We start from the raw sequence: 1,120,000 nt of genomic DNA on the forward strand, positions 1-1,120,000 counted from the left end.
GTGTTGATGTCATTGTCATAGGAATGAATTGTATGGAGAGTGTGAATAAGTGTTGGGTCATTAGATTAGATTTGGAGATAATGAATGCCTTGAGGATATGAATATTAGAATGCAGTTTGTGTACCTTGTAGAAATTAAGTGGGGGAGGAGTGATTCCATTATTTAGGAGTATTTTATTCCATTTAGAAAAACAGTAAATATGAACTAAGGTGAAGCTGAAGTATTGCATCAGATCCTGGGAACATAAAATAAATACAAGACATCAACAAGAGAAGGAAAACATGGAAGAGGGGAACAAGAGAGAGGACAAGGAGGAGGGGGGGGGAACATCACTTAGTAAAGAATGTAGAAATAAAAGAAAATAAGATCTCTTCTTCATTACATAGTTCCTGATTTTTAATGGGAATCTACTGGTCCCTGACTAGCTAGAATCTTGAAATGTAAATTAAAGGTGGAAGGATGGAAAAGAAGGAGTAGAGTAACAAAAATGAGATAAAGAAGAAAAAAAGAAAGTTAAGGGTAGAAGAGAAGCTATATCTTCAGGCAATAAGTGGTGAAATTCTCCAGAGAAAAGAAGTAACTTCTGTCACAGGATGGACAACTGGATTTTGCTAAAGAATCGAGTCAGGGAAGAAAAATGCTGGGGCAATCCCAAGACAGGAGTGAACATTGAGAATATTAAAGATGTTACACAGATAACCCTAATAGGAATATATACTAAAGGTTAATGATCTGAAGGAACATATATTTCTTAGAAGATGAAAATGATTAGAAATACTCACTGAAATAGAATAGCAATGTTTCTTCCTAACAGTTTTATCTTTTTGTAAGCTAGTACACTATAATTAATAGGTGTATTACATTACATAGAATTAAATATGGGTGATTGACAATAGCTACACTTCAGCTCACTACTATATGATGTTCTTTGCTTTTCTATTTTCCATTCTCATGTTTCTGCTGAGACTATAGTCATCCAAACAATTCCAAAGAGGCTTATTTATATTTATCTTGAATTTTACCCAAGAAAAAGCTCCTTTTTAAAGCAAAATTGAAAACCATTTGTAAAATTCTGAGTGAATCAATGTACACATAGAAATAGATATAGCCCAGTGTCCTGGTTTTGGAGTTAAGACCTGAATTTGAAATCTGCCATAGCCATGTAAAAACTGTAGGAATCCAAACAAATCATGAGCTCTCTGAATCAGTTTCTTCATTTACTAAAAGAGGGGGGAGGGGTACAAGTATATTCTCTACATCAGGTGTCATGATGAGAATCAAATGAATTACTATAAAATACTTGGCATATCTTAACAGTCTACATAAATATCATAGGCTGCTATTTAAAGTCAGTCCAGAGATAAGACACTAATCCTGATATCCTTTTTCCTCTAAGAATATTTCATGAGTGGTTGTAATTTTTTTATTTGAATAAAAGAATTGACTTGTGAGTTCAGTTTTTGCAGGTTCATTGAAATCATCATCATCATCATCAATATGGATTGAACCTATGATTTCATTAATATAGAGAACTTCCAGGGGAAAATTCCCTCTACCAACATAGAGATGCACTTTTTCTTCAAAGTTATTTTCTGAAGGAGTTTCCTAGAGCAATGTGAGGTTAAAAGAAACTTCATAGAGTCACATAGCTAGCATATGTCAGAAGTGAAATTTGAACTCAGTTCTTCCTGATTCTGAGACTAGGTATTATGGCATTCTGCTTCTGGACTGTTGTTGCTATTATTATCTTTTCATCTTTATGTTCAATGGAATTCAAAGATGGTACCAGCACAAATTACTGTTTTGCTATTATTCCTTTGTGCACTTTCAGCAGACTCCTATGCAGGAAATTAAAATGACTGATTTTTTTATAATTGAATAGAAGTATCGTGATGTTGGCTTATTTTGAAACCATCAGAAACAGAACTCCCACAGTAAACAGGATAACAGGGCCGATATGTGCTTCTTACTTTTACCATATAGTTTGGAATTTTTTTGAATTCTTAGGGATGTTTTGACATATATTTACAGTACAGTGACTTTCTATGTGTTAGTTTATGAAAAATAGCAATCCTCTGTGGTATATTTGTTGCCACATTACAGAATCATCGCAATTGAGAATTGGAAGGGACCTCAAGGCCTACTTAATATAACCAACTCAACTAGAAAATCAATCAATCAGCAATATACCAGAAACTGTACTAGAAGCTAGAAATATAAATACAACAAATGAAATAATCCTTATTTTCAGGGAATCTGCATTCATATAAGGAGAAAATAATGTTTCAATAACAAGTGAATAAATGCAAAGCTAATAAATTATTTAAATGCAAGGAAAGAGAGTTTCATATCAGAGTTGTCTAACCTGTGGTTGAAGATGATCTCAAAGGAGGAAAGCCTGCTTCCTTTAGCTCTCAACACACAGATGTTAAGGGGCTTAAACAACTTATGAGAAGGAGATTAAAGAGGCTCCTTTGCTGATATTGATGGCAAAATTCTGTTATATTGCCCATACTAAAATTTGGGATGCCATCTGGGTGGCAGTCCTAGGGTGAGGAATATGAGCTTGTGGCAACAGGGGAATAGGAAACTTGATCACAGTACCACGGCTTTAAAAAAACAGAGCACAGGCTAGGAAAGTAGTTAACACGATTCTTCTTAGCTGATATCACCTTTGGAAGAACTGAAATCTTAAAGGTTCCATAAATGCTCTAAAAACATCTATACAAAAACCCTGAAGCTTGGAAAGTGTGCCCACTAACCCAGAAGCAGGTTCCACTACATAGTTAAAAGTGAAGAGTAGGCAATAAAAATGAGTAAATAAGAAATTTCTGACTATACAATTACTACAGTGACAAGGAAGATTAAAAGATAGTCAGAAGATGACAATAACTCAAAAATGGTGCATCTAAAAGCTTAAAGAAATATGAATTGTTCTCATGGTTTGAAAGAGTGTGAAAAAAGAATTTTTAAAATTAAGTAAGAGAGGTAGAGAAGTAAAGACTGACAGATTGCTTTCCATGGAGGACGGTGTGGCACGAGGGAAGAAAGATTGGGGGGAAATATTGTAAAACTCAAATATAATCTTTAATAAAAAAAAGAGAGGTAAAGGAAAAATTGGAAGAGAAGTGTGATACAAGAAAATCTTGATAAAAGGTCAAGTACTTGGTCAATGAGGCATAAAAATATGAAAGAAAATGACACTTTAAGAACAGAATAGTCTGAGTAGTAAAAGAGGTACAAAAATAATCTAATGAGAAGAGTGCCTTGAAAAATTGAAATTGGACAAATGATAAAAAATGATATACAGAAATTTATTGAAGATGAATACTTCTTAAAATGAAGAATTGACCAAATTGAAAAAGAGGTACAAAAATTCACTGAAGAAAAGTACTCCTTTAAAATATAATTGGTCAAATAGCATGAACTGACCTAAAGCTCACTGAAGACAAATTTTCTTTAAATTTAGAAGTGGGTAAGTGAAAACTAATAATGTCATGAGACATCAAAAAAAAACAATAAAACAAATTCAACAGAATGAAAAATCGAAGAAAATGTGAAATCTGGACTCATTAGAAAAGCAAGTGAACTGAAAAAATAGATCTAGGAGAGATAATTAAAAAATTATTGAACTGAGTCCAATAATATCAAAAAACCTAGTTACAATATTTCCTAAAATTTTTGAAGAAAATTGCCCTGATATTCTAGAGTCAGAGGGTAAAATGGAATTTGAAAGACCTCATCACCAGAGAGTTCCTGAAAGAGAAAGCCAAATGAAAATTCCCAAGAATATTATAGTCAAACTCCAAAGCTTGTAGGCCAAGGGAAAATACTGCAAACAGCCAGGAAGAAACAACTCAAATATCATGGCATCAGTCTCAGACTAATAGGAAATTTAGCAGTTTCTATATTAAAGTATCAGAGGGCTTGGAATATGATATTCTGGAAGGCAAAAGAGTTAGAATTACAACCATGAACCACCAGAAAAAATGGGTATGGTTCCTCAGGGAAAATGGATATTCAATGAAATAGAAGATTTGCAAGCTTTCCTGATGAAAATATCAGAACTCAGAAATCAGACTTTCAGAAATTTTGACTTTTAAATTCTAAATTCAAACAAAACATAAAAAGCTAAATAGAAAAGGGAAATTATATGGGTTTAAATAAGATTAAATTATTTATATTCCCATATGGGAAAATGATTACTTGTAACTCCTAAAAATATTCTCATTGTTAGAACAGTTTAGAAATAGTCTCTCAAAGAATAGGAAAAATTAGTTCATATAAAAGAAGTGGTAAAGGTTTTTACAGTGGAAAGGAAGATAAGGGAAGGGGGAGCATGTGAAACTTACCCTCATCAAAATTTACTCAAACAGAGAATCATGTACACATTCATTTGATATAGAAATTTATTTTAACATCCAGGAAAGTTGGAAGAAAAGGAAAGGAAAGAAGAAAAGCAAAGTGAATAAGAAAAGGAGGAAGTTGCAGAAAGGAGGATGAATTGAGGGAGGGAAAAAGAAGTCAAAATCTTTGTGGATATACAATGTGAAAGGAGAGAGATGGGAGGATAAATGGGGAAGTATGATAGAAAAAAATACACAGTCAATACAACTGAAAAAACTAAGTTTCTCTAATAAAGCTCTCATTCCTCAAATATAGAGAACTTAGTAAAATTTATAAAAATAAGAATATTACTCAATTGAACAATGATCAAAGACTATGAATGACAGTTTTGATGCAAAGCAATAAAGGCTTTCCTCAAGATCATTACTGATTAAAGACATATAAATTACATCTGGGCTACCATCCCATACACATCAAATCAGCTAGTATGACAGAAAAGGAAAATGGAGTGAATTTGGGAAAATTGAGACAATGATGCAATATTGGTGAAGTTGTATAATGATTCAACCATTTTGTAGAATAATTAGAAACTATGCTTAAAGGGTTATAAAGTCATATAACAATACTATTACTAGGTCTATATCCCAAAGTAATTAAAAAAGGAAAAGGATCTATGCATACAAACATTTCATAGCAGCTCTTTTAATGGTGGCAAAGAATTGGAATTGAAAGGATGCACATCATCTTGGAAATAACTAGATAAGTCTATTGCATATGATTATGATGAAATATTATTGTCTTATAAGAAATGATGCTCTCAGAAAAAACCGGGAAAGATTTACAACTGATGCAAAGTGAAATGAGTAGAACAAGTAAAATATTGTACATAATAATAGCAATATTTTTGAAGATCAACTATGAAAGACAACTATTCTTAACAACGAAAAATTTCATCCATCTCCAAAGAAAGAATTGATAGAGTTTGAATGCAGATTGAAGCTCACTTTTTTCTCTACTTTTTCCCCCTTGATTCTTTTTTGGTCATGTTTTGCAATGTGAATTACAAGGAACTATTTTTGCAAAACTGTATATGCATAACTTATTTCCAATTGTTTGTCAACTCAATGAGGGGGAAATGGTAGGGACAAAGAGAATTTAGAATTCAATTTTTAAAAAAATGTTAAAAATTATTTTATGTGTATTTAGGGGAAATAAAATATAAAATAATTAAAGATAAAATACTATAAAAAGAATAGTATGAGACACTTCATGAAAATTTAGGTAAACTCTAAGCTAAACATATTTTCCAACATTCCTTTCATTTCTTACTTAATTATCTTGTCAGAGAGGAATGAGGTTAGTTTGGTATAATCTTTTCTTGACAAAATACATGTTATCTTTGCAAATCCTCCTCCCCATCTCACTAGCTTATCACCAACAGTCTCTTTAATGATCAATATTGATTCTGTCTTTCTGAGTATTTTGTGGGTGTTAAATCTTGGCAAATTCTAAAGATACATTGCATAATTTTTAAAGCTTCCTTACAAAATCTATACCTATCAGTAAGTTAGAAATGGATTTTCTGTAGTTTCTATGAATTTTAATCAGAAAACAATAGGGAACAACTTTAATTTTGGAGCAAAGGAATAACATGACTTGACCAGATATGAATAAGAAGATTGTTCTGTTACCATTGTGAAGGATGGATTGCAAAGAGATATATTGTAAGGAGCCTATTGAAATAATCTAAATTACTAGTAATGAAGAAATTTTCTGCAAGAGAAGCAGTGGAGAAAAGGGGACAGATTGAGATAAACTGTTTGGATAGAATTAATAAAATTGTGGTGACCAAATGAATATGTAAATTATGGAGAGGGAAGAGTCAAAGGTAACTACAAGATTTCCCATCTGTGAAATTAAATGAATGAAGTTGTCACTAATTGAGATAAAGAAAACAATGTCAGCCCAAGGTTAGGGAAAAAGAAAGATAAACCAATTGGGTGAATATTAACTGGGAAAAACAAGGACCAGACTGGCCTGAACAGGTCCTGGGCAATCAGTCAGACATTAAACAGGGGATTCTATCAAATTATATTTGTGATTTCATTATATATATTTTGAATGCTAAAGAAAATCAACTTCATTCTAAAAAATGTTCTGCCAGAAATAAATTATAGGAGGCCAACACCAAGATGATGGCACAAAAGCTAGGAAACCGCCAGAGCTTTTTCTGAAACAACTTTGAATGTATCTTCTAAACAGATCCTAAAGCAAAAAAAAACCTACAAAAAATAGTGAAATAACTTTTCAGAGTCATATCTTCAAGGAACTACAGGGAAAAGGTCTGTCTCACATGGGTAAAGGGGTAATTTAGTCCAGTGTGGGTTAAAAATCTGGAAAAATCAGTGAGAGCTTTTAACAAGAGTGCAGCTCATGTTCAAGTGTAGCTCAGGTACTAACTCACCAGGCCAAGAGTGAGGGTCCCAAAAATCACTTGCAGGGCAAGGATCAAGCCCTGGAATGTGGCATGGTGTTGGAGTATCCAAGTGCAGGAGTAAACTGCAAACACCAATTTATTTCAACTTATTTCAATTGGGTTTAGAGCAAGTTTTCATAGTTCTTGCTAAGGAATATAATAAAATGGATTTTAAAATATTTTCATATATGTTTAAACTCCCCCTCTCCCAAACACACACACACACACACACACACACACACACACAAAATTCAGTTGTATATAGAACCATTTCTCTTTATAACTCTAGACATTACTACAGAGTTTCACATATATTAGATGCTTAATAAATCTTTGTTGAATAGACTCATCAGTATCACTGGTCTCTACAGAACCAGAATTAGGTCAAATTATGTTTGACAGAAACTCAGTTGTGGTTGGAGGGAGCACAGAGGTATTAAGGAGAGACTAAGGGAAGGGAACAAACAGCACAATGATTCTAAGACGATAGGGTTAAGAATAATAGTATAAAGCAAGTTTTGAACTCAAGTCTTCCTGACTCTAAGTCCACTAAACTGCAGTGCACAAGACAACCTGAAGGCAGGTGCTGGGGTATAATAACTCCTTTGCCATGATGAGAGAAATTCTATTCCCTAGAAGCCCCATGGGTCATTTGAACTGTGCATTGTGGGACAGCATCAATTCAAAACTTACTGCCACTTGTTGCCTCGGGGAGGAATTATAGGAGACTTTCTTGAGATTAAGAATTCCTATCCATGATGGTGCCAAGGGAAGAGCCCTACTCAATTCATACTAGTCCCAGCAACACTGTGTGTTGAATCAGCCATATTCTAAGGAAATGAGTCCTTGCTGGTTTTGTGTGTGTTTGTGTGTTTGTATGTGTGTGTGTGTGTGTGCATTTTCCTTAATGTTTAAAAAACTATTCAGTTAACAAAATTCCATTTTCAAATGAAGTTCACAAAGAAGCAAAACAACTTCCTGTACCTTTATTCTCTGTACTGCCTATTAAGAAACCCAAAAGAAATAGTTTCCAATCCACCACTTTCCAAGATTCAAAAAGGGTTTTCAGAATTCTGTCCCCACCGTCATCCCTAGCAAAGTCATCCTGGTTGGTGGTTTCTCAAGATTTCACTTACAGGGAACCCCCAAGCGGAGTCTGAATAAACACTCAAACCCACACCAACCCTCTTATTACTCATTGTGTGAGACAAGTGCAACCTTTGTTCATTGACAAAGGTTTGAGAGGGGAAAGTTGGGGAGGGGAGAGGACTGACCATGAAGGAAAAGGGACTTGTTTCAAATAAATCTTTGTATATAAAGCTAAATCACTGACATTTAGAGGGAAGGAGGTTGTACAAGGAAATGGGGAAAGTCCTCTCCCTATCCCACCCCCTCAGTAGAGGAACAGAAAAATGCCTTCTTTTCTTTGACATCATATATTTTTGTCACTACCCCAAAAATGAGTCTTATTCTCAACTCCAATAGCTTGATTTGTCTATGGAGGGCAAGGATGTATGTGTGTTTCTTTGTGTGTGTGTGTGTGTGTGTGCACTTACTGTTATTTCTGAAAGAATAGGATATTGGTAATGTGCTACTTCCTTGACTTCCATAGACTTCTGAGCATCAGAAACATGTCTGAATGACATTTGGTAAGTTCTCCCATTCCCAAATAAGCATAAAGCATGCTTTCAAAATAATTGCTTATTCCTAGCACTGAATTTATCAGGATTAAGTTTGAAAGCATCAAAGCACTAGGTTGTGATGAAGGATACAAGCAATGATGGGCTCTAATCCTCAAGGAAATCGAGATAATCAATAAAAGTTCTCTGGAGTCAGGGAATGGAGGGTATATTTTTACTAGCAAAAAGGGAGTTAGTATATAGAAGATAGTCTAATTCTCTGTTCTTTCTATATATACTCATTCATCTATGGAGCCAACCATAAAAAAATAATTGGCAATATAAACCATCTCTATGGAGATGGAACCTGAATCTTTCTAATTGCTCCTAGTCTAGCCAAGCATAAGCTGCCTGTTGCACATTATATATTATATACACAAATGCCTTATTTCCCCTTGTACAAGATACACCCTTTTTCAAAAAATTTGAGGTTTAAAAACTGAGAGCATCTTATGCAATTGATTTTTTACTTGCATTCCCCATTTTTTCGTTCGTGTTGTCTTTGAGTTCATTGTTTCTCATTTGTTACCTGCATATTAAGTTACATTTTGCCACATTATGCCCAGAAATGGCTCAGAAAAGATTTTCTTCCAGTGCTGAATTCAAGCTCAAAGTGATTCAGTTTTCCAAAGTGAATGGCAATTGTGCTGCTGAATGTCAGTTTGGTCCACCACCACCTGAGAAAACAATCTGAGATGGGCTACAGGAAGAAGGATCCCAACTGAAAAGGCCCTGGCAGAAGAAGGCCATGAGAGGCAAGGTAGCCAAATGACCTGAGTTTGAGAGGAAATGGAAGAGATGAATTGAAGCGCAAAGCACCATTGGGATTCCTGTGTCCACTAAGATAGTTCAGCAGGAGGTCAGAAGAATGGATGATGAAAAAGTAATGACTGATTTCCAAGGAGGACACAATGGGTACTTCAGGTTCATGAAATGGAATGGACCAAACATGTATCCATGTACCAGATGTGGTCATAAGATGCGTGAAAGCTAGGAGCAGAAGGTCCTTGAATTGCATAATGAATCAAACAAGTTCAACAAATTTATGTAATGCATTTTTTCAAGTTTTGGACCCTCAAATAAAAGTGCATCATATATATATGGGGAAACATAGTATATATTTGCATATACATATCTATGTATACACATAGATATTTATATATATATATATATATATATATATATATATATATCTATGAGACAGAGAGACACAGAAAGACATGAAGAGACAGAGTTAGAGACAGAGAGGCATCTCCAAGGCAATATGTTCAAAATGTAATTCATTTCCTTCCTCTCTCCTATTGCCAACTTCCCAATTTCCATTAATGGCACTACCATCCACTTAATTACCAGACGAGTAATTTATAACTTCAGAATCATACTGTTTCTTTTTCTTCAACTCAACAGGGACATATAAAGTACGGACCAAGTGACATCAGCATTCCTACTGATGCTTTCCCTTCCCACGAGGGCAAGAATTCCAGAATATTTTCCCCAGGCTATGCCTAAACACACAAATACAGGTTCTACATGCTCATGGTCAATCTTACCATCCAATCATTTGGCAAATCCACAAAAATCTCCTCTTTCATTCCTCTTCTCTCCACCACTCTAAGAGCCTCCTCATCACTCTTCTTGCTTATAGTTCCTGTCTGTATCTATTATCTAATCCAATCTGTCTTCCAAAATAAGATTTTAAAACCAAGGGTACAATCATATCACTCCATACTAATTAAAAAACACAAACAAAAAATAAACAAAAAATCAACTCTACAACATTTCTTTTTGTTTGGTTTGGTTTTTGCAAAGTAATGGGGTTAAGTGACTTGACCAAGGTCATACAGCTAGGTAATCATTAAAGGTCTGAGACCAAATTTGAACTCAGGTACTCCTGACTCCATGGCTTGTACTCTATCCACTGTGCCACCTAGCTGCACCCAAAATTTTTCTTATTATATTTTGGGTAAAATAAAAAATCCTTAGTTTGGCATGTGAGGGCCCACCTTCTTATTCTTAAATTCCTTTCCAACTTAATTTCCAACTATTCCCTTTCATGAACTGTAGGCAAAGTGACTGACTGCTCACTGACACTTTCTTCCATCTAAATGCCCTCACATAATCCCTTTCCTAGACTGGAATGAATTTCCTCCTAGTTTCTACCTTTAAGACTTTAGCTAAGATGCATTTTCTCTACTCTGGAAAGATTTCCCCATTGTTTCCATATGTAACTATTCTTCTCAGTCACGTGCTGTTTTTCATATAGCCATTTCAACTGAAAAATGTTTGGTCATATCTGATTTTTCATTTCCACTTTAAAGGCTTTTTGTGGCAGAGATATGGCAGAGGTTTGCCATTTCCTTCTTTAGTTAATTTTACAGATGAGAAAACTGAGGCAAATGGGATGAAGTAACTAGCCCAAGATCACACAATTAGTAAGTATTGGTGGCCGATTTGAACAGAGAAAGAAGTCTCCCTGACTCTAAGCCTAGCATTCTATCTATTGTACCACCTTGCTGCCACTATTTTCATCTTCTGTACTAATTTAAATATACTTATCACAACCTTATAGTAGAATGCTAACTCCTTGAAGGATAGGACCATTTTCCCTTCTCTTTTTAACCTCAATAGCTGACACATGGCTTTTTATAACTGTGCATTGCTTAATGGTTATTAGAGGTCATTAAATTGCCCTACCCTAGAGATGGAAGAAATCTGTTTTAATGGAAATCAAATTTATATCAACCCATAGTGGACAATGTTCTTCATATGTGAACAATAACCTGCAGCTATTACTTAAATAATATTGATCTGTCAAATAATCAGTTATTAACATGTTATCTCTCCCATTAGCTGCCATCTCCTATATGATACAAACTAGTTTTCAACTCCAGTCCTTAGTACAGTAGTTAGCATATCATGAAAATCCTTAATGAATGTTTGTTGATTCACTAAATGATTGGTCATCTCCTTATCATGACAGAAATATATAATTGTAATAGTTAACAAGCATTTATTATATTCCTACCGTGTCCTAGAGCCTATCCTTAGCTCTAGGAATATAAAGAAAATCAAATTAGTTTTTGTTCTCAAAGAACTCCCAGTCTAATGGAAATATATATACATAATTATGTACAAAGTAAATACAGTATCAATTGAAAAAATTAACAGGAAGAAGACACTATTAGTATTAAGGGAGATTGGGAAAGGCTTCTTTTAGAAGACGAGATTTTGAAGAAATCAGGAAATAGAGATGCAAAGGGTAAAAAAGTCAAGATAGCAGAGCAAGGCAGGAATTTCCTGAATGACCCCAAATTCATCTCCACTATAAAATAAAATAAATTCCAGAGTTGCAGAAAACAATAGAGGCAAAAAAAAAAAAAAATTCCAGCCCAAGACATATTACAAAGTCAACAAGAAAGGACTGTCTCGTTCTGGCAAAGAAGACTATAGTCTAGTTCAAGAGGTATATGGACAAGTCAAAAACAGGCTTTACCCAAGCACAAGCAAAGGTCAGCTTTGTGGCCATAGAAAATAGCAGGACAATCAAGTATCCCTGCATCCATCTGCAGGTCTCCACAGCGCAGTAGGCTGGTTACCTAAGAAACCCTGCACTCCCAGCAGAGTAGACAATTGGTGAGGTTCTGCTCACCCAGTGTGAGAAAATTTGGACAGCTCCCCTTCATCTTAAGAGTGGAGTTCTACTTTAAAAGTCATGAAATAGGCTGGGGGAAAATGAGCAGAAAAGAAAAAAAAAATGACACTAGATAGTTACTATGGTGACAGGGAAGATTAAAACAAACAATAAAGGACAACAAAATCAAAATGCCTACATGAAAAGCCTCAAAGAAAAAAATGGATTTTAAAAATCAAAAAATAAAAGTAGAAGAAAAGTTGGTGAAAGAAATGAGAGTGATGCAAGATAATCAAGAAAAAAATCGACAACTTGGCAAAGAAAGCACAAAAATTGAAATAGATATACAATAATTCACTAAAGAAAGTAACTCCTTAAAAAGTAGAATTAGTCAAATGGAAAAAAGGCACAAATGCTTATGGAGTAAAATCATTTGTTAAAAATTAGAATTGGGAAAGGAGAAGCTAATGAATTTATGAGATATCAAGAAATGAAAAATGAAATTCAAAATAAAAAAATAGAAGTAAAAGGAAAATATTTCTTTGGAAAAAAACTAACCTGGAAATTATAGTTGGGAATCAACCAGCCAAGACAAACCCAGGCAGGATCTATATAAACACAATTACCAAGCAGTCTTCATACAAATAAAATTAGATCTAAACAATTCCAAAAATATCAATCCCTAATGGGTAATTGTGAGTCAACATACAAAAATGGCAATTCTACCTAAATTAGTTTACTTAGTGCCATACCAAGCAAAGTAACATAAAATTATTTTATGGATTTAGAAAAATGATAACAAAATTCATCTGAAACAGCAAAAATTCAAGAATATAATGAATATCATTTTTTTTTAGGTTTTTGCAAGCCAAATGGGGTTAAATGACTTGCCCAAGGCTATGCAGCTAGGTCATTATTAAATGTCTGAGACTGGATTCGAACCCAGGTACTCCTGACTCCAGGGCCAGTGCTTTATCCACTGTGCCACCTAGCCACCCCAATGAATATCAATTTTAAAAAATGTGAAATATACTACTCTAGACATACCAGAGCTCATATTACATTATGAAATAGTAATCATCAAAGTACTATGGTACTTGCTTAAAAATAGTCGTGGATCAGTTTTGGATATGATACACAATACTCAGTAGGAAATTATCATGATCAAAGCAATTTAATTTTTTAATAAATCCAAATAAATCCAAAGCCCCAAGCTTTGAACTCACCATTTTACAAAAACTCTGAAAAAACTGGAAAAGAGTATGGCAGAAAGTAAGTATAGACTAACATTTTATATTGCATACCAAGTTAAGATCAATCTACATAAATGACCTAAATATGAGTGAGTAGTTTATCTGATCCATAAATCTGAAGGGAAGAATGTATGACCAAACAAGAGAAAAAGAACATTATGAGATATAAAATACTTAGTTTTGATTATGTTTATTAAAAAAGATTTTGCAAAAAAAAAAATCAATGTAACCAAGATTAGAAGAAAAAAGAGAAAGGGGGGGGGGGGGTTTACAGCAAATCTCTCCAATAAAAACCCTATTTTCAAATATGCTCAACACTGAGTCAAATTTATAAGATTACTAGTTATTCTTCAGTTGATATATGATCAAAAGATATGAACAGGTAGCTTTCATACCCCAAAAATGTTATTCATAGTTATATGACAACATTCTCTAAATCATCATTAGAGAAATGCAAATCAAAACAACTCGATACCTATCAGGTTGGTTAATATAAAAAAAAGGAAAACAATAAATATTGGAGAAGTTTTAGGAAAATTGGGACACTAATGCACTATTGGTAGAATTTGGGAAGTGATCTAAGCACTCTGGAGAACAATTTGAAAGTAAGTCCAAAGGGTTCTAAAACTACGCATACTCACTGATACAACAACACTGTATCCAAAAGATGCTTATTCCATAAGCATTTGTACCTTTTTCCATTTGACTAATTCTACTTTCTAAGGAGTTACTTTATTTAGTGAATTATTGTATATCTGTTTCTGTTTGTGTGCTTTCTTTACCAAGTTGTTGATTTTTTTCTTGATTATCTTGCATCACTCTCATTTCTTTCTTTCTTTCTTTCTTTCTTTCTTTCTTTCTTTCTTTCTTTCTTTCTTTCTTTCTTTCTTTCTTTCTTTCTTTCTTTTTTTAGGTTTTTGCAAGGAAAATGGGGTTAAGTAGCTTGCCCAAGGCCACAAAGCTAGGTAATTATTAAGTGTCTGAGACCAGATTTGAACCCAGGTACTCCTGACTCCAAGGCCGTTGCTTTATCCACTACACCACCTAACTCCGCAACTCTCATTTCTTTCACCAATTTTTCTTCTACTTTTATTTTCTCATTTTTAAAACACATTTTGAGCTCCTTTCCATAGTCTTTTGGGGATTGGGAGGGTACAGTGAGCAAAAAGTGAAAAAAGATCTATTTGTAACTAAAATATTTATAACAACCCTTTGTATGGTAATTATACAATTGTATGAAATAATATTGTATTATAAAAATGAATAGGATGATTTCATAAAATCTTGGAATTTTATGAACTGATGCAAAGTGAAGTGAGCAGAACCTGAACAACTTTATGCACAGTAACAACAATATTTTACAATAATTAGCTGTGAATGACTAAGCTATTTTCAATAGCAATACAAATGCAAAGGAGTGAGGATGAAAAAAGCTGTTCACATTTATCAAGAAAACTGATGGAATGTGAATGTAGGTTGAAGGATACTATTTTTACTTTTGTCTTTTTTATAATTTTTATTTTTTCTTTATGTCTATGACTAATATGGAGATTTTTTGCATTATTGCACATGCACATGTATTACCTACTACAAACTACTTAGTGTCTCAGAGATGGGAGAGAAAGAATTTGGAATTCAGTTTAAAAAAATGAGTGTTAAAATTGATTCTACATTTAATTGAGAAATATAAAATATTATTAGAGCAAAAAAGAAAAAAGCATGGCATCTAGAAATATATTATTTTGTAGAAGGAATAGTAAGGAAACCAATGTCCCTGGATTACAAATAAGTAGTGGTAAAGTAAGAATAGAAAGGCAGAAGGGAGCCAGATTTTGAAGGACTTTAAATGCCAAGCCAAACAGAGGATCTGACATGACCTAAGATTGAAACTTGGGGAAAATCACTTTGACAGATAAGTGGAAGGTAGATCAGAGTAGGGAGATCCTTGTGGCAGGGAAATGAACCAATAGACTATTGGTACAAGGTGACGGGGTCCTACACCAGAGAGAAGAGGGTTTGCATGAGAGATATGATTATATAAGGGGTTGAGACAATCAGAAAGAGCAAAGAGTCAAGCATGGCACTCATGTTAAGATACCTAGGAGGATTGTGGTAACTTCAGTAGTAATAAGAAAGTTCATATAAGAGGGTGATATGTGTGGGTGTGGGTGAGAAATAAGGAATCCAATTTTTGATATGTTGAGTTTAAAATATCTACTGATTCAAGATAACTTGGTAGATAAAGCACTGGGAGTGGTGTCAGAAAGACTAGCATTCAAATCCGGACTCAGATGCTCACACAACTAGTCATCTAACATCTGTCTGCCTCAGTTTTCTTTAATTGTGAAATGGGGATAGCAGCACCTACCTCAGTAGACTGTAATGAGAATAACATAAGATATTATTTTAAAGTGTTCAAAACAAAAATAGAAAACACAGTAAATACTATATGAATGCTAACTACTTTCTCTTCCCTGCCCCCCCCTTTTAGGGCATACAGTTGGAAAAATCGGGAAATACACTGTCTTGTAGGAGATAAAGCAAGGATAGGAGTGTGCCTGGACTGTTAGTAAGTACAGGTAAATTGTAAATAAAAAAAGGGGACCAATGGAAAGTTGGAAGTCAAAGGAGTAGTGAGAGTTTGATGAATAGATATGAAATTTGCATAAATCATGGAATCCATGGAAGATGGGAAGTTCAAGTGAAATCATATAGAGGGAGAAGTGAAAAGTATTAGATTGTAAGTTCCCTGAGGGCAGATTCTGCCTGTCTATAGAATCTAGAATAGTATGTGAAATAGGAAATCTATGATAAGTTCTAGTTTATTGATTTTTCTTCAATTTCCAAATAAAATGAAAATGATAATAGCATTATGCAGTTATTCAAGAATAGGGATAACAATAATGAAAATAATATACTTTATTGTGAGGATCAAATGTTTTAAAAACCTTCTGCAAAGCTTAAAAAGTTTTGTTAGCTTTCACTAGTATAAGAGGGGTTAGATAAAGATCCAGTCTCAGAGCCTGGAAGACCTGGATTCAAGTTTAATCTTGGATATCTATGGGACAAAGGGCATATCACTTAAGTTTTCATTGTTCTAGTCACATAAGACTGAAATTTTTATCTGCAAAGGTAAAAGGTTTTTCTTACCAGAGAATACCTCAGATCAATGAAATCCCAGGTCCAGTCAAATGATTTGAGAGGTAGAAGTAACCTTGGTGACCATCTAGTCCTTCCCTAAAGTTTAAAATACCTTCTATAACAAACATACCTCCCAAGTCCCTACTCTGACCCCTATTATCTTTAATGCTGATACTATATTGTCTTTCACTTCTGTACAGCATGTATCCCTTTATCAGGAAGTCAACAATGGATGAAGCACTAGCCCTATCATCAGGAGAACCTGAGTTCAAATCCTATCCCAGACACTTACTAAGTACCTAGTTGTATGACCTTGGGAAACTCCATTGCTTTGCAAAATAAAGTCAGCAAATACTTGCAAATACCATGTGAAGGCTATTGTGCTAAAGCAATATATTCATTTAAGGAAAAAATAAGTAAAAGATAAGAGGCCAAAGAACTTCTCTGGTTGGTAGATGAAGCACAAACTAATTATCATTAAGTTTGTCTATGAATAAATGACTCAGATGGAATTCTCAGAGTCAGTACAAGTCGGGCTAGTTACCTAGAAATCAGTATTCCCAGGCTGTTGCTGTGCCCAGACCCAGACTGCACCTCTCCCATCCCCTGTGGACTATCAGACCCCTCTAACTACTTTGAATTACAAGCTATAATTCTGGTAATATAAAAAATTAGTACCATAGGACTGTATATGAGGGAGTCATCATAGCTATAAGATTGGGAGAAAGGCAAGATAATGATCTTGCCAAGAAGGATGGAAAAGGCAATGAAATGAAAAATGAAATTTTCCAAATAAATATATTTGGAAAAATTCACATAAAAACAGTAGAGTATTTATAGTCATGATGCTGGATGATCATTCTAAGTAATATCATAAAAAGAAAGAATAAAAAAACTAAGACTAGAACCTGGAGGAAAACCACAGTGAGAAGGAAGCATTATCCCTATGGGGAAGTTAACAAAGAAATGGCAGCTCTCTTTAATTGGGAACTTACCAACTAAGTGTTCATAATTGAATGTTGGTAATTAAATGACTTTATAATTGTTCTCTAGTCATTTTACATGTGTTTCAGCATTTATTAAGTGTCAACTGTGTACAGAGACCTAAAGTTTAGATAAATTTGAGAATGGGGGCAAGTGAAATCAGAATAGAGAAAATAAATATGAGCCAAAACAATCACTCAATCATCAAATCTTTATTAAGTTCCTATATGACAGGCACTGTAATAGACACTAGTGAACCAGATACAAAAAAATGAAATCAAGGTCAAAATAGTGACCAATGAGTCAAGGCATTACAAATCATGATAAGAGAAAAGGGTAGACTTTGGGTGAAGGAGACAGCAGGAAAGACACAATGCTTAGAAACTAGTTAGATATAGTTTCTATTCTGAGAAATGGTGAATTCTAAGATGTAAATACATCTGTGCATGTCTTAAATGAAGTATTGGTTATTGTAATGGAGAAAGCTGACATATTTGTGCTCAGGTTGTTAGAAGTCTCATTAACATAAATATTGAATGCCCCAAGGATGATAGAAGGTGATGGAGTAGAGAGAAAGATTGTCAGGTTCTGAAGTCACTGAGACAATTCAGAGAATAACCAGGGGCTTAATGTATAATACTAACAAGGAGAAAGGGTAGGAGCAGTTAGGTGGCGCAGTAGATACAGCACCAGCCCTGGAGCCAGGAGGACCTGAGTTCAAATTCAGCCTCAGACACTTAATAATTGCCTAGCTGTATGATCTTGGGCAAATCATTTAACCCACTGCCTTAAATATAAAAATTGTTTTAAAAGGAGAAAGGGTAGCATAATCTAAAAAGATAAAGGTCATTGAAGAATCATGGTTGAGGAATTTTCTAAAAATGGAAGTGAAGGACAAGAATTATGTCCAGATTTCTTTCTGGCCATGTGAACCGAGTAAAGTTAAAGAAGAAAAGATTTGAAATACATCTACTGTCCTTGGGAAAACTTCCCCCCCTTAACTGATATATTCCCTTGCAAGATCCCTGCTCAGATTGTATCTAATCAAGAAAACTTTCTCCTATATTCTTTCTTTTCTCGCCTCCTACTTTTTAGATAGTTCTTGTTAGCAAAATCAGCTGATGTCTTTCATATAAAAAGGCTTCATAAATAGGATCATAGATTGGTGAAAAGGATCTAAATGATCATGAACAGATCATGTAACTGAGGCCAGGGAATTCAAGGTAAGAAGCCTCAGAAATGGAATTCAAAATCATGTGTTTTGCACCACTCTGACAGTTCACCAGAATTGAACAATTTAAAATTTGATCTCCATAACAATCAATCAGCAAGGCCACTTTAAACCCATGGTAATGCATCAATCCTTCCCATTGTATCCTCAGCACATAGTGCAGTTCCTAGGACATAGTGGATTCTTAAAATCTGTTTACTGATTGACTGATTGCCAAACTCTGTATTAGGCACTGGGACGCAAGTGAAGACAATCAGAAAGGTTGGAACAAAGCACATGGCCTTATTTAGACATCTAAATGTTTCATACTTTCATCTTGCCCTCCTAACAAGAGCATAAAATCCTTGGGGACAGATTAAAATAAATAGCCCCTTTTACCTCTCTGTCTTCTGAGGTTCTGAGCAGAATGCTGCATAATTTTGTTTTTGCTCAATTGTTTCAGTTATGTCTCACTCTTCAGGACACCATTTGCAGTTTTCTTGGCAAAGACACTGGAGTGGCTGGTTTGCCATTTCCTTCTCCAGATCATTTTACCAAAGAGGAACTGAAGCCAACAGAGTTTAGTGACTTGCTCAGGGCCACACAACTAGGAAGTCTCTGAGGCTGGATCTGAACTCAGAAAGATGAATTTTCCTGATTCCAGGTCACATACACTATCCACTCTGTCACCCAGCTGCCCGTTGCCGAATAAATCGTTGCTTATTAATTGCTTGAAGCTTTCTACAAAGAAGCTCTACCAAAAACAATATGGAGACTTAGAAAGGGAGTTCAAATTCCATTGAAGTATTCACAATGCATCAAATAAGATAATAGCATTTCGGGTTATTTCTTACTTAAATGAATGTAATTTCATTAATGTAGGAATTCACTCCCATGACACAGTTACAACTCATCCATGTCAGTCCATCCTGGGGGATTTTTGCTCATGATCTTTCAACACCACCCTGGATCCACATTTCCTGTTCCTAGCATTTGTTATGTCTTTGACCTTGGACAATAATAGCCAGTATTTATATAGCATGTAAAGGTTAACAAAGAGTTTTGCAAATGATATCTTGTTTCATTCCCAGAATAATCCTGGGAAGTAGATTCTATTATTATTTCTATTATTACCAAGTGAGGAAACAGAGTCATATGGAAGTTAAACCATATGGAAGTTAAATAAATTTTACAGTAATTTAGTTAATGTAATGAGAACAGAGTTGAACTCATGTCTTCCTGATTCCATTTCAATCACTCCGTTCATTATGCACCCTATTGACTCAAGTCATTAATCTTTCTAAGCTTTAGGTCCCCAACTCTATAAAATGGGAACATTGGGCCCGATGGCCTTTAAGGCCTCTTCTGGCTTTAAGACTGGGAACCCTTCGTTACTTTCTTTCCATATTAAAAAATACCAATGGACGGAACTATCTATCAAAGATTCCCTGATCTCGTCCCGTGCCAAGTCCCTCTTCTCATTTCACTTATAGGACAACTTAATCTTTTTCAATATGAGGCAAGTTGTGGATCAAAGATTTAGTCATCTAATTATTCCCTACAATATTTTCCTGTTATACAAATAAGAGACTAGGTTAAAAATATCCCATTCAAAACTTTTGGAGGTATAGGGAAAACAGATGCCTCCCCACACACAAGACCATATTCTCCTGCAGATGCTATCATAGACAGTCTACTTCTGGTTCATTGTGGAGAGTGCAACTTGTGAAGGAAAAGCACAACAACAATGTTAATTAGATTAAACTTTTATACAAATTGCTATCCATGACATTTTTCAGAATTGGCCAGCTCAAGATAACAGATGGTGATGGTATAAATTAGATAAAATTGTTAAGAGGGTCATGATGAATACATTAGAACATTTATTCACAAGATTAATGACAGAGGGAGAGAAAAATTAAGAGGCACTGATAAGAAGAAAAAAATATACTTCAAAAGAATATTCAAATAAGATTTGTTGTTGTTTAGTCATGCCCAACTCTTTGTGACCACACTTGGGGTTATCTTTGCAAAGAAAATAGAGTGGATTACCATTTCCTCCTCTAACTTATTTTAAGAGGTCACATAATTAATAAGTTTCTAAAGTAAGATTTGAACTCGGGAACTCCTGACTTCAGGTCCAACGTTCTAACCACTGTGCGACCCAGCTGCCCTCAAGTAAGACAGAAAGTTACTGTCTAAAGAAAACAGTTATGATAACTGAATAATATCTTTGAGGTAGTAGATGAAAATGGGAATGATTTGAAATGATGTGGATAACCAAATGGAAGGCGGTAGCGCTTCTTCGTAAGATCCATTTAAAACTCCTTCAGTCACGGAAAACAGTAACAAAAACTATCTGGCATCAAGGAAGAAAGACTCTAAGGGAAAATTTCAGGAGAATTTTTTTTAAAAACTTCCAATAGTGAAGGATCCCTTTCTCAAGGCAGCTCGGGTATTTGTTTGCTTGTTTGTTTTTTCCCCCACTCACATCTTAGCAAACCTTCTGCAAGTTCTCCCTCCCTCCTCCATGTCTTTCATCTTGTCAAACTGTTCTCTACTCTTCATTCCCACAGAAAGTCTAATACCATTGAGACAGGTCCCGTCTCGCTCTTCCACTGTCTTCCTGGAACTTAGAAGATGGCTATTCTTCTCTGGTTCCCCAGACTGTTTAAAGTCTAATCCCCCTATTCAAATATGAATATTTGTTCTCTTTTACTTTATCCATTTTCTCTCTACAGATGAATCTTCCCCCCTTAAAAAAATGATCATAAGTTTCTAGAGGGCAAACAAATCGAGCTCTATGTATTCCCAAGAGTGCTGAGCATTCAGCTTCATAAATCATAATTTTCGAACTGAAAAGGAGCTTAGAGATCAGTTTATTCAACTTTCTCATTTTTTAATGGAGAAAACCATGACCTGGAAAGTTACAATTACTTTCTCAAGATTACACAGCTAGCTAGTGGCAGATCTAGGACTAAACTCCTAATCTCTTATTTTGCTTCCATCAGAACTTGGGGCTCTCACATACTAAACAAACATCCAGATAAAATCAGTGAGCATTTTATCGTGTTGCTGACATCGGTAGATCTAAGAAGAAAATTCTATAGCGCTTAAAGGTCAATGAAACACTTGACCTATAATATTACTTTTGAATATCACAATAACCCTGGCAGTTATTATTATTCTAATTTTTCAACTGAGGAAATGGCAGCTTTGGTTAAGTGACTTTCTCAAACTCACATTGTCAATAAACATGAATTTAATAAATACCCACTGTGCCAGGACAGCACTGGTGAATTAAAAAAAAGACTAAATGACTCGGGCTGACAAATGATGAGCACAGTATTTTAGGAAAAAACATGAGAAGACATGCCCCAAAAAGAGCAAAATGAGTAGAAGCAAGAGAATATTGTGTACAGTAATAGCAATATCGTTTTAAGAAGGACTTTGAGAAAACAAGTTATTTTGTCCATTATAAACACCCAAGTCAACCATAAGGGAAATGTGAAGAGAAATGCTATCTGCCTCCAGATAAATAAATGTATAGAATAATCTTATTTAATATATATTTTAATTTATATTTTATATAATTTAATCTATATTATATATAAAATATGCATATAAGCTATATAATTTAGTTTTATATTATAGCATTATAGCCTATAAATTAGAATATAATATATTATCAATTATAATACAATATATTTTTATATATTGTAAATAATAAATCATTTTATAATTATCATGTAATGTATGTAATGTATTATAATAATACAATTATATAATATAATCATATTAAAATATCTATAATATAATCATTATAATACATAAATTATGACATAACCTATCTATATTCTATATTTGGGTATCTATAGGCACAGAGAAGAAAAAAGAAATGCACATGATAATGCTGTTAAATGTTTGAAAGGAATAAAATGTATGTAGTAGCTTTGCAATTTAATGTATAATCATCTTTTTATTATAGTTATGTTATAGAAATGCTTATTTTATTTCACAAATTAAAAATAAAATGATTTCTGTTATTAAATATATATATTCTATTGGAGATGCTATTTCTCAACTTTGTACATACAAGAGAGATAATGTAAATGGAAGGCAATTAGCAGAGAAGGCCCTAGGGAGAGGGCAGGGGACAGGAACGAGCAGTAAAATATTGGAGAAGGCAGGATTTGAGCAGAGAAGTCAAGGAAGCCAGAGTTCTGGAGGGAGAACATGTCAAGAATAGAGCCAGTCAGTGAAAAGACAGAGAATCATGAAATGAGATTGTCCTCTGTGATCAACAGCAAGGAAACTAAAGTTACTGGAGCAGAGAATAAGTGGGTGAAGGCAAAGTGTAAGAAGCCTGCAAAAGTAAGGAGACAGCTTGTGAGGCACTTTAACAACCAAAGAGATGGTTTTAGATTTGTTCATAGAAGAAAAAAAAAAAGGAGCACCTGGCATTGACTGGGGGCAGGGTGACAAGGTCAGATAAAGAAGATGACTGCTTCAAAGTGAATGTCATAGGATGTAAAGCTGGAAGGTAGGGGGTGGGGAAGGTAGGGGGTGGGGAGGGGAAGTCTCCTGCCTCAGAAACCAGGGCTCTCTTCCCTCTAATAATCTGTCTTTTTAATACAATATCAAGGTACATAAATGAAGGAAAGTTTTGCTTAGTATACCTTTTCTATTACTTTTCATTTCCTTCATTCAATTTCCTTTTTTTTTTGCTCTATTTCTGGGAGTTGTTATTTCCACCTTTTCTTAGCAGTGTATTTTTTCCCTTTCTCCATTCTTTTCATCTTTCACAAATATGCTTCAGTTTCCCCTCTCTCACCTAGATCTACACATATTCAGGAGCACAAACACACACCAATAGACACACACACACACACACACACACACACACACACACCTCACTTCTCATTCCTGTTAATTGCCTACATCTTCTCCATCCTTTTCTGCTCTTTGACAATCTGATTCTTCTCCTTTCCTTTTTTTTCCTATCCCACCATTCTCTCTTCACTGTTCTCTGAGTCCCTGAAATCCATTTTGTCTTTTAGCTACACCTGAATCCATTAATCCCCAAGGAAGATGGACAGCTAAGGTGAAGAGAAGGTAGGAAGGTTAGACCATGGTGCCCTTGAGGCTTTTTTTCTTTGTTTTGGAATGAACATAGGAGAAATGGGGTGTGTGGGAGGAAGAAAAGACCATCTACTACTCACCTAAGACTCAGAGAGCTAAAAAAAATCAAATGCCATATAATGAACCCTGAGCTTCTGAGAAATGGCAACAGGCCAACTGCTCTGTCTGGCAGGTAGAAGAAAGTGAGAGGTAGATTTAAAGAAAATAAGTCCAAAGGACTGTGAACTGACAGAGAAATATTGTAAATGGAGATCAAGGCAAATGAGATGGGTCCCAGTAGAACTACTGGTCGAGAAAAAGCCTATCTTTTTGATCAAATGCAGAGACAGCAGTTCAAGAACCATCAGCAGTGTGGAAATAGAAATTTAGAGTTAACAATATTAAATATTGCCCTGCATATTCTGAAATCTGTATTATCTGTTCAGATATTATAGTAACATATTAAGGTAAACAGGGGTAGCATGGCATAGTAAAGACAGTGTTGGATATGGAGTCGGGAAGATACAGGTTCAAGTCCATCTTTGACACTTAGGAGCCAGCTAACCATGGAGAAATACAACAACTGATCAACCAATAAGCATACATTAAAGCAGGACCTATGATGCACAGACACTATGACAGGTAAGGCTCCAAAGACACAAAAGGCATAGCCCCTACCCTCAAGGACCTTCCATTCTATTAGCTGAGAACCTAAGATATTCACTTCACTGATTCTCAGGCCAATCCCTAAGGTTGTAAATCATAGAGTAATTTCAGATCAAATGGTTGGGAAGGAATTTACACTTTAACAAAATCAAAGATTCCTAGATTCACAGGATCATTGATCTCAATGGGAATTCAGAGGTCATTTTGTCCTATACCTTCATTTTACAGATGAGAAAACTGAGGCCCAGGGAAATAAGTCATTTATCTAAGATTCCAAAGAAGGACCAGCAAGATTTGAACTGGTCTCTGATTCCAGAGTTAAGGGATGAACCATTACATCACACTATTTTCTATGATAGATTTCTTTATGTGTGATATACAAACTAAAATGTTCACCCATATGGGACAGATTCTTGAATTTTAAACATAGAAAGTATCTGAGACATTTTCTAGCTCAATAATTTTAGAGAATGAGCCCCCCAAAGGTCAAATCTCTTTCTCAAAGTCATATAACAAATGACTGCCAGAGGTAAGACCAAAGCCTAGATCTCTGGATGCTCAGCAATCACCAACTCTCTTATCTGTTTTCAACTCATAGAAATTTCAATTGGGGAATTACAATTTTCTCTGGTCAAAATAGTAATAATAAATACATAAGATCATAACCCAACCTGATTCACACTGCAGGGCTCAGAGACTGGCAGACAAATTCTGCAGCACAGATTGCTAGCTTGCTAGACCGGTCCTAATGTCCTGTACCTACTGTCAGGATCCGCAGGGGAGACCGATGCGGGTGGCAGATGGCTGCAAACACAGGAGCTTTTGGCCTTTTGTGGCCAAGAGACAAGACACGAGTGAGATACAGCAAAAATGGAGAATGGAGACAGGGGAGCTATGGGACAAAGCCAATGCAGAGTTCAGATGCTAGGAAAAGCATTTTAGCTCCCATGTGGACCTGGGATGTTTAGGCAAAGCTCACTTCTGTGTCTACTTCTATCTGTCTGTCTTTCACATTCAAAGTCTGTGTACCTCTGTCCATCTCCATCTCCCTATTCTCTGTCTCTCTGTTTATGTCTAAGGTCTGTTTCTGTCTCTTATCTCTCTGTCTGTCTCTCTGTCTCTGTTTCTGTGTGTGTGTGTGTGTGTGTGTGTGTGTGTGTGTGTGTGTGTCTGTCTCTCTGTGACTTGTATCTCTGTCTCTGTCTCTCTGCCTCTGTTTCTCTGTTTCTATCTCTGCTTATCTGTATCTCTCTCTCTCTCTCTCTCTCTCTCTCTCTCTCTCTCTCTCTCTCTCTCTCTCTCTCTCTCCCTCTCTCTCTCTCTCTCTCCCCTAGCCCCTCCTGAAAGCAACAGTTAAACTAATTGCAGAGAACTTCAGGTCTTACACTCAAATTAAATATTCATAGAACTCCATTGATGTTCCACATTTAGAAGTTAAGAGACTCTCAAAGCCCTTCTGCTTTCCCAGGAGTCAGCTAATCCATTAGAAATGTGATATCCACTCTACCCCACAGTAACAAAGTGCCAGTCGAGACAACCAACTGAACTTGGGAGTGGATTCAAGAGCTTCCGTCAGGGTCTGGTGGATGCTAAGTCATTCTGGCAGCAGATCTTGTGCCCTTCTTAGCAGTTAGGTCTATCACAAAGGAGTGGAGAAGAGAGGAGAAGCTAAGTGGCAAAAAATGAGAAAAAAAGACAATGATTCACACTTATAAATGTAGCCTTTTCTCGTCTGCTGATAGTGGCTGCTTCACAGGCAACATCGTTCTTCCTAGCCCGGGAAAAAAGAATAAACCTAGAACCTAAGCAATCCAAATATATCTGAGATTTGAATCCTCTTTGTATGTGTTTATACAAAGGATGGATCTGAGTGTTTGAATAAAGACAAAGTGATAATAGCAATTTCATTTTTTTCAAAGGAGACTAAATAGTTTCCAGACTTTTAGTAGCTCATCCATGTTTTATGCAAAGTTCCAATACAAATATTAATTACCCACCTTCTATATACAAGAAATTGTGTCCGACATCTAAAAATCAAACAAGCAAACTGGTTGCCGCCTCCAGGAGTTTACAGTCTATTTGGCCTAATGCAAGATATCCAAAAGCCAAATTTCAGAGGCAGAACATTTTGCACAGGACTTTCCAAATTAGGAGAATGAATGAAGATGCCGCAATCTATATGACTATATGAGGAGTTGAACTGATAGGAGTAATATCAGTAATTCTTAATTCCTTCTCATGGTTCCAGAGACAGCTAGAATAAATATGTGTTTGGGGTATGAAAGTGAGTCTTGTTTTAGATTTGTTATTCTTGAAATATATGTAAGACATCCAATGCAATGGATCCTAGTGGGAGTTGGTGATGTGTAACTCAAATTTCAGGAGAGACTAGGGCAGGAGATTTGGAGAATCATCAACCTACAATAATGTGTGTGCCCCATGAAACCTGATTAGATCAATAATAAAGATAGGAATAGGGAAAAGTGAAGGCCATTCAGGATAGAGCCTCGAGGGAATAAGCTGAAGAAAAAGAAAAAAGAGACTAAGGAGAGGGTGAAAGGAAGAGAAATTGGATAGAACAAACAGCATCACAAAAGTCTAGAGAGGACACAGGATCCAGGACAAGGGGGTAATCAACAATATAAAGGCTGTGCCAAGTCTCCATGTTTTCCAATCTGTCTTCTTGCATTTTTTTGCCATTTGTTGTTCTCCTGGGTTTTTTTTTTACCATGTTTTCTCCAGAATACAAATTTAGTATTTAATTTCTTATAGTACATGTCACCCAAAGAGAAAAACAAAAACACCACAATATCCACATGGTTCTATACCAGATGAGCCAAAGAGGATGACAGAAAAAAAAAAACGCTTCCTGATCTTTAACCATTCTCTGAATGCAATATTGTTTATTAAGCCTAAGTCCATGCCAGCACACAGGAAATACATATGTTGGCTCATTTATTATGTAGAAGAAATGTTGTCCCCGGTTAGAGCTGGAAGCCAGGACCGGAGTATTGCCTACTAAGGAGAAAGGTCACAGAACCAGGGGAGGGACAGCAGGATTTTCTGGCCTCAGCTCTGACACAGGCCATGGAATGCTTTCTGGAGATGTTTCTAAAATCAATACCATAACAGCCAGCTACCACTGACTGCCTAGCAGAGTGGGGCTGAGAATGAAAGCAGAAAGAGAGTGGCTAGACTTGGCCTACTGGTTATCTCAAAAAGAAAGGCAAAAAAAAAAAAAGAAAGAAAACAAACTCAGGCTTTCAACTGCCACCTCCATGGAAACAATTTAATGGATAAGTTGAGATAGCCATCTCAGGCCTCTGCATAGTGTCAATATTATTTTTGAATAGCCTCCTAATTGATTTCCCTTCCTCCAGTCTCTCCCTTCTCTGACCCATCCTTCACTCAGCTGCCAACATAATCTTCCTGAGACACTGGTCTGTGTCACTAGCAGTCTTTAAAACCTTTCAATAGCTTGTGATTACCTCTAGGAAAAAATATGATTTGCCAAGCCTGGCATTTTGGGTATTCCTCAGTTTGGTTTTGACCTGCCTTTCCAGATTAATTTGGCTTCACTTCTCCATATTGCCAGCAAACTGCACTCCTATCATTTCTCTGGTCTCATATTGCCTTCCTCTGCCCCTATGCAATCACCCAGATCATGGTCTAAGCCAAGAATGAACCATCCAGCACGCATTTATTAACCACCCATGGGCAAAGACTAAAAGTAATGTTACTGTCCTAGGTGCTGAATACAATATCTGAAAATAGAACTCCCTGGTCTCAAAAAGATTGCATTCTATTGAGAGATAAATAGGATTATTCTTGTAGAGAACTATAAAATAAATGGAAAACAATTTGGGGAAATATGCAGAACTAGTTGGGGTGGGGACAATGGGAATCAAGAAAGGCTTCATGAAGGGATTGAAATTTCAAGTGAACTTTGAAAGAAACAAAGAAGTCTTACGGGCAGAGGTGAAGAATGAGGGCATTCCAAGCATAGACGGTAGCCTGTACAGGACACAAGCTGGGAAATGATGGAATGCCAAGTCTGAGGAATATCAAGAAGGTCAGTTTTACTTAACCAGAGATTATATGAGGAGTTTGTGACATCCAATAAGTCAAGGAAGCCTAAGGGGTGGGGAGGGTGCCTCATAGGTTTTAAAGTTGGGAAGTTTGTAGAAGATAATTGAACCATAAACTCCTCTTTTATAAATGAAGATAACGTAGACACAAAGAGGTGAATAATTCTCATGAAGTTCAAGTGGCAGAGCCAGGATGGAAATCTGATCCTGTAACAAAAGTCTTCTGGCTGCACTCTTCTTTAGACTGAAGTCATTATGTCCATTTAAAGCATCTGTATTATATATTAACACCAATAAGGGGGTTTCCCTGAAGCTTCAGGGGTCAGGGATCGTCATGGCCAGACTTCTCTTTAGGGAGAGGACTTGGAAAGGGGAGAGCCTTAAGACAGGGAGATTAATTAAGAAGCAATCCCATTAGGCCCTGCTGGTATGGACTGCTGACTCTGAGAAGCCTTCTCCAACCTTTCCAGGTGACTTGTCCTCCTCATGTTTTCATAGCTTCCATCATTGGGACCACCCCTGATGCTCTTAGTACTTTACCTTGTATTTTCTTTTTTTTTTACTTTTTTTATTTACTGCAATGGGGTTAAGTGACTTGGCCAAGGTCACCAGCTAGGTAATTATTAAGTATCTGAGGTCAGATTTGAACTCATGTCCTCCTGACTTCAGGGCCGGTGCTCTATCCACTGCACCATCTAACCGCCCCACCTTGTATTTTCATTTACTTTAAATGAAGTACATATAGCCTCCCATTAGATTATAAGCAGATTGAGGTGAGGGAATAGGACATTTTTTTTCATTTTTTTGTATTCTCAACATGATATAGTAATATAATAAATAAAACATAATAAATACAACTGACCCCAACTCTAAAACACAAATATATTTGTCCAAACAGTTAGACATAGTACCATATATGCATTAAATAAATTCTACAGGAGTCAGGGATATACACACACACACACACACACACACACACACACACACACACACACAAACAGAGGAGGGAGAAAGTGAGAGATGAACTGACAGAATGACAGTCAGATGGACAGAGATAGAGACCAGACAAAGGCAGAGGAAGACAGGGAGAGACAGACAGAAAGACAGACTGATTGAAAGTATTAATGGAGGCCTCATGAGTGTCAGAGACCATAAAAAAGAAGCTTAAAGTGCCAAATAAATATTTTGCTTCATTTTTTTTCTCTAACTGGGACAATTAGGTGGCACAAGTAAATGAAGCACCATGTCTGGAGTCAATAAGTCCTGAGTTCAAATTTGACCTCAGACACTTACTAGTTGTATGATCCTGGGCAAATTACTTAGCTCTTTTTGCCTCAGATCCTTACCTGTAAAATGAACTGGAGAAAGAAATGACAAAGCATTCCAGTATCTTTACACTAGAAAACTCCAAATCAGGTCGTGAAAAGTCAAACTTGATTGAAACAACTGAACAGCACCAATACAATTTCTGTTGCATTTGTTCAACTTTATTACATGTGTGATGGTTCTCTTGGAGGCACTAGGCTTCTTCAGTTCCTGGGTAAGTGATGGCCCAGGTTCTCCTTGCACGTACTTACTAGACTTCCACACTGTTAGATTAGTTTATCACAGTTACTTCTCACTAGGTTTGTAGCAGCTCTGGGGTTAATTCTATTATGCAGTCAACATCAAATGTTTATTAAACACCTACCAGGTACTCTGCCATGCATAACTGAGCACACCATGGGTGAGTTTTCCATGACCCTTTTCCCTCATCAAGGATCTTTGTTGATTGATTCTATTCAATTTCACAAACATTTATTAACTCCTGACTATACTATAGACTAGGCTAATCCCCAAAGACTTGACTAAAACAAGAAGACTACATTTATATTGTAGACTGAATTTCAAGACTGAAATTTGAATAGTAGCATCAAAGTAAAATATATGATATAAGATATCGCATAATATGACTTGACATACGATATGATACATAGGATAGGATATATGTCTAATAAATGAATACAAGACATAGGTAAAATAATTTCAGGATGATAGAAAATAAAAGAATGTTTGTAAGACTATTATTTATTGAGAGAAAGATGATAGATAATGAGTTCTTTCAATTTGTTGAGTTTGTGATATCCAACTGAAAATAGACACAGAGGAGTTGGTGGTATAGGTCTGAAACCCAGGAGATCCTCAAATTATTTTTCTAGATTTGGGACTCATAGGTATGGCTTTAATAAGTCCTTGCAGCCTAGGTATCGAGAGAGGAGAGAAGGAGAATGGGATTTCAGAAAGAAGTTTGGAGTATACCAACACTTAGCGGGTGAGAACTGTATACTAAATTAGCAAAAATGGTTGAGAACAGCAGAGCCAAGATGGCAAAATAAAGGGAAAGATTTGCCCAAGTTCTTCCCCAAACCTCTCCAAATCCCTTTTAATAAGGACTCTAACAAATTCTAGAGTGGAAGAATCCACAACATGTCTGAGTGCAACAATTTTCCAGCCCAAGGCAACTTGGAAGATGGGATGGGGAAGGATTTGCTGCCCTGGGTTTAACGAGGATCAACAGTGCAGCCTGGGACAGAACCAAACCAGCAAACCTGGAACAAAAAGTTATAGACTGAGGAAATGAGCAAACAACAGAAGAAAAAAATGATTATAGACAGTTACACACTCAGAAGAAGATATCAGAGTCACAGCTTCTACATCCAAAGCCTGAAAGAAAAATATGAATTGGTTGCAGGCCATAAAAGAGTTCAAAAAGAATTTTGAAAATCTATCAAGGAAGGTAGAGGAAAAATTGAGAAGAGAAATGAGAGTGATGCAGGAAAACCATAAAAACTGAATCAGCAACTTAGTGAGAAAGAAAGTCTGAGTAACAGGCAGATAGGTAGGAAGACCAGGAGAAAGGGCTATCACAAGAACTCAGGAAAAAAGACACTTTCCTAAATGTTTTATCCCAGTCATTTTAAAAAATGCAGTGGTCTTAGAGATAGTGGTTTTATAGAAAATTAATATTAAAATTACAGTCTGTGAAAACCTCAGAGGTCATTGAGGAGTGAAGTGTCTCACCAAAAGATCACACAGTGCTAAAACATTGCCTCCAGACTCTTGATTTGGTTTCAATGCCTCTCATTCTCAGCATCAGAGTCCAGAAAGTCTGAATAATAGTAACATTTCTCACGCATCCCACCCACCCCCCAAAGAAGAGACAGAATCAAAGTTAGGGATTAAATTCACTCTTTATTTTACAGCAAAGCTAATAATGCCAATGATGGTTGAACTTTAATCAATGGAACAGAGATACCAACAGTGTCAGCAGCCCCTACATAAATGGCTATACGCAGAAGTATTTCTCCAAGGAGCAGCTAGGTGATACAGTGGATAGGTGGATAGAACACTGGCCCTGGAGTCAGGAGGATCTGAGTGTAAATCAGAATTCAGACACTTAATAATCACCTAGCTGTGGGACCTTGGGCAAGTCACTTAACCCCATTGCCTGGTAACGATCAAAACAAAATAAACAAACAAACAGAAATATTTCCCCAGACAAAGATGCCTGGAACAGGCAGGATGACAGTGATGAGCCATAATGAATAGAAGAATAGACAAAAAATTAAAATGCTCTCAGATTCTCTGATTCATTCTCATTCTCTCTCTCTCTCTCTCTCTCTCTCTCTCTCTCTCTCTCTCTCTCTCTCTCTCTCTCTTATTTTTGTTTAACGGCATAAAAGCACCAGTGTCACATAGTTATTCTTTGAAAATCAAGTAAAGTTAATTTGAGTTGACATTTTCCAGGGTTACAGAACTAGATTGTATGTTGTTTCACACTCAGAGCTGGTCTAGTTCAAATGGACCTTCCCAAATAATCTTTGCTGATATTTTAGTTCTCATTTCATTGTTATTTTCTGAACTGAAACTGTTTAAGCTTAAAATTTGAGAAATTCTAATCACTTCATATCAGAAAAGTTTGATTTTCAGTTTTTATACCAAAGAAAGAGTTTTATGAGAAATTCCTTGGAAAAGAAAATTATTTAGTAAATTCTGCCTATAGTTACCCAAGTAATTTTTAAAAGGGATAAGACAAAAAGATAAAGACAAATAAAGAAAAAAAGATTAAATCAGTGGACACTTTAATAGTTTCATGGGAGCATGTAGACAAACCCCTTTATTTTCTTCTTCCTCCTCCTCCTCCTCCTTCTTCTACTTTTTAGGTTTTTGCAAGGCAATGGGGTTAAGTGGCTTGCCAAAGGCCACACAACTAGGTAATCATTAAGTGTCTGAGACCACATTTGAACTCAGGTCCTCCTGACTCCAGGGTCAGTGCTCTATCCACTGTGCCACTTAGCTACCCCTAAGCCCCCTTATTTTCTAATTGAGCAAACTGAGATCTAGAGAGATAAAATAATTTGTTCAAAGTCATTCAGGTAATAAAAAAAACTAGACAAATCCTGGTTCTTTAACTCTGAAGTCAACACTTTTGATATATGCCTGTTCTGACTACCGTATCTCATTCAATTCCTGTAACAACCCTGTTAAAGAAGTGTTACAAGTATGATTATCTCTATTTCAGAGTGAGGACAACAAAGCTGAAAGATCAAAATATCTATAATGGTTACAAAGCTTAAAATAAAGGTTATGAGCTGAGATTTGAACCAAGTTCCAAGAGCAATGCTCTCCTTCATTATGCTACAGACTTCAGATCACTACCCAATTTTGCCTTAATAATACATAGAGAAAACTCAGGGCACAATCTCTGATTCCATCTGTTTGGATTGCACTTCAAACTACTGCCTGACTTTCATAGAATCTTAGATTTATAGGTGTGTGGGACCTCAAAGGTCATCTCATCAAACTGCCTCCTATTAGAGATGAGGAAATTGATACCTAGAGATGTTGTGTCTTCCTCAAGGTCACATAGTTTGGGAGTCAATATTTGAAGCCAGATCCTTTGATACCAAATTCAGTGTTCTTTCCACTTCGCTGCAGATCCACACTATTAAGAGACAAAAGTCTAAAAATGTAAGTATCAATGGTCTTCTGGTTATGTCTCTTATACAGAAAGTAAAGTTCTTAATTCTCTCAATCTCTAAGGTGCCACTGAGTACTTCAGTTTGCAGAACAATTTGGTCTATGGATTATGGCAAAATATTCATCATGATGCCATTGCCCACCTGAACTGCCCCTGCACAACAGGAGGCACACAGCCCATTCCCTAAACTTTATTGGGATGCTTTGCAGTACATGGAAAACCTGGGGAGAGAGCAGTTTGGATAAAAATATAGGGGATGCAAGGAGGTTAAAAACAGAAACAAAGATCCCCTAAATACTAAAATAATCATGGCAGCATTTTGTTTGTTCAAGCAATGAACTGAAAATATTTTCCCATCATTTTCAGAATAACTAAGCACCTATTGTTACCTTAATGTCACAAAAGAGTATTGAGGCATAAAAAATCATATATATATATATATATATACATAATATAACATATAATATACATGTTATATATATACAAAATAACATGTACAAATAATATGTACATAATATAATGTGTATATATTACATATGCATAATATAACATGTATTTATTTATATAATTAAAATATATAAAATTATATATAATGTATATATAATACATAAAATTATATGTAATTTAACGTGTATACATATTATATATATATATGTGTATATATATATATATAAATGTGCAAAATTCAGGAAGAAAGAAGAAAATGTTTGAACAGATACAGATAGAAAAAAAAACAGGATACACAATGGCTATAATATAAATGAGTTAATAAAAAGAAAAATCCTATTGAACGTTTTTTTTTAGGTTTTTGCTAGGCAATGGGCTTTGCCCAAGGCCACAACAGCTAGGTAATTATTAAGTGTCTGAGTCGGATTTGAACTCAGGTCCTCCTGACTCCACTGCGCCACCTAGCCGCCCCACCTTTTGAACATTTTTAAATGTTCTATTACAAGAAGAAGATTTGCTGTCATCCAAATGATGGGTGACTCCTAGGGGACAATATTGTATTCCTAATTAGATGTAGGAAGGGATTTTTATTTATCTGCTCTCCTTTGTTATGGAAGAGCATTTACTTTAGTATTTGGGGTCAGAGAATGTAAAACCAAATGACTTCAGCAAAACTTTTTTTAAAAAAATAAAGTAGATATGATCTTTTTTTGGGGAAAAAGAATAACAAATTCTAAGAAAAAGAATTTATAGTTGATTTTCAATAACTGAGAATTTTGAAAAGTAACTCAGTCTCTTTGTGGCTCAGTTTAGGGATTGATCACAGTACCTGTCCTTTCTCTGGCAGAGGCAGATATTTATGAAAAAAACTAAGAAATGTGTACGGGCTTTGTAAGGTTTGGGGTTTGTTATATACTTCTGTGTTTTACTTCCTTTATTTTTCTTGAGGGGCTTATTTTTTCTACTTTTTTCTTATATAACATGACTATTATGGAAATGCTTTCCATGATTACCCATATAAAGCCTTCATCAAATCATCTTCTCAGTGGGGGGTGGGATGGGAAGGGAGGAAGGGAGAGAATCCAGAGTGCAACATAAATGTTAAAATTGCTGCCACATACCTGAGAAAAAAATAAAATATTAAATAAACTCAAAATACCAAAAACTAAATATGTCATTTAATACATAACTAAATGTCAATATGTAATTAAATATGTCGAAAATAAATTATGTCATTGAGACTTTTATTGAAATAACTGGAGATATTCAGTGATAATGATATTAAGAAGACTAGCCAATTTCCAGTTTAAGGTTCTTTACATAGATTATCTAATCTGATACATACCATAATGCTGTGATATAAATGAATCATAGTAGATATGTGACTAGGAGTTTGTGAACTTAAAGGATGCTTTCCAAAAATAGAATATTAATGAAAACCTGCCTCACTGATATTCACTCCAGGAAACTGAGACTATATCTTATGGGGATCAGTTGAAGCAAATGGTGATATTTGTGCTAGAAAAGAAGAGATTTAGGGGCCTCATGATGGCCATCTTCATGAAACTGAATGTCTGTCATGTGAAAAATGTTCTTGATTTCTCCTTGACCCCAGATGGAAAAGCTAGAATCCATGGGTAAAAGTTGGAAAGAGAAACATTTCAGGCTGATGTTGGAGGAAAAAGAAAAACGAAAACTTTCCTAAGCACCAAGATAAGCTCTCCTTCAGAGGAATAGGTAGCAATGGATTGCCTTTAATTGGAGGAATAAATGCTTGTTGGATCAATGAGTGACTGAATTGAATGGATAGGTGAATGAATGAATGAATGAACAAATGAATGAAAAATGGAGCTTTTTTTTTCAGAGGGTAGTAGATACCCTTTCACTGGAGGACTTTAGGCATAGCACAGATGACTTCTTCTCCATTGTGTTTTAGAAGAGATTCTTTCCAAAGTAGCAAACTGACCTATATGCTCTCTGAGGTACCTCCCAACTCTGTGATTCTGGGAATCTCTGGCCATTGCCCTATTGCCAGATAAATCTGGGAGCAGGCCCACCAACTCTCACTGGACTAAGTGAAACTCATGTTAGTGTAGTTAATTAAATACAGGCTAATGGTGATAAATGACTCTTTCCTTCTTAAAGATCCTTGATTCTCCCAAAGCCAGTACTAACAGAGCCCCTGACTCACTAAGAAGCAGAAGTTTCCTTTCTGACCATGGCCTATTTTTCTATTTCATTTTATAATGAAAGAAAACTCTTCTGTCTGTGACCTAGTATTTAGCTAAAACTGTGAAGTTGCAGAAGCAAAACGTCCCACTAATGTAGCATTTGAAGGTCACCTGGTTTTTCTAACATCATTTCAAACCCTGAAAGGGCACGGTTACTGCCCATGGGTGCGTGAAAGGCAGAATAAATACCGAGCAGACAAGAGACATTGTTAGACCAAGTTCATGAAAATCTATAACACGGAGGAAAAGGGGAAAAAAACAGAGGAAAAAATTATTTTTCAGTTTTTAAGGAAATGTTATAGTTTTTATTTGGCTTATTCATGGGAGGTGTTGTAGAATGAATAACAGAAATTCTATGACATTTACTACAAACATGGTAGGCTGAAATAGTCCTAATAGGCAATCATAAGTCAGTTGTTTAAAGCGTGTTCTTTTCATAAAACATTACCAGATAGTGAAAATCAAAATTGATCCTTGTGACATCATTTTATATTTATAGCAACCCTGTAAGGTCATAGTGAGACAGCTAGGAAGTTCAAAGGATAGACTGCTGGGTTTGAAGTCAGGAAGACCTGAATTCAAATCTGATCTCAGACCCTTATTAGTTGTGTGACTCTGGACAAGTCATTTAACCCTATTTTCTTCAGTTCCATGATCATGAGGTCTTGAAGAATTGGACATGACTAACCAACAAGATAGAGAGTTCAAATGATATTTTGATATTCTTTTTTTTTTGCAAGGCAAATGTGGTTAAGTGGCTTACCCAGGGCCACACAGCCAGGTAATTGTTAAGTGTCTGAGACCAGATTTGAACCCAGGTACTCCTGACTCCAGGGCCAGTGCTTTATCCACTACACCACCTAGCCGCCCCATTTTGATATTCTTGATGAGGAAGCTGAGGTCTAAGTGCATTGTCCAAGGCAATCGAGCTTTCTAGTGAGACAGAAGCTGAGACAGAAGCCTTCTAACACTACACTCATGTATCCTTATGCATTAAAAAATGAAAGATATTTTATTGGTGATTTTTATATGACTCAACTTCCAGTAACAACTCTTACCCTTGAGCCATCCCTCACAAAAAGAGTTGTAACTAGTCAAAACAAAGCAACATATTGGCTTGGTTTGAAAATATGCACATGATTCCTTTCCTTTAGTTCACCACCTGTCCTCAGAGAAGAAAAGACATATTCTTTGTCAATAGTTCTCAGAAATCACATCGAGCTGAGCTCAGAGGCCCACCAATATTGCTTTCTTTCACATTGTTTTCCTTATACATTGCTCTCCACTTTGTTCCACATTATGTCATATAAGATCTCTACCATACCCCATGGTTCAAAGGCTTAGTATTTTTGGTCATTTTGCCAGAGGTAGGAATGCACTGATATAGAGAACAGGACATTCATTCAGATGAGCAATAGAATAAAATAATAGAATATTAAATAAAGTAATAGAATAAAATATAATATTAAATAAAATAATAGAAAAAATATAACAACCCTAAGCTTGTTGCTCATTTCTAAAGCAATGGAATTCTACTGAGAAAAAGAAATCTCAGAGAAAAAGTAAGGAAAAAGAAATTTCATAAGGAAAAAGAGATGGGGTAATTTCTCAGTGTTCTTAAAGTATGAAATGTATGACCTATTGTTTTTTATCCCCTTCCAGGCAGGGACAATGGCTTTGAACGATACTAGATAAGATTTAGAATAGACTTCAGAGAGTATTTTCTAACAAGAAGAATGATCAGTCAAGGGGATGGGCAGTTACCAAGGTAATAGGTTGAGTCTCCTCTTTATGGCTATAAAAATAAAATGAATACTCACTGATCTGTTTCTGTTTAGCTATAAGTCCTACTAGAAAGAAGTTATATTAAATAACTTCAGAATTTTATTTTCATCTATATTAATACAAGAATATATGAATGGGAGAAGAAACTGAGATTGCTGTCATAGTGTAAAAATTCCCAGCATGGGAGCTCCCTTCCCTCAGAAATCTGATTTTGACTTTGAATTAAATAGTAATCAATTTCTTGAAGTTTGTCACTAACTCGTGGTCATAGAGCTAATAAGGAGAGTTTTAAAGAGTTTATTCATAAGGTTTATAATATGTTATTCACTGGTTGTATCATTTGATCCTCATAACAACCCTAGGAGATAAGGGGGTATTATTATCCCCATTTCCTAGAGGAGAAAACTGAGGCTGAGAGAAATGAAGTCATTTGCCCAGAGTTTCATGGCTACAATGTATTAAAAGTAGGCTTGAACCCAGGTTTTCCGGGTACTAAGATCAGGACTTAATCCTGATTATACTGACACTAGATTTTGCCATTACACACTTCATCACATATTCTAAAAAAGTATATTTAAAAACAAGCAAAGCAGCAATCTGCATAAATAATTAAAACGAGGACAAGGTAGAAGATCTGAGCCTATCTTAAGATATCCCTTCATCAGAAAAATTCCTAAAGTCTGAACCACAGGAAACCTTTCTTTGATGAATCTCCACTATATAATATTTCAACAACTCCTATCAAAATAACTCTTGCCAAAGCTCCTTTTCCAAAAAAAGTACTGATATTCTTGGCCTGGCTTACACCAATGCATAGGTATTTGTCTGTGGGGATTAAATTAATTAGAAGAGATTTGCTGGACATTTTTCAACATAATTCTTCACATTTCTGACGGCCGTGCAAGTTAGAGCAAAAATGGTTTACCTCGTGGGAGGATTAACAGAACCTAACTCCAAATGTATCTCAAGCAAAATAGTAGATTTTCTGCCTTCTTGACCAATGGAGATTTTACTTTGACATATTTTTTCTAACTACAGAAGTGGATTAATCTATGGATTCCTGTAAGTAAAACCTATGGAGAGATATGACAAAATGGATTATTTAGCTGGAAAAAGAGGGTGAAGGAGAAATTTAAATGAGTTTCATTGTAAGCAGTTAGAAGAAAAAGACCAGTTATTTTCCATCTCCAGTGAAAGGGCAAAAGTAAAAATACACTGAATTTGCAGTCAGAGAACTTGGTTCCAATCCTAACTATAACTGTGTCACTTGACTTCCTTGGACCTGAATCTATTCATCTATAAAATAAGAGGGGTTGGACTAGATAATCTTTGAGGTCCCTTCCATTTCTAATGTTTTGATCCTATGAGAAAGAGCAAAAGAAAATGTTTCTGAATTGAGCCACAAATGATTTGAGCTATTAACACATTTTTAAGGCAGGACTGCTAAACAGCAGTGTGAGATACAAATAGATGTTAGGGAATCCATATAAACACAGAGTCTTAGGTTAGATAGTTGTGTTTGGTCTAATTGATAGTCAAGAGAGAAATCTGACAATGAACTAAAGTTCATCACCATGGGATAAGGTTGAGTAGTCACTTATTCTTTTTAATTTGAGGGCTACCAAAGGAATCGATTTACCTAAAATATCCCCTCAATGGTCTGTAAAGACAGATAAAATTGTGAGAATTCATTCATTCATTCTATAATGATATTTGTGCTTTTTCTTGAAGAAATACATGACATCAAGAGTGTGATGCCATGGCAAGTAAGTCAATTGGATTTGAGTGAGGGGGTGCTGTGCTAAGTTATCAGCAGCCTCACTTTCTCCTCTGGAACCACCTAGGTCCAGTGGCCAGATATGAACCAGGATGACTGGAGATGGCCTTGAATATGAGGCAGTGTTAAATAAATTGCCCAGGGTCACACAGCTAGTTTAGTGTCAAGTGTCTGAGGCTGGATTTGATCTCCCATCCTCGTGACTCCAAGGCTGGTAATCTATCTACTGTGCCACCTAGCTGCACATAGACTAAAATTGGAATAATTCAGACAGGATTAGCATAGCCCCTACAGAAGGATGACATGCAAATTTGGGAGGCACTCCATCCATTCAATAAACATTTATAAAGAGCCTGCAATGTGCCAGTGCTCTTCTAAGAAGTGAGGATATAAACAGAGGCAAAAGGCATTCCCATGTATCCAATGCCATCAGAATATACAGGGCTTTATCTCAAAGAACCTTGTGAAATAGTTTACAAAAGATTTATTCTCCCATTTTGCAGATAAGAAAATTGATGTTCATAAGGAAAGTGACTTTTATGACCCCACACCAACCCCAACTTGAAAATATTAAAAATTAGGGTTCAACTCATTCTTGATTCCAGGGATTTGTATGTTTTTAATATCTATATTATGGAGGAATGGATTTTATTTATTTATTATTATCCATTCCCATGGTTTCATCATTTAGTAGATTGAATCTAGTCCAAAATAAAGAATCACATAAAATATATATTTTCTAGGTTGGAAAGAAGAGTGGGAATGGGAATGTTGAGAAGTCAATGCTAATAATGGTATTAAGTAAATCAAAGGGAAGGGATAGTAAATAATCCAATTCATCATTTTACACTTTAGTAAACTGAGGCAACTGGAATGAAGTTACTTGCCCAAGGTCACAAAGCTCATAATAACAATTACAATCACAGCTACAACAACAACGACAATAATAATAATAGACAGTATAAATTGCGACCAGCTGGGTATTATAGGGATACGGCACCTGAAGTCAGAAATGACTGAGTTCAAATTTGACATCTTACTAGCTGTATGACTGGGTAAGTCACTAGCCCCTGTTGCCTCAGTTTTCTCATATGTAAATGAGTTGGAGAAGAAAATGGCAAACTACTTCAGTAATTCTGCCAAGAAAACCCCAAAATGGGTCCCAGAGAATGAGACAGGACTGAAATGATGAACAACAAATTAATATGACTTTAAGGTTTTCAAAGCACTTTACTTATTGTTTCAATTGATCCTAATAACAGCCATGTGGGTGTTGATATTTGTCCTTTTTTTCTTTTTTTTTTAGTTTTTTTTGCAAGGCAAATGAGGTTAAGTGGCTTGCCCAAGGCCACACAGCTAGGTCATTATTAGGTAATTGAACCCAGGTAGTCCTGACTCCAGGGCCAGTGCTTTATCCACTATGCCACCTAGCCACCCCGATATTTGTCCTTTTTACTTGAAGACCTTGATATCAGGGAAGTGATGTCTTGACAGACAAGTTAGCTGAATTTGTGTGAGAGGACTGTGCTGTCGCCAGCCTCACTTTTCCTCCCAGAGCGATGCAGTGATCAGATATGAATCAGGATGATTGTAGATGGCCCTGAATACAGGGTAAGCAGGGTTATGTGACTTTCACAAGGCCACACAGCTAATTAAGTGTTAAGTATCTGAGCACAGATTTGAACTCAGGTACTCCTGACTCCAGGGTTGATGATCTATCCACTGCACCACCTAGTGTTATCCCTATTCTATAAGAGAAGAAACTTAATCTGAGGGAAGTTAAATCACTTGACAAAAAGTATCTGAGACATGAATTCATGATTTCAAATCCAGTTTTCGATGCATGGTATCCTAGAAATACCAACTAGCTCTTCATAAATAGTAAAACTGGAAACCAATCCTCAAACTCCAGAGCAAGAGATACTGCCAGCAAAGGAAAACTGGGGACTATGCAAAAGGGGAGCTCAACACTTGGACCCAGGAATGTAGAAGCTGCAATAGACAATCTTTGCCTACTTCGTAATGGTGCTTAGAACTCAATCCATTTCTAGTATGATTAGAAAATCAGTTGAAGGCTGAGCCTATCTGTGCAGCCATCCAAATTATTCCTTTAAGAGAAGAAAATTGCATAATTCAGACAAAATACAGAAACCAAATGAAACCAGGCAGAGGAAATTAGCATCTAGTTCAGTTGATCTTCAGTTTGTACCACAAATAATGACTGTCCTCCTTCTTCCAAGGACACTGAGGTAAAGCACCCAAGATTCCTGTTTCTCCAAGCCCCAAGCATGAAATATCCTATTCTGGGTATAATAGGTACCAACTTCAGGACATATATCTTATTAGTCACTCACTAAAAAGTCAGATTTAGTCATGGTCCTACTATTCAAAATGCCATCAAAAGGTCAAATTGCCCCAGTCCTGCGAAACAACATTTCATAAGGAATAATATCCATTTGGCGGAGGCCTGAAAGCTATGTAGGCTCCACCAAGGAGGACTTACTTAAGGTTGATTTTTTTTTTTAGCCATGGGAACACTTGGTGATGGGTGGAGGGATAGGAAAAAAAGATGTTTCAGATGGCAACTGATCTTTCTGAACCCTCTGCAGGTGAAGTGGATGAAAGACAGGGCAATACTCCCAGAAATTAAATCATGGAAACTTATTGGACCACTTGATATACTCAAGCATGAGTGTTGGCCACCACATTAATCTACGTGCCATTTCCATTCAGGACTTTTCCATAACTAGCTTTATGTCAACCCTACCCTTGCCTACAGTTTGTATTAAGGATTATCTGGTGAAAACCCAATGCCTTTATCCTGGAGACTATGAAAAGAAGCTAAGCCCAGGTAGAGTTTGATTTAGACGATGGATGTGCTATTTAAAAGGTGCCTAAATTTAATTTTTGCAAATAGAATCATAATTCAAATGAACTATAGGAATTTTCTGTTTTAAGGGAATCAGAAAGAGGTTGTATTTTGCTGTTATTGTTTCATTTTAAAACATTTAGATGTTTTCTTGTGAGCTAAAAAAAATCTGTCCTCTGATTCATTTGACTTTTATTGGTTTGGGGTTTTTTATATCAGGTTTTCTTAAATGGAGATACAGCTGCATTTGGAGACTATCTTTGATCTACTTGTTAGCCAAAACATCTGATGTTTTTGTGCCCTTCAAATTTTGATTCTAAGAAAGCAAAATTAGGTAGCAATTATTTAAGGGGAAAAAAAACAAAAGCAAGGAAAGAAGGACTTAGACTGTAGGTATCTTCCAACTCCATTGTTTGGCTAGGTTTAAAACATGATCACATCACTCTCCTGGGCTGTTTTCCTCCATCACCAACTATTTCTCCTCTTCCTCCCTCATCTTTTTCTTTCTTTTCCTCTTCCTCCTCCTTTTCTTCCTCCTTTTCTCCTCATTTTCCTTCTTCTTCTTTTCCCTCTTCTTCTCTTCCTCTTGTTTCTTCTCTTTCTCCTGCTCTTTCTCCTCTTCTACAGTCTATAATGCTAAGCATCAATGATCTGACTTTTCTTGACCATAAATAAATGGCAACCACAATATTTTCCAAATGCAAAATCTACAGTTCGTGACAATTTCATCATGTTTATTTACACAATTCCATGTGAGACCACACACATTTTACATACATATAAAAATATTCCCAGATAGCTGAATTAAATTAGAATGATTAATGAAAGGACTAAACTGGATCTTACTTGGACTAATATACCCTTTGAAATTCTCATGCAAAGTTGATAACATCATAAGGTCACAGAACTGGAGAGCTGAAAGAGACCTCTAAGGTCCAAATATCTCATTTTATAAAAGAAGAAAATGGGGCTAAGGGAAGTTCAATGACTTGTTCAAGTTGACAGGTAGTCAGTAACAGAATCAGGATTTGAACCTACACTGAACCTGAATCTAGATCTAAGTATTCTTTCTACCCTCCTACTTTCTATATGGACAAATAATCCATGGAGATTTAAAATCAGATTCATACAGACACACACAAACACACACACACACACACAAACACGTCCATATATAGTTCTGGCTATAATGCTACAAACCAAATATTGGAAAATTTATTAAAACTATTGAGCTTCCCAAAGGTCTCTTTAATTATAGAAAACTGCTAAGAGTTATGGCTGGCCCCCATTTCCTTCAACTCTAACTGTACAGCAAGCACACTTCAAAAGCTTTGTATACATACAGAAATTTAATAACTCTGCCGACTAGAACATCTCACATAAAGCGAAAACAGACTGGCAGATAGTAACACATGTCCCTGTTGTGAAATGGAGTTGAGTTCAGTGCTCCATCTGTTCCCCGACTTGAGAAGGCTGGGGTTTTCTCAAAATTACCAGAGAAAACTTGTGTGTTGTACCAACAGAATGCAGAAATTGGATAAGGGCTGGGCCAAGTAAGCATTGAAAGGGAGCTCCCTCCCTGGGAGAAAAATTTTTAAAAAGATGCCAAATATGCTAGAATTATGGGATCCTGAATTAATCAAGGGGACCTCAGAAGGGTTCTGAGTCAAGATTTTGGCCAAAAAAAAAACCAATAAGAAGCTCAAAGAGGATGGGGTTTGAACATCTGTTCTTTAATTATGGATCACATGCTCTTTCCACTGTCCATTTCTTTAATAAAGTATTAGAGCACTGGATTTGGAGTCCAAAGACTTGGGTTCAAATCCCTAATCATTCAAAAGCACTTAGTCACCATTTTCAAATCTATTAAATGGAAGGTGTGGAGTAGATGAACTTTATGTTTCTATCCAGATAAAACTTTATGATCCTATAGCCTCTCTGTCCCTCGGTTTCTTTATTTGTAAAAAAAAGGAACATGAGCTGGATGAACTCTGTAGTTCTTTACTTCTATGTATCAATTAACCAATGGGGTGGCAATAACACCATTTTCCAATTGTGTAATCATCTTATTTTGAATACATCAGGGAATTAATAGTGTCCAGTCCCAAGATTGATTTTCTCAAGAATTTTTCAGACTTTGATTACTAGGCATATAAAGGAGCAGGTCTCTCCCTCTTTCTGCTCATCACTATCTTGGACATGGCAGAAAAATATCAGAATTCCAACATCAGGCAAATTTTCTTGTTGGACATGAAAGATATAAGCTGGGAGCAAATATGCAGAAGAAATCCAGAGAGCTGCAATCTGGCCCTGTGCCAGGACCAATGTGTCCTGTTGTCTCATGAAAGGCATCAGCAGTCTTTCAGATATGTTCTTATATCTACCCCTACTGACTGATGCTTGAAACTGAAGTGGCAGTCATTCCAGATGTGTTCATCTTTGGAGCATTGGTGGAAAACATCTGGGGAACTTTGATTTCCAGTTGACTGGTACCATCCTATATTAGCTGATGGATTCAATCTTGCAAAAGAGAGAATGAGGTCAGGCTAGCTAGGCTGGAAGAATTAGACTAAGGAAGTCTCATTGCTATTTGGATTTATCTCAGGCTCCAGGCAATAGCATATTTTAATTAATTAATCCATGAGCACTTATTAAAGACCTAGTATAAAAAAGGGTTACTGACCAATTGGCTGACTGTCTATGAGACAGCCTAGTTTAGTCTGGCTGGGCTAAGCCCTGGGCATGCCAAAACCAAAGCAAAACATTTTCTGCACTCAAATTTTACAAGAATAAATGGGCATGAGATGGATATAACTAGTCTTAGGTCATGCTTTTCTTCTGAGGAGTTGAAGATGTTAGAAAAATGGGAACTTTGAAGTTGGAATGTTTAGAATTATACCGTGAGGTGGGTAGATAGAAGGAAGCCAAAGGGAAGGAGGTAACAAAACCATTTGCTTCTTTCTGTCTGGGATTCCATTGTACTGAATTCCTAATCCCTTTTTATCTTTTCTTTTCTGTGGTTCTTTATTTTCCACCTGGTTCCAGGTTTTTATCCTTGCCTACTGTAGCCATGTATTTGTGCATGTGTATATGTAAGCGATCAAGAGCCCTTTGGTCAGAATGGTGACGCCTATAGAACCCTTCTCTGAAGAGTGATGTTAAATACATACAGTAAAGAGTACAAAAGGAAAATCATTCTCTTGGAGCATAGTTTTAAGATATATGTTTTTAAAAGTTTCCAAAAACCCAAATTCAGAACCCACATGAGAAAACACACCGTTTGGGTCCCTCACAGTTTATCAATTGTTCAGTCTCTCAGTGGGCAGTATTCTCTTTCTCATTGCTTTTGTTGAGATTTATTCTCTGTTTTCTGCCTCTTTCCTACTCCTCTGAAGTTTTTTCCTTGATGTAAAATTGACCCTGAGTCAATGAAGATTATACTAAAAGGGAACAACATTCCCAGATTCCATTGAATGCAGAAAATCTTTAAAAAGGATGAAAACATGCTTGTCACCTTGGCTCCCAACTACAGGTAGGGGCCAATGACCATATCAGGAATGAGGCTGACGGTGAGCTACCAATGACTGTGGCTTCAGCAACTCTTGAAGACTCCCCATCTATTTAATTCAAGAGTATTTGCTTATGATTCCTTCAGAGAAGGAAGCATTCACATGAAGAGAATGGCAGAAGTTTGAAATATTGAAGGATTATTCTTTGTCTAAATATATAACAGACAACTGAGTATCAGAAGCAAATATGAAGAAGTAAGTACATAGCTTCATCCAAGGAATTATTCAGCTATACTAGACTTTTCTTGGTTCCTCCAGTGGTTAAAACTTCCCTCAATTTATTTTTTTTTTGTATTTGCTTTTTATATATTGTGTTTTGACTTATCCATGCATGGATTGTTGTTCTAGCAGGAAGTATGTGAAGAGACTTGAGTAAAGGGACTGTTTTAATTGGTCTTTGATTTCTAATACCTAGCAACCATACATCACAAAGGAAACAATAGATCGATCAGCAATCAGTTAAAAAATATTTGCTCTGTGCCAGACATAGTACTAACCTGGTGATAACAAGACAGAAATGAAAGCATTTCCTTTCTCAAGGAAGTTCCCTTGGGTGATGAGAGGGTGGGAAAATGGAAATGAGATTATCAATACATATGTGGATAGGAGGAAAAAATGAAAACCATGCAAAATAAATCAAATACTAATTTTTTGGGGGGGCAGGAGATAGATCACAAGCAGCTGGAGAAGAAGGAGAATCAGGAAAAGACTCTTGGAGGAGGGAGCACTGGAGCTGAATTTGGAGGGAGCTGAGATTCCAAGAGGCAAGGGTGAAGAGACAGAGCCTTCCAGGGATGGCAGGCAGCCTGGGCCTATGGCAAGGAGGCAGCAGATGGAAAGGCATGTACCAAAAACAAAGCATGGGCCAGATTGTTTGGAACATAGCAGCAGTGAAGGAAAGGAATGGGGAACAGCCTGGAATTTCCTGAGTATGGGGCAAAGAACATAGAGCTACTTACAGCTCTTAGCTGGTGAGCATGTGCACAGAGAGATAGAGATCAATGTATTCAAGTAGGTGCAAATCTTCTTGGAGCTATATAAACATATGTATATTTTATATGTTTGTATATAAAATGCTTATGTATGCAATATAGATGTGAATATATTTATGCAAATTCATATTTGCCTGTACATATAAGCATACATCTATGTTAGCTTCATAGAAAGCTAACACAATACACATTCACCTGTATATTTACATTTTCTCATACATGTTCATATGTGTCTTGTAAATTATTGTACATATTTGTGTAGACATAGATATATGAAATTAAAAATTGATTTTCCATAGCTGAGAAGCAGCCAGGTTTCATGGGAAAGGCAATGGATCTGAAGTCAGAGGACCCAGGGTTAACTCTTAGTTCTGCCTGTGTAATGTTGGACAGCTCACTTTCCTCTCTGAATCTCAATTTCTACATCTTTCAAATGAGGAATTGGATTAGAATACCCACTAGGTCCCACTTAGTTCTGGATCTATGCCTCTAGGGTCTTCCCTGTGATGGAGTCCCACCATGCTGGCTCATCCTTATAAAACCCCTGCTTTTGCCTTCCCTGGGCCCAGCCTAGTGCTTTACATTTATAGGAATTAAATTTATAGGATTAACTGCTTTTAGCATGAGTTCAGAGATTGCCTCATAAGCAGGCAAATACACTGGAAGATTCTTTTGCAGTAATGGAGAGGCCCAGCAAACAGTATCCTAAGCCCTTGCCATAACCAAGCCCCATTCTATAGAGCCAGTGCTATGGTTATTCCAAACATTCTCTCTCCAGACCTTAACCCTTCCATTTTGACTTCAGGCTAGAGCAAACAGTGAGCAAGTGTGCGAGGATTGGAGGAAAAGAGGGCCCTGGAGGGAGAAAAATTGCCTCCAATGTAACATTACTCAAGTGTCTCATGAGCCAAAGGTTCAGGTTTGCAGTTCTAGCAAACTATGTCTGCCCACAGTCCTAATGACACATCTGGAAACCCCTGCTGCTGGCATGAAAGAATTATGGATGGGGCCTCTGGAAAAATCTCATGCCAGAGAGGACTGCGGATTCTCAGCCATTCATGCTGAGCTTGGAATGTAACTATGGAGCAAAAGTTTCCAAGGCCTTTCCCCTGAGAAACTGCATATACTCTCAAGGAAGTTCCAATCCAGGGTGTGAGTAAGAGTGTCAGAAGAAGTAAAGAAAGGGCAGTGGGGAAGGAAAGAGAAGGGGAAGAAAGGAGGAAAGGGAAGGGGAAGAAGGGGTGGGGAAGGGAAGGGAAAGGAAGGGAAGAAGAGGAAGGGGAGGGAGGGGAAAGAAGGGAAGAGAAGGTTCAAGTTTTCTCCTACCGTGCCAACTGTAACCCACACAGAAACCTAGATTTTTCAGACTTGGAAGGGATGAAAAAAAATCACAGATCTAGGGCTGATAAGACTCCCCAAAGGTCATTTAACCCAGCCATTTTATTTTTGAAATTGAGAAAATGGAGGCTGAGTGAGGTGAGGTGACTTGCCCATACTTCCTCATTTTGCAAAATGGTCATATAAGAAATGGAGACCACTTCCAATTTTCTTTCTGTTATAACATATAGATAGGGGGAGTGGGGGAGTGGGGGAGAGGGGAGGGCATGGAAAGAGTACTGAGCTTAAATTTAAAGACCCCAAGGTTCCATCTTATTTACTCAAAACATCCCATCTCCCATCTCTGAGACTGCACAGCTACCTTCATGTCTGGGGTGCCCTTCCTGCAGACCTTCCTCTACGGTTCTTTGAAGCCCAAGTCAAATGGTCACTGAAGAAGACAACTTCCCCATCTCTGTAAAACTTGTATATTATGCCACATTATGAACATCCACATCCTCCTGTGAGATCACAACAGCCTTGGTTCTCCTAACTCATCTGCACCCTCAGCCCCTGGAACCTCTCTCACTGAAGAAAGGAAAAGAGATCTCCTCCCAAAACTTCCATTTAAGGAAGGTGCTTTCTTCATTTCCTCATTTCACTCCTAGCTGCATCCCTTTGACTTTCTCCATTATTTTCCCCTAAGGCAGGTTCCTCTCCCACTCCTTTTCTGGGTTGTCATCCTCAATTAGTTTTTTTTTTTTAGATTTTTTTTTTTTTTTTTTGCGAGGCAAATGGAGTTAAGTGGCTTGCCTAAGGCCACACAGCTAGGTAATTATTAGGTAATTGAACCCAGGTACTCCTGACTCCAGGGCTGGTGCTTTATCCACTGCTTAGCCACCCCTGTCATCCTCAATTAGACTGTAAGAACAATGAAGGCAGGGGATGTCTATAATTTTTATATTTGTATTTCCAGTGTTTGCATACTGACTGACATATAGCAGCCTGTTACTAAATATTTATTTACAAATAAATATTTATTGATAGATTTATTGACTGAGTTTCAAAATAAGGCCTTTTCCATATCCCTTGAGCTAATGTTCCTCCCCCAAATTACCTTGTATCGATTTTATACAGCATTATTTGTATGTAAATTTTCTCCTCTTGGAGACTATCAACTCCTTGATGGTAGGGATCAGTTCATTTGTATTCTGGCATCTCCAGCAAGTAGCATAATGTTTGGCACATAAGTGGTACATAATTGGTATCCATGCTTGCTGAGTGAGGTGATAGTTCAGCTCTGCTACCTACTACCTCTGAGATCTGGGCCAAGTCACTTAACTTCTCTGTTCCTACAACTCTGCATCATATGTTTCATGGTACCTTCCCACCTATAATTGCATCACAAGTCTTAAAGGAAATCAGTGGCTCAAGGGTTCCTGATCAGCTACCCATTTTCCCCATTCTATCTCTCTAATAAATAAAAAATAAGACCTCTAAGATACTTTTTAGCTAGGGATCCTTAAGCTCTCAGAATGACTCTAAAGAGTTCATTTGAAACACTTTGAAAACCTGAAAATATCATATAAATATGCCAATATTGCTATACTTTGATTATTACATTAGTAGTAATATTATTGTAGTAATAGAAGTAGTAATTAGTAGTAGTAATATTATTTTATCACCACATTCTGAATATTATAACCAATATACAAAATTCAAATTCTCTCTGCTCCATTTTTAGGCATTCTGTCCATCATGGGCTTTGATCAGGTTTCTTTCTCTACTTGGGCCAGACTTTATGAATTGGGGAAGACATCTTAGCTTTCTCCTCCAAGAGGGAAGGAGAAAAGGGCTTTAATGGTAGCCTGGTTTCATAAAAACGTCATCCTACCTTCATGGGAAAGATCCAGGTTACCATACTTTAGAGGTAAAAAATTGGGTGGCTCTTGCCCTCCTACAGACTTCAGTATCTGGATGTGAAAATCTGAGCCAAGGAGATGAAAATGATTGGCCATTCTAAGTATTGAATGGCCTGGAGCTGTCACTTCTTTGTGTTGGTTCTATCCAGAATATGAAAACTTTGGAGAAACATTCCAGTGATGAATTGTTCACAAGGGTTATACAATCTTTACTTTAAAAACAAGTATACAAACACAATAAATGCTCTTCTACTTACAGAATATTCTATTGCAGAAATGGGGCAAGTCCCCAGGCTTCCACGTCCCAGGCTTCTCTGAAATAAATGCACAGTAATTTAATTACTAAGAGACCCTCCAGAAGACTATTGTTACACAGTAAAAACAACAGTGCTCTCAATTTCTATCAAGTCCCTCTCTCCTTATGCCACCACCCCTATCCCACCTAGGCTAGCCAGGGCTCTAGGGAATGGTTATGACTAAGACTTGCCTTTCTAGTCTCATTTCACAAGGCAAACCCACTATGCCAGCCAGCCTGGGTGAGATCAAACTTGGCTCTGACACTTAGTACCTGTGGGACCTTAGACATATTTTCCACATTATATGGGTCTCAGTTTCCTCAAATGAAAAATGAGAGGTGTGTGCAAAATGTATTCTAAGGTTCTTTGTAGCTTTCAATCAATAGTCCGATCTGGGCCTCAAGTTTCTTTCTCTGCAAAATTAGTGGAATTCAATTTTTTTAATCTTAGGCTCATAGGTTTTATATTTAACTGACCTTTCTTCCTTTACTACTGATATTACCCTTGATTTGTTATATTTATCAATAGGGATATATTCCTAAAATACCCATCATTCAAAGATCAGTTCAAATATCACCATCTCCAGAAAGTCTGACCTGATTTCTCTGTCATAACCCCCAAACACATAAAGTTCTTATGGTCAATGCCACTATTTATTTGCAGATTACTCAGGCTTGTTATCTTATCTTGGTGGGGAAACTGTCACTGATGATGAGCTAAATGAATGAATGAACAAATGAGTGCAATCTCCAGATGACCTGAAAATCCCCCTGGTGGCCTTCCAAAGTTTCCCCAAAGTAGCACAAATGACTAGTCTTGGCCTGATGAAAGGGCTAACAAGGAATGAAAAAGCTAAGAGGCAGTCAGCCAGCATAAGAGAGAAGCAGAGAGTCCAGCCAATGAGCTAAAGACCTAGTTCAGCCTATTGATGATCCCAAGTTGCCTATATTTTAAGACCAAAATTCTTCCCTAATGACAGCTCTGGAAAGAAATTTCAGATTCATTCTTGTGGAAATGACCATGAGAAGAAGATAAACTGAATAACCATAGGCAGATTAATTGGGGCAAAAACCTTGTAATGTGCTTATAAAATTATACAAAGATGAAAGAGAAGAGGATAGAATCATATAAGGGTTCCATAGAACATCATTTTATGTCCCAATCCCTGAAGCACTAAGCTTCAATTACCATGAATATTTTATCCTACCCATCAACAAATATTAGTGGGAATAAAATTATCAGGCCATTTTAAATGGTCCAATCCCTTTAGATCTCCCACTATAGTAACTGTCTGATTAATCTGTAGCAGGCGGGCCTGGCCCCAAGCCAAGCTGTGAAGCAGATTCCTGTCTTCTACACATTTTCCTACTGTACCCTCCATTTCTATCATTTCATTATTAAAAGGAGACATTTTGAGAAAATAGGGGGAAATTTATTGGATTTAGAATGAGAGGGGCTAGATTCAAATCCCAGTGCTGCCACTCACTGAAAACTGATGGGATTGGACTAGATGTCCTCTATCATTCTTCTTAGCTCTACAGCTGTGATCTAAACCTATGCTCTAAGTCTCATTTTCCTGATCTGTGGAATAATATTGATAAGTTTCAAGTTCCCTTCTGGTCTGCCCAATGTCTCTAGCTCAATGCATGTCTAGCCCACTCTTCCTTATTCCCCAATCAAGTGATCTGCTGATATTTCTATCCCGTTCGCCATCAAAGCTCTCATTAGAAAAGTATAGGATAAAGTTATTCATTTTGAAATTTTAAATATTTCATTGGATCTATGATCTTTCAAATGTGGGCACCCACATCCAGGTGAACATATCATAACTCATCCATACCTTCTGATCATTTGTGACTTTTCTCCAAGCCCTCTCACAAAGCTTCCCTAGGGGTCTACTCAGAGTGCAAGGACCTAGAGCTCTCCCACTCCAGGAATTCTTCACACTAAAACATTAGTGAATGGATAAAACGATATTGCTTTCATTTTAACTTGGAAAAAAAACTTTAATGTAAAGATGAAATTAGTCATGTCTAAATATTAGGAACAAATGATAAGAGAACAGAACATCTTAATACTTTTTAAAGCAGCTAACTTCTTCGATGATGGGGTAAGTCTGGCCCCTTCTAAAAGAGCTTCAACAAAAATGTTCCCTTAGACAAAGCATCTTGTGTTCACATCAAGTTTCACTTAGATGTATTTCTCTTCTCCCCCCGCCCAAATTCTAAATTTAATTGCACTCTGGCTTTGGATATTTCAATCAAGATGCCTTTAAATCATTTCCCCATGACTGCCTCTCTACTTCCATGATTATAACCACCTCTACTGGACTGCTTCACTGTGCTACGATAATATAATAAATCACCAAGTCAAGGTCTTTTGAGAAAGTAGAGGATTTTACAGTCTTGTCATACTGGCTCCTAGTCTTTCCCTAATTTAGTCATGGATTTAGTTAGAAAGGACCTGAGAGATCAACTTTACAAACATTGGAGCACTAGGAAAAATGGGTTCTTTATTTTATTTTCACTTTTCTCATTTTTTATACAATGCAGTTCATATAGAAATGGAATTGACACAGATTACTATCCTGATATTATTTCTTTGATTTTTTTCTCTTCTATGGACCATTATAAAAGTCAGTTGTTAGCATGAGCTAGCCCAACTTCCTCATTTCAAAAGTAAAGCAAAAAAAAAAAAAAAAATCTGAGTTTTAGAGAAGTTAAGAAGTTATGACCTGTTTGAGGTCATAACAAGTGTTAAGATCCAAACCTTGGTTTTCTGACACAAATCCCAGAATTTCTTTACAATGCCATGTTAATTGATGACTAAATTATAGGGGTTAAAGCAGGGAGTACCCCCAAAGTAGAAGGCCTCAAGTACAATGGATCGCTCTTTTGAGATCAATCTATAAAAAAATATCACACTGAAGATCACATAGGATGAAAAGGTTCAGTTGCCATTGTACCAACAAATGGAACACTGGGGTCAGTGGGATCCCAAACCCCACTGAAATATGCTGATATATCCCAGAGAAGGGAGGCATACTAAGACCAAATGGTATAACTGACTTTGGCCTGAATAATATACATAAATGTTCCAATCTGGAATGGTACTACAAATCAAGGAATATAAATGAATGAATAAATGAATACATGCATATATATGCATATATAAACATACACACACGCACATATATATATATATATATATATATATATATATACAAATATAACAAAATAATCAGGCCAATTTATGTCCAATTGAGCCTCATGATGGTCAGATTTATAAAAATGTATTTATTAGTAGATCACTTGAGAACTTTATCTTCATTATGGGAATGACTTCATTGTAGGACTTATGATTTCATTAGTAAAGAGATTTCCTAGCAATTGAAACTCCTTCTACCAAAGAGAAAATGGGTTACTAAGCTCCTTGAGTCCCATTTAATTACAAGTATCTTCCCAAGGAGTAGGATATACTTTGGGTACATACCACCAAGATATCTACATTTCAAGGGAGGGAAGAAAAGCATGACAATAAGTCAGAAGCTGAATAAGAGGTAACTAAGTATGGGTGGACAAACACCTGATAATAGACTTTGTTTGTTTATTTAATTCTGTCTCCTTTCTGCTGTGGTAAGTAGACTAGTTCTACTAATGACAGTTTAAAAAGCAGAAATTGTTTGGAGGAGGAGGGATGGTTATAATTTCTTGTCTAATTTGCAGTACTGTTCTTAAGGTCCAGTGCAAGATAAGAATATGTAAAGTAATTTACAAAATTTAAATCTAATAATGCTAGTTCCTAAGAATGCCATAGTTTGCCTATTACTCACCTTCTTAGCTCAGATGTTTGTCTCATAATTAAACAAATAAAAATTAAAGACATTAATTAAGAAATGCTTCATTTCTCATCCTCTTCATCTCACAACTCATTGGCATCACTCCTGACTATTTCCTCCTTTACTGGAATCACTGATAAAGAGATAGTGCTTCTCCTCAACAAGGTCAGCTACATCCCAGTGATCTGTTCTTACTTTTATTTTCTCTAAGAGATTAATCTATTTTAAATACTCTGCCTTTCTCTAATCTTCAGGCTTTTTTCCTATTTACTGGTTCCTTCCCTGCTGCCTAGAAATGTATTCAAGGCTCTTAAAAAAGAGGGAATCAAAGGAAGAGAGGGGGAAAAAGAGAAATGGAACAATAAGAGAGAAAGAAAAATGAAAGATAGAGGAAGGGAGGGAGAAAGAAAAAACAAAAGGAAGAAGAAAAGAAGGAAGGAAGGAAGGGGGAGGGAGGGAGGAAGAAAGGGAGGAAAAAAGAAGAAATGATGAAATTCTTTCTTCACAATCTGTCCTCTACCTGCCTTTCTTTTCTTCTTTACCAACTGAACCACTCCCGATATACCACAACACAGTTTGGCTTACTGACCAGTGAGTCTAGATACTTCATTATTCTTCTGTGAGTCTTTGCATTGGCATTTTCCATTTTCTAAAATTCACTTCCTTTTTACTCCCAACTCTCAGAACTGCTTATTTTCTTTTAAAAAGACTCAAATCACCTTCTCCATAATATCTCCCAAAGCTAAATTATATATATATATATATATATATATATATATATATATATATATATATGTATATATGTATGTGTGTGTGTGTATGTGTGTGTATGTGTGTGTGTGTGAAATTAAAGTTGAATGTGTATATCTCCATATGTCAATGTAGGTGTTTCGTTGCCCATTCAAATGGAAGTTTGAGACCACCAGAACTATTTCATTTTTGTCATTGTGTTCCCAAATCTTAGTAGAACACTAGGCATGGAAAAAGTAATTAATAAATGTATGATGTTAACAGATTCAGAGAAAACTAAATGCAGATGTGTTTAGGTGTAGAATTACTTGACTAAATATACCATGAATTAAGGAGATTTTTATTAGAATGTATTTATGATTCCACTGGTATAGGAAGGCCTTAGGAAAGGAATACCTTAGAATTACCTGGGGGAATTGAGAGTTTTTAAGGGTCTGCTCAGATTCATATAACCAGGATGTGTCCAAAGTGAATCTGAATTCAAGGCTTCCTAAGAAGGAGTCCAGAATTCTTTTCATTAAACCATGCTGCTTTTTCTCTTATTATTAATCTCAAATTTATTTTATTAAAAAACTAAATTAAAATTTTGATTTTGATGATCAAAAGACACTTATTTCTGTGAAAAACATTCTCAGGCCCCATTTCCTTAGTCTTGACTAAATTTGGGAACCTCATTAGCCTTCACAAAGGGTGTAGTTGAGGACAATGGAGAAATCCACAATCTCATTTTCACTTTGCCTTGAGAATAGAAAGGATAGGCACCTTTGAAGTATTGCTGTTTGAAATATTTTAGTGAATTCATTATAAAGTAATCGCTTGATTATATAAAACCCCAAATTTTTAATTTGGTTCATTATTTGTAACCATCTTTTTTTCTCTCTTGGAAGGAAAGAGAACAACCAGATTGTTAGGATGAATTTGGAGAAGGAAGTGAAATTCTCTCCATCATTCAGGTGTCTAAAAGTCCCTGAATTTCTTTGAGCCTCAGTTTACTCATCTGTAATTGGTTTTCATTGCCTCTAAGGTCTCTTAAAGTTCTCAATGTTTGATCCTGTAATCTCTATTGGTCATTTGCAACTGGTCTTATGAATAGGCCTGATCTTTGTAAATCTGTTGAATATTCTCTTCCACTTACTTACTAGTTATAATTTAATTTTTCTCAGGGTCTCATCAGGGTGATAAAATGTGCCTTCAATTTATTGTACTTGGATTGCACCAGTCCTTCAGTCATTCCAGTCTTAGGGTGCTCATTCTTTGTGGATCTTTGTGAAAAGTATCCTTGGAAACGGTGCAGGTTCCTATTTTAAGGTATACCTTAGCTGTAGTAACTCAAAATCACAGACTCTCCAAGTATGCAGGGAACTTCAGGAATCAGCTGATATGAAACAGAGCATAACAGGAATCATTTCTTTAAAATACTCACATTTTCATTGTGTAGCTAGAGAGTAATATTTAGTCATATGATGAGTGGAAGGACCAGGTTGATGAATAAAGAAAAGAAGAAAAGATTTATGAGAATCACTTGAAGATACTTTAAGTAAGTTGAAAGCTATTGTGTAAAACAGAATTTAGATGTACAATTTGGCCCCAAGGATAGTAATATGAATAGAGAATTAGGTCTGGATTCAGGAAGACCTAAGTTCAAATCCACCCTAAGACACTTATTAGCTTAATAACCACAGGCAAGTCATTTAACCCATTTGCCAGAATTCAGAGAAGAAATGACAAAACCAACCAGTACCTTTCCAAGAAAACCCTATGGACACTATGGTATCTAGGATCAAAAAGAGCAGGATATGACTAAATGACTACACAGTGATGTTAACGTAATAGATTAAATTTGTGAAAAGAAAACTTTAGGCAGTATACAAATTAAATAAAACTGTCCAATAATTTAATCTATGCAAAAGTGAAATAGATTATTTTGAAGGGCAGTGAGTCCTTCTCACCAAAGATCTTGAAAGAATGGAAGTCTACATCAAGGCAACTTCTTAGAAGGCATTCCTGTTCAGATATTTATGGGCCTAGCTGGCTCTGGGAGTCCTTTCCATCTCTGACATTCTGGGAAATGTCTATTAAGTACTGAATGTGACAAAGAGCTTGAAAGAATAGAGAGTATATATGTCCTCTTTATCTTAAAAGATCATCTTCTTCAAAAAACAAGGCTGGAGGTGGGATGGCCAGCATGACTCACCAGTGTCCAAAGTAAACCTTGCTATGCTCTGGCTTCTTCCCCATGATCAAGTCAGGTCATCTAAATCCTAGGGATGATTGCCAGGGATGGAGTCTTCATTGATGCAGCCTGGACTTCATCAAGTCTTTCAGGTCCTTGGCTTTCCTTGATTTAACCTTGATCATAAATTAGTACTTGCTCCTTACTTCTTCCTAGATTTTTTTTTTCTCCCACAAATGGCCTTTGGTCTTTTATTCCTAGATATGAGAGGCTGTTGTTCTTACTGTTGTTGCTGTTAATTATCATTAGTATCCAAAATAAGCTTCTCTTCTACTGAATGTTCTATTTGAATTGTCTTGAGAATCACAAACCGTTGCTTTTAATTTTATGTTGGGTGTTTAGCAGACTGTCCTACAAGTAGATATAAGGTAATTTCATTTTATACTTGAATAAAAATAATGGGGAATTAGATTCTCTTCCATAACACTAGTGAAAGTATTTTTGGGACAATTCCAGATGCAGTCCAAAAGAATGGAATATGTGTGTGTGTGTGTGTGTGTGTGTGTGTGTGTGTGTGTGTATACATATATATGTGTAATATATATATATATATATATATATATATATACAAACACACATTCCATTCTGTTTCCATATAATGCTGACTTCTGTTAGTTCTACATTGTAGCAAAATTTTAATTTTCATTGTTTTTGTTTATCCATGTGGTTTGAAGATGAGAATTATGAATGGTGATATCTATTAAACACATTAGTCTTATTTTAAGGGATCAGTGCTACATATGGGTAATAATGGGCAACAGCTATGCTTGTGATAAAGCTCTAGTTCCAAGATAGTTTATTTATTGAACACTCAAGGGTTTGTATTTGTAGAAGAATGGTTTGTCATCCCAGCTTCCAAAGGACAGGTAAAAGAGTCAGGGGATATCATAGGAAGAGCAAGAATTCTGGAGTTAGACAGTAGAGGTCAAATCTTGCCTCAAACAATTACTTGGTAGGTAACACTAGAAAAATCACTTAAATTTCTTCACTGTAAAATGAAGGTCTGGACTAAATGTTCTTTTGAGATTCCTTTCAGCTCTACAGTTGGTTCTGATTTTGGTGTGTAATGTTGGACAGGTTTATGTTTCTTTCTGGATATTAAGAAAATGCTAAACTATTGAAACCTGCAGTAAAATGTTACACATTTATTTTTATAATTATCTTGTTCTCCTTCAATGTCTATGTATTATTGTTATCTCATTCTCCTTTTGTTTGATGAAATTGTGATAGAATTATTCCTGGGACAAGGCACTATTTGACTTTATTTTTTAAATGTCCTATAGATCATAGTACTTATGGGGAAAAATGCATTTTCAGATTGAATGAGTATTAGAAATTAAGATCATTTTCTTTATATCATTTTGTATATTATTTATAAGATCACTTTGTATATTATTTTTGGAAGAATGCCATAATAAAATAACAAGAATGATAGCATCCACATATTGTTCACACATGAGTTTCATTTCTTCTGCTAGAACTCTATATTTTGAAAGTTTTTCATTCCATGGAGTTTAGAGATTATGAGTATTAGAAATAATTACAACTATTAAAATGCTATTCTTAATTTGGCACCACATTTTTTCTATGAAAAAATTCCAGTTCAAGAAGTTATTGAATTTTCAAGGATATGTTAAGGTGGGGATGTAAGTATTTGAACTTGTTACCCGCTAGTTTGTGATAATAACTTTGTTGTGTAATTCTGTCCACCAGGTCATTCTATCCCACATATTTCATTGCTGTTATGTTTTAGAAACCTTGGATATTTTGTTGCAAATTTTCTATTAATTCCATTTATAATCTACATCGATCAGTAAGACTGTTCTCCTTCTACAACCCTATCATTAAGGAGAACCCTTTGTTATTGCTGGTGGCAATGACTGGACCTGAAATTATCATTATAAATTTCTTGATTTATGAAAGTAGATGATACAAAACTCAGTCATTTGTCTGATACTTCTTGGATCAAATGAGATGATACCTATAGATTGCTTAACATTGTAAAAGGTACAAAGCAGACATTTAATGAATGTTCATTTCTTTCTTCATTCTCCTGGGGCTGGTAAAGTTCATGGTGATGTTGTCTATGAATATTGTGGGTCTTTGCTTTCACTCTTGATATAAGTTATCTTTAATAGACCACATCTAAAAGTAAGGAACTATCTACCTTTATTATTGTTCAAAAATGAAGTGATAACTCCTTGCTCCAGAATTATTTCTGTAATTTTTTAAAGCTATTGAAATTTGCTTCAAAAATGTCTAACAACCTTCTTCTTTTACAATGATATTATGTTTTGTACAGATACTTAACTATGATAAGTTTTCTATATCATTAATTACTGTTTACATTTGTTAAACTATTTTACAAATTATCATTATTCATTTTTCTTCCAAGAGAATTAGATTGAAATAGTCATAGGAAGATTTGCTATCTTTTATTCTTTTATGTTTAATTTTCTATGGACAAAGGTACATCAAATGAATCATTTTTGCAATTGAATACAGTATTGACATGTAAGCCTGTTTTATATAGGCTCATTGAAAACACCTTCAGGAAAATATTGTCAAAATGTTATTATAAATGCTTGATTATTTATTCCTAAGTATTAATAATAATTTACCGTGATAATATTATATATATATATATATATATATATATATATATATATGTATATAGTGCAGCCATTAGACAGAATGACTACTACCAAAAGATATGTTCTTGGCATCAAGAAAGGTGCTAAACACCAGAAAAATAAGACTGAAACTATAAAGCACTATCTCTAAAGGATATCCATTGAGGAGATCCATTGGGAAGGATGCATTCAGTCATCTTTCTAATTCAAAAACAAATGTTGAATTTTAGATGTCATTTTGTATACATGAAGTCCTACTCTAATGCCTTATTATGCCATAGATATGAAATTAGATTTCTAAAAGCTAGCATAGTGGACCCCTAGGTCTGGCATGTTGAACCGTGCTGGAAGTATTGTCTTCAAGTATGTTCTTGGTGATGAATAGCAGCTGGATTAGACCAGTCAAGCATAGCAGAGAGGGGATCGTCACCTCTACAATTACCATTTGGTGATGGATCCGTTGGCAGCAACAAATCCATGAAACAAAGGAAAACACACAATGACCCTTAGACTGTATGGTTCTCTTCCATTTCAGTAGTGATATTGGCAGAGTGGTAGAAGATAGATGACAAGAGTAAGACTCACACAGTGAAGACCATCCACACATATTGACTTAGCAGTTGTTTTCATGCTTATTGTGATGATCCTTGTCTAATGACAAAGTAATGGTTTTTCTACTAAAGATATTGAATTATATAAATTTTGATGTTCTTTCTATAAATTAAATCAGACAACAAAATAAATTTACAACTGAATGAAAGGATGGCTCACAGGTTCTTCTGGGAGAAGAAAATAAGGGGAAAGGTAGAATTAGACTTATCAAGTATCAAAAAGCAAGCAAAACTGCTGCTTAATGGGATAGCTAAATATTTCATATTCAAGTGATAAGTATTTGTAAAAATATCAAGGAAGATAATTGTAGTTTCTGCACTAACATCTATTGAAAAGTATTGGAATGTAGATAAATTTTAATAGGAAACTGATAAAGATCTCTCAAATTAAATCAATATACATTTTAATACTGAATGACTTCAATTTGAAAAGGTAATAGAAGGTAATGGAAAAAATGCAATGGAAAATAAGGTCTAGGAACAAGAGATTTGGAGAGGCCAAAGACTATGTACTATAAAGAAGCTTCACATTGATATATCATAAATAATTTCTGAACAGAATAGGAAGACATTGAAAAAGAGAGCACAAGGAATAACCACGATGAAAGAGATTACATCTTGGCAGGAACCAAAAACTCATTGATGTAGAAACCATTCTCAAATTATCTGTGTCTGTACAATTAGACCACTGTCTTGTTAGAGAAAATATAAAAAAAATACCAAATCAGAATAAAAATGAGAAGATATGGTACACAATTGAGGAACCTCCAATCTGATCTATTTAAACAAACTGTTGACAACAAAACCTTAAAATGGATAAAAAAAACATATAAAGGTACAGATCATTACAGTCTCCCAAGGAACTTTAAGCAATACAAAACAGTCACCACAATAATGGGATCAAAAAAGACAGAAACTTCCTCAACCAACAAACATTTGATATTCATATCATGGCACACTAAAGCAGTACCAGTTTAGAACATAAACCCAATTGCAAAATCTTTCTTAGGAGATCTCTAGAAGACTACAATCATTATTAATTCTTAAAATAATGAAAACTGGTGGAGAAAAAAAGAATTCTTTTATAGTCAACTGGGTGGAAATTTAACTAAACCAGATCATCCAAAGGGTGGATAAGGATGAAACTGGCAAGAAGTATTGAACAGATAAAAATGTAAAAGACCTGTTATTTTAAAAATGAACATAATTGCTGTGGATCCACCACATGTGATATAGGAAGACATATTGTTCTAAAGATGAAAACGGGAGTTGAACAAGTATATCCACAGAAGCTCTGTACTACAGGCAATACAATTTTTAACATCATTGAGGAAGTGATTCTGATGTTATCTGGATGCGGGGAGAATACCAAACACTTGCAAAAAAAACAACTAAGAAAATATTAGAATTTACTATTATACCCACTTTCCCACTAAAGCAAAAGCTTTGTAAGTATAATCTACATAAACATCAAGGGTATCCTTGATGAAGGTATGAAAAAAGAATAAGTAAGGTTTTATAAATGCTTTTTTCTAATGGATTACATCATTATACTCACACAACTGACCATACATTGTAGAGAATGAGACCCCACTATAACTACCAGTTGACTATTTTAATCTGATTTAATAGGACAAATTACTACTTTAAAGGTTTTCCTTCAGGTATGTATTTCCCATGCATGTCAAAATCATGTTTCCTTGAATGATATAATAACAGAGATAACTTTGTTTGACAACTCTCTATTAATATCAAGCGAAGCATAAAATAGGGAGTGTATGGTCACCAAAGGTGTTTACCATTGTCATGGAGGATGTCCAGCGCAGAGTCCAAATCAAAGAGGGATTCCCTATAGATGGTGATGTCCTCCAGATGCTGTTGTTTGCAGATGGCATTGTGCTGATTGCATCAAGCCCGGAACATTGCAGAGCCTCCTAAATGAGATCCATAATCACTCAAAAGAGTTTGGCCTAATTTTCCACATAGGAAATACCAAGTGGATGAAGAATCCCTATAGTCCAGATTAGAAATTGCTACTGAATGGACAAGTCAAAGAGCTGGTCCATCAGTGCATATTTTCTTGGCCAGACCCTGCAAATTGACATTGTGCTGGGTCCAGAACTAAATGAGAGGAGAAGGGCAAACTGGATTGCCTTTGGGAATTTTATTAGCTCCTTTAATGACCCCAAGCTTCTCCATGAAATATAACCCAACGTTTTATTCATCTATAGACATTATATGGCAATAAGTCATATAATAATACCATCTCCAAAGACTTCAGGTTTTGGGTCCCCCAAAGGGCAATGGTAAGGCATAAAGTGGGAGTGGGAGGCTACAACCCATTATTCATGAGAAGTGGCATAAAGGACATCATTCAGAGAGATGTAGGAATGGAAAAGGACGTGAATTGGTGATGGAATGACAATGAGAAATAACTTGCATGCTCCACTGGCACCCACATAATGTAAAGATACTTAGACAAAAATTTTCAGAACATTCAATGAACCCCAATGGATAGGATACGGGCATAGGATATGGAATGACATGGACAAGAGTGGTACAAGATGAGAAATGAATGGATGGATGGGTTGAGATCTACACCCTTGAAGGGAGTACCCACTTTAGAGATATCACAAGCTATTGAAGTTTCAAAGCAAGTATACCTGTGACCTCCTTGAAGCCCCACAACAACCCTGTGAGGTAGGCACTAAAGGTGTTACGATTCTGATTTTACAGCTGATGACTCTTAAGTTTTAGATTTACACCTAAGCTTTCTTTCATTTCTAAGTCCAATAGGAAATACCATGCTTCTTCTCAATGGGGAGGTTCTATCTTTCCATCTGCTTAGTATATATATCATAGCACTTAGAAAAACTACTGTTTAGGATTATTCCATGTTTTTCATTCATTCATCATTCCTTCATTCATTCGCTAACTACCTATCCTCATTCTGGAAGATATAAAATACATAGATACACACAATGTGGTCACTCAAAAAAATCTTTCTAGAATTAAATGGAATGTGATATGGCCCCTAGGTTCAAAGACCTTACCTCCTTTCTTGTCAGTTAGAGCTAACTTTAAATGAATTTTCTATACTTACAAAGTTTATTTAGGTTTTAAATTCATAATAAGTTAATAAATATTTATATAATATTTATTTTTTTTAAAAAGAAAAGATAGCTTATTAAAATGAAGCATCAATATAATACAACTTTCTAGAATTTAAATATACTTTGTATAATGTCTGTGCAGTACACTTTTTAATTTAAATGCTTAGAACTGTGCTGACTTTGGGGACACTGCATTTGACTATTTCCAGTTGGCAGAAATAATTCACTTTCATACACCACTTTCTTGTTAAACTCCAAGCCTTCTACCTATCAGGGTAGGAAATAAACCCTAGTTTTCCTATATTCTAAATAACAATGAATTTGAAGACTATCTACACATAATTACTTTCAGAATTTTAACCTGAGGCACATGAGACTTGTCTGAGAGTTCAGGCATGGGAAAAGGTGGAGTTAATCCTAAAGACTCTCGGGTAGGAACAGAATGTTTGATAAGAATGTCAAAATGGTACAACCTCCCCTATCTTCTAATAATATTTCTATGATGGAAAAAATGTGTAATGGTTTAGCATTTCTCTCCAGGGCCCACCTCTATCGCCAGCTCCTGTAGCCAAGAATGCTAGACTTCCCAGTATTCTACAACTTCTCTGCCCCTCTCTACCAAATGATATACAACCAGTAGAAAAATTTTAAAAAATCTAGTTATAGTTCTTATAACTGAGAGAGAAAAATGAAAGGAGAAAAATGAGTGAATATGCCTAGAATACTTTTATGCATATCTAAAATATGTTCTTTTTGGCTAGTCTACAGAAAAATGCACAATATTCAGATTCACAGTTCTTGAAGCTAAGGACTAAGTAGTAACCATTATTTTTGAAACTGATACCCTCATCTACTTACACATAAGGTTTCTTACACAGGTTTGTCTGTATGATAATTCCCCATGAACTGCTATATCCTGCATGATCCCAAAAGATAGATTTGCTCCTTATAATCAGGTATGCCATGAACACAAATCTTCTACCTTTAAGACTATTAGATACCTGGAGAAAGATCCAGCAAGAAAAGACAACTAAATTCCTAGCAATTACAAAATGTCCTGGTTACAGTAAAGAAAGACAAAGTCAAATCCCAAGGCAAAAACAGACTTAGTCAATTAGTACGGGGGTCTTTCAGCTTTGGGTAATATTTCTTTGAATGCTGGGTGATTCATTTTCAGTGGATGACAGACTAAGCTTAGAAAGTAAGTACAGAGGAAAAAAAGAACCAACTATTTCACAAATAAATGTATTTCACTTTTACCTTCTTACAAACATTATTAATAGATATGGGAAGCTGTATCATTCTGACTTTCTTATCAAGCATCCTGTTCCTACATAGAAATTTTATCACAACATCAAAATGTATCTTCCTTTGCCTCCTCAGCACATCTTTTAGTACCTAACACATGGAAAGCACATAAGAAACAATTTCTGACTAAATATGGTTTGCTGAGTCTCTTAGCTTGCTTCACCTCTTCCTCTTAAATTTGATTGCTAAAAAACCTTTGTGAAGAATGTAAAAAGTCACTTTTCTCTCCTAATCTTCAGTTTTCTATGTTATAAAATGAGACCAGTAAAGATGTTCTGTTATTCCTTCTAGCATGAAATTCAAATCATCAAGAATTTAAGCCATTGCTATGAATAAAGGTTTACTGTACCAGTACATATGCAATGAAATTAGACCTGCCCTGAAGGAGCTTACATTCTAATAGGGGAGTAGAAAATCTACACCAAGAGTTAAATATAAAATTATACCCAAAGTAATATCAGGAATAAAGAAAACACTGGGGCACAAATTGGGGAAGCTTCGATTAGGAGCTGGACTCCTTGAAAGGAATCATGGATTTCAAAGAAAAATATTTCTGCCTGTTAAATCAACAAGAGTAAAAAAAAAAGTCAAAATTTTACTTTAAGATCATCTATTCCAACTTTTTCTTGTTACAAAATCATAAAATGAACAAACATTTATTAAGCATGTAATACTTGCCAAAAACTATACCCGACCCTGGGCATCTAAGGCAGAATTGAAACAGTCCCTGCTGTCCAGAAGCTTATAGGAAAAAAAAAAAAAAAAACTAAAGCTCAGAGAGTATATTAGAATCATAAATTTAGGACTAATTTAGAAGTTTTGTAGACCATCCTACATATGTTTCAGGTGAATAAACTAAGGCCCAGAGAAGTTAACTGTCTTAAACATAATTTTGAAGTTAAATGATAAAAAAAATTCTTTAAAATTAAAATATTTGGTTTATTTAAGGTTTCCATAAAAATTTTTAAAATGGTAAAAATCCATTTAAAAATAATTTCATGGAAGATTGAGAATAAAAATCATATTCATAGGTAGTTGGGTGACACAGTGGTTAGAGCACTGCCCTGGAGTCAGTAGGACCTGAGTTCAAATACATCCTCAGACACTTAATAATTACTTAACTGTGGGACCTTGGGCAAGTCACTTAACCCCATTACCTTGAAAAGATAAAAAAACATCAAAACTCTTCCACGGGCAGGCAATAGGATCCATAACATATTTGGAAATAATAAAAAAAAAAGACAAACTGGTGGCTGGAAAAAGTGCTTGAGACAAGATACAGAGACCAGAGTTTACAAAACAGCTCAATGTAAAGAAGAATTATGACAATGAAGAATTCAAAGAAACATGAGAAGATGTTTATGTTGATCAGGAGGGAAGTAAGGAGAGGCAGAAACATTGAATCATAGAGATGCTATACTGAAAATGGCAACAATAATGTCAATTAAAAATGGGAACAAAGATGCATTCAGATTAACTGTAATAAACCATTTTAGCTATGAAGATGAGACGAGGAAATAAAAATTTGTTATGCTAAGAAACCATACGAACCAGTTATTGCACATACTATCAGGTACTGTTTACTATTTTGATGTATTTTGCTTAAATGACATTTTTTCTTACAAAACGGTCATATGTAGGTGATATATCTAGAAATGAATGAGATATAAAGAAAAGTAACAAATCTATCATAATAAAAACAAGTTAATGGCTTTGTAAAGTAATAGGATAAATGTGGAGAAAAGTTTAAACCAGGTCTTACTAGCTATATGGCCCTGGCTAAGTCACTGTCTTAACTTAATCTCATAGCGCTCTCATCAGTAAAATGGAGATAATAGTAACACCCAACTCACAGGGTTATTGCAATCAAATAAGGGGACTCTTTGATGTAGTTAATAGAGCACCCAGTCAAAATAAGAAAGATTTTAGTTTAATTCTGAGATCAAATAACTATCAGCTGTGTGACCGTGGGCAAGTCAATTAACTGTTTCCTTTGCTTTCCTCATGTGTAAAATGAGCTGGAGAAGGAAGTGGTAAATTCTTCCAATATTTTTGGCAAGAAAAGTCTAAATGACAATGTAATGAGTCAGACGTGACTGAAATGACTGAAGAACAACAAAAATGTGCACATACATATATAGATAGATAAACATATATCCATATATAGATAGCAGAAAAAGAGAAAGAAAAGGAGGGAGAGGGAGAGGGGTGGGGGGAGGGAGGGAGGGAGAGAGAGAGAGAGAGAGCGCACGCATAATGGTTATCAGTTTTATTATCTTTTTTTTTTCTGCAAGGCGATGGGATTAAGTGACTTGCCCAAAATCACACAGTTATGTGCTTATTAAGTGTCTGAGGCTGGATTTGAACTCAGGTCCTCCTGACTCCAGGGTGGTGCTTTATCCACTGCACCACCTAACTGTCCCCTGGTTATCCATTTTCTTAAACTATTATACCTGTGTACAATAGAGGGTTGAGATCCTTAAGAATTGCACCACGTTTTCAGACAACCTGGCAGCAATGAAAAATTGTTTTAGGACCTTGGACAGAGCATATTTTAGTATGGAAAAAAGATTGTGCAAAATGTTGTGTCACTTATTAGCTGGAGAATCTTAATAAATTTATTTAATGTCTCTGGGCTTCTATTTCTTTATTTGCATAATAAGAAAATTGAGCTAGCCAATTTCTAAAGACCTATCAAACATATAAATTTATGATCTGATGACCAACCTTTTCTCTTATTGCTATGACCCTTGAGCATTAGAAGAAACCAGAGAAAACAATCATATTGTCAAGAATGTGAGTGTGGGGGCAGTCAAGGGAATGCAATGAATAGAGCACTGGCCCTGGAGTCAGGAGGACCCAAGTTCAAATCCAGACTCAGACACTTAGTAATTACCTAGCTTTGTGAACCTTGGGCAAGTCACTTAACCCCATTGCTTTACAAAAACCTAAAAAAAAAAAAAGAATGTGAGTGTGTAGGTTATGAATTTCGTTGAACATGTGACATCAAGTCAGTAGTATAACATATTGCAGAAGACTAGGAAATTCTGTCAGTGTGGCTATAATAATAGATTGTTAAAGATGTTGAAAGGACTTTCAGAATCATAGAATCATACATTAGAACTGGGGATGAACTTTAGGGATATTCTTATTCAACCCAATGATTTTATACTTAGGAAGGCCTAGATAGTTTAGGTGCCTTATTGAAGGTCTATAATAAAAGAATAATAAAGTCATATTCTCTCTCTCTCTCTCTCTCTCTCTCTCTCTCTGTCTGTCTGTCTCTGTCTGTCTGTCTGTCTGTCTGTCTCTCTCTCTCTCTCTCTCTCTCTCTCTCTCTCTTTCTCACACACACACACACACACACACACACACACACACACACAATTTACTTCTCAATAAATGCTTTGCATGCCATGAAGAAAGGAAGGAAAGTATGATATTATGAAGCACTTCCCTTGTGCCAAGACTGTACTAGTGATATAAATATGAAAAATGAAGACAGTATCTGCCTTCAATGAACTTACCCTTTAATAGGAAGAAGACCCACACATAGGGATGCATATTTTGCATATGGAAAGTAGCAGTGATTTTAAGTGAAATCCTAGAGGAAGGGCGGCTAGGTGGCACAGTGGATAAAGCACCGGCCCTGGAGTCAGGAGTACCTGGGTTCAAATCCGGTCTCAAACATTTAATAATTACCTAGCTGTGTGGCCTTGGGCAAGCCACTTAACCCCATTTGCCTTGCAAAAACCTAAAAAAAAGAAAAAAAAAGAAATCCTAGAGGAATAGATTGATGCACTCTTTCCAAGAGCAATGACAGAGCTGATTTGGTGACAGTTAAATATTTGTAAATGTGGCTGGGAGGGAAAGGTTAGACAAGAAACAAAATTATGGTGACTGGTGAGTTAGTCAGAAAATGAAGTAAAATGTGGTTGAAGCTGGTCCTAAATGTAGTGAGTGACTGAGGCAATTAGTCACCAAAGGAAAACAGGAAAACAAACTATCAAGAGTGACTATGTCTGACAATGCGTAGCATTCTATTTCCTCAGTCTCTCAATGTTAAGTATGTTTCATGACCAGTCCAAGATTTGTTGTTGCATTTAATCTGAATTCAGATGTCTTTTAGTGTTGTTTACATTGTTTATTGTAATCACTATGAACACTGTTCTCTTGATTCTTCCTTTCTTAAATTTTCAGCAATTCATAGAAAAGTCTAGTCAGATTTCCCTGATTATCTCAAATTGCACTGTTTTCATGAGCTTCCTCATATCCCCTAGCTTTAAACTCATTCTTTCTGACTTTGGCTTATTTCTTTTCTTGTTACCGTCCCTTTGAGGATTAAGAAAATAATACAGGATAGAAACCAATTTTGTTAATTGTGGGGCAGAGAGATTGTAAAGGCCATAAGTAAACAGGACAAGAGGAAAAATTTAAATGCACTGAAATCCTTTCCATGGTCTAGTAACGAACCAAATTCAGTAGGAATATATTATGTGACTTTTACCTATAATTATGCTCCTTTTAATGATGTCTAATGACAGGGAAATGTTGAAGCTACACTTTAACTGAGGCAAAGCTGAATAATATAATTCCTGATAATCTATCAGGATATATACATATATATATATATATATGTACATATATATATATATATATATATATATATAAAGTAGGCAATATCGTATGAAGAAAAGTGACTGATCTTGAATCAGACCTTTAATCTTCTTTTTCTTTTTCTTCTGAGTTTTAATCTTGCTTTTCTCCCATTGTGACCATAGTCAAATCACTAAGCTATTCTGAAACTCATTTTCCTTGTCTGTCAATGAAGGACCATCAATACCTCCTCTATCTCACAGAATTTTTAAAAGGATCAAATAAGATTATATATGGACATGTTCAGCAAACCTTAAATGACAGAATAAAAATCAAGTTATTTATACAATTAATTGGATATCGCGATTTTGTCCTCTCTGAATCTATCTGGTACTTCTAAGTGGATGCTTAGTGCACTGTCTACCACATAACAGATATCTAAAGAAAGGCATAGATCAATCTTTGTCGAAGAGAAAGAAAATGAATACATTGTCTAACTTGGCAGTTCCTAACTTTTGTACATGTCAAGGATCCCCTTGGGCAATCCAATAAAGTCAGTCTCAGAATTTTGTTTTTTATAAAGATTACAAAGGAAAATAATTATATTGAAGAATTATGGAATTTTTCCTATTCAAATTCAGGGATCTCCTTAAATCTATCTGTGAATGACTTGGGAGTTCATGGATCCCTAGTATTATTGTTGGATGCAAAAGGGACTTAGAGAGATGTGTTTCCAGTATGTTTCCATTACTGATTCTTGCAAATTCCTGATTTTCCATTTACATGGATATGGTAGAGGGTTCCCAGGTTCCCTTATCCTTGGGTTCCATTCTTCTACTATCTAGTTATTTCAACTATTTTAACTGTTGAACAGAAGCATGCTCCATTCACCAGGAATGGTTAGTTTGTAACTTAGAGGATTCAGAGATGCGTTCATGTGTAGGGTGAGACCAGAATGAGCCTTGATTCCAGAAGACCTAGAGTTACTGCCATGATCCTAGTAAAGACATTTAACTCTTTTTCCTGCAGTTTCTTTATCTGGAAAATGGGAGTATTACCTGCATGACCTGCCTTTTAGAGTCTTGGTAAAGTTAGTTTTCTGAAAAGTGTAAGGCACTATGCAATTATGAATTTTTTACTACTTAACGTCTTCTGTACTACAGAAGTGACATCTACTGCTCTTTGCTAGTAAACAAAAATAGTGAGGGTTAACAGATTGAATACTGAAAGTTATCTCAGAAACCATGTGGTCCAACTCTTATAGATAAGGAAATTGAGGCCCCAGCAGATTAAGGAACTTGTCCAGAGTCACATAGGAAATAAGCAACAGAAGTAGGAATTGAACCCTGATCATTTGACTCCAGATTAAGTTGTCTTTTCACTTTACCCAGTCATCCTCAAGTATTTGGATCTTTAGTTTACATGTGGGGAGGGGATAAACTATTTTGAGTTATTAAATGTCCTGGTGAATTGATGCTAGGACCACTTAGCATAGCATAACCACTATTCTAATACATGTTCAAGAGTCATTTTCTCTAGATTCTAAGAGGACTCATATGGTTGTCCATACTTCTAACTCCTTCCCTCACCATTCACACACAAAACTATGGTTGTTGGAGTTTTTAAGTTGGTTTTTAGCAATGTAGTAGCAGATTCCTGAAAAGCAAGTAATTCTATGTTCTCATTAAATGAAATGTATAACACTCATGGTCATAAAACTGATTGCAAATGCAAATTATTTGAGGGTAGGGAGTGATTCCCACTCCCACCCCAGTTCATCTCTTATAACCTGGAGTCTCCCAAGAAGTCTCAAACATCCCAAGTGCTTAATATATGTTTATTGAGTTAGTCTGATTCAATTAAATTGCAATGAACTAACCATCAATTTCTCAATCACTCAGAAATGTAAATAAAATGAGAACCTTTTCTTGTGCTCCACATTCCCAAATAATGAATAATTACCTACAATCACATGCCAAATTTCAAGCTACTCTGTCTCCTTAAAAATCTCAGTTACAAAATTCCTGACATAGTTTTCCCTTAAAAATAAATACAAGCCACCACCAAAAAGGTATTTGTGAAATGGCCGCCCACTAGCATGCCTGTGAATAAGGACCCACCCAACTTGATTATTAACAAAACGGTTCGAAGGAAGTAGGAGGGTGAATTTTATTCCAACTTCTTAGTATTACCCTTGCCAAGGCATAACTTCTAATCAACACATGCCATGGATTGACTATACTGGGTGCAGAGCCAGAAGGAAAAATGCAAAAAAATAAAACAAACATCTCCAGATATTTTCCAATGGTTATCTGTTGAACATCATCAAACTTGCTTTTCCCAAGAATTTCTCTATTACTTGAATGAAAATTAAATCTTTTTTATTCTTTTATATGTTATTTGTCAAAGGACTAGTTCATCGAAGAACTCTTTAAATCTCTCAATTTCTCAAGTACAGCTTGATTAGATTATAAACTTCTGGAGGGCAAAGATGGTATTTTTTTATTCTGTTTCTACTATGCCTAGCAAAAGCACTGCTTCGAGCTAGCATCCAATAACTAGTGAATAAAGGAAAGAAGGAAGGAAGGAGGGAGGGAGGGAGGGAGGAAGGAAGGAAGGAAGGAAGGGAGGGAGGAAGGAAGGAAGGAAGGAAGGAAGGAAGGGAGGGAGGGAGGGAGGCAGGGAGGCAGGGAGGGAGGCAGGGAGGGAGGCAGGCAGCAATGATAACCAAATGATAAATGGATTGAGAATGAATGGTAGGACAAAGAAAATTGACATATGAAGAATTAAGAAAGAAAATGTGGTACTTTCTCTAAAGTAAATGATTATTCATAGACAAAACTTGTTCACTTCTATTATAATGTTAAGAATATGTTCACCCATAACTTCTGGCTAAAATAGATTATGAAATTCATACCTGAGAATTCTAAAATCCAAATGAGAACATGTAAAGTACTTTGGAAACTTAGATTTCCATATAAATTATTAAAATTATCATCATCATCATTTTAAAAGCAAATTCTATATATTTCCTGGCCATTGTACACAAGGCTTACCATGTATGGGATCAAAGGATTATAGGGACCTCAGAGATAACCTATTTTCAATGCTCTCCTTTACAAATGAGCAATTTGAGAAACCAATAGATTAAATATGTTCCCAAAGATAGTTAATAAAAGTCCACACAGTCTTCTCCCATTCAAGTATACTTTAAAACATTATATTCTTACACACTATAAATATTATAAGCCAATGAAGCATTCCAGATATTCCTGTTTGCAAATAGCATCATACTGATTTCCTCAAATCATGGAACATTCCAGAGTTTCCTAAATGAGATTCATTTTCATTCATGATATTTTAGTTTAATAATTCTTACAGAAAAAATAAATTGATAAAGACTATCTATTGTTTAGATCTGATAGTCTTTGAAAACTCACAGGGTTAGACAATTGATTTCTTGACACTAGATAGATACTGCAAATGGAAATAGTGGGCCTAAAAATATAATTGAAGGAAGTGGGCTAGCTAGATTATATTTGAGAACCCCAAGCCTAATTCTGAAATATAAATGCATCTTTTTAACATCAGACGTCTTTCTGGTAATGGCTTCTTCTTTAAAAAATTATGAATAATGAATATGAATAATGAAGCAAAAAAATCTCCTAGAGATTAACATGACATAAGAGATGGCTCTCTGAGAGATGAAGAGATAAAAGTCAGATAAAGCTCAGTAGCAGCATATGGCTCACCTCAACTTGTATACAAGAAGGGGTATAAAAGGTATCAAATAGTTATGACTGGGTTTATAGGGACAGGCTAAAAGATGTAAACTGGAAGGATCTTTGAAATTCTCTAATTCTATCCATTCATTTTCAGATAAGAAAACTAAGACTCAATGTGAATAATCACAAAAATAATTTAAATAAAGTCCTTTTATATAAGATAGTTTGGGAGGATGACACCAGCAGTTGAGGGGTGTTTAGGAATGTCTTCATGTAGAAGATGTATCTGGGGAAAAAAAAAAAGATAGATATTCTGTAAAGTGGAAACAAGGAGGGAGTATGTTCCAGACTTTAAGAAAATCAAATGCCAAGCCACCAAAAGGTAAAATGGTTAGTGTGTGAGGAAGAGAAAGAAGATGAGTGGAGAAAGGGAGTGAAGTATAAAGATTCTGGAAAGACAAGGTGGGGTCAGATTTAAAAACAAATGAGAAATTTTGGTGGATTCCATAGGTTGGAGTTCAATTACATTGAAGGCTAAAATGGTCAGAAGTGATGAGAGTTAGGATTAAATTATAAACAGAGAGAAGGGGTCAGATGCAAAGGAAGTTAGAGAAGTAGAAACGACAAGATTTAGCAAATTTATGCTTACATAAGAGTGAAGAGATAAGTATGATTCTGGGGTTAGGAACGTGAGAGTTTTGAAGAATAATAGCCCCTTTGATAAAAATAGGAAAAATTGGGAGGGGGATGACATTTCAGGGTGGGGGAGCCGTGTTGAATATTTTGAGTTTGAGATGCCTATGAGACATCAGGTTGGAAATGTTCAATAGGCATCCAGGGCTGGAGCTAAGGGAAGAGAAAGTGTCTCATTATATAGATCTGTAATAATCTATATATCAATGATAATTAAGCTAACCTTGATAATGCACTGAGAGAGACTAGAGAATAAAAAGAGAAACTATGATATTGTCTTTAGAGAGAGTAGAGAATAAGAAGAGAGACTATGACATTTTCTTTAGAGAGACAGAGTTTAGAATAAGAGAGACTATGATATTGGGGAGGGAGGGAGGGAGGGAGGGAGAGAGAGAGAGAGAGAGAGAGAGAGAGAGAGAGAGAGAGAGAGAGAGAGAGAGAGAGAGAGAGAGAGAATAGAGAATAAGAAGAGAGAATGTGATATTGTCTTTAGAAGTACCCACTAACTGAAGACATGGAATGCATGAGCTAGAAAAGGAGTACTGGAAGGGGTAGTAGAACAAAAGAGATTACTGTCATGAAAATAAAGAGAAGAGAGAATATTAGAGGAGAGGATGATCAATAGTATCAAATGAAAAAGATATCTGAGAAATTTGAGGAACAGAGAAACAACTATTAATTTGCTAAATGAGAAATTGTTAGTAACTTTGAAGAGAAAAATTTCAGTTTTCAGATGATGTCCAAAGTCATAGTGTGACTAGTTGAGAGATAGACTAAATAGAGAAAAAAAAATGAGTTTTTCAAGGTAAGAAATGGAAGAGCTATAGGATAAATTTGAGAGAATGGATATTTTGGGGGGAGGGGTATTTTATTTGAGATTTTTTTGAATGTAGGAGACCAGGCACAATTTAAGGCAGTAGTGAATAAGTGGGAAAAGGCAGAATATTCCCCATAGAAAGCAAAATGTTACATATGGAAGAGAGAAGGGGATGACTAAAGTTATTATCCACTTGGAGAAATTAATAGGTTATAGTATCAAGGGCACATTGAAAGGGTTTGGTCTTAGCAAAAGAAAACATTCACATCATTTTCAGAAACTGGGATAAAGGAAGGGAATGGGAAATAAGTCAAAGGCTTTTGAGAACCAAAAAAAAAAGAGGAAAAGGAAATTTAAATTGAATTTTTTTGAGACATTGGGGTTAAGTAACTTGCCCAGGGTCATATAGCTAGAAGGTGTTAGAGATTGAATTTGAAAACTCAGGTCCTCCTGACCCCAGTCCTGGTGCTTTATCTATTGTGCCATCTAGCTATACCCATATTTTCTTAATAAATAATTGATGCAATTCTCATTTGAGAAAGATAAGGTAGTACAGAGAGAAAGGATGGTGAATAATATATAATAAAAGAGAAATGTTTAAATAAATTATTTTAAACTAATGTTATATAATTCAGATGTTATTTAAATCTATTAATAAGCATCTATTAAATGCATTTTCTATTCTAACCACTGTACACTAAGCACTAAGGATACAAAGGAAGGAAATAACAGTTCCTAAACTCAATGAGCTTGCATTCTAATGGAGGAGATGATATATATATACACATATATATATTAATATATAGAATTATATATTATATATAATAACCAAAAATACCTTACCCAAAAAATCTGAGTATAATTTTATAGGGGGAAATGCATTTTTATTGGAAAAGAAGACATTCCTGCACTTCTGATGGAAAGACGAGAGCTACAGAGGAACTTCGAAATATAAACAGAGTCAAGAAAACCTAAGAATGGCAAATTCATTTTACCAATAAGAATGAGCTGTGTGCTAACTCTCTATTAGGGTAGAAGAAATGTTTCCCTTCAGAACCTTAATGTCTTCAATGGGTATTGAGGGAGTTAAATAAGCAAAACAGAGTACCTGAAAAGTGGATTTCTTTTCTGTCAGCAAGGAAAACAAAGGGAGGATAAATATGTACATGTGTATTTGGTGTTTGTCATTCATTTTGAAGACCAATGATAATATAGGATGGTCTTGACTTGCATGCAGAATGAATTTAAATGAGGTATATAGTTGCAGTGTGTATGTGTGTGTATGCCTGTGTAAATACATGCATACATATATATGAATATATATGAATTGACATATAACTTGTTATTTATCATAATCTGAGTATGTGATGTGATGAGAATACATAAACATTGTGAAAAGACAGGGTTCATCATATAAACACCACTCATATCTTGACAAAGGAAGGTTGTACACAAACAGTTTAGTGTTGACATACATCAAACTCAGTTGCAAAACAAATAGGCGTAGGGAGCTGGGCAGATTAAGAAGAATATTTATATCAGGGGAAAATAGTCACAAGCAAAACCAACTGCCTTTTGCTCAAGGGACAATCAAAAAGAAAAGCAAAAAATAGCTTGAATGACACTCTGAAGAAGCCTGTTTCTCGACAACCCCACCAGCATTAAGTTTCCTTACCTTTAGTTATATCAGTCAATATGAATAATACACAGTAATAACCGCAAATTCCCTTATAATGCAAATCTTTTGGTGACTATCGAAGTAAAGCATATTTTCAAGTGATTTTTTTTTTGCTTTCCTTTTATTTTTATTTTTTGAAAAAATTTGTTCCTATTCCTTGACAATATAAGTTTTTTGTGCCAGGCAATTTCGTTGCCAAAGGATCTCTTGGTGATGTCCTTCCTGTCCAGTGGCAGATGGACCCTTACTTATTTAGTTTTATAGTGTCTCCTGGGCCACTGAAATGAAGTGATTTACCAATGTTCCCCGGCATGAGGGGTAAAAAATGGACATGAAACAAAGTTATTCCTACTATCTGAACAGTTTCATATATGTTTCAAATGTCAAGCTTTCATCTGACATATTTGACATAAATGTTTTCCCTATTTTGATGATTATGAATAAGGAAGGAAATGGCTTTATTTTGGAAGAAAAAGGAGGATGGAAACTGCCAAGCCCACCCAGCCCTAAATGAACCTCTGAGATGAACTGAATTGACTACACGTGGCAGGGAGATGGAAGGTGGTGTACAGTCCCAAATGGGAAGTCAAAAAGAGTGATACACTAGGACTAAGCCTAACAGAGTCAGTGATGGCTTTGTGATTTCAGTGAAACAGGTCAGCAAGACTATTTTCTCTCTGTCTGATCTGTCTGTCTCTGTCTCTCTGTCTCTCTTGCTCAGCAGCTAGGTGGCATAGTGGGAATCAGGAGGACAGGAGTTCAAAATCAGTCTCAGAAACTAGCTGTATGACCTTGGGCAAGTCACTTAGCTTGATTGCCTCACATCCAGAGGCAGTTCCAATTTCCCTACTTCATAGCTGGTCACTGGACCCAAATGGTTCTGGAGGAAAAAAGTGAGGTTGGTGATTTAGCACAGATCCCCCTTACTTAAATCCAATTCCTTTGCTTGTCGTGGCATCACCTTCCTGAACTTGTGGTCTTCTTCAAGAACCAAGAACAAACATCAATACTGTATGTGTTTGTGTGTGTGTGTGTGTGTGTGTGTGTGTGTGTGTGTGTGTTTCTCAGTCTGTCTCTTCTCCTTCTCTCCCAGCAGTGTGCTCCTCTTGCCTACAGCTGTTCTGCCATCTTAGAGGAACAATTCTGAACCAAGGTCTTCTGACTACTTCTACTGTTCCTTCCCTTACATGGCAGATATCCTGAAAGCAGAGTGAATGCATGCAAGAGTAGCTTGTAAACCCATTAGGCAAAAGCCAGTTCTTTTTATGTGTATTAAGCTCTGTATGTATTCATGACATTGCAAACTGAATGTGGTCAACACTAAAGGCTTCAAAGTCAGGGCTAGGCAACTAATCCTATCTTTGCATTCTGCAGATAAAAAAGACACACAAAAAACCTTGTTTTGATAGAGAGCTAATTAAGCTTCCATAAATTAGGCAATTTGCCCTTAATCATAATAACTGACATTTATATATTGCTTTAAAGTTTGCAAAGCAATTTCCATATATAAAGGGGCATTTCCTGCTCACAAGAGCCTATCTCCTTAGAGTTCTATATCTGGCTAAGCCAGCAACTCAATAATTACTGAGGCAGAAGCGGGACCTATCCACTTTACATCCTAAGTCCCTTTGGGTATGTGCAGCTGTGATTTGCCCCAGTCCCACAGCTCCTAGCCTTTTATTTTTGTGACTAAGCCTGGGTTCTCCCTGGGGATATGAATAATTGTAATAACTCATAAATTTGTCATGGCTCTGCACCCATTCCACTGAGATTCTAATCTTTCCCAATTTCAGGGGATGCCATGGAATTACTAGTTCACATGTGAATTAAATGGACTCTTTTCTTAAGGGAAAAGAGAAAGATACCTATCATATTATTGTTCATTGCTATAGGAAACTCTTTGTACCCATGTAGATCACTAACCATTATATAATTTGGAGTCTTAGAAAGGGGTCTGAAGCATAGAGAAATTAAGGAAGTTACCCAAGGTTATCCAAGCATACCCAAGCCTCAAGCATAGCAAAGGATAAAGAGGTCATACCTTCAAATTGTAAGGGGCAAGCAAACGATAAGTATCCATGATCTCATTTACTTCTCATAAACATCCAATGAAGTACATACCACTGGCATGACTATCTCCAAATTATTGTCTCCAAAAGAGGAAACTGAGACTGGAAGAGGCCACAAGGTGACAGTCAATGACAATAAGATTCAGTGGTAGAATTCAAACCTAGAACTATTCTGACTCTAAGGGAAATATTATTTCCATTTCCTTAGGTTATATCCTTCTTGGAGGATGCAGACTTGAGGAGATCAGTAATAAAAATACAATTAAGATTTTGAAGACTGAGTTAAGAGTCCAAGATGAATGATGGAAGCTTTAACCCAACCCAACCGTCACTCCCTAGAAACTGTGGCAACATTTTGATTTTTACTGCTATGTTTTCAACCTTTAGAAATTGCAGTTTTGATCTGGGAGGGAAAGAAAAATTCAGCTTCTGGGCTTTTCAAGCTAAATAAGTGACCCTGAGGCAATTTCAGTTTGATATTACTATTTCTATGCCTGATTACTTTAACCTGTGCTTTCCAGTTTCCCCATTGTTTTCCAAAACTCCTCCTAGATTCTTTCATTTTAATCACTTCTTTTATTCCTATGGCTATCATTTTTCATGCTTTACAAGATTGTTTGTTTGTTTGTTTTTGGTTTTTTTGCTTTCTGGGGTCATACAGATTAGAGATGATCTGATTTTTCTTTGAAGTTTACCCATAGACACCTTGCCTTCACAGTTTTAGTAGGCTACTCTCAAAAAACATTAACTGTCTATTGGTCACTAGATTGAAGTTTCCTCATCTTTAAAACAAGAGTATCATTAGTATCACTATTGTCAAGAAACATTTCATTAAGCACCAACTATGTACCAGTTACAGTATCCAGTACTGAGAATACAAAGGAAAGGAAAAGACAGACCTTGCCCTCAAGCTATGTACAAAGGAGTCACAGTCAAGAGAAATTGGGGGTGATCTCAGATAAGGCACCTGGGGAAAGGAGGATGGACTAAAATAAAATAATCCTGTTGTTAAAAGTGAAATTTGGAGCAGCTAGGTAATGCAGTTGATAGAGCACCACCCCTGGAGTCAGGAGTACCTGAGTTCAAATCAGACCTCAGACACTTAATAATTGCCTAGCTGTGTGGCCTTGGGCAAGCCACTTAACCCCATTGCCTAGCAAAAACTTAAAAAAAAAGTGAGATCTGAATTGACTCTTGAAAGAAGACAATGATGCTGATGGTGCTTGACCTTCATTCTCAAAGAAGACCAGGACATTAAGGAGGTGATCCCAGGACAAGCACATGAATTGGATTTGAGTGAGGGGAAGGGTGCTATTCTAAATGACCAACCTAGAACCAGATATGAATCAGGACAATTGGATATCACCTTGGATGTGAGGCAATCAGGGTTGTGACTTGCCAAAGGTGGCACAGCTAATGAATATCAAGTTGCTTGAGGTTGGATTCCAAGAAAGCTAAGGGGTAGAAGTGAGAAATGAGAACTGGTCCAGACTAGGATGACAGTCAATGGAAATTTATAGTCTAATGATGGATTATTTGTATAGGAGGAGCAGCAAAGGGACTAGTATCCCTAGACTGTGGAATGTGTGAGCCGAATAAAGTGTAAGGAGACTGGAAAGATAAGAAGGAGTAAGATTATGAAAGACTTTAAAAGACAGAGGGTTTTATTTTTGAATAATAGTGAGCCACTGGATCTTATTGCACAAAAGGTGTTGAAGAGATGGACATGATCAGACTCACACTTTGAAAAAATAACTTTGTCAACTGAGATGAGAATGTATTAGAATGAGCACAGCCAAGTGGTTATACAGCAGGTAGAGTGTTGAACCTTAGAGTCAGGGAGAATCGAGTTCAAATCTAATCTCAGATACTTCTCAGCTTTTTAACCCTGGGAAAGTCAGTTAACCTCCATTGTCCTTAACTATAAAAAATGATTATAGTCCTTACTTTGCAGAGTTGTTGTGAGATATTTGTTGAGCCCCTTCCTCTATAAACTGATCTGAAATCTCATCATCTTGCTAATTGACTTAAGTTTTGATTCTCAGTCCTTTTTCAACTCACCCTTAGTTGCCTCTTTCCTCTGATGGGAAGGTTAGAATGCCAAGCATTAAATTCCTCCCAAAGCCTTCCTTTATAGAAGGCTCACAACCATCCCAGTAGTCCACTTTCCAACAGCAACCATTCTTTCCCCTCCCTCCACCCCTTGGTTTTTTTTCAGCTTCTTTTGTGAATTTTATTTTTGCAAGCTCCTTGGGGGTAATAACTGTCCCTTTTTCTTATTTGTATCTCAGTGTTTCCACTGTGCCTGAGACATAATAAGTGCTTGATAAATATTTATTGAATTGAATTGAGCAGAGACTTGAGATCAAGAGATGAGCCATAAACTATTAAGTAGATCAAGTATGAGGTGATGAATATCTTTAGCATGGTGGTGGTTATTTGAGTGCAGAGAAGAAAACATATAGGAGAGATGTTGGGAAAGTAAACATAGTTACACTTGACTTCAGATTGGGTAAATGAGATGAGGGTGAATAAGGGTGGGAATCTGGCTAACTGAAGATTCTTTTTTACAGACATAAAAAAGGTTATGGGTATATAATATTGCAAACTGAGTTTTGTCAGTTTTAACAAGTTCTTCCCTTCTCCCTTTCAATCTTAATCCTTCTTACAATGAGGAGGGAAAGGAAGGTGCTAAAAAAAAGAAAAACTTTCAATAAAAATTATGAATTTCTAAAAATAGAAACAAAATAAAGTCAAGGTCCCGGCTAGTATGAACTGTAAGATACCCCACAGATTGACTAAAGGGAATACAATTCAAACACTCTTTCCCCCTATTCCTACTGACTCTACCTACACTTCCTATGACTAAAAAGTTTGATTCAGCAATGAGTTATTTTTTTAAAATACCTACTATATCCAAGTCCCTATAGCTAGATTTGAGAGCTATACAGAAAAGTAATGTAATTCCTGTCATCAAGGTGATTACAATTTGCAATAACTATAAGTAAGGTAGCTTTTAAGTTAAAAAAAAAGTTCTAAGATCAATCAACAAACATTTATTAGCAATTTACTATATGCTTGGTACTGGTAATATAAATACAATGAATGAGAAAGCCCCTGTCCTCAAGAAGCTTGCAATCTATACAGGCAACATTTTTGCCCATTAAACAGTTCAAATTGTATAAACTTCATTTTACATCTATGAAAGATGCTTGTCAGAGAGGTCAAGTGACTTGCCAACGGTCACATTCTAATAAATGTTGGTGGTAGGATTTGAATACAGGTCTTCTAAACTCCAAGCCCAGTATTTAATTCATTGCACTATATTGTCTCTCTTACAGGACATATGGCACATGCACAAATAAGTAATTCACTTAGAATGTGCTGAATGAAAAGATCTAAACAAAGTATTCTAGGAATACTTGAGGTGACAGAAGTTATTTTTAATTTAGGTGGGTGGGAGACCAACAGGGAAAGCTTCAAGAAGTTTAAAAAATCTTTCCTTCAATAATGTGAAAACTAAATAAGCCAAGATTTTTTTATATTTTTCCCATTCTTTTCAAAAAAATACATTACATATTTTTCTTTTCAAATCTTCCCTCAAACTTTCAAGTCTCTATATTAGAGTAACTCTAATGAATGCCTTTTTCCACTATTGATTTAGATGTATTTTCAAGTAGGTAGAGAGAGAAAAAGAACAATAGACAGACAGAGAGAGACAGACAGACAGACAGAGACAGAGACAAACATTAGAGAAACAGAAACAGAGAGAAAGAGAAATACAAAAACAGAGAGAGAGAGAGAAACAAAGACACAAAAAGACAGAATGATGGAGAGATAGAGACATACAGAGAAACAGAGAAACACAGACATAAATGAACACACATGCACAGAGACAGAGAGACAGAGAGAGTGTTAAACTATCAAGAGAGAATCTGAGCTTCTGAGCAGGGTTTCTGGGTAGTCAATAAGTATAATTTGAAATCTGACACATGATTTCCTTTAAAATAGTGGACATGCAATCAACAAAGAACTAAGGTTGACTCTTCAGTGGGACATGTTAGCTATGTAACTGCAGACATAATCACTTCACTTTGCTTCAAAGTCTAGTTTATCATCTGTAAAGAATGTTATTCGGAATACTTATGCTATCTGCCATTTGTTGTGATAAAGAGCTTTGCAAATGTTAAGAAACAGCCTGTGTCTATAAATGCATACCTCCCCCAGGCAATATAAGCTCCTTGAAGTCAGGACCTGATTCACTCTTGTAGTGGTTAGGTATCCCTAGTGCCTATCTGCCTATCCTGTTCTTTGCAGGAAGCAAGTCTATAATACTTAATAATTCATTAGTCTTTCCTCTCTTTAATTACTGGGGCAATAAAATAGCACTTGCTTTTCTGCTTTTCTTGTTACCTTTTATGGAATATCAAGGATGTATGAATCTAAGGAATTATTTAGCAAAATGAATGAGATAATTTGCCAAAGCAATTTGATTGCTTTAATCTACAAACCAAAGAATCCATATGAACGGATATATGAAAAGACCAGTTGCAATGTGTCCAAGAAGATACATTTCAAATTAGAACAAGTGACTCACCTCTGCTAAATCTTATGTAGATTCATAATCTAGACAGAACATAAAGATTTAGACTGCCAACATAATCTCTGACTAGGGAAAGAAATGTTATATGGGAATTACAATCAAGGGAAACCTCTCCAAACATTTGTTATACTACAAGATAGGAAGTCCCTACTATGGACCAGGGATTTTACTAAACTTATAGAGAAATAAGGTATCTACCACCTGTAGGAATTCAATTCAAATTAAATGAACCCCCAAAAAACCCATTAAGTGACTAAAATAGGCTAATCACTGGCTTAGGGGCTGAATGAGTAAGTCAGATCACCTACCTCATCACAAAGGAACTTCTGACATTAGTGTCACCCTTTTCTATAAAAATTCAAACCACGTTGTCTTCACCCATGATAATAATTCTGATTCAATAACTCTGATTCAAAAGAGTAAAGTAAACGAAAACATTCAATGATGCAAACATGAATTCATTCAACCACTGACTCATTAATTCACTTTGCCCTCTGTGGATAGATAGGAATGGCTAAATTCAGTGTTAATTGATTTTTCTCAAGCTGTTACCAGCAATAAATGAGCAAACTGGACTGGAAGCATGTCATTGAGGTGGACAATCTACAGCTTCCCTTCAGGAAAATTAATGGGTTATCTATGCAAGAGTGGAAGTAAGGAAGATAGCAATTCCCATTCCCAAAGCAAATTGTGAAGGATGGTTTACCTTCTTAGTTAATGCTTCTTCCCTTGCCTTCTATTAGAGAGTACAGATCACCAGGTGTTGCTTGTACAGTGTATAATAAGCACATGGGCAATCCCAACTAGAACAGAATGCTATTTGGGAATCTGATGTTTTCAGTATATCGTAAACGAACAAAGAAAAGTAGCAGGGAGATGATATCCAACAAAACAAGGAAAAAGAGAAAGAATACTTAGTCATGTTTGATGAGTTCAAGTCTAAAAGAAATGAATCTTTACGTTTTGAAGTCTGAAAGTATTGACATCTGTGGTTATTGAGTCATCATCCATGGTTCTTGAAAAGTCATGGAGAAACAACATAGGATTGCAAAGGGAGAAACATCTTCCTGATAGAAAAAAGGAGAAGAGAGTGTAGGAGGTGAAGGAAAAGAAAGAAAGGAAGCAAGAGGTGAGGGATCAAGAGGAAGAAAGGAAGGGAGGAAGGAAGGGAGGGAGGGAGAGAGAGGGGAGGGGGAGAGGAGAAAGAGGGGAGGAAGAGAGGGAGAGGGAGGAAAATCAAATTTGTTATTTGTAGGTCAGTGATCCTAACTCAGATCCGGATCATCTCTATTGTGAAAAGGGTGATCAATGAACATTTAGAAAGAAAAACAACGGTCTCCAAGAGCTGGTTTGGCTTCATAAAAAATGCAGTCAGAATTAAATTTAGAGCTGAAACAAAATGGAGGTGCCCTGAAATGAAACTCCCTCACTTTATGAATATGAATTCCCGAGAGAGGTTGGTTAACTTGCATAGGATCACTCATCTAGTAAGTGTCTGAGACAAAGTTTAACTCCAGATTTTTCTGATCCTAAGTGCATAATCTGATCCTGTATTATTTGTTGCTGCTTTTTTGATCAAATTGAATTGATAACTTAGCTCATAAAACATCAACACCTCAAAAGCAAATGCTACCTTAAGCTACCTTGAGAGAGGTGTATTTGTCCATGGAGAGAGACACAATATTCTCAGCAGATCAGACCACATTTGATTTGCTTTTCATTCTGGATATCACATTTTGAGCAGGGTTTTGATGATCTGGAGAATGCCTAGAATGGGGAAATCAGAAAGGTTCTTCTAGGCTTTTCATTTAAGAATAGGTTGAAGGAACAGAGGATGTTTTCCATAGAAACTGGTGGCCTTCAAATTATTGAAAGGGCTCCTGGATAGAAGAGGGGTTATACTTATTCTGTTTAGTCTCCAAGGGAAGAACTAGGAACAATGGCTAAAAAACTATAAGGTTATCTATGAGGGAAATGATCTGTCATGAGGTAGAGCTTTTCCCTACTAGAGGATGATCACATGGAGAGGAATCTATTTCAAGTATAGATTGGACAGATCAACTCTGGCTTTTTCCAATCTAAAATCTAGGATTCAAGAATTTTGTAGTTAATACCATTTTGTCACCAACTCATTTCTCTGTTGCTTTTGAGCATTGTTCTTTTGGACGTAAGGATTACAATCTTTTTAGTCTATTCCCAGATTATTTTTTTGTCAGTGAAGAGATATTCAGTAATTAAAAGTAACTATTAGCCTGTGCAGTGGGCTTTATATGAAAAAATTTTTTTCCAAGACAGCCTGGCAGCCTTAACTCAATTGCTTCTGGGGAAACTCTTCTAGAATGTAGTATCTAAGGCCCTTTTACCCATTATAGTCCCTCCCCCAATTCTAAGTGCTAACTGGATCCTCAGACCCATAGTTTATGAGCCTTCATCAAAATGTTCATTTTTACTTCTCAAAAAATGGTTATATTTGAGGCAAAGGCATTGAATGAAAGAGCATAGTAATAAACATAATTAAAAGGTCCCCCTTAACTTTCATGATAAACCTAACATCACTCATAAGGAACATGTGTGGAAAAATATGTACAGTCTGGTCACTTCTGGGGGAGAATAAATGTGTAGGAAATGTATTTGGTTTCTCTATATTGATAAAGACCCAAATGATGCTTTGTAAGATTTACTGCATTTCACTAAAACATTGTGATTTAGAGTAAGGAAAAATTTTTTTAACCTAGAGCCACTTGTATAGAGAATATAGATGTTATTGAAATAACATACCGATACACCAGTTTATACTTTTTTCTTCTTCTTAGAAGCTTAAAGTTCTAATGTCCTAACAGTATTGCCCTTCCAAGGATAACTCGAGTAAATTTCGTCCTGTAGTTTGCATATATAAATGTCAACTCAAACATGCATTTTATCAGAGTGATCTTTTTATGGATAATAGATAAAATTGGGGAAGAAATTATCTTTTTTTTGAATCTACATTAATTCATGTAGCTTCACTAATAGGCTTTCTGATACATTTAAAAATTAAAATGCTTTCTATTGAAAATTCTCAAACCATGCCCTCCTCTATTTGGCTTTTACCTCAACTATCTTCTCCACTTAGGAGAAATTTAAAAGGAGTCTGATCAGTGGTCTTTGCTTGCTGCATTCTCTCGGTTGAATTTGCTGCTAATGTGAGAAATCTTTTAAAGCCTTTTATATTGGGAGATCTCCAGTAATGCTCATTTTAGAGAAAAGGATGCCATTTAATGTCTTAAAAATTTAGAAGTGGGAAGGACCTCACATGCTTACATATAGAAAACTAAGTTTTAGAAAACTGAACTGATTTGACTAAGGTCACATGAATAGGAAATGTCAGAGGCAGGATCTGAACTTAGATCATCATGACTCCGATTTCAATTCTTGACTATCCCTAGGTCTTACTATTCTGTTATTCCAATGGATCTGTGGTTTCATCAATGTGACTATTCTTACCAAAAATGCAGATCAGGCCCATCCATGGCTGCTTGTCTATCAAAGATTTATTTCACAGAGAAGAATCACGTCATTAAAAGAATCATAGAATTTATCAAAGTTAATCCAAGTCATTTGCCTCTTCACGGTTAATTCTAAGCCCAGCCAAATATTCATCTGCAAAGTCTATTCAAAAATATGTAGTATGCCTATGAGTTTGCTATCTAATTACAATCTGAGCAATAAGCATTATTCAAAAGCTTACTTTTTCCTTTGGACATAAGCCAAATTCTGTTGAGTGATCATGGATTTCATTTAAGAGGCTGTTCAAGGACTTGATGTGGCAAGTAAAATACCATCTTTAAACAGAAGAATTTGAAGGAATCTTACTAATGATGGGAAATTCCTATTTACTTTTATATAGGAATCCTCCAAGGCAGTCAAACTAATCTTGGTGACCACATTTCCCTGTTTTACTCTTAATAATAGTAATTATTGTCCAACAGAGTTCTCTGACATATCTTTCAGTGACTCTTGTATAATTTTGATATAAGCATATATTTGAAAAAATTCTAACTTTTCCTTTTGTGTTATATATGATAAAATCCCAAAGTACCATAGAGGTCACTTTGCTTGTAGTTGCCAGGGGAAAGAAGTATTTTTAGTTGTCTGGCTGGTATATGTTCAAGTTTATATCTTTCATATATCACATTTCTTATGTGGGTCCCTCTAAGACCAATAAAGAGTAAAATTAAAGAGTAAAAAAGAGTAAAAAATTCAAGTTTCAGTGACTTTATCTAAATGGCACAGGGAAGAAAATTTCAACTGGTTTTAATTCTTGTCTGGTTCACCATTGGCCTCTTGGGGACATTTGTAGGGCATAATCAGAGGGAAACAGGAAATAAGGAATACTTTCCATATGTCATTAACAAAAAAATTCTCAATTTGAGTAATGTGGAAATTGGGGTCAGAGATAAGACCTAGATTATAGTATTTCCCTTAAAAATAAAGATAACCAAGAACTAGACATCTATAAGTTTAAAAGCTATCAAAAATCACAAAACAAAAATTAGGTTACAATGAAGAAAATTACTTTTTTCTTAGGATCTAATAATTGAACATCTTGGGAGTCTTAATCACATATAACATTATAAGAAGAGAATTATACTGACCTATTCCACAGTTGATAATATATTGAGACAATTTGGCCAAGGCACAGGACAGCTAGCTGGTACAGTGGATAGAGCATCAAGAAGACAGACTCAAATTCAGGATCAGAAACTTACAAGCTGCACGACCTTGGGCAAGTCTTTTAACCCCTGTTTGCCTCAGTTTTCTAATCTATAAAATAATCTAGATAATGAAGTGTCCAACCACTCCAATGGATAACATTGATTGGGTTGTGCACAGGGTCACAAAGAGTCAGATGTTACTGAACAACAACAGCCAAGTCATCCTGACAGAGGAATCAGTTTTAAAATTAAAATGAATAGAAAACTGAATAAAATTGAAATTGACCTTAGAGAAGATCTAATCCAACTACTTCAAATAAATGATGGAAATTAAACTCAGAAAGATTAAGTGACTTGTGTAAGGCCTTATGGGACATAAATAGGAATACATTGTAGTATAAGGGAAAGAATATGGGATCTGATGTTAATCAGGCATTACTGATATTTGTTACCTTTGTGATATTGAGCAACTTAATTTCCCAGGGTCTCAGTTTTTTTTTTATCTGCAAAATGAAGGGTTTAGATTAGAAGGTCTGGTAGGTCAAATTTCTCTCTAGATATAGGAATCTTGGAATAAAATGTCTAAAGTAGAGTTTGAAGCCAAATGTTCAGTCTCTAAGGTCCAGTGTTCTGTCCACTGTTCATTTTGATGCTCGCACTGAATTTTTGGTAATTTTTAAATGGGGACAATCCTGCCATATGATTCACTATAGATGCTGTAAGAATGAATAACGGTTGAGTGGGGCTGCAGAAGAGCCTTATAGGAAACTATAGAAATACAAGCAATTTTTTACATTTGAAGCAAAACCAAACCAAACTCTAATCAGCTACTAGGAACAACTAGTATAGCAAAAGCCAGCCAAACAAATCTCTTCTGTGGCCCAGAGAGAAAAGGGGAAGTGCTCTCAAGGTTAGCAGGTTGGGGTTGTGACATAAGAGGAAAAAGGATGGATGAAAATAAGCTTCCTTCTTGAATGCTATTTGGTCTCCATTTCTTGGCAGTCAAAAGTTGGGATTCATTTCTGTAGGAAATGAGATTAGAACCTTGTCTACTGACCTCCATTGTGCAGAGGGCACTGAAAAGAAAAACAAATCCTTTCAGGTAAACTCCAATGCAATCACTACCATTTGCCCTAGCCTCAAAAAGTACTCAATAAACCCCTAATTTTGCAAAGAGAATTACCCAGAATTGACCTCTCCACCCTTTAGAGTTTAGACATCTCTAGCCAGGCTTGTGTCTGACAGCTAGAGCATTTATGAATTATCATCTAAGTGGTTACAATGCCCCTCCTACTATTTGGAGTTTGCATAGCCATTTGGAAGGAAGACTACATTTTCAATTCCAGAAACACTGTCCATTTCACTTCCTCAAAACCAGTGTCTTTTTCTCTCCCTGGATTCAACCCATGACCACCTAGAAAAAAGGTAAGGACCTTGAATCAAGAAATAATAATAATCCATATTTCTATAGTGGTAAATGTTGCAAAGTACCCCAGTGGATGAGGCAGTTTTTAAGGATTTCTTGTGGTCACAAAATGGAATAGAATATGGTATAGTGGAGCTGTCCTAGGAGTCATAAAGTTGTATATTTGAGTCCTGATGATGAAATAGTACCTTTATAATGTCAGGTGCCATTAAGACTTTAAGTATTTGATTAGTATAAATAGAGAGCATTCCCACAAAGTAAGTCCCCCACAAGGATTAAATTCCAGATTGGAACATAAAAAAGATAGAAATTATTCACATGGATTCAAATTTTGACATTTTCCTAGAAGGATAATGCATTTCATCCCTTCATTCCATTCATTTCCTCTTGAAAGTGGGTAGAAACTAGCCATTTAGTTATATCAAAAATAGAATTAGAAAAACTGAGAATTTATAGGATAAATTTCCGATCTCCAAAAGTTTAGTTTACTCCAAAAAGTACATGTGCAATTAAAAAGATCTGAGAGACAAAAAAAAATTGTTTTTAGACATTTTGTGTTTACAATACCTCAGTTGTGAGAGGAGGGGGGAACTTTGTGTCTCTACAAATTACACAAAACTGGATTTCTCAAATGAAGGAAATTGAAGGAACAAAAAAAAATCTGTGACACTTTTGCTCCAACAAAAATGTTCAAGAAATAGAATGAATCAAATTATCTTTACAACAGAGACTAGGATCAACTGTTGAATTCTTGTCAACAAATCATAGCTTTTTAAACCTTGGCTCAATACATTTATAGTGTTTTAGGAAGGAAGGCTTCATGCCCTAAACAGAACGGTTATTTTAAAGGCCTTAAGATTTTTGAGTTCACATGGTGAATATTTGCTTTTGGTATGTCCAAGTTGAAAGGAGTCTTTTCTTTAAAAAGATTATTCTCATGAAATATACATGAATCAATACTCTCTGGGGGAGGGGGAAAGGACTCATTTTTATTTATTTTGAATTTAATTTTTACTTAACTTAAAAATTAAATATCTTCTATTAAATTGTATATTTTTTTTAGAAAAATAAGTTTTGCCAAACACATTTATTATTATGTGAGTAGTTAGTACAAGCAGGACATTATCCTATGCACTAAGGGGAGGGGTATAGAGAGATACAAGACATAGCTTTGCCCATCTGAAGCTTTCTACCTGAGAAATGGAGCAGATATAAATATTATTATAAAATATATACTTAATTTCAAATAGATGAAGTTGAGAATAAATGTCACAGGAGGTCATTCATTTGACATTTTTGTAAATCTATTATGTGTAACACACTCTACTAGGTGTTGGGATAGTAGAGAACACCAGTTAAATAAAAGGGATACCCTGTATCCTCCTATGTGACAGTTTCAGAGACATGTAGGGGAGAAATGGAAGCACAGGAGAAATAGAAGTTTATTTGGGAGCAGCATGAGGCAGGGAAAGGACTACAGGATGTGGCATCAGAAATTCTGGGTGAGGATCTCATTTCTAATAGCTACTAGCTATGGAACTTTCACAATTTCCTAAACTGTCACTGGGATTTTACTTCCACATCTGTGAAAAGAAGGGATTAGTCAAGAACATCTCCAAGGTTCATTCTACCTCTAAATCTGTAATACTACGAGCTGAGACATTTTTTAACCCAGAAAGGCAGGGAAGAAATAAATACATGTGAAGGATCTACTATATTGCTGGCACTATATTAAACATTTTACAAATATGATCTCATTTGATCCTCAGAGCAATTCAGGGAAGTATTTCTAATTGTTATCCACATATTATAGTTGAAGAAATTGAGGCTGACAGAGGATAAGTCAAGAATTTCAGGATCTGTACAAAAGTTTGATATTTTTTTTAATTTGACAAATGCAAACACACACATACACACACACTCACACACATACACACACATACACACACTCACACTCACACACACAGACACACACACACACACACACACACACACACACACTCAAACACTCATATACACACACACCTTTTAACCTACCCCCACTCAATCACTCCAACTTTCTCAGAACTCCACAATCTTAAAGGTATTATGCTTTTTTGGAAACAGCCCATTGTTTGAAGGGTGATCTAAAATATTAACATATCTTCTTTTTTATCTTCCATCTGGCCCTCTTTCTCTTAACCATGTGCTTGGAATGGACAACAAAGAAGAAATAAATTTAAAAATAGCATAGCCTTGTATCACTAAGCATAAAATCAACAAACCCTTCTTGATAGTACACATGATTTATTGAGGGATGTAGGACGTGAAATTCCTTCTAGTAGATCCTGATGCTCATAATATCCTATGCTTTTATCTCACCACATCAACTTGGCTGTGACACTATGACTTTGATCATTATGTCACTGAAACACAAACAACAGCAGTTATAAGTTTAGTTGGAGAGCCTTGGAGTATGGCACCAGTCACATTTATCACAATCAGACAAACATAACTAAGAAGAAACTCATAATGAGACAATCAACTGACACAAAAAGATTGACCAACTCACGAAATAATCTCCAAAGATATGGAAGGCTACCCACACAATTAACATCATGAAAACTGTATAATGCTTAAACACGGCCTATCATGTAAGCAGCATGGCACTAGACAAAACACTCGAAGGATGTGAAGTCAGAGGAAATAGATTTAAATTTTAGTTCTACCATTTACGAACTAGATGACTTATTTTACTCCACTGAACCTCTATTTATTCACATGAAAAATGAAAGGTTTGTTCCAGACACCTATAAAGGTCCCTTTCCTGCTCTAAATCCAGAAGTTATAATAATAGGTTTACAAAAATCAAGATGCCAAAACAAAAAGGATCTTAAATTACTTTGCCAAGACCAAACATATGTAAAGGAAAGACCTGTGAAATCAGCTAACCAAATATGATCTCACTAGACATAAAATATGAGAACAATTTTAAGTGAATGATGGTATTGGCACTAAGGATAACCAGAGAAATCTCCTAGTTCAAGAATTTCAAAAGAAAGACTAAAGGATCATAGCTTCAGTTGCCTAAGTTTCCTGCTGTGACCTTCAGCAAAGAGTGGTGCTATCTATTATGTTCTTGATTCCTTTGGGATTTCCCAACAAACATCTTTAAATCCTTTTTCTGGTTTGCAATAAAGAGATATGGAGGAATCCAGGAAGCAGAGCATTGAGGGACATGCCTGAATAAGCTAGAGATTGAGTTAAGGTCATTATAACCATGTGGTTTTCTATTGATGAGACCAGTTTAGTTCACTAGGGCCTGCTGATTCCTGTGAAGAGTCAGTGATGTATTCTAGAACCCATTCCATTTTGATGAAGTACCTGCAGGAGTCAGACACTCAGGGGGAGGCAGTAAATTCAAGAAAGACAAGGAAGCTAGCTACCTGGAGTGCACCATTTATACTACTTACTTTCTATCTTTTGAGAAATACACACCAGTGCCAATGATAACTCTAAACTTAAAAAAAGGAAAAACAAGACCTGGAAATCCATTTGACAAAATATAATGGCCACATGTATGTGCATATAGCCCTGATCACAAGGAATTTCCAACTAGAAGGGTACATGCTCTTTTGTCTGTGGCTTTGTATCACTAGTGACTACACAAGGTTAGGCTCAATAAATATCTATTGATTTAAACTCCATAGTTGACCCAAAAGGAGTCACAAAGCAGTAAAATGCACAGACTGAGGCTTCAGTATCACAGAAATATGTAGAAATTATTTCCTCTGATTATACAAGGAGAAAATGATAAAAAAAATATTATCCCATTGATGCTATGTGAAAATCAGATTAGAATGTATATAAAAATGCTTTTGTGAATTTTGATTGTTATATAAATGCTAAAAAGTATATATAATAGCTATTATAGGTAAAATAAACATGCAAATTTATATTCTTTATTCATATGCTTAGATTATAGGTAGGTAGGAGAGAGAGAGAGAGAGAGAGAGAGAGAGAGAGAGAGAGAGACAGAGAGACTTTGTTTATATAGGGTATTGCAAAAGTCCCAAAATCTTTAATAGCTGAAAAATAGCCTAAGGTTTTGGGGATACCTCTTGTTCAAATATAACATTAGAGTCAGGATTCAAAAGGACCTTTTCCGGTTAAATCTAATGAGGTGAAATTCAACAAGGTTAAATGCAGGAGGGTGCTGACACATATTAAACTGCATCTTGAGAAATAAACTATTCAAGACACACTTTTTAAGTTTAATCTATCCTATGAATACTTTTCTAATTATTTTCTTAAGTCAGGGACAATTAATAAAATGTTAAATCAAGTCCTATCTGTAATAGTAAAATTTGCTGATTTCCATAGTATAAATGGTCTCACTGAAAATTGAACAATTGGCTTTCATGAGCCAGTATGAGCTGACTTCAGCACAGCTTGGGATATTTATTATTGGATAAATGTAAAGTCTAGTATATGGATATAAAAAAAAATCAACCCTACAATATACAGTGGAAACCTCATTGTGATCCAGTAGTATTCTATATCTGTCAGAATAGCTAATGCAATCTTTAACCCATCAAGAAGGGTTAAACTTCTATGTATAGATTCATTCTATTCTATTGTTATCAGCTATCAACAGGAGGGTTGGATTCTGTTCTGGGCACCATAATCTAAAAAGGATATAGATAAGACATAGTGTCCAAAGGAGGGTAAGAACCTTGAAGCCATGATATTTGGGGATCATTTGAAAGAACTGGAAATATTTGGCCTGGAGAAAGAAGACACAAGAGAGACATGTTAGTTCTGTAAGTATCTGAAGGGCTCTGGAGGAGGGGCCTGGTTGGTCCTATAAGTTAGAACAAGGAACAGTCAGTGAAAGTTTCAAAGAAGCCAATTTAGACTTGAGGTAAGGGGAAAAAAATGAGAGCTGGCTCAGAAAAGTATGTACTGCCTCAAGAGGTGGGGTGTTCTCCCTCTTTAGAGGATTTCAAATAGAAGTCGGATAACCACTTGTCATAAATGCTATAATGAGGATTTTTTTTTTTATGTTTGGGTTAAACCAGAAGTCAACTCTCAAATTCCATGGTACTATAAAATATAAGACATATGGTCATTTTATGGTAAAAATGCTAAGACCAAAAACTTTGGGATCATGTGTGCACCGGTTTAATGGTTTTCTATTTGATAACCCCATTAAACACTTTAAGAAGATCATTTTCTTTTTTTTAAATATTATGTAAAGTTCATCAATACTGGTTCTAGAAAACAAATATTGGGAAAGTAGGAGGAACCTTTTAGGTGACAAATGACATATACCCTGTCAGATACGTCAGTTATTATTGCTTAGTTATTCTTTGTGATGGGGATGGGCAGAAATAGAGGGAAATATCCATACTTTTTTAAAAGGGAGAAATGTTTACTGTTTTTTAATTTTTCTAAAATAGTGTGAGAAGTATAAGTTTCTATTAACCCCCCTCTTCCATCTTGACCAAATTTATTCTCCTGCTTAACATTTCCTTTCACTGAAAGATTCTTGAATTTAAAAAAAAAATTACTTCAAAAAGAGGGCTAGAAATGGTTTAAATGTAGTTGAGTTAAATCTCTTCATTCCTCTCCCCCACCCCATCTCCTGCTTTTGAGAGTCAGGCTGCCGTTAAAAAAAAATGATCCTGAAAGAAACAAAACCAAACAAAACCCACGCACATTTCTCTCATAATGTAAAAAGAAACATCCCACATTTGTCTGACACAAATGCTAATTTTCAGTCCCAGTAGTGTTGTGGCCGGGCCTGTGATTGGCCCCATATGTTTCCACAATCAGAGACATATTAAAATTCTTACAGTTTCTTTTATTTTTTCCAGTTTTTCTCCTTTTGCCATCCCTGGTTTTGCATTTTTCTAAATTCATAGGCCTATCAGAGGTGTAAAAATAAATGGCTCAATGGATTTTCCAAGGGTAGCCTTTTCTTCTTCCTCCCCTAAATTAATATAGCAATAGAGAACTTTCCAGACAGTCCAATGATGTGTATGTGTGTGGGGGAGAACCCAGATTTGTTTATGAGAGTATGTAAATTGGCCAGGGAGACATGTTTTAATGTGTAGTAACTTGCAGGCGGATTTTCAAAAGAACTCCCTTTCTATCCGTGACAAGGGAATATTAACGGCTGCTTCTCGCTCTTAAACAACCCAGTGGATACTTTTGACGTTCAAGAATCCAAATGGAATCACAATCAACTCAAAGGAAAATATCTCTGAAGCCAACCGACATGAATGTCTTACTAAATGGCTGCAATTTTCATCAATAAGAGACGACAACTGGTCAGATGGAAAATTGCTTGCCGATACTGAACACACTGGCAAATGTGATTTTTTTTCAAGACAACCTGTTTTTCCAATAGAGTTCACCACAAAGTCTTCAAACTCAAGTAAGCTGACTGACTAAAAGGAAAAACAAGGAACAGAATGTAGACCCAAAATTCAAGAAAGTTCCACACAGATCTGAACCAGGAAAGAGAAATCAGTGTCAGGAGTATGATCACTTGAATGGTACTTAAGGAAGCCTATTAGTTTTGAGTAAATTTTAAGTAACAGAAAATCGTGATCACAAAGTAAGAAAAGTATTCTTTGTTGTGAAGAGGGAGGAAAATAGAGGGAAAAAATTCCCATTTAAGAATTATAAAATCCCTTCCCCAGAGCTGGAGGAGACCTCAGAGGTCAATCCAATCATTTCCCTCATTTTTAATCTGAAACTCTGGGAGATTCTTTTCAACAACTTGTCCATGGTCACCTGGCAGAAAGACTCTTATGTACTGAATTTTTCACAAAGGCTTTCTTGATCTATTCCCATCTTTAAACCTCCATAGTACTTTATATCTCACTGATGATACTCAACACAATTTTCCTTTTTACTCCGGTTACTTATGTTATACTGGAATGTAGGGACCTTCAAAGACTGAATTTTACTTTTAATTCCCATGCTCATAGTACAGTAGCTTAAACACAGTTGATGCTTTGAAAATATTTTTAATCAGAATAGTTCAGAATGTAGATTGCCAGATATACTACTTTTGGCAGACACATGCAGACATTAGCAAGTAACTATGAACATAAAACATTTACTAATTCACCACAGGGCCATGCCTTGATTCATAAATAGAAAATGTTCACTGATTATAACAATGACTCAGGGCATATGAGAAATGGTATTTAAGGCACTGAGAACTTTTAGACAAGAGAAGAAAAGATTTGGACAAGACTGGCGTGATCACTGTCTTCAAGTGCTGAAGGGCCTTCCATGTGGAAGAGATTAAACTCATTCTGTTTGACCTCAAAGAATAAAGCTAGAATACATGGTTCCAGGTTGCAATGAGTTTGATGTTGACTGTCCTTGATGTGGTTCCTTTCCCTTGACTAGAGACCTTTAAACAAAGGTTGGATAACCCACGAAAACTAAGTGAACTCTGAGATCTCTTCCAATAAGGGGATTCTATGATTATTTCTGAAATCATTATTACTTTCCAGCAGAAAATCTTTTTAAAAATACAAAAATGGAGGATGGTCTTCTATTTAATCAATGAACCTTAATTATCTAATGCATATAGGACTCTGTACCATGTGCTTGATATACAAAGGCACAAGAAAAAAAACAGTCCCTGTGCTTAAAGAGATTACATTTTATTTTTTTTAAAACCCCCAAATAGCACAGAATTTCTATTACAGAATTTTGAGATGTAAATGAGCTTCCTGGACTCAATTTATGTAATCTATAAGAAATCCCTCTGACAAGATAACCCATTAGTGCATTATCTAACCTCAGCTGGAAGACCTCAAATGATGATTACTCACAGGGTTTGGAGGCAGCCCAGTCATCCCATCTTTGGCCAACTATTTTCATTTTGAGTCTTTATCAGTTTTCATGGTTGATACATGAACCTATGTAGAATTGGAGTTAATACTCAAGTCTTGATATATTCCTCATGGTAAAGATGCAAGGGTCAATCGGCACTTTCTGTTCTTGGCCAAACTTCTTTGTAAGGATAAAAGCGGCTTTTCTATCTTCACAAAAACCCAATTTCCAAAAGCCTTATTTAGGTACTAATGAACTAGCCCAAGGTGAAGAATGGAAATCATTATTACAAAGTAAAACTCATTAATTTTTAGAATTTCACTAATTGAGTTTATCACTACAGGTTTAGTAAGAGTTCTCTAGCTTCCTTTCCCACCTCCCCAAACATAGACACATATCAGACCAAACAAGTAAGTTAGTTTTGTTTTCCCATATATAAATTCCAAAAGATACAAATGCTACAAGCTACCAAGGTTGCATTTATGTCCAGTCTACCGTGTCTTGTCATTTCAAAGCAGTTTCCTGCTTTTTAAACAGCCTATTAAGATTTTAAGACTAGGCTAAGAAAACAATTAATCTAGAGCTGGGAGGAACATTAGAGGTCAACTAATCCAAGCTCCTCATTTTGCAAATGAAGAAACTGAGACCCAGGAAAGTAAAGCGCCATTAAAGTTTCTGCTTATACATTTTACTATACCGGTTCTTTCTGTTTCTTTGTTAATAGTCCGGGGAAAATATGATAAATAGCAAGATGATAACTAAAATTTCTACAGCACTGTAAAATTGACAAATTTCTATGCATATATTATCTTATTTTTATCCCCACAACTTTGGGAGGCAAGTGCTATGATTATCTTCATTTCACAGATGAGAAATCTGAGGTAGCAACAGTTAAGTGATTTGTCTAGGGTCACAACTAGCACAAATCTGAGGTAGGATGCTAACTCAAGTCTTCAAAATCTGGTATTCTATTCATTCCGCCTCTTAGTTGCTTTAAAGTGCAGAAATATTTGGTGCACAATCTCCTATATTTTTATCTGTTACTCAAATTTACCCAACTTTCCCATGAGAGTAACTAGATGTGTGATAGAGTAACAGGCCTGAAGTCAAGTTCAAATCCTAAATTCAAATCCAACCCCAGACACTTATTAGCTCTGTAACCTAGGCAAGTTGCTTAATCTTATTTGCCTCAGTTTACTCTCTTTTCTTTTTGTTTTTGCATGGCAGTGGGGTTAAGTGACTTGCCCAAGGTCACACAACTAGGTAATTATTAAGTGTCTGAGGCTGGATTTGAACTTGGGTCCTCCTGACTCCAAGGTCGGTGCTCCATATACTGCGCCACCTAGCCACCCCAGCTTCCTTATCTATAAAAAGAGCTGGAGAAGGAAAAAAGAAACCACTCCAATGTCCTAACCAAAAAAAAAAAAAAAAAGAGTCAGACATGTCTAAAATGATGGAACAACAACCTTTCCCATACAGGCATTAGCTGCTCATTGTAAACTTGACCATACCATCCTACCTACATATATATATGTATATATATATATATATATATATACATATATATATATGTATATATATATATATATATATATACATATATATATATGTATATATATATATAATATATATATACACATACATAGATATATGACTTTTCTCTACTGTCCTTTTAAAGCACTGTGCTTAATTTTGGATTCCATAACAATATTGACTTAGACCTCAAAACAGTGATTTCCAGAAATTCACACCTATTGTGAAGGAGAGATTTTTTTTTTTTAATTCAAGATTGTAGGTGGGCAAAAGAAGGCAGAAGAGCCATCCTTGACTTGTGTGGCTGGCGAGAGCTGTCTTTCCTGCAGCCATGCAGGGGACCATGACTCAGCTAAATATTTTATTAGTCCAATTCATCACAATTATGCCCTTTAAACAAAGCCCATCCCCTCAGTCCTGGCAAACATTTTGTGATCATTTGCTGCAACAATACATTAGAGGGTCAATATTCACAAAGCTGTTAAATTTATATGCCCTCTTCTCTAGCTAATGAATCAAGGAGCCATTTCCAGGACTGACAAGGGTTTTAGCATTCCCTCCTCTTCCGCAGAAGTGACTCTAGCAAAGGGTCGGGTCTTGTCAGGAGGGTTCCATCAATTTTTTCGCCAGCCCAGCCTCTCTCATTAAAGAGGGTGACTTCAAGGGTGCTGCCTCCTGCACATTAAGAAGAAATCCATTTCCATAAAAGGATAACATGAACCACTTGGCCTCCTCTGCTCATCCCGCTAATGGTACTATGGACCACCAGGAAAGGGTGGGTAGCGAGCTTGTGGAGTACCCCCTGGAGGTCATAGCCCCAGTGTACCTCAGCAACACCAGGCACCAGGATGTGCAGTATTACCCATGGAAGGGAATCCGGGAAGGGGACTAGTGGCATTCTTTCATTCACTCCAATTTAATAATCCAGGATTCAAAAAGATCTGTAGAGGACTAAGTTTTAGCTTTTTTCAGGGGGATGTTAGGGGAATGTTAATGACTGAACACCCTTCCTCTGCATTTTGAATCATTATTAAAATTAGGTGAAATTTGACATTTATAGAAAAAAACTAAAGGTTTTGCAATGGCGTGGAGTTAATTATTTAGAAATGCAGCTATAGTTGGAATAATAAGCCTGGGCCTGACAAGCAATCAAGCTTTTAAGCTGCCTTTAACATTTAGTTATATTTTCTAAATCTTTCCAATAATATGAATAAATTAGCAGGAAAAAAGTTAGAGCAGGGATGTAAAAATAATAATAATAATTAATAATAATAATAATAAAAGGCAGCCCTGCTTTAAGAAAAACCCTATGTGAAATCCACATCTTATAAAAGTGTTATGTAGTGTTTCTTATAATAAAGTGAAAAGAACACTAGATTTATAGTTAGGAAATGTAGGTTCAAATCCCAACATTGCCCCTGATTATCTCCCTGACCTTGGGCAAGTCACTTAACCTCTATGGATCTGTTTCATCAACTGTAAAATGAAGAGGTTAACCTTGAAGATGTCATCTATCTTAAAAATGTATGATCTTCTCTCAGAGGCAAATCTGACAAGATGATATGCAAAGAATCCTGGATAATTTCTTTTTTTATATATAAAATTATCCATGGTGCATAAAGGAAATAAAAAATATGACTTGGACCACACAAACCCAAGTCTTTGAAGAAATGTTACAGTGGAGAAACACAAACAGATGAGTGAGCTTGTCTCCGACCCTGAGGTGGCAGAAATTCCCATTCCCTTGGGAATCGTGGGTGCCAGCTCATTAGCCATTGTCACCCTACATTAGGCAGGATACCTGCCTTGGCAGCACGCCATCTATCACAGCTACTAGAGCTAGGGTTAAGGTATGCATCGCATGAGAGCCATAGTATGAATGCTATGACCTAATCAAGCAGTTGTTTGCTTGCTGACTCACATTTTGGATACTTAGTATAGGTCTACCAATAATCCAGTTCAGTAACCAAATATGATTCCTTTTCGGTTAAAATAACACTTTAAAAACATTGTTTCATTAACATGTATGGTTTTTTTTTCTTTCCATCTCAATCCCTCTTCTTTCACTAGGGAAAGAAAAAGAAAAAACAAAACCTGTGCATTAACTCTGCCAAGTCAATAATAAAAAAAAATCCATTTAAAACTGGACTCATTCTAAAGAAAGTCACTATTGAGTTTATATATCTTCTACCCCTAAGAGATCAATGCAAGAAGAAAAGATCCTATACAGTGTACTCCAAAAGTCTTAGCACAGTTTTAATCTGTTAAAGCCTAAATATAAAAGGCAGGTTTTTTTCATGGTATCAAAGAGCCAAACTCTAATACAGTGCTCATTTCTGATGAAAAACTGACACAGGAACATAAAGGCATGATATTGTGCCATATAGTCATTTTTTTATCCTAGCAAGAATTGGAAACAAAGTCCATTAATAGAGAAATGGAAAAGAAATTGTGCTGTTTGGCTGAAATGGAATATTCCTAGGTTGGTAAAAACTATGACATGATGACTATGGAAATACAGAAAACTACCGGGAGACTTATATGAACTGATATAAAGTAAAGCAGAACCAAGACAAAAATATATACAAAATGACCAAAAAGATGTTACTAAAGGGAAATTAAAATAGCAATAATAAAATCAAGATTGAGTTCTGTATAATTTTAATGACCAGACGACCCCAGTTAATAAACATGAGAATTTACTTTTCTGTCTTCTTTATAGAGTTTTATATATATGTATATCTATATATATAAAATATATATGTAAATATGTAAGTGTTCATTTACTGAACTGCATTTTCTCCCTGCCTTCAATTTTTTAAGTGATTCTCTAGGTAAGCAGGATAAAAAAGAGTGATATATTGCCATACCATAGATTTTTCTCTAATCCACATTTTTTAAAAGGTATAAATTAAAACTCTTTTAAAAACAGAGTTATGTTCATATCCCTATTCCATTCAATTGGAATTATTTGCATAATGTTTATTGAAAGAATTATTAGCAAGGAAATATAACCATAGTTCTAAAGTCAAGTCCTGTTGTAACTTAATAGCATCATGCATTAAAGTAGTTGATAAGCAATAGAACAGAGTTTCTACTGAAAGGAGTAAATTATGGATATATTTCATCAAGATGGGTAAGAAAACACTGACTAGAATCCTAAGAGCTTCATTCAAATTATTTCTATGGCCTTTGATAAATATGACTTATGTATCACGGAGTCATTGGCTTTCGGTTGCTCAATTCTGTTTTAAGTAATCATTTTCTTCAGTGAGCTTTTCCATCTCCTTTTCTACTGAAACTATTCTGATTTTTAAGGAATTCTTTTCTTCAGATAATTTTGAGCCTCTTTTCTACAGACAAGTCCATAAATATTTTGTTTGTTTGTTTTATGGACCTTTCTGACAGTGTGGTTAAACTTCACATAAGAATGTCTTTAGGGGCAGCTAGGTGGTGCAGGGGATAGAGCTCCAGTCCTAGAGTGAGGAGGACCTGAGTTCAAATTTGTCCTCAGACACTTAATAATTAGTGGTGTGACCTGGGCAAATCACATCACTCCATTGCTTTGCAAAAAAAAAATTAAAAAAAGACAGAAATTATCAAAGAAACCAATTACATTGAAATAGTTATCAAAATAAGAAAAAAATGGTTAGGACCCTACATTGAGAAGCCCTATCCTAGACTAAAGGGATAAGTAATTTCTTTGTCTGGGGCTACAACCTTCCAATAAAGTTGGCATTAGGATAAGAAGTCCAGGGGATAATATGTGCTGTAATAATAATTAATAACAGCAATAATAACTTTTATTTGTATGATGTTTATTTATTGCTGTTTTGATGTGGAATCTACCTGTCACTTATGCAAATTGTTTATAACTTAGTAGCTAAGACTTAGAGTTAAAGAATCCTCTAATGTTCAAAGGTTAAAAAGACTTGATTAGGGGCAGCTAGGTGGCACAGTGGATAGAGCACCAGCCCTGGAGTCAGGAGGACCTAAGTTCAAATCCAGTCTCACACACTTAATAAATACCTAGTTGTGTGACATTGGGCAAATCACTTAACCTCGTTGCCTTGCAAAAAAAATAAAGAGTTAAAAATTAATTTAAAAAAAAAAAAAAAAGATTTACGGGCGGCTAGGTGGCACAGTGGATAAAACACCGGCCCTGGAGTCAGGAGTACCTGGGTTCACATCCAGTCTCAGACACTTAATAATTACCTAGCTGTGTGGCCTTGGGCAAGCCACTTAACCCCACTTGCCTTACAAAAAAATAAAAAGTCAAAATAAAAAATAAAAAAAAGATTTCATTAGAGTCACACCTAAATGATAAAGGTGGGTCTTCATGATTCCATGTTCAGTTGTGTTCCTACCATGAATGTTAAAATGTCCCTTCATAGGAAAAGAAAAATCATAGAGGAAAGCCTATATGGGAATAAGAACCTCCTCTACCTATGTGAACTCCATTCAGAATGAGTTGCCGACGTCCCAGAGTCATTGGATAATAGACACTAGACTTGAACACTTGTGTTAAGGTCATTTATTTAGGGTTGGAAGAGAACATAGAATTTCTTAATTTGGCAGATAAGAAACTGAGAACCAGGCAGGCAGGCCTTTTGACTTATCCAGGGTCAAACTATCATAATGTATCAGCAGTGGGATTCAAACCCTGGTCTAACTCCTTCCTAGACCAGCATTCTATCTTACTAGGCAAAGCTATTTCTCAAATATTTTTCTGAACTGGAAGTAGGATAAGAGATGTCCAATGGAGGCCAAGTCATCTGGATTTGAGGAATGTGGAGGACACAACTCCTCCAAGTGTTTCTATATAACAGGAGGCTCGACAAATAAAACTACAAGAACTAGCCGAAGGAATTGATGTGGCATTTTCTTATGTAACACCTGAGGTGGTCCATCCTCTCTCAATCTACAGAATCAGCTCATGGATATATTTCTCTGCCTAAGGACCAGAACACCCCACTGGAAGAGGGTAAATACCAGCGCACAATCCGTTTTCACTTGTAACATGTATCTGTCAACAGCTGGCTCTAAGCTGACAAAATGTTATGTGAGGAAAATAGTTCCGAGTTATACTGGAGTTCCTTTAATGAGGTCTCCTCACTGTGAAAAAGCAATTTTTAAAAAGCAAACAGGATGCTTGGGTGAATTTAAAAACGGAGAGAATCTAACACCAGACTGAAGAATTGCATTTAATTTCATTCCCCTTGCCTAAAGAAATATGAAACTGGAATTGAAAAGTCCAGAGAAGGAGAAAAAGATTTTTCACGTAAAGGACATGTTTTAGATCAGATTCTAAAAGTTAGACACATGCATGTGTGCACACATAGACATATACATTTATACATGGAAATATAAATATACATTGATATGGCCACAGGCAGAGGTAGATTGGCATTGTAGCAGATGGAAGGCTAGGGTTGGAGTCAGAGAAAAATCTGGGTTCAAATTCTCAATTTGGCACTTGCCACCTGTTTGACTATGAGTGAATTATTTTTATTCTCTTTGTCTTGGGAAAAATCCTTAGGAATCATGTACTAAGTCATAAATGAGTGACTGACTACCTCAACACAGGGAATTCCCAATCCTGTACCACACACATCAATATCATGGGATCACAAAACATAAAACTTTCTTCAACTTAGCAAACCAAAGACATATATAGAGGACTTAATTTAATAATATTCTGGCTATAGTAAAATAGACATGAATCCTGTGGTTATACAAGCTTATAGGAGTCCCTGTAAGCTAATGGCAAGTAAACACAGTAAATATATTTTTTAAATCCTTCCTGCACACAGTTTGTAATCAGTTTGTGACAGTCGCAGCCACTGAAGGTCACTATGTCAAACTCCAGAGCCAGATTTAAGGGAGGGTTGGATAATTTTATGATCAACAGTAACATTTATATTGAGACAGCTGAGAGTGGTAATCAAAGCATGCTTCAAGGTATGAACTAATCACCTCGAGAATGAGGAAAGAATTACCTTCCCTTCCTTCACTGGCCCCCGAAGTGGACAGAAGTATTATATTCCAAACCTCTGGCACCCAGAGACATCCATCAGTAGCAACTGTCTGGGAGCACACTGCTTAACCTTGTGAATCAATGACTGGAAAAAGCCTAGGCAGTCCTTAGTTCTCCCACTAATCCATAGTTGTTATTTGGTTAGCTCTGACAAACTGCAGTGAAGAATGGGTTTATTAGTAGCAAATTAATGCAGAATAGAATGATTTAAAGAATGCATTTGACATGGATGATTACAGCAGAAAGGGGTTTGTTCAAAAAAGAATGGGAAGAAGAGATAGCAGGGCTCTCAATTTCCAGCTTCATGGGTCCAGGCACCTAAAAAGGTCCCAGTAGCTCCAATCCTTACTAATAGTAATGTTTACTATCAACTGACATTTATGTAGCATTTGAAAGTTTTCAAATACTTGATATACACATACATGTTTTATTCCATAGTAAGCCTTTCAGATAGGGAAGATTGGTATCATCATCTCCTCTTATTAATAAAGAAACATTGAAGTGAATCATTGAAGTGAAAACACTTTGGGTCATTGGATCACTGACTAATAACTGGAAACAGAGGCCATCCATCTATCTTAACTCTTTTTATTTTACAGATAAAGAAACTAAGGCCCAGTGAGTCTAATTTCCATATATATGATCACAGAGGTAGGATTCAATCAACTTTCAATTCAACTTTAAGTATCAGAAGTAGGATTCAAACTCAAGATTTCTGGGTTCAAATATTTCTTGCATGACCTTGAAAAATTCACTCAACATCCCTAGATCTCAGTTTTTTCAACTATAAAATAAAAGCAACAGTTTACCTAGAAACTTGTGTTCTTCTAACTCTAACAGCCCTTTCTCCACACTGTCTTTATAACATAAAAACATGAGAATTTTTTCATTGCTGACTCGTGCTCAAAAAAAGGTAGAAAAAATCTAGAAAAATTGATATCAGTGAAAATTGGAAATGTCATTCAATATCAATTTATTCAAACCTTAATTAGTCTCTTATTATGTGTCAACTGTGGAGAACACAAAAGAAAGAATCTTTGCCCTTGATGAATTTACTTTCTACTAGGGCAAGTAAACATGAAATATTTACAAAGTAAGCATAGAAATCTGAAACTAGGACTCTTCCTTATTCTGCTACAGCATCCCTGGGTAAAACCTTAAAAACATCCCTATTCTAAGTCTTGCTTTCTGCACACATAGTATTCATATGCAGAGATGTTTTGGGGAATTTTTGTTATGGGCACAAATGCACTTTTAATTTTGGGGGATTTGGGGAAGAACAGAAAACTCCCCTTATGGAAGTGAAATGGATAGATAGATACATAGACACATAGCTACATAAATGGATGAATAGATGGATAAATGGATATAGAAAAAGACAGGCTTCTCTGAGATAGCACATCACATTTTTCAGACTGGCCAATATGACCAGAAAGGACAATGGTCAGTGTTGGAAGAGATGTGAGAAATCTGGGACATTAATACATTGTTGGTGGAGCTGTGAACCCAACCAAACTTTCTGGAGAGCAATTTGGAATTATGCCCAAAGGGCAACAAAAATGTGCATACCCTTCGACCCAGCAATATCACTACTGGATCTATACCTTAAAGAGATGATAAAAACAGTAAAAACATCGCTTGTACAAAAATATTCATAGCAGTCCTGTTTGTGGTGGCAAAAAAATGGAAATTAAGTGAATGTCCTTCAAGCAGGGAATGGCTTAACAAACTGTGGTAAATGTATGCCATGGAACACTATTGTTCTATTAGAAGCCAGGAGGGATGGGGATTCAGGGAAGCCTGGAGGGATTTGCATGAACTGATGCTGAGTGAGATGAGCAGAACCAGAAAAACACTGTACACCCTAACAGCAACATGGGGGTGATGATCAAACTTGATGGACTTGCTCATTCCATCACTGCAACAATTAGGGACAATTTGGGGCTGTCTGTAATGGAAAATACCATCTGTATCCAGAGAAAAATTGTGGAGTTTGAACAAAGACCAAGGACTATTCCCTTTAATTTAGGGGAAAAAACTGCTATCTTATTGTCTGATCTTGCTATCTCTTATACTTTATGTTTCTTCCTTAAGGATATGATTTCTCTCTCATCACATTCAACTTAGATCAATATATACCATAGAAACAATGTAAAGACTAAGAGACTACATTCTCTGGGGGATAGGGGGAGGGAAGCAAGATTAGGGGAAAAGTTGTAAAACTCAAAATAAATAAAATCTTACTAAAAAAAAGAAATATGCATGCTTTGTGCACACATACACTAATATACATACTTGTATACATATATAAAAATAAATATATTATGCATATGCATCATACATATATAATAAACATACATACATATATGTATATGTCTATGTGTGTATATACTGACCAATCAGTGACTGAAATAGTTTAGGGATCTCCCAGGTGAGAAAATTCTCTCTAAGAGTACATACCAGTACCTTCTGCCACTCACATAAAGGGCATCGAGATGGAATTTTATCACAATGAGCTTTTTTTTAGATTACACATGATTTATTATTAGATTTTATCATTTATATAGGAAATTCCTTTGACCAAGGCAGATGTTCTCCTGCTAAATTTCTGGGGGTTACCTGATGCCCTAAAAGATCAAATAACTTGCCCAGGGTCGCTTGAAGAACAGCTTCCTATCTACTACCACTGTTGCTAGAAGTGTCCACTTTTTATTTTTGTTAGACTACTTAAGAACCAACATGATTTCGAAGGTATGAACAGAAATCAAAGAACGGGTGGGGGCTATTAACTAATGACAGAGTTGGGAAACACACTGTAAAGTATGAATTCAGACTCCAATGACTCTACTGTTACTCAATCCATTAATGCTCTACCATTGGTTAAATTGTTTGTTTTTGCTTTTACTTTTTGCCTTTATGCATGTAAAGGCAAAAGCATTTTTGAAATGCTGAAATGCTGAAAAGCATTATTATAAATCACTGCATTTATTTTGAACACATTCTACAAATTCATATATATATATATATATATATATATAGTCTCCCCTAAAAAAAATGTAAGCTCCTTGAGGATAAGTGTTATTTGTTTCATTTTTATCTCAGTATCCCCAGAGCCTAGCAGTGTTTCTGGGATGGAGCCAGCACATAATAAATGGTTGTCAACTGATTATCTGGCATTGCTAGGAGACAATGAGAGCAAAGCAATTTTTAAAAATGAGCTTGTTAAAGAGTTTGTCTCTCTTTTTTAAAGAATCAAACAAGATAAATCATTTCTTATGCAGAAAAAATGTATAAATCAGCTGAAAGTCAAATGTAATTGAACCTACAATATCAAATTTTATAACTGCTTCATAACAAGATTACACAGTCATTTGGAATAACTGAGATCTGGGTGGCACTGTAAGAAAGGCTTACCCAAACCAGTAACATATGGATAAATGTGAAACATTTTTATCATAATGAAAAAATAATTAATCTCATATTGCCAAAAAGGGCTCCATGAAGAACAATTAGCAAGATTCAGAGGAGCAGTGACCTGGAGCTGTTTATTTTTCTTTTGGTGTAAACATTGAAATGCTTAAGTATAATTTGCTTTAAGTCTCCCAGATCTTACAGTTTGCCTGGATATAGAATAGGAAAAATGTATCAAATTAATGCATAAGCAATGGATTCCCTGAAGTGACTAAAAACTGTTTTTTCTCCCCATCTTGTGATAATAAGTACTAATAACACGTCACCACCACAGAACCCAACAAAGTATGAAGAAAATTGCTGGAACCAACCTTTTCAGAGAAATGATTGATCTCAAATTCACTTCTAAACATTTTCTTCAAGACTTTCCAAGTTGTGGCAGAAGGATATTCGTCTATCTGGAGACAAAGAAGACCCCTAACAAATAAATACTAGACATAAGCTGTTTAAATTATGCCAAGGGGCTGGCAAGGGAAAGCAATATTGTGTCATAAGAGTTATGGGACTACATTCTGAAATGTGGTTGAACGGGTTGGAAGACATTCTCTGACTTGCCTCAGTGAGAAAGAACAGTACCTTTAAATGGAATCTGCTATTGGTAGGGTGCTGAGTGTCCTGGGATCCTGTCTGGTCAGACCTCTGACAACAGGGGGCTGAAGCACACTCGATGTGCCTGGATTTTTTTTTGGGGGGAGGGGCTGAGAGCAGGCAGCTTCCTCATATTTCTCTTACTTTATCTGTAAATAAGTTGCCATGGAGACTGGCATGGAAATGGCACCAAGCCCAGATGGACAGGGAGCCTCAAAGGAGGAAGGAAATAGTTCAATGTGGGAATATACATGGACACACAGAATTACATATTCAACTTTTCTCAAATATACTTGGTGCATTGGTTCTTTTGAATGAATTTTTAAGATGCTATTTCCTCCTCACCTTAAAATCCCCAGATCAGAGAAAGAACATTTCATGGTGTTGGAAAACCCCATCGATTAACAGTAACCTATAAAAACAGCTCATGAACACTAAGATCACTCATTCATACCACAATCTTTGTATTTTTTTGTAAAATAAAACAAAAGGTTGTTATATAGAGAAGAAGAAAGAAAAAAAGGAAGAGAGACAGAGATAGAGAAAAACAGAGATGAGATGGAGACAGTTCATCTCCTTTGAGGAATATAAATCATGCAGTGTCTGAAGTAGATGTATGGAAGCAAATATATTTGACAGACTATTGAAATGACATTTTCATATGGTTGAATTATTGGGTAAAATAGAGGGAAGAGAGGAAGCTTCTAAATGTCTTTAGAGCAGCCATTAAAATAACCAGTTACAGTGAGCAGGTATCATGTTTTTCTTAGGAAAAGAACTGGTTTTATTTCTTTTTGGTTTTGTTTTTGGAAAGATCACTAGATTTGGCACAAAGATATCAAGACTCAGCCACAGATTACTTGTTTACTGAACAATCCAATGCCTATGTGAAATAATCACTACCTTCAAAGATCTTATCTTCTATCTTCTCGGTTAAAGTTGTTGATGGTAAATGAGCTTCACAATTAAATATAATACAACAAAGATTAAGAAGAGAGCCAGAATGAAGTGTTTAGAATGAAAATCAGAGGGGTAAGAAGAAATTATTGATAGGACTAGCCCTTACAGGAGGGTAGGAATGAGATCAAATACATAGGTTGGCCTTGCAAGAAGGGTCATCTAGTCTTCAGATACAAGAATAAAAGCAGGAATGGATAGTTGAAGATAGAGAAAAAATTATCTGTGTAGAAATGAAAAGATGAGGAAACTGAAGTCAAAGGGCTTCAATTAAAAAAAAAAACTAAAAATCAAGGATGTTTTTCCATAGTAAAAGGAGGTTCTGAGTAGAACTGGGAACTTGGAAGCAGATGGGAAAATTTGGAAATGGTTTTGAGGGAAGTGAAATCAAATATCCATTCAGGAAAAATAAAAATATTATGTGGTAATGAAGGACCAGTTGATATTTAATAAGGTGAATTTTGAGTTTTATGACGTCCTCCATGGCATTAAACAGCCTAGGAATAGAGGTAGATAAAGTACAGAGTGAGCTAGTCTGAAAGGACAAAAAATTAGGGTAAAAAAGATAAGGCCTAATGGAATTAGATAAACACAGGATCCAGGCTCTAAAGAAAGGAGCAATGGATCTGTAGAACAGAGAAGAATGGAAAGGTTGCTGAGTGTGGGAAGAATAAGGAACTGCTGTAGGAAAAGCGATGCAGAGGGAGCAATGGGAGATAAGCCAAATGAATTTCAAAGTCCAAAGCCATCATTATAGAATAATGACAGTAAGATATGAACCATATCATAGACAGAGTTGCAGAACAGAGGCAGAGCAAAAAGCTGTCTTAGAGACTTTGACCTAGATGCAGAACACCTTGAGGAAGATGAGACAGTGATGTGGGAGTCCAGTATCTCAAATGAAGGGAGATTGTTCATTGAAAAGCAGCTTAGTGAGGATCTTTAAGGATAAAAATAACTTTTGTTTACATACATTGCAAACCCATTTAAGGTTTGCAAAGCATCTTATGTAGGCTTTGAACTCAAGTCTTCTTTGTCCCATCTAGCATTCTTACCTACTTGGGCCACCTAGTTATCTGTGATCTTGAAAAGTAAGGGGGCATGAGAAGGAATAATCAACCTTGAATGTACTTGATAGCCAGGGGTACATAGCATCCTCTTGAGAAATTCTCTCCTGCAGAGGATGGGGGACCACTCAGTTTTCTTATTTGCAAAATGAGAAGGTGAAAGTAAATGACCTTTGTGATCCCTTCTAATTAATATTCTGTGATTCTGGTAAATTAATGACATTTGGTTTTATTTTGGTTTTTTTTGAAAATCAGTGGGGCATGTATGTGTTTGTTTGTTTTGCAATCCAATTATTCTCAGTATTTATTATTTCCACAAAAACTAGATAGTTCAACAGATAGAGGGTAACAACCTCAACAGGAACCTAGGAATGACCTAAATTTTATAATGAATAGAGGAATGAACTTGGATTCAGGAAGACTTGAGATCACATCTTGTCTTAGATACTTCCTAGCTATATCACTTTGGGAAAGTTGGAGTTAAGTTGGAGAAGCTTTTCTAACTTCATCTCTAAAAGGTGCTAATAAAACTACCTATCTCCTAGGATTGTTGGGAGGATGAAATTAGATAACTTACATAAAGCATTTTGCAAACCTCAAATATTATTCTAACCTTGAAATGGAGATAAACATATGAAAGACTTTAAAACCCTTTCACCAGAAATAGCATAAGACTCTACTGTATTGGTTAGCCAGTATTTACCCAAATCTTTACATATCATATTCCACCAAAATTTCATCATCGTCAGCTATCCCCTCAACATTTATTTTATATATACAAATATCTGTATATTTATGAATTTATCTTGTCCCAAACACTTGTAAAGATAGTTTTCAACATTCAGTTTTTTGAAAGATTTTGAGTTCCACATTTTTCTCTCTTCCTCCCTTCCCTTCCCCTTCCCCTTGAAAGTGAGTAATCTGAAATGGTTAGACATGTATAAATAGGTTTAATATATTTCTCAATCAGTATGTGGTGAAAGAAAAATCAGAACGAAGTGGGAAAACCATGAAATGGAAAAATAAAGCATAAAACAAAATTTTAAAATGGAAAAGAGTATGCTTTGGTCTACATTCATACACCATAGTTTGTTCTCGGAATGTGGACGGTATTTTCTACCCCAAGTCCTTTAGAACTATCTTTGATCATTGGACTGATGAGGAGAGTGATGTCTGTCATAGCTGATCATCACACAATGTTCCTGTTAATGTGTCCAAAGTTCTTCAAGTTCTGCTCGCTTCACTCAGTTCATGTAACTCTTTCCCACCTTTTCTGAAATCCACCTGTTCATGATTTCTAACAAAACAGTAGTACTGCACATTTATACACCACAATTTGTTCAGTAATTCACCAAATGATGGGCATCCCCCAATTTCCAATTCTTTGCCATTACCAAAAGAGCCGCTCTACATATGTTTGCAACATGAGGATTTTCCCCCTTTTTTATGATTTCTTTGGAATACAGATCTAGTAGTGGTATTGTTGATGTTTGCCCTCCATTCTTGAAGAAGACCATCACATCAGGGAGGTGATGCCATGACAAGCATGTGAATTGGATTTAAGTGAGGGGCTGCTATGCTAAGCCACCAACCTCACTTTCTTCTCCAGAGCCATCTGAATTCAGTGCCCAGTTATGAATCAGGATGACTGAAGATGACTCTGGATGCAAGGCAATCAGGATTAAGTGACTTGTCCAAGTTCACACTGCTAGTGAGTATCAAGTGCCTGAGACTGGATTCGAACTTCCATCCTCCTGACTCCAAGGTCAGTGATCTATCCAGTGCTCCAGCTACCCTATAGACTGAAGGGTATGCACAGTTTTATTGCCCTTTGATCATAGCTCCAAATTGCCCTCCAGAATGGTAGGATCAGTTCACAATTTCGCCAACAAAGCATTAGTGTCCCAGGTTTCCCATATCCCTTCCAACATTGATCATTGTCCTTTTTGATCATATTGACCAAACTGAAAGGTAGGAGATGGTACTTCAGGGTTGTTTAGATTACCATTTCTCTAATTAATAATGATTTAGAGTATCTTTTCTTATGGCTCTAGATAGCTTTAATTTTTTCATCTGAAGGCTGCCTTGTTCATATGCCTTGAATGCTTATCAACTGAGGAATGGCTTGTATTCATATAAATTTGACTCAGTTCTCTCTATAACATAGAAATGAATCCTTTTTCAGACATGCTAGCTTTAAAAAACATTTTCCAACTTTCTGCATTCCTTTTTATCTTAATTATTTTGGTTTTATTTGTGGAAAACCATTTTTTAAATTTAATGTAATCTAAAAGTACTCATCTTGCATTTTTATAATGTTTTCCATCTCTTGCTTAGCCATAAACTCCTTCCCTCTCCTTAGATCTGATAAATAAATTATTCCTTATTCTCCAAATTGGTATTACCCTTTAAGTCTAAACCCTGTACCCATTTTGACCTTATCTTAGTATAAGGAGTGAAATATTGGTCTATGCCTAGTTTCTGCCATACCATTTTCTAGATTTATCAGCAAATTTTGTAAAGTAGTTAGTTCTTAGGCCTGAAGCTAAGTGTTTATTAAATGCAAGATTACTATGTCATTTACTACTACTTCTTTTATACCTAATTTGTTCAACTGATCCACCACTATATTTCTTAGCCAGTATCAATCAGGTTTGATGACTAGTGCTTTATAATATAATTTTATGTCCAGTATGGCTAAGCCATTTTTTCTTTGCATTTTGTCATTAATTCTCTTCATATTCTTGATCTTTTGATCTGATCCTCCAGATGACTTTTATTAATATTTTTCTAGCTCTATGAAATAATTGTTGGGAGTTTGATTGGTATGGCACAGAATAGGTAATTTAATTTAGTTAGAATTGTCATTTTTCTTAAATTGGCTTGGCCTACGCATAAATAATTGATATTTTTCATTTATTTAGATCTCATTTTGTGTAAAATATTTTCTAATGCAGATAGTCCCTGGATTTGTCTTAGCAAGTAGACTCCCAAGTATTTTATGTTTTCTACAATTATTTTAAATGGAACTTCTATTTCTGGATGTTGGACTGTGTTAGTTATAGAAATGTTGATAATTTATGGGATTTTTTATTTATTTTATATCCTGAAACTTTGATAAAGTTGTTGTTTCAAGTAGTTTTTAGTTGATTTTCTAATATTCTCTAAGTATATCATCATATCATCTCCAAAGAGTGAGAATTTTATTTCCTCTTCATCTATTCTAATACTTCAATTTATTTTTCTTCTTTTATTATAAAGCTAACATTTCTAATACAATATTGGAGAATAGAAGGGATAATGGGCATCTTTGTTTCATCCTTGATCTTACTGGGAATATTTCTAGCTTATTCCCATTACACATAATGCTTGCTGATGGTTTTTAGTAAGGAAAACTCCATTTATTCCTATGCTCTCTAGTGTCTTTAATAGGGTGTTTTATTTAGTCAAAAGCTTTTAAAGTATTTATTGAGATAATCATATGATTTCTGTTATGATTATTATTGATGTGATGAATTATGTTGATAGTTTTCTCATATTGAACTCTATGTTTCTGCTATAAATCCTACACAATCATAATGTATTATATTATTGACAACTTGCTGTAGTTCATTGTTAATATTTTATTTAAAATTGTTGTATCAATATTCATTAGGGAATATTAGGTCTATAATTTTCTATCTCTGTTTTGACTCCTCCTGGTTTAGATATTAGTACCACATTGGTGTCATAAAAAGGACTTGGCAGAACTCCTTTTTTCTATCTTTTTCAAATACTTTATGTAGAATTTGAAATAATTGTTTTTTGTTTGGTAGAATTAACTTGTAAATTTTTCTGGTCCTGGAGATTTTTTTCTTAGGGAATGCATTTATGAATTGTTCAACCAACCATTTCACTGAGATTGGCAGATTTATTGGAACAGAGTTGGCCAAAATAGTTCTGACTTACTACTCTAATTTCCTCCTCATTGACGGTAAATTCACTTATTTCATTTTTGATATGGGTAATTTGGCTTTCTTTCTTCTCTTTTTCCTCACATTAACCAAAGGTTTAATTTTTATTTTTCATAAAACCAACTCTTATTTTTATTTATTGGCTTAATAATTTTCTAACTTTCAATTTTGTTAATCTCTCCTTGAATTTGGTATTTAATTGGGAATTTTTCATTTCTTCTTTTTCTAGCTTTTTTTTAGTTCATGCCCAATTCATTACTCTTCTCACTTTTTTATTTATATAAACATTTAGAGATATAAAATTTCCCCTAATAACTGCTTTGTCTGCACCCCATAAGTTGTCTCATTTCTGTCATTGTCTTTTGTTGTTTGGTTCACTCATTTTTTAAAATTAGGTTATTTAATTTCCAATTAATTTTAGTCCATCTTTCCATGGTCCTTTATTGCAAATGATTTTTATTATGCCATGATCTTTTCTACATTTGATTATGAGGTTTTCATATCCAATACATGGTCAATTTTTGTGTAGTCATGTACCACAGAAAAAGATATATTCCTGTCTATCCCTGTTCAGTTTTTCTCCAGAGGTCTTTCATATTGAACTTTATTAAAATTCTGTTTATCTCTTTAACTTCCTACTTGTTTACTTTGTGATTATATTAATCTAATTCTGAGAGAGGGACATTGAGGCCCCCACTCATATAGTTTGATGGTCTATGTCTTCCAGTAACTCAGTTAGCTTCTCTAAGAATCTAGATGTTATACCACTTGTTGCATATGTTTAATATTGATATTACTCTCCTGTCTCTGCTACCATTTAGTAAAATGCAGTTTATTTTTTCCTTCTCCCTTTTAATTAGAACTATTTTTTGCATTTCCTTTGTCTGAGATAAGTATGTTACCCCTGATTTGTTCACTTCAGCTGAAGCATAATATATTTTGCTCTAGCGTTTTACCTTTACTCTGTGTTAATCTCTCTGCTCCAAATGTGTTTCTTGTAAACAATTTCTGATTTTTAATCCACTCTGCTGTCTGTTTCTGTCTTTTTGGAAGAGTTCATCCCATTCACATTCACAGTTATAATTACTAATTCTGTTTTACCCTTCATCCTATCTTCCCTTCATTTGTCCTTTTCTATCTCCTTTCAAGCTATGTGTCCTCATTGGTGTTTTGTTTCTAACTGCTGACTCCCTCAATCTGCTCTCCTTTTTATAAGCTCCTTTCCCTTTTCTTTCCTCTTTCCCCTTATGCTTTTACCCTAACTTTTGCCCTTCCTTCTATCAGTCTCTCCTTCCATTCTGTTTTTCCCTCCTAATTCCTTGTGGTTAAGGCAATTTTCTCAAACTCAAATGTCTTAATTTTTTATGTCATCACATCAAAATCAAATGACTAGAACTTCTAAGTATACTCCCATTAATAAAGAGTAATTATTAAGGGTGTAAAAATTGTTTCCCAGGTTTCTGTTTTCCTTTTAATCTTGGTTGCATTGATTAATATAAAAACTTTTCGATTTAATATATTCAAAATCATGCATTTTTCAATTTATAAAAAAATCTCTATTTCTTGTTTGGTCATAAATTTCTCCCCTTTCTATAGATTCAATAGATGAAGTTTCTCTAGAACTGTTAATTGGTCTATGGTATCACCCTTTATATCTAAATCCTGTAAGAATTTTGACCTATGCCTAGTTTTTAGCCATACTATTTTCCAGTTTTCCTAGAAGTTTTTATGAAATAGTGAGTTCTTATCCCAGAAGTTAATGCCTTTAGGTTTGTCAAAAAAAGATTGCTGTAGTCCTTTACTACTGTTTCTTTTGTACCTATTTGAAACTCTGTTTTTAAGTACTAGGCCACTTTCTTGTATAGTTTTAGATTTGGTACAATAGGCCACCTTCCTTTGCATTTTTTTGATCAGTTTACCTTGATATTCTTGACATTTTGTTTCTCCAGATGAATTTATTACCTTTTTTTCCAGTACAGTAAAATAGTTATTTTGTAGTTTAATTGGTTTGACATTGAATTAGTAATTTAATTTGGGGAGAATTGTCATTTTATTATATTAATTCAGTCCAACTATGAGCAATTTTAAGTTTTTTCCAATTGTTTAGATCTGACATAATTTGTGTGAAAAATATTTTGTAATTGTGTTCATACAGTTTCTGAGTTTGTCTTAGGCTGTAGATTTCCAAGTATTTTAGGTTGTCCACAGCTATTTTATTTTATTTTTGTTTTAGGTTTTTGTAAGGCAAATGGGGTTAAGTGGCTTGCCCAAGGCCACACAGCTAGGTAATTATTAAGTGTCTGAGACCAGATTTGAACCCAGGTACTCCTGATTCCAGGGCCAGTGCTTTATACACTGTGCCACCTAGCCGCCCCTTCCCACAGCTACTTTAAATGGAAATTATGTCTCTTGCCCTTGGACTTTGTTGTTTATGGATAGAAATGCGGGTGATTTAGATGGATTTATTCTATGTCCTGCTCCTTTGTTGAAGTTATTGCTTCAAGTAGATTTTTAATTAATTTTATAAGGTTCTTTAAGTATGCCATTATATCATCTGCAGAGTGAAAGTTTTGCTTCATTATTGCCAATTCTAATTCCTTGTATTTCTTTTTCTTCTCTAATATCTAAAGCTAATACATACATATATATATATATATATATATATATATATATATATATATATATGACTAAAATGAATAGAAATAGTGATAGTGGTCATCCTTATTTCACCCCAATCTTATTAGAAATGCTCCCAGTTTAGCCCCATTCCTTATAATATTTGTTGATGGTTTTAGCTAAATACTGCTTATAATTTTAAGGAAATATCCATTTGTTCCCATTCTCTCTCTAGTGTTTTTAATAGGAAAAGATATTTCATTTTATAAAGGTTTTTTTAGGATCTATTGAGCATCTATTTGTTTGGTTTCATTATTGATATGCTCACTTATGTTGAATGTTTTCATAATATTATCACTGCCTCCCTGATATAAATCCTATCTGATCATGGTGTATTATCTGGGTAATAACTTCTTGTAATCTCTCTGCTAAATTTTTTTGGGGGATTTTTGCATCAATATTCATTTTTTTGTCTGTTTTTGACTCTTCCTAGTTTAGTTATCAGTACCATATTGGTGTCATAATAGGAATTTGGCAGAACTCCTATTTTATTTTGCAAGGCGATGGGTTTAAGTGATTTGCCTAAGATCACATAACTAGGTAATTATTAACTGCCTGGGGTTGGGTGACTCCAGGACTGGTGTTCAATCCACTGGGCCACTTAGCTATCCCGACCCTATTTTTAAAAAAATTATCTAAATAGAAATGGAATTAATTGTTCCTTAAATGTTTGGTAGAATTTACTTGTAGATTGACCTGGACCTGGAGACTTTTTTTCAGGAGCTTATTGATGGTTTCCTCAATTTCTTTTTCTGAAATGGTGATTTTTAAGTATTTTATTTCCTCTCCTGTTAATCTGGGTATTATGAATTTTTATAAATATTCATCTATTCAACTAAGATTATAAAATTTATTGGCATGTAGTTGGGCAATTATTGCTTCAATTTCCTCATGTTAATTATTTTAAGTTAGATTAATCAAAGGTTTATCTATTTTATTGCTTTTTTATAATACTAATTCTTAGTTTTATTTACTAGATAATGATTTTCTTACCTTCATTTTTATTAATCTCTCCTTTGATTTTCAAAATTTCTAATTTGATATTTAAATGGGAATCTTTAATTTGTTCTTTTTCTAACTTTTTTAGTTGTATATCCAATTCATTGATCTATTCATTCTATATTTTATTCATTTTATTTTATTTTATTTTATTTTGGTATTGTATTTTGGTATGTTGTCTCATTGTCATTTTCTTCATGAAATAGTTGATTATTTCTTTAATTTGTTGTTTGATCTACTCTCTCCTTAAAATTGGTTTATTTAATTTCCAATTAATTTTTATTCATTTTCCCATAGCCATTTATTACATATAATTTTTATTGCATCATGATTTGAAAAGCATGAATTTATTATTTCTGCCTTTCTGCCTCTAATTTTAAGTCTTTTTTTTTTGCCCTAGTTCATAGTCAATTTTGGTGTAGGTATCCATACTGCAGAGAAAATGTATATTCTTTTCTATCCCCATTCAATTTTTTCCAGAGGTCTATCATATGTAGGGTTTCTGAGATTTTATGCACCTTCCTAACTTTCTTCTTGTTTATTGTGTGGTTAGATTTGAGATCCTGCACTATTATATTTTGCTGTCTATGTCTCCTTGTAATTAGTTTAGCTTCTCCTCCAAGAATGTGGGTGCTATACTACTTAATGCAAATTCTTGGCTGTAATCCAAAATCCTTTACCTCTGAAATATCATATTCCAGACCCTCCAGTTCCTTAATGTTGAGACTGATAAGTCCTGTGTAATTCAGATTGTACTGCCTTTGTATTTAAATAACTTCTTTTTTTGGCTTCTTGCAGTATTTTCTCCTTAAGTTGACAATTCTGGAATTTGGCTATGATATTCCTTGGCGTTTTTATTGTGTCTCTTTCTTTGTGTGTTTTGTGTATTCTTTCAAGGAACATTTTGTCTTCTTTATCTAGTATATTAGGCCAGTTTTCTATGATAATATCCTAAAAAAATATTTTCCAGGTTTTTTTTAAATCTTGTTTTTTTTTTAAATCTAGGCTTTCAGATAGTCCAAAAATTCATAAATCATCTCTTCTGGATTTATTTTAAAAGTTGTTCATTTCTCCTAAAAGAAATTTTCTTCAACTTTTTCAGCCTATTGAATTTAGTTGATGGAATCTTGCTATCTTATAGAGTCAATAGTTTCTATTTGTCCAATTCTAATTTTTAGGGTTTTATTTTCCTTAGTCAGCTTTTGTGTTTCCTTTTCTATTTGGATAATTTTACTTTTGATATATATATTCTTTATCTAGTTGATCATTTTTACTTTTTTATTAAAGATATTATTTGAGTTTTACAATTTTTTCCCCAATCTTACTTCCCTACCCCCACCCCCTCACAGAAAGCAATCTATCTTTACTTTGTTTCCATGTTGTACATTGATCCAAATTGAGTGTGATGAGAGAGAAATCATATCCTTAAGGAAGAGACAAAATGTCTAAGAGATAACAAGATCAGACAATAAGATATCTGTTTTTTCCTAAATTAAAGGGAATAATCCTTGAACTTTGTTCAAACTCCATGGCTCTTTACTGGATATAGATGGTATTCTCCATTGCAGACAGCCCAAAATTGTCCCCGATTGTTGCACTGATAGAATGAGTGAGTCCTTTAAGGTTGGATCATTTTTCCTTTTAAAGGAGTTGATTTCTTCAGTCAATTTTTCGTAACTTCTGCATTACTCTCATTTCTTTTTTCCTCACTTTTCACCTTCCTCTCTTCTTTTTAAAATTTATTTTTTTTAACTCTTCCATGAGGTTCTGGTTTTGAATCCAATTCATAAACTCCTTTGGGACTTCCCATATAGATAATATGTCACTGCCTTATTTTTCTGAGGTGACATTTTTATCAACTTTATCTGAATAGTAGCTTTCTATGGTAAGTGTTCTTCTGGAGTTTTTTTTTTTTATTATTTTAATAGTTGAACTCTACTTTTGAAGTATAGGGAGTATAATCCTCAGTTTTTGAACTGGAGCTAGTGTCTGTTTCCTGGCTTATCACTTGCCACGGTGTTGCCTATGCAGAGGTATATTTCCTCCTTTTTTCTCAGACTTTGCCTTTGCAATGATTTGTTCTCAACTGAGTCCTGTCTGTTGCCTCAGTAGTCTCTGGGTTCAGATTTTGTCTGAGGTTGGGACCCTCACTGGTGGCTTGCTATCAAGTTGCCAGAACTATCTTGCTATCTAGCTGTCTAGCTGTTTTCCCATTTTCCCCACCTAGCTGGGATCTATTTTCCCTTTCCCTCCCCCTACCCCATAGAAGCAGACCTTCACTGAATAGGCTCCACAATATTTAGAGTTTAGATCTTGTGGACTTGTTTTGTTCTTTTGGGGGCATGGTATCTGTAGCTTTAATGTTTGTACAGAGGTGTCATTTAACCTTGTTTAGGGAAAAGCACTGGGAGCATGTGAGTTTCACATGGCCATCTCGCCTGCACCCCGCAGTCCAGTTAATTGTTTTTAAGAGTGTTGTTTTCCATTTGTCCAGTTGTATTTTTTAAAGAATTTGCTAAATCCATTTTTAAAAAGTTGTTTTCTTTGTACATTTGCCAAATTATATTTTTAAAGAAATTGTTTCCTTCGATTAAATTTCTCTTGCATATCTTTACCCACTATTTCTACTTGATTTTTTCAATCCTTTTTGAGACTTTTGGGCTAGAGACCAATTCATATTCCCCTCTGGTGTTTTTATGTGAAGCATTTTTTCTACCATTGTCTTCTGAGATGTTATAATCGTCCTTTTGTCCACAATAACATTCTATCCTCACAGCTTTTCTCTAACTTTTCTTACTCATTTTGACCTCTGCTCCTGGGTCACAGGGATGCTGTCCCAAAGATCTTCTCTTCAGGGAGGGGCCCACTCAAAGACCTTCAAATTGGGAACACTAGCAGCTTGCTCACTGGACTAGAGCAATCTATCCCAGTTGCACTATCTACTGACCTGCTGAATCAGGATCCAGAGTCCTCAGCAGCAGATCTCTGCTTTGGTTGAGAGCTTGCATGTCCCCCATACTGTTCTTGGCCCTCTGCACTGGGCTCCATTCACTGTACTGGGCTATGCTCCCACTCTACCCTAAGAAGACAGACCTTTTCTGAAGTTCTTCCCAGATAGATTAAGCTGGAAAATGCTTCAATTGGTTCTTCCATTGGTTTTGTTGCTCCAGAATCCATTTAGAAGTTCTATTAATGTTGTTTATGAGGGAAGCCAAGGAGAGCTTAGGGAAGTTTCTGCCTTCTCTCCATCATTTTGACTGTACCCTCTCCCCATCAACATTTAAATCAGTAATCTGCCCCAAGTGCTTTCATTTTCCAGGACCACACCCATCATCATTGCCATTATCAATGAAGAAAATAAATGAAAGGAAATGATTCCAGGACAGATCCTTTTATTCTAACTTGTATGAAAGCCTAGTTGATTATCTCCAGGCTCCCTGTGGCAGCTATTGCCTTAGGCTGTCCTGAAATTTATGATCCATTTTTTTCCATCTGCCCCAAATTGAAATGCCAAAGGAAATACTCTCAGAATTTGCCAATGTATATTCCAATTGAGAAGTCCAAAGAAGTTCCCTTGAGAATTGGGTTAAAAGGTCTTTGTCCTGGTCCTTTATAAAGGTTGGCTTATTTTCGTGAGTAGGCTGAATGTCTTTTGAGACTTATTATTTTACCTTACTTTTAATTCTTAATTGGATACTTACTGCAGTGTACATTTATAATTTAATCTCTCTCTCTCTCTCTCTCTCTCTCTCTCTCTCTCTCTCTCTCACACACACACACACACACACACACACACACACAATCCAACACAGAAGCTGCAAGAATGGATATGGAGGATATTAGTGTTGGCCAGTCCAGTGTTAAAGCTATTGAAATCAGACACAGACAGTATGCTAGTTACATCAGAATGGCAGATCTCTAATTCATTTCCCATTCCCCTTGCACCATGCATGACACAACAGGACTGAGTCTGTCTAGACAGAATTAATTAATCCAAACACCCATCTTTATACAACCTACAGAAATAAATAACATGTATTTTTCCAGCATACTTGTCCATGGAAAAAACAAGGGGATCTTTACATTTCTGAAAAAACAGTAAAGCTGTTGTATCAAAGACAAGCAAATATACAAAAGAATTTTAACACCAAGGCAATGTATTTAAAGGATTTTAATCAGTGACATTGGCATTTCAAATTTTATTCAGTCTTCCTTTAATTAAATATGTGCCAAGGCTTAACCTAATTTTTGCCAAACTAGGCTTGGTAACATTCTTTGATGATCTGCTTAAATCAACTATTATTTTTAAATAAGTCTAACCTTACTACATAAATTATAAGCTTGGTTGAAAGGAAGGAAAAATTTTCACCTGGATACTGACTTTTAACTTCTCTCAAATCAAAGCAGTTCTAGGTCTCTGACCTCTGCTGGCCCATTTAAAACCTGGACTTCATTAAAACTGCTGTTGAATTAAAGGATTTGTAAATCCAATCTTAGGAATTTGGGGAATTTAAAAATAAAAAAAATGTTCTGAGAAAATACAAACATCAGCTGAACTAGAAACTATTATCCTATAATACATAGAATGTAAACTCCTTGAAGGGTCCATTTTTTTGTAGGTTTTTTTTATTTATTCCCAGTTCCATAGAATATCATTTACAAATGTCTTTTGATTGAGAGATTGATAGCAACTTTCAGAATATTGCTTGAGATCTGTACCATAATAAAGGAGATGTACCTGCACTGATGAAATCCCTTATCCAGCTAAACATTTAAGGAAAGCATAAGAAATGGAAGGACACCAGATATAACCCTCTTTCTCAGAGTAGACATAAAAAGGAAATGGGCTTTCATCTACCCAATGATCCTACCTGAATCTCTCTTGATACAATGGAGATAACTTCAGACAATAAAAGTAATTAAACTTAACAACAGTATCTTAAGATCACAGACTTAGAGCTGGAAAGAACATCAGAGGCCATCTAATCCAAACCACTCCTTTTAAATCTAAGGAAACTCAGGGCCATATGAGTTAAGAGATTTGTCTAATATCTGTGACAGTCAGTCAAGAAACAAGGTCATCTGACTTCAAACCCATTATATCATTCAAGTGGCAGAATTCATTATTTTGAAATCTCCAAAATCAGAATGTTGCCTTTTTTTCCCCCAATTTGTGTCCCCATCCCAGGCATTTCATAACCCCCCCATCCTCAGGGAAAACCAAGTAGGGTTTGTTTTCTCTCAGGAACATCTTGTATTCTAGGGCTGTCCATCCCCTCTTTTCCCCAATCAAGATGTATCTATTCTAGAAGGTGAATAATTAGAATCATAGAAGTATAGAGTTCCAAAAGACATCGGTTATCACCTGGTCAACTTTTTCGAGACCTCACTTTTACCATCTATAAAATAAGGGAATTCACTATGTTAAGGCGCTTCATACACTAAACTTATGATGGCCATTTTCTAAATAAGAAAAATGAAGCTAATTGGGTTTAATTAATATTCCACAAAACAAATACTTGATAGCAAAATAGCAGTTATACACATCTCTGGTTTCCTAGTGTACTAGAGTAAGTTGGCTCTTCAACAATCTATTAATTTAGACCTAGACTGGAATGGGTGGCAATGCCTTAAAATGTGGCTTAATCCTTTGTGAAATATGCATTTCATAACAGAGCAGAACAGGAACTATAATGCCTGTCCTAGAAAAGCTAAAGGTTACTAGTTTGAATGACAAATAAAGTGGTCAGGTGGGAAAAATAATGGACAACTTCCTTATGTAATAGTAAGAAAATTTTATTGCAAGACCTGGGTTCAAATTTTTCCTCTCCATTTCTTTGCCAATTTATAGAATTGCCTATAGATTACCCCTTCTATAATCTTTTTTTTATATGTGGGGGGAGGGGTTGCTGTAATTACAAGAATATTTCTATAGATATGCATGATGAGGGAGACAATTTAATGGAAATAAACACTAGATTTGGAGTGTGAGTACTTGGGTTCTTTAAAAAGCTGAGTTTCCTGCTAGTTGTCAGCCCTTTTCCTGTCTTTCAATTTACATTCTATAGCTGGCTGTCTACTCTGCCAATGAATAATGTTTATCCTGCTAGGCACAAAGTCGTACCTTTTCAAATTATAGTTAAAGAAATCTCAGATTACAAAGATCCCTACATGTAGAACAGTGAGTAAATTCAACTGGAAAGATGGCAGCTGTGTGCCAAGGTAGAGGGGTTTGTAGCTGCCTATAGAATGATTGGATACTACTTCCCCTCTCCCCAAGACAAAATTAGTTCTATTAGTTTTGATGTTGGTAATCTGAGAATGTTTGATGAGGTGTGAGATTAGAAAGGAAGCTTACAATGACATTTTGGGAGGAGGGGAGATTGAGTAATGAGGCTTAAGAGACTCTGAGAAAGCTAGAGGAGTAGAATATGATACATATCAGTGAGGGGGAAGACTACTGAGGAAAGGACAAGGTACACTTGGGGCCTTCTGGCACATATTCTTAAGGTTCTATTTGTCCATTTAGTCAAAACAGAGTTTTGGGGAAGTAATTGAGAAGAAAATCAACTCAAGGATACAGGTGTCCTTGAATGGATATAGCCAGAAGAATAATTACATGCTGCTAGAGTCCAGATGCTGTCCTACAGTGGATGACTATGAAACCCAGCATATAAAGAAGCTTACACACCCTCAGACATTTCCACATTTCAAAATGAGTGCTAGGAGCAGAAATGGACTCAGAGTCATACGATGAGAGTATTGAAATTGGGGAGGGGAGGAAGTTATAATTGGGGGCTCAAAATTTTTGAACATTCTCAGCAAAACACAAATAAATGAGAAGACTTAGAAAAATGAGCTACCTGAATGTTAATTTCCATAGATATTAAAAAATAACCATTTTATATAGTATACAGTTTTCTTTAATTAAAAATACGCATATGTATAGAAATATTCTTGTAGCACCATGGCCCAAAAGCAACACCCCCCCTACACACACACATATATACAATATGTTCAGGTTTAGGTATGTGCTACTTCGCTTAACATTATTCTCATCCCTAGCAAGATGCTTCTCAAATAGTTCCTGGAATCAATCTATTATCCTCTATGTGTAGAATCAAAGGCTAAAATATATTCTCCATATTACTTCAAAGAAGATATGACTATCAAATTTTGCCAAAGGAACAAAAGCATGCTATACAGTTTATGCTGTGAAATGATGAAAAATTTGGCATTTCTCAGCAATTACACCTGGTTTGTTATAATAACAGCTGATGACAACAAAATTATGGGCATAGGCCTTAGTCTTCTCCATGTTGGACAAGCTATTTGGATGTTTGTGTTTTTAAATTTTAGAGATTCTTTGAAGATTCTAGCCATTAATATTGGTTCCTCACATTCCCCATAGTATGTATACCCAGTGTTATATTTGACAGTAGAAAAGTCAGTCTTCAGAAATGGTGCCCACACCACTAGAACATTCATATCCAGTAACCTACTCATTGCATTATTTGACCTGTTCCTCAAGAAAGATACTCTTTATACCAAAATAGTCCCAAGTATACCTTTTGCAATGTTCTTAAATTAGAAACAAAGTAGGTATCTATTGATCATGGAAATGTATAAAATATGTAATATAGAAATGTTACAGAATAATATTACATTAGAAGAAATAATAAATTTAAGGAACTCAGAGAAACATGGAATGAATCGCGTAACCTAATGCTTATGAAAGAATAGCAATATGTGCAATGACAATAATATTATCATTAAAAACATTAAAATGACTCAAACTTTGATTATGCACTATGACCAACTGTGGCTCAAGAACAAAGATGGCAGAACATAATTCTCTATTTTTGGTAAAGTGATGGAAGTCAAGGATGATAGAAAATTTCCGGCATTCTCAGACTTTTTTTTTTGTTACTACTTTCCTTTATTATAAGTATAGGTTGTATTTGGGAGTGTTCAAAAAAAAGCATCAACAAATCATTTAAAAAATGAGATAGTAAAAGAAATTAGTCATTTGCCTCTCTATAATGTGCCACACAAAAGGTAGAGACAACCTGAAGAAGTACCCTAAGAAAAGCAAGAAAAGAATGAGGACAATAGCAGCAAGGTAGATAAAAGGGAGGAGAGAGGACATTAGAGGTTTATATCTACAATTTCATCCTAACCAGACAAATGCTACATATAAACAAGTATGTATGGTTTGAAATCCAGAATGTAGATAAATTATTACTATCCTCATTTTATACATCAATAAACTGAGGCACAGAGGGGTTAAGTGACAAGCAGCTGGTAATCAGAAAGAGTAAAGACTTCAATTCCAGTGTCCTGATTCCAAGACCAGTGATAGTCATCTGTCTCAAGGCCAAAGTTCATTTTAATACATCATGTTGCCCTTGAGTTCTCAGCTTTATTTAGAGTAGATAGGAAACTCTGGGCAAGGAAATCCATGGATCAGTGCCCAAACAATCAACATCTTGTTTAAAAATAGCACAACCCACTTCCTTTTCCAGTTTCCACCATTTGCTAACATTCAGGTTATATGTACTCACAAACAGGTTTCACTTTTTGCATGATGTTTCAAAAGAGATTTCAATTAAATACCTTGCCTTCCCTTGACTGTTTACAAAATTACCTATTTAAAAAAAGAATGTATGCAAATATAACCTATATTTACACTGTAGCATATAGTGAAAGTTCAGTCATTGGAAGACTATCTCCAGTTAGTTTCCAAGTCTTTCCATTTCTATCCCTACCACATCTCTCACATCTGACCCTTCTCTGAAATTATGCTACTATCATCTTAGTTCAAATCTTTATCATTTCTTATTTAAACTTTTAAAATAGCCTCCTAATTGAGCTCCCTGTCTGAAATCTCCCCTCAGCTCCAATCCCTCCTACACATTGTTGTCAAAATGATTACCCTTAAATGCAAATCTGAACATGCCTCTCTCCTACTCAATAAACTCCATTTCTCTTTGGTTTCTCCAACCAAATACAGACTACTTTGATTTTTAAGGCTCTTGGCAATCTGATCCCAATCTGTCTTTCTTGAATCCTCATACTTTATTATTATTTCCAGTCTCCAGTCTAGCCGAAGTGGACTGCTCTCCATTTCTCATCTGAAACACCTCATCTCTTCTGTCTGTACCGTCATACATCCACCCTCATGCTTTAAATGCATTGCTTCCTCATCTGACTCAGATTTTGTCGCTTCTTTTAATATATAGTTCAGGCAACACCTAATTCATAAAGTCTTTCCTGATATTCCAAGGAGCTGGTGTTTCTCTCTCTCTCTCTCTCTCTCTCTCTCTCTCTCTCTCTCTCTCTCTCTTTCTCTGTCTCTCTCTCTCTGTCTCTCTGTCTCTCTCTCTCTCCCCTTGTTTTTTAACAACATTGTATTTATTTAACCATTATTTATTCTGTATGTACTTAAATACATGTTTTCCATGTTAAGATGTAAGTTCCTGGGAACAGAGGAATAGAGATTGTTTCATGATTTCTATGCAAATTACTCAGTATATAGAGAAGGTGCTTAATAAATAGCTGTTGATTGATATTATATCGAAGTTCAAGAGCATCAATAAGCTGTTGCAACATGTGGCACCTGTTTATTTCCCACTAAAAATATTCCACATAGCTATACATTGCTGAAAGTGTTCGATGGAATGTTTCACTGACACAAGTGGCCTTGTAAAAATCCAAAACTTATAAGTCATTGAACATATTAAAAAAGATAAGTTATGCCCTAGATGGATTTTCTAGATAGAAAGGGATTCCTCTCAACCATTGCTATTGTTGGTGCAAAAATAATATGAAATTGTTTTTTTCCAGTCATACTACAGACTTCTTTTTGGACCAGGCTGGAGGACTTCAGAGATTATTGATTGCATTGGGTAGTAATCTTTCTTCACAAACTTCCAATGCTGAAGAAGAGGAAAGCAGGGTGATGTCATGGAAGGTCTACTTGTCTTAAATGTTACAAAGATCTGATTGATGTATTAAATTGTGAACTATGGAACTTGGAACCGTATTCATTAAACCAAGCGATTTCCAATACCTAAGAAAGCATCTGTTTTCATTTTGTCTTTGGGAAGACTTATTTTCCTTTAAGGCTCAGTCAAGGTTCTTAATTTCAGTCTGTGAACTTTAAAAATATATACATAGATACCTGTATTTCAGCACAATTCCTTACCTTCTATTCTGACCAATTTTATTTTATACATTTAAAAATATTCTGAGAAGTCCATAAATTTCACCAGATTACTAAAGAGAGAGATGAGAGAGAGAGAGAGAGAGAGAGAGAGTTTACTATTTTTCTATGAGAGTTATTTTTAGCACAGATACAGGAATATAAGGAATATTTCAAAACTTTTTATCTCCCCTTCCAGGCTTTCAAATTAAAGTTACAGGGTGATCTATATAATTCTCTACTAATGGCATGAGACATGATGAAAGATAAGAGAAATTAGCTCATCATAACCTAAACAGGCTTGAGGGAGCTAAAGGAGTTCATTAGGACATATTTAATCTGAGGGATTCCTGCTTTAATGACTAGTCTGGCTGTCAGCTTGACACACAGAGGAGCTGAAATAGGTCTGCAGCTGAGGTTGAGCTCTCCAATGTTATATCATCACTCCGTTTAAGAGAAACTATCTAGCAATTCATGTGACAACCAGCAGATGGCAGTAGGAATGCAGCAGAAACCACTAGCTCATAGCTCAATGGAGAACGCAGCCCAAGCAGAAGACATCAGCAGTTCTCCATAAAGTCATATTCTGTACATTAGGAGTTAGAGAAGTGTCCTAAAATAGATGCAGAACTCTTAATTATTATATCACAGACTCCTTTGGCAGGCTGGGGATACCTACAGACCTTTCTCAGGATGTTTGTAAATGCATCAAATAAAACATCTAGAATTACACAGGAAACCAATTAAACTGAAATAAAGATGGTTTTCCCCTTGCAAGTTCATTCATTCAGGCCCTTTGAAATCTATCTACAAATTCCTTGATGCAGTTCTGTGGTCTTCAGGTTGAGAAGTTTTGCCCCAGGAAATCGCTCCATGCTATCCATGGGATAGCATGACCTTTGTGTATTATTTTCAGGGTTAGATTTTCTTTTTTTTTCCTATGTCTTATTATTGTATTAAATTAAATTAAATATTATATTAAATTAAATGCTTCTTGATTTAATATGACTTCTGGTTTGATCTAGTAAAAAGAAATATTGAATAATTCCTTATGAGCTACTCTGTTTCAGAATAGCTGTTGACATCAATTCAGTTTAAACCTGATTTTATGATATGCATATATATATATGTATATATATATATATATATATATATATATATATATATATACATATATATATATATATACATATATATATCCCTTGCCCTCAAGGAGATACATTCTATATGGAACATTTTTGGGACCTCCCTGTGACTTTCAGGGTCACAGAATATATTAACTTTCTTATTTAATCTCAATTCAGCAACTATCAAAATCAAAGGCACTCTCTAAAATGTTATCAAAAGTCTATCTTAGAACTCAATCTGACCACACATGAGGCAATACTGAAAGCTAATCCAGGTTAACTAGCTTTCTTCTTTTACTGGGTTGTTTTCTACAGCCAATCCTTAATGGCAGACTAGAAATGCTCTCTTCCAAATTCATTTCCCATGTTAGTGAGCCTATGATTGTGATTATACAAATTATGGTTTTGTTTGATGGAAAATTACCCAGCATACACAATGAATTTTTTTTTCAGAAGACTATTCCACTTGTCTTTTCATTTAGTCACACTGGGAGGAGTTAAAAGCAGGAAGCTGAAAAGGAATGGACATTTTAGCCTTCTTTGAACTACAGGGGAATTGCTCGGAAATCTTCCCTGGCTGGTTCTCAAATCGTATTTCCAATGGGAGTAGACACTGCATGCTATGCCTGCCCTTGCTGACCTGGACTGGCTGTTCCCCCTGAGATTGCTCCAACATGGATCCTGCCTTCAGCATCAGCCTTAGACAGGAAACACCTGGATAAGCCCTACCCTGGCAGAAAGTAGGGAACTTAAGCCAGTTGAGTAGATGTTCAAGCTCTTGCCAAATGAGAGTGGGGGACAGCAAGCTCCATATTGCGCAGTAGAACCCAGGGCAGAGCAGTGAAGACTCAGTTCACTGGTTGCATCACAAATAATCCAGGCATCTGAAACTTTTATTTACCAGAGGCAAAATAAATAAATCTCAAATGTAGAACATATTATGATAATGATAACTAAGGAGCTTCCTGAACAAATTCATCTATTATGGAGTGAGATACACTTCTGTGATGGGAAAGCAGTAAATAAAACCTGCCTCTTAAAAGCATTTAATAATAATAGCTAATATTTATATAGAACTTTAAGTCTTAAAAATTCTTTGCATATTATCTTATTTATGTATTCTCTCAATATGTAAATTAGCCAACAAATATTTATTAAGCCCTCATTAGGGGGCATACCCTGTTAAATCATGAGGATACTAAGACAGGCCCAAAAAATCTCAAACTAGCTCATATTTTGACCCAAAGGATTGAATACTAGACTTGGAGTCAGGAATGAATGAATAAAAATAAATGTAAAAAATATGCTAAATGCATAGGAATAAGAGAAAAGAAAGACCATACTGGTCTCACATCTAATAGCAGGAGATAACATGTAGAAAATATCAGCTGTGGGGTGGCTAGGTGGCGTAGTGGACAAAGCACCGGCCTTGGAGTCAGGAGTACCTGGGTTCAAATCCGGTCTCAGACACTTAATAATTCCCTAGCCGTGTGGCGTTGGGCAAGCCACTTAACCCCATTTGCCTTGCAAAAACCTAAAAAAAAAAAGAAGAAAATATCAGCTGTAACTAACTTGGAAAGACCCCATGATCTTGAGGGTATAGCCACAAAGCATATGAGCATATATGTTCTCATTTATGATAAAAAAAAATAATATCTGAGGGGCAGCGAGGTGGCAAAGTAGATAGAGCACCAGTCCTGAAGTAAGGAGGACCTGAGTTCAAATTCAGATTCAGACACTTAAAAATTACCTAGCTGTGTGACCTTGGGCAAGTCACTTAACCCCATTAGCCTGCAAAAAAACAAAGATTAAAAAAAATAGTCCCTAACCTCAAGTAGCTGACAATGTACAAGGTTAACCCATTAAGCATTTTTTGGTTATCTTGGGTAATGGCTTGAGGAAAGGGGCCAGAAGATGACTGCTGGTGTGAGTGGTCTTAGGCTGTCTGCACCAGAGACTGGATAGAGCACTGGCCTTGGACTCAGGAAGATGGGAGTTTGAAACTGGCCTCAGACAAATGACACTAGCTATGTGAGACCTTGGGTAAATTATTTAACCCTGATTTCATCTCCTCCAGGGCACTAATTCATAGCTGGCCATTCGAACAGATGGCTCTGGAGGATAAAGTCAGGTTGATCACTTAGCACAGCCCCCCCCCCACTGAAATTCAATTCATGTGCTTGTCATGGCATCTCCTCCCTGATGTCATGGCCTTCTTCCAGACCAAAGGACAAACATCATCATCATCATCATCATCATCATCACCATCATCATCATCATCAGAACCTAAGGTTGAAGTAAAGCCAGTTGCTTGCCAACCTGGCTACTTTCCCTAGGCATTTGCTATGAAGGTGGTCATTTGAAGGGTTGATTAAGGAACCCTAGTTCCTTAAATATTGCTCCCTTGGATGGGGACTTCAGAGGTAAGCTAGAAACAGAAGAAGGTGGGGAAGGAAGTAACATGACTATTACCAGAATTCAGAGGCTTATTTTCTCATTAATGACAGTTGATCAGGTTGGTTTTGTTTGAGTCAAGGTTGCAGACCCATTCTCTCTAAGTTGTTTCCTTCAATGATGGTTCTAGGCTGGAACAAGAGTTAGTAGTTTGGGGGGTTTTTTGTTTGTTTGGTTTTTGGTGGGGCGGATCTTTAGAGCTCTTGAAGTCAAGATCCTGAATTGACTCAACTGGAGTCCCTCTGAGTCTCAGGGTCCTTATTTGTGAAATGATGGAGTTAGACTCAATCGCTTCTAATATCCCTTCTGGCTCTAAATCTATGATTCTCACAACTACCTTGTAAGATAGATTTATTGGTATCTCTATTTTACAGAAGAGGAACATAAGGCCCAGAGATGTTAAGTCATTTACTCAGGGTAAGTGTATGAGGGGGTCGAAATCCAGGTCTTACTGACATTAAGTTGATTGTAGGATCATAGATTTAGAGCTGGATAGGACCTTAAAAGGCTATGAAACCCAACTCCCTCATTTTACATTTGAAGAAACTGAGGCTCAGAGAAATCTGGAGTTTATTCACTTATGCAATCATCAAATTCCTGAGGATGGAATTGAAACCCAGTTCTTCCTGACACCAAGTCTCCCAACTCTTGGGTCCAGATTTAGCCAACCTGCTGCCTTTGTCTTACTCTCCTAGGGAAAGATCACAGTTTTCTAAGACAAATAAAGACTTAATAACTCCAAGACTTTCAGAGACTTACTCAGATAAGATCACCCAGCAAACAAAGTCAGATCTCGGATCCAGATCTGTCTTAACCATACAGTGTTCAAAACTGTACTTTTTCCCAACTCAAAAGTTCACAACTCCTATTATTCATTCCACCAAGGTCAACCTCTGGCATACCTCAAACTCTCTGACCATCTCCAAACTAATCCCTAGGAATATATTAAAACATTGACAGCTCTGCTCACCTAGTCAAGGGAATACATTCATTAAAACAAGGAAAAACAGCAACAACAGCCATAAACAAAACTTGCGGGTCACTCAGAAGGTAGACTTCTCAAAGGATCCTCCTCACTTTCCTATTTAAGTTTTAAGTACCCCTCAGGCCAGGATCATGGGAAGACAGAATCACATATCTAAAACTAAAAGGGCCCCCAGAGGACATCTGCCCCAACCTTCTCATTTTAAGATTGTGCAACAGAATTCCATAGAGGTTAATTGATTCACAAAGGGTCATCCAAAATGTAAGTAACAGGGACAGGATTGAAACCTATCTCTTTTAACTTCAGAATCATTCCACTATAATAGGCTCCCTCTGCACCTCATATTTTTAATAATATCATGGAAGTTTACACCCTATAATGAGAGAAAAGAAGCAGCAGAGACTGATGGGTAGGAACTGGCTTTTCCTATTGGTTTCAAATACTGCCTTGAAAGCATGTTGACTCTGTTCTTCTGGACTTGTGCCCTTTCCAGTGCCCTAGGTGACTCTCAAGATTACAAACTGTAGAACAGGGATTGACTGGCAGGGATTGGTAAAGTGCATTTTCCTCTCCCAAAGCAATCACAGGTCTAGTACAAACAATGGCAAAAGTTCCCACAAATAGCAATTGAATTATCTATCTTCAGCATTTTCACTGAATTAATCTGTGACATAACTGAATTATAAGATAATAAAAGACCATTCCAGAAGCACAAGGATGGTTGGGTGTATAAGCTAAAACCTAGGAATATATTAAAATCTTTTCACAAAAATATCGATTTCCTTTCTGTTATGTAATTTTTGGGTTACATTTCATTTAAGCATCTAAATAGATTAATGGAATGGGTTAAGTAGGGTGAAATAATTAAATTAATATGTTTACATGATATCTTTAATGGGCAAATGTGAGAAGAAGAAATCACATTTGGAGATATAAGAAACTACCATCAATCTAGAATAACACAAATTCATACATAGGCACACATGTGCCCCACATGCTAATACACACTCGAGGGCGATTGGAGGACAAAGTAACAGTAGTATTTAGATAGATAGATAGATAGATAGATAGATAGATAGATAGATAGATAGATAGATATTTTATTTTTCAAAGGGATCTTATTATTTCAGTCATGTCTGACTTTTTGTGACCTCATTCAGGGTTTTCCTCATAAGAATACTGGAGTGGTTAACCATTCCTTCTCTAGCTCATTTTATAGCTGAGGAAATTACAGCAAAAAGCATTAAGTGACTTGTTCATGAAGACAAAGTTAGTGTCTGTGTTTTGGAGTTGAACTCAGGACTTCCTGAGTCTAGGCCATGTTCTCTATCTATTGAGCCACCTAGCTGCCTCAGTTTTAAGTGTTAAAAAGCAATTTTATAAATATTATCTTAATTAATCCACCCCAATAACCTTGAGAGATAGGTAATATTTTCATCCCATCTTTATAGTTGAGGAAACCAAGAGAGACAGAGGTAAAGAGATTTGTTCAGGGTCACAATCAATATTTGTTGATGAATTTGAACTTGGATCTTTCTGACTATAGTTTCAGCACCCACTGAGGCATGTGACTGTTTATGCAATCATATGGATACCTTCTTTGAAAATGATAATATAGTACTCAGATGGCATTTTCATTAATAAATTTTTTTCATGCACTTGGCAGATTCCTCCTTTGGGGGAATTTGATAATCCCATCAATACTGTCTTTCAGAGGAAATTACTTGGATTAATATTGGAAGGAATATAGGGGTCATCTAGTTTGACCCCTAATTTTACAGATAAGGGATCAATTTCAGTGGGATTTTTTTTTTAATTTTAAACCATCCATATGTTAGATTAACTTCTATTATTGACAAGGGTAAAGATGAAGATTTACTTGGAGACAAGAAGACCTGAGTTCAAATTCTAGCACAGACACTTCTTTTCTATATGACCGTGAACAGATCTCCAAACCTCTCTTGGATTCATCATTTGTAATTGTAATGAAAGTAGCAAATTATATAATACTTTCTGTCTATTATTTCATTTTATTCTCATTACAATCTTGCAAGTTAGGGGCTAAGACTTATCATACCCATTTTATAGATGAGCTAAGATCTCTTAGATAAGACATTTAATATGATATTAAATTCCATTATAATTTAAGATATTACATTAAGATATTTGACGAGGGTCTTTGCTCATGTCTTAGATAGGATATTTAATATGATGTTAAATTTCATTATAATGTAATATAAGATACTATATTAAGATATTTGCCGGGCAGCTAGGCGGTGTAGTGGATAAAGCACCAGCCCTGGAGTCAGGAGTACCTGGGTTCAAATCTGGTCTCAGACACTTAATAATGACCTAGCTGTGTGGTCTTGGGCAAGCCACTTAACCCCTTTTGCCTTACAAAAACCTAAAAAAAAAGATATTTGCCCAGGATCACTAAGCTAGAAAATATATGAGGTAGGATTTGAACTTAGAACTAACTTCCTGCTTTCAAGTGCAGGATAATCCCTGTAGTTCTTTTCTTACAGAGTTATCTTGTGATTTGCCTAGGAGGAGAAAGGTAGAGTTTTCAATAAACTTTGAAGTAATATATAAAAATGATTCATTGATAATACCATTAGAAATGTATCTTCAGGGATGTTAATAACTTGTGATTACCCAGATAAGCCTTCTTTTCAAATTTCCTGATGGAGTATTTAGTTTGTAATCACAGAATTTGAATGCTGGAAGGCATTTCAGTAGCCTTTTACTACAATTCATGGGAAAGGATTCCCTTCCACAGCCTACCAGACAAGGGTTTATCAAATATCTTCTCAAAGAGCTTCACCTCTTAAGGAAGTCCATTTCTCACAAGGACATCTACCCTTGGTGGGAAGAGTTTCCAGACAGCATATCCAAATTTCAATTTTCTTCCATTTAGACCTGGATCTGTCCTCAAGAGGAGGCAGAGTTAGAAAGGGAATCTCTGCTCCACCTACATGCCTTTAAATAATCACAAAAACTTTGTGATTCTTTTCTTCTCCAGTCTAAGCAGACACAGTTCCTTTAACTGATCTACATCATGGACTCAATGCACTTTGCCAACCTGATTGCCTTGTTCTTTTGAATGCTATCCATCTTAGTTATGTGCTTCTGAAACCAGGGATTGAACAGAAAACTCCAGAAAGTACAAACAACATTTTAAATGTCAAAACCCAATGAAAATGATAGCTATTATTAGCATCTCTTTGTAATTTAGCTTCAAGGGTTATCATACTTTTTGGATTATAGGGAACTAAATTATAATCATCTCCAGTCCATAACAAAAGTCCCTAATCCAAAGAGTTTTTGATCTTGTCATTTCATTCCTTATAATTGCTCAAGTTACCTAGTAGGAAAATGGCACATAGCTTTACTGAATTTTAGCCCCTCAGCTCTCATCTTGCCTGGGTTTTAAACACAGTTATGTCTCTGTCATATTGACGGGGCCTTCAGGCCGTTGCATTCTTTGGTCTTGCTCCCCTTCATTCACTTGCTGGGTAATGCAATTGGAAGAGTGTGACCAAGTCTGTGTGGCACAATTTTCTCCTTCTGTGCCCAGGCTGTTTATTGCTAATAGCTCTGTTATCCTCTGGGCGGTTTCAGATTTATTTTTTGACTATTCATCTCATTACTTTAATAGAATGTGAAACTAGACTTACTAGGTGGCAATTGCTAGGGTCACAGGTTGGGGGGGGGAAATAATGGATTTTTTCCCTCTCTCCCTTCTTCCTTTCCTTCCTTCCCTCCCTTCCTTCTGCTATTCCTTCCTTTCTTCCTTCTTTCCTTCCTTCCTTTCTTCTTTCCTTCTTTCTTTCCTTCCTTCTTTTGTACCTTCCTTTTTCTTCTTTCTTTGCCCCCCCCCTTATTTATCAAGAGGCTAACAGAATTTTTTCTGAATATTTTCAGGATAGACTTTAATTCAGCAATCAAATGATAAAAATAAAATCAACAAATGTGTAATCATAAAAATTCAGCTACTGGAATAAGTATGTGCCATTAGCCATTATTCAACTTCCTTATAAACTGTTTTGGAATTACATACATTTTAAGAAATTATTTGGCTCAAGCTGGCACCCTGACTTGGAAGGTACCACACTACAAAAAGATTCTAGACACCAAAAGGGAGGGGGAAATGGTACCTGGCAGTGCTTTACCCATTCTTTTGCTCCAATCCAAATGACACAATGAAAGGTATATGTATACCTTATTATGTTCAGGGTATAGTCCCAGACCCTGGGGATATAAAACTAGAATCACTATTGACCTCAAGGAGTTTGCATTCTACAGGTGGGGTACATATAAATATGAATCAGGTTGACTGGAGATGGCCCAGGATGGGAGGCAGTCAGGGTTAAGTGACTTGCCCAAGGTCACAGCTAGTAAGTATCGTATCTGAGCCCAGATTTGAACTCAGCTCCTCCTGATTCTAGGGCTGCTACTCTATCCACTTACCTAGCTGACCTCTCTTCATATCGAGAGCCATTTCCAATCATCCTGAACCATATATGGCCACTTGACCCAGATGGCACCAAAGGAGAAAGTGAGATTCATATCTGGTCACTGGACTCCTCTCTGGAGGAGAAAGTGAGATTGGTGACTTAGCACAACCCCTCGAACTCAAATCTAATTCATGTGCATTCATGGCATCACCTCCCTGATGTCATGGTCTTCTTTGAGCAAGAAGAACAAATAAAAACAGCAATATATAAATAGTTGTCAATATTTCATAATGTAGGTTAAAAGTTGGAAAAGATCTCAAAAAGCCATTTAATCCAACCCTCATGTTTAAATAAATGAGGAAATGAAGGCTACAATAATTCACATCTTGTCCAAGATCACTCAAAAAGCATCAGAAGAAGTATTTGATCCCAGATTTTCACAGGGTCATGATGTTTGTCTTCTTCCCAAGATAATCAGAAGAGGAAAAAAAGACTCCAATTAGGGGGAATTGGAAAAGGTGTCAGGTAGGAGGTAGCCACCAGGATGAGTCTTGACAAAAAATGTTTAAGATACGTTCTCCAACATTTATTGGGTTTTTGATATTTAAAGAGCATTGGGCTGAGCCCTAGATGTATAAAAATGTACAAGAAAGAATTGCTACCCTGAAGATTTTTCTCTCTGATTGAAAAAAGGACAGAGACATTAGAATATAAGGATCACTTCAGGATAGTATTGCTAGAGGCCAAAGAAATGATCCTCACAGTGTGACTTATAAGATACAAAGCAATATCACTATCCTCTAGGATACATGGGAAAGGCATTAAGGAGAAAGTAGCCTTCAGTATCAGACCTTAAAGAAATGGTATGACGTATTGAGTAGACCTAAGAGAGTATATTCAAGAAGCACAAAGAGAAAGAACAAAATGATCCCATTAATCTCATAAATGACTATGACACTCCATTACTCAAAAACCATCAGGGCTACCTCTTTTAGGATAATATATAAATTTTGTAGCCCATTCCCTGAACTCATTAACAACTAATAGTTTCAGTCTGATTCATACAGGAAACATTTCTTGAACCACAATCTCACTCCCATGGTCAGTCAGTCAATAAATATTTGCTATACTAAACACTGGGTATTCAAATATGAAAAAAGATCTTCCCTGCCTCCAACAAGCTTACAATCTAATGGTAGAAGAAAACATACAAAAAGCTAAAAAAATGAGAGAAAGTAGCAAACTAGAGGGTATAGTGGGGAAGTCTGAGGAATCCCAAGGTTGCACAGCTAGATGAGAATATCTGAGGATGTCTACATCCTTAAATGGAGGTTTGGAGTTCATGGCTCCATCCTCCAAACAGAGGGACAAATGAGATAGACTACCAAGGCTAATCTTGAAGGATAGTGACACTTCCTCAGTGATATGCTTCCTGGGGAATGCTAGCATAGTCATGTGAGAAATGAAAAGTTGTTTGAACTGAGCACCCTCCTTAAATGGAGGCCTGGGAGCATGTGGTTTCAAGGACGTTTCCCCAAACACCTTGTATTGATTGGCCTTATATTTATTTGGTATATAGTCATTTATCATTGTACTTCTCTCCTCCAATAGAATGTAAACTCTTTGAGAGTAGAAATTGCTTTTTTCTGTCTTTACCTCTAAGATTTAGTGCCTAGCAGATACTTACTAAATCTTTATCCATTGAAAATTTCACATAACTTTCCAGTCATTCTACATCCAACTAAACTAGACAACTAAATATAAAATTCGTTGACCGAAATGTTCTCTCCTGTCTCTGTGTAGTTGTATAAGTTGTTCCCAAGATTGAACATATTCCCTCCTCAACTATTACATAAAAACTCAGCTCATGTGCTAATTTTCTCCAAGAAAACTTTCCTGATTCTTCCTTCCTCTCAACCCAAATTCCAGTTTTTAATGGATACTACCTTTGGTTTAGACATATCTGTACAAATCATATTCCTTCTAGTAAAATGCAAGTCTGTTGAGAACAGGAATAGTTTATTTTTATCTTTGTATTCCCAGTTCTTAGCTCTGCTTTTTGCATTAATAAATGTTTGTTGATTGAAATGCACACAGTAGAAATGTCCATAGTATGCTTAGAAGAAATGAACGGCTCATGTGAGCTGCAGTGGGGATATTTATATAGAAACAAATTATATAAGGACATTGAGATCAGATCATGAATGCCCTTGGACATCATTGTTGACAATGAGGATCCAGTGCAAGTTTTTGAGAAGAGGAGATGGCTATTAGAATGTGTGAAGCAATCAATCATCTGAGAGTATGGAATGGATTGGTTGGGAGGAAGGACAAAAGGAGACCAGTTGGAAATGCTAATTTACATCAATATGACATAGCCATTCCAAGGTGTAAGTCTTTCCAAAAATCTAACTGACCAATTAGTATATGAAAAACACTTTGAATCTACTAACTCTGTAGACTTTGAATTCCATTACAGAAAGTTTCCTGATATCAAGTCACAGAGAACAAGCTCAGACTTCCAATGGATGAGTTACACAAAATAAACTAATTTCTCCATAACTCATTCATACAAGAGCAGGATAAAACCTAATATAGGAGCTTAGGAAAGATTTCTTTTCTTCCATCCCACAATCCCTAAAGAGGCTAAAGTGAACAGAATGCTCCAGGATTGAAAGCCACATCTTTCATTTCCCTATATTTGTTAAGCAAAATCCATATAAAAAGAAAGGTCCATAGCAGCTAAGTACATTTTCAAGACTGGTTTCAAATTAATAATCAAGATAGCTCCCTTCATTGGAGCCAGTTTAGTCTAGACTTATGTCTAGCACTTCCATTTTATTTATCTCTGCTCTGGGCTTGATGCATCTGTATTCACTTTGGTACTGACTTCCTTTTTTCCCCTTTTAATAAACATCAGAAGGTCTGCTTAGGAACTAAATAATCCCTAAGACACTAACAGAATCACTATAGAAACATAGTTCTTAATTTGAATTATATAGTGAAAGTCACTTAGAATATTTATGAATGATTAAAAAATAGATATTTCACTTTCTCTTTTTCCCTGATCAATAAGAAATGAATCCATTTATTTGGGATGGATCCATCCCATTTGGGAGACAGGGCCAGATGAGCATTAGGAGGCAATGATTCTATCCTCAAAATTCCTAATCAGTGTTCCTTGAACCTCTGCTTAACACCTATTCAGTTTAGGGTCATGGCATAAAAGGATCATAAATTTACAGTTGGGAGGGATCTTGAAATGCTTTGAGTGTAACCCCATGAATGAGGAAACTTAGACTTAGAGAGATGACAGCCTACTGGAAAAAAAAATACTGAGTAGACACTGCCTCCAAAAGCCCAGAATTTTATTGTTTCATTTTTAAATTAGGGTGGGTTTCCTGGTTGCTAACATATATTTTAATTTTTAGTTCCAAAATCTCCTTCTCTCTAGCCTCCCCTTCTTAATTAGAAGGCAAGCAATGTGATAGCCATGTTAAATGAGAAGGCATGCAAAATACTTCCATGTTAACAAAAAAGGAAGAAAAGTAAGGAAGGCAAAATAAATGTGTTTCAATCTGTCCTAAGTTCATTAGTTCTCTCTCTGGAGGCGGAAAATGCTTTTTTTTTTATCATGCATACTTTGGACTTACTATCATTTTATTGTTTTTGATAGCCATTGATACTAAGAACTTTGTTATTATGTGGACAGAATTATGAAAAGAGAATCAGAGAACCTGGATTTCATCCTGGCCCTGAAATGTAATACTTATGTGACCTTAGGAAAGTTTTCTCTGTGCCTCAGTTTTCATATCTATATGTTAAAGAACTTTGATTGGCTCATCATAAATTCCTTTCTAGCTCCTTTCTATGGTTTAATAGCATCCCCTTCATATTTGGATGTTCAAGGAAATTTGGGGATGGGAATCAAGTTTCCTTTCAGTTAATTTAATAAATGATCAGTCCTTCTGTTATTGTCCCATTGGAAGATAATAATACTTTGACCAAGGGTAGCATCTTGAGTCTCCCACCTACTACCATGAAATAACTCCACATGCCTTTCCATAAAGTGTGAGGTTGAGTTCCTGGACTATAAAATGGGGGAAAAAAGGCAGGGAGCCAGACAGACTGACTACACATCACCCCACACTCAACCATGTGGATTTATTCCACTTGGGCTTGGAACATTTGGTGCTGATGAGGTGATCTTCAGAACTAATGTCTTCGGAAGCAAAAGAATATTTTAGGATATTTTAGTTTTACTACCTGCCAAGATTTCGGTTTTCTATATTTTCCTTTATGGATCTTGGAGCCCAATGGAAACACAAATGTTAATAACAGTGTGTGAGGATGCTAGGAATCAATTTGATGGCCCTTTCTGACAGGAGTATAAGACTGCAATAAAGAAAAAAAGTCTTGTAATTGGTTAGCGCTTCTACAATTCTTGATATTATTTGGCATTTATTCATTTATGTACATGCTGCTTTGAAGATGGAAGATATTAGCTATATGAGGGAAGATTTTATTTCATGCATATACACATATGTGTATGGCATCCATGTTTACTTGTGAGTTCACACCTATGTATATATGGGTTAATATGTGGGTTTAGATATAGAGGTATGTATATGCTCATATGTGTATGGACACATGTGTGCATTTGGTCCTTGATGCAGGATCTGATACAGACCAGATCTAAAAATCTAGCTTTAAAATGAGTCAAGGATAACTCTTGAATGATTGAGGATACAAATTGGTGGCAGAGTAGCCAAAGGAAACTAGAAAGTCACATTCTGGTTCAAGAAAAGATTCTTAAAGCAGAATCTCTATGGTCTCCAACTCCAACAATATCCTGGTACAGTAGTGCCAAACTCAAGTGAAAATGGGACTAGTAATGCACATAGATAGATAGATAGATAGATAGATAGATAGATAGATAGATAGATCCTTGCTAGCCCTATGTTGAAGGGATTGGACTAAGTGATTTTTATAGTTTCTTGAATCTATGATCCTTCTCATCTAGATGGCCCATTAAATATGGTTGATATTTAGATTCTTACATCAAATATCTCACTTGAGTCTAAAAAAATTATTAGAGAAGGATATTTCTATCCTCATTTTGCAAGTGAGCCAGATAAGGTCCTAAGAAGTCAAATCACCTGACTTGGGTCATGTTTAGAGTAAGAGTCAAAGGCAGAAGAAAAGGAAACTCTGGCATGGGATACATAGCCTGCTCAAGAACAGAGACTCCATTGTTGATGGTGAGATGTTATCTTACAGAGTTCATTAACTGACAGATCCTAAATGGAGTGATAGGAGGTACTTTCAAGACTCAGAGTTCAAACCCTCATTTTATAGATGAGCAAACCATACCAATGGACATTAAATAACCTGCCCAAATGACACAGTTATTAAGAATTACAGGTAAGATTTGAACCCAAGTCACCTGAGTCCAGATTTAGTATTCTTTCCACTATATAATGCTGCTTTCCTATCAACTATTTAAAATCATGTGAGCAGTAGGTGGGTTCCTATGGGTAGGAACCTTTTCCTGTTTATCTTTGTATATGATATTGCCTGACACAAAGGAGGGGCTTACAAAGGTTGGTTAGATTGGATTGGAATGAAATAGATTGCCCTGAATCTATGAATCAGTGGAGTGAAAGCATCAAAAATCTTACTGAAAGATGTTTCATGATGTATTTGAGTCTTGCTCTCACATTTCTACCTGTAAATATCAATTGTTTCTTCTTTGGTCAGAAACCCCTCCCAGACTGATTTGATTTGCCATTTGTTGCTTCATTTCTTACCTAGTCTCAATCTCTGAATAGGTATTAACTCAATCAAACTGAAATCTGAGAAAAACTTTAGCTTAAAAAGACCAAGGTCTCCTACTGAATCAGAGGATTCTGATGACAGGAGATCCGTCATCCTGATCTATAGCTTACCACTGGATCCAAATGCTCCTGAAAAGAGAACCGACCCTCTCTCATTTATATCCAATTCATTTGCATGCAATGGCAGCACTTTGCTAATGTCATGGTTCTGGTCGAGAATGAAGCACAAACAACAGCCGCCATCTTTGATATCATGCCTGCCTCTCCTGTATCCAGTAGAAGTAGGTATAAAGCTGCTAAGCCAATGAGGAGTGTTTGTTTAGTTGAAAAGTAAACAAAATTATGAGAGTAAATATTCTTTGCTTTCCTGTCCCTGAATCAGACCAGTGATAAGGTGGGGAAAGGAGAGCCATTCTCAAGATCAGTGATTTTAAAAGACTTAATTTAATATGATTGAATCAGTGTTGTGTAAATACTTATATTGATAGAGGAGAAGAAAAGAACATATTTGAACACATTTGCCTTAATACCCCTTGCTTCCAAGGAACTCAGCCAGATGTTTCCTAAGACTGTTTAGGGTCACACAATCAGAACTGGAAAATCACTGGTTTAGACAATGTCATAAACTATTAGAAGTGGAATGGTTTTCAGTAGCTATGCTGTTCAAACCCTTATTTTGCCAAATGAGGAAACTGAGGCACTCTATTCATTATGCTGTACTTCCTCTCAAAAGCAGGGCTATAATTGTTGCATTTTGGCTCTACTGAAATTAGACCTACACATGACGGTCCAACTGACATCTCTAAGTCATATGTCCAAGTACATATCCTCAGTTATTTCTGCTTAGCCTTCATGTATGAATTCCCCTGTTAGAGGTCAAATTCTTTGAGGGCAATTATATCTTGCTTGTTTGTATTTGCCTCACCAGAACTTGGCACAATGTCTGATCATTATGAAGCACTTAGAGAATCCTCTCTCTCATTATTCTATATTATAGCACTATGCATTATTTTAACATTGTATATCATATAGACATTAAAATAAAATACAAATAAAATAAACAACATGCTATTTCATATTATGCACTATTATCCTGTATAACACTAGTGTTACTATATTGTCATATTATATGCTAATATTTTTATAATACTAAATGTCATTTTATATTACCATATGTGACATGGTTATATATCAATATAATGCATATATTATTGCTACATATGACATATTATAATTTATTGCTTATTATAATATATTTTATAATTATATATTACATTTTATAATTACATATGAGAGCAAGAGAAAGGGGGAGGCATACAGGGAAGCAAGTTATAGGGGAGAGGTAGGTAGGTGGCAGGAGTAGACTCTCCTAAATTTAGAATCCAGACTAAATATCCACAATGTTCGTAGCACATTTTTCAAGGCTTTCTAATTATCAAAGGCATTCCTAACTACCATTTTTGCTTATTTTTCCCCACGTTCTCAGATAACATCATAGCCTAGCCAATAAAATCAATGAGCATAGAGGACAATTTCTCATGAGGAACAAATTCGCCAGTTTTTGTTATTTATTCAGTTAAAAACAACCTTTCACAACTGAACAGTCTTTGGAGTATTAATTTGCTGAGTGAGGAATTATTTCTTTTTTACACAGTGCAAAAAACAATGTTGAATAAACAGATTTTTAGAAGATAAAAACAGCCACTGCCCCCCCAAGACAATAATTGAATTTAACCCAATGAGAAACATGACTTGAAGTTTCCTGACATCTCTGTTTGTGTTTTTAAAGCAATCCTTACTGCTTCATTGTCCTAGTTCTGTTCTTCCCCTTCCCCTTTGTCTATGAGGTAGGAAGGAAGGAAGGAAGGAGGAAGGAAGTTAGCTTTTTATGTAATATCAACTGGATACCAGATCCTGGCTAAGCTTTCTCCAAATATTAGCTCAGATAGACAAATAGATAGAAAAACAGATAGATAACCAAGAGAAAGAAAGAAAAAGAAAGATCATTATTTAGTGCCTACAGTTAATGAAACTAAGAAGATCAATAATTCCTGCCTTCAAAGAGCTTATATTCTAGGAAGAATACTTCTTTTAAACAGATTATTACAAGAAAGACTAAGAAAGGAGAACAGTAACAATTGGGGAGAGAGGGCAAAAAGGGAAGGGAAGATTGATAAGGCAGCATCTGAGATGAGACTAAAAGGAAAGCAAAATTTCTGAGAAGCAGAGATGAGGTAGGAATGACTACTAAATATGACAATGACTTCTGTGAACATCTGCAAGTGAGAGATTGAACAACCAGTTCAAAGAATTATTTAGGATGTCCAGTTGAGTGCCTAGAAAAGAATTATATGATGTAAGAGTGGAAAGGTAGATGAGCATACAACCCTTCCTGATTTCCTGGTTTTTAAAAAAAATTCAATGCAAATGAATAATTGAACAAAAGCTTCTCTTCTTCTCCTACAGTCCAGCTCAGATGCCACATCTGCCTTGACTCACTACCTTAATCTTCTGTCTGATGATATTGTTTGTCCTTCATTCCCGAAAAAGATCATGACATCAGGAAAGCAATGCCATGTCAAGCTCATGAACTGGATTTGGGTGAGGCTGGCTGTGCTAAGTCACCAGCCTCACTTTCTCCTCCAGAGTCATCTGGGTCCAATGGCCAGATATGAATCAGAAGGACTGAAGATGGCCCTGGAAGTGAGGCAATCAGGGTTAAGTGACTTGCCCAAGGTCACTTAGAGAGTAAGTTTCTGAGGCTGGATTTGAATTCAGGTCCTCTTGACTTCAGGGCTAACCCACTATTCATTGCACCATCTAGCTTGCATAATCACTTCCTCCCAAAAACCACCTTGCATTTTCTGGGTAGTATATTCTGCTAATATAGTGGATACTCCCTGGGGAGCAGTGAGTGAGATTCCACTGGGATTGACACTTTTATTTTTCTTATTTAGTACTTGATGCAGTATCTAAGAAATAAGTAATTTGTGATTGTTATTGCTATTAATTCCTAACTGAACTCTCTTTCTAAACCAGTTTCTTTACTCTTGATGAAACATTTTTAATAGTAGAGATCCCTATCCTAGCCTTTCCAAAAACAAGTTAATTATGCCTTCCTCCTTGTTACTCTCAAAGAAACTGATTTCCTTGAACAGATACCACACTGACTTCCTGCCTTTTCACTGTTCAGAGACCTTGAAGATGGATTCCTTTTCAGCTCTCAATATAGGATTTTGTGAATTCACCAGCTTACCTTCCTTGTATGGATATGAATGTTCTAGAACCCCTTCTTTGACGGAACAATCCACTAGGTCATTGAGTATAATGAAAAAATAATACATTCCACAATAGAATTGGAATTAGAATTCCATTTTTAAAGGGAACTTCCAGGGCAAGGAATTCTTTAATGTAGACTGGAACATCCGTCACTTAGGGTCTTAGAAACTGCCTAAGACACCAAGAATTGGAATCATTGGTAAAGATTTACACAAGAAGTTTGTGTAAAACCTAAAAATCTAATTCTTCCTTCCTCCAAGGCGCTTTGTTAAATACTCTGTTGATATGTGGCACCTCTAACATACTAGATACTGTGGTAGTGTTAGAAAATACAAAATGAGGCAAAAGATAGTCCTTGCTCTCAATTTAATGTTGCTTGTCATACTATGGCCAAAGGGTCTAAAATGTTGCCCTTGATTTTCTTTTCTCCAGAGGAAATCATTCAGTGCTAGGAACATATGCTGGATTTTCTTGTTAGATCTACAAAATTCTATGGATTTCAATTCAACAAACTTCTTTAAGGATCTTAAATGTTCATATCAACATAATAGAAACTGGGAGATAGAGATAAAATGATAATCGTTTTTTTATCAGTGATCTTACACTAATCTGGATGAAGGAAAATATGAGAGGTACATAAAAATATATAATTCTGGATAGAGTGTGAAATAGCTAGGTACTTAAAGATAACAATTGCATAGCTTTATGGTTTTCAAAGAAGTTAGGAATATTACTTCATTTGATTCTCACAATAACCTTTCAAGGTAGGTAATGTTATTGTTCCTATTTTTTAATCAACTAAACTGATTCAGGCAGAAGTTGAAAAAAAACCAGTCTTGATGTTTTATCCTTTATTCTCAAGGAAGTCCATGACATCAGGGAGTGATACCAGGAAAGGCATGTTAACTGGAATGGAGTGAGGTGTTGCCATCCTAAATCACCAACCTCACATATTCCTCCAGAGACATCTGGAATCAGGATGACTGGAGATGACTCTGGATAAGGCTAAGTGACTTGCCCAGGGTCACACAGGTAAATTAGCATCAAGCAACTGAGGCTGGATTCAAACTCCTGTCCTCCTGACTCCAAGGCAAATGCTCTATCCACTGTACCACACACAGTCAGTAAAGGTCTGAAGCTGGAATCAGTTCTGTCCAACTCCAGGTCACAAGTTCTAAATAACACTGCATCTAGGTAACTTAAAAAAGTAAATTAATGTTGGTCTTAATTTCCCCACTAAGGCACTTATAAATTTGTTTTCTTTCTTCTTTCTTTTTCTTTTTCTTTCTTTCTTTCTTTCTTTCTTTCTTTCTTTCTTTCTTTCTTTGTTCCTTTGTTTCTTTTTCTTTCTTTATCTTCCTTTTCTCTCTTCTTCTTCCCTCTCTCCCTCCTTTCCTTCCTTCCTTCATTCATTCGTTCCTTCATTCTGAACTGGAAGGAATTTTAGAGATCATTTAGTACAAAGGCACTGATTTTCTCAGGGTCAAAAAAGTCACCTGTCCCGAGCTGTGTAACATACTTAGAATCCCTAGATCCTTATAGTTAGTGAAATTCTTAGATACTAATCAAGAAAACATTTGTATTTTAAGTACTTACTATATGGCAAACACTTTATTAACTTCTTATAATATCAAAAACTGGAGGAAGAGAAGAAAATGGACTTTAAACATATGAAGCAAAGTAAAAGAGACTGGAAAAGAAAAAAGAATGAAACAAATTTTAATGTTAAATCAATAATACACAAAACTGCATGTTTTTTAAATTCAAATAAATGATTTGAATTCTCCTCTGTGACTTAGAATTTTATCGAGTTACTTGGGAAACTGCTGAAAAGTCACCTGCCTTGGTTCATGGAAATAGTCTGTGCCAAAGTGTTCTTGAATAACAACCTTCAACATTATTTCTTTTTCTTTTTTTTAATTTAAGACAATGGGGTAAACTGACTTGCCCAAGGTCAAACAGCAAGGCAATTATTAAGTGTCTGAGACCAGATTTGAACTCAGGTACTCCTGACTCCAGGGTAAGTGCTGTACCCACTGAGCCAACTAGCTGCCCCTCAACATCAGTTCAATATTGGTATACTGTCAGCGCAAAAATTAGTATTAATTAGCTTTGCTTAAATAGCTTTCTGAAAAAAGATACCTCTACTATGTGTAAAACTTAACTGTCCCCTCACCTTAGTTTACTCAACAGTAAAATGGGAAAAACAGTACCTATTCTGCAGGGTTATTGAGAGGATCAAATGAGAGCATATTTAGGAAACCCTTTTGCAAGAGCTTAAGCTCTATGTAATTTCAAAACATATAGAAGCATAATTGGAGAATTAAATCCCCTTTATGCTTATGATCCTCTAACCATCTATATTCATGACAAGTCCTAGAAAACTACTTTTCATGGTTATGTATCCTCTTAACTTGAATTGCTATCTTCAGTTAAACATGATTAAAAATCTCTACTGCAGCTTCCATATTAATAGAGTCCAATTCTGTCTTTATGTCTATGGTGATATCCATTAGATTTCTCTTGCTTCTTCTTCCAGGTAATGCTGAAAATAGGTATCCCATTCATCATTGATTTGCATATCTTAGGCAGGGGCTACAGACAGAAAGTGAAGTAAGCCTAAAGTTAAATAAAAGGAGGAGAGAAAGGGGGATCTATCTTAGAAAAAGCATGGTGTTTTTACTAATTCCCAATTCCTTTGTTCATTGAAATCTCATTACTCAAACACCAATATTCTCCTAGTAATGCTAGTTCGCTTTAAATTATGGAATACTATAGTTCCAGTAGAATCAAGATGATCAGTAATCAAAGAATAAAGAAACTAAGCATAGCAGGAAAAAAAGAGGCTAGGACAGTCTGTGAACATTCAGAAACAGAGCAACAATAAAACATAAAAAATACATAGAAGAAATGGAAAAGGGTCCGGAAGGAGATAAAAACATGGAAAGAAATAGTGTTCCTAACACAGACATGCCTAGTGTCAAAATCGATATTTTTTTGCTATTCTTTGTAAATTAGAATGTTCATTATCTGTTAATGAATCTTAAATTCATAACAAGGAAGAATGACTAAGAGGGAGTATAAAAGACATCCTCAAGGACTTTAATATGGAAAAGGAGATGTGCCAATTATACTGAGTATCAGAGAGAGAAAATGGATGGCCTAGTTGGCTCAGTGCTGGGTGCCCCCAAGATACCAGGAGAATTTCTAAAGCACTGGGAAATTTGTAGAAAGGCATGTATGAGAACTGCAGGAGAGGACAAGGCATAGAGGGATCAGCATCTGGGGAGGCAGTACCCACACCAAGAAAATTAAGTTTACATCAAAGTATCTTAGTCTTCTGCCACTGGCTTTATAATAGGATACAACTGGAGAAGAGGTCAACTGACTTATTTAAGGCAGCTGTCTGCTGGAGGACTTAAATTAATTTTGGCTGTTTTCTTCACACATTTTATCTTTTAAAATGAGGAGAGGCAGCAGTAGCAGAAGAAAGCAAAAGAAAGGAAGAAGAAAGAAAAAGAAAGGAAGAGGAAGAAGAGGAGGAGGAAGAGAAGGAGGAGGAGGAAGAAGGGAGAGCAAGAGGAAGAGAAAGAAGAGGAAGAGGAAGAGAAAGAAGAGGGAAAAGAAGAGGAAGAAGATAAAAAGAAACCAGCAAAGACTTCTCTGAATTCAGATGAATTTAAATGATTAATGTAAATTTCATCAGAAAAAAAAAGTGAAGAAAAAACCAAGATACTCTTTCATTTATTCATTCCACAAAATAGCAGATATGAAGGGTGTACAAATAGAAGGTCAATTTTTTCAAAGTTTACAAAGTATTAGTTTTTTCCACATCCTCTCTCAGTTTTAAGCCTCTTCTCTCCAGGTATTCCAAAGCAGAATTTGGATTGAAGTTCATTAGCAAAGGCAAGATTAGAGGAACTGAAGGACACTCTGAACAAGGCTCTTTCTCAAGCCCGGTTGTATTCTTCCTTTGCTGCCAAACTTTGACAATGTTTTTCAAGCTAAATTTCCTGGCAACATTAAACAGTTGCCAGATCAAAGGCAAACACAGACACCGCAGGGTTAAATATGCTAATTAATTATGCCTCTCATTAATTCCATAACTAAACTCTCTTACAAACATCAAATAGATTCATTTGAAAATTGTGCCTTGGCATATAACAAACCAAATTTTTAAAAACAGACACATACATATTGTGAGACTTTTAATGGGGCCAATAAATCTACTCAAAACTATAAAAAAGTAATTAGGAACAAAGAAAAGACCTGCCTCGATGTCTCCTTTTTTTCTTAATATGATGCTAACAGGATTATCCAGGCATAACTAATTGCTATTTCCGATGACCTATGGTCAGCATGTGATTTCTGTATTACAAATGACCTGACATTTAATTAGTTTATGTAATTAAATTATGTAAATACTTTACATGGTCTTCTGAATGATTGAAACTTTTGTTGCACCTCGAATTTTTTCTCACTGTTGTAGTTAATTAAATCTACCCACACATGAGGGAATGGGCACACATAAAAGATCTTTCAAATTAAAAGAAAAAAAACAATAAGTGATGCAGCTGTTTAAATTAAAATGAAAAGCTATATTGCTGGGAACATCTTAGGAGGGGCAGAGTGGGATGGCAGAGGACTTTAATCATTTCAACTTCAAGGAGTGAGTAACAGTGATTCCAGTTCTGGAAAAATCAGATTTTTCCATTCTGGGTTCCATCCCTGATGTGCGATCCTAGAATCATTTGCCTCTGATGTTTAGTGCCTGACCATGTGTATTGTGGTATTATGTGTCTGTCTGTATTTATGTGTGTGTCTGTGTGTGTGTGTGTGTGTCTGTATGTGTTTCCTTAAGTGGAATGCTTCTTGTTTCCTCTAGGATGTCTGAGTTTTGTTCTCTAGTCTATGACTCCAAGGACATCTACAGATTGTTCCCTGTTCAACAGCCTTCTAAAAGATGGTAGAGTCTCACAAGATTCTTCAGAAATTTATGGAGGGCACGGATCTGCTCCCTCTGTGCAGAATGAGAAGACACCAAGGAGAGCAAGGCCACTTCTCCATTTTTTACAGCCAAACTCAATGAAATACGGAATAGAGGTCTAAGGGTCTCACGGAAACATGAAGTCACAAAGAATGGCTTTGCTTTTTGAGATGCTCTAAGCAAATTGCAGACACCTAATCTCATCTGTCTGCACTATAGACCTATTATGCACAGAGGTTGGGAGCTCCATCCAATTGTTAATTATCTATAGGATGGGAGGCAAGGATAGTATTGAAATCCATATATAATCCCCAGAACTCATTTACCCAATACATTTCACTGCCTCCCTAATGTTAACACTTTTTTCAAAGCTGCTTGCAAGCAAGTAATAGAGTTGGTTTAATCAATGGAGGTGGGGAGAGAAAAGCATTGGAATCTGTTCAAATAGTTTTTTTAAAGCAAGATTAGCTGGATACTTCACTATATTCAAATTAAATGAATAAGGTATTTGGAAAATTATCACTTAGTGGAGTAAATTTACCATTTCACCCACTAAAGGGATTTTTCATTATAGACAAAACCTTTCATTTCCATGAATCATATATTTATTTTATAAATATATTTGTATGCATTTTGTTTATTATTTATTTTTATTATTTTAATTTATTTTTCAAATAATAAATTAAAATAATATGTTATTTACTATTATGTAAATACATTTGTATGTATTATTATATATTACAAATATTTTATTATAATTCAATATAATTGATTTAGTTAACTGTGGACATTAATTTAATTAGCTCTTAGACTATGTTCTCTTAAGAAGGTACTATTTAGTTTTTTCTCTGTGTATCTTATCATTTAATAATAAATATGACTAACATTCACATAGCAAATTAATGTTTACAAAGGACTTTTTATGTTATTTTACCTAAACCTCATAACAATTCTATGATTTATTATTATGCATATTTTACAGAGGGCAAAGCTGAGGTTATATGATTTTCTAAGTGACTGAGACTGAATTTGACCTCAGGTGTTTTAGACTCCAAGTCCAACGTTCTCTTCACTATACCATCTAGCACTGAGTTTTGAACAGAGGAGTCACTTAATATGTGTTTATGGATTGTTTTTCCTACCCACTACAAGCAATAAGCACAGTTTAGATTAAAATGGAAAGACATATTGCTGCAAATATTTGAGAGACAAGAGTGGGATGACAGAGAACTAGAATCATCTCAGCTTCAAGGACCAAGTAATAGCTCTACTTGATAGGGTAATACTCATTTTCCACTCTCAGTCTCATGCTTGGTGCATCATTCTAACAATAGCTAGTGAGCCATGAAATAGCCTAGACACAGGAGGAACATCCTAGGGAAAGGCATCTTTGGGGCAGTGAAATGTGCAAAGATCTGTAATGAAAAGACCAGAGTTCAATTCCAGCTTCTGAAATGTACTATCTATGTGACCTTGAACAATCCCTTCCTTTCTCTTCATTTTAACATTTCCCTAAAAATGACGTTATTAGGACAGGCAATTTCTCAAATCCCTTTCAGCTCTAAGTTGAGCAGAGTTTTAAGGAAAGTAAGGATTTTATAGAGTAAGTATGCTCTAAATAGCTAGGTGGTAGAGTAGATAGAATGGGCTTATACTTAGGAAAACTCAACATGATGCATTCAAAGCTGACCTCAGAAAATAACTGTGTGACCCTGGACAAGTCATTTCACTCTGTGAGCCTCAGTTTCCTCATCTGCAAAATTAGTTGGAGAAGGAAATGGCAAACCCCTGCAGTATCTTTGTCCAGAAAACCTCAAATGGAGTCAGGAAGAGTCAGATACACCTGGACAATAAAAAGAATATATCTGAAGCAAAAGAAGATATGGGCAGAATTTGGTAATAAAGAAAGCCTTTACAAAGGAACAGAGATGGAAGATAGATTTTAGTGTTTTAGGCATTTAAAAAAGCTTGACAATTGTTCTAAGATAATCCTCTCTAATCTCCTTTTCTTGTTCAAATCAATTTCCACAGCATAAACCATTTATATTATATTTTCAAGAAAGTGCTGGACCCATTGTTTCTTCACCTTTGCTTCTTGGAATTCCCAGCTTTCTTCACAGATCAGTTCAAGGATCACATTCTCCATGAGACATTTCCTGGTCTTCCAACTGTGAATGTATACCCCAATCCATACCTCTAAATTGTCTGGCATTTCCCTTTTATATATTTTGAATATATTTACAAGTCTGTCATTCAATAGAATCCCTTTCTTGAAGGGAGGAACTGTTCCATATTTATCATCAGTGCCAAGCATGTTCTTAATAAACACTCATTAATTAATCAATATGCTCATTGATGTACTCTAGAACCAGAGCTTTTAATTTTTACATAAATATTTATGCAACAAAATGATTGATTGCTTTTGGAATCCTATGTATTTTATTCTATATATTAAAATTAAAATTAAATTAAAAAATTTTAAACTTTAAAACATTACTCTGAGAAGTATATAGGCTTCCCAGATTGTCGACAGGATCCATACCACAAAATGGGATTAAGAATGCCTGCTCTACAGCCCTGTTTGTGGTGGCAAAGAATTGGAAATTAAGTGAATGTCCTTTAATTGGGGAATGGCTTAGCAAACAGTGGTATGTGTATGTGATGGAACAATATTGTTCTATTAGAAACCAGGAGGGATGGGAATTCAGGGAAGCCTGGAAGGATTTGCATGAACTGATGCTGAGCAAGATGAGCAGAACCAGAAGATCACTGTACACCCCTACCAGCAACATGTAGGTGATGATCAATCTTAATGGACTTGCTCATTCCATCAGTGTAACAGTCAGGCACAGTTTTGGAGTATCTGTGATGGAGAATACCATCTGTGTCCAGGGAAAGAGTTGTGGAGTGTGAACAAAGACCAAATACTATTACCTTTAATTTTGAAAAAGAAATTATCTTATTATTTAATTCTGCTATCTCTTATACTTTATTTTTCTGCCTTAAGGATATGATTTCTCTCTCATCACATTCAACTTCGATCAATATATACCATGGAAACAATGTAAAAACTAACAGACTGCCTTCTGTGGAAGGGAAGCAAGATCAGAGGGGAAAATTGTAAAATTCAAAATAAATAAAATCTTTCTTTTATAAAAAAAATAATGCTGATTAACAGAGGCAAAAAAAGAATGCCTGTTCTAGGAAGATTTCAGAAAAACCTGGAAAAAACTTACACAAACTGATGCAGAGTAAAGTGAGCAGAACCAGAATATTGTACACAGTAACAAGAAGATAGTAGCATGATCCACTATGATAGACTTAGCTCTTCTCAACAATACAGTGATCAAATACACAAAGGTTTGTGGTAGAAAATGTCATTCATATCAAAAGAATGCAGATAAAACATACTATTTTATTTTTCTGGTTTTATTTTTTATTGTTTTTTGTTTTTTCTTTCTCATGGATTGTTTTCCTTCTGTTTCTCCTTTCACAACTTGACTAATGTGGAAATATGTTTAAGAGGATTGTACATGTCTTTTTATAATCTTTACCAGATTACTTGCTGTTATGGGGGAGGTAGGAGGAAAGGGCAGAAGAGAGAAAAATTCAGAATGAAAATTTTACAAAAATGAATGCTGAAAACTACTTTTTACATTTAATTGGAAAAAATACTATTAATATAAAAATGAATTCCTGAGTTTGTCCATTCAGGTATTTACTATAGACAAATCTTTCTTGGGCAGCTAGGTGGCTCAGTGAATAGAGCACTAACCCTGTGTCAGGAAGACCTGAGTTCAAATTTGACCTCAGACATTGACACTTGCTAGTTTTGTGACCCTAGACAAGTCACTTAACTGATTGCCTCACAATCAGGGACATCTCCAGTTGTCCTGATTCATAGTTGGCCACTGGACCCAAATGGCTCTGGAGGAAAAAGTGAGGTTAGTGACTTAGCATAACCCCCTTCACTCAAATTCACTTCATACATGTCAAGGCATAACCTCCCTGATGTCATAGTCTTCTTTGAAGAATGAAGGACAAACAACATCGACAATAAATTATCTTTCTCTGTTTAATTTCTCTTGTGTAGAAAGTCAATCCAAAGTCTCCAGAATGATTAGGGATTTCATTCAGGAGACTTCAAATTATTGAGGGGAATTCATGAGATCAGTCCAATGCTAACTCTAGATAGAAGAATTAACAGAGAAGCAATGTGATTGGAACCACAAGTTTGACACTAAGAAGATTTGAATTTTGCCACTAACAAACTCTGTGTGGTTGGCCAGGTCACTTCACCTTTCTCAGCCTTGGTTTCTCATCTGTAAAATGGATACTAACCCCTACAGTACCAATCTCAGAGGGTTGTTGTAAAGAAGACACTTTCTCAACCTGTTAAACATGTGACCATGGTACAACTCTTTTAAACTACCTGTGTCTGTTTCCTAATCTGTAAAATGAAGCTAATAATACCAATATTACTTAGCTCACAGGAATGCTGTGAGAACCAGATAAAGTATACTCTATAAAGCATTCTCCAAATTTTAAAGAGTCAACAGTGACTATGACTATTACAAATTGGAAATTTTTTACCACCATTGTCTCAGCTTTCTTCTAGCCCTTTATTTGTAGTGCACACAAAGTAGGAGAAATTAAGCAGATGGATTTGGGGCTGAGATAAAATATGCTGCTAAAAGAGTAAACCCCTCCTCTGGGTCCAGGAGCAAAACAAGTGAGGGAAGTAAAAAGTCCGAGCTCTATGTCAAGGGAAAACCACAAAAACGGCAACAAAAGATACAGGTGAAGAGTGGAAGGGAAGAGACATGCACCTCCCAGTTAAAGATTTTCAAATGAAAACTGTCAACTAGCCTTGGAATTGAAAACAGTGAGCTGCTCCAAGAGCCAGAAACCACCTTCACTGGAATGTTGTTCTTTATTGCATAGAGGAAAAGGTTGGATGACTTCAAACTCTGGAAAATGATCCAGAGGGGTAATGTGATCTGGGGGAATATGCAGAGTCTACTGAGTGACTGAAAGGCAAGAACTGCTCTTAAGATGTGCTTAAATTGGAAGTCTATTCGATTTGGTCTCCCCTTTGATCCACTATAGCTCGATAGAGGGATCCTAATAACAGCCAATTTCTATAGAGGCTGCAATTTTGAGGCATCTATGTTTTGCCTTGTTTGCTGTTTTTTCCCCTTGTGAGCCAGCTGGAGAATCAGACTTTGTGGGTTATTATGCTTCTGAGATTAAAGAGTTCACCGGGGAATGAAAAGAACACATTTTTGGACCCATATTTGAGTATGTCATTTTTATGCCTTTACTCCCCCCACACATACCGATTCACAACTCCAATATTTATGCAATCACTTGGATGTGAATTGGATAAGCAAAATGCTTTCTGTTTTTGAAAGGCAGTATGGTAAAACAGTTGGAGTTCTGGCCTTGGAGTCAGGTGAGGCTTGCCTTGAACAGTATATTGGCTGGTGGAAAGATCAGAACTCTACTCATTTATCCTGGCTAAGTTTCAGTTTTCTCATCAGAGGAAACTGAAATATTGAAGAGGAAACCTGGAAACAAGAAAACTTGGAGTTATCTGGTTAAGAGAGCTCAGAAGGTTGTTTGGAGGATCAATTGAGATAATGCTAATTTTTGTATTCATATTTCAATAAGCATTTTAATTATCTTAATATTCCTTTGAAAGAAAAGTCACTTTGTCATAGAGCTAATGGCAAATACAATGAATCAATCACAGATGTTAAATAACCATCCATGATGTCAAAAATGCCATGCTGGGTGCTAGAGATAGAAATATAAAAGCAAAATTGTCCTAAGCCTCGAGGAGTGTATATAATACATTGAAGGAAATAAGAAGTATCCAGATGAGTTAATATAAAATATGTTCAAAGTAATTGGAGAGGGACACTAGCAATGGTGGCATGAATGAACAGGAAAGGCCTTCTGGAGGTGCCCCTTGAGCTGATCTTTGAAAATCTTAGGCATTTTAAGAGGAGGAGTATACAGCCTGGGCAAAACAAAGAGGTAGGAGATTCAGAAAACATCTGAAAAAGAGAAAGTAGATGAATTTAGGGCTGGAATATAGTGTGTGAAAGAGAGTAATGTGAAAGGAACCTGGGGGCTAAGTTTAAAGAGCTATAGAAATGGGAGCCCTTTGGATTTGCTTCTATTCCAAAATCTAGTCAGCGAGTCTAGGATCTAGGTTCATATTACAGGAGTTGATCTATTTGTAGTTAGAAAAATCTATTAAGCAGATTGGAATTTCCTAAATAAAATTTGTCTCATTTTTTTAAAATGAAAATACAACTAATTAAAATTTCATTTTGTAAATTAACTACATTAACAGAAGCTCAAGAACCATCAAATAAATAAGTCAGAGTTTAACTTGCTGAAATTTTTTGTTTTATAACTAATTTAGCTTTTGGTTCTTCATTAACCTGAGAACCATTATTTAAAATTAAGATAAATGTAGTCCAAGAAGGACTTAGGTATCAATAAAAAGTTGACTGGTGGGAAATGAAGTGGTGGGAAAGAAAATTCAAAGGGCTAAAAAGATTGAGAAAATTCACATTAGGTATGTCTCACCTCCCACTTTTCCTACTGGTTACCTTTTCTGAATGAAAGGAAAGATGCACATTCTCATTTTGGGCTCCTGTTTAACAACATAAAATGTATGATTGAGTATTTTACTGAAGGAGAGAAGAAATGGAATCATGTTAACTGGTAGTGGACAGTGCTGTCTTATGATAAGGGATGTCATTGAAATCTAAATTTTGATAAGAATTAGACCAAATAAGAAAAATGTGATTATATTTTATAATATGAAGGAATAGTAGTTTTATAATATAAGGGCAGTATAATGGAAAAACTCTGTCACAAAGACTGGGTTCGAATTCCAACTTTGCCACGTATTATCTTAAGAAAATTTTTATGCCTTTTTGGACCACTTTAGGGTTTTTTTTCCCTCTGAAAAATAATAATTGAACTAGAAGATCCTTCCAACTCTAATCTCTAATCTTACAAACCCTGAAAAGGAACTTACCCTTCAAACAAACATTCAACATTCTTATATGGAAGGAAGGGTTCTACCTTAGAAGAAATCCTCCAAAATGGGGGAATTTATTATTATAAATGCTTTAGGGTACACAATAAACATTAAGTTCATTAAACCACAATATATATCAGAAATCTAAAAAAAACCTCAAGCTATCCACAAAATTTATAACCACTGGTCTTATACAGATGCCAGAATTGAGGTGGGTGGGGAAGTAGTTAAGTGTTTGGAGCTCTAGTCTGAGAGAAGACATAATACTCCAAATCCTGACTACATCTTTCATTAGCTCATTATTATCATTCCAAACATTTCTTGAACCTCCATAGGTGCTGTCTTGCATACAGAATGGATAGGAAACCTATCTTCTGTCCTCATAGCATTTAAAATAAAATGACAAGGAGCGGCTAGGTGGCACACTGGTCCTGGAGTCAGGAGTACCTGAGTTCAAATCCGACTTCAGACGCTTAATAATTACCTAGCAGTGTGACCTTAGGCAAGCCACTTCACCCAATTTGCCTTGCAAAAACCTAAAAAAATTTTAAAAATTTTAAAAATAAAACGAGGAAATAAAAGATAAAGATGAAAACAATGTAAAGTCCAAAGCATCAAATGAGGGAGGAGCAGAGTGGATTGGTTGGAAACATTGCAACTATAGGTTTTCCAATGATGACCATTTTTAAAAATTAATTTATTTGCTTTTAAATTCCTCCCCCCCAGGCTAAATGCAAAAGAAAGTTTCAATATTTATTTCCAAAACCTGGAGTTCCAAATTCCCTCCCTTCCTCCCACCCTATTCCCCTTATTGAGAAAGTAAGTTACCTGGTGGAAGTTAAAAATGTGTAGCCATGAAAAACATTACTGCAGTGGTCATAAATAATCACACACCCCCACATTTCACAAAAAAAGAGAATCTTAAGGAAAGTAAAAGTGAAAGAAAAAATGCTTCAGTTTGTATACAGAGATCATCAGTTCTGTATTTGTTGGGATGGATAGCATTCTTTATTATAAGTCCATCAAAGAAACTGCTTCAAATTTTTCTTTTTTTAATTGATATTTTATTTTTCCAAATACATGTTATGAAAGTTTTTTCAATATTCATCCATGTGCAAACATATATTTTGAAGTTACAAAATTTCCTTCCACCCTTCCTTCCCACCCACCCCCTCCCCTCAGCAGCAGTCAGGTCGACATTGTACATCATATTTTGATAAACACGTGTACAGATTAGTCATTTTTGGTATAAGGAATTAGGCTTAAGGAAAAGAGATACATGAGAGATAATTTTTATAAAGTGTTCATCAGATTCGGAAGGGGATTCTTGTTTGTTTTTCTTCCTCTGGATGGGGATATCATTATCCACAGCAGGTCTAATACAGTTGTCCTAGCTCTCTGAACTCCTGAGAGGAGCTGCTTCCATCAAGGTTGATCATCTCACAGTGTGATTGTTAATGTGTTACAATGATCTCTTGGTTCTGCTACCTCAACTCAGCATCAGATCCTGTTACTCATTCCATGTTTCTCTAGATTTCACATTTATGACTGATTATAGAACAATAATATTTCATAGTATTCATATACCATAACTTGTTGAGTCTTTCCCCAATTGATGTGGGACTTTTCCAGTTTAATGATTTCTTCTGGATATAGGCCTATAATTAGAACAGTTTTATTGCTCTTTGAGCATAGTTCCATATTGCTCTCCAGAAAGGTTGGATTTATTCACAACTCCACCTGCAATGCATCAATGTCCCAATCTTCCCTCAACCTCTCCAACACTGATAATTTCCCCTTTTTCTCATTTTAGCCAATCTCATAGGTGTGAGATAATAACTCATAGTTGTTTTAATTTGCATTTCTCTAATTAATAATGATTTTGAGCATTTTTTCATATGATTATATAAGCTTTAATTTCTTCATTGGAAAGTATCTATTCATGTTCTTTGACCATTTATTAATTGGGGAATGACTTGTAGCCTTTTAAATTTAATGCAATTCTCTATATATTTTAGAAATGAATTTATCAGAACTCCTAGTTGTGAAGATTGTTTCCCAGCTTTCTGCTTTCCTTCCAATTTTGGCAGCATTGATTTTAGAGCTGCAAAAACTTTTTAACTTTAATATAGTCAAAATTTTGCAATATATAATTTATGCTATTTCTTGTTTGATCGTAACTTTGTCCCCCTTTCCATAGATCTGATAGATGGAGTATTTCTTGGTCTATTGATTTATGTATGATATTTCCCTTTATGTCTAAATCCTGTACCCATTTTGATTTTGTTTTGGTATAGGGTGAAAGATGTGGGTCTATGCCTAGTTTCTGCCATACTATTTTCCAGTTTTCCCAACAATTTTTGTAAAATAGTGAGTTCTTATCCAGAAGTTGATGTCTTTGAATTTGTCAAACAGATGATTGCTGTAGTCATTTACTGCAGTTTCTTTTGAACCATCCTAACCTACTAATCCATTACTCTATTTATTAACCAGTACCAGGCAGTTATGATGACTGCCACTTTACACTATACTTTTAGATCTAGATGAGCTAGGTTTCCTTCCTATACATTTTTTTTTCATCAGTCCCTTGCTATTCTTGACATTTTGTTCCAGATGAATTTTGTTTCTATATGTTCTGGCTCAGTAAAATAGTTTTTAGTAGTTTGATTGGTATGACATTGGATAAGTAATTTAATTTGGGTAGAATTGTCATTTTTATCATATTAGCTCGACCAAATCATGAGCAATTGATGGTTTTCCAATTATTTAGATCTGACTTTATTTTAGTGAGAAGAGCTTTATAAATGTGTTCATACAGTTTCTGGGCTTGTTGTCTTGGGAGGTAGATTCCCCAGTACTTAATGCTATCAATAGTTACTTTAAATGGAATTTCTCTTTCTATCTCTTGCTCTTGGGTTTTGCTGTTCATATATAGAAATGATGATGATTTATGGGGATTTATTTTGTATCCTGTTACTTTGCTGAATTTGTTAATTGTTTCAGGGAGTTTGTTAGATCTTATTCTTGGGCTCACTAAATATACCATCATATCATCTGCAAAGAATGAAAGCTTTGCTTCTTCATTGCCAATTCTGATTCCTTCAATTTCTTTTTTCTTCTCTTATTGCTACAGCTAGCATTTCTAATACTATATTGAATAGTAATGCTGATAATGGGCATCCTTGTTTCACCCTTGATTTCATTGGAAATGCTCTGACTTTATTCCTATTACATATAATTTTTGTTGATGGTTTCAGATAGATACTATTTATTATTTTAAGGAAAACTCCATTTATTCATAAATTTTCTAGTGTTTTTAATAGGTATGCATGTTGTATTTTATCAAAAGGTTTTTCAGCATCTTTTAAGATAACCATATGATTTCTGTTGGTTTTAATATTGATACATTCCATAATGTTGGATGCTTTTCTAATATCAACCCATCCCTGCCTATTTGATATAAATGCTAACTGATCATGGAGTATAGTAATAACATGATGTAATCTCATTGCTAAAATAAAATTTTTGCATCAATATTCATTAGGGAGACTGGCCTATAGTGTGTCTATTTTGTTTGTTCCTGGTTCAGGTATCAGCATCACGTTGTTATAAAAGGAATCTGGCAGAACCCCTTCTTCTCCTATTTTTAAAAATAATTTATGTTGAATAGGAATTAATTGTTCCTTAAACGTTTGGTAGAATTCACTTGTAAATCCTTCTGGACCTGGAGATTTTTTTCATAGGGTGTTTATTGATGGTTTCTCCAATTTATTTTTCTGAAATGTTGCTTTTAAGTATTTTATTTCCTCTTTTGTTGATCTGGGCACTTTGTATTTTTGTAAATATTCATCCATCTCATTCAGGTTATACAATTCACTGGCATACACTTTGCCAAAGAAGCTCCAAAGTATCCTTTTAATCTCCTCCTTACATTTATTTTTTCATATTAATTATTTGGTTATCTTCTTTCTTCTTTTAAAATCAGATTTAGCAAAGATTTGTCTATTTTTTACTTCTTTTTCAAAATACCAACCCTTAGTTTTATTTATGAGATGAATGGTTTTCTTGATTTCAATTTTGTTAATCTCTCACTTGATTTTCAGAATTTTGAATTTAATTGGGGATCTTTAATTTGTTTTTTTTAACTTTTTCAATTGCATAGACAATTCATTGATCATCTCTTTCTCTATTTTATTTATGTAGGCATTTAAAGATAGTAAGTTTCCTCTTCAAAATTTCTTTGGCTACATCCCATAAATTTTGGTATGATGTCTCATTACTATCATTTTCTTGGATATAATTACTGATTATTTCTGTTATATCCTGTATGAGCCACCTATTATTTAAGATTAAGTTATTTAGTTTCCAACTAGTTTTTTGTTTAGCTTTCCATGACCTTTTATTACATGTAATTTTTATTGCATCATGGTCTGAGAAGTGTGTATTTATTATTTCTACCTTTCTGTATTTGATTAGAATGTTTTTGTGCCATGGTACATGGTCAATTTTGGTTATAGGAGCCATATAATGCCAAGAAAAACGTATATTCTTTTCTCTCCCCATTAAATTTTCTGTAGAGTTCTATCATATTTAAATTTTCTGAGATTTCATTCATTTTCTTAACTTCCTTCTTGCTTATTTTGTAATTAGCTTTATCTACTTCTGAGAGAGGTAGATTGAGGTCCCTCATTATTAAAGTTTTACTCTAGGAATTTGGATGCTATACCACTAGGTGCATAGATGTTTAGTAATTATATAGCTTCGTTACCAAATGTGCCTTTTAAGATGATGTAGTTTCCTTCCTTATTCCTTTTAATGAGATTGATTTCTTTGTTTTAGTTGATCTGAGATCAGGATCGCTACTCCTAGTTTTTATTTTTTTAATTTCAGCTAAGGCATAATATAATTTCCTTCATTCTTTTACCTTTACCCTTTGTGAATCTCTCTACTTCAAATGCAAGTTATCACTATCATCTTCCCATGTAGGAATACAAGCAGTTCAACATCATTAAGTGCCTCATGATTTACCCTTCCTGTCCAAGGCCAAACTCAGGTCATTTCATCAGGAAAGTTTCGAAGTCCCCTATTTAATTGAATGTTCATCTTTCCTCTGAAAGTGTAGGCTCAGTTTTACTGGGTAGTTGATTCTTGATTGTAATCCAACCTTTTTGGCTTCATGTATATGATATTCCAAATCCTATGAACCCTTAACAGAGACCATGCTAAATCTTGTGTCATCCTAAGTCTGGTTCCATGATATTTGAATTGTTTCTTTCAGGTTGTTTGAAATATTTTCTCCCTGACTTGGGAGTTCTGAGATTTGACTATAATATTCCTAGCAAATTTCGTTTTGGGATCTTTCTCAGGAGGTGATTGGTGGATACTTTCAATTTCTATTTTACATTCTGCTTCTAGGATATCAGGGCAGTCTTCCTGGAGAATTTCTTGAAAAATGAAGTCTAGGGTCTTTTTTTTTAATTATGGCTTTCAGTTAAACCAATAATTTTTAAGTTGTCTTTCCAGGATCTATTTTCCAGGTTGGTTGTTTTTCCAATGAGATATTTTACATTGTCTTCTAGCTTTTCATTATTTTGGTTTTCTTTTATTGGGTCTTTGCCTTCAGCTTCCCTTAGCTCCATTTTACATTTGAAGAAATTATTTTCCATTTGGTCAATTCTGCTCATTGAGCCATTCTTCTCAGCACTGGCCTTCTGGACTGCTTTTTCCATTTGAACCAAACTAGTTTCTGAGATGTTATTTTCTTCAGTATTTTTTGTATTTCCACTAATCTCCTGACTTAGTATTCATTGTTTTCTTGTATCACTTTCATTTCTCTTCCCCATTCTTTCTCTATCTCCCTCACTTGATCTTCAAAATCTTTTTTGAGCTTTTCCTTAACCTGAGACCAATTCATATTTTTCCTTGGAGGTTTTGTATGTGATCGCTTTGATTTTGTTATCTTCTGAGTGTGTATTTTGATCCTCCATTGGACCAAAGTAATTTTCCATGTCAAATTTATCTTCTTCAGTTACTTGATTATTTCCCCATCTCTTTGTTAAGGTGGGGTTCTGCTTTGGATGATACACTGTATTCATATATATGCAAAGCCACAAAGTCTTGCCTCAGGGATAGCAAAGAGAGCTCTGCAGTCTCCCCCAAACCCTATGCTACGAATGGGCTGAGCACTCTGGAAAACAGTTGCTGGGTGGACCCCTGCTTAGTGGATCTCAGGCCTGTTCCTGGTCCCCTGGGGCTGGGTCCGTATTGAGGCCTGTGCTGGTCTGGACTCTGCTCTCACTCTGATGAGGCATAGTTTTCCTGCTGACCTTCCAAGTTATCCTTGGCAAACCCTAGGCTGAGAGGTCTGGAAACTGCCCCTGCTGTCAGAGACCCAAGCACCCTGTTCTCTGCTCCTAGATGGAACAGAGAAGGTTCTGGAAGGTTCAGAGCTACACTGTAGGCCCTTTCTAACAGACCCTTCCTGTGGATCTTCCAAGTTGTCTTAGGCTGTTTCACTCAGTCTTTCTGTGGGTTCTGCCACTCTAAAATTTGGTTGGAGTCATTATTTTGAGAAATTTGGAGTAAGGGAAGAATCCTTGCCTTTACTCTGCCTTCTTGACAAATTTATATTCAACATGCCTAAACATCTATGAGACTCCTTACCCATGAGCAATATAGGGCTGCTAGGAAAATAGATGACATGGGTCTGATCTTAAGGATTTTCTAGTCATCAAGATTAACCTGGTATCTATGAATTGTAAAAAATAATTTGCACATACACACACACACATAGATATGGATATAGATATAGATATAGATATAGATATAGATATAGATATAGATATAGATATAGATACAGATATATACCATACCATAGCAGTATAAAATAGCAGTATAAAAAGCTTGAAGGATAGGTCAGTGCCATCTTCACTCCAGGAACAGATTCCAACTTTAAAATAAAGTTAAAACTCAAAAAGAGTTTAAAAAATTAGCAAATAACAAAAAATGATGTGACTAAACAAATTTACTATGATTACAAGGAATATCAAGGTACAAACTCAGAAAAATAAAAAAAAAGAGAATGATGTCAAAATGGCGACAAGCAAAGTCTCAAATGAAAATGAAAAATGGACACAATCCAACAAGAATTCCTAGAAGAACTCAAATTTTTTTTGAAATCAAAGTGGTAATAGAAAAATTGAGGAAAAATGAGTAGTATATGACAATTATGAAAGAGATTCAACTGCTTGGTAGAAAAGGTACAAAAATACTGAAGAAAATAATTCCATATAAAACTAGAAAAGATGATAATTGTGATGCCTAAGCACATTACCATTATTAAAAAGTTAAAAGAAATATGTCTATGAACTTTATCATTATTAGATCAGTTAGAAGGACTATACATAGATAGAAGGCATGATTATAAGTTGACCATGATAGGATTTCAAAGTGATACACTGCAAGGGGCAGGGCAGTAGGGAGATGGGAAAGGAAGAATGAGGAAAATTATCTCAAATAAGAGATGATGTGATGGTATATGTAAAGAATTCTAAAGAATCAACTAAAGAACTAGTTGTAACAATTAAATTCAGTGAAGTTACAAGATATAAAATAAACTCACATAAATCATCGACATTTCTAAATATTACCAACATAATCTAACAGGAACAGATAAGAGGAGAAATTCCATTTAAAATAACTGTAGGCAATAGAAAATAATTAAGAGTTTGCAGGCAAAGACAAACTCAGAAACTATATGAACATAATTTTAGAACACTTTTCACAAAAATGAAGTCAGATCTAAACAACTAGAAAAATATTCATTGATTATGAGTAGGCCCTTTACATAATGGGATCAGAAAGACCTGAGTTCAAAATTTTTCCTTACATACTTAGCTGTATGATTCTGGGCCAATAACTTAACCTTATTTGCTCATTCTATAAATTTAGCTGGAGAAGTAAATGGCAAACCACTCCAGGATCTTTGCCAAGAAAACTCCGAATGGTATTACAGAGAGTCAATCACAATGGAACAACAACAAAAGAAAGGTCAAGCCAAGGTAATAAAAATGAGAGTTTTACCTAAACTAAATTAATTATTCAATGTCATATCAATCAAACTACCAAAAGTTATTTTATAAAGGTATTCATCTGGAAGTACAAAAGGATAAAAATATCACAAAAATCAATGAAAAATTAATGTGAAGGAAGATTCCCTAGAAGTATCAGATCTCAAAATGAATTAAAAAGTGGTAATCTTCAAAATAATTATGTACTGGTTAAGTAATAGAATGATGGATCAGTGGAATAGATTAGGTACACAGTACAAAATAGTAATACAATGTTTTATAAATCAAAAGGTCTGTTTTTAGGATAAGAGCTCACTATTTGATAAAAATTGTTGAGAAAACTGTAAAACAGTTTGACAGAATGTAGAGATAGAAAAATATGTTGCTCAAACCATATGCCAAGATTAGATCAATATGAATCCTTGGTTTAGACTTAAATGGTGATATAATATGCAAACCAGGGAAACATGGAACAAAATACCTCAGATATAAGGATAAAGGAAGAATTTATGACCAAACAAGATACAGAGAGAATAACAAAATGTAAAATGGATAATATTTTTACATAAATTAAAATATTTTGCACAAACAAAATTAATGCAGACAAAAGTTAGAAGAAAATCAGGAAACAGAATTTTGAGTAAGTTTCTGTGATAAAGATCTAATTTCTCAAATATATAAAGAATTGAGTTAAATATATAAGAATAAATTCATTCCTAGAAATATAAATAATCAAAGCATTTATAGAGGTATATTTCATGTGAAGAAATCAAGGCTAATGATAATCACATAAAATGTTCTAAGTAACTATTGACTAGAGAAATGCAAATTAAAATAACTCTGAGGTATCAGCTCATACCTCTCAGATTTTCTGATATTATTAAAAAGGAGAATTACACATGTTAAAGAACATATGAAGAAATAAGATATTATTGTCTTCTTAATGGAGTTGCAAACAGATCCAACCATTCTAGGAAACCATCTAAAAACTATGCTCAAAGGGCTTTCAAACTGTGCACACTCTTTGATCCAACAATTCTGCTACTAAGTCTGTATACCAAAGAGATGAACGAAAAAAAAGAAAAAGGACCTATAGGTACAACATATTTGTAGCAGTTCTTTTTGTTGTGGCAAAATTGGAAATTGAGGGAATAAGCATTAATTGTAGCATGGCTAAACAAATTGTGATATATGATCATGATGGAATATTATTGTGCTGGAAGAATTGATAAGCAAGATAGTTTCAAGAAAAAAAGCTTGAGAAGACTTATAGGAATTATTACAAAAAAGATTTTCTCATCCAGGAGAGCAAAGTACACAGAAAGAGCATTATTGTACAATGATCAACTCTAAATAACTTAGTTATTCTCAGCAATACAATAATCCAAGACAATTCCAAAGTAGTGTTGATGAGGAAATGCTGCCCATCTCCAAAGAAAGGAGTCTGAATGAAGATCGACACAAATTTTTCTTTATTTTATTTTTCTTTGAGAATTTTTTAAATTCTATGCCATTTTTCTTTCTTTTTTTTCTTTCTTTTTTTTGCAAGGCAATGGGGTTAAGTAGCTTGCCCATGGCCATACAGCGAGGTAATCATTAAGTGTCTGTGGCCGTATTTGAACTCAGGTATTCCTGACTCCAGGGACACTGCTCTATCCACTGCGCCACCTAATTGTCCCCTATGCTATTTTTTTGCAACAAGATTAATGCGTTTTCCATGACTTCATATGTATAATCTATATCAAATCACCTGCTTTCTCAAGGATGGGAGATGGGAGGAAGACAGTAAGAAAATTTGGAACTCAAAATTTTAAAAAATGTTAAAATTTTATATGTAATTGAGAAAAATAAAACAAGAGGAAAAATGCATTTTCCTTCCTTCTAAGATGACCTTCACTTTTGATGAATATATTTTATTTTTATAGATTTGTTTGTATCCTGTCTCCCCCCTTAGTAGGATTTTATTCTTTGGTTTGGTTTTATTTAGCTTGGATACATCGCTCCTTCTTTTGTTTGTTCAGAATTTATCATAGTTCCTGGTTTTTAGTAAACAATTTATAAATACTAGCGAATTTGATCTGAGTTGATACTCATTTTGTACAATATGGAGAATAGTCCTATGAATAAATGAATAATAAAAATGGTGTAAACTGTATTAGAGAAGTATTTTGTATTCTTGATAATTTGGATTCAACCCTGCTTCAGTATTTATTAGCTCTATAATCTGTAATTTATAAAGGACAAATCACTTTATCTATCTGGGACTCAGTTTCTTTGAAAATGAAATGAGGGAGTTGGGCTCATTGTGCACTAGTATGTTTTTCAGCTCTAAATATAATGATTGATGCATTTCTTAAATATACAGAAAGAGATGGAAATCATATCATTCACTGTCTTCTCTCCTCAAATAGACTTCAAGCACAATTATAATTTCAGAAATGTGTGTATATATATAATATATATATAATATGCTTCATACACACATATATGTGTGTGATACAAAATACAATATAAACCATACTTAGAATATTTACATATATAATGTGTTTTAGAACACTAAAGCTCTAAATAAATTCTTATGATGATGATGATGTTAACAAACATTGAATAGCATTCTACTTTTTTAGATTCAGAATATTTAATTTTCTCATTTGACCACTGTATGTAAAAAAAGACTAATTAGACAACTATATGATATAAGTGATGAGTGCAGTCTCTTTCAATTCTTAATATATAATATGGTACATAATATTATTTAATATGATATTTCTCTGAACATCATCATGTGCTTTCTCATGTGCTTCTTGTAGGATGTCACATCATCTCATTCCATTAGGTATTATGAGAACAATGGCTGAATGTAAAAGAAACCATAATAATTAGTTCATCACTTTGAATATTCAACAGATATTATCACATGGTAAAGCACCAGGAAGGTATTTTTTCCTATTCAGAATTCATAGGGTTATTAATAAATGCTGTATAGCTAACTGAATCATTTTAATAAACAGAATAGGTTTTTAAGAAAGTAGAAATGTTTTGTTCACAGATCTAAAATTGAATCTTGTTTACCCATGTGGAACACTGATTGTTGGACTTGAGCCTAAGAACAGATATGATGTAAGTGTGGAGCAAGGAGTCAGATTCAAAAATGATTCAGTAGAACTAGGTTCTGGAGTATTTGAGGTTTGAGGGAGACAAGAGTACAGGGAGTTGTGGGCTATGGGTCCAGAAGGGTGAGAAGTCCAGGTCAGAACCTTGGAGAGCTCTGAGGGAGTAGAGTCCCATAAAGCTGCTGGGGTGCCCTTTAAGCCCTGGTTTAAGTGACACTGAAGGCTTTTATGCTACTTGAAATGCTGGGCCTAACCACTTCTTACTCTAAATCTTGACACTGTCAAGATTTAAAGGTCAACCACCTTGGCATTTCCAAAGGCTATGGGAGGCCTGGGGCTATAGAGTTTCATCGGCTGGCTTGTTAATTCAGTAAATATAGACCGAGTGCCTCTGTGAGTTATAGTTTGCTATGTATTATTTGAAGAATTTTAAAAGTGCAGTCTACGATCCCTTGGTCTCACAGAATTTATCATTCTGTTGGAGAAATGAGATGCAAAATGCCTTTAAGACAGGAGTTTAAAAACAAACCAAAAAAACACAAGAGATGATTTTTTAAAAAAGTAATATATGCTAGGGTGTCACATTGTGTCCCACGTGTTGCCTAGAGGGAAAAGCTATGAAGAGAACTAATACTTGGAGTAGGATTAAAGAAAGAGTAGAGAGCTTGAGCCGTTGCTGATGGATAAGCAACCTTGGCCAGAGAAACAAGTCACCAGGACTGAGAATTGGGGGCAGTTGAGCTGTAGTCTCTGGCTGCTTCTTCCATGAACTTTTGGTTTTAAGCAGTTTTTGCTACCTTTCTGAGTCTATTTCTTCATCAATACAATGGTGGGTTAAGTGGGGCAAGTCTAGGGTCCATTATACATAAACAGGTAGAATTAAGATCAGCAAGAGAGGAAGGGGGAAGAGTAATGTGCTGGGTGGAATGAGGGAAGTATGGAAGCTGAAATGGCCATCAGCATGAAATGTTCATGTAATAGCAAAGACATTAGTTGGGTTGACATAAAAAGTTGATAAAGGGTGATGAGTGGGAGTGAAAGACAGACTGAGTCAGATCATACTGATTCCCAAAGATTGGGCTAAGAAGTTTGGAGATCCTTTCGAGATCACTGAAAAGGGAACAAAATGTCGAAAATTGGAGTTTCGGAACAAACAATGAATGTGATACCTGATGATGGAAGGTATGCATGGTATTGGATAGAAAAGCAATCTGAGCTTGGAAAGATTCGTTATTAGATAGACAACAGTGTCATAGATTATTTTGATCCCTCCTAAATTTTTTTTCCTAAAAACTATTTGCCAAATTATGAATGGGTTTTAATTTACAAATTAAGTGGTGGGGTACATTCTTACAGATCATGGACACATGAAGTAAGTAGAAGGTAGACATATATTCCATTTGTGTCATAAGACGTGGTTTTACTCTGAGAGAAATATATTGGATAGATACTAGTTTCTCTTTGGTTTTAAATCCCATAACTACAGCCTGGAAAGTAGTTATTTTTGAATCTATTTAATAGTCAAATGAAGGACAGTTGTGTGATGCAGTCTGGTCACTGAGCTTAGAGTCAGGAAAAATAAATTTAATTCTTATCTCAGATACTTACAAGTTGTAAAAACCTTGGACCAAGTCACTTAGTCTCTCTTGGCCTCAGTTTCCTCATCCACAAAGTAGGGAAAATAATGGCACCAACTTCACATGTTTTGTAGGGCTCAAAGGAGATATCATGTAGTTTGTAGATATCAAAAAGCTATTTAAATGCTAATATTATTATTATCATTGTCATTATTATTATTGTGATCATGGTGATTATTGACAAATTCAATGGGAAATGAGAATTTAGAGTTGAAAGGAGTCTTAGCGCTCATCTGGTCCAATCCTTTAATTCTGAAGATGAGGAAAGTGAAACCATGACCTGCCTAAGGGCACACAAGTAGTAAATATAGGAAGTGATACTTGAATCCAAGACCACTAGTTTCATGGTTACTGCTTTGTCCTATGCTACAAGGAACATAGAGAAGAAAGCCTGAGCATTGTATTAAGATTACTGAATAAGATCATCATCAGTCAAGCAGCCACTAATATTTCTTGAATGGACCCTGTATAGAAGGATGGAATGTTGAACAGTGAGCATGCTGGGTCTGCAAACTTCATTCTAATTCCACCTCCAACCATTACTTGCTATGTGATCTCATATGTCAAATCACATCTCTGAGTCTCAATATCGTCAACTCTAAAATGAACCTATAGACCAGGTGCAAACAAGATGTTGGGAGGACAAAATGAGTGAACATTTGTAAACTCATTAGCACAGTGCCTAGCACACTGTAGAAACTTCAATATGTATTTCATTCTTTCTTTCAGATCCTGTCATATGGAATTTGTTTGAGGGGCAGGGGAGTTTTGCTAGGAGAAGGAAGATATCTCGGGGATGTTGAGGGAAAAGGAGACATAAAAAAGGAAAGTCACCAATAATTTGAAGCACAATTGTTTAGAAATGGGATTCAACATGTTCTGCTTTGTTTCAGAAGACAGCACTAAGAGGAATAAGTCATGGACAGGATGATTTGGGTTTGATTTCAGGAAAATCTCCACTCAATTAGAGCTACAAAAATGGCACAGGGAACCTTAAGAGGTTAGTTTGTTCCCTTTAGGAGAGGTCTTTTTCAGCAAAACAAGCTGACTATATGGGTACACTGTAGAGTGGGGTCTTTTTCATGTCCAGATTAGCTTAAATAGGCTCTAAGTCTTCTTTAACTCTGAGACTGTGCAGCACTAAACTTAAAATGTTACAAAAATGGAAGTTATTTTTACTATGCAGAAACCTGCAACAGGGATATGAAAGAATTAGCAGAGAAAGATCCTATAATGTAGGACCTAAAAATTTAGGAATAATTTATGGAATACCTCTGACATAATAAAGCAGAAATTATGATGACCAATCCTAGAACACAAAATGAAATGTGAAAAGGTGCCACTCCGTCACACCCCACCACCATCACTTCTTTGTAGAGGAGATAAGTAGAAGAGAGGAATGCTATATATACCTACAGAATTTCATGATATATATGTGGGTTTTTTTCTGACCTTCTTTCTTCTCTTTTTATTTTTTTATTAAAAAGTATAGTTATCTTGGAACAGGAAAGGGAGATATATAAATGTAAGTGATATTGAAAACAGCTATAAATATAAAACATGAGTATGTTTAAAGCATTGTTGCAGCGGCCTCCATGCTCTATAGTACTAAAGGATTGGCAGTGCCACTCCATAGTATCACCATAATTGAACAGCCTTGTAAATATACCCAGCCTCCTGCCACTGGCAGGAATCCAAGGGAGCCATTCCAGATGCATGAAATTTGCACCTGCTCCTATAGTTAATGTACATGCAGAGTAAAATTAATCTTCAGGGCTACATATTCATGTGCCTTATACTTTCTGGGGACATCATGGAGAACATAAGGCTCAAAAAAAATAAATGCATGCCCAGGCTTTGGCCTGCCTAGCTTAGAGAGGATGTACATCTGGAAGCAGACGCTCTGCAAGCCACTTGTCCTACTTCTAACTGATGGCATTGTGCAATGTAGCTCAGATTTTAACCTATCAAAATAAGGGGGGTGGCATGAAGTGAGGGGAAATAAGCAATATATTGACACATTTTCCTGAAAAAAAAAGAGAGATTCTGCTGCAGAAACAAAGAAGTTATGAATGGGGGAGGAATGCCTCATTTACCTTATTAACTTCTGAATCTTCCCATGAGTCTTTTGTTTTTATCATACATTCTTGCTGATAGCTTAGAAGTCCATTTCCCTTTCTTATGCAGTAATCATTTTGGTTATTGTCTTTGCCCTAATTTTCCAAAACAGAAAAGCTGTCCTATTAAATATGTTCTATTTTCTTGGTGTATTTTTCTTAACTTAGGCTGTGCCTGACAGCCCCCAAATGATTTGAAATAGAAGAAATATGGGGATTTCATGCTTGTGAGGTTGTCCCTAGGCCATTCAATTTAAGCCTGGATTGAAATTCCCCCACATCAACTTTCGTTTTTTTTTTTACTCAAAAAGATAAGAAACAAGATTAAACCCAAGCATTTTTAAGGACATTTAAACTCATTGTTTGATTAGATTGGATAGACCCTCATTTCCTTTGACCTGGGATTCCAGGTCTTATTAGCATAATACTGAAGGTGATTGATAAATGTGAGAGAGTAAATGTAAAGACAATTGTGTACTATTAATTACAGGATGAATTAATGTCTTGCATGCAAAGAAGGAACTGCCCCTTGAGGTTTGGAGAGTTTGGGCTCCATGTGGTAGAGAAAAGATCTAGGTGATGAAATCTTTTGAACAACAAACTTATTTAAATACAGAATTTGAAGTGATATCTGCCTTGGAAAATATTGAATCTGTTTTCAGAAAATAGATGAGCTCTAAAGGCTTCAAGCACAGCTCACTTCTCTAAACACAGCCAAGTGCTCTTCAGATATCTGTGACCAGATCAACAAAGTACCGTTACTATGCTTCATTTTCCATCTTGAAACACTCTGAACATTCTTTATGGACTCTCTACCTTCCTAATTCCCATATTCCTCATGCAGTATATTCCACGACTTCTTAAATTGTCACACCTCCAGGATGTAGAAATTTCTTTAGCCATTAATAGATTAATTCAACAGTCATCTCAATGAATACAGAATTTATCAAATGATTAATATATATGAGGAAGTGGGCATGGCTCTCTATGGAGGCTATTAAGATGAAAAACATCAAATTATTTTCAGTCACTATCCTTCAAGAAGCTTACAATCTAGTAGGGAAGACTGATTCCTATTTTAAGACCTCATTTGTAACCACAAAAGTAAATGTTAGTGGGGGGGGTAGGAACTGTCCAGAGCTGAAACTCAATAAGAAAAATCAAGATGCTAGAACTCAAAAAATATATTGGAAGAATCACCTTGTGGGAAAGGAAAATTATGAAGTTACTCTCTCATGTGAGTCACTTTGAACTCATATGGTTGCTTGTCTGTTTGTTTGATCTATTGCTTTACATTACTATGTGTCCATGTACAGTTTAAATTCACATTTCACAGAGCTATCCTGTACTATAGATCTTGATGATGCCATTTGTCATAGTTCCTTCTGCTTACTACTATGTGATAACTGAATTTAATTCTTTAAAGACTTGCTCCTGGTTGTGGCTATTTACTATTATAATGATGATGCAAAGCCAACTTAGTAAAATACTGCTCTACCTAGGGTTTCTTGGCAACAGTACCCTTTCCCCTCCCTAAACATAAGGTGGTATTTGGAAAAGAAGTATTGAAAAGAAAACACACACACACAAATAAGTATTATACAAGGAAGCATGTGATAATTTGTCTGAGAGAGGAAGAGAGAACAAAAGGACTTTAGGAAGTTAGAGAAGGGAGGAACATCTTTTAAGAGGTGATAAGTAATTTAAAATTTAGAATTTTAATTTAGAAATTTATAGAAATGTAGGAAATTACATGGGAATTCTAAGCATAAGGACTATAGTAAGAAGTGTTATAACTGTGGAAAATTGAAAATATTTGGGCAACTGCTTAAGTAACCAATTTGTAGTCTGATATATACATAATTATTCATATTCCTATATGCTAGAACCTCATTAGGAACATTTTGTATTAGATCACAAGAATCTTATCTCTATATTGCTAATCAAGAAATGGGTTGGGGCAACTAGATGGCACAGTGGATAGAGCACCAGTCAGGAGTACCTGAGTTCAAATCCAGCCTCAAACACTTAATAATTACCCAGCTGTGTGGCTTTGGGCAAGTCACTTAACCCCATTGCCTTGCAAAAAAAAAACTTAAAAAAAGAAAGAAATGGGTTTCTGGGGTATTAAACAACATATTTATGGAAACATAACTTATAAATTTATCTGGAGGCATTCATTCCCAAACCTACTGCCATTATGTCCAGTTCCCCTCCCCTGTTGCGTGTATCCTAAGCACATCTAGGTATTTATGGGACAAGAGGATCCAGAAATGTCAGATCATAAACAATTTGTTAGAATAAAGAATATACTGTTTTCCATCATCAATGGGAAAATATGAAATACTTTTGATCAGGCAACACAATGATTAACTAATGTTCTAGAGAATTTAACAGTCAGGATACTCCCTACTTTCTGACAGAGAGGTGACAAATTTGAGATAAAAACATAAAATATGCATTTTAGGACATGACTAGTGTGGTAATTTGTTCTGTTTGCCTAATCAATTTTTTCAAGTAAGTAGAAAAAGAAAATAAATACTTGTCCATTGAATTTCTATTTCAAAAATATTTTTGATGAGACAAGTGATTAATCCAAACTCATAGTTGATGGAGATTATTCTAGTGAGAGTATATAGGAGGTACCAGAGTTAGGGAAGAGAGAGAGAATAGAAATCCAGACCATTTAGGAGGATGTTACAGGTTTTTGTGTAAGAGATAAAGACCTAGACAGCAGTAGTGGAGAGATATATGTATAGGAGACAATATAAAAGAAAAATAGACAAAAGTTTAAAGGTGATTGACTATGTGGGATACAGTTAAGAGAGAGGAGTCAAAGTTTTCCCTAGAGTGCCAGTTCTGAAAGAAGAGTAATGATTTCAACCTATACAATAGAGATAGGAAGAAGAGCTAGCAGGCCAGGAATGTTAAGAAAATGATGAGGCAGAAGTAGGGAAGATAGCTTTCTTAAAATCTTTGAAGGGTTGGTGTAAAAAAAGAACTATTTTTTTTTCCTACTTGGTCCCAAAGGACAGAATTACCAGTATTTTGTGGAAGGGGAAAAGAGGACAATTCAGGTTCAGTTTCAAAAAAAAAAGAAAAAAACTTCCTATGAATTAGATTATCTTATGGATAGAAAATATTATAAATGCTTTTAGATGTATTTACTGTATTTGCTGGTTTTTGTTATTTGATTTTTCTTCATTACAGTATTCATTGTAAGAGAAGTTACTGAACAACAGAGAATTATTAGTGACTGGGGTATAATTTTTTAAATGAAGCTATCAAATCCAGTCCAACAAGCATTCATTAATTTATTTATCAACTACAAGGAACCATTGTAGACACTAGGCATACAAAAAAAATGGGATGTAAGGTAGGATATTACTGAGACTTGAATAAACAGAATCCTTGAGATTATAATAGATCAAGGGGAGAGGAATATATTCCATGGATGGAGGATAAGCCTGTGCAAAGGCAAGAGGGATAAGATGCAATTCTGCATAGATAAACTCAAGGAAACCAACTTGGCTGAAATATATTATATGAAAAAAATAATGTGAATTAAGTCTGGTAGGCTGTAGCCATAGTTCCATTTAAATTAGAATGTGACATGTTTGTATTTTTTATAGACATAATAGGGAACCACTGGAGTGGTTGAGGTATGACAAGGTCAAAATTGAGCATTAGGAAGAGAATTTTGGCATCTGCATGTAAGACAGATTGGAAGAAAGAGGAAAATAATCCAAGTAAGGCAAGAAATGGTAAGAACCTGAACTATGGAGGTAATTTTCTGGGAAGAAAGAAGTGGATGAATGTAAGACATTGCATGCAGGAAGAATCATCATGCTTCAGGATCAGATTGTATGTGAGAATAAAATATGGGGTAGAGTCAATGATTATTGCATTCATACTAGCCCAAAGTGCAACGGGATGCCTAAAGAGACAGCAAATTCTTTCACCTGAAGTCTATAACCAAAAGCTGGGTGAATATTTATCAGGTATGCAGCTATGTGCTACAGTGGATAGGGCACTGGCCTTGGAATTGGGAGGTCAAGGAGATCAAATCCTCAGATACTTGACACTTACTAGCTGTGTGACCTTGGACAAGTCACTTAATTTTCCTCAAATCCAGGGCCATCTTCAGTGGTCCTGCTTTGTATCTGGCCACTGGACTCAGATGTTTCTTGAGAAGAAAGTGAGGTTGGTGACTTAGCACAGCCCCCCTCACTCAAATCCAATTCATGTGCTTGTCATGGCATCACCTCCCTAATGTCATGGTCTTCTTCAAGAAAGAAGGACAAGCATCACATCATGCTATTGAAGCAATTATTGTTCAGATAATTCTTGAAGCAGGTGGTCTGTGAAGCGCATTACAACTTATATTCAAGGATTCTATTCTTCAGGGAGAGAGAGAGAGAGAGAGAGAGAGAGAGAGAGAAGACAGACAGACACCCAGGAACTTGTATCCAGTGGGTAAGAGGAAGGAGAGTCAGTGAAGGTAACAGCTATCTGAGAGGTAGGAGAAAGAGTATAGCAAAGAGTCATAGAAAATAAGATAATAGAAAATACCTAGAAGGAAGTGGTTATCCATAGTTAAAATTGCTATTTTGAGGTTCAAGAGGATGGGAGGAGAGAAACCCTTGAGGTTGAAAGTTGGGTTCACATACTGGGAGAGAAGAGTTCTAGTAAAGTGACATGGCCCAAACCACATGGATCAAAAAGAAAGTTATTATTGAAGAAATGAAAGCAGATGGCTTAGAAACATGCTTTCCCAAATGTTGTCAATGAAATAAGGTAATGTGAGTATCATTTTATGGAACAATGATCAATTGATGGAACTCCAGTTGAATCTATTTATTTATTTCTTCTCAATTTGACTTTTTTATTTTATTTAGAGATCTTTTTCTGGAGATGTGGGAATGAGTGGAAGACACTTTAAAAAAATCTATGACATTTGAAAGGTGAAGTTGGAGGGAACACAACTCTGAAAATGCTCAAAATCCATCAATAAACTAGCACTTATTAAGGCCTTACTATGTTCTAGTCATTGCTCAAATTATCAGTGCAAGATGGCCCACTGAGAAATGATCCAGAAAAACTGGATACAAGAAGAACTGACAGCCAGTACACAATTTGAGCAGTTTTGGAAAAAATACTATTAAAATATATTATTCTTTATTTTATTTGCCAGTTCTATGGCTAGAGGAGGAATTTATGACCAAACAGAGATAGAGAATATTATAAAATGCAAAATGTATAATTTGATTACAGTACTATAAAACAATTTTGCACAAGTAAAACAAAATGAAACTAAGATTAGAAGGAATCTGAGAAACAATTTTTACAGGTAGTGTTTCAAATAAAGATCAGTTTCTAAAATATACAGAAAATTCAGTCAAATTTGTAAAAGTAAAAGTCATTGCCCAATTAAAAAATTGTCAAAGGATATTAACAGAGAGTTTTAAGATAAAGAAATTAAAGCTGTAATTAGAAAAAAATAAAATAACATTAAAAATTTTAGAATTATATTATTCTTTCTAGGGAATTCATATTGATCAGTTCATTAGAACCTCATTCCATTTCCATTTCTCATTCCAACCCAAGGCAGATTGAGAAGTACCTGGGCAAAATACCGGAAAGCAGAGACATAAACATATAGTTCGCAAGCCACAGATACCTCACAAAATTCCCAAGTGGGGTCAAACCAGATAAAAAATTAATTGAGAAATACTGAACAACACAAAAATATAATAGAACATAGATGATGTTTAATATGTGTCTTCAGGGATCCTTATATTCATTTTAGTAGCTCCTGTTGCTATTTAAGTTTAATACCACTGGAGTAAATCACACCCAGGGTAAGCCATGGGAAACTAAGGGCACCTTCAGATGAGTATATGGTGTGTGAGTTAAGGGAGAGGGAGCTTCTCTCTCAGCCTGTTACCTGGTTGTTCCATTTTAAAATAAACTATCCTTGGTGAGGAGGTGCTAAGCTCTTATTTTTCTCTGCTACCAAAGGAATGTAAAAGATCTTAACACCTTCTAATTTTGACAACCTTCACCTATCCCCACTCCCAAAGGCTGACTGGCCATTTCTTGTTATATCTCTGATCCCAGATGTCATTCAAACAGCAATCCTTACTTCCCCAAGCAATCTCATTGGAGTGTTTTTCATTTCAACTCCTCTGAGTTTATTACTAGAACTATCACAACGGTTTGCTTTCACAAGGCTTTATCTGGCATGGATCTTGGGAGGAAAGACCAGTGAGCACATCTTTATATAATTATGTGGTAAGCAAACATCTTACAAAACCATTTATTGGCCATAAAATTTTTAAATAACACTAAACTTGACTTCAATATATCTAACTATATGTTCTTCCATTTGATAAACACACACACACACACACACACAGACACAAAATTCAACTTATAGTAAAATTCTTTAAACTATGACTGTAGATAAAGCATGATCTATCATTCGAACAAAACCCCTTGAAGAAAATTTTAATGTTAGATCCAGAGCCCATCCTGGATCCTAGGAAACAAAACCATATTGTCCTAGAACCAAAAACTTCTCACAGAAATAGGCTTCCCTTTTGACATCTTTGTCAGAGATGGAGATATCATTGCATGAGACTATTAAAGTTCAGTGGGCTAGCAATAGTTAAAAGAGAACTAAACTGGGGGTCTGACAATCTAGGTTTTAAATTTCTATTTTATTTCTTCTTTCTAAGGTGACAATCATAGCATCTCTACTCCCTAAGTTTCATTCTGCACAACTATGAAAGAAGAGATCTTAGAGGTTACCTGGTCCAACTCATTTATTTTAGGGTTTGGGAAACTGAGTTCCAGAAATGTGAGAGAACTGCCCAAGATAAGGGACTGACTACAAATCCACTGTTTTTCTGTTTTTCCTATGGTACCTTCTTCTTCTTCTAACTTTTATATAACCATGTACCTATTCTAATCTTGGGTTAAATAGAAGAGATTCAATTTTGGCATCTAGCTTGTGTGAGTGTGTGTGTGTGTGTGTGTGTGTGTGTGTGTGTGTGTGTGTATGTGTGCGCCTATAGCTTTTCATCACTTTCCAATTGTCAATAATGTGTCCTCATTTTCTTTTTCTTGAGAGCACTCATATATCCACTTCAGATATACAATTAATTTTATCTCCTTTGAGCTTATTAATGTACCTACTTTCTCCCTAGGTCCTCCTTCCTGCCACTCAGAGTATGAGTTTTTGCTTTCATTAAAAGAAAGTTATCTGCTTTGTTTCAACTGCCTTCAAGTAACCTTACACTTGGGTTGACAAAATTGACCTAGATCTGTTATACTCAGATTTTTTTTTCTGTTCAGTATAATTATAATCAATTCCATCAGTGTCCTGGAAGAATTGGGAAAACTTCCATACCTTTTACTTCTTATTCACTCTTAGCCCTATTGGTTCTTCATACTGGCTTTGATTTTAACTTGTCAGTAGTTCTAGAGGGGGGGGAAAGTTTGTTTTAGCATGCACTCAATCATCTCAACAATTCTGGGAAGTAGGTATTATTATCCTCAAGAAGAAACTGACTTGGGGGCAGCTAGATGGTGCAGTGGATAGAGCACCAGCCTGGAGTCAAGGGGACCTGAGGTCAAATCTGGCCTCAGATACTTAACAATTGCCTAGCTGTTTGACCTTGAGCAAATCACTTAACTCCATTGCCTTAAATAAACAAAGTTTTTTAAAAGATTGTATAAAAAAAAGAAAAGCTGACTGAGATCAATGTTAAATGACTTGCAAAAGGTCACCCATCTAGTAAGTGAGGAGGGCAGTATTTGAACTTAATTTTTCCTGACTCCAGTCTTCTATCCACCATTCTATCTTAAGTCTTTAGCTCCATCTATGTTATACTAATACTTATATCAAGGCCAATATGAAAAGTATTTAATTTTACATAATGCAAATGAAGCACATTTTGCTGATTTGACTGAATTCACTTTAAAAACTACCCCAATTTGTCCTCATTGGTCAATGAAGGTAGACAGAATTATGGAAATTTGATTGCAGGCCTCTCAAAATAATAGGCATTAGCACCACTGCCATGTTTATAATGATAATTAGCATTATGTTGATAGGTATTAACAATTATTATGATGATTACTATTGACAACTACCAAATTTATTTTCCATTCTCTACTTAAAATATCATTTGGCCTTCCCTTTACAATATGAAAATAATTCAATTAAAACATTGAATAATTGTTGAAGAAAAATGTTTAATGTTATTAAACTATTTTCTAAAAATGCAAAATTTGGCTTTTTAAAAAATATATAGTATAAAATTGAATATACAAATATCCTGATCAAATTAAGAGAAGATATGTGAGATTACAATTGTGAAAATCATCCCCATATATTAGCATGGGATAATAGAAGAAAATACATGAATCTTTCAAGTAAAATTAATCCCATCACCTTGGGGGGGGAACAGAGGGGGTTTTTATTGACTTAAATATTATCCAACAGCAAAAATATAACATGTATGAGGATCTCTATTCAAAATATACAACTTTCAGGGTGCTAATCAAAATCATGATTCAAAAGAAATGGCTAAAATCTAAAATCTTATGAGTTCTACCTTACTCCAGGGGTCACTAGTTAGTTTCTAAAAGAGCATTTTTAATTTCTTTCTGTTTGATAGAAATCTATCATGCTAAAATCTGGGAAAACAAAGAAAGGTGAAAATGTGATTCAGATGTGCTCACAATTTAATGGAAGGATACAACACTAATCTATAATACCACTCTATCTATGTTTTGGACCCTTCTCAGATAAGAAATGAACTAGAGGGGTGGTTAGGTGGCGCAGTGGATAAAGCATCAGCCCTGGAGTCAGGAATACCTGGGTTCAAATCTGGTCTCAGATACTTAATAATTACCTAGCTGTGTGGCCTTGAGCAAGCCACTTAACCCCATTTGCCTTGCAAAAAAAACCTAAAAAAAAAAAAAAGAAATGAACTTGAGAATGCTAGATAGGTACATTTCTTTCCTCTTCCATTAAGTAATTCTCTAACTTAGTTCTGGACCCATTGAAGTCTCCAGGATTGGGTTAACAAAGTATAAACACTTTTTTGTATTTGTGTATATAGGAAGGGAAGGTTAATAGGAATGGGGGCTGTATATGAGAACAGAATATTGTATAAGAAGTCAGGTGGTATCCTAATATTGATTAGTTTTGCTTAAATGTTTTTCATTGAGAGAAAATGATTGAATTCTAAAAGACAAAGTACATCAAGGAGAAGCAGTAGATAGATTGCTACACCATGACACAACAATCTGTGGCTTGGCACAGTGCATCTGACAGCCAGTAGCTAAGAGATCATGGAATGTTCACTTAAACTTTGTGAATCAGAACTTCTTCTGTGGCTAAATGGGGTCAACAGTAAATGGAATATCTACCTCCTAAGAATATAGGGAGGACAAAAGGAGATAATATGAATAAAGTCCTTTGCAATAAACAGATAAATAAATAAATACATTAGTTAATTAAAATAATTCACTAAATGTCAGCTTCTGCTACTGCAGATGGAAAGTGGTGGTAGCTGTGATTTGTGATTTTGACTGTGATGATTGTTGATGAATTGAAGTCATATTTTTGTGTTGTTATTGTGTGTTGAGGGGAGAGGTGTCTGACACATTAGATAGTGACCCATTCTCAAAAGCCAGAAGACCTGAATTCAATGCTATCGCTGGTACACACTGGCTGTTTGATACTGAGTAGCTCATTGGTCAGACCCTGAGCAAGCCTTCAAGGCTTAGTCAACTCTCTGCAACTATAAATTAATGGGAGTGATGAACTTAGTGATAGAGAAAGCTTCATTCTGCCATTGAAATCATAGGTTTAATGCTTATTCCTATTACTATAAATATTTTTTAAAAAAAATAAAAGTAAGAATGGATGGAACTGACACAAGACTCAGAATGATCTTAATTACTGTTTGCAAAATAATTCCTCATCACAATGATTGCCAAACAAGATATATCTCTATAGAAGGATACAATATCACCCAGACAATGCTTAGTCCCATCAGAATTTCTCCTATACTGATTCAAGCCTTGTGGACTCAGGATCTCAATCTTGTCCCTGGAGCAGGACTAGCAAAGGACTGAGACACAATAAGGAGAAGCAAAACCCCTGAACTTATCTCTCTACTAACAACTATGAATTATTCATATGGCACAAGTCTGATAAAATGGAATAGTCTCTTTAGCAAGTTCCTTTTTCCTAGAGGAGGAAAGCTAAGATCACAATCCTGGTGACTTCTATGGGTTTATAGCTAAAGTAGAGAAACACTGAATTGAAGTGGGAAGAAATGTAAGCCTCCCCAAAGTTTATTTCTTGTCTGAAAAGGGTCCAAAGCAAAGGGTGATGCTCAGAATATAAGTGTTGTATCCCCCATTAAAATGTGAACTCCAGGGGCAGCTAGGTGGCGCAATGGATAAAGCACCAGCCCTGGAGTCAGGAGGTTCAGATCTGGTCTCAGACACTTAATAATTACCTAGCTGTGTGGCCTTGGGAAAGCCACTTAACCCCATTTGCCTTGCAAAAAAACTAAAAAAAAATGTGAGCTCCTTCTGAATCATATTTCTGCTTTACTTCATATCTCCAAATTTTAGTATATCTACTAAATGGAAAGAAATTTAAAATGCTCATTTAGAAACTAATGGGTGAGGATATAATATAGTCCCCTGGAGTGAGTTTGGACTCATAAGAAAAGATCAAGCACACTGACAATTTAAGAATGTGGCAAATAATTTCTGCATTATCTACATTTTCTGTGGAGTAAAAAGAAATAAAAAGGAATAGCTATCCTATACTCATTATATATTGTTACCTTGAGTTCTTGCCCAGAAGCTGGGTACCTTTCTTGTGCAATTGTGGAGATCTAGACAGGATAACGTTATAGTTCAGTCATTTCCTGGAGCCACAGAGGAAACCCTGGCCAAAAGCAAAAATGATCTGAAAAGATCAAAGTGGAGAAAAATGCTACCTTCAAGTATCAACCTTGCCCATGTTACCCCAGTTCCAGATTACACAGTTGCTTTACAAGGATACAAGTCAATGAGTCCTAAATCAGAATAAGTTCACAATACTTGAACCTTAAATCACAGTATGACAACTTTGGAAAATATCAGAAAATTGGGAAGTAGCTTGAAACAATGTATAAGTGACTATTTGAAATGTAAGGAGAACCAATTGGGGAAAAGCTGACCATATTATATACCATGAATATAAAAGAATATCACTGTACTGTAAGAAAAGATGAATATACTCAAAGAAATATATGAAAACCTATGAAATAGTGAAAAGTAAACAAACAACGATACAAACGATGTACACATGATTATAGCAATAGAAAGAGCAATAATCACAATAACAAAATTAGTCAAAGATTGGGTAATTAAAATGTCCAAATTTTGCCAAATGAAGAAATAAGAAAATGCACATTCTTCTTTACTTTGTAGAGACAGAGGACTAGGAGTGTGAACATTTACATAAAATGTCAGACAGCTGATATTTTTGTTGGTTTTTAATTTTTTCTTCACTTCCATTTTCCTCCCTTACTTTCTCCTCTCTTCTTTTCTTCACTCCCACATTCTCTTTTTATCTCCCTACTCTCTCACCTGTTCCTCTTTCTTCTTTCTTCTTCTCCTTTCTCCTAGGCCTCCTTTCTTCTCCTCCTCCTCCTCTCTTTCCATTTCCTCCCTCCCTCTTTTCTTCTTTTTACAAGGAAATGGGAAAGGGACTGTATAAAGGAAGAGGAAAAAATATATTTGAAATGAAGCTGACTTAAAAGCAAAAAAGGAATAAAAAAAGACAAAATAAGGTAAAAAGGAAGACAGCTCTGATTCATTGTGAAACTATTAAAAGGCAATCCAAAATATCTCCAGTCCCTCATTTTTTAGGTCCTCTGTTAATTTACAAATGAATTGAATACTTTTTTCCTCCCACTCTTTGTCAATGGTCCCTTTTTGCTAGTGTTTGACATTATTTAGTGTTCATATGGGACTTCCAGTTTTCCATTTTCCCCTGGTGTAGAGATAGCAAAAGGACATCGATTCTTCAAAAAAAAAATCAACAAAACCAAGAGAAAAACAAAAAGGCAACTTCCCCAAGGCAGAGAAAATACAACAGAGTTTCAGTAATAGCTTAGAGATCATAGATATAGCCACAGGCAGTCTAAAGGTGCCATTGGTCAGCTACTCATCGGGGTTTCAGGAAAAAAGGATGAATCTAAGAAGAGAAAGTAATTTTCTTGTTGCTAAGGAAAATGCCCAAAGATACAGTTGACTTTCCTTGACTTTTGGCTCAAAGGCAAAATGAATTATTTAAATGTAAGCAAGAAAAAAAATGCCCCTTTATGGGCAACCTATAGTTGCTTCTAGACAATTGATTTTCATTGACCCACTGAAGAGTTCACTTGCAGATCCTGATCATTAAAAAAAAAAGAAGACTGGGATTACTCAAACCTGGCCTTAGATAGTTATTAGCTATGTGACCTTGGGCAAGTAACTTAACCCAATTTGCCTCACTTCCTTGAAATATAAAAATTATCTGGAGAAAGAAATGACAAACCATTTGCCATCTTTGGCATCTTTGCCAAGAAAACCCCAAATGAGAGCAAAAAGAGTCTTATACAACCAAAGGTCTGGACAACAGCATCAACAATATTACTCAAGTTTCATTATGAGGCAATGATTTGCTATTAATAATACTGAATAAACTTAATTGAGTCACTGTGGCTAATTTCTTTGTGATTTTGGATAAATGAAGATCTGTCTACTCAATACATGAAGTCAAAAAAAAAAAAAGAAAACATGAGCAACCATTACTGTGTATGCCATTCTCTGTTTGGAGAACAGTAAGTGTAGGGATCAAAGAGTCTTGACTCTGCCAATAATTATCTATGTAACTTTGGGGCAATTACTCTCTGGGATTTGAGGTGATTAGACTTAAGGACCTCCAAAGAATGTTCATGTCTGAATGAATACATGTATAATCCTAGTCCAAATACTGATAAATAGGGAAATGGGTTACTCAGGAAGGGCTTGCCCAGCCCTTTCAGGGCTACTCATCTGCCTTTAGTGCACACCTTTACCCATTTGTCACCTGTGGATCCAAGGAACCATATTAAGCTCAATAGTATCATCCTGCCCTTCTATCTCAGCAGATAGGCTAAGTCGGGTTTATGGTAACTGTGGATCTCAAACCTATCAGTGAGTGTGTGTGTGGCGGGGGAGAGGTATCTGTGCCAAATATGAGTATACTTTCCCAGAAGAATGAATGAATGAGAATAATTTGTTCCATTAACTAGGAAGACTAGCGATGCAGATACTTTGGAGTGCTTGGAGCTTGGTTAGACATAGAAGATGCTGATCATCAGTGCAGTGAGGATAAAGCAAAGGAGGCAGAGCTAAGCCTCCCCTCTAATTGTGTGCTCGGCTTTGAAATCAGAGAGGAGGCACATCTCTGTCTCCTCTACCTCCTGTCACCACATTTTCCTGTCTGAAATAGAAAGTGAGACTGATGACTGTGCAACTCTGCCTCACTTAAATCTAATCCATACTTGAGTCAAGACAACACCCCCATGATGTCAATGATCTCCTTTAAAACAAAGGACAAATTACAGCTGGTGAATCAATCAATTAATCAACACATTTATTAAGCACCTTGCTGTACAAGAAGGCAGAAATATAAATACTGGGTGGGGGGAGTCCTACTCTGCCTGGGCTTTCTATTGAGAAAGACAACAAATGCATATGTAAGTATATGCAAGGATTCATACAAAGGACAGAGCATGAAAGAATGGAAGGAAAGAAGGAAGGAAGGAAGGAAGGAAGGAAGGAAGGAAGGAAGGAAGGAAGGAAGGAAGGAAGGAAGAAAAGAAACAGGGAAGGGGAGATGGAGGGGACAGGGAAGGGAGGGGGAGGGGAAGTGGGGAAGGGGGGAAAAAGAAAAAAGATAGCATATTTCAGTATTTTTTCAGACAATTTCAGTTCTTAGGAGGCAGATCCCATTTTTTCATTATGAATAGTTAGAGATTATCTTGATTTGTTATATTACTGAGAATATCTAAGTCATTCACAATTCTTCATCAAATAATATTGCTGTTACTATGTATACTATTCTTATAATGTTCAGTTCACTTCACATCAATTCATATAAATTTTCAAATGTTCTCTGTTTCTTATAGCACAAGAATGTTCCATTACAATCATATGCTGCAATTGGTCCATCTATTCCACAATTAATTAGCATCCCTTCAATTGAAAATTCTAAATCACTACAAAAAGAAATTCTTTAAATATGTTTGTACTAGTAAACTCTTTTCCCTTCTTATCTCTTGGGATATAGATGTAGCCGTGGTATTGTTGGATCAAAGAGTAAGCACAGTTTTATAGCTCTTTGGGCATAAGGACTGCAGGATATTTAAGAGAAAGCAATAGTTCAATAAGGAAGGAAAGAGAGAATGGAACCAGGTTTTCATGGTTCTTAGAAGCTGAAAAGAAAAGTTTAACCACAGGAAGCCTATAGAATTTAATGAGAAAAGGACTCACATCATCAGACCTTCACTTAAGGAAAATAATGTTTCAGCAGTGGGAAGGATGGGCCAGAGTAGCAAGAAACTTGAAACAAGGAGCCCAATTGGGTAGCCACTGAAAAATCAGCAAGAAGATATAAAGGCTTTCACTAGTATGAGAAATGAATAAGTAGAAAGAAAGGTATGAGAGAGATATTGGGAAGGTAGAAACCATATAGTTTACAGTTCACCATGATTCATTATAAAAGTCTAACCCCATGGGTTCCATTCTCATTTCTGAATTTTCAGCAACCACGAAACAACAAAACACCTTCAGTTTCCACAGCAACCTAATAGAACTCAAAATAAAGAATCACAGTGGCATTATGTGGACTTCAGGAATGCAACTATTCAACCAAAAACATATCATTGAACAAATAAATCCTTTCTAGGCCCTCTATGAGATTTAGTTGTATTTTCTGTTACTGTTTTTTTTGGGGGGGGTATTTGGTTTGGTTTTATAGTCCAATATAAATCAATTTGAATAAGTTCAAGAAACAAAAAAGAATATTGATTCTGGAACCAGAGGACCTGAATTCAAATACTGTCTGTGGCGACCATTACCTGTGAGACCTTTGGCAAGTTACCTAACTTCCCTGGGCTTCAGTTTGAACTCTAGAATGAGGCCGCTGGACTACATTAACTCTAAAATTCCTTCCATGCTATGATCCAAGTCAGCACACAAATTCAAAAATGGAATGCATACAGCAGAAGAAGCATGACTAGATCATGATTCATTGACCATGCTTCAGGGTTCCAAACCTCTTATCCCTTGAAAAGGACCAGGAAATCCAAGGAGAAGTTTTCATGAAGTCACTAAGTGAGGGTAGTCCTCCTAAAGCAAAGTGTCCACCCCACACTTTCCTAGATTTATATCATAAATATTGATGATATTATTTCTGTAATCCAAAGCATATTCCCTCTTCTGAATAACTTGCTTTCTTTTTCAAAAGGTTAAAAAAGATCATCATCTTAATACAGCCTCCAGGTGTACTTTCAGTCAAAAAGGAATTCTGATTGTTACAACTGCTGTCATTTTTGCACTGGGCATTGTGTTAATGGAAACACACCTAACATTTACCAGTCAATATTCTCCAGATCACATTGCTAGAGGCAATGAGGAAAGCTCAGCTTTTGAAATCTTTGTCAATAAGATGGAGTCAATAGGATTTTTTTTTCCCTTTAACAATGTAGATATATGCCTGAGGATTCAAAAGGCTTTCTAACTACTAGGGTAAAAAGAGAAAATGACAGTGAAATCATTCATGAGCAAATAAATGCTTTCTGGAAGATAGCAGCATTTTTAGTAATAGCAAAGAAACAAAATACAAGGATCTTTCTAACTATAGGGAAATTGTGCATACATTTTCTTATGGGAATATATTGAAATATCTCCAGTTTTGATGTCTGTCTTTGTGACTTATCCCTTGTGTGAGCTTGCTCATTTTACCATTTCTTCAGATCTAAGTTTCTTGATTTGTAAAATGAGCAGATTCAACTAGATAATTTCTAAGGTCCTTTCTGTCCTAAAATGTATAATCCTATTATCCATGATTGTATAATTATTATACCACAAAATATATTTGTATATGTCTATGTCGCTCTCTATTTGTTTGTGTGTGTATATTTATAAATACGAAGATTTAGGAAAAATTTGTAAAGACTTGTGTGAACCCATGGTTCTGCAAAGTAAGCAGAGAGAAGGAAAGTAACAATTTCATGATGTGGTAAAAAATATATAAAAGAAAATCAAATTTAAAACCTAGAAACTCTGATGTATATAGCAAACAATCATTACATCAGATTAACAACTGTGAGGCATATTTTTCCCTTAGCGATGGTCCACTACAGGTATATAAAAACTAATGTCTTGACAGGTGTGGCCAGTGGGTTATTTTCATTGTACTCAACCATAAGGTACTACTATGTACCATTGTAAGGAAATAGCAAATCACTCCAGTATTTTATCCAAAAAAAATATTACAAATGGGGTCACAGAGTTGAAACCCAAGTGAAAAGCCTGAACAATGGACAAATGTACCAAGTACCATGCTACATTAGATTCTGGAATAATGACAAAAAATTGATAATCATGGTGATCAAAAAGCTTTTCTTCAACTTCTTTGAGGGTGGATATGTATTGGAGAGGGCAAAAAGGAAAGAAATTGTGAAATGACATTTTTTTTTTAGAATTGCTTCAAACCATTTCCCCCAAAAAGATGCTGAGAATAAAATATGGGCCATAATTCATTTATTCAACTTCTCTTCTTTAATTTGAGGAGGAGTGTATGAAGGAAAGAACAACAGACTAGCCTAGTCACAAAATCCTATATTTAAATCCTGTCTCTGATATCAACTAACCTGTTGGCCTTGGGCAAGTTGCTTACCCTCTCTGAGCCTGTTTTTTTTTTAATCTTTAAATAAGTGCACAGGACTACAAGTTTTCTAAGTTACTTTTCACCCTAGCAATTGATGATGTTTTTCAGGGAAGAGAATCTCAATCATTTCTCCAGAGTCCAATGTCACCAGGAAACCTGCAATGTAGTCACCTGCTCCCAAGCCCTCCTCTCCCTACAGAATGAACTTCAGAAAGGTTAGCGATTGCCACAGTTTGCTAATTGCTACCCAAGAGTTAGCACATTAATGCCACTTGGGTGCCAAGAAGAGTTACAATGAAGTTAAATGAGTAAGGCATGCAGAGTGCCTTTCATTGTTCAGGATTATGGATCGTCAGTGGGTTGGATAATTGGGCTTTCTAGTGTTTCCACTTCATTTGGTTTGTTACAGTATTGCATAGACTCAGTAACATCTGCAACAAGCACCGCTACATAGATGTTAAAATCTGTCATGAAGAAAGAATACTGCGATTCTAACTCCGGGGCATTGTGGACCTTATTAGGAACTCGGTTTCTTAAGGTGTTATTTTTTTTCCACTTACTCTGATCTTGTATGACGGATATGGGTGGATTGACATGAGGACCAGTCTTTGAAGCATGCACAGATACTCCCTTACTGGTTTCAATCTTTCAATTATACAATAGAATATATACTCTGTGTACAGCTAAACCAACCATGTGGAAATGTGGGGGATGTGGTTTATGGCCATGAGTGGCTCATGGATTGATAATGTATAATAATAAAAAGTCTTCAAATTGGCTGAAAAGCTGATGACCCAAAAGGTAATGAAAGCAAAACAGACTATGCATACTAAAAATTAATTCTTGTCAGCTTCAAATGAAAAGATACATTTATTCTGAAATTGTAGATATATGGGACAGTTGTTCAAATTCCCTTTGTCTATATGGTATCTCTAATTTTATAGTATTTAATTTTTACCAATTACATGTCAAAAAAATTTTAGCATTCATTTTTACAAGATTTTGAGTTCCATTTTTTTCTCCTGCACTTCCTCCTTTCCTAACATGGAAGGCAAATTGATATAGATAATATATGTCCTATTGTGTGAGACATATTTCCATATTAGACAAAACTATGAAAAAAGAAACATCAAAAAGTAAAATACCAAGAAAAAAGAGTAAAGTGAAAAAATACGCTTCTATCTGCATTCAAAGTTCATTAGTTTTTTAGTTTTCTGTGTGAGTTGGTTTGTTCTTGCCCTTCATTATCTAATAAGATCAAAACAACATCAATATTAGAGATGAGTTACAGTGTATCAGGCTATGGCTGATAGTCCATGCAAACACCTGGGTTGTTTAATCTTACTTATACTTGTTTTAGAACATTGTGTTATTGAAAAAAGCTGAGTCGTTTATGGTTGGTCAACATAATATTGTTGATACTGTGTATCATGTTTTCTTGGTTTTGCTCATTTCATTTTGCATCAGTTCATATATGTCTTCCCAAGTTTTTCTGAAATTGGCCAGGTCATCATGGTTTACTGCACAATGGGATTACATTCATATACTATAGCTTGTTCAGCCATTCCCCATCCGCTTGTTTAAGCCCTCAGTTTCTAATATTTTGCTACCATGAAAAGGACTGCTATAAATATATTTGCTCATGTCTGTCACTTGTTCTTTTTTTATGATTTCTTTAGCATGCAGACCTAGTAGTTTTAGTGCTAGATCAAAGGGTATGAAAAGTTTGGTCGCCTTTTGGGCAGAGTTTCTAAATGTTCTCTAGAATGCATGGGTCAGTTCACAACTCTACCAACAGTGCATTAGTGTCCCAATTTTCCCACATCCTCTCCAACATTTATCATTTTTCTTTTTTGCCATATTAATCAATCTAATAGATATAAGGGGGTATTAAGTTTTAATTTGCATTTCTCTAATCAGTAGTGATTTAGAAACCATCAGCAAGCATTATAAGCAACAGGGGATAGGCTAGAGGCATTCCCAATAAGATCAGGGGTGAAACAAGGCTGTCCACTATCACCACTATTATTCAATATCCTATTAGAAATGTTAGCTTCAGGGGCGGCTAGGTGGCGCAGTGGATAAAGCACTGGCCTTGGAGTCAGGAGTACCTGGGTTCAAATCTGGTCTCAGACATTTAATAATTGCCTAGCTGTGTGGCCTTGGGCAAGCCACTTAACCCCATTTGCCTTGCAAAAAAAAAACCCAAAAAAGAAATGTTAGCTTCAGCAATAAGAGAAGAAAAAGAAATTGAATGAATTGGAATAGGGAAGGAAGAGACAAAACTCCCACTCTTTGCAGATGACATGATGGTCTAGCTAGAGAATCCCAAAAACTCATCTAAAAAACTACTAGAAATAATTAGCAACTTTAGCAAGGTTGCAGGATATAAAATAATCTCATAAATCAACATTCTATATATGACAAGCAAGATGCTGTAGAAAGAGCTAGAAAGAAAAATTCCATTCAAAGTAACTTCAGACAATATAAAATACCTGGGATTCTACCTGTCAAGGCAGACTCAGAAACATTTTGAAAACAATTACAAAACATTTCTTATACAATTAAAATCAGATTTAAATAACTGGCAAATATCAACTGTTCTTGGATAAGCCAAGCAAATAGAATAAAAATGACAATTCTACCAAAATTAAACTACTTGTTTAGTGTCCTACAATCAAAATTCCAAAAAATTACTTTAATGAATTAGAATAAATTGTAAGTAAATTCATATGGAGAAATGAAAAGTTGTGAATCTCCAGGGATTTAATGAAAAAAAGTGCAACAGAAGATGCCTTAGTCCCAACAGATCTAAAATTATATTATAAAGCATCAGTCATGAAAACTGTGTGGCACTGACTAAGTTAGTATGGCAGAAACTTGGATTAAACCAACACCTCACACCCTGTACCAAGATAAGATCAAAATGGATACAGGATCTAGACATAAAAAAGCAATATTATAAGCAAGCTAGGAGATCAAGTAATGGTTTACCTGTCAGACCTATGGAAAGGGAAGCAGTTTATGACCAAGGAAAGGAGATGGAGAACACCATTAAAAATAAACTAGGTAATTTTGATTACATTAAATTGAAAAACTTTTGCACAGACAAAACCACTATAACCAAGATCAAAAGAAATGTAGTCAATTGGGAAATAATTTTTACAACTAGTATTTCCGACAAAGGACTCATTTCTAAAATATACAGAGAACTAAGTCAAATTAAAAAAAAAGACAAGCCATTCCCCAATTGACAAATGGTCAAAGGATATGTAAAGGCAATTTACAGATGAGGAAATCAAAATGATCTATGGTCATATGAAAAATTGCTCTAAATCATTAATTATTAGAGAAATGCAAGTTAAAACATCTCTGAGGTACCACCTCACACCTCTCAGATTGGCCAATATGACAAGAAAGGACAATGGTCAACTTTGGAAGGGATGTAGAAAATCTGGGACACTAATTCATTGTTGGTGGAGCTGTGAACTCATCCAACCTTTTTTGGAGAGCAATTTGGAATTATGCCCAAAAGGCAACAAAAATGTCCATATCCTTTGATCCAGCAATACCACTACTAGGGCTATACCCTGTAGAGATTATGAAAAGGGCTAAAAATATCACCTGTTGAGAGATGATGTTAAGAGATGTTGAGAGAGATGAGCAGAATCAGTAGAACATTGTACACCCTAACACAACATGGGAGTGTTGATAAATATTAATGGACTTGCTCATACTAACAGGGCAACAATCAAGCACAATTTGGGGGTATCTGTGATGGAGAATGCGATATGTATCCTGAGTAAGAATTGTGGAATTTGAACAAAGACCAAAGACTATTACCTTTATTTTTTTAAGTTATTTTATTATGTAATTCTGCTATATTTCATACTTTATGTTTCTTCTTTAAGGATATGATTTCTCTCTCATCACATTCAACTTAGAACAACGCATACTATGGGAATGATGTAAAGACTAACAAACTGCCTTCTGTGGGGGTGGGAGAGGGAAGCAAGATGGGGGGAAAATTGTAAACTTCAAAATAAATAAAATCTTTTTAAAAAAATAGTGATTTAGAGCACTTCTTTAAATGCCTAAAGATAGCTTTGATTTCTTCATCTGAAAACTATCTTTTCATAATCTTTGACTATTTATCAATTGGAGAATGGCTTGTATTCTTAAAAATTTAACTCAGTTCTCTATGTTTTTTTTTAGAAGTAAGGCCTTTATCAAAGACACTTACTGTAAAGATTGACATCTTTCTTTTTCCTTCTCATTTTGGTTGCATTGGTTTTCTTTGTAAAAACAAAGCTCTTCTTTTTTCAGCATCATCAAAATTGTCCATTCTACATTTCATAATGCTCTATATCTCTTATTTGGCCATGCATGTTTCTCTCTCTCTCATAGTTTTAATGGGTAGACTATTTCTTTGCCACACTTTATGCCTAAATCACATTCCCAGTTTGATCTTGTCTTGGAATGTGGTATGAGATGTTGGACTGTACCATGTTAATGCTTCCTAGCAGTCCTTATCAAGTGAACTCTCATTTCAAAAAGCTTTGGGTTTATCAAACCCTAAGCTACTATGGTCATTTACTACTGTGTCTTGTTTTGCTATTTCTTAGTCAGTTACAGACACTTTTGATGATTACTGCTTTATAAGGTAGTTTGAGATCTGGCGTTGGATTGTGTATTTTTTTCATTAATTGCTTTGATATATTTGTCCTTTTCTGTTCTTCTAGATGATCATAGTAACCTAGTGCTTGATGAACCCCAAAACATGCATCAGTTTGCATTTAGGAAATATCAGTTCTTTTTTTGGATGCAGATAGTATGCTTCATAGTAGTTCTTTGGGATTGTCTTGAGTCATTGCATTGCTGAGAATAGCAAAGTCATTCACAGTTTGTCATCAACCAACAATGCTATTACTGTATACAATATCCTCCTGCTTCTGTTCACTGCGCATTGAATCAATTCATGTCTTTCCAAGTTTATCTGAAATCATCCTTCTTGTCATTTCTTATAGCATAATAATATTCTATTAAAATCATATACCAAAGCTTGTTTAGCCATTCCACAGTTGAAGGGTGCTCCTTTGCTCTATTCCTTGGGTGCCACAATAAGAGCTAGTATCAATGTTTTTTCTATAAATCAGTCCTTTTCCTCTTATTATTTTTCTCCAGGATGGTAGGATCAATCACATCTTCACCAACACTGAATTAGTGTATCAGTTATCCTACATTCCCTCTAGCATGGAACAGTTTCCTTAAATATTAGCCACCTTGATATATATGTGTGTGTATATATATATACATATATATATATACATATATATATATATATATATATATGTATATATATATATATGATGGTACCTCAGAGTTGATTTATATTTCTCTGACCAATAGTGATTTAGTCCATTTTTCATAAAAATACAGATAGCTTTCAATTCTTTATCTGAAAAGTGCCTGTTTATAACTTTTGAACATTTATCAGTTAGGGAACAACTTGTATTTTTATTAATTTGACTCAGTTCCCTAATATATCTGAGAAATTAAGTCTTTATCAGAGATACTTGCTGCAAAAAAAATTTCTCCAGTTTTCTGCTTTCTTTATAATTTTGTTTTTTTCCAAATGATGATTGTTTGTTCCAAAAGCTTGAATCTTTGTATTTAGCATAAAATCGATTACTGCAGTATTTTACTATTATTTAATTTGAACCTAAGCTATTTAACTGATTCAACATTCAATTTCTTAGCCAGACCAGAGTGTTTTGATAATTACTGCTTTACAATATAGTTTAAGATCTGGGACAACTACAACACTACCTTCTTTTGCATTTCTAAAAATTGATTCTTTTGATATCCTGAAGCTTTTGTTTTTCCAAATGAATTTTGTTATTTCTCTAACTCTATAAAAAATTTGGAAATTTGATTGAAATGGGATTGAATAAATTGTTTAATTTAGGTAGAATTGCAATATTTGTTATATTAACTAAGACTACTCATAAGCAATAATATCTTTTCAACTGTTTAGATCTGATTTTGTGTAAAAAGTGTTTTATAGTTGTGTCCATATAGTTCCTGAATTTATTTTTGCAGATATAATCGCAAGTATTTTATATTGTCTGCAGTTGTTTTAAATGAAATTTCTATGTGTCTTTTGCTGATGAAATGGCTGATAATATACAGAAATGCTGGTGATTTATGTTGGTTTATTTTATATCCTAAAACTTTGCAAAAGTTGTTAATAATTTCAAGTAGTTTTTAAAGATGATTCTTTGTGATTTTCTAATAATATCATTTGCAAAAACTAATGCTTTTGGTTTCCTCCTTGCCTATTCTAACTTCTGTAATTTCTTTTCTTTTCTCATTTCTGTAGCTATAATATTTCTTGTACAATATTAAAAAATTACAATGATAATGAACATCCTTGCTTTGCCCTTGACTTATGGCCCAGGCTTCTAACTTATCCCCATAACAAATAATGCTTGCTAGTGGTTTTAGATACATATTACTTATAGTTTTTAAAGTAAGCTCCATTATTTTCAGTGTTCTCAGATGTTTTACAGGAATAGGTCCTGTATTTTGCCAAAGACTTTTTCTTCTTCTTTTGAGATAATCATATGATTTCTATTGGTTTTCTTATTGATATGACCAATTAAAATGAGAGTCTTCCTAATACTGAACCAAACCTATTATAAATCCAATTTGGTCATAGTGTGATCCTTGTGATATATTACTATAATTTCTTTGCTCTATTTTACTTTGCTCTATATTCATTAGGGAAATAGAACTTTCTCTTTTTTTGGCCCTTCCTGGTTTGTATATCAGCATCATATTTGTCTCATAAAAGGAATTTGATAAGATTTGGTTTTGCCAATTTTTAAAAAATAGCTTCCATAGTATTGTATAGTATTGTTCTTTATGTTTGATAGAATTTGTTTGTGAATTCATCTGGTCCTGGGGAATTTTTCCTTAGGAATTTCATTGATGGTTTGTTCATTACTTCCTCTAAGACTGGGTTATTTAAGTATTTTATTTCTTCTTTTGATGATTTTGGTAATTTATGTTTTCTGTAGATAGTCATAAATTTCATTTAGATTATGAAATTTACTGGCAGATAATTGGGCAAAATAGCTTCAAATAATTATTTTAATTTCTTCTTCTTTGGAGATAAGTTCACACCTTTCATTTTTGAGCTAACAATTTGATTTTCCTTTACCTTTTTTTAATCAAATTAACCAAACTGATTTTGTTATTCTGTTTCTTAAAACCAGCTTCTAGTTTTATCACTTTAATGTGTTTTCTTATTTTTCACTTTTCTTTATCTCTCCTTTTCTTTTCAGAATTTTCAATTCGGTGTTTAATTGGTATTTTTAATTTGTTTTCTAGATTTTGTTACATCATAAAAATTTTTTTGTTGATTTTTTTCTCTATTTTTCTCTGTTTTCTCTATTTTATTGATTTAAGTATTTCTAGAATTTGTTCTTTGATGAACTTGGTATTTTTTTTGGATTAAATTATTTAATTTCAAATTAATTTTTAATCTGTATTTCTTAAATGTAATTTTATTGCATTATTATTTAAAAAGAATGAATTGCTATTTTTGCTTTACTGCATTTAGTTGTGAGGTTTTTATGTCTTAATACATGGTCACTTTTGTGTAGCTAGCATGTATTGTGAATAAAAAAAGAGTTACATTCTTGTCAATTTCCATTCAATTTTCTCCAGAGATTTATCATATCTACCTATTCCAGAATTTTATTCACCTCTTTAACTTTTCTTTTGTTTATTTGTAATATTTATCTAATTCTGAGAGGTAAGAGTTGAGGTCTCCCACTTCTATAGTTTTATTATCTATTCCTTCCTGTAACTCATTCAACATCTCCTTCAAATATTTAATTTGATGCATATATACATCATATATATATATATACATATATAAATTCGGTGCATATATGTTTAGCATTAATATGACTCCATTTTGTCAGCATGATATAATGTATCTCTTTATCTCTTTTAATTTGATCTAATTTTGCTTTTTTTCTCTGAGATCATGAGTGCTACTCTTGATTTCTTTGTTTCAGCTGAAGTATAATTTATTCTTCTCCAGTCCATTGCCTTTATCCTGTGTATATCTCTCTGTTTGAAGTGTTTTTCTTGTAAATACCATATTGTAGAATTCTGGATTTTAATCCATTCTGCTATCTGCTTTCATTTTGGGTGAGGAAGTTCATCCCATTCACATTCATAGTCATGAAAACCGTTTAATTTCTTCCATGCTTCTTTATTTTGCTTGTTCATCTCCCTCTCTTTAACTCCCTTCTCTCTCTCTCTAACACCCTACCCTTTCCTTCCTCACAAGTGTTTTATTTCTGATTACAGGATTTCCCATTTACCTTTCCTCTTATTGGCCCCTTCTTCCTCATATTATTCCCATCTCTTTTTACATTTTATAGGATAAAATAAATTTCTGTATGTCAAGTCTGTATGTTATTCCCTCTTTGAACCAATTTTTAGTGAGAAAAAACTTGTGAGCCCCTCCCCACATCCCATATCCCCTCCATTTTAATAGTTCTTTCATGCTTTTTTAATGTGGTATAATTTATCCAATTCAATCCCTCCCCTCCCCCATCAATCTTATTCCAGTGCAGTTTTCTTTCTCATTCCTTTCTTTTATTCTTTGGGGTATGATCCCATCAAAAATCACCTTATATCCCTATCCTCTAGCTACACATATACTCCTTCTATTTGCTCTTTAGTAATAAAGTTGTTGAATTACAAATTTTTCTTACATTTAGAAATATAAAGTTAACTCTTAATGAATTTCTAATATTTTCTCATTTCTTTTCTACTTTTTATGTTTCTCTTTACTATATTTGGAGGTCAAATATTTCATTCAGCTCTGATTTTTTTTAATTAGAAATGTTTGATATCTTTACATGAAATTGCAAAAATAATGCTAAAATAAAAAGGAACTGCTTATTTTTTTATTCCATTAAATATCCATTTTCCCTGAAATATTATATTCCATTTGTTCTGGATAGGTGATTCTTGGTTGAAATAATAACTCCTTTACCTTTCAGTTTATCATATTCCAAGCCCTCTGTTTTTTTAATGTAGAAGCTGCCAAATCCTATGTAATCCTGACATTAGCTCCATGATATTGGAAATGTTTCTTTGTGGATGTTTGCAATACTTTCTCCTTGATTTTTTTAGCTCTAGAATTTGGCTATGATGTACATGGGAGTCTTCATTTTGAGATCTCTTTCAGGCAATACTATTGGTAGATTTTTTTCAATTTCTATTTTTCCCTCTGGTCCTACAATATCAGGGCAGTTTTCTTTGATAATCTCTTGAAAGATGTTGTCCAGCATTTTTTGTGATCATGACTTTCAGGTAGCCTAATAAATCTCTCCTGGATCTATTTTCCTGGTCAGTTGTTTTCCAGTGAGAAATTTCATAGCTTCTATTTTTTTTTTACTTGTTTGATTTTGTTTTATCATAACTTCTCTTATAGAGTCATTATTTTCCAATCGTTTGATTCTAATTTTTAAGAAATTATTTTCTTTGGTGAGCTTTTGTATTTACTTTACCATTTAGTCAATTCTATTTTTTAGGGAGTTATTTTCCCTGGTAAATTATAGAATACTTTTACCCAGAATATTGACTCCTTCTTCATGATGCTTTTGTAATGCCCTTTGTTTCTTTTCTGAATAGTGTTTCTACTTCTCTAATTTGCCTTTTAAAAATTCTTTTAAAGCCCTTCTACAGTTTCTTTTTGTGCCTGAGACCAAATTACATTTTTTTCTTTCAGGCTTCACATGTAATCATTTTTTTGCCTTCTTTTTGTCCTCTATTGTCCTCTTCTAAGTTTATACATTGATCCTCCCTATCACATAGTAAAATTCTATGTGCAAGCTTTGTTTTTCTCTCATCTTTTCTGCCTTTTCTGTGACTTGGTATTTTTATATGAGAGTTGGACTCTGGCACTGCACTGTCCAGAGCTTTTTGTGCTAGGGCTCTGGATCTTTCTACTGGCTTTTACTGTTCTTCAGGGTTCAGCTGCTTGCTTTGTCTAAAGTGTAGGCTTCCCTTCTGAGGTGGGAGCTCCATGTTGGCCTCCCCTGGGTGCAGGGTTTAGCTGCTGACCTGTTCTGGTGGTGGGGCCTTGCCTCTGTGTTGTTATGGTAACAGTTTTTCTGGTAGCTGGCCCTGGAGAAGGGATCTTGTTGCCCGTCTGCCAGTCCTGCTGCTAGGTTGCTTTGGAAACAGGACCTTTCTGCCAGCAGCCTCTGGAGGAGTAATAATCCCTTTGTACTTTGCACAGTGCTTTGCACAGTGCCTGGCACATCATAGGCTACTAATAAATGTTTATTGACTGACTGTCTAGAGTACTAAGTTGAATCTAATAAGATGGAATTCATTAGGGAAAAATGCAAAGTTTTACCCTGGGCTTAGACATGCTATTTCACAAGGAATAGAATGAGAAAGGAAAGGTTTAAAAGCAATTTGTCAAAGATATGGAGGTTTTAGTGGACTATAAGTTCAATATGAATCACCAGCCTCATGTGGCAATCAAAAACAAAAGCTAATAGTATCAAAAGCTGCATTAAGCAGAGTTAGTTTCCAGGAATAAGGATCCATCAGTCTCTCTCTAGTCTGCTCTAGTAAGAACATATATTGAGTATGGTGTTCAATTCTAGGAACCATAGTTTTAAAAGTACATTAATAAATGTTAGAGAATGCAGAAAACAACAAAGGTGGAAACAGGTCTTAAATCCATGTCATACAAGGATTGATAGAAGAAATTGAGGATGTTTGTCCTGGAGATGGGATGCCTTAGATTTCCATGAAATGAAAATCTGTGATTCCATTATGTTCATTCTTTAGGAAAAACATTAATAAGTTAAAGAATTCTAGAGAAGGGCAAAAGTTTTTTGACATAAAGACATATGAGAACGCTTTGAAGAAGCAAAGAATTTTGGTCTGAAAGTGAGATAATCAAGAGAAATATGATAGCTGTCTTCAGATATATGAAGAGTTCACACACAGAAGAAGATTAAACTTGTTTTGTTTGGTCCACAAGAAGCTAACTGAAAGCAGTGGATGGTTTAATGTAAGGAAGAGAAAAACAATGTTCTAACCATTTTGAACTATCCAAAAGTGGAATAGCTAGCCTTGAGAAGTCACCCATCAGTCAAGGTTTTCAAGCAATGACTATATGGTCATTTGTATGTGAACTCATATAGATTTGGGGGGGGGGCAGGATATATGTTGGACCAGATGACCTATGATTCCTCTTTTAACTCTGAGATCATATACTGAATTGTAGATATCATTCAGATTAGCAGAGATTTTTTAAAAATGAAGTCCATTCATTAGCCTTACAGGGCAAAATTTCAAATGGAAATCAGGTATTGCCAGCTATGAGACATATTTCAGGATGATATAATATTATAGTATAAGAAAATAAATTTGTAGGATTCTAGATATTATTAATTTATATTGATATCTAGCTTCAAAAAGCCATTCATCTATTTGAATTTGTGCCTATCTATATATATACTATCTATCTATCATCTATCTACCTAATATGTATGTATATATATATATATATGCTTAGAAAAATATGAATAAACTTGTACAAAATAATGAAGAATAACATGAGCACAACCAAGAGAATGTTTTCTAAAGCTATAGCAAAGAACAAATTTGAGTTGAAAGGGATATGGGAAATCTGGGACACCAATACTTTGTTGGTGAAGCTGTGAACTCATTCAATCTTTCTAGAGAGAAATTTGGAATTACGCCCAAAGGGCAATAAAAATGTGCATCCCCTTTGATCCAGCAGTACCACTCCTGGGTCTATACCCTGAAGAGATCATGAAAAAGGGTAAAAACATCCCTTCTACAAAAATATTCATAGCAGCCCTGTTTGTGGTGGCAAAGAAATGGAAATTAAGTGAATGTCCTTCAATCAGGGAATGACTTAACAACCTATGGAATATACATGTCATGGAAAATTATTGTGCTATTAGAAACCAGGAGGGATGGTAATGCACAGAAGCCTGGAAGGATTTGCATGAATTGATGCTGAGCAAGATGAGCAGAACCAGAAGAACACTGTACACCCGGACAGCAACATGGGGTTGATGGATTTGCTCCATTGTTGCTCAGTGCAACAATCAGGAACAATTTTGGGGTATCTGTGATGGAGAATACCATCTGTATCCAGAGAAAAAATTGTGGAGTTTGAACAAAGACTAAGGACTATTACCTTTAATTAAAAAAAAACACTATCTTATTATGTAATTTTGCAATCTCTTATGTTTTATTTTTTTCCATAAGGATATGATTTCTCTCTCAACACATTCAACTTACATCAATGTATAGCATGGGAACAATGTACAGACTAACAGACTGCCTTTTGTGGGGGGTGGGGGAAGGGGAGCAAGATTAGAGGGAAAACTGTAAAATTCAAAAATAAATAAAATAATAATAAAAAGAACAACATTGGGTGACATTTTTACTATTATAAATACCCAAATTAACCACAAAAAGCATTTGAAGGAAGATGCTATCGGCATCCAGAGAAAGAACTGCTAAATAGAAGCATGTATAGAATGCCTGTCTTATGGGAGTCATTTCCAGGGTTGAGGGAAGGAAAAAAGAAAGTCATTTAAAAACCTTATAAATTTAAAAGGAATAGCAAGTTGTAGATAACAGATTTTTAGTTTGATGTGTAATCATCTTTTTTTTTTACTATTCTGCTATGTTCTAGAAAAACTCATTTCATTCCTTAGATTTGGAAATAAAAAATTAAAACTTAGAAAAAAAGAAATATGTGGATGGATTTCATTTAAGTAAAGGCTGTATGTTAAGGAATGGTGCTCTAGAGAGGTTTTATCTCCCCAAAAGAGAGGTAATTTCATAAACAGAGGCAGGAAACTAATAAAATGTGATGTTCATAAATATATTAAAATTGAATTATTTAATAAGGGTTTAATTCCCTTCATTTATGCCAGTGGTAGCCTGCACATATATAATCTCCTCTATTCCTCACATTATAAATCTCTCAGTTTTAGATCAGCTAAAATTTCTAGCACACATTTTTAAAAATAGAATGGGAAAAAAATTAAAAAATACATCAGCATAGTTAGGAAAGCATTTGCAATAGTTATAGCAACATTCTAGAAAACAAAGCACATAAAAAAGTTCCTCAACTTTTTCAACCCAAAAACCCCACTGCTGATCAAAAACCTTAAAGAGGAAAAAAAGACCAAAGTAAGGGTTCCAAAACACAATCTGCAAAGAGATTCGTTTCTTTTCAATGTAGCAAAAAATAAATGAAAAAGAAAGTGAGCTCAACAATTATGGAATGACCAAATAGTGATTTATGAATGCAATAAAATATTATTGTGTCAAAATGGAAATTATGGTGGAAACTTGTATGAAAGAGAACAAAATAATAAAGTAATCAACCAGGAAAAGTAAATCTACAATGATAATTATTTGCTATGTTACCTGGAGAAAGTCATGTAACCTTTGTAAGCTTCAGTTTCCCCACCTATGAAATGAGAGTAATATCAACTTCCTCCTAGGATTGTTACTAAGATAAAATAAGATGTTAGTGAAGTGTTTTGTAAACCACAAAGCAAAGGATGACCTAAGAGTCTTAATGTAGTTTTCTATTATTAAAAACTTAAAAGGACACTAAGACTATCACTACTTAAACTACTACTACTAATATTACTACTGCAAATGAATTATAATATGTTCTAATATAAATGCTGTGTTCATAGGGTCCATCTTTGGCCATGGTGAAGAAATGTAGATATGAACATCCCTCTTTTTGCTACAGTGATAGTGAACAATGGGTACAGCAGGCCGAATACACTGTTGGATGAGGTCCATGTGTTATCTGGTCTTCCTTAACTGTTTTGGCTTGTTACAAGAAAAAGCTTACAAGGAAAAAGGGAAAGAGAACAAAATAAGTGCAAAGGGAAACTATGAGAAGAGCTGTGGTCTCAATTAAAGTTCTGTAAGTAACCTTAGTTGATGGCCAAACTGCTCTCTGGGCTTCATTTTCCTCAACTATTAAATGCAATGTGATATCCAATGCCCCCCTATTAGAATGCCAATGAGAAATTCACAATTCAAGAAAGAACGGAGAAACCACTAATCAAAGCTATCATTTCCTAGTCAAGCACCATAATTCCAGTGCCGGAATCTCCCAAGAGAGAGGAAAGGAACAATTAGAGAAGCCCTGTCTTCACTAACATAAACACATCTGTGGGCTACCAAATATTTGAAATACTGATAGATTTAGAGGTATGGAAACGAGTATGCTACCCTCTCTTAGCCTGCCCTATTTCTGTACAGCCATACATTTTCTCACTTGAATAGATCCCTATTGCCAACTAAGGCTTCAGGGAGGGAGCTGATTTTTTGCTCCAACTCATAGTTTTCTTCAGCCCCTGTAGTGATCCTTTCACATTGAAAGCAAGTTAACTGTTGCCGTTTTCTTTATAAACCCTGAAAAATATACCACTTGACACAACACAGTGGAAAGTTGACTGCAGGTTAAATATGATGCTGGGCTAAAGTAATGAAACTGAAAGAGTCCAGCACAACAGAAATCAGGGCTTTGCCGGCGAACAAATGAAGGCCAGGTCTCACAGGTAAATGATAGTTTGTACAAAATATGTTTTTAATAAAAATTCTTCCTTCAACTTTTCCCCCTAGTTGAAAAAAAAAGAAAATTGAGTAAATGTTACAAGTCAGAATATATTCTTTCTCATATATTCTGGTATTTATTTTTGTTTCCATTCTCTTCCCTTATGGTTCATTTTTCTGCCCTTTTTTGCTTTATTTTCTTCTTTACTGAAGATAAAGGCAGAGGGCAGGAAAGCTAGAAGAAAATGGATAAAAAAGAGCAGGACGGGAGGATGATAATTAATAATAGAAAGGAGGCAAAGTTTTCTCTCCCCAAAGGAGCCAAGAACTGATCCCAAAGATCAGTAAGGAGTTAGTCTAACTTACGTGACTGTATCATCTTCCCTTGCACTTATTCAGAAGGTAACAAAGAATGGAAGACCTCAATGGCTGCAAATGGATACATACGATACTTTGCAGAAAGAAGAAAATGGATTTTCAAAACCCGAATCTGAACTTGACTAGGACACATGTAAAATACCTGAATGCCTTCTTAATGGTCACTAAGATGGAGAAGTGGTGCCAACCTTGGGAGAGCAGAGTTTCTTAGTAGAAAGGAAAGGGCAAAGGTTTGAATTCAATCAACGTGGATTTGGACCTTTCCTCTGCCTTTTTAAACAACTCATTTTGATACAGTCTAAACAGTTATGTCAAAGAATACATTCAGTAATTAAGTTCAATAATTAAGTAAATCTTGGTCCTAAGGGGCTGAAATTCTTCCTTTATAACCTTAGAAAATTATTTCTGCCTCTGGTGGCTCCAGTTTCTTCACTTGTCAAGTGAAGGTGGTGTTCGAGATGATTTCGTGAGTTACCTTCCCATTCAAAATCCAATGACTCTTAGGTCAGGCCAATATTATCTTGTTTCTTTTTCTGACAAGGTTACAAGACTGAAAGATCAGGAGAGTGTCATAAATGCAATATATATGGATTTCAAGTTATGAAAACAGCATATATTTCTTCATGTGCTTGAAAAACTGTCACATAAGAAAATATTTACTTTGCCTCAATTATTCCCCAAAGGTTGACATGAGAGGACTAGGTGGATGTAGTCATGGGGCAGATTAGCCTTGACAGAACCTAAAGTTGCCTCATAATCAGAATTATACAAAAGTAGAATATGTGACAACTAAGTAAGGTTTTCAAAACTCGAGAGGATACCCTTTACTAATATTGCAATGCACCAATACATAATGCATGCCCATACATACATGTGCATCTATGTATATGCTATATGAGCAAATAAACATCTACATACATATTCATACATCCTATATCTTTAATCTCTTCTCTTCTTCCCTAATGGATCATGAAAGCCTTCTTTAATCCAGGATGGATTTCATCAGTTCTTTTCATGTGTCCTCCTCCCCAGGCTGGCTAATACCAGCCTCCTCATTCAGTCTTGGGAGATGCTACCCATGTCTTGGCTTAGCTCTATCCTTTATACTCAGTGACAGGTATTGAGCCCCATGTCAACTCTAGAGATTTGGGGCCTGGAAGGCTAGTTCTTGCCCAGTAACAAAAGTAACTGTAGATGATCTCTTGGAGGATCAGTTTTCTTCCATGGCCCTCCATCTGCTCGTTCTCCTTATGGGCACATATGTAAGTGCACATCTACATGGAATTCATGACTATTGGTCCTCCTCTGCAAGCACAGATGATGTCCAATGTGTGGAAGCCATCTTTCCTTCCTGCCAGAAGGTGCCTATGCCAGTTAAGGTGAACATGTCCTGGGATTGATCGCATAAGCCATACTTGGAAGTCTATAGGATTTTCTTACATCTGTGTCAATGCATAAAAAGAAATGGAAGAAAGAACACAGGATCTGGGTTTCGAGGCTCTCCATTGGAATCCTATGTCTATCACTACCTATGGGTTAATGACTTCAGTTCTCTGGGACTCAGTTTGCTCATCTGTAAAATTAGGGAATTAGTCAAGTGGAACTCTGAGTCTTTTTCAACTTGAGATCTGAAATCCCTTGGTCTCCAGAGAGTTTAATTTCCTACAATGCTTTACAGTTCTAAATTCATAATCTTGATTCTTATAAGTCAGAAATCTTGTCTTCTGGACAAGATGTAGATGGATCGGTGATGGAGATCATTGTACTCATTTACATTCATTTGGTTTTAGATACCTAATTTTTGGAGCATCTTCCAATCTTCTGTATTTTTTAGGAAGGAAAAACACTTCATTCAATGATATCTATCTCAAATCCAAATCACATTACTGACCACCAAACTTGCTTCCCAACCTTTTGTGCCCATTTCCCTAATGATGGCCCACTTTGAAAGCTATCTTAGTTTCTGAAAGGACTTGTCTGTCCTCCCTTCAAAGCTCTGAGCATTCTAGAATCAGGTCCCACTAGGTGGGAGGGACTAGCAAGTCCCCCCCACACACACAAATAGGAAGCTCAACTGAAGGAAAGGGATCTCAACCATAAGACCATGATGACAAAAAAGTGATAGGAGAAAGGAAAAATGGTAGCAATGGAGACAATGGAAAAACAAGAGAGAACACAGTATCCAGTATCCATGCCTAAAATGTTCTCCCTATCCTCATTTCCAAATGTTCCAATCCTCAGCATCCACCAAAGCTCAATTTAGGCACCATCTTCTACCTTTCTCAACCCCCTTAGAAGTTATTGTTCTCTCCAGGTTCCCAGTATTTAAATTGTGTATATTTAACATTTAACTTATGTTAAACATTATGTTATGTTATATTATTTAATTTATGTTAAACATTTAACTTAAAATATATAATATTTCTGCCCAATAGAATGTAAGCTCCTTGAGGGAAGGAATTTTTTCTTTTTTTAAAGTCTTTTTAACTCTAGTCCTGCACATCCTTAATAAATGCTTATTAACACCATTCTGAACCCTTGCACATTTTATCTGTGGTCCATTAAGATAAAGTAATAATTCTAGATTATGCATCTTCATCATTTAATTTTTCATCTTTCTAACCAATATCTTTCCCCCATTTCTCTCCTTCATTTGGCTAGTTAGGAATCTGTGCATATAAATCTATATTTATATAGCTATTATATAATTGCTTATTATCTACATTTTCCTCTTTCTCTTTTTTCTTTCTTTTCTGTCTTACGTTTTTCTCCTACCTATCTTCTTCCTTCCTTTCTTCCCCCTTTCTCTTTTCTCTTTTCACCCTGCCCCTCTCTCCCCTTATTCTACTCCATCTCTATCTCCATCTCCATCTCCATCTCCATCTCCATCTCCATCTCCATCTCCCTTTTCCTTTCCTCTCTCTCTCTCTCTCTCTCTCTCTCTCTCTCTCTCTCTGTTTTTGCAAGGCAGTGGGATTATGTAACTTCCCCAAAGTCACACAGTTAGGTAATTATTGTGTCTGAGGCTGGATTTGAACTCAGGTCCTCCTAACTCAAGGACCAGTGCTCTATCTACTGCATCACCTGTCTACCCCAATACCCTTTACTATTAAAAAAGAGGCATTAATATTTGCATTGCCTCTGAGGTCCATGGCATTTTTCATCTGACTAGTAATTAAACTTTCCATATGTGCTCACCCAATGGATGGTAGAAATTATACTATTTTTTTCTCTCTGTATCCTTGGTGCTCAGCACATTGCTTTATACCAAAATAAATATTCAATAAATATTGCATTCATTCATTTCTATTCAAATCCAAATTTCCTATTCGCATCTTCAGGAATGAGTTGTTTCCTTCACCAAAATAACCTCTGAGCTAAAATGTACCCACTACACCAAAATTACCCTTTCTTACATTCTCTGGATACTTTTGAACTCTCTACCTACTTGGAGACTTCTGAGGTTTAAATCATGGTTAGGAAATGCTAGCTTTGATTAGTGATATTTATCTTTACCTCTTTAATTGTAGATTTTTACTAAATGGAGGCTGAATTATCTTTCGATATGAACTTTGTAGTGGGGTTTCCTACCTCATTCCCTAAGGATGATTGTCAAATTCTGACTTAAACCTTTCAGTAATATTCCAGGAATTAATTGAGCCCTAGATACTTCTATGTATGTATTTTCCTAGAAAGTCTATTCATTATGTCATCCAGTTTCCCTAGCTTAGGATCACAGTGTCACATATTTAGAACTGGAAAAGATCTAACGCATCATCTATTTCACTCATCTCATTTTACAGATGTGGAAACTGAGGCCCAGAATAGTTCCAATGACCTACCCAAGATCACACAGCTAGTGAGTAGTTAAGCCAAATGAATGAATCTAGTTTCATAGGCTCCAAATTCAGCAGTTTTTCCACTGCACTATAGAGGAGTATCAGCTAAGAACTAACAGTTGTGTACAATTTTTACTAGACTATTTGTAGCTCAGGAAAGAGAGGTGGGCAGGGAGGGTGGTAGAAAAGTGTGTATCTTTATAAATAGGCAATCAGATGAATGCTGAAAAACTTTCATAACAAGTAACTGGAAAAATAAAATAAATATCAATCATTAAATAAAGACTAAAAGTTGAATTTATACAATCCAAATTGACTGGTTGCCTCCTAAAATGACCTGGATCTCCTGTATCACCTTATGATCTGTTTTTCCTTAATTAGTCCCAGGGTATAATTTGGTTTGAAAGACTGAAGTATGTAAACAATGATTGATTCCTGTCCAAGTTTAATGCATGTAAAAATTCAACCTTTTAGAATCTGAATCAATCCAGAAATTGACTGATGGACTTCTAACACTGATAAGGTCATAGAGTCAACATGAGTTGGTCTCTATGGCACCCACTGGATCAAGAGTTTAGCTATGTTTTTCATGTGGAGAATCTTGGATCTAAGACTTTGATTACAGAAGTATTGGGAGAAGGGATTGAAATAATTTCAAATAAAGAGGCTTCTTGTATTATTATGAAATAAATGAAATACACACGCACATGCACACACATATTCTTTAGGCCACCTAGGTTCTCAGCTTTAGAAACACAATAAACACACTTCATTTTTCTTCTCATCCCCATGTCAAGACAGTTGCCAAGTCCCACCATTCCATATCCTTCTCATCTGTTCCTCATATAATCTCTATCCTTATCCATAGCCTCATTACCTCTCACCTGGACTTCCACAAGTATCTCCCTTACATATCCCTGACTCATCTCTTCCCTCTGCAGTGGACTAATTCATGTTCCTAAAGAGTATATCTATCTGTCACTCCCTTTCTCAAGAAACTTCAGGGGCTCAATGTTGCCCCGGGATAAACTATGAATGCCTTTTTGTCATTTAAACCCTTTTACAATCTGCTCCAGAATAACTTTCTTCTTTTTTTTTTATTATGTGTCATGGAATTTATTTTATTTTGTTAATTAACAAGTATTCATTTGCTTTCCCTTTCATCCTAACTCTTCCCAATTTGCAATAAAAGAAAAACACAACCCTTGTAAAAAGTACAGCTAGCCAAGCAAAACAAATTCCCACATTGTTCATGTCTACAAATGTATGTCTCATTCTGCATCTGGAATCTATCACCTTTCAAGATGCAGCCTGGCATCCTTTCCAAGATTATTCTTTATCACCCCCCACCTTAATCCTCTTAATATTCAACTAAACTAATAAGGTCTTACAGTGGAAAGAGTTGGTTGCATGGAGTCAGAAAGACCTGAGTTCAAATGTGGTTTTCAATACTATTTTTGTTAACCTGGACAAGTCATTTAATCTTGCTAGCCTTGGATTCCTCATTCTTAAAATAAGAGGACCAGACTCAGGCATCTAAGAGATTTTTCCAGCTCTAAATCCCATCATCTTAAACTATTTGCTTTTTCTATCAATACTCCCTCTTCTATACTTTGACTTTACATGAACTATTTCCTGTAGTCAAGAACACATTCCCCTTTCTCTTTGGCCTTTTATACTCTATAGCTTCTTTTATGGATATGCTCAAATATCACCTCCTACATGAATCTGGGGGGAGATGGGGATAGCAGTTGGTGATGTAAGACCATGATATCAGAGTATGATGCAAACCACTCAGTAGCATAGCCCAGAAAACTCTAAAAGTAGTCACAAAGAGTTAGATGTCCCCCAAATGACTGAACAATAAAGCAATTTATGGGGGTGGCTAGGTGGCACAGTGGATAAAGCATCAGCCCTGGAGTCAGGAGTACCTGGGTTCAAATCCAACCTCAGACACTTAATAATTACCTGGCTGTGTGGCCTTGAGCAAGCCACTTAACACCATTTTCCTTGCAAAAAAAAACAAAAAACTTAAAACAAAACAAAAAATAAAGCAATTTATGATCTTAGCAGGATCTCCCAAACAGTGTACATCATAGAGAAGTTTTGAATCCAGATCTTCCTGGCTACAAGGACAACATGTTATCTACTTTGCTGTACCCTTAATATTCTACTGATGTTTGTCCTTCATTCTCAAAGAAGACCACGACATCAGGGAGGTGGTGCCATGACAAGCACATGAATTGGATTTGAGTGAGGGGGAGAGGGGGCTGTTAGAAGCCATCAGCCTCATTTTCTCCTCCAGAGTCATCTGGGTCCAGTGGATATATTTTGCATTTATTTGAATAGCTATTGCTCCCAATACCCAGAATATGAACTCTGTGAAGGCTGTTGAGTCAGTAAGAGGCATTTTCCAAGATTTACTAAGTTCAGAGTACTGAAAATACAAATAAAAATATGTAACAAGAATGACAATCTCTGGCCTCAAGGAGCTTACTTTCTAAAGAGGGGAAGCAAGTGCAAGGTAGCTGAATAGGTAGGCAGGAGAGAGAGAAAATCTTTGAGGGGATATAGTGGAGAAATTCAGAGTGTGATGAGTGGGATCTGGGAGGAAAGTAAAGGAGTGAATGTGACTAGTGTGAACATTTCTTCAAAATGGGGATTTTGAAGAAATTCATCCATCAGAGAAGAGGGCCAGAGCAGAAGGATGGACGGTCAACTTTTCAATTTAAATTTGTATTCCCACCAGAATGAATAGATTCCTCCCTATCTCTATCCTCAGACATTGAAAGTTTATGTGATAGTCAAAAAATAAATACATAGGATTACAGGTCACTTTGTTTAATTATTTCATTTGTCATTGGGGGAGGGGGAATAATTGATTTTACTAAAGCTGTTTTTCACATTTCCTTAGCATCCTTTTCAAAGTCAATGCCAACTTTTGTTTTTATTTTAAAGTAGAATGGTTGCCTATTTCACTCATGACCTATCTGCTGATTTTCATTCAACCTCAACCACCACTTGACAAACAACCAGAAGTGCAAGTACTGAAGGGTATGAGGAGAGGGAAGGTCGAGAGCATGCCTATTAATACTGGAGCATTTTAGACAGAACTGCAGTGCATACTGGACGCCAGTGCCCTCAAGCCTCAACATGATTCAATTAGGCTGTTATCTCCTGCCCACAGCCACAAAAACAGTGCATGAGGATAGAAAGAATGCACAGTTGTCTCATACACTGAAACCCATGTGGATTTCTTACTTCTTTGCCATAATCTAACATTAAAAAATTCTTGAATAACTATTTATAACTTCCAATGCTCTGGAGCATAGCTGTCATCCATGGAATGTCCAAGGATCAATAGGAACTTTTGTCCAATGGCCTTAAAATACCCACATGTGATATTATCCACAAGGCCGCCTGACAAGAGAATTCTTGGGTATATCAAAGATCACTCCATCAGCGGCAATGTTCAGATTCTAATTGTTTAGAGTTCCCATTAACCCTAGTGCTTACATTATCTTAACTGCCCTTGTTCATGTGGTTTGAGACTTTTACCTTTGGAGGTCAAAAGCAAAGTTGTCCTAATGAATTATCATGAGAGATTGACTTAACATATCACCCAGTGCAACAAAAAGAGAAGGTAAATAGGGGATTGTTTAATGGTAATCCCAAAGCATTCAACCATATTCTAAAGGAAGTTGCAATAACTTTGCTATGTTATTAACACTAGGATGGCAGCATAGGATAGTGGAGAGAGTCAGAGACACATAGAGACATAGAGAGATTGAGAGAGACAGAGTCACAGTGACAGTCACAGAGATAGAGATAGAGAGAGACAGAGAGAGATTGACTCAGAACAGACAATGACAGGAACACATGCAAAGAAAGAGTGACACATAAACAAAGACAGAGAGAGTTGACTTTGAATTCAAGAAAAGTTTTTTGTTTATTTGTTTTTAGTTTTTTTGCAAGGCAATGGGGTTAAGTGACTTGCCCAAGGCCACACAGCTAGGTAATTATTGTGTCTGAGGCCTGATTTGAACTCAGGTACTCCTGATTCCAGGGCCAGTGCTGTATCCATTGCACCACCTAGCCACCTCCAAGAAATGGTTTTAAGTTCAGTCTCAACATTCTAGCTCTGTAAATCTTTGTCAAGTAATTTAACCTTGAATAGAACCTAAACATTTCTTAATGACTAACTGTTGCCCATGAGTTGAATTGACATTTCGAGAGGGAGGTGCTATACTGGATCTGGAACTTCCTACCCCAGTTAAAAAAAATTTTAACTGAAAACTCAAACAATACAGACATTTGCATAGTTTGTCTAGGAGTTGTTGTCATTTGCTATTTGTTTATGATATAAATCATGAGTCAATCTCCACAATCTTGATTTTTCATAAGCCTTCCTGAATAGATAACTATTCATGTGAATGTGTCATTATAAGCTAACTATGGATTACCTTATCCCATTACCTTAAATTTATTTAGATGGAGAATGGGAAAATATACCCTTTCCGAATCAGGTTCCATATCCAAAAATGGAACAACAAAACAGTTCATATGACTGGACTGAAGAGAAAGTTTTCTACTGTTAACAGAATTAGACCTTCTCTAGTTCATAATGGATCTGTCCCCTAAGGAGGGATAGCCCTCACACAGACCATCAAGTCTGAAATTGTACCTAAAATCCTGATTTAATAGTTGTAATTTCAACTGTCATGACAAATTTAGCAACAGATTTTAGATAACACAACAAATGTTAAATGTCTCATTGATTTATGATTTTAGTCACTGAAATATTTCGTATTTTCTTCTTTTTGTTTTTCATTCTTTTAACTTTGTTTTATGGATTTTTTATGATTTCATGTAATCATTAGCTTTCACCTACCCAGTTTCAATTTTTAAGGAATTATTTTCCTCACTGAGCTTTTCTACCTCTTTTTTTCATTTGGCCAATTCTGTTTGAAGAGATTTGCGGGGAATATATTTGTGCCTCTTCTACAAAACAAAGTAAAGCAAAGGCCAATATGGTAAATCCTGCCATCTTGAACCAGTTGTAAAACAGGTCAAATGTTTGAATCAGAACCAATTTTATGATGACTTCTACTATTATATCAATTGAAAGTCTTTATCTAATTGACAAGAGCTGGATGTTTCAAACTAATACCATCCTTGTTGCTCCACAAGTTTTTTATTCAGAGAAATAAAAAGAATGCTGAAGAGGCTTTGAGAGATTTTTGCCTTTTTATTCTATATTGTTGTAGCAGGAGGTTGCAGGGTCAAGTCCTCATATATATCTATCTGCATAGCCTGTTTACTTTTCAGTTCCCCAAGTTCCTTGTCCATTTCTCCCTTTGTCTATTTGCTGTCTGACTGCTTGCTGCATTCCACTCAACTCTGTTATCCACTCCACAAGCTAGTTGTTTGAAAACAAGCAAGCCACTGTCTATTATCTGCATGGTCTGCCCCCTAGCCTGGACAGTTTATGGGTGCATAAAACAAAATTGGCATCATCAAGTTTAATCAAGTTATATAACAGTAGATGCTTCCAGACCAATAAGGACTGAATATCTGGCCTTGGTCATTTAGCTATATACTAGGGTGGATCACTGTGATTAAAGGAAATTCACATTCCAACCCAGTCCAAATGTTTTTCCTTAAGCTGTTCATTGTCTTTATAAAATTTTCTTCCTTTGTTCATTTTTACCTAATTTTTCCTCCACCATTCTTATTTGATTTTGTAAATAATTTTTTTTAACTCTGCTAGGAATTCCTCTTACTCTTTTGTTCAACTCACACTTTTCTTTAAGGGTTTGCTTATAGATGTTTGAACTTCATTGTCTTCTTGAGTTTGTGTTTTGCTCTCCTCCTTCTATAAAGTAGTAGCTTTTTATGGTCATATTCTTTTGACATTTTTGAGTTTTCCAACTTTCCAGCTCTATTCCTGGAATGGAGTGGGGGGTGAGGTCAGTTTCAAGTAGACTTTTTTGTACTACTATTTTCAGTTAGTTCTGGGTGCTTCAAAATTTTTAGTGCTTCAAGGTGGTGTGATCTGGAAGAGGTTAAGTCACTGCTTTGTACTCTAGCCCTTAACCAGGAAGGGCCCATGACCCCTTGAGATTGCAGTCAGTACTCCTCAGGATCCCTCCTTTCTTGGAACTGAAAGTCATACTTCCCTTGAGGTCTTACACTCCCTCAACTTAAAATGAACCTTTCTGCCCTTGAACTATGACCCAAAAGTAGAAAGACCAGAAATTATCTGGTCCTGCACACAGTGATAGGACAGGGGTCCCTTGTAATCTTTTTTTTTAACCGGTTGCCAAATCTCTTTACCATCTCAGGCTTGAGATCCACCCCGCCAAGCTGCTGGTGTTTCAAACACTATCATATAATATCATTACTGGTGTTTCACCCATTTGGGCTCTGGGTCATCCTCTATCCTGTGTCTCCTAAGTTGTATTATGTTGGAAGAATGTCTCACTTTGACTTTGTATTGACTGCCACTCCAGAATTCCAGTTGAAGGATTATTTAAAAGTCATTTGGAGGGAAATGATGTGAAAGCTCACTTAAGTGCTTCTCCATTCCACCACCTTGAGTCTTCCCCCACAAGTCTGAGCCACAGAATTTCTGTTTTCCTTTTGAGTTCCTTTCTCTTTTGGAAACCACAAAAGGATGACCCTTCATACAGAAGGGGGAAGGGAAGAGCTGAAAGCATCTGTTTTTTTTTCTTTTCTTCTCTGTGCCTTTTTCTTTCCCTCCTTTTCATTTGCTCTCTCTCTCTTTATGTGTGTCTGTCTCTCTTTCTCTCTGCTCCTCATTGTGTTTCTGTCTCTCTCAGAAGATGGCTACTGTGTTTATGGCAGGGATTAATTTAAAATCTAATTCCAACCTTTTTGTTTGCATGTGTGTATTTAATATTATCATTAAAATATTTGATTCTAATTATGTCATTTTGATAAACTTACATGTTTGTAATAGGCTAGAAATGTCCCCCAAAGTCTATGTGATCATACAATCATTAAATACAACTCTCCTTTTTCATGGCATCCTCTCTGGTTATTCAACCAAGAACAGCATCCTATTGGTTATCTGTGTTAAAAGATCCTGAGACTTGCTGTCTGGGAAGGAAAATCACTTATGCATTGAAGATCCTTTCCTATGTGCTGCTGCTAGTGGAGCAATTATGGAACTGCTGGCTCCTAGTCCTGGAGTACGAGGAACATAATAATATCAATCAGCTGTGGCCAACCTAGAGTCATATATTTACATCCTGGTAGGGGTCTGACTCACTGTTCCCTTTTATTGAATTGAATAAGCCAAATGTTGTGAGGATAAGATAGAAGAGATCTTTGTTCCAATGGAGACTCAGACTGTCACCCCAGTCAGGGAAGGAGAACCTAGCCCTTGTTAAAAATAACTCTATAGGCTGGATAGATGGATGAACAAAGCATTTATTAAACACTTCTAAGATATGGGGAGTAAATCAGAAGCAGAGACCATCCTAATAAGAAAGAAGGCTATACCTATAAGGAGGTATATCCTAATGAAAGAGGAGGCTATACCCAAAAGGAGGTAGTCTGGTTTGGAGAATTATAGTGGTTGGAGCTATAAGGGAATATACTTACCCACCACCCCACTCCCACTCCCAAAGCCTCTTCCATTTTGTTGCAATTGTCATTGTTAGGAACCCTTCCCTTATATTGAACCAAATTCTACCTCTGCAATTCTATCCATTGTTCCTAACTTTTTCCTCTTAGGACCAAGAAAAATAATTCTTATCTCTATTTCACATGTCAACCCTTTCAATACAAAAAAACAAAGCAGCTATCTGTTCTCCCTATACCTTCTGTTTTCTAGACTGAACAGATGTAGATAAGTTAAATAATACTCATAAGACATGATCTTAAATATTTCATCATCCTACTGCCTCCTGATAATCTTGATTTTCTAGCGGCAGTATGGTGTATGGAGTGTAAGACTGCAATCAGAAAGATGTAGTTTCAAATCCTGCCTCAGACACTTAGAAACTATGTCATTCTACACAAATCACTGAATATCTCTAACCTTCAGTTTCCTCATCTGTAAAAGTAAGAAGTTAGATATAAAAGATCCTGTCCAGCTCAGAACACTTGGAAATAATGATTCCATGATCTCCAAGGGCATAAATATCCTTTCTAAAATATGGTGCCCACAATTGAATGGAATACTCCAGATGGAGGCAGGTGAAAAGCCTTGTGATAGATTTGGCAAATACAATCATTACCCAGGAATAGGGTGTACTTTGGGAGGTGATCCATCAAAACCAGAAAAACCTAATAGGGTAGATACTGGGTCATATGCAGAATGCTGACATCTAAGGTGTTTAATCTCAGCAAACCATTTGCCAGAATTGAAATTAAGTCCCTGGCCATTATGAGATCAGAAGATGAAATGCAGGAAAGGATCACCTTTTCTCTAGACTAACTTGACTCCCCAAAGCAGACCCCCCCAATCCCACTCCTTACACCTTGCTGAAATTCATCTTTCTCTGATTTGTGTTGGATCGCCTGAGGCATCAAGGTCAAGGTCCACCATATTTTCTCATGACTCAACTGTGCTCATCATGCCATGGAATCACACATCTTCCCCTAAATTTCTTCCTATGAAAAGTATTAACTCTCCTGCATAATATCTGACATTTTATATTAAAGATCAAAGGATCAGAATGCTAGAGCCAGATAGCATCTCAGAGGTGGTCAAGTTTAGTTCTCTCATTATACAGAGTGAACTGAGTTCATAAACTTTCAGAGCTGTTTTTATAGTTACTTCATTTGATTCTCCCAATACCCTTGAGAGCTAAATACCACAGGCACCCCATTTTGTAGATAAGAAAGTTGAGGCTCAGATAAAGCAAAGTAATTTGTTCGTGGTCCTTCTTCAGCCAGCAAATGATTTAAACTGAGGTCTCTCTGACATGTTTCTTTTTTGACAATGTGTCATTATTAAATTGCTTGACCTTCCAAAAGCTCTGATAGGAGGAGATCAGTGGTCCAAAGCTGACATGGCTATTCTGGTATTCCAGAACAGATTGTCCTCTGTGTCACATCTGTACCAATACCAAGGTCTTTGATGTAAAAAGAAAAATGCATCAATATAAAATTCAATTTTTAAAATGGTAAGATAAAACTTAGGAGAGATGTGGTTTGAATTCTACCTTAATGATTTAGAACTCTGCTGCTCCTTTCAGGCCATGGGATCACCCATCTGACTGATTTCCAGCCAAGGAATTTCCTTCCTAAATTCCTCATCTGTAAAATGGGGGTAATGATACAGGTATAACCTCACTGACAAAGTGGCTGTCACACTCACAGGAGATTATGCAAGGCATATTCTTTGCCATATGAATGCCAACTATTATTATTCCCTGAACACAGTTTTTTAAAATACTAGTTCAGAATGTGAGCTGTCAGTTGCCTTGTCTTTCCAGTGTCTCTCCCTTCCTCTCACATGCTTTTCCTTTTCTTTCTTTTCTGTAATTCTCCAACCCATCCTGTTTTGTCTTCTAGTAGTCATTGAAATGTTTCTAAAGCTCTTGGCAAGGAAGATGAGCCAGGGACCATGTTTTATTCATCGTCCTATCTCCCTCCAGTGCTTCACATAATTTATTACACATGGTATACACTTAATAAATGTTTGTTGCATGAATACCTACTCAACAAAAGGCTCAGGATCCTTAGGCACTTTCGATATATAACTGGAACTCAAGTCCTACCTCCCAATGCCAATGCCCTCAAGCAGCAGAGCTTGAGAAAGGAAGACTGGTCCCAATCCCCCATTTCATCCCTTTAATTTTAGGAAAATAAGCAATTGTCAATGGAATGGGGAGCTGTATAGACACAGGGCACAAGAAAGCAATGCCCCCCCTCAGCATTAAAGCAGAAATAGCTACTCGAGCTCAAAAGGATGAATACAGGAAGAGATGGGGAAAGAGGTTGTTGCAGGCAGAGTTTTGCCTGGTACCGAACAAGCAATAGACAGAATCCAGGGCATAATTCACTATGAGAAAATGAAGAACATTAGGCAAGCTACAGAAGACAAAGATGGAGTGGCAAATACCAAAGGGCACTAAAGGAGCCCTTCCCCTCATGATCCCTGCCCTTTGTATGCAGTTTGTTCAAATGAAAATACATAATAAGGCAGAGGTTTTCAGAGCAAAGTTCTATTATCTTCATGAAGACACTTGTTGAGCATGTTTTCTGTATGGAGTAACTGTGACCAGGACTGTGCTGCTCATGTTTCCCAGGCTTTTATATTTACTGCTAGAACCTTACTGCTGTATTTCTGCAATACCTAGAATTTAATTTCCAGAACTTATTAGACCAGATGGTGCTCTTTAAAATATGGAAACTTTATACTCAATAAATGGGCATTTTAGATCAATAGAATGATTGGATAATGGTTGTTCAGAAACCAGAAATCTGGTTCTGTTGGACTTTTAAAATCTTTCAGAGGACAAAGGAGCATTTACCCTGGTGCTGACAGACTCACCAACTCAACAAAACAAGGTTTATCATCATGTGCCATGTGTTAGGCATTGGGAGAGGTACTAAGGATCTGTTGCTGTTCATTTGGTTTCAGTCATGTTGGCAGAGATACTGAAGTGCTTTGCCATTTCCTTCTCCAACTCATTTTACAGATGAAGAAACTGAGGCCAAGAAGGTTAAATGACTTTGTCCAAGATTACACGACTAGTAAATGTCTCAGAATTGAACTCAGATCTTTCTAATGCTAAGCCTAGCGCATTATGCCACACAGCTGCCCTATATAAATATATGCAAAATAAATAAAAAGCAACATTATGGAGGCAAAATTAACTTGGAGTGGGGCACATGCAGAAAAGCTTTGCAAAGAAGGAACAGTTTGAATGATAAGGACAATAAAATTGATACATTGGGAAGTTCCACCACCCATAACAGCTTTGGTCTACTGTTGACACTTGATAATTGTTTATTGATTAAATGGCTGATTTTGTAAGGTAATATCTTAGATGTCCAGAGTTAACAGAGGCTTACACATGGACAAAAAAATGTAAAATCTTTATAATTACAAAGAAAATTAAAACATAATTTGGTGAAAAAATAACTTGGGAGGGAATTTTAAGCTCAGTGAGGTAAAGAAAACCAAGGAATTGACTAGGATGGTGAATTAAGTCTAATTAAGTAGAATATCCAGGAAAAAATTTGGCAACTGTAGTCTACCCTGGTCAGCCAATATATGTAGTATCAGATATCATTGTAGGAGGTGCCACATTTGGGGAAGAATAGAGAGAATTGACAATGAGGTGCTGAAGTCACATAGACTCAAATTTGAGTCCAGTCTCAGACATTAGCTAGCTGTGTAACCCTAGGCAAATCATTTAAATTCTCTCAGGTTCTGTTTCTACATCTGTAAAATGGGCATAAAAAGGGTAATTATATTATAGGATTGTTGTCATGGTCAAATGAAGTAATATAATGAAAGTACCAACTTTAGCTCTCAGTACCTTACTTAATAAAAGACAGCCATATAGAGAAAAAAAAAGTTTGGGAAGTAGTCAGTGTAGACTAGTTCCTTTTGAGCCTCTCAACAATCTCAAGTATTAGGTTCTTTAGGCACTATTATCCCTGTTTCCCAGATTATGAAGCTAAGGATGTTAAGTAATATAAGCACATAAAATTATCATGAAAGCCGACTGAGTACAGGATCCTGTCTTACAAAACACTTGGGTTCTAAAAATGTTCTTAGAAGTTGGTCTTTTGGCTATTTGTACACATTTTCCCAAGGAAATATGCCTTTAAATGGTGCTGAGGTCCCCAGATTAGTCCCCCAAAAGTCTAATTAACCATTAATGCTGTGGAAATACATTCACAATAAAAGAAACGCAGAAAACAATACTGTTGTAACACTGATAATTAAACAAACAAAAAAACACAAGAGAATTAAATAAGAAAGTGCTTTATTTCTCTCAGATGCTGGGGTTTGAGTAAAAGGAAGCTTAATTAGATGAAGCTGAATTGGAGGAGGGAGGAGAAAAGCTTTTTAAAAAATTCTGAAGACTTTCAAAGCCCTTTCTGGGCCCTTTCCAAGGCTTCAGAAGTTGAATGCATGGGCCCTTTATTTCTTTCTAATTTCATTTCAAAAGCCAACACTTCTTTTCTCCTTGGTTTAAGTTATCCTTTTGCTTACTATTCATGACTAAGGTTGTAAGGAGGCTGAAACACAGAAAAGAAAAGGAAAAAGCAAAGAGGACAGAGAAATCAAGACAAAGATTTTTCCTGAAATAACTTGGAAATATTTGAAATAAGGAAGAGAAAGATAATATACTCATATGCACAAGGGAGAAATTAATGAAAGAGAAAAATGAATTGCAAGTAGTTAAAAAAAGTTTCCAAGTGAAAGTACATCATCTCAGAGTACACAAACTCACTAAGGATAAAGAAAAGACATTGAAGAAAAGAGATGTTTGATCACATGGTTCCCTGGGGAAGTTAAAGTTATCATCTCTAGTCCAAGCCATTTGTGATCCATTTTGAATGATGAAGATTTATGGGAGGCATAGCTAGGTGGCACAATGGATAGAGCACCGGCCCTGGAGTCAGGAGGACCTGAGTTGAAATCTGACCTCAGACACTTAATAATTACTTAGCCGTGTGGCCTTGGGCAAGCAACTTAACCCCATTGCCTTGAAAAATCTAAAAGAAAAAAAAGGTTTATGGGGAGAAGTTAAGGTAGCATGAAACTAGATAGTTAAGATAGGTTGGTGTTACCGAAGTCATGTGCCAAAAATTGGTAGAATGCCTCTGATTACAGATTTGGTCATTCAAGGGTTCATTAGTTTAAGCACTAGTGATTGTAGTTGAGAATTGATCCCCTCACATTTAGATTTAGATTTTAGCCTCTCACATTAAACCTATGCCTGTTAAATCCTCGAATTTATTGTTACCTTCCCATATATGCATGCTAGTCACTCAGATTTTAAATCCTGATTTAAGAAATGTTTATCTTGATATCAAGGATTAAAAATGACAAGTTTTGTCATTCCCTGTGTTAACTGTATCTTGCTCTTTTCAACTTTGGTTGGCACTTCAAGTTGAGCAAGGGAAACATCACAGAAAAATGACTTAAATGCTAACTTTCAGTTTAGATGAAAGAAGTGTCAAATGGAGTAAAAATGACTATTGGGAGAAAGGGAGATCACATCATCTCCCCAACACCTGACACTCTAAAGCAACCAAAGAGATTTCCAAACTCCATTTCCAGTTCTCTTTATTTACCAGTCCTTTTGTCTGAACTAAAGATTTGATAAAAATGAACAGAAAATAAATAAACGTTTCTGAATTCTTTGCTGTTTTGAATTGAATTGGAAGTCTTACCCTGTAAGTTTTTTCCTAGCTTAATAAAGGATAATTAAAAAGCTCAGTTTACCAGGTAATATTAGTTGAAGGAGTGAATGTTCTAGATAACTGGATTATCTGACTATCAGATTAAGTAGGAAGAACAAAGAACTCCAGGTCTGATTGACCTAGATCCAAGTCTTGACTCTATAATGGCCTAGCCCTGTGACCATGGGCAAATCCCTGGTCCTTGCTGGTCCTTAGTTTTCCCATCTATCTGTAAAATGAAACGGGGAAAGGTTGAGCTCTTTGAATCATAATTATATGAAAACTCTTTATTCACCTTTGTCCTGGAAAGAAGCTCCAAAATCATTTCATTCAAAGCACCCAATTTTACAGATGAGGAATCTAAGTCCCCAAAAGACATGCCACAGTCATGCCCCAGCAACTGTTAGAGGCCAAATTTGAGCCTTTGTCCTTTGTCTTCCAATCAAATCCTCCAGTACAAGGCCTGTTTTTAGAAATCATCCTGATATGTTTCGGACTATTTTATTTTTATGCCTTAATAAAAAGAATATGCTTAAGCTAACTGAATCCTTTTCTGAAGACTGACTTTTGTAGTATTTGGGGGATTGCAAAATCACGTGACCTTTTACTGCTTCTACCCAGTCTGCAAAGTAATTTAGGTATACTTTGACTTGAGCCTTACAACAACCCTATGGGGCAGATGCTTTAAACATCATGAACTACATTTTATAGATGAAGAAATGACAGAGTACTTAAGAATCTGAACAGAGCTCTTCCTCACTCTGCATCCAATATACCAACCAATAATCCCATTATTCCAAGTTGCCTCTTCTATCCAGGGTGAGAGAACTAAATGTAGACTGACATTTTGATAGGTTCAAAAATATTTGGGGGAGGAAGAAAAAAGTGGCAGGATTAACCAAATCCATGATATTGACTTGTTTATTTTTATTGATCTCTTTCACCTAAAGATTGAGTCTTACAAAAAAAAAAAACCTCAGGTTAACAAAGTTCTGTCTAATTAAAGTTTTACTGTACAAAATAAGAGACAAATGGTCATTAGATAAGTAGCCCAGATCTTAAAGGAAATTAGGATCACTTAGGTTTCAATTTGTTAAAGCAACTAGGTTCTATATATTAATGTAATGTATTGAATAAGTTAATTAAATGGGATGGATTTAGTTGGTACTAAGAGGCAGCTAATTCCCCTCAAATGATCTAGACTCATAGATGACTTCTGAGATATTGCTAGCTTGCTTTTCTACTAGGTACTGGCAGTCTAAGAATAGTTTTAACAAGAGAGAAATGTTGACTTGGTCTATGAATGGCCAGGCAGGGGCAGAGACAAGATAGCATTGTGAAGCTAACATGCTCCCTGAGCTTTTCCCTAACAAAGAGAAATGAAGCCTATGCACTGACATTCAAGCTTCAGATCCCACCAAGAAAAAGAGAGGATTCAAAGAAGTTTTCAATAGCAGATATCATGGAGGATCTTCAGTGAAGATCTGTCTCTTGGGGGGAAAAGGGAAGTAAAGGCCAGGAGGCCAGAGAGTGGGAAAGCCAGTGGGAGGTTTTTAGGCACAATGCAGTCCAGGCCTTGACAGCTTAATAACAGCAGAGGTCCCAACAGCTAGATAGCCAGCCAGCAGGGAGGGTCCCAAAGTCAAACAAAATCTGAACCCTGGGAACACCAGGGCAAAAGACAGGACTGGGTTGGAATCAAACTACTGCTGAGTTAAAACCTGGACATAAAGGAGGAAACAAACCTCTGCAAAGGCAAGGCCTGGACTGCATAGGCAACATCTTGGCCAATTTCAAGCCAGGGATTAGATCCCAGTCCCAGCATAAAAAACTAGGAACTATACTCCCTATACCCCAGGAGCAGAGTTAAAACAGCAAAGCTGAATTTTAAAAAAGCTGAAAGAGCACTTACTATGGAAAACTGCTTTACAGATGAAAATGATAACAAAACCATGTCAGAAGAAATCAGTGAAAAATCACTCACAAGAGAAGTCTCAAAACAATCTATGAATCGGAATCAAATCCAAAAGCTCATCAGAGCCCTTAAAAAAGAATGTAAAAAGCAAAAAAGAGAGGAAGAAGAAAAATGGAAAAAAGAAATGAGAGTCATGCAGGAAAATTATTAAAAATTGACCAGAGAATTCAACACCTTTAAAAGGAAACCCAAAAAGTAATTGGAGAAAATAAAAATTATAATGGACAAATAGAAACTAATGGATCTATGAGACTACAAGATTCCATCAAACAAAATAAAATGGCTGAAAAAATTGAAGAAAAAATAAAGTATCTTTTAGGAAAAACAAACTACCTGGAAAATAGATCCTGGAGAGAGAATCTACAAATCATCAGACTACTAGAAAGCCTAGATTAAAAAAAAAAAGAACCTAGAAAGCATCATGCAGGAAATTATTAGGGAAAACTGTCCAAATCTACTAGAACAAAAAAGACAATATAATCATTGAAAGAATACACAGAATCCCTCCAGAAAAAAGATTCCATGATAAAAATTCCAAGGGCTGTTATAGCCAAATTCCAGAAATTTCAAATAAAGGAGAGAATATAGCAAGCAGCAAAAAGAAAACTATTTAAATTCAAAGGAAATACAATCAGACTCGCGCAGGATCTATTAGTCTCAATACCAAAGGACCAGAAGATCTAGAATAGCACATATTGGAGGGCAAAGGACCTGGGATTAGAACCCAGAATATACTACCTTATAAAACTCTGTCAGGGGAAACTACTGTGAGGGGAAAAGGTAGATATTCAATGAAATAGAGGACTTCCAGAATTTCCTGACCGAAAGACCAGAACTGAATAGAGACTTCAATCATCAAGTACACAACTCCAGTTTCATGAAAAGAAAAAATGAAAAGGGGAAGGAAAAAACAAAACAAAACCAGTGTTGATCAAGACCAACAATTGTATACAACCACCAAAAGGAAGATATAACACTTTTGATTCTTAAAAACTTTACTTCTCTCCAGAGGATTGTGTGTCCTTGGAGGGGACTTGAAAAGGGAATATGTTTAAAAAGTGATTAGAATTATAACTTGATGCAACGTGAGACTATGCAGCTTTTCGAATAATTAATCTCTGATGATACTTTGATAACAATTTGAACTTATCAAGCAATCAAACAACTGATGATACCTGATTAATACAGAGGCAACAAAAATTTATAGTTTTATAAGGAAAGAAGGGAGACTGTGAACACTGAGTAAATTCTATTCAATAGATTTGGTCCAGAAAGGGAATAAGATACATTCTCACTTGGGTTTAAAAATCTATTCTAATCTACAGGGAAGAAGGGGACAAGGAAAGGGAAAGGGAAAGGAATATGGGACTGATAAAAGGGAAGGCAAAGGTATAAGTGAAAATAAACTGAAAGTTAAATTTTAAAAGAGAAGTTGAAGGGAAAAGAGAGTAAAATTTTAGTGAGGTGGAATAAGAGGAAAGGAAAGAGAAAAATATAAATGGAGAAAGATATCATGGAGGGAAATAAAGAATTAGTAATCTTAACTGTAAATGGGATGAACTATCCCATAAAACAGAAGTGGATAGCAGAATGGATTAAAAACCAAAATCCTACAATATGTTGTACAAGAAATACAGTTGAAGCAAAGAGATAAATATAATGTAAAGGTAAAAGGATAGAGCAAAATATATTATGCCTCAGCTGAAATAAAATAAACCAGGAGTAGTGGCCTGTTCTCAGATAAGGTAAAACCAACAATTGATTTCATTAAAAGGGATAAGGAAGGAAACTACATCATCTTAAAAGGCACTATTGGTAATGAAGTTATACCATTAATAAATATCTATGCACCTAGTGATATAGCATCCTAATTCCTAGAGAAAAACTGAGTGAATTACAAGGAGACATAGACAGCAAAACTTTAAGAATAGGGGATCTCAACCTCCCTCTCTCAGAACTAGATAAATCTCACCACAAAATAAATAAGAAGGAAGTTAAGAAGGTGAATGAAACCTTAGAAAATTTAGATATGATAGACTTCGGGAGAAAATGGGGATAGAAAAGAATATACCTTTTTCTCAGCAGTACATAGCACCTATACCAAAACTGACCATGTACTAGGGCATAAAAAACTTATAATCAAATGCAGAAAGGCAGAAATAATAAATACACACATCTCAGACCATGATGCAATAAAAATTACATGTAATAAAAGGTCATGGAAAGATAAACCAAAAACTAATTAGAAACTAAATAGCTTCATCTTAAATAATAGGATTAATAATTATATCCAAGAAACTGATACTAATGAGACATCATACCAAAATTTATGGGGTGCAGCCAAGGCAGTTTTGAGGGGAAACTTTTTACCTCTAAATGTCTCTATAAATAAAGTAAAGAAGAGATCAGTGAATTGGGTATTCAACTAAAAAATCTAGAAAAAGAACAAATTAAAGATCCTCAATTAATTATCAAATTAGAAATTCTGAAAATCAAGGGAAAGAATAATAAAATTGAAATCAAGAAACATTGATCTCATAAATAAAACTAAGAGTTGGTTGATTGAAAAAGCCAATAAAAACAGGCATGGTTAAAATGGTCAATCTGATTAAAAAAGAAAGAAGATAACCAAATTATCAGTATCAAAAATAGGATGAGGAGGAAATTAAAGAGTTAATTTGGAACTAATTTGCAGAACTATATACCAATAAATTGGATAAATTTGAGTGAAATAGATGAATATTTACAAAAAAATACAAACTGCCAAGATTAACAGGAGAGGAAATAAAATATTTAAATTTTATTTAATTAAAATACATTCAAATACTTTTTAGAAACCTCATTTCAGTAAAAGAAATCAAAGAAACCATCAATAAATTCCATAAGAAAAAGTCTCCAGGTCCAGATGGATTTACAAGTGAATTCTACCAAACCTTTAAAGAACAACTAATTCCTATTCCACATAAAGTATTTAAAAAATAGGAGAAGAAAGGGTCCTACCAAATTCCTTTTATAACCTGAACCAGGAAGAATCAAAATAGACAGAAAATTATAGACCAGTCTCCTCCCTAATGAATATTGATGCAAAATTCTTAAATAAAATTTTAGTAAAGTGACTACAGCAAGTTATTACTAGAATAATACACCATGATCCAGTAGGATTTATATCACATAGGCAGGGATGGTTCAATATTAGAAAAACACTCAACATAATTGAACATATCTGTAGCAAAACCAAAAGAAATCATGTGATTCTCTCAATAGAAACTGAAAAAGCCTTTGATAAAATGCAACATCCATTCCTATTAAAAACTACAAGAAAGCTTGGGAATAAATGGAGTTTTCCTTAAAATAATAAATAATATCTATCTAAACACATCAATAAATATTATATATATATGGGGAATAAATTTGGAGCATTTCCAGTAAAATCAGGCATGAAACAAGCATGTCCATTATCACCATTACTACTCAATACAGTATTAGAAATGCTAACTTTAGCAATAAGAAAGTAGCAAGAATTTAGCAAAAATAAATTGAAGGAATCAGAATTGGCAATGAGGAAGAAAAGCTTCCTCTTTGCAGATGGTATGATTGTATACTTAGAGAATCCAAGTAAAACATCTAAAAACCTCCTTGAAACAAATTAATAAATTTAGCAAAGTTGCAGGATATAAAATAAACACACATAAACTATCAGTATTTTTATATATGAACAATAAAGCCCAAGGGCAAGAGATAGAAAGAGAAATTCCATTTAAAGTAGCTATAGATAACAATAAGGACTTGGGAATCTACCTCCCAAGACAAACCTAGAAACTGTAGGAACACATTTACAAAGCACTTGTCACCTAAATAAAGTCAGATCTAAATAATTGGAAAAATGTTAAATGCTCATGATTAGGTCAGGCTTATATAATAAAAATGACAATTCTACCCAAATTAAATGACTTATTCGGTGTCATACCAATCAAACTAACAAATAACTATTTTACTGAGCTAGAAAAATAGTAACAAAACTCATCTGGAGTAACAAAAGGTCAAGAATGGCAAAGGAAAGTAGCAAGGAAAAAATGTAAAGGAAGGTGTCCTAGCTCTATCAGATCTAAAACCATACGAAAAGCAGCAGTCAACAAAACTGCCTGGTACTGTTAAGAAATAGAGTAATGAATCAGTGGATTAGGATAGGTTCAAAAGAAACAGCAGAACATGCCTATAGTGACCTACTGTTTAAAAAAGCCAACAGCTTCTGGGATAAGAAATCACTCTTTGACAAAAATTGTTGGGAAAACTAGAAAATAGTTTGGCAAAAACTAGGCATAGACCTACATCTCATACCCTATACCAAAATAATGGGTATGGTATTTAGACAAAAAGAGCAACATCATAGATGAATTAGTAGACCAAGAATTTATCTATCAGATCTATGGAAAGGGGACATATTTATGAACAAACAAGAAATAGAGTTAATTATAAATGACAAAATGAATGATTTTGATTCTATTAAATTAAAAAGATTTTATACTAATAAAATCAATGCTGCCAAAATTAGAAGGAAAGTAGAAAGCTGGGAAACAATCTTCACAACTGGGAGTTCTGATAAAGTTCTCATTTCTAAAATAACTAGAGAATTGCATCGAATTTTGTATGGCTACAAGTTATTCTTCAATAGATAAATTATCAAAAGATATGAATAGATAGTTTTCAAATTAAAGCTCATTAAATGATATAAAAATGTTCCAAATCATTATTGATTAGAGAAATGCAAATTAAAAATGAGGTATCACCTCACACCAATCTGACTGGCTAAGATGAGAACAGAGGAAAATGATCAATGTTAGAGAGGTTGAGGAAGCTTGGGACACTGATGCATTGCTGGTGGAGTTGTGAATGGATCCAACCATTCTGGAGAGCAATATGGAACTATGCCCAAAGCACCAAAAAATGTTCATTACCTTTGACCCAGCAATTCCAATTCTAAGTCTATATCCAGAAGAAATCATAAAAAAGGGAAAAGACCCACATGATCCAAAATATTCATAGCAGCTCTTTTTGTAGTGGCAAAGAATTAGAAATTGAGATGTCCATCATTTGGGGAAAAGCTAAACAAGATGTGCACGAATACTATGAAATATTATTATTCTATAAGAAACCATAAATGATCAAACTCTAAAGAAGCATGGAAGGAGTTACAGGATCTGATGCTGAGTGAAGGGAGAAGAACCAAGAGAACGATGTACACATTAACAACAACACTGTAAGATGAACAAACTTGATGGAAGCAGTTGCTCTCAGCACTTGAGAGCTAGGAAAACCATATAAGACTAGCTATGGACAATGCTATGCCCATCCAGAGGGGATAAAACAAAACAAATAAACAGACAAAAATACTTCAGAATCTGATAAACGTTTTCTAAAAATTATCTCTTATATGTCTCTTTCCTTTAATCTTAAGGGAGGGGGTTGGGAAGGGAGGGTGGAAAGAAACTTTGTAACTTAAAAAATATACATACATACATATATATGTATATATACATATATATGTATGTAAAGGGATGAATGTTGAAAAAACTTTCATAACATGTATTTGGAAAAATAAAATATCAATTAAAAATGAATGGCCAGATATTTCTATAAGAAGCCACCTCTTCAACCTCTTTTAGACCCAATAGTAAGTATGGTGTTCCCATTAGATAACTCATAGTAGCTAATCACATTCTATTTCACTATCATCCCCAAAGTATAGCTAAGGTGCCACATCCTCCACAAGACTTTGCAGATTCCTTCGCGTGCTTCAACAGTTGTTTGCTCTTTAACTTTCTGGAAATTACTTTGTTCTAATTTGTGCAAACTAGGACAGAGAAGGAAGAACGGTCAGATAACAATAACAATAATAGCAACTAACATAATGTCTCAGAGTCCCCAGGCAATTATATAAGACTATATAAAATATAAGTTACAGGACTATGATTCACCTACATGGGTAAGGTTTTTCACTGAAAGACTTTGGTATGTACGACATGACATAGACATCATGACTGAGCAAATCCTTTTACATCTCATCTGTAAACTGTGGATAATAACTGCACCACTTTACAAGATGGCACTGAATTCAAAATAAAATAATGTTTATAAATTGCTTTATGAAATCAAAGTTTTATGTCAGTCCAATCAATTCCTATGAAGTTGTATTGATCTCTGGATGACATATTAGTATATATTAGTATCAGAGAATGTAAGACCCTGAGGGTAGGAACTAAGTTATTTTATTTTTCATCTTCCTAACTTCTGTAACCAGGTACAATTACTTCCACATAATAGCCATTTAGTAATTTTTTGTTGAAATCAATTAATTCAGAAGGTGAAAGCTGTGGGGATGAAGGAGGATTCAGACCATGGATGCTGCTGCTATGAAAGGTTGCTCTAACAGAATGACCAACTTGGAAGTGTCTGGAATCAGAGAGATGAAAAAATCCTTAAAAAGCATTAGTAGTACAATCTCCAATGACTTGAAACATCCCCTGTCAGCCCCTGGCAACAGACTAAGGAGATGTGTTATAGAACAGTCAGCTGGAAAGGGCATCTGACTGTGAGTCCTCAGAACATGAACATTATTATTTCATCACAGTGGAAGATGTTGGCATTGACAGTGACAATACAGATCACGTTCATTTGGGTTGGTTTCCATGACATTCTCTACTATCTGTTAACAGCCTCCTGCTATTCCATGGCAAAGATGCATAGTCTCAAGAATACAGAGACATGCTGCCTAACTGTCTTTTTCTTACCCATATTATGGGAAATAAATGCAAAAGGCTGCTTTTTTAAAAGGTCAAAGTTTAAATGAGCATATTTTTGGAGAAGACATTTGAATTCAATCGAATAAGGAGCTTCTAAGGAGGAAGTAACTTCTACCAATGCACATTGGGAACTTACTTGCAATTTTTAATCTTGGTCACTAAGTATGTCTCAAAGGTAACATTTGAACCCAGGTCTTCCTGACTCATCTCCTTATATACTAGACCATATTTTATTGTCAGTCTTATTAGGAAATAATTTGAAGAGCTGTCAGTGGGTCCAGAGAGTGGGGTGACAGAGGAAGGGGGAGGAATCTTACTTGGTAGATGACTAGGCTGTTTTGGATTTTTGGAATAAAACAGTTGGGAGTGTGAATGAGGGAAGACAGATGGAAAGACAAATAGACATTATTGATTGGGAGGTCTGTGAAATTGGAGAAGCTCATTGAATTACAGCATTTTAGAATATTAAGAGTCACAGTCCATAAGCACGCTCTTTTCCAGGTTCCATGCACGTATCAGGGAGAAGGATCACCCACTTCTATTTAGTAATCTGATCCTGAGTGAGGTTTTTCCAAATTAGGAATTAGTTTTGTGGTTAGTGAATAGGACTAGCAAATGTCAATGAGATCAATTGCAGAGGTACTAGGTGTAGGGTCTGGTTGACCAAAGAGGAGACAATGAGGAAAAATAGAAGTTGGAGATGCAAAGAGGCTAATTTAGTTAGCTCATCAGGTAAAAAACCAGAGGTCTTCAAATGAAGAATCCCTTGTGCGACTGTTTCACTTATATCCAATTCACGTGAGGTCAAGACATCACCTCTTTGTCAACGAGTGAAACAGACTCATCATCAGCACGTACCTGCCTGAAAAGGACTTTCCCAAGGGAAGTGAACTTATCCACAGTATTCAAAATTTCTCCATTTGTCATGTCTGATGATTTCACATATGAATGGTTTAGAGAGAAGGGGTATTAGACTGACCAATAAAATAAGTCTCCAGAGCCCTTTTGCTGACTTCATTGTTTTAGACCAATGGGACCTAGAGTCTACCTACGCCATGCCAGGAAACTGATTCACTCCCATTTAAATTATCTTTGGAAGATTCTGAAGATTAGCGGGCAGGAGGAAACCCCAGACACTGAGGTCCTTTCTCAAGCTAAACTTCCAAGCATATAAACATTACTACAGAGAGCTAAACATTACTACAGAGAGCACAACTCTGATGGGCTGGTTGCATTGTTCAAAAGTCAAATGTATGCTTGCAAATACACTATTTTAGAGAGAAATCACACAGGGCAAAGGCTCACAGGGAGGTCAGAAAAAGTGATTCATGATACTCTGAAGGTCTCTCATAAGAATTTTGGAACTGATTGTGTAACATGGGAGACACTGGCACAGGACCACCCTGTTTGACATACCCTCATCAGAGAAGCAAAACAAAATGGAAGCAAATTAAAGGAAGTTTAAGTTTAGAGTACCCATTCCAAGACTGTTCCCAATCTGTGGAATAACATTCTGTGGTTATATTGGTCTGATTAGCCACAGTCAGACACACTGTGACTTATTTCTAACATAGTGATGTCATTTGGGTCTTCTTTGATAACACACATGAACCAACCAACCAACCATACAGCAGGTGAGCAAAAAAAAAAGAAAAAGAATGATTACATATGCATTCTAAATCTCTGCATCTTTGGGGAGGCTAGGTGGTGCAGGAGTCAGGAGGACCTGAGTTCAAATCCAGTTTCAGACATGTAATAATTACCTAGCTGTGTGATCTTGGGCAAGTCACTTAACCCCATTGCCTTGCCAAAAAAAAAATATACACACACACAGACACACACACACACACACACACACACACACACACACATATACATATATATATATATATATATATATATATATATATCTGCATCTTCAAGGCTGGAGGAGTTTCTAATTGTGAAAGTCAGAAACCTAGCTGTGGGTGTGGCTGAGCCAATGGTATGGGATCCAGTATTCTTCCTATCAGGGAAAGGATTTGATGAGGAAGCCTAATGGATCCTTCTCCCACCAACCCCATGCTATGAGTTCTTTGGGAAAGTCACATGAAGGACATAGAACTGAAAAAAGGAATTCCCTGTAAAAGAGTAAGATGGTCACCAGTGGAATAAAGGCTGTCTTACACAAGAAACATTCAATCACAAATAAATAAATGAATATACATACATATATATATACATACATACATATATATACATATACTGTGTTCATTTTTATATATACATGTATGTATGTATCCATGTATGTATTGTCCATATATGGGACAACTGGATGACTCAGTGGATAGAGTGCTGGGCCTAAATTTCAAGTTCAAAGTTATATCCATGTCTCAGCTACTTACTGGCTGGGTGACATTGGGAAAGTTATTTCACTTCTATTTGCTTTCAGCTATTGGAGAAGGCAAAGGCAAAGTACTCCATGTACCATACTGTCAGAAATGACTAAATGAGTGATAGCATTTAGGGAGGAGAGAGAGAGACAGAGAGAGAGAGAGAGAGAGAGAGAGAGAGAGAGAGAGAGAGAGAGAGAGAGAGAGAGAGAGAAGGAAGGAAAGAAGAGAGGGAGGGAGGAAGGAAGGAAAGAAAATGTACATATTTGATTATGGAGTTGAGAAAATGCAAAAGCCAAAAGAAAAGCTTCAAAGCCAAAATGGATTTATTTATCACACCATCAATGTTATTCTCCTTTAAAAAAATTCCTCATTTCCTGTAGTTTTCATACGGAAGCTGCTACACATTAAAAAAAAATGTCAAGGGATTTATTTGGTCACAGACTCCAAGAGAGTGGAGACCTCTTAGACCAAAGACAATAAGAGATGCCATTTAAGGGTTTTCAAATAGATTCTGTCATGGCTTTCCTTTTACTCTGTAGTATTCTTTGGGCACAGACACCTTCAGGAGATCAATCATTTCATCATTCTATTTAAAAAAAAAAAGCCCAGAGCCAGCCACATAGACTTTTCAGATCTCTCATTCATTCTCTTTTACACAAGCTTCTTTTTTATCCCTTCTTTTTTTTTACTTTGAAAATCAACCCTTTCCAGCCAAAATCATAACTGAGCCACATGACCGAGCTTCAGGCCTTATTATCATCAAAACCTCTTTCTGAACACCTATTGTGTGTCTAGCACTGTCCTAGGTCTTCTGATTGTTCAGCACCCCCAGCAACTCAAGCAGACATCTCCTTAACAATTCATTCACTCTGCTAGGGAGTCCAGAGACTAGCTGCTCCCATCAAAGTCCAGAGGTGAAGTTAATTAAGAGTTCCTAGGCTGTACTGTGTTACATCCCTTTCTCTGTGTCTCTCCAAAAGACTCAGTCTCTGGGTCCCTTATTTCCTCTGGCATTCCTCCCTCTCATTTTCCATGTTTCTCTTTGTCCGTTTCTATGTCTTGGTTTCTGCCTATCTGTGACTCAGATCCTCAGATATCAGTATATTTTACCAATGGGATGTTCTGCCTTCCTCTTCAGTGAAATTCTAGCTACATGACACAGTGGATAGAGCACTTGTCTTGCAGTCAGGAGCACAGGAGTTCGAATCCAGCCTCAAGACACTCAATACAAACCAGCTGGGTGACCTTGGGCAAGTCACTTAACCCGAATTATCTCACATCCAGGGTCATCTCCAGAAGTCCTGATTTATACGTGGTCAGTAGACCTAAATGCTTCTGGAGGAGAAAGTGACGTTAGTGACTTAGCACAGCCCCCTCTCACTCAAAACAATTCACATACTATACATGGCATCACCTCCATGATGTCATGGTCTTCCTCAAGAATGGAGGACAAATGTCATCAACTCCTAGATTGACCATATAAAGTTTGTTTCTTTTTGTGGATTTGGATTGTCAATTGAGTCTGGTAGCTAGGAGAGTAATTAATGGTCAAATGCCCCCAATCTTACAGATGAAGAAAGAGAAGTCCAGGGTTGATTAAAGACACAGAGATAGGAATCAGTAGAGTCAGAATGCCAGTCTTGTTCTCTGACTCCAAATTCTTTCCTCTATCTCCTATAATCTAGGCTGGGACCTCATATTTCCATCAATGGTTTTCTGTGGGTATTCATTGAGAAAAGTAGCCACAGAGTCATACAGAAGAAAAAGTACTGGATTTGAAGTCAGTCTTGAAGTTCAAATCTTCCACTGAATACTTCTGTGCATTTGATCAATTCAATCTATGACTCAACATTCCTATTTGTAACATGAAAGTGTTGGATAGGTTGACCTCTAGATTCATTTTTAATTTATGCCTTCAAACCAATGACTCCAAGTATCAGAATCTCAGACTTGAAAAGGGCCTCAGGATCCTCCAGATTCACTGTGTTAATGAGCTTTGAAGTCAAAACTGTGAGTTCCAGTTCTGGCTCTACTGCTTTTAACTACTCATGTGTTTTTGGGAGTCACTTCACCACCATGAGTTCTTTCATCATCTCTACAATAAAATGGCTGGATCAGATAAGAGATTCTTCATTTTGTGTGTTTGTCACAGTCTTCTATAACCTGGGGAAGCATATGGAATACCAGATATTATTGCCTACTTTGCTAAATGATGGAAATGCTCGATTTTATTTAAGAGAATGACATAACCCATGTGTAAGACAACACACACCTCAAAAATACTTTTCCCCTCCTTTGCCTCATTATCCAAGAAGCACTCCCACAATTGCGATATTTTTGTGTTCTTGAGTTTGGCTATTTGGAACCTGGAATTTTATTTCATAACAAAGAGAGACAGAGACAGCAGAAAAGCCACAGAGAGGTAAAGATCCCTGAATTTTGAGGTAGAAGACCCAAATTCAAGACCCAGTTCTGTCACTTATTACCCTTGTGAGCTGCATGACCCTCAGGAAATATGCTTAGTTTTCCTGAATCTCCATGTCTTCAGTTATAAAGAAGAGCAGATGGATCAAATGCTTCTATGTTCTCATCACTTAATCTTCTATCTTAGAGTCAAAACGTTCTATAAACGGCCCAGATTTGGCGAAATTCTTTGACCAGGTGCATTTCAATTACATCAGACAGAGAGTCAGAAGAAAAAAATCAAGATATATTTATGTGGGGCTTTAGGGTCATCTCATTCATACTGGTGCTAATTAATTGGAACAAGGGAGGGGGAAAAATCTCTTTCCTGACATTTAAAGAAGTATTATTCATATCTGTGAAAACTTTTAATACAAAATTTACCCTCATAGCATGGCAATAATTTCTTATACATGTTTTGACCTGGAACTCATAATATTTTGACATAAATTCTATTGTTTTTCCTAATGAAACCAAAAATCACAATGGATGTTGTTGAACAACCAACTGATTTTCCAAGTCTAGTCTTGTTTATAGCCTCTAGGTTTTCAAGGGGGTTAGTGTCAGATGAGTTTTCATGTTAGTTGAACATGTTTATCTCTAAATTTGGGGTACATTTCTTAATCTTTCATGATGTATTAAGGCACAAGATTCCAATACTGCATTCCATCCCCAACTGGGAATTCCTATAATATGAGAATATTTTTGATTGTTCAGATATCCTCATATTTCTCAAAGGTTATTAATCCCTCATTAGGATCAGGTTTCATAAAAGCAGAAAGCTCCAAAACATTATTTTGGAACAAATCTATTATATCCTCATTAAAGTGCTGAATTTTCCTTCTAATGACAATGATTTTGTTATATCATTGAATGAAAAAGTTTATTTCATCATCACTTAAGATGTTTAGCTCTTCAGTACTATAGTTTTATACTGTCTTGTTCATGATAAGTGATTCTTTTTTCCCTTTAAATCAATGATAAACAAGGTTTTTATTTTTTAAACTTGCCTTCTCATTGATCATTAAGAATCCTGTGGATGACTGTAGAAAAATCACTCACTTCTTGAGATCCTAGCTTGTTTCCTTAGTAGAATTTGATCATTTTTGCAGCAATAGCTTGCCATTTGAGGTCTTGTATTTTTATTTGGGGATAGTTTGTTTGTTCTTTTTTTATTTTTTCAATTATGGCAATGGGGTTAAGTGACTTGCCCAAGGTCACACAGCTAGGCAATTATTAAGTGTCTGAGGTCATATTTGAACTCAGGTCCTCCTGACTCCAGGGCCAGTGTTCTATCCACTGTGCCACTTAGCTGCCCCTTTCCTTTGTTCTTTGATGCAGCTGGTTATGGTAATTGTGGACATTAAATACTTGAATTCTCCATTTCAGAGATCATAATAATATCCCTACCAATCATTAAAAGTACCAAGAGCTTTACATACACCTACACCCACACACACACACACACACACACACACACACACACACACAAATTAAAAAATTCCAGAGAATTTTAAGTTATACCAAAAGAACAATGAAGTATATGAAACTTACAAATTCCAAGATTTAATGACATATAACTAATAGTGGATAAATCAACTCAATTTGATTTCATTTGGTGAAAGAAAGGTATTTCAATGGGAATACAAATATACATGCATGACCTTTACTTTAACAAAATGAAAGCTCTGTCTGTCTTAGTTCCTTCAAGTGTGAATTGGGGATAAAAATAGGTTGCTGTGAGGATAAAATTAAATATGTGTAAAGCATTTAGCACAAGCTGTGACACATAATAAGCACTTAATAAATGTTTATTTACTCCCTTAAGAATAGGGAGCTTCCTCACTTCTGGAAGCCAAGATGGTGAAGGAAGCAATAAATCATCATCATCACTCTCCCTTATTCACTTCCAAATGATCATAAAACAGTGCCCCAGAACAAATCCTGTATCATCAAAACAAGCAAAATGATAGAGTAAAACAATATTTAAGCCCAAGAAACTTAGAACATCAGCAGGAAAGGTAGTCTGATAGCTGGTAAAAGAAGAGCCCAGTCTCAGACAGGAGGCATCACAAACTAGTGGCAGATACTGAACCCCACTGTGATGGAGCAACAAAATGCCAATACCAGAACCCTCCATTTGCCTCGGTCTGGTCAAGGGATTGGGTAGACCTCAGCTCTGAGAACAGTCGAGTGCTGGGCAACCTTCTCATATCAGATTTCCACATACTTCAGCAAAGCCCCAGGCAAACTGGAGCCACCAACCCTACTGATGCCCAATATACATCAGATACCTGCCAATATTGGCCAGCCTAAGTGCTTCAGCATAGCCCCAGGCAAACAGGTAGTCTTCAGGGATCAGACCTCCAGTGTCTCCAGAGAAAACACAGAAACACCATGCCAGCCTCATCATATGCCAGATACCAGTACTAACACCCTGACTAAGCACCAGGCATGTTGCTAGACCCCAGTGTAATCCAGCAATACAAGACACCCATTCCACTCCAACCCCACAGAGCAGCATCTGACAAGAGGCTTCCCCATGAACCCCAAGGCAACATCAGTATGCACCAGGAAAATAACCAGGGCCTTTATACCCTATTACAAGAAACCTGCATCAGTGTCCCTTCCAAACTGGGAGCAGAGTTCACATTTAAAAGAAAGAAAAAAGGCCAAAAAAGATGAGCAATAAACAAAAAAAAAATCTGATCATAGAAAATTATTATGATGACAGGGAAGATCAAGACCCAAACTCAGAAGAGGACAATGTCAAACTATCTACTGGAAAAACCCCAAACAAAAATGGAAGGTAGTCTTAAACCCCAAAAGAATTCATAGAATTCAAAACAGAGCTCAAAAATCATACAAGAGGGGTAAAAGAAAAATTGGGGAAAGAAATGAGAGTGATGAAAAATGAGTCAACAGTAAACATAAAAAGAAAACAACTGCTTACAAAATAAAATTGGTCATATGGAAAAGAGATACAAGCATCCACTGAAGGAAAAAACTTAAAATATCAAATTGGTCACATAGAAAGGCAAGAATAAAAGGTAACTGAGGACAGCAATTCCTTAAAACTTAAAATTGGGCAAGTGTAAACTAATGACTCCATGAGGTATCAAGAATCAATCAAATTCAAATGAATGAAGAAAGAAGAAAAAAAAATACCTCACTGGAAAAAACTACAAACCTGAAAAATAGATCCAGGAGGACAATGTTGAACTACCTGAAAGTCATAAGCAAAAGGAGGACCTGGACAACATCTTACAAAAAATTATAAAGGATGACATGGGGGGAGGCAAGGTGGCAGAATGAGGGCAGGATTTCCCAGAATTTCTCTTCTAAAACATTCCAAAAATTTTTAAATTATGACTCAACTAAATTTTACAGAGACAAAACCCACAGAATGACCCCTAGATAAACAGATAAAGAAATAGAGTACCTAAATAATCCCATCTTAGAAAAAGAAATAGAATAAAACATTTAATGAATACCTAAGAAAAATTACCCAGGATCAGATCAATTTACAAGTGAATTTTATCAAACATTTAAAGAACAATTGCAGTCAATATTATATAAACTATTTGGAAAACAGTGAAGAAAGAGTCCTACCAAACTCATTTTACGATACAAATATGGTACCAATAGCTAAATCTGGAAGAGCTAAAACAGAGAAAGAAAATATATATAAATTTTCCTAATGAATATCAATGTAAAAATTTTGAACAAAATCATGGAAATCATAATAATATATTTCAAGGATTATACACTATTATTGGGCAGAATTTATACCAGGAATGTAAGGTTGGTGCAATATTAAGAAAACTATTAATATAATTGGTTATATCAATAACAAAACCAATAAAAATGATATAATTATCTCAATAGATGCTGAAAAAAGTTTTTGACAAAATGCAGTTTCCATTCTTACTAAAAACCAAAGAGAGAATAGGAATTAAAGGGGGTTATTCCTGAAATAATAAGTATCTATCTAAAAACATCTAGAGGGCAGCTAGGTGGTACAGTGGATAGAGCACTGGTCCTGTAGTTAGGAGGACCTGAGTTCAAAATCGACATCAGACACACACTCAATACTTATTTAACAGTTTGATCTGGGACAAGTCACTTAACTCCATTGCCTTACAAAAATAAAAAATAAAATAAAATACAAACACCAGCAAGCATTACCTGTCGTACGAATTAAGTAGAAACCTTCCCAGTAAGACCAGGGATGAAGCAAGCATGTCCATTATCACTACTATTATACAATATAGAACTAGAAATATGAGCTATATCATTATGAGAAGAAGAAAGCAAAGGAATTAGAACATGCAATTAAGAAACAAAACTAATTCTCTTTGCAAATGATACGATGGTATACTTATAGAATCAACTAAATATTACTTGAAACAATCAAAAAAACTTTAGTAAAGTTTTGGGATATAAAATAAACCTACATAAATCATCAGCATTTATTTATATGAACAAGATAAGCTACTGCAAGGGACAGGAAGAGAAATTTCATTTAAAATAGCTATAAACAATATAAAATATTTGAGAATCTACCTGCTAAAACAAACTAGTAACTATTTGAACACAATTTCAAAACACTTTTCACACAAATAAAGTCACAAATGGAAAAATATCAATTACTCCTAAGTAGCCTGAACCAATATCATAAAAGTGGCAATTCTGTCTAAGTTCCAATAACAAACCACTCAAACTACCATAAATTATTTTATAGAATGAGATAAATAACAATAAAATCCATCTGGAGGATTAAAGGTCAAGAATACCAAGGGAATTAGTGAAAAAAATATTCAAAGTGGCCAAACAATGCCAGATCTCAAACGATAACATAAAGCAGTAATCATGAAAACTATCTGGTACTGCCTAAGGAATGAAGCGGTGGGGGCCGCGAGGTGGTGCCGTGGATAGAACACTGGTCCTGGAGTCAGGACAACCTAAGTTCAAATCCATCCTCAGACACTTAATAATTATCTAGCTGTGTGGCCTTGGGCAAGCCACTTGATCTCACTGCCTTGCAAAAACCTAAAAAAAACTGCTTGAAAAACTGGAAAACAATAGGGTATAAACAAGGTATCAACCAACCTCTCATATCGTATACAAAAATAAGGTCAAATTGGACATTATTTAGACATAAAAGGTGACACCATAAACAAATTTTAAAAAAGCAAAGATTAGTCTGCCTGTCAGATCTATGGGAAGTGAAGAATTGATAACTGAATAAAAGATAGAAACCATTACAAAATGTAATTTTTGATTATGATTAAATAAAAAAAAAACTTTTATACAAAGAAAAGCAGTGCAACCAAAGTTACAAGGAAAGCAGAAAGATGGGAAACTATCTTAACAGTAAGAGTCTCTGATAAGGCCTTCATTTTTAAAATAAGTAGAGAACTGAGTTAAATTTGTAGGAATACAAACCTTTTTCCAATTGATAAGTGACCAAAGGTTATGAACAGGCAGTTTTCAAATCAAAACTATCTTTAGGCATTTGAATAAGTGTTCTAAATCACTACTGATTAGAGAAATGCAAATTAAAACAACTCTGAGATATCAGCTTATACCTATTGGATTGATTCATATGACAAAAAAGAAAAAATGATAAATATTGGAGAGGATGTGGGAAAACTGGGTTACTCATGCGTTCCTGGTAGAGTTGTGAACAGATCCAAGTATGCTAGGGAGTAATTTGGAACTGTGCTCAAAGGGCAACCAGATTGTTCAAACCCTCTGACTTGGCACTAAAACTATTAAATCTGCATCCTAACAAGAAGATCAAAAAAAGGACAAGTGACCTACACGTGCAAAAATATTTACAGCAGCCCTTTGCATGGTAGCAAAATATTGGAAATTGAGGGTTAGCCCAATCAGATGAAGAATGGCTGAACAAGTTATGTTATGGGAATGTAATGGAATTCTATTGTGCAATAAGAAATGATCAACTGGCAGATTTCAGAAAAACCAGAAAAAAACATATACACACTGATGCAAAATGAAATGTGTATATCCAGGAAAACATTACACTATGTATCAATAATATTATGAATGCCAACTATGAATAACTCAATTCATTTCAACATAATGTTCCAACACAAGTACAAAGGACTCAAAGGAAAATGCTATACACAACAGATAAAGAACTGATGGGTTCTGAATGCAGATAAATAAAAATATACTTTTCTCACACAATTGTTTTTGTGTTTTTATCCTTTTGAACTATTTTTTCTCTCACAACTGTGACTAATATAACAGTATATTTTACATTTTAGCACATTATGACTTATGTTAAATTGCCTACCTTTTCAAGGAAGATCAGAGGTGAGGGAGGGAGGGAGAGAGAAAAACTTGGAACTCAGGATCTTATAAAAATGAATGCTAAAATTTTGTTAGTAATTGGGGGAAAATAATTTCCAAATTACTTTAGGAACTGATCTTTTCACTTATATTTGTATTCCTGGATCAAGTAGGTATGTGATGAAAGCATCAAAGAATAAAATAAAGCATCATAAAATAATTAATGCAAATAATTGACCCTAAATTATAAACTATTGCTGAAAATGGTCAAATTCATCCAAGAATACAAACAAAGATACAAAGATCTCAAGAAGAGTCAAGACTGATTTTAGTGACCCATAAGATTTTTGGAGTTGGAGGAATAATGAAGAGATATCTAGTTCATTGACTTGCTCCAGGGACTGGGACAGTATGTAGTGGAGGCATGCTTTTTATTTTTATTCTTTAGGTTTTTGAAAGGCAATGGGGTTAAGTGACTTGCCCAAGGCCACACAGCTAGGTAATTATTAAGTGTCTGAGACCAGATTTGAACTCAGGTACTCCTGACTCCAGGGCCAGTGCTCTATCCACTGCACCACCTAGCTGTCCCCCCCGCATGCTTTTTTAAAACCAATTCTACAGATAAGAAAATAAACACAGAATTAAATGACTTGTCCAAAGTCATATAGCTAATCTGTCTCCACACTCAAATCCATGCTACCAGCACTAATGTCCAGATTTCACAGATACCCAGCTTTAAGTGTTCAGACATAATCTCTCAGCAAATCTCTATACATTTCAAACATAAGGTTAGTCTTGGTAAAAATGAAGATGCATTTGGGGAGGGATCTGGCAAGTCTATTCTTAAGTATAATCAATTGAATCTGTATTATTGGCAGGTAGTGCTATATAGAAGAAATTGGGATGCCAAGTTTTAATTATTTAAAACATGGTTGAAGCCCTTGTGACACTGTCAAGATTAAATAAGTTGCTGTGGTTACTGTTGAATAATCTTTTTCTTTTTTAATAAAAAAATACTGCATATGGAAATTCCTATAGACTTGTAAGAAATAGTGAAAATTCTGACCTATCTTCTGTTCTCCATTAAGACAATTACTTCTCTCCCATTCTCCTTCTGTTTATGTACACTCACAATCTTCTCTTCCCTCTCTATTTTGTAGTTTAAACTCTGCTTTTCCCCTCATAGTCCCCTATGCAAAAGGCAATATATACCCAGGAAGCACATGAAAGAAGACTCTTGAGACCCTTTTGAAATAAATTCAATATCCATTTCTGTTAGAGGAAAATTGCAATAAATTACCAGGTATCCTATTTTGGACTCCCCCATCAGTCATCAGCCGCTTACAGAGCTGTACCTTTATTCTCCAGGCAGGTTCTCCTGTAGTCAGGAATACCTATAAATGTCCAGTGAGGACCTGGTCCTTACCTGCTTGTCCAATGACAGTGAAATGATCTCTCAATCAATTGCTGAGCATATCATTTCACCAAGAAAGTGAACACAAAGAAGCTGGGGCTCCCATCAGTCCCTCTGGGGTAGCTCTGCTGAGCCAGCCAAGGTCTGTCTCTCACTGGGAAGCAACCACAAAAAAGGGCAAGGAGCATGGCTGAGCTCTGCAACAACCCTTAATTAAAAATGACTTAAGAGTAATAAAAAACCACTGGCTCCACTATCATTTTAATTTCAGCTTAATCGGGAAGGAAACACCCTGCAAACATTAAGGACTTTAAATTTGCTTCCATTCTGTCATCTCCTCCAAGATCACCAGATTGGTGCCAGATCTAGCCAATCTGCATATTGGGGTTAAGGTCAGACCACAGCATCGGTTAGAAATTTGCTAGGGGTAGGAACCCCTAAGAGTGGCAAAGTGGATAGAACACTAGCCCTGGAATCAGGAGTATCTGAATTCAAATATGTTTTCAAACATTCACTAGTTATGTGACCTTGGGCAAGTCACTTAGTTCCCAATGCCACAAAAAGAAAAAAAGAAATTTCTTGTTGGCTTTAAGGTGGAGGGTAATTATTGATCATAGGTGAACTTTCAAACTAAAAGTGAGAAGTTCTTAAGTAACATGAAGTTCAATAGTTTCCAACCTAACAGGGAGTCCCAGAGCTTTAAAAATATCTTCATAATTGAATTTAAATAAGTTTTCTTTGGTATCTTACATATTTCATTCTATGAATTTGAAATCATTATTCTAAGAAGGGGACTATCAGGTCATTAAATGTATTGAAGGGGTCAGTGATCCAAAAAAAGGTTTGAAAATTCCTGTTTTGCCCATAACATTCATTTTATAAACAGGGAAATCAAGGCCCAAAGAGGATGAATTACTTGATATATCTATATGGATACAGTAGATAGAAAGCAACAGAGTTCACCTCCTCTTATTTTGACTCCAAATGTACCACTTTTGCAATCCAATTAGAATATAACTTCCTCACTTTTGTCTCTATTCTGCCAGATCTTCTGTACAGTGCCTATTCTTTTATAAATTACTACTGATTGACTGATCAATCTTATCCATTAACCATACTGTCCCTCCAGCTATCACAGTGGATAGAGCTCTGGACATAGAATCAAGCAGGCTTGAGTTCAAATCCAGCCTCAGACACTTCTAGGTTATGTGACTCTGGCCTGTCTCTTGACCTATGTTTGTCTCTGTTTTCCCACCTATTAAATGGCAATAATCATAATACCTACCTCCCAAGGTTGTTGTGAGGATCAGATGAGATAATAATTAAAAGTATTTAGTACAGAGCCCAGCCATATAGTAAGCATTATATAAATGTAAGCAATGAGGATGAGGATGAGGATGAGGATGATGAGGATGAGGATGATGACGATAATAGAAAGAATGCAAACATGAGTACCCTAAATATCCTGGAATTACTGTCATTTGTCCAACCAATATGGAAGTTATTCAAGGGATGGTCCTTGGCTATCTTCTACTCCTGCTTCAGGCCACTCATCTTACGAATGAATTGATAAACAAGAAGTTTGTACACTTCTAGGGATCTGTCAAAGTACACACATACATCTCTACAAAGCTTCTTCTTAAATTGGAAAAGAGACTCAGGCTGCCCCTGCTGTGCTTACTGAAATTCTTGGTGCAGGAATATTCAGATTCTAGAGTAAAAATGTTGCTCTCCAACACTTGGGAGAAATATGGAGATCAGCTACTCAATCATTTTAATTAGGCAATAGTTACAAACCCAGGATCATACTATAATAGAAGGAAGACTCCTTAGAGATCCAAACTAGTTCCTTATTTTTATAGTTGAAGCCACTGAGACAAGCCCAAACAAGTGAAGGAAATCGATTCATACTGTTCCTGGGTGACAAAAAATAGCATGTGCCAACCTTCGAGAGGAATGGAAATCTAACCAACCTGATCTAGAATAGAACTACCATGAAGCCAGACCCAAACTTTCATCTTCATCAGTTAGTATAAACACTACATAGCCCAAACTCAACATGTGTTTGTTGGATTTCATTTATTTAATTATATTTCAGCTAGTTTCAGCACTTTGTGAGAGTTACTATATTGAAAAAAATGTAATGAGGGAGATCAAAAGTCTCTGGAGCTGCCTGGCTGGAAAGGTGGTGAATAATGCTATAATTAAGCATTGAAATGGCTAATTAAAAATTTCTAGACTCAACAGAAAATATCCTTACCTGAGGGATATGTATCTATGTGCATATTTAAGCATACCTGTGCATGTGGGCATGATTTATATGAAATGCATTTTATATTACATATGTATAAACATACACACACATATAAATACATTTATACAAACACATATATGCATGTGAATTACAATTATCCCTTCCAAATCCCAGAGGTTAGAGGCATGATGTTTTCTTGACCCAACAAATGTGTGTGAAATTTTTTGACTTATCCCTCAGCACCAGAGAAGAAGACTGAATTATTATGGCATTAAAAGATAAAATATGTTAATATGATATAATACTGTACATAAATTCTCTACTCTATGTATATAATATAGCATATAATATATAAACATACAATGCTATTCATACACGAATGCATTTTGTAGTTTCTAAACTTTTTCTGTGTTCTTTGCTAGCTGTCATACGTCATCTACAGCTTTCGCAAATCTCCCAAAAATTCCATATACATTTTCATTTCAAACCAGAAAATATGAAAACCATGAAGGGGTGAGTTGCAATATGGAAGGGAAAGATATATATATATATATATATACATATATATAATTCTATATATGTTTGTCTTATATTTCTTTGACTGCAAATATTTCTTTCCCCAACCTGACAGTACTGCAAAATACCCCCCTTTTCTCCGAGAAGAGAAGAGAAGAGAAGAGAAGAGAAGAGAAGAGAAGAGAAGAGAAGAGAAGAGAAGAGAAGAGAAGAGAAGAGCACTGTGCTAAGTTATGGGGATGCAAATCAAGTCAAAAAAATGGTCCCTGGTCTCAAGGAGTTCCTGGCATGTACAAAAAGACAGACAGATAGACAGACAGATAAAGATATAGATAGATAGATAGATGATATATTATGGTGATAATCTCAGGGAGAAGATACTCTTAGCACTAAGAACAACTGGATTTTTATGTAGAAGGTAAGTCTTTAGCTAAAGGGAGGAAGGAAATCCAGGAGCTGGAGATAAGGAGGTAGAGAGTTTTAGGTATCATAGAAAGCCAATAGAAATTTTCACAATGGAAAGAGAGGATGTTGTGTGTAAGAAACAGCAAGATCAGTCACAGATTTCAGAAGAATGTGAAAGGGTAGAAGGGATAAGAAGACTCTCAAGGTAACAAGGGACCTGGTTATGAAGATCTATAAGTGACAGTGGATTTTATATTTGATATTGAATGTCATATGAAATCCCTAGAGTTTATTGAATGGGAGGCATAATATAGGCAGACTTGTGTTTTAAAAAGATCAATTTGGCAGCTGAGTGAAAGATGGATTACAGTAGAAAAAAATGATGCAGGGAGACCAAGCTGCAGAGTACATTGCAAAAACCTAGGTAATATAGACCTATACTAGGGTGGTAGCAATGTCAGAGGAGAGAAGGGAGCATATTCAAAGGATGTACTGAAAAAACAACATAATTTGGTAGCAGATTGGATATAAGCATGAGAAAAAATGAGTTGAGGATAATACCTTAGTTGAGAATCTAGGTGATCAGTAAAGAAATTCATTAATAAGATGTAAGGTAAGCTATTTTCTCTGACTCCCCTTATACTTCTTTTGAATGAGAATTAGGAGTCAGAGGTACTTTTTTTTATAAGAGAAGGTTGAAGAAATAGGTTTCTAGAGTCATATTTTAAAGCTATGAAGTAGACCAACAAGGAAGTTCAGAGATGGAAAACTGAAAAAAGGAATGAATTCCATGTGCTGGGATTTCAGTAGGATTGTAGAATGAAAAGTTGGGAGAGTCATATCAAGATGAAAAAGGAGTTTTAAATAAGAATCAATAACCATTGAAATCTTCATGAGCTACCCATTGGTTTGACAGTCAGAGAATCAGAAGGGGGCATTCCTATAGAAGAACCTCTTTATAACTCCACTGAAGCTCTCAACAGGAGTGTGAATGACCCTTGCAAGGAAGACCACAGACTATAGATTACTGTGATTTAATATGGAGCCCTATGAATCCATTTGTTTCTTTAAGCTTTAAATAAATCCTTTACTGTTTTGAGCTTTGTGAACCTGTGTGCTTGTAAGAGGAGATAGTGGAGGAAGCTAGGTGGTGCAGTGGATAAAGCACTGGCCCTGGAGACTGGAGGACCTGAGTTCAAAGTCCAGCCCCATACAATAATTGCCTAGCTAAGTGACCTTGGGCAAGTTATTTAACCATACTGCCTTGCAAAAATGAAAAAAAAGAGGAGATGGTAATAGTAACTCTATTATAGGTAGGGGAGAGGAGGGGAGGGGAATATCAAATATTGAAGTTTACAGAATTTTGCAGAGCACATGGGTTGCAGAAGCAGGACAGAGAAGTGAGTAGTCCTGCAATATATAGCCAGGCCCTTCATGACCTGAGGGAGTCCTTAAGAAAAAAAGGATAGACATACTGACAGAGACAGAGACACACAGAGAGAAAGACAAAGAAAGAAGAGATGTAAAGACAGTAGCTACCTTTGCAATCAGGAATACTTGGATTGATTTCAAACCTAAGTCATTGTGTGACCCTAAGAAGCATCTGAACCTCTTAGGGTTCCCATCATCCCTTCTAAGACTACGAGTCACATAGCATGGGCAGTTTCCTCCATGGGAGTTGCCTATCAATGAAATCAAAATATGCATACCTGAATGCAAACACGTAGCATATATCTGCATATAGGCTACATGAGAATATGTTTACACAGATATGTAACATCTAAGCATAAACATTTATAAATATTTCTAAAAATATTTGTGTGTTGGCGATACATGTTTAAACATTTTCTGTTGAACTGAGCTAAGCACAAGGCTGAAATTGTTGAAAGGTCTTGGTATACTTTACTGATAACTAAATTACAGAGCTCCACTTGTAATAAATCCAAACCTAAATGTTAGATGATGTACCTGTAGGTTAAATGAGAAGCCCATTTAGAATTGCAGGTTGCAAGTCAGTGATAAAGCTTGTTTTTCTGTAGAATTGACTTATGTACTCTAGAAGCATAGAAATCAAAGCTGTGTAATAAACAAAAGGGGAATGAATCACTGTTTGGAAAAGTCATCATATTAGCATCCAAAGTCTGGTTTTAGTTCACAGTAATGTACAAAACAAGCCTTTCTCTTTCCATGGTAGCAAGACTAGAAGATTCATGTTGTCTGGGTTCAAAGTCAAGATGGCTCTGTTCAAGTTCCAGTCGACCTTGGGTCTGATGCTAGCTCTCAGAACCTCAGCATCCTCACCATAAAATGAGAATCATGATCCTTGCACCACTATCCCTGGAGTGGCATACATTATAGGCTCTCCATGATCATTAAAATGCTATGTTGGTATAAGGAAAATCATATTACCACACTTTCCTTTCCACTCACCATATTTAGCACCCGATACACATCTCAAGCCATATTTTTATATGTTTAGAGACTTAGATGGTTCTGTGATCTCACCAATGTGGGTGATGATAAAATGGCAGTGCCTTTTCACCACTATGCCAATACTATACCATGGTCTCCTATAAATGTTCTACAGGGGACCCATGATGAAGAATTTCCTGCAGCTCAGAGATTTCAAACATGAGACCCAGAGGCTACATATGGTTCACACCATTCCCAACTGCAGCCTGAACAGATTAAAATGTAATTACATATAGCTGGGTTTTTCCCCTTTCTATTTGAATTCAATCTCTAGACACTTTATGGAGATCAGAAGAATACAGAGCCATCCATTAGTTAATCTTTATTTTGTTTCTATGACCTTTAACTGTCCCACTTTCTCTTCTAGACATTTACTTGTTTGAGAGCCTCTTTGATGGTGCTTCTCCTACATAATACTTTGTAGACAATATATTATAACTCATTCATGCCCACTGTGAATAGTGTCACTTTCTTTGGATGATTCTCACCTTTAAATACTTTGGACATTGAGGTAACACATTACAGTTACTTGTGGTGTGAATGCATATCTCATTCAGAGGATAAATAGCTTGCGATGACCTAAAACCACGTCCACCTAGCAGGGGTTTGGCTCTGCCCCCTTGGAAGGCAAACTGGGGAAGTAGTATGTAACATGAAGACTCCACTGACTGCCAACACTCCCTAGTTGGGTGACTTTGAAAAAGACATACTCTGGGTTTCATCTTCTTTGTCTTTAAAATCAAGAGTTTGGACTTGTCAACCTCTAAGACCTCTCCCAGAGCCATCTTTCCATAATGGACATGTATTTCACAGTTGTAGGACTTTACAGTGTTCAAAGCTCTCTCAGACATAGAGTTATCCCAGAGTCCTGTAAGGCAAGCAGGAAGGACATTTTTATTCCTATTTTAAGATGACAAAACTAAGAATCCAAGAATTAATGTCCTTATTTATAGGCATTAAATACTTTTGAATTCCGTATTATTAACAATGAGAGAAAAATCTCTATATTCATAAAGGACTTTTCACCTAGGTCACAGTATTATAGTCATCTGGCCAACCCTTTCATTTTACTAGTGAGGAAGCTGAGCCCAGAGAGGGCAAGTGACTTGAACCAGATCACAAAGTCACAGGCATTACAAGTAGAATTTGACCTAACTTTTAGACCTTCTGAGTCAGCATGCCTTATTTTTTGCAGTGCCTCCTTGAAGCTACTTACTAACAGTCAACATCCATAAAGCAAAAGGGAGGCATTTTGCCAGGAGGTAGAGATACAAAGACAAAAATGAAATTGCTCCTATCCAAAAGAAGCTAATGATGTTAAGGAAGCATTTAAGCACCTGCTGTATACTAAATAATATGAATTTAAATAGAACCATAAAATCAACCCTCTTGCTATCCAGAAGCTACATTCTATTGGGTATAAATAATATAGTTAGGAACTAAAAGAACCAAGACTCAGACATCTCTGTCTGACATTTGAAACTGCCAAACCTGTGGTGCCATCTTATCTTTCCAAACATTTCACATGTTAAACATGCACACACACACATACATACACTCCTTATCATCTAGTCCAATTGACCAATTTGACTTTATTACACATAGCATTCAATCTCACAACTCTGTGTCTCTGCATCAGTGGTCTCCCAAGTCCAGAACATTCTCCCTCCTCACTTCTGCCCTGCCCCTTCATTCCTTCCAGACTTAGTTCAGACCCCACCTTGCACAGGAGACCTAATCATTCCCTTCTATGGCTATCTTCCATCTCCTGGGATATGTAGTCTACATATGTAGATATAGATTTATGTGCACATATCCACATGTGTATGTAGATCCATGCATATATGTTTATATGTATGTTTAGGTCTCCTCTGTTAGAACTTAAGTTCCTTGAGGGTAAATTCTCTGAGATTTAGGAAGTAGCTAGGTAGTAAAGTTAAAAGGCAGACCTGAGCTCCGCTTGGGACATTTATCAGCTGTGTGACCCTGGGAAAGTCACTTCACTGATTGCCTCAGTTTCCTAATCTATAAAATGAGGATAATGATAGCGCCTTCCCTCCTAGCCTTGTGGTAAGGATTAAATGGGATAACAATTATATAGCACATTAGCTGGTGCACAGTAAGCACTGGATAAAATGTTTGAATTATTAATTCATTTTTTAATTTCCAGATGTCCTCAGGACAGTGACCAGTTCAGTATAGCTACTTTAAAAGAACTTAATGAGTGAGGGACTGCTATTTTTCTCCCTATCTCACCATTGTGTCTCTGAGGTGATGTGTGTGTGTGTGTGTGTATGTGTGTGTGTGTGTGTGTCCACCTAGTAAGATTTTTTTTACCTGTATTCACTCCCAGCTTTCAGTGGTATACGCCATCCTCCTTTGCCCACTGATATCTCTGGCGCTCCTCACAGTAAACGGGAAAGCTTTCAGATGATAACTATGTTTGTATATAGCCAAGTTGAACAGGAATTTGGGCATCTTTTGTGGGTGGTCCTAGTTTTGTGCTAAATTTACTGCTGGTCAGTAAAAAACGCCTCGCTTACCACAACCTACAGCCACAATCCTTATTTGTGTGGCCTTACTCAAAAAAACAGAAGAAATGTTTTAATGGAGTGGGAAGGAGGGAACATTAGCTATAAATGACATAGCTAATTTTTTTGGCATTTCTATAGGGAAGGGTAATCCTAGGACATATGGAACCTATAAGATTTCTAAGAATGTGGGTCAGCCATCATGATTTATGGGTGTGGTTGTCAAGTGGCTATTCTTTTTTCTTCCAGTGATACCAATTAAGAAATAAAGAGAAATAAAGGGAAATTCTGAAAAGTTGTAACAGATGATGGAGGAGAGGAACGTAGGAAAGGAAGATGGCTCCATGTGTTGATCTCAAGTCAGGTCTATAGGGCAAATCATACATAAAACAGAAAAAAGGCTTTTGGTTCAATTCTCCTGAGGTTTGACATCCAATTCAGCAACCATTTATCAAATTCCTCTTCTGTATGTATATAGATAGATAGATAGATAGATAGATAGATAGATAGATAGATATCTCCTCCTTGAATTCTTGATCTATAACTAGACATTATCTGGTCTGATTCATTCACCATGTAGATAAGGAAACCAAAGTCTAGGGTGGTCATTTTGGGAGTCAGTGTCAGATTTAGGATTTGAATACAGCTCATCTGATTACAGATTTTGTACTCTCTTCACTCTTACATTCTGCCCCAACATCATGGAGAGGGAAGCCTCAGGTACAAAAACAAAATAAAAAGCTCACATTCTAAAGGAAAAGTAACCCATTGTGCACCAACGACATGATTGCTACCAATGTTTCTGTGTCTAAGCCAAGGTTTCAACTGGTAAAATGAACTGGAATTCAATATATGTGTTTGTGTGCACATGTTTATTTAAAAAACGTATTGGACTAATGCTAAATTCCTGTTGGATAGCTGCTCAGGATGTGTTAGGTTCCTGCTGGCTAGCCTATCCTTACCCAGGTGAACATTGAAGGGGCAGGAGATAAGGATGGAAAGGATGACAGGTTCTCCAAGATCTCCTGGCTCTCCAAGATCTCGCTTTATTAAACCAAATACAAGTGCTTCAATATCCTCCCCAGTCCCTGGTCCAATCCCACTCCCAAGGCATTCTAAAATCAACCAGTAAATAATGCTCTGGTGTTAGAGGACACCAGGTGATGAAGCTTTACAGGACTCCCACAAACAACAGTCTCTTACAGACTGAAAATCAAGATCCAATTTTAATCCTGTTTCTGCTAATAGATAGTGATATGGCCTAGAACAAGCCATGGGTCTATGCGCCTCAGAATCCCATCTGACTGATGAAGGTATTAGGTAAAGTGACTTCCAAGGTTCTTTATCTACTCTCAGTTTCTAGGATCCATACTTCTCTCACTTGACTATTAATGTCAGTGCTATCCTTCAATACAGATCTTCTTTGCATATAGATGTTGTAGGTTGCCTCCTCAATAGACTGAGGTCCTTGAGCTCAAGGATTTGTTTTTGATTCTTTTTATATCCCCAGTACCTAACACAATACCTGTACAGAGGAAGGACTTAATATATGTTTACTGATAACAATCATATATAAATTTAAGATAATATTAAAATGGTTCTCACACATTAGCTGGGCAAGAAACTAATCTTTGTTAATCCTACAGACAATCTTCCTTAACTAATTATAAAATGGGGATAATAACACCCACCTTGAGTTGTTGTAAGATGGATATGTGTAATTATATATTATATTAAAATTATCTATTAGCACATATAATTATCAAATTAGACAATATAGAGAGTATATATATATATATCATGTTCTGTATATGTGCTTAGTACAGTAATCCAGCACTTCAAACAGTCTTTGTTTACTTCCTTTCTTCTTTCCAATGATCCTATGATTCTTTAAAGCTCTAAATTTGCAATCCCATTTTTAGTCAGATGAAAAGGAGACTAGAAAAGAGGGAATAACTGTCTTCAAATATAGAATGGATTCTTGTGAGAAAATACAATGAGACTTGATCTGCCTGGCCTCAGAAGACAGACTGAAAAACAAAGGAAGGATGTTCCTTTCATTTAGGTTCCACATAAGGAAAACTTCCAAATAATTGCAGCTCTTTCAGAGTTGAATGGGCTGCCTTGGGGAGACAGATTGGGAGTCATTCAAACAAAGACCAGATGCAGGTTTGTTGAGAATGTTCCTAGAGAATCTAAAGTAGGTAGTGGTTGAACCAGTGCCTAGGAGAGTATGTGGCACATACGAGATAATATTTGATTGACTTAGTGACCAGACTAAATGATCTCTTTGTACTTTTTAATCTATGAATTTGGAATTCTGTATTATCAAAGAAAGCTTTCTGGAAGCTCTCTTGGGGAGTGTGCTTCAGTCCAGGTGGAATAACTCAGACCCCTCCCCAATCCCCTTCATTGCCTAGATAATTGGGTTCATCTGCCCCTAACAATCCCACCCTCTGAATAATCCCTAGCTTCCCCATTTCATTTTATGCTCTGCAGATGCACTTCTACTTATAAAATAAATCACAGTTAAAATACAGCAGAATATTTGCCTCCACCCAATTGTCTGAAATAAATTCCATGTAACGAGGCTATAATTCTCTACAATTTATTTGCACACATATCAGTTGAACTTCTTTTTTGCTTGTGGCTGCACTCAGGTGTGCTTTTCTCCCTTCATTTCTATTGCTTTTTCCCTTAATAAATCATAAAGCTAACACTTTTGCAGGTTTTCTTAAATGCTAGTGGGTTTAGATTCATATTTACAGACATGAAAGCATTTTTATTTATGAAGTCAAAGGAGATGAAGGAGAGGAAAAAGCTAGGTAAATAAATTGCTGCAAACACTGCCTTCATTCTGTTGTCATGATTAAGATACAACAGGTTTTTGTAATAAAACACAAGAGGAAGGTATGCTAACAAACCAGAGAGCATCAAAGCAGCTTTGGATAAACCAAGTTTACCAGCAATGGTTGATTCTGATTCCACTTTTATGGAATACAGTCTACCTTCTCCCTGCAGAGTTACTCCCCCAGATAACACTTCAATTTGTGAGCCAACTGCATAGAAAGTGGCTCATTTCTAGTCTCAGTATACTAAGAATAACCCTAAGGGGTTGAGTTTCTAATACTGTCAACAACAAGCCCCCAACAGTGTGCTTTCCATTAACAACAGGCCTCTAGACTTCAATTAACTTTTAGAAAAGGATATTTATTAAAATAGCAGAATAGAAAGAAAGTGGCACAAAACACTCTCCTCTAACCCTGGCACATTTCTGTCTTCTTTGGTGGGCTCACATTGGGACAATGGGCTCAAATTTCCATAAGAAGGTTGAGAGACACATGTGCAGAGAACACATGCCAGCCAAGAGGAAACTCACAACTCTTCATTATTGGAAGCCTTTGCTAAGCCCATATTGTTCTTCCTTGCACCAAGTGTCTTGCACTTTGAAGGTGCTTCTTCCTTTGGAGGATTGCCTGATTCTCTATGTCTGCTCTTGTCTGTTCGTCCTAAATGTGTTCCTTTCTTTTCCCTGATGGCTGATGCATTTTGTTCTACTAGCCATTTCTCTCCATTTACTTGGATGTTGGGAGGGAGTGATAAGGAGAAAGAAAAAAATAGAAAACTAACTCTCCCACAACCACATCACCATTTTAAATTCTCTCTGTGTTTCTCTGTCTCTGTGTTTCTCTGTTTGTCTGTCTGTCTCTGTCTCTCTGTCTCTCTCTCTCTCTCTCTCACACACACACACACACACACACACACACACACACACACTCAATATTCTTTCAGAAACCCCTTATCTCTGGACTAGTCCACAGTTTAACTGATTAAATTCCAATTGTCTTTTTTTTCTTTCTTTTCTTTTTTTTAAGGTTTTTGCAAGGCAATAGGGTTAAATGAATTGCCCAAGGCCACACAGCTAAGTAATTATTAAGTGTCTGAGGCCACATTTGAACTCAGGTCCTCCTGACTCGAGGGCCAGTGCTCTATCCACTGTACCACCTAGCCGCCCCTTGTCTTTTTTTTTTAAGTGAGACGACTCTCTCAGTCAATCCCATATTCTTCCCTGTATGGCGTTAATCTGTTTTTCATCCAAATGAACAAAGTTCTTTAGTTCTTTCAAATCAATTAAGAAATTTATTACACATTGAAATGAGGTTAAAGAAAATTCCTTAATACCTACTTTCAAATTGAAACTATTAGTATCTGGAGTGAGTGGCCAGAAAGCAGCCAACATGAGTCAGAGTGCAGATGAACCAATGTCCCTGGCGGGCCTCCATTAATGAGATCATACTCTCAAGCAGCAAAGAAAAAGTTATTTCCTAAAGATGATGAAACAAAAAAACAAACAAACAAACAGAAAAACAGGGAACATTCATTCTACTCACCCATGGGTGTAAAGCTAGGAGAAAGACATAGCGGGTCTTTAATTGCTCTGTTAAGTAGCGCCCAAGGAAGCAGATTATGGAGTATTTTGAACTGGAGATTGTCAACCAAGAATATAAAATTGCCACTCTACACCACTTAGCTGCCCCTAAACTTTAGAGTTAATCATTATAAATTGTTGTCTAAGTGGAAGCTTCCTCCTGCCCTTTTATTTGCACCTATATAATCCTTGTCTATGTCTTCTGAGAGAAGGAAGTAGATAGAAAATAGGGTGAAGAATTCAGAAAACCAAGTTTCAAATCTTGTTTCTGACACTTAAGAGTGTATTGTCCTGGTACGAGTCCTGTACGAGACTGTATGGGTCATAGATATACTAAAGTTAAAAGGGACCACCTTGTGGAACCCCCTTCATTTTACAGATGAGGAAAACGAGGCTCAGAAATCATTATGATGTCAAATGTCACATGGGTAATGAAAAAGGCAGAATTTGAACCCACCTCCTCTGATCTTAAATCTGGTACTTTTGTTCAAAATAAAATACTGCCTTTCTGATCCTCAATTTTCTCATCTAAAGATGAGAATAGTAATAATAGCACCTATCAAACAAGGAAACTATGAGGATCAAATGAGATAATGTAGGTAAAACACTATAAAAACCTTATATTTCTATAAAATATTATTATCATTATTAGTTATTCATAGAGATCCCCCCCATACACATACACACAACACCACAGAAGTAGCATTAGATCAGAAGACTAAATTTGGAAAAGATTCCATCTATTCATCCCAAGCTTGCTAGTTTTAAGGATGAAGAAATCAAGCCCCAGAGATTTATTCTTGCACAAGTAATAAATAACAAAGACTGGATTTGAACTCGGGTCCTATATTGGACTATGGCACTTGGGATATCTATCTGATCTCTCCTTTTTTCATTGTATGATGAATCCATCTCTTTTCTTCATCTTGAATTTGGTCATGACTGGTACCATTTATGTCCCTTCTTTTTTATTTTTTTCTTCTGGTATAAAAGACCAGGATATGATGAGAAGTATCACATCAAGTAAAGGGCCAGTGAAGTCTTTTATATCTACGATTCCGAAGCTGTTATTCTTAGAGGGCCCCTAGGGTATGGATAATCCAGAAGAGGGGATGACCCAAGTGCCATTCTTCTTGAATTTTGGAATTCATTGCCTCTTATTCACCAGCCCTGGGCAGACATTTTGCTCTCCCAGTCAATCATCCTTTTCAAATACATTTTACTTAAGTAGACACTAAAAATACTTGGTTTTTCCCTGAAGGCAGGAGAGCTGGGTAGCCAAGGGGAAACTAATTCAAGGATTTCAATATTTGCCAGGATAAACCATAAGGTAAATAATCCACCAATGCATAATCTAGAGTTTCCGATATATGCAAAACATTTCATTAACTTCAGGCCTTGGAATTCAAAGCTAAATTGGATTGTTAAGTAAAGCCCATTAATTACAATTTCAAGCACTAGTTAGGGTGCTTTCTTTAACTTAAATAGAAACTAATAGGGCTCAGGAATCATTTTTCTAATTCAATCCCAGGTTATCCAATCAATGATTTCCATGCCTGAAACCCCATTGGAGGTGTGGAATGTATTGGGATGAGCCTGGGAGGGAATCCTAGTTCTCTCACTTCCTAGCCATGTTACTTTGGGCTAGTCTTGGCCCTCTGAGCCTCTGTTTCCTCATCAATAAATTAAGAGTAATAAATGGAAAATTTTAAGGAACAATAGATACATGGGCAGTGCCTAGGCAATAAATGAATTAGCATGACCCTCCATGAACAGGAACCATGTAGAGCATCTCAAAGAACTGGGAAAAAAATTAAAGAAGCAGAAAAATTTTCTTTAAAATTCCATTTTACATTTCACATCTCACTAGGTTCTGATCTTCCTTCTTGGAAGTTCTCCCCGCCCCCAATCCTGCTAATAGCAAGCAGACAGAGAGAGAGAAACAGTCTAGGGATGCCAAATAACAGATTTCAAACACTGAGAAATAAGCCGCCCACCATGCAAGATAGCCGCCTACTGGGCATAATAGTTATTTTTGAGAGTTGAGAAAATTTCATGCCGTGAATACATGTAGATAAATCACTCTGGATTCACCTGTATAGCTATTCTTTACAAAACAGAGCCTACAGAGGGGGTCCCCAGCCCAAGTGCTTCTTGCAAGTCACAAAACTCTGCTGGAGATTAGATATTCCCAGGGGCAGGCCTCTCTTACTATTTAAGATTCCCTTCTTCTAGAAAAGGAAACAATCAACTTGTTCCACTCTGATGGTTACTATCCAACTGTGTAGGATCTTATTGCCATCTCGAAGTTTTGGATCATCCATAGGAAAATTATATTCTCAAGATGACTACCTGAAGAACAAGCTGTGTTCAGTCAGCCCACGTACTGGTCATTGTTCAACTTTTTGTGACATTTGGGGTTTCCTTGGAATAATTTACAAATTCCTTCTCATCTCACTTTATAAATGAAAAAAAAATTGAGACAACCAAAGTTAAGAGACTTGTCCAAGGTCACACAGGAAGTGTCAAATTTGAAGTCAGGAAGATGAGTCTTCCTGACTCTAAGCCTAGTACTCCATCCACTAAGCCACTGGATGTTACTGGATGCTACTGGAAAGTCTTCCTAATCTCATTCTCTCACTCCTTGAATTATCTTTCATTTTTAATCTGTGTTAAATGTTATAATGTCCTATAGAACATAGGCTCCTTGGTGGCAAGGACTGCCTTTGTACCTATCCTGGGGAGAGTTGGCTTGAATTAATAGATAGCAAGACAACCTTAGAATCAGTCTGATCTCAAATCTGATCTGTCTTGGATTGGGCCAATGACAATGCTCTAAGAGAGCATTATAGAAAAGTGACTGATCCACATTGATGGAGTTATAATGCTGGAAACCTCACCACATGGATAACATCAAATGACTAAGCACCCCCCCAAAAAATTCTCCAATCTCTTGGGCATGGTAGATAATAAATGCTTATTTAATGAAAGATTGGAAACTTTGTAGAAATATGTAAAATCACGTTCTTTGTAATTTAAGAAATTTCAACAGGTATCTTTTTACTATTTAATGTGTGCTAGATTCTAAGAATGTAATAAATTAAAATCACCAAGAGAACACCTTATAGAATCTTATATTCTGTCAGGGAAGGGGAATCACAGAATTTTCGAGGCAAATGGGATCTTCTCTGGCTATGTGATTGTGGGAAAGTCCATTAATCCACCTCTGTTTCAGTTTCCTTATCTATACATTAGGATAATAATAGCACCCTATGAGGTTGTTATGAAAACCCAAAGGTGTAGGGAAAGGAACAGATTTATTATGTCAATTATAATCCAGACATCAGAGACAGAGAGAGAGAGAGAGAGAGAGAGAGAGAGAGAGCGAGAGAGAGAGACCTATCTAACCTTTCTTAATAATAATAATAATAATAATAATAATAATAATAATAATAATAATATCTTTTTCATGAACACCCTGAAGGCCTAAAGGCACCATCAAACAGAACAGCCAAGGATACTGCAAAATTTACAGATGGTATTTAAAACTATTTTGGATGAAAAAGGCTGTACATGCAAAGCCCCCCACAGGGGGATGCTGCCTAAGAGGACAGCAGCTCAAGATTCTAAGAGAACAAACTCTGGCCTTCCCACTTTTCTCCACTTCAATTAAGCCTGCTCTGAAGGAAGCCGCATTCCAAGGATTTGATGCTAGCTACTCAATTTTTACAGACCGACATTAAGAAAGCATGAAGATACCCCCAAATCATTCATAACTTCCAGTTTCAGTTGACCACCTCTGGCAGTAAGAACACCCACCTGGCATTAAGATGATCCCTGTGAAGGAAAAGATGCTCTTGGCTCTTTCCTAAGGAAAATTAGGGGTTTTAATGTGTCTTACTGTTCTTTGCCAAGGAGACCATCCCTTTAAAAAGTATTTGAGAGAGAGGGAGAGGGACAGAGAGAGACAGACAGAGAGAGAGAGAGAGAGAGAGAGAGAGAGAGAGAGAGAGACAGATAGAGACAGTAGCAGACAGAGACAGTGGAGAGGGAGAGAGAGAGAGAGAGAGAGAGAGAGAGAGAGAGAGAGAGAGAGAGAGAGAGAGAATACAACCTTGAACAGTATGAGATTTTTGCTCACTTCTTCCTTTCTTCCTCTTCCTGCCCTCTTAAACTTCAGCTGCCTGGCTCACTTTCTGCTACATTCAAGGGCTGGGACTCCAGGGGCCTGTTTTCGCTGACCACAGCTGTTCACGGAAAAAAGAAAAAGGCCAGCAGATTGCTGCCAGGGACTGAATGTGACCTGCTAAATCTGCCACACAAAGAAAATGATGACCCCTGTGAAGGAAAAGATGCTCTTGGCTCTTTCCTAAGGAAAACTAGGGACTTTTTATTGTGCTTTATTGTTCCTTGCCAAGGAGACCAGGTAAAGATGCCTAATGGACCTCAGGACTTCATTCAAATATTGGAGGCACAGTCAGGAGAAGAATCCATTGGAATATTGGATATAAACAAAATAGCTAAATTATAACATGTTTCCACTTTGCATTCATGTAACAATGCATATAGTCTCATGAGAGGCAGTGTGGCTAGTAGATACAGAAATGATCTCAGCATTGGATAGACTTGGGTTCATGTCCATCTCTTGCCATCCAATGACTATAACATTCTGAGTAGGTAATAGTGACTGCAAGCTTCCAAGTAGGAACCATTTTAATTATCTGCTGTAGCTTCTTCATCTTTAGAAGGTGAGAAATGCCAACAAAAAATTGCCTTAATGCTCATTATGAACCTAGCATTAAGCTAGACTCTGGGCATATAAATATTAAAGCTGGAAGAGTCTAACCTTCAAACAGTTTATATTCTCAGAGGTGGGAGGAAGTTCAGAGGCTATCTTGTATATTCTGAAGATGACAAAGCATCCTATCTACTCAATCCCTCAAAGCAGGGAAGCCTTTCCTTACACAAGTGAAATCAAAATTTGATCCCAACATAAACAAAAAATGTCCAGCTTTCTTGAACAGTTGCCTGTTCAAAATTAATTCTACTATTTGCTGCATGGGATGTCTTTATTCATTTACGGAAAGGATTGGGAGGCATCTGAAAGATAATAGATATCCCATGGATTGAGAGTTAGAAGGGAACCTGGAGACCACGGAATCTGATTCTCTTCATTTTACAGATGAGGAAATCATGGTGCAGAAAAGGTAACTATTTGTCCAAAGTTACACAGGTATAACATGTGGGAGAGCCAGAATTAGAATCCAGGATATCTGACACTAAAGTCAGTGCTCATAGATTATAGATTTGAGGCTGGAAATCATCTAGTCTTACCCCCTTATTCATAGATGGGTAAACTGAAGCCCAGAGAGGGAAAGTCCAAAATCACTCAGGTAGCCAAATCATAAAATGGGGATCACAAAGCTGGGTCCTCTGACTTAAGAGTTCAATGCTCTTCCCATTAGGTAACACTGCCTCTCTGAGGCATCCCTTAAAGCTAGAATGCCCTTTTACCTGAGTTCCTTGTCATCTCAAAAGTCAGATCATGATTATTCTGCCCAATCTGACTGGGCTGCTTTTGAAGCCCAGAATAAACAGAGCACAATGACTAATCCTAAAGAAACCTGAATATGTAGATAAACCAGAATCCATCTCCAAAGGGAGTTTCCATGTGTATTGTTGATGCCTTACATTTAGTGTATATGCAAACAAATGTCTACGTGTGTATGTGTGTGTGTGTGTGTGTGTGTTGTGCTGTTCTTTCACTTTTTCTACTGGCTATTATAGAAAGTGAACTAGGTCCTCAATTACTAGGAAAGAAATATAGGCCACCACTTGAAATTCTAGTTAAGAATGGCCTAAAGGATATATAATTAAGATAAGACTTGTGGACCTTTCTGCTGAAATTTGGGGAATGTGCCTCCCATGCTATAAATTTCACTTTACAAAGACCAGTATTTATTGGAAACTCAGGTAGAGTCATGAAGACCATCCTGAAATCCCCAAACAAACATTCTACATCTCTAATAAAACACCCTCCTCTAGCTGACATTTTCTTTAGTTTCTATTTTGTAAAACTGCATTTGGGAGATCAGATGCCGGTATTTTAGAAGATATTACCAAATTAAAACCCAGGCATGTTGCCGTTTTCTGGAAACCAAAGCTGATCCTCATCAAATTATGTTAATTTACTGTACAATGTTTAATTAAATCTTACCCCAGGCAATCTACTTCCAGGGCTTATTTTTACTGCTTAGAACTTTCAAAAAAAGAAAATGCCTTTCAATTCAATTTATTAATAAAAAAAAAACACAGAAACCCAGTTCACTGAAGCTCATTATTAACAATATTTTCTTTTATATCCAGGGCTTCTTCCTTCCTCAATGGATGCTCTTTTCCTCCCTTCCTGTCGAAAAGAAAATAGCATTTAAATATTTTTTTTCTGTGGTTCAGAATAGAAGATAGTAAATTTCCTTCTAAAACTGTAACTCTTAAGCTGAGCAATGTTCCAGGTTAACTGTGTTCAGTTAAAGACAAATGTTTAGTTGGCTGAGGATGTGGATGATTCTATTGGATGCCCAAAGGGTCAGCCATGGAAGGGGCTAACATTAAACACAGGGATGTCAGCCTCTTCTTCCATTAGATGATATTCATGGGAAGGAAGCAATTGATATTCAAGGGCTACAGTCAAGGTGGACTTGTCCATACCCTTCTTCTGAATCTAACCATACAGAACCCAGACTTGATCAGCTGTCAGCTGACAGTTGCTGTATTGCTTTTTTCCTTAGCATTTCCTGGTAGGCAATATCCCTGTACCCTTCTCATCAGTGCACCACAGCTAAGCTTCTACAGTTCAGCCATCATTCAAAAATCTTCACACACATGAAACCTGAGATATCTTTCTGCAAAAACTCATGATGAGATTTTTTTCTTATCAAAATGTTGATTGTTCAGTAGTTTTCAGTTGTGTCACACAGCTAGTATCTAAGGTCATATTTGAACTCATGCCTTCCTGACTTCAGGAGTTATCTAGCTGCCCAAAATACATCAAAAAAATTTTTTTAACTTTGGATCCTAATATTTATTCAACAGAGTAAGGATAGATGAGATAAGTTTTTTTTGTGTCTAGCAATGCAAATCAGCATGTACCCTGCATCATATAATCTTGGAGAATTGCCTAAACTGTGTTCTATTAACCTGTTTTTGAAAATATTTTCATAGCTGGATTTCAAAATAATTGATTTTTATGATATATATATATATATATTATTTTACACATTTAAAATATAATTCTGAGGAGTGTCCATAGCCTTCCCCTAGAATGCTAGAGATCATAACCCTTGACCTAGAAAACTAATTGACTTACCCAGAATCACAGAGCCCTTGATTTGTTCCAGAGGAAAATCCAGGGCTTTAAACTGCTAAAACATAGTCTATCATGATGAGTGTGTAAAGAAAGCCCATTAACTACATGATTTTACCCACCCAAGGGATTACCACTCATGATAAGCATTTCTTAAATCATTTGAAGAAGATATGATAACCCCAGGCTTCCTTGCTCCAAAGCCATGAATGTCTTCCCTATGCAATATTTCCCATTCTGTAATACTTCAAGGTATTATGATTTCATCAACATAAATACCCTTTCCACAAGTGTTAATCAGAAATTCTCCATGTCATAATGGATAATTTCCAATAGAAGATCATTAGGGACATAAAAGTGGCCCCATAGTGTAAAGAGTGATGGGCCTGGAGTCAGAAAGATGAGTCTTTCTTGAGTTCAGATCTGACCCTTGACACTTGTTGGGTGATACTGAACAAATCACTTAACTCTGCCTCAGTTTCCTCATCTGAAAAATCAACTGGAGAAAGCAAACCACCCTACTATCTTTGCCAAGAGAACCCCAAATGGGATCACAAAGAATTGGACACAACTGATAAAAAAGACCGTTGTCACTGACAAAGAATTCATTCATCTCTGACAGCCCTTATAACAAATATATTAGAACCTTTAGGCTATAATTCAGATAAAAACACTACTAAAATAAGTAGAGGGCTTCATCTGGATCCCTCTCAAAGTCTTGGAAGAACCTCACAGGGCTTCGAATTCTCTGACACAAATTTCCTAATAACTGATCAACAGTAATTAAGTATCTACTGTATGCTAATCTTTGGAGATATAAGGACAAAAATGCTACAGCCCCTTCCCTTAAGGAATTTACCTTTTGTCAAATGTCTAATAAGATAGTTTGAACTCTCAATGTATCTACTGGCTGCTTAATAGGAAAATGACTGCCATTTTGTATGTTGTGAGGTTCAACATAAAGTTCAAGTCTCACCTGAGTCTTAAAGAGCTCACAGTCTATATAACCACTAGATTTATGGGGCATCTCTAACAACAAATTGTATTTTAACAATATTCTTCTCTTTCACTTCTAATGCTCTCCAGTTACCAGAGGGAAATGGGAAAAAGAAGGAAAAAAATAAATGGCTTGTTTCTATTTTTTCTTAATATACTCAGCATAAACCACCAAGCAATTCACACATCAGAAATGGAATCATTATAAAATCACAAAGGAAAATATTCTATACATTTCCGTCAACAAGAGAAAATGGCTATTTCCCTCAGTCTAGGGAGGGGGGCGGAATCTCTCATCTGGACTATGTAATAATTTCCTAAATGATCTAGTTTCCAGTCCCTTGCCTTTTGAATCTGTCACACATCTACCAAAAAATTGTACAAAGTGGGACCGCATCACTCCCCAGTTCCACAGCACTCTTTGACTCCTACTTTTTCTATGGTGAAATACAAATACATCAGCCTGATAGTTCAGGCTCCCTGCAATCTGACTCCAATCTACCATTGCCCCTCATCTATTCTGTGCTAGACTAGACTAGATTGGACTAGAAATGAATATTCCATCTCCTGCCATAAATGTTCCCAATCCCTCTTGAATGCTTCCCTACTTATTTGTGTCTTGTAAAAACTTGAATTTCCTCCTAGGATGAATTCAGATATCACTTCCTCCATGCTCTCTCCTTCTAAAATCTCCTTGTCTTCATTTTCTTTAGTCATCCTGTATCCTCCCTTCCCGCTTCCAGCACAATAAAAAGTTCTTTAGGGTAGCAAAATTATTCCATTCCCAGTATTATATATGGTGTCATATACACACATACATTAAGCATCAATACAAACAATAAATAAAATACATATATCTATGATACATGCATATTTTAATATATACTCTGAAATAAATCTTTCTGGGTGAATGCACATATGTGCATATAAATGTATGGGCATAGTTATAGATAGGTGTTTGTGGGGGTAAAACATATATGTACATATATATATCTGCATACACACCTCCATGTACATATGAGAAAGTCAGTACATAGGAAACTGAAGATGTTCAAAAACTAAAATTCTATAGACACTGAAGAAAATTTTTATGAAGAGGAAAAATTGAATTTGTCTGAAAAGACTGATGTGGAACCAAAGGTAAATCATTCGACTGGATAGAGTTTTAAAAGGAAAAATATAGGGGAAGGAAGCAAGTTTATGTAATAGAATATGAGAGTAAGAAGGTGCTATGGTCCTGTAAAAATAGTGTAATATAACATTTTGTATATAATTCAAAACTGTTTTCTGAGGATAATACACCATGATCAGATAGGATTTATACCAGGGAGGCAGGGATGTTTCGATATTAGAAAAACACTCAACATAGTGGAACACTATCAATAGCAAAACCACCATAAATCATATCATTATCTCAATAGATGCTGAAAAAGCCTTTGATAAAATGCAACATTCATTGCTTTTAAAAACACTAGAAAGTTTAGTAATAAATGGAATTTTCCTGAAAATAATAAATAGTATTATCTAAAACATCAACAAATATTATATGTAATGGGAATATATTTGGGAATATTTCCAATAAAATCAGGGATGAAACAAAGATGCCCATTATCACTATTACTATTCAATATAGTATTAGAAATGTTAGCTTCAGCAATAAGAGAAGAAAAAGAAATTGAAAGAATCAGAATTGGCAATGAGGAAAAAAATTTCACTCTTTGCAGCTGATATGATTGAATACTTAGAGAATCCAAGAAAATCATCTAAAAGACTCCTTGAAACAATTAACAAATTCAGCAAAGTCATAGGATATAAAATAAACCCATACAAATCAGCAGCATTTCTTTCAACAAAGCCCAAGAGCCAGAGAGAGAAATTCCATTTAAAGTAATTTTAGACAACATTTAACACTTAGGAAAGCTACCTCCCAAGATAACCCAGAAAATGTACAAACACAATTATGAAGCATTTCTCATCCAAATAAAGTCAGATCTAAATAATTGGGAAAAAGTCAATTGCTCATGGTTAGGTCGAACTGATACAATAAAAAGACAATTCTACCCAAATTAAATTACTTATTCAGTGCCATGCCAAATTAAATTACCAAATAACTACTTTACCAAGGTAGAAAAAATAGCAACAGAATTCATCTGGAGCATCAAAAGGTCAATAATAGCAAAGGAATTGATGAAAAAAATGTAAAGGAAGGTGGCCTAGCTCTCCCAGATCTAAAACTGGACTATAAAGTGGTACTCATCAAAACTGCCCAGTACTGGTTACGAAAGAGAGTGCTGGATCAGTGGATTAGGAGAGGTCCAAAAGAAATCACAGGAAATGACTCCAGCAAGCTACTGTTTGACCAACCCAAAGACATCAACTTCTAGGATAAGAACTCACTATTTGACAAAAATTGTTGGGAAAACTAGAATAGTCTGGCAAAAAACTAGGCATAGACCCATATCCCATACCCTATACCAAAATAAGGTCAAGGTGGGTACAGGATTTAGACAATAATAAAAGGTGACATCATAGGTAAATTAATAGACCAAGAAATTATCTATCTAATTTATGGAAGGGGACAAATTTATGACCAAATAAGAAATAGAGTACAGTATAAAATGCAAAATTAATGATTTTGATTATATTAAATTAAAAGGGTTTACACTAATAAAATCAATGCTGCCAAAATTAAATGAAAGCAGAAAGCTAGGAAACAATCTTCCCAATTAGGAGTTCTGATAAAGGTCTCATTTCTAAAATAAAGAGAGAATTGCATCAAATTTATAAGGTTACAAGTCATTCCCCAATTGATAAATGGCCAAAGGATATGAAAAGACAGTTTGCAAATGAAGAAATTAAAACTATATATATAATTATATGAAAAAATGCTACAAATCATTGATTAGAGAAGTGAAAATTAAAACAAATATAGGTATCACCTTATACTTATCAGACTGGCTAAGAAGAGAAAAAGGGAAAATTATCAATGTTGGAGAGGTTGTGGGAGGATTGGAATATTGATGTATTGCTGGTGGAGTTGTGAACAGATCCAACCATTCAGGAGAGCAATATAGAGCTATGCCCAAAGAGTAAAAAAACTGTTCACTCCCTTTGATAAAACAATAACAATTCTAGGGCTATACCTAGAAAAAAATATAAAAAATAAGAAAAGTCCGACATGGTCCTAAATATTCATAGTAGCTCTTTTTGTAGTGGCAGTGAATTGGAAATTGAGGGGGAAGCCCATCCATTGCGGAATGGCTAAACAAGTTATGGTACATGAATACTATTGAATAATATTGTTCTTTAAGAAACCATAAATGGTCAGACTCTAGAGAAGCATGGAAGGTTAACAGGATCTGATGCTGAGTGAAGGGAGCAGAACCAAGAGAACAATGTACCCATTAACAACATTATGAGATAGTCCCCCTTGATGGAAGCAGCTGCTCTCAGCAGTTCACAGAGCTAGGACAACTGTATTAGACAGGGACAATGGACAATGGACAGCTATGGACAATGCTATCCCCATCCAGAGGAAGTAAAACAAAATAAAATAAAACAAAACACAGAAGCATTTCAGAATCTGATGAAGACTTTATAAAAATTATTTCTTTGCTTTAATCCTAATTCCTCAAACTGAAAATGATTAAACTATAATATATTTATCAAAAATATGTATGTATAATGTTAACTTGACCGTTTGCCACTGAGGGGAGGGGGATGGGAAAGGACAATGGAAGGAAATTTTGTTACTTAAAAATATACATTTGCATATGGATGAATGTTGAAAAATTTTCATAACATGTATTTGAAAAAATAAAATAATTACAAAAAATGAAAAAACCTGCTTTTTGAATAAGTGCACCCATTCATAGGTCTACCAAGCAAAAACCATTGCATGCTCTTTGACCCAGTTCTACCACTACTAGGACTATACCCCCAAAAAAAAGATCAAAGAAAGAGTTTATGTACAAAAATATTTATAGCAACTTTTTTGGGGGTAGCAAGAATGCCTTCAAATTAAAGGGATCTCCAACAGTGGATGAATAGCCAAATAAATTAAGACATATGAATATAATGCAGTACTATTATTCTATAAAAAAAACTGAGAGAATAGACAATGCCTAAAAGGCATGGAAAGCTTTCTATGAACTGAAGCAGAGGGAAGTTAGCTGAACAAGGATAACTATTTATATAATGAGAGTAACACTATATTTAAAAAGCCATAAGAGTTATAATCTATTCAATGCCAATTCATGATTCTAGAGGACTAAGGATAAAGCATACTGTCCTTTACAGAAAGGAGATGACTTTAGGGGATGGAATGAAACATGGACTTTTGTTGTTACTAGGAATTTTTTTATTTGATTATGCATATTTGTTATAAGACATTTGATTTTGCTTCTCTTTTTGTTCCACTGGAGTATAAGATTGGAAGACAGAATTTATTAATATTAAGTTTTTAAAGTAGAGAGCTGGTGGGGGGGAGAAGGGAATGACATAGATGTAAAACATCACCTGCACTTTCAGATGTGGTCACTTAATTAATTTTCTCTATTTCATTTTATTCAATGAAACCTTTCACAAAGTGGTAATGATTTGTAAATATTTGTAATATAAAAACAAAACATATCCATGAAATTGAAAATATATAAAACTTTTAAAAGAGCTCATTGCTGTTTGATCATACCAGTTGTGTCTGACTTTTTGTGGTTCTTTTTTGGGATTTCTTAGCAAAATACTAGAATGGTTTGCTATTTCCTTCAGCTCATTTTACAGGCGAGGAAACTGAGGTAATGAGGATTTAGTGACTTGTCCAAGGTTATATAGGTAGAAAATATCTAAGGCTAGATCTGAACTCCACTGTGATATTTAACTAGTTTAATTTGTGTGAGGAATGCAAAAGCTCAGAATGAACCAAGGTTGGTGAGGAAAACAAAGAACAATAAAAAAAACATGTCATTATTATTGGTTGTTTTCTTTTTTGGCTATATCCAAAGGAAAAGCAGGAAGAGAGAAGTATTAGAACCCTTGCATCAGATAAAAGAGACAATGATAACCAAAAAGAGGAAGAGAGGACAAAGCTGCTCAATTTTGTTCTGTTTCTACAGAGAAAGAGAATGACCTTTACACTGAAAAAGAGAATAAAAATGACTAAAAAAGAATTGACACCCAAGATAAGCAAAGAGAGTAAGAGTCTCTAGCTGCCCTGAATGGATTTTAAGTCACATGACCCAGATGACCTACATCTTTTGGTGCTAAAAGAACTGACAGATTTGATTCTTGGCCAAAGTCAATGATCACTGAAATATTATGGCAAAAATGAGATGTATCATAAGATTGGAGAGGAGAAAATGCTGTTCTTGGTTTTCAAAAGAAGAAAGAAGAGTCTTCAGACTAAAGACTAGAGTGATTGATTTCATTTTCTGCAAAAAATCTGGAATCAATAAAGAAAATGGCAAAAATATAATAAGAAATGTGTTAGTGTTTGTAATGGGCTTATTTTTCAAGAATGGATCATGCCAAATTAGCTTTGGATCATGCTTGCCACAGAGTAGATAGATAAGGAATGCTAATGACTTATTGAAGAGAATATTATGGACAGAGTTTATTTACATGTCAGTAAAGGGTATTTTTTTTTTTTAGTATTTCATTCTATTCATAAAGAGAAGATGGCAATGTGAATTGGTTAATGAAATAATAAGATGGATTGAAAACTACTTGAATGGCTAGATTCAAAGATCTGGGAAATAAGTAAAGCAGTGGATAGAGCTCCAGACCTGAAATCAGAAAAGCTCATCTTTCTGAGTTCAAAATTGGCCTAAGATATTAGTTCTACAACTCTTGGTAAGTCACTTAACCGTGTTGCCTCAGTTTCCTTATCTATAAAATGAGTTTGAGAAGGAGATGTCAAATAATCCAATCTGTGCCAAGAAAACCCCAAATGGAGTCACAAAGAGTTGAGATCTGCAGTAATCTAAGATTCCGTGCAACCCTATATTGTTTAATAACTTATCAATGATTGGAATAAGATCATAATTCATATGCTTATCACATTTGACACAAATCACAGATGACACAAAACTGGGAAAGAAGGTTTACATGGTGATTGACAGAATCAGGATCCATTGGGATAAATATAACATTATGAAAGTGAATAGGGATAAATGTAAGATCTTACATTTGACTATAAAAATCAACTTCAAATGGGAAAAAATGAGGAAGGCATGGGAGAAAGCACTTGTTCTGAAAATCAGTCTGGGAGGTTTGGTGAATGGCAAGTTCAGTGAGTCAGTGGACACCATAAAGTCAATACAATCTTGGGCTATATCAATTAAGAGTGGCATAGATTGTAGGAATAGAGAAGTGATAGTCCCATTGTAATCTGCCCACCTCAGAACTCATTTGGAGAATTTCTTCAGTTCTAGGTATTATGGTTTAACTTTTTCTGTTACATGTTACAATAGAGGGAAAATACATTTCTTCGGCAAATTTTATTTGCTATTTAATTGTTTTAGGTTCAATTATAGGGTAATTAGGAAGAAACTAACATAAACTGCAACTATAATTGATTCCTTGTGAAATTCATACTTTGTCCAAATTTGGCAAAAAAAAATGTCAACAATTGCATGAAAGAAAAATTTTTTTGACACTTAAAGAGTGAAAGAAGATTTAAATAAGTCAATCAATCACCAGCATTCCTTAGCTATCTACTCTGTGGCAAGCATCATGAAGCATGATACAAAGAACTGGAGAGTATTCACAAGGAGAGTAAACAGGGTGATGAAAGGTCTTCAGTCTAAGTCAGAAGAACTGTAGTGAAGCATCTGAGCATATTTGTCCTGGAGAAGGAAGGAAGGAAGAAAGAAAGAAAGAAAGAAAGAAAGAAAGAAAGAAAGAAAGGAAGGAAGGAAGGAAGGAAGGAAGGAAGGAAGGAAGGAAGGAAGGAAGGAAGGAAGAGAAAAGAAGGAAGGAAGGAAGGAAGAGAGAGAGAGAGATACATGAATGGTTTCTTCAAATATTGGAAGATTTCTTCCATCAGATTTCAGAGTTCAATACCAGAAATGGGTTGAAGCTACAAGGCAAATTTAAGCTCAACATCAGGAAGAACTCATTAATCCATTCCAAGAATGTAATATGTTTCAAGAGGTGGTGGGTTCCACCTTCCTGGAGATCCAAGTAGAAATTGGAGGACCACTCACCGAAGAGCAATTGCTGTAATGTAGGGATTTCCCAGCTTCTGTCTGTATTTATGATTAGGTATTCAGATATGTCCATGTGTGTATAATCTGCATATATGCTTAGGTATGTGATACACACAATTATTATTCTGTAAGAACATGTCAGCTAATGTCAGTTTTTTTAGTTTCCTTATGAATCTCTTTTTGTCTAGCTCAATCCTGTCTCATCAATGTGAATGATTTTGGGTGGAAGATAAATCCCAGAGGTTAGAGGCTGATATTCACAGTCAGAACTAAACCTCACTTGTCAGAAGTGACTCATCTGCTCCATTTGAGGAGAGATTAAGAGGCTAGAAATTTCTGTGTCTCAACTTCTTTAGGGGTTTATCTGGGAAAGCTTGAGTGGGAAGATGAAGTTGAAAAATCCATTTTTGTGAATGGCGTAGGCAGAATGAAGAAGATCAAGATGACTATGATGAGACAGATAAACCTCTAGCACACTACAAGCAACATAACCGTGAGGCCTGCCCAACCATCTCCCAAAGCCAAAGCTTCGAAAGATCTCCTAAGTAAGAAGAAATGCACTTCCAGGCAAAAAAAGGAAAAGTCCAATTCAAGTCAATCCCAGCATTCATTAAGCAACTACAAAGTGCTAGTCTTCTCCCAAGGGCAAGGAATTCGAAGGGAGAAAGAAAAAAAATTCCTCTTATACATAACAGGTAAAAGGAGAAAGAGTCAGTTTTATCTGTTCTCAATCTGTCTAATTTCATTTATGTACCCTTTCCTAGAAGTGGCTTCTCACATCAATCCCATAGTTAATATTGTTGGTATAATGAATGGTGAGAGCAATTCTCACTATACAGGGGAATGAAAAGGGTTCAAATCTGTAACCCGCATTTTCTCTCTGTTTGTCTTTTGGGCTCTGTCTGCTCTCTGTTTCTCCATCTCTATCTCTTCCTCTATCATTGTCTTTTTATCTCTCTCTCTCTCTCCCCCAATCTATTTAGCATTTGGTCATACCACACATTATACAAACTCATACTGTCTAGTATTACTCTGTTTTATAGGTTGCTGATCTCCATCATCTCCACCATATCCACCCCCAAATTTAATCTTAAATTCCTTGGAGGAATCAGATTTTTTGGTATTCTTTCAGCAGGAAATCCTAACCAACTTTTTTATTTTAATAAATTAAACATTTAGGGGAAGGTAGGTGGCCCAATGGATAGAACACCAGTCCTAAAGTCAGAAGGACCTGAGTTCAATGACCTCAGAAACTTGATAATTACCTAGTTGTGTGACCTTGGGCAAATCACTTAATCCATTGCCTTGCAAAAACAAAATAAAAGCAAAACAAAAAATAAACATTTTCTGCATCCTCAAATGATCATAATTTTAATTTTATTGATTAATTTTTTTAATTTTACATTGATTAAAATAATTAATGACACAAATTTATTAGAAAGTCAATCAATCAATAAACATTTATTAGCTGCCAGACACTGTCCACATAATACCAGGGATACAAAGAGTCAAATATAGTCTGTGCCTTCTATGAGCAAATGGAGTTAGTAACACCTTTAAATATTTTGCATTTTATTAATCATAAGAACACCAACACACATTTGAAAAATAGAAATGGTAAAGAGAGAGATTTTTGTTTAAATATTTATATCCCATCCTTACTCTGCCAGGATTTTTGTCATCCTTGCCCCCATTTTAACAGGGAGTAGTAAAATTAATGAGTACATACATGGACTTCCAGGAGTTATAGATCCTGAAAGTAAATATGGAAAACACCCCCTGGACCTCCTTCCTTATAATTATACTGAGTCAGAATCTATATTGTTTTGGAGCTAAATAAAGATTAAAATACTGAGTGTGCATTTGAATTAGAGAATCCCTTGCAATGAAACTTTAGAAATCCCCAAGGGGTCTTTGAGCTGCCCCTTGGGAAGCACTGTCCTAAAATGCCTGGTGTACAACTAGTTACATAATGAAAACTTAATAAAAATGAACTGAATTGAATTCATCCCAAATTTTCCTTCCCACAGAGAGGGCAACAGTGTGGTTAATGCAAACTTTGGAAGAAATGTACTCTGAAGATTTACATTAGGGGGATGAAGAAATCTTTCTTTCTGAACTTAGATCTAAGCATATCTGCCTCTTAGATAGAATAGGCCAGGAAAGAGCATTCTCAAATTCCTCAAAAGGTGGAAGGCAGGAGGAGGTGGTGGCTAAGAGAGAACCACAATCATCATCCTGACTTGTTTCTGGGTGAATGTACCCAATATCATTTTATTTTTTATCAATTTTAACCCCAATTATTTGCAAAGCTAAGTTGGGACTCAACTTAACACTCAGCATAGCCTTGCACAGAGTTAGCAAAGACTCACAGAATCTGAGAGCTAGAAAAGACCTCAGTAGTCATCGGCAGCCATGAAACATTTCTCATTATACCACATTCACCAAGATGGGAGGGAATGTCTACACTGTCACCAGCAATTGGGACCCCAAGAGGGTCTGGGAGGTCTCAATGGATGGTGTGTTTCATTTAATTATAGGATGAAACCCTTCATGGATAAAACCCCTTTCAGATCTTATGGGAAGAGTCAGATTTATAGGTTTTTTTTAATTTTGACCTGTGTAAGTGGAATAAAGTAAATACCTCATTCATTATATGCTATGGTGTTTGGCTAAACACTTTAAAAAGAATAATTCAAGAAAGCATTATTATTAAGGCTTTTATATAAAAAGAAAAGTATTAATTTTCCAGGCTTCCTAAAGTTAGGGGAAAAAATCTCCAGATGAACCCGAGGAAAAACTGACAAAGAATGTAGTTTAATGTATGGAGAAAAATACAAAAAAGATATCACAGTATTGGAAATAAGATTAAAACAATGGATGAATTTACAATTCTGATGCTTATAGGTCAAAGCATTATAATGTCCACTATTATCTAAAGTGACTGAATATTATTACTCTGCTGCTGCTTTTTCTGGGCGGCTGCTGCTGCTACTACTACTACTACTGCTGATGGAATATTACAACTACTACTACCTACCTAACATTTATATGGTGGGGTCAGACTTGTGAAGTGCTTTTCATGTATTTTCTCATCTCCTACTCACTCATTTTTTGATTCTCCTCCTTGGGAGGAAAGTGGTATTATTATCCTCATTTTAAAGTTCAGAAAATAAAGTAAGACAGAGGTTAAGTGACTTATCCAGGATCACACAACTATTATGTGACTGAAGTAGGATTCAAATTGAGGTCTTCCTGTCTTCATGTTCAGAGCTCTTTCCACTCCACTTCCTATTAGTCACCTTGAAATCTAAATAAAATGGGTAATTCTATACATATTAAAAACTAATAGATATTCATTGTCACACAGAGAAGGGTGTGGGGGGAGCTGTATGAGTATGTGTATAGATCACTTTACTATAGGTACGAAGGAAAATATAAAGTTAGGTCCTTTACAAAAAAAAAAAAAAAAAGAAACTGGATGGAGCACCAGCCCTGGAGTCAGGAGTACCTGACTTCAAATCCAGCCTCAGTCACTTAATAATGACCTAGCTGTGTGGCCTTGGACAAGCCACTTAACCCCATTGCCTTGCAAAAACCTAAAAAAAAAAGAAACAACCAGTAATATTAAGCAATATGTTAAGTCTGAAGAAAAGAGTCATTACTAACTCGGGAGCATCGAAAAGAACATTGGGGAAATCCCCAAAGAGGAGCTGGGTCATAAAGAATGAGTAAAGATGATGGGAAAGACTCTCCAGGTGAAAGGGAAAGGTAGACACTCCAGGTATAAGGGAAAGGGGGCAAAGGAGATAGGAGAAAGTATATGGTCAAAGTTCAGTAAGTAGACTGGTAAGATTCGAAAGTAAAGTGGACACACAAGTATAATAATTCAATTCAATAAACATTTAGCAAGTGCCCACTCTTTGCCAGACATGGTGCTAAGTGCCATGGATACGAATAAAAAAAAGACAGTTCCTACCCTCAATGAATTTATAATCTAATGGAGAAAAACAACACATAAAAGGAAAAATATGTAGCACAAGTAGGAAGGTGAGGCACCACTTGATTGTGACAAAGATATATATACATATATATATATATATATATATATATATATATATCCAGCTATCTACACACACACACATACTTTACAGACATATGCATATATAAACATGTATGCCTGCATCAGTTTTATTATTGGCTCTCCTATCACAGATTTTTTGAAAGTGTTTTACAAGGATTTTTGTTATGTATTTATCTCCCTCAGTCCATAGTATTTGTGCTTTTGCCTCTTCCCCACCACCTCCACTCTTACCACCAAATACCTTGTAAGTTCCATGAAAGGAAAGCTTTTTTGGTGTCTCCCATTCCAACTCAACACTCAGCATAGCCTTATACAGAGTTAACAAAGAATCACAGAGTCTGAGAGCTAGAAAAGACCTCAGTAGTCATCGACATCCATGAAACATTGCTCATTATGCCATATTCAACAAGTGGTCATCCAGTCTTTGGTTAAATTGTCTCTTAGTAAAGGTTGTTGAATTGTTTGTCATAGAACCTAAGAACACTTTAGAACACAATAATTGTAGATGATTGGGGGGGGTTATCAGTTTTGGAGAATCCAAACCTATAATTTCATTAGTGTTCAGACCTCCTAATGTGAAACTTTATATATATATATATATATATATATAATATATACATATATATATATATATATATATATATATATCAATGTTGTCATGGTTCCAAGTTGTCATGGTTCTGATAAGTTATTGCCATAGTTTTTTTTTCATTTTGGGGAAATATAGAAATTGAAGTCAGTAGTGGAGGTGTGGCATTTAAGGAAACATGGAAAGTAGAAAGACTAAAAATGAAGTCCATTATCTCCATGACAGAAGTCATTAAGTGGGAAATAATTCAACAATTTAATTTATCAATGAGGCATCATTTTTGATGATAGGTCAAGCAATGATATTACCCCTAAAAGCTTCAGATCTTCCCAAAAAGTGATGATGGTGAGGTATTTGTCCTGCTGACAACATTAGATGTTACCTCAAATAGAATCACTGAATGCATGGAATGAACAAAAAAAACCCAAACCCTGATAGTATCAATAACAAAAATGCGTGTTTCATTGGTTTAAATGGGCCTATTTGGTTTCTTTGATTGTTTTCTCAAGGAAACTACTTTTGGAAGAATATCAATAGAGGACCATCATGTTCTAATGAATTCCATGCCTTACCATTCACTCTGCTTCAAGGCCCTCCTGGCCACCAGCACGGTCATTGAACCTACTGACAAAAACCTAATGAAATTCTTTGGGGGCTTCATCGAATTGTTTTCTTTTATTTTCATCTTTATTTGTGGTGATTTCATCAGTATAGGGGGCTCGCAATGAAGTACTTTCATTGCCACCTGAGTTCTATATTTGCTCTGAAATTTAGAGTTTTCAACAGTTTCACGTAGAAGTGAGAGGACCAGGGACTTGTAGGGGCCACACAACCCAGATGGAATAGACAGCACATACTATCCACTATGCCAGGATGTGTCTTACATACTTAAAAGGTTTGCTCAGTGAGTGAATAACTAAATAAATGAATGGAGGTGGCATTGCTCCCACATGGCTCTAAATCTAATCAGAGACAGAATTCGAATCCAGCTTACTTGAATGCATCACAGGACTTCTCATCTTAATGGATGCTCAACTGCAGAAATGTGAGGCCCTCATTTAGCTCCCATAATGGCAGAGATGTAAAGGAGAGCACCAGGAGAAAGATTCTGGCTGTCAGTGGCTCAGTTTCATAAAGCTACAATGAATTCCTTCAGGAATAAGAGGGCAAAGCAAGACCCCAGCTTTAGAAGCTGCCAGTCTTTTCAAAACATTCAGCAGGGTTTCTATGGCACTGCTACATTGCCGTAGAACATGTTTATGCTTAGTATTTTTCAGACTGATTCTGAGAAGTGCCTAGCCATCCTCTTCCTTAGCTCAAAAGCTGACAGGAAGCTCAGCAAAAGAGAAACTGGGAGCTTTTCAGGTTGTCTGCCCTGGAGATGGGTACACCATTGAATCCAGACGCTCACCTGATGCCCCATAGAACCCGAAAGAATGTACCAAAATGTAAGGCAGGAATTCACTATTTCTTAGGGGATGAAGAATCGGTGACTCAAAAATCCCAGATAACTTCCAAGTCTTTTAGAGTAATTTCTTTACTGTTCTTTCTCATAACATGGCTGTTTGGGGCTCTGGGGCTTTATTTTGTTTTGTTTTTTAAGCAGTCAAATAAATGAAAGAAAATTGCAGACATCTTACAGAATGCTTTATTCCACTAAGTCCTGCCAATAATAGATCCTTTAAACAAATAAGGACATAACATCAGCTAACAATAGGAACCGTGGTGAAGATTGACATTCAACTCCAGGAAATTCATCAAACTGAGTTTCCCAGGGGTGTGTTCATAAATACAGAAAATGATTTACTGACCTAAGCCATAAGGTCTTGTCGATTGTAGGCCAAGACTACACCACCCTGGATAGGTTCAGCTGTTTAGACTGATTTTTGTAAATCTGTGTGGCCAAAGGAAGAGTCAAATCAGTGAAGGGTCCAAACTAGCCAGCTGTTTGCCTTCTAGGTGAATTAATGAAAACCAATCAATCGATTTTTCCCCATGTGGAAACATGGACCTACAGTTCTGGAAGTACAAAGTAAGGGACAGTATGCTTAGCTTAGATGAATGAAAATGAATGAATGAACAAACATGGATAAAGCACCTACTCTGAGTCAAATACTATGCTTGGTGCCAAGAATCTGAAACCATGCTGCCCTTCATTGAGCTTTCATTCTATTGGAGGCAGCTAATACATCAAGGATGGTGAGAGCCAGAAAGAGAGTTTTGATCTGAAAATGATAGGCTTATAGATACAGAATAAAGTATATACCTGTAAAGAAATAAAGTATGCAGTGTATGAGTGAAACCATTGGAAAGTGTATTATTGGAGTGCTTCTAGGAGTTTTGATTTGATTATTGCTCCCAGAATTAGGAAAAGTGGTATCCCATTCTTATGTCTTCTCACTGGGCCTCAGTCTCCTCTTCTTTAGAATGGGGACATGCCATAAGATATTTGAAATGAAAAGATTGAAAACAAAATAAAAAATAATAGCTTATATTTTAAGATTTTTTTGGTAAAACTTAAAATACATTTTCTCCACAATATCCCCCAAAGGGAAGTCATACAAGAATTATATTATCCTTGTTTTAAAGTTAAAGACTTATTCAAAATCACACATTTAGTGAGTGACCAGGGAGACAGATAACCCATGCCCACTGACTCCAGACTTTCTGTATCACCTTTCCTCTAACTGCATCCCTTTGTAGACATCAGACCCAGAGCCACAGACAGGATCTGTGATTTTTCCATAGCCACCAATGAGGTTACAGCTAAACATCACCAACAATTAACTGCACAGGAAGCTTTGGGTTCACGGATGTATGCTATTCCACATTTGCCAAGATAATCACCCTATTAATACAGACCTTGAATATTCATATTGCCAAGGGAAATTCCTGGGAAAGCGAAGAAACTAATGAGAAGAAGCAGCATGGCATCAGAGAAGAAGCAGAGCCCAGAGAACTAAGGTGGCTGGGAAATTTACTGCCCTTCCGAGCCTCAATTTCCACGTGTCCAATGAGAATGGTAATAATATTCATAGATTCGGACTCTCAGGACTATTATAAGGAAAACAATTTATAGGTTATAGAGAATTTATAAGTGTAGACTCCCAAAAATTTGTTTTTGTGTATATTTTATACATATGTATATTTATATAATTGCATGCATGCATATGTATATTTAAGAAAACACGAATTCATACATATATGCATTCATAGACCTGATGTATATGGCTCTTATACAAAGTAAATATATTTCTACTTCTTTGATGCACTCAGGTTCTTTTTTTCCAAATGGAATAAAAGTTCCTTGAAGGCCATGACTGTTTCAATATTGTCTTTCTGCTAGTCTACAAAGACTAGCCTAGGTCTTAGTATATTTAGATTCTTAATAAATTATCTGTTGACTGATGATGGATACAAAAGTTAAATGGGTTATCACAGAAAGCATTGAGCTTCTGTCACTGAAAGGCTGACTGACTAGCAGACCAGTCTGCAGTAGAGAAGATTCAGTGTGCCTCTTTTTCTCCAGGAATGTTAAGATTCTTGAGGCAGGGTCTAGTTTCTCTTGAGTCTTTGTGGAGCCAGGTCCTGGCAGAGAGTAAATGCACAATTCATGTTTATTGATTCATTGGTAGTAAAAGCACAATGTTTTGTAACACCCTACAGTTTGTGGAAGACTTTCTTCAGAATGGGGAATTTGTACTTCTGGACAACCATATAAAGAACAGATTGGTAATCAGTGGGCATAGGCAGCAGGCTGAAAAACCAGGATCTGAGAGAATGTAGACCAAGTAACAAAAAGACTAATAATGAAACTTAGAAGCCCACCTGTTCTCCTCCAAAAAAACATTGCCAGACTCCATCACTGATGTGGTTTTGAAAGATATAAGCTAAAAGTTCAATTGGACATATTTCTATATTTTATAGATAGAGAGAGATAGAGATAGATAGAGATAGAGAGAGAGATAGAGAGAGAGAGAGAGAGAGAGAGACAGAGACAGAGACAGAGACAGAGACAGAGATAGAGATAGAGATAGAGATAGAGAGAGGGAGAGGGAGAGGGAGAGGGAGAGGGAGAGGGAGAGGGAGAGGGAGAGGGAGATGGAGATGGAGAGGGAGAGGGAGAGGGAGATGGAGAGGGAGAGGGAGAGGGAGATGGAGATGGAGATGGAGATGGAGATGGAGATGGAGATGGAGATAGATAGAGATAGATATAAATATAGATATATGGAGGTTTTCTCCACTCATCTATATTTCTCTTCTGATTCTCATTAACTACCTCCATTTTACTTCTGCTTTTCTGGTTGCTGACTAACATCTCATCAAAAGTTCTCCAAACTTGTAGATGACCGTGGACGGCCTTAACCAGTCAAGAACACAAACTCCAGTGATTCTTACCTACTTAGAAAGGCTTTGAGGGGGGTGGCTAGGTGGTGCAGTGGATAGAGCCCCGGCCCTGGAGTCAGGAGGACCTGGGTTCAAATCCGATCTCAGGCACTTAATAATTCCCTAGCTGTGTGGCCTTGGGTAAGCCACTTAACACCATTTGCCTTGCAAAAATCCTAAAGAAAAAAAACAGAAAGGCTTTGCAGACAGGTACAACAATGGATAGCAGTTCAATCACGGGAGATCAATTTAGTTAAGTTCCTGAAGCATCATACCCAGAAGACTGGCCATAAAAGAATGATTTTTTTTTGTCTCTAGAATTCACAAAATGTATCTAATCTAGTAAGGCAGAGAGAGACTGGATACTCCATTAGCAGGGATGGGTCTAACACCAGTGAAATCATGATTTCTGGATTAGTGAGTAAATAATTCTACTATGGAAATTGCCTTTGAGGTGAAAAGGAAAAACCAAATAATTTCTATTCATGATACAATGAATTCAAGAATGTTTTTAAATTATCATCTAATTAAACGCATTTTAAATACTTAAAAATTGTAAACTTGGATTTTTCATCCTATTGGTAAGTGATTAGTTCAAGATCCAGCCTAATAGGATTTTTTATGAGTTGGAGGGGTGGAGGGAAGGAAGCCGAGTGAAATTCATCAAAGTGCTTAATTTTGAAATTTTGCAAAGCGGTCATTTAATCAGCTCCTGGTACCCACCTCCCCAATCAGCTTTTCAGCTTCCTTTAGCATATTGACTTACTCCATTAAATTTTAAGCTCCTTGGGGACAAGAAGCATCTTTCTTTTCTAGATGTGTATTGCTGGCATTTAACACATCACCTTACAAATGGTGATGATGATGATGTTTGTCCTTTGTTCTCTAAGAAAACCATGATATCAGGGGAGGTTATGCCATGACAAGCACATGAATTGGATTTGAGTGAGGAGAGCTGTGCTAACTCATCAGCATCACTTTCTACTCCAGAATCACCTGGATCCAGTGGCCAGATATGGATTAAGATAACTGGAATGGCCCTGGATATGAGGCAATCAGGATTAAGTGACTTGCCTGAGGTCACACAGTAAGTGTCAAGTGTCTGAGGTTGGATTTGAACTCCTGTCCTCCTGCCTCTGTCAGTGTTCTATGGACTGCACCACCCAAATGATAGGTACATAATAAAAGTCTATGACTGACTGAAAAGTCAGATAAGATCTCTCTTCAAAACAAGGGGAGCAAGAAGAGAGAGGGAGGATACACATAGATACCCATTGTCTCACTCATTAGATGCTATTTACTGAAGGGGTTGTCAACTTGATTTTTTATTTCAATCAAAAGGGCTTTATCCTTGAAAACTTTGACAATCACTGGTATAGCATAAGTCTTGGCAGAACATGAATCATCTGGTCTTTCCATTTATTATCTAATAGAATATAAGTTCCTTGCAGACAGGGGTTATTTCGTTTTGGGGCTAGTGATTCTAGAATATTCTAAAATGATTTTGGATCAGATTTTACTGAACTATCATTAATTTATCATTAACTATCATTTATCATCAACTATCATTACTTATCATTAACAAAGATAATAACAATTTCATCTTTTGTGTATGATGGCTCATTTGCTTGATGATCCATCCCACTGTCAATCTCTCTCTTATAGTCTTAAGATACACCAACTCATAGCTTTCATAATGGAAAAAAAAAGTAGCACCATATCCCCCTCACTCTCAAGAGAAGAAGGAAGTGATTTGAGAATAAGTTGTCCTTCCATCAGTGATATGGCATTAAAGTGTTAAAACCATATTTAGTGACAATATTCTCTTCCTGTTGAAATAAGAAAGCTTCCTAGAGTCAGGAGGCTATCCAGACTAGAACAAATGTTCCAGTCATCCATTAACACTGCAGGATGAAGGGCCTCACAAGTGGCCCGTGCTGGTTCCTTGGAAACTTCTGTGGCTTTCATCCGAATTATGAAAGCGAAACGAGGCCAGAAACTCTCCTGATGCCAGAATGGTTCGGAAACAAAAATATGCCATGCAGAAAACCCACCATGGCCAAGGCAGCTGAATAAGCACTGTGTTCACTGCCCAGGAAGCCAGGCAGGCCTGTAAATACAATTACCGTAATGAGTCTACGTCGCCATTCTATGTCTGAACCAAAATGGGATTTCTGCCAAATGGTGCATCCAATCAGATAACTGAATCACGGAATGAGATTGGTCCTTTCACAGTGGATTAAATTTAAATTGTGAGCCCCCTCTCATGCTAAAATTTCACAAAAGCTCTTCCTTGCCCTTTGTTCAATACAAAATAAATAAATTGATGAAAGAGAGAAGGGCCCTCATATTATAGGCTTAGTCAATATATATATATATATATATATATATATATATATCAACTTCAATATTTTATGATTAAGGAATGGTGTGGGTATTTAGCAAAAAAAGAAAAACAAGGATATTACCTTTCTTTGCATAATGTATTTTAATACAGCTTTGCCCCAAACTGAAAAAAAAAACCCAACTATTTAGCCACCATTTCTGACCCCTTTCCAAAAGGGCATTCAAGATTCTATTTTTAACAACTGGCTTACCAGTAAGGGAAGTATGTTCTTATAGACAAGAAAAATCTAGAAGGGAGTTATAAACATGTCACAGACTTACGTTAATAAGCTAGGTTGAAGATATAAATATTTGATTGAATTAACCTATTTGGCCATGTAAACTCACTGCCTCCCTGTGGCCAGCATGGGAAGCAAAGAAGCAAGGCTGTCCTTGAGAGTCAACTCAGTTGTACTCTCTCCATTGAAAGATTTAGCAACAAAAGCATTAGACCCCTTGAATTCTAGAAAAAAAAAATCAGAAATCCCTTATATTTATAGATCATCCTTTTAGATTTTCTTTTAGATTTTATACCAATCGATATGTATTTTCAACTTAAAGTGGCAATTAGTCTAAAGAAATACTAACAATTCCATAGGTTGTGCCACCCAGAAAGATGCATTTGCATTTGCTTAACATAAGACCTGTGTACATTTACTTAGGTCATTTTCATCTCTTTGATGGCTGATGACCTTTTGCTGCCTTTGTCTTCCTCTAAGGGTAAGCAGTTTCATGTTCTACTCCAAAGGAGATTCATTAAGTGTTCTTGATGGATTGCCTTATTGACCTTGATAAGGTTGGGGAATACATAGGAAATGGGAAAAGACAAACTGGGAATAGGAATGCTATTTACTCCCTCCCCTAGCTATTCAGCACATATCTGATTTAATGTTCTTTTCTTGGGTATGATAAAACAAACTTCTTTTACCCCTTCTCCTTTCCTCACCAATAAATTGACATGCAACTTGAGGAATATTCATTTACTTCAAGAGCATTTGGAAGAAATTATATCAATATAATAAACACAAATAGTCAGTGAAACCAAAGAGAAATGTGTGCCATAGTTAGCCTTCCACAATCAGTTATATGTCCACAAAAAATCAGGAGAATAGAGAATTTCAGATTTGACTTAACACACAAATACAGAGAAATAAGAGTCAAACAGCATTTATTAAGCACCTACTATATGCTGGCACCAGTAAAGTAAAGGTCACAAAGCAAATACATGAAAGAAAAAGAATATAGGTGTGACTTGACATGGCAAGGAATGACCAGTTGGGAATTTAAGTTTTCCACTCATTTACTATCAATGAGAAAACAAAGTAGGCACTAAGTCATTGAGAGTACCACTTGTAGGGGAAAGTCATAAAAGGATACCTCCAAGAGGAAAACAGGATGTATGCATTTGGATGGGAAATGATCTGCATCACTGAAAGAAATATTCCCATCAATAACATTGAAAACCATTTGGAGGATTTGAGTTGAGAATACATTAATTCCTTTATCAGGCATATCCTGATATTGACTCCTGATGACAATGTTGTTAATGGAAAGATCTTTTACCTTTGAGTGTGTTTAGTTGCATCAACTTTATACTTGATTTATCTAAATGAATTTTGTAACAAAAATTCAAGACTTGAATTTGAGTCCTTCAGTTAACAGACATTTATTAAAACCTGGCTATGTATCAGGCACTATGCCAAGTGATAAAGTTACAAAAAAAAAAGACCAAAGACTGTTCCTGCCCTTAAGGAACTCATAATCTATTAGCAGAGACAACACATAAAAAGCCAAATAGGAGGTGGAGGGTACTCAGCAAGGAGGTAAACTGCAGAGGAGTGTAACCAGGAGGGAAATCAAGAAAAGTCTTGGTACCCTCCTTAATGGAGGATCTGGGAGGCACTCTCTGTTCTCTATCCTCTATAACCAGATGAAAGGAAATCCCCAGGGAAAACAAAATTCCTACAAATTATGAGTTCCAAGACTGATGTAATCCTGGAGGAAGATGAGTCCAGAGGGCATGCAGATAAGTAGATAATGTCATATTACTAGCTGTAGGCTATCTTACTGTTTAAATGTCATCTCACTCTCTACCATTCTCAGAATCAAAAAAAGAAGCAAAACATTCTAGATGCTTTTTCTGTTACCGATTATATTCACTAATTACCACTTGGTACTACCTTTCAAAATATTTCTTGTCTCTCTCGGCTTAGTGCCATTTAAACACCTCCTAAGCATGACTCATATGTCATCTTCTAAGTCGCTGAGAAAGATTTGGGACAGAACAGGTTCAAGCAAGTTGAGTGAGATATAGTCAAGAATGAAGCTCAAGGCATTATTCTAGATACATCCTCCTTGACAATCCATACTCTGGACAAATTCTATATCCAACTTTCAATCTGCTTATCAAACTTGCCTCCATTTTGTTTCACCTTTTCCATGAGGATATGATATAAGTCTTAGTGGAATACCTTGCAGAAAAAAGCTATTGGTATGAATTCAGTGTTGTTTCTCTTATGTGCCATTCTACCTACTCTTCGAAGAAAGTCAATGAGAGTAGCTTAACATGACATATTTGGTAATTTTTTATTGTTATTCAATCATTTTTCAGTCATGTCAAACACTTCATGACCCTGTTTGAGTTTGGTGGGATTTTTTTGGCAAAGATACTGGAAGAGTTTGCCATTTCCCCCTCCAGCTCATTTTACAGATGAGGAAACTGAGGCAAAAAGTGTTAAGTGACTTGTTTGGAGTCACACAGTTAGCAGGTATCTGAGGCTAGATTTGAACTCAAGAAAATTAGTCTTCCTGTCTCTAAGGGATGATTCCTTTTATTTCTAAATGCTCAGAAAGCATCTTTTTTCAAAAGCCCTTCCTAGAAATTCATTGTGAAACAATATCAAATTCCTTATTCTTATATTTTCTGAAATTCTTCTTTTTCCCTTTTTTAAATAAAAACTAGGACAAAGTTTGTCCAATCCCAGAGATACAGGATCAGAGATTTAGAGGTTAAAAAGTGTCAATTAACCAAGCAAGATTAGACATCAACTAAACAAATCAGTTAATTTTATAGATGAGGGCTATGAAGCCTATGAGAAAGGATATAACTTCCCTAAGGTCATAAAAAATAGGTATCATAGCATTTTTCCTGTTGCTTACCATGGGCATAGTAATAGGAATTGGGACTAGAACTGTGATTCTAAGATAAGGAATCTCCTTTTTCCAATGCAGGTTAGTAATTGAAGTACAAGATAAAAGTGATGGTTAATGAGAGAGTACCTACCTCTTCTCTGTAATCTACAATCGGTAATCTACAGTCTTCAAAAATTGCCTCAGTGGTTAAGTAATTTCTTCAGGGTCACATAGCCAAAATGTCACAGAGGCATACTGACCCTACATCTTTCTATTTCTATGAGCAGTTTTCCTCCAGCCCCTTAGCCTTGCTGCTAACAGTGGTTCTGTGATCATTTTGCACAAGTTCTTTCACCTTTGGATATGCTTTGTGCAGACTTTGAGAACAGGTAGGTACTCTCTTATTACCATCTCTTTTATTTTGGACTTCAATTACTTTTTAAAGGTGTTTCTTCTACTCTTTCTAGTTTGAAAATCATTCTGGGTGGGAAAGAAGAAAATTAGGAGTTGAGTAGTTCTGTTTCCTCTTATCATGCATCCATCAGCATCTAGGTAGGGGACTGGCTCAGTCATTCCTAGTTTTTCTTGGATGTATCCCCTCAGGAACCTTCTACCAAAAGTCCTTAAAAAAAGAAGTCTATTCAGCTTCTTCACCTAAGAGATTTAAATGACTTCCATCAACTGAGTCAGACATTTAGTATTTGGATTTTTTGGTGGCATAGTAACAACTGAAAATGAATACCTAGGGTTGATCGAAACACCGAATGTCATTACAGTATTTCACAGTTTCAGAAAGAAGTGTGTGAAGACAGAAGGGGGAATTTCCTGCTCAATGTAGATGCCTTGTACAATGCAAAGGATCAACATTCAGACATCTCACTTAAAAAGCAAGTGATGAGAAGAATCTGTTCTCATGGACAAATCACAATGATTGAAAAGGGTGGGTAGAAGTTGGATTGGGTTGGGAATAGAGTACTGGACTTGGAATCAGGAAGGCTAGGCTAAGATACTCAATAGCTTAGCTTTTGATCCTGAGCAAGTCATTTAAATTCTCTGAGCCTCAGTTTCCTAATCTGTAAATGAATAAAATGACACCTGCCTTTTACTATATAAATGTGTGTTAATATGAACCCCATTCAAGAAAACATAAAAGCTCTACAAATTCTAGAAATAATGGACATGCCTGAAGAAATATGAAAAGTTAACCAGGACCAAAACATTTTGGTTAAATATGAAAAGTTAACAGAAAATAATAAGAAAAGTCTTCTTTCTAGTGATGCAAATATTGGATGCTTTCCTAAAGTCAAGTAAGGTGCTTCTCCATGTTTAAAAATATAATTACAAAAGCTAGCATTTCACTACTGGGTCTATATTCTGAAGAGATGATGGAAAAGGGGTAAAAACATCACTTTCACAAAAATATTCATAGCAGCCCTATTTGTGGTGGCAAAGAATTGGAAATCAAGTAAATGTCCATGAATTGCAGAATGGCTTAACAAACTGTGGTATATCTATATATATCTATATATATCTATATATATATATATATATATATATAGATATATATATATATGTATGTATGTCATGTAACACTATTGTTCTATTAGAAACCAGGAGGAATGGAATTCAGGGAAGCCTGGAGGAATCTGCATGAACTGATGCTGAGCGAGAGGAGCAGAATCAGAAAGACATTGAATACCCTAAGAGCAACATGGTAGTGGAGACCAACCTTTATGGACTTACTCATTCCATCAATGCAACAATCAGGGACAGTTTTGGGCTCTCTGCGATGGAGAATACCATCTGTATCCAGAGAAAGAATTGTGGAGTTTGAACAAAGACCAAAAACTATTACCTTTAATTTAGGGGAAAAAAAACATTATCTTACTATGTAATTCACTATCTCTTATATCATATTTTTCTTCCTTAAGGATATGATTTCTCTCTCGTCACATTCAACTTAGATCAATGTATACCATGGAAACAATGTAAAGATTAACAGATTGCCTTCTGTGGGGGGTGGGGGGAGGGAAGCAAGATTAGGGGAAAATTATAAAATTCAAAATAAAATCTTTCTAAAAAATTTAAAAAACAGTTATGTAAAAAAAAAAAAGCTGGCATTTCAAGCAACACGTAGAAGTGAACACTTGCCAACATGTAGTATAGAGGTGAAATTGAACCAATTAGGGAGGAATAGAACCAAGAAAAGAAGACTGACTCATTGAGGATATGAGAGCAGACTTTAAGTACCTTAAGGGATATCAAGTGGAAAAGGGTTAGGTTTTTCTTCTTGGCCCTAGAGAATAGAAGTAGGAGTAATGGAGTGTAAGTTATATAGACACAAAGGTAGGGAGGGTATAAGATACTTCCCAACAATTAGAGTTGTGCTACGGGAGATAGGATTGGCTCCTGGGTTCAGAATAAATGACCACTTGTAAGGTAGATTGCAGAGGGGATCCATTATCATGGATGACTTTGATCAAATGACCACTGATCCTTTGACCAATTCTGACAATTTGATTTTGTAATCATAAAATATAAATTCTGCCACTTCTTCCCTTTGCCTCTCTTCTTTTGACTCCCAGAATCTATCAATCAACCCTGAAAGAACATTCTAGTTGGTTTGAGGTGGGAGGGTATGGGGATGCAGAAGTACATGAGTCCACAAATTCATCAAATCCAAATTTTACTTCATTGAAATGACCAGAATAACTGGTTGATTTGGTCTAGACAAGCTTACTGATGAGTAAAGGAATATAACGTACCACTTTTCATGCAAAAACAGTTAATAGAGAACAGTGATGTCATGTAAAGGTTACTAAAGAGGACCTATGACAATGATTAAATCTTTGCTAGGGAAAGATGGGCATGGCTCAGACTGAAACAAAATCCCACTAACAGTTTTACTTAGTATTCATTTCATTTTTTGCTCCCTACATACATGGGTATATATGTGCATATATAATGTATGGATAGGAATGGATCGACGGGTGGATAGATGAGGGAGGGAGGATTGGATGGATGGATGGATGGATGGATGGATGGATGGATAAACAGACTTACACATACACACACACATACACAGGCATTGATCACAAAACTAAAACTAAAAGAGATCACCATGATCATCTAGTTCAATTCTTTCTAGTTCAATTCTTTCATTTTACCAATGAGTAAACTCAGCCCTAGAAAGGTAAAGTTGCTTGATCAAGATCTCACAGGAACCAGGGAGTTTGAACCTAGAACCTGGTTTCAAATGTTTTCTTGGAAGTTCCTCCCCATGTGTGACCATGGGCAAGTTATCTAAGCTCTCCGGGCCTCAACTATAATATTATGTATATAGAGAGACAAATGCATACACATATTACTATATGGACTTGATTATATGTGGACTAGAATAGTCCATATTAGAAAGTCATATGTATATGCCCACACATGTATATAAGCCTGTATAATCTCTACTAACGGTTATAAGTTCCTGATACACACACACACACACACACACACACACATATGTATGTATATATATGTATATATATATATATATATATTTAGATAGAGACATAGAAATAAGCATATATATACATACAATCTGTATCTGAATATATATATATATATATATTCCAAGGGCATATGTAAATATAGCAACCTCTACATATATGATCTATGTTACAATTGTATATGTGTTTACAGATAGAAAGGAGTTAGTGAATATATTATAATAGCTATTATTTTTGTAGCCCTTTAAAGTTTTGCAGTGTTTTCAAACACTAGTTTGAAAGATATACCTTCTACACCATGACTTTTCCCATTGTAGTTTTGATATATCATGGATCAGCATAAGAATTAAATGAGAATTTTGGGGGGAGTTTTATGGAAGGCACGGATGATATGTAAAAGCCAGCAAATGACACAGAGACTATGAGTGAATATAAACCCAAATTTTATAATAAGGTACTAGAAAAACCATTTTAAAAGAAAAAGAAAAAGATCAGAGTACTTCTGTAGTGTGAAAGGAAGATCAAAAAATTTTACACAGATTTTCCAGATTGTGGGAACACAGTGACTTGGAAAGAATATCTGTATACCTAGCCCATGTGTTTTCTAATTTGGGAAGAAGCATGTAAGAAAATGGCATCTTTTCCTGTTTTGCAAGAGTCTGAGTGAGCCTTGCAGGTGGGGATAATCCTAGATTCCCTAGATTCCTTCTTGTCTTTCTGTCTTAAGTGAGATGGGCTCACCTTCCAAGAAGGCAAGAGCTTTCTCAGGGTTGGATGTCAAAAAGTAAACTACCTCCTCAGCAGGGAACTGAAGTAGAGATGCTCAGTGTGCCCATTCTCCATCCAAGCACTATGCCTGGAGCAAAGCTAGACCTGGGTGTGTGGATGGTACCAGAAAGTACTAAAGCATGGAACATGTCTCTTTATCTTTTCCTTCCTCTACCTCTCCCCATGAGGGAATCATACATGATCTTACACACAATAAGGCCCCCCAAGAAATAATCATTCATATTAAGTACAAAGAATCTCTAAATTGGGCTCATTTTGAGCTAAGAAACATGGGTCAAACCAAGGGAAGGGCCCTTCTCCAGAGCATGTGCAATATTCATTTAATACCAGCTTAACCAATCTATTTTCATTCTATTTCTTCACACACTTAAATGATCAAATGTAATTTACTTTAGATAAAGTATCTTGGCTACAGTGGGTAGGAAGGAATAAGGGAAAGTAATTGCTTCTGAAAGAAGGAATAAATGAATCTAGCACCTGCTTATTGATACGCCTCAGTTCATGGCATGTTTCAACTTGGGTTAGCATGCTTATAAAACTGAGTATCTCATTCTTTAAGAAAGAAGTAAAGAGCATTGACCTTGGAGTCCCAAAAATCCAGGAGGGGTCCCAGGTCTGTCATTTTCTAGTTGAGATTATGGGTATAATAAATTATCTCACTGAACTCAGTTTCCGCATATATGAGGGAGAAGGGGGATACAATTCTTCTTAGACTTACCTACCATAAAACAGTTAAAGATAAATCTACATTTTTCTTGTTTCTCTCTATGGGAAGGTGGGAGTCAGTGCAGAACTGTGATTTGATTGGTGTAGGGATACTCCCAGTTTAGAAACTAATATTCTTCAATTTATCTAAAATACATTGTCTTTGAGAATTCCATGAGTTACTGAGAAGTTAAGTCACTTGCCTTTGGTCATACAATCTTTATGTTTCTTTGGTCTTGAAAGTCTTCCACAGCAGGCCTCTCATTACCACACCACCTTATTATTGTGTTTCAGTCACCTTCCAGTCATATCTGATTCTTTGTGATGCCATTTGAGGTTTTCTTGGCAATGATATTGGAGTGGTTTGCTATTTCCTTTCCCTGTTGATTTTACAGATGCAAAAACTGATCATGACAGGGTGAAGTGACTTGTCCAGGGTTGCACAGCTAGCAAGTATCTGAGGTCAGCTTTAACTCAGGAAGAGGGATCTTTCTGACATCAGGTCTGAAACTCTGTCTCTCTTAAAATGAGTTAATAATAATAATACCAATAATTCAAAATAATAAATTGTCCATAGTTTTTGAGATGTTTGGTCAGCACCAAAGTTTAGGGGGATTTTTTTTCATCCATACCTGGAAAATTAAATGGTCCCTTTAGAAGCTGTCACCTACATCCAGGTGGGACTAAAGGCAAATCATGTGTCATACTCTACTGAATGTCACCCCACTGAGTGCACTAAAGGAGACTACAGAAAGATTGATTCCGCAAGTTGGTGCCTATGACAGTTTTGTTGGCATCATGAACTAACCAAGGAGTCAATCGCATTTTACCTGACTAGTTCCATGACTATAAACCTCTTCTGGCCAATTCTACATCCTAGACAGCAGTGCAGCAGATCTAAGGTAATGAAAAGGAACAAAGGATCCAGTCAAAGAGCTTCACCAAGACTTAGCAGAACTTCATGTGATGCTCCCATGTCCCCCTCAAAAGGAAGGAAAAAAAATTCAGCATCCAGGAACAGTAGTTCACATACATGTTTTAACCTTGAGTCCACTAGCTTCTGGAATCTGTATGGACTGGTAAAAGAGAGCATCACAGACTTTCAGGAGGTTTGGGTATCAACTCTTTTTATTGGGCCGTTGTAGTAAATACCCAATTCAAAAAGTTAATTAGGATCACTTAGTAATTGTCTGACCCTGTGAAAGTCGCTTAGCATCTGTCCACCTCAATTTCTCCATCTAAAAACTGGGAATAATAATGACCCCCCACCTCAGAGAATTACTCTGAAGTTAGGATGACATAATGAATGTAATATTCTATGTGTGTGTATGAGTGTTTGTGAAAGTGGCACTACGGTAGCTAGAGTGAGAGGTCAAGAGTCTGGAAGACGTCTTCCGGTGTTCAAAAATGACCCTAGATACTTACTAGCTGTGTAACCTTGAGCACATCACTTAACCCTGTTTGCCTCATGTATAAAATAATCTGAAGAACAAAATGGCAAATATCCCTATGTATTGTCCGGAAACCCCAAATTGGTCTATGAAGAATTGGCTACAACTGAAAAATAACTAGGGAAAAGCACATATATATATATATATATATATATGTATGTATGCATGTGTGTATATATACACATATATACATATGTGTGTATGTGCATGTATGCATATGCATATGTAATATATATGAGCATAATTGTATGTGTGTAAATGCACTTTAGATGATAGAGATAGAGAGACAGATGATACATAGATAGAGAAACAGATAGATTTGTATGTATGAGCTGTCATAATTATCCTGTCTAAGGATACTTTTGAGGTAAACAATCATGGGGAGCATGAAGCAAGCACAATGGAATGCCTTGGGAGAAGGAGTGGAAGAAGAATGCTCTAAGAGGCACAGCTGAAAGACCATAATAGATGGCTTTTTTCAAGGAGGCAGAACATAATGGGAATTTTTACCTTCAGGCTCCCATTGGCTTTGTAATTTTCTGGCTCATCCCTCTCCTACATTTCTGTTCTACCTTCTCATACGCCATCATCAAACTTGGACTTTTTGGTTACAGAGGAATGAGATTCTTCAATGATCACTCCATATCTCATTTCTAAATGCAAACTATTATTTATAATAGTGTATTAGTAAGCTATTTGCTTATTTATAATGTTATTTATAATTTATTATAAAGATATCATATATAATTATAATCTATACATAATTTATTATTGCTATATTATAATTTATAATATTATTTATAATAGTTTATTTATAAACTATTTGCAAACTACAAACTATTATTTGTAACAGAGAATGGATGGCCACGAAGCAAGGAAGATCAGGGTTCAAGTCCTTCTTTTGACACAGACTAGTCATGCCACCGCAGGCAAGGAACCTCAGCCCTCAGTAACAAAATGTTAACGACACCTCAAACCTTAAGCAGTAAGACAAAATGGAAAGAACACAGAACTCATGCTCAGGGTGTGAGATTAAACCTTGGTTTAAGTCTATATGACCTTGAAACCTTGGTTTAAGTCTATATGACTTTGAGAACCTCTCTAAGCTACATTTCCCTGCTTTTCAAAATAAGTAAATAGGACCTGATATCCTCTGAAGACTCATCTAGCTTTTGGTTGACAATTCTGTGGCCCTATGATATATCACTTTTTAGTTTTCATTGTGATGACAGGTTTTGCCTTTCTTTGCATCCACAGTGCAGGGCTTAGAGTGGCTTAATAAAACTAGGTGACTTTAGCTTTTGCTCTATGATAATATAACTTGCAGGAGAATAAATGATCTGTATGGCTGGAAGGAATTTCCACTGCTTGCAGTACCCCCACATTATTAAAATTCAAGATTATTAAATTTTGAAATTAAATTCAAGCCTATTAAAATCAATATAAGACAAAAAATTAATCAATTAAAAACATATACAATTCAACAATGGCATGCCAATCACCTCTCTGAGAACAAGTAGATTTACATTTTTTACTACTGATAAGAAGATATATAGATTTATAATACATAAATATACACAATATGCATATGTATACACATGCCTCTGTATATATTATGTAATATACATTCATACTTATATTATACATGCAAATATGTATGTATGTATGTATGTATGTACATATATTTAAGATATCCTTTTGTAAAATTGCCTTCCATATTTTGGAAGATAATTCTATGCCCCTTTGAAACATACATAGAGCAGTAAAAACTTGTTAAGTGTAAGCTGTGCCAGGGTTTCCCAAGGTGTAAGAAATTCCATTGTTTGTCACTCCTCACCAGGAGTCTCAGCCCATCTTTAAAACTGGATATACCTGCCATAATGGCCCCCCAGTGGCTTCCTAATGACCTGTTTCATTGTTTGATGTCTCATTTTACATGATACATCATTGTACCATTATATCAATCATCCATTGGATGCTTGCTCTGAAAATGCACTTCTAACACTGATATTGCCAATTCTAACCTTGCCTCCCAACTTCCTCTGCTTGATGGTGAACAGCCTGTGCCTCCAGGATTCTAAGTCCCAAGGGCAGACAATTTTACTATTTGTTCAGCAGAATTATTTTCCTATTCTTTCTTTTTTGTTGTGAGATGAGCACGCTGTGTATTTTCAAAGTACGTGGTAAATAAAAATGACAACTATCCAAAGCCAGAGGGAGACCCCAAAAGACAAGGTGAGGGCTGAAGGAAGACCCAATTTCTTTATGAATCTGAACAGCACATCATTCCAAATAAAGATAGCTTGATTTCTGAAGTGTGGCTATTTGTAAGCCTCTCAAGAGGAGGCACTGCTTTCTTAAACCTAAAAGAGAGAAATATTTTTTATTCATGCCAGTGGTAGGACCAGCAGCTTTCCACAGCTTGGATAGAAAAAGTGTCCTTAAAAGATAAAAGATGTATTAGGCATCATAAACCATTGGTTGGTTGGATTCCATTTTCTTTTCATACTCCTTTTCTAGAACCTGTCTTTGGAGTATTTTTCAGAGTCAATGAGAGTTAAAAAGTGTAAAAGGAAATTTGAATTTGCTATAGAGTCAGATTCCCCCTGAATGGGTATCCCCTTTTTCAGAGGGGACATATAGACAGATGATATAGTACCTGAAGGACCCCCTGAGTCATGGGCATTTATTTGCTAGCAACACTACTCACAGAATCTCCAAATATGGGGAAATAATTATTGGAAAGTACAAAGAGACTTGGGGTTTCTGAGACAAGGAATCTCAAAGGTCATCTGCTCCAATTCCCTCACTTCTGAGAGGAGGAAACTGAGGGACTAGATAATTTATCCAGAGTTACACGAGGTAAGTGACAATAGGTAGAACGGAACCCAGATCTTCAGACTCGGAATTTAATGTTATTTCCAAATGCTAAGTTACTGAATAGTTACCCACAGACATGCCCATCTATATACCTGGATATATACATGTTGTCTCCCTCATTAAAATGTAAGCTACCTGAGGGAAGGCATTTCAATTTTATCTAATTATTCCCAATGTTTAGCCTAGTACCACGAGTGAAAATCAGAGTAGTAATCGCAGTAGCAGTGGCTTTAGCAGCCCCAACAGTAGAAATAGTAATAAAAGTAGGACTATTAGGAGGAGGAGGAGGAGTAGCAGCTGGTAATAATAGTAGTAGTAGTGGTAGTAGTAGTGGTAGTGGTGGTAGTAATAGCAGTAGTAGTGGTGGTGGTGGTGGTAGTAGTCATTATTGTGGCAGTGGTAGTGGTACTGGTAGTGATAGTAGTAGTAAGAGGAAGAGGAGAGGAGGAGGAGGACAAGGAGTGGTAGTAGTAGTGGTAGTAGTGGTGGTGGTAGTAGTAATAGCAGTAGTAGTAGTAGTGGTGGTGGTGGTGGTGGTAGTAGTCATTATTGTGGCAGTGGTAGTGGTACTGGTAGTGATAGTAGTAGTAGTAAGAGGAAGAGTAGAGGAGGAGGAAGACAAGGAGGAGTAGTAGTAAATATAGCTAGAATTTATGAAGTACTTTAAAGTTTCCCCAATGACTTTACAGATTTTTTTCTCATTTGATCCTTACAACAAGCCCATGAAGCTGACGATGCTATTGTCTCCATTTTACAGATGAGGAAATAAAGCTAAGAGAGATCATGCCTTATCCAGGCTCACATAGGTCAGTGTCTAGGGTAACATTCAAACTCGCATCTTATTGATGCTAAATCCCACCAAGTGGCCACCCTACCACTTAGATGCTTGTCCAGTCTGGGTTAGTACAGTAATTAAGGCACGTTGATTTATTTATTGTTCCCATTTGTAAAGAGTTCTCCACATCAATAAAAAAAATTCAAAGTTACAAAGTTTCCGAAAAATCACCCTGAGAGGAGAGGAAAATACAGTCCCCTTGACTCCTTTCCCTGAATTATTTTTTTTTTCCTGAAATGACTCAGACACTCACCTGGGTAAGGAAGTCAGAGAGTTATAGAAATGGCCCCTGCATGGAAAGGCAAGATGGAAGAGAAAAGACTGAGAGAGAATCCAGATGCAAGCATCTGTGCTCAAGATAGGAGTTTTGATATCAGTGTAAAGCAGACAAGACCTGGTTCTTCCAAGTTCTTTTGAGGAGCCAGGATTGTCATTTTCTTTGAATATCCCGAGCACTGGCTGCATGGTTCTCATTTTTGGTGTTGCTTTTTTTTTTGATGTGCTCTAACAGTGATACCCAGGAGAATGTATTTGGGCATCCTGACAAGCAGGGATGCTCATGCAGTAGAGTTCTCCCTCATATTTTTCCCTGCAGCTTCTGCTTTGCATGTTAATCTCATTGTCTGCATTTTTAGCATAATACACTCGTTTAATATTTGAGTTTAATAGATAGATATATAGTGACAGACAGAGACAGAGAGTTATTAAAGAAGAGTCAGAAAATATTAACCAGACTCAGATTCCTAGTTTAAAAAAAACTCTATTTTCAAATGGCCCTCTTTATTTAATTCTTAAAATGTCATTGGGTGCATTTGTTTTAAAACAATCAAAGTTTTAAAAAAAAATGATCCAGTGGAGCCTTGGAATTGAAGCATAGCTGATAGTAAATGATACTTTTGCTTCAATGTGAATGAGAAAATACAATCTCTCCCTGATTTTCCACTGAACCACAGAATTATGGAGTATGCTCCTACCCCAAGCCAAACCATCTGTTTTGATGAAGAGCCTATCCACACATTTCCTTTTGAGAGGTAGCAATGTATAATGGGAAAGAGCATTAGGTCTTTGCCTTGACTATGTATTTTTATTACAAGGACTTGTTTTATTCTTTTTCCCCCCATTGGAAGGACATAGGAGGGAGAGAAAAGAAATTCGTATTAATTGAAGAACTCTGCATTTCATGACTTCTGATATTATCTTTGTTACTTTGCTGAGACAACTAAAACAAGTTGCTCTCTAGTCCGCAGTTTATTTATTTGTAAAAATGAAGGGTTCAAATTTTGTGACCTCTACAGCTCCTAGCAAAATTCTATAATCCTTTGAATTCACAGATCCATCTACCTGAGTTTATTTTGGAAATAGGCAGAAACTAACCTACATTGGGGAGAAGTAGTTCTGTCGTCTCTGGTTTCTACATAATCAAAGACAATTAAATCACTCGGTTCCACTAATTTAGGCATGGAACTAATTTTGAGACAAGGTTGGTTCTTCAAATTAATAAAAACTGGAATTTAGGGGGAAAGAGCACTTTCAAGAAAAACCTGTTTTCTGAACCCTCAAGTTTTTTAATCTCTTTATAAACAATAATTAATTATAAACCATTCTTCTCTATTTACTGAAATACATTTCCCCAAAGACCTCTACTATTCCAGATTTCATTAGACTGGGTCTTATTATTTTATTCACCTATAGCACAAAGACACTGCATCTCTTCTAAAAATATTCTATAATATAAATCCTTGATTAATTCACAGATCATCCTTTAAGCTAAATTAAGGACAGTTTACTATAATTCCAGAATCAGACTGAACTTGATCCAATTACAGTGTAAATTCTTTTCCTCTAAATCTAACTTAGCTAAAGCCTGGAGGGTACCCCATGATGGCTGTGATTTCTCAGTATATTCCTGCAGACACTTTAGTTTTCAAAGATATCTCCTACAGGAAAAAAAGAGACTGGTTCAGACACAATACTTTGAGCTATGTAGAGTCTGAGCAAGACACTACATGTCTCTGAATCTTACTTCCTTTTCCTAGAGATATAATACAAGGATATTAGACTACATAAATCATAAAACCAGTTTGACAATCATTTGTCAGGTGCCCACTGTGAATCTGGATGAGCACAGAGCTAGAAAGAAAGGTCAACATAGTCTCCATCCTCAAGGAATTCTCATCTGAATGGAGAGATAACATAAGATACACACAAGTGTAGGTATGTATAAATTTGTTATTGTTGAGTCATTTCAGTCATGTCCAATTCTTCATGGTCCCATTTGTGGTTTTGCCATTTCCTTCTCCGGTACATTTTACAGATGGTGAACTGAGGCAAACAGGGTAAAGTGAATCACCCTGGTTCATGGTTAGTAAGTTAGTAAGTCACAGATTTGAACTCATGAAGATGAGCTTCCCTGAATCCATATCCAGTCCTCTATGTAACCACCTATCTGCCCTTTGTATATATAAAATTTTTTCAAATGAGATAGAATGCTATCTTAGAGGGAGAGCATGAGGAAAGGAGATGTGAAAAAGACAGGATGATGTGGGAAAGGTCTTGTAGAGAAAGTAAAAAAGAAAATAATTTAGAATGCAAACATAAGGACAGTGTTTGCAAGGTACTAGAGTACAGTCAGGCAAGGAGACAGGAGATAGCATTCTGTGTGGAAACAGCAGTAAGAAGGCCCAAGTGCTGTGTCCTGAAATGCTGCAATCACATGTGTGAGTATCGCCAAATCACAGAAACTCCCTGGGTCTTGGTTTTCCCATCTGTAAAATGGGGGTAATAATTTATGTGCTACCAATGTCACTGGTTTGCCACAAAGAAAACTATAAATCTGAAAGTCCTATAGTTGTATACTAACATGAATTGTTAGCATTGTTAACATAATGGTAGAGTGTAGTCTATATTTTAAGTAATAGAAGGTATTTTTATCTTAGTTTAAGAAAAGTATTTCTAAAACTAGCATTTGTAATAGAAGGTTGAATTTTCAACCATACTTTATATATTTCTGAATATCTCTTGAATCTGTCCACTCACACAGGCTCACAGTCCTGGTAGAGGAACTCAATTCATGGCACCTGAAGCATGGTGATGACTTGCTCATTGGTCTTCCTGTCTTTGGTCCCTTCCACTTAACAGTCCATCCTCTACACAGCTGCCAAACTGATATTCCTAACACACAGATCTGACCAGTCTCTACCACCTACACACATCTCAATTTTCAGACATTCTCTGTTGCCTCTAGGTAAAAGACAAAATCCTGAGGCTGGATTTTAGGCCTCTCTAAAACCTACCACCTTCCTTGATTCTATTTCCTGGTTGAATCCATGTTACCCCACTTCACCCATTCTCCATTTCAATCAACATGGCCCATTAGTTGTTTCTCATGACACAACATTCTATCTCCCATTTTTGCAGCCTAGAATGTACTTCAACTCTGCCTCTCTGAGACCTTTCCTGAAACCCCTTAAACACACACACACATACACACACACACACACACATATAGACACTCCCACTTGCTCACACATACTCATACACCCTCATACTCACATACACATGCTCACATTCACACCTGCCCACATATTCTCATACACACACTCATACTTGCTTACACACTCACATTTGCTCACAATTCTCACACACATTCACACTCACACACACTTGCTCACACATACACACACACTCATGTGGTATTAGCAATCTCTTGTCCCTGAAATTATTTCATATAGTCTTAGTCCTTATTCCCTTGTGTGTGTGTGTGTTGTATCCTGTCTTTTTTGTCTTACATGTATGCTGCCCGAGGACAGGGACTGTTTCATTTCTGTCTTTGTATTGTCATTACCTACCACAATGCCCTCTATACATAAAGGGGTTTAAGCAGTATCTGTTGAATAGAAAACAATGGAATGAAATATGATGCAGCTTTGGTGTAATCATGTTTATATCACTGACAAATTTGTATGCTGATGACAGGCCACGGGGAGCAGCATGTGGGTGAACTTGGAAGCTTTTCTATCTCCCTAGGGAGGAAGTTAAACATCTTAGGTTTGGATAGCATTAAAATGAAGGAAGAATGGCAGATCCAGGATGGAAAAAGAGAGAGAACAGGAGAACCAGAGAAAAATAATAAACTGACTGGCCATATCTTCTCAATTTATCCTTATAATATCTCTATGAGACATGAACTCATTTTACAGTAGAATAAATGGAGACTGAAATTTTAAGGGACTTGTCAGTAGTCATATAGCCATCACTTTTCATAAGGAAGATTTGAACCCAGGACTCCATCTGCAGTATACTTTCCATTAAAATAAGCTGCCTCCCAGAGTCAAAGCATAGAGAAGATCTCTGAAAATCTTAGACATATCAGCCCCATCAGATCCTGAAATCAATATTTTTAGGGACCCTCTTATAGCAACCTGAAAGTGGTGACCCTAGCACTCAGGAAAATGCTTTGTACGTAAATGTGCCAGGAGCCCCCAAAACATGGGGTTTTGCCTCTACTGTTCTATCAGTTTTGCTGTGTGACCTTCTCTACAGAAGGAAGTGGTTGGACTCAAACAAGGGTTCCTACCCTTTTTCTGTCATGGACCCCCACTGACAGTCTGGTGAAAGTTATGGACCCATCCTTGGAATAATACTTTTGAATGAATGAAATAAACTATGTAGCCTTACAAAGAAATCAGTGTTATGTAGTTATCAATTTTTTTCATAAATGGAAGGTCATTGATTTTTAAATCTCTAATGCTTGTAGTTTACTAATAAGTGCTTGGAGAATGAATGAATGATGAAATAAGCAAGATTTGTGTTCAAGTCCCATCTCTGGCACTCATTACCATGTGATTTTTGGATTCATCACTTCATCTCACTGGATCTAGATCCTTGTTTCTAAAATGATGGGATTGGACTTGATGGTCTCTGAGGTCTCTTATAACTCTAAACCTGTGATCCTATGAAAAAATATTGTCCAGAGACTCCATGCATTAGAAAGAAATGCCTCCTGTGCAGAGCCATGTCCAACACTGCAAGGAAGGAAGGAATGGGCTTCTCTGTATACCAATGTGTTGGAGGAATGAATCTCTACTTAAAATTATGCCAGCATCTAAAGTAAGGTGATTTGAAGTATCCACTTTGTGAGAGCAGAGAAGAGAGGCAAAGAAAAAGGAGAGGGGAGGAAAAGGAGGGGAGGGGAGGAGAGGAAAGAGGAGGAGAGATGGGAAGAGTTGGGACAAAGGAGAAGGAAGAGGGAAAGAGGAAAAGAGAGAAAGAGTTGAGGGGAAGGGAGGGGAGGGAGGGAATGTTTGATGGGGGAAGAGTGGAAGGAAGAAAAGGAAGAAGGGGGATAGGGGCAGAAAAAAGGGAAGGGGAGGGAAAGAGAAAGGAGAGGGGGGGAAGGAAGGAAGACAAGAAGGGGGACGGGAGGGGAGGAGCAGCTGCAGTAATAAAATGCACCACTGACACTGGCATTTTGATACTGCCAGACAGAGCAGCATCTCTTAAGGAAGAAATGAGATGGAGTTGGAAGGCATTTCTTCTCTCCTCTAGCAAAGGGAAACCACATAGCACAAAGGACAATGTGGGTTGATCAAGGAAAAAAAACAATTCATCATCATCAAGGAACAAGTGGTGCTAACACTTGGTTTTGCTCAAATTCTGTAACTGGTTCACACAAATCATAGGAGAGGTGGTCGATGGAAGCCCTAGTGTTCTGTGTGTATGTGTGTGTGTGTTTGTGTTTGTGTGATTGTATTGGTGTGTATATGCACCCAGTCACACAAAATAATATTAAAGTTATAGATTATAACTGTCTGGGATAAAGGAAGAGCAAAATCAAAGGTTTTGCATCTTCAAAGATGTGTTTAAGCAGACACTGGCTTACTTTCCTGAGGCAGCTTGTGGTGATGTTTGATGATGATGATGATGATGATGATGATGATGATGGTGATGATGATGATGGTGATGATTATGATGATGTCTGTCCTTCATTCTCAAAGAAGACCATGACATCAGGAAGGTGATGCCAGGGCAGGTACATGAATTGGATTTGAGTGAGGGGAGAATGTGCTACATCACCAATCTCACTTGCTCCTTTAAGAACCATCTAGATCCAATGGCCAGATATGAATCCAGATAAGTGGATATGGTCCCAGGTGCAAAGTAATCAGGGTAAAGTGACTTGCCCAAGCCATACAACTAGTATGTATCACTTGAGGCTGGATTCAGGTTCTCATCCTCCTGACTCCAAGAGCAGTGCTTTATCCACTGCTCCACCTAGCTGCCTTGATGTAGTATGGTGTAATGTGGATGGGGAGGAAGATGTAATCAAAGTCATAAAAATATTGCCTTACACTAGAAAGTCCATCAAAAGTTATTTAGTCTATCCTCCTCATTTTTTGGTTTGAGTCAGATGAGGTTTAAAGAAGGGAAATGACTTGTCTAGGATGCCCAAAAATCAGAGGCAAGTTTCGAAGCCTGGTCCTCTGGCCCAGAGATAGTGTTTTTCCAATCTAATGTCTGTGAGAAATATCATGAATGTTCTATATTCAGAATAAGGAAAACCAGATTTCAAATCTGGCTTCTGTCACTTAATAGTTGTGTAGCCATGGGCAACTCTCTACCCACCCTGAGTCTCAGTTCCCCTTTCTATAAAATGGGTATAACAATACCTGCTCTATTTCACTCACTGAATTATTATAAGGATTGAATGAGATAAAGAACATTAGATCAGAGATTTAGAGAAGAAAAGATCTTAGAGCTTGTCTAATTTGATTTCCTCACTGGAAGGAAAAGGAAAATTGAAACCCATAGAGATTAAACGACTTTCTCAAGATTCTCAAGATCTCAAGGGTAATTAGTAGAATCAGGATTCGTACTCAAATTCTCTGACTTAAGTCATCATTAAGGTTCCTTCTAGTTTTAAAAATATGATCAAATGACCCTATATCTGTAGTACATGTTAATAACATATTTTATGTGTTGGTGACCATCCTGTCAGTCTGAAGAAAACCAAGAAACACTTCTCAAAATGCTTTTAAATTCATGAAATAAAATACCTAGAAATAAAATTAATAAAATATCATTCATAGAATTTTTTCCATCTCAAATGAAACAAATTATATTGAAACATAGCTATCAAAGTATATATTTTTTTAAAAAATTCCCAAACCCCAGGTAAAGAACTCTATATTACAGCATATTGCCTCCATTAAAGAACTTTAAAAATTACAAAGCATGATATTAGCCAGGTAGGTATATAAGCAAGGCATGGCATGCCATCAAAGATGGATTCCATAAAAGAAATGTCATTAAAGATACTATCAAAATCAAATATGAACAAGAAAGAGAATGCTATATCAGGATGAGGATAGCAATTGAACAGATTGACTTATATGCATAAATTCCTGAAAAGTATCAAAGGGTACTCTCAGCTTCCTGGGGAGCTCTGCTGTGAAGGGTTCAGTAAAATGCATTGACCAAAACCATGTAGGATACAAAGTTATCAATGAGTTCATATCATTAGAAATATTAAAGGGAATGCTCATTCTGATGACATGGTGGTGGTCATTGAAACATCAGGGATATAACAGTAAAGTGATATTATTATAGCATCAATATAAAATATGAGAGAGTAAGACAGAAAAGAAGAGAAAAGAAAAAGATAGAATGAGAGACAGAAATAAGGTTGGGTCTATATGTGTGTGTTGAATTATTATTTCTTTTTTCACCTACAAAATTAACTAGATCAATTCTTGGTTTAGTTTCTCTGAATTGGATACAAACTTAGATCCTCTCCTCCAGTCCTTCAGGACCCAACTATACCAATACAGGTTTTTCCAGAAAGATCATGAGGTTGTGTTTTTTTCCTAATATTCCTCAGGTTATCAGAGACAACACAATATAGTGAAAAGAGAGCTGGATTTAAAGTCAGAGAACCTGAGTTTCAGTCCTTTCTCTGAAACTCACTAGCCACGTGACCTTGACAACTCATTGAACTACACTGGGACTGGGTTTACGCCAGAAAACTGAGGGATGTAGATTAAATAGCCTCAAAGTTTTCTCTCTCAATCAATTAAACTATAAGCTTCATTTCACCTTCACTATGTGCAGGCTTAACTTTATTTATGTTCCTTGCCTAATCCATTTGGTTGGATCCCAAGTGAATGCTGCACTATACCTTAGGTTGCCTATACATCACCATGTGAAAGATCTGGAATTGTGCTAGCATAAGGAGTTCCATCCCTTATGGAATGCCTTCTACCCAATCAGATGCCAATTTATCTATAATTTATATGTAAGGTCCTAGAGAGTTGCTGAAGCATAAAGAAGGTGAGTCTATATATTAAAGGGTCCTAATAGTAAAGCTGAGATGGACTTTCAGGAATCATATACTCCAAAATATTCATTTTACAGATGAAGAAACTAAGGCCCAAGGAGGTGAAAGGGTTTATCTATGCTCAATCAGAAAACATCATAAACATGCCACAAATGCAAAATTAAAAAATGCTTTCATAACCTATTTACAATCTATGATAGCATTGTTATTAAATATCAAAGTTGGGATTTGAAGACATATTTCTGGCTCCAAAATCCACCTTCATCTCAGAGTGTCTCTATAGAAGCGGGGGAAAGGTGCAACCCCATATCTATATTTCTGCTGCCACTGCAGTGTGTCTAACACAGAGGAGAGGCTACTCTCCATCCTTCATAACATGCTCACACCTCCTACCCTTTTCTTTCTCTTTCTCTGAGTGACAGACTCAAAAGCCCAACATCTCACTTTGGAATTAGAAAGTCCATAAGATCCTGTGTGCCCCGCCTCTCATAGCTAACTGAGGTCAGATTCCAGATCTTTATTTCCCCAATCTCAAATTGACACACTTAGGCAATTTTGTAGTCATAGAAAAGATGAATAGGTTTATCAAGCTCTGACTACAAGCCGGCAATACAGACTACAAGAGAAGACAGCATCGAGTTACAATGGGAGAGGAAATGAAGCCATCGTTACCTCTCTTCAGGCAGTAATCAGCAGTCAGAGAGAAAAAGACAGCAAGTCAGTCTCCTCTGAGCTTCAAATTGCTAAGAACAACTGCCTAGCTTTTATTTCCCTTTATTTTCTAGCTTCATGGGAAGAGAAGGGAGGAAGTTTTTTTCCCTGATCCACTTGACTGTTTATTAGGGTGTTGTTCCTCTTTTCTAGAAATGGGATGGCTCCAAAGAGAGAAACTCCCTTGGCTTTCCTCATTTTCTTCCTTCTCTGGACCCTCATTTCCTTTATTCCTTCGGGAAGTCACTCCATTGACTTCATATTCTGCCCTACCCACCTCACCTAAATTGATTGGCATAAGGCACAGTGTTGAGTGGACTTTGCTGCTTCTCTTGGGGATAGAGCACCGATTTCATTGGACCCTAGGTCGCTTTCAGCAATTGAGACATAAACATGAGTTTCATGGCTGAGATCTTTCAACTCAGAACGATTTTAGTCCCAGTCCAGGTTCCTTCAATTACTTATCAATTATTGAACATATCGGATTGGCATTAAAAATAAACATGGCTTCACCAGTGAGACCATAACTTAACTCATAGTAAGCTCTTTTTGGATGGAAATGAACAAACATGATGAGGAAAGGGTGCGACAGGCTCATTATTCCCCAGCTTCATTAATCATCTCAATATTAATGATGCATCTTAACAGTTTTATTCAACGCCTAAGGTTTTCCATGACACAGAATAATCAAGTTGTCCCTGTGAAGATGAAACTTTTTTCAGTTCCTTAAGAGAAAGAATTTGAAAGATCAACAGGATTGAGGCAGAAAAAAACCAATGGAATCAATCAATGAGCCCTTCAGGCAAAGGCTAGATTTGTCAGCTATGTTGAAGATACTTGGTTTTAGATACTAGAAGAATTTTTACTCCAAGTTTGTGGAATTATGGAGTCCTAGCTTGAAGTCTTTTGAGGGCACCTTGTACCCATGAGGAAAGTGAAGGCCATAGTGGTTAAATATTAGGAAATCATATATTTTGAGTTTGAAGTGATCTCAGAGGCCAACTACTCCATCTCCTTTACTGAAGGGCAATTGCAATCCTGAAGTTAAAAGACTTGTCCAAAGTCACATCAGGGGGAGGAGCAAAATGAGGATTCAAGCTCATATACTCTGACTCCTAATTCCATGCTTTTAACCACTAAACCAATCTTTCCTGAGTTTGCATCAGTATAGATGTTGACTAAGCAACATTCTCAACTCCCCTAGCTATAAATGATTAAAAGTTTCATTAGATATGAATCTCTTTTGAATTACTTATCACCCAAAAGACTGAGTAATTAGTTCTAATGACTAAATATAACCAACACTGCAAAAAACCACATTGAGTATGATCCTCCTGGCAAAAGGGGTCTTTGGGGAGCATGTGCCCTTCATGCAAACAAATATGTGTGCACATGTAAAAGGGATTTGGAAGAAGTATTCATTACTTCCCCAGGTCACATTATCTAATACACAATTTGCATTTGAAACATTGTAACATTGCTGAAAAAATCAGGTGCATAAATAATATTTATAATCATATATTTTCCAGGAAGTAAAATATTATTAATTTGGATTTGGGGAAAATAACAGTCCATATCAAAGTTTATTTTAGTACTTTTTCAATAAAAATATGAAAAATTCTGCATATATCATGATGCTAGATGTTTGTATATACTTTTGTACATTTGATAGATATGTGTGCTTATGGAAAGGGGTGTGAATGAGTTGGACCTTTAACATTGGAGCCATGCTCTCACTGTAAAAAGAACCTCAGTACAAAAACTGCCCCTTGCCAGTGCCGATAGATCCTTGCTCTGCCTGGAAGCCTAAAGAGTTGCCTGGGTTAAAGAGAGGTTTCATGATTTACCCAGGATCACATGACCTATATTGCCAGAGAAAACACTATCTAGAGAGAGATATATATACCTACCTGAAGGAGATAAATACACATACACACACACACACACACACACACACACACACACACACACACAGAGTGAGATTCAGATATATTTTCAGTTTTGTATATTTATGCACATAAATATATTTACATTCATGTATGTATGTGCTGGCAACACAGGACAGTGGAAAGAGCACTGGATTTGTAGTCAAAGGGCTCAGATTTGACTCTTGCTTCACCAGGGCACATGTCACTTTAATGAAGCTACAACTTCCCCAAGTTTCAGTTTGTTCAACTATCAAATGAAAGGTTAGACTAAATGACCTCTGATATCTCTTTCAACTCAAATCCATTATTCTATATTGATGTCAAAAACAATATAGACATAAATATTGATATGAAGATGATAGATGAGAGAAATAGAGAGAGATTGGGATAATTAATAATAGAAATCGAGATAAAAAGAACAGATAGAGATGAGTTGTTGAGAGGATGTAGAAATGTATATGATGTGGATGATAGAGTTAGAGATAGATATAAAAGGACAGAGACATGGATGTAGATCACAGGACTATAAATGTAGACTTATTAAGTACATAGATGATTAAGAATATAACATAAATGATATGGATAGAATCAAAGCTGAATTATATAGGTATAGAGACATCCTACATCTTTTCAATTATGCGATATTTTGGAGTCATTCTAGAAAGTAAATAAATACTAATTCTTTAATATGTAAAAGACTTCTAGTCTACAATGTGGACATTACTTTCACCAATACAAATACCTCCAAGGAGTGAGTTGCAGAGGATCATATGAGATAGACTAAGAATATAAACTCCCCACTTCCACCACCACCATAGGTAATAAAAATTTTTTTAATTTTCTGTTTTTGACCAGTTGAGTAATATGGTCAGATCTGTGTAGCAGGAAAACTACTGTTTTAGTTATTGGAGAGTTGATAGAGGATAGATAGAGAGGAGGTAAATGAGGGAAGGAAGGAAGACAAGTTAGAGAGCTATTTCAATAGTCCAGGAGCAGAGGAAAAGAGAAAGGGAACTAAGGTGATAATGTAAGTACAAAAGAAGTATCAAATGCAGGAAATGTTGTGAAGGCAGGAGAATTACCATGATAGGTAACTATGGGATTGAGGCATAAGGGAGATGAACAAGTCAAAGCTGACACACAGGTTTCAGGCCTGGGCAATGAGATGATAAAAACTTCAGACTTAAATATAGGCACCAATACTGAAGAACAGCTAAGTTCAGAGAGGTTCATCACCTAATTGTCAGCAGGAAGACTATTTTTTTTCCAGAAATTCATAAAGGCAATCTATTTAGACATCTTCTGCAATGGTAGAGAAAGTATCTATACCTGGAAAATAATACATCCTGGAAGCACTGAAGAAAGCTACCAAGATGTTAGGATTCATTTTTTTCTCTTTACCTTAGAGGACTTTTTAAAAACACTTAATAACATCTCTTCATGTCTATCTATCTATCTATCTATCTATCTATCTATCTATCTATCTATCTATCTATATTATGGTATCAAAGAGAAATTATCCTTGTTTATGCAATGAAACAGATTCTCTACTTGACAACACCTTTTGTAGTCATTACCTTTGTTTATGATGGGTGTCTGAAAATATTTGTTTTAACCTATCCACTAATTCAGAGTTTTGCTAAGTCAAATTGACCTTTCAGTCTAAATACAATTCAATTCCAAGTCTAAAATTTAAAAATTAATTATTCCCTTAAGAGTAAAGCTCAAAGCCCAAATCAAATAAATGAATGTTTACAATAATTTATAGTTCAAGTAGGATTTCTAAATGCAATGGTCTATAATAATTCATCTTTTAGACCATCTGGTGCATAGTAAAAGTTTAATGAGTGGTTTTTTTTAGTGCTTTCTCTCTCTCTGACCCTCCCTTCCATATTTATATCTAGATTTGCACATATCTTTTTGTTTTTATATCATCTTCAGTGAGCATATTTTTTTCCAACTCTATCTTCAGGTCAGTACACTTTTACATTATAGTAGCATTGGGGACAATTCACTTAGACTCCTTCTTTGTTCTTTATTTTTAAAAATGATTTTCAGGGCAATAAATCAATTGTAAAAATGCATTTCCTTTTTTATTCTTCCTGAAAAGTGAGGAAAGGGGCTTTATGGTTTGTTAAATACAAAATTGAGAATTTTAAATTAAATTTTAAATTGTGAATTTCTGATCTCCACTATTGACTAGAGATAAAGACTGATGATAACCATGATAATTGACTCCTTCTCTTTGTTCTTTTTATCAGAAGTTTAAACTTATGAATAAAGTCATTAGTGTTACCAGAGCAATTCCAAAAAAAAAAAAACGTAATCTCTTTAAGCACAGGACTGTTCTTTTGTTTTGTTGGTGGCACTGTTTTTCTTTGTTTGTTTTGCCTTTGTGTCTCCTAAATTCAGCAAATGTTTAGCACTTGGTAGGGACTTAGAAATGTTTACTCAGCTTGATTAGATTGACATTCCATAATGAAAGAATCATTGTCATCCAAATACAACAATATAAAAATCCATAAGAAAGTAGACCATTTGGGCTAATATTTTCACCTTCTTTCCCATTTTAGTACTTGCTAAGGGGAAGTCATCAGGATATGGGGGGGGGGGGGGTGGAGAAGGAGAGAGAAACAGTAAATTGATTCCATATTTTAGCATTCTCTTCCAGCAGTTGCATTCCAACCAAAGTGATCTTGTTATTTGCAACATACAATATTCCATTTCCCACCACTATGCCTTTGCATAGATTTTGCCCTATGCTTAGAAGGCCTGGCTACCTTCATGGTTCATATCAAGTGCTATCTCCTACAAGAAAATTAGCTTTATCCCTCTAGTTACTTGTGTTCTCCTCCCATAAATTACTCAGCATGTGTGTGTGTGTGTGTTCAAAATTTAATTTCTATGTAGTGCATCCTCTCCCTATGCTACCTCTTTTGCCTGTTCTCCTATCATACTTACTTGCTCAGTTCCATTCAGTTCAATTTCATTTAGATCAAATCAGTTCATCTCAATCTTATATTATGTAAAATTTAATTTCTATGTAATTCATCCCCCCACTAATAGAATGGAAATTTGTTGAAGGAAGGAATTAACTTCCTTTCATCATTTTTGTATATCCAGTGGCTAGAAATCTGGGCAATATTTTGTTATAGCACCTAGGAAATATTTTGTTGTATCATTTTTCCCATAGTTCTTTAACAATTGAAGAGACTTTACATACATTATGGCATTTGTGTCTCCAAGCAAATATCCTGGTTTTGTGAATAAGGACACTCAATCAAATCTGAAGAGGTTACATTACTTCCTCAGGTTCACACAGCTAATAAAGTGTCTGAGAGTGGATTCAAACTCAGGTCTCCTTAACTCTGAGACTCATCCTAAACTCCAGGCCCTAAACTCTTCTGGTCCTTGAGAAATGATTATTGAATTGAGATGAACTGATTTGATCTACATGGAAGTGAACTGAATGGGACCGGGCAAATAAGTATGATAGGAGAAGAGTTGGCATAGCTCGCAGTTCTATATTTGAACTTATTTTCCCATAGAAGAATAAGAAATTGGAGCAGCTAGGTGGCACAGTGGATAGAGCACTGCCTGGAGTCAGGAGGACATGAGTTCAAATCCAGTCTGAAACATTTAATAATTACCCAGCTGTGTGGCCTTGGGCAAGCCACTTAACCCCATTTGCCTTGCAAAAAAAAAAAAGAAGAAGAAGCAATCAACAAATTCCTTATTTATCTCTCTGCCTTCCTTCTCCCAGGTCATGTAATCACAGCTAAATCAAGGCAGCCTTTATAAATGACAACTGCTTAAAATTAGATGTCCATTGCAAACACTCAAGCTTCTATTTTGGCTGTAACAGGAGCATAGCAACAAGCCTCTGAAGCCCTGCCATCTCAGATTATTTGCCTCCAGGAAAAAGTGATGCTCTAATATCAGCTCCAATTCTTCTTGTAAGTCACCTGCCACCAAGTTACACATCAAGTAGTTTTCAATTTTAAAGATTAGACTTCAGTGCTCTTGATCTCCCAATTAACCAATCACCCATAACATTTAAGGTTGGGAAAACTTATCTGTTCAGTTTAAATATCTATAAACTGTCAACTGTGCACCAAGCAACCACTGAATCCCTAACTAATCAACAGTGATTGCCCAACTCTCTCTTATGATCACGAAACACATGGACATGAATGAAGGTCATGTCTGGCATCTCCTTGTTGCTCTCTGTTACATCTCTAAGACACGTATCCTCTTCTTTAGTGCTTCAATAGAAGACTTAAATGATTTAGGTCACAGAGGAAAATTTCATGATTGCTAAGTAGGCTGGGAAATAATTTATTAAACCTTTCAGGTAGAAAAGTTTCTAAGAAGGCTAGAATGAATATAAAAAGTTTATCTAAATCTCAGTCTTTCAAACTTGGAGGTATCTCCATAACTACAACACTGATAGGAAATTTCTTAGATTAGAAGCGGACAATTCTATTTCATGTGGCATAAATGGTTATAGATTTTGCAAAATTTTGTTATATTAACAGAAAACTAAAAAACAATATAAAATCCACATATAATTATTATTCCTTTCAAATTATTTATAAAATATCCATCATCCTCATTATCATCACAGCTAGCATTCATATAGTCCTTTAACTAAATACTTTACAATTATTCTCACATTTTTATCTTCATGACAATCCTAGGAGAGAGGTGCTATTATTATAATCCCCATTTATATGTAAGAAAACTAAGGCAGATGTTGGTTCAGTCACTTTCCCAGGGTTACAAAACTGCAATCTGAGCTGAATTTGAATTTTCATCTTCCTGACTCAGGTCCATTGCTCTATCCACACTGCTACCTTTAATCAGTGTTTAAACATCTAGATATGGTAGATTATTAACTTTAGCATCCTCACAGTCCTCAACATCATTAGTATTGCTAATGTTCCTAAGGTCACACAGCTAGTTGTCAAATGCCTGAGGCTGGATTTGAACTCCTCTTAACTCCAAGGACAGTGCCCTATCCACTGCACCACCTAACTGATTGTTAAACTCATTTATTACTTACTAGCTGTGTGATCTTCAGCAAGTCACTTAACCCTGATTGCCTCACCTCCAGGGCCATCTCCAGTCATGCTGAATCATATCTAACTTCTGGAAGAGAAAGTGAGGCTGGTGACCTAGCATAGTACCCCAGTTCACATGCTTCTCATAGCATTGCCTCCCTTGACTTTCTTCGAGAATGAAAGACCAAAAAAAAAAAAAAATAGATCCTCAATGAACACACTTAGAAAAAAAAAAGCAAAAAGAAGTCTCAAACATAATAAATGTACATAAATGCTTTTCATCTTACTATTGCCCATTGGTCTCTGTTTAGAAACTCTTGATTTAGCACCCCACCCCAATTCTTCAAATTAAAAAAAAAATCTGAGACCCCGAGAGGAGAAATGATTTTCCTCAAGTCATATATATACACATCAAGGGCTCAGAACAGAGACCTGAACCCAGAAGTACCCAAAGTTTCTATCACACTCCAGGGTTTTTATAGGGGCTGTGAAAATGGATTGATGGGTCTATATTTCATATTCTATCCCGCATTTACTTACACCACTCCAAAAACAAATGGGAAGGCATATAAATCCATGACTCAGTAAGGACTTGATGTGTATGCCAAACCTCACAGGAGGGTACCAGAGCAGGAATTCCCCAGCTGAGCATCACCATTCCCATTCAAACTCAGTCTCACTATTTGTGTAGGTATTTGCAATGCCTGTGAAGTCCCTAAGCCTATTAAATCCCAAACACAAAAGACAAAGACTTTACAATAAACACAAATTAAAGAGAAAGAGATTAGAGTGCCAGGGACAAAGGAGAGGAAAGATTAGCTTGTGTGCTGGAGAGGTGAAAAGGATTACCAAAGAGACCCTAGGAGTGAGTACAACTAGGAAGAAGTTTCTTCAGCAGTTTGCCCAGAGGGTGAGTCAGCAGGCTGGCAAATATCATTTTTGAAATTTAAAGCCTCTAATAGAAGGACAGATTAATTAGATCTGTCCCTGATAAGCAATCACCTCTGAAACGCCAGGAACCTGTAATCCAAGACAAAGGACAAGGCAGCCTTTATAAAGGACAACTGTTTAAATTTAGATGTCCATTAAAACTCCAGAAACCAACCCAGACTTATGGAAACTGGAGCCAAAAAATCAGTTCTACCTTGGGCATATAGTAGTGGTCTTTTCTATAACCTTCAGTACCTTGGAGAGTTCACTCCCCTCTTCCCATTAAAAGGTACTAAGCAGATCAGAACTCAGTCTTGATATTTCCCTTAAATGAAATTGTGCAAATAATATGATTATACATTATTATAATATTATAGAATATTATAACATTATTAACTAGATTATAGCAGCTAACATTTATATAATAATAGCACCTACTGGGATTGTTGTGAGGATCAACCAAGATAATAAAATATGTAATGTGCTTTGAAAACCATAAAAGCAAAATGTAAATGATAGCTTTGTTATATAAGGCTTTAAGCTTTGCAGAGCACATTACCCATAATAATCTTTGTTTAACCCTTTGTTTGGGTTTATTTAGCCCTTTGGTTAATCACAACATATTTCTCACTGCTCTGATACCAATCACATATCAGTGGTACTCCTTGTAAATTCCTCAAGCCCATGAAGAAAGTCCTTCGGTTATTTATGATCCCTATTTTAAAGATAAAGCAACTGAAAAGTATTAAGCACATGCCCAATGTTCCAGCTGGGATTTGAATGCAGGGCCTCATGATTCCAAGTCTAGTATCTAAACCATTCCTCCACATTTTCATTGCTAAAGCAATTCAAAAAGCCAGCACTGGGAAGATATTTATAAGATAAAGAGAAATAATCAGGAACCCAGAGACCCCAGCTCTGCTTCTGGTTTAGCCACTGGATCTGTGAGTGTGACTTTTGCATTGGGGATATAAAGACTGAGATGATATTGGGGGCTTTTTTCAAGAAATTTAACAAAAGTGAGAATACATTTACATAGATAGCTATAACCCAAAAGGAACCAGGGTATTGTTGTGGAAAGAACACTGTATTGGGGGAAGATAAGGTCTAAGTCTGAATACTGGCTTTGTTATTTGTATGGTTTTAGGCAAGCCATTTAACCCCTCTGATCCATAGGCTCCTTTTCTGGAAAATTATTAAATTCTGTAAAATTAAAAATCTTGTATTAGAAGCTTAGAGAAGCACTAAGGTTTAGGATAGGGAGCACTGGATTTAGAGATATAGATCCTGGGTTCAAACATTTTCTCTACTAGGATCACACTACCTGTATAATTTTGGTACAATCCTAGTTGGGATCTCAGTTTCTTTATCTATCATTTGAAGAGATTAGATTAAATAATCTCTAAGGTCCCTTTTAGTTCTCAATTTATTATTTAATGGAATGTTGGTACAGGTAAGATGTTGGGAAAAATATTTAAGGAAGGTGAGATCAATTTTCATTGAGTAAGAAAGAAATAGGAATAAAGAGAAAGTGTAGGGAAAGTGCAGAGAAGGAGTATTATGAAAGAGATGGCACCTGCATTGACTCTTGAAAGAAAGAAGTTCAGATATATGTGGGTGGAAGAGAAAAGGAGTTCTCTCCAGGTTTGGAAGACAGTTTAAAAAGGGGCACAGAAATAAGACAGGACAGAACAAGAATAATAGATGGCATATAGATATGGGTCAGCAACAATGGCGAATATATGAAATGACTAATAGGTGATCAGACTAGAAAAGCAGATCAGAGTCAGAACATAATGGACTTTGAAGGCCACATTCATAATATTATTCTTTATTCAGTATGTGATTGGAAGAAATTAAAGATTGGTGAGAGGTGGATTAGCATGCATAATTAAATAATTATATTAGGAAAATAAATAAGAGAATATAAAAAGGTGCATTGGAAAAGGGACAGATTCATCGTTTTCAGAATGACAAAGAATTTCTGAGTTGGGAGGCAAGAATACTATAGTCTTATAGGATTATGTAGAAGTAACTATATAGAGTTAAAAGGAACCTTAGAGATAATCTAATTCAATCTCCCCATTTTACAGATATCTAAACTGAGACTCAATGAAGTTAAGTGTAGAAGATCACACAGATAGTAAGCAGCAAAGCAAGGGGTTGGACACAATTCTTTTGACTCTAAATACAATACACTTTGCAATGAGTCACATTGCTTCCACACTTAACTCATTAATCTGGGAGGAAAGAGATAAAAGTATGAACATTGGTAGCTATAGAGGTAGTTCAGAGGAAGGGCTATTTTTGAGATAGAAGCAAAAGGAGATACCAACTGAATAGACATATGGATGAGGATTAAGCAATTAGCTCTCAAATGCCTGGGGGACAGGGAGGTCAGTTGGTGGGAGGACAAGTAGGTGTATGGGGAAACTGCTGAAGATGAGGTAACTCCTTTGTGGATCACTTTTTTAAAATTGTGGCATTTTTTTTCAAATTATTTGTAGAGATAGTTTTCAACATTCATTTTGGTAAAATTTTCTCCCTCCCTTTTTTTCTTTTCTGCATCCCCAAGACAGCAAGTGATCTGATTATAGGTTATATTTGTGCAATCATATTAAATCTATTTCCATGTTGTTTATATTGGCTCATTTTCTTTATATGTAAAAAGAGGACTAGCTGATCTATCTTCCAAGTCCCTCCTAGACTTAACATTTTTATGATTCTAAGAACCAAATAGGGTATAAGGTCACTTGAATAACTAACACAGCTACTAGAAGGTATTAGTCTAAAAGACAGAGAAAACCAAATTTCACCTGATCACTATCACCATTCATTTTTTTCTCCAGTCACATCTCCCTTCCCATATCAATTCAACTGCAATAAATACCTTCTTCTAGGTTATCAAAATCATAAAAAAATGAAATGTCAGTGCCATAAAAATAAGATCATGCCAGGACACACAATACTCCACCAACATTATGTCTCTGCCCCTATTATTACTTTAGTTCCACCAACATAGGTCATGGTGGAAGTATCTCAAATATCTCGAATAAGAGTCAGTGAATGGTGCACACTGTAGGTCCCCAAGTGACCTATCAGAAGTTCAGCTTTTAAAAGTTTTTTGAAAATATATTAAATTACTATTTTATAGTCACCTAAGAAGATATACTTTGATAACACACTAAAAAAACCAGAACAACTGAACTAGGACACAGTTGGGGGGATGGGGATTAGGTGAAAATCAAGGAATGGAGAGGTAACATGACACTATTACAATATCCCCCAGCAATCCACTGGACTTTCTCATGGTAGAGCTATCCACAGTCAGAAAATAAAAGCAGACAATAGCAGACCATCCACACTAACATTAGTTAAATGAATCTATTCTATTGCTGTTACAAGTATCCTCTTTGATTTGTAGTCAAACTATTAAGACTTAAAAAAAAAGAAAGTGAGCCACAAAGAAGTTATCTCAACTTCAACATTTCCCCACCACCACCACCTACCTCTCTTCTAACCAACTGACCTTCCCGTCACCAGGCATTTGAGACCTATTTGATTTTTCCTCATCCATTATGTGCATTTAGTTGTGAGGTTGTTGTTTCTATATGATCTCCCCTGGAATCTTTGTTATTCCCCTATGTTATATCAGTCCTGGAAAGTTTATCATGCAAAGAGTCTTTTATGTAAACCAACCAAGATCTTTGGCAATGAGGAGTTTGACTATAATGATACATTATCACCAGGTTATATGAGAAGCAATATCATCTACCTCTTTTCTTGGATGTTTCTATCTATGAAGTCACAGGTTGTAGGAATCTGACATGCACTATACTCTGGATACTTTCCATAGCTAGTAAAAATTATTACTTAGCCAGAACAAATAAGCACCTGTCCTCAAGATATCTGAAATACCCTTTAAGTTGGTTTCATGATAATAATGAGTATGGAAAGGTATGATTCAATTGAGAAAGAACAGAAAGTCAACAGAGATAGAATCATTTCTTTTTCCTGATTAACTTGGCCAAAATAATCATCTGGGGAATGCTTTGAAAAAAAACATCTTAACCTTCCACAAATCCCTCTTCCCTCCATCCATTGTCACCATCATCCCCAACACCACCCCAGCCTTTGACAAATCACCACACACATGGCTTTGGTGCACAAAGTAATGACTTAAGTAGCAACTTTCCTAGTCCCTTGTCAACAGGGGCAAAAATCGAGAATGATTAAATCAGAGCCCTAGATGAATATGCCCATCAATAGGGGCTAGGGAATCCACACAGGTGCCTATGGCAATGCTGGGTTTTAGTCATGCCAGAAAATGGGATGAATAATTATATGGTTAAACACATTCCAAGGGGATCTGAGATGTCGGTGTTCACCTTGAAAAGGGTGTATTACCTGATGTGGCTGTGAACTGGACCATCTGCTGTAGGAAGGAGCACCTGAAGTCTTGCTGGCTGAGGTCCTCTGGAAAAGAGAGAAAAGAATACATGCTCCTTTTAGCCAGAATAGAACAGGACCAAAAACACCCACTTTAGCTTTACATCACTTTTCACATCAGCCTCAGAAAGTAAGCTTAATTATTTGATCCTAGCCATGGATAAAAGTTGTTTTGGAGTCAGTCCTTTTCCTTCCTTCCTTCCTTCTTTTCCTTCCTCCTCTCCTCTCCTCTCCTCTCCTCTCCTCCTTCCCTCCTTTCCATTCATTCCTTTTTCCCCTGTCATACTACTAATGCTACCATAACCTTTCATATATCATCTTCCCAGACTTCCCTCTTTTTATCTTCTACCCAGCTCAATTCTGCCCATTCTTCAAGGTCCATTTCAAGGAGGAAGTATACTAGGAATGTGACATAGTGCAGTGAGGAATGAATGCGAAACCACAAGGACCTGAATCGGAATCCTGGTTCTGCCATAGGATATCTGTGTGATTTTGGTCAAGAAACTCCCAATCACCTAGAAATATCCTCATATATTGACACACAGTATAAAACAAAATAGGCAAGTGAATGAAAATGTGACCTGGTAGGAGAGGGAGAGAGTACCAGAGTCAAGAGAGTGGTTTAGAATCAGAACTCTGGGATTATCCAGCTCAAGGCCTTCTATTTATAAACAAGGGAATACAAGTTTGAAGTAAGGATGCAGTTTTTGTAAGATCATTCAGGAAATAATGGCAATGCCAGGGTTCAAACTCTCTGATTCCAAATTCATTTCTATTACTGCTGAATTCTCCTTCCTTTCAAGTAGAAGTACTCCAAAAAAAGAAAAAGAAAACAATGGTTTAAATGTCAGAGAACATAAATCCAAGAAGTGTTATTTTCTCCTAACTTGATGACATCATGTGAGTCACCTCTCTTCTCCTGATCTGCTTCTCATTCTTTACAATGAAGGTGTCAGAGTAATAAACCATGTCTTGGGTCCCTTTCATCTCTAAATCTCAAATCCTGTTAAGGTGACTAATATGTGGAAGAGAGTATATAAGTAAGGAAAGGAACAAAGAGAACTGGCAAAGGAGAACAGTGAGTAACTGAAAATATGTTTAATGGTAACTGCAAAAGCAAGAAGAAATGATTTGCTAACTATGAAACTTCCCTTCAGAGAACATTCTTTTCAACAAAAGAAGAAGACAAGCCACAATAAGTCTGTAAAACAATCCAGCCTCAATGGCTATTCAGACACTGGACAGACTGCCAGTTGTTACAGATAGAACAACAGCCAACCAGCTAGGTTCTGGGATCTCTTAGTGTTCATGAAAATTGGCAAAGATTTGAAAAATTTATGTATTTCAGAGATTGTATGTGTATGTATGTGTTTATATGACTCCATCTTCACAAGTCGAAAAACTCTTATAACATCTTCAGATGGGAAAAAACATAATAAATAAACAGCATTTGAGGAGGTCAACTGCCAATTGGACATCTGCTTTCAACATCTCATCACAGAAAATCACTGGCAAGTACAATCATGAGAGACATTTTGTATTATTCAGACAGACTGAACTCTGGAAGGCAGACATTACCTTTGGGGCAATGCCTAGCTTTAGAATGACTATTATTTCAGGTGGAAAATCATGTTCCAATTCCAAACCAAAGTGAATCAGATGGAGCCAGACTAAAAGAGCAAATGAGGTAGACATCAGGGATTTTTGAAAGATGCTACAGAAAGCCTATACAGAATGTCCAAGTCCCTCCTCCATGATTTAAATTGGGAAACATTCAGCATTGCATGACCTTGGGTCATTTCATATGATGAACTCAAGAAAACGTTGCAACAAAGCACAAGTGGTTGGCACAACTTTGAATGGACAGTATATGGTCAGCTACAGGAATATTTTACCTGCATTTCATTTCTTGCTCTCATTATACTCTAGTCAGGAGTCCCAGAGGCAAACAATCTGCTACATATTAGCAAGGGAGAGAGGACAGAAAATTAAATAGAAAAACTCAACTTTATTTTATCTTTCTTCCCTTCGGGTAGGGGGCCTAGGTTGGGCAGAGCTGTTGGAGTCAGTGAAAAGCTTAGTGAGAAAAGGAGATAAATTTTGTTAGTTAACAATGATTCCCAGGCAATCCTTGTTCCCCAAAATCATAATAAAAATTAGTTGAATTTGGAGAAATACTAATTTGAAGACAGAAAGCAAATATATTTTGTTTGGGGGGAGGGAATATGATCATTTACACAATTTGATTCAATGTGGGGATAATAAAGAATTCCTCAGAATTCTACACTGAAAGTATCTTACCAAGGTGATGTATCCCACTGACAGTAGTTACTGTCAGTATGCTCAAAATATCCTTCATTAAGAAAAAACATAAATCCTTTTCATTGCACTTTAAGTCATTTTTTCCTTACATTCGCTCCTTCACAGATGATGATGGTGATGATGATGATGATAAGGATGGTGGTGGTAATGATGTGATAAGGATGATGCCAGTGATGATGATAAGGATGATGATGGCAGCATGACAAAGATGGTCTTGGAGCTTGTAAGTCCAATTCTCAATTCTGATATGAGTTGCATGATCTGGGTAATTCATTTAGACTCCAAGCATTGCATATAGCTCTCTAAGAGAGTTAATTACAGAGAATAGGAAGGTAAAGGAATAAGCATTTATATAACACCTACTACATACTAGGTATTGTGTTAAATACAAATTTCTCTTTTAGAGAAAAGAAATGCTTCCAATCTGTATAGATGGAGGGAATTTTCAAATTGGGGGTCTCCAACACCCATATAATGCTGGGATCTCACATAAATAAACAACTTAATTTTGCTTAATGTTTTAACATACACTTATAAATATATTTCATTTGACTCTCCTAACAACCCTTCCTACAAGAATTTAAAGACAAATATGAAGAATTCCACACTATAGATGAAGAAATTAAGGCACAAAGAGTTCACCGAATCTGTCAAAAGTAGCACAGTTTGTAGATGTCAGCAGAAGGGTCTTAACTTGTCTTCTGGTCCATTAAGTCCCATCCCACGTTATTTCCCCCAGATTAGATCAGCAGATTTTCTCTAGATCGTCACATGCTCTATTTGTTAATGTTCCAGTCACTTCCCTACCTTTTTTCTGAATGTCCTCTGAAATCTCCTAGCCCTCCCCTCTGACCTTGGTTTATTTCTCCTGAATATATCTACTCAATCTATAATAATATGCTAAAAGAAACCATCCTAATATGCCCTAGAGGTGGGAGGAGGTAAGAGGTGGAAGAGGAAGACAGCACCGGTCATCATCAATGATTGGACAAGTCCCTCTATTTTCAGGATGGTGCCTTTTCTCTGGGTTCGTTTTCCCAGAGACGAAAGGAAAGTACCCATCTCACTTTGGTGACAGGCTTGCTTCAGTGACAAAAAGCAAATGTTCAAGATTCCAGACAGTATTTTTCCCTTGAATTCAAAGCTGTACAGAGAATTTCCTGAAATTGGAGTGGTACTTGTGGCTTTGGGATTTACTGGATACTCTCTCCAAACTGCTAATTGGAATGACATCCTAAAAACGTCTTTGTCTTGGAAGCTCCCAAAGAGCCTTCCTGAGACTTGGGGTGAATTGAGGCCACTTCCCCAGCCCTAGGCTGTCCTCAGGTGAGCAGTGACTCAGGGAGGCAGCTAGAAAATGAAAAGTGTGCATGAAAAGACCCACTAGAAGATATGTGAAATGACATTATACACATCGAGTTCAAATCCCATCTATGTGGTTGGTGGCTCTTGTGACCCTGAGAAATCACCTGCTTGAGAATTCAATTTCTTCCTTTGATTCCCTTGAGAACAAGGACTAGTTTTTGTTTGTCTCTATCCTGGCACAGCAGGGACTTAATAAATGTTTGTTGACTTACTCATATGAGAAGGTGACTTAAGCTGTGATGTTCTTATCTGAATCTGCTGGTCCAAGCCCCAGCTTTGCCACACTGCCTATGGTGACCTTGGGCAAATCACTTCCCTCACTTTTAGGCTCAATGTCTTCATCTGTAAAGTGAAAGAATCTAGATGGCCTCTGAGACCCTTCTGCATAATCCTGTCATCTATTGATCATCTTTCATGCTATGATTACTCTCTCATGGCTCTTCCTAGTTCTGAATCTTTGAGTCCGTGATCTAATCAAGTTATAAACTGACCCTAAGCAACCAGCATTGAAACAAAATAGACTATAATGCCCTTGCTTCTCCTATAGACACTCTCTAAGCTATTCCCTTCTGACTTCATCCAAGGCTCCATTGATGTAGATTTTATCTTGATTTTATATGTATAAGATGCTGTAGGCAGTAGGATGGGAAGCAACAAGGCACTAAGAATAAGGAGGTGACAATGCCACTTTCCTCTGCCCAGTTCAGGTTTCATTTGGGTCACTGTGCTTAATTCTAGGCATCATATTTGATAGACTGGGAATGGCTTATAGGAAGATGACATGAAGAAGAATTTGAAGTTTGTTCCCTATGAAAGGCTATTAAAAATCAATGCAAGGAAATTATAGCAAAGTGCAACAAAAGTAACAGCTAGCATTTTTTTAATGCTGTTGGGTTTACAAAATATTTTGTATGCATCTTCACGGTAACCCTGTAAGGAAGGTGCTGCTACTAGCTTCATTTTATGAATTGGGATATGGAAGCTGAAATATTAAGTGGAACTTGGGGTGAATAGTAAATAGAGCCCCAGGCTAGGAGTTAGGGAAGTCCACATTAGATTCCTGTCTCAGACACTAAATATGTGACTTTGGGCATTTAACCTCTCTCAGTCTCTGTTTACTCATCTATAAAATGGGAATGGTAATACTATCAAGCTCAAAGGGCTCAAATGAGGACCTTTGCAAAAGCGCTTGTAGAATTGACGATGATGACAATGACGATGATGATGACAATGATGATGATGATTGCTCCCCTTAGTTGGAGTAATATAGCTTTCTTGGCTAGTATGTCACACTATAGACTCATTGAATTTATGTTGAGGCCTCTCAATTACTTCCCCAAAGTCATCTCAGTGTCATAACCAGGATTTAAATCAGGGAACCTGACTCTTTTTCACACATGAAACCACTTTGTGAATTTAGGTGACAATGAGGCATTGAAAAATGTCTGGTTGGGTATTCCCATTCATGCTCTAGGCTAAAAATCTAAGGATTCTGGGGCGGCTAGGTGGTGCAGTGGATAGGGCACCAGCCCTGGAGTCAGGAGTACCTGAGTTCAAATCTGGTCTCAGACACTTAATAATTACCTAGCTGTGTGGTCTTGGGCAAGCCACTTTACCCCGTTTGCCTTCCAAAAAAAACCTAAAAAATAACTCTAAGGATTCTGCATGGCTATGCAGATTTAGCATTAGGGATTGGTTAACTCTCTTCTTCCTTTGGTGTACCCTCTTCATCTCTTGATACCTACAAAGATGGCAGGCTAACAGATCATCTTTACAATAGTCTTGTTTTTCCAAAAGGGTTCAACTTTCCAAGATTCCCAGAAGCTTCTTCCCTATCAAAGAGCCAGAGGATGACATCAGAGTGGATGGGTATCTGGAGATTATGCAGTCTTCATTTTACAGGTGAAAAAAAACCGAGACCAAGAGAAACCAAATGTCTGGCTTTCAGTCACCTGGTTACCTGGTAACAGTCAGGTAGAGGGACCCAAGCTAGACATCTCAGAGTAAAGGAGGAGGAAGCTGGGCTAAGTTGAAAGTCAATGACTACAATGAATTAATCCTTCTTCCTAAGAGGAGGGAGCTCCTGCTGATAGAAGCAAAGGAAGCTTTCTGATAACAGAGAGCTCATCATTTATTTACTCCATTTCCTATTCCCTGTCTTTAGTCCTGTGGAGGAAGAAAGCTGGAGCTGGCTTCCTGCCTAAGTCTTCAGGGACAAACAACTGTCTATCTCCTTGAAGAAAGCTCTGGTTCCTTGTCTCAAGGCATGCGAAGTGACAGGATGACAATATGGCTCGTGAGTCTTTAAAAGGTCTGAAGAACAAGGGAGGGAGAAAATGCTATCTTTTCAAATGTCTTGGAATAAATTTTTCTTGTCACTGAGGATCTATGTGAAGGACACCAAAGATGAGTCAAAACATCACTGTGTAAGGCTCAACTCTGATATTATTTCTACCAGGAAACCTGACCCAACTCTTGCAGCTGAAGGTGGTCTCTTCCCCCTCAATGTCTCCTAGAGAACTTTGGACCTTTTTTTGGAGAGGGGAAGGGGAAGTCAGATATGTAGGATTTCTTCAGTGAATAGAAATCTCTGGGTGAAAACTCCCTTCACAAAACCAATAGACTATTCATCTGAAATTTAGATTGCCAAAAAGTTGCACAAAACACTGAGGGGTATAAGCAATATGCCCATGTATCAATGAAGACATATCAAAGGCACAACAAAAGTCCAGGAAAGTCCTCAATTTACTACAGTGTCTACCTTTCACAAGTAATCGCCATTAAATTTAGCGGAGGACTTATACCTCTTTTCCCAGCCTCAGTAGGATGTAGGATATTGTTTGGAGCTATCTTAGTATCCTCTTGGCTTAGCCTTGACCTCGATATTATAAGCACTTAATAAGAGATTTCTGAATAAATAAATAATAGAGTACTAAATGAATAGAGTACTAAACCTGCAATCTGGAAGCTGTAAACTCAAATCCTGCCTCACAGGCAGCAATTATCATGGATGAGGAATTCCATTTCATTCTCCCTCAGTTTCCCCATCTGTAAAAGTACTTGATTAGGGATTTCTTTCTAAAGCCTTGATCCAATGAGTTAGATTTTGCTCTTAATGATCAGAAAGACAAGGGAACATAATCATACATCACCATGAATAACAGAAACTCATAATTATATACTTTGTAATTAAAAAGTCAATCACATTCATGATGTTGTATAGTGGGTTAGCAAATGCTGTTGATTATATAGAGGGAATCTCTTTCCATATATATGTGTGTGTGTGTGTATCCATATATCCATATATACTTATATATATATATATATATCACTTTCTATAGATATGTGTTTATATATACATACATGCAAATGACTACCTTCATTTCACATATGAGGGAGACAAAGGATCTTAAGACCACATTGACTAAGAGACACAATGGATTGAACTCCAGACATTCCTGAATTGTGTGGCCCTGGGCAAGTGATTTAACTTCTGTTTTCTTAGCTTTCTTATCTGTAAAATGGAGATAATATAAGCAACTCTCTCCCATCCCTGTTGTAAGAATGTATATAGATGATATTTATAAAGCTCTTAGCAAGCATCCAGCACATACTTAGCTAGAATTATAATAATTGCTATTGTATTTCATTATATATTATAAAACAATATTTTATTTTCATTGTATTAATATTATGCCATACTGAGAAGTGTTATCCTATTTTACAGATGAGAAAACCGTGGTAAACCAAGATTGAGTGACTTGCCCTAGATCACACAGCTATCTAACTCAGGATTTGAACTCAGATCTTTCTAACTCTATGTCCCAGCATTCTATTCACTGCATCACCCAGGTACTAACAACTATGGGTGGGAATAACAACATCATCATCATCAACAACAACATATCTAGTGTTTATTATGTACCAGGTATTATACTAAACACTTTATCACAATTATTTCATTTACTTGTCATAACAACCCTGAGAGATGGGTTCTATTACTATCGCCATTTTACAGATGAGAAAAATTGAGGCAGAGAGTAAGTGACATGTCCAGGGACATCCAACTGTCTAAGATTAGTTTTGAACTCAAGTCTTCCTGAGCCCATGTCCAGTATTCTATCCACAACCCCACCCAGATGTCTCTAACTATGGTGTAACCATGAAACAGATTAATAAATCTTAGACTCCATCACTAATGCTCCACTATGGATGCGTTCAGATATAAAACTAAAGTTTGTAACAGTTTCTTTGAATTTGAAGAATTATATTGAAGAGAGCACTGTGGTTTGGGTATGAGAGTGCAAATACAGAAAAAGCTCTCTAGTTTTGCTAAGTGAAATCCCAAAGTAATCAATATAGACGAAGGGTAACTTTCAGGGACATGAGAGAGGATTTGAAAAATCTCCCCCCAGTTGAAATGTGATGTTGATCTGAGTAAGTAACCTTTGCATGGGAAAACCAAAAAGAGCTCTAAAGTAGATTGAACAAGAGGGATTTCTTGTGTAGGTTGGATAAAACTGCAGCTCTGCCTTAGAAAAGAAGTTCCATAGCTCCAGCACTTTAATTTTGACCAGTAGTGGTCTGTGGTGCCCTGTAGGAAAAGATGTGTAGCAGCTGCAAACCAACACAGGATGGACAGATGGTGATACTACAAAGGAAATGGTCAGCAGATGACATCAGTAATTCTGTGGGGAAGGAGTAAGAAGCAGCTTTGGTGTCAAAGAGAGACCCTGAGAACATCAGCTGCTGGCCTTAAGAGTTTTGCTTGTCTCCCCCCAACACTCCATGATCTGTGTAGATGTAAAAGACTGCAGTGCTCTTATTATTCTCATCATTCTGTTTTATGTAAAGCATCATGGAGTCTGATCTGATCAATAAAACAGTAGCATCAGATGGGGTCTTGGAAGTGGTCAATCTGAATAACCATTGACCTAAAGGAGGCTCTGAGTTTGAATGTTTTCATGGGACCCATGTCAGAGGGGAAATATGAGGCTACAGTTTAAGTGGTCCTCCAAAGCACCAAGGCATTCTCATTCTCTTTTGTTGTTCTTTTCATACCTCTGAGAATTACTCTGAATTCTTTATTCTTAGAGGAGCCAAAAGGTCTTAGAAATGGGGAAATCTTCATTTTACAAATAAAAATAAATAAACCTTGAGACCAACAGTGATCAAGTGTTATGTCCATAGTCGAGTTTTTTAGGGCTTCTACAAAAAAAAATGGCCAAAGACTGATTCTCTACATGGGACTCCTGCAATTCCCACATCATCAAGGAAATCTGCAGAGGTCAGAAGGAATTCTATTGAAGAAGTGGGAAAAATCAGTTAAATGATGAGGACCCCCCACCTCCCTATAAGAAGTTCCATGCTTAAGAGATGAGATTCTGTCATCTTCCTAATGGTGGACTATTTGGAATGGTGAACATTATCCAAACTATTGGAAGCATCCTTCCTTTTGAAACTTTCCCTGGGCCAACAGGCTAGTCTCATGCTCATTGCTAAATACCTAACAGCCCCACTGAATCTATCCTAAGCAGGACCAATGTGCTTCTCTTCAAATTGAAAAGTGTCCAAGAATTTTCTTTGCAAAATGAATCAGCTGCAACATTCATATATCCTTTGAGGCTCATGTCTTTGATGAATACAAGGAATTAATCAACCAACAAGTATTTATCAAGCTCCAGCTACTTGCCAGACATTGTAATGGGTTCTGAGGATGCAAAGAAAAAATAAACAGCCCCTGTTTTCAAGGCACTTATATTCTAGCAGGAGGAACAGGATAGGCATAAAAGAACATATTTCAATGTTTCTGAGTTCCACAATTTCATTGGTATAAGTATTTCTTCCCATTCATGTAGATTATAATTTCTCTATGCCAGAGCAGACTTTTTTCCTCACAAATCTACCCTGTGTTAATTGTCACAATTAACTATGAGAGGAAGAAGTAGAAAGGGGGAGAAGGAGAATTATAAAACTTTAATTGTTAAAATTTTTACTGCCATCAACATACAATTACCAAATTACAGGAGAAAAATTGAAATTCATTTAAAGAAAATAAGAATTGAAAATCAAATATTCAGAACTCTTAACACACTTACTATTATATAAATATATGGCCCAATGCAATATTTAAGACTCACAAGAGTTTGGAGAAAGACTGCCCTCTTCAGACGTACTTTTTTATATTATTACTGTTCTAACTTTTAAAAATCCAGTGTTATTCAATAATCCTTTCTCTAAGGGGGAAAAATAAAATGAAAGAAATATTTTTCAAATCAGAGTTGGTTGGTAATTAAAAGAAAACAATTTCAAGGAAAGAAAACCAAAGCAGTTTTGAAAGTGGCTGTCTATTTAGTCTGTCCCTAACTTGCCAAAATCACATTTCTTATAAATATTGCACATGGCTCCTGGATATTCTAAACATGTGCTAGACTTCAGAGCTGTAATTAATTAATGGAGCTGTCTGAGCCTGAGATGTTTACTTAAGCTGTCATATATCTGTGTGTTCAGAACAACCACCTGAATTCACAATCATTGGCTTCCCTGACATTAGAATATTTAATAACCACAATGAGCTCCACTCTCATTTCACAAAAAGCCCTTGTTTCCTTTCTGTCAGTCCTAACACCCCCAAAACTGCAATTAAGGGAATTGTCAGAAGGATGGTCATCATACATACTTGGTCTGCCAGAAAAGTATTGTGTTTCTGCCTCCAGCATCCTTTGTTTTCTGAGAATGTTATAGTTGGGGCACAAGGACAAGATTTTAAAACACTAAACTATTTCTTACATTTTCCCTCAATATAATTAAATCCAAACAATAATATAACAATAATAATTCACATAGAATGATATCAGAGAAACCTGGGAAGATTTGTGTGAACTGATTCAGGATAAAGTAAAGACTAACATGAGAACAATTTATCCTGAATAATTCAATAAATTGAATAATTTATAATAGCAAAGAAAAATAACTTGAAAATAATTAAGAATTCTGGAAAACCCAATGATTCACCCCTATTCCAAAGGACCGATGATGAAGTATGTTATCCATCAACCAGCGGAGAGGTGATGGTTTCAGTGTATAGAATGAGTTATCCATTTTTAAATATGGACAATGTTCTATTTTTTGTTTGACTATGAATATGTTTTACAAAGTTTCTGGGTTTTTTCCTTTTTTAATTACCTTGATGGGGAAAAGGAAGGGAAAGAAAATCAATGCTTGCAAATTGAAAAATTAAAAACAAAAATTATAATTTCTAGATGCTAACATAATTATTTGCAATCAGTATGCTAAATTCAAATTTTAAAGAAGATTAAAACAAGATTTGTTAACATCCTTAAATGTTTCATGTCCTATTTTATGATGCAGGAAGGAGTTCTATAGAAAATAGCATCTATAATATGGTTTTTCTTAGTGTGACCACATTAAATCCTCAAAGAAAAAAGATATAAAAATAGGGAAAGAACAAAATGTCAATTTAGAAAGGTCCACTGAACCACAATTTTAAAGGGGATTTCTTTCTGAAAACTGAATCTGAGTTTGGAGGAAAGCAGTACAAGTGCAGCACACCTAATTTCCCTTCTATTTTGCATAAGTAATATATGGAATGGTAGAACCGAATAAATAGAGAACCACTTCCATTGTAATTGAAGGAAGGGAGCTCAAAGTCGATATGTCCCAGCATGTGCTTCTCCCAGCCTCTAAGATTCAGTTGCATGTATAATTGATAGGCTGCCATTTTTTATGATGGGTAAAATAGTAGTAAATAAATGATGAAGGCTTAAAAATATCACTCATTTGCCAGGAAATTTCAGTGTTTCTTTGAACCAATTATAAATTGCTCCTATTATTCCTGTGTTTCCACCAAGGTCTTCCCCCCCCCTTGGTTCTATTGCCCCCACATTCCTTGGAAAGGAAGATAATTCACCATGAATCCTAACTTTGCTTTGTAGTTTCACATGGCTTCAAAGCCATAGCAGATGGGGAAAAATTAAGCTCTACTAAAGGAAGGACCCTTGCTAATACATCTCAGCTAACCAAGAATGATGGCCTCAGCATCACATCTGTACAGCAGAACAATGAGATCAAATCCATTGCTCTCATTTTACAAATGAGGACACTGAAGCTCACAAATTTAAGTGGTTCCCAAGGGTCACAAAAATAATCAACAAAGCCAGAATTTGAACTCATGTGCTATAATATCAAATCAAAATGTTTGACTGTTTCATGGTTTTTCTACCTATCTTTTTATCTTCTCCCCATCCATCAACCAAATAAAATATAAGTGCCTTCAGAACAAGAAAATTTTGTCATTGTTTTCCTGATACCTTCCTTGAATTTATACAGAGGTAGCTAGGTGATGCAGTTAATGGAATGCTATACTTGAAGTCAAGAAGACCAGCATTCAAATCCAACCTCAGATACTCCTGTGTCTCTGAAAATCAAAGCAAGTCACAATCTCTCCAAACATGAGTTTCCTCTTCTATAAATTGGGATTAATGGCAGCAACTACTTTTCTGGGCTGTTGTAAAGTCACAATGAAGTAATATTTGTAAAGCCCTTTGCATACTTAAAATTCTAAATAAATGAAGTTACTCCCTCCAATAGTAAAGAATCACAGAATTGCAGAAGTAGAAGGGTCATCGAAGGTCATCTAGCATCTGGTTGGACAAGAATACTCTCTAAAACAAATCCAACTTATAATGATTGAGACATATCACAATCTTATCACATGTTTTCAGCTTCAGTGACTCTGGTCTATGCCTTCCATAGAAAACTACTCACCAGGCTAGAGATTTTCTTTAAGTCTTTTACCAAAATAGCACCTAGATTGTCCAGATGTGGCCACTCTCTCTCACAGTATATGACTGGTTTTCTGATTTTCTAATTATGCCCAAAATCTTTGAAAGTGACACATGATATTGAAGTTACTTAGTAAAATCTTTTCTAAGTTAAACTGAATTAGAGACTCCAGGGCATTCATTTCTCATGACAGGGCTTTATGAATACATGCTAGGACATGAACTCCAGCATCAGAGAAATTTAGAAAGTTGACCTCAGTAGCTCCAATAAATTTTTAGTTCTAAACTCAATCACTTTTATTGGTTCATCAATATTTATTAGCACTGTGTTTGTCTGAGGGGGGGTCATTTCATACCCTGACTCTTTGAAGGAAGCCTCTGATAACCCAGCATATATAGTAGGAAGACTGACATGTTGTATATTTTCATAGAAACAAAGTTCTAAGAGTAGTAGTTCAGACTCAGAAGTCACCAAATTACACCCTCACTTTACAGATCAGGAATCTGAAATAAATGATGTGTACTAAGTTGCTCAAGTTCATATAGTTAGAAATGATTAGAAGAGGTATTTGAACCTGGATTCCATATCCATCCAATGACTATAATCTCTAATTCTATGATTCAAAGAATATTTGACAACCAGATAAATTTTCAAACCATAAGACCACACTGTCTCTCCTTTTCAGAGATGGACTTTTTGTTCCTATTTGATCCAAAACTATGATTGCATCAGAAGGAAGATAGACCTGGGAACCATCACCACCGAGCATTTATTCATTTATAGCTTATATTGTTTTAGCAGCATCACAAATCTAGAATCAAAAGTAAATTGGAAGTCAATTCTTCCTGACTCCAAGGCTAGCATACTATTCTTTTCATTACAACAAGTTGCCTATCATATGACCAGAAAATTTGCAGATATATCACATGAAACTCAATGAGTTGCTAAACACCATCTCAAAAAGTTCTCAAAATCCCCTTTTCTTCTAAATATTTTAACAATGACAGTGACAATGACCCAAACCATGATCATGGATAGTCATCATAATTGAAACCCACCCTAAGGGAAAAGTCACAGTCATTCTATATTGGGTTATATAATGATAACCCTAGTATAATAAAAAACAAACAGAACAAAACAGCTCTCTAGTGAAGTCATCTGTTTGGAATTTCATTCCAAGTAAAGAAAATATTAATAAAACCAGCAATGTGTTGAGTTTATCTGACAAAAATCACTGATCACTGCATATGCTATACTTATAGGTGACAGCTGAGTCTCAGGTAGTTATCAAATTTGGGTGACCAACCCTAAAAGTGTCTCAGCAAGTGCTCATACTGGAGCTGCTAGTCCTCCTGAACATTCTATACACCCCATGCTCACAGAAACAGAGAAGTTATGAAGAGAGGAGTGTTTGGAATTTAAGATCATGAGCTGTTGGACATTTGGAGATTAGAGTAATCAGGTTTGAGATGTTCAAAAGACAATGAATATGCAAGAATAGAAGTCAGAAAAGAAGTTGGGAGTGAACAAAACAGAGACTTTTTTTTAAAGTGAGATTCATAAAATGGCCCATAGCTCATAAGAGCACTAACCCCACTCAGATTCAGATTCAAGTCATAGCATTTATCTCAATCCCTTCAATCAATATGCATTATTAAGCTCAATCTATATGGAAGACATTATGCTAAACCCTATGGGTCACAAAAAGAGGAGTGAAATGGGAAGGGAATTAAGAAATTTTGAAGTCTAGTTGCTTATCAACATAAACAAGCCAGACAAGGAAAGGACAGCAATAAAACAGTAGATCATTTAATTGGACTGGAAGTAAATAGTAAAGCAACCAGCATCCAATTCAACCCTTATTTCCTGAAAATGAGCATATTTTCATTACCTTCCTTCCTCCTTCCTTCATTCTCCAGCACTTAGGGAAATTAAATCCTATCAAAATCATCTCTCTTTTAGAGAAGGTATAGAGAGGTTCTTTATGAAACCAGAAAGAAAGATCTGGTATCTTCAGAGCAGACAGTCTTAGTATCACTGATTAAACTCCTGCCAATATCTATAACCCATCCTTCCTCCAGCCTAAGTATTTCTAGGCTAGGCTTGCCTCATAGATCATTCATCATCCACCATATGCATCTCCATGACCTAAAAACCTCACCATCATCTCCACTCTGCCTCTCCTCCTTCATGGTTATAAATGTGAAATATGCTTCTCTTATTCCTCTATTTTCCCAGAACTCATCTTACATCCAATCCCTTTATATCTTCTAAGCACACGACCTCCTGGAAAATGGAGTCATTCATTGTTCACCCTCAGGGATGATTCCTGTTTGGATCCAGTAATACTGTTAAATGTAGTCTACTTTGGCTATGCCTATTACATCCTTCCTCCTTGCAAATTACATAGATGTGTGGATCACAAATGCAATGGACATCCAATATATGACATTCATTAAACCACATAAAACATAGAGTTGTATGTAGTACAATCATCATCAATTGCTTACATATATCATCTCTTTACTCATTACCCAGAGAGGGTATAAGTCAGCCTGTTCACTGACTCAGTAGTTCTAGTGTTTCTACATTGACCCATTGTTGTTTCTGCATCCATAGTCTCTATCCCCTCTATCTGGTCCAGTGTCTTCAGACCCATTGTCCTCTAGTCCTCTGGGCCTGTAGATTGGGAAAGGCTGAATGATGCTATTTCCAAACTCTACTGAAGGCTCTACAGATGAACTTTGTGCCTTGGGGTCCCTATACCAATATACATAGAGTGTGAAATGGGAAGGTGCAGTCTTTGCATTCAGACATCCTACTATGTCTAGGCAGAGCTTTCCAATCCTAATGGGTACCAACATTCAGTTTCCTATCCATCTGAGCATTGACTTAGATACTCTCCATATGGCCCATGAGGTAGTGCTTCCAATTTCCAGTCACCAGGGGATAAATCCTTGGAAATTGCTTCTTTATTTTCCATGTTTCCTTTCAGTCTATCCATAAGCACATATTAAGTGACTATTATATTCCAGACTCTGCAGTCCCTGACCTCAAGAGGCTCACAGTCTAATGTAGCTTCTCAGTCTGTTTTGGTGTAGGCTGATGAATAACATGTTTTTCAATTGTTTTGTATAATTTGATGCCCCACTGGTCAATCTCATAGGACTTGATCCCTAGGCTGGTACTGCTGCCCCCAAATTCAAACAGCATTGCATTGCTTTTTTCTCTCTTTATTCTTTTGAGAGAGATCAAAGTATGAAAACAGATTTATTTCAGCTATTTTTCCCCATTTGTGAAATATCTATAATAGTTGGTTTTAGGTTGCTACTTTTTGAACCAAGAATCTAACAGTAGGAAGTTAGGGTTCTGGACTAAAAAAATCAAAGAGTAAGAAAGTGAATACTGTGGTATCATTCCTGGTGACATTATTCATGCCCAATAGATACATGATAAGTTGACTTTGCTGAGTTTCTGGTTAGGCCTCCAGGATATTCAATTGTAGATGATTGAAACACTAATGATGGTGCTCCTGGCAAGGTGTCATTCTAGACATTTTTATTGCTGTTCAGTAGTATCTGTCTTTTCATGATCCCATGAACCATAGCATGCCAAGATCTTTTGTCCTCCACAATCTCTCCAAGTCTGTACAACTTCATGGTCATTGTTTAAATGATACTATATCCATCTCATCCTCTGCTGTCCCCTTTTCCTTTTACCTTCAATCTTTCCTAAGGGTCTTTCCAATGATTCCTATTTTTCCAATATGTGTCTAATGTATTGAAGCTTCAGCTTCAGTATTTTACCTTCCAGTGAATAATCTTAAATAATTTCTTTAATTATTGATTGAGTAGATCTTTCTGATCAAAGAACTTTCAAAAATCTTCTCCAGCATCCCTATTTGAAAACATCCATTCTGCAGTATTCAACTTTCCTTATAATTCAATTCTCCCAACTATATGTTGCCATTATACATTTTTGGCTCAAACCAATTAAGGTAGTTCCTGGAATTCTTCACCTGCTAGATATTAATCTTGGTCAGAATAATTCTTGCTAAATAGCACAATAGAATTGTTGAATTCAGTAGGTCAGGATGAATTCAGAAAAAGTCAACCCTCCATTGCCCAAAGAATAAAAAGATCTCCAAGAGACAGAATATACAAGATCAGTTTGCTCAGCACTTCACCATAAGCGTCAATAACAAATTTACTTTTGCCAATAGCTAGATACTGCACACAAAGTTTCCTAAAATAGTCTGCCAATAGAAGGCTGGTATGCCATTCATTGGTCTTACAATGTGCTAACTCTGTGAACCTACTCTCTATCCTGCTGCCAGTGTTCATGTATGCCATTAGAATTTAAAATAAAATAGGATGGTAGAGACAAAAGAAGGGACTTTAGGGATTTAGGCCAATATACAAATTGAACACAGATGAGGAACTTGAGGTTAGACAGAGAAGCAAAATTATTTGTCCAAGGTCCTATAATAAGTGGTGTTGGACCTGGGACTAATCCAGTTCTTGGTTCCCCTGAAAAAAATTTCCTCTTACTATACCAAGTCACAGTGACTTAATATTTCTAAGAACAAACCTGTATGTGTATAGTATATAAATATATATATATATATATGTTGGTATGTGCATATATACATTGTGTATATTATATTTTACTTATATATCATCCTATATATATATATATATGTATATGAATCTATGTAAATATATGTGTGTGTGTCTAAGGATGTCATATAAGAATGACTTGACTCTCTGCCATATCCCTGACCTCATATAATTTTGAAAAATAATTTCAATAATAGGGCTTGAAAATCCTACAGCAAATACACCTTTTGGAGGAATAAAGACAGAGAAATTAAGAAAAAAATATCAGTCTTGTTGCTTCTGTCTCAACTTACTGTTGAATAGAGATGGCATTTCACCTCTGGACTCCAGCCAGGGTCAAATAAATGTTTTTCGTTTCAGCCATATAAGTCCAAGATGCTCACCCCTTGCTTAAAGGATCCATTTCTCACCCAAATTCTCCCCACCCACAATGCTAATCCACCAACCTACCTTCAAAGGTTAAAGGCCACTATTTAATGATTCAGTTTTTGGTCTTTAGAAAGGATCCTCATTTCTTTCCCCTTCTCTCCAGCCTCACTTGCTTGTTGTACCCAGCCAACTATGTCCCTGTGTGCGGCCAAGAATCTAACTGGCAGGATTCGGCATAATTTGAAATTGCCAAGTCAACACAATGCCCCTCTTCTGTTTGAAATACTGAACAATTAGAGCTGTAGGGGATATAATTCCAGACAGAGTTCAGCCAGGCAATGTCATTCTTTATGTACAGATTTCTCTATGGATGTGTGCATATGCATATTCATATGTAAATAATATATGCATATATACATAGATATATACCTTATTTTTTAAAAAAAATCAGAGGTGTCTCAAAGATTTTTACAATAGATTGGGGTTAGTCTTTGAAATCACCCAAATTTATGCATCGAATTTAAAGGCTGCCATCCTCTTTGTTTAAAACAAAAGGTGGGCCTATCATTCATCCCACCTTTAATACAGAAGCACAGATATATATGGAAAGACAGCCCAGAGAGAAACAGCCCTGTCCTCTGGTGCCTGGCCTGTCTCCTTGCAGCCTGAAGGTATAAATAATGAGCCTGCAGAAGGGACTGACAGATTTTATCTCAGAGACACCGAACTGAATGACTCCATTAGCATTGTTCCAAATGAAAAAGTCTGCCTCCCTATCTGGGGACTGGAGGAGGCTGCCATCAAGGCGGGAGGCTCTCTGAAGCTTTTCAGCTCCCATTTGGACCTGGATTCCTTCCCTAAAACTAAGGACAGCCTCCATTCCCACCCCCTCTCCTGAATGCCACAGAAGCCAAGCCTTGTGTATTTCTGGACCTAGCTGTTTTAACCAGAAAAAAAGGAGCTACTCAGAAATGAACCAAGGCACAAGCCTCCATCCTCCCCCACCTGAACTATGGCGCCCTTTCCTCCCTCTAGTAGTGAGGCTCTAGAAACCTAGACAAGCTAGCTAAAGCTAGACAAACCTAACTAGACAAACTCAGAGTGACAGTCTCTGTCTCACTGCCCAATTCAATCGTTCATTCATTGACTTATCTTCTGGGGTTACCCTCTCTAACAAGTGATCAAAGATATTTGTCCTCCCTAACAATTTTATTTTCTTTCTTTATTTAAATTTAAATATTTAAATTCATTTGTTTTCCAGCTATATGCAATGGAAATTTTCCACCAATCATTGTTTTGGCAAGATTTTGAGTTTTACATTTTTCGCCCTCCCTCCCTTCCCTCCCCTCTCCCCTTGACATAGAACGATCTAATCTAGGCACTAAATGTGTAACTATGGTAAGACATAGATCCATATTACTCACAGCAATTTTATTTTCCAAAGAGAGCCATCATGAGCATCAAACAAATATGGTGGAGTAAAGGCAGGAACTCACATGAGCTCTCGCAAATCTCTTCCAAATAACATTCAAATAGTGTGTGTCAAAATGAATTCTGAGGCAATAGAACCAACAAAAGGGCAATATAAAACAATTTTCTAACCCAAGACAACCTAGAAGGTTGGCAGAAAAGGTCTGTCTCACTGGGGTAAGAGTAGAGTCTTAGACTAAGGTCCCTCCAAAGCCCAGACTGAGCCCCTGCAAGCCAGCATCAGTCTTGGGGGTAATTGAATTAGTGATTGCATCTGCCAGAGTTCTTAGCCAGGCAGTTTCTGGTGCTCTCAGCCCACAGATGGTAAAGGGATCAGGCAAGTGGTCAGAAGGAGATTATAGAGGACTCTTTATGGACATAGGAAGCAGAACTCTGTTACATTGCCAATAATTTGTGGGTTACAGCATGAGAAAGAGAATTAGGAAGAAACCACTAGCAGCAATGAGGATCTCGGACAGAGTTCTCAGATGGACAAGAGTGCTAGTAGTCACTCATAGACTAGAACACAGATCAGAAGAGCAGTGACCACATCTCTCCTTAGTTCATACCACCTTAGAAGAACTGAAAACTTACAAATCCCCACTAACTCTGAAAATAGCAGTATAAAAAGTCTGAAGTTTGGAACAGTTCTCCCCCCACCTTGACAGGAGAGTTCAGCTTAAAATAAGGTTAAAAGTCAGGAAACAGGCTGAGAAAAAATGAGTAAATAACAAAAAAAATTAATCATAGAAAATCACTATGGTACAAGGGAAGATCAAAACAGAATGGATTAAAAAAATGTCAAAACAGTTATATGCAAAGCAAGAAAGAAAAATGTGAATTGATCTTGTGTTCCAAAACACAATTCCTAGAGGTGTTCAAAAATATTTGAAAAATCAATTAAGAGAGGCAGAGAAAAAAATTAGGAAAATAAATAAGAGTAAGCAAGAAAATTATGGGAAAAGTTAATAGATTGGCAAAGGAGATGCAAAAAACAGAATAGGTAAACTGAGACAAAATTCTACTCAAAACTCATTAAAAAACAGAATTGACCAAATAGAATATATATATATATATATATATATATATATATATATATATGAAACAATTGACTAAAGAGAAGACTTCATTAATAAGTAGACATGGCCAAATGGAAAAGGAAGTGCAAAATTCACTAAAGAAAATAATTACTTAAAAATTAGAATTGGGCTAGAGGAAGCTATTGAATCCATGGAAACATCAAGAAATAATAAAAAGAAATTCAAAAGAATGGGGGGAAAGGAAGAAAATGTAAAATATTTCTTTGAAAAAAAATATCTGAAAAAATGGATCAAGGAAAGAGAATTTAAAAATTCTGAGACTACCTCAAAGTCATGTTCACAATAAAACAAAAGATATTACCTTTCATCAAATTAACAAGGAAAACTGCCTTGATTGTCTAGAACCAGAGCATAAAATAGAAGTTGAAAGAATCCCCCCCCCAATAACTTCCTAAAAGAGATCCCCAAATGAAAACTCCCAGGAATAGTATAGTTAAACTTCAGAGTTCCCAGGTAAAGGGGAAAATATTTTAAGTACCCAGAAAGAACTAATTCAAATTCATGGAACTATAGTAAAGTAACCCAAAAGTTAGCAGCTACTACATTAAAGAAGTGGAGGGTTTGGAATATGATATTCAGGAGGGCAAAGAAGCTAGAATTACAACCAAGAATCACCTACCAAGAAAAACTAAGTAAAATCCCTTTTTGGGGTAGGGAATATATATTTAATGAAATAGAGAATTTCTAAGTATTCTTGATGAAAAGACATGAACTCATTCATAAACTGGAAACGGATAACAGTAAAATACATGATTTCTACATAACAGTGATACCATAGCATATTAGGAAAGCATGGACTAGTTTACATGTCAGATCTATGAATAAGGAAAGAATTTATCAAAACAAAAGTTAGAAAGCATTACAGAATGTGAAATGGATATTTTTTATTACATTAAATTAAAAAGATTTTGCACAAACAAAACTAACATATTCAAGATTAAAAGGAAAGCAGAAAATTGGAGAAAAATTTATAATGATTTTCTCTGATAAAAACTTCATTTCTCAAATTTATAGAGAACTGAAATAAAATTATAAGAATTCTAGTCATTCCCTGGTTGATAAATGATTAAAGGATATGAACAGGCAGTTTTCAGAAGAATCAATCAAAACTATCTCTAGTCAAATAAAAAAAATTCAGCAAATCATTACTGATAAGAGAAGTTCAAATTAAATGAACTCTGGGGTACTCACTAGGGCAAGAGTAGAGCACAGCCTCAGATAGACCCCATTGCAGCCCAGACTGAACCCCAGCAAGCCAACATCAGTGTGGTTGACTACTGTGATGGAAAAGGAAAATGACAAATGTTGGAGGAGATGTGGGACAACTGGGGTACTAATGTACTGTGGATGGAGTGGTGAACTGATCCAACAATTTGGAGTTACACAACTTCATATCCTTTGAGTTAGTAATACCACTAAAAGGTCTGTATCACAAAGAAATGAAAAAGAAAAAGAAAATGAACTATATGTATAAACACAATTATAGTAACTCTTTTTGTGGTAGCACAGAATTGGAAACTGGAGAAATATTCAACAACTGAAGAACGGTTAAACAAGTTGTGAGGTATGTTGTGATGGAATACTATTATTCTATAAGAAATGACAAGTAGAGTGCTTTCAGAAAAACCTTGACTTACGTGAATTGACACAAAGTGAAGTAAGCAGAACCAAGAGAGCGTTGTAAAGAGCAATAGCAATATTATACAATAATCAGCTGTGAACGACTTAGCTATTCTCAACAATGCAATGATCTAAAATAATTCTGAAGGACTTATAATGAAAAAATAAAGAAAAATGTGTAATAGAGATTGAATGCAAAGTATAATTTTTTTTACTTTATTGGGATGTTTTTGTTGTTTTTTTCTTCTTGTCTGTGTTTTCTTTTACATGACTAATGTGGACATATGTTTTGCATGATTATACGTGTATAACCCATATCAAATTTCTTGTCTTATCAGTGAAGGCAGGAGGGGGGAGAGAGAGAATTTAAAATTCTAAATTCTAAAAAAAGTTAAAATTTGTTTCTACATGTAATTAAAAATAACAAAATATTAAAGCTTGAAAAAAAAAAAAGAGTGTCAATTGTTCCAATTCTGCAACACAGGGGGAAAAAGGGGGAAAAATGAACAAGAAATCATTGGGTGCTTCAAGTAAAAATACCTGCATCCCATGATTGTAAGGATTCTTTATCAGATCTGAGAGAAAGGAGGTCCACTAGCTGTTCACTGGCTACTTTTGCTGAGTGCTATGGAATCTAGAGATGTTGCTTCAGATATACTAGAAACTATTTCCTTTGACAGGGTAAAGTCAGTTTGCTCAGGAGTGATAGAAGGAACCAAATGACTAGCTGCATCTTTCATGTTTTACCCAGATCTATGAACATATTTTAAAATAGTAATAGTAATAGGACTTAGAGAGCATTTTAAGGGTTACAAAGCTCTTACAAATATGATCTCTTTTTATTCCCACAGCAACCCAGAAAGAGAGATGCTTAATGTTATTCATCTTTTACAGAAGAGGATGCAGAGGTCAGTTAGCACATGAAATACATTTGAACTCAGTGCTTCCTGACTTCAAACTAGCTGCCTTCATGTTTTTACTTTCTCAGATTTCCATCACCAAGAAGAACCCTCAGCAAGGTACTTACCATGTGGTACTTTTGCTTGTTGATTGATTAGTCTTATTTGTAGATAAGATAAGCAGAGAGCCAGATAACAAGTGACTTCCCTAAAATCACAGTGGTGGAAAAGTGACCGGAATTCAAATAGAAAGATAGCAAACTCTTCAGGGACTCAACCCTACCTTGTCCCTGTTTCTTATTGCCTGTGTAACCCTGGCAAGTCAAATAACCGCTCTGGGATTGGTTCTCTATAAAATGAGGTAGTTAGAAGAGATCATCTCTAAGGCATCTTCTATTTCTAAAGCTAAAATCCTATGAACCCAAGTCTTACCTTTTTCTGCTAAAGAATCAGAGATCATATCATCAGTGAGATATCATTTGAAAAGGACCTCTCAAATTAGGATTCCTTTCAAGTCAGTGTCTTCTTTTTAGAGATAAAAAGACTTAGGGCAATGAAAGCAAGTCACTTATCCAAGGCAGTCCTAAGTATCAGAGGCAAAACAGAACCCATGAACTCTGTCCACAGCCAGTGTTTCCTCCATCCCCCTAGTGCCATGTTCTAAAATTTAGTGAGATCTTAAGCCTGTTTTATACATACTAAACATATAAGAAAATCCATTTTTAATATGAAGTGAAAATTATATTTCTCCCCCAGGCTCCTTTGTATGAATTTTTCAAAGCCAACATTCATAAAATAGCCATGATTCTCAAGTGGGAAGACCCCATATATAGCCAATATGGAGGACAAGAAGGAAAAGAAAAGGATTTAAGGGAATAAAAATAAAGCAAGGTCACATACACCTTGCCAACTTCTGATCCTACTCGTAATTAATTTTTAATCAGCACTAATTTGTACACATATTAATGCTTGGATTTATCAAAAGAATTAATTAGGGGATAATTATTTGCTTAACAAAAAATGATTCTTCAATTTACAAAAGATTCATCAGAGTATTCCTTCAAATAGCAAGATTCCCTGGAGAATTTAAAATGAAACCTATTTCCTGAAAGGGTCATTCACATAAAGCTTTCCCAGAGCAACTTTCTGCTGACCAGTACTTTAGCTGCCTCATCTCCCAGGCCTTCAATGGTTTTCCCCATATCTTCACCTGTAGATGTCAGAGCATAATAGATCTGGAAAAGCAATCAGTATCCTGGACTAATTATTATCTGCACAAGAATTTCCCTCTATAACCCACCCAACAAGAGTTCCCTAAGGGTTTGCTTTAAGACCTTGAAGAAATCTTTCCTTTTCTTCTTGGTAAAGGTCAATGGTCACCTCTTCCATTAATCCTTCCCAATTTTCCCCAACTCCTAAAGAATACTTTTCCAGTGACCCAGGTCACTCTTAAGAATTTATCAACAGCTCACACTAATATAGCACTAGAAGACTGGGAATCAAATTTAATCCTCACAACATTGGGAGCTAGGTTATCCCCCTTTCACAGAGAGGAAAACTAAGGATCAGAGAAGTTATGACTTGCCCAGGGTCGTATAACTAGTAACCATGATATGTATTTATAATAGCTCATTATTCATATAAATATATGAATATATATATACCCATTATCCATCTCTCTCTCTCTCTCTCTATATATATATATATATATATATATATATATGTAAACACACACAAAGAGAGAGACTGAGACAGAGAAAGAGTGTTTAAGTGACTCACCTAGGTAAGTAGGTGTGTCAAAGATGGAACTTAAACTCAGATCAGTCCAGAGAGGGAAGAGGATTTGCATAAGGTCACTCAGGAAATTAATGACAGAACAGGGGTTGGAAACTAGGTCCCTCTAACTCTTTACCATGCTAACATTCTCTCCCTTCTGCTGAATAAAGCCTTCTATTATCATTTTGAGCCTCTCTACAGATGATCAACTCCCCTCAGCAATCAAAGAGACAGCAAAATTCTCTGACCCTCTAACTCCTGGGGAGGTCATCTGACAGCAACAACATCTATTGTCAAATCCATGAGGTGGGAGTAACATGGGTCATAATGAAATAGAGGCATAATGTTTCTGAGGACAGTTGCAAGAAGACTGCATCAAGAAGAAAAGGAAGCAATTGTCTCAATCCAAGGTATGGATAAGTCTAGTCTTTCATAACAAATTATATTTAATTTTGATCTTTCTTTGTCATGAACTAAAGAAAAAAATAGAAAACAGGAATCAAGTAAACGTTATTAAATATGCAATATGAGAAACTGGATAGCATTAGAGAAATGCAAGATGGGAAAAGAAAGTAGGCTAGCCAGGCTGGAGTAGTAAGGGATAACAAATCGACAACCCACATCCTCCATTAGTATCCACTTGGTGTCAAAGCATCTATTGATTGGTGAGTTTCTGGAAGGGGCCATCATTTCACAAGGTGGCCAGGTCACCTCCTCCCTTTCATATAGTACTTTCACCAATTATAATATAAATTCCTTGAGATAATCCTTTATTTCTTTGCATTTATATCCCTAGCCTTTAACACAGAAACTGATACATAATATGCTAGGTGTTTAATACCTATTTTTCCTATTATCAATCCTCCTATCTAATCTATCTATCTATCTAACTATATATAATATAATATATATATATATATATATCTGACTACCAATCTGGCTATCTTTTTGTCTGTCTGTATATCTTTCTATCCATCCATCTATCTCCTAGTTTTCGCAAAATGTCTTAATACTCATTATTTCATGGATCCCATTCACTATCTAGAGAACCTTATAGACCCATTCTCAGAACAATTTAATTTTAAAAAGTCTTCAAAATTAGGGGCGACTAGGTGGTGCAGTGGATAGAGCACCGGCCTTGGAGTCAGGAGTACCTGGGTTCAAATCCAACCTCAGACACTTAATAATTACCTAGCTGTGTGGCCTTAGGCAAGCCACTTAACCCCATTGCCTTGCAAAAAAAAATCTAAAAAAAAAATCTTCAAAATTGAAGAAAATTCTAAATTTCAATTAGAGTTGAGTGAGAATAAAGATGTCCCCACCCCATTCAATCACCAACCACCTATCCAAGTATGTCTCATCTCTAGATTAAAGAAATCTTATCTAGAAGAAGAAGACCCTAGCTCACTTGGTGACTCTCATGGTGAAGGAATGACAAGAGGACATCAGGAAATCGTCATGACATGCTATGCATTGGAGGAGGTATCAGAGTGTTTGAGTCACAGCAACTGAAAGAAGGCAGTAAATACTTAGGAGTTGGAAATAATTGCTTTGTGTTGTGGAGAGAGAGAAGGAAAAATAGGAGAAACAGCAGAGATTTGATAGACTTTTCCAAAACTTTTCCTGGTAGGTTGAAGGCCCTAAATAATACTCCTGGTGGACCACCATGGTGCCTCTGAATTCTTGAACCATTAAATTATATGAAGATATCAAAGAATCACAGATGAGGAGAAAGCCACCACGGGATCCTTAGAGAACCACAGATAGAACTCTAGAGGGAATCTTCCAGTACATCTAGCCAAACTTCTCCTTTAATAAATGGAGGGGACAACGAAATAAAATTTCCCAACATCACCCAGGTAGTAATAAAACAGAGTTGAATACAGATCCTCTGAACCCAAATCTGACATTCCCTTCACTCTGTAGGCTAGCTATTGACTCCTGCATGCATGTAAAGTGAAATTCACTACCAACAGTCATTATAGAGTGCAATTTCATTGTAATGTGTGAGGTGATGGGAATGGAAAGAAGAATATTTGCATAAGTATTTAGCCTCAGACTAAGATGGCAACAAATGAGATGTTGTAGGTGGAGCAGTATACATCTCTTAAAGAACAAGAAAGGTCAATTTCTTAACCTCTCTTAGTTTCAATGTCTTTATTGGCAAAATGAGGATAATAATGGCCACACTTCCCTAGAATTAAAGATTTAGAACTAAAAGGAACTTTTGAGGCCAACTCTCTAATTGCACAGCCAAGGATCCTGAAACCTAGGGAAAGGAATTGAGCTGATCTAGGTAGTCCAAGACACCAGGGGCAGTATTAGATTGGAACCATGGTCCTCCAATCCCAAAGTCATCTTTCTTTCCCAAGATTCCATGCTGGTCACTCACAGGGTTATGAAAAGAATCAAATGAGATATAAAACACTTTACAAACTTTAAAACTCTATACAAATGGCAGGTGTTATTGCTATTGTTATCCCCCAGGATTTGACCACCCAGAAGGATGGATTTATTTTTAACTTCTGCCAGGCAAAGATAGCTTGTGTTTGGAAGACAAGTTGAGTGACTGGCTTTCATCCTTCCTTTGGATTGGAGGTGGGTTAAAAAAAAAGTTTGTTGCAATGTCACTTTTCGTTTTTCAATGTTAATTTAGAAATTTGCTTCAACTTGCTATGAACCTTTCCACAGAAATATAATCTGCTGAACACTGAAGTGTTTTTAAAATACTCAAGCCCTCTAGTAACCGTCTGTCACTCTTTTCGGCACATAGCAATTTAAAATTATTGGAGCTCCTAAATTAAGTGCTTACATTTGGAGGTGATCACCACTCTGGGCTTGTGAATGGCACAGCCATCTGAACTAGAACAGAACCTCAATTTCCTTTAAGCAGGTCATTTTGGAGAGCGATAAGGGAGTCTGATTGCCCAGCATGCATTGATTTAAAACTACTGGAGTTTTCAATTCATTTTTACAAGCACTTCAGTTTGGGAGCAATCCTGCTCCTGACGGCTTCAATTGGTTGAAATTGGTCAATGCGGCACATGCCCCCATATGGTACTGGATTTGGGGGTTATCCATCTGGGGGGGGAGGAAGGAAATTAACAATAATTTCAAACTCAATCTAAAATAGCACACTTAGAGAATTATTTTCCTTTCAGAAACTTGAAGTGATTTAGGTGAGATTTTCAGCACTTCTACAGAGAAAAAGATATAAAAGGTGAAAAGCATATATTGGTTTTTCCAAGGCTTCAATTCACCTACTACCATGGCAGACAATTCTCAAATATAATGTGCTTTATCCGAATGAAACCTATAAGGCCTTATTGCTGACTTCAGTGTCCTTGCTACAATTCACAGGTTAATGTTTCATCACATCAGAAATACTTAGAAGTCACGACTTCAGGAAGCTAAAAGTCTTTTTGTTCCCCAATTGATATTGAACAACAGTAGATTCAGAAGACCCGAAGGCCAAACCCAGTGATAAACAAATGGAGCAAGATGGCCAGTGAGGAGAGCCAACTATGAAGGCCAACTGCTCCAGGAAGAATCTAATAGAAATGTGAAGCAGTTTTGGGAGCTGGGTGGGGGGAGGGTTCCAGAAAATTCAAAAGGAATGATTAAAGGGTACATGGGGCTAGAGTGTAGTATTAGATTCAAAAATAAAACTTCAATCTATAAATTAGTCAAATTCACCTTATCACAGAGTCATACTCATTTCTCATTGTTTGAAAAGATACAGTACTAAATTATCCTAGTTACTTCTTTCTTTTCTTTGGTTTATATAAGTTAAATGGAATAATGACTATAATATGCTTTTTTCTTAGTTTGGGGAAATAAATCCTCACACCAGACCTTATGCTCTTTTCTAAGAAGAAAGAAAATGATTGATAAATTCTTCTGAATCTGGAATCTGATTTCAACCTCTAGCTCTATCACTTAGTAACATTTTAGACATGTAATTCTCTATATCTAAACTACAGAGGTCTCTTCTTTAAATGAGGAGATTAGTGAAGAACAAGAGATAAACATTTTCAGATGCTGCCAAAGTATGGATTTCTTGTCTTTGTCTATAGTTGTTACAGGAGTGAATTTATTTCATGAATGGGCAGACTTCAGAAAAGCATGGAAAGATTTTCATGAACTTATACTGAGTCAAGTGAGTAGAACCATGAGAACAACACTGTATCCAATAACGGAAATATTGTATGATGATCAACTATGATGGGCTCAGCTCTTCTCAAGAACAATGCAAAACCAATTCTAAAAGACATGTGATGGAAAATGTCATCCACATGCAGAGAAAGAATTATGGAGTCCAAATGCAAACCAAAGCATACTATTTTCAATTTTTCAATTTTGTTTTTGCTTTATGGATTTTTCCCCTTCTCATGAATTTTCCCTTTTGTTCTGATTCTTCTTTTACAAGATGACTAATATGCATTTATATCTAACACAGTTTCACATGTTCAACATATCAGATTACTCATTGTCAAGGCAGGGTGAGGAAGGGAGGGAGGGAGAAAATGTGGTACTCCAAATATTACAAATAAGTGAAAATTGAATATCTTTGCATGTAGTTGGAAAAACAAATAAATAAATATTGAAAAATATAGTGGATTACTTTTTCATGGGTAGGAGGTGAGTTCTGGAGTAAAAATTGCCCATATCTGACTAAATTAAAAGCATATCAATGAAACACTGGAACAGAGAGGAGAAGGGAGGTCAGAGAGATAGTTATAGACAAGAAGAGCTTGTCAGAAATGTGCTGTCAAATTTAATACAAACTTTAAAAAATAAAATCCATAAAATATAGATCCCACAGTTTTATACCATTCTCTCTTTTCTTAATATGGAAATTTTCATGTTTCTTGATATTTGCAAAGTTTAGATTGGTAAAAAAATTAAAATTATTCAAAAATTTAAAAAGCTATGTTCATAGAAAAATTATTTGGGTATGAGATGAATAATCTATGAGAAATGAGGTAAAAGACATTCAATTCAACTCAAATAATATTTAAGGAGCAAAGCATGGGGTTAAATATAGTGGGTGATTCAAGAAGTATAAGAAATTCTCCAGGAGATCCAAAATGCATGATACCCTAACTTTCTTCCTAGAGCTTAGAATCTTATTGGGGAGGTGGCTAGGTGGTGCAGCAGATAGAGCACCAGCCCTAGAGTCAGGAGTACCTGAGTTCAAATCTGGCCTCAGACACTTAATAATGACCTAGCTGTGTGGCCTTGGGCAAGCCACTTAGCCCCATTGCCTTGCAAAAACTTAAAAAAACAAAGAATCTAATTGAGGAATTAAAAACATATATATATATATATATATATATATATATATATATGTATGTATATATACATATATATATATATATATTAAAGATCCATCAAATGAGTGTATGGTAGAGTTCATGTCAAAGTGAGCCTGGTTATAAGGTAAACTAATGGAGTTCAGAGAATGTTAAATTTGGGCTGGTCAAAGGAGACCTTGATTTGACTTTGAACATCCAAGACCTCTCCCCTTCTCTTCCTATATCCTCTCCAAATGTAACCCAGGCAAAAGGATTAAATAAGATAGTCACCCTCTAGAAGACTTAAGGAGAAAATAAATGATTGTGGGGAAGTCAAGCATAAAACCTTGAGTAGAGACAATGATTCTCTGTAAGGTTACTAGGTCTCCTGGCCTACTATGTCATCCAGTAGAAAATAAGTTCCCGGAAATTAGAGATATTTAATTTTTGTCTTTGTATCACCAGCACCTAGCACCTTGACCCTAGATCTCACAGAGGGGTTGATTTCACTAATTTTGTCTTTAAATCTTCTGGATTTAGCTTTAAACTGAACACATAATAGGTGCTTAATATGCTTGAGGATATATATATTTGTGTGTGTGTTTGAAAAAATATATTTGTATTATATGTGTGTATATAATTGATGCTTATACCTTTGAAAGAAATAAATGTAATAATCCCCGCCCAGAGGAGCTTATGCTCTACCTATTATTAGGGGAAAATAACATTCATTTTTTTATCATCAGCATGGATTCCCTGGGTGCCATTGTAACATCCCATACTGACCCAAATAAAGACAAACCATTCCCTCATCTAAAGTACTGAATAATTGAAATGTATCCAGTTTTGTAGGGAAGTGTTATATCTTCATCTTTGAAGGCAAGCCCCTTGAGGGCAGAAAACGTTTTGTTTTTTACTTTTATTTTTGTGGGCCTAACATAGACTTTAAATGAGGTAGGTGCTTCTAAGAGAGAAATGAATATAATCCAAAGAAAAATGGACCCTCTGGGGACTACTGTGGCTGAGCCTTGGGAGTGGAAGGATAACTAAGAGATAGTAGTCAGGAGAAGCCCACAAGCCCAACACACTCAGAACAGAATTATAAAATCAGAAGATGAGATTTAGAAGAGATGGTCTAGATCTGGTGCAGCTCCTTCCATTTTACAAATGAAAAACAGATCATCCAAGGTCATTACAGACATACTAAGGGCTTTCTTCAATCCGACATTTTTCCTACTGCAGCAAACTTATGAAGACTCATTTGTTCAGTCTTTCTCCATTTCCCTTTTGTAGAAAATAGAAAATTCCTTTAGTATTTGTATCTAGTGTAAAAAGAAGGTCAATGAAGTTCAGAGAGAATTTTTGGCTCAAAACCAAGAGAGCACCATGACAGATCAGAAACCTTTAATTAATGTTGCCAAGTTAAGAGAAAGGATTTAGCTTCCCAAGTTATTTTATCTTCTGGGTAAAGAACAGATTCTAAATCTCTATATCACATGCAAAGAGCAGAGATGGGAAGAAAGCTTCTCAGCAATTAATTTAGAGTAAGACTTTCTGAGTTCTCAGATTTATGGTGCAAAGATCTCATTCACCATAGTGGTTTTTGTCAGGTCTTTCCAAGACTACTACAGCCAATTAGTCATTTCATTTGCTATTCAGCATCCGGGGACCTGCTGAACTATGCAGACCCTTTTTAGTGAGGGATGTTTATGGGCTAGATGCTAATTTCCTCATCCTCTCTGCTTCCCTGGGAGCCAGTCTGATGGGATGAGGCACTCCAGACTGAGAAGCAAATGGAGACAGAGAAGACCCCAGATGGTTCTCAGAAAGTGGAGGCTGTTCCAGGTATTTCCTTCAACCCTGCTAGGTAGGGTTGAGATGAAGTTTAATGAAGGAACAATGGAAGATACACTCAATTTATTAGTTGCAAGTAATCATGCCCCCCCAAATTTTGTTGCATTTATTTTTTATATATTATGTCTCTCTTATTAGAGAATAAAATCTTTTTGGATGTGATCTTGAAAATACTGATTATCTTAAAATTGAGCTTTTATCCCCAGTGTCTAGTATACTAGCTGGCAAAAAGTAGGTGATTAATAAATGCTTGTCAATTGAAGAAAAAATAAAGAAGATCATTGAGGGCAGGAATTGCCTGATTTTCATCTTTATATCTGCACTGTCTGGAATATAATCTCTCTCTCTCTCTCTCTCTCTCTCTCTCTCTCTCTCTCTCTCTCTCTCTCTCTCTCTTCAGATAATTAAGTATCTGAGGCTGTTCTTCCTGAGTTCAGGGTCAGTGCTCTATCTATTGTGCCACCTAGCTTTCCTGTCTTTCTCTTTTAGTCCTTCTCTCACTCCTTCTCTCAGTCTCTCTGTATACCTTCATATAAGCTACATATATATATATATATATATACATATATGTGTGTGTGTGTGTGTATAGAGAGAGACATATCTACATAAATTTCATATTTTACTTTCATAAATGTATAAATATGTAATTATATTTAAATATATAATTTATTTTACCTTGAGGTATGTTACATAGTAGAAAGAGTGGTGGATAGAAGCAGAGAGTTTGGGTGAAGTCCTTGCCCTACTCTTTTCTTTCTGTGTGACTTCCCTGGACCCCCCCTTTCTCATCTATAAATGACTAGATTATTTCTAAGGTCCTAAAGCTAAGATTCAATGAATTCAAGGGCTTCTGAGTCTTCATTGAAGGATGTCATTCTTAGTGACCCTTTCATGTTTGGATTTGTTCTCTCCATACGGCTTGTAAATACTGGAATTTTAAAAAAAAACCTCACTTGCAATGTTCTTTGCAAACCTTCAAAGTTCTAAAGAAATGCCAGCTATTATCATCTCTGAATGTCAATTTCTTCTCGTTGACTTCCTATAGTCTTGACCTTGCTTTATCAGTCCCCATCTTTGGAATCTGAACACAGACTGTAGTACTTTTTTTCCCCTCTCTCTCACTATTCTTGAGGTTTCTCATCTTCTTGGGAGGGAGGGAGGGAGGGAGGGAGGTTTATGTTTACTCTTATAACAAAATTATTGTAATAATATTAAAGAAAAAAAGAAATAGTCTTCTGCTTGATATGCCTACCTCAGATGATTTGAAAGAAATGTTAAAAAGATCACATTGAGAAAAATCTCCATACTCTTTAAATGTATATATGTAAACACACATACACATATATCCACACAGAACACAGGGAGCTGACTTTAAAGTCAGAAAGAACTGAGTTCAAATTCTGCTTCTGATATAGATTGACTGCGTGACCCTTAACCTCTAAGTGTCACTAAGAATCCTACGTTTATAAAATGCAGGCTCATACATGATTTATACTGGTAGGAGATAATGAACTAATTCCTTGTAGCAATAATTCCCCAGGTTCAGAAATCCAAATGATTTCATTATATAAAGATCCTTTACCAATATAAATATATATGTAATTATTGGTATATATATAGTGGATAGAGATATATATCCATATATATATATATATATATATATATATATATGGATAGAGATAATTTGACCATATATTATCTATTTACAGATATATTATACATGTGCAAACTCAGCACTATTTCTGATCTCCAATTATACTACATGCATCAAGTAACAGAGAAATAGTCCTGAGTCTTGCAGGTTTCCTATCTCAGAGAGGAAACATTCATTCTTCAAATGAACACACACTACTTAAAAGAGGCCCCAAAGTCTAAAGGCCAAAGTCTTGGGTTGCCAATGAAGAATGTTGGTGTCCAGTTCTTCTTCAGTCATTAGCCAGGCGTAATCCTTTGAGCAAATCATTTTCCTTCTCTTTTTTTCCTAGGTGAGTTCTGTAGCAGCTCTAATTGGAAAGGTTTTATAATTCCCCAAGTATAAGGCTGCAGCCTCTCAGAATCCCTTTTTGTTGCCAAGATAGTCTAGCATTACTTCCTTGTTTTTAACTTTTGTCAGCACTCAAAGGAAATGAGAAGATTAAAAATCTAATCCCTCCATCAACCTTGATTGTTTTAATCCATATGACCCTCTGCCAAATGATTACAAGAACTTTCTAGCTGGTGTGCTGCCTTTACCTCCCCCACCTCCCAAGTCTCCTCCACTTCTGCCAATCCAGACAACAAACACCTGCTAGAGTGGTCTTCCTCCAAGGGAACCTTCCCAACACTGCTGTCATCCTCCTCAGGCTGCCATTTAATCTTTTCCGTGCAGAGGCGAGAAGTCAATTAAGACAATCACGAAGAGGCTACCGAGGTCAGCCTGGCAGAAGCCCAGAGAGACTGTGAATGTTCCTGTAAAATCTAGTATGGTGCGCCCTACTCAATAAGCCCACGATATTAAAAATATCATCCTCTTATTCACCAGAAATTTATAGCCTGGACATGAAATCAGGAAGGTGTGAGCTTTGCCCAGATAATTAATAGATGGTTGATCACAAGAAAGTGGTTTCTCTGTGTCTCAGCTTTCTTTTTTGGAAAATGGAGACACTAATATTACCTATTCCACTGGATTGTGGTGAAGAGCAAAGGAGAGGAGCCCAAAGTGCTATCTATTTAAATATCTGTTAATCCTGTGATTTGTTACCATTGATATCATTTCCATATTTTATCAGGAAAGCTGTAATTAAAGAAGACCTGGACATTTTGATACCTTTCAAAGCAAAGTCTCATAAAAATGCCACATGCTGTCTACTGCCCCACATTTTCCTGGCATATCACGGGACAGCGAACCTGGCAAATGGAAACAGCATCCTTTACCTTCCGGGCAACCCAAACTATAGCAAGGCTGGCATTTCTATAAGTCATCAAAATGACCTCCCAAAGATTCTAAAATTTTTTCTGTGGCCTTTTATCACAATCTATTCACTACCCTATTTTATAAAAGTAAGAGAGGGGGGAAAAAAACAAGGATGTTCTCATCCAAATCGTCCATTCCACAGACTAGAACACTGAGGCTGAAGGAGCGAATTTACTTGCTAAGGTCTAACAAAAAGTAAGTAGCAAAGCTAGTCTCTCCAGTAAATGGACTTTCCTCTACTCCAAAGTAATCAATATAGGTCCACTTTGATGGTCTTCCTCCAAAAAAACACCCTGCCATGAAAAGCAAATTCTTATATTTTTCTCAATCCTTTCACCTGAACTTATTCAGAAAAGTCTTCCAAACTATTTTGGCTTCTTTTGTTTTGTTTTTTTGACCAACTGACTTTTAGACTAAAGTTGCCAGCCAAGATAGGAAGTGGTCTTGTAAGCCACAGGTGTGAAGAGCCCCCTGCTGCCACCCCACCCTCACTGCCCACAGCTGATTTATACAAGGGCCAGATTGGCTTGCAGAGGCCAGGACCATCTGTTCATTGGGCACAGTGCCTTCCTTAAAGGATCCTTGCCTCCCAGGTTCACCAAACGGCCACTGGGCTCACTCAATGAACAGAACAGTTCCCAGCCTGCCCCACTCTTCAGTTGGATGTTCCAGAGAGCCAAAATGACCCATCCAAATAATAGTGGCTACTAGCTCGCTGGCTACAAATCAATTCCTTCACCAATGTTCATGCACCCCCATTTCATAACTGAGGCAGGAGGACCACTCTCAGGAGCTCCCCCACCCATACAGGTTCCGGCAAAAAGGAACAAGCCAGGATGTATTTCCTCCAAGCCACATCCACTGACCAGCACTGAGATAATGGGTATGGCAATCAGCAGGGTTTTTATCCCAAGGAAGGGGCTGGTTACAGTCATAGATTCTTGCCCCAGTCACAAGTTCCTATTGAAGCTCCCTGTGCCCCAGATGAGCCCTGAGAGTTGCTAACGGTTTCTATTCTGGTGAAACAGAAATAGAAAGCAAAGCCCAAAGCAAGCCATTTGCCAGATCTCCCAGCCTGGCACAGGGCCCCAAGAGTAGAGAAGAAAAGGGTCACCAGTTCACCTGTCAGGCCTGGGTCTGCCTCTTCTCTCTTCTTCCCATGGAGCTTATCTGATTCCTTCAGCCAGGTGTGATGGAGAGAGAATGCTGACATCATCACCAACCCAGGCAAGAGGCTGGCCTCTGAAGTGCTGTGAGCCTGGCATCAAGGGGTTGCAGCAGTCAGCTCGGCAGAAGCCCAGGGACACATCAGCTTTCTCTCTTCCTCTGTGCTGGCACCTCCAGGAAGGGAGATGGGGAGCCACAGCTGTCACCAGCCAGCCAGAGGGAAGGTCCTCCCTTCTCCATCTAACCATTTTCTAAAAGCAAATTTCTCCTTCCCTCCAATCTCATAATAGAAGAGGAATCTTGCAAAGCTTTCAGAAAACAGTCAGAATTAGCTTCCCTAAAACCAGTAGTAGACACTTTTATTGTTCAAGCCCTCCCTTTAAACCCCCATCAAAGACCTAAAAACCTCATATCCCAGAGAGAAGAACAGGAGACCTCTTTGAACTGGCAAAGAGCCCAGGAAGCATCTAATCCTACCCAGTTCATTTTACAGAAGATGAAACAGAGGCAACATGATTTGATGGAGGTTATCAATTCAATTGATTAATCATTTATTAAGTGCTTTCTGTTTGCCAGACATTGTGCTCCGGGGGTAGAGCTATCATTTGGACCTGTATCTCCTCACCCAAAATCCATCCTTCTGGCCCTATCCTACTTTCCCATTGCCATAATCACAAGTCCCCTCCCTGTTCTGCTCCTCTATTTCTCCACCTGCCAAATGAAAGAATTTGACTGGGTGATCACCAATGACTTTGATATTGCCAATCAATAGACAGAATTCAGTCCTGGAGAAAAGAACCTGCTCTCCATCTTCCAGTAGGATGGCAAGACCAGAAGACCTGGCTATTCTAAGTCAGCCTTCATTTATGGTCTTTTCCCCTTTTGTCTCCTACAAATTCATCTCTTGATCTACCATGAAAAACTATGGCTTCTGGATTTCAAAAATTTGCAATTTAAACTTCCACCACGCATGTGATTATTATATTAGCATTTGTTTCTAATGTAATGTAAATTTAGCTAGGAAGGTGCAATTCAGTTCTGAAAAGGCTTCACACCTGTCATCACATCCAAGCCTTTTACTCTAATACAATTATTGTAATTTTTTCTTCATGAGCAACATTTTTTTTTTTACCAGTGATGGATTGTTTGGAAAGGAACGTGCATTTTTGTATGGAACTATGGGTTCAAAGGATGATTTTATTGACACAGAGAAAGGAAGCTCCTTGGATCAATCCATTTAGGTTGACCCCTGTTCTACAATGTATAATAAGAATAGCCAATGCTGATAACGTGCTTTAGGTTTTTCAAAGGGTTATACAGATATTTTCTCCCTTTTCTCAAAGACGTTTGGTCTCTTTCGGGAATACTGAAGTTAAGTGATTTGCACAGTCACAGACTCTGTGTCAAAAGCAGGATTTGGGCCCACGTCTTCTTGACTGGAAGACCAAGTCCCAGTCATCACATGTACACATACACACAGTGCTGTGTGTTTACACAGAATTTAATATATATACATATATATGCGCATATATATATTTATATATATATATATTAAATGTTTAAGCATATTTTGAGTCTACATCATATAAAGACCATCAGATTAACAAATGGAACTGGAGACATCTAGACTAAAGAAAACAAGACTTGGGGGAGGGGAGGAAGCATATTGTCACTGTTTCCAAAAAGAGCTGCTATGAAGAAAAGGAGATTAGATTTTCTTTATTTGGCACCTGAGAGCATAACTAGGAGCCAAAGATGCAGATCAGTGAATTTAGGCTTGATTGCAGAAAAAAACAAAACAAAAAAACCAAAACAAAATCTTCCAAACCATTAAAAACAAATGGAATGGGCTGGTTGAAGAAGCATTGTATTCCTCCTTATTTGAGATCTGGTTGAGGCAAGAGGACTCCTGATGGAAATATTAGTAACATTTCCTTTGAGGGGATGAGTTGTATTAACACTCTCTTCAAGCCCTGAAATTGTATAATTTGGGGACATATCCTCTCTAAAAAGTCATTTAACCATTTTCAATTATACATGCAAACTTAAATATTTTTATGGAGCTCTGTCCTGGGAGGGATGACCAAGATTACCAAATTTGGCTGATGGCTTCATAACCACCTCCAAAATGGACTTCCAAATGTTCAAAGCTCCAATCTGGAGAAAAAAAAGGAATGGATTAAAAAAAGCATTTACCTAAACTATTTATTGGGAAACAGCTGAACAGATTGTGGTGTTTGGCTGTAACTGACTGGTGTGTGAGTATGAGAGAATGCGATGGTGTAAGGTCATGGTTCCCCTTTAATGCTTTATGGACAATGGTCCAGTTTGTGCTAAACATTCTTTAATGGTGTGTTTTACATTGTCAATATTTATAGACTATTATGAGTCATATGCTACATGAACTGGGGGCCTCCAACAATATTTTTTAATACAAAAAGGGTTCGTCATACAATTAACAATAAGAACCACTAGGGGTAATGGACAGAAAGTTAAGGGAGTCAGGGAGATCTTGGGCTCAAGTGCTGCCTCACACACTGATGTGGATATGTGATGCTAAATTGCAAATTATTACTTGCATGCTTCTCAGTAAGAGAATTAATTTATTGATGAAGTCACAGATCTAGAACCAAAACAAATGACATTTTTTTTCCAAAAAAGCATAGAAAGACTGGTATCTGAGGGAAGTCAAGAGAAACAGAATAAAATACACAGCACGCTCAATGATAATAATAATGAAAAATGTCAAATGCCAAGGGAAGCTTAACACTGTGATTGTAATAACTAATGTTGCTCTGGGAGAAAAGTTGAGGTAGTGCCCTTCCTTTTTCCTAGAAGAGGTGGGAAGCTTCAGGTGAAGAATATTGCATTTACTATCAGCAGACTGATCTTGTTTAACTATTTCTATCGGTTACAAGAGAAAGCTCACTGAATGTGTGTGTGTGTGTGTGTGTGTGTGTGTGTGTGTGTGTATGGAGTGAGTCCTGGGAGGGGGCAGAGCATATATTTGGAAATGACTGTAATGTAAAAACTAAAGGCCTCAATTAAACTATAAAAACACAGAAAAAGACAAAAACAAATAAATTGCTCCCTTTTAATCCATGTCTCCTAGTACTAAAAAGTACAGATCTCTAGGCAAGGTGAAGCATCTTCACCACTGTAAATATTATTTCAGAATTAATCTGAGAATGTAAACCTAACACCATCATCAGAAAAGAAAAGAAAAAGAAATGAAATTGCATTATTCTAAATGGAGAGAGCCCTAGCAAAGGCATGAAAATACTCAGTCCTCCTAGGATGCCTCTAGATAGTTTTTCCCCCTGAAAATAGGCTGAGGCCCCTTGCTTGGATGGGTGAGGAGAGGAGATGAGTGTGTGGGGGGGTCTAAAATGCTACTCAACAGGATTGTTTTTCTACAGTCTTAGCTTCTGAGAAGGCCTCCAGGGAAGGGTCAGACAGGAGGAAAGTTTGAAAAGGATGAAATTTGGACTGAGAGGAGACAAAGTAGGGCCAAGACACCTGGCTATTGGCTAGCTCATCTTCGGGGGGATTTCATCTGTTCAGTCAGTTGGAGCCTTTTCAAAAAGTGGTCCAAGTTTGATGTGACTGTAATAGAATATAAGCTCTCAGGTTTTAAAGTTGCATCACTTTAAAGGTGCCCTGGCATCACAACCCTTACCTCTCCTCACTAATAGGAATATAACACTTTTAAATGTCTCTAAGCAGTTTACATTAATGCTCTTATTTGTTCCTTCTAAGTAATAATGAGCTCTTATTATCCCATGATACAGATGAAGAGACTGAGGCTCAGAGAATAACTGCTACTGTTACTAGATGAAGAAGATGGAATTTGAATCCCAGTTTTCCTGCCTATCAGAAAACTAGAAAGGGTAAATATAATCCTTTTTTTGGATCTATCAGCAGGCCTTTGATGTAGTTAAAAAAAAAAAGACTAGTAACTTTCTCAGGGGTATTGGCTGGAGAGATATTAAGGGAGATATTAAGCCTCGCCCAGACCCAACCTTTGAAGTTGACCCCAGAGCTGACTCATCTTCCCTCAGAGAACTGGACCCCTAGAAGGTTGTCCAGTATCATTCCAGACTGAATTTGTTTTATTACCAGGGTTGTGCTGGCCATGGGCCAGCCTCTGGAGCTGGGAGACAGGGGAGCTTTTGGATACAACCTGAACCTGGCAAGATCAGCTGCCAGATTATTCCAGCCCTCCCTCAGGAGAAAGAAAAAGCTGGCCATTCTGCCAGCCAGACTTGGGTCTCCTCAAATGGAACAGAGCTGGCCCCACAGAACAGGCTGATGCCCCCTTAGGGAGTGAATCATGGAAAAGAGAGGCAAAGGAATGAAGAGGGGCTGAGGATACAAATGGGGAGTGACTGATGGAGCCAGATGAGAGATGATGAGGCATTCAGAGAAACAGATACAGAAGGACCATCCCTGGCAATATGGGATCCTGTATGCCAACCATACCATATACTTCAGTAGAATTGAAAGTTGTTTGTCAACAGAGATCTCATTTACTCCTTGAAACAGTTCTGGCCCACACAAATATCTATTATTCTCCCCCACTGTACTGTTGAGGGAATGGAAGCTTGGAAGGATGTTATACCAACTAGTAACTTTCATCTGTAAACTGGGAATAATGTATCTCAAAGTTGGCATGAGAGTTAACTGATAAAATATAATGAATGTGAGAATGTGGGCTCACAGCCAAGTTTCTCTTGGTTTCTCTTAATAGTGGTACACCTGGTTCTGTCAAGATTCAATGAAAATCAGTTGAGATTTTAAAGAAATGAATAGTAGGAATTCTGGGAAGTAGGAAAAAGACCTGCAAAGGCAAAAAGGTCAGCAATGGTAATAAGACCTGAAACCTAGAGCCAGAGAGGATGTATGAGTCTGTAACTCAGTTGCTCCTCTTGCAGATCATTGAAGTAACATATCCAAGGTCCCCAGGTGGTAAGCATCAGAAGGGTGATTGACCCCAACATGGTGAAGGAGGCATAGCAAGGAAAACAGGTCGATCAGAGAGGAGTATTTATTTTCAGCAGCCAATAGACAGGTAGGGTTTAACAAAATTTAGATTTAGCTTTATTTACATTTTGCAAAAAATTGCATTTGCATATCTAAGTCTCCTAAACTGTTGAGGTAAGGAGGGCAGTTATGACCATCTTCACTTAACAGGTGAGTTAACTGAGTCTTGTAGAAATTAGAGTATATGCCCAAGTTCATCTCAGGTTTTCAGACACTCCTTGAAAGAAGGAAGTAGACTTTCATTGGTAGAAGAATTTTCTTTATCCTTGTTTCTCCTATGGTGAAATTACCTCAAGAGGGCAGCAGACTTTTTTTATTTAAGGCAATAGGGTTTGAGTGACTTGCCCAAGGTCACACAGCTAGCCAGTTATTAAGTATCTGGGGTCAAATTTGACTCAGGTCATCCTGACTGCAGGACCAATGCTCTATCCACGGCACCACCTAACTGCCCCAGTAGACTTTCTTCCTTCAAAAATTCTTCCTTTGAAATTTTATCAGACTACAGGTAATCTTTAGAGAAGCAACTTAAAAAACAATTAAAGATGTTGGACCACTTGAAGATTCTTCTTTCTAGAGAATGAGTATCTTGTCTTGAAAAGAAAAATGGATTTTACATCAGAGGTCCTGAGTTTGAATCCCAGTTCTGCTATTTATTACCTGTGTCATAGGTAATAAGGGCAATACACTTAATCTCTCTGGGTCTTAAAGAGGTTCCCAAATCAAGGTGTTAAACTCCATTACCTCCAAGGTTCCTTCTAGTTTTAGATTATTCCAGTAAAGGAAAAAAAGCAATTATTAATGAATCTGACTTAGGCTAAATCTCTGGTCCAACTAGCACACTTCAGACTCCAACTCTTTATATTAACATGACTCCTACTTAGACTTCCTTCCCTTCTCCTTGCTCAGATCAGACAGTTGCTCTGTTTTAATTTAATTCAACAAGCTGTGAGCTGTATACACAATGGGCTCTGTTCTATGCATCAGGGATAAAGATAATTACACAATTTGCTAGGGAAAAACTATATACACAACTAAGTAAATGCAATATATAGTGGTCGGCTTGATTTGTAATTTTACCATTGGAGAAACCAGGATAAAGAAATTTCTTCTACCAATGGAGATCAGTACCTGTTGATCTTAGAGTTTCCCAAGAAACTAAAATTGACTTGCCCAAGGTTACACAACCAGCATATGTCAAAGGTAGATCTGCAATACAGATCTTTCTGACTCCCAGGAGACTTTCTAGCCACTATTTCATGCTGCCTTTGTATACAAAATAAAACTTTTTTCAGGGGGAATACAGATCCTCTCAACTTGGAAAATCTAGAAAGACCTCTTGACCACTTCCAACTCTAAAATAATCAGAACTGACATCACCATCCTATCATCATCATCCTAATCATTTTACAATGATTTGAAATTCCCAACATACTTTACGTGTTATCTCATTTGGTCATCACAAGAATCCTTGAAATAAGTGTTGTTGTTGTTAACCCCATTCCACGTATGAAGAAACTAAGAGTAGAAAAGTTTTAAGTGATTTGCACAGAGTTACTCAGCTGTTCCTACCATATACTAGAAAACTCAATGACCACTAGGGTCCCTTTCAATTATGACTTTCTTCTGCAATGATAGAAGACAATGGATCACCCAATTATATAGTTTGGACTCCAAGTATAACCAAAAGGGAGATACTATTGTGAAATAATAATCTGGGAGACTCTCTGAAGGAAGGAGAACATGGCTGGCCTTGAAGGATAACTGGATTAGCTAGGCAGAGGTAAAGAGATACAGCACTGTAGGTGAAGAGAAATAGTAGAAATAAAGGTTAGGGCAACAGAGCATGAGGAAGTGACTTTGGGGTTCAGCCTGTGCTGATTCTTGCCAGTCTGGAGCAGGCTTAATAGAGAGAGCAGGATGTCCTATGTGTGAGGCACTGTTCTCCCCTCAGGCTGAGGGAGACACATTCCTACAGCTTTGAGGTGACCCTTGCCAAGGAGAAAGGCAGGTAGCCAAGAAAACCAAAACACTCAGTCTCCCAAGTCAAGGTTAGCTTCTCAGAGAGCCAAGCCACTGGGGTCTGCAGCTTTCCCACCACTGGCCTCCATTATGGAAATTGTCCTTGTGTGGCCTTGAAAGTGAGACCAGGAACACTCAGCTCAAATAAACAGCCTCAGCCTCACAAAAGATAGATCAAGATGTGCATTTTTAGCAGGATGGATGCTCCAGTTCCAATAACTGAAACATCTCACGCCTCAGACGAGAGGTTCCAAATGGCATCTGGACCACAATACATGAATCCGATGAACATTTTTAAGAGATGTCTGAAATACTAGAAACTGTGTCAGCTCATGGAAGAGACCCCCAAAGACCAACCAGGTCCATTGAGAGACAAAGACACTGAAGTCTTTGGAAACAAGTTACTTGTGTAAAGTCAACCAGCTAATTAGTTAGCAGGGCTACAGTCAAGGTTTCTTTGATGGCATAATAAAGCATTTGACTTAAATTCTGAAAGATCTGGGTGCTTATTGTGTGACCCTGGGCAAGTCATATGTCAAATGAGGAACCTGGACATTGTGTCTTCAATGGTCGCTCTAAGCTCTAAGTCTATATGTCAAATGAGGAGTTTGGACTTTCTGTCTTCAGTGGTCCCTCCAAGCTCTATGTCAACAACTACACTGTATCTTGACAATTTATTCTATTCTAGAGATAAAAATCTGTTAAATGAAATCATTGTCCTAACCCATGTCTAAGGTCTCTTCTGGCTATGAATCTTATGATCTAATATACAGTCAGAGCTGTAGGCAGGAAACATATTAATTACTAACACACACACACACAAATAGGAGGCATATACAAATGTGCTTTCTCATAAGTAACTTGGAGCAGGAGGGTGTGGAGGCTTCAGTATCCTCGTTGGAGCCTAAACCCAGGCACTTCTCAATGGAGCAAGGCCAGTGTGCGTGTAGTCCTTACATGGAAAGTTAGTCAGTCAAATGGCATTTCTATCAGGTGTCACTCATTTCACTAAGCATTGGGACAATGAAATGCAAAAGTCGGATTCTGTTCTCAAGGAGGTGGCTTAGAGATGACATACCAAGAAGCCACAAGATGGACAAGGTGGAAGCAGGACAAATTGGAAATAATCAATGGATAGAAGGTAGGATAATTGAGGAAGGCTGGAAAGATGGCTTACTGAGGACATTTTACTGAGATCTAAACAAAGTCAGGGGAGCCAGGAGACAGGGATGAGGAGAGGAGACATTGCAGGCATGAGCCCAGCCAGATAAAATGATGGAATTGGGAGATGGATGCCCAACCTGTTCCCCTTCTTTGTCCAGACTGTCAGAAAACTTAGAGCTGAATTCTGGGCTCAACTTCAGTGACTAACTCATCCCAGATGCCTGGTAAAATTATTTATCTGCTCTTTTTAACTGTTTGTTTTTATGTTTAATTGACCTGTTTTATACTGTTTATATAAGCTACTGGAGTAAATCTTCACTGGCTTAGGTAGTGAATATATCCAATGTGGTAGGAAATGGAAGTGGGGGAAAGAGCAGGGAGGAAGAAAAATAGAAATACAGAAAATATTTCTGAAGTGCCCACTATGTCATGGGAATTTTGGTAGGCTGTGGGGGGGGTGATACAATGTTTAATAAGGTATGACCCTCGTCCATTTGGAATTTTCAGGGATGTAGGGGAATATTCTTACAAAAAAATTAAGGAAGACAATAAGACAAACTAGGATATGCCACAAATAGTGTATGACTAATTGCATCACTTTTTAAAACTTTTTTTTTAATTTAAGGCAATGAAGTTAAGTTACTTGCCAAAGGTCACACAGCTAGGTAATTATTAAGTGTCTGAGGTCATATTTGAACTCAGGTCCTCCTGACTCCAGGGCCGGTGCTCTATCCACTGTGCAACCTAGCTGCCCCTTAATTGCATAATTTTTACAGGCAATGGTCTCCACAGGAATCCATACATTCACAATATCAGAGCTAGAAGAGACTTCAGAAGTAGTTGTTCTCACCCATATCTCAAAGAGAATTCCTTCTACAAAATTCCCACCAAGGGACCATGTAGCTTTTTCATGAAAAGCTCTAAGGAAGATGAGCTCTCATTGCCTGCTAAGACAGTTCACTCCACTATGGAATTATTTGTTTATTTGCATGTTTGTTTTTCTTAACACTGAGGCATAATCTATCTCACTGATTCTTCCTTCTAGGACTATGGCACAGTCCTTCCAATACCTGGATATCTCTCATACCCCAACCCCCCACTCCAATCTTCTCTTCCTCAAGTTATACAACCCAATTCCTCACACTTTTCTTTTTATGGCATGGTCTCCACCCTTCTCATCATGCTGGATACACAAATTGTCTCCTCTCTGCCCTGTTATTCTATTCCTGAAAACATGATGTCCAGAAATAGCCACTGTACTGCAAATATGATTATAGCAAACCACAGCATGGAAGACTCAACCAGCTCCAACTTGTTCTAGGCCCTCTATCAGTTGGAACTATTTGAGAGCAGGGACTCTCTTTTGCCTCTTCTAATATACCCAATATACCTGGCACCCAGGTACTAAATAAATGTTTACTGATTGTTTTTATTAATTGATTAAAGCCCCTTATGATCACATTTTTAAAAGGGTGCTGATCTTTCATGTTGTTTATTTATTTATACTAAGATTGCCACCAAATCACTTTCACAGAACCTCGGTCTAGCCACCAACTCATCCCTGTGAAGTGGTCTCATTTGAACAAAGGGATAAACTTGAAATGATTTTGCTACTAAATTTCAAAACCATAGGCTTTGTTTATTGTCACTGGATCAATAGCTAAAGTCAGAGAGTATCTTCAATATGGTGGCCACAGGTAATAAATTACTTTGGCTATCTCAGTTCTAGAAGACTATTTCCTAATTAATGGGGAGGAGGGACGTGCTGTGATCAGTGCTGGTAGTGGAGTGAGTCTCTTCACAGATCCATAATACACTGAAGTAAGTACATTTTTATAATTATATTACTATATACAGGGTACACACACACACACACATTTTCATAGAGTAAGTACAGAAGCACAATAATGTAGAAAATAGTGAGTTTTAGAGTTAGGAAGACCTGTCTCTTAACCTCTCCATACTATAAGAAAGCAAACAGTGATCTGAACTGATAAAGTTAGAGTTTGGGCATTGTGAGGTCTTTACACCAGTAAAATCCTATTTCTTCCCTAGAGCCTACTTCATAAAACAGGGATATCATTTTCTAATCATCATAAAGGTTTTTTGAGAGTCTACATTTCTTTATGAGATCTCTAAGCATCCAAATTCATCTCTTGTTTCTATTAGTCCTTTAAAATAATAACCCTGTGAGAAAAGGAGTACAAATATTGATACCATTTATAAACAAGGCAATTGAGGGTAAGAAAAATAAAGTGAGCCATGTAAAGTGTGGTACCTAACCAGGTAGTGATTGAGCTAAACACCAGCCTCAGGTTTCTGCTACCAAATTGAATCATGACTGTGCTCCTTGACCTTGGCTAAGCCAAAACTTCTCCCAATATCAGCAGAGAACAAAAAAATAACACAAACAAACAAACAAGCAAAAAGAGTCTGGAAGGGGTGACTAGGTGACTTAGTGAATAGAGCACCAGCCCTGGAGTCAGGAGTACCTGAGTTCAAATCCAGCCTCAGACACTTAATAATTACCTAGCTGTGTGGCCTTGGCCAAGCCACTTAACCCCATTGTTTCGCAGAAAAACTAAAATAAAAAGTTTGGAATAGAAGATGTCCAAGGTCCCTTCCAACTCTAAATCCAGTGATCAATTCCAGACTTCTTTCCCCCAAGGGCTCTTTCCTTCGAGTATAACATTCCTTCAGAAGCTTGAGAAAAATGCTAACCAAGTGTCATAATGATGGAAGTAAAAAAAAAGAAAATTCTCACTTTTAATATTCCAGAGACAAATGTTTACTTCCCCAAATGAAGACTGGCAACAGAAAAGGAACAAATCTTCTCTCTAATTAACACTAATCTGGGCTCCTTGTGTATGTTCTGGGAAGTGACTGTTCCAACATCAGAGAAAGCAGGCAATGAAAAGAATACTCCAGTGTATCTTCCTTAGATGACTGTGCTGACCATGCTATTCTATGGAATTCTTGCTAGTCATCGGTCTAGATTTTTGTAGGCAATGCTAATTGAAAAGGACTTGGGCTTGAATCTCACAACCAGGAAGGGGCAAATTCTGGGAAAAAAGGAATTGCATTCCTTTCCTTTTATCTATAAGGCAGGACAACTCTCTCATCCCAACAACTTCTTCAAAAAAAATGATGCTGAGTGAAATAGGACCAACAAATTGTATAAAGAAGGAACTTTTTTCTTCCATCCATTACTTGCTTAGCACTCCCCATTGATTTATTCATTACATTATTATTATAAATTAATAAAGTAAGGACACACGTTAATTTACTTTATAGGTTTCTCAACCACTGATTTCTTATTATCCTGTCTATTACTCAACTCACTGACTCTTGAAGAGAAATTGTCTGCAACTCAAATGCATCCTAGGCCTTCCAATTTTATTAAGTTTATAAAAGGTGTGTGATTTGTATTAGCAACTAATTTCCCCATATTCAAAACTCAGCCAATTAAGTTTGAGTGCATATTAAAATAGAGACGAGATTCCAATTTAGATTTAATATCCTTATTACTTAATGAATTGCTCATTCTTTATATTTTAGTGCCATTTGCTTAATTTTTTTTTCTATTGCTGAAATGTAAAGGAGGGATAAGGTCTAACTTTCAGAACTGAAGTGATATATTTTCTGAAGAATACTTATTTCAAATGCTTTCAGATAAGAAAATCTCAGGGTTGGAAGGAAACTTAGAGGTCATCTAATTGTGACTCGACCAACAATTCTTTATACCAATATGCCCAATGAATAGCTTTCCAATCCTTACTGGATTCTGGTAAAGAGGAATCTGCCCCAGTGGAGGCAGCCCAATTCACTTTTTGAGAGCCCTGCTTGTTAGAGAAGTCGTTGTTTTGTTTTTGTGTCTGTTTTTTTTTCTCCTGACATCAAATCAAAAGTCTATCTTTTTGGACCTCACACTATTGCTCTCCTTTTTTGCCCACAGGTGACAAATAGAAGAAAAAAGGGAGAGGAACCCTTTGAAGAATGGTACTTCCGTTTGCAACACAAAATGAATCGATATGTATATGGCATAAGTCAGGTTCTTCTTATGGAGTGGTCACACAATGCTCCTTGTGTGTTTATTTGTGGCCTTTCAACTGATGGTTGCTGTCCTTCTGGCCTGCTAATACTTATACACATTAAAATGGTATGTGTTGAGCCTGGTAGAGTGATAAATTGTGCTTGTATTTATCCTTTTCCCAGGACTAATTCTCAATTACTGTGTGTTCCATTTCGTTTTTAAACCCTTTGATGTGCTGAGAATCTCCAAGGAGAACAGCAGCCATCTGTTAAATAAACAAACTATTGGGTTGAGATCAGCAAAGTAAAAACAAGATCAAACTATTTTTTGGCTGCTTACTGACAGACATTGTCCATGGAAGAGATTTGGGGAGGGCTAACACCCTGGAAGATAAATTTATTTTAATGAAATATCTGGTAGTTTTCCTGGTTTTCTTTCTTTGCAGTACCAGGCAGCTCACTAATTTTGTGAAAACAATGCAAGAGAATCCCATTGATTATTTAAACATCTTTAATTCAAGGGCACTGTAGAAGTAACCCATTCAATCTTCCCATCCCAGGCTCCAATCCTTCAATTGTAACACTAGATCCTTTCCCTCTCGAGGACTGACCCCTTTGGAAGCATGTCAGAATTTGCTCTGTGACATAAATAGATGTAATTTTTCTAGAGGCTAGCTTCTGGTATTTTTTTTAAGAGTCATAAACTAGGAATCCCTAATCCTAGGGCAAATTTAGATGATTTGGATAAAAGTACAAGAAGGTCAAGGAGAACAGTCAGATAATGAGGACAGTTACGTTAAGAGAGAAAATGACCGGGACAGCTAAGTGACACAGAGGATAGAGCACCGGCCCTGAAGTCAGGGGGAGCTGAGTTCAAATTTAGACTTGGACACTTAATTACCTATCTGTGTAAGCTTGGGCAAGTCATTTAACCCCCTTTCCTTGGAAAACAAAAAACAAAAAAAAAAAGAGAAGAAATGGCCTTTCTTTACTTCTTCCTCTCCCAACTCCAACCAGCTACAAGTTTTTCTCCTGATCTCTGTAATGACCAATTGCCCCTCTAACCAACCAGGCATGGATGTAGAATGGTCACCATCTTACTAATAGTTCTGATATATCATACAATGAGATCTGTATTGTACAATGATATATGTCAAAGTTTTCAAACTATTTTGTCCAGAGAGGGCAACTAAAATAACCAGGAGAATGGAGGGAGTACTTTGAAGGTAAATAATTGATTAAGGCTGAATCTGGTAGGATGAAGGCTTGGAAGGAAAGAATTGAAGCTACAACCAAAAGTATGTCTATGAGGAAGAGGCCTACTCAAGTAACATGAATCCCTGTGAACACTAGAACCCTTGAAAGATCTGAAAGAAGAAATGTAGAATGAAAAACAATTATTACAACCCATAATTTAGATCTCTGGAATACTTCGTCCCAAAACTATAAGGTACGTGGAACACAACCTGTTTCACAAATGAGGAAACTGAGGTTCTAAGAGGTCAGAAAATTAGTAAAAACCTGGCTGGTTTGGCTTTGAACCCAGTGCTCCTTTTACGTAAACACACACACACACACACACACACACACACAGACACCTTTCATTGCTTCTTGGCATTTAAAAATCTCTAACCTCCTTCTCTCATTACTGTAAAAAGTTGGTGATTAAATTCAACAGAAACTTCACAAGACATGATACAAGCAAGTTCCCCCATGAAGAGTCCCTTATCAAATCAACAATAGGAACAGAGGGCAGAAGCCAACTCTTCCTGACCCCATTTGAGATTTTCTGGGCAAAGATATTGATATAGTGTGACATTTCCCTCTCCAGCTCATTTTACAGATGAGGAAACTGAGACAAACCTTGTGATTTGTTTAGGGTCACATAGCTATAAAGTCTCTAAGTCTGAATTTGAACTCAGGACTTCTTGATTTCAGGTGCTCTATCCACTGTATCTCCTTGCTGCCTCCTGGAAACGTATGAAGAAATACGCAAATACCTTATTAACATCATACAAATTAAATGCATTTAACATCAAAAAATAAAGATATATTTTTTTAATTTTATTTATTTAAGGCAATGGAGTTAAAAGTGATTTGTCCAAGGCCACACAGCTAGGCAGTTATTAAGTGTCTGAGGCCAAATTTGAACCCAGGTCCTCCTGACTCCAGAGCTGGGGCTCTATCTACTGTGCCACCTAGCTGCCTCCAAAATATATATTTTTAAAAGGACCATATTAAAATAGTATTAATATGGGGGGTCTTCAAGAGGAAAAATACTAATTGTTCATATTTCTATATGACTTTAAAGTTTGCAAACCTATTTTTATTCAGTATGTCCACACAACAGTCCTGCCACTATTATGCCCAATTTATAGATGAAGAAACTGAGGCAGAGAGAGGGCAAATGATTTGCCTAGGGTCAACCAGCTAGAAAGAGGTTGAGGAGGGAGTCAGACACAAGGCTCACTCAAACCAGTGTTCTGTACAGGTTTTGCTATGTCACTCTGACTTCTCCCCATCAACCAAATAATCAACCAATCAGTAAACATCGGGTTCCTAGGTGCCAGACATCATGCTAAGCATCTGGGGAAGCAATGTCTGCCATTAAGGAGTTATACTCAAATAGGGAAGACATAAACATCAATAAATTCTTAAAAGAGATGTCTGGAGGAGAGGGAAGGTCATTTATAGTAGAAGGCTCTAGTCCTGGCATGGGAAGGAAGGACCAGGTCTCCTGGGAAGGGGCAACTTGAGCCGAACTTAAAAGGATTATCTTCCACCTCTAATCATCTTCCCTTACTCCTGCAGTTTACCAGCCAGCTTAGTCTATTAAGTTTTGATGGGGGGGAGGGGGAGAAGAGAGGAAGCAAATGAGATTGGACTCAAGACATAATAATTGTGTGCAAAGTGATAACAGGTATTATTAACACACTTTTACAGGTAATGAAACTGAGGCTTAAAGACAGGTGACTTGGTCTCTTGACACAGTGATTGTGAAGGTAGGGTTTTGTTCAAGGCTAAGTGTACGATTTACACTATGCCCCTTGGTTTCCAAGGGAGAAAGTGAGATATGGAAGAGGAGAGGGGGCAAGGGGAAGAGAAATATCTTTAGAAGAGAAAATTGGAAGTGGAGCTTAGAGGTATCCTACTGAAAAGGGGGGTTGAAGAATTACCTGCCCCTTTGCCCAGAACTGGAATGTCCCATGTCCTCTTCCCTCACTATTTCAAGCCCCTGTGCTTGGAAAATATAGATTGTAACATCAATGCTGACTGAAGCCATCAAGTGTCTCAATAATCAGCTAGAGTTAGGAAGGGCAAGACTCTAGATATGGAGAAAAATACCTGATCTGAATCCCAGAGGAATAGTCTCAGTTGCTTCCTCTGTAAATTGAAAGGATTGGACTAAATGAGCTTGAAGGTTCCTTTAAGTCCCAAAGTTACAATAATGGTGAGTATTCTATAGTTTTTTAAGGTATCCAAGGTGTTTTATCCTCACAAAAGCCTTATGAAATATGATCCTCACTTTACAGAGGAGGAAACTCAGGCAGGGAGATGATAAGAGTTGAATACAGCAACATAAATAGTGTTTGAGGCAAGAACTAAACTCAGATCTTTCTCATCTGAAGTCCAATGCTCTAGTCATTGTATTACCTCCTTGCCTAGTCTATTCTTATAATAATACTAAAAAATAAACAAAGAAGTAAGGGAGGAATGAAGGGAGGGGGAAGGAAGGAAGAAAAGAAGGGAGGGAGGAAAGAAGAAAGAAAGAAAAGAAGGAAGGAAGACAAGATGGAAGGGAGGGAGGTTCTTTCGTTCTTTCGTTCTTTCGTTCACAACAACCCTAGGAGGTAGGTACTATTATTATCTTAATTTTACAGGAAACTGAGGCAGAAGTTAAGTGATTTGTCTAGGGTCACAGAACGAGTAAGTGTCTGAAACCAGATTTGAATTCAGGTCTTCCTAACTCCAGAACTCCTACTGTGCTAACTAGTTCCCCATAAAAGCAATTCTTTACATAAGAATTAATGGTAATGATAATAATAACTCATATTTCTATAGAATTTTAAGATTTGCAAAATGCTAATTGACATTATTAGCATTTCATATAATCCTTACAATGACCTACTAGCCAGGTGCTATATTGTCTACATTTTATTGATGAAGAAATCGAGACTAAGAGAAGATTTGCCCTATATCACTAAGCTGGTTTCTGAACTATAGATGGATATATGAATATTTTATTTCCTCAATATATTATAAGCTCCTTCTGGTCCATTTTTGCTGTAACATCCCCAACAACTTGCAAATAGTAGGTATCCAATAAATGTGTGATGAATTACCGATCTCTGTAACCTTTCCAGATAATAGTGTCGACCTCCCGTATCCTTGCATTTCCTTTCCCAACCCACTGGAGACTCTCCTGCATATACCATTCCATCCTTTTGCACTAGAAGATAGTTGAAAGAATTCCAAGTAAATCATTTGAGGTTATACCCAGTCCTTGAAATAAGAGGAAAGACAGAAGTAACTGCTACAAGTAATACTCCAGGAAGAGAAAGCAGGTCTCATACAGAGGTGCCCTCCTTCAGAAATGGGGTACAACATTAGACAGGTTATTTCAAGCCCTTAGAAGCAGAAGAGGGATGGTAGCCATTTTATGAAAGACCTCTTACTTCTCCATTCAAAAGGTCTCTATACTACTCAGGATTCCCTCAATGGGGAAGAAGAAGAGGAGATGAAGGAGGAAGAAGAGGGGAGGAGGAGAGGGGAAAGGGAGGAGAAGGTGAAGGAAGACAAGGAAGAATAGAAAGAGGAAGGAGAAGAGGGAAAAGAAGGGAAGGAGATGAAAGATGAAGAGGAGGAAGAAAAGGAGAAAATGGAAGAAGAGGAGAAAGAGGAAAAGGAAGAGAAAGGGGAAGAAAGAGAAGAGAGAAAAGAAGAACATTTGAACCCCTCTGAGTCTCATTTTCCTCCTCTACAAAATGAGAAATTTAATAAAAATAATGATGATGATAATTATTATGCAAATAGAGCATTAAGGTTTACAAAATGCTTTACAAATTTTATCTCATTTGATCCTCATGATGACCCTGGGAGTTGTTAGGTACTATGATTATTCTCAATTTTTAGATGAGGAAACCAAAGCAAACAGCAATCAAATGACTTTTCCAAGATGACAGCACATCTTAAATTTGAACTCGGATCTTTCTGAGAGGCAACATTTGACTCACTACCCCACCTAACTGGTTTTTGAGTAGATGAGTTCTAAGGTCCCTTCCAGTTCTAATGCTGATTCATAGCTTTTGGTTTCTATATTCAAGTTTTTATCAAATCTCTTTTTTGGGGTTCCTCAAAAGTCATCTTAATTTCTCCCCCCAGGTCACTATGGTAGGATGTTGTCTCTGGATCCAAAGACCTTATGATCTTGGGGAAGTCCCTGTGCCTCAGTTTCTTCATTTGGAAAATAAGTGAAATAAACTAAACAACCTGTTAGACCCCTTCTTGATGGCCAGTTCTATGGCTTCCCTGATTCCAGTTCCCATTGGTTTTGTTTTTATTGAAGAAAAATCAGTTTTTGTCCTCTTTGCATTCTGAAAAGTTAGGCTATGAAGTAGGGACTTGGGTTAACTCAAGAATTAGAAGACATTTGGAGAAGTTGGATTCTTTTTCTTCAGTTCTTAAGGCAAAATGAAGAAAAGAATGACCAAAAATAAAAAAATAAAATAAAATAAGAAACTCTAGACTCAGCACGTTTGAATCATTAGCAGGAAGCAAGTTAGTCCCAGGGGTGGTGATTAGGCATTTAAAGAAAATAATAGGGAAGGAAAGCTAGAAAACTGTACAGCAAAAAGAATTAAAAATCATCACAGACTTCCCTTCCCCCAATTTAGTGAAGCCAATGGCTTTCAAGTGGTTTGATTTATAACATGAAAGGACCTTTTAAAAGAATTAGCCCACCAAATCCTGGGAAGCAATCCTCCATCCACATCATTACTTTGAATTCAGAAATTGTTCCTTCATGGCACGTTATCATTTTTTGCCACAGGGGCTCTCATTTATTACCCCAGAAGGAAACAATAACAAGCAACAATAATCATAATAGCTCATAGTCCTTCCTCTGTTCTCTTCCCTTTCCCTCTTTCTACTCCCCCTCCTTTCTCTATCCCCCTTTCCTCTTTTACTCTACAAGTTTTTTCTGTCTCTCTTCTCTCTCTCTTTCTCTCTCTCTCCATCTCTGTCTCTAGCTCTCTGTCTCTGTCTTTCTCTCTCTCTCTGTCTCTGTTTCTGTCTCTTCCTGTCTCTGTCTCTGTCTCTGTCTGTCTCTCCTCCACCATCTCCTCCTCCCCCACCTCTCTTCACAAACTCAGAGAGTATACTGCAGATAACAATTAATAACAAAAGACCTTATATGATCTCTCCTCTTTCTGTCTTGAATTATCATCTCAGTATTATTTTCTTACAACAACTCTATGAATAGACAGGATAAACCAGCTCTAAGTAGCTCTGAATGCAGGGAGTTTTGGTCCAGGGTACTGATATATGAAAATGGGGGCACAGTGCAGTCCAGTCCCTACCCATAGATCCATCTAGTGGCTCACCTCACTAGTCTGTGCTTTCGCAATGCTTACCTGTACTGTCATAAGGTAGCCAGATGGCTCAGTGGATAGAGCACTGACCTTGGAGTCAGGAGGATGGGAATTCGAACCCAGCCTCAGACATTTACTAGCTGGATGACCCTGGGCAAGTCACTTAATCAATCCTGATTGCCTCTCATCCATCGCCATCTCCAGTCATTCTGATTCCTTATCTGGCCACACAGATGACTCTAGAGGAGAAAGTGGGGCTGGTGACTTAGCACATCCCCCCACTCAAATCCAATTCATGTGTTGGTCATGGCATCACTTCCCTGATGTCATGGTCTTCTTTGAGAATGAAGAACAACCATTATTGTCATCATCATCATCATCATCATCATTATCATCATCATCATTGTATTCTTTCTGGGACTGATGACATCTAAAGATGAACTGACTTCTCTACCACCACCAGCATTCCTAGCCAACAGCCTCTGTTTCTCATGCTCCCTTCCTCAGTTCAATGTTCTTTCCTGGGTAGAAGAATGCCTAGTCATAGCTCAGTTCCAGACATTATCATTTCCATTTTATAATTCAGGAAGCTGAGTCTTAGAAGGACAAAGTCATTTGTACATAGTCACAGAGTGAGGCAGAATCAGAAGCTTGAACCCAAAGCTGGGCATTCTAATTTCATCTAATAATATTCGTCCTTCATTTTTGAAGACCACAATATCAGGGAGATGATGCCATGACAAGCACAAGGATTTCAACTAATGTGCTTTAGTCTTATAAAACATTAGGCTGGGTCTCAGGAAATGGAAAAGGCAAATCGGCAAAAACAGACAGAGAAATACAGACAGAGAAGATCAGGACTTAACAGGGAAAATTTGAGGCCATCCCCAAGGCAAGTATTGACACCAAATGTAACCCTCCTTCATGGGATCATAGAGTCATTGACTTAGAGATGGAAGCAAACCCAGAAGTCAAAGGAAGTTCACTGATCTGGCCAGGATCACAAAGGTAAAAAAAAAAAAAAAAAGCAAAGGTAGAATTTGAACTCAGGGCTTCTGACCTAGGTCTGGTGCTCTTTGTCATGTGCTTTACTGTCTCCTCACTTCAAGTCTACATATGGTCCTAAGCCTGTCCTCAGCCTTCTCTTCTCTATCCACAGCTTTTCCTAGGATATTCTCAGGTTGATAGTATGTGGAAAGAGAACAAGGTGTTTAAAACATCTTTAAGATGCCTAGAGAATGGCAATGTGGTACTACAGTTAGAAAACTGGCTCTGGCATCACAAAATAACTGGGTTTGAGTTTGACACAAATCCCTGAGTAACCCTAGGTAAGTCACTTCACCTTGAAGGTTATCTAAGCATTAAAACTGAATTAAAGAGTACCCATACATGGCAGGAAGGGTGAGGGAATTTCACTGCCTGGATTTCCCTACACCAATGGCATCATAGAGTTGAACAAAAAATAATAATAAATTATCATGAAAATAACACAAACGAAATCACTCCCACTGTTCTCAACCCATCGTTCTCATTGTCAAAGGCCTAAGACTTGATTCTAGAGCCGCATTTACAGGATGTCTTTCCTGTTCTCAGCAGTTAGAAGTCTCTACCTTCTCAGATTGTGGGTGGAATTTCAACTCCTTGAGGTTTAGGTCTTTCTGATCCCAAAGCCTTGCAGAGTGCCTTTTACCTAGGAAGTCTAAGATGCAGGCTTGTTGGATTTGTGGGGAAACAACCAACTAACCATTCAGTATTATTTCTTTGGTACCAGTCTAAGGTTAGGTACTAGGATGCAAAGACAAAAATGAAACAGTCCCCACCCTCAGGAAACTTGCATTCTAAAGGGATATCATAGGAATGGTACCTGCTCCATTAGATACTAAACTTCATCTAAATCTCCACCCCCGGATCTTGTTTGGGTCACCTTACTCTTGGGAAGTCAGTGAAGCCTCTGTACCCCTTCTTTTAAAATTCCTCATTGAAGGAAATGCTCACTTTCAATTAGAGTTGGGTAAAATTTAAGTTGTAATGTTTTCCCCATCTGACGTCACAGAATGGATGAGATCTATCTATAGACACAAGGTGGATCCATTCACCCCAGGTAAAGAACCCTTGCTTTAGCAGTATACAGAAGGGAGATGAATTAGTAATGCAGTGCTTTATCAGAGAAAAATGAACTTAGGAGTCAGAGGATCTGAGTTCAACTCTTTTCCATTCACAAAGTCTGTGTAACAGAGAAATTCATTCAACCTCTCTGAATTTCCTCAACTCTAAAAAAAAGACAGTGGGTTAGATAGTTCATAATCCTATGGGATGATTAAAACAATTTTTTTAAAAAGAGCTAGAGGGGGCAGCTAGGTGGTACAGTGGAGTCAGGAGTCCCCGAGTTCAAATCTGACCTCAGACACTTAATAATTACCTAGCTGTGTGGGGGTTAACCACCTGCCTTGCAAAAAAACTAAAAAAAGTGTTAGAGGCTGTCAAGGGGACTAACAGGGGGACTGGAAGACCACCATGTATGAGAGGAGCCATCTGGGAAGCCAGGGATCCTAAGAAAAAGGACAGGGGCAGGATGGGATAGGAGCCCATTCCTCCCACAGAGAATCTATGGAACCCATCGCCCTTGAGACTTTGCTCTTGTTCTCTTATTATAGAAAGGACAGAAGAGAGAAAACCCGAGAAGTGACAGCCTTCTGTGCAGCACCATAAGAAAAAAATATATATGGAACTTTCTATGGAAATTATATGCAAATCATATGCAAGAACACAAAGCTTCCTAACCAGTTCGTATGTGAGACCATTATGTTAGAAATCTGGCTTCTTATGCATTCCTTTCCTCCCCATTGGGAACTTAACAGCTAGTAATTATAATGATATAATTGTGATAGCAGATACAAGGCCTCCATCTTCCTCCAGCACCCTTCAAACTACAGAACTTCTTGCCCTAACCCCCTGCAATCAAGTGAGTGGGAATCACTTGGGAGTGGGGAGTGACAAAGGCTCCCTTCAATTTCCAGCCCCCTCCTGGCATCTGTAACCTCCAGCCCTCTCCCACTGCACTAATCTCAGAAGGAACTCTTTGAAATAGAGTTCAGCAGAGCTTCTAGTGCTCCAGCATTCTAATGAGAGAACTTTAAGGATGACTTATGCCTACTTGGAATTCCCTGCCCCAAGGTGAGTAAAACCCTTCTCTAGAATTTCTGTTATTCATACCTTAGCCAATATGTATTCCAAACGCTCAACACATTTCAAATCTCTTTCTCCTACTACCATTTTCCCTGTCCTTTTACCCCCTCTCAGGTTCTCCCCTTCCATTATATCCTTTGGAATGCCTTCTCCGATCTTAACACGCTCTCTTCATCATAGATCTCTTTTGCTATGTTATTTATTTCCTGACACTGACTTGAATTGAGTTATCTGCTAAGGGTACTCCATTCTCTATCCATCTTATATAATCAAAGACCAGGACTGTCATGAATGAACTCAGTTGTTATTCAATCATGTCCAACTTTTTGTGACCCCATTTGGGATTTTCTTGGCAAAGATACTTGGGTGCTTTGCCATTTCCTTCCCCAGCTCATTTTACAGATGATGAAATGGAGACAAACAGGGTAAAATGACTTGCCCAGGGTCATACACCTGATTAGTATCCAAAGGGCCACATTTGAACTCAAGATGTGTCTTCCTGACTCCAGCACTCTATCTAATTGACACAGTGGATATGGGTCAAGATTTGGCTTAGATCTGGAGATCCAAGTAAAGAAATAAGAATGTCCTGGCCCTCAAAGACCTTACATTCTAATGGGGGGAAACACATAGAGGGATATTTTGGACTTGAAAGTCACAACAATGGTGAATGAAGTTATAAATGAATAGATCAACACTTCTAAGAGCAAGAGTTGGAATATAATTCCAAAATTGGAAAAACTGACTAGGTCCAGTGGACCAGAGGAAACATTAACTGTTCAGTACTGTAGGATCCAAGGGTGTGTGTTCTGGAGGAAAGAGAAATCATCAAGACATGGTCTCCGCTCTAGGTGGCAAAATGACTGTGGAGAAGATGCTATAAATCAAAGCATGATTAGACCCTTGCCTGCATGTTGTGAGTCATATGAAGCATCACCATTAAGCATAGGTGGCCCCTAGGCAGAGCTCTTTTTTACAGGGAGAAAGTATCAAAGGGAGAAGGATCCAATCTTTCAGCGCATGGTATTTGGTCTATGTGGCAAATGGTATGGTGAGATGACGATCACAACAGACACTGCAAATTAACTAATCCAATCCTCTCTTCCTACATATGAGGAAAATGAAGTCATTCAAGAGAAATGCTTTACCCACACAAGCAACAGGTAATAGTCAGAATTCAAAAAGAGCTTCTCTGATTCTAAATTTAGTGTTATTTATGATAGATAGGAAGTTCTGCAATTTGTAAGTTCCTTCTATGTCCTCACCTCCTTTGAACTTCATGTCATTTGACTTTATCAATCTGTTTGGATCAGTACTCTTCCTAAATGACTTCAGCATGTAGTTCACAATCTTTTTCCAACCCAAATTCCTATCATGGTCTTGATAACTTTACTATTTACATGGTCTTTAATTATCTTGGCTTCATCAACCTTTCTTCACCTCCAATGTCTTTCATTACTGCTTTTTTTTTAAAGTTTTTGCAAGGCAATGGGGTTGAGTGACTTGCCCAAGATCACATAGGTAATTATTACATGTTTGAGGTCACATTTGAACTCAGATCTTCTTGACTCCAGGGTGGGTGCTCTATTCACTACTCCACCTAGCTGCTCCTGACTTTCATTACTGTTGACTACTTCAGTTATTCCAGGGATAGTGACACTTTAGATATCATCATAATCACTTCTGATAATTGAATGCCACCCCCTCTTTCATGACCAATTCCCCTCATTCTACCTTTGTTAATGATACGTTCCTCAACATTCATCTATTATTAAACTTCATCATGACCTCTTAAACACCCCATATTCTCCCCTTACATTACTTTGTCATGACTTTCCCCTAGCCCTACCTCCCTACCCTAGAATCCTTCCCTATTTTCCTTCAATTTAACCATTGCATTGAGGCACTTTGCTCCACTCTTGAATTTCTTGTTCCCAGGGCCTTCCTCTGTTCTAGAACTACTTATTATTCCCTAACTCTGAGATACCACGACCTTTCCTCTTCATTGCTCTTGCCTCTTGAGGGATCTAGCACTATCAGAGAAAGGCATGGAAAATGGGTTGATTTTGTCTGCTGCAATCTGTCAACTTGCTCCTCACTGGCATAAGATCACTCCTTCCTTCCCTTTTTATTGAATCATACTTCCTAGGAAGCATTCCAATTCTCTTGGCAGATGACAATTGCTACTGAAAATATGGAGGCTACCATTTCTAAGCTCTTTTATCTTCACTTATCCATTCATCAAAATGTCTCCATGTCTTTCCCCATCCTCTCTATCTTTGCTCCATTATCAGAGGATTACATGGCCCTTCTTTTCTGCAAAGCTAAGCCTTTTACTTTTGCCATGGACCTCATTTGTTCATGTCTCTTCCTTATTCCAAAGGTCACACACTTTCTCTCACCTTTAATTTTTTTTTATTTTCCATTGGATCCTTTTCCTTGGTTCATGTCCATGCTAGTACATGATCTGAAAACAACAAAGTTAAAGGTAAAACCTTCCCTTGATCTTGCCCCCTCCTTATTCTACTAGCCTAGATCCTCCTCACTACTTTTTTTGGAAAGAGTAGTCTATACACATTACTGCAGTGGTTTGACTCCTTATTCTCAGCTCCCCTCCTGGAGGGAGGTCGCCACTGTGGGCCCCAAGGAAGCAAGCCACATCACATTACCTCTATCTCCTCCTCTTCCAATAATTTCTCAATCACTTACTATGTAATCTTTTCATTCAACCACATTCTCCTGCAATTATTTTTACTGTCAAATCTAATGACATTTTCTCAGTCCCTACCCTCCTTGCTATAGGCAAGCATATGGTGTGAACTAGCACACCCAGTCATTCTTGCCCTTTCAACCATTTTTTTTACTGTTAGCATGACTCTCTTTTCCACTTCCCTCTAATATCTATTACATGCTTTCTCTTGGTTCTCCTTCTCTGATTATTTATTTTCCTTCTCATTCATTTATTTATGATCATACTTCTGTCCCCAATTATAAACTCTCTCACTCTTCTCTTTAGTCCTGTCTCCATCTCCCCTAGCTTATACAGTCCCATGGATTCAATTATCACCTCAATGAAGCTGACTTCCAAATCTATACATCCAGTGCCAATCTCTCGACTAAACTTCAATCTCATAATTCCAACACCCCACTGTCTTATTGGCACCTTAAATTCAATATGTCCAAAACTGAATTCATTATCTTCCTCATAAAACCCTTTCCCCTTCTGCCAATTTAACTAATTCTGTTAATATTAACATCATCACCCTTCTCCTTACACAGACTTGAAACTACAAGTCATTTTTGACTCCTCATTCTCTTCAATCCACTATGTGCCGTTAATAAGTCCTATAAAATCTACCCCTATGCCATCTCTCTTATCCCTCCATCTGATCTGTACTCCTACTGTCAATACCCTAGTTCAGGCTCTCTGCACCCTCTTTCTGGATCACTACAGTAACCTCCTATTTCCTACCTCCAGGATTTCTCTTCTTTAACCTAATGGGGAGGAGTGGAGAAAGAAAACATAACTGAGACAGGAAAACATGGAAAAGTGTGAACAGCACAAAGGGAATCTTGAGATGGTAATATAAATGAAAAAGGGGGTTGGGTATAAAAATAATAGAAGCTGTAGCTCAGGGCAACTTAGGGGCAGTTTCATGGGGTTTATTAAAAGAACAGAAACTATACCGTGACAGGATGTGAATCTCTCCTACAACTCCTTCCTTAATTTCTTCCTGGGATTCTTTTTCCTATGAAAGCTTAACAGATTAAAATTCTTTTGAGGATAGGAAGGAGAAATTTTAATTAAGTGCTCCCAGAGGTGGCTCTGTCCTAAAAGAGGAGTGGAAGAGAGGTGCCCCCAATCATCTATTTTTATGGCCTCTGGGAGAAGGGGGCTGAATTCTATGACCCACAGAGAAAGGGGCCAAAATACCCTTAATAGGCTTGCCCTTCCAAGCATTATCAGGGAGAAAAATTCATTTGCTATTTAGGTTTCCTGGCATCAAATTAGGTTGCCAGTCAATTACCCCAAAAGGTTGCCTTCATTTACACATGGTCATCAAGTGTTTGGATAGGATAAAATTTAAGCTTATTGAAAAAAAGAGTTAGCCAGATCATCAGTCTCTTTCCATTGGGAGGTCATGGGAAGATGCTTGACAGGTAGAATACTCAAACAGTAATCAAGTTCAAAAGAGTTAGGACCTGGGAGAGCTCCCTCAATCTTGTAGTGGAACAAAAAAGCGAACTAATTCTTCCAGGGAATGAAGACATTCCCTTTACCTGGATTTCTTTGAGATCCTAGAAGAATACATCCAATGACTCTATGCCGTGGAATTTTCTATTGGAAAATTGGGACATCTTTCTTCTTTAAGAAACATTGGTGAAGATATTTAAAGGAAAGATATATTACAATGCAAGTGAAGTTGGAGATTGGCCTCTTTCTATTTCTCATATAAACATTTCATCTCCTACTCTATCCCCATGCCTGAAAATCTTCTCATTTCAAACTTTTAGGTACACTCACTTCATTATTATCTTTTACATAAGGTCCTTCCTGAAGCCCACTCATTCCCTATTGCTAATATTTCCCAGGGAAGGTGGGAAATGAACTTGCTTTATATTCATTTATCTGTATTTAATAGCTAGGTGTAACAGTGGACAGAATACCAAAACTAGAGTCTTTTAGTGGCTAGAATACCAAAACTAGAGAACTTTTAAATTCGGCTTCACTCACTAGCAGCGAGATGCTGTGCAAGAAGCTTGACCACTCACGCTCTCAGTTTCCTCATCAGTAAAATGGGGATAATACTATCATCTACCTCACTGGGTTGTATTAAGAATAAAATAGGATAACTTATGTGAAGTGTTTTATCAACTTTAAAGTTCTATATAAATGCAAGCTATTCCTGAACATGATATTTTTACCTAATAGATTTGTAAGCTCCTTGAGGACAGCAATGTACCTCGAACCCCAGGACTAATCACAGTACCTCTAAATGTTCTTTAATAAACATAAATTCTCTAAATGAGAAGATAACATTTCTGACTTCTAAGTCCCCATGTCCTTAATAAACTTAAATCAAAGAATTCTGAGTGATACGACATGCAACTCTGAATGAGGACAGATAGCAATACAAGAAGTATCCATTGATCTTGATCTCACAGGGCTGGTTAAAGAAGGACCCAGGATCCTGCCTAGAGGGAAACAAAAGGCAAAAGATGAAGTGATGTCAAAACCACCATAATCCCAAGCTCCATCAGATTCCAGGAAAAAAAAAAACTTCTCAATCTGTAAACCTATTCTCAAAGACACCCCCCCCCCCCCCATTTTTAGTGGTTCAGGATGCATGGATAAATGGCTGAGAATGTCAACATAAAACTGCTCCTAGAGAATAGTTTTATCTGAGACCTTTCCCTGGGGGATTAATGGTTCTCAATATGCCTATTGTTTCTGCCTTCTATTCTTCTGTTAAGGAATTTCAGTGGTCCTCTAATCCAATTGCCTCATTTGACATAGGGGCAAAGTCTGTAAGACAGAATGGCACCAAGAGGATTACAGAATTTGCAACTAAAATAATCAGAATATTCATATTGGATATTTATACAATGGGTAATTCTTAACTAAGTGCTAGGGTTGCTTTCAACTTAAAAAATTAAAATAAATGGTATGCCATATAGTGAAAATGGAGGACAACTAATGGATGGCCTAGGAACTTTCTTGGTAACTAGGCAAGATTAGGATTTCCAGAAGACAGTCCAAAGTTCTTTGGATGGACTTCTAGTAGAAGATTTGAGGGAAGAGATATAAATGATCAACAAATATGATGATAAAGGAAGAATATATTCATAAAATCTCAACTCCAATGAAGAAATTTGAAATATCTTTAATGATACATATAAAGCATACATTTCCCTGCAAGACATTTGAACTTCCTTCCTTCCAGGGCATTGAAATGATTACTTAAGACCTTGAGAGTTAGAGACCTAAATTTGTACTAATCTGACTAGCAATTTCCCCCCTACTAGGTCTTGAGCTCCATTTTTCTCCAGGGTGCACTTTCCAAGCCTCCAGTGAAACTGTTAAAACGGTGGTGAATTGCAATGCAACAAAATTGCATAATAATACAGAACCTGCTAAACACTCCATAAACAGTAACATTAATCATCTTTGCCGCATCTCAACTACATTAGGAAAACCTACCAGGGCCAGGAGAATACACATTTGGGGGAACAGCAGAATGAGATCATACTCTTAGTGACCTCAAAAACTGTAACCAGGCTACCAGAATACACTATGGATGTCAACTACCTTGGTTTCCCCAATTTTATGTCTTGAGTTTAATAAATGAATCCAAGATGTGGAACTTTTTTATGGCAAGGTTGGCAGACTTCATCTTGGTGTCAATTTATTCAGACAAACTACAGCCTTGGTTGTTTAGAAAATAAATCAGCATAAAATTGAACTGCCAAAAAATGATTAGGTCTCAACAGTCTTCCAAAGTGCGTTAGGCAAGCAATATTATCTGTCAATTTGCCAACAGTGTCATTGAGTTATTTTTTGTGTGTTGTCACCTGTAGTATTGAGTGTGTGTGTGTGTGTGTGTGTGTGTGTGTGTGTGTGTGTGTGTGTGTGTGTGTGTGTTGGAGTGGAATAAACACTGTACTTTGAGACAAAAGTCACGAGTTCAAATCCCAGCTCTGCACTTTATTGCTTGTGTTACCTTGGGCAAACTATTCCTCTCTTTTTGCCTCAGTTTCATCCAAAGAATGAGGAGATCAGTTATTACAGAGGATTTTTATATAGAGTCCTGTTTGTAAAATACTTGGTATATATTATCATCTCTGTCTCACAACAGAACCGTAAGGTAAGGAATATTATTATCCTCATTTTCCTATGAGGTTTAAGGACACATTAAGTGTCACACAATTAATACATGAGACTAGATTGGAACACAGCTCTTTCTGATGTGAAGTTCTGCTCATTACCCATTAGACTATGATATTTCTAGAGTATACTACATAATCATGAATGTCCCTCCCACTAAGGAGTATGAACAAAGTTTGGAGAGCAGTAACTTGCCACCTTCCCCCCAAAAAATTTCTTGATGCCACTGTCAGATTTATCTCTGAAGTCCCTAGTCTATCTTTGACTATCATTAATAGTTCTGGTTGTTCCTCAAATAATAGGCTAGGGAAAAAATAGAAATGTAATTCACTGAATGCTCAGAGAGTCACTTCTTTCACCCTCTCATTAGCTACTCAGACAAAATGTTTTTAGCAAGAAAACTATGGCCTTGATTTACAAACAAATTTCCGCTGGCATAGTTGACATGAATCAAACTAACTGTATGACTTGCATCAATTACTCTAGGCCAAATTAGTCACTATAATCTAGCTGAACCATTCAGTAATCCTAAATATTGCTAAATGAGGAAAAAACAATTCAAACTTGGGCAAATTCTGAGCAGCTCAGAACAATTTGGAATGAGGCAGCCCTCAATTTTTCTAAATGTTTAGTTTATATATCTTTCAACTTTTTGTGAGGTGATATTACATTTTCTCCCTCTGGACCCCAAAGTGCCAAATTCTCTTCCATCTGTGTCCTTTCCTCCACTCACCCAGCCCCCACCTTATTCTGGATCACATCACTTCTTGCCTGCATTATTGCAATAGCCTTTTAAATGTTCTTCCGGATGCCACTCTCTCGCCTCTCTGACTCATCCTCTAAACAGCTGCCAAATTGATCTTCCTAAGGAACAATTCCGACCATGTAACTCCCCTATTTATGAAGCTTCAGTTGTACCCTTTTTTCCTCTATGATAAAATACAAATTATTCAACTTAGCATTTAGGGACTTTTACAACCTTGCTGCCTATCCAGATTTACTGCATCTTCCTTCTTTTCATAATGCTAGGCTCCAACCAAACTGGCTTACTTGCCAGCTCCACATTTCCTCTCCAATTCCCATGCCTTTGCACAATCTAGAATGCCTTCATTTTTATACCTCTCAGAGACCTTTACTTTTGTCAAGATTCAATGCAAGTCTCACTTTATCTGAGAAACTTTTCCCCATCTAGCTAATTGTTACTATGGCTATCGTGACTTGGCTCTATTCTCCATCTCTTCAAATCATGTTGTTTTTAATATTCCCACAAAATGTTTCTTCTTCTTGTGGATTATAATCTCCTTGAAGACAGGACTACTTTATTTTGTTTCTGTTTCAAATTTCTTAGCACAGAGCCTTGTGGAGAATAGGAGACTCATAAATGTTTGCAGGATTGAATAAAAGCAGTATCAGATAGAATCAAAGAGGCAAGTGATCTTCATTATTCTAAAATGTATAAATTAAAAACTGTTTAATGAGTCTTAACATTTCATTGCTATCAAATTCTTCTAGTACCTTCAAAGATAAGTCTGATAGCCAGGAAAAATTCAACCATATCCTTCTAAAATTCCCTTCCAATCAAACCAAAGTCATTCAATCCTATTAGATATCTTTGCTGCAACAGTATTTATCTTGCAGGTTCTTGGAACAAAACTCAAGAGGGTCACTATGTCCACCTTCATCCATCAACAGTCCATTAATTAGCTCATCATCACTACTTGAATTAGCAACACCTATGGAGAGTGGACGCCATCTGTCTATCAGATGTCAGCCAACTTGATCATCATCATTCTAACTTGGGAATCTAAGATGAACCTAAGTAAAATGATTCATAATTGTAAAAAAAGGAGAAGCACAGCTGCTTCTCTCCACATGAAGCCCATCCATGATGAACATCTCAGTGGAAATGATCACGAAAATAGACCCATTCTCTCCAAGGGATCAGGGAGTATTAAGTCATAACTTTCACCATGAGGGTCTCAGCTTCCTCCCAGACATTCTAATTTGAAATCTGTAAATTTGTTTATTTTATTATTTTAACAACTTAACCATATCTCAACATAATTGGTTTCACTTATAATCTTATGTATGTGTGTGTATATATATATATATATATATATATATATATATATATACATAAATTTTATTCTAGAAGGAGCTTCACTAGACTGCCAAATGGATCCATGAAACAGAAAAGGAGGGGGAGGAAGGGAGGAGGGGGAGGGGAGAAGAGGGGAAGGGGGAGAAAGAAAGAAATACAAGACAGATTCTAAAGTACTTTGTAAGTACAAAGCAATTGAGGAATGACAAATAATAATTTTAATACCTTTCCACCCAGTCACTGTATTTGATGGGATTATTTTAAAATAACAAGTAATGGTCCATTCTGCATAAAAAATAAACAACTGTTGTGAGTGCCCTAGAAATGTAGATGTGGCAACTGGATTTTTTAATGCCAACCTCAGTTCTCTTTTTATTTTGCAAGCATTTTCCCCCATTAACATATGATGACAAAAAATTACCCGCAATAAAGAAAATAGCATACAATTTACTTAAGCTACAATGCAAAAACACCACCAAGGTTCTTCATCATTTTAACTAATAGGAAGCCTTTTGCAGCAGTCCTAAGAAATCACAAAGCAATTTATAACTTAAGAAATTCACTCACAGGAACTGGGCAGAAATGATGGGCAAAGGAAGTTCCAGATAAGTCTACCTTGTCTCTCTACACAATGAAAAGAGTCACCTGTCTCTCTTAGGTTATGTTATTTTTGAAATGGAAACATTTCACCATTAGATATCCACAAACAAGACACTCCACCCTCAGCTCTCGTATTTTCTCTAGAAGTCCCCCATATTTTGAATGCTTCCCTACTTAACTCCACCTGCTGACTTCTCTGACTTTGTTTAACTTCTATCTAAAATTTCATCTTTTTCAGGAAGCCTTTCCCAACCCATCTTAAATCTAGTGTCTTCTCTGTGAATGACTTCCTAGTTATCTTAGCTTGTTTTGTATAGATATTTCTGTGTGCTGTCTCTTTTGATGGCAGGGATTGTCTTTTGCCTCTTTTTGTATTCTCAGTGCTTAACACAGTGCCTAACACATAGTAGACACAATGTTTATTGAATGGTTCATTGTCTTAACAACTGATGGGGTTGAAGGTCCCTAGGCCACATTCCAATGTTTTTCTTTCCCCTCAACTCATTAGACTTCATATTTCTGTGACATCAGAGATTAAACCATGGCAAAACTGGAAAGCAAGTCAAGTTTTTCAACATTGCCTTGGACAATCTTTCCATTACCCATCCCAACTTTTGGTGCTTCACTTTTACTCCCATTTGTAAATGGCTTTGCTTGTATTGTCAGAACCCTGAAATCTTCATACATTGTCCTTTGTCGAAATCTTACAATGTAGAACCCCACCAAGACTTGCTCTCCCTGGGAGGGCCCAGACTTTGGACCCATTCTTCCATTGTAGTCCTTCCCACCCCCATCCAGGCATATCCAACCCAAGACCCAGTCCCTTAGGGTCACAGTTAGCTGTCCCTCTGGAAATAGTCTCATAAACTAATTCATACTATGATATTAATGACTAATGTCCAATAATAGAATTTTTAACAGGAGACTTTTGAAAGTTGGGATAGTCTTAACAATCTAAAAAAGTTTTCAGTGTGTTTCCACCCATATATGGTAACTTGACTCTAAATCCAAGTGAGATAAATTCATCCTCACCAAGTAGGCTAGAAAGTGACTTTTTGGGGAGAGTTAACAAAACAATGAAGGCAACTAAGATCAGAAGGTATTTGGATTGAAATGTTTTATCTCATATTGATTATGATACTGTTCAACCTCTATATTTCTCTCCTGGTGGAATCTATGATTTAATCTGCTCGGATAATCCTTCCTCTGAAACAAGTCACATTTCTGCTACCCATTAGTAGATGATTTTATGAGTTGTTATAACCAGAATAAAAAAGTGTCACTACCTGATGGCCTTTTCCAATTAAGTTAGGCTGATCTTTGGATGAAAGCCTAATGGTTCATCTAAGGCATCACACTAGAAGTCCTCCCAACTTGAAAGGAGCTTCCTGACTTGCAATCTGCCAAAAAAGTCTTTAAGAACCCATTACGAGATATCAAAGGAGGGTTTTAATAGAGACTAAGAACAAAGTGAATGTTGATGTTGGTACTTAAATATGCTCACTAGTCACGATAAAGGTGATCTGTCATTAAAGTCATATATTCTTAATAGAAAAGCAAAAGTGAGGAGAGGGGCCTGTGGGGGCAGCTATATGTCACCAAAGGCAATCGTTTAGTTGCAGTGCACATCATAAAAGGAAATGGGCACTAGTTTTCTCCTACTGCAGTATCGTAAAAACTCTAAGTTATGACTGTCTCTACCGTAACTGGATGAATAAAACTTTAATTGCCTTGATTTTGAAATTCTGAACAGTGTTAAAAAAAATCCAATTTAAATATTAAAGTTAAAGCAGGATGCTCATGTCCCAACTAATTTGTCTTAAAAATAACCCAGCCATGTACACATATCAGGGTAATGATACCTACCTTGGAAGCATGCTGGGAGAATTAGTACTTGGAAGGTACTTAGAAGAAAAGATCTTCTTAAAAATATTAGTGAAAAATTTTACGACCCCAAATTGTTTCAAAAATGGATTTTTCAAAGAAGGAGCTCTCAAGTTTTAGATGTAAAATGTCTCTTCCTTCCCCTTCTAATACTAATTAGTTGTGGATTCAAGTTGGGAACTGACTGTAGCTATAAGTTTGCTGCAACTTTGTGGTTTCACCCTTGTATCAGCATTCTGTTCTCAGGGGGTTCCCTGGGAAGCACTGAGCACTTTGCTATCTCTAGCCTTGATGTACTACTGCACACATGGGCCTTAGATCCTCAGTGACATGTTCTTACTCCCTGTGGCTTAATGGGGTGATTCTCATTACTTTGAAAGATGGGAATGACTTCCCCACTCAAACTCTAACACCTAGTAGCAGTGGTAGAAAAAACACAGGGGAAGGGGGAGGGCAAAGAAATGACGGCCAAGGTTCTAAAAATCCAAATTACTATGCCCTCCCACCCCAATATTCAGTAAACTGCAGTGCCTCATCATTGTCTCCAGGATCAAATATAAAATTCTTTCTTTGTCATTCAAAACTACTTCCTACCTCCCAGTTTTCTTATATTTTATTCACCCCCATGTGTTCTTTGATGCGTAACACTGGCCATGTTGTTGTTCCTCAAATAAAACAATCCATCTTCCTACTCTGTATTTTTACTAGTTATTCTCCCATTGGGAATTCTCTCCTCCTTCAAACTCTGCCTCCTGTCTTCCTTCAAGTCTCAACAATGGTCACACCTCAAGAAGCCTTTCCTGGACCCCTTTAATGTGAGTACCTTCTCTTCCCTCTGAGATTAGTCACAATTTATCTGTATATATCAAGCCTGATCACAGTTGCTTGTTCTTTCTCCTCTTAGTTTATGACTTTCTTGAAGGCAAGGATTTTGCTGTCTATCTCGCTATCCCCAGGAATTAGTACAGTACGCTACAGAAGATAGGTATTTAATAAATATTTGTTGACTTGATATACTCATTGAGACTAAACAGCTCAGTTGCTTGCTCAAAGTCACACAGAGTACAGTATAGCAACTTCAACACTGATCTTCTGCCTCTGACTTTAGCACAGTTTTCCAGAAGAGAGGTATCAAACTCTGCCCATATGTGCCTTGGCAATGCTCCATAGTACCAAATCAGATTCAAATATAATTGAGAAATATTTAACAAATTAAATAAAATGCAATAAAATATAGATGACATTTGAAAACTAAGTCAATATGTCCCTCACGAGAAACCTCATGTATGATTCACTGTCCCCTATTTCCATTTGAATTTGATACCTTATCCTTGAAAGCATTGTAGTTGCCAAGGAAACAATGATGATGGTGGTGGTGATGATGATAACATTTAATATAGTGCATACTCTATGATAGACATTTTACAATCCTCACAACAATACAAGGAGGTTGGTGTTATGATTATGCTCATTTTAGAGATGGAAACTGAGGCAAACTCACTAAATGATTTGGCTAGGGTCACACAACTAAATTGCCTGAAACTGAATTTGAACTTGAGTTATCTTAACTTCAGCCCTATGCTAGATCCAGCCTACTGCCTGCCTGGTAATCTGGAAGAGGTAACATAATGAAAATATTAAAGCTTAAGATCACTTTAGAATGAATTGTTTAATCTGGGGTAGTAATATGCTAGACAGACAACAGATATAATACATAATCAAAATTCCTCTAGCTTTTAACATTTTCTTTCTCTCTGTCTCTATTTCTCTCTACTCCATTGTATATATTTATATTTGTTTATTTATATGTCCCATTCCCCTTGTACAAACTAAGTTCCTTGATGGCAAGGACTGATTTTTAACTCCAGTTACTATTAAGTACCTGCTATGTGTCTGGGTCTGTGCTAGAGAGGCCTAGCAAGGAAGAGTTGTACCTTGGATTGCCCTGAATTGAACAAACCAAGGTGCCACCCAAGAAGAAAGACCATAGATATGAAGCTGAATTGGGAAAGTTTGGGCAGCTGGCCAACAGAATGAAAACACAGGAGTAGGAGGGTACTGGTAGAGCAGGAAAATAGACTGAAATAGAAAAGAAAGGTTTGAAGAAGAAAAGGAAGCCCCAAAGGGCATGCCTAGCTTCCAGACACAGTGCTGTGGACATAATGCTCAGAAAGGAAGGATAATCCCTTGGCTCACTCCACATGAAGAGAGCTATAGCAACAGTTTCCTATCAGTGAACAAATACAGGGCCATTGTAGGATGTGGGAGGAAATACACCTAACACTTTGATAACATATAATGATACAGAACAATGATGGTAATAATAGAGAGGCAGCAAGGTTATTAGATGGAGACCTAGCCTGAAAGTCAAGAATACCACCTAGCATGTCTAAAGCTTTTCAAATGTGAAAAATGCTTGATATATATGATCTCATTTTATTCTTACAACAATGCTTTGAAGTAGGTACTATTATCATCTTTATTTTACATATAACAAAAACTGAGGCTAAAATGATGATGATGATGATGATGATGATGATGATGATGATGATGAAGATCTTTGCCCTTCTTTCTTGAAGAAGACCAGAACATCAGGGGACATGATGTCATGAGAAGCACATGAAGTGGATTTGGGTGGGGGGAGCTGTAATAAATCACCAGTCTCACTTTTTCCTTCAGAACCATCTGGATCCAGTGGCCAGATAAGAATCAGGATGACTGGAGATGGCCCTGGATGTGAGGCAATCAGGGTTGAGTGACTTGCCAAGGATCAAACAGCTAGTAAGTGTCAAGTATCTAAGACTGAATTTGAACTCCCATCTTCCTAACTCCAGAACCAGTGCTCTAGCCATTATGCCACCTAGCAGCTAAGAAAAATTTAAGTGACTTGTCCAAAGTCACTCAGAAAATGCATGAGATAGATTTGAATTCAGATCATCCTGACTGCTACTCCTGTACTTTCTCTACTGTATCACCTAGATATCTAGAATGACTTGAGTTTATATCTTACCATGGACATACACTGGCTACCCTTTGTGAAACTGAGCAAATCATTTAATGTCTCCTTGATCTAGGCACATGAAAACTACAAGTTTTAAGAGAAGCTGCCAGCTGCAATAGTTAAGGGAGTTCACTCATTTGAAAGGCCCAGATATCAATAAAATCCCAGGTACATTCCCTAATGTAATAATGATGATAAGAACCAGTCAGGTAGCATTTTAAATTTTATAAAATTAAAAAAATGTTAGACTATATGAGGCTCTCATTTGAGTCTGACAACAACAATATGCAGGAATTCATGTGATCTCTATCAGCAAACTGAGACTCAGAAGGTTTATGTTCCTTAACCCTGACAGTATCTAAGAGTGTGGGGGTCAAAGGACTAATCTGAAGCCAACACAACCTGAGTTCAAATCTTGCCTCAGATAAGTATTAGTTTTCTTTTCCTTGTTAAAAAATGACTTCTCTAAGTCCAATTCCCCTATCTATAAATGAATAAAATAATAGCTCCCTACCTACCACAAAGGCTGATTATAAAGAAGAAATCAAATTATATATGACTTATTTTGAAAGCTTTAAACTCTCTATAAATGTGGTTGCTAGAGGGTTAGTTTGTTAGTTAGAAAATCATGACTCAGGGAACTGAACCATTATCTCCTTGTCCTTAGGACTGGTACAGTAATCCCTGGACCATCTTCAGTATGGCTAACTCTGAACTGCTGATAATGGATAATGGGTATTGAATGCCTTTAGAATATGAGCTTGTCAAAGAGGCTTGGGACCTCAGCACCTTGACCATCTGTTGGAAGTTCAAATACCAAACAAGATAATAACCATATTCAGGAATCCGTATTTTTTTTCCCAAATCCACCTCGCTTTTTCCATCTTCAAAGCATTTAATTCCTCCCACAGTATTTCAACTGTCTTATTAAAGTGAACCACTACTTCCATTTATAATGGCTATTTATGATGGCTTGCATGATGACAGGATAGTTGGCACTTTGTTAAACATAGAGAAAGACATGCTCCCTGCTATAACCACCTGATGACAAGCTGAGAGAATGTACTTCAGATCTAAGGGAAACTTGATGAGAAATAGTTTAGCTCCTAAAGAAAAGCAGTTTTTTTATTTATATATTTTGCTATTTTTTTCTGAAGTGATACAGGGATCAATCAGCCAATTAGGAAGGATTTTGAGAGTCCTTATAGTTGGTTGGATATTATGCTAGGTTTTAGTAGAAAGACAAACAAAAATTGCTACAATCCCTCCAGAAAGACCTTCAGCCTTCAACACTCTCACTGATCTTGGTGGATGAAGTGGCCCTATTTACCAAGGGAAGCATCTATTTAATAACAGAATTGCAGAACTAGAAGGTACCTAATTGAAACCATGCTCAAAAACAATCTAAGGGGTGGCTAGGTGGTGTAGTGGATAGAGCACTGGCCTTGGAGTTAGGAGTACCCAAGTTCAATTCTGGCCTCAGACACTTAATAATTACCTAGCTGTGTGGCCTTGAGCAAGCCACCTAACCCCATTTGCCTTGCAAAAAACCCCTAAGATATAATCTATCACAATAGGCAAATAGTTGGTTCTACAGTTTTGCATGCTATGAGGCAGAGTGCAGTAGCTCTGCAGGAAACGCATTCTATATTGGGATAGCTCTAATCATTCATCAAATGGAGGAGATGTTACTTGACCTAAGTTTAAATTTGTTTCTTTGTCACTCTCCCCATCATCCCTATTTTTATCCTGGGGGACCAAGCAGATCAAATCTGTTATCTCATCCACTTGAGAGAGTCATATACTTGAAGCCAGCTACCATTTTCCCCCCCTTCAATCTCCCTTGGGTCTTGATTCTCTTGATTCTCTAGACTAAATATAGTCATTTCCTTCAACTGTTCTTCATGATAATGGGGATTTTTTGTTCTTTGTTCTTACAGAAGACTGTGCTATCAGGGAGATGATGCCATGACAAACACATGATTTTATTTGGGCGGGGGTAATGAGCTAAGTAACCAGTCTCATTTTCCCCTCTAGGATCCACTTGGTCCAGTGGTCAAATATAAATCAGGATGACTAGCAATGGTCCTGGATGTGAGGCAATTAGGGTTAAGTGACTTGCTCAGAGTCACATAGCAAGTTAGTGTCAAGTTTCTGAGGACAGATTCGAACTTCCGTCCACCTGACTCCGAGACCAGTGCCACCTAGTTAGTTACCCATTCCTCATAAGGCATGAACTCAGAGTCCTTTTGTCAAACCCACTCTTGTATGTCATCCAAAGTCAATTAATTAACAAATGTTTATTAAACATCTTCCTGTCTACTAAGCACAGGGCTAAGCCCTTAGGACACAAATGCAAAAATGAAAATGTCTCTGTCCTAAAGGAACTTACATTCTGTTCATCCTAACTTATGGCAACCAGAACTAAGCTCAATACTTCAGAAATAATTTTTATTCCATCCCCTCCCAGTTTCTCTAGGACCTCAGATCAATGATCATTTCCTTTCTCCCATATTCAATGGCAATAAATCCGATAGAGAAGGATCCTCCCTTCCTATATACATACTCAGGCCTTTCTATCCAAAACAGAATGAAAAAAATCAAAATGCACTGGCTCTGGAGTCAGGAGTCCCTGAGTTCAAATCCGGTCTCAGACACTTAATAATGAACTAGCTGTGTAGCCTTGGGCAAGCCACTTAACCCCATTTGCCTGGCAAAAAAACCTAAAAAAAAATAACCAAAATGAAAGTTTTCCCTTTCATATATTTGGAAATCATGAGTAGATTAATATGACTGCATTAGAGAATTATATTTAGAAATAGTAGAGGATAAGATTGAATAGAGAGATTGGGGCTAGATTATAAAGAATTGGGGAGTAATGGAAATGGTAAACCATTGGCAGTGAAAATAGGCAAGCCTTTCTAGAAGTTCAGCAGTGAATGGAAGGAGAGTTGATAGCTGGAAAAGACTGAAGACCTAGGAAGATCAAAGGGACCAGTCTATTTTGACTTACACAGTAAAGCTGAAATATTTTCTCCATCTCTATTACTACTATAATTACTGAGCCTTAGATTTCTAAACAAACTTCTAGTTAGCTATAAACTATAATATAAAATATCTAGGGCCCTACCAAAGACATAATGAGCTGTTCTTGCAATTAACAGAAACCAACAGAAGGATTGGAGGAAGAGATGATTACGGTCGGGATGATTAATAGTGCCCTTTGATAGCAAGTTCAAGAATACACATCTGAATCAATATTCATTAGCTTGATAACTCATTCTGCTCTGTCTATCACTAGTTCTTCTTCCTACCCCCATTCATTGTCTTCTTTTGCTTTCTCTCCTGCTCAGCACTGACACATTTTGAGCAGTCTTCAGGAAATCACAACACTGTCACTAAGATACCACTCAATATGGAGTAAAATCTGACATAAAAGTAGATCTATCTTGGATCCTGTCCAATTCAGTTCAGCAATAATATATTATATATCTGCTATATCTCATTCACTAATAGTATTAGGCACCAGAGATACAAAAACAAAAACAAAATACTCATTGCTTTTATGAAGTTTCCATTCCATTGTACTTAAGGACTGAACAGTACCATAGAGTTTCATCAGTCTCAGGAGATTTCAATGGATCAGTCAACAAATATTTATTGAACACGATATACATGGCACAATATACAATTCCTGGGGATACAAAAATCCAAACGGCCCTTACCCTTGGGAAGCTTATGTTTTTATTGGGGTTCTATCATGAAACTTTCATGGAAACATCTTTCTGTAAGGTGAATATCACCCTGATGGCATGTCTCCCACAATGTTTTCATGATGCTACCATGTTGGAATAGATGCTATATAATACTCATTTTCCCATTACCTCCCAGGAAGATTCTTAGACTTGCTCTGTTCTTTCAAAGAGCTCAGTCTAACACTGAGTTGCTGTCCATGGTAGCAATGGCAGACATAAGTGGCATCATTGACCTTGTTCAGGCTTGGTCATAAAATCCTAGGAGGATGGTAACTTTTCCAAAGGTCCATTCCAGTTCTAATAATATAACCTTATAATCCCCAAACTCCTAATATTCTGCCTAAAGCATTTCCTACTGCCAAATGGCTTACAATAGATCCACCTGCAACTCTACCAAGTTGCTGACTTAATGCTATCACAAATTGATACACTCAGGAAAAAAAAATTTGAGAAATCAAACATGTAAAAACCCAACATTTCTTTGCAAGCAGGAATAATGTTTTGCCTATTAAACACCAGAAGAAAGGCATCTATTATACAAAAAATAAAAAGAACTTTTTCCCATTTAACTTCACCTCGGTTTTACATATCACAGAACTATGCTATAATTCTCCCTTTGGCTTATTTTGCCTGGAAATGCCTAGAAAAAAGACTCTCCTCTCCTCAGACTTTAACATACTATTCTTAAAGTAACTCCATGACTGAATGGCTATTCAAGCATACACAGGTGGTTATAGAGTGTACCTCTTTTCCAGTCACAGATAGCCTCCACTATGGATGGGCAAATAATGGGCATTTCATTGGACTTTGTCCATAACAATAAAACTTCCATATTGCAAGATCTCCCAGAATCTGAGCTCCATGAGATTTCCCTTTCCTTGACAGATATGGGAAGAAAGTCTGGGAGGTATACCTTTTGCTATCATCTGAAGAAATGAATTCGCTCTTTCTTATCAACCATAAAATTCTTAACTTTTTGAGTTTCAGCAATTGAAAACATCCAGAAAACATCCACATGCCAGGGGTCTGCCGAGGCCTGATACTTTAGAAAGAAAGAAAGAAAGAAATGTGTCAGGGAAATAGAATGTAAGCACCTTCAATTGAATTAATTCTAATATGATCTTCAACAGTTTCTCCCAGAGTCTATAAAGACTGTCAGCTTAAGAGACTTCGGAAACTTGAGTAGTTATAGTTTACTACCCTTCTATGAGGAATTTGTGGGAGGCTGGAAGTTTAAGTGTCATTCTAAAAAATTATTATAGGTGAACACTGAAAAGAGAATGGAACTGGTGGAGTTCCATTACTGGTGGAACTATTATAACTCTTACCTATTTTAACTAAGAAATATGATTAAAAATTATTTGAGGAATCAGAAGTGAGGACACTGCAGAGTTTTAACTAGTTCTGGAGAGTGAACTTCCATTTATGGAGAGAAACTAAAAAGGATCAGAGAAAGAACTAAGTGCTCAAGACTTTGGCTACTCTCCATAGAAGCCAATAGGACTGTGATTCACAAGAAGTCAAAAGCAGAAAAAAAAAATGGTTAAATGTGACTATAACTGTAATCTTTCTCTAAGCTAAAATATTGTAAATAATAATATCTGGGTTGTGACTAAGCTGACAGTAAAGTGTATGGCCAGTAACTACTGTGTGTGTGTGTGTGTGTGTGTGTGTGTGTGTGTGTGTGTGTGTGTGTGTTTGTGTGTGTGTGCGTGCGCGCACAAATACAAACCACTGAAGAAATGAGAGTAAAAGCAACTTTTTAGATTTTTCCAGTTCATTAAATAAATACTTAAATGTTTTGTTTATTAATATATAAATGAATACATTAATATTCATTAATGAGTAGCATCAAATCCTTTATTAAAAATATTTCATAAACTAAGGCAGAGACTTAAAGCTAACCGATTAGTAAATTCCTAAATATATTTCTAGGGGAAGTTAGGTGGCAAATAGGATAGAATGTCAGGCTTGGGGTCAAGAAAACTCATTTTCCTGAGTTCAGATCTGGCCTCAGAGTGTGAACCTGGACAAGTCAGTTAACCCCATTTGTCTCAGTTTTCTCATCTGTAAAATAAACTTGGAGAAGGGGATTGCAAACCAGTATCTTTGCTAAGAAAGTCCCAAACGGCTTCATGAAGAATCAGACAGAACTGAAACAACTGAATAATAACAAAATATAAACCTCAACTGCTTTACAGCTCAGGATGAGGACAATGAATGTGATAATTAGACAAGTAGCAGTTAAATGAGATGAAATCAATGGGACAGGTGCTAAAATCCTGCCCTACATGTTGTTAAAGACATTTTTTCCCCTTCCTTTCTCATGGACATTTTCTCATGAAATCAAACATACAAAGTGCCTAATAGTGCGCTGTTGCTGACTAATGGCTTTACTTTGATACTTTTCATGGCATTTGATATTAATTTTATATAATTATTATCTCATTGCTTATCATGCTATATGGACTTTAGGTTTGATGATTAATTAACCAATAGAATTATTGATTTATTGAATATAAATTTAGGTTATCCTTATTTGGAAAAGTGGTAATTACGATATTTAGAAAACATTTCATTGAGAATTGAAAATTCATTAAGAATGTTTAGGGAATCAAAATAAGGGTATTGGAAATAAAGGTCAAGAAACTAGGAGATTTCCAGGAAATTCATAATAAAGTCAGAGCTGGAGAATTTGGCATTCTGTAAATTACTATTCCTGTGGAAGCATAACTAAATATTGGATGCACTGATAATAGGAAAAGGCACATAGAATATTGAATTACATATTCCCTTTCAAGAAGGAAAAAACTGATCAAGATAGTACAAGACTTAACAACAAAAAAGCTCTGGCAGCAAAGAGACTGAAGGAAGTTGTAAGTGAGGCAAGGGCCAGAGTTTCTGATTTGAACAAAGACACGATGTCCTTGGGCAATGCCAAAATCAAATCTATCTTTTACTGAGGAGCATTTTAAGTTAGAGTTGGGAAACTTTTCTGGGAAAGCACCCTGTCCTTTTCAGGGAACAAATATGGGAAGTGTGACAGAATCCCAGCAGAATTTGCAGGCATCTGAGTTAGAAATGATGAATAGCATAATGGATGCCTCAGAGAGTCAGCTTTTGGGTGTGCACAGGGTTTAAAGGCTAACCAAAGATGGCAAACCTGTTTGCAAAAACTAGAGAAATGATTTGGTGTCAATAGGGTGCCATGAACATATTTCTTGGCAAGGGACAAATGGCAAGAGGCTGCTGTCAGATGAATGCTGAACTAAAGAGAGTATTAAAAAAAAAGGAAAAGGAAAGTCTGAAAAAAAGAGGGGAGGTTACACTCATATGGGTCAGTGATGGCTCTATACACAGCCTGGAGATAAAGTGATATTGATATGCATCAGCCTACACCAGATTTTGAGAAGTTGATAGGCAGAATATGAAGATTGGGTGCAAAAATACAACGGTACCCAGAGGCACTTGCTCTGGAAAAATTGAACCTCATCTAGCTATAAAACATCCTCTTGTATATAAGCTAAAGAACAGCAAGCAAATCACCCTGATAGCAGAGATTGGAAGATACAAGCATATAGATGTTCTGTTGCAAGAAGAGATGTAGAGACAAAACTGTTCTGTTTGTGAAAGAAAAAAAACCTAGAAGAACAAAGGTCACAAAAATATAATGCAAAATCACTGTAATCAGAAAGAAGGAAATTTATCTCTATGACCTGGATAGAATCACAAGTGATGAATTCACTTAAAAGTGAAATGAAGAGTTGTTAGGTGAGAAGCTAAAGTCCAGGGAATCAATATCAGAAAATGAAGAGGATATCAGTGAGAGAGCTCATTCCTGACCCCAAATAAAAGTTTCCGTGGCCTTCTCATCAGTTAGATCTCAACAATTTCATACAAGACTTTCACCATCAAGATACAATCAGAGAAGCAGGATCATTCTGCGATAAAAGTGGCCTTAAATATGTCAAGGGCACTTGAGAGAAGAATTATTCTTTGGTTCGGATGAAGCTGATGCCTGAGGAATCATTATGAAGAAAAAGAAGACAGTATTAGGTCAAATTTATTATCAAAAATTGAAGTAAGATAACTAAGTTTTGCTGAAAAACTTTAGTGTTCAGAGAATACTGGAAAGATCTGGGCCAGACTTTAAACAGGGATTGGATAATGAGACAGAAAAATGTGAATATAAACTTTGGACATTGGAAAGTGAGGTACTTCTCTACCTCCCTGTGCCTAGAACTTCTCTACCTCCCTGTGCCTAGAAGGTCTCTCTTCTCTCCTTTCTCTCCTGACCCTCTTAGTTTCCTTCAGAATTCAATTTCAATCTCATCTTCTACAAGAGTTATTTCCTGTTTCCCCATCCCCAGCAATACTTTGCTCCGAGATTACCTCCTATGTATATTGGACATGTCTTATATGAGCTTAGGTATGTGTATATTGTCCCCACTATTAGGTGAGCTCCACGAGGACAGATTATTTTGGCCTTTCTTTGTATCCCTAGATATAAAGCAAAGTGATGGACAAATAGTAATTGCTTAAGAAATGTTTGTTGACTAAGATGTAGAAAGATCAATAGTATTAAAAAAAATAGAGCAATCCAATCTATCCATGGGCTAAATTATGATTCTGGAGATGCGATTACTCACTCAGCCAGATGGAATTCATTGTAGAATTAAATGTATTGTTGATTTGGATTATTTTATGTGTAAATGAAGTGCTTTTCATATATTACTATTCTATTTAATTATCACTTCTATATCTAGTATTATTACATTGTTGGATTCAATATCAACATGCATAGATTAAATGCTTATTGGATGCTATGCTAAGAGTAGAAAGACAAAAATGTGAGAAAGTCCTTGCCCTCAAGACACTTCCAATCTATGAGAGGAAAGAAACATGTATGGATAAGTAAATATACAAAATCTTTGGGTAGCAGGGTAAAATCTGAAGGAAATTAGACTGGCCTTCTATCTGAGATGGTATCTGAGATAAGCTTTGAAAGGGTTCCAAGAGGCAGAGTTGAAGATGGCACTCGTTCCAAGTGTCCTAATAAGTACATCAGTTTCCCTAACATTACCTACAGCTCCTTAGGGTTAGGGATTATCACTCACTTCATCTCTATTTTCTCAGTGCCTAGCAAGCTGCCTGGCACATTTAGTTGTTTAGCAAATTAGTTCCTTATTGGATTGAACTGGCAGTTCAAAGAATGACTTCATGTCCAATGAAGCAGAAGATGGAGCAATGCTGTCCAGTTCCTAAAGAGGATCAGATTTCTTAAGGAAGATTCAGATAAAGTTTAATACACTGCCCTGGACCCCCATCCCAGGGTTCTTAATCATTTTGGGAGTGAAGCTTGGATACCTTTGGCAAATCTAGTGAAACCATTTTCCAGATGTTTTTGAATGCATAAAAATGCATTAGATTACAAAGAAAATCATTTATATTGAAATAATAGTTATCAAAATATGTTAAAAACAAGTTTATGGACTCAAAGTTAATAACTCTTGCCTAGTCTATGATAGACCTTACTTTGCACATATGGTTAGCCATACAAAAGGTGGCATCTTGTAGATATGAATGCTCTCATTTTGCTGAATACAATAGTCCACACAAAATAGCTCTCCATATTAGCTTTACAGAAAACAAAAAAATGTGTCTAGGAGGAGTTAATGACCAACCCATGGTCAAACATCCTTTTCAGTTCACTTTGCCATGCAGGATCAAGGGACTGTTGATTTCCTGTGTCTCACATGGGTCAATTCATGATTAACCAAAGCAGTAGAAGACAAAACAGAAAGATATAAGGAAAAAATTCAGATAATTCTTTATAGTGGTGTGGGAAAGATGTTGTTGGATTGAGAATTCTTCATCTGCCCAGGGCCATTATTTAACTAGTGCCTGGACATTGGGCATCTCATTTAATTTATGCAGTCTTTGGCTTTTTCATCAAATGAGTGGGTTGGACTAAGTGTTATCTCCAATTCCTCTCAGTTCTAACAATCTGTGATTCAAGCTGATGGTAGTCTTTAATTGGACAACCACTAATGCACTAGAGAGTTTTCAGAAAGGGCAGACCATTCTCTTAGCCATGCCCTTGGCAGGTCAGACACTGCTGAGCTCACCAGCAGCTACCCCACAAAGCAACTGAGGACACAGTTTACAGGAAGGTGACAGAAATCTCATTGCCAAGGAAAACAAATGTGTTTTATTGTAAAGCAGGCACATTTACATAATGCAAGTCAGCACAACCACAATTTCCATAAATCCTATCACTCCTTATTCTTGACTTCTTCAGAAAGGACCCTTTTAAATGAGCAGGATCTCGGCAAGGGACTGAGCAGCATTATTGCTTACAAATAGAGCTTTTCAGCTTTGTCTTAAGAATTGGCATTTCAAACATCACCATACTGACTCAGTACTTTACATTCTGTAGACTGGAAGTCAATTTTGATATGTATAATTACTCGGCCACATTCCCTACCCCACCCCCAAGTTCTTCACGACTGGACAGAAATCACATTTTATAGACAGCAATTTATGGTGCATTCTAATACACCATGCAGAACATATCACACATTGTACAGAAACTTGAAATATCATGCATGTTTGAGTAGATTTAAAACTCCAGCTGATAACCACTCTCAGTTCAAAAATGCGGCCAAATATGAGTCAGACATTCCCTGGAAGCAAACTAAATAAAAAAAAATCAGCTGATGATGCCTAGGAACAGCACTACCCAAATCATTAACAGGGCTGGTCATACTGGATTATATCAATGAATGGGTGTTGTCACACTTAGACAGGCAAAGCAATTCCTCTGTGGAGCAAGAAGGCAAGAGCTGATGCCAAGACTACGGACAAGGGCAGCAGCCTCTCTTCCATGCTCAGATTGTGCTTCTAGAAGCAGAGGGCAGGCCCTGCTCCTAAGCTGTCTCATAATGTGATTATAGAACTGAAAATATTAATGGGAGAGAGAGATCAAGAGAGCCAGGTGAGACCTAGGTCAGACCAGTACAGCTCCAGGAAATTAAGTTACAAGAGATCGTTCCTCGTGTGTTTGTCAGTGTGTTCGACTATGCAATTTGGGCCTTCATAGATGTGCTATAAGCTGAAAGTGGTGGTCATGGTAGAGTTGGACTGGGGAGGTAGGCAGAGAAAATTTTGTGTCATAAGGTCAATGATGACTACATTCCTGAAAGCAGTTTCTGAGACATTCTTTAATTCATTTAAAGTGTCCCTATGGCAGGAGATGCTAAGATCTTTGCTATCAGAGGTCATGAGACCCCCCAAAAATGATTTTGAAGACCCTAACTTTGAAAATTCAGACTGGGGGAGATGCCTTTGTGAAAGTGTTTTCAGCACAAAACAGCATTCTCTAACTTCTTATTCACTATTTTTGGAATGAAGAAAAGGGAAAAAAACACAAAGCAAAAGAAGCAAATAGTTCAGAACTGGGATTTGCTCCCTTCCAAATAAACACAGGTAATGCTCAAATGATTAAAAAACATTGTAATACAAGATTGTAAATGTCAAGAAGAGGTGTGGTAGGGGCTCTCCAATTTGTCCCAGTCCAAAAGGATGTTGGAATTCACTCTTCTCTTGCCTAGTTCTCAGGGTTGTTGAAACTGAGACCTGCCATTTCTTTTTCAGTGGAGACTCCATCCTCCAGGTTGCTCCAAGTCAAATCCAGGATGAAACCTGCAAAAGCAGGTGAGCTTCATTAAAGTTCTTGTCCATTTGGTGGTTTCTGTGGAGGAGAGACAAAATGAAGAGCCAATCAGCTGCTAGTATTCATATTCAGACGAATAATGGATGAGAGGGAAAGGAAAGAAGAAAAAAAAATGATTTCTCACCTTTGCTCAGCCATGTTCCATCAGTTTCTTTGGAACATATGGGGTACTGGCTTTCAGTGGGTGACTTTTATCTTGCTCTGAGTCTGATGTCAGCTTCTGCAGATTGAGGATCCACTATTTCACTGTTGATGAAAACATAAAATAAATACTCCTCCCATTAATGACCTAAGGCAGTTAGAGCCAAGGGTCATTCCACAGAACTACAGAGACATGCTGAGGAAGGGAGGATAGAAAAGACAAAAACTCAGAAATGATGCTGTACCTGCTGCCTTTCCCTGGGATTCTCCTAAGCAGCAGCAGCCTGTGAGGGAAGCTGGAGGTGATTTCTAAGACCACACAGGGTTCTCAATTCTCAGTTCCTCCAGAGATCGGAAAAGGCCAGGGATCATCTTTCCATTGCTGTTCAGCCACCTTAACTTAATACTCAGCTCCTTCTTAACCTCTGCCAGCCTCGCCAAACACACACATGTTGGGTCTGTCACTGAAATACTGTACAACAGAGAGCAAAATGCATTTGGAATTAGCCACCAAGGGTCACTTGTGGATGGGGTCAGAGTTGGCCGTTTGGTATGGGGCAGGGTGAATGAGTTTAACAAAGCAATTGGAACTGTCAGAGGTCTTCTGTGCATTACAGTGTTCACAAAAAATCAACTCTCTATCAGCTTCCCACCAGGGGATAAAAGACTGAGATAGATGCATCTCTAGCTCCTTTGTCCTCCTCCTTCTGTCCAATTCAGCATTTACTCTGGCTTTGAGATAGCCAGACCTTTATACTTTGGAGACTCTTGCTGCCTCAGTGAAACAAAGAGCTTTCACAAATTGGACAGAGAAAAGAGATAAACCTATATCCTTCTCATGGGATCGAAGAAATCTATCCCTTAGCATTCTCTCTCTCAATCTCTCTAATCTCTCTCTCTCTCTCTCTCTCTCTCTCTCTCTCTCTCTCTCTCTCTCTCTCTCTCTATTTTAATTCTTTGTTACAAAGGATGTCTACAAAGAGTGGGATAGAAGAGAGAGATAATGATTTGTGTGTGTGTGTGTGTGTGTGTGTGTGTGTGTGTTAAACTGGACCTGAGATTTCATCAATATAGGGTATTCCCACTAGCAATACAGGTCATTATTTTCAATGCCACCTACAGTATTAGAAAGTTGCCTAGGGAATTGAGAGGTTAAGTGATTTGTCCAGGATCATACATTTCAAGAGGTAGGTTTTCCTGAATTCAAAGATGTCCCTATATCACACTGCCTCTCTATTGGAAAATTTAATGTAAATATAAATATAAAAATATAGAAATATATATAAATAAATTACATATAATATAAATATATAAAATAAATATAAAATATAAAAATAAAGAGATAAATATTTATACATGAATATAAAAAATATATAATATAAATATAAAAATAAAAACCTTTTGTTAAGTTTATTTAATTACTAGCAGAATGGGAATGGCCTTATGAAAAAATGGAATTTTTCTATCATATTTTCTGCCATCGTTCTCTATTAACCCTTCTTAGATTTTAAAATGTCATAGTTTTCTTTGTACAGATGTATGGAGACATACACATGAATATACACAGTCATGTATATATGAAATGTATTATATGTGTATATTTTATTATGTTGTAATAGTACTATCATTAGTATTACATTACCTTTGGTAAGACTGATTTCACTATGGTAGTGGTGAGAAATGGTGCAGAATAATGGATAGAGAGCCAGTCTTGGATTCTGCAGGAAGACCTGGGTGCAAGTTTGGCCTCTGAACCTTAAAGATTATGTGATTTAACTCTCAGGGCTTGAGGAAGTTCTCTAAGACTACAAATGTCTAAGAACGTACATCACTACAGTGGCAGAGGACATGATTCTGAATGGATAGGTAATACAGCTCCTTACCCCAATAAACACAGACTTAGTCCCTATCTCTGACTTTAATGAAGAGAGAGAATCCAGGCGCCTAATATCCTACTGTAACGGTAGTTCTAGTAATTCATGGAGCCGAATCTGGAGAAGGATTACTCATGATCAAAGTAAGCTGATAGGTTTACTTTGACCACAGGAAGAGACTTCAATTTCCCAGGTGAAAATGGTGCAGGATATGGGGTGGGGAAGAGCACAAATAGGTCCACACCATTTTATGGGGGGTGCCAACCCAGAACTGGAAGAAATACTGGATTTGACCTATCCATACCATTTTATGATACATGGATATTCTAGTTAGCAATTAGATTTAAAAAGAAAGCTAGATTAATGCACACATGATCAATGTACTGTGGATAATTAGCATGTTCTGTCACAGTCCTTATCATATTCCCTTCCAGGTAATTTATGAAGAAGAGTGCATGGCAATCATAATTAATTGAGACTGACAATAATAATGATGATAACAGTAATAATAATACAACAATGACAGCATTTCTATAGAGCTGTAAAGTTTGTAAAGCATTTTACAAGTGTCAATTTTCCTCCTCATAAAAACCCTGAGAGGTAGGTGCTATTATCTCCATTTTACATATGAAGAAACTGAGGCAGATTGAAGTGATGTGACTTGCCCAGAGTTACACAGCTAGTAAGTATCTGTAGTTGAATTTGAACTTGGATCTTTCTGACTTCAGATCTGGTATTCACTCTGCTGACTGTACCATCAGTGAGTGGACAGGCAATACAGCAAGATGTGTGAGCGGAGAGAAGCAGAGGAGGTCGTGATAAGAGTGCTGAACTTAGAGTCAAAGAACCTGAGTCTGACCCTGGCCCTATCACATGTGACTTTGGGCAAATCATTTCATCTCTCTGGGTCTCAGTTTCCTCATCAATAAGAAGATGGGGTTGGGCTCATTGAATTCTAAGTCTCTTCAGGCTCTAAATCTATGAACCCATCGTATCAGCCCAGTACTTAGACCACACTTTCCTAGAAAACCCTACTGCCTCTCTTGGCCAATAAATGCAACCGTGCTTGATTCTTATAATTTCTCAGACACTGGTTAATTGGTTGCAGTAGTATTCAGTTACAACCTTGCTTGTCACTGTGTTATAGACTGATAATATGCTGGGAAGCCAGAAGGAAATGGGAAAAGTGACCAGGCACCAGAGGTGGTGACTTTGAGTGGTTAGCTTTTCCTCCCAGAATGGAATTCCCTATACTGTAGGCCGACAGATCTGCTGGTTTGGGGAAGCTGTCGGAAAACTCAATTCTCTTGCTTCTTAGCAGCTCCCACATTCAGTTGATTAGATTATACTCTTTAAAAAAGCATCCTTTTTGTCAGCTCAATGCCTCAACTGTCCGCATTCTCACTTGGCTATTTTAATATGGAATTATCTATGTTCAAAATATTTCACATAGCTTCCTCTGGTTTGAACCTGACAAAATGAAAAGAAAAAATGGAATGTTTAAGACCAAAGATATACCCACGGTTAACAGAAATTTGAGGCCTGCTACTTCATGACAGTCCCCAGTTTGCCAATGGGTTAGTCAGTGATTTGTAATTCCAAATGCATTCTCTCCTCCCAAATGAAAATTTCACATGCAACATGCCATGAGTTTGATGCTATCACATAGTTCTATAGTTCTCACTGTAATGTATGAAATGTTTCTAGGAGAAAATTCACCAAGATTTCACAACTAGATTGCTAATGTACAAATTTTCCTCACTGTGATGAGATCATCTACCCTACCAGGACCTCTGGTTTCAAGTTACTGAGTCGTTTATTGATGGAAATCATGGCTCTATTTGAAATTGTAGGGAATCTTGTCAAATTCCCACATCACCCCCTTTCTTCTTTTTTGAGGGCCCTGGGATGGTTTATATTCAAATAATAATAATATGTAATAAAATATAATATTAATGATAGTACTATTACAATATAATAATATGTATACATATAATACATTTCATATATAAATTATTGTATATGTGTAAATACATCTGTACGAAGAAAACTGTGACACTTTCAAATCTGACAAGGGTTAGAACTGTGGCAGAAAATATGGTAGAAAATTTTTTAAAGGTAAGAAATTAAGAAACTAGTATCAAAGAAGTTACTACCAATGTTAACAGTCTTTGAATTCTTGAGATCAAATTCCTCTCACTGTGCCCACTAGATCCCTTCCAAAGACAGGGAAAATGGCAGAAGGTCTTAGGTATTTTTCAATCACAAAATACTAGAGGTAGGCAGGATGTTTCACTAAGAAGAGCATAGATTCTGGCATCAGAAGAATTGGATCCACTTTTAACCTTTGCTCAAATTGCTTCATCTCTCTGGGCTTGTTTTCTCGTTTCTGAAATGAGGGGTCAGCTTAGATGACCTCTAAGGTTCTCCTTACCTTGAGTTCTGACTCTTGCATTCGCATGGAATGGGCTTTAAGATTATTTCATCTAACCCTCTCATTCTAAGCCCAGGGAGATTCTATAATTTATTCAAGGTCACATAGCTAATTAGTGGTAGAGTGAAGATTAGAAGAAAGGTCTGATAACTAGCTCAGCCACCCACCCCACCTGAGATATGGCAGGGTTATTATTTTTTAATTGTGTAACTTTCCATAGAATTCAATTTAATTCAACAAATCTGAATCCGGTATCTCATATGTGCAAATGACATTATTTGATGTAATGTAGGCAATATAAATTAGACTCTATCCCCAACCAGAAGAGAATAGGCATGGAATTATCAAAATATCCTCCCATCTCAGGGTAAGGTTTTCTCTGTACAACATGTGGCTACAAGCTCCGTAGATAGAAATGAGAGAACTTGATAAAGTAATTTGAAACAGGAGATAATAATGGCTTAGGAATCCCGTTGTCTATTAGCAATCTGTGTTGGCCAAGTCAGTTAAAAGTCAAAGGACACATGCAACCATTTCTGATAAAGCAGCTTCCCTAAACCTCATCTGAGCTGATGATCATGGCCAAAGTCTCTTTCCATGGGGAAATTCGATTGACTGTGATTACCGATGTTCACCACCATCTGCAAAGCATTCGTCTTGAATGATATCTCCAATAGCTGCAATCCCAAACACAGTAACAGGGCTTCAAGTAGGTTGATTCTGTTTCCAGACAAAAACCTGTCAATGACTTGGATTATATGTAGCTCTTTCTCGAACAAGATGGAAAGTTCATGAAGTTTCCATTCTCTCTGGTCTTATCCTCCTTTTCCTGGGAGGACATGGCCTATAGGATCACAGTATCATAGAGTAAGACTAAGCTCATTCCACTTGTAGGATAATCCAGATGTGATAGTTTGTAATATATCAGACAAAAAGATTTCTAGGGTCCTGAATGGCCAACCTACTTTCTATTCTTCCTCTCTCACTCTTATTTTCCTTGGAAATGTTTTATAGTTTCTATCTCCTCTTATACTCCATATTTTTCTCACATAGATTGATTATGATATTCTGTATAAAAGGTAAGGTCCCTGAGAGTAAGGCTGCTTTTGCTTTTTCTTTGAATCCCCAGCATGATGCCTGAGATAGAATAAATACTTAGTAAGGACTTGTTAATTCATACTATCTCTTCCCAAAGACTTCTCAGTCACCTAATAGACCCTTTCCTTCATAATAAAGAGAGTCAAGTCAAACAAATCCATCTCTGAACAACATGAGGGCTTCATTCTTGATCAGTAGTTCACCATTTTTGTGCCGAGATAATGAATCATCTTCTGAATTCAGTATCAGTCACAGAATTCCTTAGAGTTCTGAAGCATTAGAGATGACCAATCCCAACAACTCCTAAGGCATAGAAGGCTGAAGCTTTTCAACAGTTGAAGAGATAGCCCATCACATGAACAAATTTGTAGCTCTTCCAAATACCAAAGTACACAAAACACATGTTATTTTCCTTAATTGTCTCACATAAACTGTGTGATACGTTATATAAACATAAATGTTGAATTTGTTGAATTTGTTCTGCTGCCTTCCCTCAGGATGAATTCAGAGCTAGGCCAGAACTCAGTCTAATGCTGCTTGACCAGGACAAGCCCATCAAAGGTGGTAATCCTTGGAACAAGGTTGGGGAAAGCAGTACATATAACTTGTCTCACTATTGTCATTGCATTCTTATTACTTAGCAAAGAGCCAGGGACAGAGCAATTTCGTGGTCCATGCTTGTGACTGAGCATTCTAGATGGTACTGGGGGGACAGTAGGCAGTGCGATCTGTCTCTACCTCTTTGTGATCATGGGAAAATTCCTGATTCTCTTCAATTCTCGGCGGTTCTCATCTATAAAATAAGGGAGTCAGACCTAAATGACCTCTAAGATCACTTTCAGCTGTAAGTCTCTGGTGTTATGTTAACTCCCAGATATAATGAGATGATTGGGAGCTTTCAGAAATATCAAAGAAAGATCAAATTGTGATCAGCATCATTTACATATTAAGTATATTTATATTATATCTTGATTCTTTGAAAAATGGCAACCCAAGTATTGTAAAGCTCTGGTAACCAGAATATTTGACTACCCATTCCCTGATCTCACCAAGCTAGAGAACAGAATTCACTGTAACATGATATCAACCTTGTCAGGGTTGCTTTCCTGGAAAGTTGGCTGCTGATGGTCACAAACAGTCTCAAGCATCCAACACTCTGTGAAATTCAGCGTTGGTCATAGTTCTGGTTCCATAAATCCGCATGGCACTAGATTACATGTGACCTTTAGCAAGCAAACAGGATTCTGAAATGGGGGTTTCCGAGAGTTTAGATGAGTGAGTCATTTCAAGGGGCAATTTTACAAAAATCCTGCTGATTGGGAAATGTTCCAATTTCACAACATTCTTCAAAAAGTAAAGCCAGTCTAAATATACAAACCCATTTTAGGGTTGCCTGGGCTTGTGTGTGACCCATGGGGGCTTGGGGAAGTTATGACAATAATAGAATAAAAGACAGTCTTTTGAAAGGAAGGCTGCTGCCACAACAATTCTGCCTGCTTCCAGGAAGGATGCCTGAATTTAAGAGGTCTGAACAGCTTGTGAGTCCCCACTCCCAGATACAGGGTCTTTCCTTTTCCCCTTTTCCCATTGCCATCTACAGAAAGGTCTCTTCTAGGGGTGAGAGAAACTCATTAAAAATTTTAAGAAGATGATTGTTTACATAAGCCAGCTTTAAAATAGACACAATTAAAAACTGGAAGCCCAAGTATCAAGTTTGGGGCTCCATAGTCAGTTGAAAGGGTCTTATACATTATTTGCTATTATAAAAAAGAGATATCAAGTGTGAGCATTACCAAGTGAGCTCTTAATGAAAATGTCTAATTATAAGCCAACTTAAAGTCTCATCTATGTCTGCTTACAATGAACCTGTGGCAAAGGGGGGAAAAATGAATCACACTCCAATTAGACTTGTTCACACTATGAAAATCAAGCCTGGGTCCTCTTCCTACTTAAGGGCCATTAAAGCAAGAAAATAAAATCATTTTGCGTGTACTCTTTCTTTCACACTTAAAAAAAATTCATTTTAGTCATATATGCAAACATCCCAGATTTTGCCAGAGAGCTAGAGTTTTTCACTTTATCTTAAAGTCCTCTTTTCTTTTGCTATACCAAAGGATGGGGCATAGGATTGTCCTTTTTTTTAAGAGATGAGGAAACTGAGGCCCATCTTTATGTATCTGGAATACCATGCACATCTAGGACACTGTATTCAGTGCTGAGCACCACATTTTAGAAAGGAGATTAATAAACTTCATAAAATGGAAAGTATTCTGTCAAAGAAATAATTTAGTCATCTACATTTTTCTGGCTTAGCCACAGCCTTGTAATTACTTGTGTATCCCACAATCAGGCCATTGTCCCACATGTAAAAACTTACAGTCATGTACTCCTTCAAAGTGAAGTATGACTGGCCACTATATGACCTTATAATTCAGATAAAATATTTGATGATTGGAAATCATGGAATACCACAATATGTAAAGAATCAATATAGCTGATGACCAAAATTACAATGGAAAGACAAATGATGGGTAGAAATGAAATGTGTACAAGAATTAGTAGAAGGATATTGTCCATGATTGGGAAAGGAGGTGGGCTCCCCATGCAGGGAAAGTGACAGGAAACAGTCACCTGAGGAATGTCACTGGGATCCATATAAAATTGTAGAATCAGAAAATGCCTCCTTTGCAGATGATTGATGGGAAAGAATCTAAAATCATGAAAAATTTGAGACAGGTTGTACTCGGTATGATGGGGCAAAAAAAAGACCCCTTCATTTATGAGATAAAATAAATTTTGCTTTGAGAACTCCATGACCCCCAGTTAGGAAACATGCTAGGGTGATATTAAACCAGAATAAGGTCCCTTTGTCTCAGAAAATGGGATGATTATAATATTCTCTCCGGCAGCTGGAAAAACTTCGCTCCTAACTTACCTTCAGGAGGACACTGGGCAATTCTTCCACAAACATAATTATGAGCATGGACCTATTTACAATGCCTTAAACAGTCTCACCCAATTATCTCACCCAATGTGGGGGCAGTTTATTCTCTCTACTCCTAGTATCCTAGGATCAACTGGCTCTGAGCAGAATCGGAATTATATGAGATAGGAATGAAATGATAAAAAGAATTAAATGAGGTAATAACAGTAAAGAACTTTGCAAATCTAAAAGTTCCATGTCAAGTTAGCAGCTCTTATTATTATTATATCTTCACAATAAGACCACCTACATGGAAATATCCAATTAGAGGATAAAGCTAAATTTTCCCTTCAATCTCTCTGTACAATATCCCTACAGTCACACAGCTTCCAGCCTAGTTCAGACTCTCATCACTTTTCAACAGCCTTTATGGTAGCCCCCCCAAATGTCTGTCCTGTCTCTAGTCTCTCCCCTTGCTAATCTATCTGCTCTCCCTATCACCAACCTTTTTGGTCTCCAATTTATCCTTCTCAGATCTGCCAAATAGCTGCCTGGGTCTGACTATATCACTTCCCTGGCCAAAAATCTTAAGGTTAAAGGACAAGCTCTTTGACTTGGCATCTAAAGTCTTGTACAATCCTGTACAGCCTATCTTTTCAGTATTATTTTAAATAATTCCTTTCCTATGATATATGCTTTAAAGAAAATTGGATTCTTACAGGTTACCCAAATTAAATAGATCATCGGTTATATGAAATGGAAGGGACATTAAAGATCATCTTGGCTGAGCTTTTCTTTTTACAGAGAAGGAAATTTAGTCTTAGTCAGTTTAAGTCACTTATCCAAAGTGAGTCAGTTAGAAGAATGGATTCTAAAGCAGGTGTGCCGTGCCTAGAATGGAGTCAGTCCCTCATCAGCCTTGCCTTGCTTTAGTTCTTAAGGCTTCATATCTGTCCTCCTTGTTGAAGGAGTTTTTCTTCTCTCTTTCCTTTGCAGAAGTGGTAACCCCCACAATACCCTATCTTCCTCGGGGCACAGCAGCTCAAGTGCTATCTCCTACAAGAGACATTTCCTAATCCCCCAGCTGTTAATCCTCTTTATCACTTTAATTAATGTGTATAACTCTGTCTATGCATATCTCTGTACATGTAGAGTACAATATCTGAAGCCAGAGACAATTACATTTCTGTCTTTCTAACCCCAATATCTATTAGAGGACCTTAAAAATCAGAAGTGCTTAAGAAATGTTTATTAAGCTGAATTGAAATGAAGAGATAAACAAGGGGGCTGAGGTCTGATGGGGCAACCTTTCCCCTCTTTTCCTGTCCCTTTTCTCTTCTAAGAGTTGGGAAGTCAATGTGTCCTGATGTCCAGGGAGACTTAGCTGAGCCTAGATTAGAAATCATTATAATATTCTGTACAGATTATTTTTATGTTTCTTTGTGGTAGGGATTCCATTTTCCTCTTATAGAAGTCATTTTTGAATGTATTTATTATTGAAATAACAGTTCTAATAGTCCATGTACTCAATTGAACCAGGTTTGTGGTTTATTGATCTGATAGTTACCCAATGGTCTATGTACTGATAGCTTATATTAAATATCTCTTCCTTAAATGAAATTGAGTGCTTTTTTCTGGGACCTGGGTTTGCCAATAGGCCAGAAATTATGACAAAAATCAAACCACCACTGACCCCAATAAAGCTCACTCTTATTTAAGAGATAAACATGCACAGGTAGGTAGGCCAAAAAAAAAAAATAACAGTCATTCAACATTCTTGCAATAGCTATCAATTAGCAAGACCCTTTTGGAATGGGCTAAAGGGAACCTGAGGTCAATTCCCAAAAGGGATCAAGTCAGATTGTTTGTCCACTTCTACAACCTCACCTAAAATCTATTAACCTCTTGCAGAACTCTTACTCAGCAGAACCAATTTCCCAGGCAAAAGAGAAATGTAATCTGTTAATATTTATCTATGAGTGGTTAAAGCAAATTACTCATCTTGGGCAAACACATTAGGTGGCAACATCAGGTTTGAATGGTGGGATTTTGCTACTAACCCAAACCTGAGATGGCATTTACCCTGGAGAAATGTCATGTCCACAAAAAGTTATCTAATAGAGAAAAACAGTCAGTCTTAAATTCCAGGGATAATATTGAGAAGAAATTAATCATTGTGCGAGACTTTGGTGCTTTTCAATAAACCTTCAAACAGTCAAATTGTGAGAAGCAGAAGCCTTTCATGAAAACCTGCCTTTAGCCTTCTTCCCTATAGCTTCCCAACAGCGACTCTTCTCAGAATTAAGGATACATTCTAGTGTACAGCTGAAGGAGAGTACTTAGCAAATCCTTGGTATCTTACTCCTAATTGAAAGGACTGTAAGGTTCTGGGGAGCAATTAAGAAAAATATCATACAAATCACTACATAATATGGTGTAACTGACTCTTGAAAGGAGGCTCTTGCACTTTGCAGCTTCCCACTTTGATAGCAGAACACTCTTGCTTCTATGTCATCCCTTCTCAATACAAATGACTGTGATTTGGTTTTAGGGTTTTTTGGCAAGGTAATGGGGTTAAGTGGCTTGCCCAAAGTCACACAGTTAGGTAATCATTAAGTCTCTGAGGCTGCATTTGAACTCAGGTCCTCCTGACACCAGGGCTGGTGCTCTATCCACTGTGCCACCTAGCTGCCCCTGTGATACGTTTCTAACAAAACCAAAAGTGATATGGAAGTGCTCTGATTTTTAGTAAAAAATAACAAAAGAACACAGATCATAAGGGTTTTTGCTTATATCAGAACTGAGAGTTTAGTTTATTTGGGAAGGGAGGGATATTGTTGGGTTTTCTCCCCAATATAAATGATAAGCCAAATTACCAGGTTTCCCTCCCCCCCCTCCAAATTCCATTCATGACATAATCATGATGTGGACTCAATCTGTAAAAATAGGAGCCCGTATTTGGGGTGTGAAGGTATATTACATATCATGTAATCCAATATTTCATTTTACAGATGAGGAAAGCGAGACCCTGAAACAACTTCCAAATAATCAACAGATAAGCATTTATTAAGCATCCAGTATGTGTAAAGACTGAGGTTATAAATACAAAGAATAAATCACTCCCAACTTGGAAGGGAGGCCTTTACATCCTAATAGGAGAATCTAGTAGTTCTATAAGTAATTAATCAATCAGTCAATATTTATTAGGCATTTACCATTTGCCAGACACTGGGCTGAGGGCTGGGGAGGGGATACAAAAAAAGAGGAAACAGATAGGCCCTGCTCTCAAAAAGTTCACATCTAATAGAGGTGCAACAAGCAAGCAAAGATATACAAGTAAGTATGTGCAGAATAAATACAAACAAGAGTAAATACTGGCAAATACAAATTAGTTAAATACGAGGTAGTTGGGAGGAAATACGCCAGCAACTGGGATGCTCAGGAAAGGGTTCAAGTAGAAGGAAGTACTTGAAAAAAGAGAGACTTTTATGATGTGGTGGTGAGAAGTATATTTCAGACATCAGGGCTAATGGCAAGGTTGTGAAACAGGGAGGCCAGAAGAATGAGCTCCTTTTCTTTCCACCACACTAAGCAGTGTAGGACTAGAGGATGACAGAGACAGTTCAAGCTTCACTTCTGACCCAAACAATCTAGCCTTGGGACCCTGGGAAATCACTTAAACTTTCTGCTTTAAACTATCAGTCTATTAAATTGCAGAGAATACACCTGCCTGCATGAATAAGAGAGAGCTATAACAATGAAATCACAGGCCCATTCTCTGTTCTCTATCCTATAACAAAATACCCTGAAAATCTAGATCCATTCTCATCCAACAGGATGTGTTTGGGAACTTGGAGCAAGAAAAATGATGACTCCATATTTAGAAAGACAGGCAGAGAAATCTCTATAACAGGCTGGGTAAGCTGCTATGGAAATATACTCAGAAATCAAATATATCTTTTGGAAAGCAGTATCCCATAAAATGCCTAAATATGTAGGTGAAAGGCGATAGATGATGATGGATGAACACAACTAAAGAAAGTATTCACGAGAAACTTGTGACTGGGACTCTAGCTTTTCTCTAGATTTTTCTTCCTTTCCCCACAATCTTGCTCACCTCATCCTTGCTCTGTTCTATTCTCAAACCTCAACTCTTCCAGCTCCTGCCTTGGCTCTTCCCCAACATTTGTGCCATCACTCTCCATTTCTTAACAATAAACCTTCTCCATCTCACTGAGTCATCTAGGTAGATGGTGCAGCAGATAGAGTATTGAGCTTGGAGTCAAGAAAATCTGAGTTTAAATCCTGCCTGAGACACTTAATAGCTACGTTATTAGCAACTTATTAGATCTGGGCATGTCATTTACTTTCGTTAAGTAACAGTTTCCTCATCTGCCAAATGGGGAGAATAATGTACTAAAGTTATAGTGCTGTTGTAAAGAACAAATAATATTATATAAGTAAAGTACTTTATCTAACTGGCCATTTAAATTTTAATTATTAAGATTGATCTTGTTTATTATGGAAATTTTCAGAAAATATTTATCAAATTCTGCCCAAGTGTTGAAGAATGGGCTGAATTGAGAGGGGAAGTTAGAGAGGTGATAATGCTACTAGGCTCTTCAGACTTCATTTGGATTATTTTGTTCAGTTCTGCCCCAAAGATTTGATCTTTTTTGGCCCCAATAAGAAGGAATTCAGTGCAATAGATAGACAGTTGCAATTCAAAAATGTAATGGGTTGACTGAAGTGGTGGTTGGCTCCTCCTTGATGACCTTCTAGCAGAGACCAGAGCATGGCATTATATGAGAGAGAAGTTCATATCTCTATTCTTTAAGAGCTGCCACCTACTAGTTTCAGAAAAACATGACAGGCTCCTTCAAGGGTGAGGAACTTGTTTTCTGCCAAGGTCAGAAACTTAAAAATTATCCTGATATATTTGCCCAATGAATTAATTCACCCCTAAAAAGTTCCTAGATTTACTCAATTTTAAGATTGCTTGTGGTTGCCTTGGCAGTGCCAGACCAAATGATTTCATGGGAGATGATGGTGCATGGTAAAAACAATGCTGTAATGATCATCAATCATGAAAGACTTGGATAGTCTGTGCAATGCAGTGATCCAAAGGACCCATGATGTAAAATGCTATCCACTTCCAGAGAGAACTGATTTACTCTGGGTGCAAACTGAAGTATATTTTTCTTATTTTATTTTACTTGCTTTTTTAAAAAATATGGCTAATATGGAAATGTTCTGCATGATTTCACATATATAACTGATATATTGCTTGTCTTCTCAGTTGAATTAGGAGAGTGTGGGAGGGAAGGAGAGAATTTAGAATTCAAAATTTGAAAAGAATGTTAAAAGTAAATTAACAATAAATTTAAATATTTTTAAAATGTTATCTCCTTCCCGAAGGTGATCCCAAACTCCTTATTTATGTCTTTAATTTAAGAAATGTGTACCATATGGTGTGATTGTTGTGTAATTTATTATATATCTCTTATATGGGTAGATATCCACTTACTCTCTGGGCTGATTCCTTTATTCCAACCTACTCTCCTACTGGCAGATGTAGGCAGACATGGAACAACAGTCTATGATTATATTCTTTCAACAATCTAAGAGTATCTGAACTGAAGGGGGCTTCATCTCTCCTACTCACCATATTAGCTCTTGATTTTTCATTGATGTATATCCATTTATACAAACCAGCTACTTTAAACATAATGATTTACTTACTGAAAAAGGGGAAAAATAACATTAGAGGCACTCATATATCAAAGTAAGCATGTAATCATAAAATTCATAGTAATCTGCATATAAACATGTATATTAGTTTAACACAAAGTATATACAAAGACATTTCCATAAGGAAAGGGAGCTAACAATGAAGTGCTTTAGGAATTGTCTCAGTAAATGATGCCCATGCTATGCCTTGAAGGGAGATGGAGATTCCATGTGGAAGTATATGGCAGACATGCAGGACAAGACATGGAAATGGAAAATGAAGTGGTATGTGCAGAAAAGAGCCAGTAGGCCAGGATGATATAGGCAGGAGAGAAAGGTTCAACTGAGAGCCATAAAGAACAATTGAAAATGTCTTAGAAGGAGAATGACATGGTCAGATTATGCTTTAGGAACACCAATTTGGCTGTATAGAAGATATAGAGGGAAGAACCAGTTAGGAGCATACTGCCATAGTCCAGACAAAAGGTGATAAGGCACTGAGTTATGACAGAGTTTATGTGACTGGAGAGAAAAGGATGGATGCAAGAATAGTTGTAGAAGAATCAATATGACTTCACAAGTGATTGGATGTAGGGACTAGCAAAAAATCAAGGTGATATTTAAGGATACCATATCACCTACTAGAACTTCTGGATTCCCATTGGACAGTCTCCTGACAAGGCACAACAATGTTAGCTCAGCACATCTCCCTCTACCATCACCCTTATCCATTTACCCTGTTTCTTTACAACCATCTCAAGTTTATAGGGCAAAAAAGGACAAAAAGGAAGTCAGACTCTAAATCCACTGAGATAAAGGTAGAAATTTGGGCTTCATCTGAGTTGTGGTAGGGAACATTAGCTTTGGCAAATAATCATTTTAATATAGGAGACAACTATTTCAAAAACATGCTATCCAATTATATCTCAAGTGTATGTTTCCACTTTATAACAAGTTGAAGGACTATATCCCTCTATTTGGAGTAGTACTTTCAATTCAGAGTCAATGCCAATTCCCAAAGTAAGCCCTCTTACTGCCCAGACATCTTGCCTGACCATTTATCTCAAATTTAGTATATTGCTTTCTTTTAAAATTCTTCTCAGTGCTCTCCTGGGAGAAAAAAAAAAGAGATGTATCCATTACCATGGCCTACAAAGTGAGAGTCCAAATTGGATTTGTCCTGCCCTTCTCATTCAGTACACAACTAGAATGTGCATTTGGTTAGAAATCACATCCTTCTCAATTCAAAGACTTATCAGGAATCCTGCTGAAGATATTAACATATGGGGTGGCCAGAGCTAAATGTATGCATTTCCATCATAGATAATAGAGATGAAAAGGAACTGACAAATCACCAGGTCTCTTCTGCCCATGGAGAAAATGCAATCAAAAGAATAATCCTACTGTTTTGTGCTCTGGGGGACTTAAAAGTATCATTCTTCCCACTCTCCTTGGGAGTTTGACGGACTACCAAGATTATCCCCATTTTTTCTGATGAAGCAAAGAGAAGTTTGGTGATTAGAAAGAATAAATTACCCAGGAAAATAATTGCTGTACTATCTAGTTTAGCCTAGCTTATAGAGGAGCACTGGAGATTTATACTAGAAGCTCTGAATTTAGAATGAGTCCTAGGCAAAATGAGAAAAGTATGTATTTGAGAAGTAGACTCCTTGACCATGGAATCAGGAAAGCTGAGTCGTGAGAATCATCTCGAAAACAATGTGTTGTGCTGTGGAATCAAAAGCAAATCATTTTTATCTCCCTTTACTTCCATTTCCTTCTGTATAGATTAGGGATTCCAATGCCTAGCAGATAGGACTTTTATGGAGGAAAAAATGAAAAAACATGGGCAAAAACGTTGTATGTCTTAGAATGCTACATAAATATTAGCTATTGTTTTTATAATGAACAATTCACCTAGTAGATAGAGGCAGTTAGGCGAAAGCTCTGGCCTTGGAGATAAGATGATCTACATTCAGACACAACTAACTAATGAGTATTGTTCTCCTTTAGCCCCTACAGCCAATCACTTGCGAAGTCATAATGATTCTTCCTCTACAACTATTCTTGTATCCCCCACCCCAATTCTCTCTAGTCTTTTAAACCCTGTCCGCTTTAGTTACCTTAGCTTTAAAATGGTGGTAACGATAGCACCTACTTTCATGGATATTGGGAATTTCGAATGAAATTGTATTTACACAGAATTTTTCAAACATTAAATTACTGTATATAAAAAGAGGTTTCATTATCATGATTAGAGAAAGGCACTTGGCATCAGAAAAACCTGGTTCAAAACTTGCCTCTGGAGGAAATATACCTCAGGGTGCTATTTCCCTGGGGTGTAGATACCAAATCAAACATGGAATGCAGTCCTTTTAAGTGGACAAAGTTCTTTATGCTTACAAAAGTATATCCTCAAAACCCTGCTGGATAACTAACTTTGTTGACTTGGATAACTACTTGTTCCAAGTTCTTAATGATTTATAAGACTTAAAAATTTAATCCCCTCCATTCAGGACAATTTTAATAGATCTAACACTGTTTGACTCCAAACGGGCATGTCATGTGAGAATTGTAGGTAAGGCATCAAGATCATGGAAAATAAAATTTTTGGAGGAGGAATATCGAGAATCCCTCATCCTATCACATAGATAGCCAGGTACTGATGCTCTTGGACCCTTTGATGAAATTGTTATAAACCATGATCCGAGAAGAAATGTGTCATCTCTTGGTAGCATGACACATTGATACTGCCAAGTTAACAGCTAAGAAAGTGAAGGTTTGGTCTTTAGGTTGACTACCATTACTTTAGAGCAGGTTTCTTTAGCTTTGGGGAGGATTTTTATTTTGCTTCTAGTTTTAGGGGTTTGGTTTTGTCTTCCATCCCTCTGGCTATTTATCTGATGAAACCTATGGACCCTTTCTGCAAATCAAACTTTTGAACAACTGAAGGAAATGCTCAATTTCATTGAGAAGTCAATGAATAAAAAGATGTTATAATTTTCATTCTGGATTCTCTCCACAGTTTCTTGTGCATACATCCCCTTGTCATGGACTCCCAAATAAGAATTGCTACTTTAGAGCTTTTGGTAACTTCAAATTAGAATTTCATCGAATTTCCTAAATAAATAAATAATCAATTAAACAAATGAATGACTAGATGAAGTCTTACTTCAGGCTGGATGAATCAAAATCTGGAATTAAGATTGCCAAGAGAAATATCAACAATCTCAGAAATGCAAATGATACCATTTTCTAATAGCAGAATGTGAAGAAGAATTAAGAAGCCTCTTGAAGGTGAAAGAGAAGAATGTGAAAGCTGGCTTGAACCATATAATCAAACAAAGATATTGGCAAAAGGGGGCGGGGCAGGCATCATTTCCTGGCAAATAGAGAGAAGAAATGAAAGCATTGTCAGGTTTTATATTCTTGGGCTCAATGATCACTAAAGATGGCGACTGCTGTCATGAAATTAGAGGATGCTTGTTTCTTGGAAGGAAAGATATAGTAAATCTCGACAGCTGGACAATCAGAGACATCATCTTGCCAACAAAGGTTCATATTGTCAAAGCTATGGTTTTTCCAGTGGTAATATATGTATGAGAATTGGACTATAAGGAAAGCTGAGGACTTCAGAAGCTTTCAAATGATGGTACTAGAGGGGACTTTAAAGAGTACCTTGGACAGCAGAAAGATCAAATCAGTTGATAAAAGAAATTAATTCAGGCTATTTACTGGAAGGTCAAATCCCAAAGCTGAAATTTAAATACTTTGGTCACATAATGAGAAAATGGTGTTGGGAAAGATTGAAAAGGAAAGGAAAAGGGATACAAGATGAAATAGATAATATTATGGAAGCAATGAACATGAGCTTGGACATAGTGGAGAAAAGAAGGGTCCAGTATGCTGTGGTCCATGAGGTCACAAAGAGTCATGACTGAACCACTAAACAATAACAACACCTTCCTTTATCCAGTTTTTTAAATAGCACTTGATTCTTTTCAATTACATATAAAAATAATTTAACATTTATTTTTTAAATTTTGAGTTCCAAATAATCTCCTTCCTACATAAAACAGTAAGCAATTTGATATAGATGATGTATGTGTAATCATGTAAAACATATTTCCATAATAGTCATGAACAACAACGTACCTTGAAAAATGAAGGTAAACAAAGTCAAGTCTAGAAGCCCTTGCTGCTTAATGATGATTTACTTCAAGGATAGGGTAATTTGGTAATCCCTTAGAAAGACAAATGGTTACCAAGTGGAGTTAGCATAGGTTGACTATGAATACGGAATGCTGAAATAATCTGGTAACCATTTTTGATAGGATTAAAATGCTAGTAGATTAAAAGAATATTGCTAATGGAATCCATCTATATTACAGTTCTACCTTTGACAAAGTCTCTCATTGACCCTCTGTGGTGACTGTAATCATACAGGAAATCAGTTTAGATTATAAAGTTAAATCTTTCTGCTCTCCCTGGCAAGATTTTGGTCTAGAATTATCCAAATAATTTCCAAATCTCCCTTTTTTTCCTTTGGGTATGCAGATTTAGTACCTGAGGAAGCATCAAGAATAAAATCAATTCTTAGTTTCCTTCCCATTGGAATACGTTGAATATATTTTATAATATTATATTATCCATGGGGAAAGGAAATTATAACATGATTTTATTCCTACCTTCCAATAATACCACAGGCAAAGACCTCTCATTTATGTTTCAACCAAATATATCTCAACTCTACTTTGTCTTTCTAACTTCTGGACCAAAAGAGAAAAATAGATTATACCCTAATAAAGTTATTTGCCTTAGAAACTCTTCAATTTCTTTAAGAAACTCTTAAAAATCTTTTGATTTTAACATGGATATGTCAGCATGCTCAAAGTTCAAGGAAATTGATTGCTTCAAAGTTACTCTATATAATATGAATACTGGTACAGTGTTTTAAAAAAATGGAATCACCCAGGCAACTCAACACTTTTTCATCAACATGTTTTATTATTGATACAAAGTAATCAGGGAAGAAGAGGGCATGGTTATTTCTAAGGTATTTGAATATAATTGTTAGCAAATGTGACAGCATAACAGCTCCTTTGAAAAAAAGTTTTCCCATCAATGATTTCTTTTGTGTGTGTGTGTGTGTATGTGTGTTTTCAATTTTCCCCACTAGAATGTTTATAATACAACAGCTTTTAATAAGGATTATAAAGTAGTTCATTGCTTAGAAATAATGTTAAAACAGCTAGATATATACAAATTTACATATTACATACATATATATATGTATATATACATATACATATATATATATAGGATGAGTTTGATATGCAGGATGTTCTAAAAGAATTAGTGAGTGTAGTAGTAAGATATTAAAGTTTTAAAGTTTAAGACTGCTCTAAATATTTGGAGACCTCCTGCATAAAAATCAATCTGGGGGGAACACATACATCATGTTTCACCAGAAAATCTAGGAAGGACATCAACTCTTTCCAACATTTTCTTGGAAACTGGGGTAAAAGGAGTGGGGAAATTCCACTCTGGTAGGTATATCTAACTATATTAACTGAAATACATAGAGGGCTCTGTGGTTTAGTGGCACAATTTGAGCTGAAAAGCCATCTTTGATTCTCAGGTGCTGTGTGACCTTAGACAAATAACAAGTTTTCTGAGCTTCAGTTTCCCCAGCTGTGAAGTGAGAAGGTATCTTCTAGCTCATAGTGAGAGTGGAAGAAAAGGGCTTTTCTAAAAAGAAGAAGGAAGAAAAAGATGATAGAACATAATTTCAATTTGCATTACAATACAAATACAAAAGGTGTTTCATCCATACGTGGAATATAGCCTGGACATGACACACAAGAGAACAGTAATGAGGTAATGGCTGGTTCCCAGACTATTTCTATGGGAAAGCTATCAGACATAAGAAGCAAGACAATAAGCAACAACAACAAATTCTAAATAGTAACAATAACACCGAAAATAAGTGATATCTCCAGGGAGCTTTAAAGGTTACAAAGCACTCCACAGAAATGATCCCTTTCCAGTTTCATAACAACTCTGCAAGGCAATTACCCCAGCTACTATCGTTCTCATTGTGTAGCTAAGGAAACTGTGTGTTGGAGCAAGTTCAGTGGCTTGCCTATGGTCACACAATGTCTAAATATCAGAGTTTCCATTGAAAGGGATGTTTCTCTGACTCCAAATCCATCACTCCATCCATGTTTATCTGCTTAAAAAGCCTTACCATGATAAACAGTTATCATCATTCTTACCACCATCATCATTCTCATAGTCATGCTAATCCCAAAACTCTAGGTCTAAAAAGGGACCACTTATTTAATCTAGTTCAAATTCCTCATTTTATAGGCCCATAGAGAATGAATAACATTGTCCAAGGTCACCCAGGCAGTAAGTTTCAGGGGTAGAATTTCATAGAATCATAGCATCCTCGATTTAGAGCTGGAAGGGTCTTTGGAGGTCATCAGTCAGTCACTCAACAGCTAACTATTATTAAGTGTGTATTTTATGCTAAATACCAAGGATACACATATAGGGAAAAACAGTCCATCCTACTCAAGGGCTGGCATTTTAACAGGGGAGGCAACTCATAAGTAACTAAGTATAAAAAAGATAAATAAACAGAGTAAGTGGGGGCGGCTAGGTGGCATAGTGGATAAATCACCGGCCCTGGCATCAGGAGTACCTGGGTTCAAATCCGGTCTCAGATACTTAATAATTACCTAGCAGTGTGGCCTTAGGCAAGCCACTTAACCCCATTGCCTTGCAAAAAAAACCTAAAAAAAGAGTAAGTGGAGGTAACCTGGAAGGGGAGGATATTAACATTTGGGGAAAATCCTAAGAAAAACATGCTGCAGAGGCTGTAACTAAACTGAAACTAGAAAGAAGTCAGAGAAACAAAATGGTAGAGGTGAGGAAACTGCTTCTTAAGCATCTGCCACAGCCACTGCAAAGAGATGGAGTGTTTGTGCTGAAGAAAATGTAAGTAGGCCAGAAGATCTAAATTGTAGGATGTATGAGGGGAGTCAAGTCTGACAAGGCAGGAAGCTCATGGAATGAAGATGCCAAAATGGATTAATTTCTATTTGTTCTTAGGGGAAATAAAGAGCCCCTTACCCACCTGGGCAAGAGTGGATGGTGTAAGGAAACAACAAAATCACACCTAGATTCAACTCTAGAAAAATCACGCTGGCGGTGAAGTGGAAGATGAACTAGAAGAGTTCTAGGAGAGAAAGTTGAGGCTGGGAAATCAGTGACATTACATTACTGCAGTATAAGAGAGAATCAATAAACATCTTGTGCTAGTAGAATAGGGCATATAGGAGATGTCAGGAGGGGAGAAGGGGTAGAATTTGGCAAAGGATCGAATACGTGGGCCAAAAGTGAGAAGTTAAGGGGAATACCAAAGTTGTGAATCTGGTTATCTAGAAAGATGATGGGAATCTGAAAAGGAATAGGGAAGTGCAGAAGTGGAAAGAATTTGGGGGAAAGAAAATGAGTTCTGTTTGGGGCAAGTTTGAGATGCCTATGCTACATATAACTAGAAATATCCAAAAGGCAGTTGAAGAAATATGCCTGTAGCCAGGAGAGTAGAGTTGAATAAATAAGTCTGGACATTATCTGCATAGAAATGATATGTGAACCTAGGAGAGGTAATGAGATCACCTAAGGGAGACAGTATTGAGGAAGGAAAAAGAGGGTCCACACTAGAGACTATTCATACCACAAGAGGTTTATGGTCAATATGCATGACCCTGATAAAGAATCAACAAAGAAAACTGATAAAGAGCAGTGGAGGTAGGAGGGAGAACCAGAATAGAGGAATTCGGTGCAACCTAGAGAGGAAGAAATATTCAGGAGGAGAAGGTGAGTGACAGTTTCATTGCTGCAGAGATATCAAGGAGTTTCAGAATTGGGAGATGACATGACATTTGTCTATTAAGAGTTTAATATTAACTATGAGGAGAGTGATTTCATTTGGATGAAACCAGCTTGCAAAAGACTGAGAAGAGAATGTAAAGACAAGAAATGGAGCCACCAAGTATAGAAGGCTTTCTTAAGAAGTTTAGCAGAGGGGCAGCTAGGTGGTGCAGTGGATAGAGCACCGGCCCTGGAGTCAGGAGGACCTGGGTTCAAATTTGACCTCAGACACTTAATAATTACCTAGCTGTGTGGCCTTGGGCAAGCCACTTAACCCCATTGCCTTGTAAAAAAAAAATTAGCAGAGAGCGAATTGAGCAGGATCAGGAGAACTTTGCACATATTAATGGTACCAATGGATCAACTATGATGGATGCAGCAACTCACAAAAGTCAAGTGAACAAAACACTCCTGAGGGACCTGCTATGGAAAATGACATTCATATACAGGAAAAAACAAAAAGAACAACCAAAAGAACTGAGTCAATGAAGAGCAAAGTCACTTTTAAAATTTTCTTTTATGTTTTTTCTTTCTAATGGTATTTTCTCCTTAGTTCTAATTTATCTTTATCAACATGACTAATATATAAATTTGTTAAACATAATGTATGTATACAACTTTTACCAGAATCTGTGCAGCCATAGGGAGGGGGGAAGGAAGGGAGGGTACTAGAAAAAATATGGCACTCGTAAACTTGCAAATGGATGAATCTTGAAAACTACCTTTGCATGAGCTGGAAAAATAAAATAAAAAAGAAGTTTAGCAGAGTAATAGAAGAGAGATAAAGGAGGATAAAGTAGATAGTCAGATCAAGTAAAAGTTTTTTTAAGAATAAGGAGATATGGGCATGTGTGGGAGGAGCTGGGGAGTAACCAGTAAACAGGAAAAGGCTGAAGACTGCATTTCTTAAATACCTACTATAAGTACTGAGTATAAAAAGGAAAAGAAGAAAAAGAATTCCTTGTTCTCAAGAAGTTTATGCATTTTACAAGTATGTAATACAAGAATATGTATATTATGATACATGTCTATACAATATAATAATAGCTACTGCACCACCTAGCTGAATAGAGCATTGACCTTGGAGTCAGGAGGATGCAAGTTTGACTCCAGCCTCAGACACTTGATACTCAGTAACTGTGTGACCTTGGGCAAGTCACTTAACCCAGATTGCCTGGCATCCAGGGCCATCTCCAGTCATCCTGATCCATATTTGGTCTCTGGACCCAGATGACTCTGGAGCAGGAAGTGAGGCTGCAGACTTAGCACAGCCCACCTCAGGAAAATCAAAATTCATGTGCTTGTCATGGCATCATCTCCCTGATGGCATGGTCTTTTCTGAGCATGAAGAATAAATATCATCATCATCATCATCATCATCATCATCATACAGTATAATGTGTATGTATATATAGCAAGTATATATGCATGCATAAATGCACATGTCCATCTCCATATATACACATAGATAAACACACACACACATACACACACACACAACAAATTGGAAATTATCTCAGAGAAAAGACACTGATCCATGCACTCTAGATTTCAAACAAATCTTAGTGTTTGGCAGAACAGATCTTTTATCTCTCACTTCTACACATTTGCACAGGCTGTGCCTCATTCCTGGAAAGTTTTTCCATGGAACACCTAGCTCTGTTTGAGCTCTATATAATCATAAATAATTATCTACCACAAGAGACTTTCCCTGATTATTAGCAGTCCTCACCCCAGAAAGTTCTTTGACATAATTGAATATGTTCTGTATTTATTTCCTTGTATATATGTAATTTCATCTCGGTAGAAGTGTCTTGGGATTTTATTTTAAAATTTTTGCTTTTTCCATCTCCAGCATGCTGTCTGGGATGCATGAGCTGTTTAATAAATGCTTGTTAAATTCAATAGTTAGCTTTAATTTTTCTTTAGTGACAACAAAATATTCAGAAAAACCCAGTATAATAGAGTCCAACATATCTTTTGTATATTGAATAAATATCTCACGTATATTCATGATCCTATTTTTGAATTATATGCATGCTATTATGGTGAAGAAAATAAAAATTCATTTAATAATGAATTACACTTCCATCATGGAGGGTGGGAGTGTCTGAAAAAGTGACATTAAAAAGGAGGCCTCAGAGAGGTTGGGATACAGTGGCTTGAATCACAAATGTCATAGGAGTTCAAAGGAGGAAAAGACCACTGTTAGTTGCAGAAGGGATCATTGGAAAAGTGGATCTTAAGTCTAGAGAAGGTAGGTGAGAGAACCATCAAGTTCAATTCCCTCATATTCCAAATTAACTTATGCCCAAAGAAAGGATGATTTCTCCAAGGTCAGACAATTAATTAGCACCAGAGGTGAAATTAAAACCTGTCTCAGGCTCCAAGGTAATATTCTTACCAATGAACTGGGCCTCATGGAACAAGTAGGATTCATAAAGGCAGAGAAGAAAGAGAGTGGGAAATTATTGGAAGGAGGAAGACAGAAGCAAGATTTCATATGGCCTGTTGAATGCAGAAAACATGAAATGATTGGCCATACTAGCTGATGGTTATACATAAGGGATTAGTAAATGATAAGATTGTGAAAATTAGAACTGTTCAACCTCAGAAACAAAATGACTTCTGAAAGGAAAAAAGGAGAAAGGGCCCTCAATGACCATCAAGGAAAACCCACACTTTGAAAGAGATTGCCTTCCTACAACCTAACCAACATGTAGCCATCTAGCATTTGCATGATTATTTTCCATGGGAGAAATATGCTTCTCAAAGTTACCTCTTCCATTTTTTCATTAGAAAGCTTTCTTTTTAAAAGAAATTTTATTTATTTAAGGCAGTGGGTTAAGTGACTTGCTCAAGATCACACAGCTAGTTAATTATTAAGTATCTGAGGCTGGATTTGAACTCAGGTCCTCCTAACCCCATGGTTCTATCCACTGTGCCACCTAGCTGCCCAGAAATTTTTTTCCATCAATATCAAAGCTAAATTTCCTCCTTTTAAAGTTCTACCCTCCCAACATTGCCCTCCATTGTCAAGCAGAGTAAACCAAATCTCTCTTCTATAAGGGATATATTGGAAGACAGAGATCACTCACATTTTACCAGAATCCTTATTCCTCCAAGCCGTCATCTCTTATTCTTTCAACCTATTCTATTATAAAGTCATCTCAGATTCCTTCCCCACACTGATTGCCCTCCTATGGTCCCTCTCTGGCTTAGTAATATCCATGCTAAACAAGGAACAATGTTAGGATGACATTCTATCTGAGGCTTCCATTCTACCATGAGTCAGGACATACAAAGTTATCATTGCTGAACTCATTCAAATTTTGCCATACTGCTAATCCAAAAATGGATCACTAAAATGCAATGAACTCAAAACAAATCTCCACCTCTCTCTCTCTCTCTCTCTCTCTCTCTCTCTCTCTCTCTCTCTCTCTCTCTCTCTCCCTCTCTCTCCATCTATCTATCTATCTATCTATCTATCTATCTATCTATCTATCTATGTGAGGGAAGGATATAGTTGCCCAGGGAACCATAAATATAAATCCCCAATTCTGTTTTGACAAATCAAAATAAAGAAAAAGGAGAATCTGATTATTGCAATTAACTCCTTGTCTACTCTGACCTGACACCCTCCTTCCATCAAATTTAAGAACAATGGAGTTCTCAAGTAGGAACATCATTTCCCAGTTATGAAGAATAACATCAGTCATGTGCACTGATCCCCAAAATATCATGAATAAGTCTGATTTCCTCAGTCCATGGTGTGACCAGGGGTGTGACTGAATTAATCTCTTGATTACTTTGAGGGGGGAGGTAGTTGGGGATATAGAGGGAGATACAGATACATTACCTGAGCTTTAATGAACAAAAGAACATGTAAAATCCATGAGTCTAATTAACCTATTCCTGTTTATTTCCTTGAGTGTTTGAAGGTGCTACCCCAGGTGATAATTATGGAAATATCCATTCTAACCTTTTTTTTCCTGTGGGGCTGGTAAATTGCTCTAGCCTAGAACATGGAGTCTTGGAGAGCTCAGCTAAAAGTGCTTAAAAAAAAGATGCCATTAAGGAAAATCCTTTGACTTCAAAATATATTGATCTTACAATCGTTTCTATGCAGACAAATGTTGTTATGCATCTCTTCTTCCCTGGAACAGCACACAAAAGGGTCATGTTGAACCTTCAGCATGGGAGCAGAAATTTTCCACTCTAACTTGCTTAGTAGGGTCTCTCCTAATTGCATTAGGAAAGCAGTAGAAAATGTGCTCTAGCTCCAGCTCCCTGGCTGCTGGCTGGTTAAAAATATCCTTCTATAAATAATGCTAATAGCTCTGGTTTCTTCTTTACAAAAATGGGATTAACTATTTATGGGCATAATGACAGGTCAGAAAGCAAGGCTCCATTACCTGCCCCAAGTAAACAACCCAATAACCATTCCTTAAGCACCCCTGCTTTTGTGTAAAGCATGCAGCATAACATTATTAGAGATAATTACTAGCCAGAGTCTTAGGTGCCCCAAGAGTGGAGCAGCCTCAGCTGGAGGTGCTGGATTCGACTTAGCAGCAGCTAAGAGAAGAAAAAAGGAGCTTGGGGAACCCAGGAGAATGCCTTGTATGGAAAGCCTTCAATCCAAGGGTATATCTCTTGGATACAGATACAACTATGAATGCCTTCAGGGAGTCAACAGACAATCCAACATCTACTTGATTCAGTTCCTCATGTTGTCTATTCGGGCAAGGGAAAAATCACACAGCAAAATAATCCCAGCAAATTTAGAAATACATAATTGTTGTCTTCCAGAAAAGTACTGCACATGCATGAGCACACACATACACACATTTACTGTATTTTATAAAGACTGTGTTCTTTTTTAAAAAAAAATGACCTTGAGGCTTCTTAAAATCAATGAGGAAGGAAAAAGGGCATAATAAATCACTGATGAAGCCCATGCATGAGAATGCCCCTATTAGAGCTCTAAGCAACTTCCTAAGATTCTAAGCTGCAGACAAGAGTTTGACCTGCAGAGGTAGAATGAAGAGATCTGGGGAGTTCTATAAACCAAAAACATCACAGGTTTAGTCCCTCTCCCCATTTTGCAAACTTGAAGGATTTGAATTTATCTTCATGTTGTGTCCTTTGTGGTTGCCACAATTTTCACATGCAATTTTAAATTGCAATAATCAACCAACATGTAAGCAAATAAATTAATGAAATCCCAGACTATGGGTTTTAATCTCAATGAGATTCTATTTGTAAAACTTTGAACACAGTGCCTTGTACAAAGAATGTATTTAATCCTCCTTTCCTTCCTTCCCTCTACTTCTGCATCCTAAACACAAGCAAGAGGTTTGATCTGTTGTGGATACAGTTGACCTTCTCTTCTACTTTGCTAGTTATGACCTCAAATGACTTTCTTCTTCTCTCTGTAGGGTGCCATTTTTATACCAGCATATCTATCTGATAGAGCCATCGGTTCAGTATGGAGTCAGCTTGGCAACAATCTCCACCCATCATCTCTCTCTTCTCTCTCTCTCTCTCTCTCTCTCTCTCTCTCTCTCTCTCTCTCTCTCTCTCTCTCTCTCTCTTTCTCTCTCTCTCATCCAGTGCTACTTTCATTCTTTCTCTCTCTCACTCTCACTCTTGGCTCTGTGTGTCTGTGTGTCTGTGTGTCTTCCTCTGTCTCTCTCCCTCTCTTTCTCTCTCCCTCTCTCTCCCCTTTGATATTTCTTTCAATTTAATTCAAATCAATAAGCTTTCATTAAATAGCTACTGGGTGCCAGAAATTTTCCTAGACAAGAGAAATACAAAGACAAAAACAATATGGCCCTTCTGGTTAAAGGGCTTCCTTTCAACTGGAATAAAATATCATCTCAGATAAATTAAATATATATATATATATATATATATATATATATATGTGTGTGTGTGTGTATATATATATACACATATATACACATACACATACATGTATGTATATGTGTACACATACTTCCAGAAGCCAATTATGTAACTCCATGTATGGAGAACAGTCAGGAGGTCAGTTTGCATTAGAAAATTCAGGAGGGAAAGGAATTGGAAAATCATGAGGAAAAATAATGACATCCTCTCCCATTTATACAAGGTTTAAAGTCTGCATAGGCCCGAACTCAGGACAACCCTGTAAGGGAGATAGTTCAAGCAGTTTGCAGGTAAAGAAAATGAATTGAGAGAAAAGTGACTTGTTCCTGACCTCTTGGGTAGTAAGTGACTGGGATGTGATTTGCATTCACACTTCCAGACTCCAAATCCAGGGCTCATTGCCCTTGGACCATGTTGTCTTTCTTTCATTCCAGATTTCTTCTCCTATTCTGCTTTCCCTCCCACCACCAACCAATGTTGTTTTCACATTGTAAAGACATACACATGCCCCTCATCTGAATTACATATTAATCTCTTGTATTAATTTTCTCCTTCCTATCTCCACTCCACGCCACTACTGGTCCCAGTTCAGCCTTCTTTTGCTTTCTCCAAGTCCACTGTCATAGTTCCTTACTTGCTCTTCCTGCTCCTAGTCTCTCTTCCTTCCAAACCATCCTTCACATAGCTTCCAAACTAATCTTCCTAAAGCACAATCAGATTCTATCATAATATTAGTGGACCTTGTTGCCTGAACCAAGGCAGATAAAGGTGTTGTCTCTGAATAGGATGATTCCCTTGTCACCTCTCTATATTTTGGGGAGGTTCCAAAGGGATTGGTTGTTATTGCATGGCATGGATAGGGATATTGAGAAGTAAGCATATGGTTTTAAGTTAGAAGTAAGTTTGGGGAAATGTGTCAAAGGAGAAGGGAGAATTTACCTCTGAGTCCTAGATTTTATTTTATCTCATGAGCAGACAGTGAGAAAGAGAAGTAGTGGTTTGAGGGAATGCCCTTAGATGAGCATTAAGTTTAAAAGAAGACATGGAGTATGGGAAAAATACAGTCAGAAAGGCACAAACACCATAGTAGCCCTGGCCACTTCCCCCAGTGCCCAAAATATGAATGAATGAATAAATATTTATTAAGCACTTACTATATGCAAAGTGATGATGATACAAGAGAAAAGCCAGTCTTCCTGCTCTCAAAGAGTTCACATTCTAATGTGGGTGACCAAAAATGGGAGGTTTTGTCAAGGAGTCAGATGGAAAAGTCCCATAATCCTCAGGATTCAGGGGAAAAGTGGATGGTGAGGCTTATTTAATGTAGCTTAGCACTGGTAAAATACTATCTTCTTTCTGATTTTGAACAACCTGATATCACCCAGGGTTGTAGTGTGAGAACTTTCTTCTCTTGAACTCTAGGATTCTAATTTTTGAGGAGGTCAAGCTTGGTCTCCTGCATCTCCACAGAAATTGTTCCCCTTCCTTGATGATGACTGTGAAGATGGAGCTGCAGACAGAGTTGGTGGTCCTGGGCAGGAATGGGGAACTGCTCTTCCCAAGACTCAGTTTCATGGTCCTAGATTCCCTCCCCTAGAGTTTGAGGGCAGGTGGTAGTCAGGGGGCAGCAATCATCTGACTTGGAAGGCATAACCTTTGGTGAATCAAAGATATGGTAAGGGTTTAAAATGTTTACTTAATTAAACTGACTGAACTGAATGCCATGAATAAATATACCACATAATTATGATTAGGAGTTTGACTGGCCTCTAGAAACCATCAAATGCAATGTCCATACTTGAAATGGGTCCTAGACAAGTTCAATGACTCACTCATTAACTATCGATATATTAGTGCTTTGTCTGGCATAACATTGACCGCACAGGTCGTTCTTTTCTCCTGATCAGATAAGCTATGGTTTCCTGCCAAACATGCAAGGACACTCAGAAGGTAGTTATTTCTCCCTCAGAAAAAATAGCTGATCAAAGACTATTATAAAGAGGGACTGTTTGCTTTTTATTTGTAGCCTCAGAACTCCAAACAGTAAGAGGCACCTAATAGATACCTGTTCATTAGTTGTGGTTTTGAAAACAACCACGCTGGTAGGATTTGAACCTAGTGCTATGACCCTTCATAAGGAAGGGGATCAGTTCTTATGCTCTTCTGGCTATCCCCTCAAGGAAAAGAAGCAGAGGGATATTGCCTCAGAGGAACTGGCCTTGAATCTTGAATCTGCTTCTTACTATGTGTGAAAGCATTTGATCTCCATAGGTCTCAGCTTCCCTTTTGGTAAAAGGAGAAGACTAGACCAGATGACCTCTGATGGCCCTCACCAGCTCTGTGTTACCAATTCCTGGATAGCCTGCCCATGGCAGGAATGAACACAGATGCACTGGGGCTAAATCATTCAACACTGAGAAGGCAAGAAGACTCTTGTGTTTGGTTTAGGGCCAGATGGATTCCATCTCTGAGCCTCCTGCCTGACTGTAACTCACACTGACAACAACTTTAGCATGTGTTGAAGCTTAAAGAGAAGTCACTGAATAGAGACAGTGACATCAAAAAGGTGGGGTGAATCAATAAAACAATTAAAAAGAAAATAAAGGCAATAAGCATTGGTCTCTCTTAGAGACTGGTGCTCAGCCGAATTGGAAGATGACCTCTCTCTTGCAAATTTATAATTTTCTATAAGTTGAGATTAGAAGTATCATCATTAAAGATTGAAAGAACTTTCCAATGCAATTGAACTTGGTGGTACAGTTCAAAACCATGGTGTGAGAAAGCTCTGAGTCCAAATCCCATCTCATATGTGGACAAGTCACTTAATCATTGCCTTCCCCAATATTCTCATCTGTAAAATAGTGGTAATAACCCTGCCTCCAAGAATTGTTGATGATTGAATGAAATATTTGTAAAGCATTTTGCAAAGCTTTATTATCAGTTATTTCATAGGAAGGTGTTTAAAAATCATAGCAATTAACCTCGAGATCAAATTTAAAACACAATCACAATTTCTCACTTAGCCAATCTATGTTAATAGCTATCACCAATGACTGCATCTAGAATGTAAAATTTTGAAATTGGGCTAAAGAACAGAAGTGAATAAATTAATGCTACTCCATACAATGAAAAGAGCACATAGGTTTGGATCTGGTCGGTGTCCCCGTCTCCCATTATTGGTAAAGTTACTTCACCTCTCTTGTCCTCAATTTTTTTCATCTGTAAAATGAGAGAGCTGGACTAGATGTCCTCAGAGTCTCTTTGGGCTCTCTATCTAAGAGATCTAAGTTGTGATTTACTAATTCACTGATTAGTTCATTCAGAGATGTTAGCAAGTCCGGGAAAGTCAATATTCTGACCTTTTTGCTTAGAACATCTGGACTGATAAAAGATGACACATGAATGAAGAAAGGAAACGGCGTCCCTATGGGAACACAAAGCCCAGAACATGGTCTGGTGTTAATAAGAACGCCCTAGATTCTCGTGAAAGGAGGAAAATAGAGCCAACTGCATTTCTATGGGCTGTGTAGGTGTGTGTGTGTGCATACACATACACCACACACATACACAAAGGCAGTCCCCAGTTTAGGAATAAGTTGGATTCCAAATGTTTGTAAATTGGCTGTTATGAACTTGGAACACATTTTTCCATAGAAACCATGTTATCACTGGTTGCTAGGTTGCCAAGCTACCCTTTAAAAGCCTAGTTAATGCACAATGCAGCCAAACAGTACAACTTCTCGCTCAGGATTTCAGAAAGGCATCAATAAGCCCCTATCTGAGCAATCTAATGATCAATCTCTTCTTCTTTCTTATGCATCTGTTTTCTTTGACATCAGTGACTACCCCCCACTTCTCTCTTGTTTTCCATGACACTGGCCTTCCCTGACCCCATGCACCACCCCCCACTTCTCTGTCTCCTCTTCCCACTCCTGAAATGTAGGCAATTTCTCAATACTACCCTCAGTCCTCTCCTCTTTCTTCTGCCCTCTCTCAGTAAGAATCTCCATATTTTCCCCAGTTTTTAGATCTCTCACAGGACATTCTTATTCAATTTCTCCTGAGAATTTGCTCTTTTGCAATGAATTGCAGCCTGCTCAAATCCACCATGGCAACCCCTGGAGCAATGAATCTTTCAGTCACCAAGATTTCACTAAGGGCTTACTCTGCATCATTCACTGAGGATACACACTTAAAACTTAAAAAGACTCTGCCCTCAGGGGAGTTAATAATCTAGAATATAAGAACTGGGAGGAAAGGAATTATAGAATCAGTTGGTCTCCATTTAGGAACTATTTTAACAAAAAAAATTAAATTTTAAATTAGATAAACTATGTGGCACAGATGAATGAGATTGGGGGCAGGAGAAACTCAAGAGGGTTAAAAAGATTGTTAATTTGATAGCTACATATTGGGATCCCCAGCATCCATCCAGGATTAAACTGGCCAAAGACCAGGTCAGGGGAAGTGTGGGAAAATAGGAAACCACTGTTAGACTCAGCTTCATCTATATTTCATTAACACTTAATATTCATTCAGTAGGTATTTATTGATCATCTTCTATAGACAACAGAGATAGGTGAATAGAGAGAGAGATGGTCCCAGATGACCCAGGTCCATGGCCTGCCTTTCACATGTGGTAGATGTGAAAATGTGACCTTAGACAAGTATTTAGTTTCTCAAGTGGCATAGGGACAAAAACTGTAATGAAAAAATTTTTAAAGTCTCTGCCTTCAAAACTCAAGATATTCTATCTTCACAAAGGGGAGGAGAAGGGCAAGGTTTTGTTAAGGTTTGAAGGAAAGAAATAGGAAATAATAATAATGATATATGATAATAACATATATAAAAACAAAATTTTGAAAGTATATTTCGACAAGCTAGGTTAGCTCAGTGGATAGAGCACTGACCCTGGAGTCAGGAGTACCTGAGTTCAAATTCAACCTCAGACACTTAATAATTGCCTAGCTGTGTGGCCTTGGACAAGTCACTTTACCCCATTTCCTTAAATTAAAAAAACTTAAAAATAAAAAAGTATATCTCTAGGGCATGAAGAAGAGAAAGAGAAAAAAAAGAGAAAAAAACTTTACAGGACATCCTCATGATATATTTCAAAAGAACCACAGGTTATCTTAATAGATTTACAGTTTCATATGCAATCATCTTTTATTATACGAAGTTATAGAAATGCTTGTTTTATTCTACAAATTAAAAATAAAATAATTTTTAAGTATATGAAAACATCATTTGGAGAGGGGGAAGTAGCAAGGAGGGGGGGGGGGGAAATCAGGTATTCCAGGAGGTTAAAATGAAGTCAAGGAGAGCATTCCACTATGGGGCAGAGTAGTAACAAAGACTGGAATGTCATATATATAGGGAAGAATAAACAGGTCTGTCTGGTCTGAATGTAGGGCACATGAGACAGAATAATGGGAAAGAATCATGGAAAATTTGGTGGGGACCAGACTGGAAAGGATATAAATTTCCAAAGTGGGTTGCATCTTGTCAATGGAAGTCATAGGATGTCAATAAAGGACTTTAATCAGGGTGTGAAATGGCATGGATAGACTTGGGGTTGAATGGGGCTTTCCATGTAGGGTAGGAATTAGTGTTAGAGGAGACTGGAAGCAAGAAGAATCAATGAGGAAGTTATTGCTAGAGTGCAGGCAAGAGGTGAAAGGAATCTAGACTAGGGTGGTGCTCCTCTGAGTGGAGATAAGTGAGATGGAAGGGATTTCACAAAGGAAGAATCAAGAGTTGGTCAGTTGTGTAACAATGGGACAAGTGGTGAGGAAAAGAGAAGAAGATAGCTCTGAGTTTGAGAACCTAAGAAACTGGAGGATCGGGCATGATGAGCTAGGCCCAAAAGGGGACACAGACGTCATCTAGCCCATTCTCCTACTTTTACAGCTGACTAAACTGAGGTCCAGGGTGTTTAAGTGATTTATCTAGGGTCATACAGGTATAAAATGATGGAAATGCTATTTAATCCTATGTCCTCTGACTACTCTTGCAAATATACCATGATGTCTCACATTTGGAAGGGAAAAAAATACAACTCATTTTTATATTCACTCAATAGCCCAGATTTTTGTGAATCACTTTCCTTTGGACAATATAGTTACTTTCCCACAAACTTATATGGAGCTTGAATCTAAAATGGATGGAATAGATGCTTCTCACAATGTGAATAAATTCTGAACCTGACATAACTGCCACCACAGGCTTGTGCCTTGATGGTCTCTCCTCTTTGGAGACACCCCCAGAAGTTGCAAATTTGGAATTTCATAAGTGTCCTGGCGGCTCCCTCCATCTTCTATGGCAGAGGAAGGTGGGTTCTTAGGAAGAATTGGTCCCTCCTCCCATCCTTGCTACCAACCCAGTCTCCAAATGAAAACAGACTCCAAAGGCACTGGGATTGAACAGAGCATGAAAGTCACAGCTTCATAAGACAAGTAAACAAAGTTTAGCTGAAAGAATAGAAAGGGCCCTGGAAAACTGACTGGGAAACCCACTTTGTACCATAATTATATTGATCACCTGGGGCAAGCCACATTCACTCCTTCTCTGGGACTCAGTGACTTCATCCATGAAATGGGACTGCAACCTATAGATTTACTTACAAACACAAGGTTGCTATGAGACTTAAATGAGATTCTTCAGACAAAAATTGCTTTGCAAATTTTAAAGCATGATATAAACATTGGTTAAAAACAGATTGAGAGAGGATCAATCAAGTGAGTAAGAGAGACAGCAAGACAGAGACAGATGGACATAGAAATAGACAATTTCTTGAGTTTCCAATGTTTCAGATGCTATGCTAAGAGAAGGATATATATATATATATATATATATATATATATATATATATATATGAACAAGTGAGGAACATGGTCCACACTCTCAAGCTGCTCATAATAGAAAGAAGATGAGGGAAGGCACCCATGTGGGACACAATGAGTAAACTATGGCAAGACAAGGCAGAAAGATAACCAATAAAAGTCGGGGGGGCAGGAATATAAAGAGTATTACTATATCTTGAAAAACAAATCCAGGGAGTACCCTTTATCAGGGATACAGCATGATATAGTGAAAAGAATACCAGTTCTAGAGTCAGAAAACTTAGACTTAAGCCCCATTGACTCTTTCTACCAGGGTGACCTTGGAGAAGTCATTTTCTCACCCTAAATCTATTTCCTTACCTATCAAAGTGAGCTGGGGATTGTATTAGATTGCCTCAAAGAACCCCTTTCCTAGGATCTCACCCCACACCAAAAACTATTTTGTTCAGGCATTTCAATTACATTTGATTCTGTGTGACTTTGGTTTGCCATTTCCTTCTCTGGTTCACTTTACAGATGAGGAAACTGAGGCAAACAAGGTGAAGTGACTTATCTAAGGTCACATATCTAATAAGCATCTGTGACAAGATTTGAACTGAAGAAGAGTTTTCCTGACTTCAGGCCCAGCACTCTATCCACTATACCACTTAACTGCCCACTAAAACTATGCTCATCATTAAATACAGAGGAGCCTTCCAGGACAACTTGGCAGTGGCTGTTCCTACAATTCAGATAACTAAGGGATGCCATGGTGCACAGAGGTCTGGACCTGGAGACAGGAAGACCTGAATTCAAATTTGACCTCAAACACTTTGTTGCATGTTTGGCACATCACTTTATCTCTCTTTGCCTCAATTTTCTCAACTGGTAAAAAGAATTAATGGTACCTACTTCTCATGATTGTTGGAAAGATCAATAAAATAATATTTTTATTAAATAATATTTAGCAATGTGTTTGGCACATAGTAGGTGATATAAAAAAGCTAGCATTATAATATTATTTCAGTTGTCTTTTCTTTTTTTCTGAAGGCAATTTGAGTAGGAAATGAATCAAAGTTGGGGGTAGGGGAGCAAGACTGGGATGCAGGCTGTTACTCGATGGAGGGAGGGCGATGTTCTTTTATATAATATCAAGCACATGTTTATAATCATAAACTGCCTGGAAAGTAGATCAACGCCTTGGACTCTTCCTCCTTCCAAAAGGCCACATGTCATACTGAAACGTTGAGACTAATCAGGGCTGATGAGATGGGAGCGGGGAGGTGCTTATGGAAGAGAAACTCACAAAGGACAGAGAAGAAATGCAATACTCTTCCCTCTAAGCCCCTTCATAAATCTTGATCTGCTTTCCAACAAAATCACAGTTTTACTTCAGGACAGGATGCTCATTTACCCAAGTTCAAACCCTGTGAAAAATTACAGCGGGAAAAAAAAATCATTCCCAATTGATTTATGGTGAAATTGAAAGAAGTAGAAGCTCTGGACCAATCACCTGCCTTTTCAATATCTTCCCGTCTCCCCCTGCTAACCCAGTAAAGGCTTGGCTCGAAGTGGCTCTTGTAATTTGAGTACCAAAATACGAGGCATTAATACTGGCAACATATCATTAATCATTGTGGCTACCTCACAACAGAGGCCACAGAATGGACTGGAGGTAGGGATGAGCGAATAAATTAATCATTGATCTCTATTTGGGGAATGGAGCAAAGCTACTCACTTCTTATGGGCTGGGACAGAATCAACCTGACAAAACCAAGTTCCTTCCTGGAAGAATGGGGTAGATTATCAGGAGTCAAAGCAGCTCACTTGAACAACAGAGGTCTCGGTTGATGACTACTCACCCTTCCTTCCAGAAGGGTAAGCTGACTCAAACCAGAATCCTTGGGCATCTCCATGGAGACCCATGCCAATCATCCAGCATTCCTATAATCTGACTGTCATGATTTTAGTGTTCTAAGAGTTGTAGTGCCATTCTGAACTGGTTTCAAATTACATCAAGACTTTTAGACCACACAATCTGTTCAACAGACTTTGTGAATCTCTATACAGACATCGGGTAAAGTGAAATGCCTAGGATGGGGAGAAAGATGGAAAAGTTGGAGTCATATTAGCTACATTCATTTTAGTTATATTATCAACTACTTAAAATGACCTTGGAAAGGTTAGGTAGAGCCAGAGGCTTTGAATGCCAAACCAACCTAAAATTAACAGAAAACTATTAAAGGATCGTATTCAGAGGAGAGACAGGCTGGCATAGCCCTTGATCTTTGTGGATCCTCATTACCTCACCTATTCTACCTTTATCTGCTGAATCTCCACTGACATTTGGGTGTCAGAATTCTGGAAAGTCTCCCCTATTGGTAATGGCATTCCCCCTTGAACTCGACAGGATTTTTGATTGTGCACATCTCTGGTACACTTAATGGACAATTCAGCAATGGATATTATAATGATCTCTATATGTGAACCACCTTACTAGACTAAAAGCACCAAGAGGTAAGGTGATCTGCTTAATCCAAATTGTATCTTCTCCAGTCCTCATTCTTATGCACAGCTGGACTTGATAAATATTTGTTAAATTTGGATGGAATAGTAAGAAAGAGCTCATCCCAGTGCTCCCCTACTAGCCATCACTCACAGGCTCCCTCACAGGCAGCTCCCCAAGCAACTGATGGGCCTTTTCCTGCTGAGATGCTAACTGGGAGTGAATCAGGAAAAGAGCTTCAATCCAATCCAATCTGCTAGCAAGATTCAGAGTACGGTTACCAGGGGCAACCTGGTGACCACTTAACTGTCCTTTGCCCACCACCTCCTCCAGGGACAAAACCCTTCCCTGCCTCAGAAAAGACAAGGACATAAACAAGAGACAGAGGCCAAGGTCAAAGGAGGTAATATGCCTCCCATCAGCACAGTCCCAGACTATCATTTGTTCAGAACAAGACAGCTTTCCTCCTAGAGAAGAAAACCTGATTTGGACTGTAAAGAAGGCCACAGTGGTGCCTGCTCTTTAGAGGGGAAGTAGGGGAGATAAGACCGGAATCCACATAGATGATTCCCTATAACAGAAGGGAGCCTTTATGTAACAATTCCACCTTTATAAACACTGTCTCGTTTGATCCTCATGACAATCCTGGAAAGTAGGTGATATTATTATTCTCATTTTTTATGGGTGAAGAAACCGAGGTAAATAGAGATGAAGTGATTTATCTAAAATCATACAACCAGTTATCTAAGGGAGCCTTTGAACTCCAATCTCCCCAATTCCAAATCTGCTTGTTCTAACCCACTGTCGCACCCACCTGTCTGATACAATGTGTAAAAAAATAGCAATAACAATTGTGGCTCATGCTAAGGGTTCCCTGACTCTAAAGGAAGGAGCCCTGGTTTCCAATTCCTTTCTGTTCTTCCAGTTTCTGTGTGTGATCTTAGCTAAGTATGTACCTTGGTTTCTTCATCTGTAAAACTAGTGGTCTGGTTTCTATGGTAGCTGAGAATCAAAAACAAAATCAGTGTTCCATAGTGAGCTGAACAAATTATGGCTCTTGACTGCAAGAGAGAGTTACTTGATTTTCAGAAACAATATGAGGAATTCAAAGAAACATAAGATGGATTGAATACATTGATGCAGATTTCAGGAAACAGAAGCAGGAGAGAATGGTCAGTCAATGAGTATTTATCCAATGTGTGCTATATATCAGTGGTGAGGAATAAAAGACAAAAATGGAAACCATCCCTGACTTTAAAGAATTTAAATGGAAATGAAAAGAGTATTAACATACAGAATACCAGGTAATTATAATGATGACCAATAATAAAGGCTCCTCCTTCCCTTCCTTAGACAGGTGAGGGTGAGGCTAGGAAACAGATATGAGAGCAGAATAGTCCATTCCCTGGTAGATATGGATGCTGCTTGAATTGATTTTAACTGGTTTTCTTTTTTAAAACATAGCAAAGTCTCAGTGATTGTGAAGGCATATTTTTAAAAATGACTAAAATGCCTAAATTTTGAACTCAACCAGTAATTTGACTGCCATTGGAAAAAGGTCATGGAGGAATCTTCTACCAACATAGATCAGATAGAGTCACAGTGTGGCCAAAATGTTATTTTTTTTAATTGAGGAAGAGAAGAAAGGATTGACAGAAAGATAAAGATGGAGAGCTGCAGGGAGAGAGGTATGAGTATGGGGGGGGCAGAGAGAGAGAAGCAATAAATCATCTAGTCTAGAAAAGTCATATTCCTACTGGTGAGAACAAGTGTATTCATACAAGTGTTTTTCTTGGCAGCCAAAGTCCCAGGCCAATCTGATATTGCCCCAGATGGCATAGACAATTAGATAGTTCCTAAATCTCTTACCAGAACAGAAGAGATATTACACTAACTATCAAACTGAAAGTCTACAGAGCCATTGTGCCGACCTCTTTGCTGAAATAAACCTGGACAGTCTACCAGCGCCATGCCAGGAAACTGAATGACTTCCATTTAAATCATCTTAGGAAGATTCTGATGATCACCTGTCAGGATATGAGATATTGAGGTCCTTTCTCAAGTTGAACTGCCAAGCATTCCAACCTTACAAGAAAGAGAGCAACTACAGTGGGCTGGAAACATTGTTAGAATGCCAGACATACATTTGCCAAAAAAAAAAAAAAAGTGTTTTATGAAGAACTCACACAGGACAAGCACTCACAAGAACCAGGACACCCCAAAGGTCTCTCTTAAGAACTTTAGAATTGATTGTATAGCATGGGGACATTGGCCCAGACCACCCAGCCTGGTGTGCCCTTCTATGAGAAAGGCTGAATTGAAATAGCTCAGAGGAAATGTGACATAGGGAAGTTTAGAGTACCCACCCCAGGTGTTCACATGGAATATCTGTGTCCGACCTGTGGTAGAGCTCATATTGATCTGATCAGTCACTCTAAAACATAGTGATGTCATTTTGACCCTCTTTGATAAGATAGAACAAGACCAATCTGTTCCAAAATGACCACAGTAGTTGCTTCAAAAGAAACTTGTGACATTGGCTCTCCCATTTTAAGAATCAGCTCACAGCCCCCACTACATATCTCCCGCATCCTATAGTAGAGACAGCCCTCAAATGACCTAGGCTCCTCTTAGCAAGGGCCCAAATTGCCATCACATCCTCCCAGAGTTGGGGCACAGGCTCAGCACCATGGTTAGAGTTCAACTCACCCCCAGTCACACTAGAATAACCTCTCTAGTGAAATCAGTAGAATCATGTATTTACATAGAATTTCAAAAGCAATTGTTAAAAGAATTCTCATCTGTGATCATAAATGGACTTCACAATACTACTGTGAGGTATTATTAGTCCCATTTTACAGAACAAACTGTTTTCCCAATATCATAAAGCTAGAAAATGTAAGTAAGAAATTATCTCAGGTAAAGTCATCTAATATTGATTAGGCTCTTTCTGTGGGCCAGGGCTTGTGCTAAGGGATCATAGATAAAGGCAAAAACAAGCCCTAGCCTCAATTCCCATGAAATGCCAAGACTACATGTAAATACTGAGGAACATGAAAGCTCTCTACAGAGTGGGTAGAAGGTGATCTATTAAGATCAGGGATGGTCTTCTGTCCCTTTGTGTGTCCCCAGAACATAATGGCTACAGAAAGTAAGACTGAAAAGAAGCTAGGGAAGAACAGAGCAGTGAGGAGGGCGGGAAGTTCAGCCAGGGGGAAGAGCCAATGCCAAGACCTGGAGTCAGGACATGAACTGTGATGTGAGAGGACAAGAAAGTAGACCTATGGATCTCAGTCCTGGAGTGTGTGGAACAGGCATAAGGGCAAAAAGCCTTGAAAGAAAGAAAAGGACCAGGTTGAGAAATAGGACCCAGTAAAGAATCCAACTCAAGAAACCATTTTCTACACCTTGGTTTTGAAAAGTTCCAAGTGCATTCTCTCAAAAGGCATTGAAATATGCATTGAGACTCAGAAAGAAGTCCATGGATTTTAGCCTTCTCACGAAACTCAAAAACTGGGAGGCCCAACTTCTACCTTCTCTTTTATCTGACTTTCTGTTGCTACTCAGACGACTCATTACTTGAGTGCAATTTGCAGGGCCCAGATCTACCAGCTGACTGTTCTAGAACCTAGCACCAAAGACAGATCTTTTAATAATGACTTTAATTTAACAAGTGCCTTTGTTCAGAGGAGCTCAATATCCTGTGAACACGACCTCATTTTTCCTCTCTAATTTTTTTTATTAGAAAAACATTTCTGTGGTAGCAAATACATTGAAAACATTCTTTAAAACATTTAAAAGATAATGAAGTTTCTTTCTTATCTCCTTCCACTGCCAGTGCCTCAAGTATTTATGAAGTGTCTGTTTGTTCATGGCATTGCATGACATAAGTTGAATCTATGTGGCCTTTTTAGCTTGCCATCCAAGGCAAGCAGTCATGAATCATCCCAAGAGTCAGGATAAGGGAACAGGGCCAGGGCCAGTGCTTTCCTGGGGAGACAGTTGCTAGGGAAGAAACTCTCTCTCCCAGTAGGAGTTGGCACCTCAGCAAACTAAGAGAATTGGAGAGTTGCCTAAAACCCTGAGAGTATCTGTGACTTATCCAGTTACTCAGCAAGGATATGTCCAGTGGAGTGACTTGAACACAGGACTTACTGGCTTCTAGACTGGATTTTAAATGCATTCAAACATGTAGACAGTATTAGGCTTGGAATCAGGGGACGCAGGATCCACATCTTCCTCTGACACTTAGAGGCAATGTGACCAAGGTGAAGTCACAACCTGTCTGAGTTAGAGGCAAATTTCAAAGACTAGAAGTTATAGACAGATTATAATCTTCCCTGATGGCATGCATGTCTTACAATGGGTCCTTGACAAGATATGGGAGATGACGCCTGACTCAAAGACATGGACAAAATGACAGGGATGAAGAGCAATAGCTGCTAGAGATTACATATTCATCAACAGTAACAAAGCAGAACAGACAAATAACAGCTTGTGAGAACGTGTTGTTCTCGAGGGATAAGTGTATTTGATTCATGAGGTGGAACTCAATGGCAGCTATCTTCTAATTATTTGATGAAGGTCTCCTGAAAACCAAGCTTTACTTACAGAAACCTGGATCTCCCTGGAAAATCCTGCATATCTAGTTGCCCTAAATAGAAAGGGATAGAGGAAACATAAGAATGTCTACTTTTCAATACTGAGTTCATTGTTGTACTGTCCATTCCATCCCTAGGCTAACACTTGGGGGACTTCATTGTGTATGAAATGTTCCTCAAATATTTCAGTCTCCCATTGCATTAGCCTAAGCTTCTATGGCATCTTACCTGCATCCTACCTCAGGTATCTTTGCATGACCTACTATATTGTTTACATTACCTTTATTGATCACTACTAACCCATTGACTCACTTCCACAGTTTGGATCTATTTTTTATATTTCTAGTAGATGCCAAAGATAGGAATGTGGAACTGATTCAGTTTGGATCTATTTTACAAATCTGTAGTATATGCCAAAGATAGGGATGTGGAACCGAGTCAAAGGATTTCCCAGTGATCAATAAAGTGGTGGGAATGTTATGGTGTCCTTGAGTGGCTGGTTTAAATCATCAGTGAATCAATCTTACGGTGCTCTTTATAGGTCCTGAGCCTTTTTTGCCCTCACAACATATAATTTTTGTGCATGTATGAATATACATAGAGATAAAGATACAGACATTGATAGAAAATAAAAATAGGTCAATGGGTATATGTGATGATGATGAAGATAATGATGTTTGTCCTTTGTTCTCTAAGGAGACCATGATATCAGGGAAGTGATGACACAACATGCATATGAATTGGATTTGGGGGGTTAAGTCACCAGTCTCACTTTCTCCTCTGGAACCATCTAGGTCTAGGGGACAGATATGAATCAGGATGACTGAAGATGGCCCTGGATATGAGACAGTCAGAGTTAAGTGACTTGCCCAAGGTCACACAGTTAGTAAGTGTCAAGTATGTATGCTTAGATTTGAACTCAGGAGCTCCTGACTCTTTAAGTCTGGTGTTCTATCCACTGTACAACCTACCTATGATAACATAAGGTCTCAATGCTTTGAAAAAAAATTTATAACCATAAATTTGACCTATGTTTGGAGAGGTGAATGGCATTTTCATTGTATGGTAATAAATATTTCATGACTTCTAAGATATATATGATACCTTCTATTAAGAAAGATTGGAACAGGCTTGCATTGGAGAGGAAACTGGTAAGATGTTTTGCTAGTAATTCATGCAACATTGTGAAGCATTTGAGTCAATAACTATGAATCTCATCTGTACCCAGTATCTTCCAGTTATGCAGAGAAACTAGAATTATAGTTCCTTCCTTGACATAACCATTCTGTGGTTCATTATGATAATAATACTAAGCTCATGAAACCTAATACAGTCATGAATCAAGATGAAGCTTTCAAAGATAGAAAAGTAGATTGAGGTGACATTTAGGGCTGGAATTTGGTGTAGAAAAGGTTGGTTGCCACCTGGGAGAGAGAATGATAAGAATATGGATCACTTGTGAAGATGGCTTCCTATAAGCACATGTTTTTAATGCCACAAAATTCCATTCTTCATGACACATAAAAATTCACTCTGTTCTAATTTGTCATGGATGTTGCAGTGAAGGCTAGAGCCTCCAGTGCAAACTAACAAGCAAAGGGATCAATTTCCCTCAATTTTCTAAGACGCAAATGCCTGGTATCGGCTTTGGTGACATTTATATGAAAATGGTAAATAAGTCTAAAAACACTGTGTAATTGGCTGTAATTAGGCATTTTTGTCTCTGAAGAAAATGACATAATCTATACCTGGTTCATGTCCTATTCTTTAGGGGGTAAAGGAAATAAGACATAGACTTTAGCATATACATCTTAGGGTAGGTACTCCCCCATGTAGTGGTGGAGAGAGAATCCTTTTCAAATTTTTGGTAGTTTTATATTTTAATTAATTCTTCTTGCTTAATATGTACAAAACTGTGCTATTTCTGAAGGGCTGGAAGTGTTTGTCAGTGCCTAAAAGACTTGAGACTCTGTACAACATTCCCTCTGCTCCATATCCTTGATCCTAAGTACCCAGGCACCTACAAGTCAAGTTATGCAGGGGTCTGTTATAGATAGAGGATGCCAAGAAGACATTAACTGTACCTTGGCAGCCAATGGTCGGGGTGAGGACGGAAAGGGAGAGGGTTTAAGGAAATAAACTGCTTAAAACCTTCCTCTGTCAAATGACATTATTTCAAATATCATCCAGAATGTCTTATTTTTTTCCTCCAAATATTTCTTCTAAACTAAATAACTTATTTTTCTCCTCCTGAGGTTTATATCATATGCTCCCTGAATTCTCAATCCCTGTTTTAAAAAATTCTCTTTCAGGGAGAGTCTCGGTGACTGGAGTCAATTATGGGCTGATAGGCATCTATGGACTTCACTAAGCTTTATTCTTTCAATTCTTTTTCTTGTCCATCTTTGATTCTGTACAGGTTAATCGGGATGGTGATAGTGGTGATGATGGTGTTGATGATGGTGGTGGTGGTGGTAATGGTGGTGGTAATGATGGTGCTGGTGGTGGTAAAGGCAACAATAAAATAATTGTGATAATGGCTCACATTTATAATATTTTAAGGTTTGCATTAGAGGGTTGATTCAGAATCTGGAGGACATTTTAAAAGAGGGGAACCAGGATGGGGAAGAGAAGGCTCTTCAATACCTTTAAGGATGAATGAGAGGGAGCTGGGGATGCTCAAACTGGAGAAGGTCAGATGCCATTAAGCATCTAGAGGACTGATATGAAGAAGGATTATTATTTGTTTCATTTTACTCCCAAAGGCAAAATAAGAAGTAATAGGTGGAAGAACAGTTAGCCCCAGAGCTGAGACTTGGACCCAGTTATATGGGATGCAAGCACAAGTTTTCCTCTATGTCCACCCTTTTCTCCTTCAAAAGACAATAGGAAAAAGAGAAAATTCAACTCTAGAATGAGAGGAGGTTTTTTGTACTTTTGTACTTCTGTAAATTATTTTTATCCTTGTCATTCTTTTCTTTTTTGAATGTTAATTATTTTATTACCTTCCATTTGTGGTCTCCATCCTCTTTATTTTCATGATGACTGAAACACAAGACTTAATCTCCCCAGTAAAATAATCATTCTTGACTTTTCCTTATCACTTGTCCTCCTTCCTTCCTACTTTATGTCTACATCTCATTCATTACTCATTATATCCACTCACTCCCATCCTCTGAGTCATTTCTTAATAACAGAGCAATAGCAATGACCTAAGACCATCTATCTTGCCTACAAAGGCAAGCTGTCATTTGGCTTTTACTTAGGAGTCCATGCAGCAATACTGCAGTTATGTAGTATATTCCCATTGTGTAGACTGAAAACCCCAAAATGGAGAAGCTGATCATCTAACCTATGCCTGACCAACACAGAGAGTATCTCCCAAACAGGTAACAGCTCAGGTGACATGATTTCCATTTCATGTTTTCCCATAAGATGGTTCACGTGATCATGAACTAAACAGCAAAGAGATACACAGGGTCATTTTCATTATCATTTTAAAATAAGGAATATTTATACCAACTGATAACATTGGTCTCAATAGGAATATATTTATTAGTTTCAGGAGCAAAAAGCAGTAGTTCTTTTTATTTTTAAATTTATATTACTGAATCAAGTTAAAAGCAAATCAACAAATATTTATAAAGACTACTATGTACAAAGAGTTAAATGAGACTCTTATCAGCAAGTCATGGATTTTATATAGGAAGGAATCTTAAAGGTTATCTGGTCAGACCCTCTCATTTCATAAATGAAGTAACCCATACTCATAGATTTTATTTATTGTTTGTTTGTTGTTTATTTATTTATTTTTTAAATTCTTTTTTAATTGAATTTCAAATTCTTTCCCTCTTTTTAGTCCCTTTCCCACTCATTGAAAAATGCAAGCAATATGACATTAATTTTATACATTATATATATGTAGATATATATATATATATAATATGTATAATTTGAATTCATGTAAAACACTTCTATGTTAACTATTTTTAAAAAGCAGTAAAAACAAAGGAAAATTTTAAAAACTCTTTATAAGGAGAATTGATCAGTTCTCTTTCTGGAGGTAGATAGTTTATCCTTCCTGGATCCTTTGGAATTGCCTTGGATCATTGTATTAAACAGAGTAGCTGTCTTTCATAGTTGATCATCTTTATAATATGGCTGTTGGTGTGTCCAATGGTCTCCTGGTTCTGCTCACCTCACTTTGTGTGTATTCATAGAAAGCTCAGGTTTTTCTAATATCATCCTGCTCATCATTTTTATAGAAAAATAGTATTTCATCACAATCATATGCCACAACTTGTTCACCCAATTGATGAACAGCCCCTCAATTTCTAGTTCTTTGCCAACACAAAGAGCAGCTATAAAATTCAGTGGCGTGTGGTGGGGTCCATGCCTGGGGAAGTACAGATAGAATCAAGAGTGAGAATTTGTGCTATATGAGCCTAATAGAGGTAGCATGGGCATATGCTTATTATGTGCTCAGCCCAGTTTGTGAGGGATTGCACAATATGAATTGGGGCACAGATCTGCCTCTTCTACTTTTCTTCACTGCATATGAGTGAATTAGTTTTGTACGGGTAAGTGCTTGGGCAGCAAGGTGGCAAGGTGGATAGAGCTATGGACTTGTTATTTTCCTGAGGTCAAATCCAACCTCAGACACTTGTTAGCTGCATGTCACTAGGCAAGTCACTTAATTCATCTGTAAAATGAGCTGGAAAAGGAAATGGCAAGCGACTCCAAACCCCCTTTCCAAGAAAACCCCAAGTGGAATCACAAGTTGGACATAACTGAAAATGATAACGACAATAGATGGGTGCTTATCTCTTTTATTTGATCCCTTTGGGATAGAGACATAGAGGTGACATTTCTTGGTCAAAAAGTATGTGCAGCTGAAAATTATTTTTAAAAAGTATATTTCACACATTCTCATGGATTATATGATCTAATATTTGGGGCTCTTACTTATCATGTGGTTTTTTTTTTTTGGACTAATGAAACTTGGCTCTGGAATCAGAGGTTCTGGGTAAGGAATCCTGGCTCTAATGTCCATAAGAATTTACTAATCCCACTCCATCAAACTCTGGATGACAGTTTCAAGGTCTCTGAAATGGGAGCTCTGCATCAGGAAGCCTTCAAGGTCTGTCCCACCTCTAGAGCAATGATCCAAAGACATCTGATCCTGCATACTAGAAAGAACCCTTTACTTGGAGTCAGGAAACTCGATTTTGCATCCCAGCTCTGGGTGACCTTGGATAAACTCCTTGAGTTCTCTGAGTCCCTCCTGCTTCACCTAAGGACCAGATTAATCAAAACAATCCCTGAGATTGCCTGTAAATCCTACAATAGCTTTCTTCAGAGCAGATCTGTTCCTAACTTGTGAAATTTAATCTATTTCTTGAAAAGGAAACTTTGTGTAACAGAACTTCTTATTTTCTTATGCAATTCTCTTTCTTCCTTTTCTTTGTATTTTGAGATGCTTGTAGGGTTTTTTTTAATGATAAAGGTCACAGTTTTGAAAATTAATTTTAAAAAAGAATTGCTAATTAGACCTTCACACACGAATTCAATATAAAGCTGAATAGCATCTTGAAAGTCATCTAGACAAAGCATCTAGGCAAACCCCCTCACTTTGCTGATGAGGAAATTGAGACCCAGGGTTATGTGACTTGTCTAAGGTCACAGAGATAGATAGGATAACATTAGAACATTGACTATCTAAACTTTTAGATATGAGAGGTGAAATCAGTTCAAACAACCTCTCCTATCCCCCCCCAAATACACACAAATACAAAAGATGAAATCCACATTCACTACTCCTCTTTAGGGAGTATCCCCAATGTAGGCACCTCCTGACCTCATAATGAACCTAAACAACAAATACCATACCAATCTTCAGTAATTTCTCTGCAAATCAACAAGTAATTGGAGCAAGAGTCAGAGCTGGGCCTTGAATCTCAAAATGGGGTTCAAGTGCTGCATCTGAAATTAGCAGAGCATTTAAGTTCTTACCCACAAAAGTGCACTAAGCCCTTGTGATATTTTAATAAAAATCAATCTGCTTTAGAAAATGGCAGAGTAATCAGTCACAGCTGAGATAATTATGGGAATTCAGAAGCTCATTGCTTTTAACTCTGGTCTGGGGAGAGGGGAGGTCTGAGACATATACACATATGTTTGCATGTGTGTATATGTAGATATGAAGAGTATAAATATCTCTACTCATACGTATAGCTATATACCTTTATCTACAACTAAATATTTATCTATTCTCTCTTCTCATATAAGAAAGGCTGAAGGAACGAAACTTGTTTATCCTATATAAAATTGTACTGCAGGGCATGATAGATAAGACTATAGAAATAACAGAAGATAAACAATTTCAGAAAAAGAAATATTCCTATGAGATATTGGTATTAAGACCAGAAACAATACATGGTGTATATGAGAGATTTGTTCTGTTAGGAATCTGGGTCAAAAGAAAAATCCACCCAAATCAACCCATACATTTTTCTCCTTGGATCAGGAGTCTCCAGTCCTTCAAGGGTAGCTGGAAAAAGATCTCCACATTTCCAGTGATGTTTGACTTGTTGCCTTATGGAGGACAGTGGATTATAAACAGATCTCCTTGAAGGGAAAGTCAATCAGCTGGCTTGTCCTTTCCAGGTACACAGAGTCATTGAATGGGATGCCAAAATCCTTGTTGCCATGCTGAGCCACCTTTGATCCTAAAAATGGGTGATTTAGCCTCATACTCCCAGAAGCAGCAGATCAGAGGAATAGAGACAGCACTGAAATCAGCTGCTCCCATTCCCTACCCAGTCAAGGGCAACCATCAATTGTATCTTGTAGGGGATCAGCATTTAAAAAAATCTTAAATAATGGTGGCATCAACTCAAACATCTGACTCTTGTTAGGGGACCTAATTGCTAGTTTCTGAGTTTCTTTCTTGCCCTAGTTAATTTTTCAGTTTTGTTGTATCCCAGCTTAGTTCACTTTTTTTTTAAAATCAACTCTATGTCTTCCTGATTTGTTTTTACATCATTATAACTTCTGGATGACACTCCCCACACTCCTTCACAACAACAACCACAAAGCATCACAATGAAAAACACCTTCACTGTGTCTGACAGCCTATGTCTCATTCCACACCTCAAGAATACTTGTTGCCTTTCCCTTGAGAGGAGAGAAAAGCTTCACTGAGCTGTCGGGGTTGAGCAGTCAGAGCTCCTCTGCCTTGCACTCTTGTCTTCCTTTGCATGTCTTTTTCATTACCTTCCTATGAATGAGTCACAGGGATCTGGCAAACTCAGATGATCAGAGCCCAGTGCTTATGAGGTCAAGGTCTTTCCAGACTGATGTCACACTCTTCCCCTTCACGCGCTCTGTATGGCAGACAGATGAGACTCCCAACTCTTGCCTGTCTCCCACCTCTATGCCTTTGTTTTTTGGAATCTGAAACACATTTCAAGGCTCTCTGGATCTGAGAAACAAGCCTGGGAAGGCTTTTTCAAGATCAGCCCCTTTGAACAGTGGTCAAAGGAACTGAAGATGTTTAACCTGGAAGAGAAGACTGGGAGGTTTGAGGAATGATGTAAAAGATGTCTTCAAGTCTTGAAAGTGCTGTCATATAAAGGGGGAATTACCCTTGTCTTATTTCACCCCAAAGAGTGAAACTGTGAACAATAAATGGGTAGAAGGGCAGAAAGGTAGATGACAGCTTGTTTGGAAGGATCAGCTTCCTTGGGAGGGAGTGGGCTCATTTTACCAAAGGCCATTGAGCAAAAGTTTAATAGCAACTTGTCAAATATATTGTGGAAAGGAGTCCTGTCTGTTAAATTTGGACTAGAAAGTCCCTGAGGAGCCTTCCAGATCCAGGCATATGGGATTCTCAAGAGCTACCTTTTTGATGAAGAGTTCCTTCATGCTGCACCCCAAACCCCAACCCTCCATTTTCATATTACTTTGGATTTTTAGGGGGGTGAATCCAGGCCCTATCCCCGACCAGATCTAATCTCCTTGTGGATAGGGTCTGGTTTTTTTTACCTTTATATCCTAAGTGCCTAAAGATGTATCTTAACTACAGTAATTAGTAAATGTTTCTTGAAATGGATTTGAATCTCGAGTTTAAATTTCACTTCTAACATTTAGAACCAGCATGTCTTTGGACAAGTCAGTTAACTGTCTGACACCTCAGTTTCCTGGTCCATAAAACTTCTATAAAATGCTTTATTATGTGCTAGGTATTATGCCAAACCAATATTACCTAATATCTACATGATAGGTTACTGGAAAATTCAAAGGAAATGATGTATGTAAAGAACTTTAGAAACCTCTTAAAGTTGACTTATTATGATGTAAAAGTATTTGCAGTCAGCAAATCCCTTTGGTCAGAGCCCAGGTCAGACACAAATGATGTTAAAATGTATACTACCATAGACTATAAGGTATAAACACTATCAGCCAGGACTTTAGGGTAAGGGAAGGTGGGAGGGTTGGGTATGGAGAAGAATATCAAAGCAACCTAGAATCTAGGGAACAGTAGAAAGTTTCCTCAACTTGAATTCTGAGTAGTTGAGTTCAAATCTTCCCATTGCAATTTTCTACTCATATGATTTTCAGTGAGTCAATCTCCATAAGCCTCAGTTTCTTCATCTGTAAAATGAGGGAACTGGGCTAAATCATCCAAGATCCTTCAAATTCTAAACTGATAAGGCTGTGATCCTAAGGACTGCCCTCACAAACTTCACCAGAAATCATCTCTGGCCAATAGTTTCCCTTCAACTTGGCCATTGTTGGCCATAAGGGTTATAGCAGCCCTGCTAAGTAAAATCACAAAATCATGGAAATGTAGAGTCAGAAAGGGCCCCAGTGGCCACCTATAATTTGTACCAGAGCAAAAATTCCCTCTACAATTACTCAATAGGAGGCTTTACTTAAAGATATCCAACATGGAGGAACCCTAACCTTTCATGGATTAATAGAGGAAGTTTGCTTTGACATCAAGCCCAATTTTGTCTTTTTGTTACCAGCCAAGTAAAAGAAGTCTAATCCTTCTCTTATCTGTGTATACATTGTTTCCCCCACACACATACTTTGAAGGCAGGAACATTTTAATTTTTTATTGCCCCTATGTGTGGCATAATACTTTGCATTATGGATCTAGTAGCCACTTAAGTATAATTCATAAAATATAAATAGATATAGATATAGATATAGAGATAGAGATAGAGATAGAGATAGAGATAGAGATAGATATAGATAGATATAGATATAGATATAGATATAGATATAGATATAGATATAGATATAGATATAGATATAGATAGATAGATGTATATATTTGAACAGTCTCATTTTAAAAGAAATATCAGAGCAGACATTCCTTCTCTCATCCTCCAAAGACAAGGACCAAGTCCTTTCAACACCTTAAAATTTACTATGGAAATTATTGATCCCAGTCTTCCCCTCATGAAAAAATCTAGAGCCCATTTGAGAATGTCCATCAGAAGAAACACTTTAGGGGCAGCTAGGTGGCATAGTGGATAAAGCACCACCCCTGGAGTCAGGAGTACCTGGGGTTCAAATCTGGTCTCAAACACTTAATAATTACCTAGCTGTGTGGCCTTGGGCAAGCCACTTAACCCTATTTGCCTTGCAAAAACCTAAAAAAAAGAAGAAACACTTTAAATAGTAAAGTCACTATCTGGCTCAAGTTCAGATTCTGTCTGGAAAGGTCAGAAAAAGTAGGCACTGGAAGAAACAGAGAGGCATCTTTCAAGAAATCTCAGATACATGCTGGCTTTATCTCTGAGAATAGTCCTCACTTCCCTGGAAGGCAGTTGCCCAGTTCTCAAGAATATTAAATAAGAAAATCATGACATCTTTAAAAATGGATCAGACTAGGGGGTGGCTAGATGGTGTAGGGGGTGGCTAGGTGGCGCAGTGGATAAAACACCGGCTCTGGAGTCAGGAGTACCTGGGTTCAAATCCGGTCTCAGACATTTAATAATTACCTAGCTGTGTGGACTTGGGCAAGCCACTTAACCCCATTTGCCTTGCAAAAACCTAAAAAAAAATGGATCAGACTCAGCCACCACAGTGCAGAGAGGTCTGCACATGAGCCACCATAAAAGCAGGCAAAGTATAATAAAGAGAAATCAAATCACCATTCTCTCCCACAAAGCAGAGCTTCAGGAGATCAGCAGGGAAGGATGATGAAAAGAGAAGCTGCCTGTTAAGAAGCCAACAACAGTAGTTTAAAATTAGGGGAAAAAATGTCATCAACTGTCAGAAAAAAAAAAATATATATATATATATACATAAATTACTGTTTAAGAAAAAGAAATAAAGAGGCAGTTGGGCAAAAGGAAATAAATATCTGTGTGACATGAACAAAAATGTTTGATTGCTCTGTCCATCTAAGATGGGAGACCAAGGCCTCACAAGCCATATCAGTGAAGTGACTGCTCCAGAATGAAATTCATCCATCACCAAAAATGTGTTAAAAATGCCTACTATGACCAGGCACATTTAACCTCTCAGGGCCACGTGCAAAAGATTTGTCAATTATATGGCCGTTTAGCTTCACTGGGACTCAGCTTCCACATTTTTAAAATGAAAGACTCCATGATTATTAAGGACTTCTCGAGTTCTGAAGTCAATGATTCCTCTTCTGACTAGTGAAAAGACACTTTATAAGTTATAGCTCCTCTCATTTTCCATTCAGGGCTGTGAATATAGATGAATGTGTATTCATGTATGTATGTATGTATATAGATGGATGGATGAATGGATGAATGGATGAATGAATGAATGGATGAATGAATGAATGAATGAATGAATGAAGTAAATAAAAAACATGAAACATCTACTGTGGGTCAAACCCTAAAGATTTGAATACAAAAATATCTTGCCCTCAAGCATCCCACAGTACAGTGAAGAGAACTGAGAGATGGGAAGGAGGATGTGGAAAGGGAACACTCTACATCTCATTTTGTCACCAGCAGGTTTGACTGTGGAGAACCATAGGAAAGGGTCCTTATGGTCCTCCTACTCATCAAGCATGAACATATATCCAGTTTCAGAGTTACTGGGTTTGATATATTTTGCAAAACAGACACATTTGTGAGACAGCTAGGTGGAGTAGTGCAATGGAATCTTAGACCTGATTTGGTGGCTGCTAGGTGGCACAGTGGATAGAGCACTGGCCCTGGAGTCAGGAGTACCTGGGTTCAAATCTAGCCTCAGACACTTAATAATTACTTAGCTGTGTGACCTTGGCCAAGTCACTTAACCCCCATACCTTGCAAAAAACAAAACACAAAATAAAACAAAAAGACCTGAATTCAAATTCTGCCTCAGACACTTACTAGCTATGTGGCCATAAGCAAATCTCTTAATCTCTCTCAGTTTAAGTTTCCTCATATGTAAAATGTGGATGATAATATTAGCCCCTAGTTCTCTAGGGTATGTTGAGAATCAAATAGGAACATTGATTTGTTGTTCAGTCAGTTTGTTGTGTTCAGCTGTTCATGATTCCATTTGGAGGTCATGAAGATATTGGAGTGGTTTGCCATTTCTTTCTCCACCTTATTTTTCAGATGAGGAAATTGAGGCAAACACAGTTAAGTGACTTCTCCAGTGTTATAAGCTAGTAAATGTCTGAGTTAAGATTTGAACTCACAAAGATGAGTCTTCCTAACTCCAGGCCAGGACTCTATCCACTATGCCACTTATTCTGTTATCATTTTTGTGCTGTGTATATCAAAGATAGCTTCCCTGAGTATTTCTATTAAGTTGTTTTTTGGTAGAAAATCAGGTCATATTCCTTTAAAAATCAACAGAACATTTTATTCTATCATTATTCATAAACATATTTGAAAATTATCATATTTTTCTACTAAAATACCAATGTCTCATAGTGGCTCAGAGGTCACTAAATCCTAGGAGCACAATGTTAGAGCAGGAAAGGAAATTGGAAGTTTTAGATGAATACTCTCATTTTACAGAAAAGGAAACCAAAGCCAGGGAAGGCTAAATAGCTTGTCCATGTTCAATGCATCAGAATCAGAATTTGAATCTAGATCCCCTGTCTTTAGATTAAGAAATTTTTTCCCATTGGAAATTGGTCTAAATTAAAAAAAAAGAAACTGGATAAGACCCTCTATAATCTTCCATGAGTGAAACACATGCACTTTCACTGTACCATTCAACTCTACGTGCATTTATTAGCTACCTGCTGTGTGTCAGAGTTAGATGCTAAGGACACAAAAAGAAAAAAACATAAAAACTCTCCCTGACTTCAAGGAGCTCACCTACCACTACTACTAGAGATCAGCAAATTCAAGACTATTTGAAGAGGAAAGGTGTTCTAACCACTCAGAGAACCAAGGAAAGTTTGCCATTGGATGCATCACCTAAGTTGAACCTTGAAGGAGGTCAACATTGTTTTGGGCTGCTTAGAGGTCTTGTTTCTCATTCTAGATTGCTGAGGAAACCCCAGGGTTTTCAAACACCTGGCCAACACAGCTCAGGCTCTAGAAGGTTCAATCAAATGGGCACCCTTTCAAGATGATGCATCTTTCAGTCAATGACCAACCTTGTTCACCTGGGGAATTCTCATCCCTGAAGGGCTGGCTCCTCAGTGATGACTTTCATGTATCCTTTGATCATATCAAATCATATCTTTGTGATATCAAAGTCTTATAGATGCAAAGTAGATGAAATGCAATTTAACCTTTTCTTAATAACTCAGAGTCTTCAAATATGCACATCCTTTACTTTGCCCTTAAAGATTAATTAAGGGCTCTAGGCTTCTTGATTGTTTTGTGATATTTATATATAAATACACATATATTTATGTCTATATATATAAGTATATATAATCAAATATATATATAAAATTTATGATTTATGTGCATGTTGTGCTTGAATGTTTTATTGGTTTTTCAGTATTCTCTCATTGTGTCCATGTAACCACCATCTGGCATTAATATCCCTGTAGATATGGTAGAATGTAAACTCCATGAAGGCAAAAGCTCTTTTATTTCTGTCTTGGTACAAATGATTGTGTAACTGAACTGAATTAGGTGACCACCTCTCTTGTCTAGTGGTTATCTAGTGGCCAGATAACTAAGCCCATTGGAAATTGGTGTAGATTTAAATAAAAGACACTGGTTAAGACGCTCTATAATCTTCCATGAGTGAAACAGGTGCACTTTCACTGTACCAATCAACTCTACATGCATTTATTAGCTACCTGCTGTATGTCAGAGTTAGATGCTAAGGACACAAAAAGAAAAAAGAAAAAAATTCTCCCTGACTTCAAGGATCTTACCTACCACTACTACTAGAGATCAGCAAATTCAAGACTATTTGAGGAGGAAAGGCATTCTAACCACTCAGAGAACCAGGGAAAGTTTGCCATTGGATGCATCACCTAAGTTGAACCTTGAAGGAGTTCAACATTTGGGGGGGGGGCTGCTTAGAAGTCTTGTTTCTCACTCCCTCCTAGGTTACAGTTGTATTCTAGATGGAGGAGATAGCCAGATAAATTACCCCCAATAGACAATGTGCCTAGATACTACAATTAAATTTATTAGTTAGTCCTGGAAATCTGTGGTTGGTATTATTTATTCTTAGTCACTGTATGCAATAAATTAATTGGTCCCCATGCAAAGAGTTTAGGACATAAAAGGACAGGAACAGATGTTTAGAAAGACAAGGATAGATAGAAAACATGCAGGGGGACAATCCACAGGAAGAACATAAATAAATAATTCTGTGTGGTTGCATGGTCCAGGTTTTGGTGCGGGTTTTACATTGGGATTAATGTCTTACCTGCTATAATTTGGACAGGAGAAAATGCCAGAAAAATCTGTCTGAAAAAAGAAAGTAATACGTGACCTTATCTAAGAGGAACCTCCCAGGAGACATCTTATTTAATGTGCTTAGAATTTTTGTCTTTGATATAAACATGTGAATGTCATTGAACTTTATGAATCACTAATAAAATGGATTAGGAGAAACATTGTGTTATTATAGGCTAAACTGCCCCCTCTGAATTCTTATCATCTTTCAAAGTTCAGGCCAAGTGGCACTTTTTCCATGAAGCCTTTCCCAAATCTCTTCAGCTATTAAATATGATTCTCTCTCTCTCTCTCTCTCTCTCTCTCTCTCTCTCTCTCTCTCTCTCTCTCTCTCTCTCTCTTTCTCTCCTCTGTATCTCTCTCTGTATATTCTCTCTGTATCTCTATCCCTCTGTCTCTGTCTCTTCTCTGTCTCAGTCTCTCTATTCTCTATCTCTGTCTCTCTCTCTCTGTCTCTCTCTCTCACTCAAACGTCACCTATCCTGTCCTCAAAGTCCTTAAGCCTTCTACACAAATCCTGAGTAGTTTAAAACCCTAGGGCTTATGTGAATTTATTCACTCTTCAAGGCCCCTCTATCTTCATTTGGAGACACTAATTCTCATTCACCACAGTAGGAAACAGGGAACCATCACAGTGCCCATTTCATAAATGAGAAAACTGAGGCTCAAATGCTTGAAGTGGCTTGTGTTTACCTAAGATTACACAAATATTTTGGACTGAATCCATATTTTCTTATTCCAAAACTAGTGGTCTTCCCAGGCATCACTGTTGAATAGTATCCTATATGTTTGTTTCTTCTCAAGAACTCAAGAGTATAATTGTATGATAAAATGGGGGAAAGGATTCTAAATGCTCTAGAAATATAATTGAGTTATAGAACCATTCAAATCATCAATTTTGATACAGAAAGACTTCAGAGGTTATTTAATCTAATACATGTAATTTTAAAGAGATAAAGAAATTGAAACCCAGAAATTTGCACAAGACTGGATTTGAACCCAGTACCCCTGACCTCATATTCAGATTTCTTTCTTCTGTTCCAAGTTCTCTACTCATAACCCTGCTCTGACCATCATTGGATCCAACTAATTCAACAAGAAAGCACAATGAAGCATCTTGAGATGAAAGCACAGGCTGATAGCATACTGGGTCCCAACACTAATATTAAGAAATCATAAAAACTAGACAAGACAACAACTCTTATGTACTGAATATTCTCCTGACCAAAATGCAAAGTGTCAGGGACTGCTGCTTCCTTCCCAGCTGGATCAAGACAAAAACCTATTAAAGATCTTAAAATGGTAAGCCAAAAGCATGCTTAACCACCCTAATAAACCTGCCTCCTTGCTGAGAAAAGATGAACAGTTAAACTGAAAATGCTGTCCCCTCAGATGCCTCAATGCCTCCTCTCTAGTAGGTCTTCTCAACACACAGCAATGGGCAGAGTCTAGAGACAAGCCTTCTTCTGTGTTCATTGCTGAGGCAGGTTATCCAGATCAAGCCCCTGTGCCAGAAGTTTGGGGGACAGGGAAGGGGGGGGATATGTTGATGGAGTTGGCTCAAGTGGCTAATACATATCTATTATACATTCATCCTCCTACCAACTGGTTTATATGCAGCCTCCAACTCCTGGGTTTCTATGTATCCACCCCTACTTATGATGATTATATTCCAAAGAATCTGGCCTCTGTCAACCTTAGATTGGAGCATGCAACTTTCTTGGTTTACTTTTCATTTAAAACCACTCATACCCTATTAGAGTGAAGGGATGACCTGGAGACAGTTGACTTCTGGAAGGAATAAGAGACAAAGATTTTGTTGTTTGTTTTTTTCCCTCAGGTTAGGTAAAGAGAGGGATCCAGATTTTGAAAATGAATCAGATGATCATATGTCTTCTTGTATGGGGGAGCATGTCAACATGTTTTGAATGTTATTTATTAAACCCTAAATCAGATTCATGCAGTAAGAGATTTTGTTCCTCTACTCCCCCAAACCTCAAACTTTCATAAACATCTATCTTGTAAGTGACCAAATTTCATGACAAGGGACACCAAAATTTCCCCAATGGATTCGTAAAATGTTAAGAGTTGGAAGGGGACTTGGAGACCATCTTTTCCAAACTTCATTTGATATTTTAAAAATAAAAAGAATGTCCAGGGAAATTAAATGACTTCTCCCAGATCACACAGCTAAAGATTGGTAGAGCCAAGAGCAGGACCCCTGTCCTTTGGCTTTTACTCCTGAGTACATGATGAGAGTTTTCTATATTGTCTCCCAGTGGAATACTCTGAAAAGTTTAAAATTATTCTTTTTTTTCTTTTTATGCTCTATAGGGACTTATTACACTTTCTTTAGAAATCATGTCATTTCACCATGACATCAAAACTTTGGAGTTGGAAGGACCCTAGGATGTGGCCAAGTATAGCCCCCTCAATTTATAGATAAAAAAACTGAAACCCAGAAAAGTCACGTGACTGATGAAAAGTTATAGAGTTAGTAAAGGAGTCCAGTCATGGACCCAGGGCTTCTGATTCAAAGTCTGGTGCTCTTTCTAATCATAAGATTACACTGTGAGTGCCTCCTGTTGGCAGGGGCAGGTATAACTAATAAATAGCTCTTGGGGGAGCAGGGAAAGAAGGAATTGAGGGATATTATTCTCAAGGGTATAGTTATATTCTTTGTCTGCCCTCTTTCCCTATACAAAAACAAATTACTCCATTGCCTCTTACTTCCCCTTCATGCTTTTAGGACTGATTGAGCCATCTTCTTTCTCTCTACCCTGCCCACCTCCTACCATTTCCTACTTTCCTTTTAACTCATCCTTCATCCTGCTATAGACTGGTTTTACCTTTGACCTGATGGAAAAAGGAAATAATTGTGACTTCCAAGTCTTTCCATTAGTCTTTAACTAGTCAGAAACATCTGGTTTGGGAAGAAGAGGGAGAAAAGAGAATGAACTTTGGAACTTTTTTTTCTTTCTAAGTGATCTAAGCTGTGATTCTACAGGTCCCTTATAGTTTCATGCCCTGGGATTTTAATCTGACTCAGATCCAGAACTTCTTTTCCAGAAACCTGCAAATAAAAGAAACATGCTCATTGCCCTGCCTTTCTCTTTCTTTTCATCCAACAGGACAAGGTCTCCTAATGAAAGGGATCTCCTTTGGAGGAGAGATCAGAGATTGCATTTGAAAGGTTCGATTCTTCCCAATTATAGTGTCAGAAACTGCATTGTTTCTAAAAAACTCTTCGCTTCTTCTTGTGATCTCCACACTTTTCAGTTAATGTCTTTCAACCCTCCAGGGATGAAAGGAGATCAGGAGGATATGGATTTCCCCCTGCAAATTTATGAAGACTAAGAAGCAAAGATTAGTAGAAAGTTTGATCCTACAACTAAAACTTAACTCTTGGTGATGCTGCCTCCAGATGTCAAACAAGTCATTTCCATGACTCTTCTTTTGCCCCGAGAGGATTGATTGCCCCTGCCCAGAATCATGGTAATAATAAACATTAAAACATCAGGGAGATGCTTCCCCATTTGGTGACATTCAGGCATTCCTCCCACACTCACTTGTAGGATGCACACACATAGGAATGTATAAATATACATATCTGTGCACACAAAGGGACATCCTAGATACCACCAGAATCATGATCAAGGTCTGGAGGGAATATAAAGCAACTTTGTGATTGTATTCTGGTACCACCCTGCCCTAGGTCCCTCCACATCCAATCCTTCTTCCTGCTTCCTGGGAGATACACTGAGTACAATGAGAGAATGTGGCTACCAGATGGTCGGTTAGGTTTCCTAGCAGGATCCAGTCATCCAATAAGTAGCAAAAACAGTTGCCGGCAGATGAATGGTGATTGACACCTCCATCAGCTAATGATATCAGTGTCCCTCACAAATATTTCTAAAACCCCTATTAATAAAAAAAATCTACATATACCTCTACCCAGAATCACTTAGAATTATATATGTGATGAAAGGAAGTCAAGTTCTTACCAAAATGTGAATTTCAGAATGTATGTGAATATATGGGGGAGATAGAGAAAGAAGGAGGGAGGAAGGGAAGGAGAAGTGAGGGAGGAAGGGGGCAGAGAGCGGAAGAGGGGGAAAGAAAGAGACTAAATCTGTGAATTCCCAATTCCCAATGAGAAACCTACGTAAGTGCAGAATTGAAAATGTTCTGCAAACTATAGCCTTAAATTGTTGCCTGGGGAAGCTAGATTGACTGAGTTGTTTATTACAATATACATAAACTCATATACATATGTGTGTGTGTGTGTGTGTGTGTGTGTGTGTGTGTGTGTGTATATATATATATAAAACATACACATATATGCATATATGAATCCTTATATTTTAAGATGTATAACAAACCAAAGGGCAAAATTAATTTTAAAGTGGACATAATCTTATTGTTGATGCTTCCTGCATCATCCTGTTGTATGTGACAAGAAGCTGAGTTGAACCCATATCCTCACGATTAATCATCCTCATTCTCCTCACCATCACATTTATATAGAGTTTTAAGTTTTTCAAAACACTTTACAAATATTAATTCATTTGATCCTCACCCAAATTCCAGGAGGTAGGTGATTTGCCCAGGATACACTGTCAGTGTGAGACTGCATTTGAACTCATGCTTTTCTGAGTCCAGGTCCTGTCCTCTAGCCACCCACTGGCAGATTCTGAATCTTCTCTCTCCGTTCACTACATATTCAAGGAGAATATCTGATATATTTCATAGTTACACAAGGCCTTTAAAGTTTGCCATGCAGTTTACAGACATCTCTCTTTATCTTCTCACCCACTCTCCAAAGTCAATAGCATTTGCCTGAGGCACTGTGTGGTCAATTCTTTGGGATTTCCAGTCTGGCCTTCCACTACCCTAAATGGCAAGATAAGATAGATAGATGCCCTTCATATCTTCTTTTCGCTTAAGGCACAAGATTCTTTGTGCCTCTTGACAGTTTCTAAGTGTCTAGTTTTCCTCCCTGCACCCAGGAAAATTTCTCACAAGTATCTCAGGAAGCACAAGGTCAATATGGACCTACTGGCTCTTGATCCTTCCCTTCTCTCAATCCACCACTCCTATAGCCCTTTGCTTATGAGCATCTTTCACTCTTTCTTCATCTCATATTGGATTTCTGCTCTCCTAAGTAGTAGTTGTTGGGGCCAATTAAAATTCCCAAAGGGAAAGAATCATTGGGGTCGAATATTCTCCAAGTCATGGAAAAGGGTAATAAGCAAAATGGCATGTTGGGTCAAAACAAAGGATTCACAAAGGAAAATGAATTCAGAAGGGCGACAATATATCAACAATCATTCATTAAGTGCCTGCTCTATTCCAGACATTGTAGTAGGCACAGAAGATAAAGATAACAAAAGTGAAATGTTACCTGTTCTCTAGAACCATACATCCTGCCAAGTTTGGGTCAGGAAACACTATGGAAGATGGAGCACAAGACATCTAGATACCATACTGTAAGTCACAATATCCCAAGGGCAAAGTGTAATCATCTAGAAAGCAGCCCACTATCCAGGGTCTCATGGAGCCCCTTCTGCTAGGTCGTCAGTCAACTAGTATCCATTGAAGGTCCTACTGTGGGTCAGACACTGTGCTAAGCTCTAGAGAGATTCAAAGAAAGGCAAAAATTAAATAGTCCCTGCTGTCAGGGAGCTCATAAGTCCAATGGGTTGCAATCGCTTTGGTTCCTCTCAAGCCAGTCACTTTGAAATCATTCTTCAAAATTGAAAAAAAAATTGGTAATAAAGTCCTCTACTGTTAAGTTTTCTTAGGAAAGTTGGATTGGAAAATAATCATTGGGGAGGGATATGTGAAAGATGCTTCCCCTTAAAAGAAAGTCAGGAAAGGAAACAGACTTTGCTTCTCTCCTCAAGTGATCTAAAATGCCATCAGTTCTTGCCCCCTATCATTCAACTTCTTAGAAAATAATGAATAAGCTTAAGCCTTTCTAACTTCCAAAAGCTTGATTCTTTCCAGCTAGGAGAGCAGTTCATCACTCCAAAAAGGAAAATGAAACTACTGTCTACAAAACTTGAATCCCCAAATCTTAATCCTAGACTGAGTCACCAGATCCTCCCAGCCTATAGAAGCTCTGTGTCTCCACAACACAAAATTAATTACTTTTCTTGCTACACTGGTCCCACTTGGCAGGACAAAGGAAGGTTGAGATTTTCTTTATTCACCATTGTCAGAACAGCTTCACACGGGATTGGGTCAGGAAGTAGATGTGGTCTATGTTCACTGGAACTAGGGCAGAGAAATTAGGACAATTGTCCAGGGAGCCAAACATGGTGAGCTTACCCCAGGAGCAGCCATTTTCCCCAGCATTGCAGAGCTGGTTCCCCTCCTTCCCCAAAAAACTAACTGTCGACTCTCCTTGGCTAACTTAGAGATACTCAGAATCATTGAATACTGAAGGCAGATGGGATCTTAATGAGGATCTACTAGAGACCCGGGCAGGTCTTTTTCAGTCTTTTCCCCTTTTTCAGAAGTACATGGTAGACATGGAAGCAGGAAGATTTGGGCTCAAAACCTGCTTTGGTTGATAACTATTTGGTCTTTTACAAATATCTTCAAGTCACATCACCTATAGAAAATGGACATGACGACCAGCTTTAAATCTATTAGTGCTCATCCAGCCTACTTGAAGACCATCCCTGAAGAGGAAAGGTATTATCTTCCAAAGCAACTCATTGTACTCGGAGATAGGTCTAACATTTGCAAGTTTTTTCTCTTGGGATTCATTTCCATTTCTTGTCATTTCTAATCAGAGTTCCTAATCCATCTCCCATATGAGACCCTTTCACATATATGAAAACATGTATCACCCTCCTCTGCCAGCTCCACTCAAATCTTGTCTTGGGTTCCCTCACCATTCCTGTCAGCCTCTTCTAGATATTAGATTATTCTAGATTATTCGATGTAAGAGGCATCTAGAACTAGAACAAGATAGATCATTTCTCTAGGACTCAGTCAAAATGAGTGGGTTGTCCTTTTAGCTCTAATTTGATGATCCTAAGAGAGTTTACTACAATGGCACAGTAGGCAGGTGCCATTGTAGGTAGGGTTCTAGACTTGGAATCAGGAAGTCCAGCCTCACATCTTGACTCGCTGGATGACATTGGTCAAGTCACCTAAACTCGGACTACTTCCATTGCCTCATCTGTAAAATAGGAACAATAATGGTATCTCCCAAAGTTGTTTTGAGGATAAAATGAATTAATACCTATAAAGCACTTTGTCAATCTAGATAAATGCTAGCTATCATTATCTGGATATTATTTAATTCAAACCTCTCATCTGAGAGATAAAGAAAAAGTAGTTAAGAAAGAAGGGAAATGACTTGGGACAGGTCACAGAGCCAAGCAGGAGATGTAGCAGGACCTGAACCTTTATTGGGTGTGTTATCGATTGCACCACACAGCCTCTCTTTGGCCCACATGATGCTTCAGAAAAGAATGAGGTTTTCAAAGTAAAAATAGCTCTTGGGTTCTCTCTAATGTTATTTTTCCTCTTTCCCTCCCTGTGCCCCAAGATGAACCATAGGCCCAAAAATTACTGCTAGAAATACATCTGTGTGACAGCAAACTGCAAAGTATCCAAGTGCAGACCCATTAAGTAATTTCCTTTGATTTTCACATTCCCTTGAAATCTTCACATTCCCTTTGCCTTTCCACAGAAAGAAATTCTGTCTCTGCCAAGGGCATGAGACCCCCAAACAGAAAAGAAATAAACAGTTCTTATGTTGCTTTTGGTTTGGTTTTGTTCTAAGAAGAGTAACTAGATGCTAAGAAGAGTTTTATCTGACCTTTCTAAATTTAATCACCATTCAAACCCCAGAGAAAATGTACATTTTTGTATTCTTTGCAGATATTTTCATATCTCATTTCACAAAGAACCATTTGTTGAAGGAATACAATGAAATAATACTCCTATCAATACTAGGAGCCAGAAAGAGCAGATATTAGGAGGTCAGTTTTACAGAAGAGCAAATAGAGGCTCAGAGAGGCTTAGCTATTAACTCAGGACAGCACAGCAAAATGAGTAGCAGAATCAATACTCTGCATCCTGGTCTGGTCCTCATTTTACTGTCTATACTGTGCCCCATTTTAATATACTGTACTATATTATACAAGTGTACAGTATGATAGTATAACTATATGATACTATGCTATACTCAATCTCATTTTACTATACTGTACAATAATACTCTACATTTTACTATACCTCTACAATGAGAAGATTTCAGGACTTCAAACCTCCATCACTGTTTTATCAACTTCTTGCTGTTATATCTGGGGCACTTCCTTTCCTGTCCCCATGCCTCTGTCTTGGGTATAACCTATTCCTGGGATGCCCTCCCACCTTACCTTTAATTCTTGAAATCCTTGTTTCCTTTGAAAATATGCTTATAAAGTATCACTTTCTAAATGAAGTATTCCTTTATCACCTAAACTGTTGGTGCTCTTTCTGCCCAAATGTTTTCTTAGATTTATTTATGAAGATATTTTGCATATAATTAATGTAAGTTTACAATCACTCCACTCCTTAGCGAGAATGTATCCCCTTGAGACCAGGGAGAGTTTCACTTTTATCTCAGAATTCCCATCATTGAGCCCAGAGTCTAGTATACAGTAGGTAGATAATAATTGAATACTCGCTTACTTTTTGATGCTAGATGAGCTACTGTAGTGGTTACAGCACCCTGGGATCACTATCTTGTTATGGCTAAATCTGAAGTAGCTTGCTGAAAAAAATCACAGGAGGAGGGACACAGAAATCACTCACTCTTTCCTGCCATCCACACTCAGTTCTACCATGAATCACCACCAAAATGGGATCAGAGAAGACCAAGAACTAACCATTACACCAGTTATCATGCCTCTCCCAGTGTATAATTTTCAGGCTGAATATTTTGCCTCTGTAAACCATAGAAAGAAGAAAAATACTATGTATATATAAGCTTCATTTGCAATAAAGAAATGGAGGAACAGACATGAAATGGCCTGCTTGAAAGAAGACAGAGCAGACTCTCAGTCCTTGAGTTTCTAATCTGTCCTTTAACTTTCTCCTGCCTGTATCCCACATTGCAAATGGCAGGATGCTAAGAATGTTGGCTCGTCTCACTAGAACCTACAGACAGATGATATGAGTGTGGGGAGAGGCAGCAATAGTAGGGAAATAAGGGTCGTAACATCTTTAGGGCAGTAAAGTCACACCAGTGATTTTTAGATGTAGTCTCTAGGATTCAATTGTAGAAGCACCAAAGGCCTCAGGAAATAAATCCTTTATAGGCTAAGAATATCTGGAGATCAAACCTAATAATATTATTAATAACAACAATAATAATAAAAACATAATTCTTTAAAATGTGCGAGGTGCTTGGCAATGTTCTCATCATATATGTACTCTACTCTATGAAGGAGTTGTTATTATTAGCCTCATTTTAGCATTGAGGGAACTGAAGTAGACAAATGTTAATTGACTTGTCCAGGGTCACACAGCTAATAATTGTCTGAGGTAGGACTTGAACTCAAGTCTTCCTAACTCCAGGCATGGTTTTCTGTGTAATATGGCATGACCTAGCTCTGTTAAAGAAAACATCTATGCTTATCTTAAAGAGGACTTGAGGACAGAAGTATCTTCATTTATGTTATACACCAGAGGACCTTGCCTTGTCCCACCTGGCCAAACTAGGAGCAATGAGTGGGGTTTGCAGAGAGAGAGAGAGACAAATTTTCAATAATTTCAGCAAAAATTTCCTAAGAACTAGAACTGTCCAAAAGTGCAAAGGTTTGCCTCAAGAGGTAATGATTGGGTTCATCCCATCCACTCATGAAATCTTCAAGTGAAAGATGGATGGCCATTAGTTAGGAATGTTTTAGATACATTATTTGTTCAAAAATGTACTGGATTAGATAATCATTGAAAACACATAAAAATGTCAGATTTTTTTAATTCTCCAGCAAGTTTATTGTGTCATGTCCTATTGTTGATGAAGCTATGATAACATTTAGTAATTTATCAATGCTCCCTTTTCTAAATATTTGTTTCCCACCCTTTTAATAATGCATTCTAGAATTTTGCCAGAAATTGGACTCTTATCTTGCAGACTCCATTTCTTCATTTATCTTGCAAAATTTGATCTTTGACTCATTTCCAAGCTTGCAGTCAAATTTTTTGTCTCAAATAATCTGTCAAAGATAACCAAGAGTGTCCTAGCAATGACATGAGCCACTTCTTTTATGCCCTGGGGTTTAGTTCATATGATGCTAATGACTAAAACACATGAAGAGAAGGTAGCTGATCTCTTACTATCTCTTTCCTTATCTGAGGATTTAAAATAATTCCCATTTTTGCCTTGCCCTTTCCAATCCAAAGAGCAATTTCAAGGTGGGGAAAAAAAATTCAAATTAACAAATATATCTATGACTTTCTGGCATCTGGAATCATTAGCTATCCATTCAAAGCTGCATTTTAATTCCTGTTTTGATCCTTCTCTTTTCCCCAATATAGGTAAAAGAAGCTTTCTTTTAAAAAAATTAAAATAAAAAAGAAGCTCTCTTTGTCAGACGTAGATTTTCTCACATACCTTACCTCATGGAGAGTTTAAACTCTTTTTTGGCTAATCTTTTAAGACTATAATATTTTTTAGATTCATTCTGTTCCCTGCTCTAGCTTCCATCTTCTAGCTAAGTTCACACATGAGTTCCTAGTGTATTTATTTACTTTGGTATCTCAGCCTTAAAATAGGTCAAAGAGGAAGCAAATAGGTTTATTAGGTTATGATTTTTTAAGGAAAAGATGCTCTTTGAAAGTCTGGACATGTTTACACAAGAAGAATATAGGATCATAAGTCTAAAAGGTATTTTAGACTCCATTTTGTTAATCCCTGCATTTTACAGATGAGTTAACTGAATACCTACATGATTTCTGAGATCATACATGAAGTAAGCATCAGAGAGAGGATCTAAACCCATATTCTTTCATTGACTCTAGTGACAGAGTTCCTTCCACTGAACCATAAAAAAAGTAAGAGAGGGGCAGCTAGGTGGTGTAGTGGATAGAGCACCGGCCCTGGAGTCAGTTCAAATCCAACCTCAGACACTTAATAATTGCCTAGTTGTGTGACCTTGAGGAAATCACTCAACCCCATTGCCTTAAATAAATTTTAAAAAGAGAAAAAAAAATCAAAGAAAATATTTTTTTTTAAAAAAAGAGAACTCATCTTCTAAAGTATGCTGTTCAGGAAATACATTTTAGGAAAGCACTCTCTTGGAATTGGTCTGACCTTGAAGATTAAGGATGAAATTTTCTGGCTGGTCTAATGAAATATGCTTGGAAATTCCATGTCCTTATACAAAAACCTTAGAAGGGAATTGTGTCATGCTCATGGAAAGGTCAAAAGATCTTGAATCTGAAACATATTTGGGGCTATTTGATCATTATTCATATCTTTAGGGAGAAGAAGAGAGCACCTAAGCTGACTTCCTTTGGGCTCTAATGTCCTGTTTACTTAATCCATGCAGATCCTGATGAATATATAAATCATATAATATATATTAATATATAAATCATGGGAAAAACTGAATGAGTAGACTTCAACAAATAGAACTTTTGATGAAAGTACACATGGGCACTTTGATATGAAGACTAAGTTCAAAATGCAATGCATTTGTGCCTTGTCATGCTGTGAAGGTTTATCTATATTCTTCTGAAAAATCATCAAGATGCATTCAGCTTTTAAGAACACTTGCTTTAGGTTGCATATACTTTTATGTTAATACCCAAGTAGTAATATCCTGTGTATGCATATCTGAAAGCTCTTCCCACATGACCAACCACCTTTCATTCCAAATATACATTCCCTTGATAATATTTTAGGTTTCTTCTTGTGTTCAAATCATCAGTAGTGACCTGCTACAGCTTACTTTCACTCATCACCTGTGGTTAACCCATATTTTTACTCATTTAGAAATTATGACAGAGATGTTATTGCTGTTGACAAGAAGGATTTTGACAGATCACTGGAAACACAGCAAAATTTGGCAAAGATAATTTTATCTTTTTCATGACTCCATATCACTGATAGATCACCTGAAGGACAATACCTGAATAAAATATATGCATGCTAGTGACCTAGAATTATGGTCTAATTGTTTTCAGCACAGACTACCTACAAACAGATCCACCAAGAGCATCGGCTAGCAAGAATCCCTCTTCTATTTGGAGTCTAAGTGAGTCACCCTCCAAATATCAAATGCAACATAGCCCTGTCTTCTATTTCTTCTTTGATCTTGATAAGAGAAACATTTTTTCATTGCATCTATAAAGGAATTTTGAATAATTCTAACTTTGTTGAAGGAAAACCTATGGTTTCTAACTTTTCTGTATCTAATATTGTATTGGTGGTAGTGATGGTTTGGTTTGGTTTCGTTTGGTTTGGTTTGGGGTGGGGGGGAGGTTTGTTTTTATTTTTTGTAACGTTCAAGTTACTGGGCCAGAAAGATGCTTATTCTATATACCTCTCATTTTGAAAGTTATGAAGGGTGAATGATACGGCTCTCATAAAACAGTAAAAAGTAATGATAGAGGGAAAATAAGGCTATGAGAAGCTTCAGAGGAGGTCAAAGATCCAGGACTAAGTGAGAAAGAATGTCTTCTGGAAAAAGTCAGAATGACGATCAAAAGATGTGACAGGGAAGATTTGTCAACATTTTCATTCTGATCTCTTCTTACCAGTAACAATGGAATCACCACATCTAGATGGAATCACCTCAGGACCTGATGAAGACCCAGAAGAGGCACTAAAGAAGATGAAGACCTGAAGAGTGAAGAGATTCAACTAAACAGTCAATAAGAGAACTCTATGCTGAAAGTGATGATTTTTTAAAAACTTGAGGGGGGGTAGAATTAATTGATTTTCAATTATCTCGAAAAGTTTCTAAAACAACAATCCCCATCATCAATCATCATCATAGTTAACCTTTATAGTGTCCTTCAAGGTTTGAAAAGCTATGCTATTTCATTTAATCCTCACAATAATGTATTGTTGTTTGGCTGTTTTCAGTTGTGTCTGACTCTGCATGACCCCATTTGGGTCATTTCTTAGCAAAGATACTGGAGTAGCTTGCCATTTCCTTCTCAAGCTTTCTTTTGTAGACAGGGAAACTAAGGTATACAAGTTTAAGTGATTTACGCAGGTATAGAACTAGAATATGTAAGTAAGGTCACATTTGAATTCAGGTCTTTCTGACTCCAGGCCTGGTCCTCTATTCACTGAGACACATAGCCTACCCATAATAACCTTGTAGAAGCTCACATATAGTTTTAAAAAGGCAACAGAGAAGGCATCAGTATATACTAAATTATGTATTTTCCTTTATATTAATTTACCTTGCTATAAAATAAAAAGATGGAAGCATCAAATTATCTTGAAGGTCTTTTCCAGTCCCAAAGTGTCTGATCTTTAGAAAAATTTTCCCCTTGAAAATATATTGGGGGGGGCGGCAAGGCGGTGCAGTGGATAGAGCACCGGCCTTGTAGTCAGGAGTACCTGGGTTCAAATCCGACCTCAGACACTTAATAATTACCTAGCTGTGTGGCCTTGGGCAAGCCACTTAACCCCATTGCCTTGAAAAATCAAAAAAACATATATATATATATATATATATATATATATATATATATATATATATATAATATATATATATATATATATTAGTGGGAGCACATAAGGTTTTTTAGGTTTTCCAGTCTTTAAGTGAGAAGCCCTGGATTTTAATTAGAGACTGGTCAACAACCACCTTGGTAACTTTGGCCAAATCACTTTATCCAAGGAACCAAATGGATACTCAGAGGATCAGTAGTGTAGGCATAATGTTTTGCATGCTCAGAGAAGATTTTAGCATATAAACATAATAACTAGTATGTTTATGGTGTTTTAAGGTTTGAAAGGATTCTGCATTTTTTATCTCATTAGATCTTCATCACAACTCTGGGATAGCTTCAAATCTGGTCTCAGACACTTAATAATGACCTTGCTGTGTGGCCTTGGGCAAGCCACTTAACCTCATTTGCCTTGCAAAAACTTTAAAAAAAATAGCAGTGACCAGGATAGAGAGCCGGGTTTTGAGTCAGGAAGATCTGCTTCTGTCCTTCTGAAACATACTGGCTCTGTTGATCCTGGCCAAGGTACAAGATCTCTCTGTTGGCTCCAGAGAACTCTCCATGGTTCTAAGTTACAGAATATAACTTTGCAATTATTTGCAATTATTCCTATGCAGCTATAAAGGAATTCTCTTTACCAGGAGTTACCTATGCACAGAATCACAAATTTGGGACATTCCCCCACCCCCAGTAAAAAAAAAATGAAATACATCCACTTTTGTGTGTGTGTGTGTGTATATATATATATATATATATATATATATACATATATATATATAATTCAAATATGTGCATATAATTTATACACTATATGTAGACATATATGCACATATGCATATAAATATGTATACATGTATATTTAATATAACATGAGAGTAGCATTAGCTATACATAATTAATGTTTTGCTGCACGTCCTTTACAATAAGTTATCTCATATAAGATTTCCAAACAGTTCAAGAATAGGATTGGTAGAAAGGAAGAAATAAGCAATGATCAGATTAACAGAACCAGGGGCTTCTCCTTAGGAACACCAATTAGCAATGGACAAAGATGCTCCATATCCTTTCAAACTGATCTAAGCTGAAAAATTTAATGAAGAGCAAGGAAAACAAAAGCCATGACAATACCACCCCTGCCATCTGAAAAAAAAAAGAACATTAATAAGTCTGCCAATGTTCCTTTGCAAAGCAAAGCAGAGCTTCACAAAACCTGATTTTGTTAGAGAAAAATGGTCTCAGTGAGTCATTTCCAGAAAGCTTCTTTGTTCTAATCACTTTTTCATTTGCTTTTAATGCATCAGTCTCTACCTTCATATCCTCCCAAGCAACTGACCAATAAGAAAAGAAATGAGTATTTACAGGATGAATTTATCTCATTCAGTATCATGAAAATATATAATCAAATCAAGTCTGAAGAATCAATAAATATTGATAGAGACTTTTCTTAAGTTACTATGTCTGTACTTAAATCATGATCTGGCATTCCCCATTTATACAGACAAAATATCTAGTGATGTCTTCTCATACTGAGTAATTTTTGTTCATGTTTCCCATAAATTCTTTATAAAAAGTTTTTCTTGATTGCCTAAGAGTTTCCTCCTTTTTTAAAAACCTAACACTACTAATATGTTATTTTGATAATTAAAAAAAACCTTTCTAAAACCCCAACAAATTACTGGAGGCATTACCCAGGCACACACTAAGTGTGAGCTCATAAGAAATGAATTTGATCTAGGTCTTCTTAAATCCAATTTTAACACTTTGTCTACTGAGGAATGGGACAGAAATAGAATGATGGTCTTAGAAGCATGATTCAAATGCTGTGTCTTCCTCTCAGTGGATAGATGATCCTGAGAAAGTCACTCAGGTTCTCAGAACTATTTAATCTAGATATCCAAAGGCTCTCCTTATCACAAAACTGGACTGCCTGTCTTTCTGGTCATGTGTACTCAATACTGCCCTTTAGGAATTAAAACCATCATCAGTAATGCATCACAGGCTGAATAAATATGTATCTCTCCATTCTTCTTTGTGCTGCATTTTCATTCTCCTGGTTTATATTACACATGTGTCCACATAAAAAGTAAGGTATAATGGATAGAGAGCCAGCATCAGAATCAGAAGGCCCAAATTCAGCTCTACCTTTCACAAATAGTGATTATGTGACCTTAGGCAAGTCACAGTCTCTATAAAAACTAGGCAATTCTCTAAGACTATATCAGTCACAAAAAAATGCTGTCACACAGATACTTCCTCCTTGGGATTTCCCCAGATTAATGAAATCACAGGTTCATAACAAAAATAAAATCACAATACACAGTCTGCATTAAAAGTTTCTCCAAAGCCTCATCATGATGTCAAGGAACCCTGGATTCTTGAAGACCAGTAATGAAGCACATTTTTAGATTCTACCTATCCAAGAAGGCTTTGAGGATGGGTCTAGGGAAGAGAATTTTGAAAGAAACTTGGGATTGTAAGAGATGGAGCTAAATCTTACTGAAAGAGGTTGGAAGAATAGTTCCTGGATGATGAATGTTTTGTCTGAACTACTCAAAGGCCATCAATGAAAACCAAGAAGGATCATGACTTTTATCAGTGGACAGAGTACTCATGCCAATTAAACCACAGTCTCTTGAGAAACATGTTCACATCCATATTATAGAGAAAAACACTGGTAACAATTTTCAATAAGTTGGCAAAGGAAAATATATTTGGGAGTATAAAAGATAGGAGTTTGTATAAATTTAGTTCTTTTCACAGAAGAAACAAAATAGTACCATAAACCTTCACAAAACATATAATATGCTAAAAGATTCATTGATCTTTGTCTGCTGTTAAGATACCTCATTGTTTTATTGGCAAACACAAAGAAAATAGTGGTGGTTAAGACAGTTACTTGGACCAATATACTCCATGAAACTAGAATGCTAACCTTAAAACTTTGCAATTGGAAATAGGGGATGAAAGGAAGGATAGGGGATGCCCAAGAAGAAAACAAAGGCCTAAATGCTTATCTTTAGCCATCCACAACCTTCCCAAAATTTACAAGTCTGGGATTACAAATGAATCTTTAGATTATAAACAAATTAGTCTAGTGACTAGACATCTTCTCATAAAAGAGATTTTCTCCTTCAGTAGTTTTTCAAACATTACTGTCTGAACTCAAACTGACCTAATACATACCCAGTCCCTAATTACCACAAACTTAGCCACTGAAAATGGATAACTATTTCATGCACATAGTTTCCTGTCAACATTGTTAAAGCATCTTCTGTTTGTTTACAAAGAATGATGTGGTTGTCGTGAGAGGTCTCTCACCTTGCCAAAAGGAAAATTTCAGCACTTACTATATGATTATATTTTCAATCCTCCAGCTTGCTCACAAACCCATATTAAATAGAAAAGGAAAATTAAAAAATCAGTAGCCTTATGTAGCACACACCAGCTGGATTCATATACGAATATAAATAAAGAACTTTTGTCTTCAATAACCATGTGTGGATATTTTCAATCCATCCTGGTAAGCAATAACCATTTTCTGGGCTGAAAGGTATCCATCATGGTTTCTATGCCAACAATTAATCAGTAAGCAAACTTTGTGCAGAGAGATAAACCAAGGTTCATTGCTGCCAGCTTTGGGACTTCAGATAAGTCACCTGCTTAGGCCTAAGGAAAATGAAAACAAACTAGAAAATCTTTTAGACCCTTATTTAACATTTATTCATTCATTTATTCCAAATAGCATTTATTAGGACAGCTAGGTATCATAGTGAATAGAGCACTGGCCTTGGAGTCAGAAGATCAAATCCAGTCACAGATATTTGACAATTGACCTTGAACAAGTCACTCAATCCTGATCACCACGCCACGGGATCCAGACAGTCTAGAGGATAAAGAGAGACTGGTGACTTAGCACAGAACCCCTCACTCAGGTCCAGTTCATGTGCTTGTCATGGCATCACCTCCCTGATGTCATAGTCCTCTTAGAGAAAAAAGGTCAAAAAACATCAACATCAACAACATTTATTAAGTGTCTGTTCTGTGAAAGTCATTGCACTCAGTCCAAGGAAAGGAAAGTCTTGATGAGATAGTTATTCCCGCTTGCATCTACGCTACAGAGGATAAGAAACAAACATGGACAATTAAAAGATAGCATTTTATATGCTAAGTGAATTAGTGAGATACCAAGTACTGTGACTGATATATCTCATAATCTGAGGATGAATTTAGCTTATGGTTACATAGGATTTCCTAATTTTTTCATCCAAGTAAGTGGCACAAGTCACTAAAGACAATGGCATTCTCCACTCCAGCATATATTTTCTCCCCCTAATGAATGAAACAGGGACCACCTCCAAAGTGGATAGAGCACCAGCCCTGGAGTCAGGAGGACCTGAGTTCAAATCCAGTCTTAAGACTCTTGAAACTTACTAGCTGTCTGTCCTTGGCAAGTCACTCAACCCTGATTGCCTCATATCCAGGGCCATCTCTGGTTGTCCTAATTCACATCTGTTCACTGAATCCAGATGGTTCTGGAGGAGAAAGTGAGGTGACTTAGCACAGCACCCCCTCACTCAAATCCAATTCATGTTCATGTCATGGTATCACCTCCCTGATGTCATGGTCTTCGTCAAGAATGAAGGACAAATACCAGCAACTTCCCTTGAGGTCTTTGTAGTCCCCCATTCCCAGTCTAGTACCTGGCAGATCCAAGGCATGGAATAAATGCCTGCTGGTTGATGTCTTCAATGACTTCGATCCCCCCACATTCAGCTGAACAATTCAACAAATACTAATAGACAAAGAAGTCAAGCCACCAATGCCCCATCACCAGTCCTTCAGTGGCCATGTAAGAAGTTGGTCACTGACAGTCAGGAGTTGTCATTTCTTAAAGGTATCATGAAAGAGATTATTGTATGGTGCAAGAAGCTAAAGAAAGGGATAGGATAAATGCTGAATTATATTTTATTCATTCTCCTCACTGTTTTTTAGCTTTCTTTAGAATCTAGCTTAAGAAAATTCCCAAAGTTATGCATGCTGGACACTTTATACATCAGAATAGAAATGAAATTTTTAAAATAGCTGGACAGTAAATTGGCCCAGAGTAATTCCTCTCCCAAACCAAACGTAATGTATTAACAAGTCTCTCCAATTCATTCATCTTCTCTGGCTGCACTTGCTTCCCAGACTGTAAAGATGCCCAGTAATGAACATCCATCTTTTAAATGTCATTGCAACAACAAGCCAGCTACTTCGACGACTAAACAAGATATTTTTTTCCACACTTAACTAGAAAAATAAATCCTCCAATAGGCTACATACCATTCCTAGAAAATCAAATCAAGATTAATCCAAAAAATACACAAAAAAAGAGAAATCCTACTTTGAAAGCAGGCGCAAGACCATGTGGGAAGGGAGTTATAAAGAAATCAAGGAAACCTCATTGAAATCAGATCTAACACATAATGACAGTACAACGGATCTTGAACAGTTGGCATCCAAATAATACTTTAAATATGTTATCTAATCTGATTCTCAAAACCATCCTGGGAAGTTGGTTCTCTTCCTTGGCCCATTTTACAGAGGAGGGGACTGAGACAGAGAGGTTACATGACCTGCCTGGGGTTACAAGCTATCTGAGGAAGGATCTGAACTCAGGTCTTCATGACACTCAGCCTAGAACTCTTTCCATTATGACCTGGGAGGTCACAAAGAATAGAAGAGGCTCAGCTTCATTTTCCATTTTTTTTCTTGTTAGACTTTGATGGTAATCTAGACCAGTGAGAGAGCTCAGGTAAATTGTTCTTTCTGATTGAGGGAGATGAGTGTGGTGGAAGATGGTGACAATCCCATGATCCCATGAACCTCAGAAGATTTATATATGGAGTCAGAGTGCTTAGATTAAAATTCTGGCCCAAGTTAACTTTGGAGACCTGACAACTGCTGGGAGAACTGAAAAGCAGGCAAAGAGAAATTAGAATTGGATATAGTACATAAAAAATTCAAATATATACATGAGTTGAATATTAAAGCTCAAACCATAAATAATTAGAAGCAAAGCAGACAATGTAACTCTCCTAGCAATGGGTTAGGGATGAATTCCAGACTGAATGAGGGAGAAATGTTACTTACAAAAGATAAGAGATCATTTCCATCATAGAAAACTGAAAAGTTTTCTAATGAACAAAATGAATAAACTTCTGAGTCATCACTACAAGTTGCCACCTGGACCCTGGCCATCAACCTCATCTCTTTTTTGCTAGAAGCCTCAACTATCACCTGGGGGGGGGTAGCTAAATAAGTTGTGGTACATCAATGTTATGAAATTTCACTGGGCTCTACTAAAGAATGAATATGATGAATAGCAAGAAACGTGGAAAGACCCTATATGACCTGATATTAAAGTAAGCAGAATCAAGAAAACAAAATACATTACTCCAACAAAGTAGATATAAAGAACAACAATAGAAATGATCTTATGAGATTATAATGAACACGACTCAAAATAGATTTGGGAATAGTTCCCTCCCCCCACCCCTGCTTCTTTGTGGAGCTGGGTGACCACGACTGTGGAATACCAAAGATAACCTCAGACGTTTTCATTTTGATAATTAGTTTTGCTGAATTTTTCTTCTATTTTTTTTAAAAAATTGATTGAAAGGGCTGATTATATGAAATAGGGGTAGAAAGAGTAAGAAATGAAGGTGATGTAAAAATAAAATACATCAATAAAATTTATTTCAAAATTAAGAATAATACTAATGCTTTCGAATTCCATATTCTCGTTATTTGTTCAGGACAGCAAAATGTGCAAAATCCAAAAGATCCACAATAGCTTTGGTGTTGGTATCTTCCCCACTGGTACAGCACATATAGCCTTGCTATATGGTTTGCATGGGCTAGTATTAAGAATTATCTTAAGGGGCAGAGATTTTTAGCTAAAAAAGCATTTGGGGCCATTCAGTCCTATACTACTCCGGATGAGGCAACTGGGAGGCAGAGAGCTAAAAAGTGACTTGCCCAAGAGCTTAGGTAATAAGTAGCAGTGCCAGGATAGAAAACCCGTCAGGTCCTCCTACTCAACATGCAGAGAGAGCTCTTTCCACACTGCTTCTCTTCATGTGGCTAGACAGGTCCTTGGAAACAAAGTCTGGTACCAGACCTCTTGGCAACCTGCCCAAGCTTGCCCCTTGTCGGCATGGCCTGCAAAACCCCAGGTCTGCCTCAATGCCACAATGAGTCCATTATGACATAGACAAATATACTATAAACTTCTTTCAAAATTTCAGGACATCAATGGATTCACATTATGTTTAGGATTGTTATTATAAAAACTTTTAGCAGTGAATTAATTGCTACTAATTTGAAGTATTTCTCCACCAGGAAAGACAGCAAACCATGATGATCCAAATCACAATATCGGGAGAGAAAATCCTATATTGCTCTTTTGGACCCCTTGGGACTCTAGGTAGCCTCAGGTGGCAATTATGACAGCTGGCTCCCAGAGGCCCTCCAAAGATCCATCGACTCTGCTGCAACAAAATTGGCAGCCCTGTCACTCTGGCCCAGAAAGGGGGAAAGGACAGGCTGACTGCTATATTAGGCAATAAGCAGGTGAGAAAGATGTCAGGTGTCTAGATTCTCACGGACCCTGGACTCTTCCATTATGTGACAGTGGCATCAAACAAGGAAAAAAATCAAGTTACACACACACAGAGAGAGAGAGAGAGAGAGAGAGAGAGAGAGAGAGAGAGAGAGAGAGAGAAAACATCCCAGCATGTTATACAAAGGAAACTACCAGAACCATCTAGATGAACTCAATACTAAAATCAAAAGGAAAGACAGCAGGCAAGTTTTTCCCAATCAACAAGATGACCAGAATGGCTTCCTATATGCTCTGAATGTCACCCATGAAATGGGGCCAAAGGGAGGGTCCCTGGTCTTCCTTTTGGATTTTAGAGAATGATGGAGTAGAAAGAGTCCTAGAAAAGAAACCAGAAAACCTAGATCGGATCCTAGCTTTTCTTACTAGCTGTGACCTCTGGCAATTCACTGGAGGTTTCAGTTTCCACATTTGTCTTTTGAGGGGATGGATTAATGAAGGGCAGCAAGGTGGCACAATGAATAGAGTGCTGAGCCGGGAGACAGGAAGACCTGACAATCATTTAATCCTGTTTGCCTCAGTTTCCTCATCTGCAAAATGAGCTGCAGAAGGATATGCCAAACCACTCCAGTATCTCTTGGCAAAAAAAAAAATCCCAAATGGGGTCATGAAGAGTCAGACATGACTCAAACCACTAAACAACAACAAAGACTAAATGATCTTTAAGATCCCTTCAAGTTTCAACTCCAATGACTGTCCTTTCTGAGAAAGAAAAGACAAGTTCATGAAGTCATTAATGATCTACCTGAGTCCAAATCACAAGAGGAAGTCCTGTCAATTGCATTATTGATCATGAGGGACTCTGGATAGCCTCCAGATGCAATTATGTTGGCTAGTTCCCAAAGGATCGAGCAGGCAGGCACACACACACACACACACACACACACACATACAGACAAAGAATATATCACTTTTTGGGGTTTTTTTTTTTTGCAAGGCAACCAGGGGTTAAGTGGCTTGCCCAAGGCCACACACCTAGGTAATTATTCAGTGTCTGAGACCAGATTTGAACCCAGGTCCTCCTGACTCCAGGGCTGGTGCTTTATCCACTGCACCACCTAGCCGACCCGAATATATCACTTTTTATACTTTCAGGGATGAAACAACTTTCATAACTCCAGTAGAAAGAAAAGCTTAATACTAATAGGGAAGACTAGAACACTGAAGTGAAAGAGAGAAAGAGAAAATTCTCCTTCATCTCTGCTTTTCTCTCCTTTCTTTCCCTTCTTCCTTCCATATACACAAAGAACTGAGAAGCTAACCTCTCCCTCTTCTAAAACACTTCAAGGTCAAAAACATACCTTGTATATATTAACTTAATGTATCCTCACAACAACCCTGTAAGGTAGTTTTTGAAAAAGAAATCATTATCCTCACTTTACAGAGGAGGAAACTGTGGCTGAAGGAAGCGACATAATCTGGCCAGGGTCATACAAGAAGCAAAGTGCCAACACTTGGACTTGAACCCATCTTTCTGGAGCCTAGCACAGTATTCTAGCACCCAACTGACATTATTTTTCAGCTCTCATTAATTAGCTCTGACTACAGCCTCACAATTATCCACCAAAGGCTGCCTTCCCCTTCTGGTCTTCCCCTGCTAGCTCAGTCTACCAAACAGCCAGATGAACTCCTAAGCAGAAAGGAAGTGAAATATTATCAGCATCCTGGTAATTCTTAACACATACGTATGTGAAAAAGTACAAGTCTGGTATTTAAAATATATTTGTAGCTGTTTAAAAGGTCCATCCTTCTCCAGAGTGGACAAGGGCGCATTTTGAAATCTCTTTTTTTTTTTTTCAACATGTTTCTTTTTGCTTGGTGTCAGTTGTTATGATTTAGCACAAACACATTAACTGGCTGGGTTATTACTATTACTACCATAACATGCCCAATATTTTTGCAGCATGATAAAGGTAATAGAAAACCCTTTCTTGTTTATTTTAACAGTGGAGTGTTACTTGTGCTTAAATGAAGCCTGAAATTAGTGCTCGGCAGTAGAATATTTTTTTTTCCTGAACAGCAGATGATTATACTGGCTATAACTCTGAACAGAGTTAAGCTAGCCACATGCCCAAGACCCTGTTAAGAAGTTGTCATGGTCTGGTGGTCAGCATGTAATCATGTCTTCTCCGCATGGTGGCATGCTATCACACACTCTCAAGACCTATAATAATAACCAGAGCCAACAGTTATTGGCCTCTTTAAGGTTTGCAAAGCCCTTGAAATACATTATCTCATTTGATTCTCCCAACTCAGCAAAGTGGGTGCTATGATTATTTCCATTTACATAAGAAAACTGAGGTTTGACAAGATTTAGGGACCACAGGGTCCTAGATTTAGAGCTTGGAGACAGGAGAGGTCATCAAGTTCACCCATCTCATTTTAAAGGTAAGGAAACTGAGACCCGGAGAAAGAAAGCAAATTGTCAAACCTTGGTTTCCTGACTTTTGGCACTCTTTTCCACCATGTTTCACAAACCCTATAACTCCCTAAAGATCAAATACAAGAATAAACATGGAAAAGCAGAATGTTACAAAGAATTTCATGGCATTACTTTAAACCTGGGAGCTAATGATGATGATGTCCTTTGTGCTAGAAACCTGAATCTCTTCCCTGTTGCCATAAGAAAACCCTTGAAAGCAAAGCTGCTGACAGAGTTGAACCTGAAGAAGTCACAGATCACTTTGCTAAAAGTTTTAGTCTTCCTAATAGTTCCAATGGGATAAATATAGTTTCCAAGGAATGAGGGTCTGTCCTGAGACAGTGAAATGCAGTGAAGAAAATGACAGCTTTGGAGTTGGGAACTTTGGAATCAAATCCTGATTCTACTGTTTACTATCTGAGTGACCCTGGAGGTCACTTGAATTCTCTCAGCCTCATTTGCCTCATCTGTATAGTGAGTGTGTAGAACTAGGTGTTATCAAAGACAGGTCCCCTCCAATTCTAAACTCTGATCAAACTAGATCATAGATATAATAACCCCAGGAAAATCTTAAGGCACTGTTTAGATGAGTGAGTGAAGGATGAACTAATTCATCAGTAGGCATCCATCATGCCCCTTCCATGTCCTAGGCACTATACTTGAACCAGGGAAAACAAGTACAGAAATTAAACAGTCCCTGTCTTCCAGCAGTTGAGATTCTGTGATGATGCTGGTTACAGGTGAGGGCTGCAAACACAGATAAGAAAAGGTGGACTGACCTTATGCATTTCGAAGGATTCCAAAACATCAACAAGCACCATCCCTCACCTCTTTCAATTTGCCCATGAGTTTCCTTGAGGCTTATTGTTAACAGTATAAAATAGACAAAAGGAACCAAGTTCCTGGGGGGAAAAGTATCATTCCTTCCCAGAAATTATAGGAAATCTCATTCATTCTAAAGATGTCAATGCATGGAAATGCAGAGGAAGAAAAAAGATTCAGATGCTACTGTAAATGCTAGTCTGGGTTTAGAGCTAGGACCTCCTGCCTCCATGACAACACTGAGGCTTCTCCAGTCTGCCTGTCCTGTGAGTTCATTTCTTGGACTTTTTGGATACCAATTTGCCAGCTCCTTGACTTTCATTCCCCATATCTTCTTAACCAGGCGAATCCTCCCCCCTGCCATGGAAATTACTCCTCCCAAGACACTTTTGGAGATGTATTCACTCCTTTCAACATGAGGTTATCACTGAGCTCCCAAACAGCAACAGGGCTTTCAGATAAGAATTCCTATATTCATCAATAACTATCATCTATTCAGCCCTTTGGGTTTTACAGAATGCCTTCTTGCCAACATCCCTGAGCAGGAGATGTCCAGTACCAGCACCTTTAGACAGAAGGGGAAGGAACTCTCACAGATGTTAAGTGACTTGCTGGTAATCAGTCAGTAAGCTTTATGGCCAGCGCTTGAATCCTATATCTCTCTGGTCTTCAGATTTAATTTCTTTCCACTACCCACAGATTTTGATGATCTATACAATTTTGGATGAATTGTTGGTGTTTAAGGATGAAGAAAGGAGGCACTAAGAGAGGTTATAATAATATCTGCTTACGTCACAATAGTGTTATAAGTCCATGTTTCCTCTTATGTAGAATGGGTACAAAAATCGTACCTATCTATCAATAGGAGGATTGAAAGAGATGGCATATTTATAAATATTAGCCGAGGTTATTGTTTAATAACTCACATCTTGAAAATCTACAAAAATACATAATTTATGGAAACTCTGTGAGGGAGGTAGACAAAGTGATTATTTTAGCCTTATTTGCCATTGGAGAAAGTTGAACATCAGCAAGGTTAAAAAGCTGTGTCGGAGCTCAGGTCGGACCACAAAGCTAGAGTTCTCTCCACTAGGGAAAGTCTGTTACAGTAGATACAAACAGTTCTGGGAGGAAACTAGATGAACTGAACCAAACAAGGGGTCTGGGAGGAGACTCTCCATTCTTGAGATCCTTGACCTTTTCATGCTCATATTCGTTTATCCAGGAACATCCTCCTGCTGAGTCAATTACTCGCTGGAGTTAGGAAGCACATTAGATGTGGAGGAGGAGGAATAAAAAGAGGAAGGAACAATGAGGAGGAAGAAAGAGAACAAAAAAGGAAAGAAAGAGGAGGGAGGGAGGGCAGGAATAAGGAAGAGAGAGGGGGAGGAAGGAAAAGAAATAATAGGAGCAAAAGAGAAGGAATGATAAAGGACAGAACATGAGGAGAAGAAGAAAAGATCAGGGATGTAGGGAGACTGGGAAGAGGAGGAAATGAAGGAAGAGAGGAGACAAAGAGCCTTCTCTTTGATACAGTGCCCATTATTGGCTAAGTACTTTGAATTATTTCATTTGATCATTAACCCTGGGAGGCAGGAATATTAAGATCCCCCTTTTTACAACTGAGGAAACTGAAGCAAACCATAGTAAGCGACTTGCCTAGGGAGTCACATAGGTAGTAAGTGACTAGAATGGAACAAATTTGAAGAATTCTGACTCCAGGATCAATTCTCTATGTCTCTAGCTATTTCTTGTTTTTGTTTTGTTTTTTGTTTTGTTTTTTAGGTTTTTGCAAGGCAAACGGGGTTAAGTGGCTTGCCCAAGGCCACACAGCTAAGTAATTATTAAGTGTCTGAGACCGGATTTGAACCCAGGTACTCCTGACTCCAAGGCCGGCGTTTTATCCACTACGCCACCTAGCCACCCCTCTAGCTATCTCTTGAGGGAAAAAAGGAAAAGGATGAAGAAGAAGATGAGAAAAAGATTTGGGGAAGAAGCCAAGAAGAAAAAAAAATCATCATTTTGGGAGGGTACACCAAGAAATAAGAGTGGACTAGTCCTTCAAAGGACAAAGCACTGACTTAGTGACCAGGAGAGCTAGTGCATTTTTAAATCACTGGTCACTGAGCATTCCTGGAAATCCAACCCCATTAACTGTGCCTACACTGTGATGGAAACCTGACTGACCCTTATCTTCTTGTATGTAAAGGAGGGACTCTGGTCAGTAGGTTTCTTGAAGACTAACTAGTGTACAAATATCCACCAAGTAGTCACTCTAGAGAACTGGGAGACTCAATTTTTATAAATAGATCTAATTTCCACATTAATTGATTCAGAAAATAAGGCAGTATACTATAGAGACAGAGACAAAACTAGAAAGAGCCTTTCCAACAAGGAGATTATATTCTTCCATAGCAGACAATAATGAAAAAGATAGTCAGGACCTGGATTGAAATGCCATTTCTGCAACTCAACTATCTTTTTTTGTTTTAGAACATCAATTTTCTCTCTGCAAAATGAAGGCTTTGGATCACATGATATATAAAATCCTATAATTTGATGGCATGAATAGTTCAATAAATGTATGATTTCACTGATGTGAATACTCCCTGTAATGCACAGATCACAACCTCTCTGAGCCTTATTTTCTTTTTCAATTATTGGCCATATCCTCTTATAAATGCCTCACAGAAGACTTCAACCACTGTGCTGGGTCTCTTCTTTAAGATCCCTTTATTCAAATATTTTATTTTATTTTTTCAATTACATGCAAAGGTAAAAAGTTTTTCCAACATTTTTGACATTCATCTATTTGGAAATTTATGAGTTCTACATGTTTCTATTATGCTCCATTCCTTCCTTCCTGCCCACCAGGGTGAACAGTCTGGTAAAAGTTGTATATGTACAGTCCTGTATAATATATTTCCATTAGTCATGTTGTAAAAAAAGAATTAGAACTAAGGGAAAAGAAAATTGAAGTACTCTTAAACCAAGCTTTGGAGCACATACCCTGCTTCTCTCTTGGGCTCAAGGTTTCTGAGCTTCTGGTAGCAATATTGGGGGGGGTGGCACCAGGCTGTCTAAGAAGAGGCAAACTGACTCAGATTAGAGATAGACATGGTAAAAATTTCCATAATAATTCCATAATAATTAGCTTTGTGAGCAAGCCTGGGGGTAGCTGTCATACTTCCAGTCTAAGAAAGGTAGAAGATCAAATTCTTTAAATAAGATAAAAAATGACCTTTTGATATTTCAGGATTACAAATGGAGCTCATGAGCAGCTTATCAGTAATGTCTTGTTTCAACTATATGGCCAGCCCATCTCAACTTTTGGGTGAGCATATCCTCAACAATATTCTTTACCTTAATTTTGTGCATAATATTAGGTTAGGAATAGTCCTTTCCCCACCTACTGTGAATCTTTCATTAAAAAAAAAATCTTTAATTATTCCAAACCGTATTTCATGATTTATGACCATCTGGCATCACTGAATGAATATTGGTGCTTCCATGAAAAACTGTGAGTCAGTAACAGCAGTAAGCATTTCCCAAATGTCATTCAACTGACTCTTCTTCCTTTCCAAGTATAGATCCAGTTCATTGTCCATCTTCAGAGTCAGACTGAGATATATGTAGTTATGAACTAACTCAATGGACTTTCCATTCAATTTCAAGACACTATCTGGACAACAGGCATCCTTCATCCTCTTGTTTTTTCCTGTGGAAATATTTAGGCCAAATTCTTATGGTGCTATGGCTTTCACTTAGGAGCCTCTGCAATGTTTTGGACATTGATACACACACACACATACACACACACACACACACACACACACACACACACACACACACACAAACATATATATATATTGCTATTTTCCACTGTTTTCTCATTTGGTGACAATAATGACAATAAAAATCATTTTTCCAGATATTTATTCGGCATTATGTAAAGAAACTCCCCAGTACCTTCAAAAATCATTAATTTCCCAATTTGAACTACTTTCCTTACAACAGGACTAAGATAACTGTTCATCCTGTTCTACACATTATTTCTATTCCCTCAAAGAGTCCTAATATGGTGACCATCGCCATAACTAATTTTGCTCCTGAAAAAAAATATAATTCTGCACTTCTCTATCCTAATGGCATGGATTGCTTAAGCTAGGAAATAAATATTTTATATGTGTTCTTCACACCTCAGGCAAGCTCCTCACTTGTCTTATTACCCTTATGATGGCTCTGGTGGTAGCTCAATTCACTTCAATAAATAAAATAGTTATCATAAAAGCCTTGACAGATCTTTTTCACTTTTCATCTATCTTTTGTCTTGCATATGGTTTCATCCCAAAACACTCTGATTTAACTGTATCTCTTGCCAATCTTTTTATAAATTTGTTTATCTCTCTTATTTGCTGTTTTATACGGTGCTACCTCTGTTAGATTTTACAAGCAAGTTTGTATTTTAAATCAGTATTGCCCTTAGCTGTGATCTCTCTTTTTGACAAAGGAATAAAGCCATTTTCTGGGTAAGACAGTTACTAGAATCTTTTGGCCTCCTTGTTTTTCTAAGTCATATCAGTTCAATTTCCTTAGGAAATATAATAAGTACTAGTGTCTACTTATTAGCATCAAAGATGTGTTTACACAGATCTGGTTCCAGATGTTTTAATTGAATGCAGTATGTCCTCTAGTCTTTCTCTTTCTTTTTTTTGCTATTTTTGATATTTGTTCTTATAAGTCAGCGATCTCATTGTATAGATAGAACTGATTCACGATGTATACCATGGAAACAATCAAAGACTAACCTCCTGTGGGGAATGGGGGAAGCAAGATTAGGGAGAAAATTGTAAAACTCAGAATAAATAAAATCTTTCTTTAAAAAATATAAAAAACCATTTCAAAAGAAAAAAATAACTGATTCAAAAATGATTCCCATAGTGTTTGTATTTTTCATATCTAAAAATATTAGTTGGTTGCTATTTCTGTGTCCCTATTATATGGTCCCTGTATCAAGCATTTCCCAACTTTCTTTTTTAAATAACTATGCAAAATACATAAGTATTATTTTAGTATTAAGCTATATTTTTCAACATATTTTGCCATACTCCTCCAAGCTCACCTTTTCTTTGAAATTCAATTTGTGAGCTACTATGGACAAAGACCACTCATTCATTGACTAGCTAACTGATGATGGCTCTCTCATTAATGAGTCTCAGAGCGGCACAGGATGTCAAGATGACACATCTAGGCATGACTCTCAGAAAACAGGAATGGTGCTTGGCAAGGATCTTACTCAAAATCCTTTTAACACAACAGAACTAGAGTCTTCCAGCATACCAGGGCCTAGCTACAGGATAATGAGATATTAAAAAATGCTTTTTGGGGAATTTTGTTATATTTTATGATACATACACCAAAAGTGCAATTACAATCTATGACTGTCTTATGTAATCATAATCTAAGGTACCCGGGTAGCATAGTCAAGAGGTTTGAGACCTAGAATCAGGAAGATTTGAATTCCAATTTAGCCTCAAATCACTTACCCCCCCCACCATGTTACTCTGAGTAAATCACTTAATCTCTATTTACCTCAGTTTATTCACCTTTAAAAATGGGAGGAAATAATAACACCTAATTTACAGGGTTGTTGTGAGGAACAAATAAGGTAACATCTATAAAATATTTTTTAAACCTTTCAATATAAATGCTAATTATTATACTTGTGGGTAGTAGTGATAGTAGGAGGAGTAGAAGGAACAGTAAGAATAATGATCATGGTAGTGGTAGTGGTAGTGTTAGTAGTAGTAGTAGTAGTAGCTGTAAGCAGTGGTAGTTAGTAGTAATAGTAGTAATAGCAGTAGCAGTAGCAGCAGCAGCATATGATGAATTGGCCCAAAATAGAACAGACTAAGAATTGGAAATTGGAGGAATGCCCATCAATTGGTACTGAACCTGTTGTGGTATGTGATTGTATGGAATATTATTGTAGTATAAGAAATGATGAGCAGGATGATTTCAGAAAACCTGGAAAACCTTGCATGAACTGATCCAGAGTGAAGTGAGAAGAACCATGAAAACATTGGATATAGTAACAGCAATATAACTGAGAATGACTTAACTATTCTCAGTGATGCAATGATCCAAGATAATCCCAAAAGACAAGTGATGAAAAATGTTTCCTATCTCCAAAGAAAGAACTTTGAAAGAAATTATAACATCTTAATACAGATCAAAGCATACAATTTTTCACTTTCTTTCTTTCTTTTGGTTTGTTTTTCTTCCACAAAAATGACTAACATAAAAATTTTTATATGACTGCATATGTATAACTTTATCTGCTTACCATCTCAGGAAAAGCTTTGGTAAAGAAAAGGAAAGATGGAATTTGGAACTTAAAACTTTAAAAAGAAATGTTTAGGGGCGGCTAGGTGGTGTAGTGGATAAAGCACCGGCCCTGGAGTCAGGAGTACCTGGGTTCAAATCTGGTCTCAGACACTTAATAATTACCTAGTTGTGTGGCCTTGGGCAAGCCACTTAACCCCATTTGCCTTGCAAAAAAAACCCTAAAAAATAAATGTTTAAAATTGTTTTTACATGTAATCACAGAAAAATAAGTATTAGTGAAAAAGGTTTAAATAAAAATTATAGTAAAAAAGCAAATAGTGCAGACAACTGTCACCCAATTTAAGTAAGGGTATCATAAACTTGATAATCTGCTAAACATTCTCAATGCTAATATGTTAACTATTACCAAGGAACTCTTTATCTACTGAAAAACTTAAAAATGAAATTATTTTCACCTAAGTCCTTGCTAATTGTTAGCTATCAGAAATTGACATAATTTCATCAGAGAAAAAGATATTAAAGAAGAGAGCTGATCATCTGCTTTGGGATGACACCCTAAGGATGGTGGGATCTTTTCCTCTGACTTGCAGCTGAAACCTTCCCTCTGGGTTGCCTCCTCCAATGGAAGCTCCCAGAGTTCAGGGACACTATTCAACTATTCAATTTTTATGCCCAGCACTTAACACAGGGATTTGTGCTAAGAAAGGCACGGAAAATTCCTAATAAATGTTTTATTCCTTCATGCTTTATTCCTTAGATTCCATACCTATCATTCATAATCAATTGTTCAACTATGACCTTTACCAATAAAATTAAGAAGCATTTTTTTAAGTTCATTTGAATTTTAGTCTACTCTAATAATCTGAAAAGTCCTCTTAAATAACATGATGAAACTACATCAGACCCCAAATGGGGAGTGGCCTGTCTGACAGATGTTAAAAGATACCAAACCAAAGTGGCAAATGTTTCCTGTATGACAATAGTTCCCATTGTCATACAAGATTTAGGTGGGTGGAAGATGATTGTTATCAGTTTAAATATAAACCTTTAATGTGTAGGTGCACAAAGGTATGGGTCAGAGTCACTTAGTAGAAACTCCCCAGAAAATTATATGGAATGATAATACCTCGATGCCACATCATTGTTCCCAAGCAAGATAATACAAAATGAATGGTGAAGAAGCTAATTATACTTCACTTCCCCTTCAAAAGAACATTCACTGTGAAGCATTACTATTGGAAAATATCTTGAAGTATAAGAACTCAGAGTATAGGATTCTGGAGCTAGAGCTCCAGGGCCCATTGAGGCCATCCATGTCCGTTTAGATGAGAAAACTGAGGTCAAGAATAATTAAGTCAATTGGCCAAGATCACACAGCTAGTGACAGAAGAATGATATGGATTTATGTTACACAAATCCAAATCCAATCCTCTGAGTTTGCCACTGAAAGCAGTCATAAAAGATTGAGAATGATGAAGAAGGACGACAAGAATACCTAAGGAAGTATGAGAAGAGCTAGTACAATCTTCCTCATTTCTTAAATGTAATAAGATGTAATTAGGGGCCAACATTATTACTTCTGAAGAACAAACCAGGGACAGACTTTCACTAACCAATAAATTGGCTAATGACTTTTTATCAAAATGGATCATTTGAGCTAATATGAATGGAGAGGAACTTTAGGCAAAGGGAAGAAGGCAACTGCAGGAAGGCTGTTAAGAAGTATAGAGTACTGCTTAGTGAATGTCTACTAATAGAGATTAGGTGGATTGTTAAGAAGGATGATTCAGGGGATAACCACTAAGAATTATCTAGGAGGCTTATCTTGTTTGAGGGGAAAAGAGTTTAAATGAAAGCATCATCTACAAAATCACAATATTTTATCTCAAAAACATAGAATTTCTGCCCTTCAGCTGGTCAAAGAGACAATATGTTGTTCTTGTTCTTGTTCTTTTAAATGAAATTTTACGGAAATGATAAATTATCCATTTCACCAAAGCCATAATTATTTACAGTTGAGCTAACAAATCTCCATATAGTTAAATCAGACCCTGACCGCATGGTCCATGTGTCAAGAGCAGCTGAATGACCTAATAGAGCAAGAAGAACTTTGCTGAACTAACAAAATGGCTTCTTCAACTTTGCCCCTAATCAGCAGCATGGAATGACCGACAACAAGGACTTGCCTTCTCTACTTGACCTACGGTTATGTTCAATTATAATTTCCCTTGCCTCTCTCCTCCCCTGCCATGAAAACTATTTCCTGGAGGATGAAGGTCAAACACCAAGTGAGAGAGATTTCATACTGTTCCTTAAATTCAGTCCTTGTTGTGGAATATTAGTTGTATGTCTGAGATGGAAAAAAAAAAAATGGAGTCATGAAAACAGAGGACCACACTCACAGGCTTGAAGAATGCTATTTAGAATAAAAATGGAATTTTTATTTATCACCCGCCAAATCCAACATAGATCAGATTGGCAAAATGCATGTTGCCCTTCTGAACAACTGCCAACTGATACATTCACTTGTCCTCTTCATTTTTCATCTATCCATAATATCCACTTAATTCTCAAGAAAGTGAGACTAAACAAGCTAATAGTAACCCCAAAATGCATTCAACTGGCAGAACCAAACTAACACAGTGGATCCCTTTAAAAGCTGCTCCCAGCTATAATTTCACCCCCAAAAGAAGTTTAGTCTTAAGAATGGTCTGTATTAATTATTACGTAAGTGATTAGAGGAAGAGAAGGTAAGATTAGGAAAAGTAATGTTGTATCTAAGGCATCTAAAATGCCCAATAATCTCACAATCAATATACTACTTCAAGAAGTTTTTCAAGGGTCAAATATTCCATTTCTCTGCCAAAACCTTCACTGGCTTCTCACTATCTACTGCATAAACTCCAAGTTCCTTAGCCTGGACTAACTCAGTATTCCCTAACATTAACTTACCCTTTCACACCCTGGTATCTTTGATCTCACTCTATCTAGTGTTTGGTATTCCCAGTCCCCATTTTTTAAACCCTGATTATTGAGGTAAATTGAATTTACTGAAACCAGAAGAACCAATACAGACAGAACTATCAGAATGTGGATGAAATGTCCAGGAAACATCCATTAATTGGTTCCACAGAAGTGATGATGAAACATATCATATTCCTCTCATTAGAGAGATCCAGGATTACCAATGGCATATGTGTGTGTGTATGCACACACACACATATGTGTGTATATATATATATATATGCGTTTGTTTATATAGATATAGATGTATTCATATATATGGCATATACCATACAATATAATTATGTCTACTAACTTTACTTAAATATTATGCTTGATCCCAAGAGATAGTCAAATCATATGAAAGTGAAAAAGAAAATTTAATAAGAAAATTAATAAGAAAAAGTCCAACCCTAATTCAGGTATCAACTCCTTCATGAAGTCTTCACTGATCTGTCCCTCCCTTAGCTTTAAATAGAAATAATTTTCCCAACCATGAATTCTCAGAGCCTCCTCCAAAATTATTACTTTCCCCATGTGATTATCAAATTCTATATTTAATTATATGTAGGTAGCTATCTTATCCCGATTAGGTGGCAAATGACAAGTTCCTTGAAGGTAGAAGCAGTACCACTCCTCAATACTTTCCTTGTTCTGACTTTATTTCCCTTCATCTTCACTCTTTTTGTTTAAGATTTTTGCTAGGCAATGGGGTTAAGTGGCTTGCCCAAGGCCACACAGTTAGGTAATTATTAAATGTCTGAGGTCACATTTGAACTCAGGTCCTCCTGACTCCAGGGCCGGTGCTCTATCCACTGCACCACCTAGCTGCCCCCCATCTTCACTCTTAACCTTAATTAGTGAATTGCACATTACACTGTCCTCTTTCATCCTTTCTTTCTCATTCTATAGCTGCTCATCTGCTGGTAAACCTCAGCATCTAATTGTTTTCACCATCTACTTCTTCCATTCCTACTAATGTGCTTCTGAATGGAATGGAGAAAATGGACTAGAAGTTGGAGGCAACCCAACCATATTAATTTGGTAAATTATAAATTTATATTATCCAATTTTAAATGGGCTCTCACTACAAGGCAATCATTTTATTCTTCTGTAACTGATTCCCTATTTCACTCCCCACAAAAGTTTTTCCATATCATCTCAATCCTCACACCTCCCTGTTCTCAATTCCAATCCCAGCTGAATACCTTACCTCTTATTTTAGTGAGAAGACTGAATTCATTTGATATAATCTCTCTTTTTTCTCCTCTCTTCATGAACAAAGCTCTTGAAGGCATCTTCATTTCTTCGACTCTCCAACAATTAGGGCTATTCTCCATGCAAAGGTCAACTGCTGGGCATCATCAACCCTTGAATACATATTCAAGGCTTCTCTGGTTTCTCTGACTACAACTTCAATCATTCAGATCTTTTCTATTCTTGAAATTTTTCCTATCTCTTCCTGATTCCTCCCCAGTTGCTTTCAAACAATGCCCAATCTCCCCAGTTTTTAAAAATAACCTTCACTAGATACTACTACTACTTCACCTCAAGCTATCATCTTCTCTTTCTTCCCCTTTTTAGCTAAATTCCTAGGGAGGGAAATATCTATTTTTACTCACTCCATTTTTCCTCCTCTCACTTACTCCTTGATTTTTTGTAATACCATCTTCCAACCTCACTATTCAATGGAAATTCCTCCTTTTTCACTTTATTAATGATCTCTTAATTGTATAATTTGATGCTCTTTTCTTTCAGTCCTCATGCCTCTCAGTTTATGTGCTATATTTGACACTACTGATGACCTTTTCCTTTTGGATAGTCTCTATTCTCTTGACTTCCAGGATACTAGCTCTCCTAAATGTCCTCCTATCTGTCCAACAGCTCTTCAGTTCCCTTTATGCAATTTCCATCAGATCATATTCTCTACTTGCATATTCCCCCCAAGACACTGTACTAGACCCCCTACCCATCTCTCTCTCTACACTCTCTTGGTGGCTTCATCAGTTCCCATTGATTTAATTACCACTTTTGAAAGTAAAGCACAGGTCTATATTCCCTATATACCTAGCTACACCTTTTCCCTGAGCTTTAATCCTATATTAAAAATGATATTAGACATTTCAATTTGGATGTCCTGAAGAATCCTTAAACTCAATATGTCAAAAAAATTCATTATCTTTAACCCCAAAACTATTTTTTCTTCCAATCTATGAGATTTCTTTTGAAGGCACCATCATTCTTCAAGACTAATTCTTTAACTCTCTACTCGCATTCCATTTAGTCAATAAATTGCCAAATGGTGCTATTTCTACTATTATAATATCTTTCCCTATATCACCTTCCCTTTATCCATAAAGCTACCATCCTGTTTCAGGCCCTCATCATTATTGTAACAGTCTCCTAACTGATCTTCCTATTCAAAGTCTCTTCCCATTTCAGTACATTTTATACTCTGCTGATAAATAATTTTCCTTAATCAAAGATTTGAACATGTCATTCCCCTTCTTAATACAGTAGTTCATTGACTCCAGGATAAAAAATAAATTTCTCTATTTAGCTTTTAGTTCCCTTCATAACCTTCACCTGACCTGTCTTACTGGGTTACCTGTACATTCCCACCCAAGCCACCCCTACTCTTTGATGCATCCAAAAGTCTCCTTCTCTATTTGTCATACATATTCCCTACATCCCAAGCCCCAACGCCCATTCCCATGTTTTTGTACTGGATATTTGATATGCCTTGAATGTACTCCCTCATCATCTATACCTTAGAGGATATCTTTCCTCCTTCAAGATACAGCTCAAGCGCTAAAATTCTACAGTAAGCTTTTCCTGATTCCCCACAATGGCTATTGCTCCCTTTCCCAAACTACCTTGTATGTAGTTTGTATTAATTTGTATTTATGTTCAAGGGGTAGCTAAGTGACAGATTGGATAGAGTTCTGACCCTGGAGTCAGGGGAATTTGAGTTCAATTTCGGCCTCAGATACTTGAGACTTACTAGCTGTATGACCTTGGGCAAGTCACTTAACCCTGACTGTCTCACATCTAGAGTCAGCTCCAGTTGTCCTGATTTATATCTGGCCATTGGAAACAGATGACCCTGCAGGAGAAAGTGAGATTGGTGAGTTAGCATAGCAACCCCTCATTCAAATCCAATTCACTTGCTTGTCTTCATATCATTACCCTGATGTCATGGTTTTCTTTGAGAACAAAGAACAACGTTTACATTCTTTATATTTATTTGGTATATACATATAGGTTTGCCTTTGTTCATTCAATTTATAACCTCAGCACCCAATTTTTTATTATTAGTCTTGAAGTTTTCTTAAATACCTAGCACATGATATGTATGGCATGTAGCAGACAGTTTATTTATCATGGCTTCATTTCAAAATAATGAATATTTATTTACTAGCCATTTACTAAGGTCATGGTCTAGATGACCTGTTCTAGCCCTCAAAGAAGTTACAGTGTGATATGCAGAATAGACATGTAAAGAAATAATAGATGATAATTTAACAATAATAATGATAGCATTAATATAATGTTGCAAGTATGTAAAGAACTTTTACAAATATTATCTCATTTGATCCTCACAACTCTGGAAGACAGACACTAATATTATCCTTATTTTACAGATAGGGAAATGAAGAAACATGCTCAGGATCACACAGCTAGTCACTATCTAAGGTTGGATTTTAGTTCAGGCCTTCCTTGTTCCAGGTCTGATGCTTGATCTACTGTACTACTTAGCTGCCTTTGGTGATGAGAACTTAGTTTTCTTATTCTTCAATAGGTCTGGCTGCTGAAAGCAGGGGCTGTACCTACAGAGGCAACTGCCAAGATGCAACTCTACAAGTATGATGCCTGAATAGGGCAGGCTGAATGTCGGACAGGGGGAGGTGCTATATTTTTCAGGGTTCCCCCACCTACCAATTCACAGTTAGCATTTAGTTATCATTGGATAGTAGTAATACCTCCGATAGAAGACCCTTTCTCCACAAGATTGCTACTCTAGATGACTGATGTAGGTATCCATAAACAAAGGCAAAACAAGTAGAATCAGAGGAGATAATGATTCCAGGGCTTTAGAGCATGGAAAGGTAGGCTTTCTCTACCAGATACTCCATGGAGGTGAGAGTCATGATAGTGGTGGCTTGCTCCCTCTAGCACATACCATACGTGTCTGTCCTTGGGATACATAGTTCATTCAACAGGGTGGCAGTGTGCTGACAGTTAAGGAATAAAGAAGCAAAGAATTCAAGATAATTTGCTGCATTCAAAATCCTGTGGATATGTGTTTGATTTTGTGCCTGGGTATGGGGGACTAGACCCATTTTCCAGCTTTATTGAAATGAGCTTATGCTGGACAGCTCCCTTTCTGATTACCTTGGGGTAAACAGGTGCCTCCAAGCAGTCACAAATATAAATGAATACACAGTCAATAATTTATTAAAGTCAATATTTTGAACTTTTTTTAACCTTTCTTTCATGCATTATAAATGAAAACCCAGATGTATGAATCTAAAAGCAGAGATGTGTCCCCCATTACTGTGTGGCCCTTTACTTCAAAAGTATGCTCAGTTATCCAGACATTGCCATTTGAAAGGTAGCCAATCTTAGTGACTCAGTGAAAACAAATATTAATCTAAAAAAAGAAAAAACACAAACTGCATGTTTCCCTCTTTTGTTTTTAATTCATTTTGTGGGGTTGTTAACATTTAGCAGAGGTTGAAAGAATCTGTTAATGATAGAAATGAGAATATTCATAAATTTGATATAATTTAGCAGCCAATCATTGTAGCTTCTATGATGAGCAAGAAAGTAGGAACATGCTGCAAGTCATCAGGAATAACACTGACGTCAATATAGAAATACCTATCACTCATCGGCTTCAGTCAATTTAACTTCATTATCTATCACAGTAACTCAGTAACAAACAAATTTAATCTTGGGTTTAATATCACATTTATGTTGATCTGTTTTACCTTTAGGAAATAGCACTCATGTTACTAGATTGCAAGCAAATAGGAACACAACACCACTAGCTGAAGCTGGAAGATAAGCTATAGAAATAACTATGTTTAGGTCTCCGTTCTTATCTCTGAATAGTCAGTTACTAGTTTGAATGTAGCTCATAAAATCATAGAATGTCAAAATTGAGAGAGAACCTCAGAAGTCTCTTACTTGGACCCCTAATACGCTATGCCTTTACGTATAGATATGATCTGACAAATGGTCATTCGTCTTCTGCTTCAAGACCTGCAGTAATGAGAAATTCACTATCTCTGAAAGCAATCCAGTCTATTTTTGTTGTTGTTCAGCCATTTCAGACATGTTTCCATGACCCATTTGCAGTTTTATTGGCAAAGATACTGGAGTGGTCCTTCTTCAGTTTATTTTACAGAAGAGGAACTGATGAAAGCAGACTTAAGTGACTAGTCCAAGATCACATAGCTAGTAAGTCTCTGAGGTCAGATTTCAACCCCTGAAGATAAGAATTCTTGACTTCATACTATATACAATGCACAACAGATCTACCTTAACCACTTTGAAAAATATAAATACTTGGGAATTTTGTTCTTATAGTGTGAACCAAGTAATAAGAACAGGAATAATAGTCAAGATAAAGATGATAATATGACATTTATATAGCCTTTAAAGTTTGTCACATTATCCATCTTTTATATGTTTTCTAATTTGAACCTCCCAATAACCTTATAAGGGATACTAATAGTTATTAACTCTATTTTCTGGATGAAGAAACTGAAATTCAAATAAGTAAATTGTTTTGTCTATGATCACAAAACTATAAAGAATGAGACAGAATTCAAACCCAAATCTTTCTGCCTCAATATTCATCATTTTTATTTGACACTGCCTCCCGAATCTGTATCTCTGACTTTCACTAATTGCTCTCAGTTCTACCTTCAAGGACTAGTAGGAAAGATCTTATTCTTTCCCATATAATAATACTTCAAATGCTTGTAAGCCACTACCACAGACCCCTAAATCTCTTTTCCAAAAGGTTATGCAATTACCTTCTTTAGGAACTCTCCATTTTATCACTATCTTTTGTAAAATGTAGCCCCCCAAATAGAATACAATATTCTAGACATAGTTTAAGGGAAAGTAGAGCACAGTAATATTAAAAATTTATTTCATTCCAGATACAAGATATTCTGAACTATTAAAATCATTACTATCATACCATTTTTTCTGGAAAAAGTACACTAACGTCCCTATGCTTCCCCCAACCATCTCTGTGACTTTGCCATTCCCCAAACACAACATTCTATCTAATATGTGTTGTTTCCCCTTTAGAACATATATTTATTACTCTGATCATTATTACAATGACCATCCACAGTTCTAGGAGATCCATAATATAAAAGAGATGGATTTATACAAATTGAGGTATATCATTTTATAGGAATTTGTTCTATTTAACTATTCAGTTTGCAATGACCTTCTTAATGGAGAAGGAAAGGAGAAGGAAAAGAAGAAAATTTAAAAAAAAATGAAAATAATCTCTGTTTTAAAGAATGTAAGTTCATTGAAGACAGGGACTGACCCTTTTTGATCTTTCCTGTACCCATCTTTGTGGCTCAAGTGCCTCATGTATAAAAGAAGCAAAAGGGAGACACTTGCAAATAGAAATTCTACCAGCCGCCCCCTTAATTAAACCCACATTGTCTAGTGATCTGTTGTGGTTTTCCATTGCTTCACAATCTACTTCATAAATGCATTTTCATTCATTTCTCTCCACCACTTCATACCAGCCTCTCATTGCCTCCTTTCTGGATGGAGGAAGAGAAAGACAAAGAATCAGGAGGAAAGAATAGAAGGAGGAAAAGAAGAACAAAGAGGAGGAGGAGGGGGAGGAGGAGGAAGAGCAGGAGAAGAATTAAGCAGATAGTCTATCCTGGAACTAAAGAATCATATTCACTAGCAAAGAACATGCCTTGAAGCTATGGAATTATGCCCAGTGTGTAGCGTATAGTATATGCTTAAGGAAAACTTAGTAATTGAGTAAGTGCCTGGTCTTCCCAACTAGATTGCAAGTTAAAGGTGGCCTCATTCTTTATAACTCTGAAAAGCCCTAACATTGTGCTGATACTCAATCAGACAAGGAGCCTGCTACCCTTTTCCTTTGGGTGGGTCACTAGTCATAGAACATTAGATTTAAAGTTAGGATAATCCTCTTCTGTTACAGATGATGAAACTGAGGAGCAGAGACATCACACAGAGAATAAATGGCAGAGAATACATGTCACTCACTTTCAAGTCTTCAGATGACTTCCAGTATTCTTTCCACAGAACTATCTTGTTGGTCTTGGCAGAATCAAGATGTCATAAACAGAACAGGGAAGGTAAAGAGAAAAGTCAATTGTTTTCCTGACATGGGAGTTCTAGTAAAAGAATCTTTAAAGAAGAAACTCAGATGGAGTAGTATTTGGGGATTATCTGTGAATTTCAATGATAAAAACTTCCCAATAGCACAGAAAATCCACTGGACACACTCTATAAAGTCAGTTCTGTCCTTTATTCTTGAAGATGATGCCGCTGATCCACCCTTAGGACTAAATACTTTTAGAGATGCATTTTTCTTTTCTCCAGTACTGGCTGTTGGTGATGTCAGTACACCCATTCTCTCTCCTAGATTGTGAAACAATGGGAAACCACAACAGATCACTAGACAACGTGGGTTTAATTAAGGGGGCAGATGATAGAATTTGCATTTTCAAGTGTCTCCATTTTGCTTTTTTTAAAAACAATGCACTTAATGAAAAATGGCATAGTCTCTTTTATTCTTTTTTATTTTTCTTGGAAATTATAGTAGAACCTTGAGTTCCTGTTACTGGGAATTTTTTTTCTTCTTTTATACCTAACAACATGGGCAGGGGGCAAGAGACAAGTCCAATGAATAAATGAAAATAAAAGGTCAATGTGTTGGGAGGAGAGGGATTCAATAAGAATCCCATGTACTGAATGACCTCCGGAAAATGTTTGTAAAACTGTGTTACTAGCAAAATTTGGGGACTATATTCTTAAGAATTTTCATTTCCTTAAACTTTTCTATCCTTATATCAGTCCAATAAGCTTCTCTTTAATACTACTTGGGCAAAAAGTGAATTGAATTTGTGACTGAGAAAAGTGGGGATCAGCACCCACACATACAATATCACAGTCAATGGCAGTGATAGTGATAATCATAGGGTAAAAAAATGAAAAATGTTGTTGACATAAAACTGATGAGTTCTTGCACAAGAAAAATCAGTGCAATTAGAATCAGAAGGGGAACAGTTAACAGCAAATTTTTCTGACATAGGTTTTGTTAGCTAATAGCATTTACATAGTAATTTAAGATTTACAAAGCCCTTTACATCCATTAACTCATTAGATCTTCACAGCAATCCTGTGAGGGAAATACTAGTATGATCCTCATTTTAAGATTAGGCACACAGAACTTAAGAATCTCACACAGAATCACACATGTAATCAGTATCTCAAACAAGATTTGATTTTTCTGACCCCAAGTCCAACACTCTATCTACAATGTGCTACCATTTTCCAAATGAAAAATAAATGGTCAAAAGACATAAACAGGCAATTCTCAAATGAAGACATCAAGCTATCAATACGAAAAATGCTCCAAAATCACAATAGAGATATTCAAATTAAAAAACTCTGCAGCCCCATCTCATAGCAGGAAGATTGGTAAAGATAACAAAAGACAAAAATAAGAGGTACTAATGTAATTCTGATGAAGTAATAATTTGTTTTAATCTTATACCCCAAAAATGTGAAACTATGCCCAAAGTCACTAAACTGTACATATTAAACACTAAATAGTGCAATTGTCACTAAAGTGTGACTCACCAGTTCTACCAGACCTAGAGTCCAAAGGAACTCAATGATAGAGAATAAAAAGACTGATAGGCTTTAAACTGTTCAAAACAACACTTTGCTGTTGTAGCAAAGAATCAAAAATAATGTAGATGTAGCAATTGGGAAATGGTGAATATAATAGAAACATATTGTGTCCCAAAAATGATAAATAAGAAAGAGTCAGGGGGAAAAAACATAGCAAGAATCCTCTGAACTGAAAACTAACTCAGAGTGAAGTGAACAGAAGCAGAACAATTTACACAGTGACCTCCAAAATGCAAAGGAAAGCCCACAAGGTTAAAAGTTAAATAAAAAATGAGAATTCAGCATTTGAGTCCAGGTTGCATGGAAGTTTGTTACAGTTGGTTTAAAAGGGTATCCTTAGTAAGCATAAATAAACCACTTCTTTTTCTTATACAAAAGTCATCCAGATAAAATCAATATTTTAATTCTAAGGCGTGAACATGCAGATAAATTTTAAAGATATTTTAGGGTTTCATCCCTTCTATGCAATTGCCCCCAACCTAGGTACTAGAGACATTGAAGGCAACAGCAAAGGAACTCAAAATCCAGATTTAATATCACACAAGGAAATTTTGTACATAGAATAATCATCTCACACATGATTATTTTTCAAAAATGTTTTAATTAATACAAGTACATATAAAATGTTTCTGAATTCATTTTGGTTTTCTGCCATTATGTATGTTCTTAATTAACAAATATTAATTGCAGTTATTAGCATGAGGCAGGGAGGTCTGGAAAATTTTTCAGATGTTAAAAAACTGTTCATACTTGAAAACAATGGGAACCAGAGCTATAATGCACGCATTGCCCCCTATTGTGGAACTTTAAAACCCCCCAAATCTGTTCCCAATAGCAGTAGGAAAAGACACGGCAAAAGAAATGCTCAAAAGAAGTTCCCTGATTGCAGGGACAGTTTTATTTCTTTATATCTTTGGTAAACATTTTAAATATTTCAAACAAGGATCTCTGTGAATTGGCTGATGGTGACTAGTAATGGTTCAAGGATTCTGAATTAAGTCAGCTAGGTTTAAGACTTACATAGTAAGAGATTTAGAGTCTATCAAGAAATGAGAAGAAAGAAGAAAAGTCGCAGATTTCTAAACATCCAAGAGCATGACTACCATGGCTCCTTAGAAGGAGGAGTTATCATGTAAGTCAATGAAGTCCAGTAGCCTTTCTTCTGATCTGGGAGGGTCTGCAACTAATGAATAGAGCAGTGGATAGAGCACCAGCCCTGGAGTCAGGAGTACCTGAGTTCAAATCCTACCTCAGACACTTAATAATTGTGGCCTTGGGCAGGCCACTTAACCCCACTGCCTTACATTTTAAAAAATTAATAAAAGAAACTAATGGAGCAGTTCCAGTGCTCTGTTAAATATGAGTTTTCAGGGGTGGCTAGGTGGCGCAGTGGATAAAGCACCAACCTGGACTCAGGAGTCCCTGAGTTCAAATCCAGTCTCAGACACTCAATAATTACCTAGCCATGTGGCCTTGGGCAAGCCACTTAACCCCATTTGCCTTGCAAAAAAAAAAAAAACCTAAAACAAAGATATGAGTTTGCATCTGTGCCCCTACTTGCTTGAGGCACTCCCCAATTGAGTCTATGTGCATGTCTGCACACACACACACACACACACACACACACAGATACATTTATAGACATACATATATATTTCTATTTTACATGTTCATTCATATATAAACATGCACACAAGCATAAATCTCTATATTTATACCTATATACATAAATATGTACATAATATAACATATATATATATATACACATAAATATATGGATATAAAATGTCAATTGACTACCCATTTGAGAGAATCCCAAAAATTTTTGAGAATTTTTTTTCTGTATTCTGGTTTGTTAGGAAAAATAAATTCTAACTATCTTTATGATCATGGGCAGGCCATTTAACCTCTCAAATCTCCAATCCTCAAATGGATATAATAAGATATGTTTTTTAACAACCTCACAGGTCTATTCATAAAGAAAGTATTTTGCTTCTAATTATAAGGCATAGCAATGATGAGAACAGGAAAGTGATTTGAACTCCTGATAGTACTATATGCAAGTGAGTTATGATTATCATCATCATTATTATGAGATAGGATGGGAAAAGCACTATATGAAGGAGGCAATGTAGTAAAGTGAAAATATTTCTGAATTTGGCATCAGAGGACCTGTGGGGCCCTGGACAAGTTAGTTAACGTTTCTTGGCCTCAGTTCACCATCCGTAAAATGAGATAGTTGGACGAGATCACTTCTGTTCCATTCCAGTCCCTGAGATTTAATCCAGAAATGAAGCCATAACAAAAAAAGGATTCTAGGAGATCAAGGGGAAATTGAGACCAATGTCAAGAGACGGGTAAGTGGCAGGATAGAAAAGAAGGGAAAGAAGAAGAAACTCTGACCCCATTTTGCTAGGGTAAAGGTCCCATCTTTTCCCACAAAAGGTAAACCTTAGAGCTTCAGGAAATGGCACAGAGTTCCATCTCTACTGGGGTGGGAGTGGGGAAAACATGTAGGAGAGAAGAATGGTCTCTGAACTAGGAAGGTTCCCAAGCATCAGCAGATGTGAAGACACCTGCTATTAGCCCTAGGAGAAAAAGATACATCATTGTATTTAGTAAAATACATTCCTGCTAAAGGGTAACCAGGTGGCCCCAACATAACTAAGAGGAATAGGATCCAAAAAGGTCTCACCAGGCAGAAATGAGAGGCTGAGATGAGCCAGATGAAATCTAATGGGGTTAAAGTCCTGTGCTGAGTTTGAAAAATTAATAATCTGGCCCAGATCAGGAGAGTGGAAACCTGGCTTCACAGCAATCCATGTGAAAAGCATTTAAGGATTTGAGCTTATTGCATGCTTTATATCATGGTTTCCAAAAAAGCCATTAGAAACTTCAGCTGCATTAACAGAAAAAAAAATTGAACAAAATCAAGAAGGCCGTTGTCTTGTGCTCTGCGCCGTTTGTGCCGCATCTGGAACACTGTGCTCATTGCAGGACACCCAATTTTAAAAGGGACATTGATAAAGTAGAACAACCAGGACAGTGAAGAAACTGAGAATCACACTACGCAATAACAGCTGAAGGAAACATGACTTGCAGAGCGTTTACGCTAGCGAAGAGAAACGTAGGGCGGCTATGACAGATGCCTTCAAATATTTGAAGGGCTGTCATCTGGAAGAAAGATTAAACTTATTAGAAGAGTACTTCCAGAGGACGGAACTGGAATTAATGAGGGGAAATTGTAGGGAGACAGTTTTTGGCTGAATAGATGGAAAATATTTTAACAATTAGAGTAGTTTTGAGCTGGAACGCTACTGTGTAAAGGAGTGATTTCCCCATCACGGAAAGTGTTCAAGCAAAAGGATGGGTAAACACTTGTAAGGATATCTGTAGGAGGGATACCTGTAGGTGGGTAGAAGGTTAAAAGAGAGGACTTTGCATATTCCTAAAAACACCATAAATTTCTGATTTTATATTGCTTTGGAATATCTTGAAGGCAACAAAAATCTATTGCAATTTAGTAACTCATGTAACAACAATTTAAGAATTTGGGGGGGGGGGAGCTAGACAGCACAGTGGATAGAGCACTGGCCTTGGAATCAGGAGGACAGGAATTCAAATCCAACCTCTGACACGTACTAGCTTGGTGACATTGGGCAAGTCACTTAACCTGATTGTCTCACATCCAGGAACTTCTGGTCCATATCTGGCCACTGATTCTGGTTCTGGAGGAGAAAGTGAGGCTGGAACCCCCCCCCACACTTAAATCCAATTCATGTGTTTTTCATGGCATCACCTCCCTGATGTCATGGTCTTCTTCAAGAATGAACAGAAACCCCCCTCCTCCCTCCAAAGAAATGTATTCAAGTGATCATGTGACTCATTGGAATGAAAAATAAGTCTGGAGCCAAATAGACCTGAGTTTAAATCTGGGTTCTACCACTTCATTACCTGTGTGACCTAGAGCAAGTCATTTTATTGGTTTCCTCAAGGGTATCTATAAAATGAGGGAGCAAGAGAAGAAAATCTCTGAAGTCCCTTCCAAACCTAGATTTATGATCCTGGGATCCAAAAAATACAAAATGTTGGAAAACTGGTGATTCTATTTGGAAAGAAGTAGTAGCTTTAGAGACCTACTAATACCCACCAGGAATAAAGGAGAGTAAAACCCTGAGACATATATTCCCCTCCCCCCCAAAGCAGACTGCAGCCAGAAGCAGGAGACTCTTCACATTAGTGGGCTTCATTTGCAAAAACATACTGGAACAGCATGAGGAAAAACACATGGGACTCTAATTATCTAATGGCTAACATGTAAATAGAATTTTAAGACGTACAAAATGCTAGACATACAATATCTCCTTTCACATTACATAGATGGGAAAAATGAAGCTCAATGATGTGGTTTGTCCCAGATCATATAACCAATAAGTGTGCTGGAGGTGAGATAGGATCCCAGATAGAATCCCAGATCTCTCCTGAGTCCAAGTGCACCATTCTCTCTTAAGTGTGGGCACCTGGAAGGAGCCCATTTGGGACAACACCCTCTGCCCATACCACACTGCCACCCAGACTACAGGAGTTCCCTGTGCCCTGGCCATTGAAAACAAGTACAGGCTCCAACTCTGCAACTGGCTGAAGGAATGGAATTTTGAAAAGAAGGGGTTTCCATGCCAGTTCACAGGGTGTGGGATGGAAATTAAAGGCTCACCCCCTAATCACAGACTGAAAATAGAAAGTCAAAGGTTAACCATGGCATCCTGACCAAGCAGGCTACAAGAATGAAACAGAAAGGTAAAGTTTCAGTTAGCACAATCAAAACCAATTAGTGCAATCAAAACATAATCAAACCCTGCTTATGCTAATATCATTGTGTGTGTGTGTGTGTGTGTGTGTGTGTGTGTGTGTGTGTGTATGTGTGTGTATGCACATATGGGCCCAGGCAAATCATAGCCCTTAGTAACAGGTTTCTTGCCTTTAGCCTTTGCTGCTCATGGAAATTTTCAGAAATCAAGTGCTATTTAAATAAACAAAGTAGTGTTAATAAAGGTTACAGATTGGAAATATCCTTGAACCAAGGGTATATGAGGAGGAAGAGGAGTGGGACAACAGAATTGCTACTTTGGTCTTCATTTCTATTGTTAATTCTCATTCTCATCATATTATTATTTGCAAGTACCACCAGGAGTTTGTCATATGTTGAATAAATAATTAATAGGAATAAATTCCAATTATTTTCTTTTCTGCTGACCCCTATTGTTCAGCCAGATATGTGAATATTACAGATTCACCAAAGGATGGAACAGAAAAGAAGCAGAACACAAAAGACAGGCTATTCAATCAAAGGTAAGGGATGTCCTCAATGTCCTAATATGTTCTTCCTAGACTTCACTGCCCCTGTCTGGCCTGCCCAGAAAGTTACTGAGGAAAATCAATGCTCCTCAAATAGCAACTGACACTTCAAGTTCACTTTGGAAATTCAAGACAAAAGCCTCAAAAACTCTTGTATTCTTTATGGTTCCTTCACACTTCTGAAAAAAAAAAAGACAAATGTGTAATGTGTAGTTTCTTAATGATCCCTTCACAGTCCCTCTTTAGGTAGTACAGTGGATAGAGCACTGATCTGGGAGTCAGGAGGACAGGAGTCCGAATCTGGCCTCAGACAGACACTTGACACTAACTAGCTGTGTGACCTTGGCAAGTCACAACCCTGATTGCCTCGCATTCAGGATCATCTCCAGTCATCCTGATTCATATCTGACCACTGGACCCAGATGGTTCTGGAGGAGAAAGTGAGACTGGTGACTCAGCACAGCTACTCCTCACTCATGTGCTTGTCATGGCATCACCTCCCTGATACTATAGTCTTCTTTAGAAAGGAAGGACAAAAATTTCAGCCATTGCCATAAATCTTGGTTCTATCCACTGGTCAAGCAAATTAAAGATCTTGAATCTTTAGGAAATCACCTTCCCTGAAAACATTTTATGTTTCAGCTTTTGCTACATAACCAAAGTACCAACTACTTAGAATTTCCAACACCATTTGGAGGCTCTGTTAGTCAACCAGCATTTAAGTACCTACCATGTGTCAGGCAATATGCTAAACAGTGGATCTGGACATACTGCCCATCACCAAGGCTCTCAATTCCTTAGACAAAAATGTGATCTCAACAAGGAAGGCAAGGAAGGAAGAGGATGAACACTTTCCTTACCTTGAACTACAGGTTCTCCTGGGATCAAGCCTCTAGGGATCTGTCTGCCCTGCTATCAATAGGCCTGCTAACCAAAATGGATCCATACAGCCACTTAGGCTGCTGCCAGTAAAAGGATGATGGATGTACACACTGCTTTTCTGGACAAAGGTAGATCTTCTTATCCTTAACTTCAGAACAGTCTTCAATCAGGCTCCACGCTCCTGGGGCAATATGGATGGCATCCAGTAGTGGAGGGAAGTGTGAAACTATTCAGTACACCCTTGAATAGTTTCTCACTTCCCCCAAAAAAATCGTGACCAATCCCAAAGTCACGATTTCCCCTCCATCTCCCAAGGTCTTTGTGTTACCTACACAGGAAACACCATTTATGGAAATAAAAACAAAATTTTACATGAATAAAAAGGGAGATGAGCAAACATGCTCACTCTACACCAATATGGCCACCAACAGCATTTACATTTTCACAGAGTCATGAAAGGGGTTATCTATCAATCAGCTGCTTGGAGGTATTGACATTAGAGACACCTCAGTTCAAGTAGTTTATGGTTTTAATGAGTTGATGGTTAAGGTCCAGCAAGACTGAACAGTCATTGCTAAAGAACACCCCAAGAGGGTACATATCTCCTGGACTATGGGATGGCTGACTTCAGTTCAACAAACATTTATCAGACATGTATTATGTGAGTAACTAAAGTTATAAGACAAAGAGCCTGCCTTCCATGACCAAGTGGGAGAGACAGTGTTCACACAGGTGTGTCAGAATATGTCAGTCTATCAAAAAAAGATCTGTGAGATTTTATTGGGACAAGAAGTCACTCCACCAAAACAGACACAACCCAGCTAAAACTTAGAAGATCAATTTTAGGAAGTAACCTAAGACTCAGAGAGGATTTTAGATATACACATATAAGATCATAAATCAAGAACTGGAAGGGACCATGGAGACCATCCAATCCAATCTCCTCAATTATAAAATAAGAAGTAGAAAGTATATGCAAAAATTCCCTAGACTTGATTGGAAGTCTGGCTATTTAAGAAAGAACAAAGATTTTTTATGGTACTGATAGAAACAGATGGATATAGACCCCTGAGCCTGGACTCAGACTGATTTTCCTGAGTTTGAATCTGGTTTCAGATACTTAGGAGCTATGTGACCCTGGGCAAGTCACCTAATTCTGTTTGTCTCAGTTTCTTCACCTATAAAATGAGCTGGAGAATGAAATGACAAATCAGTCCAGTACTTCTGCCAAGAAAACCCCAATTAGGGTGACAAAGGGTCAGATATGACTGAACAACAGAAAAAGATGAGGCAAAAAGTTTAAACCAAACATCATTTGAATCAGAGCTAGAATTAACCATATCACATGGGGTCAGGAAGGAAAGTAAGGGAACTTCAATGAATTTTGAAGAGGAGCAGAGGACAACAATGGACTTCAAGGCAGCAAAGTATCCAGGAATTAAAGTTTGAATTTATGTTAAGGCACATAAAAAAGAATTGATACTAGCCATGCCACTCCTTAGAGTCTTCCTTTGTTATCCTTCTGTGAACATCAATCATCAGACTAAGGAAAACAGGAAACTGGGAAATGTCATCTCATGACAACACTAAGTAAGAATGGGATCTCAGCTACAATTCAATTTAATTTAATATAACAAACATTTATTAAGTTGTTTTTCAGTCATTCAGTTGTGTCCAATTCTTCATGACCTTGAGGATCATATCATGCTAATACTGTCCCTAGGATTTTCTTGGCAAAGATACTACAGTGGTCTGCCAATTCTTTCTCCAACTCATTGTACAAATGGGGGAACTGAAGCAAACAGAGGTTAAATGACTTGCCCAGGATCACACAGCTAATGAGAGTCTGAGACTAGATTTAAACTAAGACTTCCTGACCCCAGGCCCAGTGCTCTGTCTATGTCACTAGCTGCTTCATTTAAGTCCTTACCACATAAGGGATAAGGAATTGCATTAGGTGTTCACTGAAACTACAAAAACAAATAAATACCATCCCTTCACTCAAGGAGTACTAAAGAATATTATGTATAAATTAAAATTAATTTGAGGAAGAAAAGAGCACAACCAACTAAGGAGATAAGGGGAGTGTAAACTCTGAACTGAGTTTTTTTTTTGTTTTTGCAAGGCAATGGGGTTAAGTGACTTGCCCAAGCCCACACAGCTAGGTCATTATTAAGTGTCTGAGGCTGGATTTGAACTCAGGGACTCCTGACTCCAGGGCCGGTGCTCTATCCACTGCACCATCTAGCCACCCCTGAACTGAGTCTTGAAGGAAGCTTAGGGGAATAGTGTGCTCCTGGGATAAGGCACAGCCGGTTCCAAGGTGTGGAGATTGAATAAGGAACATTAAATTTGGGGAATAGCTACCACATTTGTGTGTCTAGAATATAGTACAGGAAGAGAATAATGTGGAATAAATATGGAAGGCTAGACTGGAAGCAAATGGCAAAGGGCTTGAAACACCAAGCTGTGAAGATGTCTCTGTTTTATTGGGCAACCATTGAATATTCTTGAGTAGAGACATAACATATTCAGGCCTGACATAGGGCATCTATAATTCACACACATTAGTAAAACATAAGCAGATTGTCTTTTATTGACAGGAAAAGCTTATTGCAATAGAACGGAAAAACTTCCATTAAAATAGACACCTTTCTCTTCCAACTATAACCAGGACTCTAATGATAACAATAATATGAGTCTTGCTCCACAGTAATCCAGATTTCATGCATTGATTATTTTGAATGTGAACATGAATTTTGGCTCTTTTATAGTCATAGGATCATATCGAATATATTTAGAGCTGGAAGAAACTATAGAGATCATCTAAGATCAGAAAAGTTACTGAAAGTTATGCTACCTTGACTGGTTAGTCTACAATACCTAACCAGTCCCAGAGCCCAAAGCATCTTCCTGTTATGCCACTGTCCAGTCATTTCTTCCTACTTTCCTTCCAACCCTTATAGGTGAACCATAAGCTATGCTATCATTGCTTCTGGAAAGGATAAGGTGAATGACCGCTCCCATGGTTCCATTCCCCTTCCCTATAACTTTCAAAACCAAGACTCTTTTCTCAGCCACCAATTCTCCACTATGGATTGACTCCCTCAATTAGAATGTAAGTTTTTGAAGGCCTAGAGTACTTCCCTTGTATTTGTTTTTATAAGACTTTGGATATTATCTGAAATAGAGCAGCCAGATATTTTTTTCATTCATTCACTTAGTTTAGCTTCTCACACTCTGTTTTATAGAGGAAGAACTAAGACCCTGAATGTGAAGAGACTAACCCAACCTTTTCCTTAGAAAGCAAATGGCAAAGGTAAAATCTGAATACTGAACTCCAGATTCCAAACTTCAGAACTCTTGCTACTTCACTATACTCCCTCAGGGAAGTCTACCTGAAGTAGGGACCTAGGGAGGTCTTCCAGGATGGCAGATAACCAGATTCAGGGTCTTTTAGGTAGGCAAACAAATTAAATAGATTCATTAAAGGGAGTCTAAATGCAGGGTCAGTGATTGACTTAATCTGTTTGGAATGAAACAAATTGAGAGAAGTTTCAAAATGGTGATACAGAGAAATTGATAACTCAAAATCAGAAGTTTGCAATTACTGTGAAAGATAACTAGCAGTGCTTGAATAGGATACATAAGCTAAGTAAATTTATATTAACATAACACTTAGCTTACAAAGAGCACTTATACATTATCTTACTCTGTCTTGACCTCATGACGTGAGTAGAGTAGGTGTTAGTTCCATGTTCTAGTTTAGATTAGAGACATTAAGAATCTTATCAGCATCACTTCCACAATATGACAGATAGCCGAGTAGAAGCTGAGTAGGGGCATCCAAATCAATAGGGGCACCAATTCTTGTGATTTTTATATTAAATCTCAGTTTTCATCTTAAAAGAATGACTATCCCTCATTTTAGTTTGAGCATGCATGAAAGTGCTTTTATTACCACTACTCCTCCCCCAATCATGACAATACCAGTGTGTACATGTTTATATATACATATATATATAATAATTTCATATAACAGTATAATGCTTCCTATTTTTAATGGTGTCTTTCCTAAGAAGATGAACAGCATGTTATGAATCTTGTAGGTCAGCCTTTATAAATGTCTATAACTTTTATGACCCTTCACCAAGTAAAAATTGCTAACAAGGCTCTATCATCCTAGTAATAGTCCAAATTCTTTCTCTCTTAATGTGTGACCTTTCACATAGCTGAACAAAACTTCAGATGCCACTCTTCAACACAGCCTCAAAACTTTCCCACAGTTTTTCCTTGAGACATTTGGCATGTCATAGGATAAGAATATTTGGGGGCATAAGAGGGCCTTGCAGATTATTCCGCTCAAGGTCCTCAATGTACACATTGAGCTCAGTTCAACAAACATTCATCAAGTACCTACCATATGTGGGTTAAAGGTACTGTACTAAGTCCTGGAACACAAAGACAAAAATTCTGTCTTCTCGGAGTCAAACAGTGGCTCACCACTATTTGAGGCATGAATATTTTAACTCAGAAGTTTAGCCTTGTGTCTTTTTTCCCTCCTGGCTAGGCTGGCCTTTCTACCAACTCTCCCAGATAACTGACTAGCTTTTAAAATGGTGTTTAAAGGTCTTTTCAGCCCCAAGAAAATATGAAGTAGACCCAGATGGTTCTTTAGGGAAGTACTTATGACTGAGCTCTCCCCTTGGTCACTGTCTCAATTATGAGAAGGTCAGTCAAATAATGAGGAGGTCCAGTATAAGGGAGCTATGGAAGGAGAGGAAAAAGGATGATTTTAAGAAATAAAGTCAGAAGCCACTTAACCCCATTTGCCTTGCAAAAACTAAAAAAAAAAAGAAATAAAATCAGAAAACGCTAAACTGATTTCACTTTCTAGTTGCTATTTACTAGGGCTTAATTAATGAGGAATTAATAAAGCTTAATTGCAACACATTCACCAGATTTCTTGAATCATATACCCAACAACAGATTTTTTAATATCAGTATCTACCCAGTGATTCTGCATGACTGGGGGTCATGAACCACCATAATGTCCAAATAATCCTTCGGTGGGCAATTGGGGGGATCTGAAGACTTTTGACATACTGTAAAAAGTCATCCTCCAGGGAATTTTGTCCAGGAGAGGAGGTGATCTATTCAAGTAAAGGATGTCAGATGAGCAATTCAAGTGCAGCACAGGTTCCCAAAAATGTGCATACAAATAAGACTTCTAGCAGGTCAGGTAGCCAGGCCCTAAAGCATGTCCAACCTTTTAGCTCTTCTGTCCAACAAAAATTTGTCAAGGGCCACATAGAGAAATTAATGTTTATTTATGCCTATACTATAATCCAATGAGTATAATGACAAAATAAAATAATGTTGCATGAATGGACTTTGGGGGACACAAGAAACTTGTTGGGTGCTGTTTAAACACCCCTGCCTAGAGAATTTTGTAAAAAGACATGCTACTCAGAATGAGAATTGGTCTCCATCTTCACCAGTGGAGAGAATACAAATGGAGGAACCATCCAGATACCTAACAAAAAAAGCAAATATCATAGAGGCCTTAATTGTCTAAACCAAGCCTCTAGGGAGGGAAGAGGTGGACGTCTATGGCAGAGAACAACACAGAAAATGACCAGAACACAGATTTATCTATGGAGTCGCCTGCACAAACACCAAAGGTAAATTGTATATCAGATCCTTACACAAACTTCCCCATAAAGGCCTCTTCCTTGCTGTGGAACCAGAAGTCACCAACCCTAATGGAAGGATGATACAACAAAATTCTCACACCAAACACAACAACTCACTTGTAATGTGGAATTTATCTTCTGAAAAAATATATACTTAGACTAAGTCCCAAAAGTAGTATAGAAATGTCACTAATTACAAGGCCTGAAACATTAGTGTGACAAATAATGTTTACTAACAAAGAAGTCAACTTTTCTAATCACTGGGACTCTGTTCTGATTATCAATTAAACACAGTTCTAAAAACACTGAAACAGTCACTAAATACATCTACACAGATGGCCTTATCCAGTCAACAGAAGTCTCCAGAGGGGAAAATTTGTGACCATTCATGGAAATGTCATTGGAGAGAAATTGAAAAAAAAAAAGGATGTTAAATTGGGTTTTTGAAGAGAGAAAAACAAAGCAATCACTATACATAATTATTCAGATTGTAAGAAGATGTCATTTAAGCAGAATAGGGTGGGATGATGGTGCAATATCTTTATTGCAGGAGAGCTGTTAAATGAATACTGGACAGAGAATTTCACTGATTCAAACAGAACTAAGTTCACCCACACTGTTCTTAGTTAGATTCTACAAGAAGAGACTATCTAATGCATCATATTAAATGATGGCAACCTTTTCCTGAACAAGATTCTGGCTGACCTCTGCGAATGTTCTAAAAGTAAAAGAACGACAAAAACATTTCCATGTAAAATTGGTATTCTAAGCATATGTGTGCTCTTAAAATTCTTTACGCTTTTCCAAATTCTCCTTGATTCTGTTCCTAACAGAATATTCATTGAAAAGGTATTTTTCAGTATTCACTGAAGACGTAGGTTGGCTGAATTCCTTTCTGGATTTTCAGAAGGTTTCATCTTTGTACTGCAATAAAATCTCCATCTTTCTCTCCAAGACCACACACAAAAGCATCTGGAAGTCCAGTCAACTTGCCCTAGTCAAAATCCCAAAATGAGTGGGCTGTGCTTCCAAATAGACTCTTTGTTGTTTGAGTCAAACATAGGCTCTTTTCAAAGAAGAGAGCAATTAAAACATCCTCTTACCAATAAAGGTTTTACTACTTCGGTTTAGACTCAGAAAAATAATAAGACGGAGACTAGCCTGGACAGTAAGAAGCACTGTTCTCCGAGTGTTTGCCACCTGGGACAGGATGGGAATTGACCACGCTACCCCCACCCTTTTTGTAGCTATTTCAGTAATACTTACAAACTGTTAATATTGAGAATCTCAGGAGAAAAAGCAGACAGTTGTGCAGACAAGAGGCAACATCCATACAGCTGTCCACAATAATTAATTATCACTTGGATTGTAAAATACTTGGTCTTAAATGCTCTGATCACTGGTTGTGGTGGTACGGAGTTCACAGACTCCAGGTACAGAAACCTTGTCATACTGGATCATCTTACTTTTTCTTCAACCTTGAGTTGATGAGTTCAGCAATAGTACTGGGTTTTTTTTTGTTTAAGTTTATCTGTTTGTTTCAACATAAAGCTGTAGTTTTATCTAGGACATTGGAGAGGAGGGAATTGGTGAGGAGGAGATCATTAAATCATAAAAAGTGATCTTTTCTACATTTTCTATATTGAATGATTTTAAAAATACCCACTGTCTTAAACTACATCATTAGGATTATCCATAACTAGAAGAAAATAAAATTATTGGTGTTTATTTGGTATTAAAGTTAACATGGGCAAAAAAATTCCATTTGGAAAAAATAGAAGAAAATTCAGTGGGTTCATTTCCAAAGTGTGCACACTAGATGATTACAACCCTTAAGCTGGTTTATAAATGTACAAATCTCTTTTCTTTAGATGCATTCAAAGGAGTCCTATGTAGTATTTTTATATCCTTCCAGTCATGCAGACTTTGTTGGAATACAACAATTTTTCAGATTCTCTATTGAAAGTCTGCACGCTTATGCTTCCTTTTCCACTTCTTTAAATTTCTTAAATGGAAACATGCTTTGAGACCTACTTTAAACCCTACATGTAAACGACTAAAGTAATCAAACTGCGAAAGAAAATTAATCTTGCCATGGTTAAATGGCTAGGTTAAAAGATTAGTAGAGAAAATGTACACAGTCATAAATCAGACAGGGGAAAATGCAAAGGTAGAGTCAACTTTATCGCTAGCAGGGGACCAAAATAAGGTTGGCTATATTGAGTCTATAAGGGGAAAAAAATTTTTACACAATAGTTTTATCCTCCTACCCCAGAAAGCATACTTCACAGACCAATGTTACCCTTCAGTATTAAAGATTCTACTGCTGGTGGCATTTTTAATCAGCAGTGGGGATGTGATGAAAAAGAAAGATGAACAGGTTATGGTGCTTTCCACTGTATTCATGTGAAGACTACCCTGGAATTATAATGAAATCTAACCTTTGTATTTGATACATTGACACTTCAATGAATCTGGGACCTGAAGTGGATATTTGCTTCAACAGTGAAGAGATTAGTAGCTTCTCAAAAATATTGCAAAGAGGTCTAGCCAATGTGTTCAGCACCTTCTTCTTGGCTCTCTTAGCATTTGATGTGTGACAACAGTACACATTTAGTTATCAGCCGCCCTAGGCTTGGAGAGTCATTGATAAGGAATGAAATAGACCCTGAAAGTTAGCTCTGGAAATCTAGAAACCCCTGATGAAATGGTTGGCCCATTCCGTTCTTCTAATCCCCATGTTCTTGAAGTTACTTTCGATGCTAATACATGAATCATCTCTAGTCACAAGGCATAAACTACTAAATTGTTTTCATAGTCCTTCACAATTTTTATTCTTCTGAAATGATAAGCTGGAAGGAATATCAAAGGCCTTCTAGTACATCTCCCATTTTATAGTTGAGAAAATTATATTGAGACCCATATAGGTAAAGTCATTTTGCTCACAGTGATCCAGGTCATATGTAACAGAGTCAGGTTTGGAATGCAGATTGACTACAAATCAAGCATTCTTTCCAATGTATCACCTTGCCTCCCTAGTAACCAACCCATGTAACATCTCTAGGAGAAGATAATTGTTAAAAGGTTGGGGTTTTGTAGTGTGCTAAAGCAGCTCAGGATTACTAAAATTATTGGGCAACTGCCCAAATGCAACAGAACCAAAGTTCTTTCCTCTTCAATGTTAGGCTCAGATCACTTTTTACCAACTCAGTCCAAGGGCTGCCCATACAATTGATCTTTATAATAATCTAGGCAACAGACTTAATATTCACTTTATTTTTCCAATACATCCGCATGGTGAAGTCAAATTCTTTAAATAACTTTACATTTAATTAAGGAGATATTGTTGAGTTTCATAGTTTAATTAAATTATACATTATCATCTGCAAACAGGAACATTTGGAGAACATTGGCATCAATAAGGAATCTTCTATTTGTAAAAAGAACTCTGTTACATTAGCAAACACTAAAATAAGCACAACTTCCTATTTTATTGTTTCTTGCATGATGATGAAACTCAATGGATTGATGAATATACATTATCTCTCATATGTGATCATATTTCTCATACAACTATATATCATATTAACATGGGCATGTAACTGTTATCTCATTGGAAAAAGACCTTTGAGGCTATATTGTATAAGAAAAGGATTTTTTTTAATTCAAGGAATAATAAAGAGACGTATTCACTGAGAATGCTCTCAATGACTATATAGATAATTCTAATAAAATTTTATAGAGATTAGAAAGTAGACAATGTATAGGTGCAAATTTTTATTCAAATTTTTTAGGGCAAAAAAAGTAATCTCCGGTCTTTTCCCTTTTTTGCAATCTTTCCATCTTTGAGATGTCTTGAAAATTAATTCTTGAGGATACCTACAGCATGGATCTTTTATGTGTGGACTTGGCAATCCAAATCACTTTTTTGATTCATCCTCTTAAGTATTATTACAATTTTCTTTCAATTGTAGAGTGTTCAGGTGGTAGAGTATAAACATAGCAGTACCCCTGTCACACTGATTAAATGAAATCATTAAGGAAACATTAGTTAATCTTTTCTTATGTCACATCTATTTATTGTATTCCTTATTCTATATGTAACTACTCTCAGGATGATCTAGTTTGCTTAGCTGTCTCCTGCCAAGTTCTCTATAAGCTCAATTACCATTTAATCAATTTTCACTATTTTATTAGAAGACATTGTCCATAACTTTCCAACATTTTACTCTGTAATATTTTAGAAATTAGCTCACATTGCTATCAGCTGCTATAATGCTACCTGGTGAAGAGAATAAATGTTTGCTGAATGAAACTATTTCTGAGTTCTTTTGAATTCATTTTGACAGTTGTACATCAATTAAACTTATTTAAGACAAAAGTATTGTAAGAGTCAGGTGAGTTTGCTTTTATCTATTTTTTTTTGGCATGAACAGCTTGCTTAAACAGGTATTGTAAGAGCTGTTATCATCAAACACGGTGTCTTCTCATTTCTTCTCATTTGATATTGATTTTGATCTTTACACTAATCAATCTCCCTATGCAAATAGCTGATCCTGCAATGACAAGTCGATTTTATTTGCTTTATCAGAAAATGACTACATTGGTAAACAACTCTTTCCTGTTTGTTAAACTAAACTATAGTCAATTTCATTTTCTTAAAAATGTTGTCCAATGCTTCCCTCACCCACTACCTTTTTTTAGGGTTTCTTTTTTTTTTTTTTTTTGCAAGGCAATGGGGTTAAGAGGCTTGCCCAAGGCCACACAGCTAGGTAATTATGAAGTGTCTGAGGCCGGATTTGAACTCAGGTACTCCTGACTCCAGGATCAGTGTTCTATCCACTGCGCCACCTAACCACCCCATCACCTACTGTCTTTTAACTCTTTTCCTTGATGTGTTTGTGACATGAGTGTGAAATTCCAGGCCTTTTACCTCTTGCCTTTATTGAGCCCTATCATATATCATTTCCCAAGACTTTTTTCTCTATTCCCACTTCCTCACTGAAGTCATCAAGTACCAAGTAATGTACCTATTGTAGAAATTGTTTTTTTAATTTCAAAAATATTCAATATACCAAGAATGCTTACTCCTACAACGTGAAATTTGAGATTTCCTGAAAGTTCAGTGACACTGACAAAGTAGCCAGACATCTTGAATGACATTTTCTAAGAGAGGAATGAAGATTCAATGGAAGTAGCATTAGATCAGCTTAAAATGGAAACATTCAGGAAAGAATAAAAATGGAGCATCCCCATCCCCTACCGCAAAAAAGGGCTATAAAATATAGGAATTTCTTCTCTTCTGCATTTGTGTCCCTAGGATATAATACAATGTGTCCACATAGCAGGAGTCTAACAAATACCTGTTGATTTAAACTAAATGTACATCTAGATATTGTTTTAGGTACTATGATATACATACATATATATATATATATATATATATATATATATATAGAGAGAGAGAGAGAGAGAGAGAGAACTAGCATTTATGAAGTTCCTACTATGCACTAGGTTCTGTCCTGAGAACTGGATACAAAGAAAGGAAGGGAGGGAGAGGGAGAGGGAGAGGGAGAGGGAGAGGGAGAGGGAGAGGGAGAGGGAGAGGGAGAGGGAGAGGGAGAGGGAGAGGGAGAGGGAGAGGGAGAAATAGTCACTGTTTTCAGGGAGCTCCTAGTTTAATGGAAGAAATCATATGCAAAGAACTATGTGTAAACAAGATGTCTACAAAATAAACTAGTAGTCTCAGAGGAAAAGCACCAAGTTTTCTTTTTTGTCACTTTCAGTTTTTTAGTGTGTTCTGTTTTTACATTATATACATTTACAGATTGCCACTTCTTTAAAAAATACATGTAACAATGGTAAATAAATACATCTAATAAAACAGTGACCTCATCTAAAAATACATACTTTTCAGATCTGCATTACTTCCTACTTTTAATGAAAAGATTTAGTTTTTCTTCTCTCTTTTAAAGAAAGAAAGGAGAGGAAAGAAAAATCAATTTCTTATAACACATATATTTCATAGTCAAGTAAAACAAATTCCTTCAGTGGTTCTACATAAACTACATATGTGTGACTCACTCTGAACTCTAAATCTATCACTTCCCTGTGATCGAGAAAGTATGTTTTCATCCTTTGGAATCATAAATGGTCATTATAACTGTCAAAGTAGTAATTACAATTTTGTTATTATTGTCAAATTGTTCTCTTGAATCTGATCATTTTATTCTCTAGACAGATTTAGAAAGGTCCTATAAAATTGCTCATTTTTATGATTTTGAAAATAGGTATAAATTGTTTCCTGGTTCTGCTTAGTTCATTCTTCATCCGTTAATATGTTTTTCCAAATCGTTTTTAAATTATTTTTGAATTATTAATTTCCTCATTTCTTATAGAACAATAGAATTCTATTATATTCATATATTATAACTTATTCAGCCATTCTTCAATGGTTCACATTTTTTTGCCACTACAAAAAGAGCTGCTATGAATATCTTTATACATAAAGAATCCTTTCTTCTTCCTTTGATTTCTTTTGCATATAGGCTTAGATATGGTATAACTAGTTTAAAGAACACAAACTACTTAGTAAATTTTCATGTATAATTACAAACTGTTTTCCAGAGTTGTACCTATTCACAGGTCCATTAACAGTGCATTAATCTGCCTGTTTTCCCACAACTTCTCCAATATTTATTATTTTCTTTTTCTGGTCACCTTTCCATCCTAATGGGTGTTAAATGAAAACTCAGAATTGCTTTAATCTATATTTTTCTATTATTAGTGATTAGATTGTATACTGACCAAATTGAATTTTTTACAAGATTTATATTAAGAAAAAGTATAAACATGATTAATCAGATCAATAACAAAATCAATTAATTTTTTTTTATTTTCTTAATAAATGCAAAAAAAAAGTTTTTCACAAAAATACTATACTCCTTTCTGTTACAAACAAAAATCCACCAGAAAACACAGGAGGCATTAAAATTAAGAAGGACTGGAAAAGGTTTTTTTTGGGGGGGGTAGGTTTTTACTAGGCAGTGGGGTGAAGTGGCTTGCCCAAGGTCACACAGCTAGGTAATTATTAAGTGTCTAAGGCCGGATTTGAACTCAGGTACTCCTGACTCCAGGGCCGGTGCTCTATCTACTATGCCACCTAGCTGCCCCCAGGAAAGGTTTTTTTGCAGAAGATGAAACTATAGTCGAGATACGAAGGAATTCAAGGAAGTCAGGAGGTACAAATGAAGACCAAGAAAAATCTTGGTATGGGGTACAGACAGTGAAAATATTTAGAATCAGGGCACGGAATATCTGACATGTGGGAGAAACAGAGGCCATTTTCACTGAATCACAGGATATATCAATAGGACTAAAGTCTAAGAAGATTAAAAAGATATGGGAGAGCCAGGTTATGAAAGGCTTTAAAAATCAAACATAAGATTTTATATTTGATCCTATATGTAATTAGGAACCAGTAGCAGATAATAATAGCTACTTAATAAAAAAAATTGTTGAAGTTAAATAAGAAAAAGCTTAGATAAAAGGAAGATTCTTTTTAAAAAATAAGGAAAAAATCTTAGGAAAATCAACATGGTGTCGACAGAGTTCTTTATCAAAACTAAGCACAAGTCTAAAACATTTGTTTAAGATGGTGTGTAAAAATTAGATGACCTTTTAAATAATGAGTTTAGTTGAAGAGACTATTAATCATCATTATAGTATACATCAACCATTACCCAAATGTGTGAATGGCTTTGATTAGGCACATGATTCTAAGGAGGTAATATATCAATTAAAAGTACGGGATAACAAAGGTCAAGCCAAATAAAGTCATGCAACCAAGATTCCTGTCACTTTTTTCATGGAAGCTCATCTGACCATCAATTGGAAATGAGTCTCAATATAGAGACTTCATTAAGTTCTGAGTCCTATTACAGTCCCATGGCATGAAACCAGCCTACTTCAAAGTGACAGGAACCAAGCATTCCCCACAGAGGATCACTCCTTTAGACAAGGTTTATAAATTATTTTCATTGACTATCATTTACAATTATAATATATCAAAGCATTCAATGCCACTTTGTGGGAGAGGGTGACCTTTCACCTGAATTCATGATATAACAGATGAGGGGTAAATTTATTGTGACAGTACCTAATCACATTTAGAGATGCCTGTGATTGGATGAAACTGGTCTCCCATCAAACTCACTGACAAGTTCATTAGATGCAGATTTGACATTACAGCTACCCCTCTCAGGATCTGGGGTGAAGGGGTCAAAAAATGCATGTGTTTTTTTTTCTAGTTATCAATAGTATATTTTATTACCTTTAAAAAAAGAAAAGAAAGACTCAATGTACACCATTACTGGCTTATAATGAGAATATATTTCTTACCTACTTTGTCACATTTAAGCACTTATCACGCATTAATCCTATCTGCAAAAACTCATGCTGGAGATAAAAATCCACTCATCGTCAGTCATAAAGTCAGAGCCAATCTTCTCCCAAATGCATACATGATATTTTGCAGTCCAGCTTTGGCTCATAAAAAGTTCATATGGTATGGTGATATTTAATACAGAGGCATTTGTGGCTGGTTTTGTTCTAATCCTGTCTAACACATTTCATAGAAATGTTAAAGGGGAAACTGGTAGGAAGTCAAGTCTCATAACATAAAGTTGATTTACTTTTAAATCATGAATTCTAATTTATGAAAAGATAGAAATGGATGCAGAAAGGTTCCAACCTAATGTGGCAAACATGACACTGGAAAGAAGTTCTAGCACAGTCGGCAAGAACTTTTTTCCCTGCTCTGAAAGGGTAGGTATAGGCCCAGAGCCCATTCTCCAATTCTGATCAAGCAATGGAGATGCCTAACTCAAGCAAGCTGGTGGAACAGTCTATAAAGGGGTGAAATAGGATGTTTACACCAAGAATCTTTCTTAATTAAAGTCCAAAGGCAAAAGGCAGCACAGTCAAATGGTATACCAAGTAATCATCCTAAAGCAATGCTTGATTACAGTACAATTCGATTCAGTGTTATAACTGTCTTTTCACTAGTCCATATTTAATTAATATATTTGAACTTGGAATCAAAGGACCTCAATTCTCAGTTCAGACACTAGCTAGTTGTGTGATAATAGGCAAGTTCCTTAATATCTCAGAGCCTTGGCTACCTCATCACTAAATAGAGCTAATAAAACTTTCAAGGGGCTTATAAAAGGGCTAATAAAACTTTCAAATGTGATTGTGAGGAACACATTCTACAAACCTTAACATGCTCTATAAATGTATTTTAACTTAAAAAAGAAATTTAACCAAATTAATGCTTTCTCTACTCCTTGACAAACAAACATATTTCTAAAAAGGTCTGGGAAATTGTACCTTGATGGTGAATTTTTGTCCCAAACAAACATAAAAGAAACCCATAGACAAAAAATAAAATTCACTAGTGAATATATCTTTTTTAAACTAAAAAATTTAAAGGATAGTTTACTAGAATGTTGAGCTTTCTTAGAATAGATAACATGTATCTTACAAAGTTTTCTATAGAAAGATGTTATACTTTCCAAGTATAATATAATATAAATACTAATTTCCTATTATTAAAATTTTTATAGCAAAACTCCATTAGAATTTTATTATTAGCATCAATAATGTATAGAAGCAACATAGAATCAAGTTGACAATGTTGGAGTAAGCAAGAATAGGGTTCAACAGTACAGCAATCAGGAACAATTTTGGGCTGTCTGCAATGGAGAATACCATCTGTATCCAGAGAAAGAATTGTGGGGTTTGAACAAAGACCAAAGACTATTACCTTCAATTTAGAAAAAAAAGCTGTTATCTTATTATGTAATTTTGCTTTCTCTTATATTTTATTTTTCTTCCTTAAGGCTATGATTTCTCTCTAATCATATTCAATTTGGATCGATGTATAGACTGGCAAATTGCCTTCGGGGGGGGGGGGAGGAGCAACATTGGAAGAAAAATTGTAAAACAAAATCAATAAAACTTTTAAAATTAAAAAAGTATAGGGTTCAAATATGACTCATACCGGTTGTCTACGTTTATCATCTACAATGAACATATTCATAGAATCTTTATATATTGTATTGATTCAAATATGCTCCAACTTTGATATGTGAAAACTTCTCTGAGCAAATACCAGTTCTGAAGTGCTTCACCTACAATACAGCTGTCCACCCTAACCCAAACCCTAAGCTTAGAATCAGTTCTCATTGCTGAGGGAGAATTTTACAAACTCTGCTGTGATGGATGACAAGCTACCAGTGCCTTTAGGGAAACAAAAAGAAAATTTCTCCTTCTTGACCTAAGTGTATGCAATTAAGATTGAAGTTTCAATATCTTCTTAGAATTACCAAGTCAAGTTGTTAAAACATTAAAAACAAACAAACAAATAAATATGCTAAATAATTTCCCTTGGGAGAGGGGCTATTTTTAAGTTAAGACAATTAAGATATTAGGACGAACTATTGAAGTGACCTTTTTCAAATAGATCACCGACCTAACTACCTTGGAAATTGATTTATTGCCATTACATCATCACAGATTTTTGAGATTTTTGTTTTGTCATGCCCAATGACTTGAATGATGTAGGTACATTATCAGAGTTTGATGCAATGAGTGCAATAAGTGGAGAATAGAATTTCTAGCACCTAGGACAGCACCTTACACAGGTAGAAATTAGAAATTTAACAGTCCCTTCTTTTTATATAAACATCCAAATAAGGAAATTTCCTCTATCCTGCAACTTATGTGTGCCAAGTTTAAGTTACTTGTCCTGGATCAGAAACTTGAAATTTTTCAGGCTTTTATAATAACTTTCATCATGCCACATTACCTCTGTGTAGCACATAGTTGATGTTTATTAATTGGTTAATTGATACAATGGAAAAGAATGGAAATGACTTCTAATTATTTGGGAATCTTAATGTGCTCAGAGATCTTAGATGCTTTATGCTGGCTCTTAAGGAAGGAAAGAGCACATAATAATATTCATCATAACATGAAATTGTGATGTTGGATACTGTGGAAATATAGATGCTAAGGTGGGTAAGGAGAGAGATGATTCAGGTATTCACTTAATTTCTTATTGAGCTCTTGGGACTTTTGCTTACTTCTTATACAGGCAAAAATTCTGATGAAGTCAAAACTTTCTCCATGCAAGGAACAAAGACCAGGACCTATCAGATCATTATGGATATCTGGCAAGCATCCAAGAGAGAAAATATAAACAGTCATAAGTGAATTCAAAGACCTTGTAGAAAAACTCTATTTTTTCCATAAAAAAAATTTATTGGTGTAGTGGAAAATATGGAAGACTAGAAAGTCAAAAGATCTAGGTTCAATCTGCAACACGTATTTATTGGCTATATATGATCAGTGGTAAACTATTGCAGAATCTTGTTTTCTTCATCTATAAAATGAGAATAACATTTTTCTACTTTCCTTATAGGATAGTTAGGGAGAAGATGCTTTTTAATTCCCAAGCACTATGTAAATGTGGGTTTATTACAATTTGTATTACTTAAAAGTTCTTCCATCTTCTATTGGATATCTTGAACTTGATATCCCAGAGACATATCAAACTCAACATGTCCAAAAAAACAACTCATTATCCTTTCCCCCAAACCCTCATTTTCTTTCAAACTGCCTTATTACTCTTGATACAACCATCTTCCCATTCATCCAGGTCCATTCTTTCCTTTTAGTCATCTCATATGTCCATTTTGTTGCCATTTTTCTCTTCACAATATCTTTCTTATATGTTCCTTTCTCTCCTCTGCCCTCCTCATTTTAGGACTTGTGATTGGAAACCCAGTCTTAAATCTCTCCCTGTTCCTGTACCTCCTTTACTTAGCTGAAGGTATTATCATGTATCATCCCTACCAAATAAATTCTTAATTTCCCTATTACCTCCAGGATTACCCTTTACCCTTGCTACCTTTCTTCTCACATTTACTCTGAGATGTATATATATATATGTATATATATATGTATATATATATATATGTATGTATGTATAGTCTATGACCAAGTGACTGACCTTTTTGCTGATCCTCAAGCATGCCACTCGATCATCTAACTCTGTGCCTTTTCAAAGATTATCCCCCCTTGGATATCCCCCCCTTCTCTTTTTCTTGGCTTTCCTGGTTTCCTTAAGGATTTTGCTTAAATCTCACCTTGTGGAAAATTATGATGAGACCTCAGATAATCTCCTTAATCTCCAGATCCTCTTTAATGCCAATACATCTCCTCTTAAATTACTTCCCATTCACTTAAATTAATTAGAATTCAATAGCGGTTTGCATGTGGCATCACCATTAAAATGGGTGTTCAAGCAAATGACTGCTTTTGTTTTCTTTTTCCTTTCTCTGTATGTCTAGTGCCTGACATACAGTAGAAGATTGTTGACATAAGTCTTTTGTAATAAAATATATGAAATAGATTCTAAAAATGTTTAGAGTAACAATCTATGAAAACCCATTCTTATATCTTCTTATAAGATCTTACATAGTAAATTGCCTTCTGAAAGCATTCTTTCATATAAATTCTATCATATTCCCTTCTATTCTTTATAGTTTTGCTAAACAAATACAACAAAAACAAACCAAAAACATCAACCTAAAAAATTATCTTATTGTCTTTACCACTTGCTTTGTTCCTGTGTTCCTTCGAACTTCCCCTTAGCAAAGATTTTCTTCTTGCCTTAATGATCTCAATCCTAATATTAAGTGTCTTTGATCATTCCTTTATTACACGTCAATTTCTAAAATATTCATGACTCAGATGACGTCCATCATCTATATCCCCTCTCACTGCTGGAAAAAGCAGATCATCTTCCCTTAAAGTAAAGCCTTGACATCCTCCCCAACTATTCCCCAAAGACTTTTGCTATTGTATTACCTCCAAAAATTATTTCTAATTTATCATATATATCTATATATCCATACACATATTACACATATAGGTGATGCATATGTATGTATGTATTATACACATATACCCATATATGCATACAGGATAAATTGAAAGTCGAAATTTATAATATAAATAATATAATAAAATATACAATATATTCACATATACACTATACATAGTCTGGAAGTCACTTCTATTAGACTGTGAGTTCCTTAAGAGCAAGAACTTTGTTTTTCTGTTTGGTTTTTTCCTTTTGTCTTTCTTTGTATCCCTAGTTCTAACACAGTGCTTGGACCAGAGTAGGCACTTAATAAATGATCCTTTGCTTGACTTGCACTCCTTTGACCCTTCTTCTCTTCAATACCCAGTTCTAGAATATAGTTTGCCCTTCACCCATTCCACTTGAAAAAAAAGTTTCATTAGGGACACAAAAATTTAAAAAGATAAAATTTATAAAATATATTGGCCCAGTTTTAGATATATTAAATGGTCAAGAAATCCATAAATACTGCAATAACATTGCACATAACATTGATTTCAAATCAAAAGCTCTCAATCAGGTTTCCTTCAACTTGTAACTTCTAATTTATTAGAATGTGAGTTCCATGGACTACTTTGCCCCATGCCTTTGTATTCTGTCTTACAGAACAAAATTCATTTTTCAAAATGACAATATTCTCCTAAACATCAAACTCTACAAAGAATTCAAATTATAACTCCAAAGAACAAAAGAGAGAATCAGATTGTTAGATATAAGTGGTAGTATATTAACAACAAAAGCTTCTTCACCCAAAAAAATCTATGAAAAAGATCTCATTTAGGATCAAAAGATATGCAGAATTGAGTAACCTCAGGCATGGATATAAATGGCTTTTCAAAATTACTAGACTAAATCACAGTTCCATCAACAAATACATCATTATTCCAGCAGCCCCTCCAAAATTTTTTCTTATTTCATCTTTTTTTTGCTCAGCTTTGCCAAATTGCTGAATATGAAGTAGAACCACAGAGTGGTTTTAATTGATATTTCTTTAGTTATATATAATTTGGATTATTTCTTCACAAGGCTATATATGGAGCTTAAGTTTCTTTCCTGGAGAATTGGGGAATGGCTCTTATTATAAATTTGCATCAGCACTTTACATATCAGGAAATGTATTATCAATATAGGAAATGGAGGAAAGCAATAAGAAATTACATAGTGTCTACTATGGAAGCATCCGGCTAAGCCCTTTACAAAGACTTCATTTGATCCTCACAACAACTCTGGAGGTAGATGTTATTATTATCTTCATTTTACATCTAAGTAAACTAAAGAAAAAAAGGCTAAAATGAAGACAACCAAGATATAGAAAAATATTGAGTAAAAAGAAAAAATTCCACTCCCACCCACCTCAGAGAAGAAATCTTGATAAGATTTTTTTATTTCCTTCATTCAATAATGGAAGTTTGGAGGGGGGACTGAAAAGGAGATACTCTCTGACTAGATAAACAATTTATATTTCACATGGATTCTTCCAAATAGAAAGCAGCATTAGCATTTTTAATAAAAAAAAGAAGTAGCTTGAGAAAAAATAAATAAAAATCTCTTTTTCATGGACAAAGGGATTGCAGTAGAGAATCCAGCATCACACATCTTGGAAGTGGCTGAAGCCAATTTGAACTCAGATCTTCCTGAATCCAGGCCCAGCACTCTATCCACTGTACCATCTACCTACCTGAGGGTAGGAGGCGGAACAATTGGGCAGTATAGGTAAAGGATTTACAATTTAATCTAAACAAAAAATATTTATTAAATCCTAAATGTTTCACAGCACACAAATCATGTTTGAACAGAAAAAATATCTAAAGAAAAACTCACAGTTAATTGAGTAGCATGGCTTCAGTCTTTGTAGAGAGCCCAGACTAATTCCCAGGAATATAGTAGGTTTTTTTTTTAATTTTTTTTACATAGTAGGTTCTTAATAAATGCTTATTAATTGGCTGAATTGATCAATTGAGCCTCTAGGGTAGTTTTATGGAATGAAGCGGACAAGAGAGGAACAGGGTAGGAAGTTGTAAAACAGTAGCAATGTCACCTCTTGAAGACAGGACCCACATAAGGAGATCATGGACCTAGAGAACTAAATTCTAATAAAATAAGAAAAATAATACCTTTGCTGTTTGTCACCTTTAGAATCTGTTCTAGTATTGTTTTGTGGTCTCTCGTTGAATTTTCACAACCTAATTTTGTATTTTTTTTTTTGGAGTGTGTGTCCATATTATCTACCATCCTAAGATGTAAACAGATTGCTAGCCAGCTAGCCTTTATTTAGCATGTGAAGATTCTGTCCTAGAGTTGGTATCTAAATCACTTTGCAGGCTACTACAGTGGCCCATTGCAGGCTCTCCATAACTACCTGCAGAATGAATAAGTGACTAAGGGACAGCACATAGTTTCAGTGCTCAAAATCCATTTGCAATTTGCCATTAGAGAGAAGTACTCATTCAATTTCCCTGCCCTTTGACCTCCAGCTACATTTATGGAACCCATTCCTGCCATGGTGATGGCACTAGTAACTAATTTTTTTTTTCTCACTGACAAAATACTTAGAGGAAATAAAGAAGAGTGATACTCACAGATACTGAAAATTGTAAAAAAAAAAAAAAAAGTCCCCAAAGATTGAATTAAAATGCTCATTTTAGTTTTCCTGAGGTCTAAGCTTCCCTTGGCACTTGGCTTGATCTTTTATTTAAAAGGAAAAAAAATAATGTAGCAATCCTCCTTTACTTTCTCCTTTAGGCATTTAGCCCAACAGACAACTCAGAAAGACAGAAATGTTTTAAAAAGAAAAGAAATCCTCCAAAAGAAGAAATCTCAAAAAGGTTTGAATTCCCTTAATCTGCAATGAAAAGTTAGAATGGGGACTGAAATGGAAAGAAGCTCTTACTGACCAACAATGTACATATCACTTAGGATCCTTCATAAAAAAATAGAATTAATTTTGTAATCTGAACAGAAGTAACAGGAGCAGCCATAAGCAAAAAGTATTTCTTTCCCAACAGAATCACAGTTCATAGACAAAGGAATTACAGTCAAAACAGCATCCAGACTGCAGCCAACTTGACAAAGTGTCTCACAAAAACCTACTTAGAAAATTCATTTAAATGAGCTCAGTAGGATACCAATAAAAACAGGGTAATATAATGGCATATGAAACCTAAGAACCATTAATTGAGGAGGGTCTAGGAGAGGTCACAGAGTAGATTATCCCCTTAAAGGGTCAGATACTCAGGAAAGTGGAGGTACATGTCATCATCTGATACCAAAAGAAAGTCTACCCAATTTTTAAAAGCTCTCAAGCAACTTTTAACCTTTTAAGACCTCAGAGACAGGCTCTACATATTACCATATAAAACTTCTATGTTTCTAATAGGACCAAAAAAGAAAAATCACAAATTTTGGAGGGGATGTGGGGAAAAAATGAGTCTAATGCACTATTGGTGAAATTGTGAACTGATTCAACCATTGTGTAGAGCAGTTTGGAACTAAGCCCAGAGGGCTGAAAAAAACCATATATTTGACCTGAGAAGTCCCAAATGAAACCCCCACTATCAATGCACATCAGCACCTCCTTTACAATTTAAGAATCTGAGAGAATTGCATGTGGCCCTGAGGGGTTGACTGATTTCCCCAGGATTACAGTCATTCAGTTTCAGAGGCATGACCTGAGCCCAAGTCTACCTGAGTTTAAGAATACCTCCCTATTCATTAAATCCTGCTGCTTCTCTATGAAGCCTAGCAGAAGTATGTACAATGAGGCATGCCAAGGAATCTAGACCTTAAGAGGACTGCATCAACTGAGCACCATGCTGGGTTCATTGGCCAGCCCCCCATTATGCTTAATATATGTTTGTGGTTCAATTGATGGCTCCTGATCTGAGTTGAGTTTCTTAATCTTTAAAGTGACTTTTTATAACTTTCCATCATTTTGATGACTCACCAATGAACCTACTCTTAACTTGCTTGGCCCCAGATGTGGTAACTCCATCTTTGAGTATATGAATAGTTCAAAATTACTCATGGACCAAACCAAGAGATATCTAAGTGTCTACCTCAAGCCAAGTACTTATTTGAACAATTATTTGCTTATTGTCTCCCTCAGTAGATAGTGAGTTCCTCAGGAGCAGGGACTGGCACATACCACGTTTCCCCATGTATAAGATGTTCCCATGTATAAGACATCTTAAATCAGAGGCACAAAATTTGAAAAAAAATGTATTACATGAAGTTATTGAACTCCAGTTTATTTATCATAAAATTCAATGACTTTCTGCTCACAACTTTCAGGCATCTTTTGGGCAAGTCTTCATACTTGGTCCATTCCATTTCACCAACCTGAAGCACCCATTATGTCCTCCTTTGAAATCAATCATTTCTTTTTCATTGACAGTTCTTCTGGCCTCCAGCTGAACCATCTTGGTTGGCACAAGAATCCCAGTGGCCCTTTGCTTTTCAATCCATCTCTTCAATTCTCTCTTGAACTCAGGCATTTGGTTGACTTGCCTCTCATGGCCTGCTTCTGCCAGGGTATTTTCAGGAGGGTTTCTTCCTTCTGTAATCAGTCTCAGATTATTTTCTCAGTTGGAGGAAGACCAAACTTCATTCAGCAGCACAATTTCCATTCACTTTTACAACTTTGAACTTGAATTCAGCACTGGACAAAAATCTTTTCTGAGCCATTTCTATGGCAAACCTAACCTAATATACTGGTAGCAAATGCGAAACAATGAGTGCAAAGACAACAAGCATGAAAAAGGAGGAAATGCAAGTAAAAAAAAAATCACAAACCACTGTATAAGATGCTCCCAGTTTTAAAGACTCCAAATTTTTTGGGAAAGGGAGCATATTATACATGGGGAATTTCTGTATATCCTCTAAATAGTAGCAGGGGGTTAAAAATGTTTACAAAGTGATTATCATAACTGGGGATACAAAGACAACAAGAAGAACAGAAGACAATTAGTTTCAGTCTTCAGGAGGCTTACATTCTTCTGGAGGGGGACATAGCCTTTTAACAGATAAGTATGTCCATGATGATTTGAGGAGGGAAAGAGAAGAAACACTAACAACTAAGATTCTTTGTTCCTCTGGGAAACTGCCACATGATAGTAATTGTGCCATTAATATCTGCTCACTGAAATGATGAGAAGACACATGATGACAAAAAGGTACTACTAATTGAGTAATGCTTTTAAGTGAATTTATGAGATTAAATAGAAGGCACATGACAGGTGCTTAATAAAAGACTGCTGAATTGAATTATTCATCAGAACAATATCTAAACACATGTAAAACAGTAATATGTATATATGTACAAAATATAATATTTATCCAGATGGTAGGCTTGCTTATTTATTACTAAGTCACACTACAGATTTTGTTGGTGAGATGAAAATGACAATGTGTTCTTTGCATTTGAATAGTCAGTCCCCATGTCATAATTCTGTGTCCTCACCCCCAAAGCCACAGGCCAAAGGTTAAGTCATTGAACTAGCTTGGGCAATCCATTGCAAGAGGTCAGGAGGCAGAAGGAAACCAGATTGAGGTTACAGACAACCTGGACTCCTTTGAGAAGTTATGGCAAATGCTTAGTGACATGACCAGTTAAGTTTGGAAATAATGATTCTCTCTACTTTTTGAAGAGTCAATTGGAAATGAAATAAACCAAGTGCCAAGACTAGAATCAGACTGATAGTGAGCATAAAAAGGACAGGGCTGAGGAAGGACACCAAGAAATAACTGAATTTATCTGACAAGAAGGGCACATAAAGAATAAAGACAATGATCATTAAAGATGACATGGACTAAAATCCTGGAAAACCCAATAAAGTATGTTGCTGTGTTAAAATTGACCACTTTGCTGGTGAGTATCTATAAAACCATTTTCAACTTTAATAAGCTCTAGAAGGCATTTTTTTTATATCAGCTAGCCCAATTCCCTCCCATTAGAGAAAAGGAAACTGAGGTCTAGGGAAATGAAATGACTCACCCAAAGTTGTAGAAGTAGCAATCTTGAGAGATAGGCTTTGAATCCATGTCTTTTCATTCTAGAGTCAAAAGCTCTTTCCATTGAACCACAGTGTCTCCAATTTCTTCAAAAGCATTGTCAAGGCACAAGTCATATTATAGATTTGACTTTCCCCTTGATTTATCAGTGCCATCATTCTGTCATCAAGGACAGTAGATTAGTTTTCACAAAGCCAAGCTAGTAATTACTCCATGCTCTATTTTCCTCAAGATGTTTACAAATTAATTTATAAATGAGACCTAATGCAAAGAAGGAAGGAGGCAAGTTGCTGAATATTTAGTGAACATACAAATAAACCTCATTTCATAGCTTGAAAAAGGAGACTCCCCATTTCAGGAATGGCAAGGTTCAGAACAGGGATGACGTGAAATGGACTGAAGGAAGTAAATAACTCCAGGAGGTGAGATTAAGGATGAAAAATAAAGCAATTGAATTTAGAGCTCAGGGTAGAGACCTGAAATATTGGGAAAAGTCAATTCTATTTCACTGAGGTAAAAGTTAGGATAAAAATGCACAAGGGATGTTAAGGGTGAGGGTTTATCAAATACTGATGCTAAGACTCTTGAGGGGTGTGTGAGCCAAGGGATTATTAAAAAACAGAGTATGGACGTGAGTCAAATAATCTCTTGAATACCTGGAAAAGTTGCCTGGCCAGATCTATGTAACTCCATAATGAACTGTTACAAACATCATTCTTTTTTGTCTTTAAGATTAGTTTGAAAATGAGACTAATGATCATTTCTTAGAGAAATCTCTCAAAGAAAAAAAGAGGGGCAGGAGGGGAATTTGCATTTATCAAATACTTTTAAGTTTTTCAAAGCACTTTAGGTATCTATTATCTCACTTGCTCTTCACAAAAGCTCTGTCCCCACATTACAGATGAGGACAGTGAGGCTGAGACAGGTTCAGTTCCTTTATTAGCTACACTTACTTATATGTCTGAGTCAGAAGACTAATCAAGGTCCTCCTGATCTCACATTCCATATTCTATCTACTATACGACCTAGTTGGAGGCTGCTAGATCTTTTCATAAGTCTTTTTGAAACTACAAGCCCTGACACCATGTTCTCCAGATTCCACTCCACTGAGCTCATGAACTGCTCTCATTAAGAAAGAAAAAAGTTTCTGGATTTATCAAGTAAAGTGAGTCCATATACTATAAAGCCAGGGACATAATTTGAATTTCTTTCTATCTGGAGCAAATACCACAAAACAAGCCTGGAACAAGAATCACGGGAAGTGCCCTGTTAAAACAAATTCAGAGATGGTGAATGGTACCAAGTAGACAGAGATCTTGGCTCTCTCACCCTAGTAGAGGACGATGATAAAGAGGAGGAGGAGGAAGAACAGAAGAAAAAGGAGGAAAAGGACAAGTAGACTTTATATAGGGAAAGAAGGTTTGAAAGGTGTTTCACATATACCTTCCAGTTAAGAAAACTGAAACTAAGTGATAAATGACTTGCTTGAGGTCATACAGCCTATTAAGTGTCTGAGGCAGGATTCAAACTCAAATCTTCCTGGTTCCAGGTCCAAATTTCTAGCCATCATATCACCAAATGGACACAGAGGGGAAGGACAAATGACCACCTGGAAAGCAGACACAGAGGGAATGGTGGGGGGTGGGGTTGGAGAATTCTGGATCATCTGGCAGCTTTCTATTTTAGATGATTCTTCTTGTTACGTTATTCCTTTTTTCTAGAATGCCACAATCATGGGTTGCATTAAGCAAGGTCTTACTTCCAAGAATAAAGGAGGACTAGTACTCTCCCTTTGACCAAACTTCAGCTGAAGTTGATCATTGTGCTATAACTCAAATATAATCCCTCAATATACAAAATTGCACAATAAAAACTACAGGAAAAATGGGTCAAAGGCCCAATGTTCAAAAGTTTCATTAGGGACACAAAAATTTAAAAAGATAAAATTTATAAAAAATATTGGCCCAGTTTTAGATATATTAAATGGTCAAGAAATCCATAAATACTGCAATAAACTTTGGTTGAGGATTCAGCAAAAGTTGATCTAAAGCATCAAGGTGAAAATGATGACCTTGCTCAATGTGCTCTTGCAATCTAGGTCTGGCCCGGCTGGTCACTGAAGTCTCTCCTAACCCTAAAATGTTGTGATTGTGAGTAAAAGAGTACCTAGTGGTCTCTAAAATGGTGTCTTGCTTTTGCATCTTACTCTCCCCAAGTAACAACTCAGTGTAAAGTAAAAGTCAGTTATTCCTTTTGAGGAAATGCAACAGGAGAAAGATGCTCTGACTAAGGTCTTTGCCTTCATGCTCACTGGAGTCCAAAAATTGACTCTTTAAAGGAGAGTCCCAAAATTTTAATTCTCTAAACATAAAATGGTCTGACATGACTTTGCTTATTTCCAATTCTTCCATATAGAAGAGGAGAGAAAGAAAATGTACTAGGCACCACACTTAGGTAAACGTATTTTTTCCCTCATAAGTCACATGGTAATGTCTGTTCTTCATGGACAAGGGTCTCCTTTTGACCAATGTATAGCTTTGCTCACTGAGTCCATTATTACATCATATGAAAAGTAAATATGAAGGCATTTTCACTGAAATGAAACTCATTTTCACAGAGGTATAGTTGAAATGGATAAAAAACCATTTAATTGAACAGCACTAACTTCAAAGAATCAGAGTGTGTCACAGGAACATCATATTTAAAATAGAGACTTTTAGACAATTTTATGCTTATCTTGGTGCAGAGCACAGTAGGCCTCCCTTAAGGCCTGATGGCAAGAATTTGCACAGATCTCACTTCCATTTTATCTTGTTGACTAAGAGTGATGAAGGAGTAGGGAAAAAATGTCCATTATAACTTCTCTACTGAGTCTTTCTTGATTGTGGAAAGAGTCATGGTGTTTCATCACTGGCATGATGAGTCAGGTAGAGCAGGAGAAGAGCACCTTGACTTGCATTTCTCTCTTTCCCTATTTTTAAAATCCATCCCTGTATCTTCTATCATGTTAACCAACACATTGACGAGGTCTAATAATACCACTTGACATCAGAAAACTATAAAGACACGTAACAGAGCTGATGGGAAAACAAAAGGCATGCCAAGGTTTGTCACATACTACCAAGGATGTATTTGAAGAAATCCACAATGAATCACCACAATTACCATCCACAATTCTGACAGGTGGATTTTCTGTCACCCTCACCGACTGTCTGACACTGATAAAGAATAGTTGTTGGAAAGTCTGGTTCTTACTTCTCCTCCAACTACATCTAGAATTGAGGGCATGTTACGGATTGATGACAAGGATGATGAGAGGAAGATGTTTCGATATACTGACTAAATGCCCTATTTTTGACTGTTCATTAATGCTGCCTTTATTCAATAATTCATTAATGAAGGAATACAACAGCCATCTGCAGTTAGGCCCTTCCCTTTTTCAGAAAGGTTCATGGTTGGAATACCAAGCAGATATAGTTGACATGTACTTAGGTAATACAGATATGAGCACACGTCTAGGGGCCCCAAGGTTAAGGGAATAAAAACAAACTACCGCCACCATCCCCACCACCCCCACTACTACCACTGCTACTTACTACTAACTACTACTACTACTACTACTACTACAGTACTATTGGCATTTGATTATATTGTGGTTTAAAGTTTTCAAGCTGCTTTAACTATTTGTCTTCATTTGGGCCTCATACCTAGTTTATTCATTCATTCAAAAAGAATTTACAAAGTAGTCCCCTTTTTGCTAGGCCAGATGTGAGTTACTAGGGATGTAAAGATAAAAATGAAACTGATGCCTTTTGATACAGGGACCAGAAATATTTTACCTGAATTTCATAGATGGGGAAACTGAGGCTCAAAGATGTCAAGAGACTTGTCCATGGCATTCAACTAACAAATAAGAGACAATATTTGAACCCCCGTCTTTTTGCCTTCATGTTTTGCACTATGATAGTCACTGTGCCATATTGGGACCAAAACATATTATACAAATCCCTTTTATTGATAACAATGTAATGGGGGGGGGGGCAGCTAGATAGCACAGTGAACAAGGCACCAATCCTGGAGACAGGAGGACCTGAGTTCAAACCTGGTCTCAAACAATAAATACCTATGGGAACTTAAGCAAGTCACTTAACCCCATTGTCTTGCAAAAATTTAAAGAAAAAAAAACAGAAAAAAAATAATGTAATTAAAACATATTAAATTAAAGGTTACTGAAAAAAGTATTAAAATCAACTGAAAATTACATAACCTAATCCTAAAGAATCATGGGGGTCAAATAATGAGACATAGAAATGATGGATAATTTCATTATCCAACAATGAGACAATATTATAAATTTTTTGTGATATAGCCAGAGCAGTACTGAGGGGGAATGTTTATATCTTTAAGTACTTTCATTAACAGAAAAGAGAAATAATAGATCAACAAATTAGGAATGCAACTAAAAATACTAGAAAACCAACAAATTTTAAAACCCCAATTAAACATCAAAATAAAAATTAAAGATATATTAAAATTGAAAACAAACAAAAAAATTAAAACTAGGAGTTGCTTAATCCAATAAAATAAATCATTAGTTAATCTGATTTAAAAAGAGGAAAAAAGAAAATCATATTACAAGTATTAAAAATAAAAATGGAAATTCACAACAAATGAAGAAAAACAACAGACTAAACCATTTGTTTACCATCTGGCCCCAGGGTCTACCTTCTCCATTTCTAATTCTTCTTGTAGGTCATTGGGTCTCTTGTCTGTGAGTCCAACCCTATGTAGAATCCCTGAGTAAAGGAGATATAATGAAGGAATCCTTAGCCTCACTCACCAGTCAACTCTAAGGCCACCAATATGCTTGAAATCGATGCTATGCCCCAAGGATTTCAGGTGCCAACTTGACACCGATTTATTTGCAGACAGCTCTCCCTGCTTTTACCTCCCATTCACTTAGAATTTTGATAATGTGTAAAATTTCATTTTTAAGTAATGTGATGACTTGACATTTTATAAAGATAGTTTTATTTCATTTTATGTCAGTTTTACTAAAAGTTACTCTCCTCTGATTTCATAAATATCAATTTATTCAATTTACCAACATAAATCTTATACTTTCTGAAATGATCACTTTTACTTCTTTACAACAACTTCTTTTTACTACTTTCTAAAAAATAAAAATAGAGCAAGCTTTGGTTTTAAAAAAAGAAACCAATATCTTTAAAAATTCTTTTAATAACAGAAGCAACCAAATTTCTATTTTTTAATATTTTAAACTTCTTTCCAAAACACACCATAGTTTTATTTGCAAACTAGAGTAACTTTTCCCCTCCTCTAAGTAAATAAAAGAGTTTGATACCTCAGGGCTCTAGGAGAGTCTTGATTGAATACTGCTTATTTGATAGTTCTCTTGAACAGGACATCCTAAATTACCATCCATGAACATTTTTAAAAATTATTTTGATAACTTTCAATAGAATTGGCTTCCTTTAAACGTTATTTTAATGAAATATTCTAATTATTATAACACTTATTTAAAGCTTACAAAATTTCTTAACCTTATTTCATTTTTATCCTCATGACAAATCCAGAAGTAGATGCTATGATCATCTTCATTTTGTAGATGAAGAAACTGAGGCAGACAGGTTAAAAGACTTGCTCAGGGTCATACACCTAATAAGTATCTGAGCTCAGATTTTAACCCAATTCTTTCTGATCCAGGTCTAGGGCTCCATCCTCTACACTGTAGGCAGTGAGTTTGGAATCAAGAAAACCAGAGTTTAAATCTCATCTCAAATACCTATCAGCTGTGTGACTCCCAGCAAGTCATCCAACTTCTATGCAACTTGCACGTTCCTTGCCTGTAAAAGGGGATGCTTGGAGGCATTGATAACCAAGATCCTTCACATCTATAACTCTCTTTATCCTATGATCTAAATTACCCCCCCTCCCCTACCAAGTATATAAGGAAATTCAAATAAATGTCTTGTTTTACTTATCAGTAAAAACATTATTTTTAAAAAAGGTTCCCGAATGTTTGCCAGGTTGCCATAGAATCAGAGAAGCAATCTTTTTGGTCAGATTAAGAATTCTTGAAGAATAATTACTTCCTTCATCCCCCATTCCAACCCTACTTCCTGATGTAATCTGTTTTAGAATTTTAGGTTCTTCCAAATGAGATTTTCCTAATGTGAAGCAGGAATGACTATATTTTTCAGTCATTCTAAAAGTTCTTTATTTTATTAGGCTCATAGATTAAGAATTGAATAGAATCTTAGAAGCCACTGACTCTAACCCAATGAAGTGACTTATCCAAGGCCACATCTGAAACAGAAATTTTGACTGACTATAACTCCTTTTACACTGTTCCACACAGCTTACTAACTTTATCTCATTCAATAACTTTTATTGATTATTCCTCACAATTATATTTCCATTTTATAGGTAAGGAAACAGGAAATAAACAAATGAATCACTGTAACTTACAATAACTGGCAAGTTAAAAAGAAAGCATGATGTTCCCTTAAATTGAGATAAGATCTTATAAAGAAATTTGTACAAAATGGGAATCCTCCAAGTAATATTTATATTTGGAAATGGTTACTAGCCAACATGATTAACTCAAGTGGGACTCTGTGGAGGAACATAGTTCATTTTGTCAGCCTAGCAGTTCCTTGAGTAGGGTTAGCCAAGAGAAAAACTGACATCAAGGGATGTTCATTTGTCCATATTTATCCTTAGAGTATTAAAAAAAGCCCAAAATCAGTACAAATATTGTGCCAAACATCTGAATTCCAATTGTTTAAGGAAACATGTAAACAATTTGAGATTTGGGCTCCTTTTTGAAGACAATTAAAGTGAGTTAATAAGATTCCTCCTCTACTTTCATTCACCACTTGATCCATGATCTCATCAATGCAGATATTTATTCACTCCAGTGATACAGAGCACAACCTAGCCATGCCTCCTGGAAAATTCTCATCCTTGGAATACCCATGCAGGATCCTGGGGGCCTTCCTTGGGTTCCCTTAATATAATAATTCTATCAATAGCACACAAGGACTATTCATTGACTATCTTTTGGTACAAAACCAGTCTATATTTTCTGACAATGCATACATTTGATGGCCTTAATCATTCCTTATTTTTAATGAATTGCATGTTGTTGTCCACCATTGTACCTTCTCATTGTGTTTTGGACAATCCACAATTTCAATTCCTCAGGATTTTCAGCTTTGAACCAGAGGAGTCACATTCTCCATCTGGGAGTTGAGAGAAAATATTCCTCTGACTTACTACCTCAACTAACTTCTAGCTAAAGGGAAAATTGGCATGTTATAGGGTCTTGGCTACAGACATAAATAGCAGATAGACACATCTCCTGCTACCTCTGCCCCCCATCATCACCACCACTGTTTACCTTACTGTGTAATTTGCATTACTCATTACCACAAACATACACAGAGCATTCTCAAGAGAAGTTGTAGATTCTGCCAGGAAAATGGCTTCTTTATCCAGTAGTAGAAACCAACTATTCATAGTATCACTAGTGGGAACTTCTAAATTCCCCCCCCCAATAGATAATTAGCTTTGAGGAAAAGCAAAGATAGTAGTCTTTGGAGAAATCCATCCTTTCAGTCATGCAGCAAAAGGTTATACAGAATGTCTTCTCAGAATCAAGTCAAAGAGTTTGCTAGATAAATAAATCTAGGAACCTAGGAAGAACTCACAAAACTGAGGTCAGAGCAGTGAAACAAAACTGGGGGAAAGTTAGATAGCATAGAGGAGCAAGCAGCATAAGGCAATGGCAAATGACAGTTTGATTTTTACAAACTCTCCAGTTTTGACATAATCCTTTCATGGTGGAGCTAACCATGTCCTCTCCTCATTGAACAATATATTGCTCTGTGGGTCCAGACAGATCTGGATCAGTATCCAAAAGAATCTTGATAGGCTGGAACACTGGGTCAAAACTAATAAATGAGAGGCGGCTAGGTGGTGTAGTGGATAAAGCGCTGGCCTTGGAGTCAGGAGTGCCTGGGTTCAAATCTGGTCTCAGACACTTAATAATTACCTAGCTGTGTGGTCTTGGGCAAGCCACTTAACCCCATTGCCTTGCAAAAACTTAAAAAAAAAAAACTAATAAGTGAGATGTTTTGGGGATATATGTCAAGTATTCAACATAGAATAAAAAAAACAACATCTCAAGTACAATATAATACAAGTATGAATAGAGAACAGTTCATTTAAAATAGATTTGGGAATTTTAGTGAACTCAAAAGCTCAACATACACCTTCTATATGGTGGAGCAGCCAAAAAATGCTACTGGCCATCTTGGGTTGCCTTAAGAGACCCAAACAGAACAAGTTGTGGTATGTGAATGTTATAAAGTATTATTGATCTAGAAGAAACCATGGGTAGTGAACTTTAGAGAAGCATGGAAAGAATTTCACCAACTGATACTCAGCAAAGGGAGCAGAACCAAGAAAACATTGTACACATTAGCAGTCACATTGTGAGTAGACCAGCTATGATGGATGCAGCTCCTCTCAGTAGTTCAGAGATCTAGGACAACCTGGGCAACCTGCCATAACATTAGCAATCCTGTTTAGAGGAAAGCAAAAATAAAAAACAAATAAAGAAAAATCACAGAATCTGATTGGATACTATGCTTACTTCTGTCTTTTCCCTTAGGCCTAATTTCTCATACATAAAATGACTAATATATAAGCATGCTAAACACAAATATATATGTATAACTTTTCCTAGACTGTTTGAAGCTAAGGAGAGGAGGGATGGGAAGGGAGAGTGGTTGAAAAATGTGTAGCTTATAAATACGCAAGTGGATGAATGTTGGAAAACTTTCATAACATGTATTTGGGAAAATAAAATAAAATAATAAAAAGAGAACCCAGTCAATGGGCCTTTAGGATCCCTGGACCTTGTCCTCCAACTGGCTGCTGCACTCTAAAAGCTGACAGGGTTTTCCATCCAACCTGTAAAAACACTCCCATATGTGTCTCTTTCATCCTCCTCCAGTGAAAGTGAATTTGTGGAGAACAGGGACTGATTTTACTATTCTATTTGTATTTCTAGTACTTGAGACAGAGAGTGTACAGGAACAGAGAGGCAAAGTTCACTGGACTCTGACCTTAGTCAGATCCTATCTGAAGTACCGTGTTGAATTCTGGGTACCACAGTTGAAGAAGAAAATGGATAAGCTGTAAGAAGAGGGAAAACTTCTGGATGTGGGTAAAAATTGTAGGGATGGACCTCAAATCCATGTCAATAGAGGGCTGATAGAAAGAGCTGACGATGTTAGCCTAGAGAAGAGAAGAATTAAAAGAATAAGTGTCTGAAAGACTGCCACATGGAAGATGGCCTGGCCCAGTGGTCAAAACCAAGAATAATATATGAAGTAGAAGAAAGAGTAATGTACACCTGATATAACTAAAAGTTTTGCAAACTATCAGAGTTTTTTGTGGCCTGATGAGTTAAGGGCTGTCTGCCCCCCCCCTCACTGGAGGTCTTCAAGGTGACCAGGTAGTCACTTGTCAGGTATAATATAGGGGGATTCTTGTCAGGTACTGGCTTGGACTAGCTGGCCTCTGAAATTTTGTGATAGAATCTAGAGTTGCCACCTGGGAGCACTGCCTCTGTGCTTTGTGTAATAAATACCATCATTCCACTCGATGAACAGAGAGAGAAGGAAGAATATCACTTCTCTTTGAAAATGTTGGTTCTAGGAGCAGTGCTTATACTCCTATCAGCATGATGGCAGGACAGGCTTCCCACTCAGAATTCTACCTCTTAGTGTAGAAAACATCATTTTCTGCCTCCTAGGCTTTCAGCACTTGGTAGGACACCATTGACAAGCATAGGGAGATCAATCCAATAGCTCCAGTGTCAAAACCTACATTTTATTAAGAGTAATATTAAGTCTTTACATTAGGGCAAAAAGAAAAGACCCAGAATTGAAAGAAGTTTCTTCTAGTGAATGGTTATCTTAGATATACAGCACTATCTTCTGACAGGCTCCAGACATCAGTTTGGGGAGTCCTTGAGAAGTTCCTTTCAGTTCCCTGACTTGGTCATCATATTCATATGTCCTAATCATCATCACCACATCTCTGGTCCTCTCCTAAAGCAGAATTTGTGACCAAAACCCCATTTCACTTTTCTCCATAGTAGAATTCTCAGTGTACCCAAAATGTAGGACTATATCAGTTTCCCCCCAAAACAAACTTAAAATATGGTAGATGTTGAGATGCCCAAAGCTGATGAGTAATAGCCAGATTTTTTTTCCATAAAATGAATTACAAGGAGGAAAAATATCACATTATTATTGCTTCCCCTGGATGCTATAATGACATCTCAGAGACACAGTTCACAGTTAAGTTGATTCTCTTCAATCCAACAAACATTATCTAAGCATCTAGGTTACAGTAAAAACAAAACAAAACAAAACAAAAAATGAGACTCTGCTCCTTAGGGGGATGAGAAGGGATAAAACATATATTTACAAAGGAAAAACACCATTTGAGGAAAAAGTTATTAACTGCTAGAGAGGACCATATAAGATTCCTCTTAGGAAGTGATACCTGAATAGAGACTTCAATCCAAAGATCTTCAAAACTGAGCCAAGAAAGAAGTTTAGGTTTATGATCTAGAGATAGAGATGTAAATGAAAGGCCAAGTCCTGGTGATACCAAGTACGCAAGTTTGGGGGGAATTAAGGATGAAGGAAAGGCAGTAATATTAATATTTTCCTGGAAAAGAAGACTAAAGTCAGATTGTGAATGGTAACAATCATAGGATATCATCAAAATTACAATTCAAATGTAACTTCCTGCAGACTTTTTCAAGTACCATTTGTGGCAATGAAAATAAGACCTATCATTGTCCCCTTTTGCAAATGAGGAAAATGAAACATACAAAAGCAAAATGACTTGTGCAAAGTCACATCTGAACTGAGGTCTTCCTGACTTCAAGTCCACTGTAACTTCCAGTAGGCCATCTATCTGCCTCCAATGCTTGTGACTCCAAGATCAGCATATCTCCCCCACAGAGAGAGAATATGCTTATCTCTGAAGTTCAGTTCATAAACAATGTGTTTGAGTCATGGAAGTTTTGAGAATAAAAAAGTAAATGTATCCTCTCTTGTATCTGATCCTCTCTTCTTTAGAAGACTTTGACTCACCTACCCCACTATATTCTAGATTTCTTTGGAGCAGACACTGTAGGGTTCTCTTTTCCCTTATGGCATCCCTGATGGGAGAAGTAAACTGGGAGCTCCGCTTTCCCCTCCTTTGCTTGACCAAGAGAAGAATGACTGATGATGCTCTGCTCAGTCTTCTCTCTCTCGTACACTACTTTTCCTACTATGTAAAATTTATCCTGAATTTATTTTTAAAAGTAGTGCTTGATTATTATTAGCATAAGCTTTCTTTCTTGGATATTTTACCACCAAATTTATGTTTTCCCACTAGCTATGTATCATTGATGTGGGGAACGTTAAGTAAGGAAACTCCCTCTATAGAGGGGAATCTTGGACCCTCAGTTACCCAACTTCTACATTCAGGGAAAAGCCAAAAAGGATGTCTTGTTTTTTTTCTCACCATCTCCCCTTTCTACACAGCTCTCCTTTCTGCTAAATGGGCTCCTAGGAGCTTCACATCAGGGGAAGTGTTCATTTAGATAAGGATAACTATGGAATCCCCACCACAGCTTCAGAAATTTCAATAAAGGGCCAATCAACCCAAACCTTATGTTGACTGGTCATTCTAGCATATCCTAGGCTACTGAGCCAGCTGCAGCTATGAGAATTAACCCCATTTTTTCTCACGTGGGAAGGAAGAGGAAAGAAAAGTACAAGAGTATGATATACTAAGGAGTGATGTGCTTTTTAAAGAGTAAATTATAAACCAGAACAAACAAGGCTAAACTGTGAAAATGGTATCTGCAGCCCACAGAAAAATGAATGATATCTCAATGGATCTGTGACTTTGTAGATGAAAGTAACTTTCCTAATGTGCCACATGCAACTTGTCTACCCGTAGAGAGAGTTGGGTACAACCCCTACCTCTGACACTTATTAACCTCTTTCAGCCTCATTTGTAAAAGGAGATAATAATGCACCTACTTCCCTGGAATATTGTGAGGATTAAATGAGAAAATACGAAAAACACCTTGAAAATATCAAAGTACGATTTACCTGATTAAGGAAGAAGACCTGGTCCGAGCTCTCCCAGGGAGATTTCTCCCCCCCACTGCTCTCTCAAATGTTGGGTCATAGGTGAGGATACAGGAAGGGTGGCTAGTACTCTTTTCTCCACATCAGACCTTAGAAGGCACCCCAGGCTTTTTTATAGTGTTATATCATTTTCTCTTACCATTCAAGGAGAAAAGAAAAATAAATAAATAAAGCAGATTAAAGAAGCCACTTTCCTCTATTCACAGAATTTTTCCAAGCCTTTCTTTTGTCACTAATACCCACTGTGTATGTATCAATTTATTTTAATGCATGTAATGGGTAAGGGGTAAGCTTGGGATGTGACTTAGTTCTTTATCCATCTGATAATTTCAGAATGATTTCCCAGTGACATTGTGGCAGCCGTCAGGGACTCTGTAATTACATTAGATTTGGGCTCTTAGAAATATTTTTTTCTGCCTGTGTGTTCTGACAATAAGCACCATCCTAGTAATCCCTACAGTGCAAAGACAATCATTAGTAGATGGTGGCGAGGACATGTCAATGATGCTTCAGGCAGTGTTTTAACCAGATCCTAATAAAGGCTATGAACCTCCAGAGGAGAAGAGTCAGCTCTCTGGAAAAATCTAGAAGTATACAGGGACTGTTTTCTATAATGGCTAAGAACAAACTTCAAGTGACTGCAAAACACCTGGGACAAAGCAGTTCTCTCAGTCATCACTGGTGAACATCTCCTTGTTCTGAGCAGTCTCCATCAACAGCAATGTGGGCAATTTTGAAACAATATACAAATAATTCACAAGGAACCCAAGGCCTGCCAAGGGAAGTAATAGAAGCTCTATCCTTGTTAAAGTTCAAAAGTTAGGGCATCCAGCAAGTGAGGAGACCAGGTTAAAGAATGACATTCTGGGAGCCAACTGCAACTGGAAAAGAGAGGCCAGACTAGGAGTCAGCAGTCGGGACCAATAAAAGGGAGGGGAAGGAGATCACTGCAGGAAAACATGTTAATCTTGAATCACAGCATAGCTATCCAAATCTAAAGCTAGAAAGGATCTCCTTGACCAACTCTCAAATATTATAAAGAAAACCGGCACAGGGCAGTGATTTGCCCATGGTCACACACAGAGGATATATTAGAATGGAAAAGAGGATCCCAGAAGTCATATCATTCAATCTTCCTTTTGTACAGAAGCCAATGTGGGATTTGAACCCTGTTTTACTGACAACAGGGTCAGTATTCTTTCAGGTGAGCAGATAGACAGTGCAAAATCTGAGGAATCCGCAGAGGGAGGAGGGAGCAAGAACAACTCAGGAGCTAGTGCTTAGCTCAGGATCTAGCACATGGTAGGAACTTAATAAATGTTTATTGATTAACTGACTACTCTATGTAAACAGACTGGATTCAGTATCCAAGAGACCAACATATACAAAATATGACATGTGGCACTAAAGAGTGGAGTGACATCAGAAACTCACTCTTTCCTCCCCTGGTCTTGTGCTCTGGGCCTCAGGGGTAGATTCTAACTGAGATGCCTTTCCACAGTGCAGTGGAAAGAGCTAGAATTTGGAATGAAAAGCCTTAGGTGAAGAGCTCTGCTACAGACTATCTGAACAGCTTTGGACAAGTTATGTCACTCCTATAGGCCTCTAAAATGAGGAGGTGATTCCAAAACCCATTGCAGCTCCCCATCTCAGATCCTGTGGTTAGTTTAGAACTCTCCCCCCTACTCTGCTATGCTGCTGGTCCAGGAAAAACTGGAAATTATCCCAGAATTTCAAGTGGATCCATATATAGCCTCCATTAACCCTTAGCAAGCTATTCTTGAGAGAAGTTAGATATCTTCTGAGCAAACTGGAGTCCATGGAGAAGGCAGTAGCATATTATTTGTTAAGCCAACATGGCTGGGATGATGATGGGGCTTGTGGCGCCCCTTATAGCTGTGGGTATTGGGAGAAGGAAAGAATTCAGCTAAGGAACTTTGAGAAATGAGCTGCCCGACAATAACAAAACCTTCAGCTACAACAATTAAGATAACTACAATGGACCATCATTAGAGAGGGTCTTCAAGTTAGAACAACCCAGATTCAAGTTCTGTCCCTAAAACATACTTGATTTTGCCACCCTGGCCAAGGTCCTCAACTCTCTGAAGTCCTCAAATGATTTTCTGAGGTTAGACCTTATAGAACAGTTGAAGATTTGCATTTGTAAAGGATATCTCTTTGCCTGGAATTCCCTCATCAATGGAATCTCTAAACCAGACCAATAAACCAAGTCTGGGGTTTTATATTTTACATGATACTCTCCTTACAACAATCTGGGAGAAAGGGAGTCTAAGTATCATCACCCCCATTTCATGAGTAATGAAATGGAGTCTTACCTGGGGTCACACTGTTCCAAAGTTAGGACCAGGATCTACACCCAGAATCTATATCTGATCTAAAATCCAATCAGGGATTTCTTCTCTATTCTATGTGTATGCTGTGTCTCATACTAGGAGTTCCTTCTTCACTAAGCTTTGAAAACCAAGCATAAGAGAAGGCGGGGCAGGTGGACCTGTTCCAGATGAGGAATGTCAAGCTCTTAAAATGTTGGGAATTCCAGATTATAAGAGATAGAAATAAGGACCAAGCCTTAAAGGGAATGGGAGTCAATGAAACTTAAAAATGGTACAAAGGAAGCAACAACTTGCTTTAGGACCTTCTGAATCCTGGTTTGGGGTAATAAATCAATCAAGGGTCATTCTTTCTATCCACAAGCATTTGTTAGTTTTATTCTGTACTTATACCACTGTTTTCCATGAATCTGGTTATATGTTTATTAAAAAAAATCATTTGCGCTTTCATAACTACATACAAAATTCCCTTAGTAGCAGGCTACACAGTGTGTATAGTAGGCATGGACCAAATTCAGATTCTTCCTCTGATATGCCAGTTATATTACCAGGAATCAGTCACTTGAACCTCAACTTCCTCATCTATAAAATGGGAAAACCTGTGAGTTTCTGTGAGGTCCTGAAGGGAAAAGGTATGCTAAGTTCTTTGAAAACTTGAAATCACTATTTTATTGTCAACTCTGTTAACTGTCTTTTTTCATTTATATGGAGAAGTTTTGTTTTTACCTTATCTTCATTTCCAAATGTCTACCCCTCCCCAAAATGTCATCACTTATAACAGCAAATATAAAATAGAGAAAACAATTGTTTCAGCAGACCCCTAAGCAGCGTCAATTTTCCAAATCGAATGTCAATTGATTATCCAAGGCCTGTCAGTTATTATTGAGGTGACTAGATGGTATACTGGGTAGTCTGAGTTCAAATCCAGCCTTAGACATTTATTAGCTGTGTGACCTTGAGCAAGCCACTTAACTCTGAATGTTTCATACCCAGGGCTATCTCCAGTTGTCCTGGTTTGTATCTGACTACTGGACCCAGATGGCTCTAGAGGAGAAAGTGAGACTGGTGACTTAGCACAGCCCCACCACCACCATCACCACCACTCAAATCTAATCCATGTGCTTGTCCTTGCATCAATGTCCCTGAAAACACGATCTTCTTTGAGAATGAAGGCCAAACATCATGATTATTATAATTGGAATGATCCAGAGGAGATTGTTCTAGTACAAAAAGTGAAACCAGTATGCAAAGCAGCTCTGAATTTGGAATCATATAAGCTTCATTTAAATCCTGGCTCCGCTGTGTGTGTTACATGAATGGACTCAGGTCAATCACTTGATCTTAGTTGCCACATCGATAAAAGTGGCCAGGTTACCAGATCACCTTGAAGGTTCCTAAGTCAATACCCTTTTACACAAGCTTTTGCTGAAGCATTTTTACAGGTCCAAAGACTTCTTAAAAGGAACATGTAAAAATTATACTCTAACATAAGATTTCAAAATGGTTGGAATAGTGAAAATCTGAATCCTTTCTTTCTGGTTGATTTCCTTTACTAAGATCTACCCAATAGAAACAGCAAAAGGATTGCATTGTTTCTTGGGACTGAGCTCTCCTTCCTTAGAATACCTACTCCCACACCAACAGCCAAAATGTCTTTTTTTCTTTGATTAAACACATACTATTTGTCATGGGAGACAATGAAAACAACCTCTGCCTTCAGGGAGTTTACAGTCTACTGGAGGAACCAGCATGGACTGTGTTACCCAGCCATGTTCATACTCATTTTGCTGTCTAGATAATTGGGACAAGCACACAACTTCTAAGAACCCACAGTCTGGTAGGAATCTGGCATGTGGGAAAGAGAGGGTTGTGATTTTTCTGATTAAAATCAAACTATTCTAACTCATGACTCAGTCACTCCAGTTTCAACAATTCTCTTGTGTAGGAACGTACTAGGAAAATACCTTCTATTTTAAAAATGGACCAAACGTGGGTTGCTGACTGCCTCAGCACTGATTCAGTCTCCAGTCCCTCATTCCCATCAGGTTGTTGAGCCACATTTTTCTTCTCTCCCCTGAAGGTCAAGGCAAAGGAAATATGGCCCTGTGTTCCTCAGAAGCCAGAACATTGTGTCCCAGGATTGAGAGCCCTTGTTACAGAGCCCCTTGGGGCAGACATTTGGGAGAGTACCATATCTGAAAACAAACAGTTTTGGCTCAGCTACTTAAGCTACAATGGAGGCAGTATGAGGTTCAGAAAGATGGACTGAATTCAGAAGTCTGAAAAAGCCTTGAACACCTATAAATAAGTCAAAACACTGAAGTGCTTTGGGTCTCAGTTTCCCTTATTTGTAAAACAAAGGTCATAGTGATCCTCTGCTTTGCAGAGTTGCTAAGAAAAGTCAAATGGGATGAAGAGATAAAATCCTTTAAAAGCCTCAAAGTACTGTATGTCTGTCAGCTCCAATTACCCATAACTCCACTGTGACATTTAACGGCTGTATCTCAAGGTGGGTCACAGAAAATCATGTGTCTCAGGAAGAGAGGGAAAGGAAAGGAAAGGAGATAATCAGAGTCTTCTGCCACATTAAAACCAAACCCAGACATCATAAATAAACCTAAAGATCAAATGTATGTCAACACAAAGACTTCCAGTTCATTACCTAATAAATAAGCTTTAAAAAGCTGCTGGAGTTGAAGGCTCTTTCTTATGGTCATAGAGCCAATGAGTTTCTAAAGTGTGATTTGAGCCCTCATTTCCTGAATACAAATCCAACAATCTGTCTCTCAATTACATATTTATTTTACTATTAGTCATGTGCTGAGAGAGAAGGATGTGAGTATTGCTCCAATGGAACCCCCGAAATATCACCAAACCTCCCGTCTGCTGGAGGATTCTACTATATAGGAACATGAGGAGGATGGGAAAGTGAGGAGGAGTCATGGTCTTCAGTGACGAAAGGAATACCCATGTGAATAAATCCAGAAGACTGTATTGAAGCCAGATGTCACTGAAGCACTGGACAAAGTCCAGCCTCCCCAAATTTTGCCTCTCCCAAGTGACTCAGCTGGGTTCACTATTGACATCTCTGATGTCACTGACATAGGGACTCCCAGTGAAAACCTCCCACTCCCAATGCAGATTTCTACTTGTGCAGCTTGTAGCCTTAAACAGTTAACCAGAGACCTGAGAAGGTAGTCAGTAGGGGACTGAGGCCAGGTATCTCTTAATGCAATACACTATGCTGACTCTTTTATCTGGATTTTTTGAACAAAGCAATTCTTCCATCTTGGAAGAGTAGAGTTGATGGAAACTTGGGCCACATAGCCAAAAGTCAGCTCAATGGTCTAGTGAAAAGTAGTACCCAAAGTAGAATAACATAAGACAAAATTCTGAATTCTGCTCAGACCCCTATTAGCTATGTGCTTCTGGGTGCATAAATGCCTCAATTTCTTCATCCCAGTAATGGGAAAAGCACCTACCTCATAGTTACTGTGAGGTTCAAAGGCAATAACATACACAAGTGCTTTGTAAAGTCTTTAAATGTTTCATAAATGGTAGTTATTATTTTTTATAAAAATAATGAATGCTACTTATCACATTCTTGAACCTTGACTAGAACTCCTCTCTTCCCTTTCCAAAAAATCTCCAATGTGAAGAATCTGGAACCTTTCCAAGGAGCTGCCATTTCTGAAGTCCTCCATGTACCTTTCAGTATCAGGTACCTGGTACCTACTAAAATCTGCCCTCAAGGCCTCAAACTCAGATAGCCTAGATCATAGCTAGGAAGGGCATGGCCCTCTGGGGAATGATGTTCAAATGAATATTTGCTGAGTTCTTCTCTGCCCAAGGAGCCTTACCTGGGGGCCACAACACTGTTTAGTCTTCTCTGGTGGGAAGGGTTTGCTCAGGACCTAAATTCAACTGTGAGCAGCTTCTTTTGCCTTAAGCAGAGCATCCTGATTTGTACATCAATCCCCAGAAACCTTTTTCTACCTCAGGGCTATTTTTAAAAACACCCCAAGCCAGTTAGCCTAGGAAGTAGACCAAAGGACTGTAGTCACAAAGTTTGTTTCAGTACATTTTGGCAAAATAAAAATATAGAAGACTCCTATCAAGCCCTGGGATCTTCCAAATCTACAACATGTTCCTTCAAACATTTAAAGTGAACTTAAAAAAAAGGGCATATCACAGCCCAATAACTACACCCACCCCCATCACTGCCCCCACTTCCCTTTCCCTTCCCAATCAATCAAGTGCTTTAACAAACAGGACACAAATTCTATTTACTGCCAAGTCCAGAAGGGATAAATGCTCTTCTTGTTATGCAGTACGATGCAGTGGTTAGAGATTTGATTTCAAAGTGGAGAAGGCCTATATTCAAAGTCCAACTCTGTCATATACTTCTATATAACTCGGCACAAATCACTTAATTTCTCAATGATCTGAGCAATTCTTAAGATTCTAAAGATGGAGAAAAGGTGTCAGCCTGTATTGGTAGAGGGTGCTTCCTCAGCTGGGGACCAACCTCTTTGCCCCCCACTAAAAAAAAATATCAGGTCTACAAAAATAAAAATATGGCCCAGTCTTGTCACGGAGTCATTGGACAAAGTTAGGAAAAAAGCACTAGCCACCAGTAATAGGAAAAGCAGATTCTACCCAAGGTGTTAGCTAAACTGTGATATTCGTGTTTTGCTGCCATGGAATGATTCCCTCCCCCCCCCCAAAAAAAAAAACAAAAAACTTGGCTTGTGACCTTTAGAAATGAGAAAAAAAGGGATTTAGAAATTTGAAAGGAGAATCAATTTAAATATCCTTTCCTAAATTAGGGACTATGGGATACAGGAGGCCTCTTGAATCTAATGACATCACCATTCATTCTCAGTCTTTCATCAGTAAATGCATCCCTTGATTTTCTGGTGACTGTTTCAGACTCCTGGTTGCTGCCATTACTTCTCATTTCCAGGGTTCCCCTATATAAAAGGAACTCTGTAAGGGAAAGGTTGAAGAGAAGTCCAAAGAGTTTTCACCACTCTCTACTTCATGTTTCCCACTAACAATACATCCATTTCTTAGGGGATTTATTATAAAATCTTCACTGATGGAAGTGAAAAAAGGCAAAGACAATCACAGATTAAAAAGGTTAACTGGTTCACAAGTGACAGCGGCTCCTATACCTTGCTCCAATCCTAAATACTGGAGTACCCAGTACAGGACATCTGATCCACTCTCCAAAGATCATGGATTTAGAGATACAAGAACTTTAGAGGCCACCAAGTTTAACCTTCATTTTAAAGATGAATAAACTAAAGCCCAGACCATATCACAAAGTGACAAACATGGGATCCGATCCCAGTCTAAATCCATGACCTCTCTGTAGCTTTATCTCATGGATAACTACCTGGCCCAGTTCTAGAGCCAGTCTTTGTACCTGCTGTCCTCTCTTTACTCCCTTTGATCTCTAAGAATCCCCTCACTATTTCAAGATTCAACTCATTTCACCTTCCCTAATTTCTATCCTCAAATTCTAGTAGGCTCCATATTTAACTGTCCTGATATGGATATTTTATTGACAATGCATTTATTCTGTTCATTACCTTCTGTCTTCACTGACAGAATGTAAGCTCTCTGAAGGCAGGAATTATTTCATTGTTGTCTTTGAATTCTCATCATCTTGCACATAGGAGATGATTATTCTATGTTCGTTGATTGGTTAACTTATTACCCTGCCTGTCTCTGTCTTTTTTCTTGACTTTCCCTTAGTCATAGATTCCAACCACTTCTCCACTCCATCTTCCCCACCACTTTTAATTAGTTGTCTTATTCACCCATATAATATAGGTGTCAAAAGTTCACTCTTGAATCTGCACACAGCAATCTAATATTTCATATTCCAATTAGATAAACTAATTTTATCCCCTCACATTTCAACAGACTGATGAAGTATTTTCTTCCCAGCCAATCCATGAGATATTAACTCCATTTTACAAGTGCAGAAAAGGAAGGCCATAAAAATCAAAGGACTTGTTCAATCCTCTTTCCTCTCTAGATTTTTTGGACATTGCTCTCTCCTTGTTTTGGAAGTGAAAAAAGGCAAAGACAATCACAGATTACAAAGGTTAACTGATTCACAAGTGACAGCAGCTCCTATGCCTTGCTCCAATCCTAAAATGCTCCAATCCTAACTGCTCCTTCTTTATCTCCTCAGCTGAATTATCATGCCTCCTACACATAGGTATACCTTAAAACTTGGTCTTTAGCCCTCTTCTCTTCTCATCTTTTAGCAGATCCCATGAGTGCTATATAGAGAAAGGTTACAATACCTCTTTGCAGATGATTCCAAGGTCTCTATATCCTGCCTTAAACTCTCCAGAGCTCAGTCCTGCAGATCCCCATCTTCATTGCAATAGCTAGCATTTATACAGTTACTTGAGGGTTTACAAAATGCTTTACATCATGAACCCATTCGGCCCTCATAACAACCCTGAGGGGGGAGGGAAGTAAGATGGCATTTTTATTCCCATCTTACAGTTGAGGAAACTGACCACCAAAGAGTTTAAGTGACTTGCCCAAAATCACACAATCAGGAGTCTTGTGCTCTTATACTGAGGACCTAACTACTGCCAATTAGCTGCTTCTTGGACAGCTAAAACATAGCATTTCCCCCCAAATACTCCCTTCTTCCATAGTTTCCTATTATTATCAAGGACATCTCCATTCTCCCAGTCATCAGGTCCTCATCCTTGACCACTCCATGTATCCTCCTAGCCATTGTCAAATCCTATCATTTCTACCATCTCAACATCCCTGATATCTCATACTTCTACTTCCATCTTCTTTGCTTAGACTGCCCCTTTCTTAAAATGCCCTTTCTCCTCACCACCTCCGAGTTTCCCCAGGATACAGCTCAAGGCCCACCTTCTTCATGAGGACTCTCCCATAACCTCTCAGCAGGACTTCCATCTACTTGGTATATATCTTCTATGTGGCTAGTTGTTCTCTCTGTCATTTAAATGTTCATCCCTAAAGGGCAGGGTCTCTGTTTCTGACCTTTCCAGGAATCTTTAGCACTCAGCACATAGTTGGTGCATACTTAACATTTAAAGCATGATTTTTGGCTGACTGCATATGATTCAACCCTGGACCCAGGTCTTCTTACCTAATTCTATTGATGAGATCATAGGACCAAAAGACTAAGAACTAGATAGGACCTTAAAAGTCATCCAGAATCTCTGAAGGTTAATGTGCCCTAATAATACAAATGGTGAAACTAATGACTTTGTATCTCAGACCTTCCTCTAGTCCTCCACATGGGAATTGGTGTCTTAGCAGATTAACATAATTACTTTTGTTTGTTTCCTTTTAAAAGTTTAGTGAAAGTCATACCACCAAGAAAGGCCTACTTCACAGAACTGGGGAAGAAGTCAGCCAATTTCTAGTTTTTTTGACTGAAGTAAAATGTTCCAGTTTCTCTCTGGGGGTTATTGCCTGGGAAGGGAGAGATCACAATGCCTTCTCCTCTGGCCATTTTCATGCCTAATGATTATAGCCTACTTACCCTCAAAAACAAAAAATGGGTAAGTGAACAGCATGAGATTCCCCTTACTCTACCAGTTTCATCTCATCATTGAGATTAGGCTGGTAAAACTGAAATATATTATAGTATATGTGGGTCCCCAGACAATTCTACTTCTGACCCTCTATGTGGGTCAGCATTCACTCAAACTCATAGCTCCAGAACCCTGCTGATGTGTTTATTTTTCCTGGTCAACCAGGGAACGTAATTAGTTCAGAGCAAAGGCATTTAATGAAAAGGCAAAATTAGAAAAGTAACAAAACATTTCCCCCACAACTCTTGGGTGCATTCTCCCACAAATACATATAGGCTCAGTGGGAAGAGGGAATGCAGATAGAAAATATGTGGAGAGAAATAAACACAGAAACAATGTGGTCAGGGGACACACACAAAGAACCTATGAAACCAAAGCTTATATCAAAAAGCAACTTACCCCTCTGACAGAGGAGGCCCACTGTAGGCTTCTGATGATGTAATCCCACTGAGTTGGTTCTTGCCTGCTCTCATAGCCCAAAAAGCCTTTGGCAGACATTGAATTTCTGCTGGGCACCGATTCCTGCTGATCTTATTGGCTCCTACCGGATGGGGCACCGCAGGTTCTGTGGCTGCTGCTCAGTGTCAGAAGCAGCTCCACTGGACACAAGGGTTTGGACCTTTTATCTTGTGCCCGCCTCTCACTGCAAATGTGTTCTCAGCTGAGGGACCACCTCTTTTGTCTTCAGCAAACTGAAGTCAACTCTAACTTCCACTTCCTCCTCATTAGGGACAAGGTCTCTGTTAGAAACCACAGTCTGATTTAAGATTAGAAATCCCTTGTGCCTCCCTGCTCAGGTTCAATTGCTAAACTGTATCAACTGTATCCGTAAATTGTATCAATGTTGGTTTAGAGTCTGCCCTGCCAACAAATTATCTGGGGCTTTCTAGATCCAAGGCCAACCAGCTTTTAAGTTTCAAAATTCTCACTTGCTAATCAGTGGTGGAAGAAAAATCCAAGAATAAATGCCAAGTCCAAGGGCAAGATCATTGTTTTCTTCTGACTTATTTTCAGAATACGTGACCAAATACTATATGTGCGTGCCTCAACATAATACATAACCACACTGCTAAAACAGTCTTAGAAATCTACCAGTCTAATCCTCCTCCTTCAACTTTATAGATGTGCAAACTGAAACCTAAAAAGAAAGGATAACTTGCCCAAGAAGACACAGTTAGTAGTAAAATACAGAAGGACAACCCAAGCCTGGAAGCTAGGTGATACAGTGGATAAAATACAGGACTTGGACTCAGGAAGATCTAAGTTCAAATTTTGATTCAATACTTGCTAAGTGACCCTGGGAAAGTCACAAACCTCTCTGTGCCTGAAAATGAGATTAAATATAACATCTACTTCAAAGGTGGTGTAAGGATCAAATGAGTTAAAAAATAAAAGTGTTTCACAAAAGAAAGCATCATATAAATATAATTTACTATGATTATTATCATTATTATATCTTCAGATTTCCAGGAAAGGGTTTTTTCCTACTATGACAAGGCTTCCTATCCTATCCAGTATTAGGTTTCCATCTGGGAAATCATCAATGAAAGTCATTAGCATAGTTGACAATTCAATTTTGAATTCCTAGGCCTCAGGAAAAGAATGATAGGGCCAGGGTGGGGAACCTCCAGACGAAAGGCTGTATTGGTGTGATGTTGCCAAGGCAACTTCAGGTCCGATTCGAAATTCAATAAACCTAGCAGCTTTTTAGGGGTGAATCAATTTAAATGTATGACCAAATATAGCCTGTGAATAATGTTATAATTATCTAAATGGCCCTTGCCAGAAACCAGGTTCCCCTTCCCTAAACCCACCTGGTTGGATTGTATAAGACATATGCATATAACATTTTCAAAATTGCCCCATATTGGGCTCAAATGTATAGGCCAGTTTTAGACGTCAGTTCCCATGGCCAGGAAACACAGCTGCCCCCATCACCAGAATCCAAACTCATCCTTTCTGCCAGAAAGAACCTGATCTTCAATAAGAAAATGTTAGAACCAACTGTCTATTTCTTTTCTTCAATTCATTCACTAAAGACATAAAAATCAGTTTATATTCAATACAATAAATACACAACAAATTAGAGGAGGGGGTGGGAGTCTGAACCTGGGATTTTATCAATAGAGAGCAAACAACCCTCCACCAATGCATCAGTCCACAAATATTTGTTAGGCCCTACTGTATGATAGATGTGAAAATATATTAAAAAAAAGGTAAAAGATAGTCCCTGCCCTCAGGGAACTCACAATCTAATGGGTGAGCCAATAAGCAAACAGTAGTTATAGACAAATTTGATCCATACAAGATAAAATAAGGATAATACCCAGAAGGAGGCACTAATAAAAGTGAGGAATCAAAGATTGTTCTGCAACAGTCTTAAAGAGTCACTCTGAGCACTGAGTTGCCAAGTGATTTGCCCAGGTTAATACATCCCATAAATCCCTGAGAAGGGCTGATTCTACCCCCAGTTCATGATGTCATCCCCTCTCTCTACAGATAAGTAAAGTATAAGAAAAGGGGAGTGATGAGTGATCATTAACTACTCATCTACTACCTCCCCCCCCCACTCATGGATCCATATCAGAAGGATCTACATAATCCTTCTGGGTAACAAGACAGTCCTGCCCATGATGGCCTCTGGGAGAAAGCTGCCAGCAAGGGGCTAGAACTCATGTCAGGTGACTCACTCTCTCACTATGAAATTCCACTCTTCCATTGGTCCTTTTCTTTAGTTTTTTTTCATAGTCAAGAATTCAACACATTTATTAAACAATTCATTAAAAGCCTACATGGGATGCATTGGATAACTTACCAGATGGAAAGATCCTCAACCCTTGAAAGAAGGAACCAAATCAGCCAAAGTTTAATCAATGCACTATGGCCATGAGGAAAGGTTGAACTCTCACAGGCTGCACATAATCTATGATATAGGTGGTCTTACCAGGGAAACTGTCATTAAGCACCAGAAAAAAGAACCACTTGAGATTTTCTAGTCTAGGGGACAGCATCTTTTTGGTGTTCTTGCCCACTTGGACAGTCATTTTGGTGACACCTATTCTCAGAATAATGTTATTAAATATGAAATGATACTGAAATCTAAACTCTACTGAAATTAAATGGAAAAGTTATCAATTAAAAAATATTCATCTGCCTGAGGTTAAGAACCCCTCTCCTAATCTTCCCATCTATGTTTTAGAGATCAAGAGAGGCCATTGGCCCAAAGCCACAGAGAGGCAGATTGGTGGAGCTGGGATTCAAACTCAAGTCTTATATAACTTCAAATCCTTTACTTAAGTCTTCTCTGCCACGATACCTACCTAATTCCTTCCTCCTTACCTTTTTTTTACCAAAAAAAAAAGTATGACAAGGATAAAACTTTTCTGTTTTCTGTGCAGTTACAAATTGCCCTGCACTCTCACTTCTAAATATTTTCAGAGTGTTTTCAGAAAATAAAACAAGAGAGTGATAACCTTTCCCAAGACTGATTCCCAGCAGTTGTCAATTCTCTTCAAGCCTTTCAAACAGACTCTGGCCAAGTTCCCAGCAGATCCATGTTGTGGAATTGGGACACTTGACCTCTAGACTTGACCACAATGTTGGAGAATAAGAGAAAAATGTGGTCTTTCCCCACATGTTAAATTTAACTTTCAAATCACCTCTAAGTGGAAAACTCACCAGGTAGAGAAAAGGTCCTAAACTTTGTAAAATGGAATAGAAGAAGCTGAGGCTCTGGTTAATAACTCCCTGCACCCATCAGGAATGACTGGTTACACTACTAAATGGCTCCCCCACTCCCATCACACACAGTGTGAACCAGTCAAACTGTCAGAACTCATCAAGCCTGGAGGACTAGTGGACCTTCCAGATCCTTCACTCAATGAAACAATCAGCAGATCTGATAAGGTGAATCAGCAGTAATTACTTTATACTAAAACAAAAACAGAAAACCATGTGTATATGAGCTGCAAACTGGTAAATTCTTTCCACAATTGACTCCTAGCTATATTTCAGTCTTAATTTCATATTTCTTCCCCTTTCACCCACCCTTTATTTGAGAACTTGACCTACTAGTGCTCCTTATACATGGCATTTTATCTCTTACCCAAGTCTTGGCACAAGCAGTGGCCTCCTCGAGGCTGTCCCATCCGAGGTCAGAATATACTCTCACCTCACTTCTGCCTCTTAGAATCCCTATCTTCCAAGAAAATATGGTTGACAGGAACCCTTTCTTGACCCTACAATTCTGACAACTTTCTAGGCCTTGAGTACACTTCTATGTGAACATGTACTAAAATTCCCTTAATCCCCACCCCTTCCCCTGGCCAGGAGAAAGTGAGTGCCTTCAGAGTAGGGTCCATTTTGTTTTGTCTGTATATTCCCAGTATTACGGCCACAAGGTCTATTCAGTTAAATCAAGGTAGACCATTTGTTGACCATGAAACACACCTGTTAACCAAGAATCATAGTGGCAGAAAATCAAATTGATAGACCAGACAGGAGGAAGGAAAGCCATTTCCAACCCTTCTTTCAAGGATTAAGGGATCTAGTTGGATCTCTGTACAAACAAGGAGTTTGGTGACACATAGGCAAGTATAATGAGAGCCGCCATTTACGTATTGCCTTATGTTTTACAAATATCGTCTCATTATACAATAATTCTGGAAGGAAGGTGCTATTATTATCTCCATTTTGTAGATGAGGAAATTGAGGCAGAGATTAAGTGAGACAGAGAGTAAATCTTCCTGACTCAAGGTCCAATGGTCTGTCCACTGAGCCCTCAAGTTGGTATGTGTGTATATAAAATGTGCAGTGCCACCTTAAAGGACAACATAAGGGATGGCTCACATTTTTAAAGTTTTATGTTATAATTGCATTGGATTAGGGAACTCATGGTGTGGAAATTCTCTCCACTAATACAAGTCTGCAACTTCAAACTCTTGAGAGCCATGAGACATAAGAAGAGCAAGGTCACACAGTCAGGAAGGGTCAGAGAACTCCACTCACTGAGATTGTCCGTGATTCTGTCATGATTATCATTAAAAATTAGTTGTTAAAAAATTTTTAATTAAAAATTGGGAGAGGAGTGTAGGTTCAGAAATATTTTCCTGAGCATAACTGAATACTAGAAAAAAATCAAAGGGTTAACAAAAGAAAGGGAAAGACAGTTTAAACATCTAAGATTATAAAACCTAAACAAAAGGATGCTGGGGCTCATTCTGAAACTTTCTTCAGATAGCCAGGGCCTCCAATCCTAATGAGGATGACTAGTAATTATTCTTTATCTAGAATAGAGAGAGAAGTAGGGAAAACAAATAACAGGTGGTTTTTATAGCACTCTGAAGTTTACAAAGGGCTTCACAAGGAAAATTTCAATTGAGTCTGAAGAGTGTCCTCTGAGATAGGCACCCTCGTTCTCAGATGAAGACAATGAAGCCAAGGGAGGTCCCCTGATTTGACCCTGGACCTTGACAAGGTAGCTTTACTCCAAATTTAGAAGTGCTGCAATATTCTGCTGTCTCTAAAGAAAAGGGGCCTGGGGAGGGAATAGCAACAGTTTATTTGGAAAAAGGAATTTTGCCTCTTCTTCCCAGGGGGTCTCAGTGGTGCTTTAAATCACAAAGATCAACCAGGTAACCTGTCAAGGTTCCTTCCAGTCTTTAATACAAGGAATCTATAAATTGTGGGTGATTTGTTATTGTATTTAAGAATCCTTTTACTTAGCTGAACACAGACACTGGAGACCTTAAGAGGGAGCAAGTGAGGTTATAATCAGTAAAACTGGTACTATGTAAATTAGTCTGGCATCCCAAATGGGGTATTGTCTCAACTGTCCCAGTGTGTCTTTCATCCTGGTAGGGGATGAATTAGTTTTGGAAAGTTTTGAAAATATATGACTTCTAGCATTTATTTTTCTATTTCCTCCTAACTCCCAACAATATTAAAACAACAGGAATACTTGTTTTGGAGTCGCCGGAGGAGGACATAGCAACTGTGGGTCCCTGAGAAAGATACTTAGCTTCTCAAAGACTCAGTTTCCTCATCTGCAAGATGAGGGGTTGAAGTAAAGTCTGGAATTCCCTCCAGCTATAAATCTATGACTCTTCAAGAAACTTGCAAGGACCCTAAAAGTTTGCAGGTCTGTCTATCTCTGCCAGTGAAGATGCTACTGCTATGGTTACCAAAGACTTGCTAAGAACTTGGGATAGTGCCCTGGCTATTTTTCGTCCCTAGACAAGCTTAGAACTAAGTCATTCCAACTGGACAACTGGGGAAATCCAAGAAAGAGAATAAGCAATGGCCTCAAAACTCATTCTGGGAAAATATTATTGCTTTCTTAATGCTTTTTTTTTCCCCAAGGAGCTGTGTTGGGATCCAAGGCAGCTACAAAATAAAGATTTTTTTTACAAGACTTGTGCTTTAGGGGTATAGATTCTCATATTTCCAGTCTGCATTTCTGTAACTATTGAGAAAACACAAAGACAACCAAGTATATATTTTCCCTATTTTCATATTAAAAAAACAACCTCCCCATTTTGTGTGTATATGCAGATATTGATATAGATATGTAGATAGAGATAGAGATAATGGAAATGATAGAGATAGAGAGAGATAGAGATAGAGATAGAGATGAGACTGAGATAGAGATGAGACAGAGACAGAGACAGACAGATACAGATAAGAGATACATACAGATACAGATGCAGATACAGATACAGATACAGATACAGATACAGATATAGATATAGATATAGATATAGATATATAGATATAGATGATATAGATATAGATGCATGTGTTTTTCTTCCCAGTTTGGCTAAGACACCCAAGTCTATTATAGTTTGGATTTGGTTCTTCATCACAGTGGAATAAACTAATTCAACCCCTTAAATTCCTGATCACAAATGAAACCAAAGTTCATTCTAAAAAAAGAAAAAAATCAAATACATAATTTTCCTTGGTCTTTACTTAAGACAAAAACAGTTATGGGAAGTCCCATTGGTCTAGGCCCCATTTCACTAACTCTTCTAAAAGACAGGATGGAAAGTCTCTTGCAGGAATGGAGTGGCCATTAAAGAGTTAACCTAGCTGATTTCTGGGATAAGATGAGGATGGAGTCTGATCTATGTTTTTTTTAAGGCAAACACCTGGAGGGAAAAAAAAGTTGTATTTTGTTTCTACCTCAAGAAATTGCCGACAAACATAAAGCAAATCACATCAGTGGAATACTCAATTATCTGCACATGCTAATTAACTAAATGTAATCAGCCCCCTTTCAGGCCTCTTTTCACCTGCAGTAATATGGGGACTGGATTTGCTTCCCTGCTCCCCACCATGGTAAAAAAAAAAAAACAACAAACCATTAGACAGGCTGCATGGTGCATCCAAGAGTAACTAGTAAGCACAGATTTCTGCTGATGGCAGGAAATTTCTCTGCTCAAGATACCAGGAGAACCCACAATATGGAGATGGCAGGACCAGCTGTAGGCTGCAATTATTTCCCAAACATATTTTAAAGCATCGATTTAAAGTTCAGCTAGATAAAACTCTGCTCTAAGAGGGTGGTTTCATAAAATCGGGCCCAGAGAGTCATCTGAAGTCGTAAATATGCAGTCATGACAATTAAATATTCATGAAATCAAGTTACTGAAAAGCGGAGTATATTAGAATATTAAAATCCATTGCCTTTTCCCCTCTTTTTTCTTATCGTCTGGGTCCCCCCCCCATCTGCAGAACACTACCAACCCCATAAATGACTTCCAATGGCAAGACTTGCAAAGCATCTCACTGGTTTTTCTCCGGTTGCCACCCAGCCCCGATGCTCATCTTAGCCCCTGCTTCCTGACCACTCGGGATTTCCGGGAAGACACAATGTTTCCCCCCCAAGACTTCTCGAGGGAACCCAACTCTGAGTTCAGGGAGGCTAGGGAGCTCCGGCCAGAGTGAGAGTGTGCTCCCATCCACCTGTGTCTCAGAAGCATTCCCAGAAAGCAGGCGACTGCCCAAGTCAAAGGTTGAAGCCTTCCCCAGAGGGAGCCACCCTGGGATCCACATCTTGCCCACTCGGCTTCCAGCGATCGGCCCAAGCGGGAGGTAGTAAATGGCCTGGAGCACAGTTCTCCGGCTTCCAAGCACAAATCATAACTTTTGGGGGAGGAGGGAGGGAGGAGGGGGGAGGAGGAGGGGAGGAGGAGGGGGAGGAGGAGGGGAGGAATTCCCATCCAATTCCCCCAAGTTTCAAGTCGTCCCCGCAGGTGCCCTCCCGGAAGATGCCCCAATGCCCAGGGACGAACCCACTTTCTGGGGAGGCTTTGGGCTGGCACTGTGCTCAGGGCCATTCTAAAAATGCCATGTCTTCCCCTTTGTGATCTCTGAAGAGGGTGGGCAGGGGCGGAAGGCAGTGGGAACCATCTTTCCTGGAACTCCATGCCCAGCCGGGCGGGCCGTCCCTGCCTACGGCAAGGAGGCAGGAGCTGTCCTCGGGTCTGCAATGACACAGCAGGGCTGACTCAGATTGGAGGGGCTGCTGGGGGGGGGGCTGCCAGGTGAGGCCGCTGCCTTCAGCAGGAGGGAAACTTTGCGGAGCCTCCGTGTGCATCGGGGTTGCTCCCCCCCGGCCCCCCACATCTGCCACAACTCGTGGCTCCGGAGGCAGGGAGCCGGCGGCGCCCCCGCCCTGGGATCGGGAGGGCCGGGCCGCCCCGCCGCGCCCCGGACAGCTCCGGCCGCCCCGCCGTCCGCACGGGCTGGTCCGCGCCGGCGCCGCCCGCGCTCCCCAAAGTCGCCCCCGCCCCGTGCCCGCAGACCCCACCCTCCGGGCCGGGCGCTCGGGCCGGGCCGGCACACCTACCTTTTTGTCCTCTTTCTCGGCGCTGGGTCTCTTGTCCGGGCGGCCGTCCGCGGCGGCCGCGCTCTCCCCCGGCTGCTCATCCTGCGGCGGCGGCGGCGGCGGCGGGGGGGGCGGCTGCTGGCAGCCTCCGCCGGCCCCCGGGGAGTGGGGGATGGGCTCCGGGCACGGAGCGACTCCCTCGACATCCATCTCCATCTCCCGGCTCACTGTGGGGCGAGACAAAGCGGGCACGGACTTGGCAGCCGGCGGCTCGGGGGCCCGCGGCGCGCACGGCCCGGGAGCCGGCTCGGGGCCGCCCGGCTCGGGCTCCGCTGCGCTCGGGCTCCGCTGCGCCCGGCTCGGGCTCCGGCTCTCCCCCGCCCCGGGCTCTCCGCCGCCCGCCCCCCTCCCTGCTTCCCCCTTGCTCCCTCCCCCTCCCTCCCTCCCTCCGCGCCCCTAGCACGGCCAGACTTGGGGCTCCACGGAGAGCGCGCCTGTGCCGGCGGGGCCGCCGTGCGCGTGTGTGTGCATGTGTGTGCGCGTGTGTGCGCGTGTGTGTGCGTGCGTGTGTGTGTGTGAGGGTGTCCTTGGTGCGGTGGCCTTCAAGCTCCCCGAAACAGCCAGGCTGGCAGCTGCCGCCGGGCCGCCCGGCTCCCCCCGGAGCCCCCGCCGGGCGCGGCGCTTATTTACTTTCTCTCCTTAGCCGGGTCCCAAAGGCAGCCCTTTTGTTTTTCTCCCCTGCCGCCCCCCCCCCCCACCTCCAACCCCCTCCCCGGGAGCCTCTGGAACAAAGTTAACTGGAAGAAGCAAGCGCAGATCGCCGGGATGAGCCCGGGGAAACTGCCGAGATGCTGGTCACGCCGAGGAAAAGTTCAATGTCCACCCCAGCCCCGGCCCGACCCCCGCCCCGGCCCCCGGGGCTCGCCCGCCTAGGCTTCCGTCCCCCGCTCCCCTTCCCCCCGGCCAGAGCCTGTGCTACCCCAAAGCGAAGGAAAACAAGCGATTTCCCGACCTGTGCAAGGTGGTGGCGGCGAGGAGGAGAGCCGAGCATGGGCACGATTGTGGCTGGCGTAGCCCCCCCCCCTTCCCCACGCCCGACCCCCCCACCTCGCCCCCCCTTCCACTGGTGACTGCGATCTCCCGGCTGCCAGTCGCCTGGCAGGGGCTGGGGTGAGTGTGTGCGCGCGCGTGTGTCGGAGTGAGTGTGTGCTTGGTGTGTGCGTGTGTGTGTGTGTGTGTGTGTGTGTGTGTGTGTGCGTGTGCGTGTGCGTGTGTGTGTGTGTGTGTGTGTGTGTGTGTGCCTGGAGCTCCCTCTCTCTCCCTTCTCCCTGTGTCTGCTGTGGCAGCGGCGTGCCACGCAGCTTTGCACAAGGAGGACTGGCAAGGGAAAACCAAGAGACAATTCCGGCCAGGAAATCGGCCTCCCTGCCCGTGCCGCTGCCGGCGCCGGGGCTCGAACCTGTCCACAGGGCAGACAGGACCGCCTGGCCCCTCTCTCTTCTCTCTCTCTGTTTCTCCCTCGGTCTCTCTCTCTGTCTCTCTGTGTCTCTGTCTCTCTCTGTCTCCCAGTTTGCAATAAATGTCGGCAGCCCAGGCTCCATGGGGGGGGGGAGTGAGGGGCAGACATTTACTGCAATATGCCTCGATCTTTTCCCCTTCCAAATGTTAGCTTCCTTTTTTTTTCAGATTGCAAGTTGGCTCTTTTGCAAGTATATTGCCTCGGAAGGGCCGGTCTGGCCCTTGGTTAGGATTCCAGCGGTCAGGCAGCGGCTATCTCTTGATGGGGATCTAGATAGCTACATTCAAATGAATGGCAAGGTTAGACTTGGTGATTCTTAAATCAGGGCTCACCGTCAGGTGATCGGGTTACACTTCTAAATATAACATCACATTGTCCTGGGGAACTGCCTGGCAACTTCATGGAAACATCGAGGGGGAGGGGCTTACCAGAGTGGCCCTGAGACTAGGCTCCGGAATAGCTCCATGGGCATTAAGGATGCCGGTCATTATGAAAATGATGCCCTTTGCTCCTCTGCTTGGGGACCCATAATATCCCCCAATAAATTAGATGAATGAAGTATTGATTTCATTTCCCAGAAAATTTCACGGCTAAGGTGTGATGAATATATGAGGTGAACCTGAAGAAACGGAGAAATCTTATCCTTCCTTTCTGCATCACATCATGCTCAATATAATTTTTATGTAGTAGTTACACATTTCCCCCTAAAACAAGTCAACTGGTCCTGTGCTATGTCACTATCTTCAATGACTCAAAGAGCTACGCCCTAGGAGGCCTTAAAAATCATCTCCTTCAATGGGCTCATTTTACAGAAAAGGAAACTGAGATTCAAAGAGGCTAACTCATTTGCCCAAGGTCATACTAGGAGTAAGCAATGGAGTTAGAAACCAAATCCAGGTTTTTTCATTAAGAAGCCAGGTAGGGGGTTTTCACATTTTGGGGGTCAAGGATTCCTTTGGCCATCTGTGAAAGCTATGGACTCTTCAGAAAACTTTTTAAATGCATAAAATCATATATATTACATAAAAATGTAATGTGAAGTCTGGTCAATTACCAATAAATAAATGCATAGCTGAAGTCTCAAATAATGCATAAAATAAATTACATAGGATTGAAAAGGAAACCAAACACACCGAAATACACAAACTATTTTTTAAAATGTTCACAAACCAAAGATTTAAGAATCCTAAATGTTCTTTCCATAGTTTTGCCCTGATAACTGTGAAGAGAATTTCTTTTAGTCTCCATATATCTTGATAGTAAGTACACACATTTGCTTGGGACATTGTGTATATCATCAAATTTAAGGATAATAAAAGACTTTAGCATCATTTCACACTTGATTCACACAATAACATGTGCACTCCCATCTTTATATGATGATCCTGGGACTCAGACTCATTAAGTAATTTGCCCAAGTTCATGAAAGTATACAAGAGAAGACCTGAACTCATGTTTCCATAGTCTGTGTTTAACATCCTCTGGAAGATCATAACATAATTCTGTGGAGGTCAGCATTATACAAATTATCTCTTTACTAGAGATCATATAATAAGCAAATCAAGTTTTAAATCTAGGTCTGACTTCAAATCAACTGAAAGTAACACTATGAAATAGAAAGTCTTAAGGGCTGAATTAGTCATCTTTAATCTTAACTCTTACTTTTTTATAAAAAAAAAAACTAAAAAACATCCAAACTGATTTCTTTGGAGTTGTATATGTTTTCAATTAGAAATCTAAATGGGAAAATGATCTTCAAATGAAGATATTGCTAATGTCATATATCCTAAGCAATCAGATTTGATGTTGACAAATCCATGGGAGACTCTTTGCTAGAGAAGATTCTTTTGGGTAGTGTTCTGCTCCATTGAATTAATTGTTTTTTATAGTTAGCAAACAATAAACCCAGTGGGATCTTGCATTCTCTGAACCTTTCAGTCAATTATGTGGCTATAAAGATATGAACCTCCATAGAACATAATTTGGAAAGGCCTAACAACTCCCTTCTTCAACCTTTAACCAGAATGTCCTCAATGCATGTGTCAATTTTTCTCATTAAGGCATTGTTAAGCTGAGAACACAGGCCCATGGTGGGTGTGAGTAGGCTGGAAAATACTATTAACAAAAATTTGTGCAGGAGAAGCAGTAAAAAATATGTCATCAGAAGATGTATGACTGCAAAAGGAAGTAGACTTTTGGTATCTACCCAGTGTCATATGATATAGAGGGTTCCCAGGAACACTGGTTAAGGGGTTTACAAAATGAGGAAATAGAGATGGCCCACCATCTTTGACAGAACTGCTTATGCCAGGGAGATTAAAGATTAATATATGAAAAAAGTAAGTTGGCTTCAGCATGAGATTCACTGTATGGTACAAGAGCAGCAGTTCTGGTGGTTAAGGGCATTAGAGTGAGAGTCAAAGTGGGAAAAAACTGGTATTCTAATCCTGCCTGTTACTTACTAATTATAAGATCATGGGAAAGGCATTAGACTTTGATGTGTTTCAGTGCCATTAATTATATGGACATAATATTACTTGTTGGGCCTGCCTTACAAGGATCTAAGAAAATAATGTAATAACATACTTGCAAATTTTAACTAATTGCTTAAATGTCATTATAGTATAGTGAAAAAAATACGCAGGTCAAAAAATAAACATTGAAATAAATGAATATACCAAGAAATTCCAAATGCTCTTATCATCTGAGAGGACTTACATGGAAAGAAATAAAAACTACACATCTTGGTCATTTGTTTTATTCAAACAGATCCTTTTTTTAAAAGAGCTATCTTCAAATACTCATGCATCTGAGCCTTGACTGTAGGCAAACAAGGAGGCAAGAAATCTTTGGAGCAGTGAGGTTATGAATCAGACAGATTTTCATTCTTCAACATGGGGTGGGGGGAGAAGAGTCACATGGTGGGACAGAAGCTAGAGCAGCTGAATAGAATTTGATCCTTCTTGCCATGCTTGTTTCTTCCAAAATGTGTTTGTGCTTTTCTTTAAGGGTTTGAATGAAGATTATATTAAAAATAAAGTTGGCTATTCTATATTTAGAAATCAGTTCTAAAAAATTCCTATTGTTACATACAAATATCTCCCTCATTCTCCAGCCCTTGTATTTTTGGAACACTCAATTGTTCTGTATACATCTGTCTTAAGTAAATATGGATTCAATGAAAATATATTGCACATCAAAACTGTTGATTGCATACATTTGGGTGCCTAATTATGCATGCAGATTGCTGCTTCATGCATGCAGGCAGTTTGCAATATTCCCAAAATCTAGATCTCCAAGTCATTAGAAGTATTTGTTACTATTTTTCCTGTTACCTTAATTGGTTGCATTTCTGGATTACAAGTAATATAAATCTCATATATAATTCTGACCTTTAATGCCCTCCACCCAGATACTCAAATGAATCATAACATCCTGGTCAGTCTTATCTGATGTTGTTTCTCTCTTCAGTGTATGATTCAAACAATTTTGTTTCTTCTACCTTTCCAATGACAGTTACCAAAACAGTTGAATCTTCAGAGTTCTCAATTTTAACAATATAATTGATAATTTTTTCCATTTCTTGACCTTTCAAATTGATTGACTGAAATTATCATTCTGTCATATCCTCTCCTTCACTCCACACCCTCAGGAGCCTTCCTGAAGTTTTCTGAATGGTGGAAAGGTTTAATAAATTAAACAACCTTCCCCTTAATCTCTCATAGTTGTGGATTTGGGTAGCATTGGCCAATAGTAGACGGATGTCCATTCTTCAAGATAACATCACAAATTCTACAATTTAGCCATTAAAGTCTGATTCCCTCTAATACCTTGTCTTAGCACAAGAGGTGACCCAAGCTTTGCAAGTTTGCCCCCATGTTGAAGAATGAAAATCTGTCAGATTCATAACCTTACCTCTCCATAAGAGTCTTTTCAGATGAGTCCAAGCTCTGACAAGTTAGACCAAACTACAAAAGCTATGATGGGGTCCCATTTGCAGGGGCACGCCATCACAGCCTTAAGTTCTCAATGTGATCACATATTTTGAATGCGTAACTCATGAAGACCCTCTACTAAGTCATGAGAGATTGCAATTTCAGCTGTATAAGAATCACTTGAATCAAAGAAATAAAGGATGTGGGAGCACATTTTATAAATCTCAGATAGATCTAAAGAACTTAATGATATTGATACTTTTTCTCCATGATACCAAAAAATCACTTGTGTTAGTCTGTCATCTTTATGGATACCCTCCTGGACCACATATTTTAACATATTTTTAGTGCTGATTTTTAAAATTTTGAATTCCAAAATTTTTTTTCCCTTTCCCTATACCCATAGGAAAGGCAAGTAATATGACACCCAATATACATGTGAAGGCAGGTAAAATATATTTCCATAATAGCCTTTTTTGCAAAAATCAAAATAACAAGAAAAGTAAAATGGAAAAAAATGTTTCAATGCACACTCAGTACATCAGTTTTCTCTTTGGAGGTGAATAGCATTTTTCATCATGAATCATTTGAAATTATCATAGATCATTAGATTGAATGTAGGTAAGTCTTTCACAGTTGATCATTGTTACAATATTGCTGTTACTGTATACAATATTCTAGATCTGTTCATTTCAATTTGTATCAGTGCATATGTCTTTCCAAGTTTTTTTCCTGATATAATCTCTTTTGTCATTTCCTATAGCAAAATAATATTCCATCATAATTATATATCATAATTTGTTTATCCTTGGTTCTTGGTTTTTGTCCTTCTTTATCAAAGAATATCAAAATGATACTACTATTTTAGAGACAAGCTACAGCATGTCTAACTGTGGTTGATCAGACCAATATGAGTTCGGAATGCTCTACCACAGGTTGGGCACAAAAAGTCCATGTGAACACCTGGGATCGGTTCTCTAAACTGACCCATCCCATGTTTCCTTTGAGCTGCTTCAATCTACCCTGCTCATAGAGTGTGCTGCCCTAATGAGGGCACACCTTGCTGGGTAGTCCTGTGCCAGTGTCTCCCTTATTACACAATCAATTCCAAAGTTCTTAAGAGAGACCTTCAGGGTATCTCGGTATCCCTTCTTCTGACATCCCTCCCCCTCCCCTGCCATGAGTGCTGGCCTTGGGTGAATTCTCCATAAAGGAGGGTTTTTTTGTTTTGGGTTTTTTTTTTTTTTGATAAGTGCATACTTGGCAGTTCAGTTGTACTCTCAGTAGGAATGTTTAAATGCTTGGCAGTTTAATTTGAGAAAGGACCTCAATATCTCAATCATATCCTGCCAGGTGATCTTCAGAATATTCTTAAAACAATTTAAATGGAAATAATTCAGTTTCCTAGCATAGGTGTGTAACAATGAGCTTAGCCCAGTGAGCATTTACAGTGAGGTCTAGAGACCTTCAGTTTGGTAATCAGTGTAAAACTTCTCTCCCAGTCTTTCTTGCTTATCCACTCTCCTGAGTTTTCTGTTCTTTACCACTACAAAAAAAGAGCTGCTTTAAGTATGTTGGGCTTGGTTCGATTTAAAAAAAATGTGTAGGTTCTTTTACTTTTTCTTTGATCTCTGGGATACAGAGCCAATGGTGGCATTGCTGAGACAAAAGGTATGCACAGTTTTATAATTCTTTGGAGATAGTTCCAAATTGTTATCCATAAAGGTCTGACCAGCTCACAACTCCACCAAAAATGCATTAGTGCATCTCTCTTCCATATCCTTTTTAATATTTTTATGTTCCTGGACCACATATGTAGAAAGTTTCAAGGTTTTTCTGTCAAAAAAAATCAAAGGATTTTGAACAGGAAGGGATTTTTGATCATCTAGTTCAAGGGCTCTTGAATTTAGATGGGGAAAACATTACATCTTCATATCCAGGGACATCTCTGCCTACTGGACCCAGGTGGCTCCAAAGGAGAAAGTGAGGCCAGTGACTTAGCACAGACCCCTCCTCACTCATACCCAATTCACATGCATGTCATGGCATCACTTCAGTGATGTCATGGTCTTCACTGAAAATAATTTTTGCTAACAACTAATTAAAATTTAACATTTCCTCCAATTATTTGAAATAATTATTCTGAGGAGATTCCCAAAGGTATCCAACATATCAAAAAGGGTTAAGAATTTGTGATCAAGTTCAATTCCTGCATTTGATAAAGAAAGAAAGAAATCCAGAGGAGATAAGAGACTTTTCCCAAAGTCATTCAATTTGGATCTATACAAATTATAAAATAATAAACTTAGCAAATATCTACTTATAATATGGTCTTTTGTACTGGGCCTCTCCCAGTCTGTGCTTCTCCCAATGCCATTTAGCATTTTTATCAGAGACTTAGGTAAAAGCAGAGATGGTAGGCTCATAAAATCTGCAGATGATGCAAAGCTGAGGGGACAAGCTAAGACAATAAATAACAAACTCAAGACCTTGAAAGGCTAGAATATTGAGCTTAATCTAATAAAGTGAAATTAAATGTAGCACATGTAAAATGTCACATGTAATTGGGTTTTAAAAATCAACTTCACATGTACAGGATGAGGGAAAGATGATTGGACAGCAGTCTGTTTGCAAAAGATTTGTGGGCTTCAAAGGGCAATAAAACTGTATATACCCTTTGATCCAGCAATACTACCACTAGATTTATATGCTAAAGAAAACATATAAAAGAGGAAATGACCCACATGTACAAAAATATTTACAGAAACTCTTCTGGTAATGACAAAGAATTGGAAATTGAGGGGAATGGCTGAACAGATTGTGGTATGTGAATGTAATGTAGAACCATTTTTCTGTAAGAAATCATGAAATGGTAGACTTCAGAAAAGCCTAGAAAGATTTATATGAACTGATGCTGAGTGAAGTGAATAGAACCAGAATATTGAACACATAACAGTAACATTGTGTAATGCTCAGCTATGACAGACTTAGTTGTCCTCAGAAGTACAATTATCAAAGACAATTTTAAGGGCTAGTGGAATACATGGAAAATATCATCCATAACCATAGAAAGAAATGTGAAGCCTAAATGCAGACCAAAATTTAATATTTTTCATTATTAAAATTTGTTTTATGTTTTATGATTTTTGCCTATCTCATGTTTTTCTCTTTTGTTCTGATTCTTCTTTTACAATGTGTCAAATATGGAAATATGTTTATATTTGTATAACATTTGTATAACATATCAGTTTGTTCATTGTCAAGGGGAAGGGAGGGAGGGAAGAGAGGAAGAGAGAAAAATGTGGAACTCAAAATCTTACCCCCCAAAAAAATATGAAAACTATCTTTCCATGCAGTTGAAACAATAAATTTATATAAAAACAGATTTGTGGGCTTCAGAGTATTCCTAGCTCCATCTGAGTCAAAAGTGTTATATGGCAGCCAAAAAAACATAAAATGTGAGTACCTAAAGAGAGGCACAGTTTCCAGAAATCCTCTTCCTCCATACTAGGGGACTTGTGGCACAGTGGATAGAGAATTGGCTTTGGAGTCAGGAGGATGAGAGTTCAAATCCAATCTCAGACACTTGACACTAACTAGCTATGTGACCCTGATTGATTGCCTTGTGGCCAGGGCCATCTCCAGTTATCCTGATTCATATCTACTGGACCCAGATGGCTCTGGAGGAGAAAGTAAGGTTGGTGACTTAGCACAGCACCTTCCTTCCCCCTCACTCATATCCAAGTCATGTGCTTGTCATGGCATCACCTCCCTGATGTCAGGATCTTCTTTGAGAATGAAGGACAGACATTATCATTATTATCATTATGGATATTGTTGTTGTTGTTATTTCCTCAAGCAAGCTATCCTATATTTCCTCAATCTACTTACCTACTTACCCCACCTCAGACACATACAAAGATGGACATGACCTTGATCTTTCTATCACCCACAAAAGTACCACTTCCAATTTCATAAGTGCTGAAATTCTCTTATGTAATCACAATTAATTGTCCTTTCACTTGGTCTTCTTTGAAATTCAAACCCTATTCTTTGTCCATATCTTAACCTCCAATCATATTAGAAAATTACCTGACCAAGACTCAGTCTTAGATTACTCCCATTATCTACATGCTACTTAATGAAGCCTGAAAAAAAGAAATGCACAAATCACCACCAACCAAAAAGCCAGTGCTCAATACTTCAAGGAAGGTTCACAATTTCAATGACAAACAACAAATTCTGAAAGCATCCAGGAGAAATATTTACATATGAGATACTGTCAATTCATGTAACAGAAGATTACTCTACCGAAACAAGAAATTAGAGGAGAGAATGGATTCACATATTCCAAAAAACTAAGTCAAAACCCAGAATGCTATATCCTTCAAAGCTGAGCCTAATCATCAATGAAGAACATTCTATCTTTTATAAAAAAAGAGGAATTTGTAGAATTCTTGGGAAGAAATCCTGAAATGAGCAGAAAATTTGACTTGAATTTATGAAAAAATAAAATGCACAAATTTAAAAAGTCCCAAGTAACAAGTAAATTAAGGAATGAAATCAGTGCTATTAGAGAAAAATTTAAGAGGTAAAGAATGATCTCTTAAGGACAAAGGACATTGAATTAGAAAGAAAAGCTATCAAATTCCTATGAAACCTTATAAATGAACACCTTTTCTTGTCCAGGATTACTTATCTTCCCTCAAATATTCTTTTCTTACTAACTGGCTGGGATTTTAAAGAGAAATATTCAAACATTATCAATGCCCTTTGTATTGAGTTATTTTGCTTAATTTGTTCAGTTTCAGATTTTTCAGGATGTAAGGAAAGTGGAATAATAGTAAAATAGTAAAATTTGAAAAAGTGAAGTTTGAGTAAAACATAATACTATGCTGACTGGATCCACCATAATCTCATATTATATTTCATAAGCTCTTCAGAACCTTTTCATATCTCCTCAAACCATTCGTTGCTCTTCTTCTCTCCCCTCACTTGTGAACTTTACCCCATACATTACTGAAAAAAAGTGAATCTGAATCTGTTTGAAAACAATTTCCCCTTCTCTTTTCTTCAACAACCTATATCACCCAGATACCTTCCTGCACTATCAACTTCATCTGAAGAGGTGGCCATTGACCTTGACAAGACAAATACCTCTACATGCACAAGTATCATTCTATTCCATAGTCTCTAATAGATTGCCCCTTCCATCATTTGTCTTCAGTCTCTCTCTCTCTCTCTCTCTCTCTCTCTCTCTCTCTCTCTCTCTCTCTCTCTCTCCTGGTTTGCTTCTCTCCTGCTTAGAAATATGTCAAAGTCTCTTGCATCCTCAAAAAATATTTGTTTGATATGTACTATCCCCATTAGCTACTGTCCCTTATCTCTTCTCCCTTTTATTGTCAACTCCCTGAGAAGGCTATTTACAAATATGTGCCTCCATTTTTATCCTCTTCAATCTTTGACCTCTCTGAAGCTCTTGATCCTGTCAATTATCCCTTTTTCCCTTGATACTCTCTTCTCTAGGTTTTCAGAAAATCTCTCTATAGGTTCTCCCATCTACATGATTACTTTTTTCTCAAAACTAGATCTTCATTCAAGTTATATCCACTAATTGTCAGAATCCCAGAAAGTTCTGTCTTGGCCCCTCTTCTCTTCTTTTTCTATATGGATTTCATCATCTTTATGCTAATGATCTTTATGCCAATAATCTCTCTGCTGACCTCCGTATTTGCATCTTCAGTATTACTGGATATCTTAAACTCAACATGTTCAAAACTGAACCCTCCCTCCTTTCAAACTTTCTTAATATTCTAAAGGACATCCTCTCAGTACTCAAGCTTAAAATCTATGATATTCTTAAATCTCACCCACCATACTCAATGTGTGCCAAGGTTTGCCAAAGTTATCTTCCTAACATTTCTCACATGTGTCCTTTTCTCTCTCCTCTGATAATGCTACCATCCTGGTGCAGGGTCGCAAAACTTCACATAAGGAGCAGTGCTAATTCCTTCCTTACTCTACTTCCTCCAACTCTCAACTGACAATGGAAATGTAAAGTTCTAGTCTGACCATATCCCCTGGGCACTTAATGAATTTCAATCACTTCTTATCACATCAAGTTATTAGGATCAATTATGAAATCTTCTGTTTGCCATTCAAAATCCTTCATTCCCCTTTGTAATCTTCTTATATCTTTTGCCCCTCCACGTTCTTTCCAATGCAGTGACTAGCTTCCTTGTAATTCCTCAAACAAGATACTTTATCTCCTGATTCCAGACAATTTTACTATTTTGTCCCCAATGTCTGGAATTTTCTTCCTCCCTCCAAATCTCTACCACCTTCTCATCTTCTATAGGAAGTCTTTTCCTGCTCTCCTATCCTCAAAAAACTCCTTCTTTTCCTGCCATCATTCTATATCTCTTCTGCTAAAGAGGCTAAACTCTTTAAGAAGACCATTTTTAACAGATATCTCTCTCATTGTCTTCTTAATGTCTTCCAAAGGTGGCTTCTGAATATTGTTGCACTGAAACTGTTCTCTCCAAAGTTCTTAATGCTCTTATCTGCCAAATGCAATGACCTTTTCTCAATTCACATTCCTCTTGACTTCTGCTTCCTTTGACCACTTTTTCTTGATACTCCCTATTCTTTCCTGGTTCTCCTCCTACCTATCATATCATTCCTTATTTGTCTTCTTCACTGTATCTTCACCCAGGTCACACTCTATCCACAGGTGCCCCAGAGGACTTGTCCTGTCCTAGGCCTTCCTCTCTTCTCTGTCTATAAACTTTAATTAGTGATTTCATCAACTCAGAAATAAGTCTCATTTCCATGCTGATGATTCTTAAATCTACTTATCCATTCTTAACCTCTCTAAGGACCTCCAGGCTTGCATCTACAAATGACTTTCAGTTACATCAAACTTGAAATCAAATAGACATCTTAAACTCAAGCTGTCCAAAACTTAATTCACTCTCTCCCTCTAAACTCTCTCCTTTTTCAAACTATCCAATAACTGAAAAGGCACCACCTTCCAATTCCCCAGGTTCTCAATTCAAGTATCATCCTTGGCCCTTCACTCTCTCTCTCACCCACTTATCCAATCTGTCACCAAGGTCTGTCAATTTCTCCTTACCAATATCTCTCCCATCCCCACCACCCACCATTGTCTGGTGCTGCTAACTCTCTCACCTGGATTATTGTGACAGCCTGCTGCTATCTCTCGCCATTTAAACTTATCCTCCATTCAGAATCCAAAGCAATGTTCCTAAAGTGTAAATCTGGCCACATCACACTAGTACTCAATAAACTCTAGAACTTCCCAATACCCCCAAAATCAATGATAAAATATTCTACTTTGGTATTTAAGACCAGTTATAACCAAGCCTAATCCCCCTACACACACACACACACACACACACACACCTTTCTAGTCTTATCTCAGATTCCATACCATACATTTTTATCTAGTTAACTAGTGTTACTGGTCTCCTTGATGAATCAAGAATACCACAATCCACTTTTTACCTCCAGGCATATTTGTAATTGTTCCCTGTTCTAGAGTATTCTCCTTCCTGTATTTTGACTAGTGAGTTTCCTGGCTTCCCTCTTCAAGTTCCAACTAAATTCTATCTTCTATAGTAAACTTTTCTGAATCTTTCTGAATTCTAGTACCTTCCTTCTTTTAATCATTTCCTATTTATCCTCCATATAATTTGTATGTACCTATTTACTTGCTTGCTATCTCCATCTAATAGATCTAATAGATTGTAAGATCCTTGAGGGTAAGGACTGTTTTTTTCCTCTTGTGTACCCCTAGCACTTATCACTATGTCTCTTGTATGTAGGAGATGATTAATGAATTGAGTATTTGTATGCCCAGCTATTAGCACAATCCCTAACATATAGTTAGTTCTGATTAACTGAATGAACAAGTAGACAGTAGGACTGCTGTACTTTCTCTGCTAAGCCTATACCTGGAGCAGTGTAGTCACTTCTAGCCTTCAGGTCATTTCATTTCCTGAACATCTCCATACCATTGCTTTCACCCCAGCTGTCTTCCTCAACTCTTATCTACTAGAACCACTTTGACTCTGCCATAGGTCTCTGAGTTATGACTGGGGAATCTGTATCTTGTCTTACCAAGCCTCCACATCATTTCTCAGTCAATATCAAATCATTCTCAAGCTTTTGTTTTCTATCTTCTTTTATGGATTATCTTCTCCCTCTACCCATTAAAATACATCTGATGGTGGTGGTGGTGATGGTGGTGACAATGATGATGATGATGTTTAGTCATATAAGAAAAAATTTCTAAGGAAACATGATAAGTGTCTTCAAGTATTTGAGGATTTGTCATCTATTTGGGTCCAGAGTACAGAATGAGGAGCAATAGGTCAAAATACAGGAAGGAGAATATTCTAGGAATGGAAGTAAAGAGGACAATTTGGGCTTAATGCCCATTAGAACTCCCTGGAAATTAGAGACTGATGAAAGCAGAAGAGATTTCCTCCAAAGGCTTCAGGCAGAAGCGGAATGATCACTTTATGGTATGTAAAAAAATGTAAATATTGTATTTATTGTAAATATTGTAAATATGTATAAAATCTGCATTTTAGACAAAGTTCTGTTGGAAACAATTTACCATTATCCTGATATTCAATTATTTCTAGTTGTGCCAGATATCCTGACAAAACCTCTCCCCACTTCACTCTTCCATGCCCTTGAATATGTCTCTATTCCAAGATGAATTGAGAAATATTTATAAGAATCTTGAACAAGGAAAAGGTCACAATGATATGTTCAGTTTGGGGTTAACATTTTAGAACAAAAGACATCTAATCTACTGAAAATTACTCAAATACTGAATTCCTTTATCTATTTCCCTCAAGGATTAATATGACTTTCTTCCTGTGAATGGATTCTTTAGATGAAAAGAAGTCACTCTTTTTAAGCAGGTCCTGGCACCAATCACTTCACAGGGGAGGAGAGACAATGATTTTAACTAGACAGGAATTAAATTTGGTTTCCACCCTTGATCCATTTCCTGGGATCTTGCCCTTTTTTCTTTGCCTTTTATACACTTCCAAATAGAGAAAAGTCTGCAAAGGATTTTTTATACCAGAGAAATATTATTTCTTAATGTTTTCAGTTGAATTGCAAAGAAAGTTTTTAATATACTTTCATATTGGGGATGTAATGGTAGATGATTCCTTTGATTCTTGAGTTGTACTAGATGACTGCTGAGGACCTTTTCAGATCTGAAATATCATGAATCTTTATTTTGTAATACATGGAGATTTTCCCAATCCAATTGCTGAAATTATAACAATTATGTACTTTTTAATGTAAAAATGACTGAATCATGTACTGAATTTTTCAAGTAATACAAATGTTTTTTGTTGGGAGAGAGGGACTTCTTATTTGTTTTCCCCCAGGCTTCCCTTCTCCATATACTCCTGTCTTTAAGCAACATTGTACTGACTGCATCAAGATCGAGAATATTATGAGGCTTCCTCATTGAGATCCATGGTTACTCAGAGAACAGGAGTTACAAAGGAGAAAATGAAATGATTAATAGATGCCCATTGTCCAAACTAGAAGAAACAGTGGAATGATAAATCCCATTGAACACTGCAAACAGATAACTCATCAGGTCCAAAACTGATAGAAGAAAGAAAGAGAATGATCTCACATTTGGGAGGCTGGACAATACTTTCAATGGCACCAGGCTATTCCATATATGCACATACATACACACAAAAATGTACACGTAAAAAAAATGTTTTATCACATCTTAGAAAAACCATTTTAACGTTTTCTTAGTGATGTTATATGTTTACAAATCTTGGAACACCATGATTCATTCAATTTGTTCAATAAGAATTTATTACATACCTACTATGTGCCTGTCACTGAGTACACAAAGGAAAAAATAAAAGACTCTCAAGGAATTTGCAATCTATAGAGGTAGGGGAGAATAATATGCATACAGAGACGTACATTAAAAAGTGCATGTAAAGGGGCAATTCCAAGAGGGTTGCCACTGGTAGCTATGGGAATCAGGAAAAGTTTCATGTAGGAAATAACACCTGAGTTGAACTTTAAATGAAGTTAGGTGCTCTGTTAGGTAGAGAAAGGATTGGGATGCATTTATGTTCCCATTTAGAATGCGAACTCCTTGGGGCCATGGACAATGTTTTTGCTTTTTTTTTATCTGAACCCTATACAATACCTAGCATGTGTTGTTATTGTGCAATTACTCTTGTTGTGTACAATCCTGTTTTTTTAAACCCATTTGAAGTTTTCTTGTCAAAGATACTAGAGCAGCTTGCCATTTCCTTCTCCAGTAGATCCAGAGAATTATTTTGTCAGACAGTTAGACATAAAGTGACTTGCCCAGGATTACGAAGCTAGAAAGTATCAAAGGTTAGATTTGAACTCAGATCTTCCTAACTCCAGGTCCAACACTTTATCCCATGAGCCACCAACAGTTTCCCCTGGTACAAAGTCAGCACTTAATAAATACTTGTTGACTGATTGAGGAAGAGAGAAGGATCTGGAAAGATTAAAAAATAAGTGATGCCAAGATACTTGTGGGACATTCACAATCTCTAAAGACTCAAAGTCATGTGTGACCCAAAAAGGAACAGAGATACATGGTAGGCACAAATGCATGTTGCATTTTTTCAGTAACTTATGCAGAAATAATTGAGGGATGTCATTTAGGGAGTGTTGGACTAGAAAAGAAAGTGGGCTGGTCATGGAGTGAGAATAAAGGAGTCTAGCAAGGTAGCCTTAAATGTTGCAATAGAACCCTTTTAGTAACAGTTATGGGAGATCATAGACAAGAGTTGCACAAGTTGATAAGGCATGAATGGGTTATGATCTATAACAATGAGAGAATATATACCTGGATAAGATCACAGATTCAGTGAAATATTAAAGATGCATATATTCAGGGACTCATGCTTACAAAGAGATGTTTTATAGATGTCCTTAGGGAACCTGTCTTAATAAATGGAAATGAATGATCTGTGCTCAGAATATGAAATGTTTGCACATAAATGTTTTCAGAAATACATGCCTAAAAACAATTTATTGCTTTTAATAATTTAAATATTTCCCTGCATTTTATACTTTAAATTTGTTAGGAAATTTTTATTGATAATGATCAGACTTTATCCTTATCCCCAAATGTCATGCAATTAAGGAAGTAACATTCAAATAAATAAGGTTTTATTATCTAGTTATTTTTCTCCCTTGTCATCCTGCATGTCTATTAGATCAAGCATCGTGTGCTAGGGAAAAGAGATAGGAGCTGTCTCACCTGAAATAATTCAGATAAGCAGCAATAGACTGGACCTGACTACAGGGCTTTTTCCTCTCTTACTCCCCATTACATACTTGAAGGATTTACGGCTAGAGATCAATCAGTCAGTGTTGTTCATGTATCCTCTAGCACAGGGCTGTCCAAAATGTAGCCCAGTGCAATTTTCTGCAGCCGGCCTGTGGGTTTTCTAAATGCTTTAGTAAATGAAGCTGAGCTACCACAGAGCTCTCACTAAAATGGCAAATCAAATATATATTGTCTATGGTTTTAATAAAAACCTTTTAAAAGTAAGGTTGGGCAGCCCTGCTCTAGCTCATTAAGCAAGACTGGTAAATAGATACTATAAGCATAAATGATGGGAGATTTGAAAAAGCATTAGGAAGGAGGGTCAAACTAGAAGTTGTTCAAAGACCTGCATTCAAACTGACTCTTCCACTTGTCCATATAATTTGAGCAAGGTACTTAATCCCTTTCTTTGAATCTCAGTTTCCTCAGCTGTACAATAAATAGTTGAACTGAATAGCTTATCCTAACTCAAATCTAGATGACCCAAGGGGGTACTGTGTGAATGTAGTTTGTTGGATTTGGAGTCCGGAAGACCTGAGTTTGAATCCTGCCCCAGATACTTACCAGATATGTGACTTTTGACAAGTCATCTAACTTCTGTCTGACTCAGACAGAAATAATAATAATAATAATAGTAGCACTTACCTCCCAGTGTATGAGAATAAAAAAGATAATGTACAGAAAGCACTTTGCAAACCCTGAGATACTACATAATACTGGTCATTATTATATACCATCTGTTAGCTGGGCTAGCCCTTGTGCATAGTTTGGAGTCAGGAAGATTCTTGCCTGCTTGCCTGCCTGCCTCACTCTCCTCAATTAAAAATTAGGCAGGAGAAGAAAATAACAAATCACTACCAAGAAAACCTTAAATGGGGTCCCAAAGAGTCAGGCACGATTGAACAACAGATAGGCTAGTTATCCGAGATAATCTTACAAATAACCAGCAGTGGGTACCAGTGGGCCATGTCACACTTACCATCTTTCTTTAGCATTTCTCTCTCAATAACACATTTTCTACTGTGTTACACCATCCTTACAGTCACTGAATGATCTGTAGGCTTCCCCTCCTTATATTAGCTCAAGCTCTCAAATATTCTAATGGAAATGTCAGCTCCATCACTCTCCTCATTAGCTATTTTCACAGTACTAAGGAACTCTGGTTCCATGCCGCAAATAGTGAGAGAAACTCCCAACATCCACCTCCCAACCCTATTATGTTCCATTCTTTTGATAGGAAAACAACTATTTCTTTCTTTGTCAAAAGACTGGATAGGACCTGACTGTGAAATAAGTAAGACAAGGTGACTTTGGGCTCTACCCACCTACCATCTGTTTTTCAAGTGGATTGTCTACTTATATCTGTGGTATAAAACAAGATTGGTAAGAGAGCTGGTCGCTTCTTCAACAGTTGTGGCTCACAGGTTTTCATGTGTCTGGTTTGCCATTGCTTGGAGAAGGCAGCAAGTGAAGGGTAATAGAAGGGTTATGGAAGAGAAAAAGTTCAATGTAAAAAGATTTGTGAAATTCAACCAGCCCTTGAGCTTGACATCCAAGTAACCATTATCATTAGGAAAACCTTCCTAATGACTACAACTATCAGAAAATGGAAGGGGATATCTTAAAAGGTAATGGACTCTTCATTGGAGATTCTTTGAGCAAAAACTAGTTGGCCACTTGTTGATTATATTGTAATGAGAATCTTTTGGGGGTAGGATTTGACTTAATGGCCACTGAAGTCTCTAAAAGCTGTAAAATTCTGCTTCTTCAACCTTCTCTCTTGGATCCATCTATAATCAGCAAAATTTCAGAAATCTGTCTGATGCTCTTCTGAAGAAAGGCCCTTATTAACCGACGGGATTTTGATAAGATTCTTTACTTCATAATGAGTTTTCATGGTGGCTGAAAAGCCATCATCCTGCACTGTTGTCAACCCACATTCAAGTTCACGGGTTGCTCGCCTGGCTTCTCCTGCTCAGCATATGTACGTATTAATCCCCAGTGAATGCACCAGTATGAAAACATCTGCCTCACCACCTCATTTGCATAATAAGTAACATTATGCTTATTATTCTGAATGAACAGAGTGTAACTAGAATTAAATGCAACAAAAAGTTGTCAAAACCTTTTTTCATCGTATTCGTAATTACGTATTTCTAATTTTACCGCCTTTACAAACTTCGCACACGCCAGGCACACGTTTAGAAAACTGCCTTAAGAAAGAGACAAAGGGTTGCAAATGGATTCAGAGTAGACAACATACTCAGACTCTTTTTTTCCCTCCAAGGATTTAAGTGGAGCATAACTGCAACCTGTGAGCATGGAGAGTTTACATATTGAAAATGAATCTACAAATTTGCAGATTGCCCTCTAAGTGAAAGCCAATTATGAGGCACAATGCCACCCAAGACAAAGAAAGGAAGGATCATAGCAGTAAAGGAGCCAGGAGATAGCAAATACAATTCAAAATAGAAACATAGCTAATAATTAAGCCTGAGTGTAAATATCTAATCTGTGGAATGAACAGAATGGAATGGAATGGAACAGTTACCAGAGGAAAGGAACCATGCCATGCATTGATCAGGAAAGGCTTAAGGGATTATAGGAGAGACTTCATTGTAACCGGCATTCCAGTGTGTAACCAGGAAAGAAAAGCAAGCAAATGTCTCAGAAATGATAGAAGCAAATCCAAACTTGAGAAACAAAACACTTTTGTTACGAAGAATATTTTTGTACATAAATGATTTGTATGTAATGAGAACTCAAACTTGTAAGGGGCCATTGAGCTTTACACAATGTTGTCCTCCTGAAAACCAATGAGATAGGTTTCAGAAGTAGTCTTATCTTCAAGTTAAAGATGAAGAAATGGAGGTGTAGAGAAGTTCTGTGACTTACCTCAGGTTGCACGCTTGGGATTAGACTCTAGATCCTCTGATCTTCCCACTACAACCCATTGAACCATTGGATTTTATGAAGCACCTTTATTCATTATGCCTGTTGTATACTGAGGACAACTAGGTTCAAAGACGATGAAACAGGATACATATTCCTCAACAGAAGAGACTTCTCATTTTTGAATTTTTACCTGTAAAGCCAGCTCAGGGTCTGGCATACAGTAGGCATATTCCAAAGGCTTTAAAGGGGAATATGAGACATGCGCAAATAAATACACAACAAAAAAACTTTCAAGAAAAGCACAGGATGAAGATTTCAGGAGCTGAAGTCTCCCGGAAGAAGTAGTTTCTAAATTGAACTCTAAAGGTTGGGAATTCAACAAAGAGGGTTTGAGTATTCCAGGCAATGGCAACATCTTGATTTAAAAAAAAATGGTAGATAGACAAATATAAGCACTATGGGGGATGATAAATAGCCTGGTTTCGTTGAACTACATTATGGAAGTGAATAGTCTGAAAATCCTGAGATTTAAAAAGTCTTAAATTCCAAGCTAAATCATTCATATTTTACTTGATTGTCAACAAAGAATGACTGAAGAATTTTGAGCAGACATGTGATCTAACTTAACTTATGCATAGAAATTAGCCTCATATCTAGTATGATGGATTGGCAAGGGCAGAACAATGATAGAGAAAGACCTATTAGGAAGGTATTGCAATAGTCCAGAGGGTAAGAATGTAGGCTCTTGGTGAAACAAAAGAAATAATATATATTAAAGTACTGAACCAACCTTAAAGCTATTAGTATCATTTCTTTTCTGATAAGATTTATGATCTCATTGGACTAGGAATCTCCCTTTGAGGAATTTCACCTACTGCTGGAGATCAGCACCTGCTCTGCAATTGGTAGCCTCAGAAACTCACTGGAGATATTGAGAAATGAAGAGACTTGTCCAAGGTCATACAATTAGCATATTAGAAGAAGGACTTGAACCTAAAGCACCTTGATGGCAAGACCAGCTTTGAGTCGCTTGGCCAATCAGCTTTTCATTATTTTATTGACAGCATTCTAATTTTGTATTTTTATCCCCAGAGTTAGTATGGGGCCTTGCACATAGTGGGTACTTAATAAATGAGCACTGAATTGAACTATTAAATTAGGATGGTGGTAGAGTGAATTAAAGTTGGAGGGGGGAAGATAAATGGGAGGCACACTGTTAATGGAGAATTGAGATCAATGGCAAATCAATTAGATATGAAATGTAAGAGAAGGAAAAAGATGAATACCCAGGGTCTGAACACAAGGATGAATTCTGGTGTCATTTATAAAAACTGTGCTGCAAAAAGGGGGAGAAAGATTAAGGCCAAAGATCATAAATTTGAATTGAGAAATACAGCGAGTAAAGATGTTAGAGGGAGATTCATGTCAGAATGTCCTGGAGATGGTTAAAAATATGTGTAGGCAACTGAAGAGGGGACAAGTCCTATGACTTGACCAAATTTTTTAATTGAATGTGAAGATTTAATTTCTCAGTTTATCTATAACAAAATCTGATTGTGACTTAAGTCATGCTCTAACTTATAGGCAAAGAAGAAGGCTAAAGAAATATGTCAACTACAGAACTGGTTGCTGATTTGGAAGAGAGATGAATGTCAGATTTTGTCTACCCACAAAACTACAGCTAAGAGTGAGAATCCTATTCCAGTGTGATGGTGCATAAAACTCAACAGAAGATGATAGGCTTCTAAGAAAAGAGGAAGAAAAAGAGTCCAGAGGAGAAATAACAATATGGATGCCGTTGACTCAGAAGACAAACAAGTGAGGATGGATTAGGAACAGTATAAAAGACACTGACTCTGGCATCAGACGCTGGGCTTTGATTCTGTCTCTAACATGGACTTCATTATATGACTTTGAACTATCAGCTGCATTTCCCTGGGTCTCAGTTTCCCTATCTATAAAATGAGAGGATTAGATTGAATTATCTCTGAGGTCTCTTCCAGCTCTTGAACTGTGATCTCATCATCTAAAGAGCAGTCAAGTTCAGTTCAGTTAAATTTAGCAGCTATTTTCTGAGCCCTGTGTGAAGAATTAGAGAGATGAAGGTGAATATTAAAGTGTCCTGGCCCTAAGGAGAGAGCTCTTGGAGGAGTTTCAGGAAGGGAAGGGGAAGGTCCTAATGGAACCTGCTGATCAGTGGATGTTGTCTTCATTGGGAATCAAGCACAGACTCAAGAGAGATGTCTGGTGTCACATGAAACCACCCAGGAAACTAAACCATGCTCAAGGGAAATTTCTTTGGCACCTTGCAAATAGGAGGAAAGGGCTTCCATCACCCAGGAATCATGAGTTACAATGTCCAAATGTACTCTCTAAGTTTGAGCCCACTTTCCCTTGGCCAGGAGAAGAAGAAGAAGAAGAAGAAGAAGAAGAAGAAGAAGAAGAAGAAGAAGAAGAAGAAGAAGAAGAGAAGAGGGAAGAGGGGAGGGGAGGGCAGGGGAGAGGAGGGGAGAGGAGAGGGAGGGAGAGAGAGAGAGTGAGTGTGTTTCTGGATACCATGCCTTTCTTAATGCCATCTCAGATCACATTATTGTTCTTGGTGGTCTTAGCCAAGTTCTTAGAGTGAGTCTGGTCTCTCTCAAAGCAGAGCTACAACTTTAATGGTTTAGGACAAAGACTATCACCAAAGATTACTCTTTAATGTCACAGTTCATTTTAAATACTTTGAAAAACTTTTTCTGAGAGAGTCCAACTTGTTTTGTTCAATTCAACAAGCATTCATTAAGTAACTTGATAACTGTGTTCTGGGACAGTTGGGTGGTTTTGGAGTCAGGAAGATCTGAGTTCAAATCTAGTCTCAGATACTTGCCACTTAACTATCTGTGACCTTGGGCAAGTCCCTTAACCCTGATTGCCTCAAATCCAGGGCCATCCCCAGTCATCCTGAATCATATCTGGCCCTTGCACCCAGATAACTCTGGAGGAGTAAGTGAGGCTGGGGACTTTCCACAGCACTCCCTCCCTCAAATCCAATTCATGTGCTTGTCTTTGTCTTCTTTGAGAATGAAGGAAACATCACCCTCAGACACTGTGTTAGGTATCAAGTAAACAAAGATAATGAAATAGCCCTTATCCTCACAGAGCTTTCCTTCTAAGCAAATACAAAATAGAAGTCAGTGAATTCTCCAGTTCCCCAGTGAGATTTGAGGGAAATGATAATGGTTTCTGCAATCATCTCTGATGATCTGCCCTGGAGAAATGTGGCTGCCCACTGTCAGTAAACCATTAAGGTTTTCAGGCAAGACTTGAGTATTGAGGTCAGACTTCAATACTCAAAGAGGTCTTCCTTCCAAACAGGTACTTTAAGCATTCATGAAGTAAACTAGCTCCCCAGCCAAGTGAACCAACCCCCACAAAATTTGCTCACCAACTCCTCTTGGTGGAAAATGCAGGATAGCCTGGCTAAGGACTCAAAGTTCACTAAGGGAGAGATAGGATGCAGCATGTTCTGGGTGAGTCAGACTCTTGACTACAACCTTGACTCAGTCTCCAAAGGAGACAGTTCTGATGGAGGCAGCCCAGGACCTGGGAAGATCATCTGTTTCTAGTCTGGACTCCACAGTCATGGTACAAGAAAGCAATCCTTGAAGAACTACAACTGTCAATTTACTCCACAAGGATAACAAGAGCTATTAAAGACCCAGAAGGCAAAGCTCTTCTCACCAGAATCCTTGATGCTCTCAAATAGTTCACTATGAGAAACAGGGACTTTTTTAAAAAGTGGAAATGACCTCAACAAAGAAGAGTGATCATTGACTTTGGTGCTGCCCCTTGGGGTCATGGAACCTTTCTGTCTCACTGCCAGTTGGAAGCCCAGGACGTTTCTCTTTCAATGTGATTTCCATTTCACTCTTGCTATTTGTCCCTTATCACATTCCCAAAGGACCCTACTCCTTAGTTGCAAAAACATCTGAGAAACTAACTCAATCTAACCATTAAAGACTAGTACTGGCTGAATGTGTTACCCTACTAGAAGACTTACATTATAACAGGGCATTCCATAGGACCCAGTGCCTGAACATCAATGAGTTGAATCTACCATAGAGCTTTAGACTCTTTTGTTGGTTGGGTATAGTTTGGAGAGGAACAGAGCAGAAGGCATTTATTTACCTAGTCCCTCAAGGCATATTCTATGGTGGTTACCTGTCCTATTATGCTCAAGCTCAGAGCTACCAGTGTAGTTTTTAATGAAAGTAACATTCTTGCAATAAAATGTAAACCCAGAGTAGAGCCCATCATAGCAAAACATTGTTTTCCCTTGCTCAGATTAGGATGCAGGGTGATTCAAATCATCTCCCTGCCAAATCATGATCACATAAAGTTTGAGTCTGAGAGAATATAGTGAGCCCTACAAAGCAGCTGAATCTTTAGTTCTGCTCTCCAATGGCCCCATTATATTAAGAAACACATTTCAATTTTCTATAATTAGGTTTGTTCCACCTAGTGGGGCACAACCTCTGCCCTCATGGAATTTATAAATTAGTAGAGGGATCTGACATACACAAATAAGCAAAATACAATATGATACTTAATTTTTTGGATAGGTGTGAGTCAACTGTTATGTGAGATTCAAGGGAAGAGACCTACGAATGGTAGAAAATGAGGGAAAGATTCCCAGAGAAGATAATCTTTGAATTGGAATTTAGGGATATTTAATAATTCAACAAAGACTTCTATTTGGTAAGCATTGGGTTGATTTTTTTTCAATTTCAAATTTTTCACATTTAAATTGTCTTTCAAATTCTCTTGGACTGCTCACAAATACAACACATTCCCTTAAGTGATTCTTTAAGTGTCACCCCCTTCACTATATATAGCAAATCATTTTCACACACATTGACCTTGATTTTTATATAGCAATAATAACCATTTATATAGTACTTATACTATAATAGCAATCTGTGACTTCAGTTGATATAAGCTCTCTCTCCATTCATGCATATACAATTATTTTATAACTTGGAAAAAAGTCTTTGAGAAACCCTGTAGTTCAAAAAATTCACCCCGCTATGGTCAACCTGGTGACAAGTCTATCTGAATTTGGTTGGGCTGATCCGTGATGACAGGTAACAATTATGACAAAAATGACCAGAAATCATTTTCAGCATTTATCCCAAAGAAGCATATGGCAGGTTTTTTAAGTCTGTACTTAAATTAATACTTATATCCACTTTGGTGAGGTGGAAGATACATGCTCTTGTTCCTATGAGTCAATGAGAGGTAAAATACTTCAACAATGTTCACTCCATAATTCAGGGATGAATCCTGAAACTGAAATCTTAAGCATCCTCAGGTGATCCCTGGCAAAATCTGAATCAGTATCCTCCTGCCTAAGACCATTGAGAGCAGATGGTGAGCATGCTCTGATACTTACCATAATTTGGACTTCTTTCTTACCTCTTCTTTAGATAAAAGTTGAAAATATCTTTTCAAACTAATAAATTCCATAAGACCCTGCCTGAGTATTCTTGTTGATCCCTTTTGCAGAAATCCTTTACATGAACCATTTTAAATTTGAAGAGATTTTCCTCACAAATTCTCCTGTGAGATGGGAGTGGAATGAATTTGAGAATCTTCGAAGATCTTGCTCTTCTCTCTTTTAGATGGCAGATTGCTCCAGATGATGTACTTTGTCCACATGACCCCAGAGCTCTGGTCCCTTGGTGGCAAAAGCAGTTCTTGCCCCTCTTTCAACTACATCACAGAACTGAAAACATTAATAATCACTAGAAGATCTTAGAGCTAGAAAACTGATGTTGAATGGAAACAATGTAAAGACTAACAGACTACCTTCTGTGGGGGGGGGTTGGGGGGAGGGAAGCAAGATTAGGGGAAAAATTGTAAAATTTGAAATAAAATCTTTCTAAAAGTAAAAAAAAGAAAGAAAACTGATGTTGAGTAACACCACACCACCCCTTTTTAGGATAAAGGAGGTCAAGGTCAATTGGATGTAGTAGATGATCTCTACAATGTAACTGGCTCTTTGGGTTTTGCCTAAGTGGTTTTCTTTGTTACAGTGGAGGTTCACTGGTTGCTTTGTTTCTTGAGAAGGAGTATTAAGAGCAAATGATTTGGATATTTTAAAAAAGGCATCAATAAAGCAAAAGAAATCCTATATTCCTATAACTGAGTAAAGGATCTTTGATGTTTGCCATAATCATATACTTTACCACTGTATCCAAACTTGTGATGAGCCTTTATGAACCAAGTTGGGCTGGTCCTTAGTTAAGAAAGGACTCATGATTGAAGCCTTATAGCTTGAAAAACTCTTCTGGGAATCTCCCTTTGCTAATATGTAACTAAGGGTCCGATCCATCTCTTAGGTACCAGAGGACTTCAAATGACAGTTTCTCATCAGTAATATTATTAGGCATCTTCTAAGTTTGTTGTGACCAGGGACAGTTTAATTATTGTCCTTGTACTCCTAGAACCTAATAGTGTCTGGCACATAGCAGAGACTTAATAAGTGCTCATTAATTAATCGATTAGTTCCAAATAAAATATGTTCATTATTTTTGTACCTTTTCTGAAGAATATAAAAGAAATAGGGAAGATATATTCCAACATTTCCATTCAAATGAAAGAGAGAATATAGGCGAATTATTATTGTATTCCATCAGGTAACAATCTTCCTTATATTTATTAATAAGGAAAGTTTCCCTAAAATGATTCAGACACAAGCAGATGACAGATTCATTTATTTGAATAGATTCACTTTTAAAATAGCTCATAAAAATAAAAACTGAAGTTTTCAAAATGCCTTTTGAGATGTTATTTTCACTTACATCTCCTCACAATCACTCAGGGATGCAAGTCGTCAGGAGTTACTATTCCTATTTGACAGATGTGAAAACTGAGTCTCAAAGATGGAATTGCTCAGTCACACAACAACTAAGCATCAGAGGCAGGATCCAAACACAGGTGTCTCCTGAAACAAAGTCTAAAATGTTCACTTTCTCCAAAGTACAAAGGAGAAATTAGAACACCTGACCATTACCAGTGCTTCAGTTGCTCCGGAGTATTGATTTCTAAGTAGGACTGTCTAGGGAGTTAGTACTATAAATCGTCATTTTAAACATCTCTATCTCTATCTATAGATAGATGTATTTCCCCAGATCTTCCCAATTTGACCCCTAGGAAAAAAATTTATATATTCTGACATAATAGTGCATACTTTGTAAATGACAGCCAAGAGATGCATGATATGGAGGCACTAAAATGAAAATTAAATTAAGTGGCTCTGGTAAAATGTGATTATAATTGGCTCACAAATATTAAAGGTCACAGTATAGCACATGAGCATGGATAGGCTGGTCAACACACTAGCATTTACCAGAGCAAATTCACATTAAGGAGGCAGCTCATAGCAACCAGAGGGAGACTTTGGCTATGTGGAGTGGAAGATAAATGTATGAATGAGAACCCAGAAGGCCATTTTGGTCAAGGGAATTCTTGGGTCTACAATTATCCACTCTCATATGGTTTCGACCAGTCAAGTAGGGAACTGCCCAGACAATGATCTGCAGCTGGAGAGGTCACCAAATTAATAACAACGCCCTTTCTTTTTGTTCAGCCTTCTGACTTAATTGGTATAGGAGACTTTGAATATGGAAATCCCTTCACACAGATTCATTCTTGGAGAGCTGCTTAGGGCATTTTGAGACCTCTTGATTCTATGGTCAACTCTTTGTCAACTAGACCTCATTGCCTCTAAAATAGGGGATACCAATAAAGAATTATATGGTGTTTTTAAGATTTTAAGATTCACAGAATGCTTCCATTAATATTATATCTTAAACAAAAGAGATGGAGCATAGGAGAAGGAAGAAAATGAGCTATAATAAATTTGGGAAGTTGATAGCTCTTTAAATGATTCCATATTATTCAATTTTTAAAGTCTATCTCTTTTAAAACAACAAATTTTTGTTGTTGTTCAGTTATTTCAGTTGTGTTCAAAATTTTGTGACCTTGTTTGGGGTTTTCTTGGCAAAGGTCCTGGAGCAGTTTGCCGTTTACTTCTCCAGTTCATTTTACAGATGAGAAACTGAGGCAAACAGGGTCAAGTGACTCGTCCAGGGCCACACAGCTAATAAGAGTCATAAGCCAATTTGACGTAAGAAGATGAGTTTTCCTGATTTCAAGCCCAGCATTTTATCCACTGTGCCACCTAAAAACAACAAGGGAATCATTGGATATCAATTTTTTATTAGAGGCAAGATAGCCATATAAACAAGAAACAAAGCAAGTCAATGGACAAGGCAAATGCTACATCAGCAATCTTTAAGATATTAGAAAAGCTGGGGGTGGCTAGGTGGCACAGTGGATAGAGCACCGACCCTGGAGTCAGGAGTACCTGAGTTCAAATCTGGCCTCAGACACTTAATAATGACCTAGCTGTGTGGCCTTGGGCAAGCCACTTAACCCCATTTGCCTTGGAAAAAACCTAAAAACAAAACGAAACAAGAAAAAAAAGACATTAGAAAAGCAAAATGAACTCTAGGACACATGGTCTATCCTATATTTTAAACTGGATGTTCCAGAAACATCTCAATCTTATTACATCTGAAATGGAACTCATTACCTTTTTTCCCAAAATAAATCTAGTCCTCTCTCACACTTTCCTACCACTATTAATGGCATCACCATCTTTCTAGTCTAGTTTTGTAAACTCAGAACCATTCTCAATTCTTCACCCACCCTCATTACCCAAATGCAATCAGATACTGAGTTTTGTTGATTCTATTTTCTCTATAATATTTATTTGATAACTTTTCTCAACTCCTGCAGTCACCTAACCACAAGTTAGGCCACCAACATCTCTGCAACCACCTCCTCATTGGGCTCCCTTCCCCAAGTTTCTTGCTTCTCAAATCTGTTCTCCCCAGAGTTGCAAAAATGATTTTCTTTGCATATATCTCACTATATTGTTCTCTTGCTAAATGATCTCCAAGGATTCCTTGTTACCTCAAGCATCAAGTATCAGTTTCCCTGTTGGAAATTTAAAGTTCTTCATAATTCAACTCCAACTTAGCAATGCTACCATATTCTATATTATTTCACTTCTTCTGCCTCTCTTCTTTGGTCTTTACAATCTTTTTAGAGTTCTTTATGAGGTTTTGAATTTGAGTCCACTTCATAAACTACTTTGAGACTTCCCTTGTAGGTAAAATGTTTTCTTCTTCTGAGATGGCATGTGGTAGATGAACTTTCAGTGAAATCAAGGACTTCTAAAATTTTCTTTAAAAAGACCAAAACTGGGGCAGCTTAGGTGGCACAGTGGATAGAGCACCGACCCTGGAGTCAGGAGTACCTGAGTTCAAATCCAGTCTCAGAAACTTAATAATTACCTAGCTGTGTGGCCTTGGGCAAGCCACTTAACCCCATTTGCCTTGAAAAAAAAAAAGACCAAAAACTGCAGAGAAAATTCAATCTTCAAATGTAAGACTCAAGTGATACATTAAAGGGGAAATGGAAAGGGGAAAAAAATGCTAGTTAAGAACATTAGATTGTATACATCCCTACAAGGGAAGATAACATTTATAACTCTTGAGAATTGTATTTCTCTTAGGATAGTTAAAGAGTTGAATAGTTGAAGGGTACTTAACTGATATGTTTTTTGCAGGTTTTTGTCCTATGAAAAAAGAACCAAATTGCATCATTATGTTTGAGACAAATTATAGTGTGTCCAACTGTGACTGATCAGACCAATCCAAGCTCAGAATGCTCTAACATATGTCTGGCACAAACAGTCCAGGTGAACATTCGAGGTGGGTACCCTAAATTTATGTATTTCATGTCTCCTTTGAGCTACTTTAAATCTGTCTTGTTTATAGAGCTCAGCACTTTATCTGATGAGGGTACCCTATGTTGAGCATTCTTATGCCATTATCTCCCATGCTGACCATCAACTCTAAAATCCTTAAGTGAGACCTTCAGAGTGCATAGAGGCTCTCTATATTATTAAATTAGAAGTGATTTTAATAGATACTTTACTAGATATCTTAAAGAGGGAAGAGTATGGGAACATACTTAAAAGGGTTGGACATATAGAGATTAGGAAGTGATGACCCATACTTTAGTTAATGAGTGCCATCCTTGGGGTACTAAATGGAGAGGGGGGGGAGAGAGAGAGAGAGAGAGAGAGAGAGAGAGAGAGAGAGAGAGAGAGAGAGAGAGAGAGAGAACAAGAACTTGGTTGGGAAGGGTTGTATGGCTATGGTTGGAGTACAAGAGAGAAGGAGGGAGAGAGTGTACTTAGAGGGACTGGACATGGAAACATCAAGAAGAAATTTTGTTTTGCTTGACTCTTTGGATATAATTGGAGTGAGTGAGCTTAGGGAGGGGTATCAATGGTTCATCAATTGATTTGGCATTGCATGATGCTTTTTCATGAGAAGTGTGTATCCATGGAGGGTACTTGAAAAGGTGGTAAGATATAAAGTGACTATAATTTTATGTGAATTTTGAGTCTTGAGAATTGTATTTCTAATGAGACAGAAGGGGGGGTAATTAGTGTCTATAAGGCAATGCTGCATATCAATCAAGCAAACAATCAGTCAAATTTTGAGAATAGTATTTCTACTAGGATAGGTAAAAGGAGTATATTTTGAAAAAGGAGTTATAAGTACAAGACAGGGTTAAAACAACAAAAACATAAAAAGGACTATATTAGGAGAAAGCTAGGTATTAGTAGATAAATAACATCAGGTGAAGAGGTACAAAGATCTAGTATGCTAGAGGGAAAGAAGGGAGGGTATGAATACTGAGTAAATCTACTCAATTTAGTCCAGAGAGGGAATTACATACATTCCCAATTGGGTTTAAAAATCTATCCTACCCTACATGGAAGTGGAAGGAAGGGAGAAGGCAAAGAAAGGGGAAGAAGGGACTGATAAGTAGGAAGGCAAAGTGAAAAGTGAAAGTAAAGTAAAAGTTAAAATTTAAAAGAAAAGTTAAAGGGCAAAGGGAGAAAATATTGGTCAGGAAGAATATGGGGAAAGGAAAGAGAAAAGTATAAATGAGGAAAGACAGCACGGAAGGAAATATAGAATTAGTCATCTTAACTATAAATGTGAGTGGGATGAACTCTACCACAAAATGGAAGCAGACAGCAGAATAGAGTAAAAGCAAGATTCCTACAGTATGTTTTTTACAAGAAAAAAAGGCATTTGAAGCAGAGAGATACACACAGAGTAAAGATAAAAGACTACTGAGAAAAATATATTATGCTTCATTGGAAGTAAAAAAAAAATCAGGGGTAGCAATCCTGATCTCAGACCAAAAAAAAAAAAAGTTTTTTCTGATCTCATTAAAAGGGATAAGGAAGGAAAATACATCTACTTAAAAGGCACCATAGGCAAATGAAGTTATATCATAATTAAACATTTATGCACCAAGTAGTGTTTAGCATCCAAATACTTAGAGGAGAAGCTGAACAAATTATGAGACACAGAAAGCAAAATTTTAATAATGGGGGACCTCAATTTCCCTCTCTCAGAAGTGGATAAATCTAACCACAAAATAAACAAGAAGGAAGTTAAGAAGGTAAATAAAATCTTAGAAAACTTAGATATGCTAGATCTCTGGAGAAAACTGAATGGGGATAGAAAAGAAGGTTTTACTCGGCAATATAGGGCACCCATACCAAAACTAACTATGTAGTAAGACATAAAAATGCTACAGTCAAATGCAGAAAGGAAGAAATAATAAATTTGTACTTTTCAGATGATGATACAATAAAAATTACATGTGATAAAGGACCATGGAAAGATAAACCAAAAATTAATTGAAAACTAAATAACTTAATTTTTAAAGAATAAGTGGTCAAACAACAAATCAGAGAAATAATTAATCATTTCATCCATGAAAATGATAACAATGAATGAGTCATCATACCAAAATTTATCAGATTCAGTCAAAGCTATTTATAGGGAAAATTTTACATCTCTAAATGCTTACATGAATAAAATAGAGAAAGAGGAGATCAATGAATTGGATATACAACTAAAAAAGCTAGGAAAAAAATACATTAAAACTCATCAATTAGAATACCAATTTAGAAATTCTGAGAATCAAAGAAGAGATTAATAAAACTGAAAGCAAGAAATTGCTTTATCTAATAAATAAAACTGTTAACTTTTTTTAAAAAATAAAATAGATAATCCTTTGGTTAATCTGAGTTAACAAAATACCAAATTCTGAATCAAAAATTAAAAGGGTGAGTGTACCACCAATGAGGAGAAAATTAAAGAGATAATTTGAAGTTATTTTGCCCAACTATCTGCAAATAAACTTGACAATCTGAGTGAAATGGATGAATATTTGCAAAAATAGTAAATTACCTGATTAATAGATGACGAAATAAAATACTAAAATAATACTATTTCTGAAAAAAGAAATTGAAGAACCATTAATAAGATCCCTAAAAAAAAAGTCCCCAGTTCCAGAGAGAGGCTATACAAGTGAATTATACCAAATATTTAAGGAATAATTAATTCCAATTCTACATAAACTATCCAAAAAATAGTAGTTCTGCCAAATATGTTTTATGACATGAATATGGTATTGGTACTTAACCAGGAAGGGTTGAAACAGACAAAAAATTATAGGTTAATCTCCCTAATAAACATTGATGCAAAAATCTTAAGTAAAATTTTAGCAAAGAGCTTACAAGAAGGTACGCCATGATAAAACAAAATTTATACCAGATTGGAAGGGATGGTTCAATATTAGGAAAACACTCAATATAATTGAACACATCAATAACAAAACCAATGGAAATCGTATGATTATTTCAAAGATGCTGAAAAATTCTTTAATAAAATACCATGTCCATTCCTATTAAAAACACTAGAGAATATAGAAATAAATGGAGTTTTCCTTAAAATAATAAGCAGTATTTATCTAAAACCTTCAACAAATATTAAATATAATGGGGATAAACCAGGAGCATTCCTAATAAGATCAGGGGTGAAACAAGGATGCCCATTATCATCATTACTATTCAATATATTATTTGGAATGTTAGCTTTAGCAATATGAGAAGAAAAGAAATTAAAGGAATTAGAATTAGCAGTGAGGAGGTAAAACTTTTGCAGATGATATGATGCTATTCTTAGCGAATCCTAAAAAATCAGCTAAAAAACTATTTGAAACAATTAATAACCAGCAAGGTAGCATGATATAAAATAAATCCACACAAATCACCAGCATTTCTATATATGAACAAAGTCCAAGGACAAGAGAAAGAGAAATTCTATTTAAAGTAAGTGGATGACATAAAATACTACTTCCCAAGATAAACCCAGGCACTGTATGAACACAATCACAAAACACTTTTCACACAAATGAAGTTAGAGCTAAACATTTGGAAAAACATCAATTGTTTGTGTTAGACTGAGCTAATATAATTAAAAATGACAATTCTATCCAAATTAAATTACTTATTCAGTGTCATATCAATCAAACCACCGAACAACTATTTTAGAGAGGTAGAAAAAATAGTAACAAAATTCATCTGAGCATCAAGGGAACTAAATGAAATAAAATGTAAAGAATGGTGGCCTAATGCTACCAGATCTAAAACTATACTATAAAATGGCAGTCATCAAAAAAGTTATGGGAAGATTGAGTTATTAATACACTACTGGTAGAGTTGTAATCTGAACCAACCATTCTGTAGAGCAATATGGAGAGCATTCTGTAGAGTCTACCTACGAGGAGACAGAAGAACTTCATGAACACAATTATAAAATATTTTTAATACAAATAAAAACCTAAACAGTTGAAGAAATATAAATTGCTCATGGGCAGGCCAAGTCAATAACAAGTTAATTTATTCAGTGCAATACTACTCAAACTACCAAGGAATTGTTTTATAGATCTAGAAAAAATATTAACAAAATTCATCTGGAAGAACAAAAGATCAAGAATATTAAGGGAATCCATGGAAAAAAGTGTAAAAACAGGTAACCTCCCAGTAGCAGATTTCAAACTATTATACAAAGGGGTAATCATGAAAACAATTTGATACTAGTTAAGAAGTGGAGTGATGGGTCAGTGGAATAAATCAATTGCATAATTCACAATTTAAATATGGCAATAATTATTCATAGTAACTCTTAATAAACCTAAGGATCTAAGTTTTTGAGATAAGAACTCAGAATTTAACAAAAATTGCTAGGAAAGAGAAGAAAATTAGCCAGAAATAAGATACAGACCAACATTTCACCCAATATGACAAGATTAGGACAAAATGGGTACAGGATTAGACATAAAAGATTAAGACTTTCAGGGCAGAGCCAAGATGGTGGTGTGAAACTAGGAAGCTAACAGAACTTTTCCCAAAACAACTTCTAATAAAGCCTATAAACAGATCCTAAAGTGATAGAACCCACCAAAAGAGCAGTGAAACAACTTTTCAGCAAGATATCTTAGAGGAACTTCGGGATAAAAGAGGAATATGGTCCAATGTAGGTAAGGCAGCTGGGAAGTCAGTGAGAAGCTTTTAGTCAGTGAGCAGCTCAGGTGCCAGTGCAGCAGGCCAACACAATCACAGCTGAGAGGAAGACCTCTGGGACCTAGAGAGGAAAAAACAAACTTGGGACTAAACACCCTGTTCCACAAGATGAGAGCTCAACTATCCAAAATAAAAAAGTACTAACCATTGACAGCTAGCAGTTTGATAGGAATGTTAAAAATGCTATCTCAGAAGAGGGAAGCGCTGACAAAATGCCTACTTGCAAAAGCCTTAAAGGAGTTGATAAATTGGTTACAAATGCAAAAAGACCTCTTGGGATAGTTAAAAAAAATTATAAACCAAAGCAGAGAGGAAGAAGAAAAATGGAGAAAAGAAATGAAGAATTTAAAACATTTTTTAAAAAATAATAACTTTAAATGTAAAATTGACCAACTGGACAAGAAAACAATTAATCTAAAACTAAAATTAAATAACTGGAAAAGAAACAAAACAGCTAAGTGAAGAAAATAAAACCCCCAGAACTAGAATTGGACAATCAGAAACAAATGACTACATGAGACACTAAGATTCCAACCAAAAAACCAGAAGGCTGAAAAAATAGAAAAAATAATGTCAAGTACCTCCTTGGAAAAATGACACAGGGAAAATAAATCCAGGAGAAAGAATTTACGAATTATTGGTCTACTTGAAAAGTCATGATCAGAAAAACAGCCTGGAGGCGGGGCCAAGATGGCGGAGAGAAGCCAGGCGCAGTTCTAAAGTCTCCTGATCTCTTCCCCATCTGTCACATGAAACAAACCTCTTAGAAGAAATCCGAACCAGGAAACCCAGGAAGAAAAGCCAGGAGAGGAGCATCTACCTCAGGACTCGTCTCCCGCAGCGGCCTGGGCTGAGTCCCGGCGGGTGAGGCCGAGCTCCCAGGGAAGAGCAGCCGGACCAACAGCTGAATCGGACCGGGAGTCTGAGGGCCCGAGAGCCGGAGCTGCTGGAGCAGCGGTGGGGCTGGACGAAGGGGGCCTGGGGCCGCGGGGAAGCAGAGGCGCGGGTGTCGGGGCTGTCCCCCTGGAGCTTGGGGAAGGGGCTCCCGGGAGAGGTCTGGGGCAGGAGAGCTGCGGACACCATCCGGGGCTCCTCGGGGCTGAGACACTCGGAGCCCGCGCCTCCATGGCACCCGGCCTCTTCTCAAACAAATGCAAATTACTTCTGCCTCAGGCCCAGGTGTGTGAGCAGAAGAACCAGCCCAGCTGAGGAGCCGCCTCAGGCCGGGGTAAAGCCCACCATGGAGTGAAGGCAAAAGAACTCAATAGCTCCAATTCCCTCCCTCAAGCAAAGGGAGAAGGCCTCGCAACCCAGGCCACAGACACCCCAGAGAGGGCAACCAGCACCTCCTACTGGCCAGCTAGAGAAACTGCACTCAGTAAAGCCCTTAGAGATCCCAAGCCCAGGTGAAGCAGCCTCCCCCCAACTCAAGGTCTTAGCATAATGAAGAAGGGTCAGCAGAAAGGTGGATCCATAGAAAAATTCCTGGAAGGGAAAGACCCCAACCCAGAGAGACCTGGAACCTCTGAGGAGAATACAATCTGGTCTCCAGCACAGAAAGACTTCCTTGAAGAAATAAGGAAGGAGTTTAAAAATCAACTGGAAAATTTGGGGGAGACAATGAATACCTTGCAAAATGAGAATAATTCTCTCAGATCCTCAAATGAGCAAATGCAAAAAGAAATTAATTCTCTCAAAACCTCAATTGGTCAAATGGAAAGCTCTTTCAAAAGTAGAATCGACCAATTGGAAAAGGTTAATGAAGAAAACTCCTTCCCCCAAAATAATGGAGTCTACAGAAACTAAGGACTCCACGAGACAGCAAGAGTCCATTAAACAAAATCAAAAAATAGAAAAAATAGAAGCAAATGTGAAATACCTCATCAACAAAACCACTGACCTCGAGAATAGATCGAGGAGGGGAAACCTGAAAATTATAGGACTTCCTGAAAACACTGAAGAGAAAAAAAGCCTGGACTTAATATTACAGGATCTAGTGATGGAAAACTGCCCTGACATCATCGAATCAGAGGACAAAGTAGTTATTGAAAGAGTACATCGATTCCCCACCAGAAAAAGATCCTAAAAGGAAAACACCAAGGAATGTTGTGGCCAAACTCCAGAACTATCAGATAAAAGAGAAAATCCTGCAAGCAGCCAGAAAGAAACAATTTAAATATCAAGGAGCCACAGTAAGGATCACGCAGGACCTGGCTGCATCAACTTTAAGGGATCGAAGGGCCTGGAACGAGATATTTCGAAGAGCACGGGAGCTTGGAATGCAGCCAAGAATCTACTTTCCTGCAAAGCTGAACCTTCTCTTCCAGGGAAAAAGATGGACATTTAACGAAAAGGAGGAATTCCAAAAATTTCTGATGAAAAGACCAGAGCTAAACAGAAAATTTGGATATCAAACAGGAGGTTCAAGAGACACATGAAAAGGTAAAAAAAAGGGGAGGGGCGGTAAAAGGAAAAAAATGCAATCCAGCAAGTTGAAACTGACTATATCCCAACATGGGGGGGGGGGGGGGGTAGAGACTCTCATAAATCCTGAGAATCCTGAGAAATGTAACTCTAACAGAGAGAATATACCTAGCCAGAAATGCTGGACATCCATGACCTATCCATGAGACTGATATCTAATGGGATGTAACTGGCTTTAACTCCACCGTGGAGAAAGACTCTAATAATTCTCAGGAATTTGGACTCTATTCAACAGAATATACTGAACTAGAAGGGTCAGACACTCAGAATTTTCTATGACTTAGATAGAATGATCTAAAAAAATATACACTACCTCCCTAAAAAGGGGGACAGGAAAGAGACGGGAGGAGGGAGGGGATTGAATGGGACAAATCTCATTACACTAAGAGGTACAAAAAACCTATGGTAATAGAGGGGAAGAAGGGAGTAGAAGTGAAACACCTGAATCTTCTTCTCATCAGACTTGGCTTAAAGTCAACCTACACATAGTTAACTTATAAAACATCTAACCTTTCAAGAAGTAAAAAGGGGAAAAGGGGAGGGGGGACAGAGAAAGGGAAGGGGAGTGGAGGAAATAAGGGGAAATAACAAAAGGAAGGGAAGGGAACAGGGACTATTCCCTTTAATTTGGAAAAAAAAAACCCAGATGTCTTATGGTTTGATCTGGTTACCTCTGAGAATTCTGTTCTCTTTAAGGATATGATTTCTCTCTCATCACATCCAATTTGGATCAAGGTACAACATGGAAACAAAGTAAAGACTGATGGAGTGCTATCTGTGGGGTGGGGGTGGGGGGAGGGAAGCAAGATTGGGGGGAAACTGTAAAACTCAAATAATATCTTTAATAAAAATTAAAAAAAAAGAAAGACAGCCTGAACAATTGCAAGAAATTAGAAAAACTGCCATAATATTCTAGAACAAGAAGATAAAATAGTCCTTGAAAGTATCCATCAATCATCCACCCCACCCCAGGAAGAGATACTAAAATAAAAGCTCCAAGGAATATTGGAACTAAATTTCAGAATTCTCAGCTAAAAGAGAAATTACTGCAAGCAGTCAAAAAAAAGCAATTTAAATACCAGGGAATCACAATCAGGATCACTGGAGATAAAGACCTATGGAATAAACAGTTTAAGAGATCAGGGGAAAATATGCCTGTCAGATCTTTGTTTGATAAGGGTAGAGTTTTTGACCAAACAAGGGTTAGAGAGATTTAAGGGAAGTAAAAGAGATAATTGTGATACCATCAAATTAGCTTTTGCATAACTAATGCAGATAAAGTAGAAGAAAAAAATAGAAGAAAAGTAAGAAACTGGAAAAAAATTTTCAGCATTTCTCTGCTAAAGGCCTCATTTTCAAATATATAGGGAATTGACCAAATTTATAAGTACAAAAATCATTCCTCAATTGATAAATGCTCAAGGATATGAACCAGCAGAAATCCAAACTATCAATACTTAAGTGAAAAAATGCTCTATATCACTGTTGATTAGAGAAAAGCAAATGAAAAAAGTCATATACCACCTAACACCTATCAGATTGACTAACATGCCAGATAAAGAAAATGATAAATGCCAAAGAAAATAACACATGTACATTAATGCACTGTTAGTGAAGTTGTAAACCTATTTAACCCTTCTTGAGAACATTTTATAAATATGCTGAAAGGGTTATAAAACATACCCTTTGACCCAGCAATACCATTACTAGGTTTATATTTTAATGAGTTCTAATAAAAGGTAAAAGGATCTATTTGCAAAAAAGAAAATTTATATCAGCCCTTTCTGAGGTTTCAAAGAATGAGAAATTGAGAGGATGTCCATCAACTAGGGGATGCCTGAACAAATAGCATTTGGTTGTGATGGAATATTTTTGTTCTATAAGAAATGATGAAGGGGGTGGGACTTCCAGGGTAGAGCTGAGATGGTGGTGTGAAGATAGCAGGCTCCTGGAACTTTTCTCTACACAGCATTAAATGAAGCCATTACACAAACATTAAAGTTATAGATCCCACTAAAAAAAAAAAACAGAGCAAAACAAGTTCTCAACTGTTGACATCACAGAGTTTCTTCAGTGAAGGTCTGACTCTTGGGGGTAAAGGGGAAATATAATGCAACTAGGTAGAATAGCAAGAAAGTCAGCTAGAGGCATCAAGCCACAGCACAGCTCAGTTCCCGGTATCTAGATAGAAGCCTAGGTCCCAGCTCAGCTATATAGCAGACCAGCAGGGAGGGTCCCAACCCCAGACAAAGTCTGAGTACTGGGAACACTGGGAAAATAGAAAAGACTGAGTTGGTAACAAACCACTGCATAGGCAGAACCTAGTCATAAAGAGGAAGTAAGCCTCTGCAATAGGCAATGCCTGGGGTTCATGGGCAACACCTTGACAAATGATAAGCCAGGGATAAGCTCAGGACTATACTCCTTATACTCCAGGAACAGAGTGAAACTATCAAATTGAGCAAAAAAAAAAAAAAACCAAAAAGAACATTAACCATAAAAAAATTATTATTCTACCAGAGATGATAAAAATCCCATCTCAGAAGAAGAAAACAGTGACAAATTATTGATATGGGAAGTCTCAAAAGAATTTATAAATTGGACTCAAATCCAAACTTATAGAAGAGCTTAAGAAAAGATTTTAAAAACCAAAGAAGAGAGGAAGAAGAAAAATGGAAAAGAGAAATGAAAGCCTTGAGAAAATTATGAAAAACTGATTAAAGAAATCATCTCCCTTAAAACTAAAAATAACAAACTGGAAAAAGAATATAACTCATCAAAAAATAAAACTGACCAACTGAAAATGAATGCAAATCATCTAAAAGTCAAATCAACCATCTGAAAAGGGAATGCAACTGGAAAAGGAAAACAATTCATTTAAATGTAGCTTTAATCAATTGGAAAAGGAAACACAAAAGCTCACTGAAGCAAATAGAATCCTAAAAAAAATTAAAATTGGACAAACAGAAATTAATGACTCCATGAGACATCAAGAGTTCATCAAACAAATCAACAGACTGAAAATATTGAAGAAAACATAAAAGTACCTTTTAGGAAAAACAAAGGACCTGGAAAATGGATTCAGGAGAAATGATTTAGGAAAGCCTAGATCAAAAAAGAGCCTGGAAAATGTCTTTCAGGAAATTAATAGGAAATTATATATTAGATCAAGAAGACAAAATAGTCATTGAAAGAATATACGGAAAACCTCCAGAAAGAGAACTCAGAATAAAAACTCTAAGGACTACCACAGCCAAATTCCAGAATTCTCAACTAAATGATAAAATACTAATAAGTAGTCAAAAAGAAGTAGCTTAAATACAAAGGAAACACAATCAGAATTACATAGGACTTACCAACTTGAACATTAAAGGAATGGAGGGTCTGGAATACCTTGGATTACAACCAAGAATTAGCTACTCTGTAAAATTCAGTATATTCTGACAGGAGAAAAGATGGATTTTCAATGAAATAGAGGACTTTCAAAATTTTCTGATAAAAAGAACAGAACAAAACAGAAAATTCAATCTTCAAATATAAGACTCAAGAGATGTAAAAAAAAAAAGGAAAATGGAAAGGGGAAAAAGAAGCAAATGCTAGTCAAGAACCTTAAATTGTATACATCCCTACAAGGGAAGAAAACACTTGTAATTCTTGAGAATTGTAGTTCTCTTAGGATTAAAGGGTTGAATATAGTTGAAAGGATTGTACTTAGAGAATATGGGTATGGTTGGTTTTTGTACTTTGTAGTCAAAGAAGATCAAAATGATATCACTATGTTTGAGACAAATTACAATTGTGCTTTTACCTTGTGACTGATCAGATCGATATGAGCTCAGAAATCTCTACCACAGGTCAGGCATAAATAGTCCAGGTGAACACCTGGGGTATTTACACTAAACTTATGTATCTCACATTTCTTTTGAGTTACTGTAATTCTTCCTTGCTCATAGGGCTCAGCAATTTTCTTGATAAGGGTACCCTATGCTGGGTAGTCCTGTGCCAGTGTCTACCACACCTTACAATGAATGCTAAAGTTCTTAAGAGAGACCTTCAAGGTGTCCCAATACTAAGAGTACTTCAAGTCAGAAGTGACTTGACTTTACTAGACACCTTAGTTAAGGAAGGTTGTAAAACAATATGGGCAGAGGGTGATAGCATACTAAAAAAGGCTGAACCTAAATAGATTAGGAAATGATCTTGCCTTAATCCATATTTTAGTTAATGAGGGATATAGTACCATGATTGAGATGCTAAAGAGACAGAGGGAGAGAATGTACTTAGAGGGACTGGACTTGAAAACATCATGAAGGGATTTTGCTTTGCTTGGTACTTTGGCTACATGTGGAAGGAGCTAACTTGGGTTGAGGTGTATAAATAGTTTATGAAATGATTTGCTTTTCATGATGCTTTGACTCATGAGGATTGAAAAGGGGGTTTGTTATAAATTGACTGTAATTTGATGTGATTTATGACTCTTGAGAAGTTTTTTCTTTTTTATTGGCGGGGGGTGTTGTAAGGCAATGGGGTTAAGTCACACAGCTGGATCAGTATTAAGTGTCTGAGGCCAGATTTGAACTCAGGCTCTTCTGACTTCAGGGTCAGTGCCCTATCCTACCTGCCCCATGAGAAGTGTATTTCTAATGAGACAGGAGAGGGGGTGGTATTTAGTGTCTTTGAGGCAATGCTGCTTATCAGTCAGTCAAGCAATCAAATCAATCAGTCTTTGAGAATAGTATTTCTTTTTTTTGCAAGGCAAATGGTATTAAGTGGCTTACCCAAGGCCACACAGCTAGGTAATGATTAAGTGTCAGAGGGTAGATTCGAACTTAGGTACTCCTGAATCCAGGGCTGGTGCTCTGTATCTACTGCACCACCTAGCTGCCCCAAGAATAGTATTTCTATTAGAACAAATAAAAAGAGTATATTTTGACAAAGGGATTGAAAGTGAAAGTCAGGGTTGAAACAATAAAAACAAAAAAGAACTATACTAGGAGAAGATTAGGCACTAATGGATAAATAACAACAGTGAAGAAGCACAAAGACCCAAAGAGGGAAAGAAGGGAGGGTATGAACACTGACTAAATCTTACTCAATAGATTTGACCCAGAAAGGGAATAACATACATTCCCAATTAAGTTTAAAAATCTATCCTAGTAGGGGGGAAGGGAAAGAAATGGGAAGGGAGTGATTAAAAGGAAGGTGAAGGTAAAAGCAAAAGTAAAGATAAAGTTAAAATTTGAAAGAAAAAGTTAAAGGGAAGCAAAACATTGGTGAGAAGGAATAAGAGGAAAGTATAAATGGATACTTTTGTATCCTGGGGGATACAAAAAAAAGACATCTTAATTGTAAATGGAAATGGGATGAATTCTCTCATAAAACAGAGATAGCAGAGTGAATTAAAAACCTGATTCCTACAGTATGTTGTTTACAAGAAAAAACATTTGATACAGAGAGATACACACAGGGTAAAGTTAAAAGGCCAGAACAAAATACATTATGCTTCACTGGAAGCAAAAAAATCAGGGGTAGCAATCCTGACCTCAGACAAAGTAAAAAGCAAAAATAGGTCTCATTAAAAGGGATAAGGAAAGAAACTACATTTTCTTTAAAGGAACCATAGGCAATCATTATTAAACATGTATGCACCAAGTGGTACACAGCATCCAAATTCTTAGAGGACAGGCTGAATGAATTGCAAGGAAACAAAGACAGCAAAATTATGATAAAGTGGGACCTCAATCTCCCTTTCTCAGAATTAGATAGATCTAACCAAAAAATTAACAAGAAGAAAGTTAAGAAATGAATAAAATCTTAGAAAACTTAGATATGATAAACCTCTGGAGAAAACTGAATGGGAATAGAAAAGAATATATATTTTTCTCTGCAGTCCATGGCATTTATACTAAAATTGATTATGTACTAGAGCATAAAAACCTTAGAATCAAATGCAGAAATGTAGAGATAATAAATGCATGCTTTTCAGATCAGGATGTAATAAAATTACATGTAATAAATGGTCACGGAAAGATAAAGCAAAAATCAACTGGAAACTAAATAACCTAATTTGAAGAATGAGGGGATCAAACAACAAATCATAGAACTAATCAATCATTTCATCCAAGAAAATGACAACAATGAGACATCATACTAAAATTTATGGGGTACAATCAAAGCAATTTTGGGGGAATTTTTTGTCTCTAAATGCTTACATGAATGAAATAGAAAAAGAGGAGATCTGATTGATTGATGACTAAAAGGGAAAGTTGTCAATGTTGGAGAGGTTGTCAGAAGATTAGGACATTAATACACTGTTGGTGGAGTTCTGAACTTATGCAATCATTTTATAGAGCAATATGGAACTATGCCCAAAGATCAATAAAACTGATCATATCCTTTGACCCAGAAATCCCAGCAATATCATTACTAGGCTCATGTCCAAAAGAAATTTTAAAAATGGTAAAAGTCCCACACGTTCAAAAATATTTATAGCACATCTATTTGTAGTGGCAATGAAATGGAAATTTAAGGAATGCCCATCAATTAGGGAATGGTTAAACAAGCTGTGGTATATAAATAGTATGGTGCACTTTTACTCTATTGAGAAACCATGAATGGTCAGATTTTAGAGAAGTAGGGGAAGAATTACATGAACTGATGCTGAATGAAGGGAGCAAAACCAAGAGAACATTGTAAACATTAATAACAACAACACTGTGAGTTGTCCAACAAATGGATGCAGCTCCTCTCAGCAGTTAAGAGATCTAGGACAACCCTTGGGAGACCTGTTAGGAACAACATAAAACAAACAAAAAACCTTCACAGAATCTAAATAAATAATATGTTCACTTTTTAAAATAACTTCTCCTATGTTTTTCTTTCATATCCCACAGTTTTCTTTCTTATTCCTTAGTCCTAATTCTTCATATACAAAATGAATAATATGTAAACATTTTAAACACTAATGTATATGTACAAAATTTACTAGACTGTTCACCACTGAGGGGAGGCAACTGAGAAGGGAGGGTGGTAGAATGTTGAAAAATTTTCATAACATGCAATTGGAAAAATTTTAAAAAGAAGAAATGATGAGGGGGATGTTTTGGAAAAATTTGAGATGTATATGAATTAATGAAAAGTAAAGTAAGCAGAAACAGAAGAACACTGTACATAGTAACAGTAATATGGCAATGAAGAGCAAAACAGTGATTCATGACAGTTTCACATGATTCATAATAAAAAAATATTATCTACCCTCACAGAGAGAACAGATTAATTCTGAGTGTAGATTTTTACTTTATTTTGCTTGCTTTTTTGCCTATATTGTTAATATGGAAATGTTTTACATTTATAATTGATATTGTATTACTTGCCTTCTCAATGAATGAGAAAGAGACTAGAGGGAGAGAATATAGAACTCAAAAATAAAAAACATATCGTGCTGAAAATTAATTATTTAAAATAAACTCTACAAACTTGATTTACTGCTATCATTGCTAGGCCTACTCCCTAATGATATCAAAGAAAGTATGTAAAAAAAATACTTAAGTACAAAGGCAAAGAGAACTATTTTGCTTTAGTAAAGAAATGATAGTAAAAGGAATGTCGCTCAATTTGAAAATAGATGAAAAAATTTTGCTGTGAAATAAGTAAAAAAAAATCCTTGTAAAAAATCACTAAGATTCAAAGAAATTGAAGGAAACTTGCATGAGCCAATGTAGAGTGAAATAAGCAGAACCAGACAGAAGCTCATACAAAGACTCCACCATTATAGAGAAAAAAATAAACTTGAAAAACTAAAGAATGAAATAAATGCAATAACTCAGCACATTACCAGAAAACCAGTGATGAAAACTACTTCCCATTCCCTGAGACAGAGATGATGGACTAGAGATGCAGAAAGAGAAATATATTTTCACACATACCAATATATAGAATTGCTTTATTTGACTATGTGTGTTTGTTAGAGAGGAGGGATGGGGGAAGGGAAGACAAAGAAGAGCAAAAGGAATGAATAACGATGCAAGAATAAAAAAGAAAAAAAGAGCAACAATGAAACTTTTTTTTCATACATAGAAGTGAATATAAGGAAGTTCAGAGAGAGAAAATCTGGAAAACTTTTTAACTAATGTGTTGAATTTGTTTTGCTTTTTAAAAAAAATCAATACGCAATACTAAATAGGCACTGCTGTCTTTGCCCATTGAACAGTGCTGGAATGTGGTAGGTGCTTTTAGTATTGCAATTAGATTTCAAGGGTCAACCAAGGCTGTGATATAGTAAACAATACCTGGCAGATTCTAAGTCACTTCTTTTCATTAAAGAAAAAACACCACCCAGTTTTACACCCATTTTCCCCCTTATTTTACCTGTGGCAGTTTCATTTCCCCAATGACAAGTGAAACTTCAAACTCCCTGTGATCTCCCAAAGCAAGAGATCTCCCAAACCCTGCAAGAGACCTTCAGTTGGGGCTTCATCAAAACCTATTAATTGGCATATTCTTTGAAGGGTCAAGAAAAATTGACTCCCAGCTTTTACCTCAAATACATGCTACCTTTTTGACACTGAACAAGTAACTGGAACTCCCTGGGCCTCTGTCCCCTCATCTCTTAAATGAGAAATAAGATGATTTCTGAAATTCCTTCCAGTTCTAAGACTGACTAGATGGTAGTCAGCTATTATTATTATCATCATCATCAGTATCCTTTTGATTTATTATTAAAGAGCAAAAATGTTAGAACAGCCCAGATGCTGGCAGCTTGGAAATTTTAAGATGCCTAAAGGAAGATTCCCAATTTAGAGAGATTTATTTCAATCTAAAATCAGATGGAGATATCAAGTTCTTTCAGAAGGAAATGCTACAAATTCAAATTCAATAAACCCTTAGCGCATAGTATTTTGCTTAGTGCCAAGTGGTCTAGGCAGGGGAAGAAGTAGTGGTCTCTAGGAAACTGTGACTTAAAGGAGTTTAAGGCTTAGGGAAAATAAGGCATGCATGCAAATAATCATAACATAAAAATCACTAAATGAAAGAGATACAATGAGATTACTATGAAATCTTATATGGGACAGGAATTACTTCTAGTTGGGAAATCAAGGAAGGCTTCTCAGAAAAGTCAGCATTTGAGTTGAGCATTGAAAGATGGGTAGGATTTAAACATAGTGATAGATGGGAGGGCTCTCAGTGTAAAAGAAATGGCATGAGCAAAGAGGTAGTGGTGGGAAAATGTCAAGTAAATTCTGTTTCCCAAGAATTAAAGTGATGTGATAAAAGTCTTTGCATTTGGGGGAAAAGGGTGAATTAAACTAGAGGTCAGAAGATATATATATTAAAAGAGTAATAAAACAGGTTAGTCAAAAGGTACCATGTATGCAAGACAATTCTGAAAGACTTTTGATAAAAAAATGCTACCCACCTCCAGAGAAAGAATGCATGGAATCTGAATGCAAATAAAAGCAGACTTTTTCTTTACTTTCATCTTGCATTTTTTTTTGCCTGTTTTCTTTCACAACATGACTAAATAGAAATATGTTTTGCAGGGCTGCACGTATATAACCTATATCAAACTGATGTTTGTATTTCATTCTCAAAGAAGATCATGACATCAGGGAGGTGCTATCATGACAAGCATGTGAGTTGAATTTGAGTGGGGGGAAAGGGAGGGGAGTGCTCTGCTAAGTCACCAGTTTCACTTTTTCTTTGGAGTCATTTGAGTTCAGTGACCAGATACGAACAGGGTGACTGGAGATGGCTCTGGATACGAGGCAGAGTTAAGTGACTTGCCCAAGTTCACAAAGCTAGTAAGCATCAAATGTCAAATTTCAGGCCACATTTGAACTCAGGCCCTCCTGACTCCAGGACTGATGTTCTATCCACTGTACCACCTTGCTGCAGTTTATATCAAACTACTTGCCTTCTCACTTGGGGGGAAGGGGGGAATGAATGGAAGGCAGGAAGGAGACAATCTGGAATTCAAAAACTTTTTAAAAATTATTTTACATGTAATTGGGGAAAAACAAATTATTAAATTTTAAAAGATATCATATGACAGGATGATAGTTGGTGGTGTTGAAATGAAGGCATAGTGCTTGAGATATCATAAAGGAAGAATCAATGAAATTTGACAATAGATTAGAAGTGAGGAATGGAGGATAATTTTGTTTCAATATCTTTTTTGGCTGAAGCCAGTAAATTTTCACCCCAAATGTTCCTTTTGGGAAAGCTCACAATCAGTACATTTAACAAAGGTCTTAACTTGTCTGACACCATCACTGAGGATGAGGCTTGAATGTCATCAAGTGTGGCACAAGAGTGTGAGAGTGATTCTTGAACAGGAGGGGTAGAAGTTACTACTACAGTGGATATGGAAGTCAATGCTATTGAATTCTTTTGGAGAAGCTTCCTGTCACTACTTAACCTTTGTGACAACTAATTAATCATCTGTTCCTCAGCCAAACCCTCTGGAGAAGTAATTTTATTTCAGCAATTTAGGAAATTGAGGTAGAGGTCAAATGGGGTGGGGTGGGGAAATTGCTCTCTTTCTTAATGAGCTAAAAATTCTGCAATAAAAGTCATTTCATATTGGTCACTGTGGATTCTTGCCAGGAAGACTGAAACAGTGATGACATCCCAGGCATAGGAAACTGAGCATCAAGCAACTGGCAACCTCACTTTCTCCTCTGAGTATTGAAGGAGAAGACTTTACAAGTAAATGTGCTACAAGCAAGTGGAAGAACTGTTCTGAATGTTGGGGTGGCTGCTTTCCTTTTACAAAACACAAGAATTTCCTAATAGCATTGGAAGACTCCTTGTTAATTTTCTCTAATACATATTTTAACTAGGGTGTTATCCATTGAATAAATTGAATGAGATTGTATAAGTTAGACCAGCTGGTCTGAATAGTTAGGGGGAGATGGGTTTAGAGTCCAAAAAAGTCAATGTGCTAGTATGGTAAGACCACCAGTCTGAAGAGTTAGAAAATTCTGGCTCTAGTCCCGATTCTACTTTTAACTTTCTATGTGACCTTGACTTCTTTGGTCTTCAGTTACCCCATCTAGGATTCTAAATCAGACATAAAAATGACTAATTAATTGCTTTTTGTCATTGTTCCAAGCCCATGATTTAATTGACATGAGAAATTACTGGTGAGGAATTCCCCTCTATCAAAGCAGATGAACAAATGTTCTGCATCTTGTTGCCTTAAAGAGCTGTGTAGGGGCACTGAGGAATTAGGTGATCTGCCCAAAGTCACACAGTTAGGTGGTGCCAGAAGTGAGATTTAAGCCCAGATTTTTATAATTCCAAAGTCAGCTTTCTATCTACTAGACCACACTGACTTGCCTTAATTAATTATCCCCATATTGATTGCTAAATTAAGTAGTCTGGCTCAGAGACAGGATTTTCTAGAATGTCAATTCATTGGACAGTAGAGTTAAAAGTGCCCTTGTTGGCCACAGGCAAGTACAGTATCTTGTCAGGACTACTGTAATAGATTTCTTCACTGTCCTTCCAACCCTCACCTCCTATACCCCAAGCCTGGACCTGGATGGGTCAAACAGCAGTTGTAAAGGTTGAATTTTCAGAAATGTAAAGGAAGGCAAAAGTTTACTCAGACCGAAGAAATGAAGACCCAGCCATCAGGGATGAAGTGATACAGGGGAACTTGGTCAGTTGGGCAAATGGTGAGGCTGAATAATTATAGTGAAGGACTGGGCTGGGGCCAGGTCATGGGCAGTAATTCTTTGTTAAAACACGTAGGCCAGAAAACAGACTGTAGATGGGAAACAAGGTCTACAAGAATCCAGAAATGGGTAGATTCATGGGGTGGTAGGCTATGATCAAGACAAACAAACCCAAAGAGACAGGTGAAGAGGGAGCAGCTGAGCCAACATCAGAGATGACCATCATAACTGATCCCAGAGGTACACTGTTTCTGTGGTACTAAGTATGAGCATCTGAGTAAAGATGAAGCTTGTGATCAGTTCAGCATGTGGCTGAAGGCTTACTACCAAATCTCTCTTAGAACGCAGTAGCTCTGGTTATAGGGAAACAGTTACTCTACTGAGTAACCTGGGGAATATGGGGGTGGTAATGAGTAAAGTGAGGTTCCTCTAAATCAATGATTTTTTTCTCTTTCAATCTGAGTTTTTTAAATTATTTTTTTAGAAAGTTGTAATTTGTTATTGGAGATCATGGGTTTTCCTGGACCTGGATGGATAAGTCATTCAGTTGGTCATTTAACAAGCACCTATTAATTGCCCATTAATAAACAGACCCTCTAGAGAGCTAGGTAGTCAGTAAGAGCTCTGGGCCTGGAGTCAGCAAAATCTGAGTTCAAACCTAGACTCATATATTTACTAGATGTGTGACCCTGGGCAAGTCACATAACCTCTGGTGCTATTAATTCACCAGAAAATGAAGTACAAAACACTCCAGTATCTTGGCCAAGAATGGTTGTTCTATGGTCCACATGATCACAAAGAGTCAGACACAGCTAAATGACGCAAGGACAACAACGATAGTATGACAGAACTCAGGGATCATCACTGTCCAGTTTATTAGCAAGGGGTAGAGTCCCCACTTGGTACACTTGATTGAGGTCCTAGTAGGAAAGAAGGCACAATAGTCTATTCCATAGCTTTTCCTTTTATTATATGAATGTTTCAACTTACCTGATTAGTTATTTTTCCTTTATCATCTCATTAAAAGTTATAATTCTCTGACCCCTATCATGGAAGTCCCAATGAAGGTTCAGACCCCTAGGCATTCATTTATTTATGTATTTATTGCAAGGCAATGGAGTTAAGTGGCTTGCCCAAGACCATACAGCTAGGCAATTGTTAAGTGTCTGAGGACAGACTTGAACTCAGGTACTCCTGACTCCAGGGCCGGTGCTCTATCCACTGCACTACCCAGCCACCCCTAGGCATTCATTGAAAAAATATTTCAGAGTGGAAGAGTATGTCATGTGGAAGAGTCATGATTTTTAAGACTTAAAAATTAGGCCAATCCAGGCAAGAAATTGAGCTGTTGGAAACAATACTCTTTTTTTCTTGCAAAGCAGTGGGGTTAAGTGACTTGCCAAGGTCACACACTTGGGTAATTATTAAGTGTCTGAGGCCAGATTTGAACTCAGGTCCTTTTGACGCCGAGGCAGGTGCTTTATTCACTGTGCCACCTAGCTGCCCTTGGAAAGAATACTCTAAATAATTATAGAAAATATTATTTAAAGGACACATATCATGTTTCTTTAACCTGCTAATATTCAGAAAAGCATATGGGATATCAATGACTTTTATACTTATATGCAGATAACTCAAAGGCTTTTCATAACCTGAACCTATGAAATTCTCTTTACTGAACCTAGGAAATGCACTGTACTGACCAGATACATCTCACCTCCACCTGAAGATCTTTAGTAAAGGGAATTCCAGCACCTTTCAATATAGCTTTACTTATTTGGAAGATTTTTCTGGCATGTAGACAAAACCTGCCTCTCTGGAACACCCTATGCTTATATCTCTACTCTCTGGGACCAAGTAAGACAACTCTAACACCTCTTCTACAGACAAATTCGAAAGTAATTACTTTGAGAAAAATCTCTGTAGCAATGTCCTTTGATAAATGTCTTATTTCCAGGATATAAAAAGAAATGGTCCAGATTTATAAGAATCCTTATAAATTTGAATAACAGCTATTCATCAATTCATAAATGATCAAAGGATATTAACTGAAAGTTTTCAAAGTAAGAAATTGAAACTACTGATGGTCACATGAAAAATACTTCAAATGACTAATAATTAGAGAAATGAAAATTGAAGAAGATTCTTAAAAATAAAGTGAATTTCTATATTACACCCATCAGATTGGTGAGGTTGACCAAAAAAATGACAAATTTTAAGAGCAATGGGGTGAAATGATTTATCCGTTTTGGAAAACAATTTGGAATTGTGCCCCAAAAGTCACTAAACTATGCCTACCTTTTGAATCATCCTAGTCATTCTGATCCATATCTGGCCACTAGATCAGATGGCTTTAGAGGAGAAAGTAAAGCTTGTGATTTTGCACAGTCCCCCCTTCACTCAAATAAAATTCATGTGCTTGTTATGACATCACCTTCCTGATGTGATGCTCCACTTTAAGAACAGTAACAATAATATCCTGTGAGCCAGAAATGTCACTACTAAGCTTGTATTTAAAAAAAGAGACTAAAGAAATTAGAAAATCACCCATATGTACACAAGTATTTAGAGCAGCTCTGCAAAGAACTGGAAGTGAAAAATAGAGTCCATCATATGGAAAACGACTGAACAAAATATACCATGAGTGTAATGGAATACTATTGCCAAAAGAAATGATAAAAGGGATGGTTTTAATGAAATCTGGCAACACTTTAGGAAGTAATGCAGATTGAAGTGAGTCAAAACAAGTATATCCTAAGTAGAATACTGCAAAAATATTTTTTTAAGAATTCTGGTTAATACAATTACTGATGACTCCAAGAGATTTATGATAATGCCATTACCTGACTAAAACATAATGGAATTGGGGTCCAAGATGAGAAACTTTTTGAAAATGATCACTGAAAGAATTTGGGTCTTTCTCTCACTTCTTAACACTCTCTGAGGACCAATATGGCTAACAGACAATTCATTTGCTGTCCTTCATTCTTTCCATGTGACTAGCACATCTCTGATATCTTTTACATTGAATTAGAAATATGTGCAACCTATTTAAACCGATCATATTGTCTCCACTGATCTTTAAGTGACCAATAATTTTGGTTTCTTGTGATTGCCACATTCTATGATTTATAACTACATAGTATCAACAGATGAAAATTTATATTAACGATTTTTTTTTATTTCAGATAGAAGTTTAGGGTTTTCAAAGGTACATGTAATTTTCCAAAAGTACTTACTTTCTTCCACAATATCTATCATATATATATGCACCAATGGACCATTTTCTGGTCTGATTGATTGCCCTAATAAAGGCAGAGTGTCCCAAAGGACTTGGTGCCATTTTTTTAGGGTTTTTTTTGCAAGACAAATGGGGTTAAGTGGCTTGCCCAGGGCCACACAACTAGGTAATTATTAAGTGTCTGAGACCGGATTTGAACCCAGGTACTCCTGACTCCAAGGCCGGTACTTTATCCACTGTGCCACCTAGCTGCCCCCTGACTTGGTGCCATTTTAAGCTTAAAACTAAAATTTAAATCTGGATAATACAGAATGTTCATTTGCATTTTTTTCAATTTAAATGTTATATTTAACTCTTTTTGAGTGATTATGGAGCTGATTTCAGAAGCCGTGTAATGGTTTGGGCTTCAATCCACTGCACACACCTGAATCTAAAAATGAGGGTAACTGGTAGATTTTCTCATCTAAAGAAAAGGTTCTTGAGTTTTTTGTATGCCATGGATCCTGTCAGGAGTCTGACCCCCTTTCAGAAAAAATATTTTTAAATAATTGAAAGAAATATTAAATTTCAATTAGAGTTTAGTGAAAATAAAGATGTAATTAGATTTCCCAACCAGGTTCATGGATTCCCTGAAGTCTATCCATGGACTCCTCAGAAACCTGCAGAACCCTAGGTTAAGAACTCCAGTCCTACTAATGCATTGTTGGTAGAGTTGGGAACTGATTCAGCCTTTCTAGAGAACATTTTGAAATTATTTCCAAAGGGCAATAAAAATGTGCATACCCTTTGACCCAGCAATACCACTAATTGGGTCTGTATCCTGAAGAAATCATGAAAAAGGGTAAAAACTCCACTTGTAAAAAAATGTTCATAGCAGCTCTTTTGTAATGACAAAGAATTGGAAATTGAGGTGATGCCCATCAATTGGGGAATGGTTGAACAAATTGAGGTATATTTGTGTGATGGAACACTATTGTTTTATAAGAAATTATGAGGGATGGAATTTCAGAAAAACCTGGAAAGACATGACTTGATACTGAGTAAAATGAGCAGAACCAGAACACATTATATACAACAACAAGGGTGATGATCAACCATGATGGACTTGTTCATTTCAGCAACACAATAAACAAAATAATTTTGAAAGATTTGTGATGGAAAATATATCCATATCCAGAAAAGAAACTGTGGAATTTAAATGAAGACCAAAACTTACTATTTTCAATTTTTAAAATTTGTCTTATGTTTTGTGTCAATTTTTTCCTCTCCAATGTTTTCTTTCTTCCAATTGGATCTGTTTGTTCTCTCACAACATGTTCAATATTGATCTTTGGCATGGTTATAAATATAGAACCTATATCACATTGCTTTCTGTCAGGAGGAAAGAGGAGGGAAGGAAGGAAGGGAGAAAAAATTTTAAATTCAAAGCTTTGCAAAAATTATTGGTAAAAACTACTGTTGCATGTAGTTGGAAAAACAAATAAATAATATATTTAAATTAAAAAGAAAAATAACTGACCCAGAGGGAATTCCTCTTCCCCTTGGTCTATGAAGTATATATACTTCATTCCAATTGTCTCCATGTTTTATGCCTTGCCTAATATAAATAAGCAGAGGCTCATGGAATAAGAATTTCTATTCTTACAACTATTACAGAATTTTGTATGATTTAATACATCCATAGGAGATACTTTGTTGGAGGATATCTTTTAAAGAGGAATATTTTTCTACTGAAAGAAACACTTTTATAGATAAAAAGCAATAGGCAATTTATATTTTTGCACTTTATTGTGGTAACTCTAAGAATGTAGTCTGCTGGGGAAAATCACAAATGATATTGTTAAGTATGGGGAAAATGAGGGAATACAGTATGAGCTATGATGTGATACAATTTTTAATAATCAAATAATGTAATTGCAAAATTTTACAAAATAAATGCCAACTCTGTAGTAGTATCATGAGTCAGAGCAGTGAAGTGGACTTCATAAAAATTGTTATGTTTCATTTCATTGTCTTACCAATGGAGTGACGTGGCAGAAAGATGCCTGGATTGAGAGTCTGAGGACCTGGGCCTGGGGGAACTTAGGGAAATCTCTTAATGCTCCTGGGATTTAGTTTCCTCATCTATAAAATGAGAGATTGGACTAAATGTCTTCTGAGGTGCTTTTCACCTCTCAATCAATGATCCCATGATTACCTCTAAGAATGATCACTATCATAACAACCTCATTCATTATATAGCAATGTATGCTGATCATCACTTAATTCATGGAATCACAGGATTTGCTGATTTGAGAGGGTCTTGTAGATCATCTAATAAAGTCATTTTATTTGGAAAACTGGAAAAATTGGGATGTGGGTTGGTGAGATGACATTTCCAAGGTCACATGGATAGCAGGACCACAATTTGAACTCAGGTCTGTATCTCTAAATCCTATCTCTTCCCTGTAAGGCTACTAATATTACTGTCCATTTCCCTTAGTAGGGATAGACATGATTTATTAAAGAACATCTAATAAACCAAACTCCTCTGGTAAATTAGTTGGGAAGTACCATGTGCATGGGATTCTACCCTTATCCAACTGAATTGTGTGAAGATTAGGGCATACCACAAAAACCAAACCAGTCAATTCCTCATTGCCCTTCGTACCAGACAAAAGAATTTTAAAATGCACCAGGACTTAGCCACTCAGGTTTTGCAGAACCTGCTTTACATTCTCTGTTAACACACTGATGATCATGATATTCATAATGCAAATTAAACTATATGGGGGCCATAACCTTGGCTGTTCATTGCAGCAGATTTTGTAATTGCCTGCTGTTGATGATCTAGCTGGGAAGAGGTCTGGGTTTTGTTCCAGCCCTTACCAACAGAGAGCCCTGGCATGTTGATGGAGCAATTCTCCTGTCTCTTTTGCAAGTTCTTTTCCCACTTCAGGAATGTAGAAATATGTTCTCCTCCAACATAAATTTTGAACCAATGAAAATTTTAACTTTCTTGCTCATTTCCAAAACTAGTCTCATCATCCAAGGAGAAATGAGCATAAGAATAGATAGCACTTGTCCCCAAAGCTGCCTAATCACTCACCTGGTTTTCCACTCTAAGTTTCTCCTAACTTCCTATGATTTTCTCAAGTTAGGAGATGAGAGTTTTCCATACAACGTGATCGCCATTCTGGCTTCTCATCTCCCATATGATATGGCAATAAATGCTAAGGGCAGGATGCTCTCTGGAAAACCTCCTGACTAATTCTTTTGCTCTGGGAAGCCATAACTTTTGTTACGGTTGAAAACAGCTGCTTTCTCATCTGCAAGGACTCCGGCCGCTTCCCCCACAGCAATTTGTGTTCCCTTGAGCCGCCTCTCTGCTGAAGAGCCTTATCACAACCCTTGGAAAATCCAAGTCAATTACTTTCACCAAGTCCTGTTTATCCTCTATTTTGTTGACTTTTTTTTCTAAAGGACCTAAACAGGTAGTTCAATTTACCTTTCGAGCAAAGGTTCTACTTCCAGCTTATCTCTGTTTATGCCTTCTCCTTCGTTTTGTTAAAGTGTCTTGAATGATACCATAAAAACAGCTTTCGTGGAATCTGCACGAGCCTCTTCAGATTGCTTATTTTGGCATAAACCTTCCTCTCTTTTTAGGAAATAAGAACTTCAATATCTCTGCCATCAGGAGAAAATCCTTTACTCTAATATTCCAATGGATCTGTGATCACTCATAACTTTTACAAAAGAATCTACTCAGTGTACTAGAGCTCCTTTCTCAGGTTCTCTTAGCAATGTGTATATAACAATGAGCACCTAAATAATATCCCTCATGAATATGATGTGAAATTAATGAATAGATTTAAGGTATTAGAACTGGTAGAGTGCTTGAAGAGGTTCACAATACTGTACAGAGGCAGCAACAAAAACATCCCAAACTGGGAAGTTTGAAAACTGAGAATTTGCTACACTGTTGGTGGAGTTATGAACTGATCCAATCATTCTGGAGAGCAATTTGGAACCATGCTCATAGGACAATAAAAATGTGTATGTCCTTTGATCCAGCAATACCACTACAAGGTCTATATTCTAGGGAGATCACAAAAAAGGGGAAAAGACTCACATGTACAAAAATATTTATTGTAGCTCTTTGTTGCAGCTCTTTTTGTGGTGGCAAAGAAGTGGAGATCAAGGAGATACCATCAATTAGGGAATGGCTGAGTGAGTTGTGGTATATAAATGTAATGAAATACTGTTGTTCTATAAGAAATGATGAACAGGTGGATTTCTGAAAAATTCCTGGAAAGACTTAAAAATGAACTGATGCTAAGTGAAATGAGCAGTAACAAGAGAAAATTGTACATAGAAACAACAACATTGTGGGATAATCAACTATAGTGGACTTAATTCTTCTCAGCAATGCAATGATCAAAGACAATTCTAAAAAGACTTATCATAGAAAATGCTATCCATATCCAAAGAACTATTGAGTCTGAATGCAAATGAAAACATATCATTTTCAGTTTTTTTAATTTGATTTTTGTTGTTCTGGTGGTTTTCCCCTTTGTTCTGATTCTTCTCCCACAGAATGGCTAATCTGGAAGTATGATTTAACATAATTGTGCATATTTAACTTATAACAAATTGATGGCTGTCTTCAAGAGGGGAGAGGAAAGAGAGGGAAGGAGAAAGCTTTACAACATGATAGTTCAAAACTATCACTACACATAATTGGAAAAAAATAAAATAAAGAACCTGGGGCAGGGAACATTCCAAAGGAAAACAAAAGCAAGAAAGTTAAATGACTGATGAGACTTTAAAAATGGTTAAGGAAAGAAGGAAAACAAAAGAAAAAGATAGATATAACTAAATGCAGAATTCTGGAAAATAGCAAGGAGAGAATTTTTTTTAATGAACAGTGCAAAGAAATAAAAGAAAATAATAGAATAAAGACAAGGAATCATTTCAAGAAAATTAGAGATGTCAAGGGAATATTTTGTGCAAAATATACGATAAAGGACAGAAATGGTAGGAACTTAACAAGAGCAGAACAGATTAAGACAAAATGGAAAGAATATACAACAGAAGGACTATATAAGAAAGATGTTAACATCATGATCATGCACTTACCGCTCCAAAACCAGATATCTTGGAGAATAAAATGAATTGAACCTTAGGAAGCATTGCTAAAAATTAGGCTAGTGGATATGATGAAATTCCAGCTGAGTCATTTAAAATCCTAAAAGATGGTGCTGATAAAGTATTGTACTTAATATGACAACAAATTTTGAAAACTCAACAATGGCCAATGGATTAAAAAGAAATTATGTCCCAATCTTAAAAAAGGACAATGCCAAAGAATATTCAAATTACTAAACAATCATGCTCACTTCATACTCCAGCAAGGTTATGCTTAATGTTCTATAAGTTAGGCATCAGCAATTCACATATTATCAGAAAAGTAGACTGGTTTTCAGAGAGGCAGAAGAATTAGAGACCAAATTGTCAAAATATACTGAATTATGGAGAAAGCAAGGGAGTTCTAGGAAAAAATATCTACTTCTGCTTTATTGACTACCTGAATGCCTTTGACTGTATGGATCACAAAATGACATTTACTCAAAGAGATGAGAATAACAGATCTAACTTGTCTTACGTGAGTCAAGAAGCTACAGTTAGAAATGAACATGGAACAACTATTAGTTTAAGATTGTGAAACAAGTATAACAAGGCTGTATATTGTCACCTTATTTATTTAACTCATAAGCAGAGTACATCATGTGAAATACCAGACTGGGTGAATTAAAAGCCAAAATTAAAGTTTTTGAAAGAACTCTCACCTATGCAGATGATACCAGTCTGATGGAAGAAAGTGAAGAATGCCTCTTGATGAAAGGGTGAAAGAGGAGGATAAAAGAGGAGAACATAATGAATTAAGTTGTCTTGAATCTTAATATTTTAAAAAATAGATTATGGCAACTGGCCCCATCACTTCCTGCAAATATAGGATGAAGAAATGGAAGCAGTATCTGATTTAATATTCTTGGAATCAAAGGACACTATAGTCATGAAATTAAAAGACACTTGCTCCCTGGAACAAAAACTTTGGTAAATCTGGACAGCATGCCAAAAATCAGAGATCACCTTACCATTGAAGATCCTTATAATCAAAATTATGATTTTTCCAGTGGTAAAATATTGCTTTGAAATTTGTACTATAAGGAATGTTAAATGCTGCAGAATGAAAACTTTTTAATTTTTGGTTCTAGAAAGTCTTTTGAGAGTTTTTGAGACAAGGAGATTAACTCAGCTGATATAATATTTAAATTAGTTGAGACTACTCATTCGAAGGATAAATACTGAAGTTGAGGCTTACATAATGAGAAAACAATATTCATTCAAAAAATATTGATATTGGGAAGAACTGGAGGTAAAAGGAGATAGCAGTAGCAGAGGATAATGCCATGGAAGCAATGAATATGAGCTTGGACAAGCTTCAGGAAAAAGGGGAGAATAAAAAGGCTTGCCATTCTGTTTGGTCCATGGGGTCACTAAGAGTCAGACATAAGTGAACAAACATCAATATTACAATGAGCTTGTGGGATAACCACTAGTTAACCTTTATTTTTTGCTACTCAAGCCCATCTTAAATTTTCAAATCATGTATTTATCTAAAGTTATTCTTCACAACACTCTTTCCAAGCAATTCCTCATTGTTACATGCTGCAGCTAAAAAGTTATACTTCCCTTGCACTTCTCTTTTGCTATGAATGATCTTCAATTTCAATTCTTGAGAAACAAATTAAATTCTCTGTTTTAAAGAATATATCTTTATTTGCTGTTTCACCAACAAATTGACTATGTTTATTTCATTTCATTTTCATTTCCCAATCAAAAGCATTTACAAGATATGGTTTGCTGAAATGTTCACGCAATTACTGAGTTATCAGATTAATTTTCATTTTTTGGATTTAAACTGAGGGACTACCAAAAATGGAACATAGAATGAGGGATGATCTAATGGTCACCTTCATATAATGAGACTGTCTCTCCAAATGGAATCACTTTTCAACAATTTTAACATCACTTCTGATCCTGAAATATTCCTCGTGTTGGTGCAACTTTGGTTCACTGAACCTAGGTTCATTCAGGTTTGATTACTTTTGTCCCAATATGTGACTATAGGTGATAATAACTATATAAATCTAGGGTACAGAACAAGTATTGACCCTAACTAATATAAGGCATTTACTCATGGGGAATTCCTTAAACCAAAGAAAATAGGTCTAGGGGAAAAAAGTGATATTTATATGATGCTTTGCTTCAATACATATATATATGTATATGTATATATATAAAATGTATGTACATATGTATATATGTGTATATAGTATGTTTGTTTATATGTATGTGTGTATAATTTCATTTGAGACTTCAAAGAACTCTACCACCACCGTCATTCTATAAATGAAGAAACAGACACAAAGATTCAGTGACTTGTGCATCATCCCCTCAATAGTCTCTTAGTCTGTATCAATCCAATTAGGCTTTATTAACACTGAATACAATGACTCATGGCTGTTCGATGGATTGAGGGCTAAGTAGTACAGAAATACAGCTCACTGCTTATTATGAGCCAGTACAGTACAGTGGGAAATATACTCTGCCACCTATTCCATGTGAGAACATGGGCAAGTCATTAACAGCTCTGAAACTTGGGAAACAGAGGCACAACTTGACCAACCAACTTTAACTGAGCAACAGAGCCAGAATTTGAAAACAGGATCTTTGACTCCAAATCCAGTTTCCCCATGGTGGCATAATAATCTTAGCCTAAATAAACCTCCTAAGAAGAGAAATACCAAGTAGAAGAGAATATCAATCTATAAGAATATAAGATAATTTAAATAGGCTCCATTACTGCTGCTCTCCAAGTGTCCTTTCAAAAAGAGCTTTGTCATTAAAACATGCCAGTTACTAATCTGCAATTTTCAACCTTAGGCATTTAAGAATTTCAAGAGAATATGTTGCCTGGGTTGGGGGGTAGGAAAGGGGGTTATTCAGAAATACTATTGTACATAATGAAAATTCCTATTCCTTATCTTCATCTTACTTATGGGTTGAAGAATGGGTTTGACCTCCTTTTGATTTCCTTGAACTCTGTAGACTTCAAATTGCCATTTTTCCCCCTAGACTCCAGTTTCATTCAGTGCCAACAAAATGCAACTTCCGAGTTCAAAGTAAAATCTCTCTTAAAACACTTATGAAAAGGTCCCTAAGACTTGTCGCTCTAGAAATAACTCTAACAAAACAACATTCTGAGATATATAAATGAATCAGAAACAAACAGATTAAATTTCCCTTGAAATACACACCATTTTTTTAACTGAAGGGAGTCTCTGGGGAGAAAATACATTTAGTTGTTGGTTCTTTACTCACAGTGTTGGAACAATAGTAGCAGAAAACTTTTCTCTCAACCCTAAATTTGGCCCCCTCCTACATGTGACCTTTTCTGATCCCTGCAGATGTTAATGTACTCTTTTTTCTTTCTTTTTTCTCTTCAAATTATTTTGTATTACTTATATTACTTGCAATATTATATATGTTATATATCATAGTTATCTTTCCATATAAGCATTATATATATATGTATATATATATATATATATATATATATATATATATATATATACATATATAATAGTTATCTATTTGTGTATGTGCCACAACCGCAATAGAAAATAAGATCCTTAAGGGTCAGGATTTTCTTACTTGTCTTTGTATCCCTGGTAAAAAGCTGAGAATCTGGCCCAAAGCAATGGATATTTGTTGAATCTCTCTCTCTCTCTCTCTCTCTCTCTCTCTCTCTCTCTCTCTCTCTCTCTCTCTTTCTCTCTCTCTCTTCCTCCCCTCTCTGTCTCTCTTTTTCTTTTTTTCTCTTCTTTCCTTTTTCTTCCCTCCCTCCCTCCCTTCCTTCCAGAATAGTCCTTTGCCTATTTCATCAATCACTATTCAAGACTCAGAAAAGGAAACCTGTCTTTTCATCTATTTAGTACTTTCAAGGTTGTCTTTGGGAATCTGCCAACTCAGCTAAAAGAACAGGTAATACAGCTGGAAATCAATAGCACTCCCTAATTCAACTACAGGATCCATATCAAAACAAAATTTTTAGAGTAGATATTTATCATACTCAAATTTTTCTATATTCAAAAAGATAATTTAGACCAATATTCTGTATGCAACATAATTTTTGGGTAAATTTTTTTCAATTCTCTAAATGAGCATAAATAAGTAGGCATAAACATTTCTTTGGAAGTCTGGGGCCCTATGACCAATACCCTACATTAAAAAATGATCGTTGGTAAAACTAGAAATATTCTGATTCATATACATGCATAACTGTCATAAATGTCAAATTAATTTCCTTCAATAACAATGTAATCCAGTGGGTTTCACGGTAAACTATTTCTTAAATACACTTTCCTTTAGTTATTAGAAAAATATTTATCTCTCCATCTTTAAGAGAAAGAAATACCTTTCTCACTGTCACTTTTTATTTTATATGCCGGTTCATATCTTAAGTCCTGGTCTTTACATTTTTTTTTGCCTTCTCTCTTACATTAGTATATTAGTGATTTCTACTTCCTCGTGTATAGATTTCTTCAATATTTCTATCTCTTTCTCTCAGTACACACAGTGAATCCAGGTCTTAGGGTTAGGCCATAACTGCTCTCTATGAAAGGATTGGACCATGGGTATATTTGAGGGAAAGAGGGAGAAAAGAGTCGTTTGAAAAAAATCAGTCAAATGCCCAAAGGGCAACAAAAATGTGCATACCCTTTGACCCAGCAATACCACTACTGGGTCTATACCCTGAAGAGATGAGGAAAAAGGGTAAAAACATTACTTGTACAAAAATATTTATAGCAGCCCTGTTTGTGGTAGCAAAGAATTGGAAATCCAGTAAATGTCCTTCAATTGGGGAATGGCTTAGCAAACTGTGGTATATGTATGTCATGGAACACTATTGTTCTATTAGAAACCAGGAGGGATGGGATTTCTAATAGAACAATAGTGTTCCATGACATACATATACCACAGTTTGCTAAGCCATGATGAGTGAGATGACCAGAACCAGAAAAGCACTGTACACCCTAACAGCAACATGGGAGTAATGTTCAACCTTGAAGGAGACTTGCCCATTCCATCAGTGCAACAATCGGGAACAGTTTTGGGCTGTCTGCAAAGGAGAGTGCCATCTGTATCCAGATAAGGAGCTGTGGAGTTTGAACAAAGTACAAGGACTATTACCTTTAATTTAGAAAAAAACTGATAGCTTATTGTCTGATCTTGTTACCTCTTAGTCTTCTCTTTAAGAATATGATTTCTCTCTCATCACACCCAATTTGGATCAAGGTACAACATGGAAACAAAGTAAAGACTGACAGTGCTTTCTGTGGCGGGCGGGGGGGGGGGGAGGGAGTAAGATTGGGGGAAAAATGTAAAACTCAAATAATATCTTTAATAAAAATAAATTTAAATTAAAAAAAAGAAAAAATCCAGTCAAAACTTGTCAATACAAGATCCTTGAGTTTTCGTTCTTTTTTCCTAATTCTCTTACCTGTCTGACCATTCCTCCTCATTCTTCTTGTCTGGATTATCATCTCTATACTGCCCTCTTAACACAGGGCATCTCAGGGCAGCTAGGTGACACAGTAGATAGAGCACTGGCCCTGGAATCAGTAGGACCTCAGACACTTAATAACTGCCCAGCTGTGTAAACTCGGGCAAGTCATTTAACCCCACTGCTTAAATAAATAAAATTTAAAAACAAAACTACTGGGCATTTCACAAAACTCTGGCCAGGGTTTCTTTCTTGACTACTTCAATACTCTTTCTCAAGATGACTGAGTTTAATTATTTCATCTATGTAGAATACTCCCAAATCTAAATATTCAGTTCTCTTCTCCCTCCTGAGCTCCAATCTCATATCACTAACTACCTAAAATCACTATTTAACAACTTTTGTTGCTTCTGATAAGGGAACCAGCATCCTTTCTTTCACCTAATCTCAGAGTTGTCCTGAACTTTTACTTCCTCTTATTTCATCCTCTTCCAGCATCCAAATAGCATGCCCTTTTAATTTCATCACCACACCTCAACTTTCTTTATTTACACAGCTACTACTCTAGTATAGGCCCCTAGCACCATTTGCCTAGTCCTAGATTATTGTAAAATCATCCTGATTGGAGTTCCAGTTTCTAGTCTCTCCCTTCACAATCTAGGCACTTGCCAACATAATCTTGAAGTTTAAATTGGGTCACTCCCACTTAAGAACTGGAGGAGGAGACCTCCTTTTTTTTCTCCAGGATAAAATGCAGACTCCTCAAATTGACATTTAAAAGCCTGTAACAATCTGGCCACAATCTACCTTTCCAAGATGATTTCATACGAACCTGCTTCAAACATCCTGTAGTTCAACTTAACTGGCTTCCTTGATATTCTTTGAATTTGACATTTCATCTCCTGCCTCTGCCTCTGTGAAGATTCTCCTTATGCTCAGAGCACACTTTCTTCTTACCTCTGTCCCTTGAAATCAGTAGCTTCCTTTTATATTCAGCTCAGCTTTCAGATCCTATGGGCAGTCTATCCTGATAGCCCTCATTTAGTTCTCTCCCACTCCTCAAATTATCACACCACCTATTCATTTACTTGTATACCCTCCTAGTGGAATGAGCATATCTTTATCCTCAGTGCTTCCCATAGTCAGTTCTGAACAAAATGCTTGGATTGGTGAACTGCCAGAACTGCCAGAAATCAGTCAATAGCAACAGTAACAATGAAAATAGTCACAACTATAAACTGTATGGTTACATTTTACAGATAAGGAAGCAGAATCTCAGCGAAATGAATCTATTTGTCCTTGGGCGGATAGACAGTAACTACTCGAGTCCTAAGCTTCCCTCATGCTAGCCCCAACTTTAAAAACACTACACTACTTATCCTTTGGGAGAGGATATTAGCTAAGTTCAACTCACTGATGTCAGATAATCCTCTCTACATTGGATCTAACCATAGCAGACCTCATTTCTTACTCCTTTAATACTGATGCACATTGTGCAGGGGGGCCCACTGTGATGAACTTAGATATTCATGAACAAAACCCATATGCCACAAGGATGACACAAAAGAAGACAGACACAGATTCAAATTCTGGAAGATGATATTGAGAGGAACTTAATTAGTAAATTTCCCAATATTCACTTTTTTACTGTAAATAATGGTCCATATTTGCTCATTAGTCACAAAAAGATATATTTTGTCATTCATACGTGAAATGCGCTAGTCTGCAGATAGACAAACTCTCCGGTAGCATGTCAAAAATCTAATAAAATCACAAGGGTTACTGAAGACAAGTAGAAATGTATAATCTAGAGGAAGAAGGAAGAGAGAAAAAGATACAGAGGGAAATATACATGGGTAATACAGGAAATATAAAAATAAAAACCAAAAAAAATTATTCTTTTTAAAAAAGAGAAGCAATCCAACTTGTGAGAAGTAAACCTTCAGTTATTTGTACCTAGGGTGCAAGGACAGTGCATAAACAATAAAAGCTATTATAATAACAGTAAGCATTTATAGAGTATTTAAATTTCCAAAGTGCTTATGGATATCTCATTTGAGCCTCCTAATAAGCTTGGGAAAAGGTATTATTATTATTAATAATAATAATGATAATAATAATAATAATTCAAAAATTAGGAAATTAAGCTAAAGTGAACTTAAATGACTTACCTGAGGTCATATAGCTAGTAATTATCTGGTGTGGAATTTGAACTCAGACCTTCCTAGCTCCAACACTTTATCTACTGCACCACTGAGCTCAGGAAAACATTTAAAATAATGCCTAAATGTAAGGCATTCAATCAGATAGCCACTATTGATTGCTCCTTGTTAGGCATACAACAGATATATTTAGCTAAGCAGTGTAAGAGATACAAGAGAACTCTAAGACATGTTTATTAAAGGAATAATAATTAAGATGTTTTCCCTCCCTTCTGTAAGTCTGATTTTTTTCTAACAAATCTAATGTTTTTCCTTAATCAACAATAAACTTCAAATGAGTTGTAAAGTTAAGGTGTTGTCCATATTTGAATGTTGTTTGTACAAGCCTTCATATTTCCTACTAATACCCTCAGCAAGAATACTATCAATTAGTGCAAAGATGATTCTCAATGATTTTTCAGCAATTAAAAATAAACATAGGTCAGTAGTTATTGAGGTTTTTATAGTGGCTATTAATTATTTAAATTAATAAAGTCCAAATGTGGCAGTTCCATTGTCCTTGATAGAGAAAACAACTTTATTATAGTTTTACAAATTTTAGATATACATAATTGGAGAGATACTCCTCATGGTTGGGCTACCTCAGTATAATGAGTATGACAATACCACCCAAATTAATGTGAAGACACAGTGCTAAACTAGTCACACTACTGAAAGGATACTTTATGAAATGTAAATTAAATAGAAACTATAAAGTGATAACTATAAAATAATAAAATTCATGTGTAGAAATAAAAGGTTTAAAATCTTGAGGGAAATGATGGAAAAAATGTAAACACTTGGCATTGCCAGACCTCAAACTATGTAGTAAAACAAAAGGCATTAATAATATTTAGTATTGCTGAAAAAAACTAGAAAAGTAGACCAGTTAAATAGACTAGATAAGTAACAATAACAACAAAAATTGTTGATCTTAAATCAGAAAGATCTAAGTCAAAATGTACTTTAGACATACTGTGTGAACCTGAGCAAATTATTTAGTCTCTGCTGGTCTTAGTACCTCATTTTGAAAATAAAAGGGAGTTGGAGTCAGAAATCTTAAAAGTTCCTTCAAAATCTTTATCTCTTATTCTGTTGTGATACTATCAAAACAGAGGGTCAGTGTTTGATACACCCAAGAGCATCAGTTATTAGGTAAAGACTTCCTTTTATGAAGGAAAAATGTTAGGATGACTGGAAAGCAATTTAAAAAAAAACAAGTATAGATCAATATCACAGTAAACCTAAAATGAATAAAGAACCTAAATATGAAAGATCAGTAGTATGAAAAACATTAGGAGAGAGAAAAATAGCTAGGGGAGTATTTGGGGGATCCTAAAAGACAAAAAGAACATTTTTTCTGCATGAAAGGAAAAACACTTTTATACAAATTAAGTATATAAATAGAAGTAAAATTGTACTTTCTTGCATTTAATAGTATTTTTTACTTTATTTTCTCTTCCTCCCAAATCTGCCCATTTAATAATAAAGGAAAATGAAACCCTCCTAACAAATATATGTGTGTATGTGTGAATATGTGCATGTATATATGTATGTGTATATGTACATGTGTATGTATTTGGTCATGCCCAAAAATGTATGCTTAATTCTGTATTTCAGGTCTGTCACTTCTTTTGCACAAGGTATAAAGGATGCTTCATCAAGATTTGTACTTGGTCACTGCATTTATCAGAGTTCTGTTGTGTTTCATTTTTTATTTTTATTGTCATTATTTACATTGTTCGAGGTCTGCTCAACCCACTGCATCATTGCATACACTTTTCCCCCAGCTTCTTCTGACACTGTCCACTTCATCTTTTAATGGTACAGTAAATAATATTCCAATACATTCATACACCTTAATTTGATCAGCTATTCTTCAAAATGCAGATACTCCCTTAGTACAAAGTTGATTTTACTACAACAAAAAGATGTACTACAAATACTTCCATATATATAGATCCTTTTTCTCTTTCTTTAATCTCTGGCTTAGTTCTATTAAGTCAAAGAATAAGAGTTTTCAACTTAGTCATTTTTATTGTTAGTAGTTCCAAATTATTTTCCAGAATTTCTACCAATAGTCCATTAGCATTTTTGTTTTCCCCTAGCCAAAATTATTTGTCATTTCCTCTTCTGTTATCTTTGCCAGACTTAAAGATATGAAATGTAATCCCAGAACTGTGTAATTTATATTCCTCTGTTAATGATCTAGAGCATTTTTTATTTGGTTATTGATAGTTTAGATTTCTTCTTTTGGAAAATGCCTTCATGGAGGATTGTAACATTTGACTTGGGTCCTATCTTTGATTTATTACCCGATTGTACATGCATAAATGAATATACATCCATCTATCCATCCATTCAAGAAACTTTCCCTGTTCTTTTAGGCATAGACAAATACATTTTAATCATTCCCGTGTTTTAAAACACAATCTTTTGTGCATAATATTATGGATATGTCATATTTTGTCTACTACAATAAGAGTGTTACAAAGGAATAGCATCTGAACCTCACATCAGAAAGTTTAGTTTGGAATTCCACCTCCAATTCTTGCTATATTTGTGATCACTGGCAAGTCATTGTGATTTGTCTTGAAGTCACCGATGACAACTAGCATTTATACAACATTTTAAAATTTACAAAGCACTATATATATGTTTCCTCACTTGATTTTTACAACAGTTCCCCCATGAATGAAGGTGCTAGTATTACCTCCATTTTACAGATGAGAAAAGTGGGTTTTTTGTTTTTTAGGTTTTTTGGCAAGGTAATGGGGTTAAGTGGCTTGCCCAAGGTCACACAGTAGGTAATTATTAAGTGTTTGAGGCCAGATTTGAACTCAGGTGCTCCTGACTCCAGGGCTGGTGCTCTATACACTGCAGTTTTAAGAGAAGTAAAAAAGAGTAGGAACTTAATAAATGCTTGTTGAATTGTTAAAATAAATGAAATGTCTAAATGAAAGCTAATAGAAGAATTATACTAAAGAATACAAACTGTAGAAATAAAGTATCAAAGGAATAGAGTCAAGATAATGGTATAGAGGAAACTACAGTAAAACTCTTCTAATATTCCCCTCTAAACCATGTCAAATTTACTTCTCAAATCAAATTCTGGAGCAACTTAAATGAGAATTCAAGGTGAGCCATTATTTTGATCACAGGAAAGTAGAAGTCCTGGTTTCAGTACCAGGGTAGAGATGAGTGCTAGAACTTTTGACAGCAAGAGAGAAAAGAGCATTCAGGTAAAGGACCAAAGTAGAGTTTAGAGAGGAGCAACTATACCTGCACTCAGACCATACTACCTTGGAAGAACCCAAAATGCCTAAACCCCCAGGTCTAGCTGTGAAAATAGCAGCCTACAAAAAGGCTGAACCTTGGGACAGCACCCTGACAATGAACTGAGCAGAGTCCAATTTTAATATAAAGTTCAAAGTAAAGAAGTGGTTGGAAAAAAATGAGCAAATAAACCTGATCATAATAAATTATTACAGTGCAAGGGAAGATCAAGACATAAAGACACTTATGTGAAAATAGTTACAAGTAAAGCCTCAAAAAACTAAAATTTTTGTAAATATGAAAATGAGAGGATAGAAGAAAAAGAATATGAGACATGTAATAACAAAGAAGGAAAAAAATTATTATTCTTCTAAACAGATCAACAAGAAGCAGCTAAAGTGGTGCAGTAGATAGAACACCAGTTCTGGAGTCAGGAGGACTTGAGTTCAAATCTGACCTCAGACACTAATTGTCTAGCTGTGTGATCTTGGGCAAGTCATTTAACCCCATTGCCTTAAATAAATAAAAAGAAATGAAATAAAACAGATGGGCAAGAAAAGTATACAAACAAACAGAGAATGTGAAGAGTAGCCATATTATTATTAATTTCACTCTTATCTGAATCAGGCAAAGGATGTTAAACATGCAGAGAGATTTGGTACAGAAATAAATACACTAAATTCAAGAGGTAAATAAGAACTAAAAGATATGATAGAAAAGCCTAAATAAAAACAACAAACCAACACTTCAACTTTGGAATGTAGAATACAAAGTTAGGAATTAGGTGGAAAAATGCAGAAAATCCAGTGATCTGGTCTATGTAAATTGGGGAAAGGAGAGTTGAATGAAATCATTTCAAATACTGATTACTAGCACTGATCACATTTTTTACAGTTTTCATTAAGAAAAGGGAAGGAGGGAGTAGGCAAGCAAAGAAAAAAATTCTAAAAAAAATGAGGTGGGGAAAAACACAAAGAACAATAATAACCATGAATATAAATAGCATCAATTCACCCATAAAACAGAGAAAATTAATATAATGTATTAAAAAGCAGAATCCAAAGATATAATATTTTTTAGGAAGCACACTTGCAGTATAAAAGTCCATACAGAGTTAAAATGAGAAATTGTACAAGTTTCTTATGATTCAAGGAAGTTAAAAATAGCAGTGGTGACAATCATGATCTAAAATAAAGTAACAGTAAAAACAAATATGCTTAAAAGATATAACATCATTAATGACATTATATATGTATATATAATTTTCATAATAAAAAGGCACTAGCATATCAAATGGTATGGCATCTAAGCTATTTAAAGTTCGAAGAAAATATAAACTAATGGAAAAAAACAGATGGTAAAACTTTAATAACATCCTCTAACGCTATCAACACCTGTTATGGGTCTTTTATCATCTCAAACTTAGACTACTTAACTTTCTGGTTGATAATTGATATTCCTAAAACACAGATATGATCATATAATTCCCCGCCATCACCACCATTCAATACAGTCCAACAGTTCCCTGTTATCTCCAGAGTCAAATATAATATACGCCTGCTTTCAAAGCTTTTTATTATGTGGCCCTTCCAGTCTTCTTCTGCCTTACTTCTTCCAGGTACTTTATAATTTTTTTGTTTTGTTTTTTGCAAGGCAATGGGTCAAAGTGACTTGCCCAAGGTCACACAGTTAAGTAATTATTAAGTGTCTGAGGCCAGGTTTAAACTTAGATTCTCCTGACTCCAAGGCCAGTACTCTATCCACTGTGCCACCTAGCTGCCCCCTTCCAGGTACTTTGTAATTCTGTGACACTGACCACCCTGCTGATGCTTGTACCAAACACCATCTCCAGAATTCAAGCTGTTCACCATGCCTGGAATGCTCTCCCTCCTTATCTCTTGGCTTTTGGTTGCCTGGCTTACTTTGGTATCAGCTAACTTCCCAGTTTCTGAAAGAAGCCTTTCCCAGTCTTTCTTAACCTTTAGGACTCTTCCTCTGAGACTATGATATTTTCTATATCTTGCTTATATATAGTATGCACTCATCAGAATGAGAGCTCCTTGGAAGCAGGAACTATTTGGTTTTTGTCTTTATTTTCCTAGCTCTTACCAAAAGGGCTAGAATATAAAACATGTTTAATATTGGTAATTACCTGACTAAGAGGTATAATAGCTGAAAGCCTCAAAGGACTGGTTTTAGACCTCAACAAATTTAGCAAAAAAGATAAAATAAAAGTTAAGGATCCAAATCGAATTTTTAAAAAATGGATATAATAGATCACTGGTAATAAACAAATAAGAGCTCAAAGGACTGTGCATACATATGGTTTTTAATTTTTCAGCTATATATCTATATATATATATATATAATATATATATATGCCAATTTTAATGGTCACATGCCAAGGCACAAAAATTTTAGCAAAAATTCAGAAAAGCAAAAATATTAAACTAATTTTTACTAACTACAAGATATATATAATCATTAAGGGAATTTAAATAAAAGGAATCAATTTCAATAGAGATTAAATACCAAAGAATTAGCTCAGACAAAAGAATAAATGGACGAAGGCTTTAAAATAAAGCCTAAGTATAGGAAAAAAAGAACATTTTAAATGATAGTTCTATTAAAGAAAATGACAGTAATGAAATAGCATAGGATCAGGATAAAATTTACATTTCTAAACATCTTTATCAATTAAAAAGAGAAAAAATAGAATAAAAACCTTGAACATATAACTAAAAACAGGTCAACTAGGTATAGAAACTGATATTGTAAAGAGCAAGAAACTAATAAAACTGAGGAGGGAGAGGAATAGAATTAATTAAAAAACTAGGAATTAATTCTTTGGACAAAACAAAAGAGACAAACTTATCAAAATTTGATTTTTTGAAAGAGAAGAAAACCAAATAGTCAAAATCCAAAAGGGAAAAGAATTCAGAATAGATGAAGAGTAAAAAATAGAAATTATCAAAAAATGTTTTGTTCAATTTTGTGCAAAAACACTCCCCAAAGAGGCAACTAAGTGGCACAGTGGATAGAGCACCAGCTCCTGGAGTCAGGAGTTCAAATATGGCCTCAGACACATAATAATTAACCTTAGCTGTGTGACCTTGGGCAAGTCACTTAACCCCATTTGCCTTGCAAAAACCTTAAAAAAAATACAACCCCAAAAAATCTGATTTCAGTGAAGCAGATGAATACAAAATATACCATGCTGTGATTATCTGAATGGCACAGAGGAAATTTAAATTATCCAAACTCAGTAAATTAAGCCAAATGGGGAAAAACACTACAGAATCAGATTTACAAGGGAATTCTATCAAGTTTTCAAAGACCACTTACTACTATTATCATAAAAATAGAAAGGTATCCTAGTAAATTCCTGTGGGACAAATATGATCCTTATTTTTTAAACTTTATAATTAAATAAATAAAGCAGATAAAAATAAGCTAATAGCTTAACAAATATTAATATAAAAATATTCAGTAATATTACCAAAGATTCTATAATGTCAAAAATATTATACATATGGCCAGATTGAAATACTACTAAGAAAGAAGGATGTGTTCAATAGTATAACACAAGATAATAAGTAAATTATTAAAATCCCTTCACTATAGCAAGAGAAGCAAAAATGATTTCTGACAAATTGTATTTATTCTTTAAAAGATTATAAACATAAGAATAAATGGACATTTCCTTAATACAGTGCACATTATCTATTGAAACTCAAGAGTCAGAATAATTTGTACTGGAGAAATACTAGAGGTCTTTCCAATAAAATCAACTAAAAAAAAGGTGTACACTTGGCTCACTACTGTTTTATATGGATCTAGAAATGCTAATTATAACAAGAAAATAAAAATAATTGAAAGGAATAAGTATAGATGAATAAAAAAACAAAATTATATATTTTTATAAATGATGTGATAGTTTAATTAGAGAAAGTTAGAAATGCAACTCAAATTAACTGAAATAATAATTACAGTAAAGTGCAGAATGTGAAACAATCCAGAGAACTAGTATCTTCTACTTCAGTAAAAGGGAAGAATATAAAATAATTTCATGCAAGAAAAACACAATCATCAGTCTTTGAAAACCCAGGAGAACTATATTGAAAAAAACTGCATTCCAAATTATTACAGTAAGCAAACAATCTGGGTGACCCCTTTACAAAATCATTATATGAATACAACTATGAGCCATTTTTCTTTAGTTTTTTTTTTTTGCAAGGCAAGGGGGTTAAGTGACTTGCCCAAGGCCACACAGCTAGATAATTATTACATGGTATCAAATTTGAACTCAGGTCCTCCTGACTCCAGGGCTGATGCTTATTTACTGCATGGAGCTGCCCCTAAAAGCCATTCTTTATAGAAATTGAGAGACGTTTTAATTGGAAGGCTATTAATTGCTCATAGTTGAGCAATGCTAATATAGCAAAAACAAAAATATTATCAAAATTAATTTATGGATGTAGTAGTAATCAAACTACAGAAGAATCTCTTTATAGAACTACATAAAATACTAAAAAGCAATCATATAGGTAAACAAAATGTTAAAAATCCTCAAGAGAAATAATGGAGGGGAGGCAGAGTAGAAAGTAAAGAGAACATGTAGTATCAGATCTCAAACATGGCTACAAAGCAATAAATAGTAAAATAATTTTACTATAGAAAATTGAAAAGCTAATTAATATAACATAGGTACACAAAATCTAGAAGCAACCTAATAGAGGTTGATATATACATCTAATATGCCATTTACTGAACTAAGAATTCAATTCAACAAAATGCTAGGAAAATTGGTTAGTAGTATGTAAAAATTAGACATATTCACAATATTACATCATATATTATAATACTTCCAAACGAAAACATAATCTAAATATAAAATATCATATCAAAAACAATTTAGAAAAAAGAGAATAATAATTATTATTATTATTATGTAGAACAGTCAAAAAACATAAAAACAAAAATCATTCCCCAATGAAATGGTTAAAGAACTGGGAGTTCTCAAAAGAAGAAATGCAAATTGTCAAGCAACCAAAAAAAAAAAGCTCTAAATCAATAATGTACTTGCTTCAAAGGGCCAATTATACAGGACTTTCTTCTCATTAGTAGAGATTAAATTCTGTGCCTTTTTCAGGGGTAGGCAAAGATAGTGAGAGTGGAATAGAAGTAAGATCCTGGGCTCTTCTGGTTTCCAGCGTGAAGAGAGGAACTATGATTTCCACCTCTCTTTAGGGTTCGAAAGGAAGAAAGATTCTGGGAAGAAGTTGACATGTTCTTTGAACATGTCCCTATTCCCAGCTTGCTATAATAGAGACTTTAGAGAATTTCCCCTTGGGTAAAATCTGGGACTCTCTTTTTTGGTAGAGTTGAGTTATATTGCTCCCAAGGGAGAACTCTTTCACTGTATATTATCTGCCTTATATTTCATATGTATACTTTCCCTGACTTCGATTTTACTATTGACTTAGACAAGTGAGATTATTTGCTATTTGCTATGTGTAATCATTGTGTAACTGGCATCTGGTGGGAAGTAGGTAGGGGTAAGCCTTGGATATAAAGTGTGGGGCCCATTTTTGTCCATTAAGAAATCATGATATGGGAAATATGTTAAGCATGATTTTTACATGTATAACCTATATCAGTTTACTGGCTGTTATGGGAGGGAGGGGGGGAAAGGAAGAAGATGAAAAATGTGAAACTCAAAATCTTACAAAAAGTTGAATGTTGAATGTTGAAAACTAATTGGAAAAAAAATAAAATAACATTTAAAAAAGAAATAATTAATGATCTGGAGTTATAACTTAAACTTGTAAACTACTTCCCCTCCACTAACAACATTTAAGGAAACAAACAGATATAATTCTAGTCCAGCATTCCCCTCTCTGAATACCTGGGCCCCATGAACACACAGTTCTTACACTAGTAACATAGAGAGGTGAATTAAAATAGTTCAGAAGTTCTGCTTCTTTAAAGAATATAGTAGGGGCAGCTAGGTGGTGCAGTGAATAGAGCACCGGCCCTGGAGTCAGGAGGACCTGAGTTCAAATTTGCCTCAGATACTTAATAATTACCTAGATGTATGACCTTGGGCAAGTCACTTAACCCATTGCCTTGGGAAAAAAAGCCAAAAAGAATATGGTAGCCTCCCTAGTCACTAATCAAAAAAGCCCAGGAAGTTTGAAAATCATCTGAGCTACCGTATCAGAAAAAAATCAATAGTAATGGCCTAAAGTATCTTCCATCCAGTGAGAAGTATAGATATCAACCAGTGGCCATGTGCTCCCTGTGTTCCTCCCCTACCATGAATTAAAACTAGTCCTAAATCTTGACTCCCACCCTAGGTCTAGCTCCCCTTGCCTGTCCCCAATACCTAGTCTGGGCTGATCCAGATAAGAAGCCACATTGGGTGCCTACTGCTATTGAGAATGCAGCAGCCCGCCCTGTGTATGTTTATCCTCCTTATCTGCCCTGTCCCATGTGAACATCCCATTTGGGTCAAGCTTGACTAACCTCTCCTATCATGAGATACTTTGGTACAGCTTGTTCTCTTTTAGAGGTATGAACTGAAGTCCAAGGCTGTGAGGCAATCCAGTAAGCTTGCTTAGGTCCCAATTTTTGTTGTTGTTTTGCTTTTTACTTAGGGAACCAAGAGTGACAGCTAAATTGGGAATGACATATCCCCAGTCCCTCCTTCTACCTGACAACCAGGACTATGACCAGGGGCAAAGCCCCAAACCACATGCCCCTCAGTCTTTTCCTCATGATAACTTAAGTGGAAGAGATTGCTGCTTTCCCAATAAGCTCCTTTTGTATTTCAAATATCTGAGGTTTTATTACGACAACCCCATACTCAGCAAACTTGAAAAGATTTAAAAGAAAAAAAAGAAAAATGGCCATTTATCTGACCCTTTTCAAAAACACTTGGAACTGTAACCAAAAGGCAGTTTGTTTATCCAGGCTAAAACTAAGAGGTCCTATACAAGGGGAGGAATGGCCTACCTAGACAGACAGCCAAAATTTGGAGTTTTTTCTCATCTTTCAAGGCAAGGAAATATCACATGGTTTGGCGATGGAGCCTGAACTTGGAAGAAATACATCAAGAGATTAGGGAGGTGGCTGCTCTAAGCAGCAGGGGAGCAGTAGTGTGGAAGCAACAAGAACAGTTATGTGTTGTAGCAACAGCTCATCAGGCTCCATTCCACAGACTCTCAGGGAGAAGAGAAAGTTAAAGGGACAAGTATCAAGAAATAAGACTTTTTGATTATGGCTTCCCCATGGTTGGCTAGGATGCCAGCACTTTGCCAGCAATATGGAGAACTGATGGTCCTTCTTTCCCTTTCCCCTCTCTCTGCTTCAGCTGGACATGGCTACAATCAATTTCTAAGCATCTTCCTTTATTCTGCTATAAATTGCAAATGACCGACCTCATCTTACCTCTCATAAACACCTGTGGTGAACACAGACAAGTACATTTCCCTGTTCCCTTTGTCCTGGTCTCAGTATTTAATGGCCCCCCAAAACTCCCTACTTTTAGCCAAGGCACAACGGCACTGAGCCGGAAGTGTTTTCTTTCTAATTCAGGGCTGGGAACCTCCTTGGTCTACTTTTAGGAACCTCACCACTTTCACCACCTTCTCTACTCTCCTCCTCTACCAAGAAGAATTTATTAAAAGTCATTTATCCAGTGTCTTTTGCTAAATAACTAGAAATTTTTAAAAGGGAGTTGAGGACCACTCATTCCTAAATCATCAATATAGGGACAAAAAGACAGACAGATGTAGTTATGTGTCTGCCTAATAAATAAATAAATATATATACACATATGCATATGTATGTAAAGATATGGATATCAATGAGTACTGAGAAAAAAAGACCATATGTATGTGTATGTGTATGTGTATATGTATATGTAGCAGAACTTTCAGATATAGCTAAGATCTGGAAACAATGAAGGTATGCACATCGGGGAATGACTGAACAAAATATGTCATATAAATGCAATATATTATTGCATTTTTAACAAATGATGAAAAGAAGAAATACAGGATAATTTCAGAAGACTTACATGAATTGAAGAGTAAAGTGAACCAAACTATGATATCACCTTATGCAGTGACTATAGGTACAGAAGGAGACAGACATCTTAAGACACAATGTATGAATCTGTGTTGCTGAAATACGCACGCACACACACACACAAAATTGTTTCAGGACTTTTTTCTTGGAAGGGAAGAGATTGTGGAGGAAGAGTGAGGGTAGTGATAGTGATAAAAAAAGGAAACATAGAAATGAAACATTCTTAAAATACAAGAAGAAAGCAGAAGGAAATCAGAAGGGAACACAGATAAGCAAAGCCTTGTTTGTAAAATTGTGTTAAAGTATATACTTTAAAAAACAAGCTGTACATAACAGAGATTTGTGATTTCCTATTCCTCCTTCTTCATTATGTTCTTTGCACAGAGAAATGATGGTATTGTTTTTTAGCTGATAATAAAAAAATTAAAAACAAATTAAATAGTCATTAGACTTCTAAAACCCTTCTAAAACCCAGAACTATCCTAAACCACATATGACAAATCAATAATGAAGCAGTAGTGGCTTGGTGGAGAACTACAAGACTTGGAATTAGGAAGAACTGGGTTCAAATTTCGAATCTGAAAGCTGTCAAACCAGGGTAGTCATCTAACCTCTATGCCCCTCAAGCCACAGACTGGAACTTCTCTACTAAGTTAAAGACAAGTAATACCAGTTTCAGAGGTTTCCCACAAACTTTTATTGCAAGAAAAGCATTAAAATAACAAAAGTAAGTTAGTTCCCAAGCTCTGATAGTATATATTTAAATGAAGTATCCACATTAATTGATAGTGTAGTGGATATAGTAAGGAGCTAAGAGTAATAAAGACATGGAATTTAACTTTACTTCAAACCATGCACTCTGAGATTATGGGCAAGTCACTTGGTCAGTCTGAATATTTCTGTAAAATCTGTCTCACAGGGTTTTTGAGATATCCAAGTGAGCTAATATCTGGAAAGCACTTAGTAAATTTTAAGGTATTCCATGAATGTCTATTTTTTCCCATTTGGAATTGTAATATTTGTTATATTAAGCAACTTTATGTTAAAGATTTAATTACATGCAGACATAAAAAACAAAGAGATAAATGTTAAGTTTTTATTTATTTTTGTCTTAAGCACTCATATGGACATCATTTGATAGCCATGGTCCAGTAATGAATTTTAAATGAATAAAAGCATCATTTTCATATTGCTTTTGCCTCATGGGCTTTATATCTTAAATACTATTGTCATTTGAAAATGGAAAGGCATAAAAATAGTTCTTTTTAAATCATTTACATGTTAGACTAAAATTCAGACACCAAAGCATCTGTTTCTTTAAACCTGTCAGTTATACTCCCCAAACATTCTCCAGCTCTTAAGGGTACACCATCAATTATAAGACAATCCTCTTCACATTGGTTTTTCACATAGGATTTCTTCTGAAGTTTCTAAGTTGCACAGAGATACCTGAAGAGAATAACAGCACACATAATTTACAAGTCCCACAAAATAAGTTTCCTTAGACTTAAACTATGTACTGGATACTATCTGAAAAAAAAAAATACAATGAAATTTTGTGGACTTTTGGAGAAAACCCTTGGTGTGACTTGGGAAGATACAGCTTTGACTGAGGGAACTATATCAACTTTCAGTCTTAGTATTGGTGTAGGTAAATGGGCATAAAAACAAAGCACGCGGGTGGTAAGAAATAACTGCAATGACCCACATCTATATATTCACAGTTTTGTGAAGCACAATGAAGAGCTCTATTGATATGAACTTTTACTATTGCTTGGTGTTTTGAGGATGAAGAAGTGTGCAAGTCTCAAACCCAAATTGTGCAAGCAGGGAAGAAGCCCTTGATCAGCAGTAGCTACTCTTGGGGTCACATCACAGACCCACCCTCCCATTCAGACACACACACACACACACACACACACAAACACACACACACACCCAAAGGGACATGTTAAACTTCTCAGACATTAACAGCAAAGACCCATAAATGCAAGAGCTACCTCTGATATTTTAATAAGATATATCAGAAATGTGAGGTTTTTTTATCATGGGAATTTTTCATCTTGTTTATCTTTGAAAATAATGTCATGAATGACCTTGAAGATTTCCCTGTTTGATTAGTGTGAATTATTTTAAAGTAGTAAACAAAAAGTCTCTTGTCACCATACATCCTCTTTTAGTGGCTGGGGTTAAAGACTAATAGTCTTGATGTGGCCTGGAGAAGCATTAAGGGGAAAATATTTGTGAGATAACATCAAATGCTGAGTTACTGTCCTAGGTCCTTTTTTTATTTTCTCTATCACTCTCTCCTCTCACCCCTCTCCTTTCTACCCCTCTCCTTTCTTTCTGTCTGTCACTATATAACTCTCTTCCTCTACACTCCTGTCCTCCTTCTCTCTCTTCATTAGCTTCAATTCTCCCTTCTCCAGTTCATTATTAACACAGCTGCCAAAGTGATTTTCTCAAAGAATAAGTCTCATTGTGTTACTCTGCTACTCAATAAACCCAAGTGTCTCCCTATTATCTTTAGCATCAGATGCAAACACCTCTTTCCTGGCATCTAAAACCCTTCACAAACAGGTCCCTATATATATTTCCAAATTCATTCCATAACCATTCCCTTCACACACCCTTCAGGCTGTCCTTATTGCCCCCCCACTTAGAGCGCCCCAACTCCCACTTCTGGTTTTTGCACTGACTGTGTCTCGTGTTTGGGATGCACTCTCCACTCTCATACCTCTGAAAAGATGCTCCAAGCTTAGTCTACCCTCACATTACCTTAGACTTGCTTTGTATATCCTTATATATGTACCAGTTGTTTTCCCCAAAAGAATGTAATCTTATCAAGGGAAAGGAATGAAATACTTTTGTCTTTATAACCCCAGAACCTAATACAATACTAGAACATAGTAAGTATTTAATTCTGTGATTGGTTATCTTTCAGACACCTTTAGAGGTTAACTCAGGAAACAAAATGTTTTTAAACTATTTGTAATTTAGATTGGCACTTTTGTGTTTTAGAAATTCATGGGACGGCTAGGTGGCGATAAAGCACTGGCCCTGGAGTCAGGAGTACCTGGGTTCAAATCCAGTCTCAGACACTTAATAATTACCTAGCTGTGTGGCCTTGGGCAAGCCACTTAACCCTATTTGCCTTGCAAAAATCTAAAAAAAAAAAATGAAAGAAATTCATATTTTACTATTTTAAAATTCTCTCATGAATCTGTGATCTCATTATTTTCATAGTTCTTTTCAACAAAAAAGTCACATATGCCATCCTGTCCAATTATTGTGCACACTTTCCCAAGTCTGCGCCATCAAGGTCCACCCAGAGCCAAAGGTCTTTCTCACTTCCTCATGTGTGGCTACCAGTGGAGTACTCTGGTCATTCAACTGTCATCCCTCCTTTTCATCCTCTCTTCTTGTCCTAGAAATTCTTGAAAAGTTTTTTTATTTCTGCTCTTCAGAGTTTCTCATTGATTATCTGTTACTCAGCCCACTCACGTGCATCATCATTTCTTTACTGTCCTCTGAGTAATAAGCATTTATAATTCTCCAGACAGTGTGTTGTTGTATGTCTCACTATCAGAATATAATATTGGAAGAATATCAGAATTAAAAAGATGGGTCTTTACTTTCAGGAGACATTTAAGATTAGTCAAGAACATTGTCATTTACCAAAGACCGTCTAAGCCACCTTCTTACTCACCATGTTTAACTCTGGGTCCAGCCTGTCCAGTCATACAAACAATCCCAGACATCCACAGTGAGGGATAAACTCTATAGCATATTCATCCAAATGTATATTGAAATCTGGGCAATTAACATTCTTCTCCACTTGACCTTTCTCAAAGAAATGTTTACAGAGCTCTTCCAGAAAGTTCTGCAAAGTTCTAAGACCTAATGAAAGCTGCAAAGAGGAACACTTGGAGAGCATCACTGTCCATTGTGAGTCAATCTTCCACTTGTACTCTAGATTGAAACTCCTGCAGATACTGACTATCAGTGGATCATTAACAAGGTCATTCTGATGTTAAATCCTCCAGGAAATCTTGAATGATTTTGATGTATGGAAAGTCCTTTTGCAAAAGTGCTTGTAAGACAGGGCTTTATTCCTCCAACAAAAGTGCTTTCTCATGATCAACAAACAACAAACACAATGAGATCTTTCATCCTCTACATCTTTCAGCTAACTGTGCAACAGTAAATGTGGTCCATTATTGAATATTGTTTGTGAAGGTTGACTTGTTTCCTGCAAAAACACTTACTGAGGATAACCTTGATTCATATTTACATGTCTCTCAAAAAGATTTTTGTATAAATTTCCCAAGACTGTGTGAATCATCACATCCTGCCCCGCAGACTAGACATGCACCCATATGAAAGCCAGGAAAACCCTGTTTACTGGAAACAAGTAATACTGTATTGTTGATTACTCTTCCATGATAACAGCTAAGTAAACTCAATGACTATTAGTGTTTCATTTCATCCCACATCAAATCTGAACTAACAAGGTGCTTGTCTGAGTCAGGCCTATTTGAACAATGACTAAACTTAAGAACCCAAAATATCCCAAATAGAACATTCTTGGAGTCATGCTTAGAACTTGAAAATGATTATTTTGGTCTTTTCTGGACTGTTTTATTTTAAAAATCCAATTCTACCTTTGCCTAAACTAGTCTTTGATCATGTTAAATCTGTCTTTAAAAGCTGCATTAATTTCTTAAATCCAGTGAATATGCTCTGCTTTACTTCTAAGCAGCCTTCCCACTGTGAAAAATGCCTCCAAACTTCCCAACCCCTCCACTACTGAGTTCCTTCTAGCACTTCCATTGTACGGAAATGCCCAGGACAGCCATCCTCGCCCCTCTCTTCTCCCTGCTGCACCTCTAACTTTATATTACAAGCAAAGAGGTGACCTAAGATTACACCAAGATTAAGCATTGAAAGATTTGAATCCATGCTGTTTCCAAATCCAATGTTCTTTTCTCTACCTTACAATTCCTAAACTAATGATCCATTTACAAATGAGTCAGATGCTATGAATAGACTATTTTTAGAAGAATTCTGAGAATCTCAGAATTGGAAGAAACCCTGGTGACCTTGTGACACTCTCCAATATTCAATGACATAGCAAGCAAGAAGAAATTTAGATTTTGTTTGAATATCTTTAGGAAGAAGGAAATCTATGACTTTCTAAGGCAGTTAGTTTTTAGGTTTTTTTTTTAGGAAAGGTTTAAGAGGTTCTTAATCTTCTTTGTGTTACGTATCTCTTAGGTGGTCTGATAAAGCCTATAGACTCTTTGGAATAGTTTGTCTTTTCTTCTTTATCCCTAATTGAAAGAATTTCTTAATTTCAGTTAAAGATTAGTAAAAACAAAGATTTAATTATTTTCCCTTCCACAGTCATAACTCCCCCAACAACTAACCACAGACCCCTAGGTAGGGAGAGGGATAAGATCCATAGACTGTAGAGCACAAACTATTCGTTTGACCCAGTAGGCTCAAGTGAAAAACACTTTTCATTACTTTCCCACAAGACAAAACTTAAAATACTTGAAGATGGCCAGCATGGGTTTCCAGCTACTCAGGTTCAAAAACCATCATTTCTTTCAAGCAATCTTCAGATGGAATAACCTTCCCCCAACTGATGCTGCCCTCCTCTGGACACTATATCTGACTTCATCCTTAAATGAGGTATCCAGAACTAAACAGAATACTGTGGATATGGTCTGATCTGAATGAATGACAGGAATAGATATTGCATGCTAGACCTGGACCCTGTGCCCTTCTTAATTGCATTAATTTCTGACTATTATATACCATGATTAAATCACTGATAGTGAACTTGTTGTCCATGAAAATACCTAGATTCTTTTAAAACAAACTTATCTAGCTATGTTTCTCTGTCTGTCTGTTTCTCTTTCATCTTATGTTTATGGTGATTTTTTTAAGTCTTAATACGACCTTTATATTTCTGTCTCTATAGTTTCATTTTTTTAGATTCAGTGTCCAAATCTGATCATTCAAGAACTTTACAGAACTTTGTTTTGTCTTGCCATGTATTAGTCATCCCTTCTACAATAGCATCATCTACAAATGTGATAAAAATGCCTTCTTTTCGCCTATACAAATCACTGATTCCTTTTTTTGGGGGGGGAGAAGTTGTTCTGTGATAATATTCCCACAGGGAATTCTAAATAAAGATACTTCTTAGACAATTTACTAAAGACCTCCTTCCATACAGTCAACAAAAATTATTACTCTTTGGGTCCAGCAATTCAACTAGCTCTAGTTCCATATCTACTTAAATACATTACAGCACCTTCTACTCAACTCATTCTATCTTGTCCACAAGGATAACATAAGAGATTTTGTCAAAGGCTTTAATTAAGCCTTTTAATAAAGATATAAAAATTATCTCTACTGAATCTCTCTTATCTAGTATCCAAGCAGCTCAGTACATGTATGTTTGATAAAAGAGAGAAGAGAATCAAAAAGAAAACAATTTATATCATACAAATTTCTCTTTCAAATATTCAGATAACTTCTTAATTGCTCAAAGACATAAGGAACTTCTTTGTCATGGTTCATTTCTTTTTTTTCTGACCAAATATCTTTTAAATCCCTAGGTTACTCTCCACTTATGCCAGACTCCATCATTCTTCTTGCTGCTGACTCTCACCAGCCCTATGACCTTGAGTCAAATTCCTTAATCTCTCTCTGAGCCTCAGCTTCCTCCTTTCTAAAATGAACATATATTTTAGTGTTTTTCTGAACTGATTTTTTTTTTCCTTTTCTGTTCATTGAAGGAATCCCTTCAGCCTCCGCAGGGAAGGGAAGGGGACCAAGATATCAAAAAATAAATTGTTTTTAAAAATAAAAATGTTTTTAAAAAATAAAATGTATCAATACAAACTGTTAAAATAGAATGAAATAGTTGACATAGATAAATCAAGGCCTCTAAAACTTCTGAATCCTATGATCATCTGATTTTTCATCTAAAGGTCTCAGGAAACTTTGAGTCTCTACAGCCCAAGATACATTTTTATTATGTACAAAATAATGTTCAACTTAGAAACACTTAGCAAGAAGAATTCTTCTCTTATGAAGAATATTTGAAGCGACTATTCCTCAAGGGTCATAAATACCTTTCCATTCGCCTGTATTTCATTCCCAGGTGCATCTAACTCTCCAAATGTTTTTGAAGGTTCTCTTGTTTCCTGCAGCATTTGTTCCAAATCTTTTAGCTTGTCCTCTATCTCAGAAATAATTGAAAAAGCACCAATAGTAGAATTAAAGTGTTAGTTCTGAATTAATTTAATTTTTTTCATTTTTCAAATCAACCAAATAAAAATACAAAATTTTAAAAAAGAAACATTTCTTGTTGCTTTTACACATAAAGTATCCATTGGGTAAAAATAAATAGTCTTTATGAGCAAGTTAACCATGATTCCTCATCAAAGAACATGATAGTAAAATGATTATAAAATACCTTTGAAATATCTACAGCCAGCAAGGGGGGGGGGGGGGGGGGGGAATGAATGCTTATTACAAGAAGCACGTGGGGGAAAAAAAGAAAGTGGAAAAGGTTGGGGGCTTGGTGATATCAAAAGAATTCTAGATGAATGTAGCAGAATCTGGGGTCATGTGCTAATCTTCTACATAATCCTAAACAATTCCTGGTATCTCAGAAAAGGAAAAATACTTCAAGCAACCAAAAAGAAGCAATAATCAGAATTACACAGGACTTATCAACTTCAACATTAATGGATCAGAGAGCTTGGAATATGGTATTTCAGAGGGCAAAGGACCTTGGATTACAACCAAGAATTTACTACCCTACAAAATTCAACATATTCTGTCAGGAGGAAAGATGAGTGTTCAATGACTTCTAAAAATTTTCTGATAAAAAAACCAGAAATGAGTTCTTTTCCAAGACACCATAGCTCTAAAGGTATGATCCAAAGACCTTTTCTTCATCCCCTCTGGTCCCCAAAACCTGACATATCACTTATTATTTTCTGTGTATTGGAAGTTTAGGGAAATTTAGGAGTTTTTTTTAGTAGAATAATTGAAAGTATAGATAATATAGAAATGCAAGTGAGCAAGGCTTGACTATTTGTTAGGAGCAAAAAAATAGAGGTATGAGATGTTTCCAGAAAGAAAAAAGTCTTTATTAATAATTTAATTAGAAGACAACTACCAGTTTATTTCTCCTTTTTTGCCAACTCCTTATATTCATTGCAAAATTTGAATATATACATGCATGTATATATAGATATAATAGCAATTATAAGACTAGATCCCTACCTATAATACTTTAAGGTTTGAGAAGCACTTTTTATTCTTTGTCTGAGTGTGAGGAGCTACTTTAGTGCCCTTTTCACAGAGGAGTCAAATGAGACCTGGCCATTTATAAACTTATGTACATAAATTAGCCATCAGAGAGAGTCCTTGAACCAGTTTTTGTAAATAAGACCAGTGCTTAGACACAGCTGGGGCTACCACAATTCACAGAGTGCTAAGTCAGGTCTCTAGAAGACCTGAGTTCAAATCCAACTTCAGCCATTTACTAGCTGTCTGTGACCTGAGCCAGTCATTTAACCTTTATCCAGCTTAATTTCCTCAACTATAAAGTGAAAATAATAATAGTACCTTCATCACAGGCTGCAGAAAAGAAAAAATAAGCTAATAATGGTAAAATGCTCAACACAAGGTCTTAGCACATAGCAGGCATCATCAAAATGTCACTTCTCATCATCATTTTTATCATTATTTCTACAACCCTCATCAGTAGAGAGAGGATGTCTCAACAGTGTTAGTTGAGTTCTAAGCTAGGATAGCTCATGCAGGTAAAGATGCATAGTACATAGCCACAGAGAGATGAATAGACAAACTCTGATCTCCAGTACCAGAGTCTTGGAAAAGGGGCTCTGCCAGGAGAACGAAAGACCAGGCCAGAAGAGAGAAAACACCTTCACATGGAGGAGAGGAAATGGTTAACAGAGGAGTGTGACTTAAAGGAAGGAGAGATTTGGAGGAAACAGGAAGAAGTAGTCCAACCAAGCTATACAATTAGTCCATCACCACCCTTTCCTTCTCTGCTAAAAAAAAAAAAAAAAAAAAAAAAGTAGTCTATTAAAAAACAATATATATGGATCTTATAAAAATTATAATGACAAGAGCCACTTCACAACTGGTAAATGGTCAAATATTATGGGCAAGAAGTTCTGAAAGGAGAAAATCCAAGATATCAATTATTACATTAAAATAATTCTCTGGGGCCGGCTAGATGGCACAGTGGATAGAGCACCAGCCCTGGAGTCAGGAGTACCTAAGTTCAAATCCGACCTCAGACACTTAATAATGACCTAGCTGTGTGGCCTTGGGGCACTTAACCCCATTGCCTTGCAAAAACCTAAAAAACAAATTCTCCAAATGAGAAACAATTAGAGAAATGCAGTTGGCACAGAAGTGTTTAATAAATGCTTTCTCTTACAAATGCAAAAATTCTGAAGTTCTATTGTAAATTCAATAGATGACCAAAGATAATAAATGAACACATCAATAGGCATTTAAGTACCTTTGGTCCAAGCCCTATACTTATCAGGAGAAATACAAAAAAGAAAAAAACAAAAAACAAAAATAACCTGCTCTGCTTTCAGAGGAGTCTGTGAGCTAATGTGAGAAAGAAGCACAAAACAATATAAAGTCAGGATAAAACAGAGAGCTTTCATTAAGATGAATAGGAAAGTCTTGTTTTCAAAGGTGAGGACTTAATGGAGACTTGAAGGAAAGTAGGGGAGGCGGGAAAGAGATGAAAGGGGAGAATTCCAGGACAGCTGGCGAAAAGGCATGAGAACTGTGAATGGGTCCAGACATTCTGGGAAGCAATCTATGCCCCCAAACTCATTAAATTGTGCCTATCATTTGACTCATTAATACCACCACTAGACAAATGTACCAAAAAGATCAGAGAAAGACAAAAGAAATCATATGAACAAAAACAATCACAGCAGTCCCATGGAGTGGCAAACTATTGTAAACCAAGGAGATTAGGATCAATTGAAGAATGGCTAAACACATATAATTACTCTATAATAAGTGACTGGAAAAAATGGCTTCAGATAAAGCAGGAAAAGATATAAAATGAAGTGAAAGGGAAATAATTTATGCTATAACTTTGTAAAGATTAACAATTTTAAAGACATTTGTTTCTAAATTTTTTTGGAGGTGGGGTAGGAAAGACAGAAAAATAAGTGTAAAAAAAGAAAATTATAAATTAGTGGGTATATTTCTCTCTCTCTCTCTCTCTCTCTCTCTCTCTCTCTCTCTTTTTCTTTTGCAATGTAGTAGGGTTAAGTGCCTTGCCCAAGATCACACACTTAGGTAATTATTAAGTGTCTGAGGCCACATTTAAACTCAGGTCCTCCTGCCTCCAGGGCTGGTGTTCTATCCACTTTGCCACCTAGCTGCCCCAAGTAGGTATATTTTCTAGATATTGGGAAATGCTATAGTGAGAGAATGAATGAATTATATAGGTCATGGCTATTTATAAGATGCTTATTATAATGGCTCTGATCTACTTTTTAAAAGTTTTTCTCTGATTTTCATTTTTCTTTTCTCAAAGTTTTTCTTTATTATATCTAGTTATTTGAAGAGTAATGCATGTGGGGGTGGGGTATGTGTGTAAATACATATAGTGATTAGAAGATACAAAACGTTTCTTTCTTGTTGCTCACTCTGGAAAACTTTTTTTTCTAAAATTAGATATCTAGATTCTGATTATATCTATAAAGAAAAATGTTTCAAATAAGATTATTCTATTTTTCACTAAAAGATTATATTATTAATCACCACATGTTTCTTGTGAGACTACTTAAGGATAAAAGTCATTACAAGAGTGAAAAGAGAACTTCTGGCCAAGAGAGAAGCCAGGCAGTTTTTAAGCTCTCCTGGCTTTCCCTCAGAACTAATAGGAACTAAGCTTCTTAATAGATTGTGGAACCACAGAACCCAGTGAAGAATGGAAGAGAAGAATATCTACCAACAAGGTCTGTCTCAGGGGAGGCTGGATAAGCCAGGGGCAGAGAGTAGAGATCCAGCACAGGGGTGGAGAGGTGAGGTCAGGGAACTGACCTGAGAACAGCAGTGGAAGCATTTGCCCATGGAGGGCAGGAGAGCTCTAGCAAGGCTGAAGGAGGTGGTATTCAGAAGCAAAATACTGGGAAATTGGGATAGGTTGAAAAAGGAGGAGAAATACAAAGGGAATATGGCATGAAGAACAATAAAGAGTTAGTAATTATAACTTTGAATGTGAATGAGATGAATCTCCCATAAAACATAAGCAAATAGCAGAATATATTAAAAACCTGAATCCTACAACATGTTGCTTGCAAGAAACTCATGTGAAGCAGAGAAATAAATACAGAATAAAGGCGAAAAAGCTAGAGCAGAATATATTATACTCAGCTGAAGTGAAAAAGGCAGGGGTAGGGGCAGCTAGGTGGCGCAGTGGAAAAAGCACTGGCCCTGGAGTCAGGAGTACCTGGGTTCAAATCCGGTCTCAGACACTTAATAATCACCTAGCTGTGTGGCCTTGGGCAAGCCACTTAACCCCATTTGCCTTGCAAAAAAAACAACCTAAGAAAAAGGCAGGGATAACAATCCTTATCTCACTCAAAGCAGTAAAAATAGATGTCATTCAAAGGAATAAGGAAGGAAACTATATCCTCCTAAAAGGTACCATAGACAATGAAACAATTTCAATATTTAATCTGCATGCACCAGTAAGTATAGCATCCAAATCCTTAGAGGAGAAGCTGAATGAGTTACAGGAAGACATAGACAGCATAACTCTACTGGTGGGAGATTTCAATCTCCCTCTCTCAGAATTAGATAAATCCAACTATAAAATAAGCAAGAAGGAAGTTAAGGAGGTAAATAGAATGTTAAAAAATTTAGACATGCTAGACCTTTGGAGAAAAATGAACAGGGATAGAAAGGAATATACCTTTTTTCTGTAGTACATGGCACCTACACAAAAACTGACCATGTACCAGGGCATAAAGACCTTATAATCAAATGCAGAAAAGCAGAATTAGTGAATACAACCTTTTTCAGATTATAATGCAATAAAAAATCACATGCAATAATGGCCCATGGAGAGGTAGACTTAAAACTAACTGGAAATTAAATAACCTCGTTTTAAAGAATGAGTGGATCAAACAACAAATTATAGAAAAAATTAGTGATTTCATCCAAGACAATGTATAATAATGAGACAACATATCAAAAGTTATGGGATATAGCCAAAGTAGTCATTAGGGGATATATTATATCTTGAAATACTTACATGAATAAAATAGAGAAAAAGGAAATCAATAAACTGAACATACAACTAAAAAAGTTAGAGGAAAGAACAAATTAAAACCCCCCAATTAAATACCAAATTAGAAATTCTAAAAATTAAAGAATAAATTAATAAAATCAAAAGCAAGAAAACTATTGAATCAATAAATAAAACCAAAATTTGATTTTATGAAAAAACAATAAAATACATGAATATTTGGTTAATTTGATTAAAAAAGAAGAAAACCAAATTACTGGTATCAAAAATTAAAAAGGTAAACTCACCACCAATGAGGAGGAAATTAAAGTAATAATTCAGAACTATTTTGCCCAACTGTATGCCAAAAAATTTGATAATCTAAGTGAAATGTATATTTACAAAAATATGAATTGCCCAGATTAAATGATGAATAAGTTAAATACCTAAATAACCCTATTTCAGAAAAAGAAATTGAACAAGCCATCAATAAACTCCCTAAGAAAAAATCTCCAGGGCCAGATAGATTCACAAGTGAATTCTATCACACATTCAAGGAACAACTGTTTTAAATTCTATATCAACTATTTGGAAAAATAGGTAAAGGCAGAACACTGCCTAATTCCTTCGATGACACCAATATGGTATTGATACCTAAACCAGAAAGAGTAAAAACAGAGAAAGAAAATTACAGACCACTTTTCCTAATGTATATGAATACAAAAATCTTAAATAAAATATTAGCAAAGTGATCACATCAAGTTATCACTAGGATAATACACTATGATTAAGCAGGATTTATTCTAGGAATGTGGGGTTGGTTCAATATTAGGAAAACTGTCAGCATAATTGACTATATCAATTATGATTATCTCAATAGATGTTGAAAAAATTTTGACAAAATACAGCACCCATTCCTACTAAAAACACTAAAGAGCATAGGAATAAATGGATTATTCCTTAAAATGATAAGCAATATCTATCTGAAACCATCAAGAAACATTATATTCAATGGGGATAAGCTAGAAGTATTCCCAATAAGATCGGGGTGAAACAAGGATGCCCATTATCACCACTACTATTTGATATTGTATTAACAATGTTAGCTTCAGCAATAAGTGAAGAAAAAGAAATTGGAGGAATTAGATTTGGGAAGTAAGAAACAAAATTCTCATTCTTCTCAGATGACTATACCTAGAGAATCCCTAAAAAACTATTGGAAACAATTAGCAACTTTAGCAAAGTCACAGGATATAAAATAAACTCACATAAATCCTCAGCATTGCTATATATTACCAACAGGATACAGCAGCATTAGAAAGAGAAATTCCATTTAAAATAACATCAGACAACATAAAATATTTGAGAGTCTATCTGCCAAGGCAGACTAGAAACTCTATGATAACAACTATACAACTCTTTTCACACAAATAAAATCAAATATAAATATCAACTGCTCATGGATAGATCAAGCTAATATAATAAAAATGACAATTCTACATAAATTAAACTACATATTTAGTGCCATTCCAAAAAATAATTTAGTAAGCTGGAAAAAATGTAACTAAATTCACATGGAGAAACAAAAAAGTCAAGAAAATCAAGGGATTTAATGAAAAAAATGCAAAAGCAGGTTGCTTAGCCTTAGCAGATCTTCAATTATATTTTAAAGTATCAGTCATTAAAACTAGCTAAGAAATAGAATGGTGGATCAGTGAAATAGATTAGGTGCAAAAGAGACAGCAGGGATAATTATAGTTATATACTGTTTGATAAACCCAGTGACAAGAACTCACTTTTCAATGAAAATGGCTGGGAAAACTGGAAGACAGTGTGGCAGAAACAAGTTATTAGACCAACATCTAACACCCTATACCAAGATAAGATCAAAATGGGTGCAGGACAGATATAAAAGACAATATTATAATTGAATTAGGAGATCAAGGAATAGTATATCTGTCAGATCTATGGAAAGGGGAGCAGTTTATGACAAAGGAAGAGATGGAGAACATTATAAAAAACAAACTGGATAGTTTTAAATTAAAAGATTTTTATACAAACAAGACCACTCTAACCAAGATCAAAAGAAATGTAGTAAATTGAGGAACAATTTTACAATTAGTGTTTCTGACAAAGGATTCATTTCTAAAATATTTAGAGAACGGAGTCAAGTTTATAAAAAAATAATCCATTCCCCAATTGACAAATGTTCAAGGGCAATTTTCATATAAGGAAATCAAAACTATAATCATATGAAAAAAATGCTCTAAATCATTACTGATTAGAGAAATACAAATGAAGCATCTTTGAGGTACCAACTCACACCTCTCAGTTTGGTCAATGTGACTAGAAAAGATAATGACCAATGTTGGAGTGGATGTGGGAAATTTGGGACACTAATGCATTTTGGTGGAGCTGTGAACTGATTCAAACTTTCTGGAATTATGCACAAAGGGCAATAAAAATGTACATACCCTTTGATCCAACAATACCAGTATTGGGTCTATATCCTAAAGAGACCATGAAAAGGGGTAAAAACTCCATATGTACAAAAATATTCTTAATAGCCCTGTTTGTGGTAGCAAAGTTTTGGAAATTGGAGAATTGCTGAACAAATTGTGGTATAAATATGTAATGGAACACTATTGTTCTATGAGAAACCAAGAGGTATGGGATCTCAGAGAAGACTGGAAAGACTTGTATGAATTGATGCTGAGCGAGATGGGCAGAACCAGAAGAACAGTATGCACCCTGACAACAACATCATGAGGGTGATGATCAACCTTAATGGACTTGCTCACTCCATCAGTGCTATAATCAGGGACAATTCTAGTGGATTTAGGATGGAGAATACAATCTGTATCCAGAGAAATAACTGTGTTTAAATGAAGACTAAAGATTATTATCCTCAATTTTTTAAAAGTTTTCTTATGTATTACATAATTTTGCTATCTCTGATATTTTCTTTCTTCCTCAAAGATATGGTTTTTCTCTCAACACATTCAACTTTGATATATGCATATCATGAAAACAAATGTAAAGACTATCTGATGGGAGAGGGAAATTGTAAAATTCAAAACCTTGCAAAAAATAGTAAAAACTACTATTGTATCTGATTGGAAAACAAATAAAATATTTATATAAAAAAGAATGGAAAAAATAGTTGCAAATCTGAATTTTTCTAATTATGATCTAAATAGCTAAAAAAAAAAATATGCAGGGGCAGTTGGTGCTGTGGATGGAGCACTGGCCCTGGAATCAGGAGGACCTGAGTTCAAATTTGGTTTCAGAAACTTAATAATTACTTAGCTGTGTGACCTTGGGAAAGTCACTTAACCCCATTGTCTTGTTTAAAAAAGCTAAAAAAAAGTGAAAAGTTCTATGCAGAAAATCCCCTTCAATTTTAAATGTGTCAGTTTGAAATAAAGGTTCTGATGAAATATTTCCTGAAACCAGCTCCCATTTTTTTTTAATCAAAAAAAGGAAAACTATGAACAGGCTAATTATTTCCAGAAATATCTGTCTATTCTTGTTACAGACAAGTGTTTAAGAGCTCAAGGTCAGAGGAAATATCATATCTAGAACAATATTTTTTAAATAATTCATTTTCTTTTTATAGAATTCCTTATGAAATTAACATTAAATCATTTAATTTTTGTAATAGATCAATTTTTAGGGTAATACATATGCAGCCACTGGGAGGCACTGTCTGGCAAAGTTGATTGAATAGGTGAAGCAAGAGCCTCCCTTACTGAAATTTAGTTTGGTCACTTCTCCCTTCAAATAGTGCCTTTCTCCTCCAGTTTCTACTCTCTGTCTATTGTATATCCTAGGGGGGGAAATGGAGAAAAGAGAGAGTGGGCACATATAATGATCCCCCTTGTTGCCCTACCCTGTCTATTTAGGCTCATGATTTTTAACTTTGGAGGGTAGAAGAAAAACCTTGGATATCACTTTAATTCTTCTTTTTTTGAGAAGTTTATAAATGTGTGTGTATGTATGTATATATAAACATATATATATATATATTTGTAATAAATCATTAAGATTCTCTCTACTTTGCATAATGCCTCCAAGCATCCTGGTTATTTTAGTCCTAGCTTGAAATCTTTGTCCTGTCTTAATTCTGCATCTTCCTAGTTAGTCCCTAGCATCTCCATTGCATTCATTCTTGCAGGCAATTAACACAGAGATGAGTATCACTCAGAAGTTATGAGCTCTCATAGATTTGTGTCAAGGGTAAGATGCTTTCAAAGACACAAATTAAGATAAGAATTTTTTTTAAATGACTTAGAGAAAACCTTTGGAATAGATGCCTGTTCAGATTCTGAACTATTTCTTGTCATTCTCTATAATGGCTTTTAATCAAAGTAGCCTCACAAGAAACATGAGGTGATTAATAATGCAAACTTTCAGTGAAAACTGAATAATCTTATTTGAAAAACTTTCCTTGATAAGGCATAATCAGAATCCATATATCCTAGGGTGGGCAAACAAGAAAGAAAAGTTTTGTATCTTCTAAACACTCTATAATAGAAGTATTTTCCCCATATTCTTAAAAAGAAACAGGTCAGTTACATTATTCATCAGGAATGTGGATAGGGAGATGCAGCTTAGTTTCTCAGGTTGACACCTTAATACCCTAGTCTTAATCCTTATTCAGAATATGTGTATTCTGCTTGTCTGGTGAATTTACTTGCTCCTCCATTTCAGATGCAACTCCACAGAACTCTTGCTAACACTGAAAGCAAAAATTCTTCTCTCCTAGTAGTTCAGTTCCAAAAGTCTGAGTGGGTAGAGCTCTGCTCCTGCCTCAGAGATAGTGATAGTTTTATTCCTTTCCAGGGTGGGAAGAAAATAATGTATAAGACAACAATTTCTGTAATTTACAGTAAGTTTTCAGACCTTTTCTTTGACGCACTAGGGAGGATCATTTACACATAAAATTTGTCTTCAAATGTTTTATTCTTAGTTTGTAGAACAATACTAAACTGTCGTAATGCAGGGTTCATAAGATAGATTGTTGAGAGTTATTGCAGGCAAGACTTTCACTTTGATATTAAGCTGATGATGCCTCATTATAGTATGGGAGGTGCATTTGGCTCCAATCCATTCTCCATTCAGCCACTAAAGTTATTTTCCTAAAGCAAAGGTCCAATCATGTCACTCCCTTCTCAATAAATTCCAAGGAATGGATATTTGCCTTCCATAATCAAAGAAGACCATGTGTCCGATACATGAAGACATGGCTTGTATATTGTTTATTATAATTAGGGGAAGGTTGTGCAAAGACTTCCTTTCCCTTGACTTTCCCAGAACCATTTCACCTCTTAGGCCAATTCCTAGGCAACAGAACTTTTGTTGATGTCTGGATGCCTTGTGGATATGATTTCCCTCTCACATCAGCTGGTTCCATAGTGCTCCAGTAATGCCTAGCAAAGCTCTAATATATGAAATCCTGACGATTAAATTGGCAACCAGGGTAGAGCACCAGCCCTGGAGTAAGGAGGATCCGAGTTCAAATTCGGTCTCAGACACATAATAATTACCTAGCTGTGTGACCTTGGGCAAGTCACTTACCCCACTGCCTTGTAAAAATAAATAAATAAATGTAAAAATAAATAAATAAATGAAATAAACTGGTGACAACACGGTTAATCCAAGCCTGATTCTTGATGGCCTCACTGTCAATCTAGTGGATTTATGGGCAATTCAACAGTCTTATGGTGCCCATAAGTTTTCACCAGTAAGACAAGCCACTTTGTCACTCAGAGGTCTATGTCCTTCTGCTCTCCCCAGTGCACTATTCAGAGCTTGAGTCCACTGGACACTATTGGAGGCATGTACTTTTCCAAGGCATGGTCCCTGTCTAGGAGCAAACCCATTCCAGGGAATACTGCTGGCCAATGTCTCAGGACTGACTGAACCATGTTCAACTGTTGGGCACATGAAACCGTCTTCCAATAAACCTCAGGGGCTCCCTACTGCCTCCAGGATCAAATAAAAGATATGGTATGGAATTCAAATTTCTTTATAAGCTGCTCACTCCTTGTGCACCGCCCCCCCCCCCCCCCCCCCCCCCCCGGTTCCAGGATTTTTACCCTTACTCCCAGAGATTTTCTCTTCTATCCAGTGACCCTGCCTCCTGGCTGTTCAGGACAAAAGATACCCCATCTCTTATCTCCAGGCAAGTTCTCTAACTGCCACCATTCCTGAACAGTCTCCTTCTTCAATTCCATCTACTGATTTCCTTGGTTTTCTATAAGTCTCAACAAAAATATGATTTACTGGATGCCTTTTCCAATTCTTTAAATTCTGGTGCATTCCCTCTGTTAGTATTTCCTATTTATTCTATGTTGCTGTTGCTTGCTGTGTGTGTGTGTGTGTGTGTGTGTGTGTGTGTGTGTGTGTGTGTGTATTTGTTTGCATGCTGTCTCCCTCATTAGACTGTAGGTTCCTTGAGATGTCCTTTGCCTCTTTTTTGGATTCTACCAGTTAGCGCATAGACCCTTAATGTATTTTTCCTGATTGGTTTGTTCTCAAAGACTACTACTATAGTAGTAGTAAATCACAAACTATCCTACAAAACTTCAAGTCTGAGCACAATGAAAGAATTCTATATTCTTATAATGTGTAAACTATATATCGGCCATCTGAAAAACTACTCCAGCTAAATTTGGAGTTTATCACTAGGTTGGCCACAAGATTTGTCCAAAATAATAACTTTTGGGGATCCTAGATTCATCATAGAGATTGCACACTATATTGAGGAAGTGCCCATCCTAATGAAATCGTAAGTCCTTGAAATGCTCGACAGCCAAAAAAAAACGATGTTTGATTAATTCATTTTTTGCATTTCTAAGATTAGTATGCAACTGCATTGGAATTTTGGACTACTCCTTTAAATGTAACAGTGAAAACAAATTTACTTCACTGAGTATTAAGAAAAAAAAATCATGAACAAACTGATGAATCAATATTGGCAATACTAAATCAACAGAGCCAAGATACTGCTTCCATTACAATAGGACCATTTCTTCTCTGACTTCCTGAAGTACTCCCTCATCTGATAGAGCTCAAAATAATCCCCAAAGAATATATGTTATGATTGCCAATGATCCACAGTCTGGGCTGGCAAAATTGGTCAATGATAGCCTCTGGGCATGGAGAAAGAATGAATACCTTTGTTGATTGTGTGCCCAATCATCTTCCATCAATACTGATTATTCTGTAGTTTCACTGACTTGTTTCAATTTATTGTGAAGTGTAAAATGTTAGCATTATAGGAGTTCTATTACTCTGTGAAGGTAAAAAGGATCTCATAGTGAAAATCCATATCTGGCCTTCTGAAATCAACCTCAGTAAAATAAATCAGGATACTTTGTTGGTGGTAGAAGTATTTTTCTTCATTTTTGAGAAGAAATAACTCACTATTTCTCCCATAAATCAGTCTTCTGAACTTTTTCAGTGCATAGCTATAGAATTTTTTTTAAATTCAATTTTCTTTAAATGATTAAAGACACTCTCTTCTCCCAATGCAAAGAGGCTATTCACCCTATTTATATAAAGATGGTGGGGAAAACTTTCTAAAAACAAAGGTCAACAAGCTAACCAATATTTCTTATGCACTTGCTCTGTCTCAAGCCCTGTGCTGCTCCTTGAGAATATGAATACAAACAAAAAGAAAAGTAGTTCCTGTCTGCAAGGACCTTACATTCTATTGGTACACTGTTAATTAGTGTCCGATGGACAGACCTCCCCTGGGTTCAGGGAGCATCTCCTTCCAGATGGCTGCTCTTATCTACACACCTGACTCCTCTGTAGCTCCCCCATCCCCAACTTCCTCCAGGATACCTTTACCTGGGTGTTCCACACATATCTCACACTTGGCATGTCCAAGATGGAACTTGTGATCTTTCCCTCTAGATTTACCCATCCTCTCTCTGTGATATCCTTTTAGAGCTCTTCCACTCCTCCTTTTTCCCAGTTCACAACTACAAAGTGACCTCACTCCTTCACTTTCTTTCATCGATAGATTCCATCAACCATCTCTCTTCCTCTCTCTCTACTCCCAGGACTGATCTCCCTGGGTTAATCTCTCATCAGACCTTCCTTGAAGTAGTAAAATAGCCAAGAAAGTGCCAAAATAAGCACAGGTCTAAACACTGCATTCTCAAATTGAGTTCAGTAGCTCCCTATTGTCACCAGAATAAAATGCAAATTTCTTTGTTTAATATTTAAAGTCCTCCCTTATCTAGACCCAGTTGATCTTGGCAGACTTTTTTCCACCAAGCTTCCCTTCAACTCTTCTGCCTTCCATACAAACTGGTCTACAGTGGTTGCAGGGTCCTAACTTGACTTCTCTGTCTTTCTTTTTTGCACAGACCTGAAAAGTTCTCCTCTATCTCTTTCTCTATTCTCTCTTCCTCCTCCCTCCTCCTTCCTCCTCCTCCTCCTCCCCTCTGTTTCTTCGAATTCTGACTTTTTTTTAAGGCCCCTTTCTTCAGGTCTTTCCTGATTTCCCTATATAGTAATGTTTCCCTCTCCCTCAAATTATTATGTTTTTCCTTTATTCATACTTTGACTTCCTAATATGGGCACATTTCCAATATAACATGTTATATAATGTTATACGGGGGAAGGGGTTGTTTCCATTTTATCTTTGTGTCCCGTCATTTCACAATGTTACTTGAAGATAGCACACATTTATAATGACAGTGGAATTGAAAATGAATTGAGGATAAGTACATAAATTAACTATTCCAAAAAACTAACAACTTTTAAAACTTTTATTGCTCTTAAAGACATAAAACAATAGTCCTAAATCCCACTGGTTTGCATTCTCAGATTACCTAAGTGTGGGGAAGGGGAATGGCTTCTAAAGGGTTCAAGGGCTATATTTTTCTCTTAAACAGGAACTGATGTCATAGCACTCCAGCATTTACCAATTAATCCACTCAACTTTGCTTTTCTGCTTCCTGGCCAAGAGGCCACTTGCTTCTCTTTGTTTATCCAATCAGAATAAAACTTGTAATCCTCCCTCACAGACTTTAAATGATGACCAAATGAGACAATGAAAGGAGAACAATTTGCATAACTTCAAAAACAATGTAAATGTCCATTGCTGGCTGTTGTTCTCCATGCCTTTTCCTCTTGGCAAAATTTGGACTCTTTTGGTTTAGAACAAAGGACTGTTTAAACAAGGTTAGCTATTCTGAACATTGGTTAGAGTCCCATGTTTGCATCTGTGCCCTATCTGACCTCAGCAAGTTTCTCCATCTCTCTGGGCCTGCTTAATTCAAGGGTTTAGACTTGATGACTTCTAAAGTCTCTTTCAGCTCTAAATTCTACAATCTCACAATATTTAACTTGGACTGGTATCCCCTTCCAGAGATCCTGTTATCAAGTTCTTATAAACTGATGCTTTATTCTAAGCCAACACAAACAAATAAACCCTAACCACCCCTTTGCAATACTTATCAATGAAGGAAAAATATAATTCACTATGCAAGAAATCTGAAAACCAAAGAAAAATACTAATACATAATCCCAAGGTCAAAGAGAGTGAAGGCAACAATTTGATTATAACTTAGGACCTTTTCCAAAGTCAATGGTCAATTTAACCCAACTTCTGTTAATGACTAAACCTAAAAGATCTGGTCACTACATTGTGGGTAGAGTGAGGGTGGAGTAAATTGGGTGTGTAAAATAACATTTGTGGAAAGGTTATTTTTTCTTCCAAAGACAGGATGCTGATTTTGTGTAACAGAACTAAGTTCATTATAAGTTTTTACATACCTATGTTTTCCTTTAATGAGGCATCATCTGAGCAGACCATTTCAAAAGAGGATGTGCAGAATTCTTTCCTGTAAAAAAATTTTGACATATTTCTCTCAAATAATCACAAATATTTAAATGAAGATTCGTGTATATTTAATTATAATTGTAGATTATGGAAACTACCCATTTCCCCCTGGAGGTGCTTTTTCTGAATTGATTCATTAGGAATATCTTACAGATACAATTTGTTTATGAAAAGGCCCTGTTCTTATTTTTTTGCACTTTTCTGGGCACAACTCTCTCTGCCTTGTCAGAGTGAATAAAAATAATGTTTTTCCCTTTTGGACCAAAATTAACAAGAAATGGCTTATGACTAAGGGTTTCAGTTCTTACCCTACTAGCTCTCTCCTTCAGGTCAGTCTGCAACTTGCAAAGATTTCTGAAGACTTCCACAAGCTTTGAGTACATCTGCTCTACATATTAGAGGCCTCCCTGAATAATATTTAGGGATCCTGGGAGCCTGAGGCATAATATGGGAGAGTGCTGTTGATGCTACCACAGATGAAAATTAGGATCTGGCAAGAAAAGTCACAGCCAAGATGGGTGCCACAGCTAGAATGTGACCAGCACCAGTGCAACAAGAATAGCCCAAGCCCTCAGCCCTCTCCTCTAAGTCCAGGACCTGGCAGCTCATTCACTCTTTAAGGTCTGGTCCAAGGTTACATTCCTTGTCTGTAGAATACAACTTGCTCTGAGCCACCTGATTGGCATTTTCCAACATTTAACATTTATTTTTGAAAGTATGCTGGAATATCTGTAGATAAACAGAGAGTTGGACACACTTCCTATGCATTTTTAAGACTTATCAATTGGTTTGTCATTATTTCATAGATTTGTTCTATAGAAAATAACATAAACAAATTTCATTGCAATAGCAAACAATGAAAAATATAATAGAGGTGGTTGCTGTGCAAGTTTTTTTCAAATTCATTATATCTTTATATTTTAATATATACCTTTTCTTTTTTCTAAAACTGCACTTTTGATTTTTATTATCACTTTTGGAGCTTTTCACCTGTAAGAAAAAATCAATACATTTTATGTTAATTATTTTGAAGCAGTTAGTAATTCTAATTTAGTACAAAGAAATAATTAAAAGTAAGTCTTGTCCCCTGATTAGACCAGTAGAGTATCTTAGTGCAAAAATAATTTTTTTAATTTATAAAACAGAAGAGTTTGAAGAACCACATGAATTATCCTGATTCAACTTCTGCCTAAACAAAAATTCCTACTATATCACATCTTTTAAGAGGATTTTTCATTTTTTGCTTGAAGACTTATAGTAAGAGGAAACACACTACCTCCAAGAAAGGTCATTCCACCATTAGGTAGCTCTGTTAGGAAGTATATACTTAGAAAATCTTTAACTGCTTGAAACTTCCACCTATTACTTCTGGTTCAGTTGCATGGGGCCAAACCAAGTAAATTTAATTCTTCAAGTGACAGTTCATCTAATATTTGATAACAGCTATAAAATCCTCCCTAAGTCTTGTTTTCAATAAGCTAAATATCTGTAAGCCTTTTCATGACATAATCCTGCTGCCTAGAACCCACTTGGGTTGGGGACACTTTTTCTTTAATCTGGAACCATGGGCTCCTTAGCAGGTTGACCTCAGAGAGGAGAAACTCCTTCACCCTGGCACAGACTAGCCATTCCTCTGTTTCAGGTTTGGACAGGCCAAATTATCACTGGTTCTTGTCCTCCTTTCTTCTCAAAGAGGACCAGGATTATATCACCATCTTGGAATCAAGGTGCAGTGTCCAACTGAGGTTGATCAGACTAGTAGGAGTTCAGAAGGCTCTACTTGAGGCTAGGTGCAGAGTCTACATAAGCATTTGGAGTGGAGATACCTGCACATTTGTCCATCTCTTGCTTCTTTTGAAGCTTCACTCATAGAAAGCTCAGAACTTTCTTTAATTGTAGACACATGATGTTAGGTGATCCTTTGATAGTATTTCCCATATCTCACAATCTATTTCAAAGCTCTCTAGAGAAAGAGACCTTAAGAGTGTCCTTATATGACTCCTTCTGACCACCACGTGAGTTCCTGTTTTGTGTGAGTTCTCCATAAAACAATCTTTTAGGGGGGCAGCTAGGTGGTGCAATAGATAGAGCAATTGCCCTGAAGTCAGGAGGACCTGAGCTCAAATCCAGCCTCAGACACTTAATAATTGCCTAGCTGTGTAACCTTGGGCAAGTCACTTAACCCCATTGCCTTAAATAAACTTTAAAAAAAATTTTAAATAAAATAGACTTTTAGGCAAATGTATATCAAGCATTTGAACAATGTGGCCAGCCTATTGGAACTGTACTCTCTGTAGTAAAGTATGAATGCTTGAGAAAGGACCTCAGCGTCTGGTGCCTTCTCTTGCCAAGTGATCTTCAGACTCTTCTTAAGACAATTCAAAAGGAAGCAGTTCCATTTCCTGACACAGGGTTGGTAGATTGTCTGGGTTTCACAGATATACAACAATGAAGGTCTATCAAATTTCTTTTGCATTAAAGTCATCCAGAATTATAAACTTGTCCTCTTTTGGCACATTAATGATGAGGATCCCCAGGTCTTCATAATTTTTTTCCTTTTATCTCATCAGGGTTCATCATGTTGGGAGTGTATGTGCTGATGGTGGCAATCAGTGTCATATGTTTGCCATTTACTCCTTTTGGCAGGGATACAAGCCCGCTGACTGCATCAGTTTTGATCACAAGACCTATACCAGCCTCACAGCACTCAGTTTCTCTATAACTTTGGCAAACTGGACTTTATTTGCCAGCTTTGTTTCACTCAGGTCTGCTAATTGGACACGATAGCTACTGATTTCTCTCCCAACAAGAGCTATTTATCTTTCATATCTGGATTTTGAGTTGTCTATAAGCATGTCTATGAACTGATGGTGAATGGAATCATCTTTGCAAAAGTTTTTTAGGGTGTATGTGTGTGTGTGTGTGTGTGTGTGTGTGTGTGTGTGTGTGTGTGTTTCAACCTCAGGGTGGTTCCCTGTCTTCCACAATTAGCAAACCAGGGTTGGGTGAAGCAGACCATTTTTAGGGTACGTTTTCTTGCTCCTTCCTCACAGAGGAGATGAGCAGTGCCATCCTTAAAAGGCTGCTCAGACACCTAGGGGGCTGCCAAAATCCTTCCAATGAGAAGATGACCTATGGCTTGAGCTTCCTGTAGGCAATCTCCCACTTTACCTAGACAGCTGCCTCTGACCACAGGGCTTTGAGGTAGGTTTGAAAAAAAAAGGTATGAGTAATGTCTTTTGATTTCTACATAAATTAGATTTAAGTGAGGCAGATTTAGACATAGTCATTGACCTTACTCTCTCTTCCAGAGTCATCAGAGTCTAGTAAAAGCAAGACAAAGTCACAACTGTTATGGTCTGGAATGGAGTAAATAACCTTAATGTCTTCAGTATCTAACTATGCTCCAAGCACTCCACAGCCTCTTGTTTCAGTTGCTTTCATGGCCCCTGGAACAACTTTGTCTCATCTGCCCACTTCATTGAAGAACAGATATCCCCCTAACTCACTGTTTGAGACCCCTCAATTATACTCAACCTGGTATAGTGTATCTGCTGAAACTATTTATCAAATTGTGGCTGATTTGCATGCCAAAGCTTCTTGTAACCAAAGGTGAGAACTTGGTGAATCAGGTGGACACCAAAGGTGAAAAGCACTCCTGAAACTTGGGAAACTTCACACCAGAGGTGTCATCTTCCCTTGATACACCTACACCCCACACACCAATGGTCACTCATACTCAGACTTTCCTGTGTTTCACATCAGCTCCTTATCTACTACTGAACATTTAATGTAGACTAATCACATTTTTTGGACATTGTTATTATTATTGAAAAGAGGTCTGGGGGCAGTTAGGTGGTACAGTGGATAGAGCACTGGCCCTGGAGTGAGGAGGACCTGACTTCAAATCCGGTTTCAGATATTTAATACTTACTTAGCTATATGACCTTGGGCAAGTCACTTAAACCCTAGACCTTGCAAAAAAAACAATAGAGAGAGAGAGAGAGAGAGAGAGAGAGAGAGAGAGAGAGAGAGTGAGAGAGAGAGAGAGAGAGAGGGAGAGAGGATGTCTGTTCTGCATAAACTATGGTATTTTTATTTCCCCCAACTATATATTATGAAAGTTTCAGTATTAATTTCACAAGATTTTGATTTCCAAATTTTTGTCCTCTCTCTTTCCCCTCCCCTTTTATGAAAATGGTAGGGAGTTTGATGTAGTAGTACTACCATGTAAAATATATTTCCATATTAGTCTCAGTTATGGAAGTTGGCAGAGATAAAAAGGAATCTGGCTATGGATAGCATTTTCCTTAGTGAGGCCTTTACTTGTCTTGGATCCTTGTATTTCTGAGAAGAGCTGGGTCATTCGTAGTTGATCATCACATAATGCTGCTGATAACAGTAATCATCACAGTGCTACTGATACAGTGATCATTATTACATAGTGCTGCTGATACAGGTGGGTACATTGCCTTCCTGATTCTGTCCCTTTCACTTTTCATTGGTTCATACAAGTCTTTTCAGGATTTTTTGAAATCTGATCATCATTTCTTATTAGTATGAAGTATTCTTGATGAAGTCATCCAGGCTCTTTATGATCACTATTCCCTTTCCTAAGTGCCTCACTAAGGATCCCTTTATGTTGAAACTTTTGACAAGATTTGAAGTCAGGTTCTTTAGTGATTCAATTCTCAAATTGTGGCCCAGTGATCCCTTTGGACCTACAAGGTCAAATTTAATTTCATCGCAATAGTAAAATAGTATTTGCCCTTTTAATTGCCATTCTCATCCATGTATTCAGTATTTTACTGAGGCTTCATAATCTGTAAATTACACATTTAGTGGCAAACACTAAGATTAACTATCTCATCTGAAAAATTGTATTTTTGCCTTACCAGTGGACAAATCTACAGGTGTGATTAGACTTGCTGTTTTCCTTGTATCATCACTAACAAACCATATAAGAAGTCCTTCCTTTGTGTGAATACTTGGCAACAAGCACCAGGAATGCTCAAATATTTAAAGTTCTAAATTTTTTTTGAATCTTATGGTTTATCTTGGAACAACTGTTATACTCTCACTGATGTTTCAAAAGTAATTTGCAATTTACAGTTGTAAAAATATATAACAGTATCACTCTTCTCACTAATTTCTTTGGGAAATGATTACTTTTCATTAAAAAGTTGTTATGATCAATGTGGATTTATGTTTAGCATGTTTGTAAATGTAGAGCCTATATCAGATTGCTTTCTGTGGGGGAGTGGGGGAGCAGGAAGGAAGAGAGGGAGAAAAAGGTAAAACTAAAACCTTGCAAAAAAAGATTGGTTAAAAAAAAGTTATGTTAACAATAAATTGGTAATTTATTGCTATTTTAATGAATTAATAAATTTTTTAAAATGTCATCACTTTGGACTTATAACATTGTAAATATCTATAGATATATATAACCCCCATAAGCAAAAGTTCTTTAAGGTATTCAATAATTTTAAGAGTATAAAGGGACCCTGAGAAGAAAAAGTTTAAGAACCATTGCTTTAACCTATGGTGGATAGCTTTGTTTTTCTCGTTTAAAAAAAAAAAGACACTTGCCCTTTACCAGTCTCATAGTAATACGTCTTTATGGCAATATAACTGACAGTGATTCAGCAATCATATTGCAAATTCCTTCAGAACCCTACAATGTAATTTATCTGGACAGATGACTTGAACTCCTCAAGGACACATAAAGATTCTCTTGCTCTCCTCTGGCATCAGCTCCCAAAGCATCGTATTTCTGTTCTTTCCTCTTCTTGGCAGAGAAACATTTTTCTCCATAGTCAGTCATCATCATGCCCTCCACTTGGAGCAGCAGTACTCCTCCAGTCCTGATGGATCCTTCCTCTTCCCCCACTTTGAACAACTCTGTGTTTATGTGAATATTCATCACCAACTTCAAGTTTGAACATTCCTAAAAGTTCTTCTAAAGCTATGGCAGCATGTTTTAATCATTCTCTAGTTCTGTCCTTGCTTTCATCTGTACAGAACTTTTTTTTTTTGTTTTTTGTTTTTGCAAGGCAATGGGGTTAAGTGGCTTGCCCAAGGCCACACAGCTAGGTAACTATTCAGTGTCTGAGGTTGGATTTGCACTTAGGTCCTCCTGACTCCAGGGCCAGTGCTCTATCCACTGTGACACCTAAGCACCCCTGTACAGAACTTTTAAAAACATTTTACTTGTTAATTGTGTTACTTGTGCTTATGTATTAATCTCTTTAGAAAACTTCCTCCCTTTCCCTTTCACTATTGACCACAAGCTTAGCTACTCTTCTAATTCTGGAAAGTTCTCTTATAGGTAACCTTAAGCAGTCAAATGGGTCATCTTACCTTCTTCTGAATTGAAACCATGTACTTTCTGGCCTCAGAGTTTATGCTAACGATATTACTCACTCAGAGAACATCTTTCCAACTCCACAGATCTCACCCTATAAAAATATTCCTCATCTATTGAGACAGCTAAAAGTCATGCCTCCTTCATAAAGTCTTTTCTAATTACACCAATAATAACTTAGCTCAACATCTTACGCCCATGCCATTGGAAAGGCATATATTGTATGTACCGTTTACATAGCATTTCCAAATGTATATTATACATGATGTCATGTTATAGCTCATTTCCCTCCAGGACCTCTCCTTGGCTTCGACTGCATCCTCACCATACCTCCTTCCCACCTCTGCACCTCTCCTGCCTCCCATCCCCTGGACCAGGATAAGCTCATTGCCAGGAAACTTAACACAGAGCTTTAGTATTAACACCCTATCAATTCCTCTAATCAAAGGACTGGAGGGTGAAGCAAAAAAAAAAAAAAAAATCCTCCCAAAGTCTTGCTTTAAAGAGGAGTCAGAAGCTCAGTTCAGTCAACTCTTCATTTCCATCCAGCTGCTCTGCTTGGTTTTTATAGTTCATCATCATCATCATCATCATCAACATCATCATACCCCAATGCTGGGCCCTCTGCCCTCCCACTACCTCCTGCCCTTCATTTTAGCTTCTTTTGTGTGCTGTCTTTGGTAATAAGCTCCTTGAGGGTTATCTTTCTTTTTTAAATTTGTACCCAACACTTAGCACAGTTTCTGGAACAGCTTCTGCCTTACTATGAGTAGGTTCTTTAAAAAAATTTTATTCTATTATATTGTACTGTGGTTAATATGCATATTTCTCATCTACCTAATAATTCAGTAAGCTCCTAGAAGTCAACAGACTATACTTTGAGTTGCATAGATGAAGAATGGGGGCTGCTTCTGCACAGTCACAGAAAAGTAATTCAGAACATAATCAACAGCCAATAAGTGGCCATCATCCTATATGAAGGGCAAGTGACTTGAATGGTTAACATCAATAGGAAGTTTTTCAGTCTTCATCCTTAACTTCTAGATAGTACCTCAATTAGACAGTGAGTTTCAGTTTCCCTTGATCCCTTTCTATTCTCTCCAACCTGCCTTGCCCAGATATTCTTTTCCCTTCTTTATCTAATTTAAAGAGTGTTTCCATAACTACAGAAGAACACAAGATAATGTATGACCAGGAATCTCTATTTTTTACCATATATTTTTTGAAAGTGTATAATAAATTCTGCACAATATATTCAAAATTGTCCTACTTATCTGTTCTTCTTAATGAACTTCCTTCCGTCTTCTGTGAATTTAAAAATATTACAATGGCCTTTGCTAAAAAAAAATCTAAATAGCTCTTTCCCTCCAAATCTTCCCCTGCAAAATTCAAAACCAAGAAAAATAATGAAGCTTGCTTTTGAAAAAGTTGTACACACACACACACACACACACACACACACACACACACACGTGTGTGTGGAATCAAGAGACAGAGTATCCTGAATAAGGAAAAGTGACAAGGTCAGTGTCACTGAATAGTAAAGGGCATAAAAGAAAATCAGGTACAAAAAGAGAGAAAAAAGTAGGGTAGAGCCAGTAGGAGTTCTGAAGACCTACTAGAGGATTTTATACTTGAAGATGGATTTAAAAAGAGGAGAAATATCCATCTACATATTTTCTAAATCCAAAACTAGATGTCTCTGTACCTAATGTCCATCACCTGACTGGAAGTGGGGACCATATGTCATCATATGTCATTATATTGATCAGAATACTTAGGTCTTTCAAAACATTTTTCTTCCACCTGTTTCTATTTAGAATAATTGCTACTCCAATTTTTTTTTATTTTGGAAGACTCAACATTTATTAAGCACCTTTAGTTGTGAAAGGTACAGTGCTGAGCACTGTACCACGATAAATACAGCAACACAGACAAGCATTCAGTCCTTGAGAGGGCTTAAAGGCTAATATGGATTTATGAAACACAAACGATGTAAAATGAAAAACATTCTTTACTGTTCAACATTTTGCCCAGCTGTCATTCCTACCTCTCCCTAAACATAATTTTTATCAGTTTTCAATTCACAGGGATTTCAATCACTATTGATTAGTTCACAGAGAATTCATCCTAGAAATGGGAAGTCACTTCATTAATACTTTGAAAACAGGGTATGAATGAATTTGACTAATAAATGACCAGGCAGTTTAATCATTAATATTTTTCAAACAGGGCAACCCCTAAAGGTGAGGTGATGAATTAAAATATTCCTGTATTTTATTAGTGATTTTTAATTGATTTATATTCCTAATTTATCCAACTTTCAAGCTGCCTAGGAATCCTGGCTGTCAGTAACTATGTTAGCCACAGTCCTAACAACCAAGTTCTCCAGGCTTTTCTCTCTATGACGTAAATCTCATTTAAGTAGATGATTAAATTACAACATTCGGTCACATCTTCAAAAACTATTCCTATATGGAAACAGCTTCACATAGTACCAGACTTGGTTTTTTTCTCAAGTCTTTTCCTTTCCAAGACAAAAAAAAAACACAAAAACCTAAGAATGGAATGAGATGGGTTTTTTTCCCTATCAAAACGAAAACAATGAAATTCAGAACTGGATCACTTGGCCCTTTCTCTTCTTAACTCCTGCCAGTTCAGAATGCTTAAACCTCTTCATGGCAAGCTTCCTCTTAGACCTGCAGCTGGGTTCCACACAGTCAAGCCTCAGTACAATCTTTGTGGGTTTTTTTCCTTTTTCTGAAAACTTTCTTTTGTCTGCCCACCACAACCGCTCTGCTTCCAATGGTTTCGTCTTTTCCCCAGTTCCTTCAGGGAATCCTGGCTTTTCTCGAACTACGTCACTTTGGGAGGCTTGCTGCGCTTTTTGCACAAAGTTCTGTGGATTCAGGGATGGTCACCAAAGAACGCCCCCGTGCTCTCCACCAGGCCCCTCCTGTGGCCAGGCCCCTCCTGTGGCCAGGCCCCTCCTGTGGCCAGGCCCCTCCTGTGGCCAGGCCCCTCCTGTGGCCAGGCCCCTCCTGTGGCCAGGCCGCGGGTCCCTCGGCCGAGGACCAGGACGAGCTGCAGAAGACGACCGGCTTCGAGGGCTGACGGCCGAACACTCGCTACTCCAATTTCTTTTCGGAACCTTCATTTTTTTAAGGTCGATATTTGGAAAACTATATGTGTTATTTGCTATAATGTCTCAGGATACTCCCTAGCTTGGATTTTTCAGGTCCTGGTACAGAAGGTCAGGTAGGTTCTACATTTGCCACAATCTCGACGGCTCCTCTTCAGGGCTTCTAAGCTCCCTTTAGACATTTCTCCGATCATGCTGCCGTGGTCCTTGCTGGGGTAACCCCTTTCCTATTGCCCTGTTTCAACCTGAATTTTTATAAAATTCTCGGTTGGAAAAATACATTTAACAGAGTTTCTCTCTGGATTTCTAGATCATTATTTGATCTGGTATAAACTTTGGCACTTAGATGGAGCAAGTATGTGGTAGCTATGAAGTCTGCCCACTATTTAAATATTTATTTTGATATGAAGTCCTACTCATCCAATTTTGAAACTTCTTTTCACATTGGAAATAGTCTTCTAAAATACATATGATGAACAGTCAATTCTCTTCTTCAAAAATCTTGTTTAATTCCACTTCCTCCATGAAGTTCTCTGATTAGGTGAAAATGATACACACCTTGTTTTGACAAAAGGAAATCAATCAGTTCATAAAAAGAATCTGAGCAAGTGTGAAAGCGGACATCTTGCACAGACACAAGCAGCGAAGAACCTCCCTTCTTTGGGGAGCTTGGTGCACTATCCTCCCAGCTCCATTTCTGACATTCTCTTGACCTCAGAACCACATCCAGATTCGCTGGCTCCCTCTGGAACTTCTTTCAGTCCCTGAGCATCCTCCCCTTGGAATAGCTTACTGCTGGGCTCTACTCACAGTGGAATCTTCCCTGTAAGACACATTCCCCTTTGCTCACAGAGGAATTCCTCCTGAAGCTTCCATTTCAGGGAATAGTGGTGGCTTCCCTGTGTTCATTCTCCTCCCAGCTTTGTTCCTAACTTCAGAACCATGTGCCCAAGCCAGGTATCTTTATCCTTAACTACTTAATTCGGTGAAGATCTAACTGCAATTACTTTTAAAAATGCATACATCAGTTGTTGTACCTTCATTTCTCCAGGGCAAGGCTTTGATTTAGCATTTTATACTCATGGAAGTTATAAACATATACTATAATCTCTTATCTTGAGATGAATTGTCAGCCAATAATCAGTAAAGAGGTGCCTATTTTGACAGAATTGTCCAGAGTAAATTTATTGGCCTTGAATAATTCACACAAGTCTCTTGTCAGAAGTGATAGTAAAGAAGTAAAAGTCAATAAACTTATTCCCCTCTGAAAGGTATTTTGAGAAGTTAAAAAGAATTCTACTTATATGCAACATCTTGAATGATTGTTAGTATATAACCTGAATACCTGGTTAGCATAAATAAAAGGAAGAAGGTATTGTCACTTAAAAATGATTCAACATTTTCTGAGATCTACATGATACCCCATGTATAACCTATATCAAACTGCCTACAATTTTTGGAAGAGAGTTGCAGAGAAAGGGAGGAAGAAAAATTTAGAACTCAAAATCTTATAAAACTCCATGTTAAAATCTGTCATGATATGTAATTGAGAAAAATAAAATACTATGAAAATTTTTAAAAGGAAAAGAATAAATAAAATGGGGTAGAGAAGCTAAAAGGATTATTTTCTAAAATTACTGTATATTTTCTTTCCAATCTTAATGATCAGCTTTTTTGTATTTTAAATATTATTCCAACAGAAAGAAGATAAACTTTAATACTTCTCACAAATAAGTAAATTTGTAGAGGTTATATACCTGTTGTCCATATTCTATTACAGTTAAGTGAAGTTTAGTGTTCATGTTAGATTTGGGCACTATCTTGGCATCTTCACATTCCCCCCATTATTAGCTTCAGCTCTTTTAAAGATTAGCCAAAAAGACAACACTATTTTCCTTCCATTAGATGTCTAACTTTAAAAACAACAATAAGTTTGTTTGACTTGAAATGTAGAACATTTTTTTTTCTCAGAAGAGTTGACCACTTGGTCTACTTTACTGTGTCCTCTGTCAATACCCCCTGGATTCTACTAGCAATGAGAAATAAAAGCAAAGTCCAAGGAATTCTATGGTAGGCTTCATGAATCATAGAAAAGTTAAAAGGTTGACATTCATTACAAGAAAGAAAAAACCTTTTTTAGTTATAGTGATCTTTACTAAAAACAGAGAGAGCAGAAGCAGGTTTAAATTATAGGTTTAAGTTCCTTAGCTTGCATATAAAAAATTTAATGGGAAATTTAGTAGAAACAAGTTACCATAAGAAAGAGAAAAGCATGTTGTTCTTCTTTTTAGTAGATCTTTAAGAATAAAATTGATGCCCATTTATCCAGAACGTAGCTAGTAGAAAGTATCCAAAGTCTCCACAAGATCCAGATTCATTTTGGCTAAAAATGGTCACTTCATTAAATACTTTTTTTTAACTCTCCAGAGAAGAGTGTTGAGGAATGATAGGATTAGGAATAGTTCAAACTAATCTCTAAAAGGGTTGCTGCCTTTGGGTTTCCCCACAGTTCTGAGGACCATGTTACCCTCTCTGACCAAAGAATGAGGGCAAAATCTCTCGCCAATCTTACTTTGACTTTCCTTAAATGAAGGATCAATATAAGAGCCTTCAAAAGGATTCCCTTCTCAGGCTAATACATCAAGATAATAATTTGTCTCCTTCCTTCCTATCTTATAGCTAGCTATTCTAATTTCCCCTCTAAAAAGTTATATGGATGGAGCAAAGATGACAAAGGCAGTATTCTAGCCAAACTCTCCTAATATTTCTCTCCATAATTTAAAAATAACACATCAAAGCAAATTCTAAAGTAGCATAACCAACAAAAAAAAGTGAAGGTAAGCTACTTTTTTTTCATCCCAGAACAACTTAGGAGGTCAGAAGGAAAGGTCTATGGCTCTGGGTTTGGAGCTAGACTATCAACACTCACCCAGACATAGTAAGAGTATTGGAAACTAGTCAGAAAGAGATTCCAGAAGACCCCTCTCCTAGCACTAGCTTCAGGAATGTCAGGTGTCATTTGGCCATTCCATTGACTAATGCCCAGTTCCCAGTAGCAGTTATATGGTATTGAGGAGCATTTACACTCACAATGAAAGCAAGGGCCTTAGTTTTAGGTTGAATTTCTAGGGAAGAGAGAAACTGTGGTCATGAAGAAACAGAGGTTTTACTTGAGAAAGGATACCAAATAAGACAAGGAAATCAATGGTCATGCTTCTCCCAGATCACACTATCTTCAAAGCACCAATGACTTAAAATTCCCCAAAACTAGATATGAAAACAGCAGCATCAAAAAATCTGAAGTTTGGGACAATAAGAATCCCCTCTTTCCCTTCCAAAGGAGAGAAGAGTTCAACTCTAACATAAGTTCATAGTCTAGAAATCGGATGGAAAATGATGAAACAACATTAAAAGACATCAAAAAATATTAAAAGGGAACCGGACCATAAAAAGTTACCATGGTGACAGGGAAGCTCACAACACAGAAGATAATGACATGAAAACATCTATGAGCAAAATCTGAAAGGAAAAATTCAGATTGGACATAAGCCCAACAAAAATTCCTCAAAAAATTAAAGATCATTTTATTTTTAATAAAATTTTACTTTCTTCCCATTACATAAAAAACAATTTTCAACATTCTTTTTAAAAAATTGAGTTCCAAATTCTCCCTCTCCTTCCCCTCACCATTCCCTGAGATGGTAGGGAATTTGATATAGGTTTAAAACATGCAGAAAAATTTTTTTAAGAGGTATAAATTTTAAAAGTCAAAAAAGAGAAATAGAGAAAAAAACTAGGAAAAGAAATAAGAGCAATGGAAGAGAATTATGAAAAGAGAGAATTAACAGCTTGGTAAAGTAAAGAGGTACCAAAGATGCTAAAGAAAATAACCACTAAAAAATTCAAATTGGTTAGGTGGAAAAAAAGAAGTACAAAACCTTAGAGAAAAAAATAAATTCTTAAAAATTAGAATAGCTCCAGTGGAAGCTAATGACTCCATGAAACAATAAAAAACAATAAAACAAAATGAAAAAATAGAAGAAAATGTGAAATATCTCGAATAATAAACAACCTTGAAAACTGATCAAGGAGAGATAATTTAAGAATTATAAAAAAATAACACGGACATTATATTTCAAGAAATTATAAAGGGGAAACTGCCCAAATACCTTAGAACTAGAAGGCAAAAATAGACATTGAAAAAAATCTACTGACTAGCTATTGAGATTTGAAAATGAAAACTCACAGGAATATTAATAGCCAAATTCGAAAGTTCCCAAATCAAGAAGAAAATACTACAGCAACCATAAACAAACAATTCAAATACAGTGGACACACAGTCAGAATATTACAAGATTTAGCAACTGCCTTGATAAAGCAGCAAAATACTTGAAATATGCTATTCTGAATGGCAAAAGAGCTAGGATTAGAAACTGTACCCGACAAAACTGGGTATGATCCTACAGGGGAAAATGGACATTTAATTAAATAAAGGACTTCCAAGTATTCTTGATGAAAAAAAAAGCAGAAATGAATAGAAAGTTAAATGTATTATAAGAGAAAATCAAGAAATATACAAATGGAGGACCTCAACTTTCCCCTCTAAGAGCTGCATAAATCTAATCATGAAAAATATAAGAACAAAATTAATCAGATGAATAGAATTTTACAATAGTTAGATATGACACACTTTAAGAAAAATGAATAAGAATAGAAAGGAATATAGCATCCTTTCAGACACATTCAAAACAATTGACCATGTATTAGGAAATGAAAACTTGAGCCATAATGCAATTAAAATTACATTGAAGTCGGGACCTTGGAACCATAGATTAAAAAATTAATTGAAAACCAAATAATTTGTTTTTTAGGAAGAAAGAATGAATGGGTAAAAGAATAAATCACAGAAACAATCAATATTTCCTATTAAAGATAATGACAATAAAGAGAAAATACATCAAAATTTGTGGTATGAAGCCAAAGCAGTATTTAGAGAAAAATTTAAATTTCTAAATACATCAATTAAAGAAAGAGCCAGACAAATTGAACATGAAGCAAACAAACAAAAACCTAAGGGGGGGAACAAAGTAAAAATTCCCAATTTGTAAACTAATTAGAAATTATGAAAATCAAAATTTAAAAAACTGAACTAACAAATTAACCTAAGAGGTAATCTATAGGGGAAAAGAAAATTCATAAAATATTGATTAATTTTATTTTAAAAAAGAAAAAATTAATTATCAGTATCAAAAATGAAAATATATTTGCTTATGGGTAAGCCAAGCTAGTATAACAAAAATGACAATTCTGTCTAAATTAATTTACTTATTCAGTGCCATACCAATCAAACTACCAAAAATTATTTCATAGCACTATAATAACAAAATTCATTTAGAAAACAAGAATCAATGAAAAAAGTAATGTCAGCTTATCAATATCAGATTTTAAACTATATTACCTAGCAATAATCAAAACAATCTGGTTCTTGGGAAGGCAGAGTCAAGATAGTGGAGTAAAGACAGGGACTCATCAAGCTCTCCCCCAAACCACTCCAAATACCTATAAATAATGACTCTAAACAAATTCTATAGTGGTAGAACCCACAAAAAGACTGATGGAAACAATCTCCCAGCCCAAGACAACCTGGAAGATCTTGGGGTCTCTTGCACCAGGGTGAGAAAGGAGCATAGAGAAGCTCAGGCCATGCCAGAGGGAACCAGACCCAGTAGTCCAAGAGTAGGAAGCAGGGCATCTGGGTCAGTGGAAATGGTGGTAGTGCCCAGATCTCATAGTTCAGAGATTGCCAAGGACAACTTGGAAGGTCAATAGGAAAAGTCTGCTGCAGTACGGTAAGGGAGGAGTGCTGTCCAGTGCAGCAGCCCAGGAGGAGGTCTCAGGAGCTACAGAATCATCAGCAGCATCTGCTTCTGGAGCTCTCTGCCCAAGGATGGGGGGAGGGGTCAGAAGGAGAGTACAGGGGTCTCCTTGCTACCCTTGAGGCAGGGCTCTGTTGCTTTTCCTATACTCAGATCTGGGTCAGAGTCTGGGGGCCCTAGCCTCAGAAAGAGGAGCAAAAGCACAATAGAGCAGGAGTTGTCCTCACAGCTCCAAGGTAGAGGGGAATGCTTGTGGTCACCTACATAGCAGAGCACAAGTCAGGAGAGTCATCATAACCTCTCATGGAAGAATTGAAAAATTGCAGGTCCTTAGAAGTATCTCTGAAAACAACTGAAAAACTAGAAGAAAATGTGAAATACCTCAGTGGAAAAACATCCAACCTAGAAAACAGATCCAGAAGAAATAGCTTAAAAATTATTGGACTACCTGAAAGCTATGACCAAAAAAAAGGGCCTTGACATATTTCAAGAAATTATCATGGAAAACTGCCCTGATATTCTAGAAGTAGAGGATAAAATAGAAATTGAAAGAATCCATAGATCACCTTCTGAAAGAGATCCAAAATAAAAACTGTCAGGAATATTATACTCAAATTTTAGAGCTTACAGGTAAAGGAGAAAATATTGTAAGCCAAAAAAGAAATAATTCAAATATTGTAGCATCACAGTCAGGATAACACAAGATATAGCAGTTTTCATATTAAGGGATCATAGGGCTTGAAATATTATATTCTGGAAGGCAAAAGAACTTGGATTACAACTCAACTATCCAACAAAACTGAACATACTCTTTCAGAGGAAAACATGGATATTCAATGAAATAGGGGATTTTCAATCCTTCCTGATAAAACCATCAGAAGCTGAACAGAAAATTTGCCCTTCAAATATAAGACTCAAGTGAAGCATAAAAAAGTAAACAGGAAAGGCAAATCATAAGGAATTTAATGATAGCGAACTATTTATATTCTTGCATGAGAAGATGATGCTGATAACTCATTTGAACTCTCATTTATTAGGGCAGTTAGAAGGAGAGTATATAAAAAGGTGGGAGTTGAAGTTGAAGGGATGTTTTTAAAAGATGGAGTTAATGGGTGACAGAAGAATATACTGGAAGAAAGAGAAAGGAGGAGGGAGAATAGGGTAAGTTATCTCACATAAAAGAGGCAAGAAAAGGCTTTTGCAGTGGAATGGAAGAGAGGGAAGTTGAGGGGAAGTGAGCGAGCCTTACTCTCATTGGAACTGGCTCAGAGAAGGAATAACTGGTTTGTTGGTTCCTGTCCTTCACTATCAAAGAAGACCAAAATGATACCATTATGTTTTAGACAAATTACAGTGTGTTCAACTGTGGTTGATCAGACCAATAGGAGCTTGGAATGTTCTACCACAAGTTGGGCACAAATAGCTCATAAGAACACCTGGGGTGGATACTCTAAACTTATGGATGTCATGTTTCTTTTCAAATGCTTCAATTCTGCTTCAATTTACCTTCACTGGTGAGGGCGTGCCAAGCTGGGCATTCCTGTGCCAGTGTCTCCCAAGCTGTAGAGTCAATACTAAAATTATTCAATGAGACCTTCAGGGTGTCTCAGTATTCCTTCTTCTAACCCCCTTGTGAGTGTTTGTCCTGTGTGAGTTCTCCAAAGAATAGTTTTTTGGCAAGTGTACATCTGGCATCCTAATAATGTGTCCAGTCCCTCGTAGCTGCACTCTCTGTAGTAATGTTGGAATACTAGACGGTTTAGCTCGAGAAAGGACCTGAGTGTCTAGTATCTTCTCCTGCCAGGTGATCTTCAAAATCTTCCCAAGACAATTTAAATGGAAATGATTCAGTTTCCTGACATGGCTCTGGTAGACTGTCCAGATTTTATAGGCATATAGCAATGAGGTCAGCACAATGGCTATGTAAACCTTCAGTTTGGCAGTCAGTCTAATACCTCTTTCTCACCCAGACTTTCTTTCAGAACCTCCCAAAAACCGAGCTAGCCCTGGCAATGTGTGTCAACCTCATTGTCAATGTGTACCTCCTTGGAAAATACATTGCCAAGGTAAGTGACCTCGTCCATAGTACTCAAAACTTCTCCATTTGCTGTAATCGATGGTTCCACATATGGATGGTATGGTGCCAGCTGATAGAGCACTTGTGTTATCTTAGTATTAATTGTTAGACTAAAATTAGCACAAGCAGCAGAGAATCAGTCCACACTGTTTTGCATCTCAGCTTCAGAGGGTGCATTGAGTACACAATCATCGGCAAACAGAAGGTCATATACCCTCACTCCCTCTACTATGGTCTTGGCTTGTAGTCTTTTCAAGTTAAAAAAATTACCATCAGTGTGGAAGCTGAACTTGAGGCCATGTTCATCCTCATTGAACGCATTTGATAACATGGCTGAAAACATCATACTAAAAACTATGGAAGCAAGGGCACATCCTTGTTTCATTCCATTGGTGCCTGGGAAAGCATTATCCACTATCCAGAACCCAGGCATGCATGCCATCCTGAGATCTATGGAGAATATTGAAGAAATCTAGGCAACCAAATTTTGACATAATTTTCCATAAACCCTCATGACTGATGGCATCAAAGGCCTTGGTCAGATCTACAAATGTTATTTATATACAGACCTCTGTTCTTTTCCTGGTATTTTTCCTAGAGTTGTTAGGCAGCAAACACCATATCACTGTTTCTCCACCATTTCTGAAGTCCCACTGGCTCTCAGGAAGGTGACCAATGTCCAGGTGAAGGATCAGTCTATTGAGAAGGACTCTGACAAGAATCTTACAAGCAATGACTAAAAGAGAAATACCCCTGTTATTTACACAGGACAATCTATTCCTTTTACCTTTATAGAGACAGACAAAGGAGGCATCCTTGAATTCTCAGGGGATCTATGATTATACCTTACATTCCTCTAGAGACACTCTCCTCTCTAGTCTGTTCTTTATTTTTCTCCAGACACTCTGCTATACAGATGGAAAGATTGTCACCTATAGTAGTCTGCCCAAAGATTGTCACCTATAGTAGTCTGCTATTGCCATGACCCTTTTAAAAGCATGTGCTGTGGAGGTGGAGAAGAGGGAACTATAAGATATTAGCGTATGTAAGAACTAGAGGGATGCAAATCCCCCCAAAATATCTCAAATAAAACTCTAAAAATGCACTGGAAAGAACAATGACAAAGAAAACTAAACTCACACATCTTAAATTCCTAATCCTGCCCTTTCCATTTCAGAATTACAATAAACATATTAATATTCCCTCAAATATTCTAACTTTCCAGTTCTTCAAACTTCTAGATTACCATCAGATTCTCCTTCCTACTTCAACTCACCTCAGAGATAGTCACATCCTTGCCATCAAGTATTCCACTTCCACATTCATGAACTATCTGATTCTTCATCATTATAGTGACACCCTCTACCCATCAGTTCTTTTCCAGGTTATCATTTTTACACTGGCTACCCTGTCCTTCATTCTCTTTCTTGAGCTTTTGATAAACCAGTTCACCAAACTAGAACTATCCTGAATGCTCTAATCCCTTGCCCCCTTATCCTGTCAATGTCTACAAATCCCTACCTTTTAATAACTCCCACCATCTGAACAAAATTATGCTGACTGACTCCACTAAAATTTGTTACATATCTTAATATGTATGATGATCTAGAGAATGTGAAAATATCAACTAAATTGATTTGAAACAATAAAATCAACAAATTAAAATGTATAGATATAAATCACAAGCATTTATGTATATAGCAACAAAACCCAGACAGAAGATAAAGAATAAGAAATTCCAAAATCAAATTACCAAAAGTTATTCTGCAGAGGTAGAAAAAATAATAACAAAGTCCTCTGGAGGAACAAAAGGTCAAGAATATCAAAGATATTACTGGAACAAAATGCAAAGGAAGGTTGCCTAGTCATACCAGAGCTAAACTAAATTGTAAATTAGCAGTTATCAAAACTATCAGTGGATTAGATTAGGTATAAGAGAAACAGTAGCACATGACTAGTAATCCACTGTTTGATAAAGCCAAAGACTTCAACTCCTGAGATAAGAACTCATTCTGAAAAAAAAAAACTGTTGGGAAAACTGAAAAATAGTATGGCAGAAACTTGGCATAGATCAACCGCTCATACTCTATACCAAGATAAGATCAAAATGGGTACAGGATTTAGACATAAAGAGTGATATCAAAAGCCAATCAGTAGAACAAGAAATAATCTATGGAATGTGAAGTTTATGACCAAAAGAAAACTAGAGAACATAATAAATTACAAAATGGATAATTTAGCCTATATTAAATTAAAAAGCTTTTGCACAAATAAATCCAGTACAACCAAGATTAGAAGGAATAAAGAAAGCTAGGAAGCAATTTTATGTCTAGTATTTCTGAAAAAGGACTCATTTCTAAAATATACAGAGAATTGACCCAAATTTATAAGGAATTTATGAGTCATTCTCCTATTGATAAATGGTCAAAGGATATGAACAGGTAGTTTTCAAATGAAGAAACTAATATATAATCATATGAAAAATCTCCAAATCATTATGGATTACAGAAATGCAAATTAAAACAACTCAGATACTGTCCTCTGAGATACTACCTTACACTATTAGACTGGTTAAAATGACAATAAAGTAAAATGATCAATGTTGGAGAGGATGTGGGAAAATTAGACACTACTGCAATGTTGGTTGAGTTATGCTGGAGAGCAATTTGGAGCTTTATTCAAAGGGTAATAAAACTGTATATCCTTTGATCCAACAATATCACTACTAGCTCAACATCCCAAAGAGATCATAAAAGGCGGGGGGAATATTTGTAGCAGCTCTTTTTATAGTTGCAAAGAATTTGAAATTGAGGGGACATCCATCAATTGGGGAACAGCTGAACAGATTATTGGTACATGAATTGATGAAAAATGCAGTGAGCAGCAACACTGTGAGATGATCAGCTATGATGGTCACAGTTTTTCTCAGCAGTTCAATAATCAAGGACAGTCCTGTGAGACTTGTTATGGAAAATGCCATCTACATCCAGAGAAAAAACTCAGGAGTCTGAATGTAAAACAAAGTATACTATATTCATTCTTTAAAACTTCTTTTATGCTTTTTCTTTCTTTATCATGGTCCCCCCCTCCTTATTTCTTTCTCATAGACCCCCTTTCTAATTCTTCTTTCACAATATGACTAATATGGATAGACCATACCACTATAATAAAAATGGCAAGGTTACATAAATTTATTCATTTACTTAGTGCCACACTAAATTATCAAAGTTTTGCTTTATGAAGTTAGGAAAAATAGTAACATTCATTGATAGAATATAGGTCAAGAATCTTAAGGGAAACTGAAAAAAATTCAGAAGGGGGCAGCTAGGTAGTAGAGTGAACTGTGCATATATAACACATCAAATTGATGACTGTCTTCAAGAGGGAAGAGGAGAGAGAGAGGGAAGGAGAAAAGTTTACAAAATGTTAGTTCAGGAGGCAGCTAGGTGGCACAGTGGATAGAGCTTGGAATCAGGAAGACCTGAGTTCAAATTTGACCTCAGATACTTAATGATTACCTAGCTGTGAGACCTTGGGCAAGTCACTTAACCCCATTGCCTTTCAAAAAGAAAATTCAGAAGGAAGGAGATCTAGCATTGCCAAATATTAAACTATATTATGAAATAGTAATCATCAAAATGCTCAATATCAATTGCAAACTTGATAGGTCAATAAAAGGAATAGATTAAGTACACAATAGACAAAAACAAACGAACCAACTAGTCTGGTATTTAATACTAGAAAATCTCACTTGGAAGACTAAGATCTTACTATTCAACAAAATAAGTGGGGAAAAATGGAAAGCAATCTGACAGAAATTAGATACAAACTAACATCTTATTATATACCAATATAAGCTCCAAATGGATACATTTATTAAACATAATGGATATTATAGGATAAAGAAATACATTTCCTTTCAGGTTTATAGATAAAGAGTTTATGACCAAATAAGAGTTAAAGAAGAGCACATTAGATAAAATGTACCATGCTGTTTACATAAAAATGTAAATGCTTTTGCACAAAATTGTTGCAAATAAAATTAGAAGATTTCTCTGAGAAATATCTTACATCCAAGACATATATGGAACTGATTAGAATTTTTAAGAACAAGAGCCATTCCCCAATAGATAAAAGGCCAAAGCATATGAAATCAATTTAAAAAAAAGAAGAAATCGTTTAGAGAAATTCAAAATAAAGCACCTCTTAAAGTTTTACCTCATTCTCATGAGATTGTCAAAAATGATAAAAAAGGAAAATAATAAAATCTTGGAGAGACTGCATTAAAACATTCTTGTATTGATTGATAAAACATGAATTCAGATGTATTTTTTACCAATGGAGAACTGATCCAGATATTTTATAAAGTCATTTGAAATAAAGTACAAAAAAGTCACTAATGACATATTTCCTTTGACCCAACAATGCAATATTTGACTTTGCCTCCAATGAGAGTAAAAAGATCCAATATTTACAGCAGCTTTTTGAAGTAGCAAAGTACTAGAAATTGAGGAAATATCTATTTTGCCATTAAAAGGGATAATTGCAAAGAAATCTAGGAAAATTTTATGACTGATGGAGAGTGAATTAAGTAGAACTAGGAAAAACATTTATATGACAACATTATTTGGAAAAATAACTGAGACTTGAGAACTCTGATAATGTAAAATCAACTATAATTGCAGAAGGAATGCTTCCAGATAAAAGCATTCTAGCTACCTCTTGACAGAGATCTAATGGACTAAAGATGTAGAATGAAACATACATTTTCAGATTTAACCAATGCTGGAATTTGACTTGCTTCACTTTATAAATATGTGGGTGGGGGTGTTATAATGACTTTGTGATGTTTGGTTTTGAATTTTTTATGGGGTTGGGAATGAGAATGTTAGAGAGAATAGGGATTGGATAGTAAAATGAAAAGAAAGGAAAGGAAAGGAAAGGAAAGGAAAAGGAAAGGAAAGGAAAGGAAAGGAAAGGAAAGGAAGGAAAGGAAAGGAAAGGAAAGGAAAGGAAAGGAAAGGAAAGGAAAGGAAAGGAAAGGAAAGGAAAGGAAAGGAAAGGAAAGGAAAGGAAAGGAAAGGAAAGGAAAAGGAAAGGAAAGGAAAGGAAGGAAAGGAAAGGAAAGGAAAGGAAAGGAAAGGAAAGGAAAGGAAAGGAAAGGAAAGGAAAAAAGAAAAGAAAAAAGAAAAGAGAAAAGAAGCTATTGAGGCATCTTTCTTCTTTCTTAAATTCAGGGAAGATAAAAGAAGAGGTCAGACTTGAAAACACAGGTTAGCAGGATAGCTTCAAAGACACTGACTGAATATACTTAGAAAGGAAAAGAAGGTATATAGTACAGAGATTTACAATTTCATGTATAATTCTCTTTTTCTACTGTACTATGTTCAAGGAAATGCTCATTTTACTTGATATTTGTTAATCTCAGAAAAAAATATTTTATTTTTTAAATAGCATAGTGGGTGGGGTCAAAATAATAGCATCACTCATAGAATTTATAACTAGAGACAATCTAAGCCCAACCTATTTATTGGGCAGAAGAGGAAAATAAGTCTTAGAGCTGTGAATTCATTTGCCCAAGGTTACAGAGGGTAGCTAGTTGCAGAACACAGATATCTCCATGTGACAGTAAGGAACACATTTCCTTGCCGAATGAAGAAGTTATTATTCAGTCTTATGACAGCCTGCCCCTTCATTGCCTAAGGGAAAGACTTGGGTGGAATGTTTGGCTTAAGCGCTGAATGATGGACAAATGAAAGGTGAAGGGATAGAACGATAAATTTCAGCAGTGAAAAAATCACTGTTTCTGATCAACATTCAGAATTCAAAAATCAATTTTTATGACAAAGAAATGGGAAAAACAATCTTCTTTTACCAGCAAAAATTGCACCCTAACAAAATGGACCTTTTCTGAAAATTTAGAAATGCCAGAAGTAGTAGCTGCTATAAGCTAATTATATTTTGTTAACTCTAATGCTTCACTTCAAGCAGATGTACCAGAACCAAGCCAAAAACCATCTATTAAGGCATAATTCTTTTTTTTCCTTTTTGACAGAGAAGTGGTGAAGTTTAGGTAAAGAAAACTGCATACTCAAGGTTACTCTATTGTAGAGTTTCTTTCTTATTAAGGGAGGGTTCCATCAATAGGGAAATAGACCAGGAAAAGATTGTGATATGAAAACAAAAAATCATCAATAAAATTTGCTCCAAAGTAATAATAATAATAATAATAATAATAATAAGAAGAAGAAGAAGAAGAAGAAGAAGAAGAAGAAGTTTGTGAAATGGAACAATCAGTCAGAGAAGGTAACTGGAGCTCAAGTTGGTGACTCTCAGACCCTAAGGCAGGAGATCCAGCCCTGGAAGACAGATTTCCTAAGAAGTTCTTGTCCCTTAATGGCTCTATGGGATGAAACAAAAGAACTACAGGACAGGGAAGCTGTATAGCAGCTTGTCCTTTTTTAAAACACTTCATCTCTTGAGAGAACAATGAGAGAATACGAGCCACCTTCAGCAAGGGAAGCAGTATCACCATACAAAGAAAAACCCAAACAAAAAGTAAAATGAGATTGGAGACAGTCTGTGCTTCTTCCCAGGGGTTCTTCTGCTCACTCATCTTTTTCCAGATAACTCTATGCCTGAGGCTAGAAGGCGACAGAGGGGATCTGTTATAATATTTATCTTTGGAGAAAGATGCATTTAGAGCTAAATGAATTCTTAAGTGAGTTACAGTACATGAATTCCATATTAATAGCAAATTTAGCAATTAATTCAGACTTCTAGGCATCTGATCATAAAATGTAAGTAACTTATGGTAGCCACAGAGGCATAGGAGCAGGACTTGTCATTTCATTGGTAGAGGAAATTCTCAGAAGAGGAGGCTACCTCTAATGACCTGCAGGTTATTACCATCTCTGAAACTAATCGTTTTACAGAGTTGCCTAGAGCAGAAATGTCAAACTCCCAGGACCAAGTTGCATGGGACAGAAAAATTTCCTAATCTAATTGGGACATGGTTAACACAATAAATAAAAAAAAAAACAATGCAAGAGATAACTTTAATTTGTGATTATCTAATAGCTGTCCCTAGGAATCCTTTCTGTTGGAATTTGACACCACTGGCCTGGAATACTGAGAGATTAAATAACTTGCATCTACTTATACCCAGGTCCCCCTGGCTTCTAAGTCAGCTTTTTATCCTCTATATTTCTCTGCCCCTCTACTCATAGTAATAAGAAAGAAAATGTTCTTCCCATAGAAAACTGTCCCAAAAACTCTTTTCTTTCATAAAGTAATTGAGATTTCCAAAATTCTCCATAAGAGTAGTCATTTTGATGACTTAAAATTGTTTTGATGTGAACTCAAAGGAAGTTCTCCAGTGGAAAACCCCAGGGATCCATGAAATTTCACTTATTTTTATCAATAACTTGGATGAAAGCAGAAATGGCTAATTTGTCAGATCAGTAATAATCCACATCTAAGACAGATAATTAATAGGTGTGATCAAGATTCTGGACCTTATCAATGTTAGGTAGGACACTGACAGGTTGTAAAACATCCAGAAGACCAGTGAGTATGGTGAAGTGGCTTTAGTGCGTGCCAAATGAAGATCTGTTAAAGAATCTGGAAATATTTAGCCTAAAGAAAACATCTAGGAGGGAATACGACATCTTCAAGGATTTGAAGAGGAGTCATATGGAAAATTGATGAGATCTGCTCTGCCTGGGCTCATGGGGCATAAGAAGAAAAATGAACTGGAAGTGGCAAAGAGGCAAAAGGGGTTGATATGAGAAAAGACTTCTTTGGGTGAAAAGAGACTTTCCCTCCCTGGAGGTCTGCAAGGGAAACCTGGATATATAGCATGGATTCTCATTCTGGCAGATGTTGGACTCAGTCTCAGAAAGGTCTCTTTCCCTGCAAAGGCTCAATTCTGTGATTTCCCTCTGTAGAAGCAGACCAGTAAGTGATCCTTAAGCATGGAAACATGTTCCTCTGAGTCTCAAAGATAGAAGCTGCAAAGAGACATGTTTTAATCTGATCCCAGAACAAACTTTTGGACTACCTAAGGGAAGGGGGGGGGGGCTCTTTGTTACAACTTTCAAGCAAAAGTCCAGTGATCTTTATCACGTGTGTATTCGATGGGCTTCTTACCCAAGTATGGATTAGACCAGACACACATCAAGATACAATCAGGAGACCTGTAATTCTGGAGGTTTTTACTTCAACCATTAAGCAACATGGATGAAGTGCCAGACACTGTACAAGTACTGGAAACAAATATCACAACAGATAAATCATTTTGATTTTCCCTCTCAAAACCATCTTGCCTTGATCCCACTAAGACAGTAGTGCTCTTAACTTTTTAAATTGTTCTTAAGACTCATTTTTCCAACAGCTTCCCAAGAAATGTCCTCTCTTCTCTCAAGGTAAGGCCATAACTAGCGCAATTAATGATTCATATAAAACAACGCAATGTGATAATAGCAACAAACCAAACCAACCATTCTCCCACTTCCCCTAAATTTCTGGCCTCCACAATGGGAAGCCAAGTCTGGAAGTGGGATCCTGTAGAGAGAAATGGATGGAAAGTAAGAGCACATGATTTAAATCTTTTTCTACAGGTGCTAACCTAGCAGATACTCAAAAATCAAAGCCAACATGTACTTTGATCTATCAGCAAGGAGGGTAGAAGTTTCTCTAGTATTTCTGGGGACAGTACCTCAATTGCTGAACACATTAGTGACCTCAAACTATCCAAATTATTTACTGCTTCTTAAGAATTATTCTACCTACCTGATCCTTCAGTCTTAATCCCTCCAGTTTAAATAACCAGGTGGTATTGCAAGTCATTAACTTGATCCATTCAGTGGGAAGAAACAGGAATGGAGGCATCCAACCTGATATTTGTGCCCTACTGAATTAAAGTCCTGAGGAAGTACCAAGCTTTAGGTAGCTATGATAGTCTAAAGGGCATGGTTAATATGAATTTAACTATTCAGTTAGTTCTGAACTTTCACAAAGTAACAAAATTCTACCTCTTCTTCGAACCTATGTATTCACTGAATGCTAATCACATAGCAGAGATATGATATAATATATTACAGTTATGTCCCCACATTAAATGATAGAACTAGATTAATTGTATAAATGGTTCTACTTTTGCATAGATCAAAAAAAGAAGTCAAATCACATAGGATAAAACATCTTCTATGACTGCTGCAAAACTAGACTGAGACAGCTCCTGCACAATACCAAGGAGGAAGAACACTGAGTCCAGGAGTTCCAAGGAAGAACTTGTTTGGTTTATTTAATTTTCCATGACTGCCTCATTTGCAAGTAGGTAAAGGAGCATAGGAAGGACAACACAATAACTTGCAGGTATCAGATTTGCTCTTCCAACAAGGACTGCATGAACATTCAGGAATTCTGTAGGTAGCTCCTCCTCCTAGCATGGAGATGCTGACTTGGCAGGCAACGCAGACTGGAGTTCCTAAAGGCAGGGCTGTTTTTTTAAAATTTGGAACATATATCAGTGACAGGGATTTCTACTTACTTCTTGCCAATTAACTCGCCCTTAAGAAGGAAGAAGAAGAACCTACAGATCATAGCAAAAAAGAGACTGCTTCTGTCACCTTGTGCTTGCATCTTTCTCTAGGTCTCTCTTCTTGTTTCCTGCTCCTGTGTCTCCTCACTCACACAAGACACTCTTCTGTCCCCAGTCCTCCAGACACAATTGAAAACCAGATGTTTGATGCATTCAACAGAGGACTTAAGTGTAGGAAGGAGGCTACATAGGTTTTTCACCTGAGAAACAAAAGATCTTGTGCAGAAGCCAGGGAAGTCTACCCTTCCTTGTGATCCTCCATCCACAAATGCCATCAGAAGGTGATTGATGGTAATGGGAGTTATTTCTTGGGCTCTTTTTCCCCTAGAAGCACCAAAGGTGACACTAGAAGCAGTGACTAAGGCAGTCTGCCCCCGATAACACAATACCTTGTGATCGCAACAACAACCACTACCCTTTCATCTCATCCTGCTAAGAATATAGTCCTCTAGGCCGCACTTTGATTCATCTCATATTTTTATGAGTAGGAAAAATAATAATATCATTCCCTATATGTGTGTGTGTGTGTGTGTGTGTGTGTAATACTTGATTTTTATTATCATTGAGTTCAATCAGACTTAAGACCCACTGTGCATGGAAAACTAAAAACTACCTTACTAAATGAAATGAACATTGAACCCATAATGAAGCTACCTAGTCAACTATTAAATAGAAGCTAAGAGAACCTAATGAAAATTAAATACAAGAGCCTAATAATAAGACTGCTATTACTACAAAATACCACATTACCTAGGATAGCTCACATTTACAGGCATAAACATACACAGTCCTTTAAATTGATCCTTTATTCTAAACCTTTTGTTCTTTCTCACCTCTCCTACATCTAACCTTCTCTTTAACTGTGCCATGCCAATCTATTCTTCCAGTCCATCATTCTTGCTCTGTTTTCTCTCCTTTCCTTTCAAAGTAGTGACGTTCTTATGGACCACTTCAACTACACATTTTTGGCTAACTTTGAATTCCTTAGCTCTTGTCCTTGTCCCATCAACAGACAAGCTTTATCAAATCCCAAGTCTGGGTTACCCCTACCAGCCCCCTAGTTATAGCTATATACTGATGAATAGACCTTGAGTAAGCCAACTGTTAAAATGGGATTAGTTTATCTTTGATCAGGCCACTCAATATGTGGAGGTGAAAGAGTGTGTACATAGAAAGATCAGTTGAGGCTGGGAAAGGTGGCAGAGTAATAGCCAACATGGTGAAAGGACTTGGGTCCACTGACACTTTCATTGTCATAAGGAACAAGGGTTCACAGGGACCTGTGATTTTACATGCATTTGAGGCTTGTGCTGCTCCAGAACCCAAAAGAATGAGTAGTAGCAGCAGCCGGACAAAGTAAGAGGAGGTAGGGATAGGGATTTTGTTTCGTTTCAGATCCAGCAGAGAGTTTTCTAGAAGGTATCTAATTGACTTAAACCCAACTTCCATTCTAAAGAGGAGATAACAAGAAGACTTGGGCTTAAATTCACACTCTGAGAGCAAATGGACACTGGATATCTTTCCTTGTTTTCAGTTATTATTGAACTTAAATCGAGTATTGATGCATATCTTGTGCTTGATCTCCTCCCCCAAAGGAGTGGATCTTATAAACTGCATTGTTGTGGCTATTGCTACAACAAATTAAAAACCAAAATTTCAAAGAACATATATAGTCTCTCATAAAATTTTTCTTCTTTCCCTTTTTTATTCCTCTTTTTGCCAATTTCTTCTTTCTTTCCCAGGGTCATCATTTCTCTCCAGAATATAACTTTATCTAAATCATCTAGTCTTCTGCCATACTGAATTCCTTTCAAAAAATAAGAGCAACAAGATCATAACTCCCATGAAAATTCCAGTGTCTTTTTGAAAATGACAAACTAAAATTATGATAGCATCATTAAGGTTCTATATACTCTAAATAAAAAGGAATTCTTGATCCCAATACATAAAGTCTCCTGTTATCTTATTTCTGGGGTCCTTGAACACATTCAAACTATCCATCACCATTCCATTCCCCAAGAAGAATTCCCTTAAAAATGATCGTTATTTTCGCTCTTAGTTTTTTTTTCCTTGTGGCATCAATGTTGGGTCAGTTTAGATCTGAAAGAAAGGCATTCAAGAAAGTATTCTTGTACATTCTTTCCATGGTGTTCTATAGTAAGATTGCTGCTTCAAAAGAACAATAAGAGTTCATTCTTCTCCAGATATCATGATGTCAGTAGCTAGCTCCACATTAATCCTTTCTACAAGAAATATATAAACTGCCTTACAAAGTTTCAATAATTTTAAAACACTATTTCCTTGACACAGGGTAATAAAAATAATTTATGTTCAAATCACCTATTGAAATAACTGATGCTTCATTTTTCATCCCACTTATACTTTGAAAAGTCACTCTTTAGCTATTAGCTATTAAATTTTTCAGTGATACCTCTTTGTATGCATATGACATTATAAATGCAAGACCACAACTTGAAAATATATACAAATATGTGTATACTGAAGACATTCCAAATATAATAGTTAATTTTTTATCCCATTTTATTATTCTGCACTATTTATTATTTGATAAATCTAGGATATTATGCAGCAGAATCCTGAATAATAGTTTAACATTAGTATTATATCATGGTCTACATTGACCAGTAATAAGACTTAAAGAAAACATGTGTGTGTATATTGTTGCATAAATATATATTATATATATGTACATATAGACATATATATGATATGTATATATATATACCTACATTTAAAAACCTATAAGGTTGAATATGATTCATTTTACTTTACACTTTGGTGATCTAAATTTAACTCTTCTTAAATCATTAGAGATTAAGATTAATTGTTCACAGTTGAAATAGAACTTACTCTTTTCTTGACTTTTACAGGAGCTTTAATATCTGCTTCAGTTTTGTCCTCTAAAGGCAACCCTATAAAATATTGAGAAAAAAGCAAATTTAGCAATCACTTATTAAGTATCTACCATGTGCATTTTGCTATGCTAAGCCCAAATTTAGATAAGAAACTGATTCCTATCATAGAAGAGTGTACGATACAGTTCAGTAGAGGGGCAATGATCTGGTTGGTTTGTTGGTTGCTGTCCTTTCTTGTCATCACTATGTTGGGCTCAAGGCACAGTATGTCCAGTTGCAGCTGACCAGACTAGTCCAAACTCAGGAGGCTCTAGGCAGGAACTGGAGTGGCAATGCTCTCCATTTTCACATCTCTTTGGAGCTACTACTCCTGCATCAACAGTATCTTCTTGGATTCCAGCACACTATGCTGGGCAGTCCTTTGACTGTTTCTCCCAAGTCACATAACCAATTCCCAAGTTCTTCACAGAGACTCTGAGAATGTCCTCTATTGCTTCTATCATCTGGCTGTCTTCTTTGTGTGAGTTCTCCATAAAATAGTCTGTTAGGCAAGTGTACATTTGGCATTCATACAACATGGCCAACACAATAGTCAGGCTCTCTATAGTAGTTGGAATGCTTGGTAGTTTATCTTGAGAAAGGACCTCAGTGTCCAATACCTTCTGCTGGCAGGTGATCTTCAGAATATTTCTAAGACAATTCAAAAGGAAGTGATTCAGCTTCCTGGCATGGGGCTGGTAAATTGTCCAGGTTTCACAGGCATACAACATTGGGTCAGCACAGTGGCTCTGTGGACCTTCAGTCTAATACCTCTTCTCTTCCACACTTTCCTTCAGAGACTCCCAACCACTGAGTCAGCTCTGGCAATGCATGAATCAAATTAATGATCTTTGTGGACATTCCTCAAAAGTATACTGCCAATTTATCTACAGTTTTCAAAATGTCTCCATTTGCTGTAATAAATGGTATCACATATGGATAATGTGATAGTGGCTGGTAGAGAGTTTGTGTTTTCTTGGAGTTAACTAATAGGTCAAAATTAGCACAAGCAGCAGTGAATCTCCCCATACTATATTACAGCTCATCTTCAGAGGTTGCGGTGAGTTCTCAGTCATCTCTGAAGAAAAAATTATGTATCAATTTGTTTTGGCTTATAGCCTTTTCAAGTTAAATAATTTACGCACAACATTTTGGATACATAACAAGATATACAAAAAGTACAAAACGGTTACCTCTGAAGCCAAGAGGGAAGTTCATTAATCACAGAAGACTCAGAGAAGATTTCCTAAGTTGTGTTTAAAAGATTAGAATGTCCAAGAGTTACTGTTGGGAGCAGAGTGAATATTCTAGGCATTCAGAACCACCTGAGCAAAGACAAACAGGTGAAAAGTGCACTGTGTGTCAGAGCAGAGAGAGCAGTCTAATTATATTGGATTGGAAGAGAGTAGCTGATGCAATGGATAGAATGCCAGGCCTGTAGACAGGAATACTCATCTTCCTGAGTTCATTTCCTGCCTCAATCACTTTCATTGTGTGACCCTGTGCAAGTCACTTCATCTTGTTTGCCTCCATTTCCTCATCTGTAAAATGAGCTCGAAAAGGAAATGGCAAAAACGCTCCAGAATCTCTGCCAAGAAAATACTAAATGGGGTCATGGAGAGTCAGACATGACTGGAAAATCAGTCCACAACAAAAACAACAATGTGAGATAAAACTGATAAGTGTCAGATAATTGATCTCGAATATGAAGAGAACAGGCTTTAATCAGTAAGGGAATAAAGTTTCACTAAAGTTTTCAGAACATGACATGACCAGTGAAGGCTGGAAAAAAAACCTGTTAGAAGATCCTGCAATGCACCAATGATGTGATGATAGGACCTCTAGTAGTGGAATAACAGAAAGGAGAGAAAGTGAAGGATACAAAAGTTGTGGAAACACCATGAATAGGCTTATGTAAATGACTAGGTCTGACATACAAAGGGGAAGAAAAGAGTCAAAGATAATACAAAGGACTTTAACAAGGAAGACCATGTGAATGGTAGAATCACTGAAGAAATGGCAAGATTTAAAATAGCAAAATAATTTAAACTAGAATCAATCTTATGCAATTTCTCAATATTACTGACTTTACACAAAATTTTAACACCAAAAATAATCTCCAAACTAAATTTGAACCAATGTTACACTAATATTCTATGAGAAACACAGTATGGCTACCAAAGTAAGTTTTCAATCATCAGAATCCTTTCATTACTGAAGATGAATTTTCTACCTCCAAATGAATTAGTCTAACTTGAATTTTATCAAAAATGGTCTAAAATAATTTTGAAATGTATTTATTGAAATGTATAAATAATGCTTCTATCTACAGTTTTTAAAGCTACCTGGAAGTGGAATAAAAATTGATGTATACTAGGTAACTGTGAAGTATATGATTTAGAACCCAGCTTTGTAACACTTGTGCTCAAAAGTTGTATGAGTGTTTTCATAATGAAAGGAATAATGTTCCTTAGCACTGTCAGGAATTGTTCTACTTTCCAAAAAAATGATTAAATACTGATGAAAATCTTTCAAAGTTTAAAATTATAAGCAATCTCCCTATACAATCATAGCAGCTCCAGGTACAAGCTCGGTAATACCATTGATTTTCTATGAACTGAATTTTTCTCTAGTGACAAAGATGTCATTTCCTCTCTTCAGAAATGTCTATTATCTAAAGAGTCTGAAATTATAGAGTCAAAAAATTGTCAATCTAGCATTTTTATAGTTTTCTACCATCTTACTCCCATCCACCTTGCCACCACCATTACCACCACCAATACTACTACTACTACTACTACTATTACTACTACTACTAACTATACTAACTACTATTACTACTATTTGTTCATTCTGTTATAAAGAAAACCAATGACATCACAAGGTGATTAGATTTAAGTGAGGTAGAATTATACAAAGTCTTCAGGCTGACTCTCTCTTCTAGAGTCTTCTCTGAACAACTCATACACCTCACTACTACTCCTGCTCCTACTTCTAATCCTACTCTATATCCATATAGTATATAGATGCATAGTATATACTAACACACTATTACTACATGATGATATACTATACTACTACTACTACTACTACTAGTAATAATAATAATAATAATAATAATAAATGATAGCTAATATTTCAATAACTGTAAGGTTTGAAAAGCACTTTAATATATGATCATTTAATATAGAAACAGAGAAACAAATAAAAATTTATTTTATAGAAAGTACCCAGTACTTTACCCAGTATAGAAAGTACCATATATGGGATAGTTTGCTCTCTGGAAGTCAGCTTGAGAATACTGAGTAGGATGCCAGAGAAAGAAAAGGGCTTGGGGTCATGAATAAAGGAGATTCTCACATGAATGTGGAGTTAGGAAGTCACAGTGTGTTTTGGATGGAAAGCTGGCCATGAGAGTGGAGAGCATACCACAAAATCAATGTGAAGGCTGAGATCTTGAAATTGCTGTGCTCCATTTTAGGAGAGTAAGAATACATACTTAAGTGCTCTGGTAATGAAGAATGAAAACTAACAGCAGAGTGGTCCAGGAGTAGGAAATGTACACTGTGGTAGTGTTTTGGGCCTGGTTACTAGGCTGAGGTAGAAAGGTAGTCCAATAGATACAGCACTGGACTTGAAGTCAGGATTAACCTGAATTGAACACTGACTCGAATTCTTACTGTGTGACCCAGGATAAATCATTTAACCTCTTTATGCCTCAGTTTTACCATCTGTAAACCAAGGAAAATAATAATAATAATACCACCTACTCCCCCCTCCAGGGTTATGAGGATAAAATATTATATCTCTAAATCATTTTGTAAGCCTTAAATCATTCTATAAAAGTAAGCCGCTATTAGTAGTAATAGTGGCAGTTGTAGAAGTAACACCCCCCCTTAGTACATGACCCTAAAGAAGAAATAATGAGAATGGAAAGTAAACATGCTATCTAGGTATATGCACTCCCTCCCCTACCCCTATCAGAGGATTTGTTTCCCTGTCTTCAACCCCAACCAGCTTGATGTCATCACTGGTATAATCAAAGAAGATGACAGCAGAATGGGGTGGAGTGGGGGGGGGTAGTTTTGTAAGGATTCTATTAGAAAAGACATATTTTCTTTTTTTAACTACTATTCTAGTGAAAGTTTTTGATGCAGGGAAGTGATGTGGAAAATTATGAATGTAGCTTTAGTGATGTGAAAATCTTGTTAATTGTGGAAGGCTGTTTGCCTCCTGAGATGTAAACTGACACTCTGTTGATTCTACTCTGTCTCCCCTTGATGCTGCTGTTTGTATCTTGTCCCCCATTTCCCCCTCCACTTAACCTTGGCCTAGGTGTGGGTGAGACAGGAAATGACATGTTGAATTTAGGGACAGAAAGGACCAGTACCTAGCTTGCCATTGGAAGCTATCTGACCCAAGGTTTAAGACCACTCCCCAGGCGCCACCCTCTGTCCAATCTACCATAGAAGGGTAATTAATAGTTAGAAAAGTACCTTTGAGCTCTCTTGCTTCTTCTGACCTTCTTATGCTCTTCCTTAACTCATATGGGGCTCGTAATGTGGCCAGGCTAAGCCAAGCCCCAGGGCTGCCTGCCCTTTTCTCTGTCTCTGTCTCTCCCCCCTCTCTCTCTTTCTCTCTCCTCCCGCCTTTCTCCATATCTCTCTCTATCACTCTCTCTGTCTCTGTCTCTCTAAATCTCTGTCCATCTCTCTCTCTCTCTCTCTCTCTCTCTCTCTCTCTCTCTCTCTCTCCTTCACCTGGACTCTTCTCAGGGTGCTTACTGCTTTTCTTACTAATTTTGGTTAATGTACTTTGTAACAATATTTTACCATAATAAAATTCTGAGCAGTTTTAACACCCCAGAGAGCTGAGAATTCCTTCACCTTTTCAGTGGCCTTAAACCTTCTGTCTTCAATCTCTAAATCTACAATAATCAACAATATTTAGACATAATAAAAAGATTTCTAAGTCATGGTTAATTACAGGTTCATTTTAAGAAAAAGTTAATCCAATAAAATAATGGAGGAATAGAGGATTGTAGAGACTATCTAGTTCAACCTCCCAGTCAATGTTCTCTCTACACCATTCTCTTTGATTTGGTGTCCAGTTTCTAGATTTGTAAAATATTTGGCAAACCTTGAAGCACTATTAAAAATGCTGACTGAGGAGGAGGAGGAAAAGGAGGAAGGTGATGTATTCTTTATTAAAGTAGTTCAATCTATAACTGGAAAGCCCTCGTTTTTAAAGAAAGAGTACATCAAACTCTGTCCTTGAAACTTCTAACCATTTTAATCCAACAAACATTAGTCCTAAATCAAAAGTGTCTCTCTTCCTTGGAGTTTGCTCTAACAGGCCTTGGCCTATATTTGCATAGTGTTTACCTACTATAGAGAAATCGGAAATTGAATCATTTTACAGAACACTATTTGATACCTAAGAAAAATCTCTGAATTCTGGAAAAGGCCACCTTCTAATAGAAAGCATAGTCAAATTGTCTGTGGGGATTAAGACATTTCACTTTTAGGGATAAAAGAAAAAAAAATTTCAAGGTGAGATTAATAGCTTCAGGGCTTGCTTTAGGATAAATGAAGCTGCTTAGGTCCTGAAAATCTCAAAGTTGGAAGACAATATCAAATAGAGGAAAGAAATGAGGGAGTGAGTGACACATTGTCTGCATCCAGACTTTTTAAAAATGACAGTCAACATTTTGAATAGGTCAAATGTATGTTTTCCAGTGGCCCCTTGGGCTGCAATTATCCCTAGCCTCTTATTTTTATTAATTGTCTAATATGAGACTCAAAAATATTAAGGATATTTAGGAAAAATAAAATGGTTATACTGTCAGTGAAAAAAATAAAAGTGGCATTACCCACCCACTCAATGGCATCACAACTGCCAGTGTTGTTTCAGAAATCTGAGAATTTTCACTAAAAATAACTCCTTAAAAATATGTCCCCATCCAACTCAAAAAAAAATTCCAATATTGCCTTGAACTTTTTTAAGATGTATAACTGTTTTTGGTATAATAGAAAAACATTCACAAATACTGCAGAATAAGAACCAAGAAAACTTGAGTTTACAGTTTAGAGATAATTTTTTTTAATTTTTAATTTTGAGTTATATAATCCTGAGATCCACAAGAGGGCCCTTGAACAAAATTCAAGGAGAACAATGATGAAAAGAATTCCATGCAACATTATATTTTGTTCATTCAGAGTATGATTGTATAAACCTATAGCTATATATCTCTATATATCTACATGCATATATGTGTTTGTATGTATGTGTCTATGTGTGTGTATATATGCATATTATATACATATGATATATATATATATATATATATGGAGAGAGAGAGAGAGCCAAATATGTATATGGAGACTTATGACTCAAAAATTACTTGACTCATTCTTCATTTAGAAATAAAAACTGATCATACCTTTTTTTGATAGAAGACACATCTCCAGTCTTTCCTCACAAGAAAATGTATATAATAGGTATGCTTCCTGGAGGGCACTATCATACCACCCTTTATCAAATTTGCATTTTTCTGGCTGTGGAAATTCAGAAAAATAACATACTGTAAAAAAAATTACAGATGTTTTAAATTAATTTAATTTTTTTAGCTAATGTTGATCTAAAATTATACCTAATTTTATATATCTAATTTGTATTTTAGATTCCTGTTTGTGTATCCAGTTCTTATTTAATAGAGCATTTTAGATATAATAAGATCTGTGGAAATTTTTCATATCTACACTATGAGGTCATCATATATTACAATAGAAATCACCTCAAATTATATTTTAGATAAACATAATCAACTCAAGCTATACAACAAAGAATGAATATGTTAATAAAATAATTGTTTAAATTTAGCAAGAGCCAGAAAAATGATTTAAATTAAAGAAAGTTATAATAGGCTAGATCTTGAAGTGTTTGAAAGAATGTCATGGGAGATTTGACTCATTTTACAATAAAAATGTTACAATAAGGTACAATAAAAATTCATGCTATTCTATAGTATTAGTTGCAAAACCTGAATTTTTTGCCATTTCTACACTTACATATTATTCTTTCCAAAATTTTATAACTTAATTTTTATGTACCTTTAAACTGTAATTTTTAAAAATTACAAAGTATATTTTTAAAGATTTCTTAAAATTTTAATGTCACGGTATGAAAAAACATTCAATTGTTTGGGTTTTTGTTTTTCTCTCCCCCCCAAACCAAACCCCCTGTGAAATACAAAATAATATTTCAATCTTTTCTTCTACCAGTGATTACTTAAAGAAGATCACATCTCTGTTACAGGAACATAAAGTCATTGAAATCCCATTCTTCAGGGGGAAGAGCCAAGATGGCAACATGAAGGGATAGAGTCTTAGGAGCTCTCTGATAAAATTTGTAAGCTAAGGACTCTAACTAAACTTTCGAGAAACATAACCCACAGAGGGACCCAGTGAGGCAGTTCTCCTACTCAAGGATAACCTGGAAAAGAGCAGAAAGGCTCTGCTCCCCAGGGTTGGAGGGGCTGCGGGCCAGAGGGGTGGCCCGCCAGAGCTAAAGGACTTCAGCCTCCCGGAGGCAGCCCCAGAGCGCTGGGAGCAGTGGGGGAGTCTCCTGAGCTGCACCCCCGGGGAGCACCGGGCACAAAGTGGGGGAACAGCACAGGACATCTGCCAGAGCGAGCACGTGGAGCCCAGCCCTCAGGGCACACAGGGAGCAGCTTGGTCTTTTGGCAGCCCAGACCCAGAAACAGAAGCAGGTAGAGCGGGTAAGCAGGAGCCCCCAGGACGTGAGCCCATTGAGCTGAGGGAGGGGAGTGAAGAGAGACTGCCAAGCTCTGTCCTCTGCCCCTGGGACAAGACTCTGGGGCTCTGACCACATTCAGATCCTGATTGCAGTCTAGGCCCCCCCAATAGAACAACAGGTTCCCCCCCACACCTCAGCCCCGTGGCAGAGGGGGGCACATATGGTCATTCACAGACCAGGAGGGAGGACAGAGCCCCACACACTGAGACCCTTGTGGGAGTGTCACAAAAGCTCAGGAAGCACCCCAAAACCAGGCCCAGGCTGGGAAAATGAGCAAGTGGAGAAATAAGAGGAAAACTATTGAGAAATATTTTGCAAATGAGCCCAAGAAGGATCAAAATACTCAGTCTGAAGATGAGGAAGCACAAGCTCCTGCATCTAAAGACTCCAAGAAAAATAGAAATTGGGCTCAGGCTGTGACAGAGCTCAAAAAAGACTTTGAAAATCAAATGAAGGAGTTTGAAGAAAAACTGGGAAAAGAAAGGAGAGAGATGCAGGAAAAACATGAAAATGAAATCAGCAGCTTAGTCAAGGAAATCCAAAAAAATGCTGAAGAAAATAGCATGCTAAAAGCCAGCTTAGGTCAAATGGATAAAACAGTTCAAAAAGTTATGGAGGAGAAGAATGCTTTAAAAAGCAAAATTGGCCAGATGGAAAAAGAGATAAGAAAATTCTCTGAGGAGAACAAATCCTTCAGACAAAGAATAGAATTCAGGGAGATTGATGAATTTACCAGAAATCAGGAATCAATACTTCAAAACCAAAAAAAATGAAAAATTGGAAGAAAATGTGAAATATCTCATTGAAAAAACAACTGATATGGAAAACAGATTTAGGAAAGATAATTTAAAAATTATTGGAATACCTGAAAGTCATGATCAGGAAAAGAGCCTTGACATCATTTTCAAAAAATTACTACAGGAAAACTGCCCTGATATTCTAGAAGCAGAGGGCAAAATAGAAATGGAGAGAATCCACTGATCCCCCCCGAGAAAGAGATCCCAAAAAACCAACCCCCAGGAATATTATAGCCAAGTTCCAGAACTCCCAAGTCAAAGAGAAAATATTACAAGCAGCCAGAAGGACACAGTTTAAATATCATGGAGCTGCAGTCAGGATCACACAGGACTTAGCAGCAACTACATTGGAAGCTCGTAGGGCTTGGAATACAATATAGCAGAAGGCAAAAGAGCTTAGAATGCATCCAAGAATGAACTACCCAGCAAGGCTGAATGTCCTCTTCCAGGGAAAAAGATGGACTTTTAATGAACCAGGGGAATTTCAAATGTTCCTTTTGGAATGGCCAGAGCTGAACAGAAGGTTTGATCTTCAGATACAGGACTCAGGTGAAGCATGGAGATTGGAGGAGAGGGGGAAAATATGAGGGACTTAATGAGGATGAACTGCATGTATAGAAAAATGATACTGATAATATTCATATGAACCTTCTCAGTTAATAGAGCAGGTAGAGGGAGCTTTTATAGTTGAAGCACAGGAGAAAGCTGAATTCGAAGATAAAATATGGTGTAAAAATGGAGTCAATAGAAAAAAAGGGAAATGGAATGGGAGAAAGAAAAAGGAGAGGGGGACTAGTCCAAGATATTTCACATAATAAGATTTTTTTATTACAATGAGCTATTGCAATGATATGGAAGGGAGGAGGCAAGGGGGAATGAGGGAAACTTTGCTCTCATCAGAGGTGGCTAGGAGAGGAAACAGCAAATATACTCAATGGGGTATAGGCATCTGGAGTAAGAAGGAGGAGGGAGCAGGGGGAAGGGGTGGGGATGTGAATAAAGGAGGAGAGGATGGACCATGGGGGGAGAGTGGTCAGATATAACACACTTTCTTTTTTATTTCTTGCAAGGGGCTGGGATTGGAAGGCCTGCCCAGGACCATAGGACCAGGTGGATTCTGGGCCTAAGGGGTGGTATGGGGACTCAAGGCTTCTTGGCCCCAGGACCAGGGATCTGTCTGCTGCGCCACTCAGCGACCCTACAGTAGAGTCAGAGTGAAAGGAGAGAGAAAATATAGTACATGGTAGTTTAGAAATAAGAAAGGAGGGAGTTGCGATCAGCAATGGCAACGTTGGAAAAAATGGAAGTAACTTTTGTGATGGACTTATAATAAAGAATGTGATCCACCTGTGACAGAGGTGTTGGTGTTGGAACAAAGACTGAAGCACATTTTTTGTTATTATTATTTGGGGGAGGGTGCAGGGCAAGTGGGGCTGGGTGGCCTGCCTGGGGCCACATAGCAGGGTGATCTTTGGGTGTCTGGGGCCGGATATGGACCCAGGTGCTCCTGGCTCAAGAGCCAATGCTCTGTCTGCCGCCCAGCCACCCCTACTATTATTACTATTTTATTTTGGGTCCTTTTTTTCCTTCTTTTTGGTTTTTGCAGGGCAGTGGGGATTGGGTGGCTTGCATGTCACATGGCTGGGTGATTATTGGGTTTACGAGGCTGGATATGGACTCGGGTGCTCGTGGCTCCAGGGCTGGTGCTTCTTCCATTGCGCCACCTAGCCATACCTACAATTATTACTATTATTTTTTTTATTTTAACTTTTTTTCTCTCCCCTTTATTTTTTTCACCCAAGCAAGTCTATCTATATTCATGGGGGTGAGGGGTATTTTATTTACTTGTAACCAAGAATATTTTATTAATGTAAAAAAACATTTGTACAAAATGAGAATAAAAAATAAATTAAAAAAAAGAAATCCCATTCTTCTATGAAGGAATAGTCATGATAATATAAGCACAATTAATCATAGACTCTTTGAATAGGAATGGCCTTTTTGGACAGTCTCATATCATTAGCCTTACATTAGAATTGGAAAGTCCACAAGAACTTTTTCACCTAGTTGTGAATTTAATCTCCCAGGAACCTCTGAGCTCCTGAAGGCAGCCTAGTAGGGTACCTTTGGAAGGTCTTACTGTACAAATGTCTTCCTTGCATCCAACTGGTAAGTCTCTTTCTATGACTTCCCATTGCTCCTAGATCTTCTTTCTCAATCCAAGCAAAATGAGTCAAATCTCTCATGACATTCTTTCAAACACTTCAAGATCTAGCCTATCTCCCTTGTCTTCTCTGATTGGGGTTAAATATGCACAGCTACTTCCATAAATTCTTTTGTCTTGAGACTGAAACCCTTACCATGCTGGTAACCTTCTAAAAGCATTCCAGGTTATCAATGTCCTAGAGATAGATTTGTATATTTTATACATACATATGTATGTATAGCTAATTATTGGAGTAAACAGATCACATACTCACGCATGTCTATAATCAATTCAGAGGTATATCCTAAGTTTAAGTACACAATGGAGTTCAAGGGCCTAGTTTTGATGAATTGATTCATTTGGAGGGAAATTAATAAGAAACTAATATTTTTCTGTCAATCTAAGAATTCCTCTGAGAATCTCACTTGCTTCATTCTATAATATACACAATACTAAATATTCTCAGTTTCAAGTAATAGATATTAGTATAAATGATATCACATTTAAAATCAATATTATTAATTTTAGCAAAATGTTACAACAACTTCCCATGATACTATGAGAGGTTCAATTATAGACATGGCTTCCCAGATCCAATCATTTAGAGATGGAAGGGACCTCAGAGACCATCTACTCCAACTCTTTTAATTTGCAGATGATAACACACAAAGGCAAAAACAGTGAGGTGATTTGCCCAAGGTCACACACAGGGATTCTAGTCAGAGGCAGAGAAGGGAATCAAACCCAGCCCTCAAGACTTCATATCCAATGCTCCTTTTTGCTGTGCCACATTGTCTAGATAGAAGAAAATGACATTCTAGACTTAAGTCCCCATTCTGTGCAGACAGACTAAGCAAAGCACAAAACCCAAATGAAAAGATTGTTTACAATCATGGATTTAGAGCTGGAAAGGACTTTAAAAGTCACCTCCAACCTCTCCTATCAGAGATGAGAAAACAAGGGCTTGGGAACGTAAAGTGTCCAAGGTCAGAAAGGTTGTGGGAAGGTCCCTACAGAACCACTCTCAGAAATGCTCCTCCCCTGGAGAGATACTGGAGGACTAGTTTGGGAGCCCAGGTGGCCAAAGTTCCAGGCAGAGCCTCCTGAGCTATTTCTGGGTTCCTCGAGGCTGAGGCGAAACTCTGTTCTGACCCAGGGAGCTTCAGCTCATCATTAAGGGTTCTGGCCCTGGTCCATACCAATGATGTTCACCTCAGGCTGTCTTGCTACCATTTCATGAGATTTGACTTCCTCTCTTTTTTTCACCAAGAATCTTCTTGGACTTCAGATCCTTCCTCTCCCTTGCTCACCCCCAGCTGAATGCTCTTTTAGAATGAGCTTTCTCAGAGTTGCTGGGCCTGGGGAGTCCTTGGAGGGGAGAGGTAGTTGACCCATGCTTTTGTCTATCTCAGAGCGCCCCACCCAGATGGCACTCCAAAAGGAGGCCACTGCCAGGAGACCTCAACCCTCTCCACCCCGGTCTGGAAACCCAACTCGAACCAGGGCAATTCTCTTAAGCTTTTCTGCTGCACTTACCTCCCCATACCCTTCACTCTCTCACTTCAGTTTTTTTTTGGGGGGGGGAGTGGGGGGAGCAATAGACACTGATTTGCCTTCCCTTCATCCATTTGTGTTCCAGGCTTTGCTAAGGCTCCAGGAGGGGAGAACCCTGCTCGGGGCTGCCAGGCGCAAGCACGGAGAACCACTGTTGGCCAGAGTTGGGCTCCCAGCCAAGTCCTGCCCCACCCCCCCGATTGCTTCAATCTGCACTTTTAAACCAGTCCTTTAGGAGCCCAAAGAGCAAGGATCTTTATAGTTCTGGCTTTGATAGCCTGACAGAAGAGGACCAAAATGAACTCTATGATTCTGTCACATTCTTCTCAAACACAAGGACTTCAGTCTTGGCCCATCCCAGCTCCACCCATGGGGTCTTCTACTTGAAGTCACCTTGTGTCTGTGGCAAGGAGTTCAGAACAAATTGGAAAGTCTGGAACCCCCTCCGACTGGGACTCCAGAGACATTCATGGTCAGATCTAGAACTGGACATCTTTAGAGTGTTGAGGGGATCACGGCTGAGGGGATAGCCCCCTCTGCTTTAAGTCAGGGACTTTGACTAAGTCCTTGAACTTCTATGAATCATGGCATTTTTACTGTAAAATACGGATAATATTTGCACTCCTGTAATCTGTAAAGGAGACTAGAAATAGGAGCTATTACATTTCTAATCTTTCCCAGAGCTTAAAAGAATACATTTCTGTTTCCGGGATAAAATGAATAAACCAAGTGCAGTTTGGAAAAAGGTCTAGGCTATAGATATTTTTCAGGAAAAGAAAAGAGAGGAAAGGAGAAGGGGAGGAGAGGAGAGGAGAGGAGAGGAGAGGGGGAAGGGAGGAACAGATAGTCAGTTAGCTAACAGGTATTTATTAAGCACCTACTTACTACATGACAGAAATTATGCTAATGATAAATCCAAGGAAAAGCAGGAAGAAGGACTTTTCTTTTTTTTTTTACAAGGCAATGGGATTAAGTGACTTGCCCAAGTTCACACAGCTAGGTAATTATTAAGTGTCTGAGGCCAGATTTGAACTCAGGTACTTCTGACTCCAGGACCAGTGCTCTATCCAGTGTGCCATCTAGTTGCTCTAAAGCAGAACCCACTCTTAAGAAGCTCCCAAAATTATGGGAGAGAAGATGATAAAGGAAGGAAGAAAAAAGAGAAATCTAGGGTCATGTAACTTAATTTTTTAAAATGAAAATTGGTGGTTGTTAGCCTGTCACTTCAGGCATGTCCAACTCATTATGACCCCATTTGGAATTTTGGCAAAGATACTGGAGAGTTGGCAATTTCTTTTTCCAGTTTATTTTACAGATGGGGAAACAGAGGTAAAGAGGATAAAATGACTTGCCCAGGGTCATACATCTAATAAGTATCTGAGATCAGATTTGAACTTCAGAAGATGAGGTCCCCTCCTTACAAGTTTGGGTCATTTCAATACTAAAGCAATAATCAAAAAAGAATATATATATATATATATAAAATACAGAACATGTAAAATGAAACACCTGATAAAGTGCTGAGAACTTGAAATCTAGTCATTTGTTTGAGAAATGTCAGTTTGAAAAGAAATACTTCATCAATCATTTTGGAAGAGGTAAAGAAAGCAAACCTATTTGGGAGCCCTTTGGAACTCTCCAGTAGGTCTGTGCCATCTAGTGGTAAAACAAATAAACAGTTTTAGAATTGTAGAATGAAGAGCTCTTTGCTATCTCTTTTATAATGAATTCTGTATTCTTAAGTGAGAATCTCTTTCACGTGGCACTTTTAAAAAATCCAAATTGTCTACAAGGGCAATTCATTTCCTAATGTCAGTAAGATGAACTCTTGAACATTCAAAACATACCTGAGGAGTTCACATAATTTTCATTTATTTTCTTAGAAATAATTATTAAAGAAATATTTGGTCTAATTTCCCTCTAAACCATTTGGAGTGGTTTTGCCTTTACCATTTAGTCATTGAAAATCTTTTCCTGAAGTTGGAACCCAGAAGATGTAGGCTGTGGAGCCCACTGACCATAGCCAAGGGTCAGGCTCAGGACTGAGCCCAAGTCTAGAGCTCAAATGAGGATTAAAATTGGGACTAAGGCAAGGTGGCTACATCTCTTAGGTACTGGTCCTCTCTTTTTGGTAAAATGAAGGCAGGCTCAACACTTGTAGTATCTATTTCCCCACGTTACTCTCCTGGCTTCCCTCCTGCCTCTCTAGACATCTCTGCCAGCCTTCTCACTCTGAAGTCACTGCAGCCCCTATGGCACCCTCTTCCATTTTTTCAGCTCTCTCTTTTGTGTTGCCTTCTCCCATTAAAATACTAAGCTGGGGGCAACTAGGTGGCACAGCAAATAGAGAACTGTTCCTGAGTCAGAAGGACCTGACTTCAAATGTGACCTCAGACACTTAATAATTACCTAGTGGTGTGACCTTGGGCAAGTCACTTAATCCCATTGTCTTAAATGAAAAACAAAATTAAAAAATAAGCTTTTTGAAAGGAAGGACTGTCTCATTTGTTTGTATTTATAAAAGTAGCTGGCAGCACCACTCTATCCAGAGGCAGGAAGGTCTGAGTTCAAATCAAGCCTCAGATCCTTATTAGCTGTATAACCCTGTGACAAGTCATTTAACCTCAGTTTCTTCAACTGTCAAATGAGAATAATAATGACAGATACCTCACAGGATCAAATGAGACAGTCAGCTAAAGTGCTCAGCACATAAGCACCATCCCAGGCCTGGTGCCTGGTGGAGAACATGGGCTCCAGAAGAGTCTGCTCTGGCTGTCTGTCCAGTGGTCCTGACTCTAAAGGAAAGGCCTTTGCAGGGCCTGCTGCTGGGAGCTCGAGGTTAGGAAGGAGTAGATCCAGCGCTACCAGAAAGCATCAAGTAGGAAATGTGCTGGGAAGACTTCCAAGGGACAGCCTGGTTAGGGAGGGACACCTTCAAATGCTCTAAGACACTGAATCTGACAAAACCTTCATATCAAAGTCAAGACACACACACACACACACACACACACACACACACACACACACAAACATACAAATACACTCCATCTTCCATCTCAACACCTCTGCGCCCTTCCTAGTGGGCATGTGAAGTTAAAACCTTAAAGACACTATATCTCAGATAACTTTCCTTTCCTTTCCTTTTCTAAAGGTTTATGGATGCCTTTTGTTTTCATTATCATCCTTCAGATACACTTCTCAGTCCATGAGACTCAGTGAGTTTTTCCTTTTGATAAAGAAAAAGCCAGTAAACCAATGACCATATATCTCAGGGTATGCAACATTCTATACCCATAGTTTCCTATATGTCCAACAAAAGGAAATAGTGTAGTTATTCCTTCCACATCGCTACTTTTTCCCATCATGGATCAGCATAAGAAATTAAATGGGAATTTGAGAGGAGTTTTGTATGTACTGCAGATAACACACAAAAGCCATAAGACAACACAGAAAACAGTTAAAAAACTCAGATATGCATAAAATATATGTATAATATAATATCAACCCAAATTTTACAAGTAAAGGCCTCATACAAATAAAAAAAAATCAGACTTTTCCTCTGGTACAAAGGGAGAGCCAAAAAATTTTACACAGACTTTCCAGATCATAAAGGCGCTATGCCCCTAACCTCTGTGGTGCAGAAGAGACAACTGTATTTTGACAACATATTGTTTCATCTTTCCTCTAAAGTCAAGGTGGGACATTACAATTATTGACCAGTTGGGCAATATTTTTCTTATTGCATTGCTGTAATAATTTTGTTTGTTTTTCTAGTTCTATACCCTCTACTTTTTTATCAGTTTACACATGCAGGTTTCCTTACATTTCTCTGAATTTCTCACATTCTTTGTTTCTTATGAGATAAATATATCCAATAACATTCAAAAGCCCCAATAAATGGGCACCCATGTTGTTTACATTTCTTTACTACCTGCCCCACCAAAATACTACTATGAATATTTTGCTTTAGGACCTTTTTAATCTATCTTTGCCTACTAGGATCTTAAAGTCAAAAAATATATTGACTTTTCTCATATAATAAAGTCTTTTAAAAAAATAATTGAAGTGCTTCAGTTTTAATAACAATGTAGCAGCATTAATATCTTCCTTCAATCTCTACAAGCTTAAATCATATTTTCAAATTTGCTAAATGTAAAGTGAAACCCCAAAGTTATTTTAATTTGGATTCTCCATTCTCTTATATCCAACTACTCTAAGTTTCCCTAGCATTTTTATCCAAGTTCTACACCAAGTAGTTTATGATCTTGAGTTTATCAAACTCTGTTCAATCGTTGCAATTCTAACTTATCTACTCTATGCCACTGATCTATTAAAGTCTTATTTAACTCTCATTAAATAATTGGATGATTGTGACTTTATAGGTTGGAGGTCTAGAAGTGCCAATCTTCCTTCATTCCTGTTTTGTTTTGCTTTTCTCATTATTTGCGGGGCGGCATTTCTAATGACTCCACTGCCGTATCAGGATCAACGAAGAAATGATTTTAAGTAGTAGCAGAGGAAGAATTTCCTGACCATGAATTTTGCAAGATTCGAAAACAGGCATAAAAATGACAGCAAATGAGCCTACTTCCCTAGTACATTTTAAAGAATCAAGTAGATATACTCTACTGCACCAAAGAGTTTAAGGACACAGTTTAAAGTTCAAGGACTAGACTCCTTATAGGTTATAAGAATCCAATAAGACAAAGTACTCTAAAAATCCTAAAAGAACTTTACAGATTTTTGTCTATTATCACTAATTAAGACAATTAGATATTAAAATAAATGTCTCTATAAAGCATTTTTATCCTTGTAAATTGTTATTACCAGTACTTGGTAGCAAGAAATACAGTAATATTGCTTCTTGGACAATGATAAAGTCAATTCTTATAAACCCTGAAAAATTATGATATGTAAGCTTTGTTTATGCATTATTGATTCATATAAAAAATTGGCAGGACTTTTGCCATTATAAAAAGACTTTCCAGTTCAGGCAACTTAAATTTTATGGAATTTATAAAACTGAGAATCATGTGAATGGCATACTGTTTTATTATAATCACATAATGCCTAATTGAACTAATAATAAAAGGAATCAAGCCAATTCCTCCTAAAATTACTCCTTTGGAGTCAAAATATGATTACAACTACCTAGTATCTTCATTACAGGTAACTAGCTAGTAGCTCAAGTTTCAAAAAGAGGAAATTAGAATCAATGCTGTTAGGTACAATTGAAATTTAGAAACTAAAACAGAAATTTAGAAAATTTCAAAATCAAAAACAAGTCTGTTAGAAATATAGAAAATTAGAACCAAGAAGTACAAACAATTTAAATAACTTCATAAATTTATATAAAGGGTTTTGACAACTAGCTAATTATTCATGCAAGTGCATTAGGCAAAATTTCTTAGATATGCTTGTTCTGAGCAGTCTAAAGGAATCCTTAATGATTTTCCTTTGGAATGAATCTTCACTAAGGAAAGCTTTGAGGATTTTTATATTTTAAAATGTTATTTTTAATAAACATAAAACAATTTTTAGCATTAATTTTTTTAAAAAAAATTTGAGTTCATAGGGGCAGCTGGGTGACGCAGTGGATAGAGCATGGGCCCTGGAGTCAGGAGTACCTGAGTTCAAATATGGCCTCAGACACTTAATAATTACCTAGTTGTGTGGCCTTGGGCAAGCCACTTAACCCCATTTGCCTTGCAAAAAGCTAAAAAAAATAAATTTGAGTTCTTGGGGCTGAATCAAGATGGCAGAGTAAAGGCATGGACTCATCAAGGTCTCCCCCAAACCACTGCAAATACCTATAAATAATGATTCTAAACAAATTCTAGAGTGACAGAACCAACAGAAAGACTGATGGAAACAATCTTCCAGCCCAAGACAACTTGGAAGATCTTGTGGTCTACTGCACCAGGGTGAGACAGGAGCATAGAGAAGCTCAGACCATGCCAGAGGGAACCAGACCCAGTAATCCAGTAGTAGGAAGCAGGGCATCTGGGTCCGTGGCAATGGTGGGGGTTTCTAGATATCACAGTTCAGGGATTGCCAAGGACAACATGGAAGGTCAACAGGAAAAGTCTGCTGCAGGGGAGTGAGAGAGGAGCGCTGTCCAGGGCAGCAGCCCAGGAGCAGGTCTCAGGAACTACAAAACCAGTAGCAGCATCTGCTTCTGGAGCTCTCTGACCAAGGACGGGAAGCGGGGAGGTCTGAAGGAGATTACAGGAGTCTCCTTGCTATCCCTGAGGTAGGACTCTGTTGCTTAGTCCATATTCAGATCTAGATCAGAGTCTGGAGCCCCAGTCTCAGAAAGAGGAGCAGTAGCACAACAGAGCAGGAGCTGTCCTCACAGTTCCAAGGTAGAGGGGAATGCCTGTGGTCACCTACAGAGTGGAGCACAGGTCAGGAGAGTAATCATAACCTCTCAGAAGACCATGGAAGAATTGAAAACTTGCAGGTTCCTAGAAGTATCTCTGAAAACGTATGCAAAAATCCCCAAAAGTTTGGGACAGTGACCTCCATCCTAGAAACAGAGCCCCATCTTAACAAAGAGTTGAGATCAAGTCATAGGCTGGGGAAATGAGTAAACAACAGAAACAAAATCTGACAACAGTTACTATGGTCATTTGGAAGATCAAAATACAGTCAGAAGAAGATAACAAAGTCAAAGCTTCTACATCCAAAGTCTCCAAGAAAAATATGAATAGGTCTCAGATCATGGAAGAACTGTAAAAGAAGCTTGAAAATCAAGTAAGGGAATTAAGAGGAAAAATTGGGAAGAGAAATGAGAGTGATCCAAGAAAATCATGAAAACTGAGTCAGTAGCTTGGTGAAGGAGATAACAACCACCTTAAAAAGCAGACTGGGCCAAATGGAAAAATATGTCTAAAAGCCAATGAGAAGAATGCCTTTAAAAAGCAGAAATGGCCAAATGGAAAGGGAGATACTAAAAGCTCATTGAAGAAACTAAACTAATTCCTTGAAATATAGAATGGAGCAAAGGGAAGCTGAGGACTTTGTGAGAAATCAAGAAACAATAAGACTAAACCAATAGAATAAAAATTAGAAGAAAAATGTGAAATATTTCATTGGAAAAAGCAATTGACCTGGAAAACAGATTTAGGAGAGATCATTTAAAAATTATTGGACTACCAGAAAGCCAGAAACAAACAAGCAAACAAAAAGAACCTAGACATCATTTTTCAAGAAATTATCCAGGAGAATGTCCTGATAATCTAGAAGCAGAGGGTAAAATAAAATTGAAAGAATCTACCAATCACTTCCTGCAAGAGATTCCAAATAAAAACTGCCAAGACTGTTCAGTCAAATTTCAGAGCTCCCAGGACAAAAAAAAATGTAAACAACAAGAAAGAAAGAATTCACCTATCTTGAAGTCACAATCAGGATAACACAAGATTTAGCAGCTTCCATATTAAAGGATTAAGGGGCTTAGGATATGATATTCTGGAAGGTAAAAGATTATGAATTACAATCAAGATTCAACTACCCAGCAAAACTGAACAATTTCTTTCAAGGGAAAACATGAACATTCAATGAAATAGGAGACTTTCAAACTTACCTGATTAAAAAAAATATATATAGCTGAACAGAAAATTTGGTCTTCAATTATGAGACTGGAGTGAAGCATAAAAAGATAAACAGGAAAGGCAAATCATAAAGGACTTAATGATGTTGAACTGTTTATATTACTGCATGGGAAGATAATGCTGATTACTCATTTGAACTTTCTCATTTTTTAGGGCAGATAGAAGGAACATATATAGATAAGGCATAGCTGGAAGCTGAATTTGAAGGGACAATATGTCAAAAAGAGTTGGGGCAGCTAGGTGGTGCAGTGGATAGAGCACCGACCCTGGAGTCAAATCGGGCCTCAGATATTTAATAATTACCTAGCTGTGTGGCCTTGGGCAAGCCACTTAATCCTATTTCCTTGCCAAAAAAAAAAAGATGGAGTTAATGAGTGACAAAAGAATGTACAGGGAGAAAAGAAAATGGGATGGGAGAATGGGGTAACTTATTTCACACAAAAGAGGCAAGAAAAGGTTTCTGCAATGGAATGGAACAGTGCAGACCTGAGGGAGAGTGAATGAGTCTTATTCTCACTGGAATTGGCTCAGAGAAGGAATAACATACACATTCAACTTTTTGTAGAAATTTATCTTACCCTAGAGGAAAAGTAGGAGGAGAAAGTTATGGGAGAAAATGGGGGGGGGGGGGGTAATAAAAGGAAGGGAATCTTGTGGGGGGGGGGGGTTAGTCAGATGCAAAACACTTTTGAGGAGGGACAGGGTGAAAGGAGAGAGAGATAACATATAGGAACAGGGGGTACAGGATAGAATGAAATACAGTTAGCAAAAGTAACTGTGAGGAAAAAAATATTGAAATAAGTTTCTCTGATGAGTAAAATTTATAAAAAATAAGAACCATTCCTCCATGATAAATGAATAAAAGGTGTGAACAGTTTTCAGAATTGGTTTATCAATGGGAACTATTTAAATCATTTTTTAAAAATTCACTACTGATTGAAGAAATGTGGGTTGGAACAGTTCTGACTGCTATACTTTTTGGATTTGCTAAATAGGACAGAAAGAAAGGGTGACAAAAGTTGGAGAGGATTGGGGAAAATGAGATGTTGGAGGAGATGTGAAGTGATACAACAATTCTGTAGAGCAATTTGGAATTATGCCCAAAGGATTATAAAACCATGCCTAGGGGGCGGCTAGGTGGCATAGTGGATAAAGCACCAGCCCTGGAGTCAGGAGTACCTGGATTCAAATCCAGTCTCAGACACTTAATAATTACCTAGCCATGTGGCCTTGGGCAAGCCACTTAACCCCATTTGCCTTGCAAAAACCTAAAAAAAAAAAAAAAAACGATGTCTATACTTTGCCTCAGCAATGCCACTACCAAGTCTTTATTACAAAAGATCTGAAAAACAGGAAGGAAAAGGAGCTTGTATGAAGACATTTATAGCAGTTCTTTTCTTTTGGCAAGGAAATGGAGTTGAGGGGATACCCATAGATTGAAGAATAGTTGAATAAACTGTGATAAATGATTATGATGAAATGCTATTTTCTTATAAGAAATCATGGCCAAGTTGATCTCAGTAAAAAACTTACTTGAGCAGATGCAATAGAAAATGGATTATATACAAAGTAACTACAATATTGTAGGATGAGTAGTTGTGAATGACCTACCTTTTAAAACTATGTGACCCAAGCTAACTCTGAAGGACTTAAAGTAAAGAATATTATCCATATTAAAGATAGTGTCTGAATACTAATGAATAATACTAATACTAATTTTTAACTGTATTTTTCTTGAGGTTTCTCTTTTCTTATGTTTACTCTTACAACATAATTATTGTGATAATGTTTATCATGACTACATATTTCTAACCTGTATCAAATAACTTGCTTTCTCAGTGAGGAGAACTGGAACTGGAGGAAAGGAGAGAATTTAGAACTCAGGGTTTTAAAAGTAAACACTGAAACTTGTTCTTGCAAGTAACTAGGGAAAATAAAATAATACAAATTTGAATTCTTTCTCTCTTTCTCCCCCCTTTACCCCTCCTTGTGAAAGCATGCAATTAAATATAGATTATACATGAGCAGTCATGCAAAACATATTTCCATCTTAGTCTTGTTTTGAAAGACAATTATAGAAAAAAACTAGAAAAAGGAGAAGAAATAAGCAAAGTTTTTAAAAATCTTTGATCTTCATTCAGACTCCATCAGTTCTTTTTCTAAAGGTAGATAACATTTTTGTTATAAGTTCTTTGTAATTGTTTTAGATAATTGTTTTGCTTGGAATAGCAAAGTGATTCATGGCTCATCATCAATCAATATTGCTATTAACGTGTACAATGTTCTCCTGGTTCTGCTCACTTCACTTTGCATCAATTCATGTGAGTCTTTCCAGATTTTTCTGAAAGCATTCTGCTCATCATTTTTTTATAGCACAATATAATTCCATCACAATTATATATTACAACCTGTTAAACCATTCCCCAGTTGATGAACTCCCCTTTTTCCCCAATTCTTTGTCTCCACAAAAAGAGCTGCTATATTTTTGTAGAAATATGTCCTTTTTTATATCTCTTTGGGATACAGACCTACTAGTGGAATTTCTGGGTCAAGGAGTATATACAATTTTATAACTCTTTGGGCATAGTTTCAAATTGTTTTCAGAATGGCTGGACTAGTTAACAATTCCACTAACAATGCATTAGTGTCTCAATTTTCCCACATCATCTCCAACATTTGTCATTTTCCGTTTCTATTCTATTAGCCAATCTTTTAGGTAGTACCTCAGAGTTGTTTTAATTTGCATTTTTCTAATTGAAATTTTAAATATTTTCATAGTATTATAGTTAGCTTTGATTATTTTATCTGAACACTATCTTTTCATATCCCTTGTCTTTCATAGCTCTTGACTTGCATTCATATATTTGATTCAATTTTCTATACATTTGAGAAAGAAGGCTTGTATCAGAGAAACCTGCTATAATTTTTTTTTTTTTTTACATTAAGATGATGGTTTATTTTTTCAGTTACTTTTAGTTATGTGTGACTGTGATCCCATTTAGAGTTTTCTTGGCAAAAATTCTGGAGAGATCTGCTGTTTTCTCCTCCAGCTCAATTTACAGATGAGGAACTGAGGAAAACAGAGTTTAATGACTTGTCCTGGGTTACATAGCTAAAAAAATGTCTGAAGGCTGATTTGAATTGAAAAAGAGAAGCCTACATAGCTCAAAGCCTAATACTCTATCACTATGCCACCTAGCTGCCACAAATGTCTCTACATCCTATCTCTCTCTCTCTCTCTCTCTCTCTCTCTCTCTCTGTATGTAAAATCTTATTTTACTCTATCCTCAAGAGTAATCTGTTTCTGACTTCCACCTCCCCCAATCTGTCCTCCCTTCTTTCAGTCCCCTTCCCTTTTCTTCCTCCTTTCCTTTCTCTCCTTCTCCCTCGCTCCTTTCCCTTTAATTATATTTCTTTTTTACGGTTTTTTCCTTTAATTATATTTCTTTAAAAAACCAAGTGTGTATGTTATTCTCTGTTTGAGTCAATTCCAATGAAAGTAAGATTCAAGAACTGCCCACCCCATCATCCTGTCTTCTCCACTATAAAAGCTTTTTCCCATTCTTTATATGTGAGAAAATTCACACCATTCTACCCATCCTTTCCCCACTTTTTCCATGAATTCCTTTCTCATCCTTTAATTTCTTTTTTTCAGAATATCATCACATTAAACTCATGCCTATGTTTTCTGTCTATTTATGCTTCTTCTAACTGCTCTAATAATGAGAAAGTTTTTAGGAGTTACAAATATCATCTTCCCATGTAGAAATGTAATAGTTTATCTTATTGAATCCCTTATTATTTTTCTTTCCTAATGACTTTTTTATATTTCTCTGGAATCTTGTATTTGAAATATATATTTTTCCAGCTTAGTTGTTTTTCTGATGAAATATTTCACATTTTGTCTTTTGATTTTGTTCTATCATTCCTTGATGTGTTACAGAGTTGTTAGCTTCCATTTCTTAAATTCTAATTTTTTAGGAATTAATTTCTTTAGGGAAATTTTATACCAATTTTTTCCATTTGGCCAATTCTGCTTTTTTTTTAAGGAGTTCTCTTCAGTGGATTTTTGTTCCTCTTTCTACCATTATCTTATTCTGTTTTTTTAAGGTGATGCTTTCCTCAGTGTTTTTTTATGCCTCCTTTACCAAGTCATTACTTTTTTTCATGATTTTCTTTTATCACTCTCATTTCATTTTCAAATTTTTTCCTCTACCTTTCTTATTTGATTTTTAAAATCCCTTTTGAGCTCTTCCAGGAATTGTTTATGGTCCTAAGATCAAATCACATTTTTCTTTGAAGCTCTGAATGGAGCAAATTTGACTTTGTTGCCTTCTGAGTTTGTTATTTGATCTTCCTTATCACCATAGTAATTTCCTTTGGTCAGGTTCTTTTTTGTTATTTGCTAATTTTCCTAGCCTATTTCTTGACATTTAACTGTCTTAAACTTTTGCTCTGCTCCCAGGATGGAGAGGACACTGTCTCAAGCTGCAGGTTTTTTGGTATAGTTATATTCAAAGCTAATTCTGGGGAGCTGTAAGTTTTCAGTTCTTCTAAGGTTGTATTATCTAAAGAGATGTTTACATACCCTCCAGGCCTGTCTCTAGTCTGAGAGTCCCCAAACACTCTTTCCTGTCCTGGAACAGTAAGCAGGTGCCCCCAAGGCCTACCCCTGCCTGAGGCAAGCTCAGGTGTGCTAATGTGCCTCCTCATCCTGTGACTGTAATCAAGATTAGCATTTGGGCAATGCAACAAGAGTCCTGTTCCTGGTACCACCTCTAAGAAGCAGCACCTACCTTCTGGAATGGAAAATTGTTTCATTCCAACCTTTTGTTGTTCTGCCCCCTACAAATTTCCTTTTGCAGTGTTATATTAAAGTTATTTGGAAAATGTGGGAGCACTCAGGAAATCCCTGTCTTTTCTCCACCCCTTACTAAAGAAAGTTTAAGCATCAAATATTCAGTTTAACTCCCTGATGTTACCAATATGTCATAGTGATGTACAATTCTACTTCCTCTTCTAGCTAAGCTCTGGTTTGCCCTTTCTTGTGCAGAATTGTGGGCAATTCATTAGAAAGTTAATGATGAGGATATCTTGCCCTTCTTTTAAATGGCTGTTACCAGCAATCAGTAATCTAAACAATCAGAACATCCTTTGACAGAAACTAGAAGATAATACCATTCTTTCTTTTTGATGAGAGTCCTGGGAGCTTTGACCTTTGGCTTCTCTGCTTCTGAAACTGAGTAGTTCCTAGGAACAGAGCTGAAAGGAACTTGAGAGGTCAGCTAGTACAATCCCTTATTTTATGAAGGAAGAAACTGTAACCAAGAACAATTATTTTTGTGATATCTGAAGTAAGGTTTGGTGCAGTTAGGGGGTGCCAAAGTGAATTGAGTCCCAGGATTGAGAATCTGAAAAGACTTCCTGAGTTCAAAGCTGGCCTCAGTTATTTACAAGTTGTGTGATCCTGGGCAAGTCACTTTACCCTGTTTGCTTCAGTTTCTTTACCTATAAAATGAGCTGAAGAAGGAATGGAAAAATCATCCAGTATCTCTAACAAGAAAATCTCAGATGAGGGACAAAGTTACATGGTGCAGCAGATAGAGCACTGGCCCTGGAGTCAGAAGGACTGAGTTCAAATTTGACCTCAAACACTTAAGAATTACCTTGGGCAAGTCACTTAATGCCATTGACTTGCAATGCCCCATCCCCCAAAAAAGAAAACCTCAAATGAGGTCATAACCAGTCAGATGTAACTTAAAACACTGGAATAAAAATCAAAAGAGATAAAGTCTCATATTCAGGAGTGTATAAGTGGTGACTGGTTTCAGGAAGAAGTAATGGTCTGGAATAAGACTCATTTAGAGTCATCAAAGTTCTGGGGCACTACAGAGCTCTGAGAGCTAAATCAGAAGCTGTGCCCAGGTCACCTCCAGCCAGTGATCCTGACTTTTGTCCTGCCCTTGGACTCAGATGGCTCTAAAAGAGAGTGAGGGGGCAGCTAGGTGGCACAGTGGATAGAACATCAACCCTGGATTCAGGAAGCCCTGAGTTCAAATCCTGCCTCAGACATTTAATAATTGCCTAAACTGGTGACCTTGGGCAAGTCACTTAATCCCATTGCCTTAAATAAATAAAAAAAATTTTTAATTTAAAAAAGTAAGGCTGATGACATCACTTCAATCTGAGTCCAAGAAAACACACACACACACACACACACACATACACACACGACTCTGAAGGTGGAAACAAGATGGCTGTGCTAAGCAAACCTGCTCCCAGAGCCTTTCCCTACCAAACATAAATGAAGCTTCTACTCTGACATCCACACCACAGATCCCATCAAGAAAAAAGAAGAGATTCAAAGAAGTTTTCAACTGCAGACACCATGTAGTATCTTCAGGGAAAATCTGTCTCTTTGGGGGAAAAGGAGAAGTAAAAGTCCAGGAAGAGGAGAGCAGGGAAAGTCAGCAGGAGGCGAAAGCTTAATGATAACAGAGGTCCTGGCAGCTACATAGCAAGCAGAGAGGATCCCAGACCCAAACAAAGACTGAGCCCTAAGAGCACCAGTGTAAAAGACAGGACTGGGTCAGGAACAAGGCAGAACCTGGACATAAAGGAGGAAATACACCTCTGAAAAGGCAAGGCCTGGACTGCATAGGCAACATCTTAGCCAACAACGAGCCAAGGATCAAACCCCAACCCCAGCAAAATAAACACTTGGATCTATACTCCATATACCCCAGAAGTAGAACTACAACAACAAAAATGAACAAAAAAGCTAAAAGAGCACTCAATATAGAAAAATACTTCACAGATAAAGATGACAGCAATGTTATATCTGAAGAAGAAAGCAGCGAAAAATTACTCACAGGAAAAATATCAAAACAGTCTATAAATTGGACTGAAATACAAAAGCTCTCATCAAAGAGCTTAAAAAAGAATTTAAAAACCAAAGTAGAGAGGAAGAAGAAAAATGGAAAAAAGAAATGCAAGTCATGCAGGAAAATTGTGACATGTTGACCAAAGAAATCAACTCCATTAAAAGTAAAAATACCCAACTGGAAAAGGAAACACAGAAGATAATTGAAGAAAATAAAATCCTAAAACTTAGAAGTGAACAGTCAGAAACTAAAGAATATATAAGACTACAAGATTCTATTAAACAAAATAAAAAGGCTGAAAAAATTGAAGAAAATTTAAAGTACCTTCTAGGGAAAATGAATGACCTGGAAAACAGGTCCAGGAAAGACCATCTATGAATCACTGGACTATTAGAAAGTCTGGACCAACAGAAGAACCTGGAAAACATCATGCAGGAAATTATAAAGGAAAACTTCTCCAACCTACTAGAACAAGATAACAATATAACAATTGAAAAAATGCAATGAACCTCTCCATAATGAGACCCCAGGATAAAAACTCCAAGGGTTGCAATAGTCAAGTTTTAGAACTCTCATATAATAGGGAGAATATTGCAAGAAGCAAAAATAAACCAATTCAAATACAAAGGGAACACAATCAGACTCACACAGGACCTATCAGCTTCAACACTGAAGGATGAGATGAACTGGAATAACATATTTCAGAGAGCTAAGGACCTGGCATTATAACACAAAATGTACTACCCTGCAAACCAGTACACATCATCAGGGAAAAAGATGTCCATCTTCAATGAAATACAGGATTTCCAGAACTTCCTGAGACAAAGACCAAAACTCAACAGAGAATTCAATCGTCAAATACGTGACTGAAAAGTTATATCAAAAAAAAAAAAGGTAAATGAAAAAAGGGGAACGAAAAAACAAAATTGTTCTAAAACAAATGTTAGTCCCTAAAAGGGAAGATATAACAATTCTAATTTCTTTAGAACTTTACTTCTCTAAGGAAAATTAGAGGGTAGAATATAATTGAAGAGAATGAACCTAAAGGACAGGGGTACATTTGGGTCTTATCTCTCAATTAAAGAGGTCCAAGATCACATCCATATGTTTGAGACCAAAAGCCCTGAAAATAAAAAAAAGGAGCCTTAACTTCAACTTAAGTGTCTCATTATACTATGACTCACTTTAATCACAAGGTGCTCAGCATCTTATCTAATGAGGGCATCATAAGCTGCAAGGACATGAGACAATGTCTCTGTTACAATCATTTGTAAAGTTCTCAGTTAGATCTCAAGAGCTTCCCTGTACTTAGAAGTCTTCAAGATTCTTATACTTAATTATATCAGCTCTGATGCTTCACTTAACAAGAGGTTAAGTACCCTGGGGGGGGGGGGGTAAAGTGTGAAAGAAAATGGGCCTGGGGGGAGGGGCACAAATAATTCAAGAAATGATATGGCTTTAAATGATACTTTGGCTTGGGAGGAGGACTGTGTGTATTTGAAAGATACTTAAGAAGGGGGTAAGGTAAAAAATGATTATAATTACAATTTGATGCAATTTGAGTCAATGTTGCTTATCAAGCAATCAAGTAAACAATCTGTGATGCTATCTTGATAATAATAGGAGCTTATCAAGCAATCAAATAATGAAACTGTGATTGATAATACCTGATTAATAATATTAGAGCACCAAGGAAAGAGGCACAAAGATGTATAATTATGGAAGGAAAGAAGGGAGAATGTGAATGCTGAGTAAATTCTAGTCAATAGATTTAGCTCAGTTAGGGAATAAGATATAACCCCACTTGGGTTTAAAAATCTAATTTAATCTACAGGGAGGAGGGGCAGGGAAAGGGACAGATAAGGGAAGAAGGGACTGATTAAAAAAAAGAAGTAAAGACTATAAGTGAAAATAAACTGAAAAGTAAATTCCTAAAAGAAAATTCAAAAGAGGAAATGTAGTAAAATTTTGGAGATGAATAATAAAAGAAAAAGAAAGAGATAAATATAAGTGGAGAAAGAAAGCATGGAGGCAAATATAGAATTAATTATTTTAACAATAAATGTGAATGGGATAAACTGTCCCATAAAACAGAAGTGGTTAGCAGAATGGATTAAAAACCAGAATCCTACAATATGTTGTTTACAAGAAATATATTTGAAGCAGAGAGATACCCACAAGGTAAAGGTAAAAGGTCATAGCAAAATATATATTATGCCTCAGTGGAAGTAAAAAAAAAATCTGGACTAGCAATCTTAATTTCAAAGTAAAAGCAAAAATCAATCTCACTAAAAGAAATAAGGAAGGAAACAACATATTCTTAAAGGCACCATTGGTAATGAAGCTTTATCATTACTAAACATGTAAGAAGCTAGCAGTATAGCATCCAGAATCCTAGAGGAAAAGCTCAGTGAATTACAAGGAGAAATAGACAGTAAAACGTTAATACTGGGAGACCTCAATCTCCCTCTCTCAGAACTAGATAAATCTAACAACAAAATAAACAAAAAGGAAGTTAAGAAGGAATGAAATCTTAGAAAACTTAATATGATCTTTGGAGAAAACAATGGGGATAAAAAGAATATACCCTTTCCTCAGCAGTACATGGCACCTTCACCAAAATTGACCATGTACTTGAGCACAAAAAAACCTTAAAATCAAATGCAGAAAGACATAAATAATAAATACACACTTCTCAGACCATGATACAATAAAAATTGCATGTAATAAAGGGTCAGGGAAAAATAAACCAAGAACTAATTGGAAATTAAATAACTTCATCTTAAATAATGGGTGGATCAAACAGCAAATAATAAAAACAATCAATATCCAAGAAAATGATAATAATGAGACATCATACCAAAAGTTATGGGATGCAGCAAAGGCATTTTTGAGAGGAAACTTTATATCTCTAAATGCCTTATGAATAAGATAGAGAAAGAGGAGATCAATGACTTGGGTATGCAACTTAAAAAAGCTAGAAAAAATAAATTAAACAACCCCGATTAAATACCAAATTAGAAATTCTGAAAAATCAAGGGAAAGATTAATGAAGTGGAATGCAAGAAAACCATTGATCTCATAAATAAAACTAAGAGTTGGTTTTATGAAAAAGCCAATAAAAATAGACAAACCTCTGGTTAATCTGATTAAAAAAAAGAAGATAACCAAATTACCAGTATCAAAAATGAAAAGGGTGAACTAACCACTAGAGAGGAGGAAATTAAAGAGATAATTAAGAGTTACTTTGTTGAACTGTATGAGTAAAATGGATGAATATCTGCAAAAATACAAATTACCCAGATTAGCGTAAGAGGAAATAAATTACTTAAATAACCCCATTTCAGAAAAAGAAATTGAAGAAACCATCAATAGACCCCCTAAGAAAAAATCTCCAGGTCCAGATGGATTTACAAGTGAATTCTACCAAACATTTAAGGGACAATTAATTCCTATTCTACATAAACTATTTTTAAAAAATAGGAGTGTAAGGATTTCTGCCTAACTCCTTTTATGACACCAACATGTTGCTGATATCTAAACCAGGAAGAACTAAAACAGACAAAAAATTATAGACCAATCTCTTTAATGAATATTGATGAAAAAATCTTAAATAAAATTTTATCAATGAGACTACAGCAAATCATCACCAGGATAATACACCATGATCAGGTTGGATTTTATACCAGGTAGAGAGGGATGGTTCAACATTAGGAAAACACTCAACTTAATTAAACTTATCAATAGTAAAACAAACAGAAATCATATGATTATCTCAATAGATGGTAAAAAAGCCTTTGATGAAATACAACATCCATTGCTATTAAAACATAGAAAGTTTAGGATAAATGGAGTTTCCCTTAAAATAATAAATAGTATCTATCTAAAATCTCAACAAATATTATACTTAATGCAAATAAACTCAGAGCATTTCCAATAAGTTCAAGGGTGAAACAAGGATGCCCATTATCACCATGACTATTCAATATAGTATTGGAAATGTTAGCAGTAGCAATAAGAGAAGAAAAAGAAATTGAAGGAATCAGAATTGGCAATAAAGAAGCAAAACTTTCACTCTTTACAAATGATATGATAGTATAACTAGAGAATCTGAGAAAATCATCTAAAAAACTCCTTAAAACAATTAACAAATTCAGCAAAGCAGCAGGATATAAAATGAACCCACATAAATCATCAGCACTTCTATATATGAACAACAAAGTCCAAGAACAAGATATAGAAAGAGAAGTTCCATTTAAAATAACTGTAGACAACATTAAATACTTGGGAATCTACCTCCCAAAAGAAACCCAGAAACTGTATGAACACAATTATAAAGCTCTCCTCACCCCAATAAAGTCAGATCTAAATAATTGGAAAAATGTCAAATGCTCATGGTTAGGTCAAGCCAATATAATAAAAATGACAATTCTAGCCAAATTAAATTACTTAATCAATGCCATACCAATCAAATTACCAAATAACAACTTTACCAAGCTAGGAAAAACAATAACAAAATCTGCAGCAACAAAAAAGGCAAGAGTAACAAGGGAACTAATAAAAAAAAATGTAAAGGAAGGTGGCATAGCTCTACCAGATCTCAGACTATACTATAAAGCAGCAGTCATCAAAACTGCCTGGTACTGGTTAGGAAATAGTGTATCGACAGGCAGCTAGGTGGCACAGTGGATAGAGCACTGGTCCTGGACTCAGGAGTACCTGAGTCCAAATATGACCTCAGATACTTACTAATTGCCTAGCTGTGTGACCTTGTGCAAGTCACTTAACCCCCTTGCCTTAAATAAAATTTTTTTAGAAAAGAAATAGTGTATTGGATTAGTGGATTAGGATAGGTTCAAAAGAAACTACAGTAAGTGATTACAGCAATCTTCTATTTGACAAACCCAGAGACATCAGCCTCTGAGATAAGAACTCACTATTTGACAAAAATTGTTGGTAAAACTGGAAAATAGTATGGCAAAAAAACTAGGCATAGATCCACATCTCATACCCTATACCAAAATAAGGTGAAAATGGGTATAGGATTTAGACATAAAGAGTGATACCATAGATAAATTAATAGACAAAAAAATATTCTATCTGATCTATGGAAAAGGAATACATTTATAACCAAATAAGAATTAGAGCACAATATGAACTGCAAAATGAATGATTTGACTATATTAAATTTAAAAGGTTTTGCACTGATAAAATCAATGCTGCCAAAATTAGAAGAAAAGAGGAAAGCTAGGAAACAATCTTCACAACCAGGAGTTCTGATAAAGGTCTCATTCCTAAAATATATGGAGAATTGATTCAAATTTATAAGGTCACAAGTCATCCACCAATTGATAAATAGTCAAAGGCTATGAACAGTTTTCAAATGAAGAAATTAAAGCTATATATAAACATATGAAAAAGTGCTCCAAATCACTAATAATTAGAAAAATGCAAATTAAAACAACAATGAGGTATCATCTCACACCCATTAGATTAGCCCAGATGAGAAAAAGGGAAGATGATCAATGTTGGAGAGGTTGTGGGAAGACTGGGACACTGATACATTGCTAGTGGAGTTGTGAATGGAGAGCAATATGGAACTATGCCTAAAGAGGAATAAAACTGTTCATAGCTTTTGACCCAGAAATTCCAATTCTAGGACTATCCAGAAGAAATTGTAAAAAATGGGAAAAGTCCTACATGTTCCAAAATATTCATAGCAGTTTTTCTTATAGTGGCAAAGAATTGGAAATTGAGGGGATATCCATCAATTGGGGAAAGGCTAAACAAGTTATGGTACATTAATATTATGGAATATTATTGTTCAAAAAAAAGACTGGTTGGACTCTAGAGAAGCATGGAATGACTTACAGGATCTGATGCTGAGGGAGGAGAGTAGAGTCAAGAAAACAATGTACACATCAACAACATTATGAGATGAACAACCTTGAAGGATGCAACTCCTTTTGACAGTCCAGAGAGCTAGGACACCTATATTAGACTGATTATGGACTATATTATTCCCCAACCAGAGGAAAAAAAAAACACAAAAGAAAACACACAGGAAAAAACCAAATCTGATGAACCCTTCATAAAAAAGTATCTCTTGCCCTTTATCCTATTTCCTAATGCCAAAAATTATTAATTTGTAAATATGTTTTACAAAATATGTATGTAAAATGCTAACTTGACTGTTCCCTGAGGGGAGGGGGTGGGAAGGAAGGGAGGAGGGAAATTTTGTAATTTAGAAATATGTATGTATAAATGGAAGAAAAAGAAAGAAAAAATAAAACACACACAGACACAATGATGTCACTGGTCGTCTTAGAAAAAACATAGTCCCCTCTGCTTGCTTTCCTGTTAGATTATAAATCCTATGAAAGCAGGTAAATACTGTCTATTGAAGAAACATTTCTTGTCTGCCTCCTAAGGCAGTGTGCTGCATACAAAGCCGACAAAGACAACAACTAACCTGTCCCTGTCTTGAAGGAAAGCATCATTCAAAGAAAACATCCCAAAAGCCACTTGAAAGACAGATGTGCAAATCTACAGAGCTGCTCACCTCCTGTTCACTCTGTTTGCCTCAGTTTCTTCATCTGGAAGTCTGAAGCCCCACAGGACTCTCCTGACGCTCTAGGTCATGAGCCCCTCCCTGCCCATGGATTCCTCCATGATTATCTATGATCATCAGTAACCAGTGAGACTGAATGGATATTTCTGTGGGTGGTACAGTAAGAAGGGATGATATAAAAGTCCGGGTCATACTTTTAAGGGGAAAGTGAGCTCAAACTTAGAGGGGACCTGGCAAAGGAGACAGCTCACAGCACCCAAAAGACTTTCTACTTGGATCCCCCAGATGTGTCCCTTATGCATTGATGATTTTTTCTCCTGGATATGTGATAGAATCCTAAAGCTGGCCTTCCTCACTGTGTCCATTTTATTCCCAGTTCTTGATGCAGACACCACCATCAGTCCCTGCTATTCTGGAATTGCTGCTAGAACACTGATGACCAGTCAAAATTTTCCCAACCCTTTGAAATTCAGAAGGTTATTTGAGGAGCTGTTGCTGCTTTTCCATCATTTTTCAGTAGTGTCTGACTCTTGGTGACCTCAATTGAGGTTTCTCTCTTCCAGTTCATTTTACAGATGAGAAACTGAGGCAAACAGGGTGAAGCAATTTGGCCCAGGTCATAGAGTCAGATAAGTGACTGAGGCCAGATTTAAACTCAGGTCTTCTTCACTTCTTTATCCACTATACCACTTAGTTGCTGCTCTATATGTGGAGAAGGAGCAAATAAAAGTTCTCCTCCACTACCAAGCAATTACCTCTTAAAGGATTGCCAGGAATTACTCTCTCCTCTAAGCTTCGGTATACACAAATGCTCTGTCCCTGACTTGGTATTTTATAGATGACCCAAAGGTACATCATAGCAAATGTTAGCTTAATGACTTTGATTGATTGATTGATTCAATACAAATGTTTTCACTTGATAAAGGAATTAAGGATAGAGTATTTTATTAATTACTTTAAATAGAATAAAGCGGTTGATTAACTCAATTGATCTCCATCTTTACATAAAGAAAATGCTTATAAAATCATTTAAAGGGGAGGCACCAGGAGCTGGGAAATCAGGAAAGTCTTCATATGGAAGATACCCTTTGATATGAGTTTAGAAAGAAAATAGATCTCTTAAAGTGGGATAAAGAAAGATGTACATAGGCAGGAAGAAGAGTTAGTGTGAAAGCAAGTATCTCAGAGATTCAGGATCATGAATCCTATCATATGTGATCACCAGAAAGCCTGTTTGGCTAGACCATAAAAGGGTACAAGGGGTGGAGTGCAATCAAAGTTATTCTCCTTGTGTGCAGTTAATTTAGACACAAGGTGCTAAACTTTTAGAAGTTTCCAAATAATATTGAAGAGAGTAAGGTTTACTTCAAAATCTAATTGATTTGTCATCTATATTGTTTATTCAAATGTTTTGTTGACAAAACCAATTTTTTTTTACTTTAACATGAAATTGTGCTTGGCAAAAAAAAAACAATTTCTATCAAGGGTTGGAAGAGACATTTTTTACCACCAGAACAATCAGCTCTCTGCCCTAGGGAAGGTATGAACTTGGCAAAGAAAGCCTGGTTTTGCTTTAGTTTGGGCCTTTTACACCATTCCAGATAGATAAAGCAGTTCTTTCCTATCAGAGAGTAAGAGAACAGAAAAGTGAAATAGAGGGGGAAGAATGGGGAATAGAAAGATTCAAGTCTTTGCAGCATTGCTGCATATATGGATTAGCATATATATAGATTGTCCATATAATCCTTCAGGAGCCATGAGCTGTAAAGACCCAGAGATTTCAATTCAACTAAAAAGCCTTGATGCCTGATCAGTCAGAAGTCATCTCATTCTGTATTTTTAAAATGTGGATCTCTCTTGTTCAATTTTCAGATTTTATTTTTCATTACTACATTATTTTAATTTATTATTATTTGCATAAATTACTTTATTTGTATTTTATTTCATTACTTAGTCTTATTTGTTAGGGCTCTTTTCTCTCTCCATTAATTTAGTATTTACTTTGAATATTTTTATTTCCTTCTCTATAAACATAGTTTCCCCCAGAAGAATGTAAACTGGAAGTCAGAAACTATTCCACTTTTTTCTCTATCACTAGTACCTGGTTCAATGTAGGCATTTAATAAATGCTCACTGGTTTTAGTTGAATTATTATAATTATATATTGTATTATAGTTATATAATAGTTCCTCTACCAGTCAAGTAAGTTCCCCAGAGGGCAGAAACTAGTCAATCTTTTCCAGATTTCCCAAGCTATGATACAATGTCTTATACACTAAAGATGATTAATAAATGTTAGTTTCATTACTGCTCATTTGGAATTCTGCACGTATTTGGAGTGTTATCTGAGGCATATACAGGACCCAGTTAACACCAGAGTGTTAGGTAGGTAACTAACTAGTCTGCAAGTGATTTCTGGGGACACTGGTGTTGTTCCTCCCTCCAAATTACCATCTAAAATTTCAAACTGAAGATCAAGTTGGACCTTCAATTTTGGAACTTAAGAGTTTTGTTAATGGTTAGAATGCAAATATTCCTTGAAAACAAAAACACTTTAAGCATTCATTTTGGTATAAATAAAGGGTCAGAGTGAGATTCTGATTGAGAATAAAGGGATGACCAATAGGAAAATTCCACTGTGATGAATTTTGATAGTCAAAGCACAATTTATACCTGGGCATAATGAAAGTTATATTTTCACATGAATAGAAAGACTTTATTTTTAAGTAGCAGAGTTGCCGAACAAACTTTAATCAGTTACACAGTTCTATTACAAGAATATAAAAAAATCCTAGGATTTTAAAACATTATGAATAGTCTTCCAAAGATATTGTTAAGGATCAATGTAGCTCACTACTGGAGTAAAGGATCTTGAATAACCCTGGTTCATCTTTGAAAACATCTGCTTGAGGGTTAATTACTCATGTAGTTTGAAAGCAAAATTGAATTCACAACAGGAGATCAATAAGAAGGCCTTTATGATCATCTGGGCTATGTATGATAGTTTATTGGGAATTTGACATAATTATGAGAATCAGAAATTCTAAGCAGGTGACACTTAAAAGGTTTTTTTAATATAATATGGAATAATGGAAGTATTTGCATATAAATGATCAGAACATCAATATGGATCCATAAATGTCGGCAGCCTATTAGAAATACTATCAAAGCTATTAAAGATACTTAATATAAGGTATTTCTAGTTTCTAAGCTGTGTCAAGGACAAAAATGCCAAAAGGAACATATTATTAGATCATTTCATCCAAAAGTCTAGAACCCCAAGAACATAAAATAAGCTTCAACATGTTAGTGGTCAACAATGCAGATAAAAAAGGTATCACTTCTAGAGCATGTAACTTTTAACTTGTTCAGGAAAAGTTGTTCAGGAATTAATGTTAGTAACAAATATCTGGGTTTCATAGAATTTTAGTACAATATACAAAAGGCACAAAGAGAAAACAAAAGGCAGGTAAGCAGTACACTGGATAGAGTGCTGAGTCTGGAATCAGAGAGACTCATTTTCATGAATTCAAATACAACCTCAGACACTTACTAGTTGTATGACCCTAAGCAAGTTATTTCACAATCTGCCTCAGCTTCCTCATCAGTAAAATGAGCTACAGAAGGAAACAGCAAAACCACTCCAGTATCTTTGCCAAGAAAAACTCCAGATGGGTCACTAAGAGTGGGGCAGAACTGAAAATGACTGATAAGAATGCAAAAGACTACAACAACAAGCATTTTATCCATAATGCAGGTGGGGGGCAGGGAGGACAAAAGAACAAGAAGGTAGGACCTGCTTCAGACACTTACCAGTTGTATGTCTCTGGGCAAGTCTCTTAACTAATCTGCCTCAATTTCCTCATCTGTAAAATGGGGGTAATGATAGCCTGTCCCTTCTAGGGTTGCTGTATCAGATAACATAGGTGAAGCTCTTTGCAAAGCTTTGAGGGCTATATAAATGTCAGCTAGCAGAACAATCAGATACTGTCTTCCTTCTGACCATAAACCATGCTATGAATGATCTAGTGTCTTATTCCCATAACTGCCCCACGGGCTTTGGGCTGGGGGGGGAGGGGCACGTGTGTGGAAAGCAAGGTTGAAGTCTAAGAGGAAAAACCACATTGAGGATTAACCTGACAAGAATCAGATTCAGCTGTGCTATGTTGTCAATGCTGAAACACTGTGTGTGCCTCCCTGACATGGGAGGAAAAATCATATTGACATTAGTCCATTGAGAAACAGGTTTGAATACACTGTGGTGTTGCCATTCTGTAGCCAGAAACCACACATGGCTCTTTGCCCATTCTGCCATAGTGCCTAGGTGACTTGCTGATAGGGGAGAGGAAGCCATACAAAAGCTAAGAGACTCTCACAGCATCTAGACCAACCAGAAATCCTGCTTGCTGTCAAATCATGGTTCTGGAAAAGGTGATAGGAAGGATGTCTTTGTATAACATACCCTTCCATGTAATGAACATAATGTGCAAGTCATGCCACCATTAACCTGGATGGTGTGGTACTCTTCAAAATCAAAGGACAACTATTGTAAACTATATAAAAGGTCATAGAGAATTGATAAAAGTACTGTGGAACTACTAAAGACTTTTCAAAAAAGATCAATAAAACAGAGTAGATGAACAAAAATCAGAAAGCAACTAAACTCAGTAACCTACTACTGTTTGATAAACTCAAGAATGTAAACTGCGGGCAGTTAGGAGGCACAGTGGATAGAGCACTGGCTTTAGAGTCAGGAGATCTGGGTTCAAATCCCAGCCTCAGACACTTATTAGTTGTGTGACCTTAGGCAAGTCACTCAACCCCATTGCTCCAAAAAAACAAACAAACAAAGAACTCAAACTGTATGGGACAAAACTTTAGTAAGAACTTCTAGGGAAATTAGAAATTGATTTTAGACCACTATTTTACACTATATACAATAATAAGATCCAATGAATATGTCAACTAAATATAAAAGGAAATATAATTTTAAATGGTTAACTAGATCAAAGAAATACCATAAACAGAATATATTTTAGTTATAACAATGCATTTAACAATCTCTAATATTATCTCTATAGACTAGATAAAGAGATTAGGGAGAAAAAATAATTCAGCTTGATGGACTTAGAACTGACTGAATAAGGAGGCCTAAAGAGCAACCATTAAGTTCTGTCAGCTTTCAGGGATATCCATAATAAAATCTCCTAGGTATGCACAGTTCCCTTCTTAGTCCTGAGCTGTTCAACAATTTTTATCAATGATTTTATATGTACCATATTTCCCATGTATTTGACACTCCCATGTATAAATTTGGGACATGAAATTTGAAAAAAAAAAGTATTACATAAAGTTATTGAACTCAAGTTTTATTCATCATAAAATTCAAGGACCTTCTGCTCACAACTTTCAGGTATATTTTGGACAAGTCTGGTGCAATCCATACACTTAGTCCATTCTGTTTCTTGAATCCGAAGCACCAGTTATGTCCTCCTTTGAAATCAGTCACTTCTTTTTCATCGGCAATTCTGTCCTTCTTACTGAACAATCTTTGTGGACACAGGAATTCCAATGACCCTTTCCTCCTCAACCATCTCTGATTCCCTCTCAAACTCAGGCCATTTGACTGCCTTGCCTCTCATGGCCTCCTGCTGGGGCATTTTCATTCAGGTTTCTTCTTCCCATCCTCAGATTTTTTTCTCAGTTGGAGGAGGATCAGACTGATATTCGTATGGTTATCTATCCATTCACTTTTGCAAACCCAATCCCTTTGAATTTGAATTCAGCACTGGAAAAAAAACTTCTCTGAGCCATTTCTGGGCAGAACATGGCAAAACTTCACCTAATGTTCCAGTAACAAATGCTAAACAATAAGTATAAAGACAACAAGCATGAAAAAGTGGGAAAAGCAAGTCAAAAATTCTACAACCACTGTATAAAATGCTCCCAGTTTTTAAACCCCAAATTTTGAGGGAAAGGGCGCATATTAAACATAGAGAAATATGTTTATATGACATTTGGTTTTTTTAGGATTTTGAATCTGACCTCACATCTGAAAGAAACTCTGCCTTTATATCAGCAGATAAGTAGATAGACCTTATACAATGACGGTAAGGAAAGTGTATGTGCTCTATTTACTCCCTAGAAACATCTTTAGGAAACCCGGCTAGAGCTCAGTAGCTTTCCATGAGTCCAATTTTAAAGGATGATAGGAATCTCACAACATGATGAGACAAATACTTGATTCTAAGAGACAGAGCAGGGAGAGAGGAGGGAAGAAATGGCGGTCTGAGACTGGGACTGAACATCCTGTTAGTTCAGCTGCTGTAGGGAGGCACAGTTCTCTAACTTTCACAGTTCCCTGCTGACACTATCATGAATGCCCTTGGTCTTGAATACCATGTAGGTACAATCAATATACAGGAAAAAACTAATTACCATAAAACTGAACCACTATATTCAATTTAGGCTTCTTGAAGTCTATTTTCATTTTGTTTCTATTAGCTTGGCAAATTAAAAAGTCAGTCCTGTAGAAGTGTTGTTCTTCCTACAAAATGTGTAAATTCTGTCCCAGTTTAGCCCCACACTACTCTGTCTTCCCACCTGCTTTTACTGATCTCCTCCCACTAAGCATGGAACACAATCATTTGCCAATAAAACTAGTATTTCTCTACAAATACATATTCCCATGAAACCAAACAAAAATGGATAGTGTGCAGAAGCCAAGAGAATTAACTTTCTTTTAGGACCACAGATAGATTTTCATTAGCACAGTTTTCTGAAATCCTTTAGGTCTATGCTGATTTCTTTTAGGCCTGGAGCAAATGAACACATACTTATTTTCATGGCTGATTTAAACCTGTGAATTTCTCCCAGTTCAATTTCCTTTCCTCACTGAAGCAATCATCATGGCAAGAATGTTGGGAGATAACAAAATTTTCAGATAAGCATATACTTTTAAAATCATCTCTTGCTTTTGGGTTTATGTGACTCCTATGTATTGCCTCATCAATAACTACAAATATCTTACTAACCTTTTTCATAGTTGACATAATCATCTTTTTCATGACACAATCTTAATAAAATATTAAGCTCTTCAAAAATAAAAACTCTACATCTTAAAGGACATAAGATATATATTAGATAATATACAATGGATGAATGGCTGAAGTTGTGTTGAGCTCATGTGTTCTAGTTATAATTATACAAAATATGGTCATTGGTTCTATCCCAATGGAAATAAGCAGTTCAAATTTGAATAAAGTAACCATTGCCCAAGATTTATTATTAACTCTAATCAGAAGCTTGATATATAAACTAAGAACTAGAAGGAACCTCAGTGGCCTCCAGGTCAAATGATATAGAATAAGAATCTCTTTGAAAATATTCATGTTGAGAGTCATCCACCCTATTGAAGACCTTTTGGTGTAGGGCAGGGTAAGCTATAAGCCCTTGCCTCTGGAGGCAACCAATTGGACATTCTAATTGTGAGGAAGTTTCTCTTTACTTTGAACCAAAACTTGAATTCCTGAAATTTCAGTTCATTGTTCCTATATAACATATGTAACACAGATGACCCTGACCTCCCCTATATGAAGACCAGTCAGTTACCTTTCATTCCTTCCCCACAGTTCTCCAGTACCCAATTTGGGAGATATCCAGGCTCTCTGCAAATGACTCCATCTCCCACTAATGCTATTCCCTCAGTAGTAGGAGTGGGTCCCTTGTACCCCTGTTCCATTTAATTACTGATGGTGGGATTAGCTTGTAACAGGAATGTTTATTTCAAAAAATATAAATATAAAAAATGTAAATTTACTCCTCCAGCACATGAATTTAGCTCCCAACCACATAACCCTAAATCCCACCTTGTACCATCTCAGTCTCTGTTTAACAGAAAGGTTTTGTGTGTGTGTGTGTGTGTGTGTGTGTGTGTATTTCTCTTAGAGCTAGATAATAATATTTACCAGAACACCCTTCTTGAAGGGAGAGTAAAAAAGAGTAGAGTAGAGCAGAAAATGAGAAAACTTTCTAGCTCTACTGGAATTAGTTTATAATGACAGAATCATCACAGTCTAGCTTTATTCTTTAGTTTAAAGTATGTGAATTTTCAAAAAACAGAAAAGAAAAAATGACATATCAGCAATCAACAAACATCTATTAAACATATGTATCAGATACTTCTTCATTATCACACAATATTTTCATATGAACACTTTCTCCAACACTTTCTTAAATCTAGATAATCAACAAAATAAATCAAGCCCCAGATTCAGTTCATGATCTTTCTCTCTCTCTCGATCTCTCTCTCTCTCTCTCTCTCTCTCTCTCTCACACACACACACACACACACACACACACATACACACACACACCTTTTCTGCCTGTTACTCCTATAAAGAAGGAAAACAAATTTTCAATGTACCAATCATGCTCTCCTATCTCAGTAAGAAAACTGGTTCTATGTTCTCTGAAGAAAAGTAATTACATAATTCAATCTCTTACATATGAGAATATACATTCCATATACCGATTAGTTGACTAAAGTAAACAAAGATTTTATTTATAGCAATAATAGTTTTTTAAAACAATAAAAAATAAATCACTGTTCTAATTGATTTATACTAAGGATCATATTATAGACCTCATATGGATAATGATATAGAGTACATCCTCCTACCATAAAATGGAAAGCCTACAGTATGGGTGTTATATTGTTCTTGTTCTTTGGCATCAACATTATTTAAGCATTCTCTGGAAGCAAGATATGTTAATTATGGTAGGAACATAACCTCTTACTCCCTGCCTAGTTTTTCCTTAAAAGATAGTGGAACTGTTCTTAAGATCTGATTGACTCAGGAGACTCAGTACAGACTACTGACCACTCCCTAGTCACTTGAGCACAAAAGACTCATGAGGTATTCCAATTCAGAAGCAGAGGAGTTTCCATTAGCTAAATCAACTCATGGTGCATTTAATATATATCCTTGTAGGAATAGGAAACTATTAAAGAACATTTCTTATTTCATTATAATATTGGACCTACACTACCAAGAGATTGACTCTAGCTGAGCTGAGCTTAGCTTAAAAGATTGGGGAAAGATTTAGTAAAAATTAAATTACTTTAAATAACTGAGTTGACTCTAAACCCTTAAATAAGAAAACATATTATCTAAGAATTTAATCTATCAATGCTGGCTTAAACCATAGTCTAAAAGAAAAGACTGTTTTGAAACCCTCTAAAAGAAAGTTATTTGAGGGCTAAATATGAAGAAATATTATATTAGAAATTTTAAAAATTTGTTGGATTACCTAATTATTTCATTTAAATAGTGCCACAACTTAAATTTCATTTCAGAGATTATAAAAATGACTAAATAAGAATCGAAAAACACTTTCAAAAGATAATCATAGTCTTATGAAAAGTCCATAGTTGATTTATGATAATAATTGTATTGCTAATCAGAAACAAAATACTTAAAGCTATTATAACTATATTATCTTAGAAATGAAGTACTATATATTACAATATTCTATTTTTACAATTTCTAAAGTAATTCTAAAATAGTTGTGTTAGTGAACCTTGGGAAAGAGCCAATTTTTTAAAAAATGTGCCTCAAAAAATTCAGAGGAATCATTAAAGTAACAACAAAAGTAAATAACAGACTTAATGTTATTCTTCCTACCTTTAATGTGATCCTATAATGACCAACACTGCTTGCTTTTATCCATTTTCTTGAATGGGGATTACCCAGGAATTCTACATGATAAGATTCAGCATTTCCATCCAAGTCACAGGTCACATATTCCCCCATTACAGGATCAAGACAAAGTAAACCTGGCCAACTTTCAAGGGAAAAAATATTTTAATTGTTTAGAAATTATTCTTTTCAGAATGCATATACTATTTTGATTAATCTCCTTTGAGTACTAAAGTTTTTTCACTAAGTTTAAAAGTATCTTTATCAATATCTTTTAAAATATAAAGATTTATTTGGTAATATATGTTTTATTGATTTGGGATAAATACAATTTTCCTAAAAATGAGAATCATCACAACAATTAGCATTAAAAGTTCAAGAATTTGAAGCACACTGAAACTTTCTTATGATACCATTATAAAAGGAAATTCAATCTAAAATAACACATATATCATATCCTGGCCAACAGGCAGAATAGTGAATAGAATATTGGCCCTGGAGTTAAGAAAACTTAAGTTTGCTCCTGCCTCAACTATTTCCTTAGTTATGTGACTGAGTCAGTAATTTCTCTCAACTTCTAGTTCCTCATCTGTAAAACAGGGATTTTAACATTCTTTTTCAAAGAATTTTTATGAGAATCAAATTGAATAACATGCCTTAAGTCTGAAAATTTTAAAATATTATACAAATGGTAGTTAGTATTATCATCATCATAATCATTATTTCCTAGGAACAGTCTAGAATCCCTAGCAACTTTTATTTATTAATCTTTGGGAAAGATCATGGCTTTTACATAGAACTGAGATATCTTGCTCCTAATGGAAGAACTCATTCAATTTGCATTGCCTGATATATACTATTCTGTATAACTTCTCTGATCTCTGTCAGCAATCTCCTTAGATAAAGGGGCTTATTTACTCTTCAGTTTCTGTGACTATCTTTTGTATAAGTAACATATAATGGGAAAGGATCAAGCTTTGCATAGAAGTGTACAATAGTCTTTCCCCCTTAACAGATAGTGAAAAGGAAAGAAGCTTGAACTTATCATTTCATCTAGATTAACAATTTTTAGTGGAGAAGACAATTATAATTCAAATTTGGTAAACCCTCTCCTGACCCTTTTCAGGTAATAATTAAAGTCCTCCTTGGAGAGGGATGGGTGAGATTCTAGAGATAGCTAGATGTATTTAGACAAGCCTTGTGTATACACCTAGCCTACATCAGTAACAAACACACACTTTACATATATAAACTCTTTGTGAATTTTCTGCTAATTCCCTGGCCTGACCATGTTGAAAACTTACTAGATACATCAGGTTAGCTTTAGAAACTCTACTGATCACTCTGCTGTCTAATTTATTGTTCAAATAATTAAGCAGGAGGTAGAAGCAGTTATAGAGTTTAAAAGCTCATGGAACAGATAGAAATTTCAATTTGATAAAATCAGAAGATTATCTAAAATCTACACAACTGGTCAAATGAGGTTATTATTAACTCTGTTACTAACTAGTCATTCAAGTTGGAGACAATCCAAACCTCTTGGTAACTCAGTTTTTCATATGTAAAATGAGATAATAACTGATACAGCCTAGTCACAAAATGCTATCATTCTTTAATGGTTCTTAGGAGTGAAAAAACGGAAAGATTCAATGCCTATTGTTTTTAATCATCAATAGGACAAATAGGCCAAAATGAATAGATAAAAACTAACTCAAAAAATATTTACTATATGCCTCCTATGTATGTGCTAGGAAATGTACTAGGAAGTGGGGACATCGAAAAAAAAAAAACCAAAAGAAACAATTCTTACTTGCCAGTAACTTAAATGCTCTTGGGAAAGACAATAAAGAATCTAAGATGATAGAAATTCTCAGTTCATATATAATGGGGACTTTCCAAAAAAGAACACCACAGCTGTAGACATTTAGATGGTACAATAGACAGATCAGAAAAGCCTTAAGTCCTGCCCTGTCTTCAAATTCAGATTTTGACACTTCCTAGCTTTGTGACCCTGGACTAATCACTTATTCACTGTCTTACTCAGTTTCCTTAACTATAAAATTTGGATAATAAGCATTACCCTTCAGAGTTCTCAAGAGGATCAAAGGAGATGGTATTTTCTAAATGACCTAATCCTTCCTGATGATTACTATGTTTCATCCTTCCCTGCCCTCCTTTGCCTAGAGCCTTGGTGAGCCTTCTAGAAATTTGTGATTGTACCTGAGAAGGGGAAAAGGGGGACTGTCTCTGATTTGGGCTACACTTGGGCTGTCTTCCTTTGACTATGTCTGGTTGCCAAAGAATGTGATGGAGTCTCACTTTCTCTTCCAAAGAGCAGGGTGACCTGGCCCTTAACAAATTATATTCTTTCCTAGATCTCAGCTAGTCTAAGGCAATTCCCATCCAATGACTAAGGCTAGGTAAGAATTGAGACAAAAAAATGATTCAATTTACCATCACAAAGATATCAGTCTGAGAGAGGAAAACACTCTAGTTTCTAGCCACAGATAACAGTTGCTATTTACATTCAGAGTCACCAAAGCATAAATAATGAACCACCTAGGCTGGGGTTAGGACTATATTTGGCCATTCAATGAAAACCAGAGTAATTTAGGTTTTAAGGAGGAGTAGCTCAATTTAAAACACAGTAGACTTCTAAAAGCCTATCTGCTCAGAGCTATATTTCAGGAAATCTTTAAGACTGAAGGTCAACTAGAAGAACCAAACAAATGAAAAATCTTGAATGGTGCAAGGTAGAAATTAATATAAGACTTGTAAACAGAAAAAGGTGCCAATAAAAGTAGTACACAGATTGCCTACAGAAAAAAATTTCTGTGCTTTAATCTGTAAGACACATAGTGGTTAAGTTTAACAATTCTAATGATGAATAAATTCTGCAATAAACCCAGAAAAAGAACTTCAAAAAATGTAAGATGATTCTATACCCAACATAAATTCTAGATGAAAATGGAATAATGTATTCCAAAAGAGTGAAGTATTATAAGTTGCAATTCAAGATGATATACCATGCAAATCTGTAGGGCAACTTCAAATAACTTTTATTTAATGTTCAAATTTTATTGAAAAAAAAGTGAACATTAAATAAAAGAGTTATTTGAAATAGTCCTACAAAGAAAACTAGATGTGAGCAGATTATTTGCTTCCTAAACACTTAGATAACAGAAATTCAAGGAAGGTAAACAAATTAGCAATCAAGGGAAGTACAAATAATGAAACAAAATATCACAGAAAAAAAGGAAAAATTTAGGAAAAAGATCCGTACATGGTTAAACACAATTTTTTTAATGAGAACAGAGGGATCCTTAAATTTCTTTTTAAAAACATACCAAGAAACAAGGGTGAAAGCAAAAATTAAAAAGAAGAGATGATGAAGGAATAGGTCTTAATCATAGCTCAAGACTCATAATGCTATGACCACAGTGGAGAAAGTGAGGAGGAGCAGGAAAAGAATAGAAAAAGGTATTTTGGTAGTGGCACAGGTTTCCACTGATGATTACATGAGTAAGAAAGAAGTTCTGTGAAGAAAGGAAGAGATCTTATGCTGAGTGTGGTTTAGGGATTTGAGGTCAGAAAAAGACCACTTTTCCCAGATCAGGAGGAAAGGAATTAGAATTCCCTGGGGGAGTGGAGGGGAATAACCACATAAGAGAGTAGAAGGTACCATTCTAGGAAGGAGATACTGAGGAAAGTGAAGGAAAAAAGATAATCGGGGGAGGGGGGATATAGATCAGTGGTAGGCCACATAAATGTAGTTGGATGGAAGGGGAAATTCTACCATGAGACAGTGAGTTCTCTGTCCACTTGCAGGAATTAGCTTTGCTCTAGGAGTAAGGCACCTTGGAAAAGTTAAATTCACTAGGCAGGTTCTACAAGGCAATGACAGAAACTGTATTCAGGGAGAGTCCAGAAGGGATACCTTGGAAGTTATGACTCAAAAAAATAGAGAGAAAAGAGAGAAACCAGAAAATTGTAATGGTCAAGAAGGAGGATCATGAACCAGAGAGGACGGAGATAGAAATAGAGGATGGAAAATGAAAAGTGAGAGAAGAAACCCTCTCTCAAAAGGGGGTGCAAAAATGAAATTAAAAAGATAATGAAGAAGAGAGAATATATTTGACTGAAAGAAAAAAAATGGGAAAGTGGAGGATCAAAAAACCAGATTAAGGACAAGAAATAAAAGGAAAGTAATAAGTAAAACCCCAAAGAAAAAGGAATTAATGAGAGAAGGAGACTGGGGAGGAGGGTAAGAGAGCTATTGGGAATAATAACTTTAGGAATATAGTACTGTGCTTACAACAAGAGGGAAAATCATAACTTAAAAAATATTAGAGACAAATGGAAAATTATAGAAACATAATTTCTATTTATAAATGTGAATAGAATAAAAATTCAATAAAAAGAAAAAGATTGATAGACAGGATAAGAATATACTCTGTGGCTTAGAAGAAACATAAATAACAAAGCCACCCAAATAAAACTAAAGGGATGGGAAAAATTTACTACACTTCAAGTGAATCCAAAAAAGACAGAGTTGCAATGATGCTGTTTGATAATGTAAAAATAAACATTCAAAAAATTAAAAAAGGAATAAATGTTGAAACTATATTGTGATAAAAGGAACCAAGATGACAAACCAAATATTAGTAATAAACTTACACACTCTTAATACCTTAGCATCCAAATTCATAAAGTTAACATTTACTAAACTAGAAGAAGGTACATACAATAGCATAATATTGATAGGAAACCTCAATGTTACTCTCTCAATTTTGAGACTAACAGATATAGAAACAAAAGTGAAAATATGGAACCGAAGAAAGTGCTATAAAGATTAGAGTTAAAAGATTTATGGCATATTCTAAATAGGATGGCAAAAGAAAATAAGCATCTCTCAGTACCACATGGAACATTTTAAAAAATTAACAATGACGCAAGGACAATTGACAAGAAACTCAGAAGTATTACAAGCAAAGGTAAAAAGGAGAAATAGCTAATACTTCTTTTATAGATCATAAAAACATTAAAAATAGATTTTGGCTCAGGAACCACAAACACTGACCCAAATGGAGATTTAATAATGAAATCCTAAATAATAAGAGTAGGTTAAAGAACAAATCCGTGATTATATGGAAGAAATTTATAATGGTAAAACATTATAAGAAAATTTCTGGGAGGCAGTTAAAGCAATACTCAGGTGGAAAAAAACATCTCTCTAAAATACATTAACAAAATAGGGAAAAGACAGGAATATTGGCTTGAATATACATTTAAAAATCAGAATGAATAAACCTAAATAAGTAAAAAAAAGCATTAAAAATTAGAAGAGAAAGAGACAAATTACAAACCAAGAAAAACACAGAAATGATAAATAAAACTAAAAACTAGTTCTTTCCAAAGACTAATAAAATTAAGTCTCTAACTAATTATATTAAAAAGAAGAGGGAAGAAAATCAAATTAATAAAATAACAAATGAACTAGGTGAAATCATAACAAAAACAAGAAATAAGAATTATTAGAACATATTGTGCACCATTATTTAGTAACAAAGCTGAAAACACAAAAAGAAATAGAATGCCAGGGGTGGCTAGGTGGCGCAGTGGATGAAGCACTGGCCCTGGAGTCAGGAGTACCTGGGTCCAAATCCGGTCTCAGACACTTAATAATTACCTAGCTGTGTGGCCTTGGGCAAAAACAAACAAACAAACAAACAAGAAATAGAATGCCTTCAAAAATATAAAATATTCAGTCTATCAAAAGGAAAGTAAAAAGTAGGTACCTTTTTTCTTTCTTTTTGATGAATACAAAATCAGTCTTATTTTTAAATCCTTACATTAGGCATTTGGCAAGTACAAGGTTCTATTCCAAATGCTCAAAGAATCTATTACACCATGCAAGATAACAAAATTTCATTTTAATCCTGCTTTCTTAACAACCTGGTCATTGACCCCACAGTCTCACCTTAACTACATAACTATAGAGCACGCATAAAAATGTGTACTCTAAAACTTTGAAGGCTGAGAGTAATTATTTATATTATATGTTCTTTTAATTAGATTTCCACAGTGTATGTAAAATATGATTCAACTTATAGATGATTGGGTATGATATGTGATACAATAGATCTGTTCAAAAATATTATATAAAATTATGTACTCGTGTCTTTCTCATACCACCTACAATAATAATGGCTCACATTTACTAAGGAGTTTAGACAGTTTGGGAAAGTTTGATTTATTCTCATGTGAGAAAACCAGGTTTCATTAGTAAGTCTCCAAAACAAATATTCTTTCCAGGCACTTATGAAATAAAGAGTAATGATCTGTTTAGATTTACTATTCACTCAGTAGTTCAACCCCTAAGTAAAATAAAACAAAATAGAAACATTTAAGTATAGTAAATTTCCTTTATCTTGTAAGACTGTTAAAAATATTTTTGTTTTCTTTTAAGGAAATGCCTATAATATTCAACTTTATTCTTTTAAAAAATAAAGATTAATGGTTCAACATTTTGGGGGGGGCTTTAATCTGAGTCCTTCTGTTTTTTGACTTTATCTGGATAAAAGTGAAAACCTTTTCCATGCTACATGCTTTTAAATGACACAGTGTAGTGTATGCAGTAAATTAGAGAAGGAACTACAAAGCTTTTTCAATGGTAGAAAGTTTCATTGAGGCTTCAGAAGATATTCTACAGATGTCTGAATTCATTGTGTTTTCATTTTGAAATGTTTAAACATAGTGTTTCCAAGAGAAGTGACAGGGGAAAATTATCTATTTTTAATTTTCTTGAGTATTTATTTCTTCTCTCATTTAGAAGTGCTCTGTGTATTTCTGGAAAAATAATTTTTTCATATTTTGAAACATATAAATACTATTTGAACACAGTGAGAAAAGGGGAAATCTTATCATACATAAAAGAAATAATATTTTCTGGCATGTTGAGAAAAATCATATATATAAATAGCAGTTATTATCAGCAAATTTCATCACTATGACAAGTCTTTATATTTTAGTTAGGAAGGAAGCAAACATTTTTAAGTCCCTAATATTTTACATAAGTGCTTTTCAAATATTATCTCATTTGATCCTCAAGATAACCCTAAGTGGTAGTTATTATTGTTATCCCCATTTTACAGCTGAGGAAACTGAGGCAAAGAATAACTGACTCTCCTTGAGGCCAGATTTGAACTTAGTTCTTCCTGACTCCAGGTACTAGAACTCTCTCCACTATACACCTAACTGCCTGGGACAGATTAGAATACATTCTAATCAATTAATTCACCTCAAATTTTTCATTCTTGGAGAGAACTAGTACACAATAATACTATTCTAAATACAATGAAGTATTTTTATTTTTGTATCATTCCTAAAACATGAACTGAAGTAAAAATACTTAGTAAATATCATTTAAAAAACTTCCATTTGACTTTGCTGTTTCCTCAATCATCATCTATCTTTACTACCTTCCACAGTAAGATTTCTAGAAAATATCATTTCTAGTCATTGTCTCCATTTCCTTGCAGTTCACTCATTTCACAATCCCTTACAATCAAATTTCTGATTCCATCACTCCCCTGGAGATGCCTCCCCAATGTTATGAAAGCTCTTGATCGCTAAACCCTATATTTTCCATTCTTTTCTCAACCTTGATCTCTGAATCTTGTGAAACTTTTAGCCATTCTTTCCTCCTGGGTATTCTCTCCTCCCTAAATTTTCATGTGATAATACTCCTTTCTGGTCCTCTCTCTCTCTCTCTCTCTCTCTCTCTCTCTCTCTCTCTCTCTCTCTCTCCCAGTTTACCCTCCCCATCTGTGTCCCTGTCAGATCATCCTAAACACAAGGGTTTCTCAAATCTCTATTCAAAGCCTCTTCTACTCTCTTCTTCCTCCCTGCTCCCCAGATTATCATTACTAAATCCCCAAATGTACAAATCCAGTTTCTGAATTTCATTCATTATATACTCCCTCAAATCAAATTTTCTATCAGAGGTAAGCTAGCTGGGACAATTGCATCATACCCTGGGGGAACAGGACCATTGGACTTATCTTCAGGTAATACCCGGGCTATGCTCTACACATGTCAATGCCTCCTCTAAACTGTTCTCTATTTGTAGAGTGAATCATAATTCTCTAAATTAGCTAGGTCTATAAGCTCGAATTCATCCTTGACTCTGTGCTTTCCCTCACCCCTTAAACTAATTGGTTGTCATGTCTTGATTTTACCTCTACAATGTCTTTCACATGTCTTCATTTACCCAGTTTCCCTGTCACTTCAAGACTTCATCACTTGTAGTATGGTCCATTGTAATAGCTTCCTAATTTCCCATTCTACATTCTACCGATCATATCTGGTAAAATGATCTTACTAAAATATGATTGGATCATCCCCTTTCAAAGATTCTGTTGTGTAGCTTTTATAGCCCTTTACAATCTGGTTCTACAATACTTTTCCAGGTAATTTCCTATTATTCATCTTCCCTTGTCATTCACTCCATATTTCAGCCAGATTGGCTTTCTTGCTCTCCTCTGAACCTTGAACATGGTTTTCTACTTGGAAGCATTTGCAGCAAAGGCACTCCTGCAGGCCTCTAAGTCCCTCCTCTTAGAATACTTAGCTCTAGGCTCAACTCAAGTGCCGATTTAAGGAAGTCAATCTTCATTCTACTATTTGTTAGTGTTTTCACCCTCCTAAATTAATTTTATTATTAATCTGTCTAGATGTTGGATCTTCTAAATACAATCTGTTTCTAGAAAGTAAGAACTAGTTTTCATTGTTTCATTTGTATTGCTAATCTTTAGAAGAATTTTTAACAAAAAATATTAAATTGTATTTTCAATTCCAAATTCTCTCCCTCTCTTTGTCCCATCCACTTAGGACAAAAAAAGTCCACTACAACCATGCATTGTTATGAAAAAAATAAATTCTCACTTAATCACCTCAAGGAAAGGGAAAAGAAAAGGGGAAGGAAAAAAACTAAGCTACTTTGACTCCCTCACTTCTTTTTCTGTAGGTAGCCAGAATGCTTCATAATGAATCCTTCAGAGCTGATTGGTCATTGTGTTGATCAGAGTCCATACTCTTTCAAAACTGATTGCATGTTACCAGATATTTCTAAAAGGTTTGTTGATCCCCAAGCATGAGTGCTGAGCCTAGGTAGGGGAGTGGATAGAGATTTCCGAGGTTTGTCCTCTGTCCCAGGAACAGGACTCTGGGGTTCTGACCACATTCAGATCCTGATCACAGTCTAGGGCCCCATAGAACAGCAGGGCCCCGTGGCAGATGGATGCACTTGTGGTCATTCACAGACCAGGAGGGAAGACAGAGCCTCACACATGGAGATCCTTGTGAGGTGTGGGTGTCCCAATAATACTCAAAAGCTCAGGAAGCACCCCCAAACCAGGCACAGGCTGGGGAAATGAGTAAACAGAGAAAAAGGAGGAACACCATAGAGAAATACTTTGGCTATGATCCCAAGAAGGATCAAAATACTCAATATGAAGATGAAGATGTACAAGCTCCTGCATCTAAAGACTCCAAGAAAAACAGAAATTGGGCTCAGGCTATGACAGAGCTCAAAAAAGACTTTGAAAATCAAGTGAGGGAAATAGAAGAAAAATTGGGAAAGAAATGAGAGAGATGCAGGAAAAACATGAAAATGAAGTCAGCAGCTTAGTCAAGGAGATGCAAAAAAATGCTGAAGAAAATAACATGTTAAAAACCAGCGTAAGTCAAATGGATAAAACAGTTCAAAAAGTTATAAAGGAAAAGAATATTTTAAAAAGCAGAATTGGCTAGATTGGAAAAGAGATAAGAAAGCTCTCTGAGGAAAACAAATCCTTCAGATGTAAAATGGAACTGAGAGAGGCTGCTGATTTTACGAGAAATCAAGACAATACTTCAAAACCAAAAGAATGAAAAATTAGAATAAAATGTGAAACATCTCATTGAAAAAACAACTGATATGGAAAACAGATTCAGGAAATATAAATTAAAAATTATTGGAATACCTGAAAGTCATAAGCAGGAAAGAGCCTTGACATCATTTTCAAAGAATTACTACAGGAAAATTTCCCTGTTATTCTAGAAGCAGAGGACAAAATAGAAATTGAGAGAATCCACTGATCTCCCCAAGAAAGAGAGCCAAAAAAACAACCCCCAGGAATATTATAGCCAAGTTCCAGAACTCCCAAGTCAAAGAGAAAATATTACAAGAAGCCAGAAGGACACAATTCAAATATCATGGAGCTGCAGTCAGGATCACACAGGACTTAGTAGCAACTATTTTAAAAGCTTGTAGGGCTTGGAATATAATATTCCAGAAGGCAAAAGAGTTCAGAATGCAACCAAGAATCAACTACCCAGCAAAACTGAATGTCTTCTTCCAAGGAAAACAATGGACTTTCAATGAACTAGGGGAATTTCAAATGTTCCTTTTGGAATGGCCAGAGTTGAACAGAAGGTTTGATCTTCAGATACAGGACTCAGGTGAAGCATAGAGAATAGAGGAGAAGGGGAAAATGTGAGGGACATAATGATGATGAACTGCATGTATTCCTGCATAGAAAAATGACACTGATAATATATGAACCTTCTCATTTAATAGAGCAGGTAGAAGGAGTTTTTATAGAAGAAGCACAGGAGAGAGCTGACTTTGAAGATATAATATAGTGTAAAAATGGAGTTAATGGCTAAAAGGGAAATATAATAGGAGAAAGAAAAAGGAGAGGTAGAATAAGCTAAGATATTTCATATAATAAGATTTTTCTTTATTACAATGAGCTATTGCAATGATATGGAAGGGTGGAAGGCAAGGGGGAATGAGGGAACCTTTGCGCTCATCAGAGGTGGCTATGAGAGGAAATAGCATATGTACTCAATGGGGTATAGTCATCTAGAGTAAGAAGGAGAGAAGGGGGATGGGGAAGGGGGGGATGTGAGTGACAGGATGGACTGTGGGGGGAGTGGTCAGATATAACACATTTTCCTTTATACTTCTTGCAAGGGGCTGGGATTGGATGGCCTGTCTGGGACCATAGATCCGGGTAGATGCTGGGCCTAAGGGGTGGTATGTGGACTCGGGGCCTCTGTGCCCCAGGGCCAGGGATCTGTCTGCTATGTCACTCAGCTACCCTACAGTACATTTAAGAAGAGGGGTGGGGCGGCTAGGTGGCGTAGTGGATAGAGCACCAGCCATGTAGTCAGGAGGACCTGAGTTCAAATCTGGTCTCAGACACTCAGACACACCTAGCTGTGTGGCCTTGAGCAAGCCACTTAACCCTACTACCTTGCAAAAACCTTTAAAAAAAAAGAAGAGGGACAGGGATGGCTAGGTGGTGCAATGGATAGATCATTGACCTTGGAGTCAGGAGTACCTGAGTTCAAATCTGTTCTTAGACACTTAATAATTACCTAGCCATGTGACTTTGGGCAAGTCACTTAACCCCATTGCCTTGAAAAATCTAAAAAGAAAAAAGAAAAAAAAGAAAAGAAGAGGGACAGAGTGAAAGGAGAGAAAGAAAATATAATGTATGGTAGTGGGGAAGTACGAATGGAGGGAGTTGTGATCAGCAATGGCAATGGTGGAAAAATATGGAAGTAGCTTTTGTGATGGACTTATCCTAAAGAATGTGACCTACCTGCAACAGAGCTGGAGGTGTTGGAACACAGACTGAAGCACATTATTATTATTATTATCATCATCATCATCATTATTACTTGGGGGTTGCAGGGCAAATGGGGCTGGGTGGCTTGCCTGGGGCTGCATAGCTGGGTGATTGTTGGGTGTCTGAGGCCAGATTTGAACCTGGGTGCTCCTGGCTCCAGGGCCAGTGCTCTGTCCACTGCCCCACCTAGCCACCCCTATTATTATTATTATTATTATTTTATTTTGGGTCTTTTTTCTGGTTTTTGTAGGGCAATGGGGTTGGGGTGGCTTGCCCAGGGTCACACAGCTGGGTGATTGCTGGGTGTCTGGGGCTGGATTTGGGCTCAGGTGCTCCTGGCTCTAGAGCCGGAGCTCCATCCACTGAACCACCTGCCTGCAACTATTATTGTTATTATTATTATTATTATTATTTTCTCTTTCCTTTATTGCTCATACAGGTCTATTTTTTTTAGGGGGAGGGGGTATTATGTTTACTCTTAAACAAGAATATTTTAGTAATGTATAAAAAAAGTATTTGTACAAAAATAAGAATAAATAAAATGTAAAAGTTTTGTTGAAGTGAATAGGTCCTTTACTACATCACTGACTATCAGACCTTGAATATCTTATCAGTAATCTTTACTGGGCCATTATAAAATGAAAAAAAAGATCACATGTACATTCTACCTGATTGCTTTCTTGTGGATATTTTATTTTCCTTTTAGGGCAGCACCTATGATTTTCTTGTTAAGAAAAAACTTCTACCAAGATTTTGAGAGAGTTGTCTCAGGCAACACTTTAATACAGTCGTATTTGGACCTTAAATTCATGGTTTCTGAGACTAGCTTATGCATCACTGCCTTCATGTTTCATGCAAATACTCTCCATTTAACAAAAGAAAATGTAAAATCTTTTTTTTAATTTTCCAAAGAATACTGTTTAGGTGAGGACCAGAACCTCAGACTATTATAAATGCAGAGGGTTCAGTAGTGGAGATAATATGGGGACTTATTAGACCCCAGTGTAAATAAAGGATTAGGTTTTCCTCCACTGACAAGATTCCCACAACATACTCCTTCATCCTATAATGAGAAGTAAAAGAACAAAAACCAAGAAGCTGAATCTTTAGGCTATTGGAAAAGATTTCTAATAGATATTCTACTTTGTGAAAAAAAATTGGACTTTAAACATTATAAAGATTTTTCTCAGTCCTTTCTCATCCTTGACCTCTACAACGTTTGACTTTCCTACAACTTTCCTCCTAAATATTCCCTCCTCCCTAAATTCTATCATGTGACAATACTCCTTTCTGGCCTTCTTTCTACCAGTTTGCCCACTCCTTCTTTGGGTCCTTGTTGGATCATCCTAAACGCAAGTGTCTCTCTTGTGGGTCTCATCTGATACTAATAAGGACAAAAAGAACAAGAAGGAAAGAAGAGAAAACAACTGTAAGGTACTGAGATGAGAACTTTTAGGACCTCCCACTTTGAGAAATTTCTACAGTTTAGAAAAGGTGCTTTGAGTTAATTATCCATGTTCAAAAGAGAAAGAAATATATATACCATATGGTCATGGGCAATGGGAAGGCTATATAGGTATATTTGTGAGGAGTATCTAAGTAGCATTTGCTAGTCTAGCAGCTGTTATCCTCAAAGTTCAATTGGACTATGAATGCACACTAAAACTCTAGTGAGATACACACTAACTTATAAATAAATACCTATTTAATAAAGTGTTCAAGTCATGCCATACCTCTGGGACCACAAATGACTACCAAAGGAAGAGAGGAATGGCAGTACAAGGACTAAGTGCTTTGAGACAAGTGCTCTAAAGACAAGAATCATCTTTTCTAGTCTATAATGTCTGTTGCAGCTACTAACGCTAATTCCTTTTAGCACTTAAGATGTTTAGGTCACAAACCTTTATTATTATAAGGAAGGACAAGGATCAATTCTCCTTTGTTTCGTTTTCTATATCATTTGGTTTGATATCATTTTACTGGGGGTGGGGAGTTAAACCAAAATGATTTTCACTCACAAACCTTTTTTTTATTTTTGGTAATGGGAACAGAGGGAAAAGACAAGGAAAGTAGCAAAGTAAAGAATAAAGGCTACAAAATAGTCTATATTTGCTCAGAAAGGAATTGCTGAAAGAACAGTAGAGAAGCAGCCATGTCTAGTAAAAAGTATCCCAGAAGGAAAATTTTATCTCTCTTGTATTCTCTAATATGTCAACAAATATTTATTAAATGAAAGGAAGTGTGGTCCAGCAAAAAGGGTACTAACTTTGGCATTAGAATTCAAATCAGGGGCAGTTAGGTGGGGCAGGGGATAGAACATGGGGCCCTGGAGTCAGGAGTCAGGAGAATTCAAATCAGGTCTTGCCTCTATCTATATAAGTTATTTGGTTACTGAGCAAGTCTCCTAACCTACTGGTACCCCAAGCTCTCTAATATGATATAAATTGCAAAACATTGCTCATCTGCATTGGTAGAAGGAGGTTTCATAATGAAAATTATCCATACCAGAGAAATCACAGGCCCAAATTTAAAAAAAAGTGAATGGGACTATAATTGAATGAAGCCTCCTTGATGGTTTCAGTGAGTCTTCCTTTTTCCCAAAGCCACATCAGCAAGAGTTGCAAAATTTCCACTTCCCCAAGGTCAGGTGGTAACAAAGATTATATAGCACTGTGCTGGTTGACCCCCATATATGGAAGGATATAGAATTATTTCTCTGATAGGGTAAAATTAATTATCTCTCTTTGATAGGGTAAAACTGAATCTGCATAATTATGCAAATTGGGCTTGAAAATTCTTTGTGCTGATTGGCTAGATACTCACAGAAAGATTGTGAGCCCAGCTATCTAGCCAAAGGGTGGGCTGGGCCAGGGGGTTGGGACTGTGATAAGGGCTAGGATAAAAGGGGCTTGCACAACTCTGTACTTAGCACTCCTGGTGCTGTAACACATATTACTGAGGTTGTGCCCTCTTCTCTAGAACAGTAAATAAATGCCTTTTTTGTTCTTCAATCCACACAGGTTCTGATTTCACACAAAAGGACATAGGGAAGGGAAGAGGGAGGGAAGAGGGAGGGAAGAAGGAAGTGGTACAAAATGGGATGCTAGACTCTTAGTGCTCCAGAAAAGATTTCTAATGGCCGTCACTATCTTACTAAAATCTTGAAAATATACCTAAGAAAGCAATGAATATATAATTGGCAAAATCTAATTAACATTTCAAGATTTTTAATGGTCATAAAACACTTATCATTTTATCATATTTAGGCCTGATGTCCAAATCATTTCATCAAAAATGATTTTTTGGGGGTGGGGAGGGGGAAGATCAGGGAAGATGTTAATGGTAAGGCCTTAAATATTAGGTATTTTATATATTTATTACTTTTTCAACTTTAATCTTACCTTGGCCAATTGCGCAATTTCACCAGGACTAGACTTCCTATAGGAAGTTGTGAATAGACATATTTAAAACCACGTTTAAGAACATGAGGTTCTTCAGGAACAGAACAATTATTATGGTTTGGGTCATTGTTCATGAAGCAAAACCACGGCTCATTGAGATCAACTTGGGCAGCATCTTCACTAGATAACAACCTCCATTTTAAACAATTCTCATTCTCACACTGAACCCATATTTTATCTACATACAAGTTGTCTTCATTTGTTTCAGTTTTCTTTAATTTCTTGCAATCAAACTCTTTTTTTCTTTCCAGGAACGACATTTATCCTAGGATTTAGAAAAAAATGGGGTAGCATAAGTATAAGAAACATGATTAGCAATAATAATATTATTAACAAGCAATTTTCATTTGTTCTTTTATATTTATCATCCTTATCCTCATTCCTCCAACCTGCAAAGAATGTACTCTAAACAAGTTGTGTCCATCAACAAGAAACAAGGGTACAAGAGTACAAAATAAAAGCATTAGTCACTGAAAGCATAAGTAGCCCAACCCACTGACTTTCTCCTTCATCACTAAACCTCTATATCTAATTTAAGCATGATGAAGCAAGAAAAAATTATCAAGATTTCTTTACTTTTAATCTACTAACACCAAATACATTTTTATTACTCCATGATTTAGGAAAATCAAATGTAGAACAAACTTACCTTGCATTATACCTTGAAATTAGTCTAACTGAAATTAGCAATAAATGAGTATGGAAAAGTACATAAAATAATCATATATGGAGAGAACAGAAGGGAAATGGAATAAGCTTTTATGTAGTACCTACTGTATACCAGCTAAGCATCTCATAAATATGGCACCATTTGATCCTCACAACAACCCTGTGAATCAGGTGCTCTTCTCACTTTATTTATAGTGGAGGACACTGAGGTAAACAAAGCTTTGCCCAGGGTCATCCCCAACTAAGTGTGGGATATTGCATTTGAACTCAGGTCTTGCTGAATCAAGGCCCAGTACTCATCTATCAACTAGGCCATCTAGTCTCTTTTGGAACAACTATGAATAAATGTTAATGAAGGGGGTTTTGATATATAATTTTTTCCTGGTACTGATTTAGTCCTTTAGTAATATTAACTATCTTAATAAAATAAGAAATAAAAGCAAACTAATGCAAATAAAACACATGATAGCAAACAATTCCTTTTGCATTACCAAAATATGATTCCTTCTACATGCTTATAATTACTAGTAAATTATTTCTCCTGTGCTATGACTTTTGAACTCAGGTCAGTCTGACTCCAGGGCCACTGCTCTATCCACTGTGCCACCTAGCTGCCCCATGTCATTCATCTCATTGGAAAAAAGTAATTCTAAATATAGTGAAAAAATTGGAAGCTAAACAAAATTCTGAATTCAAATTTGCTTGGATAAAGTGATTATTCAAAATATCAATATTTCCTTTTATATGCATTTTATGATAATGGCACATAATTTCCAACCTTTATTATGAAGGAAGGGTTTTTAAGTATCCCACTCATCCTAACACTTAAAATTCAAGTAAGTGATTTTGAAAAATGGAAACTGAAGAATTAGAAAATAATATAGAGCACACAGAACCTTAACAAAAATAATCACACCCAATTTACTCAGTCTTCTAATCCTCTTTCTCTCTTGAATTAAAGAGGAAGCCTTTATTTAGTTGAAGTTCCACCATTCAACTCTTTTCGGCCAAGAAGGATAATATTACAAATTAAAACCAGCAGTACTCAGAACACGATGCAGGGGTGGGGAGGAACTAGCCCTATGTTAATAGAGACAGAAAAACCCAAGTAAGAACAAGGAATAACTAAAACATTTCTGTCTAATAGTTCAATCTCAAAGTCAGGTAGTCAGGGAAAATCAAACAGAAGGGGGGGAAGTTATTACATTTGCTAAAGAAGTTCTGTTTTTTTCAATGATTGAGTAATTATTTAAAAAGCAAAGAAAAATTGAGCAAAACATAATTCAAAATAAACTACTAATAAGGTGAATGGATATGGAGGATGGTGCTTAGAGCAAAGTTACATATAAAGCCCATAAAAATAATTGATGGGAAATGGCTTTAGGGTTAGAAAAATAGTGGTGAGTTGAAGCTGCTACATACTTTACTAGAAATTAAACTAAATATTCTTCTGTCACAGATTTACAGAATGAAATACTATTGTAATCAATATCATGAATGCTCTCACTTCTTATACACGTTTAGACTGCTTTTCCCACCCATCTCCAGCAAGTTATTTGTCATAATAATAACCATAAAAATAATGCAGTAGTATTTATATAGAACTTTAAGATTTTTAAAGATTCTTTCATTTCTCATTTGATTGGTAGCAGAAAATGAACCAAGTTGTTTAGCACCACCTCACCCAATTTCCTCACTAAAACTGGGTCTTAAGAGAGAATTCAGAACAAATTTAAGTTTTTTTTTATCAGCTTTATAACAAGTGAGGCTGGGTCACTTAATCAGGGTGTACCTTAAGTGTCTGAGGGAAAAAAGGAAACTCAGATTTAATAGCCACTACCTCTGGACCTGGAGTCAGTAACTGGGACCCTTGGAAAGGTTATATTGGGAGGCAGGAGTGGCAACAAAGGACAACAGTTCCATAAAGAGGTCATTAGTCCAGTGACAGAGTAATAGAGTTAGCATGCCAGGAAAACCTTTTCCTTTTTTTTTTCTCTTAAAGGCAGAAGTATTGAGGAACTACTGACTCCTGCAGTAGCAGGACCATTAAGCAAGTGATAGAGAAAGATCTATCCTAGCAGAGGCCTAGGCAATGCCTGAAAATGTGATGTGGACTATTCCAGTGGGGCTGTGCTGAACTCAGTGAAGAGCCAGAGAGGCAAGAAGAAGGAGGTTCTGTCTATTAAAGAACTAATATTCTATATACACTTTGGAGATTGGACTGCACTTTATAAAATATCTTCTTTTGCCCAATTTTGTTTATATCTTATCTGATTTCCAAGTTTTGTGCTTTTTGGTATTTTATGGGGCTAAGTAATTTGGTGATTTTCTTTATTTCCTAGTACATACAATTCAATAGTCCTTTTCTTAAATGCCTTAATATAGGGCTTTAGGGATATTAATTTTCACCTATGGAATGTTGTAAGCTATACACTTAGTTAAAATGTCATTTTCCTTTAATATAGTAATTTATTGTTCTTAACTATCCATTGACATTATTCCTTAGGATAATATTATTTGATTTCCATTTGTGTCTGAGTCTTTTGTTCACACTTGCACTATTGATTTCAATTTTTGACACATTATGGCCTATGGGGATATAGTTATTATTTCTGCCTTTTTGCATTAATGGATGTCCTAGGCCCGTTGTCATTTTTGTATGGGTTCCATGCAATGCTGAAAAACAGATACACTAAGACAACTATTCAATGACCACACATTTATCCTATTTAATTTTTCTAATATTCTGCTTAAATCATTAACTTCTGTCTTAGTTTTCTGTTATATTTCTATGAGTTGAGAGAAGTATGCTGAACTCTCCTGTTATTCTTCTGTTATGTATATGCATACATATATGCATTTGCATGTATAGAAACGGAAGATAAAAGATCTTGCCACTATCTACAAAAGAAGAGGTGATAGAGGAGGCCAAGGGATCTTGGGTGCTAGAGGTCAAGGAAATTTTGGAGGTTGGGATGGTTTCTAAATAGGAGACAAGAAATCACAAGGAAAGAAGATGAAGTTCAAATAGTATCTCCCCCATCCTCTTTTCCCCTGCTATTTGAATGAACTTTGGGGGTTTTATCCTGTCATTTAATCACTGACAGGACATTCTGAGGAAATTTCAAGATGAACATGCAGTCCAGAAATCATCTTGAGAAAACCTGGATGACATTTCATGGGAGAGAGCATGTTGGTTTAACTGAATGGATGTTCCATATAAACTTTTTTGCAGAGATGAGTGTTAGATATGGGAATTAACCATTTTGTCTGAGTTGACTCAAGTTTATGTTTATACCCCATGTATAAAAGCAAATTTTTCTACCAAAAAGTTCCTAACATATTTCTTCTTTATAAGCAAGTGAGAAAAAGAAGACCAGACAGAAATCAAAAGTACTACTGTATGTAGTATGGTACTTTGAACAGTGGATACTGAAATGCTAATAATTAATTGACCCAGAAAGTTTGAGGCAATTAGCTAGACTCTTTGCAGAAGGTGACATTGAAGTTATTCTAGCAATATATAGAAAACAATTTCTGAAACTGTCAAATTAAAAACATTGAATTTGACTATTTTGATAAAAACCCTGTATGCTTATCCTAGGTTACTAATGCAAGGATGCAGGAATCAATAAAATAAGGATTTTCTTCTTGAATTCCCACAAAATAAGTATACTAAGCATCTTTACTAAAGAGGAGACTACATCTGATCAGAACTCATTAGAAATTTTTCCTTTTTTGAAGGTTTTAATTGACCATTAAAAGACTTTTTGAGGGACGTGACTAGTAAAAAGAAAATAGCCAATACTAAAATGAAGTTCCACAAATAAAAGAGAGGCAAGTTGAGGTTCTTATGCTGTCACTGATATTAAATCAAATTTGCATTGAAATGGTAGTAATTAAATAATTTTTAAAAATAATTTGGGAAAGAAATATGAAATATTCTCTAAAATAATCTTAATTTTTAAAAAACTATATCAGAGAAATATGGGATTATACTGTTTTAGGAATTAGGAAGGATTTAGGGCAGATAAGGAAACTAAAGCTCAAACAAAAATGCTTGCTAATTAGAGACCTAGTTTTTGGTAGAGCTATAAATATAATTTTTTTTTTTGCAAAGCAATGCGATTAAGTGACTTGCCCAAGGTCCACAGCTAGGTAATTATTAAATGTCTATAAAAGTAATTTTTTTTAGGTTTTTGCATGGCAAATGGGGTTAAGTGGCTTGCCCAAGGCCACACAGCTAGGTAATTATTAAGTTTCTGAGGCTGGATTTGAACTCAGATACTCCTGACTCTAGGGCCAATGCTCTATCCACTGCACCACCTAGCCAACCCTATAAGTATAATTTTAAAGAAGCTTCTGTCACATACACTATAAAAACAAAGATGTAGTTTTCCACTTTCATGTACCCTTCCCTGTTAACTTCAACCTATAATTTATTTTCTATATTACAAGGTATGTGTACCATTATACATTGCTAAAAAATTTTCCTTCTTTGTGAATTTGTTGTACTAATAAAATCAGATTCCATTCCATTAGAAAATAAAAACTTATTTTAGACAGTCCTAGCTCTATTTGTTACACACAATTCAAAATTTTATTATAATAGTTTCTGATGATATGATTATAATCAATCAACATGAATTTAAGTAATGTGATAAATCTTTGTGCTTAGCTTGTACAATCAATCTTTTTACTTGACAGTCACATAACTAATTAACTAGAACTAAAATCCAAAGTCAATTGTATTGTATGTGATTCTTGTAGACAAGGACTTGGATTTTTTTTATACTCTTCAAGGGATTAATGGAGAAGTAGACATGTGCTTCTTGAATTTCTGATAAGATTTGTTATCTTCAATGATGAGTATTCTCTTCAACAGTATGAAATGTAACACCTCCATTCCTTCCCAAACTGTGTAGCAATTGTCCATGTACTTCTGAAATTCATCTATATAATTTTCTTGACATATCACTGGACACCAGTAAAATACACTGATGATCCATTAGTAATTATTGCTGTCTCAAGCAAGTGGTTCATGCTCTTTCCTGGTTTTATATATTTTTCTCATAACATCTATTAGATCCTTTCTCTTGCACACTTTATTATTGCTGATATTATGCAGCACACTCATGCCCACCACACCTCTCCAATGTTCTTGGGTGATTTAATTAATTCCACAGAGACTATGGTATCTCATAACCATAATTCACACAGTATCACTAGAAGAATAAATAATGTTAAGAATACTAACCTTTGTTTCAGGAAAACGTTTAGGGTCATTAAAAGCTTTGTAAGATAACTCAAGGATAATCTATCATGTCCTAGTCTTGTATAGTTCTTGACTTTATGTCCAAGATAGAATACTAATGGAATAGTTCCATGGGTTGTACTTCCTACAGTATATCAGTCTGTACAAAGGCATCTTTCATCCACTAGGATTTTCCTATGTGAAGAGTTAGGTCAAATATAGAAATCAAAACTCTTGTCTTATTATTCTTATGACCTAAGACAGAGATTTTTTGATCAATTTTCGACTGAAAAGAATACTTAAAATGATATGGTGTTGTTAGGATTTAATACTCAGAAATGGAGCTTTATCAATGTCAGATTAATGTGTGAATAATCCTAAATCATATATATGAATAATTAAATTGAAATATTATGCTCATTTTCAACTTTCAAGACTTACCAGATTGTCATAGGATATAATTCATCAAATATAAATATATATATGTATACATTATATATGTACATCATATATTTCTTTCCAAAATTACATTACAAGTATAGTGCTTTTGCCAATTTCCCTTTTCTCTATTTCTGTGACAATTCTGTTTTCTCCTTATATGAAGATGCTATTCTTTGCTGTCCTATAATACTGTGGTGTTTCATAAAGGCAAAATTGAATGGAATATCTATGTATAAAAACACTTTTTCAATTTGTTTTGGCATTATATCTAGTACAAAACTCATGAATTGTAAATGTATGAGCTGCAGGTAATAAGAATACTTTGTGAGAGTGGATATACAGACTTAAGATTGGAGATACATGCCAAGTTTCTAATTTCAAAATCCATTTTCAATGAAGCAAAGGAGAAGAGAAACAAAGCAGAAATGGCCTGCACTTTCTCTATTTTACAATTGCCCAAGACTTTGCCCTTCTACTTGGTATTAGATTGCTATAAAGGAGAAAATATTCTAAGTCAATGACATTTCATGAGTGAAGAGCTTAGGAAAAATCCACTCTGATAGTCTATTATAAAATGTTAAAAGGATTAAAAAGATTACTTCTAAGTTATAGATAAAATTGTCAGATTTTCCTAGGAAGTCAGGAATCACAATGAATAGCACTGAGAGGATAAATCAACATTACAAAAATGTCATTATTACCCTAACATTGATACTTATTTTCAAATATACCTAACTTAAATCCCTCATTTATTTTATGTTTGACATAATGATCAGTTCGTTCACCCAGGTTAATAGTATTCCTAGTAAAGATTATAAAATGCTTACTCTCTTGAGACCAGATTCTCATTTCCTTCTGTTACCCATTTCTTCGACATAAGAAATTCCATTTGACTTCAAAGTGATTGTCATGTACAGAAGATGAGGTGTCAGAGTGTAATGGAAATAGGGCTGAGAAAACAACAGTTTTATAGTTTTAAAAAGTTGCTCCAAAAGATGATATCTGGTTCAAACTTTAAAAAAAGTATTGCCAAATTAGAAATGTATTAAAGGTAGTAATTCTGAAAATTTTTAATTAGACAAAATGTTTTCTGTTTAAATGAAGTCTGATTCCAGATTCCAAAAATTAAGTATCATGAAAAACTAGATAATCCATTTGGAAGTTCACAAAAATAATTAGTTTTTGAATATATAAAATAAGAAATTGCTAAAGAATTTGAGAATTTAGCACAAAGATGATCTATTATCATCTTTATATTATATTCGAATTATATTATTATATTATATTAGAATAATGGTCATTTATCTCCACTAAAGCAAGCAAGCAAGCAAATAAAAAAAAATAGAAAAAGAAAATAGGCTTAAAATGAAGAATGAAACACCTAGGAAAGAAGGAAACATTTTTCAAGAGATGCTCTGGAATTATGACATTACTTTTGCATATTTGTGCATTGCTTAAAATTGCTCTAAACTCAATGTATACACTAAGTGGATACACTAAATATTGATTAATATCAGTTCCCTAAATCTTGCTCAGATTCCCTTCTACTTCCTGTACAGCATCTGGAACTGGCTGAGTAATCTACAGAACAAATGGATTAAAAACTACTTTTTTTTCCAGTAGTTAAATTGAATTTATTAAATGAAAACAGAATGCCATTCTGTATAGTACCTCCCAAATATTCCCTAACAACTGTGGTCCTAACCGTTATTTATTGCATTAAAATAAAATTGTCTAGTCAAGAGGATTAAATTAAACTGGGGGAAAAAAATCCTACAATTGCAAAATTTTCCTATAAATTTCTCTTGTCCATATAAAGAGCTAAGAAAAAAAATTAGAAAACAAATCAATTTTTCTGGACTTGAAAAATTGGGAAGTTTCATTACTCAATAGGATATAGGTCTTTAAAAATGAAGTATGTCCAATGGGAATTCTTTTTTTAAAATATTTAAAGCATTTTGCGTTTTACAATTTTTCCCCTAATCTTACTTCCTTTCCCCCACTCCCCACAGATGGAAATTTGCCAGTCTTTACATTGTTTTCATGGTATACATTGATCCAAATTGAATGTAAATCACATTCTTAAGGAAGAAACACAAAGTAAAAGAGATAGCAAAATCAGACAAAAAAGATATGTTTTGTTTTGTTATTTTTCTAAATTAAAAGTAATAGTTCGGGGCAGCTAAGTGGCACAGTGGATAAAGCACCAGCCCTGGAGTCAGGAGTACCTGGGTTCAAATCCGGTCTCAGATACTTAATAATTACCTAGTTGTGTGGCCTTGGGCAAGCCACTTAACCCCATTGCCTTGCAAAAAAAAAAAACCCTAAAAAAAAAAGTAATAGTTCTTGGTCTTTCTCTGGATGTAGATGGTATTTTCCATCACAGACAGCCCCAAATTGTCCCTGAATTGTTGCACTGATGGAATGAGCAAGTTCACCAGGTTGATCATCACCCCCTTGTTGCTGTTAGGGTGTACAGTGTTTTTCTGGTTCTGCTCATCTCATTCAGCATCAGTTCATGCAAATCCCTCCAGGCTTCCCTGAATTCCCATCCCTCCTAGTTTCTAATAGAACAATAGTGTTCCATGACATACATATACCACAGTTTGTTAAGTCATTCCCCAATTGAAGGACATTTACTTGATTTCCAATTCTTTGCCACCACAAACAGGGCTTCTATGAATATTTTTGTACAAGTGATGTTTTTACCCTTTTTCATCATCTCTTCAGGGTATAGACCCAGTAGTGATATTTCTGGATCAAAGGGTATGCACATTTTTGATGCCCTTTGGGTGTAGTTCCAGACTGCTTTCCAGAAAGGTTGGATGAGTTCACAACTCCACCAACAATGTATTAATGTCCCTGATTTCCCACAACCCTACCAACAATGATCACTGCCCTTTCTGGTCACCAATATGAAATTCTTGTGATGTAACAATTTTCATTATAATGTGACTGATGTATTCCAGATGGTAAAATTACAATACACTAAAGGAATTCTCTACATCAGAACTTAATGAGAAAGCATGAATAAATAAATATATATATATCTCATAGGAATGAAGATAAATGTCTACTTATAATAGAAATTATTCATAAGTCAATGAGAAAAATAATAATTGTTTTCTAAACAAGGCATTATTCTTTTTCTCCCTAATTCTGATATTAAAAAATATACATTTTTAACTGAGGAATATCCCAGATGACACAATTACCCTAGGATTGGGAAAACAATAGCAGATTCGTCACTAACTATAGAGTTTTGTTATTTTAACTTTAAGGATTTACTTTGTATGATTTGCATTCCTAGTGAATCCTACCTTATTTATAATTTCTGATTAAGTCTGTAATACTCAACAGCTTTTAGTCTTGTTTTTAATTGTTTTAAAAAACCACTAACAAACTTTTTGAAGCCAAGGAGTATAATTTATATTGTGTATCATTCCACTTGGCTTGTGCACATTACATATACATATATATGTATATATATATACATACTAATTACTTTAAAATTTTGAAGAACTCCACTCATGAATGAATAGTTCTGTTTTTCTAAACTTCATACAATGGGCTTCAAAACTCAATAAGCTAATGATTTCAGTATCAATAGGAAAATTTTCTTAAAATTCACTTTGTAATGTTTTCTTTCTATACTTAGATTATTTTGTTTCTTGTCTTCTTTTAATATATTGAGTTTTCTCTACCCACTACTTGCACACATGAATACAGTGATGCAGAAATAAAACTTAGAAACTGACAGTCTCACTGACCAGCATGATCTAGGGAAACCATGGGCAGAAGGAGATGATAGGGAAAGCCTTGGCTCTACTTGCCACCAATAATAAAGAAGAATTTCTCACTCTGGAAACTTTCCCTTCTTTCCATAAGCTGGTTATTTCTTGTGACCAGTTATGCTAAATTAAACATTACCTAAAGAAAACCTTTGATAGTAGCAGAGGCTATTTACAGGAAAGTCAATACAATTAAAATGCTAACAAGACTAAGTTCTAGTGCAACAACTGCACATTGTCTACCTCCACAAAAGTAAAAAGTTGATCAAAATGTGAAAATAAGCATTAGGTCCCTTATAATTCTATGTTCCCATGCTTCCTCTCTCCTAGATAAGTCTCTAGGAAAGAGATCCTTCATCACACAACCCTTTCTTCTCCCTTTACTCGATTATCTCTTGGTAAAAGAAAACCAGATCTGAAAAGTTAATGTTCTCTTTGTTATACACCTAATACACTAATAAACTCTAGAGAACATTCTAGAATGGAAGTCAGTCCAGAAAAAAAACATGGAATCAGGAGATGGAATGTCACATGCAAGGATCAACCATGAAGCCAACATGGCTGCATCAAAGTGAAGAGTCAAATGTAAGAACCTGGGAAGACAGCAAAAGGCCAGGGCTTAGGTGCCTGAGAATTTTTATCATTGGAAGAACTCACCACCAAGGAAGCATACAGAGTAGTTTAAAGGGAGAGCCCAAAACCACAGTCTAAAGAGCAGACCAAATGTGGAGAACCTTCTGCTGGAGCTATCTGGGTCTATTTCAGGAAAGACCCTTTCAAGAGTCACTTCTTTTTTTTATTAATATTTTATTTGTTTTACAATTATATATAATAGTAGTTTTTTGTAAGGTTCTGAATTTTACAATTTTCTCTCCACCCTCTCTTCCCTCCCCCCATCCCCCCCAGGAGTCGCTTCTTTTGTACAGCACTAGTCCTTTGTATTCTGTTCTTAGTTTCTTATTTGTTTCATTATGAATTAGGAGTTCAAAATTAGGACCTAAAATTTTCATGGATTCTAATTCATGATAAATCAGTTTACTTCCCTCAGTTTCCCTAACCAGTAAGCAGTCTGCCTGTTCAGTCTTCTTTGGCAATACTGCAATTAAAACTGACACTACCATTTTCTAGTAGTTTAGATTGAAGATTTGAAGGAAACAAAATGACTCAATCTTCCCAACTTGGTTCCCGCCAAAACAATAGGTAATAATACACTAATGAGTAATGCTGATTAGACTCAGGGGCTTGTTGATATTTAATAAGTCAAGAATCTCTTCATTCAAAACTGAGATCTCTGTTGGAAAAGGAACCCTAAAGGCAGAAGACAGAGAAGAGCTGAGCAGGTTGATATCCTAGCATGTGCCCAGACAAATGATTGTTCCTCCTGACCTTAAGCTCCCTCCTGCCAGGTAGGAAGGAAAAAGAGCTCTAGGCTCTGTTTTTGGATTTTTCCCCCCCTTATCATGTAAAATGGAATAGAAATCTCTTCTCTTTCCCTCTGTCTTTTTCCTATCAAGCCAAGGGTTCCTGCTCTTGATATCATTATTTCTTTATCCTAATGGAGCAAAGAAGTGTTCTTTGACTCACTATCCTTTGAAGACAGATCCATAGTAGACCACAATGGGTCTGGGTCTACTAATAATGAAAAAACATTATCAGTAGAACCATATCTTTTCAGGGATATTTTCATGGCATATATATATATACATATATATATATATATATATATATATATATGTATATACATATATATATATATATATATATGTATATTCAAAGAACTAATGAATTCAAGATGCAAAATGAGATCTACCTATTTGGGCATACCCAATGCAAAAATTCATTTTACTTCATTGTATATTTGTTATAAAAGTTTTTTTTTAATTTACTTTTTCAATTGATGAGGGCAAAGGAGAAGTGGTAGGGAAAGAATAAATGCCTATTAATTGAAAGAAAAGTCTTAAAAAGTTATACTTAGGGGAGCTAGGTGGTGCAGTGGATAGAGCACTGGCCCTGGAGTTAGGAGTACCTGAGTTCAAATCCAGCCTCAGACACTTAATAATTACCTAGCTGTGTGGCCTTGGGCAAGCCACTTAACCCCATTGCCTTGCAAACAAAAAAAAAGTTATACTTAACCAAGTATTAGATAGGCAATGTAATTACTGGAATATCAGTTTCCTTTGAGAATTCAGTTGCTTGATACTGATTATTAAGCTCCTCTCATTGGATGTAGTTCTGTCAAACAAGTTGCCCTTGTTAACTCTAAAGATACTTAGGAGGAAATAGTATATTAACAGATCTGGGATTTTGTACTCATTAACAATATCTGAAGGAAGTATGTGGGCAGATTATAATAAATAAATATCTCTACCCTTCTCATTTCTGCAACAGATTTTTCATAAGAATATGGGCAGTCAGACATCTGGCCAAAATGGAGGAGAGAAGCCAGTCCCTCTGCTAAGGGTAAGGTCTCCTGATCTTCCCTCATAAACAATATGAAACAAACCTCTAAATGGAAGTCCTATCAACAAAACCCAGAAAGAGAAGCTAAGAAAAGAACATTTATCTCAAGGTCTGTCTTGAGGGATCAGGTGTGTGACAAGTGCAGAACAGCCAGTGGGGGAGGGGTGAGAGCCAGACTAATCTAAGATCGGCCCTGGGGGCTTTCACTGGGAACCACTTCTCTTTGAGAAACAACCAGAGTGGAGGCATGGTCGTGGGACTTACAGAAAGGGCTGGAGAATAGGATGCAGCCTCCAGCACTCCCTACTGGCCAGCTGGAGATAGTAAAGCCTCTAGGGATCTCAGTACCAAACCTCTTTGAACCAGCCCCTCCCCAACACAAGATCTTAGGAAAACAAAGAAAGGCCAGTGAACAAGGGGGAACCATAGGAAAATTCCTAGTAGGAAAAGAACATAATTCAGAGAGATGTAGAATCTCTGAGGAGAATATGATTTGGTCTCCAGCACAGAAAGATTTCCTTGAAGAAATTAGGAAGGAATTTAAAAATCAATAGGAAAATTTGGGAAAAGAAACCCAAGAGAAGATTAACACCTTGCAACAAGAAAACAATTCCTTGGAAAATACAAATGGACAAATTCAAAAAGAAAATAATTCTCTCAAAACCTTAAATGATCAAAGTTTTGGAAAACTCTTACAAAAATAGAATTGACCAACTGGAAAAGGAGTTGCAAAAGGTAAATCAAGAAAATTCTTCCCTAAAAAAAAAGAATGGAGTCTTTAGAAACCAACGACTTCATGAGACAACAAGAATTTGTTACACAAAATCAAAAAATTGAAAATATTGAAGAAAATGTTAAATACCTTGTCAGCAAAACCACTGACCTGGAGAGTAGATCAAGAAAGATAACCTAAAAATTATTGGTCTTCCTGAAAACATTGAAGAGAAAAAAAGCCTGCACTCAATATTACAGGATTTAGTGATGGAAAACTGCCCTGATATCATGGAAACTGAGGGCAAAATAGTTATTGAAAAAATACATCAATCCCCTATGGAAAGGGATCCCAAAATGAAAACACCAAGGAATATTGTAGCCAAATTCCAGAACTATAAGATAAAAGAGAAAATCCTGCAAGCAGCCAGAAAGAAACTATTTAAATACCAAGGAGCCACAGTAAAGATTACACAAGACCTGGCAGAATCAACATTACGGGATCAGAGGGCCTAGAATGCAATATTCTGAAAAGCAAGGCAGCTTGGAATGCAGCCAAGAATTTGCCAATATCTGGCAAAACTGAGTCTTTTCTTACAGGGCAAAAGATGGACATTTAATGAAATAGGAGACTTCCAACTTTTCCTGATGAAAAGACCAGAGCTTAATAGAAAATTTGGACTTCAAACAGGAGACTCAAGTGACACATGAAAAGGTATTTTTTTTAAAAAGGGGGGGGAAGGGAAAAGATTGTTATCAAATAAGATGAAACGGGCAATATCCCCTACCTGGTAGAAAGACTTTAACAACTCTCAAGAATTGTAACTCTATTAGAGAGAATTTAATTAGCTAGGAGATGGACATGCATGATTTGAGAAACTGTTATCCAATAAGATAAAACTAGCTATCCCCTTACCTGGGAGAAAGACTCTAATACTTCTCAATAATTTCAATTCTAGTAAAGAGAATAGCCAGAAGTGATAGACACTCATGACCTTTCTGTGACTCAGAATGATTTAAAAAAATATCTCCTTAAAAAAGGACAGTAGAGATGGGAGGATGGAGGGGACTGAATGGGGTAAATCTCATTACATAAAGAGGTACAAAGGACTTATTGCAATAGAGGGGAAGAAGGGAAGAGGTGAGAACAGCCTGAATCTTACTCTCATCAGAATGGTTTAAAGTTAACATACACACACTCAGTTAAGAAACCTATCTTACATTTAAAGTATTAAAAGGGGGAAAGGGGAGGGGAAGGAAAGGGGGAATCAACAGAAGGAAGGGAAGGAGGAAGGGGCAAGGGGAAAGGGGAAAAATGGGGAGGGGGTTTGGATATAGGAGGGCAAACACTGAAGGTTGTGGTATTCAAAAACCAAAATACTGTGGAATGGATAAAGGAAAAAAGGGAAAATACAGAGGGAAGAAAACATGGAGGGCAATAAAGAGAAATTACAACTTTGAATGTGAATGGGATGAACTCTCCCTTAAAACATAAGCAAATAGCAGAGTGGATTAAAAACCAGAATCCTACAATATGCTGCTTACAAGAAACTCATCTGAAGAAGGGAGATACATATATGGTAAAGATAAAAGGTTGGAGCAAAATATATTTTGCTTCAGCTGAAGTGACAAAAGCAGGGGTAGCAATCCTTATCTCAGACAAAGCAGCTGCAAAAATAGATAGCACTGAAAGAGATAAGGAAGGGGGGCGGCTAGGTGGTACAGTAGATAGAGCACTGGCCCTGGAATCAAGAGTACTTGAGTTCAAATCTGGCCTCAGACACTTAATATTTACCTAGCTGTGTGGCCTTGGGCAAGTCACTTAACCCCATTGCCTTGCAAAAACCTAAAAAAAAAAGACAAGCCATTCCCCAATTGACAAATGGTCAAAGGACATGCAAAGGCAATTTACAGATGAGAACATCAAACCAATCCTATAGTCATATGAAAAATTGCTCTAAATCACTAATTATTAGAGAAATGCAAATTAAGACATCTCTGAGATACCACCTCATACCTCTCAGACAAACCAATATGACCAGAAAGGATAATGATCAATGTTGGAAGGGATGTGGGAAATCTGGGACACTGATGCATTGTTGGTGGAGCTGTGAAATTCATTCAACCTTTCTGGAGAGCAATTTGGAAGTATGCCCAAAAGGCAACAAAAATGTGCCTACCCTTTGATCCAGGGTCTATACCCTGAAGAGATTATGAAAAAGGGTAAAAACATCACCTGTAAAAAAATGTTCATAGCAGCTCTGTTTGTGGTGGCAAAGAAATGGAAACTGAGGGAATGTCTATCAATTGGGGAATGGCTTAACAAACTGTGGTATATGTATGTGATAGAACACTATTGTTCTATTAGAAACCAGGAGGGATGGGAATTCAGAGAAGCCTTGAAGAATTTGCATGAACTGATGCTGAGCAAGGTAAGCAGAACCAGAACATTGTACACCCTAACATGGGAGTGATGATCAACCTTAATGGATTTGCCCACACTAACAGGACAATAATCAAGCACAATCTTGGGATATCTACAACGGAGAATGCCATCTGTATCCTGAGAAAGAATTGTGGAGTTTAAACAAAGACCAAAGACTATTACCTTTCATTTTTTAAAAAAAATTATCTTATTATGTAATTCTGCTATATTACATATTATATGTTTCTTCTGTAAGGATATGATTTCTCTCTCATCACATTCAATTTAGATCAATGCATACTATGGGAATGATGTAAAAACAAACTGCCTTCTGTGGGGGGTGAGGGGAGGGAAGCGAGATTGGGGGAGAAAATTGTAAAACTCAAAATAAAATCTTCTAAACTTAAAAAAAAGAATATGGGAAGTCTCCCCAAAATTCCCTTTGTCTAGTGCAAAACAGATAACTGGTAGAGAAAAACAAGTAGTCTCATTAATAAACCCCTGTCATTTTAATAAAATTATTATGAAGACAGAGCTGTTTATCTTTTCCCTATTAACTTGATCTGCTTTCTTACATGGAAAATGCTTTCATCTTTCCAAACAATCCCGCAATTTTTTTTACTCGTAAATTTTAATACTTTAAAAAATGAAATATCTCCTCCTTTCCCCCCATCTAATGGAAAACCTACCCTGGTAACCAGGCACTTGTAGGCCATCTCCCAGAGGGTCAATAACAATTATGACAACAATAATGATGCTGACAACATGACTGACGACTACTACTACTATTCCTTTCCTCAGTATTCCAGAAATAACTTGGAGGTCTAGAGTTTAACACTGTAGTCCTGAACCCCCAACAGTGTGCTCCCTATTTTCCATCAACCAAATGAATTCCATTAGATATCTTATAGGGATTTACTGAGAATATATATCAAAAATAGTAATTACAAATAAATTCCCTCCAAACTGGGGGCTCACTCTATCTTCCTGCATACAAAGAAGTAGGAGTTAACTTTAATGAGGTATGTCTGTAAAGATTTGACCAAAGGGCATTCTTGGACTGAAAAGTTCTTTTTTTCCCCTTTGTGATAATACACCTGAAGTTCCCTGTAGGTGAAGCTCTTGCCTTGGCCCTAAGCATCAGTGCTGTTCTCAAGTCTACTGCTGACCTTTTCTTCTTCAATTTCTTGAGGCATTCTCAAATGACTGGTGGCCACTGCCTCCAGGTCTGGTCGCCAGTGAGAATTCTGATGACTCTTCTGAAATCACAAAATTTCCTAGACAATTTTATCTCTGAAGAATCAATCACATAATATCGGGGAATAACAAGTACAAATGAAATAGAGGCTCCATGTGCTTACTGGTATATAATGGTTGGGGGATAAGGGCGGGAAGGAGTGGCAGAAATACAGCTTCTTGCTGTTCAGCACCTCCAGCAGCTCACCTCACTTCTTGCCTTACTTGATGGAGAAAGGAAAAAAGCTGAAAGGACAAATTATCCCTTATGTATTTAAACTCAGTTCCAACTTTGCATTTCCTGAGTCATTCTTGAACAATTAAAATATTTTTAATTTAATTTTTTAAATATTCATTTTTTTAAAGTTTGTTTCAAATTCTCTCCCTCTCTCCAGCCTTGCCCCCACCCATTGAGAAAGCAAGCAGTATATTACTTATATATGTGAGTTCATACAAAAGACAGCTCTATATTAGCCATGTTACAAAAAAAAGAAGGCAAGAAAAATAAAGAAAATAAAAACAATATGCTTCAATCTATACTCAAAGATCATTAGTTCTTTCTCTGGAAGTGGAAAGCATTTTTTATCATGCTTTCTTTGGAATTATTATGGATCACTATATTGATCAGAGCAGTGAAGTCTTTCACAGTTATCAACACTACAATATTGTTGCCACTGTGAGAATGTTTTCCAGGTTCTACTAACTTCACATCAGTTCTTATAAGTCTGGTCTGACCATGTTTTTCTGAAACCATCCCCCTCATCAAATTTTATTGCACAACGATATTACATCACCAATCATATACCACAACTTGTTCAGCTAGTCTCCTACTGAAGGGCATCCCCTCAATTTCCAAATCTTTGGCACCAAAAAAAAATAGTTCCTATAAATATTTTTGTACATATAGATCTTTTTTTCCTTTATCTTTGCAGGGATTCCTCATCCCCTTCAATATTTATCATTTTCCTTTTCTGTCATGTTAGCTAATTTGACAGGTATGACATAGTACTTCATAGTTACTTTAATTTGCATTTCTCTCAATTAGGGCAATTTTTTGTCACTACTTAGTACCAGTCCTTCACTCATATATGACTAAAAGCAAGTTCCCTTTTAACTCTTCCGGCAGTTGCTTGAACTAGAACCAGTTAGGGATATATTTGTGCAGGCTCTAAGGAAGAGACCTACACTGCAAATATTTGCATATGCTTCAAGGACTGGACCTATGTTGGCCAGGCCCTCCATTACAATATCAGTTATCTTATTTGTAAAATGGGAAGACTGGAATCAGTAATCTCTCAGATTCCTTCCAAATCTAAATACACGATCCAATGAAAATCCATGATCCTATAAAAATTCCCCTGAATGATAGAATTTAACTATCTAAATGCAATTCCCACAGCTAATTGCCTTCTGACTAATTTCCACAATTTCTTTACTAGAAAAGAATTCAGCAAACTAAACCAGTAGTATTTTGGCTATTTCATATTTATAAACATCTAATTAAAATGACATGCATGAATAAACGTTTTGTGGTTTTTACATATTATTTCAAATATCATGTTCAAATGTGTCACTGACTGAAAAATATAAAAATGCCACACTCATAATACATGTGTAGTAAGTGTACAATTTTGAGTGTTTTTTGATATGTTTTCAGTTCATGTTACTTGTCTTTAATTAGCAACTATCTCTTTTTTTCTAACATGACAGAAATTTAGGTGAATTGTTTCTAATAACTACTGGATTATATTTGTTTTACATTTTTAAATATTGCAGAAGCAGACCTATAAGCTTGGATTGTACCTTATTTTATTTTGAGCCTATTTTTAGTCTTAAGAAAATAAAATTATCTGGACTGTTACAAAGTCTATGCTTCCATCATTTGTATTATACTATACTATTTACAGAAAGAGATTCAGAGCTACTTCTTCAAATATAAATTCCTGTCAGGGAAGGAAGAAAAAATATAAAACAGGTGAAAAATGAGTAGTTTTTGCCTGAACTCCATAATGAAGAGAGAAACAAAATGAGAATTTCTAACCTTAAGTACCTCCCTAGTGATTTTATTGGGGTAAGCAATACTTCCCTATACTTTTAACTAGTAAGCATTTTGAGAAGCAAAAGAACCTTTGCTATAACAGAATTTAAAAAATAATAATAATAAAATAAATTAAAAATAATAAATTTAAAAATAAGTTTTACATTCCTCCAAAAATTAAAATTATAAATATATTTTAAAATATTTTTATATATTCTGGTCACATACATATATTTTGAACCCAAATTTTAATGATTTGAGTTCTGTATAATGTTATACATTATATAGTGTAATAAATAAAAGTATAAGTATAAAATATTTATATTATCATCATATTAAACACATAAGATATATCATTATCTGGAGACGTTTAGAAACATTAACAGTTGGTCTTTTTAGGGATATAGAAGGAAAATGTACTAATTTATGTTATTTCAAGTCCACTCCCTTTTTAAAATTTAGCATAATTTGCTTATCAAATATATATAGAAGTTTGGCAGATTATTGGGAAAATTTTATATTTATTACATAATCAGAATTAATATTATTGCTACAAACATAATGTATTCTTTACATTAAATTTTAAATTAGTCATGAACTCAAAATTCTATTTTTAATTTTTATATGTGAATAGTTTCAGAAAAATAACCACATAAAGAGAACTTTCCTCTTAAAATTCCATTTAATTAAAATAGTTTTTCAATAATCATTTACTCACTATTTCAGGGGAACAATTCAATCCAGATGAGTAGTGAAAATTTTTAATTTAATTAATTTTGTTAAATTTTAATTCAAGAGAAAGGTAGAATTAAAATTGTAAATTTTTTTAGTTTTTAATTGCTGTATAATAACAAGTTAGTATTTATACAGCAATTTTAAGGTTTGCAAATGTCTTTACAAATGTCTCATTTTATCCTCAAAACAACTCTGAAAGGTAAATACAATTATTATCCCCATTTTACAGATAGGAAGCAGAGGCAGATATGACGTGCTCATGTTCACACAGCTACTAAGTGTCTAGGAACAGATTGGAATTGAGGGCACATTTTTAGCTCACTACTTCTTGATTCCAGGTCCAGCACTCTATCCATCATGCCACCAACTATTGCATTTGGTAACTGACCAAACTAAAACTAATTTCTCTGAACTATTTGGGAAGATATAGTACATCAAAGGGTTCAATAATATTAAGCTAATTCAATAATACTATTAGCTTTATCAGTGGGTAGAATAGGCAGCCACTTAAGTATCTTTTTTAAATATACATGCTTATTATCATAATTTTCATTTATTTTTCCCAAAGCAATGGTGCTAAAGGGACTTGCCCAAAATCACACTCTAGGTAATTATTTAGTGTCTGAGGTCAAATTTGAACCCAGGTCCTCCTGACTCTAGGGCCCGTGCTCTAGCCACTATGCCATGTAGCTGCCCCATTTATTATCTTTTAAGGAGCTTGAGTCTAATAATCTTCAACAACTAATCACCATATAAGGCTCATTTGATTTCCTCATTATGGCAATGTTTTGAATATCTATTAAAAAAGGAAAGAATCCAGAGACAGAAAGAATGGAGTAACACCCGAAAACACCAAAGTAATCAAATCAGAGACACTAGAAGTCACCAGAAACTGCAATGACCAATTACATCTGGATACCCCAGGGTTCTGAGGATCCCTGGAACACTATTTTAAGAGAGCAGAGAGAGCTCTGGAGCTCCAGAATTCTAAATATAAAAAATTCAAAGGACCCTAGCCCAGGAGATGGAAGTTAGCACAAAAATCCAAGTAACCCAGGTTGAGGTCAAGCAGAGGAAATCACCCCATTCAAAAGTGTAATAGGGGACAGAGCCTGTCCCTCATACAAAGTCCTAATTTGAGAATTAAGCTTCTGGAGAGAAGTAAACTAAAGCGGGGGAAAATGATCACAACAAAAAATTATTATAGATCCAGAGATTACTAAAACTCAATTCTGAGAGTAACACCATAAAAAATGCAAGCAGAGGTTCAAAGGAAAAAATAGATTTTCCATAAGACTAAGTAAAACTGAGAAGAAATTAAGCAATATGTAAAAATAAAACCTTTGGGGGGGAAATTTTAGAAGAAGTTATAACTTAAAACAGAAGATAAGAGACTTTGCCCAAGCAATGAACTCCCTGAAAACCAAAATGGATCAAGAAGAAATTAATTTTGCGTAAGACAGCAAGAAATATTAAGAAAAATCAAAATATGAAAAACTAGAATACATAAGATATCTGCTATAAAAAAAACTGACCTGGAGAAACAAGTCAAAATAATTTAAGATTCACTGGACTCCCTAAAAATTTACTTAAAAGTTAACTTGTACATACAAATAAAAACTGGATCTATTAGAATCAGAGTACAAAGTAAAGATAGAAAGAATCTACTGATCATTTCGAAAGAAACTCCAATAATGGAAAGGTCCTAGGAATGTCATACTTTTTGTCAAAGGAAAAAATACTGGAAGCATCCAGTTTAAGTATACAGGAAGTAGTTATGATTACAAAAGACTTAGCAGTTACTAATATAAATGACAGGAGAGCTTGGAATACAATATTGCAAAAACTAATAAAAATATTACATAAACTTAAAGTATGCTTATCAGATCTTTTTTTATGATCACTAAGAATTGGAAATCATAGAGATACCCATCAACTGAGGAATGGCTAAAAAAACTGGTATATAACTGTAATGGAGTATTATCATGCTATAAACAATGGCAAGCAGGATGATTACAAGATTCAAAGCACAGTTAATTGAATCAGGAGAACATTGTACACAGTAATAGCATATTGTTTGATGAAGAATTGTGAATGACTTAGCTATTTTCAGCAACACAATAATCCAAGACAATCTCAAAAGATAAGATTTACTAACTAACACCAGAGAAAGAACTGATATTAACTGAATTTAGTCTGAGGCATGCTATTTTTCACTCTTTTTTTATTTTTTCTTTGATTCAAGTCTTCTTGTACAAAATGAATAACATGGAAATGTTTTATATAATTGCACATTATAATCTATATATGATTGCTTAATATTTCAGGGACATGAGAGGGTAGGAATGGACTTGCAACTCAAAACTTCAAATAAAATATTTAAAAAAAATTTTAATATTCTTATAACCAAGAATAACTTACCCTGAAAAACTCAACTTGATCCTATATGCTTTCATTTTAAAATGTACCTTAATGAAATAAAGAACTTTGAAACATTTTTTATTAAAAAACCAGAGCTGAGTAGGAGCTTTGAAATGCAAACACAAGAGTTGAAAGAAAACTAGAAATTTAAATTACCTCACCATTCTGAATAGTCATGGCTAGATGAAGGTTGGGTCTTTTACCTCAGCTTTGATCATTAAAGAACTGAAAGAACTACTCCAAGACAGAAAGGAGTAGGAAAATATTAAATGCAATGAAAATATCAGTTTCCATGAGATTATTAATATTGTTTTTAAATTATGGTATTGATCTCTGATGAGGGCCTCTCTAGAAGCAATAAAGAAGTCCTTGGGATGGTACAGTCTATGAGATAAAACAATGATGGCAGACATACTTGTGATCATTGATGAAATCAATACTGATGCTGTGGAATACCTAAATGGTTAAGATCCACCAAGAAGACTATTGAAATAAGTGAATATTTGTCACCTCCTCTCCCCAAAAGGTTTCTGAAGAAATAACTCAAGCAATATTTCCCTATTATTATTATTATTATTATTTAGGTTTTTGCAAAGCAAATGGGGTTAAGTGGTTTGCCCAAGGCCACAGAGCTAGGTAATTACCATGTGTCTGAGGCCAGATTTGAACCCAGGTACTCCTGACTCCAGGGCTCTATCTACTGCGCCACCCAGTCACCCCCCCAAATATTATTATTAATAATATTATTTCAAGAGCTTGCACTTTAGAAATTCAGGCATCTTCATGTCACAAGAGGCTTCAGAGCTGACCTTGAAGAGGATTTGCTGGAAGTACTCACATCAATACTATAAATCCATTGAAATATAAAAAATTAATTTTTTAGAATTTTTTGCCATCCAAAAAAAGCTATAAAATAGGTTTTCCTTTTTGTTATTTTTTAAAATCTCCTTGGGAAACAGGCCTACAAGTGGTATGGCTGGGCCAAAAGATAGGCAAAATGTAATAGCCCTTTGGACATAGTTCCAAATTACTCTCCAGAATGAATGGATCAGTTTACAACTCCACCAACAGTGCACTGGTATCCACATCCCCTACAACACTAATCCACATTCCTTTTCTGTCATGTTTTCTGTCACTTTTCATAGGTGTGAAGTGGTAAATGAATTGGTTTAATTTGCATTTCCCTAATTAATAGTGTTTTAGAGCATTTTTTCATGAGTAGAGATAGCTTTGATTTCTTCTTTCGAAAATCACTTGCTAATATCCTTTGATCTTATATCAACTCGAAAATGACTTGCATTGTCATAAATTTGATTTAGTTCTCTACACATCTGAGCATTGAAGTATTTATCAGAGATCTGATGTAAAAAAATTTTCCCAGTTTTTTGCTTTCCTTCTAATTCTTTCTTCATTGCTTTTTGTGTATGTGTGTGTGTGCAAACCTTTTAAATTTATTGCAATAAAAGTATTCGCTTTATATTCTGTAATGCTCTATATCTCTTGTTTGGACATAAATGCTTCCTTTATCTAATAGATACTTCCATGTTTCCCTAATTTCCTTATTATTTGAAAAAAATTACTTTTATGGCTAAATCACATACCCATTTGTGCTTTATCTTGGTATACAGCATGAGATGCTGATCTGTACATAATTTCTGCCAATTTTCACAAATTGTGAGTTCTTATTACAATTGTGCATTGTGTACCCAATACAGTCTGCTGGTCCACCACTATTTTTAGTTCATACCTGATTTTTTTCAATTGCTATTTTATTTTTCCAACTACGTTATGAGTTTTCCAACATTCATCCACATGCATATACATATGTATATAGTTTTTTAGGTTTTTGCAAGGCAAATGGGGTTAAGTGGCTTGCCCAAGGCCACACAGCTAGGTAATTATTAAGTGTCTGAAACCAGATTTGAACCCAGGTACTCCTGACTCCAGGGCCAGTGTTTTATCTACTATGCCACCTAGCCGACCCCATATGTATATTTTTAAAGTTACATAATTTTCTTCCACCTTCCCTTCCCACCCACTCTCCCCTCAGTAACTAACACTCAAGTGAATATTGTACATATACATTTTTGTTATGAGGAATTAGGATTACGGGAAAAGAAAGAAAACCATGGAATAGGGAAGTAATATATGAGAAATTTTTTTAAAAAGTGAATAGGGGCAGTTAGGTGGTGCAGTGGATAGAGCACCAGCCCTGGAGTCAGGAGGATATGAGTTCAAATGTGGCCTCAGACACTTAATAATACCTAGTTATGTGACCTTGGGCAAGTCACTTAGCCCCATTGCCTTGCAACCCCCCCCCCCCACCGCCCAAAAATAAGTGAATCTAGTGTTCTTCAGATTCTGAAGAGATTTTTTTTTGTTTGTTTTGTTTTTCTTCCTCTGTGGATAGTCCATATTCAGCCTAATAGTGTCCTGGCTCTCTGAACAGGTGAAAGGAGGTGCATCCATCAAGATTGATCAACTCACAATGTTGCTGCTAATGTCTACAATATTCTCTTGGTTCTGCTCCCTTTGCTCAGCATCAAATCTCACAAGTCATACCATGCTTCTCTAGAGTTCGACCATTTATGGCTTCTTATAGAGCAATAGTATTCTACAATATTCATGTACCATAACTTGTTTAACTATTCTCTAATTGATGGACATCCCTTCGATTTTCAATTCTTTGCCACTACAAAAAGCTGCTATGAATATTTTGGAACATATGGAACATTTCCCATTTTTTATAATTTCTTCTGGATATAGGACTGGTATTGGTTCTTCTGGAAGGGTATGATCAGTTTTATAGCTCTTTGGGCATAGCTCCATAGTGATCTCTAGAATGTTGGATGAGTTCACAACTCCACCAACAATGCATCAATGTCCCAATGCTCCCACAATCTCTCCAACACTGGTTGCTTTCCTTTTTTGTCATCTAAGCCAATCTGATCTGGGTGAGGTGGAACATCATAGTTGTTTTAATTTTATTTCTCTAATTAATACTGATTTGAAGTATTTTTCATAATTATATACAGCTTTAATTTCTTCATTTGAAAATTTTTCACACCCTTTGATCATTTATCAATTAGGAATACCTTGTAACCTTATACATTTGATTTAATTCTCTAAATATTTTAGAAATGAAACTTTGTCACAACCCCCTACCTGTGATTGTTTCCCAGCTTTCTGTTTTCCTTGTAATTTTGGCAACAATGGTTTTATCAGTACAAAACCTTTTTAATTTAATATAGGTAAAACCATCCATTTTGCAATTTATAATGTACTCTATTTCTTCTTTGGTCATAAATTTCTCCTCTTTCCATTCATGTGACAGAGTATTTCGTGATTTGTTAATTAGTCTATGGTGCTGCATTTTATATGTCTACCCTGGATTCATTTTGACCTTATTTTGGTATAGGGTTTTACCAGATTATTTTAAAGATTGTAATTTTGTATGCAATTTGAGATGTGATACTTACTTCACATATTTTTCATTGATTTCCTTGATATTCTTGATCTTTTATTCTTGCAAATGAATTGTTATTAATTTTTCTAAATTCATAAAATAATTTTGTTAGTTTGGTATAGAACTGAATAAGTAAATTAATTTGAATACCTTTTTACCAACCCATGAGCAATTAATATTCTTTCCAGTTGTGGAGATCTGACTTTATTTGTGTGAAGCATTTTATAATTATGTTCATATAGTTCCTGACTTTATCTTGGTAGGAAGACTCCCAAATATTTTATATTAAGCTTAGTTATTTTAAGTGGAATTTCTTTCTATTTCTTGCCATGCTGATGATTGATTTGGGTTTATTTTATATCCTACAATTTTGATAAATTACTTCAATTAATTTTTGAGTGGAATCACTAAGATTCTCTAAGTAAATCATATTATCTGCAAAGAATGATTTTTGTTTTATTACCTATTTTTTACTACTTCAATTTTTTTCTTATTGCTGTAGTTAACATTTCTAGTATAATATTGAAAAATGGGAGTGATAATGGGGATGATAAAGACTCAAATGACTAAACAAATCTTTATTTTTACACTATCTCTCCTCAAACGTGTTTTGCTTCTGTCCACTGCCTCCCCCAATACAATCTCCCTTTTTATCTGTCCCTCCTCTCCTCTTCTCTCCCTCCCCTCTTATTTCCTTAAAGTGCAAAATAGATTTCTATATACAACTATGTATGTTATTTCTTCTTACAGCCAATTTCAATGAAAGTAAGAGTCAAACATTGCCTGACATCTCCCCATCTTCTCTTCCACTGTAAATTCTCTTGAGATAATTTGCCCTATTCTACTCCTCTCCATTCTCTCATCCACATCAGAGTAACTAACTCCAAGTTGTTTTAATTTGCATTTCTCTAAGCCATAATGATTTAGAACATTTTTTTCAAATGACCATAGACAACTTTACTTTGTCTGAAAACTGTCCATTCATATATTCCTTTACCATTTACCAATTGAGCAATGACTCATTTCTATAAATTTAACTGTTCTCTATTTATTTGATAAAGGTCTTTTTTAGAGAAACTTACTATAAGTTTTTTCAAAATTATGATTACCTATTATGTCAGATAATTTATTCCATTCCACCTCTCCCTTTCCCCTTCTCCCAGTGCATTCATCTTTCTCATCCTTTAATTTTTTTTAGATAATCATTCCATCATATTTAACTTATACTGTGTGCTATATCTATATGTTCCCCTTCTGACCTTAGACTAATCATTTTCTCTTAACCTTACTGAATGCCTTTCTTATTTAACTTTTTTATGCTTCTTTTGAATCTAGTTATTTGAAAGTCAAAGTTTATATTCAGCTCTGATCTTTTCATCAGGAATGCTTAAAAGTCTTCTATTTCAGTAAATATCAATTTTAAACTGAAGGATTACACTCAGTTTTCATGGGTAGGTAATTCTAAGCTGTACTCCTAGTTCTTTTGCCCTCTGGAATAGCATATTCCAAGTCCTCCAATACTATATGTAGAAACTGCTAAATCTTGTGTTAGATTCTGACTGTGATTTCATGATATTTATATTGTTTCTTTCTGGATGCCTGCATATTTAAAGTCTATTTCTCAAATTTTAATTCTATGCTAAAATGAGGCTCTGCTTCTGCAGTGCAGGGGGCATCACACCAACCATCAGGGTTTTTGTGCAGCTGTTTTCAGAGATAATTTATGGGGAACTACAAGTTTTTAGTTCTTCCAAGGTAGTACGATATAAGGAGAGGTAAGTTCAGTACTCTCCTGGTCTGTGCTATGCTCTGTGGGTGATCACAAGTATTTTTCCATCCTTAAAATTAGGACAGAGAACCTTGCTCCTGGTAGTACTCCTTGTCCCTGGAACTGAAATCTGGAAATGCATATGACCAACCAACATAACAGAGTACCACATCGAGTGCCAGGAAAGGGTCCCATTTAATTTCCTTCTGACTACCTGTCTCACTCCAGTCACCTTCAGAGGATTGAATCTCCAGAAGTTCGCACCACTGATGCTTCAGTTGCTCTCAGAGTCTACTAGGAGTTTTCCAGAGCAAGGCTCTGGACTGTGCTCTACTCTCACCCTAGTGAAACAGACCTTTTCCTGACAACCATATAAGCTGTCTTAGAGTGGAAAACTTTCATTTCATCCTTTTGTCAGTTCTGTTGTTTCAAAACTCATGTTGTGGCATTATTTTAAAGTTTTTTGGAGGGGAATTTGCCTTTACTTTACAGTCCTGGTTCTACTCCCTTCACTAGATGCTTTTTTCTCTCATCTAGTACTCTTGCTTTTGGACACTGTTTGATCTGTTGGCACTATCATCAAAAGCTAGGTGATGAAAATAATTTGAGACAGTATTTAAATCAGCCAGTGTTCTTTCATTTTAATAATGCTGATAAAAATTTAGTAGGTGACCAGATTAAAACTGTTGGTTAAAATCACCATTAATAAGATCATGAATTTAAAAATAAGGTGGTCCAATTTTTCCACACTAGCTTAAAAATAACTATCACAGATTTTGAATTTGTGACCTATGCCAATAACTTAAGCTCTTATGGGTGTGTTTCTTTAGCTATAAAATAAAGAGGCCTCAAAAGGTAAATTCTTTATAAAACTTACATTCAACAATCAAATAAGCATTTATTAACCACATGATGCCTATTTGTGCTATAACCATAAAAGAAAATACTAAAACACAAAGGAGAAAGCTTAGACCCCAATGTAAAAAACACCGCGAGAGCAAAAATAATTTTATTCTTCATGAATGTAAATGCAACTGAAAATTAAAAACTATGTTTCTGCCATGAATAATGTTTTGTCTTTGAACACAGAATGTTTTGAATCTGGATCTGGTCCTCTCCATTTTTATTATTTGTGCTTCACAGGCTTATTGGAAATCAAAACTGAATAATAATAGAGAAAAAAGGATAAACTTGACTTTAACAGCTCCAATATTATTTGGGATTCATTAGTGACTACAGTAAATATATTTATCCTATCAATTATACTTTTAAATATCACACCATTTCCCTTTTAGTTTAAATTTCCCTTTTATTTCCATTTCTCTTTTAACTAACATTTTCCCTCTCAAATACAGGTTAAAATACTTATGTGCAGAGGCAAAGGTTACTTTGAAATAACGAAGATGCTAAGCTATTTAACAGGTAAACAGTTTAAAGAACATGTTTCTTAATCACAAAGAATAATAAATTCAAAATCATAACTAATAAGCCTAGTACCTGAAGAAAATTCAGTTAAGCAAACAACATGAACAGGCTCTGTAAAAAGGGTCTAATAATGGGTAAAGTCATGTTAAGATTGGGGAATGCTCATCCCCTCCATTGTCTGTAGTTCCCAACCCACCAGGGTTTGGTCTTTCAGATATGATGATGGGCTTTGGACAATAGCAGGGAGGAAGCCTCTCCCTATATGTCAGCACTTAAAACAGATCTTCAGTCACATTCTTTTGGTTATAATCCTGACTCAGTCTAGCTCAGGAAAAAATATTACTCTTCTTAAAAACATTTCATCAGGTCATATGTATGGGCTCTTTTTAGAAAGAAAATGTTAGAACAAGCTATCTAGGGTGCCTAGGTGGCGCAGTAAATAAAGCACTGGCCCTGGAGTCAGGAGTACCTGGGTTCAAATCTGGGCTCAGACACTTAATAATTACCTAGCTGTGTGGTCTTGGGCAAGCCACTTAACCCCATTTGCCTTGCAAAATCCTAAAAAAACAATCAATCTACATCACTGTGAGGTTTGCCAAGAAATGCCTGGTAGTTATTTTTAGGTTAAGTTCTTAGAGTTCTGATTCTAGTTTCACGCATACCGCAGAAATATCTTAGTCTTCAGTGCCTGAACACTAGGCAGAATCAAGGAACATGTTTCTAACTTGCACAGATTCTAAGACAGACATGTTTATATTGGAATATTCTGGTTATACCTAGTCAGTCTGGTATCCTATCTAACACCTTTGAGGACAGAGCTATGAGATTTAGGGTTTAACATTATTTTACATTTTTGAATAGTTTTCAAAATAAAAAAAGATGGTTTGGTACTAATCTTTCTTTGAATCAAGACATTAAAATGTCATTTTAATTTTATAATATCATATATAATAAAATTTATTCTATTTGAGGGATTTAGCTCATTATCAGATCAATATAAAAAGTATTTCACTTCCCATATGCCTAAAATATTGACTTAGGTGACAGATATAATCTGGTAGATAGAAGAACTTTGTCTTAAAGAGAATTTGTCAGTTGTGTGTGTTTGTGTGTGTGTGTGTGTATGTGTGTACCAAAGCAGAAATTTAGATAGAAAATAAGATTAGTGATAAAGATAAACTAAAATTTAAAGATAAAGTGAAAATTTTAAAAAAGAAAAATCAGCTGACATAATTTCAATATTAGTATTTATATAGTACTTTAAAATTTGTCTCAATTTGGTTACTGAATGGAAAAAATATTTTACTTATACTCAGGAAATTTACCTAAGACAATTTATTGTTCTTAACACACACTTTCCAGAAACAAGACAGTGTGATAGAAACCACCATCTAAATCCAAAGAAAGAGTTATAGAGTCTGAAAGCAGATCAAAGCATACTATTTTCCACTTTTTTTTTGTTTTTTCTTTCTTGTGGTTTTTCCCTTTTTTTATTCTTCTTACACAATATAACTGCTATGGAAATAAATGCAGCACAATTATGTATACACAACTTATTTCAGATTACTTGCTATTTTAGAGAGAGAAGAGGAAAGGGTGAGAGGAAGAGAATTTTACAAAAAACAAAAAAATAACTTTGCAATGTAATTGAAATAAGTAAATTGAATGGAAAAAAAGATGGTGATCATTCTCCTATACTATGTCCTCATCAGACTACACAGGGAGTACTATATTCAGTTATGGGCAACATTTAAGAGGGACGTTGATAGCCAGACAGCATCCTGAGGAGGGTGATTGGGCGAGGGAAATTATCTGAAGGGCTGTCAAATGAAAGAAGAATTATACTTGTTTTGCTTGGTCTCAGGAGTAGAACCAAGGTCTAGGAGAGGAAGTTACAGAGGGAAATGCATGCTTTAATTCAGGAAAATCTTTTCAACAATTCAAGTTGTCCCCAAGTGGAATGGGCATTCTCAAGAAGTGATAGGCTTTCTTATTAGAGTTCAAAAATCAAAGGATGGGTGAGAGTCAAGAATGTCATAGTGGTGGATTCTTTCAGGTATGGGCTAGATTAGAAGGAAAAATTGGGCCAATACCATGCTCACCTAAGAAGTTAAGGTATCTTACCCATGGTGGGTGTGATATAAAGCAGAAAAATAAGGCAACCTAAAAAAGATGTGTGCACAATTACATCATAATCACCACAGGTACTAACCATTTGTTCTGATCCTGAAATACACTGTGATGCATAGAAAACTCAGGAACTGTCCATACCCAACTAGGAATACAGGCTGGTGAGTTTTGTAATCTAACCTCATACATCTATGACGGCAAAGAAAGAGGCAGGAGGCAATAAGAGCCAGACCAGTCAAACCATTACCATTACCTTGACTTTCATATCTCCTCAAATCTCAGTGGAGATCCAACCCAGAACACTGAACCTAGAAGCCTCAGGAAGTAATGACCCAAACAACTACATTGACTTCTAGTAAATAAGAGAAATCATTTTGGAAATGATGCTAATCCACCTCCCTCCCACCAAATGCCCCCAACAATCAGAGAAGCATAAGAGTCCTAAGGAAGGCAGCATCCCCCAGATCATAGTTTCTGCTTTCAGTCTAATCATCACAGTGATCAACTAGGGAGATAACTCCAGTGAAGTCATTCTCCAGCCATTCTTACTAACTGCCAATCAACTGCCCACCACAGGGTAGCAAGACAACCAAGCTGAAGGAAAGATGGGTATGTGGATGTGCTCAGCAATTCAAACTGTCATCTTCCTTCAGACCCACATGAAGACTTCCCAAGACCTGAACTCAAAGATCTTTGAGAGCAATATTTCTAGCACAGTTCCTGTAACCTATATTGTGGATATGCAGCTTGGTAAATACTTAGGTACTTAGGACCCAGAAAATAAAGTTTTTCTTACTGAAATCTCTGTGCTGTCTAGTCATTCAATATCACAGACTGATATGATTTTATCTGTAGAAATGACATTATGATTTTGAAGAGGTAGCATTCCCATCTGCTTTGCCACTTTAAGGACCATAAGACCTTTCTATCTGACTGAAAGCTTAAATCTTCCTATATGACCTCCATGAGAGCTAGAGATGACTTGCTTTTTTCTCTTTGTATCCCCCCCCAGCACTTAGCTCCGTGATGCATAGAAAACTCAGAGCAGGGGCAGCTAGGTGGCACAGTGGATAGAGCACTGGCCCTGGAGTCAGCAGTACCTGAGTTCAAATCTGGCCTCAGACACTTATTACCTAGCTGTGTGGCCTTGGGCAAGTCATTTAACCCCACTGCCTTGCAAAAACCTAAAAAAAAAACCTCGGAGCACAGTACTCTGCATATAGAGTTTAATAAATGCCTTTTCATTCGTGTATTTACTCATTCATTCATTCAGCTAAGTGGCACAATGGATAAGGTTCAGGGCTGGAGCCAGGAAAACCTGAGTTACATTTGAGATAATAAATTTGTTCTCAGACAATTACTAGCTATGTAATCCTGGACAAGTCACTTAAGTGTCAGTTTCTTTATCTGTAAATGGGGAATGTAGGGCTATTGTGAAGATCAAATGAGGAAATGAGGTAATGACTGCAAGTGCATACTTAGCACACAGTATGTGCTTTGTAAATGTTATTATTATTATTATTATTAATTAGCATACCTCAATTGGTAGTTTTTTTAAGGTTTTAGTTAGTGGTTATACCTTATGTACTCCTAAGTCATTGGCTATTTTCATCAATATATTCCCTTTTCCTACTATGTATGGAGGTTGAATGAAAGAGGGGCAACAAGTCTGATCGATGTGCCTTTTTACAAAGGATCTTCCTTACAACAATCCTATGAGGCAGGTAATGCAACAATATTGTTACCACTTAATAGAGGAGAAAATTGAAACTTAGGATATCAGTTGACTTGCTCATGTTCTCAAAATTAATGATAGTCAAAGCTAGAATTCAAATTTCTATGTAAATTGGGGAAATATGCTCTTATTTTCAAAACAATTATAAAGATAATCTCAGTTAAGAAAAAAACTTGCAACAACGAATGTTGAAAATTTCCCACTTTGGTTCAATAGTTTCTAGATGACTATTGTTAAGTCTAGTTTAATACCTTTTCAAGGACCTTGAAGTTTCAATAAGCCAATCTCTGATTACTACTTGATAGTTATAAAAGCCTTTTCTTTAAAAAGCTCATTTTCTCCTTTACATTTTTATAACTGATATGTCTCACAACAGAATTATAATTCTTCTTTGTGTTTAGATGTGGAAAGTCAAAAAAAATTTCATCCTCCAGAGGTAAACACAGAAGCAATCATAAAACATGGAACAATTTCTCACTCTCCATGTTATTGCATACCACATTTCTTTTACTTCTTGACAATGTAATTGATTTCCTTTGCATGTATTTTTATTTCTTTATATTTTGCAGTTAAGCCCATTCATAGCCTCGATAATACAACAGTGGATCATTAAGCCTTAACAGTGCTACACAGTGTTACTATTGCTTCATTTAATAAGTGGGATTACTTCTTCACAAAGACTGCTACGCTGTCCTTCCCAATCTTTCTATACAAACCCAATTCACTCCTCCTTGATATTCATTTATGTTTCTTCCTTGTTTTTAATTATTTTTCCAACTACATGTAACAAAAGTTTTTATCATTTTTGGTAAGGTTTTGAGTTTCACATTTTTCTCCCTCCCTTTCTTCCCTCCCCCCCCGACAGAAAGCAATGTAATATAAGTTATACATAACTATGTCAAACATATCCATATTAATCATGTTGTGAAAGAAGGATCAAATCAAATGGAAAAATATGAGACAGAAAAAACCATAATACATAGAAGAATTTTTTAAAAATTGCAGATAATAAGTTTTTTCTGCATTTAAAGTCCATAGCTCCTTCTCTGGATATAGATGTTATTTCTATCACAAGTCCTTTAGAATTGTCTTTGTTGTACTGCTGAAATGCACAACATCCAATATTGCTGTTAGTGTGTACAATGTCCTTCTGGTTTTACTCACTTCACTCAGCATTGGTTCATGTAAGTCTTTACAGGTTATTTTGAAGACCCACCCCTCATGATTTCTTATAGAACAATAATGTTCCATCACATTCACATACCCAATTTGTTCAGTCATTCCCCCACTGATGGGCATTCTCAATTTCCAATTCTTTGCCACTACAAAAAAGATCTCCTATAATATTTTTCTACCTGTGGGTTTTTTTTTACCTTCTTTTTGTGATCTCTCTGGTATACAGAGCTCGTATGGTATCGCCAGATCAAAGGGAATACAATTTTACTGCTTTTTGGGTGTAATTTTAAATTGCTCTCCAGAAAGGTTAAATCAGTTCACAACTCCACCAGCAGTATATTAGTGTTCCAGTTTTCCCACATCCCCTCCAACATTGATCATTTTCTTTTTTAGTCTTATTAACCAATCTGATGTGTGAAGAGTACCTCAGAGTTGTTCTAATCAATGATGATTTAGAGCATTTTTATGACTATAAATAGCTTTAATTTTTTCATCTGAGAAATGCCTTTTCATACGCTATGGCCATTTATCAATTGGGGAATGTCTTATAACCTCATAAGTCTGACACCATTTTCTATATTTTTAAAAAATGAATCTTTACTAGAAACACAAATTGTAAATAAATGTTACCCAACTTATTACCTACCTTTTAATCTTGATTGCATTTGTTTTACTTGTGCAAAAACTTTTCAATTTATACTTCTGTATCTGAATAGTAATATCCTCTTGATCTCCAACCCTTTTGCTCCTTGAAAATTTCTTCTCTATTCCCCATACTTTAAGCATTTTCTATGGCTATCAATTCTTAGTTCTATATATTCCCTCAGTTTTCCTAATTTAAATGACTTTATAAATGACAACTACATCTAACTTACAAGTTACAATGTCTCTCTGTCCAATATGATTTCTTCTTGTCTTACTAGCATTCAAGTCAAAAGGCACTAACAAAAAAATTGTTTGTCCCGTGGGACTAGGTAATAAGGAACAAAAGAAAGAGAAAATATATGTACATTTATGTAGCTTACAATCTTAACTAAGATGAAATATATTAAACAACTAGAGAATTCTTAAGCTGATGTGTACTTAATTGTGTAGTGTAGAATATAAAAGTTACAGTAATTCTTTGCAAGAGACATCACTGGGAGTAGTGTACCCAGAAAAAGCTTCATGGAAGGAGGTCTGAAGCTGGACCTTAAAAGCACAGAATATAGTTTGGCAGAAGAAAGAGAGATCATCGTCCAATTTCTTTGACCTCCAAAATCTAAATACCTTACACTCTCTATCTTGTATTTCAGTCTTTGCCAAACCCCTAGATATTGTGTGTCTCAAAGTAAAATGCAGGCAATCCATCAATTTGTTCTTGCTATACTTATGTTCAGGCTGTTCCACCTCCATTTTGTCATAGAGGCTGCTGATAACGTTCTTTATATCTATGTGATTCATTTGGTATATACCGCAGCCTATACATACCCACCATGTGCCCCTCTGTTGCCCTCTGTGTAATGGCTAATTTTTTCCCAACTACATACAACAGTAGTTTTCACCAATCTTTTTTTGCAAGGTTTTGAGTTTTACATCTTTTTCCCTTCCTCCCTTGCCTCTCCTCTCCCCTGACTGAAAGCAATCTAATATAGGCTCTACATGAGTATTGTTCATGTTGTAAAAGAAGGATCAAATCCAAATGAAAGACAAAAGAACTTAAACAGAAAAAAATGACATAAGACAACTTTTAAAAATTGAAGATAGGGGGTGGTTAGGTGGCACAGTGGATAGAGCACTGGCCCTGGAGTCAGCAGTACCTGAGTTCAAATCTGGCCTCAAACACTTAATAATTACCTAGCTATGTGGCCTTAGGCAAGCCACTTAACCCCACCGCCTTGCAAAAAAAAAAAAAAACCTGTAAAAAAAACTGAAGATAATAAGCTTTGGTCTGCATTTAAACTCCACAGTTCCTTCTTTGGACAAGGATGATATTTTCCATCACAAGTCTTCTAGAATTGTCTTTGATTATTGTATTGCTGAAATGAACATGTCCATCATAGCTGATCATTATCCAGTGTCGTTAGTGTGTGTATATACATACATACATATATATATGTATGTATGTATGTATGTATGTATATATTATGTTCTTCTGGTTCTGCTCATATAACTCGGCATCAGTTCATGTAAGTCCTTCCAAGAAATTCTGAAGTCAAACTATTTTGAAGTGTTCCATTACATTCATATACATCAATTTGTTCAGTCATTCTCCAATTGATGGACTTTTTACCCTTTTTTGTGATCTCTTTGGGGTACAGACCTAATAGTGGTACTGCTGGATCAAAGGATAGGCACATTAACTTTAATTCTTTAAAGTTCATAGTATATCTTCTGCCCTGAAATTTATTATAGCTAACCTTATAAAGATAAATAAGACTGATGAATATAAAAGTCAGACCCAATTCCTTGGCAGTAAAGGATTGCTAAGAATATTGGTATATCAAAGTTAACCCAGATTTAAATCTTGTCTTTCTCTCCATGCAACCCTGAGCAAATCATTTCTTAATGTTTCCTTATGTATAAAATAAAGGATTGGAGTAGATGCCCCATAAAATTCCTTACAACTCTAAATCTAGGATACCATAATCTCTAAGAAAAAGAGAGGCAGACAATGCACACATGGGAAACTTCTTCAGAAAGGATTTGATGTTGTATCTGCCCAACTCTAATTCTAACAAACCATTCATTATACTACAGTGCCTCCCTTTAAGTTTAGCTAATGGGCCATTTTCTATATCTTATTTTTAAATGATTATGACTAGCAAAAATATCTATCAAATAAACAGAACATAATATATCCAAGCTAAATTGATAATGATTTAAATTTTTTAAAGTGTTTTAAATACACTTTTTAAAGTTTAAAAACTTATATTGCATTTTCTCAAATGTTTTGATACCTGCCCCAAATTCAGCTGCTTTCAGTCCTGTTTTGTTTTGTTTTTTAAAGTAGCTGTATTTAGTTCTGGTTATATTGATGTCATTCTGCATCACTTTGCATAGGTATAATTTCATTGCATGCTTCACATTTTACACTTTATGGCAGTGCAGAATTACCTTATATGCTATAATTTATTCATTATCTTGTATTGGACATAGTATTACTTTTTAAAAAAATATTACAAATACACAAGCAGTATGCTTTTTTGAGGGATAGATTCTTTTATGGAATCACTGAGTCAAAAGGTATGATCAGTTTTGTCACTAATGGTACAGTGTTCTCCAAAATATATTTACCAATATGCAATACTATCAACAATATATTGGAACAATAGTTCTTAACCTGGGTTCCATGGACTTGTTTTTTGGTATTGTGATAATGACATTCTAATACATTTATTTGACTTCCTTCATAATTCTATATAATTTCCTTTGTAATTCTGTGTGTTTTAATTTATGATCTTAAAAAAAATTATCCTGAAAAAGGGTCCTTGGGTTTCTTCAGACTGCCAAAGGGGTTCTATGGCACAAAATTATAGACCCCTGTATCAGTGATATTAATTTCCCCTGAGCCCCACAATACTTTACCTCATTGAATTTTATCTAAGTTTTTGCCATATTACCATGAATAGGTTTCTTAAAATTTCACTCAATCACAATTTTAATTAGCTATTTGATCATTGTTTCATGCACTTTTTCTATCTTTGCAAATTGTCTACTCCTATCCCTTGATCACTGCTCATCAGGATGAATATCATTAGCTTTGTAAAATATGTGTTAGCTCCTTAAGATGTCTTCAGTTAGCTTTTATTAAGGGGTTACCATGTGTCGGGCACCACACCAAATACTGGAGATACAAAAAAGACACAAAGGACAGTCCCCATACTTGAGGTGCTCACAATCTAATATGGGAGAAAATATGCAAAAAATAAGTACAAATAATCATACATGCAGGATAAATAAGAAAAAATAACAGAAGGAAGGCACCAGAATTAAAGGATTGGGAAAGTCTTCCTGTAGAAGGTGGGATTTTATCTGGAGCTGGAAAGAAGCCAGGCAGCAGACAGATTTTTGTATTTGATCCTAGAAAGTAGAGGGACCAATGGAGTTTAGTGAGCATGAGGGTAACATGGTCAGAGTTGAATGGAGGCTGTATTGAAAAGTGAGGGAAGAGACTTGAAGGCAGGCAGAGCCAGCAGCAGGACACTGCGGCAGTCGGGGGGGGGGGGTGAGAGGGGTCTCACTCAGGGAGGGGGCAGTGACAAAGGACTGGGGAGATGTTGTAAATCTGAAATCAACAGGTCTTGACAACAGATTGGAAATGGGGGTGGGGGCGCAGGGTAGATAGTGAGGTGCCAAGGAACACCACTAAATGGTGAACTTAGGGGAGGATGGTGATGTCCTTGATAATATCAGGGAAAGTTTAGGGAAAAGATTAAAGGTCAGTAGAGAGGATAGGGCTGGATAAATAGATTTTATTAGCAGCAGCAGCAGCAGCAGCAGAGAGATGATAATTAAATCTTTTTTTTTTAGGTTTTTTGCAAGGCAAACGGGGTTAAGTGGCTTGCCCCAAGGCCACACAGCTAGGTAACTATTAAGTGTCTGAGACCGGATTTGAACCCAGGTACTCCTGACTCCAGGGCCGGTGCTTTATCCACTATGCCACCTAGCCGCCCTGATAATTAAATCTTGATGAGCTGATGAGATCACTAAATGAAAAAGTATGGAGGGAAAATAGAAGAGGGCTCAATATCTGTCCTGTGCAACACTCAGGATTAGTGGGTGCCCTAGATGAAGATTCTGGGTGTCAAAATTTTAACATATATTTACTTATTTCTCCATTGTTTCTTAAAAAAAACTATAGCTTTAGTTGTGTAAAATTATTTTAGCTTAATCATATAAAACTCACTGATTTTGTCTCTGATGATTTTCTTCTGTCCACTCTCTCAAAAGTTGAAGTTATTTCTTTTTCTTCCACTTTTTAAATTCTCTCCCTCACCACTTACTTGCCCAACCACTGAGAAGGCAAGAAATGATATCCATCAAACATATGAAAGAATACAAAACGTATTTCCACATTAGCCAAGTTCTTCCCCCCCTCAAAAAAAAAAGCAAGAAAAATACAGAGAAAAACTATGTTTCAGTCTGCATTCTGAGTCCATTTGTTCTTTCTCTGGAAGTGAATAGTATTTTACATTATGAGTCTTTTGGAATTGTAGTAGCTTGTTGCATTGGTCAAAGTAAATAATTTGATTATGTTCAGAATATTGCTATTACTGTGTAGATTATTCTCCTGGTTCTACTCATTTTACTTAGGATCATTTCATAAAAATCTTCCCAGATTTCTCTGAAATCATCCCCTTCATCTTTTCTTATAGTACAATAGTATTTCATCAAATCCACATACCATCTCTTGTTCACCTATTTCCCAATTAATGGATATCCCCTCCATTTCTGATTCTTAGCCACCAAAAAAAAAAACTAAAATTTTTTTTACTTATAACCCTTTTACTTCTCCATGGTCTCTTTGGCAATGTCTAATGACCTTTACTCTTTCATGCCCCCTCAGGCAGGGGCATGTATGCAGACAGGGCAGGAAAACACCTTTTGGCTTCCTGGGGGTAATGAGGATCACCTGTTTTGTCACAGTGCCTTTTGAGGGTTGGGGACACTTTCCAGACTGTGGAGGCTCAAGAAAGCAACCTTTCATGTCCTTCAATTTAGGCCTTGTTTTCTTTCCTTTTTTTTTTTTTTTGTAACTAGTCAAGCTGCTTTTTGTCTAGGTGCCTCACTGCATTTCCAATTCTATTTACTGTGCACCAGACACTGTACTAGGTAGTAAAGACACAAATGAGAAAAATGGCACCCCTGTTCTCAAGGAGCCTACAAGGGAAAGAAGCAGCACCCAAAGGAAGCTGAATGAAGGAGGGACCCGAGGGGCACCTCTGGCATTGGGGGAACCTTGCTCCAAGGATGGAGATTCCAGTTCTTGCCCTTTCTAAAAAAAACTCTAAAACTAGACTCTAAAGAATTTACTGATATTCCCCCAAATCCTCCAATCAGAGAGCAGAGGAGGCTGTGGAAGGTGGGGAGGTAGGGAAGATACAAGGCTGGGGTGATGAGGTTTAAAATGATCCATTTATCCTGAGAGGAGCATCTGGTTTCATAGTTAAAACCAAGTACACTGAACTGACAAAAACAAACCCCTTCATGTGACACCAGTCACCTTGCTGACACTGTTTCTAGAAATGAAGTGTTCATTCCATAGGGGCCTGCTCTGTTCAAACAACTTCAGAAGCATTGTAGTCAGTGCTTGGCCACCAACTTAAGAAGAACATTGATAGTGCACCAAAGACAAAGGGGTTGATGAATGGCCTCAAGTCCATAGAGAAGTGTTTGAAGTAACATTAGCCTGGAGATGAAGATTCATACACAATAGCAGTCTTGAAATATTTGGAGTTTATCATGTGGAAGAAAGTTTGAACATGCCTTGTTTTACCTCTGAGGTCAGAAACAGAGGAAATAAGTGGAAGACACAAAAAAATAAATTTAGAGTTAATGTCAGGAAAAACTTCTTAACGTGAGCCATCCAAGAGGAATCAGTGCTCATGGGCAGGAGATGCCCTCTTAATGAAGCTCTTGGAGCACAGATTATTGTTGGATATATTACAGTGGCATTTAGGGTTGGACTAGATGCTTGCACAGTCCTTCCCAAGTCTAAAATTCTGGGATTCTGTTTTTAATTAATCTATTACTTGGTGGTTTTTTAGTGTGGATTTATCAAACTAATATATTTATTCACTGGATTCTTTTTCTGAGTCCTTTATTCCAGTAATATCAAATTCAAATGAAAGCCATTAAACTGTACCTAAGACTCCTTGAAGGCTGCATATTAACTTAGAAAACTACAAATAATATTATCTATGTTTTTATATTTTATTTTGTTAACTATTTCCCAATTACATTTAAATCTGATTTCTCCCTAAGGAAGATTGCAGCTGCATGTCTGACACTTCTGCTTTATTCTATTCCTTTACCTATTTCTGTCTTCCAGTATCAGGCTCAGTGTATATTTTGTTATTTGATGGTGCTAACTCTTCTTCACTAGTTTTCTTTTCCATACTTCTTTTGATATTTTAGCCCATCTGTTTTTCCCCTGAAAATTGTTATGATTTTATGTAATTCTATGAAATAACCTATTGGCATTGTACTTAGTATGAGAAATATTGCATTTTTTTTTAGTTTTTTTGCAAGGCAATGGGGTTAAGTGGCTTGCCCAAGGCCACACAGTTAGATAATTATTAAGTGTCTGAGGCTGGATTTGAACTGAGGTACTCCTGACTCCAGGGCCAGTGTTCTATCACTGTACCACCTAGCTGCCCCAAAATATTGCAATTTTTACTATACTTTTTAAAATCTAATCATGAGCAGAAAATATCCCACATTTACTTAGTTATTTCTTAGTCTCAGTAAAAATTATTTAAGTTGCTTTTCCATAGATTTCTTGTATAAATCTCCCAATTTCAATTTTCCCAATTACTGTCTTTCAAATAGCTGCCAAAGTGATAGTCCTAACACAGATATCTGAGCATGTCATTCCCCTGTTCAGAAAGTGCTAGGGCTTCTCTATTGCCTCCATAATAAACTATAAACTCTTCTGTCTGGCACTTATGGCCCTTCAAAATCCGGTTCCGCCTTGCCTCTCCAGAATTATTAAACATTATTTTCCTTCAGGCATTAAAGTCTAGTTCATAGAATTACAAACTAAAATTAGATTATAGAAGTTAGAAATGTCTTTTCCACCTAAAGAACCTCTCAGTTCCGAACTCAAACTTAAACTAAAGTCAGTCATAGCAAAGCATAATTTCTAAAAAAAAAAAAAAAGAAGAAGAAGAAGAAGAAGAAGAAGAAGTCAGACTCCTTGTTCTGGAGACCCAGGGGAAAAAAAAAACCTTAAAACTTAGGTAGAAATAATATCTAGGGTCTCCCCAAAAAGGTGAATTAAGATATTGAATATATAATGTAGATCAGAAGAGTGGGTAGCTATTATTTCTGCCATTCCATGCCTTCTCCTCTGACCCTACCTTTCAACATAAAAAGCTAAAAATGTGAATTATAAAGACTTACAATGTGCTAGGGACTTAACATTCTTATAATCTCCCAGGAAGCTATATTTACAAATCCTCCATTTAGATTATAAACACCTTGAGGGTAATGACTGTCTTTTGATCTTATTGTGTCCCTAGCTCTTAGCCAGTGCCTGGTCAACAATAAGTTGCTTAACAAATGCTTGTTAATTGGTTTATTGATCACAGAATGAGTTCCTTTCACTTTCGAATGACTCTGAAATAGCTGAGCAACTTCCTCAAAATTCATGTCTTCTGGAAAACCAAGTCAGGTCTTAGCTCATCCTGGAGGCTGCAGAAAACTTAAAGGGAGCATTTCCCATAGTGCAGGGGTCACAGACTGAGGGTCAACCTAAGAACTCTATTACCTTTGAAATTTTCAAATTATCTCCCAGGCTGGAATCATCCAGGGATTGATGTTTGGACACCTATGCCCAAAAAGGAAAAAGAGAAGCCAAGAATCCCAAATCCAGGCTTAGGCTCAGCTAAACAAACATGTGCTCCAAGCTCTTTCCTCCCAAGAGGAGCCCCAGTTGGCAGTCATTTTTTTCTAAGGCCTAAGTGGGCCAAATAAGGGAATAGTTCAATCATCCTAATGTTCTTCAGAGTACAGATGAACTCCATGAATGTTCTAATGGGATTTCTCAGACTGCCCTCATACAGAGCATAACATACTGGGACTAGGAACTAACTGTCCCCAGGCCAAGAGTGCTCTCCCTTCATGCTCAGACAATCTTCTTCCAAATCTCAGTACAAATACTCCCTTCTAAAGGACAGCTTTCCTGATTTCCTCCAGCTCCTAATGCCTCCTTGCCACGATATGCATTCATTGTGTATGATATATTAGTATATATCTATTGTTAATACTTTATATATGAACATACTGTTTTCATGGGGTGTAGGGTATGTTCAAGGAAGACTAGTACCTATGGTGTGAGAGGCCAAGACCTTTTCAGGCTGCTTTCCACCTCTAATGTCTTCCTGAGCCACCTAACTCTCATCTGTGGCTCCAAGAAGCTGTAGCATGCACAGGAGCCACACCCCATTAAACCATTTTGGCAAGCAGGCTTGAGGTTGAGGGTAACCATGGGAGTCTCAAACTCATCAATGAGTTGTGGGGGTGTCTACTCCAAGCATGTAAAGTCTTTCACTGGTAGAATGGGCAGATGTGAACACTGTTCCAACAGCCACGAAGGCAGCTGAAGCAGGTTCTTAGAGCTTGGTTAGGCATAGAAGATACCAAGGTCATTCACTACATCTAGAGACATCACCAATTGTCTTGACTCTGTCTTGTCATTAGATTATGATGACTGTGGAAGAGAAAGTAAGGCCAATGACTTTGGGCAACTCTACCTCACATAAATCCAATTTATACGCACACATCAAAAGACATCACCCATTACCATTTTACCATTCCTCAAAAGTCCTATAGTGACCAGCAAGTGATGAAGCAGCAGGTGCAGATTCACAGGGAACTATGGTCATAATCCTGCACATAGGCAGCCCAGGCCATAGGGTCATTTCCCCACTGAAAGTTGCAGTGGAATTTGGCAGCCACTGGGTTACTGAGCAGCCCTTTTAAAGATCACACTGCTCACCTCCTGATGTGAAGAAGGGGCTAGAAAAAGTACCCTAAAAATTGTCTGCTTACCTAACCCTGGCCTGATTACCTCAGTAGGTGGGGATCCCACAGTGCAGCAGACACACACACACACACACACACACACACAATCTAAAAAAAACTTCTTCAAAGAAGATTCCACATACCATCAGAAAATAGAACATGTGCACACTCACAGACAACTCAAGATCCAATAGACATGAAAGACAAATAGCTCTTGTTGCAAGAGAACTCAGCAGGTATCATATCCAAATAGCAGCCTTGAGTGAAACAAGGCTTACGGAAGTTGGAGCTGGATACACATTTTTCTAGAGGGGAGCTCTAGGAAGCTGGGATGGGTTTTGCATTCAAAACTAATCTAGTCTAGGGGTGATAATCAACCTTGATGGACTTGTTCATTCCATCAGTGCAACACTCAGGGGCAATTTGGGGTTATCTGCGATGGAAGACAAAAATCTGTATCCTGAGAAAGAATTGTGTAGTTTGAACAAAGACCAAAGACTATTACCTTTAATTTAGAAGGGAAAAAAAGCTGTTATTATATTATGTAATTTTGCTATCTCTTATACTTTATTTTTCTTCCTTAAGGATATGATTTCTATCTCATTACATTCAACTTAGATCAATGTATACCATGGAAACAATGTAAAAACTAACAGATTACCTTCTGGGGGGGGGGAAGCAAGATTGGGGAAAAATTGTTAAACTCAAAATAAAAAAAACTTTCTTAAAAAAACTTAATCTAGTCAACAAAAGGAGAGAACAATAGAGTCATGACAATGCAATTTACAGTTCTTGTCCCTGGGCACGAGGGCCACGAGATCTGCCCTGCACTCTCTTGAAGTACTGTGTGCTCTCCAACACTTAGGAAGGAGGCTGATGGTTTAGAAAAGGGCCCCAGAGAAGCCAACCAGAATTTGTGTTGTATGAGGATTGCAGCCTAGAGATTTGAGGGGGGGGACCTCTCACTGACTCTGGGGTTGAGGGGTGTGCGTTTGGACCCATCAGGCAGGAATGGCCCAGGGGGCTCACCTTGAGAGCCTGCCGACCATCCACACTAGACTGAGATTTCCTGTCAGGGACAAATTGTGCCTTTGTGTCAGCTACTGTGTTTCGTAACTCAGGGAAGGCCCTCATGATGTGGCAACTGGTCTGATCCTGTGTGTTCAGGCATTGTTAATAAACGCATGTGCATTCTGGTGGTGTCAGGAAGAGGTTGTCCTGGGCTGTGGACCGCCCTGCCAGGGTAATCCACCCCCCCCCCCACATACACACACACCCAAGCCCTGGAAGGGTGTCATCCATCCAGGACCAGATCCCATAGAGTCCTGCCTCCACTGCCTGGCTAAGTGGATCCTTCAGTAACCCATATGTGGAGTTGGACTGACTCCTCCAGATGCCCCTCTTGTAGAACTCAGAGCTCTACAATGCTAAAATAATCAAGGCCAACATAGTAGGATCTCAGAGGAGAACTACAATTCTGTGTTAGTCTTTTCTACAGATCTCCCAGCTTTGACCTCAGGAGCCGTGCTGTTGCCTGATCCTATAGCCTTCCATGAACAGATGGAATTTCCCCTGCCCTTGAACTCTTCTACATCTAAACACTCTCCCTTTTCCTTGCCTCCAGTTCACTTTTACTTGCAATATGTTACTTTTGACAAATAGATGGAGAAGCATAGTGAATATGTACAGCTTTCTTTTTTTAAAACGCTTCCCTCCTCGCCCCCCAGCAGACACAACACACGCTGCTGTGAATAGAGTAGATGTTCTGTGTCATGTCTTGTAATGATGATGATGTTTGTTCTTTGTTCTTGAATAAGACCACACATCAGGGAGGTGATACATGATAAGCACATGAGCTGGATTGGAGTGTGGGAGTGCTGGGCTAAGTTACCAGTTTCACTTTCTCCTCCAGAGCTATCTGGGTCCAGTGGGCAGATATGAATCAGGACAACTGGAGATGGTCCTGGATGGGAAGCAATCAGGGTGAAGTGACGAGTAAGAGTAAGTAGGAGTCCAGTGTTTGAGGCTGAATTTGAACTGAGGTCCTCCTGACTCTAGGGCTGGTGCTTTATCCACCTCACCTAGTTACCCTCCATTTAGGGCCAGTGCTGTGTTAGTATTCTAAATATCAGTACTGTTCCCCTGTTCAGGTGAAGATATTTCTTTTTGTTAGTGTTTTTGTATTCCAGACTTGAGATTTCAGAGGCAAAATAGTCTTCCCAATTATAGATTTCACTGAACATCTTAGGCATCAAGTCATTTAGAATGTTGTTCAAAAGATAGGTCTTAGAGTTTGTAAAATAAAAATTTCCCATATTATTTCTGCATTGCTTTCCACTTGGAGGTAGATACAGGAAATAGGGCAGATACTCCCACTTCTGGATTGAACTTGAACCTGGGGGTTTATTTCCAACCATCTATACTGACTCAGGCTCTTGACCTCTGTACCCCAGGCAGCTTTCTAAGACTCTAAAATTGAAGAACAGTTGCCCATCAGCATCAATAAAAGGAAGTTACCTTATCAGGAATTCCCAGATACTGTACTAGTTTTTGAACCCAGGCAAATCATTGAACCTGTTTGCCTTAATTTCCTCTGCTACAAAATGTGGGTCTCAAGCCTGCACCTGCCTTATAGGGTTATTGTGAGACTTAAATGATGTGAAGCCCTGGGTGGACTGACCCCTGCCCATTCTGGCATTTGTTGTTATGCTTTTGAGTATTGTGGGGTGTCTTTACAAATGGGGAGCTAATTTTGCCTGTGCCCCAGAAGAGCTCCAAGGGTAGACACCTTTAGGGACTAAACTCTAGGATCCCACCCCCAGAAAAGAACAGGTACCACATTTCATCAGAAGTTGTAACTAGCTGAAAGTGATCTGGCAGGCATTAAGAAGTCTAGTTTCTTAGTGACTTGATAGTTTTTTTGGTAGGAGTATAAACAATGAAAATGCAAAATTTAACATCTGGTTCCTTGTGACATGAAATTTGTTCTGAAATTTCATGTAAAAATTTTTGTGATATAATTCACTTCTCTTTTAACATGCCCTCTGAGAATGAGTCAGAAGAACTGGAAATATTTAGCCTGGGAAAGAGAAGACTTGGGGGGGACCTGATAAATATCTTCCAATAATTGCTGGTCTTCCCTGTGAGGGGAGGGTATAGACTTATTCTGTTTGTTCTCAAAGAGAAGTAACAAGAACCATGTTGAGACACATTGCAGAGGGACAAACTTAGAGTGAATGTCTGGGAAAAACCTCCTAATAAACAAGGCTGAAAAGAAGTGGAATGAGTTGGGACCTGTGTAGGAGGAGTGGGGATCCATCGCCTCCTTGGAAATATTCAGGTAGAGACTGGATGATCAATTATCTGGTATAGAAGAGGGAGATTTTCTTTTGTGTAACTTAGATGGCCAACAAGTCCCCTTCCAGCTCCTAGAATCAGTGATTCTCTGACATCATAGGGGAGTTCCTTTTTAGAACAACATTTTATAAAACTATTTTTTATGTAATAGCAGTTTCCATTTTCATGGATAGTTCAGTGAATTCCACATCATATTTAGAGCACTAACATAAACAGCAGTGTAAAGATTTGTTTTTTGTTGAAAAAACTCCTCTGTCCTTCCCTCAATAAAATTTCTATTTAGAATTCTAAAATATTTTATAATTGGGGGGGATCTAATCAACTTAGATCATTGATTTTTTTTAAAAAGCCATATACTATGAGTTAGCCTGACTTAAATAATTCTATATTTTTTGTCGTGAGTCTTAAGTATTTTGAATTACTGGTGTTTGGTCTTGTCTGTCTCTTTGTGACCACATGGACTATCCTCCACTACCTCCTCATCTGTCCAATAGGCCAATTCCTTTATAATCACTACTAGAAAAACCATAACTTTGACTTTATGGACATTTGTTAGCAAGGCGATATCTCTGCTTTTTAGTATGTTGTCCAGATTTGCCTCAGCTTTACTTTCAAGGGACAGGTGTCTTTTAATTTCTTGACTGCAGGCATTGTTATGGTGATCTTTTGAGTCCAGGAATAAAAAAATCTGACACTGCTTCCATTTCTTCTCCCTCCATTTGCCAGGAAGTGATGAAACAGATGCCAGGATCTTAGTTTTTTTCACTGTTAAGATTCAAGTTAGGATCTTCTGATCAAGAGACTTCTTAATTTCTCTTCACTTTCTGCAACCAGTCAGATTGTTTGCATATCTGAGATTGTTGGTATTTTGCAATAAGTCTTAAGATCTGAACCACACCCACTTCAAGTCTCTAGCTCTAATTTACTTGAAGAGATCTGGTTTTTTCCCATTCTCTTGTTGTCTTTTACTTCTTTGCATTGCATTATTTAAGAAAATCATCTTATCTCTCCATAACATTCTCTGGAATTCTGCAATCTGTTGAGGATATTTTCCCCTTCTCCTTTCCCTTTCCTTCTTTCCTCTGCTATTTATAAAGCCTCTTCAATCATCTATTTTGCTTTCTTGCTCTTCTTTTTTATAGGGATGTTTTTTATTGCCTCCTGTACAATATTGTGAATCTCTGTGTACAGTTCTTTAGGCACTCTACCAGATCTAATCCCTTAAATCTTTTCATCACTTCCACTTCATATTTATATGAGATGAAATTTGGGTCAGTTGGTATTCTCTAATTTTCTTCAGTTTGTCTGAATTTTTCAATAAAAAGCTTATGATCTGAACCCTAGTCAGCTCTAGGTCTTGTTTTAATTGACTGGGAAGAGGTTCTTGCTACCTTTGGCTGCAAAGTATATAATCAGTCTGATTTTGGTATTCTTCATCTAGAGATGCCCATGTATAGAGTTCCTTCTGAGTTGTTGAAAAAGTGCTTGCTATGATCAGCAAGTTATCTTTACAAAACTTTATTAGTCTCTGCCCTGCTTCATTTTGTACACCAAGGCCAAACTTGCCTGTTGTCTTTTGATTTCCTTCATTAGCATTCCAGTTCCCTATGTTGAAAGTGGCATCCATTTTTGGTATTATTTCTAGAAAATGTTTTAGGTCTTCATAAACCTGATCAACTGGCATCAATGGTTGGAGCATAGACTTCTATTACTGCAAGGTTGAACATTGGAATTGAACCTGTAGCATTGTCATTATTTTGAGATTCTACTCCAGGACTGCTTTTCTGACCCTTTTATTATCTATGAAGGCTTTTCCATTTCTTCTAAGGATTCTTGCCCTTAGTAGTATATTTACCGATCATCTGAATTAAATTAACCCTTTCCCATCCATTTAAGTTCACTGACACCCAGGATGTTGATATTTAAACTTTGATTATACCGGCTTATCTTTGTTCATATATCTTATACTCCAGGTTCCTGTGGAATATTGATCTTTGCAGCATCAGACTTTCCTTTCTTTCCCAGACTTATCCACAGCCGAACTTCCTTTTGGCTTTGGCCCAGTAGCTTTATCTATTTTAGAGCTCCTTGTCTTCCTCCACTCCTCCCCCTGACTTGTTGGGCACTTTCTGACTCAAGGGACTCCTCTCTTTTGTACTGTCCATGGGGTTTTCTTGGCAAAGATAGGGAACTAGTTTCCCTTTCCATCACTGGTTAACCTTTTTTCTGAAGTCTCAGACCTGCCCATCCTGGGTAGCTGCACAACAAAGCTCATAGTTTCATTGAGAGAAGCCATGACAAGGCAGTGATCTAAGAGGGGGAGTAATTTGACTACTGTCAGTTATATTAACTAGTTCTTTAAATATAAGAGATTATTTAATATTAAATTCTAATTTAGTTAGTGGACTAAATTGATGAATGATCCTTTGAAAGTAAAAATCATTTAAGATTCCTTGTGAATCAAAGGATCTTTTTTTTGGGGGGGGGAGTGGTCATCAGTATTCATTTTGTTTATTTGGAATTTGAATTAGATGGGCTCTAAGATCCCTTCCAATTCAATATGGAGGTGAACAAAATTCCCATTTCCAACACACCTTTCCATGTAGGCATCTAGCCATTGCTTGGAGACACCCAAGGAAAGGGGACATCCCTATTAACTACCTCTCAAGACAACCAATTCCACTTGTAGGCAGTTCTGATTGTTGAGGACTTTTCCTTAGATGAAACCAAAATTTGTTTCTTTTCCCATTTCCTCTCCCAAACAAATCTATTACTGAGGGCCTACAGCACTCATGTTCTCTCTCTCTTCTTCCATTCTCTTTTAAACTTAGAAAAACAATGCCTTCTTCTCATCCTCTGGTAATTTCCATTCTCCGGGATCATCTGGAAATTGCCATCAGTGATTCAGAAGTTTTGTCCCAGTCACATGAATTGAAACTCTTCTAGGGCAACTGGGAGCCTAAATTTCCTCCCTCTCTCCTTACTTATCAGATCATAGCTCCTGTTCTGAGATGCAATGAATTAAAAGCCAGGAGGTCTCTCTCCTGTTTTGCTTAAAAGCCATGGAGCTGGGATGGGAGCTGATAGCTAGCAGAGCATGAAGGGGAGGTGCTCTTTCCCTTGGACCGTTCTTGACTTTCAGCTCCTTTTTGTTTCTTTTTTTTTTCAAGATCAGTCTCCTTCACAAAAGTGCAAAATGACAGTTAAACAGTCCTCTACTCTCCCCATTATCACCCTATCCACTCTGAGTAGCCCCTTCTTTCCTCTGACTCTTCCTCTATCTTAAACTCTGGTACTTTTTTATCTTAGCCTTCCCCAACCAGCCTGGGTGATTCTGAGCTGTAGCTCAGGTGTGTATTTCTGAATACACCTTGATTTACCTGTTCTTCCTTCTTCCGTATTTACTTTTGCAAAATCTGTGTTGATTCATGACAACTGGGCACCCCCAACTTTCTTGTTAAACAGTTGGCCTTTTTATTTCTTGTCAAAATTGTGTCTTTGTATCAGTATGCTGTTTCCAAGTACCTTGAGTGCTTCTCATTCATCCTGTAATTGATATTCACTGTGGAATTTTAGGTTCTGGAATCCTGAGTATTTCTCCTCCAAATCTACTTTCTTTATACTGAGAATGCATTTCATACTAGGCCCCATTTTCTTCTTCTTTGTCACAAATCTAGATGGAATATTTACTTCCTAAAGATCTTAGCAATTTATGCCAAAAATTATTCATTATGATCAAGATGTAAGGAATGCAAGAATGGTTCATCATTAAGAAAATCAATATAATCATATAAAAACAAAAATATCCAAAACCATAAAATATCAATAAATGAGGAAAGTCCCTTTGATAAAGTACAACACTCATGTATACTAAAAACCATAAGCCATAGAAATGTCTAAAACCAGAAGCTTACAATGTGAAAGCACTAGAAGGTTTTCCAGTAAATACAAGAGTAAGGCAAGGATGCCAACTTCCCTCAAAAATGGCAAAGAGTAATAAGAGAAGAAAAAGAAATTAAAAGCATAAGGCTAGGCAGTGAGGAAACACCATCCTTATTTTCTGATGGTAAAATCCTTAAAACTTAATAAAGAATTAATTGTAAGTTTTCCATCATTTCCACCAGTTCTTCCATAATACTGAGAGACCAGCCCAGTGGTTCCCAGCTCTCTCAAAGAATGACATCATCATTAAAGCACATGAAATTGTGAAGTGTTCAACTCTGACCCCTTTCCTACCTCCTTTCCAACCCCATTTCATATTCTATCCAGCATGTGTTTGTTTTTGGGGAAGCAGGGACAGTAACTGTTAATTTTTCATTCTTGTTTCCTTAGCCCATCAGATGCCTAACAGGTACTTAACAGCTCTGACTTGGTTATTTGTTAACTAGTCTCCTTAAAACAATTTCCTTGATATCTGTGACCCTGAATTCTCTTGGTTTTTCTACTTGTCTGATAGGGACACCTTTTATACCCTTTCCTCATTTTGATTTTTGTGATGAGGTTGAGAATCTCAAGGTAGAGGGGAGAAAAGGTTAAGGCCAAGTATTGTTGCTCTTCTTGAGAGACTTACCCAGGAAAGGGCCCAGAGAATCACGAATTGTTGACCAGTCCCAGAACATACAGGTTAGCTTGTGGCCAAATAAAGAGGATGGAAGCACCTGTGATGAGTGAAGTTCACTAAGGGGGCAGGATTTGGCCAGGCAGACTCAAGTGATTTAAAAGAGTAGAGGGGAGATTGCAGATCTTGTATTCCATTGCAGGTCATGAGTTCTGCTAAAGAAATCATTTCAAGCAAATCATATTGCAGAAATAATTGTTAGGAGGTTTACAGAAACGTTCTCTTAAGAACAGGGTCAAGCTCAGAATATCAGCCCCTGGACTGAAAGGCCAAAGCCCAGGGGAGGGATCCTTGGAGAAGCCTAAGAAGGAAGAGAATTTGAGTCCTCAGAATCAAGGCTTTGATAACCTTTCCTTGTGTGATAGACAAAAAGGGAAAGAATATGTCTAGGGAATTGTAGACAGGTGAGTGGTGTCTGCACTCCCTCTGACTCCCCCCCCCCCCCCAAGTCACATCCACAGCACTTAACCTCTGCTCCTGTTTCTCATTCCTTATCACTCAGTCTGAAATCTTGAACTCTTTCCTGTCAAACAGCTGATTATTGATCAGGTCCTCCCAGGGTTTTTCCTCAGCTCTTTTCCTCCTCTTTGGATTCCACTTGCCAGTTCAGTTTCCTCTTTATCTAATCTATTTGTTATCTCCCAAATTGTCCTCTTGTTTGTAGTCTTTCCAGATTAAAGGCAGTTGTACTGCATAGTGATGTCTACTCCAGTGCTCCCAAAGAGCTTGACATTTATGTCTTGTTGCAAAACACTTTGCATGCATTTTATCTTATTGGACCCTACTAATCCTATGAGGAAAATGCTATTGTCTCCATTCTAGAGATAAAGGAAATGGAGACTGAAAGGGGTCAATGATGGAGAGTGAGGGTCACACAGTTCCTGAGGTGGAGACTGAAATTCTCCACAGAGTTCTCCTGATTTCCTAACTTTTCATATTCCTCCCATTCCAGACTGCAGGAATTCTCTTTCACCTGAGGAAAAAAAGGTTAAAATCCTTTTCTGGATTCTCCTTTATTGTCCTCCACCATCTGATCTAATCTATCTAACATGTCTCTTTGTGTCCATCCTAGTCTCTAGCCAAAGTATACTATTTGTCATTCCTTTAATTTGTTCTGTGTCTTTTTGTCTTTTGTTAGTAATATGACTTCTTCATATTCCTTGTTTAGTAAGACAGTGGTCATTAGGTGCTTAACAAATCCACTATTACAATAGTAATTTCATGAATTCTAGTCATTGGACTACCAGGTTGGTTTTGTTTTTTTTAATAAAGGAACAAACTGCTATGAGCTATTCTGTGAGTCCTGATACCAAGTGACCCCTTGGACACTCTTCAGGGAGTTTTCTTAGCACAAGAGCTGTTTCAGCCATTTTTTCTCCAGCTCATTTCACAGATGAAGAAACTGAAGCAGACAGGATACAGTGACTTGACCCAAGGTCACCCAATTAGGAAGTGTCTGAGACTGGATTTGAACTCTGATATTCTGGACTCCAGGCCCAGCACTCTGTGTACTCTGGCATCACCTAGCAGCCCCACACATGAGGAAACGGGCTCAGAAGAGTTCTGTGATTTGTCCATAGTCATGCCAATAAATAGGAGGAGCAGAAGTGAGATTCTGATGCCCAGGAGTGCAGACTCCCCAACCTGCCTTAGAAGAGGGTTCATCCCCAAGCCTTTTCTTGTTCCAGAATCATGGATTTTGAATGGACCCTCTGACCCAATTTCTCATGCTTCAGTCTCCAGCCCATTCCTCCTTCCAGCGCTGCCCTCCTGCCCCTGGCTCCCCTTCCGTACCTCTGTCACTTCCAACATTCTTCTTCCTGTCCTGGTCAGAGAGACGTCAACCTCCATCTCCCTCCATGAAGTAAGAGCCTGGAGGGTGACTTGGCATCCCTAAGATCCGGAGAAACCCTGATGCTTTTTTTCATTCTCTGAGCATGTGTTCGGCACCTAGGAGCTTAGGAAATAGAAAAATAAAACCATGTCTTACCCAATAATCCTTCGGTGGTCTCTGACATATAGCGTACAAGAGGGACAAACACCTTGGGCAAGATTCTTAACTCAGAGTCAGGATAATTGTTTTTTGTTTAGTTTTAAGTATTTGATAACCTTATTTCAATCTGAAATCATCCAGGAGTGAAGAAGGAGCCCTGACAGAGGCTAAGGATGCCAGATGCCAGGGGACAAGTGGGCAGGAAGGGGGCATTCTGGGCATTTGGGTGGGTGACCTGGGCAAAAGCACTGGAAGCAGCCCAGCGCATCCCCCTTCTCCTTAGAGAGTGCCCAGCTGGGCAACTGGACCCTCAGAGGGGAAGTTACAGGAAGTAAGTCTGGAAAAGTGAGCCAGAGCCACAGGGACGTTGCTTCAGAGCAAGCTTCAGAGATGTTCTGGACAGTCCAACAGCCAGTGTGAGGCAGGCGAAGCTGGTGCTTTGTATGGAGAAGAGGGACAGTAAGTAAGAATCTAGCCTGGGTGGGCTGCCACCTCTGTTGCCTTCTCTTGGGTACTAGCACCAGAGTAGCTGAAGCCGAGTCATCGAGCAGAAGGAGAGACCGAAGGCAGCGCAGTCAGATTGGGTTGGATGGATCAGGAGGAGCAATGAGGGAAGGCACTTTGTGTTTAGATTGTGAGAACATTTGTTCCACAAAATGTTCTCCCTCTTCAAATGATTTCTCAACATTTAAGCACTAGGCCAACACCCAGATGCTCAATTCCATTGTCCCCTGTGCCAGGTTCCTGCTGACCGTCTGCCTGAGCTATGATGATCAATTCAGACCATAAGGGGTCTTGGGAGGTCCTCAAACTCATTCTCTCATTTAACAGATGAGGAAACTGAGTTCCCTAAAATTGAAATAACTAACTTGTAAAAATCCCATGGCTTAAGTTCAACTTTGTCTTGTGGAGATGACGGAGGGAAGACACTACTAGCATGAATTAGGGTGAAGTATGGTTGTAATGTTTCCAAGACCTTACTGTAAAGGGACTTGGAAGCATCTCTCCATGGCCTGTTACCTCACTTTGCATCCCATTTATATGCTGTGGAACCACATCAAAATCCCTACCATGGTAACTTAAGTTGAATTCAGATAGGTCTTCAGGTTTATAAATTTAGAGAGACTTAGGTTCCTAATCCTCAAAAATGGCAATGATGGAAAGGTTAAAATAGGGACTTGTTTTATCTTGGTTTTAGGACATATGTGAAAATTGCATTTCACTGAATTGATTTTATTTTGGAAAAATTTCAAATTTGTGACTAAATAATGCCCTGGGTATTTTACCTGTTGGAAGGTTAGTTTTCTTTGTGGTTAAGCTTTTTATATATGTTGTAATATATATTATATATATTTATTTATTTATGGTTTTTCTTTTAAACAGCTATTATCATGGATGCATTAGTGGAAGATGACATCTGTATTCTAAACCATGAGAAGACTCAAAGGAGAGATACTATCACTCCTCTGTCAATCTATGCAGGAGATGAGTCTATGGCTTCCCACTTTGCCCTTGTCACTGCCTATGAGGACATCAAAAAGAGACTTAAGGATTCAGAGAAAGAGAATTCTCTCTTAAAAAAAAGAATACGATTTCTGGAAGAAAAGGTATTTTGCTTGTTTTGCTTTGGTATTATACAATATTATATGAAACTTTACCCTTTTTCATTGACCTGATTTAAAAGGTTTTGGAAGAAATGATGGGTTTCAGATTTTTTTGAGGGAGGGAATTTCCTGGTGAGGAAATGCCCTCTATCTCGCAAGGGAGAGTAGTAACTCTTCTTTAACTGTGAGTCATGAAGAAGGGAAGCTTCTTCCATTTGACTACTAGGGTAGTTTCTTTGGAAGGACAGGCTTCTATTCCCTTTTTTTTTCTCTCCACCTTTTTTCTTTTTCCTATTTTTCTTCTTTCTTTTAGGCTGGAACCTGGGATTTCCTTGGTATAGGTAATGTCTTGTGTGGAATTTCTCTGCAGATCCACACTTCTGTAACTTTGAGTCTTGGAGCATTGCCTGGGCCATTGAAGGGTGCGGCTACTTGCCGAGGGTCTTAATGAAGCAGTACTGGAAGCCAGGTTTTCTTAACCGAGGCCAGCTTACCCTGCACTGGACACTGCTTATAAGGTCCCACTCACTGCATGTTGTAGAATCTTGAAGTCTTTTTGATGGAATACATTTTAAATACAAAGTCATACCAGAATCTATCTGTGATCTCATTTCTGTCAATGTTCACAGCAGCAACACAGATAACAGCCTGTCTGTCTGCCACGCACATCCCACATGGATCTTCTACCCTCTAGGTATAAATTTCATATTCTTGGTTCTCGTGCTGTAGTAGTTTTCCTAGTATAGAATGCTAATAGAGAACCTGAATTTTTATCTATTACAAGGAAAATTAGGTACAATTGCTCTCATAAACCTCATCTGATGGGGTGTATTCTTAATTTTTCCTAGTTAAGTCTCAGGGCTTTGTTGTTGGGGAATATATATCCATGATACCTTAATATTTAGTGTTCTATATATATGACTGTATATGTTATAAAATATATATTTCATAAAAACTTGCCATTTCAGAATTTATAAATGAATAAACTGATTAAATTATTAAATATAAAATATTGAAGAATTCTTAGGTCCACTGGGCTTTGATTTTTAGTCAGTATGCTTCTCTTTCTGTTTACTGTACTATTGAATCTGCCTCTTTAATCTTTCCATTTTCATTTCTAAAAGCCAGCATCTTCCACAAAGTAGTAAAAATATATTGTTTAATCAATCAGCTGTTATGCTATACAATGTCAGAAGGAATTTGCTAGTAATTAAGTCGTTTTAAAAAATTTAGGGGGTGGTTAAGTGGCACAGTGGATAGAGCACCTGCCCTGGAGTCAGGAGTACCTGAATTCAAATCTGGCCTCAGACACTTAATAATTACCTAGCTATATGGCCTTGGGCAAGCCACTTAACCCCATTTGCCTTGCCAAAAAAAAAAAAACCAAAAAAGTGAAGAGAAAATTTAGTCTCATTACTCAAGCCTAATAACTGTACCAATTAAAAATAGAACTCCTACTTTAGTAGGAGGACTTAAGGACTATTTTTTAAAATTATTGTTAATAAAATAGAATTTTTCTTTAGGAAGTTTATTTTTAAAACTTGAATTTATGTGACAACACTTAGAATTCAATTTTTCAAAGGCAATATAAGCTTCAGTTTATAATAGCTTAGTGGGAAAATATGGTATGTAGAAATGTGGTATGCCAACTTTTGTTGTATGTATTTTCAGGAATTAGGTATTTTTCTTTTTTTTTTTTTTGGTTCAAATTTATATTTTATTCATACCACCTGTTTTCTATCACTACAATTACTGATATAGTCTTTTCTCCACTCCTTTTTTTAATTCTTATTTTTTTCTTTTCTCTCTCTTTTTTTATTTTTCTTTTCTTTTTTTTTTTAAGGCTTTTGCAAGGCAGTGGGGTTAAGTGGCTTGCCCAAGGCCACACAGCTAGGTAATTATTTGAACTTAGGTAACTCTTGACTCCAGGGTCAGTGCTCTATCCACTGCGCTACCTAGCCATCTCAATTTAGGTATTTCTTTACATGGTATTTTCCACTTACATGTTAATTGCTTGAATAAATTAAAACTAGCCAGATAATTCATCAGTTTATTCCCTATCAAATTAAAATTAATATTTGTGGATTTGAATTTTACAAATGTCCTTCTTTGATTGCTACTTTAACTTAAGGAATTATCATTCATAAAGAATTTTATTGTGGAATTATTTTTCTTGGCAAGAAGTTCATATTTTCTTTTTACATTTTGTTCTTTTAAAATTCTGTTAGTACAGATTGGTTTAGTAATACATGGAACTTTAATTTTCCTTTGATTCTTTTTCTTGGTACCTAAATTGCAAATTTTGAGATAATCAGTTAGACCTTTAGATAAATTGAAAACCCTAGTTTAAATTCTTGAGTTTTTCCCCCCCATTCTTCTGTATTTAGCTTCTTGAAACCCGATTAGATGAAGAAACAAGCTCAGTAGGACGAGAACAAGTAAACAAGGCCTATCATGCTTATCGGGAGGTCTGCCTAGACAGAGATAATTTGAAAAGCAAATTGGATAAAATGGTAAGTCCTTTTGAGAAATGGAGTGAGATTAGCTGAATATAAATGACTTCTTACCTCAGCCACTCTGTTTTTTTTTAAAAGATGCTTAAAACATGTAAATTTTTTTCAAATTTTTTGTTTTAAAAATATAGATATTAAAAATAGATTAACAATTTTTGAGATATTGTAAACTATAGTTATAATAAAAAAATAGTGTAATTAAGAGTATAATTTCCTGAAGAAATTAAGATTATATTAAATTAAGCTTTAGTTTTAAAATATGGCTGGTATTCATTTAAAAAAATTTTTTAAAAAGAAATAATTTAAATAAAAGATAAACATCTAAAATTCATTGAGGATGTCAGGGATTTGATACTATCAATAAGGAAATCCAGTAAATAGAATATTCTAAATAAACAAGAAAAATAAATTGATGACAGCCCAACTCAAACTTCTTCACCTAGCCTACTTATTGAAAGGCTAAAATAGAACTTTTTAAAAATTTTGTTTTATTTATGGCAAGGGGATTCAGTGACTTGCCCAAAGTCACACAGCTAGGCAGTTATTAAATGTCTGAGACCAGATTTGAACTCAGGGCCTCCTATCTACTCTCTATCTACTGTGCCACGTAGTTGCCCCTACAACTTTTTTTTCTAATACCTTTTTAGAGACCAAAAGAGATGCCAAGATGTGGTTTTTATACACTTAGTCTTGTCTTTTTTTTTTTCCTTAGAATAAAGACAACTCTGAATCTTTGAAAGTATTAAATGAACAGCTCCAGACTAAAGAAGTTGAGCTCCTACAGCTCCGGACAGAGGTCGAGACTCAGCAAGGTAAGAGGCAGCAACAGCAAAAACTTGTTGAACAGCTCTGAGGCTTGGACAACACTTTTAACTGCTCTTGGAAAAGGTTCCTTGATAAATAGTGTAGGAAGCCAGAGTGTCCTGTGGAAAGGACACTAACTCTTGGACCACAAGTCAATTTGATCCTTGGTCTCTGGATGGCCTCAAGTGAACATTCACCTTTAAAACCCTGTAAAGAGTGGCTTCCAGTTTTGACTCTAGGATATTGTGGTTTACATTGTCAGATCTAGTCACAGTGGATAATGTGTTTGATTAGTTTTTATTTTTCCTTAGATTTTAAATACTGCTTGTGTTAGTTGATCTATTTATTGCATCCTCAGTTTTCTTTTACTATTTTTTTTTATGTAATGTCCATAGTTTTTAATATAAATTGTGCTGTTACCTCCCCCAAGAAATAATAGCTGTGTATGTGTGGTGGGGAAGGCAGTTTTGGAGGGATTCTCATCCATCTCACCAGGCCAGGTGCCACCCTCTTTCCTATGGAATGGAAGGCCTGTGGTGTGTATGGAGAGAGGGATCACACCCTAGAATGATTAATTGTTGTTTGTTCTTCTTGATATCCAGGAGGTGATGCCATGTTATACATGTGAATTGGATTTAAATGAGGGAGGGCTGACACTCCTTATTTCTCCTTTGAAGCTAATGGGTACAGCGGAAAGCACCTGGAGATGACCCTGGATGCAGTGGGAGTCCTTGAGCTTTTAAAACTAAGATCTTTAATAGATCTTAGATTGACTGAGGCAGTACCCATTCAGTGTTTAAGGCTACATAAGAAATGAGGTAGAGAATGGCCTCTTTGTTCTGCCCAAAGTAACGGAACTCTCTGAAACCTTCCAAGATTTCTTGGGGTTTTATAGGCTGGATTTCTTTTTAACTCAACTCAAATCACTCTGACTCATAATTGATTGGCCAATTATGATAATGATGATGATAATAACGATGTTTGTCCTTCATTCTCAAAAACAACCATGACATCAGGGAGGTGATGCCATGACAAGGGCATGAGTTTGAGTGAGGGGAAGTTGTTCTAAGTCTCCAGTCTCACTTTCTCCTCCAGAACCATTTGAGTCCAGTGGCCAGACAGGAATCAGTATGATTGGAGATGGCCCTGGATGTGAGGCAGTCAGGGTGAAGTGACTTGTCCTAGGTCACACAGCCAGCACATGTGAAATCTATGAGGTCAGATTTGACCTCAGAGCCTCCAGGCCTGGTGCTCTGCACACTGAATCACCTAGCTGCTCAATTGGCCAATAATAGTTCCCAGACCAAGCTTCACTTGGTCATTGTTTGGGCCCTGTTTGGCTCAAGATGAATGTAAATAGTAATTGTTTCTGTTTTGACCAGAAACCCTGAAAATGTTTGCTAAAAGAATGAGAAGGGATGAAGCACTTCTGGGAAGGGCTCAAGGGAGTACTGCCCCATCAGTGAACTTAGTCTTGAGTGGGCCTAGAAAGCCAGTGGATAAAACAGGTTCCCCTGGTTGACTAGGGCTCCAAAAGTCTCTGCCTTTGATTCAGATGGCCCAGGGGTGGCTCCTGCTCTAGATGGGGGGACAACTGGGGGGTGTTACATGTAACATCCTTCCTGTGTTTCCTTTGGGCTTCAACACTTGGAGGCCCAGTGGCCATGCTAGAGGTTTATGTAGTGGACTAGAAAAGCTGATTGGAAAATTTAAATGGATTTCCATCATACTGGAACTTTAAGGAGGATGGAAAGTTTTATGTTAAAACTATAGTCGACTCTATTTTTGCATGGCAAATTTTTTATCCCAGTTTGGCCCCAAGGGCATGCTCCCATCCCCTAATTAGAACATATAATCAAGACTATCTGCTGAGGAGAATGTCATAAAATAAGCTATAAAAACAAAATAGTTCTTAGATTGCTGGTGTTTGGGACCAGTTATACTACTGCTCTTCATACTGTGAGTTCTTTAAGACATGACTACTGTTAATTTCATTAAAAGTTCATTTCTGCATTTTTTTTCCCCATAAGTGATATAGTGGAAGAACATTGCATTTGAAACTGTGACACCTGGGTTTAAATGTTGACCTTGCTACTTCGCAGTTTGTGACCATATCCAAGTCATCTCAGTTCTCAGGGCTATAGATTCTTTTGTAAAATTAAGAAATTAAATTAAAATAACTTCAATCCCTTCCAGCTATAAATCTTGCCATATTTTGACACTGTTTGCTGATGACTTGAATTGTTGTTGCTTCTTTTTTTTGAAGTGATGAGGAATCTAAATCGACCTCCATCTAACTGGGAGGTAGAAAAGTTAAGCAGCGACCTGAAAATCCATGGTTTGGAACAAGAGCTGGAACTGAAGAAAAAGGAATGTACTACGCTAAGAACAGAACTGCAAAGATCTAAAAACAAGGTACACCAAATTCTTAACCTGAATAACCTCCATCTGCATCACCATATCAGAGTTATTGGTATTTTTCTTGAATCTTTAAAAACAGACTATGAATAAACTCCAGTTGTGAAAACTCTGTCTTCACATGTAATCATCTCCTATAGTTATTGCTTTGGCATGTATTAAGGGCTTGCTGTGACTTTGGATTATGTTGTTGTGTTGAATAGTTTACCAATTTAAACCTTGAATTGCATTGGTTTTCTTCAGTTAGTTGAAGAAACCTAGGGAATGGTTAGCATAGAGAAGACAAGACTGAAGTGGGGAGACAGGATCACTATCACTATCAAGAATTAAAGGCCTGTCATTTGGGAGAAAGACTCATTTCTCTCATTTGTCTCCAGAAAGTAGACCTTGGAGCTGTGACCAAGTAAGTGCAGTTCTAGTTCACTCTCAATGGAGAAAACAGGTCTCCCTCCTGGAACTCCTAGATGACCACCTGTCTGAAATGCTGTAAAAGTGATTCTTGTTCAAGTAAGGTTTGGACAAGATGACATAAAACATCCCTTGATGATTGGTGAAATCTGTCATCCCCAAAGTCTGGTTTGCCTCAGGAGTTTGTCTCCAAATTTTTTTTAGGTATTTGTCTATCTAGATTAAATCTTAACCTGGAGCCATAAACTTCTTGGGTTTTTTTTAATGTTTTTAAACTACACTTCAGTACAGTTGGTTTTTCTTGCAATCCTATGAATTTTATTTCTTTAACATTCTTCTGAAAAGGATTCTGTAGGCTTCATCAGCCTGCCAAAGAGATCCAGGAGGTCAAAAAAAAAAGTAAAGACCTCTGAGATTAGATGAAGTTGGGGTAAAGATTCTGGTCAGAACTATACAAATTGACTTTTCTTTGCTTTGAGTACTCAAAACTGTTTAAAAAAAAGAGAGAGGTTGGGTTTCTAGTATCCTCAGTTATCTAGAACATATTAAGTGAGCATTCCATTTCTTAACTATTACAAAATGTTTTAATTGTTAGAGAAGATAAGAGAAGAAAGGGTTAGATAATTGAGTTCATTTAAGTTTTTTGTATTATTTTTTGCAAAATGGTTCTGTGCATGCAGCATCGAGAAGGAAATCATGTTGAAATAAACCAAGTCTTCAATACATCATGGTTGGAATTTTATCCAGTGTTGAGCAAGTGTTTACAGACATCATTAACTTCATAGTTATTATATGCTCAAAATGAATTTAACTGAATGGCATCTGATTAGTTCAGGGGCAGTTTAATTTTGTGGCAGGAACTCTTGGGCTATCCTGGGTAGGGATGTCTGCCAGTGGTCCCTACTGACAAGGAACCTCTGAAGGCCTCAGTTTCCTTCTTTGTATATCAAAGAGATGATTTAATTTCCCTTCCATCTTTTAAGTCCTTGATCCTAACTGTGCTTGGAGCAGCTCATATAGTTGAGGGAAAAGTCAGTGCTGAGGCCAGGTTACTCTTAGGACTTCCATTTACCTTCTCCAATGATGGCTGTGGCTTTTTAAAAAAATGATTCCTGGCTAGTGGCTCCTCTCTTACCTAGCTTCTTGGTTATGACAGCCTGTGTGATCTGGAGGTCTGGGGACCATTGATATCCTCCATCCTCTAGGGGTGCAGGGTTGTTCAAGGAGAACTAATGCCTCTGGTGGGAGAGCTTGCCCAGCCTGTACAGGGATGGTCCTTTGGTGGCCAAGGGGCCCTCTGCTCTCCCCTGGGCTCCAGGAAGCTGCATTGGCCACACCCTGGTGAACCATCTCAGCAGACGGGTTAAACCAGAGTGAAGACTTCCCCCAGCTAAATGGGTGACTGGGAACAGTTTGTTTCAGTGGCCATGAAGGTAGCTGAAGTAGAATGCTGTGGATGGAGCACCTAAAAGCATGGTCAGACATTGAAGGTGCCAGGATCATCCTCTACCAGTCATCCTGACTTTTGTCTCACCACTGGACTTGAAAGACTGGAAGAGGGAATGAGGCTAAGGATTTTGTGCAATTCTGTCTCACTTGAGTCCAATTCACACTCATAAAAAGACATCACTTGTGATGTCATTGGTCCTCTTTGAAAATAAAGGATAAACAACAACAATAGATTCCATTCCTATTTGGATCTGTTATCAATTTGTTATTTCTCCCTCCTGGACCATAAGCTTCATGAGAGTAGCTCACCCAATGCTTTGCATAGAGTTGGAAAAGAATAAATGTTTGTGAAATGGAAGAATCTAGTTGACAGTACACTCACACAGTAGAAATAAGAGACCTCAGTTTGAGTCCCATTTGGTAATCAAATCCCTTTTTATTTCCAAATAAAACTGTGCACAGTAAAGTTTAACGTGTTCAAATATAAGATAATATGTTAGGGGTCTTGAAGCTAAACTTTCTTGAAATAAATTTCAGAAAATATAAGTAACTTTACAGTTAGCAAAATAACCTGAGTTTTTATTTGTTTTATTTCTTCATATTTTTGCTATTCCATTTTAAAGTAACTCTCACCCAAAACAATATTGTGCATATGTTTGGACAATTTTAGTTCCTAAATTAATATACTACTGATTTTCTGCAGCCCACTAGATGGCACCAAAGGGAATAAAATTACCTTGAGTTCAATTTAATGATCATTTTCTTCTAAATTTTGATTATGAAGCTGCTGAATTTTGTACTGTTATTTCTTTGAGTTTTTTTGATTTGACAATGTTTGCTTCTTGGAATATGTGGTATACAAAACATTTCAGTAGTTGCTATTGCTAATTCTATGTCAAGATTATGAATGAATGCTATTAATAATATCAGAATGGGGGTGGATAGGTGGCGCAGTGAATAGAGCACCGGCCCTGGAGTCAGGAGTACCTGAGCTCAAATCCGGCCTCAGACACTTCATAATGACCTAGCTGTGTGGCCTTGGGCAAGTCACTTAACCCCACTGCCTTGCAAAAAACTAAAAAAAATAATATCAGAATAAAAATAGTTCCCGTTTCTATAGTACTTTAATGTTTACAAAGTTCTTTCCTCACACTACTCCTGAAAGTTATAGAATACAAGTAGTAGGCAAAAGGTTGTGAAATTGAGACTTAGAGAAACTGGAGTTTGTGTCATTTGCAAATTAGCTAAACATTCCCCATGCCTTCATCCAAGTCATTAACAAACATGTTAAAGGTCAGGGTCATGCCAAAATTCAGAGTCCCTCAGCTATTGGCCAATATACACATGGACCCAAGACTGGCATGCCTGCTTTCTCATTTCTGCCATTTCAACATGTCAGGCCTTAAACTGGAGCATTGTCCAGGCCACATCTCTACACACTGCCCACAATAATAAGAATATTTATCAACTGTTTTGTGAAAATCTAGGTAAACTGTAAGTCCACTGTCAGAAAAGACATTGAGATTAGACTGGTATGACCTAATTTTCACAAAGGCCTTGTGGCTCTGTAGATAATGACTTCCCTTTCCAACAGTTCACACTATCTGTTCCTTTAAAGATACATCTTAGAATTTTACTAGGAATCTAGTCAAATGGACGCGCTTATAAACTCTGTTCACTTGTCTTCTCTAATCCTGAGATGTCCCTCCTGTTCTTAAACCCCAGTCAAAGAGATCACTGTCCATGGTTAGGCAAGCATGTATGTCCAGTTTGCAGTAGCCTACTCTCTTCCTACTTACTTTGGACATCAGCTCTACCATTAGGCATTTTGATTCTGTCCAGTCCAAAGATCATTCACCTTTGACCGAAACAACAGAAACATAAGAACTGAGTAGCCCTGTCTTCTATTGTCTGTTATTGTACTTTCACACCAAGCAACAGAGAAGCCAACAGAAGTTTTGCATCTTCTCAGTTTAGTTTAAAAAAAAAAAACAGATACCCCTTTTATTACTGTTGTATTTGATTTTCTTCATCATCTATACAGTTCATTCTGAACTTTATTCCTTTTGATGATTCATTGCACCACATTTTTTATTCAACTGCATCTTTAAAAATGTTTAACCCCCCCAAAATATTTACCCCATATTTCCTACTCCAAAGATTGAAGGACTTTATCGGATGCTTTCTGGAATTCTAGATGCATAAAAAATTTTGATTCCAGGGCTTGGGACTTTAATGAGGTCAAAGAGCAGGTTCAGTTAAAATGAGGAAGTAGGAAATTCAGGTCAGAAAGAAATTTTGAAGTTGACTTGACCCAATTTAAAGACAAAATTCTTTTATCCCTATTGGTCATATTGATTATCCCAAGTGATTTTTTTCTTCACTTTGGTCTATACCATGCTCAGAAATGAAACTGATATAAGATCAGTATGTCTAAAGGGAATAATTTTGAACAGTTTCCCAATGGCATATAAGCTTCTTGAGGAAAGGGATAGTTTCACTTTTGTCTTTCTAGACTTGTTGATCAAGCCAGTAACACTACTACTTCCTAACTTCCCTACTGCTCACTGGTAGACTCTGAACTTGGGTCATCCCCAGTTCCTGACTGTAAGATCTCATTGGAGATGACAGAGAAGGATACTGGATACTAGGCCCTTTGAAATCTTCTGTGATCAAATCTAGATTACCATCAGATTGTGGCTATCTTTGCTTTTCTCTCAATTTCACCTGCCCACAAAGTTCTTATTTTTTCTATTTCAGTTTCTCCCTATCAGTGAAAATTAGAGCCATAATAGATTTGTTGGTTCCTCTACCTTTTGTTGGATAAAATTATCTTTAAGTCAACTCAGGATATTATTAGGTGTTCTGTTTTTGACAGGGAAAAAGCTCCATCAGCTATTTGGAAAATTCAGTCCTTCTGTCATTGTTCTATGAGCGTGTGTGTGTGTGTGTGTGTGTGTGTGTGTGTGTGTGTGTAGTCAAGTTTCCAGAGCTTCCTGCTGCTCAGGAGTCATTCCAACAAGTCAGAAGTGATGTCTGTGACTTCAGGTCTTTCATCAGTCACTTCACTTGGCTCTTTCGGTATTGTGCCTTGGTATACCATTGTCTGAGGCCAAGGACTTAGTGTTCTTGGGTTTTCTCTGGCTCTGTGCTGTTCCTCATAGCAACTATCTCTGGTATCAAGCTGATGACCACTTAGATGTCGACCTTACCCTTGTGTTTTGTTTAAAGACTTGGATTTAGATTTGTAAGGTTCTAGAAAAATAAATATTGTTTTGGATCATGCACTTTTAGGGCCAAGTCAGTGATGCATTTTTATATTGGAGGATCTGGTCCACATAACCAAATTTCATTTTCAGACATCATCTCCTTAACCAATAAGGCATTTCCAAAATTTATCTAGCTTTCGTCTTCATTCACCAGCCACAATTAACGTAGCACCAATGGTCCCTAAGATCTCGGATGCCATACATCCTTAATTATGGTTTCTGGGTTCCAGTTGAAAAGTATAAATAAATTAAAAGTATAAATACAAAAGTATTCTTTAAATTATATAAAATTCGATTTTACTTTTGATTTTAATTGAGATCTTTTTTAAAAAGACGAGATTATGGACTCAAAATAAGTGCTGTTAGTCTATTACTAATTAAATGTTTTGTGAATCATTTATACATAGATATATGTATTTATGTAATGAATTGCCTCAACTTTATTTTTATAATTTTTTTTTTTAATGAAAGGATCAGTCTCAGGAAGATAATCTTAATAACACAGACTTCCAAAGGCCAAGCATCCCAAGGTATGAAATATCCTTGAATTTTAAAAATTGTAGAGTGTATTTTTTAATACTATTTTGCAACTTTAAGTTCTTTGATTATTTATATTTGCATGGATATTAATTTGCTATGGTATAGCAGATCTGATTTTATATAAAAATATATATATATTATATTATATATAAAGATACTTCTTTACTCTTCATATTGTACTTTTAACAACTTTTAAAATTTAATCTAATGAATGTTACTTTGTTATCATTATCTACCTATCTATATAGACTGAGGCACCAGTTTACTCAGTAGATGCATTGTTAGAATTTTAAATTGTCTTTTTTTGTAAACCCAGTTATACTTTAAACAAATTCAAGTATTTATTATTCAAAGGAATTTCATGTTGAATCTTTTTGTAAAATGAGTCATCTTCTAATTTGTCTTTTTTTAATATTAAAATTTTTCTGTATAGCGTAATAATAGCATACATTAAAATATATACTTTATGGTTTACAAAGTTCCTTTTTATTTGATCAAATATGAATTCTTAATTGTCAAGGTGAAATTTTTACCTTGTGGATAATTTGAGCTTTTTTTTCGATAAACATATTTTTCTCCAACCTATTTCTGTTGAAAAAAGAAAAACAAAGCCCCAATATCAAATATATATGCATTATCAAATAAAACAACTTTCTACATTGGCCAGGTACAAAAAATAATTGTTCTCTCTGCACCCTAAGTCTTCTGTCAAGATGTTGGTAATATACTTCATTTTGAGCCCTCTGGAATCTTCAAAGACCGACCATTTCACTGACCGAAGTTCCTAAATATTTCAAAGTAGTTTGTCCCCAGTATGTATAAATTGTTCTCCTGGTTCTATTCACTTTACATTAATTCATATAGATCTTCCCAGGTCTCTTTGGAACTTTCAGTTTTGTCATTCTTACAGTGCAGTATTGCATTTCCTTTCTTTGCCATAATCTAGCCATTCCTTTGTTAGATGAGCACTGTTTTAGTTTACAGTTCTTTACTACTATAAAAAGATTAGCTATAAATATTTTTGTGCATATGAATCCTTTTCCGCTTTCTTTGATCTCTTTTGGCAGTAGAAACCTGCTAGTGGTATCACAGGGCACAAGCCTATTTAGTTAAGCAACAATCTGGTTGTGCATAGAATTGTTAGAGAAGATAAGAGAAGAAAGGGTTAGATAATTCAGTTCATTTAAATTTTTAGTATTATTTTTTGCAAAATGGTTGACCAGAATGATTAATCCAATTCATATCCTAGGCAGCAGGACGTTAATTGTACCTGTTTTTCCACTGCTCCCCAGAGGATGTTTTTCCCTTTTTTTGTCAGGTTTGTTAATTTAATGAATTTGAGGCAGATAAATTTGTATTTGTCAATTGGTGGATGATTTTATTGCTATAAATTCAAACTAGTTCCCTATATTATCTTAGATATGATGAGACTATTTCTAGAGAAATTTGTTGTGAATATTTTTTCTTCCCAGTTACATGTTTCCTTTTCTAATATTTTTCTAATATTAGCTTTGTACAAAGTCATTTTTATTTTATGTGATCAAATTTGTTCGTTTTTCCCTTCTGTGATTCTGCCTAGCAATCCTTTGTTCATGAACTCTTTGCTAGAGTCATAATAAAGTAACCATCATAAAATCCATGAACTACCACCATTCCATCTTTTCTTAGTTATGCAACTTAATTTTTCATGGATTACTTGGTTAGATAGTAGCTTTTGGGAGTAGTCTACGTCAGAATCAGAGAGAGGCCAATAGCAGAAGTCCATTATATGGTAGACTAGAGGTGAGGAGGAAAAGGAAGACCTCAAAGCAACCTCCATAGAAGTAATCAGATCAAAGAGAAATCTTCACACTCCAGATGTGTGTCTTTGCATTATACATATTTCTTATACAGTGTAAAGTATATAGAACTGTGAAATCTCATAGCAGTTTTGGTTTAATTACTACAGGGATATATATGCCTAAATAAGGGAAGTTTTAATGACATGTTATTTTTTAAATATTAAAGGATTTAAAAGTAGTAGTTTTTAAAGGACTATAATTACTAGGAAGACTTATCCTCTCCACCACAGCCCCACATCCTGCCATGATTCTGTTGGGTTTGTTTGTAAAACCAACTATACCTGTGTTTACCAAGTTGATTTTCTGGGGGCAGTAGATGAACATACTTCCATCTTTGTGTCCTGCTGTTTCCTTCCCTAGTTATTGAATATATTGTGTTTTAAAAATTAAACCTTAAGAATGATAGCCACTTATAATTTGAATTTTAAATGGTGTATAAGAGTTTTTGGAACAAATCCATATGTAGAGAATAAAGATTAAGGAAAACTAAAATTGCCATTAGAAAAATCCTGACTTGTCTCAATGTGCTTTGTATTCAGTTCATTGCTTTTTCTCCAGGAATGTTGAGTTCAATCTAGCAAACTTTTATTTTTGGGGAGGGGAGAGGTGTGTTTGCTGGGGGGGGGGGTTGGGGAGGGGGCAAGGCAATGCGGTTAAATGACTTGCCCAAGGTCACACGACTATATAATTATTAAGTATCTGAGGTCAGATTTCAACTCAGTTCCTCCTGATTCCAGGGCCTATGCTCTATCTACTGTGCCACTCTAGCTGCCCCCTCTAGCAAACTTTTAAGGATACTAAAAGAGTAGACTGTTTTAAAAAAAAATACTAGAGATTCCTTTGTCTGTATCCCCAGGTAGCACAGTGCAAAAATCTTGTGGTTAGAGAAAATCTGGTAATTCAGAGAAGAGATTTAAATTAGAATGAGTTCATTAGGATCAAGGTAGTGAGAAGAACGTCTACTTCAATCTCCACATGAAGATACATGAAGAAACTTGATGATAGAACATCTATATTTGTCAGAGGTCCCACCATTTAGTAGTAGTATGCAGCACAATTCTTCTTACAGTAGAGCTTAAACACTTAATAAGTGCTTGTTTTTGAAGCTAAAAAGGAAAAACTTTCTGAGATTGAAGGACATTGAGATAGATTACCAAATGAATATAGAATGTCTTCTTTTGGGTGAGATTTTTTCCTTTTGGTTCTGATATTTTTCAATAACTTGTAAAAGTAAGATTCTTAAATAGCATTTATAATTTAAATTTTTTACATTTTTCCAATTAAAAAATCAACCTTTTCTTGTCTCTCACCATTGAAAAAGAAAAAACTTACACAAAAGGTTATATAGCATTTTGATGAGGTGTCTCCACATTGCTCTGTGTTGATTTATTTAGAAGAGAATCTCATTTGAAAGGAACTTCTCTGGGTGTATGGTCTAATCCACACCTGACCATGCTGGTGGGTGCTTGAATAAGTACTTGTTTTTGACTGACTCCAAAGGCTTCCAAAGAGAGGAATCCTACTTTGTTTTGGAAGCATTCAGAACAGTTTATTTCTTTACTGTGCAACTTATCAACCATATGTCTCTTTGTACCTTCTCTTCCCTCTAGAGCCAGGCAGAAAAAAGTTTAAATCCTTCCCTTAGCCAGGTAGCTCTCTCCCAATCTTCATGGCTACATCTTCATCACCTTCAGCTCAGCTTCCTTGGGCGTGTGCTCCAGTCCTGCTACCATCTGAATTGTCTTCTTGTGGAATGAATTATATATTCAAGTAATCTAAAAAACCATGACAACTAAAGAATCTATTGGAGAACTAAATATTGGCACAGTAAATAGAGCACCAGCCCTGGAGTCAGGAGGATCTGAGTTCAAATTTGACCTCAGATACTTATTAATTGCCTTGCTGTGTGACCTTGGGCATTGCCCTAAATAAATAAAAAATTTTTAAATAGTGCTATATACAAATATATAACTTGGTAGATAATGAGAATGTGAAATTGTTTTTAATATTTAATCTAGACAGTAAATTGACATATTCACATAAACAAAATTCACATAAACATTGGTTAAAAATCACATGATATGAAAATATCTTTAAAAGGGGGGGAGAGGTCTTTTCTGCAATAAGATTAGGATATCAACAAATGTAGCAGTGTTAAAAATGCCAGGTTTTATTGTGTCACTGTCTTCCTCCATTCCCCCATCCATCTCTGATATGTTAATTGAATGATCAAGCTGCCATTTCTTCATTATCCACCAGAGGGAGAGCTTGTACTTGGGAATCCTCTAGCTGTGGCACCAGGATTCAGTTTCTGAACTGAAGACTCCTCCCCTCCCAGGTGTGGGTGAAACCTGCTGGCCTACTTGGGTCCTGTTTTTCAGCTGGCTGCACTTGAGAAGCCTGGAGGACTGGGAGGGGGGCGCCATGGGGTGACCATTCTAGTGGGATTGTCAAAGGCTTCTCTTGACTTTGGCATTTGGATATCTGACTGTGGATTCAGGCTTGGATGATTTGTCACTGACATCCAGGTCATCTCCTTAAAACTAAAAAAGTGAATTCATTTTAAAGTTTTGGGTCTATCATACTCAACATGAATTAACACATGTATTATCTGGGTTGGTTTGTTGCCATAGGAAGAGTAGACAGGGGCCTCCATGGAACCTTTTTTTGAAGGCAGCCTCCTGATGGTTTGCTAGGGAGAAAGAGGGTCCTGGCTAATTTTGTGAAGTATTTTATCCCTGATTTTTAAAAAATGTACTTTATTGGAATTTGTTTTATTTGACTATGCATATTTGTTACTAGGGTTTTATCTTTTTTCTCCCAAAGGGAAGAGGAATTGGGATGAAGATAAAATAATATTTATTCATTGAAAAAAAATAATTAAAAAAAACATACCTGGTTACAAATGTAGTTGCACAATCACCAATTTGTTTTGTAGGAAATAATGTGACACTGATTGTCATTGATTCTATTAATTGTGTAAAAATATTTTACTTTGACTTTGGTAGATGTTAAATGAGTCCACAACATCAGATATGTATAATTTGAATTCATAGTTTCAAGATTGTAAGAGTAAAACATCAAATTCTGAATGTTCAAATTCTGAAGTTTGCCTAAATGTCATTCATAAATTAATAGGTATGACTATAATAATAATAATAATAATAATAATAATAATAATAATGAATTCTTTTGAAAATGAACAGAGTATTTTCTGTATTAACATTTTTGCTTAATATAAATTACAATGATTTGTTTTCTTTTTAATAACTGGTACAGTTCAAAGTAATCACTTAAAATTCTAAAAGAAATTTCAGTTATATATATATATACTTTCTTAATCTCTTCATTCCACAACACGTTTCTTTCAATTTTTTTAAAGTTTAATGATGGTTTTGTTAAACTAATTTAGATTTAAACATGAATTTTGGCAGGAAAAGATTTTATGTAGATCTTGTTTTAGATTTATATCTTTATCTGAAGCCTGACAAATGATCTTAAAAAGAACAGTGACCATTGTTTAAAATCAATATTTCAGTGAAAACATACAACATGCCTACTGGGAACTCAAGAGAGAAATGTCTAATTTACATCTGGTGACTCAAGTGCAAGCAGAACTACTAAGAAAATTTAAAAATCCATCTACAATCAAGAAAGGCAAGTCATCACCAGAAACCTGATTTTAGCCATTCTGTTTGAAGAGCAGCCCTCTAATACAGTTTTTCAAAATCTTATGTGAAGATGATAAGCCAGAGAATAATGTATTTCAGGCTACCCATTTTTTGCTTTGGCTGTAGTAGACTCATAGTGGTCAACTTCACATGTAAAGGTGTCACTGATATGTTTTTTCTTTCGTTCTGTATTCTGTTCCCCTTGTGGCTTTTTTCTCTGCCAAGTGTTGCTTATGTGTATAAGGCTGAGGTGTTAGGCTGACTCTTTTTGACCTTTTACCACAACTTCTTCACATAACAACAAAAGAAGGCACCTAGACTTGTATTTTCTGAAATCCATGATTTGCCAAGTAACCAGTCTTCTCAATTTTTTGTATATTTTTGAAAATAAAATTTTTTGTTGAACTTTTTTTGTGTACTGTGCCAAACAAGAATTTTTAAAGCATCTTTGCACATAGTTACATTATTGTTTGGAAGACAAAATATTGCTACATTAAAATTGGTATACTTTTATTTAACTTTTCCTGATAAAAAAACTGTTCTGACTTTTTTATGTTTTATCTCTAATATGTTACTTGGTAGCTCATGTTTTAGAATTTTGTATCGTCTGATTGGTAACAAAGTCCAAATTTATTAAGTGTGCTTTCTTTGATCATAAAGATATTATTCTGTTAACAGCCATAAATTGTGTTCTGTGCTATGTAGTAAAATATATTTTTGAAAATATTCTCATTTGAGTTATTTTTAAAGAGAAGAATCTTTCTATAAGGTCACTTTTTAGCTTTTCTAATTTATAAATTGAGTTTTGTATGTCCTGTTTTTCTTAAAACACTTCTAAGCTTTATTTTTAGCATAATTCTCTTTATAGGAGTTTGGTAGACCAATATGTGAATATAATTTTAATAAATCAGAGTAAGGAAAGTCAAGACTTTGAAAAATAATAAAAACTAAAGTGACTCTGTATCAGAGATTTGACTTTGAAATTGAATAGCTCCATGACCAGGACAGACACTTTAAAATCCTTACAATTTAGTTTCTTTGTCTGTAAAATGAAGTTAGAAAGACTTGTGTTTCTTAACTTCAAAAAAGTTACGTATGAAAAAATAGTTTTAATCCATAAAGTATTATGGGCTTGTCATCTTAAGAGTTATAATCGGCTCATTCATTGTCTAGTCAAGACAAAGCAAGTTAGAATTCATTGTATACTGGGATCTTGCTTGGACTTTAGAATAGTTGGTCTGATTCATTAAGTGCAAAATGAGTTAAGTAGTCTAATTTCTATAAGAAAAATTTGTCTAACAGTGATCCATTAGAAAAGTGCATTTGGCTGTTTTCTTGGTTGAATTGTGTTTAATGGAAACCTGGGTACTAGTTCTCTTTTCTGTTGCTGCTTTAGAAAAGCCTTTTCCAGTTTTGGGGTAACAGGGAGGTGTTGGCTTCAGAATTGCCACTAGATTATCCTCTGACTTCTCATGAGTAATATCCTTTCTGGTGCTTTAAGGCCATGTATTTTTCCAAGGCTGATTTTCTCAAGTGTGAATACAGGATCCTGGGAAGTATTCCCACCTACTACACATGCTGCTAGGAGGGGAAGCAGAGGTAAGACTTGCATAGGTCTTTCCCCTGCTGCCATTTTTGTACCTGATATTGAGGAGCACAGTTTCCAACTCTGCCTTCCCCATCTCCATAATTGATATCATTTCTAATACAGTTCTTACTTCTTCCCAAACAGTATCATAGCAAACTTTTGTTGTGTATGATATTCTTTTTGAGCTGCAAATAATTTTATCTTCTAATCTAATATCTACCCTATAGCTTGGTGTGGAAAAGTTTCTACTACCTCTGCCCCATTTGGAACTAAATGGAGAGGTACCACTGTGCTGTTTCTAGAACACTGGCTGTGTACTATGTACATATTTGATTTTAATGTTTTTTTTTAAATAGCTGTTACTTACCAGCAAAATTAAGTCTCTTATTTGGATGTGTGCTAATAAGAAATGTATCATTATATCTATATAATGAAAAGATGAAGGTTCAGTTTAGAGCCTCAGAGATGCCCTGCACCACATCTTTTTTTTTTAGGTTTTTTTTTTTACAAGGTAGTGGGGGTTAAGTGACTTGCCCAAGATCACACAGCTAGGCAATTATTAAGTGTCTGAGGCTGGATTTGAACTCAGGTCCTCCTGACTCCAGGGCCAGTGCTCTATCCACTGTGTCATCTAGCTGCCCCGTAACGCATCTTCTTCTAAAATTGGGTATGTAGAAAAACTGATTTGGTTTTCCTTATATTTTAATATATGGATGCCCAAAGTTGAGTTTTTGACCTGGAGGTGCAGGAGATGTGTCAGAACCTTCCTAAGTTAATTTCCTCACACTGCTGTGCTCTTTTCCTTTTAAAATGCAGATTACTAGTTACATGTTGTATTGGTTGTACTAGAACTGAGTTCCTGATAAGAACTGAATTTATTTTGTTATGGGAACCTTTTTGGGAGGGGGGGGGTCTTCGATGTTTTCTTGAATGAAAATACATAGAAATTTAAATATTTATTACTGGCTTATGTACATTTGAACTTAAGGTACCCCCAAACTAAGTGACCATTTCTTTTTTTTGTAAATTGGAAACATACCCTCACCAAAACCCTATTAAATTTTTTCATTGTGTTTAGAAGTGAGCCTGGGTTACAAAAGACTACACTAGCTGAAGGTGAGCCCCAGCAGACCCTGCCAAACTGGAAAGATTTTATTTTATCAGCTTGGTGGGGGACAGAAAGGTTTGTGATTGCTGCATTGGCTATGGAATGACCTCTTTTTTAGCCATAGCAGCCTTCTCAAGTCCTTTGAATTACAGGTGAGTTATGGTTCGTGTTGGTGGAAGAAAGAACCATACAAAGAAAATCATGGTGTGATTTTATTATTTTGAAATGTTGAAAATAAAATTGTACAAATTATGGGAAGATTATACATAGTGCACACTAAGGCCAAAAGTTAAAAGGTCTCCTTAAAATTTCTTTTGCAAAAAATACTTATATAGGGTAACTTAGGAGCTCCCAGGATCAGAAAAAAACTGAAATCTATATTTCACTAATTCTAAATTTATAACAATTTGAACATTAATTTGAAATTTTCATTTATGGAAATCAGAGATGAGAAATCTCGGAGTTATATTTTGTCATTATATACAAGCACTTGTAAATTTATCCACAGTTTTCTTTTTTTATTTGGTGGTTTAGTATATCTGTTAACACTCAGACATTTTATTGTAATGGATATTTCTTTTAAAAACATTCTTAGGGGGGTGGCTAGGTGGCACAGTGGATAGAGCACTGGCCCTTGTGCCTTGGGCAAGCCACTTAACCCCATTGCCTTGAAAAAAAAGACATTCTTAGGGCAGCTGGGTGGCAGCTCCAGTGGATGGAGCATCACTGCTCTATGGAGCTCTATGGAGTCAGTAGGACCTGAGTTCAAATCCAGCCTCGGACACTTAATAATAATTACCCAGCTGTATGATCTTGAGCAAGTCACTTTAACCCCACTGCCTTGCAAAAAAAACAACAACAACAAAAATTCTTAGAAATTTCATTGATTTGTACAGAACATTCCTATACTCTAAAACTAGTTAGGTTTTACTGTACTTGTTTTGGATTGAGGGTTCTGTTTTGTTATTTAATATGGACTTCCTCTGTGATTACTGAATATACACATTCACTAGTTACTATTTTGAAATACTGTTTAAGAAGCATGAGGAGTCTCAGTTAATTCCTCTGAAAATAAAGCAGTCCTCAGCCTTTGTAGTCATTCATTCTACTTAAGGACAGGTTTGCTAAACATGGAAAGTATGAATCAAATTCCCCAGGAAACATTTAACCTAAAGAGAACCTCAGCATCCACAGACACGTAAAGAAGGAATGTGCCAATAAGTGAAAGAGAGATTTCACTGGTGTGCCAGGTGTTTTTATTAGAGGAAAACATACTCTTGTCCAGTTGTCTGGGACCTTGTAAAGAAGGGTAGCTCTCACAGGAGCCCTTCAGGAGGCCAGGCTGCCAGTGGGCGGCTCTGCTCAGTGACTTATGAGGCCAGGCCCCCAACTTGGTCCATGGGTGGTGCCAGAACTTCCTCGGAGTTCTTGCCATTCTGCCATACTCTTCCTTCAGTGTTTCATTGTGAAAATAATTAGTTAAGGTAAAAATTCTAAGTTTCATGTGAGCTCCTCCCATTAATTGAGTGTCCACCTTGTCTTCCCTTTGCAGCTTGTGCACCGGTCCAGTGTGTTGAAGACCTAGTGAAAGACTGTACAAAATTACATTTGACATCTTTAACTGCAACCTACAAAAGACACACTCCTCTTTCCCCAAATGGCAAAGCTCTCTGTGGCCCTGCAGCTTCTCCTCTGTCCGGAGACACAAAGATTCTGTTGGAAAGAGCAAGTCTCCAGTCATGGGCAGATAACGAGAGAGTCAGCCCTAGTGGAGGGACAAACTTTCAAGAACAGAATTCCTATGGCAGAAATTCTTTAGAAGACAATTCATGGGTGTTTCCAAGCCCCCCAAAGTCTAGTGAGACCACATTTGGGGAAAGTAAAAGTAAAACATCTTCCCCCAATCTGCATCACCTAGATCAGCATAATCCAAACTGCCTTTTCAAGAACTAATTCCGAAGAGACTTGTGGTCACCTTGGGAAAGGTTGCCAGGCATTGGCAAGATCCTCACAAAACACTTGTCAGGCCGTGGTTCCACTTGGGTTTGCACCTGCTGTCCTGCTGTCATGTCGTTAGGTTTGCTTCTTTCAGTCTAGACTTACACAACTCTGCTAACCAGCTCTATCTTAGCTAGGCGTAGACACGTGCCCTCCTTACTCAATTACAGGAATTCTCTGAAGTGCATCTAAGACAACTCAGCCTTTGTACAGTTGCTGTAGATTTAGGCATCTCAGGTAAAGAAATTTGATAGGAATGGTTTTTGAGCTGGAGTTCAGAAATACAGATTTTGTAAGGTGTCTAAATCATTAATATAGTTACCCATAAGAATAATAGAAAGGTTGATAGTTTTGGTTTAAATAATATAAATTAAACATAAATCACATCCTGTTGGGGGAGCAAGCATCTAGTAAAATGTATTTCAGTTCCCATTGGTCTCTATGAACACATAGATTTGTGAAAATATTGGTATGGAATAATTGTTCTATGGGTAGTCCATTTCTCTGTGTATCATTTTAATTCAGATTTTCAGAATTAAAATTCCTTTCTAGGCCCAATGGTGCTTGTTAGCAAAGTACTAGAATGGTCATAACTTTTGTGTGGTTTTAATTCTGTTTACAACCCAGACTGCTCGATCCTTGGAACTGACAAGTTCAATAGCTCCCTGGAGCATTTAATTTAAAAGTAATATTTAAAAAAAAAAAATTTAAGGACAGAATAATTGGAAAACTTTTTTTGTGGGAAAACTACATATTGGGTGATGGGGTCAGATAGAAAAGATTTTATAATTTTAGACATATCACTGTGTGGGTCCATGTGAGTATGCAGATTTATAACTGGCAAAAAGAATAAACTATCTCCCCACTAGCTGCCCTTTTATTAGAAAAGCAGTTTAATGTTAAAAATGGCAAGAGTAGCTTCATGGAGAAAATTGCAAATTTAGGGAAGAATCATTAATTGCTAAAGGAATTTATGTGGGGTTGCCAGAGTTTTGCAAGTGCAAACGGAACTGAACAGTTTACAAGTGTGGAAGAAACAGCTGGCCTTCCAGGGAGCTTTATGGTAACTACGCTTGGGGATCTGTTCCTTGTAACTGAGGCCTCCAGACATTTCCTGGCCTAGAGACCTTTTTGCTTGGAATCTTAAATGTTTCATGTAGAATGCTTTTCTTTTCTCCTTTTCCATACTAGGCAGTTTGGAGTTATTTAAACTCAAAAGAATTCCTTAGACCTCCTGCTGTATTACTGAACAGCATACATAAACACGACCAGATAGTGTTTGTATCTTTCTATTATCTTGCTCACGTCTACTGGCTTGTCTGTGATTAATGGAAATGGTGTCAGATGCTGGAATTTATTCTGACCAATGAACACAGCTGACTCAAGGGAGTACAATCTCTTGCAAAGTAATAGAACAAACCCAATATGCATAAAACAAATACAAGTCACTAGGCTTTAGCTGATAGAACCAACTACCTGTGTAATAACAAAGTGGCAGAAACGATTTCTCATGTGGCTGCATAGACTGTATATTATGTCTGATCTCTAATGTAGCTGTACTGGGGTTGCTTTTTCTTAACCAAAATTGAGTCTTTTTTTCCTTCTTTTTAAAAGTAGTAAATTGGAAGAGACACTGGCTTGAATAAGATTCTGAACTATACAAAGATGAAATCATATTGTTTGATTTAAATAAATTATTTTTATTTGAATATGAAACACTGTGTTCCATTTCCTGTGATATGTCCCTTCATCCCTCCCTCCCTCCCTCTTTTTCCCTTGTTTGGTCTATTTGATCATGTTTTATAAACACAGTAACATTTTTCATGTTAGTTTTTATACTAATATCCTCTGGCATTAGGAAAATTACCTTTCTCTACTAACAAACACATATGCCATACACCTGAAGTCAAATGTAGAGAGGCCTTGCATGTTGAAGTTATTTCTAATAAATGAGGGGGATTAAAAGATGAATGAGATACATTCTCTATACTTCAGAAGCTGGCAGTCTTGAAGAATTACAATTCAGTAGAGGGAAAAGGAAATTCTTTAAGCAATGATGTCTAGGTTATGTGTAAAAAAAGCAATTTTTTAAGTTACTCCTCCAGGAGCATAATTCTAGATAGAAATCTCTGCAAAATAAATTTCTTTGGTACTTATTATCTGATTAACTCAAAAATTCAGTAGCATTTTGAAAAGATGTTCCAGTGATCCTGGTAGTAAACCTCTTTAAAGAAAGGCCTTTTTTTCTCACTAACTTCCATTAAGGCCTAATGGAAAAAGCATTGGATTGGCTTCTCTGATTATCCAGCACTTAGAATACTATTACAAGCTCTGGGAGAGATACAAAACTTAGATTCAAGTTTCATAATGGCAGAGATGGTGTTAATAGGATATGAGAGAAAGACCATGTGGTTGTTCAAAGTGGAAAACACTCAATAGAGGTGAGAGAAGGAATCCATGGAGGAAGTTTCCTGTATTCGCCTGCTTTGAGCAGTGCTGCCCTTTGCAGGGGGGTAGGTGTTTAAATGTGTAGGTGATGCGTCCTAGAAAAGAACACAGCCTTCAAAGAAGGGAGGTTAAGGGGGCTGCGCAGAGTGAGCGGGAGAGTCAATATGCAAACAACAAAGAATTGTGTCCACACTGCCTAAAGAAATTCATTTGTAATTGGGCCAGACTCAGGAAGCTAGGAACAGCTGATGGTTCCATGATGTTGCAGGCAAGGTCCGGACACCCAGGAGGGTTTCTGGCATGCGTTTAGATGACTACTACCCCTACAGAGATTTACTGGAGGAGACTTTGAAGAATCACCCACTTGCATTGGGATGGAGATCACGTATGCCTCAGGCCTCTGAACCTGAGTAAAATGTAGCTGAGAAATACTTAGCAAAATATATAAAACAAATAATATTCACATGTGGTTTTCTAAGTCAGCATGCAGCCCATGGGGATTTTTATGTATGGTTTAGGGGCCCCTTTTTCTATTTGAGTTCAACACCACTGGTGCACATCATTGGAGGGATTTCCCATATTAGTTAAGATAGATGAGGAAATGCAGCTCAGAGAGACTGAGTGATTTGTCCACAGTCTCACAAAGTGATCAGTCAGGATTCAAACCCAAATCTCCTAGCACTAGCTATGTACTTTGGGTTCTGCTCCCCCACATTGTTTCCTACTCTGTTTCTCCGATGGACCTGTGCCTGGGACCGCTGGACATGTTGGCTATTTGATCCTGACAACAACCCTGTGTTGTCATTATCTACCATCCTCATTTTACAGACAAAGGAATCACCCAGAAGGTCCCAGGGTCATACAAGTCAAATATGAGAGAGAGGTGAACTCCGGTAGTCCTCCCTCCAAATCCAGCTGTCTAGCTCTGCCACCTAATAAGGTTGATCACGTTTGATCCACATCATGACCCTTATCAGGAAAAGGCTACAGGTATCACCCCTACTTTATAGAGAGAAAACTGAGGCTTACCTTAAATGACTTACTCAAGATTATACAATTAGGGAAGTTTCTGAGGCAGGATTTGAGCTCATAACTTAGTTGCTGATTCCACCTTTTAAAAAAATTCCTTTGTTTTAGGAAAAAAAATTATGGAACGCCCTGGGCAGATCATGAAAGTCAATCCAGCCTATTTTGGTTCCACCCTTTGTCCAACTCGCCCATTTGCAGCCACTGTCCAAGTTCTATACTTTCAAATATTGGATCAGCTATAGGTGGTGGCCACCCAACTGTGATTCTGGAAAGCAAGCATCCATCACAGATACTCCAAAATTGTGCCTGATTATTGCACTGATGGAATGAGCAAATGTGGGGATAGACCAAACTCTCAAGTGAATAGTTATCTTTTGGAAGGCTCTGAAGTCTTCTGGGGCTTGATGCGATCAACACAAATAGTTGACAAAAAATAAGTGTAGTGGAATCTTATTTGCCACACTTTTTGGTAAGTATGTGATTGTGAAGATGTGATTTCTTACTGGATGCCAATTTTTGAAAGCCTGCTTATTCCTTTTAAAACCTTCCCCAAGGGTGCTCTTGAAACGTATACTTTTTCTCAAAAATTTTGCAGAAATGAGAAAGTAGCTACAAAGATATCTACTTGCATCTTTACTGGCTTGTCTATGATTAATTGAATTAATAAAAAAGTCATTGATATTTTCTTGATCACTTTTTTGAGCAACATAATTGAAAATTTTTTCAGCCACTGGTGCTTTCATCTTTCATTGTTCCCTCAATACCCTCAAATTTGTACCATCCTCAGCCTATAACCATTTTTAGGTATCCTTGGTCCAAGTCTGGTTCCACTTCCCATCTTTACATCTTTCAGCCTATCTTCCATTTCTTCACAGATCCCATCTGTACTGAGGCTAGAATGAACGTAGTGAAATGAGGTTGTGACACAAACCAACCCTTACAGATCTTTGCCATTTTGATCAGATGACTTGGCTCACTCAGTTCTTGGAACAACCTTTCTTTTGGCTATTTTCCTTCCCTGTTTTTTTGTCTATCTTGAGAGAATACTACTCGATCTTCCTCCATTTTCCTCTGCAAGATTTACAAGTGCATTTATATCCTTAAACTCTTGCTGCCTTTGGCTGTCACAACTTGCCACTTGGCAGGAGAGGAGTGCTTTGTGGAAGAAGCAATCTCTAGATTCTTTTGTTCTCTTTGTTGTGATAGCTATTTACTTTGGCTGAACTTCTTTAGGAAATAGTGATAGTTCTGTCAATGCCACTTCTTTAATCCATTTCCTGTGTTTTGGTGTCACCAGCTTACTGAAGTAGGTCAGGTTGAGCTTGCCTCAATTGCATGCCATCTTTGCTCATTTTTATTCTTTATTCTCATTTGATATCGTTTTTATCTTTGCTTGAACAAATCAGCGAGTGGTCTGATTACCCAGCTGTTTCAGAAGTGATTTCCAATAATTTTCTGTCTAGTAAAAATAAAATACATTGCATTCTTGGATGTTATTTGTTGCTCATCATGTATGACGCTTCTTGAACTTTCCTAATTAAAGTATTTAGGATATAAAAGCAGGGGGCTTCTGGATAGTCTACAGGTCTTAGGACTGCATTATTTCTTTTATCTTACTATCTTTATTCTAAACCTTAACAGTGCCCCACCACCACCTCTCATGAGCATTTCCAGACAGAAGTTTTACAAAAAGAAGACTTTATAGGAAATTGAATCTCTATTGTATGCTTTGATTTAAATGTGTATATACATTTATATAAATATGTAAGTATATATGTGTGTATATATATATAAACTTGAATTCAGCACATAATTTTTTAAACAAGATTTATTTTATTTATTTTTAATTTTACATTCCCCCCCCATTCTTGCTTCCCTCCCCCCACCCCCACAGAAGGCATCTGTTAGTCTTTACATTGCTTCCATGGTATACACTGATCTCAGCTGAATGTGATGAGAGAGAAATCATATCCTTGAGGAAGAAAAATAAAGTATGAGAGCAAAATTATATAAGATAATGGTTTTTTTTTTTTCTAAATTGAATAGTCCTTGGTCTTTGTTCAAACTCCACAGTTCTTTTCTGGGTACAGATGGTATTCTCCATCATAGATAGCCCAAAATTGTCCCTGATGGTTGCACTGATGGAATGAGCAAGGTCATCAAGTTTGATCATCACCCCCAAGTTCAGCACATAATTTTCAAAGCTCTCCTGCTTTCCATCTCAGCTGCCTTCTTGTTCTTTAGGTACTTTGAAAATTATTTCAAAGGCCTTCCATTTTCTTTTTCTGACATCACCATCACTACTCAGCCTCTTCTAACCTCTGCAGGCTTCAGATTTTCCAGCTACAAAATGAAGATTTCTTACTCTAAACATCCTATGGTCAGAGCAGGTCATGATGAGGACAGGAGCGGGTCTGGGGAGAAAGGACTGAGATAGATGGAAGGGCAGGCAGTAGTCCTAAAAGTGGTTTCATCCATGCAGTGTTGGTTTGGAGAGGTCTGAAGTGTGAGGGTAGTGAGTCTGTGTTGGAGGTCCCTGGGACTGAGGAGGTTTGAGTACTTAGTTGGGAGGTCAAGAGGAAATTTGGATGATGGCAGGAGATGGAGGAGAGGGGAATATTTTGAGCCAAGCTGATGAGGAAGTTGTAATAAATACAACTAAATCTTAGTCACAAGGATAGGAAATAACGATTTAGCAGATATACTAGTAGTCTCTTCATCTATCAATCTACTTTTCCATTCAAGATTGTCTTCAGCCATCTTCTAGTCCCAAGATCCCTTGATCCAAATATTTTTCTGCCATGTCTGGTTATCACCTAGCCCCATACTTATTGTTCTAATAACTTTTCTTCCTTCCTCCTTTTTTTAGTTTGAACGAAATTAGACAACTGAAAGATATTTAGTAGTCTGAGGATTTAACTTTTAGGTTTCAAGTAAATTAAGACAAATCATTTCTTTATTGTATCAATTTGGGAAGCTTAAAATTTCACATAATTTTTTTAAAGGGGCCTTGCAGTTGTATATCTTAAAAATTTGTTAAAATACTGATAGTCATTTTAGTTCATAAATGAGCTTTAAAGATTTTTTCCCTTTTGAACTACCACAAAGCAATCTATGCTAAAAAATGCATAAAAGTAAGTTTTTTAAGGGGTAATGAGTTACAGCCACAAAGGCAAAACATGAACATGGAGATTTTTTTTAAAACAAGGAAACCTTTCCAAATTGACCAGAGATCAACTACTTGAGAGTCTACTAAGAAGCATTAGAGGATAAAAAGTGTAAGGCACAGCCTCTGCATATTTGATGAAAACTGGATGCAAACATGCCTCAGCAGAACCTGAGAGAAAACCAGCCCCAAAGTCCCTCCTCCTTCCCTGCCAGAGATTGTGGCTGAAGTTCGCAACATCTGTCCCCACCCCAAGCAAAGAAGTGCAAAAAAGGTGAGGGGGGGGTACTATAGCTGTCACTGCCCAAAACGAAATGGTCCTCACACTGATTAAACATTTATGGAAACCCACTATGGGACACCACACTATGACAGTCACTGGCATGAAGGATATATAAAAGGAAGAAGCCCTCCAATTTTATTACCAAGTTGAAGAATGAAATAACTACATCAATTCATTTGTGAAATGATTCAGAAGTAAAAGGTGCTTAAGAACACAGTACAATAGAAAAGAAACCCTGTGAAAGATCGGACATGTGATGGTAAAAATCAGCAGATCTTACAGGTCATAGAGGGAAAGACAGTACATCCATTTTATTCATAAAAATATTCCTTCCATTATTCATTCATATTCTATCCAATAAATTGGAACTTTAAAAAATACAGAAATTTAATAAAGGATATTTATTTCAAACAACAAAAACATTTGCATGATATTAAGGGGCAAACCAAAGATCCTGGTTTCTTGCCTCATGCTCTTATCATTAGAATGAGGGTCAAAATTATTCATAATTAACTATTTCATTACATGCTAGTAGGAAGTTTCTGCAACCTGTTCTTGGTACTAATTCCAGTTTTTCTGAATTCTTCTCTTTCCTTCAAATATTCCATTTTGCATTCTTCATAAAAATCTGGGTTTGTATAGCTAAGAAAAGAAAAATGACTTATGAAAACCTTAAAAATACCAAATTATCATCATCATCATCAACAGTAGTAGCAGCAGCTGCAGGTTTATCTCAGACAAATAAAAAGGCTAAATTCAGAAAAAGACCACATAAAATTGCATTTTTTTCTTTTTATATGTTAAGTTCAAAAAAAGATAATGACCCTCTTTTCTTTTATTGCCAACCCATCTCCCTTTGCCCTCCTACCCATCCCATATTGGTGCAATTTATTTTACAAATTGTTCTCCTGTTTCCATTCTCTTTATTCTGTATTGGTTCATGCAGGTCTTATCTGGTTTCTTTGTAACTTTCCATTTTGTCATTTCATTTAGAGAAAAATGTTATATTACAGCCAAATACCACAATTTGTTTAGTTATTCCTCAATAGGTAGGCATTCCCTTAGTTTCTGTTCATACCAACTACAAAAAGGTCAGCCAAAAATATATTTGTCTACACGGCTCCTTTTCCTATTTCTTTGATCTCTTTGGGTCATAGAAGATCACAGTAGTAGTTCTGTTGAGTCAAAGAGGATGCAGATTTGGTGACTTTTCACCCTAATTCCAAACTACCAGAATGACTGTACCAATACCCAACTCTACCAACAATATATTGCACCTCTAAGATTTGCCATTCTATTTTTTTAATCATCTTGTCCAATCAGATGGGCATTAAATGAAAACGCAGAGTAATTTTGATATTTCATTTCTCTAATTAGTGATTTGGACAATTTTCATGTGAACATTTCTATTTTCTCAAACTTGACTTATTTGAAACAAATTTCCCTCAAAATTGCCTCTTTGGTTAACTTGTCTATTTCTCTTCAGGGATTTTCACCTTTCTCATCACCAGGTAAATTATTCTTGATTTTTCTGTCTGCCTAATCCTTCAGGCCCATGAGCAGCCCAGTCTTACAACTTCTACTTCTTCAACATCTCAAACGTGGATTTTCTTCTCCCCATTCACACAGTGTCTGAGACCGGATTTGAACTCAGGTCCTCCTGACTCCAGGGCCGGTGCTCTATCTACTGCGCCACCTAGCCACCCCCTCCAATCTGTTTCTTGCCCATCTACTTTCATCTCCTTTATTTTCCTTCACATCTTATACACTGTCTCCCTTGCCATTCCTTCTTCATGATATTGCAGCTACAACTCTGGGTCTTTTTGGAGACGTTTCCCAGTCATGGACAATGCTTCCTCTAGTCTCTATCTTACAGTCCTGAATGTCTACTGAGGCTAGGCTTCAAGGATCACTCCTACGTGAGGGGTCTCCTGCTTCTCCTAGCTGCTCGTGCCCTTCCCGATTCCTGGGAAATGTAATTCCTTTGAATCTATTCTGTATTTAGTCATATGTGAACATGTCCCCCCGGCCCCAGAAAAGTTTCATTTTTGTCTTTTTAACTCTAGCAAGTGTACTCATGCCTCAAACAGAGTGGGCACTTTATAAATACTTGTGGATCAGTCGTTTTATTTGAGAAATGATTTGTCTCCATGAATAGGTCTGCTGACCTCTCTGGACAGGACACTCAGAACATTAGAGGCAGGACCATCTGGCAATGTAACACTTACTGGGCAATCAGACATTCTTTTAAAGCTGAATTTTCTTTCCGACATTTTACCACCATAAGAAAGCCAGAATCCTTGCAGCATTTGGTGAAGTCTGAAATTGAAAAAAAAAAAAATGAGGAAAATATTATTGCAGTAAGCTAAGAAAACATTTTCATCATAAAAGGAGCTTCAACTTCATTTGAATACTCTTGTCTTCAACAACTAAAGAGTGCTCAAGACCCATGTTATCAGGTGCTGTGCCAGCTTCACAGTTCACACTCTGCAGTCTAATAATTGACTATATTCGATGGTTTGCTCTGGTCTGGTTCTCTCAGAGAATTCAAATGACATTACAATGTTGAAGCCGAGTGTCCGGCTGTGGCTGAGCAGACCAAGACGAGCTCAGAGGGCTCTAACATAAAATGGGCCACATGAATCCTGGGAGTGAAGAGGCCTCAGAATATGCACCCTCACAGTGCTGCTTGTAGGGCACTGGGCCTTCTTGCACCAGGGTATCTCCATGTCACGCAATCAGTTCTAAAGCTTTTCAGAGAGACGTTAAGAGGGTCCTTGTGTTGCTTCTTCTGACCTCTCATCGAACACTTGCCTTGTGTGATTACTCTGTAAAATAGTTCTTTGGGCAGTCATAAAATGTGGCCAATTCATCAGAACTGCACTCTCAGTAGAGGAGTTGAGTCCAAGAAAGGACCTCAGTCTCAGTACACATGTGTGTGAATGTACAACTGAATGCACACATGGATAGACAAACACATTCATATGAGCACAAATCTATTCATATCCTGTGTATTTTTACATATTCCTGTGCACACATGCCTATACACACATGTTTAATTATGAGGAGGCAGGAGAACAACTTGTGCCCAAGTAAGCATAAGAAAATATGCTGTGATAAAGGACTACACTTTACTGGAGAAGGCAGAGCTCTCTTTCACCTGTGGGGATTAGGGAAGTGGAGGCACCTGGGCTGACTGCCGACGGAAGAGAGGGATGGGGATGGGGGGTGTGTGAGCAAGGGCAGAGGAAACAGGATGGCATCAGCTTGTCTGTGCTGATGCCAGGCTTTCAGCTCCACTCTGATAGCCAATCAAACACTGGTCTAGCAGCACTAACACAAGATCATTTGAGAGAGATTTTGCTCTTAAATGTTGAGAAATATGTACAGGAAATTGCCCTTTCCTTCATGTAAAGCATCAACACCCAGACCAGCAAAATGTCAAATGCCCCCTTGTTATTGAAAGCCTCCTGTGTAGTATATACAAATTGAAAGCCGATTCTTCTCCAACTCTAGTTCTTGTTAACTGAGAAATTTACAGCAAACTGCCTTATTTCTGAATGTCTTTTTCTGCACCATTTTATGCGTAGAAAACTAATGACCAGCAGCTGGGCACAACAGCACTGCTTCGGGTCCTGGACACATCTGATAAAGGCATATTCTCCATATTTTCTCACTTGACCAAGTCTGCTCTTCAGGAATAACTGTGACTGGCCTGAAGCCTCAAGCTGTTTGTAAGGTCTTTGTCACTTGTTTAGCAGCAAGGTTTTAATTAGGATCCTTCCTTCATACCACATAGCACATTAGCACACTTTCATATATCTAGAGTGATGTTGCTAATACTGCCAACTAATTTCTCAAATAGTATTCGGCAACAAATCCAATTTAAAATTCTTCTGCCTTTCATTACTCACAGGGCCAAATAATGTTACCATGTTAAAAAGCCAGGACATATTGTTCTACATACAAATAACTGAAATAATAATTACCATTAAAGACGAGTCTCTCAGAGCCCACAGACTGAGAGCACTCTGACCTGCCTCAACAGAGGAAGCTCCCTATGTGCACCAAGGAAATCACAGGTCAGGATGAAAACCAAACAAAAGGAACCCAAAAACAAATACCAAAGACTTTGGACAGCTGCTGCCATCAATTGCATGGCTAGACAATAGTCAATATTCGATGAATTTAAAAGCCAATAAGTACTAAGAATTTGTCTGATTTGTCTAATTGCTGATCTTCATACACTTAGAACCATCCTATAGAGAGAGTTACTGGGACACTTTAGATTTAGAGAATGAGACTATGTGCCATAGAAAAACCTAGAACTGCTACCAATGCCTTCCAAACCTAGGTCTAATGAAAAAAGACCTGGGAGATAAAATAATAAATATCCTGTGGAATTTTGAACTAAGGCCAAAGGTAGAATAAAACTGTTATTCTTCAGTTGTGCCTGATTCTTCATGACTGTGTGAACCCTAGTACACAAATACCGACCATGGAATTCTCTTGGCAAAGATACTACAGAGACTTGCCAGTGGATTAAGTGAGACAAACTTTTAAGTTAAGAGGTTTGTCCAAGGTCACACATCTACAGGGCTTTTAGTTTTATGAAGATTAACAACTTTCAAGGGGTGGGTCTCATAATAAATTTTTAATAACAAAATGAATGATAACATTTTCCTTAATATGCAATGAATTCTGGAATAATCTCGGTAGCTAAATATCTTGACCTTTCTTTTTTTTAAAAAAAAGGTAAGTTTTAATAAAATGACTTGTTCTTGATATATATATATAAAGTGTCATGATCCCATTCCTGAATTATAGTGAGTTAAGTGATATTTAAAAATAAAATAAGGCTGGCAGTTGGTAGCATTTGGAGAGGAGAAAGGAAAGGGTTAATTTTTAAAATGCCCACTTTCACATATATATATATATATATATATATATATATATATATATATATATATATATATACACACACACACACACACACACACACACACACACACACATAATTTAAACTCCATGTTCTCATTTAAAATTGGTTTTTATTTTAAGGTACATCTAGTCAACACTCTGGATTCAAGTCCCAGCAGACAAATGCCGGAATGCCATGTTGCCTTTTGCAATAATATTCCCTTCTGGAAGCTGTGAAATAAAAAAACAGCTGAAACCCACAGGAGGTCACTCTCACTTGCTGCCTTGATTCGTCTGGATTGGATGGAGGCGCGACGTCCTAATGAAATAACAGCCAGGAGCACCAAGTTCTGCCTTCTCAAAGTTCCTGTGGTACGTAAATGGCCATTTAACTAGGAGGCATCATTAGTGCAGGGCCACATCCCTTCCAGCCAGTTGCTTCTCATGTGCTAATCCTTAACAAAGATGAAAGTACAAGCAAGTTTGAACCCAGAAGGCACTTCAAGAAACCCTCCAGACAGTGTCACCTCTTTGGGAGCCAGATCCAATGAGGTGGGGACCCCTTTGGGAAGTGTTCTCAGGGTTATGACTGAACTTTTGATCCAGGATGCAGAACAGAAACATTCAAGGGGACAAAGCAAATTCAGTTGTGAAATTTTCCTTATTAATGTGCTATTTTTCAATTGTAACATTAATTATTACCCTGTTACTGAAACTCCAATGGAAATGAGCCCCACTACAATTAGTCTTAGTAATTTCTAACAAGCAGCTTAATTCCCTTGTAATACCAACTGTCAGGGGACAGGGATGACAATTGGGTCTGTTTCCTTCCCCAATCCATCTTCTCGGGTTGCATGGGCAATCTTCCTAAGAACCAGTCTAATCACACACCTTTCTCCACTCAACACCTTCCAGGGCTTCCCCACTGCTTACACATACATCTTAAACTCCTGAGCCTTCATAAGAGTGACTTCTCTCCTATATAGTAAATCCTTCACAAATTCTTGTTGCTTGTTGATTGAATCTGGTTTACCCTACTCCCCTTCACACATTCTACATGCCCATCATCTCCCTGGGTAATCCATTCATTATGTTTTTAGATTCCTAATGGTTAGGAACCTTTTTTTTTTTTACTTGAAGACAACAAAATCATTCTTTCTAATGCTGGTTCTTCTAATTCTCTTCTCTGGTATCTAGCAAATAAACACTTTCCATCTGCAAATTCTTCAAATGCTTTAAAAACAAAGCATCATGATTTCCCCCCTCTCTACTGGAGGGCCTTGCCTAACTCAATGAACCTAGGAGCTCTGCCATTCAGGGTTACCAACAATGGACTGATCATAGTGTAAGGGGATCCCCTGGAAAAGGAAATGGGAAACCACTTCAATATCTTTGCCAAGAAAACTCCATGGACAGTATTAAAATATATGAAGATGAGCCACTTGGGTCGAAAGGTGTCCAACATGCCACTGGGAAAGGATAGAGGACAACTACAAGTTGCTCTAGTATGATGAGGAGCCTGGGACAAAGACAAAAAGAAGCTTAGCTGCAGATGTGTCTAGTGACAAAAGGAAAGACAATATGATAAAAGATCAATACTGTATAGGAACCTGCAATGTAAGCTCTATGAATCAAGATAAGTTGGATGTGGTCAAACAAGAGATGGAAAGTAAATATCTATATCATGCCCCAAACACTGATGCCAAAGAGGCTAAAGTCAATCATTCTTTATAATAAAGTCTGACATCTTCTAGACATAATAAAAAATGATGCCACATTCATCATAAAGGACTGGAATGCTAAAGTAGGGAATCAAAAGATTATTGGAGTAACAGGGAAGCTTGGCCTTGGAGTAAAAAATGAAGCAGAGCAGAATTATCACAATAATTTGCTGGTCATGGCAAGCACTCTTTCAATAACTCAGAATGTCAATCAGATTGATTACATACTTAACAGTCAAAGGTGGAGAAGCTCTAAACAGTCTGTTGAACCAAGCCCTGCTGACTAGATCATGAGCCTTTTATTGCAAAATTCAGATTTAAATTGAAGAATGTGGAGAAAACCATCAGACCTAAAAACCTCCCTTATGACTGTGAAGTGGAAGCCTTTAATAGATTTAAGGGATCATATCTGGTAGAGTGCCTGAAGAACTGCAGACAATATTATGCAGGAGGCAGTAACAAAAAAATTCCAAAGAAAAAGAAGAGCAAGAAAGCATGAGGCTTTGCAGATAGCAGAGGAAAGGAGGAAAGAAGGAAAGAGAAAGGAGAAAGCTCTCTTCAATTGAATGCAGAATTCCAGAGAATGGTATGGAGAGATAAGGTTTTCCTTAAATAAGCAAAGCAAAGAAATAAAAGAAAGCAAAATAATGGGAAAGACAAAAGATCTCTCCAAGAAAATTAGAGATATCAAGCAAAAAAATGGGCATGCTAAAATTCAAAAAAATGTAGGGACTAAGCAGAAGAGATTAAGATGAGATGGCAAGAACATACAAAAGAACTATAATGGAAAGATCTTCACATCAGGATGGTGTGGTTATTGCTCCAGAGTCAGACATCCTGGCGGAGAATAAAGTCAAGGGGGCCTTAGGAAACACCACTAACATAAGGCCAGTGGAACTGATGGAATTCCAGCTGAGCTATTTAAGATAATGTTCTTTAAAGGACTGCATTCAATGTACCAGTAAATTTGGAAAATTCCAATGGATTGGAAAAAATCAATTTCTGCATCAATGCCAGAGACTGTCCAAATTACCAAACAACTGTGCTCATTTAACACTTTGGAAAGGTTATATTTCATATTCTGCAGATAAGCTTCAGCAGTATGTGAACAAAGAATTACCAGAAGACCAGGATAGTTTTCAAAGACAAAGAGGAAATACAGACCTATTGCCAATATTCACTGAAGATGGAGAAAGCAAGGATGTCCCAGAAAAACATCTTCTGCTTCACCGATCACACTAAAGATTTGGACTGTGTGGATCACAAAAAATGTACCAGGTCCTCAAAGAGATGAGAAGAGCAGATCATTTTGCCTGTTTTCTGAAGAACCTATATGTGGGTCAAGAAACAAGAGAACTGAACAACTGACTGGTTTAAGACAGGAAAAAAGAGAATGGTAAGGTTGCATATTGTCACCTTATTTAATTTATTTGGAGAATACTTAAAGCTGGACAGATAAAAAGCTAGAATTCCAGTTGCCAGGGTATCTCATAGATGCAAAAGATACCTCTCTGGTGATGAAACAGGATTAAGAAGCCTCTGGATGAGAGTGAGAGAGGAGAGTAACAGGTGGTTTGAAGCTTAACATCAAAAAAAAAAAGATCTTGGCAACTATCCCATCACTTCCTGCCAAACAGAGGGAGAAGAAACAGAAGCAGTACCAGGTCTTATATTCTTGGACTCAAAGATTTCTGTAGATTAGAACTGCAATCATGAAATTAAAAGACACTTGCTCATTGGAAGGAAAACTGTGGCAAATCTGAACTGCAAACTAAAAAGCCAGAGCCATTACCTTGCCCCCAAAGATTTGTATAATCAAACCAATGATTTTTCCAGTAGTAACATAAGGCCATGAGAGCTGGACTTTACTGAAAGCTGAGCACCACCAAGTCAACAGAATCACTGGAAAAAATCCTGGTGTTGGGAAAAGCTGAAGGCAAAAGGAGGAGGGGACAACAGAGGATGAGATGGACAGAGGGTATCATGGAACTGTTAGAGATAAGGAATGGACAGTTTGGCAAATAGTGGAAGATGGAAGAGTCAGGTATATTGTAGCCCATGGGGGTCATGAAGAGTTGGACGTGACTGAACAACAACACCCCTTGCCCATCAAAGAGTTAATATTTCCTAGGTTCAACATTTCCACTTCCTTCAACCAGTCCTTTCAAAGACTCTGACCCTCTTGTTTGTCTTCCTCAAGTGCCTCTAGCTGGTCAATGTGCTTCTGAAAAAATGTGTGGCCTGAATCTAAACAGGATGCTTTCCTCCACGTGGTATGACCAGGGAGGACTACAGCACTGGGATCACTTCCCCAATTTTATAATCAATCAATAAGAACTGTGACATTTGAAAAGTACAAGAGATAATTTCTAGATAATAACTAATCATTTTATTAATTATAGCTTGCAAATAATTAATAAAAGGATGGTCATTTGGCTTTCTCTCATAAACTAAAGATCAGCATATATCACAGAAATCAACTCTGACTGTTTAACAATAAAGTAAGCTTATTCTAATGAAGGGCTAGGGACATGACTTAGATTATGTCACTCATGGACAAAGAGAGAGACTCCTTTCAAGCCAAATCACTCCTGCCTCAAGGCAATCTATGCAAAAGAATCACTTCCAGAGAAGATAGTCTTAGGGAAGGGAGGGGTAAATCTTGAGGCAAAGTCAGAAATGTCCTTGAGCAACTGGGCTTTGAATGAGGAAACAGAAAGGGAAACCTCTCAATCCTATTTTAATAACTTACTATTAATATAAGAGAGAAATAACCATTTCATTCAGTATTTATTAAATTCCTTTCACAAAAGCATCTTTATGGACTCCTCAGCTCCCACTCATCTGATACATTCAACCAGTTACCAAATCTTTACATTTCTTTTTTTTATAACTGCTCTTGCATACATCCCCTGATGATTAAAATAGCCTTCTATTAGTCTACCTGCTTGTTTCCCCAGTCCAATCAATCCTCCACATTGCTGCCAAAGTGATTTCCTAAACTCTAGGCCTGATGATGTCCCCTACAGTTCAATCCAGGGGCTCCCTATTATTTCCAGAAGTAAATACAAACTCTACTGATATCTAAGGCTCTTTACAACCTGGCCCCTTTCTCCCTTCCAATTTTATCACACTTTACTGCCCTCTATACACTCTATGATCCAGCTTCACAGACCTACTGGAAGACTCACACCTGGCATTCCATCTCCTGTCTTGCTTCCAGTCCCTGAGACACCCGACATCCTCTTCTCAACATCTTAGATTCTTTCCAAGTTCAGCTCAAACATTCACCTTCTGCAAAAAAAAAAAAGCATTTCACATCCTCCTACCTGCTGCTGTCTTCCCCTCTCTGATCTCCTTCTACTCAGCATCATCTTGCATGTGTCTATTTTTTAACATGTTGACTCCAATACAGAGTCCTTTTGGGCAGACACTGAATTTGGCTTTTTTTTTTGGGGGGGGGGGAGGAAGAGATCAGTATCTCTGACAGTTAACACAGGGCTTAGCACATACTACAAAGAGAATTCATTGAGCATGGGAGGGATGTATTTGGAAATGAAGGCAATAGGAAAAGAAAAGGGTATTATCAAGAAAAAGTTTGTTTTAAATGTGGTCCCTTGTGAAAAAATGGACATACTATCAGAGATAATCACTTATATCAAGAAATATGAGTAAGAAGCTAAATTCTGTTTTCTCCACTGTTACAATAGTAATCAACTTCATAATACAATGCATTAAAGGAACAAGGCCTGGAATTCTATGTTATTATAGAACATGCTGGGTCTTTTGTGCCAAACTGCTTTGAACAATGAATATAATTAAAACAACAAATTGTTATTTTAGTGGGGACAACAGTGAAGATGAAGTAAATTCATTTTAGAATGATTTATTCTGACACACAGATCTGATGAATGTTTCTGAAAACTTGAGTAAAATAAATGCAAGATCATCAAATCCAATTCTAATTCAACAATGTAAACTATATTGGAAAAAAGTTTATAAAACCACCTTTTTTTGAAAAATCTCAATTTGTAAGAAAATAAAAACTAAAAAACCCTGCCCTACAAAGAAACAAAAGAAAGAAAACTACCTGCTTATTAATCACTTGGACTGGTGTACAAGAGAGAATTCACATTTTATTTTAAAGGCCTAGATTCATTTACACATGAATGAATGAGCAACTTTTAGAGCAGGGACCAGAAGGAGACTGCCAGTCTGACTGGGCCTGAACAGGAAGATTTACAGACATCTGACTAGGGGCCAGCAGGCCACACCAACCACACCGCGAAACTGAAAATTCTTCCTTTGGGCTTCCAGTGAAGAGCTACTTATCAAACTTAGCAATGCAACTATTTGCTCCTGTTAGCAACTGACATTGGGTGAAATCCTTTCTGCTATAGTTATTACTGATTAAAAAAACAAAACAAATCTTGCTAAGCTTGAAAAAGAATCATAAGTATCAATATCGTCAATGACATGGAATTTGGAGAAATATCACCTTGAAAAATCTCCCCCCCATTTTTCTTATATTATGTGATAATTGTAAAGGATTTTATCATTATCTGAGTACACTTTGCTTTTTTTTGTTTTAAGATTACTGTGTTGAATAAGATCTGAGCTAAGAAAATTATTTGTTTGAATTATTTTATAATATTTGAAATAAAAAAGTGGGAAGAGCATTGTTATATAATTTGTAAGCTACAAATTCATAATAATAAGTGAGTTGGGATTTTTTGGAGGAAACTAACATATTACATTGTGTTTATCAGAAATAAATCACTGAGAAAACAACAGATAATTTACTATTTTTGATTTCCAGGTAAATATTAACTTTAAGTTTATATACTTCATATTACAACAAAGCAGGTAAGCTAAAATGATGAACGAACTTGTCTTGTGTCACAAACCTAAGCTCTGATGTGACAGTGGCAGATCACATCCTTTTTAAGATCTGATGTACACCACTTCAAAAATGACCTTGATTGTGCATATTATATTAAACAATCACTGCAAAATACTGTCAGGTGAAGTTAATTTGCAATGTCTGTCATGCTTTTGTTGACTTGGGTTTGAATTGATTTTCAATGAAAAGTGTTTATAAAGAATCGTTTTTGAAAATATTTAATAATTATATCCTTCTAAGTCTTCTTACCCTCCCCAGTAAATGTTATGTTCAATTTTCTCACATGTATAATTAGGAAAATTCCCAGTTTAAAATATGATTATCAAATGAGGATTTGGATTTATTTTTTGGTCAAATGCTGTAGTAAAATAAATGCTACTATTCCCACAGTGTCAAGACCGAGTGAAAAACAATGTAATCCCTGATATATCGTACACAGTCAAAATTATAGCAGAGAACCTACAGCTTTTGTGTAATTTAACATGATGACACCAATTGTGCTGGTAGAAGAAAACTGACAATATTTAATAAATAAAATTCGTATAAATAAGCTCAAATGCTTCCTTTTCAAGGAAGGAAAAGTAATAAAAGGCATTATGACAAATTTAGTTAAGACTTTTAATCAATTCCATATGCCAGGTCACCTATAGCAAACATCCTTCTGGGTCTGGCTGCAGTTTATTTAAAGACTTTACAATTTCGCTACTTAAGAGTGAGTCCTATGGAGGTGCTATCTCACCATTTATATTTTCACAACACTTATGATATTGCTATCACACTCTTAAAATAAATGAAAAGCCCACAAATAAAATACTATAGGCTATGTTTATTTCTGGTGATAATGATAAAAATATTAATTTTTAATGCTCATTTTAATCTTGCTTTGTTTGAAACCGGGGAAAATTTATCAGTTGAGCTAAAAAGAAAAAGTCTCTTGCTATGGAAAGTCTGATTTTTTTAAAATAGGCACTAGATAATATACAATTATAAAATTCTGACATCAATAACGTTTTATGACAAAGTTATTATGCTTTTAATTTTGTATTTAATTGTGGTTTATTAGCTTGTTACTTTGAAGATTACTTAGTGTGCACAGAACACATTTAGTGGTGCATTTAATGAGCCAAGAAGGTAGGGGGATGAACATGAAAAGATTGTTTTACATTGTAGTGCACGAGCTATTTGATAATTCTAACATGGTACAAAAGAAAGCTTCTCTCTAGATTGATCATGGTTCAGTTAACATCACTGAATATCTAATACCTCCAACTCAATTAATTCTCACCTGATTAAGATCAGGCTGATATTCAAACTAAATCATCTCTCCAGTCAAGTAGAAATCAATATTTCTGATTTTACTTTTAAATTACAATAACAAATAAAATACTGCATCTTCAATATGCCAAGAGTGGCTTTTCTATTCTAGTCTACCATAGCATGGATAACACAGCTGATTAAAGAATTATTCAAATTTGAGCAACAATATATAGGAGAATCAGATTAATTTGAACAGAGAGATGGAATGAAGTAATTAAATACATCTTACATAGGGCAAATAGAAAATTGACATAAAATAAACTCTACTTCCTTAAAACAAACCTCACTATTTATCAGCTCAAGTAGTTAGGAATATGGTTTTATTTGGGATCACTTATTTTTGTCAAGAAAATGTTTGAAGCCAGAGAGATGTTTAAAAAATAGAACCTTTTTTTCCTACCCCCCCCCTTTCATAGTAGCCTCGACAACTCCATTCCCTTACCCTGTTCCCCCCAAATACCGACAAAAACAAAAATAACCTACTTTCTCTTTCTGGTGCAGCAAACTTTTAAAAAGGCTACTGCCTAGAAGTATTAAACCATCTCTGCTGAGATATAATCAATAAATCCTACAAGAAAAACTGAACACTGAAGCATCTCTCTTGAAAAGACCAAAGGGGTGGAGAGGGGGAAGCATTCTTCTTTCCCCATCCTAACTTGTTTCTATTCTTCTTTTCTTTTCCCTCCCTCCCTCCCTTCCTTCTTTCCTCCCTCCCTTTTTCTTTCTTTCTCATATCCTACAAAACCCAAAAGATGAGAATGGCAGGGCCCTTCCTATTTATCAAAAATGATTGTTTTGTTTTTTTAACATAACTGAAAGGTTCTTATATTATGTGATGGTCAGTAAACAATTTTTCAACAGTACTTGTAAAAGGAAAATAACAAGTGAATTATTTTGAGAGATACAGAAATTGTGTGTTAAAAATAGAAACTATGCATGTTAAATGGGCACATAACTCAGCCTGTTTATTAAGGGGGAGAAATGGAGAAGTGGTTTTCATAATTTAAAGACTTCTTCTGCAGTGTTTTTTCTAAAGGCAAGGGCAAAAGAACCAGAATGGGCATTAACTTGGCCCCAAACGCTTAGGGATTGACAAACTTTTCTCAACTGTTCTCCCCAAGGTGCTTTGAGGGAACTAGAAATGAAAGAATCCAATTCTTAAAAATCTTAAAGGTCAAGTGGTCTCTGTTGGGAAGTTCCCCCAAATGAAGTCTTCAGGAAGTCTAGCTGTATTGTACAGAGGGATCCTTAATCAGGTAGGGAGTTGATCACCTTTCACTCTGCACCTATTTCTTACAAAGAAGATAATGTTGGAGAATGAATTTCAAGAAATGGTTGCTAACGTTGGTGGTTTGCCAAATTTCAAATTTTAAACTGGGTCATGAAAGTGCATTTTAATTGTGAAAAACTGTTTTTAGTCAAAAAAAAGGTACATTAAGATTCAGATCTAATAAGAAGGGAGAGGTTAGTTCTAAGAATCAATAGAAATAATTTCAGTTGCCTGTGACTACTTGGTGAAATCTTGGATTTAATTCCCAAGGGAGCTCTAGTCAGATAAACTTTTAATTGAATATATATTATTAGTCACTTATTAATTGTACAGTTCTGTGGAAAAAAGATTACTGAAAGTAGAAATTAATAGGGTGAAGAAGAACTGAACTAGGGAAAAAGATGTTGACAGCAATAGAGGCTAACTCCCCACTACTGGTAGAGGCAATGACTATGATGAATTCAAAGGAAGGAGGGATCCTCTTGAATTGTAATGATCTGAGAAAGAGGTCAGAAATTACCTTAGATTGCTATAACTTGTACCTTTGACATAGAATTAAGTTGAATGAATGAATGAATGAGAAGGGCCTTTTACAATTCTTTATGTAGTTCTCTTTTAAACTGAGTTTCTATAAACCATCACATATTCTACACTAACAGTGGCAACAGTAACTCATATTTACATAACATTTGGGGCTAAGAGAGCACTTTCTTACATATCTATTTTTAATAATTTGATAATGATAAAAATTTACAATAATATTTTCTTATGACAGTAACAATAATTCAAATATAAGGCTGCCATCAAAAACTCCTATTACCTTCCAAAACTACTTTCTGATTTTTTTAAAGGGTTAATAGTTGTTCACCCTGATTTAAGAATTTATGTAACAAGAATTAAAAAAATATATGGGCATCAAAAGCTAAGTAATATACGTGTGTGTGTGTGTGTACATACAAAAAAGTACCTTCCACATTAAAGATTAATTTAACTAACACTGTCTTGTATATTTTCTATCCCAAAAATAGTACTTTAATTTTAAGACAGAATGTCAATAGGGTTCACTGAAATAATAGAAAATAAATGAATGCTAAATAATTACTAAGGAAGTTTTATTTATGGAAATGAATAATTCAGTGTTTTGCAAAGTAAAATCAAATAGCAGCTGCTTTGCTGATATCAATATAACTTAGAACTTTCTCAAAAAATCAACAGACTTTCAAACTGAAATCATTAAATTCTTCTGCCAAAAGTAGAGAGAAATATTTTTAATATTTTCATTATTCCAACTTATATTTGAAGAGTAAAGTTTCATGACATTAATGTAACACCAATGTACCCTCTCCTAAATAGCATTAGGCAGGTAGTCAACACAAAACTATAGACTGTGAGCCTTTATCAAGGCATTTACTTTGACTACAGAACTAGGGAACATGTCAGTTCAAAATCAATCAATAATTATTTATTAACTCAAAGGAAACAACCCCCTCCTCCCCAAGAGATTTTTGTTCTAAGACAGGAGAAAGCTACATGTAAGTCTAGACAGCAGACATTTCCATAAATACAAAGCAGTTTGGGAGGAAGAGCCAGAAGATGGAAGGGCCAGGAAAGGCATGTGCTACAGATGGTGATGAAAGAGGTTTATCTTGAAGGTAAAAATTCATACGAGGCAGAGATGATGAGGGGCTGCATTTCAGGAAACATGGACCAAGAGGACTCCTGGGTTCCATGATGTGGGGCCCAGCTTATGTCTCCCATTTCAGGGTGAACCTGTGTCTTGACTCTCAGGGGGGCAGCTGCAAGTCCTCTGGTCTCTAAGTGTCTTTTGTTACTCTGAGTTTCAGCTCTTGGGCTCATCAAACAGGCTCTCCCCTCCCAAAGGCTATGGAGAAATGAGCAGAACGCTGCTCCTCCAATGAGCAGGCCAACACCTCTTAGTTGGTGGAGGAACTCCTGAGCCACTGCACTAGCTAAGGGAGTCCGAGTTCTCCCAGGGCTAGGATTCAGTCTACTGCTCTGCTAGTTGGAGGGCTTGCTAGGCTATGATTCAGTCTGTTCTTCTGACAGTTTCTGGTGGTCCCCCTCTCAGACCATCCATTTACCCCTTGCATCCCTCTGGGGATGTGGCCCCCCAAAGCCTGAACAGCGGTGCAAAAGTCCCCTTCACTCCCAAGATCAACCCTCCTTAGCATGCCAGTGAAGGCAAACAAGAACAGACGTGCCTACCATCTCCTGTGTCCACACCCCTGCCTCTCTTCTGCCTGTCTATAAAAGTGGCAGCGGCAGCAACACCACCCATGGACTTTGTGCTACATTCTGGTCAGGAGCAAAAGCTCACTGTCGTCCTGCACTGATACCGACAGACTAAATATTCAAGAATCCTTTGAGCAGAACTTCATTGGACTTTTGCATGGCTCAGCAAAGTGCAAACAAAATCCCTATCTGACTGGCTGAAGACACCATAGCAGCCCAGGAAAGATACATTGCCTCATGAATGTGGTTCCCTTTGCCTGATCCTGCATCTGCCCTCCAATTCCACTCCAGTCAAATGTTTATAATTAGGCCCAATAATATAGGTTGGAGTTTTAAGAAGAAATGAAGTATACTTGAATTTACAGAACTGACAAATTAGGGAGCAATTGTGCCTAAAACAAAAGGAATTCTTTTCCTTACATAAAAATTCACCAATCAGTTCCTTTAAAAATGTCATTTTTCTAAATCAAGAATCACATCAAATCAGAGTAAGAAGGGCTATCATATCTCATCTGCTTTTCTATTGTTCATCCAAACTTTGTTGAAAAACTTGGAATGATGAGCAAATTATTTCCTAGAGTAGCCTATACAGGTTTTGGACAACTCCGATTATTCAAAAGTTTTTCCTCACATCAACCTGATAAAAATGATACTTGATTACTTCCAATTATGACGTCCTATGATAACTAAGACAATGATAATAGTTTATTTACATTTTTAATGTTTTAAAATTTGAAAAGCGTTTTACATAAAATTGGACAGTACAACAATCCTTAGAAAAGGGGAATGAAGGTATTTCTCTCATTTTATTTCAATTTTTATTTATTTGTGATTTGTTCAGTTGGAGGTAACTACTCCTTGACATTTAAAACAAAGCATTGCCCAATCTAAGCACAAGTTGCTGTGACAGAAAAATGCATCACTTTGGGATCCAGCTTTTAGTGATGACCTCTCTCTGAACCTGTCAAGGCTGAAAGAACTGTACTGGAAGTGTTTTTAGCTGGACAGACTGAAAAACAGGGACAGCTCCATCTCTTACTCTTTTTTTATGTCAATTATTATTAAATATTAGAAAGTCTACCAGAAATAAATTCCAAATGAAGATGGATTGTCTCTGCACTTGTTAGCTTATCTGTAAAATGAGAAGGCCAGACTATGACTTCTAATTTTCCTTTCAAAACAGTGAGGAAAATTAAATGAGGAAATAGGAATCTTGTATTTACAGACAAGTTTTAAGTAATACCTTCACTCCTCCCCACCCCATATATATAGATATATATCTCGAAGTAAACTAGGGCTGTGAGTCAGTAGAATAATTTTCATTTACAAAGGATAGCAAATTAAAATGTAACAAAAGTTGCTTATTATAGGTGAGATAATTTAAATGGTTTCTAAAGAGAGGATGTGAAGAAAAACTTCAAATGGATTCACTTGGAGTATACGGATTGGGTTCTTCCACTCTTAATTAGTGGTTATTGTAAAGATTCCTAAAGAGCAAATGTAGTTATCAGTAAAAACAGGGAGACAAATTGGACTGATCTTGTCATTAGTTTTCAGGTAAATCTGGAGTTTAGCACAGAGGGGCAACAAGAAAATATGCAAGGCCACACAGGGAAGAATCTAGAATCCTGAAACAGAAAATGGAATGGAACCAAAATCACTCCACCTGAAGAACCCACTTTCCTAAGAGTATTTTGGGTGCAGCCAAGTGGGAAGTGGCACCTTCACTCATTGAATTCTGGAGCTTCTTTTTTAAACAAAATTAACACAGTAAGTGATGCATCTCATAGGATGAGTCATGAGTTCATCCAATATCCAATAATCCTTGGAAGGGGGATCCACGGGATGGGGGATGCAAAGACCACCCAACACTGAAATGCCAAAGTTCTCAATATAATTCTACACCTTGAAGCATGCTTTCCTATCTAAAAGCAGAAGAAGGTGACATGATTAACAGCTCTAGGTTAAAACAAGAAGGTAACTTCTTTTAAAGTAGGTATGCCTGAAATAATTTGGATCAAAATTTAGTGTTTCTTTGGAGTTCTGTTACAATTCATAAGCTGAATTATATTTTTTTTATTCAAAAGCTTTTTATAACACTTTCTAGTTTTGATTTTTCTGCTTATCATCTAAATGATGTGACAGTTTCCTGGCTTCTTAAAGTACATCTTGTGCTTTGGACTTCCCATCAAGATGAAGAGTCCTCTTAATCCACTTCACATCTTAAATAATGACCACTGGCCTCAGGGTTTTTTGTTTTGTTTTGTTTTGTTTTGTTTTGTTTTTGTTTTTTAGATTTTTGCAAGGCAAATGGAGTTAAGTGGCTTGCCCAAGGCCACACAGCTAGGTATTTATTAAGTGTCTGAGGCTTGATTTGAACTCAGGTACTCCTGACTCCAGGCCTGGTGCTCTATCCACTGCACTACCTAGCTGCCCCTGGCCTCAGTTTTAAGAAAGAGAACACAGGCACTAACTTACTTTAAAGAATTTCTCAAAACATTTCTTTAAGATTATTTAACATTCATATTTAATATTATATCTAAATTATTTTGGGGGACAACTGTGATTTTAAAAAAGTTTATGTCATCTACTGAAAACATCACAAATCAGAAGTAAGAATTTGTTTTGGTACATAACTTGTGTAATTCTTGGGCATATGTTAGTTAACATTAAATTGGATAATTATTTGATGAATGAGTCCAATTATTTGTTTCCACAAGCTGACATTCACACATACCAACAATGTGTATGAATAAATAAGAGCAATTGAGTGAAAATATGAATTTATGCATTTGGGTCCAAATAATTCAAAGGTATCATTTTAAAATCATATAATATATCACACATCTTACTAAATTGGGAGTTTTATCCAAAGAAAGAATTATGTTACTACTTTCACCCTCCTGACCTTCAAAGAGTTCTCACTTAACCTTCTATCAAAGCAAACCAAATAACCCATGAATTTTCCACTAGTGATAACCCATTAAATAAAGTGTAATTTAAAATGTTAGTAAGAAATGTTATAAGATAGTTAATACTTACTTCACTATATCTTTCTTTAAAACTAATTTCAGTGGGTAATTCCAGGGCAGAAAGAAGTGGTCATGAAGGAGAAAGGGCACCTTCTAATTGTGTAAGATCCAGAGCACAAAACATGGTGATTCTTTTTTTCCTTTCCTTTTTATTTTTTTTGCAAGGCAATGGGGTTAAGTGGCTTGCCCAAGGCCACACAGTTAGGTGATTATTAAGTATCTAAGGCCAGATTTGAACTCAGGTACTCCTGACTCCAGGGCCGGTACTCTATCCACTGCACTACCTAGCCGCCCCAGAACACGACAATTCTAACATAAAGTCTAAAGTCAAGAAATGGGCTGAAAAACTGAGCAAGATATAAAAACAAAAATGAAAACAAAATCTGACTATAAAAAGCTACTATGGTAAAAGGGAAGCTCAAGATAATATTCAGAAAAAAATGATTTGAATATATATATATATATATATACACACACACACACATATATATATACACACACTCAAATACCATCTACATAATAAATTCATACATATATACCAGAGACATATACATATACAGTGTCAATGGAAAAATGCAGAATGGATGCAAGTTCAATGAAAATTCCTAGAAGAGATAAAGAGGTTTTTTAAAAGCCAAAAAATGATTTTTAAAATCAAGAAAGAACAACAGAGGAAAATTGGGGAAAGAAATGAGAGCAAAGCAAGAAAATTATTAAAAGAGAATTAACTTGGTAAAAGAGGCACAAAAGGGAGCCAATATGGTGGAGTAAAGTCAGGGACTCATTCAAGTTCTCCCTCAAACCTCTCCAAATACCTTTAAATAATGATTCTAAACAAATTCTGGAGTGGCAAAACCCACATAAAGATTGAGTGAAACAATTTTCCAGCCCAAGATAACTTAGGAGATTGATAGAATGGGTCTGCTGTACTGGGGTGAGAGAGGACCACCAAGAAGAGCAGTGATGCCAGAGCAAACTGGCCCCAGCAATCTAGGAACAGGCCATGAAGGCAGTGGGTCAGTGGCACACTGGCAGTTTCCAGACCTCTCTGCCCAGAGACTGCCAAGGACAATCTGTTAAGATCAACAGGAAAAGTCCACCACACTGGGGTGAGAGTGGAGCACCAGCCAGCCCAGCCTCATCAGGGCAGACTAATAGATCAGGAGCAGGCCTTGGAAGGCACTGAATCATCAGAAGCAGTTGCTTCCAAAGCTCTCAGTCCATGGATGGGCATGAGAAGGTCAGAAGGCAGGACTCTTGCTTTGCCATACTCAGATCTGGTCCCAGTCTTGGGTCTTGGTCCCAATCTTGGGTCTTAGTCCCATGGAAAAAAGCAAAATAACAGAGCCTGCCCCCTGAAGCAGGGGACTCTCCTCACAGTTCCCCAGCAGAAATGAGGGCTTGTGGTCACCTACAGATCAGAGCTCAGGCCAGGAGAGCAGTTAAAAACCTCTCCTTAGATCATAAGACCTTAGAAGAAGAGAAAACTTACAGGTCCCTAGAAGTATCTCTGAAAATAGCTACCAAAAAAAACCCACAAAACCTTGGGACAGTGCTCCCACTACCCTGGAAGCAGAGCCCCATCTTAACAAAGAATTAAAATCAAGTCATAAACTAGGAAAATGAATAAACAACAGAAGAAAAAAATCTGACCAGAGACATAAGGAAGATCAAAAAAAAAATTAGAAGAAAAAGAAGTCAAAGCTTCTACACTCAAAGCCTTCAAGGAAAATATTAATTAGTTTCAGGACAAGGAAGAGTTCAAAAAGGAGTCTGAAAATCAACTAAGGGAGGTAAAGGAAAAACTGGGAAGAAGAATGAGAGTGATGCAGGAAAATCATGAAAACTGAGTCAGCAGTTTGATGAAAGATATACCAAAAAAAAAAAAAATAACACTCAAGAAAATATCATCTTAAAACCAGACTGGGTCAAATGGAAAAAGAAAAAGCCAGTGAGTAGAAGAATGCCTTAAAAAGCAGAATTGGTCAAATGGAAAAGGAGATACAAAAGCTCAATGAAAAAAGTAATTGCTTAAACTATAGAATGGAGCAAAGGGAAACTGATGACTCTGTGAGAAATGAAGAAACAGGAGGCACAAAAGATACTAAAAAAAACTCCTTATAAAATTCAAACTGATCAAACAATAAAATGAGATATTAAAATCTCCAAAAAAAAAAGTTCCCCCCAAATTAGAACTGGTCAAAAGGAAACTTATGACTCCATGAGAACTCAAGAAAGAATAAAAACAAAGTCAAAAGAATGAAAATATGAAATATCTTGATGGAAAAAGTAAGCAACTTGGAAAATAGAATGAAGAGAATTAATTTAAGAATTTTTAGACTAACTGAAAAAAAAGATCAAAAAAGATCCTACATACTATATTTTAAGAAAATTATCAAGGATACTATCCCAATATCTTAGAACCAAAGGCCAAAATAGAAAATGAAAGAACTTATTGGTCACTTTTTGGAAGAGATTCCAAATTTCCCCAATTTCCAAGCTTCCAGGTCAAGGAAAAAAAATGCTTCAAAAGACCAGAAAGAAATTTTTCAAATATCAGGGAATCACAAACAGGATCAAATATTTAGAAGCTCACACTCTTAAGGGGTAGCAGGCTTGGAATGATATTCTAGAAGGCAAAGGAACTAGGATTACAGGCAAGAATAACCAACCCCTCAAAACTCAGTATAATCCTTCCAGAGGAAATGGCCATTTAATGAAATAGAGAACTTCTAATCATTCCTGATAAAAAGAACAGTGCATAGAAAATCTGCCATTCAAACATAAGAGTCAAGAGAAGCTGGCAAAAGGTAAATGAGGGAGAAATTATAAAGAATGTGAGGCTAAATTGTTTCTATTCCCCAAAGAAAAGATAATACAAGCAACCCATAAAAACTTTATCAAGATTAGGATAACTGAAAGTAGTCTTACTTAGACAGAGGTATGGGTATGAGTGTGTTATGTTGGGATTCTCTCAAAATAAAAATGGAAGATAAGAAGTAAGGATGCACTGGGAGAAGGGGCAAATAAGATGAATGGATGAGAGGAGCAGGCAATACTTGAACTACACTCTCATCTGAACTGGTTGAGAGAGAGAGAGACAGACAATAACAGAGAGACAGTTGGGTAAAATAATTCATCTTACCCCACAGGAAAGACAGAAAGGAAGGGACTAAGAGAAAATGGCGGGGGGGGGGGGTTGTAATGGAGTAATGATAAGAAAGAGGATATACAGACAGTTCTTGCTTTATGTAAATGGATCATTTTATACCGATTTCTAGGCAAAATGATTTTTACATAATGTTAATTTTCCCACAGACATGGGGAAGGGAAGGAACTGAGAAATAATAGCGCTGCATGCCTGTGAAAGGAGAGGTCAGCACATGATTCAAGGATATGAAGAGGCTGAACGTGGACACAGACAGAAGAAGACAGGTAGCACATGAGTCTGAGGGACAGACACATGGTGTCCAAACAAAAACAGTTGGAAAACAGACAGGCAGTTGGTTGGAGCAAGGCAAAGATTTCCTTTCTTTGAACCAGAGGTCTTGAACTAAGCCTCCGATCGGCACAGCCAGCAGTAGTTTCTGCACATAACCATTCTTCTTTCTTCTGGATTTTTTAGATTTTGGGGGCATTTTCTTTTGATGGGGGAGGGAGTTGGGGGAGGTTGCAGAGTGCCAAGCCAAGGAGCAGGAGTGAAGAGAGCACAGTACTGTTCAGGAAAGTTAATATATAGGTGGGGGGGTTGTTTGTTTTTTGGAATGTTTTTTGGAAAGCAGGCCTGTGGAGCCTCCTGGCAGCTACTCCCTGAGCACTCAACCCATGGAAAGTAAGTGAAGGGAGACAATTAAGATCTTATTCTCTGTTCCTGGGACAGGACTCTGGGACTTGCCCACATTCAGACCCTGGTCACAGTCTGGGGCCCCAGAGGGGTGAGCTTGCGGCCATTCAACAGACCAGGAGAGCAGTCAGAGCCTCACATACTGAGGTCCTTGTGGGGGTATCCCAATAATACTCAAAAGCTCAGGAAGCAATCCCTAAACTGGGTACCAGGTCTTTCAGAATTCTTTACATAAAGTCAAATTTCCATAATGCAAATTTACATAAAGTGAGAACTATCTATTAAGAGAAGCAGTAGTGAGAAGCAAAAAAAAAAAAAAAAAAAAAAAACTGAAGAGAACAAAAAAAAGAGAAAAATAAAGAAAATAGAATGAAGGAAAACATAAAATTATCAATCATAACTGTGAATGTGAATGGAATAAATTCCCCCATCAAGTGGAAGAAAATAATATGCTGTATTGGAAAACAGAATCCAAAAATATGTTGTTTTCAAGAAATATACTTGAAAAAAAAAGACAGTTCAAATGAGGAGTTGGAACAGAATCTAGTATACTTCAGCTGAAGTACAAAAGGAAGGAGTAGAAATCATAATTTCACACAAAGTAAAAACAAAGCTGATATTGAAAGAAATAAGGAAACTACATTATCCTAAAAGGTGTTATAGACAATGAAGTAATATAAAGACTAAACACAAATACACCTAAAGGTATAGCATCCAAGTTCATGAAGGAAAAGTTAAATGAACTACAGAAGGAAATAGTAAAACTACACTAACTAGTAGGGGACCTCAACTTTTCCCCTCAGACCTGGATAAATATAATAATAAAATAAATGAGACATTAAGTAGCGGAATAGAATTTGAAAAAAGTTAGATGTGATAGACCTAGTTAGATGTGATAGACCTTTGGAGAAAACTGAATGGAAATAGAAAGGAGTAGATCTTTTCTCAGTTATAGATGGTACCTTCACAAAAACTGACCATCTAGTAGGTCATTTAAAATATCATAAACAACTGCAGAAAAGTAGAAACCTAAATGAACTCATTTTGCATTAAACTGCAATAAAAATTATGATAACTCAAGACTGGTTGAATTTACAAGCAAACAACTGAAAAACAAATAAAAATTCCAATACTATTGTAAATTATTAGGAAAAAAACAAGTAAAAGACCCCTACCAAATTCCTTCTATAACACAAATATGGTTTTTAATACCCACACCAGTAGAACAAAAATAGAGAAAGAAAATCATAAACTAATATCCCCAACAAATACAGGTACAAAAAAAAATACTAGCAAGGAGATTACAGCAAGTTATCTCTTCCACATTTCAATGATTCCCAATGAGGTTTCATTATGTCATAGATCGGGTATAAGAAAGTAAATAAAAATTTGAGAGGAATTTTTCGGAAGTTGCAGACAAAATGCATTTTTTTTATATGCCCTGTCTCCTCCATTAGAATGTAAGCTCACTGAGAATAAATAATGTTTCATTCTTTGTGACTGAATACCTAGCACACAGTGACTGGAACAGACAAGATGCTTAATAGACACTTACTGACTGACTAAACAATACTGCAATTTTTATACTATTCTTGTGGATAAGATGGCCAAATAAGTTGGTTACATTTGCAATTGAATGAACAACAATACCACAAATATGGGGATAACCTAAAAGGATACTGGAACCATGAAACTATTTTTAGATCTAGCCTGATTTAATATTTTTATCAACAAAAACATTTGATCAGAACTCAAATTATATTAAGGTAAGAGGAACAGATAGCTAATATGACAAAAAGCAAAATCAAAATATTGGAATGCTCAGTTGAAACAATATCAAATCCAACTCAACAATGGAAAATTCAAAGTCCTATAATAAGATTCAAAAAATAAATTACATAAATATGGGTGGGTAATATTGATTGATAAGAAAACAAACAAGATCTCAGTATTGTAAAAAGCATAGATTCTTAATCAAAAGAAGTACTGGTAGCATTATGTTCTGTCCTAGTCAAATCCCTTATAGAGTATCATGATCAATTCTGCATAGCACAATTAAAGAGGGACACTGATCAAATATATATGTGTAAAATTGTAACTGGAGATGACAAATTGAAGGTTTTATACCAAGTTGCATAAAGAACACTTAAAAGAACTCAATGTTAAACTTGAAAAAACAAAACAAAAAAAGGGAGAAAAAATAACTTATCAAATATTTGAAAGATTGTCACAGAAGAGAAAGTAGTCTATTTTATTCAAAAACAATGATGCATTTAAAGTGCTTTAAAGGGGGTGGGGTAAGATGGTGGCAGGAGATCAGCCTCTCTTAGGATGTATCCTCTCCAAAATATTTTAAAAACCTTAAAATTATGACTCTAACTAAATTTTTGAGAGACAGAACCCACAGAAAGATCCAGTGAGGCAATTCTCCAGCCCAATGCAACCTAGAAAATAGTGGGAAGGCTCTGTTTCATGGGGTTGGAGGGGCAGTAGCACAACAAAGGAGCTTCAGCCTTCCAGGAACAGCCCCAGGGAGCCTTGGAAATACAGCTCCTAATAGCAGAAACAGTTTCCTAACCTGCCACCCCAGGGAGCACCAAGCACAACTTGGAAGATCAGCAGGTTGACCTCTGCCAAAGGGAGTGTGAAGCTCAGGCCCTCCTCAGTGCAGCCACAGTCCTCAGAGCAGCCCAGATCCCAGGAAACAGAAGCAGGCCTGTGGAGCCTCCTGACAGCTGCTCCCTGAGCACTCAGCCCATGGAAAGTAAGTGAAGGGAGACTATTAAGGTCTTATTCTCTGTCACTGGAACAGGACTCTGGGACTTGCCCACATTCAGACCCTGGTCACAGTCTGGGGCCCCAGAGGGGTGAGCTTGTGGCCATTCAACAGACCAGGAGAGTAGTCAGAGCCTCACATACTGAGGTCCTTGTGGGGGTATCCCAATAATACTCAAAAGCTCCAGAAGCACCCCAAAGCCAGGCACAGGCATGAGTAAACAGAAAAAAAAAGGAACTTGACCACAGACAATGAATTTAAACCCACAGAGAATCAAACTACACAATCTGAAGATGAGAAAGTCCAAACTTCTGCAGTTAAAAACTTCAAAAAATATAGAAGTTGGGCTCAGCCAATGACAAAGTTCAAAAAAAGATTTTGAAAATCAAGATCGGGAGGAAGAAGAAAAATTGGGAAAAGAAATGAGAGAGATGCAAGAAAAACATAAAAACAAAGTCAGCAGCTTAGTCAAGGAGATCCAAAAAATTCTGAAGAAAATAACATTAAAAACTAGTTTAGGTCAAATGAATAAGACAGTTCAAAAAGTTATTGAGGAGAAGAATGCTTTAAAAAGCAGAATTGACCAGATGGAAAAGGAGATAAGAAAGCTCTCTGAGGAAAACAAATCCTTCAGATGTAGAATGGAGCTAAAGGAAGCTGATGACTTTGTGAGAAACCAAAACACAATAATTCAACACAAAAGAATGAAAAACTAGAGGAAAATGTGAAAAAAACTCATTGAAAAAACAACTGATCTGGAAAAACAGATCCAGAAAAGATAACTGAAAAATTATTGGGCTACCTGAAATTCTTGATCAGGAAAAGAGCCTTGAATTTATTTTTAAAGAATTTCTATAGGAAAATTGCCCTACTATCCAAGAAGCAGAGGGTAAAATAGAAATTGAGAGAATCCACTGATCTCCCCAAGAAAGAGATAAAAAAAAAAACAATCCCCAGGAATATTATGGTCAAATTCCAGAACTCCCAAGCCAAAGAGAAAATATTACAAACAGCCAGAAGGAAGCAATTCAAATATCATGGAGCTGTAGTCAGGATCGCACAGCACTTAGCAGCAACTACATTAAGGACTCATAGAGATAGTAATATAATATTCCAGAAGGCAAAAGAGCTTGGAATGTAACCAAGAATCAACTGCCCAGCAGAACTGAACATCTTCTTCCAAGGGAAAAGATTGGCTTTCAATGAAACACAGGAATTTCAAATGTTCCTGTTGAAATAACCAGAGCTGAACAGAAAGTTTGATCTTCAAGTACAGGACCTCAGGTGAACCATAGAGAGTAGAGGAGAAGGGTAAAATATGAGGGACTTAATGATGATGAACTGTGTGTATTCCTGCATGGAAAGATGATACTGATAATACTCACATGAACTTTCTCATTTAATAGAGCAGGTAGAAGGAGCATATATAGAAGAGACATAGGAGAGGACTGAATTTGAAGATATAATATACTATAAAAATGGAGTCAATGGGTGAAAGGGAAATGTACTGGGAGTAAGAGAAAGGAGAGGTAAAAGGTTAAGATATCTCATGTAAAAGATATTTCATGTAGCTTTTGCAATGGTATGGAAGGGAGGAAGGCAAGGGTGGATGAGGGAGCCTTCATTCTCACTGGAAATGGCTCAGAGAGGAAACAACATACGCACTCAATAGGGTATAGACATCTAGAGAAAAAAAGGAGAGAAGGGGGACGGGGGATGTGAGTGATAGAGGAGAGAGTAGATCATAGAAGAGAATAGTCAGATACAACACAGTTTCTTTGTTACTTTTTGCAAGGTGGTGGGATTGGGTGGCCTGTCCAGGACCACGGGGCCTAGTGGTTGCTGGGTCTCTGGGGTAGGATGTACCAGGGCCAGTGCTCTGTCTGCTGTGCCACTTGGCTGCTCCATTGCACATTTTTGAAAAGGGACAGAGTGAAAGGAGAGAGAAAATATAATAGATGGTAGTGGAGAGGAATGGAAGGAGGGAATTACAAGCAGCAACAGCAACTGTGGAAAACTATGGAAGCAACTTCTATGATGGACTTATGATAAAGAATGTGATCCACCTAAGTCAGAGCTGATGGTATCAGAAAAAAATAAAGTGCTTTATAAATCTTAAGATACTATATAATGAAGATTTATTGTCACTACTCCAAAACACAAAAGAAAAATCAATAGGTAGAAGTTACAGGAAGCAGATGGATACATCATGAATGTTACTGTCTTAAGTATTCCTAATTAGAGAGAAAATACCCCAAAATAGAAAAAGAACAGAAAAGAAAATAACAAGTCAAAATATTTCAGAAAGACAGATTAACCAAAAACAAAACGAAGGGAAGATAAAACACATCTAGAGGAGCAAATCTTTGACTATTAAATTTCACTGCTATGTAGCTTTACAACTTTTTTTTTTTGTTTTGCAAGGCAATGGAGTTAGGTGACTTGCCCAAGGGCACAAAGCTAGGTAATTATTAAATTTCAGGCCAAATTTGAACTCAGGGCCGGTACTCTATCCACTATACCACCTAGCTGCCCCCACAAACTTTTTTAATGCAATTTTCTTTATTTTTTCCAATTGCATATAAGCATAGTTTAAGTCATTTTTGTGCAAGTTTTTGAGTTCCACATTTTTCTCCCTCCCTTCCTTACCCCCCCCCACAGCAAGCAATCTAACGAAGGTTATATGTAAACAACTATGTTAAACATATTTCCATATTAGGCATTTTGTGAAAGAACCAGAACAAAAGTTAAAAGCCATGAGAAGAGCAAACTTTCAAAATTGATTTACTTTGTTCGGCATTCAGAATCCCTAGTTCTTAATCAGGGTGTGGATGGTCCATCATAAGTCTCTAGAACTATCATTGCATTGTACTGCTGAGAAGAGCTAAATCTATTATAGTTGCTCAAGACACAATGTTGCTGTTAATGTGTACAAGCTTTTCCTGGTTCTGCTCACTTAACTCTGAATAAGTTCATGCAAGTCTTTTTTGAAATCCTCTGGCTCATGGTTTCTTATAGAACAATAGATCCTCAACACAAACTCAATCAGAATATATTAATGTTTGTCAAAAAAATACAAACCTAAATCTCTAAAAAAAGCATGCTAAAGTTTCTTAAAATATAAAAATATTCCTCAAAATATATACACTTATACTTTATGAAATACAACTCAAATTTTAAACATGTTACAATTTTAAAAAATCACATCATGATCATTTTGAATTAAAAAGATTAGTTGGAAGACCTGAGTTCTAGAATCCCTGCTTTGCTAATAACTCTTTATATATGATGCAAATCACCTATTTCTGTATGACTGTTTCATCACCTTGTAATTGCATTAGATCTCTTAACTTTCCTTCCACACTAAAATTCTAAGATTCTGTGAAATAAATAGCTATTTGGAAAGCAATTAAATGATTCTCTTCAACACCCGTTAAAAATATTTCACAAATAATGTTACAGTTGTAGTACTAAAGGAAGCAGAAATGGAATTAATACCAATTCTACCACAGCAACTATGGTTGCCTAACTCTATGTTAACTTATAAAAGCATTTCAATAGTGTACCATTAGAACCTAGTTTCCCCTCCATTTTCTTTGGTTGTATTTAATAAGGAGAATAATTAACCAGGCATAATAATAACCTGAATATAAATTTAAGGTGAAGCTGGAATTGTTTTCTATCAGCATTTAAAAACTTATCTCCTTAAGTTCGAAGTAGACATGTTGTCCCAAAATGAAGATGACAAATCTGAGATGACCCTTTAAAAAAGTAAGCATTCCACTTTATTTCTACCATAAGATGGAGATAAAAAAGATGAATTTCCATTCTTCAAAAAAAAGTTACTTTGAAATCAAATATTTAAAACCACCTACTGCAGCCTGCTATCCAAGAAGGCTATATAAAGTAAATACCCAAAAAATAAGTTTCAGAGAAAAACAAGTCACATGCAGTCACAACAAATTTCTGTGATTTATAAAATATTCTTTTAAAATAAAAGAAATGGCAAGTTAAGGCTAGATACTCACTTTTGAGCTTCTATCAAAATAGAACAAGGAATTCTAATGGTAGTATGTTACAGAATTCTGTAACATATTTAGATTTAGCTATTTAGATATTAGGGTTTAAATTTAGATATTAGGGGATAGCTAGGTAGCACAGTGGATAGACCCTGGAGTCAAGAGGACCTGAGTTCAAATCCAGCCGCAGACACTTAAATAACTACCTAGGTATGTGACCTTGGGTAAGTCACTTAACCCCCAATGCCTTGCAAAACCCCCCAAAAAATTAAATAAAATTTAGATATTAGGATTTAAATATGTATCTATTATCACAGTTTTGTCAATTTTACATTTTTAAAAATAAAGACTAATTTTTCTACAAAGAATGAGCTGGTGTTTATAGTGACAGACAAAACAGTTGAAATTTCAGTTTAGTATGTGAAAAAAATAAGGGTATTCTAAATAACTGAGAAGACTCATGATTTGGGTATTGTCCATTATCATAACGTAAAATTAAAATTTTATTTCTAAATAAGGTTAGCAAACATTTTTTCATTAAAATTGCTATATGAAATTTTTACAACATCCTTCAGAAGAAAAAAGTAAAGGCCTAATGTACCAAAACACTCCTTGTAGAAATATTTTAAAAACATCCAAATGTTCCATGTCTGATATATAAATATATTCAAGTATTCAAATCATTATCTATATATGGGCCACAAAGGTAATAACCATTCTTCCTATTAATTATGTTCAAAAGTTAAGAGTTTACCTCAAAAATAAAATAAGAATTGCTCTTTCCAACAAAATAGAAATGTCCTAATTCAGCAATGAGACAGCTGTCATCGTGCAACAGAGACAAACAGATCTTAGATGATGAAAGGTTACAAATTGTGGCAGGGAACTAACAGCAAAAACTTTTAAAGTAGGCTAAAATTTGCTTCAAAGGAGGATCTTGATTAAAGTGACAAAATCAAAAGGTGAAGATCTCTTTCATAACAATTGTTTGTATTGGCCTTATTAAAATACAAGGAGGTCATCTAAGGGAGGCTGTCCTTGGGTTTTCTCGAGAAGGGAGTTTTCTGGTGAAACAGGAGAGGAAAGAGATTAGGGATGGAAATGACTAAAGAGGATTTAACTCTTGAAAACATATGATATGATTGGGTTTGGAAGCAGGTTAAATAATAAGCAGATGAAAAACAATGAAGTTCAGAATTAGCTATGTCATACTACTGAAAATGTGTGTGGTATGCACACAGCTTGTTCAATAAACATTTATTTCCACTGAACATAGTTTATCAGCAAAGTTCTTTCTAGTCATCTTTCAACTTGTAGTGCAGTTTCTTTTTGTGTTGTGCTAAAAAAGAACCCCTAGAGGGCAACTAAGCATCAAGCTCTACTTAAATAAATATATTGGTTTCTTATCTTGTTTAGAAATGACAGCTGATATTTTCTGAAACATTTCATTTAAAACAAGCACTAGATGTTATCAGTTCTTTCTTGATTTATTTCTCATATGAGTTATGTAAACTATAAAATAGAATATTAATTAGTTAAAAAATTTAATTCCTAGAAAATAAGGATTAAAGAAATACATATGGCCTCAAATTCACTCAGGTGTACCCTCTCCTCTCTCTGGTTCACCCCCCCTCCATAAAAACTTAATTTCTTATTTTAAGTCAGAATTACTGATGGGTAGCTAGGTCTGCCTAAAGTATTAGAATAAGCAGAAGCATAGCTCTGTGGATGTGTAGGTGTGAGTGTAGAAAGAAAGAGAAAGACAGAGGCTGGTCACTTTGTTTCTATGGTCTTGCCAAATTGCTTGGCACAACACTACAATTCAACCAATTATTTTCTATAACTCAGGAGACTATGTCATTTAGTAATGTAATATCTCATGCATGGAACTGTGGTTGGATGATACAAACCTGTAGTATTAATCAGTTTTACTTTTTTCTTCTAGACACAAACAGTATGATTTTTAGCAACAAATGATGTCAGATATCTGAAGGTCAGCTTAGCTTACTAAATAAGATGGAATGGTGAATACTGAACAAGTCTTGCAATCAGGGGAGCCTGAGTTCAAATTCAGGCTTAGACACTTGCCTTTTCCTAGCTGTGTGACCTTGGGCAAGTCACTTGACCCTGACTGACTCCCTCCAGAGCCATCACCAGTGGTCCAGCTCCAGCCATCCAGGAACAAACCGTGGGGCACCTGGTCCCTGGGGGTGCCTAGGTCCACAGCATTAGCAGCTTCCAGACTTAGCACAGGAATTGCCAAGGATAATTGGAAAGGTTAGCAGGAAAATTGCTGTACAGAGTGAGAGCGGAGTACAGTCCAGCACAGACCTCAGTGTAGACCCAGACCCAGGAGACCAGGAGCAATCCTGGGGAGCCACCCAGCAGCTTCTTTCAGAATGTTCATCCCACAGACAGTCAGGGGGTTGGGGATGATCATAGGAGTCTCTCTCTCTCTCTCTCTTTTTTTAAGTTTGTACAAGGCAATGGGGTTAAGTGGCTTGCCTAAGGCCACACAGCTAGGTAATTATTAAGTGTCTGAGGTCAGATGTGAATTCAGGTACTCCTGACTCCAGGGCTGGTGCTCTATCCACTGCACCAACTAGCTGCCCTTCGCAGGAGTCTCTTTGCAGTCACCAAGGCAGGACTCAGTGGCTTTGTCCTTATGTAGATCCAAGTCTCAGTCTAGGCTCCAATCTCAGGAAAAGGAGCAGAAGAACAACAGATCTGACTGCCTTAGCAGAACAGGGACCCTCCTCACAGCTCCAGGGCAGAGGGGAGTGCTGGTGGTCACCCACAGACCAGAGCACAGGCTGGGAGAGCAGTCATGGCCTTTCATAAGACCTTGGAAGAATTGAGAACTTGCAGATCCCTAAGGGGATCCCTGAAAACAGCTACAAAAACCCTGAAATGTTTAGGACAGTCCATCCTCCACCCTGGAAGCAGAGCCCCACCTTAATAAAGAGATAAAATCAAGTCCTATTTTGGGGAAATGAGTAAACAACAGAAGAAAAAAATCTGACCATAGACAATTACTTTGGTCCTTATGGAGGATCAAAATACACATTCAGAACATAACAAAGTCAAAATTTTGTATCCAAAGCCTCCAAGAAAAATATAAATTGGTTTCAGGCTATGGAAGAGCTCAAAAAAGACTTTGAAAATCAACTGAGAGAGGTAGAGAAAAAATTGGGAAGAGAAATGAGAGCAATGTGAAAAAAATCATAAAAACCAAAGTCAGCAGCTTGGTGAAGGAGAAACAAGAAAATAGTATCTTAAAATCCAGTTTAGGTCAAATAGAAAAAGCAGTCCAAAAGGCCAATGAGGAAAATGCCTTAAAAAAGCAGAATTAAAAAGATGGAAAAGGAGATACAAAATATAAAAGGTCTATGAAGAAAATAATTCTTTAAAAATGTAGAGTGGAGCTAAGGGAAAGTGATGACTTTATGAGAAATAAGAAATAATAAAACCAAACCAAAAGAATGGAAAACCAAAAGAAAATGCGAACTATCTCATTGGAAATTGACCTGGAAAACTGGAGAGATAATTTAAAATGTACTGGACTACCAGAAAGTCATGACAAGGAAAAGAACTTAGACTTCATTTTTCAAGAAATCTCCAAGAAAACTAGCTATGTGGCCTTGGGCAAGCCACTTAAACCCCATTGCCTTGCAAAAACCTTTAAAAAAGAAAAAAAAAAATGACTCAGAGAGGGAATAACATACACACTCAATTGGGTATAGAAATCATGTTACCCTAGAGGAAAATTGGGGGGGGGGGGGGGGGGGGCGGGGGGGGGTGTAAGTGAGAGAAGAAAGGGAAGATCATGGGAGAGGGTAGTCAAGACATTCTGTCTGAATACAGACTGAAGCAATTTTTTTTCTCACTTTATTTTTCTTGAAGTTCTATTTATTTGGGGGAGGGGGGTATCGTATTTCATGGCTACACATTTTTAACCAAATAACTTACTATCTCAGTGAGGGAAGTAGAGTGGGAGGAAGGGAGAGAATTTGGAACTCAAGGTTTGTGGCAACTTGTTTTTGCATGTAGCTGGAGGGAAAAATTTTTAAATAAAATAAATTATTTAAATTTAAAATAAATAAATTTACTTTGTGGAACAAAACTTTTAAGCAACTAAAATATTTAATGAGCATGTCCTATGAATAACAAACTGATAAATAAAAGTCCCTCAGTCTTACATTCAATCTATATTTGTATTCTCATTGCTTAGTATCTGACATATAAGCACTTAATGCTTTTGACTAATTAAAAAAGAACCTGAAAACAAAAATAAATACAAGTCCCTTACCTCAAAGAACATATTATCCAAGTCATCAGACAAGACCTGAGAGGAAAACAACAATCCCAAAGAAAAGGTCAAAAGAAAAGTGCAGATGATCCCCTACTGCTAACTCTCAGTTCACCTCTGCCAACAAATCCTAGGAAGTTGCCTGGGTGGGGTCCACTTGCTCACTATCACATTGCTGCTAGGGGATAGAGGCTGAATTTTAACTCTGAGCCTGCTGATTCTAAGTGCATCATTTGCTACATCTTGTCTTATAAAATCTGATATACCTGTTTAAAATCAGTCTCAGTGCTTCCTCTATATGTCAATCTTTAAAACTTCTTTAAATGGGTAATAAAAAGAAGCAACACTGCTCCTATGGAAGGGCAGTTAACTCTTAGAAGGCAATCTCCAGGTCTTAGAGATTGACTTGGTAGAATCCCAATTCTTTTACTAAAAATCAAACCTCATTTGAACAATGAGGAGCAACTGGGCCAAACACACACAGTACCTTCCATGTTATAGGTACATAATCAATGTTTATCAAATGGAACAGTGGAGTAAGGGATCTAGGAGTAAAGCCCTCCATGCAAATAAGTGTTGGTTCAAGTGCCTGATTCATGAAGGTAAGCCTTGTATAACATCAGACTGTAAGACCCTCGAGAGTTAAATGGCCCAATTTATCCTCATCTTTCTCCAGATGACTAGCACAGAATTAGCAGATATTTAGTAAGTGTTTCTGAATGATGACCAACAAGCCATTAGATCCCTAACAGTTAGTTTTGTTACAGAGAAGCTTATCGAGGAAAAGCATGGGCAACATAATATATCTCTCTTGATCAGTCTTTCAAAAGGTAATCAAGTGGGCATAAATCTTCCACAATGTGTCATTAAAGATCCTTCTCAAATCCCTCCCCCAAAAAAGTAATTTTTCAATTCTATGACATAGTTGTTGTTTCACTTTATTTATTCAAAGTAATAAAAAATAAGTCAAAGATTACTGATAGAATCACATTAGGTTAATTAAAGCATTTAATAAACACTATGATACTTACATAGATTGCTTTGTGATATTAATATAAATACAAATGAGTAAAATAATCCTTGCACTTAAGTTTACATTATATATATATATATATATTTGTTTTTAGGTTTTTGCAAGGCAATGGGATTAAGTGGCTTGCCCAAGGCCACACAGCTAGGTAATTATTAAGTGTCTGAGACCAGATTTGAACTCAGGTACTCCTGACTCCAGGGCCGGTGCTTTATCCACTGTGCCACCTAGCCGCCGCCCCTACATTATATATTTTTTAAAAGATTCTGATTTTTATTTTTCAAGTAATAAGTTTGCTTTTGCTTATGCATCCCTTTCACTATCCTCTCCCAACCCCAACTTAATAAAATAAGTTTTTTTTTAAAAATCCCTCAATACGTGTTTCAGCAAAATAAATTTCTTCATTAGCTATTTCCAAAAATGTTTATCTTCTGCATTCTAAATTCATCACCTCTCTGTTCGGCAGTGAGTGACATTGCTTCACCAACTTTATTCTTTCGTAATCAGAGCTCTAAATTCTTTCAAAGTTATTTTTCTATATAGTACTCTTATAACAATATATACTGTTCTTCTCACTTCACTTTGCCAATTTTTTAAATTTTATTATTTATTTTTGACGGTCTTTTTTTTTTCAATTTAAAGTTCCAAATTCTTTCCCTCCCTCTTATCTCACCCCATCCCCCTCAGAACAGGCAAGCACTATGATATCAATTATACCTGTGAAATCATGCAAAATATTTGCATATTAACCATAAGGATGGGAGGGAGGGAGGGAGGGAAGGCAGGGAAAGCAGGAAAGCAGGAAGGAAGGGAGAAAGGAAGGTCAGTCAGAGTTCTTTATTTCTCTCTTGATAGCATTTTTTCATCATGAATCCTTTGGAATTCTCTGGGATCACTGTATGATCAGAATGCTGTCTTTCACAGGTGATCCTCATTACAATGCTGCTATGATTGTGCTCAATGATCACTTGATTCTTCTCACTTTATAACAGCTCATATAAGTCTTGCCATTTCCCCCCCTAAAAGCACCTCCCCTTCACCAAATCTGATCATACAATAATACTCTACCTTAATCATATGCCACAACTTGTTTAGTCATTCCCCAATTGATGGACATCCCAACAAAGAATTTTCAATTCTTTGATAACACAAAAAGACTTGCTTTAAATATTTTTGCATATATAGGTCCTTTTCCTTTCTCCTTGATCTGTTTGGGATACATATCTAGTATTGGTATTGCTGGGTCACAATTCCAAATTCTTCTACAGAACAGATCTCTACTCTACCTATTCATTAGTATACCTATTTTTCCTGAACCCTTCCACTATTTGTCATTTCTGGCCCAGAGTTGTTTTAATTTGCCTTTTTCTAATCAAAGTGATTTAGAGGATTTTTTTTATTGACTACAGATAGTTTTGATTTCTTCTGAAAACTGACTATTTATGTCCTTTGACCATTTATCAATTGGGGAATGGTTCTTATTTTTATAAATTTGATTTAATTATATTAAAGAAGCCTTCATCAGAGAAACTTGCAGTAATTTTTTTCTTAATATTACTTCACTGTCCATGGAACCTTTTAATAAAATGTAGTTTCCCTGTTTATTTTGCACCTTTTTTCCCCCATTTGGGCAATTATGCTTTTTAGTTTAGTTTTTTTTTTTTTAGTCTTTGCAAGGCAATGGGGTTAAGTGGCTGGCCCAAGGCCACACAGCTAGGTAATTACTATGTGTTTGAGGCCACATTTGAACTCAGGTACTACTGACTCCAGGGCCAGTGCTCTATCTGCTGCGCCACCTAGCCGCCCCCCTCTTCAATGAGTTTTTGTACCTCCTTTTCCATTGGACTTACACTACCTTCTGACAACTACCTTTGCATGTGATTGAAAAAAACATATATAAAAATAAGGGATTCTTTTCTTCAGGAAATCTTTGTGCCTCTTTTACCATTAGGTTAGTTCTATGTTTAAGTGTTATTTTCTTCAGAATTTATTTGTGCTTCATTTTCCAAGCTATTAATTCTCTTTTTGTAATTTTCTTGCATCACTTTCATTTCTTTTTTCAATTTATCCTCTACCACTCATCTCTTTAACTCTTTCTAGTATTCTTTTTCGACTAGAATCCAACTAGCATTTTTCTTTAAGGCTTTGGTTATAGCTATTTTTATATTAATTGTTCTTCTGAGTCAGTGTCTTGGTCTTGTCTTGTAGCAGCTTTTGATAGTCAAATTCTTTTTTTTGTCATTCACTCAATTTTTTGAGCCTATTTCTTGACTTTGAACTTTATGTTAAAGATGGGGTCTGTTTACCCAGGGAAAGAAAAAGCACTGTCTCAGGTTTCAGGTTTTTTTGTGCTGCTGTTTTCCAAGACAGTTCTGAGGGTCTGTAAGGTTCCAAGGTGGTATGATACAGGAAGAGGTGTAATTACTGCTCTCCCAGGCTATGATCTGAACTTTATTCAGTAAGAGCCTCTGTTCCACTGCAGCCACAAATACTCATTCTCCTCTTGACACTGAAACTGTGATCAGTGTTCCTGTTCCTTTGTGAAGGGTCACAGACACTCCATGTAACTAGGAACCACCTATGGGCAACAGAGTTCCCAATCAGTAAAAGCTATACAGGGCAAGCAATGGATCCCCTGTAATCATCTCCTGACCAGCTGTCTGACTTTCTCACCATCTCTGGCCTGAGGGCTCCCAAAGATGCTGTGGGCACATATGTATTCTTAAGAAAGACCTCTCTCAATATCACAAAATCCTCCTATTAACCACTTGAATTTTCTTAGGCCAGAAAAAATATCTCATCTTGATCCTTTCTTGGCTCTGCCATTCCCAAATTTAAGTTGAGGCATTATTTTAAAGTCATATGGAGGGGAATGCTGAGAGTTCATGATAGTGACTACACCCTTGGTCTCCCCATTTTTTCTGAAATTGACCATTTCTTCATTGTGATAAAATAATATTCCATTATAATCATATGCTGCTATGTATTCAGCCATTCCCCAATAGGATGTCCTCTTAATTAACAATTTTCAGTTACTACAAGAAGAGTCAACACAAATAATCCAAAATTATTATGTTTTTTCCACAGTTCTATAAACCTCCTTTTCTCTGTCATCTTTGGCAGTAAGATACCTATTAAGCAGAATCGTAAAAGTATTTTAATTTGTATTCCTCTATTAGTGATTTTTAATATTTTTATGATTATTGGTAAATTGAGTTTCTTCCTTAGAAAAAGAATATCTTTTGAGCAGTTATCTATTGAATGGCTTATATAAATTTGAATCATTTCCTTATATATCTTGAAACTTGCTGGAAAGTCATTTTTCAGTTATCTATTTCCTTTCTAATCTTTATCTACATTAAGATTTGTTAATGAAAAAAAACAAAAACTTTTAAATTTTTAAATTTTGAATTGTTCCTTTTATCTTCTGTGATCCTATCGCTTTCATGAACTCTTCCCTTACATATAGATCAAAAAAGGAACTTTCAGCAGCGGTATAGTACAAATGGGTAGAGTACTGGGCTAGGAGACAGGAAGACCTGAATTCAAATTCAATTTTAAAAATGTGATGTGACCCTAGGCAAATCATTTAACCTCATTTCCTTATTCTTCTTCACCTTTCTTTTCTCCCATGCTCCAGTTTTTTGTTTAGTTTTGTTTTTTATAAAATAACCCTTTATATCTAGGTTTTATATCTGTTGGAAGTTTAGTTTGGTTTGGTAGCTTGGTCTATGAAATACTGACCTAAACTTAATTTCTATCAGACTGCCTTAAAGTTTTCCTAGAAGTTTTTGTCAAAAATGAGTCCTTATCCAAGAAAATGGAGTTTTGGGGTTTATTAAACACTAAACTATTGGGTTTGCATCTCTATTTTAGGTATATAATCACTCATTCATTGACCTTTCTCCTTTCTAATGAGTAGTAAATCATTTAATGATTTATGCTTTTAGAATACAACTTGATATCGGGTACTGATAAGATCAATTTTCTTCCCACTACACTTTTTCTTTCTAGGTAGGAATTTTATTTTTAGTGCCATAAAATATTACTTTGGGAGTTTAATATATTAATTAACTAATTTAGATAGTATTATTTTCAGAATATTTGCTAGACATATTCATGTGCAATTAATTTTTCTTTGATTATTTAGGTCTGTCACAATTTTTGCAAAAAAATTTTTAGAGTTAAGATTAATATAGTACCTAACTGAATCTTGGTAGATAGATTATATCTTCCATGGTTATGAATGATCCCTCAATTATGGGCAAATGACTTGCTTCTAGTATTTTACTACTGCAGAAAGTACAGCTAGAGGTATGTTTGGTAATTTTGTGTAGTACAGTGACTATATAATTGACTTATGATTTCATCTCCAAAACAACACTCTCAAACACAAGCGGAGCCTGTTTAAAATTACAGAAAGTAGTCTTCAAGAGTTCTTGTCAAAAAATTCATTTTCCTATTGTTTCCACAATGATAACTTTTCTAACTATCAATATACCTAGTAATCAACAAGCATTAATAAAGTGTCTACCATGTTCAAGACACTGTAGTAGGTGCTAAGGAGACAACTCTGCCTCCATAGATGCCCATAAATGATTAGCATGTGATGAAATATTTGGGAGAGTAGCACTACAAAGTGAGAAGAGGACAAGGCTCAGGGTCAAGACGACCAGGGTTCAAATCCAGGACCTGACACATACTGGCTGAATGACCTGGAGGGAATTTCTTACTCTCTCAGGGCCCCAGAAAACTCCCTAAACCTAAAACTGCAAAATGGCTATCAATCTGCATCAATCTAGGGAGTTTCACTTACTCCAAGTTCCCTAGTCTGAAATCACAAGTTAAATCCAATATTTGAACAAGCATGATTTCCATGGTCATTTCTATAAAAAGGGATATCTGGCTTTTGTAAGAACAAAATTACCCATTATAACAAAATTTCTCCTGGAAAAAAGAAAAGATTTGAGTTGAAGCAATACAGTACTAGCAATGACACTCACTGAATGAGGATTGTTTAAATAATCCTTGAATGATTCAGACCACTACTTCTTTCCTCCATTAGTGCAGATAATTCAAAGTAGGCTATAATTAAGATTTCCATGCATGGAAAGAAAATTGTCGCCAGTCTAAGAGCAAAATTATATCATCAAAATACATGTTTTTATCTCTTTGGGTCTGATATGGATTCAGATTATCTGATCACATTTACCAAGTTACTAAATTTTATAAAATCAGTTGTTCGATGAATTTGTCTAAGAACAAAAAAGGTTTATCTTTAAGATCTAAGAGCTTGCTGATACAGATTAGATTAAAAATGTTTTCAAACCTCACAAAATATTTGTCTAAAATTGAAAATAAATACCCTACTAATTTAATATTTAAAAACATAATTCTGTCATAGCTAACTCTTGAAAAGTTATCACATCCAGTCACTAGTTGGCAATTTTCATAAATTTCCAGGAGAGGATGGCACAAGGGGAAAAATTCTGAGTCTCTGTAGCTCTAGAAAAACACATTTGAAAAAATAAACACATTTGTGTCTTTCAGTGTTAATAAGCAAAAATTGTAGAAACAATCCTTGGAATATAACATTATATCTACTGTCACATTTTTATCTTGCCATTCCCTTATCCAACCCTACTTCTTACAGATTCACATCTAAATAGTCAATCAGTGATGGAGATGAAAAGAAAGGCAAAAATAGGGTGTCCACATGTAGCCACCAATTTAGCAGAAGAGAAAATATATAAACAACCATTTCCATACAAAATATATACAATGTAAATGCATGAATATTTCATAAGTTTGGTAATAGCAGGAGGGAGAACTAGGACAGACTTTTTGCAAAAGATGACTGTTGTCACCTTTTTTATTTTTATTTGCAACACTGGCTCTGGAATGAGGCCAAAAGGTAGAAGTGAGGAATAAGAGTATTCCAGAGATTGGAGATAGCCAGTGGAAAAGGTGAGGAGCCAGGAGACATGCATCTTTTCCCCAAACATTGAGAAGGCTGATTGCTGAATAATAGAGCATTGAAAGAGGGTAAACTGAAAAGGCAGTGATTGTGAAGAGATTTAAAGACCAAACATCATTTTGAACTTGAATCTGAGGGAAACAGGGAGCTCCTGAACAGCAGAGGGGGTGACAGGTTTAGATCTGCCCCAGGCCTCATCCTACAGACTGACACAAATTTTCTATTCTTTCTCATCACCCATCTAGACCCTTTCAATTCTACCTTCAAGCCCTTATTCAGTTGTTTTCTTTGCCTGAAAAAATGTCCTTTCTACCAACTGGTATCTTACCTATTCCTGGAGACTCAATTCCAATCTCAAATCCACAAAGACTCAGGGGGCTGGCTCACTCTTTCTGATGCCATCATCAGTATTATTCCCTATTGTTAAACATCTGGAATTTTAGATTTAGAGCTGGAAAACCACCTATCCTAAGTCCTTTATTTTAAAAAAGAGGAAATTGAAAGACCATAGAGGTTGCTCACCCAAAGTTCCATGGGTGGTAAACTTTAGGGATCTATAGCCAAGTTGTCAGAATCCATTCCTCAAGGTCCTTCCAGACTTACTCTACATGGCCAACCCTCACTCCAGCCCTAGACTTCACACATGGGGTTGTCTTTTCCTCCTGCTGCCTGACCCCACCCTCGCCATCTCCAACAATGTGGCCTTCTTCTCCAGGCCACATTCTGGACTCTCCTCCGGGATTTTCTCTACAGTGCCCCAACAATACCTTCACTCAGCATTTGACAGAAGACATATTTTGTGTGCATTATGGTACAAAATGGAAGCTGAATTGCATCAATACAGCACAAAATTCACTGGAGTTGGAGTCAAAGGGCCAGTGTGATCTTTGGTAAACATTCTACGACCAACTGTCCAGAATACAAAATGACCTATAAGGTCTAAAACATATTATTCCTCTTCTACAGATAAGGAAATTGATGGTCAAGATCAGATTTGTGATTGAAAGGAAACTTCAAGGTCATCTCCCATCTTCCAGAAGAAGAAACTAAGGACAGACCAGCAAGGACTTGTCTGAGGCCTTGCAGGAGGGAAGCAGCCAAGCTACATCCAATCCACTGCTTTCTGGTCTTCAGGATGCTCACGTGCTCTTAAGTAGCTTAAGGGAAAGTCTCGGTGAGATTGTGCTCTGAGTAGGTGAGGAACCTGAGGGTCCTCCAATGCTAGACTCAGTGAAGGCTACAGAAAGGAATTTGATAGGCTGATTACAACAAAGTAACAATTTCTTTACTTGATACAACCTAACTCACAAGAGAAGACTATAAGGTATACCAGGAGAAACAGTAGGGTATGGCGGGGGGGGGGGGGAGTGGGAAGAGTGGTCAAAGAACAGGAAAGGGTGAAGAACCAAGAAGAAAAAGGATGTAATCACTGATAAAATGATTGAACTGGTCCTTGGGTCCCCTGATGGAGTTTTTGCCTCCCATCTGCACGTTTGGCCCCTATGACATGTTATATATAGGGCAGTGCCCATAAGACATCATTCAGCCCCTTGGTGTCTGGGACTCTACATATGTATCCTGATGATCATATCACTTTTCCACCATTTAAACTCCACATTGTTATCCCAAGGCCATAATTAACCATTTTCAGAGCTTGCAGGGAGCTCCTTTCTTCTTTCAAAAGAAAGCTAGGGAAAATCCTGAATACTGCAAGAAGCTAAGGAAAATTAAATCAGATCAAAGTCAATGACAAAGTCAGAAGCAATCCATGAGTAATCACAGGTATTGGAAGTTTCTAGACTACCTCCTTCTGCCCAAAGAGTCCAGAATGGGGTCCCTGATCAATCCAGCTGGCAGTCAAGACCAGTCAGGAAGCTGGGAAGGAATCCTGCATACTTTCACCACCCCTCCACAGGCTCTATCACCTGAGGTCACTGCTATTCATCAGAATGTCAGGCAGATGCTGTCCATCAGAATGAAAGATAGAGTGCCTCTTTCAGGTCACCTTCCATCTATTCCTTAGCTATCTCATTTGTGTAGTTATTTATACACTGTCTCCCTAAATAAAATACGAAATTCTTGAGGGTTAGGGCTCTTCTCTAGAAGAGTTCTAGCTCAAGTATATAATCCTATGAATTCAAGAGATTTGACTCATGGATCCATTTTTAACTCTAAGGCAAGTTTTTAAGTAAGAATGGAAATTCATTCAATGCACCGTATACATGTTAAGAACTGTGCAAGTATAGCAAAAACAAGGAGGTGATGAAGATAGTCCCTGTTTTAATGAGACTTATATAGTCTGAGAAGTAATGCCAAAATTAGAGTCACAAAGGAACTATTCTAAGGATTCAAAGCATTCCTAAGACCCTAAAGCAAGTTTCTTTTCTGTTATTTTTTTTCCACTAATTTTCACTAGAAAAAATTCTATTTGCTCCTTATACCTAATAAGATCACATCATAAACAAAACTTAAGATTACTAGAATGCCATTATGATCATGGAACAGTATAATAAAATCTGGAGTCATCATATTCCTTCAAGGGAAGGCAATATACTTCCTTAACCATCATCAAGAGTAATAAGTGCCAACAAGTGCACTGCAGCTCTGGTATACTAACACGCCAAGAACAAGTGCTTCCTCGCTGTTTGATGTAAACAACAAATAAAACAGGAATGCAGGTAGTGACACAGAGTACTTGCTACACTCTGCATCAAGCAAATCTGCTATGTGAACATGTGATTAAAAAATAATCAGGGGTGGCTAGGTGGTACAGTGGATAGAGCACAGGCCCTGGAGTCAGGAGGACCTGAGTTCAAATCTGGCCTCAGACACTTAACAATTACCTAGCTGTGTGCCCTGGACAAGCCACTTAACCCCATTGCCTTGCAAAAACCTAAAAAATAAAAAAATAATCAATCTAGGATAAATACATGTTCCTGTATCACTTGAAATAGTAAGATCCACTAGGGCAGTAAAATATTATTTGATTTATATAAAACATTTTTTGAAATACATTGCCTTATCTTCACCAGGCATCGACCTCTGGGTAACCAGAGTACAGAATGTGCAAGTTGGATTGGACCTTGGCAGCCTCTAGTCTAACTCATATCTAAATAAAAATCCCCCTATCACACTCCAAGAGGTGGTCCCTGAACATTTGCAATGAATGAAAATCCATCAGTTGGTCAAGTAGCCCATTATTCTTCTAGATAGCTCTCACTTCTGAGAAGTCTTCTTTGCAGTCACATCTAAATTTCGCTCTACAAATTTCATCCATTCTTACTTGCTCTGATGTCTGGATAAAAATAAAACAAGCTTGAACCTTCATCCACATGACAGTTCTCCAAATTTTTTTTGGGGGGGGGTTGCAAGACAATGGGGTTAAGTGAATTTCTCAAGGTCACACAGTTACGTAATTATTAAGTGTCTGTGGTCACATTTGAACTCAGGTCCTCTTGACTCCAGGGCCGGTGCTCTATCCACTGTGCCTCCTAGCTGCCCCCTCTCCAAACATTTTAAGGCACCTCTCATGTCCACTCTGAATCTCTTCTTTTCCTAGCCAAACATCCACAGACCCTCAGAACTGGGAAGGGTTTTAAATTCCAAGCCAAAAAAAAGGGGCCTGGTACAAATTCTTTGACTAGGAGAGTGACATATAGACCTATGATTTAGAAAGATTATTTCAGAGGAAAGAGAAGGAATGATTACTAGGGAAAAAATTCCTTAAGGAAATGAGTCACTTTGATTAAAAGTACAGGAAGGATCAGATTTCAAGAATTTAGCCCTGATCTTACACAAAAACTAAAACAAAGATTAAAAAAAGAAAAAGAGAAAATGCAGAACCAGGCTGAATAAGGATCAAGATATCCAAAGAGAAACTACAGTAAGTAGTACAGCCCAGAACTGCATGAAAAGACAATCAAAAACCTACAGGAACTAAGGAGGCATTCCTAGATAAAGCTAGTGCTTAGTAGCATTCTAATATGGATCAGGGATGCTCCATGGGTTCCTGTAGTCCACAGTCCTGGCAAGAAGATTGAAGTATTCCTGTGATCAAACTATTTGTTCACTTGTGGAGATCAGACTACAGATTCTGAGGAGTTGACAACATTTAGATCAGGGACAGCAGAAATAAAATTAAGATGCCTCAGGGATTCTATAAGTTCATAGCACACTGATTGAACACCAAAGGAATCCAAAAGATATGAGAGGTTAGAAAGTGCAAAACCCCAAAAGTACAGTGTTCTAATAAAGAAAAGTACCAGAAATTATTCTGTAATTCTGTTAAAAGTATCTGAAATTATTACATGCTAGCAAAACTGATAACAGATGAAGTATAAAAGGAGAGTTAGATTAGTAGAACAAGAAATTGGGAATGTAAATAATCCAATAAAAAAAGTAAAGAAATAACCATAAATTAATTCCAAAAGGGAAATAAAACTCAAACCAGATGAACTGACTAGTAAATTCCACAAAACAAAAAGTAACTCCAATATCACATAAATTGTTTGCAAATATAGGAAAAGATGGGAATATTACCAAATATCTTCTTGTGATACAACATAGTCTTGATACTTCACCATTGAAAAAAGCAAAAAACAAAAACTCCAAGTCAGTGTTCTTAATGAAGTATTAGAAAAGTATTTTAAAAAATTATCAACAAGATAATAGTAATCATTTTAAATGACTATGCACTTTTGACTATTAAAGATTTATATTAGTATTACAGGATTGGTTCAATAGAAAATTGGAATAATATGACAATATCTAAAACCAAGAGCCAGTATTATATGCAATGAAGAAATAATAAAGGCCTTTCTTCTTTATAGCAGGGGTAGTAAATTAAAAGTGTTCATTATCACCACTATTATTTGACATAGTATTAGAAATGCAAGCTCTATCAATGAGATAAGAAAAATTAAGAGGAAAAAGTCTAAGATGAGAAAAAGTCACATCTAAATTTTACAGATGATGTAATGTTATATTTGGAGGAGTAATTGAAACAACTTCAGGAAAGCAATATAATATGAAATAAATTATCAGCTTTTCTTTATTTTACCAAGAAAAAGATCAAACAGGAAGAGGTAAAAAGAAAAGCCCTATTGAAATAATTCCAGGGAGACCACATACTGAGAGAGAGAGAGAGAGAGACGCAGATACAATAGGAATACAACTATAAAAATACTCTCTATAGAAATGCAGAACTAAAACATATTCATTGTTCAAGGCTGGGTCAAGCAGATATAAAATGACAATTCTACATAAATTTATTTATTCAGTGGTATACCAAATGAGTAGGGAAAGGAATTGTGATGTATACAAACAAGGATTATAAATTAAGCCACAGAGTAGCATGTTGTCATATCTTTTAATAACAGTGGAGTGATTTGATTGTTTCCAGAACTGACAAATGTCTCCTTCTGCAGAATGAGTTTCTGGTGTTACCTTGTTTTCTTCTGATGTAACCTCTTTCTAATCTACATCTTTCATGTACCATATATTTGTTATTACTCATCATTTTCAGCTGTGCCCAACTCTTTAGCTTCTTGGCAAAGATACTAGAGCGATTCGCCATTTCCTTCTCCAACTCACTGTAGTTCCATATTATCTTTCTCATCAGTCTATAAACTCCTTGAAGTCATGAACTGTTTTTCTGTTTTTGAGTTTGTATGGATCCCTAGAAATTTGCATTGTGCCTCGCATATAGTAGGAGCTTAATAAATACTTGCTGAGTAAGTGATTTAAATAATAAATCTGGAGATCAAGGACATAGGTTCATAATCAGCCTCTGACATTTATTAACTATGTATCTTTGGGAAAAAAATCACTTATCTCTGGGCTTCCATTTCCTCCTCTTTAAAATGCGAGGAATTGATTAAATCATCTCTAGAGAACTTTCTGGTCCTAACTCATTCTATGATCTTTTTTTCCTTTTAATTTATTCTTTTAACTTCAAGTGATTTTGAACTAACAAATTACTAGTCTGTCTGTACAGATAGCTGAGTCAAGAATGCCTCCTATGTCAATAATAAATTACCTTGTAGCTGTTAAACTACAGAGAGAGAGAGAGAGAGAGAGAGAGAGAGAGAGAGAGAGAGAGAATGTGTGTGTGTGTTGTGTGTGTGTGTGTCTGTGTGTCTGTGTGTAGGCAATTACAGAGTGCTCCCCAGACCCAGTGCCTATTCAGAAAAAGTATTCATGATATACAGTTACAAAGTTTCTCTGTAGTCTACAAATGTTTGGTATCTCTTGTTCCTTGAAAATAAACAGGTTTCTCAACATTTTAAACCAAAACAATCTTTGCATTGAAGTGAATGAATATCCAAGTATATATGCTGATTTTACCAAGTTCTTCTCAGCATGATGGTGCATAAGTTGTAATAGTGATTGTAAATATTCATTATGAGCACTGCTATATGAGATGACCAAAATTTTGCATTAAATAATGTTTCTTTACTGTCTTCTGGATATAGGATAAAACTATTTCCACCAACCCTTTTATTTATCTCTCCAAAATGAACACGTAAGCCATTCTTCCATCTAGCTGCAACTTTCCTTTTGTCTTAAAATATACCAAGAAAGCCAAGATTTCTTTTTTTCATTAAAGATATTATGAGTTTTACAATTTTCCCCCCAATCTTACTTCCTTCCCCCACCCCACCCCCCACAGAAATCCATCTGTCAGTCTTTACTTTGTTTCCATGTTGTACATTGATCCAAACTGAGTGTGATGAGAGAGAAATCATATCCTTAAGAGACAAGAAGTCTAAGAGACAACAAGATCAGACAATAAGATATCTGGTTTTTTCTTTCTTTTTCTTTTTTTTTTAAGGTTTTTGCAAGGCAAATAGGGTTAAGTGGCTTGCCCAAGGCCACACAGCTAGGTAATTATTAAGTGTCTGAGACCGGATTTGAACCCAGGTACTCCTGACTCCAAGGCCAGTGCTTTATCCACCATGCCACCTAGCCGCCCTGGTTTTTTTTTTCTAAATTAAAGGGAATAGTCCTTGAACTTTGTTCAAACTCCATGGCTCTTTATCTCGATACAGATGGCACTCTCCTTTGCAGACAGCCCCAAATTGTCCCTGATTGTTGCACTGATGGAATGAGCAAGTCCTTCAAGGTTGATCATCACCCCCATGTTGCTGTTAGGGTGTACAGTGTTTTTCTGGTTCTGCTCATCTCATTCAACATCAGTTCAGGCAAATCCCTCCAGGCTTCCCTGAAATCCTGTCCCTCCTGGTTTCTAATAGAAAAATAATGTTCCATGACATACATATACCACAGTTTGCTAAGCCATTCCCCAATTGAAGGACATTTACTTGATTTCAAATTCTTTGCCACCACAAACAGGGCTTCTATGAATATTTTTGTACAAGTGATGTTTTTACCCTTTTTCATCATCTCTTCAGGGTATAGGACCCAGTAGTGGCATTGCTGGGTCAAAGGGTATTGCTCATTGTTGTTGCCCTTTGGGTGTAGTTCCAAATTTCTCTCCAGAAAGGTTAGATGAGTTCACAGCTCCACCAACAGTGTAATAGTGTCCCAGATTTCCCACAACCCTTCCAACAATGATCATTATCCTTTCTGGTCATATTGGCCAATCTGAGAGGTGTGAGGTGGTACCTCAGAGAAGCTTTAATTTGCATTTCTCTAATAATGATTTAGAGCAATTTTTATATGGCTATGGATTACTTTGATCTCTTCATCTGTAAATTGCCTTTGCATATACTTTGACCATTTGTCAACTGGGGAATGAAAGCCAAGATTTCATATGATTAAATTACTTCAGTGTTAAAGCTACTCACTGTTCATTGGGCAAAAATATCCTATTCAGAATACCATCAGTAAAGTTAATGTTTGTTAACATTCAAAAATTGTGATTCTTTTTTTGTTTGTTTTCACAAGGCAAATGGGGTTAAGTGACTTGCCCAGATCACAAAGGTAATTATTATGGCTGTATCTGAACTCAGGTCCTACTGAATCCAGGGGTAGTGCTCTATCCACTATAGTACCTAGTTGCCCCCAAAATTGTGATTCTTAACATCCTATGACCCCTTTTTATATATCTCTGCTACTATCATTGCATAAGCAGAAGTCATCACATAAGTCATTCTGCATTTATCTTTTTTTCATGGGTTGCCAAGGCCAAAAAAGCTTCATGATCAAGTGGTCATCTTACTGGTGATAAGCCTTCCCATATTTAGACAGGATGGTACCCAGAAAAGAGCTGCAATCCACTGAAGACCACTGGATCCTTTTCGAGGACAAATTTCTAAAGCAATTTCTACAGATTGTGCCCTTTCAACCATTTTCTGCATATGAAACATTTTGGTTTTTTGGGGGGGAAGGGAGAAGGGGAGGTAAATAAGTTGAAGATGTACTCAAGGTTAAAGGACAAGTGAATAGGATCAGAATACTTGATAAAGTTCCTAATTTGGTACTCAGTCTTCTTTGTCAGGCTAATAACTTCACTAATGAAACCAAAACTAAGTTTCTAAAAGAAAATACTGTTAACTTTTTCTAAACATAATTTTTTTTATCATTGTCCAAAACAGATTTACCTCCTAGTGATATTTCAATGTACTGTTTTTAAAACATCAAAGGGCCAAAATAATTTACTTCTCCCCCATTTATCTCTCTATAATATTAAGATGGAAAAAGTTTCTTTAGTTCACATTAATGTAAAACACATTTATGCTAAGCTAACATTTTTAGGATACTAGTTTACAAAATTGAAAAAAGTTCCAGTGGTGATTTTAATCATCTACATAAAAAAATGACTCAAGTCATGCTTCATGCAAAGGGTCAATTTAGAGTTACTTACCTACTGATAAAGACTAACCTCAATTTAGTAAATTAAGATAGCTGATATGTACAACTTAAACCAAATCTGTCACCTAGAAGTATTAAAAACCAATAGGGTATAGATAATTAAAATATGATATTAGACAGTAAAAAAAATTACAAGGAAAATTAGTGCAAGTAGGAATATGGCAACCTGGCTGAAATTGATATTCATTAGGGTACTCTTCACATGAATAGAGAGCATTTGGACTCTGTGGTCTTTATCAGAGTCCCAGCTGGTAATGGTTGAAGGTTAATGCTTTACCCCATTCTGTTCAATTTTCTATCCTAATTAGCCCTCCAAATCTATAGCTGTGAGCACCAAGTGTCTGTGCTCAAAAGAAACTAATTAATGCTAGCAAATTAGATCAAGTCCAAAGATCCAACAGCCAAACTCTTAGTTAAATGCTCCTTGTTAATAGGAAGTGTAGCTGTCAATAACTGCTGTTGGTGACTATAATGAGGAGGCTTTCTTTCATTGAAAGTGATTTCATTTCTCTTTGTCCTTGTAAAAGCTGTTCCATTCCCTTCAAAAACCAAAGTTGCAATGATAGAGCTTATGGTCTGACCCAGTTCTTGTGATCAGCTGGGCTGAAAAGATAAGAAAAATCAACCAGGAAAGATTTCTGTGTAAGCCATGTCTTAGGTGTTAGGCAGGCAGGCAGATACTTATTAAAATTCCTATGTCTTTATTCAAGAACAATACAATTAGCAAGCTTGTTAATGTTATATAAAGTCCCATAACTATTTAGTGGAATAAGAGCTACAAACACAAAACAGAAACAACAATGAAGATAACCATCTTACTTCCCTAAATGCATCTTCTCATGCAAACTTCTGGCTGGCTCACTCTTCTTTCTGCACATATTAACCTTCCTATAGAAGGCATCAAAGATTTTGAATTTCAGAATCCTAAGGAATCACAAATCATTATAGGGTTTTCAAACACAATATATATAATAAAAAAAAACTAGTTCTATTTTAAGCCATTAATTGCTTTCTCCTTTGGGGGTAATGCATGATACCTTTTTAAAGTTAATGTGAATTTAATGTCTATACACTATACATCCATTATTCAAGTGAACCCTTATGCTAACATTCTGTAAATTAAAAACCTAAATTTAAGTGACCAGTTTTGATTGGATCATAAGAGAAGGCAATTCTAGAAGCAACAGGAAGCTGAGTCTAGAACTTTTAAGATGATCTATTTTAACCTTTGCCCTAGCTCACCTCTGAAGCTTCTCTGCAAGAAGGCAGAGGATAACCTCTTGAGATTACCAGCATGGCACCTGTCAGGGCCAGCTGGGCTTTGGAAGGCTCGTCTGCAGCGGCCAAGGGGTTAATCTTTCCTAACACCTGGAGGGTGTTTGCTCTGATTAACAGAGCTTGACCAATTTTGTTACTGGGAGTAAAAGAGTCACACCAAAGCAAAAATATCAGCTTGAATTACTCAGTACTTCATGCTTATTCTTATCCATTTTTTTTTTAAAAAATAAGAACAGGTCGTAATAAACAACTTAATCTGAGGTTTTGAAATGTCTATACACATTTAAACAGCCATCACAAGCACGAGTCCAAGACCTGGTGCCACTCGCCTTTCCCAGGGCCTGGTCTGTCAGGTACAAAGGTCATTTGCAAAAGCAAGCAGCAACCAGGGGACAGAAATGTTCCCAGTGACAGAGCCTTGGGGAGCAAATGCCCTCTCCTGAAAGCTCGGCTGACAGTGACCAGGTTCCACCAGAGAGAAGCCCATCCTTTTAACTAACAATCACAAGGACCCAGAGAAGGAGAGGACTGGGGTAGGGGGGAGGGAAGGAGGAAACAGGAGGAGCAGGGAAGCAGAGTTTTTTTTTTTATCAGATAACTCTTATATTTTTATTCCATTTTTAAAGAAATTCTTCAGTTGCAGCAGCAAATGGCAGTTCTAACTGCCCACTCACTGTTTCAGGGCTCAAAATGGAAAGGACTCTTTTGTTTTGCTTTCCACTCAAGTGCTGGTTTACATTCTCCACCGAAATTAAGTTAAGCAAGTGGTGCTTAACTTAATTAAGAATTTTATGTCAGGAAAATGTGCCAAAAAAAAAATAGCTAACTATAGTCTTCCTGCTCCAATCAATCCTAAACTCAGCAATCCAAATGATTTTATTAAAGCATGGGTAAGAAGTCCATGTCACTTCCCCTCCAGGACCAAATGGAAAATCCTCTGGCTTTCAAAGCCCTTAATCATAGGTCCCTCTTCCCTTTCCAGTCTTCTTACACCTCACTCCCTTCCTCTACTCTATCATCCAGTGACAATGGTCTCATCTCCTTAACACAACCTTCAATCTCCCACTTTCAAGCATTTTTCCTGGCTGTGCCTCACACCTGTCCCTCCTTGGTTCTACCTCCTAACTTCCCTTCAAATCCTGACTACATTTAGGATTTTAGATCTCCTGGTAGCAGCAGTTCAAGGATTTCCAGTAAGCTATCCTTGTGGTCACTAATCTGTTTGGCCAGGGCATCTATATTGAACAAGTAAAATACTGCCTTCAACTTTGACACCTACTAACAGAGAGAGGCCCGGGGAGTAGGTTGGTTGATACAATAGGCTTGAAAGTGACACTAAACCCCTCAAGGTCAACCAAGATCACTTCAAGGTCAGCACCAGTGAAATACCTGGCAAGACAGCCATTTTTTCTTACATTGAACTGACTCATTAGAGACCTTGGTATGCCACTTGAATGAATTGGTCAAGTCATTAACCTCTCTAAGGATTCGTTTCTTCATCTATCAAGTGATAAAATAATCATTCTATAATCTTATCAGAAATGTTTTTAAATATTTCCTTTTCAATAAAATACATTTGCCTTTTGAAAAGGATATCCTAAAGAATCACAAAATTGAACAGCTGGAAGGGACATCTGCAGCCATGCAGTCCATCAAACACCCTTGGCAGATGCCTGTTTAGGCTCTGCTAAAAGCCCTTCAGGGAAGAGGGAGTGAATCACCTCTTTGAGGACAAGGATGGTGTTTTTACCTCTCTTTGTGTCCTTGCTTCTTACATATTATTATTAACACAGTACCTGACACATTCTCACCCTTACCTACTCTGTGTCTTTTGATAAGGTAGACTTACTGAGAACCATAGTCCAGTGATAAGCTTTATCCTATCAAGCCTGAAGGATACCTAGGTATCCAAATTTGCTTCCTAGTAGGAATTCTAATTTCCTGTTTGCAGTCTAAACTTTGGGTATTTGTGGAGAGACACATATGGTCATAGTTTTCAACTAGTTCTTTTCTTAGATTTTGATTTCTATCTAAGTGTCTCATCTACCTTCTTTGTGTTTATATAACCTAAATTTGGGGATTATAGGTAATCTTCCTCTCCATAATCTCTTTTAATTTAAATTCCCTTTGATGAGTCTTTTAAGATACCTGGAAGTGGCCACTAGGTGGCGTAGTGGATAAAGCACCGGCCCTGGAGTCAGGAGTACCTGGGTTCAAATCTGGTCTCAGACACTTAATAATTACCTAGCCATGTGGCCTTGGGCAAGCCACTTAACCCCGTTTGCCTTGCAAAAAAAAAAAACTATACATTTAAGATACCTGGCAGACACATTCTTACCAGCCTTTGTTAGAGATGCTCTAACTCTAGCCTAGAATATGTCCATACCTATATTTGAAAACCATGGTCCAAAAATCCAAATCAAATTCCCAGCTACTGCCTTCTTAACCACCTGTTCATTTCCCGAATCATTTTTTCCTTCTGTCTCTCACCTTCATTGGTTAACAAAGAGAAAAATACACAAACCTTTTGGACTTCAGTTCCTGGCCCTTCATCATTCCTAGCGAGACATGAATCACAGCAACTGTTATCCATATAAATCATGAAAGTTTCCTGTTATGTTTTGGGCACATTTTGTAGAAAATCTATCGCCATGGTCAACAAAAGAACTAGTTCAGTCCCCCTGGATGAGAATCTTTTCTTCCTCTAACCATTCCTGGATAATCTTGGACTCTCCTAGAGATCAACTTTTATTCTTGGCAAAACAAGAAGTTGATTGAGGAGAACAGAGAATATTCTGGAGCAATATATAATCAGTCCAATGTGATTCACAAACAAGAATATTAAAGTGAATAATGATCTCTTAATTGCCAAAGCTAAATGGTATTATCCTTCATCCTACTTGCATCTATACAGTCTTGGATACTATTGATAACCCTCTTCTCCATGATGCTCTTTTCTCATGATGGTTCCCTAAAGTTGTGTCATGGCCTGCAAACTGGGAGATGCTGTCTCCTTCTCCTGCTGGACCATCATGAGTCATTTTGACTTGGGTCTTGCCAATGACTCCAAAGAGACTCTGGAGGAGAGAGAGAGAACATTGACCCTGCAGTTCCCCCAACTTCAATTCAATTGAAGCACAAATGAAGACATCACCATTGTGATTACCACTGGTTTTCTTTGAAAACAAAGGACAACAAGCACCTTCTCCTTTATTTTTTTTTCAAAAAGGTTGGACAATTTCCTTTTGTCCAGTGCAGTTTTCTTTTTTTTTATTTCTTGATATGCAGCTCTGAAAAACAAGCTAAAAAAGTTCAATTTGTTTTAAATAGAGCTATTTGACTAGACCTTTAAACCCAAATCATTCTGGCTTTCATTAAATAGCCAATAATGAGAGGAGCTCAAGCCACTGTTTAACTTTTTGATGGCTTAAATGAGCCTAATAGCAACTATTTTCTGTTCTGGGCAAAAACTCTGTGGGTCTTCCCTTTTCAGACTGATATCTTTGGGTTGATAAATTGGGTCATCTATTGTCTCAGTTCTTACCAAATTGGGGGTTGTTCTCAGTTAATCTGAGACCTGGAAAAGACCTTACTTTAGAAAGATCAAGGTCACCCACTGCATTCTGAGCCATCACTAGATATTACCTTTGCCTTCCCACACTGGACTGTGACTGGAGAGTGATTTTGATGACTGCAGTTTTGCTTTACTCAAATCCAATTCATACACAAATTAAAACTTCATGCTCATGACATCACACTCACAATGTCATTGGTCTTCTTCTAGAATAAAGAAGGGGAAGCAGCTAGGTGGCTCAGTGGATAGAGCACTGGCCCTGGAGTCAAGAGTACCTGAGTTCAAATGGGGCCTCAGACACTTAATAATTACTTAGCTGTGTGGCCTTGGGCAAGCCACTTAACCCCATTGCCTTGCAAAAAAACAAACAAACATATAATAAAGAAGGAATAAGTGATCTTATCAGTTCCCATAGTTTCAATTCTTATCTCTATGCAGATAATAGATCCACTTGTTCAGCCCTAACCTCTCTCTCTTGCACTTCCAATTTCAGTAGAAATCTCAAACTGGATTTCTGGTCCAAAACTGAACTTAGTATTTTTCCCCTCTTCCTAATTTACATATTCCTGTTGGGGATACCACGTCCCAATCACCTGGGCTCACAACCTACTTGTTATCCTCAACTCTTCATTCTCTCCAGTCTCCCATATCTGATCAGATGTCAAGTCCTGCTGAATCTGATTTTTGCAGTATCTCTCATAGACACCTCCTTCTTTGTTCTGACACTAACACAGGCCTGAAGCCAAGACCTATCACTCACACCAATAAACTCAGGGGCACTAATCAGGAACAAATGATTCTAGGAGAGTAATGATGAAATATGCTACTTATTTTCTGATATAGAGATAAATGATGGAGAGAGGAGGGGAAGAAGAACAAAAGGGAGGTGAAGGTGAGAAGAGGTGGAAGGGGAGGAGAGAAGAGAAAGTAGGAGAGGGAAAGAGAGGAGAGGGGAAGGGAGGGAAGGAAAGAGAAGAAGGAGAGGAGGGGAAAAGGGAAGGAAAGAGGTGAGAGGAGGGAGAAAAGAAAGCATATTAAACTGTGAATGTCTCTGAGTGAGGGATAAAAGACCAGGAAAAAGAAACAACTACATTATACATAGAGCAATGGAGCTGAGTTCATTCTCTCACAACCCTCTCCTTTGTAAATGGATGAAAAAAGGAAAGAGAAGACAAAAGAAGAAACAAATATAATAGAAGAAAATACTAACAACGGTACATATGAATGAGAACTGATACATATGACAGACGATGGGCAGAATGGATCAAAGAATAGAATCCAACAATATGATATTTTTAAGAAATATATCCAAAACACAAAGATTCACATAGAATTAAAATAAATCAAATCAACAGACATTTATGAAGAGCTTTCTATGGACCAGGCAAAACTTATCACAGTCCAACTAAAATTAAGAAAGGCAGAGGCAACAATCATGACCTTGAGCAGATGAAGACAGGACTTTAAAAACATTCCATCTGTGTAAGATTCACTTGATCACCACAATTCTGCAATATATAGACTGACAATAGTGTTTTCCTGGAGTACTTTGGGACATGGAAGTAAAAGTCACACAGTTTTAAAATGCTGACAAAGAGCATCTGAAGAACCTGAACAAGAAAAACCAACCACTTGGAGTCAGACATTTCGGAGAACATTGAAACCAGAAGAAGAGAAGAAACTGAGAGGGATTCTGACACTGCAGTATGAGCCCCCACTATAACTGCATCTGCAAGGACAGACCCCTTCAAGAAGCGAAATGTCAAATGGGAGCAGGGGAAGGCATTCTTCTAATTAAGCCCAGTGGCTCTTGGCATAAGAAGGAACCTTTGAAGTTCACAAATCCACCCTCCCCCTTTTACAGAAGACCAACGTGAGCCTGGACAGCTATGGAATGTTCCCTAGGTCCCCCAGCTACTAAGGAGCAGAACCAGACCTTGAATTGGAGTCCTTTGACTCCAAACCCAGTGCCCTTTCGCTATACACAGTCAAAACTCTACAAATTCATTAGACCAAGAATTCATCATCTTAAAGATCTGATAAAAGTATCACTGCTCTGTACAACTGTCTTATCCACTTGCTACCACTAGCTGAGACACTAAACTCTCTCCATCACATAAATGATATTTTACAAATGTGATCCTGGATAAAAATTTAATAAAATGGTAAAAGCTTAATGATAGTTACTATATCCTTCAACTGACTTCCTCATCTTCCACCACAGCAACAGTGGCAATTCAGAAAGGAGATCTATATGCTGTGGCAACAGGAAGAAAGATGAGTCAGCTCTGATGTTCTGTCTGCTGTAGGACCTGGGCCAAAGATGCTTCCAGGGACCCTCCAGAGGAGGGGCTGACAGCAGCCAGACTGGAGTAGCCACCTACACAACTGTCATTCAGCCCTTCAAAGAAGAAGAGCATAATATCAACATGTTCCAGTACTATTTCTATCTGAATCCCACTAGGAAAAAAAATGTAAAGAATGGGGTAATAATAATAATAATAATAATAATAATAATAATAACTGGTACTTATACAACTCTAACCTCAGATCTTCAACAATGAGTTATCATCTGCCTTTGGGCAAGTCATTTAAAACTCCCTGAGCCAGTTTTCTCATTTGTAAAATATTGAATTAGACAATATCTAAGGTCTAACATCCTCTGCTTAAGCAATAACTCAAAAATCAAGAGGACTTGGAAAGCAGTCTGCACTAAGTCCAAGAGTCCCCATTTTTAGGGTCATCCCCACCTTTTCTCGAAGACTCCAAATAAGGAAAATATTCATGGGCAAGGCAGTAGAAAAGAAGGCCAGGTGTGGAATCCAGGAGCCACTTTCCCTGGGCCTCAGATTCCTCATTTCTAAAATGAGAAAGCTGTGCCAGAACTCTACAGGTGGATTTCAGCTTTAAATCCACAATGCTCTGTACTTAATTTTACTTTATTTAACTTCCCCTTAATGTGTCCCCAATGGGGACAACCAAACATCTAATCAAATTTTTCTTAAAAATAATTATCCTTGCAGGAAAGTTGAAATACTTACCCTCTCCTCTTTAAAGAAAATGTCAACATCATCCTTAGTTTAGAAGTTCCCTTTTTTCATCTTATTGCTGCCTAATGAACTGTCCCCTGCCCAGATCTCCATGAAAGGAGTCAAGAAGTTCTGGCAGGACCAGAGTTTGCTCTCCAGGATAAGATTTCAGATTAGATTGTGAACACTCTGTACTTGCTAAGTTTCCACATGCATGATCACTTATCTCATAATAAACTGAGTTTTTCCAATTAAATTGCATGAAATTATGAATGCCTATTGACAACCTCCACCCAAAATAAAATCCTCCATACTTGTCAGTCTGACTGAAGTAAATTTTAGTGGGGCAGCTAAGTAGCACAATGGATAGTGTACCCTCCTCCTTAGAGTCAGGTGGACCTGAGTTCAAATCCGACCTCAAACACTTAATAATTATCTAGTTGTGTGACTTTGGGCAAGTCACCTAACCATTGCCTTGAAAAAAAAAGTAGATTTTTAGAAAAGAGTTACAATAAAGTTTGCTTTTTCTTCCCTCTAAAATCAATCACTGGAAGAAGGGGTTTTTAAGGTTTAATGCCATCCTTATGACTTCTTTTCCCAAGAAATTTTTACTGCATTCTTTTAGAGAATATTGTATATATATATATACATATACATATATATATATATATATATATAAATTGAAAGTTTCTTGTAAGTTCTCATAACTAGAATAGGAGATAGAAGGAAATTATGCATATTAACTTACTGTCTACTTGACTCTGAGGCTAAGGATTAAATTCAATTCACACTAACAAAGAATGCATTTGATCTTTAGTTGAATATTTGAAACTTACCTTGCACTTGATCAGAACACCTCTCCCTGGCCTTTTCTCTCATAATCTTAGGAATCAAAACATCTTTTTCTACATGTCTGAGATGGTCATCTGCAAGAAAAGGATGAGGATCATTGCATTTTTTTCCAAAAATAACTCAATCTAGAAAGTTATCTCAAACATATCTGTGCCAAAGAAGAATCTCGGTCCCCCACCCTCCCTCAAATCCTGTTATATAATGTATTAAAAGCTAGATGGTTAGGTTAGATTGATGGACTTGGAATCAGTAGGACCTGAGCTCACATGTGGCCTCAGATACTCATTAGCTAGCTGTGTGATCCTGGGAAAGTCACTTAACTTTTATTTGCCCTTAGTTTCCTCATCTGTAAAATGGGGATAACAATAGAACTACTGTCAAGAGGCAATCAAATCACAAGACTTTTGTGAAAACCAGGTTTATTACAAGAGATATAAACATGAATGTGGAACTCAAAGAGTTCATAGTCCTTGTAGAAGTTTATACATTTATGACAAGGCAACAAAAAGTTAAGGAGAAAACAGTAATGGGAATGGCAGGGAGGGAAAAAGTTCAGTAACCCCTCCCAAGGGGAGTAGCAAGGCAACCCAAATGTTAAATTGGGGTTAGACCATGAAGACAGAAGGGTGAGCTTCTCTGCAAAGGACCCCAGCTGCACAAGCATACTCTCTGAGTCTCTGGAAAACATGGCAATGAAAAAAAAGAAAGGGGCCCTTAACCCTCTTAACACTACCTCCCAGAGTTCTTTTGAGGATCAAGTGAGATGACATTTCAACATGCTTTTTCCAGTGATTAACACATAGTAAATACTATAGAAATGTAGACTATCATCATTATTAATATTTCAGTAGTAAGCACAAATATACATCAGCACTTGACTACAGAATAGCTGAAATCTTAGGAGCACTAAGCATTAAAAATCATTGGAGTGTCATTGAAAAAAGAAAAGTATTCAACTGAAACTGCCTCTGAAAAACATCCTGAAGGTAAACATTCTACCATAAAGTGGGGGTCTTGTTTGTTTTTTAATTTAAACTGGTTCTCTACTGAGATAGGTCCTCTCCAGGATTTTCCATATTGACTTCTTTTTTCCCTTTTATTTATTTATTCTTATTTTGTACAGATGATTTTTTATACATTACTAAAATATTCTTGTTTAAGAGTAAACACAATACCCCCTCCCCCCAAAAATACAAAAGCACATGAGTGATAAAGTAAAAGAGAGAAAAAATTAAAATAAAAAATAATAATAATAATAGTAGGTATAGCCAGGTGGCACAGTGGATGGAGCACTGGCCCTGGAGCCAGGAGCACCCAAGCCCAAATCTGACCCCAGACACCCAACAATCACCCAGCTGTGTGACCTCGGGCAACCCCCCCCCACAAAAAAATAAAAATAATAAAAAATGTGCTTCAGTCTGTGTTCCAACACCACCAGCTCTGTCACGGGTGGATCACATTCTTTATGATAAGTCCATCACAAAAGCTACTTCCATATTTTTCCACCATTGCCATTGCTGATCACAACTCCCTCCTTTCGTATTTCTCCACTACCATGTACTATATTTTCTCTCTCCTTTCACTCTGTCTCTCCTGTAGGTTAGCTGAGTAGTGCAGCAGACAGATCCCCAGCCCCTAAGGCCCCAAGCCCACATACCACCCCTTAGGCCCAGCATCCACCCGGCCCTATGGTCCTAGACAGGCCTTCCAATCCCAGCCCCTTGCAAGAAGTAAAAAAAAAAAAAAAAAAAAAATGTGTTATATCTGACCACTCTCCCCCATGGTCCATCCTCTCCTCCATCACTCACATCTCCCCCTTCCCCATCTTCCCCCCTTCTTACTCCAGATGTCTATACCCCATTGAGTATATATGCTGTTTCCTCTCCTAGCCACCTCTGATGAGAGTGAAGTTTCCCCTCATTCCCCCTTTCCTTCCCCCCTTCCATATCATTGCAATAGTTCATTGTAATAAAGAAAAATCTTATTATTACATGAAATATCTTAGCCTATTCCAACTCTCCTTTTTCTTTCTACAATTACATTTCCCTTTTATCCATGACTCCAGTTTTGCACCACATTATATCTTCAAATTCAGCTCTCTCCTGTGCTTCATCTATAAAAGCTCCCTCTACCTGCTCTATTAACTGAAAAGGTTCATATGAGTATTACCAGTGTCATTTTTCTATACAGAAATACATGCAGCTCATCATCAAGTCCCTAATATTTTCCCCTTCTCCTCCATTCTCTATGCTTCACCTAAGTCCTGTATTTGAAGATCAAACCTTCTGTTCAGCTCTGGCCATTCCAACAGGGACATTTGAAATTCCCCTGGTTCATTGAAACTCCATCTTTTTCCCTGGAAGAGGACATTCAGCTTTGCTGGGTAGTTGATTCTCAGTTGCATTCTGAGCTCTTTTGCCTTCTGGAATAATATATTCCAAGCCCTACAAACTTTTAATGTAGTTGCTACTAAGTCCTGTGTGATCCTGACTGCAGCCACGATATTTGAATTGTGTTCTTCTGGCTGCTTGTAATATTTTCTCTTTGGCTTGGAAGTTCTGGAACTTGTTTATAATATTCCTGGGGGTTATTCTTTTTTGGATCTCTTTCTCAAGGAGATCAATGGATTCTCTCAATTTCTATTTTGCCCTCTGCTTCTAAGATATCAGGGCAATTTTCCTGTAGTAAAACTTTAAAAATGATGTCAAGGCTCTTTTCCTGATCATGACTTTCAGATATCCCAAAAATTTTTAGATTATCTTTTCTAAATCTATTTTTCATATCAGTTGTTTTTTCAATGAGATGTTTCACATTTTCTTCTAATTTTTCATTCTTTTGGTTTTGACGTATTGTGCCCCGATTCCTTGTAAAATCAGCAGTCTCCCTCAGTTCCGTTCTACATCTGAAGGATTTGTTTTCCTCAGAGAGCTTTCTTATCTCTTTTTCCATCTGGCCAGTTCTGCTTTTTAAAGCATTCTTTTCCTCAATAACTTTTTTTAACTGTTTTATCCATTTGACTTATGCTGGTTTTTAACATGTTATTTTCTTCAGCATTTTTTTTGGATCTCCTTGACTAAGCTGCTGACTTCATTTTCATGTTTTTCCTACATTTCTGTCTTTTCTTCTCCCAATTTTTCTTCTATCTCCCTCACCTGATTTTCAAAGTCTTTTTTGAGCTCTGTCATAGCCTGAGCCCAATTTCTTCTGTTTTTCTTGGAGTCTTTAGATGCAAGAGCTTGTACTTCCTCATCTTCAGATTGAGTGTTTTGATCCTTCTTGGAATCATAGGCAAAGTATTTCTCAATGGTGTTCCTTTTTTTCTCTGCTTACTCATTTCTCCTGTGCCTGGTTTTGGGGTGCTTCCTGAGCTTTTGAGTATTATTGGGACACCCCCCCCCCACAAGCATCTCTGTGTGTGAGGCTCTTTCTTCCCTCACAAGCACACTCCTCTGCCACGGGGCCAAGGCATGGGGAGGGGGCCCTGCTGCTCTATGGGGGGCCTAGACTGCAATCAGGATCTGAATGTGGTCAGAGCCCTAGAGTCCTGTTCCAGGAATAGAGGACAGAGCGCAGTAGTCTCTCTCCACTCCCCTCCCTAGGCTCAGCACTCACACCCTGAGAGCTCCTGCTTACCGGCTGCTTCTGGTTCCTGGATCTGGGCTGCCAAGGCCAAGCTGCTCTCTGAGTGCCCTGAGGGCTGGGCTTCACGCCTTCACTCTGGCAGAGGTCCCCCACTGATCCCCCAAGTTGTGCCCAGTGCTCCTTGAATGTAGGTCAGGAAATTGCCTCCACTGCCATAAGCCACGGCTCCCAGCACTCTGAGGCTGCCTCCGGAAGGCTGAAGTTCCTTCACTCTGGTGGGCCACCCCTCCAACCCTATGGAGTGGAGCCTTTCTGCTCTTTTCCAGGTTACCTTGGATTGGAGAATTGCCTCAATTGCCTCACTGGATCCCTCTGTGGATTCTGTCTGTGTAAAATTTAGTTAGAGTCCTTAGTTTATAAGTTTTGAGAGAGAGCATCTAAGAAACGAGCCATCTTGGCTCTCCCCCCCCATTTGTCCATTATTGACTTCTAAGAAAAAGAATGTCCTTTTCTAAAAGCCAGTGAAGAGTATAATCCCATTAGGTGGTGGCATAAATCTTATAGGTCAAGTTCAGCAATTAAGAGAAGTTTATCTGAATTATCAAAGGATATGAGACATTGTTGCCGGGATGAACATTGAGAATGCACTGAATGGGACTCCAGAACCAAGGTATTGGATCAAGAAAGTCTATTCCCCTCAGATCCTGAGAGAATAAATGTGGAGTGGAGATCTTTTTCTCAGAGTGTAGACTCAAAAATGTCAAGGTATGCCAAACTCAGGAGAGGTCCCAAATGTGACATGGTTGGGGATTCATCCCCAACTTGTTCTGCATTCCCCCTGGGTTATACTATGGGTGATTGTGAGGAGACCACAAACCATTCACTGTCTTCTTTGCTGATATGTTGTTGTTTACTCATTTTAGTTGTTTGACTCTCCAGGATTCCCATTTAGGGTTTTCTTGGGAGAAATCCTGGAATGGTTCACTATTTCTTCTCCAGTTCACTTTACAGATGAGGAAACTGAGGCAAATTGGGTGAAGTGACTTGCCCAGAATGTGAGGCCAGATTTGAACTCAGAAAGATAAATCTTCCAAACACCAAGTACCCAGTACTCCATTCATTGCTCCACCTGGCTGCACATTCTCTTGTTACATTAGAATAAATTAAGAATGTATTAATCAAGAATTAATGATATGATATTGGATGGCTAGGTGGTACAGTGGATAGAGCACAGGCCCTGGAATCAGGAGGAGCTGGGTTCAAATCCATCCTCAGACACTTAATAATTATCTAGCTGTGTGACTTTGGGCAAGTCACTTAACCCCATTGCCTTGCAAAAAACAAATCAAAAAGAATTAATGAGGCTAATAAGCTCTTTAATAACAGAAATAAACAACAACCATCACTGCTATATTCTTGTTATACACCAGTCAATTATTATCTCATTTCACCCTCAACAACTTTTAGAGGTAAGTATTATTATTATTATCTCCATTTTACAGATGAGGAAACTGAGGCAGAGGTGATGTGACTTGTCCAGGGTCACACAACTAGTAACTTCCTGAGATTGGATTTGAACTCAGGTCTTCCTGATTCTAGGTCTGCCTTCTGTCTACACTGGTGCCCCCTAGATGCTAAGTTAACTTCTAGAGTTACAAAAAATGGCAAAACATTGTCCCTGCTTCTCAAAAAACTCACAATCTAATGGAAGAGACAATATAGACAGGATAAACTGGAGATGATCTCAGAGATTAAGGAGGATCCAGGAGACACCAAAACACCAGTGTCCTTTCTGGGGGGAAGCAGGGGAAGCCCCCACCAGCAGGGGCAGAGTTCCACTACTCCACCTCCTCCCTTTCCTTCACCTCACTGGTCAGTCTGGTATCCCTCACCAGCAGTCTGGTATACTATCCTCAGATTCCCCATCACCTGGAGTTCCAAAAGGGGAATCACAGGAGAAAGCACCAAAGCCACCTAGGCTTTTAACCTAGCAAAGCTATTCACATACTTGAGACACTTAAAGGATTTTCTTTAAGTATCTTCAAATGGGTTTCAGAGTAGTTTGAAGATAAATGAAAGTAACTTCCATTTTAATAGAGACTGCAGCTATTTTGAAAGCCCCAGGACATTCTGTTGTCTTGAACTGAGTGAGAGGGCCACAGAGAAGATTTTGTTATTTTGTTTTAGTTTTTCAAATCATAAAGCAAAGTAATCAAGATAAAGACAGAAATAGAAATCAGAATTTTTTTTTTAGTTAAGATCTAAAAACATTCTATCTCCAGATGCAAAAAAGAGAAAACAAGTAGATTACAGCAGATCTCTATAGGAGGTTTGGGACTCAGGTGTCAAACAAAGGAGTGAGGATTGGAGGAGACTGGTGCCCTCAATAGGGATTATGAAAGTAAAAATCTCCAGTGATAACAAGCTAAATTACTTCATTTAAACAGACAGAATGGCTTCAAATTGAAGTCCCATAAGTCAATTTATTGCTAAAATATGTCTCTGATCAAATTTTTGAAAGACCTGAAAAGACCTTAACCCCAGAACTGTTTGGAAACTGTCCCAAAGACTGAGCTCCACAGTTTGCCAAACTATTCAAACAAATTAACCCTGCAGATGCAGTTTTGTCCTTGAAAGGTAGAGAAAATGGTAGACTACTTCCATTTTAAAAGAAAGTCTTTCTTATCCCTAAATTACAAATCGATGATGTTGTTGAAAGCTACTTTCAATTCCAGGCTAGCTTCTTCCTTAAAGAATTGGATGAATTTGATTTTTTTAAAAATAAGATCTTTTGTGAAGAGCAGAGTTCAGTTTAAGAAAAAAATAAGAACCAAGACTTGTCATAGATTCATCAACCTATGACTGGTCTTTGGAACAACTAATATTTTCTAATCTTGGCAGCAGGTTTTTAAACTCCTTCATGTTTCACTACATTTAAGGCCAACTGTAGAGTCAAAGCCTCTCTATTCAGAGCTGAGATCAGCACGAGAGCTACAAAGTTTAGCAAGTTTTAGTGCTATAAATAGAGTAAAGAGGTAAGGAGCAAAAAAATTTCTTTTTTCCTCTTCTAATTCCCAGAACTTGAGAAGATGGGAGAAGGTATTGATAGCTCAAAGGCAGAAAAAAATAAAAATGAAGATAATGGAAGAGTAACCATTTCTTAAAAGAAAAAGCTTAAAATTGTGAAAGAATTCAATTTCCCCTTCCTCTTCACAACTGAGGGTTCAAGTTAGAGAAAATCACAGGGTTTGGGAACTTAGTGATTTATTATGAAAGCAGCTCTCAAATGTGACTTGGGTCCTTCAATCTACTAACCTAAGTCTGTTTTCATCTCTTAAGGACCACTGAACAAAATTATGCTAGGGTCCTTAGTCAAAAGAAATAAAACTTCAAATTAACTGGTATCCAGAGAATTTTCTTGTAAATGATTCTTTTTAAAAAAGCAAATATAAACATAGTTTTGTCACACATAACAATTTGTGAAGGTATGACCCATGATACAATTTTAATTATGAATTCTAAAGTAACTGGGTCCAAACTAATGAGATTTTTGCTGTATTCTAGTTAAAGTAACAAAGACTATCACCATTTTGGGGTTTTTTTTTAAAGAAGTTACAAAGAAAGGCACATAGAACAATTTCAGATTTTCAAAACAGTCATTTCAATAGCCCTTATGCTAAATACTTAGATCCCCACAATAAGACTGGGAAGGAGGTGCTATTTAGCCCCATTTTAAAGTTAGAAAACCTGAAGCAGACAGAGGTGAAGTGACTTGCCAAGTGGAATTTGAATTCCCATCTTCCTGGCTTATATCCACTGCTTCATCTAGCAGCCTCTATACTTGGGTAAAAGAGAGATACTTTTGAAGGATACATTATATTAGTTTCTAATTTTTTCATTTAAAATATGCATGTACATCCAAACAGTGTACAAATACAAAACAATAATTATTCCCGTTTCTAATTATGGTCCTTAATGAATTCATTGAGCAGTCATTTAAGCATTTACTAGTGCTGTGGTAGTTACAAAGACAATGTCTTTAGAAAATGAATGGAAAAGAGTATAGAACTCAATAAAATGGCAACCAAAAATATTAAATTTTGATAGATATGTAAGGAAATTGGTACAGCTTAGTGCAAACACTCTGGAGGGCAATATGGCAATAAGTGATTATACTTTCTGATTTCAATTCCTTTATAGGATGTTTTCCCAAACGTCTTTTAAAAATAGAAAAGGAATTACCTAAAAAAATACTCATCATTATTCTACTAGTGATAAAAAAATATATAAAGTAAATAAAAATAGAAACAACCAATAAAGCCAACAATGGAAATGACTGAGTAAATCGTATTTTCATATAATGGAGTATTTTGTGTCTGGAAAAGACATGTAGATTTGGAAATAGAATTCAAATTGAAGTTTGGTTACTTCTTGGGTTATATGGACAAATCACTTAATTTCTTAAGATCTCAGTTTTTTCATTTATAAAATGAAGGGTGTGGACCAGAAGATCTCTCAGATAAATTCCAGCCCTACCACTGCAGTGGTGTTAGCAGGAAAAAAACAAACATTGTGACCCATACCAAAAGACACAGAAGTGGCTGAGGAGCTACAGAAGGAATTGGCAGAAGCATAGCTGTAACAAACTCATGACAATCAATGTCTGAAGAGGAAAAAGGAGAAAAAAGAAGTCAAGGCCAAAGAAGACACAGAACAAGAGCATTTTAATTGCTTACTCATTATTCTTTCCAATGGGTCTGCTCAGCCAAAAGCAGTGCAACATGTAAAATGATGTCTGTTTTGTATGACTGTATGATTGCCCTTTTGACTATTATTAAGTTTCTATTTCAATTCAATTCAACATTTATTGTCATATATAAGCTGGACTTCTAAGAAATCCAAAGGCAAAAATGAAATAGCCCCAGACCTCTAGGGGCTTCTGTTCTACTTAGGAGGGCTATACTATATAGTAATAGGTAAGTATATTCAAGGAAAATACAGGCTATCTGGGAGGCAAGAGATAGAAGGTGGTAGAGAGAATATATTTGGGGGGAAGGGGAGAGAGACGGAAAGAGGGTGAGTAGGACTTGGGGTGAGTGAGGGGAAAGGGAAAGACAGGCACAGAGAGTCAGTATCTCAAGGAGCTAGAACAATCTGTACATAGAATAAAAAATGTTGGAAATATTGGAATTGGAAATAGGGAAAAAAAGCTTGGGGGCTAGAAAATAGAGTAGAATGCAAGGAAATAAGTCTGGAAGAGTAGGACAGACTCAGATTGGGAAGACTTTGGAAATTTAACAGAGGAGTGTCATATCTGTTCTAGAAGCAATGAAAAGCCACTGAAGCTTTTGGGTAAGAGGAGGATCTTGGTCAAACATGTGATTTATCCAAGAATGTCATTTTGGCAGTTGTGTGGTGAATGAGCTGAGAAGAAAGACTAGACTCTCCCTTGACAGAGAGACAGAGAAAGAGAGACAGAGATATCTATCGGGGAAGAAAAATGAAGAGGGATGCTGCCTTGAAAGGACACTGGGGAAGGAGTAAGAAGGTGTGGGATGGAAAAGAGTATGATAAACTTGCCAACTGATTAGCCAAGGAGGATAGATGACAAAAAAATTGAGAGGAAAGATTGGAAGATCATGATATCCCTCATTAACAATAAGGTATTTAGGAGAAAAGTCATATTTAAGCTAAAAACCAGTAAATTCTGTTGAGTTTTATATGCCTTTTGGACATCTAGAGGAAGTTATCTAGAAGATAGAAGGTGATAAAAGATTTCCCCCTCGCCCCATAAAATGCAGACTTGAGTTGGAACACAAGATGAATAAAAAATATCCAGTCATAAGTTACTGAAAAAAATTTCAAAGTTAACTGTAAAAGTTTTTTATGTAAAAGTTTTTCTTTCTCTTAAGTTCTTTTCTTTAACAAAACTGTATATTGTGAATTCCCTTAATGTCAATGGTATATGTGTGTGATAGGCATGTGTAAGTGTCTGTATTAAAAAGTTCCAATGTTGAGATTTCTCTACTGTATACTCATACCAGTTCAAATTGAGATAGAGAACAAGGATGACAACACAAGGGAAAATTTCCAAAGCTCTAACTTCTCACCATTCTATCATCACCTGAAAGTCAATTTTCACCTTTTTCACTGGCTGAATTTGTTAGCTCACATTTTGCTTTGGGGCTCATGTGTTCTTGCAATATGGCAGTACTGGATTATAAGGCTACTGATAATAACACTTGCTAAAAATCCACAATGGTTATGGTAGAATGAATCAAATTCAGGAATAGTATAGTTAGAAAAAAGGTGAGACATGAAAGAAAATGCAGATTTCAAATGACATTTTAATATTAACTTTTTTTAAAGTTAACCAGATACCACCTAATACAACTACTGTGTCTCAGAATTTGCATCCCTTTTCTTAGAATCTTGTTTTACTTCCAAAGTACATCTGTAATGTTGTTCACTTTAGTAGAAAGACTAGAAAAATAATAACCTTTTTCTAGAAACTCTGCAAGAGTGCTCTTAGTAAAAGCCTCTTGTTTCTGTAAGGTATCTTGGGTTTCATTCTGTCTTTCTTTTCTTTCTCAGCAGCCAGAGCCTTAGTAACAATAGTTTCAACAAATTTTATTGTAGCAGATGAGTTAAGATGCAGGTTTGAATAATCTAAACCTGTTGCTTGCCACAACCAAAGTAGCCAAACAGCCCAAAAGTCTTTACAAGGAGAGTGACGAAAACAATGTGTACAATTCTATAACCATGATGTATACAGTTGCGTATCCTTATTTCTGATCTCTTTTTCTAACTTTTGATCTTTGTTGGGAGGAGGAGGGAATCAAAGAGCAAAGCAAAGAAGGAAATCCAGAATATAAGGATCAACACTTCCATTATTTCTCTCCCTCCAATGACCTTTGCAACAGGAATGGAAAGGCACCACTCCATCTCTGATAACCTGAAAAGGCATAGAGGAAAGAGTATAAGATGCTCAAATTAAACTATGATGGAAATGAAAGATTGCTATAGGCTAACAGATCTGACCTCAGAGGCCATCTAAACTAATTTCATTCTTTTACAGACAAAGATATGAAAGTCCCTGGTGAAGAGGAGGGAGAAAAATAGATTTGACTCATTTATTGAACCAACTCTTCTCAGTGAGTGAAAATATCCAAGGCTGCAGCATCTTCTGTATTATGCCACACATGCTTAAATCAAATAGAATTATGTTTCCTTAAATCTTAAATAAGTGATGTTTTGTAGAACCATTTTTCAAAAAATTATTACAACAGCAACAAAGTCATTTGGAGATTCCCTACAAACCTCACTTTTACAACATGATCACCTCCAAGAACAAAGGAAAGCATGTCAATGCCGCATATACCCATATTCATTTGAACTTCAAGGTCACGTAACTTCATCATGTGGCTCTAAATACTGTGTTCCAGTTATCTAGTTACATCGGCTTTTCTTTTTAACCACCTAGTTCACACAATTGGAGGCAGTAATGACATTGTCCTTTTCCTAAATAGCACCTTCTTGGCCTGCAGTTTGCAGACTGCAAAGGTGTCAAAAACTTCCTCTTCCACCCACACTGCTTTCTTAACCAAGATAAGCCAACAAGAGACAACAAATCTAAGAGTCTACTGAGGCAGGAAACCAACTTATGCAATACACCCAGTGTTAATGTCAGAAAGGCCTTCCACTCTCCATCAAGACCATTGAATGAATGAAGAGTTGCTTTCCACCTAGGATTTAATATCTCAAAGCATTACTTTATGATAACTCTAAATCACAGCATGCTCTGAAGAAGCTATCCTTTTATACATACACTTTCCTGTTGACTTCTAATAAGAAAATCACAGTTGTGGTCTAATGGGAAGGGAAGTGGAAAAGGAAAAAATCAAAGAAGAGTTGAAAACTTTTGGTGAAGAAGAAATGAAAATGATGAGTAACATATGAAATTATTATGATTTTTAATCTAATGATTAAAGTTTGTTTGTCATACCATTTAGTTTTTTGCAGAATGTTCTCAACCCTGAGTCCTGCCTACTTGATATCTGATCACCCATCATTCTATCTGAGACCAGGCCATTTCTCCTAGGATATACTGAATTATGAGTCGGCCCTATAGAGCCTGATTCGTCCAGACTCAAGGCCCAGCATTCTATCTGCTGCCTATGGGAACAGGGGAGTTGAACAAAAGAGCTGAAATATAATCTGAACAAACACACCATTGTCAGAATGCATAGCTTCCCAAGATGAGGAAGGATATTTCACATTTGCATGCTTAAAAAGTTTTAATACCTTTGTTCAAAAAGTTAAATTATTTAATTACATTACTGACAAACCTTATATTTACTCTCCAGAAATTCATTTAGTTCCTTACTCTCCCCACTAAATCAGTTTAGTAGTCAATTTATGAAATGTTTTTGAAAAGTTAATCCCGGAAAATATGATCCATATATAATATAGTTTCTATACTATGCCTGTTTAATGAATTTAAAATGCCTTCCACTTATTAGATTCAAGAACCTTTAGGGATATTTATTCATCTTGGCTATTAGAGCTAGAAAGCAATCTACACTTGACAGTAGGCCCCATTTATATATACAAGGTGAAATTTTCTTGGATGTCGTAAGGCATTTCAAAGAATTATTAAAGCATGATAAGAGAAATGCAACTCTGAGATGCTACTTCACACCCATCCGATTGGTCAATATGATAAAAAAGAAAAATGATCAGTGTTGGAGGGGATGTAGGAGAACTGAAATATATGCATTGTTAGTGGAATTATGAACAGATCCAACCTTTCTGGAGAACAATTTGGAACTATGCCCAAAGGGCAACAAAACTCTACATACCCTTTGATCCAGCAATGCCACTACTGGGTCTGTCTTCCAAAGAGATTACAAGAAAGGGTAAAAAAAACCCATATGTACAAAAATATTCACAGTAACTCTTTTTATAGTGGCAAAGAACTGGAAATTGAAGGGATGACCACCAATTGGGAACTATCTGAACAAACTGTGGTATATGAATGTGATGGAACAAAACACTACTGTTTCTCTAAGAAATCAGGAGGGATAGGACTTCAGAATAGCCTGGAAAGACTTGCACGAATTGATGCTGAGTGAAGTGAGCAGAAGGAGAAAAACAATGAACACATTAACAGCAACATTGTGTGATGATAAACTATGATGGATTTGCTCATCTCAGCAGTACAATAATAAAAAACAATTCTAAAGAACCATCTAAAAATGGAAAATAGTATCTATATCCAGAGAAGGAAATATGCAGACCAAAACTTACTACTTTCAATTTTTAAAATTTGCTTTATCTAATGCTTTACAATTTTTCCCCTCTCATGTTTTTCTTCTCCTTTCTGTTCTGATTCTTCTTTCACAACATGATTAATATGGAAATATTAATATGGAAAATTAAATGAGCTACATTAGACTGCTTTCTGTTGGGTAAGGGGGGAGGAAGGGAGAAAAATTCGAAACTAAAACTTTACAAAAATTATTGCTGAAAACTATTGTTCTATGTAGCTGGAAAAATTAATTAATGATCTTAAAAAATAATCATTAAAGCACTCACAAGGGCTACACAGAAACTATAGTTTAAACCCCTAGAACTTCAATCATTCGTTCACCACACTAAAAAGACAGGGAAGAAAAAAGATTACTTACGATTTTATCAATCTGACTTAATGCCCACTTAATGAGTGACTATGATGTTCAGAGCATCATAAAGTCCAACAAAGGAATAACAAAGAATTTAAAGTTATAGCTCTTGTATTTGCTAAGTATAAAATCTTCTGAAATAATATAATGATGCTTCCAACCAACTAAATTATAAACTTTTTAAGGATCTAGATCCACGTGCTTTGCATGACTCAGAAGGGCTAGCAAAATACTTTTATGTATAACGAATGTTCCAATAAATATTTGTAAATAGTTATAATAATCCAAAAGGAACATCTAGCCCTCCCTTAAAATACATTAATTAAACATTTTTATGGTATCGATTATAAAAATGAATTTTCTCTCTGGTTTTGGAGATTACCAGTGAGGTTACTATGGTCCACCTTACCTCTTATCACAATTCCAAATAATGAAGACAACTTAGAGCTCACTCTCTCTCTCTCTATTATGTTCAAAACATCTTGAATTTTATAACATATTACCTGGGGTATCTCTCCCTCACATGGGGGGCCCTTAGAAAAAAAAAACTGCTCCAAGTTTGAAGTACCCTCTGAGCCAGTATCCACTCAAAACCATATTCATAAGTGCCTTCCAAAACATCTGCTTTCACCTCGCAGCCAGGGGTCATACAAAATATAAAAATAAATAAGCATAGCAAATGAAGTAACCAGAGAAGTATATTTCTAAACACTTATTAAAAGTGGGGTCCTACACTATTACATTGTTGGTGGAGCTCATCCAACCTTTCTGGAGAACAATTGTTGCCCAAAGGGCAACAAAAATGTACATACCCTTTGATCCAGCAATACCACTACTGGGTCTATACCCTGAAGCAATGATGAAAAAGGGTGAAAACATCACTTGGGCAAAAATATTCATAGCACCCCTGTTTGTGTTGGCAAAGAATTAGAAATCAAGTAAATGTCCTTCAATTGGGGAATGGCTTAGCAAACTGTGGTATATGTATGTCATGACACACTATTGTTCTATCAGAAACTAGGAGGGATGGGAATTCAGGGAAGCCTGGAGGAATTTGCATGAACTGATGCTGAGTGAGATGAGCAGAACCAGAAAAACACTGTATATCCTAATAGCAACATGGGGGGTGGGGGATGATCAACCTTGATGGACTTGCTCATACCATCAGTGCAACAATCAGGGACAATTTGGGGCTGTCTGCAATGGAGAATACCATCTGCATCCAGAGAAAGAACTGTGGAGTTTGAACAAAGATCAAGGACTATTAACTTTAATTTAGGAAAAAAACTGATATGTTATGGTCTGATCTTGCTATCTCTTATACTTTCTTCCTTAAGGATGTGATTTCTGTCTTATGACATTCAATTTGGATCAATGTATACCATGGAAACAGTGTAAAGACTGGCAAATTGCTTTCTGTGGGGGATGGGGGGAGGGAAGATTAGGGGGAAAATTGTAAAACTCAAAATAAATAAAATCTTTAAGTACAAAAAAAAAAAAAGAGTACAGGGTGTATCCCCTGACTAGAAGCATTCTTAAAAAAATAAAATTCAAAAAGTAAATATGAAAAAAAGAAGGGGTCCTAAAGCCTAGACAGGATTCCTTTCATTTAAACATTTTGACTATCCCTCACTCTCAAAGGAGTGAGGGCCCCATTTTTCAAAACAGTATTTGAAACTCTGGCCTCAGTTCTGATCAATTCAACTAATGCTTATTAAATGTCTATTCTAAACAAGACCTTTTAGGTGGCAAGGATACATCAAAATAAAACACAGAGAAAAAGATCAAGGAGTTTACAATTTAAGGGGGCAGGGGGTTAAGGCACATGTAGAAATAAAGGTAACACACAGTAGAATATAATTTAAAAAAGTCAAAATTTCCTAAGAAATTTGAGAAAAGAGAATTTTTTTCAGTTCATAGAGCCAGGGAGGAAGGTATTTTGAGTTATGGCAGAAGAGGCATCTGTTTTAGGGAAGAAATAAGGCTAGTTCTTAGGATAGGATTAACTTTAGGGAACCAAAGCTCAAATGATTACTTAGTCTTCCTTGGAACTGAGATCAAAAATTCTAGTCTATAAAGCTGGTGGTCTGAAAGTTTGATCAGAATAACCACTGCCTTTATCCAACACCTTTCTCACTAATCATTGCCAACTGGCTTCCATCTTGGTGAGGTATCTTGAGGCAGTGAGTAAAAGAAGGAAGAAAGTATTTATATGCATTTAACCAAGAATTTTGTCCCTTTTTGCCACTCTAAGCCAAATCATTTTTACTGTATTTCATGATCTGTTAGGGTCTTAATGCATTCTAAGCTTGAAGTGTAATCAATTACTAAACAGGCCTGAGCAAAGCTTTGTCCAGAACTAGAGCTGTTCCATGGCTCACCAAAGGTTTATTGATTGACTAACAGATCAGAGTTACTTTGCCATGTTAAGAGTTCTGCTTACTTCCTAATGAAATATTTCCTCTCTTTTCATTCTAAAAGTACTTTCTTTATCTGCATTGGGTCATCATGGTAAAATGGAAGGACACTGAAAAGGCTTGGAGTGAGAAGGCCTTGGTTCCAGTGTGAGTCCACTTCTTACCAGCTAAGTGACAGGTGTGACAGTCAACTTCAGGATGGCCTCACAGGTTTCTGTCTCCAACACTCCCCAAGAAAGGTCGTCCACACTCCCTCAGAAGATCCCAAAGAAGGGACACTCTGCTTCTCAAAGTTAACAATCTCTTTGGGGTTACTCCACTAAAAAGTCGACTCCTCTGAGGCTTCACTTCTTCATTCCGATGTGGACCATAATGTTGATAATACCAACCTCGTTGTGAACATCAGATTAAATGAAGTTAAAATGATGTCATAACTTCCATGTTTATGGTTTATATCGCTTTTAAATAACACTGATTCAGACTGTCAATTAGCATCATGAATATCAAGTTCCTAATTCATTTCCTTTATCCTCCCCCCAAGTTCTTGATTCAATGCTTTAAATCGCAGACATTTAAACAAATGTCTATTGAATACAGTGACTTTTTAAAAATTCTTTAGTCCTATGTTATAGCAAGAACCCTAAATTGTAAGTTATTTCACTATTAAATGTGTTGCTGTGACCTGAATTGTGTCACTTTTTTTAGGTTCAAAGGGCAAAGGGCAAATTGACTCAATTGTTTGCACCCCAGTTTACTCACCTATAAAACATAATGTACTAGATTTTCTCTCAGTTCATCATTCACAGTAGCTCTGGAATAATCCTGATTCTATCCTCATTCTCTCCATTTTAAAATGTTAATATCTTCCACCTGGGGGAAATGGGAGATAATTATATAACAAAATAATCAATATTTTTTCCCCTCTAATTTGACAGAGGTTTCTTCAATCTGCTTATCCCAATTCAATAATCATAGCTTAGAATGACCCTAAATCACTCTCTTAATTTGTATAGGACCAAAAGTAAATTGTTAGAAATATAAATCTGTTCTAATAGGACCTCAACTTTTAGTCATTTGCCTAAGTGATTAGTGAAAAAATGAGAAAGGACATGCTATCTACTTCCAGAATCACCTAATCTCAGTATTGAAAGGGCCCTTCTCTGTCATCTAGCCTGGTCTGTACCAGAACAGAAATTCCCCCTGCACAACAATCCCCCAAGTGTCCTTTTGAAGACTTAAGATTATGGGAGCTTACTGTCTCCAGGTGGCTATTATGTTATTTTGAGACACTTTCAAAAACTGTTTTCCTTATGTTCAATTGAAATCTGCCAGTGACTCTTATTTCTGTCTGCAGGAGAAGAGAAGAACAACCTTAACACCTCTTAATACTTGGTAGTCCTTCAAATGCTGAAAGACAGAGATCACAACCTACTTGGCTGAAGATCTCCAGTTCCTTCACAATGACCCAAGCAAGTCGCTTCATCTCCCCCTTAAGCCTCAGTTTCTTCTTCTGTGAAGCTGACCTCTGAGTCCAGTCTAACTCAAGATTCTGTGGTCATTATTTTACTAATCAGGTGCAATCAAGAACTGGTATTTTATTTGGTTTTTTTTAGGTTTTTGCAAGGCAAATGGGGTTAAGTGGCTTGCCCAAGGCCACACAGCTAGGTCATTATTAAGTGTCTGAGACCGGATTTGAACCCAGGTACTCCTGACTCCAGGGCTGGTGTTTTATCCAAGATGCTACCTTGCACCAAGAACTGGTATTTGAAAGGACACATAAAAGACCTCTTACATCAATAAGCTCCTACCAGATCAAATGTGTATCACCTTAACTGATTCTATCCCCAGACACTAAACACTCAGAAGATTCTGTTGGCTTTCCCTAGATGTATTTTTCTTCTTATCAGATAGACACTTTGAGCTTTCATTTCTGTTTCTAATGAGTCTTTATGTTTATACCAAAAATGACTTTGAGAACAAACTGTTATGTCAGTTTAGGAGGGGAAAAAGTCCCACTATAAGAGAATATATATATATATATATACACACACACACACACACACACACCTGTGAAAGCTCAGCCTGGAAACAAATCTTTGGCTCTACTAGAGAGAGTCACTCTAGTGCAGAGATCCTGTTTTACCTAGTATTGGATCCTATTCATTAATATGTGTGTTGAACGAGCAACAATTTCAGTGTACACCTAAAAGGAGTTCCAGGAGCTAGTCAGTCTTAGAACCATTCCCATTCCCAAAAGGATGGCCACTGGAGTTATCTCACAGTGCACCCTGGCAGAAGATGAAATGTCAACTCCCTGCCTAGAAGAAAGTGGGCACAATGGCCACAGAGACTTCGGGACAAACATGAATGAACACCTGGGCACTCCCCCAGTCTATCATGCCCCCAGATTCTGGCCACAGAGTCAACTGCAAGCCAAGCATTCTCTTAGGGTATTCATTTACAACTGATTTACTTTAATAGTTTTAAGTAATTAGACCAATTGTATTTGATTTCAAGAGGCCTTTTAGAACTCTACTTGACCAGTTCTACAATATAACCTTAGACAAGCTGCCAAAGTCAAACAAAGCAGATCTCCAACAGGGTCACTTAGCACTTAACCGGCATTTTAATGACTACCTGCCTAATGTGAACTTACCATTCTAATGAGGAGTGCTAGCTACTAAACATTTTCCTTATTTTGCTTTGTTTTTATTTCAAAAGAGACCTTCTACTTTATGTTTTCACTGCACATTTACTAAAGAACTAAATGCAGTTTGGTCTGTTGAAAACAAAAACTGCCTCTAATCTTTAAGGTAGTGACTCTTGCTAACTACTTCAAACAAGATACAATTAGTATAAAATGCCTAAATTGTTAGAAATCCACAGAATCCCTGGTACATCCCAATGAATGGAAATTCATTATAAAATATGCTTTTTAAAATCCTCCAAAGTGCCTAGCACAATAGCTTACACACAACACCTGATGATTATTTCTTTAATTGTATACTGAATTATTAAATGTCCATGTGTGTACTTTTAATTAAGTACATAAGGGATATGGGCAATCAAACATTAACATTTCCATCAAGGGTTAGGCAGAATAAAACGGATCTTCATGCTTAACTTTTCAGTCATATTTCATCATAAGGGGGCACTATGGTAATGTTTAGAGAGAGATCAACTGAATAGGAAGAGGGAGACAAGAGCCAAATGAGGAAATCCACCATCAAGGAATAAACAACTGATATCAAAATGGAAGTGGGTTATCATCCTGCAAATTAATTACACTTAAGCAAAATTATATTATCTAAGCTATTAAGCTGAGGAACTACATAAGGTAAAAAAAAGATAATGATGGTCAGCAAAACAAAAAAAGTATTTGTTTTACAAGATAGAATTGCATAAAAATATGAACTGTCATCTTAATATCCTTTCAATAACATATCAAAGATAAAATAGAGAACTACTTAAATGCAGAATTAGATAATGCTTGGATTATAGTCAGCAACATAATATTTTCTATTAGGGGCTCCACAAGCCTTCATCAATTTAGCTCCAATCAGTGGGTGCTACAATCAACAATGCTCATTTAAAATAAGGACCAGATGTTATGCTGAAGGATCTTTTATGGCTCTAGGTGAGCAAATTAATTCAGTGGTATTTTTGAAGGATACACCTGCTTGGCATCTTTGTTTTCCTTCTGCTCCTCTTAGGCTTGTGGTGCTTGCCAATGTAGCAATGTAAATGCAATATAAAGAGAATAAATATGGTTTCACTGCTTTCCTTTAGCCATTAGCCAAAACAATGTATTTCTTATAACTGTGCTTTCTAGCTTAAAAACATGTAAAACACAGACCTTGAACGTTTTCTTGTCTCCAAATAACCATCCTCAGACTTCTGTAGCTCTTAGCTCACAACTCTGTTAAAATTCTCTATAGAATCAAATTCTCTTTTAGACTATTTTCCCCATCCATCTCTCTTCTTGTCCATCACCTCAGGAAATCTCTCTCTTCTCCATTTTCTTTCAACTTGTGAATTAAGATGCCAGTGATCATGGCTCTTTAGTATAAAAAAAAAGGGGGAAACAGTGATGGAAGTATATTTGGAAAAAATGGAGGAAATGTAAGCAAAAGAAAACTGTAAATTTTGAGATGTCAGATAATATAAAGAACCATTAAAGAATTCTTAACTTCTGTGTGTCCTGACTCCTCTGGAAGTCTGGTAAAGCACAGGAAGTCCCTTCTCAGAATGTTTGTAAATGCTTAAAATAAAATACATAAGATTTCAAAAAAAGTTATACTGAAATAGTTATCAAAATTTTTTAAAAAACTAACAACAAATTTCAGGTTTAAAAACAACTACTTAAAGCATTTATGGAGCTCTTTCAGGTCTGCCTGATTCTCACAACAGTGGTATTAGGTAGGTGTTATTGTTCTCGTTATACAAATGAAGAAACTAAGGCAGAGAGGGAGGGTGACTGCCCAGAATCCCACAGCTGGCAAGTGGTACTCTATAACACTGTATTGCCTGCAGCTCTATTCTGAAAGTTTTCAAAACTTTAAATAAAAAAATCCAAGTCCTAAAATCACAGATGTCAGGTGAACATCCCCTGCTGAACGCTCTCCCTCCCTGGAATCTCCCCCTATGGGACCCTACAGTTATCACTGCTACGATTTTGTTTTATTCATCGACTAACAAAATTGACTAACCCAATTATTCTTGGTGATTTTTACTGCAGACAAGGATGATTTCAGCTACATTAGGAAGTTACATATAAATATGTATATTTATGTGTGTGTGTGTGTGTGTCTATAGTGTCTAACCTTAAAATATTGGGTTACTATAAAATGACAGAAAATAGCAGGTTAGACATTAAGTTTTATTCTCTAGGAAGGACTTACACCCATTGGTAGAGCCCTTCTATCCAAGAGGGCCACGCTGAGCAGAGGACTGAGATATAGTGATGTTGGGGGGGTCTCCCTCAGGCTGGCATATTTATACATAAACAAGAATGGACAAAACGTGAAGCCTTCTAGAAGGCCCAGATCTCCTCAGAAGGGATGGAATCCTTACACAGAGCTCCCGCGTCTAAAGGGAGGCCTTTTCGCCCTGGATTAAAGCACAAGGAAGGCAGGACCAGGATTCCTCTTTAAGTCTAAAGGAGAACACATTCCATTCCTCACGACAGTAAAGAAATCCACCTTTGACCTGGAATATAGTTTTGAAAATGGATTTTGCTTTTCTGTCGCAGAGGCCCGGCCGTCCCTTGGGGAGTGCAAGGTGACGGGACTTGGCCTTTGGGGCCGAAACCTTCAGATGGGCCAGTTTCTCCACGGCCGCTTCAATCCGCCCGGAGACCACAACTCGGTGGGCAAGGGCCGGGGTCCGGCACGGCGGGGGCCCCCGCTCCGGGGGCCCGAGGACCCCGCGGGCCCGGGCCTGCCCACACGGCCGCGGTGGGTGGGGATGGGGCAGGTGCCCGTCCCCGTGCCCCCGTGCCCGGCCGCGCTCCCGGTCATCCATCTGGCCGTGTGTCGGCCCCGCCCGGGCACCCCAGTGCGTGAGGCCGGACTGGAACTCGGGCCCAGGGCCGGGCTCGGTGCCCCGGGGCCGGGCTCGGGCCAGCTTTGTGGGGGCCAAGCTCACGCGGGCCCTGCAGGAAGGGGGTGCTGGCAGCAGGGGCCCCCGGCGCGGGGAGGCCCGGCAGGAGCCGGGTTCGAGTCCTCGCTCCCGCCGCTCTCGGGGGTGGGAGCTCGGCGGGACTCGCACCCGGCGCTCCCGACTTCCAAGGCTGCCCCGGGCCACCGCGAGAGGCAGCTTCGGGGGAGCATTCGAACCCAAGCCTCGGGGCCGGGCGGGGCGGGGAGGGAGGCGGAGCCTGGGCCGCGCGCATGCGCGCCGGCAGGGGAGCGGCGCCGCCGTGAGCTCCCTCCTCCCGCTGCAGGCCGCAGCTCCCAGGAGGCCGCGCGGGGAGCCCGGGGCGCGGGGGGCGCGGGAGCGCGGGGGGCTCGGGGGCTCGGGGGCGCGGGGGCTCGGCCCCAGACCCGCTCCTACCTGTCGGAGTCAGCGCCATCTCCGGCGGCGGCGGCGGCGGCGATGACGTCTCCATAGCGCGAGCGGGGGGCGGGGCTCAGCCCTGGGAACCGGCGCCCGCTGGCTTGGCTCCGCCCCTCTGCCTTTCCCTTCCCTGCCCCGGCGCCGCTTCCGCCCCGTCCTCGGCCTGCGCCTGCGCCTGCGCCTGCGCCCGCGCCTGCGCCTCGGCTTCGTGCCCCGCCCCCGGGCTCCCGGGCGTCCTTCCCAATGCCTGGGAGGAAGGAAGGCGTCGCGCATGCGCCGTGTCATCCTCCCCCTCCTGGAGGGCAATGACCTGAGGCCCAGCGCCTGGGGGCCGGCCTGGACTGGAGGCTTCCTCACGGGGCACCCCCTCTCGGCACCCCCTCTCTGCCCCCCCCCCCGCCCGGGGCACCCCCTCTCGGCCCCCCCCCCGCCGTGCAGCCCACGCCGACCCCCTGGGAGGCCCCTCCTGAGGGCGGGGCGCTGGGGGCAGGAGCACGCGCGCCCCTCCCCCTCCCGGCCTGGCTCCCTTCCAGAAGCTTCTTTCCTCCCTCGCCCACCCCGGCCCCGCCCCCGCAGCGCCCCGGAGTCCGGAGGTCCAGGGTTCAAATCCGGCTCGGACACTTCAGAATGACCGGCCGCGCGGCCTTGGGCAGCCCCTGAACCCCACCGCCTGGCAAGAACCTAAAAACAAGGACAGGCACATTGGACCGGAAGGGGGCACAGGCGGGCACGGCGGGCAAGGCGCCCATGCCCGGCCGGGCCCGGGACGTGGGAAGCGCCCGTGGGCCGTGCGGGGAGTGTGGAGCCCCCGGGGCCGGGCAAGCGGCTGGCAGCGCCGGGGTGGCAGCGCCCCGGGCCAAGGCCTCGCAGCAGTGCCAGTGCAGGAGGTGAGAGGGGCAGGACCCCCAGCTGGACCCCCGAATATCAGCATGCCCAGAAACGCCCCCTCACCGAGTCCCCCGCTACTGCCGGGCACCCCGGCCGGCCCACCGCCCCAACCCAGTGGTCCTCAGCTTCCTCTCACAGAAACCGGGGCATGGCAGTGAGATCAGCTGGGGGCAAACTTCATCTTTTGTTTGCGCTGGGGAGGGGATCTTCCTCCTTTATCCTCTCATCCAGGCCACACCTTTGGGCCTGACCTTCAACCTGCCAGGGCAGTTAGGTCCCACACCCAAGACCACCCAAAAGAGACCCCTCCCCTAAAGGCAAAACCTCCCATGTGGGAGGCCACCTTCCCTCCCATGGACTCTAAAGGAGAATTTAAGGAGACTGAGGAAGGCACCTGTTCTCTTTTACCTTCCAGCCTCCTCCTGAGCCCTGGTCCGCTGGCCAGACCAATTTAATCAGCAATCCATATGGTCTTCCCTTTAAGCCCTTTTAACTTTTCTATTACTTAATTTTTTTCTTTTTTTAGCTTTTTGCAAGGCAAATGGGGTTAAGAGACTTGCCCAAGGCCACACAGCTAGGTCATTATTAAGTGTCTGAGACCGGATTTGAACCCAGGTCCTCCTGACTCCATGGCCGGTGCTCTATCCACTGTGCCACCTAGCTGCCCCTTATTACTTTCTTAATATGTTGTAACTTCCTTTAATAAATCTCCATTTTCTTTCCAAAACCTGCATTCCCTAGTCTAAGTCACAATTCATCATGGGGCAGAACCAAACCCAAGAAACAAATCACCAACAACAGTTCTATTATGTCTACATTTGTAACATCTCTCATTTATGTCCTTTTCTCTCCTCTGACATTGCCAGCACCCTGGGCCAGACTCTAATTAGGTTATGCCTGGGCTCTTCCAATAGCCTTCTGGTTATTCTCCTTGCTTTGAATCTCTCCTCATCCCAAACTACCCTCTCCGTTGTCAAATTGATATTCCTAATGCACAAATTTGACCCTGTCCCCTCCCTTCTTACTCAATGTACTTCCAGTATATTTGCACTATCAAATGTGAAATCCTCCAGCTTTCTAAGCACTCTGCAATGAGGCCTTTTTCTGTCTTCTCAGTCTTCTTTCATCTTAGTCACCTCTGCCTGCTTAGATCCAAGGTTGCAGGCCTCCTGTGCTTTTCCTCTACCCCCTAATTCCAGGCATCTCTACTACTTATCCCCAAGACCTAGAATTCCCTCTTGCCATGTTCACTTTCTGCCATTTCTAGCTTCCTTCAAATCTTCAGATTCCTGCAAGAAGCTTTAACTGACTTTACATATATGTGTATATATCTAGATATGTGTCTGTTGTATATGCATGTGTGTGTTATGTATGTATATATATATATATCTATATATATATATCTATATATATCTATATATATAGATAGATAGATATGTTTTATGTCAGCCTGACATTTAAACTTTATCTTGGTACTCCCTCTGGATCTTGTCCCTCAGGGTTCAAACCTGGTTTCTTTTGTCTTCTCCCTCTGAATGATTTCATCTACTTCTCTTCTTCACACTGATCATTCTCAATCTACCTTCCTGCTCCAATTTCTCTGCCAACCTCCAATCTCATATCCCCAGCTACCTTGCAGACATCTCAAAATATAGGTCTAGTAGACACCTTAAACTCAATATATCAAAAACTTAACTCATTATTTTTCCTCCTACACTCTTCCCCTGACTCACCTATCTTCTCTCTTAGTCTAAAGGATAACATCATCCTCATAGGTCCTTCCTAGCTATCCTGGATTCCTCACTATCTTTTACCCCCCATATCCAAGGCCTGTAGATTCCACCTTTGTACTATCTCTCAGATACATCTGCTTCCTCTTTCCTGCCTCTACCTTGTTTCAGGCCCTCATCCCCTCATGCCTGGGCTATTGCAATAACTTCCTGGTGGGTCTGCCTGCCTCAAATCTCTCCCTATGCCAGTCTATCTTCCATGCAGTCACCAAAATGATTTTTCTAAAGCACCAGTCTGATTTTATCATCCTCCCTATTCAGTAAACTCCAGTGATTCCCTGTTCCTTCCAGAAATAAATGCAAAATACTCTGTTTGGCATTCTTAGCACTTTATAATCTAGCCCTCTCCTCCCTTTGCAGTCTTTTTACACTTTATTCCCCGCCACATATTCTTTGATCCACTGACACTGGCCTCTTGGCTGTTCGTGTGAACAGGGCTCTCCATCTCTTGGATCTGAGCATTTTCTCTGGCTGTCTCCAGGCCTGGACCACTCTCCCTCTCCACTCCAGCTAATAATATCTCCAACTTCCTTTAAATCGAAACTTAAACTTCTACAGGAAAGCTTTCCTTAGCCCCGCTTCATTCTAGGGCTTTTTCTCTTTTAATTACTTCTTATTTATCCAATATATCCTTGGCTTTGTATAGATTTGTTTGCATGTTGTCTCTCCCATTAGATTGTAAGGTCCCAGAGGGCAGGGACCATCTTTTGTCTCTTTTTGTGTTTCTAGTGCTCTGCCATTTTAGGGCTCGGTATTGGGCTATGTTTTTTTCTAGAATATTCCCTCTTGATGATTCCCTCATTAGCTTCCACTTATTCAATTATTATCTGTATTCAGAAGACTCTTAGACTCCTTTAGGAAGTTCTTTTCTCTGAGCTCCATTTCCACATCAGCTGCTCCCTGGACATCTCCAAGTGGACATCCCACAAACAGGATTCTATTTATTACTGACTGTCCCCTTGCCCCAAAGCCACCCTTTTCCTATCTTCTCTAGTTCTACCCTGTTGCCAGGGCACAAGCATTTTCCATTCTTCACCTCATTTCCCAGATCAGGAATCTTCTAGGAGAGCCATCAGTTGAACTTCCATAGCTTTCCACATTCCTTCTTCTCCTGTCTCACAACCACAACCTTGGCTCACGTCTTTCTCATCTCTTGCCAGCACTGTTAGAATAGACTCCTAATGAGCTTTTTGCAGCCAGATTCTCATTTCTTACCAACTCATCCTTCAAACAATGACTAGTGAGCTTTCCTAAAGCCTAGATCTGTTGTGCGTGTCACTTTCTGGCTCAAGATCTTCAGTAGATCTGTTGCCATTATAATAAAATATTAACTATGTCAAGTCTGGCATTTAAGGCCTTCATTATCTTACTCCTTCCAACCTTTTCCCGGGCTTTCTCACCTCCCCAACACTCTTGTGTTCTGACTAGATTGGCCTACTTCTGTTCAAGTTGTCAACAAACTTAGGAAGCCTGTTAAGCAGTTGACCAGCACTGAGGATACAGAGAAGGGGGTGCTCTCAAAATGCTAGTTGATGTGAAGAAATAACATGCAAACAACTTTGCAAAACCAAGTATAAATAGAATGAATTGGAGGCAATCTTAGAAGGAAGGCATTAGCATGAAGGGTGACTTGTAAAGACCTAATCTCCCTCAGACTTGCTAGGAATCTTCAGGAGGCCGAGGTGATGAGGAGGTATGTTCCAGCCATAAGGCAAAGGCAGCTCAGGGCAAGTTAGGAACAGCTAAGAGTCCATTTTGATTAGGACAGACTATATTACAGTGTTTTATGGGGTGATAATAGGTGATAAGGCTGGAAATCATCTTATTTCATATGTATTTTTACATTATGGAGGTGAATTTTTTTGAACATCTTTGTATGAGAGATAAATCTGTCATCATTCAAATGTATCTGGGTACTCTATTGATTAAGTGATTTGTACAGAAAGAATGAGTGTATCCGTAGGGGTAAATGTTCAATGTAATTGAAAATATCGACACCTCTTTATTAAATTAAATGTAGAAATTTTTTCCTCGCCGTGTTCATGTGAGGTAGGTGGACATCTTTGATACTGAAATCTTTTCTTTGCCAAGCTAAAACATTTAGCTTTCTTTTATTTTTTACAGTACATATCCCCATTTAGGCAACATTATTCTCTTGGGCTATGAAGCCATATCCAATTTTCTTGATCTGACACATAAGAGTTGCCTCTAACTGTGGAACTGAAATATAAACCCTCCAACCTGCAGCAATATGTTTAAATCAGGGTGAACTGTATGTGAAACACTCTTTAAATGAACAAAGGAAATTTAGCACTGTGAACTCTCACTTATCAGATGTGAAGAAAGGTGTGAAAAAATCACCTCTCACCTCTGGGAAGGCTTTCTCTTTTTTGTTTTGTTTATGCTATGTGGTGTTTTCTGGGTGGCCACCAAGGCCATGTTTTCCTCTGAGTTCAGAGAGCCTCAATCCTAAAATGTCCCACTTAACACTATGTGACTTTAATTCAGTTTTTCTATTTCTTCTTTCATGACTTGCACTCTGATTATTTTTAAAAGAGACTATGATGTTTTTTGTAGGAGCAAAGAAACAGAAGAAAAGTAGGCATCAATAAATTCAATTCAATACCACAATGAATTGCATTGACATGAACTGAAATGGAATTTGTAGCAATCCAAAAAAAAAAAAACCAAAAACATTTTAAAGCACATGTGCAAAACAGTGAGAATAGAATTAGAAAAGCAAAGCAATATGCTCTTGAGGAGCTAACAGTCTAATGGGGGTTGATCAGACATATGAGTTAAACTGTAGAGCAGATGGAAGGGCTCAGTTTTGAGAAAGCAGATGATAATGCATCTTCTTTAATGTCATTTCTATTAATAAGATGCTATCAATGCTGTTATTAAACCACTTGAAGGTTCCAGAGACTTTAGTGAAAGGACTTTTTCTGCTAAATCTTTGGAAATTCTGGTTGTTGAGATGGTGGTGGTGGTGGTAGGGATTAGGAGAGACCTGGATTGGTGAGAAATCTGGGAATGCCTAGAAATGATAGCTGAAATACATACCATCTGATGAATTCCTCATCCACTGGGAAATCACTAAGTACATTTTTTATATGAATAACATGGAATATTATTATGCAAATCATAAAATCTGACATTATTCATCTCTAAATCTTTGATCTCATGAAGAATTAAGAGAAATTTAGGAAGATTCATATGAACAGTTGCAGATCAAAGTGGAACCAGGAAAACAATTTACATATGGTCAAAATGATATATAGTAAAACAATATCACATGATTTCAGAAATCTGAACAATGACTTTTTTTACTTCAAAGAATTGGTAAATAAAAATTGTGTCTAGAACTTTGCCTCTGATACTTAGTTCTATGGAGCAGGTCACTTAATCTCTCTATCTCTCTCTGTTTCATCATTTATAAAACAGAACTAAAGATATAGGTGGTAGTAACAATGATGATAATCCATTGAGAAAAAATGTTTTTGTAGAATTTAAATCTATATAAAAACAGTATTATTCTAGTCATCCCAGGGTTTCCTTGGGTAAAACAATCCAAGTTGTGTCTATATAAAGCAGTAGTCCCTACTCAAGAGTAATGATAATATAATCAACACAATTCCACTTTGATACCAAGATGTTATGGTGTAATAGAAAAGGCTAATCTGTACCAGGTTGAGGTCATAAAAAAGGAAATTCCAAGCACAGATGGGGGTCAAAAACCAAGAAGATGCCACTGAGGACCCAAAAGATTAACATAGCCTACTAAAATTTAGCAGGTATTCTTTGCTCTCAACTCTTGAGCATAACTTCTATGTCCATATAACTCTTATAGATTTAACAGTGTTCTATTGTCACTATTTTATTTGAGCTTCAGAACAAATCTTTTAGGAAGGTACCAAAAAACCCACCCAATTCAGCAATGAGACACCATGTACCTCAACAGTCATAGCTGACATTTACTTGGAAAATGAAAGATGAGTAATCCTATAAAGTTTTCCAAATTATCTGCATAAGTGATATCTCCTTTGAACTCATAATAGTTGTGGTATTATTTCCATTTTACAGATAGAGAAGCTAAGTCTCAGAGGTTAAGTAATGCCCGTGTCACACAGCTGTTAAACCAGAGGCAGCATCATAGGATAATTGATTTAAACCTGGAAGGGATTTCAGAACCTATGGAGTTTAGCTCTCTAATTCAAGAAACTGGAAATATATTAGTTAAGTAATTTACCTACAGTCATGCAGCTAGTGAGTGTAACAGGCAGGATTCAGCTCAAGATCTTCCTGGCACTTAGTTGCCTTAGTCTAACTCCTGATTCCAAGTCTGCCTTAGAAGGCATCATACAGCTCCACAACTACAATGACATTATAATATTGATAGCTTTTTTTTCCCCTTTCAGGAAATTCTTCTGACTACACTGAAAAGAGAACCCTTCTACCAATGCAAGCCAGTATTTCTTCTGCAATTTATATTCTTAGAGATTTACCTAGGGTACTGAAAGGTGACCCTCCTTGCCCAAAGTCATGTGGCTAATGCTTCATGACTTACTCCAAGGCTGGTACTCTCCATTGTACAGGCTACATTTTGCTTGAATTATCTATAGCCACTCTCCCTCCCAATATTATTCATCTTCTACTCTCCAGCTACTGCTTGTAAAAATAAATGAAGCTGGGTGGCTAGGTGTCGTAGTAGATAAAGCACTGGCCTTGGAGTCAGGAGTACCTGGGTTCAAATCTGGCCTCAGACAGTTAATTACCTAGCTATGTGGCCTTGGGCAAGCCACTTAACCCCATTTGCCTTGCAAAAAACAACCTAAAAAAATAAATGAAACCAAGTGATTACTTTGTCATCTAATAATTTATATACTACCGTAACTTTAGATCCAATGGAAAGAGCAATAGGTGAGAGTTTTTCCAGAATTTCAGAGCTGGAAGGACCCTAAAAGCTATATATTGAGTATAATCTATACCTGAACAAGAGTCCTTTTCACAATACATACAATAAAAAGGGGTTTTGTTTGATTCTGCATGTATATAACTTTAATTCTTAATAGTTTATTTATAGTTAGAAAATAAATCTGTCTCTGTCTCGCTGTCTCTCTGTCTCTCTCTCTCTCTCTGTCTCTCTCTCTCTGTCTCTCTCTCTCTCTCTCTCTCTCTCTCTCTCTCTCTCTCTCTCTCTCTCATCATCTTTCCTTCCTCCCTCCCCTTCTCTCACTTCCACTGGTGGTTTGTAGTTCAGTTTTCTGCAGCTAAAAGAATATTTCCTTGACATGGTAATCCTTAAAATGCTTGAAGACAGCATGGTTCTTATCTCACCCCTACCCAATAATGTCCACCAAGACACTTGTGCTTTCTTCTCTCTCTTTCATTCTGCTTCTATTTCTTGGAACTTTTCCATCACTGTTTCCTTCAATCCTCATTTTTTGAATTGGTGACTTCCTAAAGGGACCCAATAATCAAAAAAATGCCTAAGTCAACTGTGCTCATTTCTCTACTGGCCTTGCTTCCCAGACTTGTGCACTTTCCCCCTGCCCCTACCCTGCTCCATTTTTCATCACTCTTTCAAGTTTTTCCTTCTCCAGTTAGACGATACGTTCCTTGAGGGTAAGATTTTCTTTCTTTTTTTTCTGCTTGCTATTTGTTTTCCCACTCCTGATAAGAAACAGAGTAAGTTCTCAGTAAAGGATTTATCAAGGTCATCTTTCTTTTCCAGCCTTTAGATGAAATATTCTCAGGTCATAGACTTTTAGGCAGAAGGGACCCAATAGGTGATATACTTCCAACTCTTTCATTTTCACAGATATGGAAACTGAGGCCCAATAAAGTTGAGTGATTGTCCTGAGCTCATATAGGTAAGTAATTGACAGACCCTGGATTTAAAAGTAGGCCTATTGGCTTCCAATTAATAATTCTTCACCCTCCATCTTTTCCGCAAATCACCATATGGCATAATCTCAAGGTCAGCCCTCTCTGCATGTTTTTCATATGATCAGTATACTTCATTAAATATGGAGCCCAGGACTGAAACATTTCAGATATAATCTAACCAGTGCTTGGAGGACCCTTATAAATTAAGACTGTGATTTTTATGGCATCTCTAACCTAGTGCTCTTTTCATTAAACTTAAAATATAAAACAGATCATTACCTGCTAGAATACCAAAATAAGGACCTAAATCAGGATGTTAAGACTTATTTTAGTCCTGGCTCTTTAGGGCTAGTTCTGCTGACAATATGTGATTTGGGCTGGAAAAAATCTGATTATTGATGACTGTGCTATAGTAAAGATATATATGTGAATATTAAAGTTTATATCTATACATTCTTATGAATATGAAAGTTTATTAAATAAATTTTTCTTCTAAAATGGGTGACAAAAGGAGTTAATATAGGTGACAATCATGCTATATTTAGATGAAAAATTCTATTCTTATCCTTTTTAACAAAAAAAAGAAATATTTTCCTGGTGCAGAGAAGGGATTAATAAATACTTGTCAATTGATGGATATTATGCATCAATACACTAATACTTCTAGCTAAAATTGTATTGTCCTGGAGCAGTTACTGCTGTAATCCATATCATTTGAAAACCCTTCTGCATCTGAGTCAGGAAACAGTCTTCATCATTGGTGTTCATCATTACACTGATCCATAGTTCTTCAGCCTTTCAAAGTTTTTCTTTTGTTCTTGTTGAATAAATTGAAGTTGTTTTTATTTTGTTCTTATTGAATAAATTGAATAAATTTTTATATCTTGCTTCTACCTACTTCAGTCTGCATCCATTCATAAAAGTCTTCTCATTTTTCTCTGAAATTGACCTTTTAATCATTTCCCATGGCACAATAATATTCTATCCCATTATTATTCAACAAATTTTTAGCCATGTTATAATTGATGAGCACTTTTTTCCCCAATTCTTTGCTATGACAAAAAGAACTACCTGTGAGTAACTTTCTTATTTCTTTTATTTCTTTGTGATGTATGCCTGGTGATATTAGTCAAAGACATACATCAAAGAGTATGTACAATTAGTGATTTTTTGGAGTAAAACTCCAGATTGCTTTCCAGAATAGCTAGATCAATTCACAGTTCTACTAACAGCATACAAGTAGATCATTGTTGTCATTCAGTCATTTAAGTTGTGTTCATCATTGTGTTTGGAGTTTTCTTGAAAAAGATACTAAAACGGTTTGCCATTTTCTTCTACCTGTTCATTTAACAGATGAGAAAACTGAGATAAACAGGGTTAGGTGACTTGCCCAGGGTCACACAACTAGTCAGTGTCTGAGATTAGATTTGTATTCTATCCACTGTACCACCTAACTATCCTTCATCTGTAAAATGCTATAATTTTGTTTCCTCTTTGACTAATACACTCATTATCTCTTTCTTATCTTAATTCTATACATTTCTAAAACTACATTAAATAGTAGTTTGGATAACATACATCCTTTATCCATATTTATTGGAAAAGCCTCCAACATTTCTTCATTACATAAAATGATGATGCTTTGTTTTTGATAGATAACATTTTTCATATTAAGGAAAGTTCCATTTATTCTGTTGTTTTTAATGTTTTAATAGACATGGGTATTGTACTTTATCAAAATATTTTTCTGAATCTATTGATGTAATCATGTGATTTTTATGTTTTCATCATTAGTATGGTCTCTTTTTCTATAGTTTTCTTAATATTAACCAGCCCTTCATTCCTGATATAAATCCAAATTAGTCATGTTACTAATACCTAGTCAAACATGTTTTTATTTAAATTTTTTCCATTGATATTCATTAGGGTTATACTATGTACATGTGATGTAATGATTTTTTTTGTTTTTTTGACAAGGCAATGGGGTTAAGTGACTTGCCCAAGGTCACACAGCTAGGTAATTATTTAGTATCTGAGGTCAGATTTGAACTCAGGTACTCCTGATTCCAAGGCCAGTGTTCTGTCCACTTTGCCACCTAGATACCCTTGATGTAATGATTTTTGATAGGATTCTTTTTTCTTATTTTTATAAACAACATAATAATAAATTGATTGTTCCTTGAATATTTGATAAAATTTCTTTAAAATTCATCTGGTTTTGATTTTTTCTTTTAAAGTTCTTTTATGACTTATTCAATTTCTTTTATTAAGATTGAGTTACTTAAATTTCCTATTATTCTGTTAGTCTGTATATTTTTTATTTGAATTAAAATTAAGTCATTCCATTTAAGTTGCCAGTTTTTTGGCATATAATTGGGCAAAAGATTCTAATTTCTTCTATTAATTTGTTATGAATTCTCTTTCATTTTTGATAGGGCAATATGATGTTTCTATCCTTTTAAAAATCAGACTAGTTTTAGTAATTCCATCTTTTATTCCCCCCTCAAAAAAGTTCATAGCTTTATTTTTCAATTCAAAAAGGTTTGTATGCTTTCACTTTTGTTCATCTTTTTATTATTTTTAAAATTTCAGTTTTGGTGCTTAGTTCTGATGTTTTTGAATTGTTGCTTTTCTAGTTTCTGGGTCTTTGTTTCTTTTTTGGCTGCATGTCCAATTTATTCATCTGTTCTTTTCTTCTTCTGTTGATGAAAGCATTTAGATAAAATTTCTCCTTAGTAGACACAGAGTCAAGTACTTAATAACAGCTCATTAGGCTGGGGACAGAGCAACACAGCTCCAGACTCCATGTGTTCCTAGATTGCCCCTGGTGCCTGCTCTTCTAGGAATATATATATGACTGTGGACTTGGAATTTTCTTGACTCTTTCTTGGCCCAGGCACTTGTAGAGTTCTCTGTTCAGTGCTCCTAGGCTGCACTTTTCTGATGAAGTCTCTTCCTGGGACTGCAACCAACATCTCCAGGTTCCTCTGATTCACCTTGTGCTGGGAGGTTTTCATGTGCTCAAGGATGTTACATGGGTGGACAGATACATAAACACAGGATGACACCAGGAGGGGAGAACCTGCACTCACCTCATTGAAAATCAGAGATGGTGTACCTGGGAGCAGTTGTCAGAACCAGATTTGGATGGAAGCAGCAAGAACAAGGAGGGAATGAGATCCAACTGTGGGGCCCAGTCTCTGCAAAGGTAAGTTCTAGATGTGAGATGAATGCTGAGTTCTGAGGATCAGCAAGAGGTGTTCAGTTTGTTTGGAACAGAGAGATGTGAAAAGTCTAAATTGTCAGAGTGGACCCTGGGAGCCACTGGGGGGAGAGAGGGGACTTTTAACTTCAGACTGTTGAGCTTGAATTTTGTCCTGGGTCTTAAAGAGTCCCTAAAGATTGAGAGTAGGGGAGAAAAATTCTCAGAGTGGATCTTTAGAAGCATTGAAAATTTTGGGGAGCACCCATTGAAGCAGGGAGACCAGTTAAAGAAGATGACTTTACATGTGAGAGAGGAAGACTGGCACAAGGCTGCTGGAAAGAGGAGAATGGAGGAGAGAGACGCAGAGACAGGACTGACAAAAATGTTCTACTCAAGAGCAGCGTCTTTGGAAGAATTCTTTCAGTTATCAAGGTAACTGCCCAAAAGGACAGCTCTTCTGAGCCAGAATTGAGTTTGAATTCCAGTTCTGATACAAACCAGCTATGTGACCTGGGCCCATCACTTTTTTCTTCAGTCCTCCATTTCCTCATCTGGAAAATAGTGAGTTGATTCTTGATAGTCCCTAAGATCCCTTCCAAGTCTTACTCACATGGCTTTGAGTAGATGATTCTCCAACTGTGTCACTCATCTTTCTAAAAAGTCAGTCTATTTGAGGCAAACCATGGATTATATATAGAGAACTGGCAAACAATCAAACAAGGAAATTGCAATGCCTTTACCCATTTGATTGTTTTACGCATGAAACTATCAAAACTGACCAATCAGAATCTCTGATCTTATTTTGGTTATCCTATCAGCTGTATTGGGGTTGGGGGAGTAGGTCTTCAAAGAATACTGCATACACCAAAGACAGAAAATAGTACACTCACTGGGTGCCCACACATAGCCTTTCCCTGGCTTCATCCTGCCTCAGGCCTTGTAGGTTCCCTTCTGCCTTCAGATCACATTTTCAAATGTTTAATTAAGGCAAATGTGTATTTTTCTTCATTCCCTATGAGGAGCGATGCAATTAAAAAGTTTGAGAATCTGCACTGGATGTTTGAGAAACAGATTATGGCAAACAACCCACCCTTAAAAATTAAATAGAATATTATAATCATAAATAGCTCAGGCTTACTGGCATTTCTGTAATTCTGTCTAACATTCATATTGTCATTTGATTAGTTAATCATCCATTTTCCAAGGTGTGAATGTGTTTTCACACTTCTGCTAAGACTGTGTTAACTATGAAACTATAGATAGCAATAGAGATTAATTATCTATGGCACCAGTCTCCACACCTTGTGCTTACCAGAGAGAGGAAGAGAGTATATGCTTGAGCACAGGTGTGATTTTAAGAAATGAAAGAAAAGCAAAACTTGGTCAAATGAGTTCAAGGAGTACTTTCAAATGACATAGCTTCAAAATGTTAACCATGTTTACATCTTATGTCTGATTTCATGAAACAATGGCTCTACCAAGCAAAGCTAGAGTTCTTTATGAAGTCTGTTGGAATATACAATTCTATTACAAATGACTCAAGTGTGAGGGCTTTGCAAATGAATTAATCTTTCATGGAATTAGGAAATCCAAGAGAATCCCCTCATTGGATTGGGGAACTCTCCGATGCTCCATTAAGATAACACTTTGAATTAGAGACTTATCCCCTGAAATTCAATTGAGTCCATCTGAGCTGTTTGGGGATCAAGGGGGGGGTGATGCTATTTTGATGGGCTGTTTGTTAGACACACTTTCCCCTCCCCTTCAGGTGGTCTTCATTTTTTTCCTTCTTTCTTCTACCCTGAATGAGGTTCTCGAGGTTTCTCCTGATGGGCCTTCACTTTGGCTCCATTCTAATATGGAGTCCTTTTCACAATCATTTTTGATTTGCTGTCTTCCAACTTCTCTCCTTCATGAATGAAATTTATTTTGAATTCTACAATGTAATCTCTTGGTTTCTAATCATGAAGCTTTATTTGCTGTGGATCCACAAATGGTTGTATTTTAATAGGAATTCTCCCCATCCCCCAACACATACACCTCTTAGAATGAAAGGAAGAGTACAAAGAAGAATACAAAGTGCGTTCTAACTTATAGACTCTGAGTTTGAGTTCCTGGTTATATTCTGTCAGGGTTGGAGCATGCCATTTCATCATTATGTGCCTCAGTTTCTCTATTTACTATTAAGATAGAAAAAACACATTAGAATTGGAATCAGAGGACCTGAGTTGGAATTCATTCTTTGTCACATCCTCATGGTTTTTTGTTGTCATTCAATAGCTTCAGTTTGTTCAATAGCTTCAGTCATGTCTGACTTTTCATGACCCCATGGACCTTGGTTGATGGGGTTTTCTTGGTAAATATGGTAAATATACTGCAATGGTTTTGTTCTCCAGTGGCATTAAATAGCATAGTTAGAACGTTAGAACGTTTCTGAGTTTGGATTTGAACTTAGATCTTCCTGATTCCTAGTCCAGTCCAGAGCTCTATCCACTGGGTCACTTTAGGCAAGTCACTTAGTGTCATGGAATAAAAACTTGAATGACTTTGAAGGTTAACTAGTTGGATCTTTTCATTTTACAGATATAGAAACTGAGGCTCATTAATGAAATGATTTGACAAAGTCACAGGGTTAAAAAAAGGTGGGAGAACTGGGATTTAATTAAACCTGTGTCTTTTCATTTTAATTCTACCATTCTTTATCTTTTACATAGACCTTGTGTACACATTGCATACTTTTTCATATATGTAATGTCCCCAGGACAGACTATAAGCTCACTGAGAATTTTAATAAATGTTTTTTGATTGATCAACAATCAATTATGGGGGTTACCTGGTATTAGGATACAAAAAGATTAGTCACATAAATTGTTTTGAAACTGTTAAAAGTCACATACATTGAATTACCATTTTATTTTCTTTAAGGTATTTACTTTATCTACCCAGATTCATCCACTTCAGAAGGAAAAAAAGAACCCTGTTTAAAAAAATGAAATAAATCTTTGAAGCATGTTTGCTATGACTCTTTTTGCTTTCTTTTAAATCTTCCCCTCATTAAAAAAAGAATATTTTTATCATGATTTTTAAAATGCATTTTATTGATATGTTTTGTTTTTGATCAACAAAATTTCCCCTTCTCCTTTCACTCTTCTACAGAACCATCTCATAAAACATATATTTTAATGAAAGAAAGAAAAGTTATTAAAATTGATAAATAAGCCTGATAATATATGTGATATACCATACCCATGGACCTCTTACCTTTACAAAAGTATGGGATTGTGAGAATGTTTTTGTAAATCTCTTCCTTGGAATCATGCTTGTTCTCTGGAACTTTGTAACATTCAATTATTATTATTTTGTGATTGTGCTTATAGACATTGTATATAGTTTTCTTGGTTCAGTTTGGTTCCCACTGTATCAGTTCATGTAAATTTTTGCATGTTTTTCTGTATTCATCATTTCACCATTCATTCATTTCTTATACAGCACACTAATAGCTCATTATATTTATGGATCACAGTTTATTTAGTGATTTCCCAATAAATGGTCATCCACTAAGTTTTTCATTATTTGCTAATAGATCACAATCTAATAATTCAGTTTTAAAGTCAGGTCCTGGGTGAGTAGGTGGCGCAGTGGATAAAGCACCAGCCCTGGAGTCAGGAGTACCTGTGTTCAAATCCAGTCTCAGACACTTAATAATTACCTAGCTGTATGGCCTTGGGCAAGCCACGTAACCCCATTGCCTAGCAAAAAAAAAAAAAAAAAAAAAAGTTAAGTCCCATTTTATTTTTGCAACTCAAAAACATCAAATATTTTCATAGAATGTACATACATACATAAATACATATATATATATATGTCTATAAAGAGAGAATGAGAGAGGAGGTCTCTAACTTTTGGAATAAAAACAAAAGATCTTTCTTCCTTATAAATTAGAATTTTATCTTCAAATGCCAAATAGGAGGTTTTATATTCCTTCTATTTTTTTCCACTTGCTTGAGATGAATTTGCTGCCTCTTACATGTTCCAAATTTAAACCTGACACCTAGATAGGAAACTGACAAACAGGATATGAGTAAAGGAAGAAGCTTTTCCTACCATGTTTGAAACAATCAAAACAGATGTTGGCTTTTTACAAAAGTATATTTTTTCTTTTGATTTGTTCCTTTGGATCTAAAGCAGTCAGACAGTAACAGTGACAAGCTGTACACTTAAGTACTCCATCCTTATCAGCCCCCTAAAATGGAAAATGACTGGAATACCATAGAGTTACCACCTTACCACTGCCATTACTTTTATCTTACTATAGATAAGGTCATTCCTGTCCAAACATCAAACCAAAGTAAGAGTAACATCACTATTAAATCACAGAACTTTAAGGTGAGAAGGATCCTCCAAGGCCATCTAGTCTTATTTGTTCCCTTCACAGAAGTTGCTTCTATAAGCAGTTCATAGGACTTATAGAAGAAGTTTCTATAAGCAATCTGACAAGCTGTCAGCCTGACTGTTGAAAGACCTTCTTTGAGGAGGAGCCAAGTACCGCAACTCATTTCATTTTTTGAGAGATCTGATGTTGAGAAAAATTTTCCTGGTATTAAGTATAAACCTACCTTTCTATAACTAATGTCCCCGATGTCTAGTTCTGCCTTCTGAGGCCAAGAAGAATGAGAACCATTTTTGGTCTCATTTTACATGAGTATGTTAACAAAGAAGATTTGGAGAATTGAGTTCTCTGGATAATTTATTCAAAAACCTCCCTGAATGTTCTAGGTAAATGCTGCAGCTCTCAGCAGGATTCATATTCTATACTATCCTTTTTATTTCTAGGACAAAAAGATCAGGGACTGAAATGGCCTCAAGTATTGATTTGATTTAAGTCTGGCTCAAAAAAAGCATTGAATACTTAATTTTTGATAAATCTTGTGAATGGAAAAACATGTGAGGCTTATACACCTAACCATATGTGACTGACTAACAGATATCATTAAGAAAATTATGGTATTGGAGAAAAAAAATGAGCCTAATTTTGCAGGATGAGTCATTTTGAGGTTGTAAACCTATGTCATTTGCTTTTCCAAATACCTTATTCCAGTTTTTCCATGGATTCTCAGTAAACATCAAGTAGTCCTGTGATATTCAGATGACTTTTCTTTGGCATATAAAGGGTACTTCCTTCACCAACTTCAATATTTTTTATTTAACGTAGTTCTGATGTTTAACTGGACATTTTGGGTAGACCTCAAGCCAAAGGTTCTATCATTGAGATGACATTTTTACTTCCTAAAGAGAAAGGTCTAATCTGTTAAAAGCACTTAGTTGGGTCATGAACCAATGTTGGGAAGAAGCAGTAGCAGAAGGTGATTCTTGTCACCCTTTCCAGTTGGAGGTCTGATATGGAACCAGGGGGTCCGGAAGCAGGAAAGTGAGAACCTTGATTAAGGTGGCAAAGTCTCAAAGGCAGGGTCCTTGCCAGGTTGGGGAATGTATCACACAGCAGGTGCTGGAGATACTATGTCAGTTCACACCAGCCCTGTTACTCCCCTTGCTGCCAGGCTGAAGGAAGTGGGCCAAGGGATGTTGGGTGGAAGGGAATGATCACGCATGGGTTTCTGTAATCAGAAGATTATCAAGGAGGGTGATGGAGATGGTGATGGTGAGAGTAGTGGGGGGAGAACTTTTCATTATCTTAAGTTTGTATGTTCCTGTAAAAGAACCAAAAGACTCATTTTAAAAGAAAAAAAGGCAAAATATCTGTTTTAAGGTAATACTGCTTGACTAAGATGCTTTCTAGATAGAGATTTATCTGTAATTATACCATGAACACACACTTCCTCTTCTGTTACTTCTAGAGCATCAGAAATTACCTTGGTCCCTGGTTGAAGGACCTTGCATTGTCCTGGTGATCTGCCTTAAGTTCTAAAGCAAAGATCCATAGATCTTTCTAGAATCAATAGAAATCTACACAAGAGCATACTCCAGTCCAAAGATTATCCCCCAACTCTTACTTCTTATAATTTGAGTGATTTTCCTGTTATAAGATGAAAATGGTTAATGAATATGAGGAAAGGACAAATTATTTTTAATTAAATAAAGGTTTAACTACTTGGATTTTTAAAGGGTTTTAAGTATTCATAAAATACGGGACCCCCAAATATAGTTGAAATTTGGGTAGATGGAACAACTTGATTCAAAGTGGGAGGAAGAAAACGAATGGAGATATATTTATTTGGAAAAGAAATTTTAAAAAAAGTTACAAATGTATTTTTAGGAGTTGAAGCTGGTTTTATAAGTAAGGGACAAGAAATTGTCAGAAGTGGAGGAGAACAACTTGCTCTTTAAATATATACAATCATTATGCCTCAAAAGAGGATCTGGGATCTGCTGCAGGGAGTGAAAAGCAAGGGGAGATGAGTTTTCATTAAAATAAAAACAAAACTGATGTAAAAGAGAAATGAGCTAGAAACATAGGCACAAAACTTTGAAAAGGCTCTTTGTTATGTGTGCCCCTATAAGGGATCACCAGGACAAAGTCAACTCCAAACTTAGAAAATTATTTTGTTGTCTGCCTTCTGGCAAGTGTCTCCCCTTCTCAGACCTCAGTTTCCTCATCTGTTAAATAAGGATGCTGGAATAGATGATGTTTGATATCTGATGTCCCTTTCCAATTTTAAGAGAGTATTTTATAGAGAATATTTTTAAAATGATCAAATCCTCTACTTTTTTTTTAACCCAACTAGTAATATATTTTGAAGCCTCTTCTCTGGTTCAATCCTATAAATATAATGAGATTATGGGTTTGAGCTCTGCCAACCTCACATCTAGATCACCTCTCATCCTGTTATTTGACTCATTATTATATTCATTCTCATCATCCTGAGTTTGAAGATAATTCAAGGATTATATGTAGATATTTTTCATTTATGAAAATTACAACTTATTGTTCATTTATTGGTTAACAATGTCTACATTTGTTTATTAAATATAGCTTATTAAATAACCTTGAGAAATTTCTTTTTCCATAAGTAATTGCTCATATCTTTCTTTATATTAAGATCCCTAATTCATAACTGAATGAATGTTTAAGTTACTGGAAATTCTATTTCCTTCTTTCTTTTTTTTTTCTACGTCCTTTCAGAGTTCTCTCCTTTTCTTTAATTTCTGATATCAGAAATTATCCTGGTCACTGTTTAGATGATCCTGGCATTACCCTGGTGATTGCCATCAGTTCCAAAATCAAAGATCAATAGACTTCTAGGATCAATAGAAATATGCACAATCTAAAACGTATTCCCCAACTCTTACTTCTGATCATCTTAGTGATTTTGCTATTTTATAACATTATATGAATGTGAACCTAGCTGGAGTAGTGGTGGATAGAGCACTGAGGACCTAGACTCAAGAAGATGCATCTTCCTGAGTTCAAATTCAGACTCAGATGCTTCCTAGTTGTGTGTCCCTGAGCAAGTCACTTAACCCTGTTTGTCTCAATCCCTCATCTTTTAAAATGCACTGCAGAAGGAAATGGTAAACCACCCTAGTATCTTTGCTACAAAAACCCTAAATTGGGTCACAGAGAATCAGAGATACCTGAAATGACTGAACAACAACAACAGCAAACATATGAAAATGGTTGATGAATATCAGGAAATGACAAGTTCTTACCTTCCTCCCCCCCCTTCTTTCTCTCCATATTTACTTCCCTGATATCCTCATAGTCAACTGGTATTTATTTTGCATGAAAATATGAAGTGTACAACACCGAGGTCCAAATAAAGCAAAGTCTTGGGTCAACAAAGAAACCATAAACCATCATTTTAGTAAGATGTATAGCTTTCTTTCTTTTTTTTCTCTCTTTAAGATTTTATTTATTTTGAGTTTAACAATTTTCCCCCCAATCTTCCCTCCCCCTCCCAACAGAAGGCAGTCTGTTAGTCTTTATGTTGTTTCCATGGTATACATTGAAGATATATATCTTTCAGTGACAGATTTCATGAAGTGCAATACTTTCTACTATGAATTTTAGCACAATGAGTAAGAGCACTGGACCTGGAGTCAGAAAGACCTGAATTTTCCCCTGACCCCAGATGCTCACCTGCTGTGTGCTTCTGGGCTAGTGACTTAACTTCTCTGTACCTCAATCTCCTTATTTTAAAATGGAAGCACTAATAGTATATACTTCACTGGGTTGTTGCAAGAATCATAAGAAATAACATGCTAGTGTTTTGCAAACCTTGTAATACTATATAAATGTTGGTGACTTTTATAATTTATTATCATTATTTTTTCATCTTTTTTCAGTGAAATATGAATTTTAAAACTAATATAAATCTCCAAAGATCATGCAAAAGTAAATTTTGATATACTTAGTATATAAGTATTTATCACCCTTCCTAGAGTTTTAGGCAGCTATAATCTTGATTACAAAGATAAAATATAGTTACTTACATATAATTTTGTAGTATAAAATAAGTTTAAATCTGCAGGGGTCCTCAGAGATCCCATAGGCCAACCTCATCATTTTTGACATAATATTAACATGTTTATATAGCACTTTGAGGATTACAATGCCCTTTATAAATGTAGCCCTTATTTCATTCAACTCTGGATTCACCCAAATTTTGGGATTCAGTGTGAGGGGCTTGGATAATGAGTATACCTTACTTAGCTCCAGGCCCCCTCCACTTAAGATAAAATTATCTAAACTCAGTATATACCAGACTAAGAGAACAGATAAGGAACATGCATTTTAAAAGTAAAACATTTAGTCAGGACTAAAAATAATGAGCAAAGTAGAGCAAAATGATAGGAAGATGTATTTTAATATATATACCCTAAAGAGTACAAACACATTCACAATTCCCATCAGTGTCTTGGGAAAACAGTATCTCAGAGATTCACAGTTTAGAAATAGGGAAAGGTCAGGGGTGGCTGGGTTGCATAGTGGATAGAGCACCGGCCCTGGAGTCAGGAGTATCTGGGTTCAGATTCGGTCTCAGACACTTAATAATTGCCTAGCTGTGTGGCCTTGGGCAAGCCACTTGGCCCCGTTTGCCTTGCAAAAAAAAAAAAGAAAGAAAGAAATAGGGAAAGGTCTCAAGCTCACTCTCTGTCTGTTTTTGTTTCTCTGGGTCTCTACCTGCTTGACTGTCTTTTTTTCTCCCTTCTCTCATCTCAGGCTATACTAGCGCTCATTCTAGGGCTCCTGGGAGGTTTCAGGTAGAGCTAGTACAAAATAAGACTTCTCTTCCTTTTTTGGTGACCCTAACTTGTCCAGACCCTACCCCAAGGCTTCCTTCCATTCCCCCTTTTTCCCCTTCTGATCAGAAACTGACTCCTAACCCCTGATAACCACCCTTCTAGAAACTTGGATCCTTCCAACCCATTCTCTTTTCTAAGTGGTGGTAGGTTGGTCTTCAGAATATCCATCTTGTGGAGTAGAAATTCCATTCATCGTAAGGTACCCTGAGCTTTGCTTACTACCTTACAACCAAACTCTCTTCTATGGCATTTACTAACTGTGTGATCCTGGACAAGTCATTTAAGCTCTCCCAGCCTCAGTTTCCCCCCTTGAAAATGGTAATAATAATTGCATCTGCCTTGAAAGGTTGTTGAGCATCACTTATTAACAAATGTAAAACCCTTTGTAAATCTGAAAGCACTATGTACATGTCAGATGTTATGACATGTCATATTGACTCTAAGAGTGTAAGCTCCTAGAACCCAGGGTCTTTTTGTTTTTATTTAACCCAACTCCATGGTTGGCACATTGTAAGCATTTAATAAATGAATGGAGTTGAATGCTATTGAAGTTCAGAGATAACCAATGATTGAAGAGAATATGTCTAGTTTTGAATTCAAGTCTTCCTAATTTCAGATCCACTTCTAAAGTCAGGAAAGTCTACTTCTGCTCTCTTCATACTTATTCATATGCATGGGTATGCTTTAGTCTGTATGCACACACACACACACACACATATAGATGCCCATATAGATTTCTATAAACATGAATATATGTATTTCACACATATACATGAATGTGTATAGTTTTAAGTTATTAAAGTTTGAAACATAAAACTGCTTTAAGCCTTTTGGAGCACACAGCATGGATGAAGTATGTATAGTATTTTTCAATGAGGACATTATCCTAGTAATGAGGAAATCCAGAAAACTGTTGTGGAGGAGGTGACATGTGAGCTGTATGAATCCTGCAGGAAGATGGGGATTTCACAAGACAGAGGAAGGAGAGAATCTCCTACATCACACACACACAGGGATGGGGAAAACTATGCAGAAGCCCCAGAAGTGGGAGTTGGGTGGGAATGAATGAGTAGACCCTTTGGACACAAGTAAAGAGTATGTAAAAGGAAGTAATATGAAATGAGGCATGTGAGGACTTAATGGAAAGCTTTTGGTCCCATGGATGAGGATTTTATATTGTAACCTAGAAGCAATAGATAGATGTTGAACATGGGACATTGAGGACATTCAAAACATTACAAAAGTTGCTATTTTAGTTATTATTGTTATTCACAGTAAGTACTCACTGAAAACCAAAAAATCCACCCCAAGCATCTCTGGTAACTGTAGTCACATGTTGTGGCAAGGGTGTGGCAGGGCCAAACAAGAGGCCTCAATCCAAAGGGGGTTCTACATGAAGTCAGCAGACCCCATGCAGGCCACAACACTTCCAAATCGCAGCCATATTAGATTAAAATGCAGTTCCTATCTGGTTTTAATGTGTTTATGTATTAACAAAAAAAAGAAAAAGCTCAATGCATGGTTTTCCAAGTCAGTAAGCCAGTAAATCAACCCACAGAGATCCTTAGGTAAGACCTAGTGACCCTCATTTTTCTTTGAGTTTGATACTGGTGGTCTAAAAGGGAACAAAGAGCCAGCATTCTTCTGAGGCTCAAACAACAGAAACTCAAAGGAGATTAGGTCCAGTCCAAAGCAGATCATAAAGTTTGGGAGGTTATATTTTCCAGAATGGACTTTTCTGGTTTTCTCTTGACCTTTGTTGTTTGAGAAGCAATGAGTCAGCTATGGTGTTGTACTGAAACAATGATCTCAGCAAAGTTGCTGTATAAGCATGTGAGAAACCAAGGAATGATTTTGGTCAAGAACTGATAAGTCAGAGAATCCTTCCTAACTAGTACCATTGGTTATCAAAGGCTTTTTGTTTTGGGGAGCTCAAGGCCAGGAAAATCCCTGACTAGCAATCAATAGAGAAGATAGTTTCAGCATAACCTGAAGTCATTGCATAGATATATACTATGAAAATTTAAGATGAAGATTTTTTTAAAAGGGGACAATAATTCCTCAAAATTCTTTGGCCTGTTTGAACCTGAGTATGTGTATCTCTTATGCTTATGGATGTGCTGAAGCCAGCTCATACATGCCAAGGATATTGTTAAAATTTTAGTGTGATCACTATATCTTAGACATCAGCAGATGCTCCAAATTAGGACTCCTTTCATTAGTTTATTGATTTCTTGACTTAAGAAAATGTAAGTAATGCAGATTAAACTTAAAGGTGTATACATCATACTTTTTTTTTAAAGAACTGGTTGTTAAAATTTACCAGCACACTCCTAATTTACTCAGGGAGAAGAAGGAAGATTCTTTTTTACTAGAAGCCTATAATAAGTCTAATGTGTTTTCAGTTGAAGAATAAAATAAATGATATTCTTAAAAACTCTTAAAATTCCTTTAATTCCAAAGAACTGAAAATATACCAATTAGCTTGTTGTGTAAAATGATCAACACTAGTGTTAAGAGCAGGGAAGGGACTTATGGACTAACTATTAAATAAGAATGATGTTAAATGACTGGGAAGTGGGAGGAGGGTTGAGGCAAGGCAATAATTCAGGCTAAAAACAAAGTGGCAGTCTAGAGCATGGAACAAAAGAAAAAGACAGTGGTCGGCTAATTGTACTCCCTTGTGAGCCTGTTCCAAAAGGACAAGATGAATTGAGTGCATAATAGAATATATGAACCACAGATTGGAAATCTCTGGGAATACAGAGATGTCTTATGCCACCCTTGATGGAGCTGAAAATGGCCATGAGCAGAATGTGGGCCCCATCTTGTATTATCAAAGGACATGGAACCACATCCCCCAGCTCCTCTCTGAGTGCTGTCCTACTGGTGTGACAGGAAAAGTCAATGAAGCACAGATGAGTGACTGCTTCAGTGAGGATGAGCATGCCTCTTTGCTAAGCTCTGTCTTCCAGTCTTCTAGAGGCCACAGGTATTGTCAGAGAAAAATCTTTCACATCAAACCTCACCCTGAGCTCTTTAAGGGAATTGGGTTCTAACTAGCCTTTGATAGCTCCAATTCAAGTTAGACCAAAGAAGAAACAAAATATTTTTATCAATCTTTTTTTTTTAATTGGAGCAGAAAAATGGAAAGAAAGTAGGTACCTATGAAATGGGAAATGGATAAACCGATTATAATCTGTTAATGGGGGGAAGCTGAGGGCATGGTGGGTAGGAACTCTAGGCCTAAAATCCAGAAGATCTGAGTTCATATTTGGCATAAGGCACTTGCTAGTTGTGGTACCTTGGGCAAGTCACTTCACCTCTGTTTGTCCCGATTTCTTCATCTGTAATATGGGCATAATGTGAGGAACAAATGAGATCATGTTTCTAAAGCACTTCATATAGTGCCTGACATACACTAGTGCTCTATAAATGTTGGTTGTTAGTATTATTACATGCTAATTAATATATGCTAATACAATCAAGAGATTCATGTACTATAAAAAAGGACCGAGCAATGCAGAGCACCAAAGGAAAACTCCAATGAACTGACACACAGTAAAGTCAACAGACCTAGAATGCTTGAGACAGCAAGGCCTAACATAGAGGAGCTAGCATCTTGTCAGGGCTTGTTGGCTTGTTCACTAAAATTACAATCATGTCAATGAAAGGAATCCTAAAAGGCAACCAGGTTCCCATGTGGATCCCTTAGCATGCCAAGGACTAGCTGTACATGGTTCTGGTGCAGCTAGAATCAGTTCTGGGGTGTTCCCTAATAACCCCTTGTTTGACTCATTGTGATCCCACCCCAGAACTGCCCCCTGGGAAATCTCAGATTATAGTTTTAAAATAGCTTATGTTTAGGTCCCCTCAGAAGTGAGTATAATGTTCCCTAGCTCTTCCATTTACATATTTAAGGTAACTGCATGCAGCAGATTTCACCTCAGAGAAAAATTTTAAAATGCAAAAAGAAACCACGATGACCCCTAAACAATGAATTAAATTTATTTAGTGGGATATCCTACTAATGTATGTAAGCTCCACTTTCACCCAAGAGAACCCTTAGTTTAGTCCTTAGTGCTCAAAGAAAACCAAGATGACATCACAATGATGGGGGTCAATGTCCAATGGGTCCTGTCGTTAATTGTTTCAATCACTCAGAAACTCAGAAGATTGTACCTCAGGTAGGGCATAAATAGTCCAAATAAACATTTGTAATGGAGCTGCCTCTCAATTCTTTTTTCAATTTGTTTTGCTCATTCATAGTGTATAGTGTGAACAGTCCTAGGTCAGCATCTTCCTTGACTCAGAATTGATTCCAAAGAGTGTTCTTGTATCACTTCGGACCTTCATGAGCATTTGTGTGAGGACTTCTTTAGAGCAATAAGGTTTGTTTTTTAACATACATTACTTATTGAGTTTTCCTGTGCCCTAATGCTCCTTCTAGAGACTCCATTCACCACCATCACTCAGCAACATCTTTCTCCTCTGAGGTTCAAGCTATACAAATTTATCACCCACCTCAGATGGTGGAGATTTGAAACTAGAGTCAAAACATCTTGGGTCTTTTACAAAACTTCAAGGGAGCAGACCCACAAGGGATTATGATGTTTGTAGCACAGAGTTACATGTTGTAGCCTGCTCATGGCCACCACATTTTTACTTTACCATTTAGAGATCCTCTAGTTTAACTCTTTTTAAAAAAAATATTTAAGGCAATGGAGTTAAGTGACTTACCCAAGGTCACACAACTAGGCAATTATTAAATGTCTGTGGTCGAATTTGAACTCAGGTCCTCCTGACTCCAGGGCTAGTGCTTTATCCACTGTACCACCTAACTGCCCTTCTCTAGTTTAACTCTTTAGGGCCTATAGTATTACCTGACTCTTAGTCATAAAATATCACTGGGAGAATGAAGGGCTTTTGTTTCAAGGAGAAGCTTGATATTCAAATCACTGTGCAGTTTCCCAAAGGCAGCCCACCTTGCTCTTCTGTTCAATTCTGGATCCAATTCATTTACAGGGTGAAAGGCTCTCCTCCAATCAGTCTCCTATACATGTATCAGGATTATGTCCCAAAATACATGACATGACTTTACTATTTATATTAAGACCCTGCACAGGAGATTCAGTGGGAACATTCTCACCTGCCATATGGGAGACCTGGGTTCAGGCCCATGCCTATATGCTGGGGCAGTAGGTAAAGTTCATTAGAGGGCTGAATATGGAGTCAGGAAGACTCATCTTCCTAAATTCAAATGTGGTTTAGACACTTACTAGCTATGTGACCTTGGGTAAGTCACTTCACCCCATTTTTCCCAGTTTCCTCATCTATAAAGTGAGCTGGAAAAGGAAATGACAAATAACTCCAGTATATTTGTCAAGAAAATTGAAAATGCAGCCACAAAGAGTCAAGCACTACTGAAAAATGACTGAACAGCAAGACAAAACAAGGAAATGAATCCTCACTAAAGATATTCAGTAATGTCATGGGAAATCTCATATTGATTCTAAGTCAAAGATAAGGATTCTTCATAAATGGTGTGTGTGTGGGGGGAGGGTATCTTCTAGATGTTCCTGTTGTGTATAACATTGTGCTAAATGTATAAAGCTGTAGTGTATTGCAGAATAGTTCCAAAATAAATACCATAATCATTCAAGACCCTGGCTTTATACACAGTAGGCACTTAATACTTGTCGAATCAGATCTCTCTTCTAGGCATTAAGAGAAACACAAAACTTGGATAAGATATACTCTGCCCTTAGGAAGTTTAAAGTTGAATAAAACAGGGAAATTTGAATTTTTGTTTATCATTCTATTTTATTTTAATAAGCTGGTATTTACATCATGTTTTAAAGATTGCAAAGAACTTTAAGTTTTCATACAGAGTTGGCCTCTGAATCAGAAAACTCTGGGTTCTGGTGCCATTTCTGATACATGTGGGCTGTGTGATCAAGGATAAGTTACTTATAGGAAAAGACACTGAAAAATAGGGAAAAAAATAAGAGAATGTATGTTACCTAGGCATCTCACACTTCTGAAGTATAAGACCCTAATGAATTGTAGCACAGTGGATCCCGAACTAGACCTGGAGTCAAGAAAACCCAAGATCAAATCTGCCCTCAGATGCTAACAAGTTTGAGATCTTGAGCAAGACACTTACCTTCTGTCTGCCTCAGTTTCCTTACTTGTAAAATAGGGAAAATAGGATTGAATGAGATATTTGAGCACCTAATGCAATGCCTAACATATAGAAAGTCTTTTAGAAATGACCTCTGGATCCTGCTCCTGCAGTCAAACAACTTAGCTTTGTGGACCTCCTCTCTGCCAACTATGTTGTCAAATACTGAATGAATGTTCTAGTGAAAGAAATCGTTGCCCCTTGAAGGGGAGGTGAGGAAATTCTCCCTTCTCTTCCTCTCTTATTCTGGAACAGAGGTACACAGAGCAAATTCATCTTTAGAGTGGAGATCTTCCATAGTTGACTTTCTTCTTGACTTAGAGAGAAAATGACCTGCTCACATCTCACTCATGCCTGTCAAGGCCACCAGGTGTACATCTGACTCTTCAACCAGTCAATGAATAGTCATCCTTTTATTCCATCAACTTGATTGAGAGAGATATTCATATTTGTTAAAGGAGGCAAAAAGCATACACTTTCTTTTCAGTGACCCCCCCCCAAAGGATGAAAGGGGTGAAGTCTTTAGAAGGGGTGAATAGACCACTCCCATTTTTGTACCATTTATAAGTTGTGAATAGGTCATTCAGGGTGTGAGGCACTCAAGGTTTCATGCCCTTTACAAGCTGTAAATGCAACCACTCCAAGTCTGAAAGGGGAAACATCTTAACACCCCCTTTCTCTCCATTACCTGCCCCTTATATGCTATAATTTTATCAAGTGGGTTGGGGGGACTCAAAAGAATCCCTGATCAGCAACCTTTCCCCACACATATATTTATATACAAGATCCCCTTGGATCTGTACCAAAGATGATGCTAAAAGACATTATTAAAGTTTTTCATCCTTTACTATGACCACCAGTGATCCTTGTGGTGTTCTGCACTTTTAGTGCATTGACTGAATCCATAAGGAAGATTATGGTAGGACACTGGCAATAATCTCAAAGATGGAGAGGATAGGGTTGAGGTAGGTTTTGATTAGTACTGTGGGAAAGAGGAGCCCTGAATGAAATCCTGTTTCCTTTCAGAATATCCTCATTAAATCAGAGGGATCTGTTAAAGCCATTTTCATATAAGTTAATAGCAATCAATTAACCAACATTTATTGGCTACTTATTATATACCAGACACTAGTCTAGGGGCTTAGCATACAAAGACAAAAACAAAACAGTTTTTGCCTTTGAAGAATGTGTTGGGGGTAAACAACAGAATATGCATATCTAAGTAAGTGTGTATGTATTCCAATTTCCCAACTCTTCCCCCAAAAGTAAAGCATCTGGAAATCGATGTGGTAGTTATCATCCTGGGTTTCATTTTTTCATATTCTCAATGAAAACTTTGTCCTGAGTACCCAAGATTGACAAAGGTAGGGTGATAGCAAATTAACAAAGGAGAATCCTGAGAGGAAACCCAACCATGAATAATTCTGTGACAGATGGGAAAGCAAACATGATGAGCTAAATATAACTTCAGGGGAGCTGGGGGGAAAATGCAGGTCAGTAGCCAGGACTGTATGAAGAAGGCGGACACATCAGAAGAAATCTGTGATTGGTTTTAGTTCTTTTCATTTATTTCCATTAGTCAGTTGTGTAACAGAGATAACAATAGGTATATTGCTGCTAACATGCATGGTGTTACTTCAGTAATTCAAAATATTCAAGGAAGGACATATATGAAATGAAGGGAGGAGGGAAGGGAAAACTAGTCCTATATTTGTGGGTGGTGAATTCCAGTGTGGAAACTCACTCCTTTGATTCAGATCAGTTACATCTCAGTAAATTTTGTCTTAAAAAGTTCCTGGGACATGAAGCAAGATTTTAATCTTGGGTCTTCCTTTCTTTAAAGCAAACCTTTGTTCTACTTTGTTTCTACTTTATTTAGCACACAGTAGGTATTTAATAAATACTTATTAATTAATTGATTATCTACTCATAATTCAAGTTAAATTCAGAGTAAAGTTTGGATTGGGAATGGTAGGAACATAGAATCACAGAATTTGGGGGCTAAAAGAGGTTCTTGTCTAAGCCAGAATGACCCCTAGAACATACCCAACAAAAACCCAGCCTCTGCTTGAAGATCCTCTAGTATTTTGAAGAATGAAAGAAACTTTTTTTTAAGGTTCACACCCTTGGCAAAGTGGAACTATAAAATCATGGAGCTTGTTTTCCAACATGCCGTATAGATTTCTTTTCATGACTTTGTAGTCACACCTTGCATACACATGTGCTTGATGGCTTTCCAAAGACTAGTTTCTTCCTTGTTTGATTCTATTAGTTAGGTTAAAAATCTAGCTCTAAAATATCCAGACTATCCTATGTTAACTACTCTAAACTTCTATCCTTCTTACTAATGCTTACTTAAAACTATGTATGTATTTAATTGAAATCTAACTGATATCTAATCACTAATCCTATTATTTTCCCTAATACTGGTTTTTCCCTTGTCTGTAAAAAAATAAATAAAAAACCAAACCACTATCCCCATCACTGTACCTATTCTCATCCCAAATCTATCCCTATTCTTTGGACTCTACTTCTGTTATTCTCAATAAAAACTTGATCTCACAATATTTTCCCCCTGTTCAGTTCTTTTATTTTTAAACTTTTTCTTTTACTCTATAACTATAACTGTTTCATACACTAGGAAATTAGAGGATTGATCACCCCCTTCTTTATTTCATTCTCAATATCTAGACTTAGGGATTTCCTGCAGGTCACAGAATCCATTCTAAGCTAAAAACCTTCTGGTTCTCATTAGTCTCTGGTTTGCTCTCTGTGGTACATATCTGGAACAGCATTATCTTCCCCTATTCCATACTGGGAAGATGGCATCCGGTATTCAATCTAATTTAACAATTCACAGCATGGCCTAGTCCAAAAGACACTGGCCTTAGAGTCATTAAGTCTTGTATTCAAATCCATCTTTAGTCACTTCCTGTGACTGGGCAAATCCTTAATGTCTTCTTTGTGTCTCAGTTTCCTCATCTGTAAATATGAGGGGGTTGATGGCCTCTATTCTTATTTATATATTCATAAATGCCTACTATATGTCAGAAGACACATATGAGAAGAGCTGAATAAACAGAAAAGAAACTTTCTCTTTCCCCAGGAAATTATTTCTTAGCTATTTGTCATTTTATTTTTTTATTTTTATTATTTTATTTTTAGTTTTTGCAAGGCAGTGGGGTTAAGTAGCTTGCCCAAGGCCACACGGTTAGGTAAATATTAAATGTCTGAGGTCGGATTTGAACTCAGGTACTCCTGACTCCAAGGCCAGTGCTCTATCCACTGCGCCACCTAGCTGCCCCTACTCGTCATTTTAAATGAAAGTTTCTTTGCTTTCCTATTTTACTATTGAAGTTCTTAGGACAGTAGCTCTCAAGGTAGATGAAACTCATAGTTATTTGTGACCTCTTTAATGTTAAGATGTTCTACTGGCTCATCCAATGACACTCAGTAGTCATGTATGTCCTATGGTTAAAGGGGGGACATGTCAAATGTGGGCCTAGACTTACTTAAGTGTGTAAGACTCTAATTTTAATGAGGCCAAGATTATAGATTCAAGCCCTTTGTAGGCCACTTAGTTTCAAACAGAACTGGAATCCTTAGGCAAAAACTCCACTCCTAATCCAAGCAAGCTAATCTTATTATGTGTGTCCCAGGTAGCCACAAGAGTATGGGTCTTATATTGGATTCTCCAGTGCTTAGTAAATGTTTGCTGAATGATTGATATTCATATTTATTCTTATTTTACCTGTAGAAAATCACTGTTGTTATTTGAACATAGGTAACAGGTTTTCCTCAAAGCCAATAACTTTTGAAACTCATGTATCCATTAAATACACTATCATTTTCCTTAAAATTCTGGGTAATTATTTATAGTCTATACAATAAGAATATAGTCTATAGGATAAGACATGATGCACAATTATAGCAAACATGTATTGCTGGCCATTCCTCGGTCAAGAAAATTCATCTCTTTTTTTCCTCTCTTTTTTAAAGAGCTTATCTTAAAGTAAGTAAGTGTTGTACTTTGAGGTAGAAGGAAGAGAAATTATATTTTCAGATAATCATCCTTAAAATATTTTTTAGTTTCAAAGTGAAATGAATTTTAAATAAAAGAACAGCACATTTTTCTTTCACTATGAATTGATTCTCACTGCTTCTATATGTTAGAGCTTTTTTTTTTCTTATCTCTTGCTCTCTCTCTCTCTCTCTCTCTCTCTCTCTCTCTGGGCTCATTCAGTAATTCAAAATATTCAAGGAAGGACATATATGAAATGAAGGGAGGAGGGAAAGGGAAAACTAGTCCTATATTTGTGGGTGGCGAATTCTTTCTCTCTGTCTCTCTCTCTCTCTCTCTCTCTCTCTTTCTTTGCCTTCTCTCTCACAAAAGCAGATATGCAAGTTATCTGACCCAGGTTGTACATGATCTTTATAGCACATGGTTGGGGTAAAGAACATCATATCCTTTGTATAACAGTTTTTGTATTTCTTTCTGGTCTTCTGCCTTTCTAGTCCTCAAATAAGGCTAATTACAAAGAAAAAAAGTGGAGAGAGATCCTTTAAAGCCATTCCTTTTGCAATATGGAACAAAGGAGAGTACCAAGGGCATGACTAGACCTAAAAAAAATAGAAAAGAGAAAAACCACCTAATGAGGATGTTGAGCTAAGTGCTTGTGAAGAAAACTGGCAAAAAGGGAGCTTTTAGTCTAAAATCCATAAATAAGTGTGCCTCAGATGAGTACTAGAAGATTTTTAACAAGACAGGCTATGGAAACTATCCTTCTATGCAAGAGCTGCAACCTTAAAAAAACACCTTTCTTTACAAGATATTTTCTTTCAAAAATTAATTTAAAAAAGATACTTGAAAATTAAGGGGTTTTATTCATGTCTTTGAATCCATTATAAAGAGGATCCCATAAAAAGCTCCATTTTTCAATAGAATTGTGAATGCTGCTGACTTCCCATGGGTCAGAGGTTTGGCATAAGTCTCTGAAGAAGTTGTTCATTGAGTATTGTGACTTGGAGAAGAGTTGACCTTGGGTCTCCTTCTTCTTCCTCTAAATTTTCAAATGAGAAGAGGATTAGCTCCAAGTATACTCTGAATTTTGAAGCTGGAGACTCTGAATATGACCAAGAGAAGCTTTCCTCTCCCCATCCTACTTCCCCTCCCATCAGTACCAAATCATAAGGGCTGCAAAACTGGAGGAGACCCCTAGTCTAGTTCTGAACCAAAATCTGAAAGTGATACCATTCTCACCCTCAGGTAGCCCATTCTATTTCTTATCAGTATATTTTTCTTGACATAAGATCTAAAAATGTCTGAAGTTTCTACTCATCTTCTGTCTAGATCCAAACAGAAAAAAGTGTATTTGCTGCATGCTGCACACCCTCAGACTAATAGATGATGGATTCATAGTAAAATATGAGACAGATTTTTTTGGTCATGGTCCGTGTGGGAATTTGTTTTACTCAAGTATATATATATATATATATATATATATATATATATATATATATATATATACATATATATATATGTATATATATATATATTTTATTATAAGGGGGTTTTATTTTTTTAGTGATGAAGAGGTCAAGTGGAAAGAAAAATCTCTTTTTGCTAATTGAAGCAAATAAGCATTTAAATTTAAAGTCTATTACTTCTTCAGTCTTTCTTAGGAGTAAATATTTAGAGATGAAAGAGAACTCAGAGACCATTCAGTCAAACTCCCTCATTTTACATATGGATCATAGGGCAGTTAAGTGACTTGTCCGGATCACATAGCTGTTAAGCATCTGAGACAGGATTTGAACCCTGGTCTTAAAGACAATTATTATACTTCAGTCTTCATTTCCCCAATCTACATTTTCAGTTTCTTCCTCTGATCTTTGTATGCTAGGAACTAAAGTCCCTTCCCTATCCTGGTTGTCCTCCTCTGAGTATATAGATTAATGCATTCTTCTTGATTGATGGGTAGATAGATTTGCATTTCCATATCAGAGTATAAAACTATGTTGTTTTACTTGACTTCTCCATAGACTATTTACACAGGCTCAGTTGGGATCCATCAAGAAGCATTAGTGAAGGGGTGGCTAGGTGGCCTAGTGGATAAAGCACTGGCCTTGGAATCAGGAGTACCTGGGTTCAAATCCGGTCTCAGACACTTAATAATTACCTAGTTGTGTGGCCTTGGGCAAGCCACTTAACACCGTTTGCATTACAAAAAAACCTTAAAAAAAAAGAAGCATTAGTGAAGAGATTGCTAGGTATCAAGTACTGTACAAAGGCAGAAGCCACAATAGCATGTAAATATATAGCTATATCTAAGATGCAAGCACATGATAAAAGATGAAAAGACAAAATCTTGGAGGGAGAAAGGAAAAGAAACTAACTGCTGAGGATTAATAAGAGCTACATACACATTCATATATGCATATATATACATATACATACATACATATATATATGTATATATATATATATATGCCCCAACTCTTGCATACTCTGAAAGACACTGTCTCTCAGAGGATGACTGTTACCATTTTCAGGGTTGAGTTTTTAATACTGTTGATCATACATTTCTACCAGTGTGTTTTCCATTGATAATCAGCCAATGACTGCAATTAGTTCTTAGCAAAGGTATTTACTGAATGGTATATCAAAGTCAGTAGTTACAAAAACATTCTCCCACAAAAAACTGAGGACTCACCTACAGATATTCACGTGGTCCAAGGAGAGAATGAGCACAAACTGAAGAGAACATATTTGCCTAAGAGGTAATTCACAACTCCTGATCTTCGGAAGTTCTTTTTCGCTCCTTGTAGGATCATCATGAACTTCCCTTTGGTTGCAGCCCCATGCTCAGTTTCTTTCTTGAATCCATAGCAAATACCTCCCTCCACCATGAAAAGTCATTAAATGGCCTTTTACTGGGCAACTATTGCTCCTGGTTGGATGTGATGTCTCCTCCTAGCCCAGTCTTTCTCATGCCTGTTGGATACACTATCTGTTCCTAGTTCAGTCTCTCTGATGACATGTTCATTGTGAGGGTGGGAGAGAAATAAGAGAGTGATTTCTTCTCAGGGTCTGGGCTTGATTCTCAAAATTCTGAACTAGAACCCTTTTAGCACAAGACTCTTCTTTGGCTGACTACATGACTTCCAGCTAGCTTATTATTTTTGTATAAAACCCAAGAAATAGGATATTATCTTCACCAACTATCACAAGATGTTTCCTTTGTGAAATCTACTTTTTCATTGAATAGCCAAAAGCCTACAATCCTCTCAGATTGTTTAAGGACTTATTCACACCTAGTTTGCATTTTTGATTAATTGACTCAATTGACTATATTAGTTGAAGCAGAGTTGGAAATTTCTATCCTAGCTTAAAAAGAACTCTTTGAAGACCTTAAAGTCCTATATAAATGTCAGTTATGATGATGAAAATATATCAAATCCCAAACTCTAGATCCTTAAATTTATTTTTAGGTTTTTGCAAGGCAAATGGGATTAAGTGGCTTGCCCAAGGCCACACAGCTAGGTAATTGTTAAGTGTCTGAGACCGGATTTGAACCCAGGTACTCCTGATTCCAAGGCCAGTGCTTTATCTACTACACCACCTAGCTGCCCCTTGATCCTTAAATTTAAAAAGCAAACAACTTTTAAAGTGTTGGAGACAAGGGTTAGATATCATCTGCCTTGTTCATTTTAAGAAGCGTAAGTCATGTGTGTGGCATGACAGGCATATCCTTCTCATTTTACCCTTGGGACTCAAGAAAGGACAATGAAACTTTTATCTGCTAGTGTTGCCAGTGGTTGGAGATATTCAGGATTAGTGGCTGCCTCAAAAGTTCTTTAGTTTACCCTTCTGACCATAACAATGAGGAGTCAGGTGTGCATTGGTAAATAGGGCAGAACTACTGTGGAGATAAACCGGGAAAGTGTTTGGGGGCCATGGAATGCTTCCTTACTGGGAATGAGTTGGTTTGTTTTCATTTTTGCCTCACTGCTTTTCTTTGTTTTTGGTTCTTTTGATCCACTGAACTGTGGGGGGAAAGGGATAAATTTTTACAGAAGCATAAAATCCAAAGAGTTGAATATTCAGAATATTCAGAACTTTGAGTTAGAGTTTTGCTGATCCCCAAAGAAATACACATTCTCTTTCCTCCTCAGTACAGAGAAAAGTATCATTGTTCCCCAACCCTCCACCTTATGGTCCTTCTCATTAGCCACATTCCCATGGAGGTTAAGGGAAAATATAGCTTCTTGGAGAAGCAAACGAGGCTTTTGTGGACTTATGGAAGAGAGGAAGCAAGATGAGATTGGGCAACTCTCCTTTTCCAGTCCCACTGCCCCTGGATTGTAAGTGGTAATCAGATATATTGTGCACTAGGCATTGTATCTAAGGCTTCATTCTTACTCTGGACCTGTGAATGCCTAATCCCTATTGTTCCCCAAGATCTAAAGTACTCTTTCCCCTCAGGCAACAGGTCTTCAGAAAAGCTTGTCCTATACCTAGAGCTCTTGGAGGCCTTTTTAAATTCTTTCTACCTGGTAGAAATGAGGGCCACAGTAGCAGAACAAGTGCAACCTCTATTTCCAGAGTATCTGCACCTTGAAGCATCCTCTCTGTGGAAAACACGTACATTGTGGAAATGCTTTGACTTCATGGAACAGGCTGGCCTTGTCCACTGAAAGTCTAGGACTCTGTAATTCATCCTGAGCTCATTCTCTGCTGCTACACCCTTATCCTTTACTCCCAGAGCCTTCCTCTCCTTAGTGCTAATTGGGGTGGGGCAGTGAGGAGGAGGAGGAGGATGACCTCGATTGATTCTTTCCCCAGGTCAAGAAACTGCTAAAAACAGCTCTATCAGAATTGAGGTGGCTGTCATAATGCTGTGTTTATGCTATACAAATGTCCTCAAATGTGGTTTTAAATGATACCACCTCTTCCTGCCTGGGCGAGGGCATAACTGCCTAGTTCTGAGCAAGTCTAAGGTTGTACTTGGGTGAAAATCTATTGTTCCATCTACAGATACATAAAGCAAATCCACTGTTTCAGGAGTTGATTTAGCTAAGGTATTGGAACTGAAAATGATGAATCAGAATTGATCACTTCTTCATCAAGACCTCTTTCAAAATCTGGTAAATAGTTCAGCTGACCCATAGGCCAAAGATCTGCAGTGAAGGAAGAGATAAGAAAGAAAACAATTCTCTCCTCAGTCAGAAAGCAACCAAAAACTCAGTGACATGTACATCAATAGTCGTGTCCTCTTTCATGTTATTCCTCTCCCCTTTTGGCCTCTCTCCCACCCATTCTACTAGCCTGGGATGCTGGCTTCTTTGCTGATCCTTGAACAAGATAGGCACTTTTACGGGCTGTTCCCCATAATTGGATCTTTCTCCCTCCTGCTAACTCACCTCTTCCAAGATGACTTTCCAAACCCCTCTTATCTTTGTTATCTCCAAATTTTCCTGTATATATCTTGTTTGTATGTAGTTATTTGCAGGTTATCTCCTCCAGACTGGCGATCCTTAAAAGCAGAGATTATCCTTTTGCTTTTCTTTGTATCACAAACATTTCACACAGTGCTTTTGACATAAGTGCTCAATAAATGTTTGAGCAGTTTGAGTGCTTGGCCTAGAATGAAGAGGACCTGAGTACAAGCCTGACTTAGATACTTACTAGTTGTGTGGAGCCTAGGCAAGTCACTTGACCTTGTTTGTCTCAAGTTCCTCTTCTGTAAAATGAGCTGGAAAAGAAAATGGCAAACCGGTGTTTCTGCCAAGAAAACCTCAAATAGAGTCATGAAGAGTTGGATATGACTGAAAAATGACTGAACAACAACAATAAATATTTGATGATGACTTATAGTCATTGGGTTGTTTTTTTCTTCATAAACTCATTTTTGCCATTTCATCTCAGTAATATCAAATGAAATCCTCCATTAATTTTAGAAGGAAACATTATTTTAAGATCAATTATATGGAATATAAAGGTCCAAATGTATCAACTCAGTGTGTTCTGAAACATTTTAAGAAGTATTCATTTCTAACAAATTGTATATTGATTTATCTTAAAGTAATGACCTATAGAAACTTGCTTCAGAAGTTTGATTGTCAGCAGGATAATTCCACTTCATTTAGAAACATTTATAAAATACATACTATTGGATCCAGGGGTAGGATGAAGGTCTGGGTTTCACTTTTGTCTAGTTGAGCCTAGGTGAGTATTATTTCCTGAGAAAATGAATCTTAACTTCCATAGAAATTCCAAACAACTCTCAATCTCCAGGGAAATCCCAAACACTCCACATCCTCCATGGAGATCCCAAATGCCTTTCAATTCCTCTGGAAACCATGCCACCCTGCTTCTAATATCCCATATACTATTAAAAGTTGTGCTTCCTAACTTCCCACTACTGGTGTCTGTTCTGACCCAACCGTGCCATTTCTTCCTACAATAAATAGCTTTTCATTACATTTGCAATGCTGTCCTCCTTGTACCTTGGGTCCATCTTTTGACCTTTCACATACCATATTCCAGCCATTGCTCTAGGTACTGGAATTTGTTGTTGTTAAGTCTGTTCAATCATGGCCACTCTTTATAAGCCCATTTGTGGTTTTCTTAGCAAAAATTTGGAGTAGTTTGCCATTTCCTTCTCTAGCTTATTTTGCAAATGAATTCTGTGACAATTGGCATGACAGAGGAATATTGTCTCAAAATAATTATTGCCAGGAAACTGAGGCAAACAGGTTAAGTGACTTGACTAGGATCACACAGCTAGAACATGTCTAAGACTGGCTTTGAACTCAGAAAGATGAGTTTTCCTGATGTCAGGTCCAGCTCTCTCTGATCTATGGTTTGTTTCACCTAGCTGCTTTAGCATCTGGGGATACAAAGACAAAGAAATGAAAGGCTGTTTTCAAAAGTCTACTGGTAAAATACTCCATAATATTAACCATTTTGCTTATACTGAAGATGGGGAGATAAATTCAATCTCTTAAGTCATCTTCCAGGGAAGTTAGGTGGCAGACCTGAATTCAAATCTAAGCTCAGACACTTTATATACCAGTTGTACAACCATGGGCAAGTCACTTAACCTCAATTGCCTCAAAAAAAAAAAAATCCTTCAGTACTAAAGCATGGATTCCGTGACAATTGGCATTAATTGTTTTGAGAAAATATACCTCTGTCATGGGCAGGAGTGAAACCATATAAAGCAATGTGCTTGGACCAGCTGAAGAGAGTCAATTATTAAATAATCACAGTGAGTCTTTATGCATCCAAAATTGGCAAACACGACTAATCAGGACTTGATTTATTGTTTTCGTAATTGTGTAGACTTAAGAAAGTGTTAATGCAGATGATACTTCAAAATGTGTCTTGTACGTATTTCCCCCAGAGAGATTATTATTAAACATTTACCAGAACACCCCTAGCACTCATGTATATACATTGATCCTTTTTCCTGAGAGTGTGGGGATGCCACAGAGTATTATACCATTTAAGCACCTTTCCAATGAAAATTACCTGACCTTTATATAGTACTTTAAGACTTGTTGAGTACTAGATATTATATAATTTCAGTTGACACCACTCTTCACTTCTAGCTTTGAGAATTGTAATGAATATGATCATCCCTGCTGAAAAGGCATGTTCATCGTCTCCCCTGAACGCTTTGCCTTCCCAGATTAAAACAACACTTTCTGACTACCTTACATCTCCTCTATGAGAATATCAGTTACTTGAGGGTGGGAACAGTTTCTTTTTTTGCATTTAGATCTCCAACATTTAGTTTAGTGTTTGGCATAATAATAATAATACCAAGGATTTTTCTGACATAAATATATATATATATATATATATATATATATATATACATATACATACACACACACACACACACACACACACACACATTTATATATATATATATATATATATAAACACTTTACAAGTTATCTTATTTGATCCTCACAATAACCCTGGGAGATGGGTACTGTTATTATCCTCATTAAAGCTAAATAACTTTCCCAAGGTCACAACTAGAAGATATCTGAAACAGGATTACTCATCTAATTAATTAATGCTTCATAGATGTATTTTTTTCATTCAACCAGGTATGACTTGCCTTTGGATATATAACTAGTGTCAAAGTTCAAATAGAGCCACCCTTTCCCATTACTCTTAAGATGGTCAGTGTTATTTTATCATCATCATCATCTCATACCCACTATGTGCCAGTCACTTTGATAATTACTTTACAAATATTATCTTATTTGATCCTTTTAATTCTATGAAGTAGATACCATTTTTTTTGTTTTTTGCCAGGCAATGAGGTTAAGTGACTTGCCAAAGGTCACACAGCTAAGTTTTTATTAAGTGACTAAGGCTGGATTTTAACTCAGATCCTACTGACTCCACTGCACCATTTAGCTGCCCCGAGTGGGTACCATTTTACATTTGAGGTAACTGAGGCAAACAGAGGTTAAAGGACTTGCCCAAGATCACAGGGCTTGTAAGTGTCTACGGTCAAATTTGAACTCAGCGTTTTATCCACTCTAGTACCATTTAGTATCTTACATCAAGTTAATGGGTTATGTTGATGCATCTTGCATTCCGTTTTGTATTTCACCACAGCATTTTCTTCACTTCTTTCAGGCACACTTTATAGGACACAAATGCTCTTTCAAATTGGAAATTTAATAAATTAAAATTAAGTGTTGGTCAAAGATTGACATTTCCAGAAAGCCTTCTTCCTCTTCTCTAAGTCTGGTGTCTAATGCTGATCAGCCTCGACAAGCTGCATCACCTTACATCCCATGTGCATTGGGAGTGTCACATCCCATCCTCTTGGCCTCCTGCATGGCCAGTAACAAGGTCATGGTTCATTCAGGGTCATGAAGCCTCCAAGAGAAAGACTACACAGGGCCCAGTTAGGTAAGAAAAAGGAGAGCCAATGATTGTAGGAAGGATTCCTAGGGATAGTTGTGTAGACCCTATTCCCTGATAGATTCAGAACCTCTAGTGGAAGGGTTAATGAGTCTGTACATTTACAGAGGTAGCAGGTATTTTTTTGGTTAGAATTTAGGACATTTTATCATGATGTTATGACAGTACAAACTGTAAGCAACTTTCAGAGAGCAGACGAGCTTTTCAGTGCCCCCAAGGTATGTTATCTTACAGTAATATACACTTTGTCAAGTCTGGTTGCTTAATTAAAACCCAGAGTTCCTGTGATAGTTGGAAAATAACTTTTTTTCTGGCAAAAACTTCCTGGTGCTCTGTGATCTACACAATTTCATGACAAGCAGATCCAGACTGTAAAAATAATTAATGCATTTTATGGTTGCTGTTAACATAATTAAACACTGTGACAGATGTTGATCAAATTTTCCCCAGAATCTTCTTTTCTCTTCTTTTAGCACCAACTGAAGTTCAAGTCATGAATTCAAGAATCAAAAACTGAGAAAATCAATCATATGATATATATGTGTGTATACACACACACACACACACACACACACACACACACACACACATATATATATATATATACGCATTTATATTAAATAATTTAACTTATTTTCTTTTTTGAGAAGTAGGGTAGAGGGGGCCACTGTGATCTGGGCCTGGTCCAGATTGGGCTGATGCTTCAGATTCAAGCATGGGGAAAGCTGAGAAACTCGTAGACCATCTAGAAGCCTTGGTTTTGGCCTTGGCCAAACTTCTCATGACCTCTGAGTCTTTATCCAAAAAATAAAGGGCTTGGACTAGAAGATATCTGAGGTCTATTCCGTATTTAAATTTATGGATCCTAAAGAGACCTAGAAGGTAAAGTAAAATCTTTTTCTCATATTGGTCATGGGACCTGGTGAAAATGCCTATCCTTTCTACAAACCAGAATTTTGGTGTAGGTACTTTGTTTCACCTTTAACAATGATGAACAACACCTAAGGTGAACAAAGGTATCAACACCTAAGCTTTGTCTCCTTTTCAGGAACAAGCCCCAACAAAAGCATACTAATAATAATAATTAACATTTTAAATGTTACTGATATCTTTGTTTTTATATCTCCTTCTTTCCTAAATCTCTATCTCTCTCTCTCTCTCTCTCTCTCTCTCTCTCTCTCTCTCTCTCTCCCCTTCCCTCTTTCTTTTTCTTTCTCATTCTCCTCTCTCCTCTCTCCTTCCCTCCCTTTTCTCTCTCTCTCTCCCTCCCTCTCCCTTTTCCTCTATCCCTCCCTTTTCCTTTCTCTTTCCTTCCTTCCTTCCTCCCTTCTTTCTTTCTCCCTACTTGCTTTCCATTTCCCCTACTTGAGTATACACAAAGTTTCACCATAAGATTCCAGCCTCTGCAAGGAATGGAGGGAGGTATATTTTCTCTTCTCTTTATGGGGACCAAACTTGTTTTGCTTAATTATGTAGGTTTTCATTTAATTTCTTCCTTCTTCATTTTTTATGGCTGGAGTCATTATGTATGCTATTTTTTCTGGCTTTCTTTACTTCATTCTGCATCAGTTCAAGTAAGTCTTCCCATACTTTTCTGAATTCATTATGTTTGTCACTTCTTGTAATACAGTAATATTCCACTATTTTCAAGTACCATAGATTGTCTGGGCATTAATAACTGATACATATAATACTTTAAAATTTGCAAAGAGTTTGTCATCTGAGACTTACAAACTTCCACAAGAGAGGGACTACATTTATTATTCTCCCTTTTTTATATATAAGGAAATTGAGAATCAGAAACATAGTAAGTAACTTGCTTTAAGGACATTAAACTGGTTAAGAGTCAGGTCTTCTTGACTCTAGATTGCAGCATTCCTGTGGAATGGGCTAGTAGTTGTTTAACAACCAGCCTATTTTTAAGTTTAATTTATATTATTATCTTTTTTTCCATCCCTTGAAGCCAATATAATCAACAAAGCAATATAATTACACATATATACACATATTTTCCCATGAATAAGACTTACCCTTTTTTGAAAAATTTGGGGTCTAAAAACTGGGAACATTTTATACAGTGATTGTAGATTTTTTGACTTGCATTTCCCACTTTTTCCCACTTGTCTTTGCACTCATTGTTTCACATTTTTTACCAGTATCTTGCATTTTGCCATGTTCTGCCCAGAAATAACTCAGAAAAGATTTTCGTCCAGTGCTGAATTCAAGTTTAAAGTAAATGGCAAAAGTAAATGGAAATTATAAGTCTGATCCTCTTCCAACTGAGAAAACAATTCAAGCCTGACTACAGGAAGAAGAAATCCTACTGAAAATGCCCTAGCAGAAGAAGGACATGAGAGGCAGGGCAGCCAAATGGCTTGAGTTACATAGGGAATTGAAGCTGTGGATGGAAGCAAAGAGCCATTGGGATCTCTGTGTCAACAAAGATGATCCAGCACGAGGCCAGAAGAACTGTGGATAAAAAAGAAGTGACTGATTGCCCAGAGAGTGCTTGTGGTCCACCACAGACCAGAGCCTAGGCAGGAGAGCAGTCAGAACTTCTCCTAAGACAGTGATTCATCATCATATAAAAATGAGGGCAAGCTAATAGATTGGAGTTACGACAGTAATGAAGAGTTCTATGAATTTTATGATGAATAAAACTTGAGTTTAATAATTTTATGTAAATTTTTTCAAATTTCAGGGCCCCAAATTAAGGTGCATCTTATACATGGGAGCATCTTACATATGGGGAAATATGGTATGTGTCATGGACTCCAAGTTAATCTTTTTTTATCATGCTCCTGAGTATTTTTAAAGTGCTTTCATATTTATGTCATTACAAGAGGTAATTTGATATAGTGAAAAATCCCTCACTTGGGAGTCAGAGGACTTGAGTTTAAATCTCATCTCTGGTGCATGCTAACTGGGTGTCCTTGGGAACTTCCTTGGGCTTCATGTTCCTATTCTGCAAAATGTCAGACTCAGTCAGATTGCTTCTGAGGTCCTTTCCAGATCTAACTCTATTATGCTATTATCAGAATCCTAAAGGTTTTCTGGATGCTTTGTATCAGGATTTAACCATCATGCATTTCATTTTAACTCAATAAACATTTATGCAGACATAATGCATCAAGAATACAAATAAAAATAAAGGCAGTTCTGATCTTAGTTGGGGGGGGAGCACACAAAAGTAAACTAGGAAGGGAGGAGGGGGACACCAGGGGGCCCCAGTGCTGGGGCAATTTGTTCCAGGGAAATAAAAGCAAGCACATCTGCAGGCAGAAAGTGGAGAGTATGGTCCAAAGTTCAGATCCTGCCCTCTTAACAGGAAAACTTTGGGAAGAGTTTAGTGTGTCTCCCTTCAGTCTTTCAGTTCAAGAAAAGGGGAAGCTAAGGGACTTAGGAAGGTGTTGAGTATCCAATCAACATGGTTATGTAGAAGTTATCTGTTAATTATCACTTATCCATATGTATGTGTATATATATGTATATATATGTATATGTATATATACATATATATATTGGCCACTCCACTCTTTCACTCTACTCAAAACTGAACATAAAGAAAATAGGCTTTATTGCTTTTGACCCTTCATGCCAAGGTATTCTCTGATAAAAGACTTGGTCCATAGCTTTAACACCAACACTCATCCTAATACATTCTATGTTTGAATGTTATTCACTATTATTCCCCGCCCCCCAAAGAATTTAAATTGAAAATTACTCAAAGGACAATGGAGAGGCTTAAGATGAGTTGAGCATACTTCAATATATTAAAAATGAATCATCCTGCAGGAGAAGGATGTCACTGGAGAAATGTATGAATGAAAAAATAATGGTTGGTGAGAGAAGGAAGGTGAAGGACATCTAATGGACAGTACATAGGATCCATTAGTATCCTTGAAATGTCAAGATATTGTGATGAAGAGCCTTCTCCACACAAAGTGGTACTGTTTGGTGGATTTATGGGAGGATATCGGATGGTTCTCTTATCAAGATTTTATCACTTTGGGGGGATAATGAATTTCACTGGAAAGGAAAGAGAATTGTATCACACAGTTTCTTGGCTAATGTGAGTCCCTTGTGTTGTTTTACATTTTTTCTGAAATTAATGAAAGACTATCCCATTGTTGGTCATCCTTCATTTTTTTAAGGTTTTTGCAAGGCAATGGCGTTAAGTGGCTTGCCTGAGGCCACACAACTAGGTAATTATTAAGTGTCTGAGGTCAGATTTGAACTCAGGTACTCCTGACTCCAAGGCCGGTGTACCACCTAGCCACCCCCATTCCTTCATTTTCAAAAATGATCAAGGATACCACAAGTTGATGTCTTGATTTGCTTGTCCTGTCTCTAAGGAATGCATTATTTTTGTGCTAGGGCCTAGGACTTTTTTTATCCCCATCTATAGAGGCCTAAAATGAGCTATGTTTGACCAATATTCTGTAATTTCTCAGGGGCAACTCTGGGGTGGGAGCAGTGGGAGCCAAAGATGTGATTTTTCTGTGGGAAGGAGAATGTGCTCCAGGATAGATCTGATTCATGTGGTCCCAAAGCTTATGAACACACAAATTGCTTGTGCATGAGGTAAAAAGTCACCCCTATATATACAGATCACATTATACATGTGGTAAGTTTCAATTTTACTTGCCTTTTTCAATTTTACTTCTTTTCTTTTTGTTGGATTTAATGTGGAAGGAAAAACTGGTGCTGACCTCCAATGGCTGAAAAATTACCCTCTAAATTTAGTTTAACTAGGAAAGCCTAGAAAATGACTTGGATATTAAGAAGAAAATTTTGATGTGAATAGGAAAGAAGCAGTCAATTTTGATTATATGGGACAGGAAACCAACAACGACAAAAAAAGAATAATCTAGAGCAGAAGAAAGATTACTGGGAGAATTGAGAATAGAATTGCCTGAATATGGTGAAGGGAGTGGTCAGAAGACAGAGAAGAAAAAAGGAAATAATAAAGGCAGGAGTCAGTTAGCAGAGAATCAAAGTTCAAATGAAGAATCAGAATCCAAATCTATATCTTGGGCTGGGTGTAGGAGGGGTAGAGAGGACTTAATAGGCATCTTTGGAAAAATGTTCTGTCTTTCATTCTCGAAGAAGACAATGACATCAGGGAGATGATGCCATGACAAGCACTTGGGAATGATCATCAAAATGCCTGCAGATAATTTTCTCTCTCTCCCTTTTCACTCTCAAACTTTCTTCTCCTTTAGTCTTTTTCTTCTTTCCTCCATTCCTTTTTTCTTCTTTTCTTCCTTCTTTCATTTCTCCCTTCCTCCCATTCTATCTTCCTTCCATTTTTCCTTCTTTCCTTCCATTATTTCTTTCTTCCTTCCTCCCTCTCTCCCTCCCTTTTCAGTCTTTCTTCCTTCCTCCCTCTTTCCCTCCCTCTCCTCCTTCCTTCCCCCCCCTTTCCTCCTTCCTTCCTTGGGATTGGTATTTAATAAATGCTTATTAAATTGAGAATTCCTTACACCAGTTAAATTATAACACTGGGGGAGAGGAAGGAGTGGAATGGAGGCCATCCTGGAGATAGGATCTAGTATAAGGAGAAGCATAAGTAGGCCAGTCTAGCTGAAAAGTTGAATGCATGAGTATTAACATGTGATTGACCTCAAAAGGTTGTCCAAGTTCTGATTGTGAAGTTTGAAAAGTCAAATAGAGGAGTTTATATTTTATTTTCAAAGGGGAACTACTAGAGCTTTTTGAGTATGGGAGAAACCTGATTAGATCTGTGCCTTAGGAACATGAATTCAGCAGTGCTAAAAATGTATTCAAGAGGGAAAAGACCGGATGAAGGAAGATTGTATAGGATCTATTGTTTGTGGTATTTCAGATGAGAGTGATGAGGCCTTGAAAAAGTGTGTGAGTGGAAGAAGGGGATAGATGATAGACTGAGGAAGGAGAATTAATAAGTTGTTTCCAACAATTTTTTAAAAAAAATTTAAGGCAATGAGGTTAAGTGATTTGCCCAAGGTCACACAGCTAAGTAAGTATTTAGTGGCTGAGGCTGAATTGAACTCAGGTCCTCCTGACTCCAGGGCTGGTACTATGCCACCTAGCTGTCCCTTCATCCACTTTAGATATGGGACAAAAAGAGTAAAGAGTTGGGTGACTCTGAGGTTTCCAACTGAGTGGAGAATGATGGTGCTCCCAAGAGAAATCGGAATTGAAGGAAGAGATTAGAATTGGAGGGGAAAGAATGAATTCTGATCTGGAGATGCCAATGAGACATCTAGTGGGAGATGTTCAGTAAGGCAGAAGAACCTGGAAGATCAGGAAAGAAAAATGAGATTTGTTCTGTGGAGATCCTTAGTAGTCATGGAACGTGCTTAATACGTTGGCTGTTGATTGGTGAAAAAATGACACAAGCATTATGTCCCACAATGTGAACTGAGTTGTTGGTAGCAGTGATTATGTTGTGAAACCTCAAAAGCTAAACCTTTAGACATTTAAATGAGTCACCCAATTGAATACAGGTATAAAGAAATTGAGTTTGATAAACTATCTGGCTGGACCTGGAAGTGATGTTATCAAAGTGAGGAAAACCATCCCTCTAAGAAATAAACTTCCATTTCTCCTCACTAATACAATATTTCTTCAGGCCGTTTCTTCTCCCAGCCAACAGATGCATCATCCCTCTGGTGCTCCTAAGTGTGAGAAGAGCTGGTAAATTTTCAAGCTAGTGCAGCTGTTTTCAGGCTGATGAATTTTTATTAAATCTATTTACAAGACTAAGCTTGGAAGCATCTGGAGGAAGAGTGGGCTTTTTGGATGCTTTCAGGCTGTTCAATGAAGTATTTATTTATTTATTTCTCTCTCTCAAGGCAGTAGAGAGGCATTCTTGATGCTTTGTTTATAAAAAATATCCAATTCAGAGGAGCCCCTGGGGGTGGAGTAGGTGTGATGGCATGATAGATTGAATTGGCTTCCCTAAGAAGGACCAGCCATTTGAGAAAGAGAAATGGAACTAGGGAACCTCATATCCAAAGTCTGTATACAGAAGTTGAAAGGACAGTCTGTTGCTGGTTTCCTTAGCTAAAAAAAAAAAAGAAACCTGGATGAGATGATCTTTAAGTGCCTGTGTCTGGGAAAGTCTCTGGATCTTTTACTTATTGAAAAGATTGAGAGCTGAGAAAATGTTCCACAAGATTTCTGAGGTGATTTTATCTAGTCCAAAGCAGCGTTAGGATTAGTCTCCAAAGGGAGGCATTAGGAAGGGAAAAACAGCTAAATGACTCATTCCAAAGAAGGCCTTCTTCTTGGGTCTATAAAGTATTACCCTTATTGTCTTAATATTTAATTAGGGAAAAATAAAATATTATTTTTAAAAAGTATTATCCTTATTTTTCCTTCCTCCATGGCTTCACCAGGGTCCTATGTAACCCTACAAAATCCTAGTAATCTTGAATTGTTTTTGATTATCTAAGAAGTTCACATTCTTGCTTTGAGGGACTGCAGAAGATAAGACTAATCAAACCTGTCATGTGTCAAAATGAACACACTTAGGTATATTTTTATAATCACCCTCTTCAAATATACCCTCCAAGCCAGAATTCACAAGCTTGTCAAGATCAGCTAAATTTTGAGTTATGAATATTGAATATTGCTTTCATTATGTGACCTGAAAGTTGGCCTGTGGTGTTATTGAGTAGCAAAGAAATCTTAAAATTCTTTGGCCTGATCAGTATGCAGGGGATTCATTGGGGTTTTTTTTTTGCCTTCAGTATCCAGGGTAGAGTTAAGTTTCATGTCTAAGAAGTCACCCATGGGTTAGGATCTTCCAATATGCCTTTCACAAAAATTATTTCAGTTCTGTAAGTAAGAATTCTAATATAAGGGATGAATTTGGTTGAGGACAGAGAGGACCATGTCCTGTGCAGGCTTATCAAAAGGGTGGGGGAGAGAACCTTGGAGGCCAGAGCATTCTAAGAGGGGAAAGAATGCCAACATAATCACTCTACACCTGTTGGGAATAGAGGAAAGCAACTTAGAGATCCATAGATGATTCATCAAGAATCTTGATCGTCAAGAAATTGTTGCTGAATGATCATCTCAGAGGGAGGGTCTGAAAGAGGCACTGGGGGGCAAGGAATAGGTTATCTCTTCTTTATATATCAAAGGGTATAAGAGGTGCATGAGATTCAAGTTAGAATGGATCTTTGGAGTCATTTAGTCCAATCCCCACATTTTATAGAAAAAGAAACTGGGGTTCAGAGAGGTTCCCCAAGGTTACATGCATAATGACCAGAACAGGATTTGAACAAACATTATCTGACTCCAAATATCATATTGTTTTCACTATTCTGGGTACACTCACCTGGAGAGGATCCCAAAGAATGTTGTATCTTCAGGAGCAAGCTAGGTTAAAGTGAAAGCTAAAAGATGGGAAGGATGTGAGAAAAAGAGTAGGGCTGAATCCTCTAGGGATAGAGAAGGGAACCATGGTTGGTGTGTCTTATCTGTGCTGCTTTCCCATTCATCCCTCCAGTTGAGTCTATGTTGATGCCAGGATTCCTCATGACCTGCTTCTGAAGACCATACAGTGTTTGGCAGGAGTGTGGGGGGAAGGGATGTTCCATCTCTCTAATGGGAACATAGATCTGGGAGAAGAAAGTGATAACAACAGGATCCTCTAGGATGGTGGTCCATAGGCTAAGTTAGATCATAGACTGATTTAGCTGGATTTTTTTTTGTTTTTACAAGGCAATGGGGTTGAATGACTTACCCAAGGCCACACAGCTAGGTAATTATTAAGTGTCTGAGGCTGGATTTGAACTCAGGTCCTCCTAACTCCAGGGCCAGTGCTCTATCCACTGTGCCACCCTAGCCTCCCCTTTATCTGGATTCTTGAACGGGTGGGGCTAGCTTGGGGAGAAAGGAATCCATTTCTTTCTAGGGAGTCAGTATCTGGGCCAAAGTCCTGGCAACCCTATTGTATTATTGCCTATAGACTTTCTGTTCTCTTGCGATAAATGCATTTAAAATTATAAGAACCCACAAGAATTACATAAAGAACCCACATAATTTAAGAATCTCTAGCAATTATTGCGTACCATTATTATTTTGACTAAAAGCATCTCTATGTCTATTCTGTGTACTCTGAACATATCTACCATGAACACCAACAGAAACATAAATCAAATAAAAACATATAAACAGGGGCAGCTAGGTGGTGCAGTGGATAGAGCACCGGCCCTGGAGTTAGGAGGATCTGAGTTCAAATCTGACCTGAGACACTTACTAATTACCTAGCTGTGTGACCTTGAGCAAGTCACTTAAAAACTCCATTGCCTTAAATAAATAAAAAAATATAAAAGAAAATACATAAACAAAACAGCTGCTTATTTTGCTCAACTTTTCCTAGGAGAGGACAAACCATTTCTAGTGTTCTATAATGAATAGTTCCTACTTCATCCAACTCTGGAAATGCCCAGTTTTTGGTGATTTGGAAAATTCCCTTTCTTATGTAAACATTAAAAGAAATTAGTGTGTTCCATGTACTCAATAAATTACAGTGGCATTGAATAAATACAATCATAGATTGTTAATGCTAAAAGTATGTCCATCAACACAAAAAATTTGCTTGTTCTGTCAATGTATTTTAGGGGGGTTGTTTTTTGTTGCAAGGCAATGGGGTTAAGTGACTTGCCCAAGGTCACACAGCTAGATAATTATTTAATAACTGAGTGTCTGAGGTCATATTTGAACTCAGGTCCTCCTGACTCCAAGGTCAGTGTCAATGTATTTTTAAATTTCAGTCCTTCCAGTGCTTTTGTACCCAGAGGTACCTACTTTACATACATTATGCAATTTGATCCATACCACAACCCTATGAGGCAGGTACTGTGGACATGTTTATTCCCATTCTACAGAAAAGGAAACAGATCCAGAAAGACTTAAAAATTTGCCCCTGTTCCTATAGCAAATATCAGAAGTGAGATTTGTACCCAGGACATATACAAGTCAAAATCCCACGCTCTCCCCTACATGCTAAGCTGCCTCATCTAGTACAATCTCATTTGGTTTGATGCTTCCTTTTACAATCAGGAAGTTGAAACTTAGTGAGATCAAGGGCAGTCAAGGAGAAATGATGCAAACCCCAATCCTGATGCTTACAGCAGTGTGACCATGAGCAGGGTTCAACCTCTAGGAGTCTCAGGCAATTCTCTGAGACTATCTGCTAATTCATAGCTAGGTGATGATCTACTGTTGATGATGGGTGCTGGGAGAGTTCTCACAATGATAAAATCACATAACACTTGGCAGTGTTGTGAGAACAGTATTTTGCAATGCACCTTGAGGCATCAAATAGAGTCTGCCACCTAGCAAAGGAGGTTCCTTCTATGGTACCAATGGAAGAACTAAATTGATGCAGTGAACCATCTGAGATTTGGGTTCTTTACCTTGATTGCTTTCCTGCCCCTCTGCAAGTGTTGCCAAACTTCCCTTAGGAATAAGACAAAATGCTGTTGTTTCTATTTGGCAACATCTAACCACTGACAGTGCTGATGAATCACTTATTAAGATACTTATGGGTAGAATGTCTTCTTTCCTTTGCTCATCTAATAATTTTCAATGGCTTCAGGTTACCTTTTAATATTTGAAAGCTGTTGCCTATAGATATACTGGAAAATTGTGTAAGTTTACTGACTCCTGTAGCCACATGGATCCAAAATGTTCCTGTACCATTTTTAGTGACTGAGAATACCCCCTTTTGAACTTCTTCATGTCATGACTATGTATGGAAGGAATGAGGGTGATGACGTTTGCTAACTATTCGTTCACAACCAAAAACCAGTCAAGATTCAGGAGAATGAGACCTATACCTTGCTTCTTAAACTTCCTTTATTTTTAGTTGATCAGTCATGTCCAACTTTCCATAACTCCATTTGGGGTTTTCTTGGCAGATGTACTGGTGTGGTTTGCCACTTCCTTTTCCATGTCAGTTTGCAAAATGAAAAAACTGAGGTCAGTGGGGTGAAGTGACTTGCCCAGGATCACACAACTAGTAAGTGTCTGAGGTCATATTTGAACTCAGGTCTTCCTGACTGGTCCTGCACCTAGATTCCCTAGCTTTCTCCAAAACTCAGTTCAAACATCACCTGCTAAGTGAGTCTTTTCCATTTCTCCTTCAGCTGCAAGTGTACTCTCAGAAAGATCTATAATTATTTTTAATTATATATGTACAGGTTGTTTCCCCTGACAGAATGTAAGCCATCTGAAGCAGGGACTGCTTGATTTTTGCCTTTCTATCTCCAGTAGCTGGTATGGTGCCCAGTACAGGGAAGTATTTCATACTTGTTTATCAATTGACTGATAGATCAATTGTTTAGAATCCTGAAGAGGAGACAGAGTTGAGCTCTGAGAACCCAAAATTGTCTGAGAACAAGAGTTGAATAAGACTTATACCTCACCATTACACACAGAGCACTTGCAATCTCACAAAGAGCTTAATATACATCTATTTAATTAATCCACATAGAAGCTCTGTAAATTGGGAAGTGCAAGGTTTATTATCTATACTTGGAAGTACAGCAACCAAGGCTCAGCGTTTTGGAAGGGAAAAAGAAAGACTTATTTCTTAGCTGTAAAAGAAGAGGAGTGGTCTAGATGACTTTAGGGGTCCTTTCTAGACTAATTTTATGATCCCATGATCTTTCCTGGTCAATTGGAAACTCCATGAATGCAGGAGCTATTTCTAATTCTTTTTGGTATTTCTTTCAGTTAAAATATTTTTGAATGAATGGATGAATGAATGATTGGATAAACAAAGTCCCAGCCCCAGAAACTTAGCTCTAAATACTCTGTCCATTGGCTTGGCATCATGGGAAGTGTATCATTTATTATCAATAAAGTTGTTCTGAATTTTCTTAGTACTTTTCCTCCTAACCTGTTCTCCAATTCTACTAGATGATCCTTTCTGTCCCAGATTGTCAGAGCTCCCTATTCCTTTGCCATTACTGTGTATCAAGGGCATTAGTAGACATGATATTGTGTGAAGAGCACAATGAAAAAGCATCTGTCAGTCTTGTAATTCCTTTTCTCCTAGGTTTTCTGTCAGCCTGTTGTGGTAACTAGCAAAGGTTGCTGATGCTTAATCTTGCTCATTGTATGATAATGTTTGCAATTGCTGTTTTATCCTTTGGGGAAAGGGGAATAATCCTTACATGTTGGCTTCATCTCAGAATCACAGAAACTAAATCCGCATCCCAAGTGTGTGGTTTATCAACTAATGTTGACAGGAATGAAGAATTAACAAATCCATTAGCATTACATGGTACAGTGGAATGAACATTGAACATTGTCTTCAAATCCCATCAGTGATACTTACTACCCAGTGACCTTGGCAGATCACAACCTCCTTGGTCATTGGTTTCTTCATCTTAAAATAAAAGAGTTGGGGGGAAGCTAGGTGGCAAAGTGGATAGAACACCGACCCTGGAGTCAGGAGGACCTGAGTTCAAATCTGGTCTCAGGCACATAATAATTACCTAGCTGTGTGACCTTGGACAAGTCACTTAACCCCACCAAAAAAATAAAAGGGTTAGGCTAAACGGATTCTGAGGTCTCTTCCAGTCTACTTCAATGCAGGATAATTGGCATATAGGTAGAAAAATAATCACTTTTCTTTAAGTCATATGTTCAGCCCTCATTAATATTATAAGAGCTAATATTCACATAACTCTTTAAAGTTTGCAAAGAGCATTACACACATCTCCATTTTACAAAGAATTGAATCTTAAGAGTACGACTTGTAAACTCCTTAGTAGAGGCAGGATTTGAACCCTTATCTTTTGACTTCCTTGGCCAGTCCTTTTTCCGACTCTACCAGGCCCCTAATTATCAGAGATCTCAAATCCTGATCTCATCTAACTTCAGAACCTAAGTTCTCTCCATTCTATCACAAAAGCTTTTAGTATTCCTCAGTAAAAGATTTTTTTTTAATCTCACTAGAATATTCTAATTAAATAGTCTCCTTTTCACAGTGGAGACTCATGAATTTCTATTTTTTGGTGCTTAGTTACCAACCAAGCAAAGGATGAATGACCATCTTTCATGAATAGGATTAAGAACAGGTTGGACCAAATTTGCTCAAAGGTCTAAAGACAAACTCTTTAGTCTGGCTTTTAAGACTCTCCCAATCTGACTTCCTCTTCTCTTACCATCTTATTTCATCCTGACCATTAGGCTAGCCAAGCTAGACTATTAGCTACTCTCCAAATCTCTTTCTTCTCTTTCTACCTCTGAGCCTTTCCCAAATCATCCCTGTGCTTCTTCTCTGTCTTTTTGAATCCTTGCCTTCCAGACTTACCTGAAAGGTGCCCATTTGTGAAATCATCTTTGATTCCCTCACTTGTAGTACAATTTCCTCACTTATTTTTGTTCCATTCTGATTTCTGTTAATATTACATCTTCCCAATCAAAGCTTCTTAAGGACAGGGATAATTTCCCTTTTATCTTTGTTTCCTCATGTATCTAAGCCCTCATACAGTGCCACCAATTAGTAAGAATCAATTAATCAATTAAACTTACTCATTGCCAGATACTGAAACAAAAATGAAATAGTCCCTGCTCTCAAGGAGCTTACATTCCATTGGATTAAACAGCATATACATCTGCGTGCTTGACATGATACTAGATGCTTAAGAAATTATTGTTGAATTTAGTTGTGAATTTCTTTTTTTTTACCTTATGTGCTATAGTCAGGTATAAAAGTATTTTTTAAAGCAACATGTGGAAAATGTAGTCATAGAATAGTATATATTCACCATTCATATTGTGATATAAAATAATAAGAGAAGTATGTGATTTTTTTTAGTGGGGATTGAAAGATGGAATTAGGGTAAGATCTAAAATACAAGACATGAAATCCAATAATCTCATATTTGGACTGTAAAAACCATCCTGCCTGTTAACATTTCATCAATAAAGACATTTTTCATTTCCTCCCTCCCCACAAAAATGGGGCAGCTAGATGGGGCTGTGGATAGAGCATCAGCCCCAGAGTCAGGGATACCTGAGTTCAAATCCAACCTCAGACACTTAATAATTGCCTGTGTGATCTTGGGCAAGTCACTTAATCCCATTGCCATGAAAAAAAAAAAGCAAACCCTACCCCCAAAAAGGATAACTGAATCATTAAATAAGGCTGAGAAACTGAACATGATTAAGATTTCAAAGAACATCTTTCATATGTAAAGTGTGTCAGTACAACTAAAGACCAACATTTTGACAATGCCATCTTCTTATATCGGTGATGACATTAAACATTTTATGTGTAAAGAAGGTTTTCAGAATAGTCTACTACACACTTTTCTCACCCCTACCTCACAGGATATTTAACTGCCTTCAAAGGACAAATCAGGTGCCACCTGATACACAATGGTCATTCCTGTTACCCCCCCCCCCCCCAGTTTGTCAGCATTCTCCTCCCTTTGAATAGAGTTGAAATTATTCTTTATATTCTGTATTTACATCCTTTTTGTGTGCAAACTGTATCTGCCCAATAGAATGTAGGGTCATTGTTGTCTTATATCCCCAATACCTGGCAATGGCAACTGACACAAAGTAGGTGCTTAATGAATGGGCTAGAATTGAACAGAATTGAGCAAGTCAAGTGAAAATAGATCTATCAAGAGAACACTAAAAGACAGCAGTTGTGGGAGAGCAGGAAGAACATAAACACTCCTGGGCAGGGGCATCTCAGCTCTTCTTCCAAAAGTAACTCTGATTTTAGGTAACTTACAACTTCTCTGGGCCTCAGTTTCCTCTGCAAAATGCACAGGTTGGACTAGATGGGTCCTCAGTTCCCTTCTACTTCAAACATTTTGTGATGTGCATTTTTAAAATTCATTTTTATTGTTGTCCTTTAAAAAGCAACCAAAATGCTATTGTATAAATTTGATAATTGAATACTTAGAGATACTCTGGAACATGTTTACCATTTCAACTTCTTAGTATCTAGGTTTAATTGTTTTGCTAACAAGAATTCTACTTGTTCCACAAGAAATAGCTCTTTGCAGATATTCAGAGTTTGTATAGTAGAGTAAGAGGAAGTTGGAAATCTATCAGTTTCTTGTTCAAGGACTTCTAGGAACAATAATAGATTTATTAAGGAAGCACTGTGTTCATTAAGGGCGAGTAAAGAGATAAGAGGCAGCTAAGTGGCACAGTGGGCAGAGTGTTGGACTTAAAGGCAGGAAAACTCAACCTTTTGAGTTCAAATCTGGTCTTAGACACTTAGTAGTTGGGCAAGTCATTTAATTCTGTTTGCCTCAGTTTCTTCATCTGTTGGATGAACTAGGGAAGGGAATGGCAAACCAATCCAGTATCTCGACCAAGAAAATCTCAAATGGGGTCACACAGAATCAGACACAGCTGAAAATGAATGAACAACAACAAAAAGATAAAAATGGAATGACAGTTCCTGTCCCCTTGTCTATGTACCTATCTCAGATATTTAGAATAACATTCAAGGCTTCCTATCAATCTATCCTGAAGGCCTTATCATCTTCCTTTTTCATTATCCTTCCTCTGTGCTGCCCTATAGCCGAAGTCTAACTAATTTGCTTCTGCTCTGTGGTTAGCAGTGTAAATCCCCAAGGCAAAAATGTCAGAATTGAACAGAAGGCAAACCCATGTAGGATGTGTTTATGGCAAAAAGTTCAAGGAGAGCTGGAAGAGCAGTAGTCTGGAGAATGTACATAGGGTGAGTAATGGGGAGAATTGACTATAGATATACCGGTGGGACAGATCAACATCTACTTAAGCCTCAGTCTCCCTTCACAGAGCAGCAGGTCAATGTGCCTACTGGCCATCTCATTTGGTCACTTGTCTCTATTTAAGGCAGGTTTTTGTTTTTTAGTGTTTTTTAAAAGGATACTTGTTATATAGTCAACCAACATCTCTTTACCTTTTAAGTGCCAGTCACTATGCTAAGGCACTTGTTGGATTCTGTGATTAAAACATGCAAAGGACTAGGGTAGAAGGGTGCCAGAGCTAGCTCATACCTTTAACTTATTGTTAAATTTGGGGGCATGAACATTTACAGTTCAGAAATCTAAAATGCTGTTAATTGGGGATTGGTGTATCATTTTGTTGACTATCTAAACAAGTGGTGGAGAAAATGTTAATGATGCAAATTAAACTTAAAAACATTTTGTGCAAATTTCTTTGAGAGTTGGTTGTTAAAGATTTACTAGCATATCTCTGAACTATGGCTCTAGGGTTCTCCTTATTGGCAGAATAGGGAAAAACTGCTAATTTCTGCCAGCACAACTAGTTCTTTCCCCAGTATTATCATTCAGATCTGGGTCTGGAGACCAGTACCTCATCTGTGTTTTCCATGATAGGACTCTGTTTGTCTGTATATTCCCTAGAGTGGCAATGGGGAATGGGGAAGTTGTCCTATTAGTCAGTTAGTCTGAGAGATAGGAAATGGTTCCAGAGGTTATTGGATTAAAAAGGCAGCTCTTAGGTGCCCTCTATAACCATTGTCAGTGCTGTTCTACCTGAGGAAGAAGTAAACAGCCTTTTATTTCCCATCTGAGAGTGCTCTAGTCTCATCTCTTTGCTTTTGTAGTTCACATTCTTTCTCACTAGGCCATCTTCCTTTACTTCCCCATTTTCCATCCTTCATCATCTTCCAAAAATAGCTCAAAACTCACTTCTGGGTAAGAGATTCAAAGCTCAATTTAAAAAATGAGTGTTAAAACTTGGCTTTACTTGCAACTGGGGGAAAAATAAAATAAAATTTTAAAAAGTAAAAATTAAAAAAAAATCACTTCCAGGAGTTGCATCATCATGACTCCCAATTATCTCCATTTACTCTTTGACCTTGAACATTTGGGGTGTTTGTATTAATTGACTCACCTGTTGTTCTCTAAATGGTTTCTTTAGTCTTTCCTCTTCAATTAGATCCTTTTTTAGAAAGATTTTAATTATTTTGAGTTTTACTATTTTTCCCCTAATCTTGTTTCCCTTCCCCACCCCCCACAGAAGGCAGTCTGTTATTCTTTACATTGTTTCCATGGTATACATTGATCTAAGTTGATTGTGATGGGAGAGAAATCATATCCTTAAGGAAAAAAAATAAGGTATAAGAGATAGCAAAATTACATAATAATATCACAGGTTTTTTTCCTGAATTAAAGGTAATAGACTTTGGTCTTATTTCAAACTCTACAATTCCTTCTCTATATACAGATGGTATTCTCCACTGCAGATAGCCCAAAATTGTCCCTGATTGTTTCACTAAAGGGATGAGCAAGTCCATCAAGGTTGATCATCACCCCCATGTTGCCATTAAGGTGTAAAATATTTTTCTGGTTTTGCCCATTTTGCTCAGCATCAGTTCATGCAGATCCTTCCAGGCTTCCCTGAATTCCCATCCCTCCTGGTTTCTAATAGAGCAATAGTGTTCCATGACATACATATACCACAGTTTGTTAAGCCATTCCCCAATTGAAGGACATTTACTTAATTTCCAATTCTTTGCCACCACAAACAGAGCTGCTATGGATATTTTTTGTACAAGTGATGTTTTTCCCCTTTTTCATCATCTCTTCATGGTATAGACCCAGTAGTGGTATTACTGGATCAAAGGGTATGCACATTTTTGTTGCCCTTTGGGTGTAGTTCCAAATTTCTCTCCAGAAAGGTTGGATGAGTTCACAGCTCCATCAACAATGTATTAGTGTCCCAGATTTCCCACATCCCTTCCAACATTGATCATTGTCATTTCTGGCCAGTCTGAGAGGTATGAGGTGATACCTCAGAGATACTTTAATTTACATTTCTCTAATAACTAATGATTTCAATTAGATCTTAAATAAGGTCCTAAAGAGCCAGTAATGTTGGGTATCCTAATGGAGGGACACAAGAATGGGCTGTGATCTCAAAATCTAAAATGCTTTTATATTTAGCAGGGAATGGCTTGATTTTTCTTGCAGCACTCACTTTCCTAATGATGTTATTCTTCATTCCATACATGCTAAACACATGGAAGTTAGGTAGCAAGGGGAAATGAGCAAGGATTAGAAGCTAATAATTCCTAATTGCTAAAGCTAATCATTTGTACTCAGGTAGTCAAGAAACAGATAGTGGGTATCTCTTACTCAACGGCATGTTCTGTACCTGAGAATATTTTAAAGTGGGTAAGTGTAGCTTTTTCCTTAGTTCTTGGAACTGTTTAAGAGAGAAAAGTGAGAAATAATTTCTGGGTATTATTTAGATTGTGATTAAGTCCTCCTTTGCTTCCTATCTTTATATATCCAACCAATTTAATGCATTTGATAAACCTGATGGTTTATCAGGTTTCAGAGAAAAGAACGTTCAGCAAAAGAGGTATGTTGCTCATATAATGAGGCTGAGGGAATAACCATTGGACAGCCAATTAGTTGCATTGCTACCTGCTAGAAGAACTGAGAAGTAATTTGAAGGTAAAAAGAGCTCAGGGATCATCTCTAGAGGCAGCTAGACTTGGTTCAAATTCTGACTCACTACACTCACTATGTGACTCTGGGCAAGTCACTTCATCTATATCTGCCTTAGTCTTCTCATCCCTAAAGTAGGCATGATATTAGCATAGGGTTGTGAGGATGAAATGAAAGGATAAACCCTAGCAAGTGTAATTGAAAACTTAAACTGTTATATCAATGCTGCTGCTGTTATTGTTATTAACTGGTAAAGTAAATATGGTTGAAATCTTGCCCTGTGGTATTGATGATGGATGGAGCTCATCCAGAGGGAAATGCAAAGTATATGCAGAACCATGTAGGAGAGTGTCAAATTTGAGCCAAGGGTGATTTGCTGTATTTTAAGGAGAACAATTAATTTGAAATCTTACTGTGTTAGCTGAGGGAATAAGTGTGAATGTATGTGAAGAGGGAAGCTACTTTGGGTATAATTCCTCTAGAAATCTGATGAACTTTTTGTGACCTTTGGGTACAGAATGCTTGAGAGTGTGGGAGCAGGGAGAGAGAGAATGGATATTGAGGATGTTGAGTCAAGGTTGATATTGGAATGTTTCACCAGTCCTTTGAGCCCTAAGATTAAGGGTGTACTATTCATAAGTGAGTCTTAGAGAGCTCTAACTCTAGCATCTTGGAGATTTGTGATGAGGATGGATATTTGGCCTAGTTCTGAGTCCCTATTTGTTACTATAAAGGAAGAGAAAGAGAGTGGATGGGTGGTACAAATAGGACCAAAGCTTAATGAGTGACTGAACTTGTGAAGGCATCAGTATCTGAAATGATGCCATGTTATAAATTGGCCTCTAGTGCATTGATTGGGAACATCCCCTAGAAAGGATTTATGGGAAAACATGGACAGTGAATGTACAGGAGAAGAACTTGTAGATAGGAGTAACCTCATTGGTGAGATCATGGATCCATCAAAATAATTTTGAAGCAAATTGTAAATTAATGTAGATCCCCTGGTAATACAATTCAATAAAAGCTTGCTTTCTTGACAGTTATTTAAAGTTTTTGTCTTTTTAAAATGTATAATTATAATTTTAGGTCTTCGAAAGCATGCCCTTCTAATTTAGGAATTATGCAAAATTCCTGTAGCTTAAACCAGAGTCTGAAATTGCTCTAATGAGAATAATTGCTTATACATCAAGACTCTGTAATTGTATTAGAGTAGGCAATGTAGATCCCAGTCCCTCCATGCAAAGGCATAAAGTAATATTCTGGCATGGAGCTATCACCCTTCTTTTTTGGATCTATTTATATATTTAATCTAAAGCAATTTTTTTCTGGTAAGTTAATGTACTTTCATAAATATGTCAATTTGAATTGAATTTCTTTTTTCCAGCTTTCATGTTTCTAAACTTGAGTTCTAATAACTTTAGTCAGCAAATTGGAAACTAGAACAGACCACTGAGGAAAAGGACAGAGGATAATTAAACCAAAGTCGAGGGAAATCTGGGTGAAGTTATTTAAATGAGCTAGATGTAGTCACATTTACTAGCTCTGGTGTAATCTCATATAAAGACCTGACCTTTATGTAAATTACAGAGTAATTAGCTATAATTTCTGCAAGTTCATGGAGACTTCTAGAAATTCTAGAAGGATGGGGGAAAAGTGATATAAGTATCCTGGAGGGAGATGATAGAAACTACAAACCTTCAAAAATAATTTCCATTTCTAGGAAATGGACTGGCTGGACATGAAGTGAGGGTGAGGGATGAGAGGGGTACAGATAGAGGACTTCAATGCTACTCTTTTGATGTCTGAAGAAAGCAAGAAAGAAGTCTCATAATCCTCTGTGATGAAATTTTGGGAGAATATCATTAAGAGTAAAAAAAAAAAAGATGGGTCATATATGAATAGGTGCTAAATAAAGATTTACTGAATTGAATTTTTAAAAAGCCGAAAGACCTGATAGTTTTCATGCATTCCTTCAATGTAGCAATTCCAAGAAGGGTCTCAATTCTATCTGATGTAATGCTTTGTAAGGGGTGGGGGAGTCCCTAGCAACTTGGGTTTGTGGTCTGATGAGACATATTTAAATATTTAGGTTCATAGTAATTCTACTCTTAGAAGTCTAGGTATGAAAAATAGGAATGGCTTGAAGTATGGTCTTCTAACCAGTCACATATTTGAATACAAGAAGAAACTGTGATTTTTGTCAATATGGGAATATTCCAGCATGGAAACTCCCTTCACTAAATCAGATATCTATGATTAAATAGTTAAATCTTATCAAGTTGCTCAACACACATAGAAACTAAATGACTAGCCACACAGCTAGTATCCAGAGGTATATTTTGAACCCTAGCTCCATTCTACTATTCTATCTATCCATCAATGATATATGACTCTTTAATAGTTATAGCCAGACCACATTATCCCACCTTAGTGATTAATGTGTAACAACCTCCTAGCAAGAATTGGACCAACTGTCTTGCAAAGACACCTGTATTTCTTCCCAATGTTAGTAGAGAGGAAGTTAATGTAAGATCAAAACAAAGGGTAATATTTCGCCATAAAGCAAGAGCTTTAGGAATCTCTTGAGAATTGATAGAAAGAACATGTGGAGTAGAGGTAGGTGGCACCATGACAGCAGTTTTGGGGTTATTATTTGTGTCTCTTCCTGAAATACTGGAGAGCAAAAGCTAAAACAACTTGATATAAGATTATTTGTGGTTGTTTCTCTTCTCTATTGCTCAGGGCTCAGAGTATAGAGGAAAAAACAAAACAAAAAAGATGCACAGGAACTAGCTTCATCTCCTTTCTCAACCTTACTTGAGATGGATACAAATCTAACCTGTTTCTAAGCATACACTCTTTTCTAGTTATTGTTAGCTTTATGAAATTCTGCCAGGACCCATTAACTGTGAGCAGTCTTCCCAAGCTAGAAGGACTTGAGGAAAGGCTCAGCAGTAGAATCTCTCATTTTAGTGGTTCCTATTTAATAGTTCTTGAACCTCTTTGGGGGGTCTGTTTTATTTTTTTTTCTGTGAAAGACTGAAGTTCAAAAAATGTTTCTTACAGACAAGTATCAATGACCCTGTTTTTTTGGCATTTCCTGAAGAGTGAATGATTGAAGATGAAAAATTTGCATCAAAACCCCAATGTGACTGTTGAAAAGTGATTAATATTTTAGTATCAGATGATATTAAGGAAAGTGGAAAAGTTATAAACTCATAAAATACAGCCAGTAAATAATTAGATATGAATGAGACAGAAAATGATCAAATAGCCATAGAATGGCACAAGATTAATCTGAAGTTGGTATTAGTTCTGTTATGTTTACTTTTAAAACAGATAATATTGGGAATAGATAACTTCTTCACCACCTACAATCTCCTAAACAATTTTCATCATTTTACTAGAGTTCTCTCATGGGAAAACAATGCTTTATTGCCAAAACCTGTGGCCTTTTCAGTCTCATCTTTCTTGGACTTTTGCAGTCTTTGATAGGAACTAGAAGTTACAAGAAAGCAGAGCTAAGATCAAAATTAGGAATAGCTTTCTTTTAGGACAAACTATCATCTATCAATTTCCAATCTCTCATTAAAGGAGGGGACCCAGATCCTCCTCCTCCAGATTTCTCCATCTTATCTCCATGCCTAACAGTCTCCTCCTTAGCCCCTTTTTATCTTTTTATGTGTTGTCTTCCTTTAGAATATGTTTCTTAATGGTCAGGATTGTCTTTTCCTTGAATTTCTAGCTTTTTTTCATGATGCCTGGAACATACTAAGGGTTTAATAATTGCTTGAAAAAATCAACAGGATCTAGATCTTCAGAGATACCAATGAGTACTCAAATAAGTCATTCAATCAGGGGAGATGATACCGACCAATATAAATATAAAGGGAAAATGCAAAATAAATAAAAAATAGCTGAGGAAGGAGAGGCCCTAGAGGGGCCTAGAAAGGGTCAGGAAAGACTTCATGTAAAAGGTGTTTCTTGAGTTAAATTATTTTCTTTTAAAGTTTTCTTTTTCTTAAAAAGAATTTGAATTTAATACCACAAAGGAGAATATTTATTTCTATCTACAAAACAGAAGAGTCATAAATCTCAGTCATGTTCAGTTTGCTTTAAAAAAAAAGGATATTAAATTCAAGCTATTATTTTTAAAGCTGTCTTACTTCTTTGTGTTTCCTTCTGAATTTAATTTTGTTCTGTTATGTGTGTTTTTAAAATTTTTATTATTTATTTAAGGTGATGGTGTTAAGTGACTTGCTCAAGGTCACACAGCTAGGTTATTATTAAGTGTTTGAGGTCAAATTTGAACTCAGATCCTCCTAACTCCAGGGCTGATGTTGTATCCACCTAGCTGCCCCTGTCATGTGCGTTTTTCAAAAGCTTCTGTGATCCTCTTTGGATTTTTATTTTAGTAGAGGGCAACATCATTGCTGACTTTCCATCTTGTTGCCATCCCTTTCATTGAAAGAAAGAAAGAAAGAAAGAAAGAAAGAAAGAAAGAAAGAAAGAAAGAAAGAAAGAAAGAAAGAAAAACATAATCCATGCAACTAATAAGCATAATCAAGCAGACCAAGTGACCACACTGGACATGTCCAAAATATATGACTCATTCTGTACCTCTCTGTAAGGAAGGAGGCAGCATGCCTCATCAGTCATCTGAAGCGAAGTCTGGAGGAGATAAGGCAGTGGTTCCCAACTGCTTTTTTTTTATTATTATTCTGTGAATCCCTTTTAAAAACAACAGAATGTGATGTGAACCCCTAGGGTAATTTAATATACTGCTCTTAATATTCTGTAATTGTTTGTTGCTTTGTTGTTTAGTTGTGTCTTATTCTTCATGACTCTATTTGATTGTTTTTTTGGCCAAGATACTAAAATGGTTTGCCATTTCCTTCTCCTGATCATTTTACAAATGAGGAAATTGAGGCAAACAGGGTGACTTGACTTGCCCATGGTAAAGCAACTGATAAGTGTCTAAAGCCAGTTCTGAATTTAGGTTTTCCTGATTCTATCCACCCATATTTGCTCATATTTGCTACCTACTCTTTAAAACATTTTATCCCTTGAAACACTTGTGTGAACCCCAAAGAAATTCAAGAAGTATTGAATAGAAACAGCTAAAATGAGAGATTCTATTGCTGGGCCTTCCTTTGGATAGACTGGTCACAGTTTATGAATCTTGGAAGAACCTTCATAAAGCTAACACCCCCTCCATACCACGATAAGGCATAGAGGAAGACTTTAATGAAGGAAATGGCAATCAGGTGTTATTTCTAGCTTTAGAAGTTGAATTTTTTTCAAAAAATGAAGGTTCGTTAGTCTTTCTGATTTCAGAAAGGCTGAAAAAGGCACCTCCTCTCCCTCTCTCAAATTTGGAGAAGTGTATCTATAGAAATAATTATGAGGGAGGGTAGCTTTTGCATGAGAATCTGGTTGAACTTTCTAATCTCCAAATGACTCCATCTGAATCACTCTGAACCTCCCTTCTTTGTTAGGATTTAGGTGCATGTGCGATGAATGTGTTAGAATAGTGTAAATGATATTTGCTGTGTATGATTTATTTCCCCTCCCCAAGACCGTCAGGGGAATGAGGTGTTACATCTTGTGAGATTCTTTTCCCAACCCCAAGTTTTAAATAAATGAAACTTGTCCAGGATCCAGCATACCATCGCCAAAGAACCCCGGGCCTTGACAAGCATTTCGTCTGCATTGGCAAGTAGAATAACAGCCAAGTAGTAAAAATACCTCCCCTTTGCAAGAGGGGCTGACTGAATAATATGGGCTGGCTAGTGCACCAAGGAAAAGATTGACCCCTTACCATAGAAATGGGAGCTTGGGTGAGCAGCTCCAGGCAGTGTGAGGTAAAAGAAAAGGTCCTATCCTGGGAATCTAGAGTCTTGGTGGCATGGTCCTGTGAAAATCATTTCATGTATCTCTGTTTCTTCATCTATACATTTTATCTAGAATATTAAGTTGTTAGGATATTCAAGACCATAATGAAGTAGTTTTAATAGTAGTAACAGCAGCAGTAATCATAGTAGTGGTGGCTGGCATTTTTAAAAAGATATATTGAAGATGTCTAAAAACATGCAAAGTGTAACATCTGTGAACCTTCTCCCTCTGCAACGGTATAAGTTATGGAAATCTTTTCATGTCTCTTATTTGAGTCATGCTTAATCTTTATAATTTTGTTCCATTACTTTTGACTTTTTGGTAGTCAGTTACTGTTTGCATTCATTGTAGTTACTATACATTTTTTTCTTAGCTGTTTATTCCACCCTGTACCAATTCATGTTTACCTCTCCATATTTCTTTGTATTCATCAAACACATCATTTCTTCTTACACCACAGTAGTATTGTATTCCATTCATGTATCATAATTTGTTAATCATTTCCCAACAGATAAGCATCAACTTTGTTTCTAATTTTTAGCTACCATAAAAAAGTGTTGCAATAAAAGGCTTCTTTGGGTTATAAGCCTAGAAATTGAGTTGCTAGTTCAAAGGATATATATGTAGACTTTTTAGTCACTTTATGGGCATAATTCTTGATGACTTTTTCAAAAAAATTATTTAAGGCAATGGGGTTAAGTGGTTTGCCCAAGGCCGCACAGCTAGGTAATTATTAAGTGTCTGAGGCTGGATTTGAACTCAGGTCCTCCTGACTCCAGGACTGGTGCTCTATCCATTCTGCCACTAGCTGTTCCATATATGCATAATTTCAAATTGCTTTTTGGTTCCAAAATGCATTAATGTATTCCAAAAATGTATTAATGTGCCTATCTTTCCACAGTTCCTTCAACATCATTTCCATTGTTTGTCATTGTTTGCCAATTTGTCAAGGTCTAACAGCCAGAAATGAGGGAAGACTGGCATCAGAGGCTCCTGATTCCCAGCACCCTATCCTTCCTACCCCATGCCATTGTCTCCTAGCCACACAATTCAATAAAATATTCTCCTGTCTAAAAAAAGAAAAAGGATTTCAGAATAATCCTTCAAGCCCCCTTTCAAGCAAAGATTCACATTCAACTCAGAATATTTCCCTATTGAGCAAGTTTATATATTCATCTATTATGAGATCAGCAGCTGTATGGGAGGGAGAGAAAGATCAGAGGTTTGTGAATTAGTATGGTGCTGAAACTCCTGAAATGAAGACGAATATATAATAAATTTCAGGGGCTTATTAAAATCTCACAGTTTCTCTTGCCTGTCTCTTCCCCACCCCCACCCACTTACCAAGGTGCTGCTAGGAGTGAAGGCTGACATGGACAGGAAGATTCTACTTACCCATCTCATAATCCACTCTTGCCATCCACTTTGCTGTCCCCACCCCTCAAACTCACACCCTATTTCAGGACTTCCTTTATTCACTATGTGAACATAATCTTTTCAAAAACCTAATCTAGCTATTTGAGTTTGGAGAGGCAGCTTTTGAACAAAGATGGACGATTGCAAGCTCTCTTTCTTTCCTCTCCCTCTCCTTACTCCTTTCTTCTTTTTTCCAGATAACTGTTGACCTTAGGGAAACAGGCAGCTGGACATGAATTTTTGAAAGTGACTTTTGGAGATTTAGCCCTTAATGTGTAAGATGGAAGGCGTGTTTGTATGTGTGTGTGTGTGTGTGTGTGTGTGTGTGTGTGTGTTTGTATGTGTGTGTGTGTGTGTATCTTTGTCTTCTTTTTCCAACCCATCGTGCTGGAAAACATACCAATCTGGGGAAATCAAGCTAATGTCTCCCAGCTGTACCGGGAAAGTGTGAACAGCTCTGTCAGCTGAGCCAGCCCATGCTCCCTTTCTTCAAATGGCATCTTGTACTTGACCAGTCACTTTCCATTTGCCATTTGAGCTGCTGTGAGGGAGCTGGGGCTTTATCGCCCACAGGAGAGTCTGGGTGAAGAGTCAGAAACTAGACCTGCAGCTGCCCTGACCAGGGAGAGTTCGGTCACCAGGCCAGGGCTGGCAAACACATAAGAAATCTTGACAGGGGGAGCAGAGAGCAGGCCCACAGGGCTCTGGCCTCAAGCTTCTTAGCTGACCAAGAAGTAATAGGAGGGGAAGTAGACTAGATCCCCCTTTGGGCTCATAGTTCTTTATGGCATAAGCAAATTGGATGCCATCACTTAACACTGTGAGCACCCCAGGTCAAGGGCTAGCCTATCTGCCAGAGTGAGAAAGCTGGTGGAACAGGAAAAAGCTTTTTAAGGGTGGCATATGGGGGGGGGTGACCGTCCTGCTGTGACCTGCCCTAGTCATAGCCTGTCTGGAGTTCTGTGTCCAATTGTGGGCACCATGTTTCTTGATAAATTGGAGAGTATCCAGAAGAGGCAACCAGACTATGAAGCAATTTGCCCAGGATCACATCACTAGTCAGCTCTGACTAAGTAATTGAATGTAGGCCTTCTTGACTCTAAGTCCAGGCCCTGAATCAGAGTATGCTGAATTGAAATGATTTCAGATACAAGTTGGGCTCTGAAGGAGCTTTGAATCCTGTGGTTTTGGAGAAGCTTTTCCAAGGCTATGCTAATAATGAAGAGTGGGATTCCATTGTTTGAGTATTGGTTGAAATTCAGAACTAAAACTATGAGCAGTAATAATAGTAGTATTGTTAATATTGTGCAGGTTGACATTTCCCTACAGTTTATCCAATATTACTAGTTTCAAAGGACTACAGTCCCCATATGACTTAAAAAGAGAAATTCTATTTTCTGAAGTAATCTAGGGAAACTCTCTTCTTTCCTTCAGAACCAGCATGTTTTAATAGGACTTCAACTGCAGACATGAGTTGATGTTCTACTTTTCATACTTGCTATCTGGCGCTGAACAAGGGGCTTAATCTGAGACTTATTTTCCTCATCTATGAAACAGGATATTTATATTACCGACTCACATAGGTTTCTTAGGAAAGAAAGCATTTGTTGAAGACTCTTGACTCTGCCATCACAGTACTTGTCTTTATCTACCATCAGAGTAATGCTTTTGGGAATCAAGTTGGTTGACGATCAGCTCCAAATGTGATATTGTTTCAGAAATCTGAGATGTAACTGAGTGCCTCAGAGCCCTGCAGGTTTGTGGAAAATTCAAAGGCATTTCACTTCTGATAACTGCTGCCTTACACTCCCTCTTTCAGCAAGCTGCTTTTGCACTTTCTAAGCCATCTTGCAGACCCTCAGGGTTTTTGTTTGTTGAGAAATGAAAAATCTCCACTGGTGGTTCCTGAAATGGACATCTGAACGTGGCAATCACTTCCTGTTTTTTTCCATGAGGATTTTTGTCAGGTCAAACTGACTCATCATTAGCACTGCTATTCAAAAATTATGAAAGTTCAAGTCAATCACCACCCCCAACCCCAAAGGCAGTACTGCCAATTCCTGGGTGATGGGGGGTGAGGAGAAAGGGAGGAGTGTCTGTCCAGAATTAGAGCTAAGAATTGATTTCTATTGCTTTCATGTTTAAGTATATTAAATTCTTTATTTAAACTACTTTGGATTCAGGTAAAAATATATTGTCTTTTAACCTGAAGGGGCTCTCCTCACCTACTGTTATTATGGCACGTGCTTTTGGGGGAAGTGCTCTTCTGACACAGTCCAAGTGAGGGTAAAGGCTAAAATAAGGAAGATATATTTGAACTTCTGCTCTGTTATACCTGGACAGTCTCCTCTAAAATCAGGACCATGCATGAGATGAGGCATGCTCTGTGGCCATGGAGCAGGGCACCACTGATTACCTCATGTGGGGATCAAAACTATGACCTTGCCAACAACGTGTGCTAACCAACAGAGCTGCACAGAGTGGAGCCATTCTGTATCATGAATGACATTAAAGACTGATGGTAATATTTCTCATAGAATATCTATATTATTCTAGGATTGGGAGTCAAAAAAACCCAATGGTCTATGGGACCAATCTGTCCACTGGCTACTTTTCTATGACTCGTGAGCAAAAAATATATTTCCACTGTGACTGTTATATATGAATATTCTATAGAATATGAGCCAGAAGGGATTTAATAGAATGTTGTCAACTTGATTATACTCCTTGGAGCATGAGATCTTGGATTTCAGAATACTCCATAAGTGCTTGCACATAGTAGGGCTGTATAAATAAAGGCTTATACCCTTCTGTCCTCCCTTACAGATGAAGAGAGCGAGTCTCAGAGCGGCGACTTGCCAGACTATGTTAAAGCCATATCTAGTTTGCCATGATAGCTGTCATTTACCCCATCATCTGCTCCATTGTCTTCTGGCTTTCATAAACCTCTTACTCCAAGAGATCCAAATGATTCCTGTTTGCCAAGTGACAAGATTTTCTGTATTTTTTTCTGTGAAGTTGTATACAGAACAGGGGGGAATGCTGTTGATATCTATGAATGCTATAGAATACCTATTTTTGATAAAGTTAATGTTTGAAAATCTCTAAAGAAAACTGATTCTTAGCACTTGACTGGTGAGCCAGAACTAGATGGACTAGCTCTAATGCTCTGGTGCTATTTGCATGATGTCAGCATAACAGAAGGCTAAATCTCTTCCTGCCTCAGATGATTTACTAGCTGTGGAACCCTGAGCAGGGCCCTTAATTTCCCCAAATCTCAACTTCCATGTAGGTAAATGGGCATACCTCTATTACAAGGTTGTTGTGAAAACCAAACAAGATAACATACATAAAGTACTTTTGAGAATTGTAAAGCAAAATAGAAATGTTTATTATGATTATTGTCATGATTAATATTATTTATTGTAAAGAACTGCAGTTGGAGTTTTTGGAGTGGGTTTATAAGATGAGAGACATCATGCTGGATGAGGGGGTGGGTAACCTGCAGTTCTGGGGGAAGTACCTACACCTATCGATTCAAGTGTCTAAATAACTGTATGAAATGTCTATGAGGCAGATTTCTGGTGTTTGTTCTGAATTATCTCAAAAGTCCAATGTATAGTATTTACTTTTAAAGGGACACTTTCATTTTTTTTTTTTTGCTAGGCAATGGGGTTAAGTGGCTTGCCGAAGGCTACACAGCTAGGTAATTATTAAGTGTCTGAGATCGGATTTGAACCCAGGTACTCCTGACTCCAGGGCTGGTGTTTTATCCACTGCGCCACCTAGCCGCCCCAAAGGGACACTTTCATTTCAGAAATTAAATGATAAAGTGATATATCCATCCATTGCCAATGTTTTTTCTCACTTTAATAGCCTTCATTCTTGTATATCATCTTAAATGGTTTCCAATCCACTTGATGTTCAGACACTGCTTTCTCCAAAGTTACCAATGATCATTTTTTTATTTCCAGATCTTAAAGAATTTTCTTAGTCTTCATTCTCATTGAACCCTGCTACTTTTCACACAGTGGATCATCTTTTTCTCCTAGATATTCTGTCCTCCCTGCTTTCATTACCAGACACTCACTTGTTCTTCCTCCTACCTATCTATCTCCTTTCCTGGGATATCTACACTAATCATGGGGATAATTTCTCTGATACTCTTTCTTGGGACCTCTTTTCTTTTCCTTCTATGCTATTTCGCTTGTTGATCTCATTGGCTTCCACAGTTCAATGGTAATCTTTATTCACAAAATTCTCAGAGGTATTTATCCAGATCTAATATCTCTCTTAGCTAAGTGGTACCATGGATAAAGTGTCAGGTCTGGGGTCAGGTAATTCATTTTCCTCAGTTCAAATCTAGGGTCAGACACTTTCTAGCTGTGTGACCCCTGGGCAAATCTTTTTTTTTTTAAATTTATTTATTTATTTTGAATTTTACAATTTTTCCCCCTAATCTTGCTTCCCTCCACCCACTCCCCACAGAAGGCAGTCTGTTAGTCTTTACATTGTTTTCATGGTATGCACTGATCTAAGTTGAATGTGATGAGAAAGAAATTATATCTTAAAGAACAAAAATATGAGATAGCAAAATTACATAATAAGATAATGGTTTTTCTTTTAATTAAAGGTAATAGTCTTTGGTCTTTCCTTAAGATCCACAATTCTTTCTCTGGATACAGATTGTATTCTCCACAGATACCCCAAAATTGTGCTTGATTATTGCACTGATGAAATGAGCAAATCCATTAAAGTTGATCATCACCCCCATGTTGCTATTAGGGTGTACAATGTTCTTCTGGTTCTGCTCATCTCACTCAGCATCAGTTCATGCAAATCTTTCCAGGCATCCCTGAATTCTGAGCAAGTCTTTTCCTGATCTATAAAATGAGATGGAGAAGGAGATGGCAAACTACCCCAGAAAACCCCAAATGAGATCACTACAAGTCAGGCAAGACTGAAAACAACAACAATAACAACAAACTCTTTCTTGACTTTGAATGTTGCCTTGTGATCTGCCTTTTTTCTTTTTGCAAGGCAAATGTGGCTTGCCAAGGTCACACAGCTAGGTAATTACTAAGTGTCTGAGGCTGGATTTGAACTCGGGTACTCCTGACTCCAGGGCCGGTGCTCTATCCACTGTGCCACATAGCCACCCCCTTATTATCTGCCTTTTTGACCTCTCAAAAGATGTCCTATAGACTCAACATCTCACAAAATAAACTCATTATCTTCCCCCTATCATTATCTCTTCCAAAATTTGCTGCTACCATTAAGAATACTATCGTTTTCTTGGTCTAGCAAGCTAGAAAACTAGTTATCCTTATGACCATTCTGTTACCAAGTCTTGCCATATCTACCTTTACAGCTTCTCATATGTGTCCCATTAAGTTACACAGTGTAGGACCTCATCATCTCTCGCCTCTCATCATCATAGCCTTCTGGTTACTCTCCCTGCTTCAAGCCTCTCCTCATTCCAATCCAGCCTTAATTCTACTGTCAGAGCAATCTTCCTAAAGCTTCAGTCTGACCATCTTCCCCCACTCCTCATCAATAAATTCTAGTAGCTTCCTCTTAATTCCTGTAGCAAGAGTAAAGTGCTCTGTTTTGCATTTAAATCTCTTCATAAACTATCCACTTCTTCCCTTTCCCATCTTCTTATACTTTAGTCCCTTCTCTGTGGTCTGAGATTTAGTGTCACTGGGTTTTTGCTGTTTCTCATATAGGACCTTGGGCCTTTATCCTGGCTGACTCCCATGTTTCCTCTACTCTCTCTGCCTCTTGACTCCCTGGTTTCCTTCCAGATTCAGTCCAAAGCCCATCATCCATGGAATGCTTCTCTGGGTATCTCTCACTGAAAGTTCTTCCTTTTAAGATTAGTTGCCATTGCTTCCTTATGCATTTTAAATATACGTTATTTTGGAATTGTCTCCCTTATCAGAATATAAGCTGTCTGAAGTGAAGGACTGAGTTTTTGTCTTTCTGTGTTCAGGGCCAGGAACATTAGAATACTTGATAAATGGTTGCTAACTTCAGCTATTCGGACATCAAAGAAGAAAACAATTCTAACATATCAGTTTTCCTGATCAAAAGTATCTGGAAAGGACTATTGAGGGCATTGAAATACAACCCATTCATTTTACAGATAAGGAAACTGAGATGCCAAGCTTTATTCATGTCTGGGACACAGTTTGAACCCAGAGCTTTTTGCCCCAAATTCATTCCTTTGTCCAGTATAATAATCCACTATTCCTAAATACTATTTTAGATGTCTGTTTCTGAAAGACAAAATCCATTATTATGTGTTAGAAATATGACTCAGTTTCTAACAGTTAACTGTAAGCTTTCTTTAATAAATGGAATTGCTCATTTGTGAGAATTTCTCATTTCCAAAGAAGCGTCTTTTTGCAAATGGACTGAAGAGCCCTGCCCAGGTGCAAAACACTCTATCGGTGTCAAGAAGACATTTGTTTTTTGTTGGTTTTTTTTTGTTTGTTTGTTTTAGGTTTTTGCAAGGCAATGGGGTTAAGTGGCTTGCCAAGGCCACACAGCTAGGTAATTATTAAGTGTCTGAGGCCAGATTTGATCTCAGGTACTCCTGACTCCAAGTGCTTTATCCACTGCACCACCTAGCCGCCCCAACATTTATTTTTGAAAATGTTTCGAATGAACTTCAAAATTTTAACAATATTTAGTATTTGGGAATTTGGAATTTTCTCTTGAAAGGTCCATTGGAGAATTTCAGAAGGTGACAATGAAGTAAAGTTCAGGGAGGAAACTACCTTTTTTTCCTTTTGAGTATTTAGGGAGAAGCAACAGCCTCCTTTCACAGGTAAGTATTTGGTAACACTCCAGAAGAAGATGACTGACATTTTCCTGGTTTGGGAAAGATTTTACAAAGTCAATTTTATAATTAGAATTTAGGGATTGGATTTGGATTTGGGATTTCAATTATATAATAGGGAAATCTCAGGTGAAGAAACTCCTAATAATGCAGGTCGACACACCTTCTTCAATTTATAGTCCTAAAGGATTTCTAGTGCACTAAGAAATTAAGTAACTGCTCAGGAGCAGTGTTTGTTGATACAGAATCTGAACCCACTTTCTACAAGAAGCCTCCCCCAACCTCTTAATTCCCTTCTAATTATTTCCTACCTTTTCTATATTAACTTGCTTTTTATGAATTTGCTGCATGTTCTCTCCCTTATTAGATTGTAAATTCCTCAAGATCAGGAAATATCTTTTGGGTTTTTAGATTTTTTTTGGTATTCCCAGTAATTAGCACACAGAGGCATTTATATTGACCTTCCTAGATGTGAGTCTGGTTCTCTATCCATTATTCCAAGTTGCCTAAGTGGGTTTTAAAACAACAAAATTATTTTTAAGAATATTAAAAAATAAAATGGACTTTCTTGATGCTAGGAATTTGGTTCCAGAGAGATATTTTGGCTCAATATAAGAAGAAATTTTAACAATTAGAGCTGCCCAGAAATGGAACAAACTTTCTTGGTAGACAATAAATTTCCCATCACTGAAGTGACTGTTATGCTTAAATTGGATGGCCACTTGTCAAAAATGGAGAAAGAATTCATTCATAAGGGTGGAAATTGAGTAATGTGCTCCAAGATTCTGGCTAATTCTAAGAGTATGTGATATTAGATTAATAAAAAGGAAAATAATACATTTTGGAGGAGATGTGAGAAAATCAGAACACTAATGAATTGTTGGTGGAGTTGTGAATTGATCTAACCATTCTGGAGAGCAATTTGAATTATGCCAAAGAACTATAAAACTCTTCATATCCTTTGATCTAGTAGGTCTGTGTTCCAAAGAGACCATAAAAAAGAGAAGAAACTCAAATGTACAAAAATATTTATAGCAGCTCTTTTTGTTGTGGCAAAAATTGGAAATTGAGGAAATGTCCATCAATTGGGGAATGGCTGAATAAGTGGTACATAAATGTGATGGAATATTATACTGCTATAGGAAAGAATGAGCAAGTGGATTTCAGAAAAACCTGGAAAGATTTACATAAACTGATGCTAAAGACAACATTGTAGACAGTAGCAGCAACATTGTGTGATCATCAGTAATGATAGACTTAGTTCTTCTCAGCAATACAATGAACCCACGTGGAAAATGCTATCCACATCCAGTGAAAGAACTATGGAGTCTGAATGCAAATCAAAGCATACCATTTTCATTTTTTGAGGGGGGGGGTTGTATTTTTCTTTCTCATGGTTTTCCCTTTTCTTCTGATTCTTCTTTCAAAACATGATTAATGTGGAAATATGTTTAACATGATTGTACATGGTGAAGGGAGAATAGGAGAATAATTTGGAACTCAAAAATATTATAAAAATGAATGTTAGAAATAAAGAATCCTGATATAAACGAAGGACTACTATATACAATTTAAAAAAGAAAGAATAAAAAGAAAAATGCTCTCCATCTACAGACTGCAGAGAACTAGTAAAGTCTGAATGCAAATCAAATAATATTTTCTTTTAGCTTTATTTTTCTTGGGGGATTTTTTTGTCTGTATTTTCTTTTATAACATGACTAATATAGAAATATGTTTTGAATGACTGCACATATATAACCTACATCAAATTGCTTGCTGTCTCAGGGAGGGGGAAGAAGAAAGAGGGAGAGAAAGAATTTGGAACTCAAAATTTTTAAAAATGCTAAAATTATTTTTACATGCAATTTAGGAAAATAAGACATTAAATATAGAAATATTAATTCTTTTCATCATTCATATCCCCACAGATTATCCTATTTATTTTTTAATTCTCATTATTTCTATTTTTATACTTCCTTTATATAAAATCTTCATTATGATAAATTATAAAATAAATTATACCATCATCAGTATAATATATAACATAATACACCAAAATATACCATATAGATGAATTTAAATAAATTTAGGGAGATTTAGCTAAATATTTTATCTTTACTTTGTTGGTAATCTTTGTTTTTAATAAGACTGGAAAGCTAATGGCTGCTCACTACATAAATTAACTAAAGCTGAACTTGGTACTAATTTTTTTCCCTAAATCTCCATACTAGCAGTTAATGAGATACCAACATCTATTCTTCAATGCTTCTTTAAGATTGAGAGCTCAGTCTCCTCTTCCCAAATAATCGCCCAAGCAAAGTTAAGTTTCATTCTTCCTGCTAGGCAGCACTAGGCTGGCAAGTTGTGTTTTTGGTCTAGGCTTGTGGTGGCTTCAATGAAAGTAGACCCCAATGTGGAAATTCCTTTTGCCAAAGCAATTAAGTAACTATTGCATAATTTCTTTCCTTAGAGAGTTGTCTGGGACTCAGGGAGGTTTAAGTGACTTGTCCTAGGTCACAAAGACTATCCTGAATCCAAAGGTGACCCTCTATCTTTAAGCCATGTTGCCTCTCAGAGATAGTTACTTTTAGGCTAAGCTGAGAAAACCTTTCCCATCCATTACTGCCTAAAAATTGCAGGTGAACTTCCATTCTCCAAGCTAAACTAAAGAAGCACTTTAGTCCCTGCTGATCTTAAAACATTTTTCCCACTCATGCCCTCTGGGTGCCCTCCCTGGTGTTCTGTACTGTACATCTATAACATCTTTGTCACCTTTCCTTGCCCAATTGATCCCTACTGCCTTGTGCTCTCTCCACAAATATGATTTGTGTTCACTTTGCAATATTTTTGATTTTCTATTAATATATTCTAATTTCTATTCCCCTTTTCTCCATTCACATAGTCACCATCTGCTACAAGCACACAACAACGTTCACCTGCATTGCAATAATTATATTTCAACTGATACAAATCTGGCCCCCCTAGTCCAAGTCACCCTCCCCTCAGCAGCCAAAGTGATTATCTTACATCCCAGCTCTGATCATGACCACTCCCCCACCAAAGAACTTCAATAACTTCCTGTCGGAAGCTCTGGAATCATATATAAAAATCCTTTCTTTGGCATTTACCACTCTTTCATCCTAGCTTCTTCCTACCTTTCCAGGTCTTTTAAACTCTACTCCTCCTTCACATACTCTCCAGTCTCACCTCACTGGTCTCATTTCTTCTCTGCTTGTCATTCACAACACTCCAATTCTGGAACTCTTCCCTTGCATGAGAAGCTACTCCCTCTTTTGCCCCCCTCCCAAACCCCTTTGGAATGAGAAAACTCCTTGAGGGCAAGGGCTATGCTTAGCACAGAGCCTGGTCCAGAGTGAAAACTTAATAAATACTTCTTGATTGACCAATTGAGTAATGCAGAGCAGAACCAAAGACTGAGAAATGATACCCAAGTGTTAATGAAAGCGTGTCTTGAAAAATATTCCAGGCACAGAAATCATTCTGGATTTGAAATCAACATGATCCATATTTACCTCAGTTTCCCAGTAATTCACTGGTTTAGCCTTTTATTTTTCCTATGAAGTATTTAGCATGAAGATGGATTTTTATTATATATATATATATATATATATATATATATATATATATATATATGTTTTGAGGATGGAAGCGTATCAGAATTAGATAAAAGTATTAAAATAATTTCTACTGCCAACATACTGAGACCTGAATAATGAAGGCCCTATAGCAGCCATGCTTTAAAACCAAGAAGACCATGACATCAAGGAGGTGATGCCATGACAAGCACATGAACTGGATTTGAGTGGGGGTGGTGGTGCTGTGCTAAGTCACCAGCCTTGCTTTTTCCCCCAGAGCCATCAGGGTCCAGTGGCCAGATATGAATCAGGATGACTGGAGATGACCCTGGAAGTAAGGCAGGGTGATGTGACTTGCCCACGGTCATACAGCCAGTTAGTGTCAAGTGTCTGAGGTCAGATTCAAACTCCCATCCTCCTCAATCTAAGGCCACTGCACTGCCTAGCTGAATAGAAGAAGAGAGAAGAACCAAAGGATAAGGGAGAGGAAAGGAAGATGAAAAGAGGAAGAGAACAAAGTGGAAAGCATGAAGTAGCTGGCAAGAAGAGATTAAATGTTTAATCAGGGAACATAAAGGAAAAAATTAAACCATTCCTTCCCCTAAAAGACTTTAAAATATTGCCAGGAGGAAGCAATTTATAAAGAAAATCAAAAAAAGAGGAGGAGTTTTATTTTCATATGAGAATTATTTTCATATTCTTTCCCTCATTAGAATGTGAGTATAACCTCTTCTGCCAATGTCATGCTCTTTGTTTTTTCCTGGCACTTACTCTAATCTATTGCACAAGATAGGCACTGGATAAATGCTGCTTCAGTAACAGAATACTGAATATGGAAGAAATCCATGTAGCAAAGAAATGAATGAGCCAGTGCTTCTGATCCTACATCTCACCTCATTTTTACAGATGAGGAAACTGAGCCCAAGGGAGTTTAAGTGACTTGTCCAAAGTCATACCGGTAGTGTCATAAAAGAGGATAATATACCTTCCTCAGAATTAAATCGACAAGGGAAAAGTGCTGACAGGACACCTTTTCTAAAACATGAGTGAACAACATTATTGACAGAATCAGCAGCTCAATTCAAGAGCTGGTGTTAATAAACCTGGCATACTTTCAATTTAGATTGATACTCTTCAATCTGATGCTTGTCAGTGGGACAAGGATAAATCACAAAATGGAGGTGAGAGCAATTCCTATTTATATTAATTTTATGTTAGCAAGTGCTCAGTTGAACTAATGTGCCTCCCCAAAATTATTCTGGTTGGTCAGCAGCTGGAGCTGATAATGGAAGAAGGGCTGACTCAGCTTTCAGTTCCTAGAATCCCACCAATAAGAGCAGTCACTTAACCACTACCTTGCCTTCCTTGCCCCAGACTCAGGGTTCAATTTGAACTTTTGGCAGAGGAAATTACAGAACCCTCATGTACTTAAAACTAGGGTCAAAGCATTGAACTTACATTATCTCATTTGAGCTTCACAGTAAACCTGGAAGCTAAGTGCTAGAGGTAGTATACCTACTTTATAGATCAGAAAACTGGGTAGATATTAAAACCTTGGGGGAGGGATTTGAACTTAGTTCTCTATAATCCAGGTCCAAGACTCTTACCATCCTAGCACATTGTCTCTTGTGTGGTTATAGATTCCTCTCTGAGCAGCAAGTTAACCTTCCTGCTGGTTTAAGGTACCTTTGTTCTAGTAACTAGACCCAAGTCTCATTCCTCATAACCAAGTCCCTTCCTAAAACTTCGCAATTTTAATAATAGTTTTGTTATTTCATGATTGAGTTCCTATTTGTTACTTCATTATCTGGTTGATACCCTTTTGCCCATGAGGACTGGAGGATCAGAGTCATGCCCATGACTGGCACTCTATCTGCTGCCAAATATCTAACCAATCAATAAATATTTATTAAGCTCTTACTATGTGCTAGATGCCCTGCTAACCTCTGGGAGCCTGACCAAATGACTGCTTGACTCAGTATCTATTGGATGTTGCCAGATCCGTCAATATTTAATATATGTTTATTGATTATTGATTAATTGACTCCTTTACGATTTAAATGCTACCTTCCACAGAAAACCTTTCTTGATCCTTCTCACTGGGAAGGTCTTCTCTCTTAGATTGCCTTCCGTTCATTCTATAGGTATCTCCAGAGTGGAATTTTTTTCACATTCTTTCCCTCATTAGAATGTGAGTATAACCTCTTCTGCCACCAACTGAGATCTAGTTGTTTTTGCTTTTTGATTTTGTTTTGGCAAGGCAATGGGCTTAAGTGACTTGCCCAAGGTCATATAGTTGGGTAATTATTGATGTCTGAGTTTACATTTGAACTCAGGTCCTCCTGTCCAGGACCAATGCTCTATCCATTGCGCCACCTAGCTGCCCCTGAGATCTAGTTCTGACTAGATTCTGACACAATTCTAGTTAGAATTATGAGAAATTTTAATGACCTTAATCTTATTTGATCAGAGAACCATTTTAAAAGTTTTAAATCTGGGAATAATAAAATAAGGGACTGTACTTCAAAACTCATATCAACTTCTAAAAGTAATAGGCAGTGTGCTATAGTGGGTTCAAACAGCATCTCTACTTCCTAGATATGTGGTTTTCAGCAAGTCCCTTAACTTATCTCAGATTTAATTTCCTCAGGTGTAAAAATGAAATGAGTGGGCTTCAGAATTCTGATCAACTTTAACTTTCCAAAGACTCCAGGTCAAATATTCCTCTTTCCTCTCTGCAGAAAGGTGATGAACAACAGGTGGGGAATGAAGTATTTCTTGTCAAACATGGCCCCCATTCTGATTGACTTTGCTCAACCATACTTTAATGATACAATGGTGGAAGTTTCTTTTGAGATAGGCAGGAGTCACTGAGATTAACAAGAATGTAACAAAAAGAGCACTGATTTTTTTAAATCAAAATTGTAAGAATTGGTTCCATTTTGTAACAGTGAACCAGTTTGGAGCAGTGTTAAATATAGTATGTATCTAGCTTAGGAAAGAAGGGTTTCTCCCTCTAATAGTAATAGCATCTATTACTATATAATCCACTGGATCTGATTTTAATATAATTTTTCCTAAGATGTACAAAGAGACATAAATGAACCTCTTTGAATATTTCTAATTTATTCATCTCTTAAAGAATCTGGGCCCAGAGTCAGGAAGATCTGAGCACAAAATCCACCTCAGCCAATTGTTATCTATATGACCCTGGACAAGTCACTTATCCACTGTCTACCCCAGTTTCCTCATCAGTAAAATGAGAATGATAATAGCCCCTACTTCCCAGGGCTATTGTGAGGAAAAAAAAGCAAGATAATATTTGTAATTCAAACTATAGAAATACTAACTCTTCTGGTTATTTATCTCACATTTTTTTATTATAGAATTAAAAAGTTGAAGAAAGTTATAAAACTGTTGACCTAAGACTAGAAGAGAACCCATTCATAAGAAAACACCATCTTCTCTGAATTGGGCATTTCCTGGTTTACTAATTGCTAAATTTAACATATCTAGTGATAATGAGCATCCATGTTTCATTCTTGATGTTTTTGGAAAGGCTTCTAGTTTATTCCTCTTACATATAATAATTACTGATGGTTTTAGATAGATATTCTTTACCATTTTAAGGAAAGCTCCATTTATTACTATATTCTTCAATTTTTAAATAGAGATAGCTGCTGTATTTTGTCAGATTTTTCTGCATCTATTGAGACAATCATGATTTCAGTTAGTTTTGCTATTGATGTGGTCGATTATGCTGATAAGTGTTCCTAATATTAAATCAATCAAATATTACTGGTATATATATTTCACTTGGTCATAGTGTATTATCTTGGTGATAAATTACTATTATCTCTTTGCTAATATTTTATTTAGAATTTTTATATCTGGCACTTTCTCATTATGTATCAGTACCATGTCATAAAAGGAAATTTGGTAGAACTCCTTTGCCTATTTTTCTAGTTTATTTAGTATTAGAATTAATTGTTCATTAAATGTTTGGTAGATTTCACTTATAAATTCATCTGACCCTGGAGATTTTTTTCCTTAGAGAATTCATTGATGGTTTGTCTAATTTCTTTTTCTAATATGGGTTTTTTTAAGTATTTGATTTCCTCTTCTGTTAATCTGGGCTCTTTATATTTTTATGTACTGATCTATTTCACTTAGATTGTTAGATTTATTGATATTCAGCTGGGCAAAATAACTCTAAATTATTGTTTTTCCTTCTTCATTGATAGTAAATTCAATCCTGTTATTTTTTGATACTGGTAATTTGGTTTTCTTCTTTTTTTTTCTTTTTATAAAATTTTATTTATTTAAGGCAATGGGGTTGTGACTTGCCCAAGGTCACATAGCTAGGCAATTATTAAGTGTCTGAGGTCAGATTTGAACTTGGGTCCTCTGAATTCCAGGGCCAGTGCTCTGTCCACTATGCCACCTAGCTGCCTCTCTTCTTTCTTTTTTTGCTCTTTAAATTAACTGAAGATTTATCTATTTATTGGTTTTTCCATAAACCAGTTCTTAATCTTATTTATTAGTTCAATAATTTTCTTACTTTCAATTTTATTAATCTTTCTTTTGATTTTCAGAATTTATAATATGATGTTTAAATGGGGATTTAAAATTTATTCTTTTCCTAGCTTTTTAAATTGTATACCCAATTCATTCATGTAAGCATTTAGAGATATAAAATTTCCTCTAAGGATTGTTTGGCTGCTTCCCATAAATTTTGACATGTGGTCTCATTTTCTTTGATGAAATTATTGATTGCTTTTATGATTTGTTATTGACCCACTCATCCTTTAAGATTAGATTATTTCATTTCAGAGGTCATTTTGTTCAATGACAATGAGGAAACTGAAGCCTAGTGAAGTAGGACTTGCTCCAGGTCCTCCTAGTGAGCAGTATCAGAGAGGAATTGAAAGTTGGGTCATCTGTTGGCAGAGTAAATACTTTTCATAATGATCACATTGTATGAAGTGATAGGTAAAAGGAAGTGAAAAGTGAAGGGAAAGAAGTTAGAAAGGTGGGCTGTAGCTTATATATGAGTCCTAGAAGAGGATAATTACCTTCCTTTCCCTGTAGAACAAATCTCTATTTTAGGGTACTTTATATAGGCAGGAGATTAGAAAGTTTGTATTAAATGACTTTCAGGTACATGGTACTTTTGGGAATATATGGAAAAGGAATCCCAGCTACAGAGTTTGCAATGGAAGATGAGGCACACTAATGTAGCTGCCCTACAAATGTATCCACAAGCCTGCAGCCTTACCCCTGATAGCGCCCGAACAAGTGCTCTCATGGGAGTATGTGTGGGAGGTAAAAGCCCCCACATCTCTCACATATGAAGATGGCACCCAGTGGAATGTGCATCCCTGTAGGTTTGACTGAATCAAAGTGAAACCCAGGATGCAAAAGTGTTATTTAATATCTCACTGCAATATAGAGCCCAGAGAGGAAAGGGACTGATCACTCCACCCACATTAGTATAAGTTGAGTCTATCACCTGATCTCCCTCAAACACTTCTTAGTCCAAGAAAATATGTTGAACCTATAAGAGAATTCAGTATTCAAGTCTTCAGTGCTGACCCTGATTACATAGCTCCAAAAAAAAAAAATACTCCAATCCTCCAGTCACCATGATCTAATTCAAATGGGTAGTTTTCCCAATGGCACCAATCACAAGGCTGTCCATGCTTGCTTATTCAATGTAACTTTTGTCCAGGTACTCCCATAACTTTCTCCCAGCTGGATGCTCTTTCACTTTCCTCCCACTTTCTTGAAAAGATGGAAAGAGTAGTGCTTCTGACATCAGTGGTCCTCAGTGTAAATATTACCTCTGTTGTTTACAGTTTGCATGACTTTGGGCAAGTTTCTTGACTTTCTGGGTCTTGTTTCCTAATTTCTAAAATGAGAAGATTATTCTACGTGGCCTCTGACATCCCTTCCAGCTATGTATCTATGATCCTTTAAAAAGAAAGCTTCAAAGAAAAGACCCAGAAAAATGTAAATAATGATGTTGAACAAAATCCATTGGTACCTTGTGCATCAACAATTTGCAATAATAACTACTGAATTTATGGATCTTGACATTGTTAGAATATAAATACATAGAGACAACCAGACAACAAACCTCTAAAGTGGATTTTCATTTGATGAGCTGTAAACTGATTTCAGGGAGGTTGTTTGGCCCCAGTTATTTTCCAAAAGAGCTTCAAAGAAGGCTAGATTTGCCTTTAGAGAACCCAGCTCTGTCAGTACTTGAATGAGCTTGGTGTATAGTTAGAATCGCTCATGTGGGACCTGCCTCTAGAGCCTGGAGAACTGGAGCATGTGTGGGCATCCAGCAGCTGACCTGTCACAGGCCTGGGGCAGCCTTCCTATCTGGACCGAGAATCCATACCTGTTTTCATCTTTACCTCTGTCTGACTGAACCCCATTAGCTTTCCTTACATTCTTCTTTGAGGGTGAAAGTCTCCTTCATTCACACCCTGTATAGCTAAGAGATGCCATCTCCCCCCACCCCTTGCTTCATCCTTTTTCATTCAGGGTGCAGGAAGTAGGGTGTCTGATCTAGAATATTGAGCCACAGAGATTTAAAAGTCTAGGAATCCATACTGATGTCTCTCTCAACAGTGAAACCTTATGAATAAATGTTTAGGGACTTTTGTCTAGTGGAGATTTGGACTTGAGTTTGGTAAAACTAATACTATATGGGAAGTGAACTAAGCTGAGAGCCAGTATCTCCCCCAGCATCCTCTTCCCCACATACGTATATATGCAGTGTCCCAGATCCAGGTGGCCTGAGGAATGTAGAAGGATTGTGCCATCCAAAAAAAAGATTTGAGAACTGCTGTATGTTTGTCCTTATAGTGTCTTTGAAGTAAATATTCCTTTGTAAAAGTGGATGTGTTATTAAGTGGCTAAATGAAGCTGTGTTGCTAGTCACTGGGCCCCCAAACATGACTGGGAGAACATGACCAATGGGCTTGAGCCAGTGGCAGGGGAGACATTCAGGAGGCCCAAACTCTGGGGTCATTTCTTGAGGTTACATAGTAGGTTGAGGAGAACGAAGGGGGAATGCTTTCTGATCTTTATCCCTTACCACATAGTGTGAGTGAAAGAGTTTTCTCCCAGATAATAAGAGAGACCACCTTTGGGGCCCAGGCACACAGGTTTAGAGATGGCAGATTTGGTTCTGTAGCCAATGGAGAATGGCTGCTCTCAAGCGCATGGCAGACCAATTGTAGGATGCCCATGTACGTGCCAGTTCTCCAGTCTCTAGGAACCATATGAATGGTACCATCTTCAGTGATCTAGGTATGAGCCAACCCTCCCTACCATTATACTCCATGTACTTCTAGCCCTCAATTTCATGCTGTGCCAAATTAGCAGAATGCAATACAAACCCGAGTTCCTTCCAATTCAAAAGCTATGATTTTATAAATTCCCTTTAACTAACAGTGAAAATTGAGCAAAAAAAGAAAAAATATTTAAAATAATAGGATCTCTTCAGCAAACATCAAAGAACTAAGCAAAAAAGAAAAAATCTTTGAAATACCAACATCTCTTCCCTCTCTTGATTTCAGGAGTAAGCATGGAAACCCTAATTCATCTTTTTTCTTTTTATAAAAGACAAAATAATCTGTGAATAATACAACCTCAAAATACATCAAACCAACTATAACTAGTAAATCCAATAGCTTTTTAGCGGATGGGGTGGGGGGAACCTTGAGCACTCCTCTGCTTGAAGGCTGGTGATTAAGGAATTGAGGACTTTTTCCCCTTGGTATTGTGGACCACTCAAACTGTAGTCAGCTACTATCAGCTTGATAATAACCTGATTTTTAACTTTCTAACTAGCTCTGGCCATGCAAACAGGCCTGACCTCTTCCTCAGCAGCTCTGTAACCATGGGGCCTTGCAAGCAGCCTGGCATCTGCCGGCACATCTTTAGCAAGTTGGCAGCCTCTCTGCCCTTTGCAGGTTGCAATCAAACCTGCCTTTTCTAGCAGCCCCTTTCTGGCTGATTAACTTTAATGTAATTTTAATTAAAAACCACAGTGTCAAAGGGTTTAGCTGCTCGAGAAATGAGCACAGATTGTGGCACGGGGGGCGGCAGTCACTTGGAAAATGGAAATGCGTCCTGACAATATTGTGGAGGGGCCAGATCAACAAGGCTTCGAGTCCCTCTGTCCCTCACAGTGACTGGGCGGAGGCGGAGGGAGCCAGCATCATAAACAGGAGTGCTACTTTCCAATAAAATAATTAGAATTTAGGTATCTCAGTTGCCATCAACATTTGTAGGAAAGACACAAATTTCCTGGCATGAGTGACCTTCTCACCAAAGCCAACTGTGCCCATCCTGTGTCCTCACTGGCCCTTGGTCTATGTAAATCAACACATAAATCTGGGTTAAATATCAGTCTCTGTTCACTTAAGGATTAAAATCCATTTTTTATAATGCTGTGAAATGGTGGATCTTCCTTGCTTTGATTACAGAGAAATATCTTATAGAGGCTAGAGTTTTCCCAAAATGAAAGGAGATCTCTCATGTAAGGTACTATTTTTCTTGGACCTCCCATCCCCACCTCATTTCTTTGATATTTGATTTCTCATCTAAGGCACTATTTTTCTTGGACCTCCTGACCCCACCTCATTTCTTTGATACTAGTATTTTTAATGGCACTAGAGGAAAAAAAAACATTAACTATTTTTTTTAATTTAGGTTGTCCTGTCTTGACATACATATTAAAAAAGGATGGAGTCAATGTCATTAGCTCTTTACTCAGGAAAGGCAGAGTTATATCCCAACGGTACCAGTTACCATGAGCTTGATCATACACAAATCTTTCAACCTCCCTAGGCCTCAGTCTCCTCATAAATAAAATGAGGGGATTGGAATAAAAGATCTCTGAGGTTCCTTCTATTTTGTTTACCCTTTGAAAAATATCACAAAATTCATGAATTTTTTTATTCATTTTGAATTTCTAAAGTTATTTTTATTTCCTTTCTTCTTATACTATAGAACTGGACTGTTTTGTTTTGTTTTGTTTTTCCTTTTGAACCAAGGAAGTTATCTCTAAACACCCTATTTCCCTCCTATTTCATCTTCTTGTGAACACAGCATATGCCTGAACCAATTTCCTCCACTGTGGTGGCATGAGAGGGCTGTAGTTTACTTATTGCTGTTCTCTGGCTAAACTCTCCTCTATGGTGAAATGCCCTTTATTCTTCCTCAGCGTAAGTAATTCTTCAGGGCACAACCCTCAGGAGAACACTTGGTGACGTCAAGCCTTCTGAGGAGAATTTCCTCCACCAGGTTTGTGGGACACTGGGACTCATTCTGGAACAGATGGGGCCTGGACAGGTGGGCGAGGCTCCATCTGAACAGAAGGGGGACCAGTTCCCTGACAGAGAGGATAGACAGAGCTGTGGGGGAGAGTTTAAAGCAGTGGACGGGGAGGGCAGCGAGGAGGGAGATGGGATTTCGTTACCAGATCCAGCAGCGAGGCCGAAGCAACTAAAATAAGCAGATGGATGGACAGGGAGAAGAGGGCTGAAATGGGTAATTTGCAGAGAAGATTGGAAAAGAGAATCTCTGGAGGTAAATCTGAACTTGAGTAAAGACAGGAAACATTTCTTTCAAGTGGCCACAGTATGCTCAAATACTAAGCAATTTTCAAAATAGAAGATGCAAGGATTTGCTCCACGCATGTCCTATTTTTCCATCTTTCTCAATTTCTATCTCTATGTTTCATTGTGGCCACTGGTAACGATGGTCATCTCTGTTTATGTTGTTCCTATTTTATGTTTTGGTAAAAAAATGCATTTACATGCACATTTATATGTACAACATAAAGACACGTGTGATTATGGGATAATAGATTTAGAACTGAAAGGGAACATAACCAGTCTTCTAGTAATGACCCCTTTTTGCAGATATAGAAAGGGAGACCAGGAGAGGTCAACATTTTCAGCAGTATGAATCTCAACAGACATTAGATTAAGATAACTGCATTTCAACTATGTTCCATGTGAAGAAGGATGAAAGGGAATTTTATATGCAAAGCCAATAGATGAGGAAAAGGGATTACTAAAAAAAACTGTAATAAGAATGGACCCATTGCTTCAAAAAATGAAATTTTTATATTTTTCTCTTATAATTTTGTGGAGTTTTCTTTTTCCTTGTTTTTGCAAGGCAATGAAGTTAAGTGACTTGCCCAAGGTCATACAGCTAGGTAATTATTAAGTGTCTGAGGACAGATTTGAACTCATATCCTCCTGACTGCAAGGCCAGTGCTCTACCCACTGAGCTACCTAGCTGCTCCTTGGAGTTTTCTAAGGATAAATAAAGGAGTATTGAAGTTTAATTCAAAAGACATTACATCTTATTTTTAACACACTTTTGAGTTTCTTGAACCAGGCAAAATTTGGGGATCTACCTTCCAAGGTAGTTCTAGAAATGTGGATTGATGTGCTAGGTGGGTGCCACAATTAACTTTCCACAATGGGCTAATGCTGAAAATTAATCAGCTAATGTTGAATATTGCATTGAAGGGCAGCTAGGTGGCACAGCACATCAACCCTAGAGTCAGGAGGATCTGAGTTCAAATTTGGTCTCAGATATTTAATAATTATCTAGCTGTGTGTGTGACCTTGGGCAAGTCATTTAACCCCATACCTTGCAAAAAAAAAAGAATATTGCATTGATTTGTTTTAGGAGCTGGTAAATTCTCCATTCTAACCCTGGAAGCCAGATTGGATGGCACAAAAACACAACCCAGCCAGAAGACAGCAGAGCCTTCATCTGCCCTGAAGATCTAGCACCACTCCAACACCCCCCCCCCAATATCTGAATAGGGTTAAAGACCTGAGAATACTGCCCAAGTAGAACCAAGGGCTTTTTAGAGTCAAGATTAACTGTTGCTGAGTTTGTGAGGGTGTGAGGGATGCCTTAAAAGCTCTAGTTTTGAGGAAAGAGCCTGGCTATTGTTCTTCTTGGTCTGATATTCTTCTTTCCAGCTTCTTAGTTTCTCATTTGTAACCTAACCTCTTGCCTTTACATTTCTCTATTTTTACCACTTGTTCAGGATGGTCTTCCACTATGACCTCTTACCATACTACCTGGTATGCTGGGTTTTGTGTGGCTTCTGTTCTAATAGACATTCTTAACTTATCCACCACCACCATCAACACCCCCATCCTTGGTAAAGTTGTTCATGTCTTGAATCAAGCTTTCCTGATGAAGAGCCCATCTGGTTTTATTCTAAGTAGCCCATCTCAGTCCATGCATTGAAACTACTGTTCTTTCCTAATCCTGGCTGGCATGAGGAGACTCTCATGGACATCTTATTACTGCATCCTAGGAATCTTGTCTTGCTTTTAAAGTGTGTAGCAGAAGAAACACTGACTATGTAGATGGAGGAACTTAGTTTAAGTCTGACTCTGATGCGTGATTTTGGACCAATCACCTCATCTCCATGACCCTCAATTTGCTCATTTGTAAAATAAGGGAATTAATCTGGTCTAGGTGGTCTCTCAGGTTCTATAATCTTCTAAAAAGTGTGTGTATATGTCTTCAGAATTAAGAAGTGAGGTTCAGGGGAAAGTTCCTTGCATAAGGGAAGAGAAACCCTAGATCAGATTTCAGTTCTGTTCTTTACCTTGTAAATGACCTTGGGCAATAACAAGCTCCCTGAGTCTTGATTTACCCATCTGTCTATTGAGGAAGCTGGTCTCTAAGGTCCCTTTCAGTTCTAACTCTGTGATCCTTTGCCCTCTCCAAGTGGTGACCTCATAAATTGAACTGTTCACACCTCATGTGGGCCTTTTCTGTTGTTTTGAATTGCACTGAACATTCAATAATCCCTCTGGCTAATGTTGGACACTGGCCATTGCATCTATGAGAGAAATCAGGAGACAGAATGATTTCTATACACACCAATGCACCAGAAGCTGGCATTTAAATTAATGTAAAATTTACACAATGAAGACCCCAAACCACACAACCTGGCTAGCTCAATCAATAGTAGTTTTGTTTTGTTTTTTAATTCAAGCATATGATTTGCTACCATAAGTGATCTGTGTCTTGTTAATGTCCCAGAAACCCATTGGGTACTCAGAGACTTGGCTTTGGTTCATGTAGATTGTAAGCTTCTTAAGCAGCATATTTACTGAAGTAAATAGAAGATAGATTTTTTTTTTTTGCTCTGCTTCCTTCTTAGATCTTTCTGTACTTGTGGACAGGATTAAAAGACATTCCATATAGAGATGCACATCACTTTCAAGATCCTAAAGAATGATTTCCAAACTCCCAGGATTTCCTAAGTTTAGAACTAGAAGACACTCAGCAAACAATCCTGTCCAGTCTCTGATTCATAGATGAAGAAACTGAGACCTGGAGATACAAAGTGATTCGCTCAAGGTCACAAAGGCAGTAATGGATTGAAATTTCAGATCCAGGACTTCTATCTCCAAATCCACAAACTGTCTTTCAACTATATTAAAAACTACTGAATTAATAGGATCATGAGTTTTGTAGCTTGGGAACTGAAAGGGCCTTGGAAGTTATCTAGTTAAAACTTCTCAGTTCACAGATGAGAAACCCGAGGCCAGAGGTGCTGAAGATCACACAGGAAATAAGAGGCAGAGCCATGATTTGAAATCAGATCCAAAATACTATGTTCACTAAGAAATTTTGGACTTCTTCCTGTGGTAGTATAATGCCTCCCAAGTTTATAATATGCTTTCATTTTCATGAAAAAATATTCATTGGAAATCCAGTGGGGAAAGGTTCCAATACATTACCACCCAGCAATAAAATAATGCTTTATCTTTGAAACAAAATTAAGCAGTAGCTGCTACAACTATGTTGGGTCCCTACTAAGCTACAAATAAAACTCAAATGTTGGAGAGCAGCAATAGTGAATGAGAATGACCACCAAATCTCTACCTAGAAGCCTTGCTTAGTGGGCAAAAGGAAAAGCCTACTCTCATCTGCAGGAGGTAGGGTTGTTGCAATGATACCAACAAACACAAGATGCTTTTATTGGCCACTTAGAAACAGGTACGTTCCTTTTTCCTTGAGGAAGACAGACTCCTGTCTCTCAGAGAAAAAACTTTTTAGGGGAATCCATCTCTCCTTGTAAACTCAGTTCAGAGAACTTGGTGGCCAAACCCCATTTTGCCCTAAAACACAAAGTTCTTGGGAACAAAGTCCTTGGCACTATCCGGTGTTTCAATGATAAACATGGCTCCACCAAGGGAATGACATTAAAAAAGTGATATTGCCATTAGATTGTGAGCAGCTTGAGGGTAGAACTCTCTTTTGCTTCTTTTTGTATCTCCAGCACATCGACCAGCACATAGTAATTGCTTGATAAACGTTTATTTGATTGTTTATTGATAGTTCTACTTTGCTAATTCAACCTAAGGATTATGGGATCTGGCCATCTAACTTTCAGCTGAATCCTCCCCAAGTTGGCCTTCTATCAGAATGTGAGTCCCTGGAGTGGAATCTGTCTGGCTCTTTTGTTTGGATTCCAGCACTTAGCAACAGTGCTTTATACACAATAAGCATTTAATAAATGCTTAGTAAATGTAGTAAGTGAGCTAGTGCCACAGAGAGATGGTTCTGGGCCCTTACATTCTTGAGAACACAGAGCTCCTTTGTGGATCTCTGTGCATACAGAGTTAAGAGTAGAAAAGTCAGGAAAATTGGGCTCTGGGGATAGAAGGGAGCAGTTGTGAAGCAATAATGTCCTTAAGGACTAGAGCAGTCTGTGTTGTCCTGCCTTGAGCCAGCTCAGAAAGGCTGCAAGTTGGATTCTCACTTCTAGTGAACTCAGAGTGACCCCTCCCTCATAGCTAGCGCAGAGAGAGCTTGGGGAGGAAGGTGTGAGAAGCATGAGCCAGGTAGGACGGAGAGAGGGGGCATAGCAATGCGTCTGTGGCAGTCTGGGGCTCCTAGGCTTGTCACCATTTTGTCTCTGCCTATTTGGGCACAGCTGTTGTTGATCCTCCAGGAGAGGTATTTGGAAAGATGAGCGGGTCTGCTTTCTTTGAGGATGGACAATGACCGCTGCTGCCCGGTCTGGAAAGATTAGTTCTTAGACCTTACTGCTGGGAGAACTGAGCAAACTCATAAACCAGATGTCAGGTTTACTTTCATTGTATGTTTGTCGCCTATCAGCTGCATGCCTGAATATACTTATTGAGTTGAGACTGGACTTTAGCGTCAATTTATAATCAGAGAAAAATGTTTCTGAGAAATAGCTGTGACTTCAAGGAAAGTCAAAATTGAAAAACAAATTTGAACAAATTCTGCATTCTGTCGTCAGTTTGTGAAACATTTACTTCTTCTCTCTGGGCCTCAGTTTCCTCCTCTGTAAAATGAGGTTGTTGGACTTGACAGTCCCTCAGGTCCCTTCCAGCACTAAATCTATGATGCAAAACTTTGCCAAGTATCGCAGGTTCAGGAAATGGAAGCAAAATAGCCCCTGTCCTCAAGGAGCTTCTGTTCTGCCGGAGTTAAACAATGTACTTTGGACTACTAGACTAGGGGAATTCTAAGTTCCATCCCAATTCTAAATCTATGTTATCCCATTGGGCATCTCTGATTCTACCTCGGCACCAGCATTTTTTTTTAAACAAAGCAAAATCAGAAAAACAAAGTCTGGATGTATGAAGCCATTCCTTTCTCCCTTTTTATAATTATTGTGCACAATTTATGTAGTTATCTATTAGGACAAAATTCAGAACATTAAATATTCTCATCTTTAGTAGAGTTTTTTGGTTTTGTTTTCCAAGCAAAATATGATTATAGATTTAGAACTGGAAGGAAATTTTGAGACCATTGAGTCCAACCTCTTCATTTTATAGAGGAGGGAACTGAGGTCTAGGGAAATTAAATGACTTGTCCAAGGTCACACAGGCAATAAGGAGAGTAGGATTCTTTTGACTCCAAATCCCATGAATCTTTTGATCATGCCAAGCTGCCTCTAAAATCCATCTAATAAAGGTTCATTCAAAGCCTAATTTGCCTTTGCTTTTTCCAGGCTGTCAATGCTGAAGCTTTTGAGACTTTTCAGCTTTTGTGATATGAGAGGCTGAGTAGCTTTAAATGGAAATTAGCTGGGTGTCGGACCACTCGACATGCCCAACTTGTGCTTGAGAACCCTCCAACGCCAAGTTTCCTAGTAAAGGAGTGGCTAAGAGGCCCACATTAGCTGCCTTTGTCATTCTGGCCTCTTACCATTAGCTGTTCTATCTAAAGGTCACCTCAAGATGAGATGAAAAATGATTAAAAAGGAGCCGGACAGATCCATGTAACTAGAAATGGAAGAATTCCCTGGCTTTGACAAAGCTCAGGGTCTGGTTTTGTGACTGACCCTTATGCCTCCTGTTTCTGCCATCGTACAGGATGTCTCCTGTGCTTGGAAGCCCTCCTCATCACTGACTCTTTGAAGCCCTCCTAATCACTGACTCTTTGAAGCCCTCCTAGCTCCTCTCTACAGCCTCCTTCTCCATGAAGCCTTCTCTGATTTCCTTCTACTTTCTGCTGCCTCCTGTAGAAATTATTTCATATTTATTTAGTGTCCAATCTTTATATCTGTGTACACATTTCCTCCAGTAAAAATAAGTCCTTTGGGGCCAGACTGTCTCATTTTGTCATTGTATGACAGCACCCAGCAAAAGGCCCAGCAGATTGGAGGTCCCTAATAAATGTATATGGATTGATTTCTTTTGCCCTTTGGTATAAGGTCTTTCAAATTTAGACTTTCAGCCTTCCATTCCAGTCTCATCCCTACACTTATCCCCTTCAGGTAGTCCAGCAAAACTAGACTGCTAGCCTTGTTTCCCTCCTTCCATGCCCTTTTCTACCTTCAGCCAGTCCCACAGTCAACCCTCCTACCAAATACTAGCTTTCTGGGGCGGCTAGGTGGCACAGTGGATAGAGCACCGGCCCTGGAGTCAGGAGAACCTGAGTTCAAATCCGACCTCAGACACTTAATAATGACCTAGCTGTCTGGCCTTGGGCGAGCCACTTAACCCTATTGCCATGCAAAAACTAAAAAAAAAATGCTACCTTTCTCATTCCACTCTTTAAGGACCAGCTTAGGTACCACCAACTCCATGAATTTTTCCCTGATCTGTCTTCAGGGACTCACTAGCTGTATGATCTTGGAAAGGTTAATTAACCTGATTAGCCTCAGGTTTCTCATTGATAAAATGGAGATAACAATGGCACCTACCTCCCAGAAGTATTGTAGAACTCAAAATCACCGCTTAAAGTTTCGTTAATTGTTTAAGCAGTTAAGGCAGTTTAATAGAGAACTTATACCTAAAGCTGTCCTGCAAACATTATTTTCTTCAGAGAGTAGGTTTTTAAATATTTCTAAAAACCCATCCCCAAGTATAGCCTACTTTAAAAGAACAAAAACAAAAACAAACAAAAACAAACAAAAACTGCATGTGGGGGGAGGGGGATGTTTTTGATTTTTTTTAAAGAATGTAAAGAGGTCCTGAGTCAAAAGACCAAGAGCCACAGCATTATACCAATAAAATCATAAAGGAATCTATATCCCTTTATAAATGGCATCTTTGGTTGATTGGAAGAGAAATATCTTAAAGAGATTAGGAGGGAGGTTATATGAAATTTGTGCCCTTTTCCCTCCTGAACTCAAAGGTGAACAGCTGAAGCTCAGTGGGAGGAATGAGCCCATCAGTACCAGGAGGTAGCTCAGCTTCTAGCCACAGCCTGGGATGTGAATGGAGGCAACTTAGAAGAGAGAGACTCCTCCTAACAGGAGCATGCAGGAGGACTGTCATGGCCATTGCTTTGTAAACAAAGCTTTCTAGGATTATCAACACTTGTAATATGACACTGAGGGTAGGTGAGGGACTGGAAAGGGAAAAGACAAGTGGGAAAAAGCAAACCCCGTCCTGTTTGTGACCAGGGTGAAGTTCACGGGTGCTGTTTGAAAATACCAAGTGGAATCGTAAAATAACAAGTGATTCCATCAGTCTCACCTGCAATCCATTCTCATTTTATTGTCCAGTTTTCTACCTTCGGACAACAAAAGCACAAAGCCACTTGGAAGTTTATGTATTCTTACCAAGCACACCCTGTGAATGCTCTGATTCTATCCACAAAACAGCCCCATGCAGTAGCTCATATGTTATTAACCCCATGTGAAATATGGAAAACTAAGGCTCAAAGATATGTCAAGAATCACACAGCTAGCATCCAACTAGATACTGAATAAGGCTGCTGAGTCCGACCCCACAGTGCCACCAGCATTTTCCTTTTTTTTTTTTGCACATAGTAGAGGTATGTTAAAGTCTGTCCCTAAGTAAATTAATCAGTAGTTAAGGGTAGTAACTAAAGGTAAACAGAATAAAGGGTAAGTAAATTAATCAGTAGTTACCTTGGACAAGTGTGGGCATAATTAGACCATTTAAAAAAGCATACTAGAGTAAAAAAAAACTCAAAAGTCACTTCCTACAGAAAGCCTAACCAGATCCAATAAGTTGCAACTGACCTTCCCTATCATCCATGTTACTTTATATCTGTTTTATAAATAATCTCCATTTACTTTGCTGTGTTCATGTTAACTCTCCTGTCTTCTCCTGTGCCCCACCTCAGGAATGGAAGCTAAAGAAGGGTTTCTCATTTTACTTTGTAGCTCCAGCACTGGCACAACCCCCAGCATAGTAGAAGTTTGCTTTTGCAAGGTAACTTGCCCAAGTATTAAGTGTCTGAGCTCAAATTTGAACCTAGGTCCTCCTGATTCCAGCATCAGTTCTCTATCCACTGTGCCACTTAGCTGTCCCAAATATAGTAGAAACTTAAGAAATACTTGTTGAATGAATGAGTGAATAATTTATGAAATATCCTAACGACATGAAAAAATAGTAGCCCTTCCAGAATATATAATTTAGACCAAGGAACTTACTATCTGTCTCCCAAATCCACCATCTCCATCGCCCCCATAAAATGAGGGAGAAGATAGTGCAGAAGACTTGCTCTGGAGAGTAGATTCTGTGACTATTCTTCCAGCCTTCATCCTCACTGGCAGGTAAGGTTCTCCAAGGACATTCCTTTAGGCTCAACAGCCTCCCACTGGTGTACTTCCCTATTCACTCAATGCTTATTATCAGTTGATATCAGCTAGCCATACAATCAGCTTTTAGAAACAGTTATTTCCTAAGGTAGTATAGATTACCTCTCCCCCCCCAATTTTAAGCACACTTTCCTATATGCAATGTCCAAAGGAAAGGGGTCTTATGCTGAGAGAGCATGTGTGGCAAAAGGAAAAAAGATCACAGTTGGACAGTGCTTTTCTCCTTTTGTAGGTGTTCCCTTGAGATACAGTGTCATTTTCTTCTGGGCCTTTTCAGTGTCTCTAGTTTGTCCTCAACACCCTATGCAATCACTGGCATCAACGGAGGGAAACCTTGCTAGGAAGTTTATGGGGAATTCAAAATGTCCACAATTCTGAAAGTCCCCAAGCTCATCCCCTAGTCAAGTGGGTGAATGAAAGATGATAGAAGCTCTTTTCTTCCTCTGCCTCCTCAAGCAATTCTCTCTCAAGGGCTCAACTAGACTCTTCTCTTCTCCAGGCTGGTCTGCCACTTGAATGCCTGGGTCCTGAATTGGCTTACTTATTTTATACAAGTCCCACAGAATATGATAGAGTCTCCTCAACCTACCCTAATACAATTTAATCAGTTGATTTTACTTTCTTATCTGTGACCAGATCTTAGGGTGTAGCATCCAGATAGTTGCTCTGAGGTGGGCATTAAGTCAGCTATCACTCCTATAATACACTGATAATATTACCCTAGAGTCTTTCTGGAAAATAATACTCTACCTTCTTTCTTGCCACAAAGAGGAAACTTTCATTTTCTGAAGTGTGGTCAGAGAATATAAGCAGTGCTAGAACCTAGTCAAGCTTCTGGAAACTATGGAACTTCTGGGCAGATGCATTTGATGAAATCATGTTATATTGTTTTTGAATTTATTTCGCTAAACCTTTTGCAATTCCATTTTAATATGATTTGGGTTAATTCAGGACTATTGTGGGGCATGAACAGCTGGACATCATGTTTGATACCTCTGGTCTACCCAGGATAAAACTGGAACCTGAGAAGGCTTTCCCAGGGTAGAGTCCCTTAGGAAAGTATTTCAGACTTTTTAAAAAACATATATATTTTAAAATTTTATTTATTTAAGGCAATGGGATTAAGTGACTTGTCCAAGGTCTCACAACTAGGCAATTATTGTGTCTGAGACTAGATTTGAACTCAGGTCCTCCTGACCCTAGGGCTAGTACTCTATCCACTGAGCCACCTAGCTGATCAGAAAGTATTTTGTATTTGAATGCACTATAATGTTTTGCCTTTAGACCCGTGTCATCCAAGAGAGAGAAGAAAACAAAGGGAAGAAGCTGAGTCTAGAGAGGAAAAAATGGGATTTTAGGAGTCAGGGGAAAAATGTTTAGGGAATTTATCTTCTTAAAAATATTTACAGGAGGGGTGGCTAGGTGGTGCAGTGGATAGAGCACCAGCCCTGGAGTCAGGAGGACCTGAGTTCAAATCCAACCTCAGACATTTAATAATACCTAGCTGCGTGGCCTTGGGCAAGCCACTTAACCCCATTGCCATGCCAAAAAAACCCCAAACCAAAATACAAAAATATTACAAAGTGTCTACTGTGTGACAAGTCCAATGCTGGGTGCTGCAGATACAAAGAGGAAATGGAAATGGTTCATACTCTCAAGAATCCCTAGCTCTTAAGATCTGTTTGACTGTGGACAAGTCATCTTTACTTCTGTTGTTCACTCCATATTGTTGCATCAGTCAGTGTCAGAGTCTTGGGCTAGTCTGACCCTTTCTTGGAGGAGATGGATGTGGGAGTGGACCATCTGATGTAAATTCTTTCTTCTTGATCTTGCTTCTGAGATCTGGAAATTAGGTTTAGAGTCCTGTTAATAAGGAGGCTGACATGCCAAAGAAACTAAAGATCCCATCTGCCTGGTCATGTTGACATGACTTTGTTTCCTGAATTTGAGTCTGCACACAGTCCAGAGACATGTCTTTAGCCTGAATTTGGAGTATTCCTCGTACTAGGCTCATTGATTTATCTAGGACAGAATTTTATATTATTGTGTATGTATGTATATATATATCTGTATATCTATACATGTGAACATATTTATATGTTCATTTATTGTCTCTGTTGATGGAATTGAGGGCAGCTAAATGGTGTAGTGGATAGCCCTGGAGTCAGGAAGACTCCTCTTCATGAATTCAAGCCTGACCTCAGACACATACTAACTGTAGGACCCAGGGAAAAGTCACTTAATCCTGTTTGCCTCAGTTTCTTCATCTGTAAAACGAGCTAGAGAAGGAAATGGCAAACCACTCCAGTATCTTTGCTAAGAAAACCCCCAAATGGGACCAGAGAGAACTAGATACGATTGAAAAAAAAGACTGAATAACAACAATTGGGATTGTAGGATTTGAAGCTGGAAAAGAATCTTGGAGACTATCCTATCCAGTTCTTTCATTTTAAAAATTTTGGAAGAGGTAAAGGCCAGAGAAGTGGCCAAGGTCAGACAGATTAGAAGAAGCAGAGCTCTGTGACAGCAGGGATTGTTTCCATTTTGACTTCATATCTATAGCACTTAGCCTTGTACCTGGCAATAATTAGCACTTCATGACTATTAGTTAATGGATTAAAGACTGTAGGGAACCCTGACTCCTTGCAATCAGATCCTGATCCAGGGGAGAAATTAAACCAAAGAACTATTAATTCTGTGTTTATTAGGAAGGTAAAAAACTTAAAAAAAATCCAGAGTACAGAGATTAAGTTCTTACAGCTGAAATTGGGGGAGGGGGAAACTCTGGAATGGAAAATGACCCAGAATCAAGGGCTGGAAAGAGATAGAAATTTCCAGGATTGGTGGCTGGGGCTCCGAGTTTTGGGACAAAATACCCTGAGGAAGTGTGGCAGCTGTCCAGGAGGCTGGAGAATCAGTGCCCAGGCAGGGACTGCTCCCACCACATGCCTCTCATTCATGGAGCATCCTTTCTGAAGGGAAATGCTTCCACAATGACTGGCTAGAGAATATTCAGAGAACTGACTCATTTACCTGCCCTAAGGAAAAGAGAAAATTCAATGCCTGGGTCCTTCTAACAGGCAGTAATCACTGCTGGGAAATTCACATAAAGTCTTTTAAAAAGCCCTTCTGTCTTTATTATGGCTATAGGACGGCTGGGTCTGTCCAAGTGGATGAGGTTGCAAAGAATATTTCTTTTCATCCCGACCTTGTATCTGCTAATGGAAATGAATGGATTCTTGGCACTCCCATGGCAGTTATTCTCTAGGTTTTATGTCCAATATTCTTTTTTTTTCTAAACCAAGCTTTTAACTCAATAGACATCAGGCTGCAGTGAAAATACATGTGGCCTGACACGAGTAGAAATAAACAAAATTCTAATCAACTTAACTATTGACAAAAGCATGTGGGCTCCATTCTTTGGGGCCAAAGTTTCAGGAGTAGGTTCTAATTTTACACACGCACACCCCTCATTTGTGTGTGCAAATAGGGTAATTAGGGACCCAATTACCAGATTTGCATCAGCAAGTGCTCGGCTTTATGGGCACAAAATTTTCAGTAGCTTGGGACCAGCTGAAACTTCAGTCTTTTATTTCTGAATCAATCCCCTGACAATAACCCAGGCGTGATGCAGGGCCGCATCCCCTTTTCTCATTAAATTCTAGGCTCCTGCCTGTTGACTTTCCTCTACCTTAGTGATCCACTGAAGCGGAGAGCTGAAGTTCCAGGGCTCCTGAGCTTTCCCTTGCTGAGTTTCATCTTTGAAGAATAATGAAACATCTAAGGATACTTTTGGATGAAGCTTATCCTTATAAGCTCAGGATCTTGAATAACATCTGATCTGCTAAACAAATTCTATATTTCTCTTATAGGGGTTAAGCAAGGTTTCTAAGTTCCAGGTCCCTTTGAATTACTCAGCCAATTAGGGAAGGAAGAGACCTCTAAGACTATCTGATCCAACTCCCATCTGGGTAAGAATTCCCTCTATAACATCAAGAGAAGTGATCTTCTGATCTTTGATTTGAAAGCCTATTGGGTGATACTGGGAGTGGTGACTCGTGTCTATAATTCTTGTTATTGGAGAGATTGAGGATGCTGGATCCCTTCAACTTGGCAGTTCTGAACTGTAGTGCGGCTCAGCAGATTATGTCTGGCATCAATACTGTGAACCCTCAGGAGTGGGGAAGGGTACAGCCCTTGGAGGGGGTAGACCTACTCAGGTTGGAAATAGAGAAGATCTAGGCTTCTGTCCCAAGTTGTGATAGGACTGGGCCTATGAATAGCTGCAAGATATGGAAACTCAGGAAAGAAAAGAGAGAGAGAGAGAGAGAGAGAGAGAGAGAGAGAGAGAGAGAGAGAGAGAGAGAGAGAGAGAGAGAGAGAGAGAGAGAAGAGAAGGAGTTGAAGAAAGAGGAGAAATAGGAGGAGGAGGAGGAAGGAGGAAGGAAGGGAGGAACAAAGGAACAAAGGAAGAAGGAAGGAAGGAAGAAGGAAGGGAGGGAGGAAGGAAAGAAGGAAGGAAGAAAGGAAGGGAGGGAGGAAGGAGAGAAGAGAAAACCTAAAATGAAGATTCACCCACATCTTCCCAAAGTAGCCCATTCCACAGATGGATAATTCTGGTTTTTGGGGTTTTTTTTTTAGGTTTTTGCAAGGCAAATGGGGTTAAGTGGCTTGCCCAAGGCCACACAGCTAGGTAATTATTAAGGGTCTGAGACCAGATTTGAACCCAGGTACTCCTGACTCCAAGGCCGGTGCTTTATCCACTCCGCCACCTAGCCGCCCCAATGCCACCTAGCCGCCCTGGATAATTCTAATTGTGCAAAAGTTTGTTCTTCCAGGGAGACTGATTTTGCTTTCTTGTAACTTCCATTTGCTGTTTCTGGTTCTTAGTTGCACCTTCTGGACTCAAGCAGAACAAGTATTCCCCTTCTTCTGTGTGCCAGCTCAACAATTCCTTCAAACCAGCCATTGCATTCATTCCCTTGAGTCTTATCCTAAAGTTCATGTTTAGTCTTCTCTTCCCTAGTTGCTTCTATCAGTTCTCATATGGCACGATCTCAATGCCATCCTTGTCATCCCCCTGTGGATACTCTCTAGCTTATTAATGACTTTCCTAAAATGTAGCCATCAGAACTGAAAAGAAGGTTCTGATTTGAGTTTGATCTATGTGCAGAACAGCATGAGTGTCAATGAAAGATCATATTTTTATTTGGGAGTGGGTGGTTTTTGGTTATGCTTTTGAATCATCCTATACTTATTCACTAAAACTCCCATATCAGATGGAGTGATGTACATAAACCTCTACAAACCTTCAAGCCCCATATAGACATGCAAACTATCATCATATTTTTTCACAGAAATTGCTGGCTAGCTCCAAAACTGCCATATTATACTTGTAAAGTTGATTAGTTGAGCCAAATCACTTTGGGTCTTGACTTCACTGTCCACTGATTTGTTCATTGCTCTGGGGTCATAATAGAACAAAATCTACTTGGATAATATTATCACAAAACTGCTTCATATTGAAAGACTATTTCCTTCATAGAGACAAAAATGAGTAATGATAATTCTATTACACAGCCAAGAACTAAAACAAATCTGACCCTCCCTGAATGATCTGTAGACCAGAACCCCCAAGGAATTGTTAACACTTCTTTCCTCTCTTTTCTGTTCTTCATTGCTTTTATTTTATTTTATTTTTTAGGTTTTTGCAAGGCAATGGGGTTAAGTGGCTTGCCCAAGGCCACACAGCTAGGTAATTATTATGTGTCTGAGGCTGGATTTGAACTCAGGTACTCCTGACTCCAGGGCCAATGCTCCATCCACTGTGCCAACTAGCTTCCCCTTTTTATTGCTTTTAGAAGAAATTGATCTTTGAGAGGCAATTCTGAATATGGTTGCTGTATTTTATTGATCTCACAATGTGGGAAAAGTAAGTGAATGTAGCAGAACCAAAATGAATTGAAATAGACTCAATTGATGGGCAAAATATATTGTTGCATGTTAATTTTTAACTTGAGATTAAAAAAATTCAATTCTACAAATATAGAAGTGACATTGATAAAAAATCTTCATGTGAAAAAAAGATCTGCTTTCTTTTTGGATTACACATTTAATGTGTCATTAATGTAATGTCACCTCCAAAAAAGCTAATATTATCTTGAGGCAGTACTTCTAGTGAATTGAATGTTGGGATCAGGAATACCTGACTTTAAAACCCACCTCAGACAGTTCTTTCCTAGGTAATCGTGGGCAAATCACTTGATTATTCTCAGTTCTGGTTTCTTCACCTGTAAAACTGGACTAATAGTAGCTCTTAACTCACAGGATTGCTGTGAGTATAACTAATTTTTTTTGAGACATTCAGGGTTAAGTGACTTGCCCAGGATTACACAACTAGTAAGTATCAAATGTCTGAGTCTGGATTTGAACTCAGGTCCTCCTGAGTATAATATCCTTTGGGCCACCTAGCTGCCTCAGATTGCTGTATCAAATGAGATAACATGTCTAAGATAACTTATAAATCTTAAGCTCTTGATTGAGACCATTGCTTCCAGAATTAAGGGATAGGTTCATTCTAGTCTGCCATGATCAGATACCATCTGCAGTCCTATTTTGAATTCTGGATGCCACATTTTAGGAAGACATTAACAAAATGAGAACATGTTCAGTAGAGAGGAACGAGGTTGGAGAAAGGCCTAGAGACCATGCCATGGGAATATCTACCAAGGGTGAGACTAGATAAGAAAAAGGTTACCTCTCCATGCCTCTAGTTTCATTCCTCTATAAAATTAAATTAAGAGGCTATAGGATTGAAACTAGGGCTATATGACCTCTCAGGTTCTAGCTCTAAATCTGTGACATCAAATTTGATTGCTATTCTAAGGGACATCTCTTCAAACTCTTTATGATAGTTCCTATTTTCATTTTCCTTTACAATAATAGATCATCCTAGGGCATGATCTCATAGTCTCTCACTATCCTGATGACTTGCCAAGAGTTACCCAAGTAGGAATGTCAGAAACTACTTCTGTTTGGTTCCAGTACAAAGAGTTAGGAAGATTAGGTAGAAGTTTCACTGAGGCAGATTTAGGCTTGATATAGATTTTAAAATCCCCAAAAGAATGGTTAAAAGTAGAATGGATTGTCCTGAGAGGTGGCAACGGATTTTTCATGACCAAAGACATTCAAAGAGAAGACAAATGATCATTTATTGGGGATGTCATAAGGGACATTTCTGTGCAGCTTCAGTAGGACTCCATGGCCATAGTGGTCCTTTCCAAATCTATAATTTTGAAATTCTGTATAGACACATGTTAGAAAGGAATCTGTAAAACTACAGTACTACTAAGGTCATTACTAATGTAGCTGATACTTCATAAAAAATGAAATTCCTTTCTTCCCACTACTGGGGCCAAGGCATCTGTTGACATGAGGAAGGAGAGTGAAGAAAGCCACTAGCCATGAGACTTCAGAGTAAGCTGTCAAATTGGAAATGTCACTAGATTCATGTTGGCATAACTTCTGACACTACACTAAGACCTTTGGGGAATGCCCATGGATGACTTTGTCCCAAGCAATTTTTGGTTGCTTAAATATTTGATATAAATGGATTATTGTTTAAACTATTTTTCAAAAGAAGGTAAAATAATCCATAAAGAATATCATCTTCCAAAAGAAATATTCTGCTGTCACCAAGAATTCTATATTCAAATTCCATATTCAGTGGATTCAGATAAAAACTAGGAAGAATTATCAAGTTACAATATTGCTGGGAAGGAAATGCATATGGTAGACAGAGGACTGATTTTGGAGTCAGGAAGGTCTGAATTCAAGTTCTTGCTTCTAATGTAATCCATGTTCTACTCACAATATAACTGGTCAGTCATTTAACTTCTGAGACTACCTAAACAACTCTAAGACCCTCTGATGAAGATTGCATTGGTAGAACATTTGACTGACTTGAATCAGACATTGCCTTCAAGCCTTTCTTCTATGTCTGTGTAAAGATCATTTGTGCTTCTTTGATTGATGCAACCACAAAGAGAAACCATGATTTACATTTTTCTGATTAGTGATTTAAAATGAAACATAAAGCATTTAGTATGCCCAACGAGATATTCTCCACAGTCATGGTGGTACGATATAGTGAGTAGAACACTGGGGTCAAGGAGATCTGAGTTTAAATCCTGCCTCAGACCCTTGCTAGCTGTTTAACTCTGGGAAAATCATCAAACATTTCTTTACTTCATGTTCTCCCTCTGTAAAATGTAGGACTTTTGGCTTAATGGCCCTAAAGCTTCTTCCAATTCTAAATCTATGATCCTTTGGTCATGGAATATATTTTGAAGAAAGCCCAAATGAGATTCTTCTGTTTGCAGATGATATTGTGTTAATGATATTCCGTATCAGAATACTTTAAGCCTTTATCAGGTCCACAGTTATTTAAAGGAAGCCATTAGAAAAACCAATTGAATAAAAGATGTATATTGCCAAATGGTAAGAGATGAAAGAATCTAAATTTTTTATTGGAAGAACTTCTAATTCATTTCCAACCATTACAAAGGACAATTCAAAATTATGCAAGAAAGTTAACAAAATCATTCAATCATTCATACCTTTTGTTCCAGTAACCCAGTAAAAAAAGTGGGTTTATATCCACAAGGAGCTTATTGACAGACAGAAAAGACCTACATGTATAAAACTATTTATAGCAATACTAGTTATAATGAAAATAGTAAACAAATATTTTCTATTCACTTAAAAATGATTGAACCTTTTGTGGCATATAAATGTAATGAAATATTCCTGGGTAGGAAGAAAGGATGAATATGAAATATGGGTAGAATTGTATGAAGAGAAACAGAGTGAAGAGCAAAGAAGCAAACAAACAAAAAACCCCAGGATACATATTGACTGAAACTAGGTAAACAAAGAAAATAGTAAATGCCAAGAAAGCTCTGTATGAATGCAATGAATGTCACATATGTTATCTCCTTTTAACTGTAGTGAGCTGCTAAACCATGGTGGCATGACCCACTTGTGTTGTTTTCACTAACTCTTCTGGAGCAAGAAAGATTTATAATTTTCCTGTACCCACCAATAATATTAAAAGGAATAATCAGTTCAAAGGAGGACACTACATTATTGCTCAGATGGGGACATGCAGTAGGATGGATAGCCTATTCAGCTAGTTCATCATTATCTATAACCTGGCCAGTGAATGTAGAAGGATAAAGATCTGAGCCCAGAAGTAAACTTGGGGAAGGATAGGCTAGGCAGCAATGAGAACACTCTAAAAGCTTTCAAAGGTCCTATCCTGATCCCTGTCTCCACATGCTTCAAAACCAGTATTCTTCCATTATTGTTATATGGCAACATCTTAAAGTTGTGAATAGAGCACTGGACCTGGAGTCAGGAAGACTTTCTAGCTTATATGAAACTGAGGTTTTGAGTGAAAGATTTCTGATTGGGACAAGTGTCTTACAAAATGCCTGTGACATGGAATATATATATATATATAATATATAATATATATAATATATATATACATATATATATATGTATATATATATATATAAATATATGTATATATATATATAAAAAACCACAACCTACAGCATGGTCATGGACTTGATGCTTGAGACTGGAAACATGTATATATTAAATTAAATTTTTATTAAAATTTTTTATTTTATTATATATAAATATAAAATAAATATATTTTTCCCGCCTACCTATCCCCTCCCATAGAATGGAAGCTCTGATGCCAGGAAATACTTTATTTTTGTCTTTCTTCTTTCTCCACCCCTGACCCCAGCCAATCCCCTCCTGTCCCTGGCTCTCTTCTGGGGCAGCTAGGTAACAAATGGACAGAGCTCTGAACCTGAAGTGAGGAAGGCTCATCTTCCTGAGGTCAAATCCGGTCTCAGTTGCTTCCTAATTGTGTGACCCTGGGCAATCCACCTCACCCCATTTACCTCAGTTTCTTCATCTGTAAAATGAGCTGGAGAAGGAAATGACTAAAACCATTCCATTATCTCTGTCAAGAAAATCCCAGATAGGGTCACAAAGAGTCAAACTAAACAGCAACCCCACTCCTAGGACCTCACACATTTTGCATGACCAGTTAATGTTTGTCCAATTGAATTGAAACTTGAACTTGGACAATTTACAAGTCTTAGGTGTGCCATTCATAAAATAAATAAAAATGACAATAAAATGTGACAACAAAATGAAATAATATTTGTAAAATGTTATGGTATATGAATGTCAAATCAAGAATTTATTAAATACCTCCTATGTGCTCAGAACTGTGATAAGTTCTGGGGATTCATAGAAAGACAAAAAAAATCAGCCACTGCTCTTCATCAGCTTACATGTAGAACAACTTCTCTGAATACAAAATACAGACAGGATAAATTTGAGATAAGAAACAGAGGGAAGTCATACAAATAAAGTCAGATTTAAACAGTTGGGAAAATAGCAATTTCTCATGAGTTAACTAAGCTAATATAAGAAAATGACAATTCTACAAAAATTAATCTACTTATTCAGTACTAGACCAACCACACTCCCCAAATTATTTTATTAAATAAATAAATGAATGAATTATAAATGACTAATTATTAATTAATTAATTAAATTATTTGTTATAGGAAAAAATTGTCTGAAGAAACAAAAAGTCAAGACTATCTAGGGAACTAATGAAAAAATACAAAGGAATGTAGTGTAACCTCACCAGACCTGAAAATATATTTATAAAGGGCAGTCATTAAACTATTCGTAACTGGCTAAGAAATTAGAATGATGGATCAGTGGAATAGATTAGGTAAAAAAGTCACTGTAGTAAATCACTACAATAATCTACTAATTGTTAAACCCAAAGACCCCAGTTTCTGGGATAAGAGCTTACTATTGGCAGAGACTGCTAGAAAAACTGGAAAATAATATGGCAAAAACTAGGCATAGACTACCAGCTCACATCCTAGATGAAGAGAAGGTTGAAATGGTTCATGGTTTAGCCATAAGGATGTAACCATAAGTCAAGTAGGAGGACAAGGAAAAATTTATTAGTAAGATCTGTGGAGAGGGCAGACATTTATGACCAGAGACAGAGAACATTATAAAATGCAAAATGGGTAATTTTGATTACCTCAAATTAAAAAAAAAATTTTACAAAATAAAAACAATGCAACAAAGATTAGAAGGGAAGCAGACATGGGAAACAATTTTTTTAATTAGAATTTCTGATAAAGGCCTCATTTCTAAAATATGTAGAGAACTGAGCCCAATGTATAAGAATACAAGTCATTCCTCAATTGACAAATGGTCAAAGAAACTGAACAGGCAATTTTCAGTTGAAGAAATTTAATTATCTATAGTCATATAAAAATGTTCTAAGGCACTATTAGAGAAATGCAAATTCAGACAACTCTGAAGTACCGCCTCACTCCTATCAGACTGACTTATGTGAAAATGATAAATGTCAAAATGCAAAACTGGGACACTAATGCACAGTTGATAGGATTGTGGATTGTTCCAACTGTTCTGGAGAGCAATTTTAGGAACTATGCCCAAAGAGCTATAAAACTATGGATACCCTTTGATCCAGTAATACTACTATAAGGTCTGTATCCCAAGATCATTAAAAAAGGAAAAAAAAAGACCTATATTCACAAAAAAATATATTTACAGCTGTTCTTTTTGTGGTGGCAAAGAATTAGAAATTGAGGGGATGTCCATCAGTTGGGGAATGATTGAACAAATTGTGGCATATGAATGTGTTGGAATGCTATTGTTTTGTAAGAAATCACAAAAATCCAGAAAAGCCTGGAAAGACTTACATGAACTGATGCTGAGTGAAGCGAGCAGAACTAGAACACTGTACACATTAAAGACAAAATCGTGTGTTGAGCAACTGTGATAGATTTAACTCTTCTCAGCAGTTCAGTGATCAAAGACAGTTCCAAAAGCCTTGTGATAGAAAATGTCATCCACATTCAGAGGAAGAACTGTGGAGCCTGAATGCAGACCAACGCCTACTATTTTCACTTTTTAAAAATTTGTTTTTTCCTTCTCTTTCCTTTTTGTTCTAATTCTTCTTTAATTATATGATTAATATGAAAATACATTTAACATGATTGTATATGCATAACCTGTACCAGATTATTTGTTACTTTGGGAAAAGGGAAAGGAAAGGCAGGTGGGAGAAAAATATAGAACTCAAAATCTTACTAAAAAAATGAATGTTGAAAACTAACTTTAATGTAATTGGAAAAAATAAAAGAGGAATGTCAAAAAATATACTACTAAAAGAAAAAGAAATAGAGGGAAAGCACAAGCATAAGGAGTCAGGATTAGCTTCCACCTGGAGGCAGTTTGGGAAGCCAGGAGGCAGAGAAGGAGAGTTCCATGCATAGGCGACCAGTGAACCTGCCTCCAGCGGAGCTGCAGGTTTATGGATGCAGAGCACCAAACATCCCAGTATCACCAGACCACACTGTGTATGGAAGTGATTGAAGTATAAGAAGTTTGGAAAGGACTTTGAAAACACACCGGAAGCAGTTCTGGAGTGAAAAGCGCTGGGGTGGGCTGGCCGAAGCTACTCTGTAGGAGGAACCCCTGAAGAGCATAGCAGAGCTGAAGTGATGAAGGCCTGCAGTGGGGGACTGACCATATGGAAGGAGAGAAAGGGGTGAATGCGGAGATACTGGGAGAGATGCCACATAGGTAAAAGCAATAGGACTTGGCAAAGGTCCTAGCTTCCAATGCTGCCTCTCTCCTTTTGCAGCAGCATAACCACAGATAAGTTATTTAACCTCTCTGGGTCTCAGTTTTCTCATCTCTAAATGAGAGGGTTTCACTGGATGGCTGTCAAGACACTTCCTGCTCCAAATCTAAGGGCGTCTGATAGGTATTGTGTGTCTACTTTGGGCAAATTGGTATAGTCCTCTTTAGAAGGGAAGATGCAATGGAAAGAACTCTGGACCTGAAGCCAAAAATTCAGGATTCAAATTCCAGGTCTGCCCTCACAGGCAAATCATCCTTGACCTCAGTTTTCTCTTTTGTAAAGCTCCTCTAGGTCTAGATCCTTTGAGCCTAACAAAAAAGAGTAAAAACCATGTCCTTGATTTCAGAGGACTTACCCTTTCCATGGAAAGAGAAAAAAATAGAGATATCAAGCTACTTAATAATAACAACAATACCAAGATGCTGTGAGGGGACTTAAAATAATACATGCCAGAAATTTTGAATGGCTCTCCATCACTGGATTTTTCTAAAATTGGTTATATGTGTATAACTAATGGTAGCCATCTCTAGGACAGGAATAAAAAAATTACATAACTTGATTATTTATTTTAAAATAATAACTACATAATAGAGTTGCAATTTCATTTGCAATCATCTTTTTTATTATGTTATTGAAATGATTGTTTTACTGCAAAATTTGACAAAAAACAATTTACTGAAAAAATAGTACAGACAAGAATTCCTCTCATAATTCGTAAGGTAGAGAGAAACTGCTTTCATAGCTTGATATGATTCTTTAAAAGCAAATATTATTTCTGGGGAGAGTCAGGCAGACAAAAGCAGATAGACACATAGAAAAAGAGAGAGAGACATGGAGAGAGAAGAAGATAAAGAGAGATGGGGCAAGGAGGAAGAGAGATGTTTGAGGGAAAGATGAATAAAGAGAAAGAAATGGAAAGAAAGAGACAGAGAAATAGAGACAGACACACAAAAACAGAGAGAAATGTATTAATAACTTACTAAATACCCTACCCTGTGCTGTGGTTGGGAATACAAATATAAGGAAAATATAAAAAGTTCCTGTCCTCAGTGAGTTTATATTCATTAATATTGGAGCAAACACATGATATAAATTGATGTTGGAATGGAGTTGGTGGAGAGAGATGTACATGATGAACATCCTGCAGAAAAAGCAAGTCTTTTAAGGTATCCTGTAATTTAAATTACAGATCTAAAACAAAACCACTCAGCCCTAGGATCCCTGTTAGTGATGGGGTAGAGGAAAGAAGGCAAAGGCTTAGATGTCTTAGAGATGCATATGTGCAATTTTTCCAGGGGGCAAGGCCCTGGATTGTAATTTAAATTCACAGAGATGTGGAAACAGATATTTCCTTTAACTACACAGGGCATTTACTAATCTTATTAAACTTAAAACTTCACTAAGACTTTTTGCACCACCCTGGGTCTATTTTTTCCCTTTCTCTTCTGTAATTTTGACCTTCCCATGCCTTCAAAATTCCTGACCAGGGGAGAGGGATGATGCCTCAAATTCTGCTGTGGCTCAGAAAGGGTCCTTTCCCATCTTTAGCTATCAATGATGTTCCCTTTGTTGTTAGGCCCTGGTTGAAGATGAGCCTTGGTGAAGCCCCTCTGGAGCAAGGAACAGATAATGGGATCCAAGGGCATTCAATTAGCACATTTTAGGTTTTTCTGGTCATATGCAGCTCATAATTTCCACTCTAATGCAGCTGGTTTTTCTTTTTCCAACTCATTAAGCATCCCTTCCATGTTACTTTTCAGGTCCCAAGGCGAGTGGCTAAGAAGGCTGTTTCAATGGCACCTCGACATTTTCTCATGTTAGGCTAATTTAGGGAGAAGCAGGGTTGCTAGGGCCTTTTTTTGCTTTCCAAAAGAGCTGTCTGTGGGTCCCTCCACCCAAGGCCATTTATGCCATCAGGCCGTACTTGCAACTGAGCTTCAAAACTTTGTCTGGTTTTATAACAATAGTGATCATTTTATATGTACCACAGAAAAGTCAATCAGGAGTGTTCCCTAATCAATGTATGATCCTTACTAAGGAAGCTAGCCTTTGTTTTGTTGCCCATGGCTCTCCCTATAGAGAATGGGAACATACCTGCTATATACGGAAGGGAGTCAATCCAGGATTTTGTTTCCATCAGTTTGATGAGCTTGCCAGGAAATGTAGACCATTGTTTCAGAAACTTTTCTTGCCTCTCTTCTCCCAAGGGATGTATGTACTTTGAGGGCAGAGACAGCTTTCCTTTTTATCTTTTTATCCCCAGCACCCATCATCTGTTCTGTATTACAAGGGAGCGAATCTCTGAGCCTCCTTCCAGTTGCAGAAGTCTAAGATCTACAGTCCTTTCTATGCCATCCCTCCCCTCCCCATCACACACACACACACACACACACACACACACACACACACACACAGAGTTTGAATTTGTGTCATGCTTGTCCATTTCTTTTCTTAAATCCCTCACACAACATCTGACCAACATCATGGAGACCTTCCATGCCATCTTTCATGATCTTAGAGGGAACCACTCTACTCTCAGGATGGATATCTATTATCTTTCTTCCTATATAACTGGTCCACATTATTATTGTGCTATATGTCCTTAATGGAGTATTTTATGCTGCTTTTAAAAAAAAAAGTCTGAGTAGACAATGATAATGATATGCTAAAGCTCACTTATACTTATCATGCCTCCCCACTAGTCTTTCAGACTTAGAAAATCTCTGTGTGAGTTGAGTGTGTGTGTGTGTGTGTGTGTGTGTGTGTGTGTGTGTGTTTGTAATTCTATTGTTTCAAAGTTTACGGTGATCTAGAATATGTCTCTGGGAGAGTACTGGCACCAAAGCGAGATTTCTGCAGCATTCCCCAGCTTCCAATATGGCATCTCACTCCTGGGCCTCAACTATCTGCAGTGGCTTACAAAATCGCTTTATACTCATCCATGTAAACACTCTCACACATCAATGACGTTCCCCCACTAGAGGATAAGATTTTTGAAGGAAGGGACAACTGCTCCATTTTTTTCCCTTTGTATCCAGAGCATTGGGCACCAAGTCTTGTATACAGTTAGGGATTAATAAACATTTGTTACATGAATGAGTGGATCCTGTATCCTCAGTGCTTAGCATGTCATAGGAGCTGTATAAACATTTATTAACTGTTTTCTTGTTGAGGATGTTGGGAATGCACATATATACACATTCATATATATTTATATATATAAAGATAGATATAGAGATAGGCAGACATAACTATATTCATATAGATGCACAATAATACATTTACATATATCCATGTGTGTATTCTTCATATGTATATTATATAAACATATAAATGAATGCACATATATGTCAATCATCACATATGGGAAACAGAACAGCACAGCAGATAAAGACCTGGCCTCAGAGCCAAGAAGAACTGAGTTCAGGAACTACTTCTAACACATCCCAGCTATGGAACCCTTTGCAAGTTAACTTCTAACCTCTCAGTGTATACCTTCTATCCCCAACATTTTAAAGTAACTTAGTACACACTAACTTGGGTTGGTAAAGAGACATTTCTCACCTGTATGAGAGAGATGAATTAACTTGATCGATTCTCCCATTAAGCTATATGTCCTAATTTGGGCAATATTAATTTTTCATCCATTTTATTTTCCATTATAGAAGGTTAAACCAATATTTTTTCCTATTGTCATAGATTTCTCTTAGGTGACTCATATGCACTCACATGATTAATGGAGTGTCATTTGTAAATAAGATTTCACCATCAATACATTCTTTTTTTTGTAAGGCAATGGGGTTAAGTGACTTGCCCAAGGCCACACAGCTAGGCAATTATTAAGTGACTGAGGCTGGATTTGAACTCAGGTACTCCTGACTCCAGGGCCAGTGCTCTATCCACTGAGTCACCTAACTGCCCTGGATAATAGATTCTTTACACATGTCCCTCAACTGTTGACCATAAAATCATAGATTGCTGCAGAAAAATCTCTGTGAAAGTCTGACTGTTTCTTATTTTTCAAGGTTACTCTCAGTGTTTATATAATACAAATCGTTCTCATAAAGATTCCATAGGGATGAGCAAAAAAATATTCTGTCTTCTTTGAGGAAAATGATCATCTATGATTTTTCCTCATCTTTTGGAAAATTCATCACTCTGAAGTATCTTGAAATCATTTAGCGTGTATTTAGTCACTGGATAGAAATCTCTCGATGCCATTAAAATCTCTGCTGCCTCCCATGTAGATGTTTCTATCTGTTTTTAGTCTGATTCAACCACACTTCCCTTCACTCAGATTCATCATTTTAAATGCTCTTTGACATTTCCTTACTTAGTACTTTAGGTTCTGATATGGTAGAGCTTGTGTGATGGGGTTTTGCAGTTTAAAAGGTAATTGTAAAAATGCCAGCAGATCAGTTCCAATTCATATTTCTCAGTTATCCCTCTGCTGGAATTCAACAACAAAGGCTTTGAGGATGATCTGGATAAGCTGACTCTATAACCCAATGTCTCAATATCTTTTTCTGAGATGCTGCTGCTCTATTCCTTTGTCTTTGTCTTCCTCCAAGATGTTTCGTTAATGAGCTTGTACTCCAAATGAGTAGTGTCTGTCTTTGGTCGCCACATCTCTCCTCTGGGCAAGAAGGTTCTATGTTTTTTAGCTGAAGTACTTTCTGAGCTCATTGAACCACCTTATTATAATGACTGAAGAATCTAATTTTCTCCATATCTTTTCAGAACTGAAAGTTTATCTAGTTGGAACTATCATATTCCTAATCAATTGATGTTGATGTTGATCCTTTGTCCTTAAAGAGGGTTAATGATATCAGGAGCATGATGACTTGCAAGTCAATTGAATTTAAATGAGGTAGAACTGTGCAAAGTCGTCAGACTCACTCTCTCCTCCAGAATTATTGGAGACCAGTGACAAAATATAATTTAAGATGAAAACATTTATTGAATGATTTATTTATGTTAGGAACCAAGCTAAGCAATGTTCACAAAAAAGGAAAAACAAAAACAGTTCTTGCCAACAAGGAGTTTACTTTTTAAGATAAGGTGAATTAGAGCTTACTGAATAAATATAGAAGAAATAAAATCTACCTTGGCACAAGTGTTTAGGGGTAGAGGGAAGCATAAGGAGCTGGAGAAACTAAGAAGGGTCTCCTGGAAGAGATATTATTTGAGCTGATTATTAAAGGAAACCAGGAACTCTAAAAGTTGGATGCTGGGAGGAGGAATATTACCAGGAATGGGAAACATTGATGATTTCAGAATTATCTGCATATGAGTAATAATTGAACCCATGTGAATTAATGAGAGAAAAGAGAGAACCCATGGCAAAGTTTTTGGGAAGGTCTACAATTAATTGGCATGATATAGATTAGGATTCAACAAAAGAAATTTAGGAGGAGAACCAAGAGAGAGTAGAGTCTTGAAAAGCCAGAAAGATGAGAGTATTCAAGAAAAGAAGGTGCTCAACAATGTCAAATGATAATGAGTTATCAAGAAGTTTAAAGATAGAAAAGAAGCTATTATGTCTGACAGTTAAGAGATCATCGTTAACTTTAGAAAGAACGGCTTTGCTTTATTGATGAGATGGAAGTCAGTGTGTCTTCTCATCTTTAATTTTTATTTTGGTTAACTATTTTACTCTGACCTTTGCTCTAGCCTGGTGATGATTTTATTGCACTCAAATGGCTGATTCTTAAATGGTTTTTATGTCAGTAACCAATTTCCTTTTTTTTTTTTACAAGGCAATGAGTTTAAGTGGCTTGCCCAAGGCCACACAGCTAGGTAATTATTAAGTGACTGAGGCTGGATTTGAACTCAGGTACTCCTGACTCCAGGGCCAGTGCTGTGTCTACTGCACCACCTAGCCACCCCTCCAATTTCCTTTTTAAGATATATCTGATTTCATTTGTTATGATCTTGTGACAGTTTGAAGTCCATCTTAGACTGAGAATACATTTATTGGTGCCTGTGATTGTCTGTGATCAATGAATTAGTCCTGTGATGATAGGTAACTTGATTTATATATTGTTGCTTTATCTTAGTACTTGCATTATTTTAATCATCAGGAAGTAGGAGTAATTGATTTTTGCATGGATACATCTGATTATTCAGAAAAAAAAGAAACTCACATATTTTCATTTAGTCTAGAGATCATTGACTATACAAATATTAGCATGGGATAAGACACAAGGAGCATATAGCCCAAGAAAAGGGATCCTTGTGAACTAGCCAGTTACCATGGCAACAACTGATCTGAAATAGGGGATGCTATGCTTTTAGATACTTCCATAGTGAGATTATTATAAAGGTGGAAAATAAAGGGAATTAGATCACTCAACTTAAACTGTTGTCCCAAAGGAGACAACTGAACAAATCTGCTACATACCCTTATTTAGGAACTGGGGGACAGGGCTGGGATAAATTTGACTGTTGGGATTGAAATATGACTGTTAACCTTTCTCTCTTCTTTCTAGTAAATGATTTAACTCTTGCAGTGAGATTCACTGAATCATTCTCCAATACAGAAAAATCTAATCAATTGGATAGATAACAGATGTTATCTGAAACTTGACCACATCCAGGACCATCATGTATCTTTTTGAAGAATATATTCTGGGACTTGTGAGGAGTCTGTAAGCCTAGTATCCCAAACTATCATGTCTTCCTCTGTGATCACTTTTTCCTTCAAATCATTGAGTATCAAAATGTATGTTGACTTGGTTGAAGCAATTGCGCATAGTGGAAAATGTGAAAAAGATTTAGAAGATTTAGGTTTAGAATAAAAAAAACCTGGATACAAATCCTAGCTCTGTCACTTAATATCCCCTGAGATCTTGGGCAAGTCAACAAAGCTCAGTGGAAAGAATATCCTCATCAATTTACGTTTTAATTTTTTTTTTCATAGAGTATGACTGAGTAATGAATGAAACTAGCCTCTTTGTCTACATTTTGTTGGTCTAACATATTCCTCTCTTTTTCTTACACCATCTTGATTTTTGTTCCTATTTCTACCCCAGATGAGTTCAGTTACTTAGCATGAATAGACTATTATCTCTGTCCATATACAAAAGTTAGGTAGTTCCCATATAGCTTGTTTCTGATCATATTGATGTGATCTAAGTGTGACAGATTTAGTTTCCATTTGGTTTACACTTATACCCTTTACACCAGGGTCTCAAAAACCTGGCACTCATGGTGTAAGCATTTCCCAAAGCTCAGACTGAAGCCCTCTGATGTTTTGTCTCTACATTCTGTCCCTCAGAGAAAGCCCTTTCCTAGAACTTAAACTATCACTTAAAATATGTTTCCTGGTTCTATTCCCCAACCTTTGCAACCTCCCCAAACTCATCAATATTTTTATGCTTATTGGAAATGTCTCCTTGACTATCACATTGAAAACTTTGGTGTATCAGAACTCTCTTTTTTTCCTCTTCTCAAACCAGCTCCTCATCATGACTTCTAATTTTCATCATGGAAACTTGACTCTTCGAGGAACTCAGGCTCACTGTGTTTTTAGAAGAGTTGGGATATAGGGGTCAGGGGGTCAGAAGAAAAGTGGTTCAAAAGATTTCTCTTCATGCTATACCACAGCTTTGCTATGCCAAACACCAGATTAGAAGAATGGAAGCTGTTATCTCAGTATGTCTAGAATATATCAAAGGCAACAAGACAGAAAGAAGGATAGGTAGGTGTCTGAAAAGCCACTGAATTAATTCCATGCTGCACATGTTCGTTATCAGTAAAGACATTTGGGGGAAAATGGGATAAAATAAATTATCAAGGAAATGAATGAATGGAAAGAGAGGTGAAGTGATTATGAAACAGTCTAATACAATGGAAAAAGTTGGAATCAAAGAATATGATTTCAAAGTGGCTCTGCTATTTACTACAGGTGACCTTGGCTCTTTCCTCATTCTCTTTGGTCTCACTTTCCTCATCTATAGAAAGAATTAGACTAGGGTTCTTTATAACTTGGTCAGTGTTTCTATGATCTTATGTAGCAAGAGAAAGGGATAAATGAAAAATAGCTTACATGTTCTATTGCTACTCATGAAATACTAAGAGATCTTGGGGAAGACCTTTAGGGGAGCTCCTCTGCCTGGCCTCTAGGATGACCTGGGAAGATAAGATATTGGTGCTATTTGGACCACTGGAACATAATAGAGCTATGAAATCCTTTGAACCATTAAAGAAAAGCTAGGTGCAGAAATTTCAAGAGAAACAGATGCATTAAGTTGATTAAGTCTTAAATAAGGTCAGAGAGAGAGAGAATTATTCCATCTTGGTGATCTTGTGGACATAGAGAAATACAAGATCATCCAGTGAGGGAAAACCAAGATGGTGGATATGACTGAGTTCATGTCATGGAGAGTAGGGCACAATAGATGTCTCCAGGAAGTTAAAAATCTGTAATTCAACTGAATGTTTAGACTTATTCTGTTTCATCCCCCCCCCAAAATAAAACAAGAGCAAAGAGTGGACCCTGTAGAGAAATCTATTTAGGCTCAATACTTTTTTAATCCCAAAGTGGAATGGATTGCATTGGTTAGTAGTGTGTTCCTTTGAATTAGGGCTTCAAGAAAAAAACTAGGTGACCTCTTGTTGGAAATGCTGTAGTTACTTGTTCAAGTGTGATTTGAATTATATGAACAGTCATATATGACTCTGAAATTCTGTACAATTCTGTAAATCTGTAATTCTGTGAATAAGAACATGTAATCAGAACAAAGAAATTGATGATGGGTTCATTCATATGGGACTTTTCAGCCCATTTAAAATATGCTATATTCAGCTAAGAAACCTTCCCGCTCCTCTCTCACTACTCTCCTTTGCCTTCTACAATAGCTAGTCTAGGGAATAATTTTAGGTTCCACTATGATGACAGAACCTTCTGAGATGATATATTTTCTCATTGACATAACTAGTAGAAGAAAAATCCCTAAAACATTCTGGGTAAAAAGCAAGGATGATGAATTTTTATTTAGCTTTTCATGAGTCCTGGTGGACCTTGCCATGGTAGTTTTTGTAACTTGATATCCTATGAAGAAAGGTGGAATCTATGGGCAATAGTAGGAATTATGGTTTTTCAGATCTAGTTCTGATGTGTTCAGTCTTTCCCTGTCTTAAGAAACCTGATTCCCTGAGGATATTCTGGCATTCAAAGTCTCTATGCAGAGCTCCAAAGGAAGGCTGTCACATTCAGACTTTAGCCTCTGAATGGGCTCCTTGATAGTACTGTCTTCATTAAAAGCACATGGTCAAAATCTGTTCTGAGCTGCCCAGAATTAGTCTTAGCAAAGCTTGGGCACAGAAGGTTGTCCTCCTTTACAAGGCAGAACCTGTACTTGCTTTTTCTCCCATTAGGTTTTTAAATGCAAAATCATAAGAGGGATTAAAAAAAAAAGACAATACACCGTCATGTTCCCCTAAACTCTTGCCATCATCTTGCAACTAAAAGGAGATTAAAAAGGCATCATTTTGTTGGACATATACAGTATACAGTACTGTGGCCTATTAAATTCAAACAGAGATAAATAATGGGGGGAAATTTGCATCTACATTTCCATCAGGGTTAAAAACATTTAAATCCACTGTTGCCTGCCACTATAGAATAATGAATGCGCCATTATGGACAGAGGCCCCACATTTGGCAAGGCCGGGTCTTGCTCTGGGTCTAATATTTTGTGAGCCATTTTTCCTCAAGCATGTAGTAATGGGCTTTAACTTCGCTAAGCTTTTCTGCCAGGCCCCCCGGAACCCCGCTGTTCTATTATATTGAACTTGTAAGCAGGACACTCTGCCAGGCTCACCCAGATTACCGCTGCAATAAGGGCCCTGCTGAGTGACTAGTGTCATGATAAGTGCTAGGGAGGGAGCACACCATCTTGGCATACTGTTCTCATCTTATTAAATTCAGCTTTGTGGAGGCAGGGAGTCTGCAGCTCAGTCTCACTGGCTCGAGCGCTGTCCAACTGCTACTGTTAGACAATATGAAAATGGGAGCTGCCGTAGCTCATGGCAGGTGCTGCATCACAGCTGAAAAAAAAAACTAAAGTACCCCCCCTCCCCCACAAGCAGCCTTGAATTTTGTGAGGATGGGTCTGTGTTTCTCTGCCCTTCTCAGGACCTGACCAGTCTGAAGTTCTAACTTACTGAGGCTTTGTACTTCTTTGCTTTCTTTCAACTGTAGCTATGATTTTGTTAAAAATATATAAAGAGGTTGATAGTTGTTACCTTTCATATCTCTGGGCTCCATCTATATCATTTTCTTTTTTAAAAACTTACAGTCATCATCCCTGAAAGTCACACATACTATTTCTCTTTTCTTCTTCTCTATCTCGGATGAAACTTAAGAGTGAAAGAATTTCCAAACCCAAGTGTCAAAAATTGGAAAGAACCTTAGGGAATATCTAATCATAGGAAATGTGGTGAAGAGCAAAGGACTCCGGGAGTCAGAGGACCCTGATATAAGTCTTGACAGTGCCATTTGTAATCTTATTACCTTGATCAATTCACTTACATTTCCTGGGCTTCAGTTTCCTCATTTACAAAGCAAAGAGGTTGGAATATAAATGACTTCTAAGGTCCCTTCAGCTATAAAACTGTGATTCTGTGATGCTGGAATCATTAGCTGGACAAGACCTCAGAGACCATCTAGTCTAAGTAGGAAAATGAGGCCCAAGAGTTTAAGCTGCCTAAGGTCAGCCAGGTCATACCCATAAAAGATGGGATCCTACTTTGTCATTTTACAGTTGAAGAAACTGAGATTCAACAAGGTAAAAGAACTTCATTAAAATTGTTCAACTAGTATTTGAATTCAGGTCTTCTGATATAATATGTGGTGTCTTCCCTATTATTCCATGGTGTTCGCTTTCCTTCCCCCTTTTCCCCCATTTTTAGATGCCCTTGAGGAGACATAAAGGGGAAAAAACAAGTTATTTGAAAACTCTCAGGGTTTAGAGAACAATGAAAATACTCAGTGTCAGACTTTGGGAAGCTGATGTTGACAATTTGGAATAGAATTCATTTGGGGAAATAACTCCCCCCCCCAGTCCAATTTATTAGCTCTACTAATGACTAAATATTCTTCTGTCCCAAAAGTTAAACTCCACTTATAGGAGCATAGATGTAGACTGGTCTTCAAATCCAAGCCCTCACTCACCTTTATACAGCTGTAGAAAGTGAGATACTAAGAGGTTGAGCAAATTGTCCAGGGTCACACAACTAAAAAGAGCCTGGGGTGAGATTTGAACCTAATTCTTTCTGAGTTCCAGGCTAGTAGCCCAATGATTAAACTATTCTGCCTTTCCTTATGGATGTACTTGCATATATGGTGATGCTTTTTCAGTGCCTACTTGTATGCCTTTGGTTCCATGGATATTGAGAACATCTGTCATGCTCCTGGGAAATGTCACATGTGAACCATGCTATTGACAAGACATCATGCCTATTGCCAATGCTTGGGCCATAGGGATCACTTGGGTTGGACAGTTGTTACTTCTTATTTCATCCTAGGAGAGGATGGAGAAGAAATGGTGCTGTGGATTACATTTGTTTGGTGTTTTTATAGTTTTCAAAATAGTGACAGGGGCCAACAATGATCAAGAAAACACAGGGTGTGGACTCAAGTATGTCCAGGGGAGTGTGACCAGGTCTGTGAAAGAGCTGGAGACTGTGCCACATGAGGGTAAATTGAAGAAACTAGGGATACTGAGTCTGAGAAGAGAAGGTTTAGGGGGTTTATGATAGCAATCTTTAAATATTTGGATGAATATCATGTAGAAAAGGGTGGGAGTTATAGGGCAGTAAATGAAAGCTAAATTAAAAGGGAAACATCCAAACAGAGCTAACTCAAAGATCTTCTAGCAGAGACTGAATGCCTACTAATTGGGGTTGGTGTAGAGGGTATGTTTGCTAAATTATGGTTAAACTTTGGGACCTTTGAGATCTCTTATAACTCAGATTATTTGACAGCATAGAAGAGGGAAATTCTCTCAACTGATCTATCCAAGCATGACAGCGCTGCCTGCGAGGTGGAGGTCAGATGGTTTAGTTGAGGAGGGACCTTTTACTCGGTATTGCCAGGAGACACTTTGCCTCCCTGATCCAACACTTCCTCCCTATGATCTCCAGACTCCCTTCTTATAGGGATTTCTAAAGGACAGCAATGGACCCTTAAGATAATAGAGTAACCCTTAGGCTTACAGGTGGACAAAGAGAGGTAGAGAGACAGATACAGGTAACAGGAGGCAAATTTGGAAAAAGAAAGGAGAAGGAAATCATCAACACCTTCTTCTGTCCCTGACAAAGAGAGGTGATGGCCTCTTTATCCTGGCAGCGTGAGGTGACCAGGACACTTACAGATTGCCCATCTGTAGTGGGCACTCGGCACTTGTGTCCATTTCTCCCTGAACTCAATAGGAGTTTACTACATGCCAAAATGGGATGGGGGTGGGGAAGAAAGCAGTTGGAAGGGTCTTTGTCATCGTGTCCATTAGCAATTTTTAGACTTAATCCTCTCTGAAGCAGAATATTCTCCTTCATTTCAAACTCCAAAGAATTGTCATTTTTCTTTTGGAAAAGCTCTTTAATTAATTCATATTTTTATAATGTTGCAAGTACAAAATGAAGCTCTATCTCTGTTGGCAGTGCCCAGGCACTGTCAGTCTTAATTCTAAGTTAGCAATGCTGTGCAGAAATAGCCCTAGAAGCTGAGGTTATCAACCTCTCTTTTAATTTACAGGTCCCTGGTAGGTGGAAGAAACACTTGCTTCATAGATAAAGGATGTGGATTCAAATTCTACTTCCAATGGTCACAGAGCTACATGTTTAGGGCTGGAGGGACCTTTAGAGACCACCTGATTCATCTAGATTTTTCTTGTTTATTACATGGGAAAAATAAGACTAAGAGAAGGTAAAGAGTCTCACATAGGATCCCATAGTGTCTGAACAAGATTCAAACTCTGATCTTTCTGACTCAAGTCTGATTCCAAGTTCTATCTACTACCTGCCTTGATGTCATATTGGTTTGATCTTCCGTAATTCATTTAATGTCCCTTATTTCTAAAAGGAGAGCTTTGAATTGGTTGGCCTCTCAGGGCTCTATTAGCACTAGAGCCATGATTCCCTTATTTGACATAATACCCTCCACTCTAAATAAAAGTTTTTAGGGGCAGCTAGATGGTGCAGTGGATAGAGCACCGGCCCTGGAGTCAGGAGGACTTGAGTTCAAGCCTGGCCTCAGACAATTAATAATTGTCTAGCTGTGTGACCTTGGGCAAGTCACTTATCCCCATTGCCTTAAATAGATAAAATTTTAAAAAATAAGTTTTTCACAGAATCTTGCATATTCCTAGCCACAGTCAATGACAAAACTGACTCAAGAATCAAGAATTGTGGATTCTCTCCCAGGTCTATTCTCAGCTAGTTGTCAGGCCTTAAACAAATGACATAATTTTTTGGGTATCACTTATTTTTATCTGTAAAGTGAATGGATGAGAAGGAACAAGGTCAGAAATGCTTTTTATGACTATCAGTTTGGCAGGTGGATGGATTAATCAATAAACATTTATTTTCTAGTGGATTAAAGAAAGGGGAAACTAGAGGCAGTGAGAGCAATAGGAGATAATAGTCTTGGCGGGAGGTGATCACAGAACTTTAATATTCTATCATGGTCTTCTATACTCTTTGATATCATACCATCACCAAAATCATCACAACAGTTAGCATTTATCCAACACTTTAAGGTTTGCCAAGCACTTTATAAATATTATCTCATTTTATCCTCACCACAGCTCTAGGAGGTGGGTGCTATATTTACTCTCATTTTTCAGATGAGGAAACTGAGACTAGGAGATGTTAAATGCCCTATCCAGGGTCCCAAAGCTAAGTATTTGAGGCTGAATTTACACTCAGGTCTTAACTCTAAGTCCACTGGGCCACATAGCTATCTCTAGAACTGATTTCATCAGTTCCAAAGGAATGAACTAAAAAGAGACTTTAAAGCATGTATTCTGACATATTTTTTATGTCAAGGACCCCTTAGGCAGTCTGATGAAGTCTAAGGAATTCTCAGAATGAATATTTTAAATGAATAAAATTAGAAACAGGACTACAAAGGTAAGCAATTGTCAAATTAAAATACAAGTATCAAAATATATTTAACAAAGGAATTCATGGACTCCATCTTAAGAATCTTTGCTTTTGAAGTCTTATTATCCAACCACATCATTTTATAGATGAGAAAACTGTGCTAAACACTTGGTTTGGCTAGAGGCTGCTAAGAGAAGTAATTAGATGTTGAAAGTGGGATGATTTCTTGGGGGCTGATTGGATACAGAGATTAAGGGGAAATCAAGCTTGACTCCAAGAGGATAAGCTCAGGTGTTGGGAATGATGGTGCTGCCACCAACAGAAATTCAGAAAATTGGAGGAAAGTGTCAACTTTAAAGCCTGTAACTTTGCCAATATGTAATATTCATGCCTTCTCATTCAATAAACAAAAAATATCTCAGTTCTGCTTGATAAAGTAACCAAAGAAAGAATTCTTTCAGTGTAGATATTGTCTGGCTGTCACTTCCACCACTCATATAAGTCTTTAAATTTTTTAAATTATATTTTCCAAGCCCTTTTAACAAAAACACATAATTTAATAAAAGAAGACAAATTCTAATACTGGCCATGTCCAAAAAATGACATTCTCAGTTTGCATATAACCTAATTGCTAAATCCAATGGCTTTTTTCTCAGCCTAATCCTTCTTAAGCTTTCTACAGCTTTTGACCATGTTGGCCAGAATACTCCATCTTTCCTGAGTTTCTACCACAATGTTCTTGGCCTCTTTTTTAAATATTCTCTATCTGGTCATTCCTTCTCTGTCTCCTTTGTTTGATTATCATCCTTGTCCTGTCCCCTACATGTGGTTGTTCTCCAGGGCTCTATTCTGACTTTCTTTTTTCTTCCTATATCCTCTCTCTTGCTGACCTTTAAGTGGTAGGTGCTTATGATTACTGCTATTTTACAAATAAGGAAACTGAGGCTGACCAAGGTAACATGACTAGCTAGCGTCTGCAGCAGGATTTTATTTCAGGTCTTCCTACTTCAAGTTCATCACTCTAACCACTATACCACTTCAGTGAAAAAACATCCTGACAACTGGAGCTATCCAGGAATGGAATAAGCTGTTTCAGTATTCCAAGTAATATCAAAGGATTCCAAAAGCAGAGTGTATTTTATATAAAGGTAATAGGGAGCCAAGGTAGATCTTTGAAGAGGGAAATTAAATAATTGGTCATCTATACCTGCCTGAAGGCAGAAGACTGGACTAGATGGTATTTGAGGAATCCTCTTCCGGCCTGTAATTCTGTGATAGTTTCTTCAGCAAAATAAGACACTTAAGAACCCTTGCTACTGCAACAGGTTACACTAACTGCTCTACTTCTAGGACTTATTTATTTAAAATAACAATAGCAACAAAAACTACAGGGGGAAAAACCCAATCCTTGTTTGCAGGCTGTGGTATTTGATAGATTTACCGTGTCTCTAACAGTTTGAACCTCCAAGATGGGAATAGGTTTTGAAAAGTGCTGTACCGAATAACCTCCCTCATTCACTAGTTCTCACCTCCTTAATAATCCACAAACTCAATACTTCTCACAGAAAACCCAGCAGTCTCACCCCACTTCTCAACAAAGATTTCATAGCCAAGAGCTGTAATGAGGTCTCATGCTACTCCTGCTCCCAATATGTTTGCCAAATATGTTATGGTATCTCTGCTGAAGGATTCGTGTCAACAGTTTTGTGAGTCTCTGCACATGCTGATTGGGGGCAGAGAGGCAAGGGTGGTCCAGCATATTTGTTCAAGGCATCCTCCATTGCACACTGTATCTATTTGTGACTCCCTGGCCTGCGCATGGATTGTCTCATGATTAGTGTTTTCTAAACTAGTCTGCATATACACAAAAAGCTGTTATAATTTGAATGTATACTATCAGTTGAAGTCTAATAAAAATAAATTCCAGGTCAAAAGTAAATATTATTGTTTGTCTCTCATTCTCAAAGAAGACGGTGACATCAGGGAGGTGATATCACATAAGCACATGAATTGGATTTGAGTGGGGGTGCTATACTGCGTCTCCAGCCTCACTTTCTCCTCCCGAATCCAGTAGTCAGATATGGATCAGGATGACTGGAGATGGACTTGGAGGTGAGGCTATCAGGAATAAGTGACTTGTCCAAGCCACGTTGGATTTGAATTCACTTCCTTTTGACTCCAGGGCTGGTACTCTATTCATATGTGTATATGTATTTGTACTCACAAATATGGTTTCAGAGGATTTGATGACAAATGTGGTTGTGTGGGTGTATGTATAGATATGTGAAGAAGTGTGTGAAGGTGAATGGGTATGGGGGGTAGGGATGATATGTACAGAGATATGTTGAGGAAATGTAGCTCTTTTAGTTTGGCGACAGACTATACATTTCTTATGAGCAGAAACTGTTTCCTTTTTTGTCTTTTCATTTATGAACAAATACTTACAAATGTTTATTGATTGATAGGCACAAATATGTTGTCAGCATTTTTGTCATAAATTTTGTCTCTCCTAGAGACATAATTTCCAAGTTACAAGAGAACTCTGTAGTTATTTGGTCTATCTAGTGGTGTTCAAAAGCAGCTCTCCATCATATCATATACAATAAGTGGCCTTCCAGGCTTGGGGACCTCAAGAGAGAGGAGCCCAGCTATCTTTTGGTGCAACCTGTTCTACTTTTGAATTGATTTTAGGTTAAGAAGTCTTTTTTTTTTTACATTTAGCTTAAATTTGTCTTTTTGCCTCTTCACTTACTACTCCTACTTCTGCCTTCCATTACCAAACAGGACAAGATAAATCCTGCTTCTGCTGTCTTCCTTTCAGATACATGAACAGTTAATATGTCCTCCCTAAGTCTTCTCTTCTCCAAATGCATCCCTGGTTCCTTCAACCATTTCTCATGAGACATGAGCTCATCAAGAATCAGAACCATCAGTCAGCAGCAACAGCATCACAGCTAGCATTTATGTTATGATTTAAGTTTTGCAAAGGACTTTACAAATATTATTTAATTTTATTCTCTTAACAATCCTATGAGATAAATAGTATTATGAGTCCTATTTTACAGATAAGAAAACTGAGGTTGAGGGAAGTAGAGTGACCTGAACAACATGATACAACTAGTAAGTGCATGAGGCTATATTTGATCTTGGATGGTCCCGATTCCAACTCCAACACTCTATCCACTATACCACAAGCTAGCTGTCCTTGGGATACTTTCCAACTTAACAATGTTCTTCTATAATGCGACGCTCAGAGCTGAATTTAGAGTTCACTGTGCAATCTAACCAGAGTTGGATGTAGAGGGACAATTGCCTCCTCATTCTCAGAAGCTCTGTCTAAGCCATACCTGATGAAGAAGCTCCTGTATCTTCTCTCTGATGAATGGTCATTCAAACTTTATTAGAAGACTTAAAGTGAAGGAGGGACCCACAACACCCCTAGGGAAGCCCAGTCCACTTTTAGGCAGCTCAAGAATTTAGGAAGTTTTCTTGACATCAAACTGAAAACTAACAACTGCTATGGAACCTCACAGAGAAACCTTCATACTCCTTAATCATCTGAACACTAGAAAGCAAATGTCTTTTTCTTTTAGGTTTTTTTTTTTTTTGCAAGGCAAATGGGGTTAAGTGGCTTGCCCAAGGCCATACAGCTAGGTAATTATTAAGTGTCTGAGATCGGATTTGAACCCAGGTACTCCTGACCCCAGGGCTGGTGCTTTATCCACTACGCCACCTAGCTGCCCCTAAATGTCTTTTTCAAGACAGGGTGATAGCCTTAAAAAACAAACAAAAGCAATAGGAGAGACTCTAGACTTAACCATAAATTAAAAATAGGTAGAGGTAATTTTCATGATAAAAATATTCTTTGCTTTCTTTACAAAGATTTACTGAAGGGTCTCTTTAAGTTGTTTTAAACATTTAAACAAAAAATGTATTTATTTGATCAAGAAAATCCATAGAATATTAGAGTCGGCAGAGCCTTTGAGATTATTTGGTCTCATCCCCTGTTGGGCTACTAGCTCCTTGAGGAAAAGAACTGTGTGGTTACTGTTGTCTCTGTATTCCCCAGTACCTAGGACAGATCTTTGCACACACTAGATACTTAATAATATCTATTATTAGATATAGTAATTGATTGTTAATAGATTAATTTTTTGAATTATAAAGATTTTATTTTGTTTTACAATTTTTCCCCTAATCTTTCCCCCCCCCCCCACAGAAGGCAATTTGCCAGTCTTTACATTGTTTTTAATGGATTAATTTTATAGTTGAAACATCTAAGACCCAGGGAAGGAAGGTGACAAGAACAAGGATTGGTGTAGTACAATGTGTTCCCAGGCAGAAGACCTGGATTCAGATCTCAACTTTACTACTTTACAATGTTAACTGTAGGCCTTTAGACAAGTCAATTTTGTTCTCTGGGTCTCAGTTTCCACATCTGTAAAATAAGGGCATTGGACTAGATGGCTGCCTAGAGTTGTGATCCCTTCCCTTGTCCAAGGTCACATTGTCAGCTGCAGACCATGAATAATGGAAATGTGAGCAATTCCTGTCTATTAAAAATAGTCAGTCTGAAGTTAGGATAAAACATCTTTGAAACAGTAATATACAATCATTTCCCTCCCAAGCTATGTTATGTAAATTTGGATACCTGTTTAGTAAAAATAGTTATATTTAGAGCAAAGAAGGACCAGAGAGTTTTTCAAACCCAAATCTTTTTTATTTTAATTTTATTTTTTCCAATTACAATTACATGCAAAGGTAGTTTTCAACATTCATTCATTTTCAAGTTTATAAGTTCCGAATTTTTCTACTACCTTCCCTCCCCACGCTCCCCATGGCAGCAATCTGCTCAGACCCAAATCTTTATTATATATTGAAGGCTCAGAGACATGAAGTGTCTCTTTGAAGACACACAGCTAACTAGTCACAGGTAGAACACATCCCAGTGCCTTTTTTTCCTTAGTGTACCTGCAGTAGCAGATGAGCAGCAAGATATAAAACAGTGTGGCCAGGAGGCTTGGAAGGGACCCGAGTTCGAGTTCAGTCCCCGTTGACTTACTAGCCATCCATGGAATGTTGAATCCAACACTTTCAGTAACCCTTGCAGTACACACTATGAGACCATGACTAAATCACGTCATCTCTTTTGATGCAAAATAAAGGAGTTGGACTGGATAATAACCACATTACCTTTTGTGAGGCAGGTGGTAGTGCAGCGGAGAGAATACTGGAGTGGAAAGAGTCTGGAATCAGGAATACCTGAGTTCAGCTCCAACCTGAGACAATTACTAACTATATGATCCTGGGCAAATCACTTTACCCCTGTTTTCCTTAATTTCCTTAACTGTAAAATGGAAATAATAATAGCACCTCCCTTGAAGGATTATTGTGAGGATCAAATGAGATGTTATTTAGAAAATGTTTAGTACAGTACTTAGCTTATAGTAGATGCTTAATAAATGCCTATTGCCCCCTTCCCCCTTTCTGCTTTCCAGTTGTAGCCTAACAGTGCTTGACTATTGCCTGCCAAACACTGTTAGGTTCTGGGGAAACAAAAGCAGAAAGGAGATAGTCTGCCTTCATGGAGCTTACATTTTATTTATGCATACAAATAATGAAATGCAGAGTGTATACAAAGAAATGGTGGCGGGGCGGCTAGGTGGCACAGTGGATAGAACACTGGCCCTGGAGTCAGGAGTACCTGGGTTCAAATCCAACCTCATACACTTAATAATTACCTAGTTGTGTGGCCTTGGGCAAGCCACTTAACCCTATTGCCTTGCAAAAAAAAAAACTAAAAAAAATACAAAGAAATGGTGGGTAAAAAAAGAAATGGTATCAGAACCAGATAATTAAGAGAACCAGGAGAGGTCTCTTGTGGGAGACAGAACTTGAGCTGAACCTTAAAGGGAGCTTTGAGTTCCAAAATGGCTAGGGCGAGCATGACAATCTCAGTCAAAGCCTGGAGACAGGACGCAGGAGAGCTTGGTATACTTAGTGTAAGCAGGACATTGATAGAGTTGACCTGCCAAGGACTTTAAATGGCAAAGTGAGGAGCTTATGTTTTATTGGCAGTGGGGAGCCAAAGAAGATTTGTGAGCATAGGAATGAGGTGGTAAGCCTTAGTCCTTAGGAATCACAGCTCTGAAGCTGTGTGAAAGATGAACTGGAGGATGGGGAGGCTGGAGGCATAAAAATCAATAAAGAGGCAATTGTAGTAGCTGAAGTGAGAGGCCAAAGTGTTGGCTATGTGAGTAGAAAGGGGAGAGATATGGGATGTGGGAAAAGAAACAGTGAGACATTACAACTGGCTGACTGGGGGGTGAAGAGATGACTGAGGATAATTCCAAATCAGCAAATCTTGGTGACTGGGAGAATACTGGTGCCCCCAAAAATGGGAATGGGGAAATTTTGGGAGGAAGAAAAGCAATAAGACCTGTTTTAGACTTAACAAGTTTGAGATGCTCCCAGGGCATCAAGAGAGCTGAGCCTATCGATTTAGGACCCTTTTGCATAGAGATGATAGTCGAGACAATGGAACTGAGAAAACAGAGAGAAAAAGTAAATAAGTCTAGGACAGAGTCTTGGGGAATAGAGCTATTATTACAGTGCAAAGGATATGGACATGGATAATAATGCTATAAAGGAGATACTCCATGTATAGAATTGAAATAATCTTTGTGCCATCTCCATTGTGAATAAAGCATTTTCAAAAACTCTCTGCCTTCTATAATACAAAATCACTGTCATCTCTATCTTCTAACCTCTCTCCTCAGTTCCCTTATCTGTAAAATGAAAATAGTAAGAGCCCCCTCTCACAGGGTTGTTGTGAGGATCAAATGAAATCTATGTAAAGTGCTTTGTAAAAAGTATTATAATAAATGATCATCATTATTTTCTTAGTACAGAAAAAGCCTCCATTGATACAGATTGATAACATGTGAGCTAGATAGAATTTACCTTCTCATTCTTTAGCTACGTAAATCTAAAAGTTTCACATGTTTCCCCCACAGGCCCCATTTTCCAGTCCATTACTCATATGCTTGAGAGTTCCTGAAGCTCTGAAAGCTGTCCACACCTCTTAAACTGTGGTACCTCAACATGAACTTGTGTCCTATTAATGATGTAATCAGTGGGAAAAAATTTATCACATGCTATTTGAATAATAAGATGAAAGAGTCAATTTTAATTAAATATTTGCATTTCATGTTCTAGTGTTGTAATTGTGAAGTTGAGAAGTTAAGTGTGCTCTTTAGGTTAATTATTGTTTGACTCTCTTCTCGTGGCCTTTGTCCTGAAGATGGAGTCTATTTTTGGTCAGTTAGAGGATGTTACCAAAAGGTTCCTTGGGTCTTTATGGTAGCTTCTTTCTTTTTCTGAGGGACAAGGGGGCTCCATACTAGGACCCTCTGTGAGTTTTTCCAACCAATATTTTCCAATTGATAATTTGTCATCTGGTTGAACTTGATTCACAACACAATGCCACAAACAGTTATTCTTGGAACAATGTTGTATGTATAGTGGAAATTTGTGCACGAGGGCAAAATGGAATAGACAATTGCTTTTGGGGACTGTGGAGATTAGTACATCATTGCATCCTAACAAAGTGCTAATTGCTCCTTTTGACCATGGGCCCAGTTTACAAAGCTTTTGCACAAATGTGCTCAGTGCACTAAATTACCAAACTCACACTGCATTATTTCTCAGTACAGCTTGCAAATTCTTGTAGGACAGTATGTATTAGCATTAATTAAAGGCAAAAAAAAGATAGAGATACTCGCTTGCAATTTAGAAAGAACAGCCTGGTGCTAATTACTCATGTTACAAATGTTGCACTTGCTCTGGGATGATATAAAGAAAAGCAAATGACATCTACTGTTAAGGCTTACGTTAGGGAAGTACAATTTTAGATTAGTATTTGACCCAAACTTTGGTGTCTTGTAGACACCTTCATCAACTGTAAGGGGCCTTAGAAGTCATCCAGTCTTGTGCTTACTCTGTGAGGCTCAGGGAAGAGAAGTAACTCTCCAAGATTCATCTCAACAAGAAGTAGCAAAATTTGGGTTTGAACCCAGAGTCTTCAAATCAATAGATTATTTATTAAGCCCCTATGATATTCTAGAATCTAGGCACTGTGCCAGCTTCTGGGGAGATATAGGCAAAAATGAAACAATCCCTGCCCTCGAGGAGATTATATTCTATTCAGGGAGGAGAAAACTTAAGTATAAGTAAATACAAAATAGTTTTGAAGGCTATGGAGGGGACTCAGGAGAGGCTGTGGGGGGCAGAGTTTGAGCTGATTCTTGAAGGGAAGTTTGGGATTGAAAAGTAGATAGGGTGAGGGAAAAGGCATTCCAAATCCCACTCTTTATCCATTTCATCGTACTTCCTTTCCAGTTTAGTGGGAACAATTTTAAGGATTATTTTTACAAACAATTTCAAAGAAAATTTAGTATAGCGACTCTGTCAGTAAATCTACCAATTAGCTAATTATCTGAGGTTCACTGATCAAAAATCTTACCAGTTTTCTCTCTGTATAATTAGGTTTACATTTTAGATTCTTGCATAAAATAATAATTCTTGTCTTTTTTTTGACAGTCTTATTATTGTAGTATCAGTTATTCTCTGGCTTCTGCTCACTTCAGTGCATCAATTCATGCAAGTCTTCCCAGGATTTTCTGCAATCCCTCCTGTTACATTCAAGGACAGAACCTTGTACAATCATTTCCCCAGTTGATGGGCACCTCCTTGGTTTCCTGTTCTTGGTTATAACAAAAAATCCTGATAATAGCTGTCCATATGTGTGTGTGTGTGTATGTATGTATTTATATTTGTATGTATATTTATATGTATATATGTATATCTTTTTTGTCCATGGGGATTTACATGTTGTCTCCCCCACTAGAGCCTGAACTCCTTTGAGAACAGTAGCTGATTTGTGTTTTCCTTTGTGTCCCCTGGGCTTAGTATAGTATCTGGCATGTAACTGGTGCTTAATAAATGTTTATCGGCTGACTGATTATGTAGATGTCTGATGATTATTCCCACCGTGATGAGTGGGAACATATTGGAAGGCAAACATATGTTCTGCAACCTCAAGGAGCTCATATTCTAATGAGAGTAGCAACACACAAACAACTAGTTCTGTATAAGACTTATATAGAGTAGATCAGAAGCCATGTCTGAGGAAAATCACCAGCAGGGTGGGAATCTACAAAAGCTCAGATTTAAACTGAGTTTTGAAGGAAACCATGTAAGCTTGTAAGTGGAAAAGGAGAGTATTCTAGGCATGGAGAACAGCCATGGAGGAAACCCCCCCCCCTTCCCTGTCAGAGACAAAGGCATGGGATTAGGAAATCGAGTTGGATTGATGAGGAGTGGCAAGAAGGCTAGTGCTTCCAAGAAAGTACATCTATGAAACAGCCACTTGTTCCAAACATCTTCATGGATGATGGACTTGATGCTCAAAGTGAAATATTAAATTCCCTAGGGTATCAAAAAAGGATTCTTTACTTAGTGATGAGCTGAGGACCTGCAAGAGTTAATGATCACAATGAGAAGGGATAAGATGCAAAGCAAAAGTTTTTTAATGCTTTAATTTTTTTATTTATAGTTACTAAGAAAATGATCTTTAATTTTTTGACATAGTTGTTCTCTCTATATCTCCATGGCTACTGATCAAATCCTCTTCATAATTTTTGTAGATAGTCCTAGAGATTTTGGGGGGGGCTTTAAAAAGACATTTCCTTGTAGCCAGTCTTGTGGTGAACCTCTCCAGGAAAAACTGCTCTGTTCTTCTGACGAATAACCTGCTTTCCATCACTGGGGTGATGCTTGACAGCTCCCCAGCTTAATGCATAATACTTAGCACATAGTAGGTGCTTTCTAAATATTTATTGACTTACAAACTCAACTCTGAAGCCCAACTCTACTTTCATGTCTTGGAGAAACAGAGAAAAACCTTTAAAAAATATACCAAGACTTAGTATCTGAATGAGTGTTATCCTCCAGAATAAGCACCATATGGGGCTGGACACTCATTCTAATGAGACCACCAATCATAAACCATATGTTGAATTCCTCCATTTAGGGAGGAGACTAACTCATTTTCTTTTTCATATCTGCCATGGTGCCACACCATGAAAGTTGATTAAAGGCAATGACAAAAAAGCATGCTTCAATATTTAGGTCATTCTTGGGAATGAATTATTCTATATGAAGCCAATATTCTTAGAGAACCAATATGGTTCCTCAAGTAGATATGTGAGTACAGAATCATTAAACCTAATCATGAGAGTGACAATAAGAACTCACATTAGTATTGTTGTTTAGTCATTTTCAGACGTGCCTATCTGTGACCTTTGGGGGTTTTCTTGGCAAGGCTACTGGGGTGGTTTGCCATTTGCTTTTATAGGCAAATAGTGGTTAAGTGACTTGCCCATGATCACACAGCTAGGAAGTTTTTGATACAGGATTTGAACTCAGCTTTTCCTGATTCTGGACCCAGTATTTTATGTACTAGAGCACCTCCTAGGTTCCTCCTACCCTTTAATCTCATTCAACCCTAACAACAACAACGACTTCTTGGATTTAGGGGGAAGTATCATCAATTCTCATGTAATAAATGCCCTGGAATCTATGATTTCACAAGCTCTTGCCCAGAGAACCAGGAGTATTTACCCATGTTCATCCAATAAACATCAGATGTTAGATTAGAACCAGGTGATTCTGCCTCTAAGCCTCACCCACTATACCTCAATGCTTCTTAATCAATAGAAATATATACTATAAATAATATAAGTTATATACTATGTATTACATGTTCTATTTTATTACATATTATTTAGTATATATGTTATATATTATATGTGCTAGTGTTATATAATATGTATTAGGTTATGTTATATGTGCTATATATTTTGTGTTTTGTATTTATTGCATGCTATGTCATATGCATATTATATATTCTAGTGTATGTGTTGTACTAATTACATTATATTATACTAACTATAAAATATAATTACATCACATACCCAATATACATATGATTTATAGATATAAATATAATGCCCATATACATATATTTATGCTATATATCTATGCATATGCACATTTTTATTTTTGCAAATATATTATTTGAAGTTATATATGCCCCAAGAAGAGAGGGCATATTATTCAGACTTATATAAATGATAGGGAAATAAGATATCTTATTTGGGTAATATGTATGAGGGAGGAGTATGGAAATTCTCAACTGTTGGAGAGTAGAATGGGGGATTTTTGTATTTCAGGCTTCTTTTCTGTTTTTTCTCTTCCTGGTTCTATTGTGGTTACAGTGACACCTCAGCTCTCTTAGTCATGCTATGATGACTAATGCCAATCCCCGTGTGAACTTTGGGCTAACTAGATATTAGATAACTTTGAATGCTGGCAGGGAGCCATCTAACTACAGTCTTGGAGTGACTCAAAGATGGTCTTCCCCAAGCACAGGAGGCAGTGATTGTTAAGTGATTCAGTTGCTTTTCCTCACCTCAAGAGTCCTCATGAGGGCCCATTGTCTATTTACTGATTCTTGGTGTAAATTTGAGATCCTTAGCTTCTTCATTGCTGCTGTAAATAGGAAACAGAAGTATTTAGGGTAAATGAAGATTAGATTCACTTGACCTTTGCATTTTACAAAATGCCCAATGATATAATGCATTGATAGCCAATCACTTTGGGTCCATGGGAACACGGTTCTGGAACTGGAATTAGAGTTCTTTCATTACAACTTAGTATCACAGATGATGCCTTAAACACTAAGGCCTTGACCAGTTTGCTTGTTTAGAAAGGTCACATTGGGTTTTTTTTTTTGTCCTTTTTATCTTTTGCCCAAATGTATTTTCCAGCTTCCTTTCCATTAGGCCCTCAAATATCTTTTTTTATTATAACTGTTTGTGGCATTCTTATGTTTAAAAGTGATTTTATCAAGGAAGCAAGATTTATCTTGTTCTGTTGAGCCTCTGGGACCTATTTGAGAGAGAAGGAATGAGGGGATATTCCTTGATCTCTTCTAATGCCTTCCTTCTGTTGTCTGATCTCCAGCCTTTCCTATCTAGAGCTTAGTTCTTTGTATATTGTGTCCCCTCTTAGACTGTGATCTCCTTGAGAGCAGCAACTAGCTTTCTCCTTTCTTTGTATCCTCAGCTAAAAAAGCACAATGCTAGCACATGATAGGCACTTTTTGTTGTTCATCCAGCCCTTGTGTTGAGGACCAATGACATCATGGGGTGACATCCTGACCTGTGGATGAATTGTATTTGAGTGAGGCAGAACTATACAGAGTTGTCAGCCTTATTCTTTTCTCCAGAGCCACTGAAGTCAAGCGGCAAGACAAAAACAAAGTCAGTATGACTGGCAATGGTCTGGGATGCAGTGGATGATCTTGGCATCTTTTATGTCTGTCTAAGTTCCAAGCATTCTACAATACCTACTTCCATGGCCTTCCTAGCTATTGGGAATTAATGACTGGTTGACTAGTCACAAGTCCACTCCCTTATCCCTTTTAGCACCTGTTGGGGAGGGAAGAGGAAGTAAAAACAAGTTGGAATAGGAAACTGCCCAGAGATCTCAATGAAGGCTATGGTCTTGGAAAGGGAAGGAAATCTTGATGCCTTCTGCCCCCTTCTCTTAAAAGAGTAGTCTGAGGAGTCAACCACTGTTTTGATGGCTTTTCATCACATCTACACCAGTAAGAAAATGAAGACTTGAGCATTCTAAGGTTCAAAGCTTTTCTTCGTCCTCTTGAGGACATGAGGATAACTTGTCTTGTGATATAGGGCTTTCCCACCTGACGAATGCAGGAGTCACCGTGTTGGGGATTCCAATGCCTTAAGTGCTGGAGCTTGTCTTCTGACAGCAATGTAAGGAAATATATCTAATAATCTTAGAATCTCCAAATCTTTGAAAGGTATTTCAGAGGAGTGTGAGTCCATTATTCCTCTATTAGGAATCCCTTCAACAATATGGTCATCTAGTGGTCCACTGAAGACCTTTAGGGTATTCACTACCTCCTACAGCAGCCTAATCCTACTTTTTGGACAGATATATATATATATATATATATATATATATATATATATATATATATATATATATGTAGATAGATAGATAGATAGATATATAATCTGTTTAGTTTTTGCAAGGCAAATGGGGTTAAGTGGCTTGCCCAAGGCCACACAGCTAGGTAATTATTAAGTGTCTGAGACCAGATTTGAACCCAGGTACTCCTGACTCCAAGGCCTGTGCTTTATCCACTACGCCACCTAGTTGCCATATATATATGTATATACATATATACATATATATACATATATATATATATATATATATATATATATATATTTCTACAGATACAAAATGTACCTTCCACAAGCCTCTTATCATGGCTTCTAGTAGATACAAGTAGATCCCTGTGGGACCAGGCAGAATTTTTAACCCCCCATCTCCTTGGCAATTCTTCAAGTTCTTGAAGAGAGCTAATTGCTCCAATCTTCTTTTCTCTAGGGGAAGCCCTTATAGTTCTTTCTACCAGTTATCATATGATGTGGTCTCAGAGGATTTGGAGCAGCTTCCTGCTTTTGTTTAAATTTGATTCAGTTCTTCAAACATTTATTTATTTTTCTACTTTATGCAAAATACATTAATTATTATTACAATATGGCGGTGTTCTTGAGTTTTGCATTTCCATCAGTTGTAGCTTACATAACATGATTGCTCATTAACTAGCCCATAAACTTGGCATAGAGGTACTCATCAATCAATCAATCAATCAATCAACAAGTATTTATTTAGTATTTATGAGGCTAATAAGTGGCAGAGTAGGTGCAGTGTTTGACTCAGGAGGAAGCTCTGAGTTCAATCTAGCCCAGACCCCAAGCAAATCACTTAACCTCCATCTGCCTTCAGTTTCTCCATCTGTAAAATAAGTTCTAATAACACCTACAGGTTGTTTCAAGAATAAAATGAGATAATATTTGAAAAATACTTTGGAAATTTTGAATTACTACATAAATGATAGCTATTATTATTGCTATTTTATTAGTAGTAGCATGTTATATATCAAATACTAAGCTCTGAAAATACAAAAGACAAAATTCAAACAAGGAGTTTACCTTCTAATAAGTTAAGGGTTATAAAGAGGCAAGTTTAAGTTTGATGGCAGGAAAAACATCTCCAAATTAGAGCTGTCTGAAAGTCAATTGGACCACCTCTAGCAGTGATAGTCTCCTCCTACTTGAAAGTCTTCAAGAAGATGTTGCCTGCCCACTTGTTGGCATGTTTGAAATTAAAGGGATTAAAACATGAGTTGAACAAGATTACTTCTGAGGTCTTATTCCAATCCCCACATTCTGACTCTATGTGTATTTATATTATATTCAGGATATATAAACTAAATGCAAGGTAACCTTAGGGGGAGGGTACTAGCAAGCTAGGGGTCCCTGGAAAGACCACCCTACACAAAAAGATGGTATTTGAACAGGGTCTTAAAGGAAGTCAGGAAATCCATGAAGTAGAGTTGGAAAAAAGATACCTTTCCAGGAATGGAGAACTGCCAGAGTAAAGATGTGGAGAAAGGAGATGGAGGGTCATGAACATCTAGAAGAGGCTAATATGATGGATCATTGAGAATTTAGAGGGAAGTAGTATGTTAGTGAACTAAGATCAAAATAAGATAACTAGATCTCTATGATCCTACAAATGGGTCTGAACTGTGACCTTGAATAGTTCACTTCATGCTTCTTCTGCCTTGGTTTCTTCATCTGTAAAATGAGAGGGTTAAATTTGATGGTCTCTCAGATCTATTAAAATTCTAAATGCCCAGTCTTAATGGAATGGACTTGGTCTTTCATTTCCCTTTAACCTAAAATAATAGGCTTTGTAACCTAAACTCTTTCCAATATGGACCATCGGTGCAGTCATGAACTCTAAACTGACCCAATGTGGAAAGAAAGAAGGTCTTCTTATTACAAAAAGACTTTCACTTTTCTTCTATTTTGATAGTTTATAGCATAAGAAATTGGGGCTTTGCCCCAGACAAAAGCGTTTACTGCTTAGTAAGATTAACTTAGCAAGGGAGTTATCACTTTTTTCCTGTTGGCCAAATGCCAAACAGGCTCTTCTCCAACCCAGTGATGTCATAGTTCTTCCCTAAGTAGTGTCCTTGATTCTCTCCCTGAGACCTTTGCAGGTGGGTTTTGTCTTAAGAAGCTGATTTGAGGGAATCTTTCATTTTGCTTACTTGAGGGTCAGAACTGTTGGTGATAGTTCCAATACTTGCTTTCACAGGCATTTATTTGTAATGAGTAACCAAGCTATAATTTTAACTCATTTGATCTGGCAGGGCCCAGCATGTCAGTATAAAACAATATTCCACTCCAACATGCTTGTTCCTCCTGGGTAACCATATAGAAGCATTATACTGGAGAGAGTACTAGATTTAAAGGTAGGAGGCCTGGGTTTGGATTTTGGACTTTTAAATGAAGAAGGCTTGGGTTCAAATTTTTCCTCAGAAGAATTTGTGACTTGACTTTAGGCAAGTTAGTGAGACTTTCTGAGTCTTAGTTTCCTCATCTGTAAAATGAAGATATTAGACCAGATGCCCTCTATGGTCCCTTTCAGCTCAGGGTCTAGGATTCCATATTATAGTTCTTCCCAGGAAATTACATGTAGAAGGATGAGACATATTTGTCAACCCTGATATTTGGGAGACTGAGGCTGAGGCTGAGCCCTGGAGTTCTGAGATGTAAGTAGATCCTATCTACTGGGGTCCATACTCAGTTTGGCATCAATGTGGTAAGTTCATTGGACATGAAGCCAAGTTCAAGCTTCTGTGCCCATGCACTTCAAGTCTGGATAAAATAGAGGGAGACTCAATCTTTTAAACTATACATATATATATGTATATATATATACATATATATATATGTATGTATATGTGATATGACATAATAACCATTGTTTCTGAATTGAAATGAGTCATTCTTTGAATGTGAGGAAGGAGGTGATTCTCTGAATGTTGTACTCATAATCAAAATACCCAATTGTCATATATTTGATGTTGAACCATTTAGTGGCCCTTTTAATCGGCTAGTCATTCAATGAGACCCCTTTTTAAAAATGAATATCCTAGCACTTTCAGATGAAAAAGAATTTAAAAAAATTCTCCCTTCTCCAGAGGAGCCTTTGTCACTCCTGGCCTCTCTCTGATATTGGAGGATTTTGGAAGCATGTACCATTTCCCCAGTGTCTGAAGCCTGCATCATATGTCATCCTTAACTGCAGTAGTGGCTGTGATGGTCAAAGGCGGGCAATGGCAAGGCTGGCCAAAATGCTGAGGTCCCTGCTTCCCACTGCAGGCTACACATCTACTACAAAGAGACATCTAAAGTCTGGATCTGAGACACAGCTGTTAGAAAACAGTTTTTAAGCTAGGTCTCTGAGAAACTTGGTGATAGGGAATACTTCTGACAGCTGTGGCTTTGGGGGGAGCAGGGCAAGTAATTCCATTGTTGGTTTTCTGAGGAAAGAAAGAAGAGGACTGTATAGTCAAACTCTTCCAAGGTCACTGAATGATTCATGGGTAGATGTATGTGTTTCTGTGCTGATGGCAGGTGTAAATTTATTCTTTATGACTCTGTGATGGAATTAAAGCATCCAGATGATTGTTAAATAGACCCTATTCCCTTCTGCAGTCATTTCAAGGTTTTCATTGCTTCTTGTAAAGGGACCCTTAAAAATATTTTGTCCCTCTACTGGAGTTTGACCCAGACCTGTGATAGCATCATTGCAAGGAGCTCCATGGTATAGAAACTTCTTTCCCCTATGTCGAGTTATAGCTCAGGAGAGATTAGACACATAAGAGAGTGGCCCTGAGAGGTTTGGTGAAATGTCCAGGGTCATAAGGCCAGGATATATCAGAACCAAGACTGGAACTCATGTACTTCTGACTCCCAAGCCAGCCTCAGGACTCTGCACCCTGCCTCTCCTTTATAACAATTTGTATTTTTAAAAGTGCTTCTATCAAAATCACTGACTATCAAAGTTGGGAAGGACCCTCAGAGACCTGCTGGCTCACCTTAGTCCTGAATAAAAACATTTTATAATGTGCCCATGGTGAGAGATCATCAAGCTTTGTTTGACACCTCTCCCCCCAACTTTGTTATAATTACATATTGAATAGAAGTATGATCCATGACTTTTTCAGTCCTTCAAGACAATGTTTAAAAACAAAATCCCAAAACACCAAGGCAAGTATGTAGCAGACTTGGGGCATTTCCTCTAGTTACCTTTTTCCAGGTTGACATCAAACCTGTGATAACCTCTGGATGTCCAATCATTCTACCTGCTCTGTGTCTGCCAAACTCTTCTATTGCTGAATACTATCTGAATATGCTGGTCACAGGAAAAAAAAGTTTATGATTTTGTCAAATGCTTTGCTAAAATCAAGGTAAATTATATCTGTTGAATTTTCATGTTCTACCAATAGCACCCCATCAGGAAACAGGAAAATAAGGTTAGCTGTGTTATAACTTGTTCTTTTTGGGGGGGGCAGTTTTTGCAAGGCCATGGGATTAAGTGACTTGCCCAAGGTCTCACAGGTAGGTGTGAGGCTGGATTTGTTCTCAGGTCCTCCTGACTCCTGGGTTCTATCCATTGTGTCACCTAGCTGCCCTCCATGACCTGTTCTTGATGAAACCATTCTGTTTCTTTGTGTTCACACCAGAGTTTTCCTAGTTGTCTTTTTACTAACATGTTTTAGGATTTTTCTAGAATTGAAACTGAGTTCCATGGACTGTGGTTTTTCATGTCTATTCTTTCCCCTCTGAGAAGGTAGGATGATGATATTTTTTCTCTTTCATCTTTCCATTTCTCTCCCATTGTTCATCATCTTTCAATGATCAATAATCGCACCTTAGATAAACCTTATTAGCTGTGATAGATCCAGCCACTGTACAGAGTTGTCCATAATCTTTCAAAGATTCAAAGGCTAAGTAATTGTATCTGCCAATGTTTTTAATGCCCAAAGAATGTAATTCATTTCTTCCAGGGATTTGAATTCATAAAAGGCAGTGATGGGTGCTGCTATCTTACTCTCTACTGACCAGTCTTGGATAACAATTCTCTATTAACCATTTTGCTCTATCTTGTCTCATCCAAAGATCATTGTCCTCAGCAGACAAAAGCAAAAAAAAGTTGCACAGTTCTGTTTTCTCCATCATCCTCCATGACATGCTGCTTCATTGAACAGCTGTTTTATGTTTCCAAAGCTGGTTCACTTGAATACCACTCCCTTATTCCTGTGGTCATGCACCGTTCACCTCCTAGATCAGGTAGAACGTTTCCTTGAAACTGCTTCCCATATAGAAGGGTGTCAATAAACCAATACGTCCCCAATACTAGAGGGGACCACAAAGGCAAGTATTTGAAAATTATTCTTGAATTTAAGATTATAGGATTACATATCTGGAGCTGGGAGGACAGAAGATGACTAACACCATTATTTTAGGTATAAGAAAACTGATATCCATGGTAGTTCAATAACTTGTCCAAGGTCATGCAGGTGGGCTAGGACTCAATGGTGATATGGTACCTAGCACTGTTAGATTGATAAAGTATTGAGTATTTTCTATATACCTAATAAATACAAATTGATTTTGGAGAAGTTATGCACTGCTAGGGGGTCAGTGAAGGTTTTGTATAGAAGAAGGCACTTGAGTGGACCTTTGAAGAAAATTAAGAATTTTAAGGGGCAGAATGGAGGGAGGAGAACATTCCAGGCAAGAGGGACAACCTAGGCAAAAGGATGATGATGGGAGATGGAATGTCATATATAAGGAACTGCAATTAGCAAGCGATTTGCCCAAGGTCCCATAGATCGTTAGCAGAGGAGCTAGAATTCCAAAGCAGCTCTTTGGATTTCAGATGAAGTCTTCCCATCACAGCACAATTCCTTATGGATTTCCTTGACCTGATGGTTACACGTTACTTTCCAATAAACCTGGATCACAACTAGGAGGAAATCAAATAATGAGAGCGTGACTCCTTTTTTGGCAGATGGTGTGAGGTGCAGATCTCTTTAGCTTGTTTCCCCCTCTTTGGTGGAATGCTAAATGTGAATGGCAACAACATAAGAGAAGAAAGTCTGAGTGACAAACAAAAACCAGAGAACTGGCTTGGTTGTGCAATTCACACCTTTTCCCAGTAAATTCCTTGGATACTCCTGTAATTGGCAAGTGATGTTTTATTGAATTTAGCCTCCATAGAGTGTCACAAGGATAGAGTGAGAAATCATAGGGCATGGCTGCTCCAGCTTCCTAGCTTAAAAGGACCAGCTGGGTTGGACTATGGCAACAAATAGCCATTCTACTTTCATATTCTTGAGGGTTACAAAAGCACCTTCTAACTTTTGTCATGTTTCACCAGCTTACCTCTAAGCTACCTGCTAATAGGCTCCCAGCAAGTTAGACGAAGTGCTTAGCCTTGAACTCAGGTCTTCTGACTCCCAAGGCCAGTCAATGTGGGAGCAAAAAGATAGCCCCAAATAGTGCTGAATTTGAAGTCTGAGTCCAGTTATATCTTCCCAAACTCAAGATATTAAGTCCAATGACCTCCTCTAGCTTTCAGGATCAAATACATGAAGCTGTATTTGGCATTCAAAGCCCTTTATCACCCACCCTATCCTATCTTTCCAGTCTTCTTACACCTTACTCTAATGGCACTGACCTCTTGGTTGTCTACAAACAAGATACCCCTTTATTCTGTCTCCAGGCCTTTTCATTGACTCTTTCCTAGGCTTGGAATGTTCTCTCTCTTCTGCTCTAGCTGCAGGCCTCCCTGGCTTACTTTCAGAATCAACTAAGATTCCATCTTCTTCAGGAAGCCTTCCCTACCCTTCTTAATTCTAGTGCTTCTGTTCATTATTCTCTATGTCTTTTATATTTCTTTATATTTATTCTATTATATAATATTTATTTCTATTTAGTTTATTACATTATATATCATTTTATATTTATTTACTTATATGGTATTTACTTACATATTATATAAACATATTACAAATATATATGTTATACACACAAAACCAGCGTTATATAGATTTTCTTGCATATTGTATCTCGCTTTAGATTGTAAGCTTCTCAAGGGCAGGGACCATCTTTTGACTCTTTTTGAATCCCCAAGGCTTAGAATAGTATCTGACACATAGTAGGTTCTTTGTAAATATTTACTGATTGATTGATCACTTTATGTGGAATCTGGAACCAGTCACTTGATATCCCTAGGTCTCAGTTTCCCTCATTTATAAAATAGACAGGGAGGAAGTGTGGACCAGATGGGTTCTGAGCTCTTATTTAACCCTAGATGGAGGATTCTGTGAACCTATGATTTGGGTTCAATTCCTGACTCAGCCATCTCAGTACCTGTATGATCCTGAGTAATTCATTGAACATCTCTAGGTCTCAGTTTTCTCATCTATAAAATGAAAATATTGGACTAAATGGCCCTTTAAAGTCCACAGCTGTAAAATTACAATCTTTCTAGTAATACAATGCTTCTGTGTTAGAATGCCTTGAAATAATAATACACACTCTTTTTTTTCCACTTAAATCTTTACAAGTACTTTATCTATACTTCCACATTTGACCCTCACAAGAACTCAATGAGATGGTTACCATGGATATTATCTGTATTTACTATATAGGTAAACTAAAACTCTGAGAAATTAAGTGATATGACCATATTTCAGAGTTGGCTTGCAGAGGGAATGTTGCCAGGCCCAGCCTGCACTACCTGATTTCTGAACCCCAATATCTTTCAAAAAATAAGGGATATAGGAATTCTAAAATGTAGAAGGGATTTCGAGAGAGACCCAGAAGTTAGTAAACCCCTGATTTCTTAGTACCTTGGGAGGACCTCTGTTCACAGTTTACTGTTCACTAATCCCATGGGTATGTGTTCTAAAGTCATAATAAAACAAACAAAAAAGTAGGAGTAGAAATAGCACTCAATTAATGGAAATTAAATGAAAAGCCTGTATGATTATCTCTCATCTCACCCCTTCTTGGAAATCCTCTGGGAATGAAGGGCAAGATCTCCAAGACAAAGTAGTCTCAATGTCCTGGCCCTGAGTCCATCTTAATAGAAGTTTGCATTTTTACATTAGTTTCAAGGTTTATATATTGTCTCACAATACCCTCTTGTGTTAGGGGTGTCAGTCAATTAACTTTATTAAGGAGAGTCAGGCACTATGTTAGAAATTAAAGAAAGGCAGAAGACATATTCTGCTCCTAAGTGACCCCCTATTGTCTTGGGGAACAAACATAAACTTCTGGGCTTGACATTTTAGACCCTTCCCTGCCTGCCTCAATCCCACCTTCCCAGAGAGATTGTACCTTATTCCCTTTCAGACATTATCTTTTACATTCGATCTGGACTGCATTGGCTGTGGCCTCACTCCCTTTGTCATCTATACTTGCAGGGCCAGACCCTCTTCTTCTGTCTCAGAATCCCAGCTGTCTTCCAGGATCATCTCATGTGCTGCCTCCTCTGGGAGGCCTTTCCTGATATGCCCCCATTATTAGTCCTTGCTTACAGGTTAATCTGTACTCCTATCTATTTTGTGTCAGTTCATCTGAATAAATGACTATCCCTCTTAATAGAATGATAATTTCCTCAATTTTTTTCATCTTTTTATCCTTAGTATAGAGCCTAGGAAATAAATGCTTCAAAATTGTTCTTGTTACAAGTGCTATTTTTTTAACCAGATCTGTGACTTCATTGGTATAATAGAGGAAACAGAGGCCTAGGGAATTGAAATGACTTTTTAAGGCACCCAGAAGGCAAATGCCAACCTGAGAATCTGACATCTCCTGACTTCACTTTCACTTTTATCCTATCATGCCACACGTTTCACTATAGTCACCAAGTGGCAATGGGTGAGTTGAAGATGGGCAGTCAGGTGGCAGCTAGCCAGACCTGGAGTCTATGAGATCAAATCTGATCTTAGACACCCATCACTGTGTGACCCTGGGCACAGTTTTCTCTTCTGTAAAACAAACTGGTGAAGGAAATGGCAAACCACTCTAGTATCTTTGCCAAGAAAATCCCAAGTGGGTCATGAAGGGTCAGAAATGACTGAATAATAGCAAAAGACAGGCTTTTCAGTTTGTTACCTTATGTCCTCAGATCCTGAGGGTGTTTTAAGGACTGGGAGAATCTGACCCATTGTACTTCCATTTTTTTCAAAGAATGACACCTGTCAGCTGTCCAAATCAACATGGGAATGTTGGGGAATGGGGAACATCAAGCTTAATCTGCCAACTCATCAGCTATGATCACAACAATTACAGCGATTCATCTGAATATTCCCTCTCATTGCCTGGATTTCCCTAACCCGTAGCTACTTGAGGGTGGGGATTTTTCATCTCATGCTGCAAATTTAAGACAAAGGAAACTTGTTGGTTTCTATCCTCACAAGCTCCCTCTGCTTCTCTCTGTTTGGATGGTTCTCACTCATTGTGAGTTTGGTTTTGAGTTTCAACCTTAAGGAGATGCTAGGTGCAAAACTCCTACAGTCCTGTTTTTTAAGTCTGAGTCAGGAGCAAGCAGAGGGCTGAGAGTGGGCTCTTCCCGTGTAAAGAAGGATAGCGATATGGTTTATTATTGTATTAGAGACTATCTCATAGCCTCTGGTCTTGGGAGCCCTTCTGGGGACATTTTTTTCACCTCTGGAAAATATGGTTTCTGGCCTGGAACCCACAGGTCTATGCACTTTAAGTCCCAACTATGTGCTAACTCTATTAGGTCCTGAGGAATACAGTGATAAAAAGAAGAGAACCCTTGCCTTCAAGGAGCTTATTTTTATTCTACTTGTGGACAGGGAATTTGACTTGAAGTCTAGGAACATTCAGTTGCAAATGCTGCCTTAAGCACTTCCTGGCTATGAAACATTGGACACATCATTGACCTCTCTGTGCATCAATTTTCTGAGGGGCTTGGTTGGACTCAATGGCTTCAAAGTTTCCAACTTGAAACCTATCATCCTATGATCTTGTGAACACAGATAGGAAGAATTTAACATTTTTTTGAACTTTCCAAAAATGTAATGAGCTGCTTCCACAGGTAGTGATAATGACGATGATGACGAGGTTCTCCAACGTTAAAAGAAATAAACTTGGTGATACTAGAGATTTTCTGATGTGAAAACCCCATCAACTCCATTTTATTGCTTGCCAAATACAAATTTCCTTCACTAACTTAGAGTCTTCCTAAATGAATGAATGTATAACTAATGACCATGTTCATTAATATACCCAGGTGGCTACTGAGCAGTCACAGACTAGGTATAGCTGGGATATTCCCTCAGCTGACTTAGATTAGTCTGGGTCCATTGTATAGCCCTAGACAGACTGTACAAGAGAATCAAGACAGACAAGGAACAGATGTGGTTTTGCAGAATTCACTTCCTTGGCCAGGTAGAGATTTCAGAGAATACTGAGAATCTTATCTTTAATCTTTCCTGGTGATCCCTGTCTAAGAAGATAGTCTCATAGTTTGACTGAGTCTCTCAGCCCTTGCTTTCCACTGAGGCTCAGCATAACTGGCTGAGTGGATGTTACTTTCTTTGACAACCTAATCATAGACCTTGTCCTTGGCTTATGAATCTGAATGAAACCCAGGAAAATCTAGCATGGTGTCATCCTGGAAGACCACAGCATTCCAATTGGTAGCCCTTGCTATGAAGACTGCTCTCTCAGCACCAAACTCAAGACAACCACTTATGGTGCCAGGGACAGGTGGCCAGTTTATGCCTAAGTAAAGTTAATGATATGATCAGGGATTCATAGTGCAAGGACAAAGAATTCTTTGACTTGGAGTCCAACTCACAAACCAGGTAGAGTCTGCCAGGGTCCTGGTTTATAGCTCTGAGATGATTCAGTGGCTCCATCCACCTTAAATCTCACCACTACCACTAAATATGGGTGATGCAGGAATAACAAGACTCCAGAAAATGAAACTTGTCTTGGACTTTATTTAGTTCACTAGCAAGAGAGTTCCAATGGAAGAGAGTCCAAGAGAGTTCCCATGGAACAAAAAGACAAAACATAAATATATTTACACCACAAAGGAGGGAAAAGACTTCAGGCAAAAGGAGATTGGGAAGGGATAAGATTGTGTGCTCATTTTGTGATTCATATCTTCAGTCAAAAGCAGAATGACCAGAATTATACACAGACACATATTTCTGAGTTGGAGAGGTTAGTACTTCCTGGGACACCTAATTTAAATCATAACTTAAAAAGAATATATCAGATAATCACTTATTTCTAATTAGGAAGTAGCATTCATGCTGCTTTAGAATAATTCAGAATAATTCTGCTTTCTAATAATTGTTCTAAGTTTTCCTCTTTGAAGCTTCTTCCCAGGGTTTTTGTTTTGTTCTTTGGAGTTAAATCCATTTTTCCTATAATAGCCCTTTAAATATTTGCAGGCAGCAACCAGATTCCTCCAAGCTCTTTCATCTTTGGACTAAACATCCCTAGATCATTTAATCAATTTACAAATGGTGTGGTCTCATGGCCCTTCACTATCCTAGTCTTTCTTTGAACACTCTAGCTTACCAATACATTCCTTAAAATAAGGCATCCAGAACTTATCATAATACTTGGAACATAATCTTCTAAGAAAGATCACCAGAGCGCTGGTCAGGTGTGTTGTAGAAAGTATTACTATTTAGAACCAGATAAACCAGATATCTTCTTCACTCCCTTTTAGTCCTGAGATGATCAGAATCTGGAGGAAAGGTGGTATGGTTAAGAACTTTTGCTAGCAAGATTCAATTTGAGGTTATGGAGCTTCCCAAGCTTCCCAAACTACTTAATGACCTTTCCTCAAAACTTACAACAAGTCTTGGGTGATACTTGGAAAAATACCACTATAAACTTTGCCATCAGAGACATTCAAAATCCTTGTTAATTCTCCCAGTTTGTCTAGGTTATACATATTGGATCTGAGGAATCATAAGATATGGGTTCATACCCTTTCTCTGCTTATCATTGAACTTCTCCAGTCCTCAGTTTTCTTATCTGTAAATGATCTAAATGATCTCTTGACCTTTTGGGAGGATTGATCTTAACTCAAGACTTTTTCTCCTGGTTAAAAAGAAAAACAAAAAAAAAATTTCCGTTGGCAGCAATGCCTATATGCAATGGATTTTCTGCTCTTTTCTAGATGCCTAGGTTGTGATGTGGCTCTGATAGCTTTGAAGTAAAGATTCACCCCCAACATATGACTCAATGACAGATGAAAGAAAGGGCATCCCCACAGGAAGAGGTAAGGATGATGAGAAGGAGTGAAAATGTGATCTTCTGGTAGGAACCAGGCTGGGGACTGGGCTCCTTACCTGACTTGTTATTTCTTACTCCCAATACTTAGAATACTTGCAAGGTGAAAACAACCTATCAATCAACAAGCACTTACGAATCATTTACGTGTATCAGACTCTAGAGATACAAACATCCAAAACATACCTTGCCCTCAGGAACTGTCTATTCTATTGGAAGAAACATGTATGCACATGTCTGTGCTAAATATATCCAAAGTGAAATGCAAACTCATTTTGAGGAGAGGAGACATCTGGGGAAGTCAGGAAGGGAAAAGTCAGGAAGAAGATTTTGCTTGAGCTGGCCCTTGAAAGGAGATGAAAGTTTCAAGAAGTGATGAGGATTGATATCGGAGGTGGAATTCTATGAAGAGGAAACATCAGGTAAACCAGTTTGGCTAAAATGTAGAGTTTTGTATAAGAAGGTGTTTTAGAGAAGGTACTGGAGAGATTTTTTTTTTCAGCTGAACAAAGGAAAAAAGCAATTATCAAGTTGCTTTACCAATCCTCAAGGTCTCCTTCCATTTGTGACTGTCTATGATTCTGGGAAGTCACTGATTAAATAGACTGCTCTATCAGCCTTTGTCTAAAATTTCTGTAAAATCTCTAAAGTTTGTGATTGGTTATTTCTTTTATGATGTCATTTTCAGGTTCAACACATACTTAAACATATATGTAATTGGGAGAAGGACTTCTTGCTGGGGAACCAGCCTCCATCATGGCATGTGTAGGAGGGCCTCAGAATTATTGGTAATGTTTTTAGCAGGAGGTGTTACCATCTCTTGGTTGCCTGCTCTAGGATTCCCTATCTTAGATGGCACTAAACACATTTAGCTCCATAAATATATGTATCCTATTTAGGGAATCAGGGATCTATGATAGAGTTATCTTCAATGGATGGAATCAGAAACCTCAATAATACAGCTACTCCTTGCTATGATTCCATCCGTGCGCTCTCAACCACATTCTTCTAGAAATTTAACACAGAGGCTCTCCAACATTCTTGGAGCCTTCTTCTAGTTTCCTTGACATCACATGAGAAGTAATTGAGGATTAGATTGTTCACTGATTATCTCTCATGCTTACTACATGATAAGTGTACCTTTCCTAGTTAGGCCTCCCTCATTGACCAACCTTTTAAATACTGGCTTCACTCATTCTCCTCAGCTCTCTGATCAAGGCAGGGAGGTTGGAATATTCTTTGCTCCTCATTGCCAGTTTCAGGTTCTTCCCTTTCCTTCATTATTCAGCAATCCCTCAAATTCATATTCATATTTACCAGCCTTTCATATTCCTTGTAGCTGTTCTATAGAATTCCAGGTCACTCCCATTCCTTCCTCAACAAATTCAACACTTTGCTCACAATTTTTCTCTCCCCCAACTCAAAGTCTTGTTCTTATACTAAGAAACTTCAACCTACACTCTAATTCTCTTCAACTTTATCACCTTCCATGACCTATTCCTCCACCCCACAATAACCCCACACAAAAAGACATCTACTCTTAATCTTATGTCACCCACAAGCATACTATCTCCACATTTAAGAATACTTAAATCCCCTTATCTGACCATATATAATCTATTATCTTTTCATCTCTCCCTTTTAATTCTCTTACAAAACCCTATTCTTTATCTGCATGATGACCTCCACTCTCTTGAGACCTCAATTCTGTCCATCTTCCCTACATTTTTCCTTTTTCCCCTCATCTTGTCCACTTGATGAACCAGTTCAATTCTCTGCTGACCTCCTCTCTTGAATCCCTTATTGTATTGTGGATTATTCCCAGGCTTCTTTTCTTCTCCCTCTATACTACTTCACTTTGTTCTCTCATTAACTCCATTGTATTTAATTCCCTCTCTATGCAGATGATTTTCAGATCTACAAATCCTTGCCCTCACATCTCTGCTGATCTCTAATCTCACATTTCTAACTCCCTTTCAGACATCCCATTCTCACTGTTCAATAGACATCTTAAACTTAATATGTCCAAAATGAACCTCATTATTCCCCCTCTCCCCTGCGCCACACACACACACACACACACACACACACACACACACACACACACACACACACCTTCAGGTTCACAACCTAGTAATCATTCCTGATTCCTCACCATTGTTCACCAGCCATTTCCAGGCTGTAGCCAAGGATTTTCAATTTCACCTTTACAACTTCTTTTCAATCTGTCCCATTCTCTCTTCTGACTCTCTAAGCATCTTTCCTGCCTGTCTTCCATGATAGGAATGTTCTCCCTCTTTTTCTCCACTTGCTGCCTTTCCAGGCTTCCTATTAAGTCACTTGTAAAAACCAATCTTTTACAGAGTTAATTTTAGTGCCTTTTCTCCCTTAATTATTTCCTGTTTATCCTGCACACAACTTGTTTCTATATATTTCTTTGTTGTCTCTGCCATCATATTTTGAGTTCCTTGAGGGCAGGGACAGAATTTTACCTCTTTTTATATCCTCAGTATTTAACACAGGGCCTGGCTCATGGTAGGTACTTAATAAATATCAATTGGTCTTTTACACTAATTCTCTTTTGCAGTTCTTAATTGATGTAACTTACTTTCATTTTTTAAAATGGTTCATATATTTTGTTCTCACATCATGAACATTTATAAATTACTCCTATTTTTTGAGAGTCTCTTGTAGCAAAGTATGTCAATCAAGATAAATTAATAATACAATGAAATAATTTCATCTGAAAAGACATGTAATATTCTATTCTAGCATTCCTAATCTCTCTTTAAAAAGAATCAGCAGAAATCTATTTTCTCTTATTCCTATCTTCTTTCCCCACTGGAAAAAAGAGACAAGGAAGCAAATTCTTTGTAACCAAAATACATAGTCAAGCAAAACAAATTCCCTTATTGACTGTATATATTTACATATGTGTGTATGTGTCATTCTACACTTTAAATCCTTCACCCCCTCTATAATGTGTTACATGTTTCATCATAACTTCTGGAATCATGAATGGTTAGTATATTCATCATAGTTTTTAAAACTTTTAAGGTTGTTCATCTTTATAGTGTTATAGATATCATATAAATTATTCTCCTGGTTCTTCTCATTTCAATATTAATCAATTTATAAAAGCTTCTTAAATTATTCATTTTGATATCATAGTATGAATTCTCCCTCTGGTTCTATTCACTACACTCTGAATCAGTTCATGAGTCTTTCCATGTTTCTTTGAAATCATGTTTCCTCATTTCTTAAAATAAAATGATATTTTATAACATTCAAACACCACAAATTTATTTAACCATTCCCCAATTGATATGCATCCTCTAGTTTTGCCACCACATAAAAAATAACTGTTATAAATATTTTTGTATACATAGGATCTTCTATTTCTTTTAATCTCTTTTCAATATAAACCTTGCAGTAAAAATATACTGGTTTTTTTCTTGTAATTTCAAAATATTTCCACAATGGTTCTATCCATTCACACATCCACCAACAGTACAACAATGTGCCTGTGTTCCCAACAGTCCACCACATTTATATTTTTTTGGTCACTTTTATCAATTCAATGGACATGAAGCAAAATTTCAGAATTACTTTAATTTGAATTTTTCTAATTAATATTGACTTGGATCATTTTTATAATATTGTGATAAATAGTTTGGGTTTCTTCCCTTGAGAACCATCTGTTCATATGATCAAATGAGATAATATTCATAAGGTATTTAGCATAGTGTGGCAAGTAGTAAACATTTAATAAGTGTATGTATTCCTTTTTCCTTGCCTTTCTGCCCTTAGACCATTTATCAATTTTGGAAACATCTATTATCCTTATAAATTTGAATCAATTCCTTAGGGATCTTTCAAGTGAGACATTAATCCTAGAAATTTTCTACAAAGATTTTTTCCCCCAATTAATTGTTTCTATTCCAACCTGAACTTTGAGTTTCTTTGGAAAAGACTTTTAAAATGTAATATAATCAAAATTATCCATTTTATCTTCTGTGATTCTCTATCTTATTTGGTAATGGATTTTTTCCCCCTTCTATAGATCTCATAGGGATTTTCTCCCTTGCTTCTTTCATTTGCTTTTACTTTGACCTTTATATTTATATCTCTTTGGAGCTTCTCTTGGCATAAGGGGTCAGGTGTTGGTTTAAAATCTAATTTCTTCCATACTTCTCTGAAACTTAAATGGGGACTTCATGAAGCAATATGGTACAGTGGAAAGAGCATCAGGTTAAGACTTGGTAGACACTTGGTTTGAGATCCAACCTCAGGAATTTACCAGATGTTTAACCCTACCCACACTGAGCCTCCTTTTCTCATTTGTGGATGATGATGGGTATCATAAGGATTCAAGGTGATAATGTATGTCTAGCACCATAGAGCTATATATAAATGCTGGTTATCCTTTTATTTTCCAGTATTATTACTTTTTGACAGCATTGTGCAACTCTGACTGAACTAGGCAAATCTGTCTACCTTCCTATTTCCATTAAAAAAAAAAACACAACAAAACCTTTGCTGTGAGAGCTCGGTAGTAGTCATTAGTAACTGATTCAGCAATGTGAAAAGAGTTGCCTTGCCATGGAGCCAAAAGTGAATCTACATGACATAGCTATAACTAAGGTGGAGTGACTGAAGCTTTGACCAAAGGTGTTAACGTTCATTGGGTTCCTACAGCATAGTCATAGGACCCATTTCTTTCCATTGGTGGTCACATCTTAGATGAATAATAGCAATAATAATAACAATAACAATAACAATAATGATAGCATTTATATAGCAATTTAAATTTTGTAAAGTTCTTTTACATAGATTATCTCATTTGATCCATACAGTGACCCTGAGAGGTGCCATTATCATTACCATCCTTCAGATAAGAAAACTGTAGCACAGAGAAGTTATCAATTGCCCTTCCAGGGCCACATAGCTAGCTACTCAGTGTCAGAGGCAGGATTCAAATATCTCCAAGTCTAGAATACTATGGTCTGGTAGCTAGGTAAGGTAGCTGCCCTACTCTATTCCCCCCCACCCCCACCCCAGGCTGCCAAGTCTCTCACACTGACCCAGGAATAAAAATTTCTAGGTCTTGCTCTGGAATATACCTGCTCTAATTTGAACTCTGGCTACCTGTGTCCCTAGTCCCATCCCTCTCAAAGAGACTGATGCTCTGGAGTTTGGGACTGACTGGAGCTCCTGTCTCCCACTCCCATGGGGTTGCATTTTACCTCAACAGGTCAGAGGGAACCTTGGCCTGGTTCTTCTGATTCTTGCAAATCTCATTCTGAGTTCTGTAAATGAATGTTCCTAATGTCAGCTTCTCATGGAGACATCTTGTATTAAGGGTGAATCCTATGGATATTAAAAAGAATTCTAATTACTAAAGCCTTCTTTCTTGGGAAATACTGTTTCTACAGTTTCCTGTCACAAGTAGTACATCATGTTCATCCGAGGAAAACTTTACTTTTTTCATTTCTAAGCATTTAATCAAAACCCAAGAAAGAAGTATAAAATAATTTCTTTTTTTAAAAATTCTCAATGATCAAAGACTGTAATTTGGTTGGAGCAACTTGTGAGTCCTATGCCTGCCCTGACCCTGCTTTTGTAGTGCCTTTCATTAAATGTGACATTTTCCCTCTCTTTGCATTTTGCCCATATTTGAAGAGCTCTGCTCATGGGAACTTATTAAAATCTGCAGCAGCATGTGAATATGTGAGGATGCACTTATGTGTACAAGGAGAGAGAATGGATTTTTATCTTCTGGGAGTCTGGTGGTTTTATTTTTTTTAAGAGTATTGGTGGCTTACAAAAGAAAATGAGAAAGGGAAAAAAGAGACATATTTCTCATTTAAAAGAGCCTGGGATGACTTCTCAGCTAATTATCAGAGGGGCCAAGGAAAGGGGTGACCTAGCAAAGTTTAAATTACCCTCATGTGAACTCTAAAGCCTGCCAGAAAGCTGTATATTCAGCCCATTCTCCATTATATGTACTAATTATGCTAGAGACAGAAAGAAATCCTAACATTCAGACTTTATTCTTAATACACTGCCCTTCATGCTCAGGGAGACCCTCTTATTCATCCTTCTGAGCTCTGACACCCCCTTTTATCAGACAACCTGGATTCAAATCCAGATTCTGTTACTCCCTGATCTGGGGCAAGTCATTAACCTCTCTGGAGTCCAGTTTCCTGACCTCTAACATCCCTTCCAACTCAAAATCTGTTACCCTAAGACATCCCCCCCCCATAATCTTCCTTCTTGGTTCTTTCTTATGCTTCTATCTGATTATAGCAGCTCTGACTGACCTTAGTCACCATATGAAACCATTTACATTTAACCCTTCTCTCCCTTTACTTTCATATTTGTATTACCTTCATATTGTTCCTTTCCTCGTCCCACCAATTAGTGAGTCTCCCTCTTCCTACCCTCATCCTACTGTTTTGGAGCTTGGACTGACCCTGAGTTGAATAAATGTTTACTGAATTGAATTGTAGAATATTTCAATACCTTCATTTTACAAATGAAGAAACTTATATATCTTATTTATATGTTAACTTCCCCCAAAATATATTCTCCTTGAGGGCATGTCCTGACTAATACAAAGAATGGATCCCTGAAATAGTCACAGGTATTTATGTTGACCCTATATCAAAGCATAATTATGTAAAATGCAGTCTCTGATTCCAGGCCAATGGAAATAGGAAGTGTCATAATGGGATCACTGGGGAAATCCACTATTTGCATTAGATGAGCTTCCTGTTTTGATTTTACTTTGAATTTGCCGCTCCTAGCACTGTGTCTGATAGATAGTAGGTACTTAGGAAATGATGATGATTTGATCTGATCTTGACCCTGTGCTGTTAACAGTTTTATCAATGATTCGTGCTTGTCAAATTTACAGATGACATAAAACTAAGATAACACCAGAACACTAATAACAGTCACCAACTCTTAATAGACAAGAACCATAGACTATAACAAATACGGTGATATTGGTGAGAAAGAAATAAAACATTTTACCCTTGTGGTCAGAAAATCAACACATAGGATGGGGCTTAGGTAGTAGTTCTTATTAAAAAAAAAAAAAAAGAAAAGGTCTCAACTGTTAGTAGATTGTCATCTCAGTCCGATTCATTACTCTCAGGCATCAGTCCAAGAAGTTAATCCTTTCTATGCTGTATTAAGAGAGTCATGGTACATGTCTGAGGTAAATAGTTCTCTATTTTGCCCTGGTTCAGTTCAATTCAACTTGAAGTGTTGTAATGTGTCCACTATTTCCATGACACCTTAGTAGGACCCAGAGATTTTTTTTCGACTGGATCTGTGATTTCCTTGGAAGAGGAAGTCCAATTAGGTAATGTCCTCAAACCAATAAAAATCAGTTTCCTCATCTGTAAAATGATATATGGAAAATGAAATAGCAAACCACTCCAATATCTCTCCTAAGAAAATTCCAAATGGGGCCTTGAAGAATCAAACACAGTTGAAACAACCAAACAACAACAAAAGAGACAGTTCCCTGACCCCAGACTTTCTTTCTGGATCTCTTTTTGCAAAAGGTCTAGCTTTAAAACAAACCACCCAAAAAATGCCCAGAGGTCCTATGGGACTGACCTACTACCGTCCAACACCATTCTGTATGATGTGACAATGGGATGCTAGAGTAAGAGCTGGAAACAACCTCCTGAGTCCCTATTATACCAATCTGGAGACAGGGGACCCAAGAGTTGAGTGACTGGATGGCATGGATTGGAATCTGAACCAGCCCGGATGGGACTGCATTCTAGCTTGGTTAAGTAGGGTCTGTGTTCCCCTGAGCAAGGGAACCAAATGACAAGAGCCTTGAGTCAGAGCTAGAAATCCTCTGACTTGTTGCTGGATAATGTGAGTTTTATTCTCTTTTCTCCTGGCCCCTGGCCTTGCGGTTCTAATGTCTCATCACCTTGGGTCATCCAGAAGTCCTTCAGAGCGAGGTTCGCTCGGGTACAAATGGGAGCGTTTCCAGCTCTAGCTGGGGTTTAAGGGAGAAAAAATCAGCTCCCAAACCTTGTCCCCAGTGTGGTGAGAGGCCAACCCCCGGGAGCTGCCAGGGCTGTGAAGCCCAGTCACAGACGTCAGCAAATGTCCCTTTTAATTGAACGCTCCCAAGGACATCGGCAGGCCAGCAGCGAGGCCCCGCCGAGGGCACATTGTGCTACATTAAGGGGCACCTGGGCTTCGTGGCAGGCCTTAATCTTTGTCTCTCCCTTTCTCTCTGCCAGAGTCAGCAGGGAGGGGAGAGCTCTGACGTCGCTGTGGAGAAAACTTGGAGAAAACATCCCTCATCAAAGCCAAGCTGCAGCGAAAATGCTGACCTATTTGAATGTCCAGCCTCCTGTTCCTCCAGAACTGGCCCCTGCCCCCAGAGCAGAGATTTCCAAAATCCCCACCTCCACCCCTACCCCACGCAGGGTCATGTAATGTTTATGCAATGGAATATGATTCATATATTTCAAACACGGCTTTGGTAGGGATGGAGGCAGTGTGGCTTAGTGCACAGAAGAGCTGGGTTCAAATCCTGCCTCTGGCACCTATTAAGAACATGGGGGAGTTAGAACTTTTCTGTATTGGACTAACAATAATCTGCTTTTTTTTAGAACTTTAAGGTTTGCCAAGTGTTGCACATATTCACTTATTTGATCCTTACAATAACAGTGGGAGTGTCATATTTCGTTGGCCAGAAAAGGAAACTGAGGCTGAGGGGAGTTAAGGGATTGGTTCACAAACTAGTAAATGTCTGAGGCTGGATTTGAACTCAGAATTTCCGGACTCCAGACCTAGTGCTCTTATCTACTTGGCCACTGTTTTAGAACATGCCAAGCTGTGGAATTTAGCAACTGTGAAGTAATGTGAATATCTTCTTCCCTTTCCTTCTCTTCCCCCTTGATGTCCCCCTCCTCACCATCTCCCCTTTATGTTTCTGTTGTTGTGGTTGTTCACTGGTGTCCGACTGTTCTTGACCCTGTGGGTTATACTGTTCATGAGGTCTTCTTAGCAAGATACTGTTGAGTGTCCTTCTCTATCTCATTTTATAGTTGAGGAAGCCAAGGCAAACGGAGGTTAAGTGACTTGCCCCAGGCCAGGTAACTAGTAAGTATCTGAGGTTGGATTTGAACTCAGGTCTTCCTGACTGCTAGCTGCCTCCTTCCTGTTTTCTCTTTCCCAATTAGAATCGAAGTCCCTTGAGATTGGAGACAGTCTTGTTTTCTTCTGTTTGTAACCCATGCTCTTGGCCTGGGACCTGGGGCAAGATAAGCTTTAATTAGGCTTTACCTATCTATGCTTTCTATAATATTGATACTAGAATTCTCACACCTTCCACACAATGCTTCCACACAAGGAAATCATCCACCTCTGGGCTTTGGTCTATCCAAGTCACAACTCGCTCTGAAGACTTCTCTAACTCACAATAATGGACAGAGTGCAGAGCCTGGAATCAAGAGGCCCTGTGTTCAAATACAGCCTCAGACACTTACTAGCTTTGGGACCCCGAGAAAGTCACTTCACCCTGCTTGTCTCAGTGTCCTCATCTGTAAAAGGAGGATAATAATAGCACCTGCCTCCAAGGATTGCTGTGAAGTTCAAATGAGATAAAAATTATAGAGTGCTAAGCATAGTGCTTGGTCCAGAGTACGTACTTCATAAGTATTATTATTTTGGAAAGGACTTTCTATGTAGTTTCACATTTGACCCCTTATAACAAACCTTTGACATAGGTGCTATTGTCATCATTACTATCGCTACATCAAAATCATCATTATCATCATCATTGTCATTATCATCTTTATCATCATCATCATCATTATTATTGTCACCACTGAGATCATTATCCTTATTATTCTCATTTTATAGACAGAAGACTGAGTCTCAGAGTGGGGAATTGACCTATCCAGGGTCACTGAACTAAGTGTATCAGGCCAGATTCAAACTAAGGTTTTTCTGATTCTAAGTCTAACACCATCCCCTATTCTACCCTGGTGAAAATAGAATCTCTTTCGTGTCTCCCAGAAAAAATGCACATTTCTCCCTAAGCCCCTCTATCTCGAGGTGACTTTGTATATCACCCCAGTTTTCAGCCTGCTGTCACTTATTGGTCAGGACTAACATCTTGTTGGAACCTTCCTTTTGGACGGAGCTTTGAAAGGTGGCCTGGGGTGTGACTGCTGTGTGTTTGTGTCACATTGGTATGTTTTAATCTCCCAGCAGGAACATGTTTTTTAGCAAAGCGCAATAGAGAACTGAGCTAGAATGAAAAGTTACTATGATTGTTTTGAAATTGGGACCTTGATATGTTGATAAATAACTGAGAAGAGACTTTTGCTAACTCATCTGATCCCTCCTTATAACTACCCACAAAGGTTGGTTGGATTTTTAAATTAAATTTATATAATTTATATATATATTATATAAATTTATATAATTTATATAATTATGTTATATATATAATTATATACAACATAGTATGCTATATAATTATATATTATAATGTAATATTTTAATTTATGCTTTATATATTTTACTTATTTTTATTTTATTTATATCATATATTTATATTAGTTTATATCACTTAAATGTCTTCCAGTTCCACCACCACCACCACTAGGACCACTAAGAGAAGCAGCCCTTATAACAAGGCATTTTTATAAGTAGAAGATGATAATGAGAGTCATTAAAACTAAATTAATACATGGGGGGGGTGACTATCTGCAGTGTTCTACTGTAGCCGGGTTCCACCCCATCTCAACCCATTCTGCAAAGGAATGGAGTAGGTGTGTCTTCTTGTCTCCTCTTTGAGGTCAGATTCTTGTTCTTTGTAATTCTGCAACATTCACTTTCAATTGTTTTTGTTTCTTGTTATATTTAGTCATTGTGTACATTTTCTTGGCTCCTCTTTATTCAAAATTATTTCAATTTCACTAAATTTTGTGTCCTCTATTACAGATAGGTTAAATTAATCAGTTCTTTGGAGTTGGAGAGAGATGTTCTCTGTGGGTCTTCTTTGAAGAAACTTCTTCCCATATAGAAAATTATACAACAAAGGAAGGAAAGGGTAGCCCTGACTTTTCTCAGGGTGTGGATTGGCTGCTCATCTTCTGTCCCTTTAGTGCCATTTCCTTGGCAAATCTATCTTGTACTCAGTTCAAAATGTCTTTTCTCTACAACCTGGTCATATTCACTATTAAGAGATTCTTGAATTTTGTGGGAGGTAGGCTAAGATGATTTCTGAGATTGCTTATAACACTAAGAATCTGTGATTCTATGATAAGATGGGATTTAATTGGATGTTCCTTGAGAACAGAGAGACTACATCTTTCATTTTTCATCACTTTTAGTCTAATATAGACTTACACATGGTAGATATTCATTAAGTACTTAGTAAATGAATGGACTGAGACCCATCAGCTCCTTGGCTAACAATAATGGAAAGACAAGGAGAACCATGGTCCTATTAGGTAAGTTGAGTAACACAAACTGTTGAGATGTTTGGCATTTGTTAACAAGGACCACTATTAGCAACATCAGAAAACAGCAATCACTGATATCTCATGGGCAGGAGCCCTCTATTGTCAAGTTCATTACTGATCTGCTCATTCCCTTTTACAAAATGGAAGTTAGCACAACTAATACCACAAATGAAAGGAAAAAGCTTTGGAATTATTTCTTCCTGTGAATATGGTCCACACGAGAATGCCCTTTGAACTCTGGGATCTATCTGGGACCCTTAGAGATATTACCCTCTATAGTAACTTCAGTCATTATCTCTATGTCATTTCATCTGAGCTTCAGCCTGAGTCTTCTCATCTGTAAAATGGGAAAAAGGGTCAAATGTGAAAATACATAGAAAGTCCTTTCCAAAATAATAATACTTATAAAGTATGTACTTTGGACCAAGCACTACGCTTAGCACTCTCTAATTATTATCTCATTTGAACTTCACAGCAATCCTTAGAGGCAGGTGCTATTATTATCCTCCTTTTACAGATGAGGACACTGAGACAAGCAGGGTGAAGTGACTTTCCGGGGTCTCAAAAAAAAGGAGAAACACAATGAGATACAGAGAGAAATTTGTGTGGCAATGCAAAAATAAAAGATATCAGTGCTTTTATTTTTGAGGAGAACATGGACTTTAATTTTAAGGGTGCTTCAGTGATAAATACTTTTCTTGATCCATAAAGTTCTATATAGACATTGGGCATCATGTTTACATTGTTAAAAAAAAAAACTAGTGAATGTACTACATTTATAAACCACTGCTCTGAGCATATAGGTCCCAGTCTTTGGATCTCTCTCTCTCTCTCCATCTCCACTGCCTCTCTCACAGGCAGGCAGGCACACACACACACACACACACACACACACACACACACACACACACACACACACACACACACACACACACACACACACTCTCCTCTCTCTCTGTATATATGTGTGTGTGTGTGTGTGTGTGTGTGTGTGTGTGTGTGTGTGTGTGTGTGTGTCTCAGAATTTCGATCAGCATGCCAATTAGATCAAGGTACTTAACTCTCCCCCACAAGCACCCTCACCTCTACCACCTTACAAAATTCCCCCCCTACGTTCCAGTGGCAGGAAACGAGTATTTTCTGATGGGGGCAATGTACGTATAAAAGTGGTCATCACAAGATTTTGAAAAGCCTCCATTAAGATTGTGGGAAGCTCTGTCATTCCATTGACGCTTCATCTCTTTCACTTTGACTAATATGACTGATTTAACTGATGCTAACATAAGTAACTTTAGGACCATTGCTTTAAAAACAGAAATAAGAGAAGGGAAGGCACTAAAACAATAACAATAATAAGGACAAAATAAAAAGTGTTTAAATGGCCTAGAAGGGACTGTTGGTCTTTAAATCTCCAAAAAATAAAAGAGCCTGTCTGATTTTGAAACACGTGGAAAACTGGAACATTTCAAGCTAACCAAACTTTAGCCTCCCCCTCGAATTTCTCTCAACCTGTCATTTCTAACCCTAACACCCCATTTGGGTATGGTCTTCCCAAGCTTGAAGGCTAATGTTGACTAAAATGAGAATTTTCACCTAAAAAAAGTTTATTTCCATGAATCTAGAGAGGTATAAAGCACTACTTGAAAGGAAGTAATCTGAAGGTTGAATTATGAACCCTCTCCTGGATCTTCATTATGGAAAAAATCCATAATTAATCATTTATTGTCTTTACTATGTGCTAGGCACTATGATGAGCACCGGCAGAAGAGGAAAAGGATCATTTAGGCTATTCCCTTGCTCCTAACTAGGTATCTCCCAAAACATTATATAGACCAGGGGTTCTTCATTAGTTTTGTATCATTGACCCTATTAATATTCTGGTGAAACTTAAACCCCTTCTCAGAATAATGTATTTAAACACATAAAATAAAATGCAAAAGATTAGAAAGGAAGTCACAGTTATGTTGAAATAGTTATCAAAATAAATGTATATACCTAAAACATCTTCATGGACTCCATGGATATGATCAATGTGGTCTCAATCTGTTTAAAAGATCTGATGTGATTTGTGGCTTAGAATCACCCTCTCCCACTGGCATAGCCTCTGTTCCAGGTTATAGATCCTGCTGTATCTCTAGCATTACATTTTCAATGTGTCCATAAGACGCTCTGGTGATTGACCCCTCTATCCTCTCACTCTTATTTTGACCCCTCTCATATCTATTACTTGAATAGATGTTATAATATATAATATCATAATATGTTTAATGGATTATATGAAATATAATTGATATATATGACTATACCTTATATCATATGTCATATCCTATGCCATCTAATCATATCCCATCCAATCATTTTGTATCACATATTATATCATGTTATGTTATATTGTATATTAATCTAGATTTGTGATTTTGTATGGAAAATTTGCATTGTGGAAATTCCCTCTAGAGCTGCAGATAGATTTACATTCCCAAAGTCATCCCCTTTAACCTATGGACTTCAAGAGTGGCCTGAGACCCTGAGGGATTAAGAGACTTGACCAAGGTCTCAGGCCACCCCTTTAGAGACAGAACTTGAGTCCAGTTCTTTTGATCTCAATAGCTAACCTTCTATTCAGTAGTCTATGCTGCCCTTTTACTTTGTATTCAGTTTCATTGCAATCCAATGCTGACATGAACACACTAAGGGAAGCCTCACTTCTTCCTCTGACACTAAAATCTTGCCCAGAAGTCAATGCAGGCATAGATGGGAATCTGGGTGGCCAACTCTTGATTTCTCATCCTAATGGAGAAGATCTGAGATGCTGCCTAGTGATTAATCAATGTTTCTTGGCTAACAAAGCATAGCAGCCAGGAAATATTTATTAAGCACCTACTTCATTTAAGGCACTGTATTAAACCCTGGAAGTACAAATATAAGCAAAAATATTCCCTGCCCTCAAGGAGCTCACAATCTAAAGGGGGGGGGGAGAAAAGGAACAAACATATATATATATATATATATATATATATATATATATAAAATATATATACAAAAAATTGTTTGCAGGAAATAAGAGAAGGGAAGGCACTAAAATTAAGAGAAGTTGAGAAAGGTTTCTTATAGAACTTGGGATTTAAAGGAATTCAGGGAAACCAGTAGGCAGAGATGAGAAGGAAGATCATTCTCCATCATGAGGCAGGGTCAGAGAAAATGCCTGGAGGATAGAGATGGAGAGTCTGGTGCCCCTGGACTGAAGAATTCATGGTAAAGAGGCAAGTGTAAGGAGAGAGGAAATGGGCATCTAGGTGATTTAGTGGCTAGAATGTCAGGAGGACTGGAGTTCAAATCTAACCTTAGTCACTTATTAACTGTATGACCCTGGACAAATCACGTAACCCTGATTTCCTCCATTATAAAGGACCTTGAATGTCAAAGCACATAATTTCTACTTGAATTTGGAAGGTGCAACTTTTCCTGTGAGAGTATCTGATACCACCTGATTCTCTTGAAACTGAGACAGCTATAAAGCTCCCCGGTTTCCTCATTTGGTTTTCTGCCTCCATAGATCTGTAAGATTCACTTCCTGGTGGGATGATCATACTCTTTCCAAAACTGAAAGACATTTGTACCTTGTTGACCTTTTCATATGGGTTTCCCCTGACTCAAGGAAACTCAAGTATGAAAAGATCTATTGCAAGCTCCCCAATACACTGAAGGGATCCTTTAAGGGAGTCAGCAGGACACGTTGGAAAAGTAATGCAGGGTGAGGGGCAATGATGGATTGGGGTTGGCATTGATAGAGGATGTACCTACATCAATTAAATGCATTCTTTATTTGCCTTCTCTTAAACTTTCTAATTTACTTCAAAGTTTCATCTTCTGTTTGGAGACTTTCTTGACCCTTTTTCTATCCATAGGCTAACACCCTCCCCTTAAAATTATCTGGTATATCTACTCACACACATAAGACAGTCAACAAGCATTTTTATTAAGCTCTTACTACATGTCCAATATGGTCATTATTATTGTTTGGCCTTCATTCTGGAAGAGGACCATGACATCAGGGGTGATGCCATGACTTACAAGTGAATTGGGATTTAAGTGAGGGAGGGCTGTGCAAAGTCACCAGGAGGTATCCGAGTCCAGTGGCCAGACATAGATAGGGACAACTGGAGATGGACATAGATGCAGGGAAAGATCTTAGCCTTAAAAGGCTAAAAAGTTAAGGTCTTTCTAAAGTCTCAGTTGGAGATTTAAAAAAAAAGGTAAGAACAATTTTTTGCCCTCCAGGAGCTCACATTTTGGGGGGGGAGATATCAAGTAAACAATTCTTGATATTTAAGACATATACAATGTAAATGGGAAGGAATCTCTGAAGGAAGACACCAGAATGTGCTACGCCAGCATGTAAATGGGAACGAATCTCCAAAGGAAGACACCAGCAAAGTCTCTCTAAGGAAATTGAGAAAGATTTCCTGGAGAAGGCAGGAAGTGATCTGAGTCTTAGAGGAAGGGGACCATTCCAGGTATGGGAAGATCTAAAGTAAAGGAAGAGAGATTTAGGATATAGAGGATTATGTGGGAGGCATGGTAAGAAGGCCAGTATAGCTGGGTCATAGTGTGCCAAGGGAAGAGTAGTGGGAAAGGTGGGAAGAGGCCAGGCTGTGAAGGGCTTTAATGATCAAGCAGAGGATTTAAAATTTGATTTCAGGGATAATTGGAAGCTATTGTTGTTTACTGAATGGGGGTGGAGAGGAGGTTGCCATGATCAGACTTGTTCTTGAAGAAATCATTGACAGCTGGCAGGAGATCAATTAGAGTATATTGAGAGAGGGTAGCAACCAGGGGCTACACCAGTAGTTCAAGTGTGAGGGGATGAGAGCTCACACCAGGGTAGCATTTCAGTGTGTAGAGAGGAAGGGGACAGATTTGTATGAGAAACTCCAAGTTATAAAAATAGGTAGGTCATGAGGGAAGAGTGTAGGAGAGAAGTCATGGGTGACTTCTAGGTTGTGAATCTGGTGTCTTGAAAAATGATATTAGAAAGCATATATTAGATAGCAATGGGAAAATTGGGAGAGGGGAGATTTGAGAAGAAAGATAATGAATTGAGTTTTGGACATGCTGAGTTTAAACTATCTATTATGAATAAGTCCCAGGACCAGGAGGTGGATGGTAATTCAGACTGGAGTTTCGTAGAGACAATAACAATAATATTAATGATAATGATGATGGTGAAAATGATGATGATGATGATGACAATAACAAAACTAGCATTTATATAGTGCTTTAAGATTTACAGTCTTTTAGAAATATCGCATTTAATCCTCATAACAAGGAAGGAGTTTGTTGTCCCTATTATTGCAGATGAGTAAAGTGAGACAGACAGAGGTAAAATCAATTGCCCAGGATCACACAGCTAATAAGCGTCCAAAGCCACATTTGAACTCGGGTCTTTCTGATGCCAGGATTAGCATTCTTTATACTACACTATCTGGATACCTCAGGATTTCTGAATGTAAATGGATGAAAATTGAGTACTTCATTTGTCTCCACAGAGCCCCACCCCCCAGTCTCTAGAATCAGTCCAAAATATACCTTAGTAAGGTTACGCTTTACCCCAATGCAGCCCCTCAAACCTTTTTCTTAGAAAAAAATAAGGGTGCCAGGAGATGCAAGATCTTTTTTTCCATCTTAGTCATTTTGATGATGTAGCCCACCCAAAACTGAAATACAATTGTTATGAATCAGAAAACCACAAAATGGGGGAACAGCTTTGGGAGGAAACAATTGTCTTTTTTCCAATAATTTCTTCTGTTTTCTATTTCACTCCTGGTAATGTTAATAACTAAGAGGGTGCAAGTTCTCTTACCTTTGCTTATTCATATAATATAGCTAAGTTGTGTGTATTTAAACCAAACATAGCTTTTGCTGGGGTCAGGAAGAGGGGGGAAGAGACAGACTCGTATTTGACTACAACTACAAGTTTCAGAGATAAAACATTGAATTGTTTTACATTGAATTGTTATTTACATTGAATTGTTATAATAAAGATAAGAATGTCTTCTCCAACACCTTTTATTGACCTTCCTTCACCCTCCTTATTCCCTCTCAGTATTGCCCACCAAAAAAGAACCCTAATGAAGTAGCAAGTCATTTCTCTCTTAAGAGAGCACAAAATGTTAGAAACATTGTGAAAAAATATTATCCTGTAAATTATATGGCAGAGAGGGACACAAAATCAAAGACCCTATGTCTCCACTCCAATGCCTCTACTAGATTTAACTATTAAATTTATGCATTTTTTATTTATTTGTTTATTTATTTATTTTTATTTTATTTATTTATGAAATTTAAAGTTGTTCTCTTTTTCCCTGGAAATTGCTTCTGACTGACATATTAGGACAGGGCTGCCCAATAATCTTATAATTCCTGAGTTCCATCATTCAACACACTCATTTATTAAGTGACTATGATGTACCAAAAATCCCACCAGGTTAAAGTTATTACCATAATAGTCTCTGGTATCCTTGGGCATGAGTGGAGAAGGAAGGAGGCAGAGAAGGGGCAGGAAGAGAGATATCTTGGTCCAGGGAAAAGAGGCTCTCTGAGCTTCAGTGACCTCTCTCAAAGAAACATTAGGATTTTTAGAGCAAAGAGCAGACAACCCTAAAAGATGCTTTATTTGAATGATACACTTTTGACCCCCCCCCCCCCCAGTACTTTCCACCTGGGAAAAGCAAGCCTCTAGAGAGGTGTCAGCTCATCTAGAGCTTGGAGATTCTTTGAGGTCAAAGTCATCACATACATTTTATTTTATTTATATCCTACTTATGTGCAAGTCTTTTTTTCAATTACTTAGGTCTTTATTTCTATAAACTGGTTTTTGTGTGTATTTTAGTAAGTTGATTTCCAAGTATTTTATGTATTCTAAAGTAACTTTAATGGAATTTCTTTTTCCATTTTTTTTCTACTTGGTTATGGTTTTATAGAAAAATGATGATAATTTCTACGGATTTATTCCTGCAAGTTTGCTGAAATAATTTTGTTCAGTCTTGTTTAGTTATTCAAGACCTCATTTGAACTTTTTTCTTGGCAAAGATACTGAAGTGGTTTGCCCTTTCCTTCTCCAGGTCATTATACAGATGAGGAAACAGAGACAAATAGGGTTAAGGGACTTGCGCAGGGTCACTAATAAGCTAATAGGTGTCTGAGACCATATTTGAACTCAAGTCCTTCTGACTCCAAGTCTGGAAATCCTTCCACTGGGCCACCTAACTGTCCATTAAAATGACCTAAAGAAGCTGTTCAAGAAGATACTGAATATGAGAATCCTTGAGTCTTTTCTCATGATTCTCCACAGCTTCATCTTATATTTTATTTAAAATTTTTGCATCTTTGATCAGTGATTTAGTCTATAGTTTTCTTTTTCTGTTTCACCTGTCCCTGGTTAATGTAACATGACCACAGATTGAATTTAGCAGTGTTTATTCTTTTTTTGCAACAGTTTATGTAGTATTGGAATTAATTGTTCTTCAAATATTAGATAGAATCCACTTGTGGATACTTGTGATCCTGTAGTTTTTTTCCCTTTGGAAGTTCATTTGCAGCTTGTTCAATTTCTTCATCCATGATTAGGTAGTCTAAAATCTCTATTTCTTGTTCTGTTACTTTAGATATTTTCAAAATATTAATTTATTTTATTGGCATACAGTGTTGAACAAAATAATTTCACATAATATCCCATTAGATGTCCTATTAATTAGACACTTATTAAAGACTTGTTGATTGTTTGGATATATGCTATGTACAAAGCACTTTTCTTTTTTTTTAAGTTTTATTTGCAAGGCAATGAGGTTAAGTGGCTTGTCCAAGGCCACACAGCTAGGTAATTATTAAGTGTCTGAGACCAGATTTGAACTCAGGTACTCCTGACTCCAGGGCTGGTGCTCTATCCATTGTGCCACCTAGCTGCCCCCCCCCCCCGACAAAGCACTTTTCTAGACCCTGCGAGAGATGGGCACGAGTTCTGTCACAGTTCCTACCCTCAATGATCTTGAAATCTAGTTAGAGACAAAAAAACCCCCCAATAATACATGGAAAACTGAATAACAGCATGAGAGATGTTACCAGGAAATAAATGATTCACTGACCAACAAGGGGGAAGGGAAAGGAATAAGTCTTTCTATACTATCTACTGTCTATGTCCTGTGCTTTATAAATATCTCATTTGATCCTCATAATAACCCTTCAGGGAAGGTGCTAGTATTCCATTTTACAAATGAGGAAACTGAGGCAAACTGAGGCGAAGTTAACTTACACAGCTTATAAGTATTAGAGGTTGGATTGGAACTCAGATCTTCCTGACTTCAACACTCTACCCACTGCTTTACCAACTGTGTCTTCATACCATCCCTTATCAGAACAATGAAGATTTATCTCTAGTCTTTCACTTTCTTTTGGGCTATAATTAATGTCCAGGGTCCAGACCTTTGTGTTTTGTGTCCAAAGGCGGCAACATCCAACAGGAAAATCAACTGACTACAAATCCAAAAGGAGTTTAGAAGTAAATAATAGACTATGGGTTACCTGAAAACTTCATACATATGAAGTTTCCATGTAAAAATAATAACAATGATCAGAACTAGCATCTATATAATATATCTTATCTGCAAATTAAGATGTAAGTTCTATCATTATCCCAATTTTACAAATAACACTGAGGCAAACAGAAGTTAAGTGACTTGCCTGGAATTATATAGTTAGTGGTCAGATTTGACCTCAGATCTTCCTGAGGTCAGATTTGACCTCAGATCTTCCAGACTTTATATTATGCCACCTAACTGCATTTAGTTTTTTATTTATACACAGCACACACATATAGACACATACAAATATCTATATTGTTTGCCTTATTGATACATGGTTATTGCCCTTTTCATTGCCTAATCTTAGATGCTTCTTGAATTGAATTCACAGAATTTCCTTTTATATGCCCCAGTACTCTTGAGAAAATGTTATGAGGGTATTGGGCAATGATCTCTGAAGTCTCTTACATTCCTAATTCTAATTAAGAATTGCTCTAATGGAGCTTCTTCCAACTCAAAGATGAAATAGTGTTCTTGAGAACTCAGCAATGAAGTCCAGAAAGAGAAATATATTGATACTCCTTACCTCTAATTCAATGAATCATAAGATTAGAACAGGAAACATTTTCTAGTTCAACCACTTAATTTTAGAGATGAGAAAACTGGGCCTCAAAGATATAATTTCTCTATTTCTCATAATCAATAAGTGGCAGAGAAGAATTTTGATTTGTGGTATTCTGATCTGAATCTTTGCCAAATCCAAAGTCTTTCAGAAAACATAAATGAAACTTCAATAAAGAAAGAAGCTGTTCAGACATCTTAGACATTTGATGGTCCTTAAACCAAGAAGATACTGAGCTAGAGGATCCTTGAGTCTCTTCTCATGATTCTCCACATCTTCATCCCATCCCTTATCAGAATAATAAAAATTTATCTCTAGTCTTTCACTTTCTTTCTGGCTATAATTAATGTCCAGGGTCCATTGTGTTATGTGTCCAAAGAAGACAACATCCAATAGTAAAATCAATTGATAAATCAAAAAATATTGATTAAATGCTTAATGTTGTCTAGACCTCATGCACATTCTGGGAACATAAAGAAAAAGAAAAATCAGTGTCCTCATCCTCAAGGAATTTGCATCCTACTTTCTTTGGAAACTACTTTTTGTTTACTCTTTGGTATGTTCATCTGTGGTGGCAGATCTGTGTGCATGGTTGTTCTAACTTATAATCATTTGTATATATACTTGTCTCCCTCATTAGAATGTAAAGTCACTGCAGGTAGAGATTATTTCATTCTTTGTATTGTATCCTTGGTGCTTAACACAGGGCCTAGCCCATCAGGGGAGCTTAATAAATGTTTACTGGTTGATAGCATGCTCAAGTTTTATGTGCCTAGGACCATCATGCCCCCTTGGCTGCCCTTCATGGACTTGCTTCTCATCTGGCACATGGCTCCTGTCCGACCAGACCCACTTAGGTCCTGGCCGTGCTTGGCCAGTCCAGTTCCATTGCCACCTTGGCCGCCACATTGACCTGCAGCGCTGCTGCCCCCCCCCCCCAACTTCCCTACTCTGAGATAGTCTGGCAGTAAGTAGGTGATGTCTTGCTTACATTACCCACTGTAACGATGCATAAGATTAGCACGTCTCCAGGGCTGGATGCATTGATCGGTTTCCATTGGGGGGAGCGCAATCATGGGAAATTCTGTCAGAATTACCCTCAGCTTTCTTAAGAGTGCTGAAATGACGAGGTGTTTCTCCAGGAAACTCCCTAGCACCTCTTGGTTTTTGGGGGAGTGGGGGGCGGGGGGCGGGGGGCGGGGGGTGGGGAAAGAGAGGGACAAGAAACGACAACAATCAACCGGAACATCCAGTCTTCCACCCCTCTGTCATGTCAATCATCTTGCCATTTGGTTCTTCCATGAACCATCAACACAGAAGCTCCTTGAGGGCAGTGACTAATCATTTCTTTCTCATAACAGTGCTTAGTAAATAAATAGCTAGGATATCAAAAATGCTAGATTGAATTAAATGTACAAAATCATATAAAAACCAGCTCACTGATGCCTTGGAAGCATCCTTGAAATATTGGACATTGGATCTTGACTGGAATAAACTTCAGCTTTCTTAGGGAGAAACCTCAATATTTGTGTAAGAAGAAAAAATAGAATTGAATGTTCAATACTTAGTTCCAGTGGCTAAATGAACCTCGTAATGGTCCTAATCCTATTTCTCCAGGGTAAGAATTGTGCTAATCTAAGACTGTTGATGTCATTTTGTTACTCTCTGGAAGCATTGGGGAGGTGCTTGGTGAGTGGAAGCAGAAAAAATAAGGAAAAATGAATGGGATCCAAATCAAAGGATGTCCTCAATGAAACATAGGATTAAAAAGTTGCACTGGTCCTGTGGCAAAAAATGAGGGAAGATTAGTGAGCAGTCTAGGTGTTCCTTTGGTATCCTTGTCATGTCAAGAGAAATCAAGGAAAGCCCTTGACATGTTGGGTGGAGCCTTGTGCTGAGCTTTTGGGAAGTATATGGATGAACCACACTGGGTGGATAGGCAGGTATGGGTCAAGACCTAAATCATGGAAAAGACCACCCACACAAATGAGGTCACAGATATTTTGGGATGTTTGTCTTCTTAGAATCAAAGGATGTTAGAACTGGAAGAGCCTTTAGTGCTCCCCTCACCCAAATGAGGAAACAGACTTCAGACTTCCCCAAAGCCACATGGCTAGCTAGCAGTAAAACTGGGACCATTACTCAGCTCTAATCATGAGAGAAGCAGTGACACTGAGGCTGCAAAGTCAGAGCACATACAGCAGACAAAATCCCTTCTCTTCTGTGAAGTAGCAATGCATCAGATCTGTAAGGGGTATGAGAACCATTTGGTTTGGTAGTTTTTAATGCAACACTTATTTCAAAATTTCAAAAGATCTCTGATTGGGGAGGCAAATGATGTGGTGGTGCCACAGAACTCATATTCAAATCCACTGCTCACCCTACTTGTACAACTTTGATAAAGGTCACAGCCCTCTTGGACCTCAATTTTCTATAAAATGAGGAGGAGGTATCAGAGAGCCCCTGAGGTTCTTCTAGCTACCGTTTTATGATGTAGTGATTTCATTGATCTGTTGCCAATCTTAGTAGACTGTCTCCCTTAATTGCTTAGACTGAGGGGGAAAAATATCATTATTGAGTGGTCAAACTTCATGTCTGTGAAACCAGATGTACTGGTGCTCTAGCAATAGGCATATAATCTGTTCCTGGGCCTGTATACCCCACTAAAAGGCTTTCTGGTCCTTTGCTGGCATGTACTCTGAGAAATGAGGATCATCAGCCCAGGGGGTAGCATGGAAAAAGGTCTGTTGAAAGATCAAATCCTTTCTGTGTGAACAGTGTGATGGTGAGCAGACTACTTCCCATTCTGAGGCCTCAGTGTCTTCCTCTATAAATTAGAGGGTCATCAAATGACCTCTAATGACACTTCTACACCAAAATTCATGATGCTGTGACCTTTTAAAATTATATAAATGTTTTGTTTTCCAATTATATACAATGGTAGTTTCTACCAATCATTTTTTTGCAAGGTTTTGAATTTTATATTTTTTTTTATCCCTCCTTCTCTTCCCTCCCCTCTTTTTATGATTTCTTCAAGATCTGGACCCAGTAGTGGTATTGATGGATCAAAGGGTATGCACAGTGTTATTGCCCTTTGGGCATCATTCCAAACTGCTCTTCAGAAAGGTTGGATGAGTTCATAGATGCTGTGACCTTTTTACCACAATGAGGCCTCAAAGGAAGACTTCATTGTCTCTCTTTTATATTACAATTCATCAGCCAAGTTCTGTCATGTGTGACCCTTGTGCTTCTGAGGTTCTTTCCAGGTTTCAATCTATGAGCCTCCAACCGCATATATAATATATACATAATATCTGTAAATGTATATATCTATTATATATGTAATATAAATATACACATATCTATGTATATATGCAAGAGAGATGAGAGAGTTAATTATATGTCAGATTCCATTTCCTAAAATATGGCAATTTCCTTCTAAATCTTCCCCCAAAGCAAAAACCTGTCAGCTGTGACCTTTGTGGGATAGTGAGGCTTGTCTGTGTTTCAAAATGAGATAATATTTATGAAGTACTTTGAAAACCTTAAAGTCTTATATAAAAGCTATATTATTTTTATTTGAGAGAAATGGATATACCACAAAATGATAGTTTCCTTCCATAATCCAGAAATTCCCTGGTAATTTCTCTTAATCCTATCCATGGACTGTTTCTTTTTCAATCAAGTAAAGATTTCTAAGCTATTGCTTGGCCCCAGGGGAGTCTTTCTCCCCTAAAAATGTACACAGCATTTTTCCCCAAGACACTTGGAGATGGTATTCATTCAGCCCTAATTTCTACTTCAGGCTTAATGCTCTGATAGAGGCCTCTCCTACTTCCTTTGTCCTTCTTCAGGAGTCAAGAGTGGCTACTTGACACCACTGAAAAGGTGTGTTTCCTTTGGTTTCTTACTTTGGGAACTAAAAGATTATTTGTCTCTGTCCCCAGAATGCCATTCTGTTTTCTTTCCAACTGTATCAGCTGAACATCCAATTGGGCCAAATCCTTAGAAACTCCCTTCCTAAATGCTATGTGCTATGTTGGGTAGAGTGCTGGACCTAGAGTCAGGAAGACCTGAATTCAAATGTTGCCCCAGGTACTTTAATAGCTATATGACCTTGGGCAAGTCACTTAACCTTCCTTGCCTCAGTTTCTTCATCTCTAAAATGATCTGGAGAAGGAAATGGTAAACCACTCTAGTACCTCTGCCAAGAAAACCCCAAAGGGGTCGTGAAGAATTGGATTCTGGAAAAATGCCTGAGCAGCAACTACAAATACCCCTGATGCCATAGATGATCATGGCTGAGTAGGTACATCACTGAACTAACCATGTTTGTTCTCTTTTCTTGGGATCTCTTATGCTCCTCCATGGCATTTGTGCACATGATCAGGATTTTTTCTGTCCCATACTCTCTATAAAACGCAGCTCCATATATTCCTCTGGTTCCGCTAGATAGGGATCTAGCCTCCACTCCCCCATTCAAACCGTTTATCCTCAAGGGCCACCCAGCTCAGATCTGCCAGGGGTCCCATTTCTGCTCTGAATCTAACCCAAGAAAAGATAGTCAGTCTTTCCCCATCAACCTTATCAACATCCTTCTATCACGAAGCTGGGATTAATCCATTATGAAAATACATGTTATGATGATTATTTTTATTCCGGTTAGGCATCTCACTTTTGCATCCCCGTTGATGTCACTATTTGCAAACTGGCTTTGTCATTTTCTTGATGGCACTGGAGAGAAGAGCTCCCTGCTAATATATGCAAACTCACAGCTCCCCACTAGCTCTCCAACTCCGTTAATGAGAGGATTAACAAGAGCACGGCCTGCGTATTTAACCTGCGGCACTAGCTCTGTTTCAATAAGGCTCCAACCGCCTATTAACTGGAGTGGGGGCTCAATTAAGCCCCACAAAGGCCACTCTCCAGAGCGTGGCAGGGAGGACCACAGTTAGCATCTGCCTCAGCAGCTTGTTGGGGCCTGGAAAGAAAGAAGGTGACATGTTCTAGCCTGGAGCTATGAGATAACTGAAATGGGGATTCTGGTTCATCTGGGCTAACTGAATAGGTGACAGCACTGAGACCTACGGCGGGCTCACCATATGACAGTTTGGGCTTTTTTTCTTAAATCAGAGCATACTCAACAGTCATTCCCCTCCCCCATTTCTTTCTGCATGAAGAAGAATTATTGTTCTTGGGTCAGCAGGAGGAGTGGATTAGGGAGCCACAAGGTGTTAGTGGGTGGATGAATGTATGGGGAGAGAGGAGGAAGGACGATGCATTCAGGGATGGGGCTGGAAAATCGGACTGTTTAAATGGCTTCCTGATGCTGTTGAATGGAGACATGTTATTGACTCCCTCTGATCTCATTGGCACACCGTGAAAACTGGTGGGATGACCTGTGGCCCTCTTAGTGGAAGTCTGCTGGGTGAAAAGAATCTAGAAGCTCAAATCACCAAGTAGAATATCCCACTGATCGTGTGGTCTGCTAGGTTGTCTGTCCATCCTTGGTGACTCAAACTTTTTCTTAAATGAAATTCTTTTTTTTTTAGATTCTTCAAGGCAATGGGGTTAAGTGACTTGCCCCAGGCCACATGGCTGGGTGTCTGAGGCCAGATTTGAATTCAGGTCCTCCTGACTCCAGGACCGGTGCTCTATCCACTGTACCACCTAGCCTCCCCTTAAATGAAATTCTTAAGGTGAAAATTACAGGTGGTGAAGTTAACTGAATTGTGTTTAAGTAACTTGACTTCCCTCTTTCACTCTTCACCTTTATGGCTCTATCCCCATTGTACTCTATTCAGCCAGCATTTTTGTATTTTTATTTTTCTTGTATTTTTTCCAAGACCGTTTACTAGGGAGGAAGTGGAGAACCTCAAGCATAGACACCATGATCCTCTAAATAGGTATTATAGGCTATCCTGGGCATTAGAAGTTGGCGTATATATAGTACTTTAAGGTGGTTCAGAGTCAGTTCCTAGGTCAAACCCTATTCCTGCAATCCATAAAGCTTCCATCTAGTAGCAATCTCTGTCTTGATATCCTCTAATCCTGTAACACCTTTCCTTATTGGACCTGAGGTTTAACTCAATACTCCCCCCCACCCAGGGGACCTGTTTGGGTTCACTATTTCTTTCATTTTCTCAAATATGAATGTTACTTGGTTTAATCACAATTATAACACATCCTTTCTCTTTCATTTCAAGGATCTCAGAAGGAATATAAATCCTGTTTTGCTTATGGATCTATCCCCAGTGTACTCTATTCAGCCAGCATCATTATATTGGACATAATTCAGGGACAACCACTGTTTCCCTTCCCTTGCTTACCTTCATCACTGAGCTCAAAATCCCAAATCAAGAAGAAATCAGTTGGAAACTTGAGGAAGTGATTCTGAAACCTAAATGTGTCATCCTCTGAATCAGAACTGAATTGATTTCACCCATTGAATGGCAAATGGGCAGCAATCTTTCAGGAGCCCCCTCACCTCCCTGGGGATGGGTCTGCTGTGAACAAGGCCTTCCTGTTGTTGGTAGCTCTGCCTAGCACACCCTTGTCAATGTGGGCACTCCCTCCAGGGATCTGGGACCCTGACCACCAGAGGCATCCAGGTGCAAGGGACTGGGAAGCCAGAAGAGTGGCCTTGGTACTTAGTGCCCAGGGACATTGGGAGGTCCTTTCCCTTCTCTGGTCTTCCATTTCCTCCTTGGGCTAATGGCCTCCAAAGTCCCTTTCTTCTCTCTATTCATAAGACAAGGATCTATTCAACCTTTTCAAACTGGGCAATGGAGAGAGAGCTGGACCTAGGGTTGGGAAGACCTGAATTCAAATTGGACTTGGGCAAGTCACTGAACCTTTGTTTATCCCACTTCTCATCTGCCAACACTTCACTGTAAACCTTAAAGTGCTATATAAATGTGATATATATATATATATATATATATGTATATATTATATATATACATATATATATATATATATTACATTCTTATATAGAGATCAGGATTGTATTCTGATTCCTGAAACCTGGATAAACTCCTTTCTCCTCTTGTTTGGGATGGTGAATTTAAGCAATAACTGATGTAGACTGCATCCAAAAACCAATCTGAAAATTCAGACCTTATCCCTGAAGGCTGTGTCCCAATCAGGTAGGAAAACTTCTGGCCCTAGAGAAGAGGGCATCAGAGTGGGAGTCAGCGGGTCATGGGTTCAAATCCCACCTCAGTTGCCTCTTATTCCACATGTGATCCTGGATAAGCTCTCGATGCCCCAGGCTTTTCATCTGTAAAATGAGGGGGTTGGAACTTTATTGCCTTTGAGGTCCCTTCTAGATAAAAATCTATGATCTCATGATTTTTCTTGAGAAAACTTGATTTGTTCTCTACAATCTGAAACTGTTCTTTGTGCCCAACCACAGTTTTGTCCAGAGTGAGTTCTTTATAATGTCTATTAAATTTGTTGAACCACATGTGGATGGAGACCAAACCCATTGGAAAATTTTTTAATAAGGTTTAGATCTAGATATAATGTGAAAAGGAGAACCATTGCCTTAATTATTGTCAAGAGCAAAATTCAGTTCAGCTAAGTGCAATTCAATACATCTCTACAAGCATTGTGAGAGGAACTGGAGGAGACTTTTAATAAAAATTAGGAAATCCAGACCCTACCCTCAGGGAGTTTAAAATGCACTGAAATTTTTATATTTGACCCTTAATTTTAATTATAGATTTTAGACTGAACCTTTGAGTTTGGTGGTATGGGAAATGCTTTCTATCAACACAGCATGTTTTACAACTTATTATTTTGAGAAAGTTGCCAGGGGTACTAAATTGTCCAGGGTCACATATCCAGTACACATCAAAAGTGGAACTTGAACCCAGGTCTTCCTGATTCTTAGGCCACTACTTCCATGAAATCTTTCAGTGAGTATGACATCTTTTTGATTGCCCTGAACTCCATCCATGTTCATGGGATTCTAACACTAGCAGGAAGCTCAAGAAGTCATTTATTCTAGCCCCTGAGCCTTAAAGGTAGTGATTGTTTAATATTGATTTTGATTGCACCTTGGGGAGTCTAATTAACCTCAAAATAATAATGATGAAAAGTTCTCAACTTGAATTCTGTATAATTTTCTTAAATTATCTGTAGAACTTAAGAAAAGACGAGGTGTAGAAAAGAGGAGGAGGTATCAGAAAATCAGACGAGTAATGATGGATGATCACCATCTCAAAGAAAAGAAGCTCTTTTATTCTCCTAAACTTCATGAGAAATGATTGCTAGGTAGTAGGGACAAAATGGCACAGACTCTCTTCTAAAAGTTTTGTTTGTGTGTGTGTGTGTGTGTGTGTGTGTGTGTGTGTGAGAGAGAGAGAGAGAGAGAGAGAGAGAGAGAGAGAGAGAGAGAGAGAGAGAGGCAGAGATGGGGAAAGAGAGGAGGGTGGAGGAGGAGAAGAAAAGAAGGAGGAGGAGGAGAAGAAGAAGAAGAAGAAGGAGAAGAAGAAGAAGAAGAAGAAGAAGAAGAAGAAGGAGAAGAAGGAGAAGAAGGAGAAGGAGAAGAAGGAGAAGGAGAAGAAGAAGAAAAGAGGAGAGAGAGTATGGGGGGTAGATAGAGATGGGAAATGGAATGGAGTCAGCTTAGCACTACTCTAACTTTGCATCCTGATTTGATTATTTCTCTTTTTCATACACTCTTATACTCCAGCCAACTCTCTTTCCCCCTGAATATTCCCCTGTACTTTACTATCTGCAGACCTTTGCTCACACTGTTTTCCAACCCTGGAAAACCTTTCCCATCCACCCTTTTGTGTATTAATCACCTCCTCTTTCATTAAAGTCCAATTTAATGCCACTTCCTCCAGGGAGACCTCTCTGATTATCCAGGTCGGTAAGAGTTAATAGCATTTATATAATACTTTAAGGCTTATGATGTACCATTTCTATATATTCTCTCATTTAAGGTTTACCCATGTCATCTCCATGGATCCTCCCAACAATCCTATGTAATACATAATGTTATTCCCCTCATTTTTATACATGAGGAAAACTGGGACTGAGAGAAGCTAAGTGGTTTGTCCAGGGTGGCATCAACAGAAATAGAGAAGTCACAGTGAGAGGCAGGCTTCAGAAAAGAGGTGAAGAGCTCAGTTTTGGATCTTGTGAGTCTGAGGGCTGATGAGACATGAACTCCTGGGGTCCTTGTGAGGGTTAGATGAGATGTAGCCTGCAGAGGACACTTTGTTCCATGTAAACATTAGCTGTCATTATGATTATAGTCATTGCTGTTTTCTAGCAGGGAGTAGATGGAAAGCTTCATAAAGGCAGGGACTGTTTTACTGACACACCATCAGTGCATGCTGAATAAATGCTTATAAGTTTGAATCAATTCTGAAATGTGGGACTGGGGGAGAGAAGGAGGTTGAGATTAAAGACAGAGATTTGCAGCAAATCTGGAGAGAGAGAAAATAATTGAAATCAACGGAGTGAATGAAATTGCCAAGGAAGGAGAGAATAAACAGAGAAGAAAGCTGAGAATGGACTCTGGAGGCCACCCAAGTTTAGGTAATGGGAGGAGAATGAGAATTCAGAAAAGGAGCAGACAGAGGTAGGAGAACACCTTCTATACAAACTGGTGTTGTGTTATCCTTGGTGGAAACTGCCTTCTTTCTCCTCAGGACCTCGGGAGAGATAGAGTACATCCCAGATGGACCAGTACTTTTCATATAATATGTATTTTTTGGAGGCTATCAGGGTCAAGTGACTTGCCCAGCATCATACAGATTCTGAGCTGCATTTGAACTCAGGTCTGACTGACTCTGGAGCTGGTGCTATACCTATTCATCACACTACCTAGTTATTCCTCCTAATATGTAAGTCTTGAGGATAATTATCATCTCATAGCCTTCACAGCTTTACAATATTTCCAGTGGAGAGGATATTTTTGTAGTGTGTGTTCAGGCCTATTCTAATCTCTGAAGTCTGGGATCAGTCAAGTAATCAATGAACATGTATTTCTGAATTAATTAATAAGTTATTTATTACATTTCTCTTCTTTATATGATATTTAACATGTAAATAAATACTTGATTGACTATTAATAGCATGGGTTAGGCCCTGAGCTAGTCTCTGAGAATATAAAGGCAAGAATGAAACAGTCCCTGCCCTTAAGGAGCTTAAATTCTAACAGCTGTTGAAATAATCACACATCCCAAACCTCTGACTAATTGAAGAAGGAAAACAGTGGAACTCAAAAGGATATGTCCTGAGAGCCTTAGAGAACATGATTTGAAAACATTTGGTTTAGATCAAAAAAACTTATTTTTCAACTCAGGTCACTGATTGAAAATTAAGGCTCAAGCCATGAGTTTTCATTCTAGTAAGGGGTAGACTAAATAGTAAAGAAAAAAAAAATTCTGAGGGTGACCTCCTGAAGATTCCTCACTTTGTAGGAAACTGGTCCATAGTATGGCTGATTGAAGAGAACCTCCACATATTCTGGGGTTGACTGATTCTTACCAAATTCCTTTTGGTTCTTGGCTTCTAATAAAATCCCAGGAAATCATAATGTCTTAGTATTTTTTATGGTGTTTTTTAACTTAGATTCATAGAGAACTGGAAATCAACTATTCTTGTGAGGTTATATTCATTCGCTGCTATAAATTTCCCCCTTTCTCCTCCCTTCTCTCAGAAAGGGTCTTTAAAAGAAATTTAGTTCAATCCCCTCATTTATAGATGAGAAAACAGAGGGGTTGTGACTGGCCCAGGGTCACAGAGTTAGTAACTGACAGAGCCTGGCTATGACCCCAGCTCCCCTGACTCCAAAGCTGCTCCTATTTCCTTTGTTCTCAGACTGCTTCTCCTCCTGTGCCCATCTGGGGGAGATTCAGTCTTTTGGACTGTGGGTCTCTTGTTAGCAGGTATTTGAACAAAAGAGCAGGTTTATGGGAAATTCAAGGCTCTTCACATCTTCAGAAAAAAAAGGAGAGGGGCAGCAATCTGGATAATGACTTTAGAATCATAAAATAAACTAAAATAATTTGTCTTAAAATATCATGGAAAATATAGGGTGGATAGGTTGGGCACCATTATGCCCACAGCCCTTGGAGCAAACACCAGTGAGCTTTAAGGAAATCATCTGGACTCTGAATCTGTAAACTAGTAGAAGCAAGTCCAACTGTCTTGAGGACAGCAAAGGAAATCACTCCCATCACTTGGAAGCCAGCAGCAAAGGTCAGTGTACACTTGGGGCCAAAAGCCTACTGTGTGGGAAGAGAGGTGTGAGATGAATGGAGGGGAGGGTGAGTTTGAAAAGAGATGAAGAATTCAGACAGGGGAAAGCATGGGCGATTTAGCAGATGGATAATTTTGCAGGCATTTGAGGAGGGCATGAGTTTATGGTCAATGGCATCCTTCCTGGTGCCCTTTTAAAGCTGGCTTCACATCTGTAAAGGTGAATGGCTGAGCTAAGGGAATTGGCTCCCTCCCCTACCTTTTGTTTTCTTCTTGGGGAATTATGGGGAATGTTGAGGCCTTTAGGTGATTGATTTCAACTTGCAGCTTTATAGGGAATTTCAATACATATTATATATAGTTCATAGGATTTAGAGCTAGAAGGGACCTTGGAAGCATCCAGTCCAACATCCTTATTCTACATATGAGGAAACAGGCACAGGGAATTAAAATAACTCATTCCAAATCAACAGACAGGAAAAGAACCAAGGTTTAAATCTTTACATCCAAAGCCAGTACTTTTTCTACAGCTATATTTGAAGTGCTGTGATGGGCACTGGGAATATAAAAATTGAAATACTTATAAAGTCTGCCCTCAAGTAGCTAACATTCCACTGGGAAATATGACATCTACACAGATAAATATTAACATACTTACTGCATAGTACTATAATAAATATATCATTTAGTTTGAGGGAGAGAATAAGAGGGTCAGAGAAGACATTAAAACCAGTACTCTAGGAAAGTTAGAAGAAGAGAGAATCCTTTCTCAACTGGAGAGGTCACGTAAGACCTGAGAATATCAGGGCAGTGGCTGAGCCTGGTAAGAGGGGAACTTTCTGTAGTCCTTCTCTCTTCCTCGCTGCCCATATACAGTCAAAGGACATGTCTTTTCTCTGTGCCTCCACCATATAGCTGCTGTCTTTCCCCTTCTCTCCTCTCCGGTAGTCCCCACCCTCCTCAGTCTCTCACCTGAACAATTATCTCCTTGGATTTCAATCCCGGTCTCTATTCTCTGATTCATTCTAAAGTGACCTTCAAGCCCACATCTGATTCCTACATTCAGGAATGATTAGTGGCTGTCTATTTTTTCTAAGATAAAATATGTCTTCTTATTGATGAAAGATTCAGAACCGAGGAATGTCTTAGAACTCATCCAGTCCAATGCCCTCATTTTACAAATCAGTAAACTGAACCTGGGGGAGATTAAATGTCCTGGGTTACTAAAGACTTGAACTTGTCTTCTTCACACTAAGCCCAGTGAGCTATCTACTGAGCCACCCATCTGCCTTCAGAGTAACTTTGCAGACTTATTTCCCATTACTCCAGCCTCATTTGTCTTAGCTTGGTCTTCTTTGACTTGAAAATGCCATCCCTCACTTCCATGTATTTGCTTGGGCTGTACCTCCAAGTCTGGTTTGTAGTCCCCCTTAACTCCTCCTTGAAGAATCTTGAGCTTCCTTCTAAAGATATCTCTAGTGCCACCTTCCTCTCAAAACCTTTCTTAATTACTCCAGTCATTAGTGCTTGTTCCCTACTCAAATGATCTTTTAAATACTCTTGGAGGGGGCAGCTAGATGGCCCAGTAGATAGAGCACTGGCCCTGGAGTCAGGAGGGCCTGAGTTCAAATCCGACCTCAGACACTTAATTGTTGCAGCTTGCTTCAACTTGGGGCCCACAGCGATGACCTCCCTCCCAGAGGGGAGCTGAGAATAAGGAGTTAAGGTACTACTACCTTATGCCTCCAGCTCAATTTTATTACTGCTTACCTTCTACATATATACTGTTAGGTCTTCTGGGGTAGAACAAAGAAAATGAGGGAATGGGGGATGTACAAGTGGTGTACGTGCAGCGCCTTGCATTACAGGATAAGGGGGTACGTTAGGGGGGAGGCAGTAAAACACAGCTGTGTCCTGTGCCCTTGGGCTGTGGGGTGGAATGACCAGCTCCCAAGGACTCCGGCGCACCTTATCTCTCAGGGCGGCATGCCAGCTCCTGAGACTGTCCAGGTGGCGGTTTACTTGGAAATGATTTGTGTCATGGCCATTAGAATAGCCTGTGTTCCCACACTTAATAATTACCTAGCTATGTGATCTTGGGCAAATCACTTAACCCCACTGCCTTGCAACCCCCACCCCCCAATGCTAGGGACTGCAGTAGATAACATGTTGGACCTGGAGTCAGGAAGACCTAAGTTTAAATCTGGCCTCAAGTCACTTCACCTTATTTCCTCAGTTTGCTCATTTGTAAAATGAACTGGAGAAGGAAATGGCCATCTACTTCGATCTCTCCACCAAGAAAACTCCAAATGGGACCATAAGGAGTCAGAAACTTCTTATGACTGAACAATGACAAATTCTGTTTAATGTTATGGATGTATGTGTGCAGGAGTGGTCTCCAGTTCGTTGGGGTCATTGACACCTCAGTGGATCAGCAAATGCTATGGAGCGGGGCTTGATTTATTGGGTCTTCATGGTCATCCATTCTTGAGAAGGTGACAGAGAAAATGTGAATGATGCAGATTAAGCTTAAAAGTGTGTTGGTGAATTTGGAACTGCTTGTTAAATGTTTGTTTACTAGTGCATGCACATCACATGCACAGATACATACTTACACACAGATACACACAGCCTGGCACAGTCCTTCTAGAATGTAATCTTCTTGAAGACACAGACTGGCTTTTGTTTTGTTTTTTCATCATCTTGGCTCAGAAGCTTGCCTGGGAATTTAATAAAGGAGCATAATACGGGCTCCTTCCTTAGTTTCACTGGGTAAGGGAAAGGCGAAGAGGAATATTAGCTATTTCCCACTTCCTGGGTGAACTGTGTGGTACTTTTGGTGAACCAAAAACAATCTGTCCTTGGATTGCAGGAGATCTTGCAATCCAGCTTTTGTTTGGGCCTGGCCAGCCCAGCCATCTCCAGATAAAACCAGAAATAGAGATGGGATGGCCTGGGATTGAAACAAATGAGTGAGAACTAGATTTTGGAAAAAGCCCGAAAACCCCAGGGCTGACATTCATCTGGAAAGTTCCTCTGCAGCCTGTTCAGCTCGGGACAGAGTTGACCATCTGCTTAAAGCTTTTTACATCCTTTCAAGTAGCCCAAAATGTTCTTTGTCTGCGCAAGGCTTTGTGTTGGGGTGTATTATTATTCCAAATTATTGGAAGCCTCTCTTGCCTTAATTTGCAGGAAGGGAAAGCCTTGCATGTCTGTTGGTGTGTGAATTTTTATCAGCCACATTTTCTGTCCTGGATGAGTTGATTACGCCAGAAATTAGGCTGAATTCCTACATTTAGGTTAAAGATGAGATTCACAGTGTGTGGTTGGCACCCCATCTGCATACTGATAAAGCTTCCTGCCCCCCATTGTATGTGCCAGGCCTTGACCAGTTGCTCATGTAATGTTATTGAGAACAAAGCAAAATCTCATCTTGTTTCTTGTGAACCTGGGAGGCTCTCACTCCAACTTTGGGAAAGACCTAACTGGAGAGATCCTTCATCTACCTGAAATTCAGGAAACCTTTGGAAAGATTATTGGGGGTCCACAAGTACATGAGTAGGGAATGCTCTAGAACCAGTCCTCAGTCTGCAGAACTCCCAGGAGGAAGAGTCCCAACTGTTGTCTGGGCTGTGTTAGCTGAGTACTGACCATCCTAAAAAATAATATGTCCAAGGGATAAGGAGAAAGGAGAAAGAAAAGTGAGAATAGGGGCCAGATAGGATGGTAGGGATGGAAAAGGTTTTTGCACAAATAAAACCAATGCAACCAAGACTAGAAGAAAGGCAGAAACCTGGGAAACAATTTTCACAGCTAGTGCTTCTGATAATTTTTCTTTTACAGCATGCCTAATATGGAAATGCAAAACACAATTGTACATGGGCAACCTATTTCTGAGAGGGGGAGGAAAATGTAGGGTGGTAGAAAACTGTATAACTCAAAAGCTTGCGGTAGAGTGAATGTTGAAAATTATTTTTGCATGTAATTGGAAGAAATTTTAAATAAAGAAGAAAAAGAACCAATATGTCCAAACGTCCCAATTTGGGGAGTTTAGTCTTGTCATATAATTCTCAACAGAGAATTCAATAATATTCTGATAATATTCCAAGTCAAACATGTACTCCAAAGTTTCCAAGGAAGAAAGGAGATAGTCTAAGGATAAGAGAGTGTATTGGTTCCATTGCATGAAGAGATGGATGGTTGATGTGGAAATTAACCTTTTTGTTTATAAGTTGTTCTGCATGGTAATATCCCATACATAAAATCATTTTTTTCCTGTAAAAATGCCACCCCCCCAAAAGACAAAGCAGTTTCAAAAAATCACTACAAAGATGGAAACTCAGAAATCCATTACCATAGGAGAGGCAGTGTGGTATAATAGAAAGGAGACTGATTGGATGTCAAAGAACCTGGGTTCAAGGTCTCAGACTCTTCTTTACTGCTTCTGTGACCTTCATTTCCTCTTTCTTGACCTCACTTTCCTCATCTATAAAATAAGGAGGTTAATGATTTCTATGTTCCTCTCTCCCTCTAAAGTACTCTGATCCACTCATTAAAGGCCTTTCTATTACAAGAGTAGGCTTACATGGTCATCTGTCATATTTGTGAAGTAGCTTTTAGAGTCATCCTGAGAGATTCATATTTTAAAAGGGGGGGGCTAACTGGGGCTTTTTTTTGTTTTCATTTCAGTTATTGCCTAATTTCTTCTTGTTCCCTCCCCACACACATTTTTTCCAACAAAGAAAAGCCATCAGGCATATCTAACAAACTAAGAAACATGTGAAAAAAATATGCAGCATTGTACACCCTAGGCCCCCACCTCCCTATTAAGAGAACATAGACATACTCATCATCTCTCCACTAGAACCAAGTATTCATTGAATTTAGATAGAGTTCAATTTAGATAGAGTTTTAGTGTTGTTTTCATTTTCCTTTTGTAGTATTTGATATGTTATTGTCTTAGTTGAGAAAATCCTACTTCCCTTTTCTTACAAAAGGTAAAAGGAGATATTTTAGAAGCAAGAGAGAAAATGAATATTTTTGACTGATATGATCCTAAAGTGTGAGTTAGCACAGACTCCATGGTTCCCTGAAACTGAAAGCCATGGGATCTTACCTCAAATAAATTTGGCATTGAGGAATAAGTAATTTAAAAACCATGCTCTGGTATATCATGACAGATAGCACAGCACTTTGGACAGAGAACTGATCTTGGAGCTTAGAAGAACCTAATTTTCAGATCCCATCTCTGACACACACTATCTGTGTGATCCTGGGCAAGTCATTTAACCTGAAATAACTTTCTAAGACTGTAGCTGCAGTCTACAGTTATATTGGTAGAAAGATGGGCAGGTAGGTGGCATAGTAATCCTAGAATCAGGAAAATTCATCTTTGTGATCCAGCCTCAGATACTTACTAGTTTTGGGTAACGCTGAATAATTCCTGTAACCTTCAGTTTTCTTCTGATTCCTCATCTACAAAGAGAAGGAAATTGTAACCATTAAAGTATCTTCCAAGAAAACCCCAAATGGGGTCAGAAAGAGTCAGACACCACCAGCAGGTTAAGGAGAATGCTACCGAGGACTACTCAGGATTGCCTCTTAAAGGAGGTAGCTTTTGGTATTAATACTGACAGAGAGCAAAGGGTTCTGAAATGCCCAGAAGAGATGGAAGAGGGTCCCAGAATTTGGGGTAATCACACACAGGCATAGGGATGAGAGATGGAATGTTGTCTTGTGGGCAGATTTGCTTGGTTCAGTTCAGCTTGACTGGGATGTATAATTATATGATAGCTAGAGATATGAAATCATTTTAGAAACCTAGCCCAGAGACAGAATTTATCTTTTGCTGAAATCTAATAGGGAAATATTGAGGCTTCTTACATAGGGTATAGATGTAAGTCAGACAGTCAAACTAAACATTATGCTAAATGGTTCAGGAGACAAAGAAAGCTCCCCACAAAAAAAAAAATATGCATTCCATGCTCTCCAGAAGCTCATGGTCTAGTGGGAGGAGACAGCATACAAACTACTATATACCAAACAAGATATATAAAGTCAGGGTAGTCTGAGACAAGTCACTATGGTTAAGAAAGACTGAGAAAGATTCCTTGTATAAAGGTAATATTTTAGGGGAGATCTGAAGGAAGACAGGAGACAGAAGCAAGGTCCCTATAAGATTAGAAAGAAAAATTGAGCCAAAGCTTGTGTTGACCATTGTGGATCAGCAGTGGGAGCGATGTTGGCTCTAACCCAGCTTTCGAAGCTCTCCATAGAATGTTCCTCAAGAATGAGACTAAAATGCAGATTCTCAGAAGCCTTCTCTGCAAGGAGGGAAGACAAAGAAGAAAGCACATTGCCAAAGTGGGTGAACCGGACCAACATGTTATGGTTTGTTTGTAAATTTCCGTATGGGAAACCTTCTGACTCTTCCATTTTCAGAAGTGTGAGACTTTGGGGGAACAGAGAAACTGCTACTTTGCAAAAGTCATTTGTAGAAAAAAACAGAAGCATCTTGGTTCCAAAACATCACCTTTTGTTTTCACAGGTAAAAAAAAAGAAGAATAGCAAAGTTGCAAATGAGATGTTTTCTTTTCCAGGCCAACCTTTTTCTCTTGCTTTGAAAACAACTTGTGTAAATGCATTTGTTCTTTTTACTAAGGTATTCTGAGCATTTCTAACAATGACTATGGATGGAACCAAATAAAATTGGCAGCTGTGGGAGAAGCAATAAATACATCAATGATGTGGAATTTAAATCACTCTATTGGTCAAGAAGGGCAAAAGTAGGTGGAAGAAGCAGATACCCCTTCTCCCCTTAGGACTGATCTAGGACCCAGCTAAAAATAGATAGGAACAGAGCAGCTACTCCCCCACACCAAAAATACCAATGAGGCTATCTCTGCCCAATTTCTCAGGACTGGAACACTCTCCCTCCTCTGCTCTGACTACTGACCTCCTCTTCCTTAAGTCCCAGCTAAAATCCCACGTTCTACAGGAAACTCAACCCCATTTAATTCCAGTTAATCATTTCCTATTTATCCTAAATATAGTTTGCTTTGTATATCTTTGTTTTCATGTTGTCTCACCCTTTCAGACTGTAAGCTCCTTGAGAGCAAGGACTATATTTTGCTTCTTTTTGTATCTTCAGTCCTTAGTATAATGCTTATCATAGTGCTTGCCTCATAATAGGCATTTGATAGATCTTTATGGATTGATTGCTCTCTAAGAATACTAGGAGCAAAATATTCTAAACAAAGTGTTCTAAATTTAGAGTCAGGGACCAGGATTCAAATCCTAGCACTTCCACTTCTTACCTGTATAATCCAAAGCAAGTCACTTTGCCACTCTGATGTCAGTTCTGCAAAATGAGGGGATTGAAGGGGATAGTTTTTGAATGTAGCATCTTATCTTCAGGAGGGCTGATGAAAGTATATATCATTTTGTTTATCTGGAAAGAAGGACTAAGAATCATAGGAGACTGAAATCAGTTGGGAAGGGATGAGACCAGGTCTGGAGAGAAAGAGGCCTGAAGGTGAGGATAAGGACCAGTCATGAACTAATTATAAGTGAAGGATGCTGCTAGCCCAAACTGGATATATTCAAGAGATGCTGGAGCCTTGCATGGCCCACTCACTAGGTTAAGGAGTGATCTGCCTTGACAGAATTATGTTTTCTGTGTTTTCTTCACTGCTTCTTGGACCTTTGCAGTTCATCCACTTTCCATTTTTCCTTCTTTCCCTTCCTTGTTGCTTGCTTGGAAAACTGGCCTTGGGAGTTTATTGCACTTTTTATTATTTATTTGCTGATATATTTGTAACAGATTTTTCTCCCCCAAAAGGTAAGCTAATTGTTAACACATTTTGAGCAACATAAAAGAGTCAACCCTATCCAAATGGAAAAGGAAAATAGTAAACCAACAAAAAGGCAATTTCCCTAAGTCTTAAAGCAAGTCCATATTAAGCCCCCCCCACAATGACAGAGACTCTTCCAGAGTTTTCCCCAAGTTCCAGAACTCTGATACTGTCCCATGCTATGTAAAATGAAGAGCTTGCTTTGGATGAACTATGAGTACTTTTCCAACTCTCAATCTACAATCTCATAAAAATTGGGAAGGGTATTCCTTCAATGAAGAGGAAGAGTAGTACAAACCCATTTCAATGATTAGAAAGACACCGTGGTACAATCAAAGAGACCAAATAATGAAGTCAGTGACCAACAAGCAAATTGAATGTGTCCCAGGAGTTCCCAGAGCCTTAATTTTCTCATCTACAAAATGGAGATAAATAATACTAGTCCTCACTGCCTCATATTATTGTTGGGAAGGGTCAAATCTCTCTGAAAAATCTAAAGTTCATATAAACACAAACTCTTCTAATAAGGAATCATGTGAAAATGGAATTTATTGCTATCTTCTAAAGATGAAAAGAACAAATAACTTGAAGAAAAGAAATGACATATTTCATTGAATCTATTTTCCACTAGCAAAGTGAGAAGCTGGAGGATTGAGCCAAGCCACATTTTTGATTGCCCCCCTCCCACCCCGATACACCTATACATACACATCCTATAGCTGTGAAAACATCCAAAAAACAACCAACAAAGCTGGCTTACTAGGGAAACTCAAGGCCCCTCTCATTAATCCACTGAAGGATTAGCTTCTGTTGGCAGGGTAAACACATTTAATCATTTAACAAAACAAAAGCTTCTCATTATGAACATTCATTTATAGGACCACATAAAATTAGAAGCACAATGGTAAACTGGATAGTGTTGGATTTCATATCCAGTGACCTGGGTTTGAATCCCACATCTAACTCTAGCTTCATGTCACTCAATTGCTCTGAACCTTAGTTTCCTCATCTGTAAAAATAGAAGATAAAAATAAAAGACTCTTGTATCTACCTAAAAAAGCTGTTGAGAGGGTAAACTTGAAAGAAATGTCAGTTATTGTATCACAGGTATATAATACTGACATAAACCTGTTTTGTTTTCAAGAACTTTCTAGTCACAGAGCATGGCCTGCATTGTGAGTCAGAAGGACTAGTTAAAATATCACCAGTAATATGATGATAATGGCTCAGAAATGTTTGCACTTTCATGTTTACAAAGTACCTTACTTGATCCTCATAACCACCTGGGAGATAGATGTTATTATTCTCATTTTACCAATGAGGAACAGGCTGGGAGAAGTTAAGGGACTTGTCTAGGCTCACTCAGCTAGTAAATGAGTGAGGTAGGATTTGAACTCAGAGCTTCCTCAGGTCCAGCACTCTCTATGTTACTTGCCTTACCTTTGCCCCAATCTATGACCTGAAACAAATCCTTCTACCTTGTTGGGCTTCACTTCTTCAGTAAAGTAGAGTTTTCACTAGTTAATCTACAATATCCCTTCTAGCTCCTTCCAGGATTCTGGGTCAGGTCTTGAATATCAAGTAAATAGGTTAAAAGGGTAATGAATAAAACAGTAAAAGAATAATCTGAAACACCAGACTGAGATTCAGAAAGATCTGAATTCATACCCTGTGTCAGGTACTAACAGCTGTGTGTCTCTAGCAAGTTGTCCAGTTTCTCTGTGCCTCAGTTTCTTCATCTATAAAATGGGCATTAAAAAATAGCACCTACCTCACAATGTTGCTGTGAAGCCCAAAATACAGACATTGTAAGACAAGTGCTTTGCAAATCTTAAAGCACTTTGCAGATTATTATCACTACTACATTTATTATTATTACTCAAATGGGTATCCCTCACCCACCTGGTTAATAATAAATAATAACGGTATGCATCCCTCATCTATATTATTATTATCAATGATTATCACTAAAAATAATGATTAATAATGTTAATTATTATTAATAATGATGATGTTTCTCATACCCTACCCAACTAATGTTGGGTGTCTATTATATGCATTTAAAATAATTATTATTTTATTATATTGAATTATTATTATAAATATGTTGACTGTTCCATATTCACATTTTTAATGACTGAAAAAAATTGAGATATATGAATATAATGAAATATTATGCTGTCAGACATGATAGATACAAGGAATTTGGAATCTGAAGCAAACATGGGAAGACTTTAACTGATGCTGAGGAGGAAAAAAAGGAAAATAACATACAAGAGAGAACTATAATAATAAAAACAAAGAGGGTACCCAAAGGCAACAGAACTCAACTTTTGATGCCATGACCATGCTGAGCCCAGAGGATAGAAGATACATGATTCCAAGAGGGGATAAGGGGGATGATGGGTGTTCTGGTACCTCAGTATTTGTCTGTACTGCCTATCAGGTGGCTGTTGTAGTCTAATCTGACTGACCTTATTACAAAGGAAGATTTTTTTGGTGGTTAGGGTTGGGGAAAAACTGTGATGAAAAAATATGAGGCATCAACAAAACTTAAATGACAAATAGTGATAGACTTCTTCCATTTGAGGAGAGACTGGAAGGTGAAGAGAGCTGGAGCTGCTCCAGGGCATACCCTTTACCATCGGTACAGGCAGGGAAGGCTTCAGAGAATAATTAAATGTAGAACCAGACCTTAGGATGAATAAATATTCTATGGTTAAGAATATTTTTATTTAAAAAGTAAGTTATTGGAGATAGGAGCACCAACAAAAAGTCACAGTAAATTGAAAATAATTAAGGGAGAAGCTTCTGGTTTCTCTTAGTTTGATAATTTATACAGTAAGAGATCACATCTGATTTGGGAGAAGACCAGAATTTTGCTTCCTTACACCTATCTATGTGGAAAGACTGAATTCAAATCCTGTCTCAAATATCTGTTCTAAGACCCCCAACAGATCCCATGATTTCTATCTGCTTTGGGTTCCAAATCGAACTCATAGAATTGTTGTGAGAGATAATTTACAGCACCATGGTCACATAATCAGATAAAAAGCTTTCTGCTTTAAAGGAAAGATAAGGAAGCACCATCCCCATTTTTCTTGGAAATTATATTGACATTTCAGCCTTTCCTATAGATAAGTTCAAAAATACCAAAGAAATTTGACTTGGATCATACTCAGTTCTGGATTCCATGTTTGACCCATGGTGATAAATATGTCTTCATGTCTTAGGGGAAAAAAATCATCACCAACAATTATCACTTTCAAGTGGGCAAAATGTTAGACACAACATTCTTTCAGTTGATGTGGGTAACAACCTTGTGAGGTAGGTAATGTGTTTATCATAATTTTCCCCATTATTCAGATAAGCAAAATAAGACTCAGAGATGAAGTCTGTGGTTAAACAGTTGGCAAACACTCGGGACTCTCTTGCTCTAAAGCCAGTGCAGAGTTTCCTATGTCACTCTGACTCTTTGTACTTTTTGATTTTTAGTGATTTTTAGGAAACCTTCTTGGACTTGTAGTTATTCCTCCATAAAATGAGATTAGGCCAAAAATAAAACAAATATTCTTCTCTATCTCACTCATCCTTTTCTTTTTCATTCTCTCCATTGAGGGAAATTTGTAGGTCCTATGAGTTTAATGGTCTTTATTATGATGAGACCAATCCAATTTAATTCCACAAACATTTATCAAGTTCCCTAGCCCAGGTATCAGGTCAGGCTGATGACATAAAAAATGTACTGATTCTCATGGAGATTAATTCTATTGCAGAGATGTTGTTGTTGCTGTTTGGTTGTTCCAGTTGGGTACAATTTTTAACCTCATTTGAGATTTTCTTGGCAAAGAGACCGGAGTAACTTGCCATTTCCTTCTCCAGCTCATTTTACAGATGAGAAAGCTGAAGTAAACAGAGTTAAATGACTTACCCAGGGTCATACAGCTTGTGTGAGGCCAGATTTGAAAGTCTGGTCTTTCTAACTCTGGGCCTGATCCTCTACGCACTATGCCACCTGGTTTCCTGGTATGACAGAGATACTAGATGTATTAATAGATAGATATTTGATAAATGGATGGACAGATAGACAATAAAAAATTCAAGCATGAAAGAGATAATTGATAGATGACTAGAATAATAGGTGGATAGATAATCTATAGATGGATTGATAGAGTAGATAGATTATTTTGATGGATAAAAAGTCAGACAGAAAATAGATAATTGATAGATGACAGAGATAATTAAATAATTGATGGATGAGCAAATTGTTTTTGAGGTATGGAGTATTTAAGGAGGACTAGCACATCCAGGGTAAGGACTTGCTGAGATATATAAATGATGGATCAATAGACAGGTTGATGAATAAATAATTGATGTTTGAATGCATAGACAGATAATGATAGATGGAGAGATGTATAGATAGTAAATAATTGATGGGTTGATAGATAATGGATTAAATAATTGCTAGATGGATAGATGAATGGGTAGACAGGGATGATAGATAGACAGATAGTAGTTTCAAGAGGGAGAGAGCATTAGCTAGGTATAGGAAGATGGGTCAGGAGTGGCCATGTGTGTGAGGTGTCACCTGAATGATGCTTGGAAGGAAGCCAAGAGTTTTATGACCTAGAGGTGAGAAGAAAATGTATTTCAGATTTAGGGGACCACATGTGAAAAGACACTGTCTTTCTGGAGGATACATCAAGGGTAAGGAAGAGTTTATGTTGATCATTATGACAACAGCAGGGGAAGTGTGGGGATAATATTTATGACAAGTAGCTTTCCCACCACCCTGAAATGGTGCGGTAATATGAACCCATTATAAATTCATAGAAAGAGGAGTTAAGAAAGCTGAGCTCACACATCAGGCTAACTGTTGAAGGGAGACCAGGAGCTACATCCAACTGAAAACCCTAGTCAAAGTGCCCCTCAGTGGAGAACCTGGGCCTGATTCCTTCCCAAACATGGAGAGAATTGAACTGAGAGAAGGGGCCCCCAGCATTCTGAGCCTTGTCATGGGCTGTTGACTTCTCATGGTCACGATCTCTCAGCTGACAAGAAGGTACTCTCCAAGGCTGGCAAAAGTTTCTGCAGGGAGGATCAGAACATCCTTCAAGGGCTTTTGACTTCTTGCCATATCATACATTAGGCTCCATTTTCCAAATCCATTCTTCTTTTACTTTAAAAAAAAATGAAAACAGGTCTTTGCTTTCTGTCTGAAGATCTCCTTGTCCCTGAGAAAGAGCCAGGACTTCTCTCTCTCTCAATCTCTCTCTCTCTCTCTCTCTCCTCTCTCTCTCTCTCTCTCTCTCTCTCTCTCTCTCTCTTCTCTCTCTCTCTCTCCTCTCTCCTCTCTCTCTCTCACTCTCTCTCCTCTTGCTCACTCTCTCTCTCTCTCTCCTCTCTCTCTCTCCTCTCTCTCCTCTCTCCTCCTCTCTCTCTCTCTCCTCTCAAGGTTTTTTCTAGGCAATGGGTTTAAGTAGCTTGCCCAAGGCCACACAGCTAGGTAATTATTAAGTGTCTGGGGTCTTTTTTGAACTCAGGTCCTCCTGAATCCATCCAGTGCCCCTCCTAGTTGCCCCAGACTTCTCTTTTTTTTAAATTAATTAATTAATTAATTTTGAATCACAATTTTTCCCCCTCGCTTCCCTCCCGCCACCCCCCACGGAAGGCACTCTGTCAGTCTTTACATTGTTTCCATGGTATACATTGATCTAAGTTGAATGTGACAAGAGAGAAATCAGATCCTTAAGGAAGAAAAATAAGTATAAGAGATAGCAAAATTACATAATAAGATAACATTTTTTTCTAAATTAAAGGTAATAGTCTTTGGTCTTTGTTCAAACTCCACAATTCTTTTTCTGGATACAGATGGTATTCTCCATCACAGATACCCCCAAATTGTGCCTGATTGTTGCACTGATGGAATGAGTAAGGCCATTAAGGTTGAGCATCACCCCCATGTTGCTATGGTGTACAGTGTTCTTCTGGTCCTGCTCATCTTGCTCAGCATCAGGATTCCATGCAAATCCTTCCAGAGCCAGGACTTCTCTTAACCAGAGAGATTACTAAATATTTTAAAGGGTTTAGGCTTTGTTTGTTTGTCTGTTTTTTTGGGAGGAGGTAGAGAAGTCAGAGAAGGAAGAGACAGAAGAGATAAAACCCACCCTTTACTCTTTTCTGGCAAAATGTCCTCCTTTCTGAGGCACACATTAAATGATCTTACTTTCGGTCAAGAAATCTCAATTCGACATCGTTATTCACTTGACATAGAAAAGAAGAGGCAAGCATAGACAGAGATCTGAGGTCTCGTTGAGACAGGAGCTTCATTTGCCTAATGATGATCACCATGCTAGAGGTATAATTGATCTTCAAGGTCATTTAGTGAACCCTGTTTTTTCACACATAAGGAAACTAAGGTCAGAGAAGTTGTCACATGGGTAGTAAGCGACAGAGATGAACTTTGAACCTTGGTCCTCTTACCTGATCCAGTGCTCCTCCCATGCCACACTGCCATTACAGAACTAGACCAAATTTCTGATGAGACACCAGTTGATGAAGTGATTTATCCAATGTCACACTGATAGTAAGTGGAAGATTGAGGATCCAATGTCAGGTCCTCAGACTACAACCATCTCTATTACATCTTTATTGAGGAACACCTGGCTTAGCAGTAGTATACAGTCACCAAAGAGCTGCCATCTATTTCAACCATCAAATGATTCTAATAAAAGTCTTGATAGCACTTTTAAATGTTTTAGAAATGGGGGTCTTGGGCCAGAGAAGCTAGTAAACCACTTAGGGAAGCATTTGGTGGCCATTCATTTCCTCTCCATTTAGTCTCTATACAAGCCATTTTTCTCAACTTCTTCCCACAGGTAAACTGAAATCTGTCCCCTCCTTCCCCTCCCTCCCTCCACTCCTTCTCCTCTCTCACTTCCCCCACCAATCTCTGACAGTCCTGCTTTGGCCTAATATTGCCCTGATCCTTAGCACTATCTCCACACCATGCTGTCTTGTTCACTCCTTTTTCAGTTCCCCTTTATGTACTGTCTTTTTCAAGTAGAATGTAAGCTTCTTGAGGGCAGGTCTTGTATATATTTGGTATGGTTTGGTAAATTCTTCATAAATGCTTGAGCATTTATTGAGCAGGTAAAATTTGGAGCAAGCCTTGAAGGCTAACTAGGACTTGGCTACATGGTCTAATTGTCTTCTCCCTGGCTTCCAACAGCCTTCCAGCCAATGGATTGGTACCTAGCACCTGTTCCCCTGCCTCTTCCTTTCTTTCTGAATCACTAGCTCTTCCCTTCCCAAGGTTCCAGTAGATTGTAAGCTCTGTAGCACCTCCATAACCATTTTTTAGCCCCTCTCACTGACCCAGAGGTTCTAAGATGGCTAGGTCTCCCTTCCAATCTATTGTACTCCTAGCAAAAGCCACAGTCTGCCCTCCACCCTTGTCTACTCTCCATGAATACCCCACATATGCATATTCAGAAAGAGTAATGCAAAGATACCCTGATATTTAGTGAAGGGGTGGCAAATGGGGAGTGGGGTTTATGAGTAGCAAAACACCAAGGGAGTAACAAAGTGGCTTGAATTAATATAGAAAGAAGACAGTGTATGGGGGGGGGATATCAAGAAAAAAGAAGAGTAAATCTAGAAGAGTGTGGAAAAATGAGAAGAGAAAGAATGTGTAGAATTTTGGATAACAAAGAGACTAGAAGGAAATCAGGTGAGTGATGAAATTAGAAGGAAGTCAAACACTAGACACTTTGCTGATGCAAAGATGAATGTGACACAACCCCTATCTGCATGGGGCTTAAAATCATAGAGAGAGAAGTAAGAGGCCAAAGGAAAAAAACAAAACAAAAGCAGAGGAAAGTGAAAGAGTGTACAGCATAGAATAAATGGAAGATGGAAGAGAAAGAGAAGGAAGAAGGAAAGAAGGAAAAAAGGAAAGAGGAGAAAAGGAGGGGGAGAGAGACAGAGAGAGGGAAGGAGAAAGCTGGGGGTGAAAAGGAGAGAGGAAGAGAAGGAGGGAAGAAAGGGGAAGAAAGGAGACAGGAAGAGAAGGAGGGAGGAAAAAGGGAGGAAGGAAGGAAAAGAGAAAAGAAGGGAGTAAGGAAGGAAGGAGGAAGGAGGAAAAGAAATATGGAGAGGAAGGGAGAGAAAGAAGGAAAGAAATTTTGTATCCATAAATCTCCAAGAAATTCATTCTATTTTGGAGTATACAGATTTGCACAGAAAAGGAAGTTTGACCTATATTCTTTCCTACTTCCATATTATGAAGTCATGAATCTTTTAAATCATCGAGCTTATTGAGAGAGAGAATTATCCATAACTCCTTTATATTTCAAACTACTGACTTCTCCAAAAGTGGCTTTTTAATATCTAGCAAGAGCTGTATGATAGTGAACCTCATCTCAAGCTGCATGGTGGCTCTTTCTGGCCCAGTCAGTCCCTTTTGGCAGGTCCTATTGACAGCTGAGAGGCAGTTGTTAGATGGCTTGTTATCTCTACCAATTAAGTAGCCATCATTTATAAGGACACATTCTAGTATATGGACCAGTTGGAAGAATAGCATTGCCACTGACATCCTTGTTGGGTATAAAGTTCCCCTGGATTTGCTGTGACTAGTGTTGATAAGGTAGCAGATGGTCTAATAGACTCTATCCAGGAGGAGCTAAATTGATAGGGCTCTGGTTTAATAATCTTGTGCTCTAATGATTTAGGGGAGTGATGAAAGGCAGGGCAATTACTTACTTGTAATGATGCCCATTTGGACTGGATGGAAAGGACAACCACCCATCCATGGGGTGATGTAATTAATTGGCATATGCAGGGACAACACAGGTGCCTTTGGGAAGGCTACCTAGATAATATAAACTTATCTTTCAGTTAAAGGTATTTATTGAAAGAGAAATGATCTTGATTAGCCAGTCATGCTACTAAAAGAAGAATAACAAATTAGCAAATCACAAAAATGCCTTTTATTTGTGTAACACTTTAGGTGTTTTAGGGTGATTTTACATATATTCTCTCATTATGTTCTCACAATAATCCTCAGAACTACATATAATAAATATTATCAACCCTGTTTTACAAATGAGACACTGAGTTTCAGGATGGGGAAATGGGAGACAGTGTTTTACAATGGAAAGAGCATTGACTCTGGAATCAAAGGGTATGAATTCAAATCCCTCCACTGGTATTTACTCTCTTTCTGTGAGAAGGCTTAATTTCCTCAACTTTAAGAGGGAATGAGGGAAGAGATTTCAGAAAAGCCTAGAAAGACTTATATGAACTGATGCTGAGTGAAATGAGTAGAACCAGAAGAATATTTTATATACTAACAACAATGCTGGGTAATGATAAACTATGATGGACTTAATGATTTCAGCAATACAATAAACAAAGAAAATTCTAAATGTCTTGTGATGAAAAATGCCATCCATACCCGGAGAGGGAACTGTGGAGTTTAAATGCAGACCAAAGCTTACTATTTTCAATTTTTAAAAGTTGTCCTATGTATTATGTTGTTTCTTCTCTCTAATGTTTTTTTTCTCTGCCATTTAGATTTGATTCTTCTGCTTTAGGTCAGGGGGAGGGGGGAGAAAAGGAAGAGAGGAGGAAAAATTTAAAACTCAAAACCTTACAAAAAATGATTGGTGAATACTACTTTTGCATTTTGTCTGGAAAGCAGATAAATAAAAATATTTAATTTTTTTAAAAGAGATAAGGGATTAAATTAAGTGAACTCTAGTGTCTCTTCCTGTGATTCTGTGATAGAAAGAAAGGCTGCATTTTCTCAGGATTTCTCAAATTTTACATCAAAGCTATGTAGGATAGGTATTATTAACCCCATTTTTTATTTTTAACCCCATTTTAAAGATGGGAATACTCATCTATAAGGGTCAGAATGGGAAAATAAAGGGAGACAGTGAAAAGAACATAGACTTAGGAGTCAGAATTCTGCCTCTAATGCTTAATATCTGTGTGATTTTCATCAAATCACTGAACCTCCAAAGACCTCAACTTCATTACCTGTAAAAAAAAGTGTTTTGACTAGATAACCTCCTAAGGTCCCTTTTAGTCCTAAACCTATGGTACTCTTTGACTTATTCCAAATTGTCAGCTGTTCCTAAAACTGAACATCCTGACCCTCACTGAGCTGTATTCTAACAAGTTCCTTCCCCATTCACTGCCCCACCCCACACATACTTATTGGTTCTAGGAATATGTTCCATCCTCCCTCATCTCATATGCTCTGATGCCTTCTCTTTGTTCTAGGCTCATCTCAGATACCACCTTATCAAGTGCCCTCAACTGTCAGTAATGCTGACTCCATTGTCAAACTAGTTTGGATTTCCTTGTCTAGGTTCACATCCTATTTCTAATACCATGTGTCACTTTCTTGAGGTCAAGAATTGTTTGGTATTTGTGTTTATCTTCCTATGGTCAATACAATGCTTTGAAAACAGTAGGTACTTAATGCATGTTAGTATTTGTATTTAATCGAAGATTTAGTGATGGAGACAAAATTATGTAAAGATATTAGTTTGTGACAAGCTGCTTATCTATAAAGAAAGGGTGGCATAGGGGCAGCTAGGTGGCGCAGTGGATAAAGCACCGGCCCTGGAGTCAGGAGTACCTGGGTTCAAATCCGGTCTCAGACACTTAATAATTACCTAGCTGTGTGGCCTTGGGCAAGAAGTCACTTAACCCCATTGCCTTGCAAAAACCTAAAAAAAAAAAGGGTGGCATAGAAAAAAATAGTCACTACTTTGAAGCCTTCTCTATGCAACTCATTCATAGATTTTTTTTTTAACATAGGACAGAGGAGTCCAAAGACAGGGAAATTAATATTATCAATATCACTCTGGTGCTCTTCTGTTTAAGGAAGCAAAATCCTGATGATATTAATGTAGAAAGAAGAATTTAAGACTTAAGAATTAAAATTCATTTCTGACCCAAAACATTAGATTATCCTTGAGATGAAAGACTTGGGAGAAGATATTCAAAGTAGACAGAAGAAGTATCAGAAGAAATACAGAGTTCAGTACAGAAAAGGGTTGTTGTTGTGAAGACCAAATGAGATCATACTTGTCATATTCTTAGGAATTCTCCTGGCATATTAGTAAGTATTTAAGAAAGGTTTGTTTCTTTTGTTTTCTCCTAATAAAAATTTAAAAAGTAGATGTGATCTTATCCTCAGTCTCTCTTTTTCTAGTAGTATAGCTACATGGCTCAGTGGGTAGAGCGCTGACCCTGAAGTCAAGAGGACCTGAGTTCAAATGTAACCTCAGAGTCTTACTAGCTGTGTGACCTTGGACAAAGTCACTGAATCCAGATCACCTCACATTTAGAGCCACCTCTAGTCATCCTGATTCGTATCTGACCCCTGGACCTAGATGCCTCTGGAGGAGAAAGTGAGATTGGTGACTTTGCATAGCACTCAAATCCAATTCAATTATTTGTCATGACTTCACCTCCCTGATGTCATGGTATTCTTTGAGAAAGAAAGACAAAAACATCATCATACCTTATGGTAGAGTCAGTCTGAGAGAAATTTCTTAGCCATTGGTTGAGAAGGCTGAGTGAACAGAGAAGACAGCATTATTGACTGAATGTGCCCATTAAAGATAGCTAGTTACCTTGGTTGGAGATTAGAGCTGTGACACAATGGAAGAACTATTGCCCTCTTCATAGAAGAGGTTTATTAACCACAGATGATAGCAGATGATAGAGAGGATATTTGATGACCCTAAAAGAAGCCTGAATATCTGAAGACCAGCTGGAGAAGCAGGTACAACCAGTAAGGAAAGACTGATTTGAGTTGGTAGTATGACCAAAGGCATATCACTTAACTAAGCCTCAATTTTTTAATCTAAAAAAATAGAATACCACCTGTGGCAACTCTCATATAAGTTCTTTGTAAAGATCCAATGAAATAATGTATGAAAAAAGTTTTGTAAACCTTTTTAGACTTGCTATAAAATGGAAAGGATCCCAGTTTGAGTTGGAGGATTTGAACCGGTTTCCTAAATTTTTTAACTAGTTGTATAACTTTGAATAGGTCATTTTACTTTTGTATGCCTCAGTTTTCTCATTTATAAGATGAAGGTCCCCAGACGACCTTTTAGTTCTAGATCTGTGATTGTTGTATGTAGACAATTAAGTCAGCTCTTATTATTCCTACCAATATTTTTGACATATTCTTCCCTACTTAATAGGCTCAGTCTTCAAAAATGTTGGAAAGTTGGAGTTCTAGGTTTATACAAAGTAGAATTCTAGGCTAAAGATTAGATTGAGTAAAGTTAAGTGGGGGGTTCTATATAAAAATTTACCAAGATGGCCCCATTCAATTCACTCTTCCCTATTGGCCACCTCACTGTCAAGGGCATAGAGAAGGGGGCTCATCTGCTCATGGACCTCCAGGGTTATCTCTTCAATAACAACTATACTTCTATCAGGGACACATGAGAACTCCAGGAGAGAATATTCATTGAAACTTAACCTATATTTGTCCCCACCAGGTATTTGTCTCCCAAGAGTATTAATTTCCACCACCTATTTCCATATCCCAGTGTTCCTAGAGACTGTGATCTACATTTACAGAAATGTTAGTGAATACCAGGCCTTTTTTCCTTCTCTCCTGCTTGACAATCAGTAACTTCATATGAGGATAAGACAATCTCCTCACAAGAACCCAACTCACACTTAAGCTTTACTCTTTTTTTCAAAAAATTAAGGACTTGGTGAAGTCATTTTCTCTTTGTATTCTAGTAACTCCACACATTCAGTGGAATCACTTTTTCCTTCCTGCCTGTGGAACTTGGGCAAGTCCCTTAGACACTGTAAGCCTCAGTTTCCTCATCTGTAAAATGACTTCTAAGATTCCTTCTAAATCCAAGTCTTCAAATATAATTTTAGAGTTTAGACAAAAACCAAGAAACTGGAGGTTCATTTGCTTTTTTCTTAGAATCAATGTGTACCTTAGCAGATGTGGAGTTTTGGTTTTTTTTTTAGTCTTTTGGCTCCCAGTCCTGATAATTTGCTTCTTTATTCTGAGACCTGCTGCATTATTTCTCAAGCTGGGAAAAACCCTCCGAGCAAAAAAGCAAACTGACAAAAATGGTTTGTAAAATGCATAAACATTTGCAACTCTAACCTCTACTTAAGCCAATAAAAGAAAAAAGAAAGGAAGGGAGCATCTGATTTCAAGAGGAAAATAATTATATCAATGAGTATGTCCTTGTTTGTCCAGGCCCTACTTCACTCTAATGCCAGAGAAACAAAGATCAGGAAAGTAGTTAATTGTTGGGGGTGGGGTAAGGGATGGATCTAGAAAATTACAGTTTACAACTAAGTCTGATATGGAGACCAGAATATATCATACCTATTGAGGGTCATTATTATCACCTAGTGGTCAATGAGGCAGTATAGAGGTCTGTACACCTGAAAAGTATAGGAAGAATTTGATGAAAGAATGTTATCAAAAAGTATAAGAAGTTGGACGGGTCATGTGAGAAGAGCAAAGGAAAATAGCCAGTGGACAGTACATGTGCACCATGATGTATCCTTGAAATAGTCAAAGAAACTGAGGTAGGTTAGGGGTGGCTAGATGGCATAGTGGATAAAGCACCAGCCCTGGAGTCAGGAGTACCTGGGTTCAAATCTGGTCTCAAACACTGAATAATTACCTAACCGTGTGGCCTTGGGCAAGTCACTTAACCCCATTTTCCTTGCAAAAACCTAAAAAAAAAGAGAAATTGAAGTAGGCGTCCAACACATGGGCAAACTGATAGAATTGTGAACTACTCAAGGGCAGGGACCATCCTTTACCATTCTTTGCATCCCCAATCCAAGTCCAATACATAGGTGATACTTAAATGCCTATTCATTGTCAAAATAAGAGTCACATAAGATGGGCAAGCATAAATGAGATGAGATCTGCCTTGTTGCAGGGAACACCCAAATGAGTAAGATGACAAATCCATTGGAGGATCTGTCTATTCAATTGGTCCAGTGTCTCTAATTCAGCCCAATGGGTAAAAATATGAGTGAGAGAAATTTGACTATCTGCTGCTAACTATTTCACAGCCTAATTCAATAACTCCTTTGTCATTCAATATCAAGGGTATATAGGAGCTGGATACTGCAGAGGATAGAGCACTGGAACCAGAATCAGAAAGGTATGAGTTCAAATTTGGCCTCACTCACAGACTAGATGTGAGACCTTGGGCAAGTCATTTAAGCTCTATCTGTCTTATTTCCTCAATTGTAAAAATGAGAATAGTAATAGCACCTATCACCCAGGATTGTTATAAAGATCAAATGAAATAAATAAAACACTAGCACAATGACTGGTACATACTAGACACATAATAAAAATTTGTTTCTTCTTTCCCTCCTTCCTAGTTTTCTTTTTTCCTTTTCTCCTTTTCTCCTTTCCTACTTTCCTTCCTTCCCTCCCTCCTTCCTTCCCTTCTTCCTTCCCTCCTTCCTTCCCTCCCTCCCTCCTTCCTTTCTTCCTTCCTTCCCTCCTTCCTTCCCTCCCTCCCTCCTTCCCTCCCTCCCTCCCTCCCTCCCTTCCTTCCTTCCTTCCTTCCTTCCTTCCTTCCTTCCTTCCTTCCTTCCTCCCTCCCTCCCTTTCTTCTCTATGATCTTATAATCTCTTAGCACAGTGGTTTGTGCATAGTAAGTACTCATTGAAATGCTTATTGATTGATTTTTTAAATCTACTCTAGATCCTATACTGTTTCTACTCAGATAATTCCCCACAGTGTCATTGGGTTCTGTGATTGGTCTTCACTAAAGGAGAGATGAAACAGTGTGATGTTGAGAGCTTGGAAACCTAGAATTTCAGTCCAAGCTCCCGCATTATTGCTAGGTGACCTTGGGTAAGTCACTGATGTTCATCTGTCTCAATTTGCTCCTAAAGACTTGGCATTAATTTTTCACTTATTCATCTATAAAATGAGGATTCTTTTTAATAGTTATTTGCTATTAATATTCATCTTAGAGAAGGTGGTAAGTTCCACTCATTAGGAAGTTCTCTCTACCAATAAAATCAGAAGTTTAGCCCAAAAATAATGAATGAGTGGATGAATTGAAGATAGATGAATAATTGAATGGATAAATGAATGAATGAACACTTAAGTAAATAAATACATAAATGAATGAATAAATAGGTGAATATCTAGATAAATGAGAAAGATCATCTGGGCTAATTTGCAATGTAAAAAAACAATATAAATGAATTTAGTGTATCCTCATTATTATATAAAGCAGGGGCTTTGTAAACCTTATTGCTCTAGATAAATTGTATTGTTATCTTTTCTTAAAATCATTGGCTGCCTAGATACCATTTTATAAGAAACAATATGTAGAGCAGTAGCCAGTGACTGTGAGTTAGAAGATGGCCATCTAGTAAAATGGCATGGGGAAGTGGTTGATTGTTCTGCTATGTCAAGCCATGGGAGAGGAAGGTAACCACCCTATGCCCAAACCAGAAATAAACCCTTTCATAGAAAGTTAACCTGAATTCTTGTAAAGTTCCCACCCTTTGAAGCTAGATCTGGGTCTTCAGGCAGCTACAGGAAAGGGTGTGAGCCTGTTAGGACCTAAATAACAAGTGTAGGGCAAGTGGGGAGAACAGAAGAGAATAATGAGGAGGTACTTAGGAAAGACTGCGAAAAGGAGAAAGAGTTGGACAAGCTTTATTCTTGTTAAGGTCTGGCAGGTGAGGTAAAGAGACTCAGCCACAAGCCCAGAGGGTACGAGAACATGTGGGTTAGAATTGTAGTGGCATATCATACTGGAGCTAAATATAGGTCAACCCCAATAGAAACCACACTCTTCAAATGAAATGTCTTTAGATGGACATATTTTACATATATATGTGGATATGCATGCATTTATCTGTGGACATATATACATATGTGTGTATATAGTAAAAAAAAGAATTGCCCTAAATTTTTATACCTTTAAAAACCAAAACATAATGTGATATAGAGATGTATTTTAAGTATATATAAATAATATATTATATTGAATTATATACAATGTGTAATATATGCTATATATATGTAGAGGTATACAATAAAAAATAACTCCCTCCTTTAAAAAATGTAGACATGTAATTCTATCTGGAACATAATTTTCAAAGTTAGAAAATCTCCTTTATTCAGTAGAGACTGATAATCATTCTACCACTTATAGTCTTAGAGAGTTTCCTGGAACACTAAGAAATCAAGGAACTTGACCATGGTCAGAACAATAATAATGTTGGAAGTTAAATCTGAAGCCATATTCCTCTGACTCTGAGGTTCACTTTTTAAAAAAAAAATCTATGTTTTTTGGGTCCTTCCCACAGACGGTGATGGAATAATGGGGAGCTAGTGGGTTCAGTGTTACATTTTCTCCCTAATATTCCTCCCAAGTTCCAATGACCTCAGACAAACTACAAGGTGCATTGGCTTTGAAAGAGGTTATGGGGAGAAGGAGGGAGCTCCAGGCAGGAGGAAGTCCTCAAGAGTGGCTATTGGGAGGAGGTAACATGAGCAGAGCAAGTTACCAGAACCAGAGCCACTGGAGTGAGTGACCATGGATGGCACTGCTGCTCAGGACAGTGGGTTATTGAGGAGAGACAGCAACTCTTTCATCTCTCCTCTCTCTTCTCCTGTTCAGAGGAAAAGGAATTTCCCTAGTCACACTTTTTACTTTTTGCTTTATTTTCTTTCTTTTTCTGAATATTTGAAAAGGAAGCTGGGGATCTAAGAATATGATTCTTTTCCTAAATGCTTGTGTTCGCTCAGAAGTTTTTAATATTCTGATAAAACCCATAGGTCAATAAAAGCCTAAAACATTTTACTGTAGTCTATTTAATAAATGAATACAACTTAGAGATTTATTGCTTATTATCCACCCTAATCAAGTCTTAGATGTATATGAGAGAAGAGGACAATCCCTCTTTTATGGACCAGAGACATTTGTTCCAGCAGAGCTGAACTAGAGGCAAAAACTGAGAAAAGAAAAATAGAGACATTGATATAGATGACTTCCTTTTTGGCCCTTTTGTGGGTCATAGGTTTTGGAGTTTTTTGGAGTCTTCTCATGTTATCTCCAAGGGAAATAACCTCTGTATGAGAGGACTGGGTCAGAGAGAAATATTATCCCCAAAGGAAGTAGCAAGGCAGATAGGGCTTCAACTGAAACTGTGCAGGCTGCAAAGCAACTCTCACTCTCAGCCAAGGGCTCACTTGCATCCTACAAGAGACCTTCCCAATTCTCCCAGTCATTAGCCAGTACCTCCACTAACCCCAGAAATTATTTTGAATTTATTTTGCCAATATTTGGCATTCACTTGATTGTATTTTTCCACCTAATATAGTATGTAAGCTCTTTGAGGGCAGGAATTATTTGTTTTTGTTTAAATCCCAAATACTAGCTAGCATTAGATAGCCCTTCAAGGTGTGCATAGCACTTACAAATGTGATCTCAAATGGTCTTCTTCACAACTCTAGGAAGTAGATGGTATTATCCTGATTTTAGGGATAGAGACACTGAGGTTGATGAGAATTATAAGATTTTGCCAGGGTCACACAATGAAGTAAATTGAGGTGGGACATAAAGTTAAAAATGTCAATCTATCATGATTTTTTATTGCATAATTATTCCTTTTTACTTAAAGAAATAGGACATTCAGTATTTCCAAATCTAGATTAGAGGGACAGCATTAGCTTTGAAAATACCTCAGATTAAGTGGGAAGATGAGTAAACAAACTGTGGTAATGAATAATAAGAATATTTACATAGTGTTTTGCAGTCACAAATATTACCTCATTCATTCCTAAAAACAACCCTATTATGATCACCATTCTATAGATGAAGAAACTGAGACTTAAGTTAAGTGACATGCCCAGGGTCACACAGCCAGTAAATATTTGAGACTGTATAGAGCTCAGGTCTTTCTGATGCAAGTCTAACATTCTATCTACTGTAGACCCAAGCTGCCTAGCACAGTGTCTGGCACATAGTAAGTATTTAGTAAATGGTTGCTTAATTAAATATTCATTTGGAATTATATTTTTTAAATCAACCCCTCTGTAATCACATTAAAATATGTTATCTATGAAAGTTCTTTTTTTGACATTTCCATTTATATATTTATTTATCATCTTATGCTGTTTCCTTTCCTATCTTGTATATAACCTGCTCCTATTCATCTTATCCATTTTTGTTTTTCTCTCCTTGAACTTCCCATAAAATAGACAATCATAAACCACACTGGATTTTAATACACGTAAAATTGGAGGGGGGACTGGAGCTCTGTTCTGAGCCATTCATAGATGACATGCCCAATGTGACCTAGTGAGCAAACCCTATAGAAGTAAATTCTGATGGCTTTGGAATACTCATAATTTCTAGGAGCATCTTTTATTTCTAAAAATGACTTGAAAATATGAGGTAGAAGGGGCAGCTAGGTGGTGTAGTGGATAAAGCACCAGCCCTGGAGTCAGGAGTACCTGGGTTCAAATCCGGTTTCAGACACTTAATCATTACCTAGCTGTGTGGCCTTGGGCAAGCCACTTAACCCCGTTTGCCTTGCAAAAACCTAAAAAAAAAAAAAGACCAAAAAAAAAAAGAAAATATGAGGTAGAAGAAAGAGAGCAGGGTCTGAAGGCAAAGGTTTGTCTTTAGCAGCCATGTGGACAAATCTCTTACCCTCTGGAGGCCTCATTTTTCTCATAGTAATTTGAGACTCTGGGACTTGGTGAACATGAATGCTCTTTGAGGCTTAGACTCTGGACAATTTGAAAGGAAGAAAGAAAAGAAAGAGAGAGAGAGAGAGAGAGAGAGAGAGAGAGAGAGAGAGAGAGAGAGAGAGAGAGAGGAAGGAAGGAAGGAAGGAAGGAAGGAAGGAAGGAAGGAAGGAAGGAAGGAAGGAAGGAAGGAAGGAAGGAAGGAAGGAAGGAAATGGAAAGGAAAGCAAGCAAGCAGAGACATACACTGTCTATCCATACCAGTCATACCTCCCTGGCCCCAGAATGGAGAGATTTCTCAGTTCCTCCACTCCTAGCTGAGTCTCCCTGGTCCCTTTGGCTAAGGAGACTCAGCTTCCTCATCTGTAAAATGGGTATGGTTATAACTCTTGCACTACCTACCCCACAAGGTGGCTTGAAGGAATCTACTGTATCAACCTTGGAGGTTTCCATGGATGAACACTACTATTATTCGCTCA

General features: G+C 37.0%; 3 protein-coding genes and 1 non-coding gene across 16 annotated transcripts; 2 read left to right on the forward strand and 2 right to left on the reverse strand.

The window, feature by feature from the left end:
- Positions 1–40,084: 40,084 nt before the first annotated feature.
- Positions 40,085–40,189, forward strand: LOC141494651 (U6 spliceosomal RNA). Its single transcript, XR_012470538.1, has one exon. It is a non-coding gene; the product is annotated as a U6 spliceosomal RNA (small nuclear RNA).
- A 274,817-nt stretch (positions 40,190–315,006) lies between these two features.
- Positions 315,007–790,929, reverse strand: ZCWPW2 (zinc finger CW-type and PWWP domain containing 2). Of its 6 annotated transcripts, XR_012470450.1 has the most exons (11): positions 788,531–790,923; positions 749,702–750,026; positions 734,605–734,764; positions 697,918–698,032; positions 691,432–691,493; positions 662,429–662,487; positions 661,431–661,498; positions 563,409–563,614; positions 403,038–403,264; positions 402,776–402,897; positions 397,531–402,669 (listed from the first exon to the last, which is right to left on the reverse strand). XR_012470450.1 is itself a non-coding variant. In XM_074195633.1 (9 exons), the coding sequence occupies exons 2-9, from the start codon at positions 750,019–750,021 to the stop codon at positions 318,902–318,904; spliced, it is 1,155 nt and encodes a 384-aa protein (XP_074051734.1). In that variant the 5' UTR covers positions 750,022–750,026; positions 788,531–790,928; the 3' UTR covers positions 315,007–318,901. The 6 variants fall into 6 exon arrangements, 3 of the variants coding, with proteins under 3 accessions (XP_074051734.1, XP_074051735.1, XP_074051736.1); XM_074195633.1 differs by lacking the exons at positions 397,531–402,669; positions 402,776–402,897; positions 403,038–403,264 and adding an exon at positions 315,007–319,066 and having other exon boundaries at positions 788,531–790,928; XM_074195634.1 differs by lacking the exons at positions 397,531–402,669; positions 402,776–402,897; positions 403,038–403,264; positions 563,409–563,614 and adding exons at positions 640,595–640,750; positions 646,453–646,559 and having other exon boundaries at positions 788,531–790,929.
- Positions 790,930–804,688: 13,759 nt separating this feature from the next.
- On the forward strand, positions 804,689–828,266 carry AZI2 (5-azacytidine induced 2). Of its 4 annotated transcripts, none has more exons than XM_074195641.1 (8): positions 804,689–804,946; positions 807,331–807,456; positions 808,169–808,268; positions 810,527–810,675; positions 816,276–816,334; positions 821,724–821,842; positions 823,402–823,455; positions 826,105–828,266. In XM_074195641.1, the coding sequence occupies exons 1-8, from the start codon at positions 804,731–804,733 to the stop codon at positions 826,503–826,505; spliced, it is 1,224 nt and encodes a 407-aa protein (XP_074051742.1). In that variant the 5' UTR covers positions 804,689–804,730; the 3' UTR covers positions 826,506–828,266. The 4 variants fall into 4 exon arrangements, with proteins under 4 accessions (XP_074051742.1, XP_074051739.1, XP_074051740.1 ...); XM_074195640.1 differs by lacking the exon at positions 823,402–823,455 and adding an exon at positions 805,314–805,637 and having other exon boundaries at positions 804,923–804,946; XM_074195638.1 differs by lacking the exon at positions 823,402–823,455.
- A 5,311-nt stretch (positions 828,267–833,577) lies between these two features.
- Positions 833,578–914,255, reverse strand: CMC1 (C-X9-C motif containing 1). 5 transcript variants are annotated; one of them, XM_074195645.1, is made up of 6 exons: positions 914,152–914,167; positions 908,857–908,967; positions 908,262–908,486; positions 892,400–892,489; positions 835,705–835,795; positions 833,578–834,118 (listed from the first exon to the last, which is right to left on the reverse strand). In XM_074195645.1, exons 4-6 carry the CDS (start codon positions 892,440–892,442, stop codon positions 833,998–834,000), a joined length of 255 nt encoding a protein of 84 aa, XP_074051746.1. In that variant the 5' UTR covers positions 892,443–892,489; positions 908,262–908,486; positions 908,857–908,967; positions 914,152–914,167; the 3' UTR covers positions 833,578–833,997. The 5 variants fall into 5 exon arrangements, with proteins under 5 accessions (XP_074051746.1, XP_074051745.1, XP_074051743.1 ...); XM_074195644.1 differs by lacking the exon at positions 908,262–908,486 and having other exon boundaries at positions 914,152–914,166; XM_074195642.1 differs by lacking the exons at positions 908,262–908,486; positions 908,857–908,967 and having other exon boundaries at positions 914,152–914,255.
- Positions 914,256–1,120,000: the final 205,745 nt, after the last annotated feature.

The sequence above is a fragment of the Macrotis lagotis genome, chromosome 7 (assembly GCF_037893015.1).
Source record: "Macrotis lagotis isolate mMagLag1 chromosome 7, bilby.v1.9.chrom.fasta, whole genome shotgun sequence".
Taxonomy (NCBI): Eukaryota; Metazoa; Chordata; class Mammalia; order Peramelemorphia; family Peramelidae; genus Macrotis; species Macrotis lagotis.

What these genes read in the sequence shown, in the direction of transcription:
- ZCWPW2 (XM_074195633.1), bottom strand. Translation starts at nt 750,021, where the DNA reads ATGTCGTTCCTGGAAAGAAAAAAAGAGTTTGATTGCAAGAAATTAAAG. An exon ending in ATTATAGGATCACATTAAAG is followed by an intron (nt 698,033 to 734,604) that starts GTAGGAAGAATA and finishes GAATTTCCACAG; the next exon opens with CCAGAAAAATGCAAATTTGA. An exon ending in CTGTAAAAGTCAAGAAAAGA is followed by an intron (nt 662,488 to 691,431) that starts GTAAGTTCTATT and finishes TTTTTCTTACAG; the next exon opens with GTGAAAAGCTCCAAAAGTGA.
- AZI2 (XM_074195641.1), top strand. Translation starts at nt 804,731, where the DNA reads ATGGATGCATTAGTGGAAGATGACATCTGTATTCTAAACCATGAGAAG. An exon ending in TGCAAAGATCTAAAAACAAG is followed by an intron (nt 810,676 to 816,275) that starts GTACACCAAATT and finishes TTTTAATGAAAG; the next exon opens with GATCAGTCTCAGGAAGATAA. An exon ending in TGCTAGGAGGGGAAGCAGAG is followed by an intron (nt 823,456 to 826,104) that starts GTAAGACTTGCA and finishes TTCCCTTTGCAG; the next exon opens with CTTGTGCACCGGTCCAGTGT.
- CMC1 (XM_074195642.1), bottom strand. Translation starts at nt 914,206, where the DNA reads ATGGAGACGTCATCGCCGCCGCCGCCGCCGCCGGAGATGGCGCTGACT. An exon ending in GATGGCGCTGACTCCGACAG is followed by an intron (nt 892,490 to 914,151) that starts GTAGGAGCGGGT and finishes CTTTTCTTGCAG; the next exon opens with ATGACCATCTCAGACATGTA. An exon ending in AAAGAATGTCTGATTGCCCA is followed by an intron (nt 834,119 to 835,704) that starts GTAAGTGTTACA and finishes TTCTTTTCTTAG; the next exon opens with CTATACAAACCCAGATTTTT.